Here is a 1,011,660-nt window from a genome sequence, read left to right on the forward strand (position 1 = left end):
AAGCCCTGTGGGTTTTGTCAGTTCTGGACAGGTTGAGCAGGAGCTGGATTCCTCATATAAGGACAAGCATGAAGTGGGGGAGGCCCTTGTAAGGCCCATTTGAAAATATATGTGGGTACAGTAGTTAAGACAGCATGGTGTGGTACTGGCATAAGGATAGGCATATAGATCAATGGATTCAAATTGAGAGTTCAGCAATAAAATCTCACATTTATAGACAAGAGTATCAAGAAAATTCAATGGAGAAAGAATAACTTCTTCAACAAATGATGCTGGAACAACTGGATAGCTACATGCAAAAGAATGAAACAAAAATATAGATAAATTGGACTTTATCAAAATTAAAAATTTTGTGCTTCAAAGACACTACCGAGAAAGTGAGAAGATAACGTATAGAATGAGAGAAAATATTTGCAAACCATATACTTGCTAAGTGATTTATATTTATATATCTAGAATATATAAATAATTCTTATAACTCAATAACTAAGAAACAAAACAACAAATCACCCAATTACAATATGGGCAAATTATCAGAATAGATTTGTATCCAAAGAAGATACACAAATGGCCAACCAACACATGAGAAGATGCTCATTAGGGAAATACAAATAAAAACCACACTGAAATACCACTTCAGATCCATTTAAACGTGTGTCTATAATGAAAAAGCAGACAACAAGTGTTGGAGAGGATGTGGAGAAATTGGAACCCTCATACCTTGCTGGTGGGAATGCAAAATGATCCATTTGCTTTGGAAAACACAGTCTGGCAGTTCCTCAAAAAGTTAAATACAGAGTTACCATATGACCAAGCAATTCTACTCGCAGGTATATACCCAAGGGAAATGAAAACATATCCACACAAAAACGTGTGCAAGAATGTTCATAGCAGAACTATTATATTAGCCCCTAAAACGGAATCAATCTGTACTTTCATCAGGTGATAAATGGATAAAATAAAACATGGTGTAGATCTATTCAATGGAATATTATTCAACCATAAAAAGCAATAAAGTACTGATATGTGCTATAACATGGATGAACCTTAAAAACATTATCCTAAGTGAAAGTAGCCAATCATTAAAGTCCACATATTGTATAATTCCATTTATGTGAAATGTATAGAGACAAAGTATGTTAATGTTTGCCTCGGCCTGAGGATAGAGGTATGGAGTGTTGGCTAATAAGTACCTGATTTCTTTTTGGGGTGATGAAAATATTCTAAAATTAGATTATGGTGATAGTTGCACAATACTCTGAGTATACTAAAAACCACTGGATTGTGCACTTTATTTTTTTAAAATTTTTTAATTTTTAATTTTTGTGGGACATAGTAGGTATATATATTTATGGGATACAAGAGATGTTTTGATACACTTATGCAATGTGAAATAAGCACATCATAGAGAATGGGGTATCAATCCCCTCAAGCATTTGTCCTTTAAGTTACAAACAATCCACTTACACTCCTTAAGTGTTTAAAGTTATTTTAAAATGTACAATTAAGTTATTTTTGACCATAGTTACTCTGTTGTGCTCTCAAATAGTAGGTCTTAATCATTCTTTTTTTTTTACTCAAATTGTGCACCGTAAATGGGTGAATTTTAAGGCATGTGAATTATATCATCATAAGCCCATTTTAAAAAGAAAAAACATAACTCACATGGCTTTCCCACCAGAAAGCCACTCCTCAGAAGGCTTCACTAATCAGTGTGAGCCAAGAATAGTGACGACCACCTGAGAGAGAAGCACATCCTTACCAGAGATGGTCACCAACCCCCACCTGGCTCCACCCGCCCCCCAGCAAACTACACAACTACCCCACCCCACTGCAATCCCCTGAAATTTAGTGCTCAATGAGAGCACCCTTGGGACATTTTAAAAGCACTTAAAGAGCAGGGTCGGCCAGGTACAGTGGCTCACACCTGTAATCCCAGCACTTTGGGAGGCCGAGGCAGGCGGATCGCCTGAGGTCAGGAGTTTGAGACCAGCCTAGCCAATATGGTGAAACCCCGTCTCTACTAAAAATGCAAAAATTAACTGGGCGTGGTGGCAAACACCTGTAATCCCAGCTGCTCAGGAGGCTGAGGCAGGAGAATCGCTTGAACCTAGGAGACGAAGGTTGCAGTGAGCTAAGATCGTGCCACTGCATTCCAGCCTAGGCGACAGAGCGAGACTCCATCACACACACACACACACACACACACACACACACACAAAAAGCAGGGTCAGGAACCCTAGGATGCTACAATTTATGAGACAGTCTTGTATAAGAACTAATTGTCCTCTGTCTTTCATGGTTTTAGAACATCCCATGGGCATTCACGTAGATCAGTGGTCCCCAACCTTTTTGGCACCAGGGAGGGGTTTTGTGGAAGACAATTTTTCCATGGACCCAGGGTTGTGGGGATGGTTTCAGGATGATCCAAGTGCATTACATTTATTGTGCTTTTTATTTCTATTATTATTATTACATTATCATATATAATGAAATAATTATATTAATACAACTTACCATAATGTAGATTCAGTGGGAGCCCTGAGTTTGTTTTCCTGCAACTAGATGGTCCCATCTGAGGGTGATAGGAGATAGTGACAGATCATCAGGCATTAGATTCTCATAAGGAGCATGCAACCTAGATCCCTCGCATGCGCAGTTCACAGTAGGGTTCGAATCCTTGGAGAATCTAATGCCATCACTGATCTGACAGGACGCGGAGCTCAGGCAGTAACGAGAGTGATGGGAAGCAGCTGTAAATACAGATGCAGCATCACTCCCTCGCCTGCCCGCCACTCAGCTCCTGCTGTGCATCTGGTTCCTAACAGGCCATGAACCGGTACTGGTCTGTGGCCCAGGGGTTGCAGACCCCTGATGTAGATGAAAGGCCTGCTTATGATCATTTGAGCCTAGAATCAAACTCTATTTTAAACTATTTTTATATAGTTTTCATGTACATAGCATTTCCAGAAATTCAGCTACTATGTAAATCAAAGGAATGTGATGCTTTGTTTTATTCAGAACATTCTCAAGAGTTATTTGCCATTTAGAAAACCAAGTCACAAATGGCATTGCCACTGCCTGCATTTGTCCTTAGGCCATTTGCAGTGCAAACATCTGACCACAGTACTTCAATATGTCTCTGGTAAAGTCATATCCAAGATTGAAATAATACTCCTTTAATAAAAATTACTTTCCTTTTTTTCCTCCTTCCTATTCTAGTTAGAGCATTACACTGTGTATCAGTAAGCTCCCCAACCCCACCACCTGCTACAACAGGAAACGGGGGGTTCAATATTTGCAAAGTAGAGGGCAGGTTTAAGGGAACCAACTGGGCTTGGTGAGACACCCTGGGATAAGCAACAGCAGAAGTCTTTGCTGCCCCTTGGTCTGAAGGGGCCTGGGACAGGTATGATGGTGAAGCCCAGCCCCTCCCCCCTCTACCTCCATGAGCTGTGACCAGAGAGATAGGCCTGTACTGTAGGTATCTTGCTGGGTCAGGGGATAAATGCCCTCATCTCTTTCCTCCTCTGTTGCATCTCCTGTCTGTGCCTCCCACTGGCCTGCTGTACCACGAAGCCAGAGAGCTAGGAGGCGGGTCGATGCAATCTGTGGAGATAATCACAGGGCAGGCCAGGTCATAGGAGGTTACAGAATAGATAGGGGAAGAGAAGTAAGCAGTACATATTGATCTTTTTAAATTTTTATATGTAGATAAGTTATACTGCCTATGAATTTCATTTCAAGATTGTAAAGCAAATGCTGTAATTATAGCAAGGGAGCACTGAATCTCTTTAGGATTGACAATCACTGCCTGGAACCACCAGGGCCTCTAAGGGAAACCAGTTTTGAATAGAGACCAGTCAAAAATGAGGAAGACTGTGTCTTAAATACTGTGTTTTAAATAGTGAAATGAGGGAGCTATAGCCACAAAAATGACAGGCAAGCGAAGGAATCTGACCAAGATATCCTTAAGGAACCAACCCCCCACTGGGAAAGATAGGCTTAACCTAATCACAGTTGGAGGACCATTATTTTTTAAATGTATCAGTTACACAAAATTGCTTGTATAACTTGTATAATGTTAAAGAAAAATAATAATGCAGCCTGAATTTACTCATAGAATATATTATATTTAATATTATTAAGTTATGTACAATTATAATTTTAGGAGAAAGATAAACGGTGAATCTGGTTATAGCAGAGTGAGAAAATAATTCTTTTTCTGATCATAGAAGTAAAGGTATAACAAGATGCAAAATGAATGAGGCAGTCTCCACCAAATAGGCTTGGCTTTGGCAATGACCCCAGGGAGTCCTGGTTTCCCACTGCTGCCATGCGCTGACCCTTTCCCATCACGCTTCCCACCCTTGCTCTTCATTTGTTGCCTAACTTAGCCTCAATGAATGACAGTTCTTCTTGGTTTGTTTCTCACCGGTGCTGTAAGCTCCCTGAGGCAGGGACTGTGTTACTGATGACTTTATGTTTCCTTCAGTTTCCACCAGACATATAGTAGAGGCTAAATGTCTTATTTGCTTGATTGTTTGTTCATTTTCCAATTTGTGGAGGTTTAATCAGTGATTCTCAAACTTGGGGTACATTAAGACCATCTGGGGAGCTTTTCAAAAATATCGATGCCTGGCTCCCCTCCCTGGAGATTCTGATTCAGATGGTCCAAGGTGGCCCAGGTGATTCTAATATGCGGCTAGGGTCGAAAGCTCGTTCTAGCTCAGGGTTTCTCAGCGGTGGCACTGTTGACATTTTGTGCAGAATAATTCTTCATGAGGGGCGAGGAGGGCTGTCTTGTGCTTAGTAGGATCTTAGCATCCCTGGCCTCTACTCATGAGATGCTAGTACTTCCCTCCCCCAGCCAAGGTGTGCCAGACAAAAATGTCTCCAGACGTTGCCCAAGTGTCCCGGGGGTGCTAAATCACTTTCTATTCAGAACCATTGGTCTACTTGCTCTGAGTTGCTTTAAGAGCCTGGTTTTAGGCCGGACACGTTGGCTCACGCCTGTAATCCCAGCACTTTGGGAGGCCAAGGTGGGCGGATCGCCTGAGGTCAGGAGTTCGAGACCAGCCTGACCAACATGGAGAAACCACGTCTCTACTAAAAATACAAAATTATCCGGGTGTGGTGGTGCATGCCTATAATCCCAGCTACTTGGGAAGGCTGAGGCAGGAGAATAGCTTTAACCTGGGAGGTAGAGGTTGCAGTGAGCCGAGATCCCCTGGGAAACAAGAGCGAAACTCCATCTCAAAAAACAAAACAAAAAGCCTGGTTTTGAAAGCCCATCGTCTTGTTTTCTGTGTCTGCCTTCACAGGAAGCTGCAGGACAGTGTCTGGGAAAAGCACTGAGCTGATGTCAGAAGTTCTGACTGCCATTCAGTAGTGGGACGTTCAACATTAAAACTGTTGCCAGGTAGCTCTCTCATATTCCCTGGGTCTGTTTCCCCAGCAGAGGGCTAACGAAGAGGTCAAACTAGTGGATCTTTCCATTTCCTTCCAGCTCTCACATTTTCTCTCTGCCGGCTTTCCCCTAGCAACCAGTTGGAATTGGAGTGTATTTTACATTAGATACATTTACTGAAAAGAATTTTATATTTCCCAGTTAATTAAGAATGAGTTAATTAAATTGCTTTAATGGTTGTGACTTTATTGATTTTCCACCTCTACCTCAGTAAGTTTCTTGTACACCCTCCCCCATGCCCAACCTCCCAGGAGACAAACTAAAAGTAAGGCCTGATATTGTTTTCATTCCTAAGTTACATAACCAGTTTCAGTGTGGAATATGATTTAAACAGACAGGAAGAAACACTGCCTTTTTATGAGAGGAATTTAAAAGTGGAGATGATGAATTTAACAATTTAACTTTCAAAGACAAAAAAAGTCTGTAGGAATTTTAAAAAGTAGATGTTATTTTTAAAAAGGGTAATGCTAGTATTAAATGAATTTAAATGACCGATTTCCAGTTTGGGGTGTGTGACTTCAAATGAATCTGTGATAATCCAAAGAGACGCCCGCCCGCCTGCCTGCCTTTCTTCCTTCCAAAGTTGTTTATTGAGCTGTTCACAGGTGAAACATGGTGGTGTAGCAGCACATTGCCCATAGATCACACTGTGAATGGAGCACCCTGGAGTTGTGCAAATGGTGGTCCTGAAACAAAAATGGCTGCCACAGGGGCCTTTCCCTTTAATAGCTAACTATCAAATCAGAGGAACAGACCTGTATACAACTACCTGTCAAGCAGACAGGGTAGAGTCCCTAAGACCTCCTAGTCAGTCCCAGTGAAGCCTTCCTCACTCTCCCAACCAGAAACCTTCGAGTCTTTGACTCCCACCTTTCACTTCATGTCCAATCCAGCCACTTCTTGCTATCTCCACTGCCATTGCCTGCGTCATCTCTTGGCTGCATTAACATGGTTGCCTCTTCCCCACCCTCTACCGGTTTCTCCATTATTCACTCTCTACAGGGCACCAGAGCATAGAACGTCTGCTTCTGTTCCCCTTTTCACTCAGCGTAAGAGCCGAAGTCCTTACAATAACTAAGAAGCCCTACAGGATCATCTCCTACTGTTTTCCCCTCATTTACTCCTCTCCCTCCATACTAGACACCATGATAGTTCCTCAAACACACGCCAGGCTCCTGCTTCAGGACTTTTACACCAGCTGTTCCCTCTCCCAAGAATGTTCCTCCCAGATAGCTATAGGGTGACTGCGTTACATCCCTTAGCTCTTGGTGAAAGTCATCTGCTCCATGCAGCTGCCCTTTACCACCCTATTTAATACTGCAACCTGCCACCCACATACTGACTCCCCAGCCCTAAGCCTGCTCTTGTTTTTTCCCCACAGTATACCACCTTCAAACATAATGTATTTATAATGTCTGTTTCCTTCCACTAGAACATAAGAAGATCCCAGGGGGCAGGGTTGTTTTCTTCTTTCGTATTTCCAAGCACCTAGAACAGTTCCTGGAACATAATAACTGCTCCAAAAAAAAGCTTCCTGAATGAGTGGATGGATGAATGAATGAATGAATGGTTGAAGCCCCCTAGTCTCCCACTACAATTTCACACTTCCACAACAACACTTATGGATCTTCACCCATAAGCTGTGAAGTCTGACCTTGGGCAAGTTCCTTAGCTTCTCTGGGTCTCTATTTTATTACTGCTAAGTGGGGTTGATAAGTTCCTGTATTTACCTAATAGGGTCATTGTGTGGATTAAATGAGTTCTTTCCTGAAGAACGGTGACTGGCACACAAAGTCCTCAATAAATGTTAGCTGTTATTACTGTTTTTTTAATTATTAGGTTGGTGCAAATGTAATTGCAGATTTTGCCATTTAAAGGTAATGGCAGAAACCATTATTCTTTTGCACCAACCTAATTAAAAAAAAAAGATTTAGAGGCGGGGGTTTCCACTATGTTACCCAGGCTGGACTTGAACTTCTGGCCACAAGTGATCCACCCACCTCAGCCTCCAGAGTAGCTGGGACTTCAGACCAGAACCACTGCTCCTGGCTCTATTACTGTTGTTCTTAAAGCTGTTGACCAGGGACAGAATAGGGGCTTGATGTGTAGTGAGGGAAGAAACGAATGACTGAATGAACTCCTGTCTGCTTGAGAGACTAGCAATGGCTGGACAGAGGCTGGAATAGCACGTCAGGTGTGCTGAGCTGGGAGCCTGGGCAAAGCAAAGCTGGGAAGGCAGGTCAGGCGGGGACGGATGCTCTGTGGTGCCCCACGAGGAGGAGTTTGGACTTGATCCTGCAGGCTATGAGAGAGGAACCGGTGATCCTGCAGGCTATGAGAGAGGAACCGGTGCCCAGATCTGCATTTTGAGGAAAGTGTGTGGAGAACGGATTATTAGTAGGTGGGGAGATCAGTTAGGAGGGTGTAGACGTTTCTGGAAGGGAATAATGGGCCTTTGGGTAGAACAACTGTTGTGGGAACAGAGAGTGGAGACATTTTGGCGGCAGAACCATCAACAGGACTAGTCTGACATGCTTCATTAAAAAGCAAACCCTGTATCCGCTCCTTCAGTGCAAGCTTAGGAAGTTGATCCACTTTTTATGCTCTATCAGGTAGAAAAATATGATTAATATGAATTATATTGATTCATACCTACCATGAATTTCTAAATGAACTTTAATTTGTATTAACCGGCTCTTTGGGCTTATTAGTCAATACAGAAACCGACGGTTTTTCTCCTGGGAGAATGTTTAGACTAGGAAAAAAAAAAAAAAGGAAATTCTTTCCTTGCTAGGTAATAAGAGAAGGATGAGGTAAGCATGGCCAAAACACAAAGTGAAGAAAAGTTCTGGAACCCGCTGTCATAAAACAGTCCTCATGAAACCTCAGCAGGTACTGGCACAGCTGCTTTTAAAGGTTAAAACAGGAAATACACACATTCTGATTAAAGCCCATCTAAGTTCTGATAAGAGCTGATGAGGGTTTGAAAACATTGGCATTTCAGGATCTCGGTAAAGTGACTTTCTAAGCAAAAACAAAAACAAAAACAAAAGACAAACAAACAAAAACCAGGGTGGAGGGAGGGGCAAAGCTTTGATAAAGCTGCAAGGTGAGATGAACTCAGCAGCTGGAGTTAAGATGCCAAAGATGAAGCCTCCCTGTCTGCATATATTGGCCAGCAATTGACAGCTCTGCCCCTTGAACATAATTGCCTTCCCTCTTGGTCTGGGAAATTTCACAGTTTGTTGTCAGTCTTTGATGCTCAGGTGGTGTTAAATATTTTAAAACCAACAGAAACCTCCAAATCCTAACATCTCTGCCCAGATGTCAGCCCAGATCTGGCTTCTCTTTCTCCAGAGCTGTGATTGTTATTGTTACTTTAAAGTAGTTCTCATCCATTGGACGTCACATATCCTGAAAACCTGTGTTCTCAGAATTTTGAAATTTGCCTTTTTAAGGTCTTCAGGAAATGTGTGCAGGCATTTAACGCACACAGCTGTTTTAAATGCATGATGAGGGCATGACTATGCTTAGATATTGCCACCTCCAAGACAAGAATGGCCGTTTTCTTGTTAATTCTTTCTTTAGTGGCCAAAATTGGGTCCAAAGGAGAAGTTTCCTTTGCTCTCTGAGATAGAATGGTCAGCAGGGGAAGGTTAGATGTGTCGGCTGCTCTGTGTCCAGCCCTGTGAGACTTGATTTGTGAGGAGGTGCTGCTGGTGAGGGAGGAAGCGCCTCAGGAAGAAGCCCAGGTAAGCCCAGGCAGCTGTGGATTGTGCAGGCCCTGGCACACGCTTTCCTACTGGGCACTTAGAAACACTTCTGTGCCTTGCAACCTTGCTTTCTTTGGGGATATTTCTCCATGGACATTGATAAGATTTGGCTGCATCCCTACCCAAATCTCATCTTGAATTGTAGCTCCCATAATCCCCACATGCCGTGGAAGGAACCCAGTGGGAAGTAATTGAATCATGGGGGGTGGGTTTTTTCCTCTGCTCATCTAGTGATAGCGAGTAAGTCTCACAAGATCGAGTGGTTTTATAAAGGGCAGTTCCCCTGCACACACTCTCTTGCCTGGTACCATGAAAGACGTGCCTTTGCTCCTCCTTCGCCTTCCACCATGATTGTGAGGCTTTCCCAGCCATGTGGAACTCTGAATCCATTAAACAAACCTCTTTTTCTTTATAAATTACCCAGTCTCTGGTATTTCTTCATAGCAGTATGAAAATGGACTAATATAGCCGTGTACTCCAGTGGCTCTTAAAATGCAGTTCCGTGACCCGTAGCATCAGCATCACCTGGGAACGGGTAAGAATGCAAATACCCAGGCCCCATCCAGACCTCCGAATCAGAAACTCTCGAGCGAGCCCAGAAATCTGTGGGTTTTGTTTGTTTGTTTGTTTGTTTGTTTTGAGATGGAGTCTCACTCTTGTTGCCCAGGCTAGAGTGCAATGGCACGATCTCGGCTCACTGCAACCTCTGCCTCCTGGGTTCAAGCAGTTCTCCTGCCTCAGCCTCCTGAGTAGCTGGGATTACAGGCATGTGCCACCACACCTAGCTAATTTTGTATTTTTAGTAGGGATGGGGTTTCACCATGTTGGTCAGGCTGGTCTCAAACTCCCGACCTCATGTGATCCACCCGCCTTGGCCACCCAAAGTGCTGGGATTACAGGCGTGAGTCATTGTGCCCGGCCTGAAATCTGTGTTTTAACAAGTCCTCTGGGGGATTCTCATGCACAGTCGGAACCATCGATTTCAACATGATTCTACTGGAATGGTTCATCAAATGGCTTTACTTGTAGTTTAGTCTTTATTCTTTGCTTCACAATTCTGTGCACCTGAAGTATCCTCATCGTAAGGCTGCTGTTACCCTGTCAGCAACAACTGTGAATGGAGGGAAGGGGGGACTTGGGAGGTGGGCAGCCTTCAATCTTCACACCTTTAAAAGGGGCAAGAACTCACAAGCGGAAAAACAACAACATTTACTCTAAAGAGAAAAGCAATTGCTATTTGGAAACAGTGGCAGAGCAAATTGAGGTGATAACCATAAAACATTTTTACTTCTGACAAGAGAGTCCCTTTAGGGCAGGTAATGGTCTGTTAAATATCAAAGGAGCAGACCAAAGACCTAAGGACACTTAATATGGAGAAGGGATGAGCTGGGGAGAGGGAAGGGATGTGGGCTCTGTCTCAAGGAGCCACAGCCCCGTCATGTAGAAGAGGACCAGGAACAAGAGGCATATGCAGTGAGCCATGAAAAAACAGTTGGGGGCTTCTTCTGATACAGAGCTAACCAACAATGGGATGGCATCTTAGGAGTAAAAAGGAGTTCCTGGCACTGGGAGTATGTAAGTCTGTATGGTCGCATGACAGAGATGCCATAGTAAAGGCAATTCTTGTATCAGGCAAGAAACTGCACCAGGGTCAATATTTTGCAGACTTTAAAATCATGTTTTAAAGCAGAACTCTTTCTTCGAATGAGATAATACACCATGGTACCACAATTTATAAAACAAAGCGGGGCCTCTTTGGTGATCCCTGGAATAGGGATCTGGAGCCCTCCCATGTGGACACCTCTTTGGAATATCCTGGGTGCATATCAAGTCCTTTCCGACAGGAGCTCCTTTGATTCTGTGGTTCTTTGAGAATTTTCCAAACCGGAACTTCTGCTCCCCTCCCAGGCTTTTCCTGAGCTGCCCACACACTTCCTTGGATGTGGTGTCACCAAGGTGGTGATGTTTATGGGGAAGGGGAAAGACGTGAGTGTGTGCACTGCTGCAGCCACATACCTCACATGCCCCTCTCCAGGGATGGCACACGGTGAGGGCTTTCCATGCTGGGGTCAAGGATTGCAGGGGCAGCAGATGGCAGAGGCTGCAATTTGAGTTTAACCAAGCCTTTCACCACCTTTGGTGCAGACAGGAGAAAAGGCAGGGAGCCCCAAAGCCTGCGCCAATGGGAAGGGCAGGGGTAGAATTGGTTTTGCCATGCTGGGGGAAACCTGTCTTGAAGGTAGCCTAGGAGACTGTCAGAGCCTGCCCTGGTGGTGGGATTTCAGAGGTGAACCTGGGGGACTTCCCAGACTCTAAAGGGGCCAAATGTGAGAAGGCCCATGGACTTGCCACAGAGGGGAGGGCCGCCAGCCAGGGCCTGCCTTTGTCTGCCCAGACTTGCTGGCTCTGAGTCTGTTTTTTCCAACAGAACCAGAACTTTGTCATAAAATTCTTGGACTACTTGAGTTTCTGGATTAGAAAGTCTCCTCCTCACCCCCTCCTCACCCCCTCCCCACCCCCACAATGATGATAGCTCCAGTCTTTCTCATAAACACCTAACAAGAGTAAAATGTTTTCCCTTCAGAAGGATAACAAAAAGAATAACACCAAGGAGATTTCGTTATAGTGCAGCTGCTTCTCTGGTTGGCAAGAGACACAGCTGTAACCTGGAGCTGTTTTTGTTTATTTGAAAGGAAAGGCAAGACAAGTATTCATTAATTCCACAAACATTTACTGAGCCCACAGAGCCACTGGGATTCTGCTGGTCACTGGGGAGATACATATATATGTATATGTATAATACCTATATATAGGTATTATATAATATACCTATATATGTGTATTTAATATACCTATATAATATACCTATATATAAAATATATATGTATATGTATGTGTGTGTGTGTATATATATATATAATATATATGTATATAAAATGTATAAAACTGGGTCTTGCTCTGTTTCCCAGGCTGGAGCGCAGTAGTGCCATCTTAGCTCACTGCTGCCTTGAACTCCTGGGCTCAAGAGATCCTCCCACCTCAGCCTCCCAAGTAGCTGGAACTACAGAAGCAGCCACCACACCTGGCTAATTTTTTAATTTTTTGTAGAGATGGGGTTTTGCTATGTCACCCAGGCTGATCTCAAATGCCTGAGCTCAAGTAATTCTCCTGCCTGGGCCTTCCAAAGCACTGTGATTACAGGCATGAGTCACTGTGCCCAGCCATTGAGGATATTAAGTCAGCCCCAGCTCTGAAGGTGCCATCAGTGAGGAGGAGATGGACATAAGAAAATCACAGCCCAGGTTCTAAAGGCCTCATCTTCTTTAAAAAAAAAAAAAAAAAGAAAAGAAAAGAAAAAAGAAAGAAAGAAAATCACAGCCTGGAAATCCGTGAATTGACACTGATAAGTTCACACAGGCTATACAGTTAGCCAGGTGAAGAAAAGAAGGATACCAAGCCTTCTAAGCAGAGAGTAGAGCATGTGTGGGCAGCCCAGAGTCAGGGAAGTGTGGGCTTCCTCCTTGGTAGAGAGGGGCATGAGAGGTGCTGGGTAGAGAGGGCCAGAATGTTATAGGAAAGGCATCCTGATCCAGACCCCAAGAGAGGGTTCTTGGATCTTGCACAAGAAATAATTCAGGGTAAGTCCGCAGTGCAATGTAAAAGCAAGTTTATTAAGAAGGTAAAGTGGTGAAAGGACGGCTACTCCATAGACAGAGCAGGACGTTCCCGAAAGTAAGAGGAGGAAGGCGTCCACCCTGGGTACAATGCTTGTATATATGGAGAGATGTGCTCTGCTACAAGGGTTTGTGATAAAGGATTAATTTTCTTAATTATGATATTTTGCAAGAATTGATATTATTATCTTTAAAGCAAAATTAGGAATGCCTGTGTTCTCCAGATATCAGGATATCTGGACATTCCCGTCTGGGTCTGTTTAGTAAACATTATTAATTTTTTCCCTTAACTGTAAATATCTAGAGGCCAGGAATGCCTGACTTTCTGAGAATGCAGCCCAGCAATTCCCAGCCCCATTTTCCTAGCCCTTACTCAAAATGGAGTCGCTCTGGTTCGAATGCCTCTGACAAGAAGATAGACCAATATGAGGGGCCAGGCAGGTCTGGTGGGTGCTGTCTGTCAAGCTGAATTTGGACTTTATCCTATGAATGATCAAAAACTGTTGATGGGTTTTAAGCAGGGGAGAGTCTTGACCACATTGGTAATATAGAAAAACTCTGTGAAATAAGGATGTACAGGATTTGCATCTAAAATGAACTCAGATCAAAATACAAAAGGCAAGCCTGCCGTGGTGGCTCACATCTGTAATCCCAGCGCTTTGGGAGACTGAGGTGGGTGGATGACTTGAGGCCAGGAATTGGAGACTAGCCTGGCCAACATGGTGAAACCCTGTCTGTACTAAAAAAATACAAAAATTAGCCGGGTATGGTGGCGCGTGCCTGTAGTCCCAGCTATTCACAAGGCTGAGGCAGGAGAATCACTTGAACCCAGGAGACAGAGGTTGCAGTGAGCCCAGATCAAGCCACTGCACTCCAGCCTAGGCGACAGAGCAAGACTCTGTCTCAAAACAAAACATAATCAAAAAAGGCAATTAGTTGCAGGACTATTTGTAATGAGAAACAGCCCAAATGTCTGTCAATAGGCTGGCTGAATGAACTATGGTACAGCCATGCCAAGAAGTACTAGGTAGCTGGAGAAAGAAGTGAAGACTGTTTCCATATAGAATATATCATTAAGAAAAGGAATGTGTGTCTCACAGTTCTCTAAGGAAGGCAGGGATGCAAATATATAAACATGTAAATGTATCTGCTTATATTTAAAAGCACACAAGCAATGGAAGGATAAAGCAATGAAAAGTGGCTACCTGTAGGAGGAGAGAGGGAGCAGAACGGAAGAGATAGAGATGGAAGCTGGACTTATTTGAAGATAGCTTGTTTTGTACATGTGACTTTGGAACTGAGTAAATATTTCATAAAAGTAAAAAAATTACATAAAAATGAATCCCCCCAAAAAGAAGCAAATAAACATAATGTGCATCTGGTTGGTGGAGTCAGCACACAGATGAACTGTTCTAAACACAGTAATTTGACTGTACAACCCCAAAAGGATATAGCCTGAAGACAAAAAGAACTGCAAATACACAAACGAAAATCTTAAATTGTTTTCAGCAGTCACTTGGCTGATGGGAGACTTGGTATTGGTGTTCTGAGACTGTTGTGTGCAGTGTGGAATGAAGCAAATGAGAAATTATGTGAAATTCTAATTCTGGAATTCCTGGTGTTTTTGAGAAATGAGATTCTGGACATGGGAGAAAGGAGGTACAGATGGAAGAAGGAAGAGGTTGTGCAAACACCCTGTAGACCTAAATTTAATTGAAAGTATCAATATGAACTTATGATGTGCCTTATATTTATATTGAGAAAAAATGTATTTCCTAGTTCTGACCTCAGAAAAGACCTAAGAACAATAAGCATTTCAGTAGCTATGAGCACCCCAGTACCTAGATTATCTTCTTGAAATATACCCAGTAAAAGAACTAGTGTTCCCTGAAAAAGTGATTGATTCCAGGTCTGAGACAGGAAATGGACAACAGGTGACTGGAACATTGGCCATATCAGATGGCAAGAAAGTTCTCTAAGACAGCTAGGGTGGTGTCCAAAGGACTCAGGAGTCAACTTGAAGAGGCCCCCTCTGGCCAAAGATGGGACCATTTTTGCATCAATAAAGGCAAAAATTGCAATGGATTGAAGCACATCAAATATGTTTAACTCCATGAGTTCATAATGATACTAAAACATATCTAATTGGTCACCTTTGGAGTATTCGGTGGTTCATAAACTGATAAAGAGAAATAATTGAGCATTTATCCCGCCTATACTGTACAAACTACTACTGGGTAACCAAATAGTAGATAAGGAGACGTTTCTCTTTATAGAAGTAATTCAGCTCGTAAATCAAGAAGAAATGGTAGAATTAGAATATTGCCATGTGGCAATCCCTAATTAATGGATAGTGGCACTGATCAGCAATGTCTGCTAATATCACAAATTGAGATAACCAGACCTCATAGGCCTCCTATGAAGTATTCTTGCCAAAAAATTGGACCTGAATCTAGATTCAAATGGCAATTTACAGGAAATACAGGAGATAGAAGAAAATATTAAAGGACACAATGGATATGCAATCAGTCATTCTATACTGTGGGAAGCTCTACAGGATAAATGATCTAGTTTCTTTCTTTCTCTTTTCTTTTCTTTGTTTTTGAGACAGGGTCTCGTCTGTCACCCATGCTGGAGTGCAGCAGCATGATCACAGCTCACTGCAGCCTCAATCTCCCAGACTCAAGTGATCCTCCTGCCTCAGCCCCCCTGAGGAGCTGGGACTACAGGTGCACACCACCATACCTGGCTAATTTTTGGTTTTGTTTTTTGGCAGAGACAGGGTTTTGCTATGTTGCCCATGCTGGTCTCAAACTCCTGGGCTCAAGTGATCCACCCTCCTCGGCCTACCAATTTCTGGGATTACAGGTGTGAGCCACTGCACTGGGCCTTATTATCTAGTTTCTTAAACAAATAGGCTGTAAAGAAAAACAGACAGACATGTAAAGGAAACTGATAGTTAAAAGAATCACAACCTGCAAAACTTATTTAGATCAAGATTCAAACAATCTGAACAGAATAAAATAATTTTTTGGTGACATATGAAACACAATTAGAAATTTGAACACTGGCTGAATATTTGATTATATTAAAATTATTGTCAATTGTTTTTAAGTGGGATATTGTGGCTATGATTATTTTCAAGAGTTTTAAAGGGAGAAGAAACATAAATACTTCTCAAAACTCTCTTCAAAATCATCTTCCTTCACCAGTTTCCTCTCTGCTTAGAATAAGCTTGTTATTTCAAACTCAGGGCCAATGCAATGTGAAGATGAAAAATAATTTGGGGAGCAAAATATATCGTGGATATACATATGTAAAAATATAGTATGTATACTTACATTCCCAGTTAAGTATAGTATTCCTAAGTCAATTTATAGAATTTTCAAGCACATTTAAAAAATAGTACTGAATTATTGAAAATACCACCGAAATTCCTTCCAGCTATGTGACTATGCAGAAGTTCCAGATTAAAAAGTCCTTAACATAAGAGAGATGTTATGTAATCGTCTTTGCCTATGAAGTTAATGTCCAGATTTTGGACAAAAACATGTTCACCTCATATCCTAAAAATAAGTATTTTAAGTCTTTTCCATACAGGTGCCAGAGAGTCATGTGTTCATTTTATTAACACCAGAGGCAATAACACAGTGCTAAAAATAAGCACGTGTCTATGCATGTATTTTTAACTACAGGAATGGCATTATGTTATAAAAATCTCACTTGGTTTCCTACTTTTCTCATTAAACACTTTGATTTTAAGATATATCCATTATATCCATAATGCGTGTACTTGCAGTGCAGCAACCCCACTTTCCTTATCTACTCCCGGGCCGGCGGACTCTCCCGCCGCCCCTCGCTCCCTCCTCATAGGCACAGGAACAGAATTTCTGAGTCATAAGACTGATACAGACGTTTCAGTCTGGAAAACTGCAAGCACGGCAGATGCCAAAACCCCTTTCCTGTGCCTGAAAGAGAACTTCTGGAGGTATGAAGGGCAATAATGCCTCCCATCCTCCCTGTGGCTCCAGAATTAACTCTCGAAACAACAGGATTTGGGGTAGGAAGGTTACAGCTAAGGAGCCGCCAGTCCCCACCCATCTGCTCTGGGAGAAGTTATCTCGAGGTCCAGTTAAGCGGTCCAGCAACTCCGAAGGACTCGCTGGAAAGTCCTGCACACCAAGCTTGCCCCTTCTGCATAGCTCGGGGTAGGGAGCAGCCACCTCTTGTCTCAAGACTGAGGAGGCCTGGGGCAGGGCGGGGCAGGCAGAAGACTTGAGCAGGGACACCCTGGGATGAGGTGGTGCCTCCTTGATCGCTGCACCTGCCCCTGCACCTGGGGTGGGTCTGAGGGGAACAGCATCACTAACTGCTGGACTGAAGCCACCATAGGAAGCTCAGGCTTCTTGGGCTAAATAAAATTCAGAAATGTCCAGACTGGCTGTGACACCAGGCTCTTCAAGCAGCCCTGACACAGGGGGTCTAGGGGGCTTTTGCTGACTTCTGCTGCTCCACCTTCCTGGGCTCTAGGAGGCGCTGTTCCTCCAGCATCCAAGAATCAGCCTGAACCAACGGCAGCTGCCAGGCGACAGCTCAGAGCCCAGTGGGGGTGGTAAAGACCATTCAGATAAAGGCTTGGGGAAGAACAATGGAAATTGTTCCCGGCAGCACCCAAACCTGGAAAACTCTTTTGGGGCAGAGCTTGGGTGTCTCCTGCCTTGATCTCAGTGCCATCTTTCTCCCCTGGCTCCAGAAGTTTCTTCTATTCTTCCAGATTTTCCAAATGCAGACCAAGAGGGATTGAGCTCTCCTCTACCCTGCCTGGCCCAGAAGTTCCATTTCCTACCTCCTTCTAGCAGGGGAGCAGGGGCCTTCCTTGGTGGCCCCCAGGATGGCCCTATCTCAGAAAGACACAACCACGACTTCTCTGTATAATAGACACCACCACACAGTAAGTAGTGGGAGGATGGGGTGGGGAGGGACTTTTATTTGTCCTTTAGGCCCTTAACCCATGGCATGACTCTGATGGTTAAGGACAGCCTGGGACAAGTCCAGTGAGATTAGGGTAGGAGAGTGGGGAGGTGAGTAAGACCCCATGGGGGTGTGAGTGCCTCTGAGGCAACCTAGAGTGGAGGTGGAGGGGGTGGCAGACCCTTAGGAAATAAGCATGACCCCTGGCTGGGTAAGGGCACCCACTATGAGGGTAACAGTCACTCGTTCATCCCACAACCATTTTTGATATCTGTAGGTGTCAGGTACCATGCTAGTTGAAGGATATAATTGTGAACAAGTGATGTGTGGGTCTTAGTGTCGAAGAGCTGACATTGGAGGATATCAGAGACAAAAATCAAGTAAGCAAATACAGCATTGTTAACTGCAGTAAGAACGAGGAGGACAGACACAGGCCCACAAGGAGGTCCGGGTGGCTCCTGGCATCAGGGCCATATGTAGCTCAGCTTGGGGTTCAGGGTCCTAACTCCAGCTCTGGCAGGCTGGAGGAAGAGTCCCACATCCAGATGAAGTGGCACTTATGGGTCTGAAAGATATAAGCCCGGGTCTAGGGGCTGAGTGGTCCTGTATGCCAGGGGGCATGCCAGGAGCTTCACCATGTTAATGTGCTTCATCCAGAGAGGAAGCTGACCACCAGCAATGCTTGTGAGACTGGCTGCTGGCTGCCTTCTTATTCTCCTCTTGGGTCAGGGCTGACCCTCTGATGGGGTGGGGCTGAGGCTGGCCAGCAGGGAGGCCAAGCTGTTGGATCAGAGGAAGGCGATGTCAGACACCAGCCCCTGTCACCCACCAGCTCTTCCCTTCCCATTGTCCCTGGCTGGCCCTGGCCCAGCCTCTCCAGCATCCTCATTTGCCTCCCTGCCTCCGGCTCACCCTGCCCACATATCCACCAGGGGCTGCCGTTGTTTCTCTGATTAGTTACTGTGTTGCTGCCAAATTAATGCTTCTAAACCATATTTTATAACAGCAGCCTTCATCTGCAGAGAATCTTTGAAAATACTTGGCTTGGCATTTAAAGTGGTACAAAAATGTGGCCTTACTGAATTTTTACAGCTTTATTTATCCTTTCAGAGGTGCATCCTGCACGTATGTCAAACTGTGGGTCCTCATCCCTCTGCCACACCTCTGCTCAGTTATCTTTCTCTCCTTCAACCCCCCTCCCTGCCACCCTCCTGCATCCCTCTGGGTAGTGAAACAGCCCCTTATTCAGTCAGCCAGCCTTGCATTCAGCAGGCTCTGCAGGCTCCCACTCTGTGCCCGCCATTCCTGGGCAGCACTAGGACCCCCCCTGCTCTGACACCTCATCCACTTGTTTTGTAATCTTATTAATCTTCATTTATTAACTCCTGAATGAGACCTTATCCTTCTGCTCCTCTGAACTGTAACCCTTCAATGGCAGAGGCTGCATCTTGCCCATTCCTTGGCCTCATGGTTCCCTGCCTGTGGCAGGGGTCAATAAATGTGCTACATGACCTGGACTAACATGGGCTCTGGAAGGAAAGCACTAAATACTGGCCTGGGGGCTGGAACTCAGTCTCAGCTCTGCCACTTAACTGCTGGATAGTCTCTGGAACATTACTGTCTTTTTCTGAGCCCCAGGATCCCCAGCTATAACATGCGGCTGCCATCCGTGTCTTGGTTACCTTACTAGGCTAAGGTGGGAGACTGCAGGTGCGGGCTGTTATTATAAGGGTTTTCCCTGAGGGTGGGGTGTGTACTGGGGCAGGGGGAGATATTGTGTTTCTTGGTGCCTCTTGGCCATAAGACCTGAGCAAAGCCAGCATGAAGCCCCTCCACAACCCTCAGATGGCAACCCAGGGGGTTAAGGCGGGGGGGATGTGAGGCAATGGCCAGCAACCCCATACACACCTGTTTAGGTGAGTTGCAGATAAGGTGCTCTTATGCTCCCAGGGCTTTCTGCCAGCATTGAGGAGAAACAGGAGCTCTTCTCCAGCCAGGTGAACATGGCCTCGCTTGGCAAGCTTGCAGTCCTACATTCCGGTAGGTTACAGGCTGCTTCCAGTAACGCAGGGAAGCTGGGGAAGGATGAGTTGGGACATTTTATTATGGTGGACTATCTGAGTGGAAATGGATAGCTGAGCCCTCTGAGGACCCGCAGCCTCATTACCCAGAGGGGAAACCAAGGTTCACGCAGGAGAAGGGGCTTGTCCAAGGTCACTTTTGCAGTCTTGTCTCTAAGAATATGGATTTTGGAGACAGGGAGATTTGAATTCTGCCACTTACTAGCTATAAGAGCTTGAGCAAATTTCAAGCCCTGAGGCTTAGTTTCTGCAAATGTTAATGAGGAATCACAATTCTGATATTTTATTGCTATGAAGATTAGAGGAAATGATAGATGAAGAGCTTGCTCCTGAGTGGCTGTTCAGGCCTCCAGCCCCAAGTCCCTAGGCATAGGATGATGGGGGAACTGCTGAGAAGGGCCTTCTTGTTTCTCAGGCAACAAAACTGCCAAAGGCTTTAGGAGAGAATCCTAGTGGGGTTTGGGTTGGGGGAACTCTGATTTCAAGGAAGTGAGTGGCTTGGGATCTGGTCCAGCCTTCCCGTCCTTTCCTTTCATTCATCTGCTCATTCATTCCACAGATGTGGATTAAGCATCCACTCAGGGACAGATTCTGTCCTGGATGCTGCTCTATCAAAGAGAACTAAAACCCAACTGCTCCCCACCCTAAATGCTCACAGTCCAGTGGAGAAAGAGAGAGAGAGACAAGGCAAAGAGACACTGTCAGAGTGAAATTGCTGTTAGAGGTGTGTGCATGACACACGGGGAACCCTGAGGAAGTGGAGCTGCTGAAGAGTCATGCTTCCTTTTTTTTTTTTTTTTTAACTGCAGAGCACTTTGTTATGGTTGAGACCTACCTTTCTGTATAATTTTATAACCTGCTATTTCTTCTTAAATTTTTTTTAGAAATGAGGTCTCACTATGTTGCCCAGGCTGGAGTTCAGTGGCTATTCACAGGTGCAGTCCCACTGATCAGCATGGGAGTTCTGACCTGCTCCATTTTGGATCTGGGCTGGTTCACCCCTCCTTGGGCAACCTGGTGGTCCCCCGCTCCTGGGAGGTCACCTTGTTGATGTCAAACTTAGTGTGGACATCCAATCAGCACAGCACACTGCAGCCCAGAACTCCTGAACTCAAGCGATCCTCCTGCCTCAGCCTCCCAAGTAGCTAGGACTACAGGCACGTGCCACCGCATCCAGCTATTATTATTTTTAGTTAACATGTAGTAATTGTACATATTTATGGGATACAGTGTGCTATTTCAATACATGTATATGATCCATAATGATCAAATCAGGGTAATTAGCATACCCATCACCTCAAACATTTATCTTTTTTTTTTTTTTTTTTTTTTTTTTTGTGATGGAGTCTCATTCTGTCACCCAGGCTGGAGTGCAGTGGCATGATCTCAGCTCACTGTAACGTCCACCTCCAGGGCTCAAGTGATTCTCCTGCCTCAGCCTCCCAAGTGGCTGGAATTACAGGCACTCACCACCATCCCCAGCTAATTTTTGTCTTTTTAGTAGAGATAGGGTTTCACCATGTTGGCCAGGCTGGTCTTGAACTGTTGAACTCAGTGATCTGCCCGCCTTGGCCTCCCAAAGTGCTGGGATTACAGGCATGAGCCACCGCATCCAGCCCATTTATCATTTATTTGTGTTGGGAACATTTAAAATCCACTCTTCTAGCAATTTTTAAATATACAATAAATTGTTAATTATAGTCATCCTAGGGTGTTATAGAACACGAGGGCTTATTCCTCGTATCTAGTTGTGATTCAGTATCCTTTAACCTCTCACTATCCCCCACCCTTCCCAGGGTTTAGTAACCGCTATTCTACTTTCTACTTCTACGCACTCAACTTTTTTAGCTCCCACATATGAGTGAGAACATGTGGTATTTTTCTTCCTGTCCTTGGCTTATTTCACTTAACATGATGTCCTCCATGCTCATCTGTATTGCTGTGAATGTCAAGATTTCATTTTTTTTCTGGCTGGATAGTATTCCACTGTGTATGTATACCAGATTTTCTTTATCCATTCATCCACTGATAGACACTTAGATTGATTCCATATCTTTGCTATTGTGAATAATGCTGCAATAAATATGGGAGTGGAGATAGCTCTTCAATATACTGATTTCCTTTCCTTTGGATGTATACCCTCTAGTGGGACTGTGGGATCATATGTTAGTTCTATTTTTAGATTTTTGAGGAAACTTTATACTGGTTTTCATAATGGCTGTACTAATTTACATTTCCATGAATAGCATATAAGACATCTTTCTCCACATCCTCAGCATTTGTTATTTTTTGTCATTTTTATGGTAGTCATTCTAATTGGGATGGGATGATATCCCATCACCATTTTGATTTGCATTTTCCTGATGATTATTGATGTCACACATTTTTTCATATACCTGTTGGCCATTTGTATGTCTTTGAGAGATGTCTATTCAGCTCATTTGCCCATTTTGAAATGAGATTATTTGTTTTTTTGCTGTTGAGTTATTTGAGTTCCTTGTGTATTCTTGATATTAGTCTTTTGTCAGATAGATAGTTTGCAAATATTTTCTCCCATTCTGCAGGCTGTCTCTTCACTCTGTTGATTGTTTCCTTTGCTGTACAGAAGCTTTTTAGTTTGATCTAATTCCATTTGTCTATTTTTTGCTTTTGTTGCCTGTGCATTTGAGGTCTCCATTAAATCTTTGCCCAGACCAATCCAATGTCCTGAAGTGTTTCCTCTATGTTTTCTTCTAGTAGTTTTAGTTTTTGCTTTTCTTTCTTTTTCTTTTTCTTTTTCTTTTTTTTTTTTTTTTTTTGGCATAGCTAGCTGAGGTTTTCTTTTGGAAAAAAAAATCGAATTGGCTTGTAGCTGGAGGCATGGCCAAGTGGGACACCCCAGGCAGTAAACTCCCCCTGCGGGTGGGCTTCAACCTCCCCCACAGGCTCTGGGGCAGCCGCAGGAGGGATAGGCTGGGCGGGGCTGCCATGGCCGTTCACCTGGGCAGGACGTCTGAGGACTAGGACACCAGCTTCCCATCGCGGGTCTCCATCTTCTTCACAACCATGGAGCTGGTGCGGCTGAAGGAGCTGGAGCCTCCAGCCAGAGCCAAAGCTGGAGCCCAGGCCGTAAGCTGAGGCTGGGGCTTGTGACGCCCCCGTAGCCCGAGCTCAGCACATCAGCATAGCCACTGGTAGTCTTCGTTTGGATACTCATGTTCTGCATCCCAGACGCCAGCCGGCTCTCCTCGCCCTCCAGCAGCTTCCTGTAGGTGGGATTTCCATGTCCAGGACCAGCCTGACGTTCATCAGCTCCTGGTACTCAGGCAGCTGCCGCACCATGTCCTGCTTGGCCTGCCGCAGGGCGGCCTCCAGCTCGGACAACTTGGCATTGGCGTCCTTAACAGCCAGCTCCCCGCGCTGCTCGGCATCTACCATGGCGGCCTCCAGGGAAGCCCTCTGGTCTTTGAGGCCCTCAATCTCAGCCTGGAGCCGGCTGATGTTCCAGTTCATCTCCGAGATCTCAGTCTTTGTGCACTGCAAGTCATCGCCGTGCTTCCCAGCCAGCGTCTGCAGCTCCTCATGCTTGCTCTGGTGCATGCTCTCAGCCTCAGCCCGGCTGCGGTTGGCGATCTCCTCATACTGTGCCTTGACCTCAGTGATGATGCTATCCGTGTCCAGGCAGCGGCTGTTGTCCATGGACAGCACCACAGGCGTGTGGGAAATCTGGGACGGCAGCTCCTGGATCTCCTCTTCATACAGTTGCCTGAGGAAGTTGATCTCATCAGTCAGCGCTTCCAGGCCAGACTCCAGCTGTACCTTGTTTATGTAAGCTTCATCCACATCCTTCTTGAGGAGGACAAATTCATTCTCCATCTCTGCACGCTCATTGATCTCATCATCCTACTTGTTCTTGAAGTCCTCAACCAGCCCCTGCATGTTGCCAAGCCCTGCCTCCAGCTTCAGCTTGTCCTGGCCCAGAGTCTCCAGCTGCTGCCAAAGGTTGTTGATGTAGCTCTCGAACTGGTGGTCCACGTTGCTCCGAGCCTTCTTCTGCTGCTGCACGAGGCTCCACTTGGTCTCCAGCATCTTGTTCTGCTGCTCCAGGAACTGTACCTTGTCGATGAAGGAGGCAAACTTGTTGTTGAGGCTCTTGATGTGCTCCTTCTCCTGGGTGTGCATGGCCTGGATGTTGGGGTCCACCTCCAGGTTAAGGGGGCTCAGCAGGCTCTGGATGATCATGACAGCTGTGATGCCTCCGATACTGCTGGCCCTGCCATAGCCTCCACCCAGGCCACCCTGGAAGCTGCTGCTGCCCACTCAGGAGAAGCTCAAGGAGCTGATGTGGGCACCAGGCCCACTCATGTAGGAGCGGCTGCTGAAGGCCTGGGGGCCAGAGGTGGACACCTTATAGGACTTCTAGGTCACCCTGATGGACATGGTGGAGGCAGGAGTGGAGGCAGATGGGCTGAACCAGGTGGACATTCAAGAAGGAGCAGAGAAGCTGCTTCTAGGTCCCTTCTAGTAGTTTTCTAGTTTGGGGTCTTACATTTAAGTTTTTCATTAATTTGGATTTAATTTTTTTAATGATGAGAGATAAGGATCTAGTTTCATTTTTCTGCATATAGATATCCAGTTTTCCCCATACCCATTTATTAAAGAGACTGTCCTTTCCCCCAAAGGACATTATTGGCAGCTTTGTTGAAAATCAGTAGACTGTAAATACATGGATTTATTTCTGGGTTGTCTATTCTGTTCCATTGATCTATGTGTCTGTTTTTATGCCAGTACCATGCTGTTTTGGTTACTATAGATTTTTTTAGTAAATTTTGAAGTCAGGTAAAGCTAGAGGTGTGATGACTCCAGCTTTATCCTTTTTGCTTAAGATTTATTTGGCTGGCCACGTGCGGTGGCTCACACCTGTAACCCCAGCACTTTGGGAGGCCGAGGTGGGCAGATCATGAGGTCAGGAGATCAAGACCATCCTGGCTATCACGGTGAAACCCAGTCTCTACTAAAAATCCAAAAATTTAGCTGGGCGTGGTGGCGGGTGCCTGTAGTCCCAGCTACTTGGGAGGCTGAGGCAGGAGAATGGCGTGAACATGGGAGACGGAGCTTGCAGAGAGCTGAGATTATGCCACTGCACTCCAGCCTGGGCGACAGAGCAAGACTCTGTCTCAAAAAAAAAAAAAAAAAAAGATTTATTTGGCTATTTATTCTTTGTTAGCCTGCTTTTTTTGTAGTTGTTATAGATAGGGTCTCTGTAGCCTCCACCCCCGCCCCCACTGCCTCCCCAACCCCCTGCCCTGGGCTTAAGTGATCTGCCCACCTCAACTTCCCAAGTAGCTGGGTCTACAGACACGTCACCCACACCTAGCTAATTTTTGTATTTTTTGTAGAGACTGGGTCTTCCATGTTGCCCAGGCTGATCTTGAACTCCTGGGCTCAAGCAATAAGCCTGTCTCAGCCCCCTAAATTGCTGGGATTACAGGTGTCAGTCATCACACCCAGCCTAACCTGCTATTTTTATTTGGTATTATGTAATAAACATTTGCCCTATAATATTATAAAACTCTTGGTAAACATTTTCAATGTCTGTGATGTATTTTCTGTAAAGCAATGCCATAGTTTTTAGGTTTTTGGTTTTTTTTTTTTTTTTGGCGGGGGGAGGGGGGGTGGGTCTCATTCTATTGCCCAGGCTGGAATGCAGTAGTGTGATCATGGCTCTCTGCAGCCTTGACCTTCTGGGCTCAAGTGATCCTCCCACCTCAACCTCCCAAGTAGCTGGAATCACAGGTATGCAACATCACATCCAGCTAATTTTTTGATTTTTTTTTTTTTTGAGACAAGGTCTTGCTACCTTGGCCAGGCTGGTCTCAAACTCCTGGGCTCAAGTGATCTGCCCACATCAGCCTCTCAAAGTGCTGGGATTACAGGTGTAAGAAGTAGGCTTGGACATTTAGTTTCGTTTTCAGGTTTTTTCTTTGACAAATAATACTGTTACAAATATCTTTGTACAGAATTATTTCCCATGATTCTTATTTCCTTGGGGTAGATTTTTAGTCATGGAAATTCTGGACACAGTGTGTGAACATTTTAAAATCTCTCAATAATCCCTTGATACTTATGGCCTGAGTGACTTTCTGAGATGGCTTTCTGGTGTGTCCAGTCGCAGTTATGGCCTCGTCCTTGCAGCTGTGTGGAGATATGGGAGTTACAGAAGAAGAGAAGGTGGGCATGGAGTGTTTTGAATCACACGGCTCTGGGGTTCTTACTAATCACAGGGCTGTGGCCACATGGCCTCATCCTCCTGAGATTCATTTCCTCGTCCGTGTGATGGAAGTGATAATACTACCCTCAAGCAGTTTTGTGAGGACCAAGGCCCGTGAATGTGCAGCACACAGCTCAGGGTCTGGCACACAGAAGAGCACAGCAATTGTTTATCGCGATAGCATGGCATCTCCTTGGTTGGGACTGGTGTAAACGTTTGGCCTCTGGAAGCTGAAGCTGCAGAGTGAGACCCACCAACCCAGGCATGTGTGTCCCTACATTGACCCAGCCAGGGCCCCCAGGATCCCTTCAGACAGATGGGCAGAAAGCAAAAACCAACACCAAGGTCCGAGACCAGAGAAGGTGAGCAAAGGGCTCTGAGGGCAAAACAGAGTGGGGAAGCGATCGTCAGGCTGCCTGGGAGAGGAAAAAAAGGGGACTGGGAAGGAGCGGGAGGGAGAGAGCTTGGTCGGGGAGAGGAGGAGTGGACAGGAAAGGTCGAGACCAGAAGATGAGGTCCAAAGGGAAGGGTTGGTTCAGTACCAGGACATAAGGTGAATCCAGCTACTATGTGGCCAGAGGAATGGGCAGGAATGGGTCCCAGGAAGTTCTGACAGCCAATGCCTAGTTCTATGACTAGCTCACTGTGTGACCCTGAACAAGAACCTCACCCTTACTGCGCTCCGGTTTACCCATTTGCAGAAGTTCCTGGGTGTCCTTCGAACTTGGACAACCTCTGGCCTGGCAGTGTCCTGAAGAAATTGACAACCCTCCATCTGGACCTCCGCATAAGTTTAAAAACCTAGCAACATAGCTCCTCTGCAGGAGACAGGAGACAAGTGCTGGTGTAACCGAGTCTCTTGGAACAATGGGAAGCCTTTCGGGAGGATTATTGGAAGAAAATCCAGAGGGAGGGGGCTTGCTTAAAGAGAGTGACCACAGCCAGAGCAGAGCAGAGTGGTGGGGGAGGAGTGGGGGGGGGAGGGGTGGGGGGAGGGAGGCAGGGGGTGTGGACAGAGGGAGCGTGGGTGAGAGGAGTGCCAAGGTGGGAGGTGCCCAGTGGGGAGTCCCAAGGCAGGGCAAGGATTGTCTTGGGCTCCCTGCCATTCACCCCATCCCTTAATGAAGATTAGAAAATGTCGCCTGCTTTGGCTGATGAAGTCTCATGTTTATATTGCTTGGCTAGAAGAATAAGGTCTTGTTTTCAGACCTCACTCATTCCCTTGGCTGGATACGCTTGTGTTTCAGGTTGGGTTCTGCAGAAGCAGAAACACTGAGACAGAATTTGAGGTACGTGATGTTTATTAGTGGTCAACAGCTAGGAAAGGAGCGGGGAAGCAGGCTTGGGCAGAGGGAAGCTGACCTGTGCTGCAGCTCAGCAAAGTCTCAGCTAAACCAGCAGTGTTCATCAAAGTTGTCCAGCATCAGATCTAAGTGGATGGGCCTCTATACTCCTGCCACCATCAGTCACCAGATGTAGGCTACCCCAGCAACGGCATAACCTGAGATGAGGTGGCCCTCAGCAGTGGAGGCAGGCTCTGCAGGAACTGAAAGCTGAGACTGTCTGATGACCTCTCTCCCTGCAGCTGAGCAGCAGGTCCTTCCTTGAAGGGGGAATCTGGGCTGCACATCTCCATGTCTATCACACTTTAAGCAGTGAACCACCCTCTCAACTGTACATGGCAGAGAGACAAACTTTAGAGAATACAAACCTATGCTTTGGACAGATGCTTTAATAAATGTGGATAGGGAAAATAAGTCATTGTGTTTGTACTAAAGGAGTCCCAATTAGGAGAGTCAGATTCTCTGAGTCCATTGCTTCCTGATTTTCTGGCCTGGCAGTTTTGAAATATCTGGCTTGTCATATTTCACCACTTCCCTCCCCTCCTGCTGTGCTAGCTCCTGGGCCTGGTAATATGCTTCTGCTGGATGAAGGTGCCACGTTGTTCTGTTTAAAGCAAAGAGCATTGTTTCCCTTCTTTTCCTATTTCTGTGGGATTTGGCCATGAGGCCTTGAAGTCAGGAGTAAGGAGGTAGCCCGAAAGACATGGGACCTGAGTCCTCAAGAGGAGGATGCATCTGGCTTCAAGGCCTTTAGTGCCCTGCTAGTTCCCTTAGCTTGAAGTCCAAACCCTCAGCCTGGCATGAAGTGCCTGATGAGCTGGGCTGCTTCCTCCCAGCCTGGCACAGAGTGGGGGCTCAGTGAGTAAGAATGAGGAAAAATACCAGGCACAGTTGCTCACACCTGTAATCCCAGGACTTTGGGAGGCCAAGGTAGGTGGGTCACCTGAGGTCGGGAGTTCTAGACCAGCCTGACCAATATGGAGAAACCCCGTCTCTACTAAAAATATAAAATTAGCCGGGGGTGGTGTCGCATGCCTGTAGTCCCAACTACTCGGGAGGCTGAGGCAGGAGAATCTCTTGAACCCAGGAGGCGGAGGTTGTGGTGAGCCGAGATCGTGCCATTGCACTCCAGCCTGGGCAACAAGAATGAAACTCTGTCTCAAAAAAAAAAAAAAAAAAAAAGGAAAAATGCTTATTTCTGTTAATAGTGATAATAATAAAAGGACGCATGTTTCTCTAGGCTCCACCAAACCATAGGTACTCATAGGGGCTCAGTACCAGCGATAAGCTAAAGTTGCTGGGTTCATCTGCTCATACAAAACCTCAAGTGTCGGCTAGGCGCGGTGGCTCACACCTGTAATCCCAGCACTTTGGGAGGCTGAGGCAGGTGGATCACTTGAGGTCAGGAGTTCAGGGCCAGCCTGGCCAACATGGTTAAACACCGTCTCTACCCAAAATACAAAAATTAGCTGGGTGTGGTGGCAGGTGCCTGTAGTCCCAGCTACTCAGGAGGCTGAGGCAGGACAATCACTTGATCCCGGGATGCAGAGGTTGCAGTGAGCTGAGATCGCACCACTGCATTCCAGCCTGGGCGACAGAGCAAGATTCCATCTCAAACAAACCAAAAAAAATCCTCAACTGTCTCCTCAAGGTCTACTCCAAACAATTTCTAGGAGATAAGAGGTAAAGAATAATGAGTTAAGAGCCAGAGCTCTGGACTCACCACTGAAACGAACCAGGGATCCTTGGAGAAAGGTTGATTTGAGAGCAAGGGGCAGGTAACTTACAAGATAAGCCTGAAAACTTGGGCCAGAAAGTAAAGAAGTGCTCAATAAATGATGGGGCCATAACAGAAGGGAACAGAAGCCACCCTAAGGGGCTCGCAATGGCCACATCTGGGATAATTTGAGCATCATAATAAATAATAATAGTAACAGATTATAACTCATTGGATGAAATAGAACTTACCAATCCCACACTAATATAATTAAATGGATAAATAATTGGGAGAAGGGAAAATTCTTCCTTACGGTATAATAAATGTAGATGGAATGATGAAGTTGGAGAATCACCAACGGATGCTAAAACTAGTGGGCAAAGATGCAAAGAGAAACATGATCTACATATTTACATAGTCTCAAAGGATTTCCCCACAAGATACTTACAAATGACTAAGGGAAAAACAGTAACTTTAAGGTGGAGAAAACTGGTGGACACTACTTTAATCGAGTGATCAGAGTTAACAACACCAATAGTGGGACAAATTGACATCACGTGCCTCCTGTTATGATGCACTGAGATAGACGCAGCATCACATATGTGGTATCTTTTGCCAAAAACACATCATCTGAGTCTAATCATGAGGAAAGCACTTGACACAAACCCAAATTGAGACGCTTTCTATGAAACAACTGGCCTGCAATCTTCCAAAGTGTCAAGGTCATGAAAGTCAAGGATAGACTGGGGAACTGTCACAGAATTAAGGAGACCAAGAGAAAAAAACACAAAATTTTAAAGGACATTACAATTAATGAAATTAAATTTGAATATGGAGTGCAAATTAGACAATAGCCTTATATTGATGTTAAATTTCTTCTTCTTTTTCTTCTTTTTTTTTTTTTTGAGTGAGGGTCTCACTCTGTCACCCAGGCTGGAGTGCAGTGGCATGATCAAGGCTCATTGCAGTTTCCACCTCCCCAATTCAAGCAATCCTCCCACCTCAGCCTCCCAAGTAGCTGGGACTTCAGACACATGCCACCATGCCTGGCTAATTTCTTGTAGAGATAGGAGTTTGCCATGTTGCCCAGGCTGGTCTCGAACTCCTGAGCTCAAGCAATCTGCCCGCCTCACCTCCCAAAGTGTTGGGATTACAGGTGTGAGCCACCGTGCCTGGCCAATGATAAATTTCTTAATTTAAAAAACTGTACTGTGGTTATATAAGAGAATTTCCTCATTTTTAGGAAATATACACTTGAATAATTTAAGGGTGAAGGGATACCATGTCTGCAACTTACCCAACTAATAGAAAAAAATCAGTATGCATACATAAAAATAGAGAATAATAAAGCAGTTGAAGTAAAATTTAAACAGTCTGATGAATCTGGGTAAAACAGACAGGAGTTTTTTGTACTCTTTTCTCTGAATTTAAAATTATACCAAAATAAAAATTTACAAAAAAAAAAAAGAAGCATGAGAAAGCCTGCCTCTTCTAGATGACCTGAGGAGGTACTACTAGGGCGGGGCTTGGGAGGCAGCTAGAGAGCGAGTGCCTGCACCCTGAGGATGTGGGCTTTCATGGGGCTGGGAAGTCTCTTTGCTACTCTGGCTTCCAGCCGCTCCTCAGCTTGGTTCTACAATTTGAAGTCCTGGGAATGAGGCTTTTCCAGCTGAGCAGACAGGGCTGTCAGCAGCAACACTGTCAGGTCTACTGTGAGTCTACTGTTGAGAGTCTCAGACTCACAGAGTCAGAGACTCACCCTGGTTGTGAGTCTACTGTGGGTGAACCTGGACTAGGTGCCTTTTCATGTTATCAAACACTGATGTAGGCATGTATCTATCTATCTTTCTTTCTTTCTTTCCTTCCTTCCTTCTTTCTTTTTTTTTTTTTTTTTTTTTGAGATAAGGTCTCACTCTGTCACCCAGGCTAGAGTACAGTGGTGCAATTATACACATCTCACTGCAGCCACAACCTCCTAGGCCCAAGTGATCTTGTCACCTCTGCTTCACAGGTAGCTGGGACTACAGGCACATGCCATCATGCCCAGCTAATTTTTTTTGTAGAGACAGGATCTTGCTTTGTCGCCCAGGCTGGTCTTGAACTCCTGAGCTCAACCGATCCGCCCACCTCAGCCTCCCAAAGTGCTGGGATTACAAGCGTGAGCCCTTGCGGCTGGCCAGAATCTTGTTTAAGCTTTAAACAAGTAACCTGCTTAAATATGTAGGCTCATCATTTCTGTTTTCCAGGTGAGGTAACTGAGTCTCAGTGAGGTGAGGCTGGACCTCTTCCAACTCTGACTCCAGGGATCATCTACCCCCGCCCCCCCCACCCCAAGTTCCACTCCTTGCACAGGCTGGGGCTTCCCTACTCCGAGCCTCAGCACATGCTGCTCCCTTTGCCTGCACACGGGCCCACCACATGTCTCTGCCTATTGATTTTCCGGCCCAGCCAAGACTGAAGTTGGGGTCTCCTGCCTCTGAATCCTAGGTTTTCAGGGAAAATTAAACACCAGCTGGGCTGAAATCAAGCTTTGCTTTACTGTGAACAAGTCATTTTCCACCTGAATTAAAACCAACCCAAGGGGGGAGAGGATGCTAGAAACACATTTTTGAAGCTGTTTTGAGAGACAGCTGCCATAATGGAAACAAAACAAAACAGGCTAGAAAAGGGGTTGGGGGGTGGGAGATGGTTATGCCTTTCCTTCCCTGTCAGTGAGATCATTCTACTGGTCCCCCTCTGGGCCCTGCTACCCCACTTATTGGGCCTCAGTTTCCCATTTGTAAAATGAGAAAGTAAGGCAATAGCAGGAGTTCTCCTCCAAGGTGTATGACTGACTCACTTACGAAACCTAAAATCTATACTCCCTGGCCCCACCCAGTCAGTAGGCCAAGGTTGGGACTTGGCCTTTTGCTTTTTTTTTTTTTTTTTTTTTTAACAAAGTCCCACTTCTGGTAGGCACACTTTGTGCTGTTTGAGCACCTCCAGATAGTCCCTGCAGGCTCTTCCATCACTGCAGTCCTCCGTCCTCTGACCAGTGATCGGGTGGCAGTGGATTCCTGGGACTCACTGAGGCCCCTTCCCCATGCCCACCAGTTCCTGGGCCACCTCCCGAAGGGCCACTTTGCACCTCTTTGCTGTCTTTCAAGAATCCTGACCGGCACTCGGCTTCTGACGACTGATAATGCTTGGAAACTCAGAGTCACACTCTTGTGGCTGCAAATTAGTAAACCTGAAAGCTCCTCGTCAACTCAGGCGAGCTGTGTGAGTGGGAAGAGGCCTTAGTTTTTGCAACTGCTGTCCCTGGGGGCAAACTGAAAAACAAACTGTATCACATCCTGAAGGCCAAAGGCCACACCCTCAGCCCCAGTGGAGGACTCTGGGGCAAGGATATTTCCTGGAGTCAGAGGAGAGGAGCCTCCATCTGAGCGCCACACCCCCACCCCGCATGGGCTCTGCACTTCCTCCTCAGTGGGGACTTGCTTTTCCCTTCTTCCTCATCCTGTTTCTGCCCCAGGCCCTGGCCCCTCACTGCCAGCCCCACACTCTGGGGAGGAAAGACCCTTTTTAGCGATGGGACTCCGAAAAGTTAACTGACCTGTCTAAGCCTCAGGTTCCTTATCTGTTGAATGTGGCCGTAATGCCTCACACTGTTGTTGGGAAGATTAAGTGATACATAAGGCATGGGAAGTGCTTACAGCAGAGCCTGATGCAGCACAGCCCTAGTAGACTATTAGCGTTATTCTGGAACTCCCTTCCTGCCTCACGGGTGAGCTCTTTCCCATTAATCAAGACCCAGCTCCCCTCCTTTGGGAGGACTTCCCAGGCCAGGCTCCTCAACAGCCTTTCTCTGTTGTCTGCGCACAGCACATTTTCCCTTCCTAGGCTGCCTCCCTCACCAGACTGGCAGGGGCTGAGCTTGTTCATTTGCATGTTCCCAGACAGGAAGGCTCAGTCAGTGCTGGTGGGTGTGCTGCAGTGGAGCTTGTTCCAATCTGGGACAGGGTAAGTGGGGTGGACAGTGGTTGCCCCAGTACAGTAGGCATGTGCCTCTGGCCACCTGGAGGGACCCTACAGGTATTTCCCCCAGCAATAGTGAACCATCATGGCCAGGTGCTGGAACATCCCACTTCAGCCATGGGATGGGTGCACAACCCTACAGCCATGGGCAGCGTCATGACAGTGCATCCACCGAGGTCTAAATGGCCGACTCATGAATGCCCTTCTGGCCATAAGCTGATGGCAGGTTGAGAATTACTCCTGCAGGACAGATGCTCCCCTGCAGAAGGGAGAAGCGTGCGTCACTTGCCCTACCCCTTGGACCAGTGGCAATGCCATCTCCAAATGAAATTCATGGCAAGGGCCTCCTGGCTCTTCGAATGTCACCAAAGAGCTTTCAGACCCTCCTTCTCTCCCTCTTCTTTCCAGCCCCTGCCCCTCTTCAGAAGGCTGGAAGCTCTCGCTTTAGATTCTTCCTGGATAACAAATTAGAATCTTAGGACCCTCAGAGTGCAGTCCCGCCCTCCAGCTTGGTGTCAGCCTCACCTCTGAGAGCTATTCCCCCAACAACGTCTTCTCTTCCAGCCCCTGAGAACTTGGCTGAACTTCCTTCAAAATGGTGTTTATTCGGCCAGGTGCAGTGGCTCACACCTATAATCCCAGCAGTTTGGGAGGCCAAGGCAGGCAGATCACCTGAGGTCAGGAGTTTGAGACCAGCCTGGCCAACACTGTGAAACCCTGTCTCTACTAAAAATATAAAAATTAGCCAAGCATGATGGTGCATGCCTGTAATCCCAGCTACTTGGGAGGCTGAGGCTGGGAGAACTGCTTGAACCTGGGAGGCAGAGTCTGCAGTGAGCCAAGACTGTGTCACTGCACTCCAGCCTGGGCGACAGAGCGAGACACTGTCCCAAAAAAAAAAAAAAAAAAAAAGGAAAAAAGAAAAAAGATGTTTATTTGCTTTCCATCTTGCCTGCATTTTGTCCATTTGTCCATCCATTTATTGGTCAGGAAAGGCTTTCCTGAAGAGGTGACATTTGATAAGAGGGCCAAGGGATAAGGAGTAGTTAGCTGGGCCAAGGCAGGGTCTAGGATGGAACGGGAAGAAGCTTCCAGGCAGAGGGGTGATCATGTGTGAAGGACCCGGGAAAGAAGAGAATGAGGCAGAATGGAGGAATTGAAAGATGGTCCAGGAAGCAGTATCAGAAATTGAGAGAGGCATAATGGGAGTTGAAGTTTTGAAGAGTAGGCTGGGACCAAATTATGCAGGGTCTGTAGGCCATGTAAGGGCAATGGCCATTGTCCTGAGAGTAATGGAAAATCATGGCAAGGTGACAGTGGGACGTTGATATGACCAAATGTGGATCTGAAAATGTCACTCTGCTGTGTAGAGAGCAGACAGGAGTGAGCAGGGTTGGTTTCATAGATGTACAACTCGTGTAAGCAAATTGTACTTGGGGTCTAATGCTCTGAGATTGCTGTCTTGGAATTCTTAATCACATTATTTTTGAATTTGCTTTTCTTAAGTACAGTCTGGTGGGACAATGAAGCATACATCAAGGACTTGGAGCCTTGGCTCCTGTGGTCCTGCTTCCAACTGCCTCCCCTGGACTTGTTCTCAGTCTTCTCCACTTCTGCCTAGCAACCACTGCCACACTCTGCCCCCAGCAGAGACCTGAGTGCAGGCATGGGGACAGTCCGGGTCAAGGGCACACCTGGTAGCATCTGAGGATTGGCCATGGCAATGTGGCCCCTGCCCCAGGCTGGCAACACCATGGCAAATTCAACAGGCGACTCAGGGGGCTGAGCCTCTCACTCACTTCTGACCCTGGTTCCTAGTGCATCCTGGCCTGGATTTTGCAACACCCCTGGGGACTGCCTGTCCGCTGTGGGTTGGTGAGGCAGGTCCATGGGAAATGGCAATGCCTGGCTTGACTTCCCCAACCTCCGCTGGGGAACGCAGAATGCAGATCAGCGTGGTGGCTGACAGGAGGAGAAGTCCAGCAACTGGTGAATTTCACACAGAACTGAGTCAAGTCAGAGGGTGGGGCGGGGCAAGTTGTCCCACAGATATTCCCATGCCCAAGGGAGTGTAACGTTAAATAACAAATCAAAAACACCATTCCAGGTTGAGAGAGAGACTGCAGTAAAGAAACAAGTTTTATAGATTAGTACCTTTAACGGCAATTTTGTCCCTGCTTTTTGAGTAAGAGGTCTCACATTTTTATTTTGCACTGGACTCGCAAATTATGTAGCTGTCCAGGCAGTGAGCAATCAGTGAGATCAAGCTTGTGAAAGTGATGGAGGTCCTGTAAATATTGATCCTCCTTCTGTGGCAGCTGTTGTTACTGGTTTTGTTGTTTCTGTGGCTCAGAGGGATGGATGAAGTGTCTTCAGGAGCGGAGTCCTGCCAGTCAGTGGTGGGGGCTGTGACAATAAATGTTATAAAAACTGATTTTGCATTTTATTCTCAATCCTTGTAGCTACTGCTTCTTGAATTCTTCAAGCAGATGTGTTCAGATACCAGGCAAAACAGGCAGGGGCTCTGCCTGGGAGGGGTATGCCCCCACAGCCTGGCCTGAGGCACAACTGCACAGACCTCAAGGCAAATTGTTTTGAAGCAGCTGGAACAGTCACTAAAAAGCGGTGATTTTCAGGGATGGATTCCTCTCCCCAAGGGCCTGGGCCTGGGTGTGGGTGGGGCTGGTGTGAATAGGGGCCCCCTAAGACAGTACTCTTTTCTGAGGGGCACTCAGACATCTCAGTCTTGCTCCTCCATCTCCCTGACATCCCACCAATCCACTCAAGCCCCATCGCACCTGCCCCAACCAGACCTCATTCCTGTAAAAGTCATCACAATATCTTCTTCTGGTCTCACCCGCTCTGAGCCACTCCTTATGGAGAAAGAACTCCCTAGAACCTGTCTGTCAGTCTCTAGGCCCCTCAGAGCAAAAACCAAGTCTGCCTCCCCTTGAGGCCCCGGTCCCAGCAGGACCCTGCAGGAGTTGGTGCTCAGCAGTGCTTGTGTGCCTGGGCTGAGGAGAAGGTTGTGGTGGTCACGTGGTTGGCTTTCGGCATCCCCGGCTGCCCATTCGCAAGGCCAACCATGGGGAAGTATGAGCACGTGACCCACCTAGGGCCAAGGAGACACAAGGGAAGGTCTCCTGGGGAGCTGGGCAGAAGGGAGGGTGCAGGGGCTTTGGAGAAAATGAGACACAAGGGCAGGTGTCCTTTTCTTTCTCTGCTTGTGGCTGTGTCTGGAGTTGTAGATGAGCTGCTGCAGCTCCTTGGCCTCCAGCCCAAGGAGGAAGATCGTAAATGCAAGAGAAACTCAGAGAGACTGAGCTGAAGCCCTCATGTACCACAGCTGGAGGCTGCCCTGCCTCCAGCCCCGTTGTGTAGATGACAGCACACGTCCTCTGTGTCAGACCCTCTGGTTTATGTTCTTTGCAGCCAAAAGCATCCTCAACTGATGCGAATAACACAGTGATGCAGAATAGCATGTGCTAAAGGCTGGCCTCTCATTCCTATGGCACCATCAGCCCCGGTGGCTTCCCTAGATTGTTTTTCCTTTTATTGACTTGGGTGAGAGGGTCTCGAGGTAGAACTGGAGAAAGGAACAATGAAACGCTTTTTGAATAGAGGGCTGTTAGTAAAAGACAACTGTGGAAGTTAAGAGCGTGTGCTTTGGCTTCGGACAGATCTAGGACCAAAGCCCAGCCTTCTGCTTATTGCCTGCTACTTGGGTGCGTTACTTACACTCTTTAATCACTAGTTTGCCCCTCTGTAAAGTGGGGATAATGACAGTGTAACTGAGGTGGTCCGTGTGAAAAGCAGAATGATGTACCCGGTGCTGGGTAAGTACTCCAAAGCCGAATTGGCTGTCTGGTCGCCCAGCCTGGGGACCTGCAACAGGTAAGGGTGGAAGGGAGGGGAGGAGGAAGGCCTCTCTAGTAGAGAATTGCAGAGTCTCTCCAGAGGTTCCTCACATTACTTCCTTCCCCAGTTGCTCCAGCCCGTCACCAGCATGGCCCTCCATCCGGGGCTGCCCTGGCTGGACAGGTACAGTTGGGAAAGGAAGGCCTCATGTGTGGGAGCCTTGAGGTTGGCTTTGAGGGTGGGAGGATTTGCCCAGGTAAGGAAGATCAAGGAAGGCTTGCCAGAAGGGAGGCTGGGAACAGAGCAGGTGGGAGTGGGAAAGGTGCCTCCAGGGAGAGGGAAGAGGCCTGGCTGGAGCAGAAGTCTCTGGGAGGTGATGGGAAGGACACCTAGAGAGGCAGGGCAGGGAGCCCAGCTGTAAAAATTTCTGCCAATAAGCAGGCAGGAGCCTTCTGTTAACAGAGGGTCTCTAGTCTGCTCCAGACCTAGAGGCATCATCCCATCTGATGGATGGAGAAACTGAGCTCAGGGAGGCTGAGCCAGTGCTATCAGAGGTGGTGGTGCCATTGGGAGGTGAGGTGCAGCCTGGCTCACTCTATGGCCTACAAAGTTCAAGGGGATTTTTACACTATTAATTGTCTTCAGCTGCAAGTAACAAAAAACCTGACTGGGGCGCCTTACAGATTAAAGATTAGCTCAAATCCAAGGTTTCTGGAGGTGAGGGCCTTCTGGGGGCAGTCCCATTGCTCTGCAATCCTCCCCAAAGTGTTTCCTCTTGGGTGGCTATTTCAGAGCCTGGGTGTGCCCCCTCTCTCTAAACCCTGGGCATGCATAATGGGCACTTGGGAGCTCAACTATTTCATCTGCAGCAGCTCTCATCTTATCACCCCGTCAGCTGTAAGGCAGACATCAGTGAGGGTGGTGATTTGCGGACAATCCCTGACTCACCCCATTTTGCCAGCCTGCCCTGGGCTCAGGACTTCCTGCTGCATCTTCTGCTGAGCCGGCAGGGCGTGGCGTCTCAGGGCTGGGGCTGGGGCTCTAGTCCAGGGCTCTTCCTAAGGTGGTACCACACAGTGCCCCCAGCACCTGCCCACCAAACTGGAAATTCCAGAAATATTCTCGACACCGTCTACTTTCCAAAGACTGGGTGTGGCAGATGAGGAAGCTGAGGCTCAGCGAGTTGGGGGGTCTATTAAGGTCCCTCAGCCCCTGAAAGGTGGGGTCAAAATTAAACAAAAACTGGGCCTCAGACTGGGTTTCCAAACACCCCACTCTGTGCCTTGATAATCCTGTTTCTCTCTCCATCCATTCCCATTCACTGAGCCGGAAGCCTCCATCTTCAGAAGGGGGTTCTCTGCCCCAAACAGCGTCTAATCTGGAGACTTGCGGTGGTGGCGGTGGTGGTGGTGGGGGCAGTGCCGGGGCCTCAGGCTGTTCTCCCTCATCTTGCTGCCTGCTCACCTTGCCTCTGTGTGCTCACAGCCCCCCAGAGCACAGCTGTGTCTGCTCCCAGACTATGGGCTCCTTGAGGGCAGGACCTGGTTTGGGTCCCAGAGCAGCCAGGGTTTGATGAATGACAGATGCCCTAGACCTGGGTAAGCCCCTCCAGAATGACTTGCTAGTGCGGGGTGGGGAGTCTGGCATCTCTGGGCCCAGCCTGGAAGGGTGCTGGACTGGCTGGCGGGTGACACACCTGGGGTTCCTGGGCCCCTCCTGGCCACACTGTCAGTGGGCCTCAAGCTCCCTTAGCATATGGCCTCTGGAATAAAGTGAGCCCGCACCTCGGGAGGGGGCAAGCAGAGGCAGGAGCAGGATGGCAGGTGGCAGGCGGGGCTGCACAGGGGAGCACAGCAACTCCACTTCCTGTGGGCGAGGGCCCTGTGCCTGCCCCGGGGGAGGTTGCACAAACCTTCCTGCGCAGGCCTCGGGCTGCCTGCCTGCCTGCCTGCCTGGCCCGGCCCGAGCTCCAGCCTGCCTCTTCCACTGGCCACTGCCTCCCACCCAGGGCTGGCATCCCTGCTCCCTGCCCTGGGTCCCAGACTGTGTCCTCCATCACCGCAGGGTCGGTGAGGGGCTGGGCTGGACACCAGGGCCCGCCCTCCCATCACTGAGCTCCACTCCTTCCTCATTTTGCTGCTGATTCTAGCCCCAAACAAAACAGGTTGAGCTTTTTCCTCCCCTCAGAAGCTCCTCTCTGGCTCGTGGCTGCCTTCTGAGTGTTGCAGACGGCGCCGGCCGGGAAGGGGGGCCTGGGCCAGCCCTGCCAGGACTGGGACGCTGCTGCTGGCGCCTGGCCCTCCATCAGGCCAGCCTGTGGCAGGAGAGTGAGCTTTGCCGCGGCAGACGCCTGAGGATGATGCCCCAGCTGCAGTTCAAAGATGCCTTTTGGGTGAGTGAGGATGGTTGGGGGCACTGAACAAGTGGAGGGGGCAGAGCTAGGCTGAAATCTCCATGCAGGTGATGGGATGCGGCTCCGAGAGGGGAGCTTTCTCATAAAATAGTGGTTGATTCTTGGTCTTAATTGTCATGGAGGTGGCCCAGGCCCCCACCCCTTCTGGACTGGAACGCAAGTGGACTCCGTGAATGAGCGTCCTCCTCTCTGCTGCCCCGTGTGTTTTCTCCTCTGGGAGACCTCTCCCCACAGCAGGAGCTCCTCAGAAGAGGGTAACACATGGGTGGGGGCTTGAGGAGGATGTGTGGGGCAGCAAAGGAGGGGTCACAGATTTAGAGACCAGACAAACTTGAGTTCAGGTCTTGGCTCTGTTACAGGCTGGGCAAGTCATTTCTGTCTCCAAGCCTCAGTCTCTCCATCTATATAATGGTGATAAAATAGAAATCAACACACCAACTAAAGCATTGGATCAGCAAGGGGATCCAAGGCACTAAAGCCCCCAGCACCTTGCCTCACTCCAAATGGTAATTCTGTTCCCCTCACCCAGCCCCTTGTCCCTTGCAGACCTTAGGGGTCCTTCAAGGAGGCAGCCAGGTGGGCAATGGCTTGCTTACTTTCTTAAATTCAACACGGGCTTAAATCAAGTCATTTCCCCCATGAAATAAGGGCGCCCAGCCAGTGGTAGAGGTAAAGTGGCTTGGCCCGGGCCACGTAGCCTGCAGCCCAGCTTGGACCCCTGGTCATCTCAGCACTTTTCCAGCTGTCCTTCAACTACCCCTCTGCCCCTCAGCTCTGGCTGTGCCCAGGGCTCTGGGGAAAAACTGAGACCTCTCTGGTTGGAGCTGGGGAATGTGGCTGTCCCGGGGTGCTGCCTCCAACCCCGAAGAGGACGCTCTGGCCCTCGGCTCAGCCGGCTGAGCCCCAGCCAACAGCCCTGCCCTCCCCGGGCCTTTTCCTGGGGCTGCAGCCAGGAGGATGAGAGCTATGGAGCCAGGCCTTCCTTCCCTTCCGGCCGGCTCCACTTGGGGCCTGTGGCCAGCGTGTGAGTGTTCTGCTTCCTCTGCTCTGACTGTACAGTAGGCAAAGGACCCCACGTGGGGAGGGCACCTTGTGCCTTTCTGGGCCTCAGTTTCCCCATCTCTACAAAGACAGGGTGGGCCCAGCCCAGAGAAGCCAATGGAGGCAGAGCTGCCTCAGCCCATCCGGAGGACCAGGCACCAGGATGCTCAGGGCCCAGGCTGGCAGCTGGAGCCCTGGGGGATGGGGGATGTGAGTCACCACCTAGCTGCCCTGCCTTGGTGTGCAAAGTTGGGGGAAGGGGTAGGGCCTGGAAACCCAGGCCACTCTGTAGCCCAGGGCAGGCCAGGACCCCTTGACTATTTTATCACTGAGACCTCTGTCCAGTCCTAGAGCCCCTGGGCCTGCCTTCCCTAGGGCAGAGCTGGGCAAGGAGCAGCCTCCATGGCAGGATCTGGGCACAGGTAGGGGTGGCGTATAAGGGAGCAGGGTATGGCAGCCGCAGCAGAAGCAAGCAGCCAGCCCCTGTGGAGCTTCCTGAGCGGCATCCTGCCCACACTCTGTGCTCGTCGCACCTCTGGGCTTCCTGGCCTCCAAGTGCCTTGTCTCCTCTGTGTCTGGCTCCCTGAGCCTGGGGCGGGCATATAGTTTCCCTAGGGAAGGCCAGAGCAGGAAGGGGAGAGAAGTAGCCAGTGGGAACCTCTCACACTGAGTCTGGGCCGATGCCCCGAAAGGTCACTGTAGGCATCACCTGCCCCAGGGCTCTGGATTCTAATACCTCTTCCTGATGCTCAGCCCATCCCAGTGCATAACAACTAACATTTGCTGAGCACGAAAGATGTGCCAGGCGCTGTTCTCAAGATGTATGCATATTCACTCATTCAATCCTTCAAACACATGCTACTGTTATCTCTCTTATTCAGATGAGGAAATTGAGGCACGGAGATATTAAGAGACTTGCGCAAGGTCACACTGCTGGGATTAAACCCCTGGCAGGCTGGCTTTAGCACTTGTGTTGTTGCAGGATCCCTCTGTCTATCTGACATATCACTGGATCTTTTGGCTTCGGGGTAAGATAAGAGGTAACCCCTCTTATCTCCCAGAGGGGTAAGAAAATCAGACAAGGTGGCTAGAACAATATTCTGAAGCTTCATTTGTAGACAAATCTGTAAAACAGAAAAGGCACACTACTCTGGCCACAGGTGTTATATTAGGAACAGCCCAGCCAGCTTGGCCCATGTCTGGGCCTTCCCCCACCCCAGCCCAAGGCACTGTCATTAAACCCTTCAGCCTGCCAGCACACTGTTTAGAAATGACTGGTTTTTAGGCGGGGTGCAGTGGTTCACGCCTGTAATCCCAGCACTCTGGGAGGCCAAGGTGGATGGATCACTTGAGGTCAGGAGTTCAAGACCAGCCTGGCCAACATGGTGAAACCCTGTCTCTACTAAAAATACAAAAATTAGCCAGGCGTGATGGCATGCTCCTGTAATCCCAGCTACTTGGGAGGCTGAGGCAGGAGAACAGCTTGAACCCAAGAGGCAGAGGTTGCAGTGAGCTGAGATTGTGCCACTGTACTCTAGCCTGGGTGACAGAGCTGACAGAGTGGAGGGACCCTACTTTGGCTAAACTGGAAAGATCATGTTTGATATCACAGCCCCTCAGTTATTGGGCAACCTCACCCATACAGAACACGGGGCGGAGGAGGGGAGCCAGCCCTGCTGTTTCTGGCTTTAGCTCACAGTAAGGGAGGAAGCAAAAGTGGTTTCTCAGGAGCCAAAGATGATTTCCCTAAGAGCTTTCCTTAAAGCTCATATACTACACTCCTAGGAGATGTCCCCTAGCTTTTACTCAGGTCCTATGAACTCTAATTTCACCCACAATTTTAATGAGCTTGGTCATGGGGTCTTTTAGCCTATAGATGTAGCAATTAGTGGCAGTCTGCACAGTACCTGATATACAGTTGGCGATGGATAAATGCTGATGGACCTGGACTACGAAAGGACGTTTCACAGGCAGCTAGCAGCCTGATTGCAAGGAAGGAGACAGAAACAGTCTGAAAAGCAGCTGTAGTGGCACAGAAGTAGTGGGGACACTCAGCATGGGAGCAGACACAGTCCTGTCCCTCAGTCGGCCTGTTTTTGCAATTTTGTCAGTGTGGCCACACAGTATTTATTTATAGCCTGATTTTAGCTGCAGCCGAGTGTTCAGATGCACGCTGCTGTAGGAGTGAGGCAGGGCGGACCAGCCACAGAGGGAGGGAAGGGATAATGTGATTTCTGTGATACACACAGATGATAAAGAGCATCACACCTTGGCAGGAAGTTTGTAAATGAGCCTCAGAGTGGGACCTGTCAGTGAGACAAGGTTGAATCTGAGAATACCAGCTGTCTGAGCGGAGAGGGCACTGGCCTAGCACTGAGTCTAAGGCGCTGGGAAGCCCAGAGAAGGAAGGGTCCTCCCCCTGCCCCCAGTTTGTCGTGGCTCCACTCCCAGCAGGTGGCCAAATTATTGCAAGAAATGTCTGTCTGTATCCTCTGCACAGGGCTGACAAGTGGGGTACTGGCTGAGGACGTGTTCATAGAATAAATGAATGGACAGTGAATGTCTCCATGGTCCATCTCCCTTCCTGAACCCATTTTTTACTTCATTTCACTTTTTTTTTTTTTTGAGAAAGAATCTTACTCTGTCACCCAGGCTGGAGGGCAGTGGCACAATCTCAGCTCACTGCAACCTCCGCCTCCTGGGGTCAGGTGATTCTCCTGTCTCAGCCTCCCGAGTAGCTGGGATTACAGACGTGCGCCGCCACGTCTGTCTAATTTTTGTATTTTTAGTACAGATGAGATTTCACCATGTTGGCCTGGCTGGTCTCGAACTCCTGACCTCAGATGATCCACCCGCCTCAGCCTTCCAAAGTGCTGGGATTACAGGCGTGAGCCGCCGCGCCCAGCACTACATTTCACTTTTGTTATATTCTGCAAATATTTGGTGAGTAGGGCTGTCTACTAGGTGGTCCACGCTGGACCCCTGAGCTTCTTCACCCTGCAACATCTAATCAGATGAATGAAACTGTCTTGACCTGAAGGAAGCCATAGTTCAGTGCCGGGGCTGGAGGAATAACTGGGTCAGGCAAGGAGTGCTCTGAGAGGAGCAGTATCTCAACTGTGCCATCCTCTCCCAGGTCCCCCATCCCCCGCAACCTGTATGTCTATCCAATGGCCTTTGCAAAGATGTCATTAGATATTGTTTTAAGAGGGAAAATCTAGTTCTGGACCAGATTCTATTGAGATCCACATCCTATTCCTTTTAGGGTAGTTAAAAGGAAAAGTAAGGACCTGGGGAGGCTGGGTCACATGCACTGCAGTGACTGTCACCCACCCTTTGGGTGGGAACCACCAAGGGGGTATGGGGACAATAGGCCTGAACTTTCCCCTTGACATGTGGGTGTATCTCTCCTTTGAGGCTGGGCTCTGGCTCTATCTAGAAACCCCTGTGCCACACTGGGAGGAGCTGAGCCTCCCCAAGCCCATTTAACAGGTGACAGCACCGCTGCCGAGTGGGGCAGTGACTCACCAGCTTCACACAGTGGGACCAGCTGGGCTGGTCTGCCCCTTCCCTATGTGGCACTCAGCCACTGGTGCCTTTTCCCTTCCCAGTTCTGAGATGCTGAGGTGCCCATTTATGAGGCTACAGAGAAGGGGACTGAGGGGCCCTACTCTGATCTGTCATAAAGCTGCCTGTCCCTACCCCCAGACCTGTCTACCATGGCCCAGGGGCATCAGGAGAGCCTGACATTTGCTGGGCACCTGTTCCATCCTGGGCATTTAAAGAGAGATATATATATATATATACACACACACACACACACACACACACATACACACACACACTTTCTAAAGAAACAAAATCAACTAATATAAGATCCTAAAAGGAAAGTGGGGAAATGGAGAAAAATAGGAAAAGAAGAAGCACCTTTAGTCTCATCACACAACTGCTAATATTATGCTGTGTTTGCATAAGATTGCCTTACATAGGTGCAAGCATATTGTGTACATAATTTTGTATTTTCCCTTTCTTTTACAAATTTTTTATTTTTGCAGAGATGAGGTCTCCCTGTGTTGCCCAGGCTGGTCTCAAACTCTTGGGCTCAAGCAATCCTCCTGCCTTGGCTTCCAGAGTGCTGGGATTACAGGCGTGAGCCACCATGCACGGCCCTCCCTCCTTTTTTTTTCTAGTATTTTAAATTTTATTTTAAATTGTAGCGAAATACACATAAAATGTACCATCTTAACCATTTTTGTGGTGTATGGTTCAGTAGCGCTAGGTTTGTTCACACTTTGCCACCCTCCCCTTTTTTTAGCGTAACTCACTCCATCGGGAACACCTGTGGGTGTGGACATGGGTTCCTCATTTTCAGCAACACCACTGTTCATGGCTGCACAGTTCTCTAGCTTGTGAATTTGGTGACCATGCTGTGATTTTTTTTGCCCAGTCCTCCACTGCTGAACATTTAGGTTACTGCCAATTATTTATTATTCTGGACAGTGACACCATGGGTAGATCTTTGACTATAAAGGTTTTTCACTTGGGGATTATTTCTTTGGGCAGAGGAGGCTAATGGCTATTTTCCAGGGAAGGAGGCATTTCTGGGTGAAAGAGTGGGGCCAGTTCTCCAGCCATGGGTACTAGCAGTCACTTTGGGATCCCCCATAGTCCTCTGGTTGGGCAGGAGCTTTTTCACACAGGAAGGAGGGACCCCAGAATGGCCTGGAAGGGTCAGGGCCTGTGGATGGGGCCCTGCTGGAAACCAGAGCCTGCACTGACTTTGTGGAAGGCCTTGCAGCCCAGCAAACTGCTGTGGCTTTGAGGGCCAAGGAGGCCAGTGGCTGAGGAGTGGCCCTGGTGCACTCAGAGCTTGCAGACAGTGCAGGAGGTGGGAGAGAGAGGCCCTGGCCATCCTGCCTTTGCTGCCACCAAGTACCTTCCCGGCACCTGCCTGGCTGCATCTGTCAGAAGCAGTGAGGACGGAGGCTCTCCCTTTCCTGATTGGGAAAGCTCTTTAAGACCTGGTGTTCCCTGTAAAAAGCAGAGAGCCTGGCAGTGCACCTGGTCGGCAACCCGTTGTGAAAAGTGGGGAAATAAGCATTTATACTGGCGCAGGCTTGTAGTATTAACAACAAAAATCTGTGGACGGATGCACAGGGAGCTAATTAAAGTGGTTGCCTGTTGGGAGAATGAGAGAAAGGAGATGGATGAGGGATGAGGCTGAGCGGCTGTGAACGTTTTCAGGATTGATGTTTTTATACTGTTTGATTTTTGAACCATATGAATGTATTAATTATTCAAAAATTAAATCAAACAATTAAAAATGAAAAAGAGGACATTTATTTCAAGTCCCATGAAGAATTTTTCCCTGAATCCCAGCTACTTACATCATCCCCTGAGGAGCAGCAATGCTGCCATTTGCTGAGTGCCTGTTCCATGCCAGGCATGCTGCCATTCAGTCCACATGCCCCCAAACGCATTGTCAGTGTCTTCCTGACTCTGTGATGGGACCTAAGGCACGGCAGGTCTAGGCCCAGACGAGGGTCACCTGTGCAGGGTAGAGCAGGGACTCCCACCTAGGTCTGTCGAACTCTATTGCCCTCTGCCCTGAATTCTAGAGAGTTTGTTCTTGCTTCTACTTTAATTTGTGTAGGATGAAAGGATGCTTCCCTACATGTTAACACTGGTGTCTATGGATTTGGAAGTAGGATTCTCTCCATCCCCCATCTAATTTTCTGCAAGTCAATACAGAGTACCTTTGTCATTAAAAAGAAAATATTTAAAAAGAAAACTAAGCAATTCCTGCTTTCAAGAATGAGTTGGTGTTTCTAGGCCAAATTTGTGGTTTGCTAGCATGCCCTTTTCCACATGCTCGGTGCATATTTTGTGGTACGTGGGCCTCTGGGGACCAAGAACTTCGTTCATCTGTGCCCATTCCACAGGACGTGGCCGGCTGCTCAGGTGTTAGAAGATTGCAGAGGTTTGTGGTCATGCTTGCTTTGCTTTTGCGATGCCTGCAGATGGTCACTGCCAGGATTTGCTGGCTGCAGGGTTCTGGGTCGATTTGGTGTTCTGAATTCAATTTTATTCTTGATAAAAAACAAGATCTGCTTCTTGATGACCCACTTTGTGCTCCAGTCCCCTGGAACCCACATGCTTTTCCTGGCTGCTCCTGACATCTACACAGAACTAGGGCAGCCCCTGGGATGGAGAAGGAGGGCCTTGCTTTGGGCTTTGAAGGGTGGGTGAGGATTTGAGACATGTCAGGAGGACAAACGGCACTCAAGGTGGGAGGTACGGCATGGGCAAAGGTGTGGAAGGGGGTTTGGAAGACAGTTTTCTGGCCCAGAGCATTGTGCAAGGTGACTGGTAGGAAGGGAAGGCACGAGCTGGATTGTGAAAGGTCTCTGCCCTAAGTGGTGGCAGAGATACTTTCTTCTGCCTCTCTGCACCCTCTCTGGTGGTGGCTGTTTCCTCTCATGCAAAAGAGGACAGAGGCTGCGGGCTGTGAGTGGGATGCCCTTCCTCCTCACCCAGAGCCTGGCTGACGCTGCAAACCACATGATGGAGGGAACTTTGGGTGGAAACCAAGACTGCCTCTGCTTCCAGCTAGAGAGCATGATGCCCTGGGCCCTGGGCTGCCCACACCAGGACTCTCCTCTGGGTTGGCTCTGGAAGGTTCCTCCCTCACAGACTCAGTCATGCTCCATCCTCCAGGCTTAGAAGGAAATCGGCTTCTTGGGAGGCCGAGGCGGGTGGATCATCTGAGGTCAGGGGTTCGAGACCAGCCTGGCCACCATGGTGAAACCCTGTCTCTACTAAAACTACAAAAAAATTAGCGGGGCATGGTGGCGCATGCCTGTAATCCCAGCTACTCAGGAGGCTGAGGCAGGAGAATCGCTTGAACCCAGGAGGTGGAGGTTGCAGTGAGCTGAGGTTTCACAATTGCACTCCAGCCTGGGCAAAAGAACGAAACTCCGTCTCAAAAAAAAAAAAAGAAGAAGAAGGAAGCGGGCTTCTTTGAAGCCTCACCCAACCCTCACCCACACTTGCTAGGTGGCCTTGGAGAATCATTTTCCCTTTCTGAACCTCAGTTTCCTCATCTGCAGGATGTCAGGGTCGTCATCACTTAAGATAAGGGCTTTGAGGTTGGGGCGGCTCAGGGCAGTGCTAAGGGACCACCTCCTGCTCACCACAGTGGAGTAGCAGACCAGGAACAGTTCCCAGGGGACCCAGATTTATAATTGGATATGCACCCATAGGGTGAGCCTTATACATAGATCTTGCTGTTTCAGAATGCCTCCTCCAATCATGTTCACCATTGCATGTTATACTCCACCATTAGAGAATCATTCCTTTGGTTTCAAGTAACAAGATGATCTATGTTATCTCACTTAATTCCAACAATAGTCCTGTGAGGTCAGTATTCTTATTCCTGTTTTACAGAGAGGAAACTGAGCCTCTTGGAAGGAATGTGGGCCTGGGGGATGCCACACAGATGGATCGGACTGGGCTGGGCCTGGATGCCACCTTCCCAGGTCTGGGTCAGAGAGCCCTTTGCAGTTAATGGGAGGGTGTGTTGGTTTGCTGAGGCCTGGCACACTGAGCAATGGGTGATGGAACAGGCAGGAGAGCGACAGCTCCTTCCACTGGTGTTGACAGGCCACCCACCATTGGGCAACAGGAAGTGCCAGCTGGAGCCCTGGAGACCAGCAGCCAGTGTGGGGATGTGGTGGCCAGATGGAACTCAGGGCTTCCCAGCTGTGGAAACAGGAACGGGAAACAGCCACACTGGGGAGGAAGTCAGGGGGTGATGGGCTGAGGCAAGAGCATGCCTGCGTGGCTAGAGAGAGTGACCAAGGTGGAGAGTAGTTGGAGATAAGGTAAGAAATAGAACAGTGGCCAGGCGTGGTGGCTCACACCTGTAATCCCAGCACTTTGGGAGGCTGAGGTGGGAAGATCACTTGAACCCAGGAGTTCAAGACCAGTCTGGGCAACATGGTGAAACCACTTCTTAAAAAAAAAAAAAAGTACAAAAATTAGCTGTACCTGGTGGTGCACACCTGTAGTCTCAGCTACTTGGGAAGCTGGAGTGGAAGGGTCACTTGAGCCCAGGAGTTGGAAACTGTAGTGACTGTATGATCGCACCACTGCACTCCAGCCTGGGCAACAGAGCAAGACTGTCTCAAAACAAACAAACAAACAAACAAAAAAAACAAAGAAAGAAAAGAGAAGCAGAGAGCCAGATCTTGTAGGACTGTCATTCTAAAAAATCCCAATGCCCAGGCCACACCCCAGGTCAATTACACCCCGATTTCTGAGGGTAGGACCTGGACATCAGTATTTTTCAAAGTTCCCCAGTGCCTCCATGTGGAACTTTAGCTTGAGAGGCATCAACATAGATAATTGTGGTAATTAATTACCATTGCTGGCCAAGCATGGTGGCTCATGCCTATAATCCCAGCAGTTTGGGAGGCCAAGGTGGGCAGATCACCTGAGGTCGGGAGTTCAAGACCAGCCTGGCCAACATGGTGAAACCCTGTCTCTACTAAAAATACAAAAAATGTAGCCAGGTATGGTGGTGCATGCCTGTAATCCCAGCTACTTGAGAGGCAGAGGCAGGAGAATTGCTTGAACCTGGGAGGCAGAGGTTGCAGTGAGCCAAGATTGTGCCACTGCACTCCAGCCTGGGCAACAAGAGCAAACACTCAATATCAAAACAAAACAAAACAAAAATTACCATTGCTGACAATAGGCATACATCTGGTTTTTACCATTTTCCTGACCTCATTTGACTCACCTGAGTGAGCAGAGGTTAGAAGTTTTGGGGGTGGTGGTAATTATATGTAACATAAAATTGACCATTTTAACAATTTTTAAGTATATGATTCAGAGGCATTAAGAACATTCACTATTTCCTGAACTGCTTCATCATCCTGAACAGAAATTGTACCCATCAAACAATAACTCCCCACCCCTTCACCGCATACCTTGTTCTACCTCGATTCTACTTTCTAGCTCTATGGATTTGCCTATTCTAGGCATCTCCTGTAAGTAGAATCAGATAATATTTGTCCTTTTGTGTCTGGCTTATTTCAGTTAGCATAATGTCTTCAAGGCTCATCCATGTCATAGCATATGTCAGAATTTTCTTCCTCTTTATGACAAAATACTATTCCATTCTACGTATATACTTTATTTTGTATATCCATTGATCCATTGATGACCACTGGGCTGTTTCTTTGAGCTACTGTGAATAATGCTGCCATGAACATTGGTGTACAAGTACCTGTTTGAAACCCTGCTTTCAATTCTTTTAGATTATACCTAGGAGTGGAATTGCTGGATCATATGGTAATCCTATGTTTAACTTTTTGAGTAACCGCCAAACAGTTTTACATTCCCATCAGCAATGCAAAAGGGATCCAATTGCTCCATATCTTTGCCAACTCTTGTTAATTTCTGTTTTTTTTTTAAATCATAGCCACCTTAGGAGGCATGAAGTAATATCTCATCGTAGTTTTGATTTGCATTTCTCTAATAATTAATGATGTTGAGCATCTTTTCATGTGTTTATTGGCCATTTGTGTACCTTCTTTGGAGAAAGTCTATTTAAGACCTTTGCCCACTTTTGAATTGGTTGTCTTTTTATTGTTGAGTTGAAGGAGTTCTTTATATTTTCTAGATACTCATCCTTTATCAGATATATGATTTGTAAATATTTTCTCCCACTCTGGAGTGTCTTTTCACTGTTTTGATATACAAAAGTTTTTCATTTTGATGAATTCAATGTGTCTACTCTTTGTTTTGTTGCCTATGATTTTAATATCATATCAGAGAAATAATTGCCAAATTAAATATCATGAAGCTTTCCCTATGTTTTCCTTTTAAAATTTTGTAGCTTTAGGTCTTACATCTAGGTGTTCACTTCATCTTGAGTTAATTTTTGCATATGGTATAAAGTAAGGGTCCAGCTTAATTCTTTTGCATGTGGATATCCAGTTTTCCCAGCGCCATTTGTTGAAGTCTGTCCTTTTCTCATAGAATGGTCTTGGCACCCTTGTCAAAAATCAATTGACCATATATGTTAGGGCTTATTTCTGAGCTCACTATTTCCATTCTATTGGTTATATGTCTGTCCTTATGACACTACCGCACTACTTCAATTACTGTAGCTTTGTAGTAAGCTTTGAAATCAAGAAGTGTGAGTCCTCCAAACTTATTCTTCTTTTTCAAGATTGTTTTGGCTCTTTGGGGGCCCGAGTAGAGCTGCTTTTGTTGTTCCCTTTTTATAGGTGAGGAGACTGAGGCCTGGACCCTCCTGAGTTTGCCCAGCCTGGACTGGCCACGAGTCCGTGACAAACTCCTCATCATACTCTCACCCTGGGCATGTGTAGGGAGACACTTGCTTTAGAGGGCCCCTGGGTTGTGGGCTCCTCCCTGCGATTGCTCTGCCTTACAGCTCCCCAAGAAGGTCCATCTATGACATCTCGGCTTCCTTGAGGCCCCACCTGCTCTCACTCTTCTTCAAGGAGGGTCTGGAGGGAAGGCCTGGAGGCTGGGTCACCAACTTCCTCAGTGGATCAAGATAAGACCCTGCAAGGAATTAATGTCTGTCCCGGCCTCAGCTTGCCTGGATAAAAATCAGACTTCTGGCCCTGTGCAGTGGCTCATGCCTGTAATTCCAGCACTCTGGAAAGCTGAGGCAGGTGGATTGCTCGAGCCCAGGAGTTCAAGACTAGCCTAGGAAGCATGGCAAAACCCAATCTCTACAAAAAATACAAAAATTAGCTGGGGCGTGGTGGTGCACACCTGTGGTCCCAGCTACCTGGGGGGCTGAGGTGGGAGGATCACTTGAGCCCAGGAGGTCGAGGTTGCAGTGAGCTGTAATCATGCCACTGCACTCCAGCCTGGGCAACAGAACACTTTTTTTTTTTTTTTGAGATGGACTCTCGCTCTGCTGCCCAAGCTGGAGTGCAGTGGCACAATCTCAGCTCACTGCAAGCTCCGCCTCCTGGGTTCACGCCATTCTCCTGCCTCAGCCTCCCGAGTAGCTGGGACTACAGGCACCCACCACCATGCCCAGCTAATTTTTTTGTATTTTTAGTAGAGACGGGGTTTCACTGGTTAGCCAGGATGGTCTCGATCTCCTGACCTCGTGATCTGCCCGTCTAGGCCTCCCAAAGTGCTGGGATTACAAGTGTGAGCCACCGCGCCCGACTGGCAATAGAACACTTTGAGGACTGCAGTCACTGAAGCAGAAGGGATTCCCTTCTTGGTCACCTCCTGAACAATTGCCCATTGACCTGGACCAGCTCTGAGCCCACTCTCCTAGGCATCAGGACATCAGACTACAGGTGGTAGGAAGACCCAGAACAGCTGAGGATGGTTCAGGCAAGCAGAGCTGGGGGTGGAGGGCGGGAGATCAGCACAGAAGTCTGGATCAGTGTCCCTGGAGCTGCAGTGAATACTAAACGCAGCCAGGTGTGAGGTCTGCACAGCACAGGGAAGCACAGGGTGTGGGTGGGGTGTTTGGGGATATCTGTGAGGATTCTCACTGACCCTGAAACCAAAGAAACAGGTGTGGCTGGTGCCAGGACCAAGGGAAGACCAGCAGCTGAGCCTGGGTCTAGGGTCAGAGCAGGAGCCGCTCTGAAGCTGCAGAAATTTCATCCCCGTCCTCAGATAACTCCCAGTCCTCAAGGGAAGGAGCTTGCACTCAGGGTCTGGCAGTCTTTTTGTTTTGTTTGTTTTTTGAGACAGAGTCCCACTCTGTTGACCAGGCTGGAGTGCAGTGGCACCGTGTCGGCTCACTGCAACCTCCGTCTCCTGGGCTCAAGCAATTATCCTGCCTCAGCCTCCCGAGTAGCTGGGATTACAGGTGCCCGCCACCACACCCGGCTAATTTTTGTATTTTTAGTAGAGATGGGGTTTCATCATGTTGACCAGGCTTGTCTCGCACTCCTGACCTCAGGTAATCCACCCGCCTCGGCTTTCCAAAGTGCTGGGATTACAGGCGTGAGCCACTGCGCCCAGCATTCTTGATCTGAGTCCTACCTCTGTGTAGGCTGAGAGTAAAACGTTAAATAGTGAGTGGTCCCAGAGAGCACTAGGCTCCTCACACAGCCCCCAGGCCTGGGGTAGGGGGAGCATCTGACTCTAAGTAGAGTCGTGTTTCTCCACCATGCGGCTGTGTGTAACATGTACACTGGCTGTGTTGGGCAGAGCAGGGCGATTTCCCAGACTCCAACATAGAAGCCTTTACTTGGCAGGCGCCATCTTTGTCTCTCACTCTGACCTTGGAGCCCAGTGGCCCGCTTCGATCCTACTACACTCATGGGTGGTCCTGGGGAGCCCCTCAACTCTCTGAGCCTTGGTTCCTTGTTTGTAAATATTGTAGTAGTAAACTAACTTTGGTGGTTAGAGGATTGAGAGTGGAGACATGCAGGTTAATGGCCAAGCAAGGATAAGGAGCCCCACGTGCCATCCCCTGCAGGTGTGGAGTCCAACTAGCCCCCCAGGCACGGAAGGCCTCAGGCTCAGCTCCGAGGCCCTGAACCTGCTGAGGATGGCAGAGAGAGCCAAAGGGCCTCCAGAGGCTGCAGGGGTCCCTGCCTTCAAGGAAGGGCACGGGCATAGGAGTGGAGCTCCTCTGAAGCTCTAGGGGCCCATCTCTGTCTCTTGAGCAAGTCCCAAGCCCAGGGGAGCCTGCCAGCCCTCACACCTACAGCAAATCACAGCCGCAAAGCAGGCACCTCATATCAGCCCTATAAGGGCTTAGGAGTCCACGTATTCTCCCCAATTTACAGATGAAAAAATTGAGGCCAGAGAGTGGGAGCCACTAGTCTAGAGAAGTGTCCCAGCTAGGATCAAACCCAGTTCTCCTTGTAAACGCCCCTTCCCTGGGCTCCTCTCAGTTAACATGCATGAATCCCCTCGGCTGCCCTTCCAGGAGCCCGGTGAGCGTCAAATGCCCTGCATGAGGCTCCTGCAGGTGTTGTCCATTCAGTCCTCAGAGCCCCTGGAAGTGGGTGATGCTCTCATCCCGATCTCACAGAGGAGGAATCTGGGCTCAGGAGGTTTGTGACTCATGCAGACTGTGTGGAACTGGCCAGAACCAGAACCCAGTGCCTGAGCCCTGTCACGCCCCACTGCCTGGACTCGCTGTGGGCCTGTCCTCCCCTGGGACATCCCTGGCAGGCGTAGGTGGTGTGGGAGGGCAATGCCTGGGGACGGGGATGTGCAATGACAGTGCCTGGACCACTGGTGCCCCTGGCTGGTCACTCACAGGCGGGAGTCCATTCGGCAAGGAGCCGTGCTCTTCCTGTGAAGACGCCTGGACCCCTCCTGGCTGGCTACAGGGTCAGTGCCTCCTCCAGGGCTTGGGGTCTGGGGTGGCTCAGCTCCATCCTCCCCTGCATCAGTCACCCCCAAGGGCCCACGGCCTCCCTTCCTCACTTGCCCTCACTGTCGGCCTCCTTCCTCGCCCACTGCTGGATCCTAGTGAGCCTCCAACTGCCAAATCAGCTTGGCAGGGGCGGTACAGAGCTGTGTAACCTGGACAAGTCACTGTTATCCTCACTTCCTTGTCTGCCTGTAAGATGGAACAGTAACAGCACAGTACTAACTTGACGGGGTTCCCTGAGGACTGGAGGGGATCATGCGTGAGAGCCCCACCAGGCACCGCACACTCAATCCCTTCCCCTGAACCTGGAACCTGGTCCTGGTTCCTATGACCTCCTGGGAAGGTCCTGCCCTTTGCTGTGTGTGACTTGGCTCTCCTCAGTCTGGCCTCAGGCCACCTTACAGACACCTGCTCCATCTCCCTGCACCTGTCTCTGCTGCCTTGAAGCAGGTTGCACAGGAACAGCACTAGCACTGGACTTCCAGGCAGCTGAGTCTGAGGGGCGTGTCTCCATCTACCTCTGGCCGCCTTGTGTTTGCTCCTTGCCTCCTCTCTCACTTTTCTTCTCTTTTCTATTTCTTTTTCTTTTGAGACAGGGTCTTACTCTGTCACCCAGGCTGGAGTGCAATGGCTCAATCTCGGCTCACTGCAGCCTCTGCCTCCCAGGTTAAAGTGATTCTCCTGCCTCACCCTCCGAGTAGCGGGGATTACATGTGCCCGCCACTACGCCCAGCTAATTTTGTATTTTTAGTAGAGACAGGGTTTCACCATGTTGGCCAGGCTGGTCTCAAACTCCTGAGCTCAAGTGATCCACCCCTCTCAGCCTCCCAAAGTGCTGGGATTTCAGTTGTGAGCCACCACGTCCAGCCCTCTCTCTCTTTTCTGCATGTTTTGGTTTCATGACACAGGAGAAAGAAGTGGGGATTGGGCTGGCCCCATGAGAGTGAAGGAGGGGAAGCAGGCGGGGAACTCAGGCAGTGGGGTGCTTTCCTGCCTCATCATTGAGAAGGCCTATTTAAAAGAACAAAGCTTTCAAGCCAGACAGACCTTGGTCAAAAGCCAGACGCCCCACAACATTAGAGAGAGTCACCTCTCTTGTCTTCACCTTCCTCATCTTCATGACAGACAGTAGCTGCCTCGTGGTCAGTATTGCTGAGGGCAGGTACCACACTCATGCACAGTGTGTCCTTGTCCAGTGCCTGTGTTGTCCCTTCAGTGGGACCCCTGGGAGTCCCTGGAAGCTCACAGGGCTCTGATGGGGTCCCTGTCAGCCACGGGCCTGTGGGCCTCCCAGCACAGTGGAGCCCAGCCCAGGCATCTCTGGGACTCGGCCAGCTGGGCTGCTCAGGTGAGGGGCCCTGTAAGGCCCGGCAGAGGCCATCAGACTGGGACTCGGAGGAGAACTGTGGCACTCTGGAAACTCATTTCTAATCTCAAGGTCCTGTCAGCCCAGGTGAACAAAGAGTCGCTCATCTGACATTAATGCACATTTGTTCTCTAAAAACTAAAAGTCTGTCTTTGCCTTCTTGGCCCTCTGTCTTCAACACTTACCCTGGGCCATCTCAGACAGCTGTAAGTCATCTTCATCCCATATTTATTTGCTTATACATGGATCGCAGCAGTACTTGAGTCAGGGGACCCCTAGACACCAAGTCCCTAGTTTAACAGGCCATCTGAGGCTTGAGTCCTCTCTGTGGAACCAGACCTGCTTACAGACTGTAGTGATGGGCGCTCCTCACCTGTCAAAGCCCCCCACCCTCTTTCCATACCTACAGCCATTCAGGCTCCTGGGAAGCCTTTCCTTGCATTGTCCTGGAGTTGGCCTCCCTGTCTCTGCCCCCATGAGTCCTGGCTTGGGCTGGGAAATGCCAGCCACTAGTGCTCCCTCTGCTTCTGATGGCCCCACAGAGATCTCCAGGTGAGACTTTTCCTAGGCCATTCCCTCACAGCTTTGGCTTGGAACTCTCCCTTCCCTCCCTATCACCTCCTCCCAAATACTCTGGGTAAGCAACCGCCTTGTTTACTGAGGGCTCTGGCCATCCATCCATCCATCCATCCATCCATCCATCCATCCATCCATCCACCCACCCACCCACCCACCCATTCACCCATCCACCTGTCCATCCATCCATCCGTCCACCCATCTGTCCATCCATCCATCCACCCACTCATCCATCTACCTACCCATCCACTCATCCACCCATCCACCCACCCATCTACCCATCCATGCATCCACCCACTCACCCATCCCTCCATTTGTCCACCTGTCCACCAGTCCACCCATCCACCCACCCACCTATCCACCCATCCATCCATCCACCCACCCACCCATCTACCCATCCACCCATCCATCCACCCACCCATCTACCCATCCACCCATCCATCCACCCACCCATCTACCCATCCACCCATCCATCCACCCACCCATCCATCCATCCTTCCATCCATCCATTCATCCATCCATCCATCCATCAAGTTGTACCTGAGTGTTTGGTCCTTTGCCTGCCTCACTTTGCCAACCAGTAATGGTGGAGAGGAGTCCCACTGTGGGGTACTGACTGTAGGGCGGTGGAAGGAGCCTGGTTGCTACCCATTGACTTAGCATCCCTGTGCCTCTGTTTCCGTATCTATACAATGGGGATGATAATTCCTGTCTCAGAGGACTGTTGTAAGAAGTAGAGGGGACCAGTGTGACTGGCTTCTTTAAAGGTGCTGGGTAATGGGTCATTGAATCTGCAAGCAAATGATCTGGTCCCCTCCATGGGGCACCTCAGGAAGCAGCCGTCATAAGGCCTTGTCCTCTTGAAGGCCTCACTGAGGCGCTTCTCCAGCCCATCACTCAGCATGTCTGTGAGCAGAGCTGTGTGTAGGCACCAGGTGCCGGGATCCAGTGGGGAACCTGAAAGACCCCCCTCTGCCTCCATGGAGCTCAGCCCTTCCTACCTCAGGTTTTCAGTCCACAGAAGACAAGCAACAGGAAACTAGGTGCTAGCAAACCCACAGTGTCAGCCACACTGGCTGCAGATGTCACTGCTGGTGTGAGGGAGGAGAGCACCCCAGCACCATGCAGCTCCGTGCAGCTACCTTCCAAAGCTGCTGCTACGTCTTGCTTCCCCACCTGTGGCCCATGCTGGAGCTTTCCCAGTCATCTTCAGGTGTAACCCAATCCAGTCCAAGCTAGTATCACAATTTCACTCTCATTCAATTTAAAGCTCCCCAGTTCCCCGACTTTCACTGGAAGCCTCTGATGGGGAAAAGAGAACAGGGTCAGTTTCCTCCCTTGCCATGGGGTACCCACACTGCACTGCCAGCTGCCTCTGGGGTCTCCATGGGGGGGTGGTGGGGCACAGGCCGTGACTGTAAAGGGGAGAAACATCTCATTGCCCTGGTACTGTTGTAACTGGTGACAGTGAATGCACACAGGTCAGCCCTTTCTCTCCCTGGCACCTGGGCAGGTTTTTTGGTGACCCTGCCCCCCTGGAGTCCCTGACCACTCCGTTCCCTACAGCCTTCCACTTCCAACCTCTCCCGTTGCACCCAATAGTCTGCTCCACTCAGCTTCTCCTAGGGGCTCCTCTCTCCCTGTCAGGCTATTCTCATGGACAGAATTACCAGGCAGCTCTTCCTGGCTACCTTCCACGGCCCCCACTTGGTTCCCAGGGAAGATTTTGGTGCCAGTTCTTGGACATAGCAGGTAGGAACTCGGACCAAAACCCAGGTGTCCCCCTCCAAGGTTGGAGGCTTAGCTGTCCTCTGATAGATGCTGTATTCTGGAGTGCCAGGCAAGGGAGCATTTGAAAAAGGCTCTGCTCCCCTTTAAATGGAACCTCTGGTGGAGGAAGGTGTGTAGGGCGAGAGGGGAGGTGATGAGGTGACTCATTTCTTCCAGCCTGGCCCCAGCTGAGGGAAGGTGTTTCTGGTCGGGGAGGTGGCAGGCAGGCGGGGAGGGCTCGGGGAGCTGCTGCTTGCTGAACTGCCCCTGGGTGACAGGCCCTGAGTGTGGGGCTTTGCAGAGAGGCAAAGTAATGGGAAGTTAACAGCCAAGATCGTGGCTTGGGATATCTGGGTTATATCCCAGCTGCACCCGGCAGGTCCCTGGGCAGATTGGGTAACCTCTCTGGGTTACCTTTTCCTCATCCATAAAATGGTAGTCATCACCCCTAGCCCAGTATCTGCCTTGTGGTGAGCCCTGATCTTGAGTCCACTGTTCTCACCTATGCGCACGATTTCACTTGCTTCTCGGGTCACCTCTAGGCGGTGAGAACTATTAGGCCCATTTTCACAGGGAAGGAAACAGGCTGAGAAGGGCCAGGGTCACGGGAGGTGTGAACCCACATCTAGTCAGTCAGACCCTTCCCAGCCTCTCAAACAGGCCCGAGTACCCTCTCTGACCTGTGGCCTACACTAACAGGACTGTGCCCTAGAGGGGCGGGCTGTCAGGGCCCGAAAGGGGGTTAGCCTCCTGCCCCCACTTTCCCAATGAGGAAACCAGGTCCTGAGAAGTAAAGTGGCTTGCTTCAGGCCCTGGTGTCTGTGGTCTCGCCCCTGCAGCCACCAAGAGTTATGGGCGTGAAAAGGGGGAAGTGGCGGTAGTTACAGAGGGTGCTTCTCCACTCAAGCCGTGGGGGTGTGGAGGGCCCTGGCCGGCTCACAGGCCTGGGCCGTGGCTCACACCAACACCCACCAGAGAATGAAGCCAGTAGGCTGTCCCTGACAGAACAGGGCACCCAGGCCTTGGCCACACTGCCTCAAGGCAGAGGCAGGAATATGTTTCCTCCCAAGAGCCTCCTCCTGGAGTTCTGGGATGCCGCCTGAGGCCGATGGCCACACACCATGGACGGCGAGGGCTGGGTCCCACATCTGGCTCAAGTGAGCCTCCCAGAGGAAGAGACTGTGCCCGCTCCCCACCTGGCACCCCTAATCCAGGACGGGTTATCCTGGGTGCCACATGGCTGGGCCGTGACCACTGGCTGTTCATGGGTTACCCAGAGCCGCACTCCTCTGACCCAGCCTGGGCCCCAGGCTAGCCTCTGTGAATCCACAGTAACTGAATTATAGCCCAAAATACAGCTTTGATTTGAGGTGGAGATAATTTGAGTAATCATTTTCAAGAGTTATTTTTTCAAATCATGTTTGGATGTTCCAAAATAGAAAATGGTTCCTGGGCTGTCTACTAAATGGCTGATGTAGGTATATGGCTTTGGGGACAGGTTGACCTGCATTCAGATCCCAAACTCTGCCCTTTACCCATTGAGTGGCTTTGGGCAGTCTCTTTCCCTGTTTGGGCCTCCTGTCCCCATCTTCGCCTCCCGAGATCTGTGTTGTGGTCAGGAAGATAACGCTATGATACCCTTGGTGCAGTGTGTGCCAGGTAGACTTGATAAATAGAGATTTCACAAAGGGCAGGGCCACAGGCAGCATTCGGATGACAGAGGTTGGACAGGATGAGGGGAGATGGAGGTAAGAGGAGTGGGGGACAACTAGGGTAGGTCCCCTGGGGGTGATGCTGATGCTGGGTCTTGGGTGGCAGACCCACATGACTGATTAAGTTACAGGATGATTGGTTCATTCATTTCCTAAACACATCCTGAGCCTGACTGTCCCAGCTCAGAGCACGGAGTCAGACCCATGCCCTCGAGGAAGTGGCAGGGGTGGGGGTGAAGGAGGAGGGCGCGGGCTGGGGGAAGGGGTGCAGGGCTGGGAGGCATCGTGAGCAGCCCCTGGAGAGTCAGGCACTTCCTCGGAACATCCCAGTCCTTGTGACAGTAGCTCACTCGGCCACAGCCCCTGCCAGCAGCCCAAAGCTCTGAGCGGGGGACTGGGCGGGATCCTGGAGCCTGCAGCCTCTGGGGACTTGAGCACGGCGGTCACAGCCTGCAGGGCCTCTCGCTGCTTTCTGACTCCTCCCGAATGGCCAGCGTAGGTTCGGTTTGCTTCTCTTTCCACTCTGGGGGCCTCCATAAGGACAGGAGAAGGGTTCCCTTGGCGTCAGGGCTGGGTGTGGGGCTGGGCTCCAGGTGGCCTCTCCAGAGGTATCAGGAAGGAATGACAGGTCCCCTGAGAGTCCGGATTCTTGTCCTGACTCTGCAGCGTCAAGCAAGCCATTTCCTTCTCTGGCCTCAGTTTCCTGAGGAGTGAGGGAAGCCGCACAAGGTGGTTCCCAGTTCTCAGGGCGGGGGGGTCTGTGGCATTCTGACATGAATGCTGGTGTCCCTCCGGGCAGGTGCAGGAGGCTGAGGCCCCAGATTTGTTTTTCTTCCCAGCCGCCAGGAGCTCTGACCTGAGGGTCTGGAGTGAGGGCAGAGGCTGAGGGGTGGGAAGGGGAGGGCTGCTGGCTGCAAGCAGCTGCCCACCAAAACCACAGAAATGGAAGCCTGGTCCAAGCTAACCCAGTGATGTCAACCTGGACATGGGGGTGGGCGCCTGCCTCTGAGGCTGGGGGGACAGCTTCTGGCCTTCCAGGCTAGACACGCTGCTTGTTGCTCTGTGGACAGCTGAGCCTGGACCAGGCCCTCCTCAGGAATTTCTAGGGATGCTTATGGAGGGGGTAGGAGCTTGGGGTCCTAAGTGTCCTACAGGCCAGGAGAGTCCACCTGCTGAGGGTGGGCTGGAGTTTGTGGGGAGGGGGGGCACTGTTGGGGCAATTTATGCCATTGCTACCCCTACTTCAGATTCTTCTTAGACCTTGGAGAATACCTTCTCCTTCCAGCACCTGACTCAAATGCCTCTTCCTGCAGAGAGCTCTCCTGGATTTCGACTCCATCCCTGTTCCCCTCACACCCCTAAGGTGGCATTTGAGGGGAGACATGGGTCAGGGGAAGGAGTACCAGGCTTTACCTGAGTCATGTGTGTGCGACCCTGGAGTGTGCGTGACCTTGGAGACTGTAATGTGTGTGGTCAGGGGAGCTGGGACTTCTTCCTCCAGTCTCTGAGGCTTTAGGGGTCCTCAGGGATAGAAAGGAAGACAGACTAGGTGCGGAATGTCAGGCCTGCCTTGGTGCAGTTGGTGACAAAAATCCTGTCTCCCCAGCACCTCTCAAGCTCCCCTGGAGTAAGCCTGCGTGCAGTGCCTGGGAGAGCTCAGGGGGTTGTGGCGGGGATCCTGGCCCCGGGACCCACTCCCCAAGCCTGGGAATGTCCTGGGAGACCTCTGTTCCTTCATAGTCCTTAAAGACTACCTCCCTCCCCCAACTTCTCACACCCAGCTTCCCACACCAGCAGCTCAGACACACACCTGGAATCCACTGCACAGTGAGAAAGGAGAATTGGGTTGGCCAGGAACAACAGCCAGGGCAAGCAGGGCAAGTGCCAGGCAGCAGAGGGTAGCTGTCCCTGGAGAGTTCTCTGAGGCTCCCCACCCCACCCCAGTCCAGAGGTGAATGTAGGGTGTGCTTGCGCATGCTCTGACCTGGACTGAAGTCACCCTCCATGCCCACCTCCCTGGATCTCCGTGAGGGGGGGTTTCCTGAGCCCACAGAGAGCCCAGCGCAGCATCTGGCACATGGCTGGTGCCCAAGAAACCGCAATTGCTGTGATGGTCATGGAGACTGCACAGTGCTGAGGTGAAGGGCAGGGACCCCAGCCAGACAGCCTGGGGTTCAAGGCCAGGCCAGCCACTTTCCAGCTGGGCCGCTCTGGATACGATCACATGTCACCCTCCTACACCTCGGTTTCCCCACTTAGCTGAGATAGGGATATTGGAAGGGTGGCACTGTGAGTGAGTGAATTTCAGGCCTGGCTGTCATCAGGGGGACTTAAGGGTGGCTCTTCCCATCTGCTATCTCATGCTGATGTGTGTCCTGTCCTGTGAGCTCTCCAGATGCCAGGCCCGGCACCCCCGGCCCTGTCAGCTGGGTGGGGCTCACTTATGTACCTGTCACCTCTGCAGATGTGAGGGGACCTCCTGTGTGCCTGTGTAAAGCCAGGTCTGGAGTCCCAAGAGCTTGCCCTGAGCAGGGGAGATGGAGGCAGGAGGGAGGCTGTTCCCAGAGATGGTGGGAGGGTCCCCACAGGGCTGTGCTCAGTGTCGCCTGGTCGTGGCCCTCATGTGTCCTTCTGTCCTGTGTCACAGTGCAGGGACTTCACAGCCCACACGGGCTACGAGGTGCTGCTGCAGCGGCTTCTGGATGGCAGGAAGATGTGCAAAGACATGGAGGAGCTACTGAGGCAGAGGTGAGCTGCTGGGCAGGCCATGGGGAGCGCAGGCAGGAAGCAGGTGGCTTCCGCTCGGCTCCTGGGACAGTGGACGAGGCCCCCATCCCAGCCAAACTCTGTCAGAACACGCCCTGCTTTAAAAAACTCTTCTGTGTTCCCTCAAACCTGGGCCTCCCCCAGAGGTGGCAAGTCACTGATGATCTTTCAAATGCCCTTTTTTTTGCAGGGCCCAGGCGGAGGAGCGGTACGGGAAGGAGCTGGTGCAGATCGCACGGAAGGCAGGTGGCCAGACGGAGATCAAGTAAGATCTCCCGGGCCCTGGGGCTCACTCCTCTCCTCTGCTGGCAGTTTCTGGGCCTTTAGATGAGGTTTAGGTCTTCCTGGCATGGGGGAGGCTGGGCAGAACCAGGGTAGGTCTGGATTGCTCCTTGGTGCCTGGTTATTGGGCATTCAGGGTGAGGCCAGGTTCTGTGAGGGAGGAAGCCCGAGGGTCTGAGTTCTGGAAAGGGTCTGGGCAGGGGAGACAGGAGGCCATCCATCCTCAGTCATTTGCAGCGCAGTCTGCACCAGCCTGGGTGGCCTCCACTGAAGTCCTGAGGGGCAGGTGACAGGCGTCTCCACTGGTGGCTCAAGTCCCCTGCAGCACTGGCTCAGCATGGGCTTCAAGGATGGAGATGTAGCCAGAGACAGGGGTCCAGGAGGGGACACACCTGGGTTCCGGTGTCAGCTCCTCACCCCCCAGCTGTCTGACCATGGGCTGGCTGCTGACACACTCTGTGGCTCCGTTTCCTCATCAGTGATGGGAAAGTAACGCAGCCCTCCTCAAAGGAAGAAGTGGGCCCATGGGCTTAGCTGAGGCCTGGTTAGAGGGCAGGCCGTCAGGGAAGTGGCTCTGATGAAGCGGGAGTCTCCAGCCCCACAGGTCTCTGCACGCAGACTGCTGGGGTGGGAGGCCAGGTGAGGAGATGAAGGTGAGTTCAGGACACAGCCACCCTAACAGTGGAGTGGAGGGGCTGCTCTGGGAAGGCCCAGACTGTCCCCCTGGGTGAGGACAGAGCCAGGCCAAGGGGCAGACAGACCACCGGCCTCCAACTTCTTGAAAGGGCTCTGCAGAGTCCTCCTGCCGAGGGGCCCTGAGCCTGACCCTGCAGCTGCTGTGGAACCCCTTCCCTTCCTGCCTTCTCCCCCGAGAGAGGAACTGAATGTGCCATACTCTGAAGGTCCCCCAAAGACACCAGGCACCCTGGCGGCTCCTGCTTCCAACCAGGAGCCAGAGATCACAGGAAGGCTTAGATGTGGCATGAGCCGTGTGTGAGGCCAGAAAGTTGCACACAGCCCTGGGAGGACGGAGGGCTCTGAGGAGCCCTTGGAGCTCTGGTCCCGGCTCGGCCAATCTGAGCTGTGGGACTGTGGGCCAGTCGCCTAGCCTCTCCAAGTTTGTTTCTCACCTCCCACTCCAGCGAGCTGCCGTGCAAATCAACAAGAACATGGTCTGAGGGCCTCCCAAGGGAAGGGCTGAGGGCCGGGTGCAGGCTGGGCACAGAGGAGGGCTCAGGACATGGTGAGGAGTGAATGGACGTATGCAGGGAGGTGTTTTCTGCAGGAAGCAGTGCCCAGAGCTCTCAGCCAGGGGAGGAGCAGCTGTGGGGGCCTGGCAGCATGACCAGGGGAGCCCCTCCTGGTCTCCTGGCCTCCCAGCCTCCAGGCCAGCTGGAAGAGAACTTTCCCAGAAAGAGAGGGTACCTCATGGGGAGAACTCAGAGACTCAGGAGAGGTGGAGAGGGTGGCCCCAGCAGGGCACAATGGGAGCCAGGCTGGAGTGGGTCTGTGTGATGCAGGCTCAGGGGATTGTGAGTCACAGGGGATTTACAGCAGGGAAAGAGAAGCTACCCACAGAAAATACAATGGGGGTGGGGAGCAGGGTGGGCCTCAGGAAGCAGGAGGTACGCAACATCTTGCTCCATTTGTAGAACTAGGAAGGGGCCAGGTGGAGGCTCTGGGCGGCCCTGATTGCGCCATGGTTATTCAAGGCCAGGTGGGGCAGGGTCTGCCCTGACTTATCCTTTGTGTGGCCCTGGATGGTCCTCCCTGTCTCTGAGTCCAGGGTCTGTACCTATGGAAGGGGATGGTCACTTGGAGAGGTGTTCTGGGCAGTCACAAGGACAAGCAGAGAGTGCCAAGCCACAGGGGTTCACTGCACACAGTGGGGCTCCATAGTGTTGCTCTTGACCCATGTGGCATGAAGTACTGTTGATGAGGCCATGCAGCTGTTCCTTTCGGTGTAGGCCAAGCATCCATCCTCCATCCATTTAGTCACCATTTAATTGAGGACCTACTATGTGCCATGCCCTGGATGGGTCAGGAGGATTCACTAATTTAAAATAAAATAAAGGGCTTTGCCATTCCTTAGCCAGAGTCCAGCACAGTGAGGGTGACTTCCTTCTCCTTCCTAGTCCTTTGCATTAGGGCCCATTTATGCGCCACCTCCTCCAGGAAGCCCTCCCAGACACCTTGCCTTGCCTTACTGTCAGAGTCTTGGCTTAGACCCAATTACCCCTCCCCATGCCAACCTGAAGGGCTTTTGGTGGGGAAGTGTGAGCAGTGGCCGTGGACCTGTTTCCTCATCTTAGACTCCTGTGGGGGGGGGGGGTGTGTGTGTTGGCCCTCAGGAAAGGTGACCCGGCTCTTCAACATCGGGGCTGGTGGCCCACCCTCCAGGGCCCATCCCTGAGTAGGGGAAGCCCCTGGCCTCCCTGAGGCCCACAGCTGCCCCCCAGGTCTATGGGATGCTCATTCCCTGCCCCTTGCAGAACGGGCAGGGGACTGGGGGATGGGAAGGCTAGGAACAGGGTGCAGAACGAGGACAAAAGCCAGGTGGTTAAGTGACCCTATAAATAGCCTAGTGAGCCCTGAGGGCAGAACTGCTGCCTGAAGGTACTGCATTTCTGCAGTCCCCTGACCTCAAACCAGCCGGGAGCCACCCTCAGGCCTGGAGGCTCGGGCCACTGAAATTAACAGGAGGTTACATCTTAAGTGATTTTTGACATGTACCTCCTTCACATGTTAACTCAGCAAACATCCGTGGGGCAGTGGCAATGGAGGATGGACAAGTAAGACCCAGTCCCCAAACTCCAGGGATCCCCACCAGCGCTTTCAGTGCATTTTAAAGACAGCATTAGGGCCAGGCGCCGTGCCTCACGCCTATAATCCCATCACTTTGGGAGGCTGACCTGAGGTCAGGAGTTCGAGACCAGCCTGGCCAACATGGTGAAACCCCGTCTCTATCAACAATATAAAAATTAGTTGGGCATGGTGACGCGAGCCTGCAGTCCCAGCTACTCAGGAGGCTGAAGCAGGAGAATCACTTGAACCTGGGAGACGGAGGTTGCAGTGAGCCCAGATTGCACCACTGCACTCCAGCCTGGGCTGCAGAGCGAGACTCCATCTTAAAAAAAAAGATAGTGTTAGTATTTGCAGGGGGCTTACCAACATTGCTGACATCACATGTCCAGCCCTGCAGAGACTTTGCCTGACTCTCCTTTCCAGCCTCTGGGCCTTTGCTCCTGCTGTTGCCCTGTTGCTCCCCTGCCCAGTCCCACCCATCCCTCAAGGCCTGCCTGAAATGTCACCTCCCTCAGAAAGCTGTCACCTCCACTCCCCTATTGCTCATCCTGCGTCAGGTAAGGTGCTGGGGGTGCTGCATGCCCCCAGAAGCTGCACAGGGCAGGGGTTTGGGAAACAAAGGAAAACCAAGGCAAGGCCAGCTTCCTGTAGCCCCTCTGTGGTTACCAGTGGGCAGGTACAGCCCCCAAGGGGTGCAAGTTTGAATCCTCACGTCCCTGCCTCACCCCCAGTTGTCACAAACCAAAAATGCTGTGGTTTTCCTGTCAGAGAGATTTTTAAAATTTTTTTCATGGTCTCTCTTCCTCTGAACTCAGAGAGAATGACGACATTGCTGAGGATATTGGCGGGAGAGAGCCAGGCCCTGTTCCTGTCAGATGTCCCCTGACGCTGGCTCATCGTGGGCACAGCCTCAGCACAGGGAGCCGAGAGGGCTACTCCTGTCAGCTGGTGGGCAGGCAGCAGGGACACAGTGGGGTCAGAGCAGGAAACACACTGGAAATCTGGACTGTATTTGAGCACAGAATTTCAGACTGAGCTTCCTGAGAGCCGAGTCAAAAAGGGCAATGGGATGAGTTACACATGAAGGCACTGGTGACAGATGGCAGTAGGCAGAGGCCTGTGCAGGACCCTGTCTTCAACATGCGATGGAGACACAGTAGAGGTGCTCAGGGAGATCTTGACAGTTTCCCTGCACAGACGGTGGGAGGAAGCAGGAATTTCATGGGGCAGAGAATGACTTTATGTGGCCCCCAGATCCTCCCCAAGATCAGAGCTCAAGGCTGTTCACTTTGGGGGTTCTGGGGCAAAGCTGGGCTCCTCCTCTCATCCACAGAGCTGAGGCTGCCTCCTTGAAATTTCATCTGGGGCCAAGAAAGGGAGGAGTGTTCTGGGCCTTGTTGTGTGAGCTGAACTAGGGTGGCCTGATGGTTCCAGCAACGGGGACAGGGGACCTGGGGCAGGAAGGCCTGCAGCCCAGGGGACAGGAAGAGGGGCCTGGAGGGGCCAAAGCCTGCCTGCCCAGGTACCCCAGACAGAGGTAGCACCAGTATCTATGCAGTACCCAAGGCCTAGCCAGGTCATGGGGACAAATGGGAGTTCAAGGTGAGCACAGACCATCACTGTCAAGACTGTCCCAGGGGTGGGACAGAGGCTGAATGTCCACCTGGCAGTGCTGTACGTTCAGGCAGGCTCCCAGCTTTCAGGTGGGGGCTGGGAAAAGGGCCAGCAGCTCCCAGAACCTGCGATTCCTTACAGCACCCCTCAGCCTGAGACCATGAACCGGGGTGGCCCACAGGTGGGTTTGGGGTTGAGAAAATTTAGATTATGAGCCTGGGGACAATGAGGAGGAGAGCCAGGCATTGCCCCTGTCCTCAAGGGCTCATGGTTCAGCTGCGTGACAGACATCCGCTGGGCCAGCCCAAAGTGACATCAGTGCTCAGAAAGGACAAAAGAGGATGCCAGGCAAAGATGCAGCAATGGAGATGGGCACGTGCAAAGGCCCTGAGGCAAGATGGAGCCTGGCACCTGGAAGCAACGGGCGGAGGGGCAGAGAGCAGGGCTGACAGGTGGGAGGTGGAGGTGGTGCGGCAGGGGCTGCAGCGGTGGTGGCAGCTAGCGTAGGACAGTCACGAGATTTAGGAGATAAAATAGAAGGTGGCGGCAAGGAAGGGAGAGGACAGAGCCTGGTGTGACTCCTGGGTTTCTGGTGTGTATAGCTGGTGGACAGTGGTGTCTTTGCCAAGAGGGGAGCCCTGGAAGAGGAGAGGTTTGCAGGGCAGGTGCTGAGTCCGGTTTTGGACACGCTGAATTTGAGGTATCTGTCAGATATGAGACCCAAAAGGTGAGGGCGGGGAAGTGGATGTGCAGGCCCTGAGCTCTGGGAGGGGTCTGGGTATGCTGTGGTCATGAAGGAGGCGGGGCTGGAGGGTGGTGTGCGTAAGGGCTGGGTTGGGGGTGCGGGGACCACGCTGTGCCTGGAGGCCTCTAACTGAATGAGTGGGACTGAGCTGAGGGGTGAACTGACAGGAAGCAGAGGGATTGGAGGTGCCACTGCTGGTGAGGAGTCAGAGAAGAGTCCTGAGCCCCACAAGGGAAGGTGGGGTCACCACACAGCCACCCCTCTCCTTCTTCCTCTCCCTGGTTCCGCCTCTTACCGCAGGGTGGCCACGGGCGCAGCTCCTTCACTCCTCTGACCCTTGGCTTCTCATCTGTGAAATGGGATAATAAAGGCACCTGTGCTGGCAGAGTTGTGAGCAGTTCTGACGTCTGGATGGGCATCAGCAGCGCTTGGGGCCGGGCCCCACCCCGAAGCCTCAGCCTCAGGAGGTCGGGGAGGAGCCTGAGAATCTGTATTTCTAACAGGCTCCGCGGATGCTGATGCCGCTGGTCTGTGGACCTCACTTTGGGATCCACGAGTTTAGGGCGAGGGGCCTGGCCCCCACCGATCTCCCCCAGGCCTGGATCCCCAGGCTCCTGCCAGGCTACTGCTCCTCCTTGGCCTCTGCTTCCCCAGGTGTCTACTGAGAGGAGAAGCCCCCTGAGAAGCCTGCCTGGTGCGCTGCCCCCTCCACCCAGGGCTGTCCGGTGGGCGTCATGAGGCCATATGGCCGCCAGGGGGCAGCCGAGCTGCTCCACAGAGAGGCTGCAGGGAGAGCCAGATAAAATACTGGATGCCCAGGTGAACGTGAATTTCAGATAAACAACAAATACTTTAAAAATAAAAGTCCGTTTTAAATACTACAAGGGGCATACTATACTCAAAAAGTGCTCGTTCATCTGAGATTCACATTGCACTGGGTGTCCTGTTTTTATGTGTTCATTCTGGCAGCCCCCGCCCATCATTCCCTGCCTCCTATGCGCAGTGCTGGGCCCTTCCCTCCCTCCCTCCCTCCCTCCCTCCCTGGCAGACAGTGCCCACCTCTCAACTCCTGCGCCCTGCCCTGCTAGCCTCTCCCACGGCCATCCAACCTCCTCCAAACATCCCCCGGGCCACCTGCTGAGAGCCCATCTGAACACTGTCCCCTCCCCTGTAGCCTCACCCTGGGGCCATTTGGTACCTGCCGAGGAGAGAGGGCTGTGAATGTGGGAGAGGAGTTCAGGGGAGGGAGGGAGGGTCCTGAAGACAATCCCCTCTTCTCTAAGAATGCAGCTAGGAGCACAGATGGTGGGGGCCTTCGGTACCTCCTCCTTCTGCCACATTGCAGAGGGTTGATTGCTTTAATTTGCAGAGAGCTTTGTCTTCCAGAAATCAGTCTGGGGCCCCAGTGGATGGTCACCATCTGGCTAAAGGGTCCCTTGGTTCTAGAGTGACCCAGGGTCTTCCCACCAAAATAAAAGTCCTCCCCACTGCCCACCCCGCCGGGAGGCAGCCTGGACTGTAGGTTCCCGCTGTGCTCTCCTCCTCCTGACCTGGACCCATCTGTTTTGCAGCTCCCTGAGGGCCTCCTTTGACTCCTTGAAGCAGCGTAAGTCCCCTACCCTGGGGCAATGGGATCTTTTGGGACTGCGAGGCTGGTGGAGGGTTTGGGGGGACAGAAGATGAGGTGTTGGGGCTGGGGCTGGGCTGGCCCACACGGGTGAGTTGTGGGTGGCTGAGGCCCATCAGATCTGACACTGGGGACCAGTATCCATGCTCTGCCCCCAGAAATGGAGAATGTGGGCAGCTCACACATCCAGCTGGCCCTGACCCTGCGTGAGGAGCTGCGGAGTCTCGAGGAGTTTCGTGAGAGGCAGAAGGAGCAGAGGAAGAAGGTGAGGCAGGTGCAGGGGGCGGGGGAGCTGCTCCCCCATTGCCAGCCTCTCAGTTGCTGTGGGGGTAGGGGGCTGACCTTCCTGGTAGAGCCAGTGGAGGGCGGCAGGGGTGGTGGTGGGACAGCACTCCAGGCTTTGGGGCTTGAGGGTGATCTGAAGTGGGTAGGGAGGGCAGAGGCCTGGCCGCTGGCACTAAGGCCAACTCTTAGTCCCAGAGCCCCATGGAAGGTCCTTCCTGTCGAGCTGCCTCACGCCTAGGAGGATCCTACTACAGCAGACTCTAGAGGGTCTGTGGCAACTTGGCAGTGTCCAGAGGAGGCAGTCTGAGTTGTGGGGGTCACTGGAAACTGGTCTTGAGTCCAAGGATCAGGGCTGATTGTCCTGGAAAAAGGCAGACTTGCAGCCAGTCACCCCACAGGACTGCCCAAGGCTGAGGGGTCAGACACAGACTGGGGTGGGAGAGTTGTATGGCATTGCTTAGCATCCAAAGGTACTTCTCACCCATATGTAGGGCATGGCTGTCCCGAGACAGAGTGACTGCATGGAAGTGAAGTCCCCATCATGGGAGGTGTGTAAGCAGAGGCTGGCAGATGCTTGTCAGGGAGGCTGCAGGGCTGAAGTTGGATATAGGTTCCCTGGAGGGCAGGCAGGACGCAGACTGGCCTGGAGGCTGGGCTTGGGCCTGTGAGGATGGGGGCTGAGCCTCTCAGGGCCTTAGTGATGAGGGTGGTGCCCTGCACAGGGTGGCAGGGCAGCACACAGATCCGCTTCTTGCCTGGGGAGGAAGGATCGTTGTGAAGTGGCCAAAGAATTGAAAATGAAAAGTCACAACTGAGCCTTGAAGGGGAAGAAGCTGTACCTGAGGCTGGGGCCAGGCTAGGCCTGGGTGTCCTGGCCATACCACTTCCCATCTCTGTGCCTCAGTTTCCCTCTCACAGGATGGGACACATATGTCTACCTCCCAAGTGCTGGGAGCTCAGCCCAAGCCATGCGCCCCTCAGTCTCCACAGACAGGGCTCCAGCTCTGGTTAGCAGCTCTGCTGGCAGAAATGTAGCGTGGCTGCCCGTGCCACCTGCCCATCTGCCAGCTGGGCTTTCAGGATTCTAAATGTGGGGTTCTGAGCAGACAGGGGGTCCCCAGAAGCCAGCCCAGGCTTGAGGTGCCGGAGCAGGCACCCTCTCTGAGCTGGGACGTGCCCGCAGAGCCTGCAGAGAACCTGCCAGGAAGGAGGGACCCCGGCCCTGCTATTTTGGGCCCTCCTGTGGCCAGAGGAGCTGCACTGGCTGCAAAGGCTGTTTTGGACAGAGCATTCTTTCTCCAAGTGGCCAGGGCCCCGCAGGCAGAGCGCTGTGTTGTAGTGTGTGCCATGTGTGTCTGAGCCTGTGTGTGTATGTGCGTGTGCCACAGAGCAAGGACATGTGCTTACAGGATGGTGCACACGTGCCTACGCTCCCCTGCATATGCCTGTGAGCATGTGTCCTTGTCCAGCCCTGTGCACTTGGGTGTTTTGTGCTGTGTGTGTGTGAGTGCCTGTGCCTCGCTGGTCTCCCAGCTGGCACAGAACCCCTCCCCTGAGACCCCAGGCACAAACTGGCTCAGTTCTCCTCCTACCTCATAACCCAGTCGCTGTCCTGGCTGTTTTGCCTTCTCTATCAGAACAGGAAGCCTGGGAGGTGAGGGGAGGCTTTGGCCCCAGACCTCGGCACAGGGGCCCAGTGGCCACTGTGCCTGCATGTGGCCTGTGGTTGTGTGTGGGTGACTGTGGGAGTGTGTACTTGTGAGTGGCATCTGTGGGTGTGCACAGGAATGCCTGTGATCATGCGTGTGGGCAGCTAGGGATGGGGCCTGTGTGCCTCCGAGTTAATGTGGAACTCTGCATGTATGTGTGTGCCAGAGTGTACACACACGTGTGAGCGACTGTGATGCCTGCAGAGGCTCAGGGATGCAGGATGAACGACTGTGTGCGCACGTGTGTTGGGGTGGGAACTCCCCAGCTGGAGACGAAGCTCTGGCCAAGGTCTGCAGCAAGGACCTCACGGCACACCCATGCCCTGTGATTCTCTGTGGCCTTCCATTGTGAGGGTCACTGTGAAGCAGCAGGCTCTGGGGGAGGGAGGGCAGCCTGTCACCCTCTCTCCAGAGCCAGGAGAGGTGCTGCGCCTCATCCCAGGGACACTCCGTCCTCTTGGCCTAGGGGAGCCTCCCGAGGCCGCGGCCCTCGGCTCAGAACCTCGTGTCCCCTGCAGTATGAGGCCGTCATGGACCGGGTCCAGAAGAGCAAGCTGTCGCTCTACAAGAAGGCCATGGAGGTGAGCGCCAGGGCCTGGGGCCGCGGCCTTCCCTCGAGGAGCAGCGCAGGTCTCAGGGTGCGATCCTGGGCTGTGGCCCCGGGCAGGGCATTTGGAACAGGCTGACCTCAGCCTTGGTCCTCGGACCTCGGCCTTGGGCGCACCAGCCTGCGGGGCGCTTGGGCCCGTGCTGGGCGCTATGGCCCCGTGGGGATGGTCCCGGGCCCTTCCCTTGTGGGGCTCGTGAATGAAGGGCAGATGAAGTCAGCTGGGGACTCCAGGGGTGGAGGGAGGAGGGACCCCTGAGCTTGATCCTGCGAGACGCTGGACAGGAAGGGAGAGGGGCTCCTAAGAGGGCGCGGCGTGGCGAGGGGCGTGGCGAGGGGCGTGCCCTCGCCGAAGAGCACAGCCCAGGAGGCGGGGCCCGGGGCAGGCCGCGCTGTCCTCAGTGGGGAGGGCCTGAGAGCAGGACTACCAGCAGCCCCCACGCCTTCTCTATCTCCTTCCGGACCCCCAGATCCCTGTCCCTGGTGAGGATGCCCCCACTCCACCCGCAACCCTCGCCAGGGAAAAAGGGAGGCTGGGCTAAGGGAGCCTCACTCCCGGGGACCACAGAACAGGGCTGTGCAGCCCCCAAGTCACGCCCCTCCACACCCCCAGTCCAAGAAGACATACGAGCAGAAGTGCCGGGACGCGGACGACGCGGAGCAGGCCTTCGAGCGCATTAGCGCCAACGGCCACCAGAAGCAGGTGGAGAAGGTGCGCTGGGCTGCTGGGCCGTGTGGGTCGCCCAGGGCTGGGGGCAGTGGGGGAGGCAAGGAAGGGGTGCCGTAGACACCCCCAGGCAAGATCTGCATCTGGGGATGCTGCTTAGCCCTCTCTGACCCCCAATCTCCCCATCTGTGAAATGGGTTTCCTGGAGAGAACCTCAGGCCATGGACAGGCAGGTCAGCTGGATCCCCTTTGCCACCGTCAGGCGGCACTCAGGGACCCATTCCTCGGTGCAGGCCCACTGAGGCCCACAGGGTGATGAGAGCAGACGCCAACCCTCACACAACCTTGGAGAAGGGCTCAGTAGGCCCATGTCACAGAGAGGAAACTGAGGCTCACAGTAAGTGACTTGTCTAAGGTCTCAGAGCCAGGAAGCAGCAGAAAAGGGACCCCCAACTCAGGTGGTCTAGAGCCCATGCTCCTGATGCTGTGGCCCCTAGGCCAGAGTGGGGGTATCAGAGCTCCCAGAGCCCAGGAAACACATCACTCATTGCACAGACAGGAAGGCTGAGGCCCAGAGAGGGAAGTGGCCTGAGGGTGAGCTGGGGGCAGTCAGTCAGGGGCCAGAGCCCAAGTCCCAGCCAGGGGGCTCAGCAGTAGTTGCACCTCTCCTGTGGGTTGTGGTCTCACTCTTCACAGGCATCCTCCTGGGCTCGGTTCCTGTCTTCGTTCTCTTTCCATGGAGCTAGCCTGTGGTCCTCTGTGGGCGGAGGTTGCTTGTGGATGATGGCATCTGCCCATAGTTGGCTCCTGAATGTTCCCCCCAGGGTGGCCGGGGAAGCTTGACAGTCACTTCAGGTCTGCTGGGGTGGGCCCTGGCTCCTGGGGCAGGGGCTTAGCGCTGCTTCCCCTCTGTTTCCTCAGAGTCAGAACAAAGCCAGGCAGTGCAAGGACTCGGCCACCGAGGCAGGTATGTGGGCCTGGCTGCCCCGTCCGACCAGGGCGGAGGCCTGGGCGGTACTCCCCACACACACCTCCTCACCCTGGGGACACACACACTCCCCCTGGCTGCACAATCATGGGCGCGGCGCTCTCATTCCAGATATGTGCCGTCAAAGTAAACGCTGTGTTCCCCCATTCGCCAGCCCTTCTTGGCGCTTCATGTGTTCAGTCCTCACAGCTGCCCTCCGAGGTGGCTGCTGTTACTGTTCCCTTTCTTAACAGATGAGGAAACAGAGGCACTAAAAGGTCCAGTACTTGCCCCAGGTTACAGCTGCATTTGAACCCAGGCCATCGGGCTTCAGAGCCCAGGACTTGTGCACATAGCCTTCTCTGGGCCTCTGTCCTTCACTTGATGCCCGAATCCTACCAACACTCTTGTCCCTGCTGGTGCCCCACCCACCAGACACAGCACCCACCCTCCTCCCTTCCCCTGGGAAGGCCTCTCCCTTCTGCTCTGCCTTTACTGGGACTCAGCTACTCCCTCGGCTGGGGGACAGGTGACCTCCAGAGATCTGGGCACAGAAGTTGTGACCCAAGCCTGTGGGACTCCACCCCTCCTCCAGCGCCCTCTCAGCTGCCTTCTCTGAACCTCAGTTTCCCCTCTGGAAAGTGAGGTGGGGCGCCCAGAGATGCCCAGAGGCCAATACTCTGGACTTGCATATATGAGGCTCCACTCCAGCCCTCAGGCAGCTCAGAGCACAGTTGGGGAGCAGCAGCAGCACCAGCGTGGGTGGCCCTGACGGGCATTCAGATGAGGCCCCGCCATCTGCTAGGGCAGGTCCCATGGGGGAGGCGGGGCTCCCAGTGGGAGGAGGCATCCAGGATGGGACCTGCTGGAGTACAGGGGTGGAGGAGCTCGTGTCAGGGCCCTCCCTGAGGCTGCCTGCGCTTTCAGAGCGGGTATACAGGCAGAGCATTGCGCAGCTGGAGAAGGTCCGGGCTGAGTGGGAGCAGGAGCACCGGACCACCTGTGAGGTGAGTGGCCCACGTGGAGCCTCGTTTTCCCCAGCTGGGAAGTGTGAGACGCCCATCCCTACTCCAGCTGCTTAAAGGGGCCCAAGTGAGGCAGTTGGGGAAGGTACCTGTTACTCACTCGTTTATTCAGCCTCCTGCTCACAGGCCTGTGCTGGGCCCTGGCCCTGTTGCTTGTCGCCTGGCCTTGAGTCCTGGGCCCCTTCGTTGCAGGCAGGCATTCTTCCACCCTCTTTGTTGAAGCCAAAACTGGGACTTGGACTAAACCCACAGCCTCTCTGGGTGCTGCCGATGGACAGGGCCTGGGGAACAGGGCTCAGGACTCCCGTCCGAGGTCCCTCTCACTACCCTTCTGCCTCGGTGTGGTGCAGCCTGAAGGGAGGCTGGGGCAGGGACCCCCTGGGCATCTCCACCTCCCTCCCTGCAGCCTCAGGGCTGGCCCGGAGTCGGGATGGGGACCCCAGGGCACTCTCTCCTTTGGACTGGGCTTCCAGCAGAGAGGGCTGGCCTGGTCAGCTCCGGCTGAGCTGTGAATGGGGCCCAGCCTGGCCGGGCCCTGCAGCCGCCTCCTCACTGCTCACCTCCCTCCCACTGCCCCCAGGCCTTTCAGCTGCAAGAGTTTGACCGGCTGACCATTCTCCGCAACGCCCTGTGGGTGCACAGCAACCAGCTCTCCATGCAGTGTGTCAAGGATGATGAGGTGGGGGCTGAGGGCCTTGGTGTGGGGTAAGGTAGGGCAGCCTCTAGGCAGCAAAGCACCCAGGTCCATCTGAGCCGGTCAACAAGCACCTGGTCCTCTGTGATCCAAGCCTGGCCCCAGGGGTCTCAGGCCTCAGCAGCTCAGCCTTTGCCCCCAGAACCCCAAGACAGGAGCTCAGTACCACACAGGGCCATGGCTTCTCTGCCTGGAAGATGATGACTCTGTGGTTCCCCTGACTTCCTCCTTATGCCTCAGAGCCACAGAGCACCTGCCCCCTCTGCCGGGGATGGGAGGGGAGGTGGACACAGCTGTCAGAGGTTGGCAGAAGCTGGAGGACCGTGGCTGCTCTGCTCTAGGCCTGGTGCTTGCAGGAGCCGAGGCGCAGTCCTTCCTCTGCTCCCCACATCTCCAGGGTGTCCTGGTTCCCCTTACTGAGCCCAACCTGCTGGGTGGGTCCTCCCCAGCAGAGAGGGCCCCCAGCCAGGGTCCCTGAGCTCTGTGGATGGATGCAGCCCAGCACACGGCTCTCCCGGGCAGCCCTGGCCCCCTTGCCTGCTGTGTTTCCTGCCTGACGCTCCTGTCCGGGGCTGTGGGGGTTGATTTTCTTGTTGTTTTTGCCCAAGTGACTCGAGCCCCCTGCTGCCTCCTCGCCTCCTTGAGGTAGAAGGGCGAGCTCTGGACCCACTCTCCTAGCCCCAAGGCCTGGCTGTGCTGCATTCTCGCTGTGACCTTGGGCAAGTCACTCTCCTCTGAGTTTCCTCATCTATCCAATGGGAAAAGTGGGGTCTACCTTAGAGGACAGGTGTGAGTTAAGTCCCTTGCACAGGGCCTTGCACACAGAAGGTGTTCAGGAAACAGGAAGCTGTCAGCCAGGGCCGTGACCCCTCAGGATCAAAGACCCCGAGCCGCGCACAATGGCCTGTGAGGAGGCCGGTGGGTGGGGGCCGCTGGTCAGAGTTCAGGCCCACAGAGGGGCAGAGTGGGCATCGGGCTGCGGCCTCTGCTCTTTCCTGCCCCAGCTCTACGAGGAAGTGCGGCTGACGCTGGAAGGCTGCAGCATAGACGCCGACATCGACAGTTTCATCCAGGCCAAGAGCACGGGCACAGAGCCCCCCGGTGAGGTCCGGCTTGCGGACAGCGCAGCCTCTAGGTGCATTGAGCCCCTGGGAAGGCCCGGCCCTGAGCCTCAAGTGCCAGGACCGGGCTGGGGTAGCTCACAGCTCCCTTCAGGGCAGAGAAGCCCTAGCAGGGGTTGTGGGGAGTTGGGTCCCAGGCCTGCTGCCTCCTCTCAGGCAAAGCTAAGGGCATGATGGCACTCAGAGGAAGAGGTGGGGATGGGGATTGAGGTGAGGAGCTCCCACGGCCCCCACTCCCCGCCTGTTTGGTTCCACTGGATCACGGGTCCAGAATATTAGGTCTTGATGGTACCTACGGTGGGGTCTCTCATGGGAGCAAGACAGGCACCTCCTCAGGCACCAGGATGGGCCAGGGCCAGATTGGGAATGTAGGGCCCCAGCTGAGTCTGGCAGGGCCAGAATGGGGTGTTGGGGGCCGCCCTGGGGCTCACGGCTTGCTGTCTGCAGCTCCGGTGCCCTACCAGAACTATTACGATCGGGAGGTCACCCCGCTGACCAGCAGCCCTGGCATACAGCCGTCCTGCGGCATGATAAAGAGGTGAGGCCCCGACAGACGGAGGGAGGGCCTAAGGCTGGGCCAGGAAGTGGGTCGAGCCCCTCCTCTGCACCTGGCCCTTCCTCGTTCACTGAGCACCTACTATGTGTCTGTATCTGGTGCCCAGTTTAGGTGCTGGGCACTCTGTGGAGACAAGATAGGCTCAGTTCAGCCTATGGAACCCTCAGCCCAAGGGACCCAGACACTAGAATAATCACACCCCAATTATTCACTAGGGGAGGTGCTCCGAGCTCTGGGGAGGCCCCTATGCTGGCTTCCTTGTCCCTGGGGCCTCATGTGAGCCTGGTGCCCTGTCAGGCTGCAGTGGCAACGCTGTCTGGCTGGAGCAGGACTGGGGCATCTGGAGAATTCTCCAGGCTTTTCCAGGGCTCCTTCCCCGGCCTGGCTGCAGTCAAGTGCCAAGGTCCTAGTGCTGGGCCTCAATGTGTGACCTGGGCAAGTCATTCACACTCTCTAAGGCCAGGGCCCTGAGTGTTGGGGTCAGATTCAGAATCTAAGGACTCTCCTGGTTCAGGCCTTGAGTGACGAAGGTGACAGCCCATTGGGAGCACTATAGCCAGCTTAGGGAGCCCTCGTAGCCAGGCCTTTGAGGGAGGCCATGTGCCCTGTGAGCATCCACAAGGGTCTGTGGGTTTCACATGGTGCCTGTGCCCCCACCGCCATGCCACCACTCTTCAGCCACCCTTCAACCAAGAAGGCCCTGCCTCTGGGAGGTAGTGGACTGTGGGGAGAGGCTGATGCAGTTCCCGGCCCTTCCCAAGGACCAGCTCATTCCAGGGCCTCAGGAGCCCCTGGAACTTCCTACTCCTGGGAGGCAGAGGCTCGTGGGAACCACCCGTGCTTAGAGAGGGCACACACACACCCTCTTTGAGAATCTTGTGCAAGCAGTGACCCCAGGAGGCAGCACACCCGCAGCCTCACATGCTACAAAAGCTTGTGAGACAGGCTTCCCTGTGCCTGGTGAGGACCTGGATCCCAGCAAAGGTGGTCATTTAAGCAACTGGACAAAAGAGCTCACCTGAAGCAGTATCAGGAAGGGGCAGAAAGGAGTGGCCCCAGAGAGGATTAGAGAGAGAGAGAGAGATGTCCTGCAGGGCCGAGGGAGGCCTGGCTGCTGGAGGGGGCTGGTCAGGCCTCTGGATGGGGCATCTAGAAGCCAGGCAGGACTGGGAAGAGGCGGGGGTCAGTGACTGGGAGTCAGAAGTGTAGACAGTCTGGGGAAAAGAGGTGTGGGGGCACGCAGCACAATGGCTCAGCAAGCCCTGCACCCCTTTCCCCCTGCCCTGGCCGCTTCCTCCACCTGTCCCCAGCCCCTGCTGGCTTGCACCCTGTCCTTTGCTGCCTGGGGAGCTGGCACGTGTGTCTGCCCGCCTGTGTTGGTGTCAGGCCCTCCCATGTGCTGGGTCCACGCATGTCCACCCTGCGCATGTGTGTGCACTCCTGGGGCCTTGGCCCTCGGCGCCTCATGTGGGAAAGGCCCCCCACATGCCACCTTGAATTGCAGGGCTGCCCCCCACAGGCCCCTGAGTCATGGCTCAGCCCCTCACCTGCATTCAAGATCCCTCAGGGTCTGGTCCAGTCTCTATTTCAGTCCTGTCCCCCACACACCCAAATTGGTCCACTCCACTCCACAAACCCCACCTGTGCCATGCCTCCTCCCCTGCACCTGAGCCCTCCCTCTCCTGGTCACCTGCAGTGCCTCGCTCCCCCTTCTCTCCTAGTAAAGCTTCACTCATCTTTGAAGACTCAGCCCCACCCCACTAAGAAGCCCTCTTGCCTTGGAGGCAGTGTCAGCCTCTACTTGTTGAGCCCTCACTACTGCCCACTTCAGGGGGTGCCCCCAGCATCTGCCGCATCTGCCTCTTCTGTTTTATTTTCCTTTATTCAGTAAACCTTCATGACCCCAGCTCAGTCCAGGCCTAAGCCTGGTGCAGGGGCAGGGGTAAAGTAGCCCAGCGCTGTCCCGGAACTCCTGTGAACAGGGTGGCTGAGCTGGCCTGATCACCGTGGGCCCACAGGGAGGAGGGCTGGCTCGGCCCAGGCAGTGGAGGCCTCAGCAGGGCACGTGAGCCAGGCTTTGTGTGGCAGTGCACCCCCCACCCCTACCCATGGGGGAAGCTGCTAGGGCAAGCTAGAGCAGGGGCCTGGAGGGTGAGGACTGGGCATCTTCCCACGAGGCCTCAGTGCGGAGGTCCTAGAACCCCCAAAGGGCCATGGGAGTCTTCCAATGAAGCTACAGCTTCGGGGGTTCTAGGATCCTCCCAAGGGCCCTGCAGGGAGCAGGTGCTGAGATGGCCTGCAGAGGGCGCCAGTGGAGGGCGTAGCTGGGGAAGGAGGAGCCACCAGGACTACTTTCTGGGGAGCCCTCCTGCCTGAGGGGCACCTCATAAATGACATCCATGCCTGGAGGCTAGGGGCAGTCCCAGCCCTGGCAGAGCGCGTGCAGCTCTGAGACCTCTCCCTGTCTAAACCCTCCCTCCTGGTGGGTCCCTGAGTGTGGGGCGGGGACACTCACCCTCTTTCCTCCCTGTTCCCAGGTTCTCTGGACTGCTGCACGGAAGTCCCAAGACCACTTCGTTGGCAGCTTCTGCTGGTAAAGGGGGTCAGGAGGGGACCCCCAAACACACTGATCCTGGGGGGGAGGAGAGGTCTCCCACATGGCACAGATGGGGCCACTGAGGCCCTCAAGAGGAAGTGTGTGTCCCCCAACAGCAAGTGTGGACAGCAGAAGGAAGAGGCAGGGCCCAGCATGGAGAAACCCCATTCTAGTAGGACTTCCAGGGGCCAGTGTCCCCAGAAGGGGAGGGGTCTATGTCTCACCCTGCTCTTAGCGTCCACAGAGACCCTGACCCCCACCCCCGAGCGGAATGAGGGTGTCTACACAGCCATCGCAGTGCAGGAGATACAGGGAAACCCGGCCTCACCAGCCCAGGAGTACCGGGCGCTCTACGATTATACAGCGCAGGTGAGGCCTCTATACCCCAAACCCACCTGTGCCACCTCCCCTGCACCTGAGAGCTCCCTCTCCCATCCAGTGCCTTGCGTCCTCATCTCTCCTCATGGTTTCACTCATCTTCGAGCATCCTCTCCTCCTCAGGAGGGCACGTGTGCCCGAGTGTGTCCACACTAGCAAGGGTACCTGGGAGTGTGCTTGGATGTGAGCTCTGAGAACAGCACCCAGGGCTTGCGGGGCCTCAGTGTGCATGTACTGACTGGAAGCTGGTGTGCAGCAGGCCTGTGTCTGCCCGGGCCTGTACACAGCACACACGTGGAGCACATGTACCTATGCCGTCCACACAGGCTGGGCGCTGAGTGGTGCACACGTGCGGGGAGCTGGCAGAGCCTGGAGCTGCCTGCAGGTCATAGCTTGAGGGCCAGGCTCTGTGCCTTTGGGTCAGGGCCCTGTCCTTCGTGGCCATGGGTGTGGAAAACTGTGGCCAGAATGAGTCTTGCTATCGTGCCAGGATTGATTTTCTGATGTCCATAGGGTGAGGATGAACCAAGGCAGCCACAGGGCAGCTATGAGAGTCCTTTCTGCTCCCTGCTTGAGGGGAAGAATGCATAGCCAGACCTCACATCCACCTGGACTGAGGCCAAGCACCCCCACATAGCCAGGCAGGCTGGGTGTGGACTCCACTGATGAGGCCAGGGCTCGGGGAGGCAGGGAAGCCAGGCCAGGAGAGTGATGGGGTACTTGGATGGCAGTGGCTAGCTGGGGCTGGGGACCGCAAAGGGGAGGCTTGTGGTAAGCTTAGGCATGAGTGTGCCCTGGGCTTGGGGTATGATGAGCACCCGTGACCCCTGACATGCTCCAGTCACTGCGTCTCCAGAATGGGAGAGGGGAGGTGAGGCTGGGAAGAAACCCAGGTTGGGGGAGAACTATGATGACAAACTGAGGGGGATGGGAGGCCCGGTCCGTTGGGTTACCCCCATCCTGTGTCCCCAAGGGGCTGCCCCTGCCCACCCTGGGAGACATGCCGCATTTACTGCTGGGTGGGGGAACGCCAGGCCCCTCCCTGCAGGCCCTTCCCTGCAGGCCCTTCCAACGTCATGCGCTTTCAATCTCTTGGCCAGAACCCAGATGAGCTGGACCTGTCCGCGGGAGACATCCTGGAGGTGATCCTGGAAGGGGAGGATGGCTGGTGGACTGTGGAGAGGAACGGGCAGCGTGGCTTCGTCCCTGGTTCCTACCTGGAGAAGCTTTGAGGAAGGGCCAGGAGCCCCTTCGGACCTGCCCTGCCAGTGGAGCCAGCAGTGCCCCCAGCACTGTCCCCACCTTGCTAGGGCCCAGAACCAAGCGTCCCCCAGCCCCGAGAGGGAGCCTGTCGTCTCCCAGGGAATAAAGGAGTGCGTTCTGTTCTCCTTGGTGTGCTGGGGTCCCGTTCTCTTTTTCTCCTGCTCCAGTGTCCGAGTGCTCAGTTCAGAGGAGGCAAAGGAACAAGGGAAGGAGCCTGGATGTGGAGCTCCCCAACTCAGCCGAGGCTTCAGCTATAGTTGGAGAAGAGGCCTGGCCCCAGTTGCTAGGAGCTCCCAGACTGCCAAGGAGACACATTCACACCTGGACAGAGGACACAGGGGTGCAGGAGGATGTGGCAGGGGCAAGAAGGGGCTCAGCAGGGCTGCAATGGGGAGAGCAGGCTTCTTGGGGGCGGAGGGTTGAGCAGGTCCATGGCTGGGCAGCAGTGGCCAGGCCAGGGCAAGTGCGTGGGCAAAGGTGAGGTTGGGGGTACACCCAGGAATATTCGGAGGACTCAGTTTGGAAACAGGAAGCTGGTGATGGATCTGTTGGAGAGGCCATGGTGGGAGCCCAGGAAGACAGGCTTGTGGCTTGTGGGTGCAAGTGGGGCCTGGGGAAGCCACTGCTGCCCATGACACTCCCCTCAACATGGCAACCCCGGCCGAGCAGGGGTCCACAGCCCAGGCACGTTGGCCCCGGGCACAGAGGGAGCTGTTCTTGAAGGCCTTCAGCCCCTTCTCTTTTTAGTCCCAGGAACATAACTTTCACTGCTGGCCAAGCCCTGCTCCAACCATGATAGGCTTCATCCATGCCAAAGGCATTGGGAGTGGGTGTGGAGGAGAGGGCCCCTGGCCATTGACCACTCCTCAGTCCTGGGAGTGGCCAAGCCGGCCCACCTCACACCCTCCTGGGATCCCCACCCGGCTTCGGAGCCAGGCAGGCCCAGGACTGTAAGGGGCGGGATGGGGGACACAGTGGTCCTCCTCTGCTGGGACCACACTGATGAGCTGCTGCAGGGCACTGCTGTTCCCCATGGGGAGGGGGGAGAGAGAAAGGAGGGAGGGGGGAGAGAGAGAAAGGAGGGAGGGGGGGAGAGAGAGAGAGAGAAAGGAGGGGGAGAAAGGAGGGAGGGGGAGAGAGAGAGAAAGGAGGGAGGGGGAGAGAGAGAGAAAGGAGGGAGGGGGAGAGAGACAGAATGCCCATCTTTATACCCTGATCTTTACTTGAGCAAAAAATTGGGTTCAGTTAAGCAAGCATGAGACATGGACATTCTAATGACTCATGTGTGGCCCACACTGTACCTGATGATGGGGGTGTGGTGCTAAAAGGGGCCTCAAAGAGCTCACTCAGCCCAGGAGGACAGACAGCCACCCTCTAGGCCCTGAGATGTGAGGCAGTAAGTGGGGGGAGTGGTTCCAGGGGCTGGTGCAGGCCATCCAGCAGAGGGGAGGGTGGCTTGTCTGGGAAGTGGTGACTGGGCTGGAGAGCAACTCTGGAAGAACACAGGGAGCAGATGGACAGGACTTGGTAACTTACGGGATGGGAGATGGGTGGGAAGAGAGGGAAAGTGAGGAGGTGAGGAGTGACTTCGGAGCCCAGACTTGAAGATGGGCTCCTCCCCAGGTGGAGGAGCTGGAGGGGAGTGGTGCGGGAACAAAGCCTGGGCGAGGGCTGGGAGAGGCGGGACAGCCGCGTAGGCTTACCACTGGGTGGGGCCATGTGTGGGCAGGGAAGGGAAAGGAAAGAGTAAAAAGGTATCAATACTTTACTTATTCCTTGAAGATGCCTTGTCATCTTGATTGAACATTCCATTCCACTGCAAAGATTTTTTAAAAAACCTTTGGCCTAGATATTTATCATCATCTCTGACAGGTGCCGCAGTGTCTGTGGGCCCCAGAGCGTGATGGGTAACAAGTGCTAGATAACAGAGTCTGTTCTCCAGTCATTCGGGTGGCCAGAGAATAGAACTGAAAGCAACTCTTGGGTCACAATTTATGCCAGGGGGAGAATGCCCACAAATGAATCCAAGTCAGATTCACTGCTTCTGCAGCTTTCTCCGTTCTCCCATCACTGGGCACCACCTCAGCTGCTGGGAACCAACTGCATGGATGGATGGCCTTCCCAGCAGAGACGGTGCCAGATAAAGAGGGAGTTAGCGTGTAATTGGGTGTATAAATAACTGCAGCCTCTTCCTGACCGAGGGCCACTCAAAGACAGCAAGGAGCAGGAGGACAAGCATGGTCTCTGAATCACAACATCAGGGCCTGAATCCAGGCTCACGCTTTCTTGGGTGGTCTTAGGCAAGTCACAATTTCTCTGGGCCTGTTTCAGCATCAGTAAGATGGGTGCAATATGCCCCCATGCAAAATCTCCTAAGGTTCAAATTAAACAATGATTAGGTATTACTTACCAGCAAGGGATACCACTTTTAAGGAAAAGACCCACAACCTCTGAATCTTGGCTACACTCAACAGCAGCTTTGCGCTTGGCATAATCCCCCTCGCTCAGCACACCCTCTGGGACAGCTGTGGTTATGTCAGTGAATCCTTCGCAATGATGACAAAAAGCAGCAACTCACGTTTGGCCAAACTGGAAGCACGCGCCACTGGTGTCCAACACCTAATTCCAACCACTCTCACAGCCTTTCCTAGGCCAAGAAACCTCAGCATAAGGGTCACCTGCTTGCCTTGGTCTGACTACCTGGGTGTCTGCCTATTTCTCCATCCCGGCTTTTGAGCCAACACAAGCCCAGGACAAGGTCGCACCAGCAACTGGGCTCGCTGCCCTCAGCACCCTCACGGGATTATCAAACTGTGCTCAGTAGAGCCCTCTTAGGGGCCAGTGGGAGGAGAAAGGGGGCACCCACTCCACTTCGAGATCTACTTGGAGAGTTTACATATTGCACGTGCAGTGGTTCTCAACCCAGCTGCTCAACGGAGTCACCTGAGCAGATTTTCAAATGCTGATGGTTGGGTCCCACCTCAGACAAACTGAAACCAAATCCCTGCAAACTGAGCTTGCGCATAAATATTTGAAACATTCTCCTGGTGATTCTGATACGCAGCCGGAGCTGAGAAACCCCTGGCTAACAGGATCTTCAGCTAAACATTTTTAAAAGTTTGAAAAACAGTTATGGCACCATAGTGACTTATCTCAGGTGATAGTGCCCACTACCTGCCAGATGGTGGGATAACAAAGATCAGCAAGTAGGCCGGGCACGGTGGCTCACGCCTGTAGTCCCAGCACTTTGGGAGGCGGAGGCGGGCGGATCACGAGGTCAGGAGTTCGAGACTAGCCTGACCAACAGGGTAAAACCCCGTCTCTACTAAAAATACAAAAATTAGCCAGGCGTGGTGGTGCGCGCCTGTAATCCCAGCTATGTGGGAGGCTGAGGCAGAACTGCTTGAACCCAGGAGGCGGAGGTTGCAGTAAGCTAAGATCGTGCCACTGAACTCCAGCCTGGATGACAGGGCAAGACTCTGTCTCGGGGAAAAAAAAAAAAAGATCAGCAAGTCTCTTTTCTACCCTATAATTTCTACATCTGTCTTACTTTCTTCATTGGATAAACTCAGGGGAGCAGGATTTATGTATGACTCAACTTCCCCACAAATAGCAATGCAGCAGCACCATTCAGTAGATACGAGGTTTCTGCCACGTCACTGTGTTACACCCTCAGGAGACCTCACAGATCTCACAGGCACTGCAATAGAAAGCCACGTGCAACACACAAGTTATTTTCAAGAACTGCAAGGATGCACCCAAAAAGCAGGTGCTGTTACACACCAACAACCACCAACTCGGAAATAAGTTAGGAAAACCATTGCATTCACAATAGCTACAGACATTAAGCTTCACAGAAAAGTTTCCTAAGTAAACTCTGTTAAGATCCGAAAGAAAAAAACCCAATAACCAATCAAACCGGGCAGAGGACAGAAGCAAAATTCAGAAGATACAAATGGCTGAAACACCTTTAAAAGCATCCTGGCCCTAGCTAACAGTCAAATAAACACATATTTTCATCTCTCAGAATGGAAGAAAAGATGAAGGCTGATCACACCAAAAGTGTCAACAAGGGTGTAAAGAAATGCACATTTCATTCACTGCTGGTGGGAATAGAAATTGATATAAGCTTTCTGGAGAGCAACCAGATGTATCCATGAAAATGTTTAAACGTGACTTTTTTTTTTTTTTTTTTTGAGACAGAGTCTTGCTCTGTCACCCAGGCTGGAGTGCAGTGGCATAATCTCGGCTCACTGCAACCTCTGCCTCCCGGTTCAAGCGATTCTCCTGCCTCAGCCTCCCAAGTAGCTGGGATTACAGGTGCATGCCACCAGGCCCTGCTAATTTTTTGTATTTTTAATAGAGATGGGTTTCACCATGTTGGCCAGGCTGGTTTTGAACTCCTGATCTCAAGTGACCCACCTGTCTCGACCTCCCAAAGTGCTATGATTACAGGCATGAGCCACTGCACCCAGCCAAACATGACTTTTCCATCCAGAGTAAATCCAACTAACAAGAATCCACCCTTGGAGTTCATGTAAAAATACATGACACAGGGTGATGAAAGTGCTTTGAAACTAGATACAGGCAGTGGTTCTATAGCATGGTGAATGTACTCAAGGCAACTTCTTTACTTTAAAATCGTTAATTTTATGCCATGTGAATTGCATCTCAATAAAAATTGTTTTCATTTTAAAAATTGTAAATGACTGCAGTGTGTGTATAGAGATGATCACTGTGGCGAGTAGTGGAGGCACTGGAGGCAGCCTGCAGGCCTGCCCTTTATACACCTTGGTTAATCATGGTACTAATGTACCCACACAGCTAACACAATGGAATGACAAATCCTACAGTTAGACATGGAAGGAGCATCAGACTATGTTGTGAAGACAGAAAGAGGATCTTGTAGGATAAAATTCCTATTAGCAAAAAGCAAAAACCAAAACCCAATACCAAGTCTGTTTCTGTGTATGTAGTCTGCAAAGACACATGCCATTGCTGAACTGCTGAACTTGCTTCCCTGTGGGTACTTCTTTACAGATGTCTGTATTGTTCACATTTTTTAAAGCACCAATTACTTTTGTTTAAAAAAATACACTTAAAAAAGGCAGTAAGACAAGCTCTGTCAATCATCTATAGGACAAGAAGCAAAGACACCCCAGCTGCAATAAGCACACCTAGTGCCAGGGACCAGGGCTCCTGGGACAAACACTGATCCATGGCTGGTGCCCAGGGGCCTGGAACATCTTGTTAGATCAGAAATTAGGGGAGTGCTTCCAAAAATGCTGGGATATAGGAGGCACTCGAAGGGGCTCTCGCTGGCCAAGTCGGGAACTATCTGAGGAACTCTTCCCCCATCCCCAAAGGTCAATGATGAAGTCGACTTTTGAAAAAATGGGAATCCATAGTGGATATATGAAAATAAATGAAGGAGAAGGGAGGGATGACTGGCAAATGAGGAAGGAGTGCTGGGCTGCAGAAACGTCGCTTGGCAGTCATCATAAAGATTGAATCAGGCCAGAATCAGCAACATTTGCTGAACCTGGTCGGGGAATGGGGAAGAGTCTCATGAGGAACAGGGTATGTACATGGAGACAGTGTGTCTCCAGAGATTTCTTATTAGTTGAAAAGAAAAAAACAGTAACCATGCTATGGAGAAAGTGGACACACCTCGACTAGGTGTGCCAGGTACTCATTTATTGCCTCTTAACTCCAAATTTCCCTGACCTTGCCCTTCCTTGTCACACTGAAGAGGGGGCTCTGAAAACTCCTTTACCCTTTGCCAGCCTGACCCACAGTGGGCTCTGAAGGGGCTAACAAGGCTAGAGGAGGAAGATGGCCTTTTTCTTCTGTCTCCTTTCGTCCTGCACGGGTCCCAGCAGCATTCCCCACCGTGACAGCTCTCTGCTCCTGTGGCTTGGCGGGGGGGCACCTCCAGTAAGTTGATTCTCCAGCATGGGACAGGCAGCATATCCCAGGCAACCACAGCCACCCCTCGGAGGTCTCTCCACCTTGGGGAACCTCCTCTGAGTTTCCACGTTCCTTCTCTGTTTTCTCTTCCCTTAGCCCTAGGGGTGATGGCTGTTCTCTGCTAAGCTGCTTTAGAGCTCTTTTTTATCCCTTTTAGTAGTTAACTACCTTCTACACAGTTAACAATTACTTATATTAAAACCTTCCTGTTCACATTTCCTCCTCCTTGGACTAGATGATCAAAACGAACATCCCCACTGTGGGGCAGATGGGCATTGTGTGCCTCGAGATGCGATGCCCTGAGAGGCCGCGTGACGCAGGTAGTGGTTCAGCCACCTGGAATGCAAAACCAAATCTAATCACGAGGAAATCGCAGACAAACACAGATAAGCAGCACCACCTAAAACGAACTGTATCCTTACAAACTGTTCCTATCATCACAGACAAAGCTATGGAAATGATCCAGATTAAAGAAGACCAAGGAGACATGACAACTCAACTGATTACCTGATCCAGACCAGATCCAGCACCGCAGAGGGAAAGGTGCTATAGAGGACACGATGCGGCCAATGGGAATATGAGTGGTGAGGTATTCTATCAGTGTTAGATGGACGGAATTTGACAACTGTACTGCAGTCGTCAGAGAGTATCTTCTTCTTGGTAAGTACCCACTGAGGTATTAGGGGTAAAAGGCCATGACAGGTGTGGAGGCAGCAGGAGGGAGGGAGAGGGAGAGACAGGGGGTTGGCGCAAGGGAGAGAGAACGCACACACATTTGAGAACACACATGACAGATAGAATGGGACGAAATGTTAATAGGTGTATCTGGGCAAAGGATATTTGAGCCTCATTTGTACAGTTTTTATTCTTGCAACTTTTCTGTAGCTTTGAAATCATTTCCAAGTAAAATTAACTTTTTTAAAAGAGGCCATACAATATAGCAGTGGTCCTCAACCAGGGCTGTGTCCTGGACACACCCTAGAGCACCTTAGATGCTCTGGGACCCAGGCATCTGTAGTTCTCAAAGTGCCCCGGTGCTTCCAATGTGCAGCCACGGGCAGGAAACACCAGCCTAGTGGGTGAGCTCACTCACTAAATTTCAGACATGACGAGCAGTGCTTTTGCTCTCTGAAGAACAAGCACTGGGTAATGCCAACACCTAGCCTCAGCTACACGGGGGAAGGGCAGAAACAAGATGTTGAATTTGCATGGCCCTGGCCAACACAGACAACATCCCCTTCTAGTGGTTCCCAGGCAAGAGAAAAAGGCATTTCCAGGACAACTGTGCCAGGAATTAAACACAAGTTAAAACTGGCAGGAGCTGGAATGGTTTCCCAGACCTCAGAGCTACCTCCCCACCTCCATCTTTTTGGTCTCACTGGTAATATGGCCAGTCTGGGTCCAGCTGGCAGAGCACACGGGAGGAGGCTGCTCTCTCACCAGGCAAACTGAGGACTGAGTACAGGAAGGGTGTGGAGAATTATCCTCTTGGGCAAGTTGAAGAACAAGGCTACTGCTTGGCATATTTCCCAAAGCCATTTCCCACTCTAGAGGCCCTGTTCTGTCCTGTAGAAAGAGTGGAGAACAACCAACATCACAGTCCAAATATTGCTCACCTCAGGGCCAGCCTGTGACAGGGTACCCACAGGATGGTTCATATTGAAAACTGGGGGGACCATGCTCGGGGGAGGTGGTGGTAGTGAAAGGTCACAAACATTCTTGCCCACTGTGCAACAGGCAGGGGCAAGAGGTGGGATGGGTCAGTAGTCACATGATAAATCCCCCGGGGCCTCTGAAATCACATTCTGGTAACTTCCACTTTGTGAAAAGGAGTTAGTTTTTACTCCTCTCCTTTCCCGTGTCTTCTCCATTTTCAGGTGGGACAGATCTGCATGATATTTGGGCATCTCAAAACTGACGAGCCCAAAACTGACCATGAGTCACACCCCCAGATGTGTTCTCTAACTACTCCCTAGCTCTGTGACTTTGTTTCCCCAGTTGACTGAGCCAGAAACCTGGGACTCATCCTAGATGAGTCTTCTCTTCTCCCTTCTCTGTCCCACGTCCAATCAATGATCGAATTCCACCACTGTCCTGCCTCCAAACAGCCAGAATCCACCGCTCACCACCGCCCCCAACAGTGCCCTGCTGCCCACTGCTAAGCTCTCTCAACTGCTATGCCAGCCTAACTGAAGCCCAGTCACACCAATTCATCCTGGCTTCAGCACGGCCGGCTTGCATCACCACCTTCTTCTCAGTTCACCTTCCAAATCAAACCTCCAAAGAGCTGCTTCCACCTACAAGTCAGCTCTCACCTCCACAGGATGTTCCGTAAGACACTAGAGGGCCTGGGCTTTCCTGCTTCTCCAACTTCTTTCCCCAGCCTTGTATTTTAAGCTCCCTGCACACACAATTTTGTTTCACACTCTTGTGTACCATCTTTCAACAAAGCCTATCCAGCCTCCAAGCTTGGGCATCTCCTCCAGGAAGTCACCCCTGACCTCTCCGGAACTCCCCTTTGGACTCCCATTCTATTACTACAACCACTGCAGTGTGAAAATTATCTTCTCCTATGTATGTCTCCTATACTAGGACTCCGAACTCCTTGAAGACAAGGACAGTATCGCCACTGTATCCCCAGTGCATTGCACAAAGTAGAGCTCTATATTTCTAGGATATACTGGACTGAAAGCATCTGTGGTTTTTTGAATATCAAGCCCTTTAGAATCTGGCAACAGCTATAACGAAAACACACGTAAACCATGATGAACTATAGACAGCACCAACAAAGAAAACATGATACTGCTGCTCTGGAACTGAAATATCCCCCAAATAATGAAAAATAATATGTTGGGGGCTGATACAGAGTTTATTGAATTAGATTTTTCTATTTACAACTGAGATCACATCTACATACTATTTTGCTAGTCTACATGGGTACATTATTTCCAACAAGCTTAAGACTTACCATGAATGGGCTCATTCATACAAAAACACACTCACACTAATTCTTTTAAAACAGTAGTGCATACATTATACTCCTCCTATAAAGCCAACTTTGATTAAAAACCACTAGTTTCAAAGCTCAGTCTCTGATTTTGAAGATGAACCAAGATATACGCCATATGATCCTACAATCTATTTTAGTCATTTTGTACAGCTGCTATCTTATTGGACTACAGTAAATATTTTTTAAAAGGACACCAATGAGGGGCACCATCTGGTGTTAACCTTAACCAGAAAGCTGGTTTCCTCCTCCTCCCCGCAAAAACCTTTGGCCAAGAGTTCTCCACTGTGAAGACTGAAAGGACCTGGTGACATTTCGGCATCAGTCCTGTTACCACTTGGAGGTAACAGAAGCAGGCTCGTGTCCTCCTTTAATTCTACCACACTACATGACTCGCAATTGGTTCTGAAATTAGAACGTTCACCATCGTACTTAAAATCTTAGGGGCATGAAGAGTCAGCTAGAACAAGGAAAAAGAAAGTCGCAGGTAGTAGGTAAGTAGGTGGGCACATGAAAAGCCAAGCTGCTCTGTCCAACACCAGTGTACATGTGCTTTAACTAAATGAACTCCAGAGGCCAACAGCAGCAGACCTGCTCAATTCACCTTCCAAATCAGAACAAGACCAAAAAGCTCAGGCTTGAGTTGTCAACTATGCATAGGTTCCGCCAGTGATGAGGAGCTCGTAAGCAGGATCTCTACTCCTTCTGCACAACACGATGCAAGCACACAGCATGCCCAGCAGCTGTTGAAAGAAAACAACAATGGGGAAAAAAGGCTGAAAACCCTCTCATGGCAGGTGTGTATTTCTTTGTTGGTAAAAGAGCTGTTTCAAAGTTCAATGACTTCAAATCATCAAAAAGGCAGTAACAACAGTGATAGAAGGAATTTCTTATGAGTACATTATTTTTTAAGGAACTAAGTCCTAAGCTTCAGCTTCCCTCCCAGGAACTCTTCGTAAAGCCAGCAGGGAATCAAGTCTCTCTTATTTGGCATCCCCACTACTAGTCTAGCGAGTGCTGTCCGAAAGAACTTTCTGCAGCGATGGAGACATACCACATATGCACTGTCATGTGGCCTCATGTGACTACTGAGCACCTGAAATATAGTTACTGCAACTGAGTTGCACTTTTAATTTTATTTAAATTAATTTAAATGTAGACACATGTGGCTAGTGGCTACCATTCTGGACAGCAAAGGCCTGGGGAGTAGAATGAGCAAGAATGTGTGTGTTTAATAGTGGTCTTTTCAGGTCTTTTGGTTTTTGGAAAACGAAATTCAGTATGTGAATAGCCCTATGGTAGAAAACAAATTCTGATGCCAAAAAAAATGTAGTTGGAAGGTTTTTTGTTTCCTTCACATTCACTATTTTTGAAATCCACGGTTCTGTGGTATTACATACATATTACTTTTGAAAGGTCACTCTTCCGTCATCATTTTATTTCAATAAGTCCTAAACCTTCTGTGGTAGCATATTGGAATAGTAATAAAGTCATGCCATGTTATTTTGGATAAGCAAAAGGATTAAGCTGGATTAAAGAGAAAATGATTCTAGAATTTTTGACCTACCTTCTCCCAAAATATAATTTTTTTGTGAGATAATTTGCTGTTCTAACTTCTCATTGATGAGGAAAAGCCTCAGTTATTTGATTTTAAAAGACAGGGTCCTCTGTACATTTGGGGGTCAATCTAATTTCCGCAAAATGTACCCAATCCATAAACAGACTCTCAAAGTTTGAAGTGGAAGATTAACCACTACTAAGACACACATACACATAAGGATGTCCTCAATCTGAATTCTCCATGGTATAAAGTCACCCACTCCAATTTCTACCCTCACATTAACCTATATTCTGCCCATTCGGGATATATATTTCCTGCTCAAATCCATCAGTTTCACTATTTCACCACTTGCACCATTTGCACCATTTCACCATTTGCAAAGCACCTTAAACACACTTAAGAGGTGAATATTATTTAAAGTTTACTAAACAATTTAAGTCAATTCTAGACCGATGAAGTACCTAATTCCTAGAGAAATACATTTCTGTTCTCTGTACATCAAAACATTGTTAGAACAGCTATAAACTCAAATGCAATTATGTTCTCAGGCAATGTTAAATTGAGCAATAAAAATGCTAAGCTCAGAAATGACTGGTTTGCTAAGGGAAAAAAAATCTCTCTTCCCACCCCCACCTCCCCACACTCCTTTCAATTGGTTAACTTCTATTAGAGAAGCCAGCATTCTCAAAATGAGGTCTGAAATAAGTATTTCTTTCCCAATTTGTTTATTTCAATGAAATCAACTTGTATTGATTTTAAAACAAATAAACTTGATAAAATTCTACTCATGCTTGGGAATCAGTCTGCTTAAGAATATTAAGCTCTACATAATAATTTCTTATCCTCACCATTAACTATTACAGGCTCATTTCCAAAGGCCTGCTATACTGAAATTCCATTGATTTTTGAAACATTCCAACAACATACTTGGAAACATTACACAAATATTTTATCTCCAACATTATTTCTTGCAATGAAATACTCTCTTGCAATATTCAAGGCATGAGAATTAAACTTCACTTAGCCCAAATATAACACCCAGCAACTGCAAAAATTGAAAAAAATGACTAGTGGTGATTAAAAAAACTGACTGGCAAAGTAAAATGTTCTATGATATACCATGTTGCTGGTGGTATGGGGAAATAGGCATTCTTATACAAAAATAAGAACTTTTGCACATTAGAAACACTCTTTTCTGAGAAAAAATTGGAAATACCTATCAAAATTCATTCATACATTCTGATACTGTAATTTCATAGTTACAAATTTTTGCTATAAACAGCCCATCAATATTGATTAAAGTATGCCTATAAAATGGAATACTATGCAGACATGAAATTAAAAAGGCAGATCTATATCCAAAATACACTAATTTGTTTTTAAGAAGGTACAAAAGGTTGCAAACTATATGAATTCATTTATATAACATTTTGCAATGTTGGCCAGGGTGTGAGGGGAAGGAGGAGGAAGTTTCTCATTTTAACGAATAACTGGTAATTGAGGAGGAGGAGGAAAGAGCAGTCTCCACCGGCTTCACATGCGGCACAGAGACCAGAAAAAAAGCAACATGGCCTTGGGAAACAGTTCTTTATGAAATCTGCTCTTGATCGTTCTATCTTGAGGATATGCCAACTTCATGAGACCCCAAAGTAAAGACTTAGAACATTTTCCCCGTATTGCCTTTGTAGAGAGACAGCCTTACTCACAGCAGATACTCAGGAGCTTGACAAATCAAAATCTAGATTTTTGTCAATTATTATGACCAGATTCTTTAAATATAAAATTCATAATTGATCATGAGTTAAGAGAGTGGCTACTCTCAAAGAAGTGAAATATCCTGCTAATTAATAAGGGGTACATCAAAATTTTTAAAACCTCATTCTTTTATATTCAAAAGTCCTGTTATTATAATTAATTGGTATTTTTCAGGTTTTTCTTTCTTGGTCACTTTGGTCCTACCCAAATCTAGATTATTTAATGGACTAGAGCAAGAGTCACCAAACATTTTCTTAAAGGGCCATATCATAAATATTTTAGGCTTTCCAAACCAAGACAAAAATCAATCAATATTGTAACTACTCAACTCTGCCATCTTACCTCTGTATTTTATCCAGCTAAAGTGTCAATTAACTGTCAGGTTTCCTGACAAAATTTAGGAATTTAATCTTCTGCAAATCTTATACTTGTAATTGGAGGCAGAGTACAAACAAAGGCAGGGGTCTCTAGAGTTGACACTCTGTGTGATGGTCATGCCACACTATCCTTGCTCACCCAAAATTTTGTGGCTAAACAAAGAGGGCCAAGACTGGAGACTCTCCAACCATCCTCTCCAGCTCTAAATGTCTATATTAGGATCAGTGTATAAGCACAAAAGCTCACTGATCTTTCAGTTATTTCTGCCTTTGTTCAGGTTTTCCACACCCAGGGCACCAATCTATCAGATTTTGAATACCAGAAGCTTAGAATGTTTACAGGTACTCTTAAAAACAATTAGGGAAAATTATTAATTCAGATAAATTTTCTCCCCTTAAAACCCAAGTTTTTAAAATTTTCAAAACCACTAGGTTTTGAGTCTGTGAAAGCTCTGAATCCCTAAACTTAAGCAGCCTTGCTGAAGTGAAAAAATCAAGCTTTATCAGCTTTTACTTAAGTCAGGGTGACTTAAGTATAAAACACATATGGCAGTCATATTTAAATTAAGAGACTAGTTAAAATATTTATTAGCCCCTATTGAAAAATATTTAATAAAGAAATGTCTGGCAGGCTAAGCCGCTTAACTAGATGAGGGACATAGCTAAAGTGATTATTTTTATCAGTCTTCTATATACATGTTGCATATTTCATGACCACAAGTACCATACAGTTCCAAAACTTTTTTGCTGCATGCTAGTACATGTGGCTTTATTACTGAACATAAAATCATTAAGAATGCACAGTTCAGAATTCTATTTGGGAAAAGAGACCTTCCTCATATTTCATTATTTTTAGCTAAATGAATGTGTTTGCATAAATAATCAAAATATGAAATAAATCCCTGCTGATCATCAGATTACTGCTATGCAGAGCTACAGAGTAAATGCTTAGAAGGGCAAAGACCATGGCAAATAAAGAGGTAGGCTTTTTAATGAATCATTTCAGGGCTGTCTGAATATCAGCAAAGTAAACAATCATCCTTTTGCCATTTTAAAAGGCCTTTCCCATTAAATACACTAGCTTCTGTTCAAATATACAAAGAGCAAGCAATCCAAGCAACTTACATTTAAACTAGCAATTACATTGGTTTTATTTAACAAATAAAAGTTATCTACATTTTTCTTTTTTAAAAAAAATTTTTTTTTTGGTAGAAATGGAGTCTTATTGCCCAGGCTGGTCTCAAACTCCTAACATCATGGGATCCTACTCCTCGGTCTCCCAAAGTGCTGGGATTACAGGTGTAACCCATCACACCTGGCTCTTTTAGCTCTTGAAATAGGTTTCAGGCTTAAGAAAGCATAAGCTGAGGCTGGGCGCGATGGCTCACGTCTATAATCCCAGTACTTTGGGAGGCCGAGGCAGGTGGATCACCTGAGGTCAGGAGTTCAAGACCAACCTGGCCAACATGGTAAAAACCTGTCTCTACTAAAAATACAAAAATTAGCTGGGCATGGTAGCGGGAACCTGTAATCCCAGCTACTTGGGAAGCTGAGGCAGAAGAATCACTGGAACCTGGGAGGCAGAGGTTGCAGTGAGCTGAGATCACACCATTGCACTCTAGCCTGGGCAACAAAAGCAAAACTCTGTCGTAAAAAAAAAAAAAAGAAAAGAAAAGAAAAGAAAGCATAAGCTGGGTGCGGTGGCTCACGCCTGTAAATCCCAACACTTTAGGAGGCCAAGACAGAGGATTGCTTGAGGCCAGGAGTTTGAGACCAGCCTGGGCAACATAATGAGACCCCATTTCTGGAAAAAAAAAAAAAAAATTAAAAATTAGTCTGGTGTGGTGGCCCGTGCTTGTAGTCCCAGCTACTGGAGAGGCTGAAGCAGGAGGATCGCTTGAGCCCAGGAGTTCAAAGTTACAGTGAGCTATTATCATGTCATTGCACTCAAGCCTGGGTGACAGAGTGAGACCTTGTCTCTATTTTTAAAAGTTGTTGTGTTTAGTGCAAGAGACCAGTGCTGTAGTACCAGTTCTTGATTTACGTATATGAATATATAAAACCTGTGAGGACAGAAAAACAAGAACTAGAGGGAGAACTAGCATACAAAAAAACTGAATAAAGCTTTGTATTCCCAAACTGAAAGAAAGAAGTACAATTTTTAAAAATTTTGTGACATTCTAATAAAATATCTTCCAAGAATACACTAAGACAACAGTTCGTTTATGTTTTGAACAGGTCACTCACTAATCAAGAAAGACAGTAAGACGAGGAGTTCCCTCAACACGTGGTCCCTCCCCATCCAGATTTCTGGTTTCTTTAGACCATTCCGGGTCTAGGTGTATAGACAAGAAATGGAAAACATGGGAAACTGGAGGCCAGTACCTCAGTCACTTCCACATTACCTACATACACAAAGATTCACTGTGATGGGGATTAAAACCATTCAGGGCTGACAACAGAGAACCAACTCACTCCGATAGAACTCCTTGGCAAGCTGTGCTTACCTGAATAGCTGCAAATGCCAGTGCGGCCCAGATCACATGCATCATGATTTCTTGTAGCTTCTTCACTACTAGAGCCTCACACCCCTGTAACAAACACAGTCATCCTCGTTAGAAGTGTTCTTTAAAAGTTAAAGCTGCAGATTCACAGGCCACTACCCACTTACAGAAAGGAAAATGACAGAAACTGAAAGAGTGGAAAAAAGATTCCATGATTGGTATAATTTACAGACATGTAATTAAAACAAAGACATGCATTTTATAATAATTTACAGTAAAACAATATATGACATTAAAGACAAGCAAGGTGGCAGAAAAGAAGTCCCAGATGGTGATAAGACATGGTGAAAAACAGGTTAATCAAGCTAGACTCAAGTCGTGGCCAAGAGACTCACCTCAGCATAGAGGTCGGAAGGGTGGGCCAGGCTGCCATTACAATTGCTGGCAGTCTCTCTGCAGCAGCTAAGAGGGACACTCTGGTTTTTGGTTTCTTTGAACCAATCTGTATTTTCCCAGTCTGAGTAGTTGTGAATTCCACAACAATGCAGCTAAAGGAGAAGAGAATAAGTATTATTTCTCACAAAAACCAAATACCTGAAGTTCCATGTACTACAGAGCTTTAAAATAAGCTACTCTAGACCAGTGATGTCCGATACAACTTTCTATAATGGAAAGTCTGCATGATCCAATATAGCAGCCACTAGCCACATGAAGCTCTACTGAGCACTTAAATTGTGGCTAGTGTGACTAGAAAACTGCATTTTAAATTTTAATGTAAACAGCCAGACATGGCTAGTGGCTCCAGAATCTCCATATGAAAAGTACATTGCCAGGCCGGGTGCAGTGGCTCACGCCTGTAATCCCAGCACTTTGGGAGGCCGAGATGGGCGAGTCACCTGAGGTCAAGAGTTCAAGACCAGCCTGACCAACATGGTGAAACCCCGTCTCTACTAAAAATACAAAGGCTGAGGCAGGAGAATCACTTGAACCCGGGAGGTGGAGGTTGCAGTGAGCCAAGATCGCGCCACTGCACTCCAGCCTGGGCAACAAGAGTGAAATTTCGCCATCTCAAAAAAAAAAAAAAAAAAAAAAAAAAAAAAAAAAAAAAAAAAAGAAAAGAAAAGTACATTGCCTATAAGCGGTAGTTTCTAACTAAGGAAAATCTTCATGTCTTACATGTTAAATATCTGGTTCCATGTTAAATATTATTTCCAATGACAAAGTATTTAAAATATTTGGTCTTAAAAATTTTGAGATTTGCTTTAAGATAATGAAGCAAAAAGTAAGTAGGGGCAATAAGACTGACGAAAAGTTGATATTACTGAGGCAAGGTCGGGGTGCAAACATCTATTACACTATTCTTTCTACCTTTGTGTGTATCAGACTGTCCATAACAACTTTTTTTTGACAGTTTTTCTGTTGCCTTTTCTTATCTTGTTTTCTAAAGGTATATATAGACCTCCCACCTCCCCTGGAGTCAATCTGGACTCCCACCTTTCCTGTGACACATACCTCTCTCTTGCGTCATCACCCCTTTGGCTAAGTACTTTGGGAGAGTACAGACTGGGGTCAGGGAAGGGGAAATCAGATGATAAAAAAAAGTTCAAGATGTTTCTCATCTGGCTAGGTGATGAAATAAACTTTTCAAGGGTGAAGGTTGGGGAAAAATATTGGTCACATCAGGATAGCCATGTATGTGAAGAAACATGGCTAATTTACACAGAAATAGCAGTTAGTTTAATGTTGACCCAATCGTGATTGGTCCTCAAAAACAAATCTGCCTCAAGAAAGCTCACCTGTCTCTGTACATAATCAATAGCCCGGCTAGCAGCATCAGGGTTGGTTCCATTGTAGGTCTTATACACTTTCTGAATGCTGCGATCAACCTCATTTTCCACCTGAATCAGAACAAAGAATTCAGTCCCTCAAAAATACTAGTAAAAGTAACATTAGTCAAGGCTCCTACTAAAATACTTAAATGAAATGTTTGCAAGTTGCCAGATATCTATGAATTTCCTGTAAAGTTTTCTCCCTTCCTGCCTTCATCTTCATATAGATATAGATGAAGGCAGGAGGGAGAAAAGTGACAGGTAAAAATTCAGACATATACCACATACATTCAAGCATTCAAAGAGAAGATTGTGTGCAAAATGGCAGGCTAACAATGTATTCAAAAGGGAGAAAAGTTGAGGCTTGGGATAGATGTCCTAAATTATAAATGGATGCCTTCCTTTTACAAATAAGTTACTCATTTTCCTTTCCTAAAGGAGGTAAAACAAAGTAACTCTGAAGCTCCTGTAAGATACTTTTAGGACAAATGCCAACATTATTTCCATTTTATTTATTCAACGTTTAGAGTTGGCTAAATGTGCAAAAGTAATCGGCAGGTTTAAAAAAATCAGTCCTTAGAAATGGCACTTTATGAAAAAGCTACTGTTCAATGTATTGCAAAAAGGAGACAGGAAACAAGCTTCATAGCTTATTGCTGCCAATTACTAAAATGGCAAGCAAGTATCACTTAGTAAAGTTTGCTTGTACCAGATCCTCCTTACCCCTCGGAGGACTGGACTTATCTGGTAATTACAACAGTAATATCATAAGTCCATAAAATTGATAACCAGATCATAGGTAGGGACATAATCCATTGCATTTTTTTTTTAGCACAGCTTTACAGTACCTTACGTATCAATGATCTGAAAATTAACTTGGCATATTATGCCCTTGACTCAAAACCATTAAGTTATAATGAGAATGAGTCTATTATGTCTTTACCATGCCTCTAAAATTATACCCATATTAATTAATTTAAAGCAGCCTGTTTAGCCTTAAGTAGTACTACAGGTAGACAGCAAAATCAGGCAAAATAGAAAGGAAGGAACGGTGAAATGATTAAAAAGAATGAAGGGCAAGAAAGGAGTGCTGGCACCAGCTGCCTTGGTGTTCTAAGTTGGCAGGACCCCTTGTTCCTCAGGACAGGGGTGGAAGGTGGGATCACAACTCACAACACCTTTTTCTATGTTTAGGACCAAAGCATTTTTTAAAGAGACAATGGAAAACGCAATTCTGAGTTTGGTTCTTCTAAAGCAGAAATCAGAAAATTATGCCTCCCCTCATATAGGCAATCTGTGTGCTGAGGAAATCTGAACAAACTTCTCAGCTAATTATTCATTTGCAGCTATAAATACCTATAATCAAGAACAATACATATATAACACTCTGCTATATTAAATGAGGTAAGGAGTCTTGACATGTAAATATTTGCCAATTAACTTTAGATATTTGAAATACAGATTAAACAAGTAAGGCAAAAGAAAATGTTTACTCTGATAAAATGAATGTGTTCTATTTTACTTGAAACACTTAAACCACCTTTTAAGGCATTATGTGAATTACAGTAGACAACATACCTTTGCTCTGTAAACATATCCCAAAACCACTACAACAACTTCTGTGACAAAAACCAAGAGCAGGATGATGACAAACTGTAAGAAAACATGGTTTAAAATTATATACAAATGAAAAAATAACTTTAAATACACTCTTGATTTAAAAAAAGTTATCAGAGATAATTGCTAGAAGTTTAAATGTTAACTCTGTTCCAACTATAAGAGCCAAGGAGTCTCATGTTCAAGGAGAGTAGCATAGACTAAATACTCCTGCATGTTCTCACAACACATCTTACCGTGGCAAGTCCACAGCGACTTTCCCGGATTGTGGCACAGCAGCCAATTAGCCCAATGATGAAAAGCAGGGCTCCTACAGCTATGATCACTACAGCAGGGATGAGCGTGTACACATCTTCAAAGAAGTGGTCATAGTCATCATAAGTGATGAAGACATAGGCTCCCACATAGCATAAAATGCCAGCTGCCCCCTGTAGAAAACAAAGTCAGTACTGGTCTCTAAGCACTGCTGGTAAAAATTTCCTATTATTGCTTAGTATGGTATAATTTAATGAGAGTTACCGTAACTGTTATAGACTTTTTTCAGTAAAGCTGAAAATTCTATGATTCCTTGTTAAGAGCATTTCTATACTAGATAAAATTAAAAAGTTATCCACACTTCACCTACTTTTCACGAATTGATGGTTCAGCTAGGACCAAGAAACCATAACCAAATAATAACAATGATGATGACACACACCTACACATCCCTAAAGGCTTACTGTAGCTCAATTCCACATCCAATACGGATCAGTATGGTGGTAGGGGGATCTTTGCTCACTACAGTTGCCCTCAATAAGTGGGGAAATTTGGTAGAAATGACAGAGCTTGGATTTGAACTCAGGCAATCTGACTCCAGAATCTACACTTCTAATCTCTATCTACCCCACCTCAAGGAAAAGAAAATACACCAACTAGTAAGCATGATACCCACCCCACTTCCAAAAATCTTGCTGTCCTAGAGACAGTGAAATGGCAAAGCTAGAGGGCTCAGTCATTAAAGAACACTGCAAGTCCTCTATCAATTCTTTAGAATGGTGGTTCTCAAACTTTGAAGTGAATAGGAATTGCCTGAGGATCTGAATAACAAGCAGATTGATTCAGGAGGTCTGAGGAGGAGCCTGAGAGTCTGCATTTCTAACAAGTTCCCAGGTGATGCTGGTGCAGCTTCTTCTTGGAGCGCACTCTGAGTAACAAGGTATTAAAGACCTAAAGGGAAAGTGAACACACAAAGACAAGTGATAGGTGTGTCTTATTTCAGCTGCTGCTCCAGGCATCATTCTCCAGCTGCAGAGTCTTACTTTCTCCGCTATTGTCAATTTTGCTATCTTTGGGTACCAGCTCTGTGCTGACAGCCCAATGCCACTGGCTCATATACAAACAAGCAAATGCAGTGTCAGAGTAAGTGTTAAAACATTTGGTTATCACTTGGATAACAATGAGTTATCATTTGTAGAGTACTTTGAAACTTTCACAAGAAGTATTTCATCATCCTTTAAAATTTAACATATAAATCATCTTCAAACTAGAAACAGCTGCCACAGTGATACTGGAAATATCATTAACTTCTCTGAACCTGAAAACCCAGATCATTTAAGTTTATGAAATTCAGTAAGCTTGGGGATCATCAGTATATTTTTTTACACTAGGCCATTAGGATCACTGTCAGATGAGGAAGAAAAAGACTCCATTTATGTAAATTTGGGAAAGTAATTTGATTTTTTAAAATGTAACATGAACTTTTTAAAGTGAGAAGACAACTAGAATAATGAAGGCAATTTTTAAAAACATTGTTTTAAAACTCTCTTCCTCTGGCTTCCAAGAGGCCCCACTGCTGGTTTTCTTCCTACTTCCCCAGGTGCTCACTTTTTCATTCTCTTCACGGACTCTGAGATGTTAGTGATCTCCAGGATTCTGTCTTCGGCCTTATTCTTTAGTCATTCTCTGGGCTCTCCGTGGGCTACAGCAGCTATGGCTTCATTAGTCATTGTAGCTCACTACCTGAGCTATCATCTCAGAACTACACATTTCCATCTGCAAGTTCCAGAGACATGTCATCCTCAACCTGTCTCAAACCCTTTCTGCCTTCCTGCCCAGCCCATCTAATCTTCCCTTACATTCCTATCATAGCAAAAGGTACCAGACATCTAATTTTTCTGGTCAAACATCTGAGGATTAACTTTCCTTGCCCCACCTCTATAACCCATAAATCACAAAACTTCAACTTTACTTCCAAAACATTATTCGAATACCTCAACTCCTCTTCAACCCCACTGCAGTGCTTCTGTCTTAATTTGGGCCTTATCTTATCCCCCTAAATCTTACTTATTGACTCTCCCTGCATCTTAATACATTCTTTATACTACCAGGGTTATATTTATTAAAAATACAAACCAGATCAAGCCATAGCCTTACTTAAAATCAGGATGAGGCAAGTGAGTCCCCGATGAACCAAGCTATTCCTCCTTTTCAGCCCCAGATCTCATTACCCCTTGTGAACTATGAACAATATAGAACTGTTATACCCAAATGGACCACATATTCTCTCACTTCTTTGCCTCCGCTGTTCTCTCTAGAATGCTCTCTTCAAATGCCTGGGAACTCCTTGTCGCTCATTAAGATGAAGCTTAAATGTTACCTCTTCCTTTTGGAAGCCATTCTTGACCATTTCAGGCTGGATTAGCTGCCCTTGGTGGACACAAACATCTCCCAGTGCATGGTTCTAACAGAATATTTATCGAAACGGTTGCAATTATAGCTATACCTGTCTCAACACACCTTGAGAGCACGAATTGTACCCATCTGTCCTTCACCCTTGTATCATCTAGAACAGTACTTGGCAGACAGCAGGTATCAGTTAAAGTTTATTGAGTACACCTCATCTCACCCCTTTCCCTTGAAATCACCCTCCCAACTCTATCATAAGCTTTGGTTTGTATTTGCGTTGGTTTGTATTTGTATTTGGTTTGTATCTGGTTTCTCTTCAGTTCAATGCTTATAGCTTTTAGTTCACTATTCAATTATTTGGCAACTGAATCCAGCTTGCTGAATTCTGATGGCCATTACATCTGGAATATGTTAATATATCGTAAATATGTCATAAATATAAACACTGTACTTACAGCAAACTGCCTGTTCAAAGGTTCTCAGAGTTCACTGACATATTTGCTTTTGGGGCATGGTACTAGAGAATGAAGGTGAGCACAAAAGTGGGGGGGAGTGGAGAAGAGAAATAGTTTAATTTATCTTAATTTTATTTTATTTTATTTATTTTTTGAGACGGAGTCTCACTCAGTCGCCCAGGCTGGAGTGCAGTGGCGCAATCTCAGCTCACTGCAGGCTCCGTCTCCCAGGTTCACGCCATTCTCCTGCCTCAGCCTCCCGAGTAGCTGGGATTACAGGCGCCCGCCACTACACCTGGCTAATTTTTTGTATTTTTAGTGGAGACGGGGTTTCACCGTGTTAGCCAGGATGGTCTCGATGTCCTGACCTCGTGATCCGCCCGCCTCGGCCTCCCAAAGTGCTGGGATTACAGGCGTGAGCCATTGCGCCTGGCCAGACATAGCTTAATTTTAATTTGGGTGCATTTATTACAGAAGTATGTCAACTACTTAACACTCTTCCCAAATACCCCTTTTTATTGACTACTTGTGTGATATATATTCACACACATGTACACACACACATTTTGCTAAAGTAAATAGTATCAGTCCTCACGCTAAATTAGAAGCAATCTGAAGTGCAAATTAATCAAATTTTGTCATTTGTTTTTATTAGACGTTTCTCTATCCTTTAATGTTGTAGGTTTTTTTTACTCTAAAAGGCAGTATTTATTTCTTAAAAGGCTTGAGTTAAAATGAATTCCATTTCTGAGCTTTCGGTACACCTACTGAAACTTCACTAGCTTTAGCCTATGTAAATTCGAATGAAAATAAGAGAAAACTGGAGGCCATATGTACTTAACAATCAACCTGAAGCACAGTTCACTGAAGAACTACTTGCATTTTAGATATAAATTGATGAGTTTTCAATCTAAAGAGGTTCCTATGAGACTCACACTTAGTGCTGCTTGGAGGTGGGCCAAGGGAAATGTTTCCTCTGCTGCCACTGCCTCTCCCCCCTAAAAGAGGCACTCATCTGAAACTGAGACTACAAGAAAGCAGAAAAACCAGCAACAGAGACAACCAGATGCACAACAAATGCAATGGAGGGCTGTGGGGAGATGCCATTTGTAAAGCTGCCTCTTCTTTTCTGATAGACTCTACAACAGTTTTTTTTCCCAGGCTGCAGTCAACATCCAAGTCACACAACAAGATGAGAACATAACAAAGCTCTATTTGGCAACATATAGTTAAAGGAACTTACTAGTTGCACACACCAAAGAGAAAACTGCACGGATTGCTGATATGAAACTATACACATCAAATTGCTTATAAATAGACGATGTGTTTCCTAAATTGAAAACAGCTTCAAATTTTGCTTTTACTGAAATCTGTATATGGTGCTTATATCTTAAGCTGTATAATAAACAATTATGAAATGACACTGGTTACTTTGAAAATATAGAAGAGGTATCCCAGTAGCAGCTGAAGACCTAAAAACAGCCAAAAGTAATTGTTGTAATGATATCCAACCATCAATATGAAAAACACCCAAAAGAACATGGGAAACAGTATAGTAAATGGAAGAGAGGTTCTAAGAAATTCCTAACTAGTATGCATAGGGACTTTGTCATCCCTCAGATTTTTAATGCAGAAATTGTGGCTATCAGAAAAGCTATATAAAAGGTGAGCTTAAATTCTTCTTTTGAAGGGCCATGATGGGATTGAGATCTATCAAAGGATCTGAGCTTTGCCAATAAAGCAGCTGCAAAGGAGGGGGCTGGGGAGGAGGGAGGTGCAACAGAAAAGGAGATGAAATGTAGAACTTGGAAGCAGCTGAACTGCTTTAGTCACCACTGAGAAAATCTGAGCCTGTAAGGAGGATTTGTGCCAGGACAGTGTACTAAAAATATTCATCCTTTTTACAAAGAAGTGAAAGGAAATTTAGGCAAAAGGCTGAGGTCTGAAATTACAGAAAGAATAATTTTTAAAAAACCATTATTCTTTATCTTTTAATAAGCCTATACTCTAAATTAAGTCACAACATTTTAAAACTTTAGGAGAGCCAGTGCTTTTCCACTAAGCTGTCTAAAAAATAAAGCCATCTTGTTATAAAATTTTGCAAGTATATGAGTTCCAAAAGTATGATACTTCATTTTATGCTTTTACCCTTCCTCTACATATGCACAAATGTGAAATATCTTAAAGAGATTTCATTCTTATATGAGATTGCTTTTTCCATAGCTTAGAAACTAGTTTTTGGGGGGGTAATTTTCAAATATTCTATGAAAGAGACAAGTAGATAAAATGTTAAAATCTGGGCCAGGCGCAGTAGCTCACACCAGTAATCCCAGCACTTTGGGAGGCCAAGGCCGGCAGATCATCTGAGGTCATGAATTCGAGACCGGCCTGACCAACATGCAGAAACCCCGTCTCTACTAAAAATACAAAATTAGCCGGGCGTGGTGGCACATGCCTGTAATCCCAGCTACTCAGAAACGCTGAGGCAGGAGAATCGCTTGAACCTGGAAGGCAGAGGTTGCAGTGAGCCGAGATTGCGCCACTGCACTCCAGCCTGGGCAACAAGAGCAAAACTCAGTCTCAAAAAATTAAAAAAAAAAAAGTTAAAATCTGTAAAACTATTAAATTCCTTTTCATCAACCACGGTGTAACCTGCCATTGGAATGTGGCAATATTAAAAATGAAACAGATTTGCTACAAGTGGGGAGATAAAGTAGCTCTGTTGCCAAAAGTATACCTACATGGAGATTTAGAAATACAAAGGCGAAAGCATCCCACAGGACATTTTGGGCGAAGCTGAAGCAAAGAATAGAAGTGATTTTCTTGCAGTGGTATGTAGTAGCCATTGATGATGATTCCCATCTAGAACTGGCAAGAATCAAAACAATGTAAAGACAAGGCACCATCTGGACTTTATTCACCTAAAAGCACAGTGCCTGACAAATTCTTGCTTGCCTGTGTGAACTGCTCCCTTCGGAGTGATTTTTGCCAAAGAATCAATTAGTAAAGTAGAAGTGACTGGAGTGTTGAGAGAAAGGAAAAAAGTCAAGAAGTAAAAGACTGAGCAAAAAATGCTGTACTCTAGACTTTGTAAGAAAGCAGGTTTTAAAAGCAGAGGGAAAAAATAGGCAGGAATCCATCTTATGCATATATCTTTTTAACATTAAATCCAGAGTTTCCTGTACTGTCATATTATTTTTCATATACCTCTTTTCTCTCCTGGGAAGAATCGTTGGTAATTCCACACAGTGGATTTCTGAAAGCTTCCCCAAACTTCACCCTTATGCCATTACAAGTGTCTTAAAATCATCTTAAATCGTTTAGCATTCTACTTGCCATAATGTATATTCTCTAATTCAACCATGCTTTCACCTCTGACTTAATCTGATAGAACAGTTTACGTCACTAAACACAACTACTTCTTATGTAAGTCCACTACCTGAATATATCATTTACTCTCCTACCAACTCTCAAGGAAAAAAGGCCATTCCAAAGACTCCAAATCCTCTTTCAGAAATTAAAGCTACTCTTACCAAGAATTTCTGAAGCTATTAAATACTATCATTTTCTACCTAACAAACTGATCAGCAATAAAGTTAAGGAGTATTCAAAGATGTGTGAGGGTGCAGAGAGAAGGGCCCTCAGATGGGCGGAAGCACAAACTAATAGAGAATCATTTTTTTGGAAACAATCTGGCAATACATATCTGCCTCAGCATTGATGCCTTTATACCTACTTATTCCACTTCCAGGAATCTATCCTTTAGAAAGTTAGTCAGAAACACAGATTTGTGTAAAAGGTAATTCATCGAGATGTTGTAATGAAATTGTGGCTGCAAAAATGAAAATGAAAAAGCCCTGGTATTCAGAGGTGTGTCTGCATTCAGCCCTGAAATATTTTCTTAAAGCATCATTTAATAATATGCTTGTGGTGTGATAGGGGAAAAAACACATATATCACATATTGGAAACAAACCAAAATGTTGATATTGGTTGTCTCTGGGTGGTAGAATTATGGGTGATACCAGTTTGCTTTTTAAAATACTTTTAGTGTCTTCTTTAAAATATATTACTTGCATAATTAGAATAATAGTTAAAATTATGTCTGAAATTGAGGCTTTAATGTTCTCTCACCAATGAATTCATTCCTGGATGTGTCCTTAACCAACCAAAAACAGACACCTCTTCCATCCTAAATATTTTAGGCACCTCTGCCAATCTCTCCCACTTACCACTTTTCTCAGGTCTGTGTGGCTTTGACTCATCCTGTACATGTTTTCTGATTATCTAACACAATTCTTTCAATGTACATTATGTTCCTTTTCTCATAAATATTACTTTTCAAGGAGACAAGTTTTTTTTAAAGTCCTACTTAAATTGGGGTGTAAAGTTTTATGTGTGTTTTTTTAACTCACCACTATACTAATGAGAAAATTCTATTTTTTTTTTTTAAGACAGGGTCTTGCTATGTTGCCCAGGCTGGCCTCAGACTCCTTCCCTCAGGGGATCCTCTCATCTCAGTCTTACTTGTAGCTAGGATTACAGGCATGTGCCACCAAGCCTGGCTAAGAGTTTAAAGTTCTGACAAGCCACTTTTGCCATCAACATCACTATTATTATTGCCATTATTCTTAAATTAGAAATATTTTAATCCTTTTTACTGCTATTACTCTGATGATATGCCAAAGGTCATGCTCCTCAATTCTGCCTTATTTTCACCTTTTCTCTATTTGGTTTTTCATAATCATTATTAAACCAGCTTAACAAAGTTGTTCTATTTAATCCAATATCTACTGGCTGAACAACTCAAAATTTCAGGTGGCAAAGAAACTGGAGATTAACCAATTGCCATTGCCAAATTATTGTAACAGCATGGAAACTGGCTGTTTCCAGACAGTAGGGCTCCAGAGGTTATCTGAGAAGCCTGAAATTTAAATATGCATTTTCTTTGAGACCCTCTGTTACCCCACCCTACTCTAATTGTAAAAAGAGTCCATTACAACATCATAGGAGCCTGAGGTGCTTAAGCTTTGTAATGCTAGAGTTCATCCACACTTGGGTTATGTGTTTAATCAGTAGCAACAACAATGTAAGTTACAAAATGTCAACATTTATTCTAGAACCCCTTTAGTAGATTACAAACTACACATAAATGCAGATAATTTTTCTTACCTATTAACTCTGCCTAACTACTAAAAGGAAGACAGTGAGGAGAAGGAAGAGGAAGAAGATATGTCAATATTTTTCAATAAAGACTTACTTGAGACCAGCCATGAGTAAGATTTCTGGGGGAAAGGTGCATGTAGAAATTTAATTCGATGAAAAGTCTACCCTCTCTCCCCATTAGCTGTCAGACTACAGGGACTGTGTTTACTCTATTTCTCAAAAAAAGGTCAAGGGTAGATATTCAACACACATTTACTCATGAATGATTCTTAGTACACCCGTCTGGTCTAAGTACAAACTTTATGGAATACATTTTCTGAAAAAAAAAATCAAACAAGCCTAACCTGAATTGGATCTTATGGAATAAAATTCATTAAATTATTTCAAAGCATGATAAATATCCTAGAAAGCTAATAACCCATTCCCTAAACTGCAACTAGAGAGAGCGCCCCTGCTGATTCCAAGTTCTAAATGATTACTCAGGGCCACAAGGCTCTTGGTCAGTGGACAGGTGACTAAGAATGTAGTAAGAGTGGAAACATTCATTTTCTTAACTGTTGAAGACAAACTAAGACAGACACTTCCTATTATGTACTTGCTTCCTGACAAGTTAGATTTTCTTCTAGTGAATTGAAAACAAGCATGAAAAAGCAAAGTTAGCTGAAGGTGTGTCCCATGACATATTCTTTGTCAGAGCAGTCATTCATGATAGGAGAAATACAGGAAGTAGAGAAACAAATTCCAGGATATCAGATGCAGGTTCCGGTTTAAAAGTATCATATTACCACCTCGAATGTGTAGGATGTGCTGGAAAACACAAAGTATGTACAAGATTTGTGACAAGGGAGAACCACACTTGAAATACCTCATTATAAAGTTTTATTTTTTAAACAAAAGCATGACGGTATAAACCTCTTAGTAATTTGAACATAGCAAGTATATTTTTGCCTTACAGCCTACAGCCTGTTCCTTCAGTTCTGAATCCCCCCAGTCTCCCAATCTCTTCCAAATCACCCAAGTCAGCAACTTCTTATACTCCAGATTTTTTTTGCCAACATAAAGCACGACCCAATCACTTTATCACATCACCCTTTAATTCTCTGCATAACACATCACTCTGATCATTTTTCTTGTTTATTTTTGTGTGTCTTGCTTCACCGGAAAGTAAGTTCTGTAAGAATAGGGATTTTTCACTGTCTTTTCATCATTTATCAACAATATAAGCACAAAGTAGGTGCTCAAATAGTAGTGTTATATTTAACAAAGCAAATTTTCCTTAATTATATACATTCACAGACATAAGCGTGATAAGTTTTATTTATTTATTTATTTTGAGATGGAGTCTCGCTCTGTCGCCCAGGCTGGAGTGCAGTGGCTCGATCGCCGCTCACTACAAGCTCCGCCTCCCGGGTTCACGCCATGCTCCTGCCTCAGCCTCCCGAGTAGCTGGGACTACAAGTGCCCACCACCACATCTGGCTAATTTTTTGTATTTTTAGTAGAGACGGGGTTTCACCGTGTTAGTCAGGAGGGTGATCTGCCACCCTTGGCGTCCCAAAGTGCTGGGATTACAGGCATGAGCCACCGCACCTGGCTGATAAGTTTTATTTTTAAAGGCAGGATAAGTTTTAAAGGTTACATATGGCTTTCAACTACAATTTATATGTGTGAAGTATTTCATATGAATGAATGATGGTTAGTGAAGGTGCCACGTTCCAAAGCTATTTCTAAAGGCATTTATTTAAAAGGCGTTTGACTTTTTTGCGGTACTTCCCCCACTCTACAGGTGTCTCAGTTTTATACTATCACCTCTCAGATGAAAAACAACAACCTAAATAGATATTTAAGATTATAAATTCTATAAGCATGGACAAAGCTTTCTGTTCCAGTCCCTGTAATGCCTAAGATAAATATGAGCAAAATAAGTATTAGCCAATTAGTTTTTCTAATAGGGTTTAAAAAAAAAGTAAAGGTAATTTGTATAACATAGGACTTGATTAAATAATCAATTAATTTACCGGAATAAAAACTTAATGGTAGGAAGTACTGATTTAAACTTGTTTTAGACGAGCCCTCTTTGGTCAGATTAAATGACTTACCAAACTAAAAATCCTGTCTGACCTTGGTACAAAGGTGCAGTTTACAGAATAGGCTAATGCCTATTTAATACAATAGCCTTTGCTGGGCGCGGTGGCTCACGCCTGTAATCCTAGCACTTTGGGAGACCAAGGCAGATGGATCAAGAGGTCAGGAGTTCGAGACCAGCCTGGCCAATATGGTGAAACCCTGTCTCTGTTAAAAAAATACGAAAATTAGCTGGGCATGGTGGCGCACGCCTGTAGTCCCAGCTACTCGGGAGGCTGAGGCAGGAAGATCGCTTGAACCCGGGAGACAGAGGCTGCAGTCAGCCAAGATCGCACCACTGCACTCCAGCCTGGGCGACAGAGTAAGACTTCGTCTCAAAAAAAAAAAAAAAAAAAAAAAAAAAAAGCCTTTAAAATTTAGTCATTTACCTAAAACACTTCTAACCTTCTTCAATAAATCCTCATGGGTCCAGCATGAATACACTTATATTTAAAGCCTCATCATTCCATAAAAACAGAGATCCAAGATGATCCAAGCTGTACATCCTTTCACTTGTCCAAGATTATCTTTCAAGCTACAAATCTTAATATTCTAGAATTTGGTGAGAAACTGTCTTAGTCTGTTTTCTGTTGCTTAGAACAGAATACCTGAAACTGGGTAATTTAAGAAATTTTTTTACATACATGGAGGCTGAGAAGTTCAAGGTCAAGGGGCCGTAGCTGGTCAGGGCCTTCTGCAAAGTCCTGAGGTGGCCCAGGACATCACACGTGGTGAGGGGGCTGAGTATGCTGGCTCACGTCTCTCTGCCTCTTCTTATAAAGCCACCAGTCCCATTCCCATGAAAACCCATTAATCCATTAATCCATGAATGGATTAATCCATTCATGAGGGTAGAGCCCTCATGACCCAATCACCTCTTAAAGGCCCCATCTCTCAATACGGCCACATTGGGGATTCAGTTTCAACATGAGTTTTATAAAGGACAAACATTCTAACCATAGCAGGAGTTCCCTATTTCCATTAAGACAAATTTCAGGATTTTAGAAATGATTGTTTCTGCTTTTGGTTTGTGCCTTTCCACAGTAACATTATTACAGCATTGTTCCAAACTATCTACACCAAATCAACAGTAACGATTTTAGCTGTCAGATAATTTACAGCCTGAGTATTTCAGGTATATATCTATCTCCATGTCACAGTTCAATGAACAAAATGCCAGCAGAATCAGGATATCAAGACATAAGAAAGTGTAGTTTAAAGGTCTTGCCAAAGCAATTAAACTTTGACCCTTGTTAACAATCAGCCATTACCATCTGACAGTGAAGAGCCAATGCAACATAGTTTTTATTGCCTACAGTTGCCCAAGGGAACCTAGGTAAACATTTGATAAGCTCTATGGAGAGTATGTTTATTCTTCCACTTATTCATCATCTCAAGGCATTAAAAGGAGGGAGGGGCCAGCATATAAGAATACATTTATTAGAACTGAAGAATGCATTACAAATTCCCAGGAAGAACCTTTTAACATTTTTTAATGTACTTCCTCATAATGACTTAATTCAAAACCAAACAAAGTGTCATGTAAATTCTGGTACAGTTTCTAATTTTAGCAATCTCAAAATCAGCATGCTTTAGAGAAGTGATTCTAACAACTTTCTTCTCTTTACAAATCTTCTGAAATCACACTTTGTCCTAACATCACAGTCTCTAGAGTATGGGACAACCTGGGTTTGAACGCAGGCTGTATCACACCTTGGGTGTGCTACTTTGGCTCAGTCAACCTTAATGTTCTCCTCTAAAATGTACCTAATATTCCCTGCTAGATGGGAAAGCTGTGAGGATATGCCATGTAAAGTGTTTAGCACAGTGCCTGGGGTATAGTAACTCAAATGTTAGTTGCCATTACCCATCATCATCAGATTCCCACAGTTAGTCCACAAACTAATACTTTCTTGGGAGACATACCTAATGCTGTTTCCTCATTAGCTACATTGCACTGTGACACATTTGCCCCCAGCGTATCTGCTTAACTTCCTTATCACAGCTCACAAAAACTTTACTACCCTACTAACCAAGATAAAGCATATTTTTACTAAACATTACCACTTCAGTCTTGGCAATAACCCGCTATGAAAAGCACCACTGAAGTTCAAAATAACTTTCTTCACTGGAATAACAGTACATATATTTACACAATATCCAAAGATTCAGAGGAGTCACTTAGAACTGATATTTTAGAGTAAATAAAAATCTAATTTAAAGAAAATGGTTACTGTATTTCCAATATTTTGTTACATGAACAATTCCAGTCCCTGAGCTTGAATAACCTAGAATTCACCTAATATTCTTCAAAATCAAATAGTTATGGCCATAAATTCACAAGGAACTGTAAAGAGTACAAAGCCACATCTTTACCTCTTAGGTAGCTTACTAGCTGACAACGTGTTTCTCATTTGGGGACCCCTGAAAATTATTTTTCCTTTTAAAAAAGCCTGTAACTCTTAAAAAAGATAAATAAAAAATAAGTGAGAACACACGGTGCTTGGTTTTCTGTTCCTGCATCAGTTTGTTGAGGATGATGGCTTCCTGCTCCATCCATGTCCCTGTAAAGGACATGATCTCATTCTTTTTTGTGGCTGCGTGGTGTTCCATGGTGTATATGTGCCGCATTTTCTTTGTCCAGTCTACCACTGATGGCCATTTGGGTTGGTTCCATGTTTTTGCTATTGTGAACGGTGCTGCAGTGAATATATGCGTGCAAGTGTCTTTATAACAGAATGATTTATATTCCTTTGGGTATGTACCCAGTAGTGGGATTGCTGGGTCGAATGGTAGGAGAACGTCATATAATTTCTACATGCCAAGAAATAGTATTCTTCTTTTCATTTGTTTTCCAGTCATTTAGAAATGTAAATATTATTCTGGGCTCTCAGGTTGTAGAAAAACAGGTAGCTAACCGTTTTGTGCTCTTGGGCCAGAGATTGCTGACTCCTGGTTTATAACGAGATGCTATGAGAATTAATGACTTAATCATTGTAGAATACATTTCTCTTTATGGAATAAAAAATGTTATGGATGCATAAGTAGCAGTAGGTATATAGATACGTATTAAATTAGCAAAAGATGCCCTTATAATGGTCAGATTCACAAATCATGCCACATCTACAAAGAGAAGACTGATACGACTTTTGCTAATGGAACTGGTTCTATATGTGCATTTCATTCTTCACAATAAACTCAAGAAACTGAAAAAATAAAATAAAATAAATAAATAAGCCTGTAACTCAAATTAAAGTATAAGAAACACTGCTCTAATTGGAAAAGAAGAAATCACGGAAATGCCAATGTCGCCTGGGTGTTTGCCAACAGCTACTACCTCCCAGTTAGGACTCTTCACACACAAACGCCCCGAAGGACTCTGGCAATACAAGTGTGTAGCAAGTGCTTTTTAACATATAACCATCCTTTTATGAGACAGCTGTCAGGATATGAAGTTTTATCCCTTGTTGGGGGGTCGGGGGAGGAGGAAAGGATTCTTTCCAGAACAGGTGTGCGTATGCGTGGGAGGGAGGAGCTGAATGGGGAGGAGGAAGAGGCACAGTATGGTTAACCGGAATGTTCAAGGAGTGCTCTGGCGACTGTGGACAGAGCAATCTGTCCAGGGCACTCAAGTGTTTAAGGAAATGACAAGTTCAGAGAGGCAAGGTGATTTGGGACCAGACTGAGGACTTCTGCTCCAAGACCAGGGGAAGGAGTTGAACCTTATTCTACCGCTGAAGCTTCTGTTTTCCTTATTTTCAGATCAAGTGATGTGATAGAGGAAACGTTTTAAAAGATTTATCCGGGTGCAAAGTCCAGATGGGCTGGAGGGTGGAGAGACGGATAGGAACAACTTAGGTTACTATAAAAGTCCCTGATGAGATAAGGACCCAAACTAAGATGACATAAACATTCCTTTCAAAGAGGGTGTACCCCTTAAAAATTCATAAGCCACCTTTTATTGAAAGTGAACTCATCACTTTCAAAATCTTGTGACATCTCCATCATATATTTAACCAAGAGTTATAATCTCACAGTTTGGTCACCCCCATGACCAAAACAAATAGACCGATGTTCTTGGTCAATGGATTATTTGGCTCCTCGAGTTGAAACCCTTCATTTTCTGGGCTGGTGACAGTCAGCCGGTTCTCCACACACAAAGGGCGTTAAGTGGAACCCCCGCCCCGGCTCCGCAGCGTCCCCGCGGATCTGCCCGCCTCGGGACGGCCACTCGTCTGCGAGGCCCCGACAAAGAGCGCGGAACCTGAGCCTCTGGCGAAGATCCTATTTCGAGCCCGACGTCCTGCTACAGTCTGCAATAAGCGCTCTCCGTCCAGCCGGCGACTCCGGGGGGGGGAGACTGGGGCGCCTGGCACGGAGCCAGCCCGCGTGGGCCGAGCGCGGAGGCGCCGGCTGGAGGCCGTGGAGTCCCTGAAGGCCTCCCCTCGCTGTCCTCCGCGCCCAGGCTCCCGGCTTGGTCCGGCAGGGACCTCGCGAAGCGGCCTCACACCCGGCCCTCCCCTCGCCTCAGCCGCCTGAGGGCCCGCGCGCGGCCCCCGCGCGCCCGCCCAGGCCCAAGCCCGGCCCCCACGGGCGCCTCCGCCGCGGCCTCGCCCGGCCCCGCCGCCGGCCCCTCGCTCTGCCCGGCCCCGCTCACCCAGAAGATGAGGTTGAGAAAGACCAGCACGGTCTTGGAGGAGGTGATGCCGCACTGGCCCATGGCGCCGGTGGCCCGCGAAGGCCCGGCCCGGAGAGCGGGGCTGCGCTCACCGAGAGAGCGGCAATGGCGGCGGCGCCTCCTCGCTAGGAACTGCACGGCCTGCGCGGCGCTCCCCGCAGCCCCTGCGCCGTCGCGCAGCCCCGACCCCAGCAAGTGCCTCGCTCCTCCGCGCAGCCGCCGCAGTCCCCTCAGGGCTCCCGCGCCGCTCCCTGGCAACCGAGTCCCGCCCCACGCGGCCGGTAGCTTCAGCCAATCGCCTCTGCGGAGGCTGCAGTGAGGCCACGCCTCTTAAAGGAGCCAAGGCCTCAGCGCCTTTTCTTGGCCTCTGGCCGCCCTTGGACGCAGATGGCTCCCTAGGGAGGTTCTGGTGGACCAAACCCACTCTCCTCCTATGACTATGCCACCCTTATAGATGATTCAGAGCCCTCTGAGTGCTATCTTTCTACCTAGCCCATTCTCCCCTAGGAAGGTTGGAGACACTAATCTCTGCCTGACCAGATTCTCCTGACCAGGTTAAAATCTTGGCAGCACTGTTGGTGAGAAGTGCAAAGAAAAACAACAAATACTTATGGAGAAACTTATTGTACCAGGCGCTGGGCTAGACCTCAGAAGAGTCAGAGAGGAGAAAAGGCTGGTGATGGCGTTAGCAAGGCAGAGACATGTTTGTGTGGGTGAGTGGTTGGGAACAAGTTCTATTCCAGGGTAGTAAGTTTTGGACCAAGATTCGCAACGATTACAGAAACATCTCTTTGCATTGCAACATTTCACATTCTTCCCCCAATCTTGAATCCGTCATAGCAATTAATTATTGGGTGCTCACCCGGTGCCAGGCTCCATTAGTTCATTTAACCCCCACCACAACCCTGGATGGAAGGCACTATGGTTATCAGCCTCATTTTACTGATCGGGTAATTGAGGCTTAGAAAGGTTAAGAAGTTCGCCCAGAGCCACACATAGTAAGTGGTCTAGTGCAAAAAACACATCATCAGTCACACAATAAACTGCCTCTGTTTGCTGTCTTTCCTGCCATTATAATCCTGCACTCCCTCCTTGACCGCGCCCGTAAGGATTTCCATTTACTGGTCTTTATCAGCTCGCTCTCATGCAATCTCCCCCACTCATCACCTTTCCCAGGCACTCTCAGAAGTACCTGTTAATCTCAGCATCCTGTGCATTTACACCAAGCAGCAGCAACAGCCATTTATTCACTCATCAAACTTGCCGCGTGTCCCCTCTGGGCCTCACTGTTGTCGGTGGTGGATATTCCACTGTGAGCAAGACGTATCCTTCCTTCCATGGCTTACATTCGTTCGGGCAGAGGAGGCAGACCATAAACAAACGGGCAAGTGGGTATATGACATGAGGTAGTGTTAGGAAACAATTCAGAGGAAAGGAATAGAGTGATGAGAGGAGTCCTCTCTGAGGAGAGAACATTGGAGGGGACCCAAGGGAGGTGAGGGGAACAGCCCAAAGATGAGAGCAGCAAGGACAAAGGCCCAGAGACCGGAACATGATCACTGTGCTGTAGGAAGGGGAACACAGAGAGCCTAGTGTGCTGGAGGTGAGCGAGGCCGGATCACCAACAGCCTACTACGCCAGGCAGAAGCCTTTGAGCAGACCAGTAACACCATCTAAGTGTTTCAAGTGCCATTCTTGCCATACCATGGAGGTCCTAGTTAAAGAAAGAAAAATGATGGGCTCTCAAACATGATTCCCTTTGAACATCTATCTTCTTGACGCCTCTGCCCTCTGTAAATTTCTCTGTCTGCTTTGCTCTGAGTGCTTTTCCTCCTTTTCCAAAACATCCCCTTTGCATTTCTTCATCCTCATCGTGTCCCTTCTCATTTCCCTGTGAAGGTCTCATCAAGTCCTTCTTGTGCCTTCTCCTTGAGTGGGTCTCAGACCCCCCCCCCCCCCACATTACAATCATCTGGGCCACACAGACAAACTCCATCAGATTCTCTGGGGGCGAGCCTCAGGGAATCAGGTGTTTTTCAAAAACACACCAGGTGATTCGAATATGCTGTTGGGGCTGCAAACCACAGTTCTGAGTTTACAAGCATGGTCATGCCTCTCCTATCCTAAAAAGAAAAGCCTCTCACTTAAACACCATGTTTTACTTTTTCTTTCTTCTCTTAGCCAAAGTTCCTAAAAGAGTCATCTCATCCAGTGCTTCTCAGACTTTGCCTTGCGCACAGATCACCTGAGGATGCAGACTCCAGGTGGTGGGGGTGCAGCTGGGCCCCTCTTTGTAGCAAGGGGCTGGACTTCTGCCCTTGACTCTTTTGCTTCCCACTCACTTTTTTTTGTTGTTGAGATGTAGTCTCGCTCTGTCGCCCAGGCTGGAGTGCAGTGGTGCAATCTCCGCTCACTGCAACCTCCGCCTCCCAGGTTCAAGCGATTCTCCTGCTTCAGCCTCCTGAGTAGCTGGAATTACAGGTGTCCACCACCACACCTGGCTAATTTTTGTATTTTTAGTAGAGACGGGGTTTCACCATGTTGGTCAGGCTGGTCTTGAACTCCTGACCTCATGATCCACCTGCCTTGGCCTCTCAAAGTGTTGGGATTACAGGCGTGAGCCATCGTGCCTGGCCTCACTTTTTGACTCACTGCCATGTGGCATCACCCCCACAGTGCCACCGATATCGCTCTTGTCAATGTTACCAGTGACTTATCTGCTACCCCTTCTCTGAGGTGGCATATATCATGGTTAAGAGCACAGGCTCGGGGACCAGGTAGCCTAGCTGGGTCCTCTCTCTGTGCCTCAGTATCCCCATCATAGGGAGAAAATGATGATGACATTACTTCCCTAATTATCATGTGATTGCTGTGAGAATTAAGTGCATTCATATACATATAGCTGTCAGAAAAGTACCTGGCACACAGGTGCTTTGTAATCACCGGAGTTTACTGTTTCCGAGACCTAACCATATTTGGCTCCGTTGACTTCTTCGTACTCAGAACTCTGCCTTTCCTTAGCTTCCATAACACCATCATCTCTTAGTTCACTGTCTGCCTTTGCAGCAGCACCTGTTCCTTGCACCCATTGGATGTTGGTGTCTCCCAGAGTTCTGGCTTAGGTCTTTTGATTTTCTCAACCAACCTGGGCCAGCTCACCCAGAGCACTGGATTCCGTTGCTATCCACGTGCAGGACTTTCCTGAACCTACAGCTTCAGCCCAGGTCTTTCTCTCAATTTCCTTTCCATGAATCCGACTGCCTGCTGTGTTGCTCCAGGTGGATTCATTTATTGATTCAACACATTTATTGGTTACCTACTCTGTGCCTGACCCTATGCCACGTGGTGGGGGGTGGTTCTAGCAACATAGTGGTTAGACCTGGGTGTGTGATGGCCCCAGGGAGCTTGCAATCCAGAGCGGAGATTCAACGCTAATTATGAAATTATTTATCTAATTGCAACTGGGATAAGCAATACAAAGGAGACCCTCAGGCTGCTGTGAGAGTTTATAACAGGGACCATACCATAACCTTGTATGGGGTTAACTTATATGTGTGCCAGACCCGGCAGGTCCCAAACTGAACTCATAATTTCCCCTCAACCTGCCTCTCCTCTACCTGTGTTCCTTAGCTTCATGAATAGTCCACCCATCCTTTTCCCTGGGCCAAGACTTGGATATTATGACCCACAGTCTCCCTCACTGACCCCTTCTACCCACCGAGAGGATCCTTCTTACTGGAAAATTAGCCTTCCTGGGTAACTCTTGGAACTCCAAATTCCTACTGCCCAGTGCTCAGGAAGTCTGATTTTACCTCCACTGACAAAGTTGCTAAGAGAGCAACTGAGGGCATGAAGTCCCTCCCAAGGAAGCACAGACCCACTCTGTCTTGCTGCATCTGACAGTGGCACACCTGTCTGGGGATGATGGGAGGATGGAGCAATTGTGACTTCGCTTACTGACCCCTGGCCTGTAACTTGCCCTAATAAACTCTGTTCTTCAACCCGTACTGTGTGAAGTAAAATTCACTCTGATCCATGTTGTATGACACAAAGAGTCTATCTTTTACCAAAAAAGAAAAGGTTTATTCATTTTCTTTCCATTGTAAAGCAATGCCTGCTTGTGGTGGTTTGTGCCTTCCATTTTTTTTTTTTTTTTTTTTTTGAGACGGAGTCTCACTCTCTCGCCCAGGCTGGAGTGCAGTGGCACGATCTTGGCTCACTGCAAGCTCCGCTTCCCAGGTTCACGCCATTCTCCTGCCTCAGCCTCCCGATTAGCTGGGACTACAGGCACCTGCCACCATGCCCGGCTAATTTTTTGTATTTTTAGTAGACACGGGGTTTCACCGTGTTAGCCAAGATGGTCTTGATCTCCTGACCTCGTGATCCGCCCGCCTCAGCCTCCCAAAGTGCTAGGATTACAGGCGTGAGCCACCGTGCCCAGCCTGGTTTGTGCCTTTCTTAAATCTGCTCTGTAGTATGATTTGGGCCATTGCAAATAATAATAATAATAACAATACCTGCTTGTGGCCATTTGTCTTTTTTTGCGCTATCCTGCATTGGATCGCCCTGCCTGTTTGGGAAGATCCCCATTGTATGAATTTTGGGGGCACCCAGACTGGAGCCTGACAGTCTTTCTCCCTGCACTCAGGCAGCTAGAACATGGCCATGTGATAGATACTGGCAAGTCAGATGATCCTGCCCAGAAATCTGGACCTTCAGGGAGTGACGCAAAGACACAGGGACAGTAAAAGAGAGTATTTACGGTGGCAGTGCAGGCATTGAGTCTGGCAGCAGCGCCGACTGTGTGTGCCGGGGTGGCAGTGCCGGCAGCAGCCGCCTAACCACACCATCCCTGTGGTTTGACCTTGGCTGAGATCCCTCCTACTAAACCTTCCACAGCTTCCAGCATTCCGAAGGATGCTGGAACTACCTAATGTTCTTACAATAAATCCTTTCCTGCTCAAGGTAGCTGGAGTCTATTTCTGTAATTTCTCATCAAGAATCCTGACGAATACAATGATTGTTATAGAAAAATCGGAAAATTCCAAAAAGTAGAAGAAAGAAAAATATTCATTTCTCTACATCCAGGAAAACAAAAAACAAAAAACAAAAAACTATGAACAGTTTCTCCCAGTCTTTTACTATGTACACGTTTCAATATAATTGTAGTTATGTGATTTTATAAAACTTTATATATTTTAACCTGATTGGAAAAGTGCTTTCTGCATTCAAAGTTGACATATATCCATTATAGAAAATTTGAGTCTACAACAAGAACAACCCAGAGATAACTATTATTAATAATCTGGTGTATTTCCTTAAAACTTTTCTCTGCATTTTTATAGAATACACTGATTACTCCGAATTTTTATGCATAGTGAACTGAGACATTTTAACAGTTCCTAGAGAAAAGATGACACAAAGAGATGCTGGGGATGGATAATACCTTCCATTTGCTTCGTGTATTACTCTTTACCAATTAAAAAGCCTTAATAGATTCAGGCCTTTAAAGAGGCAGAAAATCATTATGCAAGTTTCTTGGCAGTGAAAATGCATATTGTGCTACCCCACACAACTCCACTTCTACTGACAAAATACAGAAGACCTTTGGTTCAGCTATTTTCCTGGCACCATGTCCCAAGCTCTTTAAAAGTCTGTCTCTTATTGGCAAGTGCTGGAATACAATAGGAGTCATTATTGTTTTTCGTGTCATCAAACATGGCAAAGATGTCGCATGAATTGCAGGATGAATTATGTAGCTTGGGAAACACTTTTCCAGGAACTGGGAAAGGAGTGGAACAGACACAGCTGACAGGCTGAGTCAGTGCGGTGGCAAAGAGCATGGGTCCTGGGACCAACTGCTGAGATTTCACTCTTGGTTCTTACTCCTCAGGTGACCTTAGCCAAGTTACTTTAAACTCTCTGGGCCTCAGTTTCCTCATCTGTAAAATGAGGAATAATATTTGCTAGTATAGAATGGGCACAGTGGCTCACCCCTGTAATCCTAGCACTTTGGGAGGCCAAGGTGGGTGGATCACCTGAAGTCAGGAGTTCAAGACCAGCCTGACTAATATGGTGAAATCCCGTCTCTACTAAAAATACAAAAAATTAGCCAGGCATGGTGGTGCATGCCTATAATCCCAGCTACTTGGGAGGCTGAGGCAGGAGAATCACTTGAACCTGGGAGGCGGAGGTTGCAGTGAGTGGAGATGGTGCCACTGCACTCCAGCCTGGGTGACATGAGTGAAACTCCTCTGTCTCAAAAAATATATATATATATTTATATATGTGTGTGTGTGTGTGTATATATATACACACATATACATATATGTGTATACGTATATACGTGTATATATACATATATACATATATGTGTATGTGTATATATACATATATACATATATGTGTATGTGTATATATACATATATACATATATGTGTATGTGTATATATACATATATACATATATGTGTATGTGTATATATACATATATACATATATGTGTATGTGTATATATACATATATACATATATGTGTATGTGTATATATACATATATACATATATGTGTATGTGTATATATACATATATACATATATGTGTATGTGTATATATACATATATACATATGTGTATGTGTATATATACATATATACATATATGTGTATGTGTATATATACATATATACGTGTATGTGTATATATACATATATACGTGTATGTGTATGTGTATATATACATATATACGTGTATGTGTATGTGTATATATACATATATACGTGTATGTGTATGTGTATATATACATATATACGTGTATGTGTATGTGTATATATACATATATACGTGTATGTGTATGTGTATATATACATATATATGTGTATGTGTATATGTGTATATATACATATATACATATATGTGTATGTGTATATGTGTATATATACATATATACATATATGTGTATGTGTATACATGTATATACGTGTATATATACATATATACATATACACACACACATTATATATATATATTTATATATATATATATTTATATATATATATTTATATATATAAATATATATATATAAATATATATATATATATGCTAGTATAGCAGTCCCCCTTATCCTCAGGGGTAAGTTGCAAGCTCCCCAGTGGGTGCCTGAAGCCAAGGACAGTACGGAGCCCTATGTCTACTGTGTTTTTCATCTAATTACCAAGAGGGCTACTGAGTGACCAATGGGTGAGTGGTGTATACAGCGAGGGTACACTGGACAAAGGGAGGATTCATGTCATGGGCAGGATGGCGAGAGATTTAATCATGCTACTCTGAATGGTGCAAAATTTAAAATGTATTGTTTACTTCTGGAATTTTCCAATTAACATTTTCAGCCCATAGTTTACCGTGAGTTTCTGAAACCATGGAAAGTGCGACTGCAGATAAGAGAGGACTGCTGTGTTTTCTTCAAAATGGGGGTGGTGATAAGAATAATACCGATTTCGGCAGGGCGCAGTGGCTCACGCCTGTAATCCCAGCATTTTGGGAGGCCGCAGCGGGCGGATCACGAGGTCAGGAAATCGACACCATCCTGGCTAACACGGTGAAACCCTGTCTCTACTAAAAAAAAAAAAAAAAAAATTAGCAGGGCTGGTGGTGACGGGCGCCTGTAGTCCCAGCTACTGGGGAGGCTGAGGGAGGAGAATGGCGTGAACCCGGGAGGCGGAGCTTGCAGTGAGCCGAGATCAGGCCACTGCAGTCCAGCCTGGGCGACAGAGCTAGACTCCGTCTCAAAAAAAAAAAAAAAAAAAAAAAAGAATAATACCGATTTCACAGAGTGCATTTAATCCGAGAGGATTACACGATAAAACAAACACAAAGTACTCAGCTCTACTGCTCAGCAGCACATGACACGGACGGCAGCCAGGTCACTGAGTTTGAGAAGCCTTAGAAGTCCTTTGCGTCACAATTTGCCACTTCCTACTTTTTTTTTTTTTTTTTGAGACGGAGTCTTGCTCTGTCACCCAGGCTGGAGTGCAGTGGCACCATCTTAGCTCACTGCGACCTCTGCCTCCCGGGTTCAAGCGATTCTCCTGCCTCAGCCTCCCAAGTAGCTGGGACTACAGGCGTGGGCCACCATGCCCTGCTAATTTTTTGTATTTTTAGTGGAGACGGGGTTTCACCGTGTTAGCCAGGATGGTCTCGATCTCCTGACCTCGGCCTCCCAAAGTGCTGGGATTACAGGCATGAGCCACCTCGCCCGGCCCCTACTTTTTTTAATTAAAATTCTTACTGAATTAAAACATACACTCAGAAAAGTACACAAACCATAAATGCATGGCTTCACTGTTACAAAGCGAGAGCAGTTGTGAAACCACCACCCAGATGAAGAAATAGAGGGTGGCCAGCACCCCAGAAACCTTCTCTCCTGGGCCCTTGCCGTTGTTACTCCCCAGCAAGAACCACCACTATCCTGATTCCTAACACCAGATCAGTTTTATCTGCTTTTGAACTTTTTATGAATAAAATTTTACATATAAATGAATCACAAAGAGTCATGATCTTCTGTGTTTAGCATCTTTCACTCCACATCATATTTACGGGATTCATGTATGTTGTTGCATGAAGCAGAAGTGTATTCATTTCTTGTGAATATTCATATTCAATTGTATAATTATAGCACAATGAATTTGTTTATTCTATAGTTGAGGGACATTTGGATTATTTGCAATGTTTGTTTGTTTGTTTTTTGAGACAGAGTTTCGCTCTTGTTGCCCAGGCTGGAGTGCAATGGTGCGATCTCAGTTCACCGCCACCTCCATCTCCTGGGTTCAAGTGATCCTCCTGCCTCAGCCTCCTGAGTAGCTGGGATTATAGTCATGTGCCACCACACCCAGCTAATTTTGTATTTTTAGTAGAGACAGGGGTTTCACCATGTTGGCCAGGCTGGTGTCGAACTCCCGACCTCAGGTGATCCACTCCGCCTCGGTCTCCCAAAGTGCTGGGATTACAGGCGTGAGCCACCATGCCCAGCCAATTGTTTGCAGTTTTCAGGCTATTTAGAGTAGCGCTGCTATGAATATTCTTGAGTCCTCCAATCCATGAATGTGATATATCCCTCTCACCCTTTATTTAGGTCTTCTTTAATTTCTGTCAGTGATGTAGTATGTAGTTTTATACATCTTTTATTAGATTTATTTCTAGATATGTCTTGCTTTGATGTTATTGTAAATGGTCTCATTTTTAGAATTTCACTTTCTAATTGTTTGTAGCTATTAGTAGAAATACTACTGTTTTTGGCTGGGCACGGTGGCTCACACCTGTAATCCCAGCATTTTGGGAGGCCGAGGTGGGTGGATCACCTGAGGTCAGGAGTTCAAGATGAGCCTGACCAACATGGTGAAACCCTGTCTCTACTGAAAATACAAAAATTAGCTGGGTGTGGTGGTGGGCGCCTGTAATCCCAACTACTCAGGAGGCTGAGGCAGGAGAATCTCTTGAATCCAGGAGGAGGAGGTTGCAGTGAGCTGAGATTGTGCCATTGCACTCCAGCCTGGGTGACAGAGCAAGACTCCGTCTCAAAAAAAAAAAAAAAAAAAAAAAGATTAAAAAAAAAGAATCTACTGTTTTTTGTATATAGAGAGGGTATCCAGCAACCTTGCTAAATTTTATTGATTTTAAGGGTTTGTATGTAGATTTAAAAAAATTTTTTTTTAGAGATGGAGTCTCACTATGTTGCCCAGGCTGGAGGACACTATTCACAGGCATGATTGTAGTGCACTGCAACCTTGAGCTCCTGGGCTCAAGCAATCCTCCTGCCTCAGCCTCCCAAGCATTGGGACTACAAGCACATGCCACTGTGCCAGGCTTTATCTGTAGATTAAAAAAAAAATCCTATGTACATAATCATGTTGCCTATGCATAATAGCAACTTTATTTCTTTTTTTCCAATACATAAGACGTAAGATTTTTATTTTTTTTCCTGCCCTATTGCACTGGTAAAATCCAAGCACAATGTTGAATGGAAGTAGCGATAGCATGTCTTCTTGATTTATTTCTAATATCAGAAGAAAACATTCAATATTTCACCACTCAATGTGATGTTTGCTATAGGGCTTTTACAATGCCTTTGTAAGATTATTTTTAAGAATTACTTGTTTGCTAAGAAGTTTTTTATTTTTAAACCATGAATGAGTGTTGAATTCTATCAAATACTTTTTCTGCATTCCAGCCTGGGCTACAGAGTGAGACTCGGTCAAAAAAAAAAAAATCCCTCCTTGCAGGGATATAGACACTTTCAACAGCATCTCAGTTGAACTGCCTACTAAAGCAAAAATTCTTCTGTAGAAAGACCACCTGACTTTAATGAATGGCCCTGTAACCTGAGGGGAGAAGGGAGAGAAAAGAAAGGCACTTTGGGATCCCTTAAAAGAGGAGGTGACCAGCCAAGCATGTTGGCTCATGCCTGTAATCCCAACACCTTGAGGCCAAGGTGGGCTGATCACTTGAGGTCAGGAGTTCGAGACCAGCCTGGCCAACATGGTGAAACCCTGTCTCTACTAAAAATACAAAAAAAAAAAAAAAAAATCTCTGGGCGTGGTGATGGGTGCCTGTAATCCTGGCTACTTGGGAGGCTGAGGCAGGAGAATCGCTTGAGGCAGGAGAACCTGGGACACGGAGGTTCCAGTGAGCTGAGATTGTGCCACTGTACTCCAGCCTGGGCAACAGAGCAAGACTCCATCTCGAAAAAGAAAAAGAAATGTGGAAGAAGGAGAAAAGAGTAGATAGGAAGTGTTATTCCAAGAGGGAGGCGCAGGGAGCCCTAATGGCCAAGGTGGGGCACAAATCCACCGAGCACTGGGGATCAAGTAGAGGCAGGGGAGTGAGGGCACTGCCCAGGGGCCAGGGAAGCCTGAAGTTTGGGTTGGAGACAGAGGCAGGGGGTAGAGATCCCTTCCCCACATCACCAATTGCCAGTGATTGTACCAGGGTCTAGGAATCCAGATAGGGCTACTTGAGATGCTGTGTGTCCACCAGAGCCCAGGGAGAGAGCTGAACTGTGCCTCCCCCATGGCCCCGGATGGGCCGAGGGAAAGGGAAGCTGCCTGTCCTGGGCCCACATTCCTGGGTACTGCCCGGATGGAGGCCATGGGTGAGGGAGGACCCTTGGGAGCAGGGAACAGAGGTGGGCCCAGCAGTACTGGGGACAGGGAGAGACGGGGGAGGTGCAAGGGAGGTTTTGACAATGTTTATGTTTTCACAGCTGCCAACTCAGGGTCGGGGAGCAATTGCTGGGTGAGAGAAAAATAAGCTGAGCAACTTGAGCTGGTTGAGAAACTCATTTCTGAACTTCACAGGAAGAGTTGGGGGAAGCTGAGGAGTTGCCTAGGCCAGCAGGCCTTGTAGAAGATAACAGTGATGGGCTTTTATCCCTGCCATGACCAAGCCCTAGGCCAGGCATCTCCTGACTCCTGCAGACACCAGTTGAAGCTTCCTCTACTCAGTTCTTCCCACCAGGAGACAGACCAGAAGCAGCTCTGGATACTGCTGCACTTTTGTCTTACGTGAAGTCTCTGGGGCTCATCTCACCCTTTGGGGGGTCAGCTGGCTTCCAGTGAATTGACCTTTTGGCTCAAGGGTTCCCAGAGAGACAGTCTCCTGCTTTGGGTTCCCACTTTGCTTATGTAGGGTTTATACAATGTAGGATCTTCTCTTTCTCCAGAGTTTCAACCCCAAGGCGGGGTAAGCCCCCTGGCAGCTGCTCTTCACCCTTGTCTGAGCACAGGCCCACACTCCTCTCACTCCTGTATGTCTCTCTGTCATCTCCCAGCTCCTGGAGAGCATCCACTCCCTCCCTCCCACATGTGACTTACAGTAGACTAGACTGCACACCTCCAAGCATTGCCATGGAGAGGAAAAGAAGACTTTTGGAATTTTGGAAATACTGAAATTCCCAACAAAATTTCTCTTCAGCCTATGGTATCTCTATTGTCAGGAGCCCAGGACATAATAATTTCAGTGGAATTTAAAATGCATCATTTCAGAGCCAGGCATGGTGGCTCACACCTCTAATTCCCAGCACTTTGGGAGGCCCAGGTGAAAGGATTGCTTGAGGGCAGAAGTTCAAGACCGTACCCTAGCTCTACAAAACAAAAATACATCATTTCATGATATGGAAAGGTCTCTAGAATTGCTAAGTGAAAAAAGGCAAGGCACAATGGATGCTTCTTTTTCAAGGAACACAAATAAATGCTCCCTTTGGGCAAGGAGGGTAGAGTAAGAAAATATATTGGGGCCGGGCATGGTGGCTCACATCTATAATCCCACCACTTTGGGAGGCTGAGGCAGGAGGATCACTTGAGGTTAGGAATTCAAGACCAGTCTGGCCAACATGGTGAAACCCCGTCTCTACTAAAAATACAAAAATTAGCCAAGCGTGGTTTTAGCTGGGCGTGGTTGCATCTCCCTGTAATCCCAGCTACTCGGGAGGCTGAAGCAGGAGAATCACTTGAACCCGGGAGGTGGAGGTTGCAGTGAGCTGAGATCGTGCCACTGCACTCCAGCCTGGGTGACAGAACAAGACTCTGTCTCAAAAAAAAAAAAAAAAGAGAGAGAGAGAGAAAATATATTGGTATTTGCTTATATCTGCATCAAGAAATGCTGGAAAAGACTGACCAGAAGTGAATAAAAGTGGTTACCCATGGGGGACTAAAGAATAGGATGTCTGGGAACTGGAGTGGGAATGAGACTTCCTAAGGTATTCCTTTTCATTTGGCTTTGATTTGTGAACCATATAAATATTAGCCATCATTTTAAAATAAAAATAAATTAATTCTATAATGTCTAAATTGAAGGGCACAAAAACCCTCTCATGGGACTCCGTGGGGGAGTGTGTTAACGCACAGACACAGGGACTGCTAAGGCTCATGGGATTGGGAACCTTACAGGGCGGCGGCTGTCTCTGGGGGCCTCCTCGCTCCGGTTGGTCGGTCGGTCGGTGCCTCTGCGCCTCTGCCAGCGGGCTCTGCATTTGCATCCGTCCCGGCTTCTCTCCGATCACTCAGGCTTGCCACCTACCCAGTCGGCTTTGCTCAGACTGGATTGGCTCTCCCGGATCAGGTGTGACCCAATCAGCTGTGGCCATGGGGACGTGGTTACTCTGGGCTCTCAGGGCTGCTTGGCACCCGTCTCCCTCTTCCTGGGTTGTGGGTGGAGACAGTTTCAGAGTAGAGGAGTCTACTCTGGAAGTAGAGGAGTCTACTCAGGAAGACAATCATAGGATTGCTTGGTCCAGGCTGTTGCTGGATGGGTCACTCAAAGGTCGGGGTAAAAGTCCAGCCTGCAATGGGGACCCCTAGACACGAGGGAGCAGATGGAAGGTTCTCGGGTGCCTGAAGGAGAGAGGCAAACCAGACGGCTGAGTAAGGCATCCGTCCCAACTTGCTGTATGACCTGGCTTCTCCTCTTGGCCTCGGTTTCTCATTTGTGGAAAGGGGATTGGGCTGGATGATACTCCGAGGTCCCGTCCATCTCTAAAGCGGGAGAAGCAAAGTTCAGCAAAAAAGCATTGAATTAGGAGTCCGGAGACCTGACTTCAGGTGCCTCTTCCTCGACTCCTAATCAGACCACGTGACCTCCATGAGCCTCTGTTTCCTCCACCAGAGCATGGGGATAACACTCCCTGCACACTGCCATGAGAGTTAAATAAACTCCTGTGCACCAAACGTCCTGTCGACTGTCCTGTGGGTGCAGATGGGTGAACACAAAGGCCATCACCTCTATGAAATGGGGATGTGACTCCTTCCCTGCCCCCTGTCAGGATGACTATGGGCTCAGATGAGGCAGTAGGACCCTGGTGGAGGGATTGAGCGCCGGACTGGGACACCAGAGAGCTGGGCTCTGTCATTTGCCAACTGTGTGACCCTGGCCTAGGGTTCTTCCTCTCTGGGCCTGCACTTTTTCTCCGTGAAGTGGGAATGACAAGGCCTGCCTGACAGGGTTGTAGCAAGAAAATAAGAAGGTGAGTGTGAGGGTTGTTGTGTGAACTGTGGAGAGTTTGTGGTGACAGGAATGATGAATGCGACTGTTCCCTGGTTCCCCAGTTCCCACTCTGGCAGCCCAAGCCAAAGGAGGATAAAGTGTGATGTTAATTAAGCTCAATGACATCCCCCTCCAAAGCCCTGGGAGGGGTACTAGCAATGTATTTACATGGTCCTAACGTTTCTGTAAAACCTATAGGAGTAAAACGTTTTGACTACAATCATTGAAGATCACGGTCTCTTCCACTCCAACTTCTGTGTCATATTTCCACACATGTTGGATGGTTTGGAATGGCCATGGCATTTTGGGGATCTGGCTAAAGGGAAGTTGAGTTAAAGACATATTTGTTTGGCTTAGTGGGATCTATTTACGTGGCTTACAGTGTAAAGTTATTACTAGCCATTCTGGTTTAGGAATGGTTTCCAGGAATACTCCTCCTGTCCACCAATACTCACCATGCTGACTCACCCGTCATTGTGACATGATGGTGCAGGGCCAGATGCCACATTGAAATATGAATGTCAGCTCCCACCACTGGCAGTTTGTGGAAGAGAAACAAAGTTTGAAATGTACAAATCCAGAAGTTAGTCTGTAGAAAATTCTTACACTATCAGAACATGGGACTCATTTCTCATGCCCAGTCAAAATGAAAGTTCTCTCTTGTCAAGAATATATGCAATAATGTAGCATACACCATGACACATGTGCCACACATTAGTTTCTCTTTAATGAGATTCATGCAAAATAAAATTGATCAGAATTCCATTGTTAGGCCAGGCACAGTGGCTCATGCCTGTAATCCCAGCACTTTGGGAGGCCAAGGTGGGAGGATCACTTGAGCCCAGGAGTTTGAGACCAGCTTGGGCAACATGGTGAAACCCTCTCTCTACAAAAAATACAAAAATTAGCCAGGTGTGGTGGTGCATGCCTGTGGTCCCAGCTATGTGGGAAGCTGAGGTAGGAGGATCGCTTGAGCCTGACCGTCAAGGCTGTGGTGAGCCATGATAGCACCACTGCACTCCAGTCTGGACAACAGAGAGAGTGCCTGTCTCAAAAAAAAAAAAAAAAGAAAAGAAGAAAAAAAAAATCACTGCTTATAGTGAGTGCTTGAGTGTTACAGCAGTTCTACAAGCAACAAGTACTTTTGTGTGTGAAGATAGATGTTTTATGCACTCCAGTATATGGAATCACATCTTGGTGCAACTGATGGATCTTGTCCTGATAAGGTCTGGCAGTTCCGGATGAAATGGCACATGAAATTGCCACCAACACAGCAAGACAGCCTGAAGAAACAAGTGTTCCTGTGACAAAACTCCTACATGTGCTCATCAATAAGTACAGTGTATGTGACATAAGAGTAATTTTATTACACAATTATGTAGCTCAAAGCAATGTAGTAGCAATTTAAGAATGCATCTGAATTGCTCTCCTTAACGAGCACCATCAATTCAGAGTATTTAAGATTGGTCCGCAACACAAGAAAACTTGAAAACCCTGAAATCTTACAGCTCATTTATAAAAGAAATTTGATAAAGGTTTCCCTCAACTTGACAACAATCCTAAAAATGTACACGACTTTACCAGTAAGTCATGAAGCCAAAATAGATTTTTGTAAACTATCACTAATAAAATAACAAATTAGTCAACCATACCACGGCAAGCAGTGAATTATCTTTCCATTCTCTTAATAGAAAATGGCAGCACGAAAGTACTGTCATATGAAAAAGCAGCCAAAAGATATGTAGCAAAAATGAAGGGAAAAAAGATATTATAAATGTTTATTAAGCACTGAATAAAAAATATACTGCTATTGGGGGGATTTTATAATATTTGTAGTGTCAACTTTTCTGATTTGTAGGTTGTTTTATTTTCTCATTTCAAGTAACTATTCATGTCTGTACCTAATAGTGTCTTTTTTTATTATTTTTTTTATTTTTTTAGACAGGATCTCACTCTGTCGCCCAGGCTGGAGTGCAGTGATGTGATCTCAGCTCACTGCAACCTCGGTCTCCCAGGGTTCAAGCACGATTCTTGTGCCTCAGGCTCCCAAGTAGCTGGGATTACAGGCATGCACCACCACGCCCAGCTAATTTTTGTATTTTTAGTAGTGACAGGGTTTCACCATGTTGACCAGGTTGGTCTCAAACTCCTGGCCTCAAATGATCCACCTGCCCGACCTCCCAAAGTGCTGGGATTAGAGGCGTTTGAGCCACCGTGCCCAGCTGTTAATTTTGTCTTTATGATTTTTATTATTTTCCTTAAGGAAGGCCTCCAAATTGTACAAAGTTAGGGACCACAAAACTTGCATCTGCTGTGGCCTGAGGGGCTGCAGTGATTCACACTCCACAAGAGACCCTTCCAATACCCCAGGCCCTCCTGCTCTCTCCTTTGGCTCCAGTGGGTGAGACACCCCCATCTCTTACCAGAGTGCACTGCAGCTGGCACTGCCATGGATCTGAGCCATGCCCAGCCCCAGGCCCCTGCACAGGGGACAGCAGCAGGCACCTCCCCGGAGGAATGAGCCTGGCCTTGGGAGGTCCCACCCTCCTGCACACTTCTGCAACCAGGCTTCCTAACACTGGCCTCGCTGCTCTCACACCTTCTCTGGCTGCTCAGCTCCTCCAAGACAAAACAGTTGGGCATTTAAGGCCTTTCTGGGTCTGGTTTTATTTTACATTGAAAATAGTTTTTTTTGTTTTTTTTGGTTTTGTTTTTTGGAGACACAGTTTTGCTCTTGTTGCCTAGGCTGGAGTGCAATGGTGTGACCTCAGCTCACTGCAACCTCTGCCTCCCGAGTTCCAGCGATTCTCCTGCCTCAGCCTTTCGAGTAGCTGGGATTACAGGTGCATGCCACCATGCCCGGCTAATTTTTGTATTTTTAGTAGAGATGGGGTTTCTTCATGTTGGCCAGGCTGGTCTCAAACTCCTGACCTCAGGTGATCCACCCGGCTCAGCCTCCCAGAATGCTGGGATTACAGGTGTGAGCTACCGTGCCTGGCCCAAAATAGGTTTTAAAAATTAGATTTTCTTTCAGAATAAATCTGATAAACAAGAAAGCAATCTTGTATCTGGCCACCACAGTAAATTCTTGACTTTTAAAAATATTGACACATAGTAATTGTACATATTTGTGGGGTACAGTGTGATGTTTCCATACACGCACACATTGTGTGATGACCAAATCAGGGTAGTTAGCATATCCATCACCTCCAACATTTATTATTATTTTTTTGCACCACAGTAAATTCCTTAATGATTTCTATTTTTTTTTTCCTGTTGATTGGGAAGACAAACATGTTATCTGCAAATAGCCATGTGGTCTATTCTTTACCAACATTTAGACTTCTGGATCAGTCAGAGGTTTGGTTCGCAAACAGCAGAAATCAACTCTACTTAAACTAACATGGGAAGGCTACTGGGAGAATCAAACTCTCGGCAGGCAAAATAACCAAGGTTTTATTACAGTTCTGCCTTCTTTCTGTGACTTAGCACTCCTCCCTCAGAAGGTGCAGCCTAACATCTGAAAATATCTTCACTTCTTTTCTCAGTTACTGATATAGCTTGCATTGCATGTTCCCTCCAAATCTCATGTCGAATGTAATTCCCAGTGCTGGAGGTGGGGCCTGGTGGGAGGTGTTTGGATCAGGGGGCAGATCCCCCATGGCTTGGTGCTGTCCTCGAGACAGTGAGTTCTTGGGAGATCTGGTTGTTGGTTCTTGCCATGTGAGATGCTTGTTCCCCCTTTGCTTCCACCATGAGCAAAAGCTCCCTGAGGCCTCCCCAGAAGCAGACGTCAGTGTTATGCTTCTTGTACAGCTTGCAGAACCACGAGCCAATTAAACCTCTTTTCTTTATAAATTTCCCACTCTCAGGTATTTCTTTGTAGCAGTGCAAGAACAGCCTAATAATGGTTATTCTGTACAACTCCAAGTCCAGTAGTTCTGGGTGAGATCCATTCCTTCTCTAATTCTGTCCCACTCCTGTCTCAATATTCTGCAACAATGTATACAATAGTGGATTAAAGGGAAAGACAAAATACATTTATTAAAATATATAAATATACCCATGGCACAGCAAGGAAGAACATACAGGCTCTGTATGGTTGTGGTTAGGATGTGTGACCTCCCTCCTCATTTATTCCATGTTTCCTGTGTCCTCCACCCACACCTTGGGTGGCAGGCATTCTTTACTGGTAGGGTGACCTAGACCATTATTCCCAAGGGGGCTAAGCCCTGGTGCCCTTGCCTAAATAGGTTTGTTGTACCTTCTTCCATGTTGACCACTGTATGAGGATGAGCATTGTAGGAGGATGAGCAGACAGGACAGAGGGATCCTGGAGGTCAACCTCACTTCTTCATGCCCCCATCGCAGTGACCTCCCCATTACCTTTGATAGTCTAAATCAATGCTGTCCAATAGAACTTTCTGCAGGGATGGAAATGTTCCATAGCTGCTCTGGCTAATATGGTAGCCAGGAGCCACATGCGGATACAGATCACTTGAAAGGTGTCTAGTGTGTCTAAGGAACTGAACTTCTGATTTTGTTTAATTCAAGATAATTTAAATATAATAGCCACGTGTGGCTAGTGGCCACAGTATTGGGCAGCACGGGTCTAAATCAGTCATTGAAGCCAAAGCCTTGACCTCTCTTTGGGCCTGTTTGTCCAGTACCATGGAGAGCCCGTAGTGGTGGGCTGTCAGTATTAACTTCCTGTTTAGGCAGCCATTGTGTTTTACTCACATTGAAGCTTTACTCCTTTGGATATCAAAACCTGTAAACCAACAAGCGCAGAGCTGTGGGAACAAGAAGCGCATTTATTGAAAAGGTGTTATTAGTGAAGGGCACCATTCCCACATCCATGCTTTGGTGCCAAGATTGCTGTGATCAGTATAAATTGGTTGCTGGTTGTGCTCACATACCAAACGCTGGTGGACAGTGTCCCAAATTCACAAAATGTTGTCTACCAGGGTGCTGGGACTGATCCTTTTTTTTTTTTTTTTTTGAGACAGAGTCTCGCTCCGTCGCCCAGGCTGGAGTGCAGTGGTGCGATCTCAGCTCACTGCAACCTCTGCCTGCTGGGTTCAAGTGATTCTCCTGCCTCAGCCTCCCGAGTGGCTGGGTGTACAGGCATACACCACCATGCCTGGCTAATTGTTTGTATTTTTAGTAGAGATGGGGTTTCGCCACGTTGCCCAGATTGGTCTCAAACTCCTGAGCTCAGGCGATCTGCCCACCTCGGCCTCCCAAAGTGTTATCATTACAGGTGTGAGCCACCGCACCTGGCTGGGACTGATCCTTTAACAGCCCATTCTACTCTTCTATAGGGCCAGCTGCTCCTACATGTATGAAAAGACCAGTGAATCCCATGACTATCAACCCACTGCTCCATTTCTTTGACTGTACACCTGATCCTAGGGCAGAAACAGTGTTGTATGGGTTGCTATGATGGAGTGGAGGACATTATTCAGGCCACTGATGGTGGTGTTGATGGAAACACAGTAAAGACAGGATGCATATTCAACTCCAATATAAGTAGTTATTCCAGTGACGTCAAGTTCCTGCCCCTCCACGATGGAAGGAGCCCCAGTAAAACTAACTTTCCATCAAGTAGCTAACTGGTCCTCCTCACTGTGGTATAATATCAGATTTGCAGAACTGGTTTCTACTGCTGAAAGTTAGACCCTCATCGGTGCCAGTGGCTGCTTCACCTTTGGAGAGGCCATTAGGTCCTCACTTGGATAGGTGGCTGCTGCATCCAAAACTACTTTATTCCTGAGTGGGTACAAGGGTGACCGAGGAAAGAGACTTATAGACATTTACTCATCCACTGGGTGGGTCTTCTTGTCCACCTGATTATTGAGAACTTGCTCCACAGTGAGGACATTTTGGAGAGAATCCACATGGCACACAAATACTCATTGCCTCTGGGTCAGTTCTGAGCGATCCATGCACATTCTCTTCCCCAAACCATCCTGTCTCCAATCTCGCATCTTGTTCTGGAGTCCTTGTTTGTCCAGCAAAACCATGACCTACTGCCCATGAGCCAGTGTAGATCTATATCTCAGGCCATCTGGCCTTTGGGGAAAGTGTTCAAGATGTAACGCTCTAAATTCCACTCCTGAGAGGATTTGTTCTCCACACTGTCTTTTGGGGCCACTCCTGAGTGGGAGAGTAACACTGCAGCTGTGCACTTTTACTGAACCAGTTGGGGTAAACTCTACTCAATTATTATCTTCCTCTGTCAACTGGCCACAAGGAACACCCCTGAAGCCATAGATGTGGAGCATAGTTTGAGTGACAGGAGGACAGGACCACAGGAGGTGAATTATCCCCACAGCTGTGTTTGGGTGACAGGCCACCCATGTGTCCAAGTGAACACTGCTTGGCGCTTCCAGCTGCAACAACGGCAGTGTGTGCTCCAGCCTTCCTGCTTGGAACTGTAATTCCTTTGTGTGTTTTGTGTATCAGATTTTGGTATGCAGACTTGCAAAAGAGTGTATTTCCATCTTTATGTTCTATATAGTTTAATAAGATTATCAGTGTGTTGAAAGTTTGTCAGATTTTGCCTTCAGTCATCTAGGTATTTATGTGTTTTGGTTGGTAGACCCTGAACGATCTTTTCAATTTCTTCTCTAGTAACAGGGCCACTCAGGTTTTGTTGTTGTTATTGTTGCTGTTTTTTGAGACGGAGTCTTCTTCTGTCGCCCAGGCTGGAGTGTAGTGGCACAGTCTAGGTTCACTGCAATGTCTGCCTCCCGTGTTCAAGTAATTCTCCTGCCTCAGCCTTTCAAGTAGCTGGGATTACAGGAGCACACCATCACATCCGGCTAATTTTTGTATTTTTAGTAGAGACGGGGTTTCATCATGTTGGCCAGGCTGGTTGCGAACTCCTGACCTCAGGTCATCCACCCATCTTGGCCTCCCAAAGTGTTGGGATTACAGGAGTGAGACACCACACCCTTCCACCACTCAGGCTTTTTATCTCTTATTGAGCCTATTTGGTAATTTACATATTTCTAGAAATATATCCATTTTTATCCATAATATCTGCTTTATCTAAGTTTTCAAATTTTAGCATCATGTTACACATATTATTTGCTTATAATCTATACAATTGCCTCTGTATTTGCAGTTGTGTAATCCCTCTTGCCTTTACTAATGATAAATATTTGTGTTTTCTCTTTTTTCTTAGATGCAATAGAGTCTAATCAAAGCTTAATTTTATCAGTTCTACTTTATTTTTCTAAATCATTAATTTATATATTTTCGTTTTTTGTTTTGTTTTGTTTTGAGACAGAGTCTCGCTCTGTCACCCAGGCTGGAGTGCAGTGGCGCGATCTGGGCTCACTGCAACCTCCACCTCCCGGGTTCAAGCAATTCTCTTGTCTCAGCCTCCCAAGAAGCTGGGACTACAGGTGCACGCCGCCACGCCCAGCTAATTTTTGTATTTTTAGTAGAGATGGGGTTTCACCATCTTGGCCAGGCTGGTCTTGAACTCCTGATCTCGTGATCCACCTGCCTCAGCCTCCCAAAGTGCTGGGATTACAGGCATGAGCCACCGCGCCAGGCCTAATTTATATATTTTCTTTTGTAATTTCCTTTGCTTTTCTGAGAGTATTTTATTGTACCTTTCCAGCTTCTTGAATTGAATGTTCAGGGCATTCCACCCTCCCCCGCCCCCTAATTCTTACCATTATCAATTTGAATGTAAGCTCTACAAAAAGAATCTCTCTTTCTGTTCAATCCCCAACACCTAGAGCAGTGCTGGCCTATAATAGGCACTCAGAAAATATTTGTGGAATGAATGAGTTATTGACTTTACACATAAGAGTTTAAGACTATGACCACTGCTCTGAGAAAATCTTTAGTCTTATTATCTAGGTTTTAATATTTCAGTTACTAACAATGATATTCTCATTGTTAATAATAATTTCTGACAATTTGTGATTTTTTTTTTTTTTTTTTTTTTTTTTTTTAGAAATGGGGCGTCACCATGTTGCCCAGGCTGGTCTCAAACTCCTAGCCTCAAGTGATCCTCCAGCCTTGGCCTCCTGAAGTGCTGGGATTACAAGTGTGAGCCACCATGCCTGGCCTCAATTTTTATCTTTTAATTTAACTTGAGCTGTGGAGAAATGTTTGAAAATTTATAAGTGGTTAGACCTGGGGTGAAGGTATTATCTGTTTGTTGTTAATTTCTAGATGGATTACATTGTGATCAGGAAATGTGGTTCATATGATTTCTACTTTTTGGTTACTGAGTTTTTTGTGGACTGGTATGTGGTCAGTTTTTGTCATTGTTCCATGAGAATTTGAAAAGAAAACAGGTAGTCTGTTTTGAGAGTACACACAAAGCTTATTTAATTTGATATTCAAACCTTCTCTTTTCTTTACTCAATTTGAGTCTGAGAAAGTTATGATAAATCCTCCCACTGAGACGATTGCTGGGTAAAAGACCTCTTCATTTCACATCTTCTTGGCACACTGTACTTTTATTTGAAAAAAAAAAAAGTTCTTTATCTTGTTTAATGCATCTTGCCTTGAATTCTACTTTGTCTGATATAAACATATCCTACCTTGCTTTCTTTATGTCAGCATTTGCCTGAGATATCTTAGCCAGGCCTTCCGTGTGACTCTTGTTGTTTTGAGTGAGTATTTTATAACTGGTGTGTAGTTGGAGTTGTGTAAGTCTGTGTATGAGTGCATACAAGAATATGTGGGTGTCTGCCCAGTATTAGGATCTTTCTCATTAAATAGAGGTACTTAGCTAAGTCACAGCTATCCTGCAACAAGGACATGTTTGACCTTCCTGCCATTTTATACATTGTTATCATTCATTTTTGACTGGCTTTTTCTAGTCTTTTTGGACTAGTTTTCTATAGGAAGATTGTATGGAGGGCCAGGTGTGATGGCTCACACCTATAATCCCAGCACTTTGGGAGGCCGAGGTGGGAGGATCACTGGAGCCCAAGAGTTTGAGACCAGCCTGGCCAACATGGCGAAACCCCATCTCTACCAAAAACCCAAAAATTAGCTGGGCGCATGCGCCTGTAATCCCAGCTACTTGGGAGGCTGAGGCAAAAGAATTTCTTGAACTCTGGAGGTGGAGGCTGCGGTAAGCCAAGATTGTGCCACTGCACTCCAGCCTGGGGCACAGAGTGAGGCTCCATCTCAAAAAAAAAAAAAAAAAAGAAAAGAAAATGAAAGATTGTATGGAGGAGGAGCCAGAGACCAAAGCAGTGAGTTGAGCTAGCGTGCAGCTTACATTTGAGCTTTGTCTTGTGATAGTTTCTGTGGTAGACTGAATAATGGCCCCAAAGATATCAAGTCCTAATCCCTGGAACCTGTGAATGTTACCTTAAATGGCAAAGATTTTTGCATATGTGGTTAAATTGAGGATCTTGACATGGAGAAATTATTCTGGATTATCTGGCTGAGCCCTAAATGCGATCATGAGTGTTTTAATGAGAAAGAGGCAGGAGCAGATTTGACATACACACAGGAGAGAGGAGGGCAATATGACCACTGAGGCAGAGATTGGAGTGGTGCAGACACAGGCTAAGGAGTGCTGGCGGCCCCCGGAAACTGCAAGAGGGAAGGAACGGATTCTCCCCTAAGCCTCCGGAGGGCGCCCCACTGCCAACACCTTGATTTTGACCCAGTAACACAGATTTGGGACTTCTGCTCTCTAGAACTGTGAGAGAATAAATCACTGGTGTTTGTGGTAATTTGTTTCAGCAGTCATAGGAACTAATACACTTTCTAATCCACAATTTCCCCAGGGTGTGACTTCACCCCAGACTAGCAGAGAACCCACGGTCAAGCCCCCACAGTGTCCCAGGTTTGTGTGTGGTGGTTCGGCCTTTGTTTCTCTTCAGCCAGCAAGACCAGCAGTGGCAGGGCTGCCAGTCACCCACCAGATGGTCATCCAGCTTCCTGCAAGGATGGCAACTTCTGCCTTCCCGTTTTCAGCGCTCCCTCCACAGCCATGCCACACGGCCAAGCAGCATTCAGGAAAGTTCAGAAGCCCATCCAAATACTCTGACCTTTGCTGTTCCAACAGAGGGGTCTTCGGTTTTATCCTTCCTGGTCTCTAGGGGTATATGGTCTCTCAGAATCCTCTCCAGATACTATACTATCTGGAGAGACCAGGATAGTAACCAATTGTTATAGTATTCATACATTATGTTTTGGTGTTATGAGTGTCCAAGTTTTGTGCAAAAGAGCATTTCTCTCCTATTTCTCATTCTTCTTAAGGTTTTACTTGGTTTCAGAGAGGAGAAAGGGGTGGAGACGCCTTTACTCCACTGTCTTTAACTGCAAGTGTCACTAGTTTGGGGCAGAGCTTATTGCGTAGTTCATTAATTCTCAAGTTTTTCATTTTGGCAGCCATGTTGGTCGTTTCCAAATTCTCTTTCTCTTTCATTGCAGCCTGCTCCATCTAGTTTTATCTATGTGACATCCTCTTGAACCTCACAGTTAGTCTGATTGATTGTACTCATTCCTTTTCATGGGAGGCCATTTATTCAGCTTTTTCAGCCTTGCCCTCTCTTTTGAGCCTCTCCTTCTCATTGATCTGGTGATTTATTGTTATAGCTAATATTTTTGTTTCTCCTACTTATAAATAAAGATCTAGATTTCACTCTCCAAAATAAATTTTACAGAACACTTGTTCCATTATATGTTAAAAGGGATTATTTTATTAAAGTACAGCTGGGCGTGGTGGTGTGCACCTGTAGTCCCAGCAACTCTGGAGGCACAGTGTCATGAGCCCGAGTTTGAGGCCAGCCTGGGTGACATAGTGAGGCTCCGTCTCTAAATAAATAAGGAAATACTAAATAAAAAATTTTAGAAGTTCAATGGCTCAATTAGTGTGGGAAATGTTAAGTTAAACCAATTTTTTATAAAAGTTCCTAAAGAAGCAATATGAAATAATGATGAGGATGTGGAGCAACAGTAACTCCCATACATTGTTTTGGAAAATAGTTTGGCAGTGTGCACACACTTGCAAATTCCATTTCTAGGTACACCTGCCTAGGAAAAATATGAAACATCTGTTTACAACAAGACTAGCACACAGTGTTCATGGCAGCTTTGCTCACAGTAAAAACTGGAAAAAAACTAAATATTTACCAGCAGGAAAATAGATACACAAATTGCAATAAGTATATTCTTACAAGAAAATATGGTCAACAATGAAAAGTGATGAATTACTGACACATAGCAACATGGATGCATTGCACAGATATTATGGTGAGTGAAAGAAGCCAGACCGGAAGGGGTGCATGTTTTGTGAGAATCCATTTCTGCGAAGCTTCAGAACAGGCAACATGAATCTATCATTATAGAAGTCATAACGTGGTTGCCTGTGGGGTGGACCTGGGGAATTTCTGGAGTGATGAAATGTTCTACATATTGATGTGGGTGTGGGTTATATGGGTGTAATCTGTTGTCAAAATTCATTCTACTGAATGCTTAAGATCTGTAACTGCATGGAATGTAAATTATACAATAAAAGATGCTGCAAGACTTCTCAGAGCCCTTAACAAGCTAAGACAGATTATGAATGTCAAGAAGGGGGCTGCAGCACGCAGGTTTTCCTGATGTAATTGGACCCTTCTTGAAGGGGTGTGGGCAGGAAGTGTTCGTTTTCCAAGTGCATGAACTGGGGGCGAATGGCCGGGGTGAGGACAGGAGCCCTAGGATTCCTTTTGCCTCAAGTCTGAGGTGTCAGGGAGTGCGGTTGGCACTGAGGCTGGGGCTGAGGGGTGGGTTGAGGGAGTGGCAGGTCTCCATGCATTTCTTCAGCTGAGTCCAGGCCATGCCATCTGCTTCCCTCCACCCACCACTGCTATTGGGACCTCAGGGTGTCTTCGTAGGGTCCAGGCTGTGACAGCCGTAGCAGCAGGCTATGGTAAAAGCTGCCACTACTGGGCCAAGACCCTCTCCTGCCTTCCCTCTATGGGGATTGTGGAGTCCTATACCTTTGTTCCACGCAGGCTGCCCAAACCCCTTTCGGACTCAGCACGCAGTTCTAACCCAGTAAAGCCTGGGACAAAGGCCGGGATGGAGACAGCTCCTGAGGCCTCCTGCAACCCCTTTGCTCAGCTCTGCTGCCCAGAGTTGGGGAGCTCCCTGGGCTCTAGTAGGGAAAGCAGCCCCCCGACTTGTCTAGCTGTGCAGCATCAATGGGCCTCTCGTTTTGCTTGTTCTCATCTGCTTCTAGGAATCCCTCAAAATGACTGCTTTAGCAATGATACCCTTTTCTGTTTTCCAACACTGCTAAATAGATGTTCTTATTTTTCTCTTTTGTCTGTCAATGCAATTGGGGCACAGCAGGCAATTTATGAATGAATCAGAATGATTGTGTATGGATGAGAGGATGTGAGTGTGCGGGGTATGAGCATTTGTGAATGCCTGTGCAGCCTGAGTCCAGGAAAGGGGAAGCGGCTTTGGGGAGCTTCGGAGGGGCGGGTGGGCAGCCAGGCAGGCGGTTGACAGTCTGCCCCATGAAAGGTCCTTGCTGCACGCAGGAATGACATTGCTGTGTAGTGGGGCTGACAGATGCTCCAAGGGAGATTAGGAAATAAGTCTGCATCTCCCCTGGGCCCTGATACCATCAGCGGTTAAGAGGCATGTCTGATTTCATTACAAATCTCCCATTCCTGGGGCTTAGAGCTCAGCCTCCAGGCTCACAGGTGTGGGAGGAGAGTGGGCCACAGCAAGGGCATTTTGCTTTTAATTGTGGCCATTAATCTGGCCCCAACAGCTGGTCTATCCTGCAGGAGAGGGAAGGGGAAGGGTGACAGGAAACTTGTCAATTGGGAACCAGTTAACCCCACTGCTGCTTTGCCCTCTAGCAGGCTGGGAGAAGAGGGAAAAGCTTCTTAATTCTGCTTTTCAGGGCCTACTTTCCTGGCCTCCTTGAGAAGGATCTCGGTTTGCTTCCTCCATGTTTTTTTTTTGTGGGAGTCTCCTGGAGCCAGTAGATGACAAGCTCCCAAGCCATGTTCCATTTATTTTCCCAGAGACAGGGCCACTGTGGTGTGTAGTGACAGCTTGCCTAGTGCCAGCCCCTGCCCCAAAGTCAGGGCATGTTCCAGTGGGAAGGGTGGGGTGAGAATGTCCCAGGGGCTGGATAAGCATCTGGAACAGCCTGATGAAGGATAGGACAGAGTGGGCAGAGGTCCCAGAGCCACACAAGGCAGAGCTAGAGAGAAGGCCAGCTGTGGCCACAAAATGGGAGAGGGACCATATGTGTCGGGGGGGGGGGTGGGGGGGGTGTGTGTGTGCGCGCACACACACGCACATGCGGTGGGGAGGGTGAATTTCTTCCCTTCTCTAGCCATCCACAGTCTTCAGCTGGAGCTACCCAGGGGTGGGCTCTGGTGGGCTCTGGCAGGCTCTGGGCGAGTCAGAGGCATAAGCCTGCCCTGGGAGCTCTCCAGCATCAGAAAAGTGCCCAGTGGCACAGAAGGGCAGAGTGGGGCCAGATACTCATAGGAAGCACCCAAAGGGCAGGGGGTAGGGAGAAGTCTGATGGGGTTGGGGAGGAGGTGGGCTAGACTGAGGCCTTGAAGGGTGAATATAGTCCTGCCAGAGATAGTGGGGGCATGTGGACGGGAAAGAATGTGCCTCTGGGGTTCCTAGCAAACTAGGGATTTGCAGAGAAAGGGTTCCTATTGAAGAAAGAAGCTCTATAAGCAGTGAGCTTGCTTCTTGGGTGGCAGAGCCTGGGAGCCAATTTCTAGGGTTAGTGGCTGCCCCTGTGAAGACACTTTTCTGTGTCCTGTGTCCTCGAGAGAACCAGGAGCAAGGCCCAGGCAGCCTTAATCACAGCAGCCATCAACTACCATGTGCCCGAAGTCCTACACATGTGGCTTTCCGGATACTCCATGGCAGCCCTGGCAGGGGTGATGCAGACCTGGTCAGTTCCTGAGGCCTGGAGAGGGAAAGGACTTGCCCAGGATCACACAGGGAGGCAGCGGGTTTGAACCAGGCCCTTCTTGCTATACTGTGGGATCTGCAAAAAAGCAGCCCAGCCTGGACTCCTCGCCTACTCCCACTGGAGAGCAGGGGCCCTGGGCATGGATGAGAAAGGGACAAGCTGCCAAGGTCCAAGGCCCCCATGCTTCTGGGGAATGATGTTTGGTGCTGGAAGGCCTTTTGATTTTTCAAAGGAAAACCTAGACTCTTGTTGCCTGTTACAATGGATAATTTGGGGTAAAGAGTCAAGCAAGCCCTATTTGAATGTGGAGCACACATCAACTTGGGGTAGATCAGAGAGGCCCTAGCTAGCCTGGGAGAGCGACCGCGCTGCTACTTCCTTGGCGTGGTGACCTTGGGTGGGTCATTGTCCATCTCCATGCTCAGGTTTCCTCCCTGGTGACATGGAGTAGGAAAAGAAGCCCCCTTGCAGGATTGTCCTGAAGATAAAGTTCATCATGCATCACATGTAATGGTATCTGGCCTAAGGAAGTGGCTCAGTGTGAGCTGTCACTGCTACTGCAAGTCTTGTCACCTTGCAGCACCATTCAGGCGAACACAAGCCATTTAGTTGCCAAAGAACTTGTCTGAGAGGGCATCACCCTTCCTTTATCCTCACCTGCTCTCTCTTGGGGCCTCCTTGGGAGGCCTGACCCTCTGGGAAGCTGGGAACTGTTGACTCTACCTCCTAAATATTTCTAGAATCGGCCCCTGCTCTTCCATCTCCATGGCAGTGAGCTGGGCTAGGGGCGCCCAGCCTGTCTCCCCTGGTTCTTTCTACCCCTCATTTCTCACTGTGGTCTCTCCTCCACTTCTACAGCCTGAGACATTGTTCCTACAGTGCAAATCTGAGCATGTCCTGCCTCTGCTGAGGGCTTCCTGTGGCTCTTACATGTTTGCCAGCATGTGCCAGAATGAACTTGGCTTTGCATATACTGTTGCCTCTGTCTGGAATAACGTTCTCCACACTTTGTCCTCCTGGGGAACTCCTATTCATCCTTCAAAACCCAGTGCAGACTCATCCCCTCTCAGAAGGCTTCCCAGACTGCCCTTCCTATCCACAAGTCAAGGTAACATGCCTGGCCCCTCACACTGTCTTCTATGTTGTATGGATCCCTCTGGTTGTTTCAGTTTACACATCATGGCTGTCACTATTTTGCAACCTCCTTGAGGACCTTGGACCTACCTCTGCCCTCTCACATAGCCAAGGGTCTGGCTCATGTCAGTGCTGGTTGACCCAAACTGAATTTGATACTAGTCAGAGATGCTGGGGGATGTAGGTGTTACTGTCCCAGGGCCACACTGTGCGGCCTTGGGCATGCCCTCTCCCTCTCTGGGCTGCAGCTGCAGCATCTCTACAATGAGGAAGCTGCCAGGGTCTGTTGGCTGTTCTGAGTTTCAGTACCTACCCAAGTCCTGCCTGCCTGCTCCAGGGATGGACGAAAAGCTCGGGAGTTTTGGCTGCCTTGCAGACCACCTGCCTCTCAGGTCAGTCACACCTGTGGGAACCAACAGCATCACTCCCCAAGGTGACTAGTATCCTTGAGATAAAGGCATGTTTGTAGAACTTAAAACTTCTTTCTTTTCCCAAGAGAAATGGAGAAACTTCATCAAGCCAAGATGGAGAACTGGGTCACGCCCCAATGATGCCAAGCAGAGGCTGCCACTTGGCTCTGTGAGCGAAGCAGACTACTAAATTTCAGATATAAGAAATAATCTGCTCCCTGCATTCGCCTGATCACTTTATTAGCTGAAAAGATAAATTTAAACCACAGACTCATAGCAAAAAGAAATAAGTCCACATTCACCTCCTAATTAAACTGAGAGAAGCCAGCTACATCCAAGGACACTCGGCCCACTCAATTAATTAACATCTATTACAATCAGAAAACAATCTAATTCAATTAAAATGTTTCCACAAAAGGAGTTTAATGACTTTCCCCAAAATAAAGTACATTCAACTGAAGCATTTATTATGCAAGGCAGTGTCATGAGGGGAGCTGAAATGAGGGCTCTGATGTGGGCAGCAGGCTCCGAGGAAGGGTGAGGGCCTGGGCCAGCCCCTTGCTGAGGGAGGGAGGGGGTGCTTCGGGACACAGACACCCTCTAAAGAGCACACCGGCCCAGAGCTAGAGGGGCCCTCAACAGCTGCTTTCATCCTCACCCCCCACTTCCCATCGCAGCCCTGTCCCTTGTCAGTTTACCACTGTGCCTGACTCTCCCCCAATAAAGGGTCCAGGTTGTGTAGGGAGGAAGGCAGGCTTGGATTCAGAGGCATGGACCCATTTCTGCCTCTGATGTGCTATGTCACCATCGGCAGGTAGGAGGTGTTCAGAGAAACGACTGTTAACCAGGCTTTCTGAAATTCAGCCAGGAGATATTTGGAAAGCTGGAGAAATTGCCACTCAAAAGCTGCAAGCAGTTTTCTGATTCTTACGAGGCCGAGATTTGAATTCACAGTATCTTTGTTCAGCAAAAATCCCCCGATGAGTCCTTGGTTATAAAAACAGAAAGTAAATACCCACTCAGAGTTTGCCTTTTTGATCAACAATATTTGAGCACTTACTATTGCCTGGCAGTGGACTAAATACACTTGCTAGACTGTGTCCTTTCATCCTGACAATGACCCTGTGAGGTAGGAATCCCCATCAAAACCAAGGCTCAGAGAATGGCTGAGGACACAGTTTGTCAGAGGTGGAACCTGGAGCTAAATCCAGATTCAGGCAGAGAGGCCCCTTACAAGCTCAGAATAGCTGAAGGACCCTGGGGAGGAGGGGGTCTTGGAGTCACTGGACTTGGGTGGTCTTTCCTTTTGAAAAGCTCCCCTGGTGACTCTGTCACTTTGACCTTGGAGATCTGAAATCTCTATTACCCACCACCATGCTGACTACTGGGGTCAGCCCTTGCCCAACACCCCAGGACAGGATGAATCAAGCCCCTTTCCATCCAATTCAATTGCACCAACATTGACTGAACTGTATACCCTGTCACCAGCATGGAGTATAAGCTTTAAAAAAAAAGCTTTGTTAATTTGATAGGTGGAAAATGAGATGCCAACAATATGATCTTAATTTAAAAAGAAAAAGGCAGAGTAAACAACAGTTGCAGGATATACAGTAAATGTTAATGGTGGTCATTTCTAGATGGTGACCTAGTGGGTCAATTTTACCTTCCACATTTTCTACTGTAAACAGGCATTATTTTTATAATCAATCAGAAAAAGCTGTTAAAATTTTTTTTTAGATATGCCACCTTAGGTTATTTCTCTTGTTTCTAGAAAGCTTAAACATTTGGGTTCTTCTGTGACTTCTCTGTTCTCATCTATTAGTGTTTTATGTTCCTAATGATTTGTATCAGCTCTTTATAACTCAGAATTTTAATCCTATGTCTGTTATATGTGTTGAAATCTTTTTTCTGGGTTATTTACTTTTCAATTTTGTTTCTGCTGTTTTCCATGGACAAAGGTTTATCACCTTTAGTCAAACCTATTGATCTTTCCCTTTCAGACACCTTCCACCGTCTCTTAGCTTACAAAGTCCTTTCTCAACAAGAGATAAAACATGCATTGACTTGGCATTCTTCTAGTTCTTGAGATTTTTCTTTCCTTTGTGGCATGTAACTCTGTTTGATCTGTTTGGATTTGTATTAGCTTATAGTATGAAGATTAATATTTTCCAAATAGCTAACCAATTGTACCAGCACATTGGATAAACTTCCTTCCCTTCTCATATAGTGATGTCTTACTTATCCTATATTACATATACTAGTTTCATACTGATACTATTTTTAGGTTACCTATTCTATTACATTGATCTGTTTTTTCTTGTACCTGTATCACACTGTTTTATTGATCATAGCTTTTTCATATGCTCAATTATGCCTTCAATTTCAAAAATTTCTGGGTTTTTCATGTATTCGTTCCTCCAACTGACTCTGAAAACCATTTTGTAAAGTTTTTCACTCCAGAAAAAAAACCCATTGAGATTTAAAATTCAAATTTCACTAAAATTTGAGACAACCTGATAGTTCATCTCTGTATCTGTGCATCTTTTATACTTCTCAGTAGTTTCTCATATTTTGTTGTTTAGTCATCCCTATGTGACTGAACGCCTGAAGAAGTGGAAATAATAATAATAAAATTTGTATATATGTATGTTATGTAATGCTATTATTTTTAGTGCGAGAAGCTACCTTTTAAGAAATACTTTGTCCATGATTTTTTTGCTTTTGTTTTTGTTTTTGTTTTGAGACAGGATCTCACTTTGTTCCCCAGGCTGGAGTGCAGTTCACGGCTCACTGTGGCCTCGACCTCCTGGGCTCGAGTGATCCTCCCTCCTCAGCTTCCTGAATAGCTGGGACCACAGGTGTATGCTACCACACCTGGCTAATTTTTGTATTTTTTTGTAGAGATGGAGTTTCAACATGTTGCCCAGGCTGGTCTAACTTTTGAGCTCAAGTGATCCTCCCAAAGTGCTGGGATTATATGCGTGAGCCACCACACCTGGCCAATGATATATATTGTTAAGTAAGAAAAGCAATTTGCAGAGTATTGTACACAATAAGATCTAATTTTTGTAAGAGAGTGGAACCCTACAGCTATATGCGTATGTCTTGTATATATTTGCTCAAGCATGGAGCTCTTAGGGGTTGAGGACTTTACAACCCTGATTTACCATGACAGGGTGGGAGTGGAGGGGGTAGGTGAATGGAAAGCAGATTATTAACCAAAAAGAAAGAAAAAGACAAAAAGGAAAAGAAGGTTGTCAGTTGCTCTGTGGCAGCTGTTGGCCACTTAGTTGCCTTTGTGGTTCCAGAAGCAGTCCTGGGAGGCCCCTCTGTAGGGAAGATGGAGAGCAAACAGGCAAGTCTGCTCAGGGGCCTTGAGAGGAAATGTCTCAAAGACGGCCAGTGCTAATGCCTTGTGTTGGCCTGGCGATCCCATAGGAGTTCAGTGAAGGTCTGACAGGGAAAGGTGCTGGCCCTACAGGGAAGCTACAGATCTGACTGCTCAGCCTAGCCAGCGCTTTCTTCTCACTCACACTCTCTGCCCACATCAGGAAGCACTCCTTGGCTACCCCAGTCTGTCACAATTGGAGCAAACACCCATAGGCCTGGGCCTATCCGCTGGCACAAAAACAAGCCAATAGACAAAGACTCGTATGGTGGTGGGGAGAACTGGCTTCAAGCCTAGGTTTGAATCTCAGCTCTACCACTTACCAGCTATGCAGCTTTAGGCAAGTTTCTTACCCACTCTGAGTTTCCTCATCTGTAAAATGGCTGTAGTGGAGAGCAAATGAGGTTAATGTGTGGGAAAGCCTGGACCAGGGCCTGGCCCAGTGGAGCAGCCAGGGGTGGTTCTCTTCCTCCTCTCTTCCTGTTAGTTGAGTCAGACACCAAGGACAGCAGGCAGAGCAGCTAAAGCCATGGCCTCCCTGGAGGAGCTCACGAGAAGGGAGGTGCACACACACAGACACACACACACACCAGGCCAGGAGCTGAAGCTGGGGAGTGAGTTGGTGATTTCAGATGGCTATCATCCCAAAAGCTTCTTGGCTGAATGGGGCCCTGAAGAACAGAGAGAAAAAGAACAGGAACGATGCGGGTGCAGAGAATTTCAATGCATGTCTCCCAGGCCAGCCTGGAGAGTGGAGCTGCTGCAACATCTGGTCAGCAATAAGCATGAGAGGTGGAGGACACAGACTCAGCAATTGGATTTTTCTTCTTTGGACACCAAGAAGCCACTGATGATACTGGGGTGACAGCTAGAGAGTGAGGGAGGACTGTCCCTCACTCCAGGAAGCTGGGAGGTGGAGTACGGTTGCTGGATGACAAATCGTAGTTCCCTTACTAAGGATCTGGGGCAAACAAACCCTCTCTGACTTGTTTTCACAAGGGTAAAATGGGGATAATTCTAGAAACCACCTCACCAGATTGTGAAGATAAAATTAAGCTGTTAAGCTAGTTCATGGGAAAGCACCCCCAGGGCTGGCTTTCTAGAGACAGACTCCTTCACCCTGGAAGAGGAGCATCTCAGCTCTTCAAGGCATTCAACTTTGCCCCTCCCTGGGGGGCCTGGTGACTTTATCCCTCCACATTCTCTTTACCTGAGGTACAATTTGCCTCCCATCCCCCAACCCTGGGCAAAGATGAACCATAGGCTTGGAGTTTTTTGCTCTATCTTTGACTCCAGCTCAAGTGTGGGCTGGTGAGCATTGGGTGGTCCTGGTGGGGAAAACCCAAGTCCCTATACCCCCCACTTCCTGCATGAGAGTTACTTCTCTAGAGGACCCTGGTCCTTATAATTGCAGATTCCTCAGAAGCCCTCACAGCATTATCACTCAGCTTTCTGGTTGCTTCCATGCAGCTCCCAGAGGGCAAGGGAGCCATTAGTTGGTGTGTGTGTGTGTGTGTGTGTGTGTGTGTGTGTGTGTGTGCGCGCGTGCGCGCACATACCTGTACAGAGGTTTATCTGGGATCTCAAGGAAGTCAGTTTGTGTCCAAAAAGCCTATTTCCTTTTAGAGGTTTGCAAATTTGAGAGAACTGGATCTTGGCAACAAATTCCCTCCTACCCCCCCACCCAGTGTGAAATCCAGTTTTTAAGTTTCAGCTGTAATTGCCTTGAGCTGCTCTTAACAACAACTTGTGATCTGCCAACTGCAGTTCTTGGCTCCTATGGCACTAATGAAGTTCTTTCCCTTGTAGAAGAGAGTGCGAACTCACTTATAAGGAAGCATAATTTGCTAGGCCTTGGAGAGGAGGCAAAGAGTTCCTGGAGCAGAAGGTACACACTTACAACCCCAGGCAATGGAGAGCTCCCCACACCAATTCACTCCGGGCAGGAAAGAAATCAAGATTCTCTGTGGCTTAGGTTGAAAGACAACACTCTGCAGGCATGGAGCTGCCAAAGGCCCCATCCAACTGTCAGTGGCCCATCACCTCCGGACAACCCAGAGTCAGACAGGATGGCATCACTGAGGACCACTAATGGAATTCTCAGGAATGAATCCCACGCTGGGTGATGTGATGGGGAAGGGGAATAGGATAATTTATCTCCAGGCTCTCCAGTTACACCAAAGGACAAAGTGATCCCACTGAAGAATAGAAACTTAGTGTTTTTTCTGGCCTTGTTCCACCTCACCTGGAGTCTGGCTTGGGCAATCCTGAACTGGTCCCACCATCCACTGGCCTGTATCCTTTCAGGGCTCCAGGTGTTTCTGGACCAAACTGGGGGTCAGGCTGCTTATTTTTGCGGCCCAGTAACGAGATGCAGATGAACCGGGAGAGAAGGGAGTTTTTATTTCTGTAACCAGTTACAGGGAGAAGGCCTCGAAGTTATTGCCAGATCAACTCAAAATTACGGTTTCCCACATCTTATATACCTTCTAAGCTATATGTCTACGTGTAAGTGTGCATTCATCTAAAGACATAAGTGACTATTTATTTATTTATTTATTTTGAGATGGAGTCTTGTTCTGTCACCCAGGCTGCAGTGCAGTGGAGCAATCTCGGCTCACTGCAAACTCCACCTCCTGGGTTCACGCCATTCTCCTGCCCCACCCTCCTGAGTAGCTGGGACTACAGGTGCCCACCACCAAGCCCGGCTAACTTTTTTGTGTTTTTAGTAGAGACAGGGTTTCACCGTGTTAGCCAGGATGGTCTCGATCTCCTGACCTCGTGATCCGCCCACCTCGGCCTCCCAAAGTGCTGGGATTACAGGTGTGAGCCACCACATCCGGCCAACTTCTTTCAATCTATAACTAAGGTCTGAGTCTTGAAGACCTTCCTCTGGAGCCTCAGTAAGTTTACTTAATCTAAATGGGTCCAAGTGCTGGGGTGATTACCCTTAATCTTGTCTCCTGCTAAATCATGGAGGTATGGGGAGTTCCTTCAGACCCCCGATAAACTTGTTTAATCCTAAACAGGTCCTGTTAAGAATTCCTTCGCTATTTTGTCATGCTTCAAGGCCCAGGAAAGGTCTAGGCAAAACTCCCAGTGGAGCTTTTGTTACACTTCAGCCTTCGTATAAGGGCAGTGGCCCCTTCAGCTTTTAATATTTAATTTAATCACTCAGTCAGTACTGAATCAGTTGTTATGGAGTCCTGCATTAGTGAGACCTGGCCTGGCACACACGGTGACCACTCAGGCCAGCAGAGCTTCACACAGCAGCCCGGTCCTGGTACGCTCTGTTTCTGTGACCTCCCAACCCCAACTGCCTACTTTTTTCTTTGCTTCCTTTCCCCCAGAAGCCAGTGTGTTGTGCTGACAACTAGAAGGGAAGTTCTCTAGGCTCTTCTCCAGCAAGCAGGCTACACAGCTGCAGCAGGCAGGGCCTGTGTCCCTGGGGATTGTCTGGTCAGGCTTGCTGTTGACCCTTCCTCCTGGGCCCAGGCAACACACAGAGAGCTTTTGGGTCCACACCAACATGGGTTCTGTTATGTTGCTCCTCAGCAACATAAACCTCAAGTCTGGCAGCCACTCTTCTGGGGTATGCCTTAAAAACAGCATCTGCAAATTCCAGAGTGCTTGCTAGTGGAGAAGAGCAGAGACACCGGGTTGGAGACAGTGTCCACTGTAAAGGGTTTGGTGCTCTAAAATCTGCTCTAAATTTAGGATCTACATGTTTGCCTTTTCATCTATTCTCCTCTCATAATGCGGCAGTTGTTGCTACCACTGCTGACTCTTCCTGCTTAAGCCAGGAGGCCTCCTCTGCGCTGCTGAAGTGTCCACACATTAGCTTGTCTGCCTTTGTGAGGCCCCTGTGTATCACTGTGTCAAAGGCATGCGAATCTTGCAGATGATGCAGTACCAGGCCCTGTCCCCGCTCATATTACCTGAATAGCTCTGATTTCCACGGAGAGGGTCAGCCAGAGCCAGCTAACCAAGCCTCTCAACATGCAGTACAAACCCAGGAAGCCTGCAGGTGACTGCTCACCAGAGGGCGATCTCACACAGCAAACCTGCAGCCTTCTGAGGTCTGGGAAAAGCAGAATGCCTTTGCTTTCTCTTTGGGGCCTGATTTCCTCAGATTAGACAGGGAATAAAGAGAAATATAATCCATGTCAGCAGGGGATGAGGACCCAGAGTGCAGAAGACACACAGGCTGAAAGCCATCATTTCCTGTGTTATGGACAGGGCACCTACCCTGGGGGGACAAGACATAACCATGTCTGCAACCAAACCCTCCCCAGCATGTCAGTGTGGAAGAGTCGCCAAAAGGACAAGCATTTGTCTGTTTTTTAGTGTGTATTAAAATGAATTTATTTACACAGTAACATGATGCCACGGAGTACACAGCAAAGTACCACAGCAAACCAAAGGGTGGCACCACTGCTGGCAGAGAGGACCTTTCAATGATAGATTTATACAACTTTACAATATGTAAGTAGAGGGGTGAAGCTCCGGAAAGAGCAAAAACAAGATTTTCAAATACAGAGTGTGGGCAGGGCCAGAGAGAATTAAAGAGAGATTGGAATGAGGACTGTCATGATTCAAATCACCAAGTAGAATGAAATCTTGCTTCTGTATTTGCCTCATGCCAAAATGCCCTGCATATCCTCAACAGAAAATCCCAACCCAGTGTGTTCATACATCACACTCTTTAGTTCTAACTGGTAAAGGAAGGGATAACCAAGTAGTATTTGGAGCAAGTTCCTGAAACAGTGTGGTTTAACCTTTCAAAAATGAACCCTATGTCTGGTTCAACATTCAAGTTATCATGAGTGCGGACACACACATACTATCCACACACTAACGGGCAAAGTGGGTTTTCTGTACTACAACAATATTCGTAGCAAAATATATGACTCTGTACTTCTGCTAGGTTAAAAAATGTCCGACCTCTTTTGATTCCCTGAAACTTTCTTGATTTAAAAAACAAAACCAAACCAAACCAAACCATGGGGGTGAATGGGACACGTCAAGATAAAAAGCTGGAATAAACCCAGAGACTTTCTGGAGTGGGAAACATGTAATGGGATGTTGGGAATGCAGGCCCTTGCAGCCCACCTAGGTGGGGAAAGCTTCTAGCAGTGGTTGATGCAAAAATCTATTCTAATTTTAAACAGTTGCAGGGAGGGGGTGTTTAACGGCTGTATAGCACCTTGTACCTTCTGGGCACTTACAGATATTAAATGATGGTGATGATGAATGGTACACAACTCTGTAGGAAGGTTTATAAAAACAATTACAATTTGTTAAGAAATTTCCCAAGAGTTCTTTAAACAAACCTATTTAAACTACCATATCTCTTTAAAAAAATCTTCCGCTCTCAGTATTATATGATGTTCTCAAGCTGAGGTTTGGGCAATAGCCACAGTCATGTCAAGGGGACATGGAAGAGATCCTTCTCCTTAAATACTGAGGAACTTTGTATCTGCCAGGGCTTTCTTCATCTTCATCATCATCATCATCTTCTAATATACAAAATGGACTTCTTTTTAAAAAGGTGCTTTTCTGAGGATGGATTTATCAGCTAAATGCCTTGACATGGAATGTATGTGAACTCCCCTCCCACAGCATCTGTCACAGCTCACCCTCATCATCTTAGAAGCATCAGGATAAAAAGGCTTGATTTCTTTGGTATAATCTCTCCCAGGATCTTGCACTGCAACTCTTCTGGCTTCCCTTATGGCACCGTTTTTGGTCCATGGAATCCCCACTTTTGGCACTGCTGTAAGCACGGACAGCTGGACTTCAGTGCGCACTTCAGCAAGAGCAGCACTTGGATTTGTCTCGGCACAGCACTTTGGGCCTTTGAGAATATGAGCTTCGATGACATAAAGCTAATAACTTGGTTTTGTGGGCAGCCATCCTGTTCACTCATTAGGCTGGAGCGGAATTTTCAATCCTTGTCAACTAGTGAGGAGAATGAAAAACATGCCAGGGTTGGCCCAGCAAGTCCAGTTTGTCTCACCCCTCTCCAAGAATGTTCATACTATATTTACACATCTAGAATCATTTGAAATATAGTGTAGTATCCTAAATCCATCTCTATTTCTGTGACTAGCCTGTACTTTTTCAGATCACTGCTGGTAAAATCTAGAAGAAATCCTAATTGCAGTCAAATCTAGCGAAAACCCTAATTCCAGCAAAACCAAATGTCAGGTTACTTCCCTGAACCAAAGTATTCATAACTCAAAATTGAGACGCTTAGTAGGACCCAAAGATCTTTCCTGGAAACTTTTTTTTGAGACGAAGTTGCTCAATCTCCCAGGCTGGAGTGCGATGGCGTGATCTTGGCTCACTGCAACCTTTGCCTCCTGGGTTCAAGAGATTCTCTTGCCTCAGCCTCCCGAGTAGCTTAGATTACAGGTGCCTGCCATCATGCCCGGCTAATTTTTGTATTTTTAGTAGAGATGGAGTTTCACCATGTTGGCCAGGCTGGTCTCAAACTCCTGACCTCAGGTGATCTGCCCACCTCGCCCTCCTAAAGTGTTGGGATTACAGGCGTGAGCCACTGCGCCTGGCCTGGGAACTTCATACTACTAGAAACTTTTAAGATATAATTTTTAGTAGTTTTACTCCCAGAAATGTCATTAATATTTCTAGAGCTTTAGATCTCTTGGCTTAGACTTTCCCATGTTTACAAACTTATTCTGAGTTTGGAAGCAAAAGTGACCCCCACTTAATCTGATAATGGGAGGCTACTCCAACTGTTAAAATCCTAACCAATATGTTTTACTTCTAGCTCCTCAACAGCAGCAGGGTAGGTAGGATGAGTGCTTGTGCCCTCACCTCAACCCATACCTCACCCAGTTCATCTTCTGAGGGCAAATCTTGAAACTCATTGCCATATTCCTGGCTTCCAGTTCTAGCTCAGCCTAGGGGTTGGTGATTCTTACGTTGTTGTTCCACAGGTTACAGTGACTCTTTTTCTCATCCTGCTGTTATTCTTCATGAATTGGCTTCTAGGCAACCCAGTAGTGTACATATACCAAAAGGGCTCACCTCAGCCAGCACAGGAGGCTTCTTGAAGTTCTAGTCCTCTTTATGAAACATCCACTGAATTGCTTCCAAGACTAGGTTACCACTCTAACAAGGCACTCTGCTATACATTCAGTCTTGCTCTTGGCTACTTTAGCCACTGTTGTGTTTCTCTAGCACCCAAGTGTCACAGAGATTGTTCATGCTCATGTGGCTTAAGGAAAAGTTCCAATAGGAGCTTAATTGTTCAAACTCTCAATATAAATGGAAAACTCTACAGTATAGACTTCAATAGAAAACAATTTCCAATCAATATTGAAGGCAATAACTTCCTGTTACTTGAGAAAATGTAAAGTGCTATACTAGTCACAATTCAAACACATAGATATATAAATGTGTGTGTATGTGTCTACAGAGGGTAGGATTTCTTTCCAGTTGATGAACAAATTCAAAGGTCCTACCACAATTAAAATGAAAAATATTTGTGATAATGTTAAACTGACTGAATTTCATTTTTTTGGAAAAATATTCTGAAGACCAACTCATGTAGTACTTTTTGCCTAGAAATATAGTTTCTTTCTCTATTCTGCTCTAACCTGTAACACCCCCTTCCCTCTCTATCTCACATTCTTTGGCCATCACCCAGAGAAAAATTAATCTAGCCACCTGTCTCTGGGAAGCCTGAGGCTTTTCTCTGGCTAGTTTGCATTCATCTTTTGCCCTTAACAAATCTGAATATAAAAACAGTACTAAAAACATCTGATATGAAGAGGTGCTTGGTTTACCAGTGCTGTAAGATAATGGTAGTGGAGGTGTCCATGCTTATTATACCATAGAGTTAAAGTGAAGACTGGATCCAAATCATAACAGAAAAAGAGAAAGAAAAAAAAAGATAAGTAGAGACATAACAAATAGAGGGACCAGGAAACATTCAGCATTAAATATGTAACCTCATTAAATAGTCAACATTGAAATTTACATGGGCAAGGCACCACGAACATGACATTGAGAAGGTATATCTCAATATGCAAGACATTGCAAGATGGGAGGTGGGGGAGGTTAAGGGAATGTGCTGGCTGACATGGTCAGTGGTCTGTGTGCTGCCCTTCAGTGCATAATCAGGCAAGGAGTTATGTGCACATGTTCTATGCTAAGATGAACCAAACACCAACCTTCAAGGCAAGGCGCGGCCATGCCACAGGACACCAAGAGCAGACTGCTGGCCTGCAGCAGCATGCCCACTCCATGGCCATTCCTAGGAGCAGAGCCCTGCACTCTGGCTAGAGGAGGCAAGACTCTTTGTGGGCTAACCAGCCTTCTTTCCTGTGAGTCCTATATTGCTGGCCAGGGGATAAGGGACATTCTCCAAATAGAGCCTCACATATTACAATCACTTAAAAAAGTAATAAGAGCACAATAAAATACATTATTTTCCTTTCCTGATCCTCTTTGTTATACATGAATCACATGAAAAGCTGTTAAAAATGTTAAAAGTTTAGAAATTTCCAAGGCCACTAATGTGCTATGTAAGTAATACTGCACAGTCAGTCTTGGCTTTAAGGAAACTCTGCACTGGTAGATGAGGGGCCTCAGGGCTCACTCACTCACTAGGCACAGAGAACATGTCTGTCAACCCTGCCACAGGTTGCTTTTCTAGAGGCCTGGCCTCTACTTCCAGCATGCGTGTGCACGCACACATGGGCACACAAGTGTACACACACATTGTTCGAGTGACTCTTGGGATTTCAAGGTCAAAGTAAACACATACTCACAGTTTTGAATAAAACAAGCACAGGTGAACATGTGTATACATACACACACACACACACACACACACACACACACACACACACACACAACCCCAGTGGAAGGAACGCTCATCTCTTAGCGCAAATATGTGCCAAGGGAAGAAGGGGGAGGGTTTCTGTAGACTCGCTTCAGGTGAAGTTGCAACATAAACACTGTAATATACAGCTAAAAAAATACATACAAAAATTGCACACATATCCATAGAAGGGGAGCACAGGCTGCACACATGGTGAACAGCTCTCAATCACCCACCTCAGCAATCAGAATTCCTGTGAGCTGTCCTCCAGAGCCATTTTACAGAGTCAGAAGGAGCAATGAGCCACTTAAACACTGGGAGGCAGTCTCTCTAGAAGAGGTCAACCTTCTGAGGAGGTCAGCAGTCTCATCAGTGGCCTTCTTCCTCTCCCCTGCCTACGGCCATCCCAACAGCCCACCTCACTGTGCCCTCTAAAGGAGATCTTAGAGCTCCACTGACAGCTATTTCATTCAGGGCAATTGTTTACAGCATTTGGTAAACTAGTTAACACTGGCTACTGATAGAAGGGAGCTGGCCAATTACTGCTCGGGGAAAACTGCAAATGCTGACAGTTCTGACAGTAATCAAAGGGTACTTTAAACTCTGTTTCCTGATGGCCCCTAGAGAATTGCACATGCAAGAAAATCATCTCCTCATGCCCTGCCAGCTATTTATAAGCTCTGAACTGCACTCCACCCTGCTGAGGCATTGGTGACACCACCTTGGGTCAGCTCTGTAATGGGCCACAAGTGGCTGATAAATCCAAACTTCACTGGCAAGTGGGGACAGAGTGGAGAATCAGGCAGTGGCAGCAGAGGGGAGACTATTAGGGCTGTCCTCCATGCAGTGCACATACTTACAGATAATGGCAATGAAAATGGGTCTATGACCCAAGGATGGGATCTCTCCTTTTCTTTCTACTCTCTCCTGGAACAAAAGATATAGTCCCTGGTAACCAAAACTGGGCTGATGCTAAGGATGGCAGTCCTGCCTAGTAAGTCAGTTGTTGACACCTTAAAGGAAGAGTCTGTTGTCAGAGTCTACTGGGTCGTGGTAGAGACTGGTTAAGTCTGTCTACTGCTAGTGAGAATAAATACTTGGTGCTAAAAAGATAGGTGATATCCAGAATTATGGAGGAAATGGACACAGCTCACTGGCTGAGTTCATACCAAAGAAGCTGTCCCTTCAAGAATATGGATTTTCATTTTTACCTGCATTTATGGGACTATTAGGATAGAAGGTGTTTCAAGGGAAGGCAACTGCAAGTTTGTGCAGCTGAATTTCTGTAAAGTTAAGACAGACTCAGCTTCTCATTCAATCTGGGGCAGTGGATAACCTTTCTGAATAGACCCACTTGTTCACGGACAGGGATAGAGGTTTGCCTTTCTTCTTTCCTTGAATTTGGAGTGAGCACTAGGGAGGGGAAGTGCATGGGTGACATGAAGAAGGTGAAGATGTAGTAAAAGCATCATCCAGGTACACATTAACGGTGCTGCAGAATTTTCACAATACAACTGAGGGAGTCTGTAGTGGCAAAAGCCAAATACTGAGCACAAAGCCAGTCCTCAAGGCTGATTCCACCTTCCCTGTCCAGGGACTTCTCAGCAAACTTGATCATGAGCAGTGTTCGCTTGATGTCTAGCCAGTTTTGGAGCAGGGTGTTCCTCTGTACTAGGCTAGGGCAGGCGGTGAAAGTCTGGAAGAGATCTTCGCGGGGGCCCCAGAGCAGACACTGGAGGATGCCTTTGGCGTCTGAAATGAGGATCCGCTCAGAAGGGTTGGGATTCAGGAGGCAGCTGGCCAGCTGCTGCAGACCCCGGGAGTAGGGGGAGCGGAATGGGATGCGAGGCAGGTCTGCTCGTGTGTATTCCCTCTCCTTCAGCTCTGGGTTCTCATCAAAGGGGTTGGGTAGGTGCAGCATCTCATAGATGAGGATGCCTGTCTGGAACTCATCACACTTTTTATACTGGGTAGCTGTTATGATCTCTGGGGCAAGGCGAGACTGGTCCCGGAGGATCTCGGGGTCCACCAGATGGCTCTTCTGCTTGGCCTGAGAGAAGTTGCTCACTATAAGCCTAGTGGGATAAGATGAGGTGGGGCTGGGCTCTGCAGGCCCAAAGCCTTGGGCAGTCCCCCCAGGCTGGTAGTGGACAAGTAGCAGGTTCTCTAGGCGTAGATCGCAGTGAGTGACATGGTAGGGTTTGAGGTGCTCAAGACCAGAGCATAGCTGTAAGAGCAGCAGACACACCTGCCTCTCATACAAATCAGGGCTTTTCCCATGCTGGGCCAGAGAGTCTCGCACAAAATCAGCCACAGTAAGACATGGAACCTCCCTGGTGATGACCACAACGTGGCTCCTCTGCTTCTTGCTCATGACTCCCTGATTCTCTTTCTGGGATGATGCTGCTTCAGAACAGGGCTTTGGGTTTTTCCCATCCGTTTCTCCTTTGGCGTCTTCTTCAGTCTCTTCCATGTCATCCTCATCCTTTTCAGGGTCATCTGGATCCTCCCAGGGAAGCAGACGGTTAGGGACTTCAGCAAGGAAATGACCACAGTCCTGCTGAATGTTAAAATGGACAGCCAGACTCTGCCGGACAGCCAAGCTGTGATAATACTGCTGAGATTCTTTAGCTTTGCTCTTACAGATCTGAAAGATAATAAAACAATTCAAAACTCACACTCTCATAACCAGGTTTATGATGTATCAGGGAAGATTAACTGGAAGGTGACTGGTTAGGGACAAACGATCATATAGTAAAGTTGTTCGCAAGGCTTGCCCCATGTTAAGTGGCAATAATAATGGTGGTAACCATTTCTCATGGTTGTCTACATGCCAGGCTGTGGTGAGCACTTTAAGTGTACCATTTTTAGTCCTCACATTAACCTTTCACAGTAGATTGAGGATCTAAGAATTTAAAAAAGAAAAAAAGCCCGGGGTTATGTGTGCAAACCTAAGTTTGTTTAATGCCAAAGCCTGCTCTTTCCACTATAACCTTGCACCTCATCAGAACAACAACAATGAAATAATTTTTCTCTTACTTCTGTAGAGGTTTGTAGCCCAGAATGATACAGCAGGCCAATGGACTCATAATGGAGACCAAAATACCTTATTTCATCACCCATCGCCCTTTGTGTCAACATCTCACAGCTTAGGAGAGTGATATAACATTGGCCAGGTAAACTGTGGGTTTTCCTAACTTTTCAATGAATGTCATTGTGATGGTCACAACACTGGCACTCATGGTTCACTGGTAGGGTTGAGAGAGTCACTGGTCTGACCTAGTCAGAACAAAGCCAACATTTCAATGGTGGTTTTCTGAGTTTTATGCTTTCTCTTAACAGGCCTCATTTAATACCCACTATTGAGGCAATAAAACCTTTCATAAAGAACTTTACTAAGTGGTTATGGATCAAGGAAGAATTTTTTGATCAAAAAAAGTTAGCCAAGAGTTCTACATACTGTGACGATTCTATTTCTACTCTTAAGGGGTTATCAAAGCAAAAAGTAAGTAAAACCACCCCCAAATGGGTTATTCTCATGCTATAGAGAGGCTGACCGTGGAAGACTGAGTCTCTAATACTAGTTCATGGATCATAATAGTCTGGTCTGGAGTCTGCTCCACAGCCCTGTTAACTGAGGGTCATTCTCTGCTCTCCCTCCTCAGCAGAGGCACACTGCCACATTACAAATATCAAAGGCTCCCAGGAACATGCACTCTCTGTAGTGTTTACACTGCATGTTTATTACAATAATACAGAAAAGCAAAACTTAAAAAAGCAATTTCTAGTCATTTTTATTTAAAAAGAAAAATGTACACATTCTTAGGAAGATTCAGATAGGACCCAGTTCTGAGAAGCAGCACATTCTGATTTCCATTCAAATAGATTAAAAAAAAAAAAAGATCAAAGACAAGGGAGTCTCAGCGGAGAAAAGCATCTCTCTCTCTCTTTCTCTTATTCTCTAGTTTATCATATTTACTACAGTTAAAGAAGCCTGATATCAGTGATCAGTGCCATGGAAATCAATCAATCTATCTATCTATCTATCTATCTATCTATCTATCTATCTATCTATCTATCTATACCTCAGCACAAGTTCCTTCAAGTCTTCTACTACCTATCTAATTCAGTTTGAGGATATACTAAGTATTTCTTTTTTAAGCAAACTTCTGGTCTTGAACAGACATCCCCAGCCTGAGTTCAAGTTCAAACATATATCTTTCAGAAAATATTATCTCTGGAAAGCTCTCGAAGTCTTAGTATATGCAGTATAATATATAATCCTATATGCTCATCAATCATAACATTTGTTATTTTTGTAACTGCACTGTTGGCAATATTTCACATTTAAGTGTTACCAGGTATTTAAAAATTCTATACTAGTCATTGTTTAGTTGTATAGGAGTTGGATCCAGCACATGGCACCATTATCCCCATTGCCAGTTAAATTTGCTCAATATTATATTGTCTTCTGGAATGAAAGCTCAAGGGTCTCAACTCTTCATACCACTAAATTTGGCTGAATCAGATTGGATGGTTAAACTCTAGCTGTTACATTATAAAAAATGACACTCTCCAAGGGCTTGGGAGGCCTGGGATTTAGCTTTGCTACTAGCTGTATAACCTTGAGCATTTCACTAATTTCTCTGGGTCTCAGTCTCCCTATTAAAGGAGACAATATGAAGAACACTGAAATCTACTTCACAGGGCAGTTGTGAGGATTAATTGGGATCAAGTATATAGCGTACATCTGTAAACTACAAAGTTGTACAAATGCAACACTGATAATGACTAAAGCAGTTAACAACTTGCAAATGTCAAACTAATGCAATCTTAGAGAATCCTAATTTTTTGAAACAATGAGCAAAACAGAAAAATAGATCTTTATTTTGAGTCCCGACAGCCACCTGCCACAGCAGTGAGGCTCTCTGATCACAAATTTGATAGAGGACAGACAAAAAGAAACTGCTAACATTCAATACCTCCAAGCCAGGGTCAGCCCTGACAAACAAGTTAACACCAGCAGTATGTTAGAATCCAAGACAGGGCAACCTAAAGCTATGAGAGAGAATTGTTTGGCCAAGTCTAGTTTTTAACTATGTCAAGTCAGGCTGAAAAAAAAAACTGTGACCTTGTAGTTTAATATTAGAAGCAGAGAAGGTATTCTAATTGTGACTCGTATTTTAATTGTGATATTCTAATTATATCTAGACATTCACACAGACACACACATTTTTATAAGGTCCTCCAGAGCTTTGTGAGTAGACAAGAATGTGGATACTACAATAAGAATTTATGTTTAGCTTCACAGATCTACTTGAGATAAAGGATCAAAGTGATTTACGAAGAAGAAATGATAAATTGTTTCACGATTTTGGATGCTCTAAAGGAAAATGGTCTCCCTAGATAGATAACCTGAGTGGGCAGCACTTCCTTATCTCTTCATTTTATAATACATAGACAGGTTGAAGAATAATGAGTCACTCTAGCTTTAAGAGCAAAGGCAAAAGGGAGAAGACTAGAGTGTAAAAGAGGAGGGAAAAAGAGTGATTTTACTTGGTTCATAACCCTGAAAACAGTTACAACCCAAACACAGACCAATGGAGATTTCCATAATAGGATTTTGCTTGATGGGTATCTCATAAATCTTTATTATGGAGCCTGCAATGATGTTAATTTAGGTAGGAGTATTATATTATTCTAGGTACCACATTGTAGCCATTTTTCAAATATTAATAACTCCTTTAGTTAAAAAAAAAACCTCAAAATGACCTGACTTCAGATAACAAATTTCTAGTTCAAAAGTTATTTCAGAAAACAAACCAATTTTTCAGAACAAATGGATAGGGTTCTTCCTGTCAAATTTTTTCCTTCTGCCCTTACCCAGTATTTTCTCTACCAGGGATTAAAGTAACTTCTTCTTGGCTCTCATTATCTTTCTTGAAAAGAATTCACATTCCTTCTTTATAAAGAGTAGCTGGCATCTCAAGAGTAGCAGGAGGAATCTCAAGAAAGATTCTACTTGTTCATGCCAGCTACTCTTTAATCTATAAATGATTACTTCAGGACTCCTCCTAGGACCCCCAAAATTTAAAAATAGGAATAAAAATAAACTAGAACTGGAATGGTCCTACATCTTCATTAAACATTCCCTTTTCTAATAGGGGAAAAATCACCTCATATTTGCCTTGGCTATGTTTGGGAAAATCTACTTAAAATGCTGTGAATTTGGCAGATTCTGTGCTGTCTATATTTTCTGAAAGGCAAGAAAAAATGCTATGAGAGCCTGAGCCACAGTGACACTAGAGGGAGCTGCAATATCAATATCCAGGAGTCATTTACTTATAAACTGTGCAGCAGGAGAACAAAACCAGGCTGCTGAAGGTTGAATCTTCTTGTAAAATACACCATAGGGCCTCTTTCTGGATAAGCTTTTGCTTCTATGATGCTGGCAATACCAAATGCATGCCAAGGGAACTCCTCGTGTGAAGAGCACAGACAGGAAGAGAAGCCCATCCTGGGCACAGTGACCCTCGCCCACTTGCCAGCTCACAGGAAATGCCCGCTTGAGCTATTCTCCAAAGGAGTCAGAGGAACATCAAAAGGGACAGCCAGTCAGCTGGTATATACATATGCACCAACATGAATAACCTACAGTTGCAAAAACAGAGGCTTGAAGGGAAACTGGCTGCTTGTCTGGGTTAATAAAGATCAGTGAGGACAGAGAAGGGAAAAATATTAATTCATTATCAATTGATCATTCAAACAAGTATCTCATGGCTCCTGAGCACTTCCCATCTGTAAGACACAGCATCCTGAAGCATTCTGACCAGATTCCTAAATACAGAGGGTGGGGACCCTTTAACCACTGATAAATCATCTGTTGGAAAACTGGGGGAGAGGGGAAACAACATATTGTCTTCCAGAATCATAGCCAAATTACCCTCTCCTGAGACCTTCTCAGACTCGGGTCAAAGAACCCAACATTTACAATCTTAGCAGGGAAACAGAGCTTGAAAATGATTCATCATGCACAACCTGAAAAGTTTAATTCCAAACATACATTTCAGTTCAGGGGCTCATTTTCCATGTTGCTCATGACAACTGCCCTGCATACCTTTAAGGCAAATTTGTCATTAAAAAGCATTTATGTTTGTAATAACTTCAACCTAGAGAGCTAACTTCTAAAAAGTAGACCATCAGGGGCTTTGACTGTAAAGTCCCATTAAAAATAGCTGGGGAGAAGATAGTGCTGTCTAACACTACTGAACCTTTCAGAATGATCACAAAGCCTGGGACCTGTGAGAGGACATACCTCTTGATGCTCTCTCAACAACAGATACTCTGTTTAAGGCAACTAAGTCAGAGGGATAGGGGGAAAGGTGGACCTGTGCAAAACTGGATGATATGACTATGGAATTAATCTGTCGTTGAATGGCATGGTGTTACTCATTCTTCTTCATTGACCCTTTTTCCCAAAGGTTCCGTGAAGTGCTGGTGTTTGGAGTGCCTGCTCTCCATCCTAGTTTTTCATTGACAAACTCTCTTCCGCAAGCTTGCTCATAGCTTCAACCATGTCATATACACTACTGACTTCCGTGTCTACATTTGTAACGCACCCTTGTCTTTGGGCTTTAGGCTCATCTATACAATGACCTACTTGATTTCTTCCCATATATGTCCTAACCCATAGATTACTTAAACTCAACATAACCAAACCTGAACTCTCCGTCCCACCAAACTCACTGCTTTCCCAGTACTCCCTCTCTTGATGAATGGCTTTGTTACCTGGATGAGAAACCAAATTCACTTTGGATTTCTCCTGCATCTTCACTCCCTATGGCTAATTAATTATCAACTCTCATTGACTTTTCTTCTAAATAACTTTCAAATTATCCTCTTTTCTCCATCTCTATTGCTACCTTCATCACTTGCCTGGACAACCACAAAAGCTTTCCAACTGGTCTGCCTGCCTCTAATGTGATCCCCTCGAATACATCTTCCACATGGCTACAGAGCCATTAAAAAACAACAGCTGGTATTTCCTCCTTATTTAAATTTCCTAGCGGCTCCGCTTTATCCTCATAGGAGAAAGTCCTGGCCTTGCCTCCCTTTCCAGTCCTACTTCCCACCTGTGTTCCATTTGCTCTTACTATATTGAGCTATCTGCAGCCGGCCACCCACTCTACCCTCCAGGTGTTCTCTCAGTTTGGGGCTCCTTGTCACCCCTCATCTGCCTGAGGGATTCCTACTTCTTTTAAAGCCCTTCTCAGGCATTACTTTATCAGAGAGAGGAAGTGCTAAATACCCTAAACCCCCTTTCTGTGTTACTTCTATATCTTGTACATATCTCTATTATTGCAGTTATCACATTTTTTATCTTTAAAAAATTTTTGTTTTTTATAATTTTTTTCAATTTTATTTTAGATTCAGGGGGTACATGTGCAGGTTTGCTACCTGGGTATATCTCATGATGCTGAGGTTTGAGGTACAACTGATCCCATCACCCAGGTACTGAACACAGTACCCAACAGTTTTGCAACCCTTGTCCCCTTTCCTCCCTCCTCTGACATTTTTTTGTCTATCTTACAAGCAGATACTTGTATCTTTAGGGCCTAGCACAGAGCAAGGCACGTAGTACTTGCTCCATATGTCTGTAAAAGATTCTGAGAAAAGGCAGCATCTGATCCAGTGCTGCCATAGGGCTTATTTACTCGGAACAGGTAGAATATATGAACAGCTTTTATGAAACAGATAAAAGTTGGCAAGGTGATGGGGTGGGGGCAACGGCAGATAAACCTGAATAATAAACACTCATGAATGACCTGACTACACAAATGAGTGAAATCTGATCAGTGAGGGCTGTCTGTTGAGTCCAGGCTGCCCTGGGGGCTTGCTGATTTTGTACTGCACAAAACTACAAAACAACATGGCTCTCTGTCATTCGATTCAATTTTCTCTCCTTTGCCCCAAAGAAAGCAATAATTACAAAATATAAGACTCTTCAAAAATATTCTACATTAGCTCTGATTTTTCCATTATGGGCCCAGTATGCCTTCAGCCTACTTCCAGTTTATCAGCAGGGAATCTCATTTCCATCTCACTCTATGCATTCTATAGTGCCTCAGTGAACCTTAAGTGAGATGGATGCTATAGGGAATGAATTGTGGAGGGACAAAAATGAGAAACATTAACAATCATACACATTACACCATCTGTGCCATTTTGTCATATCACACAAAAGTACAACTGCAAATGGGAGTGAGCATAGAATGAAACCCTGCAACTTCTAAATTGATATCCAGTATTTGGTATAATCCCACTCTAAGAATACAGGCTGATCAGTGATTGACCTCAATTCCTTGATCTGCCTAGGAGGAGTATTGCTATACTTGCTGCTACAGAGCTAAGACCCACACACACTCAATGCTGTTACAACTATATTCAAAATAGATTAAGTGTTTAATATATAAAACGCTGTGTGGGCCCAAAGTACTCAGGACTCCATGTTGTAGGAATCTGCTATGAGAACTGTTGGGTAGGCCAGATAATTTACAGCTTGAATTGCTGCAAAAATGTTCACATGCCCAAGAAAGTGATTTTGGATCCTAGAAGAGAAATTCAAGAAGGTAACTGTGTAAGATTTCACCATTTTATTTGTGACTTGTACTCACCAAAGCTTTTCACTCTCCCACTCAGCATGTGTATCCAATGAAAATAACTTGTGTTCCTGAGCCAGTAATTTAGGCTGACAGAATGATGCCCAGGATGTTCACACTAGAGAAACTGAGGCACAGAGTAGTCCAATAACCAGCTCAGGGCCCACATTAGGAATTCAATTAACTTGAATTCCAACTTGTGATTCTCAACTATATCCTCTCACCTCATTAATTAAAGCCATGCTCCCTTTTCCCACCAGACAACTCATTTTGATTCCAGGTTTACACAAACATCCAAAACCTCTCCTTCCTAAATCAATTCCCAGTTGAGACTCAGGTGCTTCTGTATGCACTGAGCCTGAAACAAAACGGACACAAAACTAGGATGGCCATGAGTATGTGTAGTTGGCTGCTGATCAATCACTTTCTGTAAAGTTTCACTGTTAAAAATATTTATTTTGAATTATGAAAGTGGAAGTGGTTTCCCCTCTAGTTTTTTCCTCACCACTAAGCCAGTAATTAATTGTCTGTATATATAGTCTGAACTAGTTGTAAATTCCTACCAATCATAGTTGTTCCTGTAATGCTTTTTCATTTAGTATCTTGTTTTGTCAGCATCCACCCAAATGAGATAAACGGAGACTCTGGAGTCAAAAATGCAGTAAAAGATGTTGGTCTCCACAGTTCACCTCTACATTATTACAAGCTTTTAACAAGATTCTGGCATAGCCGGAAGAAAGGAAGCAGCCCCGCTTTTGTAACAGGGAAGTGTACATCTTTACTGAGTTTTGTGTGTTCTATCCTTGAGAACAAAGACTGGGACTACTTTAAAGATACCTACTATCCCAATTCTGGAACTGTTGGAAAATAACTAAAAAATTTATACTTTTTGCTTATGTGAAATTTTTAGCATCCTCTTCAAAGTAACTGCATCCAAATTTCCTCTGTGGTCTCGCATGGTAGTACTTTTTATAAAATGATCTCATAAGTGCAATGAAAAAACAATATCTCAGTGATACTAAGCCATAATTTTGCCAACTGTCCATCCTGATTCTAAGCAAAAGGCTGTCATTTTTCCATCAAGAAACAACACTGAGACACAGCAAGGTCAGTTTACTGCTTCAGGCATGAAATAATAGGAGAGGTTCTACCTAGGAGTCAGGAGGTAGCCTGCCACGAAGATGGTGTCCCCATGCAGAAGTGATTGTTCCTCTCTGGCCTTAGTTTCCCACTGTGTAGAATGGTGAAGGCCCTTCTAAAATTGGCTTTAGTCTACTATGAGGATATGAGGGATTAGTCTACTATGGATTTAGATATGAGGATTTAGTCTACTATGAGGATATGAGGATTATGTACTTGGTCAGTGCTTACCCAGATTCTTTGAAAGGGAAAAAGCAAGGTAGATTTTTATTTAGAGAACAGGGAAGTTAAGTTCAGGCTTAAGTTTATGTTAAGTTTTACTTTGCGAGCAGGAATATTTAAGTTAACGGCAGAAGGCCAGCCAATATATAGCCCACAGAGACAGACAATGCAATCTGGGTGGTGGCTCATCAAATGGGGAAGAGAGGATAAAAGAAGATATGGATGAGATGGAAAATGGGAGTTGAAAATTAAATATTGTTTGGAAATCAATTTGGCTCTTCTTTCACCAAAACATTTATTTAAAAAGTAGGCTGTGCTCACTGCCTCCACAGCTTCCTCTTCCTATTCGCTCTTTAACTCACTGTGTCTGGCATTCACCCCAATTATTACCAACATTGCATTTTCTTGAGGCTTACAAGACATTAAATTCTTGCCTTCTTCTGAGTCTTCATTCTGCACAAGCCCTCTGCAACCTTGGACTCTCTGGCCTGTAGGGCCCTGCCTTTTGCTACAGATTTTCCAATTGCTCCTGCTTTGGGTCACTTAGATGTGTGGGCCTTTTCCCACTTTGCAGACTCTTCCATTACAATCTCATGTAGTCCCACAGTTTCAACTAAATCAAGTCTATGACCACATTTCTAGGCTTGAGCTCTCTTCTGAGTACCAAACCCATATTTTTACCTGGTTCCTGGGGTTCTTTCAACTTGGCTGCCCTATGGGCATAACCCATTGAGATCTCATCTTTCTGGCTTTTCTGATTCATATTTCAACTAATGGCATCACCATTCTCTTGGAGGTTGTTCTACCTTGAAATTTTAGCATCACTGCCCTAATCCCATACTCACCAGACATGGTCTACTGCCTTCCTCAGCTCTTTAGCCATCTGCCCCTTCTTTTCCTTTGCCTTACATCAGGTCTCATTTTACCTGGACTACTGCAATAGCATAATGACTGGCTTCCTTGCTTCCAGTCCTTCTGACCTCTCTTACCATAGTTGTCATCCAAAATCTTATGTTATTTCTGTTTAAAAATACTTAGTGGCTTCCCACAAAACACAAAATAAAGTCTAACCTCTTAAGCTCATCACTCAAATCTCTAAATTTGTTCTCTAATCTCTCCGTAGCCTAATTTTCCACTATTCTCTCAATGTACTGCATTTACCACAAAGAATAGCAAAGTGGATACAAAAGGCCCTTTCTTATTGGCCCCAAGATATGTGTTAATAACTTATTTCATTCATTAATCTTCATTTATCTTTACATCTCTGCATACCACTCTGAACTTTCATTATAATCTGTTTTAAGAGCTATTATTTATGCCTTTGTCTTTCTTACTGGAATATAAGCTTCTTGAGGGCAAGGCCTTTGTTTCATTCATATGTATTTCTGTAAACTACAACAAATATCACAATGTTTTATACAGTAAACATTTTTTGAAGGGTCAAGAAATATTTATTGAATGCCAGCTATGGACATGATATTATAATAGATGCTAAGGATATAAGAATTAATAAGCCATGGTCCCCGCCATGGAAAAGGTCAAGTATAATAGTGGGGAGAGGGGAGAGGAAGCATGTTTTTGTTTAATTATACAACTGTCTCATGATAATGCAATGATCAAGAAATCCAGTAGGTATAGCGTGCAACATGTGCTCAGAAAATTAAAGTAGAAAATTCAGAGCTGGATTCTTTAAGAATACATAGGAGCTTTCTAAGTATGTGAAAAGGAAGGAATAACCAACTTTTACTAAATGCTTAACTTTGTGCCAAATGATGCTCTCAGCACTGTGTGTGTGTGTGTGTGTATGTGTGTGTGTGTGTATATATATCACCACATACATATTAACTTCTGTGATTTTTTACAATGGTTTTAAGAAGACCTGAAGTATTTTTTCCATTTTACAGATAAAGACACTGGATATAGAAAAGGCAAGTAATGGCAAAGGTAACAGCTAATATGTAGCTAAAGCACAGATTTAAACCCAGGTCTGTCTGACTTAAAAGCCTAAATTCTTAGCCACTTTGTTAACAGTCCTCACATTTTGTACCTAGGCACCGCTTGGGGTACTTGCTACAAATGCAGTTTCCAAGGCCTTACTGCCAGTCATTCTGATTCTGTAGGAAATGACATTTTTAATGAGGATCCCTCAGGTGATTCTGAAATAGGTCACAGCAGATCACAATGCAGAAGTTCTTTATTGTATTATACTGCCTCCCAGGAGAAGAGCAGTCCAGAGAGAGGAACCAGAGTGTGCCAAAGCCGAGTAGCATTAAACAGGTGCTGTTTATAATTGGTACTAGAGGATGGGACTACAGAGATGAATAACTAAGGATACCTGTTTTCAATAAGCTTAGTGTTTAATGATCCAAAATCTGATTCTTGTTTTTTAATTGAAAAGACATTAGGACATCATTTTTTAACTAATCAAAATAACTGTTACCAGCTTGACATAGGAATTATTTGAGTATTACCATTTTGTAGGTCAATTTTCTTAAAGTTATGATCATGTTATTAGTATTCTGCTACTTTCATGTGACATTTAAAAAATGTTTTTCATAATTTTACGTAGTCTTCATAATTACTGCTTTTAGCAGCTACAAACATTCCATTGGACTTATGTGCCATAATTTATTATATTGGTTCCTTAATATAAGGTACCTAGTTTGTTTCCAATTTTTGGAAATACTTAAATTCTTGAAGCTGTCTGTAGCTTTCTCTCATAATTTTAAGGAAAAACAAAGATGTTTACATCTCTGAAGTAAAGAGAAAGAATACCTAAGTGCAGAACCTATCTAATATGCTCAAGCCAAAGCCTAATGTTAAGAAAGAATAATAGTGAGTGATCTATAAGATGTTGAGCAGCAATTTTCCATTATTGTTAATAACAATAATGCATTATTTTATATGTACTTTACAGTTTATAAAACTGTTTCACTACATAAACACATGTACTATAACAATCATCTGAGATAAGTAGGGCAGTTAATATACACTGATGTGAAAACCAAGAGAGGCGCATGACTTGCATAAAAATACACAGTGATATCTTCAGAACTTGGACCCAGGTCAGCTGACTCCAAAGCTCTTTATTCAGTGCTGTGATGCCTTTTCATTTAAGACCAATACAAATAATAAAGCTAATCATGTTGAATGAAGATTAGAATAAATATGAAAGAGGAAAACCTTCAAATCCAGGAAAAGCCCTGAGTTAAAACCACTTACTTTATAACAAAGACAAACATGACACCTGCTATGGACAGAATTGTCTCTCTCCCCAACCTCTTCATATGTTGAAGCCCTAGCCCACAATGTTACTGCATTTTGGAGACAGGGCTAACAAGGAGGTAATTAATTAAAAGAGATCATAAGAGTGGGGCCATGATGTGACAGGATTAGTGTCCTTCTAAGAACAGACACTGGGGCGTGCTTGCACATGCTTCTTGTGTTCTCTCTCACGCTCTCTCTCTCTCCCTGTCATGTAAGGGCACAGTGAGAAGAAGGCTATCTGTAAGCCAGGAAGAGAGCCCTCACTAGAAGCCAAATCAGCTAGAACCTTGATCTTGGGTCTTCCAGCCTCCATAACTGTGAGAAAATAAATTTATCCTTTTCAGTCTATGGTATTTTGTTATGGCAGCCTGAGCAGAATGAGATTTTGATACTGAGAAGTGGTGTGCTGTTGTAAAAATACTTTAAAAGGTAGAAGCAGCTTTGGAATTGGGTAGAGGCTAGAAGAGTTTTGAGATGCATGTGAGGAAAAGCCCAGATAACCATGAACAGATAGTTGCTAGAAATATGGATGCTAGGGGCGATTCTGATGAGGTTTCTGATAGTAACAAGGAACATTATTGGAAACTGGAGGAAAGGGAATCCTTGTCATAACGTGGCAAAGAACTTAGCAGGACTGTGTTTTGTAGAAGACAAAACTTGCAAGAGATGCAATTGAGATTTCTAAGCAAAGTGAAGGAGTGGCTTGGTTCCTCCTGACTGCTTATAATAAAATGTGAAAGGAGAGAGACGAACTGAAAAAGGAATTGTTGAGCAAAAAGAAACCAGAACGTGAAGACTTGGAAAATTTGCAGTCTATCCATACTGTGAAAACGGTGAGGCCAGGCGTTGTGGCTCATGCCTGTAATCCCAGTACTTTGGGAGGCTGAGGCGGGTGGATCATCTGAGGTCAGGAGATTAAGACCAGCCTGGCTAACATGGTGAAACCCTGTCTCTACTAAAAATACAAAAAGCAGTTGGTGTGGTGACGGACGCCTGTAATACCAGCTACTTGGGGGGCTAAGGCAGGAGAATGACTTGAACCTGGAAGGTGGAGGCTGCAGTGAACCGAGATCGTGTCACTGCACTCCAGCCTGGGTGACAGAGTGAGACTCCATCTCAAGAAAAAAAAAAAAAAAGGGAAAGCTTGTTCTAAGAGAATACCAAGGGTGTGGCTAAACAACTATTTGATACAGAGAAGATGGATATGACTTATGGACTTAACCAGCCATCTCAGCACAAGTCAGGGATAATAATGGGATTATACCAGCAAAGACATTGCCAGTTTGAATTAAAAGGGACAAAGTGGGACAAAATAAAGGAAGGCTACTGAACTTGGATTCTACAGGACTAGCCCAGAGAGCTATTTGGCTGCAAACATGTACTGTTCTTCAAGGAAAGGGAAGAATGATCCTGAAAGTGATACAGAAACATCAGGGCTGCTTTTCCCACCAAAGGACCAGTAGGCAAGGCTGTTCCATCCTCAGTTTCAAAGGGTGAAGCTGCCTCTTGAGATCTGGTAGGCTAGGATAACCATGACCAGTGCCTCAGTATTGCGCCACTATGCAGAGCCATGGTGGTGATGGTGCCACCCCAGTGGGCTTGCAGGGGAGAGTATCAAACCAAAGAGGATTATTCTTGGGCCGAAGATTTAATAGAACTTGACTTGCCAGGTTTTGGAATTGCTCAGGATTTATCACTCCTTTCTTCCTTCTGATTTCTTTCTCTTGGAATGGGAATGTCTATCCTATGCCTGTTCACAGTTGTATTTTGTAAGCATGTAACTTGTGGTTTCACAGGTTCACAACTGGAGAGCCTCAGGACAAATCATACCTTGAATCTCACCCATATCTGATTTAGATGATATTTAGATGAGACTTTGGACTTTAGACTTTAGAGTTGATGCTGTCATAAATAAGACTTTTGGAGCTGTTGGAATGTGTTTTGCATGCTATAAGGACAGATATTCTGAGGCAGGATGGGTTAGAGGTAGAGTGCTATGGGCTAAATTATGTGTTCCCCACCACCAACTCATATGTTGAATCCTTAACCCCCAATGTGAGACAGTACCTACAAAGAGGTAATTAAGGCTAAATGAGGTCATAAGCATAGGGCCCTGATACAATAGAACTGGTGTCCTTATAAGAGATACCAGTGCATAGCCTCTCCCTTGCACTCTCTTCCTTCCTCTCTCCCTCACTCCTTGCCATGTGAGGACACAAAGAGAAGGTGGCTGGCTGTAAGCCAGGAAGAAAGCCCTCCCCAGAAAGCAAATAAGTTGGAACCATGAACTTGAATTTTTTAGCCTCCAGAAATAGGGAAAATAAATTTCTGTTGTTTAAGTCATATAGAATATGGTGTGTTGTTACACAACTTGAGCAAACTAAAATAACATACAGTTAGTACTCTATGACTGCAGTGGATTTGGTATTTAAGGATGAGGGGTGATATCCTTTGGCTTTCAAATTGCTAAATTCTACCACTGATTTTTTTTTTTTTTTTGATATGTTGTCCCACTCTGTTGCCCAGGCTGGAGTGCAGTGCCTCAGCTTACTGCAACCTCCGCCTCCTGGGTTCAAGCAATTCTCATGCCTCAGCCTCCCGAGTAACTGGGATTACAGGTGCCCGCCACAATGACTGGCTATTTTTTTTTTTTTTTTGTATTTTTAGCAGAGACGGGGTTTTGCCATGTTGGCCAGGCTGGTCTCCATCTCCTGATCTCAGGTGATCCATCTGCCTCAGCCTCCCAAACTGTTGAGATTACAGGCGTGAGCCACCACGCCCAGTCTACCACTGACTTTTTGTTTGCAACATTTTAAAGAACTTTTAGTCTCTTTAAGAGACAGTTACACCCTTTAGACTATTATAAATTCCCTTAGTATGGGAAGGGAATTTAAGAAGATAAACAGAAAAAGTTGTTTGTGTGGGCCAACTGTTAGTGTCTTTTGCTTATCTCTGCAAAGACAGGGTTCACAGAGCCCTAATAGTACAATCAATTGGGCACTTCTGGCAATACCAGAGGGTCTTAAAAGAGACATTTATATTTAGCATTTAGTGTAAAATATCCTTTTCCAAACCTGCCAACAACTCCTAGTATATAACCACTTGCCATCTGTTCTTTGGAGATTGGTTTTACATCATTATAAGCAAAGAAATCAATACCAGACCACTGATTTGGGAAAGAGACAAGATTCCACGGCAATAATACATAAAGTTAGTCAAGTCCTACTTCTCAACTGTTTTGAAAGAACAGATAGTTCAATGTCCCTTTCTGAAACAGGTACTCATCCTGCATTGGTGATTTTGCAGCAATAAGGGCCCAAGATAGATAAGGCACCATAACCTCAATTTATATAACAGCTCTTAAGTGCTATATAGAATCTCAAAATACCTTTTTAAACTCAATAGTAATGTATTAACTTGAATCCAGATCCCCCTCTTTACAGTTTATCCCTCAGTTTAATTTAAAAAGTGTGAGCTGGAGCACAGGGTTACTCTGCCAGTGACATCAGACAGTCAACTGGTGTAGATACTGTAACTGCAGAGGGTAGCTAGCTGAAGGTCTGTTTCAAACATACATTCTGTCTTGATAGACAGGTAAGGCCAATCGTTACCTTATCCATTAATTTGCTAAGATACCATCTGGTCTTTCTAAGCCTAATTAACATGTAAAAGTCATTTAGATATGTTAATTGGTTTTGAACCAGTGAATAGAATCAGTAAAAAGGGACTATGGGAATGGAGGACACTACCTTAAGTTTACATATAGGGCTTTGTGTTCTTCAAAAACCTTTCATATGCATTATCTCACTTGATCCTACACTCACTGTAAACATCTGAAAGAGGAGGAAATTGAGGCTCAAAGATTGTTACTCTCTTAAAGTAACCTAGGGAAGAAGCTAGTGGCTAGTTAATGAAATGAACAGTTATTAGGGACATTTTGTTTTCTTTTAACCAAACAACAGCTCCATAAGATGGGTGCCATTATTGACAAAGCTACTAAGAGGCAGAACCAGGATCTGAACCCAAATCTTTTGGACTTCAAAGTCCACACTTTATTTATTATATTGATGAAACCTATGGCTTTCTGCTACAGTGAATGTAACTGGGCAAGAATTCTTGATGTCAAGAGTTTAGCTGTCTTGAAGAAGTGGGTTATCTGAAATAAGCAATCCACATGTAAGAAATTGATAAGTGGCACAATGGACAAAATACAGCTATGGAGTCAGAAATATTTGTGATTAAAACTCAGCTCTGGCCAGGCATGGTGGCTCACGCCTGTAATCCCAGCACTTTGGGAGGCCAAGGTGGGCGGATCACGAGGTCAAGAGATTGAGACCATCTGGCCAACACGGTGAAACCCCGTGTCTACTAAAAATACAAAAATTAGCTGGGCATGGTGGTGCACACCTATAGTCCCAGCTACAAGGGAGGCTGAGGCAGGAGAATCGCTTGAACCCGGGAGGCAGAGGTTGCTGTGAGCCAAGATCGTGCCACTGCACTCCAGCCTGGCAACAGAGTGAGACTCCATCTCAAAACAAAACAAAACAAAAACAACAACAAAAAACTCAGCTCTACCACTTGCTAGCTGTGTGATCCTAACCAAGTCAGCCTACTTCTTGGAGCTTCATTTTCCTCATATGTCAAATGGAGAAAAAGATCTTAATCTCATAAAGTTGATGTGAAGATTAAATTACATAACAAAAATATAGTTCCAGGAACATCAATAAACATTAGTTATCCTCCTCTATAAAAATGTTTCTCTAGGGAGCAAAGGAGTTACAGAGCAGAGGTAGACAAGCATTTCTTAGCTGGTAAAGGGTAAAGTCAGAAACATAAACCAGGTATGATGGCTCATGCCTGTAATCCCAGCACTTTGGGAGGCCAAGGTGGGAGGATCACTGGAAGCCAGGAGTTTGAGACCAGCCTGGGCAACATAGTGAGACCACCACCTCTACCAAAACCAAAAAAATCAGTCATGTGGTGGCACACACCTGAGGCTGCAGTGAGCTATGATCATGCCACTGCACTCCAGCCTAAAAAAAAGACAGAAACATGCAGTGAAAGGTACATAACAGACCTCATATTTTTAGGTAGCCCTTGCAAAAAGCAAAGCTCAAGGGTTACCTACTTTTTTTTTTGAGACAGGGTCTCACTTTGTTGCCCAGGCTGGAGTGCAGTGACCCGATCATGGCTCACTTCAGCCCTGACCTCCTGGGCTCAGGTGATCCTCCCACCTCAGCCTCCTGGGTGGCTGGGACTACAGGCATGAGCCACTACATTTGGCTAATTTTTTCTATTTTTTTTTTTAGAGACAGGGTTTCACCACGTTGCCTAGGCTGGTCTCGAACTCCTGGGCTCAAGCTATCCACCTGGTTTGGGCTCCCAAAGTGCTGGGATTATAGCCATGAACCACCATGCCTGGCCAGGTTACCTACTTTAAAAGGACTTCTTTGGCTGGGCATGGTGGCTCACACCTGTAATCCCAGCACTTTGGGAGGCCAAGGCGGGAGGATCACCTGAGATCAGGAGTTTGAGACCAGCCTGGCCAACATGGTGAAACCCCATCTCCACTAAAAATATAAAAATTAGCGGGGCGTGGTGGCAGGTACCTGTAATCCCAGCTACTCGGGAGGCTGAGGCACAATAATTGCTTGAACCTGGGAGGCGGAGGTTGCAGTGAGCCGAGATTGCACCATTGCATTCCACAATGGGCAACAAGAGTGAAACTCCATCTCAAAAAAAAAAAAAAAAAAGACTTCTTTGACTTCTTGAGTTTGGGTTAAGGTATCTCCAAGATCCCATAGAATTCTTGTTTACCTCTATCTTTGCATGCAGTATACTGTTGTAATTCTGTTAAGTTACGTATCTGTTTTCTTTAAATAATAAATAAGCCCCCTGCTTAATCTAGTATCTGGTAAGAGGTAGATGCTCAATAATTTGCTGAATGGAAGAATGAAGGAAAGAAAGGAGAAAAGCAGAATGAATCCATCCCAGTAACAATGTAGTGGTTAAGACTTAACATGAGATTTATAATATTTTCTTACCTTGACTGCATAGTTATTAAGTGGATCTTTTGCATATGAAGCAGTATAGTAAACCGCATCACCTGCCTCACAACATGGTTTGTCACTGGTTAGCCTGAAGTCTGACCAGCTGTCCACTCCAAAACGGAGCTGGTCTTTCTGCCCAGCCATGAAAAGGTCTTCGCATTTAACAGCCAGTTTCTTCAAGGCATCTGTATGAAGGCTTCGGATTTTACCCACTACTTCCTCCCGATTCTCAAGTCCTCGATAAAGTGCTTGTCTCTGCGGCTTCTGGATGCCTCGGCCCTGTCTGCAAGAGGGCCCACGCCGGCTGGAGAGGGATTCCATGCTGTTGGAAAATCTATCCTTAATACTGAGAGTGGTTAAGCTGGAAATGCTGTTTGCTGCTGAGGGGACAGGTCTCTCCTTGCGCAAAGGCCTTTCCAAGGAGTCATAAGACTCAATGTCCAGTCCTTTGAGTTCATAGCTGATGGAAGAACCAGCACTGCTGGCATCCCAGTTGGGGTCGATATCATAGGTGGGATTAGCCATGACACAAAGACTACTTTCCATGGATTTTTGGAGGTCCTTGGAGATTGGCTCTGTATTGGCTCTTATGATCATCTTCTTTGGCAGTGGGGGTGGTGTAGGTTGGGAAGCATTGGGTGCTTCTTGGTCTGTTTTCCCTCCAAAGGCGATGGCATCGTCCACAGCTCCCTTGGGCTGTCGTGGCTGCTTGGGAGGTATCATGGCTGCTCTAGATTGCCCTGTATTGTTTTTAAAGCAATAAAAAGAAAAGAGTAAGTAAAGTTTTCAATCTAATTTTATAACTGAAACTTGAGCAGAAATGAGTGAGGTAGCCATGGGAATGTAAGAATAAGTCAACTCTTTAGTTCAAAATGGGAAAAGAGAACAACCAAAGAACAAATACCTAAACATTGAAGTATCCAAGCCTTGGTGGGAACGACAAATATGCATAATGTCTTGGCCTTGTCTAGGAACAGGGCACTGGTTTGGGTGATGAGTTTTGTTTTCAAAAAGGAAACCAGATTCTCCAGTCCCACCCTTCAGAGTGCTATATATTCACCACACCAGAATATTAAGGGATGACAGACACTCGAATATACTTGGATTGTGACAGAGTAGAGATGATAGCATTGTGGATAAAGAAAATACTTGGGAGCTTTATTACAAACAGAATTGAAACTAGCAATGTGACCATTAGACAGGGGCTCAGAAGATACTATTCTGTTCTTTTTATTCCAAAGTTACATTGTATTATATATAGCATTTGTCATGCATATAACATTTTCCAACACATGAATACAATTTCAAAAGCCATGCTATTTATTTTACTATAGAGATGGATTCTGACATTGCTTAAACTGGTCTACGTAAAAGATTCCTGTGATTGTGGTAAGGGGAACAGTGTATATGAGCAGTCAACTTCTGTTCTGAACACGAATTCCCAAACTCTTATGTGATTCTCTTTTATTTTGGTGGGCATATACATTGTGATTTGAGAGATACTATCTTTCAACATCTTTTATAAGCCCTAGTTAGAGAACCATTCATCTGTGCTTAGTTTCCAGCATTTATGATTAGAAAAAGATAAAACACATGTGTGTTTGAATATACCTTCAGGGCTTATTGTATAACAGAGAGAACACATTATTTTTTAAAGACAGAAAAATATACATGAAACTTCTATAAAGGCTATTAAAAATTAGTTCTGTTATTAAAATGAGGCCTCTACTCAAGATCTCAGAGTTATAAGGCTCTGTTATGGGTTGAATTATATCCCCCAAAAAGGTATGTTGAAGTGCTAACCCCTGGTACCTATGAATGTGACCTGTTGGAAGTCTGTAGATTTAATAGTTAAGATGAGGTCATTAGGACGGGCCCTAATCCAATATGGCTGATGTCCTTATAAGAAGAAAAAACACCATGTAAAGACAGGGACAGAGAGGGAAAACACTACATGACATTGGAGGCAGAGTCTGGAGTGACACAGGTGCAGACTAAGGAATACCAAGCATTGATGGCCACTACCAGATGCCAGACAAAGGCAAGAAAGGAATCTACCCACTGTCTCAGAGGGAACACAGTCCTGCTGACACCTTGATTTCAGACTCCTAGCCTCCATAACTGTGAGAGAATATATTTGTGTTGTTCTAAGCCACCCATTTGTGGTACTTTTTTACAGCAGTCCTAGGAAACTCATACATTCTCCTACTATTGTTCATATAGAGTAGAAGGTGCTGGATGGTGCTGAGGATGACAATGAATAGGGGTGGTGGTTTGTTTTGTTAAAATCACGTCCTTGCAGCATGTCAACGGTAAGCACCAATATAATCTGGGATTGTAATAGTAAGTGTTGCTTATGACAGGGATAAGTTCTGAGAGAGTTAGGCAATCTCATAATTACGCAAAAATCATAGAGTGTACTTACACGAACCTAGATGGTACAGCCTACTACACACCTAGGCCATATGGTATAGCCCACTGCTTATAGGCTACAAACCTGTACAACATGGTACTGTACTGAATACTGTGGGCAATTATAACACAATGTTAATTACTTGATATGGTTTGGCTGTGTCCCCACCCAAATCTCATCTTGAATTCCCACATGTTGTGGGAGGGACCCAGTGGGAGGTAACTGAGTCAGCACAGGTCTTTCCCGTACTGTTCTCATGATAGAGAATAAGTCTCATGAGATCTGAGGGTTTTAAAAAGAGGAGTTCCCCTGCACACGTTCTCTCTCTTTGCCTGCTGCCATCCACATACGATGTGACTTGCTCCTCCTTGCTCTCTGCCATGATTGTGAGGCCTCCCCAGCCATGTGGAACTGTTAAGTCCAATAAATCTCTTTCTTTTGTAAATTGCCTGGTCTCGTGTATGTCTTTATCAGCAGTGTGAAAATGGACTAATACAGTAAATTGGTACCAGTAGAGTGGGGTGTTGCTGAAAAGATACCCGAAAATGTGGAAGCAACTTTGGAACTAGGTAGCAGGCAGAGGTTAGAACAGTGTGGAGGGCTCAGAAGAAGACAGGGAAATGTGGAAAAGTTTGCAGCTTCCTGGAGACTTGTTGAATGGCTTTGACAAAAGTGCTGATAGTGATATGAACAATAAGGTCCAGGCTGAGGTGGTCTCAGATGGAGATAAGGAACTCGTTGTGAACTGGAGCAAAGGTAACTCTTGTTATGTTTTAGCAAAGAGACTGGAGCAATTTGGCCCTGCCCTAGAGATTTGTGGAACTTTGAACTTGAGAGAGAAGACTTAGGGTATCTGGCAGAAGAATTTTCTAAGCAGCAAAGCATTCAAGAGGTGACCTAGGTGCTGTTAAAGGCATTCAGTTTTATAAGGGAAGCAGAGCATAAAAGTTCAGAAAATTTGGTTTGGCGCAGTGGCTCATGCCTGTAATCCCAGCACTTTGAGAGGCTGAGGCAGGTGGATCACTTGAGGTCAGGAGTTTGAGACCAGCCTGGCCAACATGGTGAAACCCTGTCTCTACTAAAAATACAAAAATTAGCCAGGTGTGGTGGCAGACACCTGTAGTCCCAGCTACTCAGGAGGGTGAGCCAGGAGAATCGCTTGAACCTCGGAGGTGGAGGTTGCAGTGAGCCGGGATCATGCCACTGTACTCCAGTATTGGTGACAGAGTGAGACCCCGTCTCCAAAAAAATAAATAAATAAAAATAAAAATAAAATAAAAATCAGAAAATTTGCAGCCTGTCAATGTGATAGAAAATAAAATACCATTTTTCTGAAGAGAAATTCAAGCTGGTTGCAGAAATTTGCAGAAACTTGCATAAGTAACGAGGAGCTGAAGGTTAATCCCCAAGACAATGGGAAATATTTCTCCAGGGCATGTCAACGGTCTTCACGGCAGACCCTCCCATCAGAGGCCCGAAGGCCTAGGAGAAAAAAGTAGTTTCGTGGGCCAGGCCCAGGGTCCCCTTGCTGTGTGCAGCCTAGGGACTTGGTGCCCTGTATCTTAACCACTCCAGCCATGGCTGAAAGGGGCCACTGTAGAGCTCAGGCTGTGGCTTCAGAGGGTGCAAGCCCCAAGCCTTGGCAGCTTCCATGTGGCGTTGAGCCTGTGAGTGCACAGAGGTCAAGAACTGGGGTTTGGGAACCTCTGCCTAGGTTTCAGAGGATGTATGAAAACACCTGGATGCTGAGGCAGAAGTTGGCTGCAGGGGTCGGGCCCTCATGGAGAACCTCTGCTAGGGCAGTGTGAAAGGGAAATGTGGGGTCGGAGCCCCCACACAGAGTCCCTACTGAGGCACTGCCTAGTGGAGCTGTGAGAAGAGGGCCACTGTCCTCCAGATCCCAGAATGGTAGATCCACTGACAGCTTGCACCATGTGTGTGGAAAAGCCACAGACACTCAATGCCAGCCCCTCAAAGCAGCTGGGAGGGAGGCTATACCCTGCAAAGCCACAGGGATGGAGCTGCCCAAGGCCATGGGAACCCATGTCTTGCATCATCATGACCCGGATGCAAGACATGGAATCAAGGGAGATCATTTGGGAACTTTAAGATTTGACTGCCCCGCTGGATTTCGGACTTGTGTGGGGCCTGTAGCCCCTTTGTTCTGGCCAATTTCTCCCATTTGGAATGGCTGTATTTACCCAATGACTGTACCTGCATTGTATCTAGGAAGTAATTAACTTGCTTTTGATTTTACAGGCTCATGGGTGGAAGGGACTTGCCTTGTCTCGGATGAGACTTTGGACTATGGACTTTTGAGTTAATGTTGAAATGAGTTAAGACTTTAGGGGACTGTTGGAAAGGCCTGATAGGTTTTGAAATGTGAGAACATGAGATCTGGGAGGGGCAAGGGGTGGAATGATATGGTTTGGCTGTGTCCCCACCCAAATTTCATCTTGAATTCCCACATGTTGTGGGAGGGACCTGGTGGGAGGTAACTGAATCATGGGGGCAGGTCTTCCCCATGCTGTTCTCATGATAGTGAGTAAGTCTCACAAGATCTGACGGTTTTAAAAAGAGGAGTTCCTCTGCATAAGCTCTCTCTTTGCCTGCTGCCATTCACATAAGATGTGACTTGCTCCTCCTTGCCTTCCACCATGATTGTGAGGCCTCCCCAGCCATGTGGAACTGTAAGTCCAATAAACCTCCTTCTTTTGTAAATTGCCCAGTCTTGGATATGACTTTATCAGCAGCGTGAAAATGGACTAACACACTACTTGTGTATCTAAATGTAGAAAAGGTACAGTAAAAATACAGTATAAAAGATAAAAAATGGTATGCTTGTATAGGGCACTTACCATGAAAGGAGCCTGCAGGACTGGAAGTAGCCCTGGGTGAGTCACCGAGTGAGTGGTGAGTGAATGTAAAGGCCTTGCATATTATTACCATACACTCCTGTAGACTTTATATATACTGTATACTTAGGCTATACTAAATTTATTTAAAAATTTTTCTCCAATAATAAATTAACCTTAGCTTACTTAACTTTTTAACTTTATAAGCTTAAATTTTGTTTAACTTTATAAATTTTGTTTAACTTTTATAATAACACTTAGCTTAAGATACACTGTACACTATTTCAAAATATTTTTTCTTTGGGCCAGGCACGGTGGCTTATGCCTATAATCCCAGCACTTTGGAAGGCCAAGGTGGGTGGACCACTTGAGGCCAGGAGTTTGAGACCAGCCTGGCCAACATGGAAACCGTGTCTGTACTAAAAATACAAAAATTAGCCAGGCATGGTGGCGCATGCCTATAGTCCCAGCTACTCAGGAGGCTGACGTAGGAGAATCATTTGAACCTGGGAGGCGGAGGTTGCAGTGAGCTGAGATCATACCACTGCACTCCAGCCTGGGTGACAGAGCGAGACTCTGTCTCAAAAAAAAAAAAAAAATTGTTTTTTCTTTGTGTCTTTATGCTACAAATCTTTCCCTATTTAAACAAAACTTTTTTTTTTATAAACTTTTTTGTTAAAAACGAAGACACAAACACACATATTACTAGTCCTAACCCCTGGTACATGTGAATGTGACCTTATTTGGAAATAAAGTCTTTGTAGATGTAATCAAGTTAAGATGAGGTCATTAGAGTGGGCCCTAATCCAGTATGACTGGTGTCCTTATAAGAAAAAGCACCATGTGAAGACAGGGACAATGATGACAAAGGCCTACACAGGGTCAAGAATATCAATATCACGGTCTTCCACCTCCACATCCTGTCCCAGTGGCAGGTCTTCAGGGGCAGTAACACACATGGAGCTGTCATCTCCTAAGATAACAATGCCTTCTTCTGGTATACCTCCTGAAGGACATGCCTGAGGCTGTTTTACAGTTTTTTAAAAAATAAGTAGGAGTACACTTTAAAGTTATGGTAATAGTACAGAAAATGCACAAACCAGTAACTCAGTAGTTTATCACCAAGTATTATGTACTATACATAATTGTATGTGCTATACTTTTATGACTGGCAGTGCAGTAGGTTTGTTTACACCAGCATCACCACAAACACGTGAGTAATGCCTTGCGCTGTGATGTCACAATGGCTATGTCACTAGGTAACAGGAGTTTTTCAGCTCCATCATAATCCTATGAGACCAGTGTTGTTTGTGCAGTCCATTGTTGACCAAAACATCATTATATAGCACATGACTATATCCATTTCCCATGCACACTACTTTCTTCAAGAATATCTAAGAATTTATATAAGCTACAGCAATATATATTGCAAACTCAAGGACCTCTTTTCTCCACCCATGTCATGTAGTAATATTTTTATAAGTAATAGAACAATATTAAATATAAACAAACAACAACACACATATATATACACATATAATATATATATAAATTGTGTCTATATGTATATATTTAGAGGGAGGGAGGGGGAGAGAGAGAGCAAGAGAGTAAGAGAAGAGAAAAAATATGAGAATGCTAAGCTTCAAGGCGGCCAGAGCTTTTGTTTTATTCACTGCTGTAATCTCTGTGCCAAGAACAAGGTCTAGATAGAATCAACAATAACAACTTCTTGAATGAAGGAATAAATATTTACTACTGAAAGACAGAAAGTAGTAAAATTGTATAGATATCTATAATAAGGAAAGAAATTGAATTAGTATTTTAAAAAATTCCCACAAAGAAAACCCAGGACCAGATGGCTTCACTGATGAATTCTACCAAATGTTTAAAGAAGTATTAATACCAATCCTTTGAAAACTTTTCCAAAAAATAGAACAGGAGGAAGGAATGCTTCCCAACTTGAATTCAATGGAGCCAATATTACCTAAATACTAAAACTAGACAAAGACATAAAAAGAAAACTAGAGACTGTCTTTTATGAATACAGATGTGAAAATCTACACAATATGCTAGCAAACCGAATCCAGCAACATATAAAAAAGGATTATACACCACAACAAGGTGGGATTTATTCCAGGAATGCAAGGTTGGTTTAACATCTGAAAATCAATCAATGTAATATACCATGCCAATGGAATAAAGGGGGAAAAAAGCTCACATAATCACCTTAATAGATGCAGAAAAAACATTTGATAAAACCAAACACCTTTCCATAATAATAATACTCAATGAACTAGAAACAGAAGAGAACATCCTCAACCTGACAAAGGAAAGGGCATCTTTGTAAAAGAGCTAACATCATACTTAATGATAAAAGACTGGAAATTTCTCCTGTAATATCAGGAACAAGACAAGGATTTGCGTTCTTGCCATTTCTTTTTTTTTCTTTTTCTTTGTGTCTTTTTTTTTTTTCCCAGACAGGGTCTTCCTTTGTCACCCAGGCTGGAGTGCAGTGGCACAATCTCGGCTCACTGCAGCCTTGACCTCCCAGGCTCAAGTGATCCTTCCACCTCAGTCCCCCAAGTAGCCAGGACTACTATTTTTCATAGAGACAGGGTTTTGCCATGTTGCTCAGGCTGGTCTCAAACTCCTGAGCTCAAGTGACCTGCCTGCCTTGGCCTCCCAAAGTGATGGGATTACAGGTGTGAGCCACTGCACCTCACCCATTTCTATTCTACGTTGTACAGGAGGTTCTAGTCAGGGATATTAGGAAAGAAAAAGAGATAAAGACATCCAGATTGTAAAGAGGAAAGTAAAACTATCTCATCATTCACAGATAATATAATCGTGTATATTGAGAAGCGTAGCGAATCCACACACAAAAAAACTATTAGAATGAATATACCAGTTCAGCAAGTTTACAGGATACAAGATCAACATACAAAAACCAATTCATTTCTATACATTATAAATGAATGATCCAAAATAAAATTAAGAAGACAATTCTATTTACAACACCATCAAAAAGGATAAAGTAACCAGAAATAAACCTAACAAAACTAGTGTAAGACTTGTACTTTGAAAACTATAAAACATCGCTGAAAGAAACTAAAAAGCAAATGGAAAGATATCTTATGCTCATGGATCAGAGACTTTATATTGTTAAAAGGGAAATATTCCCAAAATTGATCTACAGATTTAATGTAATCCCTATCAAAATTCCAGTTAGACTTCTTGCAGAAACTGGCAGGCTCATCCTAAAATTCATATGGAAATAGAAGAAACCTAGAGTGGTCAAAGTCTTTAAAAAGAATAAAGTTGGAAAAGTTACACTTTCCAACTCCAACTTATTACAAAATTATAGTAATCAAGAGTACGTGGTACTGGCGTAAGAATAGAAATATAGATGAATGAAATATATTTGAGAGCGCAGAAGTGAACACTTATATTTAAGGCCAACTGATTTTTGACAAGATTGCCAAAACAATTCAACAGGGAAAGAACAGTTTCAAGCAAAATAATGCTATTGAATCCCTACCTCACACTATACACAAAAATTAACTAAAAATGTATGAAAAATTTAAATATAAGAGCTAAAACTAAAAACTCTTAGAAAAAACGTAGGAATAAATCTTTGCAACCTTGGGTTAGGTAATGGTTTCTTAGATATGATACCTAAAGTATAAGTAACAAAAGAAAAAGTAGATTGGAAGTCAATAAAAATTATAAACTTTTATGCTTCAAAGGACATCTTTAAGAAAGTAAAAAAGACAACTCACAGAATGGGAGAAAATATGTTCAAATTACATATCTGATAAGAGACTTATATTCAGAATATATAAGGAACTCTTTTGAAAAAGATAAATAACCCAAGTAAAAATGGGTAAAAGATTTGCATAGCTATTTCTTCAAAGAAGATATATAAATGGCCAGTGTGTGTGGAAAGATGTTTGGCATCATCACTCATGAGGTAAATGCAAACTGAGACATCATTTCACATCTACTAGGTTAGCTGTAATAAAACACACAGGCAAGTGTTGGTGAGGATGTGGAGAAATTCAAATGCTTATACATTGCTAGTAGGAATCTAAAATGGTGCCACCATCTTGGAAAATATTTTGGTAGTTCCTCAAAAAGTTAAACATACAGTTACTATTTGACCCAGCATTTCGACTCCTGGGTATATACCCAAGACAACTGAAAACATGTCCACCAAAACTTTATATGCAAATGTTCATAAGCAGCAGCATTTATAATAGCCAAAAAGTAGAAACAAACCAGATGTCCATCACCTGATGAATGGATAAATTAAATGTGGTACACCCATACAATTGACTATTATTCAGGCATAAGAGGAGTGAAGTACTGATGTATGTATGCTAAAACATGGAAAAACCTTGAAAACATGGAAAAACCTTGAAAACATTATGCTAAGTGAGAGAAGTCAGTCAAAAATGACCACATATTATATGATTCCACTTATATGAAATTTCCAGAAATATATAAAGGCATAGAGACAGAAAGTAGATTAGCTGTTGTAAGGGGCTGGGGGAAGGGGAGAATGGACAGTGACTGCTAATGGGTTTCTGTTTGGGATGATGAAAATGCTCTGAAATTAGACATTAGTGATGCTTGCAAAATTCTGTGAATATACTAAAACTAACTGAATTGCACACTTTAGTAGGGTGAATTTTATGGAATATAAATTATATCTCAATAAAGAAAATCAACAATCCATTCTTAGAAACAACCATCAATTCAGTTTCCAGTCTTATCTTCTCATTCCTCTGTGCCCTTAACTAAGGATGTAGGGGCTTGGCATTTACTGAATGTTTCCTGTGATGGTGGGGTCTCCTTCCCAAAGCTGCCCCAGCCCTATTTTCTCTTGGCTAATGTGAGACGTCAGACCATGGTTTATTTACAAGACAACAGAAGTATGCTTTGTAATAAGTCCTAATTTTTCAGTTGCTTACCTAGACCTTTCAGAGATGAAGCACCACGGAGAAGGTTAGAAGCAGTGAATTGCACCAGCTGAGGCCCTATCATCCTTGCCTGACAACTGTGACAGTCTCCTATTATTGCTGTCTCCAGTTTTACCTCCCTCACCACACAAACCACTAGAGAGATGTTTTTCAAACGCCAAAGCATTTCATGACACTTCTCTGCTTTAAAAAATTCTGTCCTAAAGATCGTCTTCAAGCAAAGAAAGTGAGCCTTTCATGATCTGGCCCCGATATACCTGTTTCTCGTCGCATTTCCTCTTATATCCTAAGTCAGAGCCACCAAACTACTTGCGGTTTCTCCAGCACTCTTGGCCAATTTTACGCTTCCTTTGTGCTTTGTGTCTTTGCTCATGCTGATCCTCTTCCAGGAATAGTTTCCCACTCCTCTCATCTTTAAATATTCTGCTTCTAGGGAATATTTCTTACTCCACTCCCCAGAATTGACCTTTCTTGGGCCCTCAGATAGACCCTGTGAATATTTCTCTGTAAGCACTTACAACCCTTGACTTGTGTTCCATTCTGAATTCCCTACTGGTTTGCTCATTGAGGGAATGGACTGTGTCTCATTTGTGTACCCAAGACCAAGCAAAGAATCTGGGCTGAGAGCAGAATGGAATAAATAAGAAAACTAGAACATGAACCTATTCTTACCTATTCCAGTGTGGGCCCTGTAAGAAGCTTTATGGGCAGCCATGTTCTGCCCATTTCTCCAAATTAGAAGAAACAAAAATAATCACAGACATGAGAGAAATGGAGAATTCCAAAAGTACCTTTTTTTCTTTTATAACCTCAGAACTGACAAGGGAGAGAAGGTCTATCATCATCAGCAGCTCTTTAATGCTTATCAGAGGAGGTGAAGAACGGCTGATCGTGTGACTTTCTGCCAGCTAGAGAATGAAGTTCAAACTCCTCAGCAAGTTGGTCAAGGCTCTCTGTCTTATCTACCACTATTTCTCATCAACCCTTCCTATGAATCACTCATTTCCTGTTAATATGTTCCATATTTTTATTTTTACATTTTTGCCTTAGCAAGGGTGTCTGTCCTTGGCCTAGCTCAAATGGCACTTACCAAATGAAGCCTTCCCTACTCTCTACTCCTCCACCTCAAACTGGAAGCCACAGCTTCTTCCTCTGTGTTCTCTTAGCACTTTTTGCTTTACTAAAGCATTTTTAGCCTTTTATAAAGTGTGTGTTTTTACATCCCCTCAGAACCTGATGTGATGTAAGGCGCACAGCAGGTATGCAGTAAGTGGCTGCTGGACTGAGAGACAGAGTCAACAGAGTTGGTCATCAATTCAAAATGGAAATGGACAGCCAAGGTAGCAAGGAAATAAAGATAAGTAATGTGGCTTCTCTTCCCAAATAGCAGGATACGATCTCCTGGGAGCTAAGGAGATTTCCACATGAGAATCAGAAACTTATGCGTTCCAAATGAAACCACAAACATTCCACAGCCCATGCAAGTAGGTCAAGCCATTCTCCTAAGTCTAAAACTGGTTTGCGCTTTTAGTTTTTTTCCTCCAAGAAAGACAAGTTCTCCTAACTGAATTCCAATCATTTGGGTCAATGTTTTAAAAGCTTGGTATCTTAGCTGTTTTTATTTTAAACTTTTAATCCTGTACATTCCTGTCAAGCCCCTGGGACCAGACACCAAGCTCAGCTTTCAGCAGGCCTAATATAACATCACATACTCTACATTTTTGTGGCATACCAGTGTTCTAAACAGAAAAAAATAGATTGTGTTCTAAATCTTGCCTTGCTATATGCTAAAAACATTCTTTTGGACAAATATGTTTGACTAAACCACACTCAAAACTTACTTTTCTCTTTTTCTGAGCTTCCATAATCTACCTCTTTACTTTCTCCCCACTTAAAAATGTCTTCAGGCCAGGTGCGGTGGCTCATGCCTGTAATCCCAGCACTTCGGGAGGCCGAGGTGGGTGGATCGCCTGAGCTCAGAAGTTCGAGACCACCCTGGGCAACATGGTGAAACCCCATCTCCACTAAAATACAAAAAATTAGCTGGGGGTGGTGGCATGTGCCTGTAGTCCCAGATATTCGGGAGGTTGAGGCATGAGAATCGCTTGAACCTGGGAAGTGGAGGTTGCAGTGAGCCACCATCATGCCACTGCACTGCAGCTTGGGCTACAGAGTGAGATTCCATCTCAAAAAAAAAAAAATGTCTTCAGACTGACGGGCCCTATATCATGTTCTGGAAAGCAAACAAATGTTTGCTTATGACCTGGTAGGTAATCATTACAGTCTTAGGGTGCTAGGGATAAAGAACACTAACAATGACCCACTTGTGCAGGAGTAGCATGATTTCCTGGTTGATCTCTCTGCCTCCTGTCATCTCATAGGTAGCTCACAGAATCTTTTAAAAAATCCTGATTGTGCCTCTACTCAAAATTCTTCAGTGGCTCTCCATTTGCTACAAGTAAAAGATATGCCTTTTGTGACCCTCTTCCAGACTCCTCCAGGCAAAGGCTTTCATTAAACCTTTAAATATCTGCATCACAGCAACTATCATGGTCCTAAGAGTCCAGCCCCATGTCTATCTCTCCCAAAGATCAGAAGTCCTTGAAAAATACATTAGTATTCCCAGCACTTAGCCTGGTACCAGGGAGATAGTTGGTGTTCAACAAATGTTTGCTGAATAAAAGCATTAAAACCCAAATAAATAGAACTTATCTTCCTATTTAAACTATAATTTCAATCTTCGTCCCTAATTTTCTCCCCAGGGCTCAAAACAAGTAATACAGATGAGAAAGAGAAGGGAGAACAAAATAAGAGACCATCGCCTCCACTAGTGCATAGCGGGGAATACAAAGAGTTTATAAACCACACACCATCACTGTGCAGCAGCCTTGTCAAATGAATAGGGTATCTCATTGGCTGAACCTAGCGCTCAGTGCATCATCCCCCTCCAGCAGGCATCAGCAGCTTAGGAGGAAGGGGCCTAATCTACCTAGGCATTATTACTGTGCTGAGGCCTACCATAGTCAAATATAAGCAACAACTGGCAAATCACAGGGGATATCAACTTCATGCCAAACAATAAAACGAACCTGATTTCCAAAGAAAACTTTGGGTTTAGCCTCAAATAAACAGATATAAAGACCATTTTAAAGAATGTCAGTCGTATAGCAGCTGGCTGACTTAATTTTTGTAAGTCCTCATTAGTGGAAACCTCTCCAAAAACAGAGATTATTTTTTTGGGGGTAATTTATCTACATAATTTAAATACTGCACTCTCTCAACTAATTCTAGTATATGGAAAACTATTTTTAAATGGGAATGCAGCTAACTTCGGGACAGAGTGTATGATTTCTTTTTAAATAGAAATAATTACAATTTTAGGAAGTACAACTGCTCAAACAAATGTTCAAAGCTCTCAACCTCAGTTTTTTATTTTTTAAGCATCTAAATGAGCTAAAACTGTGCAATTCTTTAGCCATTGGTTCAAATCATTAGCTATGCAGTGTGTGGAATAATGTCTGCTCAATAATTATTTGTTGAGGAAATGAGTGAATGATAATGTAATCCTCAGCATAATTTTTTTTAAAAAGCTGGCATTTATAACAACATTATTCTATAATTACAACATCAAGGCCAGCAAGGTAATGACATTCTTTTAAGTATATCCACCCCGTAAAATTTAACACTAACAATCAATATTAATGCCAAAGGAAGTTCTGGAGACAGAAGACTTATGTGTTTTCTTTCAGTGTTTGAAGGATAAAGCCTAAAGGAGATGCTCAAAGTAAGTAAAATGAGAAAATGTGCAGTTTCTTGTGTTGATCTATAGAAAGGAAACAGAGGCATGGTTTACATAACTCCTTAATTAGGAAACCTATGGACGAAGCCTCATATTAGAAAAAGAAAAGCCAGCTGATTAATGGAGCACATAGACTTGAAATTTTCCTAGATGAACTTTCCTGAGCAGAGCCAGATTTTCCTAATCTGGTAATCTTCTAAAGTCAAATCCAAAAGTCATTTTTAGCTCGTTCACTCAAACACATTCTTAGTACCTACTGTGTGTTTTAGATAATGCTCTAGGATGTTGGGATGCAGAAAGAGGAACAAGCCAAAAATCGGTTGAATAAAGGGAGATATTATAGATCTTTCTAAAAAGGAATGTAGAAGATATGAGTACTTGATTACAAAGTGATTGAAGGAGCGCTATCTCATTACATGCTCCTGATTTTCGCAGTCTGATAAAGCAGTCAGATATGCCACATTAAAAAAACAGTGATCTCTGTCTATTTTGAGATAAACACAGAAACACAGGGAAAATGTTCAAGGTCTGATTCAAACAAATTTTATTACTTCTTTGGGGAATCATTTTGGGGGACAGACACCCTATAAAATTCAGCTTGGGGTCAGTTAAGGTGTTACAGATCAGAGTTCATTAAGTGATCTTATATGATCACCACCCAGAGTAAAATCATCATTCTGTGAGGGGCAACCTTCTTAAGTTGTCAAGTTGCATAAAGACCAATGTGATTTTTGTGCAACATAGAAGACAATATAAATCCCCCAAATAACACATTCTTTAAAGCAGAGCTGTTCAATAGAACTTTGTGTAACAATGGAAATGTTCTATATCTTCACTGTCTAATGCAGTAGCTACTATCTACATGCGGCTACTAGGCATTTGAAATGTTGTTAGTGAGACTGAGGAAGTGAATTTTTATTTTTATAAATTTATATTTAAGAAGCCATATATGCCTAGTGGTGACTGTATTGAATAATAATTCAGTTATGAACAAAATAAAGTTTGCATTATTTACATTCAGGACAACAAGAATGACATCTGAATTAATCCTGGAGGTAGATGCCTAAAGTAAAAAAGAAAAATATATGGGTTGCATAAATCAGGAGCTCTTTGTGGGAATGGTTCAATCACAACTCCTATTGCACCACAGTGGAAGTAATAAGATGGCTGAGAGGGTAGAGGACTCACGGGAGATTCTGAAGGAGGGTAATCAAGGCCTATTCCAGTTGAGTGTTTTTTTTAAATGGAGTTTTTTAAAACTATATAAGAAATGTGAGAATTACACAACAAATTGTCCATGTCCCTTTGTTTTGTTATAATTGGCAGATCTTAAGGAACTGGATCTGCACAGCTGTCACTATTTGTCACCTCTCCTCTGTTCCCTGTTAGCTACCTTGGGGATCCTGTAGTCTGTTTTTCATTTCACATCTTTGGTCATGAGTTGTGCAGGAAGCCCACAATATTTTAGATTTACATTTTGTTGTTCTGCTTATTTAAGCCATTTAGTAAGCATTTTAAATCCGTTCCACTTTACATTTTCTGGCTACCATATCTAACATATTTAAAGGAGAAGGAAGCCAGGTATGGTGGCTCACCCTTGTAATCCCAGTGCTTTGGGAGGCCAAGGTTGGAGGACTGCTTGAGGCCAGGAGTTTGAGACTAGCCTGGGCAACATAGGGAGACTCTATCTCTACAAAAAAAAAAAATTAAAAAATTAGCTGATCATGTGGTGCACGCCTGTAGACCCAGCTACTCGGGAGGCTGGGAAGGGAGGACTGCTTAAGCCCAGGAGTTTGAGGCTGCAGTGAGCTATGATAGCGCCACTGCACTCCAGCATGGGCGATAGAGCAAGACCCTGTCGCTAAGAAAATTTAAAATTTAAAGTATTTTTTTAAAAGGAAAAAGAAGAGTATATTTTTGGGGAGAAATAAAGGAATTCACAACTAGTAAGGACTTCTATGTACCAAGTACTTCTCTGCCACTAGCTCTATAAAGCAGATGTCACTATTCCTTCATTTTGGATGAGGAAATTGAAGCTCAGGGATGTTAAATAGCCAGCCCACAATCATGCAAGTGGGCAATGACACAGCTCTTATAGAAACCTAAATCCCATGGATCCGTCAAATCTATCTTTTTTCCTGCTATAGTACACTGCTTCCTAAACCTGCTTCACAATGTAATTTTCAGAAACAAATTCCACAGTAAAAATGATGGTAAGCCTTGAATTTTTCCCCCTTAGTTTCTTCCACATCTGTCAATCCATCCACTGCCTTATTAAAGAAACAAAGAAAAGAAAAAAGAGAAAGTGGTCTTTATGGACTGGTTCTGGAATATTTAAAAGGATCTAAAGCCATTGCGTTAGGAGGTTTTGCTGTCTTTTAGTTTTTAAACACACCATTTTTAAAAGTTATCAAGTCTTTAAATCATAAAACATTACTGAAAGGAGTAGTTTAAAACTGCATGCAAATGACTTGTTGAACGTATTAAAAAAGGAAATTTCCAAATGCCATCTAAAATACTTGTTTCATTAGGAAAAATAACAAAACAAAACCCCCTTAGCTTAGAACTATTGGAGTCAACTTTATTACCTTTCCAAAGAAGCAACCTTGTATCATAATGTATTATACCCTACAGAGTCAAGTATATAGACACTTGAGCACTTAAGGAAAACTGGACAATATCTTATTGGCATCACTTTTTTTTTTTTTAAGACAGTGTCTCCCTTTGTCACCCAGGCTGCAAAGCAGTGGTGCAATCTCAGTTCACTGTGTCCTTGACCTCCTGGGCTCAAGGATAATCTTAACTCAGCCTCCCAAGTAGCTGGGACCACAGGTACATGCCTCCACACTCGGCTAATTTTTGTTATTTTTTGTAGAGATGGGGTTTTGCCATGTTGCCTAGGCTAATCTTGAATTCCTGAGCTCAAGTGATCTGCCCACCTTGGCTTCCCAAAGTGCTGGGATTACAGGCATGAGCCACCGTGCCTGGCAGCATCACATACTTTTAAAAGGAAGGCAACAGGTAGAGAGAAAGCTATCTTTCTGATAGGGCATCTATAATCATTTTAAGTTTTTGAATGCAAAGTGATGATGTTTTTTTTAAGTCTTAAATTTTATGTCTGAAAGTACATGACTTCTTTTTTTAAAAAAAGGAAAACAGTAGGAGCCCTTCAGCATTTTACAAGAATTTAGTGATTAAGGACATTAAAGTCTAGTGGCTAAGATCGACTCGATTCCAGCTGGTTAAACTCCTACTGGTTCTGTGACTTTAGGAAAAGCACTCTGCCTCGCTTTCTTTATCTGAAAAATGGGGATAATAACTCTTAGGATGGTTGTGAGGATTAAATGAGCTAATATATGTTAGGCACTTAGAATATTCACAGAGGCAATGCTTTATTTTTTTTCTACCAGTCTTCATAACTGAGAATACAATGAAATAAAATAATTATTTATTTATTTTATTTTTATTACACTTTAAGTTTTAGGGTACATGTGCACAAAGTGCAGGTTTGTTACATATGTATACATGTGCCATGTTGGTGTGCTGCACCCATTAACTTGTCATTTAACATTAGGTATATCTCCTAATGCTATCCCTCCCCCCTCCCCCCACCCCACAACATTCCCCGGAGTGTGATGTTCCCCTTCCTGTGTCCATGTGTTCTCACTGGTCAATTCCCACCTATGAGTGAGAACATGTGGTGTTTGGTATTTTGTCCTTGCAATAGTTTGCTGAGAATGATGGTTTCCAATTTCATCCGTGTCCCTACAAAGGACATGAACTCATCATTTTTTATGGCTGCATAGTATTCCATGGTGTATATGTGCCACATTTTCTTAATCCAATCTATTGTTGTTGGACATTTGGGTTGGTTCCAAGTCTTTGCTATTGTGAATAATGCCGCAATAAACATACGTGTGCATGTGTCTTTATAGCAGCATGATTTATAATCCTTTGGGTATATACCCAGTAATGGGATGGCTGGGTCAAATGGTATTTCTAGTTCTAGATGCCTGAGGCATCGCCACACTGACTTCCACAATGGTTGAACTAGTTTACAGTCCCACCAACAGTGTAAAAGTGTTCCTGTTTCTCCACATCCTCTCCAGCACCTGTTGTTTCCTGACTTTTTAATGATCACCATTCTAACTGGTGTGAGATGGTATCTCATTGCAGTTTTGATTTGCATTTCTCTGATGGCCAGTGATGATGAGCATTTTTTCATGTGTCTTTTGGCTGCATAAATGTCTTCTTTTGAGAAGTGTCTGTTCATATCCTTTGCCCACTTTTTGATGGTGTTGTTTTCTTTCTTGTAAATTTGTTTGAGTTCATTGTAGATTCTGGATATTAGCCCTTTGTCAGATGAATAGATTGCAAAAATTTTCTCCCACTTTGTAGGTTGCCTGTTCACTCTGATGGTAGTTTCTTTTGCTGTGCAGAAGCTCTTTAGTTTAATTAGATCCCATTTGTCAATTTTGGCTTTTGCTGCCATTGCTTTTGGTGTTTTAGACATGAAGTCCTTACCCATGCCTATGTCCTGAATGGTATTGCCTAGGTTTTCTTCTAGGGTTTTTATGGTTTTAGGTCTAACATGTAAGTCTTTAATCCATCTTGAATTAATTTTTGTATAAGGTGTAAGGAAGGGATCCAGTTTCAGCTTTCTACATATGGCTAGCCAGTTTTCCCAGCACCATTTATTAAATAGGGAATCCTTTCACCATTGCTTGTTTTTGTCAGGTTTGTCAAAGATCGGATGGTTGTAGATATGTGGCGTTATTTCTGAGGGCTCTGTTCTGTTCCATTGATCTATATCTCTGTTTTGGTAACAGTACCATGCTGTTTTGGTTACTGTAGCCTTGTAGTAACCAAAAACCTTTGTTCTTTTGGCTTAGGATTGACTTGGCAATGCAGGCTCTTTTTTGGTTTCATATGAACTTTAAAGTAGTTTTTTCCAATTCTGTGAAGAAAGTCACTGGTAGCATGATAGGGATGGCATTGTACCTATAAATTACCTTGGGCAGTATGGCCATTTTCACGATATTGATTCTTCCCACCTATGAACATGTAATGTTCTTCCATTTGTTTGTATCCTCTTTTATTTCATTGAGCAGTGGTTTGTAGTTCTCCTTGAAGAGGTCCTTCACATCCCTTGTAAGTTGGATTCCTAGGTATTTTATTCTCTTTGAAGCAATTGTGAATGGGAGTTCACGCATGATTTGGCTCTCTGTTTGTCTGTTATTGGTGTATAAGAATGCTTGTGATTTTTGTACATTGATTTTGTATCCTGAGACTTTGCTGAAGTTGCTTATCAGCTTAAGGAGATTTTGGGCTGAGACGATGGGGTTTTCTAGATATACAATCATGTCATCTGCAAACAGGGACAATTTGACTTCCTCTTTTCCTAATTGAATACCCTTTATTTCCTTCTCCTCCCTGATTGCCCTGGCCAGAACTTCCAACACTATGTTGAATAGGAGCGGTGAGAGAGGGCATCCCTGTCTTGTGCCAGTTTTCAAAGGGAATGCTTCCAGTTTTTGCTCATTCAGTATGATATTGGCTGTGGGTTTGTCATAGATAGCTCTTATTATTTTGAGATTTGTCCCATCAATACCTCATTTATTGAGAGTTTTTAGCATGAAGGGTTGTTGAATTTTGTCAAAGGCCTTTTCTGTATCTATTGAGATAATCATGTGGTTTTTGTCTTTGGTTCTGTTTATATGCTGGATTACATTTATTGATTTGCGAATGTTGAACCAGCCTTGCATCCCAGGGATGAAGCCCACTTGATCATGGTGGATAAGCTTTTTGATGTGCTGCTGGATTCGGTTTGCCAGTATTTTATTGAGGATTTTTGCATCAATGTTCATCAAGGATATTGGTCTAAAATTCTGTTTTTTGGTTGTGTCTCTGCCAGGCTTTGGTATCAGGATGATGCTGGCCTCATAAAATGAGTTAGGGAGGATTCCCTCTTTTTCTATTGATTGGAATAGTTTCAGAAGGAATGGTACCAGCTCCTCCTTGTACCTCTGGTAGAATTCGGCTGTGAATCCATCTGGTCCTGGACTTTTTTTGGTTAGTAAGCTATTGATTATTGCCACAATTTCAGAGCCTGTTATTGGTCTATTCAGAGATTCAACTTCTTCCTGGTTTAGTCTTGGATGGGTGTATGTGTCGAGGAATTTATCCATTTCTTCTAGGTTTTCCAGTTTATTTGTGTAGAGGTGTCTGTAGTATTCTCTGATGGTAGTTTGCATTTCTGTGGGATCGGTGGTGATATCCCCTTTATCATTTTTTATTGCATCTCTCTGAATCTTCTCTCTTCTTTATTAGTCTTGCTAGCGGTCTATCAATTTTGTTGATCTTTTCAAAAAAACAGTTCCTGGATTCATTGATTTTTTGAAGGGTTTTTTGTGTCTCTATTTCCTTCACTTCTGCTCTGATTTTAGTTATTTCTTGCCTTCTGCTAGCTTTTGAATGTGTTTGCTCTTGCTTTTCTAGTTCTCTTAATTGTGATGTTAGGGTGTCAATTTTAGATCTTTCCTGCTTTCTCTTGTGGGCATTTAGTGCTATAAATTTCCCTCTATGCACTGCTTTGAATGTGTCCCAGAGATTCTGGTATGTTGTGTCTTTGTTCTCATTGGTTTCAAAGAACATCTTTATTTCCGCCTTCATTTCATTATGTACCCAGTAGTCATTCAGGAGCAGGTTGTTCAGTTTCCATGCAGTTGAGCGGTTTTGAGTGAATTTCTTAATCCTGAGTTCTAGTTTGATTGCACCGTGGCCTGAGAGACAGTTTGTTATAATTTCTGTTCTTTTACATTTGCTGAGGACTGCTTTACTTCCAACTATGTGGTCAGTTTTGGAATAGGTGTGGTGTGGTGCTGAAAAAAATGTATATTCTGTTGATTTGGGGTGGAGAGTTCTGTAGATGTCTATTAGGTCCACTTGGTGCAGAGCTGAGTTCAATTCCTGGGTATCCCTGTTAACTTTCTGTCTCGTTGATCTGTCTAATGTTGACAGTGGGGTGTTAAAGTCTCCCATTATTATTGTGTGGGAGTCTAAGTCTCTTTGTAGGTCACTAAGGACTTGCTTTATGAATCTGGGTGCTCCTGTATTGGGTGCATATATATTTAGGATAGTTAGTTCTTATTTTTCAATTGATCCCTTTACCATTATGTAATGGCCTTCTTTGTCTCTTTTAATCTTTGTTGGTTTAAAGTCTGTTTCATCAGAGACTAGGATTGCAACCCCTGCCTTTTTTTGTTTTCCATTTGCTTGGTAGATCTTCCTCCATCCCTTTATTTTGAGCCTATGTGTGTCTCTGCATGTGAGATGGGTTTCCTGAATACAGCACACTGATGGGTCTTGACTCTTTATCCAATTTGCCAGTCTGTGTCTTTTAATTGGAGCATTTAGCCCATTTATATTTAAAGTTAATATTGTTATGTGTGAATTTGATCCTGTCATTATGATGTTAGCTGGTTATTTTGCTCGTTAGTTGATGCAGTTTCTTCCTAGCCTTGATGGTCTTTACATTTTGGCATGTTTTTGCAGTGGCTGGAACTGGTTGTTCCTTTCCATGTTTAGTGCTTCCTTCAGGAGCTCTTTCAGGGCAGGCCTGGTGGTGACAAAATCTCTCAGCATTTGCTTGTCTGTAAAGTATTTTATTTCTCCTTCACTTATGAAGCTTAGTTTGGCTGGATATGAAATTGTGGGTTGAAAATTCTTTTCTTTAAGAATGTTGAATATTGGCCCCCACTCTCTTCTGGCTTGTAGAGTTTCTGCCAAGAGATCAGCTGTTAGTCTGATGGGCTTCCCTTTGTGGGTAACCCGACCTTTCTCTCTGGCTGCCCTTAACATTTTTTCCTTCATTTCAACTTTGGTGAATCTGACAATTATGTGTCTTGGAGTTGCTCTTCTCGAGGAGTATCTGTGGCGTTCTCTGTATTTCCCGAATCTGAATGTTGGCCTGCCTTGCTAGATTGGGGAACTTCTCCTGGATAATATCCTGCAGAGTGTTTTCCAGCTTGGTTCCATTCTCCCTGTCACTTTCAGGTACACCAATCAGACGCAGATTTGGTCTTTTCACATAGTCCCATATTTCTTGGAGGCTTTGTTCATTTCTTTTTATTCTTTTTTTCTCTAAACTTCCCTTCTCGCCTCATTTCATTCATTTCATCTTCCATCACTGATACCCTTTCTTCCAGTTGATCGCATCGGCTCCTGAGGCGTCTGCATTCTTCACATAGTTCTCGAGTCTTAGCTTTCAGCTCCATCAGCTCCTTTAAGGACTTCTCTGCATTGGTTATTCTAGTTATCCATTCGTCTAATTTTTTTTCAAAGTTTCTAACTTCTTTGCCATTGGTTAGAATTTCCTCCTGTAGCTCAGAGTAGTTTGATCGTCTGAAGCCTTCTTCTCTCAACTCGTCAAAGTCATTCTCCATCCAGCTTTGTTCCGTTGCTGGTGAGGCACTGTGTTCCTTTGGAGGAGGAGAGTGCTCTGCTTTTTAGAGTTTCCAGTTTTTCTGCTCTGTTTTTTCCCCATCTTTGTGGTTTTATCTACTTTTGGTCTTTGATGATGGTGACGTATAGATGAGTTTTTGGTGTGGATGTCCTTTCTGTTTGTTGGTTTTCCTTCTAACAGACAGGACCCTCAGCTGCAGGTCTGTTGGAGTTTGCTAGAGGTCCACTCTAGACCCTTTTTGCCTGGGTGTCAGCAGCGGTGGCTGCAGAACAGCGGTGGCTGTAGAACAGTGGATTTTGGTGACCTGCAAATGCTGCTGCCTGATCGTTCCTCTGGAAGTTTTGTCTCAGAGGAGTACTCGGCCATGTGAGGTGTCAGTCTGCCCCTACTGGGGGATGCCTCCCAGTTAGGCTGCTCGGGGGTCAGGGACCCACTTGAGGAGGCAGTCTGCCCGTTCTCAGATCTCCAGCTGCGTGCTGGGAGAACCACTACTCTCCTCAAAGCTGTCAGACAGGGACATTTAAGTCTGCAGAGGTTACTGCTGTCCTTTTGTTTGTCTGTGCCCTGCCCCCAGAGGTGGAGCCTACAGAGGCAGGCAGGCCCCCTTGAGCTGTGGTGGGCTCCACCCAGTTCGAGCTTCCGGGCTGCTTTGTTTACCTAATCAAGCCTGGGCAACGGCAGGCGCCCCTCCCCCAGCCTCGGTGCTGCATTGCAGTTTGATCTCAGACTGCTGTGCTAGCAATCAGTGAGACTCCGTGAGCATAGGACCCTCTGAGCCAGTTGCGGGATATAATCTCCTGGTGTGCCGTTTTTTAAGCCCGTTGGAAAAGCACAGTATTAGGGTGGGAGTGACCCGGTTTTCCAGGTGTCGTCTGTCACCCCTTTCTTTGACTAGGAAAGGGAACTCCCTGACCCCTTGCGCTTCCCGAGTGAGGTAGTGCCTCGCCCTGCTTCAGCTCGCGCACGGTGTGCTGCACCCACTGTCCTGCACCCACTGTCTGGCACTCCCTAGTGAGATGAACCCGGTACCTCAGATGGAAATGCAGAAATCACCCGTCTTCTGCGTTGCTCATGCTGGGAGCTGTAGACCGGAGCTGTTCCTATTCGGCCATCTTGGCTCCCGAAATAAAATAATTTTAACTAATGTCAGCTAATAAAAATTTATAGAGATGCCATCAAACATGGTACAATTAGTAAAAATTAAATATTTTACTGAGGCTATCATGAAAGAAATTTTGGTTTAATAAGAATGTCTAGAAGATATTATAATTTCTGATATATTATGCTGTCTGAGGGTATACAGTAAGTAAACAGTACATTTTCATTTTATAATATGCCTCACAAAATATCAAATAATGGGAAAAGTCCAATAAGCTGTTTGATGATAAAATCTGTTCCAAGTTGAAAACGGTATCCAAGATAGTAGTTTAGGTAAACTATAGTATGTTTCCCCTACTCCCAAATCACAAAAAGCTTCTGGAACTTAGAATGGAAGTCTTCTTCTTACACAATGTATTTTCAACTGCATATGGGTTGTTATGATTGTGTTTCCCAAAAAGAGATATTAAAGTATTATCTCCCACAGTGTTACCATAATTTTCTGGCCTTCTTAGGGACTCCTTTATTTCCAAGTACACTAGCTAGTGTTAGAATTATTTTTCCTTAGAATAACCTGACAAAGGAAAAGGACAAAGAAGAAAGGAGATGAGAAATGAGGTAAAAAAACTTCAATGATAGATGCCACTGGTTTCCAAACAGTCTAAGGATTGGTCAGTAGTTCATATGAATCTTGCTTGTGCTCTGCATGTAGTAGTCCAGGCTACTCACCTCTCTCCTGACTTCATGGAAGAAGAGCACTGAGAAATCCTTATTCTGCCTCAGGCTTTGCTTTTCAGAAGGAAGGAAAGTGTGTGGCACTCAAGGGAGACAGGTAAGAAGTCACTGAGCATTCAAGGAAGACGAGTGAAGATGATCAGAGAATTGCAGAATCTTTGCATTGGCAGGCACCTCTGAAGTAATTTAGCTCAACCCTCTTTGCAGTGCAGCATCCTCCTCACAATATCTCTGAGAGATGGTCCATCAGCCTCTGCCTATATACCTCCAATAACAGGGATCTTTACTTTTTTGAGTCTGCTTGATCCAAGCCAGAAATCTGGGATACATTATAGATTCTTTACATTATCCAATCTTGTGTATTTTTCGTCTTAAATATCTCTCAAATCTGTCTACTGTCCCCCCTCCCACTATCTTAGTTGAGGCCTCCCTTTCTCATGCCTTTGTGTGATCCTGCAATAGTATCTAACTACCAAATTTCCTGCTACCAAATAATCCACATACACATGGCAGCCTGCAGGATGGATGTTTTAAAAAACAAATCTAATTGTGTTATTCCTCTGCTTAAAAACCTTTGATGGCTCACTAACATAAACAGCAAAAAGTCTAAGGTTTTAGCCTGAAATGCATGACACTGGCTAACTCTCCACTTCACATTTCAGCAACACTAAATGTTTGTGGTGCCTACATGCATCTCCATGATTTTGCTCATATTGTTGTCTCTGATTGGAATATTCTTTCTCCCCTTTGTCAGCTAGTTAAATCAGTTCAGGAATTATCTCCAGAAAGGTATCTTTTGACACCCTCCTCTGTGTAATATTAAAAATATACCATGTGTATATCTCTATCACTGTATTTATATTACACTGAAATAATTAACAAGTTCACCTCTTTCCCCCCAGGTGAGTCCCTCAAAGCAGTGTTAATAACCCTTAGCACTTGGCACAGGGCTCATGGGTGCAGGTGTTTAATACATGCCTAGTAAACATCAGAACGTTTTTCTGATGTGACTTAAAATTTGTAACTCCAATGGTCCAAATTCTGCTTCATGGAGCAATAAAAACCATCTCTCCAAGAAAACAGAACATTTGGCTAGTACAGAAAAAGGCAAAGTTTAAATACTACTTATTGGACATTTGCACTTACCTAAGTTGCTGTATGTTGCACTACAAGGGTTCGGGTCCATAGGATCTGAAATGTCTTCTTTTCCATCTTCCCTTTCCAGTTCAGGTAGGGACAATGCTGTTGTGACTGAAGTGCAGCCCCTGCCATCTTGCTTCCCAACAACAGTTCTTGGATCCCGAGGAGAAAAATCCTCTGTTACTTCATGGGTCATGTGACTGAAACAAATCAGACCACTTGTCACACTGGTATTGGAAGGTTCTACTAAAATTTAGATTTATGGAAGGCATATACTTCCCATAAATGTAAATAACTGGTCCTATAGTCACAATACACTTGTCTGAACACAAGGCAGTACTTCATTTAGGCAGATACTTCTATTTACCTTGATTCACACATATTGAGAACCCAATTTGATAGAGCAGGTATGGTAGCCTGCAAGGGAACTTGAGAATAACAGTCAAAGAGTGAAACATTTTATTTAGGTGGGAGGTGGTGATGTTGGTGGTAGAAGGAGCTGAATGTTTAACTGGCTAAAGACAAATATACTCAAGTATTTAGTAAAGTATTTACTATACTTACTAATTATAGTATTCTAATACTATGGTAAATATCAAGTACTTTACTACATAGTTTTAATTTATATATAGTATTTAGTACACACTTTAGTGTGTACTAAATCAGGATCAGGAATAAAGTTGAGATTAAACTAACTGCATAAGGAAGTTAAGCCATTGTTTTAGTAGGTACACTGAGGCCAGGAAGGTCTTGTTGCCAAGAGAATAGAAGCATCAACCTTTGCCTGTCTGCATGCAGCAGGGAAGGCAAATGGAAAAGAAAGTTCGTAGTCTAGTTAATCTCATTTATTAAAATGAATCTGAAGCATCCTCCTGGCTGCATACCAGTATATGACCAATCTTGTTTTACCATTGCCTGCTCATATGCTTATAGCTACTTCTTCCCATCTTCCCCACTCCCCAATCTGCCTGAACTGTGCCAATTCTGTTGCTGGTGGAGAAAACTGGCCTAGTTAGAAAATCTCAATGGACTGGTCAATTAAATTAATTCAAAATCATGCATCTTTAAAGTTTGCTGGGCCCACTGAAAAGTATTCCTAGATTATCACACATTCATTAGCTATTTTTCCTGGTTTCTTTATGAAAAAAAGAAAGAAGGAAGGAAAGGAAACATATATGATTACAGGTTATTTGTGGATTTTCAATTGGCAGTGAGTCATGGTGACATTTACCAGTTTCTTTAAAGAGGTACTTTGTTTGATCGTGTGCCATCAGAACATATATCGCCTGTGGATTTAAGGGAGTAGATCTAAAGGCAAAGGAGTACCCTCTTATCAATTTTTCATTATGGAAATTATGCATGTGCCTGGACAGAAAAATAAGCCTTGATGTCTGCTGGATATACAACTTCAAAAATATCCTTTCAAAGTTGGCAGAGCCAGAGGTCTCTCTATACTGGGAATAAGCAATGAGCTGGAAGTTCCATTAGGGGATCTGGCTCTTGAGGACAGTGGTGAGGTTGGAAGGAATCACTTTTCTAGCAGTCAAGAGAGTAGTATATATAAAGGAGGCCTCACACAGTAAAGCATACTGCCTCTTCTCGATGGGCTGCCCTCGGTCATCAACCCAAAAGAGGGGCTCCACACAAAGTTGGTTTCTCATAATATGGAGCACCATAAAATCAAGATAACATGGGGGATCTATCTCCACGCATTAGGGAAGACAAAACAAAGTGACACTTCCAAGACACTCAGGTACCACTTCGTGTCAAGAGTGTATATTACTGAGTAGTTATCAACATGCTTCAAGAAAGGGAAAATGTTTTCTGGCAAAAGTTAATAGAAACCATTTCTAGTTTCAAAGCAATAAATATAAAGTCCCTTAAAAATATCAGCCCCCTGGCCAGGTTCAGTGGCTCGCACCTGTAATCCCAGCACTTTGGGAGGCTGAGGCGGGCGGATCACGAGGTCAAGAGATGGAGACCATCCTGGCCAACATGGTGAAGCCCTGTCTCTACTAAAAACACAAAAATTAGCTGGGCATGGTGGTGCACGCCTGTAGTTTCAGCTACTGGGGAGGCTGAGGCAGGAGAATCTCTTGAACCTGGGAGGTAGAGGTTGCAGTGAGCCGAGATCGTGCCACTGCGCTCCAGCCTAGCAACAGAGTGAGACTCTGTCTCAAAACAAAATCAGCCCCCACACTTGAAAGAAAAAAAAATGTTAAAGCTCCAGACATTTCCTGCTCTAAAGTCAGCTTTAGAGGTTTCCTGAATAGCTGTTTCTTGGCTCCTAATCTCTTCAGACTTACTCCTGCCTTCTTTCTTTCTCCATCTCCTGGTTATTACTAAAAGAAAGTGTTCCTTCCCATTTGTCAAAAAGGGTTGGTGAAGGGTTCAGAAGCCACGATTCCATCCTCACTTGCCTGTTTTCATCCTAGGCAATGGGCTATTAACAACAAAGCTCAGTTATAGTGAAAACCACAGAAAAAACTGCAGCTATTAACCTATGAGGAACTCCCTGGGCCCGCTGCACATGTGTACATATAACACAGCTCTGTACTCTGAAGAGCTTCACAAAATAAAACATGAATACTTAAAAGCAAGAAATATTAGAAAACTCACCCGCTGTGCTCACTAACACAATTCCCCATTAAAGGAAAATTTCACAGGGCCTTCTCGAGTCTGTTAATCATGCTCTGACACTCAGATAAACCATAGATTCCACTGAGTTCTGGAGAGCTACAAGTTAGGCAAACCATGAGAAAAGGCTTGATTCTGTTCCTTAATATCACTCACTGCACCTTGACCCTTACCTTACTGGTTTGGTCTGGGAAATGTGCCAAATTACCTTTGGGGAACCAAGCAAAGTGAAAGCTAGTTTTATTAACCCTTTGCAAACTAAGGCAGCACAGCCTATATTCCAGATAAAGATTGGTTTTTATGAGCACATTTTAAATAAGTGCACTGGTATATTAAATCATCAATTAAAGTAATTGTCAACTCTAAAGAACTACGCAAATAGAGTTGATAAAAGTAAAATCACATGGATTTGCAAATGGATGCTAAAAGGTTTAATCTGCATTTACAGTGACAGCAGTCTCTAAAAGGAGTAAGAATTTAAAAAATGCATCAGTGATATGTCATGTCTTAATGCTTAAAGGAAGAATAGCTCTTTGTATGATTAAAATGATAAAAGAGGCCAGGCGCAGTGGCTCATGCCTGTAATCCCAGCACTTTGGGAGGCCAAGTGGATCACAAGGTCAGGAGTTCAACACCAGCCTGGCCAAGATGGTGAAACCCCGTCTCTACTAAAAATACAAAAATTAGCCGGGTGTGGTGGCAGGTGCCTATAATCCCAGCTACTCGGGAGGCTGAGGCAGGACAATTGCTTGAACTCAGGGGGCAGAGGTTGCAGTGAGCAGAGATCATGCCACTGCACTCCAGCCTGGGTGACAGAGTGAGACTCTGTCTCAAAAAAAAAAAAAAAAAAAGATAAAAGAGAGACAGGGGAAAAGGGAGAGGTTCTCAGAGTTTAAGGTTAGATATAACAATATACTATGACTAAAAAATAAAAAAAATTGAGAAAAGTAGCAGAGAAGGTTGATTCAGTCACTAAATATAAACAACATAAACAGACAAATCATTCAGGAAGAAAGAAAAAAAGGAAAATCTCTGATTAATTTATCATTAGGCACATTAATTTAGTAAGGGAATTTAAGGCTGGGTGCGGTGGCTCAAGCCTGTAATACCAGCACTTTGGGAGGCCGATGCAGGTGGATCACCTGAGGTCAGGGGTTCGAGATCAGCCTGGCTAACATGGTGAAACCCTATCTCTACTAAAAATACAAAAATTAGGTGGGCGTGGTGGCGGGTGCCTGTAGTCCCAGGTATCGGGGAGGCCGAGGCAGAAGAATCGCTTGAACCTGGGAGGCAGAGGTTGCAGTGAGCCAAGATTGTGCCACTAACACTCCAGCCTGGTGACAGAGAAAGACTCCATCTCAAAAAAAAAAAAAAAAAAAAAAAAAGGATTTACCATTGATTTGTTCCATATTTGGACATAAAATCAGAAAACTCAAATACTAAAGTGATACTTTACAAATATCAGCTTTATCTCCTAACAAATGTTTTACCACCAACATTTCATTAGGAGATGTTTAATGTGATGGAGAAAACAATAAAATGGGAATTCGAACCTGGGTACTGTTTCTCTATTGCTTTGATTTTCTGAATGCTTTGATTTTCTGAACAAACTTGATGGCATCAAGAAAGAGTTAGTGGAAAAAATAAAAATTTCCCCCATTTCATCCATGAGACAGATGGTAAAAAAATTATTTAGAGTGAAAATTACAAGAAATCTGTGAGAATTTCTTATATACTATATGTTAGCACGTCTTAAAATGGCAAATAATGACCAGTGTATCTAATTTTTTTTCAGCCTAAGTACAATTTGATATTGATTACTATAAAACAAAATTGTTAAGTGACAAATGGCCCACTAAGAGGAAGTTATGGTTTTTACATTTCTGCTATTTTAATTCATGTTGAAACACTCCTACTTCCGTAATAACTATGGTGTTGATATCTAGGTCCTTGATCTTCAGGTTGGGTCAAACTCTGACTTGGCCTACTTTTTGTCCTGAACCTTCAGCGTTCCTTCTGCTTTCACAGACAGACAACACAGAAGACAACATATGTGTGACTATAAATTCTTCAACCAACTTTCCATTAATGACCAGTTTTTAATTGAGATTTGGTATGTCTGACCTAATACTTAAAAAACCATGTCATAATCTCCACAAAGACAAATCATTTTCTGAACATGCAGAATGAATATAAGGTGTTCAAAGGAAATAGTTACATTGTTACAGATTTGTCTGTTATATAAACAAATCCCTTGGAAGGTTGTATCTCATCAGTCTGCCATATTCATACATAATTCAAAGCTGCAGAAGCAATCTCCTGTGGGAAGCTCACTTGGTTTACCCAGGTGGTAGAGATTAATCATTACACCATCTAATGAAATAATCCTTTTTTTGTTTCTCTGGGATATTCGTTCAAGACAGATTTTTGTAAAAATTATGTTAAATGTCTGAGTGTACTTTTTAAAAAGGCAAATCAAATTCCACATTAGAACAGGATAAGGCCTTTAAATATCCAAGTATTTCCACAATTTCAGTTCAATCCTATCTTCAAATTCAACCACCTTCACTCAGCTTCAGATGAGACAATAAGTAAAATCTGACTTCTAGAGACTACCTGCCTCTTGGGACAAATGTTATTCTGAATTCCATTTGTTAGCTCTGTTCAGCAGGTACACATGTCTCTAGTTGCCCACGACAGCCAATAAGCAAATGTGTGACTTTTAAAACCTCCTTTTACCCCGAAAAATCAGACTAAAGCACATTAGAAACAAAACGTCATCGTTTTGTTACTGGTTTCCAGAGCTGCGTATTTCTGGGGTTGCTGGGGATAACGGAACTCTGCAGATGTGGGATCTACATTAACACATGAAAAGGAGAGTTCAAAGTTATCAAATCTCACACCTTTGTAATCTACTGAAAGGGAGAAAAAACAAAACAAAACAAAACACTCCCATTTCTTTTTGTCTCTCTACCTTTAGGACCTCCTACGAATGTGACATTTCTTAATCTTTAGTTTCCAGGTCATCAACTTGATTTTGCCACACTTTCCAATCATTGACATTCTCAGATAGAGAAGTGTGTGTCTACTGATCACTATCTAGTGTCTCCAATTTTCTGCTAAGCCTTCTGTAGTCTTTAACTGAAAATGTTGAATTTCTTATCCTGAACTGAGATTAACCTTTATCTGATATCTGATGAGTTCTGCTAATATTTCTAACATAGTCTGGTCAAACAAAGGTAGCTCTTACTGGTGTGAATGAAGTAGCTAGGTCTCGAGATGGGGAAGACTGGCAGCAATGTGCAAGGTCTTGAATGAACTCTAATTTTCTGAAATTGTACAGATCCACTTTTTTTAAAAAACAGACTCAAATAGCAAATTAAAAGTGTCTTTAAGGCACCAGATTACAAGACAACAAAGCATATAAAAACATAGCCCTCTGTAAATCACTGTCACTTTCACAATACTAAGAAAAATTACAGTTTTAAAATCCTATGAAATACAAAGTCAGAATGGCATCTGTGCAAATTAACAGAAAAGATCAATTAATTTTGGAAAACAGCAATAAAATATGGTTGCCATTCTCAATAAGAATAACATTCTCAATAACAGAAGTAGCTCCTTAGCATCATAATTTTGGCCTTGATTCACTCTAAAGAATGGGGTGAGATACTGATATGCATTTCCTGAAAAGGCAAGGTATTAGAAGAAAACACCCATAGCCTTCTCCAAGGGGACTAACCCAGGAAGGATGTTGAACAGGCTTTCTTTCTTTTTTTTTTTTTTTGAGACGGAGTCTCGCTCTTGTCGCCCAGGGTGGAGTGCAATGGCGTAATTTCTGCTCACTGCAACCTCTGCTTCCCAGGTTCAAGAGATTTTCCTACCTCAGTCTCCCGAGTAGCTGGGATGACAGGTGCCCACCACGCCTGGCTAAATTTTGTATTTTTAGTAGAGACGGGGTTTCACTGTGTTGGTCAGGCTGGTCTTGATATCCTGACCTCAGATGATCCACCTACCTTGGCCTCCCAAAGTGTCGGGATTACAGGTGTGAGCCACTACGCCTGGCCTTTTTTTTTTTTTTTTTGAGACAGTGCTCTGTGGCCCAGGCCGGAGTGCAGTGGCACGAACTCAGCTCACTGCAACCTCTGCCTCCCGGGTTCAAGCGATTCGTCTGCCTCAGCCTCCCAAGTAGCTGGGACTACAGGTGCCTGCCACCATGCCCGGCTAATTATTTTGTATTTTTAGTAGAGATGGGGTTTCGCCATGTTGGCCAGGCTGATCTCGAACTCCTGACCTCAGGTAATCCGCCTGCCTCAGCCACCCAAAGTACTTGGACTACAGGAGTGAGCCACTGCGCCCGACCCTTGGAACAGCCTTTCTGGGGCCCCGGACTTTTTTTCCCTAATGCCCAGAAGCAATGGAGAAGCAAGTCAGTGCACCTTTTTTCACTTTCCTCTTATCTCCCTCTGCTCTTTGAGTCAGAGTAGGGAGATGCTGAGAAATGATAACATACACTTAACTCCAAAAACACTGCAGGCTGACCGAGGAAATGGATGTAGGGCAGGAATGGGACCTATAGGTACTCAGAACACCCAGCTACTCAGCACTGCACAAGCTGTGCATTTTTCCACTTAATTCATGAAAACTCTTCAGGAGGTAGCTACAATAATTCTCATTTTACAGATGAGGAAACTGAGATTGAAAGAAGTTAAATCAATTGCCTAAAATTACATGGGTAGTAAGGTGGTGGTAGAGTTGGGATCTGAATAGATACCATGCAACTCTAACGTAAATGTTCCTTCCACCACACTGTTAAGATAAGGCAAGCTTGGCATACTGCAGAAACCCAGCAATAAATACTTGATTGTGAAGATGAAGAAATAAAACTGCTTTTACTTTTAGTTAGAAGAAAAAAACAGCTATTATTGAAAGGTAGGGTATTAATGATTACAGATGTATTTTACTTTTGAAAATCCTAAATAAACAAACCAAAAAAGTTAATAATTTACATTTCCAAAAAAATTTTCCTTAAATTGAAGCTGCTCTAGCTATAGAATGACTGTGTTTCTAGATATTTGGCTTCCTAATAATAATCACTACCACCACTATCCCTACATTTACCGAATGCTAGGCACTGTGCTTAAATATCTTCAAACAATAACACTGAGTAAGGCTTATTATTCCCATAACAGCAAATAATAATAGTGGCCAAAATTTACATAGTGCTTATTATGTGCCTGTTTTAAGCCATGCTTATCAAAAGTGGGGCTATTGACATTTTGGGCCAGGTGATTCTTTGTTGTGGAGGGCTATCCACATGGCAGGATTATAACAGCGCTTCTTGCCTCTACCTGCTAAAGGCTGGATGTTGGAATTACCCCCTCCCAGTTGTGACAACCAAAAAAGTCTCCAGACATTGTCAAATGTGCCCCGGGGGGGAATCCCATCCCCCTTTAAGTCTCACAACAACTTACTAGGCAGGCTATTTTCTGTGTTTTATAAATGAAGAAATTATAGCCCAGAGAGATTAAGTTACTTGCTTCAGGTAACACAGCTAGTAACTGGTGGAGCTGAGATTCAAACCCTGTAGCTTAGCTCTAAGTGTTTGTCCTTTAAGCAGTTACATTATTTGCTTCTCAGTTTCTAGATGAGAAAACTGGTAAGCAGAGCTCAAGTAACTTATCCAAGATGACACTAATGTGACAAAAGCAGGATTCAAACCCAGGTCTCGGTGACTTCAAAGTCTACGTTCTAAAATATTATGCCAATGGCTACCAAACTTTCATGTACCTAAGAATTACCTGGGGAGCTTGTTAAAATTGCAGGTTCTCAGCTCCCATCTCTAGGGATTGATTTAATAGCTTTGGGGCATTGCCCAGGAATCTGCATTTATATACTCCAGGTGATGCAGTTGGTCCCAGGAACACATTCTGAGAAACTATTTTTCACTGCCTTCCTCCTCCAGAAAGAACACAAGAATAAGTATACAAGCAGCAAGGTGTGAAAAGTGAATAGAAAAATTTTCTTCAGAAGTGATATAAGCAGGAAAGGGCAAATAAAATAATTTGAATAGTCACAGATGAGAAATTCATAATGAACTATGAAAAAGCAGGGAGGGGGTAATAATTTGGAACCATTCCTAACCTTCTGAGGTTTATTCTTAGTCAGTTTACTTCTCTGGGATTATATTACCTCCCAAAAGGAAAAGAAACAAAGCTGTCTGAAGACTACCCCATTCTGGTACATATAAACATAACCATACTGTATCATTCCATGATTACGATAAAGTAAGATATTTATCAGTTTTCTCTAAAACATGATTATTTAAAAATTTAACAGTAAGGACTTCATGAACTCATCTTAACTTTAGGAAAAATGTGTCAGCAAATGTAGATGTGATTTTTATAAGTGCTGATAGTCCAGAAGTTTCTTTACAGCAAAATAACATGTGATCAGGAGACAGAGCAGCTATTTTCAGCTTCTGTTTTCAATTATTTTCTCTTTATGAGAAGTAGAAGTTTGATCTTGGGGCCAGTTTCGTCCTAAGCATGAAAAGACAACTTTGATAGGATTCTCTTAGTAAAAAGGAGAGGTAATGCAAATTTTTTTTCTTTTTCATTATACTTTAAGTTCTAGGGTACACATGCACAACGTGCAGATTTGTTACATATGTATACATGTGCCATGTCGGTTTGCTGCATCAATTAACTCGTCATTTACATTAGGTATTTCTCCTAATGCTATCCCTCCCCCATGCCCCCACCCCACGACAGGCCCCGGTGTGTGAGGTTCCCCGCCCTGTCTCCAAGTGTTCTCATTGTTCAATTCCCACTTATGAGTGAGAACATGCGGTGTTTGGTTTTCTGTCCTTGTGACAGTTTGCTCAGAATGATGGTTTCCAGCTTCATCCATGTCTCTACAAAGGACATGAACTCAAGGGAGAGGTAATGCAAATTAAGATATAACTGGAGCATTAGCATTAAAACAATTGAAGCTTCTAACTGAATTTTCCAGAGAGAAGGACATGACATTTTACCAGTCTAAGAAGTGCTGGGATTTTCATTTTCCATGCCATATGTACATGCACATATGCATGTGCGCGCGCACACACACACACACACACACACACACATATTAATAGGCCTATATTGGTTACTATAGAGAGTACCAAACCTTTCCAGTATTTGGCTGGAATGGCTGTATGTCATTAACATGCCTGACAACCACAGACAAATCTGATATTATGGCTTACCAGGGGTAAGCGAACTTCTGTAAAAGGCCACATGGTAAGTATTTTAGGCTTTGTGGGCCGTGTGGTCTCCACTGCAATTATTCAACCCTGTTGTAGCTTGAAAACAGCCATAGACAACATGTAAAAGATGAGTGTGGCTATTTTCCAGTATAACTTATTTTACAGAAACAGGTAAACAAGTTGGATCTGGCCCATCGGCCATAGTTTGCCAACTCCTGGTCTACACCCTTGAACTCTGGAGTGGATTAGGGGGCTCTCAGGATTGACTCCTGGATTACTGAGGAATACAGTTTAGCTATGTAAGGTCTTTGAGAAGATCCAAAAGGACTTGGAAGGGTAAAGGAAGGTTGATACAGATGCATAGCATTCCTAAGTGTGCAAAGAAAGGTATGTCAAATTCAGTCTGCCTGTCCAAACCAGAAGTTGGGGTTTGGACAGAATCCCAGCTGTGCTAGACATAGTTGGATTCCTGAGATGATTCTGGAAGTCCTAAAGAAACGACTTACATCGTATCCCAGATGTACATGCCGGGGGTCTTTGCTAATTAGCAGCATGAAATTCAGGGGTGGTAGATTTAGAAAGGTTAGCTAAAGGCCATTCAGGCAGCAAATGATACCCTTAACTTTAGCTGGAGTGTTACTTTTATTTTCTTAATGTCTACATTAGATTTTTCTCATTAGAAAAAAACTGTTTGAATTAAATTTTAGTTCATATTTTAGAGATGGTGAGAAGGGGGCCTTGCTATGTTGCCCAGGCTGAACTTGAACTCCTGGGCTCAAGTGATCCTCCTGCCTTGGCCTCCAAGTAGCTGGAACTACAGATGCACACTACTAGGCCTGGTTGAACTGAAAATTTAAGCACAGGTTGGCAATAGGTCTTGTCAACCAAGTATGAAAACAATTATTTACGTAAGAGTGAGACTGAGTGTCTAAACTGGGCAATTTGTGTTGGGAGGTATTCTTACATTGAGGAACATAATTTGGACACAGAATTTATGCCTGAAAACTAAATTAACATGCAAGTAACTACGGCCCATTGGCCATAGTTTTAATCAATAACCAAGTGTTATTGGTTAAATAACACTAAGATAACCATGATTTTAGTCACTAACCAAGTGTTTACCACCACAGCTTATTGAAAGAACCACTAAAAATGGTATTTGTCAAGAAGAAGGAAACTGAACCCAGAAGGTAGGAGTAAAATGAAGAGGGTACTTGGCTGTTCTAAAGCGATTAGGTTACCAGGGGCAAGAGATTAGGCAGAGAGCTCAATCAGGAAATACATTAGTAAACAGGTCAGAGATGATGGTAGTTTGGACCAAGGTAGTAGAAGCAGAGGTTAGAGAGAAGTAGATAATTTGGGATATATTTTGGAGGTTGAATCATCCAACATTTTGGATGTTGGGGGTGAAGGAAACAGAAGAATCAAAGATGACCCTTAATTTTCTGGCTTGAGCAACTGAATGAATGGAGGGCCATTTACCAAGAAGGGAAGAGTTGTGATGGAACAGATTTGTAGGGAAAAATTAAGAGTTCTGTTTTGGATATGTTTCATTTGAAGTGGAGATATCAAGTGGAAAATTGCACATGATTCTTGGGGGAAGAGATCAGGGATGAAGATAATAGGGTCATCCGAATATTTATAGTTTTAAAATTTTTGATACCCGATGATGTTTAGCCAGGGGTTAGCTACTAGGGTTTAAAGAACCCCTTTTTCATATATGACTATAATGGAAATAAAAAGTTGCTTCAAGATAATGGGGGGAAGTGAATAGAGGCAGAGACAGAACAAGATTGGTTATAAATTGATAACTGTTGAAGTGTGGTTTTGTGGTAAACGGTGGTTTACTATACTAGTCTATCTACTTCTGTACATGTTTAAAATTTTCAATCATAAAAAGTTTAAAATAAAATGAAAAAAAAAGAGAGGACCAATTTTAAGATAGTCCCAATTAAAAGGTAATCCAGTAGAACTGATTGCAAAGTCAATATTATAAACAAGGCACTTAGAAGAAAAGGAAGCCAGAATAACTAGAGGTTCATGAATAAGAGGATAAGATTAAGCCCAAAATGTTAGGATTAAAAGGTAGGCAGATGCCACATATGTAGGGCCTTCTTCAGTGTGGGGAGTGTGGGGATATAACTAGATTTACATTTAAGAAAGAGTAGGTGGCTGTTCTCAGAATAGATATCAGGGGGCAAGATATTAAGCAAGGATGATATTAAATTCTGGTTCCTTAGGCATAGTTTTGTAATGAGGTCAACTCCTATTGCTAGATATTATGCTGACGTTTTACAGATATTATACATTTAGTACTCAAAATATGTCCGTAAGGTAGGTATTATTATTCTTATGGTATAGGTAGGGAAACTTTAGCTCAGAGATACTAAGTCAAAAGTTACAACTACTCAGGGTAAGTCAGAATTCAAATCTTTGGCTACAGTGCTGGCATTCTTCCCACTGTGCAGTATTATTCCCCCATGTGATGGACACCAAAGAGTTGCAGAAATGGTAGGTAGGTAGGTACCATTTTAAAAATGATAGTTGAGAAATTCCTAACTGGTCACAGACCAGATTAACCACCAAATTAGTTTCTCTGAATCCAAACTTGCCACATAGAAATGGTGCCTGGGTACACGTTCTTGAACTAAAATTTGACCCACTAGTGTCCCATCTTCTAACCTATTTTCAATATTAGTGCCAGAAAATATTTTATTAAAAAAATCATGCTACTTTCCCGCTTAAAAACTGTTTCCTCTACAAAATCTACAAGATAAAAGCCAAACATTTCAACATGTCATTTACAGCCTGTCTCAGCACTTCTCAAACTTTTTGGTCTCAGGATTGCTTTGCACTCTTAAAAATTGAGAATCACATGGACTCCTATTTGTACAGGTTATATCAACTGACATTTAAATGAGAAACTGGAACTGAGAACATCTGAAAATAATTAATCCATTTTATTTTAAAAAAAACTTGTTTTGTGGCAACATAGATGGAACTGGAGGACATTATGCTAGGTGAAATAATGCCAGGAACAAATGTTAAACACCACATGTTCTCACTCATATGTGGAAGCTTAAAAAAAAAAGTAGATCTCATAGGAGTAAAAAGTAGAAGAGAGAATACGATAGGCTGGAAAAATGGGGGAAGAAAAGGATAGGCAGATATTTGTCAAAGGACACAAAATTACAACTAGATGGGAGAAATAAGTTCTAGTGTTCTATGGCACTGTAGGATGACTATAGTTAACAGTAACATTATTATATAGTTTCAGATAGCTAGAAGGAGGATACTGAATGTTGCCAACATGAAGAAATGATAAATGTTTGAGATAATGGATATGCTAATTTCCCTGATCTGCTCACTTTACATTATATGTATTGCAACATCACTACGTACACCATAATTAAGTGCATTATGTATAATTTAAGTATTAAATAAAAATTTAAAAATTAAGGAAATAAACCCAGTAAATAGTACCTAAATAATATTTTTTTCAAATCTTTTTAATATCTGGCTTAATAGAGGACAACTGAATTGCCTTATTTGCTTCTGCATTCAATCTGCTGTGATATGTTGCTTTGATTAAAGTATATGAAAAATATCTGGTCTCACCCAGATTCATAAGCGGAAAAAGGAGGAGTATTTTAATAGCTTTTTAGATAACTGTAGATATTCTTTGGTACCATACCAGAATTTGATAAGTGGTAGTTTCTTAAAGGTTAGTTGCAATGTGAAATCTGAAACCATATCAATAAACTTTTTGTACTCAGTTACATTCAAAGCCATTGATCTATCTTGCAGTTTGAATGGATTTTACTCATGTATAATTTTATAATATCATGCATTGGGTTATTTGGAAATTATTGGTTTACTGAGTTAATGCAGATCCTCTAAATGTTGACATATTTCATTATATAATACTTTTAAAAGTTTGCAAATTCAACCATCAATCTCATCAGAAGAATGTTTAAGTATTAGGAAGCTGTTGAGGTCATGGTGGCAGATATAAGTTTTTAAAAATTCTTATTTCTGCTTAAAAATTTGGATTTTATATCACTGACAACAAATACAGTTAGTTGTTTTCCTTGAAGTAATAGGTTTGTTTTGTTCATTCTTAAGAAAATATCTGCCAAACACTCTCAGATTTGAATAACCACAGTTTGTCTGTCAGTTGTTCTTTCAAGGTGGTTCATGAAAGAGGGGGCTAGTTCAGCTTCACAACTCAAACTATTTCACAAGTATTTTTCTTTGAGAAAACCATCATACTTTGTTACACAGCAGAAGTATTCTACGTGTACTTCCCATTTAATTACGCAGAATTTTTAAGAAGACAGGTACTCCTGGGTTGAGATTTAATTTACTTCATCACCAAGGGAATTCTTACAGGGTCTCACCCTGTCACCCAGGTTGGAGTGCAGTGGCGTGATTATGGTTCACTGCAGCCTTGACCTCCTGGGCTCAAACGATCCTTCCACCTCAGCCTCCTGAGTACCTGGGATCACAGGCACACACCACCATGCCCAGCTAATTTTTAAAATTTTTAGTAGAGACAAGGTCTCATTATGTTACCTAGGCTGGTCTTGAACTCCTGAGCTCAGGTGATCCTCCTGCCTCAGCCTCCCAAAGTGCTGGGATTACAGGCATGAGCCACTGTGTCTGGCCCACCAAGCACATTAAGTGAAACTCACTTAAAAACAACAACAACAACAACAAACTCTCCTAGTACAATATGGTGCCATGGCTTTGATTTATGCTAAGATGCAAGTAGTTTTAACCACTGTTGTTTATGCACCAACAATGCAACTGTCAACACAATGAAAAAGACAAGTGTCTTTGTATTATAAAAATAGTAACGTTGGCATGATCACTAATTGACCTTACATGGACCATACTTTAAGAACCAATGGACTATTTTTAAAATTTAATTTAAAAAATTTTAAATTAACAAATAATAATTGTATATATTTATGGGGTACAATGTGATGTTTTGATATATGTATATGCTGTAGAAGATTAAATAAAGTTATTAACAAATCTATCACCTTACCTATTTATCTTTTTTTGTGGTGAGAACATTTAAAATCTACTTTTTTAGCAATTTTGAAATATGTACTATGTCATTATTAACTATGGTCACCATGCTGTACAATAGATCTTTAAAACTTACTCTTCCTGTCTAACTGGAACTTTGTACCCTTAGCAAACACCTCTCCTTTCCCCATCAACCCCACCTCACCCAAAAGCCTCTGGTTATCATCGTTCTATTCTTTCCTTCTGAGTTTGAATGTTTTACACCCACTGGATTATTCATTATCCTTTTCTAGCCACATGTCCTGCTTCTGTTTGCCACCAACCTCACCTCTGTGACTTTGCATATATTGTTGCTTTGGCCTACAATGTCTTTCCCAGCCAGCTGGCAAAATCCTATTTGTCTTTAAAGATCTGCTTTGGATTTTATTCCTGAGAAGTCTGCATTAAGCTGAATTAATCACTCTGAACACATTGTTTTAGCATTTATCCATTGAGGGTAGAGGGCCTAATAACATTTTTAAGCAGTCAATGTCTGCCAGACCCTGGGATAAGCTTTTTATATGTTTTCTAATGAAATTTTCAAATTACTTCTATGTGATAGGTATCTTTATAGCCTTGTACACTGAAGGATCAGACACATATTTGAAGTTCAACCCAAGCCCGTTATTTCAGGATAATGTTTCCCCCTATTTGTTCCAGGGCCTGATGGCAAATACATGGCACAGTTAAGACACTCAATTTATATTTCCTAAACAGTTAAATAAATGAACTTAGTAACAATCTAATCCCATAATGAAGGGCTCTATAAAGTTCCTCATCTTTCAGAGCCTGGGGTCTGGCCTTTAGTACAGTATTTTTTCGTTTTTCATTCTTCATTCCTTATATACAGTTTAGACTTGAAATATTCATTTATTTATAGAAAAACTGTATTTTCATTTCTTTCAGCAGTGAGCTCCCAGCCGTGGGGTGGTAATTTAATGATCACACTGCCATCAAGCCTGAAACACAAATGTTGACATTTGATGGTAATGTTTTCCTTATCAAAGTTGCTTCAAGTAAATACCAATGGTGTATCCAAGTAAATGAGGCAATTATTGAAAAAGCAAATGGTATATATTTTTCAATGTGCATATTCATGCTTTAAACTTTTCAAAAAGTTAAAAAAAGCTACTGAATACCTCTTTTTCTACTTAGTCTGGGACATTATGAAATGTGAAAACTCCAATGTGCCTTAAAGAAAAGTTTAATATCTCCCAAGGTAATTTACAGATTCAATGCCATCCCCATCAAGCTACCAATGACTTTCTTCACAGAATTGGAAAAAACTACTTTAAAGTTCATATGAAACCAAAAAAGAGCCCGCATTGCCAAGTCAATCCTAAGCCAAAAGAACAAAGCTGGAGGCATCACGCTACCTGACTTCAAACTATACAACAAGGCTACAGTAACCAAAACAGCATGGTACTGGTACCAAAACAGAGATATAGATCAATGGAACAGAACAGAGCCCTCAGAAATAACGCCACATATCTACAACTATCTGATCTTTGACAAACCTGAGAAAAACAAGCAATGGGGAAAGGATTCCCTATTTAATAAATGGTGCTGGGAAAACTGGCTAGCCATATGTAGAAAGCTGAAACTGGATCCCTTCCTTACACCTTATACAAAAATCAATTCAAGATGGATTAAAGACTTAAACGTTAGATCTAAAACCATAAAAACCCTAGAAGAAAACCCAGGCATTACCATTCAGGACATAGGCATGGGCAAGGACTTCATGTCTAAAACACCAAAAGCAATGGCAAGAAAAGCCAAAATTGACAAATGGGATCTAATTAAACTAAAGAGCTTCTGCACAGCAAAAGAAACTACCATCAGAGTGAATAGACAACCCACAAAATGGGAGAAAATTTTCACAACCTATTCATCTGACAAAGGGCTAATATCCAGAATCTACAATGAACTCAAACAAATTTACAAGAAAAAAACAAACAACCCCATCAAAAAGTGGGCAAAGGATATGAACAGACACTTCTCAAAAGAAGACATTTATGCAGCCAAAAGACACATGAAAAAATGCTCATCATCACTGGCCATCAGAGAAATGCAAATCAAAACCACAATGAGATACCATCTCACACCAGTTAGAATGGTGATCATTAAAAAGTCAGGAAACAACAGGTGCTGGAGAGGATGTGGAGAAACAGGAACACTTTTACACTGTTGGTGGGACTGTAAACTAGTTCAACCATTGTGGAAGTCAGTGTGGTGATTCCTCAGGCATCTAGAACTAGAAATACCATTTAACCCAGCCATCCCATTACTGGGTATATACCCAAAGGATTATAAATCATGCTGCTATAAAGACACATGCACACGTATGTTTATTGCGGCATTATTCACAATAGCAAAGACTTGGAACCAACCCAAATGTCCAACAACGATAGACTGGATTAAGAAAATGTGGCACATATACACCACAGAATACTATGCAGCCATAAAAAATGATGAGTTCATGTCCTTTGTAGGGACATGGATGAAATTGGAAATCATCATTCTCAGTAAACTATCGCAAGGACAAAAAACCAAACACTGCATGTTCTACTCATAGATGGGAATTGAACAATGAGAACACATGGACACAGGAAGGGGAACATCACACTCTGTGGACTGTTGTGGGGTGGGGGGAGAGGGGAGGGATAGCATTAGGAGATATACCTAATGCTAAATGACGAGTTAATGGGTGCAGCACACCAGCATGGCACATGTATACATATGTAACTAACCTGCACATTGTGCACATGTACCCTAAAACTTAAAGTATAATAATAAGAAGAAAAAAAAAAGAAAAGAAAAAAAAAAAGAAAAATGCTAACAAATAAAGTTTTACATTTTTCAAAAAAAAAAGAAAAGTTTAATATCTCAATCACTGCTTTACTCAGACTATAGCATGTATCTTTATAATGGTGGTGAGACCAGCAGTTCTAAGTGTGACCCAAGGACCAGCAGCATCAGTATCACCCAGGAACTTATTAGAAGTGCAAATTATCAGGACCCACCCCAGACCTACTGAATAAAAAACTCCAGGGGTGGGGATCAGCAATCTGTGTCTTAACAGCTCTCTAGATGATTCTGGAACATGGTTAAATTTAAGAACCAATGGGCAAATGAACTGTGCTATTTGGATTCATGGATGTTAACTTCAAAAAACGGATACATTTTGGAAGACCTGACTGGCCTATGTATAACCTAATTGTGAAAATAAAAGCTGTATAGTAAGAGGTCTGCCAAGCCCAGGGCCTGGGCTGCCCTCAAGCCTATATACCGTGGCATGCAGCCAAAGGAGAGAGTCTCTTTCCACAGAAAGAAGCCGAACATTTCTTGACTATGCCTTCTAAGATGTGGATAGATACACTACAGTGGTACTTAATCAGGAATGACACCATGTAAGAACTGTCTACCATTCCCTCCTATGTAACTCCAACCATTTGCTGTTTAAGCTGCCTCTTTTCTAAATAAATCAGGCACCTGAAATACATGTTTTTTTTTGAGATGGAGTTTCACTCTTTTTGCCCAGGCTGGAGTGCAATGGTGTGATCTTGGCTCAGTGCAACCTCCACCTCCCGGTTCAAGTGATTCTCTTGCCTGAGCCTCCCAAGTAGCTAGGATTACAGGCACCTGCCACCACACCCAGCTCATTTTGTATTTTTAGTAGACATGGGGTTTCACCATGTTGGCAAGGCTGGTCTCGAACTCCTGATCTCAGGTGATCTGCCCGCCTTGGCCTCCCAAAGTGCTGGGATTTCAGGTGTGAGCCACCACACCCGGCCCTGAAATACATGTATTTTATTACTACTGGAGTACATTCTGTCATTGAATACCTTACCATGGAATATAACATTCAACTACCAATGACAAGACTGTTCTTTCTAGGACTACCATCCTAGTTGCTTTGTTACTACATGGATTTAAGGAAAACAGAGACTTGTTAGCATTTTGACAACAATTTGGAGGTATGTAAAAAGCTCATTTTAGTAAAGAATGTGTATAAAACTTCCTAGCATTTTGCTAGGAAAAGTAAAAGCATTAAGTGTTCACTTCATTTTTTATTATACTTTTATAAAGAAAAACGGGTAAATCTGCCCCATCCATCAGAATTTGCTATGTTTGTAAGAAAGAAGGGCAGGCCCTTCTTTCTTTACTTCTTACTTTAAGTAAGGAGGGAGAAGGACTCAGAATCAGATGAATGGAGTACTCAGGGCATATCTTTAAGAATAAAAAGGACAGGAAGCATAGGGAAATCATCCTATTAGTCACAAACTTGGGATAAAAGTTCCTTGTTTTTACTGGCAGTTAATTCATTTTGTTTACAATATAAATAAGAAAGAAAAACTTAGGCTTCCTAAACATATGTATTTATGTGAATGATTACAAGTGAGAATATAACAATTTTTATTGATCTTGTGTTTAAGAATGCAAAATTATAAGGAGGATACATGCTTTAGAATGAGAGATCGAGGTTTGAATTCCAGCTCTGAAAAGCACTAGCTTTGTGACTCTGTTCAATTCTTAACTTCCCGGGTTTTCAGTTTCCTCATCTGAAGAATATAGCAAATTTATAAGGATTTGAGATAAATATTTATTATATACCTTGCACAGAATAGGTGATCAATAAATAGTTATTAAGGTATTCAAGAAAATGAATGCCTAGAGAACTGATTTGGGTATGCAATCTGTCTAGCTGAACTGAATATTATACTACTGGGTCTCAGTCTCAATACTCAACTTCTCCTATTTCACCCACATGCTAAATAACTATAAATTGCTTGCTTACCACCCTCCATTTTTTTCCACAACACTTGGAAGGAGGACAGAAAGAGACAGCAATAAAAAAACAAATATTCCCTTAAAATAAGTAATGCATATAGAGATAACACCTTCATAAAAAACAAAAAGAATTGCTGGAAGAGCTTTATTTCATTTACAGTGAGGGAAAGAACAGTACCACCATTTATTCATTTGATCCTGTTTCTTCCTCACACTACCATCACATTCCAAAACAACACATTATTTATTGCTATTAAGGTGTTATGGATTTGCTTTTCTATGCTAAAGTTCCTCTGCATTCACCAGAATGCAGTAGGCTACTTAAGCCAAAGATCCAGGGCTATAAACCTTGTTCAGTGCAGTAAGATCACTTTAATACTATTCTAATCTTGGAATGCAGTTATAAAGATAGATGATGGCCACAGAGTGCTACTTACAAACAGAAATGGTTCTTATGCAATCTTAAAAGATATAAAAAACTTAGCACCTGAAAATGTGTTAAAAAATTCCCATATTCTTCCAGTCTATTTTACATACCTGAGAATCTTTTTAGGAATCTGTGATGGAGAAGAATGACTCCTCTTCTTCTCTGAGTCCTGTAGTAATGCATTCTCTGCTCTACCCTTCTCCATGACTGCTGCCTGGTCTGTCCTAGCCTTGCTCTGATCCACACTGAGCTGGCCTTGAGCAGGGTCGCACCTGTACATGAAGACAATGGCTGGTTTCTCACTGGACTCTCCTTTCGCCTCTGTGAACCAGTGATGGCGCTGAACTGGAGGAGGAGGCAGCATGTGAATGACTGTGCCATCCAGGCCCACCAGTTTCCCTTTCTCTCGCTCTTTCTCTTTGTCATCCTCCTCATCTGTTTTCCGACGGCGGAAGAAGCTTTTAAATGATATCCAGCGCTTAGGTTTTGCATCAGCTGCCCGCCTGCTGCCTTCAGAGTGCAAAACTGATTCAGCTTCTGTTGACCTGGTAGGGCTGGTTGGCTTGGTCCAGTTGGTGAAATGCCTCTGCAAAAGGTTACCTGCATGGTAAGGAGAAGAAGTAGAGCGTGGCGGGGGAAAGGGAGCTGGTGGCTCACTTTGGGGGCTAGTCACTAATTTGGAGGGAGAGGGGGTGACTGGCTTTATGGATGGGTCTTTCTGTACTTTGGTGGTAGGACTGTCTGTGGTCTGAGGTGCTTCAGCCTCACCACTAGGCTGAGATGTAAAGAGAGATTTGGGCCGGACTGGCGTACTCTTAGGTGTGCTCTTAGCAACATCAGCATCTGGAGGAATGGCATAAAGCTCTTCCACACTGCAAGCTTTAGGGCCAGATTGAGGTGTTTCTGGAGGAGACTGTGGGGGTTGGATTGAAGCCACAATCTGAGAAAGCACTGTGCTTGCTTTCTCTCTGGTGCTGCTGCTGCCCACCATCTGAGACTCCTGAGTGCCTTCTATTTTGGCCACAGGCTCTTGAGTGGCTCTCTGGATCTTTGCTGGGGAGCTGTGGCTGGAACTATAGCTTCTCTGTGGTGAAGACTGACCTCTGTTGAGACAGTTGTTAAACTCTTGAACCTTCTGAGCCACTGAGCCCCTTTTATGCTCTGTGCTGTTTGAAAACCCTTTAGTTTGAAGACAGTCAGTGGTTTTGCTAGTGGTGTTATCAGGCACTTTGCTTTCTGTTTCTATTTCTTCATAAGTATGGCTTATTACACTTGTGGTTTTTTCCTTCACTGAGAGTTCTCCACTTGTTCCCAGAAAACTTTTGTAGATAGCTAGATTGTCATATGCATTTGGATTGATAACAATGGGAACTTTGATAGCATTTTTGGAACTCCGAGCATAAGTTGGCTCGTCATGAATGATAATTGGAAAAGGTGGCATACCAGCATTGTTATAACTATTAAATTTAATTTCAGACAAATTAGGTGACTTAACAGGGATGGTTTTGGAGGAAATGTTTGTAGCTGTGGGTGATGTAGGTGCTGATTTGTGACAGTTTTTCCTTGGAGGAACATTTGGTCCAGTTCCACTAGTAATTAGTTCTACTTTAGGTATCTTTTGTCGTGGACTGGTGCTAGAAGTCCATACTTCTTGGTATCGAATTGCACTGGATTTTTGGAAATGGGCACTTATTTGTCCTGGTGTCAATGAAGATGATGTAACTGGAGAGTTTGGAGTAGAGGATGAGCTTTTTGTCTTGGGGCTGTTAACAGGGCCCTCGAGGTGCTCACTGGCCATGGCTGCTGACACATCCACGACAGTATATGGCTTGCACAATGGCTGTTCCAGGTTCACAACTCGGTAAGGTTTTGCTTGCTCTTCTGTGGGGACAAGGTTTATGGTTACTGCTTGCCCAGCAACATCTGTAGAGGCTTTACTTTCTTCCTTCTCAGTTTGTACAGCAATCTTGCCATCTTTCTCTTCTAATCGGAGAGCAAGGACTGCTTTGTGGGTCTCTGGAACTTTTATTGAGCTTTTGGAAGCCTGTGATGAATCTTTATCCTGATTATTACTAGAGGGACTTTCATAATTGGGCTCAATTTCCTTCATGTCCTTAGAATCTCCTGGGTTACCAGGAGATAATCCCCCATTACAAATCTTCTGGGATAAACTACTGGCTGTCTCAGAACGTGATTCTTCTGTTAAAGAAGAATCTGGTGATGTGGAGTCAGATGACACCATGCTCTGAATGCTTCCTTGTCCATAAGAGACCACAGAATTTTCCTCATAACCATTCAGGATTTCATCATAGCTGTCATCATAGTCCACAGCACAGATTCTCTGCAGAGACTTGTTTCGCAGGGGGATGGTATTCCATTTTTTGTCCACAAAGAATCGAACAGGAGACAATGTGTTTGCTCTGAAGTTGGCAAAGCGAGGTTGCCCTCTCATGCGAATCTCCATGGCCAACAGCTCTTCATCACTCTCATCCCAACTCTCGTGCTCCTCCTCCATGTTACTGAAAAGTACATCCTCTTCACTCTCCTCGCCACTGGAAAACTCTGGGTAACAGAACCGGCCCCCTTCATTACTAATCACTTCTGTGCTCCCACTCAGAATAACATGCTTGCCCTGAGTTTCCTTTATCCCACCTATCATGCAACTTGGTGGAAGCTTTCTTTCCAATGATCGTTTATAGCAATCATTTATTCTTCCCAAGAATGTTTCTCTGGAGTTTGTTTCATTTCCTCTTATCTGAGGGGCAGTATCCAAGCCTGCTATCTCCTTTAACACTTCAGTTAGTCCATTATTGTTATCTGACATCTTCTTTGCACTATCATTATTGCCATAAGGCTTAGGAACATGGCTAATTCCTTCATCATCTTCATTATTATTGTTAAGTGGTTTCTGACTCAAGGCAGCTCTGTTTCGGTTCCACCCTATGATGACAGGTTTGTTCTCACAGTGTTCTTGGATGCTAAGCTCACCACATATACTTTGCCCATCTGCCACTATCATAGTGGGCTTCACAGCTATAGTGGGTTTTTTAGCCACAGGAGGCCGGAAATTGCCCGTGTTCCTGATGCGGTGGTTGTTACTGTGATTGGCATTAGTTTTCACATTGCCATGGGTGATGGGTGCCTTCTCAGGGTCTGGGGGAAGCTGGTGCAAACTTTTAGGTTTAAAGCAATTCTTGCATTCACCAGGTTTCCAAACATGTTCAGTAAAGGTGTTACAAGCAGACATTTTTAAAAATAGAACTTCACAGACAATGCTTTTCTTTCAGTGCATGACAAAACTTTCATCTGTTAGTTTTCACTTCCCCTATGTGTTACAGCAGCTCTTCTAAGAATGATCAATCTGTGGAGGGGAAAAGAAGACAAAAAATCTGAATGAAAAAGGCACTATGAGACTTACCATTATTAGTGACTTGAAAAAACTGACTCCATTCCTAAACTTTTCCTTAAATTAAAAGACTGAGAGCTAAACTAATTTGTGTACTTTGTAATTTCCCTTTAGCCAATCAGCATTTGGAAAGTGAGCTTTTTAACTATAATTTTATGCACTCTTATCTATCCATACATAATCTTCAGCTTGATGTCTCTGTTGCAATGATTCTGTGACCTTCCCTCCCAGAAATGCCTTTGATACCACTCCTTCTGTTATCCACCAATTTCTCTAACACTTCCCAGCCCATTATAGATTCCTCTTCTTCCACCTACCCTTGAATGTTTTAGACATTTCGTAGACTCCTCAAACTCAATGCATTGAAAATGAAGCTTCGGGGCTGGGTGCAGTGGCTCATGCCTGTAATCTCAGCATGTTGGGAGGCAGGCCAAGGTGGGAAGATCCCTTGAGCCCAGGAGTTCAAGACCAGCCTGGCTAACATGATAAAATCCCATCTCTAAAAAAAATATAAAAATTAGCTGGGTGTGGTAGCACACACCTATAGTTCCAGATACTCAGGAAGCTGAGGCAGGAGGATTGTTTGAGCCTGGGAGGTGGAGGTTGCAGTGAGCAGATTGTGCCACAGTACTTCAGCCTGGGTGACAGAGTGAGACCTTGTCTCAAAAAAAAAAAAAAAAAAAAGGCTGAAAAGGAGACCAGGGGCCAGATCATGCAAGGCCTTTTAGGCTTTTAAAGATTATAGAGTTTATCCTAAGAGCAGTGGGAAGCCACTGAAGGGTCTTGAATAGGGGAAACAACATAATCCAATTTGCATTTTAAAAAGACAGCTCTGACCAAAACCCATGAAATTCTTACGTATATAAGTCCAACAAAATATGTGTAAAATCTAGAATCTATATGAGCAAAACTATAAAACACTGATAGATGAAGGGGGGAAGAAGGGGGAAAGGTAAGCAAATTATAGCCCAGAGGCCAAATGTAGCTTATTCCTGTTTTTGTATCCCAAGGTTAAGGATGCTTTTTATGTTTTTAAATGGTTGGAAACAAATCAAAACGAGAATAATGTTCTGCAACAAGTGAAAATTATATGAAATTCTAAATTCAGTACCCACAAATAAAGCTCCATTGGAACGCCAGTCACACTCATTTGTTTACATACTCATTTGCCTATGGTGGCTTCTGTGCTACAATGGAGAGATGAGTAGCTATGAAATGTGTGACACACAGACTGTATGCTTCACTTTTACTGCTTTGTGGCACTCTACAAATTGCAGGATTTCCACTGGTGCATCTATCAGCTGTGTGAAATTACATTTTTCAAAGATAATACATAAAATTATAAAATAAAATTATGAAATACGTAAAATTTCATTACAGATATGAATTAATAGATGAACATTTGTAATCAATTTTGATGAGAGGAAGTACTAACTTTGAACCCCCATCAAGCACAATGTTATCCTCCCCAAAATGGAATTTCATTCTTCTCACTAGCAAACCTCTGTTATAAAATATTGTACCTAAATATATTTTGCCTTTTATCAAAAACATTTGCCAAAAAAAAAATGACAAGAGAATGAAGACAAACCCCAGAGTAGGAGAAATTATGTGAAACATTCATATCTGACAAAGGACTTTGTATTTGGAATATATAAAGAACTTTCAAAACTCAACAAAAAGAAAAACCCAATAAAAAACAGGTAAAAGATTTGAGCAGACACTTAACCAAATATATATGATTTTTGATCTTTTTTTTTGAGACAGGATCTCACTCTGTCACCCAGTCTGGTGTGTAGTGGTATGATCACAGCTCACTGCAGCCTCAACCTCCCTGGCTCAATCAAGCCTCTCACCTCAGCCTCTGGAGTAGCTGGGACTATGGGCACATGCCACTATGCCTGGCTAATTTTTCTATTTTTTTTATAGAGATGGGGTTTCTCCATGTTGTCCAGGGTGGTCTCAAACTCTTGGGCTCAAGGGACCCAGCTGCCTCGGCCTCCCCAAAATGTTGAGATTACAGGCATGAGACACTGTGCCCAGCCAAAGATACATGGATTGCATTTAAACAATATAAAAATTGTAAATATAATTTACAATATTTATAATATTGTAGTAAATAAAATTTATAATATTGTAAATATAATTAGCCACATGGAAGTGCAAATTAAAACTACAATGTGCTACCACTACACATTTATTAGAATGGTTAAAATAAAATTAAAACAAAAACAACTGATGCTAGCGAGGATGTGAAGCAATTGAAACTCATATATTGCTGGTGGGAATGTAAATGGTTCAGGTATTCTGAAAAACAGTTTTGCAGTTTCTTATAGAGTTAATCATAAACTTACCTTGGAGCCCAGCAATCCCACTCCTAGGTATTTACCCAAGATAAATAAAAACTTTTGTTTACACTAAAACCAATACACAAAGGTTTACAGCCAAAAGCTGGAAACAATCTAAATGTTAGGTGGCAGTGGTTACATAACTGCATACATTTGTCAAAACTCACAGAACCGGCAGGTAGGCTGGGCGCGGTAGCTCATGCCTGTAATCCCAGCACTGTGGGAGGCTGAGGCGGGTGGATCACTTGAGGCCAGGAGTTTGAGACTAGCCTGGCCAACATGGTGAAATCCTGTCTCTACCAAAAATACAAAAATTAGCCAGGCATGGTGGTGTATGCCCGTAATCTTAGCTACTCAGGAGGCTGAGGCATGAGAATTGCTTGAACCTGGGTGGCGGAGGTTGCAGTGAGCCGAGGTTGCATTGTGCCACTGCACCACAGTCTAAGACAAACAAACAACTCATAGAACTACGCACTTAAAAAAAGTGAATTTTACTACATGTAAATTTACCTTCAATAAACCTGACTTTAAAAAGACAGCTCTGCTGCTATGTAGAAAATGGACTCGGGAAGAACAGGACAGGAGGCTTAAAAGACTGACATAGGCAAACTAAGATCTGATGAGGATCTGGATTAGGATGTGGTGTCAGGGAAGGCAGAGAAAGATGCAGGAATGACTGGATTTTGAAGAGTAAAAAGTATTGAGGTTTTAGGTTTATGTATTCAAATGATTATGGAGCCATTTACTGAGATGACAACATTGGAGGAGGTGCAACTTTTGAAGGGAAGACTATGAGTCCATATTTTGTCACCCTGCATACAAGACAGTATATGAATTTAGGAGTCTGAAACATGGATGAGAATTCTGTGGTTCTCCTCTGCTTAGGAATTACTAGTATAGAGATATTTAGGCCGAAAAGAAAATAGTGAGCTGAGGAGGTGGCCTTGGTGGGTGAACCAGGGAGAAGGGGCTACTTCCTCTCCCCTAACTGAAAACTAACAGCCAAGGTGTGATGACACAGAAGCCAGATGAGGAAATGTCATGAAGGAGAAAGACAATAACTATTTCAAATGCTGCTGAGAGGTAACGGAAAATGAGGACTTACATACATGCCCATTGGACTTGGCAACATGAGCTCATCTGTGACCTTAGCATGAACTATTTGGTTCAGTGGTGGGGATGGAAACCAGACTGCAGTGAGTTGAAGAGTGAGATAATAGAGCAATGGTAGATAACTTTTGGAGAAGAGTAGGCAGGAAGGAGAAGCAAGAAGGAGCTAGGAGGATGGGGGTCCAGAAAGGATTTCCTTATTTTAAGATGGGAAAACCTAGATAATGTTGAATGGTAATATTGGGGAAAGATACAGGCCAGGGTGAGAGGCTGAAAAAACAGGAAAGAGGAAAGAATCACAATACTTAGAATGTTAAAACTGTGCAGGTTTCTAATTCAACTGTGTTTTATGGACAAAGGAATCGAAGCCTAGAAGAGACAGTGACTTTCCTAAGGACACACAGTAAATAAGAAAGACCCAGAACTGGGACTCAAGGCTACAACTACCTACAATATGTTTTGTTTTTACCTTTTTTGGTAGATGTTTTTTTCTTTTGTTGTATATGCTCACTGTGGAAACTCAGAAAAGCATAAAGAAAATAGAAACCATATGTAAACTTATTATTCAGAAGTAACTTTTATTAACAGTTTGGGGGCAGTTCCTGTCAGTCACCAAGAATTTAAATTAAAAAATTCCCTGTGTACTTAGCACTATGCAGCACTGAATACAAAAAAGAATAAGGCATCTTGGCATAATATCTTGTTAACCAAGTTAAACAGACTCTGATAAGAGTGGGATTAAGTTTTCTCTTTGTAAGTAGTACAATATATTTGCTTTTTCAAAGACTAGTAGATAATAGTAAAAATAATTCCCCACTTTGAGTAAAAGTAAGTTAATTCAGTCAAAAGATGGCTAAGCTGATTAACAGCTATCACTTATCAACAGAATAGCCAAATGAGACTCACCAGGAACACCATTTGCTTATGTCAGTGTTGTGTGCACTAGGAACCCATGTTGCATATGACATTCGTTTACAAGTTTGTGTCCATCTGTATTCATCTGGTTTAAAACCGAGACACTTATACATATGTAACAAACCTGCACATTGTGCACATGTACCCTAAAACTTAAAGTATAATAATAAAAAACAAAAAACAAAAAAACCGAGACATGAACCAGGCAAACACCTTTAGCAAGCACCAGATGGAGCTGCTGTCTAAGCCACAAAACCTTAACCACGAGGGCTTCATTTTAAACACTAATTATATTTGGAGACAAAGAGGTGCACTTAAAGACACTGTCAAAACTATTTTAACCTACAACAGTCTCATAGAGGGGGAATCTGTACCAGATGCAGGTCTGTCCAAAGAGCAATCCTTGGGTTTTACAGCCTTTGTGAAATGACTTCAGTGGCAATCAATAACTAGCAGCTTTCCCTGCTCAACACCAACGCTCCCCAAATGGGAAACTCCAGTCTCCAAAGTTATGCTTGAGAAATAAGAAATGTGTCTCCTGAGGCACTTACACAAGGAAATAAAACAGTCTATCCTGGTGTCTTCTATTTATTTGCCAGAACAGGTCTGATACAGAGCACCCAAATGGAATGTTTGATAAGAAAAGCTCATTTACCTCCACATTCCTTATAATCTCAAAGCAAATCTTCTAGATGAAATAGTCTATGGGAGAGTTTAATGGCTGAAGCTGCCCCTAGGAGGTAGCCAGGATTCCATGATCTAAAATCCTATTTCATATTTGACAGTTTTCAGGACCAAAGCCCTTCAGGCTATAGATTAAGCTATTCAAGAGTGGCCTATTTCACTTCAAGTCATGACAGCTTTTTAAGAACCTATTACTGTTTTTTATTCTCTCTACTGCCATACAATGACAATAATTAGTTTGCTTCTAGTCCAACAGTTTCAGGCAGATTTGATACCAAAAAAAAACCCCACAAAAATACAAAAAAACAACAAACAAATCCACAATGGATTTCAATCTTGAAATAAACTGGCCAGCAGAAAGAGCTGGAGCTCCTCAAGCTGGATTCAATTTCCATTAGTGAAGAAAAGGAAAGTGTGTAGGTGGGAGATTAAACACCATATATACAGCATTTCCTAAAGGCACCCAAGGAGAATCTGTTAATAATAAAGGAGGATGGAGAATGAACTGCTAAGCTCCTCCAATTCTGTGACTCCCGAAGCCCACCATCTCTCTCCATAAAATCTGTCACATTGCCATGGAGGCAGAGTCAAGAATCCTCACTGCTGTACGTGGGCTTTTAAGGACACTCTCAGTGAGGATCTATTGCCTATATGTCATCCCACATATTAGTCCATCTCCAGGATGCTAGGGAACAATTTACAAGTCAAGGTTCTCACTAGGCTTTTGTTAAAGAACATGTGGGTCACTTAAAAAAAAGGAAAGGAAAATGTGACAACCATACCCACGTCACTGTTCCCAACCTTTCCTTCTTCCACAGTGAAAAATGCTGACCTGACACCTCAACCAGCTGCCAAACTCTTCAGTATATGACTAAAAGGGTGGGGAGAGGAAGTGAAAGCAAAGCTGCAGGAAGAAGTTTTGCAGAAGATAAAACACAGCTTAAATTTGGTACACAAATGGAAATTCCATGAGTAAAAGGGACTTTCTTGAGATCTGACTGAAAAAAAAAATTATCATTCCTTGCTATCACAAGAACATGAGGTTCTCCTATCTAAAGAAGAAACCAAAGTAAAATCTGCTTAATTTTGGAAACTTAATGAAATCTCCAGAAGCCCATCCAGTTCCAATTGTTCTAACCACAACAGTTTTTCTAACAGTTCACTGCTCCTGTCACATGGTAGTCATCTCAGGATAAGAATCATGTAACAACAAATGCACCCCTGCAAAGCAGCACCGCTCAGTTCCAACTAATTTTTAAATTCAAACTCTTTGACGAATCAGTTAACTACTACTAATAATAATTATTATAAACTTGGTAATAACTAGTTATAAGATTAGAAGTTCCAAAATGTTCCCTGAAACCACTTTAGACCCCTATTTAAGAAGGTATACATCAGAGAAGAAGTTAAAGTATTATCTAATAACAGCCAAGACTCCATAGTCTTTTATAGTTTTATTTTATTCACAAGCTTTTTCTTCTGCTTGGAATGTATTTCCTCTAATGCTGTTCCATTTGTTGAAACCCTATTTATCCTTCAAGATGCAGTTTAAATTTTACCTCTGTGATGAAGTTTTGCCTAACTCGATTATACCACATTGTTTTGTAATTATGTAAGTCCCCAGAAGGCAGGTCTAAGTGTTTTTCCTCTCTATATCTCTTGAATTGTTTGGAATACATTGGATACTAAATAAATGTTTTCACTCAAGAATAATTCTAGTTAGCATTTACTACTAAGTACCAGGCCCTTTACCCATAAAAACTCATAATTCGGCCAGGTGCGGTGGCTCAAGCCTGTAATCCCAACACTACATTTTGGGAGGCCAAGGCGGGCAGATCACCTGAAGTCAGGAGTTTGAGACCAGCCTGGCCAACATGGTGAAACTCTGTCCATACTAAAAATACAAAAATTAGCCAGGCGTGGTGGTGCGCGCCTGTAGTCCCAGCTACTCAGAAAGCTGAGGCAGGAGAATCACTTGAACCTGGGAGGGGGAGGTTGCAGTGAGCCGAGATCGCGCCACTGCACTCCAGCCTAGGCAACAGAGCGAGACTCTATCTCAAAAAAACAAAACAAAACAAACACCTCATAATTCTCACAAAACTCTATGATAGACATACTATTATTTGCCCTACTTTACTGATGAAGAAACTGAAACTTGCCCAAGGTCACATAGCTAGTAAATGGCAGAGCCAGGATGAATGCATGCATGCACGTATGCATGCATAAATGGTATAGCTTCATGGCATCTGGAGGCTGCTTTAAACATAAACATGGCAGTGTCTGAAAGACAGTCCACACAGCAGCAGCAGCAGCAGCAGCACTGTCCACCATAGTGGAATTCCACCATGAATGAAGAAGTGTAAGAAATAGGCACACCCACACCTTCCCCTCCTCAGCTCTAAGATGATCAGTCCAGGTGCTCACTGCAGAATAAGCCAGAAGGAAACAAACAGGCATAAACTTAGCTAGTAGGCTGTCTCAAAGTTGTGTTTTTTGTGTTTCAGAGTGTTGAGGAAGTAATATTACGAGGCAAATTAAGCATGATCTTTCATCCAGCTCTCCAAGTCAGGAACCACTCTGATTTGGAGGGGCCACTGAAGTGGCTGGTTGAGAGTGAGTTGGTGAGATGTTGCTATCAGTCACCTTGCTCTGTTCCTCTTCTCCATTGCCCTCAACCTCAGAGCCAACTGCCAAGTGAAGAAAGCTGGACTGCAGGCTAAATTAGGGAGTCACAGCTGATTGAGATGTGAGAAGACAGGGAATAAGAAAGAGACTAAATAAGGGCAGAGCAAAATTCAAATAAGAGAAGGTGGGAAAAAGGAAATTGGGAAGGAAGGAGAAATAAGAAAATAGTTAATGATTCTAAGAAAAATCCTGCTTGAATGTTTATAGCCACATAATCAGAGTGAGCAATGTCATTTTCTACCACTCTTCACTCATTTTTGGAGGCTTTATTGTCTTGTGTTACTTTATGTTTGGCAGGAGGCATTATTTTTCCAATTAAAAGAAATTTTACCTTTCCCAGCTATAGAAAAGAGTGAACAATACATACTGTAAAACATTTATAATTTAGACTTTTAAAGGGAAAAAGTACTTCTAAATTAATGAAAGTCTGAATTACACAATACTTTGAAGAAGTATAGATTTATTGCTTTTGAGGAAATACCATAATAAACTAGTCTTTCCTAGTGCAGATATTTGGACCTGTTCTAATAAATAAGTTGGAATTATTTTCTTAATGGTTGTAAATACATAACTTAAAATGCAGTCAAAGAATACTTCTCACACTGGAATCTGGGATGTGTTTTCAAGGGTCTATGAGTTCTCCAAAAGAGCTGAATATTAAACTGAAAGTAAAGTTTACATCTAAAATAAACTAATGTAAACACAGGCAGGATCATTGCAATGGCCATATTAACTAAGCACAGCAATATAATTTCCAGGACTACAAATACCTTTCTGTTTCTAATATGAGCTGACACCAAGCACACTACTTTAACTGTAAGAAATAATGAGAAAAGAAAGGCTCACTTAATATGTAGATGATACAGTTCTACCAAGTAAAGACCAAAATGACATCATGGTGCAACCACTGTGTATTGTACCAATCTTGAATTTTCAATACCGTAGAAAGAAATGTGGCATAAGAAGACAGCCAATGGTAATGAAAACTGCAAAGAAAACTAGGGTGGCTGGCAGCTCCTTACCCACACAGTAAGCAGCAATTTAGTTTCAGCAAAACTTCATCTATTATATTAAATTGCTGTTAATTTGCATTTCATTAGTTTTGCAGGGTTTTTTTGTACTTAACTTTCAAATTTGTTTTATAGCTAAATGACAACTATAAGCATAAAGAATTTATACCTAACTTTATGTTTTTTGTATTTAAGTAAAATTATAATAATGTACGTCAACACTGACAGAGCACAGTTATTTTTTTCAGTTAAAAGGAGGTCTATAAATTACCAAAGTTTGAAAAGTAGTGCTTAAAAACAATAATCTCTTATGTCAGGTAAGCATTCCTCTTGTGATCTTATTCACATTACTAATTTGCTAAGAATCTGTTAAAGGAGTATAATAACTACCGTCAAACAAAGCTCTTATGAAAATGAATTAAGATAAAATATATAAAATGCCTAACTCGAAGGCTGATTCATAGTAAGCACTTAATAAATATTAGTTATTTTCTCCTTTTATTAAATTTCTACATCCAGCGGAGGCCAGGAAGGGGTATGATCCCTCTAATCTCCTCCACACATATCCACACCCCATCTTGACATACCAATTGGGCACTTGGGAAGCTATTTCAATGGGAACACTGTTAACTATGCTTAGGTTAGACTTCAGTTATCATGGATGATTTAATTGAAAGTTTTAGCTGCCTTGTAAACCTGTTTAAGACTTATTGCTTCTACAGGGAAAACATACTCCAAGTTCTGAGCAAGTGACTTGCAAGGAAACTTTAGCATTCCATCTTGGACTTGTGTTTTGCATCAATTTCAAGAGATGCTGTCAGATTCTATCAGGAAGGAGTTGCTGAGCAATAAGGTAATGTGATACTATTGTGCTTTAAGAATTCAGGTGGAAATGGAAAGAATATATTGACAGGAGGCAAGGTGAAAGGTAATGTAGTTGTTTCAACTAGTATAATACTAGTCCAGAGAAGGCCCCAAACTAATATAGTGGCAGTGGGAATTAACAAGCAGGGGCTGATGTGAGAGGCTAAATTGATAATTTTTATCAACCAGTGGGATAATAAGAGTGACTAAAGATGACCCTGTGGTCTGTATAGATCAAAACCCAGGATCAGTTTCCCAGAGATATACTGAAATGTGGACAATCAAGCTAGCACCAACTGCACTACTTTAACTGTAGAAAATCATGAGACAGATGATGTCCGAATGGAAATAACAAACACATTCTAAAACAAAATGTGTGATTTAAAATTCTTCCCATTGAGAAATATCCAGATCTTTAATTACTATTTACTTATGTAAACTTGACTCTAAACCTTGACTGCAAGTGGTTTAGTGAGAGCAGTAAAGAAGATGCAGGATGCTGAGGTGGATGAGAGAGAAAATGAAAAAGGCAAAGTGACAATTCTTTAGTTAGTTTTATTTTATTACAGAATAAAGTTAGAAAAATGAGACTTGGGTTTAGTAACTGAAGTGATGAGGCCAGTGATGGACCATGAAGGATGGGAACTGTGGCCAGGGCATTCGAGAACTCCAGATGTGCATGAGCACATGACAATAGGTTTCCACAGGACTGTTCTCAAGAAAACAGCAGAAGCTCAGACTCTGGGGAGTTACTGGATATTAATATACAAGGAGACCGCAGTCTGACAGAGGAAAAACTAAACTATCCCCCAATAAAAATATGCTGGGTCTTAATTCTCCTCATCAGTGAGATATCTACCTGTGGTTTGTATCACTGGACTACTAAAGTGAGCCCAAACACCTCCCAGTGGAAAGTGAGAGGTGGAATGCCAGCCATTCTTGAAGAGGTGCTGGGCCCCTGGCCCTTGTGGGTGCCAGAGCACTAGGAGTATTTCCATTCCTATCGTAACCACTCACCAATTAGGAGAACCCTCAGAGGCACAAATCAACAACACTCAAGGCCATTGCTAATAAGATTTGTAAAAACAGACAACTTATCAAACTCTCTAGGCCGAACGGTCCTTACCTTTTTTTTTAAATGAAAAAAAAATTCTTTATATTATACAAGTAATCAGAAAATAAAAATATGCAAAAAGCAATGAAGAAACCCCCAAATCTGACTACATACTCTTCTGTGTCTTTTTTCTGTACACAGATCAAGGTGTATACGCACAGACACACAGACATATTTCACAGAATGAACATGCTGTTTGGTAACAAGAGTACCTTTAAAGTCTTTCCCCAAATTTACAATCTATTCAAAACATTATATACATGCAAATTTGGGTTAAAATACCATTTTGAATTATTCAAACAAATTTAACAAGAGACAAATGAAGTTGGAGTCAGAGATCTTTAATAACCTGAAACAAAAATAATTCTCACATATAAGAAACACCTCTTCTCTATGGATATAGTTATCTGGCAAGATTACCTATTCAGGATACAGCTGAAAACTAGACAAAGTAGGAAAGCACCTTTTATAGTTTCATTTATAGACTCATTTTACACACAAATTTAATTTGATCAGCTTAAATTAGTTTTATTGATCTTGTTTGTACAGAAATAAAGGTGAATGCTCTACTTATAATTTAATGAATTATAGCTGTCTCTCTCAGGCTGCCTTATTTGTATATCCCCTATCCACTTTACTATGAACCAAATGAGACTCTAATGTTAATTTGAGTGGAGATACGTGTCCACCGCTCTTTTAAAAAAGGTACCCAAATGTCCTTTCCGCAATTACCCTTTTAAAAAGACTGTCAACCAGGTGTGGTGGCTCACTTGAGGTCAGGAGTTCGAGACCAGCCTGGCCAACATGGCGAAACCCCGTCTCTACTAAAAATACAAAAATTAGCTGTGCACAGTGGTGCGCGCTTGTAATCCCAGCTACTTGGGAAGCTGAGGTGGGAGAATTGCTCGAACCTGGAAGGCAGAGGTTGCACTGAGCAGAGATTGCACCACTGCACTCCAGCCTGGGTGACAGAGTGAGACTCTATCTTAACTAAACTAAACTAAACTAAACTAAACTAAACTAAACTAAACTAAACTAAACTAATCTAACTCTCTAGCCATCTCTTCTGTGATCTTGTCTATTCCCAAATATTTAAGGGTGGAACAACTTTCCAGAGTTTGCCATATAACATATACTTTATAATCTATATTCCAGAATTATACCTCTTGCTCCTGTCGTCTGAAGCTCCAGACTTCGGCTGCCTACTAGACCTTTCCAAACACAACTAATTACATCTTTCCTCCAAAACACAGTATGCTCAACCTTTTTCTAGGTACCATAACAGTAAATGGTATCAAAACATTGGCAGACATTCAGACTGGGTCAACTTTTGACTCCTCCTGGTCCTTCTCATGCTATATCCAATCAATTGTCAGGTTTTATCTTTCCTAATCTGTCCTCTCCCTTTGACCCATCTAGCTATAACTTGAGTCCTGGATTTTCATTGCTCTTTGTCTGAAATACTGAGATAGTATATTTTGTGTCCCAGTTCCTCTAAAATACAGCTCCTTAACTACTTTAACTCTTCATAAAGCCATTAATTGTTCTCAGTTGCATATATAATACATTTAAACTCCTTAGAATAAAATTTAATGCTCTTTGTGATCTGCTACTGACTTACCATTTTTAAAGCAGCCATTATCTCCTCCATGTCCACTCATATAGCAATTGTTCAAAATCCTATAGATCTTTTGATCCTCCAGTCAAATTTTAATTCCCCTGTGAAGTCTCACATCCTCCTCTTAGAATTAACTGCTCCCTTCCCCAGATTCCCATCATATGGCTTTTGCATACCTTACTCCACCCCCCGACCCCCACTAGTCTTAGCTCCTTGAGTGCAGGAGATATATCTTATTCAGTCTTGGCACTGTATGTTTCTTGAACAGATGAATAAATGATGCTCTGCTATCTGGTTTCATAGACCAAAATAACTTAGAAGGAGACAGCAGCATTCAGACAGAAGTGGCAAGTGACAAGTGACTACCTGACAGCAAAGGGGGAGAAAGAAAAATACAAGAACCAAACTTAAGAACTGAAAAAGCTTTTCCATGTGGGCAAATAGCCCTATATCCCTTAAGGGCATCACTATATTTTAGAATAGCACTGTAATTGATGTTGACACCAATTACAGCAAGATAGCAAGAAAATAGTAAATTATGTTCGGGGTTCTGTGTTTAAGAAGGGAAGCAAACAACTAAAATGTGAAATGTATTTTGGAAAGATTTTTAAACAACTTATTTTATTTACTATAAGTTTATTTAATTATAAAATAATTACTCTTTATAGAAAACTATAAAAATAAAGACAGAGAAAAAAAGCACCCTAAATCTTAGTATGCATTTTAAAAACAATTTAGGTCACATAAGCACCAAATGACTATTCAAACTGAAAATATTTTAATGCTTAAAGAGCTCAAACCCACAGTTATCCAGAAACTTTGGCCAACTAGAATTCATTCTTTCAAAGGAACATAGAGAACTAAAATTTTACTGTATCATTAAAGTTATTAACCCAACTCTCCTGTCTTAACTAGTGACTGGAAAACGATGAGGTGGGGAGGAGATGAGGAAGTGGGGAACAATAACAAAAGATAAAAAATAGAAGGTGAGAGAAAAAGAAATGAACCCAAAATAAATAAAAGGTAGGAGGACAATCAAGACAAGTGAGAGGAAGAATAGAAAAACAGAGAGAAAGCATAATATCTGAGCAGACACATTCAGAAAAAGGACAGCTCTTCTTTCATTTTCCCCTCTCTTGACTTCTTTTGTTCTAATTGACTTCAGGCTGATGTGTGTAACCTTAGATGCATGCTGAATTCCAATGAAGTCCTCCTACATGTATACTTTATACCAAAACCATTCAGTTAAAAGGATTTTAATTGGTGTGCACCATTCCCTGCAATTTCAACATTTTAAAAATGAATAGTCTCACTAAGTACCAGATGGTGACATGTACTAATTAATCAGGCCTATTCAATGAATGAGCATATTAAAATGAATGCACCTATTAGACATGTGTTGCCGACGCTCCATCCTGAGGAAGCCTCCCCTCAAATGAGTGCCCACGGAAGGTGCAGATTTACTGTGCAATACTCACAAGTGTCTTCTGCAATTATTTGCAGTAGCAATGCCATCACTCTTGTGTCTCCCTCCAGATCACTCAATATTTCATGCTAAGCAGCTGGTGAGCCTTGCTATCCCTGTATAATCTGTTTAACCTTCGTAAGCAAGAGCCAGCTAAATATTGGGTCTATAGTGTTTCTACTAAAGAGAAGATCTTACAGACTCATCAAGGTCATTTGTTAAATGGACAATGGGTGAAGGACAGATCAAATGAGGCTCTTGATCCAACTCCCTTCCTCCTCAATTTGTCTGTCAGCCGGTGAAAGCCTGAGCACTGCTAGCTGAAGGAATAAAATAGTGCAAATGGCAATCCTGCACGACAGGTTGCCATGCTCTGATTTTCCTCAAATGTTGTTAGCATTGGAGAGAAAGGTATATAATAACCTACTGGTAGGTCTCGGAATCCTACTAGGTACTCTTTTTTGAATGTGACAGAAATCTTAGAAGTCATTAGTTTTCTTAGCTCCTCATACTCATCACTCTTCTATTTTATACTATCTTGGATCAACATAATTTCAAATGTATTCTAATAGTAGGAAATTCCCCAAATCTCTCTAAATTTACTGAGAAACACTGGTTTCTTATTTGTTGAAGGCACTGAAAACTGAGCAGCTGATTAGGTAGGGAGACAGCAAGGCATACATAAAACATGGGCTTTGGAGAAAAAAGGGTGTTGTGACACATGCATGTTAACTGGTATACAGCAAGCACTAACAAATGTTAGTGTTTTCCCCCAGATAATAGCAAATGGTAGGAAAAATAATCAACTTGGAAGGAAACATCACTGAATAACAGCCTAAATATGATTACTTTCAGAGAAACTGAGAGGTTATAATAGAAAATGTGATTTTTTGGTATACTTTAAAAATTAAAAACAATATACTTTAACCTTCTAAGACAGCTTAATTAATTAATTAATTAACTAATTTACAGACAGGGTCTCACTCTGTCACTCAGGCTGGAGTGCAATGGTGCGATCATGGCTCACTGCAGCCTCGACCTCCCCAGGGTCAGGTGATCCTCTCACCTCAGCCTCCTGAGTAGCTGGGACTACAGGTGTCTGCCACTATGCCTGGCTAATTTTTTTTTTTTTTTTTAAGATACAGGGTTTTGTCACATTTCCCAGGCTGGTCTCAAACTCCTGGGCTCAAGTGATCCACCTGCCTTGGCCTCCCATAGTGCCGGGATTACAGGCATGAGCCACCACACCCAGACTAAAACAGCTTGGAAGACAGAATTTTGAGACATTTGTGCTTGTTTCTGATACATGGCAATAGATATTGCTTAAAATGAGAATATCACCCAAAAGAATGCTTAGGGAAGGATAGCCAATGACAGAAACAACAAAATTTGTAGTTACCAGAAAAGCCTCCTTCATGACAAAGGCCATTTTATTACTTTCCTTGGGATCTTGCCTAAAAACAAGAGGTGAAATTTATATATTATCCAAACAGAATTTAATTAATTTGGACATAATTGAAAGTCCAAAATAGCAAGAACATATTCATCAAGAGGTTTCTATGCAATGATTAAATAATCTTTTGAAAGTTTCTGTTACTTTGGTCTAATAATTTTTGATAGATTTCTGTTATTTTTAAATTTTTGGTTCTACCTTTACCTTTTTTCTACCTTAATAATATTTTGATACAGCATCTAGCAGAGAAGTAGGTTTTTATAAGAGTCTTGTGTTCTGAGATAAGACAAAACCCAGGAAAACAAGACATCAAAACCAAGTGTAATTCCTAGCCCAAACATTTAAAAGAAACCATGTTAGGGAACTAAGAACTCTGACTAACTGAAAGGAAAGCAATGATTTATAATAATCTAAGTAGACCACGACAATTTTCAGACTACAGTTGACCCTTGAACAACATGGGTTTGAACTGCGCAGTTCAACTTACATATGGATTTTTTCAATAAATATATTGGAAAATTTTATGGTGATTTGTGACAATTTGATAAAACTCGCAGACAAACCATGTAACCTAGAAATATTAAAAAAATTATGAAAAAGATAGGTATGTCATGAATACATAAAATATATGGATAGTATATTTTATCATTTACTATCATAGAGTATATACAAATCTATTATAAAAAGTTAAAATTTATCAAAACTTAAATGAGAGAAATGTAAACAAATGTAAAGATGTAGTATTAAATAACTGCATAAGTATATGAATAACCACATATTATAATACATACTATACTACTGTAATAATTTTGTAGCCACCTTCTGTTGCTACTGAGGTACACTCAAGTATTCTATCTGCTTAAAAGGCCATGCGATGCTAATCATCTCCACATGAACAGTTCATCTCTCCAATAAATTGTGTATTATAGTAAAAAGTGATTTCTTGAGGTTCTTGTGTATTTATCATATCATGTTTATTTTTAGTGCAATGCTGTAAACCTTAAATAACACATAGGACCCATATGAAATGCCACCAGTGATGCTGGAGGTGCTCCCAAGAAGCAGAGAAAAGTTATGACACTTTAAGAAAAAGCTGAATTGCTTGTTATGTACTGTAGTTTGAGGTCTGTAGCTTTAACTGCCCACCATTGCAAGATAAATGAATCTAGCCTAAGGACCAGTATAAAAAACAGAAAATGAAGTTCATGAGCCATCAATGCAGCAAGGCTAGCAGGCATGAAAATCTTGCATTTTTTGAGAAATACCTTTTTGTATCATATTGAAAACAGCATTTGTATGGGTGCAGGATTGCTATAAGAAAGGTATACTTAGAGACTGTAATATTATTCAAGAAAAAGTGAGGTCATTATATGACAACTTAAAGCAAAGGGAAAGTGAAGGAGCTAGAGAATTTAATGTCAGCAAAGGATGGTTTGATAATTCTAGAAAAAGATTTGGCTTAAAAAATGTCAAGATAACAGGAGAAGCAGCTTCTGCCAACCAAGAGGCAGCAGATAAATTCCTAGATGCTATTAAGAAAATCATTGAGGAAGGATATCTGCCTGAGCAGGCTTTTAGTGCAAATGAAGTGCCCTATTTTGTGGGGGGAAAAAGCCACCAAGGACATTTATTTCATCTATTTGTATGGAAGAGAAGTAAGCACCAGGATTTAAGGCAGGAAGGGATAGGCTAACTCGACTGTTTTGCACAAATGTGGTCAGATTTATGATTGGGACTATCCCTATCTATAAAGCTAGTAATCCCCAAGTCTTGAAGAGAAATGATAAGCCCCAGCTGCCACTCTTGTTTATACAGCAAGAAGGTCTGAATGAGAACCCTTTTTCCAGATTGGTTCCATCAATGCTTTGTTCCTGAAGTCAGAAAGTACTTTGCCAGTAAGAGACTGCCTTTTAAAGTTCATTTGGTATTAGGCAATGTCCCTGGCCACCCAGAATACCATGAGTTCAACACTGTAGATATCGAAGTGGTCTACTTGCCATCAAACACAATGTCTCTAATTCAGCCTCTAGATCGGGGGCCATAGGACCTTTAAGGCTTATACAAAGTTCCATGTGGAAAGGACTGCCAACATTGTGAAAGAGAGCTCTGATAGAGAGAACACCATGAAAGCCTGGAAGGATTAAACTGTTGAAGATGACATTGTTGTTACAGAAAAAGTTGTGAAAGCCATCAAGCCCCAAACAATAAATTCCTCTGGAAAACTCTGTGTCCACATGTTGTACATGACTTCAAGGGATTTATGACAGAGTTAATCAAAGAAATCATGACAGAGACTGCGGATATGGCAAAAATAGTGTAGGGTGTGTGTGTGTAAAAGGTGTCGAGATATGGCTCTTGGAGACACTGAAGAGCTAATATACCTCACATCAGAAGAATTTACGGAAGATGACTTGATGGAGATGACTGCTTCCAAACCAGCGCCAGACAATGAAGATGAAGATGTAGAAGAAGCAGTGCCAGAAAACAGATTGAGGTTAGACAATCCAGTAGAAGGATTCTGACGATTCAAGACTGCTATTGACTTCTTTTACAACATGGACCCTTCTCTATGATACAGGCACTAAACTAAAGCAAACAATGGAAGAAAGATTGGTACTGTATGGAAACATTTTTAGAGAAATAAAATAGCAAAAAAATTCAGACAAATTACAATATATTTCCATAAAGTTACATCAAGTGGGCCTATCTTTCCTGCCTATTTCCACCTGTTCAGTCTCTTCTGCCTCTGTCACCCTTGAGATAGCAAAACCAACCCTTCTTCTTCCTCCTCCTCGGACTACTCAACGTGAAGACAAGATGAAGGCCTTTATGATGATCCACTTTCACTTAGTCAATAGTAAATATATTCTCTTCCTTATGATTTTCTTAATAGCATTTTTTCTCCAGCTTACTTTATTGTAAGAATATAGTATATCGTACATATAGAATACAAAATAAGTGTTAATCAACTGTTTATATTATTGATAAGGCTTATGGTCAACAGTGGTCAGGTTTTTGAGGAGTCAAAAGTTATATGCAGATTTTTGACTGTGTGTGGGGTCAGCATCCCAACCTCTACATTGTTCAAGGGTCAACTGTACATTCTAAAATTCACTACTCAATGTATGGTCTGTAGCCCCAGACCTACTGAATCATAATCTACATTTTTACAAGATGCCCAGGTACTTTATAAACATATTAAAGTTTAAGAAGCACTCTACTGAAAACCACCAAGTTTTATCAAACTGTGAATATAGCATAGTAGATTCACATTTTACAGTTTAAAAGTCCCCTCAATTTGAAAACCATATTCAATATCTAAAAGGCTTTTGTTTATTTATTTTGAAAATCTACTCATTTCAGAACTACTGACAACAAAATTAGAGGAGGAGATAAACTGAATAAAGGGCATATTCAATAGAAACTTTAATGTTAGCAGGTGATTGTTTCATGTTTGAAAGATCTTCCATTAGGGTCAAACGTGCTTCATGTCATTCTGCTTGGTAGGGAAATGGTTAAATTTCTTCTTTCTTTCTATATTTTTCCTTCTAACTAATTTTAGGTAGTACATATACATATAGACTCATACTTTACCATAACTTACCTCTGGAGTAAAATATATTATTTAAAAAATTTCTTCATATACTGTGATGTGAGCTCTTTATCAACTATGTAGATGCTACCAAATGTTTTAGCATTTCTCCTCAGATTTACATGTCATACACTAAATGCATCAAGTTGAGTTCAAGCAACTCAAGACTAATGTTATTGATTTCAGGGAACAGATTAGTAAAAAGGGGTTCTACCACTCCATGTCTTTCCAACTTTAAGACATATATCAACCCTTAGTTTTACTGTATAAATTGATAAGCCTTTGTGTCTTTTTTTTTTTTTTTTTTTTTTTGAGATGGAGTCTAACTCTGTCACCCAGGCTGGAGTGCAGTGTTGAAATCTCAGCTCACTGCAAGCTCCACCTCCCGGGTTCACGCCATTCTCCTGCCTCCGCCTCCCGAGTACCTGGGACTACAGGCACCCGCCACCACACCTGGCTATTTTTTTTGTATTTTTAGTAGAGATGGGGTTTCATCGTGTTAGCCAGGATGGTCTTGATCTCCTGACCTCGTGATCCTCCTGCCTCGGCCTCCCAAAGTACTGGGATTACAGGCATGAGCCACTGCGCCTGGCCCAAGCCTTTGTGTCTTAATGCCACTGTTTTCCTATTTCCAAACATCACAGGCCAAAGTGGCTAATCAAGAAACTAAAGATTTACCTCATAAAAAAATGATCATTTCTGCCTCCCTTTGATTAGTCAAAGGCTCTTTCTAGTGTTGATATGCTAGATATACTGCTTGAAGTTCTAGCATATCCCAAATATTGCTTTTTCATCATTTTGGTATATCATATGGGAAAAGCTAATTCAGAGTTTGTTTTTATGTTAATATATTCATGGCCACATTCCAAGGAATGCCTAGCACCTTGGAATACAGCCTGTCACTTAGCTAGGGGCATAAATGACTAACTCAGCATTGTATCTTAAAGACAGAAGCAGAAGCAGAATCTCCAACCCTAACTGTGTTAGATGTCATACTTAGATCACACTGGCTCCCTTTGTGCATCTGATTCATCTGCTTTTTGTCAAACTTGGTATTCATTTTAGACTCCAATATTGTTCCAAATCAGGCTAAGCTTTAATATTAAAGCAGTCTTCTAGTTAAAGCTGCCTGTAATCTAAGACTGGGTGCAGTCTTAGATGCAGTTTCACATTTAGTCTTTTGGATGCAGTTTCACATTTAGCTATTTAAAACCTCTATGTTCAAGAAGCATCATGTTTTCTGCCTGGATTTGTGGGGTGTTGCTCAATTGCGCACCTTGCAATTTAGCACTAGATTATTTCTCAGATCCTTGAACAACATGGGTTAGGAGTGCCGACCCCTCATGTGATAAAAAATCTGCATATAACTTTTGACTACCACAGAACCTAACTACTAATAGCCTGCTGCTGACCAGAAGCCTTACTCATAACATACAGTTGATTAACACATATTTTGTACATTGTATGTACTATATACTGTATTTTTACAAAAAAGTAAACTAGAGAAAGGAAAATGTTATTAAGAAAATCATCTTTGGGGCTGGGTGCGGTGGCTCACACCTCCTGTAATCCCAGCACTTTGGGAATCCGAGGTGGGCGGATCACGAGGTCAGGAGATCGAGACCATCCTGGTTAACACGGTGAAACCCCGTCTCTACTAAAAAAAATAAAAAAAAAATAGCTGGGCATGGTGGTAGGTGCCTGTAGTCCCAGCTACTCAGGAGGCTGAGGCAGGAGAATGATGCGAACCCGGAGGCGGAGCTTGCAGTGAGCCGAGATCATGCCACTGCACTCCAGCCTAGGTGACAGAGTGAGACTCCATCTCAAAAAAAAAAAATGAAAATCATCTTTGGGAGGCCGAGGTGGGCAGACTGCTTGAGCTCAGGAGTTCAAGAGCAGCCTAGGCAACATGGCAAAACCCTGTCTCTACCAAAAATACAAAAATTACCTGGGTGTGGCAGTGCGCACCTGTAGTCCCAGCTACTTGGTAGGCTGAGGTGGGAGGATGGCTTAAGCCCAAGAGGCAGAGATTGCAGTGAGCTATGATCATACCATTGCACTCCAGCCTGGGCGACAGAGCCAGACCCTGTCTCAGAAAAAAAAAAAAAAAAGAAAAACATAAAAGAAAATGTATTTATGCATTAAGTGAAAGTGGATCATTGTAAGGGTCTTCATCCTCATTGTCTTAATGTTGAGTAGGCTGAGGAGGAGGAAGAAGAGTAGGGGTTGGTTTTGGTGTCTGAAGAGTGGCACAGGCAGAAGAGGAGGTGGAAGGGGACGTAAGAGAGGCAGGCACTCACAGCATAACTTTTATTGAAAAAAATCTGCATGTAAGTGGACCCACGCCGTTCAAACTGGTATTGTTCAATAGTCAATAAAACATAGAGACAATAAAAATCTGGGAAATAGTAGCTGTGAAAATTTAAAAATCATTTATATTATTGCTTGAATAGGTAGGCAAAGCAGAATACAATGATGAAGTTTTATTCTTGTGTTTTAAAATCAAGAGCACAACCCAAAGAATAAACACAATTTTGATGAAGAGCAAAATTGGAGGACTGACATTACCCAACTTCAAGACATACTATAAAGCTACAGTAATCAAGACAGTATGATACTGGCAAAAGAACAGACAAATAGATCAATGGAACAGAACAGATAGACCAGAAACAGATCCATACAAATACAGTCAATTGATCTGACAAAGGAAATTCAGTGGAGAAAGCATAGCCTTTTTCACAAATGGTACTGAAACAACTGGACATCCAAAAAAAAAAAAAAAATCTCAATACAGATACTATATCCTTCACAGAAATTAACTCCCAGTGAATCAATGGCCTCAATGTAAAACATAAAACAATAAAACTCCTAAATGATAACATAGGAGAAAATATAGATGATGGTGAGTTTAGTGATGACTTTTTAGATTTGACACCAAAGGCATGATCCTTGACAGAAAGCACTGGTAAGCTGAACCTCATTAAAATTAAAAACGTCTACTCTGCAAAAGATACTGTGAAGAAAATGAGAACACAAGCCACATAGTGATACGAAATATTTGCAACACGTATCTGCAAAGGGACTGTTATTCAAAATACAAAAATAACTCTTAATTCTCAACAATAAGAAAATGAACAACCAATTTAAAAAGTGTGCAAAAGACCTGAAGAAACAGATAAAGACAATATACAGATAGCAAATAAAAAGATGCACCACATCACGTTATTAGGGAATTGCAAATTAAAACAGTAAGGTACCACTACACACCTATTAGAATGTATAAAATCTACAATAGTGACAAAACCAAATGACAGCAAGGATATGGAGCAACAGAAACTTATCCATTGCTATCGGGAATGCAAAATGGTACAGACCCTTTGGAAGACAGTATGGCAGTTTCTTGAAAAACTAAACATAACTCTTACCATACAATCCAGCAATCATACTTCTTGGCATTTACCCAAAAGAGCTGAAAACTTATGTCCAAACAAAACCTGCATGTAAGTGTTTATAGGAGCAGCTTGGGTGGTGAGAGGAGCAGCAGTGTCCAGGCAGCCCAGCTTCACAAAGGCTCTCATTGCGCCGCAGCCTGCAGGCACCAGGTCATACCCTCCCCACTGCCAAGATGCCCAACTGAAGGAAGAGCCCAAGGAGATTGGCCTGGTGGTCAGCTAAATCTGCTCCTGCAAAAGTGGAAAGGAAGCCAATCCCAGCACTTTGGGAGGCCGAGGCAGGTGAATCACAAGGTCAGGAGTTTAAGACCAGCCTGGCAACATGGTGAAACCCCGTCTCTTCTAAAAATACAAAAAAATTAGCTTGGAGTAGTGGTGAGCACCTGTAATCCCAGCTACTCAGGAGGCTGAGGCAGGAGAATTGCTTGAACCCAGGAGGCAGAGGTTGCAGTAAGCTGAGATTGTGCCACTGCACTCCAGCCCCGGCAACAGAGTGAGACTCTGTCCAAAAAAAAAGGCAGCAGGAAAGGACAAATCTTCAGACAAAAAAGTTCAAAAAAAGGGAAAAGGGGAACAAAGGGAAAACAGGCCAAAGTGGCTAATCAAGAAATTAAAGAAGATTTACGTGCAGAAAATGGAAAGACTAAAAACGAGGCATGTCCAGCCTTTGATGAAGCCAGAGAGAAAGAAGCCAAGTCTGATTAATATCTTATAACATGTCTTATCAGTGGTCACTATTTCTCTTCTTGTACAATTCAGAGGAATATTTTTATCAACTATTTTGTAAGTGCAAGTTTTTTTAGTAGCTCTAGACACATTTTCAAGAAGCATGGAATCCCATCTCATCCCATTTTTTTTTTAAGATCAAATGCCTTTTTTTAAAAAAAAAAAAAAAGAAGTTAAATAATTTGCTAGTTTTTGGTACAACAGAAGATGGTGTAGGATATTGAGTTATGGGAGGCTCTGACTGTCTTGGGTTTCAGCTTAACATTCCATAGATGAAGGGTTAGTTTTAGGATATAGTTATATCCTATAATACAAAGCATACTAACTGGCAATATGGAGCCACAGTTCTGCATTTAATCTCTTGAACATTTTAAATTACTCCTATTCCCATGTTGTTTTATAGCAGAATTGATTCCTAAAGAAAAATACTCCTGGCTCATGGCTCTCCTTATCAGAATTGTGTGCACTCTGTAACATCTTTGGTTGTGGCAGTCCTGTTTCCCTAATAACTGTTAATGTGCTGTGAAAGATGAAAACTTTGAGTATATAGTGTATATGCTATTAAATTGTGAATTGGTAGGATGTATGTAACAGCTTATGAACATGTGAAGATGCTTGATAGCCAGTACTTGATAGCCATGTAAGGAAACTGCCTCCAAATTTTAAGCTGGGAAGTCACTGGAATAACTTTATTATTAATTATTTTTTATTTTTTTTATTATACTTTAAGTTTTAGGGTACATGTGCACATTGTGCAGGTTAGTTACATATGTATACATGTGCCATGCTGGTGCGCTGCACCCACTAACTCGTCATCTAGCATTAGGTATATCTCCCAATGCTATCCCTCCCCCCTCCCCCCACCCCATCACAGTCCCCAGAGTGTGATATTCCCCTTCCTGTGTCCATGTGATCTCATTGTTCAATTCCCACCTATGAGTGAGAATATGCGGTGTTTGGTTTTTTGTTCTTGCGATAGTTTACTGAGAATGATGATTTCCAATTTCATCCATGTCCCTACAAAGGACATGAACTCATCATTTTTTATGGCTGCATAGTATTCCATGGTGTATATGTGCCACATTTTCTTAATCCAGTCTATCATTGTTGGACATTTGGGTTCGTTCCAAGTCTTTGCTATTGTGAATAATGCCGCAATAAACATACATGTGCATGTGTCTTTATAGCAGCATGATTTATAGTCCTTTGGGTATATACCCAGTAATGGGATGGCTGGGTCAAATGGTATTTCTAGTTCTAGAGCCCTGAGGAATCGCCACACTGACTTCCACAATGGTTGAACTAGTTTACAGTCCCACCAACAGTGTAAAAGTGTTCCTATTTCTCCACATCCTCTCCAGCACCTGTTGTTTCCTGACTTTTTAATGATTGCCATTCTAACTGGTGTGAGATGGTATCTCATAGTGGTTTTGATTTGCATTTCTCTGATAGCCAGTGATGATGAGCATTTTTTCATGTGTTTTTTGGCTGCATAAATGTCTTCTTTTGAGAAGTGTCTGTTCATGTCCTTCGCCCACTTTTTGATGGGGTTGTTTGTTTTTTTCTTGTAAATTTGTTTGAGTTCATTGTAGATTCTGGATATTAGCCCTTTGTCAGACGAGTAGGTTGCGAAAATTTTCTCCCATTTTGTAGGTTGCCTGTTCACTCTGATGGTAGTTTCTTTTGCTGTGCAGAAGCTCTTTAGTTTAATTAGATCGCATCACACTACCTGACTTCAAACTATACTACAAGGCTACAGTAACCAAAACAGCATGGTACTGGTACCAAAACAGAGATATAGATCAATGGAACAGAACAGAGCCCTCAGAAATAACGCCGCATACCTACAACTGTCTGATCTTTGACAAACCTGAGAAAAACAAGAAATGGGGAAAGGATTCCCTATTTAATAAATGGTGCTGGGAAAACTGGCTAGCCATAGGTAGAAAGCTGAAACTGGATCCCTTCCTTACACCTTATACAAAAATCAATTCAAGATGGATTAAAGACTTAAACGTTAGATCTAAAACCATAAAAACCCTAGAAGAAAACCCAGGCATTACCATTCAGGACATAGGCATGGGCAAGGACTTCATGTCTAAAACACCAAAAGCAATGGCAACAAAAGACAAAATAACTTTAAAAAAGAACTGCAACACATAAGCTTTTTAGATTCTTGGTACGTATGTTAAGAATTGTGTACAAATTGAGATATCTGTGGACTGGTCCTCAACACAACCAACAAAATCTCAATTATGAAAGGAAAAATGCTTACAGTAGTTTTAGTCATAATTGCTAAAACTTGAAGTAAGGAAAGTGAATGGACAAACTGTGGTATACCCATACAACAAATACTATCTAATGACAAAAATGAGTTACCAAGCCAAGAAAAGACAAAGACATAGAAGAACCTTGAATGCACATTATTAAGTGAAAGAGGCCAATCAATCTGAAAAGGCTAGATATTGTATGATTCTAAATATATGACATTCTGGAAAATGCAAAACCAAATGTTGAGATAGTAAAAAGATCAGTGGTTGCCAGGAATAAGGGGGAACGGAGGAATGAATAGGTGGAGCAGAGGGGAATTTTAGGGCAGTGAAACTATTCTATATGATACTATAATGGTGGATACATTACACAGTTGTCATTATACATTTGTCAAACCTCATAGAATGTACAACAAAAAGAGAAAATCCTTATGTAAACTATGGACTTCGGTTGATAAAGGGGTTCTAACAAGAAAACCATGTTTTACATTTCCAGTTAGGCTTCCAATTTTTCTTTCAAGACTCTCACAGTGCTCCTGCTCAGCTCCAGGCTCATACAGGTCTAGGAACAGGTTGGGCTAAAAACGGATCCATGCTACTCTGAAATAAGGGACAAGGCTCTGAGTGTGGCTTTTCCCCAAGACTTTCAACAGAGTTGGTGAGAAAATCCAACATTAAGCAAACTGTGCTTTGCATCTGCCCGTCAACTTAAATCTGTTGCTTTTATCTTTACAGCTACTATATACAGTGCTTCAGGTACTACTATGTATGACGCATCTTTAATTCAATACAATAATCTTGAGGGGCAGTAACTATCATCATTTTAGTACATTTTAATAAAATGGCGGATTGAAGATATTCAATTCCTTGTGCAATGCTATACCACTTTTAAGTAGTATGCTGGGATTTGAACCCAGGCCTGACTCATTACAAAGTCCCACTCAACTCTATGCAATCATGCTGTTTCTATAATCTTTGGTAACCACATATCTTCTCTAGTTTCTGATCTCAGGACATCCCATTCCTCTCTGTACTTGACCACTCCCTTGTCTAGAGTCACTAGTATCTTTGGGAAAACGATACCGTCACTCTCAGTATTGTTTCCACAGAACTTATATCAGTGAGGCCAGCAACTTCCTCTTAGGGCGAATATTATGTTCATCTTTTCCTCTACTTTCTTAATTACAATGCTTACATTAACTAGAAGAACTATGAATTCTAGGCAATGTTGTATAGGGAAAAAACACCATTCTTTCTGCCAAAGTAAAAAAGCTAGGAAAATGAAACAAAAAAACCAATCTTCTATTTAGAATAAAACAATATAAAATGATGGGTTATAAAACAGCTAAAGCCTAATGTGTGAAATGTGTGAAAATACCTGGTTTTGGTAAGACAGAAATACTTAACTATAGAGAACTAACTCACTGGTGAAAAACTGAAAGAATGGCCTAAGAAAAATAGGAAGTCATGACCAATTATTAAATAATAATATTTGTCTTTACCACCTCCATTACTGCTTTGTATAGCAGCAATAAAACATAGATGTTATCTAAAGGGTTTCTTTCCATTGTACTAATTTTTGAAGGACTATCTCCAGTCTGTTCTTAACTATTTTTGGAAGTTAGGGAAGATTTGTCTACAGACTAGCAAGTAAACTGACAGTATAGATTCAACTACTTACTGGCATAATGGAAAGCCAGGAAATGAGTGTTGAAAAAAGTTCTATACAAAGAAAATTGAAACCAGATCTAAAAAAGTCTAGTCTAAGATAACCCTTTTATGTCTCTTTTTTAATATAAAAGAAAAAAATTGTTTGTGACATATAAGAGAGGATATAGAAAGTCCAAGATTTCCATATATGTACCTTCAGCTATTGAGTCTAAACACTAGCAAACGGAGATTTTCAAAGTAACCCGAATGAAGTCAAGACACTGCATCCATTTTATCCTGGGCTTATTTCTTTATCCTTCAGGAAAAGATGTCTTTTATACCAGAAACTATCAAACAAGCTAACAGATGGCAAGGGCACTGAATCAAGTCTAATTTGGGTTGAATTCAAATTTGATTATCTAGAGACATGAAAGCAATATACCTATATTAGCATCAGATGTGTAATGCTGATAAAAATGTTATGGAAGTATGATACAGCAGAGAACTTTCTGGACTTAAAAGATCCCTTTGGGCTAACTAGTTAGAAAACTCTGGCAAAGTCACAAATTCCTTCTGCCTCAGGATCCTTTACCTGCACAATGGGATGATAATAACTGGTCTTCCTTTCTGTGAGATGCTGAGAGGATACAATGGAATATTTTTAAAATTTTTTCTTCACTGGGTGTGGTAGGCAGAATAATGACCCCACAAAGATGTCCAAATCCCCAGAACTTGTGAAATTGTTACCTTATATGGATTCTCCCTTAGAGCCTTCTGAAGGAATGCAGACCTGCCAAAACCTTGATTCTAGCCCAGTGAAACTTATTTCATATTTCCGGCCTCCTGAATTCCAAGATAATAAATGTATTGTTTTAAACAATTACGTTTATGACAATTTGTTACAGCAGTAATAAGAAACTAACACACTGAGTTTGGTCTCAGCTCTGACACTTTCCCTTTCTATGTATCCCTGGGCCAGTTACTTATGTCTTTGAACTTTAGTTTCCTCATCTATCAAATAAGAATTAACAATAGCAACTACCAGTTGTTACAGAGATCAAATAGGATAACTAAGTGCTATAGCATAAGTGATTAAAAATGGTAACTATCCTTATATTTACTTCTTATGTTACACTAAGGCAATATAATGCAATTATTTTTACACAACCTACATTCAACTTATAGTTTCCATATATACCAGAGATGTATATTAAAGCTTCTATCACTAAAGTTATTGGTAATATATTGATGGACAAGTCATTAGTTTGTTCTTGCAGATCATAAAGTTGAAGTTCTTTTAGATCTCAAAGTTCCCAAAGGGAAGAAGCAATATATATGTAATTCATTTGAAACCCAGCATTTTAAATCCAGTAAAAAGTCCATTTTAAATCCAGTAAAAAGTCAAGACTCTACACTGATTTTGTCCTTAGATTACCTCCATATCCTTCAGGAAAAAGTGTCTTTTAAACCAGAAAACTTTTGATGACCAAAGATAAAATTTAAATAGGAATCTGAAGGAATAGGAAGAGAAATCATTGATTAAGAAAATAAATTCAGGCTGGGCGCAGTGGCTCACGCCTGTAATCCCAACACTTTGGGAGGCAGAGGTGGGCAGATCACCTGAGGTCAGGAGTTTGAGATCAGACTGGCCAACATGGTGAAACCCCATCTCTAGTAAAAATACAAAAATCAGCCAGGTATGGTGACAGGTACCTGTAATCCCAGCTACTCAGGAGGCTGAGGCAGGAGAATGGCTTGAACCTGGGAGGTGGAGGATGCAGTGAACCGAGGCTGCACCAATGCATTCTGGCCTTGTGTGCTCAGGGCGACAGAGCAAGTCTCTGTCTCAAAAAACAAAAACAAAATTCACAAGGAAGTTTAATGATTTGGGTTTTTAGCAATATTCAGCTAGTTTATGTCAGGAATGATTATCTCCAGGGTTTTCTACTTCTAGATCTGTGCTATTTTATTACAGTAGAGATCAGCAAACTATGTCCCATGGGTAAAATCTGGTCTGCCATCTCTTTTTGTAAAGAAAGTTTTATTAAAACAGGCAAACACATCCATTCACATACTGCCTATACCTGCTTTTGTGCTACAAAGGCAAACTGAGTAGTTGCAACAGAGACTATGCCCTGTAAAACCTAAAGTACTTAAAATTGGCCCATATACAAGAAGTATACTGTCCCTAGTGTTACAGCATATTACTTCGCAAGGCATGTAAGCTTATTTTATCTTATAAGGTGTTTCAAAACAATAGATTTTTAAAATGAACTTTCAGCAAACTATTAAGTTTACACAAATAAAGGAATACTGTGGCTTGATGTACCATATAATATTAAACATGGATGAAATTCTGGGTAGTACAGGTTCTACGGCTCCACTAAGATACCATGGAGGTGAGTTCAATTCTGGCTAAATAATGTTGATTTATTAACAGCAAAATCACTCAGCATACAAATGCTGAGCAAAATAAAATAATGACTTATGACTGCTATAATTATTATTCAATAAAAGTGACTGTAGGCCAGGCACGGCAGTTCACGCCTGTAATCCCAGCACTTTGGGAGGCCGAGGTGGGTCGATCATCTGAGGTCAGGAGTTTGAGACCAGCTGGCCAATGTGGTGAAACCCCGTCTCTACTAAAAATACAAACATTAGCCAGGCATGGTGGCAGGCACCTGTAATCTCAGCTACTCAGGAGGCTGAGGCAGGAGAATTATTTGAACCCGGGAGGCACAGGTTGCAGTGAGCCGAGATCACGCCACTGCACTCCAGCCTGGGAGAAAAGAGCGAAACTCCATCTCAAAAAAAAAAAAAAAAAAAAAAAGTGACTGTAAAGATGTTTGATCATAATTTATATTCAAAATTTATCATGATTAAAAATGCAAAATACTGTTTCCTTCTCTGGTGTTTTCATAAAACATTTATTCATTATTATTTACTGAGTTCCTCATCTTATCCTTTTATAAGACTCATACATTATGTTTTCTTTATGATCAAGTATGGGAAAGAACTAATAACTATTGGATATGAAGATGTTCTAGAAACTAAAATATATAATCATTGAATTTTCAAAATAAACTTATAAAGAAAGATTTTTCATTTCCATTTTATAGATGAAGAAACAGACTCAGGGAAAGTGAACATTCCCTCCAAGGTTAAGCTATTAAAGCCATTAGGGTGCCTAAGCTGGGAATTCAGCCCAGGTTTTTTAGTGGCCAAGGTTCTCTTTTTAGTACTTTTCCTAATTCATAATATCTCAGATTCAATGACCTCTTTGGTATATTTGGTATAGAACTGTTGGTCCAGTTAACTACTTGTTCAAGTTATTTGGATTTAAAGCTCCTTTTGAGAAAATAAAAAATTAGCCTTGCTTACTTGGGGAAGTGGAATAGCCCTAACTTTCGGAAAAAAGGTAAGTCAGTCTCCTAAATTTTAAAATAAATATCAACTCTGCTATTTATACAATTGTGTCATCTAAAGCACATGGATCTCCTCTGGACTCAACAAGACAAAATACAGACATACCGGAGACTCATAACAGAATTTGATAAAGTTTTATTCAATCAATTTTCTTTCTAAAGTTTGCTTGTTCCTATTCAACATAGGCCAAAGGACATTTTATTTATCTGCTCCCTTCACTAAACTCTATACTTGTATGTAGGTCATCTATAAACAACAAACCAGGGCAATATTATCTCAAAAGTCCTATGAAAAAGTCATAAATTAATTCAGATTTAATGTTATGAGCCTGGCTTTTTATAGAGTGATATGAGAAACATCTCATCAGAGAGCATTTCTAGCTCTTTTACAAAACCCCAGCTTGAGATATCTGAATTCTTATACCTGATGTCTCTTATATAAAGATCAATGTAATACCTCCTAAAGTTCAGTGTTAGCAAAAGTGAATTTTTCATTTATTAGCAATAAACATCTTTTTAAAGGAACACATAAGCTTGAAATCTGAAAAAAAAATCTTTTGAATAAAGAAAATTCTGAAAGATCATAATTCCCTAAGATGAATGTATTCTGAAAGCAGTATGTTTGCAGTCAGAAAAGACTGAAATCCAATTAACTGGAACCCTTCATTAACTGGAATAATGTTCTATGCAATGCTTTTGAGAAAAGGAAATAGAAAAAGACATGCAAAAATTAGGCTTTGGGAGAATCAAGGTAAAATAAAAAATGGTCCCTATACACAAAGAAATTAGCCTAGTAGGGGAGTAGAAATTTATACATAAAATGACAAAACACAGAAAATGATAATTAGGACCCTAAGATTTACAGATAAAGAGTTCTGGGAGTTCAGAGATCATTTCTACATGGCTTCCAGTAGAAAAAATAAAGGTTTTGAAAACAGATGGCAGCCGGACGCGGTGGCTCATGACTGTAATCCCAGCACTTTAGGAGGCCGAGGTGGGTGATCACGAAGACACGAGTTCAAGACCAGCCTGGCCAAGATGGTGAAACCCCATCTCTACTAAAACTACAAAAATTAGCCAAGTGTGGTAGCAGTTGCCTGTAATTCCATCTACTTGGGCAGCTGAGGCAGGAGACTCGCTTGAACCTAGGTGGCAGAGGGTGCAGTGAGCCGAGATCGCATCACTGCACTCCAGCCTGGGTGACAGAGTGAGACTCTGTCTCAAAAAAACAAAAACAAAAACAAAAAATAGGTGGCACAAACCTGGGCTTACATGATGAACAGGATTTATTTATTTTCCTTCTTGTTTATTAAGACATTATTTACATACAATAAAATTCACCAATTTTAAGTGTACAGTTTGATAATTTTTATTATTTGTATACAATTGTATAACCAACATAACAATGAAGATATAGAACAATTCCCTCACTCAAAAAGTGTCCTTGTGTCCCTTTGCACTTGATCCCTTCTCCCTAACTCCTGGCCTCAATAACCACTTTAATCTGCTGTCAGTCACTATTGCTATTCCTTTTCTAGAATTTCATATAAATAGAATTATATACTACATAGTAGTCATGTTTGACTTGCCTCACTTACCATGTTGTTTTTGAGATACATTAATCTTGTGTGTATCATTATTTCGCTCCTTTTTATGGCTAGTATGATTCCATGGAATGGATACACCACAATGTATTCTTCACCAGTTTTCAGCTATCATGAATAATATTATTATAAACATTCATGAACACATTCCTGGGTGGGCATGTGTTTTCATTTCAGTTGGGTAAATACCTTTGTATCAGTCCATTCCTATACCTCTATAAAGACATACCCAAGACTGGGTAATTTATAAAGAAAAGAGGTTTAGGCTGGGCGCGGTGGCTCACGTCTGTAATCCCAGTACTTTGGGAGGCTGAGGTGGGCAGATCATGAGGTCAGGAGATGGAGACCATCCTGGCTAACCCGGTGAAACCTCGTCTCTACTAAAAATACAAAAAAAAAAAAAATTAGCCGGGCATGGTGGCGGGCGCCTGTAGTCCCAGCTACTCGGGAGGCTGAGGCAGGAGAATGGCGTGAACCCAGGAGGCGGAACTTGCAGTGAGCCAAGATCGCACCACTACACTCCAGCCTAGGCGACAGAGCAAGACTCTGTCTCCAAAAAAAAAAAAAAGAAAAGAAAAGAGGTTTAATTGGCTTATAGTTCTGCAGGCCGTACAGGTTTCTGTTTCTAGGGAGGCCTCAGGAAACTTACAACTGTGGCAGAAGGCAAAAGGGAAGAAAGCACATATTCATATGGCCAGCAGGAGAGAGAGAAGTGAAGATGAAGGTGTCACACACTTTCCAACAACCAGATCTCTCATGATAACTCTATCATGAGAACGGCAATGGGGGAGTCCTCCGGCCTCATGATTCAATCACCTCCCACCAGGCCTCTAACACTGGGAATTACAATTCGACAAGAGAATTGGGTGGGGACACAGAACCAACCATATCAACCTTAAAATGGAATTGCTAGGTCAAATGGTGAGTGGCTTAACTTTATATGGTATTACCATATTGGTTTTCAAAGCTGTGTACCATTTTTGCATTCCCACTTGCGATATATGAGAATTCCAATTGCTCCATAACCTCATCAACACTTGGTATCGTTGGTCTTTTGCTAAAATTCACATTTGTCAGATAAGTGATGTTAAGTGTCCCCCCATGTGCTTACTGACCATTCATATATTTACTGTGAAGTTCATGTTCAAATCATTTGCCCATTTTAAATTGGGTTTGCTTACTGAGTTGTAAAACTTCATGTATTCTAGATACAAGATCTTTATCACATAGGCTTTGCAAAAATTTACTCCCAGTTTGTGGATTGCCTTTTTAATTGTCTTTCGAAAAGCTAGTTCCCAATTCTGATAAAGTATAGCTATCCCTCAGTGTCTCTGGGTGATTGGTTCTGGGACCCCTGAGGATGCTCAAGTCCTTTATATGAAATGGTACAGTAATTGCATATAACCTATGCACACTCTCGTATACTTTAAATCATCTCTAAATTACTTATAACACCTAATACAATGTAAATAATTGTTACACTGCACTGTTCAGGGAATGACAATAAAAAGTCTGTACATGTTCAGTACAGACACAACCAACCTTTTTCAGAAAAATATTTTCGATCTGTGGTTGGTTGGTTGAATCTACAGATGCAGAACCCATGGCTACAGAAGGCCCACTGGACATTTAAACGATAACTTCTTTTAGTTTGTGCTTTTGATTATCTTTTTCTTTTTTTGAGATGGAGTCTCGTTATGTTGCCCCTGCACCTAGCCAATGATCTTTTAAAGAAATTTTTGCCTAACACGTGTAACAAACACATTTCCCTATGGTTTCATGTACAAGTTTAATAGCTTTGTTACCTGTAGATTTATGATCAATTTTGAGATATATTTTATATTTATATTTATATTTATTTTTGTCAATACCAGACTGTTTTGATTACTACAGCTTTACAGTAAATCTTGAAATCAAGTAATTTGTCTTCCAACTTTATCAAAATTGTTTTAGCTATTTTAGGCTATCTTCCCATATAAATCTAAAAACAGCTTGTCCATATCTTCAAAATACCTGTTGCAATTCTGATTAAAACTGCAGTAAATTTATGTCTATTTGAGGAGGATTGCCATCTTAACAATTTTTGAGTCCTCTGATCAATGAAACAGTACACTGCTCCATTTATTTAGGTCTTCTTTAATTTCCCTTTGGAACGTTTTGTATTTTCAGTGTGTAAGTCTTTAATATGAGGGATCTTCGAAAAGTTCATGGAAAATGTGTATTATGGAAAAACTGCATGGATTTTCAAATTTTTCTGCACCAAATAAACTCATACTAAGTTGTGATAGCATGTCTGAATGGGATCTAGTTTAAGGTGTTAAGAAGAATAAGACATCAGTTTGAAAAGAGTCCCTATCAGAGAAACATTAATTCTGCTAAAATTGAAGCAAGAACAAACATCAACTTTATAGTAAAGCTTGGGTGGAAGCATGGTGAAGTAACTGATGCCTTATGAAAGTTTATGGGGTCAATGCCCCAAAGAAATCAGTAGTTTACAAATGGATAACTTCTTTTAAGAAGCGACAACACGATGCTGAAGATAAAGCCTGCACTGGCAGTCCATTCACACTTATTTGTGAGGAAAAAATTAATCTTGTTCTGCCCTAATTGAAAAGGACTCATGATTAGCAGCAGAAACAATAGCCAATACCATAGACATCTAATTAGTTCAGCTTACACAATTCTGGCTGAAAAATTAAAGTTGAGCAAACTTGCCACTCAACGGGGGCCAAAACCATTACTCCTAGATCAGCTGCGGACAAGAGCAGAGATTTTAATGGAAATTTTAAACAAGTAGGATTGAGATCCTGAAGCGTTTCTTCGAAGAATTGTACAGGAGATGAAACACGGCTTTACCAGTATGGTCTTAAAGACAAAGTACAGGCAGGGTGCGGGGGCTCACACCTGTAATCTCAGCACCTTGGGAGGCTGAAGCGGATCATTTGATCCTAGGAGTTCAAGATCAGCCTGGGCAACATAGGGAGACCCTGCCTATACAAAAAAGAAAAAAGAGCTGGGCATGGTGGCATGCACCTGCAGTCTTAGCTGCTCAGGAGGCTGAGGTGGAAGGATCACTTGAGTATGAGATGTCGAGGTGGCAGTGAGCTGTGCCACTGTACTCCAGCCTGGGTGACCAAGAGAGACTCTGTCTCAAAAAAAAAAAAAAAAAAAAAAAAAGGGCAGGTTGTGGGGAGCACAAAGTACAGTTGAAGCAATAGCTACCAAGATGTGGAAATGGTCCATTCAAAGCAAAAGTGGGCTGGTAGACAGCAAAGGTCATGACAACAGTTTTTTGGGATGCTCAAGGCATTTTGCTTGTTGACTTTCTGGAGGGCAAAAGAATGATAATATCTGATTATTATGAGTGTTTTGAGAAAGTTAGCCAAAGCTTTAGCAGAAAAATGCTTGGGAAAGCTTCACCAGAGAGTCCTCCACCACAGCAACGTTCCTGGTTCATTCTTCTCATTAAACAAGAGCAATGTTTTGACAGTTTTCATTAGGCATCTACCTCATAGTTCTGGTTTGGTTCCTTCCGACTTCTTTTGGTTTCCTAATCTTAAAAAAATTGGGCAACTCATTTTTATTCAGTTAATAATGTAAAATATACCGCATTGATGTGGTTAAATCCCCAGGACCCCAGGTTCTTTAGGGATAGACTAAATGGCTGATATCACTGCTTATAAAAGTGTTTTGAACTGGATGGAGCTTTTGTTAATAAATAAAGTTTATATATTTTTTCATTTCCACAAACTTTTGGAAGTCTCTTCATATTTTTTGTTAAATTTATCCTAAAAAGTTTGTTTTTTGATGCTACTGTAAATGGAATTGCTTAAAATTTCATTTTCCAAATGTGTATTGCAAATATATAGAAATGAAGTGATTTTTGTCTATTGACTGTGTATAATGCTACCTTGCTAAATTTATTTTAGTATCTTTTAAAAAATTCCTTAGCATTTTCTACATATATGATCACGTCATCTGGAAATAAGGCTAGTTTTAATTCTTCCTTTCCAATCTGTATGCCTTTATATTTTGCCTTATTGCACTGGATAAGTCTTCTAGAACAATGTTAAATAAAAGTGGTAAAAGTGGACATCCTTGCCTTGTTCCTGACATTAGATAGAAGGCACTGAGCTATTCATCATCAAAGATGAATATAATGCTATCTGTAGATTTTTTTGGTAGATAACCTCAATCAGGTTGAGGAAATTTCTTTATAATATTAAAGTTTCCCCATTACTTTGATACAAACATTTTATCATGACAAAATGTCATTTGACTTTGTCAAATGTTTTCTCGCATTTATTGAAATAATCATGTTTTTTTTTTGGTCTCCTATATTCTATTAAAATGGTGAATTATGTTGATAGATTGTCAGATGTTAAACCAACACTGCAACCCTGGGATGATTTTATTATTCATTTTATTTATTTAGTTAGCTAACATTTTGTTAAGGAATTATGCCTCTATTTTCATGAGGAACGTTGGTCTTTAATTCTCTTTTCTTTTTTTTTTTAAAGAGATGGGGTCTTACTATGTATCCTAGGCTGGAATACAGTGGTTATTCACAGGCACAATTATAGTGCACTAAAGCCTTGAACTTCTAAGCTCAAGTGATCCTCCTGCCTCAGCCTACTGAATAACTGGGACTAATGGCACACACCACTGCACTCAGGTATATTTTGCATTATTTTTTTTCCCAGTTTCTCTTTTCTGATTCACTAGACCAGAAAGGCTATATGTTTTTCCATGTGTGGGCCATTGCTACCCATTTCACACTGCACAGACTGCACTTAGTTCCTGGTTGCAAATGAGTGTGGGGGTGGTGTGGAGAAAGGAATGACATACTAAACTGCTCAAGGAAAGGTATGAAGGTAAGAAATCATATGAACAGTGAGATGCAGTGAGATGAACAATAATATAATTTGAAGTTAGGATTAAATCATGTAAATTGTTGAATACCAGCTAGATCTAAGAGTATGGCTAATGAAATATATATTTTAGACAGAAGGATAACATAATCATATCTATATTCTAAATTAAGATTAATATATGTATACTGTATATAATGAATTGCAATACAGACAATGACTGGAGGTAGGAGAATAATAAAGAGGCAGTTCCAGAAGTGCAGGTGGGAGGTAATGAGGTTTTAACTAGGCTAGCGGCAGAAAGAATAGAAAGGAAGGATTGGAAATGAGATGATTCAGCAATGATTGATGACCCCGAAATTTTTCAATAATCTGAATTATCACAAAAAGATAAGATTTTTAAAGTTATTTGGAGGGAGTGTACACATTGTTTATTTAATAGTGAGGGCTATTATACAAGCAAATCAATGTAAAATAATCCCTTTATATGTATGAGCATAGTTAATTTGGTAAACAACAGACAATTACATACTGTGATCATAAGGACTTTAGTATCAGTTACCATATAGCAGGTACTCTTTAGTCAGGATATACCTATATAGGTGCTAAATTAAAAATCAACCTTATATCTCAAATTTACTTCCTAGTAGAGTGTAACGCTGCCATAATTGCAAGCCTAATTATGGGGTTGTCCATACTGCAGTCCCATCAGTACTCATACACCAAAGGGTCGGGCCTGTGAAGACTGGAAAAAGAATAAAATATCTTTTGATTGAGATACTACAAGCAAAAATGACTTTCTGGCTACCATTACTGCAAAGAACAAAACTCAACTGAAAACAATATGTAGCAATTAAAAAGTACTCATTATCTTCAAAACACACTTTTTAACTAATTGAGACTCTAAATTCATTGGTTCTACTATAATTTTATACCCTAGTAATTTTATATGCTAAAATTCATTTATTAATAGGCCATACTTTAGTTGAATAGTTGTTAAATAATTTTATTTTGACTCATATGCAAATTTTTAAATACATATTGAGAAGCATGCAGACATCAACATTTCCTCCCTCTTCCACAAAAAGAATTTACAGATGTTAGCAATTTAGGTATGACAAAAGCAAAAGATACTTTGTTTTTCAAAGTGGGGCAAGACGGGAGGAAGAAAAGATGGTCATAATTAGCTAGTAGATAAAAGAGTAAAAGTGTGCTCCTCAATGAAAAGACTGTCAGTTAAAATTCTTCATGAGAAACTTGGTAAAAAATGATGCAGTCTTGGTAAAATTATTTGGTTTTAGAGAGTTGATTAACAAAAATGTACTATGCATTGAGGTTTGATTTACTTAAAAGTTGCAACTTTTACTCAGAAGCTTCAAGGCATTTCAGAAAAAATTAAATGTCTTTTAAAAGTTGCCTTCTTACCACTTAGATGTTACTTGACTACGCAATACATCCCTTTTATCAACATATGATTGGAGCTGATAGGTATATGAGAAATTACCTGAGATACCTTAGTAAAATTAATTATAATGTTGCCAATACAATAGCTCACTACAATTCATACAAGCTAAAATTCAAAAAAAAAAAAAAAAACGGTGAGGAACCAGTTAATCATCTATCAAACTGCTTTTAAAATAGGCAATATGTATCAAAACATCCCCAGGCAAAAAAAAATGAAACAAAGTAAAAGCAAACAAAGTACATTAAAAATTCACATGTCTTTTTATCTTGCAATTAATTTCTAGGAATTTAAAGGAAGGCAATGATATGTTCAATGATTAATCTATATGCACGAATAAGTTTCCTCAGATATTTCTTATGTGTTTTTTATGACAGGGAAATGACAATCTATATGTCTCATAGACAGTATAGCGATAGGAGAGAATATTATAGTTATTGAAATGGAGATGATTACTTAGTTGAAAAATGTTCATAAAATATTACTAGGTTTAAAAAGTAGATTAGAAACTAAATACAGACAATCCTAGTTTTGCTAAAAACAATGTATATAAACTTAATAAAAAAGATTGAAAGACTAATAAATAACAAGATATTGAATGGAAATGTATGTCTTCCAAGTATTCTACTATGAGGATAGAATTCATTTAATATTTATTGTTTTCATAATCAGAAAAAATAAGTTCGAGTTACTAAAAAACTGTAGCATATGCCCTTTACCCACATGCAATGTACTCTAGATATTCTAGGTCTGATGGTTATACATAAACTTTCCACTCTGTCATTGCAGTCGTGAATGAGCCCAGCAAAGATCATTTTAACATCTATCACGTGGTCAGTCACTTGGGAGGGATTATATAAAATTATTATGAGTTTGGGGACCTAAATGATTGCCCTGTTGTAGACCAACACTAAAGTAAGACTATGGATGTCCTAGGCAAGATTTCTTCTCTAGAGGTGAAAGGGTAGTGCATTAACCAGGTTTTATATTAAATGTCTTCATCATTTGTGAGCAGCCAGATGGTTGGTAATACGTGTAGATATTTTGAAACATAGGCTGGCTGATTTCAATTAGCTTTGAAGTGAGACAAATGATAGTATTGCTAAGCCCAGGGGTACTGAGAGAATATTTTCTTACAGATGAATATCCCATCAACTAGAGTTCCCATTTATATAATATAGCTAATAGGTTATCCTGGAACACATGTGCTGTTGGAAAAAATCTCTTTTATGAAGCACCTAACTGGGCAAACATTTTAGGCACACTATAAGAAAACCAGTTAATGTGAGAGAGAAAAAGGAATTTAAAAACCATTATAGCCTATATGCTTGTATTTCAGAATGTACTAAGAAGTTTTGTGAAGGATTTTGGCTGCAAATAAAAATACTTCTGTGATAATCTGCAGGAATTTTGGGCCGAATCAAAGGCTCTGCCTGAAAAGATTACTAACCAAACAAATGTTGGCTTGCCCAGGTTTAGCATGCAACGCCAATTTTAAGTCGTGCTCCTCAAGGTGCCAGCTGTGTTCCTGATGATTCTCCTCTATACTATACTCAGTAAAAGAGTACAGTAAGAATGTCACTACTGGGGCATATCTTGGCCTCAAAAATTCAGGTGAGTTAGGATGGAATGGAATTAATTCTTTTTTTTTCTTTTTCAAAATAAAGTTGAGGATCTAAAATTTTTCTGAATCACAGGAATTCTAATGGACATTCAGAAGAATGATTTGACCCAAGTTTTCCAAAGGAAACTAATGAATAATTTTTTAAAACATGAAGTAGAAACATAAAAAAATGAAAACATACATTTAACCTTTTTCTTTCATAGAAAACAAATCACAAAATTTGTTTCTCCTTCTTTCTCTCTTCTTGTTTGCTGCCTTACAAATGAAATGCCTCACACTGAGAAAATTAAACAGTTTTTAATGCTTGTTTCATTCCACTCAGTGACAAGGATGTTTGTTATTAACTATTAAATGCCTACTATAATGCAGACAGTATACTATCCAAGTGTTTCATATATATTACTGCTAATCACTAATTATCCCAATGATCTTATGCATTTTACAGACTAAGGAATTTTCATTTTATTTTGATTTTATAGACTAAGGAATTGAGAGTCAAATAAATTAAGTAACTTGACCAAGGTCACACAGGTTCTACTGCAGAATCCACACTCCTTTCACATAATGATAGTTAAGTGGGAAAATCTCTGTTAATCAACTGGTCTTGGTGATTGATTTTTCTTGCAAGCAGAAACAATGAAAGGCTCTTCTGGGTCCCTTCACTATAGCCCTCTGGACAAACTCCAGACAAAGCCTGCTGGAACTCCAGAGAAAGCATGGAGCTCCCACTAATAAAAGGGCATGTCTTCCAGAGGCTATTTTCTTTGCCATAGAAAGCATAGCATTATGAAATAGTTCAAAATGGCAAAATAAAGCGCAAACAGATTTAATCTTACAGGCAAAAAGTCAAACAGAGTAAGAAGACAGGTGACACAGGTAACAAGGACAACTCTTTAGACTTCTGCCACTCAAAATACAGTCCACGAACTAGCAGCATTGGTAATACCTGCGAGCTTGTTAGAAATGCAGTGTCTCAGGCCCCACTCCAGATTTAGAATCAGTCCATGCTTTAGTATGTATATGAAAATTTGAGAAGCAATAATTTTAATTATAATTAAGTCACTAGTGACTAAATGACGGCCAAAACTGGTCTAAAGAGCTAGAAATTAGCCTATAGCCAACAAAGCTTCCAGAAACAAGATATTCTAATGCATTTCCCTCATTTGATTAATACTGTAAATTGTGAATTCACTTGCTAAGAGCCCTTTTGAAGCAAACTTGGAAGTCAGTATTCTATTATTTCAGTTCTACCTGGTAAGAACTTAGTTTCATTTGCACCTTTCACTCACTCACTCATAGCTTCCACCCAAGTACAAGCAAAGCAGCAGCACATGTTTAGTAGAGTTTTACCTTAGAGTAATCAGAGCCAAGATATGTTTTGTGGGGATAAAATGCATTTGTAAGCAAGAGCTGTCTTCATCAAAATTCAAGGTTTTCCACATGATTTAACTATCATAGCAAGCAATCTGGATATTACCCCACAAAACACATTTGTGTGTGTGTCGACAGTAGTCTCTAATACTGTGGCTAGTGGAAAGGAGTTATGGATTATTTTGTCAAGACAAAAGGTCTTGTAAAAATAACTTACTTCTCTTAAATAGCAAGCCAATACTCAAACTATTAGACTAGTGGGAAGAATGGTAATGCATTTGACCATAGAGAGAATACTTAATTAAATCTGCTAAGTGATTGATGATACTACCACTGTCCTGTTATATAAACTAAAACATCAAATCACTGTTGGATCCCTCTCTTCACTGAAAACAGTAGCTCTGCCAGATAGTTAAAAACAATTTCTGGAAATATCTGACCAGATGATGAGTTAATTTTGAAGGAAACCAATAGCCTCATTTGAGAGATTTTTTTTTTTTTTTTTTTTTTTACTTATTTATTGCTTACATCTGTTAGGTTTAGAAAACACTCATATGGAACAACAATGAAGACTGCTGTCAAAATCTGTCCCTTTGGTTATATTTTAAGAGAATCCTCTTTTAAACAAATTTTATTCATTTTCTTACTTTTTTGGACAGGGTTATTCTTTATCTCTCATAATAATTTAAAATATCTGAATCAAAATCCTCAAAATGTTTACAAAATAAGTAGTAGTTTTTTTTTTTCTACTTTAAGAATCTAACCAAAGGAAAACAAATTCAGACCAAAAGACTGAGATATTTTCTGGTTTCTAATTAGACTCTTCTACTTTATAACCTTGTAAACTAACATTCTTAACATTCCATAACAAAAAGGGCTGAAAAAAGGTTGGTTCACACAGATACTATCATAATGCAGGAAAAGGATTTGTGTTAGAATTCAATGTTCACATTAAATAAAATTTTCTTAATTATCTGGTTTTTACTAATACACTGTTCTTTTGTCTGATGGTGCCTTTCTTTCTGTGCTTTCTTTTCTCTTGCACTGACTGTCAACCTTGCTTAGAAGAGGGCTGATTTGTCTCTGACTTATCAGATGGTTAAAGTCTGCCTTATTTGAGTAAGCTCTTTAAAAATGCTGTTTTAGAAAGGTCAATTAGTTCTAAACAAAGATATTCAGTTCAGTAAGCAACTCCTATAGAGACACTTCCTACAGAGATAAGCCAATATTTCCTGTTGTGCTCTAGTGTACAAAGGGGCAAAGGAAGCTGTAAGTGAATGCACACTGTATCAGCTGGAGTCCCCAGAATTTATAATTTCTCACAGCACTTACGGGAGATTTCCACTGAGCTCCTACACCAGCATTTTCTAGAATTTTGCTGAATTATTTCATTTGTATGGAGAGAGGTGTTTCAAAATACATCCAATCTATCATGAAATCTGGATGATTTTTTTTCTCTGTGGTGATTTTTGGTTTTGCCCATCTCTTTCCATTTCCACAGCTGCACCTTTCACGTCTAGTTTGTTCTGGTGGTCTCCTATCTAATGTCTTTGCCTCTAGGTCCTCCCACTCCATCCATATGCAATCACAAATACAATGTTCCTCAATTAATTTCATCATGTGACTTGCTTGTTCAAAAATTTTAAGTAGCTCCCTATTTTTCAGCATATCAAACCCACATTTCTTAGCTTAGGTTTCAAAATCCTCCACATTTCAAATCAATGGTTATTTTGCAGAGAAGAAAACGGAGGCACTTTGAAGTAACTTGCCCAGGGTTACATAGTTAGAGGAATTGAGATCTCAGCTCAGGCAATCTCATTTCAGAGTTTAGGCTTTCAAGTATCACACTACATTATTCCTGTTAAGAGTCTGGTGTGTAACTGTTATGTTGCAATTGCATTGTATTTGTCTCCAGATATTTCCCCAACCACATTATTCTGAGACAGTACATTTCATTTGTATGTTCACACAAAACCTATATATAGCAGACAATTTATTTCATTAACTGGTGCTATACTAGAATAGTTTTTCAGATAAACCATAATGCCAAGCTTGCAACTGCTTGGAGTCAAAGATCGATAAAGATATAGGTGGTTAAAACTGTTTCCATCTATTTATATCCTCATCTGCTGCAGTTTCTGCTTAAAAATAGTTGTGACATGAAATTTTCCTATAAGGTGTTCTGGTCCAGAAGTAAGCAATGGTGAAATCTGAGCAAGACTTTCTACAGATGTGTGTGTGTGTGTGTGTGTGTGTGTGTGTATAATTTATATATATATATATATATATATATATATATGACAATTCTAGAAAGAAGTAGAAAGGGTACACCAAGCATGAAGTTATGTAATCTCTAACACTCGTAATGTTTACATTTGAAATAGTTAATATACTCTCTGTTTTTCAATATATGACGAAACACACAGTCATAAAGAAATGGCCCCTTCACTGAGAAGATATTGTGAATGTGTATTTCATAAGAGAATGCAGCTAGCCATAGTCTTGTTAAATGCTAGGCAAAGTTCATGTAAATGAAATGTTTATGCTGAGCATTACGCTCTAAGTATTTAATCGATCCTTAACCAAGAAAAAAAAATCAATGCTTTCTTTTTAATTCTGTCAGTCACAGCAACTGAAAATAAAGGGATATATATATATATATATATATATATATATATATATATATATATTACACACACATACACACATATATATGTGTGTAATGTAATACAGACAGGAAAGACCATTACCAGGAAACAGAACAATAGTTCTCTTTTCTCTTGTGGCTTTTTGCATTACATTATCAGTTAAACATTCTAAAGATATTTCAAGAAAAAAAAAAAACCCTGTCTTTGATATTTGATCTGAGATGTTTGAAAAGAAAATCTGAAACATTATCATTTACAAATCCAGACACTGACAACATAAACATATAAAGATGAAGTTGCCATGATAACGAATTAGGTATTCATATGTTTCACTGACAAAAATCCATTGTTCTATGGTTTTGCAACTAGTAAGTTTATGTCCCAAGTTCATGATATACCAGTATATCTGTTCTTAACATAAGACAATGAATAACTTTGTAACAGGGTCCAGAAATAATTAGCCACTCCAGAGAGTGTTGTGGAATTTGAAAACCGAGATGCCATGTATTTTCTCTGACACTATTTTCTGAATAGTCCAAATAAAAACTTGGAGGAAAGTTCAAAGCCCAAAATAAATCTGTCTCACGAAAAGATAGCTTGAGAAGTTCTGCATACTCTTCTGGATGCAGAAAAGAGCTACTGTGAGAAACACCTCACTCTTCATAAGTCAAGATGAAAACTGAGGATAATGTCATGCTACCAGAATAACAATAGTTACCACTTAACATATGCCAGGCACTTTTTATCTACTGTTTCCTTTAATCCCTCTACTTCCTTATAACGTATTACCACCCCTATTTTATAGACAAGGAAACTGAAGTTCAGAGAGATTTCGTGATTTGCTCATAGACCTAGGACTGGATCATACACTTAGATCATGGTATGTCTGAACTCTGGACTTAGATCTATCTAGCTCCAGAGTCTACAATTCTATTTTACTATATGGCAGTTGTCCTCAACCTTTAGTGCCTGTCACAATCATCTGTAATCTTTATTAAAATACAGATGCATGAGTTGCATTCCCATAGATCCTAAGCCAGCAGGTCTGAGAGGGGGCTCAAACATCTGAAACAGTTCAGGTACTTCTGATGTATATCAAAGGAAGAGAACTTGTATTTATTACTAGACTGGAAAAACAAAAATGGCAATCTAGAATAAGTTTATCATTTTGTAATTACTTGTTTTTCAGCAAATTTACCATTCTTATTACATATTTTGTAGGCATCCATTAAATCATCCCATTTTCTAATACATGATATCCCTAAACAAATAAGGGGGGTGGAGTAGTATAAGTAACACAGAGGCACATTGACTATAGTAGGAAGATCAAACAGGGGCTGATGGTTTTCTACCCATAATATGAAAATGAACAACATACAGACAGGAAAAGTAGAAGTAAGAGCAATATTGCTCTAATATATTAATATAGCACATACTTAGGATTAGACCAAGAAGAATAAAACCAAATAAATATACAGAAAACAACAATTTAGAAGAGTTCTGGGCTTAATCTTCAGAAGTTTACAATTTATAGAAATGAGATTTAAACACTTTAGATACAACCATCTCCAAAATGTTTTATGCTGTTTTGCTGCAGAGAATAAATAAGAAAAAAGTCCTATGATTTAATAATTTTTCTAGTAAATATATTTTTCTCTTAAGAAAATGAGGCTGGGCACAGTTGCTCATGCCTGTAATCCCAGCACTATGGGAGGCTAAGGCAAGAGGATAACTTGATCCCAGGAGTTCAAGACCTTCCTGGACAATATAGCAAGGCTCCAGGTCAACTAAAAAAAAAAAATTAGCCTGGTATGGTGGTGCTCACCTATAGTTTCAGCTACTTGGGAGGCTACTCAAGAGAATCACTTGAGCCCAGGGGTTCAAGGTTGCAGTGAGGTATGATCACATCACTGCGCTCCAGCCTGGGAGATACAGTGAGACACTGTCTCAAAAAAGAAAAAAGAAAAGAAGCTAATATTCTACATATATATTTTATCTATTCATAAATATTTGTTGGACACTTACAACATATAAGGTATTTTACTACTTTTTTATTATTTCTATTTTTTATTTATTATTATTATTATACTATAAGTTTTAGGGTACATGTGCACAACGTGCAGGTTTGTTACATATGTTTACATGTGCCATGTTGGTGTGCTGCACCCATTAACTCATCATTTAGTTACTTCTAATCTTTTACCAGTTGCATTATAATACCACGATTCTCATGTTCTAACATTTATGAACATGTACTTTCGAGTGGGCTCACAAAAATTATAGGGTGGCTAGCAGGCCTGTTCTGGGTCCCTATGGGTCATCAAAGATATGAGTTGACAATAAAATCAAGTTAGATAATTTGCTTTGGCCTGGAACTTGTGCAGAGCTTCTGATGCAGGACTTCATTTAATAAAGTTTGACCTGCAAGGGCCCTTAATGTTGCCTGGTCCACAGTCCTCATCAAACAGATGAAGATATTAAGGTGTAAAGAGAGAGAACAACTGGATTAAAATATCACACCTTTGCCCAGAACTTGCTGCTCTTTCACAGTCTAGCACAAACCCTGAGAGGATGGGTAGGTCCCAGGCAGGGCCCAATTATGACTTTTATGGGCTTTTGATACTTGTCTTTTTGGTGCTTTCCCCATTAAAAAAATTAAAAACTATACTTTATGACTACTTTGGTATGAAGACAAATATATTAATGTTATATATTAAAATACTTTGTTCAACAGTAAAAGGTATTTTCCTTCTAATTTTAAAAGACATTAAGTATTTTCATGTGCCCCTAAAAGTATTGAGGACTCTAGGTTCTAATGGGATAAGCTAGCCCTGGTTTCAGGTCCTTCATTTGACAGTCTGAACAGCATTACTCTCCTCTAGAAGACTTAGTTCTGCCATAGGGGACTCTTTATGTGGCTTCTCTATGACTCAGGATGTATTGGCCCTAGAAAGTTTGGCCTTTTATTATCAGGCTACTCCAGAGGTTCTCATTCCAGCAGCCAGTCAGGACCTACTTCCCCATTCTGAACCAGGCAGTCCCCTAGAAAACCATTCCAAGAGACTGTGGAGTACTCAACAGAGATCAGGTACCAAGTCCCTGGGAAAGAAAACAATCTCCAGGGCCTCAAATAAGATATACCTTTCTTAAGGCCTTTCTACTACATTTGAAAAAAACATGAGGCAGAGCACTTCATTGAAGTTTAGCACCTTTCACAATGTGGCTAGTAATAACCTGCAGAGACATCCTTACTCTAAGAACACAATGAAGATTTTCTGCACTAGGTATGATTTTGTTTCCAATACATTCAACTGTGTGAAAGGCTGTATCATTCATAAAATGGCAAGCAGGGAACAAATAACAAATTTCCTCTATTTACCCAATTTCAGAAAACTGCCATCTTAAAGCAGAATTTATTATTCTCATGGCACTCATCATTCTTATGGGTTTTACTTTAGGGTCCCCATGCATGAGGCTCAGCTCAAGTCCTCTCCTCTCCAGTAAATCAACATTAATAACTTCTCTCATGACCAGAGGTATCTGATTCCTGACCATTTTTGTTACATGCATTCCTCTTCTTTAGCTGTTTCTTTCTTTTCTTTCTTTTTTTTTTTTTTTGAGATGTAGTTTCGCTCTTTTTGCCCAGGCCAGAGTGCAATGGCACAATCTCGGCTCAAAGCAACCTCTCCCTCCCGGATTCAATCTATTCTCCTGCCTCAGCCTCCTGAGTAACTGGGATTACAGGCGTCCACCACCATGCCCAGCTAATTTTGTATTTTTAGTAGAGACGGGGTTTCACCATGTTGGTCAGGCTGGTCTCACACTCTCAACCTCAGGTGATCCGCCGGCCTTGGCCTCCCAAAGTGCTGGGATTACAGGTGTGAGCCACGACACCTGGATTTCTTTAGCTGTTTCTAACCTTTGATTCAACAAATATTATTTTGTGATTAATATGTGCCAGCTATGACATGGTATATACAAAGATTAGTAAAACAAGACACCATTCTCAAAGAGATAATTTCAAGTGAGGGGGAGAATAATATAAAATATACCAATATTTAAGACAGGGAAAACATTATAAATGCTATTATAAAATACTTATTGGGTGAAGGAAGTGTCTGGAAAGACATCATGCAAGTGACAGCATTTGAGATAAGTCTTTTTTTTTTTTGACACGGAGTCTTGATCTGTTGCCCAGGCTGGAGTGCAGTGGTGCGATCTCAGCTCAATGCAACCTCCACCACAGCTGTTCAAGTGATTCTCCTGCCTCAGCCTCCCAAGTAGCTGGGATTACAGGTGTGCACCACCATACCAGGCTAATTTTTGTATTTTTAGTAGAGACAGGGTTTCACCATGTTGGCCAGGCTGGTCTCGAACTCCTGACTCAAGTGATCCACCCGCCTTGGCCTCTCAAAGTGCTGGGATTACAGGCATGAGCCACTGTGCCCAGCCTGAGGGGAGTCTTAATGAGGACAGATTACTCAGAATTGGAAAGAAGGTGGAAGAGAAACAGCACAGAAGAGACACAGAAACAATGAGTGGGATCTATTTATCAAACAACAAGAAGTGAGCTGGGCACAGTGGCTCATACCTGTAATCCCACCAATTTGGAAAGCAAGGTGGGATGACTGCTAAAGGCCAGGAGTTTGAGACCAGCCTGGGCAACACAATGAGATTCTGTCTCACTGTGGCGGGAGGATCACTTGAGTCCAGCAGTTTGAGGTTACAGTGGACTATGATTGTACCACTACACTCCAGCCTAGGAGACAGAGTGAGACCCTGTCTCAAACAAGACAAAACAAAACAAAAAACCAAACCAACCACAAAAACCCAGTAAGAAGCATAATTTGGTTTATAGCATGTAGTACTAGTATGAAGAAGTAAAAACCAAAAATTAGGGGATAATATACACATCTAAAAGGAAAAAAAAAGATCTGAGACTTTATTGTGTTTAGTTTGTATTCTCTATAGGACCAGCCCAGTGTTGGGTGTAATATATAATATTTGATGACTGATTTAAGCTGTCATAAAAAGCATCAACAATGTATACAATAATCCAAAGGCATCTAATAATCACAGTAAATAAACAGTGATATGAGGTACTTGAAAAAAAGGCCCCCACCAAATTCATAATAAAACAGCTACAGTTAATTGAGAATAGATGTGGGGGAAACCATTCTAACCTTTCTTGCAATATAAATTCAGTAGTTAAAAAAAGTATAATAGGCTCCACTAATTTCATGATGTTTCTTCAGTGAAGCTCAGAAATAAATGCTACATATAAGTGGGTTTCAATAAAAAAGGAATCTCTACTGGTTTAACCTACTCTGTCCACTTTTCATCAAGTCTTTCAAGACAGGTGCAAATTGAATTTAATAAGAAAATTGCAATAGCTTTGCAAGCAAAGGGAAGTAGCTAAAATTAGACAAAAGTTTTACTGAGAACAAGTTGCACTTGCAGAATTAGGTATAACTCAGGTAATTAAAGATAACATCTTCCCTTTGGTTAACTGCCCAAATGAAACTGAAAGATCAGAATTTTCTTGTAAGTAAAAAAAAGTTTTAGAGTATAATTTTCTTTTCAGATATGGTCAAAAACTTCAAATTTGAAAAATAAATATAGATTCAAACCTCCAGAAATAAATGACAGGTTAAATATTTGAGTAATTAATTGCATATGAAATTGTAACATATGGAGGTAGAATGCAACAGCTGTTCATCTAATAATATATTTTAAAAGCTAAATTTATATGAGAATAATTGTTACACTCATTTCCTCCAAGCAGTAGTCTATTCACTACTGAAGTCTTGATAATCAGTATCTTCCTACACACTCATACAAATTCATTTTCTTAAAAGTACTTCTGACTATGTTTAAATAGATATACAGTGAAATTTGAAAAACAAAACAAAACAAAACACAGGTATTACTTTAATACTACTATTATGACCCAAAGCAATTGTGAAGGTTTCTTCAAGAGTGGCCCACAGCCCACAGGAATCATACTCACCTGAGATGTTTGCTTAAAATGTAGAGGCTTACTCCAACAATTCTTGGATCTCACTGAGATACAAAATCATTGCCCTTATCATTTTAATCAGTATTCTCACTTCGCTCTTTACCCATATTAAATTCCATGAACAATCATCATGTTTTCCATTTTGCAAACACTCTCTTGACTCTCCTTCCCTGTCTTTACTAGTAAAATGCCAACCCAACCATGAGCTTACACTAAGCCTGCTTCTGAGCAGATGAACAGTGTCAGGAAACACACACACACACACACACACACTGTGCCAACTGTGCTCACTTAAAATTTATTATCACAAATCTCAAATGGGGATTTAACACTGTCAGATACAGAATCCAATCACTTCTTTCTATATATTTACCTTTCCATTTTGAGATAAGAGTTTCACCAATCTTCTAGTCTTCTCAAATCTCTAACATCCCTTCCCCAGGTCACTCGCTACTTAGCCTCATACTTCAGCGGAAAAATAGATCCAACCAGATGAATTTCATCTCATGTTCCCCAAAATTCTACCAACCTAACTGCATCTACTCTCACACACACTGCCTTTTCTACCTTTACAATGGAAGAAGTGTTAATGTTCTTCTTTAAGGATAACCTTTCTACTTGTGGCCAGGATCTCATCCACTTGTGACTTCTCAAGGAATGTTCTTGAAATACCTTTCTTCTCTCTCTGTTTTGTTTTTAGATGGATTCTTGCTCTTGTCACCCAGGCTGGAGTGCAATGGTGTGATCTCTATTCACTGCAACCTCTGCCTCCTGGGTTCAAGCGATTCTCCTGCCTCAGCCTCCTGAGTAGCTGGGATAACAGGCACCTGCCACCACACCCGGCTAATTTTTTGTATTTTTAGTACAGACGGGGTTTTACATTGTTGGCCAGGCTGGTCTCGGACTCCTAACCTCAAGTGATCCACCTGCCTCGGCCTCCCAAAGTACTGGGATTACAGGCGTGAGCCACCGCACCCGGTCCTTTTTTCTCTTTTGCATCATCAGTTTCTCCATTCCAGATAATTCCCACTAGTGTATGAATGTGCCATAATCCCATTCATCCTAAAAAACAAAATAATTTTCCCTTGTACTCCGGTTTCCCTCTAAGTACCACTGCATTTCTCCATTACCTTCTAAAGCAAAACTACTTAAAAAGAGTGCCCTTCACTTTCTACCTTCCATTTTCTCCTCAATCCACTTAGTTCAGGTTTTTGTTCCCATCAGTTCAACAAAACTCTGCTAATTAAGGTGTCCAAAGACTGTATTTCCCCTAAGACCACTGGCTAATTCTCTGTTCTCACCTTATCAAACCTTTTATTATCATTTCATATAGTTGATTACTCCATTCTTCCTGGAGTATTTCCTTCTCTAGCTTCTGGGTTACCACACTTTTCTGGTTTTCTTTCCAACTCATTGTCCAGTTCCATCTTAGCCTATTTCATTGGCTTCTTCAGTACTAGATTTCTCAGTGTTGGAGTGACCAAAAATATCCCTATCTTCCTTTTCCCATCTTTATCCATTCTCTTGCCCTAAGGGATTTTATCCAATCCTGTGTATATCATCTAATTTATATTCTTATTACTCCCAAATTTTATTTCCAGTCCATTTCTCTATTTTGAACTCTAGTATTTTTTGTATAACCGTCTTCTTGACATCTCCACTTGGATATCACACTTAACAACAGTTCCTTCTTATAATTATTAATTCAGAGTTTTTACCATTCCTTATTACAATTTGAATAAAACATATTTTTCTGAAAACTACCCATTATGTCTAAGCATTCATGTTTATTTTATTAAACCTCTCTTTTTTTTGAAAGACATAGGGTCTCACTTTGTTGCCCAGGCTGAAGTGCAGTGGCATGATCATAGCTCCCTTCTGCTTCAAATTGCTGGGCTCGAGTGATGCTCCCACCTCAGCCTCCCAAGTAGCCATGACTACAGGTGGGTGTCACTGTACCTGGCTAATTTTTAAACTTTTTGTAGAGATGGGATCTTGCCAACTTGCCCTGGCTGGTCTTGAACTCCTAGACTTGAGTGATTCTCCCATCTCAGGCCCCTCAAAGTGTTGAGATTACAGGCATGAGCCACTGTGCCCACACAGCATTCACATTTATTACTGTAAACCTTATGCATAAAAGTTCTTATAATTTTACAAATTTCTGTAGTTTTAGTTATGCTTCCTTTTTAAATTACCAATATCGATTAATATATTTTCTTTCTTTTTCAGACTTGCCAAGATTTATCTATTTTATTTATCTTTTAATGAACACTGCTGTTGGATTTCTGCATTCATCCTTATTAATTTGGTCCTTTATTTTCTTTGAATTATTTTGTCATTCGTTTTAAAAATCTTTAACACAATTGTTTACTTATTTAAGCAAATAATTTAATTTTTATAAAATAAAGCATGCTTCCATGAAAAATGTAAGAAATACATAAAAGCACAAAATAGTAAAAGGAATAAATCAACCAATGTCCCATTACCCAGAAAGAAAAGGTGTTAATATTAGTGGAGTACCATTCCACACATCTCTCTAAGTATACACAGAAATGAATGGATGAACACACAGAATTGGAGAGATACTGAGATTACAGAAAATTTTTTTTTTAATTTAAAAAAAATTTGTGTAAGATCATAGCTCACTGCAGACTTGAATTCCTGGGCTCAAGAGATCCTCCTGCTTCATCCTCCTGAGTAGCTAGGACTACAGGTATGGACCACCATGTCCAGCTAATTAAAAAAAAATATATATATTTTTTTGAGACAGGGTCTTGCTCTGTTGCCCAGGCTGGTCCTGAATTCTTAGCCTCGAGAGATCCAATCCTCCCTTGAGAACTGGATCAAGGGGCGGTTTCCTCCATGCTATTCTCATGATAGTGACTGAGTTCTCATGAGATCTGATGGTTTTATAAGCATCTGGCGTTGCCCTTGCTTGCACTTCCTCTCTCCTGTCACCTTGTGAAGAAGGTGCCTTGCTTCCCCTTCACCTTCCACCATGATTTTAAGTTTCCTGCAGCCTTCCCAGCCATGCAAAACTGTGAGTAAATTAAGCCTCTTTCCTTCATATATTACCCAGTCTCAGGTATTTCCTTCTAACAATGTGAGAACTGGCTAATACAATAAATTGGTACCAAGGTCACAGGGGACTGCTGTAAAGATACCTGAAAATGTGGAAGTGACTTTGGAACTGGGTAACAAGCAGAGGATGGAACAGTTTGGAGGGCTCAGAAGAGGACAGGAAGATGTGGGAAAGTTTGGAACTTCCTAGAGACTTGTTAAATGATTTTGACCAAAATGCTGATAGTGATATGGACAATTAAGTCCAGGCTGAGGTGGTCTCAGATAGAGATAAGGCTTGGGAACTGCAGCAAAGGTGACTCTTGTGCATTACGCCTGTCCTAGAGATCTGTGGAACTTTGAACTTGAGAGAGATGATTTAGGGTATCTGGCAGAAGAAATTTCTAAGCAGCAAACTATCCAAGAAGAAGCAGAGCATAAAGGTTTGGAAAATTTGCAGCCTGAAATGTAATAGGAAAGACAAACCCATTTTCTGGGAATAAGTTCAAGCCAGCTGCAGAAATTTGCATAAGTAATGGGCAGCTGAATGTTAATCACCAAGACAATAGGGAAAATGTCTCCAGGGCACGTCAGACCTTCAAGGCAGCCCCTCTCATCACAGGCCTGGAGGCCTAGGAGGGAAAAATGGTTTTGTGGGCTGGGCCCAAGGTCCCCCCTGCTCTATGCTGTGTTAAGACATGGTGCCCTGCGTCCCAGCTGCTTCAGCTCCAGCATGGCTAAAAAGGGCCAAAGTATAGCCTGAGCCATTGCTTCAGAGGGTGCAAGCCCCAAGCCTTGGTGGCTTCCCTATGGTGTTGAGCCTGTGGGTGCACAGAAGTCAAGAAATGAGGTTTGGGAACCTCTGCCTAGATTTCAGAGGATGTACAGAAACACTCGGATATCCAGGCAGAAGTTTGCTGCAGGGGCAGAGTCCTCATGAAGAACCTCTGCTAGGGCAGTGTGGAAAGGAAACGTGGGGTTGGAGTCTCCACACAGAGTCCCCACTGGGCACTACTTAGTGGAGCTGTGAGAAGAGGGCCACCATCCTCCAGACCCCAGAATGGTAGATCCACTGACAGCTTGCACTGTGCGTCTGGAAGAGCGGCAGACATTCAGTGCCAGCCTGTGAAAGCAGCTGGGACGGGGACTGTACCCTGCAAAGCTGCAGAGGCAGGACTACCCAAGGCCATGGGAGCCCACCTCTTGCATCAGCATGACCTGAATGTGAGACGTGGAATCAAAGGAGATCATTTTGGGACTTTAAGATTTAATAATTGCCCTATCGTTTCCGACTTGCATGAGGCCTATAGTCCCATTGTTTTGGTCAATTTCTCCCACTTGGAATGGGTGTATTTACCCAATTCCTGTTCCCTCCATTGTAACTTGGAAGGAACTAACTTGTTTTTGACTTTACAGGCTCATAGGTGGATGGAACTTGCCTTGTCTCAGATGATACTTTGGAGTCGGGCTTTTGAGTTAATGCTGGAATGAGTTAAGACTGGGGGACTGTTGGAAGGGTAAGATTGTCTTTTGAAATGTGAGGACATGAAATTTGGGAGGGGCCAGGGATGGAATGATATGGTTTGGCTGTGTCCCCACCCAAATCTCATCTTAAACTGTAGTTCCCATAATCCCCAGGTATCATAGGAGGGACCTGGTGGGAAGTGATGGGATCATCGGGGCAGTTTCCCCCATGCTGTTCTAGTGATAGTGAGTGAGGTCTCATGAGATCTGATGGTTTTATAAGGGGGTCTTCTCCTTTCACTTGGCACTTTTCCTTCCTGCTGCCTTGTGAAGAAGGTGCTTTGCTTCCCCTTCGCCTTCTGCCATAATTGTTAAGTTTCTTGAGGTCTTCCCAGCCATGTGGAACCATGAGTCAATTAAATCTCTTTCCTTTATAAATTACTCAGGTGTGAGCTGCTGCACCTGGCTAGAAAATAATTTTTTTTAAAGTGGGCTTATACTATGAATGCAGTTTTTACAATAAGGAGATTTAATTTTACATGAATTAAACAGAAGAAACAAGTAACACTGAAGATATTAGTTACTTTTGGATAAATGTTTCACTAAAAAAGATTGTAAATCCTAAAATATTTCTACAAGATAAAGTACAAAAAGTTATAAAAATGATTAAAAATTTAAATTTCTCTAATATTCTAAGAAATGCATTAAAAACTGTAAATTTCTTCTGAGTAAATTTTGACACCATCCCACAGGTTTTCATATGTAGGGCTCTTGGCATCATACATTTCTAAAATGTTTGTTATTTCCCATTTTTACTTTATTTTATTCCTGCTATTTAAACTTTTTTTTTTTTCAAATATCCAGTTTTACCTTCTGTGGTCTGTGAACATGGCGCCTATAATTTTCTTTTAATATTTGTTTACATTTCCTTGTGTTTTAATATTTGATCAATTTTTGTGACTGTTTCTTGTATACTGAATGTTTATCTCTACATATCAATTACATTAAGCTCATTAACTGCTCATGTTACATAAATATATGTATTTATTTTTTTCTACTTTGTTCTGTCAACTTCTGAAAGATGTGTGCTAAAATCTCCCACTATGATCTTGGTTTTTATCACATTAAAAAAATTATTAGATTTCTTCTCTTTATGTCAAAGCTATATTGCTAAGTGAATTCATATCTATAAAACAATTTACCAAGATGATAATGAAATATCTCTTCGTTTCTTTTAATTGAATGAGTTTTTGCTTTGAATTCTCTTGCTATGCCTACTACTTTTTATTTGCCTGATTAATCTTTTTCTCAACCTTCTAGTCTATGTTTTATGTGCTCCTTGTAAACAGCAAACATTTTTCAAACTGATTTGAGAGGCTACCCTTTAATAAGTGAATGCAACCATTCTACATTGTATTTCTATTTCTCATGTTTTCTTATAGCTTCTGTATTTTCTTTTCCAGCTATATGCTGCCTTTACTGAATTTTCTATGTTCCATTTTTCTTTCTCCCTAATGGTTTTGAACGAAAATATTGTTTCTTTTCGTCTAGTAATTATGCTTATCATGAGTACTGCATGTCTAAAAAATGTCAGTTTTATAATTTGGGCAGGTATTGAACTCTTAAGTACAAAATTATTTTCCCAAAGAATTTTAAAATATACTATCCCACTATCTTTTTGCATCCAGCATTAGTAATTATAGGATTATTGCTGGTTGCTACTCTTTCTGTCTATCCTCAGTGTCTCTCAACTCGCCTTTTTTTTCTTCCTGTTTGTCCTTTCTTTTGAATTGCTAACTTCAAAAAGCTCTAAAGTTTTCTTTTTTGATGAATGCAGTGTCATCCTGCATGTCTCTGAGGACAGTAATTATATTTATTCTAAAACTCTTGTTTTGCTTTCTTTATTAACTCTTATCCCTTGGGCATTAGTTCTTCCATTTATATAGTTTGGTACTCTCCTTCATGATATTAGTTTTCTTCAAATATTTTGTGATTCTGGGTTGTGACCCTATCTTTTTTGGACTTTAGAGATATCCTATTAGTCTGTGATGGCTGTATGTGATTACAGTAGCATGAGTCGGGGGAGAAAGATGTGCCACCGGGTAGTTAAAATGGATAGTTAGTGTTCTAGGGGTTTCCTATCTGTTCTGGATATTGACAGCATTGGGAGTACTCCCTTGGCTTTTAAATCACCCAAATTTCTTGTTTTTGCATGTCAAACACCAAGAAAAAACTGTGAAGGTAGGGAGAGGTAGTTCTACATGTCTCCTTGTCCAGGAGGCTAGACATAAAGAATCCCCAAATAGCCATTCATACCTTTTGCAGTATTCCAGTCCTACACATATTTTAGATTATAGTTCTTATCTGCATTCTAATGCCATTTATCAAGGGCTCTCCATGGTTTTTGGAAGTTTTGCTGTTTCCTATCACAGTTGTATTTAATTGGTACTATATATTCTATAGAGAGGGAGAGGAGGATTATTTTTAGGAATGTGTAGTAGCAAGGAGAGGTTGCAGCATGTTCTCAATGTACCATCTTGTACTGAAGTTTCAAATAGATATGTTTTGGCAGAGATAAATGGACAATATTGTACATACTTTTAAGGGAAAATGTGCTTTTTTACTATACGTTCCCTTCTACTAAAATATGATCTCATAATAGTAAGAAGGGGGTGTTTATCCAGTAGTTTCTAACTCTAGATGCACATTACTCAAATATCAAAGTGTAACCCCAGAAATTCTATTTTAATTGAACAAGGGTAAGAAACACTGGTACAGTAGCAGAAAAACTGCAGGTTAGGGATCAGACTAATTTGAGTTCAATCACCACTTACTAAATTATATGACTTTAGGCAAAAACAACATTTTGAGCCTTAGTTTCTTCAGCTGTAAATTGGGTTTACAAAATTGTGGTGAGGACTAGAGATAATATAAGAAGAGAGACTAGTATCATGCATGGCAAACAGCATATGCTTATTAAATGTTAGCTCTTCTAATGCTATGTATAAGTAAGTAGATGAAAAACATGGCATAAAGGAAGATCAAGTGAAATAGGATGTCCCTTCATACGTCAAAATCTTACAATGACTAAAATTTAATTCCAGATGTCACAGGAGCTGACAATCATTACCAGATTTACAAACTGAGCAAGATTATGGGATTTACAGAGTATTCCTGTCACATATTACATACCTCCTGGGCTCTTTTAACATTCTTCTTTCAATGCATCTTTCAAAGACCACTCTCTAGGAAATCACACAACTGCTCAATTCCACATTTCCAAATTTGAGAGAGTAAAATCTGTCAATAATAATGGCAACCTAATTATATGTTTCTGTTTGTATTTTTTAAAATACTATGACAAATAGATGAGCACTTTTAAGTTGCAGGAAATAAGAATAACTAGAAAGCTGTGGATCCCAGAAATTAAAGAAACTTTAGTGTCTTCCAGGCAGGAAATTATCCAAACCTAATTACAACCAGCTGGAGACAGCTCCATTTTCAGGAATGCTTAGATACTAGCAAAACACAGTGATGCCCATTTGCTGACAAGTAAATGCTCATATCTTTATCATCTGTGTCATTCAGAAACATTCATATGCCACTTGGCAAAACAACTTCTTAATAGGTAATATTCATTGAATTCTTATAAAAGTTTTAATTCATTTCCAAATACAACTATAATACTTCACTATTTCAACATTAGAGAAAAATTATTTTCTCTTGTTTCTTTACAAATGTTTTGTTTGGCTGGGTGTAGTGGCTCACACCTGTAATCCAAGCCCTGTGGGAGGCCAAGGTGGGAGGATCATTTGAGCCCAGGAGTTCAAGACAAGCCTGGGCAACACAGGAAGTCCGTCTCTACAAAAAATAAAAAAAAATGAGCCTGGTGTAGTGGCTTGTGTCTTTAGTCTCAGCTACTTGGGAGGCTGAGGTGGGAGGACCTGCTTGAGCCCTGGAGGTTGAGGGTGCCGTGAGCCTGGGCAATAGAGTGAGACCCTGTCTCAAAAAAAAAAAGCTTATGTTTATAAATTATTAATGATCATATACATTAAACAATATGGCCTCAGTTTTAAAAACTTTATTGTAAAAGTAAATCTACGGGTGTAATCATAGTAAAACTGACAACACCACCTTCATTTAGAGACCTAAACTAAACCTTAAGAGGGCCCAACTCTGGCTGAATTCAATATATATTAACATAGTAAGTCTGACACTAATCCTCAAAAACAAATTCTGTGGCCAATAAGCACATGGAAGAGTATTCAATGTCATTATTCTTCAGTGACATGCAAATTAAAATCTCAATTCTGAACAGTCTATTCCAGAAGAGGAAGATATACTTCCCATTCATTTTATGAGATCTGCTTCACCATGATGCTAAAATCAGGCAAAATGTTTGGTATAATTTGTTTGGCAGAAAAAAAAATTTAAAAGAGGCAAAACAGTACTAAAAAAATCAATAAAAACTATACACCAATATCTCTCATAAACACAAACATCTCAACAAAATGTTCCTGTTGTATGTAAAAAGCATAATGCATCACAACCAAGTGCGGTTCATCCTGGAATATACAGAAAGTCCAAAATTTTTTTTAAAAATCCATAAATGTAAACTACTATATTAACAGCTCAAAAAATAAAATCCATATGATCATATCAATTGATACGGAAAATCTGACAAAATCCAACAGCCATTCATAATGAAAACTCTCAGCAAACTGGAAATAGAAGGGAACTTCAACATAATTAAAGGGCACCTACAAAAAAACTACAGCTAATATCGTATTTAATAGTGAGACTGACTGCTTCCTCCTGAAAAGGGTGCAAGACAAGAATGCCTATACTACCATCATTCCTGTTCCACGTATCCTGAAAGTTTTAGTGCAATAGACAAGAAAAAGAAGTAAAAGGCATATATATTGGAAAGGAAAAAATAAAACTGTACCTATTTGCATATGACATGACTATGTATGTGAAAAATCCCAAGGAATCTACAAAAAACTTCTTAGAATTAATACGTATTTTAAGATTGCAGGATACATGGTCAACATAGAAAAATCAATTGTATTTCTATATACAAGCAATGTACTAATAGAAACCAAAATTAAAAAAAAATAACTTTCAGATCAGCTCCAAATAAAAAAAAAATTTAAATAAATCCTTGGGTATAAATCTAAGAAAGCCAAGTATAGGAGGGGTATGCTGAGAACCATAAAATGCTAATAAAAGAAATCAAAGACCAAAATAAATGGAGAGATAGACTATGTTCATCAACTGGAAGACCCAACATAGTAAAGATGTCAATTTTCTTCAAACTAATCCGTAGATTTAATACAATTCCAATCAAACTCCCGCTTTTTTTCACTGAATAATATATAACAAATATTTTTCCACATCAATATTTTTCTATAATATTTCAAATAGCTATACACTCAATTTCTGGATTTATCCTAACATTAATTAACCATTCTTTTGTACTTGATGTTGAATTCTAGTATTTACAGTATGTTCCATATTTCTCTATTATAAACAGGGTTTAGTAAATATTCTCCTAATTCAGTATTTGCACACATCTTTATTTCCTTAAGGTAAATTGTTAGAAGTACATTTTTTGGATCAAACAGTATGCACATAAATACATATATATTTATGCATGTGTGTGTACATATATATTTTAAAGTTTTGATAATACATGTTGTTAAAATGCCCTCTAGAAAGGTCTTTCACCTTTTAAATTTTGACTTAAAACTTAACTCCTCTGAAAAGCCTTCTCCAATTAGCCTTTTCCCACCAATCTCTATTTGGTCTCATTAAATTACTGTATCATTTATTGCACTATTTAAACAATTACTGCTTTAATAAGACATTAAGCCTCTAGGCTATCTGCTCAAAGTGCATGTCTTTGAGGAAATGTAACAGGAGAAAATACACAGGATGATAAACTGATGCGCTATGAAATCGCTAACAAAGGTGGCATGAAAGGATAAAGTATTAGAGTTAAGAGGGTATCACTTTTTTTTCCACAAAAGGGGTCTATTCTAATTGTTTTTAGATTTTCCTATTTTTAGTTTGTGTGCCCATTAAAAGGCAGTAGTTGCAGGTATGGTTTGCATTTTCTGTCTTATCCTTGGAATCAGTTACTGAAAAAAGTTCAAGCTATGGAAAATTTTGTCAAATTCTCCATATCCTCAAAATCCATGTATGCTTTCTCTAGAATTCTATCATGCCTCACTTATAACACATGAAATTGAAGTCAACTGATGTCTTCCAACAGGAAAGTATAACAATCATTCAGAAACACTGCCTATTGTGCCTTACTCTACTTATGAAATGAAATCACATATATTAAATAAGAAACTATCAAACTATGCATATTCAGCATTTGACATCACTCACAATTAGCCTGTACCAATTAACTAGGCCCAACATTGTGAATATGTTTCAATTAAGAAAAATTAATTACCCCTGTTAATTATGAAAGTCACAATGGGATTGTGCTGCTATCTTTCAGGAATTATTTGCTGAGAAATGCTTTCCCTAGTTTATTTCTGTGCTTCCAGTATATGATTTTAAAACATGGCAGCCAGTGTATTGCTAGATTCTTGCAAATATTAAGCAAATATACTAAAGCAGGAGCATATTTTACATAACCATATGTGTCAGACTAAATTTGAGCCAAGAACAAGAATGAATGCAACTCATATCTGATTTATATTTGACAAATACAGAGATATCATAAGCTCCTGTTTTGAATGCCTACATGTTGTTTCCATGGCAACTGCATAAACATTTTCCTCATAAAACACAGCCATCTTCATTCTTTACATCCGATTATTTATTTCTTTCCACTTTCAGGAAAAAGCCTAATTTATTTCCCAGGAAAAATCGATCAATGATTTTCTTAATCAGTAGGATTTGAACAGTAGGTGGCACAGTTATTTTTATGGAAAAACAATTTCCACCAACGCTCTTGCTATGTGATAGAAGGCCGAGGGAAAATAAAAGTAGTTCTTGCTTTAAGGAAAGTGTGACTACAAGCTACAATGAATAATCCTTCAAAGAGGGATGAGAATGTGTATTAGAAACCCACAGATGGGCCAGGTGTGGTGGCTTACGCCTGTAATCCCAGCACTTTGGGAGGCTGAGGTGGGCAGATCACCTGGGGTCGGGAGTACTAGACCAGCCTGACCAACATGCAGAAACTCATCTCTATTAAAAATACAAAATTAGCCGGGAGTGGTGGCACATGTCTGTAATCCCTGCTACTCGGGAGGCTGAGGCAGGAGAATCTCTTGAACTTGAGAGGGGGAGGTTGCGGTGAGCTGAGATCGCGCCATTGCGCTCCAGCCTGGGCAACAGAAGTGAAACTCTTTCTCAAAATAAAAAAAAAAAAAAGAAAAAGAAACCCACAGATGGTTGGCAAAAGTGATCACATTCAACTCCTACTTCTCTTTTCCACATCTGTGGAATATGATGAAGACTCCTTTATGAAAAAAATTATCTTTCATTCCTACAGAGTTTGGTAGTCTTAAAAAAAATACCTTTGCTGTGTGATAGAGACTGTATAGAATGGCTAGCAACTACAGGCAAGAGAAAGACTAGCCCACTTTAAGTAGATCAAATGACAGCAAAAGGAGGATAAAAGGAAACCACATCAGGTTGTTTCACTTTATCTATTATTTGAGACTGAGGTAATTATCACAGATTTCAGTGGCAGCAGATGGAAGAGATCCCATATTGGAGTTTAGCTATCAAATTAACAACAATTTCTCAAAGTCCTCAAAGGGACAGTGGATCTATTAACATTTTTCAGTGCTCAGAATACTCCAGCCTTTACTTCCCTTCTGCACTTGGAGCTCATTGGGCTAGCTAGGGAAGCCAATAGGGATGAATATAGGTATTTACTGCCCTCTCCTCTGGGCTCTCCTGGTCCAACTATAATAGCATTTATCAGTGTTTTGTTATTACTTATATATGATTTCCTCAAGGGACTTTTCTTTTTCTTTTTTTTTTTGAGACAGACTCTTGCTCTGTCACCCAGGCTGGACTGCAGTGGCACAATCTCGGCTCGCTGCAGCCTCCACCTCCTGGGTCCAAGCAATTCTCATGCCTCAGCCTCCCAAGTAGCTGGAACTAAAGGCATGCACCACCATGCCCAGCTAATTTTTGTATTTTTAGTAGAGATGGGGTTTCACCACATTGGGCAGGCTGGTCTCAAAACTCCTGACCTCAAGTGATCCACCTGCCTCAGCCTCAGGTGTGAGCCACCATACTTGGCCTCAAAGGACCTTTATAACACCCTCCCAATCTAACAAAATGTTATGTGAATTGTAAGGTGCTGAATAAGCTAGTGGAATAAAAGAATATTTATTCATAATGTATACACATTTTCTACAATACATAATGCCTCTCAGTCAAAACACTGAACTGTTCCAATAATTCCCCCTACCACTTCAATGTTTCAATTCTCTTCACAGTCTTATTTCTTCCCCTACTTCTACAAAGTGAATCTCTTAATAATCTACTCTTTTTCATTTATTTCCAAGGCCTACGTCAAGGTATAGGCCAAGTATCTTTCGTATGTTTTTGTTTTCGGTCTTAAATGGATGCCTATTACCTGGGCATGGTGGCACATGCCTGCCATCCCAGCTACTTTGGAGGCTGAGGTGGGAGGATCACCTGAGCCCAAGAAGTCAAGGTTGCAGTGAGCCATGATCATGCCACTATACTCTAGCCTAGGCAACAGAGCAAGACTCTGTCTCAAATAATTGAAAAAAAAAAAAGGATGTCTAACTCTTCTTGTACCATTTCTTGAAAAAACTAATCTTTTTGGCCAGGCATGGTGCCTGTAATCTGAGCACTTTGGGAGGCCAAGGCAGGCGGATTGCCTGAGGTCAGGAGTTCAAGACTATCCTGGCCAACATGATGAAACCCTGTCTCTACTAAAAATACAAAAATTAGCCGGGCGTGGTGGCACACACCTGTAGTCCCAGCTACTTGGGAGGCTGAGGCAAGAGAATCACTTGAACCCAGGAGGCAGAGGCTGCAGTGAGCCAAGATTTTACCACTGCACTCCAGCCTGGCCTGGGAAACCGAGTGAGACTCCGTCTCAAAAAAAAAAGTAAAAAGAAAAAACTCATCTTTTTTCATAGATTACCTCTGCATCTTTGTTAAAAATCAATTGAACATATGTGTGTATCTATTTCTGGACTATTTATTCTGTTTTACAGATCTATTTACCCTTTTAACGACAATATACTGCTCAAGTACTGCAGTTTGATTAGTAAGTCTTGAATCAGGTAGTGTGAGTCGTCCCACTTTGTTTCTATTCAGAATTGTTTTTGGCTTTCTAGTTCCTTTACCTTTCCAAAAAAATTTTAGAATCAGCCTGTCGACTCCTATAAAAAAATACCTGCTAGACTTTTTTTTTTTTTTGAGAAAGAGTCTCACTCTGTCGCCAGGCTGGAGTGCAGTGGTGTGATCTCGGCTCACTGCAACCTCCGCCTCCAGGGTTCAAGCAATTATCCTGCCTCAGCCTCTCGAGTAGCTGGGACTACAGGCGCGTGCCACCATTCCCAGCTAATTTTTGTATTTTTAGTAGAGACAAGGTTTCATTATGTTGGCCAGAATGGTCTTGATCTCTTGACCTCATGATCCGCCTGCCTCGGCCTCCCAAAGTGCTGGGATTACAGGCGTGAGCCACTGTGCCTGGCCCCTGCTGGACTTTTGATAGGGATTTTATTCAATCTATAGAACAATTTGAGAGAGCTGACATCTTAATATTGACTAAGCATGGTGGCTCATGCCTGTAATCCCAGCTACTCAGGACGCTGAGGTAGGAGGATCACTTGAGCCCAGGAGGTTGAGGCTACAGTGAGCGGTCTGGACCTCCAGCCTGGGTGGCGGAGTAAGACTTTGTCACAAACCAAAAAACAACTCCAATATTGACTCTTCCAATAGTTGAGCACAATATCTCTTTACTGGGATTTTCTTTGATTATTTTCATGAGTGCTTTGTAGATTATCAGCACAGATGTTGCACATTTAAAAAAATTTACACCTATGTTTTTGTGTTTCATGGTGCTATTATAAATGCTATTGTAAATTTTATAATTTCAATGTCCAATTATTAATTGTGTATAGAAGGACCAGGCATGGTGGCTCACGCCTGCAATCCCAGCACTTTGGGAGGCCGAGGTGGGCGGATCACGAGGTCAGGAGTTCAAGACCAGTCTGGCCAACATAGTGAAGCCTGTCTATACTAAAAATAAAAAAAATTAGCTAAGCATGGTGGTGGGTGCCTGCAATCCTAGCTACTCAAGAGGCTGAGGTTCGAGAATCGTTTGAACTTGGGAGGCAGAGGTTGCAGTGAGCCGAGATCGTGCCAGTGAACTCCAGCCTGGGTGACAGTGTGAGACTCCGTCTCAAAAAAATATAGTGTATAGAAATATGATAGATTTTTATATAATTATTTTGAATCCTGTGACTTTACTAATTCACCACTTATCATTAGTTCTAGTACACTTTTTGGTAGATTCTCTGGGATTTTGTGCATAGAAAATGATTTCATTTGCAAATACTGAGAGCTTACTTCTTCCTCTTCAATCTGCATTCCTTTGATTTCTTTCATTTTTCTTTTTTTGCTTAACTGAACTTGCTATGACTACCTTGTCTTGTTCTCAATTTTAGGAAGAAAGCATTCACTTTTTCACCATTAAGTGTTACATCAGCTCTATGATAGTTATCTTTGCCCTTTACTAGGCTGAGGAAATTCCTTCAATTCCTAGTTTGCTGAGATTATTTATTATGAATTAATGCAGTATCTAACCACTGAGTAATTATATGGGTCATATGGGGTTTTTAATTTTTTTTTTCTCTTTTTTCTTTTCTTTTCTTTTTTTTTTTTTTTTTTTTTGAGACAGAGTCTCACTCTGTCGCCCAGGCTGGAGTGCAATGGCACAACCTCCACCTCCTGGGTTCGAGAGATTCTTGGGCCTCAACATGCCCCAGAGTAGCTGGGATTACAGGTGTGTGCCACCGCACCTGGCTAATTTTTTTATTTGTTTTTTCAGTAGAGACAGGATTTCACCACTTTGGCCAGGCTGGTCTGTCTCAAACTCCTAACCTGAAGTGATCTGCCTGTCTTAGCCTCCCATTCATTTAATTTATTGATATGGTGAATTGCATTGATTCATTCTGAAGATTAAAACAACCTTGAATTTTTGGGATAAAACCTACTTTCATAATGCATTATCCTTTTTACATATTGCTGGTTTTGATTTGCCAATATTTTCTTGAAGATTTTTTTGTCTATGCCTGTAGTTTTCTTTCTTGTAATCTATTTGACTTGTTTTGATATCACAATACTACTAATTTTATAAAATGAGTTGGGAAGTGTTAAATCTTCTTTTATTTCCTGGCATAATTTGTGCAGAACTGATATTATTAAATATTTCCTTGGTAGTATTAATTTTGTTTTTTTTTGGTAGAGATGGGGTCCTTGCTATGCTGCCCAGGCTGGTCTCAAACTCTTGGCCTCAAGTGATCCTCTCACTTTGGCTTCTCATAGTGCTGGGATTACAGGTGTGAACCACTGCACCTGGCCAATCTATTATTTTCTCAAGTGAGCTTTGGTAGTTGAGATGAGGTTGTGGAGTCAGACAAGCTTAGCTGTACCACTAAATAGTCATTTGATACTGGACAATTAACTTTGAGAATGATATCCTCATATATAAAATGGAAATATTAATAACAAGAGCTATGTCAAACAGATTTGTAAGGTTTAAAGATAATCCGTATTCCGTTGAATGAATATTTGTGTCCTCCTCAAAATTCTTATGCTGAAACCTAATCCCCAATGTGTTGTCATTTTGAGGTGGAGCCTTTGGCAGGTGATTATATCCTGAGGACAGAGACCTCATGCATGGGACTAGTAAGAATCCTTATAAAGGAGACTCCAGAGAGCTCACTTGCCCCTTCTGCCATGTGAGGACACAGTGAAAAGACACCATCTATGAACCAGAAAGCAGATGCACTCACCAGATACTAAATATGCTGGTACTTTGGGACTCCCCAGCCTTCAGAACCATGAGAAATAAATTTCTGTTGTTTTCAAGCCACCCAGTTTAGGCCCAATGGACTAAGAATATTAAAAGTGAATCTCAATGTTTCATATATAGTAAGCACTCAGTACACATTATTACTACTATATTTTATTTTATTTTATTTTATTTTAATGTTAAGTTATTTTTGAGATGGAGTCTCACTCTGTCACCCAGGATGGAGTGCAGTGGTGCCATCTCGGCTCACCGCAGCCTCTGCCTCCTGGTTCAAGTGATTCTTGTGCCTCAGCTTCCCGAGTCACTGTGCAGATGTGCACCACCACTTTCGGCTAAGTTTTGTATTTTTTTTGGTAGATTCGGGGTTTCACCATGTTGACTAGGCTGGTCTCAAACTCCTGACCTCAGGTGATCCTCCTGCCTCGGCCTCCCAAAGTGTTGGGTTACAGGCGTGAGCCATGGTGCCTGGCCTATTACTACTATTGAAATTTTTTTTTTTTCTGGACAAATTGCACATAGGCTTCCCTATAAAAGGAAAGTTTTCCTAAATGAAGGCATTGTAAATAATGCTTTAAAGACCTATCAAGTGTTATGAGTTTAAGATTGTAGACAGAGACAGATATCAAATTATTCTTTGTCTGTAAGAATATACTCCCCTACCCACAAAGGCCATAATTTTCAGCTAATGAAATAAACTTAGATAAAACTATTTGACTCAATCTTAGCATTACATAGCTAGAATGTTACTCTTTAAATTTTAGCTTCTTTAGTGGCCATGATAGTTCACACCATTAAAAATCTAAATTTCTAGTTGTGCAAATTAGAAATTCTGTGAATTGCACAATTAGAAATCTGATTCTATTCTCTCTTCAAAGTCACGGTAGATTATAAATTTTGGACACAACCAGCTTGGATGGGGCCAGAAAAATATGTAAATGTAGATGGTCTGCTATGTACCTCATGGATGTGTTATATGATTTCTGAACTGGGCTAGGTGGGAGAATCAGTGCAGTTATTTTACAGTATAGAGAGATGAAGTTCTTATCAAATCTGTTTCTTGATAATATTATAATCTTGAAAACAAACTGGTCTTGAACTCCTGACCTCAGGTGATCCACCCACCTCGGCCTCCCAAAGTGCTGGAATTACAGGTGTGAGCCACTACGCCTGGCCCTGAAACAGATATAATTAAATAGGTACACTTAAATCAATAACAGAGAGACAGGGAAATCTGATCACTTTCTATGTATTATCTCACCTGCATAAGTTAACACTTAACACTTTAATTTCTGCAGTGTTTTAAAAGTTCCTTTCTTCAACAAAAAAAATTTTTTTTAAATAGTTGAGAACCAGAAAGAATTTACTGGATATTTTAGAAGGGTGAATGTGGCCACATGTCTACCAGTGACAAGGGCACAAAAAAGCTCCAATAATGCCACAAGTAGAGGTTTAACCCACAATTAGAGATTTTTTTTTAAAGAAATCACTGTTAAGATATATATATACATATATATACATATATATGTATATGTATATATATACATATATATACATATATATGTATATATATACACATATATATGTATATGTATATATATATATATATATTTTTTTTTGACAGAGTTTCACTCCGTCACCCAGGCTGGAGTGCAGTGGCATGATCTTGGCTCACTGTAACCTCTGCTTCCTGGGTTCAAGCAATTCTCCTGCCTCAGCCTCCTGAGTAGCTGGGATTACAGGCATGCGCCACCACACCCGGCTAATTTTTGTGTTTTTTTGTTTGTTTGTTTTTTGTTTTTTGAGATGGAGTCTCGCTCTGCTGCCCAGACTGGAGTGCAGTGGCGCAATCTCAGCTCACTGTAAGCTCCACCTTCTGGGTTCACGCCACTCTCCTGCCTCAGCCTCCCGAGTAGCTGGGACTACAGGTGCCTGCCACCATACCAGGCTAATTTTTTTTTATTTTTAGCAGAGATAGGGTTTCACCATGTTAGCCAGGATGGTCTCCATCTCCTGACCTTGTGATCTGCCTGCCTCAGCCTCCCAAAGTGCTGGGATTACAGGCGTATGCCACTGCACCTGGCCTAATTTTTATATTTTTAATAGAGATGGGGTTTCACCATGTTGGTCAGGCTGGTCTTGAACTCCTGACCTCAAGTGATCCGCCTGCCTTGGCCTCCCAAAGTGCTGGGATTACAGGCCACCGTGCCCCATCCAAGATATTTTTAATCAAGGTTAATGTTAGTACAGGGAAGAATAATTAGAACATTCATTCTTTGGTATATAATTTCTCCTGTCTCATATTTACCAACATGAAACAGGTTCTGCATTCCTTAGAATTATTAGAACTAGAACATGATGCTATTTGATTGACTTTTCATATCTCCTGCATTTCAAAGCAAGAAACTAGTTTCGGTCCATCATACCCATTCACTATCAAGACATAGTGACTCAAGCAAATGATTATCTCTCAAAATCAAATTAGTAGAAATCCAATGATTAAGAGTTATAATTGTTCACTAGGATTTCAAGTAAAAAATTGGAAATATTTGAATCTTTACAAAACATGCATTGAAATAATTCTGGTCTAGGACTAAGAGGATTTAAGAATGATAAAGGATCTTAAGCCTTCATATAATTGCTTTCTACACTACTTGAAATCAAATAGTATTTTCAATTTCACAAGAAGAAAAAATCTTATAATCCTTCAAAATTTCCCTCTCCTTTACTATTTTGGATTCTTGTCCATTTTATAACTCCCAATTCTTTCGAAATGATTTTCAAAAGGTAGAAAGAAAGAAAGGCAAAAGAGTAAATAAAGATTATATTAAAATAAGATCTCTAGAAACTAGATGTCAAGTAAGGAAAATAAAACAAGAAATAAAGTTCAAAAAATAACACCAAAAAATCCTTTGCATACTGAATAGGAACTACTACCTATGTTGCTTGATTATTTCTATGAAACGAAAAAATAATTGTTGAAGGATGTGAGGTAGGAGGCGGGACTTTACTCCAGAGGTGGGGCTCAGACACTGGACCAGATACAGGACTAGCTAAAATGGGGATGTCAGGGGGGACAGCAGCCTTCAATCATGCCATGTGAATGTACTGTTGCCATGGCAACACCCAGAAGTTACCGCCTCTTTCCATGGTAATGACTCAGTGATTACTACCCTTTCCCTAGAAATTTCTGCATAAATCATCCCTTAATCTGCATGCAGTTAAAGGAAGGTATAAATATGACTGCAAAACTGTCCTGAGCTGCTACTGTCTGCCTACAAAGTACCCCTGCTCTGCAGGAGCAGTCAAAGAGCTGTGATACCACTGGAGCTGTAACACTGCCTGTTCAGTAAAGCTGTTTTCTTCTACCTCTGGCTTGCCCTTTAATTCTTGCCTTCGCAAAGCCAAGATCCCTCATGGGCTAAGCTCTGCTTTAGGGCTCACCTGCCCTGCATCAGATGGACTTATAAATATACTAGTATTTTCCATATTCTTTCTCAAATAATCTTACATTTCTAAATTAAGTTTATAACTAGGGGAAAAAATTCTTTTGAGCAAACATTAAGGACCAAAGCCTGGTTATGCTAAATAAGTTATAAAATGTTCAGCTTTATCTATAGTTTGGCATTTAAGTTAAACATTTAAACTTAAAAAGAAATTCTTTCCAGTCATCTAAAATTCTTGGTGGAAATGTAACATGTTAGGAGAATTCTGCTTACTATTTAAATCTGAAGCACTTCATTCATTCTGGTGACAAAGGTGGTTTTAGCAGCTAGCAAAACATTCCTTCCAAATTTCAAGGTGCTTTGGGTCTTTCCAAGATGAATGTCCTTTCTTCCTTGCCTCTCATTCCTTAATTTCTGAAGATAGCAATGTTTACTGCAAGAGAAAAAAAATAGAGCAAAACTGGAGAGTAATATAATTTCAAATATATTGGACATCTTTTCTTAGATATTCCTAATATCACCCTCACTCAACAGTTATAATTCATCTAATTCATTTAAGGAATATCTTTTCTACTTAGGTGGAGACACGCATAGAACCTCACACACTCAAGACCTCCCCATGGCATACCAAAGAACCAGTAACTTACAAGAACCGAAAGAGCACCGATGCACTTGAGATTTTCTAAGTCTTCATTTGATTGTTTTTGTAGAGACTTATTCTACTGGAAGTATATGAATACTAACTCAATGACAAGTCATTAAACTCGAACTTTATAAAAATATGATTCTAAGGGCCACAATGTCCAACTTCAGTATAAAGACCTCTCTAAAATATTGAAAGCAGGTATCTCCAAATGTAAATATTTCACTAGCCACTTTGCAGTTTTAGTTTAGGCTCAAGTATGATTTTTAATTTCGTTTTTAAAAATATCACCCAAAATTAAATACATGTCTACCTATTTCTGATTCTTGAGCATCTATCTTATACATGTTCAAAACTGACCCAACCCCTAATTTGTTTCACTGTAACACCAAACACAAGAAAAATAACTGAGTTATTGTATACTATATACAAGAGGATGTATATAGATTATATGCAAACACTACATTTTATATAAAGAACCTGAGCATCTGTGAATTTTGGTATGCGTTGGGGGGGGGGTGGTCCTGGAGCCAATCTCCTGAGGACACATCAAGGATGACTGTAATTCCATTTATTATAATATTCTTTTGCTAGTGTGATCATATATTATACCTCTACATATATTACAAAACCTCATAATGATACCATTCAACTTTTGTTTTAAAAAGTCAGCTTTCTTTTAAAGAAAGTGACAGAGGAAAAACAAAAAGCCATTTGTATTTATCACCTTGGTGGTATTCATTTCTTCCTGTAGAACTGAGTTTCCATCTGATATCACTGCCTTTCAGCTTAGAAACTCTTAGTAGTTCTTATATTGTATGTCTATTAACAATAAATATCTAAGTTTTTAAAATGTGAAATTGTCTTACTTTACCTTCATTTTTGAATGATATTTTCATTGGATATTGCATTGTGACCTAAAGGTTTTGTTTTTTCTTCATCCTTACAACTTTTTACTAATGTCATTCCATAATTTTTTGTCTTCGATTTTTCTGATAAGTCAGCTGTCAGTAATATTATTGCTATCCTGTATTTAATGCTTCTTTTGTTTTCTGGCTATTTTGAAGATTTTCTCTTTATCTTTGAACTTTATTTCTATTTTTTTGAGATAGAGTTTTGCTCTTTTGCCCAGGCTCAAGTGCCACGATATTGGCTCACTGCAACATCCACCCTCTGGGTTGAAGCGATTCTCCTGCCTCAGCCTCCTGAGTAGCTGCGATTACAGGTGCCTGCCACCATAACTTGGCTAATTTTTGTATTTTTAGTAGAGACAGCATTTCACCATGTTGGCCAGGCTGGTCCCAAACTCCTGACCTCAGGTGATCCACCTGCCTTGGCCTCCCAAAGTGCTAGAATTACAGGTGTGAGCCACTGCGCCTGGCCTATCTTTGGACTTTAGTAGTGCGACTATTATATGTCTAGATTTGATTTTCTTTGCATTTATTCTACTTGGAGTTTACTGACCTTCATTCTGTGAGTTATGTTTTTGCCCAATATGGGAAATTTTTAGCACTTATTTCTTAAAAAAAAATTGTTCTATCCCATATTCTCCCTTCCTCTTGGGGATTCCAATATACATAAGTTTGACTGCTTATTATTTCACAGGTCATTCAGGATATGTTCTTTTATAAAAATTTTTTCTCTTTATTCTTATTTTTTATTTTCTAACCAAGTAAGCAGCAATGAGTATTTATTATTTTGTTTGTTTGTTTAAAAGGCAGGGTCTCACTCTGTCATCCAGGCTGGAGTACAGTGGCATGATCACGGCTCACTGCATCCTTGACCTCCTAGGCTCAAGCAATCCTCCTGCCTCAGCCTCTTGAGTAGCTGAGACTACAGTCACACGCCACCATGCTCTGCTAATTTTTACATTTTTTGTAGAAACTGGGTCTCACTACATTGCCTAGGCTAGTCCTGAACTCCTGGGCTCAAGCTATCTTCCCACCACAGCCTTTCAAAGTACTAGAATTACAGGTGTGAGCCACCATGCCCGCTGACATACTTTTATTTATGCATCCTTCTAGTCAACCACATATGAATTATATACTTAAGAACTACTGTGTGAAAGGCAGTGTTCTAAGTAGTAGAGAAACAATAAAAATGCAAGATCTCTGCTCTCACAGAGTTTACGTTTACCTTCTAGTACAGAAACATGGACAAATAATAAACTGATTTCAGAGATCTTCAATGCTCTGAAAAAAATAAAATTGACTGTTACAAAGAGAATGGGAAGGTGAAGATGCTGTTTTAGATAGCATATAAACTAAAACTCTCTGAGGAGATGATGCCAAGTTGAAATTGAATAAAATGAGCCAGACATGTAAAGATTTAGGAGTAGAATTTTCCAGATATAGGGCACACATGTATTAAGATAGGAAGGAGTACCTAATGCTCCTAGAAAAAATGTTTCTAAATTATCAAAACAACGAATTAACAATTTGTGAGAAGATATCTTGAATATCATACCAGTACCATGCCCAAAATTTAAAAATTGGCCTGATTTTAAACCTATTAATTATTTATTCCTGTGTAATAACAACAATGAAATAACAATTATTTAAAATTGTTAACTTATTTTACTAACAATGGAAATTCTGTTTGGGTTCTGACTCTCCATTTATTCCAAGCTTCTGCCGGTACCAATCCTTATTTTTATTTCATATTTGAAAACAAAAGTTCTTCTCTCCCTGCATTAGAAAAGAAAGAAGTTACCTTTCTGTTTTATTTCTTGACAATGTTACAACGTTTTGGGAAAACATCATGAAGACATGCAAACAAGAAAAATATTCCCAAAATATGCGGCCATATGCAACTATGTCACCAACCATTTATGATGCAATAGCAGCACTCACCTAAATTAAACCTAAGCCCTTTCTTCCAGAACATTCATAGTACTGGATTTTGGCTACTGGTAAAGAACAACATCAACTATACACCTTAAGGAGGAAGGAAAGAAAATACACTTATGGTTATAAACCATGAAATGCATAATAATTCTTCTAAACTAGGGACTGAATTAATGTTATGGATATAGCACCAAACAAAATAGTAGGGCATATATTTCAATCCTGCTTCAGATAGATATTAGATAACAAATTCTGAGCATTCTAACAGGGGACTGACCAGTATGCTAAGGCACATCAGGTAGAATAAAGAAAATATGCTTTGAAATGTATTTTGTGTTGTAACTGGGTAATAGGGTCATGTGAAAGACATTATAGACACAGGTAATGCAGAAAAGAAGCTATTGTCTCAAGATTGTGAACTAAGAGGAAAAAAATCCAAGATCTTGTAGGTGGGGATAGCATGAAGTTAAATATAAGGTGAAGGGACTTTCTGTTCATGAGTACCCAGACAACTTCATCCAAAAATGACTAAATTCAGGATAAAGAACTATGTACTAATTTGGGAACATTAATAAGATAAGCATAATAAAACAAAAATAGGGAGGAAGGAATTAGCCTTGCATGACTGAAAAATATAAAATGTGCAGGCTTGGTAGTAAGATAAATTAGACACTAGCCTCAACTCCCCAACTGGCTGAAGAAACTCAGACACTATAAATGATTTCAAACCTTTGACACTATATAATCTTTCAAAGCCCTACAGGCTAAAATTGGTGTGATCTTATTTACTCTGCTATTTAACTTAATAGTAGCGAATAGTTTCAGGTAAAAAAAAAAAAATCATATAGAATGGAAATACAATGGTCTACTAGGAATCTGATAGCTTACTGAGGAGATTTTTAATCATAAAGTAAGGGTTGTCAAGCCTTTACCCATAGGTCAAATACAACCTGCCACCTGCTTATATATGGTTTGCTAGGTAAAAATAGTTTTTACATTTTTAAAGAGTTGAAAAAAATCAAAAGGAGAATATTTTGAGACATAAAAACTAGATGAAATTCAAATGTCATGGTCCATAAATAAAATTTTATCAGAACATAGCCAGTTCATTTGTTTATATATTGTCTATGGCTAATTTTTTTTAAATTTTATTATTATTATACTTTAATTTTCAGGGTACATGTGCACAATGTGCAGGTTACTTACATATGTATACATGTGCCATGCTGGTGTGCTGCACCCATTAACTCGTCATTTAGCATTAGCTATATCTCCTAATGCTATCCCTCCCACCTCCCCCCACCCCACAACAGTCCCCAGAGTGTGATGTTCCCCTTCCTGTGTCCATGTGTTCTCATTTTTCAATTCCCACCTATGAGTGAGAACATGCGGTGTTTGGTTTTTTGTCCTTGCGATAGTATACTGAGAATGATGATTTCCAATTTCATCCATGTCCCTACAAAGGACATGAACTCCTCATTTTTTATGGCTGCATAGTATTCCATGGTGCATACGTGTCACATTTTCTTAATCCAGTCTATCATTGATGGACATTTGGGTTGGTTCCAAGTCTTTACTATTGTGAACAGTGCCACAATAAACATACGTGTGCATGTGTCTTTATAGCAGCATGATTTATAGTCCTTTGGGTATATACCCAGTAATGGGATGGCTGGGTCAAATGGTATTTCTAGTTCTAGAGCCCTGAGGAATCGCCACACTGACTTCCACAATGGTTGAACTAGTTTACAGTCCCACCAACAGTGTAAAAGTGTTCCTATTTCTCCACATCCTCTCCAGCACCTGTTGTTTCCTGACTTTTTAATGATTGCCATTCTAACTGGTGTGAGATGGTATCTCATTGTGGTTTTGATTTGCATTTCTCTGATGGCCAGTGATGATGAGCATTTTTTCATGTGTCTTTTGGCTGCATAAATGTCTTCTTTTGAGAAGTGTCTGTTCATGTCCTTCGCCCACTTTTTGATGGGGTTGTTTGTTTTTTTCTTGTAAATTTGTTTGAGTTCACTTTAGATTCTGGATATTAGCCCTTTGTCAGATGAGTAGGTTGCAAAAATTCTCTCCCATTTTGTAGGTTGCCTGTTCACTCTGATGGTAGTTTCTTTTGCTGTGCAGAAGCTCTTTAGTTTAACTAGATCCCATTTGTCAATTTTGGCTTTTGTTGCCATTGCTTTTGGTGTTTTAGACATGAAGTCCTTGCCTGTGCCTATGTCCTGAATGGTAAGGCCTAGGTTTTCTTCTAGGGTTTTTATGGTTTCAGGTCTAACGTTTAAGTCTTTAATCCATCTTGAATTGATTTTTGTATAAGGTGTAAGGAAGGGATCCAGTTTCAGCTTTCTACATATAGCTAGCCAGTTTTCCCATCACCATTTATTAAATAGGGAATCCTTTCCCCATTGCTTGTTTTTCTCAGGTTTGTCAAAGATCAGATAGTTGTAGACATGCGGTGTCATTTCTGAGGGCTCTGTTCTGTTCCATTGATCTATATCTCTATTTTGGTAACAGTACCATGCTGTTTTGGTTACTGTAGCCTTGTAGTATAGTTTGAAGTCAGGTGGCGTGATGCCTCCAGCTTTGTTCTTTTGGCTTAGGATTGACTTGGCAATGCGGGCTCTTTTTGGTTTCATATGAACTTTAAAGTAGTTTTTTCCAATTCTGTGAAGAAAGTCATTGGTAGCTTGATGGGGATGGCATTGAATCTATAAATTACCTTGGGCAGTATGGCCTTTTTCATGATATTGATTCTTCCTACCCATGAGCGTGGAATGTTCTTCCATTTGTTGGTATCCTCTTTTATTTCATTGAGCAGTGGTTTGTAGTTCTCCTTGAAGAGGTCCTTCACGTCCCTTGTACGTTGGATTCCTAGGTATTGTATTCTCTTTGAAGCAATTGTGAATGGGAGTTCACTCATGATTTGGCTCTCTGTTTGTCTGTTATTGGTGTATAAGAATGCTTGTGATTTTGTACATTGATTTTGTATCCTGAGACTTTGCTGAAGTTGCTTATCAGCTTTAGGAGATTTTGGGCTGAGACAATGGGGTTTCTAGATATACAATCATGTCATCTGCAAACAGGGACAATTTGACTTCCTCTTTTCCTAATTGAATACCCTTTATTTCCTTCTCCTGCCTGATTGCCCTGGCCAGAACTTCCAACACTATGTTGAATAGGAGTGGTGAGAGAGGGCATCCCTGTCTTGTGCCAGTTTTCAAAGGGAATGTTTCCAGTTTTTGCCCATTCAGTATGATGTTGGCTGTGGGTTTGTCATAGATAGCTCTTATTATTTTGAGATACGTCCCATCAATACCTAATTTATTGAGAGTTTTTAGCATGAAGGGTTGTTGAATTTTGTCAAAGGCCTTTTCTCCATCTATTGAGATAATCATGTGGTTTTTGTCTTTGGTTCTGTTTATATGCTGGATTACATTTATTGATTTGCGTATATTGAACCAGTCTATGGCTGATTTTTTACCGTAAAGGTAGAGTTAAGTAGTTGTTACAGTAACTAAATGCCTACAAAGCCCAAAATATACATTATTTGGCCCTTTACAGATAACACTTACCAAATTTCTAATACAAACTACATTCAAGATGGCTATTTGCTAAAATTTTAGAATTCATATTTTAAATGACTAGATCAAATGGTTTATTTTAGTCCTTACACTCTGGTAATGCCATTCCTTCATATTTCTAATGAATGTTAATAATTTTATATTTAAAATTAGTATCTCATAATAGAGACAATTTTTATATTCTCAAGAAATCAATTTTCCTGATTCATAAAATTTATTAAGTATGATATATCCTTTTCTTCTGATCAGTTTCTGATTTAAAGTTTGTAATGGGCTCTCTGATTTGAAAAATAAATAATAGTTCCCATAGCAGACACAGTTCATTTATAACAATACTGAGAAAAAGTACATCAATGGATAAGTGTTAGGAAACAATTTCTTGGGAGCTTCTGAATTCTGCAAAGGTGTTAGCCTTAAAACCTATTCTACAATAATTCAACTTCTGCTTCTGACCATGAGGGATTAAACAGTTCCAGGATGATCCTCTCACCATAAACAATTAGAATACAGCATAAAATACTGGAAAGGACTATTTTCAGACACAGGCAATGCAGTATTATGATCCCTAAGAAAACAGAAATAAGGGGAGTCCTACCAGCAACTCAGGCTCTCAGCCAGAAAGAAATTTACCACTTCAGTAGAGGGAGGAAGAATTTACACAGAGCCTGGCAATCTTGTTTACTTGGAGAGATAGAAAAAAGTGCAAGGAGGCCAAGAAGGCTAGAATTTATGGAGCAGAATTCCAGAGAAGAGGGAGACAGCTAAAGTAATCTGAATAAGGGTTCTCCTGAGCATTTAGCTAGATAAAAACGTTACATTAAGAAGGGTAAAATTTTTTTTGAGACCAGAGAAAAACATCTAAGGAAAAAATGTTACCAGATAGTTGCAATACAAAGATTCTCAGAGCTGACATAGGACCAAGAATTCAACAAGCTCCCTTCCGCAAGAAGAGAGAAACCCAAATATACAAAGCAATCAGCAGGGTCCCCAGAAGGGACAAATCACTGAGTGAGGGGCCCTAGAATAAAGGCCACTCTAGATATGCCTGAAAGGAATGTTTAAGCCTAGAACTGAACAAACTAATCTGTACTTAACAAAAATGCTTTTCAGGAAGAAGTCCAACATTCTTTAAAGATATAAAACAAGATTAAGGACTCAAATATTTAAATTCATAAATATTTATCATTTAATAAAAAAATTACTGAACACAGTAAGAATCAGGGAAATGTGGCCCATAACCAGAAAAATATCAATCAATAGAAAGAAACCCAGAAATGATAGAAATGATAGAAATGGCAGGCAAAGACATTAAAAGGGCTGTAATAACTATGCTCTATATTCAAAGACATAAATGAAAAAAGCAATATAATGGTGACAGAAATAGAGGATTTTCAAAAAGAACCAAAAAATAACTTCTAGAGATAAAATATATAGAGACAAATGAATATTTCACTAGACAGATAAGCAGTAGTTCATACACAGAAGAAAAAAAGGTGGAGCCAAGATGGCCGAATAGGAACAGCTCTAGTCTACAGCTCCCAGCGTGAGCGACACAGAAGATGTATGATTTCTGCATTTCCAACTGAGCTTTGAAGAGAGTAGTGGTTCTCCCAGCACGCAGCTTGAGATCTGAGAACGGACAGACTGCCTCGTCAAGTGGCTCCCTGACGCCCAAGTAGCCTAACTGGGAGGCACCCCCCAGTAGAGGCAGACTGACACCTCACATGGCCGGGTACTCCTCTGAGACAAACCTTCCAGAGGAATGATCAGGCAGCAACATTTGCTGTTCACCAATATCTGCTGTTGTGCAGCCTCCGCTGCTGATACCCAGGCAAACAGCATCTGGAGAGGACCCCCAGCAAACTCCAACAGACCTGCAGCTGAGGGTCCTGACTGTTAGAAGGAAAACTAATAAACAGAAAGGACATCCACACCAAAACCCCATCTGTATGTCACCATCATCAAAGACCAAAGGTAGATAAAACCACAAAGATGGGGAAAAAACAGAGCAGAAACACTGAAAATTCTAAAAATCAGAGCGCCTCTCCTCCTCCAAAGGAATGCAGCTCCTCACCAGCAATGGAACAAAGCCGGATGGAGAATGACTTTGATGAGTTGAGAGAAGAAGGCTTCAGACGATCAAACTACTCCAAGCTAAAGGAGGAAGTTCGAACCCATGGCAAAGAAGTTAAAAACCTTGAAACAAGATTAGACGAATGGCTAACTAGAATAACCAATGCAGAGAAGTCCTTAAAGGAGCTGATGGAGCTGAAAACCACGGCACGAGAACTATGTGATGAATGCACGAGCCTCAGCAGCCGATTCGATCAACTGGAAGAAAGGGTATCAGTGATGGAAGATCAAATGAATGAAATGCGAGTTTAGAAAAAAAGAATAAAAAAAAAGAACAAAGCCTCCAACAAATATAGGACTATGTGAACAGACCAAATCTATATCTGATTGGTGTACCTGAAAGTGACGGGGAGAATGGAACCAACTTGGAAAACACTCTGCAGGATATTATCCAGGAGAACTTCCCCAATCTAGCAAGGCAGGCCAACATTCAGATTCGGGAAATACAGAGAACGTCATAAAGATACTCCTCCAGAAGAGCAACTCTAAGACACATAATTGTCAGATTCACCAAAGTTGAAATGAAGGAAAAAATGTTAAGGGCAGCCAGAGAGAAAGGTCGGGTTACCCACAAAGGGAAGCCCATCAGACTAACAGCTGATCTCTTGGCAGAAACTCTACAAGCCAGAAGAGAGTGGGGGCCAATATTCAACATTCTTAAAGAAAAGAATTTTCAACCCACAATTTCATATCCAGCCAAACTAAGCTTCATAAGTGAAGGAGAAATAAAATACTTTACAGACAAGCAAATGCTGAGAGATTTTGTCACTACCAGGCCTGCCCTAAAAGAACTCCTGAAGGAAGCACTAAACATGGAAAGGAACAACCAGTTCCAGCCACTGCAAAAACATGTCAAACTGTAAAGACCATCGATGCTAGGAAGAAATTGCATCAACTAACGAGCAAAATAACCAGCTAACATCATAATGACAGGATCAAATTCACACATAACAATATTAACTTTAAATGTAAATGGGCTAAATGCTCCAATTAGAAGACACAGACTGGCAAATTGGATAAAGAGTCAAGACCCATCAGTGTGCTGTATTCAGGAAACCCATCTCACATGCAGAGACACACGTAGGCTCAAAATAAAGGGATGGAGGAAGATCTACTAAGCAAATGGAAAACAAAAAAGGCAGGGGTTGCAATCCTAGTCTCTGATAAAACAGACTTTAAACCAATAAAGATCAAAAGAGACAAAGAGGGCCATTACATAATGGTAAAGGGATCAATTGAACAAGAAGAGCTAACTATCCTAAATATATATGCACCCAATACAGGAGCACCCAGATTCATAAAGCAAGTCCTTAGAGACCTACAAAGAGACTCCCACACAATAATAATGGGACACTTTAACACCCCACAGACAACATTAGACAGACCAACGAGACAGAAAGTTAACAAGGATACGCAGGAATTGAACTCAGCTCTGCACCAAGCAGACCTAATAGACATCTACAGAACTCTCCACCCCAAATCAACAGAATATACATTTTTTTCAGCACCACACCACACCTATTCCAAAATTGACCACATAGTTGGAAGTAAAGCAGTCCTCAGCAAATGTAAAAGAACAGAAATTATAACAAACTGTCTCTCAGGCCACAGTACAATCAAACTAGAACTCAGGATTAAGAAACTCACTCAAAACCACTCAGCTACATGGAAACTGAACAACCTGCTCCTGAATGACTACTGGGTACATAATGAAATGAAGGCAGAAATAAAGATGTTCTTTGAAACCAATGAGAACAAAGACACAACATACCAGAATCTCTGGGACACATTCAAAGCAGTGCGTAGAGGGAAATTTATAGCACTAAATGCCCACAAGAGAAACCAAGAAAGATCTAAAATTGACACCATAACATCACAATTAAAAGAACTAGAGAAGCAAGAGGAAACACATTCAAAAGCTAGTAGAAGGCAAGAAATAACTAAGATCAGAGCAGAACTGAAGGAAATAGACACATAAAAAACACTTCAAAAAAATCAATGAATCCAGGAGCTGGTTTTTTGAAAAGATCAACAAAATTGATAGACCGCTAGCTAGACTAATAAAGAAGAAAAGAGAGAAGAATCAAATAGACGTAATAAAAAATGATAAACGGGATATCACCACCGATCCCACAGAAATACAAACTACCATCAGAGAATACTATAAACACCTCTACACAAATAAACTAGAAAATCTAGAATAAATGGATAAATTCCTCGACACCTACACCCTCCCAAGACTAAACCAGGAAGAAGCTGAATCTCTGAATAGACCAATAACAGGCTCTGAAATTGAGGCAATAATTAATAGCTTACTAACCAAAAAAAGGCCAGGACCAGATGGATTCACAGCCGAATTCTACTAAAGGTACAAGGAGGAGCTGGTACCATTCCTTCTGAAACTATTCCAATCAATAGAAAAAGAGGGAATCCTCCCTAACTCATTTTATGAGGCCAGCATCATCCTGATACCAAAGCCTGGCAGAGACACAACAACAAAAAAAAGAATTTTAGACCAATATCCCTGATGAACATCGATGCAAAAATCCTCAATAAAATACTAGCAAACCGAATCCAGCAGCACATCCAAAAGCTTATCTACCATGATCAAGTGGGCTTCAACCTGGGATGCAAGGCTGGTTCAACATACGCAAATCAATAAACATAATCCAGCATATAAACAGAACCAACGACAAAAACCACGATTATCTCAATAGATGCAGAAAAGGCCTTTGACAAAATTCAACAACCCTTCATGCTAAAAACTCTCAATAAATTAGGTATTGATGGGACGTATCTCAAAATAATAAGAGCTATCTGTGACAAACCCACAGCCAACATCATACTGAATGGGCAAAAACTGGAAGCATTCCCTTTGAAAACTGGCACAAGACAGGGATGCCCTCTCTCACCACTCCTATTCAACATAGTGTTGGAAGTTCTGGCCAGGGCAATCAGGCAGGAGAAGGAAATAAAGGGTATTCAATTAGGAAAAGAGGAAGTCAAATTGTCCCTGTTTGCAGATGACATGATTGTATATCTAGAAAACCCCATTGTCTCAGCCCAAAATCTCCTAAAGCTGATAAGCAACTTCAGCAAAGTCTCAGGATACAAAATCAATGTATAAAATCACAAGCATTCTTATACACCAATAACAGACAAACAGAGAGCCAAATCATGAGTGAACTCCCATTCACAATTGCTTCAAAGAGAATACAATACCTAGGAATCCAATTTACAAGGGACGTGAAGGACCTCTTCAAGGAGAACTACAAACCACTGCTCAATGAAATAAAAGAGGATACCAACAAATGGAAGAACATTCCACGCTCATGGGTAGGAAGAATCAATATCGTGAAAATGGCCATACTGCCCAAGGTAATTTATAGATTCAATGCCATCCCCATCAAGCTACCAATGACTTTCTTCACAGAATTGGAAAAAACTACTTTAAAGTTCATATGAAACCAAAAAAGAGCCCGCATCGCCAAGTCAATCCTAAGCCAAAAGAACAAAGCTGGAGGCATCACACTACCTGACTTCAAACTATACTACAAGGCTACAGTAACCAAAACAGCATGGTACTGGTACCAAAACAGAGATATAGATCAATGGAACAGAACAGAGCCCTCAGAAATAACACTGCATATCTGCAACTATCTAATCTTTGACAAACCTGAGAAAAACAAGCAATGGGGAAAGGATTCCCTATTTAATAAATGGTGCTGGGAAAACTGTCTAGCCATATGTAGAAAGCTGAAACTGGATCCCTTCCTTACACCTTACACAAAAATCAATTCAAGATGGATTAAAGACTTAAACGTTAGACCTAAAACCATAAAAACCCTAGAAGAAAACCCAGGCATTACCATTCAGGACATAGGCATGGGCAAGGACTTCATGTCTAAAACACCAAAAGCAATGGCAACAAAAGCCAAAATTGACAAATGGGATCTAATTAAACTAAAGAGCTTCTGCACAGCAAAAGAAACTACCAACAAAGTGAATAGACAACCCACAAAATGGGAGAAAATTTTCGCAACCTACTCATCTGACAAAGGGCTAATATCCAGAATCTAAAGTGAACTCAAACAAATTTACAAGAAAAAAACAAACAACCCCATCAAAAAGTGGGCGAAGGACATGAACAGACACTTCTCAAAAGAAGACATTTATGCAGACAAAAGACACATGAAAAAATGCTCACCATCACTGGCCATCAGAGAAATGCAAATCCAAACTGCAATGAGATACCATCTCACACCAGTTAGAATGGCGATCATTAAAAAGTCAGGAAACAACAGGTGCTGGAGAGGATGTGGAGAAATAGGAACACTTTTACACTGTTGGTGGGACTGTAAACTAGTTCAACCATTGTGGAAGTCAGTGTGGCGATTCCTCAGGGCTCTAGAACTAGAAATACCATTTGACCCAGCCATCCCATTACTGGGTATATACCCAAAGGACTATAAATCATGCTGCTATAAAGACACATGCACACGTATGTTTATTGTGGCACTATTCACAATAGCAAAGACTTGGAACCAACCCAAATGTCCAACAATGATAGACTGGATTAAGAAAATGTGGCACGTATACACCATGGAATACTATGCAGCCATAAAAAATGAGGAGTTCATGTCCTTTGTAGGGACATGGATGAAATTGGAAATCATCATTCTCAGTAAACTATCACAAGAAAAACCAAACACCGCATATTCTCACTCATAGGTGGGAACTGAACAATGAGAACACATGGACACAGGAAGGGGAACATCACACTCTGGGGACTGTTGTGGGGTGGGGAGAGGGGGGAGGGATAGCATTTGGAGATATACCTAACGCTAGATGACAAGTTAGTGGGTGCAGCGCACCAGCATGTCACATGTATACATATGTAACTAACCTGCACATTGTGCACATGTACCCTAAAAGTTAAAGTATAATAATAAAAAAAAATAAAAATAAAATACAATAAAATTTAAAAACTAATCAAAGAACCAAATAATTTTACTCCTAGGTATTTACTCCACAGAGTGGGTATCATCAGAGGCCTAGTACGAAGCTGAAACTCCCAACTCGGCCCAGAACAGGCGCCTCCTGCCAAGTGTCACTGGAGGATGATTAGGACCCTGAACTTACTCCTCTACCTGACAGTAATGAGGCAACATCCTTTCCCCCTGCCAGGATACTATTTAAAGAGACCTGCCAAAACAGAAGACTTAAATGAAATGCAAAATCTCATGACATAATGTCCAAAATGTCTAGGTTTTGATTGAAAACCATTTGCCATATCAAGAATCAGGAAAATCATAACTTGAATGAGAAAAGACAATCAATGGATACCAACACCAAGATAACAGACATAAGAATTATTTTACAAGGGAGGAAAAATGGTAGATAGAAGGCAGGACTAACTTCAGCTCCCAGTTGGATGGTTACAGCAGCATGTAGAGACCCACATCACGAACTTCTGCTCCAACAACTACCACAAGAACATACCAGGAAAGCCGAGATAATCCACAGACCCTTTGAAGGAGCTGGATTGCTGCTGTAGGCTCTGTGGGACAGCCAAGGAACTCTGAGTCAGCTTGTTTTCTCAGTGGGGAGGCTTGTAGCCTGGGGCAAGTTCTCAGCCCTCCTCACTGGTTGCCTGGAAATCAGCTCTGTGTTGTTGGTGGGGGTGGGGGCAGGGGCACAGTGGGAGTGGGACCAGCCTTTTGGGCAGTGGGATGCATGGGAGCTGTGTGAGGACTCTGGCTGCCGGCATTCTCCACTTCCCTGGCAACCTGTGTGATGCAGCAGAGGCAGCCATAATCTTCCTGGGAACATAACTGGGAACATAATCTTCCTGGGAACGTAATTGCATTGGCCTGGGAAACACACCCCCATCCCCTACAGCAGCCACATCCCTGCCCAAGGAGAGTCTGAGCTCAGACACACCTAACCCTGTCCACATCTGATGGTCCTGCTGGTAGCTGAAGACGAAGGATATAGCCTCTTGAGAGGTCTATGGTCCCAACCTTCTCCTCATCCTCCCTATACTACCACAGCTATTATGCTCTTGAAAGCACCACCTCCTATCTGAAGGCCAATCAACACAAAACCAGCTTGTGTAACAAAAATACAACCAGGAACCCTCATAGTATCCACTTCATGCCCCTGCTACCTCCACCAGAGCAGGTGTTGGTATCCATGGCTGAGAGACCTGAAGACAGATCACATCATAAGACTCTTTGCAGATACTCCCCTGTACTAGCCCAGAGCCTAACAGCTCTGCTGGGTGGCTAGATCCAGAACAGAAATAACAATCACTGCAGTTTGGCTCTCAGAAATTCCCATCCCTATGGGAAAGGGAAGAGCACCACATGAAGGGAGCAACCCGTGGGACAAAAGAATCTGAACAGCAGCCTTTGAGTCTCAGATCTTCCCTTTGATATAGTATACCCGAATAAGAAGGAACCAGAAAAACAATTCTGATAATAGACAAAACAAGGTTCTTTAACACCCCCAAAAAATCACACTAACTCACCAGCAATGGATCCGAACCAGGAAAAAAAATCTCTGAATTGCCAGAAAAAGAATTCACAAAGTCGACTATTAAGCCAATAGAGGAGGCATCAGAGAAAGGTGAAGTCCAAGAAATAAAAAAAAATGATATAGGATATGAATGGAAAAATCTCCAGTGTAATAGATAGCATAAATAAAAACTAATCACAACTTCTGGAAATGAAGGGCACACTTAGAGAATTGCAAAATGCAATGGAATGCCTCAGAAATAGAACTGAACAAGTAGAAGAAAGAATATCAAGTTTGCAGACAAGGCTTTCGAATTAACCCAATCTGATAAAGACAAAGAAGAAAAAAGAATTTTTAAAAAATGAACAAGCCAGACACAGTGGCTCACGCCTATAAGCCCAGCACTTTGGGAGGCCGAGGTGGGCAGATCACTTGATGTCAGGAGTTTGAGACCAGCCTGGCCAAGATGGTGAAACCCCATCTCTCCTAAAATACACAAATTAGCTGGGTGTGGTGGTGTGTGCCTGTAATCCCAGCTACGCAGAAGGCTGAGGTAGGAGAATCACTTGAACCTGGGAGGCAGAGGACGCAGTGAGCTGAGATCACACCACTGCATTTCAGTCTGGATGACAGAGCGAGATTCCATCTCAAAAAAAAAAAAAGAACAAAGCTTCCAAGAAGTTTGAGATTATGTTAAATGACCAAATTTAAGAATAATTGGTGTTTCTGGGGAAGAAGAGAAATCTAAAAGTTTGGAAAACATATTTGAGAGAATAATTGAGGAAAACTTTCTTGGCCTTGCTAGGGATCTAGACATCCAAATACAAAAAGCTCAAAGAACTCCTGGGAAATTCATCGCAAAAACATCACCACCTAGGCACATAGTCATCAGGTTATCTAAAATCAAGATGAAGGAAAGAATCTTAACAGCTGTGAGGCAAAAGTATCAGGTAACCTATAAAGAAAAACCTATCAGATTAACACAGATTTCGCAGCAGAAACCCTACAAGCTAGAAGGGACTGCAATCCTATCTTTAGCCTCCTTAAACAAAATAATTATCAGCCAAGAATTTTGTATGCAACAAAACTAGGCTTCATAAATGAAGAAAAGATATGGTATTTTTCAGACAAACAAATGCTGAAAGAATTCGCCACTACCAAGCCAGCACTACGAGCACCGCTAAAAGGAGCTCTAAATCTTGAAACAAATCCTCCAAATACACCCAAATCGAATATCCTTAAAGCATAAATCTCACAGGACCTATAAAACAACAACACAATGAAAAAAAAAAAAGGTATTCAGGCAATATATAGAACGATGAATAGAATAGTACCTCATATCTCAATACTAATGTTGAAAGTAATGGGCCGAAATGCTCCACTTAAAAGACAGAGAATGGCAGAATGGATAAGAATTCAGTAACTAAGTATCTGCTGTCTTCAAGAGACTCACCTGACACATAGGACTCACATAAAGCTAAGGTAACAGGGTGGAAAAAGATACTCCATGCAAATGGGCACCAGAAGCAAGCAGGAGTAGCTATTCTTATATCAGACAAAACAAACTTTAAATCAACAGCTGTTAAAAACGACAAAGAGAGATACTACATAATGATAAAAGGTCTAATACAACAGGAAAGTATCACAATCCTACATACATATGCACCTAACACTGGAGCTCCCAATTTATAAAACAATTACTACTAGACCTAAGAAATTAGATAGGCAACAACAAAATAATAGTGGGGGACTTCAATACTTCACTGACAGCACTAGACAGGTAATCAAGACAAAAAGTCAACAAAGAAACAATGGGCTTAATAGACATTTACATAACATTCTACCCAACAACTGCAGAATATACATTCTATTCAACACATGGAACATTCTCCAAGACAGACCATATGACAGGCCACAAACTCTCAACAAATTTAAGAAAATCGAAATTATACAAAGCACTCTATTAGACCACAGTGGAATAAAATTGGAAATCAACTCCATCTACACACTGCTTTAAATGTGTCCCAGAGATTCTGGTATGTTGTACCTTTGTTCTCACTGGTTTCAAAGAACATCTTTATTTCTGCCTTCATTTTGTTATGTACCCAGTAGTCATTCAGGAGCAGGCTGTTCAGTTTCCATGTAGTTGAGCGGTTTTGAGTGAGTTTCTTAATCCTGAGTTCTAGTTTGATTGCACTGTGGTCTGAGAGATAGTTTGTTATAATTTCTGTTCTTTTGAGGAGTGCTTTACTTCCAACTATGTGGTCAATTTTGGAATAAATTAGGTATTGATGGGACATATCTCAAAATAATAAGAGCTATTTATGACAAACCCACAGCCAATATCATACTGAATGGGCACAAACTGGAAGCATTCCCTTTGAAAACTGGCACAAGACAGGGATGCCCTCTCTCACCACTCCTATTCAACACAGTGTTGGAAGTTCTGGCCAGGGCAATCAGGCAGGAGAAGGAAATAAAGGGTATTCAATTAGGAAAAGAGGAAGTCAAATTGTCCCTGTTTGCAGATGACATGATTGTATATCTAGAAAACCCCATCGTCTCAGCCCAAAATCTCCTTAAGCTGATAGCAACTTCAGCAAAGTCTCAGGACACAAAATCAATGTGCAAAAATCATAAGCATTCTTATACACCAATAACAGACAAACAGAGAGCCAAATCATGAGTGAACTCCCATTCACAATTGCTTCAAAGAGAATAAAATACCTAGGAATCCAACTTACAAGGGATGTAAAGGACCTTTTCAAGGAGAACTACAAACCACTGCTCAACGGCTAAGCTCATAGGCTTAGGATTGACTTGGCAATGAGGGCTCTTTTTTGGTTCCATATGAACTTTAAAGTAGTTTTTTCCAATTCTGTGAAGAAAGTCATTGGTAGCTTGATGGGGATGGCACTGAATCTATAAATTACCTTGGGCAGTATGGCCATTTTCACAATATTGATTCTTCCTATTCACAAGCATGGAATGTTCTTCCATTTGTTTGTGTCCTCTTTTATTTCGTTGAGCAGGATGTAGGCATGGGCAAGGACTTCATGTCTAAAATACCAAAAGCAATGGCAACAAAAGCCAAAATTCACAAATGGGATCTAATTAAACTAAAGAGCTTCCGCACGGCAAAAGAAACTACCATCAGAGTGAACAGGCAACCTACAGAATGGGAGAAAATTTTTGCATTCTACTCATCTGACAAAGATTCTGTATCCAGAATCTACAATGAACTCAAACAAATTTACAAGAAAAAAACAAACAACCCCATCAAAAAGTGGGCGAAGGACATGAACAGACACTTCTCAAAAGAAGATATTTATGCAGCCAAAAGACACATGAAAAAATGCCCATCATCACTGGCCATCAGAGAAACGCAAAACTAAACCGCAATGAGATACCATCTCACAGCAGTTAGAATGGCGATCATTAAAAAGTCAGGAAACAACAGGTGCTGGAGAGGATGTGGAGAAATAGGAACACTTTTACACTGTTGGTGGGACTGTAAACTAGTTCAACCATTGTGGAAGTCAGTGTGGCGATTCCTCAGGGATCTAGAATTAGAAATACCGTTTGACCCAGCCATCCATTACTGGGTATATACCCAAAGGATTATAAATCATGCTGCTATAAAGACACATGCATATGTATGCTTATTGTGGCACTATTCACAATAGCAAAGACTTGGTACCAACCCAAATGTCCATCAATGATAGACTGGATTAAGAAAATGTGGCACATATACACCATGGAATACTATGCAGCCATAAAAAAAGGGTGAGTTCATGTCCTTTGTAGGGACATGGATGAAGCTGGAAACCATCATTCTCAGCAAACTATCACAAGGACAAAAAACCAAACACCGCATGTTCTCACTCATAGGTGGCAACTGAACAGTGAGAACACTTGGACACAGGAAGGAGAACATCACACACTGCGGCCTGTTGTGGGGTGGGAGGAGCGGGGAGGGATAGCATTAGGAGACATACCTAATGTAAATGACGAGTTAATGGGTGCAGCACACCAACACGGCACATGTATACATATGTAACAAACCTGCACGTTGTGCACATGTACCCTAGAACTTAAAGTATAATAATAAAAAAAAAGGAAATCAACTCCAAAAGGAACCTTCAAAACCATGCAAATATATGGAAATTAAACAACATGTTCCTGAATGATCACTGAGTCAAAAATGAAATCAAGATGGAAATTAACAGATTATTTGAACTGAACGATAATAGTGACACAACCTATAAAAACCTCTGGGATAAGCAAAGGCAGTGCTAACAGGAAATTCATAGCATTAAATGCCTACATTGTTAAGTCTGAAGGAGCACAGACAATCTAAGGTCACACCTCAAGGAGCTAGAGAAAGAAGAACAAACCAAACCCAAGCCCAACAGAAGAAAACAAGCAACCAAGATCAGAGCAGTACTAAATGAAATTCAAACAAACAAAAAAATACAAAAGATAAATACAACAAAAAGCTGGTTCTTTGAAAAGATAAATAAAATTGATAGACCATTAGTGAGATTAACCAAGAAAGAAGAGAGAAGATCCAAATAAGCTCAATTAGAAACAAAATGGGAGATATAACAGCCAATACCAAAGAAATACAAAATATCATTCAAGGCTACTATGAACACCTCTATGCGCATGAACTAGAAAACTAGAGGAGATGGATAAATTCCTGGGAATATACAACCCTCCTAGATTAAACCAGGAAGAAACAGAAACTCTGAACAGACCAATAACAAGCAACAAGCATGAAATGGTAATTTAAAAGTTACCAACAAAAAAAGTCCAGGACTAGATGGATTCACAGCTGAATTCTATCAGACATTTAAAGAAGAACTGGTTACCAGTCCTATTGACACTACTCCAGAAGATACAGAAAGAAGGAATCCTCCCGAAATCATTCTATGAAGCCGGTATCACCCTAATACCAAAACCAGAAAAGGACATAACCAAAAAAAGAAAACTACAAACCAATATCCCTGATGAACATAGATGCAAAAATCCTTAACAAAATACTAGCTAAACGAATCCAACAGAGATAAAAAAGATAATCCACCATGATCAAGTGGGTTTCATAACAGGGATGCAGGGATGGTTTAACATCTGCAAGTCAATAAATGTGATACACCACAGAAAAAGAATTAAAAACAAAAATCACATGATCATCTCAATAGATTGCACAAAAAGCGTTTGACAAAATCCAGCATCCCTTTATGTATGATTAAAACCCTCAGCAAAATTCGTAAAGAAGGAACATACCTTAAGGTAATAAAAGCCATCTATGACAAGCCCACAGCTAACACTATACTGAATGGGGAAAAGTTGAAAGTATTCCCCCTGAAAACTGGAACAGGACAAGGATGTCCACTTTCACCACTTCTATTCAACATAGTACTGGAAGTCCTAGCCAGAAAAATTAGACAAGAGAAAGAAATAAAGGGCAGCCAAACTGGCAAAGAGGAAGTCAAACTGTCACTGTTTGCTGATGACATAATCATATACCTAGAAAACCCTAAAGACTCATCCAAAAAGCTCCTGAACTAGTAAATGAATTCAGCAAAGTTTCAGGATACAAAATTAATGTATACAAATCAGTAGCCCTGCTACACATCAACAACAACCAAGCTGAGAATCAAATCAAGAACTCAACCCCTTTTATAACAGCTGTTAAAAACAAAAACAAAAACAAAGAACTTAGGAATATACTTAACCAAGAGGTGAAAGTGAAAGACCTCTGCAAGGAAAACTACAAAACACTGCTGAAAGAAATTATAGATGACAAAACAAATAGAAACACATCCCATTTTCATGGATGGGTAGAATCAATATTGTGATAATGACCATACTGCCAAAAGCAATCAACAAATTCAATGCAATTCCCATGAAAATACCACCACCATTCTTCACAGAACTAGAAAAAAAATCCTAAAATTCACATGGAACCAAAAAAGAGCCCACGTAGCCAAAGCAAGACTAAGCAAAAAGAACAAATTTGGAGGCATCACATTACCCAACTTCAAACGATACTATAAGGCCATAGTCACCAAAACAGCATTGTACTGGAATAGAAACAGGCATAGAGACCAATGGAACAGAATAGAGAACCCAGAAATAAAGAGAAATACTTACAGTCAACTGATCTTTGACAAAGCAACAAAAACATAAAGTAGGAAAAGGAAACTATTCAACAAATGGTGCTGGGATAATTGGCAAGCCACATGTAGAAGAATGAAACTGGATCCTCATCTCTCACCTTATACAAAAATCCACTCGAAATGGACCAAAGATTTACATCTGAGACATGAAACCATAAAAATTCTAGAAGATAACATTGGGAAAAGCCTTCTAGACACTGGCTTACGCAAAGACTTCATGACCAGAACCCGAAAGCAAACGCAACAAAAACAAAGATAAATAGATGGAACTTAATTAAACGAAAAAGCTTCTGCACAGCAAAAGAAACAATCAGCAGAGAAACCAGACAACCCACAGAGTGGGAGAAAATCTTTGCAATCTATCCGACAAAGGACTAATATCCAGAATCTACAAGGAACCAAATTAGCAAGAAAAAAAAAATCCCATCAAGTGGGCTAAAGACATGAATAGACAATTTTCAAAAGAAGATATACAAATGGCCAAAAAACATATGAAACAGTGCTCAACATCACTAATGATCAGGGAAATGCAAATCAAAACCACAATGAGATACTACCTTACTCCTGCAACAATAACCATAAAATAAAATAAATCATAATCAAAAATTAAAAAACCAAAAATAAAAAAACTCATAATCAAAAAATAAAAAAACATAGATGTTGGTGTGGATGTCATGAAAAAAGGAACACTTTTACACTGCTGGTGGGAATATAAACTAGTACACCACTATGGAAAACAGTATGGAGATTCCTTAAAGAACTAAAAGCAGATTTACCATTTGATCCAACAATCCCACTCCTGGATATCTATTCAGAGGAAAAAAAAGGTCATTATACAAAAAAGATACTTGCACATGCATGTTTATAGCAGCACAATTCAAAATTGCAAAAATATGGAACCAGCCCAAATATCCATCAATCAATAAGTGGATAGAGAAAATGTGGCGTATATATACCATGGAATACTACTCAGCAATAAAAAGGAATAAAATAATGGCATTTGCAGCAACCTAGATGGAACTGGAGACCATTATTCCAAGTGAAGTAACTCAGGAATGGAAAACCAAACATAGTATGTTCTCACTCATAAGTGGAAGCTAAGCTATGAGGATGCAAAGACATAAGAATGATACAACGAACTTTGAGGACTTGGAGGAATGATAAGAGGGAGGTGAGGGATAAAAGACTACACATTGGGTACAGCGTGTACTTCTAGGGTGATAGGTGCACCAAAATCTCATAAATCACCACTAAAGAACTTATTCATGTAACCAAACACCACCTGTTCCCCCAAAACCTATTGAAATAAGACAAAATTCCAAAAATAAAATAAATATGTACATCTTGGTAACGTACAGTCAATCCTTAAACAACATGGGTTAAATCAAGTGGGTCCACTTATACACAGATTTTAAGAAACAAATGAGGCTGGGCATGGTGGCTCATGCCTATAATCCCAGCACTTTGGGAGGCCGAGGCGGGTGGATCATGAGGTCAGGAGATTGAGACCATCCTGGCTAACACGGTGAAATCCCATCTCTACTAAAAATACAAAAATTAGATGGGTGTGATGGTGCGTGCCTGTAATCCCAGCTACTCAGGAGGCTGAGGCAGGAGAATTGCTTGAACCCGGGAGACGGAGGTTGCAGTCAGCTGAGATTGCAGTGCAGCCTGGGCGACACAGTGAGACTCTGTCTCAAAAAAATAAATAAATAAATAAAATAAAAAAATTTAAAAAAAGGAAAAAAGAAGTAAATGTATTTTTTTAAAGAAAGAAAAAGAATTATCTCACAAGGATTTTAAGGCAGCCACCATTAAAATGCTTCAACAGGCAATTACCAACACGTTGGAAACAAATGAAAAAAACAGAAAGCCTGAGTAAAGAAAGTCTCAGCAAAGAAATACAGAATGTAAATAATGAAATTACAAAACCAAAATTACGATAACTGAAATCAATGTCAGTGGATGGGTTCAATAGCAGAATGGATGTGACAGAAGAAGGAATCAATGTACTAAAAATAAAACAATAGAAATTTGCCAGTCTGAACAATAGGAAGAAAACAAACTAAAAAAACAAACAGAACTTTGGTGACTCGTGAAACTATAATAAAAGATGAATATTCATGTCATCAGAGTCTCAAAAGGAAAGGAGAAAAAGGACAGAAAAATAATTTGAAAAAATATGAACTGAAAAGTTCTCAAAAGACAAAACCTACAGATTCAAGAAGACAAGTAAACCCCAAACAGTGTAAACCCCAAATCAATCCAGGCCAAAACACATCAAAGTCAAACTTCTGAAAACTGAAGACACAGAAAAAATCTTGAAAGCAGCAACAGAAAAACAACATTTTCCCTAGAGGGGAAAAACAGTTTAATGACAGTAAATTTCTCATTAAAAACCACGGAAGCCAGAAGGAACTGGCACGATATCTTTCAGGTGCTAGGAGAAAAGGCTTGTTAACTCAGAGTTCTTTAACCAGCAAAAATATCCTGCAGAAATGAAGAAAAAAATAAAAATATTTATAGAGAAAGGAGAATTTCTCACTAGCAGATCTGCTCTAAAAGAATAAAGAAAATTCTCTAAACAGAAAGGAAATGAAAAAAGATCTCGGATAATCCAGGAATCGTGGATAATGAGGAAGGCAGGATGACAGGAGGAGGAAAAATATGTATAAACACAACAGATTCCTATTCCACTTGAGTTCTCCAAATTATGTTTGACTGTTGAAGCAAAAATTATAATGCTGTATGATATGGTTCAAAATGTATGTAAAGAAAATAAAACCATTAATACACATAAAAATATATATAAACATGCATGTAATATACACATATACATATATTAGAAACATATAAAAATGTTAAGATAATTAAATGGGGGGGACTAAAGGGAGCAAAAGTTTCTATACTTTACTGGAAGTGATAAAATGTAGCATCACCAAGTAGCACTGTAGTACAGCCGACTATGACTTGTTACATACAAAATGTAGTATCTAGAGTGAGGACAAAAAGGCCATATAAAGAGATATACTTTAAAACACTGAATTCTAAAAGGTATTCAAGTAACCTGCAGGAAAGCCAGAAAAACAAACAAACTGTGACACATCCATACCATGGAAAACTAACTATATCAGCAATAAATAGGAATGATTCTTGACATCTCAACTTAGATGGATCTCAAGGGCATTATGCTGAGTAAAAAAAGCCAATCTCAAAGATTTTATACTACATGATTCCATTTATATAACATTCTCAAAATGACAAAATTATAGAGATGGTTACCAAGGGTGAGGGATGGTGAAAGGGAGTGGGTGTGTGTGTGACTATAAAGAGGCAGCACAGGGATATCATTGGGTTAAGGAATTCTGTATCTTGGTTGCAGTGTTGGTTACATGAATCTACACATGTGATAAAATACCAAAGAACGATATACTACTCACTTTACACCAATGTCAATGTACTGGTTTTAATATTGTTCTATAGTTACATAAGATGGAACTAATAGGGGAAACTCGGTGAATGGTACAGTAAATATGGTACTTCTCTGTACTATGTTTTCAAATTCATGTGAATTTATAATTATTTCAAAATAAAAAGTTTAAAAAGTGAATTAATTCTGTGAATTATTTAAGAGCTCACTAATAGGATCACCATACCTGTAAGTAAATATTTTTGTTCTAATAGAAAAAAATTATAGCAACTTTATTCATAACAGATAAAAACTGGAATTAAGAAACCAATCTGAAAAGGCAGCATAGTGTATGATTCCAACTATATGACATTCTGAAAAAGTTAAAACCATGGAGAGAGTAAAAGGTTCAGTGGGTTGCCAGGGGCTGGAGAAGGAAAAGGGATGAATAGGCAGAATGCACAGGATTTTTAGGGCAGTGAAAATACTCTATATGATACTAGAATGGTGGACAGCTGTCATTATGCATTTATCCAAACCCATAGAATGTACAACACCAAGAGTGAACCCTAATGTAAACTATGGGCTTGGGGTGATTATGATGTCTCAATGAAGGTTCATCAATTGTAGCAAATGTACCATTCTGGTGGGGATGTTGATAATAGGGAATGCTATACGCTCGTGGGCACGAGGGTATGTGGGATATCTCTGTATCTTTTTCTCAGTTTTGATGTTGAACCTAAAATTGCTCTAAAAAAATGAAGTCTTTTGAAGAAACACTGGAAACGAAATGTTCATGAACAGGTGATTAAGTACATTGTGATATAGTCATACAATGGAACACTACTCAGCAATTAAAAGAATGAACTACTAATACACACAACATATGAATTTCAAAAAATTAAGCTGAGAGAAAGAAGCTAGATTCAAAAGAGTACATAATAATTCAATTTATAGGAGCAGTGTAAAGAAGAAGCAGGGAGAACGACCCCCAGACTGACCAAAGCCCACATAACGCACCTATGTCCTACCACATCGCCAGCACCATGCCCAAGAGAAAGGCTGAAGGGGATGCTAAAGGAGATAAAGCCAAAGTGAGGGACAAACCACAGAGAAGATCTGCAAGGTTGTCTACTAAACCTGCTCCTCCAAAGCCAGAGACCAAGCCTAAAAAGGTCCCTGCAAAGAACGGAGAGAAGGTACTCAAAGGAGAAATGGGAAAAGCTGACACTGGCAAGGAGGGGAATAAGCCTGCAGAAAATGGAGATGCCAAAACAGACCAGACACAGAAAGGTGAGGGTGCTGGAGATGCCAAGTGAAGCACGTGCATTTTTGATAACTGTGTACTTCTGGTGACTATACAGTTTGAAATACTATTTTTATCAAGTTTTATAAAAATGCAAAATTTTGTGGGTTTTTTTTTTTTTTTTTTGAGACAGAGTCTCACTCTATCGCCCAGGCTGGAGTGCAATGGCATCATCTCTGCTCACTGCAACCTCCGCCTCCTGGGTTCAAGCCATTCTCTAGCCTCAGCCTCCCGAGTAGCTGGGATTAGACACACGCCACCACAACTGGCTAATTTTTGTATTTTTAGTAGAGGTGGGGTTTCACCATGTTGGTCAAGCTGGTCTTGAACTGACCTCAAGTGAACCGGCTGCCTCAGCCTCCCAAGGTGCTCGTGTGTGCGTGTGTGTGTGTGTGTGTGTGTGTGTGTGTGTTTCAAAGCTATGCTGTTAGCACACAGAACACTTACTGTTGTTTTTGGGGGAAGGGGCATATGTCACTAATAGAATGTCTCCAAAGCTGGACTGATGTGGGGAAAATACCTTTCCCTTCTAGCTTTGAGAGACTTCTTCTTGGATCTCAGGAGGAGGGATTCCCTGACTTAGATACACAGGGCCTCCTTGGCACAAAAGCCTGTGGGATGGAAAAACAAATTTGTTTTTATGTTCTTTTCTCCCTTTCCACCTTTCAGCATAGACTTAACTCCCTTTAACCCAGACATCTGCTGGGATCTGACCCCCAATAATTGGTTACCAGTGTGTCAGACAATCTGGATGTTCCAGTGATACCACTGAGATGGAGCCCCTCAAAGGAGCAGTGGTTCCATTTCCAGATTGTGGATCTTCAGATAAATTCTGTCATTTTCATTTCACTTCCTGAGTCAGGATCGGCTCGTGAAAAGTTGTTAAACAACATTCTAAATGTGAAATGTCAACCCTCACTCTAAACTTTCCCTGTTCAGAGCATCACATGAAGACTTCACTGGGTTTATAGTGGCTTTCTGATTTTTGGTAGTTCATTGAAGAAGGGAGTTTGAAAGTTGTTGTATGCTGTTAATGATTTTCTGCCCATGTCCTGCCTGAAATACCATGATTATTTATGGAAGGTATCTTTAATAAAGCTGGATACAGTTTAGCTAGGAAAAAAAATTCCATTTATACAATATTCTGGAACAGGTAAAACTATAGTGATGAAGTACAGATCAGTAATTGTTAGATGTAGGGAGAGATTTTGACCAAAAAGGGAAAGCCAGAAGTTTTCTAGGGTGATGGGACTGTTTGTTTCCTGTTTGTAGTGGTAGTTGTATGGATCCGAACATGTGTTAAAGCTCACAGAACTTATGTTAAGTCAGTTTTGGGCCGGGCATAGTGGCTCATCCCTGTAATCCTAGCACTTTGGGAGGCTGAGGTGGGAGGATCACTTGAGGTCAGGAGTTCGAGGCCAGCCTGGCCAACATGGTGAAATCTCAGTCTCTAGTAAATACACAAAATTAGCTGGGCATGGAGGCAGTCATCTATAATCCCAGCTACTTAGGAGGCTGAGGTACAAGAATCGCTTGAAAACGGGAGGCGGAGGCTGCAGTGAGCTGAGATCATGCCACTGCACTCCAGCCTGGGCAACAGAGTGAGTGAGACTCCATCTCAAAAAAAAGGTCAGTTTTACTGTATGTAAATCTTAAAAATTAACAACAAAATAAAATAATTTCCCATCAGAACTTTTTAAATTCTATCTTCAATTATTTAATAGATACATAAAGTGTATTCTAGTCTTAGTTCTGTTACCACCTATATAACACTTGAGGATGTAGCTTCACACCCTTAGTTTCACTTTGCAAAATGTAAGGGGATAATCAAATGATTTCCTTTTTTTTTTTTTTTGAGCCTTTTCTTATTCTAAAACCTATTCCTATTCCATGTTTCTGTTAAATTTTTATTATTTTAGAATTAACAAGGAACACAAAATATTTTAATGTACTCAAGTTGACTCCACAAACTTCCTTCAGACAGTGTGGGCTGGCTTGCAATATTCTTCTTATTGGTTTTATGTGATCTTTTATGAGCTCTAAACATTTGACCTTACTTAGTAGCTTTGTTTAGATGATTATTAGATAGCACTCTCATCTTTGGAATAATCAGGCTTCTGACTATAAGAGCTGTACAAGATTTCTATTTCCTGGCTGGGCATGGTGGCTCACATCTGTAATCCCAGCACTTTGGGAGGCCGAGGTAGGTGGATCACTTGAGGTCAGGAGTTTCGAGACCAGCCTGGCCAACATGGTGAAACCCCATCTCTACTGAAAATACAAAAATTAGCCAGGTGGGGTGACACCGGTAATCCTAGCTACTCACCTGTAATCCCAGGAGGCTGAGGTCAGAGAATCGCTTGAACCCAGGAAGCAAAGGCTGCAATGAGCCGAGATTCGCCATTGCACTCCAGCCTGGGCAACAGAGCAAGACTCTATCTCAAAAAAAAAGTCTATTTCCTTTATTATATCAGACCATGTCTATATTTGCTGTAAAAAAGTATGTGAACTGCCATTTCTGCCAGCCAAATGATGCCTATTGTTATTAATTTTTATAAGACATGGTATTCATATTGCTGGAGAAAAGAAAGTAAGCCATTGTTACTGAATTCATTCAATATAATCAAAAAAATTTTTTTAACCCTACATAGAAAATCTGGAGTCCCCAAATCTTTTGCAAAGATCTTCATTTCTCCTATAGAAGAGCTGCAGACTAGCAATGTATTATACTACCAAATCTTATATTAAAATGTTCTGTTTATATATAAGAATAAGCAAAGCTATTGAGGAAGTTCATACAATTTAAGAATCAAATTTAATAACTTCCTAGAAAACCCTCATTGCAATTAGCAACTTTTCATTTAAATTTTTTTGGAGATGGGTTTTCATAAAAGAAATAAAAAGACCCAAGAGCAAATTATTATCTCTTTCAACAATACTCTCAATTTTGTACAGGAGAATAATTTTTGAATATTTATGAAAATCATCCAAATTTCTCACATTGAGAATTAAGAAAAATAAACGTGGCATACATAAGCTAATGAAATATTCAATAACTACTTGAATATTTATACTTACTTGGTACTATTTTTCTCCGATAAATTCAAATAACTGGGCAACTCAAAGTGGACTGATCTTACAAATGCAGGCCAACAGATTCTGTAATTCTCCTTTATTACCTATACTTCTATTTTTTAAAACTCTGAATCAACCCATTTAATTCTTTCAAATACAGCATGAAGAAATAAAACGAAGCCCTGAGCTATATCTAATCATTTAATTGCTAAGCAGCAATACACTTACAAAAGAAAAAACCAATCAATATTTCCATATAATTCTATCACCATGTTAAACTTTAAAATAACTTGGTCAAGAAGGAAGCTATAAATCAAATTTATTTCCTGTGTGTTTAGATCACACACCCAAATATACACATACATACATATACACACAAATCAACAGCTCCATATTTCCCTTATTGCCATCCTGAGGTTTACTGAATATGACATCAAAGAGTTCCTCGAATTTCCATACATCTAAGAACTTATCTCATTTTTAGAAAATATCCTGGCACAGAAAGCAGACTACATAGAAATAAATCTACATTAAAACTAAATAATCAATGGCTAGGAAAAACACTTAATTTAATGCTAACGAATTTGTCAACATGACTCATTAAAAAAAATTTACTGTTTCAGCAATTTCTTTATTGAAATAGTTTAAAAAGTTAAAAGGCTTTGTGTATTAAAACCATGCCTTCTGAATCACAAGGCCATCCACGTGTACAAAGGGAATGCTTTAATAAGAATGGGACACCAGCCTGGAAGCCTGGCTTGCTTGCAGTTGACTCTAGATCAGGAATTCTTTAAGCCTAAAGCCAAACAAGAGAAACTCACAAATCACAGGAAAAAGCCCAGTCATCTTGAAAAATTCCAAACCCTCAGTTAAATGTCATAACTTTTTTATGAACACTAAATCACAATGGGCCAATGAGAAACTAACAGTAGTCCTTAAAATGACTACAGTCTGGGTTAGCAAGACACAATCATATTATAATAGGTAAAATTTAATGAAACTGTGTTAGGAGTTTGAAGTTTCCAGGAAACTAGCTCCTGAGTTATCTCAAAACAAAAACCAAAAAATTAATTACTATGAAGGGTCCTCTTCATCTTTTCCTTTAAGGCACCATTAAAAAGTGGCTGTAAAAAAAACCTTTGCATATGTTTTGAAGTCATACATAGAGCTGAGAATTAAAAACTAGCTCTATTCAAGTCTGTATCAAATATCATTTTGAATTCCATGGATCTGTGATGGCATGAAAATGGGTACGCAATAAGAGGTGGAGCTCTGTAGGGCAGGGCATCAGGAAAGAACATCAGCAGCTGGGCAAGAGAATCTTATAATGGACTCTTAAGAAAAACAGACTTCAGAAAGGACATAATACATTTTTCTTCTCTAAAATAAGTCAAATCTCAAAATGTTGCTTTCAAATTTTGTTGTATATCAACTCCATCCTTTGCTGTTTTCCTTATTTGATTAGAACCATCTGGGAGATCCTCCTTTCTTTTATTAGTTCTACAGAAAACATGCAGTTAATCATCTTAAAAAACACTTTTTAATATAGAACAACTGGAGATTGTATTAATGATCAAATTTTCATATCTGCAGAGAAAGCACCATCATACCATGTGGTCTAGAAAGTCAGTTTCTTTTAAAGGAAAGACAATTTAGAAAAAAAAATTGTACAAGAAAAACTGCTCATACCCACATACTAGTTTTAAAATTATTTTCTTTCCAATTAAAAAAATACTAAAAAGTTACACAGTTGTAGCTCTACAACTACAAAGTGGAAATAAAAAAGAAAACCCACTTCAATAAAGGCAATGAAATAATTAATTTTACGTACAGCTTAGCTTCCCATGCTTATTTATTCATTTTCAAAGTATCCTTTTAAATTAACTGAAATTTTCCTTAGCTCACCTACAATTTATGAATACTTTATTATAAAGTATGATTTCTCTTTGCATTAGTCAGGATAACGTATGTGGTTGATAAACACAAGGATATTAAAAGTCAATTATGCTTATTCTTAATCCAGGAATAAATGAAAACCAAAATTAAATCAACTCATAGACCTTATTACTTGCCACTTCCTTACCTCTTTGTTACTGTTATTTATATAGCTGTAGTCATTACTACTTTCATATTAGAAAATGTTTGTTTCTCCTTCTTGGATTTTTTCATAAATCATTGAATTCTCACTTTCTCACAAAATGGTACTTCATTGAAGGATGTAATTAGTCTCACTAAAGCAAGAAAACATGATAAACTTGGTTGAGAGTCACAGAGTCACTTAGTCTAGCCCAGCTATATGACCAATTCAATCTGGTCATGTAAACAATGAAGAGAATGATATTTAACCCACAAGAGTATGGTGATGAGGCTCACATGAGATTAATGTATGTAAAGAGCAAAGAGCTTTGAAATGTTTACAGTGCCATACAAATGCGAAGGTCTCAGTCTCACCATCTTCACATGGCAGGATTCAATGAAGTGATCTCTAAAGACTTATCTCGCAACCAAAAATTCTTAGCTATTCACATGTGAAGCACATTTTAAAAATCTACTGATAGGATAACTGTATTACTGTAAGGGACTTATGGAACAATGAAGTCAATCTTCTCACCTTACAAAATGTATGAAAACAGGTTAAGATACTTGTAGAGCACATGAGTCAGTAGGAAAGCTGGGAATTGAAAGAACCCAGATCTGAGCCCCACCTCAAAGTCCTTTCTATCATATGTTGCTGTTCACTATTCTGTGAATTTAAAATCTCTCTTCACCATAGGATCATGTAACCTAAATTACTTTTTCAAACTGGTTACAATGAAAAGCTTGTTAAGATGGAAATATTATTTTGGTGAGGCGATTTAACTGCTAATAGTTGAATTAAGAATGCTTACAAATGACACTAATAGCAAAAGGAGCTCAGACTAAATTGTCCAGCTATTTGTTTGGTTTGTGTAATATTAAATTTTAAGTCAGCTGGGTGTGGTGGCTCAAGTCTGTAATCCCAGTACTTTGGGAGGCCGAGGTGGGCGGATTACAAGGTCAGGAGATCAAGACCATCCTGGCTAACACGGTGAAACCCCATCTTCTCTACTAAAACACACACACACACACACACACACACACACACACACACACAATTAGCCAGGTGTGGTGGCACGCACCTGTAGACCCAGCTGCTTGGGAGGCTGAGGCAGGAGAATTACTCGAACCCGGAAGGCAGAGGTTGCAGTGAGCCAAGATCACGCCACCGCACTCCAGCCTGGGCGACAGAGTGAGACTCGTCTCAAAAAAAAAAAAAAAAGTAAGTCAATAGACATGGGTTTACAAACCCTATCTAACCTTTCCCAATACACGGTTTTGAATCTGCTTTTGGTACTTACTAGCTATGTGATCTCGGACAATTTGCTTATTTCTTTGTTTTAAAGATTAGTATGTCACCTGGCTGTCGTGAATTAAATAAGTTAGTTCACGTTAAGTCCTTACGATAGTGTCTAGCACATAGTAAGTGCTTATAAACGTTAGTTCCCATCTCTAATCTTCCAAACTTTTGAGGAATAGAGAATACTCTCCCCCTTTTTACTTCATCAGAAAGTAAATGAAATAAATTCCTTAAATGAAAGTAAATTCCTTATATGAAATACATATGTCCTCCACCCTCTACTTCAATAATCAGCAGTTGCACAACAACTAAACCTAAATAAAATAGGGAACATTGTGACATAATGGAAGGCAAATACGGTTTGGAGTCAGCAGATATGAGTCTGAATCCCAACTTAACTCTTTAAGAGCTTCTGACCTCAAGCAATTTACCAAACCTCACAAAACTTTCCATGTTAAAATGAGATTGCTATCTAGCTGTTTATAATTTTGTCTTTCATATTCATAGTTAAGTTGCTAATCATTTGATATCCCCTATGTCATTTTTTTTTATTGCATCTATTTGATTCTTCTCTCTTTTCTTCATTAGTCTGGCTAGCGGTCTATTTTGCTGATCTTTTCAAAAAAACAGCTCCTGCATTCATTGATTTTTTGAAGGGTTTTTCGTGTCTCTGCCTCCTTCAGTTCTGCTCTGATCTTAGTTATTTCTTGTCTTCTGCTAGCTTTTGAATTTGTTTGTTATTGCTTCTCTAGTTCTTTTAATTTCGATGTTAGAGTGTTGATTTTAGATCTTTCCTGCTTTCTCTTGTGGGCATCTAGTGCTATAAATTTCCCTCTATACACTGCTTTAAATGTGTCCCAGAGATTCTGGTATGTTGTATCTTTGTTCTCAAAGACCATTTGGTTTCAAAGAACATCTTTATTTCTGCCTTCATTTCGTTATTTACCCAGTAGTCATTCAGGAGCAGGCTGTTCAGTTTCCATTTGGTTGTGCGGTTTTGAGTGAGTTTCTTAATCCTGAGTTCTAATTTGATTGCACTGTGGTCTCAGAGACTGTTATGATTTCTGTTCTTTTGCATTAGTTGCAAATAGTTTGAAAAGAGCATGTCTTATTCACCTTTATCTCCTCCATACTACTATGGCAAGGTTTAAAATTATTAGATTTTTGCTGAAATAAGACAGGAGATTAATAAAAGAGATTTAAGACCAGAATAAACATGTTACATTATGGAAAGAAAAAGTACAAACCTGGTTTAATTGGCTCCAACTCTGGGCATTATGTTGTTGCTTCCTTTTCTTTCCTTACAAATGGATCTCAAGTATTCTTTTCCTATTAGAAGATGCAAAGTGGGGAAGATATATTAATAAAGGGCATTTGAATCACTCTTTAAAACTGAGCATTCTTTAATTCACCATAAAGCAGAATCAAACTCTTACTTATTCTATTTGATGAACTTATTTTTAAGCTATAAAATCACTAAGAGGTGTTTTAATTGGTTAATACAACAGAAACATTATAGGCTTAAGTAGCCAAAAAGTAAACATATATTATAGTGCATTAAAATAAATTTGTTCCTTACTTCAAAAAATTACTTTCAAAGAATAGCAGTACCTCTGCTAAAGATAACTTCACTATTCAGGGGTTGCATGAAACAGTGTAGTTTATTATAATACATTACACAAAAATACTTCTGGTTCCTACAGTTCTTAACCTTTTGGGTGGAAGGTGAGTGGTGAGTTATATAAAACTTTGATAATCCAAAAGAAGCTATAAATTGCATCTTCATAAAAATGTGTACATATGCATCATATCTTGCATATAATTTTAGTTGAGTCATGAAACCCAGTCATGTACCCTGTAGATCTCTAAAACCTGTTGGCAGACTCTGTTCTTGAGTTTCTAAAAATGAACAGACTTAAGAAAATGAAGAAATAGTGACCCAGAGAGATGAAAAAGATTAAAAGGGCCACACTGTACTCAGGAAGAGAAGGATGTTCAACTACCATATTAATCCACATAAGACTGACCATGCAAAATTTACAGTAAATCAGTGCCTTCGGGTCAGAGTAATTCTTAAAACAAAACCAGAATAGGAGACTTCATGGTGCCTAGCACATAGCAGCTCATGAAATGATACGAATTAAAAAATATTTGTCAAGTAATGAAAATGGATAAAATATAAAAACGCAATTTCCAAGTAAATGAAATGTTTTCCAGCTGACCAAATAAGTGGCAAACTTAAACGTTTATTATCTACTACATAACATTATATAATATCCTACTATTCAAGAATGCTTAAATTGTGATTCAAAAAGGATAAAGTTGTCCTCCTTTTAATAGTAATTAGGCAAAGACATAGAACTTCTTCCTTCCCAGTTTCCTTTTTGGGTTCCTCTTTTTCCCTTTCCTCCTAGGGTTCAGTGTTTTGCCCACTTCACACTCTACTCACATTTTCTGTATTCCTCCAGGACTGGGAGGAACTCAAATGAAAACCCTGAATCCTAACCTTTCACCTGAGCCTCAGACTCCTACATCCAGTTGTTTGTTGGATGTTTCTAACTGAAGGTACTATAGGCAAAAACTCAATATATCCCAAACCGAGCTGTTCATCTTTTCCTAAAATCTGTTCCTTTTTAAAGTCCCTGTCACAGCAGAACAACAGCCCCTTAACTTCTCAAGCTAAAAGTTGGGCAATCATCTCACACTTCACCAGTCATCTTCAATTCTTATTGATTTCTACTTTAAACACTTTCCAAGTCTATTTCCTGAATTCCATCCCTATTAATAGTATCTAAATCCAAGTTATCTCTCAATATGACCAAATCAGTAACCTAACTCATCTCCCCATCTCTAATTTTATCCTACCTCAAATTTATTTACATACTTCTGCCAACATGATTGGTTTAAAATAAAAATTTTGCCACATCAAGCACTATATCAAACCCTCATTATGCCAAACTCTTCAAAGCAACCCAGCACTAACAGAATAAAGTCCTTTATTCAAAGAATAAATGTCCAAGTATGACATATAAAGTCCTCAATGACCAGGCTCATACCTATCTCTTCAACTTTATTTCCTATCTCCCACTTTATTGCACCACTGACATACTGAACTATTTGTCAATCCCATATATTCTCATGCTGTTCTCTTTGCCAGTATATCTTTACCTACCTTCCACACATAGGAAATTCTTACTTATTCAGGTACAAGATCACTTTCTCTGGAAACCCTGACCACAGCATACTTCTCTACACCACCAAGCTCACATATCATTGCAACAAGCACTCAGGAGATATTTAACTGAATATTAATGAAACTACACAAACTAATGACAAAGCAGCATACAATTTATATACATAAAACCAGTGAGAAGGGAAACTAAATGGATTTTAGTAAGTCTTTTTGGAGAAAAGGTCTTAACCTGGTGGATCCAAGGAGTAATTGTTCAGATTGTTGAAGAGAAGAAATAAAAGTATTTCAATGAGGCTGGGCGTGGTGGCTCATGCCTGTAATCCCAGCACTTTGGGAGGCCGAGGCAGGCGGATCACGAAGTCAGGAGATCAAGACCATGGTGAAACCTCATCTCTACTAAAAAGACAAAAATTAGCCGGGTGTGGTGGCGGGCACCTGTAGTCCCAGCTACTCGGGAGACTGAGGCAGGAGAATGGCGTGAAACCAGGAGGCGGAGCTTGCAGTGAGCCGAGATAGTGCCACTGCACTCCAGCATGGGCACAAAGCAAGACTCCGTCTCAAAAAAAAAAAAAAAAAAAGTATTCGAATGAGTAAAACAGAGATGGAAATGAACATTCATAGGAGGCTAAGAAGACATGTATTGCAAGGTTTGGAGGAACAGTAAACAGCAAATATAAATTAACAAATACAGCTATCCCTATAAAGAGCCTTAGATACTATAACCAATAATTCACCAAAGACCTTCAAATATTTTTTTCTGAAACCATATGGCAAAGTTGACATTTAGGTACTATCCTGTACTTTCATTAGAGATATATTAGAGAAATATTTTCATCTTTTAGTCACTTCCCTGCATCCTTATAGGTTTAAGAAGGTATCCCCACTGAATTAGCACTTACTGAAGAACTTTACATAAAATTCTCAAATTATAACACATCTCTATATTGCATAATAGTTTACTGAAATTAGAATAAGGTAACATAAGACTCTATTTCAATTAGGTCAAGGGCTGGTTAATCTTACAAAACAGTCTTCAATACTAGAACATTAGGTTGCTCCAAATAAGTAGGGAAAGTGAAAATATAGTATACTTGATGTTAAATTCACAGAGGATTTCAACTGCAAATACTTTGCTTTCTAAATGCAATATAATTAAAAAGCATCAATCCTTAAACTTAAATACACGACCGGGTGCAGTGCCTCACGCCTGTAATCCCAGCACTTTGGGAGGCCGAGGCTGGCGGATCACCTGTGGTCAGGAGCTCGAGTCCAGCCTAGCCAACATGGTGAAATCCCATCTCTACTAAAAATATAAAAATTAGTGGGGCATGGTGGCACAAGCCTGTAATCCCAGCTACTCAGGAGGCTGAGGCAGAGAGAATTGCTTGAACCCGGGAGGCGAAGGTTACAGTGAGCCGATATCGTGCACTCCAGCCTGGGCGACAGAGCCAGACTCTGTCTCAAAAAGAAAGAAAGAAACCAAAACACCTAAGATAATACACTAGTCATAGTGCAGAAGAATAAATCTATGAGGTATTTCCATGTGAAGAGTGAATACTAAGGTCATCTACCAAAAATAAGGAGAAAAAGATGCTGTTATAATTACTCTTTTTTTTTTGAGACGGAGTCTCATTCTGTTGCCCAAGCTGAAGTGCAGTGGCATGATTCAGCTCACCGCAACCTCTGCCTCCCAGGCTCAAGCGATTCTCCTGCCTCAGCTTCCCGAGTAGCTGGGATTACAGGAGCCTTGCATCACACCCAGCTAATTTTGTTTTGAGACAGAGTCTCACTCTGTTGCCCAGGCTGAAGCGCAGTCCACAATCTTGGCTCACTACAGCCTCCATTTCCCGGGTTCAAGCGATTCTCCTACCTCAACCTCCAGAGTAGCTGGGATTACAGGTGCCCAGCACCATGCCTGGCTAATTTTTGTATTTTTAGTAGAGATGGGGTTTCATCATGTTGGCTGGTCTCAAACTCCTGACCTCAAGTGATCCACCTGTCTTGGCCTCCCAAAGTGTGGGATTACAGGCATGAGCCACTGTGCCTGGCTAATTTTATATTTTTAGTAGAGACAGGGTTTCACCATGTTGGCCAGGCTGGTCTCAAATTCCTGACCTCAAGTGATACACCCGCTTCAGCCTCCCAAAGTGCTGGGATTACAGGCATAAGCCACCTTGCCCAGCTTCTTCTTCTTTTTTTTTTTTGCTCAGTTGCCCAGACTGGCAGACTGGAGGGCAGTGGCGTGACCATGGATCACTGCAGCCTCCACCTCCCAGGCTCAAGCAATCCTCCCGCCTCAGCCTCTCTGGTAGCTGGGACTACGGGTGCACACTACCATGTCTGAATAATTCTTTTCTATTTTTTTTGTAGAGATGGGGTTTTGCCTTGTTACCCAGGCTGGATAACTACTCTTGATGACATAAAATCTACTGTTTGCAGTAAAGACAGAAAGCATTCACCCTAATACCTTAGTTAGAAGACTACAGAATCAGTCAGAAGAAGATCAAGTCAGAAACATAAGCAGCACAAATAAATCAGCCACCCCAAACTGAAGAATCTCTAAATGTAGGTCTGTATCATTTTTATTTTAAGCGTTTAACTATATAGCCATATAAGACAATAACAAAGGCATATTTTCTATACCAAGGAACAAGATGATTAGGAAACAGATATATGCTAACAAGCACAGAATCACTTTGAAGTGTAACAGTCAATGCATGGGGTTGTATGATGGCTTGTCCTTGACTTTGTAAATGCCAATTCCCTGCTTTCAGATTTGCAGACAGTAAAACGTGAGATACAAAGCTGAATGTTAATTTTCAACATAACACTGATATGTCAGAAAGTAGGGGTAATTCTCATTCTCACATAATACCTGTCATTTTAAAACACCCCTACTGATATGAACCAACATTTGTGAATGAAAGGTTAAAAAATGCTTTTGAGCTGTCATATTCAAGCAAATTGACAGATATAAATGCACACACACACTAGTCTTCGATTATGAAATCTCCTCACACATAAACACTATTATAAAATAAATTTCTTTAAGAGAAAAGCGACTGATAATGTTACAAGCTTGCTAAAGAGAATAACATCAACCATAAAAGAAACTGGCGGCCCACCAATATGATGCTGACAACCACATTATGCTCAAGTGTGCTATAGAGGATCATTTAAATGCTGTCAATGTCACCTGTACTCCTTCAATATTCCATTTTATGAAAAACCTTCTGACTTAAGGAATATGGAATCATCCATCTGGTGTAAAACAGCAAACTGTTTTCATCTTGTATGCATTTATTTTTCACTAAAAAAGAGAGTTATGGCCAGGCGCGGTGGCTCACGCCTGTAATCCCAGCACTTTGGGAGGCCGAGGCAAGTGGACCACGAGGTCAGGAGATCGAGACCATCCTGGCTAACACGGTGAAACCCCAACTCTACTAAAAATACAAAAAATTAGCCCGGCATGTTGGTGGGTGCCTGTAGTCCCCGCTACTCAGGAGGCTGAGGCAGGAGAATGGCGTGAACCCAGGAGGCGGAGCTTGCAGTGAGCCGAGATTGTGCCACTGCACTTCAGCCTGGGCGACGGAGCAAGACTCCGTCTCAAAAAAAAAAAAAAAAAAGAGTTATATATTTCTTGTGATCACAATTTCAAGTAAAATTAGGACTAATGCTTACACTGTACAAATATAAGGGTTATTTGTAAAAGAGTAGCAGATTTTCTACACATGCACACACACACAATGATTCTTGTTATCTGTGGTAGTTATGGTCCATTAAATTGTCACAAACACTGAGTTAGTGAACACTGAACCACTGCTTCTAGGGAAAATGGGAAAGAAGGTTAGGTTTCTAGGAGCCTCTGGTCACAACATTTTCATCAACTAGCCAACACATAACCTTGTTTTATCTGTATTTCTGTTTAAAGACACCTTACTTAATATATATTTACTCATTAACACTGAAATCATGGCTGAAAGCATAACTCATGATTGAGAGAAGCTTACTTAACATACATATTTCTTGCATAGATATATCACAGCTTTCTTGCACTTAGGAATATTACACAGCACTTTGGGACAACACTGGGGGCCATTTGCTTAAAAAAGCAAAATTACCAAAAAAAAAAAGCACAGAAAATGTGAAAAATGTGGCATTAAGTAGACTGCAAAAGGGATGTTTGTTTATAGTATAAGAACCGAAACAAGAAGGCAGAGTATCAAGAGTATCACCTTGTCCAACTACAGCTGAGAATTTGCACATCAGGTGACTCAAATTTTTTTACCACTCCGAGCGTGCCTGCAAATTATTACAAAAGCACCGTAAGTACTGATTTAGGGATTACAGATAAATTTTAGGAAGTAGGCCAATTTGGAAATACGCAGTTAGTGAATAATAAGGATTAACTTATGTATGTATATGAACGTATATGAATACTTACATATATATAGTCTTATATATATGAACTTGTGACATATGACATACGTAGCAGGAAAGGCAAGTTATAGAACTCCCTAGTGTGAGATTCTCTTATGATCCAGTTCTATATCTCCACTTGGCACAATGAATACTCTACCTGAATGACCTATCAGCACTTCAAACTTAAAATACTAAGCTCATCATATGCCCTTATTCCAAACCAGTCTTCTGCTGTATTACTCTAATCCTGGCATCATCACATCTATTCAAGTCATTCTATGACTATCTCCCTTCTCCACATCCTCGCCAGGCACCAAATCATGTTGATTCTTCCCCTGAATTATCTCTTAAACTTATCTCCCCCTGCCTAAAACCACTACTGTTATCACCAAATGCCTTTCTAATTACTTGAACCATTGGCAGTTTACTGCCTTCCCTCTTTATCTCATACTCCAAAAATGTTACTGCCACTGTTCTCTTTTAAAAACCCAAACCTAATCATATTCTTCATTTCCTGGTACCCATGTAATAAGCACCACATTTTTTGATATATATGTCCATTCATGATTTGGCACCAAGCCATCTTTTTAGAATCATACTGACACTCATACCTGATAATCACTATATTCCAGCCACAGTAATCTATTTCCCCCTCTTTGAATATGCCATGCTTTAAAAAACCCTTTACACATGTTAGTCCTCCCACTAGAAATGCTCTTTCCATTCTCTACTTGACCTTAAAGCTTCTGCCAATGCTACCTCCTCTTTGAAGCCCCTCCAACGCTGGCCACGTTAGTCAGTCTTCCATGTGCTTCCACAGTATTTTCACACACTTTTATTATAGAATTACTTAAACGTAGTTATAATTACTAAGAGAGAAAGTGCAAGAATGTAAAAGGTTAACTAAATATTGATTACTATTATAACTAGGTGATGTGGATTTGTTATATTATTCTCTAGTCTAGTGTATGCTGAATTTCCATTATAAGGAAGTAAAAAATATAGAGACAGAAAATATTTGTCTACAATTAATTGAAGCTCTGATTTATGTATGACTTTAAAAAACAGGGCATTATTTTATTTCCCCCCAAACAAAATGTCCAGAGGTAGGTAGTCTAGGATTAGTACAGAGGCTGAAGGGGTCATCAAGTCCAAGGCTCTTTCTATCTTTTTGCTAAGTGTGTTGATTTGTTGCTTCAAAGCTGTTTGCTTTAGATATAAGCATTACCTCTGCATTCATGGAAGGAAAAAGGACAGTGCCAGTCACACATTTACCCCCAAAACAGGAGAAACAAAAGCATTTTTCCAGTGCCCTCAGCAAATTTGGCCTATATCACACTGTCCATATCTGCTGGATAAGACAACAGTGTCTTGATGGCCTGATCTCTGAAAGCTGAGACTGGCTTTGTGCTTTAGCAACCAATCCAGTACCTAGAACACACAGGTACTTTGTGTCTACTGAATGTATGAGTCTAATAAAGGAAACTACAGTAAATATATAACAGAAGAACTCTGCTTTTATAATTTTATTTAAATAATATAAAAGGTATTTTAAAAATTATAAGTACTATGCAAATAAAGATTTGTATAGCAGTTTGACATCTACGATTATGAAATAATATACCATTTTACTGCTCTCTGTAAAGATTCAGAAAGAACATTAACAAGTTATCGAGAGGTCTGAATTTTTGTCTAGGCAAAACATTCAATCTTCCTGAACCTTGGTTTACCTAAAAGATAATGCTTATTTATTTCTCAGGGTTGTTCTGAGAATAAAGGAAATATAACAATATGAATGCACATTGAAATGTGTAAAATGCGATAAACACATGCATTATAAACACAACAGCCCTTCCAGGTCCTGAAAGGAAATTTGCAGTCTTATGTAGTATGCATAGAGCATCTGGCATACCAATAATATGAATTAAAAATTAAACACTATCAATACCTAGTATAGATGCTGGACATTATAATATGTATGGTTAGATGAGTTTTTGAACTTGATCTTTTTTCTTTCATTGCTATAGGAAACTAAACTAACTGAACTGATATTTATACCTCATTAAGGAAAAAATGCTTTATAACATAAATCTGGTTTCTCATTGCAATGATATGATATATACAATTTAAAAAGGAGAATATGAAAAATAAAATAAATGGGTTAATACAGAACAGTTGACATCAAATCTCAATTCAACAATTAATATTTACTACCAATGGATGAATGGCACTGATGTAAGTCAAGGTCCTAAAGTACTTCTAAATTAAATCGAGTAATAAATAAAACAGTAGAAGCATTGAATATTAGTTTCCCTTTGGCTTTAATAACCTTGACTAAGCTTATAAAAAGTACCACTCAGGGTGACCTTATGGCTCATGTATATATGCACAGGCCACAGTGGTAGTCAGAACTAGTTCTATAAATGATAACATGATGGCCTGTTCTCTTGAGTTTTTACTAAGCTGTGTAGGTCTTCATTTATAAGAGTGTTATATTAAAATAAGCATGGTATATACAACATAAAACAGTTGCCAATACTAAGGAAGAGAAAAAAAGACATTTTAAAACAAAAAAAATCCTTATAGACTATTACAGTGAGAAGTGATCTTCACTTTTACTAGATTTGTGGACTACGGATGCTTTGAAGAACATGGTCTTTTCTCAAGTCTTTTAAATTAACTCTCACTTCTCAAATATTCAACTATCTCAACCTTATTAATAAAGCCTCATCATACTCTGATTCATTTAAGCAGAAACTCTTTTCCATGTAGGTTACCATGGAATTACTTGATACTGAAAACTGATTCATCTTAATGCAAAACACTACCTCAAGACTGTAGGCCAGTAAATTCCAACACAGTATTACATAATGCACCATCAACTGAAAAATTCCAAACAGTGGATCAGACTTCTTATCTTATAGTTGCGGAACATCTATTTCAACAAGAAGTAAAACATGTCCAAACAGTAAGAATGAGCTTATGTTTTATAGCTATATCCACCCAGTTTCAACTACATAGATTTTTGTTTATAAACGAGGGGAGAAAGAATGTTTCTCTTCCTGTTTTATCTGCTCATATAGCTTCATCAGCTAAAGCTTCAACAGTGAATATTTCTTCTACAAAGAAAATTTTGGGTACCTGGAATAAGCAAGAAATGATACGTCAATGTGCTGATGTTTCTAAAATTAAAAGATGTAAGTGGTATTTTAATATAAAGAGCTATTTCAAATATTTAACTTTGTAGATGGAAAAGGAAGTGTATTAATTTAAAGATTCACTGCTGTTTAAAATATTCCCCTTATTTTCTTTCAATAAAAACTAAAAAGAAGAGGGGAAAGAAAGGCACTAAGAGAGCAACGTAGACAGTGAAAATGAGTCACTAGGGAATAAAGAGGTAAGGATGCCTTATCTTCTTTGGCTCATGAATTACCCTTACCTAAAATGGTAAAGGAGATTTGATTATATGAATATTGAATTATTACATATGCCCTGAAATTATGTACATCTAATATGTATCAATAAAAATAAATAAATGGGACCAGGCGAGGTGGCTCACGCCGGTAATCCCAGCACGTTGGGAGGCCAAGGCAGGCAGATCACTTGAGGTGAGGAGTTCGAGAGCAGCCTGGCCAACATGGTGAAACCCCCATCTCTACTAAAAATATAAAAAATTAGCCAGGTGTGGTGGCAGGCATCTGTAATCCCAGCTACTTGGGAGGCTGAGGCAGGAGAATTGCTTGAACTCAGGAGGCGGAGGTTGAAGTGAGCCAAGATCACGCCACTGCATTCCAGCCTGGGCGACAGAGTGAGACTCTGTCTCAAAAAAATAAATAAATAAAAGAAAATAAATGACAAATTGAAAAAAAAGTAAAATGCAGGTATCTAAATCTGAAAATTGAAATAAAATAAAATAAAATGGTAGAGGACGAGTTTATCCTAGGGCAGATTATTAACTATGATCTAGGATTGTTCTTAGGAGGTCTCATGTTTAAAGAGGCCCATATTTTTCTTTTAACACTGAAAAATTAAGAAAATATTAAAAATGAAGAAAGGGATATAGGGAGAGAACGAGACAAAGGAGGGACAAGCACACACACAGAACTTTGGCCCAAAGTACCAAGTACTACAGCTTAGAGAATGCCCCAGGAGATCAATCACTGTCACATTATGACATCAGAGATCAAAATTCCCGTTTAGTCTAAAATGACCAAAATTGGACTTAATCAGAAGTAATCAGCTGTAAAATATGCAGATCTGAAAGGTTCAGACTATGCTCCACTGTCATTCCCAGTTAGGATATCAAATTGAATTTGCAAGTTTAGATGATTTGTATTTGCTAAAATTAGGTCTCAGGATACACAGAGAATGTGAAATGCTCCCTGAAGCAGCTGACTTGATATATGCTCTGAGGAAGTACTACTGCCATTCACAGAAAAAAGCATATGTTTCATAGCAGCTACTTTAAAATCAATGTTTTCACTGCCTCTGATAGTAACAGAAGTAAAATATTTGTATTTCAAATTCACTCCAAGCTGAAAATTTAAAAAATGAATCTTCTTATAAACTTGTGTTGGCAAAGTATACGCTATTAACACCTGTGACTGCCTCTTCCCCAAAGCATATGTCACTTCAGCTGACATAACAGCTTGTCCTCCTTGGAGGAATTCAATCACCTCATCAATAGTACTGGTCAAGCAGATGAAAATATTTCTCATGGGGCAGTTTATCTTAGTGCAATAAGATGTTTCTAAAACTCTTTAAAATCTGTAAGCATGTGAAATCTGGTGAAACCTCATTTCTACTAAAAATACAAAAATTAGCTGGGCATGGTGGCACGCACCTGTAATCCTAGCTACTCAGGAGGCTGAGGCAGGAGAATCGTGTGAATCCGGGAGGCAGAGGTTGCAGTGAGCCAAGATGGCGCCACTGCACTTCAGCCTGGCAACAGAGTGAGATTTTGCCTCAAAAAAAAAAAAAAAAAAAGGCCGGGTGCGGTGGCTCACGCCTGTAATCCCAGCATTTTGGGAGGCCGAGGCGGGTGGATCATGAGGTCAGGAGATCGAGACCATCCTGGCTAACAAGGTGAAACCCCGTCTCTACTAAAAATACAAAAAATTAGCCGGGCTTGGTGGCGGGCGCCTGTAGTCCCAGCTACTCGGGAGGCTGAGGCAGGAGAATGGCGTGAAGCCGGGAAGCGGAGCTTGCAGTGAGCCGAGATTGCGCCACTGCAGTCTGCAGTCCGGCCTGGGCGACAGGGCGAGACTCCGTCTCAAAAAAAAAAAAAAAAAAAAAAAAAAGAATGTCACAGTATTTCAGGTCAAGTCACAGCAAATAATCTGCCCTCTGATCTTTATTATTAATGAAAAAAAAAAGTCCTATAGCTTCTTTTGTTTGGTATCCTTAATTTTTTTTTTTTTTTTTTTTTTTTTTTTTTTTTTTTTTTGAGAGGTAGTCTCGCTGTGCTGCCCAGGCTGGAATGCAGTGGCACAATCTCGGCTCACTGCAAGCTCCGCCTCCCGGATTCATGCCATTCTCCTGCCTCAGCCTCCCGAGTAGCTGGGACTACAGGCGCCCGCCACCACGCCCAGCTAATTTTTGGTATTTTTAGTAGAGACGGGGTTTCACTGTGTTAGCCAGGATGGTCTCGATCTCCTGACCTCATGATCTGCCCGCCTCTGCCTCCCAAAGTGCTGGGATTACAGGCGTGAGCCACCACGCCCGGCCGGTATCCTTAATTTCAACTTTGAGGAGACCCAACAACTATCTCTTACCACATTTCTTATCTAGCCTCAAATTGCTGGACGAAACATAATAAATTAAATGGTGCTTTAAAGATTATCCTTTCTAAAAATTTTTATTCACAGAGTCCACAGGCCTTGAGATGTCAAGGATCATAGTTTAGGGGTAGGAAAATAGTATACTTGGATTTATTCTATAAATTCTATTGTGTAATTTTCTTTTCCTCATCTCTGGCAGGTTCTCCTAAGTTAATGTACAAAATCAAGCTCCTTCTACACCTCCAAAAAACTGTCCCTTCTCTCCGTTTCCTTAGCGTTACCAGGGCCTAGCGGTAGCTAAACTTCCACTCCATCAAGCAGCACCTAGGCAGAGGTGCCTAGGTGGGGAGAAGGCCAACTGGCACTACCATATACCCTCTTGTGGGTACAAAGTGGTGCTAGTTGGCCCTCTGCCCTCTAATCCCTGTGAGACCCAGCTGGATGCTAAACTTTCACTCCCACACTTGGCAATGCAACAGGCCAACAAAAAGCAATAACTACCAAATCTCACCCAATATAAAGTTTCCAAGGTTATTTATAAGATTCTTACAATAATTCTTTCCACAATCTCTTTCTTCTAGAATTGATTTTTTATCATCAGTATTTCCCTTTAATATCTTAATTTTCTTCAAGGTCTGGAGATATTTCATTGATCAGATGTATTCTTAATGAATGTCTCCTCTTATCCACTCAACTCACAATGGCTTTTATTGAAAGCTTTAAAAATTAATTTTAAAAATAATTTCAAACAGAAAAGTTCAAGAATGGTTTTTTCCCCAATTTGAAAGTTGCTGACATTATGTCCCATCATCCCTAATAACTTGTTTATAATTCCTCTAAAAATATTCTCCCAAATAACCATAATACGATCATCAAAATTGACAAATTAACAATGATACATTACTAGCCTGTGAAGTTTCACCAATTATTCCACTAATGTCTTTTGTAGCAAAGGCATCCAATAGGGTATTATGAGATGTATTTAATCGTCAAGTGTGTCTAGTCTCTTTAAATCTGGAATAGTTCTAAAGTTTTTCCTTGACTTTCATAATCTTTATGAATTTGAACATTACACACTGGGTATGTTGTAGAAAGTCTCTCAACTTGGAATTCTCTTTTCTTCCAAATTAGATTTCAGTTATGCATTTTTGAAAGAAGTGTCATAGAAATGCTGCTGTGTTCCTCACTGCATCCTATCAGCTAGGAATCATGGAATTAGAAAGATCACTGATTACAATAATTGGCAAATGGTGATCTTTCCATTATTCCTTTTCTTCTCCCCACTAATTTATTAGATCACTGTGGTCTCATGAGTTCCTATTTTATTCAAAGAGCTACGATTTGATAGTATGACTATTTAGTCTGATGCTCAAACTGTTCAAGAATTGGCCAGTGAGTGCCCCTTCAAGGTGGCTTCTGCATCCTTTAGATATAATCCCCTCATTCTTCGAGCTCTACTTTACTTTCTGGTACAGGGAGATGTGTCCAGCACATCTTGTCTTATGCTTTCCCTGTCCCAGCCCTAGAATCAGTCATTGTCCAAGAAACCCTAGCACCTACACCTTCCTGGGCCCTGTCTTAAAACTTTTAGACTGAATTATTCAGGAAGGAAGGTCAGTAATACGAAAGCCAAAGGGCTAATTTGTTTAGAATGAATAACTGCACTGACTTCTGCTGTAGCTGAAGAGGTCTGTTTTCCCAATGGTCTCATCTGCCTTGAACAGCAAGGTTGACTACAGGATGTTTGAGGAAGAGAGGAGTACTGTTAGTAGGCAGGCTTCCTCCAACAGATAATTGCCAAAGTAAGAAAACTCTTGCTTTTGAGGGGTGGAATATTCTGGTTTCATTTTATTCCCAGGAAAGGTATCTATTCCTTTTCTTTCTTTTTTTAAAAATACAACTTTTATTTTAGAACAGCTTTAGATGTATAGACAAATTGTGAAGATAGTACATAGAGTTCCCATGTATCCTACACCCAGTTTCTCCAATTACGAACATTTTACATTAGTATGATACCTTTGTCACGATTACTAAAACAATATAAATACATTATTAACTAAAGTCCATATTTTATTCAGGTATCTTCAGTTTTTCCTTAATGCCCTTTTTCTGTTTCAGGGTCCTATCTAGGGCATCACATTACATTTATTCTCCTTAGGCTAGTCTTGGTTGTGACAGTTTCTCAGACCTTCCTTGTTTTTTATGACTGTATTCGTTTCCTGTGGCTGTTATAACAAATTACCATAAATTTGATGGCTTAAAAAACCAGTAATTATTTATTTATTTATTTATTTATTTTGAGATGGAGTCTCCCTCTGTCACCCAGGCTGGAGTGCAGTGGTGCAAGCTCGGCTCACTGCAACCTCCGCCTTCCAGGTTCAAGTGATTCTCCTGTCTCAGCCTCCAGAGTAGCTGGGATTACAGGCATGTGCCACCATGCCCAGCTAATTTTTGTATTTTTTAGTAGAGATGGGGTTTTGCCATGTTGTCCAGGCTGGTCTTGAACTGCTGACCTCAAGTGATCAGAAATTTATTTATTTTTATATGGTTCTAGAGACGAGAAATCAAAGAATCAAGTAATTAGCAGGGCTGCACTCTCTTAGAAGTCTCTAGGGGTGAATCATTCCTTGACTCTTCTAACTTCTGGTGGCTGTAGGGATCCCTTTGCTTGTGGCTATATCATTCTAATCTCTGCCTGACTTCACATGGCATTCTCCTCTGCCTGTTATCTTCTGTGTCTTATAAGGACACCCCTCATTGGATTTAGAGCCCAATAGATAATCCAGGATGATCATCATATCAAAATCCTTAATGTAAAGACATCTGCAGAGGCACTTTTTACAAATAAGATCACGTTCACAAGTTCTAGAGGTTAGGATGTGGACATAATCTCTTAGGGGAGCGGGGATCATCATTCAACCCATCATTATTACCTTGACAGTTCTGAGGATTACTGGTCATATGTTTTGCAAAACTGTGATTTATTTGATTTCTCATTAGACTGGGATAATGTGTTTTGGGGAGAAAAACCACACAGGTAAAGTGTCATTTTCATCATATCATATCAAGGATACACGACATCTCTGTTGATGCTGACCCTGATCATCTGGCTTGAGGTACAATTTATCAGGTTTCTCTATTGTAATGTTACCCTTTCTGTACTGCACTCATTGAAGGAAAGTCACTATGAACAGCCTAATGTATGGAGTGGAGAGTTTTGCCTCACTCCATTGAGGGTGGAATGTCTAAGTAAATCATTTGGAATTCTTTTGCATGGGAGATTTATCTATTCCCTCCCAAGGTCAACATCAACCATTTGTTTATATCAGTAAAGATTCGTAGATATTTACTTTATACATTGGATTATGATCCAACAATACTTTTATTTTGTTGCTCAAACTGTTCCAGCTTTGGTCATTGAAGAACTTTCAGTTGGCTCCTGTGTCCCCTTGACATACTCCTATCGTTGTGTCTTGTTTTGTTTTTTTGAGTACTTTCTTATTTTCTGTCACTCCGGAGGCTCCATACATCTTGTATATTTCCTACCCCAGGGCTAGAATCAGCCACTTCTCCAAGGAATCCTGATTCCTAACATTGGATAACCCTGACTTCTACTCCCCAAGATCTGAGGACTAGGTATGATAATTGCTACTGGAGTTTCATTGCTTCTAGTACACATTGACTTAGTGTACATTGTAAATATGTACACTAACCTGTGCATATACATATATCTATAAACATTTCCATATGCAACCATGTGTATCTATACATTAAGCTAAATGAGTTCATATCAATGTCTCCAACATGAATCCATTACCACATGGATCATTTTAGCCTCTCATTGCTTACCTGTAACCAACACTACAACAGTGAAAAACGTGGCTTCTAACAACTGCCACCCATTTTCTTAATTGTTCAATTCCAGTATACATGCATGGTAATTTCAACATTATTAATCCATACCTTGTTCCCCATGGGACAGAACTTTATCAGTAGAGTACAGGGCTTATGCATAGTTCCTTTAGTTTAAAGTAAGTACGGTAAGACTAAACAGTCATACAGATGCCACTCATTTCCAAAGTTACTTAGATTAGCAACTTGTTTCTTCACTCCCTTCAGTGAGATTATTGGATACATTTATAATACATTTAGACTCTTTTGCCACATTTTGCATTCCATCCTGGAAACTCTGACCTCCTAAATAAGTTTTCAAAAATTTGTACACATTAAGATCCACTCTTTCTGCTATAAAATTCTCTGGGTTTTGGCAAATGCTTAATATCTTATATTCATCATCACAGTATCATACTTATCACCCTAAAAAAGTCCTGGTTTTTCATCTATTCAACCTTCCCATCAACTCCTTGCTCCCAAGTCCCTGGCAACCACTGATCTTTTTACCAACTCTCTAATTTTGCCTTTACCAGAATGTCATATAACTGGACTCACAGAGCATTTTCAGGCTGATCTCTCTAACTTGGCAATGTGCATTTTTAAGATTCATCCATGTCTTTTCATGATTTCATAGCTCTTTTTAGTACTGATTAATATTTCGCTATATGAATGTACCACAGTTTATCCATTTACCTACTGAAGGACATCTTGGATGCTTCCAGTTTTGGTAATTATAAATAAAGCTGCTACAAACATTTGTGTACAGGTCTTGTGTGAACAGAAGTTTTCAAATTAGTTGGGTAAATACCTAAGAGCATAACTGCTGATTTGCATGGTATGATCATGTTTAGTTTTATAAGAAACTGCCACCAAAGTGGCTGTAACATTTTACATTCTCACCAGCAATGAATGAGAGTTCCTGTTACTCCTGTTACTCCACATCCTCACCAGAATTTGGTCAGTGTTTTGAATTTCAGCCAATTGCTGAGTAGTGGTACCACATTATTGTTTTAATTTGCAATTCCCTAATGACACACAATGTTGACCATCTTTTTAAGTGCTAATTTTGCCATCTGCTTATCTTCCTTGATGGGGTGTCTCTTCAGATCTTCTGCCCATTTTTAAATTGGGTTATTTTCTCATTGTTGAGTCTTAAGAGTTCTTTGTATATTTTGGATTCAAGTGTTATATAAGTGTTTTACAAATATTTTCTCCCCATTTATAGCTTGTCTTTCCATTCTTTTAATAGAGTATTTCACAGAAGTTTTAAATTTTAACTAAGTCACAACTTACCAATATTTTTCTTTCATGTATCATTCTGATGTTGTATTTTAAAATCTTTTACCAAACCCAGTATCATATATGTTTTCCTCAATAAGTTTTATGTTGTATATTTAGGTCTATGCTCCATTTTGAGTTAATTATTGCATAAATTATAAGGTCTGTGTCTAGGTTCAGTTTTGGATATGGACATCCAATTGTTCCAGCACCATTTATTGAAAATGTCATCTTTTGTTAAAAATCAGTTGACTATATTCATGTGAATTTATCTTAGACTCTCCATTCTGTTCTATTAATCTATGTGTCTATTCTTTCACCAACACCATAGTATCTTGATTATCGTGGCCTTACAGTAAGCCAGGTAGTGTGAGTACTACAACTTTGCCAATTTTCTTCAGTATTCCACTGACTATACTAGGTATTTGGCTTTCCTTATGAGCTTTAGAATCAGTTTGTTGACGTCTACAAAATAGCTTGCTGGGATTTTGATTTGGGACTGTGTCAAGTCTATAGATCAAATTGGAAAGAACTGACATCACAACAATATTATTTCAATCCATGAACACAGAATCTCTCTCCATTTCTTTAGATCTTGTTTGATTAGTGCATTGTAGTTTTCCACCTATAGATATCTGTACGTATATTTTTTATCAGTGCCTTACAGTTTTCTAACTGTAGCTCCTAGCTCCTGTATACATTTTTTTTTTTTTTTTTTTTTTTTGAGACGGAGTCTCGCTCTGTCTCCCAGGCTGGAGTAAAGTGGCGCGATCTCTGCTCACTGCAAGCTCTGCCTCCTGGGTTCACACCATCTCCTGCCTCAGCCTCCCGAGTAGCTGGGACTACAGGTGCCCGCCACCACGTCCGGCCAATTTTTTTGTATTTTTAGTAGAGATGGGGTTTCACTGTGTTAGCCAGGATGGTCTCCATCTCCTGACCTCGTGATCTGCTGCCTCGGCCTCCCAAAGTGATGGGATTACAGGCATAAGCCACCACACCTGGCCAATCCTGTATACATTTTCTTTCATTTACACCTAAATATTTCATCTTTGGGAGTGCTATTGTAAATGGTACTTCCTGGGATTAAAAAGTTTTAGAACAACTTTCATATACAAATCACCTAGCCTACTTGGACTTGAGGTTTCCTATCTGTACAATGTGGATCATTCCTGCATGCATTACTGTAAAGGGCACAAAGATGAAGTACAGCCTGGGCAACAGAGTGAGACCTCATCTCTACAAAAGGTAAACAAAATTAGTCAGGCATCTTTGTGTGTGCCTGTAGTCCCAGCTCCTTGGGAAGCTGAGGTGGATCTCTTGAGCCCAGGAGGTTGAGGCTATAGTAAGTTGAGATTGAGCCACTGCACTCCAGCCTGGACAACAGAGCAAGACCCTGTTTCAAAAAAAGGAAGGAAGGAAGGAGGGAAGAAGGAAGGAAGGAAGGGAGGGAGGGACGGAAGGAGGGAGGGAGGGAGGGTGGGTGGGAGGGAGAGATGGAGGGATAATATAACAATATATGGAAAAATTATGAATAAATTAGAAATCACTAAACAAATATAATGGCCATTAAATCCACTGTCCTCCATATAACAACAAGGAAACAAAAGAGCAGAGAAATTAAGTCATTTGATAAAATTTTATTAGGGGCATGGAACAACTGAAAGTCCACATAGCAGCTAAAGGATATTAAGGGAACAAAATTGGCCAGAGGCGAAGGTCTATAAAGAGGGGTGGAAAGGTATTTAGAGAACCAGAGCTCAGACTGAATTACATATGTAATGAGGAGCCACTAAAAGTTCCTGACCAGGACAAAAGAAGAGATAATTACTATGGAGTTTTTTGGAAATTAATCTGACTGGTGGATAGGGTGGAATAAAACAGAGAATGAGTAGGACATGGGGAGAACAGTACAGTCTCCGTGCTATAGTTATCTCTCATTATCTGTGGGGAATTGGTTCCAGGACCCCTGTGAACACTAAAATCTGCAGATGATCAAGTCCCTTACATAAAATGGCATAGTATTTTATATAACCTGTGCACATCTTCCCGCATACTTTAAATCATCTCTGGATTACTTGCTATGTAAATAGTTGTGATACTGTATTTTTATTTGTGTTATTTTTATTATTGTGTTGCTATTTTTTATTTTCAAATATTTTTAATCTGTGGTTTGTTGAATCCACAGATATGAAACCCACGGACATGTAAGGCTGACTATTAGGTTACTGCAGAACCAATTGTGGCTTTTGCCATTACTTTTAATAATAGATTAGGGTCATGGCAAGAATTTCAGAACATGAAAGGTACTTAGACATATAAAACCCAAATTTTATATACACTGTAGGTTATTCTTACTAGCAAAGATTAGTACATATGGCACAACCCGTTTTGCTCTCCTTGTAATGGCAGTTAACGTGCATTTTTGCTTAGTCATTTCTCTTTTCAGTCCTGAATTTTTAAAAGTATATTAAGAAAGATGATGGAGGAAGACTAATTAGTCAGGAAGAGTTTAAAGGACTAAGAGTTTAAAGGACTCAGTAAGACCTCTTAAACAATTCAAGTTCTAAACCCTCCTTTGGACATAACTATGGAAATTCTGAGAATACTTTTGTCCTTTCACTTTTATAACACTTGCATTGTTTTTCAGAAATTATTTGGTTTACCTGCATACACTATTTCCTGGATAAGGCAACTAGAAAAAGGCTGATAGATGCAGGATACTTTCCTATGCCAATCAGAATTAAAGTGTATTTCTAGTTCCAGAGAAAGAATAGTTATAATCACTTAAAATCCCAGGAAATGGCCATGTGATAAAATTTGGCATTTACGTTTTGAACTGCCTAATCATTCCTTTTATAGACTGGCTGAAGGTTACTTTGTCTTTGGCATTTTCTTTTGTCTCGGCTGCTTTCCTCTGTCATCCAGGGCTCAGTTTCAAGGTTGAAATACATTATGATAATCACAGTCAACCAAAGGCATCCCAATTCCAAACTCTCCATAACTTGATGCTTTTCCCATCAATTTTACTTCAGTTAAAAGGCCAGTTAAAGGAAGAATGTATGAATAAATCTGAGCTTACAAGTGCTATTGCCAACATTACCTCACAGAATAAGGCTTTTTATTAAATTTGCTGTCTTTCCACTATATTATACATTAGAAACATAAACATGTACATAAACATCTTTTGAAATTAAGTGACTCCCCTTTAGAAAGCTGAACCTTCTCAATTAAAGGTTCCATATGTTTTACCTAAATAAGTTATTGCCCATAAGACTATGTCAAATATTTCTATTACTTCATATTTCCTCAATCACTTCTCTCTTAAAGCCAATGAAGAAAAACAGCAAATGGAAACATAAATTATTTTTATTATTAAACCATAAGTAACCTTCATGCATTTTTCAACTAGAGATTCAGGACAGAAACCATGACCAATAGCCAAGCCAAGTCCCAGGTCTGATGCTTACTGTATCTGACATTAAGTGTATCACAGCTTATTTGGACCTTAGCTTCTCTATGTGTAAAATGAGGGGACTGGACACAATGTTTGGTTAAACCGTCTTAAGTAAGCATAAACAACTGAAACTTCTAAACTTCTAATGCTGACATTTTCACAAAGAACATAGAGTCCTTTTGAAAACATTACCAGAATAAAAGATCTACAGAGATCTACTGTCGTAGATAACAAAGGAAAGAGAAGCGTAATCAATCGATAGATACAAACATTTGGGTTAATAAAATTTTAGAATCATCACAAAAGCCTTCCCTTAGCTTCCTTACTAACCAGCTTTTGCCTTCTCTTAACAATCAGTTTATTTATAAAAACCACTCCTCTTCAGGAGGTCTTATGCTAACTACCTCCTCTAGGTTTCCACTGTATACAATTTCCTCTCTATCAAGGCATTTCAACAAGACTATAAACTCTTTCCTTATTTGTGCTTGTAAGCTGGATCATATAGAGTAAATTGGATTATGCATTTTAGCTTTTGCATGTACTTCCCCCTCTCAACAAAAGGGATACAATTTGGAAAGGATCTGGCAAATAGTCCAAGTACTGGAAAAGAGAACCCTGCTCTCTTTGATCCTGCTCTCAAATTTTGAGTATATAGGCTGGGGTATTTACCTGGTAAACTCTGAGGAGGAAGACTCAGTGGGAAGGAATCAATAAGACCTCTTCAACAATTCAAGTTTAAATCTTCCTTTAGACTTAACTATGGGAATTCTGAGGATACTTTTGTCCTTTATTTAGTTACAGGCTTCATAATACTTAGTGTTAGGAATATACTAGCTGCTTAACAAATGTTGAAAACAGAATAAATAAAAGGTTAAAAATTTAAGAATTAACACGGCACAATTGAGCTTTTCAGGTATACTAACAGATATTCAACAGAATAAATATTTTAAAGGCTTTTTAATATAAGCTTTCATCTAATAAGCAGTTTGAAGTACTAGAAAGAGCACAGGCATTATCATACACATCTATGTGACTTAATCTCTCTGAGCTTCCTTCCATGTCTTCATTTGTAAAACTGGAATCAACTTAGTTTACAGAGTTGCTATAAAGATTTAAGCTAATGGACAGGAAGCATCTATTAGTCCATGCCCATGTAGGCGTTTGAAATATATATGGCAATATTATGTGACTTATTCCTCAGGGTAACTTCAGGCTTAATAGAGATAAAACCTTTTCCTCTGTGCTTTACTTTCAACATACCCCTCATTTGTATTTAAGTCCCTTCTGATCACATTCCAGTTAATAAATTTCAGTTATGTATGCTTCTCCCAAATGTCAGCTTCATTACAAGTTCTATTAGGAGGAAAGCTTTCCATACTTTAACAGTAGAGAAAAATCAGTTTTGATATTTCATTACTTTTCTGAAGTCCTAGAACAGTAATAATATTTATGACACTGAGCACCGAGGTTTACGAAGCAGTAAATAGCTTTTGTGGCTGATTAAGCATCTCTGTTTCACTTCACATACTCTGGTACCACAGGCATCACCCCTTAATTAAATGCTTGCTAATGTTGCACAAGGACTTTTCTTGGTCCTGTACCTTTCAACAAATGTTACAATGAGGGAGAAGAAAAAACAAGCTAAATTATTGAGATGCTGTGGATACTAAAAGTTCTGCTCAAAGCTGGGTCAATAACATGACATCATGAAAAAGTTACTGTATACAATACAAAATCAAAGCCAAAAAAAATCCAAAAAAAGCAGTACTTTGGAAAGATTCTATTTGAAATGTCTGCATTTCAGGAGTATGAGTAAAACCACAAACATCAGGTAAAAGGAGGAGCATATTCCTTTTCCCATGTTTGCTGCATATAAAATAATTAGTATAAAGTCATTTTATAATTTTCTTTGATATTAATACTTTAGCACCTGAGTGGCTAAAGATCAGAAAGGAACAAGTTTGTGCCATTACCAAAGATGAATATGTCTTTTCTCATTTATGGAGGTTTTATCCCAGAGTAAGATAAAGGAAAAGTAAAAAGAGAAACCTTAGAAACCCCTGACAAATTATGCTTAGGACTTTGAAGTTCATAGAAAGTTCAGCGGCCACCATTGCTTTTGACTCTCCTAATTGAAGCAAGTAGTAAATCTGTATTCTGCACAGACAGAAGGAATGACATATAAGGCTGCCACAAGTTTTATAATTAATGACAGAATGTGCATTTTCCAGCAAGGGAAAAAAAAAACACCTTTACAGCTTCCAGAAAATCAACAATCTACATGTGGTGGTTGCAAAATGCTGAATACATTGCATTTCTAAAATTAAACAGCTGATCACAGATTGAAAATGATAGTAATATGCAAATGTAATGGTGTAATAAAGTGAAGGAAGTGGTCACACATTACATAAATAATCACCTATTCCAGTTTCCTTCAACTATCCTCTGTCCCCACCCTTTATTTAATCCACCAAAAAAGCCTAAATAGCTTTTTAGATCTGTGAGCTAAACACCAAGTAGTATTTCAGTCTCACAACTAATTTGTCATTGCATATTTTTTATTTGCCATAAAAAACTATTAACTTGTTTTATATACAATCACCTTTATTATTTATACTAATAGAAAAGGACATAGTGGTGAGTAATCCAAAACATTCAAACAATCAAAACTTTAAATATTCAAACAGGACAATAAAAGAACCTTAAGTCATGACATATGAGGAACTGTGGCTATTCTTCCTGGAGAAAAACTGTTTAGGGAGAACATGGTAGCTGTCTTCTCATACCTGAGTTGTCATTTCACAAACAGTGCTAAGAACCCAAACTAGTGGACTAAATTTGTAAGGAGACAGGTTTCAGCTCACTACATGGAAGGAAGACAATCTCTTATGTATGGGTGGTAGAGAACACTCAGAAACCAACTGACATTGAATAGAGGTGGCTGGACTAAAACTCAGTAACTCTAAAGCCTCTTTGAATGCTTGAGCCTACGACTTTGTGATATATGTTTAAACTTATGGCCAAATCTGGATGTTTTTCAGGAGTTCATGAAGTCATACAAAAGTTTGAACTAATAGGTTTAAGTCTGGGGTCCCTGAGTCACTCCTTTTACAAGTCTCTTATGTTCCTAGCTTGGTCATAGCACTGTTTAAGCAGAACTTAAATTACTTAGAACTTTTCTGAACAAAGTAAACTGCTTTCTCTGCAGGTTTCATATCAAAGCACAAAAAATAAACCACAACTAAAAATTAGAGAACAAATGGCTTGGGCTGTAAAAAAGGTTTTGAGCAAAAGAACCTAGGGTGCTGACAAGAGCCACATTTAAGTAGTTTGCACCATGAAGTCCAAACAGGACAGGAGTCTAATGAGATGAGTGAAATGACCAGTTGCATACAAGTGAAGGTTTCTAGAAGGGCACATGCAGAAAAGCTACTTTTAGATGGGAGCTACAACCAATGTTGAAAATTAAATGCAACTATGTGCTTGTCAGCTTGCTCTACTATATAAGTTTATGCAAAAGACATGGAAAGTAAAACATACAACAAAGGAATCTGACCTAGACCTGGCTTGGGGATAACCTAAAGAAGCGTTGAGATCTGAAGGATGAAATCTAACTGATAAATGTTTCAGACAGGGGAATACCACATGCAAAGGTTCTGAGATGACAGGGAGCATAGTATGTTTAAAGAACTAAACAAACAAACAAAAACCCAATGAGGCTTGAGAAGTAAGTAGATAGGAACAAATCTATGCAGGACATTTTAGGTATTAGTTTACAGCCTAAGATCATTAGGAAACCAGAGAACATTTTTTAAACACAGGGCCATAATGATCAGATCTGTAGTTTGAAAAATCACTGGATACTGGTTAAAGAATAGATTTCACAAGTTATTAAAGTAGGTGCAGACAGACCATTTAAATAGGTTATTATGATGGTAGCCTAGAACAAAGTGGTGGTAATGAAGACGGAAGTAGATGAATTCAAGAGGCATCTCCCATATGATAACTGCCAGAGTTATTATGCAATAACAGAGGCTGGGTACAGGAATTCTTGACAGGGATAGGTTGAGAATTCAGAAGTTTTCTGAATGACCAGCTCTAAGTCTTAATTAAGGTCTAAAAGGCATTGGGAGTAGTAAGAATTTCAGGGTTGAAGGAATGTTCGGAAATAAATGAGGACATAGAAAATTAAAGGCAGGCCGGGTGCAGTGGCTCACGCCTGTAATCCCAACACTTTGCGAGGCAGAGGCGGGTGGATCACTTGAGGTCAGGAGTTCAAGTCTAGCCTGGCCAACATGGCAAAACCCTGTCTCTACTAAAAATACAAAAATTAGGCGTGCTGGCGGGTACCTGTAATCCTAGCTACTCGGGAGGCTGAGGCAGGGAGAATTGCTTGAACCCAAGAAGCGGAGGTTGCAGCAAGCCAAGATTGCACCACTGCACTCTAGCCTGGGAAACACAGCGAGATTCCAACCCCCCCAACCCCCACAAAAAAAAAAAAAAAAAAAAAGAAAAAGAAAACTAAAGGCAGAAGTTGTTAAACGTTTGGAATGAGATAAGGTGTGCGTCTGGTGGGGGGCACTGTGTAATGAGGACAGTGCCATAAGGTGGAGCTGGATAGCCACGCAGGTTCAGATCCTGGAGGGCTTTCACAAGAGAAAAAATTTGAACTTTACACTAGAGACTATGCAGAGCCAATATACAATTTTACTGAAGAGAAAAACAAGATTTTAAAGTGCCTTTAGAAAGACTGCCTAGTTAGTAGTGTGGGGAGGGATGAACACTGGGAGTAGGGATACTAGGTATGAAGAGTTGTATGAATCATGTGAGAGAAATTTATGACAGTCATAATTAGTGCAGGAGTAAAGGAAATAAAGAAAACGGACCAAAAAATTTTTACAAGGTAGGAAAAACAGGGCGTGGGGAGTTAGAGAAAATAAAGGGACTAGTACTACTCCTGGGTTTCTGTTCTGAAACTAGGTAAATAGTGAAACTTTTTGCTGACACAGAGAATACAATAAGAAAAATAGATTACAGTAACAGATGACAGGTAACTGCGACCAACTAAGTGACACATATTACTATATTCCATTTTTAATTATAGTTACTCATGTAATTATCCTATTCTGTACATCATTATTAAACCTGGGTTCAGAGAGTACGGAGCCAATACTGACTGATAAGAGTTTCTTTCTTTGTGCTCCATTTTATGGAGGCTTACACATGGTAGGTCTTCAACAGGTATTTTATAAATAAACAAATAACAATTCTGCCAACCAAATAAATAACTGAATTGGCTAAGACTATGTGTGGGGCTACACTCACAGAAAAACCAGGTAACAACAATTTAAACACACAGGATTTTATTTTAGGCAATCAGCAGTCTGGGGCTGGGCAGACCAGGAATGGTTTGACTGCAGGTCATCAATGACATCACAAAACAAAGTCCTTCTATCCATCTGCTGTGCATTCCCTCGAATTTGTTTTCATACTCATGATGAACCTCCAGGCATCAGTTCCATATTCCTGGCAGGAAGAAGGCTGAAGGCCTAAAAATATCTCCCATAAGGTTTTGATTTTTGATTATGGAAAGAAAGCTCTCCCCAGTGGACTTGTACTTACATGTCCCTGGCCAGCACTGTGTCACAGGGCCAACCCTAGCTGAAAGATGTCTAAAGGGAGAAGGAAGGGAAGGACAAGGTAGTTAGAAATGGATAATCAGTGAGCCAAAATACATTTAACATGGTAGAATTTATATTTGGCTTATCAGAAGCCTTTTAAAATAAAAGGAAAAACCAGAAGTAGGAATAGAATATTAAGCAAAAACAAAATAATATCTAGATTTTGGTTTCTTACACTATTCTCTAATAAAAGGAAGGCTCTTTGGCAAAAATTGCTATTTCTAGGGCTATCGCAGGAAATACACAAGATAAACCTGGGGCATTTTGTAGTGTCAGAAAATTTTTTAAATGCTTAAATACACACACAAAATATGGTTGATATGGGTATGTCAAAGGGGCGCAGGAGGCAACTGAAAGAACTTCCAATGGTTAAAGCTGAAACAAGATGAGCAATAAAATAAAGTAATACTGGATTAAAATCCAAAGTATAAAATAAGTCTTCAAGTTCATACCAATATAAATAACTAAGTAAATAAATGAGGAAGAATAAACAAATTTCCTAGGCAGAATAATCAAATAGTTTATTCACTTCTTCTAGGAAGTGCAACCTAACATAGGCTGTGCACAAAGACTTCCTTTTATTTTATTTATTTATTTGTTTATTTTGAGATGGAGTTTCACTCTTGTTGCCCAAGCTGGAGTGCAATGGCGCGAACTCGGCTCACCGCAACCTCCACCTCCTGGGTTCAAGCGATTCTCCTGCCTCAGCCTCCTGAGTAGCTGGGATTACAGGCATGCACCACCATGCCCAGTAATGTATGTATGTATGTATGTATGTGTGTGTGTGTGTGTGTGTGTGTGTGTGTGTGTGTGTGTATATATATATATGTATGTGTGTGTGTGTGTGTGTATATATATATATATTTATTTATTTATTTATTTTTAGTAGAGATGGGATTTCTCCATGTTGGTCAGGCTGGTCTCGAACTCCTGACCTCAGATTACCCACCCACCTCGGCCTCCCAGAGTGCTGGGATTACAGGTGTGAGCCACCGTGCCCGGCCAAGACGTCCTTTTAAAGAGTAGTATATGGAAAGAGGGGAAAAGAATAACTTTACAATGGAGAAACCTGGCAAACACTACCTTAGCCAGTGAGCAAGGTTAACATCAACAGCGATAAGTCATGCTGACAGTATATACCCTTGATATGATGTGATGAGAATGGTACTTTATTTCTGTGGTCTTCCTTTCAAAACTTGTGTCACTGATGTATTTTAAAACTTTTGTTTAAAGCATTACAGTATTTTTCTGTGACCATCAATTAATATGAGGGTTTGTGTTATAAGAGTTAAAGCATATGCTATCATTGTATTCTTTAAGAACCTTATTTTGATAAAATGTAAATTTGTTGAACCCTGCCACATTTAGTATCCCCACCCTCAAATCCTGTTCCAATGAAAAAAGTAAAACCTGATACGAAAAAAAAAAAATTCAGTTAACCTATTTTGGGTCTGTAGGCTGACCTCAACCCTGTAATATAACCCATTACAATGAATTTTCTTTTTTTTTAAGACAGAGTTTCTCTCTGTCACCCAGGCTGGAGTGCAATGGTGCGATTTCAGCTCACTGCAACCTCTGCCTCCCCGGGTTCAAGCGATTCTCCTGCCTCAGCCTCCTGAGTAGCTGGGATTACAGGCACATACCACCACGCCCAGCTAATTTTTGTATTTTTAGTAGAGGCAGGGTTTCACCATGCTGGTCAGGATGGTCTCGAACTCCTGACTTCATGATCCACCCACCTCGGCCTCCCAAAGTGCTGAGATTACACATGTGAGCCACTGCGTCCTGCCTAAAACGAATTTTCTAGATGACTGAATAACAGTAGTCCTCTGGTAGGAGATAATGACTTGGTTGATGGCCTTAATATACTACTTAATTACTTAAGATGTTTATTAATAGAATGATAAATGTACAGAGTAACGTATAAGCATGACATACTTTTGCTTTCCGTAGTTTCATGTAAAGAAAAAAACTTGAAAATAGTAATACCTGACGACCCATGGGAATAACAGACACTGGGGAGGTAGGGTGTGGAGTGGGAGCAAGAGCTGAAAAACTACCTACTGGCACTCTGCTCACTACCTGGGTGACAGCATCATCCGTACCCCAAACCTCAGCATCACACAGTATACCCAGCTAACAAACCTGCCCATGTGTTCCCTGAATCTAAAATAAAAATCGAAATAATTTTTTTAAAAAAGAAAAAGACAACAGTATTACCCATGGGACAAAATTTGTACTAATAGCAAGAATTATTTTGTGTCTCATTTAGAAACAATTTGACTTTTGTTCCAGTGTTTAAACTTTGACAAAAATGGTTTTGAATAGATCTTTATAACCTGATGCCATAAATACAAGATTCTCTGATACTTTCATTTAATATATCAATATTGGGCCTAAAACAGTATTCTGTAAAGCTTAAATTGGTATTAACTATGATCATCTTGATGTCTACGATAGATAATAAACAAGGTCATACATACCTTACTAAACAACTTTGGTTTTTCACCAACATTTTATTCTTTAAAAGATTCAGACTAACAGAGTTACTTAGCATTTCGAGTCGTGTGCTTTATTTAGCAAGTGAGTAAAAATATTGGAATATTTAAGTATTTGCATAAAAAATCAAATGGTAGTGTTTTGTAATCTCTACTGTATTTCCTATTAAGGTTTTATATATTACTTTCCCATTGTTCCTGAATTTGTTATCCCATATATAAACAGAAACACGGATGAGTAAAAAAAATAAAAATAAAATAAAAAATAAAAAAATAAAAATCAACAACAACTATATATTATATATGTACAGGAAAAAAACCCATGAGTCTAATCATGAGAAAAACATTGGACAAATCACAAAAGAGGGACATTCTACAATATCCCTCACCAGTACTCCTCTAAATTGTCAAGAACATAAAAAATAAAGATTATCAGAGAAATCATCACAGCCAAGAGAAGAATAAGAAGACCTGAAAACTAAATGTAAGTGTGGTATCCTAGATGGGTTCCTGGAACACAAAAATGATACAGGTAAAAACTAAGGAAATCTGAATAAACTATGAATTTTAGCTAATAATATCAATATTGGTTTATTTATTGTAACAAATGCACCATAAGATGTTAATAAATATGATAGGGTACGTGTGTATTGGGGGGAGGGCATATGGAAACTCTTGTACCATCTTCTCAATTTTTCTATAAATCTAAAACTGCTCTTAAAAAGCCTGTTTAAAAATTCAATAGCTAACTGTAATGCCACCACAGTATTAACACTGTGAGATATATTTTATCAGTTTTGTTTTTCTTTACGTGCATGTGTATTCACATACCCAACAGGTTTAGTTTTTCTATTTTAGTCAAATGATAAATACATGTTCACCATAGAAAAATTAGAAAATAGAGACTTTTAAAACTTCTGTAATGCCATCACCACAAATAAATATGATTGCCATTTTGACATACAGCCTTCCAGCTGTATATGTATATATCTATTTATCTATGTACTATTCCTTCATCACCCATTTCCTGATTCTTACATAAACATACTTAGATTTTATCACAAAGTTATTTTCTCTGGAAAATTCTCCCTGGTTCCCAAAGCAGGTTAAGTCTCTCTAATAAGCACTTACATAGCTCCCTGTACTGCTCTTTCCTAGTGCTTATAACATTTGTAATCAAATGGTCAATTGAGAAATTAATCATCATTAATGCCTGTCTTCCCACAAAAATGTAAGCTTCATATATTATTCATCGTAGTTTCCCCACCATGGTGCCTTAAACACAGCAAGTATTCAATGAATAATAGCTGACGAAATGAATGAATACTACATGTACACAGTGAAGTAACAACATAGCTATTAAAACTATATGTATACCTATGGAAAAATGTTCAACATAGCTTAGCGAAAAGTAAGATGCAGCTGGGTGCAGTGGCTCACACCTGTAATCCCAGCACTTTGGGAGGCTGAGGCAGGCAGAAAACCTGAGGCCGAGAGTTTGAGACCTGCCTGGCCGACATGGCAAAACCCTGTCTCTACTAAAAAAAATACAAAAATTAGCTGGGCGTGGTGGCGTGCACCTGTAGTCCCAGCTACTTAGGAGGCTGAGGCAGGAGAATTGCTTGAACCCAGGAGGTGGAGGTTGCAGTGAACCAAGATGGCACCACTGCACTCCAGCCTGGGTGACAGAGCAAGACTCTGTCTCAAATAAATAAATAAATAAGATGCAAAACAATACGCACAGCAAATTCTCATTTTCTGTTTCAATAATAACAAAAGCTTACTATGTGCATAGAAAAAAAATACAACAAAGAGTTCAAAATCGTTAAGTCTGGGTGGGGAATTTCAGTAAGTTTTCATTTCCTAGTGTAAATATCTGTCATGTTTCAATTTTTATTAAGTATGCATTATTTTTATGAACAGAAAAACAAAGATAAAATATGCCTTCATTATGGAAAAATTAGAAAAGGCAATTCTTTTCAAAAAAACTAAACAACTTGTTATTATCAATCTCATTATACCAGACACAATCAGTTAATAATTCAGTATATTTCCTTTTAATTTGTACCTTGCACATTTATTTTTGTTTGACATACTATAGGTAAATTTATATTTTGACTTTTATGTCTCATTTCATCCTGACAATTACCTTATCAGGGAGACAACCTTTGGCCACATCAGCAGCAGCACAAATGAGTTGAATCATGAGCATGTGTTCCCAGAGCTGGTTAAAAACAGACAGAAGAATGGGGTCTCCTGACTCTCAGTCTTTCACTCCTCGTTAGCCCTCACAGTTCAGCAACAAATTATCAAAGTTGAGATATCATATGTACTATAAAATGACTGAATTCAAATTGAACAGCTCTACAAGTTTAATCACTTTTATAGTATTTCAAATGTTCATATAGTTAGGCAAATGTTTATTGTAGTCTTAGAAGGAAAGATATCTGTAATTACTAAAAAGAACACCAACCAGCATAACTATTGATATACGTAACAATTTGGATAGATCTCAAGGGAATCATGTTGGGTGTAAAAAGCCATTCTCAAAGGCTATATACAAATACTGTATGATTCCATTTATATAGCATTCTAAAAATGATGACATTTCAGAAATGGAAAGCAGATTAATGGTTGCCAGGGACCAGGAATTGGCAGGGGGAGGGAAGATTGAGGGTAACTATAAAGGGGTAGCATAAGGGAGATCTTTGTAGGTATGGAACAGCTTTGTATCTTGACTATTTTGATAGTTAGACAAATCTACACAGGTAACAAAATTGCATGCATGCATGCATACACACACACACACACAAATGTATATAAACTAGTGAAATCTGAATAAGGCTTATGGATTATACCACTGTCGATTTTACGGTTTTGCTATTATAATACAGTTTTGTAAGATGTTATGATTGGGGGTAACTGGTGAACAGTAGACAGGAGATCTCTGTATTATATTGGCAACTTCCTGTGAATATTTAACTTAAAAGTTTTCAAATGGGCAAAAAGGATAAATGACACAAAAACCTCATAATTAACCCTTGCCAGAAACCCCTTATATTAGGGTTTCATAAATGTTTGAAACACACAGTAGTAAATGTGTGGGAAGAAAAATACCACAGAGGAGAATTTCTAACAGAGCTGTCCAACGACAGAGTGGGATCTCAGGCAGGCAGTAAGCTTCTCACTGGAGGTATGTGAACAGAGAGAATGATTTTCTGAAGAGGGATATGGTAAGAATGACTCATTAATTTATAAGTTATAATTTATTAGTCATAAATTATAAATTAATGTATAACTTATAAAATATAATTTATAATTTATTAATTAGAATAAATACCTATTCTAATTCTCCTTTATGAATTTAGCAAACATGCGGTATAAGTAACACAAAACCCACTCCCTCTCTCCCCAGCTTGCAATCATGTCAGATGCTAATAGATGACACCCCTCCTTACCACATGTCCCCTATAAACCTCCTAATTCTGAACAGGTGCTTCAGGTAGCTACTACAGTCGGAGTTAGTATTTGCTTTCCTGAACCACGAACCACCTAACAATGTGGTCAATGTTCTACAAACTCTCTGAAGATGGCAAAAGTATAAAATGCTAATTCAAAAGTAAAGCTTTGCCACACCTTGCACTAGAACCAAGAAGACAACCTAATAGGATCCAAAGAAGACTGTCTCCAGCTATAACAATATTCATAATCACTATGATATAATACTTTGAAATTTAGTAACTACTCTGATCTAATGTCCTACTAGCTCTTACCTTTTAAACTATTCTTACAGAAAAGGTGGATAAATTATTCTGGTCTATAACAGGTGAAATTCTGGCAAACGGAAGGTAAGAAATAATTTGCCCCAAATGTAGTTTAAAAAAAAAAAAAAGCGTGCCCTAGCACCACTTATAAAACTCAAGGCTTTAAATCTTTTCAGTGATCTACAAACACCTTTCTTTAAAAAGGAGCAAAATTGTTGAAGAAAATATCAAATATAAGGAAAAATAAGTGTATACTGATTATACTCATTATCTCTGAAGTAACCAAAGAGTTAATCACTGATTTTTAAAGTTCTTAAATAAAAGAAAGTAAACAAAAACTGGTTGTAACTGCCAGACAGGAAATTTCTGTTGGATGCAGAGAAGATTCTAGGAGTAGCTTGTGATGATAATGGAAAAGGGCACTTTGGCTAATAGACAGACCTAGAACACTGAGATAAAAGGTTCTCTGAAGTGTTTTACTTTTTAATAGGTTTTAAGGAATAAGAACACCAACCACTTCAACTAGCCAATATATAAAATAAAAATATTGAATGTGGACCACTGTTTTCTAATTTTGTGCACCATCAATCCCTCTTAAATAGTTCTACCCCACAAGGCTATCTGTTCTAATGTTATAGGCCTTCTAATACCAAATTTATAGATGCACCCATTTAGAGCAGTGCAAATTCATCGCTGTTTCTGGCAATATCACTATGGATGATCTTTTACTCTTTGTTTACTTTCTTCATTTGCAAAGTGGGAAGCTGCTCCCAATGAAAAATATCGTTAAAAGGTCAACTACAAAGCAGAACCAACATGAGATTTTATTATAAATAACAAAATGCCTTCTTTGTAACAAAGATATTCTTGTGCTTTAAAATTTACTTTTGTTTTTCTCTTAGTAATCATCACTGAAATTGCTAATATATGATGTAGAAGTAAAGAGCTTCTGAAAGATTCTCCTAGGCAGAACTGGCTGCCTCCTTCAGTCATCCAGGATTTTTGGCCTGGTGACCTTAGTTTCTCTTTATTGCCCAGTGTCCCTGTTACCTGACCTCCTTAGTTCCTCTTTACTCCCTAGTGTCACTCCTACCAACAGAAATCACTTGGTACAGAATTCAATAATAAAATGTCTATCCCCACCATACTGTAATTATTTGCATATATAGCTGTCTCCCCCACTGACCTCCTCAAGAATAAAACACTCTATCTCATATATTTTATATCCCTAGTGCTGATCATGATGCTTACAAACAGTAGACCCTGGGGAAAAGTTTATTAAAACATTGAGTAATGACTACCAAACTCTCTAAGGAGAAAAAATTCCACTGTTTACTAGAATCTTACTTCCAAGGTTTTCTAGACAAAATAAAATAGAATATCCACACCAACAATTTATGCCTTGCCTTGGTAGTTCATTGTTTTTCGTATCTGGGAGTTAAATGACCTTATCTAGAGCAGCTAACTGAGCCTCACATTTCTCTGTGCCAAAGTTTAAGACTTTATTTATTTTTTTCCCCCAGCATTTTTTTTATTATACTTTAAGTTTTAGGGTACATGGGCACAACGTGCAGGTTAGTTACATATGTATACATGTGCCATGTTGGTGTGCTGCACCCATTAACTCGTCATTTAACATTAGGTACATCTCCTAATGCTATCCCTCCCCCGTCCCCCACAGCACAACAGGCCCCAGTGTGTGATGTCCCCCTTCCTGTGTCCATGTGTTCTCATTGTTCAATTCCCACCTATGAGTGAGAGCATGCGGTGTTTGGTTTTTTGTCCTTGCGACACTTTGCTGAGAATGATGGTTTCCAGCTTTATCCATGTCCCTACAAAGGACATGAACTCCTCATTTTTTATGGCTGCATAATACTCCATGGTGTATATGTGCCACATTTTCTTAATCCAGTCTGTCATTGTTGGACATCTGGGTTGGTTCCAAGTCTTTGCTATTGTGAACAGTGCCACAATAAACATATGTGTGCATGTGTCTTTATAGCAGCATGATTTATAATCCTTTGGGTATATACCCAGTAATGGGATGGCTGGGTCAAATGGTATTTCTAGTTCTAGAGCCCTGAGGCATCGCCATACTGACTTCCACAATGGTTGAACTAGTTTACAGTCCCACCAACAGTGTAAAAGTGTTCCTATTTCTCCACATCCTCTCCAGCGCCTGTTGTTTCCTGACTTTTTAATGATCGCCATTCTAACTGGTGTGAGATGGTATCTCCTTGTGGTTTTGATTTGCATTTCTCTGATGGCCAGTGATGATGGGCATTTTTTCATGTGTCTTTTGGCTGCTTAAATGTCTTCTTTTGAAAAGTGTCTGTTCATATCCTTTGCCCACTTTTTGATGGAGATGTTTTTTTCCTGTAAATTTGTTTAAGTTCATTGTAGATTCTGGATATTAGCCCTTTGTCAGATGAGTAGATTGCAAAAATTTTCTCCCATTCTGTAGGTTGCCTGTTCACTCTGATGGTAGCTTCTTTTGCTGTGCAGAAGCTCTTTAGTTTAATTAGATCCCAATTGTCAATTTCGGCTTTTGTTGCCATTGCTTTTGGTGTTTTAGACGTGAAGTCCTTGCCCATGCCTATGTCCTGAATGGTATTGCCTAGGTTTTCTTCTAGGGTTTTTATGGTTTCAGGTCTAACATTTAAGTCTTTAATCCATCTCAAATTAACTTTTGTATAAGGTGTAAGGAAGGGATCCAGTTTCAGCTTTCTACACATGGCTAGCCAGTACTCTTCAGCAAATGTAAAAGAACAGAAATTATAACAAACTGTCTCTCAGGCCACAGTGCAATCAAACTAGAACTCAGGATTAAGAAACTCACTCAAAACCGCTCGACTACATGGAAACGGAACAACCTGCTCCTGAATGACTACTGGATACATAACGAAATGAAGGCAGAAATAAAGATGTTCTTTGAAACCAACGAGAACAAAGACACAACATACCAGAATCTCTGGGACACATTCAAAGCAGTGTGTAGAGGGAAATTTATGGCATTAATGCCCACAAGAGAAAGCAGGAAAGATCTAAAATTGACACTCTAACATCACAATTAAACGAACTAGAGAAGCAAGAGCAAACACATTCAAAAGCTAGCAGAAGGCAAGAAATAACTAAGATCAGAGCAGAACTGAAGGAAATAGAGACACAAAAAACCCTTCAAAAAATCAATGAATCCAGGAGCTGGTTTTTTGAAAGGATCAACAAAATTGATAGACCGCTAGCTAGACTAATAAAGAAGAAAAGAGAGAAGAATCAAATAGACGCAATAAAAAATGATAAAGGGGATATCACCACCGATCCCACAGAAATACAAACTACCATCAGAGAATACTATAAACACCTCTATGCAAATAAACTAGAAAATCCACAAGAAATGGATAAATTCCTCAACTCTTACACCCTCCCAAGACTAAACCAGGAAGAAGCTGAATCTCTGAATAGACCAATAACAGGCTCTGAAATTGAGGCAATAATTAATAGCTTACCAACCAAAAAAAGTCCAGGACCAGATGGATTCACAGCCAAATTCTACCAGAGGTACAAGGAGGAGCTGGTACCATTCCTTCTGAAACTATTCCAATTAATAGAAAAAGAGGGAATCCTCCCTAACTCATTTTATGAGGCCAGCATCATCCTGATACCAAAGCCTGGCAGAGACACAACAACAACAAAAAAAGAATTTTAGACCAATATCCCTGATGAACATCGATGCAAAAATCCTCAATAAAATACTAGCAAACCGAATCCAGCAGCACATCCAAAAGCTTATCCACCATGATCAAGAGGGCTTCATCCCTGGGATGCAAGGCTGGTTCAACATACACAAATCAATAAACGTAATCCAGCATATAAACAGAACCAAAGACAAAAACCACATGATTATCTCAATAGATGCAGAAAAGGCCTTTGACAAAATTCAACAACCTTCATGCTAAAAACTCTCAATAAATTAGGTATTGATGGGACGTATCTCAAAATAATAAGAGCTATCTATGACAAACCCACAGCCAACATCATACTGAATGGGCAAAAACTGGAAGCGTTCCCTTTGAAAACTGGCACAAGACAGGGATGCCCTCTCTCACCACTCCTATTCAACATAGTGTTGGAAGTTCTGGCCAGGGCAATCAGGCAGGAGAAGGAAATAAAGGGTATTCAATTAGGAAAAGAGGAAGTCAAATTGTCCCTGTTTGCAGATGACATGATTGTATATCTAGAAAACCCCATTGTCTCAGCCCAAAATCTCCTTAAGCTGATAGGCAACTTCAGCAAAGTCTCAAGACACAAAATCAATGTGCAAAAATCACAAGCATTCTTATACACCAATAACAGACAAACGGAGAGCCAAATCATGAGTGAACTCCCATTCACAATTGCTTCAAAGAGAATAAAATACCTAGGAATCCAACGTACAAGGGACGTGAAGGACCTCTTCAAGGAGAACTACAAACCACTGCTCAATGAAATTAAAGAGGATACCAACAAATGGAAGAACATTCCATGCTCATGGGTAGGAAGAATCAATACCATGAAAATGGCCATACTGCCCAAGGTAATTTATAGATTCAATGCCATCCCCATCGAGCTACCAATGACTTTCTTCACAGAATTGGAAAAAACTACTTTAAAGTTCATATGGAACCAAAAAAGAGCCTGCATTGCCAAGTCAATCCTAAGCCAAAAGAACAAAGCTGGAGGCATCACGCTACCTGACTTCAAACTATACTACAAGGCTACAGTTACCAAAACAATATGGTACTGGTACCAAAACAGAGATACAGACCAATGGAACAGAACAGAGCCCTCAGAAATAATGCCACATATCTACAACCATCCGATCTTTGATAAACCTGACAAAAACAAGAAATGGGGAAAGGATTCCCTATTTAACAAAGTTTAAGACTTTAGAGACAGACAATGAGATCCTCAGGACAGGAAACATGTCTTATTTATCTCTGTACTCCTAATACTTGGTTATGGAATATGCGCTCAATAAATGTTTGCTGAGTGAATGCATTATTAAATTGATCCACATTGCTGGGTGTGATGGCTCACGCCTGTAATCCCAGCACTTTGGGAGGCTGAGGCGGGTAAATCACTTGAGGCCAGGAGTTCCGAGACCAGCATGGCCCACATGGTGAAACCCCCATCTCTACTAAAAATACAAAAAATTAGCTGGGCATAGTGGTGGGTGCCTGTAAGCCCAGCTACTCAGGAGGCTAAGGCACGAGAATCACTTGAATCCAGAAGGCGGAGGCTGCTGTGAGCTGAGATCACACCACTGGGCGACAGAGTGAGACTCTGTCCCAAAAGAAAAAATAAAATACTGTTTTTATACCAGCTAAAAACAATGTATTAGGCTGTTCTCACTTTGCTATAAAGAAATAACTGAGACTGAGTAATTTATAAAGAAAAGAGGTATATTTGGCTTATAGTGCTGTAGGCTATACAGGAAGCACAGCAGCATCTGGTTCTGGGAAGGCTTCAGGAAGCTTACAATCATGGCAGAAGGCAAAGGGGGAGGAGGCATCACACATGGCAAAAGCAGGAGCAAGAACGGATAGGAGGTGCCACACACTTTTAAATGACCAGATCTTGCAAGAACTCTCTCACTATTGTGAAGACAGTACCAAGGGGATGGTACTAAACCATTGATGAGAAATTTGCCCCCATGATCCAATCACCTCCCACCAGGCCCCACATCCAACACTGATGATTACAATTCAATGTGAGATTTGGATGGGGACACAGATTCAAACCATAACAAACAACTTCTAATATCAGACCCACAATCCATGTAAAAAAAACTAGACATATTTGTCTCACTAGTGTTTATACAGTAATTTGAAGCAAACAGTGATGTATCAAATTGAATTCAGTTCTTAGGTCCCAAGTAGAGTGAAATATAAAGATAATGTGGAAAAGAAACAAAAACAAAAAAACAGCTAGAATACATTCTCTCAAAACCCTTCCCTTGGCTGGGTGTGGTGGCTCATGCCTACAATCTCAACAATTTGGGAGGCCAAGGTGGGAGAATTGCTGAGACTGAGTTTGGGACCAGCTTGGGCAACATAGGGAGCCCTGTCTCTATAAAAATAAATTAGCCAGGTGTGGTGGCACACACCTGTATTCCCAGCTATTCAGGAGGCTGAGGTGGGAGGACAGCTTGAGCCTGAGTGGTAGGCTACAGTGAGCTTTGATCGTGCCATTGCACTCCAGTCTGTGTGACAGAGCAAGATCCCATCTCAATAAATAAATAAATAAATAAATAAATAAATAAATAAATAAATAAAATAATTAATAAAACACTTTTTCCTTGGTGTGACCATGGCAAATAGGTGGAACTCAGCTGTCAAGCGCTTTTATATAGAGAGGGTAAATTAGCAGTGATGGGGCCACTGAAAAGCCAGAAACAGTTCATCTCCTTGTAAAGTTTCCATTTTCTTGGCAAATGAAAGTTCCCAAGAGTAAGTGCTACCTTTCTATTTTGGAACTGATTTTAAAAAAGATGTTTCTGAGGTCTTTGGATTTAGTTTCTCTTAATAATATACAAACCAAATTTCTCAGCTGATATATTTAATGATGATTTTCTAACTGGGATCTGAAAATCCAGCTGTGCCATACCCACTGCTTTCTTATGCCTCTCCCTCTTAGTGACTAAGATTCTTTGATATGAATTTAGGTCATCCTGAAATATAATAAATTTTGGTTACCTTATATAAAGTTAAAGTTGGAGAATGGACTAAGATTTTAAAATAGCTACAAATGTAAGGTGACCATATAAATATAACAGAGAACTAGTACAAATTTAAAAAAAAAACATAACCATAGACTACTCTAACTTCTATGATTTAGAATCCAGCACCATATAGTTTGAATTTGTTTACTAAATGTTCTAAATTGTAAGAGAAATCTGATCTCAAATAATCTCCATAGACTATAAGCAGTTAAGTCTCCCCATTTGCTAAGCCATTTTAGCCATCTATCTTGAACAATTAACTTCCCCCTCCTGCTACTCCCTTCCCCCAACACACAGATTCATCTTTGGATTTTAAAGAATGACATAATGAACTTTCACATTAGGGTCTATTAACTTTGATAAAGGAGATGCTCAAAAACATCAATAAACACTTTCAACTACTATCTTGTGATGACAAACCATAATACTTGGTCTTGATAATCTCTCAAATAGGTAAGTAAAGCCAGAAATTTTAAATTAGGAGAAATAAAAGAAAGGACATAAAATATCTCCAAAGAAACAGAAATGCCAAAATCATTTTAAAACATTCGTAAGAATGAGAATACACATTTTCTACTGTCATAAATCTAACAAAGCTAAAAAGCTCTCTTCTGAGACTCCCTCTCCTTATTTCGGTCTGCACTTTCCATCTGATGACAGCATTTTCTGGATACAAGGAATATTTCTCTCATCACAGAAACTGCCTGACTTGTAATCTAAGAGAAACAAAAATAATTCTTAGCTCTTAGATCCAATATCCTAGCAATGTTGAAAAAACAACTCCCTAAGATGTTAAGATGTTTCTGAAACTGATTGTCTCTCATTTTCCACCAAACACAGAATTAATCAGGGTCTATATTCTTGATACTATTCTATTTAGGAAACAGCTTGACATGTGGGATATACATATATAAAAAAATACTGGTGACAAAGAGCTCGTGCTATAGGCAGGCAGACAGAAGAAAACCTATCTCATGTACCATATTTAAAATCTTCAGAAATTAAGTTTAGCAAGGTAAAATAATCCCAAAAGGGCCCACTATTATTTGCCTCAAGTAAACATATTCAACAACAAACCACATCCAAAAATACTTAGCAGCCTATGATGTTTGACTATCACTTAAAGCAAGGCTTTAGAATATGTAAAGAAAATCCAAACATTTCTGATACTTACCTGCTTTCCAAAGTAACTAATAATACCACTGGACAAACTACACTTTGAAAAGACCATAAATGAGTAACCTGGATTTTAGAAATAAGAAAATATTCAAAGTTTTCATACTAAAAAGTATTCCCAGATGATTGTCAACATGATGGTAATTAGTATATTAATGTTTTAATAACTACGAAATCAAATATTTGGATGTTAGGTTGAGGTTGTCTCTGCACTCATCAGATTATGGTTCTAAATAAAGTAAATCATTGTTGGGGCAAGGGTATGTTTAAACTGGAATCAGCCAGTTAAATAAAGAAACAACCCAATGAATCATTGTAAATTCCTATGCCAATAAGATAAAAACTCACACTTGGCACTAATGTATTCTAAACATCTGTCTGTATTTCTTTAACACTCATATTTCATGTAAATAACAAGCAGATAACTACGAAACAAGTTCTCTTTTATAATGTATATAAATATATATGACAAAAGATCAATATTAAGCATTAGTGGAACATTATATCAACAATAATAAAATATACTAAGACCTAATCTTCCTTTTTAACAGAAAAGAAGAACTAGTTATAGATCATTGTTGTTGTTGTTTTTTTAACGTGAACCCTGAAAAACTAAAACACTAAACCAAATGTAAAAAAAGAAAATCCATACCCATGCTAGATTTTCCTTTTGATATAATTAGAATCATTACAAATACTGTATAAGGGGGAAAAAATGCAACGTTATTGCAATATCCAAAGATAAAGTGATGAAAATTAAGGAAGATACTCACATTTTGAAGATTTAAGAATTAATTGATAAGCCACATTATGGAAGAAGAAGGAAAAAAAATAAAAAAACCTTAGTCAAAGCACCCTGAAACGGCAACAGTGCATGCTGACTTCAAAGATGCCTCCAATATCACAAATAATAGCAGTAGCTCAACTCCCTCACAGCTTCTTGACAACCACTACTCTGAAGTCCCAATGGAGACTACTCTGATCTGATAATGGATCCTTCACTCTCCAATGGCAAAAGATCACTTTACAGTATACCACATGTATTTTAATCCATTGACTGGCCCATTAGTACATAAATATTTTTAAAAGCTTTCCTGATATGATCCTCAATTTCCCCTTCAATAAAAAAGAAAGTATATCTACCTTATATAGTTGTGAGGATTAGACAAGGTATACAAAGCTTCTAGCACAAGGATCTTGCAGGATATTCTGGCACAAGTACTTATTTTGAATGTACCACAAAACTGTATAATAAGCATTTTTTGAAAGAATGGAAAAAAGCAAGGCCTCGACTGAAGCTCTGACACCATGCAGACCAAATTTAGTAACTGACATTCTTTTCATTCACCATTAAAAGTGCTCTTTATATAAATTACCTTAAACTGTAATAAAATTACCAAAGGTTCTATTCGATAAAGAAGACAAACAAAATATAAAGGAAGGAAAATAGAAAGAAGTAATACTTATTGGCTGCCTACCATATACTAGGCATAATGCTAGAGGAACACTGTAAGAAATCCATAATGTAGTCTGATTGGTGAGGAAACTGAGGCTCTCACAGCTATTCATGCAGCTATTACATGACAATGTTGGGATTCAACCTGGTCTGTGTGAAGGCAAAGTCTATTTTTCTTTCCACAGTGCCACACACAATTCACAGAAAAGTGATGGAAAAATTCAAAAAACATAAGCATTATAAACCACATAGTTGTTTTTGGAGCAAAGGAATTATTTTCACTGAAACATTCAGGAAGCAACAACAAACACATCCATCCTGGATCACTAAAAAACTAAACTGAAAATCTACATGCCAATTAGGTAAACAAAGAAAAACAAGTCAAACATGATAAAACATTTATCCACCACATAAATTGCTTAGTAGGCACAGAAAGATACAGAAGGTATAGAAAGCTTTAGATTTAGTTCATGTATTACATTTCGTTAGAATCTACAGTCTAAGATGATATATACTTTCTCTATTTTCATGAAAATGAAACAAAGCACATTTATTTTTAATTAATGGGCTAAGATACAACCAACAGGCCATGAAGTAATTTTGTTGTTTATAGAACAAGTCCCACTACAAATCTGCAATTTACTTGTAAAACATGATTCAGAACCAAAATGCAGAGCAAAACAAAATTTTATCTTGTCCTCTCTTCATGTCACCTGGAGGGGTTCTTCTGAGAGTAAAAAGCCAGAATCTCTATTTTCTAACTAATATTACAGGACTCAACCTTACCACTGAAAGCAAGGATTACTATTATTGACCAACAGAACACTCAAGTTAGGCTTCCAGATAATTAAGGGTTTTGTTTTGTTGATTCGTTGTTTAGGAATGCAATCAAATCCAGATTGTCTATAGCCATGTCTGAATTCCACCCTGAATTTTAATCCCCTCTCTGCCAACCAGCATGCTCTGGACCACTAGACCTCACACCTAAGTTAGAGTAAGCAGGTTTATGAGTGTCTTACTATTTGGTGTAATCAAGCAAATCAGAAAGATAAGTCAGAGGAAAAAAATCATATTTTCTAATAATACATACAAATGATTTTCAGGAAATCAATGATATACCTCTCATTCATTAGCAAGGATGACCTGGACATGACCATTCTGTTGAACTATATTGCACAGTTTTTCATCACTGAGTTATTCTGCATTAGTGATGAGGTAAGAACAGCAGAATACATAAGAAAAAATTGTTCCTTATGGCATTGAATTTATCAATATATGAAAGTGGGTTTCTAGAGTTTACAGAGGAAAACAAGAATGACAGGGAAAATGCTGAATACAGTCCTCTGTAGTGGGGGAAAAAAGTGTAATTTCCTTCCTTGATCAATTACACTAGTCAGTTAACTAATATCTTGGTTCTAATTTAAGAGCTGGACCTATTCACCCTCTGAATCACAAGACAGAAGTGACTACCTAATATTAAAAAGAAAAAAAAATTCTTAAAATTTTAAATGCACATAATACTCTGAAATCAAGAAAAAATACAAAAAAGTAGAAGTCACTTTAGTTTTTTTTTACTGCTTTTAAAATAATATAGAAATTTTGAAAAACATTGGTCTGTATAAAGAAACACAAATCACTAGCAATACTACCAAATAGAGATTAACTATTGACATGTTGATGTACGTATTTCATTATTTCTTTTAACAAGGCTTTGTGGGCAAGAGTTGTAAATCCAGAATCAAACTACTTCTCATCATTGGTCTAAGCTACCATCATCTCTTGACAGGGTTATTACAATCACCTCTTATCTCCATGATTCCATAACAGCTCCTCTCCAATCTATTCTACACCAAACCACTAAAAAGATCTTTTAAAATATCAGTCATATTTCATCCCTCTGCTCAAAACCCTACAATGGCTTCTCATCTCATCAATGTGTGAGTCCAAAGTGCTTACAAAAGGTCCTACAAGGTCCTCCATTTTCACCCCTAACCTCCACTTCTCTCACCCTGTTTCCCATACATTCTCCTCCCTGGTTTAACTGTGCTGGTTAAGCTGACCTCCTTACTCTTGCTGGAATACACACAGTTCCCTCCACAAGGAATACTCTTACCCCAGATGTAAACATTGCTCTCTTCCTCCCTAACTTTCTTCAGGTCTTTATTCAAATATTTTTCAGACACTTCCCTGACCTATGGTATATAAAACGGCATTCTCTCCCTTTCCCTCCCTTGGTGCACCTTATCACCCTACTCTGTTATATTTTTCTCCAATTATCACCAACTGACAAATTATTTGTTCACTGTTCTCTCTCTACTAACTAGAATGTAAGTTCCATGAAGGCAAAGAAATGACCTGTTTTGTTTTTTCCTCACTCAGTGCTCTATCTCTTGGTTCCAAAACAATTCCTGGGATACAGTAGGTACTAAGTATTTGTGAGTGAATGGCTGAGTAATTAGGATCAAAGTATATCTAAAATTTACACTCAACTTTTGTCATTTACTATTAGCATTCCTAATTATTGCATAGCATTCCATTATAGACATATACTATGTAGTACATTGAATCAATTTTCTATTTTATTATGTTTAAAATTTTTACTTATTTATTTATTTTGAGACGAAGTCTTGCTCTGCTGCCCAGGCTGAAGTGTAGTGGCATGATCTTGGCTCACTGCAACCTCCGCTTCCTGGGCGCAACTGATTCTCATGCCTTGGACTCCCCAATAGCTGGGACTACAGGCATGTGCCACCACGCCCAGCTAATTTTTGTATTTTTAGTACACACAGGGTTTTGCCATGTTGGCCAGGCTGGTCTCGAACTCCTGACCTCAGGTGATCCACCTGCCTCGGCCTCCCAAAGTGCTGGGATTACAGGCATGAGCCACCATGCCTGGACAATTTTCTATTTTAACTATTTAGGTTGTTTCTACATTTACTGTATCATAAATATCCTTGTATACACAGAATATCTTTGAAATACATGTCTTCCTGCACAGCTCTGATAATTTCTCTAGGATAAATTATTTTAAGTACAATTGTTGGATCAAAAAGTATTTAGATCATGAATGCTTTTATTTATTTATTTACTTACTTATTTTTTTTGAGATGGAGTCTCATTCTGTCGCCCAGGCTGGAGTCAGTGGCACGATCTCAGCTCACTGCAACCTCCGCCTCCTGGGTCCAAGCAATTCTCCTGCCTCAGCCTCCTGAGTAGCGTGGGACTACAGGCTCGTGCCACCGCGCCCAGCTAATTTTTGTATTTTTAGTAGAGACAGGGTCTCACCATATTGGCCAGGCTGGTCTTGAACTCCTGACCTTGTGATCTGCCTGCCTTGGCCTCCCAAAGTGCTGGGATTACAGGCATAAGCCACTGTGCCCAGCACTCTGAATGCTTTTAATACATTTTCTAAACTGCTCTAGAGGCTGGGCGAGGTGGCTCACACCTGTAATCCCAGCACTTTGGGATGCTGAGCCGGGCGGATCACTTGAGGTCAGGAGTTCAAAACCAGCCTGGCCAACATGGCGAAACTGTCTCTACTAAAAATACGCCACTGCATTCCAGCCTGGGTGACACAGCAAGACTCCATCTCAAAAAAATATAAAAATAAATTTAAAAATAAGTTGCTTTAGAGAATAGCTAGTAATATAAGCTTACATTTCTCCTCACTAACAATGCATATGTGAGTCCTTTTTTGACAAAACACAAAAAGTTGATTTTTTTCCCCCTGAAACTAAACAGGAATACCTGGTCACCATATATTTTTTGTTTGTTGAAAAATTTTTTGGCCGGGTGCGGTGGCTCACACCTGTAATCCTAGCACTTTGGGAGGCTGAGAGGGGCAGATCACGAGGTCAGGAGATTGAGATCATCCTGGCTAACACGGTGAAACCTCATCTGTACTAAAAATACAAAAAAATTAGCCAGGTGTGGTGGCGGGTGCCTGTAGTCCCAGCTACTCGGGAGGCTGAGGCAGAAGAATGGCATGAACCCGGGAGGCGGAGGTTGCAGTGAGCCAAGATTGCACCACTGCACTCCAGGCTGGGCAACAGAGCAAGACTGAGTCTCAAAAAATAAATAAATAAATAATAGGAAAGTTAGAGGAAAATATAAATTTTATTAGTTAATGGACAGTGGTTGTTTCCAAGCACCCTGTCCCATGGTGGCATTATCATTTTTAAAAGCTTTACCAATCTGGTAGATTTTAAAAGGTACTTCATTTTTTTTTAACGGTACCTTATTATTTTCCATTTCTTTGTTTACTAATGAGTTTGAGGATGCTTTCCCACATTTATCAGTAGATTTTAAAAGGCACTTCATTTTTTTTAATGGTACCTTATTGTTTTATTATCCATTTCTTTGTTTACTAATGAGATTGATGATGCTTTCCCACATTTATTGGTTGATTTTGTTTTCCATGACAAACTGCCCTATTCATGACTGCTCCTTTTCCTATTCAGGCATTCATTTCTTATTGACTTATAAGTGCTCTTCATACATTAAAGGTGTTAAATTTTTATCACATGGCATAAATATTCCTTCATATTTGACATTTGCCTTTCAATTTTGTTGATGGTATTTGATACATAATTTTTTGTGCAACTAAAACACTTTATTTATTTATTTATTTATTTATAGCAAAGAGGTCTCACTTTATTGCTCAGGCTGGTCTTGAACTCCTAGGCTCAAGCCATCCTCCTTTCTCAGCCTCCTAAAGTGCTGGGATTACAGGCACGAGCCACTGTGCCGGATTCAATCACTTTTTGTGTGTTATTATTTGTTTAATTTTGCATTTAGAAGAGCACTTCTATATACAACCAACATGCTATCAAGTTAGAAACCAATGGTGGTTTTGTGGTTTCTAACTGAGTAGAAGTCTGGGTATTTTTTCTTCTTTTTGCTTGTATATTTCTTTTCTCTAACAACTATATAAGCTTATCTAAGAATAAATATTTTCTTAAACATTAAAAATAGAAAATAATTTCTCCACTACTTGATTATATATTTACACACACACATTTCCTTATGTTTTTATTCTATTTTAAAATGTTTTCATTATTTTAACCATCTGAAATCTTAGCTCATGGCATGAAGTACAACTCTAGTTTTATATTCTTGTGATAATTTTAAGTCAATATTCTTACCACTTTTGTTTACTAATTCATTCTCCTAATGAATTGAAATGGCTTCACTATCATACATTAATCTGTATTATTTTAGGACTCTACCTTGTTCCATTCTTAGTCAATATCATATGGTTTTAATCATTGCAGATTTATAAAAATCTTCTAATATATGGTGGTGCAATTCCAACTTCATAATGCTACTCCTTCAAAAATTTTCTTTTAAACTTATTCTACAACAATTTCAGACCAATTTTGTTAAATTTCCCTATTTCATCCCACTTCTGAATCAAAAATGTTAATTAGATTTTGATTAGAATTGCATCAAATTCATAGATTTGGGAAGAATTAATATAAGACTGAGTCCTGCTTATTAGAAACATGTTTAATCTCTGTACTTATTCAACTCTCTTTATGTTATCCTGTAAGGTTTTTAAAAAATAATTTGTACTTGTTTTATCGTTTCTAAATACTTAAGAGATTTTTTTTCTCCATTGTAGTTTCCAACTAGGTATTCCTTGAATATTGAGAAAGTACTGACTTCAGTACATTTAGACGTAACTAACCACATAATTTTAGTTCAAATAGGCTTTCAGGTAATTTTCCTAGATTTTCTGGTAGATCACTTGTGCATAATAGTAATGCTGTCTTCTCTTTTGAAATGACTGCCCAACCATGTAGTGTTTCTGGTCCTGACACCAGAAGGAAGGCCTTTTATTATTCCAGGAAGAAGAAATATTTTCCAGATGAAGGTCTCCCATCTTGCCAGGCTTCTACTTGTACCTGCTTATCCTTGTTTCCGAGAAGTAGAGGAGATTTAGTCAGATTTATTCAGCATCTCTTCCACTCACGACCCAGGCAGTTTGCTCTTTCATGCGAGAATTTATGGGTTGGTTCTCTATACCTCCATCAACTCGGTTCCTTTCATATTGTCTCTAGCATAAATGCCTACAATTACGAAAAGTCCAGCAGGAAATATTTTCATATTTTTATTTGTATTACTTTTGGATCAGCATCATTTCCATCTATTTTTTTAACAATGTGTGTGCTACATCTCTCTCTTTCTGATATTCTTGCTGTTTGTACAATACATTTTATCTCCTGACCTGTCTTCCTTTTGTCTTATTTTGTCATTTTGATTTATTTTTGTAGTGTCTAATTTGCTATTCACTGCATCCAGAGATTTTAATTTGGCAACTGTATTTTCATGCCTTCAGAATCCTGTCAGATTGCTTCCTTTTTATTACTGATATCCAGCTTCCCCAGGTTTAATGACTAAACCTTTTTGAGAACACAAATCTCAACAGATTGCTAGTTGAGCTATCCAGCAATCTGAACAGGGTTTGAGGCAGGAGGGTTGGTAGCTGGGAACTTAGTGACTAGGCCACCTATGTGGACAGGTTTCTTCTAGGGAGGTGCTATAAGCAAACTCTAGATCTATAAACAGTGTTCACAAATGCTTCTGGTCAAAGAGCCAAGAGAGGGATTTAAACACTGTGCTTTGTAGGAACATGCATTAAGTTTACTGTCCCTCCCAACTTAAGAGTCCTCTCTCAGAAAGATTCTCCTTCAGGGGCTCCTCCTCAATTACTTCTTTCATTCCAGGACCATAAGCAATGCTGCCTAACAAAGATTATTCTGGGTTTTCTGGCATGAGTGGCATTAAGCTCTAGCTTCTAATACACATGCAGTGTTTTTCCCATTCATCTATGTATCTAGTGGTCTTTTTAATGGAAATTTAGATGGGTGAAGATAGGAAACTTTTTTTTCTGCTATTTTGCCCAATACTGTTGTCTGTATTCTTATCACTATACATCACGTTGATGCTTACTACTTTGTTTCAAGAGACAGGGTCTGGCTTGTTGCCCAGGTTGGATCACAGTGACATGATCATAGCTCACTGCAGCCATGAAGTCTGGGCTTAAGCGAACCGCCTGACACAGCCTCCTGAGTATCTAGGACTACAGGCGTGCACTACCACATGCAGCTAATTTTTTGCTGCTGTTGTAAAGACAGGGTCTTGCCCAGGCTGACCCATGTTGCCCAGGCTGGTCTCAAACTACTGACCTCAAATAATCCTCCCACTTCAGCCTCCCAAAGTGCTCAGATTACAGGTGTGAGTCACTGTACACAGCCCTCTCACTACTTTTAATTAATCCATGCTTCTAGGTAATGGTTTCCAATCTCCATTTTACCAATTCAAAGAGACTTGACAACATGCCATCCTTCCCACCCCAATCATTGCACTTCAGGAAACAAATGCCACAATAAGAACACCTATCTCTTTCTGGGAAATCTTTTACCAGGTTAGGTATAATGATGGACTAGTAGGACTCCAAATGGTCAGAGTTAATAGACCCAGGTATCTCTGTGTCTTAATTTTTGAAGGTAAGATAACAAGAATAACAGTGCCATTAAAAGACTGCTATGAAAGACTAAACAGTGAGTGCCAACTTCTCTGAGATGAAGCAAAGGGGTCTCTCCAAAAGACAGATGAGCACAAGACCTGCACCTACTTGTTCTACAACCACAGAGCTTCAGGGGCAGAGAATCAGCCTCATTCATGTTTGCATTCCAAGAACCACAATGGGCACAAAGAATCTAATCATTTACATCTTGCAGAACTAAACTGTCCACATGGCTGGTAGGCAGAGTTACTTGCAACGAGGGCTCACCCTCATATTCTCTCACCAAAAAGCTCTCATTATAGAGACGTTTACTAGGAACCAAGGCAGCTTTTCCACTCAGGAGTCCCTTCTGAGTGAGGGGTTAATGGTAACCTACTTTGGTTTTATATTATTCACACATAAATAATTTGGCCGTTTGCTAATCATGTCTATAAAAGCAGCTCTTCAGTTGCTTGTTGCTTGTTGCCCACATGAAATATAGAGTCTGTGAATCCTCATGCACTGCTCAAAGCAGTAAAAACTATCTAGTCATCCTACAGAGCAATCTGGCAATACCTGGTGAACTTAATAATGGACATCCAACAACAGATCAATCACATTCTTGATTATATACCTCTATAAAATAAAATGAAGATTATCACTGCAACATTATTAATGGCACATGGAGTTGAATACACCCAAGTGCCATCAGAAAAATGTATAAATAAGACAAATACACAGTATACATGGATAAGAGTGTGTACATGATATAATACTGTATAGCAGTCAGAAGTAATGAACCAGAATTGCATATAGCAACAAAAATAGATTGTTTAAATATAGGGCTAAATGAAAAAAAAAAAGAATAAAATGGGATGTACAGACCAAGGCCATTTGTGAAAATTAATAACCTATATATATATGTACTAAACACTATATAATATTTTCCAAAGATATAGAAATATCCAAAGACATAAATTAACTAGATTATAGTAGGTGTTTATGGAGGAAACAGAATGAGTAAAGATAGGAAAAAGAGAAGACAACAAAGTAACCAATCAAGATGCGGGGCTAGCCCTCAAGATGCCAACAGTAAGAAGCATCATTATAACCTACCTGTGCCCATGAAGTTTGAGAAGCAGGTAGAGGAGTAAAAGAAGTCCAAATAAACTCAGCCAAGACAAGATAATACAGACATGAAAGCTCCACTAGGGAAAAAAAAAAGGTTCTAAGTATGCCAAGACAAGAAGTTTATTTTGAAAGGTGCCAGGAATGGTATTTCATTTATTTGAGAGGAGAAACCATCAGTGAATATTTATTTTAAAAATCAAGAAATAATCATTGAAGATTATAATAATGTAAAGTAACTACATGATCAAACTAAGAATTTGATGATTTCTCTGAAATTAATAGGTCTGTAACATCATCCAGAGATTAATCTGAATTCATCATCCTGACATACAAAGATCCTGAACACAAAATACCAAACAGAAGATAAGATGTAGTCTGGCAGAGATTCCACACCAACAGAATTTTTAACTTTCACTTACCTCAGAGATATGCTACAAAACCTTTACCATGGATTAATTCCCATGAATGAGATGAAATCTAAAACCATGGCATATGCAAAAAATTAACCCGGAAAAGTCATTTGTCAGTAACCCTTTATTATTATAGCACAGTTATGAACATAGTGTCACTAGAAGAAGAGCTGGGGAGACAAAATCTGGAACACATTTTATACTTGAGGAAGACAGAATGGAAAACGCTACTTTAGCGTTTCATGCAATAGAGCTAAGAAGAGCAAGGACTTAAGAAAAAAATCAATTCCCTTGTCATATTAGTCTGTTCTCATTAAATTACAGCTAAATCTGTCAATAATTTGGGGGTGCTGATAGAAAAAAATAATCTGAATTGGAAGTACCATCATACCACTTTCTGGAACCTATAATAAATTATCTTGAGGTAAAAAGAGGTCATTATTTTTCAAATGTGTAAAGCAGTAAAAATTTGAGCTTTTTTAGCTATTGGACTCAAACTGTATACCAATGAAAGGGTAAATAAGCAATGATAATCAAATCAGCAGTGACAGATTAGCATGGACAATTAATACAGCAGACAATGGGAGTAGCCTTCTCTAAAGACTGCAATCCTGTATGGTTCAGATTTAATTTAGGCCACAGAAGATTCTGCAAACATCTGCTTTTGCTGGATGAAACTTGCTGCATTCATCAGCATAAATAATTAGGTTCAACTCATCCCATCCCAAGCAAAATCAAGTCACTTTCCTCTTGCTGAGGGAGGAAGCTATGCCTTTACCTCCACCTTGAATTGCACAGATTATCTGATGAAATCTATAAATTGTGCTCTCAGAAACTGATGCTTAAAGAAAATCTGTGACTTTGAAAGAGCCCCAGAAAGAAATCTACAAAAGGTACACTCCCCAACTAACAGCACATTTTGTAAAAATTAAGTATTTCTACAATAGCTTCTGTTGAGTATTCTTAACAGACTAGCTATGGAACAGCATATTAACAATCTAATCTCAATTGTATATACATTCTAAAAAACATACACCACATGAAAAATCTTTAAAAAAAAAAATATATATATATATATATGTATCTAGCTATTTAGAACCAATTTAGTAAGGCTCTACAAAATGAATCCCACAATAAAATTTAAAGATATGTCTTTAAAGGATTGAAAAACTTAACCTTCAGGTCAGAACTAAATCATAGTAAATTCCAGAAAACCATGCATTTCTATCTAAGCTAATGTAAGAAACCATGATAAAATTAACACTTATAGTAAATTGATTATTTAACATTAAATTGCTTTAAATTAAAATGTTTTTCCTTATAGTAAAAAAGTGTCTAAATCTCAAAAACAATGCTGAATTTTGAAATAAACAAGTTGCAGAAATACATGTAATGTTAAGATGAAATTTTAAAATTTGTAAATTGGTTATTTCTGAGAAGGGGAGAGGGATGAGATAAGGAGGAATTCACAAGGGAGGGTCTCAACTGCATTGATTTTACAATCTGTAGATTAATAAGGTAAAATGTTAAGACTTTTTTTTTTTTTTTTAAACGGTCTCATTATGTCGCCCAGGCTTGAGTATGGTACTGCAATCATGCCTCACTGCAGCCTCAACCTCCTGGGCTCAGGTGATCCTACCATCTCAGCCTGCGGGGTAGCTGGGACTAAAAGCACATGCCACCACACCCAGCTAGTTTTTTTGTAGATATGGGGTTTCATCATGTTGCCCAGGCTGGTCTAGAGCTCCTGGGCTCAAGCAATCCACTGCCTTAGCCTCCCTAAAAGTAAGACTTGATAAAGCCATTTGGTAAGTACTTTAGATACAGGTCATTATATTAGTGTTTATATCTAATTGTATGTTCTAAATATTTTATAATTTTAAAAATGTAAAACAAAATTCACACAAAATTAAATTCATACATAATTAACTCAAAATGGATTATACACCTAAATATAAAACATAAAACTATAAACATTTTACAAGGTAACACAGAAAAACATCTAGGTGACTTAGGTTTGACAATGACTTCTTAGATTCAACACCAAAAGCACTATCCAAGAAAAACAAACTGGTAAGTTGGACATCATTAAAACTTCTGCTCTGAAAAAGACATTGTTAATGAAAAGACAAGTCACATACTGAGAGAAAATATTTGCAAAAGACATATCTGAAATCAGGATGTTATCTAAAATATACATAGAACTCAAACTCCACATTAAGAAAACAATCTGATTAAAAAGTGGGCCAGTGATCTGAGCAGACACCTCGTCAAAGAAGATACATATATGAAAAATAAGCATATGTTAAGAGGCTCAATATCATATATTATTAGGGAACTGCAAATTAAAACAATGAGCTACCATAAAATACACTTATTACAATGGCTAAATTCAAAACACAACACCAAATGCTGGCAAAGACATGGGGCAACAGGATCTCTCATTCAGTGTTGCTGGGAATACAAAATGATGCAGTAACTTCAGAAGATAGTTTGGCAACTTCTCACAAAGTTGAACTTAGTCTCACTGTATGATCCAGCAATTGCATTCTGATTTGAGAACCAATGTCCACACAAAAACCTGCATGCAAATGTTTATAGAAGTTTTATTTCTTAACTGTGAAAACTTGGAAGCAAACAAGATGTCCTTCAATAGGTATGGATAAAGTGTATTAAGTCCACTCATTGGGATATTATTCAGGAATAAAAATAAATGAACTATCAAACCATAGAACATACAGGAAGCTTGAACTAACACAGATAAGTGAAAGAAGCCATCTGAAGAGACTACATACTATATAATTCCAACTACATGACAGTCTGAAAATGGCAAACTTATGAAAACAGAAAAGATGAGTAATTGCCAAGGGTTCAGCGGCGAGGAAGGAGGAATGAATGAATGGAGCACAGATGACTTTTCCAGCAGTGAAAATATTCTGCTTGAATGGAATATCTACCATTACCACTGTAATCGCAGATAGATGCTATTATGAATTTGTCAAAACTCATGAAACTATACAATATAAAGAGTGAACCACAGTGTAAATTATAGACTTTACTTTAAAATAAGGGATCAATATTGGTTCATTAATTGAATGTACCACCATTCTGTTTCAACCATAACAGTGTATATTGTAATTCAATTCTGGCACTAACCATCCAGTGTTAGTGTAGACCCTACAAGTTAAAGGGTATGATCCCAAACAATATTGCTCTTTACTTTAGAAACCAGCTGGACTTCAGGAGTCTCCAGACCACCTGCACTCTGACCAACTAGCCATAAATTCAGAGGTTTCCATGACTCCCTCAAGTTCAGAAATTGGCCAGAAAGATTTACACAACTCAGGAAAGTACTATACTTACAATTATAGCTTTTTTTTTTTTTTTAATACAGGGTCTTGCTCTGTCACCAGGCTGGACTGTGGTGGCACAATCACAGATCACTGCAACTCTTGATCTCCTGGGCTCAAACAATTCTCCCACCTCAGCCTCTTAAATTATAACTTTACTATAAAAAATACACATAGGACAAGGTCTTAGAGGGTCCGAAGTGCAGAGTTTCTATGCCCTTTCCCCATGAGTTAGGGCACTTACCCTCCCAGTACACCAATGTCTTCACCAACCAAAAAGCTCTGCTTGGCTGGGTGTGGTGGCTCACACCGCCTGTAATCCCAGTACTTTGGGAGGCGGGTGGATCATCTGAGGTCAGGAGTTTGAGACCAGCCTGGCCAACATGGTGAAACCCTGTCTCTACAAAAAATTTAAAAATCAGCTGGGCATAGTGGCACGTGACTGTAATCCCAGCTCCTCGGGAGGCTGAGGCAGAAGAATCACTTGAACCCGGGAGGCAGAGGTTGCAGTGAGCTGAGATCGTGCCACTGCACTCCAGCCTGGGTGAGAGAGTAAGACTGCATCTCAAAAGAAAAAAAAAAAAGCTCCACTGAGCTTTGGTGTTCACAGTTTTTATTGAGGGGTTATTACATAGGCATGATTGTTCAAATCATTAGCCACACGACTGGACTCAAACCCTCCTACTCCCACCAGGTCAGGCTGGCCTAAAGTCCCAACCTTCTAATCACATGGTTGTTCTTTCTGGTGACAGCTCCCATCTTGAAGCAATCTAGGGGTCCACCATAAGTTACCAAGTTTACATAACAAAGATACACCTATCACTTCAGAAATTGCAAGAGTTATAATTTCCATGTAAAAAAGTCTAAGACAAAGACAAGACAAATTATTTATTGTACCACAAGCATATTAATGCAAGATGTTAATAAGGGAAACTGTGTATGGGGATGGGGAGCTCTGTACTGTCTGAAGTGTTTGTAAAAATCTAAAACTGATCTAAAAATTAAGACTTTATTTTTTAGAACAGTTTTAGATTTTTACAATAAATAAAATTTAAGAAATAATAATATTACACCTCAATGCAGCTGCATTAAGTTACATTGATTTAAAGGACTTAAGGGCTTTTAGTAATCTTTATATCTCCTTAGCCCAGCAGTATGCAGAACACAAAACAACCATTTAATGAACAGTTATTGAATGACTGGCTTCATTTCTTTCATTATGGTAAAAAAAAAAAAAAAAACACACACACAACATAAAATCTTCACCATCTTTAAGTGTACAATTCAGTAATGTTAAGTATATTCACATTGTTGTGAAACACATCTCCAGAACTTTTTTATCATGCAAATCTGAAACTTATACCCATTAAGAATTCCTCTTCCCTCTCCCTTCAGCCCCTGGTATTCTACTTTCTGTTTCTATGAATTTGACTACTTCAGATACCTCATATAAGTAGAATCATACAGCATGTCTTTTTTTTTTTTTTTTTTTGAGACAGGTTCTTGCTCTGTCACCTAGGCTGGAATGCAGTGACATGATTACAGCTCACTGCAGCTGCAATTTCCGGGCTCAAGTGATTCTCCTGCCTCAGCCTCCTGAGTAGTTGGGGCTACAGGCAGGAGCCACCATGCTTGGCTAATTTTTAAAAATTTTTTTGTAGGAAAAGGGTCTCACTATGTTGCCCAGACTAGTCTAGAAGTCCTGGGCTCAAGCAATCCTCCCGCCTTGTCCTTCCAAAGTGCTGGGATTACAGGAGTGAACCACCACACCTGGCTTGCATATGTCTTTTTGTGACTGGATTATTTCACTTAGCATAATGTCTTCAAGTTCTTCCATGTTGTAGCATGTAACAGGATTTCTTTCCTTTCTAAAGCTAAATAATATCCCACTGTATGTATATACCTCATTTTGTTTATCCATTCATCTGATGATGGACATCTGGGTACCTTCCACCTCTTAGCTATTATAAATAGTGTTGCTATGAACACGGGTGTGTACATATGTCTTTGAGAATTTGCTTTCAATGCTTTTGAAAACTTACTCAGCAGTGGCATTGCTGGATCATATGATAGTTCTATTTTTACCTTTTTGAAAAAATGCCATACTGTTTTCCATAGCAGCTGCACCATTTTATATTCTCGTCAACAACAATGCACAAAGGTTCCAATTTATCCGTGTCCTTGCCAATACTTGTTTTCTGTTTTGTTTTCTTTTTCCTTTTTCAATAACAGCTATCCTAATAGGTGTAAAGTGGTATATCACTGTGTTTTGATTTGGATTTCCCTAATGATTAATGATGTTGAGCATCTTTTCATGTGGTCATGACTATTTGTATCTTTGGAGAAATGCCTTTGATCATTTTTTAATTGAATTGTTTGGTTTTTTGTAGTTGTGAGTTATAGGAATTTTTTTATATTCTGGATATCAATCCCTTATCAGATATGTGATTTGCAAATATTTTCTCCCATTCTTCATAGGTTGTCTTTTCACTCTGTTAATAGTGTCCTTTGATGCACAAAAGTTTTTAATTTTAGTAAAGTCCAACTTACTTTTTTTTTTTTTTTTTTTTTTGAGACGGAGTCTCGCTCCGTTGCTTAGGTTGGAGGGGAGTGGCACAATCTCGTCTTACTGCAACGTCCACCCCCTGGGTTCAATGATTCTCCTGCCTCAGCCTCCCAAGTAGCTGGGGTTACAGGCACACACCACCATGCCCGGCTAATTTTTGTATTTTTTATACAGATGGGATTTCACCATGTTGGCCAGGCTAGTCACAAACTCCTGACCTCAACTGATCTGCCAGCCTTGGCCTCCCAAAGTGCTGGGATTACAGGTGTGAGAAACCGCGCCGGCCTTATCTATTTTTTCTTTTGTTACCTGTGCATTTGGTGTTATAACTAAGAAATCACTACAAATTCAATGTCATGAGGATTTTCTCCTAGGACTTTTAGTTTTAGCTTTTATGTTTAGGTCTTTGATCAATGTTGGGTTAGTTTTCTGTATGTGGAATAAGGTAGGACTCCAACTTCATTCTTTTTTCATATGGAAATATAGTTTTACCAGCACGATTCGTTGAAAAGACTGTCCTTTCCTCATTGAATGGTCTCGCCACCCTTGTTGAAAATCATTTGACTATATAAGCAAGGATTTAGTTCTTGGCTGTCTGTTTTTTTGTTTTTTTGAGATAAGAGTTTCACTCTGTCGCCCAGGCTAAAGTGCAGTGGCGCCATCTCCGCTCACTGCAAGCTCCGCCTCCCGGGTTCACGCCATTCTCCTGCCTCAGCCTTCTGAGTAGTTGGGACTACAGGTGCCAGCCACCACGCCCGGCTAATTTTTTGTATTTTTAGTAGAGACGGGGTTTCACCATGTTAGCCAGGATGGTCTCGATCTCCTGATCTCGTGATCCACCTGCCCTGGCCTCCCAAAGTACTGGGATTACAGGCGTGAGCCACCACGCCTGGCCGGCTGTCTGTTTTATTCCACTGGTTTATATATCTGTCTTTATGCCAGTATCACACTACTTTGATAACCATAGTTTTTGCAGTAAGTTTTGACATCAGGAAGTGAGAGACCTCCAACTCTGTTCTTCTTTTCAAGATTGTTTTGGCTATTTGCAGTTCCTTGAGATTCTACACAAATTTTAGGATACATTTTCTATTTTTACAAAGAAGTCATTGGGATTTTGATAGGGATCTAATTGAATCTATAAATTGCTTTGGGTAGTACTGACATCTTAACAACAGTGTCTTCCAACCCATGAACATGGGCTGTTTCCATTTACTTATGTCTTAATTTCTTTCAGTAATGTTTTGTACTTTTCAGTGTTCAGGTCTTCCACCTCCTTGGTTAATTTATTCATAAGTGTTTTATTCTTTTTGATAGAATTGTTTTCTTCATTTCGAAACCATTTTTGGATTAGTCATTGTTAATGATTAGAAATACAACTGATATTTGTGTGTTGATTTGTATCCAGAAACTTCGCTGAATTGTTTTAATTCGAACCTGTTTTTATGAAATCTTCAGGGTTTTCTACATATAAGATCATGTCATCTGCAAACAGAGATAATTTTACTTCTTCCTTTCTAGTTTGGATAAATTTTTTTTCTTTTTCTAATTGTTGTGGCTAGGACTTCCAATACGATGGTGAATATAAGTGGTGAGAGCAGGCATCCTTGCCTTGTCCCTGGATCTTAGAGCAAAACCTTACAGTTTTCCACCATTGATTAAGATGTTAGTTGTGGCTTTCCATATATGGCCTACATTATGTTGAGGTAGTTTTCTTCTACTCTTAATTTGTTGAGTGTTTTTTATCGTGAAAGGGTGTTAAATCTTGTCCAAGGTTTTTTCCGCATCTATTGAGATAGATTGTGTGTTTTTTGCCCTTCATTCAACTGGATAGCTTTGTAAGGCATATCTCATTCATTCAAAAACAAAACTAATACCCCCATTTTGCATAGTTTCTCTTAATTTTTGTAACAAAACATTTAAAACAGAATTTAGTGACACAAACTCTTTGAGTTTTATGAAAGACCAGAGGTTTTGAAAAGATAAAAAGGAGATATTGAGTAGAAGGCGGCTTTTAAAGGGAGAACATTGCACAACTAGCTCAGACTGGGAATTACATCAGATAAAACCTACCAAAAAGGATCAAGGTGAACCAACACTTCATTTGATAACACTGCGGCATACATCAATATACAACCCAGAATTGGTATACTGTTTATATAACACCCATTGATTAATAGCACAGTAGGGAACTTAGAGTTAACAACAATTTACTGTATATTTCAAAATGGCTAAAATAATTTTTTTTGTATTCCCAACACACACAAAAAGATAAATGTTTGAGGTGATGGATATCCCAATTACCCTGATTTGATCTTTACACATTGTATACAGGTATTAAAGTATTACATGTATCCCCAAAATATGTACAACAATTACATATCAATAAGTAATTTAAAAAAATCAAACTCATTTAAAGCCTACACATACATATTAATTATAGCACATAGCAATGGCAAAGGTCTATCATGGTCAAAAAGAATACAACTGAATAAATTAATACCTGGGGAAATGAAATGGAAAAGAAATCAAGTAGTATTCATTCAAAAATGCCTGTCCCTTTCCATAGAGTTAATCGAAGGCACAACGACTATGCCATAAACCAAAGTTCCAACCAAGAGTCAAAGCTATATTTTATAGAATTGCCACTTTCCTCACCAATACCAATAAATAAATTATTAAATCTACCCTTTTGGCATAATAAAGTCATTTCAATAGAACTAAGAGTGCCACAGTTTCAATGTCATCTCTTCTGAAAATAAATGTTGCTGTCTTGACTCAGAATTCAAATTGCAGCAGCAGGTCATTATTTTGTTCTATTCTATTGACATATTTTAACTCATTTTGTAAACCTGGAATTTGTTCCTGTTCTATAATCCCAGACAGAAAAATGTTTATGAGAAGGCAATTTCATTTTGCTAGGATGACAGTGATCAGTCCCTTGGGGGAGAGGCCAACTCAAGCAGGACTGAAGCAGCTGTTAGAAGCCAATTTTCCTACCTGCTAATTGCTTTTATGACTAGGATGTACGGGCTCAGACACCCACCTGGCAAGCAGAAAATAGATGGAAACAGTCACATCTCAAGAGGTTTTTCCCTTCTTCTAAAAGAATTCAACTAGGAGACAAAACAGCGAAGAAACAGAAAAATGTCAAAAATACAAAAATATTAATTGCAAAAACATTAATTGTATCTTCCTGACTACCAAAAGGAAAATGAAAAAGAATGAAAAGACATTTGTACGAATAGCTGGTAGAAAAAATATTCATTCATTGGTCACTCAGTAAATATTTACTGAAATGCCTATTATGGCAGACACTACTGTAGGTGCTAGAGATACAGCAGTAAACTAGACACAATGTCCCTTTGTCCCCATCAGAGGAGATTAATGAGAAATAACAGCTACCAATTAGTGATCTGGTACTAAGAGGAAAACAAAACGCAGCCATGTAATAAAGTGAGTTGAGAAGCACCAATTTACAGTGAGTTGTCAAGGAAGCCTCTTTGAAGAGGGGACATTTAAGCTGAGACTTAAATGACAAGAAGAATCCAGTAAACCACCAGTCTGAGGGAAGACCATTCCTTGCAGAGGGACAAGGAGTAGAAGACTTGCAAGTTGGAATAAACTTGGTATATTCATAGAAGACAAAAGAAGGCCAGTGTAGCTGGAGTTTTGTGAACAACGTTAACAACGGCAGAAGATAAGATCTCTTCAAAGTGCCACGGCCATTTCAAAGTTATCTGCTGAGAAGATAAAAATAAAACTATGACCCACGAACTATTCATGGAAATTCACTTTTGGACTAGTAATGACCACCAGGAAACCTTCAACAAAAAAAAGATAAGCATGAGTTGAGAAATGCCACAGAGGAAGAGGTTTCTGAATCAGAAAGAATCGGCATCAGAGTACTGGCTGAATCAGTGCTGTCAGGAACCTCAAAAGCAATATTGTTCTAGATAAGATCAACATCTAGGGCTGGCACACCTGGACAAGGTGATATCTGAGGCTTATAATAGGAACCGTTAAAGCACAGCACTCATAAATGAACTCCAATCACAAAGGAATGTTTCTGGATGTATTTGTCCTAATACTTGTTTGACCTACACATTTGAGATAGCCCAGAGACTTTAAAAAAATTTTAATGTAAATAACAAATATAACAACATAAAACAACACCCTCCTAAAACAGAAATTTTTAGAAATTACAGAAAATATTTCCATGTTTAAAACTCTTCCTAGGTTACAAAATAAATTAGGAGTTTTTTAAAAGAAAAAAAATTTAGTGAGTGTATAGATCATCTGTTTTCCTTCTATAGCAAGCACAAAACAGTGTTTAAGTTCAAAAGCATCTACAACATTAAACAATGCTACATTTAAAAATAAAATATACCTACTAAAAAAAAAGTAGCTCACCTTAATTGAAGGATAAACTTTATTTTTAAGCACTGAATGATTCCCAAACATACTGTATAGGTTGCATAATGCTAACAAGACATTTTGTAATAGTGCTATAATGTTAAAATTCCCAAACTATGCACATGGCTATCAAATATATGCACTTTTCTACAAAAACATTTTGGTCAGACATTATTCATCTAGAGAAAAAAAGAAAGAAACAACAATGGAGATCAAAAACTTGCTCTACATGAGGTATATGGCAATGTGTCTTCACTTAAGCCACATGCTAAGAAAAAAAAAAAAAAAAAGAAGACTGGGATCAGAGACCCACCTGTACTGGAATCCCACCTCTCACACTAATTAGCGTACAACATCCCTGAGTCTCAATTTTCCTCATCAGTAAAATGAGTCTCATGCCACCTACTCTTACAAGATTGATAGGAATATTAAATAAAACAGGTTAAATTTAAAGGAATCCCATCTTATTATTTGGTAATTACACTATAAGCAAGGGAAATGTCTTTAAAAAACAGCTGATTTTTTAAAAAGAAAAAATAATAAATAATAGGTTGTAAAAGCTAAACACAATGTAAACAATACTCAAGTTGAATATACAGGCCAAACTCCTTTATTTTACCTATGAAGAAATAAAAGCTTGGCAAGCTTAAGTGACCAGCCCAGAGTTGAAAAAGCAGGCAGAAAAAGGGCTAAAATCTTGCTTAATTCCTAAATGTGGTATACATTTTATAGAGCACTTTCATGTATAAGATCCAATTGATGTCCATGATAAAATAGTTAATCTGACTCACGGGAAAACCCAAGGCACCAAAGTCAGCCAGCTTCTTAGTTATAGAACTGTGACTAAAACCCGATGATGAATATCTTTTTTTCTTTTTTGTTTTTGTGGGGGAGGGGGCGGGCAGGTGGGGGTAGAGTGGGGGTCTAACTGTGTTGCTCAGGCTGGTCTTGAACTCCTGGGCCCAAGCAATCCTCTTGCCTTGGCCTCGCAAAGTGCTGGGATTATAGGCATGACTTACCATGTATGGACTATGTCTCTTAAAATAGAGATTTAAAGCCTTTCTTACTTATAATTTAACTAATACAAAAAAATGCCTTAGCAAGCAATCACAATTTTATTCAGTCAATAATTTTTTTTTTTTTTTTGAGGCGGAGTCTCACTCTGTCGCCCAGGCTAGAGTGCAGTGGTGTGATCTCGGCTCACTGCAACCTCCACCTCCTGGGTTCACGCCATTCTCCTGCCTCAGCCTCCCGAGTAGCTGGGACTACAGGCACCTGTCACCATGCCTGGCTAATTTTTTGTATTTTTAGTAGAGACGGGGTTTCACCATGTTACCCAGGATGGTCTCGATCTTCTGACCTTACGATCTGCCCGCCTCGGCCTCCCAAAGTGCTGGGATTACAGGCGTGAGCCACCGCGCCCGGCCTCAGTCAATAATTATTTTTTAAAGTCACACTACAAAGACATAAATGTTTCCATGTTGTATTTAAGAGAGTCAATCAGTTTAACATAAAAATGTTCATAATAGGAGCAAATTAAATTGCCAAAGACACATTTTTAGGCCTATTTCCCAAAGCTCAATTGATATTGGCTTAATATAATGTAGCAAGACTTACTTTTATTCTGTTTGTTCATAGATTATTTAAACCAGATAGGTGGGTTACGGAGTCACTGAATATATGCTTGAGTATGATACTGAATCCATGTTTCTATCATTAATGACTCTAATATTCACGTACTTCAAAATTACTTAATCAATCCTTTACATTGTCCTTTCTTCACGTAGGATTTTCAAGCTAACCCTTCTATAAGTAGGTCAATCATTCTTAGACTTAAGTTGAGATGATTCACTTTCACAAATAATTAGGTTACAAATACTGCATTGTTTTGCAGCTGAGGGGACAGCCAGGCTGGAAAACTAATTAAAAGAAAAGGATTCAAGTGGAGAGGAGCCAACTGAACAATATGGTATCTAAAAAACAGACACATTTACAATACATGTTTCTGAGTGTCACGAAGAAAATATACATCTGCTCCATATTCCAAATTCTTCCTTTAAAAAGGATCAAGCATTATAGGAAGATTTCTAGGTTTAAGAAGAAGACATAGAACAGCAATGTAGGAAGTCAGGGCTCAGCCACCATGATAGTTTTCAGATCATTTGTGCAAACATAATAAGAGCATACCCCCAAATAGGTCTCTGTTCAAAGCCACTTCGAAAGATGTGAAAATGCATGCACAAAAGTAATCTCTGAGTTTTGCAACTACTAACTGGCAACACTGTTGTTGGGTAGGTGAGAACACAAAAGAACAATAAATCAATACACAAATTAACAGTAACCACTCACACTAATTTCATATGAATTAGAAGAATCAATATATAATTTGGGTGGGAATCCAGCACTCTTGAAATAGTCATGGCCAGAGAGTATCATCAAATTAACTACTTAGCTCAGTTCACAAGACTTCATTTGTGCTCAGCAAGGACTATCACTGAATAGGGAACAGCCTGAATGTAGCAAGCTTTCCACTGAATTAAGATAGTGTATATATCTTAAGGTATGTTGCTTGTCTGTCTTCTAAGAATTTTTTAAGCTACATTTGAAAAAACATGATAATACAATTGTGAGTCTCCTTAGTGTTAAATTTATAATTAGATAGGCAAAATAGTAAGTATATGTGTGTTAGAGATTCAAGTAAAAAAAAAAAAAAAACAAGGCCCAGCTTGTGACATAGCATCACTACAGATCCCCCTACAGCTCAGTTCCCTACAGCTTCCTCAGCCATAGCTCTAAACAAGCCACAGAAATCAGAATGATCATGCTGAAGCACCTTATGGATTAATAAAGACAGATCAATTCTGTATAACCTATTTTGTTTTTTATTCAAATTATCTAAAATTGATAATTTGTAATTGGCTGTTAAGAAACATAATCAATTACTGGAGCACTCCATTTCTCAATCACCTTGGATACGCAGGCATTTACTACAAACATGGCCCTCTATTTAGAGCAATTCACATGTAAAGCACTCCATTAATTACACTCTTCATTCAATACACATCTATTAAGCACTATTGTGTACTAGGCACTATTGGTATTAGAGAAATACCATGCTGAATCAAATCAGCCCCTGCCTTCAGAGGCAGAAGGCTTTGCTTACAGACATGCAAACATTACATAATGAGACAAGTGCCATAACAACATGTATACAAACCACTATGGAAATACACAAAGGGAAGGACTTAATTCTTCCTGGGGAGGTGAAGAAAAAAGGCTTGTCAGACTACCTAATATTTAACTGAGTGTTAAAGGGTCAGTATAAGTTTGTTTGGTAGATATACTAGAGGTTGTTCATGAGAGAGGATGTGACAGACCCACAGCCTGTGCAAAGTTGGGAGGGCAGAAAAGAGTACTTGCTTGGAAAGACAATAGAGCTCGGTAATAGGTAAGAATGAAAAAGTAAGTATGATCAGAATGAGGCAGGAAAATATGGTCTGGAGGCAGGGAACATAAAGCCAATTTACACTTCAGCTATAATAGGAAATATCCTCTCCATAGGGTATATGCCGTAAATGACTTTGTAACTTTACCTCATCCTCTTCATTTACATAGGGCGTACCCCAAGTAAAGGGTATTTAAACTCATGAAAAACTCCGTTAACAGGGCCTTTGAGCCCGTATGCTCAGGCCCACTCCCACACTGTGGCATGTACGTTCATTTTCAATAAATCCCTTCATTCCTTCCTTGCTTTGTTTGTGCGTTTTGTCCAATTCTTTGTTCAAGGTGCCAAGAACCTGGACACCCTCCACCGTTAACGAGAATAGGGCACAGAGGTTCTCCAACAGGCCATGTTAAGACTTTATCTTGATGAAAATGTGGAGCACTGAAAAGTTTTGAACACGGGTGTGGTAACAGTTTGAGTTTTAGACAATTATTTCCGGGCATACAAGAAAAGGACAGACCAGAAAGAATAAAGTCTAAAGGTAATGAAGTCTGGTAGACCTATTATAAGATTATTAAAATCAGCCAGGTGTGGTGGCTCATGCCTATAATACCAGCAATTTGGGAGGCCAAGGCGGGAGTATAGCTTGAGCCCAGGAGTTCAAGACCAGCCTGGGTGACATAAGGAGACCCCATCTCTCCAAAAATTTAAAAATTGGCCAGGCATGGTGATACATGCCTGTGGTTCCAGCTACTCAGGAGATTGAGGTGTAAGGATTGCTTTAGCCTGCAGTGAATTATGATCACCACTGCACTGCAGCCTCCAGCCTGGGTGACAGAGCAAACCCTGTCTCAAAAAATTATTAAAATCACTACTATCCTTAGATCAAGGCAGTAGGATTTGGTCCTCCTAGCCATACCTCTCCCCCAGGAAGTGAGCAGTGCAGAGGGCCAAATCGAAGTGCCTTACTCGATCTATCTCCAGAAATCACTTTCTATCTACCTGAAACCCCAGAACTCTGCTCAAATGGCCCTGAGTCCACTTCCAAGACAGGTCCTCATTCAGATACACGCACCACTAGGCCTGAAGGGGAGATGAGGGACAGCTGTTGAGAGGAAATGGGGGCTATGGAGAGAGCCTGGACATTTTGCCAAAATTTAAAAATACATACATTTTAAATTTAAAATATATATACTTTAGAAATATGTCATTTTTTAATATATATAAAACTACAAATTGAGAATTAGCAACTTCATACCATACTCATGAATAACTGAATATTTCTGCCTAGAAACCTAAGGTTGTTTATGATATAGAGTATTAACCTGAAATTTTTAAAAATTTAATGTTTCAAGAAGATTTGAAATAATTATTTAACAGACAAAAAATATTTTCCCTATAAGACAGACATACAAAAGTCAGGATCAACTTCTCAGAAAGTCAAAGCAATTTGAAGATAGATGTGCCAAACAGGTGTTCATAACAGCTTTGTTAAAAAAAACAAAAAAAGACATTTAGTGAAGGATCAATGTGTGGACTAAAGGCACATATTTGCTATACACAAATGAGCTAATGTATTGTACTGCTCTTCTCATTAGCTACAGAGATGCATTACCCTCACATTAAATACTCAGTGAGTAAAACACTCTGGCAAGCATCTGTTGGCTAATAGCAAAGAAAACCATGAACCCTCTGAGGCCAATTTCCATCCAGCTGCAAGCATGGAAGCAGCAAACACATGCACTGCTTTTCAATATCAACCCCAAATAACCGTGAAAAAGAAACTCCTCGGCTATTCTGTGGCAAAGGCATTCCAAGTATCGATCGTGTATGCTAAACAAGACACTTGGAAAAAGTTAACTCCCTAAATCCAGGCTGGCATTTAACTTGCTTGTTACCAACAGACTGTGGTAGAAGTGACACTGAGTGACTTCCAAGGTTATGTCGAGAAAAGCCATGCAGGTTCTGGGACTAAGTTTGGGATGGCTGCTATACAGCAACGTTGCCAGACAGAATTTGGTATGTGAAACTGGGATGCTGACATAACAAAAACCTAAAAGATGCGACACTGGTTTCAAGACTGGGTGGTGGACCGAAGCTGGACCCTGGCTTGAAGAGCCTGGTAGAAACTATTGAAAAGGAATTAAAGGAGAGTTAAATGTTTTCAGAAAGACCTTGTTATGAAGTGGCAGAAAACTTAGCAAAACTGTTGCCTGCAGTAAGGTAAAAAAACAGAAAATGTTGGTAATGAACTACTACTTCTACCTAAGGTAATTTCAAAGCAGAATGTCCAAACTGTCAACTGGTTTCTTTTATATGTATAATATAAGGTAAAAAAAGAGATGACCTAAAGAAGAAAGTACTTTTCCAGCAGAATTTAGGGGAAATACAAAGAAGTCAGCAATTGCTGGGTCCAAAAATAAAACTATTTCTCATCCACAATGTCTCCCAGCAGAGAATGCTCAAAGTAAGAAAAGGTCTGAGGACAAAGATCAAACATAGGATGCAGAAAAGAAAAATCTCATCTCAAGGTAGAGACGAAAGCCAAAGGTGTTACTGTGAAATCCTTTGTTACATTTCTCTCCTGATTTCTTCTTCATGATCTTCTTCCCAGTTCCTTTTTCTGCACTTGTCCACTAAATCTAAATGTCCCTGAGGATTTTGTCCTCAATCCCGGGCAATTCCTTCTTCAATCACTCTCTAAAATCTATTAACCTCAAAAACTCTCTCTCCCTTTCAAGCCTCCACCTCCCTCTAAGAACAGCAGACAGATCTGTACATCTCCACTCAACTATCTCAGAGAAACATCAAACTAAATATTACAAAATCCTATCTTCCACTCCAAAAGTTCCTTCTATACCTGAATACACACTGGAAAGGAAACAAATAGTGCCACACCCATTAAATTGCCCAACTTGAGAGTCATCTCTGATTTCTACACTTCCTTCTCCTCACCCAACACCAATATTTAATTAGTCACCAATTTCTATGAATTCCACCTGCTAAAGCTTTCTGGCATCTGCCCCTCTTCAAGTTATCTCCTATCTGGACTATATATAGCCTTCTAAGTGGTCTCTCCATTCCAAAATATCTTTCATACTACTCTTGAAACCATCTTCTTAAAATAAAATATTAGCCATGTTAATCTCCTGGTGAGAATCCTTCAAGAGCTCCCAATCAAAACCCTTTGATACAGCTTACAGGTAGGTACTTTGTGATCTGGCCTTTCCCTGCAAACTGTCCCCACATATCATTTATTCCAACCATGCCAAAAAACAGGACTTATACTCATGGTGGTTATGAATACATAGTTTTCTCTCTGCCTAGAAAGTGTTGTCTCTTGTTATGAATACTAAGTACGTTTTTGTCCATTAATTTAACAGTTTTAGAACACTTAGTAGGGCCAGGCGCGGTGGTTCATGCCTGTAATCCCAGCACTTTGGGAGGCCGATGGTGGAGGATCACGAGGTCAGGAGATCAAGGCCATCCTGGCTAACACGGTGAAACCCTGTCTCTACTAAAAATACAAAAAATTAGCCGGGTGTGGTGGTGGGCACCTGTAGTCCCAGCTACTCGGGAGGCTGAGGCAGGAGAATGGCGTGAACCTGGGAGGCGGAGCTTGCAGTGAGCCAAGATAGCGCCACTGCACTCCAGCCTGGGCGACAGAGCGAGACTCCATCTCAATAAAAAAAAAAAAAACCACTTAACTCTGTGGCAAATCTGGCAGGCAAGTGAAAATAAATAAGAAACACTACCTGCCTCTTCTCTGGAAGCACACTACCTAGAAAGAAAGAAAATAAGTACAACACAGGGATTTATAACGGAAAGTAGCATGGTGTAGTGGATTGATTTCTTGCAGGAGGTGGAGAGATACGATTGACAGACAGTAAGCAAAACAATGGAATAAATACAATATGATCTCCTGGATCAGCAAGTTTCCTTGATATAAGTAATTTAAAACATTTTAATACTATTATACATACTTATTATAAGTAAAATACAAATTTACATGAAAGATGCAATAAAAGACTTAAAAATTCATGGGCCATTTTGGGCAAGAATGACTGTTCAGATTAGAATTTAAAGTAAACACTTAGCAGAAGAGGAGCGACTTTAAGTCAGAGAGACCCTTTTATAATTGCGCAAGTCACAACACATTTTGGCCCCGCCTACTCAAAAAGCCATCCCTAGTTCAGTTCAAGTTCAAATTCAGAGAAGCAATACTGAAAAATCAACAAGATTCTGTAGGACCCTTTGCTGCAGCCAGCTCACACCTCTATATGGCCCTCTATGAAGGGCTACAGACCTGGCATGGAAGAAGGCTTACTCATGACCAAGGAGTCTTGAACTCATCCATTTTGGGGGGTCCAGATTAAAGTTGCCTGTAATTACGTAAATCAGGTCTAAGAAGGCTGAGAAAAAGTTTACCTCGATTCCAATTCCTGTAGAATCGGAATTATAATAGAAAAACTGCTGACCCCCTCCCAGAATATCAGCCCTGGAAAAGTTACAGCCCTGGAAAAATGGAGAGAACTCAGAAAAACCCCTGGGTTGACTAGGACCCCTGTGTGTGGAATGGTGGCTTAGGCCTGAGACAAGAGGCAGTCCAGCAAAGCTGTGGGATAACAAACGAGAAAAAGAACTACTAAAGTTCTATTTTGCTTCTCTTGTATTCCAGTGCCCATGTGCACACGACCTGGCCCCAAACGTGCATTACTCAGTGATAAAAATTCAGAACAGTGGTTCCCTCTGGTGAGGGATAAGAATGTCAAGGAAGAAGTCTGAAGGAACTTAAGGGGTAATAAAATGTTTTGAATTTTTACAGCAGAGTAGCTACATGAGTATATGCATTCATCAAATCTCACTCAACTATATATTTAAGAGCTGAGTATTTTATCATAAAATTGAAATTTATACCTCAACTTTTAAAAGTTTTTCTTAAAAGATCACAATAGATACTACTTTAGATCATTCAACTGGCAAAATTTAAAAGTCTGAAAAAAAACAAGTATTAGAGAGGCTGTAAAACAACAGGATTTCTCATACATCAATGGTAGGAGAATAAAATTGCATAAGCCCTTTGGAAATACACTTCGTATTATAACTTTAAGTTTAACATTCATTACCCTATGACCCAGCAATTACATTCATAGGTGTATACTCAATAGAATATCTTGCATACGCATAAGAGATTGACAAGAGTCATGGATAGTAATGTTTCCTGCAGCAATATTAAAAATTGCAAACACCTGAAAATAAGATTCTTATTCTTAATCCCAGGAATAAATTGAGCATGATCACTTTCAAATATTTAAGTTGTCTTTACGTTTCAACAATAACCCAGTTTTTATACATATTATAGTTTGCTCAAGGTGTGCATATATAGAAATCCAAAATTAAGGCACAGAATTAAGGCATTATAATGATTTTGTATTTTTTAAAAGATGGAATTTATTTATTCAACATGACTTTTACAAGAGTAAAGATAGAATTCATCTAAATGCTGGTTACATAAATTATACTATAACCACACACAAAATATCCTGTGGCTATAAACACGAATGAAGTAGATCTACATATATGGAAAAATCTCCAAGATACAGAAGTAAGTTTAAGAAGCAAAAAGTAGGCTAGGTCCAGTGGCTCACGCCTATAATCCCAGCACTTTGGGAGGCTGAGGTGGAAGGATTACCTGAGCCCAGGAGTTCAAGATCAGCCTTGACAACGTAAGAGGACCCACTCTCTAAAAAAGAAAAAAACATACATCAGCAGCGCATGGTGGCACATGCCTGTAGTCCCAGTTACTTGGGAGGTGAAGTGGGAGGATCATGTGAGACGAGGAGTACGAAGCTGCAGTGAGCTGTGATCATGCCATTGCTCTTCAGCCTGAGTGACAGAGTAAGACACTGTTTTTGTTTTGTTTTCTTTTTTTAAATGAGACAGTCTTACTCTGTTACCCAGTCTGGAATGCAGTGGTGCAATCTTGGCTCACTGCAACCTCCGCCTCCGGGGTGCAAGCGACTCTCGTGCCTCAGCCTCCCAAGTAGCTGAGACTACAGGCATGTGCCATTACAACTGGCTAATTTTTGTATTTTTAATAGAGATGGGGTTTCACCATGTTGGCCAAAGCTGGTCTCAAAAGCCTGACATCAAGTGATCTGCCCACCTCAGCCTCCCAAAGTGCTGGAATTACAGGCATGAGCCAAGACCCTGTCTTAAAAAAAGTAAGAAGCAAAAAGTAGAACAGTAAATTCTCACAGATCAAAATAAACTCCATATATATTGATGCATATGTATGTTTGCAAAAATAATTTAAAAGTAAATAAAGTGCTAATGTTAGTTTCTTTTGAAAATAGAGACAGAGGATCTAAGGTGAAAGATTTAATTTTGTACATTTGCACTATCTATGAATCATTTTATACTATCTAAATTTCTGACCACATACCTTTTCTATTTTTTTAATTACAGAGAAGAGACAGAGGCCCTCGAAAACTTTTTCTATTTCTAATAAGCAAACTCTTCCATGACCCACAGTAGTTATTCCAAACCTTTACCACTCCCCTCAAATCCCGTATCTCAGTCCTGTTGCCTTTTCCCACATAGCCAAGCCAAGGACCTTGTCCTCTGCTTCAGAGGAAATGAAAACTCCCTATATTTCCTAATTCACATCCACAAATTTGTCACTAGTTGCATCCATGAGCACTTCCTTCCCTCAGAAGAAAGAAGCCATTCCCGGCAAATCTTATGTTCTATCATGTGTTCTACATGCAATCTGCCATTTCTGCAAGGAGCCTGTTCTATTATTCTCCTCTCTCTCTCTACTTCCACAATTTTGCTCTTACCTGTTTCCTTTTTCCCCTACCTCTGTATATATGCATGTTCAAGCCTCTCCTATATTAAAAAGTACCCTATGTTCCCCTCTATCAAGCACCCTAAACTCATTCCTTCTGTTCACAGTTAAACTTCTCATGAGAGTAGTCTATACTCTTTGATAGTCTCTTCTTCATCTCCCATTCACTGCTAAACACACTAGAATCTGTCCTCTGTCTCCACTGCTACTAAAAACAAAAAACCAATCTTACTAAGGTCACTAAAAGACCAAACCAAAAGTCATGCTGTAAACTTTATTTTATTTGAACTTTCTCTGTAGCATCTGACACTAATGAACACTGCCACCCTTTTCGAAACACTCTAATCTCTTTGCTTCTGTGATATTTCTCTCTCCCGGCTCTCCACTGAGCATTGGGGGATTTAAAAATGAAAATGACAAAGTCCCTGACTTCAAGAAGCATAGTTTCTAAAATGAGAGAAACATACACAAACAATCACAACATAGTGAAAAAGTACAAAGTGCAGTGATAGCTTAGCAATCAACTTTATATGGGGAAGCGAGAGAGCACTTTAGGAGGAGGAAACTAGCATGTACAAAGTAACATATAAATCAGTATGGTTTGTACAGAAATTTTAATGGATAATGACTGAACACACAAGTTGTGAAATAAACAATCTGACTGTATCTATTCTATCTGAGGATAAAATAACAGTCTTTACCTCACAGGACTACTGTGAAGATTACATGAAATGCTAAATATAAACCACTTAGCATAGGGTCTGGCATATACAGAAAGATCTCAATAAGCGTTATCTCATATACTTTCTGACAAAAACATTCAACAAACTATGACTAAAAGAGAACTTCCTAAACCTGATAATGGGCAGTTATGAAATACCCATAGTTAACATCTTACTTGATCCTGAAAGACTGAATGTTTTCACCCTAAGATCAGAAACGAGACAAGGGCTGAGCACAGTGGCTCACATGTATAATCCCAGCACTTTGGGAGGCTAAGGCGGGAGGATCACTTGAGCCCAGGAGTTTGTGACCAGCCTGAGCAACATGGCGAAACCCCATCTCTTCAAAAAATATATAAAAATAAGCTGGGTATGGTGGCGCCTGCCTGTAGTCCCAGCTACTTGAGGGGCAGAGGCAGGAGGATCACCTGAACCCAGGAAGTCAAGGCTGCAGTGAGCCATGTTCACACCACTACACTCCAGCCTGGGCAACAGAGTAAGACCTTGTCTCAAAAAAAAAAAAAACGGTTTCAGCCAGAGCAGTTAAGAGACATGAAAGGGATCTAGATCAGAAAAGAGGTAAAACTATCACTATGACACGATGACATGATCTTACATATTAAAAAGCCCTAAGTAATCTATAAACAACTATTACAATTAACAAATAAGTTCAGCAAGGTTGTGTGATACAAAAATCATTATATTTCTATATACTAGCAATGAATAATCCAAAAATGAAATTAGAAAAAAAATTTCACTTAGAATACTATTAACAAAATAAAGTACTTAGGAATAAATTTAACAAAAGAATTATAAGACATACACTGAAAACTATAAAACACTGAAAGAAATTAAAGACCTAAATAAATGGAAAAACATTCAGTGTTTACAGATTGGATGACTGACTGTAAAGTCCCCAAACTGATTTAAAGATTCCTGCCTCAGATTCAACACAATCAAAATCTAGCTGGATTTTTTTGTAAAAATTGACAAGCTAATCCAAAAATTCATATGGTAATATAAGCAATCCAGAAGAGCCAAAACAATCTTGAATAAAGTTGGAAGAACTTACACTGCCCAATTTCAAAACTTTATTATACAACTACAGCAATCAGGACAATGTGGTACTGACATAAGGATAGACAAATCAATGGAACAGAATTGAAAGTCCAGAAATAAACCCCTACATTTATAGGCAATTTGTTTTCTTTAAGGGTGCCAAGATAATCCGATAGTCAGAGACAACTGGATATCTACATACAAATGAATGAAGTTGAACCCCTACATTACACCATTTATAAAAATTAAGTGAGAATGCATCACAGACATAAAAATAAGAGGTGAAACAATAAAACTCCTAGAAGAAAACATGAGTATTCCCCAGGACCTTGAATTAGACAATTGTTTCTTAGATACAACACCAAAAGCAACCAAAAAAATAAATAAGTAAATAAATACTTTTGTGCTTCAAAGGACAATATCAAGAAGTGAAAAGACCCACAGAATAGGAGAAAATATTTGTAAATCATTTCTCATAAGAGATTTGTATCCAGCCAATATATATACACATATAAGTTGATCCTTGGACAACATAGGTTTGAACTGTGTAGGTCCACTTATATGCATTTTTTTCAACCAAACATGGATAAAAAAAGACAGCATTCATGGGATGTGACACTCACCTATACAGAGGACTGACTCTTCTTTATAGGTGGGTTAGTAGGACCAAATGCAGGACTTGACTATGTGTGAATTTTGGTATACACAAGGGTCCTGAAACCAATTCCCTGAATATACCAAGGCACAACTGTATTTCTATTTAATGTAAATATACATTTATATTATATGTAATATAAATAAACATATATATACAAATAACCTAATTTTAAAATGGCAAAGGATGAAAATAAAAATGTCTTTAAAGCCCCTACCTCTCACCCTATACAAAAATCAACTCACAAAGGGATCAAAGACCTGAAACAATAAAACCACTAGAAGAAGACATAGGGGAAAATGCTCCAGGACACTGGTCTGGGAAAAGATTTTATGATAAGACCTGAAAAGCGCAGGCAACTAAAGCAAAAGAAACAAACGGGATTACATCAAATTAACTTCTGTACAGCCAATGACACAATCAACAGAGTGAAAAGATAGCCTGTAGAATGGGAGAAAATATTTGCAAACTACTCACCCCACAGGAGATTAATATCCAGAATATACAAGGACAAACATATTCAAAAGCAAACAAACAAAAAAAATCTGATTTAAAAATTGGCAAATGATATAAATGAACATTTTTCAAAAGAAGACATATACCAGCCTGGGCAACATAACTAGACTCCATCTCCGCAAAAAATTTAAAAAAATTAGCCATCGTGGTACATACCTGTAGTCCTGTCTACTTAGGAGGCTGAGGCAGGAGGATTGCTTGAGCCCAGGAGTTTGAGGCTGCAGTGAACTATAATCATGCCACTGCACTACAGCGTAGGTACAGAGCCAGACCCTGTCTCAGAAAAACCAAAAACAATCAAAAAAAGAATGAAAAAATGCTCAACATTGTTAATCAAGGAGATGCAAATAAAAACCACATTGAGGTATCATCTCACCCCAATTAGGATGGCAGCTGTTATCAAAAGACAAAAAATAACAAATACTGGTGAAAATGCAGAGAAAAAGGAACTCTTATATACTGCTGATGGTAATGTAAACTAGTACAACCACTATGGAGAACAGCAAGGAGGTTCCTCAAAAAACTACAAATAGAATATCATATGATCCAGCAATTTCACTACAGTGAATCTATCCAAAGACAAGACTATCATTATATCAAAGAGACATTTGCACCTCCGTGTTTACTGTAGCACTACTGACAATAGCCAAGATATGAAATCAACCTAGATGGCCAACAAAGGATGAATGGATGAAGAAAATCTGGAATATATATATACCAGAGAATGCTATCTAGTCATGAAGAAAAAAAAAAAGAAATCCTGTCATTTGCAGCAACATGGATGAGACTGGGACGTTATGCTAAGTAAAATAAGCCAGAAACAAAAAGTTAAATAAACACTGCATGTTCTCACTCATTGGTAGTAGGGAGGGAGGGACAGGGAGAGATTTGTTAAAGAATAAAAAATTACCAATAGATATGAGGAATACATTCTAGTGTTCTATACCACAGTAAGATGACCATAGTTAACAGTAATATGTAGTTTCAAATAGCTAGGAAGAAAATCTAAAGTTAACAGTAATACATAGTTTCAAATAACTAGGAAGAGGATATTGAACATTCCCAACACAAAGAAATGATAAATGTCTGAGATGATGGATATGTTAATAACCCTATCTGATCACTAACATATATGTACTAAAACATCACTATGTACCTATGAATATGTACAATTATTATTGTCAATTAAAAACTAAAAAAAAAAGAAAAAGAAAATGTTCAAATGGCCAATAAGCATATTTAAAAAGTTCATAATAAGTCACTAGGGAAATACAAATCAAAACCACCATATACCACTTCACATCCACTGAGTGGCTATATTAAACAAAACAAAACAAACCCAGACAATGTTAAGTATTGGCAAGGATATGGAGAAATCAAAACCCTCATTCATTGCTAGTAGGAATGTAAAAAGGTACCGTCTTTTTAGAAAACAGTTTGGCAGTTCCACAAAATGTTAAACACGGAGTTATTAAATGACCTAGCCATTCTACTGTTAGGTATATATCCAAGAGACATGAAACCCTATGTCCACACAAAAACTTATACACAAATAAGTGTTCACAGCAGAATTTTCATAATAGCCAAAAAAGTGGAAACAACCCAAATGTCCAACAACTGATAAATGGATAAATGAAATATGGCATATAGATATTGTGGATGAAAAAAAAGAAAAAAAAGTGTGACTTTTTATTTTATTTATTTATTTATTTTTTTAGACGGAGTCTTACTCTGTAACCCAGGCTGGAGTGCAATAGTGTGATCTTGGCTCACTGCAACCTCCGCCTCCTGGGTTCAAGCGATTCTCCTGCCTCAGCCTCCCAAGTAGCTGGGATTACAGATGCTCACCACCACACCCAGCTAAATTTTGTAGTTTTAGTGAAGACAGGGTTTCACCATGTTGGCCGGGCTGGTCTCGAACTCCTTACCTCAGGTGATCCACCTGCCTCAGCCTCCCAAAGTGCTGGGATTACAGGCATGAACCACCATGCCAGACCACTTTTTTTAGCTTGATCATAAACAATTACAGTCTTTACCTGGCAGGCTTCACAGGAGAAAACTGCCCTCCCCACACCAGATTTGGTGCATACCTGGTGCACTGACATCTCTAAAGCAAGCTGCAGTCAAGACTCAGGTATTCCTAAATGGCCATGCTCTTTACCGTATCTACATTAGTAGCCCAGGTACCTTCATTCAGAAGTCTCTGTGGCCTTTAACTGAGGCCTTTCCTTAGGCAACTATGGAGAGGCCTCCTCAACAGAGGGAAAACACTAAAAACACTTTCCTCCACTCTGACTCAGTACCTTCCTCCACTCCTAGCCTTTGCACCTTTTCCTCCAACCCACCCCAGATCTATAAAACAGCAGGAACCTTTTGCTGGGGGCTCCCTCAGCATTGAGAAAATCCCCACCTCTGTGTTGATCCACTTGACAGGAGGGAGCCTGCACTTTCTCAGCTTTAACTTCTTGCTTATCCTAATTCGGTAAGTGATTAAAGTAACTCAGCTCTGTGTCCCCAGCTAAGCTCCTGACACTATGGAATATTATTCAGTCATAAAAAGGAATCAAGGTTCATCCATGCTTCAACATGGATGAAGCTTAAAAACTTTATGTTAAATGAAAGAAATTAGTCACAGAAGACAACATATTGTGCAACTCTATTTACATAAAATGTCCACAATAGGCAGAAAATAAATTAATAGCTGAGGGGAGGGAGGAATGAGTAGAGACTACTAATGAGTACTTTTAAGAGTGATGAAAGGCCAGGCAGGTGGCTCACACCTGTAATCCCAGCACTTTGGGAGGCCGAGGTGGGAGGATCACTTGAGGTTAGGAGGTCAAGACCAGCCTGGACAACATGGTGAAACCCTGTCTCTATTAAAAATACAAAAATTAGCCAGGCATGGTGGCACACACCTGTAATCCCAGCTACTGGGGAGGCTGAGGTAGGAGAACTGCTTGAACTCGGGAGGCAGAGGTTGCGGTGAACCAAGATGTTGCCACCGCACTCCAGCTTGGGCGAAAGAGACTCCATCTCAAAGAAAAAAATGAGTGATGAAAATATTCCAAAATTAGACTGTGGTGATGGTTGCACATCTCTGTAAATATAATAAAAACTATTGAATTTTACACTTTAAATGGGTGGAATTTATGGCATGGAAATTATTTCTCAGTAAAGATATAATATGAATACATGATGTTAGTGTTCATATCATATCTAGACCACTATTGCTCTGTAAATGAGTTTGTAAAATAATCCTTAAGGAATGTAGATACTGAAGGACTCAGAGTAGTAGACGGACAGGCTGACATTTTTTTAAAGAAAAAAATAATCTGTTGACAATGATAAAAATGGCTGACAGAGCAGTCAGACTCAAGGTGGAGAGACTTACAACGATGTATTTGGAAAAATTTTAACAAGAAGAGGACTTGAGCCAAGACAGGTAAGAAACGGGAAAAGGCTATGATCCTACCTTTAGAGTGGAATGCTATCTATAGAAGCTTTCTGTAAAAGGGAAGCTTTCTATAGAAGGCAACTATTAACCTATATCCTTATTACAGAGGCTCCCAAACAGGGAACTACAGAAAGTCATCAAGTCCAAGAGAGTAGAGTGGTAGAAAGCTCTTAATAATGGCCCATTAAAATAGCAGTTGTTTTAATCTATGATTTAACTAATGGAAGACTTGTCTTCAAAAATATTAGATTATAATGCCAATATATTCTCAAGTATATCAGAGAACAGTAGTATGAATTTCGTCTTTGAGTATTAAAGATATAGAAAAAATTCACTCAAAAGTATTTTATCACTAGAACAAGTTTCATTTATTTCAAATGTCTTATAAACATGCTTAAAAGTAAGCATACTCTATATGTAGTTTTATAACTTTCCTATTAAAACACTCAGAGGAAAAGATATTTGATATTGCCTTAAATTTTTTCAAAAACAATTCTTTCTCATTATAAAATATATATTAAAAGGCAAATGAATTCATAAATTATCTCACCTTTGGTTTTTAGATAAACCACAAAGAAATGTCTACAGCATAAGTTCCAGTTTGGGCAGATACCTGAATTGTAAAAAACAAACAGAAAAAGACATGGTCAATATGGTTGAATCTGAGTATGGAAATTTAATTATTTCAATAGAACCCTAACTTGATCATTTACCTCCTAAATTTTTACGTCCAAGCTGTTCTTTAGATATCTATAGAATGTCAAGAATTAAGAAATTCTCCTGGACTTTCTATTGCCTTTGATTAATGTTGGTATTTCTTGAAATTAAAAGTATATCAAAACAGGCCGGGCACGGCGGCTCACGCCTGTAATCCCAGCACTTTGGGAGGCTGAGGTGGGCGGGTCACCTGAGGTCAGGTGTTTGAGAGCAACCTGGCCAATGTGGCGAAACCGTGTCTCTACTAAAAATACAAAAAAATTAGCTGGACATGGTGGTGTGTGCCTGTAGTCCCACCTACTCGGGAGGCTGAGGCAGGAGAAACGCTTGAACCCGGGAGGCGGAGGTTGCAGTGAGCCAAGGTCATGCCACTGCACTGCAGCATGGGCGATAGAGCAAGACTCCATCTCATAAAAAAAAAAAAAAAAAAAAAAGATACCAAAACATGTACTACATAAACAGGAGAAAAAAATCAATCTCCTTCATCAACTCAATTCTTCAAAAGAAAGTATTTTCTACAGTTTACACTCCCTATATTATGATTGCCCATCCTCATAGAAAATACAGAATTTAAAAATCTGGAAATGTAAAAGTAAATCAATAGCACATGTTTATAAAACCTAAGCAAATAAGTAAATTAAATAAAACCAATGTCTACTAAGTATGAAAAATGGAAAAAATGTTCTCTACATTAGCAAAGAAAATGAAATTAAAATGAGATATCATCTTTGATCAATGAAATTATAATTGTTTTAAAAATAAGATTATAGTCATTGGCACCCTTCCAGTTCTTCTCCTTACCAGACTCATGGTAAGATTGCACCTCACTGCCCTCTTTCAACTTAGGTGTAGAAACATGACTTGCTTTAGCCACTGAAATGTACACAGACGTGATGTTACACATTTCTAAGTATAAGCTTTAAGACCAACTACACAACTTACAGACCTCCCAGCTACTGCAGTCATTATGGAGTTCACTAAATGTCTCTGAAGAGAAAAAAACAACCCTGCTGACATGTATTAGACATGTAACATGAGCAAGAAATAAACTTTGTTGTATTATGCAACTGAGATTTTTAGGACTGTTTGTTACTACAGCACAATCTAGGCTATACTGACAGCTACAAGTGATAACGTAATATAATAATATATAATATTATAATAATGTAATATAACAGGCATTTTTGTACACTGTTCATAGGAATTTAAATTGGTAAATTTGTTTTTGTTTTTCGGGTTTTTCTGAGACAGGATCTCACTCTGTCACCTAGGCTGGAGTACAGTGGCGTGATCACAGCTCACTGCAGCCTAGACCTCCCAGGCTCGAGTGATCCTTCTACCTCAGCATCCTGAGTAGCTGGGACTACACAGGTGCCCACCACCAAGCCCTGCTAATTTTTGTATTTTTTGTAGAGATGGGGTTTTGCCATGTTGTCCACGAAGACTGGTCTTGAACTACTGGGCTCAAGCAATCCACATGCCTCAGCCTCCCAAAGTGCTGGGATTACAGGCATGATCCATACGCCCAGCAATTGGTAAAATCTTTCTGGAATCCCAGCACTTTGGGAGGCCGAGGCAGGTGGATCATGAGGTCAGGAGATGGAGACCATCCTGGCCAACATGGTGAAACCCCGTCTCTACTAAAATACAAAAAATTAGCTGGGTGTGGTGGTGTGCACCTGTAATCCCATCTACTCAGGAGGCTGAGGCAGGGAAATCGCTTCAACCCGGGAGGCAGAGATTGCAGTGAGCCGAGATCATGCCACTGTACTCCAGCCTGGCGACCGGGCGAGACTCCATCTCAAAAAAGAGCTAGAAGCAAACTAAAAGTACAAATGATTTGCTAAATAAGCTAGAATATTAAGCAATCATTAAAACTGCTTATCAAAGATGCTTAATGACTAACAGAAGAAACTGTGTAAAGGGCATACATAGGAACTCTCTGTACTGTCTACTCAATTTTTTCATGTATACGATTCAAGAACAGGTAAAACTAACTAATCTCCACTGACAGAAAGTAGGTAAGTTATTGCAGGAACCAAAGGTTGTATGAAAGAATTGACTGCAAAGGGGCTTAAGAGAAGCTTTTAAGAGTGATTAAAATGTTCTATATCTTGATTATGGCGGTTGTCAACAGGATATACACATTAGTCAAAACCCCTCAAACTGTACTGCACATAAATAATTTTACTAAAGTGGATTTTAAAAGTAAAATAAAAATGCTTAATGATAGGAAAATGCTCATCTGTTGGGTAATTTGAAATGTGTAATACATAAATTTGCATAGAAGAGGCTACAAATACATACAATGTTAATAGTGCTTTGCTTTGCATAAATATTACATAGGTAGTTTTCATTTTTCCTTAAGTTATGTACTTTCAAAATGCTCTAAGTAAGTACGTATTTTTATGTTTATTTGGTGGTATTTTATTGAGAACCAGAGCTTAAGCCTAGAATAAGCTTGAGGTTTTAATAATTTATTCATTCAGTATTCATTACATGCCTCCATGTACAAACAGCATTCTAAGTGGTAGAGGGATACCTCCAAGCTTGGGTATGTTTCTCCAAGGTTCAGCTAGATGGGGCTTTCAAGTGATCACCATTGCCAGTGAATGTGGAAGCATCAACTATCATCTGTAAACCACATCTGTTTATAATCTTTACGCTGGCAAATGACAGGTAAGTTGTGACTATAAAAACTGTTTGGATTCATGATTATCTGTTTACCTAATCTTCCTGAAAATAAGCTTAAATTTTCTACAGTGTTTAATATGTAATATATAACATATATTTAGAATGTATTATAATGTGTGAATGTGTTTATAAGAATATGTATTGATAACTAATCATTTAAAAATGTTATGAGTTTTGAGCATTTATTTACTTAAAAAATTAAAAGTTTTGGGCCAGGCATGGTGGCTCATGCCTGTAATCCCAGCAATTTACGAGGCCAAGGCGGGCGGATCACCTGAGGTCAGGAGTTCCAGACCAGCCTGGCCAACATTATGAAACCCCGTCTCTACAAAAATACAAAAACAATTAGCAGGGCGTGATGGCAGGTGCCTGTAATCCTAGCTACTAGGGAGGCTGAGGCGGGGGAATTGCTTGAACCCAGGAGGCGGAGGTTATAGTGAGCTGAGATCACGCCACTGTACTCCAGCCTGGGCGACAGAGCAAGATGCCATCTCAAAAAAAAAAAAGAGTTAAAAGTTTTACCACTATAAAAACTGCTTGAGGGTTTAAAACTCTAAGAAATTGTAGAAAAATATAAATGAAACATAGAAAGCAATAAGTAAGACAATGGAGACAAAGCATTAAGCAAAGAGCAAGAAGTGTTTGATTAATCAAATAGAAACACTGGATACATATCATTAACAAATTGTAATCAACAAGTAAAAATATAGTGAGAAAATACTTGTTTCATGTTCAGCAGTGAGTGTAGCAATTCAAGATACTGGGGACAAGGGATTACGACTATATGCAGGGGACTATATGCACTAACTTCTCATGACAGAAAAATCTGAGATAACTACTCCATTATAGGGAATACACATGAAGCAAAAGAGAAAGAACATATATAGAAGAATCTAATCCAGAACTGATTTTAAACCAGTGATCACTGAAATTAAATCACTATGTTTAATTATAACTATACAATATGTTGCCTTCTCAAGTTTGACATTTGCACTTACATGTTGTATTCAAAAAGTATAAAACTTCATAATTTACAATAAAATACAAATAAAATGCACTATTTATACTGATAACCATTAAGAAGCACTAAAATAATGTGTGCTAATCAGGTTACAGCTAGTAAAGATGAGTAAAATAGTCTCAGACATTAAGGATACAACACAGAAAATATTTGTATGTGAATCACGGTACAGATAGTAAAGATGGATAGACTCAGACACCAGGAAGTTTTCATAGCACTTAGAAAGACAGCACAAACCCAAAACACAAAATTGCCAACACTACAGGAATGCAAATGGAGAGTTCTTGTTAAGTATTAGCTTCTCGACCCTTAGAAAATACAACCTATGAGTCGTCACTGAAAATACAGACAGATGGGAAAACACCATCACCAAGTTGGTCTTGGTTTTCTAAATTCTAGAAACCATATGTGCAGGAACAAGTACCCTAATCAACTAAATCAGTGATCAAACTATAGCCTAAGAGCCAAATCCAGCCCAGGGCCTGTTTTTGTCTGATTTATGAGCTAAGAATGGTTTTTACGTATTTAAAGGGCCATAAACAAACAAGAATATGCAACAGAGGTAGTATATTGCCACAAAGTTTAAAAGTTTAAAGGGGATCTTTACAGAGGTCTGCTGACTTCTGAACTAAATAATTCATAAATGGATGAAACAGGTCTTAGTGGTGGCTCTGATCCAAAGATTTGAACTGTGCCATGGCATCATAGTATATTAGAACTGGAAGGAGGCATGAAGACCATCTTTCCTTCCCATGATATTGCAAAGGCGCTGACTATGGCTCATAGGTTTCCATCTTCTGGATCTACTGTATCCTGGGTCAAAAGTGCTTTACATCTCACCACAACACTGGCTCCCTTTTCCTTTAGTGAAGTAATCTGGGAATTAAAAAAAGAGGTACAACACAGTAAGTACACTCTCCTCCAACTCTCCACTGAGCCTTTCCTACACACAACTAATCAACTAAAAGTGAAGTGCTGATGACCTTCATATTTTACTAATTCAGCATCAAAGATCATTTCCTATTCTCCCCACTTCATCTCCCCACTTCATCTCCCTCTACTCTACTAAGATATTCTCTAAACCAAGCAAATTAAGCTACTAGCATTCCTGAAAAAGCATCTGTTTTGTCCTATGGACCTTGGTCTATGTGGTTTCTCTCCTATGGACATGACTTCCTTTCTCCACCTATCCAAATTCCTTCCATCCTTCATGGCCCAATTTGACATCCATGATACCTTTGGAAAGCTTATAATCCAATAGGAAACAGAGCTCAGGTACACACAAAAAAGTTTTAAAAATCTTGAAAGTTGTAATAAATAAAATGTTATAAAATTCCAAGAAGCAAAATGTCACCTCAGGGGAAAATGTTTAGGTACCACCTTGGGAAAGTCTTTGAGTAAGATATGAGAAAGAGCAGAGAAGAAAAAGGGACGTTCCAGGCAGTGGAAATGAGCAAAGGTATAAAAGGGATAATTTCTTATAGTAGTGATTCTCATCTTTTTGTTTCCCTAGATTTGCCTCTAACCAAGTGATGACACAGAGAATGCCCTCAATTTCTAAAGTCCCTTGCCTACCCATAATTTTGAATGTTACCAAAACCCACAGATTTAATGTGCTGATCAGTTAATCAAAATTCAATGGAGACAGTCTATTTCTGCATATGTCTTCAGATAACTTTTGTGAACATAAAAATCCAACACATCGAGCCAGGCACGGTGACTCATGCCTGTAATCTCAACACTTTGGGAGGCTGAAGCAGGCGGATAATGAGGTCAGGAGTTCGAGACCATCCTGGCCAAAATGGTGAAATCCCAACTCTACTAAAATACAAAAAATTAATCACGTGTGGTGGCCCACGCCTGTAGTCCCAGCTACTCAGGAGGCTGAGGTAGGAGAATCGCTTGAACCCAGGAGGCGGAGGTTGCAGTGAGCTGAGATTGCGCCACTGCACTCCAGCCTGGCAACAGAGCAAGACTCCGTCTCAAAAAAAAAAAAAAAAAGAAAGAAAGAAAGAAAAATCCAACACATCTACAAAATCAAATATAAATTCTGTGACTTTAAGGCTGAATTATGTTATTTTCATATCATTAATCAAACCAAAAGGGCTGAAAGTAAAAACTTCATTATTTTGGTTACCTTTTTACTAAGTAATTTTATTCTATGGATAGCAACCTTTCACATTCTGGTTCACTCCAAACCTAGGGCCTAGTAGATGCTACCTAAATACCTGTTGAATTAATAATATTGGAACATAATATATATTTCACTGAAAATATTCCTTCCTTTAATTATGCAGTATAATAGAAAGTAGAGAGAAGATAAGGAACATTAATTGAAAGTGTTGTAAAAGTGAAGCCATCAAAAAACTTAAAACAATTATTTCAAAACCATCTTTGAAGCAAATAATCTATTCACATGTAACTCAGATCTTTATTGTAGCCTTTGTTGTAACACTACACACATACCACCACCACCACCACCACCACCACCACCATCATCATCATGACATTTTTTTCTAAATACAGCTTGAGGAAGGAAACCATATAATTTGATTAACAGAAGCTGGGCGCAGTGGCTCACGCCTGCAATCCTAGCACTTTGGGAGGCCAAGGCGGGAGGATCACTCGAGGTCCAGAGTTCAAGACCAGTCTGGCCAACATGGTGAAATGCCGTCTCTACTAAAAATACAAAAATTAGCTAGGTGCAGTGGCACACACCTGTAATTGCAGCTACTCGGGAGGCTGAGACAGGAGAATTGCTTGAAGGAGGTGGAGGTTGCAGTGACCTGAGATCGCGCCACTGCGCTCCAACCCGGGAGACAGAGGAAGACTCTGTCCCAAAAAAATAAATAAAACTAAAAACAAAACAGAAAACAGTCACTTATTCATCTTTGTATTTCACGTAATTCCTAGCACATAATGGGTACTTTAAAATCACTCATTGAGTTGAACAGTCATAGAGAAAATGTTTTCTCTGCTCTCCATGACTTCACTATATTTCAAAGGTATAAGGCAACAACTCTGGCAATAAAAGCAGAACTTAGAAAGCCTGACTTATTTCAAGAGTTCTCTGATACGAGAAGAGATATCCAATAGATGTGTTCCCTAATTACACAAGTATAAGAAGATGCATTGCTCCACTGTTGTCGATTTGCTATATTTAGTAGGCTCTGAATTGAATTATTCAAGCATGTACAAATATAACCTTAAAGGGGTCCACATACTTGCTCCTGACAATCTGGATACAAAAGCTGCCATTCAGATAAAAGATGACAGGCAACAAGAATCTGACAGGCCAGCAATTTACTGCATTTTCTGCACATTTGAATTTGTAGCCCTCCATAGCCATTAAGCAAAATTAGTTTCATGATGTCAGCCAAAAAGCCTCATGGGCAGCAGTTTTATGTCATTAAAAAAACTACCATCCTCAATCTGTTTGAATCTGTGTTTGCTCATTAGAAGCCTCTCAATGAATCAGAAGCGAGGGTTTAATCACACTCTTACTCTATGAATGCTTAGTATAGCCCTGAACTATAACAAATTCCTATTCTACCTTTCCCTGTATCTAAAATAGTTTAGATATGGCTGAAGAACCTAAGTATCAGACAGGCTAGCAGTTCTCAACTGATATGGTTCGGATATGTGTCCCCGCTCAAATCTCATGTCAGACTGTAATCCCCAATGTTGGAGGTGGGGCCTGGTGGGAGGTGATTGGATCATGGGGGCAGTTTCTAATGGTTTAGCACCATCCCCCTAGTACTGTTCTCATGATAAGAGTTCTCACAAGATCTGGTTGTTTAAAAGTGTGTAGCACCTTCCTCCTCTCTCTCTCTCTCTCTTTATGCCTGCTTCCCTTGGCCTTCCGCCATGATTATAAGTTTCCTGAAGCCTCACCAGAACCCTAGCAGATGGCCAGCTTCCTATACAACCCGAGGAACCATGAACCAATTAAACCTCTTTTCTTTATAAATTACCCAGTCCAGGTATTTCTTTATAGCAGTGCAAGAATGAACTAATACATCTATCAAAAATGGAGCAATTTCAAAACTATAAATGTGATCTTAATATGTATTTATCCAATTTAAAAAGCAAGTGTCAGAGAAAAACTTCATCCTCTCCTGCTCCTAACTGTTGATCTCTGAATCCACTATGCTCTCTTATGCCCCTATGCCTTTGAAATTGTTATTTTCCCCTTTGCTTGTTTAGAATCTCCTCCTTAAACCTGTCTGGCAAGTTTCTACTCATTATGGAAGTCTTCCCTGGTTTTCCCAAAAAAGATGCATGCAATCTTCCCCTATGCACGTTTATATACTTACATAAGTACCTCTCAAACTATATCATAACTGTCTCTTATGGTTAGAGAACAGTAAGCTCTCTACAGGCAATGACTGAACACCTCTTGGCAGAACTAATATTGAACTGGTACACACCAACAGAGCCTGAAGGGTCATACTTAAGTACGGAAATACTTCCGTAACATAGTCTGGTAACGTGTCACTGCCTCAAACTCCACCAGTCCTAAGGTGCCTACTGATGGCCCAGTCTCCCCACCACCACTACAACCCAGCAGGTAAAACAAGAAAGCCTGACACAGCATAAAGGATGAAGGGGTTCTTCAAGATCGTGATCCAGTGCTACAGCCATCTTAACTGGTTGGTCCCTATTTTGTACTTACTGGTAAATACTTTAAATATCACTCCTGCCTCTTCATAGCCAAAGCACAGGACACTGCCTAGCTTATCAGGCTTCTAATTCTTTGGCAAAATAATAAATGAAGACATACCAGGTCTATCAATGGCCCAGGGTCAATGGGCATGCTGTCAAAACTATGCAGACAATGATCAGTGATCAGACTGTCAAGAAAAATCCAGATACTAAAGTACTAGAAAAGAAAATGGTCAAGTCTGTCTATTCTCTGTGTTTGCCTTCAGCATTTGATAAAATAAATGCTTATCTTGATAATGTGCAAAAAAATCTTCAATGTGATACTTTATAGAGAATATAATTCAAGTATTTTTAATGTTTTTAAATAAAGTTTAAAAGCAAAGTTTCTATAAAGTAAGTCTCCATAACATATCACAAACAGTGATCATTAAACTCTAATCAGTGTCTTGGATAGGAACACAAGTATCACTAAAGGAGGAGCACAGTGATTAATTCAAATGGAGAGGAAAAGGCAAGAATGAGAAGAGTCAGTTAATTATAAATGGCATGTCTAATTACAGATTTTGCTAGGGGCTTCAGATACTTCTAATTAGTTTTACTAGGTATATTAATTATAAACAGAATACCATGAGAGAATTTTCTAATCACAGAAATGTACCTAGAACGTAAAATCAGAGTTTATCTTTATAATTTAATAATTAAATGTTCAATAATGTATAATTATTTTGAAAGTCATCAATAAAATATATATCACACTAAAATCAAGTTACTCAGAATATTGCTAAGGTGGTGACAGAGTCTTTAAAACATCCATAGGGGAGCAAGTGTGTAGCTGAAGGAAGGATGAACATGTAGCTTCAATAATAAGAATTTTGAACTTATAAATGGTGATATAACAATCTTTTTAGGCTCCTTCCTTTCTGGTAAATACTTTAAATATCACTTTTTAATACTTTAAAATTTTCTGGTAGAAAAATTGTCTTTTATTCATGCTGTAGGCAGTTTCAGAGAGCCATATGATTAAAATGTTAAAAATAAAGATGGAAGGGATAAATAGCAGCAAGAGAAGCTTATCTAATTTCAACACTATCTCATTAAGATCAATCTTTAATTTAAAACAAAAACAAAACCCTGCTGTGCTATATACTGTATTAATGAAAAATTCTACAAGGTGACAAAATCTCAAACAGGAAGCATAATGTGTTTACTAAGGACAAATTAAGAAAAACCATTCTGATTTTTTGGTATTTGTATTAAAGTAAAAACTTAGAAAAGAGGAGAAAAATTAAAGACCATGATGTATTTCAACTTTAAGAAAAGCTTTTAAAGTCCCACTAATCTTAAATTAAAACAATCAGGTAAATTATTTTGGTTATTAGCACTAACATGAATTTAAGCAGAAAATATATACAAAGAAAATGTAAGTAATAGTTACAGTATCTATCATTTATTGAACACCTATATACTATCCCAGGCAGAATGCAAGGTGCTTTACCTAAATTGTTAATTTTCACAACCATCTAACTTGGCAGATACTATCATCCCTACCTTACTGATGATGAGTTAGTATTAAAAATAATCTCGCCACAGTCAGCTAGTAAGTGGCAAAGATTCAAACTCATAGTTGACTACCCAACAGCCTCTGTGCTGGCCACTACACCCCACTAACTGACCAGATGGCCTCAATGTAGTTAAAGTAAGCCAAGGTAGCACTGAAGTTCCATGGTGTATAAGCTGTACTAGATGGATGAAGTTAAGGCTTCTATCTACTATTCCAATGAATGTGACTATCTGAATATCTAAGGAAAACAATATAATTTAGTAATTACACTTCTGACCCTGATTTGGGAAATCAAGGATGTAGCCAGTTGGCTTAAGAGCTATCACAAAATTCTATTTTCATTAAACTCACTTTGATCCAAATGATCAAAAATTAAGCACTTAGATCCACAAGTAAAAGGATTCAATCAGGACCGATATAAGTCAAAAATAAATGTAATAATAGGCCAGGCGCGGTGGCTCACGCCTGTAATCCCAGCACTTTGGGAGGCCGAGGCGGGTGGATCACGAAGTCAGGAGATCGAGACCATCCTGGCTAACACGGTGAAACCCTGTCTCTACTAAAAAAAACAAAAACAAATTAGCCGGACGCGGTGGCGGGTGCCTGTAGTCCCAGCTACTCGGGAGGCTGAGGCAGGAGAATGGCGGGAACCCGGGAGGCGGAGCCTGCAGTGAGCCGAGATCGCGCCACTGCACTCCAGCCTGGGAGACAGAGCGAGACTCCGTCTCAAAAATAAATAAATAAATAAATAAATAAATAAATAAATAAATAAATGTAATAATAAAAATAAATGAGTTTGATTATCACAATTTATTTTAAAAAACCTTTCTCCAACTTTTTTGAACACACATAACAAAAAAGAAAATGTACAGTTCACTTAAAAAAATCAGGCAACTTGAAACTCTTCTGAATAAATGAGCATGAATAAAAAAAATTACCATATACCTAACAAAGGCACACAACAAACATTTAACAAACAAGTTAATGACTTGGCTAAATGAAGATTAATAAGTGAAAATGGGGAAAACAAGGAAAATTAAGGGAAGAGTTTATCTTTCTCCAAGTTCCTTCTCACATAAATACTACCTGCTCTATATTTCCCAGGAAGTTGGTTAAGGGGGTGGGGGGGAAGTACCTGCTCTTGAGGTTCTTTACTAAAAACAGTCCTTCAGAATATACCTACCCTAGCAGAACTCTCCTCCTCATATTGTGGCTAAGGAAATATCACCTCTCTCCTAAGAGAAGGTCTAACATCCAAAATAATATCCTTCCTTGTCCTGAACAGCCTCTTTCTGGAAACATTTTCAATCCCTCTACATCCCACAGCATATTTCGAAGATACACTTTTCTGGTTTTCTAAATTGAATATTATTTATTATTTAATCATCATAATGAAAAATTTAAAGAGTAGTTTATGATATACAGAAACTCTGACACAATAAGGATATTTTATAGTGCAAATATAATTCTCATTTTAAAAACACAAGCATCCTTCACAAAGATTGTTCCATTTGAAAAGAATTTTTTAAGGCTTTTTTATGTAAGCTATTTTCTACTTTTTTATTTGAAAGAAATCATGCCTTTAACAAAAGCTGTATTACAGTTACACATCTCTTACCAACAGGGATACATTCTGAGAAATTCATCAGTAGGTGATCATTGTGCAAACATCGTAGACTGTATTTACACAAACCTATATAGTATAGCCTACTATACCCAGAGGCTATTTAAGAGAGCCTATGGCTCCTAGACTACAAACCTGTACAGCATGTTACTATATTGAATACTGTAGGCAATAACAATGGTATTGGTGTATCTAAACACAGATAAGGGGCTGGGGGCAGTGGCTCATGCCTGTAATCCCAACACTTTGGGAGACCAAGGTGAGAGGATCACTTGAGCCCTGTTTGAGACCAACCTAGGCAACATAAGGAGACCCCATCTCTACAAAAATGTTTTAAAAATTAGCTGGGCATGGTAGCACATGCCTGTGGTCCCAGCTGCTCAGGAGGCTGAGGTGGGAGGATTGCTTAAGCCAGAAAGGTGGAGTCTGCAGTGGGCAGTGATTGAGCCACTGCATTCCAGCCTGGGGAACAGAGTGAGACTCTGTCTCAAAAAATAAAGTAAAACACAATTACAGATAAACATAGACAAGGTATGGGAAAAATACAATGTTATATATACTCTTTTTTTTTTTTTTGAGATGGAGTCTCACTCTGTTGCCCAGGCTGGAGTACAATGGCACGATCTCAGCTCACTGCAACCTCCAGCTCACTGCAACCTCCACCTCCCAGGTTCAAGCGATTCTCCTGCCTCAGCCTTCCAAGTAGCTGGGACTACAGGTGTGCACCATCACATCCGGCTAATTTTTGTATTTTTAGTAGAGATGGGGTTTTACCATGTTGGCCAGGCTAGTCTCAAGCTCTTGACCTCAGGTGATCCGCCCACTTTGGCCTCCCAAAGTGCTGGGATTACAGGCGTGAGCCACCATGCCAGGCCAACAATGTTATACTCTTATGTGGTCCTCGTTGACCAAAACTTTGTCATTCCATGCATAACTGTATTTACAACTCTTACCTGGTTAGTGCCTGGAATAACTTCCTGAATCTCATCTACTGTATCACCTGCTGATTCAAAAATCACCTTAGAGCCCAACTCCTTTACTTCACCTAATAAAACTTACTGAGCTTGGACATGTAAAAACCACATGTGGTATATTTTCTTCCAGTGCAACAACGCCTATGAGACTGGGCAAGTTGAGACCAAGAGTGATCTCTCCTCTTCATACAAAACAACTAGCCTATCATTTGAATATGCTATTATTTTACACATGAGTTTAAAAAGAAAACTATGCCTGACTATCACATTTCCTAAAACTGTAAGTTTCTAAGGACTGCACTGACTCTGTATAACAATATTATATATATATATATATATACATAATCCCATAAAAATAAAGCAAGCAAGCATTTTGTAATTCTTATTTCACCTGTAAAAAGGCCAACCACATGACAATTTTACGAAGCATCTCATTTCTTTAGTAAACTATTGAAAGATCATCTCTCTCTCTTTGACATACATGGGCAGTGGAAGTCATAAGCAAAAGCAAAATGAAATGATCGTCAAAAATTCGTGCTTCTTACAGAGTACGGAATTCAATAGTCTAACTGCCAGGAATCTTGCTACTTCACGGTATTATTTACATATTACAAATTATATTTAATTAGAGTTTGTTATTTGTTCCATTTTAAAGGTATTGGAAAATAAAATATTTCCCTTTGCTGACATACTAACACACTCTTTACTATATACTAAAACTTTATAACATTTTATGTCTTAGTGGTTTTTGGAAGGTCAATACCATTGCATACTTATATGCTGAAATAAATCCTTTTAAAAATCACATTGTCAATTCTCTTTGGCTTCAGAAAATAGACATGTCAAAAACTCAACTGGAAAGCAAATAAATCACAATACCTTTGAAGTGTTATTAAATAATCCTGAAGACGAAATCTGAGTCAAACTACAAAAAGGCCCTCAATCTCTGCTACCAAGAATTGTGTTGGATTCATTCATATATCATTTATAGAAAAGAAGTAATCACCATGTCTTTAGCCAAGCACAAACATGTTTGTTGAGATGGACTGTGTAAGTCCGAGGATTTTGCTCGCCACCCCTATATTTCCTTGGTCTACAAGAAACAACTGTAGTTCAGCTGAGACTGTCTTTAACTGGTTTGTTTTTAAAGAGCTATATCTGCTGAAATGAGATTGCCTAAAAGCACTGCAATCCTCTCCAGTGGGATTACAAGTTATATTGGTAATAAATGTGTTCACTTAGGTAACAAGAAAGAAGAAAAAGGCAACCTACAAATAGTGCTGAAAATCTGAAGTTATACATTTTCTCCAATGAAATAAAAGTAGTTGAATACCATATATTTCAAATAGAAACTCAAAAATCTGGGGATGTCCACAGCAAGACCTTCCCATAAGGAGCAAAATTATCTAGCAGTCCTTCTAAGAGGAACCTGAATTAGCATTCTCTATTGAACTAAAAAGTCGTAAGAGAATGTGAGTCACTTTTGAAGAGCTCATTGAAGAATAAAATGAGACTTTAAGTCTTTAAAGAAACTATCTAGAAATATATACAAATCCTAAGTTGAATACAATGTAACAAAAATAACACTTATCAAACACCCTCATACTTACAATTCTATACCCTCTGGGAAGAACGGTATACATGGAGGGAAGCCATTTTCTAGCTGGACATACTAGGCTAGGGTTCCCGAAATCCAATATATAGAGATTCAGGGGTTTGCTGCAAATATTCTAGAAGTGTATATCTAGAGTAAGAACTGTTCACTGCCAACCCAAGGGCCCATCCAACATAGAATACACCAATAGGGACCCTTAAGAGGATTGGTTAGGTCCAGGACCTTCATAAGAGATCTAATTAGCTTTAGAAAACGGGCCAGAAACTCTTGTAACAGGAAACTTTTCCGTTTACAGCAGGACTTGCCTACAAGATACCAAGACTAAATGCTGTTTCACTAGAATGGGACTTATTTCAACCAATCATATACAGATCTATGAATTCATGCCATCCTATCCAAAATGCTGGTTTTCAATACTTAATTTGGATAACTACTCCAAACCTACCCTAACCACTGCTCTTTTCTAGTACTAAAATCCAGACTTTTCTTCCTCAACAATTACTCACTGAATTTCTTTACTATATTTCTTTACCTGGCAAATGTAAAATCCTTACTATATTTCCTTACCTGGCAAATAAATAAACTCAGCTTTGTTTTATCTTGTTTTTTTAGCTCCATTGGTCTTTGTTATATTCTTTGACATATTGATTTTCAAGAATATTTTCATTCCTTTTCTTCCACCAAAAGCAAATCAATACTGGCCTGGGAGCTAGAATCGGTCAATAGCATGACCTGCCCTGGTAATCAATAATACACGCTGGTTATGTAATAATACAGGCCGATGGTTAGGTCATGCCACTGGCGTACCTGAAAATCTGCCAGATAATTAGAATCACCCTTTCAGCAAAAACAGCAACTCTCTGAGTACTCTGGTGGTACTGATCAGTGCAGTTTTGGAAGGCTGGACATAACTGATCTTTAAAGGCAAGATCCCTTTTTATTCCTCTTTCTGCTTATTATGTACGTGGTCCACTGTCAAAGAGATATGAGAAAATCAGTTTTTTGAATTTTTTGAGACAGGTTCTTACTCTGCTACCCAGCCTAGAATGCAATGGCACGATCACAGCTCACTGCAGCCTCGACCTCCCAGGCTCAAGTGATCCTCCCACCTCAGCCTCCCAAGTAGCTGGGACCACAGGCATGCAACACTATGCCCAGTTAATTTTTGTACTTAGTGTAGAGATGGGGTTTCACTGTGTTGCCCAGGCTGGTTTCAAACTCCTGGGCTCAAGTGATCCATCCACCTCAGCCTCCCAAATTGCAGGGACTACAGAAGTGAGCCACCATGACTGGCCAAAAATCAGTTATTATGCAACAACTATTTGCTTGACAAGCATCCCCCTCTCTCCCAAATGGCAGAGTAAGTGTTGCTGGAAACCCTGGTATGCCACTTTCATCAACCCAAAACTATCTACATTTAATACACAATCTTTTAGGAGGGACTTATTTGTCAGGTAATTTCAGAGTGAAGCATAACTGCCAGGTAAAATAAGTTTTATTTAGACAATATGAGCTAATAATATGATTTGCCTTATTAGGTCAGCCTTGGCTCCCCAGCACTTCCCAAACCCTGCTCTCCCTCTTCACAGAGAATATCCCAGAGGCTCTGTGGAACCCAAACAGCAAAATGCTACTATGGAGTTTTAAATAATGGAGTAACATGCTAAAAATCATGTTTTAAGATTAATAACCTAAAAAGCTAATCTAGGACTACAGTTGGGAGACAATGGAAGCAAGGAAACCAACTCAACATGACATAATTGATCCTTAAAGAATACAGCAATGGCCAGATGCAGTGATGTGTACTTGTAGTTCAAGTTACGTGGGAGACTGAGGCGAAAGCACTGCTTGAGGCCAGGAGTTAATGGCTGTAGTGCACTATGATGGTGCCTGTGAATAGCCACTGCACTTCAGTTTGGGCAACATAGTGAGACCCTGTCTCTTAAAAAAAATAATTTTTTCTTTAAAAGAATAAGGCAATGGCTCTAAGAACAGTAAAGAAGAACTGAATCTGACATTACCAACAAACTTTATCTTTTCCATTACAGATTCAATTCATTGAGTAAACAGAAAGGTTCACTTGTAAGGCATAGAGTCATTTTTATCCATCCAGGTTACAGAGTGCTGAAATTCAACCACCAGAAAATCATCCTTTTCAATTACAACACTCTACTCTCCCAACATTTTCTCCAAAAACATTCTAGAAGGAGCAATTTCAGAAGTACTCATTTAGCCATTATTGCTGCTTTGATGGCAATTAGCTTGCCTGCTTGCCTTCTCCAGGCACTTTCACCTCTACCCCAACCCCAAAGCACACCATAGTATCCCCCAAAGCCACCTTGATAAAAAGGGATAGGGCAAAAACAAGAATCTAAGAACCTAATTGTATCTGAACTGGAAGTGGGACTAAAAGAAATGAGATGCTTTGCCAAAATTTGGAATAAAACCAGAGTTAAGTTTTTAAAATTCTAATGTCAGGGTTCTAAGATAACCTTCATATTTTCTCTGCCTTTGGATACAATATATCAAAAACCAAAAATCCTTGTAAAATTAAAATTCACAGAAAAGTTTCAAGCTAGACTCCATCCATGTCTCTCTCTTTCTCTCTCACTCTCACTCATACCCTCCCTCCCTCCTCTCTATCTATCTCTATCTCTATCTTTAACTTTAGTGGGGCAAGAGTGGTTAATAGAAACAGCTAACAAATCAAAGAGCTTCCTTCAGGGATTCCCTGCCACCATCAGGGCAAAGTTCTGACTTGACAGCCTGGTAACACAAGGCCCCTAATATTTGACACCCAACAGTCCTTTCCAATCTCATCCTTCACCATGCTACTTTCCATTTCCTCATTCACCAATCATTTCTACTGAATGTCTATAGATCCCCAGTCTTTAACGTTGTCTAATACTTCCATACCTTGGCTCATTCTTTCACCTTGTCTGATACTCTTTCGCCTTGTCTGTGTGGCTATGTGAGGCTCGAGTTCTTCTCTTAGAAATATTTCCTGACATCCTTCCTCTTGGGCCCTTCAATACACCCCTCTCTAACCCACACCAAATCTGCATTAGGCTCCCTCCTTCATGCACACCTCTATCAAACTTCTTAGAGGGTACTGTCAATTCCAAAACTAGGGAATGCTTGCCACATTATAGGTACTAAAATGGTCATTAGTTTCCAGTTCTGTGTTCCTCCTAGAGCAGAGTCATTTTTCTTTCTCTTCTTTTTCTTCTATTTTGTCTAAGAATCCTCGGTATTCTTCCTATTAACTTGACAGTTTTATGCACATTTGGAATATGGCTATTAGCTTCTTAAAGGGGAATCCAAATGAAATTAAATACACAAGGAAGTTTTTCCATACCGGGCTCAATGAATCAATCTGACCCCAAAAATGAACTTTTATGAATATTCAGACTACTACTAAAACAAAGGAAAAAATAACTTTTCTTAAAATGTTTATTGATCTACTTTGAAAATGTATTAATACATCAGCTTCTGAATCATCAAAATGTTGAAATATGAAATCAGTTTGTATCTCCTTTTTTTTTTTTTTTTTTTTTGACACGAAGTCTTGCTCTATTGCCCAGGCTGGAGCGTAAGTGGTATGAGCTCAACTCACTGCAACCTCCGTTGCCCGGGTTCAAGCAAGTCTCCTTTCTCAGCCTCCCGAGTAGCTGGGATTACAGGCTCCCGCCACCACGTCCAGGTTTAATTTTTGTATTTTTAGTAGAGATGGGGTTTCACCATATTGGTTAGGCTGGTCTCAAACTCCTGACCTCAGGTGATCCACACCTCTCAGCCTCCCAAAGTGCTGGGATTACAGACATGAGCTACCATGCCCAGCCAGTTTATATCATTATTTTAAATAGAGAAGAATATCCACACTGCAATAGGAAATCTGCCTTGAGAAGAAACATCAGAGTTAAAACTTGCAACATCTGACTCCACGTTCCTTTTTGATCTTTTTAGGTAGGATAACTGTTAAAGGATACATAAAAATGTGATAACCCTACTTGTCAGAACTCTGTTCAAAATCTTCCCACTAGGGATTCAGACTGGGGACTGCATGACATCCTTATGCTATCGGTGTGAAAAACAAAAAGCAAGCTTTGAGCAAAAACGCTACCCAAGGCTATACTCAGTTATAGCCTCAAACTGGCATCACCCCCATATACAACATCATTTTTATAATATTACTTACTAGATTTAGGAATTCTACCAAATTAATGGTTCTAATAAAAGCACAGAAATGTGATCTAATATAAAATACTCATGTGGGTCTTGCTTTGCTTTTTAGAATGACTTTGGTCAATCTAAACTTTTCTATTTCTTAAGCTCTAAGATGTAGCAATTATAAAGTCACTATTTTAAAATGTTTTCTAAGCTACCTGGTGCACTTTAACTCAGTTACTCTCTCTAGCTCTAAAAATCAAACTACCCGTTCATGGAAACATACTTAGGATTAAACACTGTAAAATATAGATTGCAAATAAAAACACCAGTCAACTTGAATCAAAAGATTAAACTCTAACAAAATGATTTACAATTATACCTCAATAATAAAAATGTAAGTGAATTCAATACTAATTGTAATACAGTGGGGTTTCCCTTATTTACCTGAGGGAGGGTATGGAATGTAGAAAATAAATTAGGTATTCTGAAGATCAGAGTAAAACAAAACATAACCTAGCTAGATCTGAAATTTAGTGCAAAAAAAAAAAACAAGCTCACAAACTATTATATTTTTGTCCTTTACCTTTACTCCTTCCCTGCTGCCAGCCACCTGTTTTAGATATTCTCATGCAGAGAAAATAGCAACAATGCCATTTTCCTTCCAAATGCAATCAGGTTTTGGCAAACTTCAGTCAGTATGTCAGTTAAAAACAGAAACAACCCAAAATGTGATTTGGCAAATAACTACTTAAGTATTGAGTAGTTCCTCCCCTGAATGGTATTGCACTTTCCATTTATCATTTTTAAATGTACAAAGAAAACTGAAAATCTGCACATGTAGCTGGACAAGTAATAGTTTCCAAATTAATAATACATTATGCATTACTCTATTAAGCATACATTAAGAGCAAAATTATGCCATTTTGGAAACAGAACTCCTTGTGAGAGTGGTCCTTACTGTTGTGGTATTTCAAACCACTGCTTTCATTTTTATATAAACCTTATTGACACCTTTTTAAGTTAGTATTCAAATTTGCCAGAAGTTTAAACAACTGTTTTCATCAACATGTGTGCCAACTGCCTTCCCTTGGCCCTCCACCAGATCCATTTAGGATTCTCAGACTAAGCCTGCCTAAATAAAGTTTTATTTTAATAGTCACACCCATTTGGTTACAAGTTGCTTATGGCTGCTTTTGCTGTATGTCAACAGTTGAGTAGTTGTGACAGATCATCTGGCTCTAAGGAAAAAGTCTGCCAGCCCAGGCCTTTTTACAAATAAACTTGATAAAATCCCCTCACCACTGTCTTCACTGTTCATCTATGAAATAAAGGTGAAAGAGTGCTTACAGAATTTCTCAGAGCATATGCAATTAACTTTTTAATATTTATACTACTTGGAACCCATGTATAAGATACTTTCCTGAAATACTGAGTTGATTCAGCAACTCAGGTGAACCTAAAATCTTCTCAGATTCAAAATGTAAAATGCCTACACCCAAAACCACACTAATTACTATTACTCAGCAATAAGTATAACACCATCATAAGGAAGTTGAGTAATGACAGAAGCCTATTTGTCTGTCATTATTTCTGCTATAGAATTTTCAAGTAAAAATAAAAAACAAAACAAAAATGTTTAGAGGTGGTTAAAACAAATGTTCTTTAAAGTTTTGCAAATAGAAGACAATTGTTTTATTTTCAATGATGCTGTTTCACTCTAAAGCCATTCTAAAATTTTCCAGCAAAAAATAAAAGGACCAAACTTCAGATTAAAATGTCAGATAGCTAAATATTAAACAAATATCTGAGGAATAAAGGGAGCTATGGGGATGCTCTGGTTGTTAACTTCATTGTAATTATTTTGTGTATTACAATTTTCACTCTGTAAAGGTAAGGACATAGATATGGCAAAGGAGTCTTTTTTCTAACCCAGCCCAGATACTTCGAGACCCCTATAAGGAAGGCTATCTGGGGACTGGGTGCCAAGGCTGCCTCAATCTGCAGAGAAGATGAACAAAAGGAAGTCACACTGTATGAAAATAATTCATGGAAAACCCTGAAGTCTGAAAGGCACATTTCTAAAGAAGAGTCACATCATTTTATCATGGTGATTAAGAGAGGCACTTATTTAGATGCCACCTGAGCCTTTGGTCTTCTAACACCAACTGCCTCCTGACTAGTTAAAAGCATTGGGAATTTCCAAAGGACCATGCTTAGGGCAGAATATATGAAGAAGGAAGGAGCCTTAGTTTTAGAATGAGTCAGATAAACCTGGTTTGAATCTAGCACCCATTTTATATGTGACCTTGGGCCAATTATTTAGCCTCTCTGAGTCTTCGTCTCTTCATGAAGATAAAAATGGTACTATTTTCATAGAACTGCTATGAGGATTAATGGAGCTATTATAGGAGGCACTGACTCCTGGAATGTAAAAATAATTAATAACAGCAGCTAAACATATATAGAACTAAAGGCCAGGAATATATTCCTCAGCATTTATTCCTCAGAAAATCTATTTAGTAGGTATTATAACTTGTCCAAAGTCACAAAACAAGCAAGTTGCAGAACCAGATGTGGACCCACGAAGTACGCCTCCAATGTCTTTGTTCTTAATTACCTCTTATACTGAAGTTATTATTAGAATGAGCATCCCAAGTATTCCTAAGAATGGCTCTATGTACAACAAAGTATGTGAAGCCTTCTTCATCAATATTTGAATTTTCATAGATTTCTAGTTTGGAAACAATCCTGCTTTGTTGTTAAAATGCTGTTGGTAGCACAAAGCTATTAACATTATGGTCATAAATTCAATATCTGTTTAGGTCACTTAATTACAATCAGAGGGAAAAAATTTTCCAAAACCCCAATCCATTTAGGCTGGCTTTGTTCATACCCATCAGAACAAGGACTGCATTAAAAAAATAGAAAGGGCTATGGAACAAACACCTCTTCATGAGGAGCTCAGAAGGGATTCTGGTGGCATCATAAAATGAGAGACTCAGAGATAGAAGGGCCTTGATTTAACTCCCTTATTTTACAGAGTGAGAAATGAAGCCAAGAGAGAAGTGTTGCTTTCCCCATGTCCCACAGTTGGTTATCCATCACATCAGACCATGTGCAAGAAGATCTTCCCACGACACCACTATGTCTAGATTCCTACTGAACTGCAAACTCATGCCTCGTTAATACCTCAATTGACAGTCATGCATAGCTGGCTACTACACAACAGAAATATACTGGAAATCAGCAGATGGAGAGGGATCCTCTCACCAAAGATCTTTAAAGAATTTCTCTAATACAATTATTGTGTATCCATAGTAAAAAAAAAATCTATTTAAACAAGACATAGTAAACTTGTTAACTCAATAAAGTGCAGACGTATAAGTTTGTAAACATTCCTAATACACTTCTGAACTATTTCTGTGTTCTCAACATAGAATAAGTCTCCAACAGAAATTATCTCCCTCCTTCTAGAATCTCTCACAAGAAAACTCCCATTAAGGCCTGATTACAATCTTGATAATCTTTTCTACAAAAACACTTGCTCCCTTAAATTAATAAGTTATTAAATTCTCTCTTCCTGGAAACAAATCCATCAATAGACTTTTAAAATGGTAAGTTACCTGATACTTTACTCTCTTCAAAGACTGGCTGTTCACTGCCTAGGTGTAAATATAATTAGCCTGCTCCTAAAATAATTTTGTAGGGTAAGAATTCCCTCATACTAGGTTACAAATATTTGTCTTTATGCACATCTTACCTTTTGTTTAAGGCAAAACAGATGGATTTGTTGTTCAAATTCAAAACAATCACATAAGGAAAGTGATTTGCTCACAGCTGATGCTTTCAACTCCTTTTATGACAACCCTAACTAATGTGTACGATCTCCTCTCTTAGCAGAACTGAGAATTACATCTCCAATAGGGAAGTAGCTCTCCAGTGACATACCTAAGCAGCCAAACTAAGGTTACATAACTAAATTAAGCAAAAATGAAAAAGCATTACCCAGGAAAATGTGTTATAAAGTTACTTGAGGAAGCTATGAGAATTCCCAAAAAAACAAGCAATAATTATCTTTCCCTCTATAGCAAAACAATTAAAAATTAAAAATAAATAAAATAGTGACAGTGATGGGAAAGGAACAAGCTATATATTCCAAAGGAAGAACTACCAGACTTGGTTAGATATAAAGATGAAGCACTCAATGAATAAAAAGTGACTTCAGCATTTTGGTATCTGGCCAACTATGTGGATGGCAGCCTTCTTGACAAACCCAGAAGTCAGAGGAGAGTTGGTTAGTAAGGAGGGGAGGTAGGGCCAGTTTTACCCTGTTGAAGTGAATGTTAGCAAGTGGGTATACTTAGCATGTTCTAAGTATATATAGCTGAAATTAGCTGGGCGTGGTGGTGTGCACCTGTGGTCCCAGCTACTTGTGGGGCTTGAGGCAGGAGGATCGCTTGAGCCCAAGAGGTAAAAGCTGCAGTAAGTCATGATAGCATCACTACACTCCAGCCTGGGCAACAGAGCAAGATCCTGTCTCAAAAAAATAAAAACAACTTGAAAAGTATATGCAACTGGATCACGCGTAAACTGAAGGTACAAAACTTGAGCCTCTTGTAGAAGTTTAAACATGAAAATGTTTAATTACCAATGTGGGCTTCATAGGTAAAAGGTAAAGCCTCAGAGTGATAGATATGACATGCTAACGTGCAGCTAATGAAATCTGTATCAGAACTTTTAGTGTATTACAACACTTGCTCAGATAGTTGCAGTTGCTATTCAGTGTCTGCCTCCTTTTCCCCTGCTTAAACACTCCAAATAAAAGACGACTCATATTGGCATCTCGTTTACAGAAAAATATAATTTAATACTATGTCAACTAACTCAGGAAATATTAACTCCAGAATGCTTACCTGAATCTTCTCTCCGTGTATCAAACAATACATGCAATTTGCCTTCTCTGAACCATATCTACATATAGCTATCACTTAGAACATATATCTTCAACATTTCATGTTGATCATTGTTTTCTGTTAAATATACATAATGTTTCTATTTCTACATTTTCCTTTCAACTGCTAATATTCTCTTCATCCTCTCTTCTACAGTTTCAAGTTTGAATTCTGGGTCTCCAAGTTAAAACTTCACACTACAAAAAAAAAAAAATACTCCATCAAACAGGCCTTATATGAATTGTTTACCAGAGATACTTGAATAAATTTGTTTCCATCCTATCTTTTATGTTCCACATTTATTAACTTAACTTTCTTCATACCTTCTTTCTGCCTGTCTACCTTCTTTTGCTTATTTTTTTTTTTTTTTTTTTGGAGATAGGGTCTTGCTCTGTCGCCCAGGCTGGAGTGCAATGGTGCTATCTTGGCTCACTGCAACCTATGCTTCCTGGGCTTAAACGATCCTCCCACCTCAGCCTCAGCTAGGACTACAGACATGCACCAACTTTGGCTAATTTTTAAATTTTTTGTAGACACAAGGTTTCACTATATTGCCTAGGCTGATCTCGAACTCCTGGGCTCAAAGTGATTCTCCTGTCTTGGTCTCCCAAAGTGTTGGGATTACAGGCATGAGCCACTGCATCCATTCTCTTTTTTTAGTTGTATCATTTACAAGTTTTTATAGGAAAAATTTTGACCCTAATTTTGGGATTCAGCTTTCTAATTCTGAGCAAAAAAGGAAAAAGCTGTAGAGTGAATCAACCCTGTGTGTCACTAGACAGGTGTGCAACCTTAGGCAAATTATTTGACCTTTCTGAGCCTTGCTTTCCTAATTTGCAAATGGGAGATAATACCATCTCTCATGGAGGGATGTTTTGCAAGTCAAAGAAAAAGAAACGTAACAAAGCTGGGATGATAACTTGTGGTTATACATGAAATTTTATAGGTTATTATGAAAGTAATTATCTTAGAGGCCATTTCAGAACTTAGCTACCAAACACACTGGATGCACTTTCTAATTCTGTCTTCAACTCAAGGACAGAGTACAAATTAGATTACTGAAGTTTTATTGGAGGAGGCATCAAGGTGTGCATGTAATAGAAATCTAGGGTTACTACCTTTTTGTAGAAAGGCTAGAATACAAACACGGGAAAGCCAAATCTCAAGGTTTACTATGTTCCACCATCCCTGTATACCCTAGAAGGTAGTAAAATCTTGACTGCAATTGGAAGGTTTACAGTGTATTTCAAGCAGGGAACTGCTACATGGCATTTAGACTCACAATTCCAAGCAGAAATGGGATTAGTGTAGTCTGTATTTCATTGCTGATTTGAAACAGAATGATGATAATGAATACATTAACTTTACAACTAATATTACATGCCACGTACTATGTTAAGTGTTTTGTATTCATCATTAACCCTCATAACAACCCTATGAAGTGGATACTTTTATCTCATTTGACAAATGAAAGAAAACTGAAGCTTGGGAGAGCTGGGATTCAAACCCAGATAACAGTAAAAATTTCAAAACAGTGAAAATGTCAATAACACAGCAACAAGTTATGTGCTGACAGTAAGATACCAATATTTCAGCAGTCAGAGCTATTTGAGTATCTGTGGGGGAAGTGGAGCATCATATTCACCTAACTGTATAAGTAAGAGCAGGAAAGAGGGAGAAGAAAAAGAAAGGATTACATCCAGAGCAGCAATTCTGGAATTTTCAAATATTAAAAATCATGACACTGTCAAATTAAGCATAGCCTGCTTTGAGGATAATTAGGGCTTTCCAGAGCTAAAGTTCTCCACCTGCTTTCTACCTGACACATGGTGATGGATGACAGCATTAGAAGCTGATGTTATGTGCTATCATATGCTCAACACACTTCCATGGGCACAGGTAGGCCTCTGTAAAACTCCCAGAACATCAGCTGCACCTCTGTGGCTTCTCATCTTCCTCAGGAAAGCATATTAGAATGAAAATGAGTAAAAGAAGTATGAATTTTATCTGTATCAAATATGTACATGTTAATATTTACTGAACATTGGTACTATGTGCCAGGCATGTTCTAAGCCCTTTGCCTCTATTAATCCACAAATGAGACTATAAATTAGACACTATTTTCATTTTAAAGATGAGATAACTAAGAAACAAAATAAGTAATTTGCTGAAGATCACAAATAAGGGAGATCACAGTGCCAGGATTTCAACAAGGTGGTCTGGTTGCAGATCCCCAGCTCTTAAACAGGACAATAAACTGTCAACTTTTCCTGGGGCACAATCCAGTAGACAGATGCCCTGGGAATTCCAGGAACTCCTTGCAAGATGACACAACCAAAAAGAAGAACTTTTGCCTCTGCAGAATAAGTTCAAAGGGCTCCCTAGGACTGTGAGGGTGCACTGTCCCCATCAGGATTTTAGTTTAAAGTCACAGAGACCTTGAATCCCAGCCCCACAGACTTAGAAGACTCTATTTATGACTCTCCTTATTCCTGGGTAAGCTGGGCAGTAAGAATCTTCTTAGTTACCCCAGCAAATGATACTGGTTGAGGCAGCCCAGACCCATGGTGCTACTGCTGAGCTACACAGTATCCACATAGTTTCACATAAAGAATAGGAATACAACTCCTTGCTCTGAAACAAGAACTGTGCATTAAAGATTCATTCAGTCTTCTGGGTAGCACTGTTCACATACCATTCATTCAACAGTATTTACTGCAAGCTGCTATATACCAGACACTATTCTAAGTGCTAGAATACCTCTGTGAACAAGAAGAACCCTGCTCACAAAGTTTATATTCTAAACTTTATATATAAAGGTCAGATTTAAATACAAGAGGAAAGGGTACTGGCACCAACCTAACTCATGGCAAAAAAAAAAAAAAAAAAAAAAAAAAAAAGAGATACCAGGGAAACACCAGGCCAGACTACTGCACTGCTATTAAAGATGCTGCCAACTTGAAATGAAAAGCAATATGATTTGATGGTACTATTTCTGGCTCAGGCTAAGATAACAGTACCCACCAGCAAGTATCCAAAAGAAAAAGTGTAAAGCACAAAGATACAGAAGTCTGAATCACTGTTTTTTAGTATCCCTTCCCAAAAAAGGGAAGAGAAATCACTATCAAAGGATCCTAAATTCTGCCAACTCGTGACATTGTATACTACCAGTGTGCAAACTAATACAAGGAAATAAGATAGCAAACAAGCTAAAGAGTTCTCTCTTTAACCAACAAATTAAACAGGGGAGAAGAGATGATCACATACATACTAATATCCGATTATTCACCTGTAAGTTCTTAAAAAGTGATAATACCAGAATGTGAAGCGTGATGAACCATTAGAAATACTTTAAACTCTTAGCCTATAAACTATCTCTATATCAGAATGGTCAAATTAACACCAAAGTGCAAAACTATGATCCTGTATATACCCCTATAATTGTACTTGACACGTAGCATTGAAATTAACTTCCTGGGCAGTGAGATACAGGAAGGCCAGACTGTAGTTCATTCATTTTTGCACCCGCAGCATTTAGCACCAGGCTTGTCACAAAGAAGGCATGCAGAAAATGTTCGCAAAACTGAACTAAAAATCAGAATCTTCAATATGGAAATAATAGAACCACTGGTGGGATACACACTAAACAATATTCATCACAGTTGTTCACTCTGAATGGTGTGGCCAAAGTTACCTGTGTAGCTTAGATCATAACTTAGATAATGATAATCTATGTGAAAAAAGAGTAATACCTCTAATAGAATAAAGTAAAATATAGCAAGAGAACAAAATAACTCAAATTTTGATAATATATCAAACAGCTTAACTGCTCAGAATTACAGAGGTATTAAGACCAATGCAATTCAAGGCAATCTCTGCAGCCTTAACTGCCAGGTTATTTTCAACTCATGGCCCAAAGATTAATATGCATCATATATATGGCATTTATACATTCATCTATTCCTACATCTTCATGTCTATGCCATATGAGATATAAAGAGAGGTACAGGGGATCTAACTTTGAATAGGAAAACACAGGTTTTCTACCCTCATGGACGGTCTTCTTTACTGCTCTCATTCATCAAAAAAGATCCAGGTCTTGTTGAGGAGGCGGCGGAGTAAGATGGTCAAATAGACGCATCCACACCAATCGTCCTCCCTGCAGGAACACCAAATTGAACAACTATCCACACAAAAGAGCACCTTCATAACAAGCAAAAATCATCTGATTTTTTAACTTCATATCACTGAAAGAGGCACTGAAGAGGGTAGGAAAGACAGTGTTCAATTGCCGACACCATCCCCTCCTCCCTCCCCCATCCTGTGTGGCATGGAGAGGGAAGCTGTGCACTTGCGGGGAAAGAGAGCACACCGCTTGTGGGACTTTCCATTGGACCTCAGTGCTGCCCTGTCACAGCGGAAAGCAAGACCAGGCAGAACTCAGCTGGTGCCCACAGAGGGAGCAATTAGAGCAGCCCTAGCCAGAGGAGAATTGCCCATCCCAGCAGCTGGAACCTGAGTTCCAGAGAGCCTTGCCACCATGGGCTGAAGTGCTCTGGGGTTCTAAATAAACTTGAAAGGCAATCTAGGCCACAAGGACTGCAATTCCTGGGCAAGTCCTGGTGTGGTGCTGGGTTTGGAGCCAGTGGACTTTGGGGAGTACACAACCTAGTGAGACACGAGCCAGGGCGACCAAGGCAGTGCTTGAACTCCACTCCCCACACTGTCCCCCACAACCCCAGGCGGTGCAGCTTGCAGTTTGGGGAGAGGCTCCTTCCCTCCTTTTGAGAAGAAAGGGAAGAGTAAAGAGGACTTTGTCTTGCAACTTGGATACCAGCTCAACCACAGTAGGACAGGCCACCAAGCAGGCTCCTATTCCAGGCCCTAGTTCCTGGACCACATTTCTAGATACACTCTGAGCCAGAAGAGAACCCACTGCCTTGAAGGGAAGGACCCAGTCCTGGCAGGATGCATCATCTGCTGACTAAAGGACTCCTTGGCCCTGAATAATCAGCAGTGTTAGCTAGGCAGTACTTGCCAAGGGCCTTGGGTGAGACTTGGCTTCAGGCATGACCTAACACCTCATACATTCCCAGCTGTGGTAGCTACAAGGAGAGACTCCTTCTGCTTAAGAAAAGGAGAGGGAAGAGTAAAGGAGACTTTGTCTTACAGCTTACCAGTGCAGCCACAGTGGAATACAGCACCAAGGGGGATCTTGCAGGGTTCCCAATTTCAGGCATTGGCACTTAGATGGCATTTTCAGATCTGCCCTGGGCCAGAGGGGAGCCCACTGCTCTGAAGGGAGAGTCCTGGGCCTGAAAGCATTCATCACAAGCTGACTGAAGGGTCCTTGGGCCTGAGTGAACATCAGCAGTAGCCAGGCAGTACTCACCACGGGCCTGGGACAATGATGGCCATGGGGACAGAATTCTCTGCTTGTGGAAAGGGAAGGGAAGAGTAGGAAGGACTTTGTCTTGTGGCTTGAATGCCAGCTCAGCCGCATTAGAATAGAGCATCAGCTAGATTCCTAAGGTTTCCAACTCCAGGCCCTGGCTCCTGGATGGCATCTCTGGACCTACCCAGGGCTAGGGAGACCTTGCCACCCTGAAGGGAAAGACACAAACCTGGCTGGCTTTGCTATCTGCTGATTGTAGAGTTCTAGTATCTTGAGCAAACATAGGCAATAGGCAGGCAGTGGTTACCATGGGCCTTGAGTGAGAGCCGGTGCCATGCTGACCGCAGGTCTGACCCAGCACAGTCCCAGTAATGGTGGCCACAGAAGTGCTTGTGTCACCCTCCTCCACTTCCAGGCAGCTCAGCACAGAAAGAGATTCCATTTGTTTGGGAGAAGGTAAGGGAAGTGAACAAGAGTCTTGGCCTAGTAACCCAGAGACTTCTTCTGGATCTTATCCAAGACCACCAAGGCAGCACCTCTATGGGTCTGCAAAAGCCGGTGTTACTGGGCTCAAGGTGCCCTCTAATGCAGACATGGCTGCAGTAACTAAAAACCTGGATTACAACACCCAAGTCCCTTCAAATACCTAGAAAGTCTTCCCAAAAAGAAGGGGTACAAATAAGCCCAGATTGCAAAGATGACAATAAATACCTAACACTTCAATGACCAAACACCCACGGACATCCAGAAGCATCAAGACCATCCAGGAAAACATGACCTAATTAAAACAAACTGAATAAGGCACAAGGAATCAATCCTGGAGAGACAGAGATAATGTGATATTTCAAACATATAATTCAAAATAGCTGTTTCAAAGGATAAATGTTTGAGGGGATGGATACCCCATTCTCCATGATGTGACTATTACTCATTCTATGCCTGTATCAAAACATTTACTGTACCCCATTAATGTATATAACTCCTATGTACCCATAAAAATTAAGTTAAAAATTTAAACAAACTAAAATTGCTATTTTTGAGGAAATGCAATAAAAATCAAGATAAAATAGAGGATGAATTCAGAATCCTATCAGATAAATTTAACTAACAGACTAAAATAATTTAAAAGAATCAGACAGAAATACTGAAGTTGAAAAATGTAACTGACATACTGAAGAATGCATCAGAGTTTCTTAACAGAAGAAAGAGTCAGTAAGCTTGAAGACAAGCTCTTTGAAAATACACAATCAGAGGAGAGCAAAGAAAAAAAGAATGAAAGACAATGAGGCACACTTAAAAGATCTAGAAAATAGCCTCAAAAGACCAAATCCAAGAGTTATTGCGCTTAAAGAGGAGGCAGAGAGAGAGAGGGGCAGGGATAGAAAGTTTATTCAAAGGGATAACAGAAGACTTCCCAAACCTAGAGAAAGGTATCAATATTCAAGTACAAGAATGTTATATAACACCAAGAAGATTTAACCCATGTAAGACTACCTCAAGACATTTAATCATCAAACTTTCAAAGGTCAAGGATAAAAAAAGGATCCTAAAGCAGCAAGAGAAAGGAAACAAATAACATACAGTGTAGCTCCAATAAGACTGGCGGGAGACTTTTCAGTGGAAACTTTACAGGCCACGAGACAAGAGGCACAACATATTTAAAGTGCTTAAGGAAAAAAAAACCTTTATCCTAGAGTAGTATATATCTAGTGAAAGTATCCTTCAAACATTAAGGAGAAATAAGGGCTTTCCCAGACAAACAAAAGTCAAACAAAAGGGATTTTATCAACAACAGACCCCTTCTATGATAAATGCTAATAGGAATTCTTCAATCTGAAAGAAAAGGACTTTAATGAGCAAAAAGAAATAATCTAAAGGTACAAAACTCACTGCTAATAGTATATAGAAAAGCACATAATATTACAACACTGTAATTGTGGTGTTTAAAGTACTCATATCTTGAGTAGAAAGACTAAGAGATAAACCGATCAAAAATAATAACTATAACTTTTAAAAACACAGTACAATAAAATATAAACAGAAACAACAGAAAGTTAAAAAGCAGGTGGGATGACGATAAAGTGTAGAGTTTTTATTAGTTGTTTTCTTTGCTTGTTTATGCGATCAGTGTTATCACCAATTTAAAATAATGGGTTATTTAAAACCCATTATCAAATATCTATCTATAGATAGGTAGGTAGATAGCTAGATAGATATTATATGCAAGCCTCATAGTAGCCTCAAACTAGAAAACATACAACAAATACACAAAAAATTAAAAGCAAGTAATTAAAACATAACACCAGAGAAAAATCACCTTCACTAAAAGGAAGACAGAAAGGAAGGAAAGAAGGAAGAGACGACCACAAAACAACCAGGAAACAAATAAAAATATGGTAGAAGTAAGTTACTTACTTATCAGTAATAATATTGAAAGTAAATGAACGAAACTCTCCTATCAAAAGACACAGAGTGGCAGAAAGGATTTAAAAAAAACCAACAAAAAAGTCCCAACTATCTGTTGCCTATAAGAAACACACTTCATCTATAAAGACACACATACTGAAAATAAAGAAATGGAAAAAGATATTCCATGCCAATGGAAACCAAACAAGAGCAGGGGTAGCTATACTTATTTGAGACAAAATAGATTTCAAGACAAAAACTACAGACAAATAAGGTGATTAAATAATGATGAAGGGGTCAACTCAGCAATTAGATATAACAATTGCAAATATATATGTACCCAACACTGGAGGACCCAGATATATAAAGCAATACTAGAGCTAAAGAGCAAGCGAGCAAGCAAGCAAGAGAGAGAGAGAAAAGTAGAGTTAAAGAGAGATCTAGATCCCAAGATGATAATAGTTGGAAACTTCAGCATCCCATTTTCAGCACTGGACAGATCATCCAGACAGAAAAGAAACATCAAACTTAATCTCACTTCTGTAACAAATGGACCTAATAGATCTTTACAGAACATTTTATCCAATGGCTGCTGCATACACATTCTTCTCCTCAGCACATGGATCATTCTCAAGGATAGGTCATATGTTAGGCCACAAAACCATTCTTTAAAACTCAAAAAAAATGAAATTATATCAAGTATCTTATCTGACCACAATGGGATAAAACCAGAAATCAATAACAAGAGGAATTTTGTAAACTATATAAACACAAAGAAAGTAAACAATATGCTCCTGAATGACCAGTGGGTCAATGAGGAAATCAAGAAAAAATTTAAAACTTCTTGAAACAAATGATAATAGAAACACAACATACCAAAAATCTATAGGATATAGTGAAAGCAGTACCAAAAGGAAGATTTACAGGTATAATCACCTATATAAAAACAACAGAAAAATTTCAAATCAGCAAGCTAACAATGCAACTTAAAGAACTAGAAAAGCAAGAGCAAACCAAACCCAAAATTAGTAGAAGAAATAATAAAGATCAGAGAAGAAATAAATAAAATAGAAACAAAAAAAATCAATGAAATGAAATGTTGGTTTTTTCAAAACATAAAATTGACAAACCTTTAGGAGACTAAGAAAAAAAGAAAGAAGACTCAAATAAATAAAATAAAAGATGAAAAAGAAGAAATTAAAACCAATACTGCAGAAATTCAAAGGATCATTAGAGGCTACTATGAGTAACCACATGTCAATAAATTGGAAAACCTAGAAAGGACAAATTCCAACACACATACAACCTACAAAGATTGAATCATGAAGAAACCCAAAACCTGAACAGACCAATAACAAATAATGAGATCAAGGCCAGGTGCAGTGGCTCATGCCTGTAATCCCAGCACCTTGGGAGGCCAAGGTGGGCGGATCACCTGAGGTCGGGAGTTTGAGACCAGCCTGACCAACATGGACAAACCCCGTCTCTACTAAAAATACAAAAAAAAAATTAGCCAGGCATGGTGGCGCATGCCTGTAATCCCAGCTACTCGGGAGGCTGACGCAGGAGAATCGCTTGAACCCAGGAGGCGGAGGTTGCGGTGAGCCAAGATCGTGCCACTGCACTCCAGCCTGGGCAACAAGAGCAAAACTCCATCTCAAAAAAATAAATAAAATAAAATAAATAATGAGATCAATGCTATAATAAAAAGTCATCCAGCAAAGAAAAGCTCAGGACTCAATAGCTTCACTGCTGAATTCTACATAATATTTAAAGAAGAACTAACACAAATGCTACTCAAACTATTCTGAAAGATAGAGGAGGAGGAATGCTTCCAAACTCATTCTATGAGGCCAGTATTACCTTGATACCAAAACCACACAAAGACACATTTAAAAAAAAGAAAAAGCAAAGATACAGGCCAACATCTCTGATGAACATTTATGCAAAAATTCTCAACAAAATACTAGCAAACTGAATCCAATAACACATTAAAAAGACCATTCATCATGATCAAGTGGGATTTAACCTGAAGATGCAAGGATGGCTTGACATATGCAAATCAATCAATGTGATACACCATATTAACAGAATGAAGGACAAAACCCATATGATCATTTCAATGGATGCTGAAAAAGCATTTGCTAAAATTCAACATTCCTTCATGATAAAAAAAAATTCAAAAAACTAGGTACAGAAGGAACATACCTCAACACAATAAAAGCCATATATGACGGAACCGCAGCTAGTATCATACTGAATGGAGAACAACTGAAAACCTCTCCTCTAAGGTCTGGAACACACAGATGTCCACTTTCACCACTGTTATTCAAAATAATACTGGAAGTCCTAGCTAGAGCAATCAGACAAGAGAAAGAAATAAAGAATATCCAAATTGGAAAGAAAGAAGTCAAATTATCATTGTTTGTAGATGACATGATCTTATATTTGGATAAACCTAAAGATTCCACCAAAAAACTATTATAACTAATAAATTCAGTAAAGTTGTAGGATACAAAACCAACATACAAAAAAAAGTAGCATTTCTACATGCCAACAGCAAAAAATCTGAAAAAAAAGTCAAGAAAGCAATCCCATTTACAATAGCTACAAATAAATAAAATACCTAGGAATTAACTTAACCAAAGAAGCGAAAGATCCTTACAATGAAAACTATAAAACATTGATGAAATAAGTGGAAGAAGACACTAAAAAATGGGAAGATATACCATGTTCATGGATTGGAAGAATCAATATTGTTAAAATGTCCACACAACCTAAAGCAATCTATAGATTCTTCATGGACTGGAAGAATCAATATTGTTAAAATGTCCATACAACCCAAAGCAATAGACAATTTAATGTCTATCAATATACCAATGACATTCTTCATAGAAATAGAAAAAAACAATTCTAAAATTTATATGGAACCACAAAGACCCAAAATAGCCAGAGCTATGCTGAGAAAAAAAGAACATAACTGGAGGAATCACATTACCTTACTTCAAATTATACTACAATGCTATAGTAACTAAAACAGCATGGTATTAGCATTAAAAATAAACTCACAGACCAATGGAACAAAATGGAGAACCCAAAAACAAATGCATACATCTACAGTGAACTCATTTTTAACAAAGGTGCAAGAACATACATTAGGACAGTCTCTTCAGTAAATGGTGCTGGGGAGACTGGCTATCCATAGGCAGAAGAATGAAACTAGACCCCTATCTCTCACCATACACAAAAAGTCAAATCAAAATGAATTAGAGATTTAAATCTAAGACCTCAAACTATAAAACTACTACAAGGAAACACTGGGAAAACTCTCCAGGGCATTGGACTGGGCAAACATTTCTCGAATAATACTCCATAAGCACAGGCAACCAAAGCAAAAGTGGACAAATGGGATCACATCAAGTTTAACAGCTTCTGCACAGCAAAGAAAACAATCAATAAAGTGAAGAGATAACCCACAGAATGGGAGAAAATATTTGCAAACTACCCATTTGACAAGTGATTAACAACCAGAATATAGAAGGAGCTCAAACAACTCTATAGGAAAAAATCTAATAATCTGATTTTAAAATGGGCAAAAGATCTCTATAGATATTTCTCAAAAGACATGCAAATGGCAAATAGATCTATGAAAAGGTGTTCAATATCACTGATCATCAGAGAAATGCAAAATCAATCAGATATCCTCTCACTCCAGTTAAAATGGCTTTTATCCAAAAGACAGGCAATAATAACTGCCGGCAAGAATGTGGAGAAAAGGGAACCCATGCACATTGTTTGGGGAAATGTAAATTAATTAGTACGATCACTATGGAGAAGGTTTTTGGACATTCCTCAAAAAAAACAAAAATAGAGCTACCATATGATCCAGCAATCCCATTCTCAGGTATATACCCATAACAAAGGAAATCAGTATATCAAAGACATATCTCCACTCCCATGTTTACTGCAGCATTATTCACAATAGCTAAGATTTGGAAGCAACCTATGTCCATCAACAGAAACGGATAAAGAAAATGTGGTACATATACACAATGGAGTACTATACAGCCATAAAAAAGAATGAGATCTTGACATATGCAACAACATGGATGGAAATGGAGGTCATTATGTTATGTGAAATAAGCCAAGCAGAGAAGGACAAACTTTGCATGCTCTCACTTATTTGTGGGATCTAAAAATTAAAACAATTGAACTCATGGGGATGAATTTATCAGGACATAATCCCATTATAAGTTGAGGAACATCTATATTTAATATTGAGATAGGAGGTAGAATGTAAAACAACATATGCAATATATTAAAAATACAGACACAAAATAAAACTACATATATACACTACAGTGCTTGGAAAGATATCATAGCTGACTGCAATGATTACCTCTGGAAGGTAAATAGAAAAATATTGAAGGAAGATTTGTCTTGTTTTTCAATATATTGTTTGAATTTTTCTGAGATATTATTCGTCTATCACTTGCTCAATTTAAAACATTTTTCTAATCTCTAAAATGAGATAAATAATCAAGATTTTGCATTTGATCCTTACTATTTCAAACACTACATAACAATCTTGTGTATTGTTTATGTCAGAATAACTGACAAAACATTTAGAGCCAACAAAACCCAATATATACAATAAATGGCATAAATTTAGAAATCTTAAATTTTAAAAGGGGTACATCAGAAGAAAAAACTCTTACACTTTAAAAACTCACATTCTACCCACTAGAAGTAGGCTGGATACTACAAAAACTGCTTTCACACATACCCTGTAACTCATTTATAATAAATGTGTCTTACAGATTAATGGTTCACAATAATATCATCAAACTGCAAACTACTACCTCCAAAATAATCACCATATAAATGAGCAACTTTTCTTCTCCTTTGCTTTTGCTGTACATACTATTTCCTTTCCTGATAGATGTCTAATTTGCTGGCAATTTAAGCAGTGGTTTAATTTTAGCACTAATTAAGAATACTTTTTCTTGTTCTTTCAACATTTTCCTAGAAATGATACCCAAGGACCAGACACCATGACAGTCAATCTGCACTAGTCATAATACAATTTTTAAGAGTATAAGAAGAACAATACTCACCTAAAATCACATTTCTTTTGTTTCTTAAAAAACTCAACACAAAAATTGTAGCTTATAGATCAATTAAACTCCCAAATCAGCTACAAACATATCTTTGTATTTTCCACAGAATGTTATTCATTAGAACTTCAATGGACATTGCCACGAAAGAACTCAAAATTAACACAGAGCATAATGTCAAATGCATGAAATGCAATTTGGTATACATTAAAGGTGCCAGTTTTACTTTCTTAGAGAGCTTTTGCTGATCTGTATTGGAATTTTAAAGTTCCAATAAAAATTATTTACAACATGATTACAAGTAGCCATTAGGTACATCTTGCTTTATTATATTTTCTATGCTAAGAATGGGCAGAAGCAAGATACAGAAGTAGCAAGACTAAAGAAAAGGAGGGCCAGGCGCAGTGGCTCACACCTGTAATCCCAGCACTTTGGGAGGCCAACGTGGGCAGATCACCTGAGGTAAGGAGTTCAAGACCAACCTGGCCAACATGGTGAAACCCCAGCTCTACTAAAAATACAAAGATTAACTGGGCGTAGAGGCATGCACCTATAATCCCAGCTACTATGGTGGCTGAGACGGGATAATTGTTTCAACCCGGGAGGCAGAGGTTGTAGTGAGCCAAGAGGGACACTCCACCTCGGAAAAAAAAAAAAAAGGGACCAGATTTCAATCCTCTTCCCTTGTGCCTAAGTACAACAACAAACAGTAAAATTCAGAATGGAACAGAAACAAGCAGAAGGTTTTCAGTAATAGAATTGCTTTAAAATGCATATCTAGACATCGGGGAGAAAAGGAGATCAAGGGAATAAATCAAGGGAAAAGAGGCAAGTTCCTTCTTCTCCTCTTTAAATGAGACCAATTATTTCATTCAATCAACATATCACCCATTTATTTAGCCAAATGGTCTTCAATGTCACTGCATATCTTTTAGTAATGTGCCATATTTTCTCAATATTTAAAATATTACATGTTAAAATTATTAGTATATAATTATCATGTGAAGAAAAAGAAAAAATCAAGTTTAATCTGATTATCTTTCTGTCATCAAATAATGAAAGATATGCTCCAGTTTTGAATGAAGGTACAAAGTGGGGGCATATAATGAAAACAGAAAACTGTGCCAACTACTCCCATAGTGTATCGTTTAGTTAATGGTTCCTAGTACACTGATAATATTCAACTGCTTTCTAAAGTTCTCATTTATTCCCAGGAAACAATAAAGCAGACTTTCATACTGCACATGCCATTTTATATGAATCTTGCTTACTTCATTCAGGATAGATAAAAGCCATGTTGTATGAAAAAAAAAATGCCCTAACGAATGGGAAATATCTAAACTTTCAATTGCTACAGATGACTCAGTGAGTGGGCAGTTGCAGAAACTCATAGCTGAGGCCAGAAAAAGCTTATGTTTTCATGAAGATCACTTTGAAATGCAGTTCTGGGTAGACATTATTTGCTCTTGCATTATGATTTTGTTATACTTCCACTCTAAGCAATGATGAAATGTTGCATCCCATTGCAGAAGAAAAAGATGGAGTTTCTCTCATCATTATAGAAATAAGAAACCCTTTCTAAATTGGAGCCTTTTCTGGTTACTAGAACCATATTACAGGATTTAAAATACTGCTACTTTGCCTGTATCATCTTGGCCTCCAATGAGATTGTATTTGTCTCTCAAACTGCTGATTGGGTATGGTGAAAGCAGTCAAGTCTATCTCCCAATACCAACAACAAGATTTCAAATTGTTTACTCTGAAGAAAAGCAGAGACATTTAAGTGCTAAACATGTTTTAAAATAAGATAGTAACATATTTTTAGAAATATATTTATTTACAGCCAAGATATAATGAATAAAATATTACGGGTAAGTAAAAATACAACCATGATAGGCAATCTTACATATTGATTGTAAGGGTAAATAATTATTAAAGAGTTCTCATATTCCAGTAAAGAACTTAAATAAGAAATAGTACAAATCAAGCACAGTAATAATAGCTTCCACTGGTAGCATATTTATTTAGAAAGTTCTTTCACATATATTCAGCCTCTGAGTCTAATATTTATTGGATGTTCATATATCATACCCTATACTAAGTTCTGGGGACATGAAGATGAATAAAACACATCCCCCTTTAGTTTCCATTCATCTCATTTGACAATCAAAACCATATTAAGAAAAAAGGGCAGGATTATCTCCATCTTACAGGAACAAAATAAAGCGTAAGATGTTAAGGAATATTTTTCACATGACCACAAACTCAATTTAAAAAAAAGCTTATTCAATTCTATTCTAATATATCCCTAACCTTTATGCCCATGCCACATATTTATTACAATGCCACAAATTCATTTTAGAAACAGAATGACTTTTTTTAATTTCCAACTTTTAGGTTCAGGGGATACATTTACAAGTTTGTTGCATGGGTAAACTGCGTGTCACAAGGGTTTGGTACAGATTATTTTATCACTCAGGTAATGAGCATAGTACCTGGTAGTTAAAAACAGAACTTTAGAATATAGAATCAATTTTACTGACCATTCTGAGAGTTACTGCAAATAATATATCCAGTAGGCCTTTAGACAACTACAAATTTAACACTTGTGTGACATGAAGGTCCATAAATATAGAAATACCTAATTTTATTGAGGCAAAGGTTTAACATCTTGTGAGACACCAAAGTGAGTGTTCAGGATCCATGGTGTAACTTGGCTTTGCTGTTTTCTTCTCATACACCTCTCCAGAATACCTGCAAAGTGATATTTTATTGCATCTTCTGGGGGGAAATTCCATGTTCTAGGACTGTGCTAATACTAGCCACCTGTGGCTACGAAGCATCTGAAATGCAGCCAGTCTGAAGTGAAATGTGCTTTAAGTGGAAAATATACATTGGATTTGGAAGACAGAAAAAATAGAATGTAAAATATCTCAATAATTGATTATATTGATGGCATGTTGCAATATACAATTTATACTAGAATAAAATATATCATTAAAATTAATTTCACCTGCTTTTTTGTACTTTTTTAAATGTGGCTACTAGAAAATTTGAAACTACATATGTGGTTTGCACTATTTCTATTGGACAGCACTGCTTTAAGATATACCCAAGAGATTTGAGACATATTCTTCGAGACTATAAAGAGTCTGCTGTACTAATATATTTGGAGAATGATCATAGGAGAAGTAGGAGGTAGGATTTATTAATGATAAAGTCTATGATACATTATCAGAAAAAAAGAGCAGGTTATCAGATTATTAAAGGTACTGCTGCTTCAATATGTATTCAACTTATCGAATGTAACTTAGCAATATGAAAAAAAGAAAAATGCCAATTCCTGCAGTGAACATAAATCTGCTCTCTCCTCAATCAGTCTCAGCTCCTGTATGCCTTTCACAGTGTGACCACTTTACTGCATTCATTATAACTGATACATAAACTACATCCCTATTATATGTAGTATAAGGTCAATTAGTTTTTTGTTTTTTTTTTTTTGAGACAGAGTCTTGCTCTGTCAGCAGGCTGGAGTGCAGTGGTGCAATCTTGGCTCACTGCAACCTCCGCCTCCCGGGTTCAAGCGATTCCCCTGCCTCAGCCTCCTAGGTAGCTGGGACTACAGGTGCACGCCACCACACCCGGCTAAGTTTTTGTGTTTTAGTAGGGATGGGGTTTCATCATGTTGGCCAGGATGGTCTCGATCTTCTGACCTCGTGATCTGCCCGCCTCAGCCTCCCAAAGTGCTGGGATTACAGGCGTGAGCCACCACGCCCGGCTGAGGTCAACTAGATATTATAAGATGTATATATACACAAAAAGGCTGAGGAGAAGGGCGTTACATTATTAGCACTAGTTATCTCTGGATGGTAGCATGACAGATTTTCTCCTTTTTACTTATTCTACATTTTCCAACTTTTCTACAACAAAAATGAACTATATTCCTATCATAAAAGCTATTAATTTTTAAAAGATGTGTGGTATAATATGTAATATCAAACTCCACTTGAGATCTTTAGCCAAAAAGGACAGAAAAAATTAGAGGGAAATCGTTGCATATAGCAGGAGTCAGTCTCCTAGTAAGACAGCAAGCCCATAAAAATCCAGACGCTGAAGGCCCATAGAAGATAAGAGAAGATCAGCATTCGCATCTTAATAAAGCCCTGCCACTGCCTTTTACAAAAGAATACAAAACATATCCATTCCTAGGGACAAGATTTTTTGCTACACAACTGACAACTACAAGTTGCATTTATGAGATTCAAATTTTATTTATATATATTTAATTTTAAAATATGTGAATAAGATCTAAGTCAATAATTAAGGAATTCAGAGGTCTAACTCCCTAAAAATCTAAGTCAATAATTAAGGAATTCAGAGGTCTAACTCCCTAAATTAGAAACCATTGTATCTACAAATTATTTCTATGCTGCTTATGGTGTGATTTACATACTCACTGATAATATTTCACAAGCTGCGTTTGTATGGGAAGAGATATATAAGACACCATTTAAATTTGCTGTTATGCTGCATAGAAGAAAATAGATTTTTATAGGTTTTTTGTCTTTCTCATCACTCTTAGATTATAATACATTCCTCACTGAATCTGGAAACGAACGAGCTCTTTTAACTTCAGGAACAATAGCTGAATTAAGACCCAGCAGTTTACCTGAAGTCTTTAGTTTTGAGGTTTAGCAGTATGGATGTAGCCAGATTCCAAAAGGCAAATAAATGAAAAACAGCCTAGCCTAGCCAGAGCAACCAGATAAGAGAAAGAAATAAAGGGCATCCAAATTGGTAAAGAGGAAGTGAAACTGTCACTGCTCACTGATGATATAATCATATACCTGGAAAACCCTAAAGACTCATCCAAAAAGCTCCTAGGTCTGATAAATGAATTCAGTAATGTTTCAGGATACAAAATCAATGTACACAAATCAGTAGCACTGCTATATACCAACAGCGGCCAAGCTGAGAATCAAATCAATAACTCAACCCCTTTTATAATAGCTGCAAAAAACAAAATAAAATACTTAGGAATACACCTAACCAAGGAGGTGAAAGTCCTCTACAAGGAAAACTATAAAACACTGCTGAAAGAAACCACAGATGACACAAATGGAAACACATCCCATGCTTGTGGATGGGCAGAATAAATATTGTGAAAATGACCAGAGTGCCAAAAGCAATCAACAAATTCAATGCAATTTCCATCAAAATACCACCATCATTCTTCATAGAAAAAATGATCCTAAAGTTCATATGGAACCAAAAAAGAGCTCACATAGCCAAAGCAAGACTAAGCAAAAAGAACAAATCTGGAGGTGTCACATTACCCAACTTCAAACTATACTGTAAGGCTACAGTCACCAAAACAGCCTGGTACTGGTGTAAAAATAGGCACGTAGACCAATTTGAACAGAACAGAGAACCAAGAAATAAAGCCAAATACTACAGCCAACTGATCTTCAACAAAGCAAACAAAAAACAAAGTGGAAAGAGGATACCCTATTCAACAAATGGTGCGGGGTAATTAGCTAGCCACATGTAGAAGAATGAAACTGGATCCTCATCTCACCTTACACAAAAATCAACTCCAGATGAATCAAAGATGTACATCTAGGACCTGAAACGATAAAAATTCTAAAAGATAACATCGGAAAAACCCTTCTAGATATTGGCTTAGGCAAAGACTTCATGTCCAAGAACCCAAAAGCAAGTGCAACAAAAACAAAGATAAATAGGCGGAACTTAAATAAACTAAAAAGCTTCTGCACAGCAAACGAAATAACCAGCAGAGTAAATAGACAACCCAAAGGGTGGGAGAAAATCTTCACAAACTATGCATCCGACAAAAGACTACTATCCAGAATCTACATGGAACTCAAACAAATCAGCAAGAAAAAAAACAATCCATCAAAAGTGGGCTAAGGACATGAAAAGACAATTCTCAAAAGAAGGTATACAAATGGCCAACAAACATATGAAAAAATGCTCAACATCACTAATCAGGGAAATGCAAATCAAAACCACAATGCAATACCACCTTACTCCTGCAAGAATGGCCATAATCAAAAAATATTAGATATTGGCACGGATGTGGTGAAAGGGAACACTTTTTACACTGCTGGTGGGAATGTAAATTAGTACAACCACTATGGAAAACAGTATGGAGATTCCTTAAAGAACTAAAAGTAGATTTACCATTTGACCCAGCAAATCCCACTCCTGAGTATCTACCCAGAGGAAAAGAAGTCATCATATGAACAAGACATTTGCACAGGCATGTTTATAGCAGTACAATTCGCAATTGCAAAAAAATATGGAGCCAGCTCAAATGCCCGAGTAGATAAAGCATGATATATATATATATATATACACATATATATACACATATATACATATATACACACATATATACACATATACACACATATATACACATATATACACACATATACATATATACACATACACACACGTACACATATACACATATATACACACATATATACATATATACACATACATGCATAGATACACATATATACATATATACACATATATACACACACATATATACATATATACACATATATACATATAGACACATGTATACACATATATACATACACACACACACACACACACACACACACACACACCCTGGAATACTACTCAGCCATAAAAAAGAACAAAATAATGGCAGTGGCAGCAACCTGGATGGAATTGGAGACCATTATTCTAAGTGAAGTAACTCAGGAATGGAAAACCTGAGAACTTACAAGTTTTCACTTCTAAGTGGGAGCTAAGCTATGAGGATGCATAGGCATAAGAATGATAAAATGGACTTTGGGGACACAGGGGGAAGGGTGGGAGGGGGGTGAGGGGTACACATGGGGTACAGCGTACACTGCTTGGCGATGGGTGCACCAAAAATCTCAGAAATCACCACTAAAGAACTTATCTGTGTAACCAACCACCACCTGTTCCCTGAAAACCTATGAAATAAAAATTTAAAAAAAAAAACAGTCTAGGAATACTGCTGCAGAAACAGTTTTTCAAATGAAGTAGAGAACTGGCATTAGAAGATATTTTCTACTGTTTCTCCAATGCCTTAACTCTTCTTTCACACAAACCTCCACAATTAAAAAACTACTTCATACTCAAATAAAATCTACAAATATTGTAGCACGCCTAGAAAGAAGGCAGTTTTTCAGCATTTGAAATATTCAACTAATTATTCCAAAATATTTAAGAATTGAAGCAGGATGTGATGGCTCATGCCTGCAATCACAGCACTTTGGGAGGCTGAGGCGGGAGGATCACCTGAGCCCAGGAGTTTGCAATCATCCTGGGCAACACAGGGAAACTGTCTCCAAAAAATAATTTTAAAAATTAGCCGGATGTGGTGGCATGCCCCTGTGGTCCCAGTTACTCAGGAGGCTTAGGTGGGAGGATCGTTTGAGCCCGGGAGGTCAAGTCTGCAGTGAGCCATGATCATGCCACTGCACTCCAGCCTAAGTAACGGAGTGAGACCCCATCTCAAAAACAAACAAACACAAAAATATTTAAGAGTGGTACCATGGCATCTTCCCTTGCGATAACAAAACTGAATCTACTTTGAAAATTAAGAGGGGACCCTAACTTTAAACAATAAAAGTGCTCCTGTCAATGTGGGTGAAAGTATAAATGTACTGGGAAAATTAAAATCTTTATTTTTAAATGGAATATTTCTATCATCTTTTATATTATTTAGCACACACATGATACTATGCTTCAGGCATTATTTTAAGTACTTTTCAAATATGAGCTCATTAAAAACCCTCTGAGGTTGATGCTATCACTTCCCCCATTTTACACATAAGAAAACTAAGGCACCAGGAAAGAAAGTGATTTTCCCAAGTGGTAAAGATGAGATTCAGCTCCAGGCAGTCTGGGTCCCAAATCCATGTTCTTAACCACAATGTTGCTTACTCTCAGAAAGTAACATGCTCATGAAAGCCCAGTGTTTGACGCATAGTTAAGCATTTAATAAAAATCTGTTCAACAAATAAAAGAAAAAATGGAGATGGCAAAAAGCAGAAAACCCATTACTCACTGTCTCAACATATCATTATGAGTATAGTGGTATACTTTCTGTCAGTGTTTTTTCTTGTTCACAGAGGGATTTGTTTTCCTTTAACACTCAGCATATGCAATTTTGAGAAAATAAAAAACCTTAAGATACTAGCCTCTTAGCATTTTTAGAATAACAGTTAAAAACTGAACACTTGTATATATGCATGACATATATTCTAATTTCACCTCACAACCCCATAAAGTAAGTACAAGTATTATCCTTATTTTACAAATGAGGAAACTGAAGCACAGTTAAGAAACTAACATAAAGTCACATGGCCAGGAAGTGGCTGAGCTGGTAAATTCAAATCCAGGCAGTGTGACTTCTGAACTAGAATTCTTGACTATTCTTGGAGGGCAGGTTATGAGCTACTTGAAAGACAGTAATCGTGGTTTTTTTGTTTTGTTTTGTTTTTTGGTGTGTGTGTGTGTTTTTTTTTTTTTTAGACAGAGTTTCGCTCTTTTTGCCCAGGCTGGAGTGCAATGGCACGATCTTGGCTCACCATGATCTCGGCTCACTGGAACCTCTGCCTCCCAGGTTCAAGTTATTCTCCTGCCTCAGCCTCCTGAGTAGCTCCTCAGCCTCCCAAGTGATTCTCCTACCTCAGCCTCCCGGGATTACAGGCATGCGCCACCACGCCCAGCTAATTTTGTATTTTTAGTACAGATGGGCTTTCTCCATGTGGGTCAGGCTGGTCTCGAACTCTCGACCTCAGGTGATCTGCCTGCCTTGGCCTCCCAAAATGCTGGGATTACAGGTGTGAGCCATCGCACCCGTCTGTGATCATGTTTTTACAAAGTGGTATGATTTGTTTGGCTTGGCCTAAAATGAGGATGTTACCTTACAGATTTATTTTGTTTTACACTAACTCTGACTTAAACAATGAAAATTTTTAATATCTTCAGCTTTCTTGAACAAGCTAAATAAATCTTCATGTCTTAAATTTTATAAGGGTAAAGTACCTTATTGAAATCTTTCATTCAACAAATATTTGAATATCCACTACTTGTTAGGAACTGTGCTAATAAGATACAGTCTTTGCACTCAATGCATTGGCTCTTTCCACTCAGCATATAAATATGCTCAGATTTCTCACAACTAATAAATACAACACACTGGTCCATAAACCTGGATAATAGCTTTGTCGACTATTCGGAGGTAGAAATAAGAATGGAATCCTGCAATTACCTGCCCCCTATCCTACAAAGTAGATACACCTGTTATTTTTCTTGTAGTTCCTGAAGAGTGACTGACACTTAAATAATTACTAGATAGGTGCTATTTGCCTGCCTCATGCCATACTACCACCTCTTATCAGCTGGCAATGAAAGCCTACCTATTTTTAATGCAAAGGGGTTGAAATTAAAATGTTTTACTAAAACTTTGGTTTACCAGGCTACATGTTGTAATTATTTTTAAAATTCTAAAATTGTTATTTTGGGTTTGACTTTAATAACCAGATGATAAATGTGAATGTCTAAGACCACATGTGAAAGAAATAGTTAAAAAAAAAAAAAGGTGGGGCAAATTCACGGCAGATGGTAAGGCCAACCCTGCTTGATTTACAACCCTGCTTGTAAATGGAAACATTTGATTGTATGCAGTCTGAAGTTAAATCCTATTGATTGTGAAAAGGTAGCAGAGAGCCAAAAATTAAAAAGTCGAGGGCAGCAGAAACACTCCTCATCAGTTCACTGAGTGGCTTAATTGATAGCCAATGACTACAGGCACAATTAACAACCCAAGACCTAATAATGGAAAGGAAGTAAGAACAGAAACAACCTCCGAAACTAATGTTAACATATGGAGAAACTTCTACTGGTTGATAATTACTAGTGTGTACATAAAGCCTTGACAAGTTTCTTGACGCACACATGCTTACATCGGTGTTTAAATATAGCTGACACATATTTGAGTTCATAGTTTCTCATGTCCACATTCTCTAATAAGCTTCATTAGTACTTCATACCTTTTTTTTTAAATACAGTCTTGCGATGTCACCTAGGCTAGAGAGCAGTGGTGCGATCATAGCTCACTGCAGCCTTGAACTTCTGGACTCAAGTAATCCTCCTGCCTCAGCCACTTAAGTAGCTAAAACAGGCATGGGCCAGCACACCCAGCTAATACTTTTTTACTTTTTGTAAAGATGGGGGTTGGGGGTGGGTCTCACTACCCAGGCTGGTCTCAAATTCCTGGCCTCAAGTGATCCTCCCGCCTCATCCTCCAAAAGAGCTGAGATTACAGGCATGAGCCACCACACCCAGCCCCTAGTACTTTATATCTTTATCAGGTATGTGGCCTTCTACTGCTATTCTCTTTTTAAGTCTGTAATTTGTCTTATAAATTTATGGAGGGAGTGATGTTAACCCCAAACATAACTTGGTATCTTGCAAATAATAGGTATTAAGTGTTTATTAATGATATGAAATCCACCCTATAACCACACCTCAGCCCTTATCATTATGTGGAACTGCTCCTCCTTATCTCTCTGACTGGAATGCCCCATGGGCCAGTCCTTAAATTTCTTCTCTTCTCTAGCTACCCTCACTCCTCAGGTGATCTAATCTATACTGACAAGTCCCAAATGTAACCTGGACCATTCTTCTCTGAACTCTAGATTCCCATGTTCAACTGCTGACTTAATATCTCTATTACTTAGCATGTCTATTAGACATCTCAAAAACTTAACCAGTCTAGAACAGAACTCCTAAACTCTCCCCAAAAACCTGCTCTGCACCGTCCTCAAGTCTTCCTCATTTCTATTAATGACAACTCTATCCTTCCAGTTGCTCAAGTCAAAAACCTTGGAGTGATCCATTACTCTTTTCTTTTCACATTCTACAACCAATCCATCAGTAAATCTATCTGTATCAAAACATATCCAGTTAGAGTCACAGACAATCAGTATATTTATATTTTTATATACAGAAATACAGATTTTTACATAATTGTACATGGATACGTGGATTAGTATACATACATGCATTTCCTAGTTCTTTCCACTGAGAAAGTCTAGGAGCAATGATACTCCACAGCAATGAGCACACTTAGCATCCAGATCTTGGCTTCAAAATATCATCCTCCAATGAAAGGAACCAAGGTTCCTTAGAGAAATAATTGATTCTAGGGCTGAGGTAGGAAAAAAAAACAAGATGAACCTGAAGCATGTGGTAGTGTCAGAGAATAAAGAAGTGTGCATGTACATACGCATAAAAAAAGGATAGAAATATGCCAAAAAGACACAGAAGTAGACCTAAAAGAGATCCCAAGGGCCAAAACTGGAATAATTTGAGCAACAAAATAATGATAGCATTTAATTCTAACACTAAGAATAAAATAAATATCTATGAATTTGAACTGAGATAAATGATTAGATAGAAGGGAAAACCTTCCTTATAGAAGAATTCTAATTAATAAATGTAGAAAGAATGAGGAAAATTTAAAAAAGTACCTTCAGAAGCCACAGCAATAATTGCTGCAGGCAAGATCCACTAATGAATGCTAAAATTAGTGGGCAGAAACAGGATACTGGCAAAGCCTCAAAGTAGCTCTCTCAAAATATTTACCAATTACTGTGGTGGTTTTAATATATGTCCACAAATTCTTTTATACTTCTCCCTCCAGGAAGTGGAGTTTAATTTCCATCCCTTTAAGTGTGGGCTACACTTAGCAACCTGTTTCTAGTGCACGGACTATGGGAAAGGAAAAATAGTAACTTTACAGTGGACAAACCTAGCAGAAACCACCGTAACAGAGTGCTCACAAGTGATAAATTATTTGATATCATGCACCTCCTGTATGAAATAATAGGGGCACTTCACCTTTGCAGTACTCTCCCCCAAAATCCATAACCCCAATCTAATCATGAGAAAACATCAGACAAACCTAAACTGAAGAACATTCTACAAAATACTTGTGTCAAGGTTATAAAAGATAAGAAAAGACCAAGAAACTGCCACACATTGGGAGAGACAAAGAAGACAACTAAAGCAATGCAATATCAAGGTTTGGATAACAGAATGGAAAAAGAATACTAGAAAAACTGGTAAAATATTAAAGCAGTTTGAAGCTTGGTTGAAGCATCGTACCAATACTAATTTCTTAGCTTGATAAATGCACCATGGTTATGTAGGATGTTAACATTAGAGGAACCCAGGTGAAGAGTATATAGCAGCAGTTTTTCTGTTTGTTTCTTTGAGACAGGGTCTTACTCTGTTGCCCAGACTGGGGTGCAGTGGTGCAATCATGGCTCACTACAGCCTCTACCATCCAGGCTCAAGTGATCCTCTGACCTCAGCCTCCTAAGTAGCTAGGCCCACAGGCACATGCCACCACACCCGGCTAATTTATTATAGTTTTTAGAGATGAGGCCTCCCTATGTCGCCTAGGCTGGTCTTAAACTCCTGGGCTCAGACGATCTTCCCACTTCAGCCTCCCATAGTACTGGGATTACAGGAATAAGCCACCACACCCAGCCTGCATTTTCTTTCTTTTCTTTCTTTCCTTCCTTCCTTCTTTCTCTTTCCTTCCTTTCCTTCTGTCTTTCCTTCCTTCTTTCCTTCTTTTTTTTTTTTTTTTTTTTGAGACAGGGTCTTGCTCTGTCACCCAGGCTGGAGTGCAGTGGCACAATCACAGTTCACTGCAGATTGAACCTCCCAGGCTCAAGTGATCCTCCCACCTCAGCCTCCTGAGTAGGTGGGACTACAGGTGTGCACCACCATGCCTAGCTAATTTTTTGTATTTTTTTTTTTTTTTTGTAAGCGACGGGGTTTCACCATTTTGCCCAGGCTGATCTTAATGTCCTGACCTCAACCCACCTTGGCCTCCCAAAGTGCTGGGACTACAGGTATGACCCACTATGCCAGGCCCAATTACTGTATTTTCTATCTTATCCTCTGACTTGAAACGAACATGGTTTGGACAAGAAAGAATGGGCTTTGAATCCTGGTTCCATCACTTGACAGGGTGTGTCTGAATATGTTATTTAACCTTTCTAATCCTCAGTTTCTTCATCTGAAGGAGAACAAAGGAAATAATATAAGGTAAATAACAAAATTGTTGAGTTAGTGTTAGGATCAGAATTAGGTATTAAAGTGTCTAGCACATAGGAGGTACTCCACAAATAGAAGCTAGTATTATTTGCTCTTCATTTGCTCTACAGCTTCACACTGACTTCTAGCATTTCATGCTCCTCATTTTCTCCCAACTGGATCACCTCCTTACAGGCTTCCAGCTCATAATCCAGGAGGACTCCATAGTTCTTCAGTAGAGCTACAATACTCAATATCATTAATTCCCTCAACCAACTGTCCTTCAGATATCTCTACCAAACAGATATCTACAAAGCAGCAGATAACAGCCTGGGCAGAATTTAAACCCAAGCTGTTCATCTTACAAACAAGGAGAGTAACAGTAACAATACATAACTCATAAGGTTCTTGAGAGTATTAAATAGTTTCTTCAGATAGTCTGATCACTCACTGCTGGAGAAAAATCAACCACGAAAATTGGTACTGCTACAAATGTGAGGTCTACAATCTGAAATAAACAGGTCCTCAATGCTAACTAACAATCCTTCTTCAGTTTCCTAGTCATGTAACTAACAATCCTTCTTCAGTTTCCTAGTCATGTGTCTGTTTACCTCTCTCTCCCTTACCTCCACCCCATCCACTGTTAGCCATTCCCTTGGAAGCCGTTTACAAAGAGTATGTATAAACTACAGACTATCTTTTTTTCCATTCCTTTCACAGGGGTGGATTAATTTTACCTGGCTTTTTTGTTTGTGTGTGTGTTTTTTAAGAGATAGGGTCTCATTATGTTGCCCAGGCTGGCCTTCAACTTCTGGGTTCAAGCGATCCTCCTGCCCCAGCCTACTGAGTAGATGGGACTACAGGCACATGCCACAGCACTTGGCCTCACATACATTGTTTAAAAACTCCTATTCTACCACGTTCCCTTCACTCTTAGCAGATGATCAAAAATTACACAAGACATGTCATCAACTCTTCCTTCCTGCCCTGTCAGTTACAAACTTATTTACATTGCCATCCATCTCCTTCCTTTCTGCTCACTGGAAAAGTGAGACTACCTTCTACTTAAGACCAACTTCTCTGCCTACGCCCTGGATCCCATTCCTTATTACCTTCAAATCCTTGTCTCCATCCACCAGCCAGTCTCCCACGCCCACCAAACACACACATATACACTCTTCTTCAGTTTCTCCTCTCCAGTGGCTCTTTCCAGGCTCACATTAAGAATGTCCAAGATTCTCTAAATCCCAAGTATCTCCCCCTGCTTAAAGACTCCTTCAGAGTCCTTTGTTGAAAACATTGTACCCCTCTCAATTAGCTACACTTACAGTTGTCATTCACTTTTCAACACCCACCCCCATGCATTACAATGTAGCTAAGTGCTCTAGCTGAAGTTATAAAAGACATCCTAATCACCAAGTCTCAGAGACTTCATTAGGTCTTTATCTTACTTTTCCTTTTGGAGGCAGGATACAGTGTTGACCACTCCTAGCCCTTGAAATAATATTCTCCCTCAGCTTCCATGACAAATCTCTATTTCCTTTTTTCATCTTTGGTCTGTCTGGCACAGATGGTTGGCTTCTCTTCAGCTGCTTGCCCAATCTACTCAGCGGATCACAACAGAAATGTAGGAATCATCCAAAATCTTCAATCTTGCTCAATTCTATAATCTAAATAGATTTATCCTGTCCCGTTAATAATACTTCCTAAATCTCTCATAGAGCCACTCCCTCTTCTACACTCTTCATCATTTCTCACCAGGAATAGCTTCCTAACTGGTCCTTGCTTCCAGTTTTGTCCCTCTCTAATTCAATATTCACTTCACTGTCAAAATGACAGGTCTAAAATACAAATCTGATTCTACCACAGCATAATTTTTTTTCCCCACTAAATCCCCGCAACTTTTGGAATTAAGTTAAAGTTATTAACTTGGTTCACAAGACAATCATTGATTTGGCTTATTACTTCATCCACCCCTGTTCTAAAGCTGTGCTGCTGCTGTCCACTCACCTGCAGCTATTGAGTATGTGAATGTAGTTGTCCAAATTGAGATGTGCTATAAGTGTAAATTACACACCAGATTCTGAAAACAGTAGAAAATTATGCACCAGATTCTGAAGACAGTATGAAAATGGAAATGTCATATTTCAATATTACTTTTTATACTGAATGCATGTTGAAATGATATTTTGGATATACTGAGTTTATATTATTAAAATTAATTTCACTTTTTACTTTTTAAAATTTGGTTACTAGAAAATTTTAAATTGTATATGTAACATATTTGTGGCTTGTATTAAATTTTATAGGACAGCACTGGTATAAGATGTACTTTCCCTCTTTCTGGACCTAGTTAACTCTTACCTATTATTGAAGATTAGCTCAGGTAACACTCTAAGATGCATTCTAGACACCCTCCACCCATCCCCCGAAGTCTGAGTCAGCTACCCCTCCTCTGTGCTTCCATCCATAGGAATGTGTGCATGCCCCTGTCATACTATAATTATTGGTTATCACCTATCTTCTCCTCCTCAACTGTAAACTCCTTGCAAAAAGGAATCTCATATTCTATAATACTCAGGTCCTACCTACCACCATGCCTGGCACTTAAAAGGTACTCAAACATTTGTCAAACAAATGTAAACTATCTATTCCTGGCCTGAAGGTTACTAGGATTTCTACTTCACTAAGGAAAACAAACCAGCCTTGAGGGAACCTAGAAAGTACCAGGAGCTTTAGTAATGAAAGGACTAGGAAGGAGAGTGGGGTGGGGGGATGCGGGGCGGGGGGGGAGGGGGGCAAGAGGTAGGAATCACAGTAAAGAGATCAGCAAATGACAGAATAACGCTCATCACACACATCTGCCTCTTACACTGAAAACAGGGATTTGCAACACTGATATGGAGCCTTGTACTCACACTTGGCATGCCAGGGGCCACAGTTTGGTTACTAAATTACTTAAACAACCCATCCAACAAAAGGGTATGATTTGGCAGGTATCAACACAAATGGCTAGGGCCCAGCACCCGTTCCACTTAAACAGCACATCAGTACAGTTAAAAAGAACAACAAATCTCTCTCATGAAGCAAATGCTAATCTCATGATGCTTCACCACGGAACAATTTAGAAGAGTTATTATATGAAATGTGCCAAAGCATGAATTTATAGCTGATGCTTATTTGGCAAATATGGTTGGCACTGCTAGATGTTGAAAAACATGTATGCAAATAAGCAAATAAAAGTTTTTAAGCTCTCAGACTTAAATATTTACATTACCATAAATGTACAAAGATAAATGTTTATATGAGTACACGTATAATGCATTCCAGGAACATATTTTTTAATGTGATTGTCGGCAAACAGTTATGAAGTGGCATTATTTCTTCATGGGCCTTCAGGGTAGACTCTTAAAAATGAATTTTGAATGTTAATAGGCTACAAACATTATTGTGAAAGTTTCTGTATACTATCAACTGGATAAAACGAATAGTTGAGGTATCATAATAGTTCAAAGTGATCTTATCTTTTTCTTTCACCAAAACACTTCTCTTCCAACCCTAGAACACAGCCACACATAAATTTTAGCCTCTAAGTTGGGACAGGAGATGGGGGGTAGTGAGGGAAAAGAAGGAACATACATTAAAAAGCCTTAAAGAAAATAATTTGACATTTTTTCCCACATAATGTAGTCATGTTAGAGAATCCAAAATAAAGACATGATAAAATATTTCCCTTTCCCCCCCGACAGCAATGAAAAGGGGATGTTTGTTTTTTCACATAGTTTGTGAGTTGGTCATATCCAAAATTCACTAGCAATGCTATGACTTCTACTTCCATTGTTCATCTCTGGGCTGAGGCTATAACCCTCAACTTTGAAGCCAAGAAAATGTACCATATCTGCCATTACAGTTTACTAAATAAGTCACCAAAGAGAAGTCCCAGGCAAGTCAGAAAGTAATTAGGGTCGTCAGTGAATTGAGCTATCTAGAAATGCTCTGAGATTACGAGAGAAGCCATCATGAAGTGAGTATCCAAGATTGCTCATGGAAAGTTTTACCCCGGTGGATAATTCACGTTTTTCACTTCCACACTGCAGAGAGCAATATGGGTTCTCTGACTATACACATCACTACATCACTTCATTTATCGGGGGAAAAAAAAAGACGCTGTGGCTGAACAAAAATCAGTAAGTAGGCCCCAAAACAGAATCCTCAAGGCAATCCCAATTCAGGTGAAAAGCTGTTCACGTACATCATCCAATGACCTAAAAATAGTCTTTTATGTAAGTCTCTAAGTATTTAATTCAACGTATGATCTTACCACATTCAACAGAGGCAGAAAAAAAATCAATTAGGTTTTCTATAGCAAGGCCAATAAAGATGAAATCATAGTTTTCCTCTAACTCATCACTACCCCCTCAACGTCAGCCTTCCAATAACTCCATTCCACAGCTCTCAAATTCCTGAACTTGGATCTTTAAAAAACAACGAATCGCAAAAAGTAACATTTAACAGGCCAGAGGCAGGCGGGGGAGGAGGGTCTCTCCCGGTGCTCTCAGCAATCTTTAACGTAGCCAAAGGAGGAAAAAACGAAATCAAGCTCCCAGACGGATGGTGCATGCGACGAGAGGGGAGGGGGCAGACGCGGTTCAGACGGCAAGTCCCCATCGAAGGAGGAAAGAAAAGTTGCAAGAACGGATGGGTCAAAGGGCAGAAAAGAAAAAAACTGAGCAGCCGAACCACTCACAACCCCCAAACGACCCCGCCAGCCCACACGTTCGCGGGCTCCCCAGCCGCGGCGCGAAGGGAGCAGGCAGGGAGCCACCCGGCTCCGTCCCGACGCTGCCGGCGAGGCTGCGCCGATGCTCCCGGGTGCGGGAGCGGGCTGACCGTGTGGACCCGGCAGGAGCCAGAGAAGCCCCTCCTGCCCCGGCCTCCCCGCGTCCAGCTCCTCCAGGCTTCACTTTCCCCCGCAACCTCCCAGCCGCGCCCGGGGGCGTCCCTCGCGGCAGGTCCCAACTTTCCTTCCTCTGGGGGGCGTCGCGCTCCCGGGGCCGCCGCCGAGGGAGGGGGCAGGGGCGGCAGGGGGCGCGCGGCACCGGCGGGGCGCGGGGGTGGCCGGGGAGCTAGAGCCCGCGCCGGGCGGGACGCACCGGCCGCCAGAGCCCCGGCGGCGGCGCCACCCAGAACCCGCGCCGCCACCCAGAACCCGCGCCGCCCCGCCCGGATTCCCCCGGGTCAGCGCCCTCAACCCGCGGCAACCCTGGTCCCACAGACGGCGCGTGAGTAGAAGACAACCGAGCGGACGCGGACAGCCGGGCCGCTGTTACCTGAGGGGCGCACACGCCGCCGCGGCGACCACCATCACCGTCCGTCCCGTCCCCTTCCTGGTGACCACGGCCGCCGCCGCCGAGCAACTGACACTGACTAACAACAACTAACTAACTACTCGCCGCGGCCGAGTCCACCGCGCGCTCCCGGCCGCTCGCCGCCCGCCCAGCCCACCAGCCTGCCCGCCTCCTCTCGGCCCCGCGCGCCGCCCCTCCGCGCGCGCCCTCGCCCGCTCGCCGCGCTCCTGGAGCCGTGAGCACGCGCGCGCTCACGGGCCCCGGTCGTCTCCCAGGTCTCCCTCAGCCCCAGCGGGAGGAGTCACCGCCAGGCCCCTCCTCTCTGCCTTCCAACCTCCAGAGGACGAGACCTAAAGGGTGCCTGATTGGCTGCGGAGGGCGGGGCTAAGACAAGGGGCGGGGCTGCCGAGACCTTGGGCCCGCGTGAGGGAAAATTTGGGTTCGATTAAGCCGCAGAGGAAAAGACCAGGGGAGTCTGGGCCCATTTGGGCGTCGGGGCCCGCTAGGTCAGCCGTCATCGAATACAGAATATGTTTTCGAGGACGCTAATATGTAGTCATGACCAATTTCAGTTCTTCTACTTTCTGCGGGCCTTCGCAATAAAAAAAAAAAAACTACATCTCCCAGAAACCTCCACGAAAATAAGGCTCACCTTGCGTAACCACGTAGTCCTTCGCCGCATTGGGGCAAAATAATCCCTTCATTTTTGTGAAGGTACCGTGGAAAATATTTCATTTTTCTTCTCACCGGAGCAATTGTAAATGCTATGCGGTAAGAGGAGTTACCTGTGGAAAGGTGGTTAAGAGATTAGGTAAAGAAAAGGAAAGGACACCAAAATAAAGTGCTGCGGAAGAATTTTTGTCCAGCTGTGAGACGACGAGTGCGTGAAGTGAAGGCGATTGAGAGGGGCTGAGGGAATTGTCCTCTGTGGAAGGGACTTTCTTTTGGCCCTAGGCCCCTTCCTGCCCCTGTCGTCAGCAGGTCAGTAAGCAAGGCGAGCTTGGGGGTGGCCCCAGTCGAGATGCCCTTCACCCCTTGAAGATCACCCCTCTTTTGGTGGTGGTGGTACTGGTTTGTCTCAGTTGGAGGCCGGCTGAATGGGGGCGCCTCAACTTCCGGTTGGGGGAGGGGAGGAAGGCCGTCCTGGGGAGGGGGGACACCCTCACTTCCTGTGGGGGGGTGGTGATGGTTTGGGGGTGTCCGACCCACTTCCAGTGCTGATGAGGGCTTGAAAAGGTGGTGCTTGGTGCCATTCGCGGAGACATTATCTTGCAGCTTGGGGATTGTGTTTTATGTGAAAAGTTAGATTATTCCAAGTTGTGCTGAACACCAACCTGCAGTCAGAATTTATGAGTTTGCTTCCACGTGGAATATGGAGCATTTCCTCCCCAGCAAAATTGTCTGTGTTTTCTTCAAAGAATTCGAAAGCCCTTGTTAAAAATCTCTATGCACCTTTGCAAGACGACATAGCTTGTGTGACTGATGAATTGCCAACACCTGCACCCCTACTCAAGTCCAGCCTTGGCTGGGTGAAGTGTGGTGCCCTCTGCCTTGACATGCAACAGGAAATCTAGCTTCTCTTTTAAGGAGATAACTTTTTATTTAGGGGACTGAATATTTTACATAAAATCTGGGGCATTTTCATCTTAGCAGAATGAAAGTATCACACTGAAGTACTCAAATTTGAGGTTACCTTAACTGATAAAATTGACATCTTAAATTATTAGGACTGTTGATTTTGGGCTACAGGTTTTGCCCTGTGCCTGAGAACAGCTTCTTCAGCCTTAAAAATTCTTATGTGTAGCTTACACGTAACATTTTTGAAAGTTGTATTTTATTACATTTTCCTCCTTTGTAATTTAATTCATCACTGATTTTTAAATGGTATCTGTTCTTTGTGGTTTTAAAGTATAAAGCAAGGGTCATGAGACTCAGCTCAGATTCTAAACAGGAAAAAGTTGGCTCACAAAGGACAAAAGGTCAATAAGAACTTTCTGGTTTTCAGTAGCTCATTTTTAATAAACTATATGTGAGGCGGTAATAAACACTCAATAATTTTGATTCCTTGGTTCTGTTGTCAGATAACACAATACTTAGAAGGGTGTGTGTCTGTGTATTGAAGGAATCAATCTATTTGAAGCTTACTTTGTGAAATCTGAATGTTAGTAATTTTAGTATATATATCAGTGAACCTAGAACTGTATTGTCTTGCAAGAATTTTTGAAGTAATAAGGCCTGTGTACTTTTTCTTTTGGGATTGTACTTAATCTAGCCTCAGACTCTGCGATTATTTTAATTCTATAATAGTTTTTTTAAAAAGCTGTTTGGTCACGCCTGTAATCACAGCACTTTGGGAGGCCTAGGCGGGCAGATCACGAGGTCAGGAGTTCGAGACCAGCCTGGCCAGCATGGTGAAACCCCGTCTCTACTAAAAATACAAAAATTAGCTGGGCGTGGTGGCGTGCGCCTGTAGTCCCAGCTACTCAGGAGGCTGAGGCAGGAGAATTGCTTGAACCCGGGAGGCGGAGGTTGCAGTGAGCCAAGATCGCTCCACTGCACTCCAGCCTGGGCGACAGTGAGACTCCGTCTCAAAAATAGATAAATAAATAAATAGCTGTTTGGGTTAGGGTTCATTAGAAAATATGTTTTAAACCAAATATTACAGTAAAAAAAAATACATGTTTTAATCTTCTGTGGTCACTTTTAAAAAAGAATCTAAGACCCTAAAATCAAGTATGATTTATATTTTGAAAGACCACACGATTGCTGCAGTAGTTGACTGAAAAAGCAAGACAAAACATTGTCTTTGTGGTTATTAATAGGTTAGGAACATGTAGACTGCCCGAAGTAAGAATTAATTGATTAAAGAAGAAGTGTTCACTATCTTCTATATTAATGTAATATAGAAGAAAATATAATATGGTCACCCTGACAAATGAAACTGTAGTGTTAGGAATTATTGAAGTATGGAAAGATTGTAGAACTAAATGAAAAAAATAGAGAATATCATGTTAAAATACTGATTGAGATAGAGTAATATTGCCTTTTGGAAACTGTCTTTATTAAATTGGTCTTTATGGTACTCCATGGAAGAAATACAGTATAATAGAAATAAGAAAAATTGTTGCAGCTGAAAGACTTGAGCAGCTTGAAGAACTATCTGTTTAGAAGAAAGCAATATATAAAATACCTATCTGAAAGAAGGTATTTTGTGATAAGTGGCAGTTATTCATTGGTTCCATCAAAGAAGAAATATTAGAAAAGCTTGTGAAAAATAGAGAGAGAAGGTCCATAGAACCTGTTTTTATTCTTTTTAAAAATGTTTCTTTAGAGAGGCTTGCTGTCCTCCAAAGGTTTTTTTTTCTTAATGCCCTTTGTGCAGTTTTCTTTGCATGTTTAATAGAAATATAGTATCAAAATTTAAAGAATTAATATTTTTGTACATGTACTGTTACTTCAAGTTAATGAATTTGAGATTTCATTCCATTACTTGCCATATATGTAACAAAGAAAGTGTCAAATCTTTTTTTCAAATACTTGGATTAGATAACCATTTTCTTTTCCAAAGACAGTCATTGGATACACTGCTCACAGCAGTTTGAAATATTAAAACCGTAGGTCACAATTCTGGATTCCATCTGACTGAAATTAGATTATCCACAGAGATGTTATACATAATACAGAAGTGTCTTTTCATTCTTTCATCTACTTTACTTTGTAAAATCAGGCTAATGTTTTGCAACTGTTGCTTTCCTTGTTTGTCGTTTTGGTGGTGGTTTGTTTTTGTTGTTGTTTTTGCCGTAGGGTTGAGGATTAAAGAAAGTATCTTAAGAACCTGAATGGTTTTTCACCTTACTGCTTTGCTGTCTCTATTTCATAGCCTTCACAGGTATTCAAATGAGAATACCCTTTACGTGACTTTTCATTATTTAAGCAAAAGTTTAGAGTGTCTACTATATGCCAGTCACTGTTCTCAGGACTTTGAATACAGTAAATACGGCCAAATATTCATATTCTACTGTAGTTTACTCTCTAATTTACAAATTAAAACTAGAATTTTGCTCCCTTGGTATTCCTAAATAAGATCTATGTTATGATCGTTGTTCAGACTGGGTAAAGAAGCAGCCCTAAACTTGATCTCTCCTGGTCTTAATCTCTAAGCCATTCTAAACCCAGATTTGAATGTTTCAGCCTAATTTTTCTCCAGACCATAGAAGCCCCTGTGTTAAATATGCAGTCCCTTTCATTGATACATGTATCATTTTCCTACCATTCTAGCTTCTTTTGTATTGTGAAAACAAATGAGAGTGAACAGTGGGGAAAATATGGGATCAGATAGGCCCAAATTCAGCACTGGTCTCTGCATTTTACTGGCTGAGCTTACTAGCTTGGTAACCATGAGCAATTTATTTGACCTCCCTAAGCCTCAGTTTTCCTAAATCCAAATGGGGTTGTTTGGTGGAATCAGAATGTTGTATGTAAATCTCCTGGTCCAATGCCTGGTGCCAGAAGCTTCATTAATGCAATTATCTTACCCCCAATCTTGCTTCTGCTACTCTGGCTATTGTGATTTGCCCACATGTCTGTTTTAAGCTTTACATTTTCCCCACAGTATGGGATGCAGTGGTAGACTGACTGAGCTTCAGCCTTGTCCCCCTATCAGCATGCTCACACAGTTGTCAAGATTTAATTTTTTTTCCTTGTGGGAAGGAGAAATCACTAATTTCCATGATTAGAAGATATACAAAATAGAAAAGTTTCAAGAAAAGGAATCTTAATCTTGGCACAAATCACTAAGGTAATTTGAATTGTTACAGGCAGACTTTCAACTCATTCTCCTAAACTTATTTAAATACGAAAACCAAAAATGACCTTTCACACTATGATCATACCTCACATTATTCATCTACACATCCAAACGGGATCGCCTCTGGGGGGAAAAAAATCTGTACTGCACCCAGCATTAATATTTTTTTTTGCTCATGCTATTTTCTGCCTGAAACACTCTTTTTTCCTAGGAATCCCCATCTATCAAAATGCCACTTTCTTTGAGGTCGTTTCTCAAGTACCACATTTAAGAAATATTTTCTGATATCCATCCTCTTCTACACTCTCCCAAACTGTACACGTTCTGTCCATTAACTCTCCAGAGCATTATACCTTTCTTACAGCACTTACTGTCCAGTGCTCCTCTTGTTTGTTTTTATTGCGTTGTTGTAGGTAGAGTTTATGCCTTCCCTAAAAGGCTGCAGACTAGGTCTTATTCCACTCTGTGCTGTCATACCTGGCACAAGACCATTCACATCATAGGTATTCAGTAAATATTTGTGGACGTGAGCTGGCTCTTGGAGTATGACAAAACTGATCAATAACTTTTGTCCACAATTATGCCCAGCATCAGCACAATGGCTATCATACATTAGACACTCAAATATCTATAAAATGAAAGAGTGAATAGTAAGTCATCATTCTCTCATTTGGGAGCTTCTTAGGGTGTCAGATAAGCATATATTAAGCACCTCCTATATAACTGGAGCTGTAAGAACTGATCTCTGCTCCTCAATTTAATTGGAAAAAAGTAAATTGTTACTAATATCTGCAGACTTTGAAGATGGTAGGTGTTTGAGTAGGGATGGCATGGAGAGCTTAATATAGAATTGTTTGCATTGTGAGAGATACCCTCTGCTACCTGAACTCAGAAACCAAATAGATTTTTATATCAAATATTTGGACACTTAACTTGTATTTCCACTCCTAGGTATATATCCAAGAGAACTTAAAACATGTTCACACAAAAACTTGCACACAAATATTTGTAGCAGCCTTATTTGTAAAAGGCAAACTCAAATGTCCATTAATTATTGGATGACTAAACAAAATGCGATATAGCCATACAATGGAATATTATTCAGCAACAAAGAGAAACAAAGTAGCAATACCTGCTGTAACATGGATAAAACTTGAAAATATTAAAGTGAAAGAAGTCACATACAAAAGGCAACCTATTATGTGATTCCATTTATTTAAGATGTCTAGATTAGGCAAAACTAATAGAGACAGAAAGTACATTAGTGGATGGGAATGGGAGTGACTGCTAGTATGGAGTTTCCTTTGGAAGTGATGAAAATGTGCCAGAATTAGATAGTGGTGGTGGTTGCATAACCTTATATACTAAAATATCTTGTATACTAATATACAGTTGACACCTGAACAATGAGGGGGTTCGGGGTGCTAACCCCTGTGTTGTCAAAAATCCATGTATAACTTCTGACTCCCCAAAAAGTTAACTACGTAAATAGCTTACTGCTGACTGGAAGCCTTACCAATAGCATAAATAGTTGATTAACACATGTTTTATATGTTACATGTACTATGTACTGTATTCTTACAATAAGCTAGAGAAAGAAAATGTTACTAAGAAAATGATAAGGAAGAAAAAATATGTTTACTATTTATTATTCGTTAAGTGGAAGTGGATTATCATAAAGGTATTCATCCTTGTCATCTTCACATTGAGTAGGCTGAGAAGGAGGAAGAGGAAAGGTTGGTCTTACTGTCTCAAGTGGTGGAGGCAGAAGAAAATCAGCATATAAGTAGACTCATGCAGTTCAACCCATGTTGTTCAAGGGTCAACTGTACAAAAAAAATCCTGAAATATACACTAAAGGGGTCAGTTTTATGGTATGTGAATTATATCTAAAAGAGAGAGATACTTAGACTTGAAGAATAGAGAATTTTGAATGGAGCCAGAAGAAAGAAGCAAGAGGTGTGAAAGCAAGGAAATGATCATTCTTTCTCAGATCCTAGAGAGAAATATAAGCAGCTAGGTACAGGGCTAAAGGTATGTTAAGGATCAGGTGAGGATGGATATGAGGATAGCTTCTGGGTTTTTGTCTTAATGTAGCAGGGATTTTGGTAAATACTTAGACTACAGAGGTATTAACAAAGGAGAAAAACATCTTATGACCTTGAAGGAAGCTTCAGATTTCTTCTTGATTAGGTCAAGGATGTGGTATATGGTCTTTTTGGTTTCTGTGTTACGGTCAGCTGAGTTTAAAGAGTGGGAGTATTCTAAGGTAAGGAGTCTAGTAGCAATCAAAACAAAGTTACTGGGGAAGATGGGAGAATAGAGACTAGACAAAGATGTTAGAATTTGATTCTAAAGCTCTCCTCAGGTAATAAAAATAGATAAATCTTAATGAGAAGGAACCAAGGGCAGTGATTTGGAGAAGTCAGTACAAATAAAGGTATTCATTTGAAGAAATATTTGAGTGCCTTTTATGTGCCAGGCACTATTAAATAAAACTATAGCTATTTTCCTTATTTGACTTTTTTTCTGAAGATAAAATCTTATGAGTGTGATTAATGGTTCTACAAGCATGGGTAGTTCTAGATATGATACCTACATTTCCCTAAAAGATTGTACTGATTTTTAATGATAACAGCAATGTATAAGGATGTTGTTTTCACCACGATTTTACCAGCAAAAATATTTGGCTAGTTGAACACACATAAAATTATTGTTCTCTTTGCTTATAATCTGATAAGTGTTTCCATACCTTGGAACCTGGATCTGTTGGAACATGAAGGAATTCAGGACCCTTATACATGTTACCCCATATGGCTTCTTTAAAGGATATGGATTTTTGAGGATCCTAGAAATCAAAATTCTCTAATTTTATTCAGCTCAAAAAAAAATTTTATTCAGTGCTGCTGTCCTTATTTTCTGAATAATATTCAGATTCAGACCACACTGAGCCATAATTCCAATTCCCACTTGACTAACATTTATGTAGTATTGTGCTAGGCACTACATGTTATCTTAATTCTAATAATTTGGCATTTTTCCATATGAGAAAAATAAGATTTAGAAAGATTAGATTACTTGCCCAAAATCACTTAACCAGTAAGTGGTAGAGACAGGATTTGAATGCAGATCCTCTAAGGCCAGTGTTTATTCTCATACTGCATGATCCCTCAGTATCACTACTAAAATTTACTGGAGGATAATGGAAAGTGGAAAATCTGAACTGGAACTTGGGACAATCAAGCACTGACTTACCTGTGTTCATAATGAAGCATTTAGCAGAGATGTTGTTTGTTGTTTTGTTTTGTTTTTACTGGGGAGGCTATAGTACATAAACAGAGCGAAAGATCTTGGTATGGTTAAACCCACATTTTCAAGGCCTTCTGTGTTCTCCCTGATGATCAGGTACCTACTACCCCAAAATCTGTGATGGTAACAAAGAAGGAGGAAGGCAGCTGTAGAAAAGCAACGGCCTTTGGGTATACCCAGTAAGATTTATGTGATTGTAGAAAGAGCAGGCAAATGGCTTGGCCTTCAGAGAATCCCACAAAGTAAAGTAACCTTTTAAAATAGTAACTTAAAGTCTGACATAAGATTCTTAACAGGATATTCATCACAAGATAAGATATTCAAAGCATAGCGTGTAAGACATTCAAAGCATATCAGCAAAAAAGGAGAGATTCCTTCATTTTTATTGAAGTATGGTATACTCACAAAACAAATTTAATATCAGGAATATAAAACAAGAGATACGATGTTCCAATTCTGGCTTTAGTCGGATATTATAAAATTTAATCCCAATTTATAGATAAGGCAATTCAAGGCTCGAGATTACACACCAAATAAGTGGACTCTAGGCTGGGTGTGGTGGCTTCTGTAATCCCAACACTTTGGGAAGCCAAGGCAGAAGGATCGCCTTAGCTCAGGAGTTTGGGACCGGCTTGGGTAACATAGTGAGATGCTGTCTCTACAAAAAAATAAAAAATAGCCAGACATGGTGGTATATACACATGTGGTCATAGCTACTCAGGAGGCTGAGGCCAGAGGATCGCATAAGCCCAGGAGTTCAAGGCTGTGAGCTGTTATCGAGCCACTGCACTCCAACCTGGGCTACAGAGCAAGACTCTGTCTCAAAAAAAAAAAAAAAGGAGGGGGGAGCCTCTAGAACATAGGCCTTTAATCTGTGTGGTTGTTTTGCAATTTATATGTATAATTTTTAAATAATATGTTGGCCGGGCACAGTGGTTTGTATCTATAATCTCAACACTTTGGGAGGCTGAGACAGGAGGATTGCTTGAGGCCAGGAGTTTGAGACTAACACAGGCAACATAGCAAGACCCCATCTCTACTAAACAAAATAATAATAATTTAATATGGTGGGTTTTTTTGTTTTTTTTGTTTTTTTGAGACGGAGTCTTGCTCTGTCTCCCAGGCTGGAGTGCAGTGGCGCTAGTGAGCTCATGCAATTCTCCTGCCTCAGCCTCCCAAGTAGCTGGGATTACTAGCGCTTGCCTGCTTCAAAAGAAATGATTTCCAGCACCCCATTTTTTCTTTTCCAGCCTCAAAATTCATATCTCCTTTTTTTCCCCCATGTCCACATGTCCTTCATTCCTATACTTCATAGCTTTAATTCCTGTTCTCTTGATACAAACCTTCATGTTTGTTGCTTGATGGCATCATAATTATCATAACTTTTTGGCTTAATAACAGTAGCAGTTATATCAACAAATAATAAAATGTTCATACTTTTGAGCCAATAATTCCACATATAGAACTTCATTCTGAGAAAATACTTTAAATAAGAAAAATAGTTAAAGGCACAAAATGTTAATAGCACTGATATCTATACTGTCTAAAACTTGAAACCTTCTAAATATTCAACAATATAATAATGCCTAAGCAAATTATTGCCTATCTACTCAGTGGGCTGTAAGACATTCATTTTTCACAATAGCGTCTTTAAGAATACATTGAAAGATGTTGTAAGAATGTTTTTGCAAAAATGAAAAGGAGAAACATCAGAAGAAAAAGTAGAAAAACTAATGTGATTGGTGTCTATTTCTGAAGCATTTATATTTTCTATATAATAATAATTTACATTTACTGACCACTTACTTGTGTCAGGAACAATACTCAAGCAACATTATAGAAGCAACAATTTGTAGTTATTGAAAACTGGTGTTCTAGAATCAAATCTGAGCTTCATCACTTACTAATATGTGGTCTTGAAAAGGAAATGGAGGATAACTATGTCTACATTAAATTATTAAATCTATATAAAGTATTTGGCACATACAAAACCTACAATAAGAATGTTTTTGTTATCAGACATTTTATAAATATGTCTCATTTAATCTTCACATCCTCACAGTAACCTCATTAGATAGTGTTAACGTTCATTTTACATGAAAGAAAATTGAAACTTCAAATGTTTAAATACTCTAGGTTAAATAACTTGCCGAATCACTTAACTAATAAGCAGTAGAGTTTTTATTCAGAGCCCAAGCTATGGTTTCCACTTATGACTCTGAGAGATGAGGTTGCTGCAGACTAATGCTTTTGCTAAGAACAGGAAAGATGAGAATTAAAAAGAAAAGTGAAGGCATCAGAGACCTGCTGAGGCATCCAGGACTTAAGAAACCACAACCATAGAACCAAAGGAGCTTCAGAGAAGTGGGCTGATGTTCCATGCTTCTCTTTTTTCCTAGGAATTTGCTAATTCTTAGAGCATGACAAGATGCTGTGAAACTTAGCAGAGGGTTTCTTCTAAAAGCAGAGAAGCTGTTAGTTTTATGGGGCGGAGCAGACAAAACTTGGATTTTAGAGATCTCCAGGTAGCTAGTTCTTGGGTCAAGATCCCTAGAGAAGGACAGTACCCAGAAACTTTTTTAAAACTTGTTTTCCCCTCACAGTGTTTGCTAGGCAGAGTCTAGAACTGTAAGAAAGTTAATTTGTATTGCTTTAAGCCAATAGCTTTGGATAACTTGTGACAGCAACAATATGAAACTATTACAGAGACATGAGGAAATGATGAAGAAGTCTAACATACATATGACTGGAGGAGAGAAAGTTAGAAGCAGTAATATTTTAAGAGACAGTGATTGAGAATTTTCTAAAACCGATGACAAATATCAAGCCATGGATTTGAAAAGTGCAAGAAACGACAAGCAGAATAAATACAAGGAGTACCACACTTTCATTCTTCATAGTAAAAATAAAACTGTTGAAAGTAACCAGAGGAAAAAAGACACATAATCTTCAAAGGAACAATTAGACTGACATCTGACTTGTCAACAGAAATAATGGGGGCCAGAAAACAATACAATGTAACTTTTTTGTTTGTTTTTTTGCTTTTACCTACTTGGTTTATTTATTTTTTATTTTATTTTATTTTATTTTGAGATGGAGTCTCCCTCTGTCACCCAGGCTGGAATGCAGTGGCGTGATCTCAGCTCACTGCAACCTTTGCCTCCTGTGTTCAAGCGATTCTCCTGCCTCAGCCTTCCAAGTAGCTGGGATTACAGGTGCATGCCACCACACCCAGCTAATTTTTGTATTTTTAGTAGAGACAAGGTTTCACCATGTTGGCCAGGCTGGTCTCGAAGTCCTGACCTCAGGTGATTTGCCTGCCTTGGCCTTCCAAAGTGCTAGAATTACAGGCATGAGCTACCATGCCCAGCTGGTTTTTTTTGTTTTTTTAATTGACAAAAATTATATGTATTTATCATGTACAGCATGATGTTTTGAAATATGTATACATTGTGGAATAGCTAAATTGCGCTAATTAACATATGTATTACCTCACACAATTTATGTGGTAAAAACACTGAGCATCTACTCTCTTAGCAATTTTCAAGAATATAATACATTGTTATTAACTATAGTTAACATGTTGTACAATAGATATCTCAAACTTATTCCTCCTATCAAACTGAAATTTTGTGTCCTTTGACCAACATCTTCCCAGCCCCACCCCACCCCTGGTAACTACCATTCTACTCTATACTTCCATGAGTTCAGGTTTTCTAGATTCCACATATGAGATCATATGGTATTTGTCAGTGCCAGGCTAATTTCACTTAACAGATAATGCCCTCCAGGCTCATTCATTTTGTTGCAAATGACAGGATTTCCTTCCTTTTTTTAAAGCTGAATAGTATTCCATTGTGCGTATATACCACATTTTCTGTGTTCATCTGTTGATGGATACTGAGGCTGATTCCATATCTTGGCTATTGTGAATAATCTGGCAATAACCCTGAGAGTGCAGATATCTTTTCAACATAGTGATTTCATTTCCCTTGGATATATTCTCAGAGAATGCAACCTTTAAGTTCCTTAAAGAAAATAACTGCCAATCTAGAAATCACGATGGCAATTAGAACACATTTACAACAGCGTGATTATGAAAATACATGTGAATCAGTTAAAGATATACTCAATGAAAAATTTATAGCCTTAAATGCATATATTAGAATAGAAAAAAGTAAAAAATCAGTTATCTAAATACCCATCAAGGTAGGAAAAGAACAGCAAATTAAACCCAAAGTAAGTAGAAGAAAGGAAATAATAAAAAAATAGAAATCAATGAAATAGAAAACAAATTGTTGGCCAGTCGCAGTGGCTCACGCCTGTAATCTCAGCACCTTGGGAGGCCGAGGTGGGTGGATCACCTGAGGTCAGGAGTTTGAGACCAGCTTGGCCAACATGGCAAAAGCCCATCTCTATTAAAAATACAAAAATTAGCTGGGCGTAGTGGCAGGTGCCTGTAATCCCAGCTACTCAGGAGGCTGAGGCAGGAGAATCACTTGAACCCTGGAGGCGGAGGTTGCAGTAAGCCGAGATCGCGCCATTGCACTCCAACCTGGGCAACAAGAGCGAAACTCCGACTCAAAAAAAAAAAAAAAAAAAGACAACAAATTGGCATTAGGAAATAACAAGACCAAAAGTTGGTTCCTTAAAAAGATTAGTAAAATGCATAGACCTCTAGCAATATTGATAAAGAAAAAAAAAAGAGCATAAATTACCAGTATCAGGAATGAAAAGGGAAAATTTCTTTACAGATTCTACAGATGTCAAAAAGGTAGGAAGATACTATGAACAACCTTACATAGACAGATTTGAAATTTTAGATGAAATGGACAAATTGTTAAATGCTTTATTAAAATTGGCATATAAAAAATTGACATGAAGAAATAGAATATCTGAATACTGTTTTTATCTGTTAAGTAAATTGAATTCAGTATTTAAAATTTTGGCTGGGCATGGTGGCTAATGCCTGTAACATCAGCACTTCAGGAGGCCAAAGCTAGAGAATCATTTAAGTCCAGGAGTTCAAGACCCTGTCTCTACAAGAACATTTTAAAAATTAACCGGGCATGATAGCGTGCACCTATAGTCCTAGCTACTCGGGAGGTAGGAGGATCGGTTTAGGCTAGGAGTTCGAGGTTACAGTGGGCTGTGATTGTGCCACTGCACTCCAGCCTGGATGTTAGAGACCCTGTCTCTAAAAAAAAAAAAAAAAAAAAAAATTTCTTCAAAGAAAACCAGGTCTACCTGACTTCACTGGTGAATTCTTACAAATATTTAAAGAAGAAATAACCCCAGTGTTACTCAAACTCTTCAATAGAATACAAGTCGTTTTATGAGATCATCTAAGCCTTAATGCCAAGAGCTGGCAGTGATATTTTGAGAGAAGATATTTACAGAGCAATCTCTTTCGTGAACCTAAATGTGTTACTTGGGAATATAGGAACTCTAAAAGAATCTATAGACAAACTATTAGAATTAATAAGCAAACTTACACGAGCAACCAACAGTTAGAAAGTGAAATTTTTAAAATGCCATTTACAATAGAATCAAACAAATCAAATTTAAGTCTTGTAAGATCTTTACACAGAAAACTATAAAACATAGAGAGAAACAAGATATAATAGGTAGTCATAGATTGGAAGACTTGGTATTGTAAAGATATCATTTCTCTCCAAATTGCTCTATAGATTAAATGGAATCCTAATAAAATCTCAGGTGATTTGTGTACATGATGGAAGGAGGGACTTACAAGTTGATTCTAAAATTCACATAGACATGAAAAGGACTAAGTAGTCAAGACAAACTTGAAGAACAAAGTTGTAAGACTTTATCAGATAACAGGATTTATTATAAAGCTACAGTAATTACAATGTGGTAATGGCGCAAGGATAGACAGATCTGTGGAACATAATTGAGAGCCCAGAAACAATCCCATATGTATGTAATCAATTTATGACAACAGTAGCATCCACCACAGTAGGGGAGGGATGGATTTTTCATTGAATGGTGCCTGGTTTTGTGTGGAAGGGGCAGGGAATGAATCTTGAACCCTTACCTCACAACATATACAAAAATCAGGTCTAGTTGGATTATAGAGCTAAATGTGAAAGAAAAATTTAGGGAGAAACTGGAAAACACCTTTATGATCTTGGAGTAGGTAATGATCCGAAAAGGAAGGAGTTTATGAAATTAAAAACTTCATAAACTCATGAAATTGGAGTTTATGAAATTAAAAACTTCATAAACTCATGAAATTGGAGTTTATGAAATTAAAAACTTATCTTCAAAAGACATTATGAGAGTGAAAACACTAGTCACAGAGTGAGAATACATATTTGTAATACATGTATTCAACAAGGGACTTGTAGAGCTCTTACAGATAAATAGGAAAAAACAAATAATCAAATTTTGAAAAGGACAAAATACTTCAATAGGCACTCCACAAAAGAAACTATCCAAAGGCCAATATGCACCCAGCTATTTTATTTACATTAAATAAGTGCAAATTAAAGCCACAGTGAGATACTTGGGACCTCTCAGTATCTTGAGGCCTCTCACTACATCCCCACTGAAATGGCTAAAATTAAAAAGATTGAGAATATCAAGTATTGATGATGTGAAGACACTGAAACTCATATGTTTCTGGTAGGTGTGTGTATTTTTACAGCCATTTTGGAAAACAATTTGGCCGTATATTCCAAAGGTGATCATACACCCTCTGACCCAGCTGTTCCTAGGTATACACCCAACAGAAATTTATATGTTCACCAAAAGACACAAATGGACAAGAATGTTCATAGTAGCATCATTCTTAATAGCCCAAATGTCCATCGAAATAGAATGGGTAAACAAATGTTTCTTGTATCTACATGGATGATCACCAAGCATAATATCGAGCAAAAGAAGCCAGATAAGTGCATGTAAGTACAAATAATTACATAGTATATGAATAAAGTTCAGAAACAAGCAGAACAAATCTTAGAAGTCATAGTAATTACTTTTACAGGGATAGTGAATGGGAAGGGGCATAAGGTAGGGGATTTCTGCTTGTTGTAATATTCTGTTTATTCTGATAAGGCTACAGGTGATACAGTCTATGAAAAGTTGTCAAGCTGTACACTTAAAATTTGCATAATTTTTGTTTTATAGTCTATTTATTTTGGAGACAGTCTTCTCTGTCACCCAGGCTGGAGTGCTGTGGCGCGATCTTGGCTCACTGCAGCCTCCGCCTACTGGGCTCAAGCAGTTCTTCTGCCTCAGCCTCCCAAGTTGCTGGGACTACAGATGCGTGCCACCATGCCTGGCTAAATTCTTTTATTGTATTTTTTTTAAGTAGAGATGGGGTTTCACCATGTTGGCCAGGCTGCTCTCAAACACCTGACCTCAAGTGATCCGCCCGCCTCGGCCTCCCAAAATGCTAGGATTACAGGTGTGAGCCACTGCACCCAGCCATTTGTTTTGTACTTTAAGTTTACTTAAACCCTCCACTCCCTCAATGACTTGAAGGACTGTATTATTTTTCTCTACATTCCCTATACACAAACCATGTAGGTGGTATGCTTCTACCCCACCATTCCATCAAAAGGGCTCTACTAGGTTACTAATAACTTCCATGTTGTCAAAAAACTTGGGCATCTTTTACATTCTCATTTAACCTCAGTAACATGTAGGTGCATCTTTTTTTTTTTTCTTGAGATAGTCTGACACCACGCATTCCTGGCTCTCTGCCTACCTCTGTTCATGTCCTTTTTGCAGTTCCTCCTCTACTCATCTTCTAACTGTTGAGTTCCTCAGAACACAATTCTAACTCCTTTTAACCTATTATCTCTCCTGAGGTTATATCATACATTCATGCTTTAAAATACTATCTACTATACTTGCTGGAAACTCCTAAACTCCTGTCTCCATCTCAGACTTTTGTTCTGTATACAGAGTACAACTTGATATTTTATCTCAAAGGCATCTTAAAATGAACATGTCTAATCTTAATACTTTTTCTACTTCTACATCTCGAGTATTCCTTATCTCCATAAATGACAACTCAGTCTACTAATTTCTTCGTTAAAAATCTTGGGCTCATTCTTGAGACCTCTTACTAATCCCCTTACCCGTTCAACACACACACTTACACACCCCCCTATCCAGACCACTGCAAGATTCTATTGATTCTACCTCCTAAATATATCTCAGATCCACCCTCTTTGCTACATCTCCACTGTTGTTATCCTTTTCTAAGCCACTGTCATGCTATGGTGGACTGGTGGACTATTGCAGTAACTACTTCCCTACTGATCTTTATAGATCCATTTTCTTTTTTTTTTTTCCCTCCCCCAAGATGGAGAGTCTCACTCTGTTGCCCAGGCTGGAGTGCAGTGGCATGTTCTCGGCTCATTGAATCCTCTGCCTCCCAGGTTCAAGCAATTCTCCTGCCTCAGCCTCCCAAGTAGCTGGGGCCATGGGTGTGCACCACCATGCCCAGCTAATTTTTGTATTTTTAGTAGAGACTGGATCTCACCATGTTGGCCAGGCTTGTCTCAAACTCCCAATCTCAAGTAATCCACCTGCCTCAGCCTCCCAAAGTGCTGGGATTCAGGTGTGAGCCACCACACCTGGCCTCTAGATCCATTCTTACACATCTATTCTTTACACAGAAGTCAGAATGAACTTTTAGAAAGCATAAATGTCACATCATGCCCCTCCTTAAAATTTCTCCTTAAAATTCCTCAGAGGTTTACTCTTATACTTTGGGGAAAACCCGGATTTCTGACATGGCCCCAGATCTGTTCTGGATTTGGTTCCTGTCTACCTGTCTTTGTTGCTTTCCTCTCTGGCTCATTTTTCTCCAGCCACAAGCCGCCTTTCACTTCCTCCAAAGCATCAAGTTCTCTCTCACCTCTGGGTCCTAATAAGCTAATTCCTCAGTATGCAATGTGCCTACTTAACATTTAGCTCTCAGGTTATGTGTTCCTTCTTCAAAGAGGTCCCCTGTCTAAATGAAGTCTCCCCTGTTATTCTATAGCTTTCTGTTCTTTTCCTTCAGAGCATTTTAAACAAATTTAAAGTTTATTTATTGGTATATTTGCTGAACGTCTTTCATCTCCAACTGTAGTTTTTCATGAGGGCAGAGACAATTTGTTCACCATTGTATTGCTGGTATCTTAACCATGTACCTGGTACATATTACTGAAAATATGTAATGAATAAGAAAATAGATCATGCCATCCTAGGTAAACTATAGGTCGGGAAGTACTTCATAGGTGTGTGCTGTGCCCTGAGAGCATGAAGGAGTTGCTTGTTTCCTCTGGTTTTTGATGTTTTTGAAGTTTTTGATGATTAGTCTTCTCAGTGCTAAGCTAAATTGGCAGTGTGTGCAGATTTTATTTAAGCCCCCACAGAGGAATACACCTACCCACATTTTTTAGATTGAAACTTTTTTTTTGTTTTTTGAGACGGAGTTTCACTCTTGTTGCCCAGGCTGGAGTGCGGTGGCGTGATCTCAGCTCACAGCAACCTCTGCCTCCTGGGTTCAAGCGATTCTCCTGCCTCAGCCTCCTGAGTAGCTGGGATTACAGGCATGCGCCACCACACCTGACTAATGTTTGTATTTTTCTAGTAGAGATGGGGTTTCACCATGTTGGCCAGGCTGGTCTTGAACTCCTGACCTCAGATGATCTCCCTGCCTCGGCCTCCCAAAGTGTTGGGATTACATGTGTGAGCCACTGTGCGCAGCCCTAAGTTGAAACTCTTTAAAAGTAAAGATAGAGAGTTCTCAATAGCAGTCTTGACTAAATAACTTTGTCTTCTTTTCTAGAACTGCAATTTTGTTCGTTTTTTTGAGACAAGATCTGGCTCTGTGGCCCAAGCTGGAGTGCAGTGGCATGATAACTCACTGCAGCCTTGAACTCCTAGGCAAAAGTGATCCTCCCGCCTCAGCCTCCCAAGTAGCTTGGACTGCAAGCTCATACCACCACACCAAGCTAGGTTTTTAGTTTTAATTTTTTTTTTTTTTTTTTTTTTTTAGAGACAGGATCTGGCTATGTTGCCCAGGCTGGTCTCAAACTCCTGGGCTCAAGCGATCCTCCCACCTTGGCCTCCCAAAGAGCTGGGATTACAGGTGTGAGCGACTGGACCCAGCCAAACTGCAATTTTAAAAAAATACATAAGGGCCCTACAAAGAAAAGTTAGTCTAATCGCATTTGGTTACTCCTGAGATTTACAATATTGTTTGTAAATATTATTAACTATTTTAGTCACATAAATATGCCATAATGCAACCACAGTAAGTATATGACATGTCTTTTAATCAGAATAATCAGAATAAAGCAAAAAATGACCATATTTCACAATATTAATGTATTCACGTGTTTTATAGGTTATACACATCTATTATGATTTGATATTACAAGATACTCTGCATTTTCTTATATAGCTTGGGTTTGCTTTCTCCATCTTAGATGTAGTTTTTAATTATTGTTTTTGAAGCTGGTTTTAATACAATAAGATGCTTAATTGTACGTTTGGTAGAAAATTATAAGCACAACAATTTGAAACAGCTTTCAGGCTACTAGCATTTCCCAAAACCCTTGAAAAAATGCCTGTTTACTACCAATTTTAAACCAGATAAATTTCATTTCAAGAGAAAATGTTTTCAAGTTTCTTTTTTTTTTGAGACGGAGTCTCCTCTGTCACCCAGGCTGGAGTGCAGTGGCGTGATCTCGGCTCACTGCAAGCTCCGCCTCCCTGGTTCACACCATTCTCCTGCCTCAGCCTCCCGAGTAGCTGGGACTGCAGGCACCTGTCACCACGCCCGGCTAATTTTTTTGTATTTTTTTAGTAGAGACGGGGTATCACCGTGTTAGCCAGGATAGTCTCGATCTCCTTACCTCGTGATCCACCTGCCTCAGCCTCCCAAAGTGCTGGGATTACAGGCGTGAGTCACCACGCCCGTCCGTAGGTTTGGAGTTCATTATAAAGAATAACTTTACAATTGTCAGAGCTATTGAGAAGTGGAAGTAGACATTCCCAAGAGAGGCTTTCAGGTTGGGGGCTGAGCCTTGGTTGTATGATTGGACTCAGTGATCTTTGTGGGACCTTCTAATCTTGGAATTCTCATCTTAACCAATGCTGCTTTTTTTCTTTTACTTTTTAAAACTGTGGTACATACAGTAAAGTACAAAAATCAATGAATTTTTACATAGATATATATGTGCCTGTGAATATTTTCGTCACTCTAGGAGGCTCTTCAGTCATTACCTTCTCTCTCCCCACGAGAGATAACCACTATTCTGATTTCTGTCACTATACGGTTGTTTTACTTGTTATTGAGCTTCATATAAATATATTCATAGAATATTTATTCTCGTGGGTCTGGCTTCTTGGCTCATCATTATATCTATGAAATTCATCCATGTTGCATGTAGCAGTAGTTCAATCTGTATAGTATTCCACTGATTTCATTGTAGGACTATATCATAACATATCCATGCTACTGTTGATGGACACATGGGTTGGTTCCACTTTGAGGCTATTATTTAAAAAGCTGCTATGAACATTCGCATACATGTCTTCTGTTGGTTATATACACTCATTTCTCTATGATATATTACTAGGAATGGAGTTGCTGGTTCATAGGATAGGTGTATTTTAACAGATATTGCTAAATAGTTTTCCAAAATGATTGTCCCCATTTAGATTCCCAGTAGCACCGTCAGAGAATTTCAGTTCCTCTCCATCCTTGCTACCACTGTGTATTGTCATTTTTTTTTATTTTAGCCATTCTGGTGGGTATATAATACTGTCTCTTTTTCTATAGCTATTGATCATTTGGATAGTCTCTTTATGAAGTGCTTGCTTTGTATTTAGCCCCCTTTTTTAAAAAAATGGGTCATTTATTTTTAATCTTAGTGATATTTAGGAGTTCTTCGTATATTCTAAATATGAGTCTTTAGGGAATATATGTATTACAAATATAATTTCCCAGTCTGTGGCTTGCCTTTTTACTCCTTTAACATGATCTTCTGATGAACAGACATTCTTAACTATAGTGAACTCCAATTTGTCACTTTTCTCTAATGTGGTTAGTGCTTTGTCCTCTTTAAGAAATCTTTGCCTAGCCTAAGATCATGAAGACATTTAGACCAACAATTCTTAAATTGTGGTATTAAACTAGATAATAGTGAACTTTTGTTGGTTTACACACACAAAAAGAAGTAAATGGATAGAAATGTACTGTTTTCTCCCATAATTTATTTTGAAACCTTGGGTATTAACTATAAATAAGTAGATAATGATGTTACTTAAATCTGAAATTTATTAACTGAGAAGGTGTCAGTTAGGATAGGCTAGGTTATTGCTATTTATATTGCTGTGGTAATAAACAACCACAAAATCTCAGTGGCTTTCTTTTCTCACTTATGCTATTTGTCCAAAGTGAGTCAACATGGGGCTATGCTATTTGTGGTCACTTAGACAACCAGGCGGATGTAAACTACATTATAATATATACTTCCACAGTCACTGTATTCAGGGGAAGGAAACATGGCAAATTGCTTATAGACTCAGATTTTCTGCCCAGAAGAATCATATGTCACTCACTTTCATTGCCCATGAGTTACATGGTCCTTGTGTCTTCTCTGAGGCAGTGAGGAAGTTTCCTCTTATGTTTCTGAAAGGAGATCTAAATATTTTTGAATAGCCATAGTGACTATCACAGTAAACATTTGTAAGTTACTTAACCCCTCTGTGGATCAGTTTGTTCACTATAAAATAGGTGCTAATGATAATATCTACTTGATACGGCAGATGTGTGGATTAAGTGGTATCATACACGTATAGCTCTTAAAATAGTGCCTGGTACTTAGTAAGCAATAAATTCTTGCTGCAATTATTGCTATCATTATTGTTATTAGGCTCTTACTATATGATGACACCATACTACCTGCTTTATTTACACAGATTACTTCTTGAGATAACTTCTATATAGTATGTACTATTACTCTTCTCATTTATAGGATAAGAAAACCTTGGTTTGGAGCTTTTGACTAGCTTGCCCAAGTTCCACAGCTAATACGTAAAAGATGAGATTGGAATCTAGGCAGTCTGACTCCAGAGCCCTCAGTATAAACTGAGACTCCCTCCCAGATAGCAAATAAATATGAACAGAATTCAGAAGTGCATACCATGCTTAGAGAACTCTGTGTTTGTTTGTGTACATATATGTTTATGGTTGTGATTTTATATTGAATTTTTAATATATTCCTATTTTCTGCTAGTTTGTTAGTGTTTCTAGTTCATATAATTAAATATACTGTTTCTCAGTATTCTATGTAGTCTGACAGCTAAACAAATTTGAAGTTGATTTTGTTCTTCATGAACAGGTGAAAAAACTTGAGCCAGAGTCATTTAGTGATCCCAGAAACCAGTTAGTTGGTAGTATATCCTGAACTCAAAGTCAGATTTCCTGACTTCGATTCAGAGCTCTTCCTACTGCCTCAGGTTGTCTCCTTGTAGTTTATGCAGCATATCATCCTTTATCAAATATTTGAGATGCTTTTTGTCTCCAAATTTTGAGTGAATTTGTTGTAGAAATCACAGTTAAGCTTTTTTTCCCTCATAGCTCACATTACTACATCTTGATTGTAATTTATCAACTTTGTCTTTTAAATATTCTAATGTTACTAAACACCCAGGGCCAAATTAAATATTTGGACAGAGTTTCTAGTAAGAATAAATGCCTCCAGAGAAGCTTCTGTGGAAAAATATTGTAATGATGAGCTTGAGAGTACCAATAACTTTTCTTTTTCGTGTAAGGCAATTTAGAGTCCAATTTCTGAAGGCACAGAGATGCCAGTGGAATTAGAGATGAATCAAACACATTACATTTTAGGTTTATCTTAAGGTATATTGGCAAGAAGTAAAACAACAACTTACCAAAAGCTTGTTACTTTTCCTGCCAGTGACATAAGAATGTACATATAACAACCTCAGATATATTGTAATTTTCAGAGTTAAACCTCTTAAGGAAATGCTGAGCTCATTTTCCTGGTCTGTTTTCCCATAATTAAATGGTATTCTTGTTTGATAATTTCAGTGTATTTTCATGTAACTTATCTGGAAAGTTAATAGGACATAAATTGAGTTAGAACTTCTCAATATATTGCTATATAGTGGAGATATTCAATAAGGAAGTCACAACACTTTTTTCCCCTCAGTATCAAAATATGTCAGTTATCTGTCAAGAAAATGAACTGAATCTGTGCTGTGTGTTATTGCACTCATGGGGAAATACTGTTTTGAGGCTACATGATCCTTGTCCTGGCCTCGTGCAATTTAAAACATTAATTCTTGTGTTAAAATAAATACTGCTTTATAAAACTGACTGCAGAATTTAAGGGAATTTTTAATATAAAGCATGAGGTTTATAAATTGTGCCCTTACTCTCCCTGCTAGACATGCGTACTCTTCTCTGCCCTATAGTCCTAATTCTGATGAGAGAGAGAAAGAATATATCATTAGCAACTATCTTTAAGGCATCTTTCAGCAATAAGCTAGAAACTCCTTGTTTGTTTGTTTTTGAGATGGAGTCTTGCTCTGTCACTCAGGCTGGACTTAGAAATCCTTCTAATGGTGTTTTTCTGGAAAGGGGAGTATGGAGAGTCTGGCAAAAAGGGAATTTTAGCTCTACGTGTAGCCATATTTTTTTTACAAAAAAGAAACTAAGTATTGCATGTGAAATTAAAATTTAATTTTAAAACATCTGTGATCCTTGATGGCACTTTTCCTCTTTCTTTAAAGTAACAAAACCATACTGCTGAAGGTTGAGTTTAAAACAAAGATTGGAAAGTAATTATTCATAATTTCACCACCCTGACATAACTACTTTGAACTTTTTTTTTTTTTTTTTTTTTTTGAGACAGAATCTCGCTCTGTAACCCAGGCTGGAGTGCAGTGGTGTGATCCCTCATCACTGCAACCTCCACCTCCCAGGTTTAAGCGATTCTCCTTCCTCAGCCTCCAGAGTAGCTGGGATTATAGGCTCCTGCCACCATACCGGGCTAATTTTTGTATTTTTAGTAGAGACAGGGTTTCACCATGTTGTCCAGGCTGGTTTTGAACTCCTGACTTTAAGTGATCTGCCCACCTCGGCCTCCCAACACTTTGAACATTTTGATGTGTTTCCTTCCAATCTTTGTTCTTATATATCTATTTTTTATGATGATGATGATGATGATGATGATGATTATTATTATTATTATTATTATTATTATTAAGTTAGGGTCTCACTCTGTCACCCAGACTGGAGTGCAGTGGCACGATCTCACCTCACTGCAACATCCACCTCCTGGGTTCAAGCTATTCTCCTGCCTCAGCCTCTGGAGTAGCTGGGATTACAGGCGCCCACCACCATGCCTGGCTAATTTTTGTATTTTCAGTAGAGACAGGGTTTCACCATGTTGGCCAGGCTCGTCTTGAACTCCTGACCTCAAGTGATCCACCCATCTCTGCTTCCCAATACTTTGAATATTTTGATGTATTTCCTTCCAATCTTTTTTCTTATGTATTTATTTATTATTATTATTATTACGACAGGGTCTCACTGTGTCACCTAGGCTGGAGTGCAGTGGCACGATAATGGCTCACTGCAGCCTCAACTTCCTGGGCTCCAGCAATCTTCCCACCTCAGCCCAGCCTCCCTACTAGCTGGGATCACAGGCGCGTGCCCCCATGCCCAGATAATTTTTGTATTTTTGGTAGAGATGGGGTTTCGCCATGTTGCCCCGGCTGGTCTCAAATTCCTAAGATCAAGCAATTCACCTGCCTCAGCCTCCCAAAGTGTTGGGATTACAAGTGTGAGCCAACATGCCCGACCTGTATCTATTCTTTTAATATACTTATAATCCATATACTTTCTCATAAATGTTTCATTGATAACTTTGTAATATAATTTTTAAAATAGCTTTCACATTCTTTTATTGTATGCAGAGCTTGTAAAGAAATATTTGATCCTCACGGTAGCCCTTTGAGGTAAATAGAATAAGTTTTAGCCCCATTTTACATATAAGGGTATTGAAGCAGATGCTCATATAACGCCTCTACTTGGTACTGTGGTAGACTTCTGTTCATGACAGAAGTACTTGCTAACACAGGCAAATGAGTGCATTTAATGTTGAAAGAACAAAACAAATCGTTCTGTAGATTCTTATTCCCTGGACTTAGTCCTTCCTTCCTGGGCTAAGTGAACCCTTGAACAGCACTAGGCAATGCTGAAAATACAGATTTTGTCAGATTTTAGTAAGTGCTCTAAACACCAAGAATCTTGAAGTGATATAATGAAAGTTACAGCTAATGTAGTTTTAAACTTGTTTTTTCTTTGTTATTTCACCTTGAAAAAAAGAAACAATCAGTAGCTTTTAAACAAAAAAGATTAAATCTAACCACTTGTTCTGAATTACTATGGTAGGGTGAGAACTGAGGCTCTGTGTATGGAAGTTGAAGTTTTATCATGTTGAGTAGGTTATCAAAGGAGAAATGTTCCTAGGAAACTGGTCTTGTAGAGCTTAAATGTGTCAAATGTGAATTCTATGGCTATGTGTAACTTTCTGAAGTCCTGAGCATTGTTATTAGGTTTCAAAGGCAAAATATAGCAAAATAATTCTGAGTTTTTCAATTTATTTCTGTTTAAACTGTAAAGCATGTTACAGTTGTGCCTATTCATCTTGTGAAGAAAACTCTAAATTTCATCTTACTGTTCAGAGTAGTAAAGACCACTAACTGCTTTGCCTCCCTGTAACTAAAGTTTTCTGTCTTCAGCTTTTGGCTGAGGAAATTCCTCTGCTATCGAGCATCCTCTGTTTTTCTTTTAGGAAATCTTCCTAGGAAGAAAATTTAATTTGTAAGTCAGTTGATTAAAATGAAAAACACTTTGATGGGATTAGTTTCCATTTATTACACTATAGTTTTTATAAATGTTCTTCAATTTTCCTTCTGAAACATGTCATCCTTTACTTGCAGTCTTCATTGGCTTTTGAGAGGGTAAACGATTTAGGATTTATTGCCTGTAAAAGGAAGAAACATTCTTTCTACCTCCTCTCTTCAGCGTTGTCTCACAGCTGCAGGTTTGAGCTGAAGAGCTGTGTAAAATGTAAGAAAATAGAGGAACAGTGTTCCTTGAACCAATAAGGACCCTTTCCCTGGAATTGTTAACTATGAATTTTATGTTTGGGTTCAGATACTAGGGACCTTTGTTACTTCTGCTTTCTCATACAGTAGTTCCCCTTTATCCATGGGGGTACATCCCAAGACCCCCGGTAGGATGCCCGAAACCATGGATAGTAACAAATCCTATACATATGGTACACATGAATTTCTCCTTCTTCACAATTTCACAGATTTATCTTTACTGTAGGTCTTAGCAACCTCAGCATTTGTGATTTTTTTTTCCTTTTGTTAAGTTGGGAACTTTTACCTTTTCACTTAAAGAAGCACTTTACAGCTTCTCTTTGGCATATCCATACTGGCAGCCTCACTTCTCTTCTGCTTTGGGGCCGTTGTGAAGTAAAATAACACCAGCCCTGCGATACTGCGACAGTCGATCCAATAACCTAGAAGGCTGCTAAGTGACTGATGGGCAGGCAGTGTATACAGCATGGATATGCTGGACAAGGGGAGGATTCACATCCTGGGTGGGATGGAGCAGGACAGCATGGGATTTCATCACACTACTCAGAACAGTGTATAACTTAAAACTTATGAATTATTTCTGAAACTTCCCATTTAATATTTTTGGACTGCAGTTGACCATGAGTTAACACACTGGCAAAGCAGAACCACAGATAAGGGGGGACTACCGTCTATGCTGATTGAGTTGCTTTTCGCAGACTCCAGCCTTGAATTATATTGTTTTAGAGCTACCTACCTTAGTATGAATCTGGATTTTCAAACGTGTAAGGACCCAGAGCTGTGTGGTCCTTCTCAGGTGTTTTCTCAGCTGGTGTTTTCTGTTTCCTTCAGCTCTCCAGTGCATCTGTGAATGTATTAGGATAATTAACAATTACCTTAGCTGGTTACCTAACCCATTCAATTCTTCTTTCTCTGTTTTTCTCATATATTTGAATAAATACCGTTATACACATCAGCCATTACCCTTTTTCCACGTCCCCTACTAGATTATGAACTGTAAAATAATAAGTGTTGTTGGGATTTTTAAATCTTATTTACCTCTGTATCTTTGATGCCTAACATAGTGACATATGATAAACTGAAAAACATTGTTTTTCAACTTTAAAAAAAAAACTCGTGTCTCCTCTTGATAAATACATAAATTCCCTTTTCTGATATACCCTGCATGTGAATCACCAAGATGTGAGTAAAAAGTATACATATGTGGCTGGGTGCGGTGGCTCACGCCTGTAATCCCAGCACTTTGGGAGGCCGAGGCGGGTGGATCACAAGGTCAGGAGATCGAGACCATCCTGGCTAATACAGTGAAACCCCATCTCTACTAAAAATACAAAAAATTAGCCGGGCATGGTGGTGGGCACCTGTAGTCCCAGCTACTCAGGAGGCTGAGGCAGGAGAATGGCGTGAACCCTGGAGGCAGAGCTTGCAGTGAGCCAAGATCACGCCACTGCACTCCAGCCTGGGTGACAGAGCGAGACTCCGTCTCAAAAAAAAAAAAAAAAGAGTATACATATGTGTCTTTACCAAACAAGAACATTAACTTTTTGTGCTTTGTGTACTTAAAACAAGCTTGGTTTTGTTTTTTGTTTTTTTCCTCCAAATAGAAAATTGACTGTCACTGAAAACACCTTTTCATATATCACAGGCCTTCTAGAGGGAGTAAGGCTTTACCAGCATTCCCCATCCCAGCTTATATGGACCCACCTTTTTACCGTTTCATAGTACACCCATGTCCCAGGAAATAGGGGAAGTACTCTACACTAAGGAAATAATTCCAGGTTTTATTGGATTACTTTAACTCTTAGTTCAGGCACTGGTCCAGAAGTTGTCTTACTTGGGCAATCACCTCCTTGTTTACTAATAATAAAAGCAGTGCTTAGATTGCCTCTGTAGGAAGGGCAACTTGGGACCAACAGGCACCATGAAAAAGCCAACGAGGTGGACTGTGACCTCAAAAGGCAACACTCTGCTTGTAAAATGACAAATTTTGCTTTGGAAGAGGAAGTGTTTTTTATTTTCCCTGCGTTATCACCGTGCTTTACAAAAACTGATACAAAATACTATTCTTAGATGTTTTGGTTTTGTGGAGTTTTTTTCTTCACAACACATTTTCCGTCCTAATATTGACAGTTCTCCATCAAGGTTCCATTGAGGGGGCAAAAGGCATATACAGTGATCCAATTGTCTAGCAAGAAATCTGAACTGTGCCAGTCTCTTTTGATGATCTAGTACTTCTGTGGTTTTTAAGAAGATATCTGATTTAAGTTTCTAAATTTTTACTTCAAAAAAACATGTACCATCACATAAGGAATTTGGAGAAAAAAATCATAAAGATAGAAGTTTAATTTTTGTTTCTAACTCTGGCCTCTTTTTCTCCCTTTTTATTTTTCGAAAACAGAGTCTCTACAAGGAAGATAACGGACTGTAAAATTCTATAAAGCAAAGCTACACATCACTTGACACCATACACCATCTTGGTTACATAATGAAGGTGATCAACAAATGTTTGTTGAAATATAAACTCTCTAGGCATTTGCATTAGATGGAGCCTGGATTATTTCTTTTGTGGCCAAAAAACCCCGCTATATTTAGCTTCAAAAAATTTGCAAATAGTATATTGTTAGTACAAGTCACCCTTTTTTACTAAACTGATTACAAGACTACAGTTAAAGTATATGCAGGCCACAGTTTATAGATTCTAGTCCTGATGTTTTTTCCAGTTATTTTGAACTTAGAAACTAGCTTTACCTTCAAAATATATTAAGAATCTGACCACTTCTCACCATCTCTACTACTGCTATTCTGATCTAATTCTTCCAGCTGTTTTGTTGCAGTCGCTTCCCAAATGATTTCCTTACTTTCCCTTTTCCCTCTCCACCTTCATTCAGTCTGTTCTTAAAATAGCAGCCAGAATGATCCTATAAACTTGTTAAATTTTATGCCTTATCTGCTGAAAACCTTCCAGTAGCCCCGGTTAGCTTTCAGACCTCATCTCCTTTTCCCACTAGTTCAGTCCAGCCACATTTGCCACCTCCTCAGTCACACCAGGGGGACTTCTTTGCACTAGTTGTTTCCTCTGCTAGGGCCACTCTTTCCCCCACATACATGCATAGTTCTTTCATCTCCTTCTGGTCTTTTCCTAAAGATTACCTCAGTGAAGCCTTTCATGGCCTCTGTATATAAAATTGCAGACACCCCATTTCCTTGAACTGTTCCTAACCTCTTTCCCTGCCCTGTTTTTTCTTGGTACTTCAAACTATGTATCATTATTCATTTTACTTATTTTATCTTGTTTTTTGTCTGTTCCAGTACACTGTGAGCTCTATAAGGGCAAGGATCTTTGCCTGTTTTGGTCATTGCTGTATTCCCAATGCATAGAAAATGCCCAGGATAGTAGATAATATTTGTTGAATGAATGGATCAGTTTCTCTATAGTTTGGTTCCTAGGGTAGCCTACCAACATTTTAAAAATCAATAATAAGGCCGGGCGCGGTGGCTCACGCCTGTAATCCCAGCACTTTGGGAGGCCGAGGTGGGTGGATCACAAGGTCAGGAGTTCAAGACCAGCTGGAAAAAAAAAATTAGCTGGACATGGTGGCAGGCACCTGTAATCTCAGCCACTCGGGAGGCTGAGGCCGAGAATTGCTTGAACCAGGAGGTAGGGGTTGCAGTAAGCAGAGATCAAGCCACTGCACTTCAGCCTGGGCAACAGAGTGAGGCTCGTCTCAAAAATAAATAAATAAATAATAAAATAAAGATCAATAATAGTCATAGGAGCCTGGACTATCAATTTTAGGTCTAGAGAGCCATATTTTCTGTCCACCCCCACCCCAGTGCCCAGCCAAACACACCCCTCCTTATACCCTTCTCTTGAAGCAGCAAGCCTTATGTTTAGACCCTAATTGCCTCTCCCTACCTCAACCCTCCCCTAAAACCTAAGTACTTAATTACTCCTAAATTGCCTCTTCTCTCTCCTCGTCTTTTTCCCTCTCATCTCACATATAAAAACCTATGGTGAAAGAGTTTTTAACTGAATTTCACTTAACTGAACCCCAGTTAACTGCCTGGCAGGATTAGCCAGTGTTCTCATTCACACTGTAAAACATATTGATTAATGTCCACAGCCCACTGATTGCTTTTAGCTAAACGTTCACAGCTGGTAGACTACTCTCTAGTAAGCCTCTTTTCCTTCCTCCAGTTAAATTGTATGCATATCAAAGTCAGTTGTGTTTATTCCCAAACCTCTTTATACCAGTTCTCTGGCATAATAAAATACATAATTATAATATTCTAAATATATAATATGGCAATTTTAAAATGAATGAATGTTATATTTTAGAGCGCTTTTAGATTCACAACAAAAATGAGCAGAAAATACAGAGACTTCCTATATATTCCCTGTCCCCCCACACACACAGCCTCCCCAACTATCAATATCCCTGGCACCAGAATGCTACATCTGTTACAATCAATGAACCTATATTGACACATAATCACCATAGTTTACATAGTGTCCATCACTCTTGGTGTTGGACAGTCTGTGAGTTTTGACAGATTTATAATGACATGTATCCACCATTGTATCACGTAGAAAGTTTCACTGCCCTAAAAATGCCGTGTTCCACCTATTCATCCTACTCCCCTGGCAACCACTAATCTTTTTACTGTCTCCATACTTTTGCTTATCCAGGATGTCAGATAGGTGGATGGATTCACAACATATGGGTTGAGTTTCCCTTATCCAAAATGCCTGGGACCAGAAGTGTTTCAGGTTTCAGATCTTTTCAGATTTATTTTTTATTTATTTATTTTTTTATTTGTTTTTTTGAGACAGAGTCTTGCTTTGTCGCCCAGGCTGGAGTGCAGTGGCACGATCTCGGCTCACTGCAAGCTCTGCCTCCAGGGTTCGCGCCATTCTCCTGCCTCAGCCTCCCCGAGTAGCTAGGACTACAGGCGCCCACCACCACACCCGGCTAATTTTTTGTATTTGAGTATTTGCATACACATAATGAGATATGTTGGGGATAAGACCCAAGTCTAAACAGGAAATCCATTTATGGTGTATCCATTTACCTTACACATGGCTTGAAGGTAATTTTATAGCAATGATTTTATTTATTTTGTGTATGAAACAAAGTTTGTATACATTGAACCATGAGAAAGCAAAGATGTCACTCAGCCACCCACATGTACAGTCTGTGATTGTTTGGCATCACCATTATTCCTGATTCAGAATTCATGTGCTACCAATAAGAATCATTCTCTTACACTTATTTGCACATAAGTACTTAACAGTAAAAAATGTGACATACCATTAATACAATGAAAAAATAATGTGTTCGGGGTAAGCAGTACAGTAGCATCACCAGTGCACCTGTGCCAGCTGTTAACAACAAACAATGGCAAGTTGAATAAACTAATTATCGTGTGCCAGTGTTTTTATTGTGACCCATTACGTGAAGTCCCATGTGGAATTTTTGTATTTTGTATTTTCATACAATGAAGGAGAGTTCTTGTTCCACATCCTTGCCAGCATTTGGTGGTATCAGTGTTTGGGATTTAGGGCATTCTAATAGGTGTGTAGTGGTAGCTCACTATTGTATGAATTTCCTCTTGGGTCATCAAGTGGGCACTCAGGAAATTTCAGATTTTGGAGCATTTTGAATTTCTGATTTTCAGATTAGGGATGCTCAATTTATATAGCCTTTTCAGATTGACTTCTTTCACTTAGTAATATGCACTAAGTTTCCTCCATGTCTTTCCATGGCTTCATAACTCATATCTTTTTAGCAGTGAATAATATTCTATTATCTGAATGTATCACAGTTCAGCCACTCACCTACTGAAGGACATCTTGGTTATGCCCAAGTTTTGGCAATTATGAATAAAGCTACTATAAACATCTGTGTGCAGGTTTTTGTGTGGACGTAAGTTTTCCATTCATTTGGGTAAATATTAAGGTAAGAAGTGCGATTGCTGGATTGTATGGCAAGAGTATGTTTAATTTTGTAAAAAACTTCCTGTCTTTTGAAATGTCTGTACTGTTTTGTATCCCCACATAATGAAGGAGAGTTCCTGTTGCTCCGCATCATTGTCAGCACTTAGTGGTGTCAGTGTTTGGGATTTTGGCCATTCTAATAGGTTTGTAGTGGTAGATCATTATTGTTTTAATTTGCAGTTATAGTTGGCCCTGTGTATCCTTGGGTTCTGCATCCACAAATTCAATCAGTTTGGGGTGGAAAATACAGTATTCGAGAGACACAGAACCTATGGATACAGGGCCGACTTTTTGTAATCATGGGTTCTGCAGGGCCAATTGTGGGCATCTACAAATTTTGAGCTCGCAGTGTACTGGAACAGACAAAAAACAAGATAAAATAAGTAAAATGAAAAAAGATACATAGTTTGAAGTACCAAGAAAAAAACAGAGCAGGGAAGGAGGTTAGGAACAGTTCAAGGAAAGGGGGTGTCTGCAATTTTATATACAGAGGCCATGAAAGGCTTCACTGAGCAAAATTGATGTTAAAGATTCAATACTTAGACATGAATATCTAACGTGAATGGAAAGTTGAAAATTCCAATACAGAATATACATCAATCGGCCATGTTCACTAAAGTAGACATGAACACTGACTCTATTGTTTGAAGATAGTCTCACTCCTTACAAATAATAAAGGAGAATGCATATATGAGGAAACATTTAGAGAATATATTGAGTGTCCCCCAGTTTCAGAGTTAATCCATTTAAAAGACACATAATCTGCAAAAGTGCCTTGCTTGAGCAATAAATAAATACTAATTGAATGAGGAGCCTCCTTCAGTTGAGGGGTATGGTGTGGCTTTAGGCAAAGTCTGGCCACAATATTATGATGAAGCTGTGAAATACATAATTGTATTTGCTCATCAAATGCATATTTAACAAATGCCCATGATATGCTCAAAACCAGGCTGGGGGAAATTTAAAGGTAAACAAGGCACTGTTTATAACCTAACAAAACATATAACTAAGGGTTAGAAAAGACAAGTGTAGTACAGTGAGTCAAGTATTATGATGGGTGTTTAGTACAGAATGCTCTGGTAGTACATAAAAGGGGCATCTGATACATTCTTGATTGATCCAAGAACACATGCTGAAAGAAGACACATCTAAGATGAGATGTGAAGGATAAGAAAGTATAATTGGCCAAACAAGAGAGACTGGGGTACTAGGAAGTATTCCAACCAAAGACAACAAATGGCAGTTGCAGAGATGTAGAGGTCAGAGAATATGGTGCATTTTCTCAGAATGAATCAAAGGCATAAATGTTAAGAGCTAAAATTATAAAGCTCTTAGAAGAACACATAAGGGTAAATCTTCACAACTTTGATTAGGCGGTAGTTTCTTAAATATGACACCTAAAGCACAAGCAACCAAAGAAAAAAAAAAGATAATTTGTACTTTAAAGTTAAAAACGTTTGTATTTCAAAGACCACTATCAAAGTGAAAAGACAACCCAGAGAATGGGAGAAAAACATTTGAAAATAGTATATCTGATAAGTGTCTAGTATCTACAATATAAAAAGAACTCTTGCAATTTTGCAATAACAATACAGTTTTAACCCAATTTTAAAAATGAGCAAAGGAGGCTGAGTGTGGTGGCTCACGCCTATAATCTCAACACTTTGGGAGACTGAGGTGGGTGGCACCTCTTGAGGCCAGGAGTTTGAGACCAGCATGGCCAACATGGCGAAACCCTGTCTCTACTAAAAATACAAAAATTAGCTGGGCATGGTGGTGCATACCTGTAATCCCAGCTACTACTTGGGAGGCTGAAGCACAAGAATCGCTTGAACCCAGGAGGTAGAGGTTGCAGTGAGCCAGGATCACACCAGTGCACTCCAGCATGGACAACAGAATGATACTCTATCTAAAAAATAATAATAATAATACAAAACACAATTTGAAATAGGATTTGAGTAGACAGTTCTCCAAAACAGATAAACAAATGCACAATATGCATAAGAAAAAATGCTTAACATCATTACTCATTAGGAAAATATGAACCAAAATCACAATGAGATACCACTTCACATCTACTAGGATGGCTCTAATAAAAAAGATAATACCAAGTGTGCTGAGGATATGGAGAAATTGGAACCCTAATAGGTTACTGGTATGAATGTAAAATGGTAGAGGTGCTTTGAAAAACAGTTTGATTTTCTCAAAATATTAAACATGGTGGTACCAGATGTTCCAGCAGCTCCACTCCTAGGTATATGCCCAAGAGAACTGAAAACATGTCCACACAAAAATTTATACACAAATGTTCATAAGCAGCAGCATTCATAATAACCAAAAAGTAGAAACAACCCAAGTCTATCAACTGATATGTGGATCAACAAAATGTGCAATAGCCATCCAGTATAATATTATTCAGCCATAAAGCAGAATGAAATTCTGATACACGCTACAATGTGAACCTTGAAAACTTTATGCTAAGTGAGAGTAGCCAGACACAAAAGGCCACATATTGTATGATTCTATTTATATGAAATATCAGAATAGGTACAGTTATAAAGACAGAAAGTAGGCAGGCATGATGGCTCACGCCTATTATCCCAACAGTTCGGGAGACTGAGGCAGGAGGATTGCTTGAGGCTAGGAATTCAAGACAGCCTGGGCAACATAGCGAAACCCTATCTCTACAAAAAAAAAAAAAAATTAAAAATTAGCCAGGCGTGGTCCTAGCTACTCAGGAGGCTGAGGCAGAGAGATCACTTGAGACAAGCAGTTTGAGGCATCAGTGAGCTATGATTATGCCACTGCACTCCAGCCTGGGTGACGGAGCAGGACCCTGTCTCTTAAAAAAAAAAAAAAAAACAAAGTAGATTAGTGGTTGCCCAGGCCTAGGAGGACTAGCAGGAAGGGAGAATGGGGATTGTTTGCTAAAGGATATTGTGTTTCTTTTTGGGGTGATGAAAATGTTCTAAAATTGGTTAGGGTGTTGGTTGCACAACCTTGTAAATATATTAAAAACCACTGAGTTGTATGTAGTAAAGGGGTGAACTTTATGGTATATCAATTATATCTTCCAAAAAAAGCAATTTAGTATGCTTTTTGTCGTGAGTTGGGGTTGAGGAATGTGAAAAGATAATGCTGACTGAGTTGGAGGATTTGGGTGAGTTTGGTTGAAAAACTTTGACAGAGATAACATGGCAGTTGGGAAATATCCTAAGAACATACAAAGTGATTACTAAGAGCATAGAGGGCCCAGTTGTGATTGGATACCATACATTTATAGTAATACTCTTTATTTTGTCATTTTTTTCCTCCACCATCTAAAGCCAAAACTCAGAGTTGATCTACTTCTAGTGTATAGAAAGATGTAGTGCAAGGGAATTGAGTATTGGCAAAAGAACATTTGCAATGTAGCCATTGAATCTAAGCTGGACAGAGAAGGGAAAATCAAGGGCCAATGAATAGAGGTTTGTATGGTTCAAGGTGAGTTGTAATAGGAGAATTAAGAGAGCTGAAATGATAGGAGATGATGGTAAGAGATTTTTGGGTATGAGGTTGATATAACCAAGGAACCTGATGTTTTAAAGGAACCAAGGGTTTTGCATAAAGGCTGTAATATGGAAAATGAGGTTGAGATGGGCAGAATCCCACCTCTCAATTATGAGGTGTATGGTTGGAGAGGGAGTGGTGCAGAAGGAATATGCTGCATCTCTATGAAAAGACTTAGGGAAGTGGGGTTAGCATGTGTAAAGTAAGAAAAGGGCACTTGAAAAGAGCCAACCCCAGAAACCAGAAGTACAAATATGCTTCCAGCACTGTCCAACACATTTGGAATAACATAGTCACATTGGTGTGATCATCCCTATTATTGGGAAAGATTACTAGAGCAATCTTAGTTGAGGAACATTTCTTAAGTTCCACCTAATTTCCTTTGTTCTGGCCATATATTGACCATAGCAATGTTCTGATTATGATCTGGCCTACTAGATGACTACAGAGAGAAAATGTGTTCACTAGTCATTAAATATCTAGTACGCTTAATATAATTCTCATTACAATCTTTATAATCATCATTAAAATATTTTAAATTGGCACTCTTTTATATGTCAGGTTTTTTTCAGTGAGTGGTTAGTGTTAGAGGGAATTTTGGGATTTCCAAAGCTCAGGTCCAGACCCTGGTTCAAAGTGTTCTAAGTGGCAAAGTAATATCATTTTTGTGAGGCTTCCTGGTAGAAGCCTTCACTGGATAAGTCCCCTCTACTAGGTAACATCTGCATGATAGACCTGTTTGTATAAAGTGCAGTGAAGAGCCAAACTTGTATATTGCTTTGCCTTTGAACAAATTTCTCTTCTTTACTCATTTAGAGCAGCATTCATTACATTTCTTAAGTGCTTTGCATAAAATTTCAAAGTTCAGTGTGACCTCTGTACTGGGACATCATCAGGCACAGATGCTACATGTGAAGGGCTTTTGGCAATCAGTGGCTTGGTAGCCGTGATTCCTTTTGAATCACTCCCTCATGGACCATATGAAATGCATTCTCCCAGGATCCCAGACATATTCTTGGGAATCATTGTATTTTCCGACTTACTGGACTAGTTTAGAGGCCTTTGGGTTTCACTGCACTTTTCTTCATTTCCTTCTTTTGTTGATCTTGGCCCCTTAACCTTCCACCCACTTTATTACTCATTTCTTAGGGACCTGACTACTCAGTAACACTGAGAAAATATATCTGAAACCATATGGGTTTGAATACAACAAACTTAAGAGAGGGAAAATAAAAAAGGAAAAAATGTGTGTTCTCTGAACTTCCTTTGTTTATATGATCTGTTTATATGTTGTTAAGGTTATGTTATCCAGCTGCCTCCCCACGTTTCAGAAATGACTAAAGATATCTGGAAAACACTCTAACAGGGTCATGTTGGCATAGTGGATGAAAAGACACTTCATTTGTCCCTCACCAGATAATATATCTTCTTTTGAGGCATGGGAGCAATGCCAGGAGCTTTAAATGCTGAATCTCAAGGTTCTTGAAAGGCCATTGACTTCTAGGGATACTTTTAGAAAGAAGCCAGTCAATCCCAGGCGTAGTGGCTCACACCTGTAATCCTAACACTTTGGGAGGCCGAAGTGGGCGGATCACTTGAGGCTAGGAGTTCAAGACCAACCTGGCCAACATGGTGATACCCCGTCTGTACTAAAAATACAAAAATTAGCTGGTGTGGTGGCACGTACCTGTAATCCCAGCAACTTGGGAGGCTGAAGCACAAGAATCACCTGAACCTGGGAGGCGTGGGCAACAGAGCGAGACTGTCAAAAAAAAAAAAAAAAAAAAAGCCAGTCAAGTGAGTTCCCTAAGGTATATACCTGGCCATTTGAATGTTTGCTCACTATGGTTAGTCTGTATGGTATCTAACAGATATTACAGTTTTCTTTTGGTAAAATGAACATTGACATTGGTGTGAGGTGATGTTAGCAGCCCAGGCTTTAATCTCGCCTTTGTATTGTATAATGTGAATTAAAACTTAAGTACACTTGAGTCAGGGTTATTCAGTAAAACATGTGGAATGGAATTTTGTGGTATTTATTAGAGCTATTCCACTTGTAAACACCTTATCTTGAAGGAACTGAAAAGAGGTTGCAAGCATTCCTGCAGTAGAATAAAGTGCTTATGATGGTTGAGTGAGAAGTTCCTCTCTACCTTCCATGCTCTACCTACTGTAATGGGTAATATTTGTACAGAGATGTGTTTTTCCCATCAAGCTGTTTATGGAACTTGGCCTGCTAAATAATAAACTTAGAAGTGAGAATAAGTAAGAATAAGGAATAAAACATCAGTGTTATCTTTTGGAAATAAATCACTCCATTGAACATGGAGAATGTGGTCCTCGTGTCATCGGCATTTTCTTCATATTTCCACCTCAGTGGAGTGATCCTGGCTCTGCTTTGCCGCTGTGCTTTCCTTTTAATTGCTGTTTCACCAGGTCTCCTTAGCAGCAGCAGCGCCTGAAATAACTCCTGAGGAAGCTCCTAAGTGAATTCTCATAATTTGCTTCTCAATTCTCCCAATTGATTGAGGCACTCTTTCTTGAGTGCTTTGCAGTTCTGTGTAAGTGGCTGATGTTTGGGGTCACTGCTGAATGTTTTGTTTGAATATCCCTTTCATGATGAAGGGAAGACTGCTGCTTTTAACTACATGGGGTGATGCCCTTTGTGGTAAGCCTTGAAAGGCAAAAATCGTTTTTCATAGTGATATGCCAAATGAAATTATTCTCTTTGTCACTTTGTCCTTTTATCCTTTCAGTCTGATAACCTCAGTTCTTGTGATTTGTTTGTTTTCTTCAATTAAGCTTAGTTGTTTCCTGTACCCAGGTGCATGCTATTTCTGCTCTTGGTTATGATGGTGTGTGGAGCATATTTCTGACCTGGAAGTGTGGTTTCTTTGACTGAGAGCCACATCAGCATGCCTTCCATCCTCTACTTCCTTTGCATTATTTCCTTTTGGAGGGCTCAGTTTGCCATCATTTAATCTATAGATGATTCATCTGGGACTGAGAACTGGTAATGCTGTAATAACAATATCTTTCTTTATATAATACTCAATGCACTTACTACCTTAGATTTTCTCTGTTTATGGAGCACTTTCATTTTAATCTCTCACAATAACCCTTTGGGTTAAGTCAGCAATTTTGTCTTAGTCTAAGATGGTGAAATTGTAGCTCAAAGAGCTTAAATAGCTTGCTCAGAGTGGCAGTGCTTCTGAGTTACCCTGCTTAACAATTTCTACAGGAAATGAATACTTTTGAAGATACTCTGGATAAATAAAAAGGAATTTTCCAAACCACATCCCATTTGTTAAAACCTAACTTGTTTTCAGTCTGGTCAGTTGATAAGACCAAGGTTAAAAGGCCCATTTACCATACAGTTTAAATTGATGTGTCCAAGTCAAGAAAATAAATATTTAGGTCAGTTTTTATTCTGTTGCTTATATGATAAAGTTCAAGAAGGCTGGCTCTTAAATTAGTGGAACTTGAAATGGAAGTAATTAAGCCATTAATTTTTTTTTATTCTCTTTTCCTTTCAGAGAGATGGAAAACTTGATGACTAGCTCCACCCTACCGCCCCTTTTTGCAGATGAAGACGGTTCCAAGGAGAGTAATGATCTGGCTACCACTGGGTAAGCAGCTGCTTTAGGACACTGGACTTCTCCATAGGCCTCAAAACAAAGCTTCTAGCAAAGTAAGAGGTCCTAAAGAGGCAGTTTTATATCATAAGAATAGACGGTGCACTTGTTTCACTTTGCAAAGAGAGTGACAGCCATCATAAACCACTTTGTAATCTGCATTCAATTATCTTTTGCAGTGCTCTGGTTTTTGTGAACTGGTACAACAATATGTGGAATCTAGCAAACACTGGTGACTCCAGTTAAGAAAATTATATAGTCACCATTAAGGAAATACCTGCCACAGAGCTAGCTCTAAAAAACAAATGCATTTTTTCTGTTCAAATTACCACAGATATTAAAATAGTTTTTTCCCAAAGATCAGATTTTTTAATGTGGTTCTTTATTCAAGATGCTTAGTAACTTTAGCTGACTTCTGTTCCTTTCCCCATCCCACCCCCTTCTCCTTTCTGTGGGATCTTTTGACAAATATTTAAAGAGATATAGAAAAGGGTTAATAACAGTAGTCCACCTCTTCCCTTGAAAATCTCTGTTCCACTTGAATTTTTATCTTTTCTAGATGTTTAGAAGTTATTTGGCAAAGAGAAAGTGTGTTCACTAATAGACTGAAGTGCTAGCTAATCCCTAAGATGAATTATTTTAATATTCTTTAGAGCTGTTTAAAAAATAGGCTATACTTTGTAATTCTGTTTCCTTCCCTCACATTTATGTCTCACCTCGTTGATATCCGCCTTTGACCTCACTACTCAGATGAAAGTGTTCTCCAAGACTTTTCTAAAGGCTGCTTAGTTACTATATTCATTCAGTAAAAACTTTCTGAGTATCTGCTATGTGTCATTGTTCCAGGCATTAGATAGAAAGCATTGATCAAAATAGATAAAAATCATAGGCCTTTTAAAGTTCAAATTCTACTTGTTGAGTCAGACAATAAACAGGATAAATAAGCAAAACATATACTATGTTGATAAGAACTATAGTTTAAAAAAAGAAAAAAGTGGAGAAAAGGGATAGGAAGGGTTTGGGGATGCAGTTTTAGACAGGATGGGCCAGAAAGTGTTTAATGAGAAAGTGACTTCAATAAAGACCTGAAGGAAATAAGGCAACTGGCATGCAGTTTTCTGGGGAAGATTATCCTAGACAGAGGGAGCAGTAGGTGCAAAAGCCCTGAGGCAGGAGAGTTTCCATCTTATCGAAATAGCCAGGAGGACAGTGTGACTAGAGCAGCACATAGCAGCAGGAGAGGCAGTAGAGGACTACATCAGTCCTTCTCAAACATATGAATTGCCAAGAGAGCTGATGAAAATGCAGATTCTGATTTAGAAAATCTTAGGACCAGAGATTCTACATTTCTAACAAGCTCCCAGAGAATGCCAGTTCTGCTGGTATGAGGCCCATACTTTGGGTAAGAAGAGACTAGATCATAGGGATCAAAATATTTAGAGATCAAAATAAACCCTTTAACTTTTACTCTGAAGTGGGATAACATTGGAGGGTTTCACACAGAATTATATGATCTGACTTACGGTTTTATAAGATCCCTCTGACTGTTGTATTGAGAATAGAGTGAAGGGAGCAGGGGCTGGAACAAGGAGACCAGTTAGGGAGGCTCTTAAAATAATTCAGGAGACAGATGATAGCCTGAAGAACCATCATCTGGTGACTTTCACAAGAGTGTTTTTGGTGGAATAGTGGGGGTAAAAACCTCATTGGAGTGTGTTTCAAAGATAATGGGAATGAGGGGTAGTGAGAAGTATAGAATTCTAGATATATTTGAAGGTATACCAAACAGAATTTGCCTGAAAGAAAGGATGAGCACAATGTAAGAAGGGAGAAAAAAAGCAGTCAAAGGCAACTCAAAAGTTTTGGCCAAAGCAACTGGAGGGATGGAGTTGCCATTAGCTTAGATGGGGAAAACTGAACAAGTGTGGGAGGGAATTGTAGGAGCTCAGTTTTGGAAATTTTACATTAAAGATGCTTATTAGATATCTAAGTGGAGATGTCAAATAGGCACTTTGATATCAGGTTCTGCTATTAGGGGAAGTTTAGGCGAGACAGAGAAAGTTGGGACTTATCAGCATATAACATTCAAAGCCGTGAGACTGAATGAGATCACCAAAGAAATGAGCACTCTGTAGATGGAAGAAAGAAGAGCTCTAAAGCCTGACCTCTGGGATACTCCATCATTTAAAAGTCAGACAGAGGCCGGGTGCAGTGGCTCACAACCTGTAATCCCAGCACTTTGGTAGACTGAGGTGGGTGGATCACTTGAGGTCAGGAGTTCAAGACCAGCCTGGCCAACATGGTGAAACCCTGTCTCTACTAAAAATACAAAAATCAGTCAGGTGTGGTGGCACGTGCCTGTAATCTCAACTACTCGGGAGGTTGAGGCAGGAAAATTGCTTGAACCCAGGTGGCGGAAGTTGCAGTGAGCTGTGATCGTGCCACTGCACTCCAGCCTGGGTGACAGAGCAAGCTCCATCTCAAAAAAAGAAAAAGAAAAAAAAGTCAGAAAGAATAGGAAGAATCAACAGAGTCTAAAGTGAGTTGCTAGAAAGGTCGCAGAAAAGCCAGAAGAGTGAAGGGTCCTAGAACCCAAGTGAAAAAAAAAAAGTATTTCAAGGGAGGGGAAAAGATCAACTGTGTCAGATGCTTCTGGTACATCAGGTAAGATGGGGGCTGAGAAATGACACTGGATTTAGCATGGGTGTCATTGGTGGCTTTGACAAGAGTTATAAGCACATATCTCCTTTGAAGTGGACTTAAGGGAGGAGAAGTCAATAAGTATAAACAAGTTATTTCCAGGGGTTGTGCTATAAAGGAAAGGAGAAAAATTGGGACCTTAACTGGAAGTGGGATGGAGTTTTTTTCTTTTCATTTTGTTTTGTGTTAAGAGAATTAATATCATACGTATATGCTGATTGGACTGATCCTGTAGAGAGAAAAGAATTGGTATTGCCAGAAAGGACAGAATTGCTGAAAATCTGCCCCTGAGTAGGCAAGAGGGTGTGAGATCAAGGGTGCAAATAGAAGGGTTGTGGGCTTTAGCTAGGAACATGGATAATTTATTCATGGTAACAAAAGATCCCCCTTTTTTCCAGTCTTCATCCAACTTGTCATCAAGAAGGCATGTGATGCCTTTGGCCATTCCTGTCCACTTAAGTCAGGGATTCATGGGATTGTGAATTCCCATGTGAATTCCCAAGTGATTCCTGTCCACTGAAGTCAGGGATTCATAGGATTGCTACTCTTTCCCAAACCTAGTTCTCATATTTTACCAAAATAAGAATTTACAAGAATTAGTAACTTAAAAATTGATGGCACAGTTGAAATGAAAATGACAGTGAAAGAACAAGTTGCCTAACACATCTAAAATGATTGAAATATTTGGAAAACAGCACTGCAGAGATCAAACTGGATCTCGATGGTACCTCTTTTCAGAGAAAATGATTGGCATTGATTTCATAGCTTCTTTTACTTACTCTTTTTTAAAGGACCTCAAAAATGTAGGAACCTCCTGCTAAAATCATCTATTATGTTTCCTAGAAAGGGTCAGAAAAGTTTAATTTCTTTCAGTCCCAGGACAGTCTGCTTCCTGTTTTCATCCATTTCTCGGTCCACTGTAATCTGGAATTTATTCTCATAATTCCACTAAAACTATACTTAACTAAAATTGCCAGTGACCTTCAGGTCTTCAAATTTAGCAGACACTTTTTGGCCTATCTTATTTAACATCTGCAACTTTTTACTTGATTAGCCACTACCCTTCTCAAAAGTCTTCCTGCCTTGGCCTCTGCAATCGTCTTCTCTCCAGTTATCTTAATGCCCTTCTCAGTCTCCTTTCCTAGTTTTTCTACCTTGCTCATACAATGATATTGCTTCAGCTGAGTTCTATCCTGACTTTTCCTTCTTCTCACTGTCTTTCTGGAGAATATCTAGCACTGCCCATTATTTCCATGGGCTAATGCTTCTCGAGTCTATCTTTATGCCCTTTTGTTCCACTTCTGTTCTCCTGGGGCATGTTTCCAGTTGTCTGTGGTACATTTCTACTTAATTATGCTACAGGTGTTTCAAATTTATCATTTTCTTGTGTGTCTGTCCACACACACACACACACACACACCCTGTTTTTACTTTGATTAATATTAAGTACATAATCATCAATTGGAAACCTCAGAATTATCTTTGACTCTTCCTTTCTTTCACTATTAAAGTCAATCAGTCATTAAGTTCTCTCCATTCTACCTCTTTTTTCTTTTTCTTTTTCTTTTTCTTTTTTTTTTTTTTTTTTGAGACTGAGTCTTACTCTGTCACCCAGGTTGGAGTGCAGTGGCATGATCTTAGTTCACTGCAACCTCCCCTTCCCAGGTTCAAGCGGTTCTCCTGCCTCAGCCTTCTGAGTAGCTAGGATTACAGGCACTGCCATCATGGCCAGCTAATTTTTTTATTTTTAGTAGAGACGGGGTTTCACCATGTTGGCCAGGCTGGCTTTGAACTCCTGACCTCAAGTGATCCACCTGCCTTGGCCTCCCAAAGTGCTGGGATTACAGGCGTGAGGCACCACACCTAGCCATTCTGCCTCTTAAGTATCTCTTAACTGTCCTTCTGCTCAGAATCCTGCCTGCCTTTGTGTCTCACTTAATCTATTACAGTAACCTCTTGATAGTCTCCCTTTCTCCTTTTATACCAAGTTCTTTCTATCTGGAATCGTGTTGTTTACCTTGATGAATACGTACTCATCTTTTAGGACCTCCTCTATAAATTCTTTCTTAACATCCCTCCATACATATAAAATTCATCATACCCTCTACCATACCTCTATGGTACTTTTAACAAGCCATTATTTTAGTACTTACGTTGCATTGTAATTATTCCCTATAATACTATGGGTTGTGCATTCTTTCAGAATAATGACTGAATATTACTCTATTATCCATCTTTCTACCGCTCTTGACTTCCCAACTCCTCCCTCGATCAAAAACAAAAACAAAAATACTCACTAGCACATGGTGTTACCTTTCCTTCTATTCCTTCGTCCACATGTAATAAGATAAGTCCATCTAAGACCCTACCATTATCTGTACCTTCTTGTGTTCACTCTTCAGAAGGGTGAAATCTGGTTTGCTAACTCATCTGGAATAGTATAGTGGGAGCAGGAAGTAAGTACATCTGTCTGATTTATTAACATGTATACCTGAACTTACTTAACTTGATAGTATTGTTCTTAGATGATCTGATTGTCACTAAACGCTATAATCCAAGAAGAAATAGCCAATGAAATGTACCGTTAAGAGATTTTTCTTACACCCTTTAAGACCTCTTTTGTGATAGTTGGCAAACTGCCTCTACAACTCCCATTGCTATTCACTTTTTTCATTAATAGTGTTTTCCCTTTACATTGGAGATACATGAAAGGTAGCATGTAAAAGTCAGATTCTACTGCATATTCAGAGCTAAAACATGAAGTCTGTGTTGAGAGGAGATCATCTTTTTGGAAGAAGATTATAGTTGTTTTTGGTAGGAGATGTCTTCATGGAACTGACCTGGTTTAATCAAGCACTGAAACCAGTTTTTTTAAAACGCCCTGTAACGTCTGTGAATACGTTGTTTACATTTATACAGATTATTGGGGGAATTAATTCAAGGACTGGCATGTGCTTTTGCTGGCAGGGAAATTTATCTAGAACCTTAGTAAATAGGTGGAGTTTTTGTGTTGTTGATACTTCTGCCTATTATTCAGGTTAAATCACCCAGAGGTTCCATACAGTAGTGGCGCCACATCATCCACCAACAATCCAGAATTTGTGGAGGATCTCTCTCAAGGTCAGTTGCTTCAGAGTGAGTCTTCAAATGCAGCAGAAGGCAATGAACAGAGGCATGAAGATGAGGTAAGCTGAAGTATCTCCTTCTGTTCCTATCCTCTGAAACTTCTGAAGAAGCAGTCACAAGGAAGGTGTGTTGATCAAGGTGTTCATATGACCTTCTTATATTCTTAGGCTGATACCTGCAAAATTTTGTTTTCTATTTCTTGTTTTATACGGAACCATATTAATAATTTTAATGACATAGACAGGTAGACTCTTTTTTCCCTGTTCCCTAAGAAATGTATACTTACCTCATATTAGATGTTGAACAAATACTTGTTGAATGAGTGAATGATTTAATCATTAATAAGTAACTAATGAGAAGTGTACATGCCCTTGCTCAAGGCTCTGCTCAGCAAGCCCTGCTGCATGGAGCCCTATGTGCCCAAAGGATTCATACTACTTACCAAATCTTTCACCCTCCCATAGGGGGTAACTTTCCTTAACTCACACAAAGGCGTATGAGCCTGGGCAGTCATGCCCTTGTTGGACTTTCAGTGTTTCTTACAAATAACTGATTACATTGTCAGTGTTTTAAGGCACTCTTTTTTTTTTTTAAGCCAATAAAGAGTGCCACCATTGATTTTTGTCTTTTTTCTTATTTTAAAAAAGCTGGCCGGGCATGGTAGCTCATGCCTGTAATCCTAGCACTTTGGGATGCCAAGGCAGGTGGATTACCTGAGGTCAGGAGTTCAAGACTAGCCTGGCCAACATGGTGAAACCCCGTCTCTACTAAAAAATACAAAAAATTAGCCAGGTGCAGTGGTGTGTGCCTGTAATTCCAGCTGCTCAGGAGGCTGAAGCAGGAGAATCTCTTGAACCCGGAGGCAGAGGTTGCAGTGAGCCAAGATAGCGCCACTGAACTCCAGCCTGGGCTACAGAGCGAGACTTCGTCTCAAAAAAAAAAAAAAAAAAAAAAAAAGAAAGAAAAAAACAACTAATTTTTTTTTATCTATCCTATTGGCATTTTTAAAGATTATAATGAATGCTTAAAGTTTCTTAAATACCTTGAAATTAAATTGTTCTGTTGTTTTTTGTTTTTTTTTTTTTGAGGTGGAGTCTTATTCTGTTGCTCAGGCTGGAGTGCGGTGGCACAATTTCAGCTCACTGCAACCTCTGCCTCCCAGGTTCAAGCTATTCTCCTGCCCCAGCTTCCCAAGTATCTGGGATTACAGGCACATGCCATCATGCCCAGGCAATTTTGTATTTTCAGTGGAGATGGAGTTTCTCCGTGTTGACCAGGCTGGTCTCGAAATTCTGACCTCAAGTGATCCGCCTGCCTTGGCCCTCCAAAGTGCTGGGATTACAGGTGTGAACCACCGTGCCAGCCCACAGTAGCTTTAATGTAACTAGGTTTAAAAAAAGAAAAACCTAATACCAAATACATAATTTGCCCAGTGGTGAATTATACCATTTTATATATATTTGGAGGAGTAGAGTACTACAATTAGTATTTAGATATTTTTGTCCTTGTTTATTTATATTTCTCTTGTCTGAAATAAGAATTCTTGTATCCATGAAATATTAACTGATACGGCTGTATTTGTAAAATTATGAAGTAAAAATATTATGTACCTTACATCTTATTTAAAGGGCCAAGAAGAAAGGCTGTGGTGAAACATCAGTGGTACCTCAGTCCTTTTCATTTCTTTAGTTTTTTTCAGAGGTGATTCAATCTTTTGATTTACCTGGTAACTCAACATATAAAGACCTCTGACTATAAAATGTACATCTAGGCCGGGTGCAGTGGATCACGCCTATAATCCCAGCACTTTGGGAGGCTGAGGCTGGTGGATCACCTGAGGTCAGGAGTTCGAGACCAGCCTGATCAACATGGCAAAACCCCATCTCTACTGAAAATACAAAAATTAGCTGGGTGTGGTGGCACATGCCTGTAATCCCAGCTACTTGGAAGACTAAGGCAGGAGAATCACTTGAACCTGGGAGGCGGAGGTTGCGGTGAGCCGAGATAGCGCCATTGCACTACAGCCTGGGCAAGAAGAGCAAAACTCTACCTCAAAAAAAAAATTAAAATAAAATGTACATCTAAAGGAACAAATTGTCAAGCCAAAGAGCTCGTCTTCATTTCAGATATATTATACTTACTAAAATTTTTCTGAGACTTAGATATTAATTTAGTATCTATCTGCTATGCTATGCTATCTGCTATCTGCTATGGGAAATAAGCTAGTCTTTGAAAGTTATCAATGAGCAACTCCCATTGTGAGTTATTTTTAATTTCTGCTACAACTTGTTTCTTCTTTTGCCTGGTGCACGTGACACCATCTTACTCTAATCTGACAATGTCTGCCTCCCTGCCACAATGCTGCATGTGCTGCTGTATTTCCCATTTGGATACTCTCCTGTCAGGAATCAGGACCTGACAGTTGTCTGTGGGACAGTCATATGCATATGAAGGTCAAAGCTGAGTGATCATGGCACCTCTTATTCTCATACATTGAGATTAGCACAAAAATAGCCCTTTAGTGTAACATTTTGTAGTGTGATACATAAAAGAGGTTGCAAGTGAAGCATCTGGAGTTCCTCAAAAATTGCATTGCTGTCATTTGTATATTACCTACAACAGATGTGGAGAGCTTTGAATATCCAGGGCCAAATTGCAACTCTTAATCCTGTTTTGTTTGTTGTTGTTTGTTTTTGTTGTTGTTGGGTTATTTTGGGAGATGGTTGTTGTTTGGTTTTTGGTTTTTTATTTTGTTTTGTTTTGTAGCAACGAAGTAAACGAGGAGGTTGGTCCAAAGGAAGAAAGAGGAAGAAACCTCTTCGAGACAGCAATGCACCCAAATCCCCCCTTACAGGATATGTTCGGTTCATGAATGAGCGTCGAGAACAACTTCGAGCAAAGAGACCAGAAGTCCCATTTCCAGAAATCACAAGGATGTTAGGCAATGAATGGAGTAAACTGCCTCCTGAGGAAAAACAGGTAATTGTTCCTATTCCTGACTCTTTGTTTGGTTTTGATTATATCTCAGAAATAACTTATATAAGAAAAGCAAAGAGGATGGACAGTTGATTCTGCAGTTTTGTCACAGTGCCTAGGAGACCAGAATAGCAGGGTCCATCATAGCAATTTTCTCTAGCCTAGTGATTTTTAAACTATTTGCTAGAGGGGTGTGAGCAGGGAAGGAGTCTAGGACTCCCCTCAACCAAAGCAACACCACTTTTTATACGCTGAGTTCACATAAGATTGTTTTAAGTGGTTCAGTATTAAGAAATCTGTCAATAAAATGTATTCCACTGAGTTAAATGAAAAGTCGTGAATTAAATGAGAAAAAGTCACTTGACACAATTCTGCAGTTCACATAAGATTTTTAAGAAAAAATGTTACTGCTTTAATACTTTTTTTAACTAGAGTTCTGGCAAATTAACCTACTATTGAAAATAAAGCAAGAACAACTTGAATTCTTTCTCCTCTAAGACAGAAACTAACCTGATGGGCAAACTGAAATGAATCCGTTCATTAGAGAGATTTGAAAGGAATTAAGGACAAGATAGCCATGAGCTGGTTGAAGTACCACTAAAGCTGAGCAGTGGTCATGGTTGTGGGAGCTGCTTTGGGTTAAAAGTTCCCAGCATTCCCAGCATCTGAAAGATATCTGTATTTCTTTTACGTCTTAAACTCTTTTATGACTTACACTTTTTAAAAAGGATTCCAGACACACTAAAACCAAATGGAGAAATACTCTCCTGGGAATTAATTGAATTCAGAAATTTTCAAAGAGATCAGATTCAGTTGCAACTTTTGAAGCTCTGTGTTTGTGGTAGCAAGCTAGTAGAAAGCAGTGAATATCATCCATTGTTTTGGCGCTACTGTATAAAAGGATAGTGGGCTGTACATACTATGCTATTCTTTTCTTTTTTTTCTTTATTTTAAAATTAATATGTGCTCATTATTCTCTTTTCAGAGAATACAGAAATGTATAAACAAAAATGTAAAAATAACAGTGCTTATTTCTTGGGATAACCACTATTACGTAGGACAAAGGTTTTGTGTTTGTTTTTGTTTTTTTAACTTTTTTTGGAAATAATTTCAAATACACAAAAAGTTACAAACATAAAAATAATACAAAGAACATCCCAACACTCTTTACCCAGATTCACCTATTGTTAACACATTTTATTCCATTTCTCCATTTGCATATGCACTTATATGCTCAGTCTTTCTTATACTTTTGCATGCTCAGTCTTTCTCTCTCTCTCTCTCTCTCTCTGTCACACACACACACACACACACACACACACTTGCATGTGTACACCCAGACACACACAAAATTTTGTTTTAATCATGTGAGGATAAATTATATACATTGTAGCCCTTTACCCCCAGGATATTTCAGTGTGTATGTCAAAGAATATTTTCTTATATAACCATAGTGTAGTCATCAATTTCATAATTTTTCATTAACAGTGCTTTAATCTGTCATCTATATGTTGACTGAATGTCATTTCTTTATAACATTTTTCCCTTCCAAAACAGGTTCCAGTCTAGGGTCAGGTTTTGTGTTTAGTAGTCAAGTTTCTTTAGCTTAAACTGGGATATTTCCATAATCTTTCTTTTTCTTTTATAACATTGATATTTTTTTAAAATACAGTTCCCTTCTGCTTCCCCCGCTGCTTTTACCTTTAACAGAACATTGCTCATTGTGTATTTTTCAGATGTTTCCTTGTGATTAGATTGAGGTTGCGCATTCTTGGTGGGATTACTTGCATAGGTGGTGGTGTGTTCTCAATATGTCACATATGCAGGCACACAATGTCCTTTTGTTTCTCACTAGTAATGTTAATTTTGCTTACCTGGTACATTATTTAAATTCTCCTTTGTCATTAATAAGTAATCTATGGGGAGACGATTTAAGAACATACAAACAGCCTGTTTTACATCAACATTTTCCCCTAGATTTAGCATCCATTGATTATTTTTGCCTGATTTAATCTTTATCATTATGGTTACAACGTGATGATTTTTCCAACTCCAGCACTCCCTTTACATTTACCAGGTAGCCTTCAGCATTCTAATCTAAGCAAGATCTTGGCTTACTGCAACCTTGACCTCCTGGTCTCAAGCACCCCTCCCACCTTAGCCTCCTAAGTAGCACACACCACCAAAACTGGCTAATTATTTTATGTTTTGTAGAGATGGGATCTCACTTTGTTGCCTAGGCTGGACTCAAACATCTGGGCTCAAGCAGTCCTCCTCTTGCCTTGGCCTCCCAACATCCTGTGATTACAGATATGAGCCACCATGCCCGACCCCCTACCCCCATTTATTTATTTGTTTGTTTGTTTGTTTGTTTGTTTTTTGAGATGGAATCTTGCTCTGTCGCCCAAACTGGAGTGCGGTGGCACACTCTCGGCTCATTGCAACCTCCACCTCCCAGGTTCAAGCGATTCTCTAGCCTCAGCTTCCCAAGTAGCTGGGACTACAGGCGTGCACCATCACACCCAGCTAATTTTTGTATTTTTAGTAGAGATGGGGTTTCAGCATGTTGACCAGTGTGGTCTTGAACTCCTGACCTCAAGTGATCCACCCACCTCGGTCTCCCAAAATGTTGGGATTACGTGCGTGAGCCACCACGCTCAGCCTCTACACCCATTTATTGTATTTGTATGGTAACAAATCATTGGTATTGTGTCTGTTATAAATCATACTAATAATAGTATGAAGTTTTTTCTACTAGTTTATAATTTATTACTGTACTTAATTATTTTGGTGCTTAAATTGTACCAGATTTGGCCAGTTGAGTATCCCCTACATCTGGCTCTTACGCGGGACAAAGTGTTTAACATAATTTCTGAGTGTGTTTTCTGTTCATTTAGAAGCAGTATTTTTATACTTTCTTATACTTCATTTTGATGAATGAAAAGGGCAAAGCATTAAACAAAATAATCCTGGTAGATCAATGAACTTTGTTTAAATAATTAATAGCACAAAGCAATCAAAGCATGTAGATATAGGTTCTCTCAGAGTAGTCCATTTTTAGGTCCATAGGATGAGGTCATTATTTTTATGTTCTTTGTGTCTCCCAGCTTCATTGCTCCAACCTCCTGGCTCTTAAAGGGCCAATTGATGTATGACATCATCCCCTCAAAATGGGCTGGAGACAGCAAAACAAAGTAATATTCTGTTCCTTCCCTTGGGAAGACTAAGTGTGCCTATGTGGTGTGCACATCTCATGAGGATGACTCTAGTGGCCATATAGAGTTCTATCTATAGAGTTAGAAGAATAACTCTAATCATCTTCATGAATTTTTTATAAGAATGATCTCAATAGAACTTGTCTTCATTAGGTTAGAAAAGGCAATAAATATTCTAAAAACTCATAATGACCTATTTACTTTTATAATTGAGAGGTTATATTTTATTCTATTCATACAACTCTTGTTTTTCTGATTCTTTTTTAAGGCATATTCCCTATATTCTTTTCTTCCCATGTTCTAATTGTCCTGTTTTCTTCAAATAGGTAATTTAATTTTATTTAAATAGGATCTCATTTTCTTGAAAATAATTCTGTATTTCTTTCCTAGCGCTACCTTGATGAAGCAGACAGAGATAAGGAGCGTTACATGAAGGAACTGGAACAGTATCAGAAAACAGAGGCCTACAAGGTCTTCAGTAGGAAAACCCAGGACCGTCAGAAAGGCAAATCTCATAGGCAAGGTATCAAAACCAGAACCAAATGTATTTGTAGTTTGTTGTGGGTGATGGAGTGTCATAAAGCCAACTGTTAAGAGTGGTAACTATAAAAGATGTGTTTCTGTTTTTTCTCCACTATCCAGTATTCACTTACAAGCATTATCTTGAAATTTTATTAAAATCACATTGCTCTCATTTAGAAATTTCAACTGGGTTTCCGTGTCTATTATCAATGATTTTGACTTGTCCTCCGAGACCCCTGTTAGTTGCCTGCCCTTCTTTTCCTGATTCCCAGTTTAGGCATTTCTCTGCCTGTAAGCAAGCCTATCTACAAAATTATATCAGTAACTTCCCTTTAACACTTCTAAGCCTTTCATGTGTCATTTTTGAAGCACCATCCACAACTAGCCTATTTTTCCTTAGCCATTGCATCTTCTCTATACTTGGGCATCTAGCCTGCTAAAATTATAGATGTTGTATAAGTAGTCTTTGGTTTGTGTCTTCTGTCCACTCTTCCACCCTTTTCTCCCTAAAGTTAAGAACTGTGTCTGCTGTTTCTCTTATGCCTAATTATGAATTCTGTAGGCATGGGGTTCCCTTACTTTTGTTGGCTGACCGATTAATAAAGCCTTAAGGAAAAATATCATATGTTATGAGAATCTACATATACAAGCAGGTTTTATAGTTTGGCAGAGTCGTATACTTGGGTTTTGTTATTGCTTTCTTTTTAAATGTAATGTTCTCTTATTCTTTTATATTTTTAGATGCAGCCCGGCAGGCCACTCATGATCATGAGGTAATTAGCCATCTGTCTACATATCATATATATGTATTTATAATAATGTTGCTTTTTGAAATGCTATTGGATTTTTTTTTTTTTAATGAATGGCAAAGTATTTCCTATCTCGTAATTCAGATTAAATGAGATACTTTAGCTTGGGGGTTCTTAGCATATGGCAGACACTTACGTTGTGTGTCTGTCATTGAACTACAGCCCCTAACCTCAATCCTTTCCTGTGATCTGAGAATTTTATTGGCTTTAAATGCCAAAGATGGCTGGAATTTGGAATGAAGTATAGAAATGAGGGCTAGCTGAAAGCTATAACATGACCATAGTTTATCATCACCAAATACTTAAATCTGACTCTCAGAAAAGTTGTTATTTAAAGAATCCAGCATTTGCTTAAAGCGAACTGTTCAACTACAATGTCGATAGAGCACAAGCGACAGTATCTCAGGTTTGTTTTTTGTTTTGTTTTGTTTTTTGTTTTTTTGAGATAGAGTCTCACTCTGTCGCCCAGGCTGGAGTGCAGTGGCACAATCTCAGCCCACTGCAACCTCCGCCTCCCGGGTTCAAGCAATTCTCCTGCCTCAGCCTCCCGAGTAGCTGGGACTACAGGCTCGTGCCATCATACCCGGCTAATTTTCTGTATTTTTAGTAGAGACAGGGTTTCATCATATGAGCCAGGATGGTCTCGATCTCCTGACCTCATGATCCACCCGCCTTGGCCTCCCAAAATGCTGGGATTACAGGCGTGAGCCACCACGCCCGGCCCAGTATCTCAGTTCTCACACCTCCTTTCCTATTCCCTCACTTCACTAGCACATGTTTGTGTACTGGCTTCTTTCCTCCCACTTGGTTCAGCCCCATTGTTAGGATTTAGGCCTGTGTTTCTGTGTGTGTATGGGATTTAGGTGTGTGTGTTGTTTCAAATTCTGTTTTCTCCTTCAAACTTTTCTTGTTTCCTCTAACTTCCTTTAACCCTCATGGCTCTCTATACTTGTGTTATGTGCTTAGCTGATCTGACCTAGGGGTTTTGAGGTAATTCAAGGGCTCACACTCTTTGGTTGTAATGTCTTTGTGGACATACACAGTCTAGTTTCCATCTTTATATCCAACCCCATACCACCTATCATGATACCTTTGCCTTGAGAAGGTATTCCACAAATGATTATTTTATGGAATCTATTCAAAGTTGACCTGAAATAACTGAGAATTTGAACAAAAAGAATTTTCTGATGTACTCTTTTACATGTGTTTGGTTTTTTACTAAATCAAGGAAATGTTGGTTACCTTAAAACATAGAGAAAAGATTCAGATTCACAGGTCAAATAGACGTTATTACCATCTATGAATTATAAAGTGAGAAGCATAGTAAATATTTACATTTTATTCTTCAGATAAATCCTATATAAATGTAATTATATATGACATTCTATGCTCTAATTAGGATGAAATGTTATGTTGTTTTGCTGGAGAAACTTTGTATGTATTCTTTGTATTTTAAATCATAATAATATTGTAAACTTTTCATATTAGCAGACATTTGTATAATTACTTCTCTCTTTCTTTGCCTGTGTGCCCAGCTATCAATATCATGAAATTCCTGTGCTTCTTTTTTTCTCTATTTTATAGCTTCTCTATCCTTAACAGTTACCAAAGAGAATTTGGACAGTAACCTGAAACATTAGATCTCACATTTTCTAGTCAGTCATCTGAATAGGTGTCAGTCATCTGACTCATTTCATCACTATGAATTTTGCTGGCCAAACTATATGTAGCATTTTTGTCTTCAGTAAACTTGATAGTTGCAGTCAGAAAAGATGTAGATTTAGTCTGTATCATAGAACCTGCTGCTGATTATTTGAGAAGTGAAGGTGTTTATTCAGATACATTAGTGTGATATGAATTTCTGTAATTTCTGTGATTTGCAAAAAGAAGTGAGTCTCTGTATTTCCCTGTTACAGGATTAGACACATGTTAAACCAAACAAAAAAAAGGAGTGAGTAGATGGAGAGCCAGCAGTTGTTTCTTAAAAGGTTATACAGTAGGTTCTGTAAATCCATGTGTTGGTATGGCCACAGCAGGATAAAGCTCCTTTAGTAAGCGTGTTGACCCAATTAATGTCCCTTACTTCATCCATTTTTATTTTTCACTGAATAATATGTTTCCTAAATTAGATAATTTTAGAACAATTGCAGTATAAAAGAACTGATTTGAAAGTTTTAAAACTGTTTTTAAACACTGTTACCCAGTAATTTTCTTACATATAACTTCTTAGTATAATAGAAGTTCAGAAAAATAGCACTATGGGTGAAAAGCAGCCGCAGAAGGAGCCCATGGAAAGGAGTAATTGAATCAGGACTTAAAAATGACCTAGGTTTTGTGGGCATCTCAGGGTGGGTAAAATGGCTTGAGCAGAGGTATGAGTAAGTTTTTAATAAAAGAGCAAATATCTTGCAGTGTCTAAAGACCATAGATCCTAAATACATACTTATTTCCCTTTACTTATCCTATGAGGAGTAAAACACTGAGACTCAGTGATCCTCTCAACTGACCACCTCATTTTGCCAGTGAGGAAAGTGACTTGCCTAAGACAGTATATAGAATGGAAAGAATTTACCCAGAATCACTTACTGAATTAAATTAGAGGCAGAATTGTGACAGAAACCCAGGCCTTCTGTGTCATAGTCTAACATTCTTGACAGCACAGTGCCATGCTACATAGCATAAATTACAGCGTTGAAAGTAAAAATGGGCCTCGTTGCCCAAGGTGTCAGCAAAATGTGTTGCCAGTTAAGTAAACTATTTGGTTTGTGTATAGTAAAGAAACCTATTGTATTCCTAAATGAAACTTGGATCCCTAAGTCATTGTTACCAAGGCAGGTACTGGAGAGGGCATATTAGAGCTAAAGAAATGCTGACCTGAAAGCCATTCTGCATAGCAGTGGGGCACTTCAGGCTGGTACACAATGTTAAGAGCATTTCCCAAAGTAAAAGTCTCTTGAGAGAAGCACATATCACACTCTTTGAAATTCTGGCCCTGAGCCTAGATCACAGCAAAATAGGTTCAGTTCAAAAGGGCCTCTTTTCTCTTAACCTCCACTCAATATATAGAATGGAAACCAAAGTGAAGAATATTCTTGCTCCTCTCAAATCGAAAGCCAGCCCACTAGACCCAAGAGTTAGCGAGTATTACTCTCAAGAAAGTGTCTATATCTCATGTGAAAACTAAGATAGAAACAATAATTTTGTTTCTCCTTTAATTTATGAGAAATGACAGAATGACACTCAGCTTGAACAAATTAGACCCTTTCAGTGAAAGGGTAATCAGATCCTTATGATTTTAATCCTTTGAGCTATCCTTGGAGCAGCTTAAGTACACCCAAGCCCCCAGAAGGATCCTCTCCATGCCGTGAAATGTGCTCAGTAATGGAAGAGCGCTGATGGTTTTTATTACCACTCTTCCATTAAGTAGAATTTCTCTGTTACCTTTCAGAGACTGAACAGTTTCATTGAATTGCTTTAATGTTTCTTATTTTGTGCTCTGAGAATCTGTACCAAGGGGCAGTGTGTTAATGCACCTATGTGGTGCTGTCCTCTGCCCTTACATAATTAGCTTGATTTGGACTGCTCTGGCAAAGAAGAGAAAAGATTACCAGTCTGAGGAGAGTCAAGACTTTGGAGGAGAGGGATCTTTGTACCATGGTAATGGGAGCCAAGCGTCTCCACTTTACCCATCTAACTGGCAGATATTGAGACGTATAGCTTAGGTAACTGATCTCATGTAACTGCAGTTAAGTTGGAGATTGAATAAGATAGGATGATAATGTCCTAAGTCTTTATGCTGTCATCTGTGGACTTATGTTTATATCTGTTATGCCTTGTGCATGTTGGGATTGTGTGTCATTAAGTTTTGTTTTCCTGCAGCAGCCCAGTAACAGTTAAAGCATATGGGAAGCCAGCAAATTTGAGAGAAAGCCACTGCGAAATATGGCTAAGATTCCTTCTGGAACCAGCCTTTCTTGTTCATACATTAGTTTCCATTGAAATCCCCTAGGAACTGGCTCGAGGTAGAGCTTTGCATGTTGAAACTTGGGACTTTCGATTGATAATTTTGTTGTTCATTTTCAAATTATTCTGGGAAACTTTGCTTTCTTTTGTTAGGAAGAAAAATACAAGTAGAAATTAAGTGCTCTGAAATTACATAGCTTTTCAGTGTCTTTCTTGCTCAGCTGCCATTGGCAGGTGGTTCACACAGCCCAGCCCCCTTACTAGGCGGCCACCGTTATGAATACAGGAGCTCGGGTGTCAGATTTCCCTCTTAAGCTGTGAACTGCTTAGCTTTTCTACTGGGCACCAAGTCATTTTTGTGTTCAAAGATTTAAAAAACTAGTGGAGGCTGGGCACGGTGGCTCAAGCCTGTAATCCCAGCACTTTGGGAGGCCAAGGCAGGTGGATCACCTGAGGTCAGGAGTTCAAGACCAGCCTGGCCAACATGGCGAAACCCCGTCTCTACTAAAAAAATACAGAAAATTAGCCAGGCATGGTGGTGGGCACCTGTAATCCCAGTGACTTGGGAGGCTGAGGCAGGAGAATTGCTTGAACCTGGGAGACAGAGGTTGCAGTGAGCTGAGATCGTGCCACTGTACTCCACCCTGGGCAACAGAGAGGGACTCCCTCTCAGAAAAAAAAAAAAAAAAAAAAAAAAAAGCTAGTGGTGACAAGAGTAGGAAAGATACATTCTGTCTAGCTTTAAACAATTGTTTATAGGAATGAAATCTAGGTATTATGTTTGCATGTTTTTCATGTTATAAAGGTCCTGGGATCTTAAGATTTCACTAGCAGTTTCTTCATTTCTCACTTCCTGCCATTTTACCACCTTTGTTATGGAAAATTTTGAACATTATGCCAACACACTTAAAATTAATATTCACAATGCTTTCAACTTCAAATTCATTTTAGAAACGACAGCCAAAGCATCTTGAGTTATTGACTTTATTCTTAAAGATCATTGTGGAATATATTTTGCAATGATCTTGTGAGGCTTTTTTATTTTTAATGGCTTATTGGTGAATTAATTTTAGGCTTTGTTATTCTTTTGTATCTCACATAATCGTTTGCTTTCTAATTTTTAGAGCCTGGTTATTTCTGATTTCTCGGTCTCATGTGTTTGTTTGTTTATTTTTCCTGTGTCTAAAGAAAATCTAAAAGACCCCAAAGATAGGCTGCCTCTCTTAAGTAAATAGAAGTACCAATGGAATATCATAATTATTGCTCATAGCAGTTACATTTCTGCTTAAAATTCTTATTGTCCACTCTGCAAATTTATATTGCATAATCTTATCTCAGGGAGCATTTTACATGCATAACCAACAAAAGTGACTGAAAAAAAACTACTCTTTCTCAATTCCCACTGCAATCACTTTCACAACTGTATACTGTTGACTATTCAAAACACAAGGCTAAGAAATGGCTTCAAATTCTCCATTAGGGAAATTTACGTAACTTTGTTTTAAGGTTTCTAATTGCACAGTAGTTGTATACCTGAGAGAAGTGAATACTTTACCTGCTTAAGCTCTGTGAAAGTTGGATTCCAATGAAAAGATGAATACATTTCCCTCACAGACTCACCTGGACTGATTCCTGCTCACCCTATTCTTTCTTTAAAGAAGACATGATCATTGTCTTCAGGCACTATTATTTAATTTATCTTCTATTAAGAATTAACTGTTTTGTTCCTCTTGATTCACAGAAAGAAACAGAGGTAAAGGAACGGTCTGTTTTTGACATCCCTATATTTACAGAGGAATTCTTGAACCATAGCAAAGGTGATTACTGAAGTTTCTTTTTGTGTTTCTCAGATTTTTGACAGGGGACTTAGTTCTCAGAAGAAATTCATTGCTCAAAAGCAATGGTAGTGTTATCCCTCCTTAGGACTACTCAAAGACCAGTGAAGGAAAGCTAGGGCATTGTTGTCAAAGCTTCTTTGGTCTCTGGATGAAAGGAAATAAATGCAAATCACAAATTCACTTGTCTTCAAACTCTTAGCCTGGAACCCCTTGCACAAATAAAAACTTACATGGGAGTCCAAAATATAAAATAAGTAAGAGCAAGTCTGATCCCATTGTGGTAAAGATGGGTACCTACAGCTGTGCTTGGCCAGTCTCCCAGGATCCCCCTGCAAAACCCCTCAGGCTTCTGATTGTACAATTTAAAAAGCAAAAACTAACAAACAAAAAAATACTGGGAATTGAAACTGTTTGTTGCAATCTTATGTATGGAATGTGACTAGCTTTAAGAATTAAAATAGCTCTGGGGAGTCAGGCGTTTCATTGCTGAAATTGCTATCTGGAATGCCATAATGAGAATAGGGAGATGAGGTGGGGTAGCTAAATTAGAGGCAGCTAAGCAGAACTTCCCTGTAAGAGTCATTGGGACTCCTCAGAGACTCCTTCTAGTGCTGCATGTGTTCTGTGGGATGTATGTCCTCAGCTCGGGAAGCAGAGCTCCGCCAGCTTCGCAAATCCAACATGGAGTTTGAGGAGAGGAATGCAGCCCTGCAAAAGCACGTGGAGAGCATGCGCACAGCAGTGGAGAAGCTGGAGGTGGATGTGATCCAGGAGCGGAGCCGCAACACAGTCTTACAGCAGCACCTGGAGACCCTGCGGCAGGTGCTGACCAGCAGCTTTGCCAGCATGCCCTTGCCTGGTAAGTCCTCCTGCCTGAGAACTGTCAGTGACAGGGGTGTGTGTGTTGTGTGGAGTGGGGTGCTGTTTATGTTAGTACTGGTGTGGAGAGATTGAAATCTCCTCCAGAGGAAAATTAATTAAACTACATTTTTTCTTCTCTGGATATAATAGAATGTCAGTATTGGCTAAAATCGTCCAATGTTTCAGGCTCTCTGGTCATTCAAATTTTTGTCCATTTATATTTTAATATCTATTTTCCCCTCTTTTAAGCTTAATTTGCTATTCAGAACACTGGAAACTGAGTAGTAAATCTTGAGAGTGTTTCTTCTTATGTATGTTTGTTTGCTTTTTAGTTGTTTTTGTTTTAACGGGAAGGAAGGGAGAATGAACACTGGTATTTCTTATATACTCTTTCATTTTGAAGATAGTCATAGCAGAAAGCTGAGCGAGTCTAACCTTCTGTTACATGCAGCTGCTCATATATACTATACAGCAATTATATAGCCCATCTGTTTATTTAGAGTATGTGGACTAATTTCATTTCTTTGAGATCTAAAAGTCTCTCCTCTAAAATTAAAAGCATGTCTGTGGAGCAGACCACATTAGAATCACTGTTTCTTTGAAATTGTGTTTTATGGTACAACTGAATAGGGAGGATTTTCTTACTTTCTTCTTATCTCACTTCAGGAAGTGGAGAGACACCTACAGTGGACACCATTGACTCATATATGAACAGACTGCACAGTATTATTTTAGCTAATCCCCAAGACAATGAAAACTTCATAGCTACAGTTCGAGAAGTTGTGAACAGACTCGATCGTTAGGGAATGGTGAGTGCTCACTGATAAATATTTATATGCCAGCACATCATCAAAAATAAGATGTCATCAGACTTTATCAATACTACTAAAACCCTGGGATTACATTGGATGAACAAGTTGGAGACTTGGTTAAGATTCCTGTTGCATGGTTGTTAAATGTAGTAAATAATATTAGAAAAGAGAATCACTGTAGTCCCAGCTACTTGGGAGGCTGAGGTGGGAGGATTGCTTGAGCCCAGCAGTTCAAGTCCAGAGAGATCCTGTCTCTAAAAATAAAAGAAAACAGACTCAAGACAGTTTTTTCTTATGCTTGCTTCAGAATGGTTTAATGGGAAAAGCATGGTTTTTGTGGCTTGACCTCATTTCTAGCTTTGTCACTTATTAGCTGTATTCTTGGGCATTAGTTTCCCAAAAGGTTTTGAAAAGTGAGTGGGAAACTTAGAAGAAATCATCCCCAAAACAGCACTCAGAACAAAATAAATATAACTTAATTTTTAATCTTCCTTTTCTCTGGAAAATACTAATGATAATTTAGAAGTAGTCAGTGAGACATTGTATGTATGTGAGCCTACATAAGTAGGAAGCTTTTATATTCACCACTCAATAACACAGTGACTGTTGTCTGTTAAATGTTGATGTGGACTCACCATACAAACAGGTAACTCCCTGGTTTTGATAGATTAAAAAATAAACTCTTCAGCCAGGTGCAATGGCTCACACCTGTAAGCCTAGCAGTTTGGGAGGTCAAGGCAGGCAGATCGCTGGAGTCCAGGTTCAAGACCAGTCTGGGCAACATGACAAAACCCCGTATCTACAAAAAATACAAAAAATTAGCCAGGCATGGTGGTATGCGCTTGTGGTCCCAGCTGCTTGGGAGGCTAAAGTGGGAGGATCACTTGGGCTTAGAAGGTCAAGGCGAGGCTGCAGTGAGCCATTATCAGACCACTGCATGCCAGCCTGGGTGACAGAGCAAGACACTGTCTCAAAAATTTTTTTAAATAAAAAATAAATAAACTCTTGGTGGGGCACAGTGGCTCACACCTGTAGTCCTAGCACTTTGGGAGGTTGAGGCAGTATTGCCTGAGCCCAGGAGTTCAAGACCAGCTTGGGCAAAATAGTGAGACCCCTGCTTTAAAAAAAAATGAAAAAAATTAGCTGAGCATGATGGCGCACACCTATAGTCCTAGCTACTCAGGAGGCTGAGGCAGGAGGATCACTTAATCCCAGGAGTTCAGGTTTCAGTAAGCTAGGGTCACACTAGTGTATTCTAGCCAGGGTAACAGAGCAAGATTCTGTCTCAAAAAAAAAAAAAACAAAATAAAAATATAAAATTCTCAATAAGCAAAAAAGAGAGAGAAAATAAGTTTTTAAAAAATATGTTCAACAAATGAGCAGTAGTATGTATCCTTTTTTTTTTTTTTTTCCAGAAGAGATCTACCCATGACACTTTTTGGTACTAATGGTCATTTCTCAAATGGAATTGGTATTTATTCATTCAAATTCCTAGAGATAGGATACCCCTTTACTATGCCATCCCACAAAACTGGCATCCCTTTGCTCTATTGGTTAAGTTATTCCATACCTGCAGACATATAAACTGTGTGGAAATTTTAAGATTAGACTCTACAATGAGGTGGCCATATATGGATACTAAAATAAGAGTCAACAGCAGGATATGTTCCTTAGAATGGTCATGGGTTTGAATCTTTATTTGTCCTGTGAGTACATGAGCACACTCATATACATAATTTATATTCTGGTTTGGTTTGGACTTTGAGCAACATATATAAAGATAAATGCCTAGTAAAGACAAAGGCAGAAGTCTTTATACTTCTTGGTGATGCCCTTGGATGGTAACTGTACAAGGCAATGCATTATATTTTAGCCTCAGCCATGCTCTGATGGGGAAAGGATTACTATCCTTCTAGGGAGTAGCCAGATGGAATGGACTGTACTTCTTAGAGATGGCTGGACTCCCTGCAGAATAAAGAAGTGGCATTACTGCTGCTGCTTATGAAGGGAACAGCTTGTAAATCTAGGCCTGGGATATTCAGGAGCTCATCATCCTTCCCATTTTCGTACAGTGTTTTCAATTAGCACTCTTGTAGGCTTGAAAAGTGAGAGCTGGGAGAAACAGTGTGGAAGATTGTGAAAGAAAACATTAATTGATAACATCGTGTCTCTTCACATAGATACAGGGCAGCTAATTAAGTATTGACCCAAAAGTGGTTTTCCATTTTGAGCATTTTGCCAGTAAGACTCTCCTAAAGCTTTTTTCATCTCAAGAGTATAAACTATATTATTTGTTTTCTGATGAGTCTTTGAAAACTTAGAATATTACTATTATCCTTGATTTTAACCTACAAATATTTTGCCCCTGAAAAAATAGCTAAAAGTGTGAACTGTTATATTACTACAGATTCTTACAGTCTAGCCATGCAAACATAACTAACAATAGATGGTTCCCCACACCCCCAAAACTGTCAAAGGAAACAATTACAAAGACTGTGATTAATACTGGTTTGGCCTCATTATACAAATATGTACAGACAGCGAGGCTGATGTCCCCAGCACTCATGATGCAATTAATTACTCTGACAAGAGTTTGGCAAAGTTTTCATCCACTGTCAGGAGCCAGTGAGTGAAGGGAAGCTAATGGTCTACAAGTTTCAGAGGAGCATATTAGGGACCTTTAGAAATCTAACATTTTATATATGAAGAAACTGAATCCCAGAGAGGAGAAACATCTTGCTTGAAAATATCTGCGTAGATGAGTACAGAATCCAAGACTAGAACCACAGATATCTAAACTCTCTCATTCACTGGGTTTCTAAAACATTGCTCTAAGGAAGAGGTGGATGGGGGAAGGGGAAAGCACTAAAAAATCCTGAAATAGAGCATTAAGATACATAGGAAGTAAACAGATAAAAATTGTAATCCAGGAATTATAATGTTATAGAATTTTAGCTCATTTTAAAATTATTTTGATAAATATACAGTGGAAGAATTACCCTACCTGTCTGTCACCTTTCTTGTAGCTGAGTAGTACCTAGAGACAAGTGGAGCTAGGAGGAGGCCATGAGGGTGATTTTAAGTTGAAAGGTGACTACCTTATATAAACTATTAAAATGCATATGTTGCCTGATTTCAATGATAATATTTGGCTGTTTGAGTTTAGGGAAAAAAAATCTTATGTGACTGTATTTTTATTAATATGAGAAATGTTCTTGATTATATGCACATAATACATCTCTATACATGCAGATATCCTTAGTTAACACTTGAAGAAAATTGGTTTTGATTGACCATACATTCTTCAGACTAAAGTAGGGTACTCATTTTCCCTCCTCAGGTTTGTCCCTGATAGTTGCTTTTCTGTGTTTAGCTGATGATTTTCCTACCTCCCATTGTTGCTGAACTGGAACAGGGCCATGTTTCTCATTGAAATGTTATGTAAAACATCTCAATGAGGTTGCCTGCTTACAGCTTTATGAGTTCTTCAGTTTACATACACCCTGCACTCACTTTAACGCTTATGAAACCAAAGCATTTTTAAAATCCATAGCGCTAACCCCTTCCATTCAATACTTACTTTCTTGGTGTTATTTTCCTTGTTTGTTTTTGTTTTTGTTTTGTTTTGTTTTCCTGATTCTACAGGTCTTAGAACTCCAAGATGTTCCATAAGTGTTTTTACTTGTGAGGAATGAGAAGCCATCCATGGAAATTTGAACTGAGTGGGGGCAGAGAAAGAGTGCAGATCCCTTTGCTTGTGAAAGAATTATCAGTGAGTGAAAGGCCATCACCCCAGGAAGCCAAATGAGGGAGCAGCAACATGTATATGAGCTTCCTATGGAATTGTCCTTATGTGAAGCTTTGAAGGTGTACAGCCACTCTCCCGGGTCTTCAGGTTCCTACCATTTCCATTTCTGTTAAAGTGGATCTGCATATCTTCAGCTTACTAGGTGACCCGGATGCTGACATCTGCTGCTGCAGAAAGGAAGACTTTTCATTGTAATTTCGCTTAGACCCTTTTATCAGTGGAGCTCCAGTTTTCTTACCTAGCTGTCACTTTTTTAAATGCCTCTGGGGGTTATTTTTGCTTTCCTTGGCCCCCACCAATTTATACATCTCCATTTTCTGACCTCTGGACTAACTGGTTGCTCAGCAAGGTTCTGAAGGAGAGTTTCTTGCATTGGACAGGCCCAGTCTTCTCCCATCATTGCCCTGCTGTGACTCCAAAGAAAGGAGCTTCTTGCTGACAGTGCCCTGTGGAGCAAGGCTGTGTTTCCTACCCCACACGGTGCTCAGTGGGTGCCAGCCCTCAGTGTGGCTTTGTGATTGCTGCCCTAAAGGAGAATGCTCTTTCCTTCCTCACTGGTACTGCCTGCTGTTTTCTAAGCATTGCTCCTGCACAGACATGGAGTCCCAGCCCCAGCAAGGCTCTTCTGTTCCCATCTGTTGACAATGTCTTGTGGAGCATTTTTGCTGAGGAAAAGGTCACTTGTAAACAGAGGAGAAAGGGAAAGAGTACAAAGCCCTAAGTTTATTGTAAGTGAAAACTGAGGGAATTCCTGTCTTCTTTAGGAGTAATGATTCATAGATCTAGATAGGTGGAAATATCATTCAAAATAGTCACTTGAGCTCACAAAAAAAGCAAGGAAGAATTCTCATGTCCTTTGTCTTCCTTCTGTAGCCATTAACTGCTGAATCCATGTGAGGAAGACAGGCTTCCCTTCCTTCCCCCTCCTTAGTGATTTTTTCTTTAACAGCATAAGTAAAGAGGACTTTCTGGTTCATTTTTGTTTGTTTTGTTTTGTTTTGTTTTGTTTACAGATGAGGTCTTCCTGTGTTGCCCAGGCTGGAGTGCGGTGGCTATTCACAGATGCTATCATAGCACACTACAGCCTACAACTCTTGGGCTCAAGCATCACGCCTAGCAGTTTCTGGTTCCTTTAACAGCAAAAGGAAAGAGAGGTTCTGATTCTTACCTCAGGGTTTTTTGGTTGTTCATTGTTTTTGTTTTTGTTTTTGTTTTGACACTGCAGAGCACAAGGCTAAAGGTTACAGCTGAGATCTTTGGAACCAAAGGCAGAGCAAGCAGAGCCCGTTGTCTGGGCCCCACACCACTGCAGGCAGGTGGATAGAAGTGCGGCCCCTCTCATAGTATGCCCATAAGTCAGGGCATAGGGCAGAACTACCTGTCATGTTGCTACACCATCCTGTCTTCTCAGCATCTCCTTGCCTGTTTTCTTTATTAGTCCAAAGGAAAACAACAGCAACAAAATCTGTTTTTAAAATGTCTTATATGAACATATATCAAATATCCATGCGCTGAAACCCACATACCATCACTTGGCAATTTTTTAGAATAAGACCCCATTATTATCTATTGCTATAAACCTAGCCAGTTCTCTTGCTCTTCTGTATTTTCCTATTTCCCTGCCATCATCTGCTATTTCTGCCACTTCTCTTAGACTCCTTGTCTGCAAAGCCCAAGCTAGAACTCACTGTCTATGGCAGAAGGACATCCAGAGCCCATTCTGGAGTTTTGTTTTTTCCTTCTGCCAGATGCTTTGTGTCCTGTCTTCCTTCCTCCTCATATTTCTGTTTCTCATTTGTGTTCAGTTTTGTGCAGCATTGCTAGCACTGCTTTTGTGACCAGAAAAGGCCATAACATGGTCCAGGATCATCATTCTTCTGACTCTAGATGGGACACTTGACAGTGACTTGAAACATTTGCATATTCAGGAATGCATGAGATTTCAAGAGAGCCTACAGTATGAAATCATTTTCACAAAATAAGCAGCTTGCTTCTGAAATGCTGTCTTTCCCAGTAGCTACTCACCTGCCTCTGGTGGCTGGGATTCAGATGCCACAAAACTGTCAGTATCTATAGACCAGGTCTGTGCCACCTCCTCTCTCCTCTGTGCTCAGTGAGGAGGCAGTAAATGAAGTTACAGGCTAGCACAATACCTAACTCATGTTTCCCAGTACACCTGTAGATATTACTGTACTTTTATGTTCTCAAGAAATAAGTTGTTGCCTATTCAGTGTTACAGATTTCTTTGTTTCTTTTTAATTAAAATACAAGAAGCAGCTGAGGAAAGGGAGACAAGGTATTTTATTTCTGACTGATTTTAGAAAAAACTTGTGTACATGTGTTTGGAACTGTTGAAATGCCAAGTTTTCTGTATAAGTGTTTTTGTAATTAAACTTTCAGATTTTCTTTGTTTTTTAAGAAGTTGATGTGCTTGTTTGACATTTGTCTCATTAAAACTTTTCTACGTTGAATTCACCTGTTTCAATTTTACTTGCTTTGTAACAAAAAGTCCTACCTCTGGCCGGGCACGGTGGCTCATGCCTGTAATCCCAACACTTTGGAAGGCCAAGGCAGGCAGATCACGAGGTCAAGAAATCGAGACCATCCTGGCCAACCTGGTGAAACCCCGTCTCTACTAAAAATACAAAAATTAGCCGGGCATGGTGGCATGAGCCTGTAGTCCCAGCTACTCAGGAGGCTTAGGCAGGAGAATCACTTGAACTTGGGAGGTGGAGGTTGCAGTGAGCCGAGATCGTGCCACTGCACTCCAGCCTGGCAACAGAGCGAGACTCCGTCTCAAAAAAATAAAAAATAAATAAAAAAGTTCTATTTCTGTTTTTTCCTCTTAAAGACTTTGTCAACTCTACATTAATCATGACATCTGTTATGCTTTTAAAACAGTAACACATTCATTTTACTAATTGCTACTTCAAAATGTATCTTTACCGGTTTGAGAAGTCAGCTCTTTTAATGTATGCTGTAACAATACAGTGAATTCTAATTCATTTTAATATAGCAGTAGTATTCTGAAGACAACTTACAAGGATGTTTTTAAAGTCAGTGACTCTGATGTCCCCTTGATAGAAGATCATTTGATAGAAGAAAGGAGATGTGCTTAAATGCTTGCTTTTTTTTTTTTTTTTTTGAGATGGAGTTTTGCTCTTGTTGCCCAGCCTGGAGTGCAGTGGCACGATCTCCGCTCACTGCAAACTCCGCCTTCCAGTTTCAAGCGATTCTCCTGCCTCAGCCTCCCGAGTAGCTGGGATTACAGGTGCACGCCACCATGCCCAGCTAATTTTTGTATTTTTAGTAGAGACAGGGTTTCACCATGTTGGCCAGGCTGGTCTTGAACTCCTGACCTTGTGATCCACCAGCCTCGGCCTCCCAAAGTGCTGGGATTACAGGCATGAGCCACCACGCCCAGCCAAATGCTTGCTTTTTGAAAATAACTAATCAAAATATTTTTAAAGGAAATTTGTCACCTATTTCTACTATGCTTTTAAAAATCCTAGGGGTGAGGCAACCTGGTTTCCAGAGCCTGCTGCTCTCCAAGTAGCCATTTGTGTGGCATTGGGCAAGTCTTGATTTGTTTCAACTCCAGTTTCCTCTTCTGACATAACACGTGCCTCAGCAATCCTGTACTATTGTAAGAAGGATAGAGTAAGGTAACAGAATCCACCTTGCCTTGGAGGACAGGAAGATAGGAAGTATCTGTTACATGATTGCCAGTAACTATCAGGGTATCTCAGTTAGGATTGAGTTTGGCTCTACATTAAGCAGAACTAGCAACAGCTTAAATAAGAAGTGTGTCTTTCTCATAGAAAACTATGCCAAAGTTGGGCAGTTAAAGGCTAGTATGGAGGCTCCTGTCTGTTCCACAACATGATCTTTCTCAAGGTCACCCCGTGGTCCAAAATAGCCACTTGACCATCAGCCATCACTCTGAAATTCCTGGCAGCATGAGGAAAAGAGGGCAAGGACAAAATGAGCAAACCTAGCTGAGTCAGGGCCCTCTAAAGAGTCTTCCTGGAAATCGTATTCAACACTTTCACTTAATTTGGCCAGAACTCAATCATGTGACTATAGCTAGCTATAAAGGAGGCCAAGAAATATCATTTTTGCATGGACGTCACTGTGCCCAACAATACAGGTTTTAGTAAGGAAGAAGGAGAAAATGAATATAGAGTAGGCAACTAATGTTAATTTCATAACTATGTGTGACTTCATTTATGCACTCTAAGCCCAACCCCGCCATGCTAGTGAATGGAGTGCATTATCTTGCCTTTGTCTCTTGGCCATTTGAGAATGACCATGTACTTCCGTGATACTTTTTTCCCCCGGAGAGCCAGAAAGCCAAAAACTGGCTTCCATCTGAGTTGCCATTTCCTGTTCCCATCTAGCTCTTCCCCTACCCTACAACAGCTGGTGGCCAGTCTTGTTTAGTAAAAATCAACATAAACAGGTGGTAATACTTCCCCTAGTTGTTTGTTCCCTTTCTCTAACTGCTCAGCATCTGCTGAATTGAAACAACACCAGGACAAGCTTTCCCTAAGGGTGGGGAAATTGAAGTATTGCTTAGCGGAAAAGCTCATAGCTACTTCCTGCCCTCTGAAAGAATTTCCTGCCTTGCAACTGAGAGTTCCAAGTCAGGGGTTTTTTCTTTGTTTTATTTGTTTACCTTTGATATATAGCCTGCACTCAAATATATACTTCAGTATCTATGGATATAAGCAGTAGTTTATATGCCAGCCCATTAAAGAAATCAGGATTGAGAATCAGACTAGGTGAAATTGTTAATGTACATCTGCTCATCCAGAAACCATTTCAGTTTAGTTTTCACAAGACTATGTGTCTACAGGGGGAAACTTTTGCCAGAGGTAGAAATGTAAATTCTCTTAGCTTAGTGAAATGCAAAAGGAGGAGCCACAAGAAGATAAGAATGGCATTGGGAAATTAAGTGCATGGCCAATGCAGATTTTCCAGATAGAAGGATTTTTATAAACCACCTGCAACACCAGATCAGTGGGAGGATGTCTTATATGTTTATGTGGGAATATGTAAGATTCAGTGTAAGAGATTCTCTTATTTGAATCTCTCTCTCACACACACACACCATCCAACACTTAAGAGCCAGAGTTTTTTATACCAACTTCTCTTCATTTCACTTTAATTCACCCTTTATTTGGGAATACAAAGATGTTTATAAAACATGGTTTCTGCCCTCCATAATTTCTGATAATCTAGTGGGAAGGACAGACTTGTACATAAATATTTCTAACATAGGGCAGCTTGTATTAATAGTTTTAATAGAGACAAATAATTTTTAGAGAGTGAAAAAGTTATTTGAATCTTACCTGATGAGATATTTTTTCCATAAGTGCAAAAGAGTTTGCAATAGAGAGTAGATCTGAGTCAGGGTGGGGGATCAGTATCTTAACTAATTAATAAGGGCTTTATCTGGAATGTAAATGAAATATGAAAATCTGAACTGATAGCTATCAGAGTTTGTCTGGTAGAGGTTGAGGTAGCTGGAAGGTCAGAACATTTGGATTAATTGTAATTTAGACAAGCAGTTTTTCAAAGTTCACTTTTGATTCATTCATAGATCATTAAATCAGTAAGTTGGTCAAAAACATTTTTAAAAATTAAAATGAGAAACTATCAGAATGCACTACAGGTAGTTAAGGGTATTATTTTGTGAAACTTACACTTCAGATACAGTCATATGTCTACATACACTTTTAATGTAAAATGTGTTTCTTACCATGGGATCACAATAAAGATAGTCAATGACTGTTTTATTACCTCTGAAATTGGACAACACTGCTGGGTTCAGGTCTGGATTCTGCTGCTTTCCTCTTACGTGACCTTAGGCAAGTTGCATAAACCACTGTATGACTTAAGTTTTCTCATCTGTAACATAGTGATATTTATCATTTCTGTCCTGTAGAGTTTTTATGTAGATTAGTCAATCCATGTAAAACACTTAGAATAGTGCCTCTCATAGAGTAGAAGACACTTAAATATAAGTTGTTATAATTTGTGGAAGACTAAAGGGAAAAGAGAAATAACAGACATATACCATAGGCCACTCTGCTGTGCTTTTTATGTAAATTATGTAATTCCACAACTTTACAGAGTAGGACTACTGTACTCATTTTTACAGTAAGTAAATTAAGACACAGATCTGATAAGTGACTTGTGCAGTTACAGAACAGGGAACAGGTAGAGAAATGGTTTATATCCAGATAACTGTGGCTTTACATTCCACTATAGCCGTACTGTCTTAGAGATAACTAATGAGAGTGGCATGAGTTCAAAGCCGTAGCATGGTATGGTGGGTCTGAGAACTGGAATTAGACCTATTCAACAATATTTGTTGAATATCTTTCTTGCGTTAGAAATTGTTCTGGGTCCTAGTCCCCATAGAGCTCTTCCCCTTGCTGGGGAAAAAGAGACTACAAACAAGTAACCTAACAAACTCATCTCAGCTAATTACCTAGATAAGAAGAAATGATATAAGCTAGGATAGAGAAAGGCCTTTCTGAAAAAGTATCTTCTGAAGAAAGACAAAATTGATTTGAAGGAGCCAGCCCGGTGAAGGGCTGAGGGTATACAAAGGCTGAAATCCTGAGGCAGGAATGAACTCTGGAATTTCAAGGCATAGAAAAAGCTGGTGAGGCTGGAGCAGAGTAAACGAGAGGCAGAGTGGCTTTGAAGTTGCAAGGCAGGCAATAGCAAGATCATGTAGATCCTCAGAAGTGTCGTAAAGAGTTTGCAGTTTGTCATAAGTGTAATGTGAAGAGAGTTCTACACAACTGAGTGACAAGATCTGATTTCTGTTTTTAAAGGGTCACTCTAGGCCGGGCGTGGTGGCTCATGCCTGTAATCCCAGCACTTTGAGAGGTGGGAGTGGGCAGACCACTTGAGGCCAGGAGTTGGAGACCAGCCTGGCCAACATGGTGAAACCATGTTTGTATTTTTCTACTAAAAATACAAAACAAAATTAGCTGGACGTGGTGGCGCGCATCTGTAATCCCAGCTACTCAGGAGTCTGAGGCATGAGAATCCCTTGAACCCAGGAGGTGGGGGTTGCAGTGAGCCAAGATTGTGCCACTGCACTCCAGCCTGAGTAACAGAGCAAGACTCTGTCTCAAAAAATAAAAAGTAAAATAAAATAAAGGGTCACTCTGGCTGCTGTATAGAGAATTGTGGGGTGGGCAAGAGAAGAATCAGAGAGACTAGGAGAAGGCTGGCATAGGAACCCAAGTGAGAAATGACAGTGGCTTAGCCTAGAGTGGTGGGAAAAGGCAGATTAATTCAGGATATAGTTTGGGAGTATAATGGACAGGAATTGCTGAGGAGTGGGATGTGGAGAATGAAAGAAAAAGAAGAATGACTCAGTTTTTCCTGGGCACAGTGGCTTACGCGTGTAATCCCAGTACTTTGGGAGGCCAAGGCGGGTAGATTTCTTGAGCCCAGGAGTTCAAGACCAACCTGGGCAACGTGGTGAAACCCCATCTCTATAAGAAAAAGAAGAAGAATGACTCAGTTTTTTTGGCTTGGAAAACTGGGTAATGGAGAGAGGTGCCATGGCCTGAGATTGCAGACTTAAGTATGAAACATCACGGAAGAAAAATCAAGGATTTGTTTTTGACTGGCTAAACTTGAAGTCCCAACAACAGATGAGCCCCTGGGCAAGACACACATCTCCCTGCTATCAGTTAAAAAGTTCCTTTCAGTTCCTAAAAGTCTGTGGTTCCTTGAGATTCTAAGTTCAGGTCAGTGTTTGCTAACATTCCTTCTATCCTCAGCGCATGTGCACACATGTAGATCCAGTTACGTTGTGCGTTGAACTGTGAAATTAAGGAATGGTCTCCTTTTTAATTCTTGACGCTTCTTAGGAAAAGAATTTTTAAAACTTGCATCTGCATTTGTTTAAGATTGACATAAAGCAGCTGAATGTTCTAGGATATAAAAATCATGCCATAACCTGACCATTAGAAAATCCTGGGGCAAGAAATGGAAAGCGTCTGCTTAAAAGAGACTGGTCAAAAATATATTTGGCATCATTCAAAGAAGGGTAATGTGAGAAGACATCACTGATACAGTCAGAAGGTTTAAAGACTCAGCAAATGGGCTCCTGTGAGGGGTGCTTTTGCTATCTTCAAGGATAGAAGTCAACTGAAGGCAGCTGGGTCCAGGCACTGGAATGTAAGACAACAACCTATTTTTCTTGGGGCCGGTGGATTTTTGAAGTAGACTTATGTTATATTTATCAAAAGAATTTCTTGGTTTAAAGGACAAACTAATATAGTAATTATGGATTTTATTCATCCCTCAGAAGAATGAGTATTTTAGATACATTCATTTTTTCAAGCATTTCCAAGTACTCACTATGTGTTTTGGGTGTAAAGTTGAGGAAGTCCCTCTCCACTGGAAGCCCACAATGTAACAAAAAATAGATACAAAAGCTAACTACAATAGGGTCTGATAAATGATCAAACGGCTGTGAGCGCAGTATTCTGGAAAACACAAAGGAAAAATTCAGTGGTTTTGCTTGGGGGAAGGCAAAAGAGCTTTACCAGGATAACATTTTGAGCTGGGCCTTAGAAAAAGAGTAGTTCCTTAAGATAAGCTAGAAATAGACCTAGAGATAGAAGTACATTTTTGGTGTACTCAAGTAATTCAGCGTGACTGGAACACAGGTTATATCCAGGGCACTGACCAAAAAGAAAGATAGTGAGGTGTTCTGAAAATGGATTGTAAATGGGCCTTGAATGTCAAGCCAAGGGTTTTAGCTTTTGTTTTGCAGGCAGAGGGAAGGCCTCAAGGCTGTTTTTGCAAGGCAGTGACATAAGGAAAACTACACCACAGCCTCTCAACCATTTTTCTGCCACGAGCTGCTTTGGCAATCTGGTAAAGTCTATGGACCCTTCTAGGAATGTTTTCTAAGTGCATAAAATACAAATAAAATTACAAAGGAAATCCACTATATTAAAATATAGCTAACAAAATATTAACAATGTGTTATGTAGGAATACCTGTGCTTCTTGATAAAGCATTAAATAACATGATCTAGTTCTAATAATGACCATAATTTTAAAGTAGTAGTGACCATAAATAATATTTCAACATCTGCAATGTCTATAATATAGTATGAAAATATCTGTGATCTTGTTGGTGGCAAAGTCACAGGTCCTGCCAATACTACTGGGGCTTGTTGCCAATGTTTATAATCAAAAGAAATGCAAATTTTCAATTAGAGGTTTGTGAAAATCAAAATGTAATTTCCCCCCATCCATTATTGTGGTCCTTAGCATAAATACTCTTGAATTCAAGGCAGTATGGAGATAGACTGGTTAGGAGACTGTTAAAATAGCCAGGATGGAAGGTAAGAAGAGCATGCAGTCGGGGGCTGGGTATGGTGGCTCACACCTTTTGGGAGGCTGAGGCAGGAGGATTGCATGAGCTCACAAGTTCAAGACCAGACTGGGAAACATGGTGAGATCTCATCTCTATAAAAAAAAAATTTTTAATTAGCCAGGCATGATGGGGCTCCAAGATACTTGGGGGGCTGAGGTGGGAGGATTGCTGGAGCCCGGGAAGTCGTGGCTGCAGTGAGCCATGTTCATACCATTGCACTCCAGCTTGGGTGACAGAGCAAGACTCTGTCTCCAAGGAAAATAAATAAATAAAGAAGAGGAAGAAGAAGAGCATGCAGTGGGGATGGAGTAAAGGAGCAGAGGAGATTAGAGACATTTGGGAGTTTGACTTGGTTCCTCCCAAAGCTCAGTGAGGAATTCTTCAAGGAGGAATTTTGGGTAACTGTGGTCTGGTGGGGCGGGTTCACCAGGAAGGCAGTGTAAATACCCTTTAGGCAGCTCTCCATATGCAGTCTACTTTCATTACTTGGTTCAACTAATATGCATTACCCTCTGGAGCAGGCAATAGGAATATAGCAAAACAGGTAACAATTCTTGCTTTCATGGAGCCTAGTATCTAGTGGAAGAAACGTGATTAAACAAACTTAAGTAGATGTGATGTTGCCATGTGGTATCAAATGCAGGAAAAGAGTAGTAGTAGCGTGTGTCAGCATATTGGCAGGGAGTGGGCAACTTTTTTCGATGGTGGGGTCAAGGAAGGCCCCTTCAAGGAAGTGACACTTAAAATGAAAAACCAGTAGGACTTAGGGAGAGTCAGGAAAAGAGCACAAAAACCAGCTTTCATTGGGGATTTAGAGGAGCTGAAAGAAAACCAGGGACCTGGAGCAGGGAAATGTAGGGGAAAAACAGCAAGAGATAGGAGAGAGGCCATGTGCGGTCTTATCACCAGCCCAAGGATCTGGGATAGTCTCCTCAGTGCAGGGGGAAGTCACTGAAGGTTTCAGAAAGGGAAGTGACATCATCTAGTTTGTGGTTTTAAAAACTTATTCTGACTACTCTGTGAAGCATTGAAATAGGGAGCTAAATTGTGGCTGTGGCTATAATCCCTCCAGAGGTGGTGGTATTATGGACTAAGGGTGTAGCAGTGAAGAATGATGTGGGGAAGAGGATGGAATACAGCCATTTTGGTGGTGGAAGGAACAAGATGAGTGACGGATGAGAGGGAGGCAGGAGGGAGAGAGCACCTACAGTGATCTTGTGCTTCACATGGATGGTCCAGATACCAGTTACAGAGACAACGACTAGAAGAGGAGCAGACTGGGGCAGGGGAATGGCTGGAAATCAGACAGCCTTGTGGGAATGTTTATTTGAGATGCAAGTGTTAAGTCAGCAGATGTAGGTGTTAAGTAAGCATTTATATTGACAATTCTAGAGCTTAAAAGGCGGGCCTGGACTTGGAATGACTTTTACCAAAGACTTCCAAGGAGACTTTTTTTATTAGAACTTTTCTCCCAGATCCTGGCACTGCTCTGAAGGCAGATAGTCAAACCCTACCAACTGCAGCCACCCCTGGCTAAAGATTTCACTGTTTTATTCTTTGCCCTAATGTTAACTTTTTTTGTTGTTGTTGAGACAGGGTCTTCTTTTGTTGCCCAGGCTGGTATGCAGTGGTGTGATCATAGCTCACTAGAGCCTTGAACTCCTGGGCTCAAGAGATCTTCCCACCTCAGTCTCCCAAGTAGTTAGGACTACAGATGTGCACTACCATGCCTGGCTAATTTTTCCATGTTTTATAGAGATGGGGGTCTCACTATGTTGTCCAGTCTGGTCTCAAACTCCTAGGCTCAAGCAATCCACCTACCTCAACTTCCCAAAGTGCTGGGATTACAGGCATGAGTCACCATACCCGGCCCCTACTGCTAACTTTCACTATTCTTTCATCCTGCCCTTGACATCAGAACAACATCTGGACCCAAGTGAGACTTTTCCATTGGCTTAAATCAGTCAGTACCTGTAAAGATGTTCAGAATATTTAAACTTACATGAGTCTGCCACATGAGATTTCTGCAGGGGGAGCTTTGCAGCCGTAAAGAGGATGCTAAACATAGTGGCTTATAATGAAATAATATGTTTATCTTGGCTGGTTTTATAGCAGATGTGATTGGGATATTTACTGGTTGTTTCTTAGAACTAGATGAAAGCAATAGTTCAGACCAAATGAATTACAGCAACAAAACATGCTAACAACATAAAAAAAGATATAGATTATGGAAAATTATAAATTGTGATCATGCAGAGAGGTCTCACTCTAGCCTGAACACTGGTGACCCACAACTAAATGGGGCCAAGATTAATCATGCCTCAATCTTACACATAAGCCAAGGGATCTTTTCTAAAGATCATGCCTATTAAAGCAGCAAAGACTTTTCTGCAAGATATATCATAATGAGCTCCAGACATTTAATGAGAGACAAGTGCTACGGTTGAAAGTGGTGACCTTCAGCATCGAATCTGAAAATGAAGTAGGCCTGCTTGCTCTGCAAAATGAGGCCCCAATCCAGTCTGCTTAGGTGAAGAGAAGTCTCACATTTGTAGATGGTCTGTTGCAGGCAAACCTTAAATCTTCTGGGAAAGGGGGAAAGGCTTTTGTTTGTTTTTATTTTTCTAATTAGGTAAGGATTGTACATGCAAGGAGCAAGCAGCTGACTCCAGGCTGCAGGCCCAGTAGCTTCCAAAGGCAGTAAAGCCAGCAGGCGTGGTGGCTCACGCCTGAAATCCCAGCACTTTGGGAGGCTGAGGCGGGTGGATCACTTGAGGTCAGGCGTTCGAGACCAGCCTGGCCAATATAGTGAAATCCTGTCTCTACTAAAAATACAAAAATTTGCTGGGTGTGGTGGCACATGCCTTGTAGTCCCAGCTACTCGGGAGGCTGAGGCAAGAGAATCGCTTGAACCCAGAAAGCAGAGGTTGTAGTGAGCTGAGATTGTGCCATTGCACTCCAGCCTGGGCATCACAGCAAGACTCCATCTCAAAAAAATAAAGAACAACAACAAAAAAAGGCAGTAAAGTGGAAAACGGCATCAAGGAAGAAACCAGCCTAAGGAGTTAGATAGAGTGTCCCAAAAGCCTCTGGAAGAATATGCAGCACTCCAAGGCCAGGAGACCTCAGCTTCCATCTCTGTTGTAATGGCTGCCTCAAATGAGGACAATTGCCTGGCCAAAAAATAGCAGCATGAAAGAGAAGTGTCATCCCCCCTTATTCCTAGTTTTTCATCCCCTAGAAGCCCCTCATCCAAGGACTTGTGTAAAGTTGTGTCCGCCCCTACTTTGATCTGCAGTAGGAAATGCTGGGATGCATGTCCTGACCCTCCTTCCCCCACTGCAGCCCTCACGAATGGTAGGTGGCTGTCCTGCAGACAGGATGCTGCCTCACGTCCTGAACCTCGCCACAAATTCCTGCCCCACTGGCTGCTTCTGGCTTCCTCTTGCAATCCCAGGAGACAAAGGACTGTGAGGGAGGAAGGGAGCCGAGCATGGTCTCCCAGGCAGAAACCCTTTGGAAGATGCCGGAGCCTCAGCCTGCTTGCCCGGGTCTGCCTTTCTGGGTGGGAGGAGGGGCGGCCTCCCTACTCTTCCCAAATGTCCCTGTCTTAAACCCATGCAGCACAAAACAAGCCAGTTCATTGTGTTCTTGGATATAAATATTGATTCTAGGTGATGTTAACATTCTGTTCATAAAAGAATGTAACATATTTCTCCCACACCATATTAGACTGATGTGTTGTTTGGCCAAGGGAAGTACCGATTGCTGGCTTCTGCGAGAAAATGTGGACATTTAAATGCATGCAGCTTTCAGAAGTCTAGGAAGCAGCCTCAGAACAGCAACCAGGCCCCTGGGTTGGCTTCAGCTCTGCCCTCCTCCATCCAGTTTCTCCTTTTCCATCTCCATTGTTTGCACATACCTTTGGTATTTCTGATCACTTGTAATTTAAGAAAATGCTTTCTTGGAATTATATCTTCTTTCTCAAGGACCTGTTAATGTGGGACATTTGCTTTCTTCAGGAGGGCCCGGAAGGTCAGGACCAAACATTTTTAGTTTTCTTCCCCAGGGGAAAAGATCTGGGAGGTCCTGTCCTCCCGTTTACTTTTTCCCCCTCTCTGCATGTCGGAGGGAAGGGCAAAGTCTTCAGACCAGAGGTGGTCCCGCCAAGCGCTCCACCGAGGCCTGACCAAGCCCAAGACTCAGATGTGTTGGCCGCCTTGGCAAGGCAAATTCCCCACATTCCACAAGTGCTCTTGAGGGAGAAATAGAAGTAATGAGAAAGTGGAATTCTTGATGTGTATGCGTGCTCACTCGGGTGCCAATTCATCCGACACAGACAGATCCCTGGCCTTATTTCGCAAGAGAGTGATAGAGCCCATTTCCAGATGTGCGGGAGGACGGCCCGGGACCCAGTGCTGGCAGGAGAGCTGGCGCCCTCTGCTGTCCCGGCTAGGAAACACTGCAATGGTGGGAAAGAACCTGGGGTTCCTGAAAGCCGGCAGCTCTGTTACAATCCATAGCCGACCCTCGCAAGTGTGGAAGGGGCCTGCAGCTCCTTGCTGTTCAAATGATGAACCTGCAAGGGGCTGGATTCCCTCCTTCTAGCTGGCTCTCTTTGTGTTTCGTGGCTCTAAATGAGCCAGAAATCATGAGGATTTACAATAAAACCCCAGCCTCCCACAGCATCTGCTGGTCCCGTTCCCGAGAAGGTGAGGAAGAGTGGCACTGTCTCTGGCCTGTGAACCTGGCCAGCAGGCCTAGGCAAGGCGAGACAATGAGGGCAGCTTGCCCAAGAGGAGGCCTCCTGCTGATTAGCAGCCCTCGGGCCATACCCTTGCCTGAGAATGCAGCTTCTGGAGGCCTGGCTGGCTCCAAAGCTTCCAGCCGAGTGGAAGCTGCAACTGCTCCCACTCAGGCATACTGGCATCTCTAAGGGGCCTCAGAGCTGGCACAGCCAAGAGACTGGCTCAGCTTACAAGCTTAGACAGAGCTGCCACCCCCCTCTGCCCTGCTGCCTGCCAAGACAGCAGCACAGCAGTGGGTCTGGGGCCAGGGCCAGGCTTGCTGCTGCAGGAGAAAGAAAGAGATATTAATAGAGAGAGAGAGAGAGAGAGAGAGAGAGTGTGTGTGTGTGTGTGTGTGTGTGTGTTGGTGAAACGTAGGGTGGAGATATTAGGGGGATGCAAGGGGGATGGCTGGTGAACTATACTTGGACAGCCTTTCAGTTCTGCAAAAAGGCACAAAACAATCAGTTTTTGTTTTCTGGAAGATTTTTAATTTTTTTTTTTTTTTTTGTAAACCAATCTCTTCCCTGCTGGGAGAAGAAAAACCCAACCCGCCAAGCAACCCCCTAAAAACAATGCCCTTCTCTCTCTGGGACCAATTTTCAGGCTGCACAGCAGTCCTGACAAGGTCAACAAGCTGGAGCTGTAAGTGGAAGATCTTTATCTAGGTGGGAAATAGGAAAATCATTTGACTGATAAAAGGAAATACAATAAATAGCATCTAAATTCCTGGCTGCATCCCCCAGGCCCCTCCTCTGCTGGAGAAAGTGCGTGGGCCAGGGATACATGTGCTGCTCCAGCATGTTTAAAAATAGCATGCAGCACACAGCCCTTTCTTACCTTCCAGAAAGACTTCATTACCGGATCCTCAGCCCTGAGCCTGCAGAGCTGCTGCCGGCACTTTCTTCTCCCTGCGCTGGATTTTTCTCTTTGGAAGCATTAAGGGAGTGCATGTGATACATTTTACTCACGGGCCAGCTCTTGCTCAGCTAGTTTCAATCTAGGCACGTCTAGAGCTCACGTTGAAAGTCCATTGTATTTAATGGGGTGTTAACTCTGTTTATTCTCTGGGGCCTGTGCAGTAATTTTACACTCTGCAAAACTAGCAACTTGAACCAGAAATGATATTCCTCTTTCCCCATGCCCACCCCAGTGGGCTGCAGTCCCCAGGCACCTCTGGCCCTGCTTCCCAGGGTTCCTGTAGCTCAGGTAGCCGAAGAAGTTCTGCATGCCGTGGGAGATGGGAACTCTGGGGTTCACATCCGGTTCTGCCGCTTGTTAGCACTGGTGCAGCCTGAAGCAGGTCTCCTCAGCTCCTGGAGACATTTTTCACATCTGTGAAATGAAGATTTTAATCTGCCCCATGTATCTCAAAAGGCATACAACAATCTCATAGTGGAAAAACATTTTCCTGGGTTCTACAAAGACACCGTCCTATTATTCCCAACTGGGCCACTTCAGCATCACCTCGGAAGCCACTTAACCCCTTCGGATCTCCATCTCTCCACTAAAACCTTGGGGATTTGAATAGGACTATAAAATCCACTAATCAGTCTGAATCTTCACCATGCTGTTGTGATTTTTTTATAAGTCCATTATTCCTTCCACCTTTATTGGCTGGCATTCTACTCTTGGGAAGACTTTCTTGTCTCCCCACTTACTTATTCTCAGGGCCTGGCCCTAGAAGGTGCTGAAGACTTCATATAGGACTGGATGACCCCTTCTAGCTCTCAATCTCCAAGTCTCCAGGAAAATAAATGAAGCACATACTATTCTAATACATTCTACCATTCTGTGGGAACTGTGCCTTCCGTTATTCCCACCTGATCTAAAATCCCGACACTTAGGATGCTCAAACATCATCTGGACCTTGGCATTCCTCCTCCAGTGCCAGGCCTTCCCTCCTGCATAAAACAGCTCAGAGCTGAGTCGCCCTTGCTGGAGTTCCTGATCTCTCTTTCCAGCTCCCTCAGGGCTTCTCCATCTGGCATCCTGCAGAATCCTCAACTCAATTTGTCCAAAATTAAATATGTATTCTTCCCAAACCCACATTTTCTCTAATACCTGTCAGCTCAGTTAAAAACTCCACTGCTCTCTGAAGCTGGAGAGCCTGGAATCCTACACGCCTCTCCCCAGCTCTTTACCCTGCTCCCAGCCCTCCACATCTCATTCACAGAATGCTCCCCCCCACACACACACACAGAGCCCTGGAATCCCCCTAACAGCTGGCCCTTCTCAACACCTCCAGGACAGGCCTTTGTGGGGGTCTTCAGCTTTCAGCTCTCCTGGGGCTCTCCTAATAGCCCATTGTTTTGTTTTTCCTCTTTTTTGCTATTAACTAGTTCTATAATAGCCTTCTAACTAGACTTAGTATAGCCAGTCTCATTTGTCCCCCTCTTAACTCCCCTCCACCAGTTCGTCCTGCACACCACTACAAAAGCAACTTTTCTAAAATGCAAGATTAGTCTTGCAAATATCTTTTTCTTTTCTTTTTTTTTTTTTGAGACAGGGTCTCACTCTGTCGCCCAGCCTGGAGTGCAGCAGCACGATCCTGGCTCACTGCAACCTCCGCCTCCCAGGTTCAAGGGATTCTCCTGCCTCAGCCCTCCCTAATAGCTGGGACTACAGGGGCACACCACCATGCCCAGCTAATTTTTGTATTTTTAGTAGAGACAGGGTTTCACCATGTTGGCCACGCTGGTCTTGAACTCCTGACCTCAAATGATCCACCCGCCTCGGCCTCCCAAAGTGCTGGGATTACAAGCGTGAGCCACTGCGCCCAGCCATATCACTCTATTTTAAATGAGATCATAGTTGTGGTAGTTGCTTTTGTTTTTAAGCCTTACAAAAATTCTATACGATAAGAATTATTAGCATGAAACTAAGATGAAACTAAGACTTAGCTAGGTTAAAGGACCTAAAGCCACATAGCTATTACACCTTGCAGAACCAGAATTTGAACTCAGGTCTGCTTTGTACTGCAAAACCCATGTTCGAAAGTATTTAAGGTACCTGGCACAGAGCAGGTGGACCAATGTTATATTCTTTATATTCCCCCTTTTCTATAAACTTCAGTCTCTTCAGCAGGGTGCAAGGGCCTATCCCATAGTGGGTGGCGTATGTCTCCAAATGCATCTCCTGTTACTGTGTGGCCCATTATCACCACTACCCATTAGGCAACATCAGACCACTCGCTGTTCCCCAAACCCTCCCTGTTCTTTTTTTTTTTTTTGAGACAAAGTCCAGCTCTTGTGCTCTTGTCTCCCAGGCTGGAGTGCAATGACACGATCTTGGCTCACTGCAACCTCCGCCTCCCGAGTTCAAGCGGTTCTCCTGCCTCAGCCTCCCAAGTAGCTGGGATTACAGGTGCCTACCACCATGACCGGCTAATTTTTATATTTTTAGTAGAGACAGGGTTTCACCATGTTGGCCAGGCTGGTCTTGAACTCCTGACCTCAGGGGATCCACCTGCCTTGGCCTCCCAAAGTGCTGGGATTACAGGCATGAGCCACCGCGCCTGGCCCTCCCTGTTCTTTTTTAAACTTTCTTTTTGAAATCCTCTTTCCTACTGCTTGGCAAGGCTTTTCTTACCTTGTCCTTCCTGCTCTGCAAGCCCAGATCAGATAGCACCCATTCTGTGATGCTTTTCCTGATCCCCAAACTCAGAATTCACGGCTCCAGCATCCCTCTTGCCAGCACCACTTGTTACGTATGCCTATTCTGATACTGATCATATTGGTGTGTGGCTATTCAGTCCTGTCTCTTCTCATCTTTGTATCTCCAAACCTGGCACTGTGCCTGGGACAAAGTAAGCACTCAGTAGTAAGTCTGTTGAGTTTAGTTCAGTCCTGCATCCTTCCCTATGACTAATGCTTCATTTCATCTGTCTTGCAAAGGTTAGAATGTCTCTGAAGACTTGTTTGCATCACCTCCACTCTCTCTGATTTCCACACCCACCACCCCATTGAAGTTGCTCCTGGCAACTTCTTGAGAGATCTCCTCATTACCAGAACACTCTCTTGTCCTCAGCCTCCAAAAGTTGCAGCAGCACTGGGCATGATTTCCTCCCTTCTTTTAAGTGACTCCTCTCCCTCGGCTTCTGCCATCACAGTCTCCTGCTTTCTTTTGCCTCTCAGGCTCTCTTGGGACTCCATCTGAGCCCTGGAAGTAGAGAACCTCAGAGCTCCGACCTGGGTTGCATTCTCTTCCCTCTACATTCCTTCCTGAAGAGACTTGTCTATTCCCATCATTTAAAGCAGGACCACTATCTTCAGCTCTCAGCTCTAGATTCAGATATGTGACAGCTATTTGACATCTCACTTAGATCATCCTTAGGTACTTTGGGCTTGAAAGCCTAACAATTGACTCCCAGGTGTACCCCCAGACCCTTCCTCCTTCAGTCTTTCTCTGTTCACTAAAAGGCAACATAACGAAGGATCCCCTTCTTGGGATGTTGGGAGCCACTCTCTAGGAGGGAAGGTGCCTTAGAAGAGGGGGCAAATCTGGGGATATCTGAATATCATGCATTCCTACCTCTGACTTAACCTTGGAGAAACACCAGATGCCTTAACCATGTATTCAATGCCTGGCATGATCTGGCCCCAGCATCCCTTTCCAGGCCCAGCTTTCATCTCGCCCCTAGATCAGAAATGGGTGAAGTATGGTCCATGAGCCAAATCTGGCCCATATGTTTCTCTACCGCCTGTAGGCAAAGAATAATTTTTTATATTTTTAAGTAGTTGAAAAAAATCAAAAGAAGAATATTTGGTGACACATGAAAATTACATAAAATTCAAATATCAGTGTCTATAAATAAAGTTGTATGAAATACGGCCATGCTGGTTTATTTACTTATTATCTGTCTCTGCTTTCTAGCTACAAAGGCAGAGCTGAGTCGTTGGAACAGACTTATAACCTACAAAGCCTAAAATATTTACTATCTGGCCTTATACTGAAAAAATTTGCCAAGCCCTGCTCTAAGCCAGTCCCTTGTTCCCTAAACACACCTTGCAAACTTCTAGTTTGGCACACACTGATCTCTGCTCCTCTCTATCTAAATCCTACCTCTCTTTACCCCTTGCCAATCCAGCATCTTCTAGAATCTTCCTTGTCTCCTCCATTCAGTGGTTTCTCGTCCTTCTCCAAATCCCTCTGCTAACACGTAAAGTTGGTGGACTTACCACCCAAGGCCTTAGATGACTATTAGTTTCTGGTGTATGTCACATGTCCTGTCCAGATTGGGAGCCACATGACGACAGAGATGGTATCTGTTCATCTTGTATAGCAGGGCCCAGCACAATGCTTAGCAATATCATAAGTGCTTAGAAAGTAGGTGTTAAAGGCCAGGTTCAATGGCTTATACCTGTAATCCCAGCACTTCGAGAGGCCAAGGCAAGAGGATCACTTGAGGCCAGGAGTTTGAGACCAGCATGGGCAACATAGTGAGACCCTGTCTCTACAAAAAATAAAAAAAAATTAGCCAGGCGTGATGGCATGCCCCTGGAGTCCCAGCTACTCAGGAAGCTGAGGTGGGAGGATCATTTGAGCCCAGGAGTTCAAGGTTGCAGTGAGCTAGGATCCCACTGGACTCCAGGCTAGGCAACAGAGTGAAGCCCTGTCGCAAAAACAAAAGCAAAACGAACAACAAAAAAATCAGTGTTGATGTACTCCTTTCTGAGTGGTTTCATCTTTCCTGACAATCCCCTATTTAACTCTGAAAAACAGCCATCTACTTATTTGCTTAGGTATTCTTTTTTAAGGAAGATGCAACTTCTATCCAGCCTCCCTCCAGTTCATCCCCATGAAGTGCTGAAGACAAAGCATAGATAGATAAGTTGCAAGAACAACTTTACACAACTGCTAGAGCTTATGGGGAGAGGGGGCAGTGAGATGGAACTGGGCTGGACTCCAGTCCCAGCTCAGTCACTGATAGCAAAATCTGGTATCAAAACCATCAGTTTTGCTATTTCACCTGTCCTTCCTCAGTTTCATCATCTGTAAAATTGTTGACTGAAAGTTGAATGTCTGCTCAATCAAAGGAGTCCCTCAAATCCTTTCCAGCTCCAAAACCTGAGGATCCTGTTTTTCCTGTAAGCCCTCAGGGTGGTGAAAATTCCCAAGCTTACCTCCTGAAAGAGGCAAGCTTGTCAACCCTAGCTGACCCCACTTGAGCCCTCTCCTCAGGAGATGCTCTCTGATGCTTATTCCTTATGTAAGCAGTGCAGCCACCCTAGGGGAGAGGCATTATATTCCCACTTGGCAGACCCAGAAAATGAGACCCAAAGAGGAGAAGTGATTTGCCCGAGCAGGAGAGCATGTCACACGATTCTAGGGGTGCTGCTCACACCCTGGTCAGTGGTGCTCCCTCGGATCGTAATACACCAGCGATTCTCCAACTTGGGTCTTTAAATCACCAGAGGATCTCGTTAAAACAGATTTTGATTCAGTCACTCTGGGGTAGGGCCCAAGAGTCTGTATTTCTAACAAGCTCGCCTGTGATATGTATGCTCCCGGTCTCTGGATCCCACTTTGAATAGCGAGGTAGTGCACAACCTGTACAGCTGCACATGGCAGCTGTACACACAGCTCAAAAGCAGCACAGCGGGGACTTAAATTTAGGTCTTTGGACTCAAAGTCCAGTGTCCTCTATGCTGAGCCAGAATTTTGCAAAAAGCACCTCTACTCTGGGCATATGAGTGCCTGGGGATCTGGAGGAGATTTGATAGGGAAAAAAATATCTTTAGTAAAAGAGAAACAAAGTCCTGCCTTTGCTGACCAAGAGTCCTCAGCCGAGGCCTTCTGGGGCAGGCATAGATAGATGTCTGCATAAGTGGGGAGCCCTGTGGGAACAAGAGGAAATCAAGGGACCCCACACCTAGCCTAGTGGCAACCTGGGGTCCAGAGGAAGGAGGAAAGGCAGCTGGGCTCTTTGTCTGCCGCTCCCAGAGTGGCTAATGAGCAGGGCGTTCTTCCTTGCAGGTGCTGAGAAGTGGGATGAGGCTTGTAAGGAGACAGAGTACCAAGCTGCAGTCTGGGAGGCCTTAATTCCTAGAGTTCTCCCTGCCACAGCTGAGCTGGCTCAGGGCCCATTTCTGTTTGCTTGGAACAGTCTGACATTTTGTAAGGAACCCTTTGCGCGGGGTGCGCCTTCTGGCCTCTCAAGGGTAATTGCCCAAGAGAAGCAGGTGCTCCCCGCTGGGGCTGGAGTTTCCGTTGGGGAAATCAACCTGACATAATGTACTGGGGAAAGCTTTGTACACTATAGAGAGCTATGCAAATACCAGCAGTCCTGGGGTGGAAGGAGGGCCTGCAGCAAGGGGCAGCACTGGAGGACCGCTGGAGGGGCAGCGCTGAAAGATGGGCTTCTGTTGGAGATGCCTGTGAGGCCTTGGGGGAAGTTGGCAGCAGAGAACTGGGCGTTACAAATGGGGGGATGCAAAGGGCAGTGAGCTTGCAGGTGGGAAACTGGGCTTCAGTGCTGGCCCCGCCACTCACCAACTTCAGATAAGTTTCTACAGTACTCTGAGGCTCCATCATCTCCTGTGTCTATGAGGCAATGAAGCAATAGGGGCCATGACATGTCTGCTGTATTATTGTGGGATTTTAGCGTCCTTGGGGGTGCCTGGCACAGTGTATGTTAGTTGACTCACTGAGGTTCGGGGTCATATGTGGCAGACCCCTGAGCACTGAACAGGGGATGTGAACACCTGTTTGGACACAGAATCCTGGACTGGCCTTGATCAAACGCCTTCCTCTCTTGAGGCCTTGGTTTCCCCCATGTGAATAGGAGGAAGAAGTGGAGTGACTGCCCACAAGTGCCCTTCCAGCCCTGGACCTGTGCTCCAGATGGCTGCACGTCCTGGCCAGCAATGCATGAGTTGGGACGTCCACTCTGAGGCTTTGCCTCATCGACAAGGCTGAAGCAGGCAGAGATTTCCAGGTTCGAGGTAAAGGGCCTCAGCCTCAGCTTGGGCAGCTTCCCAGAGCTGATGCAGCTCAGACACATCTTTCCTAGGACATCTTCTTCAGTCAGGGGACTCAGGATGGCCCAGTCACCAGATGCCCAGCTGGACAGAGCAAGACCCTGGCAAGGTCGTGTAGGGACAGCATGCTGAGCCCGATGGCCTTGATCATAGGGCTCTGCCTCACCCTCTCTGCTCCCACACCCTACGCCTCCCATGCAGGAGAACCAGCAGGACACACTGGCTTCTGCATCCTCACCAGCCAGCACCTGCTTCTCCGCATGTTCAAGAAATACAGTGCAACCTGGGGCCTGGAGGAAGGAGGAAAGGCAGCTGAGCCCTTGATCTGCTGCTCCTATCACAGTTCACCAGCTAGAGAAATGTGATGCATGCAAGGATATAAACCAGGCTGATGTGGGCTGCAGGGCTACAGGGCTGCAGGGCCGGAGGGCATGTCCATGCAGAACACCTGTGATTCACCGGTGTGCAAGCTCAGGGGCTCCCGGGAGTAGATGGCAGAGCCAGATCTGCAGCCCTGAGCTGTGTCTTCCTTCTGCCATACCACTCTCTTCTTGAACAGACCAGGTAGCTGCTATTTCAAAATGCAACCATTCCATCTTCTAGTCTAACTCTCCCAGGACAGCCCTTCTGGAATTGGGAGCCGGTGCCCAGAGTCTGCCAGCTGCTGGGATAAACTACCTGAGTTTCTTCAACCACTTTTCCCATGTAGGATTTCTACCCCCCCACCTAGGGTTGGTAGAGTTAGCAAAAAAAAAAAAAAAAAACCCTTTAATTAATTAATACAGGACACCCAGTTAAATTTGAATTTCAGATAAACAACAAATAATTTTTTAATATAAGTAAGTATGTCCCATGAAAAGTTCAACTTTAACTGGGCATCCTCTATTTTATCTAGTGATCTCATCCATATCCCACCCCGATCCCAGCCAAGCCGTCTCTGGGAAAAGCTAGAGAAGGTTTCAGAAGGTCACGGGGCCTCGCATTAGGATCAGGGTGTCTTTAATGGGCAGTCCTCCCCTGTGCACTCCCCTCCCTCTCCACCAGTTGCTGGTTCACGATGAAGCCGCCGATGCCCCTTGCCTGCTCCGGAGGCAGTGCGTTCTCCCCGCAGGGTGATTGTGTTTATTGTCTCTGCACCAAGACAGACCTGGAGTGTGCGGCTGCCCTCTTGACTCCCTGTTCTTGCTATTCATTACCACTGCTCAGCCACTTTGCCTTTGTTGCTGAGCACCTAGAACACAATTTATTTTTCTCTTCCTCCCAAAGTGGGGGTTCTGGGAAGGAAGCCAAGGATTTGAGCCAGGGCCGCCAAAAGACAGAGCTCCGCCTCTGAGACTCCTGCCTGCCACACTGCGCCCAGCCCACGTTCCGGTTTTCACGCCTGCGGAATGGGTGTGACCTGTTCCAGCCAAAGGCAGAGGCTCCCAGACCCTGGAGGGAGCCATCTGTGGAAACAGGAAATGTCCTTGCATTCCAGCCATGGCCCTTGTAGGCGTTTCAGTGCCCCTTATGCCAGTGGGGATGTGATGAAGAGAAGGAAGGTCGGCCAGCGCCTCCACACCACACTGCAGAGGCAAAGGCCTGGGCAGCCCTGGTGTGGTTCATGCTATGTGTCCACTTGACTAGGCCACCATGCCTGTTTCTGGATGAAATTAACACTTGAATCCGTAGACTGAGTAAAGCACAGGGCCCTCCTTCATGTGGGTGGGCTCCATCCAATCAGTTGAAGGTTCGAACAGAATAAACGCCTGAGTAAGAAAGAATTTCCTCTCTGCCTGACTGTCTTCAAGCTGGGATGTCAATCTCTTCCTGCTCCCAGACTCACACTGGAACTCACACCATCAGCTTTTCTGGGTGTGGACTCCTCAGCCCCCATAATCCTGTGAGCCAATTCCTTATAACAAATCTCTCCGTGCATCATGTTGGTTCTGTTTCCCTGGAGGGCTCTGAGTAATACAGGCTTCTTCCTTCCTCTTCCCTGCTCCCCACTGTAAAAGGCAGAGTGTAGGCAGGTGCATGTACACACACCCCCCACACCCCTCCCAGAAGCAGTCAAAGGACAGGTCTCTCCAGGTGCCTCCCTCCGCTGTGCCTGGTCCTGAGGTTGGAGAATATCTTAGCTGAGGTTCCCCTGAGGAAAACTGAGTCTAGATTTATGTGAAAATGATTTCTTAGGGAGAAATCTAAGTGGGAAAGACAGTAGAGGGACAAGGAAGTGGGACGCAAGCAAAGAGAAAGAAGCCAAGCCAGGGTGTGGCATCAAGCCAAGCCACGCGAAGGGCTGCGTGTCTCATACTCCAGGGAGCTGTGGGGACACTTTAGAGGTGCCCCAATCAGGGGCAAGCGGGCAGGGGCAGTTTTACTTCCTTGCCCTCCCCAAATGGAGCACAAAAATGTCCAGGTATTTCCTGTTCTTCACAGGTGCGGGCAGAGTGGTTCTGGCAGCTCAGGGCCATTCTCCAACAGAGACAGCTGACTGTTGGGAGTGAAGGCACAGGGGTGGGTAAAGATAGGGGGTTGGAGGAGACATGAGGATGGAAAGCATGTTGTGGGGGGGCGGTGCTGAGCGTAGGTCTGGAGAGCAAGAGAGGGGCAGGTTGGGGAGGTCTTGTCTTTGGGGGGGCCCACCCCAAGCACACCTCTGTGAGTCTGAGCTTCCCTTGAAAAAAAGCCTCCCTAAAGAAGCAAGTAGCCCGCTGCACCCAAGCCCTACGCACACAGTCTCCAGGCCAAGGCTATTTTTGTTTTCCTCTAATAACAATGAGCACATTGTGCACACTTCCTGACTAATCTGCTCAGTGAGGTTGGGAGGAGGGACGGGGAGGTCCTAGGACAGAGGGCCCATCTTAGGCTGAGAACTAAGCCTGAACCGTCCAGCTAAGTCAGGTGTGGGAAAGACCCCAACTCCCAGGTCCAGCCACTGCCCCTTCCCGCCTACTCAGCACCTGCTTGTCTCATATGGCTGCTCGGGTTCTGCTGTCAGAGCAGAAGCTAAGGACCCGCCAACTCCCTTCGTTGCTTCTTGCAGGTAATAGTTGCTTCCTGAGCACCCACTGTACACCAGATCCCGTGCTAGGCCCTTTGCATGTCAGATTTCATTTTCCCTCATGCTCAGCTCTATGAATAGTGAGTGTGAGCCCATTCATTCAGACAAGGAAGCTGAAGCTTGGAAAGACTAAGTGACTGATCCAAGTGTACGCGGCTGGTCAGTGGTGGGGGCCTGTTCAAATCCAGGCCTGCTGAACCCCACCCCTGGGGTGAGGGTCTTTCTGCACCTCTGAGACCTTGTGCCCAGGAATCCACACTGAAGTCCCTAAGAGGTAGTGGCACCAAGCCAGGGCTGGACGGGTCACTTGGCAGGCCACGTATATGCTTTGGCACCAGCAAAGCAGGGCACGCCCCAAATGAGAAGTTTTGGAGAAATTATCCATTTTTAAAAATCATTGCAGACTCAATGGGAAACCCCAGAATGCTGTAAGACTTCCTGACTCTTATTCTGTGGTTTAGGACTAGCTTTATTTTGATTTGCACATGGTAAGTGGGGGATACTTGATCCTTTTTCAGGCTTAGGGCCCTGAAATAAAGGTTTTCATCTGGCCCTGCCCAACCCTGCAGGGAGGAGCTGCTTCCCATGGCCTCTTTGGCCCCTTTGTTAACTCAGCAAAGATGGATCGTGAACCTTTTATCTGCCAGGACCTGTGTAAGAGGTAGGGACACAGCAGTTTCAGCTTCCCTGCCTGCTCTTGGAGATGACCACATCTATGGACATGCTTCATAAACTGTCAAATGCTGTAATGTGGTGAACTTCTGCTTGATGCTACTGTCATGAAGCTGAAAGCCTTGCCAGGACAGCTGGGAGTCAAGGGATGGCAGTCCAGCTGAGCAGTCACCTTCATTTCCTTCCTTCCTTCCTTCCTTTCTCTTTCATCTTTCTTTCTTTCTCTTTTTTGAGACAGGGTCTCGCTCCGTCACTCAGGCTGGAGGGCAGTGGTCATGGCTCACTGCAGCCTCGATCTCTCTGGGCTCAAGCAATCCTCCCATCTCGGCTTCTCAAGTAGCTAAGACTATAGGTGCATACCACCATGCCCAGCTAATTTTTTTATATTTTGTAGGGATGGGATTACACCATGTTGCTCAGGCTGATCTTGAAATCCTGATCTCAGGTGATCTGCCTGGCCTCGGCCTCTCAAAGTGCTGGGAATACAGGCATGAGCCTCTGTGCCCAGCCGTGTGTGTGTGTGTGTGTGTGTGTGTGTGTGTGTGTGTGTGTGTGTGTGTGTCTTAAAGAACTATCCAGGCTGGGCACAGTGGCTGATGCCTGTAATCCTAGCACTTTGGGAGGCCGAAGTGGGCAGATCACCTGAGGTCAGGAGTTTGAGACCAGCCTGGCCAACATGGAGAAACCCCGTCTCTACTAAAAATACAGAAAATTAGCCAGGCATGGTGGTGCATGCCTGTAATCCCAGCTACCTGGGAGGCTGAGTCAGGAGAATCGCTGGAACCTGGGAGGCAGAGGCTGCAGTGAGCAGAGATTGCACCACTGCGCTCCAGCCTGGCGACAGAGCAAGACTCCGCCTCAAAAAAAAAAAAAAACTACCCAAATTATATATGTTTCAGGCCCCTAAAACCTGAATGCATCCAAGATCATGTTGGAAAGGCTGGCCTGTCTTTCTGGAAGGTTTCTACCAGGGTTTCCCATCATCCTTACCTTTCCTGTTTCCATCACTCACAGAGTGGCTGTTCTGTCATTCCTAGCCCCCCACAGGGGCATCTGCGGGTGTATGGGGCTGCTGCTCCTGCCCTTGGTGGGGCTTGTGACCCTAGATAGTCTTTGAGCTCCCTGAGGGTGGATTCTTCCAAACACTCACTGGAAGGCTCTGCACACAGCATGCCTCAGTGAGCTCTCTTGCCCACACCCCCAACCCTCGGGAGGTAGGCTGGGTACAGGGGCTACCTGGCTGCGCATGGATGATGACTGAAACCTGGCAGTGGGCCTGAACCAGGGCTTCTTTAGGACAGAGACACTCCTCCCCCTTCCAGTGTCCCTGTGGTGGTGGAAGCCACAGTAGCAAGCAAAACCTTTCATATTCCAGGGGCCAGGATGAAAAGGAAACCTCTAAGGCATTTGTATTTGTAAAGCGCAGCTTAAATGCACTGGGGGAGAGGAAGCTGTACTCAGCTAAGAGCTTCTGCATGAGTTGAGTCTCCTCCAGTTTCCAGCCTGACCTCCTGGGGTAGGCCTTGCCAGGTCCCCCTGAGGCCCAAGGCCCCAGCCTCCTGCCTGACCATGCTGGGTTCAGGGTTCTGGTCAGGGTTCAAGTGCTGGGTGGACCCAGGGCAACACTGTGGCCTCCAGCAGCTGCCAGCAGCTCCGGCAGTAGTCCGTCCTTGGGAGTGTGGAGGCTGAGCAGACTGGCTCATTATGGTCTGGTGGGCATCCCTGAGCCAGGGGCTGGCCCAGGAACTTCCCAGAAACACTGGAGCAGATGGGGCTGTTAAAAGGCACGTCCCTGAGCTTTCAGCCCAATTACCTGGGGCGGAAATGCGCTGAGGCCATCTGCAAACTTCTTCAAGATCCAGCCCTGTACTTGCTTGCTTCCTTCCTTCCTGAATAATTGAATAATTCCCTTAAAATTCTGTAGGACCTCCTTCCCTTCCCCCAACACTTCGTGAAAGCAGCAGAAGGGGTTAGTGGGAGCAGGGAGGTGGCCAAGTGAGGGCAGTAGCCCGTGGATTCAGGAGACTGGCTACATGCAAGGGCATTGAGCAATACATAAATATAGCGCGAAGAGTGGGAGCCAGGTTTCTTGTTGTTGGAGAAGGAAGTTGAAAATATGGAAAGGGGAGAAGTTTGAGTGAATCCTATGAGGATGGACTGGAAATAGAGGTATTGATGTGAACTTATGATTTTTAATGTATGGATCTAGAAATAAATATAAATATATGTGTATACACACACACAAATACACACACACATTCCTTGGCTCTGGACACTGAGAAGGTCTGGGAGCAACAAGCCCCCAAAATAAATGAGCAAATCTACAGCCCAGATCTGCCCCCAAATCATTCGCCACTGAAAGGAATCAGGGCTCCTTGGAGAAATGACTGATTCCAGGGCTGGGGCAGGGGAAATAGAGCACTTGAAACATCTTGTTGTTTCAGACAGAAAGTGCTCAAAGAATGATGGGGACATGTCGAAAGCACATAAGATAATATCCAGAATATATAAAGAACTCCTGTGTCCAACAACAGAAGAAACAACCCAATTAAAAAGGACTTCAATAGACGTTTCTCCAAAGAAGATATACAAATGGCTGATAAGAACATGAAAAACGATCACCATTGCTAATCACTAGAGAAATGTAAAGCAAACCCATAATGAGATGCCGCCTCACACCCATTAGGATGGCTACTATCAAAGAAAGAAAATAAGCATGGGTGATGATGTGAGAAATTGGAACCCTTGGGCACTGGGTTGGTAGGAATATAAAATAGTGCAGTTGCTGTGGAAAACCGTATGGCAGATCCTCAAAAAATTAAAAGTAGAATTACCATATGATCCAGCAAGTCCACTTCTGGGTATACATCCAAAAGCATTGAAAGCAGGGACTTGAAGAAATATCTGTACACTCATGTTTATAGCAGCATTATTCACAAGAGCCAAAATGTGGAAGCAGCCCAAGTGTCCCATCAACAGATGAATGGATAAACAAACTGTGGTATAACCATACTGTGGAATATTACTCAGTCTTAAACAGGAAGGAAATTCTGACACATGCTACAGCTTGGATAAAACTTGAAGACATTATGTTATGTGAAATAAGCCAGTCACAAAAGGACAAATACTATATGATTCTACTTATTTGAAGTACATAGAGCAGTCAAATTCACGGGCACAGAAAGTAGAATGGTGGTTGCCAGGGGGTGGGGGGAGGAGGCATTGTTTAATGGGTACAGAATTTCAAGTTTGTCAGATGAAGAGCCCTGGAGATGAATGGTGGTGATGGTTGCACAACAATGAGAATGTCCTTAATGCCATTGAATGGTACACTAAAGCTGTTAAGATGGTACATTTTATGTGTATTTTACCACAATTTAAAAAATAAAAATGTAAAATTAAAGAAAAAAAAGGACACAACAGCCAACTTGAAGAGGCTCCCAATGGCCACATCAGGGACAATTTGAGCATCAAAATGATGATCTGTGAGTTAATATTAACACAAGTAAGTATATGAATAAAAAATAGGGAGAAGAGAAACTCTTACTTAAAGTAGAATGCAAACTAATAAATGTAGAAGGGATAATGGAATTAGGAAATCACATTTTGCAAGCACTGTAGAAATATTTGATTTAGTCAAGAATCATTAATGGATACTAAACCTACTGGGTAAATTTTTGATGAGAAACAGGATATTTACCTAATTTCAAACTTACTCTATATAAAATATTAATTAATTAATTATAAGTTAATTAATAAGTATAATATACTCATTAATTTAACACTGGTGAAGCCTGGTAGATACCATCTTAGCCAAGGAATAAAAGTTAGTATCTCCAGTAATGGGGCAAACTGACCACGAATAACCTGACAGGATGCAATGCAAAGAACACAGCATTACTTTTGTACATTCCTGCCCAAAACACGTTAACATCAGAGCAACTTAAATTGTGAGCCATTCTACAAAATGACCAGCCTGTAACTGTTCTAGGTGTCAAGGTCATCAAAGTAAAGATGAAGGAACTGTCTAGGACTGAAGGAGAGTAAAGACATTTGACAATTAAATCAACATGTAATCATGGATAGGACCCTTTCGATATAAAGGACATTATTGGGATAATAATGAAATTGGGATGGAGTCTAAAGATTAGACGGGAGTAAGAGAGCATCCTACCTTCACTGGCTGCAATGAGGTTTGGGAGAGTGTATCTGCTTAAACTTCTTCTCAAATGGTTCAGAAAAAAATAATTCCTGTCTCTTTCTCTTTCTCTCTGTCCTTCTATCAATGCCTCTACCCTATGACCCACTCCTGGGGACAGAGCCAATAGAAAGAAGTGCTTATGTTTGCCAAAAGTCATGTAGAAGAGTATTTATAGCAGCTGTGTCATAGCCCTCAATTAGAAACTACCTGCATCAGTCCGCCTGGGCCACCTTAACAGAATGCCACAGGCTGGGTGGCCTAAACAACAGACATTTATTTCTCATAGTTCTGGCGGCTGGAAGTCCAAGATCAAGGTGCCGACCGGGTTGGCTTCTGGTGAGTCCTCTCTCTCTGGCTTGCAGATAGCTGCTTTCTCACTGTGTCCTCAAATGGCCCACTTGGTGTCTCTTTCTCTTCTTATAAGGACACCAGTTCTATTAGACCAGGGCCCCACCCTTATGACCTCATTTAACCTTCACTACCTCCTTTTTTTTTTTTTTGATGGAGTCTCGCTCTGTCGCCAGGCTGGAGTGCAGTGGTGCAATCTTGACTCACGGCAACCTCCACCTCCCGGGTTCAAGCGATTCTCCTGCCTCAGTCTCCCAAGTAGCTGGGACTACAGGCATGCGCCACCATGCCCAGCTAATTTTTGTATTTTCAGTAGAGACGGCGTTTCACCATATTGGTCAGGATGGTCTCGATCTCTTGACCTTGTGATCTGCCCACCTCGGCCTCCCAAAGTGCTGGGATTACAAGCGTGAGCCACCACACTCAGCCTTTTTTCCTACTGTCTACATAATTGCAAAGTTTAATTACTTCCTTAATGGTCCTGTCTCCAAATACAGACACATTAGGGGTTAGGACTTTATTCCATAAAATCTGTGGACACAATTTAGTCCACAACACTACTCAAATGCCCATCACCAGTAGAATGCATAAACAGTGGTGTATCTATACAATGGAAGATTCCACAGCAGACAGCATGAATTAATTATTAATACACGCAACAATGTGGGTGAATTTCACAGACATAATCTTAAGCAAAATAATCCAGGCACAAAAGAACATATACTATATAATTTCATTTCTATGAAGGTCAAGAACAGGCAAAACTAAGCTATACCAAAGTCGATTTAATGATAGGTGGGTACTGCCAGAAAGGCACATAAAGAAGATCTCGGAGATACTGAAATGGATAGTGGCTACACACATGTTTGCATATATAAAAATCATTCAAGCTGTACATGTAAGATGTGGATGGTTTACTCTATAAAAGTTACACCTCCTGTTTCAAAAAGTGAAGTGTGGAGTGAAGTGTTGAAGGGAACAGCATGAACTGAAATAAGGTTAGTGTGTATGCCATGGAGAAGGATGAGGTGTGGGAAGAGGCTAGGGAGGGAGGCAGGCCCTGATACTAGACCTTTGTGGAATTTGGATTTTGGGGGAAAATGGGAAGCTGTGGAAGCTATAGAAGGGGTCTAAGAGGGAAGCGACATAATCACATTGCATTGTACAAAGGCCTCTCTGGCTACAGAGGGCGCAGCAGCTTAGAGGGGCCCGAGTCGGGGCAGGCAGACCAGTCATGAGGCTGCTGTGGTCCCAGCTCGGGGTGGCGGTGGCTTGACTCTGCATGTGCTGTGGGGATGCAGAGCAGCAGGCAGCTTTGCAGAATTGTCAGGTTGATGATAAATCGTAGGTGGGGCAAGGGATATACAAGGAGTCCTAGAAATGTCCAGGTTTTTTCCTTGAGTGACTGGGCAGATTGTGAAGCATTTCCTGAGATGGGGAATATTGGAGGGGAGGAGGTTTTGGGGACAGTGGAGGAGGATGTGGCTTGGTCATGGTTGGGTTGAGTTTGAGATCCCCATGGAAGCAGTAGGAAATAAATCAGGAGAACCCAAAGACAATGGGCTTGAATGCCTGCCCTAGGGGCAAGACGGGTACACAAATGAGGGGAGTGGCCAGTGGGTACAATAGACAGTGGTGGAGACTGTGGAAAAGGGGGAGTGTATGTCTTTTGTGAAGGAGGCAGCCGCCAGCTAAAGCTGATTTAGGATAAACGCCCAGCAGTACTGGCCTTCCAAGTGTTCAAGAGAGGGTGGAAGTCTGGATTTCGATATGAAATCTGCTGTTTTTTTTAAAAAAAGTTATCTTATTTTTAAATATTTATTTATTTATTTATTTGAGGCTGGGCTGTGAGACTGGCTAAGTTTTGTATTTTTGGTAGAGATAGGGTTTCCCCATGTTGCACAGGCTGGTCTTGAAGTCCTGGGCTCAAGCGATCCTCCTACCTGCTGCCTCCCAAAGTGCTTGGATTACAGGCATGAGCCACCATGCCTCGCCTGAAAACTGCTGATTAAAAAAATATATTTTTTAAATGGAAGGATACATGCAGAAAAACATAAATGTTAAGCACACAGCTTGAAGGGTGATCACGAAGTGAATTCACTCATGCTGATTTTCAAAACACTCCAAACATTGTAGGCCAAACAGAACATACCTGCATGAACATGGGGCCACCATTTGGGAAACCTGAGACAGAGGTTTGAGAAGGAATGTGGCTGGCCTTGGGGGCAGGGTTGTGGGTGAGACAGAAGGAGCAAGTGGATAGTGAGGGGGAAAGAGTGGCAGTGGATCTGTGAGCAAGGCCAGATCCGATTCAAAGGTGTGGGGAGAAGAGGAGCCTGCAAGGGTCCCATGACACCCTCCAGGGGCCCTTAGTCTCTAGTGGGCTGATGCTGCAAGTTGCAGATGTGGAGTTGGGCCACCCAGGGAGGCATCAAGGAGGAGGTGGTCTCACACACAGAGGGGGAAAGCCTAAAGTTCCCTTAGGATCCCCTAGACACTGGGCAAGGTATAAATACTGCTCGAGGGGAATTGGATTAGAGAAATTGATGGTGCTCTGATTTCATTTTCTCTCTTGATGAAAAATGTATGACTTTTACACCGTGGCAAAACAAGAAGCACACGGCTGGCCATGGTGAATGGCCAGCACAGTCATCGCTGGCAACGATGGCATGCATAGTCAAGGTTGTGAACTTTTGCCAGCTCACCATTTCTCACAGTTAAGATAGTTATTTGAGCCGGGTGCAGTGACTCCCACCTGTAAGTCCTGGCTACTCGGGAGACTGAGGTGGGAGGATATCTTGAGTCCAGGAGTTCAAGGCTGCAATGAGCCATGATCAAGTTGCTGCACTTCAGCTTGGGCAACAGAGCAAGACCCTGTGTTTGAAAAAGAAACAAAGATATTTTTCTCCTCTAGGATGCGATGAGGTCACACATCCTCCACTGTACCACCCCACCATGTGTGTCCCACTTGGGGCTCCAAGACCCAGACCCTCCCCAAAAGACAAACAAACCAACCAGCTCAACATGACCATCCCCCTCAAGAGTCCCCAGGGGAGATGTCTGAGTGGTGAGAAGGGCACTGAACTCCACCCCGAGGCTTTGCGAAGAGGGGAAGGCTAAGCTGAGACTTAAACAGAACTTCCCAGGGGAAGAAGGGGAGTGGGGTGTGGGCATTCCGGGAAAAGGGGACAGCAAGCGCGTAGGCTAGAAGTGAGACACAGCCTGGTTGTGTGAGACACAACGGGCAGCTGAGCTAAGGGTGTGCGACACTAAATAAGGGGACTAAGGCCAGGTGCCAGGCAGGGGCACTGCTGCAGGACCAGCAGGGTGGAGGCTGCTGTGATAGGCCGATAACCTGTCCCCATCGCCTCCCCGCAGCATGGTGGCCTCACCGTCCCGCACATGTCAGTCCCTCGTCCAGACCCCTGCTCGAGCCAGTCTTGGCACCTGGAGTTCCCTTCCCCTCCACCAATGCTCACCTTGGTCCTAGAAGACCTAGGCTCCTTGAGGCCCTGGCCAGGCCCACTTGCCTGTCTGAATCCCTGTGGGGATCCACGGGCATCCCTATCACTTAGCCTACTCCCATCCCTGCGGAGACCATCAGGGGTTGCCCCAAGCCTCTGTCAACTCTATCACATTGCAGAGGTCTTAATCCTCTACAATGTCTGTTTTTCTTTGTAGCCACTGAGGATCTCGTGGTCTACATGGGTTTCATCCACATCTGTGTTCCCAGTGCCCAGCACAGAGCAAGTCCCATAGCAGGTATTTACTGAATGCTTGTTGAATGGATGGTGAACGAGTCAACCCTTTGCATGACATGGCATCCACTGTCTGTGACCTGGAGATAGTGATGAGAATATTGCTTCACAAATGGCAGTTCGAGGGATTCTATGGCAGTATTTTATTTAAAAGCATAAATGCTGCTGAATGGATGCCGTGCTTCTGCTTGTCAGGGAGAGGAAAACAGAGGATTCCAGAAAATTGTCTCTAATTTGAGCACAATTTCACTCTTTCTGTTGACATCTCCTGGTGTACTTTGAAAAGACTGCAATTCTGTACCTTTAGCCAGGAACATCCAGTCGGGGAGATCACCAGAGCAGCTCTGTGGGCGACGGCATTTGAGGCCCAGGCCTCAGAGCTGCATGTCATGGGGCAAATGGGCACTGGGCTCAGACGACCCTTCCCCTCCCACCCAGCTTCCTGGAGACACTTCGCATACACTGTGCCTGGGGCAGCAGAAAACGCTCAGGTTCTGCAAACAGACTCACTTACTATGTGGATAATTTAGTCTGCCCAAGCCTCCCTTTCTTCTTCTGTAAAATGGGGAGAATGCCTTCCTAATAGGGTTGCTACAAACAGTAAATGAAATATTGAATGTCGGATACTTAATATAATGCCTGTCATTAGCAGATGTTAAAAAAAAATCCCTCCCCACCTATCCCTGTGTTCACTCTCATCAACACTAGCCTGGCCCCTGCCTCTGGAAACAAACCTCTCTAAGGGTCTTGGGCTGAGCAGCTGATCCCATCAAGGATGGAGCTGGCACCCAGAGTTTTCACTTTGTGAGGATTTCTTGGAGCAGGAAAAGTCTTTGGTTCAATAAGGAAGAGAGTTCAAATAGTGGAAGGCGGTGGGGGAGCCGATAGGGGAGGCTCTGTGAGCTGGGGACCTTCTAAAGGTGAGCATCTGTGATCAGCTGTGATTCTACCACGCCTGCACCAACCCCTCTCATAAACACCAGTGGTCATTATGCACTGGATAAAATCCCAGCCTTTCAGCCAAGTTTTCAAGCCTTGGTGATCTAGCCCACCTGCCTTCATTCATTCACTCCACGAACATGCCCCAGGTCCCCATCTCCACAACTGTACACAGGCTGGTCCCTGGACCTGCTACACCTTCCCTCACTCTTACCTACATTACTCACCAGCCCTTCATGTTAGAAACCATCTGTGCCCCTCCAGAACTTGGTCCACAGTTGTTTATGCTTGTGCCTTAGCTTCCGCATGGGCTCTAGGCATCTGTAGTCAGGGTCCACAACCGAGCCATCCTGAGGACACTCAGGCGGAGCCTTGCCTCTCGCTTTGCACCACACCACGGCTCAGCGTCTTCTTGGAGTGAATAAGGGACTGGGCTTCTCTACACTCAAGTCATTCCCATCTCAGAACAGTCCAGGTGCACTGAAGGAGGGAAAGCTGGGAGCACACTCCTCCCACAGGCTGTCCAAAGGGATTTGAGAGTTCCTTTGGGGGTGCTGTACTTTCTTTGCCACATAGGCATGTGGCAGCTATTTGCATGACTATCTGGCATCCTAAGTACACAAAGATGGTTTGTCTATTTCCCATCTGCTAACCTGCTTGGATGACCTCCTCCTCAGCACAGCACACAAGAGCACTAAAGTGCCCCAGGGATGCTGCAGGCAATGTCTATACCCCATTTCCTTTTAGAAACCAGCCCGGGTCACGCAGCAATAGAGCAAGCCAAATGCAAATGGCCACCTCCTGGGTCCATCCATTGTCCCTTCTGGCCTAGATCCTGCCTCAGTGATATAGAAAAAAGATGAAGGTGATCTGGAAGAGGAAGCCCTGAGATGCTGTCAAAGGAAGAAAAAGATCCAGGGTAGAAGTAGGGGAGACGACTGGCATGTGGGCAACAAACCCTGTCTTCTAAAAACACCTGTGCCCTTGAAGTAGGGAGACAAGCCCGGAAGAAAGTCCTGGAGCTCCACCAACTCCAACGCCAGTGTGCGCCTACTGCAAACGCAGGCCAAGGGTTATTGTTCCCACTTACAGATGAGAAAACTTAGATAGATCATGCTATGGTCTGAATGCTGGTGTCCCTCCAATATTCACATGTTAGAACTTGATCCCCAGTGTGATAGTATTAAGAGGTGGGGCCTTTTGGAAGTAATCGAGTCCTGAAGGCTCTGCCCTTATGAATGGGATTATGTCCTTATAAAAGAGGCTCAAGTGAGCTCCCTGGCCTCTTCTGCCACATAAGAACACAGCAACGAGACGCCATCTATGGAGCAGAAGGCAAACCCTTACCAGACACCACATCTGCTGGGGCCTTGATCTTGGACTTCCCAGCTTTCAGAACTGCAAGCAAAAAAATTCTGTTGTTTATAAATTACCCAATCTAAAGTATTTTGTTGTCATGGCAGGAAAGGACTGACAGGTCAGTGTCACATAACTCACCCAATCAGAGTGGGCAGGGTAAGGTCTTCTGATTCCAAGGCCAGAGCCAAGGGGACTAGTTTGTTAGTGATCCTGGGAAGAAGTGCTATTTGCTTATCCAGGAAATACAGATTAAAACCCCAGTACATGGGGCCAGGCACGGTGGCTCATGCCTGTAATCCCAGCACTTTGGGAGGCCAAGGCGGGTGGATCACAGGGTCAGGAGATTGAGATCATCCTGGCTAACATGGTGAAACCCCGTCTCTACTAAAACTACAAAAAATTAGCCGGGTGCGGTGGTGGGCGCCTGTAGTCCCAGCTACTCAGGAGGCTGAGGCAGGAGAATGGCATGAACCTGGGAGTTGGAGGTTGCAGTGAGCCGAGATCGCGCCACTGCACTCCATCCTGGGTGACAGAGCGAGATTCCGTCTCAAAAAGTAAAAATAAATAAATAAATAAATAAATAAATAAATAAATAAAACCCCAGTACAACACATACCCTCAGGATGGCTAAAATGAGTAAGAGAGATTTTAAAAATTTGGTGTTGGTGAGGATGTGCAGCAACTGTAACTGTGCTTTACATGGCTGGTAAGAATGCAAACTGGCATATCAACACTTTGCAAAAGCATCTAAAGACGCCTACCAAAGCTAACCATATGCAGACCCTATAACCCAGCAATTACATTTCTAGGTACCAAAAGCATTCCAGATACTAGAATTTTCATAGCACTAACTATAAAGCCAAAAAGCTGGAAATACCCAAATACCCATAAAAAACATAGGGTTTGGTTTGGTGGTTTTATTTTTTTTTGGTTTTTGTTTGTTTGTTTTGTTTTTTTGAGAGGGAGTCTCACTCTGTCGCCAGGCTGGAGTGCAGTGGTGTGATCTCAGCTCACTGCAACCTCCGACTCCCTGGTTCAAGTGATTCTCCTGCCTCAGCCTTCCAAGTAGCTGGGATTACAGGCACGCACCACCAAGCCCAGCTAATTTTTGTATTTTTAGTAGAGACGGGGTTTCACTATGTTGTCCAGGATGGTCTTGATCTCCTGACCTCGTGATCCGCCCGCCTCGGCCTCCCAAAGTGCTGGGATTACAGGAGTGAGCCACTGAGCCCAGCCAGAAAAACATAGTTGATAAAAATATCGTGGTATAAGGCCGGGAGTGGTGGCTCACGCCTGTAATCCCAAAACTTTGGGAGGCCAAGGCGGGTGGATCACGAGGTCAAGAGATCGAGACCATCCTGGCCAACGTGGTGAAACCTCGTCTCTACTAAAATTACAAAATAACTGGGCATGGTGGTGTGCGCCTATAGTCCCAGCTACTCGGGAGGCTGAGGCAGGAGAATCACTTGAACCTGGAAGACAGAGGTTGCAGTGAGTCGAGATCACGCCGCTGCACTCCAGCATGGAGGACAAAGTGGGACTCTGTCTCAAAAAAATAAAAAAATAAATAATATATATATAGTCATATAATTATAGAATATGAATGAGCAAGCTATAATTACACATAGCCATGGATAAATGTCACAAACATAATGCTGAGCAAAATGAGTCAGACACCAAAGAGCAAATATTATATGAACCCATTTACACAGTTTTCAAACCAGACATTCATCAATGGTGTTACAAGTCAGGATAGCGGCGTCCCTTAATGTGGGTAGGGACAAGAAAGGATTTCGGTGGTGCTGGTTGCATGAGGGTGCTACAGTTATGTGGTGGTGGTTACATTTTTCACGAAGTGAAAAATCATCAAGCCATACGCTTATGACTTGTACATTATGATTTCGGTATGTATGCTATTCTTCAATAAAAATGTAAGCTTACAAAAATTAAGGACAATCTCTACTAACTGAGAGAGAGTGAATCCAGGATGTATTGTTAAGTTTAAAATAGTAAAGTGCAAAACTATAACTCTAGAATGCTACTTTGTGTGTAAGAAAGAAGGGGAAATAAGAAATTATTACCCTTTTATATATTATGGAAGGGGGAATATATAAATTTATATTATATATTTATAATATATTATATTATATTATAGAAGATTATTTTTGCAAAAAGAAACACAGGAAGGATAAACGAATGAGATCAGTTACCTACAGAGGTAGGGTGGGAATGGGGTGGAAGGGATATGAGCAGAGAGCTATTTTTTCTGAGTATAAATGTTTTGTATAGTGTTGGCTTTCAGAACCACATCAGTGCTTTACCTGTTCAAACAACAACAATAATAAAGGATGGGGGAAGTCTCTAAAATGTAATACAATCAGAAACAAACAAACCTAATGCATTTCAAATGAATAACAACCACACTAAAAGGAGGGGAAAATCTGACCCAAGGGCATTTTGAACACAGTATTTTACTATATACGCCCAGACAAAAGATAAAAAAGATCTGCAAAAATGTCAGACTCTAGTTAGCAGGTTTGTTTTTTGCAGCGGTATGGTTTAGCCATTCTGAAACTTCTAGGCTTCGGCATATGAGTAAATATAATGACAATCACGGGGTCCAAGTTTCTCACTGTTGAAGAAGTGAGTTACAGGTATTGGAAGGGAGAAGACAAAAATGTACCCTTAGGTATTAAATTGAAATTGGAGGTAACCATACAAGCACATGGCTTTATATAGAGATGTTAATATAGATATGGTCATGGATATTCTACCTCCCAGATCATTCTCTCCTAAAATAAATAAGGGATCGTTGGAGAAATAGCTGATTTCCAGGACAAGTACGTGATGAACCTGAAAGTAAGAAAATGCTCAAAGAATGATGGGGAAATGTCAAAAAGACACAGGGGCCAGCTTGAAGGAGCTCCCACTGGCCAAACCTGGAACAATTTGAGCACCAAAATGAATAATGATAAGAATGAATTACAACCCACTGAATAAAATAAGAATCCCTGAGTCCATACAGAGATAACATAATAAGTATAAATAAATACATGAGGAAAAGAAAAAGCTCTTCTGTATAGTAAAATTCAAACTAATAAAGAGGAAATTCTGAGGTTAGAAAATTACATTTGACCAGCATCATAGTAATAATTGATTCAGGCAAGAATCATCAATAGATCCTGAAATTAGTGGGTGAAAAATCTGACAAAGAACTGGATATGTATATGGTCTAAAGGTAACTCACCACAAAGTACTTTTTTTTTTTGTTTGAGAGAGAGAGACAGGGTCTCACTCCTGTTGGCCAGGCTGGCATGCAGTGTGGCACAATCACAGCTCATTACAGCCTCAAACTTCTGGTGGACCCAAATGATCCTCCCACCTCAGCCTCCAGAGTAGCTGGGACTACAGGTGCATGCTACCACACCTGGCTAATATATACCTATACATATATATGATATATATAATCATATGTAAGTTATATACATCATATCATATATGTAGATATATGACATATATATAGATATATGAGACTTATCATATATGTACATATGAGATATATATTTTATATATATATATATGACTGGGTCTCACTATGTTGCCCAGGCTGCCCACAAAATATTTATTAAATAGAAATGGAAAAATAGTAACTTTATAGTGCTAGACCACACCTTAACCTGTGATCCAAATTAGTATAACTAGTAATAGGTCAAATAGACATCATGTACCTCCTGAGATGATGCACGAAGAAGGACACAACTTCACTTCTGTGATAATCCTGCAAAAATCAACAACCTGCATTTAATCATGAGGATACATCAGACAAACCCAAACTAAAGACTATTTATGTATTTATTCATTTATTTGAGACACAGTCTCTCTCTGTGGCCCAGGCTGGAGTGCAGTGGTGCGATCTTGGCTCACTGCAGGCTCCGCCTCCCAAGTTCAGGCCATTCTCCTGCCTCAGCCTCCTGAGTACCTGGGACTAAAGGCGCTCGCCACCACATCCGGCTAATTTTTTTTTTTTTTTTTTTTTTTTAGTAGAGATGGGGTTTCACCGTGTTAGCCAGGATGGTCTTGATCTCCTGACCTTGTGATCTGCCCGCCTCGGCCTCCCAAAGTGCTGGGATTACAGGCATGAGCCACCATGCCCAGCCAAGAACATTTATTAAAATAACTGGCCCACACTCTTCAAAAATGCCAAGCACATGAAAGACAAAGAAAGGCTGAGGAACAATTCCAAATTAAATATGACTAACAAGACATGACAAGTAAATGCAACCTGGGATCCTGGATCAAATCCTGGACCAAAAAAAAATTAATAAAGGATATTCTTTGAACAATTGGCAAAATTTGAATAAGAAGGCATATAGATCAGAAAATATTATTATTAATGTTAATATCCTGATTTTGATAACAAAGACAAGAAAATAACCTTATTCTTAGGAAATACACACAACTATTTTGAGCAAAAGGGCTATGATATCTGTAACTTACTTTTGAAAGGCTCAGAAAACAATGATATGTAGGACATATACATAATGTATGTATAATTATATATGCATGAAGAGAGAGACAGGGAGACAGACAGAGAGAAAGGATGATAAACCAATTGTGGTAAAATGCTAGTTGTTGGGGGATTTGGGTGAAGGGTAAATGTGAATTCTTTGCGCTGGTCTTGCAACTTTTCTGTAAGTGTGCAATGATTCCAAAATAAAGATTTAACTAACTGACTAAAAAAATTCCATGCTTATTTTTATTATTTACATACTAGATAAAATTGACATGCAACCTTAAGTGTACAGTTAAATGGGTTTTGACAATTGACTATGTATCTATCATCCAAATCAAGATACAGAACACTTCTTTCATATCATTCCAGAAAGTTCTCTCACGTGTTCTTCCTCTCACCCCCTCCTTCCTCCCCATCTGACCTCTATCACCAAGATCCATTCTGCTGCCTGTTCTGGATTTTCACATGGTTGGAATTGTGTAGAATGTATTCTTTTGTGCCTGGCTCCGTTCCCTCAGGTTAGTGATTTTGAGATTTATCTAGTTAGTTGCGTGTATCAATAGTTCATGCTTTTGTATGGCTGAGTAGTATTTCATCGCACCAATGTACCACAGGAATCCAGGCACCTGCTGATGGACATCGGGTTGTTTCCAGTTCTGGGTCACTATGAACCAGCCTGCTGTGGGTGTTCTGACGAGTCTGTGTGTGAACTGGTTTTCGTGGCACCACTTGCCTCCCTCCCTCGGACATGCCACCTTCCCCTTGACCTCACTATGCACACATGCAGGTGCCACAGGGCCATGGGCTTTATGGATACCAAAAAAGCTTGCTGACTCAAATGATCTCTTCTGTGAATGCCTGAAACTCCACCACTGGCTGTCCCTTCTTTTGAGGCTACCCTCACTCTGGATGGTCTGCAATTTTATCAGAAGGAAGCTTACAAAATACCTTTCTTCTGGCCAGGTTGGGCCCTGGATAGGGCTATGGAAAGTGAGTGAAAGGAATGGAGAGAAACTTCTCCCATTCTACTATTTTCTGGGTGGCGTATCCTCTCTTGCCTTCTCTGTGTCCTCCCTAACAGTTCGTACCTGGGGTCAGACACCCCAAACTAGTCAGTGTAGGAGCTTGGCAGCCTAGGCCTGTCTATCTCCAATACTCAGCAGTTCTCCTGGAAGGAGGGAGGGAGGACCACGGGGAGTCTCCGTATCTCTGAATCTACAAGGATTCCTGGAGGCTCGGGGGTGAGGGTAATGAGGGGTGTGTGTGCTGCAGAGAGTTGAGCGACAGCCACACACAGGGATGGATCTGCTGGCCTCATGGGAGAAGCCTCTCTCTGGATCAGTGGAATAAGCCAATTTGTGCCCCAACCACTTTCCCCGCCCCGAGGAAAGAATCAGCAGGCTTTGTGTAAAGGGATTAAGGCATTAGCCTGCTCAGCAGGGAGAAGGGCTCTTGACTCTGTGGCAGTGTGGCCACGTTTCCATGTGTCCATGTGTCCATGTGGGCTGCTGTAGGCCCTGGCTCACTGGTCCCAGGACCTGTGGCTAAAAGGAGGCATTGCTGGAGGCCTCTCTTGAGAGGTGGGTACGTGGGCCATGCTGCCTATGCCCTCCTCAGGTCCCCAGAAGGAGCACTTCCAAGGGGTGCTGAGTCGGGGGAGGTGGGCAGGAAAAGATGCCAGGGAAAGTTCTGAGCCCAGGTAGGAGTGACAGTGATGTGTGGTGGAGATCCTACAGCCAAACGAGGAGCAGTTAACAATGCCACTTCAAAAACAGCGCCTGAGGCTCAGAAAGAAGGTGTATCTTGCCAACCATCACACAGCAAGTCACCAGCAGAGCTGAGACCAGAACCCAAGCTCCTGGTCCAGGGCTCAGTCATTGATTGTTCCAGCCACACGTGGCTGGTGCCAGGGGCCCGTCCGGTCTACTCCCTGCGGTGACTCTTTCTCCTGCCTCCCAACTCCAGAAAAGGATCCTGCTGGGGAGCCTGGGGTGAGATCCCAAGAGCCTTTCCGTGTGGACGTGGACATAGTGGGGTAGGTCGAGAGACCAAAGCAGGATTCTAACAGGCCTGGACATATGTCATGGGCCATCAAGACCATCTGCATGAAGGTCTTTTGCTACAGAAGTGAGGTGGCTTTTTGCAGCTGCTCAGGAGAACAATCTGGCGTAGAAGTGGGAAGGTAAGTCTGGGTCTTTCTGGAGTACGATTGGCCCTTGACCAGTCTCAGGGACGTGTGTCCAGGCCCTGTGAGGAGAGGGACCACAGGCAGAAGGGGCAGGAGTGTTGGAGCCAGCCAATGGAGCTTTGAGTCCTAGGTGGGGTGTGGTTCCCAGTGGAGGCCTTCCCCCATCTTCTCAGAACCCAGCATGGCTTCAGCACTGTGTGGATGACAGGGAGCTGACTTTGTAACTTTGGAGGAGATTGGGAAACAAGGCCCTTTGGGCAGAGGACATCACAAGGGGCCCAGAGATGGAGAGGAACAAATCCTGCGGCTCTGCCTGCTCCCTGTCCCCTGCACTTCACTTCCCCTCACCTGCCCAAAGACAGATCCAAGCTAGAGGCCTGGTCAGGCCCTGGAGAAAAGCTGGGGGGTTCGGGAGGAGAGGGTGGAGCAAGATTGGCCCACACTACATTGCCTTCCCCGCATCCTCGCTTGCACCTGCCAGGGCCTGCATGAGCCTCCTCAAGGGCCTGGGCTCAGGACCCCAGAGCCAGCAAGGAGCCCTGCGCTCCATTTCTGTGTGGCTGGCCTGGGAAAGGCCTCTGTCTCCTCCGCTGTAAAATGGCATGTGGAGGGGGAGAGGGAGGCCAGGACTACGCCCACGTGGGTCCCTCCTCATAGACCCAGCCTGCCTTCCCAGCTCGAGCCCCTGAGACAGCCCCCATTCGTCTCCCCTTTTCAGCGGACCACCTCGTTCCACGTTCTAAGATCAAACTCTTGGTACTTGGGAAGGACCTTAGAAAGCAGCTGATGTGCCGTGTCTGTTGTTCAGATGGGGACAGTGAAGCACAGGGAGGTTTGGCCTTGCCCCTCTAGGGAGTCTGTAGCAGCGCTAAGACCAGGGCCCTGTGCTCTGGTGTCAGGCCTGCTCTCCCCTACCCCTTGGCGCTTCTGAGCAGGAGGCAGACAGCATTTTCTCTGATCTGAGCAGGGGGCGTGGGGGTGGGGGTGGCTGCCTCCTCCCTCAGGGGCCCCAGGCTAGTCCAGACAGGCTCGGCAGGAATCTGCTCTGGTTGGAGCCGCCTCCCTGAGGGCTGCCCCAGGCGGGGCCCGGGGCCTCGAGGTCCTGGGGACGTGCTTTCTGTTTACTTTCTGCCGGGCTTCCACAGCGTTGTGGTTTCCACTTGGAAGGGCTGCAGTGGGAACTGAGGGGCCTGCTCCGGGGGCTGAGCTGCATCTGTGGGAAAGCCCTGCAGCCGCTCTGCTGCTGAAAGTTTGGAATTCAGCAGACCCCATCCCTGAATTCCCATGCGGTGGGCTCAGCCCTGGCTCTTCCAGCTACTGGCTCTACCCGGGCCAGTTTAGAGTGAGAGGGTGGCCAGATCCTCCTGGGGGTGAGTCAGAGAGATCTTCCCATTTAGAGAGGATCATCACCTATTTCACAAACAGGGAAACTGAGGGAGGAGAGGGGCAGGAACTTGTCCAAGGCCACTCCTCGTCCATGGCAGAGCTGGGACTGGAACGAGGCCACCTGGTTCCCAGCCCAACTTGAAATCCCCTCATCCCTTTGGGCTTCTCTGGGGTAGGGTGGACACTCCGGGATTCCTGAAGCCCTTAGTTTCCCATGACTTCCCTCTGGGCTGGGGCATGGTGTGTATCCTGGAAGGGGCCTGGCCTTCCCCACTGTGCCCTGGCCACGACCCCGGCCCTGGGCAGAAGGGAAGCTGGGAAGAGGCTGCCCTCTGCTCTTGTTCTCCCTGGGGTCTCCTTGGCCTGTCTGCTGGGGGAGCCCCCCCAGTCCCTGAGAATGTGACCCGCTGCTGAGAGGCCTATAAGTCTCCTCCCCATGCGGGCTCTGCAGTGCCCAGGTCTGGGAACCAGAACTTGGATTTGAATTCCAGTTCCTCTGTCTATTGGCTGAGGGACCTGAATTTCCTAGTCTTTAAAACAGACGTATACCACTCCCCGCCTTACAGAGGATAATGGGAGTGAAGTGCCAGGTGAGCTGTGAGGGGCTCAGCCTACACACTAGACTTGAGGCCATTGGCCACCGGCCTGCTCACAGCAACAGCTAGGAAGGGGCTGAAGTCCCATCTTGCCTAGACAGGCCTGCCACCACTAGGGCTGTGGCAGAGGCCCCCAGAAGGTGGGGAGGAGGGCGGTGACAGTGCCAAGCCCTCCCTGCAGAGTTCTTGCCTTCTCTGGGGAGCGCCGAGGCAGTGTGCTGGGGTGCGGGTGGCCTGGTGGGTGGCCCCACTTTGTAAGGCCCATCTTATTCTGTGCTCTCTGTGAGGGGAGCTGATAATTGAGCCATTTCTCAGGGAGATGACCCTGATTTTTATGAATCTGCAGGACGAAGGAAGCAGCGCTGTCCTGCTGGGGAGACTGTGAGAAGGAGGAGATGAAGGGGAAGTTGCTTATCTTCCCAGTCTTTCCACTTGGGAGACTGTTTGGCGTGTGACGAGGGAGGAGAAGCCAATTTGAAGCCTCTTGGAGGAGGAGGTCTCTGCTGTTGCTGTCCCTGGCACAGCCTTGCCCCTCATCCTCTCTGGCCACCTGCCTCCTTAATCCATTTAACGCCTCTTCATCGCTGTTTTTTTTTTTTTTTAATACTTTTCCTGAGCTGGGGCCCCCAGGGCCTCCTTGATGGCGAATGGTCTCGGCAGCCCCTGGGCTGTTCCTGGGAAGGGACAGGCTTCAAGGTCAGGCTGCTGCTGGCTGACCTTGAAAGCTTCCGCAGGCAAGCCCCTGACATGCCTCCACTCTCCAAGCTCAGCGAGCTCCATCACATTAAAAAGCTGTTAAAAGCGCCCGTCTGGTTGGCTGCCTCTGAGGCTCTGCGGCCGGTGGTGGGGAAGGCAGCCTCAGTTCAGGGATGAGCTCCGCTAGAGGCGCGGGTCTGCCCTGGGGACCTAGGCCTGGGAACCGCCTGGCAGTTGCCCACCCCTCCATTCTTACTTGAGGGAAGGCAGTGGGAGGATGACACTTATCCTGAGCCACACAGTAGCCTAAGTGCTTTTAGATGGGTGAGCTCACTTCATCTTTACAGCCGCCCTGTAAAGTAGGGCTATTAGGAACCCCATGTTGCAGTTGGGCTCAGGAAGGTTAAGACACTTCTCTAGGGTCACACAGCGAGTAAACAGATGAGGAGACCCTCAGCCCCTGAACTCACTGGCTCGGGCCTCACCCGAAGGGTTCTCAGTGTCCACCTACCCACTCTGCACATCGTGCCCGGTGTGGGCCTCACCTGTGGTGGCCTTCTCTGGGCCGTGGCTTGCCCTGCACTCATGGGCACAGAAAGCTTCTCCCCTCTGGAGATGACCGGGGCTTTGGCCTCGGTTGCTGTGTGGCCATGGACAAGCCCTTGGGCCTGCCTTTCCTCAGGTCAGGAGTCTGGGAGGGGTGTGGAGAGTAGCGGGTGGTTATGGCTGGGCTTCAGGGCTCTTTATTCAATTCGAAATAAACCTAGCTGTAGGCTTCCATGGTGGCTTCATAGGCCTCCCCAGGCCTTTTGTTTGCCTGCTAATGGTTTCTAGTGCCCCTGCAGGGCCTGGCAGGTTCAAAGCTCACTCAGACTAGCAGCTAGCAGACTCCTAGGCTGGGGAAGGCTATGGACCTTCCTCCTTCACCCAGCCTGGCCCAGTCTCCCTGGGGACACACCACAAGCATGAGGTGGGGTAGGGGCAGCATGGGGTGGCACAGGGTGAGGGTAGGAGAGGTGGAGGAAGAAGACTCCTCCCAGGGGAGGTGAGAGGGCTGGATGCCCCCACTCCCACTCTGCTTCTGGTTGTGATGAGCCCCATGTGACTCCATCATTTGTGAGACCTTCAGATTTGCCCAGGAAGGCCCATCTGCCCATGGGCAATTTTAATGCCAAGGCATGATCTGTTCCTCTCTCTCCACCTTTCCCCCATCATCGCCTCCCACTCTTCTCCCATTCCTCTGCTCCAGCCACACCAGGCTCCCTGCTGTCCACAAGCACCCCAGGCCCACTGCTACCTCAGGCCCTTCGCACAGGCGGCTCCTCTGCTGACAGACTCCTCCCATTGGGTCCACATGGCTGGCTCATTTCCCCAGCTCCTTCAAGTCTCTGCTTGATGTTCATCCTTTTTTTTTCTTTTTTTTTCTGAGATGGAGTCTCACTCTGTCGCCCAGGCTGGAGTGCAGTGGTGCGATCTCGGCTCACTGCAACCTCTGCCACCCGGGTTCAAGCAATTCTCCTGCCTCAGCCTCCCTAGTAGCTGAGATTACAGGCGCATGCCACCACGCCTGGCTAATGTTTGTATTTTTAGTAGAGATGGGGTTTCACCATGTTGGACAGGCTGGTCTCAAACTCCTGACCGCGTGATCCACCCCCCTTGGCCTCCCAAGGCAAGGAGGGTGGAATGTGCTGGAATTACAGGCATGTGCTGCTGCACCCAGCCTGATGTTCATCTTCTCACCAGACCTGCCCTGAACATTCGACTTTAAACCGCCTCCGCCTGGCCCTCCCCATGTCCTGACCCTGCTCTGTTGCATTCCACAGATGTATTGCCTTCTGGCACTTTGTAATTAACTTACTTATGTTGTTTCTCCTTCTCCTGCATTAGAATATAAACTCTAGGAGGGCAGGCATTGTTGTTTGCTTTGATAACATTGAAACCCTCCCCAGTACTTAGCACAGTGCCCAAACACAGTGTAGGTCCCTGAGAAACACCTGCGGAATGAGTGAGCAGATGAGTGGATGGGTTTCAGTACATCTTAAAGCAAAGTATCTGTAACATTTGTCTCTTTAGGGACCAGAGAATGGGGCGTTGGAAGACCTAGGTTGGAGCCTCACCTCTGCCCTATCTTCGCTGTGTGACCTTGAGCAGGTCACTCTAACTCTTGCCGCCTCAGCTTCCTAACAGCGCCCCTGCCCGGCCTCTCTTGCAGGCCCACAGAATGAAAAGAGAGGAGTTCCAGGAAAGGGTTTGGCAGATGGCATCCCTGCAGGACTGCCTCGCGGCGCTCTGCCCCATCCAGCCCCTACGTACTGGCCATGTGACCTCAATGTTTGATGGACTCACTTGGCCTCTCTGAGGCTCGCTTTCTCCATCTCTAAAATGGAGGATGAAGCAGGTTCAGCCCCACGGGCAGGCAGCACTATGCCAGGGACATGGCGAGCCCTCTGGAAAAGTTCACCTGATCCAGACGTTGCTGGGTCAACGGGAAGGAATGACTTTCACTCCTCTGCTTCAAACCACCAGACTGTCCTTGGCCCTCCCTAATGAAGGAGCAGAGAACAGCAGAGTGGGCAGGGACCTTGGAGGTCAGCAGGGTGGCTGCTCAGCCCAGAGGCAACCGGGAGCTCGTCCCAGGGTGTGACAATTCAGTCAGCCCTTTACTGAACACTCGGCTTTAAACCGCCTCATGCCTGGCATGAGGAAGGCACCGTGCTGGAGGGTTTCACCACGGTTCTCTGTGTGTCTCCGGGGAGCTCACTGTCCTGTCTGAGGCCCGTCCGGGGTCCGGACAGTGGAGCTTTCAGGTTCGTGCGCACCCTCTGCCTGCCTCTTCTCCCTGTCAGTAAGGACGTGGGTGTGGCTGGGAGGCAGATCCTGGGTGGAGAACGGAGCTCCTGGTTCTGAACAGTTTGAGGGTCTGGAAGTCCTTTAAGAAGATGGTGAAAACTATGGACCTTCTCCCCAAAGAGAAGCACACATCCACATCCAGAGGCAAAAACCCCATCGCTCAGAACCCCGTGGATGAGGCAGTCATTATCCAGTGGTGCTGTCACTATGGCTGGGGCTGGCCTTGATCTCTGTTGCTGGATTCCACATGTTCATTCTCTCTGGCCACATTATCAGATCTCTAGCTCCAACATCCTGTGTGATACCAGGATGGCCATTGCCATGATCTTGTCCACGGGTCCACTTTCAGCAGCTGGGCCCTGGAGGGCAGCACACAGCTCATGATTGGGTTGGAGATGGGGGAGTCAGGGGCAGATGGTGGGAGCTGTCCCCAGCCCTGCCTCTCTTAGGACCCTCCTGGGACTCAGGTACATAGGGTCCCTGAGAAAGACCCAGTTTGATGAGACAGGCAGGAGGAATAAGGAAGAGTGTAGTTTAAGAAAGTTTTCTCCAGCTCTGGTTCATGCATCCGTCCTGAAAGAAGGCAGGGAAAGGATTATTCACCCATTTCACAGATGAAGAAATTGAGGCTTGGAGAGGTCACGGAGCACACAGAGCAAAGAAGTCAAAACCAGGATTTGAATCTACTCTGATTACCTCCAGAGCCCATGTCTTGTCCCAATGGATGGAAAATTCTTAACTATTTAACTCAATATTGAGCAGCTACTGTCTACAGAATTCTGTGCCAGACAGCTTGGGAGACACAGACCTACAGGGAGATATAGTTCCCACTGGAAGCACCCAGGGCAGTAATAATTATCATCATAACAAAGGAATAATAATAGCTAACATTTTGGAGCACTTACTAGGGACCAGCATTATGCTACACAGTTTTCATGGATTATCTCATTTAAGCTCTCAAATATTTTGGGGTGTAAATAACAGTATGCCCACAATTTTTGTTTGTTGTTGGTGTTCAGAAGTGTATATCCGTTTTTGAGAATGGAGGCTCAGCGAGATTAGGAGCCTTGCTCTCAACGAGGGAGGAATTCTGGCTGCGACTCTGTCCCTTACTACCTGGGCATCACCTCTGTCAAACCTGGACAGGTGCCACTTAGACCTGGCTGAGGTTGGCTGAGGCGGGGAGGATGGGGAGGTTGTGGGTAGGCAGCACCTATTCATACCCACAGTCCAGGGACTGTTCCAGAAGAATAGTATTCCCTGTGCCCTTGCCGCCTCTGAGCCTTGGTGTCCCAGCCTTTCGATCCTCTCACTTCTGATGTCCTTGAGCCATAATCTGAGCCATTCTCTAGGATAAGGAGATGCTTGAGGTTGAGTGAAAGGTTGACATTTCTGCAGGAGCAAAGAATGACTTGATGCAGGAGAGAAAGGCTGTGGGGGGAAAGTGAGTGAGGCAAATCCCCAAGGCAGAGCAGAGCCTTCCAAAGGGTGCAGGGGAGAGTCTTGGTGGAGGGGGCCAGCCTTGCTCAGCAGCCCCAACCTCAACAAGGACCCCTACCCAAGAAGGCCTGCAAAATAGCAAATCAATGAAGACAGCAATGAAAGCAATGAGGAGGGAAGAGGGACCAGAATCCCAGTCACATCATCACCCCTCACCCCTTTTTCTGGCCTCAGTTTTCCTTCTGTGAACAGAGGGAGCTGGCCCTTCTGTCATTTGCAGGATTTTCATCTCAGGCTGGCAGCAGGAGCTGGAAAAGTGAGGGAGGTCCCTCCCTTCCCCGGCCCGGGGTCTGTGATTGGCAGCACCTCCTCCTCTCTTCCTCTCCTGTCCCTTCCTTCCCCTTCCCTCCCCTGCTTTCCTTTCCCTTCCCCTCCTCCCCTTCCCTTCCCCAGTCTTCCCCTCCCACTCTTTCAAGCCCCCAGCGTGCTGTGCAGTTATTAGTTTAGGTTCATTTAGAATCGGCTTAGCAACCCCACACCCCTGGAACCTGGAAGCTTAAAGCACAAGATGTCTGGCAAATGGAAATTCAATTGCTTTAATATAGAGACTATTTTGCTGCAGTCGAACTGGAGCCTCTTATTAAGAATCTGATGGAATTTCTAAACAGGGAGAGAGGCCCCAAGGAGGGGGCATCGCCCATCACACACCAACATTGCTCTTGACATATTTATGGCTCCAATAAAATCTCACATCTGGTATATTTTAAAATAAAATTGAAAATTTATCACTTTCCCTGAGTCGGTTTGTCGTTCTCCCAAGGAGGAGATAGCCAGCCTGAGATTACAGGCGAAGCGGCAGCGGGCGGCAGGCGGGCAGAGAGGTTAGGCTGGGCTCTGATTTAAATTTCAATACTTTCCCCATTACAGCTGTCTGGGCTGGGAAAATTACTAGGGGAAGCAGGCCATGTGCTTCTCCTATTTCTCTGGACATCTACTTGGCTGTCTCTGCCAGGGTCCACAGACTTGGTCTGCTCTCCCCACTACTTAGCAAGGTTTGGATGAACCACAAAATGGGAGGAAGCCCCATCCTCCAGGCCTAGGAATCAGCATCATCCATTTGTACCTCTCTGAAGCCCAGTGGACACCTTTGGGTGCTGCTACATGGTTCGAGAGGGCCCCTCTTTATCAGGACTCAGAGATCAAGATCAGGGCTTAGGCTCAGGTGGGGAGCAGGGTTCAGTCTGTAACTAGCATTGGGGTTCAGTCTAAAACTAAGATCAGAACTTCAACTCAGGCCAGGATCAAGGATCAGTCTGTAACCAAGGTCAGGGCTCAGGCTCAGGATGGAATCAAGGTTCATTCCATTAACAAAAACAGGGCTCAGATTTCATCATCATAGAAGTCAATTCATATCTCAGAGCCTCGGTTTCTTCTCCATTCAAATGTGGAACTAGGTATTGCCCTGCTTGCTTCACAAGGCTTTTTAGAGGAATGAATGAAAACAAGAGTATTGGGCCGGGCACAGTGGCTCATGCCTGTAATCCTAGCACTTTGGAAGGCCGAGGCAGGTGGATTGCCTGTGCTCAGGAGTTCGACGCCAGCCTGGGCAACATGGTGAAACCCCGTCTCTGCTAAAAATAGAAACATTAGTCAGGTGTGATGGCACGCGCCTATAATCCCAGCTACTAGGGAAGCTGAGGCAGGAGAATCGCTTGAACCTGGGAGGCGGAGGTTGCGGTGAGCCGAGATCGCGCCATTGCACTCCAGCCTGGGTGACAGAGTGAGACTCTTTGACTCAAAAAAAAAAAAAAGAGTATCTTTCTTTTCTATAACAACTTACACTTTATAAATTGCTTGCACATACTTTATCTTGTTTGGTCCTCATGATAACCACCATTTTAAAGACAATAATACAGGCTCAGAGAGGTTAGGAAGCTTATTCAAGGCCGCACAGCCTGTAGACACAGGCAGGAAGTAGGGGCTGGGCCCAGCTGGTCCTGACTCCAAGCAGTTCCTAGAATACTGCAACGCAAAGAAGCAGTGACTGAGACTGCACTTGTCCACCCAGGAGTCATGTTCCCCTTTTTCTTTCTTTCCTTTCTTTCTTTCTTTCTTTCTTTCTTTCTTTCTTTCTTTCTTTCTTTCTTTCTTTCTTTCTTTCTTTCTTTCTTTCCTTCTTTCTCTTTCTTTCTCTCTTTCTTTCTCTTTCTTTCTCTTTCTTTCTTTCTTTCTTTCTTTCTTTCTTTCTTTCTTTCTTTCTTTCTTTCTTTCTTTCCTTCCTTCCTTCCTTCCTTCCTTCCTTCCTTCCTTTCTTTCTTTCTTTTCTGTCTTTCTTTCTTTCCTGTCTTTCTTTCTTTCTTTTTTTTTTTTTTTTGAGACAGAGTCTTGCCCTGTTGCCCAAGCTAGAGTGCAGTGGCGCGATCTAGGTTCACTGCAACCTCCATCTCCCAGGTTCAAGCTATTCTCCTGCCTCAGCCTCCTGAGTAGCTGGGATTACAGGCACTTGCCACCACGCCTGGCTAATTTTTTGTATTTTTAGTAGAGATGGGGTTTCACCATGTTAGCCAGGATGCTCTCCATCTCCTGACCTCATGATCGGTCCGCCTTGGCCTCCCAAAGTGCTGGGATTACAGGCTTGAGCCACCGCGCCCGGCCATGTTCCCATTTTTCTATGGTAACAGAACCCTTATTCTATTCTGGGGAGCAAGGTGTCCACCTAAAAGACTACATTTCCCAGCGACCCCTGCAGCCAGGGGTGGCCAATGAGATATGAGCAAGAGAATTGTTGGGCGAGGCTCCAGGGAAAGTTCTGGAAAAGGGAGACAGGTAGAGAGCATGGGTTTTCCCCCTTTCCTCTTTCTTCTTGCCTGGAATACAGATAGGATGGAGCCCAGCTGCCACTATGAACCATGAGGTGACACTGAAGATAGACAGCAGTGCTGAGGATGATTAGCCTGGAGAGAGAAGGTATTTCAGACATTGAAGGCATGGTGAAGCCACCATCCCGACCCTGGGCTGCTGACCTCTGTACAGGGGAGAGTAAAAGACACTACTAGTTTGTTTAGGCCACTATGGCTGGATCTCTGTTATCAGGAGGCAAAGGTAACTTCTGATTCAAAGGTGCTACCCTGAGAAAAAGTATGCTCACATAAGCTTGGGAAATAGCAAGTTAAACAGAATCTTTCTTGCAGGACTTCCCAAAGCCTTTAAATGCTAAACAGTTTTGGGAATCACCAAGTGGGGGAGGTACTACACCATATTTCCAGAGCTCACTTGTCATGGCACACTGTGTGTGTGTGTGTGTGCGCGCGTGTGTGTGTGTGTGTGTTTGTGTGTGTGTAGAGAGAGAGGGAGCAGGAGAGACTAGGGGTCTAGTGCTGGGAGACCACCTCCTGATGTCTGATGGGAGCTGGAAAGTGCTTTGCTCAATGCCCTCATTATTAAAACAATTGAAGACACTGACTCCTTTTTCGACTTTCTTAAGCTTCAACTAGCATTCATGATTTCAGTTCCTAAGTGTCTAAGGGATGTAGGGCCAAGCAGGGGAGGGCTAATTTGGGGACAAAGCTAGGAGAGCTGTTTGGGGTAAGAGAGTCTCCTTGTAGCTGCTGGAGCCTTTGTGGACTGGGGTTTGGCTCACAGGCGTGGGGGCTGCTACAGGGAGAAGATGACCCTGGCCACCCTTCACATCATATATAGGGCATTAGCAGCCCTGTTCCTCCCCTCTCCCCAACCTCAATAAAAGAGGGAAATAGAGGCATGGAGAATGAAAGGGGCTAGGCCAGCCAGGTCCACAGAAAGAGTGGGTGGCAGAATGGGGTCTGGAGCCAGCTGCCCATACTCCCTGCCCTTCCCCAACCTACCCCCTGCCCTCAGCTTTCTGGAAGGCTCTGGCTGAGTCATATGCCTGACACCCAGTTTCTGCCTCTGCTGCAGTGGCCGCCTTTCAGTCCTCTGTGGGGGTCCCATTGCAGGCTGTAAGATCTTGACATGCCCTTTCAATGCCATTTTAAGAGACTCAGAACACAATAGCAGTAATAGAGGCACCTGCTGCCTGGCTTGGTAATTATTACATCCCTGTGGGGGGAACTGTTGACTGCCTGGCAAAGGGGTGAAGTCTCCCCTCATTTCTTAAATAGGAGTCCTCCTTGAAGACCGTGGGCACAGCTGAGGGTGGTTAGTCACCAGTCTGTGCCCAGGAGGGAGTCAGGGAGCACCAGTGTGGCAGCCAGGTAGAGGAAATGGGGGTAGAGGGAGTCGGGGTAGGCGGTGGGGGGATGTGGTGTCCAGAATCCCAGACTGAGGATGGAGGGCTTGAGGCTCTTTTCCCCTGTTCTGTGTGGCTAAGTCCAGTTCATTCCCCAGACCTCAGTCTCTCTCTCTGTGCAATGGGAAATTGGATCAGGCCTCTAAGAATTTGTCCAGTGCGTAATTCTAAGGTTCTGCTTTTTAAGGAGATCGTAGGGAACTGAGGACAGAACAGAAAGGTGGGAACTCCTTGAGGGCAGGAAACTGGCTTGTTTCCTCTCTCAGACCCTGGCATGGTTGGGTGGAAGACCCCATCCCAGACAGAGCAGGAGGTATGGTGGTGTCCTAAGAGGGAGGGAGGAGCCAGGACAGGAGGAGAAAAGGAGGGGAGAGGAGTGGGGGAAACAGAAGCGTGAGGCCCCATCTGAAGAAAACCCAATATCAAAACTTTAACAAGAGCTTCGTAACCAAGAAATGGGCCTTTGACTTAGGAGGTGAAGGCTCATTTAAATGGCAAATTTCCCTTGTGCCTGCAAGGGCTTGTTTATAGAATGTGGAACTGAGAGTGCAGGTGGTCCCACACAGAAAACTGGAAGCTTTTCTTTTTAAACTCCCTGAAGATTCATCTGCAATGCAGATGAAGCATCTTAGAAACAAGAATGAAAACAGCGTTTGATTTTTACAAAAGCCAATTCAGAGGCTCACTTCCTGTCCAGCCCAGCGTGCCAGCATCTGTGTGTGAGACCACTGTCCCCAGCCGGGTGGGGGCCTGCACGGGTCTTGCCAAGGTCAAATGGGTGTGCACACATGACTACACGTGAATTCACTGCACATGTGTGTACACACACACATTTACTCGGATCCTCAGCAGAGTTATTTTGGATTTGGTCTTCGTGGAAGGTCCAGTCTGTGCCTAGATGTGGATTCAGAAAATTCATAGACTCTGCACAGCTACTGGTCACTAATAAGAGCCTGGAGCTGGGGATACCATGATGATCAAGAGATAACCTCTAAAAGAACTCACAGACCAGCTGGGGAGACAGGTGAATAAACACCTGGAGAACAGAGCATTATGGGAGCATCTGGCCCAGGCTTGGGAGGTCAGGGAAGGCTTCCTGGAAGAGGTGTTATGTTGGAGCTGCATACTATCCAATATGGTAGCCACTAGCCACAGGTGGCCATTTACATTTAAATAAAAAACAAATAAACAATTCAGTTCCTCAGTCATACTGGCCACATTTCAATTGGCTAGTGGACAGCATGTCGAATAGTGCAGAAATGGAACATTTCCATTGTCCAGAAAAGTCTACTGGATGGCGCTGTGAGGAGGAACAGACCCTCTCCAGGTGAGGGCCATGAGAGGTGTTCCAATTCTAGGGAGCAGCTTGTGCAAACACCTGGAAGTGGATGGCAGCATGCCCAGGGGACTGGAGCCCTGAGCACAGGTGTGAGGAGGAGGGAAACAGTGACAAGCGAAGCTAGAGAGAGTGGAAGAATTCAAATGGCAGTTAAAGGCTCTGCTTGTGTTGGCAAGGAGCTGGGATTTTGTCCTGAACATTTGGGGAGCCTTTGGAAGGGTTTCAGCTGGGAGTGGCAAGGTCAAGGTCGGGTTTCATGTTAGAAAAGCTTGCTTGGAGAAGGGACTCCGCAGGGAAGGGGCAATTGCCAGCAGCCAGGTGAGAGCCAGGTGAGAGCCAGGTGAGAGGAGGGACCTGACCTGGGAGTTTAGCTGGGAGGGCCTGGAGATGAAGTGCCTGTGTAGGGGGCACTAGAGAGAGGGGCTTCTGGCTTCAGTGCCAGGGTGGCTGGGGCTGCCCTTTGGGCTCAGGCTGTGCTGAGTGCAAGGGAAGAGGGAGACCTCTGCACCTGGCAGGTAGGTGAGGGCACCTGATCCTTTAGGAAAAGTTTAGGCTGAAACCACTGACTGGGTGATCATCAGTGAATAGATAGGGGTGCAGGTCCTGCAAGGGGCTGAGGTCTCAGGAGAGTCCTCCGTAAGACAGTACTGGAGCCCTGGGAAGCACAGATGAGTCAGTGGCCAAGAGAGCAGAAGGAGCTGGGTAGGCCAGATTTCTGGAGAAGAGTGAGGGAGGCCAGATGTTCCCTGGACGCGTCATGGCTGTGGTTGTGATTCCGTCCCCTGAGGTGTGGGAGCTATAGCTTTCAATCCAGGCAAGTTTCCTGCAGGGGACAGTGTCTTGGTACTGAGGGGCAGGGCTGGGAAAGGAAGGGAATGGGGGCGGCTTTCATCACAGCCATGGTGAGGAGCCACAAGGCAGCTTGCACTTTGAAGATGGCTCCAACAATCTCCCCTATCCCGCAGGCCCTTCTACAGTGAATTGACTGTAGGGGGTGCTAGAGACAGGGTCTTCTGGCCTTTCTGGCCCCTCATCTCCTGAAGATGTACGCCTGTGCTCCCCCTCTTAAAACATGGGCGGGGCCGGGCGCGGTGGCTCACGCCTGTAACCCCAGCACTTTGGGAGGCCAAGGTGGGTGGATCACGAGGTCAGGAGATCGAGACCATCTTGCCTAACACATGGTGAAACCCCGTCTCTACTAAAAATACGAAAAATTAGCCGGGCGTGGTGGCGGGCGCCTGTAGTCCCAGCTACTCGGGAGGCTGAGGCAGGAGAATGGCGTGAACCCAGGAGGCAGAGCTTGCAGTGAGCCAAGATCGAGTCACTGCACTCCAGCCTGGGCAACAGAGCGAGACTCCGTCTCAAAAACAAAAAACAAAAACACGTGGGTGGGCTTGTGACTGCTTCGACCAATAGAGTATGGCAGAAGTGGCACTCTGGGGCTTCCAAGAGTGTCATAAAATGCAACACAGCTTCTACCTTACGTGCTGAGACGCTCACCCTTGGATCCCTGAGCCACCAGGTAAGATGTCCTCCTAGGACAGAGGCTGCTATGCCATGAGGAAGCCCGGGCCTGATGAATGGGTCCATGCAGGTGTTCTGGGGGACAGCCCCAGCCTAGCTCCCAGCCCACAGTCAGCATCCACCACGTGTTCACGCGTGAGTGAAAAGCCTCTGAATGGTTCCAGACCCCAGACATCGAGCCCCCATCAGCCACTGGTGCCTGCTGTGTGAGGCCCCAGATATCACAAAACAGATACAAACCGCCTCTTCTGTGCCCTGTCCGATGCCTGACCCGCAGACTCCATGAACAGAAGAAAATGGTCAGTGTTTTGTGCCACTATATTTTGGGGTGGTTTCTTGCACAACAATGGTAGTTGCAGGCAGAAAGGGAACTGGCTAGGCTGTGGCTGTGTGGCAGGGACAGGGAGCTAACTGGCTGGTGGGATGGAGCCTCAATTGCTCGGGCAAGGGGTGAGTTTTACCCCTGTTGTCAGGTTAGGGGCAGAGGAGGTTGAGGAGGTTGAATGGAGGTTGATGCTAGGAAACCAGGGAGGGGTTGCGGGGACATTTGGGGAGGAGGCTTGAAAATGACACCTAGTTCTGGCCTGGGGGTTACTCCAAGGGCAACATCAGGGAGGTCCTGGTGGGAGCAACAAGAGGTGGGGAGGGCTTTGGAGTCTTACAGGGTATGCTTAGTTCCCAGCACTTTCAATACCCAGCTCTCTCTGAGCCTTGGTTTGCTGGCCTGGAAAAGAGGGGTACAAATCCCCCGCTAAATGCAAGGTGAATGTGACTTCCTTTGATCACGTTTTTCTCCTTTATTTCTTATTGTCTTAACAAGCGCCCCCGCCCCCGACATTGCACGTAGACAACTGCTGATAAACGTGTCCAAGAGCAAGGTTTTTTTGCGCCATTTTATAGACACAGAAAATGAAGCTGAGAGGGGCTGGGGAGTGCCCACGGCCTTAGAGGACTCCAGCCTTCAGTGTGCACTTTTCCTGTTCCTCCCCTGGACTGAGGCAGCAGGAGGGGAGGGCAGGCCAGTGCCCCAGCAGGCCCGGGTGTGGCCCCCAGCGCTGGCTGGATTAAGCATTCCTCCCCAGCCCTGCCCCGGTCCCAGCCTCACAACTGCTTTCGCTCTGGAGTCCTAGACAAATTGTAGCCTGGAGAGCGGCTGTGGGGAGCTTACAAATGTGGCTGGCCCAGCCCTCCCCGCCTTCCTCCCACTCCACATGTCTGCCTCTGAGCCCTGGGGTCAGAATAGCCACTAAGGAGCTCTCACCAGGGCTCCACACACACTTGGGACTCCTGGGGTTCTTGCCAAATGGGTACCCCCGCCCCCAAGCCCTAGGAGCCTTGGATCTGCTGCCTGGACCCCAGCTCCCCTCCTCCTGCCGCCCTCCTCAGCATCTGGTTCCTCCTCAGAATGCAATGCTGTTGCCCCTGGCAACCGAGCTCCAGGCCAGATCCTGGTCCTCCTTCCTCCTCCTTCCCTTCTTTTTCTCCTCCTTCTTCTGCTTCCATATTCCCATCCTTCCTGCCCTCCCCCAGTCTGCCGAGACAGTGCCTGGGGCTGGAAGACTCCCCCCAAATCCGATGCCAGCTAGGCCAGCCAGCCAAGTCCCCTGGCCTTTCTGGTTGCTCGTTGGCTGATGATGACAGTCAGTACTCCCTGCCTGCCCATGGGACTGACTACTGCAGTCTTGGGCACCCCAGCGATGTCCCAGAAGACTCTGAGGCAGGGCTCTCAGGGTACCCCAGGCAAAGAGCCAGGGACTGTAGAGAGACAAGAGACAGCAGCTGAAGAAAATTTCTCCCCATTAGAGCTGTTTGAGGTGGTGAGCTCCCCAAAGCCAAAGGCATGCAAGGAGAGGCCTTTCCAGTGATGATGGTGCTGGCACTGGCATGGCACAGGGCAGTGAGGGGCTGTCTTGGAAGGAAGGTCGATGTGGGCTCGGCCTATGTCTATCCTGGCTGTCTCCTTTTCCCCAACCCCTGAATTCCCAGAACCTTTAGGAACACTTGCTCCCCAACCCCTGCCCTCCCAAGGACTCGTCATTTTTCATCTGGGCTCTAGAGAGGAGGACAGCACTAAGAGGTGGTCCCGGGTCCAGCGACATCAAGCACCATAGGGCAGGTCCAACGCCCAGCACAGCTGTTTAGAGTGGACAGAAACGGGCTCAGCAGGGCAGGCCACATGAACCCTAGCCGCCCTCACGCATCCCTTCCAGAGCCTCCGCTCACACTCCTGGATCCCCCTCCATATCCTAGGCTCCTGTCACCTTCCTGCTCTCCTGCAGGGCCTGTGGGCCAGCCATGCCCAATTCACGACTCATTCAACCGACTCCCACTCCTTCGTGCCCTGCACCAGTTCCTCCCTGTCAGGAATACACTTCTCCACCTTTCATTCTGAGTCAGCTCAGAGGCCCCCTCCTTCAGGAGGCTTCCCTGGACTGCCTGGGCTGTGCCCACTGCCCCGCGGGGCTCCCCACCCCGGGCTTGCCTCCTAGAGCTCTCTCACCCACGGCCTGGTCACCATCTGCACACGGTTTTCCCGAGTGCATCATAAGGACCTTGAGGCAGTGACTCTGTGCCCCACATTTGCTAACAAATACTAATGAGAACATCAGCACAGCCCTGCCTCTCTCTGGGCCTCAGTTTCCCCCATCTGAGGCCCCATGTCTGGGCCTTGGCTTCCCCCAGGATCCCCTTTTGGCTGAGAAGGGTGGCCACGCCCGGGCTGTCAGAACAAGACAGAGGCCAGTCCGGGCAGCTCTGCCCTCCTCATCTCCGGGGGCGTCCCCTCCAGGTTTCAGGAATGAGCCTCAGGAACTGGGGTGTGGGGGCCCGGACGGGGAGGTCCTGGCACTCCCCGAAGCTTTGGTTCTCGTCTGCCAAATGAGGACACTTATCGGGGCTACCCACCCCTCCGGCTGCCGTGAGGCCTTGGAGATGGCAGCCAGACCGGACTTTCCCATCGGATCCGCCAGAACCCAGGCTTCCCAAGGCAGCAGCTCCCGCGCAGCCGCCGCCCGCTTCTGGCAAGCCCAGCCCACGGGCTCAGGGGTCCCTGGGGCTCTGCTGCCCTCCAGTGGCCGGAGGCCCCTGGGCACTTAGAACCCGTGAGCTCCGGATTAATTCCATGGGCTTCCGTCTCCACCTAGGACGGACAGAAATGGTAGCAGGGACTTGTTGAGGTCACTCAGCAAGCCAGGCGCGGTACATGGACCAGGACCTGGGGCTCCAGGGCCCCAGCACTTCCATGCCCAGGGAGGGCTTGTCCTCTCGCAGGAGACCAGCCAGGAGAGGGAGCTGTTCCCCACCTGCCCACGTGTCTCACCTGGGACACCCTCTGTGCTGTAGCCCTTCCCTGCTGGCCACTCTCAATGCTGGCCTAGACTGCCCCCCGCCCGGAGAAGTGTTTCTAGTGCCTGCCCAGGGGTCATCCCCAATACGTGGGCCAATGTTGGGGGCTTGGAGGGGTGGCTTAACCCCTTTCCTCCTTGATTAATCAAATACTTAAAATAATGGCTGAGGTCATGATTGATGGACAGAGCATAGCTAATTACCCTGGAGATTAAAACGACTGTTTCTGTTTAAAAAGGCTGCAAATGAGTTAATTATTTCCTTTGCTCACCTCTCTAACCTCGTTACACTTCTAAATGAATAGCAATATTGATCTTGGAACTGATTTTGGTGTTACACCGCCCGAGCGGGTTTAATTAGGGTTTGAAAATGCTGCAGTGCCTCCTCCTTCTGACCGAGGAAATTAGACTTGGGTTTTACTTACATTTCACAGCCGTGTCCTCCACACAGATAGAAGGGCTGGAACATGGCGCAGTGGTGCCTGTCATCCCCTGCCCTGCCCTGCCCTGGCTCCCAGCTCCACTCCCATCCAGAGCAGCACAGACTGACCCTTGCTTCTCACCTCTCAGGAAGACGTGGCAGGAAGGCCAGTGGGGTCAGCTTGTTTAGCCTTGTCTGGTCACAGATTGGGCTCGGAGGCTCGGATATGATAGGACAGAGCCTAGCATCACTTGACGAGGTGGGGGCAGGCCTAGGACCTGAACTATCACAGACTCCCAACTCTGGACCTTGACGGCTCCCTGACTGAGTTAATATTTCCTCTCTGTCCCTCCTCACTTCTCCAGATGCCTACGGAGCCTCCTGGTGCTCTACCCCACCTCCAGCTCCCTCCTGCCTCTCCTCTCCTTCTTAGAGCTCCATGAAGAAAGGCCCCAGCTCGATGAAGGTGGGGAATGAGAGGGGGAGCAGGGCCCAGGATACCAGCACCCCTGCCCTGGATCTGCAGCTGACATCTAGGTGACCATGCCCTGTATCTGGGCCTCCCTACTCTGAATCTGACAGTCTGTCTATATCACTCCCTCCCACCTCCCCCAGCCAGAATTTTCAAGAGCAAGTAGCATCTCTGGGAGCCAGAGCCAGAAGGGTAGGGTAGTGAGAGTGAGCAGGACAGGCTTGGGCCAAGGATATAGGACTGAGTGGGTCTGCTCCTTCTTATTCCAAATAAAACCTTCCCTTGACCCTGGCTCTCCTCTGCCATGGCCAGATCTGTCCCAGTCTCACTTCTTTTTTTAATTTTTCCAGAGACAGAGTCTCCCTCTGTTACCCAGGCTGGAGTACGGTGACAGGATCACAGCTCACTGCAGCCTTGAACTGCTGGGCTTAAGTGATCCTCCCACCTCAGCCTCCCCAGTAGCTAGGACCACAGATGTGCACCACCATGCCCGGTTATTTTTTAAAAATTTTTGGAGAGATGGGGTCTTGCTGTGTTGCCCAGGCTGATCACAAACTCCTGGCCTCAGGTGATCTTCCTTCCCACCTTGGCCCCAGTCCCAATTACTGAGAGTTGTGTACATTCACTGCCCCCGTCTCTGACTTCCTCCCCACGCCTCTGCCCTCTGTTTTTTATGTCTCCCAGATAAAACGATTCTTACTGAGGTCACCAGCAACCTCTAAGTTGCTGAACAAAGTGAGCGCTCTGTTCAGGGGGTCTGGGCATGGATCTACCTGACAGCTTCTCTCCTTCCTGCAGTGGCACTGGCTCCTGGGTTTCCTCCTCCCTGCTCCCTCTTGGGACTGGGTGCTCCCCTCCCATCCCTGAAGAATCTCAGGGTTTGGCTTAAGCCCTCTTCTCTTTCTTCTCACTTGACGCGCCCTCCCCTGGTGAGCCCACCTCTCTCGTGGTTGGAAAGTGATCTATCCCAAATTACTATCTTAGCTCAGCCCTCTCCCTTGAGTGCATGTAGGTCCAGCCAGGGAGTGACATGGTTAGACTTACACTTTAGAAAGGCCACTGTTACTGTAGTGTGGCAGGAAAGGATGATGGTGGAGACAGAGGAACCCCTGAGGTGGCTGTTCTAAGTCTCAGCGGAAAAACATTCAGGCCTGTGGCTGAAGAAATGGGGAGCAGGGGGTGATCCACTGGACGGGGAGGCTTTGGGGATTGATTTCCTAGGGGCACGTTCCAGGGCAATGTCCCATTGTCAAGTTGGACCTCTGAGTGCCTTTGGCTGAAACTGGCAACGTCAGGGAGAAGCAGGCTTCCAGGGAGTGTTCAGGCTGTTGGGTTGAGTTCAAGGTGCCTACAGGGACATTCAGAAGGAGAAGGAAGGTAGGTGACTCCCTCAAATTGCTACAGCCAGCTTGTAGCCCTGCCATTCAGGGTAGAGGTCATCAGCATGCAAGGAGCTAGGCGGCGACTGCATGCCCAGAAGCACTGCTACAGATAAGACAGCCAGGACGATGTGGGAGAGCAGAAGGCACTGCATTCGACCCTGGTGATTCATGCCTAATTTGGCCAGTGAAATCTGTGAGCCAGACCACATGCCCTGCCTTGTCAAACAAGGAAAGAAGTGTGGAGATTGAGGGTCAGAGACTCTAACTGAATCCCAACCTCACTAATAGACTGAGCCCTGATCCTGCTCACAGTCTGAGCCCTCATCCTTGTCACAGTCCAAGGAAACAGGACTACCCAGCTGGAGGCTCTTAGGTAACACCTTCCTGTTTCCATTTCCCCTTTTCTCCCCTGAGGTAAGGATGAAGGAGAGGGAGCTTAGTAGTGCCAAGGAAGCAAGCCTGGAGTACTGAAGGCAAGATAGAGAAAGCACTTCCAATGTGCATGCCCAGGAATCCTCAGCTTTTTGGGGGTTCATGGCATACATGTGAACACTGGAACTTTCAGTGGCACCATTGAGAAAAGACTCACTGGGCACAGTGGCTCACGCCTATAAGTCCAGCACTTTGGGAGGGCAAGGAAGGTGGATGACTTGAGCCCAGGATTTCAAGACCAGCCTGGGCAACATGGTGAAACCCTGTCTCTACAAAAATTAGCCAGGCATGGTGGTGCACGCCTCTAGTCCCACTTACTCAGGAGGCTGAAGTGAGAGGATTGCTCGTGTCCAGGAGGTGGAGGTTGCAGTGAGCCATGATTGCACCACTGAACTCCAGCCTGGGCAACAGAGTGAGACTCTGTCTAAAAAAAAAAAAAGAAAAGAAAAGAAAAAAAAAAGATTCAAAACCACCCTAAAGGAGCCAGCGGCAGTGTCCTTGTGGTCATCACTGTGGCATCAGATGCTTCACATGCTTGCAAAAGCTCATCAGTTACTACTGAGCTGTCTGGGTCCTCAGGACACAATTGCCTTTAGATGGAGCTATTTACTGTCCTGGGTATACTGCTGTCCCTGTATCACTGCATCCTGTGACATACTGGGCATAGACAGAAGAGTTCCCTTAATGAGTTCTAGGGTGGTGGTTAGGAGTTCCAAGCTCTGAGTTCCAGACTGCCTGGAATTCAAATCCTGACTCTGCCCATCCCAGCTGTGCGATCATGGGCAAGCTGCTTCACCTCTCTGTGCCTTAGTTTCCTCATCTGAAAGTGGGGGTGATAATAGCACTTACCCCCTAGGGAGTTCACTTATATTAAGTGCTTAGTGCCTGGCATGTGGTGAGTGCTCTCTTAGGGTTGGGTGTTGCTATAACTTTGCTTATTGATGCATGCTTGGCTGACACTGTAAAGATCACAACACCTCAGAGAGGCCAGTATTCAGGCTCTGGGAGACCAGTACAGTTCGAGGGCAATTAATTGCTGTCTACTCTGTGCTGGGCGCTGGTGACACAGAGAGAAAACTCCACATTCCTGCTCTCAGGGGGTATACTGTCTGTGAAGAGATCGTCCTAACACACACTGTGTGTGCTGTGTTGGGGGGAATGTGAGTGAAATGGACTCTGTTGGGGGGGATGATGGGTGTTCATAACAAATACATTTATTGCGTGCCTACTGCGTACCAGGCCCTGCTCTGGGGACTTTACACATATTACATAATCCTTACAAGAGGATAATATATAACATTATCATAATTTTCATCCTTGTCTTATAGATATCTTTGAGGCTCAGAAAGGGTGGGACTGGAGAGGCCTGAAGCTTTTCTGTGCCAGGCAATGTTGTGAGCAGAGGTGTGACTGAGGCTTGGGGGCCCAGGGGGCTGCCTGGCCGAGGGGGCCTATGCCAGGCGTGGGTGTGGGCGAGAGACTTGATAGAGGTCTTCAAGGTCAGGCCGAGGCACTGTGCTTACTGGTCACTTGCGCTTGAACCAGGCAGGGCTCCAGTGTGGAAGAGCAGGGCAGGGACTACCATTCCCCCAGGCCTAGCCCTGAACATCAGGACTAATCGTGAGTGCGTCCTATACCCCAGAGCTCTGCGATGAGTGTGAGTCCAGGTGTGTACACGGATAGGTATGCCAGTGTGGGCAAGGTGGGCTTGTCTCCTTAGGGGTCTTATCCCTTAAGTCCCCTCCACCCATAGACCCAGGCGGGGCAGGGCTCAGGAAGGAGGGCACCTTCTTCCTGAGGGTGGGAGGGGTGGGCAGGGTCAGAAGAAGGGGTGGAGGGAAGATGCTGCTGCCATGGGAGGGCCTAGAGGCAGAGCGGGCGGCCTGGGGACTTCCTGCTCAGCTTCCTGCTTGGCCCCAGGAGCTTCCTCCCAGCACTGCGGCCCCAGGACCCTGACAACCTCCACCCTCAGACGGGAGAGGAGAGGCTGAGTGCCGGCTACCAGGCAGGAGGTGGGGACGCTGGATGCCTGTACCTCCCGGCGCCTCCTGCCCCCCACTCACCTCCCCTGCACAATTAGCGGGCTCTTGTCTCTAATTGATTCCTCTGGTACTCACAGGACAATTAGAATTTAAATTGCCTTTTACAAAGGTCACAAAAACATGATCAAAGAGGGATCTATTAGAGGGGCGGGGGCCGCTTCTCCTTCCCAGCCTCCCAGAGCCGTAGAGGCAGAGGCCAGGCCTTTGAGGAACCATCACCACGTGTGCGGGGCCCTTCTATCACCACACAGTCTTCCCCAAGCCTTCCTGGTCCCGGCTGTGTGAAGGGTGGGGGAAGGGTAAGTCCAACCCCCGACTCTTTCCCCACCATGGGGGGTTTGAGGCCTCATCTCTGCTCCTCCCACAGCTGTCTCCTTGTTCCTTCCTCAGCCTGCACCCTGCTGGCCCCATGACCTTGCTCTAACTGTGCTTCAGATGGCCAGATCCCGTCCCTCACCAGCTCTGTGACCTTCCCTACGCTACCTGCCCCCTCCAAGCCTCAGTGGTGGCATCTGTGAAACGGAGCCAATGCGTTCTGCTTCCTAAGGGTGGGAGGTACCACAGGAAGAACTCCTGCACCCCTCCACCTCGGAGCGTTGCTTCTCTCTCTGCACGTCTGCCTCCTCCAGGAAGCCAGCTCTGGGGCTCACACTCTGGCTGCTGCCCGGCAGCTACTGTGGCCTGTACCTGCCCAGGGATGAGGAGGCCGCCCCCATGCCAGGGTACAGGACAGGGATTGCCCACTCCTTCCACGGTATCCCGCAGCAGCCTGCACAGGGCTAGGCACATGGGGAGCGTGGAGGTTTGGGGCGTGGATCCAAGAGACAGATGGGGAGGTTGGCTGAGACAGCCAGGTCCCCACGCCAGGAGCTCCCCCTCTGGCAGGATAGATAGCAGCATCACCAGCTCACTTGGGGTCAGGTCTGGGGGCCGTTGCTCTGCGTTCTGGCCTCCCCAGGGGCACCACAGGGGCACCACAGGGGCTTGGCTGGGTCTCTGGCAGCCACACTGACTCAGATTCTCAATCTTGGGTACTCTTGGGATTGCTGGGGTGGGGTTTGGGGCTGGAGGAGGCTGGATGGGGTGGCCTTGGTGTGTCAGGAGGCCTCTTTTGGACCAGCCTAGTTGTTGAGGCCAGCTTGGCCTGGCTCAGCTGCTGGGGTTGGGGGTAGGGTGGACAGCAAGGGGCCAGGAGGAGCTTGGCTTCCTGAAGGCCTCCAGACCCTGAGCCCACGCAGCTGGGTCTGAGAGGATACCTTGGAAGCAGCCCCAGCTCCACCCAGTTTCTACCACCCAAGCCAGGAGGGCTGCCCCTGGAGAGCAGGTGACAGTGCCCATCATGCCAGACTGGCTAGTGGAGGGAAGTGGGGACAAGGCACAGCTGCCTTCTAGACCCTATCAGACTTCAGAAAAGGAGTGGGGTGCATTGGGTATCTGCAATGTGCCCGTCCCTGGCTGCAGGCTTTAGGAGTCTTGCCTCACAGAATCTTTCCAGCAATCTTATAGGTCACCATTTCACAATGAGAAAACAGGCTCAGAGAGGCTGAGCATCTTGCCCAAGGTTGCACAGTGAGGGAAGAACAGAGCTGGAATTTAAACCCCGGCTTGCCCAGTTCCACGGAGAAACCCTGGATGGCCCAGCTCCGTGGCTGGTACTGGTTGTAAGGAATCTCATTATTTTGGGACACAAAACCAGCATCAGGAGCAGCACAGGTGGTAGAATCTCTTGAGGCTCCACTTGGGAGGGTGGGGTGGGGCACGGAGCCCAGCACGGAGTCTGTGTGGCTTTGGGGAGGGGTGGGCAAGACATCAGTATTCCTGCTCACTCTACTGTGGCCCCCAAGGTCAGGAGACATCATCATTCCTCAGTTAGAAGCGGGCAGGGAGCCTCAGGGCGGGGAGGATTACCCAGGTAATCCAGCCTGATTACCAGACCTAGCAGAACTTCATCTGGATGCTGGAGGAGGCAGCTGTGGGGCTGAGGCCGGCAGCACAGTCAATGAACACCCAGCCCCCTGACCTGGTGTGAGCTGGGGTCCACTGCCAGCCTCTGAGGAAGTCCCTATTAAAGAGGAGAGGCAGGAGGGGTGGGGGAGGACAGGACCACTCGGGATCCTCAGAGGAGGCAAGGGAGGCTGCCCTCCTTGCCAGTGCATCTCAGGGTAGAAACCTGGCAGAGCCATCTGTCCACACCCCTGCCTTAGTCCTCAGTCCTGCCCTGTTAGCAGAAGGGAGGTGTTTCAGAGTGGGGTGAGATGCTGGGGCTGCCCAGGGAGAGGACAGAAGGGCTGCTCTTGTCTGTGGCACCCTCACTGGCGGGGCTTCTTGCTCTAACCCTGCGTCTCTCCAGAGCAGGGTGGGGTTGGGCATTCCACTAGTACTTGAGGCATGAGAAGGTCTTTCCAGGGCCATAAATCCCATAGGCCCAGGCGAGCAGGCCCACAAAGCTGTTGTGACAGCAGTGGTTAAATTAAGTGGCCATCTTGGAGCCAGGCGGGGCAGGTTTCCTGAGCCAGGATTTATGGCCTGCCTGCCCCATTGACTGCCCATGCGGCCTGCCTGAGGGAGGCCCATTCACAGCCACCGGGAGCTCCTACCATGTGGGAGAACCAGCTGGGGCTGCTGTGCCTGGGCCACGGGAACTGGGGGCCTCTGAGTGCTGGCATCCCAAAGCCACACCACTGCCTGCTTTTGTCCTCAAAAGAGGATCCCAAGGCCCAGGGAGGGCATGAGATCACATGGGGCCTGGCTCAGTCTTAGATTCCTGAATGATGCAGCCACACTGCTCTGTTCAGGATGTTGCTCAGGTGTGCGGCCTCTGAGGCCCTGGCTGGCCTGGCCCAACGAGTGAGGAACCCTAGGTGTAGGGTTCCTTTACCTTCTCACAACCTTCTTGGGACAGGTGGGGTCCTTCTGACCCCGGCCCCTTAGGCCTTCCTTCTCTCCTGGAGTCTAGCCAGTGGCGACAGAGCAGGAGGCAGGGGCTGCCCCTGCCTGGCTTCATCCTCATATGCACATGCCTGTGTCCAAGCACGTGTGTTGGGAAGCAACATAAATGTGCCAGCATCTCAGGTCATGTTAGGGTGAGACACTGTGCTTGGGGCATTTCATCTGTAGAACCCACTGACCTGGACATTGTTAGATATTTACTTGGAACAAACAGAACATCAACAATAACAATAAAGAATCAATACACAAAACATAAAACATGTGGGATTGGAGTCCTCCAAAGCAGCCTTGAACCAGTCTGTTCCAAGCAATGGTGTGGACTTGGCCCCCTAGGTCCACAAGACATTTCAGCTAATAAGTCCAGAAGGGTGACACCCTCACTCCACCTCCCACCCCGAACCCTCAACAGATTTATGCCCAAGCTGGAGAGCAGGACCTGCCCCTTCCCTGGTGCTCATTGCTGGGACCCTCCGAAGTCACGTTAACCAGGGGAAAACTGCATTGCGGGTGGCCAGTGACCACTACTCAAATAATTAAGTCATATTCGCTTGAAGATGTCCTTGAGCAGGAGCACAGGTGGCACTGGGGAGTGCCACCTATCTCAGGAGGGCTGTCTGTGTGGGCCTCACCTGCAGGGCAGCCTCTAGGCCTCGGACAGTGTCTGGGCTGTGCTCCTCAGGTGGGACCCAAGCCCGGGCCACACCCTGCTCTGGACAGCTCTTACCTGTCCAGGCCACACCCTGCTCTGGACAGCTCTTACCTGTCCGGGCCACAACCTGCTCTGGACAGCTCTTACCTGTCAGGGCCACACCCTGCTCTGGACAGCTCTTACCTGTCTTGGCTCTCCGAGGTCTGGAGGCTGCAGGTCTCAGTCAGATTCCCTGCTGGAGGTCAAGTCTGTCAGGAAGGCCAGGAGGGGCTCCCTGTCACCAGAGCAAGGGCTCAGCCTGGCTCCATGTCACTTCAGGCTCAAGCCCCAGCCAGCCTTTCCATACCCTTCTCCCTCTGTGCCTCAGTGTGCACAAGCTCAAGGACTTGCTGGTGTCATTTGGACCTCGTACTTTCCGACTTCCTAGCCTTGGCTGAAGCTGTTACGTCCTCCTGGAAGGACTGCCTCCCCCAACCCCTCCACCGCAATCTCCACCTTTTCTGGTCCTCTCCATCCACAAGGCCCAGGGCTACAGCCTGCTGTTCCTCCCTGGAGAGGATCTGGCCCTCACACTGCGGGGTGTGGGGTGCTGGGCTTTCCCTGCAGTTCAAAGAACCCTGATCTGGGATGAGTATAAACAAAAGGCCCATTTTACCCTGTGGGATCCTCGGTGGCCTCATCTATAAAATGGAGAGAATAGCCTTGCTCCTCCCCTTGCTTCCGCAGCCCTCCATGCTCTGCCCTGTCCACTGTAGTCCTCAGGCTTAAAAAAAAAGAGAAGCCAGCAGGGGAGGGTGGGGTAGCCTGGGGCAAAGCAGTGCCCGGTGTGTGAGGATGCAGTTCAGAGGGGAGGGGAGGGGACCTGGCTGAGGCCGGATGGTCTGTGAGCAAACTGGAGGGGCTAGAGGGGAGAAGAGCGGGTTCTGTCCGCTTTAGGGCCCGTGAATGCTGACGGTTTGGTAGGCAAAGGCAAGGAGGTGAGAGCTTTTGCTGCCAGAGCCTAGGGAGCAGGCAGGGGCTGTGTGTACATCTGGTATGTCTGTGTGTACATGTGTGTATGAATAGTGTGTTGTATGGCTGTTAATTGTACGACATGCAAATATGACCATGCATATGTACCCATGTGTATCTGTGCCTGTGTGAGCATGTATATGTGTCTATGGCTATGTCTATGGTGTGTGTGTAACATGTCTGAGTTTGCATGTACATATGATGTGTGTATATGTATAATATGTGTGTGTGAGTTGTGTGATTTTGTGTAGGGTGTGTGTAGGGAGTGGGCATGTGTGTTTGCTTTTGTGTGTGTGCATATGTGTGTGTCTGTGTGCATGTGTGTGTATTTGTGTGTGTGTATTTGTGTGCGTGCATGTGTGTGTGTGAGAGAGAGAGATGCATGTCCTCGTTCCCGTGATCATCAAGCCTCCTTACCCAGCACCCTTGACCCTGGATCTGTCCTGTGATCCTTCACAGCCCACAGTTGCCCTAGACATGTGCAGAGACCACCCACTGCCCCCCACCGGCAGCCTGTCCCCTCCCACCGCTGCTCCTAGACTGTCCTGAATGAACCCAGAACATGGGACCCATTGCTTCCCTCCCTCTGGTGCCCCACTTCTCTTAACAAAGCCTGACGTCTCCAGAGCATAGGTCATTAGGGTGGCCTTTCCTCCTCCGAACTCTGTCCCCCGCCCCAGACCCTGCACAACTCTCTCATTCCAACCCTCTTGCTGGAAGGGGCCGGGTCCTATTGCCTAGAAAGAGAAGCAGAGAGGCAGGGGACAGAGGTTCAGGGAATGATCTGCATCTGGCGGCCGAGAAGGGTCTCCAGGGAGGTTGCCCATCCTTGACTCAGAGTGAAACTAGTTTCAGGCCCATCTCAGGGAGCCTGGGCCTGTCCTCCTGGGGCCCACTGCCCTTCAAGTGACTGCCAGCACCTCCAGCCTCTCTGTTAGCTCTGCTCCAGGCCTGCTGCCTCCTGCTGCCTCACGGGAGAGATGACGAAGAAACGACAGACAGGTCAACCCACTCCTTCTATCCCCTCTGCCTTGATCTCATGCTCCTGATGGGCCAGCCACCTCCACTCAGGGGGGTCCTGGGCCCTGGGCTGAGGCCCTCTTGTGGTTTTCTCCCTCCCTAAAGTCCCAACTCCAGCCTCCAGGAGTTCCTCTCAGCTATAACACCCACTTTTCTCCACCTGCTTCCCCAGGTCCCCATTATTCATTCACTGGTGCCTGGCCCTGGCCCGCCCTGCTGGGGCACAGCAAGAAAGCAAAGCAGGCTTTCCACTGTGGGGACCAGCCTGAGGGCAGAGGAGAGGGACCCAGGCTCTGACTTCCGGGTGTCTCCCTGTCCTGGGAGTCAGAGGCCAGCACATAACACACATGTGTGCACACTCACCCACCCACACACATACACACACACGTGCATAAAGCACAGTGAGATGATGGGGAAATGAACCTGGTGGAGGACTTGGGTTGGGATAGAGCCAGCCCTTGGGGAGCGAGCGCAGAAGGACAGACCCCCCTGGAACCCCCTATCCAGATCAAGGGCTGGTGGAGGTGGAGCTTCCTGGCCAGGGCTCATCCTGGGGGCTCAGGCTGAAGAGGGAGCAGAGAGGGGCAGATGTGGAGATGAGAGCAGGAGGGGGCTCAGAGGAGGGAGCCAGATGGACAGTGTGTGAGGGAGCATGTTGGGAGGGGCCCGCAGCCCGGGGCAGTGGGGAGGGAGGAGGGGCTGCTGCTGGCCTGGCCAAGTCAGCTGAGCCGGACATCAAAGCTGAGTGTTCCCAGGATGCTGGTCTCCCTCCCACAGAGAGACAGATGTCCCTTTGATGGTGAGAAGAAAGGATGTTGTACAGCAAGGGTGGGGAGGGGTCGGGGGAGACCGAGTCTCCTCTTTGTGGCCATCCAGGCAATGGAGAGTCCATCATGAATGTCACGTCCTCCACTTCCAATGGACAGTGAAGCCGGACCCATCACTGGGGCTCCAACTGCCAAGGGAATGGCAGCTGTCCCGGGATCAGGGGTCGCCTACTGGCTACTTCCTCGCAGCTGAAGTCCAGTGGGGCCACTGTCCTGCTGGCTAAATGGGGGTCAGCCAGTCCTGCAATGACAGGACAGCCTTGTATGTTGGGAGCTAGAGCAGAGTAGGAACAGTGATCACTTCACCTCCCTGCGGCTACCTTGGCTATTATGTGTCTCACTAAGCCCATGTGTGTGTGCACACGTGTATGGGCCTCGAGAACGTGCATGCAGGGCCTCCACCCCCTGCCCCAGCTGGGCCTTCACTCCAGCAGGACCGAGACACTCTGCCCTTTCGGGCTGTGGGCTCCTCTGAGTCCTACCTCTACTCTGGGCTCACCTAGCTGCCCTGCCTGGAGCACCTGCAGCACCGGTGCTAGGCCATAGGATACCCTTGTAAGAATCAGCAAAGGCACTCCTTCCTCCAGACGCTTTTCTGCCAGTCTGCTGAAGAATGTCATGCTAAACATACACATCTAGGATGACCACAGTGCGGGCACCGCACTCTGCGGTAGTGAGGTGAGGGCCTTGAACCTCTCCCTGCCCCTTCTCTCAGCAACCCAAATCTACCAGACTTCTCCACGAAGCCCTTTGACCTCCAGCCTGGGGCCTGCACAGCACCTGATGTGAAGCCTGCATCCCACCCTTGGTGACAGCAGTTTTGGACTTGGGCATCCCACCTAGGAGCCATGGTTACACGGTGGGGGACACTTTCACCAGTGGGGAGGTCAGTATTCTCTCCTCCACTGTCACACCCCAGAGAGGGCCCACTCAGGGAGACCCAGCCAGGTCTCCATCAGTGCTGGAGGGGCCCTGGGGTGCAGGCAGCAGCCAGGTCACAGGCAGGTCCTGATGGATTTTAGACCTTCGGCAGGGTGGGAAGAGCAGGCTCCTGCCAGCCATCTAGGGAAGAAGAGGGCTTGCTTCATGATCCAGCTCAAGAAGAAAATGCCTTAGAAAGGTCCCTGGTGCAGCTGAGCAGGCTCTGAAAGCCACAGGGCCTCTGCGGCCTTCTGAATCCAGGCTCTTTGGAAAGGCCCCTTTTGTATAGAGGGGAGCCTCACCACACCCTTCTGTCCGCACCCACTGGGAAGGCAGACCCCATGTCCCTTTTACCCCTAGGTCCCCCCATGCTACCCACCATACCAAGGTTCTGCCAGGCAGGTCTATGGAGATCCACAGACAGGCCCCTCGCCCCAATTCTGCTGTGCTTTGGCACCTGCTTCTGGGACTCCAGCCTGTGTGCCATCAGCCCCTCCAGGCTCTGCACACAGCACCCCCACCATGTACCATGATGCCAAGCTGTCCCAGAGCCCCCTGGCTGCCCTCGCATCTCCCCATATAAACAGAGGCTTGCACACTGCAGCGTCCACACCTGCTCCCAGACATGCCCAGACCCCGCGGGGCAGAAACTCAGCAGAGCTCCTCCTCATGTCCGGAGATATTCCTCACCACCTTCCACCTGGGCCCAGTTTCCCTCTGCAACCTGGCAGAAAAACCCAGCCAGCCCCCTAACCCCCACCCTCAATCCCGTGGACTCAGCTCCCACCTCTTGGGAAAGAAAGTAGGAAATAAAAGGGAGGCAGGGGAGGGGGAGACATTGGAAAAGACATTTCCAAGCGCTGTATGTGCTGGTGACATCCCAACAGCTGCCGCTGACGTGGAAAAATAGAAGTTGCTGGCTTGTTTTTTCGTCCTCTCTTTCTAAATGATTTGACGTTTTATTCCCCCTCATCAAACGCTCTATTCTCTGCTAATGGCAGAATAATAAAAAATTATCCCTCATAGCATGTGAGTGAGAGGCCAAGATGGGAGCCCAGGAGAGGGAGGAAGGAGAGAAAGAAAAAAGGTTATTATAAATGTGTCAGCCTTGTTTATGGCCCTTTATCAGCGAAGGAGAAATGGGGAGGGATAGACACAGTTAACGTGCACTTGCAAGCGGCCTGCCAGTTGGGTTGGGGAGTGTAAATAATTTTTATTTTCAGCTGTATTTAGATATTTTAAAATATACACCCGCCAGCCATCGTGGGGAACCAGTTGAGCCTGCTGGGCCATGAGGGATGGGGGCGGCCTGGCTTTCGGCTGCTTTGATGGGACCGTGCTTGACAATTAGGGCTTTCAAATGCAGTGTTTGCTGATAAAGGCTTCCCTTCCAAGGAGCACAGAGAGATAGTGAGGCCAGCCTTGGTGGCTGCCAAACTCCCCGGGAGGCAGGCCCGAGGCAGGATTTGGGAAGGTGGCGCAGGGGCCCAGTGTCCTTCTTGATAAGGCCAGCAAGGGCACAGCTGCCCTGGGCCAGCATTCCACCCTCCCCACACTGCCGGTGCCACATCTTTGTCCCGGGCTTGCAACAGACTGTGTAGCCTCAGACCCTCAGGTTCCATTCATGCCATCACTCACTGGTCAACATTTACTGAGCACCTACTGTGTGCCAGGATCATAGGGGTTCAAGGGCAGGGAAACTTAGAGAGACTGTGCTGCTTAACTGGTTGTTTAAGCCCTCTTCCTTGAGTACCTCCTGAGACCAGTCCTTCACGATGTTCAGTGTTAGTCCATTGCACTCTGGGCTTGAAACAGCTGCCCAAAGGCAGTGTGATACTGTGGTTAAGGGAGGCACCCCACATGTGAGTTGTGGCAGTGAGACTTCAGGCACATGACTTCCAAGGGCTGAGCAGCCATCTCTTGTTCTGTAAAATGAGATAATAGCATTCCCACATATGGGAATGGGGGTCAAATGAGATGATGAGTACAGTGTAAAGCCTTTACTATCTGACACACTAAACAATGTCTCTTGTCATTTGCTGTGTACAGCGATGGGACTATCAAATCCCACCAGGAACCCCTAAATGTTCCAGTCTGCCCAGTGTGGAGGTCAGGTTCAAGATTAGGCTGCTGAAAGCCAAACTCTGTCTTCTGGGAGCTTGCAGGCCAGGGTGGACAGAGGGGCTGTGAATGGCACAGGCTCAGCTTATCTGGGCAGGCTCCAGAAGGGTCCTTGAAGGATGGAGATGGGGTAAGGAGGGGCCTGGCCTGGCTGGAATAGAGGGGGTGGTCAGTGGCCAGATGGCCTGACTTCACCATATTGGTTCCCAAAGCAGCTCAGAGAGGGCTTTTGACATTCATATCCCATGAGAGTTGTGTAGGAGGTGTGCGGCCAGCACATTACTGGCCCCCTGTGTCTTAGGCCCATTGAATGCCATCTCTGATAGATGCAAGGGTCAACTTGCCATGTCCTACATGTTCCTCTGGACTCTCAGAGCTGGGCCAGATTGACACTGGCAGACAGTGGGCATGGACAGGCTCAGAGAAGCAAACGAGAATAGAACCAAATTCCTAGGTCTTTTACTTTGCTGGTCATGGGAAAGCAAACTCTTTAAGCACAGCCCCTGCCACCCCCCACAGTAAGTTCCTTCTTCTGACTGGAACAGGGATGACTGGAAGGACAGGCAACATCAAGCTAAAGAGTGACTGGATGTTTAGTCCTGAGTATAAATTTAAACAAATATGCTGAGCTGAGCAGGACCAGACCCAGGACTGTACTAGGCCCTGCAAGGAGGGCCAAGAGCAAGCCAGGAAGGCAAAGCAGGTAGGAGAGAAGAAGAGGAAGAAGAAAGTATGGAGAGGGAGCAGACAGGGGCTCTGCACCTGCCTCCCTCCTCTTGTCATTGCCTCAATCATTTACACCACAAACACGTTGCTGCCTGCTGTAAGCCTGGACCTCAAGGTGCTCACAGACCCAAGAGGGAGGAAGATATGTAAACAGACAAGGAAGAGTCAGCATATGAAGTGGCGGTTTATGGTGGTTCAAGAGTGGGGAGGGGAGGTGGGCATCAGGGAAGGAGGCGCAGAGCAGGAGAGACTTGACTGGGCATCAGAAGTAGACATAGGAGTTTCCAAGTAGACTGGGTGGGGAGGACATTCCTTGTAGAGGGTCAGCCTGAACAAGGGCCTGAAAACCAGAGGCCACATAGACCACAAGGGGAGGTACAAGTTCGTAATATCCGGCGGGGAGAGGATGATGTTACTCCTTATATCGCAGGGGGTGTACACCTTGCTGCGATATTTTTTGTAATATCCAGGGAGGGAGAGGATGATATTACTCCCTGTATTGCAGTTGTTTGTAATATCCAGGGGAACAGATGATATTACTCCCAATATCGTAAACACCCTGAGCGTACACCCTCTGTGATATTGTTCATAATATCCGGGGGGAAGAGGATGATATTACACCCAATATCGCAGGGGGTGTACACCCTCCTGTGATATTTTTCATAATATCCAGGGGAGGATAGAATGATATTACTCCCAATATCGCAGGGGGTGTACACCCCCATGTAATATTGTTTGTAATATTCAGCGAGGGAGAGGGTGATACTACTACTCATATTGTAGGGGGAGTACACCTTTCTGTGATATTGTTGGTAACATCCAAGGGGGGAGAGAGAATGATATTACTCCCAATATCGCAGGGGGTGCAAACCCCCAGCGATATTGTTTGTAATATCCAGGGGTGTGAGATGATATTACTCTTAATATCGTAAACACCCTGTGTGTACACCCTTTTTAATATTTTTCGTAATATCAAGGTGGGGAGAGGACGATATTACTCCCAATATTGCAGGGGGTGTACACCCTTCTGTAATATTTTTCATAATATCCAGAAGGAGAGAGGATGATATTACTCCCAATATCTCAGTGGGTGTACACCCCCCTGTAATATTGTTCATAACATTCAGGAGGAAAGAGGATGATATAACTCCAAATATCGCAGGGGATGTACACGCCCCTGTGATATAGTTTGTAATATCCAAGGCGGAATAAGATGATATTACTCTGAATATCGCAGGCAGTGTTCACGCCACTGTGATATTGCTCGTTATATCCGGTGGGGAGAGGTTGATACTACTTTCAATATCGCAGGGGGTGTACACCCACCTGTAATATTGTTCATAATATCCAGGGGGGGAGAAGATGATATTACTCCCATTATCGAAGGGGGTGTACACCCTCCTGTGATATTGTTCTTAATATCCAGCGGGGGAGAGGATGATATTACTCCCAATATCAGAGGGGGTGTACACCCTCCTATGATATGGTTCATAATATGAAGGAAGAGAGAGGGTGATATTACTCCTCATATTTGTGGGGGTTGTACAACCCCCTGTGATATGGTTCGTAATATCCAGTGGGGGAGAGGGTGATATTACTCCCCGTATCGCGTGAGGTGTACACCCTTCTGTGTTACGGTTCATAATATCCCGGGGGGGGGGCGGTGATATTAGTCTTCATATTGTGGGGGGTGTACACCCCCCTGTGATATGGTTCGTAATATCCAGGGAGGCAGATGGTGGTATTAATCCTCATATCGCGGGGGGTGTACAACCTCCTGTTATGGTTCGTAACATTTAGGGTGGTAAGGGTGATATTACTCGCCATATCGTGGGGTTCTACACCTTTCTGTGATATGGTTCGTAATATCCAGGGGAGGAGAGGGTGATATTACTCTCCACATCGCGAGGGGTGTACACCTCCTGTGATATGGTTCTTAATATCCACGGGGGGAGAGGATGATATTACTCCCCATATCGTGGGGTGTGTACACCTCCCTGTGATATTGTTCATAATATCCAGGTGGGGAGGGTGCAATATTACTCCCCATATCGCGGGGGCTGTACACCCACCCCGTGATATGGTTCGTAATATCTGGGGCAGAAGAGAATGATATTACTCCTCTTACCGTGGGGGGTGTAAAATGGTTCATAATATCTGGGGAGGGAGAGGGTGATATTACTCTTTATATTGCGGGGGATGTACACTTCCCTGTGATATGGTAATATTCGGGGGGGAGAGGGTCATATTACTCCCCATATTGTGGGGGGTGTACACCCCCCTGTGATATGGTTGGTAATATCCAAGGAAGGAGAGAGTGCTATTACTCCCCATATCGCTTGCGGGGTACACCCTCTTGTGATATGTTTCCTAATATCCAGTTGGGGAAAGGATGATATTACTCCCCATGTTGCGGGGGGTGTAATATGGTTTGTAATATCCAGGGCATCAGAGAGGGATTTTACTCCCCATATCGTGGGAGGTGTACACCCCCCCAGTTTTATGTTTCATAACATCCAGGGTGGGAGAGGGTGATATTACTCCCCATATTGTGGGGGTGTACACCCTCCTTTGATATGGCTTATAATATCCAGGGGGGCAGAGGCTGATGTTACTCCCCATATCGCAGCAGCTGTACACCCCCCTTTGATATGGTTTGTAATATCCAGGGGGGAGATGGTGGTATTACTCCCCATATCACGGGGGGTGTGATATGGTTCCTAATATCCTGGGCGGGAGAGGGTGATATTACTTTCCATATCGTGGGGGATGTACATCCCCCATGATCTGGTTTGTCATGTTCTGAAGGGGATAGGGTGATATTACTCCCCACATCGTGAGGGGTGTACGCCCCCCTGTGATATGGTCTGTAATATCCACGGGGGGAGAGGGTGATATTTGTCCCTATAACTCGGGGGGTGTACATTCATGTTATATGGTTTGTAATATCCAAAGGGGGAGAGGGTGATATTACTCCACATATCGCGGGGGGTCTGATATGGTTCGTAATATCCGGGTGGGGAGAGGGTGATATTACTCCCCATATCGCGGGGGGTGTACATTTTTCTGTGATGAGCTTCATCATATCAAGGGGGGAAGAGGGTGATATTACTCCCTATATCGCAGGGAGTGTACACCTCCCTGGGATATTGTTGGTAATATCTAGGGTGGCAGAGGATGATATTACCTTCAGTATATCAGGGGGTGTACACACCTCTGTGTTATTGTTTGTAATATCTTGGGGGGAGAGGATGCTGTTACTGCCAATATTGTGGGTTGTTTTCACCCCCCTGTGATATTGTTCTCAGTATCAAGGGGATGGAGAGGGTGATATTAATTTCAATATCACAGGGGGTGTATACTCCTCTGTGATATTGTTTGTAATATCAGGATGATATTACTCCCAATGGGGGTGTACACCTTCCTGTGATACTGTTCTAAATATTAGTGGTGGAGAGGATGATACTACTCCCAATATTGAAGAGGTTGCACCCGCCCCGTGATACTATTCGAAATATTAGGTGGGGAGAGGATGATACTTCTCCCAATATCGCAGGGGGTGTACACCCCCCTGTGATACTGTTTGAAATATCCAGAATGGGAGACGACGATATTACTCCCAATATCTCAGGGGGTGTACACTTTTCTGTGATATTGTTTGTAATATCCGGGGGAGGGGAGAGGATGATATTACTTCCAATATCACAGGGTGTGTACATTCCACTGTTATATTGTTCGTAATATCCAGGGGGAGAGATGATGATATTACTCTCAATATCACAAGGGGTGTACACCCCCCTGTGATCTTTTTCATAATATTCAGGGGGGTAGATGATATTACTTTCAATATCATAAACACCCTGTACGTACACCCTTGGTGATATTGTTCATAATATCCAGGGTGGGAGAGAATGATATTACTCCCAATATCTCAGGGGGTGTACACCCCCTGTAATATTGTTCATAATATTTGGGGGGGGTGATGACATGTCTCTCAATATCGCAAAAGGTGTACACCCCTTTGTTCTATTGTTTGTAATATCCATGGGGAGAGAGCCCTAAATTTCTGGGCTGAGGCTGGGGAAGGCCAGGCTGTTGGGGCCAGAGGTGGGAGAGGGTTGGGTTAGCCCCTATTCAGGCCCCCTGGGTCTTCTACAGTGATTGTCGTGATTATTTCTTCCTTGACTTTTGAGGTTGGCAAGTATTCATAGCAGATCCTGACCAGGCTTCCAAGAGAGCCAGTGGCAGTATACAGAAACTGTTCAGGTGTATACTTGGGACTGGCTCAGAGTCGCTGCCACCACATTCAATGGCCAAAGGCAGTCCAGATTCAAGGGATGAAGAAACTGACTCCACCTCTTAATGGACTGAGCTGCAAAGTGACATTGGAAAGGGGTAGATACAGGGAGGTGTGGGGCCACTTTTGTGATTGATCTACAAAGAGGCGGTTAGAAGCAATTCTGTGAGGGACACCATTCTATTCCATGAGGCTGGTATTTCTGTAGATGGCAAAGGAGAGATGAGGGGGTGCTAAGGTTCTTGCATTCTTGAGGGATGGTGCGATTAACTGCAAAATTGTCCCCCAAAGTTTGTACCAATTCCCACTCCCACCAACCCCAAAGCAGATAAACTGGGAGAGGGATGAAAAATCTTTACAAAGCCTTCTTGTGTCAACTGATTCACCCCAGGATCTGTTACTGACACTTGCCAACCTCAAAAGTCCAAGGAAAAAGTAATCATGACGATCACTGTAGAAGACCCAGAGGGCCTCACTAGGGGCTAATCCAACTCTCTCCCACCTCTGGCCCCAGCAACCTGGCCTTCCCTAGCCTCAGCCCTGATATTTAGGTCTCTGACCCATGTTGAGATCATTTTTGTGCCTGTCACAAGGAAGGGGATCCAGCTTCATTCTTTTGCATATGAACATCCAGTTGTCCCAGCATCATTTGTCAAAAAGACCATTCTTTCTCCCATTGAATGGTCTTGGCTCTCTTGTTGAAAGGCAATTGACCATAATGTGAGGGTTTCTTTCTGAACTCTCATTTCCACCCCATGATTTATGAGGACAAGCTCAAGCTGGCCTGCTGTAGGATGAGAGACATGAGGAAAAGAAGTGGGTCATCCCAGGTGAGGCCATCCTAGACCAGCAGCCCCGGTCAATCCTCCTGCTGACCACAGACTTGTGAGGGAGCCCATCTGGGAGTCAGCCCAGCCCAGCCCAGCCCAGCCCAGCCCACGGCTGCCCAGCTGACTTGGAGACTTGCGAACATAATAAACGCTTGCTTTAAGACGCTAAGCTTTGGGTTGTCAGGTAACCATTATTTATTCTGCCAGAAAACAGATACAGCTCCAAACTGAAGATAGCCCAGATGTCCCTCCGTGTGGGGCTGGTGGTCCTGCAGTACAATGGAGCACCCTGTGGCCATTTAAAAATTGATCCTTTTGTACCGACCTGGAAGGTGTCCATGATATATTGGTGAGGGAAAAAAGCAAGTGGCTGATCAATATGTATGCCATGACCCAATTTTTGTTTTCTTAAAAAAGTCTGTGTATAAAAAAATATAGAACAGGGACACCTCAGAAAAAGCTGGCAATGATACACAGTGAAGCATTCACAGGGGTTGCCTCTGGGGGAGACAAGAGGGAGTTTGAGGTCTTTTGCTTTCTTTCTGTAATTTTTTAAAAATGAAGATTATTTGGAAGAAAAACAAAGTTAGCATTTTCAAAGACTGTGTGTGTTGAAATGGAGGCCAGCTGCCCACACAGGGATCTCCAGCTTTTTCTCCTCTGCCCTGGCTCCCTGGCTCTGCCTCGACTCCTGGCCCAAGCCCACCCCTCTTGCTGCAAATCCCACAGCCTAGACTCCCCACAGCCCCATAAAACCCCTCGATGGCTTTGCCATCCCTCAAGCCTTTAGGGGTTCACTTTCAATACTAGAGCAGGAAGAGCCTTCGGGATCAAGACTCACCTCTTCATGGCACAGATAGAGGCAAACTGAGGCACGGAGGAGGGAGGGATACACCGGAGGCTTCTGTGAGGCTGCATTGGAGCCAAGGTGAGATGCGGGGTCCTGAGGACCTGCCCCCATCTTGGGTGCCCAAGGCCACCCCCTCCCAGCACAGACCTCTGCTGGGACCCATTTCCCTCAGAGGGGGCCTGGAGGATGAGGGACAAGCTTTGTCCCTCTTGGGAGGAGATGACGAAGGTACTGTGAGGGAGAGTAAAAGGGACAGAGGCAAAGAGGAGGAGGGATAGGGTGGAGTGGGTGCCAGTGCCGGCCTCAGCCCAGAGCCTCTGGCAGCAGCCAGATAATAAGCGGGAATAAAAGAGGAGAGAGAGCGAAATGTCACACACGCTCTGGTGCCATTAGCCACCAGAGAAGGGAAATATCACAGAATTAGGCCAGCCTTTGTTTGCCTTTGTGGAGGAGGAGCATGAGGGGGTCTTCGCTGTGGGTAGGTGGGACTGTGCCTCTGGGGATGGGCCTGTTTTCCCGGGGGAGGGGCAACGAGAGGAGGATTTCACGGCTGGGGCTCTGGGACCCTTGGGCCTCCCAATCCCCAGTTACTGGGCCAGATGCGACTCAGAGAGGGGTGGTGGGAATGGGGACAGGGGAGAGATGGGACTTGTTCCACTTCAAAACAGAGACACCGAACTCAGAGGCCTCCTTGCTAAACTGCCTTTGCTGTTGTTTGTTTATATTTCCCTAGTTATTACCCAAGTCACAGAAACACCCGGGTAATAGCTGTAAAATTACACACTCGCAGCTAATTTGGGTACGACTCTTGGCATAGCAGCCGCGTTTTAAGGAGAAATAAACAAGGCCTGAAATAAAAGTCGGCAGGAATACAAATCTGCAGCAATGAGGCTAGCTCCCCCTTCCCCACGCGGCAGCCAGCGCGCGCGTCACTCCTTCCACACATGCGCGCTCACACGCACCCACACATAAGCCCACCCTAGCCCTTCCCATCCATTCCCTCTGCACCCTGACCCCGCTGCCCGCAGAGCAGCCGAGGGGGCTCGTTCCACTGCCCGCCCCCTCCAACCAGAGCCACGTCCTGGGCTAGGCCAGGGTCCTTGTCTTTGCAGATCCAGGCTGCCCTCCCTGTACCGACTCCCGTCCTCTGTGGGTGCCCACGTTCCACTCTCTTCTAGCCAAGGAGGCTTACCATTCATTCATCCACTCATTCATTCGTTCATTCAAGTGTTTCTTGAGCAACGACTTTGTGCCAGGGACAGTGCTCTAGTGATCGGTAAAATAGACGTTGGTTTCTTCTCAGGGCTAATATCTGTTGAAAGAGATGGATATTAGACAAAAAAAAAAAGGAATAAATATGTAATAAGTTAGGATAAGTGCTCTAAAGGAAGAGTGTAGAAAGAGAAAGAGAAAGGGAGGAGCTTTTGGGGGTTCAGGAAAACGCTCTTTTAGGGGAAAGGAAAGGCCTGGGTTGAGGCCTGAAGTGGGATCTTGCTGGGGGCACAGCAGGGGTATTTCAGGTGGAGGGAACAGACCATGCTATTCAAAGGCCTTGAGGCAGCATGGCCAGTGTGGCTGGCAGGCAGGGAGCTGCGGGGATGTGTGGTGAACCGGCCCAGAGAAGCCTCACAGGTGCTATCAGCCACCTTAGGAGCTGGGAAGGATTATAAGGTTTTAAGGGAGGGGTGGTGGTGAAATGAGATCTGATTGATGGCTTTGAAAGATCTCGCTGCTTGGCTGAGAGAAACTTGCAGAGGAGTGAGAGCGGGTGAGTAGCTGGGGGAGGCTGTTGCGTTCATTCTGGGGAGAGATGACAGCAGCCTGGGACAGGACAGTGGTAATGTGGACACGGAGAAAAGGAGGGGTTGGGAGAGATCCTAAAGGCAGACAGGACTTGGAATTCGGGGTGAGGAAGAAAAAGGAGTCAATGAGGGGCCAGTGAATAGAGGAAAATTTCCTGAGATGGGAGAGAGTGCAGGAGGGGCAGGTTTGGGACTGTGTCTGAGGAACATAGAGAGGGTGTTTGAGGCCCCACAATGGACAAGGCTGCCTGGGAAGACAGAGAGAAGAGGTGTTTGGACACGTGTGACACCTAGCTCAGACTCTCTGTGACCACACCTCCCTCCCCACTGTCACTAATAAAATAAGAATAAAAGTTGTAACCACAGTTTGCTGAGAGGATGAAATGAGCCATGTCAGGTGTCATCCCGGTTGCATCCCATTGGACTCTCCCAGGTGCGCATGCAGTGGGGCTGCAGTTGGTCCCTGGAGGGAAGCAGAGCTGGAGCAGCCCCACTGGCCAGTGTCGATACTGCCCTTGGGATCTGCTCAAAGCCAAGGGTCTGTGGCCTGGGAGGTTTTGGAAAGGAGTGCTCCACATGGCAGATGGAACCCCAGGGAGACCCCCAGAGCTCACCCCCGAGACAGGAGAGCTGAGGGTTGATGGGGTGGGTGCAGGAGGAGGGCAGAGAGAGAAGATCGTGGGCTGGACAGGGGGCACAGCCACGACAGCAGGCAGGCTGGGAGTTGGGCCAGGCCACAAGGGGGTCTCCTATCTCTGCCAGGCCGACCTGGGCTGCAGAAACTAATTAGCACAGAACAATGTCCTAACGTGGCCCTCTGACTCTAGCTCACGCCCACACCATGTGGTGTAAGGGAGTGTGGGCATGCAAGCATGTGCTAGAGGCGGGGTGCAGGGCTTCCTCCCTTCCCCGATTCTCCTCTCCCCTTGAGAGACCTGGGGGCAGGTGAAGGACCCGGAGCTGGGAAGTAGGAGGCTCTTGTTTGCCAGAGTCCCCAACTCTGCCCCATCCCAGCCTCCCTGTCTGAGGATTCGAGGGCCCGCCAAGCTCCACTGCACTCCCTGCTTGTCTACCTGTGTGCGTTGAAGGACATTTTGTTCATGTGCATGTACTTTCCATGTTCCTGTGTACTTGGGCACATATGGAAACACACACAGACATCCACGATGTGTTTGTGCATGTTTGTTCAGGCTTGCACATGTGTGTGCACATACAGGTGTGAGACCATGAGGGAAGGGGTTGGATCTGCAGCTGAAGTGATGAGTAGCAGCCTTCGAAGCCCCAGCTCAGCCCCCTCCCTTAAGGAACTCCCACCCATCTACTCCCAGTACATGCCCCTCTGTCCCCATGCTCCTGCAGCTGGAATTGAAACCACTGTGCTGGGGCTGACCACGGGCACTCTCTGCAGGCCTCAGGCTGACCACCAGCTGCTCTGGAAGAGGTAGAAGTTCTCCCTTGTCTCTGTCAGGCTAGGCCCTAGGAAGCCTGCTGTGCACAGCAGTGATTAGGAAGCTGAGTTATGCTGGGGCAGAGGCCCGAGGGTCCCCAGACCTGCTGGTGAGAAGCTGCTGATGCTTTGGGACAAGTCCCCATGCTGGCCTGAGGCTGCTGAGGAAGCTGTGTTCTTCAATAACACCTAGCAAGGCCCTGAGGACCTGGGACGGAGTCTGGCTCTAGTCTCCTTGTCTCTTGGCGAAGCTCTGGGGAGGACAGGCTGCTGGCTAAGCGACCTCCTCATCACCAAGGACATCTGGATAAAGGAGGGCTTGCCATGCATTGGAGAAAGAAGTTTGGTTTAAACATCATAAACTGATCTAGGTTCCAGGACCAGCCTTGCCACTGACACGCCCTTTGGTGCTAGATAACTCCCTCGGGACTGGGTGACTCCCGAGGGCCTGTCTGGCTCAAATGCTTTGTTACTATGATCGAGGCTGAGGCAAGCAACCCTGGGCCATGAAGACCAACCCAGCAGCATGGGTTGGGGGCATGGGCAGGATTTCTGAGGGCACAGTGGGGGTAAAGAGTCGTAGGCCCCTACCTGTTATGAATGTACTTGTACGACCCTGTCATTGCTCGGCATCTGCAGTATGGAGAGGCTCTCCCTAAAACACTCAGGATTGTTTAACAACAATGCGCTCCTCTGAGCTCTGCGCCTTCCAGAGCTCACAGGCCTGCAGGGAGAGAGGCACACAAACAATCACAAGCCAAAGCTGTGATGGAAGTTGGCACGGACAACTGGATCTCCCCTGCCCCCAGCTGGTTGCCCCCAGGCCAGGCCTGGTTTTATACCCTCCTCAGTTCCCTTTGGCACCCAGACAGGACTAGGGAGACAGTGGCCCCAGAAGCAGTTTAAAATTTTTTTATTATTTTGAAAAGGGATTACATTCACATGTTTCAAAATCCAAACAAGATAACACAGCATAGAGAAAGAAGCCTTTCCGCCTTCCTACTCTGTAACCCTGCTTTTCGTTTCCTGTGTGTCCTTTCAGAGCTCCTTTTGCTTTCAAAAGCAAATACAAATACGGGCAGCTTCTGAATGGATGGCCAAGTGACTCTGGAGCTTCCGCGCTGTGTGAGGGCTGGGCTTTCTGTCCCTGTTCACCCTCGAACCCAGGCTTCAGCCACCGCACGGTGAGTATCCATTGGACACTTTCAAATATTTATGAAACACCGATGGATTTTCTCAGTCCGGAGCTGTAGCTTCCATGGAATTTGGCTTTATTAGCCAGAAAGTCAATATTTTCCCTGGGCCACCGCAGAGATGCACATACTTCTATCTTGCCTCCGGCCCCGTGGACCCGGCTGCTCTGCCTGGTCAGCTTCCTGCTGGTGGATCACGACCTTTCTGCTACTGGGAGCTGGCAGGGAAGGACTCAGACAAGCCAAAGCTCAGGGCTGGAGCAGGAGCTTGGGGTGAGGCAGAAGTTTTGTGCAGACTCACTGGGGGTATTGGACAAACCCGTTTCCCTCCCTGAGCCTCTGTTACTCCACCTGAAAACGAAAGGTCTGGCCGATCGCTGAGTTCTGTTGCCGCTTGTTGCGCAAGGGGAGTCTCCCGGGCTTCCCAGACTGGGGCCTCCTAAGTGCGGGGCTGGGTCTTCTTTTGCTCCTTTCTCACCCCCAACCTCCCACACATAGGGCAGTTTGGCTTCGGGCTTTTTCTTCCTCATAGTACAGCAGATTTATGGCTTTGCTATTCTGGGAAGCAGCCGTTTTTCCGTGGGATCTAAGGGGGCCACGGCCGGAGAGCCAGGACCCCCAGGCCTCATCCCAGGTTGTCCCTGGCTCGTGGCTTCTTGCTAGGGCCTGAGGGAGCAGCTGTTACAAAGCTGATGGGATTGGAGTCTGATCAGGGGAGAGGGATGGCCATAGAGCATGGCTGATGGAAGGTTGTGAAAACAGAGCTGAAGTTTCCATAACCCTGAGGTCAGAACAAGGGCAGCAGTGAGAACTAATGAGCTTGGCTGTGATGGTGCGGGGAGGGGAGCTGGGGGAGGGAGGCAGCCAAGAGCAGCCAGGCAGGGGGTCCACCTGGCACCAGGGGAGCTGTGGTGGGGCCTCCAGACCCCTGTGCAGCCTTTTGAAATGTGTGTGTGTGCATTCAATTTTATGATCTTAGGATCTTAAAAATATTTACACATGTATTCAGGTAATCCACGAATAAATTTTCACCACAAAAACTCAAACAACCAGCACATTACACAGGAGGCTCCCTGTCCTTGCGGAGCACCCTCCACCACTTCCTATCATTAGCAGTTTGACACACACCTGGCAGACTTTCCCCACAGATCATATTAATATACAGAATACTGGCCGGGTGTCGGGGCTCAGGTCTGGAATCCCGGCACTTTGGAAGGCCAAGGTGGGCGGATCACTTGAGGTCAGGAGTTTGAGACATGGCGAAACCCCATCTCTACTGAAAATACAAAAATTAGCCAGGCGTGGTGGCGCCCACCTGTAATCCCAAGCTACTCAGGAGGCTGAGGGAGGAGGATCGCTTGAACCCAGGAGCCAGGATCGCACCACTGCACTCTAGCCTGGGTGACAGAGCAAGACTGTCTCAAAAACAAACAAACAAACAAAACCATACAAAATACCTACATGTGCACAGATATGGTGTTTTTTAAATAACATAAATAGGGTCCTACTGATATATCTTGCTCTGGAATTTGCTTGTTCCCCATATGTTTAGGAAAATTGTCCTATGTTAAATATAGATCTATAACTGCTTCGAGGTTTTTTTTTTTTTTTTTTTTTTGAGACTAAGTTTTGAGCCTAGGCTGGAGTGCCATGGCAGGATCTCGGCTCACGGCAACATCCGCCTCCCAAGTTCAAGCGATCCTCCTGCCTCAGCCTCCCAAGTAGCTGGGATTAGAGGCATGCGCCACCACACCCGGCAAATTTTGTATTTTTAGTAGAGACAGGGTTTCTCTATGTTGGTCAGGCTGGTCTCGAACTCCCGACCTCAGGTGATCCGCCTGCCTCAGCCTCCCAAAGTGTTGGGATTACAGGTGTGAGCCACCGTGCTCGGTCGCTTCAAAGTATTTTTGTGCAAATTTTTTTGGGCCTTCGTTCTTTTAACAATTTTCCTATTAATGGACATTTGAGTTGTTTCTGGTTTTTGCTCTGACAAACGGTGGTGCTGGGAACATCCTTGATGATCCTGTCTTCTTGGCCCAGCTCAGACGTTCCCTCAGCCCCCAGGTGCACAGGGCCCACCTGGACAAAGGACAGCATCTGATCCACACACTACCCGAGTAGGAAGGGGCTGAGGCCTGCCCCCCGCCCCCTAGGGGAGGAGCAGAATGCTGAGCCCAAGAGCTGACGCATGCATGGTGGCATTTGGGGCTGTGAGATGCCAGTGGTGGGCTCATCTTGTTACCCCTCACATCATGCCATGCCTCTAACTGCCCACTGTCTCCGGTTCTTGCCCAGGGCAGCCTCAGAGGAGGAATTTTGAGGATCCGAGGGTGGATATGGCACCACTGGCTGCAAACCACATTGGTCTGAGGGGAGCTTGGGGCTTGCCTGGGACGTCCACGATGGGCACCCTCCGAGGTCACACAGCCAGGGTAAAGAGCAGGCAGTTCACCTTCTCTGAGTGCTTGCTTGGTGTTGGGCACTGTGCTGGGGCATTTGGATATGATTTTACTTCAAGCCTGGGTAGTAGCAATGATTCCATTTATCGGCACTGGTAATGCGGCCCAGAGAGGTGAGGTGACTTGCCCCAGGCTACACAGCTGCTTTGCCTGACTGCACAGCCCAAGTCTTCCCATCTTCCTTGGCTGCCTCCCTTTGGCCTTTGGCCCCCCACTGAAGCCAGGTTTAGAGCCGCACAGGCCTCTTGCCACCCTGGCGGCTGTCGGGGGAAGCGGTTAGCGGTGATGGACCGTCTAGGACCCTTGGGCCGCCCGGGCTTCTGCCATCGTGGTGTCACTTGGCATAGCAAGAAGCATCCCCCAGGATCTCGACTGGCGTTGGAGTGGTGTGGGGCCCAGGTAGAGTTGGGCCAGCAGGTCCAAGTCCGGCTTTGGGGTCAAAGGGCAAGGAGAATGGCCAGAGACCCTGTTGGTGGGGCGTGAAAAGTCAAGGCCGTTCCTTGACTCTCCGTGTTAGGGTCTAGGGCTTTCTTCATATTTTCCAAAGTATCTGGGACCATAAAAGAGGTTCTAACTCTGTGGACTAAGGCATATTCTCTGGTGCAGGGAGAAGATGGTTCAGACCACACCTCTACCCTGACTCAGCACACACAGCTGTACCGTCAGGGGCTGCAAACCAACATCTCTCAGGGCCTTCCTGGAAGCTGCGGCTGGACTCCCCTTGTACTCCAGGGGAGCATCCCTGGAGGCCCAGGTCGGGGCTCCTGGAGGGTCCCTGGGTTCTGGGGGACAGAAGAACAGGTGAGCTGGAAGCTTTTTTGGGGAGCAGGAGGTATGAGGGCAGTTGGAGGGTGGCACAAGGCTAAGTCTCTTGTTTCTCTCTCTCTCTCTCTCTCGTTTCCACCAATGGCACTTGGCAGGGAGGAAGAATCCAGATGTGGCTCACTGGGCTCTGTGGATCTGGCACTGGAACAGCTGTCCAGGCTTTGGGGCCCCCGACACCCCTGCTGCTCTCCCTCAGGCCCCAGATCTGCTTGGGCCCCCAGTGGGCAACCGCTCGGTGCTGGCCCACCACAGGGAAATATTCCGGTGGAGGTAAGCTCTGTCCTGTTCTCAGAGAGCCCTGGCCAGGCCTGGTAGATAAATTCCAGGCCAAGCCATAGGATTTGGACACTGGGGCTACAGGAATTCAAGAAAGAAGAATAAAGAAGCAGCCTTGAGTATTAGTGAATGTGGCCTGACATTGGCAGATGGCTTTAGCACAGCCTTCCTGGAGGAAAAGGAGGAGGGAGACTGCACTGAACGGGTTTCTGAAACTTGTGCCCTGACGCCAAGCATACCACCACATCACTTATAGGATGTGCAAGTATAAACAAGGGATTTTGCCGCTCTGCTCCACAGTCTCCTTGTCTATGAAATGGGAGTAATAATAGATTCGAACCCAGAGGGATGTTGGGAGGATTCCAAACGTTCATAGTGGCGCCTGGTGCAAAGCAATTGCTCAACCAAGATGAGCCACTGGGTTGCTGTTTCCATCACTGTGATTAGAGGATGGGATGAATAGGAAACGGTGGAGAAGGGAAGGGCAGGCGGCCCAGGTGGCTGCCGAGGTGGGACTAACAGCACCAAGGCTGGAGGAATCTCCTCCACCCTCTCCCAGCACAAGGAGGGAAGCACAGGCTTTGAAGTTGCTGAATTATCTAGGGTCCTGCCCCAGCACCCATACTCTGGGGACCAAACTTTGCCTGCTTTTAGCCCCAAGTTCTCTAATGACTGATGCCATCGGTTCTAGGTACGGTGAATGGATTGGGAAAGATGTCTGGGGCCCAAGGCGGAGTAGGAAGTAAGTGCATGTTTGCCTATTGTGATCATGCAGAAGACCACCTCTTCAAGGAGGTGACGGGTGGGTGCACCAGGCTGAGTCGGTCCACAGAGCCTCAAGAGGCAGGACAGGTCCTTTCCAGCTTTGGGCCTCTCTTTTCCTCATCTGTGCAATGGGAAGGTGTGGCTGGACCAGGTGACCAGAAAGGCCCAGCTGTGAGTGGCTGTCCCTGGGCTGGCAGTCCAGGGCAGGAGCCAGAAGTGGAGGATGGGGGGGTGGGCCTGCCTTTGAAGAGGCCCCCCCAGAGTGGAAGGGTGGGCAGAAGGCTGGGATAGGGCAGAACCTGTCCCTCCCTTCTTGCTGCCTGGCAGGTGACAGCTCCTCCACTCCCTGAACAAGGCAAGGCTGACTGACGAGAAGGCTGCAGAGCCAGGCTGTCAGCAAGTGCCCCCTGCCACCTTTGCATGACTAATTTGCATAATATTTGCACAAATCTGCATAATTTAGGAACCAGCCAGTGCTCATCTCGGGTCGTACAACTGGCTGTGATTTTATGAGCTTTGAAGTGGCCCTTTCTTCTCCTGCCCACAGCCCCTCCTACCTTCCTTTGCTCTGAGTCTGGCCTGTCATCCTGTTGTCTGCCTACCTCTCTGGGGCTGGTGGATGGGCCTCCCAGACTTTCTTGGGTCCCCAGAGAGAGCCCTTCTGCAGCTGCCGAGTGGAGTTGCCTGTGAACTGTGACACTGGTCTCCATGCAACCCTCCAAGGGGCCATCATGAAGGAGATTTGAGGACCCTGAGAAAGCTCTACATGGTTCATCAGGAGTAGGTGAGGCCAGAGTGACCAAAGCCTCTTTTCTGACAGGGCATGAGGAGGCAGGTGTCTGCGCTCCCATGAGGCTTTGCACTTGATGCTGGTGAGGCTGGGATAGTGCCCTGAGGATCAAGGTGCAGGACAGGGCAGAGATTGTGACTGCCTGGTCAAGCAGCTGCCCCCAAGGGAACCAACTCACAGTTACTGTCAGTCCAGGTGGATGTCCCTATAGCAGTGCCACAGCGCTCTGTCCCTGCCCTTTCAACATTTTTATTCTTAGGTTAGTTAAGGTTTTCTTGGGTACAAGTAGCATGAACTCCAAGTGGTTTAAGCAAAAGAAAAAAAGAGAGAGGATTTACTCTCTAATGTAACTGAGAAATCCAGGGGTATATGGGCTTCAGGCACAGCTGGATCTAGAGGCTCAAACACTAGCATGAGGACATTGTCTCTCTCTGTCTTTTCTACCCTGCTTTCCTCAGTGGTGGCTTAAACTGGCTCCCTCCCTGCCATGGCCCCTGGAAATGCTAGTGTTATGTCCTACTGGCTCCAAGTCCAGGAGAATCAGAACATCTTCCCACCAGCTCCAGCTAAAATCCAGAATTTAGTGGTATTGATTTAGCTTGGGCCGTGTGCCCAAAGCTGAACCAAGTGTTGTGATCAGAAGCATGTGGCCCTTTCAGTGGTCAAGCCCCACGTCACATGCCGACCCTCAGGGGCATGGGAGGAGTCAGTCCCACTACAAGGATTGAGGGAAGGGGGAGGTTCCTTGGGGAATACTAGGGACTCCTCCCAGAAGACAAGGAAGTGGAGAACTGAGCTGGCAACCCCAGCTGGCCATGCAGGGCCTTTCTCAGATGAATCTGTGGGTACCAACTCCAAGCACGGGGATCTGGAGATTCGGAAGGGAGAGGTTTGTGAGGACTGATGAGTTTATGGATGGGGACACATGGTGGGTGCCTGGCGATGGGAACTTTCTTCCTTCTGTGAACAAAGGCAGGGCTTGGGTGGGATTTGAACCCAGCCCCACAGTTCCTGGGCACTTGGTGGGGCACAGTGCTACGACTCCCAGTGATGCAGAGCCCCGAGCCACCCACCTCTAAAAAATGAAGACAATGAGCAGAAGGGAGGGCGGTGGCCACTGGTATAAGGAAGGGGAGGTGCTGGAGTTGAGCTCTGAAGGAAGGTAGGCAGGGCACCCTGAGTTTCCTTCCAACAAACGCTGAGCGAGCCAGGCCCTTTTTTTAAACAGGGAGACTGAGAGGAAGGGAGTCATTGCAGACACAAGAAACCCCACTTTAGCAGAATCCCTCATCAACTGCCCGGCCCTCCATCCCATCCCATCCTATTGGAGGCCAGAACTGGTGAGTCTGCGTTCCTGCCTCCCACCTCCAACAAGCTCAGCACTTTCCCTGCTCACTCAGGTCCCTGGCTGCCCAGTCCAGGATTGAGGCTGCAGCTCAGGCCCCGAGTTCCCCGCCCTGCCCACACCCTGTGCTGCCCGGGTTCATGTGGGGCCCGCAGAGCTGGACTCCTCCTCATTGAGATTCTGCCCCAGGGAAGGGCCAACACTTACCAGGCACTCACGATAAGGCAGGTGCTGGGCTAAGTGCTTTCACTCATTAATTAACAACTCGATGAGAAAGATATGATTATCTTCCTCCCTGCTTTACAAATGAGCAGGCTGAGACCCAGAGAGCTTGAGCAACCTGCTTAAGGTGGCACAACTAGCAAATGGCAGGGGGGTGTGAACCCAAGACTGCAGACCCTGGGTTCTTTACGTTGCAGCCTGTCCCCTCCTCTCCCTGTGCCTCAGTCCCACCGTCTGTTCAATGGGCAGAATATCACCTGTGTGCCATGCTGCCAGAGGTATGGGAGAACTGAATAAGATTTTAGAAGACAGGGCTTCAGCAAAGGTCCTTTAAGCCAGAGCCCTTGTCCTCACTGCCAGGGAGGAGCAGGGGGAGGCTGGAGCGCACAGCCCGCAAAGACTTGGGCAGACAGAATGTGTGAAGGAACATGGTCAGCTGTGCCTCATGCTGGAGGAGGAGGAGGAGGGGGAAGAGGGGGGACAAAGGGGAGGAGAAGGAGGAGGAGGGGGAGGAGGACAGGCCTGTAGGGGTTGAGACTGAGACCTTTGCTGGAGGCCTTTGGTGGAGGTGAGCGGAAGGCAGCTGTCCAGGCTGCACGGAGCAGGCTCATGGCAACCACGTGTGGAGGATTTCAGCTGGAAGGGGAGAAAGGAAGGAGGGAGGATGGAATAGAGTGAGGAGAGGGCTTTCTGATGCCAGAGGAAATAAGGCATGCTTGGGTCAGAGCAGGAGCCACCCAGAGAGGGAAAGGGGACACCTCCTCATCTCCCAGTCACACAGCCCTTGCTGGTGGCTCTATGACCATTAACCATTGCCTGCTCGCCATGGCCCCTGCAGTATTCATGTTGTACCCATTTTACAGAGGAGAAAATAGAGGCTCAGAGAAGCAAAGCTCCACTGGTTCTCCCAGCCTGGGGGTGCTTGGTCTGGAGTTCACAGGTTCTGCTCTCTGCCTGCCCACCTGCTCTCTGTGATTAGAGAAGTACAGGTAGAGGTCTTACTTTTTGTACATTGTCACACTATTCTCCCAGAGCTTGGCCATTGAGCCCTCCTTTGTGGGCTCTTAGGGCAGCAGGAAAGCCCACTTGGGTCATCACAGCCTCATATGTGACTGGTGTTCCCATAGCCCCTGCCTTCCCACAGGGGAAGAGTCAAGCTCAGGCTCAGAAACATGCTAGCAGTTATTGCTGTCTCCAAGATGACAAAATGCTTCTGAGGGTGGTGCTCTCCCCAGCTCTCAGGATGTGCACGCAGAGGCTGGTGCTGTCTGGGCCTGGGCTAGTGTGGTTGGGATCGCTGCCCTGCATGTAAGGTGTCCTGGCCCGCTCCGATGTCCTTCCCAACTCTTAAGGAATTCCATGCCTAATCATGGAATTTCCAGCAGGCCAGTTGATCAGAATGGGTGCATGTGTGTGTGTGTAGGTATCCTCTCAGAGCCCCTCCAACCTCACTGTGTGGTGGGCTGCCTCCTCTCTCTATGTGCCTCTCCCTGCCCCAAGTTCTCCCTGGACATGGTATGGGCAGATCCTCATAGAGACAGCCAATATTCCCTTGTGGGTGACCACAGCAGCTGCCCAGAACAAGAGAGGGAGAGAGAAACCAGGGCCTGGGCATGGAGCAGTGAGCCGGCCTCCCCCTCTAGGCCATGCAGCTGGAGCCACGTGATGCTCATTTGTGGAAGCCGGCTCCTGCAGCCACTGGGTGTCCGTAGGAAGCTGCTAATCCCATCTCATGCCTGTTCTCTCCTGGGGGCCAGCTTCCGGAAGATCAGCCTGCCCACTCTCAGGAGACATTTGGGGTGCTTCCTGGCTTTGCCAACTGATTCCAGGCCCCTGGTGGCTGTGTGAATTTCCTTCCAAGTCCTCGTTTCCACAGATGCCAGCTTGCAGGCCGACTGGTGGTTACCCAGCAACACGGCAAATATTTGGGCCAGCCAGGCTGGTCCATGCCCCCATCCTCGATTTAGTGAGACCCTAGAAGCATGCAACCTTGCCAGCTTTGCCTACTTTGAAAATATCTGGGCACTTAGTAAAAATAACTCCACTCAGCAAAAACCTTTCCACTGACCCCTTACTCCAGGGCTTTCTATCTGAGGACCTGGATGGGTAAGTGGGGGACAGGCAGAGATAGAGGGAGGAGGGTGAGAAGGCTGCAGGGGCCAGTGGAACGAGGAAGCAAGAGCTGAGGGGTGAGAAGGCCCAGGTTTAGACCTGGCTCCCAAACCTCTGACGGGTGGGAATGGCAGACTGCACACACCGCTCAGGCAGGTGTGCCCCAACTCACCCTTGTTTCCCTGGCCCTCAGATCTGTTCTGCTCCCAGGGCTCTGCCCCACATCTCAGTCCTGGGCCTGCAGCACCCCCACTTTATCCATCCCGCTAGAACCTGGCTCCTCCCTCCCAACTCAGGAAACATCTGTGTCCCAGTGGTCTTCACACCACACCCCTTAACTCTTGCCCCACTCCAGCACTCCATCTCTCTCCTGGGGGCCTTAGTGGTCCTCTTGGCTCCTCCAATTCAACCTGCACACTGGACCCAGAGCCTGCTCTAAAATGCAAACCTGCTGCCCTCTGAGATCCCGTTTAGAATCCTCTAGGCTTTCCTGTGTCGCCTGCAAGCCCCCCAGCTGGGTACTTGTGCCCTGCCCATTTCCCCAGTGCCTGCTCCCCCTCCCCTCCAAAATCCCCATCCAGCCATGCTGCCCAGACCTCTGGGCCCTTGCCAGGGCTGTTCCCTGGTACCACCCCCCACTCCCCACACACCTCCCAACATGAACCTGGCTACTCCCAGCACCTTCTTGGGGATGCTCAGATTGGGCCAGCTCTTCCGGCATTCCTGGCCTGACCCCCGTCAGTCCCTCCAACACTGAGCAGTGATTTTACCTTCACTGATCTGTCTCTCACCGTCCAGGCCCCAGCCCTAGTCCTGGTCCATCCACCACCACTAAGGAGCTCCTCCTGGCAGGGACCAGGTCTGCCAGCCCGCACACTGCCTTTGTGAGAATTAGAGACACCCTTCTCCGGGTGGCCACAGCCTCACATTGTGGTGCAAGGCTTGGCAAGTGGAGCATGGGCTAGACTTCAGCCCCTTCCCCCTCGGCTGGGCACGGTGATCCTGGAATGCACTTATCTTGACTGTCTCTGGGGCTGGCTGGCATAGAGCGGGCACTCGAGGGAGTGGGCTGAGTTAAGGAGGAGTGAGCCCTGTCCCTCACAGGGGCCTCTCGTCTTGAGCCTTCTGCCCCAGCTGGTCACAGCTCCCATAGCGGGTTTCAGTTTTCTTCTTGATCTTGGGTGCTTTCAGCTGTGTCTGTGGCAACAGGGCACTCACATGGATGGGGCTTCCAGCCTGGCACCTGGCTAGGTCCAGCTGGCGCTCTGTCTGGCCTCGAGCATGCTCATTTCCCCAGGGAGTGTACTGATTTCACTCCTGCTCTTGGTGACACTGTACAAACAAAAACCACTGTGGGAGGCTGGGCACGGTGGCTCACGCCTGTAATCCCAGCACTTTGGGAGGCCGAGACGGGAGGATCTCTTGAGTTCAGGCATTCAAGACCAGCCTGGGCAGCACAGTGAGACCGGGTCTCTAAAAAGAAAATTATATTGAATTTAAAAACTACGGTTGGAACTGACAAGCTGGGGTGTCCCAGATAGGGAGGGCCTGGAAACAAGAGCCAGGAGAGGTGGCTGGAACCTGGGACAGGGAGGGGCAGATGCCGAGGCAGGGCTGCCATGCAGTCCTGGGGCCTGGGGCCTGCTCAGCCTCACCCCCACCCCAATCCTTCCCTGCATCAGGCTGTGGCTGCCTCTGGGGATTTTCCTGAGAAGAGGCAAAAACTGGCACGTCCATCCTGTCTCAGGTGGGGAGCAGGTACCAGGCTCACTGGGGCTGGGAAAGGCACAACAAGCCCCCACGCAGTCCAGCGTCTGGCGGGGAGAAGGCTAACCCTGCGAGGCTCTGTCACACTTGGAGAAAAGCGCAAGTCCTCACAGCAGCCTACATGGTCATATTGGTTCGGCCCCCTCTCCTCTCTAACCTCAGGGTTCATGCTCCCCCCACCCCCAGCTCACACTGCTTCCCCCATGCTGGCCTCGTCAATGCTCCTTCTGCATGCCAGGCACACGCCCGCCTCAGGGCCTTTGCACTTGCTGTTCCTGTGGCCTCAGATCCTCTTAGCTCAGGCCCCCCGGGACTCACGGCTTCACCCTCTTTGCATCCATACTCAAGGACCATCTTCTCAGTGGGGCCTTCCTTGACCACTTCTTTAAATTACAGCTCCTCCCTAGCACCCCCAAGTCCCTGCTTAATTGTTTTCCATAGTGCCTATCACCATCTGAAATACAATTCATGGGTGGGGATGATGGCTCATGCCTGTAATCCCAGCACTTTGGGAAGCCGAGGTGGGAAGATCTCTTGAGGCCAGGAGGTCCAGGCTGCAGTGACCTATGATTGCACCACTGCACTCCAGCCTGGGCAACAGAGTGAGACCCTGCCACTTATTTCATTTGGTGTTTGTTTCCCCTCTAGAATGTAAGCCCCATGAGGTCAGAGACTTTTCATTGCTCTATCCCCAGTGCATAGGATAGTAGGTAGAATGAATGAGAGCTTATAGAATAAATAACGGAATGACTAAATTACAGTAGTAATAATAACAATAGCAGCTGTCATGTTTGGGCACCCACCTGTGCCAGGAACTTTGCGTCTACTATTTCTTTGAATCCTCTCATGCTTCCTATGGTGAGAACACTCAGGCTCAAGAGGTGAAATGACTTTCCCAAGGTCACCCGGCCAGTGGGGGACTGAGCCAGGCTAGTTGTACCACACATCCTGGAACGTACCCACGACATGGCTGCTAACAGCAGAAAGGGGCTGCCTCCAAGGCCTGCCCTCAGCTCTCGCCATCTGGAGACTGTTGGCTTTGGCCCTGAGACCCCAGTGCACCCCCAGACCCTGACATTCCTGACCCAGGAGTGGGTCAGCGATGGACCAGAGGCTTGGACTGGGAGAGATATATGAGTATCCACCCTTTGCTCCTAAAGCCGTGGACCCGCACTGTTCTCTGTCCTCTGCCAGGCCCTCTGCCAGGGCCATCCGACATCTTCTCATGGCTGGCCCATGTCAATGTTTCTACTTGCAGCTTCCTAAGAGTATGACTTAAAAGGCATGGCTTTTAACCTCCCTGCTGCCTGGCCCGTCCCCTACTGACCATTTCAGCAGCACACGAATTATTTTCCACCTCAACCTCTTTCTAAATCTACTTGTCACTAGCTCTTCTCCTATTAGCCCCCCAGCCACTCAATCCCCTGCCATTACCTCCTCCAGCAGGGTCCCCAGGGAACGTTGTGTATGAAATTATTTTGTGAAACCCAATAAAGATTTTAATCAGGTCAACATCATTACAGGAGAAGGAAATGATGGATCTTCTCTGATGCAGAACAAATGTGGAGAAGAACAAAAGCCCACCAACCCGGCAATCCATGCCCTTGTGAGCACTCGCATCCACGCACGCACTGCCCCCACTGTCGCGCATGGGTGCCCTGCACTTGCACACACCCGTGCATGCCCACGGGGTTTTGCACATCATTGAACAAGTCCCTGCCTCCCTCTAGGTTCTAGTTTTGTCATCTGTACACTGGAGGCTTGATTGCTGAACAAGTCTCTCCTGCCAGCTGGCGAGACTCCGTAGCCTGGTGCCTGCTGGCAGCTGTGCCCTTAGTCACTCTTTGCCGCCCACTGCTGAGAGATGTTACCTCAGAGCATAGGGAATTCCTGTGTAACGCCCCAGCCCCTGCCCCGGCCCACACCTAACACTTGTGAGGTATGGGGTAATGGTACCAATGGAGGCCCACACACCATGTATCTAGATATTTAAAGGTTATCAATCAAGCCAACAAATTGTTAAATAAAACACGTTCTGGGCTCCTCCCTTGCCAAGCAGCAGCCTGGAAGGCCAGGCTCAGCTATGGAATTGTCGGGAAGAACTGACCCTCAGACCCCAGCCCCAGGCCCTGGCCCAGCCCCTCCCCTATTACCCTACCCTGAGCTCTGTGCCACCCTTAAAAGGACCTTGTTCACATATGTGGGGACAGACACCCCGGCTGACAAGGCCAAGCTCTGCCCACTCCCTCCCCGCTGCACCCACCCCCGGGACACCCCTCAGGACTTGAGTGTGCACATTGGCAGGCCGAGGGAAGAAGCCCGTTTTGGCAGAGTTCCAGGGTCCTCTGAAGTGCAGGGCTCAGGCAGGGGCCTGTCTCACCTGGATTGAGGGTGGCTGACCACCCCCGCCCCCGCCATGGGGGTGAGTGGAGGAGAAGCAGCAGAGGTCACCCCCGGGTCCTGACAAGGCCTGGGCCTCCCACCCAGCAGCCAGCCTTTAGTCCCCTCTTCACCTGGACCTCTCTCCACGGTCTTCTTCTGTGGCGAGCGTGCAGCCGCATTTAAGGGGTGTGTGCCAGGGAGACGTGACGGGAGCACAGACATGCCCCGGAGTGGGCAGGAAGTTTCTCTGCACCTGCTCAGTGCTGTGAGCTTCCTCCTTCAGGGATGTGGGTGGGGATGCAGGTGGAGAGGGACACCAGCCGGGGCACTCATGTTGGGGAGAGGACCAGGTCAGTGCAGCGGGAGGACCCCTCGCCACTCTCCTGGGGGCTCTGTGGGTGCTCTCAGAGCCCTGCCCCAAGGATGCCTGAGGCTACTAGAAACCCCAATTAGTGTCTTGCAGATCCTGGAAGACAAATCCACTAACCCATTAGTGCCACTATTACTCTCTTGCAAGGGGAGCCCTGAATGCAATTGAGGGGAGACAGCCTCGCTCTGATTCATTTTCCGCCCATAAAAGGGGCAGTGACAATGGCTGTGCTGGGGATCCTAGGCCAGTTGCAGGGGGCTGGCATCTCTGGTGTGACTAGGGTGGGGACAGAGAAGATAAGCGCCCACCAGCCTGGCTCCCCACTCTCCAGCCCGGCGCCCATTCCTCCTGGCTGGAATGCAGGAAGCTGCATAAACTCCCCTGTCTGGCTCTCACCCTTCTGATATTTACAGAAGCCTCTCCCTCCTGTCCTTCCAGATGACATCTGAGCCTCCATCTGGGCCAGCAGCGTAGTCTTGAGGGCAGGGCCAGGAAGCTGCTTGGCCTGACTCCCTCTCAGGGGACCCCCCAGGCTGATGTGGAGGGGAAGTAGAATAGAGCCAGAGGGCTTGTGGGGGAGGCTTCCACTCCATGGAGTCTCTCCTGGGCTCCTCCCCAGCCTCCCTGGTAAGGGGGCACTGACCCCTCAGCAGACCTGCCGTGATCTCCTTGGCTTCTCACCAGGAGGTTTCTTCTGCAGTCAGGGCCCAGGATTGCTCCATGTTCTGCACAGTCTACCTCTCCTCTTCCTTGGCCTTCCTGGCTTTGGTGCTGTGGCCTCTCTGACAATCAGGATTTGGGATGGGGAGGGGACAGGGCTTGCTCTCTATGGGCCCCCAGGCTCCCGGGTAACACCTTGCAGGCCTCTCTGCCTATGTGCCATGGTCTCCCCCATGTTTGTCTCCCCCAAACTCATATGTTGAGACTTAATCCCCAGTGCAAGAGTATTAAGAGGTGGGAACTTTAGAAGGTGATTAGATCATGAGGGCAGAGCCCTCACAAGTGAGATTAGTGCCCTTTAAAGAAAAGCCCAAGGAAGCTTGTTTGCTCCTTCCACCATGTGAGGACACCATGAGAAGGGGCTATTTACGAGGAACAGGCCCTCACCAGACACTGAATCTGCCAGCACCTTGATCTTGGACCTCCCAGCCTCCAGAGCTGTGAGCAATAAATGTCTCTTGTTTGTAAGTTGCCTAGTCTAAGGTATTTGGCTATAGCAGCCCCGATGGGCTAAGACACCATGCATGAACAGTGGTACCAGAGTAATGGCACTACTGGTGCAAGGAGAGGCCCAGGAGGAACTGTACTCCCTCAGAGGACCAGGTAACCATCTTAGTGGCTTTGGAATAAGCACAGGAGAATAATCACTGATGTCTTTGTTTATAGGCCTGGGGCTCTAATGTGGACTGTGGCTTAGGCAGTCATCAATGACCCTACCAGTGTATTTTCTTTTCCCAAAGCTCCAAAACAGCCTTGAATAGTCAACAATCTTGCCAAAGAAGGAAGCAAATCTTTATTGAGCTCTCACTATGTGCTGTGCACTGTGCTACTATTATCTCATTTAAAGTTCAAAATAACCCTTTAGGGGAGTTGCTATTGTCTCTATTTTGTAGGTGAGGAGATTAAGGCTCAGAGATTACATGATGTTTCGACAATCTCTGTGTGGCAGGTGCTGGAGGGCCCTGCCGGTGCCCTCATTAGTCCTATGATTGTTCACCCCACGGCTTCTCCCTGCAAGCACCTGCAGTTCTTGCTGAAGGGCTACCTCTGACCCCTGGAGCTAGCTCAGCCCGTGGATGGGGTGCCCCAGCAATGCCGGGAGCTGTCACTCCAGGAAGCAACCTCAACCGAGGCACAGGGAGGTGGTGGACAAATACTCCAGCCTGCTCTCCCAGTGCATAGGGCAGCTCGGAGGTGTGCTCTTTGCTGCCCCTCTGAGGCCCCCAGTGAGACTAAACTCCCGTGGCCATAGCAGTCGCCTTCTCATGAATGCACCCTGTACTGGCTTCTGTCCCTTCTCTGTCTCACTTCCCCCTCCCCTCCCATTGCTTCCTGGGGTCACTTCCCAAATAAATTACCTGCACTCTAACCCTTGACTTGGGGTCTACTTCTGGGGAACCCAGCCTAAGACCGTCATGCATGTGGTAGTTGCCTGCTGGGACTGTGTCTCTTGGGGAGAGGACATTTTCAGTCTCACAAAAGCAAACCCTGGGCTCTGATCTCATGCCTTCCTCAGGGGTCCCCATTTCCCTCAGGACAAAGTCTGGACTCCTGGGAGGGGGGTCCCCTCTGGCTCCCACACCCTCGTGCAACATCTGAGAACTCACCAGACTGCGAGGCCCCAGGAGGCTGTGAGCTCCGGGGAGGTGAGAACAGGGACCCGGCCCCAGTGTGGCCCCCGGCAGATGCTTGGGACAAGGACCGGCTCCTGGAGTGAATGAGGGCGCTGGCCATGCTCTGGAAGCCCAGGACAAGGGCATGGTCACTTGGCTGGGGGTGAAGGAATGCCTTTCCCATTACCAGCCCAAGGGCGCTGCTGAGAGGAAAAGACGTGAATCGTGGAAACAACAATTTGGCGCTTGCTGTGATTATTGGAGCGTTGGTGCCACTCTCCTTTGCAATTTCAGCGAAAAGCCCTTTCTGCCAGAAGGGAGTCTCCCAGTTCTGTGGCAAGGTGGCCTTGGGCTCTGCCAGGGCCATCCCCCTGCAAGTGGCAGGAGCCTTAGAGGTGGCTTTGGGTGTACAGGACTGAAGGGGCAGGCTGGGGGAGAGAGCAGGGTGGTGGGGTGGAGGTGGGGGCTGTGAGAAAAAAGCAGCTGCGGGGAGGGGCAGGGCATGAGAGGGGCTCCTCCACTCCAGGTCCTTGGGGTATGTGTACCCCCAGAGGAGGGCGGAGTAGTGAGGAGACCCTGGGCCTGTCACCTATGGGGGCAGCTTTGCAGTGAGTTTGTAATATCTTTCAAATGAAGGACAGGAGTCCTCCCTCCCAGTCTGTTCTATCCTGACGTCTCCATCTCTCTCTCTACAACACAAAGGGCCTGAACTCAGTGACATTTTGGAAAGAGCACAAGGTTTGAAGTCTGTCTCCACATCCTCACTCTGCTACTTACTGGTTTGTGACCTTGGCCTTAATTTTCTCATCTGCAATATAGGAACAGTAATAGCAAAATCTGCTTCCCATGGCTGATGAGGGCATACGGTTCGCTCTTCCATTCAACACAAATTTGCGGAGCACTTTCTAGGTACAAAACAGACATAAATCCCCACCCTCATGAAGTTTGTGAGCTAGTGGGGAATAGTCAATAAATCAGATCAATAAGTAAAATCAATGATCTGTTAGATGTTGATCAATGTTAAGGAGAAAAAGAGGTCGGGAAGGAGACTCTCAGTCATAGTGGCTGGGAGGGGGAGCGGCATTTTAGGGTGATAGGAAGGGCCGCACCAAGGTGACGTTTGAGCAGAAACCTGAAGGAGGGGAGGGAAGAGACCCCGGGGAAAACCAACCACGCAAAGGAGATAGCAGATGCCCAGGCCCCGGTGGGCTCGTGGCAGCAGTCTGGGGACTGGAGTGGAGGGAGCTGGGAAGTGTCAGGAGGAGCCATTGAAGAAGAAATGGGGTCTCATGGTCATGGGAGGACTTTGGCTTTTTCTGAGCCAGGTGGGAGCCACTTGCAGTTTTGGGGAGAGGAGTGATGGAACCTGATTTGTTTTAACAAATTGCTCTGCACTGTGGGGAAGAGACAGGAGTGGAGGCAGGGAGACTATGAGGAGGCCGCTGTAATAACCTTGGCGAGAGATGATGGCAGTCCAGGTGGGAAGAATGAAAGTGGAGGACCAGGTGATGACTGGTGGTAGCGAGGTGATTCTGGGTCACACGCGGACACGCCATCACGTCATCAAAGCATCACCTGGTTAGAACGTTACGCTGTTTTCAGTTGGTTTCAAGCCTTCTGGAAACATTGAGAACGTCTCTAGTTGGTGCTGGTAGGCCTTCAGCACCTCCAACTTTTGCAAACCTTCTCACCTTAACCAAAAATGACCAGACACTCAAAGACTCCTGGCTTCTCTGTCCAGTTAATATTTTAAAATGTGGTTTTGTTTCTATTACTTTTATTGTCTTTGGTTTTACATTGCCTTCTATTTGTGAAAATTGAGACCGGGTTTTGGGTACTAAGAGAAAAGTGCCTTTTAAAATAAACTTTCTAGATAAATAAGTTGATTTAAAGAATAATATAGATCAGCCGGGCAAGGTGGCTCACACCTGTAATCCCAGCACTTTGGGAGGCCGGGGCGGGCGGATCACGAGGTCAGGAGATCGAGACTAGCCTGGCCGATATGGTGAAACCCCGTCTCTACTAAACATACAAAAATTAGCCAGGCATAGTGGTATATGCCTGCAGTCCCAGCTACTCAGGAGGCTGAGGCAGAAGAATCACTTGAACCTGGGAGGTGGAGGATGCTGTGAGCTGAGATTGCACCACTGCCCTCCAGCCTGGCGACAGAGCAAGACACCGTCTCCAAAAAAACAATAATATAGATTGTGTGATGGTTTGGCAAAAATCATGAGATGGGCCTTGAATGACTGCAGTTTGGGAATCTCTGGGCTAAAGTGGAGGGCTCGTTTTCAGCTGCGCATGACACCCATGCCTCCCAGATGCTGACGTGCTAAGGCCCTGGGGCTCTCAGCGATGCTGTGTGCTTCCCAGGGTCTCCAGGCACCTACTGGCCCTTGAATCTGAAAATCACCTCCACACACCAACCCTGCTCCATTGACCCCTCCTCTCATCCTGCCTGCTCTGGTAACTACAGGTGCTATTTAAGAGGCAGCTGAAAGATTAATTAAGAGCTGGGAGATGGGGCTTCAGGCCAGAGAAGGCTGGCTCCAAAAGCAGGGGCTAGATCCCCTGGCTATGCCTTTGTAACAGGGGCCCAAGAGCCTTTGCCACCTGCTCCAAAGGAGGGTCCTGGCGGGGGTGGGAGGGGAGGAGGCTGGGGAGGACTCTAATCACCATGGCTGTCACGCCCCTGAGCCAGCCTCCCGCTCTTACCTGCCCCTTGGGAGCTGAACTGTCGTCACATTTTCTTAGCTCTCTCTTCAGTCTCAACTTGCCCTTTCTCCACGTGCAGCCCATAGATCATCCTTAAAGGTTGGCGTGAGCTAGGAGGGAGGGAGGCCAGGAGGGGAGCAGCCTGCAGGGACGTCCCCAGGAAAGAGGTTTCTTTTGGCCCCGGTAGTTTTCTGGTGGCTCCAATCAAGAAAGATCGATCTGGCCCGTCCCCTACCCAGCTCAGAACTGGCTGGGGCCCTCTTGCCCTGCTCAGTACAAGTATGATCCAGCCAGATCGGCCTAGCCTGGGGCTGGTCATTTTGAGCAGGGTCATTGTCACAGCTCTGGCCCCACTGCCCTACCCATTTGTTCTGTGCCGTTTGCTCACTGGGGTCCCATTCTGGCCACTCTCCCGCTGGGTGCTTGCACTGGATCCCAAAGGCCTACAGGTCTGGATTCAGGAAGAGTGCACTGAGCTGAGCTCCTATACTCCAAGCAAGGTTCCGGGTGCTTCCACAGATAGCATCCTTTTAAAAAGACTCCAGGACTGTGTCAGCATCTCCACCGGAATCTGACCAGGCCAGAGAAGATCGAAGTGGCCTGGTCAGACTGCTGCTGCCTGCTTCCGGGCTAATGTCCCCGGGCCCAGCCCCTGGCCTCCCTCAGGGTCAAAGTCCCAGGGTGGTGTGTAGGTTCTGGTCCTGGATCCCCTGATGGAGTCCACCTGGGATGCCCACGTCCCAGAAGGACCAGGAGGACAGAGGACACGCGGCTTCTCAGGTGCCCTTACTTGGCACTTAGGCGCCCAGTTGCCCGCCCAGGGGCACCCCCGTTGACTCCTCTCCAGCTGTCTGAGTTCCCCCCGCGCCTGCCCCTCCAGCTGGGACCCATTTCTAGCCCTGGCTCTGCCATCCACTTACTACATTACCTGGGGACGGGGAGGAGTGGGGATGGATGCTGGACAGATGTGTCTGCTCAGAAACCCCAGGATGGCTGGCCTGGCCTCCCCAACCTAATTCTAGTCTTTGTCTGGGGCCAGCTCAGGCCGGTTACTGAGGTCCTGGATGGCTCCCTGGAATGCGTCTTAAGCAGATTTTGTAAACTACGTGGGGAAGGAGGGGTACTCTTCCTTCCTGGCCCCAAAACTTGACCTACGAGGCTATGTCGGCAAAGAGCAGGGCTGGTCAGGGAGGCTGTCCTGCCAGCTATGTGCCCTTCACTCTTGGAGAGTGGGTGCCTGGCTGCCAGCTTCTTCTGGGCGCTGGCTGAAGGAACTCACTGCTCCTTTGCTGTCTTCTTCTGGGTTAGCTGGGAGACAATCTGTCACATTTCTAGGGTGTTTTGGAGCAGCCCCTCCTGGACATCAGGAATGACAAGGAGAATTTCCAGGAGCCCCCCTCCTCTAAGGAATGGGAGTGCACCAAGGCCAAGAGGCTGGGTAATGGGGTTGTGACAGGAAACTAAGCCCAGGACAAAGGGAGTGTGGGAGCCGGGGCATGAGCAGCTGTGGAGTCCTCACTACAGCACCCCAGGTCCCAGGGCTGAGAAGTCAGACATTCACAAAGGCACATGTCAAAGGCGTGCAAAGGAAATAGGTCCCAACTACAGCCCATTTGGATGGGAAGTCCTGGGATGGCCCCAGATCCAGGCAGATCACTTCAGCTATAGTTGAGCCCCCTGCAGAGGCAGCAGGGGAGAGGGAGGCGAGGGCAGCACGTTAGTCCAGCTCAGGTGGGAGCTCTTCAAACGACACGTTTCTAAGGGACTGATGTACTTATACACTTTAGTTCCAGGCATCTTTGCAACACCTAAATTGGAAAGATCTAAGACGTGACAGTAATTCTGTTTGTTTGGTTTTTTTTTGAGACTGAGTCTCACTCTTGTCGCCCAGGCTGGATGGAGTGCAGTGGCGCGATCTCAGCTCACTGCAACCTCTGCCTCCCAGGCTCAAGCGATTCTCCTGCCTCAGCCTTCCGAGCAGCTGGGATTACAGGCATGCACCACCACGCCCAGCTAATTTTTGTATTTTTAGTAGAGATGGGGATTCACCATGTTGGCCAGGCCGGTCTTGAACTCCTGATCCCAGGTGATCCGCCTGCCTCGGCCTCCCAAAATGCTGGGATCACAGGTGTGAACCACCATGCCTGGCCAGATGTGCTGATAATTCTAAGGAGTGGAAGATTCCAAGAACAGATTGGAAGAGTACAAGAGTGAGGCTTCCCAACTCTTGAGGCTCCAGCAGCTCTGTCTTGCTGGCTTGTGCCCAGGGGTCGGCGGGGGGCGGTGGGGGGGTGCACGGCGTACTTCCCTGGGCTTGATTCAGGGCATGGGGGCAGTCACTGTAAGATGTTGATTGTGTTGCCTTTGAGCTTCTGATGTTTCTGAAGGTGAAGCACTGATTTGTTTGGAAAGTGTGGCCTCTGCTTGCTGAAGGGACAGAGCCATTTTCCTCCTTTCCCTGGACTGGGCCAGGCCAGGCCTGTTGGGAACTGGCCTTGGGCTTGTGCCAGACTCTGAGGGGGATTAAGACAATAGCACGCTTGTTACGAGGAGTGAGGAGCGACTCAGCCCAGGGCAGCTTTCCCTGCCTGCCAAGGGCACAGGGGCAGGAGGGGTGAGGGGGCCTGCATCGGGGACACCTACTCTCTGCTCACCTGTGCCTGGGTTCTCCAACACTCTGGGGAGAGGGCCAGGGCTGCCTCCAGCTTGGCTACCTCTTCTCCCCTACAGAGACCCCCAAGTCTCGGTGCGGCATCTGCTAGGGACAGGGAGAGAAGAGTGAGCAGGGGATGGGTTTGCGAGGGACTCGGCCTCCTCCTGCCTGCTCCCCCATCCCCCTTACGTGCCTAGACCCCCAAAGCCAGATTTTCCAGGCTCTAACTCCTGTGCGCTCCCCTTCCCAGAAACCCCCAAAGGCAGCAGGGAATGCACCTGTTACCTTACATTCTACCCTGAGGATTTTCTCCCACAGATCCCCTGCTTGAGTGAGTTCAGAGTGCCCTGAAAGCAGGAATCCCAACTTCTCCTTTCCCAGAGCATTTTAACAGAACACAGGGTGCTACTCTCTACAGCTGCATTGTCTAATAGGGGAGCCACCCATATTAGACGCATGTGGCTATGGAGCACTTAAAATATGCCTCATCTGAATCCAGATGGGCGATGAACATAAAATGCACAAATACGCCTGTAAACCCAGCACTTTGGGAGGCCAAGGCAGGCGGATCACCTGAGGTCAGGAGTTTGAAACCAGCCTGGCCAACGTGGTAGAACCTCATCTCTACTAAAAATACAAAAATTAGCTGGGCATGGTGGCGGGCGCCTGTAATCCCAGCTTCTCCTGAGGCTGAGGCAGGAGAATCGCTTGAACCCAGGAGGTGGAGATTGCAGTGAGCCGAGATTGCGTCACTGCACTCCAGCCTGGGTGACAGAGCAAGACTCCATCTCAAAAACAAACAAACAAACAAACAAAAAACCACAAATACGTCCTGGATCTCAGAAGTGCAGAGCAATCAAACACATAAAAGATCTCATTAATAATATTTAATACCTATTGTTGAAACGATGATAGTTTGGATATACTGGGTTAAGTGAAATATATTTTAAAATTCATTGCACTTCTTTTTTAAATGTGGTTACTAGAAAGTTTAGCTTCCATATGTGCCTTTTGTGTGTGGCTCATGTTATATTTCTCTGGGCCTGTGTTGGTCTAAGGGCAGAGTTTCAGACTTCCCTGAACGCAGCGCTGCCTGCAGGATCACTGGGACCTTTTGGTGTTGATCCTGTGAACCCCAGCAGAGTTTCTGCCTGTTTCCTGAGAGCAAGTTCTGGGGTGTGTGGAGGCCACGTGGCAGGTGTGGCAGAGTTGCCGGAGGAGGGGCTTGAGGGCTCTGCCCGCTCCTGGTGAGGGGGTGTCGAGGAGCCTGTGCCCTCCAAGGCAGCCCTTAGCGAGGTCCCAACATACTAGGGCCCTTGTGCATAATGGCTCTGGAGCAAGCAGGTCCAGAGTTCAAGTCCTAGCTCCACTGTCAACTAGCAGGTGGCCCTTGGTGCTCTGTGCCTCAGTTTCCTTCTGTTAAACTGCAGTTAATAGTAGTGCCTCCCTCACGGGGTTGTTGTGAGGATCAGATGGGTTAATGCGGGTAGAGAAGTCAGAACGCCTCTGGCACACAGCAAGCATTCAGCACACATAGCTGGCGGCGTTGGTGAGCTTGTCTGGGTCACTCTAAGGAGGGAGGAGATAGAAGGTGGTGGCTGGGGCAGGCAGGCTTGAGTCTCAGTGTTTCCCATTCACATGAGTATGACCAGAGCCCCGGTAGCCCAGGGTCGGCGGGGGGATCCACGGAGCATGTGTCTTCTCCTGGGAAGCTGAGTGGAAGACTGGAGTCCTGTGCTGGCCTGGCCAGCTGGAGAAGGTGACCTTGAGGCCCGGCAGGTGGAGGCAGGCCAGGCTGGTGAGGGGCTAATAGCTGGAGGACCCAGGAGCCTCGGCTCTGCCAGACCCTCTGAAAGCCTGGTCTTAGCACCGCTGGAAATTCTTAAGCTGGGATTTCAGTTTAATTACATATTGATTAAATGGAACAAAGGCGTGGGGGCTCCAGGGAGCAGGCTCGGTGAGCGCCTGATGGAATTTCAATCCTGCTTTTTCCCTGCCTCCCACTCGCTTAGAGCCTCGGAGCTGTCCCTGCTGGGGAGGCCCGGACTCTGCATGAGCTCTGCGGGCATCACAGGCCCTGTCTTGGACAGAGGCGCAGCCAGTGGCCCTTGGCCACACACAGCTGGGTTTGCTTGCCTGCCTCAGTGCCTAGCACACCCATCCACCTACCATCCCAAACCCAGATCAGGCCTGGAGAAAAGCCCATGACCTGGCCAAGGTCATGTCCAAGGTCAGAGGCAGATCTGGGACTTGTGCCCAAAGACAGTCCAATTCAACAAGTATTTATCGAGTGCCTACTCTGCACAGGTTCTGCTCTAGGCACTGGGAAGTGAGTCAGCTGTGGTCCCTGTCCTTTTTCATGGAACCCTCGAGCTGATTGGGGGACCAGGATGGTCTTCCTGAGGAAATGACATGAGGCTCAGGGGACAAGAGAAGGTAGCCAAGTAAAGGCAGGGAGGGAGGCAGAGGATGGGAAAAGCATTCCAAGGAGATGGAACAGCATGTGTGAAGACTCAGAGGCAAAGGGGGGCACTTTGGTGGGCCAGAGGAGGCTGGATCAGGGAGACTTAGGCAGGGAGTGGTGGGGTGGAGCTGGAGGCATGAGGCAAACCCATCACCAGGGGCATACAGTGGACACAATGGGCATCACAACATCCTCCCCGGCCTTCCCCCAACAATGCAGTTTGGAAAACTGACCTATGATCATGGGAGGCCATGTTGCCAAATTGGTGATTCTATTCCCTAACCAGTGATTGGTTCAGGAATAGGCATGTGACCCAATTCTGGCCAACGATAGGTAAGGAGGAATTACATCTTTGAGCTGCTGAATCAACCAGCCCTGAGGCCCACCTACTTAAGCATTCGTGTTTTGTGAGCCAATATGTTTCTTTATGGTGTAAGCCAGTAGCACCTGGACATTGTGTTACTTGCAGCCCAAAGCTTCCTGACTGATGCATCTGTGTAGACTGTGGTGAGGACTTTGGACTTCACCTTAAGAGCAATGGGGAACCATTGAAGAATTTTAACATGAAAATATTTCTTTTAAAAAAATATCACTCTAGTCCGGATGTGGTGGCTCATGCCTGTAATCCCAGCACTTTGGGAGGCTGAGGCAGGTGGATTACTTGAGCTCAGGAGTTTAAGACCAGCCTGGCCAACGTGGTGAAACCCCATCTCTACAAAAAACACAAAAATTAGCCAGGCACGGTGGCAGGCGCCTGTAATCCCAGCTACTCAGGAGGCTGAGGCAGGAGAATCACTTGAGCCCAGGAGGCAGAGGTTGCAGTGAGCCGAGATCACACCACTGCACTCCAGCCTGGGTGACGGGATTGAACCCCTGTCTCAAAACCAAACCAAACAAAACAAAAATATTGCTCCAGGCTGGGCGCGGTGTCTCACGCCTGTAATCCCGGCACTTTGGGAGGCCGAGGTGCGTGGATCACGAGGTCAGGAGATCGAGACCATCCTGGCTAACACGGTGAAACCCTGTATCTACTAAAAATACAAAAAATTAGCTGGGCATGGCAGCGTGTGCCTGTAGTCCCAGCTACTTGGGAGGCTGAGGCAGGAGAATGGCGTGAACCCAGGAGGTGGAGCTTGCAGTGAGCTGAGATTGCACCATTGTACTCCAGCCTGGGTGACAGAGCGAGGCTCCGTCTCAAAAAACAAAACAAAACAAAGCAAAAAAAACAAAAATATTGCTCCAATGATGAGTGTACTCAATACCACCAAACTGTACACTTAAAAATGGTTGAGCTAGTACATTGCACGTTGTGTGTATTTTACTACCATAAAAAAATTGAGAAAAAATATATCACTCCTGGTGCAAAGTCAAGAAGGAGGAAGGGGTGAAATCAGAGACACCAGCTGAGAGGAAGGGGCTGCCTAGCGGGGCAGTGAGCTCCCACTGAGGGGTGAATAAGTAGAGGCTGGACGGGCATCTGTCAAGGGGCTGGAAAGACATCCCATGCCCTGGGCAGGGCCTGCGCAGGATGCCATCTGTCAGTTCTCGTCCACTATAAGGTTCCACAGTGTGCAGACTTTCTTCCTGCTTCCCTGGGAATTACAAGATCCTTGGCCCTGAATGAAGTTCCCAGACCAAGGGGGCCACCCAGGAGTCAAAGTGACTCTTAAACAACACTCCCTATCCCCCTTCTTTATTTTCCCTCACAGCAGTTACCAATTTCACATATTTGATGTATTTTACTTACTTATCTTGTTTATTATCTATTCCTCCTATGAAACCTGTGTTGTCCGCTATTGTAGCCACTGGCCACATGTTTGATCACTTGAAATGTTGCTAGTCCCAGTGACGATATGCCGTAAGTATAAAATACTTTTGATAAATCTTCAAAATCTGGTTGTGATTTAGTACAAAAAAGTAAAATATCTTAATTTAAAAATATTACATACATGTTGAGGTGATAATATTATAGATATATTGGTTTAAATAAATGATTTTACAAAAATTAATTCTATTTAATTTTGCTTTTTTAATGTGGCTACTAGAAATTTAAAATTAAATACGTCGCTAGCATTATTTTTCTAATGGACAGCATTGCTCTAGACCAGGGGTTGGCAAACTGTGGGCCAGCTTCACACAGCAGCCTGTTTTTGTGCAGCCCACAAACTAAGAATAGTTATTACATTCTTCTTTTTTTTTTGGAACAGAGTCTTGCTCTTCTGCCCAGGCTGGAGTGCAGTGGTAGGATCATGGCTCACTGCAACCTCAGCCTCCTGGGCTCAAACAATCCTCTCACCTCAGCTTCCTGAGTAGCTAGGACTACAGATGCCCACCGTCATGCCTGGCTAATTTTTTTTATTTTTAGTAGAGATGGGGCCTCAGTATGTTGCCTAGGCTGGTCTTGAACCCCTGGGCTCAAGCAATTCCCCCGCCTTGGCCTTTCAAAGTGCTGGGATTACAGGCATGAGCCACCATGCCCAGCTAATTACTACATTCTTAAATGGTCGTAAGAAAATAAACAAAGATAAATATGCAACCAAGGCAGTATGTAGCCTACAAAGCCTAAAATATTTACTATCCGGCACTTTACAAAAAATATATACCACTTCTATGTGAGATTACAAGATCGACAAAGGCAGGAACTTTTGTCATTTTTGTTCTTCAAGATGTCCCCAATGCCTACAGCAGTAAGTGCACTGCTGGGCACACAGTAGGTATTCAATAAACATTCAATGAATGAATGAATGAATGAATGAATGAATGCATTGCCAAACCTTGCATGGCTGCCTTTTGTTCCTGCCCTAGCTGCTGCCTCCCCAGCCGGCCTGGCTGCTCCCGAGAGCAGAGATGTGCCTTTTCCTGTGAGCCCTGCCACACAGTTGAACATTGGGTAGAGCCCATGGGCCAGGGGCAGAGGCAGGAACACACTCAGGGCAGCGTGCTGCCTCCTCCCATCCTTCTAGAGGCCAAAGCCACCACAGTCCATTCCTGTTGCCAAGAGCCTTGGGGGTAGGGGAAGTAGACAGGAATTCACCACTCCTTAAACCAGAGAAGTCCAGAGTCCTCTGAGGGACAGGGCTCTTGATGTTCAGAGGGAATCAGCCTCGGCCTGGGGAGGCTGGGATTTGGGTGGTTTATTCTTCAGCGTCCACTTCTTCTCCAGAGAGTCTGTCAGTGACAGGAAAAGTGACTCAGAACCCCAGAGCCAGGCCTAGTGGACACTAGGTTCTGCCTGTCCCATGGAGGGTGCTGTGGCTTTGACGGATTAGAAGTCAGGACTTGGCCATCATGACTACATGCTTTAAAAAATATGAGTTTTCTTTTTTTGTTTTGGGTTTTTTAAGGCGGTGGGGGGCTACTTTGTGTTTAGGTTTTACATCCTTTGCAATAAAGTTCCACCCATCCAGCTTGTGCAGTGAAAAAGAGGGAAAGGACTTCAGTGGCTTTGCCTTGTCTATACATGGGCCAGAGAGAAAAAAGGAAGAGGGCTGGGCGCGGTGGCTCACGCCTGTGGTCCCAGTACTTTGGGAGGCCGAGGTGGGAGGATCACCTGAGGTCAGTAGTTGAGACCAGCCTGGCCAACATGGCAAAATCCCGTCTCTACTAAAAATACAAAAATTACCTGGGCGTGGTGGTGGGCATCTGTAATCCCAGCTACTCCAGAGGCTGAGGCGGGAGAATGGCTTGAACCCAGGAGGCATAGGCTGCAGTGAGCCGAGATCATCCCATGGCACTCTAGCCTAAGGGATAGAGTGAGACTCTGTCTCAAAAAAAAAGAAAAAAAAAAAAAAGAAAGAGAAAATGTGTTTCTCTTGCTGGGCATCAGAAATAATGGTGCGAAACCCCCAAGAGGTGCTCCAACCACGGGTGGGGTATTGATCCCTCCCACAAGGGAGGCTTGCTCATGTGGGACGCTGTATGATTTTGTGAGCAGTGCAGACTTTGCAATCAGACCCCCTCATAAGGGGAGATCACTTAATCTTTTGGGCCTCAGTTTCCTCCTCTGCAGAATGGCTTAGGGTGAGGGTCAGAAGTAGTGGGTGAGCGAACTGCCTGGCAGATAAAAGACCCTCAAAAATGGCCATTGTCATTGATTATTTAGGAGATAATTCCCTCCCCAGGAACCAGAGAAGGGAGAGGCCTAGGCAGTTTCTATTTGCTTAGTACGGTCAAGAAGTTCTCTGTGACCTGGAGAGGACCCAGTGCATCATGTCTTAGCACTTAGGGGTTGGGCGGTGATGGTTTAGGGGAGGAGGGTCATAGTACCTGCAAGAAAGACAGCAAGAGATTGAGAGAGTGAGCTGTTCTCCAGCCTGAAAGCCTCTGTTCCTCCCTCCCACCTCCTTTTGTCCTGGCTCAGAGCTCCTGAAATGTGGCAACAAGAGATTGGCAGCTTTCTTGTACTTCTTCCCCTCCCTCCCTCCCTTCCTCCCTCCAGTTTATTTATTGTTATATGGGCTGTAGTTAAGGAGGAAAAATCTGTAAAAATTAAGTGATTCTAAAGGTGCTGAGCAGGGACAGGGTGGGGGGTGGGGAGGGAGCTGGAGAGGGCTGTGCCCTTCCCTCTTGCTGAAAACCTTTTGGAGAAAGGGTGCCAGAAGGAGCACCTGGAACTACCCCTCATTGCCTGTTCTGGAAGCCCAGCTAAAGAAAGCGCCTACTGTGCGCCAAGCCCTGGAGTGAGACAGACCAGGGCTCTGGCTTCACGCAGTGGGTGGGCAGCCTGGTGGGCGAGGCAGACACCAAAATAGGCAAGAGCTCTATTGCAGATGACAGAGGGAAGCAGGATCCCTGCTCCGGACCCCTGTTCTCTTCTTGGCTTGCTGAAGAACAAGCTTTCCTGGGCAACTGCTCATGGCGAAACTGGAGATTCTTTCAAATTTGTCCAAAACATAACTTCCCTTATGAGTGGTTCTCTTGGGTGGGAAACAGACCCCAGGGTGGAGGCAGACCCCAGCGCACAGTAGGCGCTTTCCCCAGCTGGACTTTCAGACCGGGCAATGGAGGGTAGTTCCAGGTGCTCCTTCTGGCGTCCTTTCTCCAAAGGGTTTTTGGCAAGAAGAAAGCGCACAGACCCCTCCAGCCTCCCTCCCTGAGCAGACCACCTAAGCCAGGCTGGGGTGGGGACGCGTCAGGGAAGCCATCCTGGAGGAGGTAACTGTGTCACAGGGGTTTGAAGTCTGCTCAGGAGTTTAGCGGTCTGGGGGCAGGGTGAGGGAGAAAGAAATGAATTTCCTGTTAGAGGGAACAATGTGTGTGAGGGCTGGAGACACACTGGCGCCTGGTGCATCCTGCTGGCTGTGTGAGCACATGAATCTGTATGTGGGGCGGAGGGGCCTAGGGAGATGGAAAGGAGCTGGGTCAGGAGGCCTTGAATGCTGACCTCAGCAGCCTGCAGATGATGAGAAGCCATCTGAGGGGGACATTTATGCCCTGATTTACAGGGGAGGGCCCTGAGGCTCAGAAAGGTGAAGGCCTTGCCCAAGTTTCCCAGACTGTGGGTTGGGCCTGGAGGACAGGCGCCGACCTCTGCCTGTCTCTGATACCAGTGTTAATGACTCTAATTCACTTTGGTCCATTAACAAGTCTTTATTGAGCAGAAGCAGGCGCCAGGAGTGCGTGGGTGTGAGGTGCCATGTGGGCGTCCCAGAGCCCTGCTCCCAGAAAAGATGGCCATCTGAGCCTCCCTGGACAGCCACTGGGAGGCTGAGATACGGCCCCCTGCCCCCATCTCCACCCTTGGGCTGAAGTGCTCCCAGATGTCATCCTAGGCTAGTGAAGCCTTCATTCAGGGAGTAAATAGCAGACAAGGAGGTGGGCGGTCACTGCAATCGCTTGTGATCTAGCTGCAGCCTGGACCCTCTTGGGGTCCAACCTCGGCCTTTGGGGATGTGGTGCCGGGATGTGCAGCAGGACTGGCCCAGTGGACACAAGCATCGCTTCCCACCTGGAGGAAGGGTGCAGGTGTGGCCAGAGAAGGAAAGGAGTTAACCTGGCATCTGGCTACCCCCCTTTTAGCTTCCACTGGAGGCTGGGATGGGACTGGGGGTGGGTTGCTGGTGAGCTGCTGGTAAGAGGGAAGCCGGAGGCCCAGGAACAGGGCGGACAGTGGGAGTCCTAGAGCACAGGAGGGCCCCTGTGATGAGGAGGTGCTAGCTGGAAAGTTCCACCTAGCTCAGCTTAGAATAGGAATAACCACGCATATGCACGAGACCTCATGACTGTGCATGCTAGGAAGAAGCCCAGAGGCTCCACGGGGCTGGCTCAACTATGCTTGGGACAAGACAGGGTCCCCAGCCCTACCACCCCTGTGGCCCTAGAACCCTGGCTTATACAGCTGACAGCTGTTGAAGGAGCAGGAACCCCAGTTCCTGCCTTGGTTCTGCTCCTGTCTCTGCTGTAACTCTGAGCAAATCACTGGCCTGCATTAGGCCTCTACTTTCTCATCTGTACAATGGTGATAAATCGCTGCCTAAACTGCCTCCAGGGGTTGTGCTGAAGGTCAAAGCCAGGCAACAATCATTACTTGGATTGGATTCCCCTGGAAAGTTTAAGGGGCTTTAAGAGGCAGGGGTTGCCCAGGTTCCCAAAGAAGCATTCCTACAACATGAACCCTTTTCACAGATGCAAAAACTACGGCCCAGAAAGGTGGAGATGCTTGATCAAGGTCACACTAGTGGATTGTAAGCCTGTGGCCTGGTCCTTGCCCTAGTTGACGTTAGTACCCTGGACAGGACCGCTTCTCCCCAGCCTGGTACCTATGTCATTCCCATCCCTTCGCCAGGGCTTTTCTGAGCCATTTGTTTTTATGTCTGTACATCGGGCGGCCCGCGAGCAAGGCTGGCGTCGGCCTGTGAGTATAAAAGTGACAAGAGGTGCTGGCGGAGTGTGGAAACTGTCAGCAGAACAGCCGCCTGTGAAATTAACATGATATCGAAAGCGTCAATGTTTATTTACTGGAAGTATCTGGACAGGATGCAAAGCAGGCCTGCAGCTGCTGCCTAGGGGCTGAGGGTGAGGGTCACCCCTGCCCATCCCTCCTCGCCAGCCACTAGGCACTGCTGGCAGAACCAGCTGACCCCCTGGCTGAGACCCCCACCCTCTTCTTGACTTGCTGAAGAACAAGCTCTCATGGAGGAAGTGGGGCTTCATTGAAATCTGTCCAAAGTAACGTCCCTCATGTCCCAGAGTTCCAGCGATGGTGTCCAGGAGCTAGTGAATAAGGTGGAGCCTTTCTGAGGCCCATAGTCTCTGGCGCCTCCAGGGTAGAAGTCACTACCCCCAGAGTTTGCTATGCTAGTCATTGCTTCCTTCTCCCCAGCCAGGAAGGCAGCTAGTTCTCCACGGCAGCCCTCCCCCAGTCCCAGCTGATTGGGCCGGGCTGAGGCCACTTGACTCAACTCAGCCAATCAGAGTGCGTCTCATGGGAATTTGAAATCAGGGCACAGAGATTAGGTTAGCTGCAGGGAGCTGAAACACAAGGTGTGTTGGCTCCCGGCAGGGGCTGCCATTTTGGGGTAGTCAAGCTCAGCTAAGCTCAAGTTGATAAATGAAGGAGAAGAGGGGACAAGAAGGAGAAGGGAACAGACATTCAGAGGGAAGAGAGAGGAGAGACTCTGCAGCTCCAGGTGGAGATAGACACAGATAGGTGGTTTTCAGTTTGGGAGAGGGAGGCCTGGGCAGTTCATTCTGCAACTGTGCTTCCTAAAATTTCTCTGTAACCTTATATTCAAAGGGCACTTTGTTTGAGAAGGACAGAAATCCACTGAAACTGGCCTTAAGACAGAGACTGACACCAGGACTGAGGTGACCAGAAATAGACCCTCAGATAAGATGTAGAGTTAGCTGGGAAAGAATGAAGGGGGGAGTCTGTGATCCGTGGTATGTGATAGCAAAGCCGCTAATTATGCCGTGCCCCATAGGTGTTGGGTCCTAGACCTCGGGACCTGCTGGAAGCCAGACTCAGGGGACCACAGAGAAAAGCAGAATCAGCGACTCCCCCTAGCCTAGCTCTGCCCCTCCTCACATCCTCTGTGACCTGCAGACTTGGCTCTCGGTAGCCCCCAGGCTCACCTTTCCCAGCCCCGCTGCAGAGAAAAACTCATAGTGACATGCTCCGGTTCCAAGTTCAACTATCCTAGGGAAGGGCTCTGTTTAGCAGCACTTGAGGCAGGTGCCAATTCCTTGTCCACGCATAGCAACAAGGAGATGTGGGTGTGATTGACCCAGCTTGGGTCAGGTTCCCTCCCCTAGACCAGGCCATGTCCAGGGTAGTGGGTTTCATAAGAAGACAGCAGTTTCTATTCATGTTGTATGATTTGGGGTGGCAGGGCAAGGAACACCTCACATAAACAGGGGCCCTTCTGTGCAGACACACACAAAAACGTCCACTCTTCTTTGGCACAGACATCTGGGGAGGTCAGGCCTGCTCCTACCACCTATTGCTCTCAGAAAAAGCGGAGGGGCCTGGTTGGCCTCTGTTGATGACAATTGTGTAGTGTTGGCTAAAAACTTAGCATCCTCCCTGTTCGGCTACCCAGAAGTTTTCATTGCACTTGGGCTGACTTCCTCCCATGATCTTATGGCAGGTGTGTTGATAGGTAAAGCTACCACTTAGCCCAGTGTTCCCCAGCTTACTTGGTGACAAGACTCACCAGGGGTCCTTCTCAGACATTTTGATTCACAAGAGCTGGACTACGTCTAGGAATCAGAATTCTGACTTTATCTTCGCTTGTGACTGGCCAGGAAACCCTGATTTAGGCCATGGAGGGTAAACCTCTCACCTGGCCTGAAATAAGACCAAACTAGAGGAATGAATGCCATTTGGGGCATGGACTCAGTTACCAGGAGGTCTTTAAAGCAGTGGTCTGTACCCTGGCAGCTGCACCATAGAATCACCCGGGGAGATCTTGAAACGCTTATTACCCAGGCAGCACCCTGCACCAATGAAATCAGAATCTTCGGGAGTTAGATATCCGTATGTTTTAAAGCTCCCCTGGTGATTACAACATTCAGCCAGGATTGAGGACCACTGGTTTAGGGAAAGCCATCATTTTCACTCTACCCACACTCCTACTGCAAGATCCGGCCTCTCCCACAACATGGAAAAGATGGCTTTCCTGACCTTCTGGTCCTGCTTCAGCTAATTGGACCAAGGGTGGACACCCGACCTAATCCTGGCCCATTGTAGTTTCTCTTGGGAATTTGGAATTGAACACAGAGGCTAAGTTGCTCCAGGGAGCTGAGGCTGTCATCTTAGGGTAACTGTGCTCAGTTAGACACCTTGGGCAGAAGAGGAAGCCACTCCTTCTGCAGAGAGGGACAGGTGACCTGAGCCGATGTGCAGCCAGAAGCTGAGCCAAGGGGAGAGAGAGGGAGTGCATCCCCAACCCCCAGGCTGGTCTGGGCTTCCCTGAGACTCTATCCTTACAGAAACCTCCCTGTTAGAGGATGTCTTCAAACACTGTTCCTTGCAGCCAAATAGTTTTGGATACAGAACACTGAAAGCTAAAACTTGTCCCAGCCCAGAGCCCCACACTGCATTCCCTGGAGGGCCCAGCACAGGGCAGCAGCTGGCACCTATTGGGAACATCCACAAGTCAGGTGCTTTCCATGGGCATTGTGTACAAGTTTCCCAACAACGCTGTAAGGTGGGAATGATTGTCCCCTTTTGTAGAGAAGTGTGGTAACGTGCCCCGGGGTATCTGGCTGGTTAGTGCAGAGCAGAGACATAAACCTGGGTATGCCAAATCACTTCCAATGGATCTCACTGGAAACCAATTATGCAAAACAGAGTAGAGTGGAGGTCCTGCTGCAGTAAGGGAGTAGGGGGCTGCTGCTTGCCTGTCCCCAGAGTGGGGACCAGGTGTGAGAGGAAGGCAGGGCTGCCCATTGAGGACAGCTCCACTTGGGCCCAGGCCCTGAGAGATGCTGCTGAAGAGGCAGGGCCCACAGTCCACACACACGGCGTGCTTGGAAGCTGAGACAGGGAGCTATGATTACTCACATTGTTACTGTCGCTGTCATCCAGGCTAAAGAGCATTTGGTGAACCACAGGGCCTGCTCCTCTGCCATCCGGCATGGTTTCTCATAATGCCAGGGACTGGTATCCCTGATCACAATTTTCAAATGTGTATTGTTTGAGTGATCCCCTCTTTGGAATCTGTCTCCCTCTCAGACTGTGAGCTCCCTGAGGGCAGGAGCTTTGCCTACCTTGTTCCTCATAATATTCCCATGCCTAGCCAGTGACTAATGAAAGTAGGTGTTCAATGAATAAGTGGGAAGGAGGAAGGGAGACAGTGTTCCAGAGCAAGAATCATTACATCATCTTATAGATGGGGAAAGGAAAACTCAGGGAGGGGAAACTGATGGGGGTCACAGAGAATGACAGCTGATCTGTGCTAGAACCTGGCCCAGAGTCAGGAGAAAGGAACCAGAGAGAAAAGTAGGAGTGAGATTCTAAGATGGGTGAGGTATGAGCAATCTGGGATAAATGTATAGATACAGACTGGGTGTGGAATGAAGGAGCGGTGAGGACACCCTCAGCAAAGCCCCTTCCTGCAGCTGAGACCACACTCTGGTGAGGAACAGCCTCCCATTCCAGTGGGAGCAGGAGGAATGAACAGTGATGGCTCTCTCTGAGGCCCGTAGCGGCAGTACATGGGCCACGAGCTGGAGATTGCAAAAGGCCTGCAGGGTCTCAGCACAGGGCCTGTTAGAAATCATGCTTGCCCATAATATTCCTACAGAGAGAGACAGATAAGCTTGTCCATCCAGTGTGGTCAAAGACAGTTATGACTGGTGGTCACCACAGACTCTAACTTTCTACCCCAATGAGACAAGTCTCCCTTTTGGACAGGGCACCTGGTGTTGGAATGGGTCTGGCTGTGTGGCAAGGACATGCCCTGCTTGCCCTTCACCGTGAGTCACCTGGTCTAGGGGCCCACGACCGTTCTGAATGTTCTGAATGAAGTCTGGGGACTGGAAGCTGAGTGAGGAATTCCCCGGAATAATAACAGTAGAAGCCAACATTTATTGGTCACTTGCTCTGCACCAGACACTGCGATGAGTGCTTTGCGGGAACGATCTCACTTACTCCTTACATGTTACGTGGGCAACTTGCCCAAAGTTACACAGCTGGTAGGTTGCAGAGCCAGGATTTGGACCCAGGTCATCTGGCTCCAGACCCCATGCTGTTAAAGCCGTGCACTTAGCTGCTTTGACCAGCCTCCACCTCAACATATGCCTTGTGTTTCAACATGATCAAAAACTCAAGGACTGGTAGTGCCTAGTCCCCATTTACACAGGCCCTAAACCAGGGGACTGATTTTGAATATGTGTGTGTGTGTGTCCTATGCCATGAGCTGCAGTTTGCCAGAAAAAAAGTGAGCGTGTGTGTATGTGTGCGCGTGTGTGAGATGGGGGAGAAAGGGTAGGGAACTTTCCGAGCAGAGGGAGGAACACATGGTGAGGCCTGGAGGGAAAGGAGCTTGGGCATCTGGGGAAGAGAAAGGAGGTCAATGTAATCTCTTCAGAATCCTGCGAAGGTGACAGGATTGAGTCACAGAGGCTTCCTGGAGGCTGAGCCAGGTCCCCTGGCAGCCACACAGTTCACCTCTGGCCAGGATGCGCACCTGTCCCCGGCCCATCCACAGGGAAGGGCATCTCTGGGATTCATTTTGGGCTCATTATCAGGCGCCTCTGAGGTACCCCTGCCACTCCTGCCCTCAGCCTAGCCCCATTCTAACCCTTTGAGAATGAGGGTCGAGGGCACAAGGGTCGCGAGTGGTGCGGGAGGTGGGACAGGGGTCCTGTGGCCACGCCCCTCCCTGGCCCCTCCCATCTCGTAGCCTGGCAGCTCCAGCTGGTCGCCTAGGAGACAGTGCCCGGCGCGCTCTCATTGGCCAGCCGAGGCTCCGAGGGCAGGAGCGAGGCTTCCGGGGGCTGCCCCCCTGCAAGTCCGTGTGTGTGTGTGTGTGTGTGTGTGTGTGTGTGTGTGTGTGTGTGTGTGTGTGTCTGTGTCTGTTTGAGGGGGAGGTGAGCACTGAGCCCAGGGGCCAGCCTGGCCGCGCTGTGATTCCAGGAAGGAGAGAGGCCGCGGCATGGAGACGGGCATGCGAGCGTGTCTGCGCCTCTGTGTGTGTGCAGGAGGGGCTGCTCTGTGGGTCTATGCATTCGTGTGAATGCAAGGGCGAGAGTGTCGCGTGTAAGTGTTCCAATGTAACAGCTATTTATCTGGTGTGTATTGATGGTTTGTGCTTGTATGGGTGCCTGTGAAAAGGTTTTGTGTGGACCCGAATTGCTGCCTGGCTTTGTGGGAGAATATGTGAGGCTGTACATATGTGAGCTCCTCCGTGTGCCCACTTGTGCTTGCCTGCACACAAGGGGCATTGTGTGTGTGAGCATAGAGGTGTGCATACTCATCCTAAAGAACAAGCCTTGGCCTCTGTCTCCTCTGTTCCCACACCTCAAATCTTTCCTCCTTAGATTCTGAGATGTGTCCCTCTCATGCTCAAGCACCCACCATAGCTCCCCATTGCCTGGGTGGTGTGCTACAGAACACCCTGCCTCAGCTTCCCTAACCACCCACACTCATCCTACACTCCACATGAGCAGCAAGAGCCAGAAGGAGGGGGCAATTCTGTCTCTGGCATAGGGGAGTCTTCAAGGGCAAGGAGGGAATATTCAAAGCAGATTTTCCTCGTCCTAAGCCAGGGAACTGGAGCTGAGGGCCTGGGGACACCTGCAAAGCTGGTGCCTGCCTTTCATCTCCTCTCTCTACATGAATGGTTACTATCCCTTCGCCCCCACTGCCTGTGGGACACTAGGCTCCATGGCTTCAGGGTGCTCCTGGGGTGTGGTCCTTGTCTTCCCGTAAAAGTGTTTGGAGAGCTTTCTATTGTGGGGGTTGGGCTGGAGGTCAGCTGGAGGGCACAGCTGGGACCTGGGAACCCATCACAGGCTGTCCTGGCCCCTGCAGCTTTTTGCCTCCACACAGAACAATTCCCCATCTACCCCACACTTCCAGCAGTCCCTCCTGCCTCTGGATGACCCTGGGAGCCCGTCAACCTTCCAGCGTCCCTGTCCCTTCCAGCTGCCCTGCAGGAGAAAGGGAACAACTGTCCTCCTGGCTCCTGGCCAGCCAGGTGCCAGCCAGTGGTCAGGCAGTCCTGCTTCACGCTTCTGGCCGCAGGGCTTCGCCACAGTCCCTACTTCCCAGCTAGGGGCTCTGCCTGGACTCACCATGGGCAGAGGACCTTGTTATTCCCCAGAGACCGTCTTGTCTGGTTGGGATCTCAGAGCCCGTTGTACCCAACTCTGGCTGTACAGAGAGGGAAAGTGAGGCAGAGGGGCGAGGACTCCCCCCAGGTGGTCGACGTTGGCAGGCTGCCTGAGAAGGACACAGGAAGACTCCAGAAAGGTGACCTCTGGGTGGAGGGGAGTGACTGTTCTGATGGCAAGGATCCTGGGGGCTTTGGACATCCTGGCTCTGGACTGAGCTGCGCTTGGGAAATGGGCAAGAGGTGGTCCTGGGGTGGCCAGGGTGGGGCAGGCGGATGGGTCAGCAGACCCCTTGCTCTGTTCCAGGAGACTGCATGGCGTGGAGGGAGGGATTTATGGGCCCAGGTATAGGGCTGGGCCATAAAGGTCATTCTGCTAGAGAGGCTGTGACTCCGCCTCACTTTGGCAGTGGCGTGGGGGCAGGGAAGTCAGATAGGGGACACCACTGAGGCCTGGGGTGAACCCTGAAGCTGGAAGAATGTGAGATACCTAGTGTAGGCTTCTCCTAGGCCCTTGGGAGGGGTCAGTCCAGAGATGCTCAGGGTCTTATACAAGGTCACACCACCTCCTGGCACAGGGCTGTGGACAGAGCCCAGGAAAACAGATGCCTTAAAAGCTTCCCCCAGCCCCAGCTCTGGGTGCTGCGGAGGGGCAGCTGCATACCTCCTCCCATCCAGGTCTGCTCCCTGCGCCCTTGGAGTGTCCTGCAAGAGGTCTGGCAGTCAACGGGGGAACGAGGCTTTCCCGAGCCGGCTCTCTCCTCTTTACGACACCATATTTTTTAATGAGCTATGTAAATGTCTGCAAGTCAGACAGCAAAGGCAGGAAGTCAGAGCCTCCAGCTGCCGCCCCCGCCCCTGGGAATGGGTGTCCCCCTGGGGCCAGTCTGACCTTGTGTTTCCCATAGGAAGGTTTTCTGGATGCCATGGAAATGGCCACCTCCCAATTCAGCTGAGTCAGAACTGGTGCTATTGCCGACTGACTTGTTTTGTGACCTTAGGCCTGTCACAAAATGCTGTACCTCAGTTTCCCCTCACTGTACCTCAGTTTCCTCATTTACAGAATGTGCGCACACAAAGGGCATTTTGTGGTTTCTGAGGCTCCATGGCTTAGCCATGCAACTTGGGCAGTGGCTGGGCCTCTCTGAGGTTTGTGGTTCTCATCAGCAGAACAGGGAGCCGGCCATGCTGACCGCTGCCTTTGGGCTGAGCTTGGACCGCAGGAACCAGGAGGGATGCATCACGGGCAGGGCCCGCCTATCCTCTCTCTTGCCTGGCTTTCTCTTTCTTCTGCCTCCAGCTTCCTCCTCCTCTGTTCCTCCGGAACATCCTGCCACCCCAGCCACAGGATTGGCTGTCTACGTGGCTGTGTCACAGTCCAGACCGGGAGTGAGGGGGCGTAGGCAGTGGGTGTACAGGGAGAGCCAGACCTTGGGTCCCTGCTGGGGTCACATATAGGGCATGGAGAGGCCTCCTGGGTTGGCCTGAAGGCTGGGGTAGGAAGGAGCTGGGGCCGAGCACTGGGGCATCCCTCAGTCTCCGTGGCCCCTTCTCAGACACCAGCACTGTCACTTGGCAGGATGACAGGGCCTGGGCTGGGGCCACAGGACGAGCCATAATAGGCTTAAGGGGAGACTGTAAATCCCTTTCCAGGCTGAGCAATCAGCTCCTTCAGGCAGGCAGAGGCTGGAGCTCCCGGGGGAGGGCCCTGTACTCCTAGGGATGTGTCATGTGGTTGCTGTTCTTAGACTCCTGCCCCATGGTCCCTAGTGGCCCAGCAGGGACCAGGCCAGGCCTAGCGTGCCAGTCCCTCAGAGCAGGCTGCGGGGCCTGGGTCTCAGGGCCCCACAGGGATGCCAGGTGGGTTGGGGGCCAGGATGGGGGAATTGACTGGCAGAAGCTTAGAGCACGCCCCCGCCACCATGTGCTCACCCATCCAGGCCACAGCACACCCTCCTCCCCCAACTTCCACAAAGAAAGGAGGCCGTGCCTGCTTCACAGATGAGAAGCCTGAGTCTGGAGTGGTTCGGGCCCAATGTGGGGCTTTGTTTCAGGGAAGTATTGATGCCCTAAGTGTGAATCCTGACGTCAGCACCTAGCTGGTGGTGGGCCGCAGATAGTCACTTCTCAGTATTCTCATCTGAAAGGGAGCCTGTAAGCCCCTCCTCCTGGGATGATGAAATAAGAGAAGGCACATAGAGCATCTGGCCTGGGGCCTGGCACAAACCCTCAATGAACAGTAGCTATTGTGATTATTGCCATACTTCCCCCGTACCCTCACTATGGAAAGGGACTCAGACTGCACAGCAAACTTGGGTTCAGGTCCTGGCTTTTTCCTTACCAGCTGTAGATCACTGGGACAGTCACCATCTCTCTCTAAGCCCCCTACTCCTGAGCAAACCATACAGGGCTGTGCACCTGTGAGTGGTTCCTCAAAGGAATAAGGCACCACAGAGGTCCCTGTGACTTCCAGGGACTTCCAAGGTGATTTCCAAAGGTGGCCGTGACAACTCTCACACCCTGAGTGCCCTTTTGCGTGTGACTGCAGCTTGTCCTAGTGAGAGCTGGGCTCTGTCCTCCCTCTCGTTGAATCTAGGGGGATCTGAGACTGCCTTGGCCAATAGAATGCAGCCAATGTGGTGCTATGCGTCTGCCTGGCCTCGGCCTTGAGAGACCTGGGAGCTTCCATTTATGTCATCTTGGAGTGCTGAGTTACCTTAAAGAAGTCTAAAACTCAGAGAGACCATGTGGAAAGAGAGGAGCCAGCGGCCCTGCAGTCCTTCCAGCCTCCCAGCTGAGGCAACAGACATGGTCAGAAGCCATCTAGGACCTTCAGCGGCAGTGAAGTCTCCCCAGTCGATGCCACACAGAACTGAGATGAGCTGTTCTCACCAAGCTCTGCCCAAGTTCCAGAGCTAGGAACAAATAAACAGTTGTTTTAAACCACGAAGTTGTGGGCGTGGTCGTTATGCAGAAATAGATAACTGATCCAATCCTTCATGCCTTCTGCACCATCTTCACCCCAACTTGGCTTGTGCAAGGTTGAGCTCCTTGGCCCCAGCTGACTGGACAAGGGGATGGGCACCTGACTTCAAGGCAGCCAACCGATTGGCTGGTGAGTGACCATTCAGCCTTTTTTTTTCTCTGGAGACTAGGAATGAAGAAATCAAAGGCCTTAGCCAGACTACAAAGGAGGCTGGAGCTTGGGGTTTTTGAATGGGAGCTGGGGCGGGGATGAGTGGGTGACTTTCAGTCCTGTACAGGCTGTCATGTCATCAGAGGGCACCAAGTTGGGGAAAGAAGCAGGAAAGGTGATATGGAAGCAGGTTCTCTGAGGGTTCCATAAATCACTTAGCTCCAAGTGGGCTGTGCTCCCTGTTCCTTGTACCTCATGAACCCTGACTTCAGGCCCTAAAATACTCAAGGGCCCTTGGCCAGCTGGTGGCAGAACTTCCCCAGGGGCTCCTGATACCAGCCAGGGGTCTACACTCCTCCTCTTACCCCTTCTCCCTTGCTCTCTGTGACATATTCCCCTGTCTCCTTGTCCTCCAGGGCCCCAGGGCACAGCCACTCTCTCTCCTGGGCAAACAGGGCTCATGAGCTGGAGTCTGCTTCTATCCTCTCCACACAGCCCTGAGGCCTCCAGTGGCAAAGCAGAGGGTATGGCCAGGTTTGGTTTCTACCCCAACCCATTTGCCATCCCTGTTGTGTCCCGCACAGTCCCTTACCCTACCAGTTCTTGAGTTCAGCTACCACTCCCTTGCTTGCCCATAAAGATGTCATGCTAGTAACAGTGGTCATTAGTGTACCCAACAGGTGCCACACCCTGTGTAGGTGGGTACTTTACAACACTGTCTTCGATCTTCCCAGACACCCTGTAAACATAGGAGTTAACCCTATTCTGCATGTGGGACTCAATGGTGGAGGTGGGATTTGAACCAAGGTCAGCCTGACTCCAAAGCTCACGTTCCATCTACCACTCTGCTGTATGACTCTAGGCAGGTTACCTTCCCTCTCTGAGCCTTGTATTCTGACTTGTGAGGGGTAAACCAGGGAAGGGTTCTGGTGCTCACTGCTCCCTCTAATACTCATCTTCCTGGTGCCACCCTCGGGTGGGTCCACTTGAATGTCGATGGTGGGTTCCCAGTCTCAGCATCCTTTCTGGTTCCGGCATGTCTGCCTCATAGAGGAGCAGGCCTGGAGGCTGTGCTGCTTTCAGTCTCCTGGAAAGCAGGCTGGACTCTCAGGATTCAATATCTTGCCTTTTCCCCAACAGCTTCTTCCAACCTCATCCCCTTGGCCCCAGATTAAAAGGTGAGCAGAGCAGCGGGCTCCCAATAGGGTTTGAGGCAGCAGGGCATCCTGACTCCAACACCCCATGGGGTCTGAGGCAGAGCAGGGCCATCAGGGCTCTGGGGGAATGTGGGTGGCCCAGGAAGGCTCTGACCCTTCAAACCACCTCTGGGCTCAGGTTCCAGCTGTGTGTGTGCCAGGGCAAGGCAGTATCTGCTCCTCCTTTCCCCGTCTCAGAGGCTGTCCAGGCATGAAGAAAGCAGCCTCTCCAGCCTGGCTTCCCAGACGATGCCCTTTAAATCCAGCAGTGCTTTTAGCAGCAGTTGAGTTCACGACCCTCTTCCACAGAAGAAGGTTACACAGCTCTGAAGGGGCTGCACCTGGACTAAAACCCACCTGGGCTCTGCCCAGTCCCCAGTCCTCTCTGCTTGGGCAAACCCAGTCCATGGGTCCTGGGCACTCACATTCCCCCAAACTGATCCTGCCCCCATCTGAAAACAACCTAGTAATTTTCTCATGTTCTTGAGTTTCCTCAGGGGGCCGTTCTCTCCCAGTAGCCAGGAATAAATTGGCCCCTTGACCTCCCTGCTCTTACCAGCCTTGAGGCATCCCAGAGGGGTTAGTAAGAACCCATATAAGCTGCCTCCTGCAGAGGACGGTGCCAACTGGGCTTCCAGGGCTGGGACGATGGAGGGGGCCCATGCACCAGTCTCTCCTGGGAGGAGGGGCAGGGCTGGGACGATGGAGGGGGCCCGTGCGCCGGTCTCTCCTGGGAGGAGGGGCAGGGCTGGGACGATGGAGGGGGCCCGTGTGTTGGTCTCTCCTGGGAGGAGGGGCAGGCTTGTGGGGTTTTTGAAGACTCACTTGGTCTCCTGTTGTATACAGACCCAAGGACCCCTCCCCCTGTCCCTCGTGCTCCTCTGAATGCTCTCCTGCCCAGAAGTGGCTCTGAGAAGCCTTGAGTCAGTTTTAGAAGTCTGTGGCTCTGAGAGTCTGGAACCAGGCCCCAGATGGGTCACTTAGAAGCTGTGCGATTTAGGATAAGCTGCCACCCTCTCTGGCCCTCCCCCTCTGCATCTGTGTAAGAGTGGGGTCATCACCACTGCCAGTTGTAGAGGACTGACTGAATGGCAGGCACTGCACCAATCCACAAGCCAACCCACGTGCCTTCATTTCATCCTCCTGATGACCAGAACAAGTAATATCGTCTGTTTTACAGGCGAGAAGTCTGGGGCTCAGAGGAGTTAAGTAACAATGCCGAGCAGCTGGTAAGTGCTGGAAATGGAACTCAAACTCAGACCTGACCTCAAACCTTACAGCCTTATAATCACAAGTCTAGGCTGCCCACAGGGACCCTCAACCGTTGCACACCAATAGTCCTGGACTCAGGATCCTATGGGGAGAGGATCCTGTTTCTTCTCAGGGGATAAAGCCTGAGAAAGGGGATAGTTCAGAAGGCTTGAGCCTCCCCCAGAACCAGGGACAGCCTTAGGTGGTGGTTGGGAGATGGGGGAGAGGGCAGGCTGGCCCAGCTACGGCTACCAACTGCTTCAGCTGGAACCAGGAGGCAAGCAGCCTCTCAGAGATGCCTTTAGATTGAATGAATGAATAAGTGATCGAGTGCCAACTCCATACAAGACTCCGCCCACCACGCCATCCCACCAGAGGCTTGGTTTAGAAGGTGCTAGGCATGTAGCTGTGCCAGTTTGGGTGGGGGCGTGGGCCCTGGGAAGAACCCTGGTGGGAGGAGCTGCATCCCGGAAGTCTCCTGCTGTGAGGGCTGACTTCCCTATTGCTCCCCCTCCACGTTCAGCTGGGTCTGTGCCCATTGATTCTAGCATCGCTGGGGTTCTCCCCTAGCCGGAAGAATGAGCAACAGGATCGCCCTGGGTCCACTATGGGGCTGGACCCAAGGAGTTCCCAAGGAAAGAGGGAACCTGGAAGGGAGAAACCAGGCCTCCCTGACCCTGAAGCCCCTCCTTCCTGACAGAGATTGGGGGTGGTCTGCTGGCTGACCTACTGGCCCAGCTTTTTGGGTCAAGGTCCATGGCCGATGGGAAACTTACAAGGTGACTGCCTGGCTCTTCACACTGTGTTGTCAGGGGCATCCCTCTCCAGGGTCAAGTTTGGAGCTGCTGGATTTGGTTTGAATGGGCACGGCTGGAAGCAACGGGTGGGGGGTCTGTTTTCTGAGCCTCCGGGTCTGCTCATGTGCAGGTGGATCCCAGCCCCAAACACAGAAGCCCTAACAGCCCAGGACAGGCTCAGAGCATGGCCTGGTGGAAGATGGGACCAGACTGGGCCTGGGAAGCCTCAAGGGCAGCCCCAGAACTGCTTCTCCCAGTCCCCACAGCCTGGGCACTCTGCATGGGAAATGGCATACAGTAGGTGCTTGATAAATGCTGTGCAAAGAAGGCTTGGGGAGAGCTGATGCTCCCAATCCTTGCATCAGTCTAGGCCAATGCTGTAGGGGGCCTCCAGCTTCTGGGGAGCTAAGCCTTGAGCCCTGTAGAGCTGTTACCATCAGGCCTGGCAGTCAGACCCACCATCAGACCAGAGGTGAGGGACTCTCTATGCCCGTAGCCTCAGGATCCCCTTCAGGTCTACAGCCCCCTTCTCCAGCCAGTGCTGCCAGCCACAGCCCCAGCCGCTGTCCTAGGAGGAGCCTCTGGAAGTCCCTGGAGCAGCACTCCCCCTGACACCCCCCCAGGCCTACCCCCATGGAGGGCCCCTCGGCAGCCCCATCCCCCACAGTGAGATAATAATGACCATAATGAGAACAGTCACCCACACGTGTGCACAGCGCTTTACAGGTTACAAAGTGTTTCACATACATCATCTCATCAATTCCTCACAACAGCCCTGTGAGGTAGGCAGGGCAGGGGGTAATGTTCCCATTTGTACAGATGTGGAGACTGAGGCCCAGAGAGGCCAGTGACCTGCTTGAGGCCACACAGCAAGTGAGCAGCAGAGCTGGGACCAGAGGCTGGGGTGGGCCCCACCTCCAGCCCCTGGCTCTCTCCACTGACTGTGCTGTCCCCCAGGAGGACCCCAGCCTCTGTCCAGAGTCTCAGCCACACCCAAGCCAGGCTCCCACCCCTTGCAGTGGTGCCGCCTGGCAGCCCAGCAGACAGGCTCCCACCCCCATCGGCAGACCTGTCCCCTCCACCTGCGCCCTGCAAAAAGCCAGCCCGGAGCTGGGCCCAGGCCTGCCCCCTAGCCTGCTCCTGATGGTGCCTGGGGCGGGGTGGGCAGGTGGGTGGGGCTGGAACCTCCTTTCCTGTTTTCCTGAGTGATCCCTCCCCACTGGGGAAGAGAAGAGAAAGGAGGAAGAAGAGGAGGAGGAGGAAGAGAAAAACAAGAAACTGAGTTGGAAGAGGGCCCTGGAGCAATCAGGACGTCAAAAGTTTGCATTCCGACTAGCTATAGGAAATAGTTTTTTTCTCTTTTTATTATTTCAAGTTTTCATAAAAATCCATAATTATTGAAACCCAAGTTACAGAGAAAGTTCGTAACTTTTTTATTGAATTATTGACTCTGCCGCGTGTCGGTTCGTCGGCTTTCAACTCCAGTCTGTCAATGCCCCTGTGTAGGTGGGGTCCCCAGGTCTGGGCTTCTGAGGTCCTGGTAGAAGGAGGGCAGGTGGTGAGGGCTGGCGGGGGGCAGCAGGGGACGGAGGCGGGAGGGAGAAAGAGAACGTGTGTAGAAGGGTAGGGAGGAGGTGGGAAGGACTGGAGAGTGAGCAGGTGGCGGCCAGGCCCCTTCCCCTGCCCGGCCGCCCGGGGGTCCCTGCCCCCCGCCCCGGCCTCATATCATCTTCATGTTGAACTTGCGGGGCGCGTCGGCGGAGCTGATGCCTGCGTCCGACTTTCGGGGCACATACTCGATCTCGATGTTGTGCTTTGTGTTGCCCTTGCCCCGGCTCCAGAGAAACAGCAGCACCAGGCAGAAGAGGACGACGCCCAGGAAAGAGATGAAGCCCATGGTGGTGGCGATGATGAGGGTCTTGATGTCGAAGGGGAAAGGCACAGTGGCGCGGGTGCTGTTGGCCTCTCCCTCGCCCGGCTGGTTGGAGATGAAAGCGAAGGTCTTGTTGGGCTGATGGGGCCAGTCGGGCGAGTAGCTGCGCACATGCAGGTGGGCGGGCATGGAGTCGTTGCCGCCCGCGTTGGCCGCGATGCACAGGTACGTGCCGTTGTCCTGTACCTGGGCGTAGCGCACCTCCAGCGTGCCATCAGGGAAGACTGTGAGCCGCCCATTGCTCTTGGCTGAGACCAGGTGCTTTCGGGGTGAGAGCCAGAGGATGGCGGGCGGCGGGTCGCCATCGGCCCGGCACACAAACTGCACCGTGTGGCCCTCGTCCACAAACACCTGCTGGGCCTTGCGGTCCCGGATGCGGGCGCGGCGGCAGGTGAAGTAGTTGGGCAGTAGCACATCAGGGAAGTCCTTGAACTCCTTGCCCTGGACAAACTCGGGCGTGGCGCACGTGGGCTGCTGCCGGTTGAAGTTGAGCCGCCAGCGGCGCCGGAACACCCACAGGAGCCGACAGTCGCAGGCCAGCGGGTTGGAGTCCAGGATGAGTGTCTCCAGGTTGCCCACCGAGTGGAAGACTGATTCCTCCAGTGTGGTCAGCTGGTTGCCAGAGACATTGAGCACGCGCAGGTAGTTGAGGCCGCGGAAGGCATAGGGCTCCACCACGGCCAGCTGCCCGCCCACCAGCTGGATCTCCTGCAGCCGGAGCAGCTCATGCAACATGGAGCCCTCAATGGTGCTGATGGGGTTGTAGGAGAGGTTGAGGAAGCGGAGATAGACTAGGTGGCGGACGGCCAGGTAGGGCACAGCGGTCAGATTGCAGTGTGTGATGGACAGGGACGTCAGGTTGAGGCCGTAGAGGCAGTTGGGTGTCATGGTGTCCAAGTAGGGCCAGTGGGAGATCTCCAAGACCTTGAGTCGGTACAGCCTCTTGAAGGAGTAGTCCCGGATGGCATTGATGTTGAGGTGCCGGAGCCTCAGGACGATGAGGCCGTGCAGGTGGGACAGCGCCTCGGTGGGGATGGAGGTCAGGTTGCATTTCTCCAGCGTCAGCTGCTCCAGGCTGTTGAGGCCGCTGAAGGCGCGGTGAGAGATGTAGACGAGGTCATTGTCGCCAACCTCCAGTGACTTGAGGTTGTACAGGTCCTGAAACATGTAGTCCAGTAGGATAACGATCTTGTTCTCGCTGATGTCCAGCTTGGTCAGGTTGCTGAGGCCAGTGAAGACGCCTAGCGGGATGAGCTTCAGGCGGTTGCTGCGGAGACCCAGCGTCCGGAGGTTGAAGAGGTTGTTGAAGGCGCCGGGCTCCACGGCGCTCACGATGTTCTCGTTGAGCTCCAGCTCCTCCAGGTGCGGGAAGCTGGCGAACTCGTCCTGGTTGAGCGTTTTGATGCGGTTCTTGCCTAGGTCCAGCAGGCGCGTCTCGGTGGGGATGCCCTCGGGGACTGCCACAAAGCGCTTGCGGTGGCACAGCACAGCGCGGTCCTGGGCGGAGCACTCGCAGCGGGGCGGGCAGCCCGTGGCCGAGCCTGACAGCACTGAGCCCAGCACCAGCAGGAGGATGGGCTGCCAGCAGGCCAGGAGGGGGCTGGGCATGCTCCTCACGCCCCCCGCCAGCATCCTCTTGCTCACCTGCAGCCGGGAGCAAGCACAGGACAGAGGTGGCGGTTAGGGGGCAGTGTGTGTCTGGATGCCACCCCAAGCCACCTGGGCCCCTCCTGCCCTGTCACGATGACCCTGATGCAGATAGAGAGGCAGGGTCCAGATGCCCAGGCCAGAGGGCCTCTGGCCTCCTCATGCTGCCCCCTCCTTGCCTCTTACCCTGCCTGGAGTCTTCCCAAAGGACCCTCCCAGCATCCTTGGAATGGAGGGGCTCAGGGAAGGGGCGGGTCACCTCAGACAGCCTGGCATTGGCGCCACCTCCTTTACATTTCACAGGCGGTTGACTCCAAGCACACACCCTGCCCTGAATCACAGCTCCCCTGGTGCTCATCAGGGATAAAACCAGACCTGCTGAGCCGCTCTTGGGCTCACAGTGGGGATCAAAGGGGCTCAAGGGCTGAGGCCTCTAGGAACAGCCCCCAAGAAGCCGGAGCAGAGCAACCAGGAGTGTGGCTACCCCTAGCCTGCACGGCCAGGGCTTCTGAGGCTGCTGGGGGCCCCACTCGCTCAGCCCTGAGCCCTGAGTCTCCCCCGGTGCAGACGCCATGCCCCCTCCCCATCAGCTCTGTGGCTGGGTCTGCAGTAAACCAATGGCACCTGACACTGTTCACGGGTCTGTCACCCATGGGGTTCCTGGATTGCTGGGGGACACCCTCATCCAGAAGGCCCAGCCCTGAAGCTGCCCTCCCTCCTCCCCCTGCACCTGCAAATCCAAATCCAGCCTGGACTCCTGGTGGGATCTGTGACTCTCCACTTCCTCTGGGTCCCATCGGTGACCCAGCTCAGGCTCCTGAGCCCAGGGCCCGGAGAATGTCTTTTCCTGCCTCCTGGTCTTGACTCCTGCAGTTCTTTCCTCTGGCAATGCCCCTTCCCTGGCTGTTGAAATTCCATCCACAAGGCCTAATTGAAGTCCGCTGCTCTAAGAAGTGTTTTCTGTTACCCAATAAGAAGTGAAGTGTGCTCCCCTTAAAAAGACCCTCCAGCCGTCACCTGTCTGTCTCTCAGGGCTCCCACCACCTTCTTCCTAGTACCAGAGTTCTGCACAGCTGCTAGTCTGAGGAAGGCACCATCAGATTCCCACAGGCCAGGATAGCCAGGCAACCCTGGAGGAGTGTGCCCCAACTACAGCACCGAGGCTTGTTCAAGCTGAGCTCTGAAGCCATGCAGGGCTTGGGAGGTGGTGACATGAGAAACCGTGCCAGGAGCGGGGTCCAGCTTGCATATAGGCTGCAGGTGGAGTGAGCAAGGGGTATGCGGGAGCCTCCGTGACCCTCTCCCACCCCCTGTTCAGAGACCACTGGTCCCTACTTCTGCCCCAAACTGCCTCCCATCTCCTCCTTCCCTCTTCTCTCTCCATCCACCCCCATGAGAAACTGGCCTGGCAAATAGGGTGAGTAGGGGGGTTGGGGGAGGGTAGGTCAGACCCTAGGAGCTGCTCCAGGGGTGGATCAGATGGCCTCTGGGAGCCAAGCTGCAGTCATCTAGCTGCTGGTGGGGTAAAGACCCATCCCTGCTCCTCTACTGCAGCCTCCAGTGCCCCTGGGGCTTTGCTGCTGTGTCCACACCCTGTACTCATGGCCCGGAAGGGGCTCAGTGCAGGAGGGGGAAGCCCAGACCGGATGTCCCACCTCTCCACCCTAGCTCAGGCCCTTCTCCCACCCCTTCCCACACCTCACACAGCCCCTGCTTTCATGGCCACAGGCCATCCATCCTTGTCATCCATGCATCAGCCATTAAGGCAACTGAGGCTCACAGAGGCTGTGGCTGTCCAAGGTCACCCAGCCAGTAGAGGGAGCAATTCTGGGATAGGAGCTCTGGTCTGCCCACAAAACCACACACTTGCAAATGCTCCACCAGTCTCCCAGGACTGACGGGAGCTTCGTGGTTGTTGATTGACCAAGTCACTGATTAAGCAGAGAGGATTCAGGGGGGCACTGACATGTTATGGAATCTGCAAGGGTTCTGTTATCCCCAAGGGCTTTGTCCACCCTGACCCTCCCTTCAGCCCCTCTCATCCTCTCTCCAGGCTCTTCTGCAGTTCAGCTTCTCCCCACCCGACCCCCACCAGGCTATTTTCCACAGTCACACACGCTCCAGTGACCCACCAGAAAAGCAAACATCCTGACAGGCGATCAATAAGTAATTGGGCCGGCAGCTGGGGCTGGCGCGGGTGTGAGGCTGGGGACCTCAATAGGTAAATAGGACTTTTAGCATCCAGCTCAGGGCCAGGCTGGCGGGTGGGGGGAGCTGCTGGAGAGAAGGCTGGGGAATGAGGGGGGCTAGTGAGGACACGGGCCACCCCGAGGTGCTGGTAAGCCCCTCTTATACAGACACGAATCTGGCACACAGGAAGCTTGCACCACCGGGCCTCAACCTGCCCACCCACCTCTTTTCCCACCAGTCCCTGAGCAAAGCCACCTGGGCCTCCCCACTTTGTCCTGCACACTCCTACCTCTAAGCCATCTTGTTCTGGAGAACTGTCCCAGACTCCTGCCCCAGCAGCCTTTGCAACCTTCCACCCCAAAGGCCACCTCCTCCAGGAGGCCATCCTTGACCTACTCAGTCAGATATCACCTCTTGTCCCCAACACTGTTATTCTTTTTTTTTTTTTTTTTTTTTTTTTTTTTTTTTTTTTTTTTTTTTTTTTTTTTTTTTTTTTTTTTTTTTTTTTTTTTTTGAGACGGAGTCTCGCTCTGTCGCCCAGGCTGGAGTGCAGTGGCGGGATCTCGGCTCACTGCAAGCTCCGCCTCCCGGGTTCACGCCATTCTCCTGCCTCAGCCTCCCAAGTAGCTGGGACTACAGGCGCCCGCCACTACGCCCGGCTAATTTTTTTGTATTTTTTTTTTAGTAGAGACGGGGTTTCACCGTTTTAGCCGGGATGGCCTCGATCTCCTGACCTCGTGATCCGCCCGCCTCGGCCTCCCAAAGTGCTGGGATTACAGGCGTGAGCCACCGCGCCCGGCCTGTTATTCTTATAGTAGTGATTTTATGAAACTGGTATATAGCACACCTCATTCCCATAGTGATTTGAACCAACTGACAGAAAAATTATGCTACAAGATGATAAGAAGATAAAAGCTAAAAAAGGGAAGCCAGTCAGGAAAGAATGCCACCAAGTCCTGCCTAATGACGAAAGGTGAGAGCTTCCTAGTGACCTTGAGCAAAGAGGGAAATATGCTCCAAAGCCTCAGCATTTGGCATCTCTCCTGTAATGTAATCCTGGTTCAGTCATGGGTGTGTGTGTCTCACCTGCTAGAGAGTGAGGTACCCAGGGGCAGAGAGTATGTCTGTAGCTCAGAGTGAAGTGTGACACAGAACAGACCCCCGTGAATGTTCTTTGAAAGGAAACATGCGCATGAGTGAGTTTTTGCAGGGGTGGAAGCCCTGCAGATGGGGCTAACCCTATATCAGGCCCACTGAGCAATGAGAGACCTGAGGAATTGAAGTATGTTGGAAGCCGGGCATGGTGGCGCTGCAATCCCACTGTTATCCCATTGTAATCCCAGCTACTCAGGAGGTTGAGGCAGGAGGATCACCTGAAGCCAGGAGCTCAAGACAAGGCTGGGCAACATAGTGAGATGCCCATCTCCCACAGAAATTTAAAAATTAGCCAGGCATGGTGGGGTGCACCTATAGTCCCAACTACTCAGGGAGATTGAAGTGGGAGAATCCCTTGAGGCCAGGAGTTTGAGGCTACAGTGAACTGTGATTGTGCCACTGCATTCCAGCCTGGGCAACAGAGCAAGACTCTCCATCTGTAAAAACAATAAATAAATAAAATAAAATAAAATAAAATAAAATAAAATAAAATAAAAAAGAAATACATTGGTAGAAAAGCTGGGTCAGCCTTGCCCTGTACAGCTGCCACCCCCAGGCCTGGCAGTTGGTCCCACAGAGCCATGGGCCATGCTCCGTGGGAGCAGGACAGCTCTGGGAGTGTACGGGCTCTGAGATGCCTCATCTCATGCCTCTTACATGCGGCTGCCCTAACGGTGGGGAAGCTGAAGGTTGAGAGAGGCTAGGATGCCTGCCCAAGCTGGCACAGCAAGGGCACAGTCTCCGCTGGGCCTAGTCTCCTGGTCTCCCACCCCCATGGGGTCCCTGTCATCTAGGGATGCTGGCAGAGTCACGTCTGCGGGGTCACCCAAACTGCTGAGTGGGCAATGTGCCGCTCCTGCCATCCTGGCACTGTTCATTCTGCTGGCTACTCCTGCAACTGTCAAGAAAAGGTATTTTATGCATTTTAATCAGTGTTTTATTTTGGATCCTTGCCCCCTGAAGGGCTTCCTACAAGGGTAAGAGTTTAAAAATTGAACCAATAAATACTAAGGAAATAAAACATCAAAGACAGGCAGGTGGGCAGGCAGCAGAGAGCTGTGCCTGGGGCACCACACACAGAACCTAAAGCATCCAGAGTCCTTCCCAGGCTCAGGCAGTGGGGGACACTGAGCCATCAGACCAGCACTGCAGAGGGCAGGTCCTAGGCTCTGCGCTGCCCCCACAGTGGGAGGGACAGGCTGCTGGCCACCGGCCACACCCTCCTTCATGTCCCGGGGCAGATACGGCCTGGTTCAGGCAATGCTCCCTGACACACGCAGTTCTCTGTGGCCAGCCTGCTGTGTGACCTCGGCAATGCCTGCCCTCTCTGGCCTGCACAGTAAGGGCTCCACTTCAGTGTCCCTGAGGGTGCTGCCACCAGAAACTAGCCTTTTTCCAGCTGGAAGGTCGACATCCTCAAACCTTGCTAAAGGGTAAAGGGGAATGGGAGGCTCAGACCCAAAACTGCAGTTTCACTGGGGCTGGAAGAATCTCTCTGTGGGAGGGGGGCTCAGGATGGTGGGCTCCCTTCCTTGGGGCATCACATTCAGGGCGTGCCCCCAGGGTCTCAGGGTGAAGGACGGTAGTTAGGGGAGATGGAAGGGGCCTGGGATCACCCATGGACAGGTTCAGAGAACACTGAGAGGGCTCAGGAGTCACTCTGTGCCATAGGCAGCATCTGGAGGTCCAGGGGGGCAGGGACGTGACTCCCCCACAGCATCCTCTACAGGCTCATCCACCAGACACCTTCTTTAGAAAAGGGAAGGGACTAACACTTGGACAGTCCCTGCTATGGGCCAGGTTTGGGGCCTTTTTTTTTTCTTTTAGATGGAGTCTCACTGTGTTGCCCAGGCTGGAGTGCAGTGGCGAGATCTTGGCTCACTGTGACCTCCACCTCCCAGGTTCAAGTGATTTTCTGGCCTCAGCCTCCCAGATAGCTGCGATTATAGGTGTCCACCACCACACCAGGCTAATGTTTGTATTTTTACTAGAGACAGGGTTTCACCATGTTGGCCAGGCTGGTCTTGAACTCCTGAACTCACGTGATCCACCCACCTCAGCCTCCCAAAGTGCTGGGATCACAGGCATGAGCCACTGTGCCCAGCTGAGGTTTGGGGCTTTATACCCATTGTCTCAGAGATGCTTTCAAAAGAGATCTTTCTTACCCATTTTACAGATGAGAAAAACAGAGGCTCTGAAAGAGAATTTGCCCTGGGCCTGGGTCACAAAGCCAGAGGGGGGCAGAGCTCTGTGTCTCCTAGTTGGGCTGCCTGCTCCAAGAGCTGCCTGGTGCGACACAGGGCTTAGACTCTGCAGGCCAGGCCAGGGGAGGGGCTGTCCTGTCAGGGTGGTGCTAGGGTGAGGCCCCAGGGCTGAGGGAAGGCCCTAGTCCTCAGAGAGCTACACCCAGGCATCTGCCCCCAAACCCGACAAAAGCCTTTCCCCAACTTCCAGAAAACGGGGTGTTACACGAGCCACGTGTACTCAGTGTTTTTCCACCACACTCCTTTCCTGTGCCTGCGGCTGCTGCCTGGGCCTGAATCTCACCTAATGTGGGGCTGGCTGAAGCACAGGATGGCAAGTTTAGTTATTCCAGGTTTATGGTATCAGTATTTCACGGTGCTCCCACTCAGCGTTCCTCGGGGACCAGGGGGACCCCCTGCACACACAGGCATGCGATCTGGCATGGAGGCGTCTGCCCCACGAAGGCTGGGGCCCAGGGTCCTCTGGGTGCTCAGCCTGGCTGTGTGGCCAGGGCAGTTCCTCACGGGGAAACGAGGTGGGTGTGCGCGGTCCTCGTCTTGCCTTGATGCCCGCCGTGCCCGTGACTGATTGGGCAGCAGGAGAGAGGGAGCGGGGAGGATGGCAGGCCTGGGAAGGGGGCTAGAGCACTTCGGAAAGTCTGCCCAGGGCTCTGCCCAGATCCACTGCCAAGAAATGATGGGGAGAGCAGGAGAGGGAAAGAGAGAGAAACCCAGAGACACCCGGGAGACACGTGGTGGGTGAGGCTGCAGAGGAGAGGAAGAGAGAGGCAGAGAAAGCAGAGTGGGGGGAGGGGAGAAAGATGGGGACACAGGCTGGGGGCAGGGAAGGGAGAGACAGAGGCCAGAACTTGTCCTGCAGGCACAACTACGTTCCCAGCCCCCACCACCTGTGCCTATCAGCCTGGGGCCTGTTAACACAGCCCCGTCCCGGCCACTCCACCAGGTGAGTCTGAGCACTTGCATATCTAGCTGGGGAGGGAGACTCAGAAAGGTGAGGGGACTCACGCCGGATCACCAAGGAAAAGAAGCAAGGCCCAGCCTGGGCTCCTTGTGACTTGTCCTCTCCCCAAGTCCCTGCCTGCCTGAGGTCCCTTCTTTGCTTCAGCTTCAGTATGCGGGATCCGTTTCAGGAAACGATAAAGCGTGTTAGCGGGAACTGTGCCTGCTCAGAGATAACTGGGGTCAAGTGGCCAGGAGTGGGGGCGCAGTGGGGCCCATCTAGAGAGGACTGTGACGGTCACCCCAGCCCGGGTTTTTCCTTCTGTCGCAGCGGCCAACCATCCGTTTCCCATGCCTAGAGGCCTCCTACTCGGCCTTCAGAAGCAGCTCAGGGTTTCTCCCTCAGTGGCTCTCCTCTAGCCTGAGAAGAAGCAACGGCCTCTGGCGGGTCCCCTCTGGATCTCCGGCCACCCTCTGCCCACACTGCTTCTGGGCTTCTCCCAGCTCTGCTGGCACTTCTGCGGCCTCCTCTCCTGTGGCCCCCAGACTGACAGCCTCCGAAGTGGGACCGGGCCTGATACAGCTCCACACTCCCAGGCCCTGCCTGCAGACGCACCCACATCAAAGGAACAGAGAGAGCCCACCAGACAAATGCTGCGAGGGGCAGGACTCGCACTCTGCTCTCCAACTCCCAACCTAGCTCTTAATGAAGGAGGCTTTGTGGTGAGGGGGAGGTGCTGTGTGAGCTCAGGCTGAAATACAAACATTTTCCACAGGCCAAGGAAGAGGCAGGGGGAGGGCATTTCCACAAAGGGAACAGTGAGAGCAAAGGTGTGCAGGGGGGAAGGGACTTGTAGCCTGGTCAACTTGAGAGCATCCTGGGACTCCTAATGGCTTCTCTCTTAGCCCAAATCCTGACCCCAGTCCCTGGACTCCTTTTAAAGATGCTCCATTCTGGCTTTCCAGGGCTAATCCCCGCTGAGGTGTGAATGGCTGATAATGGCATAAGGTAGGAGCTGCTAATGGGAGAAATAATTCCGTTGCTGGCCAGTCTAATTTGGGGGGCTGCCTCCTGGCCCATGGGGAGGTGGTGAGGCAACCCTGAGAGTTGCAGTCCTGCGCCCAGGCTGAGCTCCTGCAGGAGAAAGCCTGGCGGACTGCGCGGCTGGGGGCCAGGCAGCCAGTGTCCGCCGTCTCCCCGGGGGTTGGTCCGCCCCGCCCCCACCTGCCTCCCCTTTCCCCTCCTCCTCCTCAGACCCCCATGGGGACAGAAAAACCAACGTGGAAGAAAACTGAGGTCATGTCCTTTGTTGTGTATAATTCTTTATCTTCCTCTTGCTCTCGGTTCTGGCAAAAAGTTGTTGGGCCCCCGGGGTGTCTGTGTGTGTGTGTGTGAGTGGCCTGTGTGTGTGTGTGTGTGTGTGTCTGTGTGTGAGTGATGTGTGTGTGGTCTCTGTGTGTGACTGATGTGTGTGTGTGGACTGTGTATGTGTGGTGTGTAAGCAGTCTCTGTGTGTGTGGCCTGTGTGTGTGTGTGATGTGTGTGAGTGGCCTTTGTGTGTGTGGTGTGAGTGGTCACTGTGTGAGTGTGGTGTGTGTGTGAGTGCGGTGTGTGAGTGTGGCCTCTGTGTGTGTCTGTGAGTGATGTGTGTGTGTGGAGTGCGAGTAGTCTGTGTGTGTGGCCTGTGTGTGTGATGTGTGTGAGTGGCCTCTGTGTGTGTGTGTGTGTGTGTGTGTGTGTGATGTGTGGCCTCTGTGTGTGTGTGTGTATGTGTATGGTGTGTGAGTGGCCTCTGTGTGTGTGTGCTGGTTGCCTCTCCTCCCCCACTCCCCGGCCCCCAGCTCCATCACTCAGGTGCGCTTTGGGAAGCTCCATCCTCTCCCACATGTGCTCACTGGCCTCAGTGCCTGCTGGAGGATGCTGACTGGGCATGGTGTGATTGTCTGCCTGCTTGTCCTGGGTCACCCTAGGCACGCACTCGGCCACCCTGCACTGAAGGGAGGAATGCCCCTGCCCACCTCACCAAGGCACAGCCATCTCGAGAGCTGCCAGCCTTCCGGCCAGCTCGCAGCCCCTGGCCATTTGCAGGATAAATTATGAATTTTAATTGTCAGAGCATCTTAGTGTTTAAAGGCTTCTATATATAGGCTCTGCCCTCCAGGAGCAGCAGGCTTGGTGGAGAGGAGTGAGAGTCGGGCAGGGCTGACAGGAGGCCCATTCTGGATGAGCAAAATGGGCTCCAGCCAGTGCACCCCACCCTGCTGTGTGATCTCGGGGGAATCCTGGACCACTCTGGGCCCTTCCTGCCCCTTGCACAAGGTTGCCCAGTACCCCCAGTTGGATGGGAGCTGTCCCAGAGCTGAGGTGGGGCAGGCAAGTGCCTATTCGGGGGGGTAACCTGAGAGAGGCCCAAGGACAACCCCAGTCCTGCACCCCAGTATCTCCCTTCTCATGTCTTGAGATGCCAACCCAGGCTCTCGGGGACAGGAAGATGCCCCTCAAGGCCCCCAGCGCCATCCCCTGCCCAGGCCAGTGGCCCCTTGGGACACGCTTGCCTCATCCCCACTCGTCCTCTCACACCTTCCTGGGGCCCCCAGGGGGAACCCTCTCTGCAGCCCCAGCCGTCAGGGCCTCTCTATTTGGGAACAGCTCAGGCCTGGAAACCAGCCAACCCCCGCCTGGGAGAGCTATAGGCCTTGTGCTTGGGGTGGGGGGTGCCACAGCCTCACAGACTGAGGCTGGTAGTGAGAGGCTGAGGGGTGTGGTGGAACTAGCCTGGGATTTGGGATTAGCCAGAGAGCTAAATAGAATGACGATGAGAATGATGATTGGTAAACCCCTCGTAGGTGGCCTTTGGTGTTGCCAGGCGTTATTTCAAGCCCTTTGCATATAAAAATTCATTTAATCTCACACCAACCCATTGAGGTAAGTGCTGCCACTATCCCCATTTTGCAGATGGAAGAAGCAGAAGCACAAAGAGGTTCCATAACTTGCTCGGGGTCAGTGTTAGCATGATTTGAACCCCAATGGTTTGGCTCCAGAGTCCATGCTCTTCATCACTTCCCTATAGTGCCTCTTTTTTTTAAAAGCTAACACTAACATAGCATTGGCTATGTGCCAGGCATGAACCTGTTTGATCTCCATAACCACCCTAAGAGGCTAGTATTATCCCCATTTTACTGATTAGAGAACTGAGGCGCCAAGAGGTGATGCACCTTGCCTAAAGTCCCGCAGTGATGAGTGGCAGACCTGGGACTGGGCCTGAGGCAGTCAGACTCCCAGCTGTCCTGCCCACTCCTGCATACTGCCTCCCTCTGATTCAGGTTCAGGGGCCTGCTGAGCTGTGTCATCTTGGGCAAGTGGCTTTACCTCTGGGGACCACAAATTCCTCCCTGGGAAGTGGGGACGGCAGACTTCACACTGCCCTCACTGCTGGGGGCGGAGAGTTCAGGGAGAGGGAAGGGAAGGGACATTTATATCGAGCACACACACTAAGTGCTTTGCTGAACAACCCCACCAACCCTCACCACGTTACACACCCACTTCACTGATGAGGAAACTGAGGCTCTGAGCCATTAGTTCACCTGCCTGAGGTCCTGAGCTTGTCTGGCTCCAAAGGCATAACACCCTTAGAGACCCTCACACAGATGAGGAAACTGAGGCCCAGGAGCATCAGGGACTTGTTCAAGGTCCCACAGAATCTCTGGGCTAGGGCCTAGGAAGGACCCCAGCATCCCAACCGCGGCCACTTTCTCTCCCCAACATCATACAAGGGTCACATGGCCACCCCATGGCGGGGCTGGGTCAGGGACAGGTGAGAGAGTTTGGGTTATTTCTGCCTCAAAAGGGGAAAAGATTGAAAAATAACCCTCTAAAACATCACAAACCAAGGTCCAGTGAGTTCTGTTTAACATGGACAGGCAGATTATAAATAAAACACTTGCCTCTCTCCTAGCCCTGGCAGTTCAAAGCCCTCTCTACTCAAATCAATCTTGGCCACGCCACTGCCAGAGTCCATTTTTCCAACCTGGTAAACTGAGCCCAGTATCCAGGAGGTGATGGAGCCTCCAGTCAGACACATACAGGAGGAATGTCCTGTTCAGGCACAATGGATGCCACTACCCGGCTGCCCGTTCATAAGAAGCCCAGACTTGGGGGAGGAACTGGCACCTCTGCAAATCTCTAAGGAGCTTATCAAGGCAGAGGCTGCAAAGGTCTACTGCAGGCCCAGAGAGGGGAGCCAAGACCCATGGGTGGGCTCACAGGGAGGCCCATTCAGCTCAGTGTGAGGAATCCGATGAGACATTAGACGGCTCAGGACAGAAGGTCTGCCTCGGTAGTAAGTAAGAAGCCCATCATGGGAGGCATGCAAGCTGAGACCATGGATCAAGGCTACTGCAGGAGGCCTCCTCTGCTGGGATCTACACCTCAGTAGCCCCTCTCAGCTCTGAGATGCCCCCGTGTTGCATCCAAGTAAAGGGACTTGAGATGGCCAGTCCCCGCCCCCCCAACCCCCCATCCGCAGCCCTGCACTGGGCTAGGCAGAAGAAGCGTGCTGGCCAGGCCCCCACCCCCTCCCAGAGGCGAGAGCAGGTTCTCTGCAGAGGGAAGTAGAGGAGGTGGCAGAGAGAGATTAATTCCCTGAAAGGGGAAAAAATAGAAAAACACACACACCACACACCCTAATAACATGTAATAAGAGGTTGGAGACGAGGAACAATGCCCTGGTAATGTCACCCTGGCGGCAATCAATTTGGGTGTCACATGAAATAGGCATAATTATTCCGCCAGCCCCGGTGCTCGTCTTTAACCAGCTCCAGGGGCCCAGGCCCAGGCAGAAAAGGCAGCGTGGAATCAATCGTTGGTGTACCAGGCTGGCAAAGGGAGCTGCTCCAAATTAGCCTGCCAGCACCCAGCTTCTCAGACCCTCTGGGCTGGCAAGGATCTGGAGGGCCTCGCGGGTCGGGGCCCTGCAATGCCCCGGAGTCACCTTGCTCAGCCACCCCTCATTCGATCCATGAGCAAGAGCAGTCAGAGAGGACTCCCCAAGCAAGTGAGAATGGAGGAGGAGCAAGCACACATTTGTTCCATCCGGGGTTCATTCCCTGGGTCACCAAACTCTTATTAAGTGCTCAGCAATGCCAGGCTTCATGCCAGGTGCACAGGGGGGCTGTGCAGGAGGAGGGGATGCTAAAATAATGAAACACAGGCTCCCTCCACCTCTTAAGCTAGGACCACTCCTTCCCATCCTGGGGTAAACACAAAGCCTCTGGGGTTCCTGGAATTTGCTGTCCTTTGTTTGCACTAAACATGCAGGGACTTAAGCCCTTCTTGCTCCTCCTTCATCCTACTTGCTTGGGGAGTCCTCCCTGATTGCTCATATCCATCCCAGACTTCAGGGATGGTAAAGACAGCATCCCCACAACTGGGGGAACGGGTGCCGATGGGATGACTGCTTAGTGAGCACCTAGTACACACTGGCTGCTGCCCATCTCAACCCACATTTCATATACCAGAAACCTTGAATTCCAGAAATGCAAATCAAGGCCATCATGAAATACCATCTTACATTCATTCAATCAGTAAAAATCAAGGCCCCTGACAATACCGAGTGTTGATCAGGATGGGGTGCAATGGGGACACTCATCTCCTGCTGGGGTGATGCAAACTGGTCTAACCAATTTGGAAAACACTTTGGCAAATATCCTAGTAAGAGTGAATGCGAACATGCCCTACAGGCCAGCAATTCTGCTCCTAGCTGTGTGCCCCAGAGACACTGCATGTTGCCTCAGAGATGGGATGAGAAGGTTCCTGGCAGCATTGTTTGTAAGAGCAAAAAATGGAAATAACCTAAATGTCCATTGGTAGGAGAATGTTAATTACACTTTTAGGATCACATGACAGAACATTATACATCAGTGAAAATGAGCTACAACTACTATTATTCACAACAATATAGATGAAGCTTAAATGTGATAAAGAAAAAAGGCAAATTCCAGAGGACTGCACACAGTTCATGCTCTTTTTATAAAGTTCAAAAATAACTAAAACTGAACTACTTATATATGTTAAAATATATAATTTTAAAGAGGCAAGGGATTGTGAAATACATAATTTAGAGTAGTCATTGAAAAAGAGGCAACGGGACGGGGTGTGCAGGAGCACATGGGGAGATGTACATCATTACTGGATTGCTGGTGTTTAAGTTGGAGAGTAGGGTAACAGTGTTCATTATAGTATTATTACTGCTACTACGATTAATACTAAATGCCTCGATTAATTAATTAACAGGCTGGGCCTGGATTAGTGAGTAAGAGCCCCAGCCCAGAGGTCAGGAAGAAGGCATTCTAGACTGAACCGCAGGCTTGCAAGCTGGGGACTCACAGCAAGTCACTCGCCACCTCTCTGGCTCTGTTTTCTTGGGTATAAAATCAAACCTCTGCACCTACCACCTACAAGGATAAGATCATGAGCATATCACTGATGTAAACTATGAGTAGCTAGCACTTATTACAGGCTTACTGTGTACCAGGCAGTGTTCTAAATGTTTTGCATATGTTAGCACACCTAATTGTCACGACCTCCCTTGAGGTGGATACTATTGTTACTCTCACTTTATAGATAAGGAAACAGGCCCAGAGAGATTAAGTAACTTGCCCAAAGTCACAGAACTAGGCAGTGGTGGAGCTGAGACTTGAGCCCAGACTTTTGGCTCCAGGGTCCACATTCTTAACAACTTCACTATGAAATAACATTGAAGAAACTGAACACACACAAGTAGATTGTTGTCAGCACAGCTCTACTGAGCCCACAGCACCCAGGGATATTCATTCGTTCGCTTGTTCGTTCATTCATTCATTCATTCATTCTTCCACAACCAAACAGAGGTCAGCATCAAGAATGCCTTAAATGTATTGGGAAATGAACCTGCCTTCTCACACTCTTTCTACAAAGAACCTTCCCTGATTCTGGAGTCCCCTGCTCTCTGTGTCTCTGCAGTCTGCTGCTTCCCTAGGACTCAGCCAGTCTCCCTCTCTTCCTAAAGCACCTCTGACAACCTCAACCCCCAGGGAGAAATCTCACCCTTCTCTGAGTGCCTGTGTGGGCTACTGAGTACCCTGTCTGTCTCTTCTCAACCCCTGCCTGGGGCATCTTTGACATCATCTAGCTCTGTGCATTCATGCACAGATAGTCCTTGCCGCTAGCCAATAGCTACTCCCTTGTACCTCCAAGGGTCTGTCCCATCCCAGGGGCCAGGCAGGAGGGCAAAAGGAAGGGTACTAGGATTGCTCAGGGTGTTCAAGGCAGATCATGCTTAGCCCAGAGCCGAGCAGGCAGCTTGGCTAGGATGTGCAGAACAAATGCATGCGTGACTGGGCTGGTACAATATTCAGTGCAAACAAGTGTGGTTCTATGCTGTGGGTGACTGGAGAAGGAGGGGCAATGACTTGAAGCAGGCAGAGAGGCTTCTTGGAGGAGGGGGTCAGGAGAAGGAGAGGAAAGGACCTTTTGTGAGGGGATGCGGGGCCAAGCCAGGTGAGGATGGGGGGATACGTGGAGGAACTGGTGGAAACAGAACAGAAAGCCTCCAGAGACTAACCATGGAGGTGGGTGGGGCTGGAAGGCCACTTCCACAGAGTGCCACACACAGGACAGCTAGCCCAAGAGACTCCAGCCAGCAAGCTAAGGCCCTGACTCTGAAACCACCACACCTACTACCCACCGCCCCCCACCCTTCCCTGGCTCCACTTCCCCTACCCTCCACTGGACACGCTGCCTCATGCCTCCGTGGGACCCTGCACGAATGACTGCACTGCCTTATCTCCCAACAGGAACACGCCCCAACCCCAATTGTGCTTCTCCAGATATCTGCGGCTGAAGGCGCCTGAAGAGCAGCACCACACATGAGCCCTCACCGGCACCAGGGATCCCGTCTAGCCTCATGCAGAACAACCACCCACCTCCACAAGAGGTTGTTTTTTGGGGGGTTGGGGTGGGGGAGGTGTCCCTCTGGGAGTCTGGGTTTTAGAAAACAATACCCAATATAGGAGAAATGGATGCCCAGAGGACAGAGGATGAAGATGAGCCCAGATGAAAGAGGACTATCGCAAGGGGTAAGTCTCTCCACCTCCCTCCCAGTCACACAGGGCCCTTGGCTTTGAGCACATGCCCATCCCCCTAAAAGCTGGTTCCCACTCTTTAACTCCAGAACCTGGGGAACACTGCAGCTTTAACTAAGCCCTACCCAGGGGCTCACACTTAAATTGTCAGGGGGTGAGGAGGGGGGCAGAGACAAGAACACCACAGGGTGCCTGTCCCTGCCTTCGCTAAGCCCCTTCCAGGAGGGGCAGCTGGGTGCTGCTGGGATCCCCGATGTGAGTCTGTGCCCTCTTTCAGCACGGTTCCAAGGAGTTATTGGTCTCTCCCCGGTGCCACCCTATACCCTCCCTCCCACCTCGGGCCACGGGTAGAAAGCAGGAAGGACAGGCATGCCATCCCAGTAGACCTGCTGCTAGTGCCTTCCCAGAGGCGTGAGGATTTTGAGCTCCTCCCTGGCTTATACAAGGACAAAGGGTCTGGGAGCAGCTGGCCCTCTTCTCCTCACTGACACTCTGCGCTGGATCTGGGGAAGCCCCAGGCTCTCTGCCGCCTGGGTGTCCCGGCTCATTGCTCCCTGGGCATGGGAGGCACCAGTGCTGAAGCCACTGGCATAATGACCAACAGGGTTGAGCCCAGAGCCGCGGGCCAGGCTGGGCTATGCGCCCTCTGGCTGCCCAAACCAAGCAGAGGACTGAGGGAGGGCTGGGCGAGCAGGAAGGGGCTGTCCAGATGCCACAGCCCCTACCTCAGGGCCTCCTGCACTCCCACCCGCTCAGGGCAGAGCTCTTCCCATCCTCTCAGGCCCCCTTCTGCCCCACCCCAACCCCAAGGCCTCTGAGAACAAAGAGGAGGTGCAGGCACAGTCAGGCTGGACCAGGCTGGGCTGCGACCCCAGCAGGAACCGGGAGGGGCTGCCCACTGGCCTGGCCCCACCCCTCCTTCTCAAAGTGGGATCCGCCCGGAGGGTCACATCTCCTGGCATGCCTTGAGAGCAGAGAGCCCACAGCCCACCCCGAAAAGGGTGTGAGGGGGAGCAGGAGGCTCCCTCCTTACCTCCCTCTTCTCAGCTGGTTCCCACCTCCCACCCGCTCTGCCTTAGAATGAAAAGTGGGGCAAGAGGAGGTGAGAAGCCCGGGCTGAACGCAGACAAAGGGGAGGCCCCTAAAGCGTTCCTGGGCGCTCCCGGTCCCCAACTCCCTTCCTTCCACTCTCCCTACTCCCCATCTCCTTTTCACTGGGCAGGAGCTGGAAAGGGGCGATGCTTGTGTGTGGTGGGGAGCTGCCATCCAGGCTGGAGCTTGTGGAGAAACCCAGCCCCTGACCTGTGTCCACCAGCTAGGGAGTGTCTGGTGCTGGTGGGGGCTGCCTGGGGGTACCTGGGGTCCACGAAGGGAGGTACCCACCCAGGGCTGAGCAGGGGGCTTACCCTCTAGAGTGACCAATACTCAGAATGGGAGGGGGGACAGGAAGGGGAGACCAGAGCAGGTCTGGGACACCCGTGGGGGCCCCTCCCCAGCTCCAGGCTCCCAGCTTACAAACCCGGAATTTGTTGGGGTTGGAGAGAGGGGAGGTGGAAAAGGAAGAATTTTCATTTCTGAGGCTTGAGGGGAAATCAGGCCTATGACCCCAAAGGAGGTCTGGGTGGCACCGAGGTGCCCTGCAACCCCAGGAGGGCGCAGCCAGGGCCGATGGCGGCCCCCAGGGGCACTCGCCGCGGGGCTGCCCGCTCGGGGCTCGGCCGCGGCCGCCTGGCTCACCTGCATCTCGGGCGCGCCTTCGGTCCGCTCGGCTCGGTCACCAATCGCATGTCTCTCCAGCCGGCCCGACCAGGCCCCAGCCCCTGCCCAGCCCCCTCCTCCGTTTCCTCCTCCTCCGACACCTCCGCCCGGCAGTCCGCGCGCCCTCGCGGGGCTGGCTGTCCGTCTGTCCGCCCCGCGCGGGCGGGAGCCGAGCCGGAGCCGGGGCCGGGGCTCGGGAGTGGGGAGGCGGGAGGCCGCGGCCCCGGCGGGCGGATGGGCGGGCGCGCTCAGGCCGCGGGACAGGGGCTGCGCGAGCCTGCTTCTGCCCCCTGGGCCGGCCCGGAGCCGCCGCCGCCGCCTCTGCCGCTGGGGCCGGGGTCGAGGCCGGGCGCGCTCCGCCGCGGGGCCGGGGCCGGCGGGCAGCGGCCGCGCATGCTGCTCGGCGCCCCGCGTCGGGAGAGGGGCCGGAGCGGCGCGGGTGGGGACTCCGCGCCCTCCGGGGCCGGGACCAGGACCCACCGCCGCCGCCGCCGCCTGCGCTGTCGCCCGCCGCCCGCTCCGGCTCCCGCGCCGGCTCCCGCTCGGGCTCCGCGCTCTGCAGCGGCGCGGGGAGGGAGCACTAGGAGCGAGCCAGGGAGGGAGGAGGGATCGAGGGAGGAGGGAGCGAGTGAGCCGCGGGAGCCGGGCGGGGGAGGAGAAGGCGCGGCCGCAAAACCTGGTGATGGTGGTGGTGGGGTGGGGGGTGGTTCGTCTCCTTTCAGCGGAGGGGGCGGAGAGCGAGGGGCGCCCCAGCCGCTGCCCTGCACGCTTAGGGCAGCGAAACAGGCAGGGGTGCGCAGGCGAGGGGCGCACCAGCCAGGCGCTCCAGCTCTGCACACGGCCGCGCCCCTCCGGGTCCGGGGCTCTGGGCGAGTCCCGGGCCAGCCGGGTGTCGGGGAGTCCGGCGTGCGGTCCTCCCTGGGTGTATGCGCGCACACCGTTGTGTGTGATTTTTGTGTTGCCACATGCGTGTGCATGTGAGCGCGCGAGTGTGTTTACACGTGTTAACTGGGCTGTGGACGAACACACGCACGAGGACGGACAGGGCTCCCTACACGAACAGGGTTGTTTGGAGGGCGGCATGGGGAGGCCGACCGGGAGCCCCCGTCCTGGCCCTGTCCCCTCCTCTCGAAAGTCCGCGAGGCTAGAGGGCCCACATTCTAGCGCGGGAGGGCGAGGCAGGCAGAATGGGAAGCTCCAGGGGACGGCGAGGAAGCCGCGCTGGCCCGGCAGCTCTACCCAGGAGCCGGGGTCCCCGCCCAGCCTGGCTTCCTGTCCAGCAGAGGGCGGCAGGCCTCTCTGGCCCGCTCCGTCCGGAGGCCCTGCACCCAGTGGCCAGCAGAGGGCAGCGCAGAGCCTCCGCCTGGGCTTGACTGTTCCCTCCTCCCGGAATGGTCCCGGGGATCCTCGGCTGGGGCCACAACTTCAGACGGGCCCAAGGAATGGGACCTCTCCTCGGAGATCCAGATCCTCCTTGATCCTCAGATACAGAAACTAGGCCAGCAGGGATGTCTTGGCAAAGCCTGCAGAGTAGGTTACCACCCTCAGGACCTCACCTTTTTCCCTATACTACCCCCTCCATCTCCTTGAAGCCAGACGCCCTTTACCACCAAGCCAGTTTTATTAGAATAACCATCAATGCTGACACCGCCCGGCACGGCCATCCCTCCTCCCCTGCTGGGAACAACCCATTAGCACATGAATACTCCTAATAGCTTGAGTCCACAGGGGCAGCTGAGGCTGGGGGAGGGGATCTAGCCCAAAGCCTCTCGGATTCTGGGGCAGACGCTGGAATCCCAGTTCCAGTGACACCCCCTCTCCCAGGAAGCCTGCGCAACATCATTGCAGAGATGCCTGGTTGCCACGGAGGGACCTCTCCCCACCCCCAACAGCACCTTGTTTCTCGCTGTTCAGCCTCACACACAGCCCAAAGGCTTGCACAGACCTTCTGTTCCAGCTGCACCATTTCTGGGTACTTCTCAGTCTCTCTGGCACACCGTTGCTCTGGACAGTCCTGTCTGGAGCACTTTCTCCTGTCTCCTATGTCTATGCCCATCCTCAACCTAGGCCTAGCTAGAGTCCCTCCTAGCAGGCGTCCATGCTATGCTCTACTGTGAACTGTACGTTCACCCTCCAGCAACTCTGGGGGAGGCACTATTGTTCCCCTGTGACAGAGGGAGGGAAGCCCAGGCCCAGAGAGGTTCCAGGCTCTGCCCATGGTCACACAGCCAGCAAGCCACGGAAAGGGAACTGGACTCGTCTTCTATGGCTGAATGGACCAGCAGGGGGCAGGCTCGGCAGAAGGACTTACAGGTGGGAGGTGAAGCAGGGAGGCCAGCACAGGAGTCCCCCTCCCTGCCAGAGCCCAGCGCAGGCGACTCCCCGGTCCCTCAACTCCGCGCTGCCTGGACCCCTCCCCAGACTCCCCAGCCCCCCCACCCCGGCTGTTTGTGAGCTACCCGTGCGCTCCCGCCCTCCCGCGCCGCCTCCTCCCACCAGCCCGACAGGAATAGACGCTCGCTGGCTCCTGCGTAAAGGCTCCGCCAGGCACCCGGCGGGCGCGCAGACCCGCTGGGGGGCGGGGGCGGGGGCGAGGGCTATTCCTGGTGCGGTGACTGACGCAGGCAAGGCGCGGCCACCACATCTCTCCGCCCCCGACTCACCTGCTCCCTGCCTCAGTGATCTCGGCGGAGAAATGGGGGAGAGCCCACTCATTCCACCCCGCTAACCCCCAGGTGCTACCGGAGGAAGCTGGGGTCCTAGGGTGGGGTATTTTGGTGCCCACAATGATCCCTCCGCGCCTCGGAGGCAGCAGGGATGACCACGGAGCTGTGTCTGGGAGGAAGAGCCCCTTGGCCTCGGTTCTCCACTGTCAATGGCATCCAAGCCATTCCCCTTTCCCTTTGTCTCCAAAAGACATGACCCCTCCCAGCTCTCCCTGTTTTATTCCAATGGAAACGACGGGGAGCTTTGGGGGAACAACTTGGAGGATAGGCCTTTTTGAGGGTCTAGTTTGGGCCTGGTGAGAGTACGGGTCCCTGGCATTGTCACCTAGAGACTCCAGGAAAAGGGGGTCTGTCACTGGGTCCCCACCCAGTTACCTCTGCATGAGCTGTGGAACAGGCATCTCTCCTCTCCTGTCGGGTGGGGTGGTTCCCAGCAGAGTCCTCTCAGGGGTCCCAGGGCCATGGAGAATGTGACACACCGGGATGGCCTAGTCCAAGTGTGCTCTGGCACAACCAGGGGATCATGTCCAGGAGCTACAGCTGAAGAATGTTCCCCGCACCCCAGGCCTTTGTGCCTGCTGGACCACCCTGGTGGCGTGCCTTTTCCCTGATTTCTACCTGTGCTTCAAAACCCAACCAAGACCCATCTCTTCTATTCCTGTCTCCTCTCCCCAGACTGAAATGACATTAGAGGCAAGGCCCAAATCTTTTCCCTCTATCCTCAGACTAGGTGCTCCCAAGAGCAGATCTGAGACTGCGTGTCTCATAGGTGGGCACACAGCAGACCCTGGCTGCAGGCTGAGAACTCAGCAAGTCCCAATAAAGCAGGAGCCAGTGGCTGGAAGGAGCCAGCCTGACTGCTCACTGCAAAGTGGAGAAGCTGGAATGGGTTTGCCCGGGAACACAGGAGGAGGGGAGAAGGCCCTCCACCATGTATTCAGCCCTTACTATAAGCCAGACTCAGCCACACTTCACATCTTTGTCTCTCTGCAAGATTGGCATTGCTGTTCCTACTGTACAGATGAGAAGACCGAGGCTCTGGGAGGGCTGGTGACTTGCTCAAGTTCACTCTGTGCACGAGTTAGAGCTGGGCTTTGAAGCTCTGTGTGTATCTAATGTTAGTCCTGCTCTCCTTTCACTCTGAGAGGCTGAGGAGGCAGGAGGTGGAGCTGGGGCAAGGACCAAGGGTCCCCCAGGCACAGAAAGGAGAGGGTGGCACACACAGGCCTGCCTACATGCCTGCTCTATGCTGGTCCTATCCACTGGCATCCCAGCAGCTCGCAGGGTTTTACGATGATGATTATTTCTGAAGGCACTTGAAATTAATGACGGCTCTAAAATGGCTGGGACAGCAGAGTCATTGCTGAGACCTCTAATTAGCAAGAAAAACGGAGACCAGGAGCCTTGGAGGTGAGTGGGGGTTGGGCAGCTGGCATTGGGCATGGAGCAGGGCTGGGGGAGTGAGGTGGAGCCAGCATCCAGCTGGGGGGCCCTGTGGAGCTGGGTGCTCAGGTGGACCCCGTGTTCTACTTTATGCCACAAGTTAACTTGTTAACTTGCTGTGTGACCTTGAGGGGGTCACAGCCACTCCCTGGGCCAAAGTTTCCCCAGCTATGCAATGAGAGGTTGCCCTGGGGGGGTCTCTAAGCTCAGGGCTCCTTGGACGACCCTGATCCCCTAAAAGGCTGAAGTCCAGAAGGTGGGGGCCATGTAGCCTCCAGAAGCCACCACAGAGACCCACAGCCCTCCATGATGGGGTTGCTGAGGCCGCTGTGTAATGAAGTACTAGGCTAGAGTGAAGTGGATTGAGAAGTGGCAGAAAATCCATAGGTCAGGCCCTGCGCTGGTGCACTGTGGAGGCCAGACAGGGATGGAGGCACCTGAGGGGGCTAGCGGGACAGTCCCTTCTTGGAGGTGGTCCTGGAGATGTGGCTCGGTATAGAGCCTTCCTGCCCCCTCCTGACCCCCTCCTCAAGAGTCAGAGCAGACTTGGGGACACCAGCTTCCCATGTAAGCATGTCACAAAGGGTCAGGCCTGAGTATCTTAAAGGAAAGTCCCTCATCCAGTGCTGCCCAAGTCTGGATCCTCCACATCCTGCATGGGGCAGCCAACATGGGGAAGGCACAGGGGCTCACCTGGAGGGGTTCTCTCCCCACAGTGGCTGGCCCAAGTTGGTGTGGAGATATGCAGGTTCCCAGGGAACATCCATGGTGGGTGCAGGCTGAGGCCAAGACTCAAGGGCAAGGGTGTGTGGGAGGCCCACCCCCGTTAACTGGGGCATCCTCTTCCCTGGCATTTACTTCATGCTTGTCTTGTCATCGATAGCTTTCTCAGCCCCTCAAATCCTCTCCCCTTCCAGTTCAGGTCCCTGTGTGTCCCCCTCCTTCCAAAAACCTGCTGAGAACCTCACCTTCCCCTCGGGCGGGGCTGTATGTCCCTGGACACCTTCCTGAGTCTCAGTTTCCTCCTCTGTAAGATAATGTCGGTTTCACGGGGTGGTGTGAGGGTCTCATGGCTTAACGTGTGGCTGGTATCTACCTGATGCTGATGTAGTAGGAGCTTGATAAATGCAGGTATTTTTAGGTGATCATACTGACTGTCATGGTCACTGGCTGCCTCCTGACCCCTTCTCTTTAAAGTCAGGGCTCTAGCCTAAGGTCCCTTTCAGCATTCCCACTCGGAGACACCTGGACCACATTCTCTGTCGCCTGAGAATCAGGAACACCCTGAGGGCTTGGATTCATCTTGTCTCCTCCAGTTTCCACAGCCAGCCCACAGCCCTGATTCCAGAGGGTCTGATGTCTACAAATTACACCTGACTGAAGTCTCTTAATCAGGAAGGCCCAGTAGATTCCCCTAGAGAGGAGGGCCAGGGCATGGGGGCAGGGACACTCTTGAATCCATACTTCTTACTCCCTCTCACCATGGGGCACCCATGCCTCCAAGGAAATGTTTCAGCACCAGTGACAGGTCACTTGTCTAGAAGCAACGTAGTCAGCAGCCTCCCCTACTGGGAATCTCACTGGGAATCCGGGGAAGCCCAAAGGCTCTTGGAGAACTCAAGACAGAAGCCCTGGCAGAGAAATGAGGTCTGGGCCTGGCCCCCACTCAGTGCTGCCACGGCCCTTCTGCACTGGGTGGCCTGGCTGCTGTGTCTACAGTGGCTGAGAAGCAAGAAATTGGTCTGGGGCCAGTCCGTAAAGGGCCCCTCAGCACTACCCCCGCCGAAGTTCCCCCCAGGAAAACACCCAGTGTTCCTGACCTTGAGTTACTGTGGGATGCAGTTAGCTGTTCTTAAGAAGTCAAGGAAGTGTGCACTCCTTTAAAAAAAATTAGATTAGGAGCAAAAACAAAAAAACAAATAGAAAATGTAAGATCACTCCCTGGCTCCATGGGAACTTGGGCTCTGTGCTTGGCAGAGAGGCTCCTCCTGAGAGCCTGGCTCGGCTGTCCCCATGGATCATGTCAGGGGGAATTTGAGCTAATGTGTGCAAACAGGCAGCACTATTAGCAAATCCATTCATTAAGCGCTTGCCTTAAGTTCTGTTGTGCAGGAGACTTGTTTATTAACTTAAGTCGGAGCCTGTTATTAAGTCAAAGGCAGCATAGTGGCTCGAAAGGTGCCCAGCATCAGGGCCAGGCAGTCTTGGGTTCCAGTTCTGACTCTGTCTCTGACTCCTGTGTCACCCTAGGCAAGTCACTTTACCTCTCTGAGTCTCAGTTGCCCAGTGATAGGCAGCCCCTAAGAGGACTCCCAGTGGTCCCTGCCTTCTGGTATTGCCCTGCTTGTGTAATCCCCTCCCCTTCAGTGTGGGCTGGATCAGTGGACCCACTTTTAGTGAACAGAATACGGCAGAAGTGACACAATGTCACTTGTGAGATTAGATTACAAAACAACTGTGGTTTCCATCTTGGGTACCTTTTCTCGATCACTTGCTTTTTGCTATGAGGAGGGCCAGTTGCCATGTTACGAGAAGCCCACATAGAAAGGAACTGATGTCTCTAGTCAACCCCCCATGAGGCCCTGGGACCTTCCAATCGCCACTTGAGTGAGCTTGGAAACAGCTCCTCTTTGAGTTGAGCCTTGAGATGACTGAAGCTCCGGCTGATGTCTAGATGGGAGCCTTGTGAGAGGCCCTGAGCTAGAGGTACCCAGCTAAGCCTCACCTGGATTCCCAACTTACTGAAACTGGGAGGTAATACATATTTGCTGTTTTAAGCTAAGTTTTGGAGTGATTTGTTATGCAGCAATAGATAATTAAACTCATGCTCCATCTGTAAAATGGGTATAGTAACTCCTTTCTCCCAGTGTGGCGAGGGTATTGAGATAAGGCAGGCAAAGTGTCTGCTCTCAAGGGGGGCAAGGAATGGCCCGGCAACTTGGTGGTTATCCAGTAAAGGTGGAAAGACGCACACCCTACGACCCAGCAGTTCCCCGAGGCATGAGCACACGAGGGCAAGCAGAGGAGCGCGCATGGCAGGATTGTTATAGCGAAAAACAGGAAATGGCCTAAGTGCCCATCATTGGGAAAAGGAATGTACAGAACACGGTACATTCGCACAATGGAATACTATGCAGCAGTGAAAACAGCTATGTTGGAGTTACTTGCATCAGCATAGGTGATCTCATAAACACGATGTGGAGGAAAAAACATATGTACAAGGTATACCATTTATCTCAAGTTTAAAAACAAGCCCCAAGCCCTATAAACTGAATATGGATACCTACAAATATAGGAAAAGTATTAAAACACGCAGGACAGTGATTAACACCAATTCCAGAGGACTGTCACCTCTAGGGAGAGAGAAGGGGAGGTGGCAGAGTCAGGCCTATCCTGATCCCCACACTTTGAACCCCACACCATGAGCAGCACGGTGGTTCTAAGTGTGTTATCCACTCACTCAGCAACCCGCTCAATCCTCTCAGCAACGCTATGGGCTCCCTTCTATTACTATCTCATCTTACAGTGGGGAAACTGAGGCACACAGAATCCAGGGAGATATTCCTGGGCTTTCCAGCCTAGCAGGAAGCCAGGACTTGGTTCCTCACTCTGTCATTAACTTGGAGGAGTCCACATTATCTCCCTGGCCTCAGTTTATTTTTCTGTGACTTGGGAGACACTCACTCCTTTCCCTAGATAGGTGTGGCTTGAGAGACTCGCAAAGTCTTGATTAATCAACCTGGAATATTTGCAGAGACCCTGTGAGCCAAGCCTGGTCCCAGCTACATGGCAGGGGAGACTAAAAACAAGGAAGTGTGGACGAGAGAAGGCGTAAATAAGACAATTCAATCCAACGTAATTCAGTATGGTTCAATTTCACATGGGCTCAAATCACGGACAGACAACGGGTGAGGTTAAGGATATTACTTGAGCACCTCTGGCATGCTAGGCCACATACTAGGTGCTTTTACAAATTATATAAGCCTCAATCACACCCTGTAAAGTAGGGACTGTTATTATCCTCATTTAGCAGTTAGGAAACAGGATCAGGGAGGGTGAGCAACTTCCCCAGGTCACACTGACAGCTGAGATTGTCAGGATGTACCCTCCCTCCATTCTGACCTGTCCTCTGTTTGGTGTTGGGGACATAGACGGAGACCAGGCCTTGGTGCCCACTGGGGAATCTCAGCACAGACCAGGAGAGTCTGGAGGAGTCCAGAGGAGGTGGAGCAAACAGGAGAGGCTTCCTGGGGGAGGAGGGTGAAGGCGAATGCTTCAGTGGGCTCATTGGTGGTGAGACAGGTGGAGGCATCCATCCATTCATCTCCTCATTCATTCATTCATTCATTCATTCATTCATTCATCAAATGCCAAACATTTGCCACAGTTTTCTCTAGGCTCCAAAGCCCATGGTCTGGCAGGCAAGACTCAACCTAGTGTGATCCAGGCTGAGGTGGGAGAAGTGGGGGTGGGGCTGCACACACACAGCAGGCAGGTCAGACATCCAGAAGGAAGCAATGGCTGAGCTGAAATCAAAGGATGAGTTGGGATCAGTCAGGTACACGGAAGGTAGAGGCTGGTGCTCCAGGCAGAACAGCAGGTGCAAAGGCTGGGCCCTGGGATGGAGGGGAGAGACAGCCAGCCCTGAGGAAGGCCGCTGCTGGCCAAGGAGGTGCCAGCTCAGCTGAGAGTGGGGTGCGAGGCTGAGGCTGCCACCACCTCTCGCCCAGGTAGGGTGGCTGCCTGCCTTCTTCTCCAGCTGATGGGTCCCCATGCCATCTCAGCCCTGTTGGGTAGGCTGGGTCCCTCTCCAGAGAGATTAAGAGCAGGGGAGTTTGAACCATAACGGTGCATGTAATTATGTGCAAAAACGAAGGAGGGCTCCTTAATAATTGATGGTGGGAGAGAGTAAATATCAGCAGAGGCACCCAGCTGCATCACCCCGGCCCGTCTGGCTGGGACCCAGGGCGGCTGCTTGTCCACTAATATGCCTATAAATTATTGAAGTTATAAAGAAGAAAGCAGGTGTCATGTCGCACCCATAAACAGCTTGTTAGCTAAGACTAACGAAGGGGCGGCCGGCCTCTTGGCACTGCATGGGCTCCCCCTACACCCTCCCCAATTACAGAAGGAGACAGATGAGGAGTGGGCGTGGTAGGAGGCTGAGAGCCTGACTGGCCCCACACCCCGTCTCCCACCATCTTGACCCACTGTGGAGTCAGGTGGTGCTGGGAGAGAGAAGAGGCCCAGAGACACAGAGAGCCAGAAACGGGGCTGTGGCTGTCCCAGCACTGTGGGTTCAGATAGCAGCTGGACAAACCTGCGACAGAGGATGTCAGAGGTCCTGCCCAGCCTGATAGGCTGAGGCCAGCTGGGATGCTGGGAAGAACTAGACACTGGGGTCAGACACTCAGGGTGCACATCCCAGGGAAGCCACCTGTTGGCGGAGTGGTCTTGGGTAAGTCACCTGCCCTCTCTGAGCCGCTTTCCATTCATGCCACCTGGGGATACTCATGCCTATCTTGGAGGGTTGTGGGAAGGGTTCTAAGAGCATATGCGTGTGACATTTCTTGTGGACAGTAGGCCCTCATAAATGGGGCGCTCCTCCACCTCTGCCTTCCACCCCCATATCTCAGGGGCTCCTAATTAGATCAGGCCTAATGAGGCTTCCGTCTGCCTGGCTGTTTACGCTCCATTAAGACCTGAGTCCAGGACAGCAGTGGGAGGGGAGACAGCTGCGGAGGGGGAAGGTGTCCAGTTGCCAGGGCTTGGTTCATCCTAGGCTTCACCATGCATGGGGGACCCCCACCCCCAGGGAGTGGAGGAGGGAAACAGAGGCAGGCCTCTCGAGTCAGAGCTGCCAACAGGGAGAGGCCCCATGGTGTGGGGAGAGGGAGAAAGGAGGATAGAAAGAACAGCTGGGAAGGTTGGCATTTTGGCTCCTCTATGTGAAGAGCTTGGAAGGCCACTTCCCCTCAGGCTGGGGGTCTGCAGTCTCTGAGATGTTCCCTTCCAGGCAGCCTAATTTGGACACTTAGGTGCCCATGGAGTGCTCAGCTCTGCCAAGGGCCACACGAAGGCCAGGAGGGCAGTCTGGGCCTAGGGAAGGTGCCCCTCTCCCCAACCTGGCCCTAGGAAGCCCTTCAGAGCCCCCATAGTCTGCTCCATACCACACAGGGAGCAAGGCTGGGACCGGCACTTGGGCTTGGGCAGCAGACAGGTTCATCTCCGGGTCCGGAAATCCCCCAGCAGGGCATTACTTCTGCAAGTGCTTCCCTTCTCCCAGAGGAAAAGAGGGAATCCCGAAAATTCTTATCAAATACGCTTTGAGCCTCTTCTCCCAGGGGTCCTCTCTGCACCCCTTATCTCACTTGTGCAGCCTTGGTCTATCCCGCTGAGGCCTCTTTGCAGATGCACAGAGAGGTGCCTTAGCTGCCTGAGGCCATGCAGCGAGTCAGCAAGGAAGCTTGTGGAGCCTGGGCTTGGTGCCTCTCCCCACACCACTGGACTTAGCTCTGGGAGGAGACAGAGACTCACACACAGCGCACTCTCTGACAGCCACTGTGGTGTGGTGGTGTGGCATTCCCAGGAGCTCTCTTTCTGCCCAAGAACTCCCCGTGCCCTGGACACCTGCCTGTCTGTCACCCGCTTATCAGGGTGAGGGCAGCTGGGGCTGGCACTTACAGTATCAGTCAGGGCAGCCTGGTCAGATAGGGGATGGAGATGTCTTTCAGGTCCCCTGGATGGTGCTGGGAGCAGGACGGCTGTGTGGGCTGGACTAGGCAGGAGAGCAGGGCTGTCCACAGGATCAGGGGAGACCCAGGGCCCTGGGGCAGGACTGGGGACAGAGGCAAACCTCAGGGTAGGGAGGTCCGCAGTGGGAAGGGCCCTCTCCCCTCCCCGTCTAGGTCAGACCTTGAGAAGGGCTGCTGGGACACCAGCAATGGTCCGGTTACAGGGAGGGGCTGAGAGGCCCATGGGGCATCGGGGTTGGATGGCGGGAGGGAAAGCTGGGAGCCTCAGGCCTACAGAGCTTCCGCAGGGGCTCTCCTGGCTCCTTGGCCTGCCACCCCCTTCCCTGCCATTCTCGGGCATGCCATGCCTTTGGTTATGGGCAAAGTGTCTGAGAAACTCCCTCATCACAGGGGTGGCATGGAGGTGGGGGTACTGCAGGTGGCCACCCCAGCACCATGGTTCAGGGCTTAACCCCCAGAGGGCAGCACCCACAGCCCTGGCCCAGGGGCAGCAAACCCAAGGGAAAGCTTCCTTCCCGAGTCTGGTGCCACCTCCAGGGAGGACACTTTTCATTCCCACCTCTTCCTGCTCCAGCATGGGAAAGGGCAGGGGGTGACAGCTGTAAACAGGGAAATGGGGGTGGGGGTGCAATGGCTCAAGGACCTCCTGAAATGTGGACTCCTCTGGGCAGAGCACTTGGCCAAGTCCCTCCCCGCTCCGCCCTCATTCCTGAATGTGGCACCTGCTCCAAAGAGTGGTGAGGACACGCTGGGAGAATCCATCAGAGCCACGGGGCAGGGCCCGGCACTCAGGAGCCCTCCAGGGGAGAGTCCTTGTGACCGTGAATCTAGCTGGGGCAGCGGCATCTGCTTTGCGAATGTATCTACGCTGGGGAGTTTAGGAAGGATACGTAGCTGTGTTGTGTTGTCGAACTCTGTGGTATGTGTCATGTTGAACATGTGTGTGGTGTCTCTGTCGTGTGTGTCAGGGTAGGTGTCCCGAGCAGAACTTTTCTGCAGCTCCTTCACCAGTCCACAGGCAAAAGCCCCCATTCAGGGTTGCCCAGCTGTGCCGGAGGAGCCACAGCTGTACCCGGGCTGTGCCCTCTCTCTCTATCCCTTCTCTGCCCAGGCCATCCTGGAAGCACAACCCCCTCAACATGGCTGCCCTGAGCCTGCACGGGAGGTGGTCGAGGAGGGGTACCCTGGTTCCAGGGGTCCCCAAACAGGCTTGAGCATCTACCTGCTTCTTCTGAGCCCACCCTGTGGTATTTCCGTCACCTGGGAAATAAGGATGGCATTGGTGGAGGTGCTAGCAATACCAGGAGAGCAAGACAGAGCCCAGGATGTGGACCCAGAATATGACAGGAAATGGGCCCCAGAGCAGAGCTAAGCCCAGGGGCAGGCTGAGCCCGGGTCAGCCTCTCACTGGCCACTTCGGAAGCTGAGGGACACAGCACTGGCTGGCTCCCTCAATCCCTCCAGCAAACACAGAAGTGGCTGCTGTGCCCATTTGACAGACGAGAAAACTGGGGCTAAGAGGGGTGAGGTAAGTTGCACTGGTGGAGCCAGGACCAGCGGCCAGGCCTGGCCCTGGTGACGAGCGGTTTAGGGTTGGATAAAGGGCCACTGGGTGGGCTCTCCTCTATGGGATAAACAATGTGGCTCAGGCCAGCAGCCCGAGAGGCGGAGAGATCTAGAAGGCCCCAGACGATAGGAGGGCTCCCCACACTCTTAAATCAAAACATGGGCGTTTACACTCAGACACAGTGTGTTCACACCACCTGCTGGGGCGTGAAAACCAGCCATAAATACCTGCATGGTGGTGGTGGCTCATCAGGAGTGGGGAGAGAGGCCTGGTGCGCTTTCAGGAAGTTCCCAGTGACTCACAGGCTGTGGACCCCTCTCTGCACTTCCAGACACCCCTCCTCCCAAACATACACACTCAGAACGGGCGGTGCAGGGAGCAGTGCCCATCCATTCCCAACACCAGGGGCTGAGGGCACTGGGAGGAAGGAGCCCTGGCCAGCCAGCTTGTAGGGACTCCACACATCACAGCCCAAGACGCTGGGACAGCAGGCCCCAGGGCCCACAGTGGGGTGGGTGGGATAGGGTGGAGGCATGGCCCTGAGGCCCACTCTTTATCACTGCCTCTCTCCCAAGAGCTACCCAGACCACTCAGTAGACCAGTGCCCAGCTCTCTTTCTAGGCTTAAACTTGGCAGCAGAGTCCCATTTACTTAACGTGCTGAAGGTAGAGCGAGGTGGACGTGCACGCCTCATGGCTAAAGATAAATGCCAGCTAATGCCTGAAGTGTGGAAAACATCGTGAACAAATTCAGGGCTACTGTGTTCATCCTCCCATCCCTAGGCCAGTGGGTCTCTGACTGGTGAACACAGGGCTGCTGCCTCCGTGGGCCTCAGTTCTGAGCCTGCCCGCACTCTGCATCCCATACACGTCTTCCCAGTCCCACCAGAGAGCTGGCTCCAGACCCGCTTTAGAAGAGCTGGTGGCCTTTCCTGAAGCCAGCCGTGTGCACTGGGAACTGAAGTGTAAACAGGAGCAAAGCTCAAGGCCTCGCTGGTAATTCTCCCTTTGTGGTGGGCATTAGCTAGCCTCACTCACGAAGGGGACAGCCCAGGGGTGTAAGATGCCAAGTGCCCTTAGACACCTCCACTGCCTGGGGGTGCCAGGTGGCCTCGGTGTGGCTGGCAGCCCAGGGTGAGTCCTGTGATGAGCAAGTGCATGGGCAAGCAGGCCTGGCTTTCTCCATCTGCAAAGCAGGGATGGTGTCTGCCTCATTTAGAGGCTGGGGAGTGGGCGAGATAAAAGGGTGGTTGAAGGGGCTTCAGCATGAGCCTGGTGGCGTGTGATGGAACAGACACCCAGCTGCCAAGGGGCAAATACATCCATACCCCTGCCCCACCTTCTAGGCCTAGTAAAGTAGTAAAATAGTCAGTAAAGGCACCAATTGTCCCCACCTGTGTCTAGCTGCACATCAAGGAAATGTGTCTGGTCCAGGCATTGTGACCTGTAAGGGACTCCACCCCGCCCTGCCACAGAGCAGTGGGCGGGGAACCCGGACCTACATGGAGGCGCCTCCCCAGGATGGACATGGCACCCACATTGGCACCCTCTGGTCTTGTCCCCACAGGACACCCCTCTGTCATGGTGATCAAGACGGCTAGGGGGCAGGGAAGGCGAGAAGAGGGAGGAGACACTGGTGTGACTCATAGCAAAGTAAGAGCTTCTTCCCTCCTCTCTGCACCCCAAATACGGTAAGTCTGTAAGCAGGTGTGGCACACACAGGCAGGAACCTGGGGTTTCCCCCACTTCCAAGAGGGACAGACCAGGGGCCAGCCTCTCTCCTTGGGGCAGATGTGGCAGAGCATAAAACCACCTTTTCCCCTGCCAGGGTCTGCCCCAATTATTCGCTCATCTCCATCCCCACAACCTGGGGCTTCTCTGTCCCCAGGAGCACCCCAGGAAGGGATGGAGCTTTGATAGTCAGAAGTGACTGGACGGGATTAGCTGACAGCCAGGGAGGGTGGGCTCTTCTCAACTGTGCCCAGAAAGGAGGCCTGGGAAACATTAATAATGTCTAATATCTATCAACCCTTTCCCCTGGGACAGCAGACACCAGGGCCGGCCTAGAATCTAGGCATTTACTCATTTCATACTCTCAATGGCCCTATGAGGAAGGTTCTGTGAGTATCCCCACTTTACAGGGGAGGGAACGGGCATGGGGAGGCTAAGGAGCTTGCCTAAGGTCATGGTGAAGTGAGCAGTGGAACTGGGACGGGCCCCCGGTATTCACTCTAGCTAACGAGTATGGAGGTGCGGGAGGGCTCGGGGCTGGGGAGTGTGGGGTGGGGGGCTTGGAGCTCTTTGGTCCACTTGCCTAGTTTACACGCACTCCCACTGAGGCTGGAAGGGCAGTGTCAGGAGCTTCACTGGTGGAAGTCTAGGGATGGGCAGGGTAGCTCTCGGATCAGGTCCTGGTTATGCCCCCTGGGCTGTCCTGCCCCTGACAGGAGATATTAGGAAGCTAGGGATGAAAGGGTCAGTCTGCCAGAGCACAGTCCAGGGGAGAGGTAGACCCAGCTCACAGGAAGATCTGATCCAAGGTGGGTGGTGATCAGAGCTGGAAGAGAAGGGAAAGGCAGCTGGGGGGTGGTGGGGGGACAGAATCCCAGGGGTCTCCCTGGAGGAGACAGTCTTGCAGGAGTCGTAGGATCCTGACAGGCAGAGAGGGGGTCAAACATTCTAGCAGGAAGGAATGGCAGGTGTGAGTGTAGAGGGTGGACAAAGTGGAGTCTGCACAATTACAGTGCTAAGGATCACAGTTGCCTTTGAACCCAGGTTCCTGCAGGGTGGGCCTGCTGGCAGCTGGCAGGTCAGAGCAGGGGCTGGGTCAATGGCAGCCTTGCTGAGTGCTGTTCCAGGCAGCCCGGGAAAGGCCCTGGCAAAACGTTGCACACCTCTGTGCTCCCCCGCCCCATGCCCTTCTTGTCCCTAACTGCTTTGCCCTTCCCTCTCACCCCTCTCTCTCTTCTTTCCTTGTCTCTCTCTCATTGTTCCCTTTATTTTCTTTTTGGCCCTCAGCACTTTTCCTGGAAGGGAACAGCTGGGCTGCTGGAGTCACAGAGGAAATATTTTTCTGGCTACGTTGCACATTCCCCTTCTCTATGAAAATTGGTGCCACCATTGCTAACTGATGGATGGACAGTGAGATATCTATTTCCTTGCCTCCTTCTTTCCTCCCTCTCTCTGGGCTTTGTCCTGAGACATCCGGAAAGGAAAGGGCAGTCAGACAGCAGCCACAGGGAGAGGGTGGTAAGTGGGGAGGACTTTGGTATCAGGTGTGGATAGCTGGGGCCCTCAGGATCATCATTAACCCCATTTTACAGATGAGGAGACTGAGTCCCAAGATCACCCAGATACAATAATAATTGTAGTATTAACATACAAGTTACCATTGAAGGAGCACCGGCTGCGTTCCAGGCACTGTGCTAGACACTTCACATGCGGTGAACCTGTGAGGCAGATCCATGACTGGCAACATTGTACAGAGGGGAAAACTGAGGCTCAAAGAAGGCAAGTCACTAGCCCAGCTACTGTCACACAGCCAGGCCAGCAGAGCGGCAATGTCCACTCACACAACCATGCACATGGCCACTGTGTCAGCTGCATGCCTTCCCCACTCCCCAGCTGGCTGAAAACTGGTGGAGCTGAGATCTGAACCCACATTTATCCATGTTCTTACTCCAAGGCTGGGCTCTACTCCCATGTTGACTGCTGCTGCCAAGAGAACTTTAAACAGCAGTTCTAGCCACAGCAGGACCCAGCCTGATCCTGGCCCCAACCTGTGGCCAAATGGGACAGAGATCCAGGCCCAGCTTGTCTCAGCCTCTGGCCTGACCTCTCTGGGCCTCAGAGGCCTTGCTATGAAAGGGGGAGCTGTAGGTAGAATAAATGAAGTGGCACTGAGGCCCCCCGGGACCGTACTGACTCACACATGGTGGCCCAGGGCATACCCATTTCCCAAGGGTCACCCCTTGTGCACCCTGCTCTCCAGGGCTGGAGACCTCAGGCAGGCCCCTGATTCTCTGGGACCCCAGTCTGCTCCCTGCTGCCCTGCTAAACAGAGTTCCCAAAGAGAGAGACAACAGGAACCCAGGCCTTGGTCTCAAACCTGCAGCCACACACCCCAGTGGCCTCCAGGAATCCTGCACACACATCCCAGAACCCCTCAGCTCTGCATGTACTATTGTGGGTTCTGGTCCGTGGAACCCAAAGTCCAAACATAGGGAAGTGCCTTTCAGACACATCCAAGAAATGACCCTTAATCCTCCAAGCTAAGAGAGATCATCTGGACTAGACGTGGTAGTGACATAGGCTAGCAGTCTGTATTGTCTGCAAACCCAGAACTGTCCTTGGCTGGCCAATGTAAATGTGTTTTAATAGCCACACACACGGTCATATAAATGGGAATGTTCTAGGTAAATGTGTGGTCTGTGTAAATGTTCATAAATTCAAAGTAAACATGTTGGGTGGTGACGCCTGTATACAATGTAAATGTCCATTCTTTGGTAAGACAGAGGACTTTATGAAAGATACGTCTGGCTGATGGAGACGCACACATGTGCAGTCAGTGGGAATGCCTGTTTAGTACAAATATAAGGTTGAGACAAATACCCACATGAGTCTGTAATATGGGATCAACCATCAGAGATGGAAGTCACCACGGAGAAACAGCAAGGTCATTTCCACCAGGGACCAGAAGAGCAAAGATTCAGGGGTACCACACGGAAAGAAGAGAGTGATTTGGAGGAGGAAGGGGGTTCAGGAAGGAGCTGAGGGGTAGGGCACTCTGGCTTCTGGGTCAGGGTGGAGAGCTGGGTCAGCTGGGGCTAGGGGTACTGGGGAAGGTTTCTAGCTGGAGGATAGAAACCAAGGGAACCCAGAGGGCAGTTAGGGGCTCTGGAATCCAGTGTGGCAGGCAGGACTCTTGCTGAGGCTGGACTCCCACAGCCTGCCCCCCCGAGTGCAGCAGCCCCCAACACTGCTCATGGCTGGGCAGGTGATAGCCACCAAGGGGAGAGTGGAGATGATGAAAGGGTGGAGATCTTTTCCCCGCGACTCCTACCACCAACTCTGTCACCCCAGGGGGTTGGTTATGGCAAAACAGAACTAGAGAGCCAGCAAGACTTAGTTCCAGGTCCACCCAGCCACTGGGTAACAATGGCCAATGCCCCCCAAATCCCAAGCCTCAGTGTTCTCCGTGGAAAATGGGAGAGGTGATAAATACCACCCACACATTCTCACATAAGCTCAGAGGTAAAATTGCTTTGCAAACTGTTAAGTGGTGAACAATGTGAGATGAAGGTGCTTTGCTGGCCCTGGGGCTTTGTTGCCAATTAACAGGCACTGGGGTGGCCGATTTGATGTTTACGGCGTGGTGTGTAAGCCTGTGCACGGCATGTACATGCATGTATGTGTGTTTGTGTTTAAGACTCGAGGCTTTCAGAGACTATGCCATGGAGGTTTGGAGTGAGGGGGAAGAGAAGGAATAATCTTAAAAGCAAAAAAATATACATATTATGTGTCGAAAGGAGTGGGGAGGCTTAAATGGCTCCCAGGTGGGACACAGAATAAAATAGTCCCTGCTATTATTTTGTGATTGTCTCCATGCAGGGAAGACTAGCAGAGGGTCGCCATAGCAACCCTGGGCATCCAGCAGGGGGCAGCCTGGACCCCACAGGTTTGTCTGGGCTGAGCAGTATGAGTCAGCCCATCAGAACCCAGAGGCCAGGGCTGGGTTCAATCTAGGCAGGACCCTTGTCTGTCATGGACTCCCACTTCCTCCTGTTCTGCAAGCCACACCTGCAATGGGGAAGAGGGCAGACTGGAGTTGCCCAGTAGAGGGGCTAGGCCAGGGTAGGACTGCGGGCTGCATCCAAAGTTGGAGAATCTCAAGATGGGGATGGGGTGAAGGCAGGGGCTGAAGGTATGCTGGAGGCAGTGAGGAAGTCCTGCAGGGTGGTCACAGAGGGCAGAGGCTATATATGGCTAACACAGGTGATGGGATAAGGACTGAGAGGTGGGATATGGGAAAGAGAGGGTGGGAGAGTCTGGGTGCTGGAGGACAGGGCACTGTGTGGAGGCTTGGGTTTGGTGGCTCTCCCAAGCCCATCCCTGAGCCTTTGCTACTGCAGGGCAAGTAGACATTTCAGAGGCTAGGTCCAGAGTGGATCTGGCCTCACTGGTAGGCTTCAAAGGTAGGGGTCAAGCAGAAAAGGAGTGTAGAGAAGGAAAATCCTGACGGGAAAAAAAGTAGCTATGGCAGATTCACGCATTTGGGTGCACAGGCAGAGGCCACTTTTGGTGGAAACTGCATTGGAGGGAAGAGAGAGTTCTCTGCTTGTGGAAAGGTAGCTGTGAGCTTGCTGTCTGTTTCACTGCTGTGTCCCAGAGCCTGCCATTCAAGAAATATTTTTTGAATAAATGAATGAATGACAGAAGACTGAATGAACAGTGTTCAGAAAGCTACATGGAAGCTCTAAGGAGGCGTTAACATCCTCTTTCTGAAAATTTGCAGGCTGCATTAGAACTAAGCAAGCTATTGATACCACACTGACCTAAAAATAACAAATGGCGAAGTCAGTGGCCTAGGAGGCTGGAGAATCTTAACACCAGGTGGCCCAGGGCATACCCAGAGCTTCTGGCAACCGAAATCTGGAAAAAGTGGTAACAGTTCCATCTGGTCAAATGACAAAAGCCTAAATTTGTATCAAGTAGTGGCTGATAACAGTCAATTTCTACCTAGAAGGCACTACGTTGGATCTAGGTGTTCAGGGTTCTTTAAGTCATGCTCTGAATGAATAAGCAATGATTCCAAAGTATGTGAAGCTAGCCTCACAGATTGAAGTCCTTGAAATCACACTTTCCAAACAGCTTCAAATGAAGAACAAGCTCATACAAACTCAAGAGTGCTTGATCGATGAGCAACTCCAGCAAGTGAAGACATCACAGTCTGGGGCAGTGCATGGCTGACCCCTTTACCTGTTGAACTAGCTGCTTTGGCCCTTGTTTCAAGGGAAAAGGGCTCTAGAGGAATTGGGGGTTTGGTCCTCTTAAGGTCTGAGGTCTTTGGGTCTCTGGGTTTGGTCAGGCCCTTAGGGACTGTGGGCTTAGGCTGAGCAAGGGTAGCCTTGGGACATGTCTCAAACTCTGGTGAAGTCAAGAAAGGCCACAGAGTGGAAAATCCAGAATCTACATCCCATTCGTGCCAGAGCCCTGTTCCATCCACTCTCTGAGCAGATGTCTCCCTACGAAGGCCCAAGGGACTCCTGAAAAGCAGGCACGAATAGACCGCAGAGTTAAACAGTGCAAGGGCATGCTGTGGACCCACCCACTTTGGGTAAATCTTTTGACTTCTCTGTGAATCAGAAAATCAATGGGATAGACTATGCCTCACAGGGCCACCCTAGGGATCGAATAAGATGATGGATACCAAAGTGCTTCATTAACAATAAAGTGCCAAAAAGAGTTACTACTATTCTTGTTGCTATTATTGATTCATTGGGTAGAAGGGGGGTCTGTTCCCAGAGTCCCCGGGGACTTGAAAGCGTCTCTGGGGCTTCCAGGGACATCCCTTCTCTGCACTATGAAATTATGACTGACAGCTCTTCCGTCTTCCTGAGCAACTCCAACATCTCTTACCTACAGCTGCAGCTGGGGAGGGAGAGTGTGTGTGTGTGTGTGTGTGTGTGTGTGTGTGTGTGTGTGTGTGTGTTGCCAGAATACGGAAATCACATTTCCCTGTGTCAATATATCCTCCAGGTGACGTCTGTCACTCACGCCCACTCCAGACATACCCTACCTCTCAGCTGTTGCTCCTGCTGTTCTCCACCTGGAACCTGCTCCCATCTCTGCCCAGCTAAGTGGTTCAGGGTCCAGCTTCCATTCCTCCTTCACCAGGGAGTCCTGGATTTTTCCAGCCCAGTGGTGGTCAATGGCCAGCACAGTGCGGGAGGAGGGAAGGAAACTGGGCTTAACCTACAGCCTGTCTGGTCTGTGCCATGGCTGGCAATCAGTGACCCTTCCTGGAGGGAGTGTGCCTCTGTCGCCCCACCTGGCTTTTGTGTTTCCTTCCCTGACTGTGAGCTATTGCCGGGGAGTGCATGGTTTGACCCTCAGGGCCCAGCCCAGTGGGTGTAGGGCCACACAGGGTGGATGGATCAGGTCTCTCTCCTATTTGAGCCACCTCAGATTGGGAAGGGGGAAATGCAGATTGGCAAAGAAGCTCTCAGAATCCTGATGTCAAAGGTGGGGACACGGACATAGGCCAACCCCTTAATTGGGGGAGACTGAGTCCCAAAGAGGAAAAGTGACTTGCCCAAGGTCACACAGCCTTGTGGTTTTGGACTCAAGGTTGATGGTCAAGGTGGCTCTGGATTCCAGGGGTCTTGAGGCTCCATCTGCTGCTCCAGGTTTCTGTGAGCTCAAGTGACCCCAAAGTCTTTAGTCACTGTCCTTGCCTGCTGTTCTTTCCCCACCAGGCCTTGGCTACTCATCTTGAACTGACCCTAGACTCTAGGGCAGACCTGTGGCCTCCAGCCAGGGAGGTTGGTATCTTCCTGAGGAATGAGGGAAGTTGCTGAGTGACAGGGGCCTCCCCAGCCTGGTGGGCCATCCAGACTACCCCAGGCCCTCTTGGTATTGAATGGAACATTTGTTGAGTGGAATTGAATTAACTGTTCGATTGCAGGAGATGTAATTTGATCTGGATCTTATGAAGCCCTTAATAAAGTCAAGGTATTACTGGTATCTGCTGCTTTTTCATCTGTTAAACGAGGCACGGGACCAGGGGCAGGTTACCCAGCTGGGAGTGAGGGTGTCCGTCCGCTCTTCCTGCCTTAGCTGCCACCATGCCATGTGCCCCTCGGGAAGTTGCTACTTGTCTCTACCCCAGAAGCAAAAGTCTTCCTGCTCAACTTAGGGAGTGCCTATCAACCCTAACAGTCCATCTGAAAGAGATGGCTCGGAAAGGAAGAGGGGTTGGATCTCTTTGGAGCTGGGGTGGAGGGGAAAAGAGTAACATTTATTAGGTACCTTCTGTGTGCCAAGCTCCCATTCCCTTCAGTTCACTGAATGTTGACAGCATCCCTGTGTGCTAGTTCCCTGTGAGAGTCATTAAGGAATGTTAACTAATATACCAATTTTCTTCCTCTTAGGCACTTGGTGTGGAACTGCAGTTCTCTGTCCCCTTTAACATTAGGTATGGCCATGTGACTTGCTTTTGGCCAATGACATGTTAGTGGAAGTTACAAGTGTCATTTACAAGAGAAGGCTTTAAGACCCAGGGTGGCCTTGGCCTCGCCTCTTCCTGCTACCATGGTAACTGATGCACAGGTAGAGATGGTAGGCACTTCCTCAGCCTGGGGTCCTCAATGAGGAGTGGATATCCCGTGCTTGGAATGGGGGTGAGAAATTACCGTGAGTTGTTTGAAATCTCTGAGATTTTGAGGTTGTTTGTTACTGCAGCAAAACCTAGCCTAGCCTGACTGCTCCAGTGCCACTATTTTCTGGATGACAAAAGGGAGGCTCAGAAAGGTCCAGAAATTTGCTGGGGGGAACCAGGGTAAGTGAGTGGCAAAGTTAAGAGTCAGTCTTAATCCATCGGATGCCAAGACCATGCTCTTCCCTAAGTAGAGGGGTCCTGGGGCTACCTCAGGCTGGCTAGGTATGGTTAGAGCCCAGCTGGTGGGGATTGGGGCTGGGGTCTCAGCACCTATTTCTCCTAATTTCCAACCCATCACTGAGCACAATGCCCCTGAAATCCTCTCTGTGGCCCACCGGAGATGCTAGATAGGGGCCTCCAGTCTGTGAGAGGTGGAGGGAGTCATGGGAGAGAGACCTGGAGAGGTCAATGGAAAGGGCTCGAGAGCTGGACAGCGCTGAGTTCTAACCCTGGCTCTGCTGCCACTAGCTGGGTAATCTTGGGTAAGTTACTGTCCTTTTCTGAGCCTCAGTCTTTTCATCCCGTGTTACATGGAAATAATGCTACTTCCCTGGTTATTGTAAGAACGAAATGAGACGTAAAGATCTTGGCACAGAGTAGGACTCAATACTTGGGCTCTGTTGCTATTGGAGGCACCAGCCAGAGCTGAGGTGGCCCTGATGCTCCACGCCCCCGCCCTTTCCTCTCTGCTCAAGGGAACAAAGCCAGACTTCTCTCCTGTTTTCCCTAGACACACCCTAAAGGAGGCTTGCCCGTTCATCTCATGGGTTCCCACTCAGCCCCTAGGGGAGGGAAAAACAGCCATCCATAACCCCATTTATAACTGGGAAATGGCAGTCCAGAGGGTGTCACACCAAGGAAGCTCTGAGAGAGCAATGTCGCAGTGCTGGCCTCTCTTCATGGCAGCTCCACCTACAGGGTCGGGAGGGAACTTCCTGGAAGGAGGGCTGGTTGCCCCAGACACAGCAGGTGAAGTTCCAGGAAGAGGAGCTGGAGAAGAGCTAGAGATTCCACGGGGCCAGTTCTGCTTTGGAGCTGCCCATGTGGCCTGGGTTGGGCCCAGGTTGGTTCTGCCCCAGCTCCCAACTGCCTACTTAACATTCACAGACTTCTTCCTCCCATCCCACCTTCTCCTCTGCCAGGATAGCCCCTCCCTACAATGCCACCTCCCCAAACATAGACACGCTGGGTCCTACCGCCACACCTCTGCTCAAGGTGGGCACTCCTCCGAGATCAGTACCACATCCGTTTGCTCCTCCCTGTGTCCCCAGTGGATGCCGGCAACCGTGACCTGGGTGACCATACCAATAGCAGCTGCCATTTAATGACAGCCACTCTGGCCGCTCCACTGGCTGCACACCACTGGAAACCTTCAAGGTAGGTACCACCATACCCATCTTACAGACTGGAGACACTGAGGCCTAATGAGGTTCATTTGCCAGGGGTATGAAGAGATGGAACCAGATTCACACCCAGGTCTGTCTACCCCAAGCCTGTGTTCTCAGGACACCCAGCCCCAGCTCCTGACGAGACGGTGGGGCTGATGGGTGGACACCGGCCTCTCCTGCCAGCTCCCCACCTTCTCGCCCTCCTCCCAGCCTTCTCCTCCCCATTGCTTGCCTCTGTGTAGTTTCCTGTTCTCCAAGCAGCCTTCCACTTCTGCCCCGGTCACGTGGAGTTCCACTGCCAAGCTACTAAAGCCCAGGAAGTCTGCTGTGGACTCAGGTTAGGGTGGACTCCTGCCCCTGCTGGGACTCTGGGAGCAGGGTCTGCGTCCTCTACCCTCTGCTGCTTCCAGTGTGGCTGCCCACAGGGCTGGGCACTCAGGGGACAGGGGTGACAGTAAGGAACCCAGAAAGGGCCCAAAGAGTTGACTTGAATCTCAGGCAGGATGCAGGGCTGTGTGTTTTAAGGAAGAGGTTTACCCAAGGCCTGGACAACGAATCAGAGAGAACTCCAGACCCCACTTTGGCCCTGGACTGAGCTTTGGGGAAAGGAGGTCCCTGATCAACCCTTGCAGCCCCAGACAGCTCCACTGCTCCCTCCTGGCTGCCTCTGACTCTCTCTCTCTCCCTCCTTGTCTTTTTCCACCCCCTTCCTCTGCCCTTTTTCCCTTCCTAAAAAACACAGAGAAATGGGATTCAGAAGCCTACACCGCCTGCGAAGTATGGTTCAGCCTCCCCAAAAGAGGAAATGCCAGTGTGCGGGTTCTCATGGCAACTCCAGCTCCTCCCCCCGCAGCCGCCCTGCGCCCATATGGTGAGACTCGTGTGGCACCGGCTCAGAGGGGCCTTGGGGTCTGGGGCTTGGGCTGCAACGGGGGCCATGTTGGTTCCCTCGGCTGCCCTGTCCAGAGCTCACCCTCTTGGGCACACGAGACCACCTCCTGCAGGGACTCCCAGTCCTGTCCTCGGCCCTCCCCAGGATGCAGATATGTGGGGTGATATTCAGAAGCTGCCCCCAGTGTGTTAGGCACCCTCTGCCTCCCCCGTCCCTCTGGCTTTGTCCATGATACATGCCCTGGACTTTGGGAGTTCCATGTTAGGTGTGGAGGGATGGGGAAAACAGGAGTGCAGCCAGGAGCTGGTTTCTTTGTCCCTGGCAGTGGCACCCTGGCTGCCAGCCCCACCCCATCCCAAGCTACTGCACAGGTGCCCAGCAGTCCTGGTCTCTGAGCTGTGCAGTGAGGGAGCAAGGCTTGAGCCCTCGCTTTGGCTGAGCTGCCACAGGACACTGCCCCTTCATGCCCCTAAACTCTCCCCGTGCCCACCCAGGGCAGCTCCTACCAGCTGTGTGGACTCTTGGTTTTCGAGGACAGTTGGCATTTCCATGACATATAAAATGGAAGCTAATGCCAGGCAAGCTTGGGGACTGGAGGGATGGCAGCTGAGGAGCAAATCTTCTAAGGCTTGATACTCATCCTGCCTCTTTTTCTAGGGCTCAGACAGGGATGCCTGGGTCCCTGGTACTGCCTGGCTCCTCCTCCCTCCCCTGACCTCAGGTAGCTGCCCCAGACCTCAGCTAGTCATGGGGCATCTTGAAAGAACCACCCTGGGCAGGCTAGGTGGATGAGGGGCCGGGGGTGGGGGAACGCAAGCCCCAAGCCTGAGGGCAGTGAAGGTTGGGACCCACTCAGTGTTCATGAATGTGGCCCCTTCACCAGCTCAGGCCATTCTCTCTGGGTGTCCTGAATCCCCAAACTCCCCATCTTGATCCCTCCTGCACACTCCATTTCCAACTCTTCTCCCCAGACATTCCCATGACTATCAGAATCAAGGAACCCCAAAGGGGATAGGCTTGACCCCTAGGAGCACACAGATGGGGCCCAGAGAGGGTTAGAGCTCTACAAGGTCACACAGCGAGCCTGGGGTAAAGCCGGGCCCAGAAGTAGGTCCCCTGCCTCCCTGCCCAGGGTCCTCTGAAGGGCCCAAGCTGCTTCCTCTGAGGATCTCTCCCCCTCAACTGAAGGAAGGAGGGATGGATTTAGGGGGGCAGGGAGTAGAGATTCGGGAACAGATGGACTTGGAGGCTCCGCCGCGGGGGCTTGAGGGAGGGGGAGGAGGCCCGGAGAAACTGGAACTGTTACAAAGTTGCGAGTTAAAACATTCTTCACACTCCCGCCTCCTTTACTGTTCTGATGCACCAAGACGTGACAAAAATGTGTCAGATTTTTAAAAAACCGCACACACACACAAATGCCAGTCCCCGTCTCTGCCGCCCGCCCAAGCTTGGGCCATCTGTTTCCCGGGGGTGGGAGGGGAGTGGGGCTTGGCAGTCGGCACCATCACTCTGGATGCCCCCAACCTGGGGTCTGGACCAACGGCCTGGCCCAGAAATGGCCCTCAGGTGACGGCGGGATGTCTAGGAAGGTGAGGACTGTGACACTTCCCCGTCAGCAGGGCCGCCCTGCCCTGCCCACCCTGGAGTCCGGCGCATGCCCAGCCCTTCACACCGAGCTGGGCAGTAGCTCTTCTCTTCACTTCCTGCATGTGGGGGCACTGGGGCTTGGAGAGCCCTCTCTGGGACTCCCAAAGCCCACCCTTGTAGTACAGATGGGAAACTGAGGCCCAGAGAGGAGAGGAGAGGCCAGGTCCACAGTGAAACAGTCTGTGTACACACTTCACCCATTCGCTCAACAAACACTGACCAGGCATGCTCTGGTGCTGGTGCTGAGCACCGTTCTCACCGCACGTGGTTCTGGGCAAGGGGGACTCAGTGCTGAACTGGCAGATGCAGGCTTGTTCTCCAGCAGCTCAAGGCCAGGGGAAGGCAGCCGATCCGCAAGTAATAACAGACTGACAAACTGGGACTTCCAACAAAAGAAAGAGGAAGAAAAGAAAGCAGGCAGGCCTGGCAGTAGGGACTGGAAAGAAATGAGGGTGACCAATCATCCCCATTTGTCTGGGAATGTCTGCTTTCAGCACTAAGAGTTTTGCATCCTAGGAGACACCTCGGTTCTGGGCAAACCAGGATGACTGTCACCTGAAGGCTACTTTAGGTTGAGTACACTTGAGCTGAGTCCTGAACATGATGAAACCAGCAATGTGAAGATCTGGGGGGCAACAGAGGAGCTAAGACTGAGCGAGGACGGAGTGGGAGAGGAGCAGGGGAAAGGGAGGCAGGCAGATCACAAAGGGCCCGTGGGCCCTGGAATAGAGTGGAGTGGAGATTTTATCTAGTCACAGGATTCAATTTTATTGTGGTCATTGAGTCAAACTAGGGAGCAGCTTGGTGCAAAGGTCACAGATTGTAGAGAATTTTAAAAATTCATTAAGGTTGGAGCCCTGGGGGCAAGGGCAGTGGCTTGGGTGCCTGGAGAAGCTGGCTGGGACTAGATCTGAAGCTTCCTCAGGGAGCTGGGACTTCAGCCGTAGGGCAATGGGAGCCACTGAAGCGTATAAGCAGGGCTTGATGGGGTTAGATTTGCAAGGAAAAAACCCTAATGCTCTGGGCTGGTCATGGCTCTGTACAGGACCCTTTCCTGCCGTCCCCAGAACACCATGCACCACTGTCCCCACTCCCAAACCTTAGGGAGTCCTGTCATCTTCCAAGACCCAGCCCAAATGCCACCTCTTCTAAGAAGTCTTCCCTGACTTGCTGAGAGAGACAGGTGCAATCATGCCCTACCTAGGACTCCCCCATCCAAGGACCCTCAAGCAGAGGTCTCAAGGGAGCCCTCATCACAATGGACACTCTTTCGGTTCCCACTTTGTCACAGTGGATCCTTAAGGCCATCTGACCAGAACCATGTTCCAGTTGTGGACATGGAGGCTCAGAGAGGGCATGTAGTTTGCCTGAGACCACACAGCAGTTGAAGTGTGAGGTCAGTTCAGAACCATGTCACCTCTGTCTGAGTTCAGAGTCCCTGGGCTCCTGCCTACAGGGGTAGTGGATGGGGAGAAGCAAAGAGTGGCCAGTCACCTTCCCACACAGGAACAGAGGAGTGGTCATTACCATGGGGGGCTGGATGGGATGGACCATGGGGCGTGCCACCTGGCCAGCTGGCAGATTTATAATGGAAGTCTCCCAGATCAATTACTGTATTACCAGGCAGCCTGACCTTGAAAGCTGGTGGGGCGGGAGAGGCTGGGGTGGGGTGGGGTGGGGCCAGCCTAGAGCAGCTGCCTAGCCTCCTCCAGCAGAGGGCACCCTGGGAACCAGAAGACCTCCTGGTGGAGAGGAAAGGGGCGGGGCCTGGAATCGTACCATTATTGCACATTCTTCTGTTTAAAATAGTGAAAGTCCTTGTTAGAATGCAATAAACCCTTCCCTACACTATGCTCCAGGAAGAGATCATCAGACCATTCTGAAGAGGAGGAGTTGGCACAGTTACTTCTCCTCTCTGAGCCTCGATCTCCCTGCCGGCAAAATGGGGATCCTTGTCCCAGCTCCACTCACTCTATAGGGTTCGTTTGAGGCTCATGGTAAATAGGCTTAGAAATGGGCCCTCGGGCATGTCCAGCCTGGAGTAGAGTCAAGGGTGTCCAGGGGGCCAGGCGGAGGTTCAGCCATGGTAAGACGTGGAGGGGTGCCGAGGCCTCAGAGGACATTACTTCTGATTCCTCCCACAGTCTGTGTGATGATACTCGGCGCCAAGGGACTTTCTCAGGGGTGCTCTGAGATCCGGAGGGGAGGGTGCCTGGCCTGAAGCCCCACCCTTGCAGGCATCTCATGGGAGAATGGTGAGCCCTGGGGGGAGAGCAGAGTCTCCCTTGCTCTCCCGAGGCGACCTCAGCAGATGCCTGACATGGTTTGCAGCAACAGCTGGGCTCTATTCTCTGTACCAAGTGGGAGCAGGGATGGAGCCCTGGAGGAGGGAGAAGTTTGCCTCTTGCTCCCTCAGTTTCCCTTTGTCAACATTTCTCCTTAAACTCCCACCAATTAGAAATTCATTCGGGCTAGTGGATGAATTAAGGGACTTCATACATGCACAGTGTTTAGAACAGTGCCTTCCTGGCCTGGGTGGACAGGCAGAGAGTGGAGGGTGAGTAGCCTTCAAGGGCTGAGAGTCTGTCTGTAGTTTTCCCAGTGTCTGGTTTGGGAGTAGAGGAATGCACAGAGGCAGGGATGAGATCCCTGCCTGGAGCACAGGCCTCTTCCCAAGACAGGCGGGAGGGATGGATGGAGGGCTGCGGCTGTGCCTGAGCCTGGCTGCCTGCTCATCACAGTGCTGGGCACTGCAGGGAGAGTTTGGGGAGACAGGACAGGGTCAGGGGGTGATTATGGGCAAACAGAGTGGAAAATGAAGGCCTTCAGCTGGCAAATGAGTTTAACAGAAATGAGATGGGCAGAGGCTGTGATGAGAATTGCAATGCTGGGCAAAGGCGAGCCGATTTTCAAACTGGCCTGGGTGGGCAGGCTGGGATGGGTTAGCTTCATCCCTTGCCCTCAGGAGCCAGCCAGGTTGCAGGGACAGTGCCTGAGCCCCCAGACCCACCCCACACCAAGAAGGCAGAGGGACAGAGAGACCTTTGGATTGACAAGATCTCGCATGAGTGGTGGGATGAAATTAAAGCAGGAGGGACTGTGGTCAGACTTGCAGAAGAAGTTCTTGGACAGCATGGGAACAAACAGGGAAGGCTGGGAAGTCCTGGGGACAAGCTGCCCCCAATGCCCACCCTCCCAGAGGAGCTACTCCCAGCTCTGCCTCAGGCAGCAAGCAGAGCCTCCTCGCTGAGGGTATTCAGCTGTGGAAGACCTCCCAGAGGCAGGCCTCTCTTTGGGTCTCAGTTTGGATATCTATGAAATGGGAATGACAGTGCCTTGCCAGTTCATTTGAAGCCCCCAATGAGACTCAGCGCCAGACACTATCTGTTTCCTGGGTTGGGCCACCATCCCTGAGAGGGCAGAAGGCAAGACCTTCTCTGGCCCGAGGGCTCAAACACTGCTGGGTAAACAGCCTGAAGTGTGCCTCACAGCACCCTAGACCCTTGTCCTCTTTCCCCTACTGATCGCCCCACCCTCTGCTTCTTTTTCCCTCCTGCCCTTCCCAGCGGGGCCTGAGCAAACAGAGACAGCATGGCCCACATCTCACACAGGGACAGGCCAGCCCTCTACCTTTGCTGGGCCTCAGTTTCCCTGTGTGGACAAGGGCTGTGCTGACCCAGAGAGTCTTGGAGACCCTTCCAGGGCCCATGGTCTGGAGGAGAGGATGCTGTCTCTGATTCTTTCCCAATCCTCATGGGCCACTCCTGCCCAGGATGCTGCCTGCACCCACCCTGCCCGACTCCCCTCAACGGGAGCTTCCATGACCTCTGGATGGGGCAAGAGGAGATGGTAGGTAGGTTGAGGCAAGAGCCACTTCCAGTACAATAACTTATAACTGGCTGACAGATTGAATTAGACCTTTTCCAGCTCCATACCCCATTGATCCAGGAGGACCCACATATGTGAGTGTGTGTGACCCTGGCCTACACAGTTCTGGGGCCCCAGTGCACAGCCCCAGTCAGGTAGGGTTAGCAGAGGGAAGGCGTGGTACTGGTAGCTCCTACCCCCACCCCACCCTGCTCAGCTGCCCCAGCTCCTGCCCAAGGGGCCTCTGAGCACTAAGTTACAGCTTGGCCTGGCTGTGGGGAATGAGAGAAGGGCGGTCAGAGGGAGGAAGGATGGGGTTGGCTGGAGCCCTTGGGGATGAGGGGGCAGGAAACCCTTTTCTATGAGGTTCTCAAAGAGGGAACAGGCTGCCCAGCCCCAACTGAGAACATGACCCCACCCTCACCTTCTCTCAAAGCCAATACCCTCCACCCTCTCTTGAAGCCTTTCCAGCCCCCTCTAACTCCTCTTTAGCAGCCCCCAGCTCAAGGCCAAGGACTAGCTTCCTTGGCCCTGGGTTTCCCTGAATGCCCAGCCTGGGGGTCTCTACTCCATGAAGGGCTGGTGGGTGAAGGCAGGCCTGCCTGCCTCTCTGTGACCTAAAAATCAATCCTTTTAGCCCCTTCTGAAGCCAGAAGGTCTCTGGTTCTATATTTTAAAATACTTTGAAGTCGATGGACTGACTCCTGAGCCATCCTGTGCACATGTGCCCTCAGCTTGGTCACACGCAGGCACACACACTGCACATGTGTATACCAACAGATGCACACGATGACAGCAATATTTCAGTAGCTGACCACCGCACAGAACCCACACTCCCTGGGCTGGGAAAAAGACAGGCACTGCAGGAGGCTCTGGGACAAGCAAGGCCCCTGCAGGAAGGAAGCCGGTGCTTCACCACACTCGAAAGGCAGGACTCCGCCTCTGGGGGAAGGTGGGGATGCCGGGGGTCACCCCCAACCTGACAGGCTTTTTGAGGATCAGCCTCACCTCCATAGACATCCAGTCCAGGGCTAAGTCTGCCCCAGTGGCATCTGGAAGTCCTTCCTAATATCTAACTTAAATCAAATCAACCATCTCTTCCTGCATTCAGTAAACATTCCCCACGCATGGCCATGCCCTGGTAGAAGGAAGCAGAGATGTGCTGGGTCACCTAGAACTGTGTGCGGTGCGAGGGCGGAAGAAGAAAGCGGCTTTGGTGTCTATCAGTGGTCGGGGGTGGGGAGGCTTCCAGGATCCCTGGGTGGCTTAAACGGTGGTCATTCCCCATGATTCAGTTTTCTTGGCTAAATAGGGCCTGGTTCAGGCAGGAAACCCTGCCACCTCCCCCTGCCACCCAGTCCAGTGAACGTCTGCCTGAGCTCACTGGTGGGGTAGAACTCCACCCTGGACTTTGGTCCTGTCTAGGGGACCCGTTTAACCACTCAGGGCTTTAGCTAAATCCCCACCCAAGATGTATCCTGAAATGGCAGTGACATCTTCAGGTATTTATCTGCCCTTCTCTCAGAAACCCCTTCCCACCTCTGAGGCATCCTACCCAGACCCCCAGCCCCTGCCCCACTGCCTGAAATCCCACCAGTAGGGGTCCTTCCTCAGTGTTTGGGTGTTCTCTGCGTGGGGGTGCGCTTACACGCCCCAGTTCCAGAGATACGGGCCTCCCCTACCACTCTGCCGCTCATATCCCAAGTCCCAGGGGCTGAAGCTGAAGGGTCGAGTGGGGGATGGGGAGAGCCTCTGTCACCCTCCATGCAATCAGCTGAGTGTGGCATAAATGACCCATGAGTCCTGGGGCCTGGCAGAGGAAATGCTCAGGCCCAAGAGTGAGGTCACCTGGACAGGGAGGCCCAGGGAGGGGCTAAGCAGGGCAAGCCTGGGCTCCCAAGGCAGAGCCCCTCTGGCAGAGGCTGGGGCAGGACCCGGGCAAGCCTTGCCTTCGGACCTCGGCTGAGCGTGCAACACCAAGCATCTGCTGGGGAAGGTGGGGAGCTGCCACAGAGCCTTCCCTGGGAGACTGACCCAGATTTCTCTCTCCCTTCCTCTCTTCTGCCACACAGGAGCAGTGTGTGTGTGTGTGTGTGTGTGTGTGTGTGTGTGTGTGTGCGCGCGCGCATGCGTTTGCATTCTCAGCCCTGGCAGGCGGAGGGGTGGAAAGGGAGGAGGCTTGCTGAAAGCTCTGGGAAATGAGACAGAAATCCTCCCCAAATCCCTGGCCACTGTCACTAATAGCTGAAATACGCTCTTGACAACAAGGTGAAAGTCCCTGGATGCTGGGGCCTGGCCTTGCCACCAGGAGCTGGTGCCCCAGGCCTGTCTGTTATGGGAAGGCCCCAGGCCTTGTGGATGGTTGGGGGGTCATGGCCAAGCCCTGACCCCATCCTCTGGCACTCCTGACATCTCCTTTCGAGGCAACGTCCCATAGGTTCCCCAGGCGCTTCCCTGGGAAGCAGTGAGCTCCCGGTCAGGAGAGCAGTGTAAGTGGCTGGGGAGGGTAGGTCAGCATCCTGTGGCAGGCACTCAGGTATGTGTGGGGAGGTGGCTTGCACAAAAGAGAGCTGGAGGGCTCCTCCCAGCCTGAGCTGTTTCTTTGATGCCTACTTCTATCCACCAGGAGCCCCTACCTGGTCCAAGTTGGCTGGCCTTGTCCCCAGGAGGCCAAACCTCAGGACTCAGGGGGAGGGCCTTGAGATGGGCCAGGGAGGGCTGGACCCAGGCCTGAGAGCAGCAAGTTCCGGAGCATCTGACTCCAGTGGGAGGGGAAGGGTGTGTCCCTGTGGGGCTGCTGGCCGTGGCAGGGGCTCTTGTACACACATACAGATACAGAATTGTACTTGAAGGGACAGCTCCTTCAGACTTGTAAACACACAGCTGTACACATATGACACACATACAGAGATCTGCATGTGCAAACAGAGGCATGCTTGTACACACGTGTGCCTGAGCTCATACAGAGGTGGGCGCACATCTTGGTATACAGGTCCCTGCCTGTGCACATGTGGGCAGGGACGCCTGGTTCCCTTGTGGGCTGTTCTGAGCCCCATGAGGTGTATGAGAGACATTTTCCCCAGAGACTGTCCACAGGATGTTCAAGCCAAATCCTCGAAAAGCTTCCAGAGGTGACTCCAGAGGCAAGCCCTCTCCTCTGCCAGCACTCAAGGCCCCTTGCCCAACCCTCAGCCTTCTGGTGGGCTCTGTGTCATGTCCTCTCCAGCCAGGCCTTTCCTGCCTTGCTCCATGCTTGGCAGATACCACGCTTTGCCCTGTACCCTGACAGCTAGAGCCCTGCTCCTTGTCAAGGACCCCAACATCCTGCTAGAGGGCAGTGGGAACCTCCTGCTCACCCACTGCTTGTGTGTGACCCTGGGTAGGGTTCTGCCACTGCCTGGGCCTCAGTCTCTCTTCTGCCTATTGGAGGGGCTGCTTTGAGGCCTGGGAGCTCTGAGACCTGGGAGACCCAGCACAGATGAGTGCAACCATAGTTGCGAGTGCCCTTCAGGCCAGCCCAAGCCCAGGTGGCCCTTTCCTGAACCCAAGGAATATCCTTTGTCCTCACACATCCCCTCCACAGCTAGCTGGCTTAGTCGCCATGCTGGGAATTCCACCCGCCTGCAGACGCTGACCTGCCCACACCGCACCCTCCGCCAGGCAGGTGAGGTGAGATGCTGAGCTGACCCGCCTCCAGGCTGCCCTGCATGTGTCCTGGGCCCTTTCAGACCCAGGGCCTTTGCACAGGCAGTTCCCTCTGCCTGTGGTACTCATTCCTCTCCCTCAGCCTAAAAACACCTCCTTTTCCTCAGTGAATCCATTCAAGTGTTTGCTCTTCTGTGCAGCCTCTCTCCCCCATCCCAGCCACCCCCACACGGTGCTCTGGTTCTGGCTCACTGAGCAAGTTTTCCCCAGCACTGGTGAGCCCTGGCTATGCTTCCCCACCACCAAGGCCATGGGCTCCCCCAGGGCACAGCGAGGACCTGTTTATCTCAGTGTGCTTGGACCCTCCAGAGGGCCTGGCTCAGAGCACACAGCATCCAGCAAGTGTTGGCTGAATGAATGAATGAATGAATGAGTGAATGAATGAATGACATGAACATGTGGACATCTCCGCCAAGTCCTGTCTATGAGCTGAGACACAAGTTTCCGAGGTCCCCTTTGAGTGGGTGTTCCTTGGTGGGCAGGGCTGCCTCTCTCTGCCTCAAGGAGTCTTGCAGTCAGAGGCTCGCCTCTCATTCAGCAAACAGCCCTGGTGGAGGACCTGTTGTTAGAAAGTGTGCAGCGCTCCTGGGGGCAGCAGGCACACATCAGAGAACATGGGAGGGAGCCATGGGGCCTGCGTAATATGGGGCTAAGATGAGTGTGCTGTCGTCACTACTACCCTCATCTGCTGATTACCGTGAGCCGGCACTGGGTGAGGGGCTGGGGATTAGCCTCTGCCTGCCCTGGGGAGCACACAGGGGAAGAGATGCAGGTGAAGGAAATGACTTAGGGGCTGAAGCTGGAGGCAGAGGAGGGTGATGGCTCAGTAGAAGAGCTTGGGAGCCACACAGCCTGATTCATGCTGCCCACCACTTAACAACCTTGTGATCTGGAGCAGCTAACTTAATCTCCTTGCATCTCAGTTTTCCTTCTCTATAAAATGGAATGCTAAGTATATTTGCTCCATAGCATTGTTATGAAGATCAAATGCTTGTAAGATGCTTTTAACAGTGCCTGGCACATCATAAGCACTCAAAAAACAAGCCCTGCCACTATGAGTTGTTGGATCATTAGTTCAGAGCAGCCCCAGACTAGGCATGTAGCAAATGGGCAGGCTGGCAGCACAGGAGACAGGCAGGTGGCAAGGGCTGAGGAACTCAGCCTCTCTGAATGATAAGTGGCTTGGCTTCTTGTGTTCAAGGAATGAAAAGATCTAAAGAAGTCTGGCCAGAGGGACACTGAGATGAGCAATGTGGTTGGAGGAGAGGATACTGACCCAAGAATTCTCTGGATAAGAAGAAGGAGGAGGGGAAGCCTGAAGTGGATGGGTAAGGAGGGTCTGGGGTCTGGGAGTGCTAATCCTAGCCTTTCTGATCCTAACAGTGCATGGATGAGGGGGGCATGTGATTGCCTTGCTGTGGAGGTCAGCACCAGCAGAGCTGTGCAGATCGGAGTGTGGCCGGGGGCAAGGGAGGGGAGCGCATTCTCCCACTGGAGGAGCAGAGCATAGGGCTGAGGAGCTGCTCTCCCACCTCCGGCTATCTGGATGGCCCTCAATGGAGCCCTTCTAGGCTGTGGGTGCTCGGGCTGAGGTTTGTGGATCTTCCCAGGGATGTGGAGCCTGCTCTTCAGGCCAAGCCATCCTAGCAGAATAGGGAGGGGCGAGGGGCCATGGAGTGAAGGAGGCAGCTGCTGAATATGTGAGATGAGGGGTGCTCTCAGGGGACTGGGCTCGAGGACAGCAAGTCCCTGGTGCAGGAGGGAAGTGGGTGGACTTTCTTCTCTTGCTCAGCCCCGCTGAGTCTCTTGCTGTCTACCTAAGGCCACCCCCTCCTATCCCACCATCAGCCTTGTCAGTGTGACATTAATGGGCTGACATTAACAAGCCAGAGCTCCTCCACTTGTCTGCCAGGTCGAGCCTCAGCTGTGGAAGAATTGCTAATTACAGCCACCATAAGGAAATATCAATGATGGACGTCAATATTATTGCCTCCTGCATCCCTGCCTGTTTATTTGGAGATGAAAAGCGCCCTAGGGTCATCTCTCCAGGACGAAGATGAGTGATGACAGAAGGGAGGAGAGCTACACATGGAGAAAAGGGCATCCTCCAGCTGGATTCATTCATGAAACCAGGACCCATTTCCTCTGGGCAGAGTTCTCTCCACTGAGGGCCCAGGGCTGGGGCTGAGGGCAAAGGAACCTGCACAGGGAGGAGGAACTAGTGATCCTGCTCCCAGCCCTGGTTCACCAAGTGACTGCATGTATGCCTCTTTGTGCCTCAGTTAACTCATCTGATAAATGGGTATGACAATTCCAGTCCTGCCTACCTTGTGCATTGTGAGGAAGTGAATGAGGTGCAAAATCAGGGTTTTAGAAGGACGACCCATGGTGCAAATGCAGGGGCTTCGTGGGCTGGAGGAGACACGTGGGGTAGCTGAGCAACTGGAAGGCACCAGCAAAGGGATGCACATGTCCCAGCTCAGTGAACTCTCTGAAGCAAATATCCTCCCAACCATCCCCTATCAAGCACTTTGGTGGAAATCAAACAAACACTAAACACAAACACTAAAGCCAGAGAGAAGAGGGGAAAGCTTGACTCAAATGTGTAGTTGGTCTGGTGTCTCTGAGCCCCTGAGCCTGTGGGGACTTGCAAGGCTTCCAATCCACACCCTAAAACCTGCATGTAATGCCAGTCACAGGCTGAACTGTCACGCAGGGCAGCCCTTCATCCGCTGAGAGAATCTCCCAGGCGTGCATACCCCTATTCAGAGAAACAGGGGCCCAGTTGAGAAGCCCCTTTAGAGACAACCTGGACTGTCAGAGAAATGCACTTTACGTGCCAGGGTCACGACGCATGCGCAGGAATACATCCACATGGCAAGTTCATGACAGTGTGCAGAGACTAGAAATAGGCAAGCACACACACACAGAAGCACAGCCCCAGAGACACACGTGGAAACACATACATTGTACGGTATTCAACACACATATACACACACACAGGGGAGCTGCCCTGGGGAGCTCACAGGGGAATACACACACACACACACACACACACACACACACACACACACACACAGAGCATCTTAGGTCCCAAACTGGGTTCTTCCTAGCCCTTGGGGAACCTCTCCCTGTTGAGAAGGAAATAAAAAATCCCATGTGGTCTTCAGACACATGTGGCCTCTCAAGCCACGGACAAGCCAAGCAGCAGCAACTAGACGCTGGGAAGCAAAGCCCAGCGTGGCCTGAATATTTCACAGGAGATTTTGCTTCACAGAAAATCCCTTCTTCGCCGCTGTGCATGTCAGGGTATAATTACCTGTTAGGTAGCAGAGCAGAAACCTGGGAGGATGTGTGCACAGCTTCTGGCCTGGGCCGCCACTGGGCCTCTGCCTCTGCTGCAGGCCTGGCAAGGGCCATCCTGTCTCTCACCTGCTCCCACCAGGGGCCAGAGAGAGGACAACTGGATGCCACTTTGGGACATAGAGTGTCCTGGCTTAGGGTCGCCTCTGCTCCAGGTCCTCAGACTCTGCCAGCCCCTAGCTGAGGAAGAGCCAAAGTCCCCCATCCCTTTGCCTCCCACAGCATCTCCCCCAGCTCTTCAGCAAGAGCACAGAGCCACATCTCATCTCACTCCTTCATCTTCCCCCTTCACCTCGCTAGCCCATCGAGGTGTTTGTAGTCCCCTGAGTGAATGGCAGGGAAAACCGAGAGAGGTACACACCAGAGGAAGGGAGAGAGGACATCCTGGCTGGGCCCTGGAGACCCTGGAACACTCTCCCTCACTCCTTTTGTCCTAGAAAATGTCCACACAGGCTAAGCTAAGCTCAGATTGGATCTCCTCCAGGAAGCCCTCTGGGACTGCTCCCAGGGTCAGGAGCCTTCTCTGGCTCCCATAGCCCACTGTGTTCCTCTCCATCACTGTTCAGTAATCAAGGGCTGAAAACCTAGATGCCTACAGGGGCCAGGGAAGGAATGAAAGTGAGTGAAGGGGCAAAGATAATGCAACAGCGAGTGGGCAGAACTCACAAACTGGAGAGCATGCCCCTGTCTAATGCCTTTCAAACCACATCGCCTTACGGCCCAGCAACTTAGCACCTAGAAATCGACCCAGGAAAATTGAAAACACTTGTGCACAAATATTCATAGCAGCATTATTCATAAGAGCCAAAAAGTCAAAACCACCCAAATGTTCATGAATGACTATATAAACAAAATGTGTGATAGCCATACGATGGAATATCATTCAGCCAAAAAAAAGAATGAAGTACTGATACACACACACTAGAACATGGATGAGCCTTAAAAACTGTGTGCTGAGCAATGGAAGCCAGGCAGAAAAGCCCACATATTGTATGATTCCATTTCTATGAAATGTCTAGAATATGCAAATCCAAAGAGACAAAAGTAGATTCGTGGTTGCCAGGGCCAGGGAGGAGGGGAGAATGGCGGGTAACTGCTAAAGGGTACAGGGTTTCCTTTCGGGGTGATGAAAATACTCTGGAATTAGATAGTGGTAAGAGTTGCACAATTGGGAATATGCTAAAAATCACTGAACTGTATGCTTTAAAATAGTGACTTTTATGGCATGTGGATTATATTTCAATTTTTTAAAACCAAATTGTTTAAAATGGAACAACACATCCACAAGCCACATGTCTGTCTGCAGCCTCTAATTTTCAACCTCTATTTTACACATTTGTTTCCCTCACAAGAGTGGAAGCTCTGGGAGGGTGGGGCCCTACCCGAGGCACAGCCGTGGTCCCCAGAGCTGGCATCTCAGGGCAGGCACTTGAGCCACAACAGTGACCACAGCACCATGTTAACACAGGGCACACTTCATACTCTGTAAAACCTCTGGTCCAGAGCCATGGCCCCAGTCTCAGGTGAGGCCACTGAGGCCCAGGCTCAAGGTCATTTGCCCTAAGGTCACTTGACAAGCTGGAGGCAGAACTGGGCAGAGAAGCCAGGCCTCCAGACTCGGTGCAGCAGGACCCAGGGCGGCCAGGGGCCAGCTGCTGCTGGGCAGGGAAGATGGGCACAAGAAGGCAGGCAGCTCTGTGGCTGTTTCCTGCCTCAAAGCCCCCAGATCCCTGGGGCCTCAGAATCAAGTCCACCTGCTGGATCTGGCCTCAATCCCCTTTGATGGACAAGCACCACCCCTAGCTCCTCCAGCCCAGGCCCTGTCTATCATCCCTTTGCTCACACAGCCTTTGCTCACATAGGGCCCGCTTCCTGGAAGGCTTTCTCAGGCTTCCCAGGCACCAGGCACAGTTCCTCCCCTCCCAAAAGCCTTACTTCATCACCACCTGACCCTCCCGCAGGGCCCCTCCCCAGCTGAGCCCTTGCAGCACCTCTGGGAGGGTGTGCAGGTGAGTACAAGGGAACAGCGGGACTTGTGCCTGACTGTGGAGCCCTACCCAGGACCTGGGCCAGCCTTGAGCTAGAAGCAAGTCTGATATCTCAGGGTCTGACTGCCAGCAACTAGGTGCAAGGCCAGGATTGGCTGGCAGGGAAAGGGAGGGAAGAGGGGAGAAGAGGGAGAAGGTAGAGGGAGAGAGAAGGAGAGGGATAGGGAGGAGAGGGGGTGAGAAGGGAGGAAGGAGGAGAAGAAAAGAGGTGGGGCGAGATGGAGAGGAAGCACGGGCTGCTCTTAGCCCCAGGGTCCCAGGAAGGCTAAGCCAGAGCCCAACACAGTGATGACGCAGTTGGGCAGCCGGTTACCTTCAGACACATGATGACACAGATGTCACAGATCAGTGCCCCGGGGCAGAGTGAAGCTAGGCAGGGAGGAAGCCCCTTTGGGAGAGAGGCCCCAGCTTTAGACCAGCGGTCCGGTCTCCTTCCTATTCTCCCTGCCCCCATGCAGCAGTGAGGTGGGGAGCAGCGGTGGGCAGGAAGGCGGTCCCCGCCTGGTACCCACCTGGGCCTCCTGCTGTGTCCCAGTTCAGCCTAAGGAGCTCAGCCACCCTCCTGGGTGAGACTTCCAGGGTCAGACCCTTCTGACTGTGGTTACAGACTGAGTCTTGACCCTGGCAGGGTGGACTGGCCCCCAGGAAACTGGAGGAGGCCCCAGATGCCTCACTATCTCCTCCTACGCCACAGGGCTGGGTGACGGATCTGGTCTGTGGGTGTCAGAGACAGGTCCTGGCTCTGAGTGACTGCTGGCAGCTGGGCCTGAGGTGGCTCATGGGCGGCTGATTTCCTGACCTTCCTAAGACCAAACACATGATGAGCCTCTGCCTCCTCCTCCTCCTCCTCCTCCTCCTCCTCCTCCTGAGGCCAAGCACATGGGTACAGGAACACAGCAGGTGTCTAATAGATGCCAGTTCCCTCTCTGAACTCCAGCCCCAAGTTTCCTTAGAGAAGCTGCCACTCCTCTCCCCACCCCGACCCCCACAGTGCTCGCTCCCCAGCTCTCCCCACCTCCCCTCCACATGGACTCAGTGCCGCCTCCCTCTCAAGCCCGGGGGGAAGCTGTAGATTGCTGGGTACCCAACCCTCCCCTTTCACCCCTCCCCTCCCTCCTGGCCTTTCCCAACCCAGATACACATCACACCAGCCCCCACTCAGTGTCCTCAGCTGGCTGTCAGCTAATGCCTGCAGAGGTGTTAACTGATAATTAAGATGTTAGCTGTAAACTTAACGTGTGATTCCCTGCCAGGAGTATTTTGGTCTTAACAGGTTGCTTTTGGAACGGGAAAACCTTCAAGACCCAGCCAAATGGCAGGCAGGGATGCAGAGTGGGGTGTCAGGGGGCGCTCTGTGCCTGGAGACCTTCCAGCCTCCAGAATCCCCTCCTCACCTCTCACTTCACTGAGGACAGAAGGCAGGCATGGGAACCCAGAGCTCTGCCTTTCAGTGTCAGCCCCACACCTGTGAGGCGATGACCCTGGACATGAGATGAAACCTCTTGGAACCTCAGTTTTCTCATCTGCAAATGGTGAGACAGAACGCCGACCCTGAAGAATTGCAGTGCAGGCTGACAGGTAAGGCCCCGTGTGCCTAGCACACAGGAGCCCTTAGAGCTCCTGTTGTCCCCGACTTCCCTTTGCCTCTTCCCACACTGAAGGTAACTGTGTCAGCTTCCACTCCTTCCCCCTCCTCACACCAACTCTGATCAATCACCAAGTCTATTTTCTCAACTTCCTAAATCTCTCCCCAGGCAAAGATCAATGGAATCAAACAGCGAGGTCTGGACAGACATGAGACTTTGGGGACATTTCAGCAGATGACAGGAATGGAGCTTCAGAGCAGCAGGGAAAGGACGCTTACCCAACAAACAGTGCCGAAACAACTGCAAGTCATTTGGGAAAAAACCACTTAGATCCCTACCTCAAACCACACACAGAAATACATTTCAGATGAACTAGAGATTTAAATATTTGTGAATATCATAAACAACCAGAAAACAGTATAGGCCAATATTTTTAAAATTCTGCAGTGGGTAAGGCCAGGAACTCTAAAGGAAAGGAGTGATAGACTTGAACACAGGACAATCTAAAACTTTTAAGGGGTTAAATACATCCCATAAACTTAAATGAAAAAAAAAAACTTGTGAATAATGATTTGCACATATGCCAAATAAAGAGTTAATTTCTTTAACCTCTTCTAAATCCACCTGCTCTTGCAAATCAATAAGATGCATTTCACCGCCCCAATCGCTGAAACTATGGTCACCTGTGACCTCGTTACCGAGGCAGTGACCAGTTCTCAGTCTGCATCCTTAGCCCCATTTGACACATGCTTGAAATGCATCTTGCCCTTGGCGTCCAGGACATACATGCCTGGTTCCTTTTCATCTCACTGGGTGTCCCTTCTCAGTCACCTTTTCTGTTCCCCCTCAGCTCCCCACCCTCTAACTGATGGAGGTCTGGGGGTTGGGACATTGGTCTTTTCTGTCTACTCTCCTTCCATGCTCTCATCCAACCTCATGGCTTTAAATACTATCTTTATGCTGATAGCCCCAAATTTGTATCTCTAGCCCAGACCTGTCCCCTGGACTCCAGTCACATACATCCACCTGTCAACTCCATGGTTCTGCCAGGCTGTCTACAGGCATCTCACCATTTACGTGTCCACTGCTAGGGCTGGCTCACAGATGTGTGACCTGGGCTGTGCACTCAGAAGGGCCCCAGGCTTCCTTTAACGCTCTATTGTCACCTCCCACTTTGAAATTCTTAATTTTTTTTTAGCAAAAAGTCACCCGTTTTCACTGTGCTCTGGGTCCCACACATTATGTAACCATTTTTTCCAAATGACTCACGGTTGTTCAGCACTCCTGTCCACCACTGAACCACTCCTCTCCCCTACACCAACCCGCTCCTCTCCGATCTCCCCATCTCCATCTATGGCAACCCCACCCTCCTAGATGCTTGGGCCAAAACCCCTGGAGTCATGGTTGGCTCCCTTCTCTCTCTCTCACACACCACCTCATCCAATCTGTCAGCAAATCCTATTGGCTCTACCTTGAGCATACATGTGGAATCCATCCACTTCTGCCCACCTCCACCAAGACTCCCTGGTTCAGTCCTCCATTGCCTCCTCCCTGGATCACTGCAACAAACAGCCTCCTGTCGGATCTCCCTGCTTCACAGCTGCCAGAGGGATCTGGTTAAAATGTAATTCCAATCATGCCATGTCACTACGCAGAACCTTCCATGGCTTTCCCCACTTCATTTTGGGTAACAGTCAAGTCCTCCAGGCGGCCTGCAGGCCCTGAGTGATGAGTGCGTGGTCCCTGTTCGGCTGCATGGCCCACTCTCTCCCTCACTCACCCTGTTCTGGCCACACCAACCAGCCTTCTTGCCATGTCCCCATAAGCCAGGTCTGCTCCTGACTCAGGGTCCTCAGACCTGCTGTTCCCTCTGTTTGGAAGGCGCTTCCCCCACAACATCCACCCAACTCAGTCTCTCACTTCTTGCTGGTCTTTACTTAAATGCCACCTCTCGAAGAGACCTTCCATGACGACCATGTCCAAGTTGCCCAACACTTCCCATCCCCCTCCTCTGCTTGATTTTTTTTCGCCTTAGCACTTAACACTCCCATACGCATGCTGTATTTTTCCTTGTCTGTCTCTCCTCCATCACAGCTTACATTCCTTGGAGCAGGTATATTTCGTGAGTTTTGTTCACTGTTCGGTCCCTAACCAAAACAATGTCTGACACATAGTAGGTGCTCAGTAAATACTTCCTGAATGAGTGGATACAGCAGCAGAGGACTTGACATCAACAAGCAATTTACAAGTGAAGAAACAGAAATGGCCAACAAGCATATGCAAATATGCTCAACCTCATTAGCAGTCTAAGAAACATAGAGTAAAATCATTTTTATCTGTCAAATTGGCAGGGATTAAGTGATTAATAATTCCTATGATTGGCAAGGGTGAGGGAAAGGGGCATTTTGCATACAGTTTGTAGGAGCATAAATCAGCTCAGCCTTCTGCAGGTTGATCTGGCTGTCCAGAACAAATCAAATGTGGAAATGTGGGTGCCCTCTGACTCAGGAAGTCCATTTCCAGAAACATTCCCAAAAGAACTACAGCACAAGCACACACAGATGTGCAAACCCAGAGGTTCCCTGAGTGAAGTTTATAAATAGCCAAATGCCAGAAACAACCTAAATGGCTGCCAACAGGATTAATAATTGATGAATGATTTGTAGACCATCATACAAGGGATGTAAAAGGGTGGGGAAGAACTCTATGGAAGGACCCGGGATGATCCATATGACATTGTTAGGTAAAAAAATCAAGTGCTGGAGCAATATAACTAATATGAGCCCATGTTTTTCCTTTTAAAATACGTTGATAAGTACATAGAAAAAAGTGTGGAAGGGGACATATCAAACGAGTTATCCGTGTTAGCTCTTGGGAGGAAAAGACTACAGAAGGGGCTTGAACCGCATGCTTTAAATACCGAGAGATAGATGGATAGACGGATGAATAGATAGATAGATACATACATAGATAATAGGTAACATATAGAGAACATATTACCTTAATAATCAGAAAAATGATTCTGCTTAGGGAGAAAATACCTTCTGTGACTCCCCAGTATTAAAGGGTGCAGAAGTAAGCCATTCCAAGCCCTCCATAACCCGTCACTGCCTCATCCCTGTTACCCCCATCCCCACTCTGGCTCCCCAAAGTGCTCTGGGTTCCAAGCTCATGAAGCAATTTTCTATTCCTGGTTCCTTTCACAGCTCCATGCCTGTCTCTCAGCTCTGTTCACAGGCACAAAGGCCCAACCCGCCCTGTCCCATGACCTCCTCAGCCTGGGCTCCGCTGTCAGAGAGCCAGAGGGGGGAAGACGAGGAACCTTACAGCACTCCCAAAGACCAGGACTACTGCCCCAGACCCCAGGTCTCTGTCCTAGGGACAGCCTGCGGCAGCTGGGGGATCAGGAAATGCCCTTGATTGTGGCCTGGGCAGGCTGGCTGCCCCTGGCTCCAGGACACCCACAACAGCCACTGGAGGCAGCTGATCTGAGGCCAGGGTGAGCCCAGCAAGGAGGTCTGGCCAGAGGAGAAGGGAGACTGGGGGTTTAGCCCCCCAACTTGGGTTGCCAGATTTGGCAAATAAAATTGTATGTGCCATGTAATATTTAAGATATATTTACACTGAAAAATTATTTGTTGTCTATCTGAAGTTCAAATTTAACTGGACAGCAGTATTTTTTTTCTGGCAACCCTAGCTGCTACCCCATCCTATTCCTTGGGGGATTTGGCACCAGGCCGAAAGCCTTCACCTGGGATGTCCAGGAGTGGCGCAGAAATGGCCTATCTCAGGCCCACCACAGAGGGGGACTGAAAGTTGAGACAGGCTCGCTCCGGGTGCTGACGATGTCCCACAGAGAGCTGGGAACTTCCAGAATTAGCACCATCAGGCACTGCACTGGGCAGCGGCGGTGAAAAGGCAGGTGAAGGCAAAGGGAGACCAACCTGGGAGCAAAACCTCCTACAGCCAAGGCACTCGGCAGGTGTGTGGCGCAAAACAAAGCCTGAGCAAAGACAGACAGTGAGCATAGGACAGCAACGCTGGGGTTGCAGGGATGGTGTGTCCCAGTGCCTCTCAGCATCCCGGGGACAAAGCCTGGTGAGGAAGAATGGCTGAGGCGTGGCCTTCCTTCTCAGAGGTCAGGAACTCCTCCACAGGAGGCCCCTCTGCTGCTAGGGCCTTCAAACCCCACACTGTGTCCCCCACCATGGCCCCTGGCAGGGGCTCATTCGCTAAACGCCAGCCTGAGTCAGGGGACCTGGTCCTCACACCCAGAGCCTCCCACCAAGCACAGAAGCATGAGGCAGGGTGAGACTGCCTCACTCTCCCCTACCTGGGTCAGATGGCGTTGGGAGGCAAACAGACTGGCCTCTGGGGGCCTGGGGTGCGGCAGCCTGTCCGTCGCGGTCCCAGCATGCACTGTGCGGGAAGAGCAAGAAAGTTAGTGGGGCAAAGACAGGGCTTCCTGCTACCCCAGGTGAGGCCCACCTCAGCACAGCTCCCCACAGTGGATCCCCATTGCCCAGCCCAGTGGGCCTCAGGTGCTGCCTCCCAGCACAGCACATGCTCCTCAGTGCCATCCCTACCCACTTCCCAGCACCCTGGAGTGGCCAGCCCTTAATGGATCACACCCTCAGGAGCATCAACTCCCTGGCCTGGCATTCAAGGCCCCGTCTAAGCCCCTAAACTTCTCACTGTCTCTCCATGTCCTCCAAAGGTCAGCCCACCTCTGCAAGTTTTGTTCACGTGCACAGATACACAGATGGACAACCCCACCCCATTCTCTCTGAGACTCCCACTGCTACCAACAAATGTGTCCCCTGCCTCCTGGAAGCTTCACTTACAGGTCCTCAGCCCCAGCACCGCTCAAGATCCCCAGCAAGGTCCCCAAGGACCCCATCAGCACCCCCAGCTCTCCCGCCTCAGCCTGTGGTCTCTGGCAGCTGACCCCGCCTTGGGAACACCCTCTCAGTGACACCCCGATCCACCCTTCCTCATTCTTCACTACACCCCCATCACTCATCCTAGACATGGCCACAGGTGCTGTCTCCCTTCCTCCCTCCTCCCTCCACCCTCCTCCCAGACCATCCTGCCCACAACTGTGCTTCAATCACCCTCTGCCTATGCCCTCAGTGGCACCCACCATGCCCAGAGGAGGGTGAAGCCCCTTAACCTGGCCCACAGGGCACTGCCCAACCCAGCCCTGACCTGTGGGCCACCCTCACCTCCCCTCCAGACCACACAGCCACCTGCCACCTCCTCAGAAAGCTCTGTGACCACCTCCTTCTCACAGTCTCCAATGTCCTCCATAGGCCACCCTGGAGGAAGCCATCCTCACCGTGTCTCACTGCCCTGACAGACTGACTTGTTATTTGGTTTTCCTTGTTTCAATAGTCCCACAGCAAACTTTTTCCATCAGGTTTATTGAGGTATAATTACCCCACAGTAAAACTGACCCTCTCTAGTGCACAGTCTATGAGTTTTGACAACTGCGTGTGGCTGTGTAACCACTATGGCCATCAAGGTACAGAACAATCCTGTCACCCCCAAATCCCGGCATGCTGTCTCTTTGTAGTCAACTCCTCCCAGCCCCTACCCCTGGCAACCACTGATCTGTTTTCTGTTCCTGTTGTTTTGCGTTTTCCAGAGTGTCATACAAATGGAGTCATCTAAACGTAGCCCTCTGAGTCTGGTTTCGTTCACCCAGCATAATGCACTTCACATTTATTAATATCTGTGTTGCCTCTTGAATCAGAATGTCTTTCTTTTTTGTTGCTGCATAGTACTCCGTTGTTTATCCATTCAGCAGTTGAAGGGCATTTGTGTTGTTTCCAGTTTTTGGAGATTATGAATAAAGCCACTATAAATATTCACATACAGGTTTTTGTGTGAATGTAAGTTTTTATTTCTCTTGGTTAAGCACCTAACAGTAGGATTGCTGAGTTGTGTGGTAAGCCTATTTTTAACTTTATAAGAAACTGCCAAACTCTTTTCCAAGTTGGCTATACCATTTTGCATTCCCACTAGCAACCTAGGAGAGTTCCAGTGGCTCTGTACCCTTGCCAACACTTGGTATTAGACATTTTCAAAGTCAGTGTAATGATATGTAGTGGTATTGCATTGTGGGTTTTTTTGTTTTTTGTTTTTGTTTTTGTTTTTCTTTAAGATGGAGTCTTGCTCTGTCACCCTGGCTGGAGTGCAGTGGCGCCATCTCAGCTCAATGCAACTTCCACTTCCCTGGTGGGGAAGTGATTATCCTGCCTGATTCCTGAGTAGCTGGGATTACAGATGCGCACCACCACACCCAGCTAATTTTTGTATTTTTAGTAGAGATGGGGTTTCACCATGTTGGCAGGGCTGGTCTCGAACTCCTCACCTTAGGTGATCCACCCACGTCGGCCTCCCAAAATGCTGGGATTATGGGTGTGAGCCACCGCGCTCGGCCTGCATTGTGGTTTTAATTTGCATTTCCTTAATTACTAATAATGATGAACATCTATCTGATTTTTTCTAGTGCCATCACTATTGGAGATAAACATCTTAATTTAATTATTTAAATGATTTACCTATTTACTTTCCATCTCTTCCATCACGTGTGAAAGCAGAGACCTTGGTATTTATTCCCCCAATACCTAGAATAGCATCTGGTACTGGATAATGATGATGACGATGATGGTGGTGATGACGGTTGTGGAGGTGGTGATAGCTAACATTTACAGAGCCCTTAGCATTTGCCTAGCACCATTCTGAGTGCTTTACTCATAGTAACTCACTTAGTCCTCACAACCGCCCCAAAAGACAGAGATGCTATCAATACTCCCATTTTACAGAAGAGAAAACTGACATAGAGAGAGGCAACTAGCCCAAGGTCACACAGTTAATAAGGGGCTGAGCCAGTCCTTGATCCCAGGTGTCCTGGAGTCAGAACACCTGACTAGGTCCTTGGCCAAGCCCTAAATGCAACACCCATGGAGGATCCATTGTCCTTGTAAACTCTGTATCTGGAAGCTCCCTGATGAGCTTCCCACTAGAATCCATCCTCTTCTTCACCTTCTGGACAGTGTAGATGTGATCAGGATATTACATAGCCCATAGCAACCACTCGATATGCCCCAGGTGGAGAGAATAAACAGGAGTCACAGCCGTGGCTCTTCTGAAACCTGGCTCTGAAAATGGTCCCACAACAGCCTTTGTACCAGAGAATTTTATTGCTCACTGAATGTCAGCACATTTCCTTGGCATTTCCTCAGCCTCTTTAGAGTTAGTTGGGCCATATGAGAAGTTCTGCCCAACGGGCTGTGAACAAAAGCGATGCGTGTCATTGATGAGCCAAAGCATTTCAGAGCCCGTGCGTGACCTCATCATTGTCTCTTCTCTGCCATGGTGACTGGAGGCCACATGTTCTGGAAGGGGCTACAAGATGATGGAGCTCCTGGCAGCCTAGGTCCCTGAGTTGTTGTGTGGACCAGAGCTCCACTACCCTGCCCACATCCCACACCGGGCATGGAATGTGAGTTCATGTGGTAAACGGAGGAAGGAAGACAGCCTTTGTCACATGAAATCACTGAGAGTTCAGAGAGTACCGGTTAGTGCAGCACAACCTTGCCTATCCTACAAAATCCCCACTGCCCCTTTGGGGGCAGGTCACCTTGCTGCATATGTTGTTAGAACACGTTTGGGTGACTTTCTGAGTGAGAGAACTAAGTCCCATTTGGGAGCCTCTAAGTAACTAAAATTTCAGTGGGGGTAGAATAATCTCACTTCCCAAATTCAAGAGTTCCCTATCCACGAGGAAAAGGGGGAGCTTCCAGGTCCTGCAATGGGCTCCACCTGCAGGACCTTCCCCACATGCAGAAGGGAGGTGTGAGCTGAGGCAGGTAGTGGCATCTCCATGAGAGTTGGGGCCTACGCCTAAATTCGAGGGCCTGAACTTGACTTTAGAGCAAAGGCTGGGGCATCTCCAGAGCTTTTTCCTTGACTTGGGTCCAAGACCAGCTCCCAGAAAGGCTCTGGGACCCCCAACTCATCTGTCCACAACTCAGGGAGATAAGGAAAACTCCCGCAGGGCCTTGGAGTGCAAACTTAATTGCTGGTTTATATTTTGAACTTACTGGTGTTTTACTTTGGCAATTATCACCTGAAATGTTGTGTGCTCCTGTGGGACAACACGAGGAACAAGGAGAAGATGCTACCCCTTAAGGTAACAGGGGCACTAGCAGGCGACCCAAGGGAAAGCCCTTCCTGTTGATAAACGCCCCTGCGACTTCTCACTTTCCCCAATAAGTAAGACTTGGCTGCAGTGGAATCCACCCACCAAGAATCAACAGGTGTGACTGATCCAGTGCAACCAAAAACAAAGTCATACCGGAAACCAGCAGTCTCTGCTCCATTCTTTGCCTCGAGCATCTATCTACTTGGGAGTTAATTTTGATGATGAGAAATTCAAAATGGTACATTTGGTTATTTCTGTGGGTTTTTTTTTTCTTTGTAAATGAGACCTGTTTAATTGGGTGCAGGCTGAGGTTTTCATCCTGCTTGAACACCTTTTGCATCCACCATCATGGCCATAGCATTTGCTCAGATAAGCTTAAGATAAGGAACTGGACAGGGATGCAAGGATGGCTCCTGGCTACAGTGGAGTTGGCTGGGCTGGGGTCAGCTCAGACTCTCAGCTCCAAAGTCCAACTGAGCATCTCACTCAGGGAGGAAGGGGTTGTAGGTTTCGACTCTATGGTCTAATTCACAGAGGCCCAGGCAATGTTGTGATGAATGCACAGGCTCTTGGAAAATGCCTGACTAGAATTGCTTTGAGGGAGGAGTCCCTGAATGCAACATGAATCGTTTTCCCTTGAATGGTTTTTGCTGATTGATTGGGCTTTAGTTCACTGTCTGCCAAGGGTGTGGGGGGGCTGAAAACAGAGGACAAAGGTTCAGAGGCAAATGGTGAAGGCAGCACCTATGGGAATGGAGGAAGAGCTGGCACAGGAATGAGGGGACAGGTGGAGGGAGGGTGGAAGGGAGGGGAGTGGAGGAGGGAAAGTGGCAGACACCCAGGTGAGGGGTGAGCACCATTGCCACTGTGGTTGTCATAATCATCATGGTCCCCATAAATCGCACCCAATGAGCCCCCTGGGCTAAGCACTTTCCTTCTGCTAACTCATCTGCTTCTCACACACGCCCTCGAGGAGGGTACCCTGACCATCCTGGTTTCCAGGATGGGGAAGCTGAAGCATGGAAAGGTGAAATGTCTTGAGAGGAATGGGGTTGTTTCAAACCCAGGCAGTCCAGCTCCAGCACTCGTCCCTAAGAGTCCCTGATAAAACCACAGTGGTGAGGTTGGAAATGAATGGAAGCTCCTCCTCGATGCCATTGGCAGAAATTCTGTCTGTGGGTGGTCAGATCTAAGATGGAGAAAAATTCCTCTGCCACTTACTAACTCTGTGACCTTCAGCAAATTACCTAACCTTTCTGGGACTGGTTCCCTATCTCTAATGCCATACTCATATGGCAGTAGAGATTAAAGTGTGTGTGTGTGTGTGTGTGTGTGTGTGTGTGTGTAGTGTCTCGTCTCATACAGTACTTGGTAGAGAATAGGCACTTCACAAAAACCAGACACCCACGGGGCCACGGTACAGTGGCACCAATCTCCAGAATTTCCAAGCATGTACATATGTGTGCACGTATGTGTTCCTATGTCCATGTGTCCCTGCCAAGGTGACCACTCATGTGCACCTGCATGCATTTCGCTCCCTAGTCCTGTCCCCAACTAAGGGTGGTGGTGGCATCAGTCATGTAGCCCCCCAAGCCAAACACCCAAGCATCACTCCAGAGTCCTCTCTTTCCCTCTTTCACCTCGCATCCTATCACCACAGTCAGCCGATTCCTGAATATTTCTCAAACTCATATTCTCCCCAGTTCTCCCCACCCCCTTCTGGGCACAAAGGTCTCAGCTGCTTCCTATCCTCCTGCCTGCAGTCCCCCAGCCACCCCCATCCACACAGTGGCAATCAGAACGGCCTTTCCCAGTCACAAATATGACCTCATCCCCGCTCCACTTAAAACCCGCCCAGGAAGCCTCGCCAGGCCAGACGCGAAACTCCGAAGCCCTGAGGAGCAGCCTGACAGATTTGACTAAATAAAGATCTAAAGCTTCTCTATGACCAAAGATACCACAGACAAAGTTAAAAAAGACAAACAGCAGACTAGGGAAAGTATCTCCAACACACAAAACAGACAAAGTTTTTAAATTCCTAATGCACTAAAAGCTCTTTTATATCAATAAGAAAAAGGCAAAAAGAAAAGAAAAATGGGCAAAGGACGTGAACAGTCCATTCACAGAGGAAGAAACACCCATGGGCAAAAACTGCACGAAAAGATGCTCAGCCTCGCTGGGGAGAAGCAGAGTGAGTGTGGAGACCATAGTGAGATATTTTTCTAGATCGGCAAATATCCGGAAGATTGAGAATGTTCAATGTGGAGGATGGTATGGGGAAATGGTCACTCTCAGATACCAAGGGGGCAGCATCAGCTGGCCCAACCTTGGGAAGAGCAAGGTTGCTATAAAAACTGAGCAAGCAGACCCTTCACCCCGGCCACTCGCATCTAGAAATCTATCCTGCAGAAAGGCTTACGGGTGTCAGCAAGATATATATAAGGATGCTCCCCGAAGCATTATTTGCAAGAGTGAAAAATGGAAGACAATCTAAATATCCATCAATCCAGGACTAGTTACATAAATTATGCTTTGTACAAACAATGGAATATTAGGCAACGATTAAAAAGAACACGGCAGATCTGGGTGCCATGACATTGACTGATGCCCACAATATACTGGGAAGTGAAAAATGGAACTGGTGGGGTAATGTGCATAATATGATTCCGTTTCCTTTTTTAGCAATACACAATAAATATGTTTGCAATAGCACAGAAAATGTTCTGAAAGGAAACATACCAGGCCAACAGCAGTGGGACATGGGCAGAGTGGGCTTTAAAGGCAAAGAGGGACTTTCCTACTTTACAGGACACACTTCTATATTGTTTCCGTTTTTTAATTTTGCTTGAGCAAATACTGCTTTTATGGTAAAAAAAAAAAAAAAATTCCTCCTCCCATAACCCCTCACAGGCTGCAGGACAAAGTTCAAATTCCCTGGCGTGGCACCCTAGGACCCTGAGGACACAGCCTCTGGGCAACCCCAGCTCTGGTCTTCCCTTTTCCAGCCTTACCTTAAATCCAGATGCTCCCAACTCCCTTACATGTCCCCCAAGCTGCCTCTAGGCCTTTGTCCTGTATGGGTCCCTCTTCCTGGAATGTCCTTTCCTGCCTTCTGTGCCTTGCCTTTTAAGTAACTGCTCAGGTGTCACCACCTTCTGGAAACTCTCCCCAAACACTCCCCCACACTCTGCCTTGGTGGGCCCATTGCTTCTGTAACATGTAACAGTGGTGACAGTCGACATTTAGGAAGTGCACCTCGTTCACTGGGGGCTGTGCAACGTGCCTTGCATTGTATTGACTCATTGAATCCTCCTAGCAACCCTCTGAGATAGGTTTATTATCACCTCATTTAACAGATGGGGAAACTGAGGTACAGAGAGGTTACATGACTTGCTCAAGCTCACACAGCCAGTAATTAGAGGGGGTAAGTGGACCTAGGCAGAGGGTCTTATGCAGCCTTCTACTAGTGCTTGGCACACAGGGCTGGAAACTCCTGGTCCCTGTACCTGCCAGGCTCCAAGACTGGCCTGTGAGCTCAAAGCTGGGATTTGCCTTCCCCTGCAACTGCTCCCCCACCACTGCAGAAGCTGGGCACGGTGGAGGGTGCACCAGGGTCTGCTGGGGTCAGAAGCCAGCCCCCGTCCCAAGCCAGCCAGGACTAAATTAGGCTCCCCGGGGCTGGTCTCCTGGGTAGGGGGCTGGGCTGGGGGTGGGGACCAGTCCCAAAACAGCCAGCTGACCCAGGATGGCCAAGGAAATGGATGGGTTTGTAGAGATGCAGTCCCTCCCCAGGCAAGGACCCCAGTGACCTCCCATGCACCTACTGTGTGCCAGGCCCAGGGGGCAACTGGCCCAGGAAGCTAGGGCAAAGAGACTCCCCTGCCCTCCATGCAGCTGCCAAGTCAGACGCAGGGAGGCCAGAAGCCTACAAGGGGCTGGGCAACAAGCTCGGGGTGGTGCCCGGGGAGGGCTCTGGGTTCTGACTGGGTGAGTGCGCACAGGGTCTCCATGAAGGCAGTGGCACCTGGGCCCAGCCTAGAAGGATGGGGGGTGTGGACAGATAGAGTTGGGGGAGGGAAGCTCCAGGGGCCAGAGGCAGCTTGAGCAAGGGCCTGGAGGGGGTGGGTGTGGGGAGTGGGGGTAAGAGTCATTGGTTGTGGCTGGAGCAAGGTGGGAAGCTGCAGGGGATGGGGTGGGTGGGTATGCTAGAGGGCTCTGGAGAAACACGGAGGAGGAGCTGTGCCTCCAGCCCAGCAGGGAAGGGGTGATCTGTGGAGGAGGCAGCTTGACCGAGGATCTGAGGATCTGAGCTTGTCAGGCCAGCTCCGCCTTTGCAGTTAGCAGTGTGGCTGTGGCCTACTTTCAGGACCTTGGCTCCCTCACCTGTGGACCAATAACCCAACCTCACAGACTGCTGAGGGGACTAACTGAGACAGTGGTTTATGGCACCAGGAACCCAGGGAGGCAGTGGACATGTCTGGGGTATGGTGCTCCCTGGGGATGTCTGCCTGTGTACCAGTGAACTTGTGTGCACACATGCCCCTGAAGGCCTCCCATCCCAGAGTAGGTATTCAAACACGTAGAATCCTTGTTTAAAGTATAACTTTAGGCAGGGTGCAGTGGCTCACACCTGTAATCCCAACAGTTTGGGAGGCTGAGGCGGGAAGATCACTTGAGGCCAGGAGTTTGAGACCAGCCTGGGCAACATAGTGAGACCCCGTCTTAAAAAAAAAAAAAACGCCAGGAATGGTGGTGCATCTGTAGTCCCAGTTACTTGGGAGGCTGAAGTGGGAGAATAACTTGAGCCCAGGAGGTTGAGGCTTCCATGAGCCATGATCACAACACTGCTCTCCATTCTGGGTGACACAGTGAGACCCCATCTCTAAAAAATAAATAAGTAAAAGTGTAAATTCAAGATAATGGGATTTCAGACTCTTCCCCTTAAAGCAATGCAGGAGGCAGAGCCCCACGATCCTGAGCAGGTCCCTACTGTCCTGGGGCCTGGGCTTCCCCAGGTGGGTGGTGGGCGGCTGTCTAGGTGGCTTCTCCAGCCCGGCTATTTGGAAGCAGCTGGAGCATGGCAGGAGGGCAATGGGTGTGAGTGCCTGGAAATCCAAAGGGGTGGGACCCGGAATGGGGAGGGGAAGGTGAAGGAGGCAGAAGATCCTCCTTTCTGGGCTAGTCCCAAGCCCTAAGTCTGTGGTCGGAGGCCTCAGCCTGATGTCCCCTGTCCCCCACCCAACTGAGGCCCTCCTCACTCCCCCTGCTCCGAGAACCTCAACCGTGCTGGAAGCCCTGCACCAGCCCTGGATGCCAGGCTGACTGGCCCAGACTCCCCTGACTGGCTCCCCTGCTCCCGCCGATGCTCAGGCTATGTTCACTCAGGCGAGAGTGGAAGAGTCATAAAGAAGCCCCCAGCTCCTACTGCAAGTTCACCCTCAGCAATACCAGCATGCAGGCCTGGGGGAAGGCAAGACCCGGGAACATGCCCAGCCTGGCTACTTCAAGCCAAGGGGCATCAGGCAGTGCCTGTGTTTCTGTTTCTTCTTCCATGGAAGGGATACATGTGCCTCCCTTGCAGGGTGTCATCATCAGCCCAGTGCCCCCACCGTCAACCCTCTCACAGGTAAGTCCCTTGGTTCACCATGAGCTGAGGTGTTCTGGGGGGTCACAGTCAGTTATGCTGGGAGAACACTTACCCTAGACTCTCTAAACTGCCCATGGGCACCATCCTTGCCTCTTCGGGGACCCCATCACAGCCTCCTCAATGGCCCCTGCCTCCAGCACCTCCATCTCCCACCTGCTGCCAGAGGAACACTCTGAATACAGAGCCATGTCCCTGCCAGTCCCCTGGGCCTCCCCCACCTCAGCTCTGATCACTTGGTGCTCTCATCACCTGTTTGCTTGTGCCCCCACTAGCCCTGTGGGCAGGGATCATGGCTGATTCCTCTAGGCAATCCCAGAAACTAGTGCAGGGCCTGGCACAGGAGCCTTGCCCAGAGACAGCAGACTTGGCAGTGGGAATGGACAAACAGGGCCATTTACCCCTTCTACCCTGGCACCTGCTTTTCTATTGGCATATCCACGACAATGCTGAGCTCAGTGTGGGGCCAGGATCAGGGCTCGGTGTAGGACCAGGATCAAGGTTAAGTCTGTTCAGGATCAGGGCTCAGTGTGAGGCTCGAATCAAGGCTCTGTGCGTGGCTGGGGTCAGGGCTTACTGTAGGACCAGAATGAAGGTTCAGTTGATTCAGGATCAGGGCTCAGTGTGAGGCTGGGATCAACGCTCAGTGCGCAACTGAGGTCAGGGCTCATTGTAAAACCAGGATCAAAGTTCAATCTGTCCAGGACCAGGGTTTAGTGTGGGGCTGGGGTCAGGTCTTAATGAGGGACATTTTCTGTCCCCCCCTGTGAAAAGCCCAGGACTCTCTACCACCTTACCCAGGGCTTTGACAATTAACATAACCTGTCCCCCAGGGGCCAGGGCCTGTCTCCTGAGCCCCTACTATGCCTGCCTTCTATCCTGGTTAGGCTGGTCCTATGCTCCACTCCAGGCAGCTGTGCTGGGATTCCCAGATTCCCTCTGCCCTAGCAGAAGTGGCTCGAGCAGGGAAGCTCTTCCTTGCCTCCCCACCTAGCCTTCAAAAACACAGTGAGGACAGTCAGCCTTCTAGCGTGGATGCACTCCCAAGCCAAAGTGAAAAAGTGCTTTGTGGGTTATCCACCCACTGCCACCCACTGCCCCATTCTATTTGCCCAGGTGATCCAGTGCCAGTGGAGGTAAACCCAGGTCTGGCTGAACATGAAAGTGAAGGTGTTGGCTGGCACATGGCAGCATTGAGATGCACAACCCAAAATACCTCCTCCCGTCACAGGGCCTGAAATCTCTTTTTTCCAAAAGAGGGAAGCAGAACAGTACTAGTCCTGACCTTTGGAAGGCAGAGTGGGCACTGTCTTGGGGCTACCACCATCGGGCTTCAGTTTATCCTTGCGGACAGGCTCAACCCAGCGGCTCCTTGCTTTTAAGCCACCTTGCTGACGCTCCTGTCTGAAACCTCCATCCTGGTTCAGTTTTCAGCTCTCCAAGAGCATGGGCTGTTGGATCCCTGGCCCCGGGTGACCCAGGTTTGACCCAAGCCTACTCACTTACAAACCTCAGAAACAAGGACCAATTCAGAGACTGGCCTGGATGGACATCAGAGCTGGGCTTGCCTCTGAAGACAGCAGGGCCAGGGCAGGAGGCGGCACCTGCCCCCGAGCCTCCCAACAGCCCAGCCAAGCCCCCCACTGTCTCTGCTACTCTCAAGCAGAGGGTCAAGTTGGTCTGCTGGCAAGACACATGGCTCTCATTTTAATTAATTAAAGAAAAATCTAATCACTGCATTAAACTTCTCATTACTCCACTTGAATACCCGTTAAGTAAATTTAATTACCAGAGGATTGGGTTTCCCAGCCTCTTTCATTAGCTTCTGATAAGATGGGGAGAGGGAGGGAAGAGGGCGGGCAGCAGAACAATGCTAGTCCTGACCCTCGGAGGGCAGAGTGGGCACTGTACTGGGGCCACCGCGGCAGGCTTCAGTGTTGCTTGGGGACAGGCTCAACCCTGGGCCTGGGGGAGACCCTCCCACCCGAGATGCCCCTAGGAAAGCAAGGGCCTAGCATTTGGCTGCAGTCGGCACTGAATGCTTCATTTCCCGCCACGGTTGGTTATTTATACCCCACCTCCCTCCAAAAGAATTGGAGGCTGCTGAGAACAACAGAAGCAGCACATGCTGAAAAACAAAGGAAGAAATCAGGACAAAGGAAAAATGAGAAAGAAGAAGCCACAGACAAGGTTATTAAGCAACTGCAAGCCACAGCATCCTGGGCACTTATCAGAAATAGGCCACAAACCAACTATGAGCTTCCTGGCAGTCAAGACAAAGACAGCAATGCACTTTGGTGCTGGGACGCAGTGACTAGCAGAGTATGAATGAGGCAATGCACACTGGGCCTTGGTCTTTCATCTGTGAAAAGGGTGGAGCTGGAAGATGGACTAATGCAGAAAACCACAGGCCGGAGCAGTCAGCAGAGGCTTCCTGGAGAAGAAGGGACCTGAATTGGGCCTTGAAAAGCAGGAAAGGGCAGAGAGTGAGGAAGGGCATAATAGGCAACAGGAACCGCAGGTGAAGGTTGAGAGAAGAGGAATCACTAGAGGAGAAGCAGCAGAGGTGGAGGGCAAGTGCAGAGCCTGGGTGTGGAAGAGGTTTCTCCAAAGAAGGGGCCAAGGTCCCATCCCATCACCAGCCCCCAGGCTGGCTGCCAGCCCCCTATGGTAGGAGGCACCGGGGGCAGGAAGAGCAAAAACCAGAGAAGACAACACACTCAGGAGGTCCGGAACTGTCGAGGCTGGGACACAAGTTCCGCCTCCCTGCGCTAAAGGGTAGGCTGCCCAGATGCCCTCTATGGCCGGTGCGCTACCCTGTCCCCCAGCTGCCCAGAGGGTGGGCTGCTGCAGCTCAATGCTCCCCCTTTTCTAGAGAACTGCCCTCCACAAATGGGGGCCACCTCACCTGGGCCATCCAGGCCCTCCCATGGGTGGCTCACGGCCAATGACTGATTGATACAGGGGCCCAAAAGCCCGACCTCCATGTGGGGGGTGGGAAGGGTAATTCTGTGTGTGAATTATGTTCCAGGGTTCCCTGGACCAGCCCAAGGCCCATCTTTGCCTGCGCTATCATTCCTACCCCGATTTCTTCTCTTCCTCCCTTTCCCTGAGGCCCTGCCCTCAATACAGCTCGTGTACACAAATCTTCGTCTCAGGCTCTGCCTCTAAGGATTCTGATCAACAATACACCCTTCTAAGTTCAAAAAAAAGAAACAAACAAAAAAACCAAACCAGCGATGTCCCAAACTTCCTGGAGGGGGAAGCAAGAAGGGGAAGGGAACAAGGATTTACTGAGAAACTGCTAGATGTCAGACCTTTCTGTACATCATCTCAGGGAGTTCTCTCAGCATCGCTGCCAGGTGAGATTCATTATCAGGTGAGAAAACTGAAGCTCAGAGAGGCATAGAGATTTGTCTGAGGATACACAGCACGTCCACATCCATCTATGACATCATCTAGAATGATTATTTGTTATTTGCCTTCCCTAGTTGGGGAGGGGTCTCCTTTCTCCTGTCAGCAGGATCCTAAGATTCCTTTGGGAAACGCTCACCCCTCATTCCTGGTAACATGGTTGGGGAAGGACAGACCCTGACCCCCAGCCCATCAGTGTTTCTAAGTCCTGTGGACCCAGTTAAAGGTTCAGGATGAGCTGAATCGAGATCAACTCGAGGACTTTCGTTTGTTCTGTCAGAGAAGATTTTGTCTCCACCCCCAACCCTAGTTCCAAACCTAGAAGCATGTTACCACAGAAACTGCTGCCAGGCATCTTTTGACCATGTCATGCCAAATGCCACTAAGCATGGAGCCATCACCAAGGAGAGGAGTGAAGGAATACAGACAAAAACCAGGTTCTGGTTGCACCGTTTGACTCACTGGATCAAGCCCTGCCTGAAGCCCATCTTACCACTAAATACTTTAGTTACAAGAGCTGATAACTTCATTTTAATGAAATAGGGTTTGTTTTAGTTTTTGTACTTTGCTACTTACAATCAAAGGGATCCTGACCGATACAGTGTACAGAAAGATATCCCTTTTGTTCTGGGGATCAAGAAGGCTTGGGTATCTCCAGGAGCCAGGGAATGGGTAGAGGGGGGATGCCACCTACCCTGACTGCTGCTGTGTCCTGCTGGGTCCCAAAGCTTGAGAAGTCCCCTTGGCCCAGGCTGGGGTCAGGAGTAGACTTGGGAGCTGGTCCAGGAGCTGGATAGAGTCAGAGCCCTGGAGATGCAGGCTGAAGGCTGTGTAGCCCCACAGACTCAAGGTAGCCAGGTCATGGTCATAAGATCCCTAGAAAGGAAGAGAAGCAAGAGTGAGTGGTAGGGTTCACAAGCGGCCTGAGGAGTACAGGAAGTAGGGCAGATGGTGGCCACACCTTGGTGAAGGTGAGACCAAAGGAAGATCCCTGGAAGCACCTCTAGACCAGCACTGTTTGACAGAACTTTCTACCACAATGACAATGTTCTGTCTCTGCACTGTCCAATATGGCAGCCACCAGTCATATGCGGATATTGCAATGTGGATAGTGTGATAAAAAAACTGATTTTTAATCTTGTTTTATTTTAATTAATTTACATTTAAGTCTAAATAGCCACATGTAACCAGTGGCTACCACACTGGACAACACAGCTGTGGATCAACCCTTGCCTGCCTCCTGGCCACAGTACATGGGAAAAACTGAGGTCCAGAGAGGAGAAGGGATTTGCCCGAGGTCACACAGTGAGAGGGTGGCAAAGGCAAACACAGTTCCTCCAACTCCCAGCCCTGATCCTCCATAGTACCCATTGCCCTTCCCACCATGGCCTCGTGTTTTCCCATCATGTTCATCGCCAGCAGTGTCTTGCTGTCTTGATACCCATGCTGCCATCCCTAGGGAAGGGATGTCCCTGGGGAAGGGATGTCCCTGGGGAAGGGTGTCAGGCTACCCTTGAAGGGACCTACCTCCTCCAGCCACTGCCACTGGACCCTCCCTCAGCCCCTCTAGCAAAGCAGCCCCAATGCATGTCCTGAGATTGTCCCGGAAAACTGTCACTCAGAGGGGAAGACTCTTGGGCACAGAGCCGTTATTTATAACAGCAAGACACTGCAGGCTGCCTAAACACTCCACGACAGAGATGACGGAGCAATTCACGGCACCCCTGCCAAGAGAGTATTACACAGCCATTAAAAATGATCAAGCAGAGACCGGTAGTGACGCTGAGTAATGTTTTCGTGACAATAACGAGGTAGAAAACTGAGAAAATGAGTGCAGGTGGGGGTTGGGTTGCAGGATGTACGAGGCCCACTCCCATCTGTCACCCCCACCCACGCTGCGGCATCACAGGGTCCAGATTACAGATCCATTTTACAGGAGGAGCGGGTGTTCAGAGAAAGCAACCACATGCGTGCTCCTGGCTCCATGGAGAGTGTGGGCAGAGTGGGGCTTGAACACTTGATTTCTGATGCCAAAGACAGACTTCTACAGCTGCCCTTTGTGCCATGATGGCAGCATTACGGCTGCCCTTTCCTTCTTACTTACTCATCTTACGTAAACACATATGTGCATCGTACTTATTAAGTGCCAGGAACCTTCCTCAGCACTTGACAAATTAAAAGTTAACTCATGGAATCTGCACAACAACTGGGTGAGGGAACAATGATTACCTCTATGGTTTGGATGAGGAAACTGAGGCACAGAGAGGTTAAGTAACCTGGGGCCACGTCTACTTCCCAAATATTCTGCAAGGTCTAGTACTGTCATCACAGGAAGAGGACAAGGGGGCAGGGAGGGAGTGGCTGTTGCCATGGAGGAGTGGAAACACGGACGGAGAGTTTTTCTCCTTTTTAATTTCATGGCAAATCTTTTGTATGGCAATTGAACGGAAAAAGTTCAAGAAGTAAAATAAAGGTAGCAAGGAAAAGGTTTTTTAAAAAATAAGCACACAAACAAAAATTAAAACTTATCAGATTGAAGTTGCGGATGCATCCGAGAGACCTCGACTGTGAATGTAATACACCTCCCAGCAGCAAAACTCATGTCCCTAGGCTTTTCTGCCAATTTCCCGACCTGGGACCACTCCCTCCTGCCTGGGTGAGATCCTCACCTCCGAGGGCAGCAGGGAGCAGCCCTGGGCAGAGGTAAACTTCAATAAACACCTCCTGGCTCCCTCCCGCCTCCAGGGCCCCTGCTGCCTGCAGTGCTCCAGCCGCCAGCAAGTGCTGAACCTCAGGACGCCATGGTATCCAGGCCTCTGCCTCTAGCCCCAGCCAGCCCCATTCCACAGGTGGAGCAACGGAGGCCCAAAAGGTGAAAGACTTCACCAGAGGTCACACTGCTACTGAACACGAAACGCCTGTGTGTGTGCTTATGAGTGTGCATGAACATGGCCCACAGGGACACGTGTGTCTCCTACGCACGCAGGGCTTCAGGCCCAGGTGATTAAAAGGGCAGGTGATTCCCAGCTTACACACCCATGTGCACGCGTGCACACACACACACGCACACACACAAAACTGTCATATCATTAACTGCTACTACAGCCACAATGGCATCATCTGCTATTTCTTCTTGTTTTCTGTGTTATTTTTCATTCATGCATCAAATACTTATTCGGCACTTACTATATACTAGGTATATTATAGGGGCTAGGATTCACTGGGGTACAACACAGACAAGGTTGGTACTCTCATGAGGACAGGGGATACCGATGATAAGCAAATAAATAAGCAAATACATAAACAAGATAATTCCAGAGTGACATGCAATAATGATCATAAAACCTGGTAATGTGAAAGAGAAGACTTGGGCTAGGGCTGGTGGGTTACTCAAGCTAGAGGAGCAAGGAAGGTCTTTCTGAAGCGGCCATATTGGAATTTATTCTATGGGAAATGAAGCTGCAGAGGGAGGCTGGGGCCCTGAGGGCCAGGGTAAGGGCTTTGGATTTCATCCCAAATGCAATGAAAAGTAACTGGAGGGTTTTAACCAGGTAAGTGCTATGATGTTTTCTTCATTGTTAAGAGTTCTCTGGAGCTGCCAAGTGGAGATTGAACTCAAGGGGATCAGGCCTGGGGCAGAGGACCAGTGTCACAATCGCCCAAGGACAAGAAGACAGGCTTAGCCAGGGTGATGGCACAGAGAGGGAGGAAACAGATTCGGGCAGTGTGTTGTGGCAGAACCAGCTGGCTGATCAGCTGGATGTGAGGGGGTGGAGGTAAGAAAAGGAGAGTAATGAAGGAAGACTCGTGGAGCTTCTACCATAGACAAGGACTGCTTTCACAACCAGACCCCACCCCTCAAGAAACCTCGGGGGCCTGATCAGGACTTCCGGTCCCTAATGAACAGACTTGGCATGTGTGTGTCCAGAGAGCAGAGCTAGGCCTAAGGAGAAAAGATTCCAGGGAAACAGATCTCTGTTCAGCATGAGAAGCAGTGAGTCTCCTGTCCCTGGAGGTATGCAAGCAGAGGTCTGGGGACCATGTGTGTTGGGTGGGGATTTGCACTAAAAGGGGAGGTTGATTTCTGCCATGAGCTTCTTCAATTCTGTCAATACATGAATCAGGGCTAGATTGCACGGACTGAAGCGGGTGTTACAGAGAGTCAAGGGAAGGCAAGGTAACGTCCAGCATAATAGTTATTATTATTATTAGGACTTCACAGATCACAGAACGCTCCCACCGATTCTCTACCTGGATCTGCAGCCCACACTGTGAGGCAGATAGGGCAGCATGATCAGCCCAGTCTAACAGATGAGGAAACAGGCCCAGAGAGGGAGTGGGATCAGCCCAGGGTTCCACAGCACATCAGCCTCAGATTCTCCGTGGCCTCACACCCTCTGTGGCCTCACACCTAGGGACCTTCTCCTCCCTCATCCCCAGTAGTCACCCCACCACCCCTGCCCTGGAAGACGCAGGAATCTCCCCACTCCACCCAGGCTTCCATCCAGCTGCCAAGACTCCCATCCCTGGAGGTTAGAGGCACTCTTTGCCCTCTGCCCCAAAACTTGAGAGGGGGTCTCAGCCTAGAAGATTTCCTCCCTGGTTACACAGGCCCTGATCCTCCACTCTGTCCCCCTTTACCCCTGGTGGTTTTGCCACAGCCCCTTAAGTTGGTCCCTTCAAATTAGACCAGTACCAAATACTAGGCTTTGCCCAGAAATGAAATAAAGTAGGGTCCCTCCCACGAGGCGTCGTTCTTACCCCACACCTACAGCTGCTGTGGGCCAGGGGCAACCAGAGCCCACCTGACCACCTTCTGACCACCTTCCCCTTTCCTACCAGACAGGCAGAGAGGGCACCTGGGCAGGTAGGAGTGTCAGGAGGTGGGGTCTCCCCGGGGGGCCTGGGATTGCCAGGTGGGGAAGCTGCCACCCACTGGCACTACATCATACACTGAACACTCGGGATAATCTTTTTTTTTTAATTTTTGACCAGCAGTTTGCCCTGACAGACCCCAGGATAGTCTTGAGGGCCAAGTGGGAGCATCTCACTTTTCAGGTGAGGCAGTGAAAGCTGGGAGAGATTAAAGAACTTGTCCAAATTGAAAATATTAAATGGAAAGAAACAGCTTGTAAGTGCTGGAGCCAGAATTTGAACCCAGGGCCGACTGATTCCAAAGGTCCGGTGCTGTCCCCTGCTCCCTGCTGCCTCGTGGAAGTGCCAGGCAGTTCGAAGAGGCAGCCCGGTGAGCAGATGGGGTGGGCAGGGGGTGGCAGAGAGAGGCAGCAGTTATGGGGTGGGAGGGAGAAGGCGACACAAAGAAAGGATAAAGAGAGCAGCAGAGACAGCTGAATGGACATGGGAACCCTGCAGGGGCCAGAAGAAGGCAGCTCTGGAAGCCACCCTCCTGATCAACGCAAGGCCCGCAAGGCCACCCTGGTGCCATCTGCCCCTCAGATCTAGCCACTAGTGTTCCCTGGGCTCATCCCCAGATGCCCAGGCCCAAGGAGCCCCCAATCATTGAGAGTGCTCCCCAATCATTAAAGGCATCCCCCACTCGTTGAAGGCCCCAGGTCAGGCCCTGTGGGCCAGCTCTGGGGCAGGGAAATGGGTTGAGGGAGTAGAGGGGCCAGCTCTGGCCCTGGGCAAGGCCATCTGCCCAGCCTCCCCCTGCCCCAGCCTGGCTGGAGTGTCCAGCCACCCAGGCTGCCCACCATGCCGGCCGATCTGTGGCTGAGCTCTGGGCCAGCCAGGTGTTCCCGAGGCCGGCTGGCAGCCCAGCACCATCAGCCTGTCCCCAGAGCATGCAAGGTTTAAGCAACAGCCTTTCCACTGAACATTTTAGAAGAAAAATATCTTTTTTTTTTTTTTTTTCAAGAGAGAGAAACGGAGGGAGGAGGAAACTGGCAAGGGAGGAGGAGGGAAGGAGGAAGGGAGAAACCTACCCCATCATTGCAGTCAAGGTCACAGGCACCGGCACAGGGCGGGCTGGGCAAGGAGCCTTTAATCTGGGAGTTCAGGCTGAGGAAACTACACGCTTGAAGCCGGAGTACATTACTGCCCTGAATGATCTGTCGGCTTCTATTAGGCTAAATATCTCTGTATAATGGGGAATTATCCTCTGAAGAGGCAAACTGCCGGCCTCTCCAGGGAGGGGGCGGTGGGAACCTCGCATCGTGAGGGCTCTCCCACGGTGGGGAGGGGGGAGCAGGACCGACTCAGAAAGCCAACCCCGTCCCACACCCCCACCCTGGAGAGTCACAGCCAGCAGCTGCTTTGATGTTTGTGGCGGGTGCCCGCCTCCCTTCCCTCCACCCCGGACTCTCCTCTTACTCCCTCCATAAGAGCCTGGAATGATGCCAGACCTGGGTGGAGGCCTGACAAGGCCACTGGTCAGCCAGGTGACCCCGGGCAAGTCCCTGAGCCTCTTGGAATCTCCGTCTTCCTGTCTCTTAGATGGAGCTAATAATACCCGCCCGAAGGCTGGCTGTGCCGGGGGTGAGCGCGAAGCTGGCATGGAGCCCAGCACAGAGTGGACAGCCTGCTCTGCCCACCGCGGAGGGCCCCCCTATCCTCCTCATCCTCACTGGCTCACCCAGGGCACCACCACCTCCTCCAGGAAACCCTCCCTGCCCCCTATCTCTGGGTGTCTCACACCCTGGGCACCTACAGCCAGAACCCCACCTCCGGGCCCTCCGTTTCCAGTGGCTGAGTAGGAGCTTCAGTTTTAGGAGACTCCCCTGAGCAGAACCGACCCCTCTTCATCTTCCCAACCCCCACCCACACACTCAGGACTGGGTACCGGGGCCTGCCCCAATTTGCAGGCTTAGAGTCAGGGGTTAGGGTGGCACCACAGGCATGGGCGGGGCCCACAGATGGGTGACACTCATGGGAAGGTGGTCAGCACCAGGGCAGCCGGGCCAGGAAGCCAGAAATCCCAGGACAGGGGTCTGCGAGAGCAGGGTAATAGCTGGACCATCAGCAGGACTGGCTAAGGCACAAGGCAGGGCTTGGGGCCAGGTCAGAGGAGCAGAGAGGAGGGCAGGAGCTTAAGGCTGCCGTGAGCTGTGATCATGCCACTGCACTCCAGCCTGGGCAATAGAGCCGGGGCTCAGTGCCAGGTTCCTGGTGCAGGGCTGTGTAGGGGCTGGAGCAGCTCAGGCCAGGAAAGGTCTTCGGGGTCAGGCGGGGGCAGAACTGACCTGTACGTGTGTCAGATGATGGTGGCAGGGTGGGGATCAGGGCACAAGGTGACAAGGTTCTGCAGACCCCAGGCTCTGTTCTCAGGGCTCCTATGCCACCCTCAACCTGTAGTAAATCCCTGGAATGGTTCAAAACCCCTTGCTGCAGATGCAGCCACTGCTGTTGCAGGGCCTGCGGGTGGGGACAATTCCAGGGTAAGACGCCTAGAGCCCAGTAGGACACACAGAAAGGAGGCCAACTCCAGGACAGGTCAGAGGCATGCTGTGTTACCCACTCCCCTCAGTAGGCCCAAAGGTCCAGCCCAGAGTTCCCACAGCCTGGGGGAGCTGCCAGTTCACTCATTCATTCACTCATTCATTCACTCATTCATTCAGCAAATGCCCTCTAATGCTTTCTGTGAATTAAGGGTACAAACACCCTGAGCAGGGTGTGGGGTGGAGCACAGGAAGGTGAGAGATGACAACTCGGGTGCTGTGTGAAAGCGGGAGCCTGAGGGGCTGTGGAAACAGGGTAGTGGGCATCTGATCCAGGGCTGCGGTTTGGGAAAGGCTTCCGGGATGAAAGGATCTTTGAAGGGGTATTAAAGGAAAACGAGTTGGGCTTGGAAGCAGTGGGGAAGGGCACCGCAGACTGCACCAGTGACAAGGCCCAGTGTCTGGAGAGGGAGAAAGCCCCCTCCTTCAGGCAGGGCCTAGTAGGCACCAAGAGGGATGGAGCTCTCATCCTAGGAGCCAGCAGGAGCTTGAAGTTCTAAGTGGGGAGTACCCAGAGTCTGGATTCGTGCTTCAGAAAGATCATTGCAGCCGCCACCTGGGGGAGGATGGATTTCAGGCAGGCGGAAGGACAGGAGGAAGTGAGTTAGGAATGAGGCAGTGGCCAGGGGAGAGGTGGGGTACAGCAATATAGAGGAGGGCGGATGAGGGAGGGTTCTGGGAGGCAGAAACTGCAAAGTGAGGACGGCAGTTACAATCCACAGTGCCAGCGTCCCACTGAGCATCCCCCACGCCTTCTGTCCAAACAGCATCTTTAACTCTGTAAAAAATCCATTAGTTACTTTGATCTGCACAACACTCAGGTGAGGCAGCCAGGCCAGGAATTCACTGCTTACTTAGTTCATTAATTCAACAAGCATGTGTTGAGTGCCTACTACGTTCCAGGCACCATTCTGGCCCACCCAACAGAAGGAAAAACTAAGACTCACAGACGCTGCCCAAGTTCTACAGGAGTGACCAGGACCTACTACTGGTTTGGGAACCCCGATGCCCCGTGTAGTTGGGGAAGGGGCGGGGTCACACACCAGGCAGGAGCTGTGGAAAGGGAATGCCTGACAGTGGGGCTGGCTCATGGTCCTCCGGGGCAGGGATGAGCCTCAGTCTGGAGGAGAAGCACCTCTTCCTCCAAGGCGGGAATGGGAAACCAGAGAGACATAGTGGGGTGGAAGGAGGCACAGTCGCTGGGAGAGGCTGACCTTCATGGGCTGGAGGCTGGAAAGGGTGAGGGGACAGAGATCAGGAATGGCAGGGCCATTAGGCCCAGCGGACTGTGGGCAGGGCCAGAGGGTGAGAAGGGTCGGGTGGGCACAGCAGGAGGATCGGGAGCAGGGCTGCCTTTTTGAAAGTGCCTGCAGTGAGAGGGGAGACGTGCAGGCAGAGTCCCTGAGTCCCTGCGGACAAGAGCAGGCCCCTGGACTGCCCTAGTGGGTGCCCCGTGCAGTGGCCTTAGGCTGCTCTGTGCTCAATAGGAGGCTACGGAGCCGAGAGAAGGAAGACCTTCCTCAGAGGTGGCTCCTAAGGGTCCAGGGATGTGTCAGGAAAGGCCAAGGGCAGCCTGACTGCCTCCTGAGCTCACTCACGCTGCCACGACAGGAGCTGCTGGTCAACTCCTCCTCTCCATTTCCCCCAAGTCCAGCCCTATCTACCCCCAACATTAGCATTCGCTGCTGAGGACCTTGGTAGTCCCCTCGTTTCCCTGGGCCCCACTCTCTTCATTAGCAAACTGGGGTGGCTCCAACCTCACCGATGGTCAGGAAAGCACGAGCCCAGACCCTGCACACAGTAAGTGCATACTAACCGTCATCCCTACACACAGTAAATACATACTAACCATCATCCCCCGCACACAGTAAGTGCATACTAACCATCATCAGCACACAATAAGCACATACTAACCATCATCCCCACACACAGTAAGTGCATACAAACCATCCCCACATAGTAAACACATACTAACCACCACCTGCACACAGTAAGCACATACTAACCATCATCTCCACACACAATAAGCACATACTATTATCCCCACACACAGTAAGTGCATACTAACCATCCCTGCACACAGTAAAGCACATACTAACCATCCCCGCACACAGTAAACACATACTAACCATCATCTGCACAAACTAAACACATACTAACCATCATCTGCATACAGTAAGCACATACTAACCATCATCTGCACACAGTAAGCACATACTAACCATCATTCCCACACACAATAAGCACATACTAACCATCACCTGCACACAGTAAGCACATACTAACCATCATTCCCCCCCTCTACCTCCCTGGTGGCAGGGCCCCTTACAGCCCAGTCCTCAGCATCCCCAGTGTCTCAAACACACTAAGTGCTCAATTAACTTTATGGGCTAAGTTTACCTGCTAACCAGCTGTTAGCAATGTGATCAGGTCAGAATTCTGCCCATTGGACCCAGTAGGGAAGGGGCTGAGAGGAAGGAGGACTTGACAGATGCCTCAGGGTGCAAGGAAGGAGTCAGCAGAGGCCAAAGTAACAGGGATGGTAGAGGCCCTGCTGTCACCACACACGTTAGCATTCTCAGGGTTTCAGGAGGTGGCTGGGGAACCAGCAGAGGGGAGGGCTGAGGGCAGGGCACTCCCAGGTAGAGGGTCCCTTGGCAGATTGGCCTCCTGCCCATCAAACCTGCTCCCGGCCTCCTCAGGGCACCTTCAGCCCTGAGAGCTCCTCCCCCCAACACACCTCTCCCTACCTTGGAATCTATCCCACTGTCTACCAAGCTCTCCCCTAATAAGAGCATTGCAGAGAAACTGAAAAAAGTCAAAAGAAGTTGCCTACTCTGGGAGAAGGGGCAGAGCTGGGAAGATTTCACAGAGGTGGCAGCTTTTCAACTGTGTGGGCCTCACCTAGCCCCTCTGTGAAATGGGATTTCTCTACTATGATGACAACAACTCTTACTACTACCACTACTAATAGTTAAAGCGTTTCGGGCACATACCCTGTGCCAGGCTCTGTGTGAGTACTCAGACAAATGGAGGCAGAGCTGAAGCCAAACCTGACCCTCCTAACTCTTAGTTTGGCTGGACTGGCTGGTGGAGGAGGTGACTGGGGCCCGAGCCTTGGGCCAGCTGCAGGCGGGGTGGTAGGTGGGGTCGGTGTTACCAGTGGTCAAAGTCTCCGAGTTGTATTACTCCAAGTGTTTTTCACATCACTGCAAGTAGCTGCTCCTGCTAAACCTGGGTGAGCAGGGGCGGGTAGGGGAGGGAATCTTCCAGAACCAAGCCAGAGCCAGCAAGGTCAGGGGTTGCAGATGGCTGCAGCAGCTCAGCTTGGTCCCCTCACAGTGTTAAAAACACTGGTGCTATGTGCGGCCTGCTACCCGCAGCCTCTCCCTTCCTGTCTTCCACAGGACAACCTCACCCACGGACCAGGCTTCAGCTCTTGGTCTAAACAGGCAGGAGTGGGTGGGAGGCCAGCATCACCATGGAAGAGGGACCAGGGGCAGGAGGAAAGCGGCAGTGTCCCCTGCTATGTGCACTCCTACACTGAAACCACACACTGTGGGATAGGTGTTCTTATTCCCACTTGACAAATGAAGAAACTGAGGCTCTGAGGCATATGTCCCTTGCCCAAGGTCAGGGGAAATGACAGAGCTGGGATGCACACTTAGCACTGTCTGGTTCTAAAGGACAAGGAGATGCCAAAGGCTGAAAGGTGAATGACACAGGAATTGGGTGCATCTCAAACATAACCAACAGGCCTGGGGGGTCTTTTTGGGGGAACCCTTCCTGGCTCTCCTCTCAGTGGCTGCAGGTCATCCCAAGCCCAGGGCCAAGGTGGTCTGGCAGCCTGAGGAGATGAGGAGAAAAGAGGCAAAGGAGAGTGAGAGAGGTCTCTTCTTTGGCTTCCAGCAGCTCTATACCCACCAAATTCCTGCCCCAAAGCATCCCACCTCCCTGGCGGGGTGGGAACCCCGGAGGCCCCAAGTTGATCAAGAGGCCTGAGAAGGCTTGTGATATAGTTTGGGTGTCTGTCGCCTCCAAATAGCATGCTGAAATGTGACCTCCTGTGTTGGAGGTGGGGCCTGGTGGAAGATGTTTGGGTCATAGGGGCAGATCATTTATGAATGGCTTGGTGCCCTTCTCGCCCTCTAACGAGTAACAAGTTCTCACTCTATTAGTTCCCATGAGAACTGATTGTTAAAAAGAGCCTGGCACCTCCCTCCACCCATGGCTCCCTCACTTCCTTTCTCTTGTCATGCGATGCCAGCTCCCCTTTGCTCTCTGGCACGAGTGGAAGCTCCCTGAGGCCCCCTCCCCTGATGCAGATGCCAGCACCATGCTTGTACGGCCTGCAGAACCATGACCCAAACATACTCCTTTTCTTTATAAATTACTCAGCCTCAGGTATTCCTTTAGAGTAACACACAAACGGACTAAGAGAGCTTGCATGGGGCCAGGAGTTTGGGGGTGTGGTTTAAGAGAGATGAAGGCCCAGCTGAGAGCTAGGACCCAAGCCACCTGGGGGCTGAGGCTAGTAGAGGGTGTCAGGGAGGCCCAAGAGAACAGGTGTCACAGATGGTGCCTGAAGGCCCACACTAGAGCTTCATTCCTTTGGGTGCTCCAAGGTGTTTAGTTCCCCCAAGGCTTTTGCACCTGGGAGAGGCAACAACTAGGAATATTGGCAGTGGATGGTAGGGCTGTGGGGCTCTACCCCATCCTCCACTAACACACTGTTTCTTGGCTCAAGTGTCTTGCCCTCTCTGGTTCCTAGTCATCCTGTCTGCAACATGAAGTGTCCAGGCCTACAGGCTGGGGGACACCTGCATCAGGCGGGTGGAAAGGCTCCAGACAAGCTGCCTCTCCCCATGCCAAGGGGAAGTGCTGACCCTGTTACAGCACCTGCCATTCCTGAGGGATCATGTGCCTGGGGTCAGGTATCACAGATGACCCCACCCTCCACCCCAGGGGCCTGGGGAGGAGGCTTTGCCTCCTTCAGTTGGTGTTCCCATTTGGAAAGCCTCAACAAAACACAGGCTGCATGCTCAGCACAACATGCCATGGCCTTCCTGCACCCTCTCAATGAGACCGTGATGCAGGTATCAGTATTCTAATTCTCTAGGTAAGGAAACTGAGGCTCAGACCAAAGTGGCCAGAAAGAGTTGCAGACCGGCCCCATGGTGGTGGTTTGGTTCAGCACCCCGGACAGCTGCCTTCCTGACTACCTGACTACCTCCAGTCTGCCTGGGCTACACACACACACACCAATGGCTAAGCTTGCTCTTCCCAATCCCTGATCCTATCTAAACTCCACCCAGCTTTTCCCAGCAGCTTCAGCGGCATGGCTGTGTTCTGTGCCATACAGCACTGAGACTTCAACAATGCAGCTCTTGCTCCCTAATACTTCTTCTGACTTAAATCTCATTCTCCCAGCAGCTCCTGGAGGGCAGGCAACAGTCTCTTTCCTTCTTTCTGTGACACAGTCCGGCCACACAGAGGGGACTGGAGAGAACCCACTGGCTTTGGACCAGGCAGATGTGAATGAGAACTGAGCTGGGAACTGCTGAGCACATTGCTTTGCCTTACTGAGCTTCAGATCCCCCAGCTGTGAAGCAAACTGCTCTGTCCATCTCGCAGGCTCGCAGATAAGCCACGGCAAGGGGCTACTCCTTCTTCATGTCAGCAGGGGCCTCCTTCCAACTCTCCCTGAGTCCCTTCCTCCTGGAACTTCACTTAAATTCTGGACCAGTTCCCCCATGAAATTTTCCAAATGACTCACAAATGGGGGGATTCTTGTAACTGAGAAATGTCAGGAAGGCCCAAGAGAACAGCTGGTATAGTGCCTAGAGTCCCACTCTTAGAACGTGATTGTTTCGTGTCCTCGTGGGTTTTCAGTTCCTACGAGGGTTTTGAGCCAGGAGGAGGGAACACCTAGGAATATTGGCAGTGGGAGGTAGGGTTCTGGGCCCCTCCACTACTAACACACTTTGTGTCTTGGAACAAGTGTCTTTCCCTTCTCTGAACCTCATCTGCAACATAAGGTGTCCAGGCCTACAGCAGGAGGGGTGGCAATCTTCCCACCACTTCCTGGAAGCAAAGGAAGAAATGCTTGTGGGGTGATGTCAGGGATGCTGGGAAGGACCCTCCAGAGCTCCAAAATCCAGGACCACAATGCTCAAAATGCCTCCAATGGGGCTGACACATTCCTTTAATCTCTAACAGAGAAGCCCGATCCTTGGGGTTTATGGGACCCTACAGACAGGCTATGCCCAGTCCCCAGCTGCTGGTGACAGGACCTGCCTGCATGCCTCAGACCTTGCAGGAAGGTCTCCTTGTCCATCCTCAGGCCTAGTTGGCCTTCCTAGGAAGTTTTGGCTTAAGTAAGGCTGAACTCACAGTCCCCAGTCTAGGCAGAAAGAGGAAGAAGATTCTATGGGGGACCCATAGGAAGAGAGCTCTGCCAAAGGTCCCTCTACCCCAGGGAGAAATGCTGAGGGACCCTGAAAAGGAATAAAGGGACAAGGAGTTTGAGTCCGGGCTCTCCCACTTAACTAGCTGTGACCTCAGAAAGACACTTTATCTTTTGAGTTCCAGTTTCCTCATCATCCTGTAAGATGAGGGCAATAATACCCACCATCAGTCCACAGGGTGCCTCACACATGGCAAGTTCTGAAGGATCTGCAGAAGCTACGACCATTCAAGCTTCTGCTCATCAGGGCTCAGAGAGGTGGCATCAGTCTTGAGCACTTGACTAACAGGCCCCATGGGAGAGACAAGCAGAGAGCTCAGAGGGAGTGTGGATGAGGCAGGGCCTCCAATCTGCCCCTGAGGCTACACATAGAGCACTATGCTGAGCTCCAACCATGGCCACACATTAAGCCCCGACGCTGGTCACATACTGAACCCCGACCCTGATCACAGATTGAACCCCAACCCTGGCCACACACTGAATCCCGACCCTGGTCAGACACTGAGTCCCGACTCTGGTCAGACACTGAGCTCTGACCCTGGTCACAGACTGAGTCCTGACACTGATCACACGCTGAGCCCCAACCCTGGCCACACACTGAGCCCCAACCCTGGTCACACACTGAGCTCTGACCCTGGTCAGACACTGAACCCCGACCCTGGTCACAAGCTGAGCTCTGACCCTGGCCACACACTGGGCCCTGACCCTGGTCAGACACTGAGCCCCGAGCCTAGTCACAGACTGGGCTCGGACCCTGGTCATACCCTGAGCCCCGACCCTGGTCACACACTCTAACCCTTGACACATTAAGCAATGGTCACACAGTGCAAGCCCTAACACCAGTCATAGACTGTGTTCTGACCCTGCATACATACTGAGCCCTGACTGTGCACACACTGAGCCCTGGTCCCACCCTGAACCCTGTCTCTGGCCCCACAGTGTAAATCCTGACCCTGGTTGCACATAGCCCTGACAGTCACCAGCCACCATGCCCAGTTTGCACCAGAGACCAGTGTCATGGTCTAGGCCCTAGGGAGGGTGGCCAGGCTCCCATCTCCTTGTGGAGAAGTTGCTGGGTTAATCTTCTGTCATATAAGCCGGCTCATCCCTGGCAGGGGCACGGGGAACCTGTGGGCCCATCCTTCTTGTTCCCAGTCCACACCCTCCCCACACCTTCCCTCATGCCACTGGCCTCTGCCTGAAGATACCCCCCTCCCCCTGCCATGACACACACACACACACACACACACACACACACCAGTCCACTTCCAGCACCCTGGACCTTGCTTTCCAGGTTCCCCGACCAGTTTTATTCCCTGACCACAACTCCACAACCCAAGCCCTGGAGATGCTCCTTGGCTCCCACCTCAGAAGATAGGAAGGTGGGATTCCTGGAATGCCGGAAGGAAAGGGTGCTATGCCTCACTCGTTCCCGGGGCTCACTGTCCAAGGGGAGACACTGAGGTCACTGGGAGGTGCGTGGTGGCCCCAGGGCTCCCGTCCTGGTCCAGGGCTCTTTCTACCCAGTCCTCTGGCTGCCTAGGGGTTTCCCTCCTCTCAGTGCCCCCACCGCCCAGCTGGCAGAGGAGGGCCCCTGTGGTGGGGACAGGCAAGTGCCAAGCACCCTCCCAAGACCAAGAAGGTGAGGTGGCAGGGGCTGGCAAAGCCTCGGGGAGCCACCCTGTCCTGGGCACTGCCACGCTCGGAAAGCCCTGACTTGGAGCTAATTTTTTACTTCTTCTCAGGCTGAACAACGGGATATTCTGGATCCTCTCAGGCACAATGGTGCCAAGGGGCTGAGCTGTTCCCAGGCTTGCAGGGTGGCTGAGGCCTTCTGGGCTGTGTGTCCTAGGGGAGAGTCAGCCACTGACTCCAGACACAGCCCCAGGTGAAGACCACCACGGTCACAATGGAGGTGAGGGGCCCACTGATGCCTGAAATCCCACCAGTCATTCACCCTGTGGGGCAAAGCACTGCTCTTCTCAAATGCAAGCTGAGATGGGGGCCAACAGCTCTGGGTCCCACCCTGGCTTGGAGTGCTGCCAGCTGTGTGGCCCGGGGTGGGCCGCACTTTACCTTTCTAAGCTTTGGATCCCTTGTCTGTAAGATGGGGATAATAACATATAAATCCCATTGTTGTCACAACTAAGATCCTGATATCCTCACCATCTCCCCTTGATGTCCCATAAACACCTCATCGTTCCTCGTCCCCAAACCACTCCTTCTCCAGGGCTCCTGCCTCAGCAAACATCTCCACCATCAACCCAGCTGCCCAAACCAGAAACCTCGCCTCCCTGTGATATCCCCACCCAACCCGGCACCTGTCCTGGGCCAGGCCCACCACGGCCTGCCAGACCCCCTGGAGTGGCCCACCTTACTCTTCTGTGTCCCTGTGTCCCTCTGCTCTTCATCCAGCAGCCAGGGCAGCACTGTTGAACCCTAAGTTAGATTAGGTCCCTTCCCTGCTTAAAACCCTCCAGCAACTTCCTCTTTCTCTTAGACCAAAACCCACCCACCCTCCTCACTATTGGCCTCAGGCTCTGTCTGACCCAGCCCTGACCACCTACCCAGCCCCACCTCCTCTGGTTCTCTTCCTGTTACCCCACAAGTTTCCTTCCAGCTCCTGAACACACCAAGGTTCTCCAGGACATGGAATGCTCTTCCTGCTCCTTGCACACAGCTCCTTCTTATCCATCTGATAATGGGATAAGACGCCTCCTCAGAGAAGCCCTCCCAGACTGCCCAGTCTCAGTATGCCAGAAGCCCATCCTGACCCCAAGAAGAACTGTGAGCCTCACTCGGAAAGGGGCCATGGCTGCCTTGCTCACTGTATGCCTAGCCCCTAGCACAGAGCCCAGAACATAGCAGGTCCTCAAGAAGCAGGAATCCCTGCTGAGGAGCAGACCAGAGACTCTACCCTCTCTGCTTCCCCAGCCAGATCCAGAAGCTATAGCCAGAGTCCCAGAGGAGATGCTGGCAGGAGAGACACATGGGTAGGCATGGTTCTGCCTCCGTGGGCAATGCCCATGGCTGTGGCTGTGCCAGGATGCCACACGGATTCCCTGTAGAAGACAGTACAGCTAGGGACTGAGCAGAGAAGGACCTGCAACTACTGAGACCATGCCAGCAGCTGGGTGTTCTCGAAACAAATTGCCTCAGCAGGTGGCAGGCTGCAGGCTGCAGGCAGGGATGCTGGAGGGGAACAGGATGTGCCATGTCTTCTGATGCTCCAGGAGAGAGAGAGGGAGAAGAAAGAGGGAGAAATGGTGGGGAGGAGGAGGAGAAGTCCAAATGGAAGTCTGCTCCACCCCACATTAGGCAGAGAGGAGAAAGAAAAGGGTCTCCACGGTCAAGCTCCCCTGGAAAGTAGAAGCAATGTAGGTTCACTTCCTGCTACATGCCCAATGATGGGCACCTGAGGCCTGTGGCCACAGACCCTACTCACCATGACTCTTGAAGCACAAATGATCCCAACCATTCTGCAGATGAGAAAACAGCTCAGAATGGCCACATGGCTTGCCCAAGGTGGCACCGCCAGCAAGAGATGGAGCTTAAAATCAGGTCAGAACTGGGGCACCAGGGATTTTAGCCAGACATCAAGAAAATCCCCTAAACAGGTCAGGGAAAAACCCTGGTCCCAGGAAGGGCTACGGTTCCCCAGAGGCTGCTGGGCAAAAGGACTGGACAAGTGGCTGAGGGCAGGAGGCTGAACCTATTGGCCTCCAGAGTCCCACCCAGCTGTGACGTTCTGCAACCACTGGGCAAGCTCCAGCAGCCTCCAGGAGGGCAGACTCAGGAAGAGGCTGGGCAGCCCTTGAGAACCCCTGGGGAAGGCTCTGACCATCAGGGTTTGCCAGGATGCCAGGCAGGAGCACAGGCACCAATCCAAGGTGGTTCTATTCTCTGTGGGAGGTCTTGACCTTCTAGGGCCACCAACAGAGACATGGGTGACCACGGGTCCCAGAAGAAAAGGGGCTGGAAAGGATGAGATGAGAGAAAGAAAGAGCTCTCTCCTATGGCCAAACCAGCCAGCGGGGAACCCTGTCCCACAGTTTTGACAGGCACCAGGCACCAGCTTGCCCAGAATTTCTGTCTTGCACAAGGTAATTACAGTTCTTCCTGTGTAATGAGATGGTTTTTAAAGGACATTCAAAAGAAATTTCCTATAATGAGGTGAATGGGTTTATAGTGTTAGACATCAAGGAAGCTGGTAATTGTTGGGACCCAGGCTGAGTCCTGGAGTGAAGCGACGAGTTTCCACATATAAAAGGCAAGAAGAGCAGGAGGGTGGATGGCAAGCCCTGGGAAGGAGGACAGACACTTTACCAGAAAAGTTTCTGTGACACCAGCAGCCCAGTGTGCCCTGAAGAGCAGAGTGGGGAATCGGGAGGCTGGAACCCTGTTGGGGCAGAGGAAACTGATGGAGCTGGGGCTGGTCAGGAGCAAGGGAAAACCCACAGGGGTGAAGCCACAGGGTGGAAGTCTGGGCCCAGAAGGAAAACGAAGGTACTAGGTTGAATAGTGTCCCCCCAAATTCATGTCCATCTGGAACCTCAGAATGTGACCTTATTTGGAAATAGGGTCTTTGCAGAGGTAATTAGTTACAAGGAGGTCATACTGGAATAGGGTGGGTCCTGATCCAACGACTGATGTTCTTATACAAGAAGTCAACTTGGCCGGGCGCGGTGGCTCATGCCTGTAATCCCAGCACTTTGGGACTTTGGGAGGCCAAGGCAGGCAGATCACCTGAGGTCAAGAGTTCGAGACCAGCCTGGCCAACATGGTGAAACCGTCTCCAATACAAAAATTAGCCAGATGTGGTGGTGGGCACCTGTAATCCCAGCTACTCGGGAGATTACTGGGTTCAAGGCAGAAGAATTGCTTGAACCCAGGAGGCGGAGGTTGCAGTGAGCAGAGATCGTACCACTGCACTCCACCCTGGGTGACAGAGCGAGACTGTCTCAACAAAAACAACAAAGAGGTCAACTTGGACGTAGACACACTCAGGGGAGGAGGCCACATGAAGATGGAGGCAGAGGCTGGAGTGATGCATCTTCAAGCCAAGGAATGCCAGCAACACCAGGAGCCAGAAGAGGCCAGGAATATCCTCTCCTAGAGCCCTGAGAGAGAGCACGGCCCTGCACCTTGATCTCAGACTTCCAGTCTCCAGAGCTGTGAGAGAGTAATTTCTATTGTTTTAAACCACCAGGTTTATAGTAATTTGTTACGGGAGCTCTAAAAAACTAATACAATAATTGTTCTAACAACTGCAACTATCTGGCCATGGAAAATGGCCTTAAAATGGGGTGAGCCTCCCATCTCCAGAGGTGTGCGAGCAAAGCTGGAGCATCCCCAGTGCCCCCAGTACTCTGGACAGCTCCCAAGGCAGGTTCAGTTAGTCTTCCATTTGACCTCACTGTATGCAGGGAGCCATACAGACAGGGTCATCATTCCCGTCCCACCGATTTGGAAACTGAGGCCAAGAACCTGCTCAAGAGCACAAAGTGGCCAGTCAGGGACAGCGGCAGGCCTGGAATCCCAGCATCCTGACCGCCAGTTTGGGGCTGGTTCAGGCTCACTGCCCTGGGTCTTCCTTTTGTGCCTTCTCTGTCTCTAGATTCAACTGTGGTTCAACGTCCTGGAAGGCAGAGAAAAACCCAGCCTTCCTGCACCCGGCTGTTCCAGACTGAAAGTGGCATCACTGCTGAAAGGTCTTTCCCAACTCTCTCCTGAAGCTTTCCAGTGGCGCTGCAGGCCCACTGCTTTGATGTGCCTGTCCTGATGGAGCCACAAGCTTCTCAGACATGACTTGGCTTATGGAGAAGCTACACTAGCTGGCAGTCCCTTGATGAGCACCTACGGTGTACAAGGCCCTGGTACAGTGAAGGGCAGGGGTAAACACAGGGAAGGTGGGAGCCAACATATCAGGGACTGAGTCCGTGCATATCAGACCACCCAGTGAGACCCCACACGGTGTCCCCAGACCTAGTTTGGCTTCTGACTGGGCATCCCAGACCCTCCTCAGGAGGATGGAAAGAGATGGCAAAAGGGTGGGTCTGAGAAGGGCACAGGGGAGTTGGAGCAGAGAAGAGGAGTCCCCGTGGAGGAGGAAGGGAGAAGAGAGGGTGGCCGAGGGAAGCTGCAGCTCCTATGGCTTCTCCTGCTCCTTCCAGGCCTCTGGAACCCCAGGGGGGCAGGGGCTGCCGTGGGCTGTCCCTCACCCCCACCAACACCCGGCACTCAGCTCCACCCTTCACGTGTCTGCCTGCATTGCTGGAGAACTTCATGGAGGCCCCTCAGCTCCGACACCAAATGAAGCAGGAGCATGGCCAAGCTTGCCAGCCCAGGCGGCCCAGCTCTAAATGCTGGTTAATTGGCGCTGAGCGGCAGAGGGACGTGAGGAATGGGCTTTGAAGTCACCTGGTGGGACTTGTCCAGCAGGAACAATGGGCCACCCAGCTGGTAGAGAGTCTCGGCTCCTAATTAAGAACCGCTTTGAACATAGAGACATCAGATTAATGAGGTTTACAGAGCTCAGTTTCACGGTGTGGCAGGCTGCCTCTGTTCTCTGATCGCAGTTTGATGCCAAAACCTTGTTCTCTAAATCAAAGGTTCTCCAGAAACTCCGTTTTCTGACATGCCTTGGATTTCTGCTGGGCGTCTCTGCCAGGGAGCTAAAAGCCTTCACCTCCATTCCTTCACTTTGCCGCGGTGCTGGCTTTTGTTTCGCTGAAGAAGACTTCACAGAGCTGGAACACCTCACACAGCCCACCTGCGAGGGAGGACGGGGCGGCTGGGGTAGCCCCATTTAGCAGAGCATGCTTGCTCAAGGTCACACAGCAAGCTGGCCAACCGTGCCGGGCCGCCAGGCCCCCAGATTGCAGGGCCTCTCTGCTCTTGGCAGCTTTGATGGTGCCAGGCCATGGAGGATCCACTGGCCAATTTCCCGCTGTTGGCATCTGTTCACAGGCCTCAGGGGCCTCTGGTTCACCATTCTTGGGAGAAGATTGAGACGTCTGCAGGAGGCAGCCCGCACGGCCTTGCTTTCTGCCTCTTCTGTTCCAGTGGGGCACCTTCTTCCCCAGCCCCCTCTCTGAGCCTTTGCTCACCCAGAGCCCTCCCTTCTTCCCCTCCAGAATGTCCCCTCTCTGATCCATTTCATTAAACTCGCACCTCCCTTCAAAACCCAGCTCAACCCTTGCTCCTCCTTTGCCACCACAGTCCCTGGATCTTTCTCTTCTTCCCCAAGAATTTCAGCCCCAAATCCCTGTTTCCTTGAACAATTGCTTCTTGCCCTATGTTCCACTGTTTAACATTACTATATTTGCTTATTATTTTGTCCTGTCTCCCCTATGAGACTGTGGCTTAAAGAGAGGCATGGTGCCTGTGTCACCTCTGTGTCCCCGACATTGAAGACTGGCCGATAACGAAGATTCCATCCTCCTTTGACACTCTGGGGGCCACAGGGAGAGAAGACACCTTCCTGCCCTGTTTCCCCAACTTCCAAGTAGGCCTGAGGCCTGCATCCTGCTTCCTTCATGAGGCTGCTGAATGAGTGTTGGTAAAGATGGCAGCCCTGGGGCAAAGACAGGGAGGCTGAGGAACACTGAGGCTTGGACAAGTCAATTCCTCTCTCTAAGCCTCAGGTTCCCTATCTGTAAACAGGGTTAGCCCGAGGATTCACAGGATGCGTGCATTAAAACTCAATCCTCACATCCACCTTGGGAGTATGTACTGTCATTCTGCTCTATTTCACAAATGAAGAAAGGCCCAGAAAAGTTGGAGGAGGCAGTACTGAAACCTAGGCAACAGGCGGCTCTGGAATCCAGCCTCCACCACACCACTGACTTTCAAGCAGACCCTCTGAACGCTTCAGCGGAGCTTGTTCCTTCTGAAACGTGCTTACCCTCTCTAGGCCTCTGTTCTCTCCTCTGAGGGGGGGGCACACAGCGACATTCTGCAGATGATTTCTGCTCGGCCAGGGCAGGCTGATGTGCTCCCTGCTCCTCGGGGCTCTTCTAGACCTCAGGTCCAGATTCCTCCCATCTACAGTGGTTCTGTCCCTGTGGGACCTAAGAGGTGGCTGTGCCTCCCTCTGCCTTCGAACTTCCTGGCCACTTCCCCTCACCCACAGAGGGCTCCTGTCTGTCCTGCCCTGCACCTCAACCCTTGCATCCTTCTAGGTGACTTCCCCATGCTGGGGGTGCCCCTACTGCCTGCTTCCAGTCACCTTCAGCTGCCATTCCCTGCAGCCTCTATCCCAGGCCACACCCTGGCCCTGTCACCACCATGGCTCCTGGTCAAACCTCCCAGCTGGCCCTCCAGCTCCTCTCCTTACAATCCTCACTGCACCGAGACCTTCGCACCTCACCTTCCATCACTGCCCTTCCGCCCTCACTGCCCTTGGTGAGCTTGAGTTCCATGGTCCATCAGCATAATGGATGCTCAAATATCTTGCCCCCCTCCCCCTAAGCAGTACTTTCATAAAACCCCAACCTGGATGAATCCAACCAACATCTTGGCACTTATAGCTGGGAGGCCAAATACAGCTAGAGAAATGACCCCACCGTGGAGGCTGTGCCCTCTGTGAGCTTGAATCCCAAACCTGCAGCAATTCCAGCACTGCCCAGCAGTCCCAGCTCCAGCCACCGGCCACCTCACCTCCCCACTCTCCAACCTGGCAGTGGCCCCACCTCCACTCTCCTCCTGCCTCCCTTCCTCCATGTGACCCATCACTCTCCACTGAGACCTCACTTTGTTTTCACTGGGGAAGCAGAAGCCAGCAAATATGAACCCCAGTCCTCTGCCCCTGCACATTCTAGAAGCCCACCAGCTTCGGCCTGCACCCCCCTTCCTGCCTGATGAGGGGTCTCGCTGCTGTTAAAGGTTAATGGCTCCACTTGGACTCTGAACCCACCCCTCATCCTCAGGAATTCAGCTCCCTCCCATCATTACATTATCTTTCAACATCACCTGTCTCTCCCTCTTTTCTGGGTCTTTTGTTCTTCCCAGCAGCAAACAATTGTGTTCTGGTATCTGCCATCCTTTAAAAATCCCCTTCCTTCATTATGCTGGGGTTTTGGTTTTTTGTTTGTTTGTTTGTTTGTTTTTTGAGACAGGATCTTACTCTGTCACCCAGACTGGAGTGCAGTGGTACAATCTTGGCTCATTACAACCTCCACCTCCCAGGCTCAGGCAATTCTCCCACCTCAGCCTCCCAAATAGCTGGGATTACAGGCACACACCACCATGCCCAGCTAATTGTGTGTGTGTGTGTGTGTGTGTGTGTGTGTGTGTGTGTGTGTGTGTTGTAGAGACAGGGTTTCACCATGTTGCCTAGGGTGGTCTTGAACTCCTGAGCTCAAGTACTCTGCCTGCCTCGGCCTCCCAAAGTGCTGGGATTACAAGCGTGAGCCACTGTGCCCAGCCTATGCTGAGTTTTAAAAAAATCAATCTCAGAAGGTGATATACTGTATGATTCCATCTATGTAACACTCATGAAATAACAAAATTACAGAGGAGGACAAATTAGTAGCAGCCAAGCGGGAGGCGTGGGAGCAGGGTTGGGCGGGGAGGGGTGTGCTGGCACAGGGAGTCTTGTAGTGTGGTGCAGATCTACGTCTCCATTGTGGCGCTGGATACACACACAGGACTATATATAAACACTTACATACACACACGCGCACACACACACGAGTGTATGTATAACTGGTGAAATAGAATCAGGTTTGTGGACTGTGCCAACGTCAGTGACCTGTCTCTGATATTGTCCTGGAGTTATGCGAGGCTGGGTAAAGGTATACGCGTCATCATGCCCGCAGCTGACTGAGTTTGCCCTTCCTTTAGGAACCCTCTCCTGGCTTCTGGGATTCCACATCCTTTTGGCTTTCCTCGCACCCCCTAGGTGTGCCTTCTCAGCCTCCTGTGAAGGTTCCTTCTCCTCCCTCAACTCTACATGGTGGTGATCCCAGCGTCCAGGACTTGGTCCTCTCTCCACCACCCACGTCGCTTCCTGGTGGTCCTTGGCTTTGCCCAGGTCTTTAAACACCATCTACAGCTGCTGGTTCCCACGTCCCCATCCCCTATAAAGACCTCTCCCCTGAGCTCCAGGCTTGTGACCACAACTGTCAATAGGACACCTCTGCAGAAGGAGGTGGTCAAAAACGAACTCCTGATCCTCCACTGCACCTCCACATCTCAGAGGATGACCGCAGCGGCTCAAGCCAGGAATTGAGGATCCTTCTTGCCTTCTCCATGACCTTCTCCCTGTCCCCAGTTCTGCTGCCATGATGGGGTCTGCCACCCCCATCACCATGGTTACCATTTTGACCTAGGCCTCCATCATGTCTGCCTCACTCTCTTTCCCTACTTGGCCCTTCCTGCAGCAGCTGGAGAGATCTTTTTTAAAACTTAAATCAGATTGTCACCACCCTTGCTTAACCCAAGCTCATTCACGGCCCCCTGCCCCTTGGAAAATATCCCACAGCCCCAGAGTGCCATGCAAATGCCCTCATTTGGCCCTCTCTCCCCCTGCCACTGCCCTTTGCCACATAGCCTCCTCATCCCCCTCACGGTCCTCCCACAGGTGCTCCCTCACCTGAGGGCCCCGTTGCCCAGTCTTACCAGCTGTCCCTATTCATCCCATCACTGCACCATTAGCATTCTCTGTTTGCCCCAATGGCATGAGAAGCGTGCACAGCCAGTGCCTGGAGCGTGGCAGGCACTCAGTAATGTCTGTGGAGTGAATGGGTGAGCTCTCCCTGCTCTCCTCCCTCTCAGCAGCATCCTCTCTTCCTCCCGCGATAAGCCTGGCTTGCCTGGGCACGGGGGAGGGTGCGCACGTCTCTACGCGCCCACACACTCCACTTTCCCCCAAACAATAACTGATACCCAGATGACTCGATGACATGATCATTTCCCCACGTCTTGGCTGGGAGCTGCTTCCAGTGGTAAAAGTTTGCTGCTTTATGGTCCCAAGAAGACATTAGCCATAACGTGCTAAAATTATCACCTAGTCGAGTCATCTGTTTAAATACTCTGGAAACCAAATACTCCAGGGCTGAGTGCTATTCCCAGTGGTCCTGGATGCCAATGGTGGGCCTGGTTGTCTGGAACACTGAGCTCTTGGGTCTGAGCCCACCTGAGCTTGGCCAGCCTACTCTGCAAGGTGACTGTGGTCACACGTGGGATGTGGCAATGCGACACTTCATGGCTGGCATGCTGCACGTACCCCATATGGGGTACTCTCCACCCCTTTCACACATCCATGGGGCGCTAGGAGGAAATGGGGCAGCCCTATCAGCGTGGGCCCAGCAGGCAGCCTCAGGGCTGAGCAGGGCGTGGCTTGGGGGCCTAGGAGGGGTCTGAGGAGTCAGTCAGTTGTGACAAACAGATTTGGGCCCAGCCTGAATATCACTGTTGGAATGAGTGGAATTACATGAAATGTCATTAACTGTCCTGAGAGGTAGTGAGCTCCCTATCACCAGCAGTGTCCAAGCAGAGCAGGGCATTTTAGGAACAGAGTCTCCAGCCCTGTGATGCTGGGACTTGGGCCACAAGAAGAGTGGAGTTCCAGAGCCAAACAGACACAAATTCAAATCCCACCTGTACCACTGACAGCTTGGGTAACCCCGGGCAAGTCACATAACAGTACTCAGATGCAGTTTCCACAAAGAAATAATGGGAACAAGATGTCTGCATGCAGTAGGTGCCTACTAAACACTAGCCCAGCCCCTCCTGCGCTGGGGCCTGTATCATTTCCTACTTCCTCCTCATAAATACCTCCACCTTGGCCTTAGTATTCTCCAAATATCCTTTCTGCCTGTCCCCAACAGGTGCCCAGGGCCACCCTCCTCTCCATTCATCTCAGGACAAGTGCTGGGACCACTTCCTCCAGGAAGGTGTCCCTGGCTGCTCTGAAGGGGGCTGGGCTCCTCTCCACTGGCACGCTGTGCACATCAGGTGTTTGAGGCTGGTACGGCTCTGGTGTCTCACGGTCAGCTGAGGGAGGGAAACATACTGTGTGTGAGTGGATGTGTCCTGCAATAATGACGACAAATACTTAACATGCATTTACTATGTGCCAGCCACTTAACAGGCGACCAGCTCATTCAACCTGCACAACAAGTTATGAGGGAGGCACTCTTCTTATCTCTATTTTATAGAAGGGGGAAGTTCTATAAACTTCAGTGACTTCTCCAAAGTCTCACAGCAATAAATGGCAAAGCCAGATTTGTAGCCAGGCAGTGTGGCCCCAGTGTCTCCATTCCTCTCAGCTTCTCAATACAGACACTGCTCCCCACTTTGGGCTATTTTCTTTCTTCTTCTTCTTCTTTTTTTTTTTTTTTTTTGAGACAGGGTCTCACTCTGTCACCCAGGCTGGAGTGCAGTGGTGTGATCACAGCTCACTGCAACCTCCACCTCCTGGGCTCAATCAATCCTCCCATCCAAGCCTCGCAAGTAGCTAGGACTACAGGTGTGCACCAGCACACCCAGCCGGGCCCTCTCACTAGTCCTGCAGGGAGTCAAGAGTCATCCTAGGTGTATGGCTATGTACACTGTGATCCGGAGTCCAAGACACGTGCAGGAATACACACACACACGCACTCATACACACACACGTCTATGCAGCATTAGTAACACAGACTCAGGCATACACAACATGAGTGAAGAGCCATCTACTACCAGTTCATCGCCTGAGTGTCTCTGTCTCCCAACTCTCCTCCTCCCAAGCCAAGATGGGCAGGGAGCGAATGGTGGAGACTCAGGTACTGTCCACCTCCACTACCAAGTCTGTCCTAGATGTCAGCATTTCAAACCTCAGTCCCCCCATGTGATAAGATCCCTTTGTAATGGTGGCAACTTCGAGGCTCAGAGAGGGTTGGACACTCCCCTCAGCTCACACAGCAAGTCAGGGCCCAGGGAGTTCCCAACAAATGCTTCCCCATGCCTTCCCAGGGTCACCTCCAGAATCTCGGATTCCAGCCATTTCCCTTATTCTCACTTGCATTTAGCAGGACGTAGATAAAAAGAGAAGAGAAAACAATAAGAGAAAGAAGGGAAACAGGAGAGAGGAGAGAGACCCAGGAGGAGAGGAGATGAGGAGGAGGGGAAGCCTGAGCCGCGGGGTGCTCAAGCTCAGCACTCTGCTCCCCAGCGCCCCTTGCCCACAGCTGCCACCCAGAGGAGTGCAGCAAGGCGGGGGTTAACTCTCTGCCGTGGAGCAGAAAATGAGGTTCCAGTTATTAGTTGATTTATTGCTCTGTCCTCAATCTGCGCTCAGGTCCTGGAAGGAAATGTTCCACTCGAAAGCATTAAGCGTCTTCAAAGAGCAGAGGCATTAAAAATTGAAATCATAAAATAGACACGTAAATACAGTGGAGGTGAGGGGGGGCAGCCCCCAGGCGGGCAGAGGTGGGGGTGGCAGGCCCAGGTGCCAGCCAGCCTGTGGGGCCGCCACATGCATGTAGGAGCCAGTGTGTCTACCAAGGCGAGGGGGGTGTTCCTGCCCAGAACTGGCACCCCAGCCCTGCTCACAGTGCCCAAAAGCCCTCCACTGGCACACCACGTGTGAGAGGATCAGAACTGTCCTGCCTGTGAAAGCACGTTTCCCTCTTGGCAGAGGGTCAGAAGCTCAGCCCCGATAGTTGGGGAGGAATGGCAAGGAGAGGCAGACAGGCAGGGAGGGCTCAGCCCGCTTCTACCTTAGCTGGCACTAAGAAGGAAGACAGCCTCGGGAGCCTGGGCCAGGGCGGCCCCCACCAAGCCCAGGCCCGGGCTGTTCTGCACAGGAGGGAGCCTCAGCAGACAGGGTGCAGCGGAGGCCCTGCTCAGCACGGCTCAGACCCCATTGGATACCTACAGTCTGGCTCCACTATGGTGGGGAAAGGCCCAGCCCAGCCAGGCTGGACCTCAGAGGGGCCCAAGGGGGCCCGAGTGGAGAAGGAAGGCCCCTGCTCCATCATCAGCTCATCTGGGCAGTGGAGTCATGAAGCAGGTGATACAGCCTCTGCTCCCTCCGCACAGGCAGAACTTTCCCAGGGCTGGAGGCCCAGGGAGCTGGGAGCAGGGCCGAGGCCTGCCCAGAAGCTGGTGCCCAAGAGGATGCTCATGAGCAGCTACAGAGACAGCGCCATCCCCCATGGGAGCAGGGCTCCCAGCCCAGGCCTGAGCTCACATCACTGACTCGCTACCACCCACCTAGGGAGCCACCTTCTTCCAGGGCCCACGGAGGGGTCTTGCCGTGGCCCTCAGCTTCACACGCAGACCTACACAGGAAGACACGTATGTGTGAACATGCAGGGACAGAGCTGGAGAAGTGCAGCACCCCAGACACGCGGGTTTAACAGCCACATGTATGAATGCACACGCTCATGCATACCCACGCCCATCCCATGTATACAGAGGAGCATGCCCACGCATGGCTGTGCATGTGATATGCACACAGCGCCCACATGTATACACACACGTGTCAACATGCACACCTGGACGAGCTCACACACGCCCATGTGTGTATGTGTATACAGGACCACACACATGTATGTATTGCGTGCCTACACATGTACAGACTCACACATCCACGCATATTTGCATGGCACATGTCCACACACACGTCCACAGGCAAGCCTCTAGACCCCAATATCGGACCCCAGAGATGCACGCTGGGAGCCAGCCTGCAGTCTTCTCATGGGAAAGAGGCAGGGGTCTAGGGACCCATTAGCATCACTTTCTCTGGCAGTATAGACCCCTTAGTCACAACTGCGTGGCCTTGGTCACCATCATAACCCCCTGGGGTCAGGATGCCTGGGCTCTGTGCCTGCCCCAGCCCCTGGTTCCCAGCTGTGTGACACGGGCCCGAGCCCCCGACCCTCTTGGTCCATGTACTCTGTGGGCTACCGGGGCCTCCCTGACTGCCACAGCATCTTCCTCAACCAGGTGGTAGGGCGAGAAGAAGCTCCTAACCTTATTTCCTCATTTCTAGCAGCAAGAGAGGCTGGGGCTGGGCTGGGGTGGAGGGAACTGGGGAAACCGACAAGGCCTCAGTCTGTGTCTGGGGCAGAGTGTGGACCTGCCTGAGTGGCACAGCAGCCAAAGTCCTCCATAAATGAGGAGCTTGTCCAGGCAGGGCGGAGGGTCCAGAGAGAACTGGGGCCTCCGGGAGGGGGCCAGTTGACTGGGCAGGCAGTCAACTCTCCCTCCCAGGGGCACCTCCTGGGACGTCCTCCTCACTGCCTCTTTGAGAGTGAGGCCAGGTTTGCCTGAGCCCCTCTGGGCAGTGACAGGACTGAGCGGCTCCCCAGGCCTGGGGTGGCTGGGTGGTGGAGTGAGGAACCCCACAAAGTCTCCTGCCAGCACCAGCACCAAGACACTTCTACTCGGGGCTTCTGGGACCCCATCTCCATTCGGTCCCTTTAGGAGAAGGGATGGTGGTCAACTGAGTGCCCCTCCTCCATGTAAGATCATCCCCCGCCTCCACCCTCACAGGCAGATCAGAGCCACACAGTGCCACGAAACCCAAACGCCTCCCAGGTCAGGCTGGCATGGACATGAGGACGGGGAGGTCACGGGAGACACACGGGGGCAGCCACCACGCAGCACTCGGCTCCTGCCGGCATATGCTTGCTGGGCCTCTGACTTTTCAAGAGACTCCAGAAGCCAGATTTTGATAAGAAACCTCTCAATCTTCCAACAATCTGTGGGCTGAGGTTTTTGCCACACTCTGTGGCTAGAACACATACACACACACATGCTCTCATACATATGTGTACTCACATTCACGCACATATATACAATCTCATTCACACACTCACATTCACACACTCACACATACACAAACTCACATTCACACACACACGCACACTCACACGCTTTCATACACACATATGTACTCACACACACACAGACTGGCACTTATACACATGTGCATGCATACACACACATACACACACACACACAACTATGAGACAGATTCTGCCTCTGAGCCACCACTTGTGACCTCTAACTTAGGCAAAGAGAGGAACTGAGGCTGGGGACAGTGAAGCTATGCTCAAAGCTCTTGTTCCCTTCCACTCAGTCTCCCTGGCAGTGAAGCCCCTGCCTCACCACCCCTCCTGCTGACTTGCATCCACCTCTTCTAGCACACACACCACCACCCCCTTGGCTTCACCAAGGACCCCTGCTCCTACCACCAGCCCCACCCCACCCCTCCACTCCAATACCGATCCTGGCCCTGACACCTCAGTCCCCCACATGTAATTTTTCTTAATTGGGAGCTCGTTAATTATCTCCATGCTGTCCAGAGGAAATAAACAGCAATTAGAGGAGTAAACGGCGTTTTTATTCTGCAGCCGACTCTGCCAAGCAGTGCCCCGGCCTGTCCCGCCCCAATGGCCAGTCCCGCCGCCCGCCAGGTCCACGCACCTGCCCCTCTGCCTGCATCCGCCCCCACGTGTGTGAGCGCAGTGCCTGCCACCAGGCCACCCGGCAGCAGGTCGCCTTTTGGAATCTGCATGAAGAACCATAAATTGTTGAGAAAGGGCCTCCTTCCCCATGCAACAGAAGGTTAGAGTGTTTAAAGAGAGCAGTGGAACTGTTTTTATTAATCAGAACTGCTGTAAAGAAAGCATTTTAATTAACATAATTATCCCGATTGAGAAAAGCAGTCCTTACCCCATAGATACTTTTCAGACTAAAGATGTAAGCTGTCACAATCAGTCATAATTAAGTCAAGCAAGCTATTTTTTTTTTTCTTGAGCTCCCTTCCCCTCTCGGGCACCCGCTCCTCCTTGGGTTAGATCTCAGAGTGGAGACCAGGCAGACGTGACAACGTCCGCGTGCTCCTGTGCTCACACCCCAGCTGCCTCTTCAGCTGCCTTCCAGACAGGGAAGGCCCCAGGCCTGGGGCCCAGCACCATGACTCCCTCCACAGCTGGCTCAGCAAAGCCTCCCCGCCTCCCTCATCCCTCCACCCACGGCTGAAGGACTGTCCCTCCCAGACACCTTCCGGGACTCTCCTGGGTCAGCAGGCCTGGAGAGGATACAGGGGAACAACAGAGAGCCAGAGGGCAGCCTGACCAATACCATGGTCTGAGCCACCGCCCCTCCTGCCTCAATGCTCACATTCACCCCTACCCACTCCCCAGTCCACTCCTGACTCAAAGCCAAGGTCGTTTCCTCCTGTGACAGCCAGAAATCTGTCCATACCACAAATCCAAGTGTCTAACCCTCCCGCCCCAGTCACCCCGCTTCATGGCCCTCGTGAGACCCGGCCCTAACCCCCTCCAGCCATACCTCCCCAAGCTCACTCCACTCTAGCCACACTGGCCTTTCAGAATCCCCTGGAGCCTCTGCCACAGGGCCTTGGTATGTGCTCTTCCCTTTGCCTGCTGCCCCTCTTCCCCCAGCCACTGCCTCCCACCCTCTCGGCTCACACATTCATCCTGCAGTGCTCAGCCCTGGTGTCACCTCCTCCCAAAGCCCTTCCCTGCCTCCCCGACCTGGTGGGTCTCCTCTTAAATACCCTGACAGCACCCCACATCTGCCCCTTGGTGGTAGATACACCGCAGCTTCACGACATTGTTGGCATTCTTTATTTGTCACCTCCATTCAACTACAGAAGCTCCATGAAGAACCCGGTTTGATTGACTGTGTTTTTTATTTGTTTACTATTGTATCCCCAGTGCCTACCACAGTGCTTGGCTCCTGGTCCAGGCCTGCCCTAAGTCTGAGAAAGTCTGTTTTGAGGTGGGATGAGAAGGGGCAGAGGAAGACAGGAGCACCTCCTGCATAGCGTTGGCCTTGGGCTTGGGGACCAGGCTTGGGGCAGCTCTCAGGATGTATGACCTCGCAACTTCATCCTCCCACCCCGGGCCTCAGCTTCTCCATCTGAAATGGGCAGCCTGGAGCAGGTAACTTCCCCTGCCCCCTAATTATGCCCCTATCCACCCCAACCTCTAACATGACCCCCCAAAGCGTGACCTCCCTCTTCCCGCTGCAGAGCCAGAAATGCTGACAAATCCACTTGCTCATCAAGTACCTGCTCACCTTCCGAGGCTGCCTGGTGGGGGGTGAGGCTGGGTGCTTGATGCTCCCACCCCTCTCTGCACCTGCAGGGTGACATGTGTGTAGGTGACACCACGGACATATTTCACCCCGACATGCTGCAGTTTCCTCCCTGAAAAGGTGCTTATTTTTTAGTATATCTTAAATAGGAGCCTGCAAAATGTGTTGTCAGCTTTTAAATGGCCCGGTAAAGCTCAGCACACCGGCCAGGGAAGACAGCTCACTCGCAGCCCGTCTCTGAGTACATAACCTGGCTGAGCCTCTGGGCTGGACTCTGGGTTTATCAGGAGGCCCAGGAACTAGACTGTCCCCCAACAAAAATATGCCAGGAGCTCCTTGCCCTAGGGCCACAGGGCGTGGCAACCCTCTGGAGATGGCAGGAGGCAAGCTGGGGCCCTGCCTGGCAGAGGAAAGAGGAATGAGCACTGGCTTTAGAGTCAAGTGGCCCAGGTTCAAATCCCCACTTGGCCACTCACAAGCTATGTGAACTCAGGCCAGTGACTAATCCTCTCTGGGCCTCAAGTTTCCTCATCTATAAAATGGCGATGCTAACTCCTACCTCAAGGCAATTTTTAAGAGTGATGCAGGAAGTGGATACTGTGCCAGGTAACATTTAATTTTTAAGGTGTGGTAATGGTATCACGGTTCTGTCTTTTAAAGGGTCCTCATCTTTTAGAGATATGCGCTGAAATATTTATGGAAAAAATTATACAACATCAAAATAACCTGGTGGTGGTGGAGAGTGCGTGGGTGTAGAGGAAAGAGGGCTGGTCATAAGTTGGTGCTGGTTGACAGAGCATGGAATTTGAGAACCATCACAAGGGCACCCGATGGATGCTCAGTAACCCAGGGGTGCACTCTCCAGCCCCTCACGCAGTAACCCGGGGAGGGCAGCAGCAGGGCTGTGGAAAGCACCAGCAGGGCGCTCCGGGGCTGGGCCTTCACAGCGCCCCTGGAGGCTCCTGCAGTTCACAGAGTGGAGACAGACAGGTCGGGGGCCCTCAGGACCAGCACACTTGCAGGCTCCGTCCCAGCTGTGTGACCCAGGGCCCATCGCTTTCCCTCTCTGAGCTCTAGTTTTCTGTCTGTCGTTAAAATGGGGATGGTAACAACATCCCATCCTCACCTTCCATCCCACCCCGCCCCCACCCCCAGACAGGCACTGAGGGGAGTAAGTGTGAGGATCAAGACAGCCACAGAGCAGTGAGCGCGGCCTGAGGCAGGGGTTTCATCAGCCTTAGAGCCCCTTGCCTTCCTCTGCGAATCTAAATGCAACCGTGTCATCTATTGAATGCTGCTGTAAGCAGGCAGGCCTCCTGCTGAGCACCATGATGCAGACCTGCTAAGAGTCATCCTGCCCTCAAGAAGCTCCTAGAGGAAGAGTCATTTCTGTGGCCAGGATGAAGGCGGTGGATAATTAAAATAATAACAATGACGACAACCGAGGCTGACGTCTCTGCGTGCTTCTGACGTGCCCGGCACGTGTCCCAGGCTTTACCTGCGCCTCTCCATCAACCCTTAGCACCACCTACGAGGCAACTGGTATCACTGTCCCCTTTTAGTTGGGGAAACTGAGGCTCAGGGAGATTGAAAACAAGTGAGTGCACAGCCAAGTCCTGGACCCGGGCCCCACCCTAGTCCAGGCTCAGCAGGGCAGGGAGGGACTGCCCCCAGGCCTGGGCATCCTGGAGGGATGAGCAGCACAAAGTGCCACACCCAAGCAGGCCCTCCCCAGGCCTCAGTTTCTTCACCTGTGACATGGGGATGGAACGACCCCAGCCCCAGCTGGGGGGCATCAGGGGAAAGTGGCACAGGTGGGGGAGGGGGCAACAGTTCCAAACGGAGCCGAGGCGGCTGTGAGGTAAGTCGGGGCGCGGGGGCGGGAGGCGAGAGAAAGAGACAGATCTCTCAGGCTCAGCTCAGGCGTTGTGATATTTTTCCCCAGGTTATATTTTTAGATGGACTACTTTCTCTCCCCTCCCCCTGCCTCAGTAGGAGGAGGAACACAGAAATAGCCGGGCGTGCGTGTCTGAGCTGGGCTATATATAGTGGGCACAAACCCAGTCACCCGGGGCTTCTCCCACTCCTTGCACCCGGAGCAGGAGCGGGGAGTGGGGAGGGGGGCCCCTTCCTCTTATCCAATGGCCCCAGGGTCTGCTCAGCTCTGCCCGCTTCCTCCAGGTACCCCCATCCCAGCACATACCTGTGCCCACACATGCACACATACAGATGCACACATGACTGAAGCCTGTCTGCACCGACTCAGCATCAGGGGCTTTTGAGGGGTCCAGAGCAACCTTAGGGGTGTGAATTGGGCAGGGAGGGTGGCGTGAGCCAGGCCAGGAGATGATTTTGGCTATGACTCTCTCAGCCTCGGTTTGCTGATCTGCAAACGCGGGGACTTATCAGGTCTGTGGGCCCTTTACCGCTTCAGAAGACGCAACTAATGTCGAACACATTCCCCCAGCTGCGCCCGTCTGTGTCCCCGTTGTTGAGATGAGGAAACTGTGCTGGCACTGGCCAAGGTCACCAGCAAGCCTGCAGTGGCAGAGGCACTTTCTAGTTTCAACCTCGCCTCTCCGGGCTCAGTTTCCTCATCTGTGAAGTGGAGATAATAAGGTCAGCACCCACTTCATGGGCTATGGTGAGGAATGGATGAGGGGGAGGCACATAAAGTGCCTAATGTGGGCTTCCATAACTAGGGAGAGGGCCACGAGCACCCAGGGCAGTAAGCACCCCCGAGTCTCCCTACTACCTCCCTTGGCCACAGCCCACCACTGGGCCAGGCTCTAGCCTCATGTTCAGGGGCTGAACCATGCCCTCCCCCACAGTCTACCTTGGCAGACCTTCAAGAAAAAGCCCACAGCCAAATCACCCACACCCAGCCCAGGGCAAGTATCAGCAACTGCTTCCCAGACGGTGTGTGGACCCGGCCACCGCCCCACCCCAGGAGAGCCTGAGATGAAGGCCTGGCCTCCTCCCAGGCCTCCCAGTGCTGGTCACACTAGCCATGCTGAAGGATCAGAGCAGAAGGACCTCACGCCCATACCCACCCTTTCCTGATGGTGGGGCTCCCTTCTGGGTGTCCAAGCTGGTTTGGGTGTGCCCAGTCCAGAGGCAGGTCTACACAGGCTCTGCTGACTTTCTGCCCCAGGACCTGAGAAGGACAGAAAGCCCTGAACGGGGAATTCAGCCATGGGGGTTGGGGGTTTCAGTTTTCCCATCGGTACTTATTCTCCACAGAGGAATTTAAATCCATCACCTTGGCTGGGCGAGGTGGCTCATGCCTATAATCCCAACACTTCAGGAGGCCAAGGCAGGAGGATCACTCAAGCCCAGGAGTTTGAGAACAGCCTGGGAAACATATCGAGACCCTGTCTCTACCAAAAAGAAAATAAAATTCTCTAGGCACAGTGGCGTTGCACCCAACTACTGTAGCAACCACTGGGGAGGCTGAGGTAGGGGGATCACTCGAACCCTGGTGGTCGAGGCTGCAGTGAGCTATGATCACACCACTGCACTCTAGCCTGGACAACAGAGCAAGACCCTGTCTCCAAATAAATAAATAAATAAATAATCAATGATCTTGTTTAACCCTCACAACTTCCCTGAGAAAGGTACAATGGTTATTTTGCAGATGGAGAAACAGAGGCACAGGGTGGGGAAAAGGCCTGCCTGGATCACACAGAAAGCGACAGGCAGCTCCTGTGAGAGGTAGAGCCTGCATCTGCCAGACCTGGGAAAGCCAGGATGTGAGCCTGGAAGGTGGACTCCTGTGTTGAACAACTGGCTTGGAAAATTCCTGAATATGTGTCCATGGGCTTGAAAGAGAGCTGGTCTGAGATGGCTCCAGCATAGCACGCCCAGGGAGCGTACATAGAGCGGCCGCCCCACCACTACTCCTGTATCCATCCCCTGGCCATTGAGTGTTTGAGCCCAAGTGCAAAACTTCATTTTCCTGGCTGCAGAGTTCCATTTGGTTGGTAGGTTTCAGCTCAGAGCTTCTGCCAGCTGAGCACCCATGGTGAGAACTGCCTCTCACTGGCAAATGTGGGACTCAGCACCTTCATCTGAGTCATCGGAAGATTAGGGCAGGAGGAGGCCACAGCCCTAAGCTGCCCCACTGAGACCTTTTTCTCCCCCAGACCAGTGTCCAGTGTTGACCCTTTGGGCTGTTGACTCTACACAAGTCCTCCTGAGTGAACTGAGCACCTGTGTCTCCGCCCCTGTGTCTGATGGAGTTCCTGACCCTACCCAGAGGTCCCCAAAGCACTGGAGATGGGTGAGGAAGAAGCCTGCATCCCTGCAGTGGGCTGCCTCCCCCACAGGCACCCCATCCTGCCCTACCTGGCCTGGGTGCAGCAAGACCCAAAGACCCAGAGGAGGAAAGACTCAGGGCCAGAGCAATAGGCATCATCAGGAAGAAGGAGCACAAGTCCTGTCCTCATTAGGGCACCCAGATATCAAGACCCTGCACAAGAAAGAATGAGCTTGCAGTTGCTACGGCCTCTGCTCAGTTTCTGGATTTCCACAAGCAAAACAAATGAAGCTGGACTCTTACCTTACACCATATACAAAAATTAACTTCAAATGGGTGAAAGACCTAAACACAAAACCTGAAACTATACCACTCCTAAAATAAAACATAGGGGAGAAGCTTCATGACATTGGATTTGGCAATGATTTCTTGGACATGACACCAAAAACACAGGCAACAAAAGCAAAAATAGACAAATGGGACTACATCAAACTTAAAACCTTCTGCTTAACAAAGGAAGCAATCAACAGAGTGGAAAAGCAACCTACAGAATGGGAGGAAATGTTGGCAACCCATGTATCTGAAAGGGGTTAATATCTAGAATACATAAAGAACTTCTACAACTCAACAACAAAAATAATCCAATCAAAAATTGGCAAAGGACTTGAATAGACATTTCTCAAAAGAAAATATACAAATGGCCAAAAAGCAGATGGAAAGATGCTCAGCATCGCTAATCATCAGGGAAATGCAAAGCAAAACCACAATGAGGTCTCACCTCACCTCAGATAGGGATGGTCACTACGGAAAGAAAAATAAGTATTTGCAAGGACATGGAGAAATCAGAACTTTTGTGTATTGCTAGTAGGAATGTAAAATGGGGCAACCACTAAATTAATTGTAAAAATTAAAAATAGAATTACCATTCGATCCAGCAATCCCACTTTTGGGTGTGTGTATGTGTGTGCATATATATACATATCATAATTGAAAACAGGATCTCAAAAGAGGTATGTGCACACTCATGTTCATTGTAGCATTATTCACAATAGCCAAGAGATGGAAACAACCCAACTGTCTATCAACAGATGAACAGATAAACAAAATGTGGTGTATACAGATGATGGACTATTTTTCAGCCTTAAAAAAGGAAGGAAACACTGTCACATGCCACAGTATGGATGAACACGGAGGACATTATGCTATGTGAAATAAGTCAGTTACAAAAAGACACATATATATGGTTTCCTAGTATGAGGTACCTAAGGTGCTCAAACTCTTAGAAAGTAGCAGGAAGGCTGCCAGGGGCTGTGGGGACAGCCAAAGGAGCGGTTGTTGTCCAGTGGATACAGAATTTTGGTCATGCAAGATGAAAAGGAATCTGGTGTACAGTAAGGGGCATACAGTTCACACTGCCTTACTGTGCACTTATACATGGCTAAGATGATACATTTTATATGTTTTTTTTTTACCATAATTTAAAAAAAAAAAGAAAAGGAAAAAATGAGCTTCATCCCCATCCTATAGATGAGGAAACTAGCACTCAGAGAGGTGAAGTAATTTCCCCAAGGTCACACAGCTGGCAGGTGGCAATGCGGATTCAAAGCCCTTTTGCCTGGCTCCCGGGGACACTGCACATTCCTTTGAGAAAATGTCCAGGGCTGTCACATGGGCACTCTACAACAGCTTTTGGAGGAGGCAAGTCTTAACCATGCATCTTAAAACAGGATAAATGGCTTTGCAGCACACTAAAGGGCCGTCCCTGGGAGAAGAGGAGGAGTCCCCTCTTACCAGGCCTCTTCAGAGAGCCCCAGGTCAGGGCTGTGTCTCCTCCCCCAGTCCAGGCCTCTTCCCTGACTGCCTGCCTGGCAGAAATGGCCCCTGGCTGCCCTCAGCCTCCTGGCCCGGCCAGGTCTGGCGGTGATCGATCCTGCCCAGGTGCAGGCATTTTAGGCAGCTGCCTCTCCCACTGCCTGGCAGTGTGATTAATGCTCACCCTGCGAAGAGCCCACTCATCATGGACATGCCACATGCCCACCAGCTAGAGGCAGGTGGGCTGCACCAGCGTCTGCTGAGTCCCAACCCCCAGAGCTCACCCTGTTCCGGCCAGGCCAGAGACCAAAGCCTCGTTCGTCTCGGCTGCTGAGGGCTGGGGGCTGGGAGTGGGTGCCACACACAGGGGCCACACCTGGAAGGGGGTTTCCTGTGGCCCTCACAGCCTCACTCCTACCCTCTCCTCCCAGCCTCCAGGGAGGGGTCTGAGGGCAGCTCCAGCTCCAGCTTGGGGATGGGATGAAGCTAATGGGAACCCCGCCTCATCCACTCCCTCCTAGCTGTGTGACCTCAGGCAGGCCTCCTTGTCTCTGGGCCCGTTTCCATGTCTGCAATGTGGGCATCACACTTCTCCCTCACTAGCCCTTGGGAGGAGCCATGAAGACAAATGCTTGGAATGTAGTCCAGACTGCCGAGGTTCAAATCCCCACTCTGCCACTTAAGGACTGTGTACTTTTGGGCAAGTTTCTCATCCTCTGTCTGCACTTCAGTTCTCTGTAGAAACAGCTCATGGACTGTAGCGAGGATTAAATAAATAACTATTTGTAAATTGCTTAGCACAGTGCCTGGCACATAGCGGGCACTGAGGAAACAGGAGCTGTTATTACTCTGGGTCTGCTGTTGCTGTCCTATTTCACAAAGCTGTTTTGAGGTCTGGACTTGGCCAAGTATTTGCAAGGTATTCTGCAAAGTGGAAAACCCACTCTCTGCGATGACTGAATGTCCATTCTCTTTAACCCTCCTTCCCTGCAAGGCTTATGGCACCCACACCCACCCAAGCGCCCAGTTGGCACTAGGAGGGCCCAGCCGGCACTGGGAGGGAAGCTGGGAAGACTCCACTCTGCCTCTGGGCAGCTCAGTGCCAGTGGGGAGATGATGGAGGCACATCCAGGTCAGAGAGCACTTGCAGAGTTGGGCTAAGGAAGGGGATGCAAAGAAGCCCCAAGGGCTGAGCTAGGCTCAGGATTAGAGATCAGAGGCCAGGTGCAGGGAGGCGCAGCTGATTATCAGCCAATGAGGAGACACTGAGGGTCCTTGAGGAGGAGGGCAGAGCAAGCAGAGCTGGTCTCAGGCCCAGGACTGCAGATGTGCAGACCCAGCTTAACCCTTGCTCCTCCCTGTGCAGACCCAGCTAGACAGAAGAATCCAGAGCTGGGAGGGCTGGGAGCTGGTGGAGGGAGAGCAGGGCAAGCATCAGGGGCTGTGGCCCAGTGGTCCTTGTCCTGGGCCCCAGATCACTCTGTGCAGGAAGAGGATCTCCCTGCCTGGAGTTGGCCAGCCCTCTGACCCAGGTCTGAGATCTGACCTCCACTCTCCACACTCTGAGCTGCCGTGGGCTGCAGAGATGTTGGAATAGATATGGCTCCCGCTCCTCCAGGAAACCTACTCCTTCTCAAGGACTATATGCTGTTTTGCTCCTGTGGACAGCACAGTTCTCATAACTGATAGTTCCCTTTTCATTCTGACTACCAGGAATCATAGAACCAACTATTCAGCCCAAGATTGGACCCTCTGTATCCGTGTTCTAATGCTCCCCAAGCTTTTCCTTGCTATTGCATCCTATTTTCCCCTGCCTTGAATTGTCTACCTTGGTATCACAATTATGCTTAGCTCTCACAAATACTTATTGGAATAAGGTAGGTATAAATATAAAAATAGTTAATGTGCAAAATGGCAAATCCCCTCCGTCCCCCACATTTACCTGCTCCCCAGGGAATGAAAAACTCAGGACTGGAGGTCCGGGGTTGGGAGCGTTGTGGGGGGAGTAGGGGGAAGGCTGAAGCAGGCCCCAGCCCTGTCCCTCTTGGCTCTGGCATCTAGTTGCACATAGGAGGAAGGCTCTGCTTTCAACCTAGAATGTTCTATAGCCCTGCTAATAACAATGACAACTTTGACTAGAATTTACTGAGTGCCTACTACATGCCAAGTGTCATTCCTAGTGCAGTACCTGACTATGCCATTTATCCCCTAACAGCCCTGTGAGGTGGGTTCTGCTATCATTTTCCTGTTACCCAATGGGAAAACTGAGGCCCAGAGAGCTTAAGTAACATGTCTAAGACCACACAGCTGGTAAGTACTGGAGCTGGGACTCACGCTATGCTGTCTGATGCCACAAACCAGGTTCTCAGTAGCTACCCATCTTGCCTCAGGGGCTCGGGCAGTGCACATGACTTTCTGAGACTGAGATGGTCCAGCGCCTGCCCCGTACCCGTCTGTGCCGGGCTGCCCCTGCCTCTCTGTCCCTCTATATCCAGACTGGTCCAGACTCTCTTTCCCTCTAGCTGCACAGGCAGGCATCAGGCCTGGGCCACAGCATCAACCTGGGGGAGACACAGGCAGAGGGCATCAGTAGACGCTCTGGAGCAGCAAGGCAGGGGGAAAAAAGCCAGACTTTGGCATCAGAGTGGCATGGGGCCCTCTTGAGCCTCAGTCTCCACATCTGTAACATGGGAACAGGAAGGACTTGCAGGCAGGTTAGACTGAGGGGAGGTGTGGCCCATGCCTCCCTCAGGCCTGGCCACAGAAAGGCTGGTAAATGACAGCTGGGGCAGGGTCCTGGCTCTTCAGCACCTTGAGGTGCTGTCCTGGGACTGCCCACTGAGAAAAACCAGAGCTGGGTCCCCCAGGACCTCTGGCCACCATTAGGGTCAGAATCCTGCCCCACAACTGCCTAGCTGTGTGGCCTTGGGCAAGTCACTCTGCCCCTGTGGCCTTGGATAACGGGAGAATGATGTTTACTCATGCTTGGCATTCAATGTCTTAGCTGAGAATTATTTTTATTATTCCGGGTACCTTCCAGCCCCCCAGACACCCCTCCATCCTGGCAGGCAGGCTGGGGTGGGGGCAGAGTCATGGGAGGCACATGTGCGGGAGAACAGGCTGGGCCCAGACACCAGGCTCCAATGTAGAAGCCGCCCCCAGGTGCCAATACTGTAGGAGGTGGCAGAGAGCCGCCCCACTGCCCTAGTTTCCCAGAGAGCTTCCTTGCTGAAGTGGGGAGAGACTCGGCACACAAATGCACATGCACACACATGCACATCCAGACCCACGCGTGTCCCCTGCCCGGGACAGCCAGAGCCTGGCACTAGAGCCTGCCCCACTCCTGGTGCCCTCAGCCCCTTCAGGGCACAGGACATGGGGAAGGGGATTCAATCCCAGCTCTGCCTTTTCTGTGACTTGGGTCAACTCAGCTTCCATATGTGGGCCTCCATTTTTCATAGGGAAACAGGGATCATGGCTTCCCTCTCCTGCGTGAGAACCAACGATGTTCCATGTGTGAAGAGCCTGTGCCAGTTCCTTCTCCTCACTCTCCTCCCTGCCACCATCCCAATGTGCTAGGCCTCTCCGCTCAACCCCAGCATTGCCACTGCTGCCTCTCTGTGCCCCATGAAAGCAGCCTCCTTATTTCCTCTAGGCTCAGAGATTTCATCCCTCTGTGCCTCCCCTACCCAGGTGGCTGAAAGCTCCTGTCACTGAAGCAGGGACAAGCTCTCTCCAGCTGCACACCCAGCTCCCTCCTGTCCAGCACTATCCCTGGCAGCCCTCAGTAACTGACACCCAGAGGGAGACAGCAGGGAAGAAGCTGGAGCCGCCTCCCCCACCACAACCACAGCAGCCTGGATACAGGAACCCGAATGTCACTCAGTTCAGACTGAACTGGCTCTGCTGCCCACCCCAGCAGCCACCAACCACGGCAATGACAATCACAACTCCACTGACAGGCCCTCACCACGTGCCAGGTCATGCATCATCTCATCTCATCTTCCCAATATGCCTATGAGAAAACAACTGCTGTGCCCATTTCACAGATGAGGAGACTGAAGCACAGAGAAACCATGAACCCAAGTCTAGCTCAGGACTTGAGGTCTGCACTCTACACTTTACTGCTAGGTCCACCCACAGCTCCTCAGAAATGCCCAGGACCAGAGGGCTGGCAGAAAGAGCAACGAGGCCTCCCTTCTGTGCTGGACTGAGGTGAAAACCAACAGCAGCGTTTGCAGCAGACACATTCTGACCTTAAAGTTAAAAATTAAGTTCCCAAGTATAGGATGTTGTTTAGGGAACTGGCCTAACACCCACCCCCGTGGTTCTGCTCCCGTTTTAGAAATGAAGGTAGCGCTAGCTTGCGTCCGCATCTCAAGCTCACACAAAACGTCAGGCTGGTAAACTCTGGTGGTGATGATGGGGTGGCAAGAGGTGCCCAGCAAATGCACCCATCCAAGCAAGACCCTTTCCCCATGCCTGCTGGGCAGTGCCAGGTGGACTGAGGTCCCTTCTGGAGTAGGCTTCACATGTGCAGTCCCGTCAGATGGGTGCTCGAGTGTGGCTTCCCCTCAGGCAGAGCTTCCGGCCAAGGCTGGCCACAGCCCACGCCAGCCCTGCCTGCACACAGAGCCCATGGTGGCTCCCTGCTCTGCACTCGGACAGATGCCGTTGTTGTAACTGTGGCTCCCGGGTTTGCATAATGCCTCCTTCCCGGCTCCCATGCCCCCCAGCACGCATGTTCAGGCTCTGATCTAGCACACAGGCTGCTTTTATTTCAAAGATTTCAAGAGGCCATCCCACGAGTCATAAATAATCGAAGGTGCTCTGATGCTGCGTCCAGGTGTGTTGACTGATAGCCCTCCCCACCGGCCACGGCCGGCCTCCTGGATTGGAGCCTGTCCCTTCCCAGCTCTCCCCTGAATGGCATCCCTTCCACTGAAGCCTGTGTCTGTAGATCCCTGAATTGCCTGCCCACCCTCCTTCCTGTTTCCAGTCCCTCTCAGCGTGCAGCAGCCACCCCCACAGCTCCCCCATCTAGGTCAGGACAAGCGCCTGGAACTCATTCTCACTGAACCGAGTGGGGCTGGGGCCCACTCAGCCACCCACAGGATGGCAGCTGAGGGCAGTTACTGTGGGGTAGCTTCTCAGAGGAGGCACACTCCGAGCAGAGGGGGCTGTTAGTGTCCAAGTACGGAGGAGAGGGAAGAGGGCATGTCCAGGAAGGACGGACGTGCCCCAGAGACAGAGAACCCAAGAGACTAGCCCAGGGGCTCCCTCTCACAATCTTGCTGGCTGTGGCTGCCTGGTCCACACACACATCTTCATGGATGCAGCCTCCAGCTCCCACCCCCATGCCATGACCCTTGAGGGCCTGACCAGAGGATATGGTGGCCAAGGGCGTGGCCTCCAACCATAGCCCTCCTCTCAGGTAACCCACCACTGGGAGACAAAGTGTAGGGAGAGAGACGGATAGACCCATGGAACCTGGAGTAGAGACCAAGACCAAATCCTACCTCGCGACCGAGGCCTCAGGAAGGGAACAAAGTGCTCCCTCTCATGGCTTGCTGTTGCTAAGATTAATGAGCTAATTAAAGTATGAAGATGGTTTCTTGTACACTTAAAAAGAGGTGATCAACCAACACAAATTAATCACAATTAGCAACCCTCCTCCACGCAGTCTGCCTGGATTAGGTCCACTGAGCGTAGTTTCTCCTCTCCCAAATGACAGGAGGCTGCACTGGCCCTTGCAGGGGTGTCTGAGCTGCCGAGGGCTGCACTTCTCCGATCCCCAGAGTCCTTCAAACTCCTTCCAAGACTCTGCTGCAAAATGACTGTGTGTTTTCACATCTATTGAGCACCAACTGTGTGCCAGGCTCTTCGTACTTGGCCTTCTACACACGACACAGTGCTCAGGAGGATGAGCTACGAGGAGCTCCCTTTTACAGATACGGAAATTTGAAGCCAGAGCCCTAACTCCCGATCTCAGTTAACCCCTGCCCTGGGCCGTGCGGCAAGTTAGGCCAGGGCAGGGTGGAGGATGGACAGCCACACCCCTCCAGCCCCCACTACTTCAAATCCGCTAGTACTGCTGCTGCAGGCTTGTGAGGAGGGGTGCCGTCTCCCCAACTTCACACCCCTTCTGCTCCCTCCTGAGCACATAGGTAAGGCTGACTCGGAAGAGACGCCTGGGCCCTTGACACCAAATTAAAACCAGAATTCCGGAGAGGGAGGGAGAGCATGGAATTTTTTTTTTAATTAAAATACAAAACAAAACAAAACCAGAAACCCTCCCTGTAATCATTCCCAGGACAGAGTGTCCTTGGAACTGAAGTCAAAGTTGGGGGCTACTGGGGTCAGCCTTGCCGCCCCTCATCTAACAGTGATCCCCAGACACAGCAATAGTGTCTGAAAAATGCTTATCACAGAGTACAACCAGGCCCTAAGGTCAGAGCCTGACCACCCAGAGCACACCCTGCCCCAACAGATTCCCTGGCCTGTCCCCCACAGGCCGCCCACCTTACCTGGGTGGCCCACAGCTCTGCTCCTCCTCCAGGAGGAGCCTCCAGGATCCCCAAGTTCAAGGCTGGCTGGTGCCTGGGTCAGGCACCCACACTCCCCAGGGCCCCAGCGGTTGCTCTCCAAGGGCCCCCAGCGCCTATAACCCTGACCCATCAGACCAGGGAGCTGCCTTCCTCCTTTTTCCTAAAAGCTGATCCCCAAACCTTCCCACCCCCTACCTCGCCCAGTGACTCAAAAGCGCCCCTCCCCAGGAACATGGCTGGGGAAGGGAAAGGGGGGTCCAGGAGATGGGAGGGGAGAATGAGGTGGTAGAGAGAGGGCTGCTGCTCTGCACAGACCCCTTGGCCCTGCTGCATCCACCAACACAGACAGCAGCTGCTCAACTCACTCAAGCATCGTCTCAGGGCTCAGGGCTCCGGGCTCAAGATCAGGGCCTCCTCGGTGGGACACCTGCAAAGAGACAGCAGGGAAGAGGTGAGAGGACAGTCAGATCGGGGCCTGCAGACCCGTCCTGTAGTCAACCCCACCCAAGTCTCTGCCCAGCCTGGGCTTCCCTGTGTACTGGGCCAGATAGAGCAGGAGGAGACCTGGACCCTGCCCTCTGGAAGCTTGCGGGCAAGCCTAAAGATGCCACATTCATTCCAGAGTCAAGATTGCACTTTCGGTAAAGCAAGGGCCTGGGCTACAGCAGGCTGGGATTCAGGCACCCGCACAGCCCCGGAGGACATACAAACTAGACTTGCAGCGCAGCCCCCACCTATCCAAACCTGTGTGCAGCGGAAGCCACAGTTCTCTGGTTCCTGGACACACAGGGCTGAACCTCAAATCCTCCCTCCTGAGGCCACGTGTGGCTTATGGTCCCAAGGAGCACAGAGGAGCTGGTGGGAAGGGAGTACCCAGGGCCACCTTCCCATGTCTGCCTGAGGTCTTTACCTGGGCCCAGTCTCAGCTTTGTCACTGGCTCACCCTGGGACCCTAACTGTGCCTCCCATCAGTACAGGCAGGTGCAGCAGAGTTGCTGGGACTTGTGCAAACACAGCTTGCTGGGCTCCACCCCGAGAGTTTCTGACCAGTAGGTCCTGGGGGTGGTGGGGCCTGAGGATCTGCATTTCCAACAAGCTCCCAGGTAATGCTGATGCTGCTGGTTGGGGATCACACTTTGAGAACTGCTGGCCTTGAAGATGTGTCCAGCCTGGAAAGTACAAAGCCCACACCCTCAAGGAGTTCACAGGCTAAATGGGAGACCACTCATACACACACATGCATGTGTGCACACATATCTTACTCCCAGCAGCCATAGTGGAAATGTGGTTTCTGAACACTAAGGCGATCTGACAGGGGAGGGCTGTGGGCTGGTGCAGTCACGGAAGGCTTCCTAAAAGAGGTGAAGACCTAAATGACTACCTTCACATATTATGGCCTTATTATGCAAATAACACATGAAAGCATTCTCTTTTTAAGAGGTTCAAATACAGTAGTCTGTAGAGTAAACACTCTCATTCCCAGTCACCTCTCCAGAGGTACTGACTGCCATCCCTTTGGCATGAAACTTTAACTGTGCATTTGTACACATGTGCAAATGTGTGTGCAATCCTACCTGAAGGGGTAGGATCACTTGAGGTGCACACAGACATAGGGGTATATACCAGGGAGCACAGCACCTGTGCTTGTGTGCACCTGCATTCCTCACTTCACAACAGATTTTTGAGACCTTTCCCTGTCCATACATAGCAATAACCATGCTTGTGCTCACTGAGCACCTACTGTGTGCCAGACCCTGGGCTGAGTGCTGTACCTCTTAACTCGTCTGATCCTATTAATAGATCCCTAAGTGGGTGCTGTGTTGATCCTCATTTTGTAGATGAGAAACTGAAGTGGGCCAGATGTGGTGGCACACACGTGTAATCCCAGCACTTTGGGAGGCTGAAGGGGTAGGATCGCTTGAGCCCAGGAGTTCAAGACCAGCCTGGGTGACATAGCAAGACCCTGTCTCTACAAAAAAAATAAATTAATTTAAAAAATTAGCTGGGCATGGTGGTGTGCACCTGTGGTCCTAGTTACTCAGGAGGCTGAGGCAGGAGGATCACTTGAGCCCAGGAGGTGGAGGCTACAGCGAGCTATGATCGTGCCACTGCACTCCCGCCTAGGTGACAGAATGAGACTTCATCTCTAAAAAAGAAAAACCAAAAAGAAAGAAAAGAAAAAAGAAAAGAAACGAAAACTGAGGTGCAGAGTAGAGTGGTGACCAGTAAGCCGCCTGAGTTTACAGCCAGGGCATAGTGGAGCCAAAGTTTGGATCTGGGCTGTGAAGTTCCAGCATGTTTTCCTAACGGACTGTCACAGCTGAGCTTTCATGGTGCTGCACTGAGGCATGCCACGTGGGGTGTACCCTCACCTGTGTAATCAGGCCCCCAAGGATGAGTGCTTAGGTGTTTCCAATTTTTTATTTCAAACATTGCTGGAAAAAAATATCCTGTCTCATTGAACACATGTGTAAGTATTTCTCTGGGTGCCTTCCAAAAGGGTAGATCAAAGGGTATCCACGTTTTACATGTAGATACTTGCTGCCAAGTTGACCTCCATAAAACATCTGTACTGATCTGCAACTGTCCATTTCCCCATGTGAGCCCTAAGTTAGAACAGTTCCCATTTACTCAGCACCTGTTGTGCATCAGATCCAGTAACATCTGGGTTGTCACCTCCATTCTGCAGAAAAGGAGACTGGCTCAGAGAGGTTATGCTGCTTGCCCAAAGCCACAGAGCAGAGCAATTTGCCTCAATATTGTAAAAGAAAGAGAAGGGAGGGAAGAAAGGAGAAAGGGAGGAAGGGGAGGAAGGAGAGGGAGGAAGGGGAGGAAGGAGGGAGAGGAAGAGAGAGAGAGGGAAGGAGGGAAATTCCTTGACCTCACATGCCCTCCCATTTCTCTGCTTCCCTTTAATAGCAAAACTCAAGAGCTATCTCTACTGTCTCCACCCCTTCACTTCCAGTTCCCTCTCCAGTTCTGTCCCCACCACTCCACAAAACTGCTCTTATCAAGGTCCCCCAGAAACCTCAGTTTTGCCAAGCCCAATAGTCACTCTCTGTCCCCTCACTGGTCCCTGAGCTCTCAGCAGCATCTGACATGGCTGATTGCTTTCTCCATCAGGTGACATTTTATCTCTGGGTTTCCAGGACTCGGCCTCTCCTGGCTGTCCTCCTACACCTTCTCCCCTCTTACCTAACTTCCCTCCAAGCATCCGAGGCCCCAGGGCTCACCAGGACATCCTCTCCATCCCATCCTGTCTGCACACTCCTCAGCTTAAACCCCTGCTGTGCCCCCAGGTCCCTCTCACCAGCCTCAGCTCCCTCCTGAATGCCAGTTCGTGTTCAGAGGCCTATTTGTCATCTCCGCTTGCTCATCTAACAGACCTGTCCAAAACAGAACTCTTCATTTTTATCCCCAAATTATGTTTCCCTCAGCCTTGACTTCTCTCTTTCTCCCTCGGCCCATACCCAAGCCATCAGCAAACCCTATCAGGTCTATCCCAGAACACATCCAGAACCTGACTGCTTCCCCCAGCTCCTCTGCCCCGCCCTGGCCAGCTCTTGCCTGGATTATTGAAACAGCCTCCTCCCTCACTCAGCTTCTTGCCTCCACCTCTGGCCCCAAACTATCAGAGCAGCACGATGACGGAGAGAATCAGGCCCTGTGGCTCCCTGCCATAAGCCCATGGTACAGACTGAAGTCCAAACTCTCTCCAAAGCCTTCGAGGCCCTGCCCACCTCTCAGAAATCATCTTCCACCATAATTGGCCTCCTTCCCACACGGGCCAGTCTCAGGGTTTTTGCCCTCTCGCTCCTTCTACCAAAGGTTCTTCCCCCAGACTTTCTTACCATCCCATTCAAATGAGCCCTCTTACCATCCCTAGGCACCCTAGGTAAAATGCCCACCATGCACCCCAGTCTCTCCCAATTTTCTAAGCATTTCCTCCGCCTGACATTATATTGTCTATTTATGTGTGGCCTTGTTTCCTGTCTGCCTCCTCATCACAACATAAACTCCATAAGGCAGGCAGGGCCCGAAGCCACCTTGTTCACCTCTGGATTCACCTCTGTACTATGTGCAGTGCTTGGCACCCAGGAGACAGTCAATACATATTTGCTGAAGGAAGGAAGGAAGGAAGGAAGGAAGGAAGGAAGGAAGGAAGGAAGGAAGGAAGGAAGGAAGGAAAGAAGGAAGGAAGGAAGGGGCACAGCCAACTCTACCAGACTCCGAAGCCTGTGTTCTTACTCCCTACATGAACTGCCTCCCATATGAAGAAGCAGGCAGGAGCCAGAGGGCATGCCCAGCAGGCAGGACACACTGCAAAGGCAGGGAGGTGGAAGCGAGACTGAGGTCCGGCCAGCTGGCGCAGCAGCGCACACTGCACAGCAGTGGGGCCCCAGCCTCCCTGGGATAACAGGCCCAGCAGCCCCCACCCCAGGGAGTCTGCGGCTCTCACACCTGCCAACCTGTCCCATTCAGGAGGGAGCCTTGGGGGCGGCCGGCAGCTGAACGCAACCGGCGGGGGGCCAGGATGCCTGCCAACAGCTGGTGCCGCTGCCAGGCAGCCCAGTAATTGTGTTCGCAGCGGAAATTGGTCCAGGGAGTTTTTTCCTTTCGCCTTCCATTTTCTTTCTCTTCCCTTCCCCCCTTGGAGCTGCAAGACCCAGAAGATTGATCTTTGCCTGAAACGGAGGAGATAACTCGATATAATGAACTCCACGGTCCCTCTTGCTGTTTGGAGCTTTTAAAAAATTTAAAAGGGCCAGGGACAAAAAACCAACCCCTTGGGGGCCTCAGGGGCTGCTTCCCCTCCCTCAGAAGCCCCTGGTCCTACTTCTGTGCCCCTCTGCAGCTCCCCATCTCCTTCCTTTCCCCTCCTTTTTCCCTTGGGATGCCTTGATGGAACAAAGGTTAAAATACCCCTTTCTCTTGCAAGCTTTAAAAATACTTTTGGTGAGGTCAGGGCTGGGTCCACCAATCACCCTACCTCCCAGGCCCCTGCCACTGTGACGGCTCCCTCTCCCAAGAGTTACCAGCCAGCCTGGGGGTGACAAGTTGGCTCAGTCCACCTGTTCTCAAAGCATTTCAGGAGGCCCAGCCCACCCACTGAGGTGCTGCCAAAGACAGCTTTTGTTCCTACAAGTGGTTCTTTAAAGAGCCACCTATGATACACAAAGGGAGCACAGCGGTGGCTGGGATGGCTGGAACAGAGGAGCTGCCCCTGCTTCCTGGAGGTCTGTGCCTCCCCCCAATGCATCAGCCAGCAGCCCCTCCAGCCAGTTGCTCCTGGGCTCTGTGCCCTGCATGCATTCACATATTCAGCCAGTGTTTATGGAGCACCTATCCTGTGCCAGGCACTGAGCTGAGAGCTGGGGACCTAGGGGATCACCAAACCCTTCTGATTCCTGCCCTCAGTGGCTGTAAAGCCTGGTGGCAGAGGCAGTCATTAATCAATGGCCACACTTGGGTGGGAGACACACTGGGATGAGGGCTTTAAAGGAAAAGCCAAGGAGCCCTGACAGCATGGACAGTGTGGTCAGGGAGGGCTTCCCTGAGGAAGTGTCCTTGGAGCAGAGGTCTGAAAAACAAGTATGAGACCGCCAGACAGAGGATGTGGGTGGAGGGCTCCACGCATTATGGGAAGGGTCTGCTCCCAGGAGTGTGCCATCCAATTAGAGCCTCTCCCCTGGTGCTCTGCCTGCAGAAAAAGGCCAGGTCCCCAAATTACTTACCTGGCATTCAAGGCCTTTCCTAGCCTGATGTCTGCCCCCAAGACCCTCTTGTCTCCAGCTTCTCCCTCCAAGATGCAGCACAAATGTTGCCTCAGTGGCTCCACGCCTGTGCTCCTCCCCACCCAGCACAGACCACGCTGGCCTGTTATGGGATGTTACAGGCTCACCTGCCCACACAGGTCACGCTGTGGGGCCTCTGCATACCTGGTGCCCCACTCACAGCCAAGGGTGTGTGTCAAGGGGAAGACAGCAACTGGAAGCACCCTCAGGAGGTTTTGACTCCAATCAGCGAGGGCTGGAGGCATCAGGGAGAGCTTCCTGGAGGGGCAGGGTGGGGCTTTGAATACACAAAGATTTGGATAGTAGGGTGGGGAGTCCAGGGCAACAGGGACAGAGGCTCAGAAAAGACCTGCAGAGGTGGGCACCTAAAGACCGAGGCTGCCCAAGCAGATCTCTAACCTTCAACCCCCAAAAGGCCAGGAGGAGAAGGAGAAGCTGAGGTTCCAAGAAGGCAGTGCTTCTGCCGAGCTATGCGGCCCGGCAACAGTGGCCAAAGGTGGCAGCAGCCTCCCTCCTGTCCCTAAGCAGTCATTGTCCACACATGTCCATCTCCTGGGGCTCAGGCATTCCCAGCCCCCAGCCCTGCCCTCGCCCCCAAAAGAGCTCACACACCAGGAGTCAGGCAGCTACCCTACCATGTGGCCAAGGAAGGGAACCAGGAGCCTGGAGAAGCCCAAACCTAGGCCAGCGGGGGCAAGAGGCACCTGAAGTGCTTCTCCAGGAAGGAGACATTGGCTGGGCTGGGGAAGGCACTCTCAGCAGGGGACACCCTGCAAAAAGCCCCAGAGGTGCCCCCTCTAGATTTGCTTCTTTGCCTTCTAGGCTTCTGGCCTGGCTGAGCTCCTGGGAACACGAGTCAGCAGCACCCCAAGCCTGAGCCTTTAGGGAACCAACCCCCGCCCCACCCACATTACACTGTCCTGAGAGGCTGGGAAACTCCTGGAACATTCCCTGGCCAGTCTCAGGTTTTCTACCCTCTGCCTTTGGGCCCTGAGGACCCCTTACCCCAGCCACCTTTAGAGGATACAGCAGAGGCCAGGGCTCTTGCCCCAGGAAGGCCCCTGGCCACCCTTCCCTGGTGTCCTCAGGAGCCTAGGCCCCAGCATCCCCAAGAGCAGCCCTGGAAACAGGGCCTGGCCACCCAGGAGGGGCAGGCCGCAGGCCCCACAGACTATGCTGTGGCCAGCCGCTCTCCCCAGGGCCCACCACTGCCAGCAAAAAACAAAACCGCTTGACCTTGTGGTTCCGCAGACAAGTAGCTTCCCGCCTCAGCTTCCCCAGTGCAGTCCCCTGAGGCTGCAGGCTCTGTGGGCATCAGGTACAGTTGGAGGTAAAGGAAGCTCTGTGCAACCAGCCCTGCCTTGCTTCTGGGGGCCAAAGAAGCCCTTGTCCCCATACATACTCAGAAAGCCTGGCCTAGAATGTTCTCACCTAGAATGTCGAAACACAAGACTTCCCAAGACCTCAGCTGAAACCAGAGAGGAGAGGGGCCAAGAGGAATCCTTGGTTCAGATGGAGAGAAAGAGATGGGCAAGGGAGAAAGGCAGAGGGGGGGTTGGGCCATCCACAATGGGCAGGGCCTCCAATGCCAGGCAAAGGTGCTGAGCATCACCCTCTGTGCCCAGGAGCTCCATGGACCCATCCAAGCAGGGCGGGGCCTACTGCCAGGCACTGGTAAGATGAGAGGCCAGGCAGAGGGGCCGCTCCCAGGGAGCTAACGGACCTGACTGAGCCCCACAAGCCTAGCTCAGACTGGGCCAGAGAAGCTGTCGGGGACACGTGTGGAGGAGAGTGTTCTCTCCAAAGCCTCTGAAGGTGAGAAGGCCCAGGCTGGCCCCCACCCTGGCTTGCAGGCCAGCCCAGCCAGAGCTGCTCCCTGGCCTTCCTCCCCACAGCCTCTGGGAGGCAGAGGCACAGTGAACAGAGCCTCACAGAGCCACTCGATGGCCACTTCCTGAGCACTTCCAGGTGCCGGGCACATCAGCTCACCTCCCTCTCAGCAGTTCACTGAGCTGGGCACCAGTATCCCCCTTTCCAGAGGGGAAACTAAGGTGCAGGGTGGGGATGACTCACCTAAGGCACACAGCCAGCACCTGGTGGAGGCATAATTTGAACCCAGATCTGGGTAAATCCAAAGCTGTTAACCATGAGAGCCAGAGACAGAGGGATTCTGCCTCATCCAGGATGTAGAAGCCACAAGAGAGCATCCCTCCCAGCTAACAATGAGAAAAAGCTGGATATTCTGCAAAACCATAACTTTCATTTAGCCTGCTGGAGAGCTGGTGTTACAAGGCAGTCAGGGGGACCGAATTCCAAAGACTGGTGTGCTGTCCAGGGAGAGTGGGAGCACGGCCAGCTTCACCTTTGGCAGAGACTGTAGAAGAGAGCCTGCCAAAACAGCTGGAAGGGTAAGAAGGAAACAGCTGGAAGGGGAGGAATTCTCAGCAGCTAGGTGTGGACCAGCCCTGGCAGTTCCAGACACAAGGAGTCCACCCTCACAGCCAGTGCATTTCCACGATGCTCCAAGAAAGCTTGGGGTGCGGTGAGAGGATGGACAGAACCCACGGTGGTGCACGGGTGCACAGGGCCCCCAGCCCGACGCCCAACCTCACCTTCTCAGAAATTGAGAAGAATCTGGTGAGGAAGGTGGGAGAGATGGAGTGACTGAAAGGGTGGGGGGTGGAAGGAGAGCCCTCCTGGGCTCCATGCTGCCTTGGCTCTCCGGACTACCCCCTACCCCATGCTCCCCCTGCCAGGAGGGCCTCACTGAGGAGTCGTAGGCAGCACCTTTCCCTCCTCCCTCCATCCACCTATGCCCACCTCCAGCACACCTTCACCGGGAACCCACTCTGCTTGGCACAAGCACCCAGCGTTCTCCAGGGGCAGGGCAGAGGGGACAGAGAGCCCCAGGGCCCCTATGTACTCTGTAAAAGGAGGGGCATGACTCCTTTCCCCCATTACAGGGAGTCAAGGGACTAAGAGGGGCACAGATTCTTGAGGGGACAGCATCAGAGCCCAGGCTTCCTGGCCTCAGGCCTGTGCCCTGTACCCTACCTTAAAGACAGGTAGGCTGCAAAGACCCCCAGTCTAAAGAGGGTTGGGAGGTTTTGCTCCATCCCTCCTGGAGACAGAATCTACTGTGGGCACAGAGTAGGGAATGATTTTGCATTTCTCTCTTCTTTAAGAACCTTTAGACAGTCAAATTACAACGCAATATAAAAGCAGAGGCAAAAGCATCGTGTTCAGGGCTGGCTGGGGAGTTATTCTCGAGTTAACAAGCAAGCGGGGAGAACCCAGGGGCGCAGGAGGGATGCTGAAGATTTGCCTCCTAGGGAGAGGCAGGCAGCTGGGTGGGCATCAAAAGGGCTGAAGGGGGTGCTGCTGAAAGCCAGACTGCGGGGGTGGGGGAGTCCTCCCAATCTGGAACAGAAGATGGAGGTGTGAGAGGCTCCCATGGTGAGCGCCAGAAGCCCTAGGAGCAACCAGGTAACCCTCCCTGCCTTCATTTATTGATCCATCTGTAGCCAAGCCACAAGTATTTCTTGAGCATCTACTATACGCCAGGTCCTGAGGGTCCCCAGTGGATACAGAAGTGAGTGAGACAGACAAGGTCCTGCTCTTAAAGAGCCTTGGGAGAGAACTCACCGTGGGCAGAGCCTGCCTCAACCTCTCCCCAAACGAGGCCTGGATTCTGTCTGCACATCAGGCACCTCTGGCAGACACCAGGGCTGCCTGGAGCAGAGGAAAGAGCATAGGTTTGGAATTAACAAGCTGCGTGTCTATGAGCAAGTCCCTAACCTCTCTGACCCTCAGTAAGAATAACAAAAGCCAGCCTGGCACAGTGGCTCATGCCTGTAATACTAGCACTCTGGGAGGCCAAGGTGGGCAGACTGCTTGAGTCCAAGAGTTCAAAACCAGTCTGGGCAACATAGTGAAACCCTGTCTCTACTAAAAATACAAAAAACTAGCTGGTGTGGCAGTGCTCATCTGTAATCCCAGCTACTCGGGAGGCTGAGGTGGGAGAATCACCTGAGCCCGGGAGGTTGAGGCTGCACTGCGCCGAGATGGCACTACTGTACTCCAGCCTGGACAACCAAAGTGAGACCCTACATCAAAATTAAAATAAAATAAAATAACAAAAGCCGCTAACTTGTATTAAACAGTTAATATGTAGTCAGCATTATTCTAAACTTTACATGTATAAACTCATCTAATCAACACGACAAGACTGTGAGCTAGGTTCTATCAGTATTCCCCTTTTCAGAGGAGGCAATCAAAACACAGAGAGGTCTAGTGCTTTGCCCAAGGTCATGCACATAGAGCTACTGAGTACAGCCAGGATCACAGCTGGACAGGCTGGCTCCAGAGGCCTCACCCTTAACCACTGCACCTTGCTTAAGAAGCTGTTTCCTAGCCGGGCACAGTGGCTCACGCCTGTAATCCCAGCACTTTGGGAGGCCAAAGCAGGGGGATGACTTGAGGCCAGGAATTTGAGACCGGCCTGGCCAACATGGTGAAACCCCATCTCTACTTTAAAAAAAAAAAAAATAGCCGGGCATGGTGGTACACACTTGTAATCCCAGCTACTCAGGTGGCTAAGGCACGAGAATTGCTTGAACCTGGGAGGTGGAGGTTGCAGTGAGTCGAGATTGCACCACTGCACTCCAGCACTCCAGTCTGGGCGAGAGAGCAAGACTCTGTCTTAAAAAAAAAAAAAAAAAAAAGGCTGGGCACGGTGGCTCACGCCTGTAATCCCAGCACTTTGGAAGGCGAGGCAGGCGGATCACGAGGTCAGGAGATCGAGACCATCCTGGCTAACATAGTGAAACTCCGTCTCTACTAAAAATACAAAAAATTAGCCAGGCGTGGTGGTGGGCGCTTGTAGTCCCAGCTACTTGGAAGGCTGAGGCAGGAGAATGGCGTGAACCCGGGAGGTGGAGCTTGCAGTGAGCCGAGATCTGGCCACTGCACTCCAGCTGGGCGACAAAGCAAGACTCCGTCTCAAAAGAAAAAAAAAAAAAAAAGCTGTCCCCAGCAGAGACCCTTAGCACCATTCCATGTGTCCTGCTGAAATCCAGAATCACTGCCACCCCAACCTGGCGGCTCTGCCCACTGAGCGTGAGCTTCTATTCATTTGCTGGAGACCATCTCAAATGTCCTTTCTTCAGTGAAACCTGCAGGTCTTTTTCAGGATAAAGGAGGAGACCCACATGCATTGGGACCCTGCTGCGGACGAGACCCTGTGCCAATCACCTCATACACAATTGCTCATCTCTTCCTCACAACCCTGGCAGGCAAGACCAGCCATCTTTATTTCATAGAAGGGGAAACCAAGGCTCAAAAGATGAAGTGGCTTATCCAGGGTCGGGCAAACTTTGCCATATTCCGCATGCCTCTAGCAGGGATGGATGTTGTGGGGGACTGTGTGATGGAGGCTGGGGTGGGGTCACCAGATAGTTCCTGAGCCACTTAGGAAGGGTAAAAGAGCACCTGAGTCTGAAAGAACAAGAAATTATAAGAACCAGGAGCTGGGCACGGTGGCTCACATCTGCAATCTCAGCACTTTAGGAGGCTCCCCAGGAGTTCAAGACCAGCCTGGGCAACAAAGTGAAACCCTGTCTCTACAAAAAAAAAAAATTATATGGGCATGGTGGCATGCACCTGTGGTCCCAGCTACACAGGAGACTGAGGCAGGAGGATCACTTGAGCCTAGGAAGTCCAGATTGCAGTGAGTTGTGTTCATGCCACTGCACTCTAGCCTGGGAGAGAGAGCGAGACCCTGTCTCAAAAAAAAAAAAAAAAAAAAATGAACTGGGGACAGGATCAATCAGTCAGTCAATAAACACTGTTGCCTGGGTAGCTTTCATAAGCAAAATGGGTATAAACAACATGAGTATAAGCATGGGACCTCCCTCACTTTGTTCCATGAATTCCATTCCTCCCTCAACGCCAATACTGAAAGCACTTAGTCTTCTTTCCACCTGTCCACTTCCTGCCTAGATACATTTTTAGGTCTAAAGCCAGTACTGCCACCTCCTTCAAGAAGCCAGCCCTGATTGCCCCAGAACTCCTTAGAGCACCCTGAACCTGTGGTCTGGCTGGGGACCAGAGCAGACCTAAGGGGTAGAATTGCCCCCATGCCACAGAAGTTGATGGGTGGTCAGGTGCAGGAGCAAGGCTGGGGGCTGGGGGCTGGGGGCGAGGAGCCCTGCCTGGAGGATAACAAGGCACCCTATCCTACAGGAGGCTCAGGCAGGAGCCAGCCGCGCCATTGGCAGCAAAGCTAACATGATGGATGGCACCATTCAGGAAGAAATAAATCCAGAGGCTCATGTGCCAGGTGAACTGGGGGGTGTATCCATCTTACAGATGCTTAATGAATGTGCTGGCCAGAGCACACAGCAGCACATACATCTGCCTCCCACCCCTCTCCAGCTCCTTGAGCTCCAGAGACCACCCCCCACTCCCAGGGAAGGAGGGTGCTGAAAGGGGCCATAGATTAGCTGGCCCAGACCAAAACCCCCATTGGACAGATGGGAAAATCTAGGCCAGGAGAGGGCAGGGACTTACCCACAGTCACACAGGAATCAGCTGCAAAATCTGGACTAGAACACAGGCACCTAGGCCCGGCCCATGGACCTCTCCCTCAGGACCTCTTCAAACCCTCCCTGCCTTTAGCTCCACTGAGTTAGCTAAGAAGAATACCCAACCACCCTATCCGCAGGCCCAGGACTGCTCCTCCAGAGCTCCAGTCCCCTGTCCCTTGGTCCCCCGCCCAGGCCTAGCAGGGGGCCACATCTCCTCCTCCTCCTCTCCCCTGGCAACACAGCCAGGGTTTGGGAGCACTTCTGATAGCACTGAGTGGATGAGGGGACATTGCAAGTCATCTGGAGTGCAGACAGGTCCTGGGGGTGGGGTGGGTGCTGTCTTAATGAACAGATAAGATCCATCATGCTCAGCTCAGCATGCCCAGGGACTCTTCCCTGGGACAAGACCTCCAGGGTTCCCCCAAGCAGGTCAATCACTCCCCCTGCAAGCCTCTTCATTACTTTTTCTGTAACCTCTCACTGCCTAGAAGAGCAGAGCTCAGGCTGGCCCTCTCTGTGTCAGAATGCCCACCAATTCCCAGTCTGGGCTTCTAGGAGCTGTAGAGTGAGCACACTCAGAACAGATCCCTCAATCAAATTAACAAAACACTGACCTGCCTGCAAGACAGCAGCGTGAGCCCTGGGGGAGGGGAGTGGAAGAAGGGCCAGAGAAGGAGGCTGCACCAATGCAGAGCCAGGCGGGCCCCCGCCTCCAGAATCTCCCCACGGCTGTCACCATGCCTGAAATGTCACCATTAAAGGGAAACATCGTTCCGCTGGGGTTCGGAGGCATTAAAGTCTCTTATTAAAGTGAAACTATCCCAGAGAGAATCATACCCTCAGTCATTACCCACCTCCACACGTCAGTGGAGGAAGGAGGCAGGGAGGAGGAGGGTGGGTGGGTGGTACCACGTGTGTGCTGCGTGCCAGACAGCAGTGGCCATGCTGTGGGTCAGGGGTCAGGTGGTTGGCCAAAGGGCGCACAGCTGGTGTGTAGCAGAGCCAAGATTTGAACCCCGGTGCGACAGAGCCCAAAGCCAACCTTTCCCCTTCCACACAACTCTAAACAGGGACTGTGGTTGCCCTTTTGAGGCACCCTCTCCAGTGGGTTAAGACTCTGGCCACACCAACAGCCCTGCTGGGCCCCAGCGGGTGTGAACACCAGGACTAGAAACCCTTCTCAGCACCACACTCTCTGAGCTGTTCCTAAGAGGGCAGTGCCTTCACCCTGCACTCTGACTATGCCGTCCTCCTCCTCCCCACCTTGGGCCACCAGAGTTTGCCAGTGGGCAAAGGAACTGTCTTTGGAGTCAGATGACCCAAATTCTAATCATGTCCCTCAATCTCCCTGAGCCTCAGTTTCCCCATCTATAAAACGGGGATAGTAGCACCCACTTTACAGTGTCACTGCAGGGATTCCATGAGAGAAGATCAGGAAGAAGCCCAGCACAGAGCCTGGCTCAGGGCCCGCCCTCAAGGTAGCCTCTGGGCGTGGCCAACCCCTTTGATGCCCTGCAGAGCCCAGGAACCCTGAGGTGGCCCCAGCATAGTGGGCAGGACCAGGACAGCATGGGAAGAAGCAACACATGGAGGAAGGCGGGCCCCTGCCTTTTCCTCCCCACAACTCTGCTCCAGGAAGAGGTCATGGACCCCAGTCCCAGCTCAATTTCTTTTTTTTTCTTTTTCTTTTTTCTTTTCTTTTATTGGGGGTGCGGTGCAGGGGAGAGACAGAGGTTTGCTTTGTTGCCCAGGCTGGTCTTGAACTCCTGGCTTCAAGCAATCCTCCCACCTCAGCCTCTTGAAGTGCTGGGATTATAGGCAAGAGCCACAGTGACTGGCCCCTAGCCTTATTTATTTATTTATTTATTTATTTATTTATTTATTTTCCTTCCTTCCTTCTCTTTTTTTTTTTTTTTTTTTTTGGAGTCTCGCTCTGTCTCCCAGGCTGGAGTGCACTGGCGTGATATTGGCTCACTGCAACCTCTGCCTCCTGGGTTCAAGCTATTCTCCTACCTCAGCCTCCTGAGTAGCTGGGATTACAGGCGCACACTACCACGCCCGGCTAATTTTTGTATTTTTAGTAGAGACGGGGTTTCGTCATGTTGGTCAGGCTGGTCTCGAACTTCTGACCTTAGGTGATCCGCCTGCCTCGGCCTCCCAAAGTGCTGGGATTACAGGGGTGAGCCACTGCGCCCGGCCCCCCAGCCCAATTTCTATGGGGTCCCTAGAGAGAGGTCTGAGCCCAGCATCACCTGCCTGCTCCATTCCAGGCTACTCTGAGGCCCCTGCCTTCAGCCTGGCCACAGGAAGCACTGTCAGAAAACAAGCCCAATGCCATTCCCCAGGTGGGCCCAGTGAGTACTCAGCACCTCCCACCAGCCCCATCTCCAGGCCTTAAACCTGCCTGAAGCTCTTCCCTGGTTTTATTTCTCAGTCTTTTACATCCTGGCCTCACAGCCCTGGTAAGAAAACAAAAGAGACTCAGCAGGGGCTACCAGCTTTCCCAGACTCTCCCCAGCAGAGTGGGTCTGGGTCTCTAACTCCTGACCTCCTTCCTCCAGAGCCACCATGTGGCCCATGCCATGGACCCTTCTTAGGAATGTGTCATCCCCTTTGCCCACTCCCACGGCTGCTGCGTGGACTGCTCCCTGCTGCCCAGTGAAGCTGCTCCCGCCACCAGACCACCCTCCAACCCAACTCAGCCCTCCAGCTCTCCTAAGGGGTTATCCTCAAATAAGGGGAAGAAGTCAGTTATTGGCCATAGAGTTAGTCAAACATCTTCTCTCTGCCAATAAGCTGAGGGCTGGCTGGGCATGTCTGGAGCCCAAGGGCCAGCTTGAGGGCTGGTAAGAGGAAGTAGGGTGCGGAACCGGACTTTCTGGACAAGCTGCCATGGGGCAGGCCGGCTCTCTCCAATTTAATCCTCCCAGCAGCTCTCAGGGTGGGGGTGGGGAGTGGGTGATAGCACTTTACAGGTGGAGAAAGTGAGCCTGTGAAGTTAAGACACATGGATTTGAACCTGGGTCTGCCTGACTCAGGCTGGGCTCTCTCCATGACTCCCCCTCACCCACCCCTGGGGCTGAGTGAACACGTGCCCTGGAGTCAGAGCAGGGGCCACGTCCCCGATGCCCCCCGAGACAGCCTTGCCAATGGCCCCTTCCTCACTGCCCTCAGTATCCACCCCTGAGCTGGGCCCACCCCAGGGTCGGGGGACACCTGCTGCCTTCCCGTGAGGCCGCCTCCTGCTCCCTTCTCTCCCCTACTCTCACTAGCAAATGAGTAAGAAGAATAGCATTACAGTTTGGCTACATGAGAAGTAGAATTAGCAGGATTAAATATAAATAACTATTAAAAGTGCCTTATAATTAAATTCATTTTCCAGTTATTTGTTTTACACACACACAGCCGCCCACACGCGTGCACACACGCACGCGCTCCAGTCCCCAGCTCCACATGGAGTAGGTGTCAGGGTCCCCAGCTGCAAAGCAGCCTTCTCCCTGCTGTTGCCTCTTCCTGGGAGTTCCGGTGCGTGCCTGCTTCTCTCCCTGTCTATCTCTCCCACCTCCTGGGCCTGCTTCTGGTCTGGTCCACCCACCCAACCCCTTCCAGAAGAATGGATGCCAACAATACGGCTTTTACCATTCCCCTGTGCTGAGCCTACTATGAGCCAGACACTTGACACCCTGCACCACCTCCTTTCCACCCAAAGATATTTTTTCACTCAATAAATATTTGGTTGAGTGCCAAGTATTTCATATACATGGTCTCATTTAATCCACACAATGACATTTATCCCACCACTAAACAAGTATTAGGTGAGCCCCTACTACGTGTCAGGGCTTGGTAAGTGCCAGAAATACTTTGGCCAATGAGACTGGAGCCTCTGCCTGTGAAGCCTACACTGAAGGGACTCCAGAGTCAGAGGCAGGGCCAGTCCAGTGGGAAAGATGCAGCTGGCACCTCTGAGTTGGGGCGAGGAGGAGGTCAGGAAGAACAAGGGCAGCGTGGAGGGTATTCCGCGGACCATAACCTGCTTGAGGGCCTGAGTATGTACCATCTCCCTCTCTGTGTCCAGGGCGGGGCACAGAGTGGGCACACCACCGTGATTGTCAGCCTAAACTGACCTGAGCCAGGTGTGAGCACAGGTGTGAATCTCTGCCTTTACTCATGCTATGCCCTCAAGAGGCCCCTCTCCCATTCAGGCCTCAGCTTCCTTCTCCGTAAAATGGGAGTCAATCCAACCCTGTCTACCAAAAGTAAGGGAATGATCCTTGCAGGGTGCCTTGACCTGTGCCTGGCACATGGTAAGTCCTCAGCAAGGCTGGCTGCTTTTAGGATCATTACCTTGAACACCATGACTACTGCTCCTACTATTATCTACCTTGCCCGTGGGGTTCACGAGTCACAGGTATGAGAAATTTAGAATACCAGAAAGCCTCACAGAGATGGGAGTGAGCATAAGACCTGTGATAGTTGGGGGCAATGCCCTGGGAAGAACACAGTGAAAGCCTATGGGGTAGGGGGGACACAGAGAAAGAGCACCTCCAGCCCATCCCTGGAGGGCTTCCTGGAGAAGGGTCAGTGCTTCAGGCCTTTCCATCCTGGCCCTCCCTCCTCTGATCACTTGGTCTGATCTTCAGCCCCTTCCCACTAGCCCCAAAGCCTAAACTGTAGGGTAAGGAGCACTTCAAATGCTTTTGCCTTTGAATCCAGCCATTCAACTGGCCCCACTGCCTCCCAGTCCCTGGGAGAAGTTAGGGAAGAAGATCTCACCCTTCTACGGGCTCAGACGGGTGGAGAGCAGGATACTTGAGCTCTAGATGAACAAGGCCCGAGCCAACAGCAAGGTAAGGCTGTGATCCTAAGTAATGAACATGAAGCCACCCACATTTCCCAAGTCCCCCCTGTGTGCCAGGTGCTTTGTTCCATCATCTCACCAAGCCCAGGAGCCGCCCTCTCACATGTGACCATGCCTCCTTCTTCAGAGAAGGTGACTCGAAACCCAGAGAGTCAGCTGTGTCTTGCCCAAGGCCATGAGGCCTGCAAGTGGCAGGGCTGGGGACAGAACCAGGATCTATGTCATCCCAAGGCCTTTCGTTACCCCATGCTGCACCTGTGCCAGGAAAACGCTGCTGGGGGACAGAAGGCCAAGGAGATAGCATCCCTGGAAAATGTTGGCCCTGCCTGCCCCAGCCCCTCTCATCCTTCCATTGTCTCCCCCAAGGTGGACTGCCCACCACACTGGCTCCCCGCAGAGCCCCACCACTCAGCCAGCGACAGGAGCCTAACAGTAAAGACTTTTGTCCTAAAAGTAGGCAGCTGAGCTAATTAGCAAAGGCTTTCTCCTTTCCTTGGTGAAGACATTATTTCATCATCCAAAGCCAAACACAGCCCCATGGTGTCCGGCAAACCCACTCAGGCAGCTGGCAAAAGCAACACAAATCGATGGGCAGCAAGAGGCCTTCTCCGGCCCAGCCTCCCCACAGGGCTCTGGGGCTCTGTCCCATCTTTTTGACAAATGCCAGGGAAAAGAAAGGAGCCTGTGTTGGATGGGAAAGATTACAGGTTGGGCAATAAGGCACAAAGGCCCCATAGACAACCACAGCTTATTGTCACTTCCAGATGGAATCAGCCAACCCTAGGTAAGGGAGGGAAGGAGAGGTAGGGGCTCGGATTCTGACACCAGAGCAGGCTGTAGCACTGTAGAGGGGAGGGGAATCCCACTGTGTCCCTGTGCTGGTCAGCCTTCCCGTGTGCCCACAGGACAGAGGCCAGCCCCTCATAGGGCACTGCAGACCTTCCCAGGCTCACTGCCACCAGCTGCCCTGAGCCCATTGGATGGACTTCTCACCATCACTCATACACAGACCAGCTTCATTCCAGCCCCTTCTTCAGCAACCAGCTTCCCCCTCCCTTCTGCCTCTCTAGGCTGGGTGCCACTTCCTCCAAGCAGCCTTCCTGACTGCTCCATCCTACAGGGACCTGCTCTGCCTCACATCTCTCAAGTACTTCTCACAGACACCACAAAATCAAGCACATACATAGTGTCATATTTGCCATCCCTGGCTTTCTCGCCGTTGTCATGGCTGTGGCTGTTGTTTCATGGGTCCCGCGTGCTGGAGAGAACAGAGACCTGACTGCCTCCAACTAACCTCCATCACCGAACCTGGTATAGAGGCAGACACACAGTAGGTGCTTGCCCAGTGTTTGCTGACCAAACACTAGGAAGTCCTTCTAAAGCTTCCTTGTAATGCAATGGGGAGTTCAGAGACCAGGGCTGTAGGTCAGCTCTAAAGCTAAGCTTCCGTGGGCCCTTGGATAAGTCACTGGCATTCTCCTGGCTTTGGTGTCTGGCTGTGGAAGTAGGACTTGGGTCAGAATGACCTGTGGAGGCTATGTTCAGCTGGGAGGAGACTCTGCGGGCCTGGCTGAGCCAGGCGCTGTTCATGGTGCTGAATCTGGGAGCAGCCCTCCCTGGGGCTGGTGGGCACAAAAGATGAACATCGTCATGGAGACAGAGGACTGGGGGTAGGGGGAGGGAAGTAGGGTGCAGCTGAGAGAGAGAGTTTATTTGGATTGCTGTTTCTGGGCACTGCCAAGGACTGTCAGCATGGGGCCGCTTGCTCACTCAGTCTGGTGGAGGAGGGTCAGCCTCAGCCATCAGGGAACCAACAGCCAAAGACACAAAGCCATATTGAGAACACGGTCTGAGGGAGGAGAGGGCTGGAGGCACACACACACCAAGTGTGCACACACAAACACACACACGATGTTTATCTAAACAACGTATGGCAGAGCCTTACAGGCGTGAAGTTTGCAACACAGAAAGTGCCCTCCTGGGCATTGCCACTCACCCAAAGAGGCAGGGAACCCCTTATGCACCCATTTAACAGAGGAAAAAAGTGAGGCTCAGCTTCTGGATCCTTCCCACTTCCAGTGAGTGAGAAGCTACTGCCCAGTCTCTTCCTTCTCCAAACCTTGCCAGGTGCCTGTCTTCATGACAGAGAAGACAAAGAAGGCATTTGCTGTGGAAAAGCAGGAAACAGGCCCAGAGCTGGGAGAGAGAGTGGGAGCAGGGATGGGGGAAAGGAAGAGCAGAAAGGCAAGGGGGAAGGAAAGGGGGAAAAGGGAAAAGGAGGAAGGGAAAGAGTGGGGCAGAAGGGAGAGGGAGGGAGCAGGAGCAAGAGGATGGAAAAGAGGGAAGAAGGGAAGGAAAAGAGGAAAGGAGGAAGGGAGGGAGTGAGGGGGGAAGGGGATGGCAAGAAGTGTGGAGGGAAGGGAGGGAGGGGAGAAGGAAGGAAGGGAGGAAGGGAAGAGTGGAAGGGAGGGAAGGAAGACAGATTCCCCCATTCTTGAGAAGCAGATCTTGGCAGGGCCCTGTGCTGGCCCAGCCACCGTCCGCTTCTGAATAATTTCTCCGGCAGAAACTCCATAATTATGGATAATAACAATCACTCTGATTTGCATGTATTGAGCACCTTTCAGCCCAAGTTCTCCAAGTGCTTTGCCAACATTAATTAATTCATTAGGCACACCCGCCTCCCAGGGACAGGGCGACAGGACGCTCCACCCAACTCAGCACAGCTGCCTCTGGAGTGCGCAGTGGGTGGCAGTCCCAGCCTAGGCTGTGCTGGGGGTTCTGGGGGTGGGGCTCTGAGAAGGAAGAGCCTGCAGAGTGGCCCCTCCAGCCCTAGGCCCTGCCTCTGGCAACCTCCTCAGAAGTCAGGGCTGCCCTTTGTGCCCCACAGTGCAGCGTCCTTGGCCTGGCCTATCAGAGGGCCACGGTGAGGGTAGGTCCGGTAGGCAGAAGATGGCCTAGCCCAGCTCTGCCCTCAGTCACTGAGGACCCTGGGAAATTCACAGGCTTCCACGAAACTCAATGTCTTTGCCTATAAGATGGGGCCTGGTGGTCTCCAGCTCCCAACGCTGTTGTGAAGCTTGAGGCAGGCCATGCAGGTAAGACACTTTTTGACTTATCTGGGGGCTGTGCACACAAAAGGTATGGCCTCTCCCTCTGCCAGCCACGTCTGTAGGGAAGGAGACCAAGCCACAGATGGATGCACAACTCCCTTGAGGCCAAGGCCCTCCTACTAGGACCAGACTGGAGCACAGCCAGGTCCCCACTCAGTTCGCTTCAGGAGCACAGCAACACCCCTCCCTCCAAAAGGCTCTTGGTACTCTGCTCCTGCCCATCCCAGGCCTGGCCCCATGCTGGCCTAGGGGAAGGGAGGTGACCCCAGGGATCTGATGGGGAAGGAGGAAGCTCCCCAGGCCAGGCACAGAGTCTTACTCAAAAGAGGGAACTCTGGGGTCAACAGGCTCCAGCCCCAAAGCAAGCTAAATATGAAGTCCTCTCTTCCAGGCCCTCATGGTAGAAATGAGGAAACTGAAGCATGGAGGGGAAGCAGCACAGGCTTTGGCGTCAGACCTGGAATTGAATCCTAGGACCAACATTGATTTGTGCTGTCACGCTGAGCAGGCCACTACCTCCCTGACCCCGCATTTCTTTATCTGTAAAATGAAATAATACACTGGGATAATGTGTGTAGGGTGGCAGGCACAGTGCTGCCTGCACTGTAGGGGCTTAGGAAATAGAGTTGCTATCATTGTTTATGTTACAGTTATACCTTCTGGTTAACACCTTCCCAAGGTCACAAGGAAAACTCCATAACCGGACCCCCACCTGCATTTCAGATATTTCCTGGGCACCTACTATGTGCTGGGCATTCTGCAGCCACCTCTCCAGCTCTGTGCCTTTGTCAGTGGCCCCACCCCACCTGGCTGCCTCCCTGTCTCCCCCACACTCCCACCTCCTTCCCGATGCCACACATCTGCCCTTGATGTTTCCTCCTTCCTCCCGCCAGCAAAGCTAAATTCCCCTTCAATCTTCCAAAGGCTGATCCAGCCCAATGTGGTTTAACATTTAACTGCTCCAAAGTTCTTCCTCATCCTGACTCCTCGGTGGGAGCAGGGTCTCCTCCCCATCCTGTCTGGACAGTGTGGCTCAGCAAAGGCTTGCTGGTGGGAAGTAGGGGGGTGGCAGGGTGTTGAGGCCAGGCTAAGGCAGGGCTGGAGAGGCTAGAGAGCCTCAGCAACAGGGAGGGCATGGGCCCAGGTACACGCAGAAGGGCCAGGCAGGCCCAGGCTAGACCCTGCCCCATCCAGCCCACTTTCTTCACTGCAGGGTCCTGATCTCTGCATCCCTCCTCCTGTGATCGCAGCAACTGACCCATCACATGTGGACAATGCTTTACAGTTATGGAGCCCATAACTCTCATTAAGGTCCACAAGGAAGACTGGGCCCAAAAAAGCTCGGACATTTTGACACCCACAGTCAAAAACATGTCCACACACAGAGGAATGACACAATCAAGCATGCATTCTCAGACATACACACAACACACACAATGACACACACTCACAAATGTGTTTATACATGGTTTCACAATACACTGACATACAATGACAGACAGACAGACACACACACACACACACACACACACACACACACATTCCTGCACACAAGGTACCATAAACATACACATACATACCATCAAGGGAGGGCCAAGCCGGGGCTGGGAGCCCAGGCTCAGCAGCCCTGGTTGGTGAGGAAGTGAACGTGACCATTTTCCCGCATCTGGCGTCTAACTGTCTGGCTTTCAATTACTTCTGCACATTTTCATCGCAGTGTTAAGAACATCAACATGCTAACTTGAAAGACAATTGCAAAGGTGTCACTTTAGGAGAACGTGCTCAGGGGAATGACCCTGAACCACCATGCCACCCACTCTGCCTCCCTAGAGGGCACTGAATGTCCCCACGTATATACACCCTGATACTCCACCGCCCCCCAATGCCAACGTGCACCACCTCGCACACAGACTCATCCATGTTCACACACTCATCCCTCAGGGACACCTTGGAGCTCAGCCTTGGGGAGGGGCCCCCACCTCTGCTGTGCAGGTTTCCCCACCCATACCTTCAGCCCCTACAGTCTGGGAGAGGCAGAGGGGCAATAGGAAATGAAGCCCAAGCCTGGGAAGGATCCCACAGTCTTTGGGCAAGGTTAGATGCTGGAGGCCCTACTGCCCCACTCCTTGGCCAAGCCACCCTGCCTTCCCCTCCCCACCAGTGTCAGTGTCCCTGATTCAAGGGCCACCTCCTCTAGGAGGCCTCTCTGGCTCCTCAGGGATCATCTTGGTTTGACATTTGAGACTTTGATATCTTTGAGATGGGTTTTCTTGGGCAGTCTGCCGCAGGGGCCCAGGCTCTGGTCTGACAGGACAGAGAATCTGAGCCCCCAGAACAAGAGTGGCCAAGGCTGGGCTTGTCAGGCACTGACCATGCACAGGGTTTGACTCCAGCATCATATGGGGGGTGGTCCACTCAGCCACAGAAATACTGAGGTGGCTGTGGGAACACCACAGAGGTGGAGGCTGGGCCCCCACAGGCTCACAGGGATTCCTTTCCATTTTCCTGCCTCAGTTCCTTCATTGGTCGATGGGGATACTGTGAAGACCAAGTCAAGGTGTCTTTTAATCTAAAAATATTAATACCACGTAGATGTCATGGTCTCATGGTATTTTCCTTGCAGGGTTCTATTCCCTCCATGGACCGTGAGCCAGAAAGATGTCATTTCAAGTCCCCAGATAAGAGGAGACTGGGTGCGGGGACAGGGCAAAGAGAGCCAGCAGGGGCAGGGAGTTGTCCTAAGGGACAGATGGAAGAGGAGGAGGAGAAAGCAAGGCACCATAGGCCTCCTAGCTTAAGCAAGGGCTGGCTGGAATGCCCCAGAACAGGGGCTCAGTCCCCAGCCCTGGCCCAGGCGCCAGGCATAGGCCCCCCATAAGGAGCCCAACCTCCGGCTCATTAGCCCAGACCTGCTCGTTAATCACCGTGGGCCGCCTTTCCCTGCCTCGGCTGTGTCAGGCCATAATAATATATGAAGAACACTCATTTATTCACCAACTTCCCACTCAGGAAAAATATATGACACTGTAGGAATGGATTTATCCTGACACCCAGCTTTCAGCAAAGTGAGGCTAATTTAAACATTTAAGTCAACAGCTCGCCCCTCCCTCGCCTCCCAATTTTTGTTTTAATGGTGGGAAGGTGAAGGATGGGAGGGAGGTTGAAAATGTGCAAGCCTGCATGGTTCGAGGGTTAGAGGCAAAGGAAAGGAAAAGGGGTCTTAGCCAGGCTCCCCTCTGGTCTCTCTCCCACCATGCATCTGGGCCTGTCTCTGAAATAAAATCAATGCAACAAGTAGGTACAGAAGAAAGAGCACTGGACTGGAGGTTGAGAGTCCGGCTTCACCCCTCACTGACTGTGCACCCCAAGGCGGGCGCTCCCCATCTGCAGGCCTCCGTTTCCTTTCCAGCTTCCAAAGCCAACTCACTTGACCTTTCTTGGGTATTTCCTCTACCCTGTGGCCCATCTGCAAGCTCTGAGAGGAGAATGGCCAAGACAGCCACCCTGGAAGAGAGAGACAGCTGTACCTGGGGCAGTTCAGAGCCAGCAGGGGCAGTCAGGGTGTGCTTCATGGAGGAGGCCAGGCTTGAGTTTGGGCCAGGAGGACAGCCAAGCCTCGTATTCTTGATGAGCACATTCTCTGGAATGAGATGCCTGGACTCAAATCCCTGCTTTCCCATTTACTCTGTGACATTGGCAAGCTGCTTACCCTCTCTGTGCCTCAGTTTCCTCATCTGAAAAACAATGAGACTGCCTCCTATATGGGGGTTTTGGGGGGATCAGATGGGGCCACCATCTATGAAAAGCCCCTCACACCATGCTTGGCACAGAGGAAGAACTGTGGCAATGAGAGGATCACCATTGTCGAGGAGGGGGCGGTCAGAAGCGGGGGGAGGAAAATAGTTGGGTGAGGTCCTGAATCTCCCCAGTGCTATCCCCACTTCAGCCTGGGCCTGTCTGAGGTGTTCCAGAGTGGGGTCCACTCCACTCAGCCCATAGGGAGCCCACAAGGCCCCTAACAGAGAGAGCACCTGAGACCAAACCACCCCACCCTCCCTGAGTAAGGAGTAAAATCAGGGCTTTCTCTGAAGACCTGGAAAGCACTTAACAGCAGGGCTGGCAAGTAAGTAGCAGGCACACAGGGGATGGGCATGTGACCTACGCAGATTAAATGCCCATGTGTGTGCAGCCACCCATGCACACGCACATGCATACCCACACACTACCTTGCACATTGCTTCCCCTTCCTTCACTGGCCTCTGGCTTGAGGTTACAAGCCCCCTGTGGCCCCTCAGCACCCTTGGGCCTGAGAGTGAACTGGCATGGAGGAGCGGTGTGGACTGGAAAGCTCTGCCCAGATTGAAGGCTGGAGGGCAGCTGGGAGGGAGGCCAGGGGCCCGCAACGCCTGCTAACTCCCCAACTGCCAGAGGCAACTCGGTCCAAGTGGGCCTGAGGCAGCAAGCTGTGGGCAAGTTTCTCTCAGTTTCCCCACCTGAAAAAATGGAGCCAATTACACTGACATCACAGGGTGGCTGTCAACAGTAAGTGAGGTTGTATATCGAAGCACCAGGACCAGTGCCCAGCACACCATAGGTGCTCAGCAAGCGTCACCTTCACCTCGATGCCCCTTCCCCTAACTTCAGAAGTGCAGGGGAGCTGAAAGAAGTATTTGTCTCATGCCCAGCTGAGAAAGGAGACCACATTAGACAGTGACGCACTGGAGCCGGCGACTGGGGAGAAAGGTGCCAGTTTACATGGGGGCGTCTACCTCTCTGTAAATCTTGCTCTAATTGAGTGTCCTATTAAAACATGTTGATTGGTAATACAGCTGTTTTAATAAAAGAGTCCCTGTGTTATTTTTTAAAGTCATAAGTGAACAAACATGCTGAGCGCTCTGCCCTGGCCACGGCCGTGGGGAGCCTGGCACCTGAACCACACCTATAACCAGGGCACTACTGCTCACCTGGTGCCAGCCAGGGCCCACCCCGGAGGGAGGGGATGTGGCCCGGAAATAAACTGCCAGGTCTCAGAGCCCCACTCACCGCCTCTCACAGTGGGCCTGGGTGACGATTCTAAGGAGGCGGCTTTTTTTTCCTCCTTAAAAGACAGCGCGGCAATGACTCATGCCTGTTTCCCTGCAGCAGCCGTGTTTCTGGTTGTCATTCCACACACCTGATGACTCTCTCCTCCGTGGTGAAGGTAGCAGGGTGCCTGCCGGGGTTGGGGTAGGGAGGGGAGGGGAACATCTAACAGCCCAGGCTGAATATGGAGAGGCTCAAGGAGGTGGGAGACCAGGGGGCCTCTGGAGTGAGCCCAGCCACTAAGGGTGTCCAGGCTCCCGTCCCCCAGCCCCACCAGGCTTCAGTCCCTGTCTGCAAATGCAGGGGCTGAACCAGCAACAGGGGTTACGAACTGAGCAGCAGAATGTTTTGTTTGGCCTGCTCAGTGGTTTTTTAAAAGATTAGAATCAGTTGCCAACTTTTGCAAATTACATAGGAATCTGGATTTCTGGTTTCTCTTGGAAAAGTTGAATCTGGCCACACAGGGCCTGCATTTATTTCCACATGGGAGCAATCCGCTGGGGCTGATGGGTGGCCCTCCAGTTATCCACGGTCCTTATCAACCTGCTTTGCTCATTTCCAGCCCCTTTGCCTGGCCCCTGGGGCATCTGAGTTTGAGACCCATAGGCTAGCTGCTCACTGGGAGCCAGCCTCCAGTTCTGAGGTTCCAAATATCTAAATCTCCCCCTATGTCCTGCCTGGGGCTGGAGGAACTGGGACACAGGAGGAGGAATAAGTGAGTACATCCTGGGTGCTGGGAAAGGAGGTGAGGGTAATAGGACTCACCACTGGGCCCAAACTGGGAATATGGCCAGAAACAGAAACCACAGAAATTTGCTAAAAAGCTTTATTTTGTTGTGATTGTTAATAAGTATCTTTTTTTTTTTTTTTTTTTTTTTTTTTGGAGACAAGGTCTCACTCTGTCACCCAGGCTGGAGTGCAGTGGCATGACCTCAGCTCACTGCAACCTTTGCCTCCCAGAATCAGGTGATTCTTTCGCCTCAGCCTCCCAAGAAGCTGAGACTACAGGTGCGTGCCACCATGCCTGGCTAATTTTTTTTTTTTTTGTATTTTTAGTAGAGATGGGGTTTTGCCATGCTGCCCAAGCTGGTCTCGAACTGCTGAGCTCAAGTGATCCACCTGCCTCCCAAAGTGCTGGGATTACAGGTGTGAGCCACTGCACCTGGCCCAAGTATCCATTTTTAATTCACATCTTTCTATTAAACCAAAAATTTGCTCCAGTGCATTGGGTGGGGCAATACAGGGACCCACCACCAAATTGTGAACACAATGCAAATTGTGAGGAACAAGGCCACAGCAGCCCAGTCCACAGGCACAGGACCACTTGCAAGCAAGCAAAGGCTGTCCTCACAGTCTTGCTGATGGCGCAGAAGTTGGGACAGGCATTCTTTATTTTCATATTTGGGGACATAACAACCAGTTTAAAGGGCTGAGTTGTAATTGTTCAAATACACGTAATGGGCTAAAGGGCTTTTTTCTCCGTGACTGTGCTCCTTTGAGTTAAGATGTCTAGACTACAAATGCCATTAATCTGGTCCAAGTCAGGCACAGGACATTCCAGGTAACTCATCTCCCACCATAACTAAGTGCTCAAAGGAGAGATTCTGACAGGAGTTGCAGAAGAAAAGGCCCCAAGGGCTGGGGAGCCAAGGCAGCTTCTCAGCTTCAGGGACATGGAGTGGAGTCCCCTCACTAGGTGTCTGTAGCCTCTCTGCAAGGCTCTCCTCTCCAGGGGAATGGCATCAGAAGAGATGACCCAAAGGAGCTCATTGAGGCCCTGTCACATGCCCAGCCCCTGGAGTCTCCATCCCTGGCATATAGCCTCTTTGAGCCTCAGTATTCCCATCTGTGGAGTGGACATGAGTGATGGAGTGAGGCCGGGATGTGATGTGCAACTCCACGCCAGGCCCTGACCCTTTCTGACCCCATGTCTCCCATCTCTAAAATGGGGCTTTATGACCTCTTGGGTCTTTTGAGGCCTAGAGTTTGATGATTCGGCCCTTAATTCACCCTGGCAGGTTTGGCTGCAGCCAGAACAGCCTGAGGCTTCCTGGTACTTGAGGGTGAAAGAGAACAAGGAGAGGCAGAGGCAGCATTAAGCAGTCCTTGCTGGGGGAAGGCACAGTGGACCGAGGCGTGGGTAGAAACTGTGGCATGAGGACAGTGTGTGCAGGCCAGTCTTTCAGGCTCCTGGCTATGGTGGTCAGGTCTGGAGGGTGGGGCCATGGTACACACCAAGCACATGTGTTTGCTACGCTCAGAGACTCAAATGCAAGAGCAAAATACAGAGTCTCATAGCTCCAGAGGAGCAGGCCGTGGAGAGGCCTCCTCCAGGAAGCCTATCCTGACCACCTTCTTCCCTGGATTGAGACCAAAGACCCAATTCAATTCCTAGCCAGGCCCTCAGAGTAAGATGGAGTGAGGCCCTAAGAGGAGCAGATACCTGCCCAAGGCCACTTGGTGGCCCTGGGCAGAGCCAAGGCTCTCTGAGGAGCCCCCTAAATTCCTGGGCTTCAAGGCTAAGAGATCTGGATTAGAGAGGGAAAGCACACAGGGGTCGAGGCTTTGAACACCAGGTCTTTGGCCAAGCGGGACCACCCTCCACCCAAACTCTCAGCCTCCTATCTATCTGGTGAATACTTTTCCACTTTCAACACTCAGTCCACAGATCACCTCCTCCATGAAGCCTTCCCTGACCCACCACCCGAGAGACAAACCACTTCCTCTTTGGGACCACCCGTGCCTGCCAAGCAGCCCCCCACACCTCTTCCCTGCCCCAGGGCTTTTGCTGCAATACATACTTACAAACCTACCTCCCTACAGGGCAGGGAGCTCCCTAAGGGACTGAGGCTGATTGCCCTCTGTCACCCCAGCACCAGCTCCAGGACTGTGCCTGGCACGTAGTAGGTGCTTACCAGATGTCTGAGGAACAAATGGAAGACCAAAAATGAGGAGCCATCAGAGAACTGCCGAGAAAGGGAGGTGCCCACCCCGCCCTCGCCCGGCTGGTGGAAGATGCAGAATTAAGCACAAGTTATAATTAAGACGGGATGTTTGAAGAGAAACATAATCCCCGTTTCTGTGGGATCGGCGGGCACAACAGTAATTAACGTCTCATTAACATTCGCCTAATTAAGCAGTTTATGAAAGTGTATGGATTTACATACTGCCACGCCAGGCTTGCTCAGGCGCCTCAAAATTAACCCCTCAGGCCTGGGTGTGCCAGGAGGTAGAAGGCCAGCCTGGGGCCTGGAGAGGAGGAGGGACAGGGATATAAGTGAGAAGGGGTTGGGGATGGGGATGGCCCCCTGACTCTGGGGACCCAGTACCTCCCCCAGCCCTCACCCATCCCCTCTCCCCAGTCACTGGACCAAGTCAGTTTCTCAAAAAGGACCTTTTACAAGGAAATGAAAGGCACTGGATCCCCTCTACCACCACTGCAGGCTTTGCCCACCCCCCACTGACTGACCCTCGAATATGTCCCCATGCAGCCCCACTGCTCTGCCATTCTCCCAGGTGCCCACCCTTCCCCCATAGCTCTCCTCAGGGAACAAATCTTCCACCTGAGAGCACCTTTCTGGCTTTAGGAACTCTTACCTGCATTATCTAACTCAGCCCTCCAGCTCCCCCAGGGCTGCATCTGCATCATGCCCTTTCTATCCAGGAGGAGACAGGCTCAGAGAGGTCCAGAGCCTGCCTGAGGGTCCGGAGCTGTTAAGAGGCAGCACCCAGGGCTCTGTGATCCCAAAGCCCCTCCCACTTCCCCAGGCAGCACAAACACCCCATTGCCAGCAAAAACACAGGGCTTCTGCCATGGGAAAAGGTGGCCGCTCATCCCCCCTTCCCCTGGACACTAATTAACCACCCTCCCCCAAGTCTCCTCAACTCTCAGCCCAGACACCTCGGCTGGAGCTGAGCTTGAATCAAAGTCACCTGTGACCATGGCGGGAGGCCTCAGTTCTCCAAAGGAGAACAAAGAAAGGGGCCTTTTAGGAGGGTGTCAAGGATCAAGTAACGCATTTTCCCCCACAGCACTTTGAAGCCTTGTGCACTGTATGCATTTTAGTTATTCATTAATTATCCCACTCCTGATCCCCACTCCGTCTGCGTTCATGCCCACCATATGTGCACCTGGGATGCCTGTCATCTCTCTGCCCCTTCCAAGGGCAAATTAGGACAACTTTTCTCAGTGATAATTTAGCCATATACATCAAGAGCCTTAAAAATGCTCATCCCCAACAAGTAATAAAAAGCATAAGCCATAAAGGTGAGAAAGTTGACTTTGTTACCATTTAAATCATCCGTTCAACAAAAGACATTACAACGGGAAAAGACAAGCCACAGATGGACCAGAAGAATATACCTGCAGCATAGATAGCTGACAAAAAAACTGTTTCCAGGCTATATAAAGAATTCTGCAAATCAATAAGAAAAAGACAAATCACCCACTTTTTTTAAAAGGCAAAGAATAGGAACAGGCAACTGGCAGAAGAGGAGCGCTGAAGGGCCAGTAAACACATGAGAAGGCTTGCTGAAGCTCAGCAGAGTTCCGAGAAATGCCACAATCCTTCACTCATTAAGTTGGTGGACAGCTAAAAAGCCAGAGAGTGCCAAGCATCGCTGGAGCAACACCAACTACTCATACGTTGCTGTTGGCCATGGAAGGTGATGCAAGCACTGGGGGGAACGATTTGACCTTATCTTGTGAAGCTGAAGATACATGTATCCTACCACAGAGCAGTTCCACTCCAAGAGTCTCCCACATGCACAAGGGGAATGTCCACAATGCTCACAGCAGCCATGTTTGTAAGAATGAAAAGGAGGAATGCTGCAGATATCCACCAGCAGGAAAGGAGGTCCATGTGGATGTGCAGATGAACCACGGCAGATTGAAGGCATGCATTGCATTTACCTCCACTTCCTTCCAAAACCCCATCACAACAGTGAAGAATCTTTTCTGTGCATAAATCCACAAGGACCAAGAATGAAAGAAGAGGAAACAGCAACATGGTTTTGAAAGTTGGAGAGCAGATGGATGAACGGTGATTTGTCTGGCAGAACTGGGAAAGCAGGCCTGGCATGGTGGCTCATGCCTGTAATCCCAGCACTTTGGGAGGCCGAGGGGTGCAGATCACTTGAGGTCAGGAGTTGGAGACCAGCCTGGCCAACATGGTGAAACCCCGTCTCTACTAAAAATACAAAAATTAGCCAGCTGCGGCGGTGCACACTTGTAATCCCAGTTACTCTGGAGGCTGAGACATGAGAATCGCTTGAACCCAGGAGGTCGAGACTGCAATGAGCCGAGACCGTGCCACTGCACTCCAGCCTGGGCAACAGAGCGAGACTGTGTCTCAAAAAAAAAAAAAAACCAGAACTGTGAAAGCAGAGTCCTAAGCCCCTCTCCTATTAACTGGTAGAATCCAAGCTCAGGAACTGGTAGCACCAGGCACCCCTAGACACAGGAATGAAAGACTGCTTGGAAGTCTGTATGAGAAGCAGACAGACCCCAAGGAGCTCCTTCTCTACCTCTGCCCAGGGAAGACTGGTAGTGAGTTTTTTCCAGTGGGGAGGATCAAACTGAGGGTCTCTGGCCTGGAAGGCACCCAGCCCACCCAGCCTGGGTGGAGAGTGGGGACCCATACTGAAAACTGAAGGAGTAGTTGAGTTTGTACGCTGAATTTCAGGTCCAGATCCCAGCCTTCCTCTCCCACTCGCTCCAGAAGAATCAGAGTCCTTCTAGGAGATGCTGCCATTGGGGCTTCCCTGTGAACTGGCCCAGGAAGATCAGCCATGGGGCAGCCATGGTTGACAGGCCCACCCCTGCACAAGGGACACCAGCCTTTAGCACCCCACTCCTAAATAGAAACAACCCACTGAACATCGTCAAGCATTTGGATGTCAGCTCCACCAGCTCAGGGACTTCTGACCATTTGTTCAGGGCTAGAGAATGGAGCTGGCACATAGGTGGTACTCAATAAATGTTTGCTAAGGGAATTAACTGAGGGAATCTCTAATATGAAAGACAGAGTTCCAAACAGGGAAGCAAACAGAAACAAAAGTGCAATGTGAAAAAAACAAGTGGCTGGGTCAGCCAGGCATGGTGGCATGCACCTGTAGTCCCAGCTACTCCAGAGGCTGAGGCAGGAGGATCGCCTCAGCTTGGGAGATAGAGGCTAGAATGAGCCATGACTGCACCACTGCACTCTAGCCTGGGTAACAGAAGGAGACCCTGTCTCAAAAAAAAAAAAAAAAAAAACACACAAACAGAGAGAGAGAGAAAAGAAAAGAAATGGGCAATGCAGACAGAAGGAACTCAAAAAAAAAAAAACCTATCATTTTCCGCAAAAAAAACTCAAAATATGGTATCCATGAATAAGAACTGATTGCAATACATTTTAAAGAGAATTGATATGATTTGGCTCTGTGTTCCCACCAAAATCTCACCTCGAATTGTAATCCCCATAATCCCCACGTGTCAAAGGCAGGGCCAGGTAGAGGTAATTGGATCATGAGGATGGCTCCCCCTTCATTCTCGTGAAGTGAGTGCGTTCTCATGAGATCTGATGGTTTTATAAGCATCTGGCATTTCCCCTGCTTGCACTCACTCTGTCCTGCTGCCTTGGGAAGAAGGTTGACTTCCGCCATGATTGTAGTTTCCTGAGGCCGTCCCAGCAATGCAGAACTATGAGTCAATTAAACCTCTTTCCTTTACAAATTACCCAGTCTCAGATATTTCTTCATAGCAGTGTGAGAATGGACCAATACAAGAATATTCACCAAATAAGAAAGAAGCTTTGAAATGTAATATTGATAAAGCAGAATTTTTAAAAAAAAATCCATTGGAAGGACAGATTGATAAAATTGAGATTTCCCAGAAAGAGGAGAAGATTTTTTAAAAAAGTGTAAAGGAGGGAAAAGATAAGGGAGCCAGAGTTCCCTCCAGGAAGCACAACATCTGGTTAACTGGGGTTCCAGAAAATGAGAAGAGAAAAACACAGAGGTTAGGAAACATGAAAGGAGCAATTCAAAAACTTTTCCAGAGCAAAAAACATGGATTTCCAATTTGACCCTCATCAAGACAGAGAGCACATAGTGAATTATCAGAACACAGGGAGAAAGAGAAGGTTCTAGAAGCTTCCAGAAAATAAAAATTCCCAGTAGCTTGCAAAGAATCAAATCTCAGAGCAACTGTGATTTCTTAACACCAGCACTGTAAGCAATGACTTTAGAGAGAGGGGCTCCTTTAAAATTCTGGGGGAAAAAAGATCTCCATTCGGAATTCTACACCCAGTCAGACTGTCAGGATTCAGGAAAGAATGAAGAAGTTTCCAGATATGCAAGGTCTCAAAAATGTACCTCCCAGGCAACTTTTCTGGAAGCTATTAGAGGGTGTGCTTCACAAAATGGGAGTGTAAACCAAGAGGAAGACGTGGGGTCCAGGGAGCAAGAGGGTCAATGCAAGAGTGGTGACAGGAATCCCCAGGGTCATGGAGATGGAGATCCTGCATGTCTGCTGCACAGAGGATGTCAAAATAAACCAAATCAGAGCAGCACAGAGGCTCAGGGAGAGAATTTCTTCAAGAAGGTAACATTGGTAGAGGCTTTCATGTATTATGTTGAGAGGAGTTGTACTCAACTGGGGAAAGTTGGGAACCGAATTAGTGATTTTCAAAAAGCCTCTCTCCACCCCCACTAAAAAGACAGTCATTAACTCCAGGGAAAACCGAGTTGTGAAGAAAGGAAAAGTAATCAGAGTACATTACATAGCTCAGCCAATCAAAAATGTGGGTGAGTGGGGTGGAAGCTAAATCCTCAGCTTACACAGTAAAAGTCAATAGTTAATGCCTGAAAAAGGAAAACCAAAAAGCAGCAAATAAGCCAGTTATTTAGACGTAGGGAAGTAAACACTCAAACAATCCACAAAAATTGTTGGAAGAGGTTGCTCCAGAGGAGTAGCAAATGGCCCAGGGAAGGACAGAAGACTGTGGGTTTGTGACAAAGCAACACAGTGGCCTCCCCTCCCCTCTGTGGGGCCACCCCGGGCTCCTAAACACCTGCTTTCCTGCCCTAACCTGCAAATGTTCACTGTCCTGTGTACACCCACCCACCAGGACCCCAGCCTCCCAGCAACCCCTGCCTCCACCCCTGTGGGGTTTCCAGGGAACACCTGGGCCCCTCCCCTCCCTTCTCATAAAGGGCCAGATGCAGGGTCCCCGGGCAGACAGGAGGCCCTCAGCTTCCTCCTCCCTGATTAGCGCCTCCTGAAGGTGGGAGTCTGCCCCCGCCAGAGGCCTCCTGAACTTTTCTTTCTATTTTTCATGTAACAAATATTTTTCGAGTGCCTCCTGCGTCCCAGGCACTGGGGACAAGACTACAAAAAAGGCAGCCAGCCACAGCCTCTGTCCTCACATTAAGCAAATAAAGCAACAAATACACATTGTGAGGAGAGCCATGAAGGAAGAGAACCAGGTCTGTGACAGGGGAGCCCTGGTTTACTCACAGGGACACTGGTGGGCAGGTTGGGACAGTGACAGAGACCTGCGTGCCTGGACTTGGAGGAGGGAGGAAAGGAATATATGGGGGAGAGAGGCTTATGAGTGTCCCTACCCCCACTCTGTCCCTACCTCCCGACTCTGTCTCTCTTCCCCTCCTTTGCTCCCCGCCCCTCTCAGCAGCCAAGCCCTGGGCCTGTCAGAGGACGGCAGGAGAGAAAAATTCACGACCCAGCCCTTTAATGGAAATCGATGCCCACTCACCAGGGTAATCTACACCCTGGATTCATCCCCCACTCAGGGCAGATGAGGCACTGCAGCCTTGCGGGGCAGCAGGGGTGTGGCCACAGGTCCCCCTGCCTGGGGTTTCTCTCAGCCCACTGCAGCCCCATCACTGCAGGGCCTTCTGCCCTGTCCCCTCCATAGAACCCTGCTGTCATCCCAGCCTCCACTGCCCAGGACCCTTCAATGGCTCCCACTGCTGTCAGGGACAATTTATGGGTCCTGGTGTGCAACCCTTACCTGAGTCTCTGGCCTCCCTGCTCCAGACCCTGGCCGCAGCCAGCACCACGCCAGGCTCAGGGCCACAGAGCCACAGAAGAGGCTATCCATGACAGGGTGGGGCCCAGGGTGGGAAGCCCCCATTGGCTGCCTAAAGGCAGCAAAGGCCTCCAGCGGAGCTGTGCCAAGGCTGAGGCTTAGATGAGCAGAAATTTGCCAGGAGCTCAAAGAGAGGAGGAAAACCCCACTCGTCCCATCCCCACCTCTGGCAGGGCCACTTGCCTTCTCCTACCTACCCACAGTAATTAGCTTCAAGTCCTGCCAAGGTCCCCCCCCAGCCTCCCCTGTGACTGGGCCCTTTCTTGCCTCCCACTCGCACACCCTGGGACGTGCTCTGGCAGACCTGATGGCTGATGGAGTGGCCAGGGTCAGCCAGGGAGTGAGAAGGCACGTTCCCATGGGAGGAGCTATCAGGGTCTGACTCTCCCCATATCCAGCCATACCCCAGGTTGAGCTGGGCAATGTCGAAGCCAACTGGAGGCAAGGATGGAGGCAGGAGGATTGCCATGGAGAGAGGCTGGGGGAAGACTGCCAAGCACCTCAGCCCCCACCCACCCCTGGGGGACAGGATCCCCACTCGACAGTGCTGGACGGCTGTTTATCTACTCACCTCATGCCCCAACCCCACCCCATGGACAGAGGCATTCCCTGGAAAAGGAGACGGGGAGGGAGGACCTGAAAGAGCAGCCATCAGCAAGTCTCTCCCGGTGCGGGTACCTCACAAAGACCTGCCATGTCCTACACGTGCAGCAGACGTGAGCCTGTGCAATTCTGAGACCTGATCTGCCCCATTTTCAGGTGAAGAAACCGAGACTCAGTGTGGTTTTGTGACTTGTCCACAGAAACACTGCAGTAAATGGTGGGCCAGGACCTGGGGCCAAATATGCTGTCCTGGGGAGCTCTTCTTCCTGGGGTCCACCTGAGATGGGGGTCCCTGGGATAGAAAGACATAACTTGGGGCCTGAGTCCCAGGAAGCAAACAAGCCTTAGTGCCCTCAGCTGGAGAGGGGGACCCTGTGGTGTTCCCAGGCTCACTCCAGAGCAGCAGGCTCCGAAACCAATGCCTTCTTTCCAAGGAGAGACCATACTAAGTACTAGGCACTGGGTGGGGCTCTACTGACTGGATCTGGTTGAATCCTCACCACTGCCCAGAGGAGTGGATTGTTGCTACCACTTAAAGATGTGGCAACTGGCTGGGCGCGGTGGCTCAAGCCTGTAATCCCAGCACTTTGGGAGGCCGAAGCAGGCAGATCACCTGAGATCAGGAGTTCGAGACCAGCCTGACCAACATGGAGAAATCCCGTCTCTACTAAAAATACAAAATTAGTCAGGCGAGGTGGTGCATGCCTGTAATTCCAGCTACTCAGGAGACTGAGGCAGGAGAATTGCTTGAACCCAGGAGGTGGAGGTTGCAGTGAGCAGAAGATCGTGCCATTGCACTCCAGCCTGGGTAACAAAGCGAGACTCTGTCTCAAAAAAAAAAAAAAAAAAAAAAAAGATATGGAAACTGAGGCTCTGAGATCTTAAGAAAGTCACCTAGGCCTCACTCCACGAAGAGGGGGTTTAAATCCAAGCCTAACTCCAGATCCGGGGACCCTTCAGGACACAATGCATCCTCCTCACTTCAGCAGGAATCGACAGGCCCTTCCTAAGCCCTAAACTGGCCAAGGCCAGGGACACAGGAGAAGGGAACTCCCAGCCTGGCCTGGCAGGCTGCCATCCAGGGCCGGAGAGAGCACCCAGATGCCCACCGCCTACCTGGCCTCCTGCCTAGGCCAGTCAGGGAAGTGGGCGCGGAAGCAGTGGGCTGGTCCACATCTTCAGGACCCTGAGTAGTGACTGTGACCCTTCTCGGGGCTCAAATCACTCAGAAAGCTGAACCCCACCTCTGACACAACACCTCTCCACACACCAGCACCTCAAAGTGAGGCAGGGTCAGAGAGAGGAGAGGTCAAACAGAGATGGGATAACAGCATCACAGACCTGGGGGAGGAGAAGTCCTTCTCGAGGGAGAGTTGAACCCGCAGCTCTTAAGGTTCCTCCCGACCTTCCCCTGGACCTCCAAGTTTGTCTGGGATTCTAAGATATCATGATCCTGGGAATTTTATATTTGCAACCACTTTTGAGCACTGACTACACATGCAATATCATTACAGCATCACATTCACACCTTTCCCAACTCCAGCAGGACATGGCATTATTAACCCATTTTCCAGATGAGGGAACGAGACTTGCCCAAGGTCCCCAGTGATAAGGGCCAGGGCTGGGCTCTGACTCCGGCACATTGATGTGGAGCCACTGGACACTGACCCCACAGTCTAGTGTCCCCATGCTTCACACTATCCCAGGTCAGGGCAAGAGTCTGCAATAGACTCCTCTGACCTACAAAACCAAGGGTCTGAGAGCCACTGAATCCCCAGCCCTAGGATTCTCCACAGCAAGTTCTCGGATCATGGGAAAGAAGCCTCCAACCTGGTCCCGGCCTCCAAGACCCCCACCAAGTTCCGTAGATAAGTCAGTGCTCATGGGCACACCCGAGGAGGAGGAGACTGCTGGAAGCTAGGCTAGGAGGCTGGGGTGGGGCCCAGGAAGGAATGGGACTCTGGGAACTCCAGAAGCCTTGGCCACCCCCCGCCTACATGTCGACAGGGTGTTGTGGGCAACTCCACAGGGGCAGCAACTAGGGAAGGGGCAGGCCTGGGCTCAGCTCTGCATGCCTGTGGACAGGATACCTGCTCCCCTTCCTGACTCTGGTCCTGGCAGGCCCCGAGGTCGCCTGCCCTCAATGGCCCTGAGTTTCTCCTCGTTCAGAGGTTGGGCCATCCCCCTCCAGCCTGGCTCCAAGGTCTGGTAGACTCATTGGAGGGATCACTCTCTGATTTAGAGACTGCAGGGAAGATGGGACACCCACCTCCACTGTGTACCCCACCTCTAGGCCTGCAGCAAATGCCATTCAAATAGTACCCTCCATACAGAAAGAGGAACCTTGGGCCTCCTCCCAGGCCAGTGCAGCCACAGGTGCTCCAGGGCCAAGGCTGGCCAGGGCTGGTAGACTCCACCTGGCTTATCTAACCTGAGCTTCCTCTCCCTGTCCCTGAGAATGACCTGGGTGGATGGTCTCCCACCAGGGTCAGGCAGTGAGATGAAGTGCTAAGAGTATGGAGTTTGGTGTCAGGCAGCCTGGGTTCCAACCTCACCCACCAACCCTTAAAATTCCAGGGCAATTTGGGGCAAGTCTTTTAACTTCCCGTAACCTCGGTTTCCTCATCCGTAAGAGGAGGGTGCAAGCACTGGCCTCCAGCATCCCCGAGTGTACAGGAGCTCAGCGTGTGAGTAGGCAGACGCTGCGGCTCAGAAGGTGGGAATTCTGACTGCTCCCTGAGCAGTCGGCCTCCCCAGGTCCTGCCAACCTGACACCTTGGCTTCCGCTGTCAACGCCCCAAATCCATAGACTCGGCTGGGGGCTGGGGTGGGGGGTCTATGGTTTAAAATAAAGCAGAATCTACCTCTCATTAAAATGAAATTTGTCACCTCTATCATAAATTGTCCTTCTCAGCTGCAGAAAAAGGTCCATTAACACATTTTTTTCCTTCTCCAAATGAGGTGAGAGTGGGTAAGTTTGAAAATCCCTGTGGACAGTAATAAAGCCAGAAAAGCCCTCTTTCCCCCCACCTCCAGCTGCCTGCCCCCAGCAGCCAAAAACATCATCATAATTATCTGTCTGGGAGCAGGCTCAGGGGGCGCGCCTTAGCATGGTTCGTTAAGGCGCTAATTAGCAGGAACCAGCTTCGGCTCTGGGGACTGGGAGGCCAGGGGAGTGGGCTTCAGTCTCTCCCTCCCCTCCTACCATCCGTCAAGCTACTACCCACTCAGCCTCACCTGGTCTATGGGCATCTGCTCTTGGGTGACACCTGGTCGAGAGCCAAGGCGGGTGTCCCCCATGGCAACGGAGAATAGGCTCATGGAGGGAGGAGAAGGTGGCTGTGGAAAGGCCAGAGAAGAGGCTGCCAAAATGGAGGCCCCAGAGCCCAGGTCCCTGCCATAGCCCTATCCTATAAGGCCTCAGTCTCCACATCTGAGCAATGGGAGGCCGGACCATGTGACTGCTGAAGATCCATGGGACTCCTGGGAGGCTTTGGCATGTTGCAGCAGGCTGTGGGGGAAGAGAGTTGCCAGGAGCTCTGAGCAATTTCAATTCCAGCGTTATAACAATGTGGCCAGCATGAATGAACACCCACTGTGTGCCAGGCTTGAGTGAAATGACTCACTTGACCTTGACACAGCAGCCCCTGATGTTGGCAGAGTCCCGACTTTACAGATGAGGCTGGTCGCAGTGAAGTTAGGTGACAGCTAGTAGGTGAGATTTGAACCAATGCAGGCCAAACTGTGCCTGGCCTCCTGTGCCCCTCCACCACCCTGGAAGCCCATCCCTCCCAGCCCCGGAGTCCAGCCCCAGCTCCCTCTCCACACAGGAAGGCAGGTATGACTCCAGCCTGGGCACCTCTCGGCACAAGCGACCCTGGAGACAGAAGCTGACCAAGGCCGCCCAGCACTGATACACAGGCTCGAAGGCACTTGCCTGGGGTCACACTTGCCTGGGGTCACACAGCCTGGGCCGTGAAGATTTTAAGCATATGACCTCTCTCTGACTTTGCCCAGGGCAAAGCTTCTCTTCCAAAGCCCTCAGCCTGGGGACCTTCCCAAGGAGCAGTGGCCTTCTCTGGCTGTCCTACCTACTCAGGGGTCTCTGGCCCCCCACTCTCTCCCTTAAGTCCTGAGAACATCCCCTCAGGCTCCTGCTGGTCCCCACAAACAACATCTCTCCTCAGTCCCACACCACCAGGGCTCCAAAGGGGACACTGGGTCAGGAGTTCCTGGAAGGGAGCAGCAGTTGCAAGTCCCCACATGGGGAGCCCCTACCCACCCACTGCCCTCCTTGGCTGCACAGCTCCTGAGGACAGGGGCTCCAGGGATGCCATGGGCATCGATGCCCTCTACAGGGAGAATAGGTGAGCGAGGCTGGAGAGCCCTATACCTCTCCCAGGTGTGGGGGCACAGCCTAGAGGGTGGTGAGTGTGCACGGAGGAAGTTAACTCAGATCCACAGGTGAGCGGGGGAATGGGGGTCTTCATTCACATCAAACAGCTGGCACTGGCCTCGCCCAACTGCCAGATACCCACTTGGTCCCCAGCCAGACTCTGCCAACAGCCCTCAGCCCTCTGCCCACCTCTCCCAGGGCCTATCTCCCCTCAAGCACCTTCCGATCAGATTCCACCTCAGAATCGAGAAGCAGCCCCCACCAATTCCACTCCCAGCCCCCAGACACCACAAGCAGCGGGGCACCCTACAGGAGCCCTCTCCAACCCCGCCGGGAACCCCACGGGAACTCCATGGGCTGCTCTGTGGGATCACGCATGGCTGCCCACACTTAGTGCACACACACAATCCCGGGTGCCTGATCCCCAGCAGGGCATGAGCCCAGTGGCTCAGCCCACCCACCACACAGAACCCATCAGCCCACCCACCACACAGAGCCCATCAGCCCATCCAGTTTGGGGCCCAGGGTGGTGATGTCAGTAATGAGAGCAGCAGTCTAACAGGGTTGATGGCCATGCAGCAGAAGGAGATGAAAAGAAGCCTCCTGACCCTGTATTGGGTCCTGACCCTGGTCATGAGGTCATCAGTGGGTGCACCTGGATTTCTATCCACGTACAGAGAAGAGTGCCCAAAAGGAGCTGGACTCGGCAACCAGCCTCAGTGCCCAGTGTTCTCCCTCCACAGCCCTGCACCTTCACAGCCTCAGTACTCCTGCATCCTGCCCCGGAGAGGCCAACAGCTCCAGCTAAATTCACACAGCAAGTCAGAACCTGGCTGGGACTAGAACCCACGTCTCACGTCGCCTGGGGCTGGGCCTCAGAGGCGATGCATGTTGAGGGTGGCAGAGCCACAGGCCTGATGCTCAGACGTGGGTCATCCTATTGCAGGGAACTGGGGATGGCAGCACCTCGGGGCTAGAGGGATAGGCCTCCAACCCGCCCCTTTCTCCACCAAGAACTCCCTCTCCAGTCTCCTTGGCCATGGCCTTCAAGCCCCCACTTGATGATAGCAAGGTCACCTCCACCCAAGGCAGCCCATCCATCTGAAGCTCTAATTGAGATTCCCCTCCCTGGACCTGGCTCTGCCCTACAGCAGTGGGTGCCCACTGCAGGCCCAAGTTTGGGGCAAGGCTTCCAGGCCCTTAGACATTCCTAGACAGCAAGTGCAGCCCCTGAGCCTACCACTACCCAGTTTGCAGGTCCCGGTCTCTCCTGCCTGCCACCTCCTGTTACTGTCCCTGTGGGCTTAGGTGGGGCTCAGAGTGGAGCATCAACTGGCTGGGTGGCTGAAGGCCAGCTCCTCCCTCTCTCTGAAATGAGAAGACTTAAGGAAAGCCTCGGCCCCAGCAGCTCTGGTAGTGTGGGCCCACCACACCCAGCTCTTGACAGGGTCGTGCACAGCAGGCGTGACTGGGCCATCCTCTGCTTCCTATCACACTCATTGCTCCTTGTCATACAGCCTCCCATGCCTGAGCCGAGGCTCTCCAGCCCACGTCCCTCTGTCTGTGCCTCTCTAGACCCGGCCCAACATGGCTAAAGAGTTAGTTTCCTAAGTCTGAAAATTTCTCCCAGCCAGCTTGGCCTGTCTCTGAGGTTGGCCCTGGGCCATAAGCCAGAGGCTGGAGGGTCTCCCCAAACCCCACACAGCAGCGGGCACCCCACTGCCCCACACACACGCAGTTCCAGGCCTTCGTTCCTCCGTCAGCATCCCCCCCATGCCCTCATTAGCACAACCTGATGTCTCTGAGCCCCAGGCCTGGTGAGTTACAGCCCATCCATCCCTCTCAATGTCCTCGTCACCGCCTCCATGGACCCATATTACAGCATGCACATCTGTCAGCCTGTGGCCGCCACCACCACGGCTGTTTCCAGGGAGACAGTCTCCGTTTATGACATTACCCAAAAGCCCAGCCCCTCCCTCCCCCTCCCAGCTCCTCCCCCTGCCTCCCTTTATGGGGACAGAGATTTGGGCTGTAAATATTACGTCTTCCCTGCAGATTCTAACAGGGCCTGAATACATTGCTGTTCCCGAGGTCATCACAACCACAAATGCACTGCCATAGCTGTTTGGGCACATTAAGGCATCACTCTGACTGCCCTGGCCACCCTCCCTGCCATGCCCAGGGCCCTTCCAGCACCCCCTCCACCATGGATTCCCTCCTGCCCTGCAAGCCTTAAGACAGAATCTGCTTATGGTGGAGGTGGTCTTGGGGGCAGGTCACCTGTCCCGGGGCTTTAGCAGGAAGGCAGGAAGGCAGGAAGGCAGGAAGGCAGGAAAGCAGGAAGGCAGGAAGGCAGGAAGGCAGGAAGGGAGGAAGGGAGGGAGGGAGGGAGGGAGGGAGGGAGGGAGCTGACTCTGGCAGAGCCCTCAACTTTGGGGCCGCAATATAACAGGCCCTTTGCATATCAGCCACCATGTCCTCCATGGCTGTGCAGGAGGCTGGTGTTATGAAGAAGAAAACAAGCCTCTTGTTCAGGGTCCCACACCAAGCTTGAGGCAATCTGGGATTTGAAACCAGATCTTTGGACTGCAAAGCTCCTTCTACCGCAGCCTTGGCCCTCAAGGCCAGAGGGTTAAGAGCTGACACATTCTAAGCATTGTACATATTTTAACTAATATAAGCCTCATTAGACCCCATGAGGTCAGCACTGCTAATACACTCATTTTATAGACACGACACTGAGGCATAGCCAAGGCCACCCAGCTTCTAGGTGGAAAAGCAGGATTCAAAGTCAGGCAGGCTAGACCCAGAGCCTGGCTCTAAAGACTTTGCTTAGAGCCACTACCAGCCTGGCCAGGTGGGGTATTCCCACCATCTAGGCAAATCTCAGTCCCGTGCCAGGGCCCACCCTGCAGAGACGACCCTCATTGCTGACATAGCACTACGGGAGGAAGCTCAGGAGCTGGGCCTGCCACATGGAAGGTGCTCACCCCAGCCTTTCCCCAGCCCCAGCCTCAATTACAGGGGATAGTGAGGATCAAATATTTATGGTGCGGTCAACCAGCCAGTGGTGTGTGGTGGTATTATTGATTACTGTCGTTGTTATCATGGTGGGGGGGTCCAACCCCATCACTGTAGGCCTTCTGACTTCACACGCCACAGCACAGGCGCACACACTTGCCCCTCCCATACACACACACACACACGCATACACATATACACACACAAATACACACACCACACACACATATGGACACACACACACAACTGGGTTTTGGCCCAGTGAAACAGATTTTGGACATATACACACACGCACACACACACACACACACACACACACACACACACACAGCTCAGAACACAGTGCGAGTGCACGCCATTCACTCTCCCTCCAGGCCTGTCACTGTATTAGTGTCCTACTGTTGCTGTAACAAATCGCCACACACTTGGTGGCTTAAAAACAAAAAATTTTATAAACAGAAATTTATTCTCAGCCAGGCTCAGTGGCTCATGCCTGTAATCCTAGCACTTTGGGAGCCCGCGGCAGGAGGATTCTTAAGGTCAGGAGTTTGAGGCCAGCCTAGGAAACTTAGACCCCATCTCTCCAAAAAGTAAAACAAACTAGCCAGGTATGGTGGCACAGACCTGTGGTCCCAGCTACTCAGGAGGCTGAGGTGAGAGGATCACTTGAGCCAGCAAGGTTGAGGTTGCCATGAGCCATGATTGTGCCACTGTATTTCCTGTCTGGGCAGCAGAGCAAGACCTTGTCTCAAAAGAAAAGAGGAAGGAAGGAAGGAATGAAGGAAGGGAGGGAGGGAGGGAGTAAGGGAGTGAGGGAGGGGAGGGGAGGAAAGAAGGAAAGAAATGTATTCTTTCACAATTCTAGAGGCTAGAAGTCCAAAATCTGTTTCACTGGGCCAAAACCAAAGTGTTGGGGGGACTGGCTCCTGCCATAGACTCCAGGGGCATATCCATTCCTGGCCTCTTCCAGCTTTTGGTGACCACGGTCATCCCTTGGCTTGTGGCCACATCACTCCAATCTGCCTCTGTGGTCACATGGCCTTCTCCTCCCTTGCAGTCAAATCTCCCTCTGCCTCCCTCTTATATGGACACTAGTGATTGCATTCAGGGCCCACCCAGGTGATCCAGAATCATCTCCCCAGCTCAAGATACTTAACCACCACTCTGCAAAGACATTTTCCACGTAAGGTAGATTTCACAGGTTCCAGGGTTGCGGGCCTGGATATCATTGAAAGCCACTGTTTTGCCTGCCACAGATACCTGCTCAACACCGCATCCCAGACAACTAACGGGCACATCAAACTTCACATGACCACAGCTGAGTGCCTCATTTCACCCCAGCTGATTTTGCTGACTTCCCCTCTCAGATCAGATAGGTTACTCCCATCTTTCCAGCTGCCCAAGCCAAAAACTGTGGGGCCAATTCTTTCTCTCATCCTGCAGCAGATCCACCATCAGCAAAGCCTGTTTGTTGAACTTTCAAAATCTATCCAGAATCAACCACTTCTCACCACTCCACGGCCACCAGCACAGACCAAGCCACCATCTCCCTCCGGGATTATTTCAACAGCCTCCCCCTAGGGCTTCCTACTTCTGTCCTGCCTCCCACAGTGTCCTCCACATAGCAGCCAGAGGAATCCTTAAAACCCAAGTCATGGCATGTCACTCCTTTGCTAAAACCCTGCGGTGACTCCAGTCTCACTCAGAGCAAAAGCCAAAGCCCTGAGAGCGATCTCCAAGTTCTGGACCCATCTGCTCCTTGACAACAATTCCTCCCCTCTCTTACCACTCACGCCCACCGCCTTCTCCACCCATTCTGGCCTCCTCCTTCTCCCCTGGCTGCTCCTCACACAGGCCAGGCACACGCCCACCTGGATGCCCCTGTTTCCTCTGCTTTGAATGGTCTCCCCAGGCTTCCATATGGCTCCCTGACCTCAACACCCCACTTTACCTAAAAGTCTCCTTCTCAGAGAGGCACCCCCACTGCTGACATTTCCTTTCCCCACTTCTCCTTGTATTTGTTTCTCCTTGACATGATCACTACCTAACACAGTACATATTTTGCTTATTTATCTTGTTTAATATCTCTCTCCCCCACTACAGCAGTCCCCAACCTTTCTGGCACCAGGGACCAGTTTCGTGGAAGACAATTTTTCCACAGCCCAGGGTTGGGGAGATGGTTTTGGGATGATTCAAGTGCATTACATTTATTGTGCACTTGATTTCTATTATTATTACATTGTCATATATAATGAAATAATTATACAACTCACCATAATGTAGAATCAATGGGAGCTTTGAGCTTTTTTTCCTGCAACTAGATTGTCCCATCTGGGGATGATGGGAGACAGTCACAGATCATCAGGCATTAGATTCTCCTAAGGAGAGTGCTACCTAGATCCCTCACATGCGCAGTTCACAATAGGGTTCTCGCTCCTATGAAAATCTAAAGGCTCCACTGATCTTATGGGGGCGGAGCTCAGGCTGTAATGCAAGCTATGGGGAGTAGCTGTAAGGACAGATGAAGCTTCACTCGCTCACTACTGCTCATCTCCTGCTGTGTGGCCCAGTTCCTAACAGGGCCAGTCCCCCGGGGGTTGTGGACCCCAGCCCTACTGGAAAGCAAGCTCCATGATGACAGCCTCCCAGATCCTAAAACAGTGCCTGGACTAGGAGGTGCTCGATAATATTCACCCATCCATTCACCCTGTAGGCTAGCATGGAGCCAGGCACCAGGAGGATACTGGAACCCAGTGGTGAGCCAGACACCGCCCCTGATAAGGACCATCCAGGGTCTTACACACAGTGACGGGGAAGCCCAGAGTGCCACAGAAGCTCAGAGGAGGGAGAGATCAACTCAGCCCAGGGGGCTGGGGACAGCCATGCTAAGGAGGGCTTTACAGGATAAGTAGGAGTTCACTGGCTTGAAGAGACAGCTTCGCAGCTGGCAGGTGGAATGGCAGGTATGAACACCAAGAACAAAATAGTAGAATGTGTTCTTGACACAGGGGAGGGTATAAGAAGTGAGGCCAGTGGGCTGGGCAGGAAGTACTTGAGGGCCTTGGAGAGCAGGCCAGGGGAGTTGAGCTTCTCTCCATGGACAATGGTGGGCCACTGAAAGGGAGAACATGGCAGGCGTGTGGGTCTGAAGGCTCCCCACTCAGATGGCCAACACGCAGCCTAGGCATGGGGAGAGGCTGGGGTACAGGGCCCACCTATCATACACCAAGGTAAGGGGTTGGAAATGCCCCCAAGTGCAGCCTTATCTGGGAAGCAGCTCAAGCTACAGTGTCATTATGGAGTGTCTAGTATGCCCAGGCCTGTGCTGGGAGGAGACCTTGCGGAACATTAAACCAAATAGTTTGCAACACAATGCCAGCCTGTGTGGATGCAATATCGTCAGAGGACAGGAGTGCAGGGGTGGCATTATGGACTAAACTCTGTCCTGGCAAATTTATACATCCAGGTCCTAACCCCCAGTGAGACTGTATTTGGAGTAAGGAGGTAATTAAGGTTAAATGAGGTCACAAGGATGGAGCCCCAATCTGAGAAGATTAGTGTCCTTATAAGAAGAGGTACCACATAACACTTGCTCTCCTCCCCCCACCCCCACCATGTGAGGACACAGCAAGAAGGTGGCCATAGGCAAGCCAGGAAGAGAGCCCTCCCTCTGACCCCGACCATGCCGGCACCCTGATCTCAGACTTCCAGCCTCCAGAACTGGGCTTGTGTGGTTCAAGACCCTGAGTCTTGGTATGCTATTGTCACAGCCCGCATGGACTAAGATAGATGAAGAAGTCAAGGAGAGCTTCCTGAAGGAGATGAGGTTTTGGGCTGTCATAGCAGAGAAGACAAGCCTGGGCTGACTGTACCTTGGACACCGCAGACCTGGCCAAGGCCCATCCTTCAGCCAGCCCGCAAATCCTCAGTGATTTCTTTGAGATTTAATTTCTCTGCTGAGGAGCACAGGGACAGTCCCCAGATTGATGGAACTTTTCATCTTGCGTAAAGTCCAGCCGGTTCCCTGAAGGCATGGGTAGGGGGCTGGAATTTCTGGCTCCTGAGCACTGGATTCCAGTTTTCCTCTTCTGCCTCCAGCAAAGGTAACTCAGCCAGGCCGGAGCCAGCCAGGAATCAATGTGCAAAAGCCTCCCTCTCACCCAGCTCCCACGCCGAAGGAGGCTGCTTGGAAGTGGGGATCTGAGCTGGGCTCTGAATGGCAGCAGTGATCAGGAATGCAGTGAGAAGCTCTATAAATAAATATACATTTTCATAAGACATGTTTAATTAAAGTGGATTAAAATTAATTTGCTTTAAGAAAATTAGAAGTGCCCTAGAGGATTTCAGAAGCAGGCCAAGAGTCCCTGAATCTAAAGGCTCCTTAGAAGGCTTGGGGGTGGGAGGCCCCCCAGTCGCTGCACGTGGTGCCTCAGAAGGAAGCAGCTCACATCTACATCACACTCCGCACTCCGTACACCACCAGGCGTGTTCACATGGAGATGGCAGGTGTGATCAGCCCCATGTTTGCCAGGCAGAAACTGAAGCTCAGAGGGGGTAGTGACTTGCCCAAGGTCACACAGTGGTCTGTGGCAGGCCCAGTGGGGAGCTGCCGGTGTTTTCTGCCAGTCCTGGACATTTCATTCATGCTTCGCACACCGAAAGCCTCTCTCGCCCTCAGGGCCCCCGGCCAGAGCTGCTGCCTCCCAGGTTCCTCCCATCTGCAAAATGGTAGCCCTGGAGCTGTGACAATCTGGCTCCTCAGAGGCCCCGCATGGGAAGGCAGAGGGAAGCAGCCTGGGGGTTGGGGACAGGAGCCAGAAAGGGAAAGGACCCGAAATCAACAAGCGTTCCAGAATTTTAAGCAGTTTTTGGAGGAAAACGAGGAGCAGGTTCAGCTGTAGCAATTTGCTCCTGGGGAAAATTATGTTCCCGTGCTCTATTATACAGAACAGAAGGAACATTTGGTGGGTTGAATACTTGTTAATTTATTTCTCTGTTTGTTAATGGGCTCCACACGATGCTCAAGTGTGCGCACGCGTACACACACACACACACACACACACACACACACACGTGCCCGCATACACATGTGCGTCAGCAGGAGGTGGCTCTAGGCTCCCACTCCCCGAGTTTTCCTGCCACCTTCCTATCAGGCACCACTCAGGGTCTTGCTTTCTCCGCTCCACGCAGGGATCTGAAAGAAGGCCACGTGCAGTCTAAAGACTGCGGTGAGCCCCTCAGTGTCCTCATCTGAAAAATGGGCTGGCAATGAGATGACCCACATATTAGGGCAAAGCCTTTGACCTTGGACCAGAAGTGAGAAGGTCCCCGATGCTGACCGAAGGCCCGATGCTCCACTTGCTTGGCTTACTGGCTCCTCAAACCCGGCAAGTCCAAACCAGGATGCCTGCACCTCCACCTGCGCCATATTCCCCATCTCAGAAAACGGTGCCACTTGGGCCAAATTGAACCCGCCCCGACCAGGACTCTCAGCCTTCCCACCCCATAGCCACTCTCCAACCCCTTCCCCAGCCACCCACTCTTCGCCATCTGCACCCCCACCCTGTGGCCACGACTCCACCTCTCTCCTGGGTCCCTGCACCCACCTCCCCTCAAGGGTCCCTGCTCTCCCTGCCACAGCCTCTAATCCATTCTCTCCACCCAGAGGCCAGAAAGGAATTTGGAAAGCACAAATCAGGCCCTGTCACTCACTGGCTTAATCCCCTCCAGAGCACCCCCCTGCTCCTCAGCAGGGCGGCTAAGGCTGTTTCCCACCCCTGTCCCCGCTCTCTCCCTCACTCCCCACCCACCAGCCACACTGTCTTCCTCCTGGTCTCCAGACACAGCCAGCTACTTCCCACCTCCCAGCCTTTGCCTTGACATTCAGCCCCTTCAGCCTCAAAGTCACCTCTTCAGAGAGGCCTGCCTGGATGCCCATCGCCTGGATGCCCATCGGAGCTGCTCATTCAGCCCCAGCCACTCCCTATTCCACGGCCCTGTCGTTTCCCTCCCGAGCTCAGCACAGTCTGAGGTTACCCAAATTACCTGTTTGCCATGCTGTCACTCCCTCAAGATGGGAAGCTACCTGAGGGGAGGAGCAGTGTGCATAACGTTCTAGCTGCTGGGGATACAGTGCTTCATAGGTGTTTCATCAAGTGATGAGCGGGTGAATGAAGGTGTGAATGAAAGGGCAGGCTGGCTCCAAGCCAGACGGGAGAGGTGAGAAGGATCAGGGTCCCTGCTCCCAAAGTCTCCTGCCCCTACCTTGGTAGGGCCTCAGCACCTCTTCTGCTCAGGAAAGGGAGCAGGTGGGGCTGACATTCATGGAACAGAATCTATAATCAGGGCCCTTTTCTCTAAACAACTTCATGAAGCAGCTACAAGGAAGCAGAGAGAACCAGGCTTCACCCCTCTGAGCCCGGTTTCTTCGTCCATTTAATGGGGATAATCCCAGGTCCCAACCTCTAGGACGGCTGTGTGGATAGATGAGACTGTATCTCAAAACCGTGAGATGCTGCTGCTGCTGCTAAAACGAATCCCATGTCTTATAGAGGAAGAAGCTGGAGAGATTGTGGGAGTTGCCTGGAGTCCCAGAGTCAGAAAGCAGGGAAGCTAGACCCAAATCCAGGCTCGCCTGACTCAGGAGCCAGTGCTTTTTTTCCTCGGTGCTGGACCCACTCCAGCCGGGAGTGGGAGGTGGGATACAGGAAGCCTTTCTCCGTTTGCACCTCAGTGGTGTTCATTTATGTTCCTGGGTGCAGACTGACTTTGCCTCGCCTTTCCTCCAGGTTTGGCACAGAGACATTAGGAAGCTGGGAGGGCTGGCCAGGGAGGACGGTGCTGCGCCCACCCCACTCATCCCCGAGGCAAGGGAGCTGGGGAGGAGGCAGCTGCCCAAGCCTGGGACAGGTAAACTGAGGCATGCTGAGAGACAATCTGTCAGGACCCTCCTTTGGGTGGTCTGAGGTGGGGGGACTGGCAGGCCGGGGTCTCCGGGAGGTCCCAAAAGGAAGAGTTGGTTCGCATAGCAGAAGAGGAAGAATTGGCCTCCAGCCAGCACCTTCCCCACCCTAGCCAAAGGCACAGAGCCAGCAGGAGAGAGCAGAACTCAGAAGGCCATGGGGCTCTAAGGACACACGCAGGGCCCACTCAGTCCCACTCAGGCCAGCTTGTGAGGTTGGAAGGTTGTCACTGAAGGCCAAGAGGCTTACAGGTAAGGCTGCCCTAGCAGAGACCCTGCCCAGCAAGCGGCTGATGAGGGATCGTGCTGCAGGCAGCAAAGGTAGCTTCCCTTTGCAGCCAGTGCACATTAAGAATTATTCCTCCTGTGAGCAAACAATTTGTTACAATATCCACTGCGCACTTTTCCCGGCTGGGTGCCCTCCCATACATCCTGAATTAATCCCTGAAGTCACTCCATTCATTTAGGACATGCCTGAGTGTGCCTCTCCTTTTATTAGGGAAATTTTTCATTGTTTTGAGGAGCTCATAGGTTTTAATTTGGAGCTGAGATTTTAAAGCCTCTCTCGGTGGCTCAGAGGCATGAGTAGTCTTACACCTGGGAAGGTCCCCTGGGTTCTTAGACCTGGTAGGGCTTGGCTGGGGCCACCAGACCCCAGGGAGAAGGGATCATGGCACATGCCCTCCAGGGAGCCAGGTACTGCAGACCCCAGCGCTGTGTGGCATTGGATCACTCCCTTGACCTCTCTGAGCCTCCCTAAGAGAGGCAAAGCCAAGGAAGACTGCATACTTGGGTATAGCTCTTCCAAGCCTGCCCAGGGAAGTCCGGGGTCATCACCTCTAAAATCCACAGCCCTGGGGAGTAGCATGGGGCCACTGAAAAAGCATGATGTGTGGAGTTCGATTTGAAACACGGCCAGGGCAGGCCAGTCATTTGCCTCTCCCAGTTTCCAGCTCCTTAGAATGAGTCTAAGAGCCGGCGCCCTCTCCAGGCTGTCATGCAAATTACACAAACCCAAGTTGGGAGTGAGTCTGACTCAGGGCCTGGCACACAGTGGGTGCTCCACCAAGGGTGAGCCTCCCAGCCCTCTCAGCCCACTGCAGACCCCTCCCACATCTCCCTCTCTTGGCCCTCAAGCAGCCAGAGCCCCTAGTTCACACATTTTGGCTGAAGGCGGCCCGCAGGCTGATCTCCACAGGTGGGGTCCTGCCAGTTTGGGCAGCAGCCACCAGCCTCTTCCCAGGCCTTACACAGGCCCTTGCACTTCCCAACTGAGGCCCTGGAGCGTGGGCAGTCCTGTCCACAGACCCTATGCTAAATCCTGCCCCTCCCTGCAACCCCCAGGTAAGGCTGTGTCCCAGGACCGTGGCTGCATGTTTGCTGTCCCCCTGCCCTTAGTCAGGAGACAGTGGTCCCACCCCCAACTCCTGGTCCTCTACCCCGACCAGGGCTCCAGGGCTGGGACCTCTCAGGGCTCTGACCCCCAGCCCCCAGCAGCTCTCAGACAGCTCATGCCCTGTCCTGGGCTTGCTCCTCCTGCCTGATCTTTGTTCACACTATTCCCAACCACACGTGCTCTCTGTCACTCTCTCCCACCCCCAGCTTCCCCAAATCCTCCCGAGCTCTAAGGACCAGACACCTCCAGGAAGCCCTCCCTGACTTCCCCAGCTTTTATCTCCTTCCCTTTCCTGAGGCTCACAGCATTTCTCCTTGATCCCTCTAACTTCATGTTGCTATCCAGAGGCAAGGACCATGTCACCTACTCATGATGTGGCGGCCAACCCCAGGCAAATCCCACTGTGTACCTAGGGAGGACAGGCTCATTCAGTGAGGCGGGGGAAGGGCACAGAGAACTCCCACTGAGGGAGTACAACGCCTCCGTGAGGTAGGTATCATTATGTCCATTGTGCATATGGGAGAAACTGAGACTAGGAGAAATGAATCACTTGCAAGAAGCAAGCAGGGCTGAGACAGGAACCAGCACCACCAAACAGTGCCGTTAAGACACAGCCCACAAATCCAGGTTCCACATGCAAGACCCACCAGCCCTGGGCCCAGCAGGTTCACCTGTGCCATCCCAACTGATCCTCACCACCCCTCAGGGAGGTTAGTATGCCACTTGGGAGGAAAAAGAGGTCCAGAGAGCCTGAGTCACTTGCTCAAGGCCACCCAGTAAGTGGCAGGGCTGGGACTTGAATCCAAATTATTTCAGCTCCCACTTGGTCAGGGCAGCCAATCAGGACACCTCACCTCATCCCGCCCACCACCCCTGGGATCTGCAGGACCCATTCTCCCCTCCCTGGTGGCCCAGACTGCTGGATGGTCCCCAACCCCAGGCCTCTGGGGAGTGCCTGCGTGGCTATTTGACCTTTCAGAGGGGCCGGGCTCCTACAGTTCTGGATATTTACACAGACGGCCTCGGCTGCAATGGCGCCTGGAAAGTAGGCCATGCAGAGGAGGGAGGGGATGGCAGGTATGGGCTACAAACACTCCCGCCGCCCTCCATGCCGCCTGGACAGAGGAGCCACCCGTGGCACCATCTCCTCGAATGACCTTGGCAACTACTGGGGCAGCCTGTACTGGGGCAGAGTCAAAGCCTGGGCTGGCCACTGAGGGGAGGGGCTTGGCCAATGTCTCCAGTTCTTCTTTGCTTAGTGACCTGGAGGGCCCTGGAGGACAGAGGATGACAAGTCCTTTCAGCAAGAACCCCTCTCTGCATAAAGGGTCACCTCACTTCACAAAGCCTCTGCTTCCTCTTCTATAAGAAGGGTGGTGGTAGCTGCCTCTCAGCTGCTGTGAAGATGGGAAGCACCCAGCCAGGCCTGGCACTTTCAGGGCACTCTGCACACTGGTCAGCCCCGCAGGACCTGAGGCTGAGCCTCTCGTGGGACACCCGCAGACACTCAGCTCCAACTGGGACAGACCCAAGAGTCTCCCAGGAAACCAGCTGGATCACACTGGGTGGGGGTGCCTGGCTGAAAGGCAGGTAGACACACCCAACAAACAGCAACAAAACCACCCCTGTGAGAGCACAGCATAGCAGGTGTGGCATGGGCACCAGGGAGCTGGGATCTCAGAAGCCAAAAGGACGCCGCCCCCATCCAGAGCGCACGGTCGGGCCTGCGTCCACTGCCGCATACCATCCTTAGCAAATCCCAATTCGCCTCTCCCACCTGCCCCCTCCTCTACCCTGGCTTGAGGCGAAGAGCCAGAGGAGCCTGGCAGGGTGCTCCCAGGATAGCTGAGTGTTAGGAAGTGGTCAGGCACTGATAAAACCGAGAGCCAAGCAGGACAAGAAACACAGCTGCAGGGAGCCTCCGGGAAGTGTGCAGAGGCTAAGCACAGGGTGTGGGCCAGAAGGACACAGGGGTCCCGGTGGAGGGTTCCCACGCATGCGGCTCAGGCTGGGGACTGGAGGGGGCTTCAGGGCTGTGGGGGGTGGGGGTGGGAACAGTCCCCTCCTCTTTGCCCTCCCCATGCCAACCTCCCTGCCAACCGCTGAGCGGAAAAGCGTTCCACTCCTTTGCCACCCCATCCCACACGAGGCCGGTGTGCCCATCTTCAGCGTCCCCACCTCCTTGCTGGCAGTTTAGGCTCCACTCCAACCCCAGCTCAGCCTTTTTATTATTCAGAAGAGCCTCTTGATTGAAAAGGCCTCTAAGGCATCTCACAAATAAGAATCCTTTAATTGGGAAGTTGTTAACTTCTCAAAGAGGAATTTTAATTTTGCTTCCTCACCATCTCCTCTCCCCAGAACCTGCAGACTAAATGCAAAGGCTAACAAAGCCAAGCACCAGGCAACAGCTGCCAACCTCCCGAGACGTGGAGCTGTCCAGGGGCAGAGACAGGAGAGGCAGCCTCGTGCCACCGCATAGAACCCCGGAGCCACACAGACCCCTGGAGCCCCACCAACTGTGAGAAGGCTCCTGCCTCTCCCCGTGGGCATGCCTGCTCCATACCCCTCCTTACCACCCCAACCCACAGCGAGACACCTGGAGTGGAGGACGGCAGGTAGCTCAAAGATGAAGGCGATGATAGCCCCGCCCTGCCCTGCCTGGGCCACCATGTTTGTCGGGTTCTCAGAGCCTAAATTCAATGATTCAGTGATTGCCCCCTATAACCCCCTCTGCGGCCCTCTATCATACTCCCCTGGATGGGCCACTCATATTTATCAGGCATTTACTATGTGCCAGACACGGCTCTAAGCCCTTTACATGCCTCAACCTACTTTATCCACGCAAGGTAGACGTTCTCATTATTCCCAGTTGGCTGACGAAGAGACTGAGACCCAAAGGCCTTAGGGAAATTGTCTAAATTCACACCACTGATGCGTGGCAGAGCTGCGACTGAGTCCCGGGAGTCTGGCTCCAGAGTGGTCATAACTTCAACTACCACCTACACCTGCTGCCCCACCCATGGCCTCGGCACTCCTTGAGGGCCAGGACCAGGACCACCTCTGTGTCCCTGGAGACAGCACAGAGTCTAGCATGCAGCTGAGCTTAATAACTATTTGCAAAGTGAATACATGAAAAAAGAACAAAAACAAAGCACCTTCTTATTCATTCTCTCCTGTGAGCCTAACCATAGGCCTGTGACAAAAACAGGCAGGCAGACTAGTCCCCAGTTCAGTCCGGTAGACCAAGGCCCAGAAGTCGAAGCCACTACCTGAGGGCACCCTGCTAAGAGGCGGCAGAGCTCAGGGGTTCTTCCTCCTAACCCAGTGATGGGAACCTGCCTTTCACCCAAAGGATACGGGGATTGGATCACGACAAGTACACACCATGTACCATGTTCCTGGGCCCCGATTAACATCCCAGGCTGAAACTGGTCTCAGGGAAGCCCTGGTCCTGGCCATGAGGTAGGAACCTCCTCTCCATGTCCCTGACAGCTTGGGGCGGCCTCGATACTCCTCCTGTGCACCCCACGGCATGAGATGCTCACCACCGCCAAGGCTGCCAGTGGACAGTTCACTGCTGTGAAAATCATAGCTCTAGTCGCCTGCTGTTAGGGATTGAATTGTGTGCCTCCAAAGATGACATGCTTAAATTCTAACCCCCAATACCTCAGTATGTGATCTTATTTGGAAATTGGGCCATTTGAGATATAATTAGCTAATTAGGAAGAGGTCATACTGGAGTATGGCGGCCCCTTAATCCAATACGACTATTGTGCCCATAAGAAGGAGGCATTTGGAGATACGGTCTAAATTGTTAAATACTGGCTGGGTGCAGTGGCCCACAGGCAAGTGGATCATCTGCAGTCAGGAGTTCAAGACCAGCCTGGTCAACATGGTGAAACCCCATCTCTACTAAAAATACAAAAATTAGCCGGGTGTGGTGGCGCATGCCGGTAGTCCCAGCTATGCAGGAGGCTGAGGCACGAGAATTGCTTGAACCCAGGAGGCAGAGGCTGCAGTGAGCTGAGATAGAGCCACTGGACTCCAGCCTGGGTGACAGAGTGAGACTCCATCTCAAAAAAATAAATAAATGATTAAATAGTTAAATATTGTATGGAGAACAATTTGGCAATGTGGCCATGTAAAGAGACACGGGGTAGCCATCTACAAGCCAAGGAGAGAGGCCTGAAACAGATCATCCTTCACAGCCTTTGGAGGCAACCAGCCCTGCTGACACCTTGGGGTTTGGGGATTTGGGGCTTTGGGGTTTTTTTGAGACAGGGAATTGCTCTTCACCCAGGCTGGAGTACAGTGGCTCAATCATAGCTCATTGCAGCCTCAGCCTCTCAGGCTCAAGCAGCCTCCCAAGTAGCTGGGACCACAGGTGTGTGCCACCACGACCAGCTATTTTTTTTATCTTTTGTAAAGACCATGTCTCGCCATGTTGCCCAGGCTGGTCTCAAACTCCTGGGCTCAAGCGATCCTCCTGTCTCAACCTCCTAAAGTGCTAGGATTACAGGCATGAGCCACAGTGCCCAGCCCCTGCCGACACCTTGATTTCAGACTTCCAGCTTCTAGAACTGTGAGACGATCCATTTCTGTTTAAGCTACCCAGTTTGTGGTACTTAGCTATAGCAGCCTAGCAAACTAATACACCCACAGACCTGGTTTTAGTGCTGACTTGGCCCCTCACATTGGGACACTGGACACACCCCTGCCCCTCTCTAAACCCTAGTTTGTTCAACTTATCCCCAGAACACTGCTTGGCACATAGTAGGTGCTTAGTAAATGCTGGCTGGAAGAATGAACAGGAATGGCAGCACCCACCTTCCATGTGGCTGTGATAAGGAGGAGATGGGATGTAGGATGGGCTGTGTTCTGGAAATACTAAAGCTCTCGACACCTGTAGCGATGGCTGGAACAACAGACACACAGAGGGGCTGGGTGGTGTGGCCCCAGCCAGGGCCTGAGGGTAAGGGCCAGGGTGGGGGGTGGTCTTCCAAGCCCTGCACTGCTCCATGAGTTCTCTTCTTTAAGAGAAGACTGGGGAGGCACAGATGAGAACAATGCCCTGGGGAGGCCCCAGGAAGGCAGGGGTGGAGGGAGGCAGGTCCTCCACCAAGCCACAGACATTGCTGAAATCCCCACCACGTGCTGGGCCCCCCGCTGGGTTTGGGGGGGTGGAAAAGGAGAGCTTCCAGATGCTAAACATAGCTCCTGCCCCATGTGGACCCTAGAGCCATCCATGGAGACTTCAGGGAGGCGGATTCAGCTCAGTCAGTATAAGGAAGAGCCATGTAAGAGCTCCCTCCAGGGCCTGAGCTGCCTTGGAGAGAGTGAGGTCCCTGTCCCTGAAGGTGTGCAAGTAAAGGTCAGAGGACCACGATCTCAGGGATACCTATACTCCCTCATCATGAGCTTGGGTTGGGCCAATGGGTTCCAACCTGGCTGACCATCAAAAGGTGACTATGGGGCTTGTGAACCATGCAGATTCCTGGGTTCTCCCAGCAACCCTGGATCAGGAGGTCTGGGTGGACCCCAGATGATTCCTGTCTCTAATAACATCCCTGGGTGGTCCTGATGCAGAGCCAGGCTTGGACACCCTGGCCCACAGAGCACCATGGTTTGAATGGGATTCTGTTTGGGAAGAGCTTTGACAACAGTACTTGAGGGTGGGGCAGCAGGCAGACAGGAGACATGAGGGACAAGAGGATGAGGAGGGCAAAGAGGAAGACAAGCTGAGGATCATGACATTGCTGAGTTGGGGTGACCAGACAGGATAGCTCACCACAAGCCATGAGGCCTGGGGGAACAGGCGAAAGGCACACGTGGACACGCAAAGAGGCCGAGGGAGGCGGGGGGTCAAGGGAAGACATTCTGGAAAATGTGAGATTTGCTGGTGGTTAAGAAAGCATTCTACATGGAAGGTGAGGCTGAGCCTGGTGTGTGGGGGATGGAGGAGGAGAGTCACCTGTTGGAAAGAAGGGCGGGGAAGAAAGTGTGGGCTTGAGGCAGACCATGAAAGGCCTTGTACAAGCAGGAGAAGGATTCTGGATGTCAACCTTAAACAACAGGGAGCCACTGAAGGTTCTTGAGGGGGAACATGACCTGGAGGAAGGCCTGCAGTAGTCCCCACTAGTAGGGCTCAGAAGGGCCTGGCCTGCTCCAGACTCACCAGTTAAGAGTCCCTTACAAGAGGAAAGGGTGAGAGGATTAGGCCTAGTACCAGCCTCACACTTCCTGCTGACAGCAGCCGTGACAAGTGTTACAGAATGATGGTGCCATCCATTAGGCCACTTGGGAGGAGCAGCTGGGAGGGCGAGCTGGTAGCAGTTTCTCCAGGCTGGTAAATCAGGGGACCTTGTCTGCAAAGTTAGAGTAACAGCCCACCCAGAAGCAGGAAGCTCCCCAGGGCTGGATTCACCCCAAGCAATGAGGCCCAGATTTCTTCTCTACATCATCTTGTCCAGGCTCAGAGGCTTCAGATACCACCCAGATGCTGACTCCCCACACAACTGCCTCTCCAGCCCAGCTCTTCCCGCAGCTGCAGGCTTACTGTCTGTGCAGCCTCCCCTCATGATGCCGGCACCTCAAACACTTCCAAGCAGGATCTTGCTTCTCCCTCCAAACCCACGCTCCACCCCTGTTCCTCGGCTCGGGCCAAGGCTCCAGTGCCCGCCCCATTCCCAGGCTGGCCCTCTCCCAGTCCACAGCCCATCCTTCAGCAACGCCTTCAAAGTCTCCAAACGCAAGCCCTCCTCCCACCCAGGCCCGGCCCCACCACCTCTGGTCTGGACTGATGCTGGGGTCTCCCACTGGCCTGCCAGCTTCTACTCTTGCCCACCCACCCTACAGTCCTTTCTCCAGTAGGCATCACTCTGTAACTCCTGGCCCTGCATGCCTCGTTTCTCAGCCCCTCTTCCTCAAGGGCTGCCCAGCTGTGAGGGCCTCTGTGCTGGTCCCAGCTCCAAGCCCATCCAGAGCTCCATAAGGCCTACTCCCTCTCCTCAGGCCTCTGCTGAAATGGCCCCTCATCCGAGAGGACTTTCCTGAGAAGGGCTCCAGAGAAGGGCTCCAGAGAAGAGCTCCGATTTCATGCCTGCCCCCTTTTCCAACCTTATTTTTCTCTGTGGCATTTATTACTCCCTAATCTTATATTACGGATTTACTTATCTGGTTTCTTCTGTCTACTCTGTTACAATTTAGGCTCTATGAGGGCAATGCCATGGTCTAACCTATTCACCCATGGATGCCATGCTGGGCACAGAGAACAATGCCTCATGTGTAGCAGGCGCTCAGTGAGTATGCGCTGAAGGAAGAATGAACAAACCACTGCACATTCATCCTTGGGAGAAACAGGCCCACACCCATAGGTGATCCCAACCCAGCACGACAGCAGTGCTGGGGCCAACAGATGTGCACAGGGAGGGTGGCACTAGGGAGAGGCCATTAGCTCTACCCAGAGGTCAGGGGAGCTTCCTGGAAGAAACGACAAACCACCTCCAGCCTCCTCCCTGGCCCTCCAGGGTCCCTGTCATAAGCCACCCCCCAGTGAGGGGATGAAGGAGAGGCTGGTCTGACCAGCTGTGCTGACCCAGGAGTCTGTAAGTATTCAGAGTTGGTGCCTGCATCCCTCCTGCCTGGCAGGAGGAGACCTGGGCAAGGCTCCCCAGAGAGCAGAGGGTCTTGGTTTAAACACCACGGATCCCACCACTGAGGGAGGGAGAGGTCATCTGGGATCCACAGCTTTGCCTACCCTTTCCTCCCGAACACACAGCATCCTGCCTCTTCCCCTCTAATCACTGGAGCACCGAGGGAGGGAGCAACAGAAGCAGGGGCAGCAAGGACAAACCTGAGCTTCCTCCAGGAGTTTAGAGCTTTGCTGAGTGAAGCTCCAATTCCTCAGCCTCCGGTGCAAGCCTCCGGTGCTCCATGCCAGCCCTGGCCCTGCCACTCCCCAGACACACTCCAAACTCCCCTACCACTGCACCTTTGCTCAGGCTGGGCCTACCCTGCCACCCTAAACTTTCCCTGCCTGTCACAACCCTACATCCATGACTTTCTTCATCCAAGCATTATTTATAATGACAGAACATCAGAAACCATCAAAATACACAACAGAGAATTGGCTAAACGCACTATGGTACACGCAGGCTGAAACATTACACTGCCATTAAAAATCACATTATAGAAGAGTATTTAATGATGGGAAAATAATCTTGGTATGGGATTAAGTGTAAAAGGCAAGTTAGAAAACAGTAAGTACAGCTTGATCCCAATTATGTCATAAATACATGTTTTGTAGAAGACTGACGGGCTAAACACCCAAGCGCTCACACTTTTCTATAGAGAACACACATTACTTTTTTTATAACCAGAAAAATAAAATGTTTGAAAAGCACCTTACAGACTTCAAGGCTTAGCCCAGGTGTCACCTGTTCCAACAAGCCCTGCCAGACCCCCAGCTGACTGTGGCCCTCCTGCCCTGCGTCAGCTCCCGCCTGCATCTCCCCGCCCACTGAGCTCCCAATGCCCCCGGGCTGTGGTGCCTGTGGGTGCTGCCGTCTGCCTGGGCAGTGGGGAGGCTGCTCACGCTCCTGCCCCCTGCCCTTGTCACCCCAGTTGCTGCACAGACAATCCTGACGCCATCTTCTCACCCATCTCTCAGCAGCAATTACAGGTTAAACTGGAGGGACTAATTAGTTGCTCATTCTACCCAGAGCCAACTAATTAGCAGAAACATATACATATATATATATGTATGTATATATATACATATATGTGTATATACATACATATATGTATATACATACATATATACGTATATATGTGTATATACATACGTATATGTATATACATACATATATACGTATATATGTGTATATACATACGTATATGTATATACATACATATATACGTATATATGTGTATATACATACGTATATGTATATACATACATATATACGTATATATGTGTATATACATACATATATGTATATACATACATATATACGTATATATGTGTATATATACACACACACATATATATATATATATATATTTTTTTTTTTTTTTGAGACGGAGTCTCGCTCTGTCGCCCAGGCTGGAGTGCAGTGGCGTGATCTCGGCTCACTGCAAGCTCCACCTCCCGGGTTCACGCCATTCTCCTGCCTCAGCCTCCCGAGTAGCTGGGACTACAGGCGCCCGCCACCACGCCCTGCTAATTTTTTGTATTTTTTTTAGTAGAGACGGGGTTTTACCATGTTAGCCAGGATGGTCTCGATCTCCTGACCTTGTGATCTGCCCACCTCGGCTTCCCAAAGCAGAAATATTTTGATGGTGCTAACTGGGCTTCGGAGCAAGGCCTAGTGCCTGGGAAGGAAATCCAGGCCTCCGCTCCCACCAGCTTCCCAGTGTGAGGACAGGGTTGGCTAAGCCTCAGCCACATACAACCGTCACCCTATCCCTCAGGAGAAGGGAGTCCAGGCCTGCCACCAGGCTTCTTCATCTGAAAAATGAGGACAATACGCCAGGCCAGCCTGCTGCCCTGAGCCCACCCCACCGTTCCCTCTGTTTAGCAAAGTCCCTCTGCAGCCCTCTCATGGGTGACAGAGGCCTGTTGAGAACAGAGGATTGGCCCAGATATGGGGTAGAGGTGACTTGTCCAAGGTCATGAGCAAGCCGGGGTCAAGCCAGGCAGCAACCCAGGTCCCCCTCCTTCCCCATCTCCCACTTCTCTGGAACATGCTGTCATTTCTCCACATCCCCTCACACGGACCATGAAGTGAGAGGACCTGTCGCCTCCCACATTCTGGGGGTCCTGCTCCTCGTGATAAAGTCCAAGAACACATCTCCTCTGTTCACAGAGAGCCAAGGTCACCTGGCTGCCAATGACTGTCGCACAAACACACCTGGGGTCTGAGCCTTATCCTGCCCTGAAGGTGTCTAGACCCTCACGCTGTCTCTGGTGTGGAGCCCTGTTAAACTCCACACATTAGAGCCAATGTCAGCCTCTTGACAGTTTCTTGGACCCTGATTGTCTCAGTCCACATGTTCTGGCTCCCTCCTGACCTGAAGTCAGGCACACATTTGGTCAACAATGTGACAGGACCAAGGACAGAGCCCTGCAGCCTGCCCTTAGAGACCTCCCATGCCACGCGGGAACCCATTAGCCGGCACTGTCCGTGAAACCCACTTGCTGGGAAGAACGCCCCACGCTTCCAAGCTGCCTGCCGGAGCCCTGCTTCAGCCAGGTCTGGCAGCAAGTGGCACCGCCACAGCAAACCTCCTGGACGTGGCTGCATGTGGGGAGGGAGAGATGAGGAAACCCCCAGAAAGATGGCCCCATGACAGCCTCCCCTACAGACCCCACACCCTCCATGCCCTGCCACCCAGAGTGGCATCTTACCTCGGGTTGGGTGGGTGTCTGGGGAGTACAGCTGGGCAGGGCTCAGCCTGGGCTGGACTCAGTCGCCCTCTCTGCCTGTGGGCACTGGAGCCTCAGGGCCTGTGGGTGCCGGAGGCTGTGGGGAGAAAGAAGAGGTGGCTGTCAGCTAGAGCAGGGCAGCAGGTGGTCGGGGTGCAGTGGGGGCCACGCCTGCAAATGGGGTCTGATCCCGCCTGGCTGAGCCATTAAAAACTCATACATCCCCCCCACACACACTCTGACATGCACACACTTGCACACACTCACACATGTACTCTCATTCACTGGCAAACTCATGCTTACACACATAGATGTGTTGTCAATTGTGCATGCCCACATGTGCGTGCGGGCGTGCACACACACACACACTCATGGCACTAGCTGGGGGCAGGCAGGGCTCTGGGAAGCGCAGAGTTTGTGGCCCCAGGCAGGCTGGAGTCTGACTATGCCTCTCCCACCATCCGGCTCTGTGGCCCTGCAAAAGCCACTTCTCTTATCCATAAAAGAAAAATACCATCTCTCCTGCCAGGACTGCTGGGAAGATAAGAGAGAGAGAAGGGACACATGGCCTGGCTCACAGTAGGTGTGCAGCCAATGTCACTGCCTGCCTTCCTCCCCAGCCAGTTCCCAGGAGGCAGGCCCCAGGCTGACCCCGAGAGGGGATGATGGGCAGCACCGGGGTGCCTCCCTTGGGCCTGAGCCTCAACTTCCCAACCCCCATCTACTCACCCTCCCATTCCCCAGCCTCTCCTGCCTTTTTTTTTTTTTTTAAAGAGGCAGAGTCTTGCTCTGCCACCCAGCCTGGAGGGCAGTGGTGCCATCATGGTTCACTGTAGCCCAAACTCCTGGGCTCAAGCGATCCTCCCACCTCAGCCTCCCAAGGAGCTGGGACTACAGTTGTGTGTATCACCACACCTGGCTAATTTTTTAATTTTTTTGTAAACTATGTTGCCCAGGCTGGTCTCAAACTCCTGGCCTTAAGCAGTCCTCCTGCCTTGACCTCCCGCAGTGCTGGGATTATCGGCGGAGCCATCATGCCCAGCCATCCTACTTTATTTCTTCATCATATATTCTCCAAGGGTTCCTCTAGACCAGACCCTCCATCCTCTGTGAGTAGGGGAGGGCGCTAGGAAGTTCTGGTTCCTTGGCAAGGCTCTGAGGCGTCCATGGTGCAGGACATAACCTCAGTTCAAAGTCCAAGGAAGTGGGTTAACTCCTAGCTCTCCCTCCTTCTGGCCAGGTGGCCCTGGGGAAAGCTTCTTCCTCTGTACCTCAGTTTCTTCAACCTCTCAGACCAAGTCCCAAATATCTTTCTGAGCTGCTGCAGAAAGGTTTCAATCAGATCTGTGTTTCCCAAAGTAGGAGACACATGCTTCTGGGGGTGCACAAGGGGATTTCGTGGTGTGCAGACAAATGTTTTCATTTTCATAGCTACGTGTTTCTCTTTCTGTGTATTGGAAAAAAAAACATGACAGGCACATCACAGGTGTGATTTCCGGATGTGTGCTTGGGGAGCATTGTGGTAATCCACCTTCAAACGAAAGTCCACACGAAGACAAGGATTAAGAAAACACAAGTGCAGGTGGTGCCCAGGGGTGGCTTCAACCGTGATGGTGAAAGGGAAGCTCAGGAAGCTGGCATCGAACCAGCACCTGGCTCCCAGCAGCCCTTGAGAGGGCAAGCAGCTTCCGCCTTCCCTGGAGGGCCAGACCAGCCCCTCCTTTCTGCTCGATTCCCTGTTGGGTGCCGTCCAGCACAGGCCTAGGACCCCAGGGGCATTCACAAGGCCTTCCAGATGGGATAGATGGAAGGATGGGTGGATGGGGCTCCAAGGTGACAGCTATAATGTGGGCAGAAGATGGAAAAGCCCTCAGGGTCCCTCCCAGAATCAACATTCTATCAAATCTAAGATGCAAATGTTGGAATTTCTAGCCGCGTGGTAGGTGAAGATGTAGGAGATGCTTTGGGGCCAGGGTCTTCATATATTATGGGCTGCAGACTTCTCCAAGGAGGCAGAGAAGTGGGTGCTGAGCAGGCTCCAGGGCCCACTTTGGCTTTCCAATCCTGACAACAGAGCCACAAAGCAGCCCAGACCAGTGAAGAGAGACCTGCTCAGCCCCACGGTTCACCAGCCCCAAACTAGGCCCCTGTTGCCAGCTGGCCCTGGGTGCATCTCCCACTGGTTGTTGATCCTGGAGGACAGGACAGAACATAGTGGTGCCAGCCTAGGACACAGGGGTAGCAGAGCCTGGGCAGCTCCTCAGGCCCGGGTACCCCAAGCCAGGTCTAGTCAGACAGGGGCACTGTCAGCGGCCTCCCAAGCTGGATCCCGATAGACTGGCACAAGCCAGTCAGGCCCAGGCCAACCCGGGCAGCCCTGTCCTTGGAAGGCCTCCAGACCACCTGGCTGGCGGCCCTGAGCCCAGCTCCACCTGAGCTGGCAGGGTAAGCCATCCCCACAGTGCCATTCCGGGCCCCCGGCTGCCATGCTCCAAGACAATGAATGGGCCTCCCGCTCCCTTCCCCCCAAACCTTCCAAAGCTTCCTAAAGCTCCCACTCTCCTCTGTGGCATCACAAGGAGTTGCTATGGAAATGGGGCCACAGGCAGAGCGTGACAATGATTTGGGGCAGGGGAGGAGACGCAGTGGGAGCCGGGCACTCTCCTGGACACGAGGTCTGCCAGTGTGCCAGGTCCCAAGAAAGACATGAAACCCCAGCTGCAGGCCTCACAGCCAAGGAGGGTGGAGGGGGCTGCAGCCAAGGTTGGGGGCCTCCTACCTGCCCTCTTGGCTCCTTGCCACCCCAGTGGAGCCCAGGGAGCTCTCAGCCTGTGTAGTCTGTGTGTTCAGCAGAATGAACAAATGCCCCGGAGAATGTGAGACCTCCACAGAAACAGCTCTTCAAGGACTCTGACAAAGTGGGTTCAGCACTGAGTGGGGCTGGCACCCGGTACACACTCAGCAAACACTGATCAGAAAGCAGGGCCCTGGTATGTGTGCTGTGTGGGTATGTCACGTAGGCCTGTGACTGCTCTGGACAACATGGTGCATAATCACAGAGCTTGAGAGGCCCACGCCCACTGTACAGATTGGGAGACTGAGGTCCAACCAGGGTCAGGGTCACACAGAAAGTCAACCAAAAAGCCAAGCCCAGAGCCCAGGTCTCCTCTTCCCCAGACCTGAGCCCCTCTGATCAATACCCCTAGCTATTTCCTCATTATTCATTCTACTTTTGTTAAGTACCTACCATGTGTTTGGTCACTGGAACAGAGAGATATAAAGGACACTGCTCTTGCTCAGAGGAGACAGACCATCATGATCAGAGGGCGGGCGCCAGGCCAGAAGGCCAGGGACTGCAGGAGCCCAGGGAAGGGTCCCTCAGAGTTTTAGGTTATGCACTTCTGAGCCATGCTTCTAAGAGACCTCTGAGTTTCCCCAACTTTTCTCCCAGCTGCTCCCACAGCCCAAGGCCCCCTTACAGTCCACCTGGGGCCCACACCTCCAGGAGGTAAAGGGTGGTATTTCTCATTAGCACCCCAGGCCCCAGGAATGACGGACTGTGAGGAAAGTGCCTTGCTACCCAGAAGTAACTCAAAGAATGTGGGCCCCAGACTTGCCTCCTCCTCCCCCAGCCTCAGCAGCTCCCGCTTTGTTCATTAGGTCCTTGCCCTTTCTCTCTCTCTTTCCTGGGCACCTCCCATGAGCCAGGCATGACACTGAGCCTGGGGTGAGCAGAGAACCAGTGAGCCCTGCTGGCCACCATTCTGACGGAAGGAACACAAGTCCCTATCTCTGTCAGCAGCATGCAAGCTCTCCCCTGTGATTTTTGGTGGGTTTTGTTTTGTTTTCTTTTTTTTTGAGGGATGGGGCTGTATTGAGAGAGTAAGAGGGAACACCTTCCAGAGTTTGGCTTGGAAGACCCGCCAGCTGTGTGTGTGCCATGCCTCCCAGCGGCTGTGACAGCCTCCCAGGACCTATGCTACACAGGTGGAAACCAAGGCCCTGAGAGGTGGCCAGGTGGACTCCAGGAAGCTCAGCACTGAGAAGGCAGGACGGGGAAAGAGCCGCAAGGAAAGAAGGGAGGGCCAGGTCCAGAGCTGTGGGAAGGGAGGAAGAAGCTGTCTTGGAAGGCTTCCTGATGGAGGAGGGACTAGGATTGGCTCAGAGCCCTCCCTTGGGCTCTGGCAGGAAAAGAGTCTCTTCCAGAGAGAGAACCAGGCCAGGGCCTCCCCTTCCAGCCCACATGACTTGGGGCTAGGCTGGCAGGTGGAGGGCAAGGGGGGCACATTCCGTGACAGCTGCCATCCTGTCCCCAACTAAGGGCTGCCACCACTGCCACCTCACGTCCCTAGTTACTGCTGTCTGATGGGAAACCAGCTGGGGATGGGAAAACAGCAGAGACAGAGGAGTGGGGGCAGAGCATACGAGAGACAGAGGCTCTGAGAGAGACAGAGCAGCAGTGACCCCAAAGCCAGCTGGACAGAGGGAGAGTAGAGAGCTGAAGATGGATATGGAGCCGAAGATGGAGATGGAGCATGGACGGATGGGGCCACCCCTCCCCTCCCCCAGAGCCAGGCCTGCAGCTGCCGAGAGGAACAGACACACAGCTGGGAAGGAGCCTACAAACCAGGGCTTTGCAAAGATTTTTCAGCAATAAAATTCTTATTTGAAATGAAATCTGATGCAGTGGAGGAAGCGTTTATATGCCAGACATTAAATCCAGAAGCCATAAAGTGAAAATTCAACAAATCCAACTACTGTACATAAACGTGTAAAACATCCGTACAGCAAAAGACACATAAACAAAGTTAAAAGGCAAATGAGACAATGGAAGAAAATGTCGCTAATATGCAAAGAGCCCCTACAAATCAATAAGAAAAAAGACAAAAGAAGAGAAAAATTGGCAGTGAATTAGAAATCTGCAGAGGAGGAATTAAATTGGCCAATAAATGCATGAAAAGATGTTCTATCTCACTAGCAATCAGGGAAATGCAAATGAAAGTGACATGCTACCATTTTTTGCCTATCAGATTGGGAAAAATTTAAATGATTGATAACAAGCAGTGCTGGCAAGGATGTGGGGAAATGAGCACTCCCAGACCATTGGATGGAGGGGGAATTGGCTCAACCTTTGGAAGGGTAATTTGGCAACACTGATTAACATTTTAACCCAAACACTCTACAACCTAGTAATTCCACTTCTGGGAGCCTCTCCCATGAAATAATAGCACAAGCATTCATGTATACATGCTCAAGGATGCTCACGGAAACATTGCTGGTAAGACCGAAAAAGAAATTGGAAATGGCCTAAACGTTTATCGATAAGAGAAAGTTCAAATAAAATATAGCATGTCCACACTATGGAACACTCTGCAGCCATCTGACAGAGTGAGGCACGTCTATGTATAACAATAGAGAAAAAATCAAGCTGTAAAATGCTATTTCAGCATGAGCCCATTTCTGTAATTAACGATTTGTTGCTATATGCCCCAAAAGGCTGGAGGACAGCACGCCAAGCTTTACAGCAATCACCTCCGAGCAGTGGGACAAGTGGGCTTTCATGGCCTGTTTTCCACAAATGTATTGTTGGGTCTTCTGTTGTAATCAGAAAAACAAAATCAATAAAGAGTTAATGGGTTTTTTTTTTTTAATCCTTCTCAGACCCTAATAGGAAATGCAGATCTAAGCAGGGCTGCTCTGGCTAAAGGGGGAGGGGACCAACATCCATCCATTCAGCCCCATCCAGTCCCAGCCCCACCCTCGTATCCTGAGGCCCCTTCTGGAAACACTAGGGCTCTAGGACCAGTTTGAGAAGCTCAGCTGGAGACTGTGGAACCCATGCCTACGCTCCCCCAGGCCAAGGTCGACAGGGTCAGAAGGTTGCTCAAGGTACACCGGCAGCCAGGGCCTGTGACTCCTCAGCACGTCTCCGGGCCTCCCAGGCGAGGGTCAGGGGTTTCTCTAGGTATCCAGAAAACCCTGAGATGGTCACAGCCCTGGGGAACCCAGAATTGGGGCTGAGGGATAAAGGGAACATAGAAAGGGCCTTTGCAGAAAACTCCAGGAAAGGGGGCTTCAAGGCTCCAGTGCTGCAGGAAGGGAGAGAGAGAGCGAGGAAAAGAGGGAGAAGCTGGGGTGTGTTTCTCCCTATATGTACAGAGAGTGGGGGGATGAGCCCATGGGGTGCGTGGAGGTGACTGGGGCATGCAGGTATGTGGTGCTTACAGATAGAGGGCACATGTGGGTCTGCGGAGGTGAACTCTGGAGGGTGTGTGGGTTCCAAGCGGTGCAGAGGCGTGTCTGTAATCTAGAATCAGTGTGTGTGTATGTGTGTTGTCACTCTCGGGGATGACAGCAAAGAGACAGCATGTGTGTGTCTGGAGGGAGAGGAACACAGCAGATCCACGTATATGTGTGCATAGTGTGTGTAGTATGTCCTGTGCCCCCGGGTGTTCCCCCAAGGTGTGTGTGTGTGTTTGTGTGTATGTTAGGAGGTATAGGCAGCCAGGAGGCCTGCAGAGGGGCCAGGAGCAGGTGGCAAACTGCAGAGATCAGGCCATTCTGGAAATGCCCCTCCCACTTATGAGTCAATCAACAAATTCAGAGAAAACTGCCCAGAAGGAGCATAAGGCCCCCTCCAGTTCCAGAAGGCCCCCTTCCCTTGAACAATTGTTTGCACAGCTCGTGTTCCACCTGCCTCCAGGAAGCAGGGACTGCGGGAACCAGCAAACTCCTCCTAATGAGTGGTGAATGACACTCTCTACCTGGGTCTGAGCCGCAACTAACACAACTTCCTGGAGGTCTCCTGTCCCCACCTCCACACTCACCCATGTTCCATCTGCAGCTGCCACGGGAGCACTCCAAAAGGCAGATCCAACCACATGGCTGCCTGCTCCACACCCTTCTATGGCTCCCTATTGCTCCCTGCCCGCACTCCTTACTGGGACCACCAGACCCCCTGGGGCCCATCCCCAAGTGGCCTTCAGCTTCATGTCTGACCCCAGTGCCTCCCAATACTACCCTCCAATCAGACTGGGCCTCCTGTGTTCCTCAACAGAACTGAGCCTCCAAACCTTTGCACCTGCTGTTCCCCCTGGGGGATGCCTGTCCTCCCTGACCAGTCCCCACCACCCTCTAAGAAGCCTCTCCCTACAGGGCTGGAGTGAAGCCCCTCTGGTACACCCACCCTGTGCTCACCTCTGTCCCACCCTCATCCCCTAAGCTGTAACTGCTGACAGGTCTGGCTTCCCCAGGGGTAGGGGCTGGGTCTTGCTCTTCTCTGTACCCTAGAACCCAGCCTAGGCCTAGCACAGAGGAGGCATTAGGCACAAATGTTATAGACTGAGCCAGGAGTGGTGGCACACACCTCTAGTCCCAGCTACTCAGGAGGCTGAGGTGGCAGGATCGCTTGAGCCCAGGAGTCTGAAGCTGCAGTGAGCTAAGACCACACCGCTGCACTCCCTGGGTGACAGAGCGAGACCCCATCTCCAAACAAACAGACAAACAAAAAATCTGAAGAAAAAAAAAAAAGATGTTTATAGAATGAATGAATGGGTTCTCACAGTGATATAGTTTGGATGTTCCCTCCAAATCTCATGGTGAAAGGTAATTCCCAGTGTTGGAGGTGGGGCCTAGTGGGAGGTGGCTGGGTCATGGGGGTGGATCCCTCATGACTTGGTGCTGTCCTCGTGATAGTTGAGTTCTCAACAGATCTGAGATCTGGCCGTTTGAAAGTGTGTGGCACTCCCCCATCTCTCTCACTCCTACTTTCACCCTGTGAAGTGCCTGTTCCCGCTTCACCTTCTGCCATGAGTAAAAGCTCCTGAGGCCTCCCCAGAAGCTGAGCAGATGTTGCCACCATGCTTCCAATACAGCCTGCAGATCCATGAGCCAATTAAACCTCTTTTCTTCATAAATTACCCAGTCTCAGGAATTTCTTTATAGCAACACAAGAACAGCCTAATACACACAGTTCTCAGCCCCTAAGCCACGCACAGTGGGCCCTTCTTAAGGCAGCAGGGTAGAGCAGAAAGGGTGTGGCCTGGGGGCTGGAACACCTAGCATCTCATCCTAGGTAGCACAACAGGTGACATTAATCATGTCACCTGGGGAATGAGTAAAGCAGGAGTTCCCAGCAGGGTTCACAGGGAGGGAGGACTACAGAGGTCTGTGAGCCCCAAAACTGCACAAAACTGGCTATGATGATTCACATGCAGGAGGGGCTGGGCCCCCATCTCTAACACAGGGCCATGGCTTTCATCAGATTCCTCCAGGTGCCCCCAGCCCAAAGATCCAGAAGCACCAGGCAGGAACAGGGCAAGGCTCACCCCCAAAGGAATGCAGACTCGCACGATATGCACCGAAGGCAAGAGAGAGTGCTGAGGGGAGGGACTAGTGCAAGTCATGTGGCCCCGGGTCCCAAGCCAAGATCCCTGTGTGAGTCCCTAGAAGTAGATGGCCAGAGAGGGGAGGGAGCTGTCCAAGGCAGGCAAGCTGTCTGGATAAGGGGTGAGCTCCCCATCGGGGAGGGCGAGAGCACAGGCTGGATAGGCAGAGGTCAGAGTGAGTGAGCGACAACCCTGAGTCTCATTCTCAGACTCTTGGCCTCAGCTTCTCCATCTTACACCCGGGGCTAGACAAGGTGGTTCACGTGAGTCTATCTGAGTGTGTGCAAGGATGTGCAGGGGTGTGGCTGGCCTGACCCCGGCTCCAGGCTGGAGGGCTGAGAGGTCTGTGCAGTCTGCCCACCCAGCAGTGGCCTGAGGCCCACTTCTCTCGTCCTCCTGCTTCCCAGCTGCAGCAGGCTACTGGCTGCCTGGGCTGTCCCACACTGCTAAGTGAGCCTGCAGAGCCCCAGGTCCCTCCTGGGTACTGCGGTTACCACCTCCCACGTTATAGTGACCATAGAAATGACAGGAGTGAGAGGGTTCATTATGAGCCTGGGGCCAAGGGAGCCCAAGGGCTGGATGGGAGTGCTGAGAAGGGCTGGCAGCCAAGCCCAGGCCACATGGTCTCAGTGCCCACCCCCCCAACTGCTCCTGACCCCTCCAGGGGCCTCCCTCGGCCTGGCCTGGGTCACACAGGAAGTTGGTGGTATATTTGAGCCAGGATCCCAGGCCTTGCACCCTGGGCTGGGCTTACTCTGGGCACCAATGCACCTTGTCCCCCTTGGACAACTCTGTGCATGCCTCAGCATCCCCTAATCCTGCCAGAAAGAGATGGCCAGCATTGGGGTTCCAAAAGACTAATTCAAATGCAGGCCTGCGGTGTTCCCTGGATGCAGCCACCTGAGCCTCAGTTTCCTCCTCTCTAAAACAGAGTACAAAAATTGCCCTCCTACTCCTGCTGGGAAGATTAATAAGGGCAGGGGTGCACCATATGACAGAACAGAACAGAGACCTTCCACCCACCCTCCATCTCTGGGCCTCAATTTCCCCATCTCTAAGCAAGAGGGTTACTCTGAATGATACCCCAGGTCCCCAGAGTCTGATGCTTTGTGGGAGGCCTGCCCAGGTGCCCAGCCTATGCCTAGCTGGGCCTGCCGTGGAAGGACAAACTGCAGGGCAGAGACTGTGGCCTGCCCTCAGGGGGCTCTCTGCTAGTTGGCAGACGAGAGCTGTGGCTGTGGAGCAAGGGCACTGTCTACTTAGCAAAACTGTGTGGAAGTGCCCATGGCAGGGCTTCCAAACTGGTGGTCTCGGTGCCTCTGTGTTGCCACAGTCTCTACCACCCCATATTGCATCACACCCAGCCAGCTCCATGCATTTCCTCCATGCGTTTCCTGCCGGGCCCCTGTAGGCTCCAAGGGCCACAAGAAGCTTAAAAATGGGAACAAGTGTGAGCTGGGCATTGATCAAGGAAGGTTTCTTGAAGGAGACAGGACAAGAGGGCCAAGGACTCACAGGAGGCCTTGAATATCCAGATGAGGATCACACAGACACCCAGAACCACTGATGGTCTTCCATGTACCCCCTCTCCTCAGGCAGGGATACCTGACCCCACCCGGGGCTGACCTCAGAGCTGTGACCCCGGCAGAGGGCTTTGGCGGGAGTGGGGAGCTAAGCTCGAGGTTCCCTCCACCTCTCCTCGGCAGCTATGGACTGTGAGTCCATCCCGGAGAAATCAGTCCTGGTTGGTGATGTCCAGCAGCCGCCGAAGCCTCATTGCAAACAGCGATGCCACTGGTGAGTGCCACCTGACCACGGAGGGCTTCCCGGCAGATAAAGAGCAATGCTGGCCCCAGACTCATTCATATTCCAGTCTGGCTGCCGGCTTCAATATGGCTGAGAGACGCGAGGGCAGAGGCGGCCCTCCGAGAATGCCCAGTGATGATTCCTCTCCGATTCCAATTTATTTTCTATCATTAATGGTTTTGAAAAGCCCCACATTCTCTGCAAACAGGAAGAAGCACAGGGCTCAGGAGGAGAGGCGAGGAAGAGGGTCGAGGGCGGAGGGGTACTCGGCAGAAGTGGAGCAGGCAGCAGCCTGGGTTCAAATCCCCTCCCCAGCTCCACCTGCCTTCAGGTCCCTGGGGCGAGCTTGACCTACATCTGTCCACAGGGGATGGGCATCCTGTTCTGCCCACCCCAGGGGACTGTTTTCAGATCTACCTAGGGGTCAGAGGTGAGTGGGCTTTACAAACTGTAAAGGGCTATACACTTGAGGAAAAGAGAATGAAGCAAACCCGACCATAGCAGCAGAGGCCTATGAACTGGACGCCTGCTTCCTCAGATACTCTAGGGGACCCCGACCCCCCAGTCCAGGGAAGAACTGGAGTGCCTCTCCCCACAGCACAGGCAGAGGAGGTGAGCGCCAGGATCTGGGTCTCCAGGCTTGTCTCAAATTCACACCACTATCCTCCCATCTCCCCCCAGGCCGTGGTGACCAGCCTCCCAGCCAGCATCTCTCCTGCCCCATCATCCACACTATGGAGCCAGAGGGATCTTCCCTGCATGAGTGTCCTGCTTGGAACCCTTCCAGGGCTCCCCGTTACCTTGAGATCAAGTCCAAACTCCCCACCTGCCATGCAAAGCTCTCCCTAGTAGCTCAGGCCCATCTGGGCAGCCTCGGCTCCAGCCACACCCAGCTTCTCAGAGGTCACCCTTCTCTGCCTTCGCATGCTGTTTCCTGTCTGGAATTCCTTCCTCCTTGACCCAGTTCATCCCATCTCCTACCCCTTCTTCAAGGCGCAGTCCAAATGCTTCTCTTTCCTGCAGCCTTCCCCGAGTACCCCGGCATGCCCTGCTCTGGGCTCCTCATACCCAGGACCCACCTGTAGTGCAACTCAGTAATGTAGTGATTATGTTTGTGTGGTGGTGCCCCCTCTAATCAGTGAGCTCTCCTGGGCAGGGGCTGCTTCGGATTCATCCTGTGCATTCCCAGTGCTTGGCAAAGTGCCTGGCTGCCAGTGGAGCTGTTTATCCAACTGGCCAACCTTAATGGAACACCCATTATGTGTCAGGCTCTGTCCCGGGTGCAGCAGCCAGTCCTGGCCCTCAAGTTGCTTCAAACGGATGTGCTCAGGGAACCTCTAGGGAATGAATGGATGGACATATAATCACTCTGTAATGGGGAAACTGAGGCGCAAAGAGGCAAAAATGCCCTTTTCATGGGTGTTCCTGCCTCCCTGCACACGTCTCTTCTACTCCATTTCTCTCCCAGGACCACAGCAGCAGTGCAGAGAACTCAAAACGAAAGGTTAGAGTCAAAACAGGGGGAAAGAAAGGAAGAAGAAAATCTGGTGGATTTTCCCCTTTCCTCCATAATGTAAAGAAAATTGCTTTTGCCAACTATCACAGCTTAAAAGCAATTAGAGTTTTTGGAGGGGACTCTGGGCACGAGCAGAAGCAACAGAGCGAGCGCCCGGCACGGAATTTTTCCAGCGTTCGTTTGTATCAAGCAAAAGAAAAAAGGCGTTAAGAGCAGCAACTTCCAGCAGCAGAGATGGTGAAGACAAAATATTTACAGTCTCTGAGGGAGGGGCCTGGAAGGGGCCAAGGACCTCCTCTGGTCCCCACCCAGCTCCACATTCTAGGAGGCAGGGAATGGGGTGGAAAAAATCAAAGATAAGGAGATGAGCCTTACCCATGCAGGCTTGGGTCAAGGGGGAGAGAAGCCCCCAGCTGCCCCCTGCTCGCTCACCCCTTCCCCACCACCCATGGCCCCCAGCCACCAGAGATCCATTCTGTAAACCTCAGACCTGGACACAATTCTCCCCTGTTCAAAATCCAGAGAACATCCACCACTGCAGGCTGGCACTGGAGGCCTGCACAGCCCGGGCCCCTCTCCAGCCTCATCTGCAGATGCTCCCCAATGTGGCACACTGCCCTGACTGTCCTCTGAGAAGCCACGGTCAGTTTCGCCGCAAGGCCTTTGCCCAGATACAGGAGCATAAGGATGCATTCCTGTATCGGGGCAAAGGCCTTGAGAGGGAGGTGAGGCAGGTTTGAGGATCTGGATCCAGTGCAGGGAAGCTGAGCCAAGATCCCACAGCCCTAGACCCGAATGCTGGCCTGCCAGCCAGGCCTCTGCTGCTGAATCCCTCCTTCACCTGGACTTTTGCTGGACCCTTGACCTCCTCCCTCCAAATACAGAGCAGACACCTCTTCCTGAAACCACACTGCCTTCGTCCCAGCTGCAGCACAGACTCCCCTCTGTCTGGCACACAGACACAGCCTCCTGTAGAAGCAATGCTCCTATGTTCAAATGCCAGCTCCTCCATTCATTAGCTGCGTGATCTCCACCAAGTCCCTCAATCTCTCTGAGCCTCAGTTTCCTCATCTGTTAAATGGGGATAGTAATAGTGCACAGCTCATGGGGTTGTTGTTAGGATTAAATGAGGTAATACAGGTAAAGCATCTGGCACTGTGCCCAACACTTAACAGGGGTTCAGTGAACTCTCCTCTGCCCTATTTCACGCTCAACCCTCAGGTGTGACTCCCCAGGCCTCGGATGGCCCATATATGCGCACTCAGGCTCCCACTCCACATGCAGTCACCCAACAAATGCTCACTTGGAAGGCACGTGCCGGCTAGGAGCAAAGGGCACTGGAGGCTCTAATGAGCCTTGCACACACATGGAGGCCCAATCCCTGAGCACAGGGCCAGGATCCTCCCATTTTGCTTGGCTTAGGAAGGATTCCTCCAAGAACGCTGGTAAGCCTCAGCCAGAGCCCTTAGAATCTGCCAGGCCAGGTGGAGGAGGTGAATGGAGGTTCAGCCTCCCAGGGGGATGAGGAGCATGCCTCCCCTCCAGCCCGAGGCCTGCAGGTCAGCTCTCAGCCATCCTCCCAGCCCTACTGGACAAAGGCAAGCACCAAAACCCAGCAGGTAGTGATGAGGATGAGAGCAGAAACCAGGCCTCAAAGGCAGCGGGATCCGGGGAAGCCAGGCAGTCCTGAACTCAAATCTCACCCCCACCCCTAACCAGGCGGGTGACCACCCTGAACCTCAGTTTCCTCATTTGTAAAATGGAGTCGATAATGCCCACCTTGCAGAACAGCTGTGCACACAAATGAGGGTAACGTTCTTCCAGGTCCCTCTGGGATCTAGCATATAGTCACTGTGGGAACACACAGAGGCTATGCCCCGCCCCGACCCGATTCCTGGACTATAAGCATGGTGCCCTCCCCCAACCCCCACAGCACTGGGAGAGCAGAGGGAAGGCCTGGTGGGCTGAGGGGACACCAAGGACCCGTGCTGTTTCCTGTGACCCTTCCAGTCTACTTCCTGCCTGGCAGGGGGGTGAAGGACCAACCTACAGCCAGCCATGACCTGTCCTCCCCACCTGGCTCTCAGAGCAGAGGACGCCCAGCCCCTGCCTCGTTTTGCCAGGGAAGAAACATTTGCCCAGGAGAGGTGGCAACATGCCCCTGTCTCACAGCTCCCATTGAGCCACTCGTCCGAGGTGAGGTGGCTTCCTCTCCTTCCCCAACCGCAGAGAACAGACAGGCTTGCTGTGGGTCTGGTGGCGCTGCAGGGCTGGAGAGCAGGGATCAGGAGGTGTCCTGATGTCTCTGCCTTTCACTCCCACTCTGGCTGCCTTTCTCCCAGTGGCCTCTCCCACCCTCCTCCCCCAATGACCTCAAGAATAAGCCCAACAGTAAGCCTGGCACTAATCAGGGCACTCCTCCTTGCTGTGGGGGCTCACTATGGACAGGAGACCAGTCTCAGTCCCAGATGGCTGAGCCTCAGGACACTCCACTGAGGCCTCCTCCCTAACCTGCACAGCTCTTCTCCTCTCGGGTAAGTAACTAGGCACACACACAAACATACACACACACACACACACACACGCATACACATGCACACACTCACACACACATACACAAGCACACACACACGGGTAACTAGGCTCACACACACACATACACATGCACACACACACACATGCACACACACACACACAGAGGAATCTAGGGAGGAGAGGGAGAGGGACAGCGAGGAGGGCAGACTCTAATAGGGGAATCCTAGGCCCATCCCCCAGGATGACTGGCAGCCCTTCCGCAGCTGATCCAGCCTCCCGGCTCTGTACCCAGGGGAGCACTAGTGGGTCCTGAATGACAAGCCCATGTGGCCTGGAAGCAGAGGATCCTGGGACTGAGAAGCCAGATGCCTGACTTATTGCCAAGGCTCTGCAGTGCTTCACCATGAGACACAAGACAGAACTGGCCACTCCCTGTGCCTCAGTTTCCTATCTGGAACCTAGAGGAGGAATGAGATCATCTCTAAGTACGCCTTCTAGTTCCAGCATTCTGTGACTCCATACCTGTGACCTCTGGGACCCCTCAGGGAGTCCAAGCATCGGAGAGTACTGGGGGAGGAATCACCCTAACCCCAAGGAGGCGGGGAAGCCCAGGGAGACCTGTAGCTACCTTGGGCTGGCAGAGGGCACTCATTCTGCCACAGCCTCCCAGGGAGGAGTCCAGGCTCGGGCAGGAGGCCGGAAGACAAAGGAGAGCTCCTCAGTAGGGCCTCAGGCAGCCCGAGGCCCTCCCGGATGTCCACATATCCCCCAGAAGCTCACCCCCTTGAGTTTCACTTCCGATCTGTTCCGAGGTTACAGAGTCTTTGGTCCAGCCCAGATCTCAGGTGCAGCCCCAAGCCCCCAACACCCCCCCACCCCAATTCCCACAGCTGTCCAGACCCGATCCCAACCCCTCCTGCCAGGCCAGCCTTCCCACCACCTTCCCGGTTGCTCCCACAGGGTGGCCGGTGGGGGCAGCCCAGCTGCTTCTGCCAACAGAGGCTCCCCTGGCCCTGCATGGCCCAAGCCTGATAACATTCTCCTAAATTAAACAATAAACAAGAAGTTGTTTTAGATTTTCCTGACGCTGCAGTTCCTGATTAATCCCCACAGCAAACAAGAGAGATAATTAACCTAAAAGAGGGTCACTTCCTGTTTCCAGGTGGACCCTCCAGCCTAAGCCAGAGGAACCTGTTCAGAGGGGTCCAGCTCCAGACCACCTCTCCCCTCCCCTGCCTCTCCTGTGTCTGCCCAATCCTGGGCTACATCCGCAGCCTGCCTCCTAGATCCCACCTAAGCAAGTTGGGAGCAGGCACTCCAGCCTGGGGTTTTCCTGGCTGTGCCTGCGGCTTGCTGGGCAGGGGTGGGTGGGGTGGCCGGGGCCTCAGGGCCTTTGCAGAGGACCCTCCCCTTCACTGCTATGTGACCTTGGACAGGCCAAGTCACTTCAGAGGCCTCAGTCCGCTCATCTATCAGATTCTTTATCTCCCAAGGATAAAATGAAAAAAATTTGAGACCACTTAAGATTAGGCAGAAATATTTTATCTTATTTTTTAGAGATGGATGCTGAAATGTTTAGGTGTGAAAAGGCTTGATGTCTATAATTTAAAATACTCTGGAAAAAACAGATAAAGCAAAATGTGGGAAAATGTCAACAATTGTTAAATCTAGATGAAGGGTATACGGAGTTCCCTGTACTATTCTCTCTACTTTTTCGTATGTCTGAAAATGTTCCCAACAAAATTAAAAAAAAAAAAAATAGCACAGTCACGTGAGCCAGGCAGGAGCCCCACACACAATGCCTGGTGCTCCTGGTATGCCTGAAAGGCAACTGGGTCTCTGAAGTAGGTTAAACATCCCCCTGCCATCTCCTTTATGTTGTTTCCCTAGAAATCGCTTTTCACAAATTCCACTGAGCCCTAGCTGCACATTTAAAAGCCTTAACACATTCAGAAGCCAGATGCTGCCCTTTATTGAGGTGACTGCTGTCTTGTGACCACACCTCCCCCACCCACCAGGCTCCCCATGCCCTCTGCAGAGCAGCCCAGGGCTGGGGGTCCTGATACTGATTCCATCCTCATGCGGCCACCATCCTCTTGGAGCCTCAGAATACCCCTACCGGTGGAGCAGAAATGATGACAAGTCAGTAACTGCCCGGGCATCTCATTCAAAGGCAAAGTGTCACCGGACAAAGAGACTGAAATCTCCACTTAACAGATGGGAAAGCTGAGGCCCAGGGCCAGAAGAGACTGGAAGCAAAATAAGGAAGGTGGAGAATAGAGGGTGGAGGAGGTGGGCAAAAGCTCCCCAGCTGCTCCAACTCCCCCTCCTCCCCAGCCCTCTAGCCCCACCCTGGCGGTGTGGGTCACAGACAGGGGGGCTTGCGTCTCTTTCTCTGCCTCCTGTTTATTGAGCTTCCTGGTCAGAAATAAATGGCCATGATTGCAATCTCCCAGCCAGGCCCAGCTGACCCTCGCCAACAATGGCCAGGCTCACCTCCGTGGATCAATAATGGAGATTTATCAGTACCCCAAATGATCAATCACTAATTGCTGAGTGCCGTGCAATTCATCGGGGAGAGTTATGTATGGCTAGTGACTGGGTGGCCCCGCCCCATCCTGGCACAGCCATCAGGGACAGGGAGGGCCGTATCTATGATGAGCGTCTCAGGAGCAAAGCAACCCATAACTCGGGAGCTTCTCAAACAGATGTTTTGGGCCTAGCCCAAATCCCCAGGCCTAAGGGACTACCCAAGGAGGAGGTGTCAGTGGCCACAGAGGCCCCAAGGGAGGCACTGCATGACCCGGATCAGCCTAGTTGGCCCCCAGGCACGCCCAAGGAACACAAGATGGATAAGCCCAGTCCCTGCCACCAAGGTGCTCCCAAGTCAAAACAAAGACAAACCGCCCCCAGGCCTTGCATATAGTGGGTACACAGTAAATAATAAATGTTCCCTAAATGTAAAGCTGATACACTGCTCTCAGAGTTCTGAGGAAGGATGGGCTGCTTCCAGGAGGGGTGGCCAATAGAAGGTTTTTTTTTTAATGAGGCATTTGGGCTAAGCCTTAAAAAGTGGGTGGGATCTCCACGGACAGGGATGGGGGAGAACTCTCAGGTGGAAGGACCATGGAGGAGGACAGCGACAGCCCATCTGATTGGCTGGAGCCTGGGGACACAGAGAGGTGCTTAGGAGAGAGGGCTGGGGTGGGACATAGGCTTGGGCAAGGTGCCGAGGGGTCAGAACGCCAGCCTGGAGGTAACAGGGAGTGCTGGGAGGGTGTTGGGTGAGAGCATGACAGCCAGCCTGGGCTTGGGAAGGTCTGTCCATGGTTTCCACCAGGCTGCATGCCCCAAGAGGGCAGAGGCTGGTCCTACTCATCTCTGTCCCTATAGCACCCAGAACAGCCAGGCCCAGAGGAGGCGCCCAAACAGTGATACGTTGAATGATCATAGATCATCAAATTGCAGGACAGGGGAGTCCTGGAATTACAGCCGTGAAATAGCATGTTTTTATAATGCCCTGCCATGTAGAAAAATACGTATTAGAGCCTCAAAAATAGCCTTGTAAGGCAGGCAGGGAGATCATTTTGTCCCGTGTCCAAAGGGGAAAGCCGAGGCTCAAAGAAGACAGTGAGCTGTCTAAGGTTATACACCTTACACAAAGAAAGGGCCAGGGCCCAGCGCCCTCCCCACCCTGCCCCAGAAGGCTCAGGCCTGCTCGCCTTAGCATGGCCAGGGTTGCCTGGGAGGTGAAGGTCCATCCCTCACTCGTCCCTGGGCTCTCCTGCCCCCTAGGAAGCCCCCCCAATCTCAGCCCCTCCCTGTGCTGGGGCAGATGAGAAATACAGCAGATGCTGCCTCATTGAGCATCCCTCATTCCAGCCCCAGCTGAGACTGGCTACCAGTCCATGACAGCCTGTCCTTGTACCTATAATGGAAACAGGGCCAAGAAGGGAGTCTCTAGAACCCCCAAGTTGGTCTAGACAGAAGACAAAGCCACTCCTCCCCCAGTCTCCACCCCAGAAGTTTGGAAAGCCTCACTGTGGAGCAAGAACACTGGACCAGGAGTCCAGAGACAGGGTCAAGCCTAACTCACTGTGTGGCTTCTGGAGACCCACTTCCCACCGTGCCCTCAGTTTTCTCATCTGTGAAACGGAACAATGTTGTCTGCCTACTTTATTGGAACTACCATGAGGACTAAACAAAAGAAGGAGTATAAAAACACAAAATTATAAAGCAGATTTTGCCTTGGAAAATAATAATAATAAGGCTCCTCTTTACTTCTACCTGGACATTGAAACTCCAACCTGACCCACTTCCCTTTCCTGCAGAGGGCAAAACATCAGCTAACATTTACTGAGATCCTACAATGCCTCTGGCTAGTGGCTGCTTTACATGCATTATTTCCAAGTGGGCTACGGTAGACATCATCCCCGCATGACACCCATGAGGAAAGTGAGGCTCAGTAAAGTGACTTGTCCAAGCTCACCCAGCTTGAAGCAGCTGAGCCAAGATTCAAACCCATTTCCATCTGGCATCCAAGCCCAGGCCCTTTGGATTCACCAGACTGATTCGAGGAGCCACTCCATACCCCAAAGTCTCAGAGTTTCAGAATCAGCGCCTAGGGTTTGGGGATATGTCACATACACACACACTCCACTGAGGCCAGTGACCCTGACATCAGAGGCACTGTGCCACCCCATGGTAAGGCCATCAGAGCTGGGTGGGGCATGTGAGGAGGGTGGCTGGCACAGCTGGCCTTGAGCTAACTGGATCAGTCCTGGGCATGGAGCTGCCTATCCGGCTGCCCTGGCAGATGGGTGCTGGAACTGGGCCACCTGCCAAGGCCCAGTCTCCATGTCCAAACCAACCTGGACACCGAAGTTCCACTTTAGCCTCCTCTCGCCCTGACCCTGGTGGCTAGCAGTGCCCACATAGATCCAGAAGACCATGGTGGCAGCTGCTATCCCTCCTCCAGCGGCTGGCACCTCCCCTGATGTGGCCATATGGCCCCATATGCTCTCCGACAGCTGGAGTGCTGAAACAACTGCCTAAGGACGTCCTCTGCAGAGGCCCTGAGGCCCCGGCCACCCCACCCACCCCTGCCCAGCAAGCACAGGCACAGCCAGAAAAACCCAAGACTGCAGTGCCCACTCCCAACTTGCTTAGTGACCTTGTGCTAGCCACTGCCCCGCTCTAGGCCTCAAGCTCTTCCTCTATCAAACAGCAATGCCAAACAGCCCTCTACCCCTTTTCCTTCATAGCCCTCCTCCGAGGTTACAAAATCCCACTCAAACTCACTCCAGTTATCCACGGAGACAAACAAATGTGTTCACTTTACAGACACAGAAACTGAGGCAGACCCATGGGCCTCAGCGGCTTACTGAAGTGCACACAGTGGCAAGGCCAGTATTGGAGGCTGCATCTATGACTTCAGGACACTTGCCACCTCTGTATGCCCAGGTGGTAGGACTGGTGAATCCTGAGCCCTCGCCGAACTCTGACGACCTAGATCACCCCACCCAGGTCTTCCCAGCACCTGGACAACCCCACCCAAGACCACCAGAGACGTGGTTTATATCGCACATCTAATTGTGTTCCTCCAGAACTTCAACGCTGCAAGCCCTGAATTCAGAATCAGCCCACACTCCTCAGATGGGCACTGAGGATCCTCTTCTGTCTGGTGCCAACCTTCTCCATGCCCCCATGTGAACTACTCCACTGCAAACACGTTCTACCCTTGCCCAGCGCTTCCCACCTCCATGCCTTTGCCAGTGCCGTGCCATCTTCCTAGAAAGCCCCCACTCACGTTCGCATTCTCCATTCACTCATTTAGTCAACAATTATTTACTGAGCATAGATCAAGTGCCGGAAAATCTCAGCAGGTCAAGGCCCCGCCAGTCCCCTCCTTCTGAAACAGCCCCTTGCCACTCCCCCACTGAGCCTCTTGGTTACCCAGCCGGCTTCACTAATACTCAGAGGTATGGGTCCAAATCTGTTTCCCCTTTGAGAGCCCATCCGGGGAGGGGCCCAGGCTCATCACTGGTATCCCCAGCACTCAGTCCAGGTCTCAAGCCAGAAGATACCTCCAAATGTGAAGCGAGGCTCCAGGCCATGGAGAGTAACAGCCAAGGTGTGGTTCCTGGGAACAGGGGTCTGGGCCCCAGAAGCCCACGGAAGAAACTCTGAGACTGGTCAGGGTAGCCCTCAGCCCCCACAAAGCTATGCCTGAGAGGTCAGGGGCAGCTTTTCCACCTTGAGCCACCCCAAGGCCCAGCCCACTCAATAAATTCTTATCACTGGGTTTGTTAGAATATCTTTACAATTTAAAACACAAATATAGCAGGGTCAGGTCTTGCCTGGGGAGGGAAATTAAGGGGGTCACACTGGGCACTGCTCCCTCCCAGTCAGGAGGCTGGGGTGAGGAAGTGGCTGTTTTCCTAAAGGGAGCAGCCAGTAGGGGTGGGGAGCCCCTGGCTGGAATTTTCATCCCCGGCAGAATAGACCAGGGGCCAAATAAGTGCCCCTGGTCTCCCCCTCACCATGGCTTGGGACCCCAAATGAAGGGTTCATTTTGTGGAGTTGGTTGGGGTGGGAGTGGAGGTACCAGAAGAACCGGGGCAGGGGTTCAAGCAGGCATGGATGATAGGGGTGGAACCAAGCTAGGCGTCTTGCCATGCTCCAGCCACCTGGATGTCAACCAGAGCTTTGGTCAACACTCAGGAGGCAAAAGTCTGGAGCTTAGGGAGCCACAGGTGAAGAGGAAGAGGAGCTGAGAGAGAGAGAGAGAAGAAAAAAACAATGGCAAAGAAAGGCCATGATCAGCCAGAGCCAACAAGGGAGGAGCAGGGAGAGGCAGAGAGAGGCCGCCCGGGACGGGGAAGCCAGCAAAGGCTGAGGAGGCCACCGCCAGGATCCAGCAGGCCCAGCCCCACCCCCAGTGGTAACTCCCGGGCAACAGCTCTTACCCCGAAGGCCCTGGGGATGACTCCAGGCTGCCAGCAGGACTGAGGGAAGTCACAGAAGCCTGCCTGGGGCTGACAGCTCTGACCTCCTGTTCTTCAGGTGGGCCACCTGGGGAGGAAGTGGCCACAATAGCCACCAGAGTCCCCTCCAATTCCCCCAGTGCACATTTAGATCTCCACGGGGCATCTTTGGCCCACAGAGGGGCTCTAGGATGGAGAGGGTAGGAAGGCTTTTGGGGCCCAAACACAAGGACAATGCCAGGACCCAGCATAGAGTGCCAGGTTGGGCGGGAGTGATTCGGATCCCTGGGATGGTAGTGAACTCCCAGAGCTGTGCAGAGGATGACAGGAGCCGGGCTTCCAAACCATCAAGCAAAGCACTGACAGCCTCTGGCCCCAAATCCAGGAAGCACATATTTAACCAAGCTAGGGTCAAAAGGTCCCACAGGTCAGGAGCTTTTGTTCAACTGCCTCCAGCTGAGAACAGCCGCCAGCCCAGTAAACGTGCCACACGCAGCAGGAGCCCGCCTGCCAGGTCAATAAAGAAGGCCTGGGTGTCCTCCATGCCTCACCAAAGACCAGGGTCAGCGGATACCCTCGCAGTGGAAAAGGGCTGTCCTAAGACTTAGAAAACTACCTCCATCTCTGCCACAAAATCCTCCTCTGTGAAATGGATAAGCAACTTGCCCACCGGTCCTGCATTCTCACAAAGTGGCTGAGAGATTCCAGAAGGATAATGGAGGTGGAAGTAAGGTTTAAGCCTGAAAGCTGATATTACCATAGACATTACCATACTCCAGAGACCCAGGTAGATACTGACTGGTCCAGCCACCACACCCCTCCACACAGCATCCAGGCTGAGATCAAGACTTCTAACCACACAGGTTCACAGGCGAGTGGCAGGAAAGAAGGCATATGGATGGGGGCTGCTTGGGATCCCAGCAGTTACAACCCCAGGGAAGTCCAAGCTGGAAGGACTCAGGAGCAACCAGAGAAGGCTTCCTAGAGGAGGAAAAACCTGCCCTGGAAACAAGGAGGATGAGGAACCTGCAGGAGTCCTGACCCCAGATCCTTCCTTGGGCCTCTCACTCCAGGAGACACGGGGTTCTCTCCCTCTCAGAGGCACCATCTTGGACCACAGCTTTCCATCCCATCTTCCACAGGACTGGCTGGGTTGGCACTTAGGGGTGTGGGGAGGTTCCCTCAGGCAGCCAGTACAGGTCCAGAGTGTGGGAGGAGACTCACAATGGGAGAGGGTACAAAGCACAGCCACAACCTCAATGTAGAGTGAGGCACGCGGGGGCATGGCTCCAAGCAGGTATGGGGCACCAGGCCGGCAGACCTGGAGACGCCCCCGGCCTCTTGGGAGCTCCTGAGGGTCCAGGTCGGGTGGGGCGCGCCTTGCGGCAAGTTCCCTTCTTCCAGCCACCGTCCTGAGGAGCAGAAGGCGCGGGGACACACACATACACGCCCGGGCACGTCGCCGCACTCCCCCAACTGAACCTTGGTGTCTTCCTCCTGCCTGCAAAGACATCCCAGGCCCTGGGCCTGGGAGCTGTCCCCGCGCGGTCCTGCCTGACCCTAGCGGGGTCATAGTAGTCTGGCGCCCGGAGCGGCTCCAGCGCGGCGCCGCGGGCCTAGGTGGGTGTCCCAGAGAGCGGGCGGCTGCGCGACTGAGGAGCTGGAGGCGCACCCCTCCGCCCGCCAGACGGCCCGGCCCGCGCCCCCGCCCCACTCCCCTCGCGTTCTCTTCTCTGGAAAGGAAGGCCGGAGTTGCACCCTCAAAGCGCCTCCGTCCCCACCCCTCCCGGCCCGCCGCGCCCCAGGGGCTCCACAAACTTGCTGCAAGTCGTCGGGGCTGCAGCTGCAGGTAAGGGTGAGGCGGGGCCGCGGCCTGGGCTGCCGAGCACGCCCCCTCCCAGCCCCAAGCGTGCACGCCCCCCACGGACGCGCACCCAGCACCCCACCCCCGCCGCTGCCCCCGAGGCTCCCGCCCAATCAGAGGCCGCGCGCGCCGCGCCGCCGGCGGGCAGACACACCGGCTCCCCGGCCTGCGCCCCTGCGGCCCTGGCCCCGCTGCAGCGTCCCGGCCCGGCCACACTCACCGTCCCGGGCGCGCCGTCCGCGCGCGGCTCCGCTCCGGGCCGGCATCCCCCGGCTCGGCTGCCTCCGGTCCCCGCTCCGGCCTCGGTTCCCGCTCCGCAGGGCTCGGCTCCGCGATGGTGGCCGCGGCGGCGAGCGCGGCAGGGAGGGCGTGTGTATGCGCGTGAGAGCGCGCAGCGTGTGCATGTGCGTGTGCGCGGGAGGGTCCCGGCTCCCCTGCGCGTCCCGCTCCTGCCTCCTGCTCGCCACGATGCGATGCCGGCAGAATCTCTACCGCGCGCCCCCACTGCCCGGCGCCCACACTCGCGCACACACGCGCACACCCAGGCGCGCACACCCGGCTCCGCACTCCCGACTCGCCCTCCTGGAGCGCTCACAAAGACCCCCTGCCGGGACGGCCGGAGCCTGCGGAGCGCGGCCCTGGGCCCCTCCGGGACCCGCCGGCCTTAGGTGCCCCGCTGCTCCCCGTAGGGACCCCGCGGGCGGCCCGGCTCCCGCACCCTGCCTGGCCGGGCCGCGGCCGCGCTCCCAGCCCGAACCTGGGCCCAGGTGCCGACTCGGGCTTCTCGCACTCCCGCGGGAAGCGCCGGCCCCCTCCGCGGCGCCGCCGCCCTTCTCCCCCCCTTCCAGTCCGGCCTCTCCGGCGCCTCCCTGCCTTGTCCCACCTGCCCAGCCCGGTCCTCGTTCTCCCCGCTGCTCTCCGTCTGTCTCGCCGCCGCCCTCTCCCGCGCCCCTTCCTCCCCACCGCCCTGCGCTGCCTCTCACATTCTCCGCATTACAGCGGGTGCCGCCCGCCGCTCGCGGGGCCCAGGGTTCGAGCGCGCAGTGGGCGGCGAGGGGACCCGCCACGCCCGGCCCCGCCGCCCCCTCCGCTCTCCGCGGCTCCGCGGCTGCTAGCTCCGGCCTGGCGCTAGGGTGGCGACGTCCCGCGCTAGCCTCGGCTGCCGCTGACAGCTCTCATCTCGCCCGGGCTTAAAGGGATAGCGCACCCGGCTCGACCGGCCCCACCCGGGGGCCCCGGGGAAGGGACCTCGCTGCGCGGGAACAGTCCGGGGCGGTGGCACAGCCGGGGCCGTGCGGGCGACGCCCTCTCCGCCGCCGTGGAGCCCGGCCCTCGGGGCTGGAGGTGAGTCAAGGAGAAGGACGGTCAGACCACGCCATCCAGGGGGCGCTCAGCGGCCAAGCCTCTGGGCCGACAATGGGTGTGCGGCGGTGTAGGCTGAGCGCCCTGGACTGCGTGGCGGGGGATGGGGGTCAGTGAAGCTGCCGTCTGAGTCTGAACTCCAGGTGAAGACACCTGTCATGCTGGGAGGACAGGGCTCACGGGCTGGCGTCCCGCTCCTGCTGTGTGACCTTGGGCAAATGCCGACCCCTCTCTGCACCTCAGTTTACCCCCTTTGGGAAGGGCATGGCTTCCATCATTTCTGAGCCCATGCCCAGCTCTGATATGGTGTTAGGTCCCCATAGAAGGGGGAGTCCCAAGGTAGTCCCTCAGCCCCCAGAGTCCCACCTCCTTGCCTGTGAGAGCTGAGGCCACCGCTGAGACTGCAATCCTTGCCACCCCGGACACTCACCAGGACTGGTCTGCCTCCTCCTTCCAACTGCCTCATCAGGGAAACCAGGGAACGAGGTAAAGTTGAGTCAGTACAGGGACCTACCGTTTGCAGAGCTCCCTCACATCCAAGATCTCCCTGGACCCTCATGACACCCCTGGGAAGTAAAGTGCACCCCTACGCTCCCGGTCAGCCTGATCCTGGACAAGTCTAGCACGTGAGCATTTCGTCTTCAGGGCCCCCTCCCCACCCTTACTCCCACCCAGGCTGTCCCTTGCTCTCCAGAGGGATGCATTTTGCCCATTGTTCAGGAAGTTTCTGTCATATGCCCCATCCTGTGCTAGGTCCTGGAGACACAGATGATTTAGACACATTCCTACCTTCAGAAAATAAGAATAAGGGAGGTATGATAGAGCTGTGGTGGGTGGAGGAGGTCCTGGAGGAGGTGACATTGAAGCCAGATAGTGAAGGATGAGTAAGAATTGGCCAGGCAGAAAGGAACACGAAGGGTATCCCATGCCAAAAGAAGAGCATGTGCAAAGACCTGGAAGTGGGAAATGGAGTGATGGGTGTTTTGGAGGGAAGAGAAGCTATAAATCCTTGATTTGAGGAGTTTCGACTTTGTTCTGGGGCAGCAGCAGAGCTGCCACTTGGCAAATCTAGGCAGCAGCCCCCACCCCCACCTTTCAGCCGTCACAGAGGTATGGCTAAGGGCTTCCCAAACCCAGCAGCTTTTGCCAGAGGCCACCCCCTCTTCTGTTTCTCCCCTCTAAGCCCAGACCCACTTCTGCACCCATATCTACAGCCAGACGCAGCACAGCCTCCCCCTGCTGTCCGGAGCTGGAAGTAGGAGAAGCCCAGGCTGCGCTGTGGCTGTGATGTGAGTCCAGGAAGGGCCAGGCTCCTGTACCCACCCATCATGAAGGTGCCCTGTGAAGACCCTAGACTTTGGTATCAGGCAGATCCAGTATCAGTTCCAGCCTCAGTGTCCTCCTTGGTACAATGGGAATAAAAATACATTGCCAGTAACATGACTGGCAAAGAATCCACGAGGGACGATGCTCAGGAATGGCTCAGCACACAGCGGGCATGCGGCAAATGGCCTTTTCTTCCCCGTGTCCGAGCTTGGCTTTGTGGCCCATCCCAAAGTCCCTGTTGTCTCCCCTCTCCCTCTTTCCCTGACCATTTTCCTTCTACCTCCCTACCAGACTTCCTGGGGGTCTCAAGGGAGATGAGCTCATGGCTGTTGCCTGCTCTGGCTCAGCACGCCTCCTGAGGAGTCTTCCCAGGGCTTCCAGGTGAGCCCTAGGGAAGCCACACAGAGACAAACAGCCTTTCCCCAGAGTCTCTGACATCCTTGCAGAGCAGCAATTTCAGCCTGCATCCCCATCCATTTCCCACCATCCAGTTCTCCCGCTTACTTCTGCTGTCTTGGAAGCCACACAGCCTTTGTGTCCGTGCTTGGGAATTTATGCCCAGCTATGCGGTGCAAACTCAAATAGGTGGCACACTTTCTCTGAGCCTTAACTCCCTCCCTAAGTATGGGAGCAAGCTGATATGCACCACAGGGATGACGAACCTGAGTCTATGTCATTTATTTTCCCCAGCAAGTCCAAGCCTAGGCCCTCTATCCAGGAGTTCTGCACAAAGGCAGTCATGTGCAGAGGCCTCTCTGGGGTCCCCTTGTGTCCTGCCCTTGTGCTGGTGGCCAGAGGCTGTTGCCACGTCTTCCTTCCAGCAGGCTTTACAGAGAGGCATGGCATGAATAATGACCAGGCCCACTCTACGGCCAGAGCAGTAGTAGCTGGGGGCCTGGGGCAGGGACCAGGAACAAGACCAGTTGGACAGCTAGCTCCAGGAGGTAGCTCCTCTACCAGGGGCTGGTGGCTGGCTGCTTTCCACCACAGAGGCTGGGTCAGTGCCCCAATAAATGCCTGCCCAGGGCCGCTCTGCTGTTTCCAGCCATCTTCATGGGCCAGTCATGGAGAACTTTGGCAGTGTTCCAGATCTAATCATCACACCAGGTCCAGCCGAGAGACTGAGAGTGGCCCACATGGAATTCGAGGAGGCAGTGGGCATTTCCCACCCACTTCCTCTGAAACCCCTGGTTTCCTAAGCCAGGCTGAAAAGCAGGTCACCAAGTGTTCAGAGAAATGCCCCACCCAGCTGGGCTGTCTCCTTGCTATCTCTAAACACATCCAATCTCCCCACCTCCACGTCTTTCCCCACCTGTCCCCATCACTTTTGGTTTCCACACGTCTCAAGTCCTTCCATCCCTAAGCAGCTGGCGTCAACCACCCCCTCCCCACCCCGATCTCCCTCTTTACTCTTGGCAGAGTGTGGCCAGGAGATTTTCATTCATTGGCTCACCCTCACACTAATCTTGGTGTTATCATTCCCATTTCAGAGAAGAAAAAAGCAAGGCTCAGGGAGAAGTTCCAGGATTTGAACTGAGAGCCAACATTCTTTATTCTTTCCATGAATATGCATTGTGGGCCTACTTCATGCCACACATTGCGCCAGGCATGGGGAATACGTGGTGGAGACCTCAGAGTCCAGATGAGACAGGGAGAAACCAAACCACCATGCAAACAAATGTAAAATGACAACTGGGACAAATGCTGTGACAAGGTCTGTGGGGACCTGGTCTAGTCTGGACTAGGGAGTCAGGAGAGGCTTCTTGCAGGATGTGACATTCAACGTAGCACCAGAAGGTGGAGTAGACAATGACCCAGAGAAGTGGGGACTCCAGAGAGAGGGAACAACGCTTTCAAAGTCCCCATGGTGAGAGGAAAGAGAAAAAGGCCATGTGGCCAGAGCATGAGGAGAGAGGATTAGAGATGGGGGTGCAGGTGGCATGGGTCAGGACAATAGGTTCTAGTGGGACCAGCAAGGAGTTGGGGTTTTAGCCTAGAGGCTCTGGGCTGGCCCTGGAGGTTCAAAGCAGAGGACAGTGCTGCCACTGTTCCTCCAACTGTCACCTCCCAGCCCACCACTCTGCACCCAGGGACCACTTCCACCCTCTTCTCTGATGCCCAGGCCCTGGCACAAGGTGAGACATCCTGGGGAGTCAGACTGGGCAGCTGAGTGGGCGGCCTCGTGAGGGAGCAGGAGGCCTTGGCCCCGCCTCTTGTCAGATGCTAGCTGGATGCCTCCAGGCAGCACTTGCCCCTCTGTGTCCCCCAGAACTATGAAGAATGGACTGATTGTCTTCTGCCGTCTCTGGTTGATCCTGTAACAAGGGAATGGAGAAGATACAGCATGACTCCAACCAGGCCAGATTCCAGGGCCTTGGCCCTGCAGTGAGCAGAGGGGCTGCCTGAGGCCTGCTGCTGGCCTATGCCTTCCCATCCCTCCTCCACCCTTGAGCCTGCCTCACCTGGCTCTTCCCAAGGAGTGCACTCCAGGAAGCTTTCTTCCTCTCTCCACCCCAGACCTCACCTGCACCCTCACCCATGTCTCCACTATCAGCCTGGCAACTGCATCAGATGACTGGGAGTCCCTGTTGGCCTGTCAGTGCTCAGCTGGACTGTTGAGCCTCTGGTTTTCCAGCTGTAGAAGGGTGTCATTCTGTACTCTTCCTGTCTCCCTGGACAGGAGAGGACGGTGTAAACTGGAATTCTTGTCATAACCATCAGCTACTCTGCCAGAGTGCTCCTTGCTGTCAAGCATCCTCCTGAGACCCTGAAGTCAGCACCACCGTGGGCCACAGACATACCAGCTGACCCCATAAAACCTTCCCTGGAAAGTTGTAGCCAGCTGCATCCCCCGAGTAGGACTGTGTCGCCGTCGTGGGCACCAGTGAGCAGAGACAAGATTATAGTGCCCATTAACAGCTGGAAAACTGAGGCTCCAGACAGAAGGGGCTGGCCCAGGCCACCACAGCAAGCCCTCCTACCTCACCCCATCCTAGACTGCCTGGGTGGGTCCAGGGAAGCAGGACTATGTGGGGTGCCATCTCCCATCCCCCAGTGTTCCCTCGCAGGTTCAGAAAGCAGCTGCTCCCTCCCAGGTGACACTGCACCTTGCCATCTGTGTGAGGGGCCTCTTCTCTTGTGTGAGTTGCAGTTTCTGCTTGGGAGGCTGCCTTACCTTGTTAAGGGCCCTGCCTAAAGAGGCAGGGGTGGCCCTGTAGGAGCTGTCCCCAGGTCAGCACAGGGCCTTGAGCTCATGGAGCAGGGGCCAGGCCCACTTGTTGAGAGGGCCGAGGTCAATCCACAGTCTGCCACATCAGCTTTTTCTATACTTAATCACACCTACCTGAAACGTGGGGAGTGCTTTGCTGTCCACAAGTCTAATTGTACGTGTCTTCTCAGGGAAGGCGCCCTACAGCCCAGGGAAGCAGGAACAGGGATTATCGGCATTGTACAGATAAAGAAACCAAGGTGCAGGGTTATGGCCATCTGGACGCTGGATCCCTGCAGTCCAGCGCAGTCACACAACAGGGCCTCAGGAAAGGGTGGTGCTGGAGGCAGCAGGGCAGCAGGAGCTGTGGGTGTCGGGGTTCTGGGCAGAGAGTGATCCTTGCCTGTTACTGAGAGATAGAGATAGGACTGGGCTTGCACTTTGGAAGGCCGAGGAGTGGGATGGGGATGGGTGGTGGGAATTTGGGGACCTGGGAGTATGCATAGTTTGGGGAACTGACTGGCCATGCAGTTCCCACTCACCACGGTGGGCCCTGTGCTGGGCCCATGGGGTCTATCCTTAGGGAACACACAGGCTGTGGGCAGACAGGCACATGGATAGCCATGCACACAGAGGAAGGCCAAGGTTCCAAGTTCTGGAGTGGGCACTGTGTTGGGGTGGGGGCTGGAGGCCAGCAGTGTCACAGAACTGAGAGTTAGGAGTCCATGGAGCCTGGACCTGAGGAAGGGATGGCCTGGCGACGCATCTATGCAGGCATCAGCGGAATCTGGCTCTCCCAGAGAGGCGAGAGGCGATGGTTCGCTGGGCTGGGGAAAAGGGCCTGGGGCATGGGGAGTACCCTGGGGGAGGAAGCATGACTAGGTCCATGTCCCTTCTGAGTCCTCAACTCCCACCAGCCCAGGCCTGGCCCGATGCAGGGGTTCAAGGAGTATGTGCTAGCCACATGGATGTGTTTGAATGCAAGAATGCAAGAAAGAAGAGCAGGGAGAGGGAGAGAGGGAGGGAGGAGGGACCAGCATGAGCACAGACAGAAGCCTATGAAAGTACCTCCACTGTTGGGGAAGGAACAGGATGGTGAGTGGGGTGGGGCTGGAGGGGACCCCCCAGGCCTTTTCAGCAGATTAACTGTTTCCTGGGAGCTGACCCCTGCCAGGCTTCACAACCTTGTTCCAGGGAACCCTCACCCGGACACCTGCTGTGAGCAGTCGTTGGATGCAGCTGCCCCTGGAAGGGCAGGAGTGCTGCAGCCTGAAGGGGCTCCTGGGCAGTGCCCTCCTCCCCTGCTGCTGGGTTGCCAGAGCTGATAGGCCCCAGGTGAGGACCCTCCCCCTGGCGAGGAGGCTGAAGAGAGAGCCTACTTGCCCAAGGCCTTACTCTTCTAGGGACAGCTGCATCCAATGACTGCTCCAAGCATGGGATAAAGGCTGCCCCTCTTGTCCCATCTCAGAAAACCCCTGCAGAGACAGCTCAGATCCAGAGCTCCTCACAGAGACTGCCTCGTAAAGGCGTCATGGCCCAACTCCCCCGGCCCCATCCTGCCTGCCTCCACGCGGATCTCCCTCACAGTCTGCTTCCTGGGGAACCAGCCTGTCCACACTGGCGTCCCCGTTTACCCATGAGGGAACTGAGGCACCAAAGTGTTAAGTGACATGCCCGTTGTGCCCAAGGTTGCCCAGCTGATAAGTGGCAGGTCAGGTCCCAGCTGGGGAAGGAGGAGACCAGGGCCCCAGGCTGGCTGGAGGTGGGTGGGAGAGGTCAGTCCCCAGGTAAGGCTGGCCCGGCCCACAGGCCAGCACTGGAACCCACAGGGACCTCTTCCATCTGCCCCCTCTCCCCATTCCACAGACAGAGAAACAAGTCAGAGAGAACAAGACTTGCCCAGGCTCATGACATCAGTTAATGATGGCCCCAGGAATATTCTCTAGAATATTCTCTCTGCCTCCCAGCCCAGCATAGTTGTTACCTTTGGACAAGAGTGATGTTCACTTTCTGCCTGCCCCCCTTTCCAAACTCTGCACTGGGTCTCAGGGTCATGCGTCTGGCTGGATTGACCCTTACCAAATTTCCCATGGCTGGAATGAGGTGCCTGAGGTTCCCCCAAGCCCTTCACAGAGACCCCTGCAGCTCCCTGAGCTGTCCAGCTCTGGCATGAGGATGGGATGTATTGGGCTGGGTGGGCAGGCAGGCATCTGACTGGCACAGCAGAGCAAACAGACGGGAAGGAAATCAATTTGAGTGTTTGATTAATTTTAATTTTTAATTTTCAGGGAGAGTAATGCACCCCATTTGACACCGCACACTCGCTGTGAGCTGCTGGCATTCACCATTGCTGCTACCACTGCAGCCTGGTGTGCCCAGTGGCTCCCTGCCCTTCTGTCAGGCGAGCCTGTCCCCTGCATGGCAGACTGGCCTTCTGCAAAGCTGGGAGAGAGGGTCCCCTTGCAGGGTCGTCCACCCCTTCCGCCTAGGAGAAAAGGGTCTACTAAGTTCCCTCTGTGTGAGATGAGTAGGGCCAAAAATGTGTTCCCTTGGGGAAGAGCCCAGTTGGACAATGTCTATTCTAAAGTCAGGGTGTGTGAATGGACTCTCAGACTTGGTGGCAGACCAGTTTAAGGGGCAAGGGAGACTCTAAGCACACCTCGTCCCGCAGGTACTGAGTAGTTGCCCAGCCTACCTACATTCATGGATGGCCCTATACTTAGAGTCAGGTCTGTCTTAAAACTGGAACAGTCCTAGCTCTGTGTCCTGCCACTTTGAGAGTCAAAGCTCTGCTGTCTCTTTGTTTATTTGGAACTTGACCATGCATGGGCTGGGGAAAGATGGCCTGACCTGGGAGAGACTAAGTCTCCCCCTCAACTCTGTGGCTTCTCTCCCACTGCCAGGGCCCAATCCCTGAGAGCAGTGTCCTATGAGGTTGACAGCAGAGGCCCTGGAATGAGGCAGGCCTGGCCAGAACTGTGGCCCTGCCACTTGTTAGCTGTGTGACCTTGGGGAAGTCACATGTTCTTGTTGAGTATAGCCTTCAGGGACCCTTCCAACTCTTCTCCTTCAGGACTCACCTTCTCTTGGTATCTTCAAAACGCGAGGGTCGATGGCCTCCTCCAGGAAGCCCTCCATGATGAAGCCTTTTTTCTCCACCTCTACTATTCCCAGCACTGAACATGAACTCTCTCTGGCCCCTCCTTGGCCCTCAGTAGTTTGACTTTGCACACCTCACCCTCTGCATGGGGTGTGTGCCAGAGACAGCATGGCCTTTAAAGCAGACATCCCTGGTTCAAATCCCAGCTCCGCTCTATGCTGGCTGCCTAGGCCCATCCCTTGAGCACCTCAAATGCAATGGATTCAAAACTGAACTTACCACCCCTCCCCAAGTCTACCCTTGCCCCTTTTTCATCTCAGTAAACGGCACCTGAGTTTACCAGTTTCTCAAGCCAGAGAGTTAGGAGCCATCTGAGACTCTCCCTCTCTCCTGCCTCATTTCCTGCATCCTATTCTGTCCCTGTCCTTGGCTACATACCCCCTGATGGGGCAGGCAGAGGGGAGGATGGGGATTCCCTACTGCCTTGCATGGCAGGGCTGGGAGAACACTCAGAGAACACCCAGTTCTCCCCTCCCGTTTTATAGATGAGGACACTGAGGCTCAAAGAGGGTCAATACCTGCCCTGGGTCTGATGGTGAATTGTTCATAGCAGAGCTGGACTGAGAAGCCAGGTCTCCTGTGCAACCTAGGTGGGCATCTTGGTCAAGGCCAGGCCCTGTGACAGTGGCAGAAAGAGACCAGATTTCCTGAAGCCCTGGCCTACTTCCCCCTACACCCCAGGCCCAGAGAGTTTGCAGGGGAGGAGCGAGGGAGTGGGGTTGTGCTCAAGTTCCTGGGCAGAGTGAATGATCTACCAGTGAGAGTTCATGAAACCAGACATCACAGTATCCAGAACCACATCATCATGGGTGATTCTGCAGCCCAGCTCCTGGGAGTCCTGCTTGAATCTGGCCGCAGGAGCAAGCGAGGAGAAGCCTCAGTCATGGAGCCAGTGGCCATCCTCTGTGTCCCCCCACCCAACTCTCACAGTACCTGAAATTCCACTGCTGCGTCTGGCCCAAGTGCAAATTAATACATTCTCTGACCAATGGAAGAGCTGGTACAAGGGTGGGAGAGAGGGCACGAAGAGGAGTCAGCCAGGCTGAGGGTCCCATGGGGCATCCAGGATGACAGGGCTTAGTCCCCTTTATTTTTTTATTTTTATTTTTATTTTTTTTTGAGACAGAGTCTCACTTTGTTGCTCAGGCTGGAGTGCAGTGGCACAATCTCAGCTCACTGCAACCTCCACCTCCCGGGTTCAAGCAATTCTCCTGCCTCAGCCTCCCAAGTAGCTGGGATTACAGGCGCCCACCACCATGCCCAGCTATTTTTTTGTATTTTTAGTAGAGACAGTTTTCACCATGTTGGCCAGGCTGGTTTCGAACTCCTGACCTCAAGTGATCCACCCACCTCGGCCTCCCAAAGTGCTAGGATTACAGGCATGAGCCACCACACCCGGCCTAGTCCCCTTTATTGAGCACCTTCTGTATGCTGGGCACGATGCCAAGTCCTTTGTAAGCTTTAGCTCAATTCTTCTTCCCTGTAGCTCCAAGGTTTCCCACCATGAGGCCCAAGCATCACCCAAACTTTCTGGGTCTCACTGTCCGCCCCTGTAAGATAAAAGTATAATCATATCTGACTGACTCACCTGGTATCCACAAAATTTTTTTAAGAAAATTTAAGAAATGAAATTAATAATAATAACCACTTCTAGAGGCTGCTGGATGATTAAACAAGCACATGTGTGTAAAGTGCTTCCTACAATGCTGGACACAAAGTAGATGCTAATTAAATGCTGATTATAAATGAACTAGCTCATGTGGTAAGGCCCACAACTTGCTCAGTTCATGCTTGTCAAATCTGAGCTGTTAGTAAGGTAAATGCTTTGCCACTTTCTCCTGGAATGGGGCAGAGCTGGGCGTAAAGAGGGGTGTCTGGCCAGGGCTAGGGCACAAAGGAGTTGTCCAGAAATCCAGAGCACTGACACTAAGACAAGGCAGAGAGGAGTGAGGTCACAGGAAATGAGCCACAATAGACCAGCCCCCGATCTTGTCTTCTAAAAGCCTCTCTCCCTGAGGTTTGAGTCTGGGTGGGCCAGATCCAAAGCCTCCAAGTTCTCTGGTGCTTCCAAGCCTGGAAGTCAAGAAGAAGGAAGGAGAGCCTCACCCACTGGGAGGGAGAGGGGAGTGGCAGAGACCCAAAGTGAGACAGAGACGTCAGGATAACAACCACGTGACAGCCACCACTACGAAGCACTTACAGCATGCACATGTGCTCAGCCTGCACTACGTTTTCTCATTGTAATCCTCTAAACAACCACATCAAGGATACTGTTAGACCCATACACAGATGAGACTCCAGGAGGCTAATTATGACTCACCAAGGTCATGGCCTGTAAACCTCAGAGCCAAGATTTAAGCCTGGATCTTTCTGGCTCTAAAGACCATTCTTGGAACCACTATGAAAAAGAAGAAAGAACGGGGAAGTTGGTGCCAAGGTCCAGCATCTCAAGGTCCCAGACTCCCCGGCCCAGGGCAGTGGGGCCTCCAATCTCCCAAACTAATACTTCCTTAGACAGCCTTGCAGACACTCCAGTGGCTTACGAGCCCAAGGAATATCTGCCTATTCCGAGCCTTTGACCCTGGAGGTAAGACCAGGGGTACCATGGGAAAAACCTGGCCATGCATCAGAGCTGAGGCAGAATGCTTGGGGTTAAAAATAACATTTTTACAGCAATAAGTCCATGCCAACCACTGCTCTAAGTTTTATATATATATATATGTTTAATTCTCACAATAACATGTAGAAGTGAGTATCATCCCCATTTTATAAATGAGGAAACTGAGGCATACAGTGCTTAATGCACCCAAAGTCTCACAGCCTGAGTGGCAGAGTCCAGGTTTAATTTCAGGCAGTGAGGTTGCAGAGGCTGTGACTATAATCATTCAACATCCTGCCTATAAAAACAACCAAGGGCTGCTCTCAAGCCCAGAGCTATGCAGGATGGTGTTGGGGATAAGATTTGACTTACAGCTACTACTTGCTCACAATTTTTAGAATGCAGAAAATAAGACACCTGTGTCTTTGCAGACTTGGCACAGAGCAGCAAGCTGGGCTGCTCCTGCTCTTGCCTTTGCTTGGGGAGATATAGCCCCAGGCAGCGAGGCTGACCCACTGAATGACTTGGGCAAGTCATGTTCCTTCAGGGCCCAGCACCCCCTCCCTTTTTTTTGATACAGAGTTTCATTCTTGTTGCCCAGGCTGGAGTACAATGGCTCAATCTCAGCTTATGGCAACTTCTGCCTCCCAGGTTCAAGTGATTCTCCTGCCTCAGCCTCCCAAGTAGCTGGGATTACAGGCATGTGCCACCACGCCCAGCTAGTTTTGTATTTTTAGCAGAGATGGGGTTTCTCCATGTTGGTCAGGCTGGTCTCAAACTCCTGACCTCAGGTGATCCACCTGCCTCCATCTCCCAAAGTGCTGGGATTACAGGTGTGAGCCACCTTGCCCGGCAGCACCAGCCAGTTCTAAAAAACCAGCCTCCTCATTCCACCCACCTCCTGGAGTCTGAGGCACTCTTCAGGGTTCTGAAATACCTCTCCTGGCTGTAGGCCAGTGGTCTGGAGACCCCAAAGCTGACCTGGTTCTCTAAACACGTTCTTTAAATCCAGGCAGGAAAATCGACATTTTGGACATGGACTGTTACTCTAAACACACAGGGGGAGCTGTTTCTTAGATCCCCCCACCCCGGCAAGAAGGGTCACTTTGCGAAGTTCATAAATCAGTGCACCTCTCTCTCCTCCCTGTGGATGGCTCCATTGGCATCTGAATTTCCATGTGATGAAGGTGCCTTAATGAGATGGGCTGTTCTGTAACCGCAGAATTGGGGTGAGTGCAGCAGGAGGTGTTTAGCACGGGGCTGAGTAAATGTCATCAGCTATTGTCGTCACTACCACTATTGTCATCTGCCCTGGGCAGCCCCCTCTTCTGGGACAGCAACCACACCCTGTTGTGCACCCCCAACTTGCAGCTCCAGAAAGCACACCCAGGAAGAAGGCAGTGGTCTTCATCGCTATCTTAGAAAGGCGGCCAGATGGCAGTGTTCTGGGAAAAGGGGAGGAAGCTCTCCCTTTAGAGGCTGCCAGCTGGGACACAGGACCTCATTAATCAGTCTCCATTGCAGAGTAAACATGCTGGCTCCACCACTGGATTCAAGGGCCTTCAACTCCTTTCGGAGATCCCCTTTGTGCTAAAGCCCCCTGCCTTGGGGGACCTGGAATATCCTTGTCCCTCTTGTGCTTTCAAACTAAAACTAGGTAAAGGTCTAGAGAGGCTGTACTGTGAGGTCCTGGAGGGGCAGCCCCATGAGGTAGCTCCATGACAAACTGACTATGAGGCCAGCTGTTTCCTCCACACTCCACTTCTCTGGGCCCCCAGGCTCCCCATCCCAGTTGGAAACCAGGCAGCCACATTCTAGCTGTTGAAGAAGGCAGGGGCCCTCCCCATTTAAGAAAGGGGCCCAGCTCATGGGGAAGGGGCTATGCACCCACAACAAAGGTGGGGGGTAGGGAGAGAGGAGAAACTATGCCTCTTCTCTTTGCTTCCTCACCCCCACATTCTCCCAGCTACCCCAGCTCAGAAGGGGCAAGGCCCAGGGAAAATGCCCCTCACTCTTGTCGTCATATCTAGCCCCAGCCAGCTGGGACACAGGACCTCGTTAATCAGTCTCCATTGCACAGTAACTATGCTGGCTCCACCACTGGATCTGGGGACCTTCAACTCCTCCTTTCAGAAACAGAGTACCAACGGTGTTCCTGACCTGTACCAGGCCATTCTCTTACACACTTTTGATCCCATTTGATCTTTATGATAGCATGTGGAAGTAGAGATTTTACAAATGAGGAAACAGGCTCAGAGAGGTCAAGGCATTTTCCCAAGGTCACACAGCTGAGAAGGGGTGAATCTGGAAACTCCAGTCTGCCCTTTTGTAGCCTGATGAGAGCAGCTGTGCCAGCCCTGCCCCAAATGGTTGAGCCCACAAGGTGGCCACAGCATCTCTGCCTGAAACCTACATTGAGGGGTCAAGGGGAAAAGGAATGCCTGGCCTGGCACTGCTTACACCTGCTCTGGGAGAACCTGTCCGTCTGGCTCCCTGGGCCTTCAGAGAAAATGCCGTGTGGGTAATGGTCAAGGTGCTAGATTTTCCTGGAGAGGAAAAGCAGTCACCCCCCAAGGCACAACTTCTTCCTTGCTCCCTGCTTGGCAGGGAGTCGGGCACCCAGCACACTGCCAGGGCTGAGAGTGGGAAACAGAGAGGGAGTGGGCATTGAGGGGTCCAGGAGGCAGCTGTGCCCTCCTTCCCACCCACTTGACCACAGGCCACTCACTTGACTGGGCCACTGAAAAAGATTCATCAGAAAATGTTAATATGTTCTAAAAGGGTCAGGGGTCACAAGTGTCACCCATCCCCCAGGAGTTAGGCAGTTAAGAGGAAGTGGGCCCACTGAGGGGGTTAGGGAAGTGCCACCCCACATGGGCACACAGTCTCAGGACTGCCAGGCCTCCCGATTTTTCAAGAGAAGCCAAAATTCAGACTTTGTGCAGAAAATGCCCATTTTTTAAAGGTTGGCCACTAATTCGATTTTTTTAAAGTACCATGTGGGCCAAACATCTTGCTTCTGCCCTTAGATGTTCCCATTGACCCAGGCTCAGTGGATATCAGCACAGTGTAAGCCCTTTGCTCACACAGGGCTCCCCACCATGGACACCCTCCCCTTCTTTCTGAATCTTCCCATGTCACTTCTTGGGTCCTCTCCATCCCCAACCTCCGGAGCCATAGAGGGGTGCCTGGACCCAGGCCCAGCACTTCCCAGTTCCCAGAGCCCCTTTGCTGTGGTTTGAGTATTTCTGTCAACTCCAAAATTTATGCTGAAACTTAATTCCCAGTGCTACAATATTGAAAGGTGGAACCTTTAGGGAGGTGGTTAAGTCATGAGTACTCTGCCCTCATGAATGGATTAGGGCCTTTAAAAAGGACTTGTGGCTGTCTGGGCCCAGTGGCTCATGCCTGTAATCCCAGCACTTTGGGAGGCCAAGGCAGGTGGATCACCTGAGGTCAGGAGTTCGAGACCAGCCTGGTCAACATAGTTAAACCCTGTCTCTACTAAAAATACAAAAAATTAGCTGGACATGGTGGCACACACCTGTAATTCCAGCTACTTGGGAGGCTGAGGCAGGAGAATTGCCTGAACCTGGAAGGCAGAGGTTGCAGTGAGCCCACATGGCGCCACTACACTCCAGCCGAGGCAACAGAGCGAGATTCAGTCTCAAAAGAACAAAAAAAGTGGGGGCTTGTGGTATTTGTGGGCGTGGGATCACCCTCTTTTACTCCTCTACCATGAAAAGAAATCACATTCCTCCCATCAGAGGATGCAGCCTTCAAGGCGCCACCTTGGAAGCACAGAGCAGCCCTCACCAGACAGCAAAACTGCCAGCACCTTGATCTTGGACTTCCCAGCCTCCAGAGCTGTAAGAAATGAGTTTCTGTTCTTTATAAATCACCCAGTCTCAGGCATTTGGTTAGTGTGGCACAAACGGAATAAGACATCCTTTCCATACACTCGCATCTGAGCCTCAGGCATCATGGTCCCCTTCTAAAGATGTAGAAACTGAGGCTCAGAAGGGACAGAGTCTTAAGTGGGTGGGCCCTGACCTCAGCCCAGGCCTCCTTCTGCTGCCCCAAGTCAGTGAGCTGATCCCTCCTGCAGCCCAGGGAACACAGGCAAGCCCTTTCCTCCTGTGCTCCACCAGACTGAATTGGCCTGAGCACAGATGAGGACACCAGGCTGTTGTGAAGAGCAAGACACCAGGATTCTGGGGGCAGAGGAAGCACTGATTTTACTCAACTCTCCATCCTCAGTAGGCCTTTAAAAAATTTTTTTTTTTTTGCAACAGGGTCTCATTCTCTTACCCAGGCTGGAGTGTAGTGGTGCGACCATGGCTCACTACAGCTTCCACGTCACAGACCCAAGCGATCCTCCCACCTCAGCCTCCTGAATAGCTGGGACTACAGGTGTATGCCATCACTCCCAGATAATTCATTTATTTCTTTTTTGAGACAGCATCTCGCTCTGTTATCCAGGCTGGAGTACAGTGGTGCAATCTTGGCTCACTGCAACCTCTGCCTCCCAGGTTCAAGCAATTCTCCTGCCTCAGCCTCCTGAGTGGCTGGGACTACAGCTGCGTGCCACCATGCCCAGCTTTTATACTTTTAGTAGAGATGGGGTTTCACCATGTTGGCCAGGCTGGTCTCAAACTCCTGACCTGAAGTGGTTTGCCCACCTCAGCCTCCCAAAGTATTACAGGCGTGAGTCACTGCGCCCAGCCTTAATTCATTTGTTTTTTATAGAGACAGGGTCACTATGCTGCCAGGGCTGCAAGTGAACACTTTTGATTGACATTCTGTGGTGGAGCAGGGCCCCAGTCCCCAGAAAGGGCCAAACTAGGCTGTAGGTAGGCTGCTAGTGGCTTTGGTAGTGGGAATGGATGATGGACTAGTTGGATTTTTCTCCATTTGGAGGTGATGCTGGCTCTGTTATGTGCAGTCTCATTGATTTTTTAATCAAGAAATTGCTCCATTGGTGGGGTAGGCAGGGATGGGAATTAGGCTCAGGGGCCTAGGCTCACAGAGAGCTGGGGCTCAGGACCCAAAACAAGGCTCGTCATGGGAGACTGGAGAGGTGAGGAAATCCACAAGCCTAAGACATGAAAGAACCGATGTCCTTTCTCTGTGTTTTACACATACGCACACACGTGCCCAAGGCATGTATGGAAACACCAGCACATGCACACACATGCGTAAACAGGCAGATATACACACAAACACACTCATAAGCCTCCAAGCCTTTGCTCACACAGGGCTCCCCACCTGGGACGCCCTCCCCTTCTTTCTGAATCTTCCCATGTCACTTCTTGGGTCTTCTCCATCCCCAACCTCTGGAGCCATAGAAGTGTGCCTAGACCCAGGCTCACACTTGGGGTAATACCCATACCTAACCCTCTACAGGAGTTCTGGGTGTCAGTGGGGTGAGGGCTGGGGGAAAGGGTCCTGAAGCAGGTTCAAGCCCAGGGCCCAGGACAGTCCCAGGACTGACAGCGGGGCAGGGAGGCATCCTGAAGCTGCCAGGATGGGAGTGCTGAGCCTGCTGGCAGGGGTCTGATGAGGCCCCTCTGTAAGGAGAAAAGAACAGCCCAGGCTGGGCCAGGAAGGGCCTGAAAACGCCTCCTTCAGTGCCCTCTCCTGGAAGCCCTCCAGGACTGCCAGCTGCTCTCTCCTTTCCCTGAATTCCTCAGCCCCGACTATTGGCAGAACCCGCTGGATACTATGCTCAGGGAATTTTAAATCCATCTTCCTGGAGCCCCCAACCTTTGGGATCAGCTCAGACCCAGGATTGGACTTATAAAATCCAAGCCCCTCAGCAGTGAGGAGGCAGCCTCCTGCACCTAGCAACGGAGAAACCAGACCAAATATGATTGGTCACTTCTCTCTCATGGGAGGGAATGCATGAGCTGATTGGCTGGTGATGCTTATAAAAGGGAGAAGCCAGTGGGCTCAAAGAAGCAAACCCATGCTAAGAGAGATGGTCGGGCTTGGCTGTCTTCAAAGAGGACAGTCCCAGCTCAGAAGTCCTCCGTCACCCAGGCAGGCCAGAGCAGAGAACTATCCAGTGGAGGGGTCCCGTTTCAGCCACACTCCCAGCAGATTTCAACCTTGGTATTCCCAGGAAGGTGGGCCCAAACTCTCAGTCTGCTCATGGGGGAGAACTATTTGCAATGAAGTGAAAGGTTCTGGCACTCGGAGGGTTAAGCCTAGATTAACCAGAACCAACCTATCCACGTTCCCCAGAGGGCCCCAGCACCCATAGGCGAGGGTGTGTTTCTGGAAGGTAGGCAGGGGTCCAGCCACATCTGGGAGAAGCCAAGAGCTTCCAAGCTGGAGGGGCTTTGGGGATGATGTAGCCCAGTTGCTACTACACATATCAGGAAACGGTGGCCCAGAGAAAGGGAGGCAGGGGAGAATTTGTCCTTGGTCACTCAGGTACTTACAAGCAGATGGGACTGGGACCCAACTGGTCTGTCCAGGGCTCTTTCCCCTGCACCACTCAAGCCTGCAGATCCTGTGTTGGGCCCGGCTCTTGTTTACCTTCCTGCCTTTGCATATACGCCTGGGATGCCTTTCCCTCCACCTCCACCAGGTAAGCCCCCACCCACTCTTCAATTTTCAACCCCAGGATCACCTTGTCTAGGAAGCCCTCTCAGGTGCCCTCTTTGTTCATCTTTGTGCTCCCGAGGCCTCCTGCACACCCAGCTCTGGTCACACTGGACTCTCACTGTGTGTTTACATGTCTGTCTCCCCACAAGGCTGTGACCCCTCGAGAACAGGGTCCGTCTGCTCCGTCCTCATGTCTCCGCCAGCCTGGTCAGGTCCAGGGCACAGCTAAAGGCTGATAAGTAAATGTCTCTTCAGTAGAGGAATGACAGACTTTGGTATTTTAATCTCACAGTTTTCTTCCAACGTGATTCCCGTTTTCTGTGTGCCCAGCCCTGTGCTTGGTCAGAGAAAGAGGGGGAAGAGCAGAGGTCCAAGCCCCACTCTCAAGAGCTCCCAGTCCGGATCAGGGCAGATGTGTTCAGTCAAGGGTCCAGGCATCGTGAGCTTGGGGTTATTACTTAGAGACCTGGGTGCCAGGAGTGGGAGCACTAGACGCGGCTGAAACTGGTTTTGCCCTGGCCTGGGTGCGCATGCAGCAGGCAGATCCTAGGAGGGGGCTGTCTGCTTCCCTAGGTCTTCCGGGCCCATTGTAAAGCTGTGAGACCACTGCTCTGAAGAGCTCTCAGGCCCCATTGCACAGCTCCAGGGGGCATTTCCTATGTGAGCAGCACAGCCCTGGAACTCTGCTTCATAGACTACAGTGTGAGTGACACCCACCCCCGCCCCCCCAACCCCCTCAGAGCTATGTGATGCGGTGGCCCTTGGGGGCTCAGGGCACATGAGCTGATGGTGGGCCCCAGTGGGAGTCCCTAGCCTCACCTCTGCAGCATCCCTGTTGGTGGCCGCGGATGAGGGCTGATGACAGACTTCCAGCTGAGACGCCCCCGCCCAGGACGGTCTGGGTGCTCCCAGCTCTGTGTCTCTTCCCAGCCCCTGCTCTCAGCCTCCCACCTCAGGCTTCATCCTGCCAGAGTGGAGGTGGCCAGTGGCCCTCTAGCTGAACGGGCCCCTGGATGGCAGCCACGCAGTGGTTAACCACAAGATGTCTAGCTACTGCAAGGCCGTATTTACATTTTCCAATATCAGGCCAAGAAATGGCTAATGTAGCAAAAAACGGTTACTCCATGTAATAGTGGCACCACCAAGCCATTGTGTGCCAGTCACCATACATCATTCCTAACTCGCACATAAATTCTGGGGAAAATGTGTTATTAGTCCCATGTCGCATATGAGAAAACTAAGGTTCAAAGAGGCTCGGGCCACACTGTGTCATGGCAGAGCTAGGACTGAAAGGTGTCCTGCCTGACATCAGAACTTTCCACCTGTCCCCTTCTACCCCCACCCGCAATCACCCTCTGGCCTCAGGGACTGTAAAGGCAGCAATGGATTGGGTCTGAAGTAGCTTTGGCCAGTGTGAGCAGAGAGCACTGTACAGTAAGGGGCCCCTACTCAAGGCTGTGGACTACCCTCTCCTGCAGCGGACAAGAGCCGTCTTCTGTGTACTGCATGTCAGTGTGGTTGCGTGTACATGTGGCAGTGTGTACATGCAGTTGTGCATACATGTAGCTGTGTGTACATGTGGCTGCATGTGCATGTGGCTCTGTCTACATGTGCCACATGAAACAGTTATGTGCCCTGGTCCCAAAAACACCAGCATCAATTTCACTCATTCACACAGGCACTAAGAGCAGGGAGCCTGGGAGTCACACTGCCTAGGATCATGTCCCAACTTTGCCACTTATCTGTGATCTTGGGTGAGTTACTTAATCTCTCTGTGCCTCTGAGTCTTCATCTATACACTGGGGATAATAATAGCTTCTAAGTGGAAAATCTGCAAAGGTCTCTTGAATGGCCAAGATGTCTGTGGAAACTCATAGGATGTGGGCAAACAAGGCATTGAATCCTTCCTCACAGAGTTAAATGAGTTTCTATCCAGGACCTGTGCCTGGTAAGTGCTATACGGGTGTTAGCCACTGTATTTTTCAGCAAAGGCTTATTGAACACCTACTGTGTGCCAGGGAGCATGATAGGGGCTGGTCTACAATGCTAATCAAATTGACAGGCAACAATCCCCGCCTTCAAGGGGATCACAGTCTTTTGAGGCTCCTCAAAGCAGTCTCCTTCCTTCATCCACAAACATGCACTGACGGAGGAGACAGGTGATGACTGAGGCCAACCCATCTGGGAGGATGGAGGAGGGAAGAGGTGATGTCGGGACTTCACCCTCTCTAGTTTTCCTCCTGTCCTCCTGGCCGCACCTTCTCAAACTGCCCTTGGGCTCCCTGTCCTCTGCCAGCCCCAGTCCTGTGGGGTGCCCAGGACTCTGTGCTCCGGCTCTTCTCCCTTCCTGCCCACCCGCACGAGCCCGCCCACCTTCTCCCATCTCCACACAGATGGCCCCTACATCTCTGTTCCAACCTGGCACCCCCAGCCACTCAGTCACCCAAGCCAGTAGCCTGGGAGTCCCCTGTATCCACCCCCATGCCCACCCCACCCAACCACTCCCTAAGTGCTATCCACTCTACCTCTGGCACCGCTCTTGAATCCACCCATTTCTCTCCAACCCCACTAGGCCCCTGCTCCAGTCCATCTGTAGTAGGTGCTGTTGATGCCTCACCCAGACTCCGTTTTCAAGCCAGGACATTTGTCTACTAGCTGCGGGTGGTGTTGGCTGTTAACAACTCACAGCTGTGCCCTTCTAGGGAGCAGTGCCCTCAGCCAGTGGAGACCAAACTTTGGTCATCAGGAAATGCCTGGGGGGGGGGTGCCTACTCTTCCCCAGGTGCAACCCACGGTCAGCAGGCAGATCCAGGAACAAAAGCCGCCCCTCGTGCCCTGACAACTCTGCAGTGCAGTGCAAGCACCAGAGCTCCCCAGGGGATTGGGTCCAGACCAGACTTTGGCTGAACCAGTTCCTCACCTTGGTTCTGCTCCTGTCCCACCCTGCTCCCCTCACCCCTCATGTGTGTCACTGAAAGCACTCAGATCCCTTTCCAGGCTCTGCCTTCCAGGAACCCAACCTAAGACTCCATCGCCCATGTAGGGCCAGTCACAGTGACATCTCCAGGCCCTGGGAGGCAACCCAGAGGACAGGTGGGGCCACTGGGGCCTGGGGAGGCGAATGCCAGGATGCTGAGCCCCCAGCCACCTTGCCCCCAGGCTACCCTGAAGGAACCAGCCAAAGCCTACCTGGTCTCCCTGACGCTGTGATTAAGTTTTGTGCCAGACAACGGGGAGCTGGAGCTTTCCCTCCTCCCTTTTTCTCTTTCCCTTTCTCTTCTTTTCAAAGGCTGAGCCCAAGTTAATCAGATAAATTCCTCAGCAGTCGCACCAACAATTTTTCTAAGGTTCAGTCTCCCCAGAGCGACTCATAATTACTCCAGACTGAGACATTAAAGCAAAGGGGAAAGAAGAGTGGGAAAAAAAGATGTTTTTAATTAAAAAATTAATTTTTCCAACACTGACGGCTGCCCAGCTGTGGCACTTCCCCACTCAGGAGACCATCCCCTCTATCCATCTCTTCCTCATCAAACCTCAAGGTTGGGGGGTGGGCCTGGGAAAAGCAGCCCCCTCCCTGAACAAAGTCACCTCCCCCTCCAGCGGAAGCCTCTCTGTCTCCCCTCCCTCACCTGCAAAGTAAGTGGTAGGACTGCAGGATTCTACATGGGAACCGCAGACAGAGGACACAGGCTTTGGCGTTGGGCAGATATGGGTTCCAGCTCTGTCACTGAGGATGCATGTGGCTTGCCTAAGTCCCCTCACACTTCTCTACTCAAGTGAGGTCCTCAGGCCAGCGGTGTCGACATCACCTGGGGGCCTGTTAGAAATGCAATTTGGACCCCATCCCAAATCAGCTGAATCAGAATCTGTGTTTGAATAGGATTCCCCGTGACTCATACCCACAGAACGTTTCAAGAAGCACTGCTTTGGTCAATCCGAGCTTCAGCCACCTGGAAAGTGGCTTAGTTTGCAAAGATTACGAAGTTGTGCAAGAAAACAGTTTAACAATCTGTAAAGCAGGAATCTTAAAAAAATATTCACGAGTTGTTAACCTGGGCCATTCCAGTGCCTGGAATCAAACCTCATATCTGGTTCAGGAGCTTGACCCCATGAGCCAGAAGCTTTCCTGCTCTCTTGAATACTTTGCTCCCTGTATCTGGGGCCCAGCCAGAAGTTTCCTAAAGGAACCAAAGAGTTTGCAATGCAGGAAATCTTGACTGGAGAAAATAGCCGCCCACTGTCTGAAGCACTGACCATTGTCCAGGTGCCTCCCCTGCTCACTGCGTGCTGGGGCTGCTGGTGGGGTTAGGGCTGCTGTGGGTGAGGGGAGCTCACACTCCAATGCCATGAGGATGGACCTGTCCACACTAGACAGATATCAACAGCCACAGGCTCCCATTCTTACCTTGCCATTCCTTTCTGGGGTCTTTCCTAAGGACACAATCCGTAATATGGACAAGTTTCACACCAAGAAGATTCATCAGGTTACCTTAAATAGGGAGTAAATATAAATAACACTGAGGGCAAGGCTAAGTGATTGTTAGTAAGGACGTTTCAAATGATATTAAAGACTTTGTAATGACAAGAGAACATGTTTATGATGTAATATGGGATACAGAACAGCTATACACTCATCTATGTTAAAAAAAAAAAAGTGTATGTACAAACACATCCTTATGCTGAAGCCCTAACTCTCAATGTGATGGTATTAAGAGATAGGACATTTGTGAGGTAATTAGGTGTAGATTAGGTCATAAGTGTGGGACCCTCATGATGGAATTAGTGCCCTTATAAGAAGACAAAGAGATATCTCCCTCTTCCTGTACATGGTTGCTCCGAGGAATGACCACGTGAGCATGCAGTGAGAAGGTGGCTGCTTACAGCCAGAAAGAGAGCCCCCATCAGACACCAAATCTGCCAGCACCTAGATCGTGGACTTTGCAGCCTCTAGAACTGTAAGAAATAATTGTCTGTTGTTTAAGCCACCCAGTCTTTGGAATTTTGTTATAGCAGCCCAATCAGACAGTAGTATATTTTAAAAGAGGTAAAACCAAGATAACAAAGAAAAAATCCAAAAATGGATTTAAGGCATGGTTTTGTACTGGAGACTTCAGAGGACTAAGGGAACAACTGCAAAACCAATAGTTACAGGGACAAGAAGAGAAAGAGAAACTCTCCCTCAAGATGACTGTGCAGAGTAAAATTTTAAAACACATGAAGAAGATTGATGCCAAAGCAAAATCAACAGTTAGGAGGCTTATTGATTGCAGAAAAAGTAAACAATAGGGAAATATTTAAATGACTCAATAGAAGCCTATTTGGACCCCTTAAAAAACTAAAGGAAGGCTGGTCATTGTGGCTCACGCCTGTAATCCCAGCATTTTGGGAGGTTGAGGCAGGTGGATCACCTGACATCAGGAGTTCAAGACCAGCCTGACCAAAATGGTGAAACCCCATCTCTACTAAATACAAAAAATTAGCTGGGCATGGTGGTGCATACCTGTAATCCCAGCTACTTGGGAGGCTGAGGCAGGAGAATTGCTTGAACCCGGGAGGTGGAGGTTACAGTGAGCCAAGGCTGTGCCATTGCACTCCAGCCTGGGCAACAAGAGTGAAACTCCATCTCAAAAAAAAAAAAAAAAACTGAAGGAAGCCAGGCACTGTGGAGCATGCTGGTAATCCCAGCCAGTCAGGAGGCTCAGGTGGGAGGATCACTTGGGCCCAGGAGTTTCAGTCCAGCCTGGGCAATGTAATTAAACCTTGTTCTTTAAAAAAAAAAAAAAGACTCAATAATTGGACAAATTTTAGACTAGACCTGTCCAAAGGAAAGTATAGTGAATTATAAGCTTATATTAAGAAATTTACACTCACGCCTGTAATCCCAGCCTCACACCTGTAATCCCAGCACTTTGGGAGGCCAAGGTGGGCGGATCATGAGGTCAGGAGATTGAGACCATCCTGGCTAATGCAGTGAAACCCCATCTCTACTAAAAATACAAAAAATTAGCCAGGCATGGTAGCGGGTGCCTGTAGTCCCAGCTACTCGGGAGGCTGAGGCAGGAGAATAGCGTGAACCCTGGAGGCAGAGCTTGTAGTGAGCTGAGATTGCGGCACTGCACTCCAGCCTGGGTGACAGAGTAAGACTCCATCTCAAAAAAAAAAAAAAAAAAGAAAAAGAAAAAAAGAAATTTACTCAGAAAATAGTATAAAAAGATAAAGAGATGAAAAATATGGAAGCTTCATTAAAAAGAACAAAATCTAATAGGAGTTCGAGGAGAAGAGAACCAAGGGATGAAAAAGAAGCAATAGTCGAAGACATAAAAACAGATCATTTCCCAGGATTAAAGAGAAAGATAAGTTCTCAGCTTGAAAGGAAAGTAAACATTGAGTGACTGTGCATCATAAACACAGCCAAGCCACTACGTGAACAGATGGTGGTACACTGAAGAATATAACAGACAGAGACAAAAACTTAAAGGCGACCAAACAGAAAAGACCATTCATTCACCAAAGAATGACAATATGGTTTGGATCTGTGTCCCCAACGAAATCTCACATCAATTTTTGTTTTTTTTTGTTTTTTTTTTTTGTTTGTTTGTTTTGTTTTTGTTTTTGAGACAGAGTTTCACACTCTTGTTGCCCAGGCTGGAGTGCAATGGCGCGATCTCAGCTCACCACAACTTCCGCTTTCCGGGTTCAAGTGAGTCTCCTGCCTCAGCCTCCCGAGTAGTTGGGATTACAGGCATGTGCCACCATGCCCAGCTAATTTTTGTATTTTTATTAGGGATGGGGTTTCTCCACGTTGGTCAGGCTGGTCTCAAACTCCTGACCTCAGGTGATCCACACACCTTGGCCTCCCAAAGTGCTCGGATTATAGGCGTAAGCCACCGCGCCTGGCCTCATGTCAAATTATAATCCCCACTGTTGGAGAAGAGGCCTGGTGGGAGGTGATTGGATCATGGGGGCGGACATCCTCCTTGCTCTTCTAGTGATAGTGAGTTTTCATGATATCTGGTTGTTTAAAAGTGTATAGCAGCTCCCCTTCTCTCTCTTCCTCTGCTCTGGCCATGTAAGACATGCCTCCTTCCTCTTTGCCTTCTGTTGATTGTAGGTTTCCTGAGGCCTGCCAGGCTATGCTTCCTGTACAGCCTGCAGAACCATGAGCCAATTAAACCTCTTTTATTTATAAATTATGCAGTCTCTAGTCGTTCTTTACAGCAATTCAAGAAATGAGTAATGCAGAAAATTGGTACTGGGAAGTGGAGCATTGCTGTAAAGACACCTGAAAATGTGGAAGCGAATTTGAAACTGGGTAATGGGCAGAGGCTGGAACAGTTTGGAGAGTTTAGAAGAAGAAAGAAAGATTAGGGAAAGTTTGGGACTTCCTAGAGACTTGTTAAATTGCATGACCAAAATACTAATAGTGATATGGACAATGAAGTCCAGGCTGAGATTGTCTCAGATGGAGATGAGGAACTTTTTGGGAACTGGAGTAAAGGTCACTCTTGCTATGCTTTAGCAAAGAGGCTGGTGGCATTGTGCCCCTGCTCTAGGGATCTGTGGAACTTTGAACTTGAGAGTGATGATTTAGGGTATCTGGCAGAAAAAATTTCTAAGCAGCAAAGTGTCAAGATGTAGCCTGGCTGCTTCTAACAGCATGTGATCATGTGCATGAGCAAAGAGGATCTGAAAGTAGAATCTATATTTAAAAGGGAAGCAGAGCATAAAAGTTTAGAACATTTGAAGCCTGACCGTGTGATAGAAAAGAAAATCCCATTTTCTGGGGAGGAATTCAAGCCAGTTGCAGAAATTTGCATAAGTAAAGAGGAGCCAAATGTTAATAGCCAAGACAATGAGGAAAATGCCTTGAAGGCACTTCGGGGACCTTAACAGGAGCCCCTCCTATCACAGGCCTGGAGGCCTAGGAAGGAAGAATGGTTTTGGGGCCAGGCCCAGGAACCTGCTGCCCTGCGCAACCTCAGGACACTGCTCCCTGTGTCCTAGTCACTCCAGCTCCAGCTGTGGCTAAAAGGACCCCAGATACATCTTAGGCTGCTGCTCCAGAGGGTACAAGCTGTAAGCCTTGGCAGCTTCCATGTGGTTAAGCCTGCAGGTGTACAGAGGGCAAAAATTGAGGCTTGGGAGCCTCTGCCTAGATTTCAGAGGATGCATGGAAATGCCTGGATGTCCAGGGAAAAGTCTGCTGCAGGGGCAGAGCCCACATGGAGAATCTCTACTAGGGCAGTGCAGAGGGAAAATATGGGGTTGGAGCTCCCACACAGAATCCCCACTGGGGCACTGCCTACTGGAGCTATGAGAAGTGGGCCACCATCCTCCATACCTCAGAATCATAGATCCACTGACAGCTTGCACTGTGCACCTGGAAAAGCCCCAGGCACTTGATGCCAGCGCATAAAAGCAGCCGAGGGGGCTGTACCCTGCAGAACCACAGGGGCAGAGCTGCCCGAGGCCCTATGAGCCCATTCCTTATGGCAGTGTGGCCTGGCATGGAGTCAAGGAGATTATTTTGGCATTTTAAGATTTAATGACTGCTCTGCTGGGTTTTGGACTTGCATGGGGCCTGTAGCCCCTTTGTTTTGGACAATGACTTCTTTTGGGAAGGGAATATTTACTCAATGCTTATAACCCTATTGTGTCTTGGAAGTAACAACTTGTTTTTTATTTAATAGGCTCATAGGCAGAAGGTACTTACATTGTCTCAGAAGAGACTTTAAACCATGGACTTTTGAGTTAATGATGAAATGAGTTAAGACTGAGGGACTGTTGAGAAGGTATAATTGTATTTTGCAATGTGAGAAGGACATGAGATTTGGGAGAGCCCAGGGGTGGAATAATATGGTTTAAATTTGTGTCCCCACCCAAATCTCATGTCAAATTATAATCCCCAGTGTTGGAGAAGGGGCCTGGTGGGAGGTGATTGGATCACAGGGGCAGACCTCCTCCCTGCTGTTTTCATGATAGTGAGTTCTCACGAGATCTGGTTGTTTAAAAGTGTGAGCACCTCCTCCTTCTCTCTCTTCCTCCTGCTCCAGCCACGTAAGATGTGCCTCCTTCCTCTTTGCCTTCCACCATGATTATAAGTTTCCTGAAGCCTCCCCAGCCATTCTTTCAGTACAGCATGCAGAACTGTGAGCCAATTAAACCTCTTTTCTTTATAAATTACCCAGTCTCTGGTAGTTCTTTATAGCAATGAGAGAAATGACTAATACAAGTTATGCAGACCTTGTGCCAAGGAGAAAAGAGGCCAGAAAGCCACGGAGCAAACACTTCAAAGTACTGAGTGTGAAAAAATGGAGGGTAAAATTCCATTTGCAGCTAAATAATTACTCAAGATTAAAAAGGAAATAAAACCATTTTCATACATATAAAACTGGAAGAGTTTATACCCAAGACATATTCACTGAAAGAAGTCCTAAAGATGTACTTTGGCAAAATAAAAAGTGAACCTAAGGGGAAAATTAGAGTGTGAAAAAAAGGAGTGAGTGCAAAATTGGTAAATATATAAACTGAGCTATTGACAATAAAATAATAACAATGATTATAATAATAATAGCTATAGCTGTGTTTGAAAAAAGATGCTACCAAGATTCTAGAAAACATTTTAAAAACTTCTTTACTTGTCCACAAGGATGATAGAGATATTGAATATTCTTGGACTTCATTAAAAGAACTTATATGTATATTGAAATACAAGTGACTTTAATATCACACTGTCAATGAATGGAACAACCAGAGAGAAGGTTAAGTAAAGAAATAGAGGACTTAACACAATAAACCAACTAGTTCTAATGGATGTATACAGAACACTCTACCCAACCACAGCAGCATACACATTCTCAAATGCAGATGGCACAATTCCCGGGATAGACCATATGCTAGGCTGCAAATAAACTCTCAATAGATTTTAAAAGACACACATGATGGAAAATATATTCTCTGACCACAACGGAATGAAGTTAGAAATCAATAACAGAAGTAAAACTGAAAAATTCACAAATTTGTGAAAATTAAACAGCATACTCTTAAGCAACCAATAGATCAAAGAAGAAATCACACAGGAAATTGGAAAATACCTAGAGATGAATTAAAATGAAAATGTCACATAGAAAAACTTATGGGACAAAGCAAAGGCACTGCTAAGGGGGACATTTATAGCTACAACGTTTACATTAAATAATAAGAAAGATCTCAAATCAACAGTCTAACTTTACAACTAAACCCAAAGCTATGAGAAGGAAGAAAATACTAAAGATTAGAGCAGAGATAAATTACAGAAGTGAAAATCAATGAAATCAAAAGTTGGTTCTTTGAAAAGACAACAAAATGGACCGACCGTTAGTTAGATGAAGTAAGAAAAAAAGAGAGAAGACTCAAATTACCTTACAACTAAACCCAAAGCTATCAGAAGGAAAAAAAAAAATTCTAAAGATTAGAGCAGAGATAAACAAAATAGAGAATTAAAAAATAGAGAAAAATCAATGAACTCAAAAGTTGGTTCTTTGAAAAGATAACAAGGGCTGGGTGTAGTGGCATATGCCTGTAATCCCAGCACTTTGGGAGGCTGAGGCAGGCGGATCATCTGAGGTCAGGAGTTCGAGACCAGCCTGAGCAACATGGTGAAACCCCATCTCTACTAAAAATACAAAAATTAGCCGGGTGTGGAGCCAGGTGCCTGTAATTCCAGCTACTGAGGAAGCTGAGGCATGAGAATCGCTTGAACCTGAGGTGAGATTGTGCCACTGCATTCCAGCCTGGGAGACAGAGCAAGACTCCGTCTCAAAAAAAAAGAAAGAAAGAAAGAAAAGATAAGATAACAAAATTGACAGAACTTTAGCTAGATGAAGTAAGAAAAAAAGAGGACTCAAATTACTAAAATCTGAAACAAAAGTGGGGACATTACTACTAATTCTACAGAAATAAGAAGGATTTTAAAAGAGTATCACGAGCAATTGTGCACCAATACTGGATAGCCAAGATGGAATATGGACAAATTCCTAGAAACACAAAAACTACAAAGATTAAATCATGAAGAAAGAGAAAATCTGAATAGATTCATAACTAGTGAGGAAATTAAATCCATAACCAAACATCTCCCAACAAAGAAAAGCCCTGGACCTCGTGGCTTTACTGGTAAATTCTACCAAATATTAAAATAAGAGTGAACATCAAATCCTTCCAAAACTTTTAAAACTGGAAACACCTTTTTTTAATTAAAAAAAAATTGTTTTGAGACAAGGTCTTGCTCTGTCACCTAGGCTGGAGTGTAACGGTACGACCACAGGTCACCATAGCCTCACCCTCCCAAGTAGCTGGGACCACAAGCACATGCCTGGCTAATTTTTCAAATTTTTTGTAGAGCTAGGGTCTCCTTATGTTGCCCAGGCTGGTCTCAAACTCCTGTTCTCAAGTGATCCTCCCACCTCAGCCTCCCAAAGCACTGGGATTACAGGCGTAAGCTGCCACACCTGGCCAGCCATATCGAATCCTAAGGAACCCTAAATAACCAAAACAATCTTGAAAAAGAAAAACAAAGCTGTAGGACTCATACTTCCTGATTTCAAATCTTACTGCAAAGCTTCAGTAATCAAAACAGTGTGGTACTGGCAAAAAGACAGACATATAGACCAATGGAATAGAAATAGACAGACATATAGCCCAGAAATAAACCCTTGCAAAAATGGGAACATGAGTTCTGACAAGGATACCAGGACCATTCAACGGGGAAAGGACAGTCTTCACAACAATGATGCTGGGAAACCTGGATATCCACATGCAAAAGAATAAAGTTGGACTGTTATCTAACATCACCTACAAAAATTAACTCAACATGGACCAAACACCTTAATGTAAGACCTAAGACTGTAAAACTCAGAAGAAACCATAGGGCGAATCTTCATGACATTGGTTTTGGCAATGATTTCTTGGCTATGACAACAAAGGCACAGGCAACAAAAGAAAAAAACAGGTAAATTGGATTTCATCAAAATTTTAATACTTCGTACATCAGAAAACATTGTCAACAGAGTAAAAAGGCAACCCATGGAGCAGATATTTACAAACCATGTATCTGATAAAAGATTAATAGCTAGGGCTGGATGTGGTGGCTCACACCTGGAATCCTAGCACTTTGGGAAGCTGAGGTGGGTGGATTGCCTGAGCTCAGGAGTTCAAGAACAGCCTGGGCAACATAGTGAAAACTCGTCTCTACCAAAATACCAAAACTTTGTGAGGCATAGTGGTGCGTGCCTATAGTCCCAGCTACTTGGGAGGCTGAGGCACAAGAATTGCTTGAATCTGGGAGGTTGCAGTGAGCCATTGTAGCACTGCACTCCAGTCTGGGTGACAGAGTGAGACTGTCTCAAAAAAAAAAAAAAAAAATTAATAGCTAGAATGGGCTGGATGAGTTGGCTTACACCTGTAATTCCAGCAGTTTGGGAGGCTGGAGTGGGTGGCTTACTTGAACTCAGGAGTTTGAGACCAGCCTGGCCAACATGGTGAAACCCCATCTCTACTAAAAATACAAAAATTAGCCCGGCCTGGTGGCAGGCACCTGTAATCCCAGCTACTCGGGAGGCTGAGGCAAGAGAATCACTTGAACCCAGGAGGCGGAGGTTGCGGTGAGCTGAGATCGCACCACTGCACTCCAGCCTGGGCAACAAGAGCGAAACTCCATCTCAAAAAAAAAAAAAAAAAAATAGAAATAAAGAAACTATAACCCATGCTACAATTTGGAGGAATCTTGAGAACATTATGCTAAGTGAAATAAACCAGCCAAAAGAGCAGATATTGTATGTTTCCACTTACATGAGGCATCTACAATAGTCAAAATCACAGAAATAGATATGTTAGAATGGTGGTTGCCAGGGACTTGAGGGAGGGGGAAATGGGGAATTATTTAATTGTACAGAGTTTCAGTTTTACAAGATTAAAACAGTTATGAATCTGAATGGTGGTGACAGTTGCACAACATTATTAATGTATTTAACAACAACAACCCTGCACTTTAAAATGGTTAAGGTGATACATTTTATGTTAGGCGTATTTTACCACAATGAAAAAAATTGGAAAAAAGTAACCACTAAAGGTTATAAATACAATTTATAGCTTGTGAGGTGCAGCTAAGGCAATATTTGGAAGCAAATGTATAGCCTTCAATGAATTTACGAAAGTAGAGAAAAGATTCAAAGCAAATATCAGTGATTTAACTCAAAAAGGAAGAAAAAGAACAAAAGAATAAGCCCAAAGAAAGTAGAAGGAGGAAAAGAGAAAAGAAAGGAGCAAACTTTTTTTTTTTTTTTAATTGAGACAAGGTCTCGCTCTGTCACCCAGGCTGGAGTGCAGTAGCCCAATCTTGGCTCACTGTAGGCTCAACCTTCTGGGCTTAAGCGATCCTCCCACCTCAGCCCATCAGTAGCTGGGACTACTGGTGCACACCACAAAGCCCGGCTAATTATTTTTGTATTTTTAGTAGAGACAGGATGTCACCATGTTGCCCAGGCTGGTCTTGACCTCCTGGGCTCAAGCCATCTGCCCGCCTTGGCCTCCCAAAGTGCTGGGATTATAGGCATGAGCCACGGCACTCAATGAAAACTTTTTAAAATTGGAAACAAAAAAAAAAAAAAGAGAGGTAGAGAGGTGAAACAATTTCATCTATCATAACCGAACTGCAGAGTCTCATTTTACATCCTGTAAAAACTTTTCATTCTGTGTCTATCTTTGAAAAGTTATAACTTGTTTGGGTAGTCCCATTATACCTGATTTTTTTGGAGGTTTGAGGATGGACTTTAGATAGAGGCATGAATGTGTTGACCAAGGCGCCGGGGGAGAAATCTTTGCCAGATACTTTTAGGACCCTAGCCTCATGTTTATCCTGTCAACACCCAGGGAAGTGGGGAGTGGCTGAGGGTCAGAGAGGCACAGGCGCTTGTCTGTGGTCACGTGATGATTAATGGCACAGCTAGAAATGGAACGCAGGTTGCCTCCCCTCACCACCCCAGCTTTTCCCCTCTCCCCAGACCACCCCCAAGATGCAGGGAGATTGTGAAGTCTCATTCCTGGGGCTGATTCAGACCAATCTTGTGTACGAGACCTCGTTCCCCAGGCCAGAGACAGGCAATGCCAATGCCCCAGGGGATGCTGTTTAGCAGTCCAGCCTCCCCTCACTCTCTCTTGGGGAGTCTGACAGATCTTAGAACCAGATGGAGCTGTGGCATTGATGGACAGAGCACTGTCTCCATCACCTGGTGTCTGAGGCTCACCTTTACTCGCAATCAGCAGGAAGGATTGTCTTACAAGTCCAGAGATAGAGCATTCAAGGTGGACAGAAAAAAAGCTCTTGTTAGAAAATCATCATTCTTCTTTGCAGCTGCTTAAAGTGAGGCCCAGCCATCCCTTAGTTAATATCTCCGCCTACTTGGGAAGAAAGGTAAATCATTGACAACTGCTCATGAGAGTGACTTGGCCCAGCAGTGCGCTTATAAAACCCCGGACTGGTAAAGTCCCTCATCTGTGAAATGTCCTTCCCCAGAGAGCTTCTAGAGTGCACAGGCATCCAGCGATCTGTGGGCACAATTAGAGCAGAGGCTGGATGCAGCTCTGGGCTCTCTGCCAGGCCAGCTCTGCCACTTCTCTCCCTTTGTGGGCTCCCATTGATTGAGTCAGGATGGCATCGGATTCCCCCACGAGCTCTGACCTAATGGGTTGGACTCTAAGGCAGCCTTGAAGAGAGTCACCAGCCCACCAGCCTGGGGCTAGTAACACGTATCCCAAGGGGAAAGAGGAGTGATGCCCCCATTGCCTGGAACTCCCGGGGAGTAGAGGGAAAGCAGGTCCCACCCAATTCCTTCACACTGTCACAGTCTTAGAAGAAAACATTGTACAAATTCACATCGAAGACTCAAAAATAAGTCACGGAGCAGTCAGGGCTAAATGAAGCCTCAGAGCACATTAGCTCAATCCCCTTATTGCTCTGGGCAGGAGATGGAGGCCCAGAAAGGGTGAGCCCCCTGCCCAAGCTCACACAACAGGGAAGCGGACCTGAGTCTGCAGCCTCCAGAGTTGCAGCAGTTGCCGGCACCTCACAAGCTCGAGGCCTGTGGCAACGGGGACCGAATCTCCACTGCCCAAAGCGGAAGCCTCAGGAGCAGAAGAGAGAGGAAAAGGAGGGGAGAACAGAGCGCAAGGGGCAGGAAGGGGCATGAATTTGCTCAGTCCAACTGCAGCTTGATCAATTACAAACGGGGTGTGGCAGCAGAGCGGCTGCTGGAACCACAGCTCCCCGGAGCCCCATCAGTCAGCGATATAGTAATAAAGCGACCAGGGCTGGAAAAATGCTATGAGACTCCAGGGAGTTCAGTCTCATCCCGCTGGATTATAACCCTGTTATCGACACCCCAGGGACTTATTCTGTTTCTTTCAACCCAGCTCGGGAGATGAAACCTTCCGCGGGCGCTAGGGGTGGGGTGCTGGCTGGTGGGATGCAGCCCAAACCCAAAGGAACGGCTGGGAGCAGGAGAGGCAGGAGCGGGAGTGGGTTCAGCCAGAGGCACGTCTGCCAGACATATCTGGGGCGACCCTTCTCCCTGACCCCCAACTCCAGTGTCCACTGAGGCCTCAGCTATGCACTGGGCTGTGCTGTGGGGGTCAGAGGGAGGAGAAGCTGGGGGCCTGGCCTGGGAGTCCCAGAGTGCCTGGGGCACAGTCCTCACATGCCAAAAGATCAAAAAGAATAGCAGATACTCAGCGGTTCAGCTGCTGAAATGCACAAGACAGAAAGCGCCCTGGAGGTTTCAGAGTGGAGGACAAGCTTCCTGGAGGAGGCGAGGCCACACCAGCGATCGAAGGGTCATAATTCTGTTGCTGAACGTTGGCCACAGTTTTCTGCAGGCCTCCACCTCCTCCTTATCCTTGCATCCAGGGTCAGAAACTGTCCTAAACAGCAGGTGTTCTCTGACTATAAAACTCTCCTGGCAACCCAGTGCGTCCAGGAAGAAGTCAGAATTCCATCACATAATAATAAAATTCAGCCATAAACAGAAATGAAATTCTGATACATGCTACAACATGGGTGAAACTTAAAATCGTTATACTAAATGAAATGAGCCAGACACACAAGCACACGAGGACAAATGTTTTACGATTCCACTTACATGAAGTATCTAAAATAGGCCAATTCATAGAGACATGAAGTAGTAAAGAGGTCACCAGAGGCTAGGGGAAGGGGGACGGGGACTAACTGTTTAGTGGGTACAGTTTCTGTTTGAGATGATGCAGAAGTTCTTGAAATGGATAGTAGTGATGTTTTGTTTGCACAACATTTTGAATGCACTTAACGCCACTGAATTGTACATTTAAAAACGGTTAAAGGCCTGGAGTGGTGGCTCACACCTATAATCCGAGCACTTTGGGAGGCTGAGGCAGGAGGGTTGCATGAGCCCAGGAGTTCGAGACCAGCCTGGGCAACATGGCAAGATCCCCTGCAGTGGGCTTCTGTCCTGGCCACTGCAAATAACTCACTGCCTCCTATTGGCACCAGGTCCTGTCATGGCGCTGCACATGCTATTCTCTTGTCCTGGAATTCCAGCTCTTCTCCTCTTCCTGGATAACACGAGCTGGTTCTTCAAGACTCCACTGGTACACCACCATCTCAGTGAATTCCCCTACCGACGTGTTCCCTACACAAGCAGAGTCAGAGGCACCCTCATCTGGGGACCCACATCTCCTGGGCTGCCCACATCAAGGTCCCTAATTTGTGGGTACATACAACAATGCCACCCTCTTGAAGTGGGGCTGGACGAGGCAGCCCAAGACATCACAATAAAGATTCCAGCATGCCAGGCACACGCCGATAGCCCCAGCTATTTGGAAAGCTGAGGTGGAAGGATGCTTGAGCCCAGGTGTTCAAGATCAGCCTAAGCAACATAACCAGACCCTGTGGCAAAAAAAAATGAAAAGATTCCAGGATCACTTCCCGTAGGTACTCTTAATTAAAGCCGCAACAAGCCACATGACTGATCAGAGGTAGGATATGGGTTCTTTCTCCAGCATTTCAGATGTGAATGTAAGCCATTGCTCAAAAGCAGTGGAAGCATTGCTATAACATTAGGGTCAAGCTGAATATTAACTTCCCAAGGGAATGCAGGGATATTTTGGTCCACCAGCAACTGAGAATAAAAAAAAGAAGATAAAGACCAGGAGAAGATCAAAAGCACATCTGAAAGCTGCAGCCAGCCTATCTCTCTAGGGAAATTTTAAAGTGACCCAACTAGAAGAATTAAAAACAGGTATTAGCTCAGGAACTTTATGATCTATAAAAATAATACCCATCAATCAAGATCTGGTTTCTCATTCTATCCCAGTATAGATGATGCCAAATTTACGTAAATAAAATCATGTTTATTAGATAGGCAGAGAGAGACATGGAGACATATATGACTAGACATACTTAGATTTATAAAATCGCAATGAGACTTAGACACCTGCACATCTTATGTGTCAGCAAAAACAGTGATTTATTTATGTCTCTGTTTCCTCAACTTGACTATGAGCTCCTTGAGGGCAGGTCCTTTATCTCTGTGGTCCCACTGTAACGGAGTACCACACATAAAAGGAAGGAAATAAATGTCTGCTTTGTAAATGAATGAGTTATTCTTTGCATCTCCAGCACCCAGCACAATGGGTGTTTCTCAGAGGAAGCTTCCCACCTGACATGCTGCCCTCACCTGCACCCCAGCTCTGCCTCCCATTGTTAAGATGAGAGCAGCAGGAAGCAGAAGTTGCTGCACAGAGGGGAGGGTTGTGCACTGGCTCCTTGCTCAGCTGGCTGGGAGGGACCACAGAGAATTGAGGAGCCTCCACCCTGAGAGGCTGGACTGCCTGGGACCTGGGGCCTGAAGACTGAGGCAGGAGCTGCACAGAACTCTCAGGAGCTGCAAGTAGCTCAAAATCTGCAGCTTGGACTGATGAAATCAAAATGAAGTTGCAAGAAGAGACCATTCACAGGAGCAGTGTCCATTACAGCAAACAAATTAGAACAACTTAAATGCCTTTTGAAAGGAAAATGGATACATGGGGGCAGAATCTTTCCATGGAATACTGTACTGCAATGAAATTGAAAAAAAAAAAAGACCACTATGTACAATAGTATGTGTGAATCTTAACATGATGTTGAGTGAAAAAGTAAATCTCAGAAGATCATATATAACACGATGCCTTTTTATAAAGATCACAAACAGCTCAAATCAGCAATGTATTGCTTAGGCATCCACAGATATGTGGTTGTGGCGGAATTACCCATGTTCAATGAGTCTTCTGGTTCTTCCTTCATTTTGGAAGGCATTTTTCCTTCATGCCCTCTTGAAATTAGGGATAGCCTTGGGAAGAGCTTTGGCCAGTAAAATGTCAGCAAAAGTGCTCGGCATCACTTTTGAGCAGAAACGTCTAAGAGCTGGCACATATTTCTTATTCTTTTCCTCCCCCAACCAAAGCAAACCCCAGAACTTAGAGTTGAAATGGCAGTATCATTAGATAGTGGCTGTGCCATCCACATGCCTGGGTCCCTGAGTGCCTGCAATGAGCAGAGCCTCTGCCAAACTGCATTGGCAGAAAAAGAAGCCTCTTTCAGGGCAAGCCACTGAGACTGGGGGTTGTTACTGTGGTGTAACCTAGTTTATCCTAACTGATACAGAAACAAATTTAGGCCAGGCGTGATGGCTCATGCCCATAATCCTAGCACTTTGGGAGGCCCAGGCGGGCAGATCAGTTGAGCTCAGGAGTTTGCAACCAGCCTGGCCAACATGGTGAATCCCCATCTCTACAAAAAATACACACACACACACACAAAATTTAAAAATTTAGCTGATCATGGTGGTGAGTGCCTATAGTCCCAGCTACTCACAAGGCTAAGGTGGGAGGATCACTCGAGCCTGGGAGGTGGAGGTTGCAGTGAGCTGAGATCGTGCCAGTGCACTTCAGCCTGGGCAACAGAGCAAGACTCTGTCTCCAACAAAAAAAAAAAAAAAAAAAAGGAAAAAGGAAAAGCAGAGATAAATTTATGTTTGAAAGGGCAAGAGGGCCTGGACATAGTGGTTCACACCTGTAATCTAAGCACTTTGGGAGGCCAATGCAAGAAGATCACTTGAGGCCAAGAGTTTGAGGCTTCAGTGAGCTATGATCACACCCCTGCACTCCAGCCTGGGCAACAGGGAGAGACCCCATCTCTTAAAAAAAAAAAAGAAAAAAAAGATAAGGGAGTAATACATACAAAATTCAGCATAGTGCTGACCTCTGAGGAGGCGGCAGGGAGAAGGGAGAGGGACAGAGGGAGGGGCACAAAGGTAGGTACAAATATTGTTAAGGTTCCAGATCTTGGGTTGAGCTCTGAGTTTAAAGGTGCTTGCTGTGTTATTGCAAACACATTTATTAATTACAGTGGCCCTGCATGAGCCAATAGTAACAGTGCATCCTAACTAGGGGGTGTGATTAACTCAATTGTGTGTACCTGAGGTTCATTTAAAAAGGAAAAGAAAAGGACTATTGCTCAACTATGAGCTGGAAACTCAGTACTGGGTGTGCCCAAGGGGAGCATGCAATCTCATCTTGTAGGCAATGGGCACCCACTGAGGGTATAGGGGAGGGCAAGGGTGGGGCTCAGAGGTGTGTTTTTTCTCCTAATTCCCTAAGGTCCAGGACCTGAGATTCCATTCCCCACAGCCCCTCCTCCAGGCCCCCAGGAAACTCTCACTCTAGCCAGCTGGTTAGAGGTGGGAGACAGGATGATCACAGAGACTTTGTTCCTGGCAGCTTGTCAAACCTGCCACAAAGCCTCATTTCAATGTATTTGCATGAAATGATTTTATCCCAGCTGCCTCCTCGTCCCTGCCCCCACCCCAGGGGCCCTTGCAGGCCTGGCTCCCAGGCAGTGACCTTACAGGCCCCTGGACCAATCCCAGACCCCCTTTGATTATATCAAGTTTATTGGTAAGAATTCTGCTTTTCCTGCATGCTGGGAATCATGAATCTTACACAACTTTCTCTCTTTCATGATCATTGCAGTCCATGGGGAGCCGCTGAGGAGTTGTAGGCAGGGGGGACGTGGTGGGATGTGCAAGGTGGAAGCTCACTCTGGCTGACAGGGAGGGACAAGGGTGGAAGTAGGGAGACCACCAAGGCAGGAAAGGGAGGACATCTGGACTGGGGAGGGACAGAGGGACGGAGCCATGGAGCAGATCTGAGAGCCACTCAGAAGGTAGGACCACGGAGCTCAGCAGCGAGTCCCAAGCCCAGCTTCATGGCCACGGGGAGGAAACAGAAGCAGTCCTGTCCCCCGGACTCTGGGCACCACAGGTCACAGCTAAGGCTGAAGCCAGATTGGATGGTCCAGTGCCAGAGAGAGGAGTATGGGGTCGGGGGGCAGGAGGGAGGCAGGGAATAAGTGACTATTTGTCATTGGACCTTTAGAGCTATTTGAGTATATTAATTTGACCCCAAGATTTCAACGAAAAAAAAAAGAAAGCACATTAGAGTCAGACTGCCACGGCCTTGGACATTCACTATCCACACCGCACAGGCAAGCTGCAGGCAGTTCACGACCCCTCAAGATAGTGCACCGAGTTGGTTATGTGGATGCAGATTTTTTCTGAAAAGTATGTTCTATTGAATTCTCAAAAGGGCCTGTGACCTGGCAATAATGATAATACTTAACATTTAAATACACTAACATGGTATATACCATATGATATAGATACAGACATAGACATACAGACACATAAACAGACATGGATACAGATACAGATCAACTCATTTAATCCTCTCAATGGCTCAAGGAGGAACATTGTATTGTCATGTCCATTTTATAGATGTAGGGACTGAGGTACCAGGAGGTTCAGTGGCTTGCTGAAGCTTGCTCAGTTAGTGAGATTTGAGTCTAGAGTTTCAGCCACAACTCTGGCCCCATCTGGTCTAATACTGAACTTGTCAGGTAGACAAATGAGACCCCGGGGCACAGAAGCGTTCACCCTGGGTTCCACCAACAGAGAGTGCTGGCCCCTGTGGACTCACAAACATCTGTGCTCCCAACCCTTCTTGGGCCTCTCACTTCAAGAGTAATAGGAAATCTCAAGGCCAGGTGCAGTGGCTCACGCCTGTAATCCCAGCACTTTGGGAGGCTAAGGTGGGCGGATTACTTGAGGTCAGGAGTTTGAGACCGGCCTGGCCAACATGGTGAAACCCCATCCCTACTATGAATACAAAAATTAGCTGGGCGTGGTGGTGGGGACCTGTAATCCCAGCTACTGGGGAGGCTGAGGCAAGAGAATTGCTTGAACCTGGGAGGCAGAGGTTGCAGTAAGCCAAGATATCACCCAAGGTCCAAAGAGCCTGGGCAACAGAGCAAGACTTCACCTCAAAAAAATACAAAAATAAAAACACAACAAAACACACACAAAAAAAGAGCAATAGGAAATCTTGGTCCCTCCCCTCATCCATGCCCACAGCTGGGAAGGTGGTTTGGTGCCAGGGACATCTCAGGAGCAGGTGTGGAGCAGGGGAGAGCTCCCACCCGCCAGCACTACCGCTGCTACTGACAACCTAGGTCCCAATGCAGGGAGAGCCCAGCCAGGCAGCCCTCAGCAGGGACAGTGTATTAGCCTGTTTTCATACTGCTATAAAGAACTGCACGAGACTGGATAGTTTGTGAAGGAAAGAGGCTTAATTGACTCACAGTTCAGCGTGGCCAGGAAGGCATCAGAAAGCTTACAATTACAGCAGAAGGTCAAGAGGAAGCAAAGAACCCTCTTCACAAGGTGACAGAAAAGAGAAGTGCTGAGCAAAGTGGGAAGAGCCCCTTATGAAATCATCAGATCTCGTGAGAACTCACTCACTATCACGAGAACAGCATGGAGGAAACCATTCCCATGATCCACGAATTACCTCCACCTGGTCTCTCCTTGACAGGTGGGGAAAATGGGGATGATAACTCAAGATGGGATTTGGGTGGAGACACAAAGCCTAACCATATCAGACAGGGATCCCCGTCCTCCATAACCATCCCTACTGTGTCCCTAGTCTCTCTTCCCCACCTCCACCCTCCGCTCCATCTGAGACTGAGGAACAGGAGCGGGCTGGTGACCTTGGGCGGGGCCTGGCACCTGGAACCTCAATTACCCTGCCTCTCCTCCCTGTAGTCCCACCCCCGAAAGTGTTGGGCCCTGCCCACTGGGATGTGTCCTCCAAGGCCTTGCCTGAGTCTGGCCCTGCCTCCCTCAGGAGTGTGTGAGCCCCTGAGCCAGGCTAAAGGCCACCTCCAGGGAACTGTGGCAGAGGCAGGAGCCTGGAGAAGAGGAGGGGGAGAGGAGGCCCATGGGCAGATGCTGGGCCCCCAGACCTCTGAGAGGGGCCTGAGCCAGTGCTCACACCTGGGTCTGAGAGTCCCCTGTAGGACTCCATGTGGGGCCAGATGACAGGATATGACAACATGGTATAAGTCAGGTGCCAGACCCTGAGTCTGCAGAGGCCCAGACAGGACCAGGGGCTTGCTCAAGACACCACAGAAGGTCCAGCTGCACCAGGGGAAGGGAAGCCTCGTGTCCCTGGATGGCAGGGGAGGAGGGATTGTCTAGGGCAGGGATGGAGCTTGGAGGAGGGCTAGAACTCTGAGAAGGAGGATCAGAGGGGCTTCCTGGAGGAGGAAGACACAGGAGGGGTCCCCAAGGTAGGGGTGTTCAGACAGGCTTAGAAGAGGAGGGCCACGAGCAGGACAGGTTCAGGCGAGGCAGGAGGTGGCCAGAGTCAGACCTCCTGATGGGGGTGTGTGGGGGACTTTGGACCAGAGCCTGTGAAGGCCCCATTGAGTGGAGAGTCCACTACTGGACCTACTCCTCCACCCAGGACAGAACCGAAACTGGTGCCAGCCTCAGCCTGGCAGGAAATTCCTGTTATCCTAACAGTCTGGGGAGGTTGGTCTGGGCCCCCTCCCCCCACCTCAGACTGGGGCCTGCAAGTCAGGGTTCTGTTTCACCACGGTCATCCCAGGGCAGGACTGTGGCCCTCCATAGCCCCACCCCACCCTGGGCCCCAGCAAGCAGCCCTGAACCAGATTTCCCCAGGTTCCAGCCTCCGCCAGCACAGAGCGGGCTATTCGTAGAGGGCTCTCTGCAGCAGCGGGTTGGCTCAGGGGTGCCAGCGTGGTCGGCAGTGTTCTCAGCTTTTCACTCTTGCAGGGAGTGGTTCTCCCACCCAGCATGCTCCAGTGAGCAGGGTGACCTGAGCAGCTGTGAATCTCCTCATCAGCTGAGCCCCCAGGTGGTCACAGGAGAGGAGGCTGCAGCAGACCCTCCCTCTGCCTCCCACAGCCCTGCTGCCCCTGGGCCACTCTGGCCCCCTCGTCATGGGAACCAAGGGTAATGATGGGGTAGCCCAGTGGACCTCATAGCCTAGACTGTATCATGTACATGGTGCTTCATGGGAGGTAAGGAACATGCTGGAGCCGGCGAGCCCCACCTGCCTCAGCCCCTCAAAGAAGGACCCCCAGAGGAGGGTGGGCCAGGCATAAGTCACCATCATAAGGAGGAATTTGTTGAAGAGAGCCCCATACTCCCCTTGAAAGAGATCAGAAACTCCAATGTTTTGGGGGGCTCAGTGGGCGCCAGGAGGGACACTGTCTGCTTGCAGGTTGGGTGTTTTGCTTGTAAATGGCTCGTGCCATTCTTTGGCTCCACAGAGGGAGAGATGCGCACTGTGTTGACAGGGCTCCTTGCATTTTAAGAGAACTTTAAAATGCAGAATTTGTGGTGGAATCTCTCAGGTTTTTGTTTTTTTGCTTTTTTTTGTTTTTTTTTTGAGGCGGAGTCTTGCTCTGTCGCCCAGGCTGGAGTGCAGTGGTGCCATCTCGGCTTACTGCAAGCTCCCGCCTCCTGGGTTCACACCACTCTCCTGCTTCAGCCTCCCGAGTAGCTGGGACTACAGGCGCCCGCCACCACACCCGGCTAATTTTTTGTATTTTTAGTAGAGACGGGGTTTCACCATGTTGACAAGGATGGTCTCGATCTCCTGACCTCATAATCTGCCCGCCTTGGCCTCCCAAAGTGCTGGGATTACAGGCATGAGCCACTACGCCCGGCCGGGATCTCCCAGGTTTTAAATGTTGACAACCAGGTCAAATTTCAAAAGAATGCATGGTTTAAACAAAACACATCCAGGAACCACACTGCGGGCCAGGAGATGGAAGCAAGGCATCCATGGTGTGGCCCAATTTTCCAGGGCTTCCTCGGCCCCATATCAGCAGGTGCGCTTATGGGAGCCCCTGCATGCCAGATGGGGGAAGCAAGCCTCAGGACCCCAGATCCCCAAAGACAAGGCACCACACTTTACGGCCCCTCCAGCATTTTCCAAAGGGTGGTCCAGAGAAACTTGTTCTTGGTGTTATTCATAGACCTTCCTTATTTAGAGCCAAAACACTCTGGGAATCTCGGGGTTAAATAAATCAAAACAGACTTCTTTACTCCAGGACCTCTGGGAGCGTTTCACCTGTTACAGTGCCTTGTGAGTATCCAGGAGGCAGAGGCTGTGCAGCGCTTCCCAAACCAATTCCACATGGAACCCATTTTCAAGATATACCTGTTAATTCCAGAAAGACGCTACTGCCCCATAGAATGCAGTTCTAGAAGCGGAGCTCAACACACCACCCACCCATTTCACAGACCCAGCCATCCCAGGGTGGTGGGAGCCCAGGCTGGGGTAGGGAGGGGCAGAGGAGCTGCCAGACTGTCAGGCGCTGGTCAGGAGCAGGGCTTGTCCTGAGGACAGTGGCAGCACCCAGGAGGAGCAGACTGAAGGAGCCAGACCCCCTAGGAGGCCCCTGCTGTCATCCAGGGGACAGGGAAGGGGTGGAACCAGGCCTGAGGCAGGGAGGTGGGTGCAGAGTGGATGCCTCCCAGGGAGATTTTACAAGTGGAAGGAACAGTCAGAACTTGGTGACTGGAAGCCTGTGTGGAGTGTGGGGGAGGGAGGAGGCGAGGACGAGACCAGGTGAGGGCTAAATGGGCAGAGCTCAGATGGAGACTCTGGGACCCAGGGGAGGGGTGCTCAGAGCCCAGGCTGGGGACCGGTTCCCTCCACGTCCCCTGACCCACGGCCCATCTCAGGGAGCTAGGCTCAAGCAAACTTCAGCCACCTGGAGTTCCCATGGCGACCACGGGAGAGGAGCCCCAGAAGACCTGGGCAAGCAGGAGGAGGAGAAGTGGGTCAGGGCACTGGGTGCTCAAAACCCGACCATCCCTCCCTCAGGATCCAGCAGTGGACCAGGGGGTGGCCAGGAGAGAGGCAGGGCCCTCCTGCTCCTGCTGCAAGCTCCTGTGCCCCGAGTCAGGCCGGAGGGGGACCCAGGTTCCTGCTGCTGTAGTGCCCCAGTGCCGCCCGGGCCCAGGCCTGGCTCCTTTCTGCCTCCAGCCGTCCTTCTCCCTCCCTCTGAGAGGAGAGGCGGGGGCGATTCCCATGATTGTCTCTCCCGTTGCCCCCACAGCCACCAGGCTAATTTTAGCCCTGCCATCAGGCTGCAGCCGGGGGCGTTGGGTTGGAGAGAGCTGTGTGTCTGTCCAGTTCTGAACACAGGCCCTGGGGGCCCAACAGGAGGCCCAGATGGGTGGCCCTACCCAGACAAATGGCTCAGCCAAACAGGCCCTCCCGACACCCCATGCCACCCTGCCTCCCTGTGGGCCTTCTTCCTCCCACGGGGACCCCTCTGGGGCCTCCCGCTGCCTGCCAAGCAACAGCCACACCCTGTTCACTCTTTGGTTAATCCCCACTGCTCTAGGTGTTCTCACTAACCAAGTTAGGCTGGTGGTTAGTCGTCAGCTCCTCCCGCCCTGCTGCCAAGCTGGGCCTTTGTTCCCGTGGTTCTATCTATTCTCCCCAGGGTGTTTCCAGCAACCTTGGAACCAACCACACATTAAAATCCCACCTTGTGTTACACGTCAAATATCCCCGCTCCGTGAAGCATCCCCAACTCCTCAGCCAGAGCTGAGTTCTCCCTTCCCTGAGCACCTCGTGCTCCTTACAGCCTGGTATTCGGGCATCTGAGGACTCTCTGACTCCCACATGAGACCCTCATCTCCTCGAGAACAGGGTCTGAGTCCTGTTCATCTAGTTGCCCCATAAGCCCAGCCTGGTGCTGGGCATACAGCAGGCATTGCTGCAGCCTGGGCGGGTGGTTGGAGCTGGGGTGAGGGTCGCCTCTGGGCGAGGCTGCTGATGCCATCTCAGTCACTAGTTTGCCCTGTGGTTGAGGTCCCTGCCCGCTTCCCACCCTGATCTAAGGAAGACTGCCTCACCTCCAGGCCCCCATGGCTCCTGGCTGCCCTGCAGAAAGCAATGAGTGTCTGACCCCAGAGGCCAAGCCTGGGACATGCAGAACCTCTGGCCTGATCATAAACGACTCAGGCCAGACTGTCACCTTAGTAACTTGAACCAGGACCTCCCAAGCGATGTAGTTCATTCATGCAGAGGCAGAACCCAGATCACGCCTCTAGAGCAGCTGAATGCAGGTCAGGGCCACATGGGGGGACCCCGAGTTATGGGGGAGCAGAACCCCAAGGAAGATGAAGAAGCCCATGAGAAGGGAGGAGAGAGCAGAGGAGACCCTGGGGCGCAGCCAGTGGGGAGAAGCCCCTGTTACCACTGCAGCCAGACGCCTGGCTGCACACACATGACCCAGAGAACAGATTCGGTGAAGACCATTCCATTTAACTGGCAAAGTGGGATCATTCCCGCAGAGTGGAAAAGAGCTTTTCCTGCCACCCGGAGCCAAGATGTGGCCCCCTCCAGGAAGAACTGAGGAACAAGGGCTTTAGAGCCATTTTGAGGAGCATCCCGGGAGTTCCAGGACGGCCAGGCTGCCGAGGTGATGGGGGAAGGGCTGAGAGGAGGAGGCAAATCCAGAGGTGCCCTGAGCTGGAGCCCACAGCCTGCACTCGCTGCTGTGCTCCTGGAAATGCCACTGAGCTGATGCTGGAACCGCTGAGAGGCACGTGTCATGCAGGTACTGGAGCCTGCCAGCACCTCCTCGTGGAAGAACTGAACGAGAAGCAGCACGCAAGGGGGTGTGGAGAATGTGCCCCGCAGACGTCTATCCTGCTGCCCAGACAGCACAGAAGGGCCAGTGTGGGGCCCAGAACCAACAGCAAAGTCACCTGGGGGAGACCCAGAGAATCCACTGTGGCCTGTGCCCTCGCACCCAACTCGAGGACTAGGACAGACAGGAGAGCCTGGCGGTGGGGTAGCGGGGGCTAGGGGCTGCACTACCTCTCACTTTCTGCAGCCACAGGAGAGCGGCCAGCCAAGGCTGCGGCTGACCAGGCAGTTGGCCTGTGGCTGTCCATCCAGGCACCTGGATGCCCTGACCTGTGGGTGTTTCTGGCAGGACAGGCCTGGAGGGCAGGGCCCGGGCAGGCATCACTCACTGTGAGGACTCTGCCTCAGAGAACCCCTGTTGACAGTGGGGGAGGGAAACATGAGAGAGGCAGGCAAGGAATAGGAGGCACGGTTCTGCTACCCCCACCTCAGCCTCAGCCCTCCCTCCATGGAGCCCCACCTGCCCCCATCAATGCTACCTGACTCCACCCCCACCCCTGCTCTGTGCAGGGCCCCGGGGCCACTCAGCCTGGAGTGTTCATGATTCACTGCCTGCATCCCACACAAACAGATTCCACCGCTCGGCCCAGGCAGCAGGTGGCTGTCCAGGCCCTGCCTCCCAGTGCAGGCTCCTGTTCAGGGCAGGGAAGCCCAGCCTCCATTTCCTGGGAAGAGGAGACTCGGGGACCCTGGAAGGGAGAACGCTCCACACCCCCCAGTAGAGGCTGGTGGCTTTCTGCTGTGGGAAGGTGGGTGCCCTGAACACAGGGTCCCAACCCAAAGAGAAAGATGCCCCTCAGCATGTGAAGGTGGCAGGAACCAGGGTGCTCAAGTCTGAGCTCCAGCTCTAGGAGGAGAGGCAGGGAGTTGCCTTGGGGCCTCCATTTGTGTACCCGTTGAGAATGAGCACATTCCTTAGATGGTGGAAGGGTCTGGATAAGCCAGCATGGGGCAAGACCCATGTCCTCTCTGGAGGATGTCAGAGAGAGAGCTGCCTGCCAGTGGGCCGTGACCTCCACCCCGGGTCCTGCTGCTTCCCTTCCAGGCTGAGGGCTTTGGGTGTGCTGGGCTGCGGCCAGACTCTTGGAGGCCACCATTGGCCATGTGCCTCTCCTCTCTGGCTTCTGGCCTGCTCCAGAGTGGACCCGGGTCTTGCCCCATGCTGGCTTATCCAGACCCTTCTACCATCTGTTTCCCTTGAGTGAGTTTCTAAGGGCAGGACCTAGGGTGTCATCTCTGCTTCGCAGCTCAGAAGCACCCATGGGCAGGATTGGAACGCCTCTGATTTTATCCAAGTGCACCAGGGCTGGGCACACACCAGGCCTGACACAGATGTGGTTCCATCCCTCCCAAGCAAGGAGATGCTGGAGGAGGAGAAGGCAGGAGAGGCCCCAAAGGCCTAGGACGGAGCAGGCCTAGGAATGATACCCCCTGCCTTGCCCCACCTCACCCCAGCCGGCAGATCCCAAGGAGCCACTTCTCCAGGAGAAGGGATCCAGGTGGCCACTGGCGGTCATAAAGCCATCTGGAAAAGCCTCTTGATGGTCAAGCACAAGTGCCCAAGCCCCCGCAGGTAGCAGAGCCAGTAAATTACGGCTGAGGGCTGCACACCCTCCCCTCTGTATTTATATCTGCCTTGGTGCCTAAAAATGGATATTTATGCATTTTCAATATTCAGGGCAAACGCTCCATCGCTCCATGCTCATGGCTGCAGCACATGACACCAGCCCCACAACAACTTTCCTTTCACCTGGTTTGCCCACTCAGGGCCCTGGAAGGGAGCCCCCCACCCCCTTCTGCAGGCCTGCATGACTCAGGGGGGAGTAGAGGGAAGAAAGGGACCGGGCCAGCCTCCTTGTGGAGCCTCAGGGCCCTCTCGGAGACAGGGCCGGTCCCCCTGCTTTATAGACCAGCAACCGAGGCTCAGAGAGGTGGGGTGCCTGGGCGGGGTCACACAGCATCCTCTCTAGGCCAGGGTCATGCCCCAGGCCCTAAGGTGACTCCCTCCTGACCAGGGAGAGTTGCAGAGCCCGGCTGCCTTTCCGGACCCTCAGACCTTTTTTGTTTCTCTGGTTCTCTCTAGCGTCTTCTCTGTGTGTCTCTGGGTCTGACTCTCACCATCCCGGCCCCTCTCACATCTTTCTCCATCTCTTGCTTAGTGTCTCCCCATCTCTCTCACTGCCCCCCATCTCCCTATTTCACTCCCACCCCGCCCCACCTCCCCTCTCTCCTGACTCACATCCTCCCTCCCCCTCAGAGCCCCTGTCCTTGTCCACCTCCATCTCCCTGACTCTGTCTCATTGCTGAGGTCAGGGCAGGGGTGGGAGGAGCTGTCCTGGTGCCCAGCAGGGGCCTCCCTGGGCAGCTGTGTCGCCCCCACCCCGGACCTGTGATAGGAGAGTCCCCAAGGCCCTAAGCCAATGCAGGCACAGAGCAGAAGTGGGACTGAGCGTGGGAGGTTTGGGGTTGGGGGGCAGGTTTCCACTCGGTGGGAGCAGGTGAAAGCTGTGCATGCCCTGTCCCCAGAGCTGTGTGGAGGGGGCACTGCGGGTGGACTTCTGTGCCAGCCCCACCACTTGACCTTGAACGTCCCGTCTGGTTCTGGGATTGGGGCTGAGTGATGAGGTCCCTGGGCCTGCCCTAAGCTGAAAAGGTTAATGCCCCTGGGCCCAGGGTCCCTCAGCCTCCTCACTGCCCACACCAGCTCCTTCACCTTCACCCTCCTGCTGCCCCTCTCCCCTCTCCTTTCCTCTCCTCTCTCTCTCATTTCATTCTTCTCTTCCTCCTTCCCTCTTTTTCTCCCTCTGCTGGGAATGAGAAGAATTAATTAAATGTGTCCTCAACTCCAGTCTCCTCACTTCCTCCAGGGAATTAGCCACTCCCTGCTCCTTGGGCCTTGTTAGATTCCAAGAAAAAAATAACTGGTGTGTGCTCTGCATGCATGTACGTGTGCACGTGGGCCTCCCTGCACACACAGTGGTACGCCCCGGGCTGGTCTGCAGGTTTGTCAACACGTACTCATGTGTGTACAATTCCATGCACACTCCGGAGTCTGGAGACAGGACTGTATGTTTGTGTGAATACACGCGTGCATCTCCTGGGGTGCACGTGCACCTATGTTCCATATGGGTCTCTATACGTGTGCACTGTGGGGCTTCACACTGAAACCCACCCCTGTGTGTACACGTCTCTGTTGGATCCGTGTGCTTGCACCGTGTGTCTGGGGAGTTGCGCGTTACCGTGCAAGTCTCTGTGTTGTGTGTGTGTGCGCTAGACCTATGTGCACACCTCTATTAATGCAGTATGTGTGTACATGCATATGAGCATATCTGTGTGCCGGCGTCTGTGTGTCTGTGTGTGCAACATACACGCACCCTTGCCACCCTGCACACATCTCCTTCCTGGCTCCCTTGAGCTAGCAGCCTTGTCCCCAACAGGAGGCCCATCGTGCCGCATCTCTGGAGTGATGGCAGTGGTGGCAGTGGCAGTGTGGGTATCAGGAGCCTGCAGGTGGGAAGGTGGAGGTGGCGCAGGGGAAGGTGCTTGCTAATGAGGCCATCTTCCTTGCCAGCCTGAGAGTCGTTGCCACTAATGATCTCTTCAGTAAGCAGCTCCCTGGGGAAGGGTTGCTGCCAGAGCCCTGCTCTCTCCCTCCCCTGGGACTCTCCTTTCCCCACTTCCCCGAATCCCGAGGCGCTGCAAGAGCCATGAGCACCAGGATAAAGCACAGACAGAGCCAGGGGCCAGTGCCTGGTCCCACCAGGACCCAGGAGACTGTTCGCCTGCCCGTCAGCCTGCCACCAGGAAGCCCACCTTGTGATGAACCCTCTGTGTTAGGGCACAGTCTCCAAAAGGCCTCTGCAAGTCCACATATGCTTCTGGAGGAAGGGGCCCTGCACACCACAGACAGGGAGTGTGCTTCTGTAAAAGGAGCACTCAGCTGGGAGTCAGGCAGGCTGGCCACTAATCCCAGCGCTGTGTGACCTCGGGCAGGCCCTGCACCTCTCTGGACCTTGGTTTCCTTGTCTGTAAAATGGGGGAAGGCTAGAATGGCTGGTAAATGCTCAGCTCTGTGAGCCATCTGAACCTGCTTTGTTTCACCAATAAGGAATCACCCATAATGCGGGGAGAATAGAGCCACTCTAAACCTAAAGCAGGATTAGATGGTACATGGAGCTGAGCATTTGCTATTTTAACTTTGTGTTTACTTTCATGGATATATTTCATGTGTATATTTTCACATATATGTGTATATGTATGTGTCTGAGCGTGTATGTGCACATGTGTATGTGTACATGTGTGCGGGTATTTGACTAGTACATCAGACCCTGATTTCACAAATATGGCTAAAGACGAGGCTAAAACACACACTTAAATTTTAAAAGTAAGCTGATTTTTAAAAAACGCTAAGTAAAGAAGAGTTCCAGTGGCATCTGAGTGTAGCAAAAGTCCTGATGAAACATGACAAATGGCTGCAGCCCTGGCCTGAGTGGCCCTGTCCCCTTCCTGCCTAAGGGACAGTGGATTCGGGGCCCCGGCCTCCCTGGAATAAGAGATACACAGACTGGGCTCTGATCTCCCACCATGTCCTCACAGCCCCAAGACAGAATGCCATGCGGATTGGCAGGAGACCTCGCTGTGGGGTTGGTGGAGCCAACCCTCCAGGCCACAGGCCCCATGAGATCTCTGAGGCCACAGAGCGTGTCCACACGTGTGACCTCCAGGGTGATGCGGGCCAGGGCACACGAATGGCCCAGGCAGAGGTGGTCTGGGCAGAGGTGGCTCAGGCTGGGCCTGAGGCATCCTGGGGACTCAGCATCACATCTCCTCAGAGGGGCCATCTGAGACTGCTGGGCCCGTGAAGAGGCTTCTCCCCAGTACCCACCTGTCCAGGGGAGAACAGCCAGCCCCACAGCCCCAAATGTCTCTGTCCTCCAAGAGGCCGGATGTGAATCACAGGAATTTACAGCCTGGCCTGGCATGGGATTTACGAGTCTGCCTCCAGCCGGGGCTGGCGGGGAGTGGCTGCTGTCAGCCCCCCATTGCCGTGATGGATGAGGCTGTTTCCTGCAAGACAAACTCCCCTCTGTGGCAGGCAGTGGAGGGAGAAACATCCAGGCCCTAGGGCCAGCCCCATACCTGTCCCAAAGCCAGATTGCTCATGCCCTCCCTTGGATCTGCCCAAGATGGGACATACCACACTCAGAGCCAGAATGGATCTCTGAGGTAACCCAGAACACACACACACACACACACACACACACACACGCACGCATATATACACACACGTGCATGCATGCACATACACAGTACACAGATGAGGAACCAGGGTCCAGAGAGGAATGGGCCTTGCCCGAAGTCACCCAGCAGCACAGTGGTGAAGCTGAGACCCCAGCCCACAAGCCCCCTGGACTGGTCATTTCAGTGTCCGGTCACAGTGGACTGTCATATGGCCACGGGGGTAGTTTTCACCTCCAAACACGGGCATCTCTCCAGAGAACAGACAGTCCTGGGTTTGAGTCCCTGCCCCACCACTCTGTGTGTAAAGGTCATAACCTCTCTGTGCCCATTTCCTCACCTGAAAAATGGGGCTCAAAATAACCCCAACTTACCAAGGTTCTTACGAGGTTCAAGTGAGAGGATGCAGGTAGAGCCGCAGGACAGAGTGGGCCCCTGGCACATGCTCCCTGAGTGGTGACAATGGTTCTCCACCATCTCTCGTGTCTCAAGGGGCCCTGCTGCCTGATTTGCTGCGGGCAGGAGGACAGTCATGGTTGGGTGGAGGAGGAGGAGCAAGGAGAGTTCGAGTGTGGGACTGCAGGGCAGGAGTGAGGCCACTTCCTACTGGAGGAGACCCTGGAAGTCTCCCTGGAGGTGGTGGCGTCAAGCAGAGGATGTAGAACTCTGTTTCTCTTGCTCTGAAGCTGACTGGAGGCTTCTTGAGTGCCACAGGGACAGAGGGAAGCACCCTACACTGCACTGAAAGCCCAGCCCAAGCTTCTGCCCTGGATGACCTGAGGAGGAGTCCCTCCTTTCTCTGGGCATCCGCGAAATGGGGCCAGGGAGGACCAGACAACACGCAAAGGCGCCTTTCTGCTCTGGCCCTTGTGCAAGCTGAAGAAGGCTGTCCAGACTCACCCTCTGCAGTACCCAATTATTGCCACTGGGCGGAAGCAGGGAGTAAATCTGCGGTCCGGCCTCCTTTCCCTGCCGGCCAGTCCTTCCCTGCGCACCTGGTGATCTTTGCTCCTCCACCCGCCAGCCAGCTCGGCGGAGAGCCAGAGCTGAGGGTCCTTCACATCCAGACATCTGATGCTCCCCACAGCCCTGCAGAGAACCAGCATGGTGGCTGCATTTCAGATGGGGAAACTGATGGCCAAGAGGTGAGGACTTGCTCAAGGTCACGCAAGAGCCAAGTGTGCCCACAGCAGAGGCGGTGTGAAAGGAGACTGCGGTCACACGGACCTGGCTGGGATCCTGGTCCCCTCACCTCCGGCTGTGTGTCATCGGGCAGGTCACCCACCCTCTCTGAGCCTCAATTGATATAAGTGCTGAACACATGAAGCCACCACTTTGTTTCCAATAGAGTTTATGCCCCAAGAGTGCAAAGTCATGTCTGTCACTCACCTCAGCACCCCCAGAGCCTGGCACAGGGTGGGATTCAGAGAATAGCGCCTGCCTCCCGGGGCCTGCCTGGCACTCAGCAGATGCTGTGTCTCCTCAAAACCCCCAACAGCCCTGGATCAGCGTCGCCTTGTTCCCCTCCCATCAGTCCTTCCTGCAGGACACCGACCCACCCGGCCTTGAGGGGGGCTCCTGCTCACCTCCCCACCCCATCCCTCTCGTCCCCCTTTCTCTGTTCTGGCCTCTCCCTTGTGTCCCTCTCTCCTGCCGAGCCCCCACTTGGCTCTACGCTGTTTACAAGACAACGATGACAGTTTTTCTTTCTCTCTTTTGTCTCCCTTCCTCCCCTGAAGGGAAACGTGCTTCCAATCTTCCAGGAAAAAATGAAGGCTCCGGATGAGAAAAAGCAAACAAAGGACAGTGGGACCGTGGGTGTCCCCACCCCCGCCACCTGCAGGCCCCACATGCAAACCAGCGCCCGTGCCCACGCCCGTGCAGCCATCCTCCGCCAGGCCCCAAGAACGGCTCTGTTATTTTTGGGGTAATTGAAAATGTCGATCTTTATTCTAGAGGATAAGCAGGTCACAGGGACACAGGGAGCCAGAGAGAGAGAGAGAGAGAGAGAGAGAGAGAGAGAGAGAGAGAGAAAGGAAAGCCAGTCATGGGGGAGGATCTGGGGGAGAGAAAGGCCAGATGGGAGGACGTGGGCACTGAGAGGAAGAGGGAGCGGGAGAAACGGCAGGGGTGGGCAACTCCCTGCCAGTGAGCAAGGCCACGCGGCCCCTGACCCCAGGACTCAGGGGGATGTGTCCTCCCACCAGCTCCTGACCCCACCCTGTAAGGAGCTGGTGGCAGGAGCTCCTGTTTAGTCCTCCTGTGCCTGAGCAGCCCCGAGGGTGGGCATCTCTGAGTGCTGGGAGCAGGAGTGGGGACCTGGCTTGTCTTCATGGGAGTGCCCTCTCATGACCACGTGCACAGCGCCCAGAGGCCAGGCCCCAGGCTGGAGGGCTGAGAGCAGCCAGCGGTCCCCTCTCCTGGGGGAATGCAGGGACTCTTCTGACCTCCCTCCCATCAGCCATCCCACCTCTCTCTGGATGTGGCGGCATCTCATGGTTTGTGGACTTACTTCTCCAGGGCAGTGGGGGGCGCCAGTGAGCCTGGGTGGGTGCATATCTGTGCAGGAGATGAGATTCCTGGGAGAGAGGGACGGGGTGGGGTGGGGGGAGTAAGAGGTGTGGCTGTGCATGGCGTGGGGCCTGTGCGCATGTGTGGTATAAGTGTGGGTCGCGTCTGCTTTTTCCCGTGACTAGCATGAAGCATGCGTTTGAAGGCAGTGGTGGTACCAGGTGTGTGTGTGTGGAGTAAGGTGTGGGTCTGTGCATTTGTGTGTGTGTCTTGCTCCACGTGTGTGCGGTAAGGGACATGTGTGTGTGCACAGCCCCTACCTGTGTGCCTCCAGATGGTGTGTCCATGTGTCCCTGCAGGCAGGGCCCCTCTTCTGCTCCTGGCCCAGGGCCACCATCCCCCCAGGTCCTGGGAACCAGAGTGGCAGTTGGCCTTGGGGTTCCCTCCAGCAACAGTGGAACAACAGAGACCAGCCCCCACCCCAGCCAGTGTCCAGGAGGCTCGTGGGACTGTGATGTCAGCACCAAGCCCTGGCTGAGGTAACCCAACATGGAGCCAGGCCTGTCTTGCCCCCTAGAGAGAAGGGAGGAACCTCAGGTGGGCCTCCTGCCAGGCAGCGAGCCTCATCCACCCTCCAACGTCTCCTCGTGGCGGGAGAGGGTGAATTCCCACCCTCTCACTGACACAGCCTCAGACCTCCTGGAGGCCAGGGCTCCAGGTGAAGACCAAGTCTTCGTATCCCCGGACCCAGCCAGAGCCTGGCACAGGGCAGGAGCTTAGCAAATGTTTGTTGAATGAATGGATGGATGGATGGGGGCTTTGTGTGTGATCAAGTGCCAGGCTCTGGGGTCTAGTGACCTAAAGATACGGATTCAAGTCCTACAAGGATCAAACCAGGGCTTCCTGCAAGGTCAAGCGAGAACCCCCTGAGTTGTTCAGAAGGGGCCACGCAGCAGTTGGCCAGACCTGGAAGGCCGTGCCTGACCTTCTGCAGGTCACGTCTCTGGGGGCACTACCACAGGAAAGGCAACGTCAAGCGATGGGACTGCTTCAACCAAAGGTCAATCCCAAGCTAAACGACCCTGTCATTTTGCAAGCCGAGGCACAAGGGAGGCCCCATTCATCTTCCCTGGAGTCGGCATCCCTTTGATTGCGGGGCCATCTCTCATCTGAACATCTTCACCACCCCCCCAATATTCCTTCTGAACCCTCCATCCTCCTTCTCCCCTTCCCTTGGGACCATAAACCCACCCCAAGAGTGAGTCCTAGCTCCAGGGCCAGCTCCCAATCCTGCCCCTGTCTGGTGACAGCTGGGGCCAGGCTGAAGGTCTGTCCTAGACTGAGCCATAAAGGCAAAAATAATACTTAGTCCTAATAGAAGTAAAGCACTTCACCCCAGACGAGCCCTGGTCCTGGTCACCCACTGAGCCCTGGTCCTGGTCACACACAGGACCTAGACCTTTATTTAGAGATGGGCCACTAATCTGTCACGTGGGCTGGGCATGGTGGCTGAGGCCTGTAATCCCACTTTGGGAGGCGCAGGTGGGAGGATCACTTGAGGCCATGAGTTTGAGACCAGCCTGGGCAACATAGCAAGACCACGTCTCTACAAAAAAATTTAAAAATTAATCAGGTATGGTGGCGTGTGCCTGTAGTCCCAGCTACTGCAGTGAGCCAAGATTGTGCCACTGCACTCTGGCCTGGGCAACAGAGCAAGATCCTATCTCAAAATAATAATAATAATTGTCATATGACCAAATTTTTTTCCAGGCTCCGAGCGCCAGCTTCCTCATCTTTCCAACAGAAGGTCTTCGCCTGGGCTAAGTGTTAAATCAGAAAACCCCTATTCAGAGGTTGGCCTGCAGTTCCCTGACCTGGTAACACTGGGGAGCATTGGCTGCTGTCACCTGCCAGCTCCCACCCCCACCCAACACTTACAGACCAAGCATCACTAATTTTTGCAGCTGCCGTGATAAATGGCACTGTCTGCAAAATGACATCTGTCTAATCTGCCACAAGACAGACGGGTCCCCGAGCTCCCACAGCCTCCCGAGAGCCAGCCCAGGCCAGCCTTGTTGAGATGATGGGCAGACACAAAGCCCAGGGCCTGGGGGCAGGTGGGATGGAGAGGAGACCTCAGGGCCCAGAATCAAGAACATCCCTAGAGGGGTTTACCACAGGCTGTTTCCTAAATATTTAGTAGTATGTGTGCTTTTAAAAATATTCCAAAGAATATTATATCCTCTGTTCCTTTCTGACCAAAGTTAGGTCTTCAATTCAGTTTTCTTTTCTTTTTTTTTTTTTTGAAACAAGGTCTTGCTCTGTCTCCCAGGCTGGAGTGTGGAGTGTAGTGGTACGATCACAGCTCACTGCAGCCTCCATCTCCTGGGCTCAAGCAATCCTCCCACCTCAGCCTCCCAAGTAGCTGAGATGACAGGTGCCTGCCACCATGCTCGGCTTATTTTTGTATTTTTAGTAGAGACAGGGTCTCGCCATGTTGTCCAGACTGGTCTTGAACTCCTGGCTTCAAGTCATCTGCCCACCTCGGCCTTCCAAAGTGCATGGATTACAGGCTTGAGCCACCACACCCAGCCTCAATTTTCACTTTAAATTAAAACCTGGAAATTGTTCAGGTTTACAAGGATGAGCCATTAGACACCGGTTCTGAAGCAGTGCTCTCTTCCCATCTCCCTCTACTCTGCGGAACAGCGTGCCTCTGCCTAAGCCATTGGGTCTGGGGGCTCTTCTCACCCCCCTCCTCCCTCCCACTCCCTCCATGGCTCCCACCCTCCCTCCCAGCCCCTCCGCTGACCTCAGCCGCATCCCCTCCATGCCTCAGGCTGGCCTCGGGCTGCCAGGTCAAGGTAGAACTCCCCTCACACCTTCCTGTGTCCAGGAGTAGAGGTGAATTGGGGCTCTGGATGCCAAGAACGGAGGAAGGACAAATGCCAGCCCCAGAGACCCTCGCCTCCTCAAGACCAACAGGAGCTGGCGCCTGTCCACCCAGCAGCAGCAAAGCAAGAGCGGGTGCCGGCTGGGGTGGGTGGGCACAGGCCTGGGCTTGAAGATTGAGGTAACACTGCCCCCTCCTGGCTAATTCATGGCTGCTCCTCTGACAGGCACTGCCAGGCTAAGCTGTTGAGGCTGGGGACATAGCGAGTGACTCTCCACAACAGCATGTGACAAGCTGACCCTTCCCTGCAGTCTGCCCAACTGAGAGCTGCCTCTTGCTCTGCCCATCCTGCCCGAGCTAACAGCAGCCCCACCAGCTTGCTCCAGCTGTCTCTTGGTTGTCAGTCTTGCCTCTCCTCCAAGGGACTCGGGGGAGTCACAGACAGCAGGACCCTGGCATAAAAATCATCATAACCACCAGGCACTTCAGAGTTTATAAAGCTCCGGCGCTTCTGTTGAAGGCCATCATCCAAGCACCTCGGTGGCTGTACATTTTACGGATGAGGAAAGGGGTACAGAAAGGCGAAGTGACTTGTCTGTGGCCACATAAAAAAAGGCTTGGCAGGACCGGGCTCCTGGCTCCTGACCCCACCTTCTTTCCCCTGCCCTGCCCAGTGGCCAGCTCAGACCCACATCCCCTGACATCTACTGCAAGCCTCATTCCCAGCCCTAAGCAGGTATTTCTCACCCTCCTTCTGGGAGCCCCAACCCAGCCCTCAAGCAAATATATTCACAAATTTTTCATCCAGGTGGGGACTGTCCACTCTACTTCCAAGAGGCTCTGTCTGCAGGCAGCCGGCTGTCCACTGGGGCAGCACAGCAAGGGTTAACAGCAGGAACTAATATTTAGAAACAGCACTACCCCAGAGGAGTCAGCTGTGGCCAGCTGGTCACAGCCACTGAAGCCACCAGCCTTTGTGAGTGTGATATGGAAGACGAGTGCCTGCTCCTGGAAAGCAAAGGCTCCAAGAGGGTCCTTCACCACCCCGGCCCTTGTCCTCCCAGCACGGCTTGTGTGTGGCTCAGAGGCCAGGGCAAAGCCCTCCACCAGCCTCCCTTCCACAGCTGGCTCCTGAGGGTGGCAAACATAACTTTTCAGCTCCCGAACTGTGTAATTGTTGGGACTGGCTGCTCCCTCCCCTCCTGAGCCTGGCTGCCTGTACTTGGAGGAGCCCTGTGTGTGCCTCTGCCAGAAGCAGGATCAGGACCACTCCTAACAGAGGCCCCAGGTCAAAGGCCCAGGCCCAGGGCCCGCTGCCATGGAGCTCTTGGCCAGAAAACTGCAGGGCCACTGAGCCAGCGCCTAAAGCCCGTGCCCTCTTGCACAGTAGTGGCCTAGGTTCTGTGACCTTCATGGCAGAGGGCCAATTCCCTGAGGGCGGGCCCTGGGCAGCAGGAGCACACCCCTGCTTAGGCACCACCCCATCTAGGGCACAGGCACACACCATTTCCCAGCAAGCTGGCTTTGGCCACAGGCTTCTTGGGTGGGGCCCAGGCAACGAGGGTGCAAAACACCCTGGCCAAGGGTGGGGCCAAACCACAGCCACTGCCCAGAGCGGGGACTCTTAGTCCAAGAAGCACTAGAGGTAGGAGTGACCAGCAGTGCTTGGCCAGCATGGTTGGGTGAACTCTGCTGGCAGGGAGGTGAGTATTACTGGGCCCTCTGTTGTCTTGTTCTCCAAGAACAATTGGAGAAATGGAGGCAGCACATAACACAGGTCACTGTAGCTTCAGAGAAGTTTGAATCTTCTTTTGCCCCTGGGTGGGAACATCCTTCTTCCTTCTTATAAGTGTGTTCTAAGCCTCCTTCTTTCCTCCTCCCTCCCACCCTGTGCTCTGTCCCATGCTTGGCTGGGGAGGCATGGACGCACACCTCCTGACCCAGCTAAGCAGGCCCCAGGTGAAACTAGGAGAGCTACGGAGATCAGGATTCCAGGGAATCTTTTGAAAGAGAAGTCGACGTGCACGAAGGAGGGCTAGGAGGGCTTGTTGGAGGAAGGTGAGATGTGGTCAGGGAGGTAGGGGCAGTCAGGGATGGCCACCAAGGATGCCTGGCCAAGCAAAGTCATGGGAAAGGTTGGAGGGCAGAAGGAAGAAGGCCCGAGCCAGACCTGAGGATGCCAGAGAGGCCCAGGTCAGCTCTGTTCAGCACTGAGGCTTCAGGGCCTCGGGGGAGCTTGCTGAGGAGCTGGAGAGGGGACAGTTGAGGAGCAGGCACGGCTGGTCCAGCAGCCTTTGTTCCAAGACAGTGGGAGGTGGTCAGGGGTCAGTTCCAAAGGCACACAGGGGCCTCGACTTTCTGCCAGTCTGCCTGGCATGATGCTGCTCAGCATTGGTCCAGAGTTCCAGCCCTAGGTTACGGCTGAGCAAAGGCCAGGCCTGTGTGCGCTGGAGCCGCAGCATCCCTTTTTCACTGAGAGCCTCAGTTTCCTCATCTGGAAGCAGGGACACAGTTGGCCAACACATACGCTTCCCAAAGTTGTCAAGAGACCAGGTGAATGTTTTTTGTAAACTGGGAAGCCCCAGCAGAGATGCGCCAGCCGGGTTATTACCGCCGTGCTGGTTGCCATTATTTTCCAGGCCTGTGTTTCTCTGCCCAGCTAGCAACAAGGCAGGGGGAGGCTCCCAGCTAATCCAGACTTGAATCTCAGCTGTGGGTGGGAGCGCCCTGTCTGGAGGCTCCACAGACATCTGTGTAGGTGGGGAGCAGGGAAGATGGGGAGGGGGAACGGCGGGGGAGATGGGGCCAGCAGAGATCTTCACCCAAATTTTTGATTCATAGAACAAAAAGCCTTCTGTCTTATTTTTTCATTCCTGAAAAGAAAGCTCTTTTCCTCCAAACACAGTCTTCCAAGCAGCACCCCCAACCCCAGGCCCACAGTTGGCCAGTAATTAGCCCCTAATGAGGACCAGGTGTCCTGCTGACTTGAGGAGAAGGAAAAACAAGGGACAAATTGTGGAATCAATGGCTTTACCACCACTGAGGCCAGCCTGGCACAGCTTTCATCCCAGGCCTCCTAGGGCACATGGATGGAAGCTCTTAGGTTTGCCAAAATCCCCACAGAACAGCAGCAATTGGTTTCTTAGTCAACTACAGCAGGCATTTATTGCACACCTACTGTATGCAGCAGCCTCCGGAGGGGAAAATTGAAGCTTTGCAACAAAGGAAGTGATATGTGTAAAGCTATATGTAAACCATGAATCACAGGGATGTGCAGGATGACAGAGACAGAGGAGAAAAGATAAGCATTTATTGAGCACCTACTGTATGCCAGGTCCTGGGCTAGGCACTTGAGGTACATTAAAGCATTTAATCCTCATCAACCCAATTTTACAAGTGAGGAAACTGCCACAGAGAGGTGAGGTGACTTGTTCAAGGTTTGACAGCCAAGTAGGAGAGCGGGGATTCGAACCCAGGTCTCTCTGGTTTCAAGACCAGTACTCATAACCCCCGCATGGATCAGTCACCATCACACCTCGAAAGTCCTGACACTCAGCCAGCCGGGATGCAGTCCACGCCACAGCCCTCACCTCCAGCCCCTGCCCTGGCCCTGGCTTTGACCCTGGCTATGTTGGCCAGACTTGCATCCGTGGATGAGTGAGGGGCCTGAGACCCTGACCCAGCCTGGCAGAACTAGAGGGGTTCCTCAGGGAGGGAAAAGGGACAGGAGGACCCAGAAGTGGCCCCCAGATCAGAAGTCAAGCAGGCTGCGCTTCTCCCACCACTAGCTGGGGTCGCCAGGGGTTCAATCCTGGGGCGGACACGGGACCCCGCTATCTCAGGTTATGGGGTTTCTAGCTAGCCAAGGCTGTCCAGTTAGGGGCGGGAGCAGGCGCCCTAGGCATGGATTGCCTAGGGCGTGGCTTTGCCCGTTTGGATTGTCTGAGACACCAGTGGGGCCACCCCAATGCTGTCCGAGCTTTGTTTGCCAGGCAAGTTTGGGGTGAGTATGTTGGGGTCCAAAGGGACCCGGCGACAGTGAGAAGTGGGTCCTCCAGCTTCAGATGCCCTGGGCCAGGAACGGGGAGTGCTACAAGGTGGGAAACGAGGAAGGAGCCACCCTGCCCTCCCCTGTGAGGAGCACCCCCACACCCCTCCAGCTGCCCCCCAGCTCTGCCCCTTCTCTCCTCCCCTTGCTTCCTTGCAGATCCATCTATCTGCCACCTCCCCTCTTCATTCTCTCCTCTCCCTCCTCCTGTTGGTGACAGGCAGGACCCCCCACCCACTACCCACTCTCAGCCTCCTAGAGGGAGAGCTGGTGCCCCTCAGCGGGGCTTGTCCTACAGATAGCTCTGGACCACCCCCTGCCACACCTCCTCATCCCAGCACTGATGCCTGACCCAGCAGAGGCTGAATGGAAGTTCGCTTTCAGAGAAGTGCTGGGATATATCCCCTCTCTGTCCCGATGCCAGAAACCCCAACATGACAGCATTCTTCCTTCAGCGAAGGCAGCTCTAGTTATGCCATAAGAACTGCAGCCTTAGGGCCCATCCATCATCACTACCCATGTGTGATTCAGTGCTTCAGCTACACCTTCGAGATCATTCCCAAGAGCAGCATGGAGCAAAGGCAGGGCCTGAGCCTCCTTCACAAGGGCCCAGGCTACACCCTTCTCTCCTTCAGATGGAGAAGCCAGCTCTAAAAGAGGGCATCACATGGTTCCCAGAAGGGAAGTGAGTCAAGGGAGGACCCCCGCGGGGTGAATCAGGGCTGGATCCCCAGGCTCCCTGTTCCTGCAGGGACCAGATCCCCTAAGATCTCAGGGCCTGAGGGATGGGCTGGGCCGCCAGGGAGATGGGAAGGGAGCATCCAAGGTGACCAGGGTGGTCAGCTCATTCAGGCCCCAGCCTCCAGCCAAGGAGGGATTCCAGTACCCCCACCTCCTTGGGCTTCAACTGAGAGCCATTCTCAAATACCTTCTTAGCCCTGACAGCATGCAGGCATGGTGCTAGGCTCGCAGGGGCACGGGAAATTGAGAGGCTGAACTGAGACTCATTCAGGAGGCAGAAAGGCAAATTAAATCTCAAACAGCAAAAATCTGGATGAAAAGTACAGAGGGGAGAAAAGCAGGGGCAAGCTGGGGCAGGACACAGGGTGGGCCTCAAACCAAGCCTTGGTGGATGGGAAGGGAGTCAGTCCTCCAGGCAGGGGCGCTGACTCAGAGGCACCAAGGTGGGTGTAAGCAGAGGGGTGTTGAGACAGGAAGGCCAGCAGCCTGGCTGGGAGGCATATTTCGAGCACAGGCCAGGGAGAACCACTGGGCTGGGGCACAGAAGCCTTAAATGGCAAAATGAAGCCCACGGCCTTATGCCCTGTTGGCAAAGGAGATGCCACAAGGGTTTTAGGGCAAGAGAGCAGCATGGTGCTGTGGGGTTTTATAAAGTTACACCATCCCCTGCCTTTAGGAGGACTCGGAAATGAGGAGGGGCTGTGAGAGCTCCCGTCCAGCAACCCATCTCTGTCACCACTCCTGGTCCAGCTGCCTGCCCTGATTTCTGCAGTAGGGGCAGCCCCTGCCTGAGGAAGGCGTCCCTCCCACCCCTCCCGGATGCCCCTGGCTGCAAAGGCCCTCGTCCTCCCGTATCCGAATGAGGCGTGCTGGGAGGCTCTCCCTCTACTCATCAACATTTGAGGCATCCGGGTCAGGGGGCCTGGCAGTCAGCAACCTAGAGGCCATCTGGGCCAATCTTCCACTTGTATAGAGAGGGAAACTGAGGCCCCAGAGAGGAAGAAAAGTACTCTGAGTTCCACCAAGAACCCCAGCAGCCCAGGAAGAGCCTCCAGCCCTGCTTCGAGGGTGCTCCCAGCCTGCGTCGGGGCCTAGGCTTGGGCCACTGAGACAGTGTGGGTGACAGATGCGGTGTCCACCTCCTTCTGAGCTGTATGGGAGGCCCCAGCAGAGAGCCAAGCATTGGGGAGATTGGATTTGAGCTGATACTGGAAGGACAGGCAGAGAAGGAAGGAGGTGACATTCTAGTCGGGGGGTCACAGTGAGCACAGGGCAGGCAGGGGTGGTGGCTCCCACACTTCTTCCCTGGCATCGCTGACTGAAAGGCAGAATGTGAGGGGTTGAAGTGGGACCCAGGTGGGGGAGTACCTGGCAGGGAGGGCTTGTGTGTTACCTGAGTGGGGACTCAGAACTGATGGGGGTATCTTAGTGAGCAGGGCCACAGGGACACCAGGTACAAGAAATTGAAGCAGGGTAGATCCTGCTGCCTCTGAGGATGGCTTGGGGGGACCGATGGTGCTCGGGACAGGCACTGAGCCTTGTGTGCACCTTGTGTGCCACCCCAGGCCTCCGGAGCAGGGCAGGGCCCAGGGGCCAGAGCCCTTGGCCCAGCCCACCCGGACTCGAGAAAAACTGTTCTAGAGCAAGTGTAACGGAGCCTCCCTCCCTACGCCTGCCCGCCCGGGCAGGACAAGAAGGGCCTTTTAGTGCTGCCCGCCTGGGGGGCCTGGGGTGGGCCATGCCAGGTGGGCCAGGCGGCTGTCGATGATGGCAGGAGGGGAGTGGGGTGCGTGTGGAGCTCGCGGAGGAAGTGTATAGGCTGTGTCTGGGAACTGGGAGTGCTGCCCAGGACGGGTGGGCAGGGGAGGGGGAGTTGGAAATAGCCCTGACATCCACACTTACTGGCGCACACAGATGTGGGCACACACACTTGCACACGGCCACTCTCACAGACCTGGACGAGCATGGCTACTGCCTCTGTCTCCAAGTCCCCTACCTTAAAGATCTGGGCCAGTGGCGCTTGCGAGGAAGGAAGTGAGCACAGGATGGGGACGGGGTGCCACCCTGAGCTGTGTCTTCTATTCAAGGCCAGGAGAAAATGAACAGGGGCTTGTGGGTCTGGGACTAGAGATTGGCCCCTCCCTGGTCCCTCTGCTCCTTCATCGCCTTTCTCCCGGACTCCTGCCCCATCCAGCTCTCCTCTCGCCTCCAACATGCCCTCCGCCCCAGCATATGTCAGTTCAATAGAGCATTCCAGAGTTAAGACTCTTCCTCCAGCTGCAAGCTTAAGACAGGTTTCAAATTTACTGTTTTACCATTCCTACTGAGTTTGTATGAGGAATTTTTAAATGAACTGAATTTGTATGAACAATTTTGTACTTGGCTCCTCCATGGGGCAAGGGTATCTAGCTCTCTCCACTTCTCAGGAGGGTCCGTAACTCCAAACAGGAGAGGACAAAGCTGTCTTATTGCTGTGCTTGCACTAGAGGTACGAGCTGGGTGTCCCATGTCCCAGGGTGTGCACTAACCATGTTGTTAGTCCTGCAGCCCCACAGCAGCCCTGCCGGTCAGGAAACAGTCACTGCAGCCTCAACCTCCCAGGCTCAAGCGATCTCCCCACCTCCGCCTTCTGAGTAGCTGGGACTTCAGGCATGTGCCACCACACCAGGGTAATTATTTTTTGTAGCGACAAGGTCTCACGATGTTGCCCAGGCTGGTCTCGAACTCCTCGGCTCAAGCAAGCCTCCCACCTGGGCCTCCCAAAGTGCTGGGATTACAGGTGTGAGCCACCATACCTGTCCAACATTCCCATTTTACAGATGAGGAAACTGAGGCTCAGAGAAAAGCAGGGACTGCCTCAGGTCTCTCTTTGGGCACACAGGCCGTGGTATTCTCACTCACTCCAACAGCAACAAGCTTCCCTACATCAAGCCAGGTGGACAACCACCCACCAGTGGGCTCGGGCCCCAGCAGGGGAAAGAGAGAGGTCTGCAGGGACAGACAGCTCGCTGAGGACTCCAGATGTTTGTTCTGTCTCCCCATCCCCCACCAGCCAGCGTTCTCTCCCTTTCCAAACCCTCCCCACTTTCTCACAGCCTAAGCAAATCCCCTTCAAAAAACCCTCTCCCCCCAAAGCTAGGGTTGCCAATGAAGCCACTTTTGTCTCTGATGTAGGGTGATAGCTGTAGGGCTGCTGTCAAGGTGGCCTGGTGGCAGGGGTGGGCCCCATCAGGGACAGTGCCTGTCCTGTTGAGCATTCCTGCCTCTCGCTCAGCTCCTTCCCACACCCAGGCCGGCTCCCAGCCTGTGGAGGAGGCCGCTGGCTCTGCCAGCCCTGGCATGCATGCGTTAGCCAGGCCTCCAGCCATCGCTCCTGCTTCAACACTTCAGTGTGTGGCTCTCCTGCGGCCTAAGGTTGAGGTGTGTCAGTGACGCTGCCTCCCTTCCCGGAACTTACTGCAGAAACCCCTGACCCCAGACCAGCCCCCCATGGATCCTGGGGAAACCCGGGCTCAGACAGAGGAGCCTGCTTGTTCAGAGTCACACAGTGAGTCCTCAGGAGATTAGGGGGAGGGCTCCCTACTCTTTGGCCCTGGTTTGGGAGGTAGCTTCACCCTCAGGACCAGCAGCTCCCCGGGAGCACACATCCCACCTGCTTTGCTCAGGGGTCTCCCCCATTGTAGGGCTCACAGCCTGGCCCCCAGAGGGGTGTAGAGATCACTGAGCCAACCAGGGATTTTCTGACTGCGCTCCAGCGCACCCCAGGGCTCTCCAGCTGAGCCGGCCTGGAGACAGCTGAGCTTGGGAATATGGGACGCCTGCCCCACCCCAATTCATGCAGAGCCACTCCACAAACCTGTTTATAGATTGGGTTCCATGAAGATTGGTACTAAGGGTCCTTGGAAGATGTCCTTCCCCAAGTCTGGGAGCCTGGAGGCCGGGAGCAGAAGGCAGTCCCAGCTTCCTCACAGCAGGCCTGGGGCTGCGTGGCCTCTCCTGCCCCAGCTTCCCACTCCTGCCCGCTGCCTGCTGGCCCTCACTCCACACTGGCTGAGTGTCCCTTATCTGAAACGTTGGGGACCTGAAGTGTTTCAGATTTCTGAATTTTTTTTGGCTTTTGGAATATTCGCTTATATATAATGAGATATTTTGAAGATGGGACCCAAATCTAAACATGAGATTGATTTATGTTTAATATACACCTTATACACATAGGCTGAAGGTAACTTTATAGATTTTTTTTAAAGAATTTTGTGCCTGAGAGAAATTTATGTTACGTTCTTACGTGTGGAGGCCAGACGCGGTGGTTCTTGCCTGTAATCCCAGCACTTTGGGAGGCTGAGGCAGGCAGGTCACCTGAGCTCAGGAGTTCGAGACCAGCCTGGCCAACACGGTGAAACCCTGTCTCTACTAAAAATACAAAAATTAGCTGGGTGTGCTTGTGACGCCTGTAATCCCAGCTACTCAGGAGACTGACGCATGAGAATCGCTTGAACCTGGGAGGCAGATGTTGCAGTGAGCTAAGATCATGTCACTGCACTCCAGCCTGGGCGACAGAGTGAGTGAGGGTTCATCTTAAAAAAAAAAAAAAGTTCTTATGTGTGAGATTTTCCACTGGTGGCATCCCATTGACACTCAAAAATTTTGGATTTAGGGACATTTGGATTTTGAATTTTCAGATTAGGGATGCTCAACTGTGTTGTGCTATGTCCTTCTCTCCCTAAATATATCATCCTCCCTGGTCAAGGTGATCCCGTGTCCCACAGACTGGCTGATCAGATAGAACTAGGCCATCAGATAATAATCCATAACCGCTGGCACCCTTCCACTTCTGCTCAAGCTGCTCCATGCAACAGGCCTTCCCTTTTCCCCCATCCTCCAAGGCTCAGCTCCAGTATCGCCACCCCCAGGAGCCTGTTCTAACCACAGATTGCTCTGAGACCCATGACCTGGATGGCCCCTCTCCTGGGGCCCTGCCCTCCATCTCTGTGGGGTTACAGGCCTTTCTTCCCCTACCCTCAGCTGGCCTCTGTCCCTGGTCCATGACTTTCTTCAGCCTGACACCCAGTAAGTGCACATGCGTATGTGTGCACACACACACTTACACATTCACACACATACACTCACACATACACATTCACACACACTCACACACACATACACACACATACACTCACACTCACATACTCTCACACTCACACACACACACACACACAGTGTTGCTCAGCAGGCAAGGAGTGTCCCTCCCCTGAGCCAGCAGCCCCAGGGAAAACCCCCCCAGAGCAGGCCCTCTGGCCTGGGCCAGTCCACTCTCTGGGGAGTCAGAGGGGGCTGGGGAGAGGAGACGAACTTCCGTTCCCATCTAAGAGCAGCCCCTTCCCCCACCCACATTTCAGGGAGGGGCAGCTATAAATACCAGTGGGACCAGGACACTGATTCCCACGACATCCACTTCTCCCTGCCCCTTCCCTGTGCACAGTGGCTGGGGCCAGACCAGCTCTCCTGCAGCTGGAGGCCAGCCAGGCAGGCCTGAGGCCTAGCCACACACACACACACACACACACACACACACACACACACACACACATACACAGACACACACATATGCAGACACACACAGAGACACAGACACACACACACATACACACACACACACACACAGAGACACAGAGACAGACACACAGACACAACACACACACAGAGACACACACATACGCACACAGACACACACAAATACGCACACAGACAGACATACACACACACATACGCACAGACACACAGACATACACACAGACACATACGCACACACAGACATACACACAGACACACACACGTGCACACAGACACACACACACACGCACACAGACACACACAGAGACACAGACACACACATACACACACAGATACACACAGACACACATGCACACACACAGAGACACACACAGACATACACACACAGACACACATAGACACAGACACACATATGCACACAGACACAGATACACACACAGACACACACAGATACACACACAGAGACATACACACACAGACACACATATACGCACACAGACACAGACACAGATACACACACGCGCGCGCGCGCGTGCACACACACACACACACACACACACACACACTCTCTTACTTCCCATCCTGGTCAAGGAAGGAGCAAATCACCCTTTTTGGGAGTCTGCGAGCAGCTAAGAGGGAGCCCCTCCCCTGCCCCTCAGCCCTGACCCAGGCCCCATCTCTCCCTCCTCTGAGTCCTGAGCTGTGGGAACCCACACAGGGAAGCAGGAGGCCAGGCACATGGTGGTGAAACACGGCATTAGAGAGCTCAGGTTGAATTCCAGCCCTAACACTCCATGCGTGACCTTGGGCAAGTGACTGTTTTTCTGAGCCTCAGTTTTCTCCTCTCTAAAATGGGGATAAATAATTTCGACCTCTTACGTCGAGGATTACGTGTGAGGATTAAGCAAGACACTTTGCCTGGAATCAATGCTCGGTGGACGTCTGCTCCTGAGGCTGCAGTCACTCTGCTATTAGCATCTTCTTCCCAGGGTGGAGTGGCCTGGTGACATGGGGACTTCTGCTTAGGAGTCTTTCAGGAAGATTCCGAGGCAAAGGCCTAGAGGAGGTGGCCCCGTGAGTCCGTGTGGGACCAAGGGACGTGGAAAAGGAGAGGTGGGCTCTGGAGAGGGTATCAGCCAGCGGCTGCCTGCCAGCCCAGGACCCTTCAGAAGGTGGGAGGGGGTGGGGGTCTGCATCTCTGTGGCTAACTGGGCTGAGGCCCACACCCCTCTCCCAGTGCTAGAAGAAGCAGGGACAGCCCCTGCCTGGCCCTCCCCAGGGCCTGTTTCTCCCAAGCCTAACAGCCCCTAGGATGGGGCTCACTGGGCCGGGGCACAGCAGGAACCCCCTGTCCCCAGAGCAGGTGAGTGAGAAGAGAATGAGCAGGTATCAGGACCTTTTATGGGACAAGGGACCCTAGAAGCCTGTCTTTTCCCTGCTCTCTACCAACCCCTCGCGAATCCCTCTCTGGAGGTGGGGGCTGGAGGCCAGGGCCCAGGGACGCAAGATAGCTCACCTGCCAGGGCCACCATGGGGCTGTTACCACCACTCATGACATAAGCAGTGGTGGCTGCATCACGAGGAGCAGAAATCCGGACTGAGGGAGGGGACAGCCCTCTCCGCTCTGGGCTGCTAGGACCCCTCAGGGGGATGGGTGTATGTGAGCTCAGAGTAGGGGGAGGTGTGGGCAGGTGACTGAGGTGACTGCAGAGTGGGGTGTGCAGCTTGGGGCTGGGACACTGGAGGGACCCCGGACAAGGGCCGGCCCGTGCCTGAGCCCTCAGGGCAAGATCCCATTGTGCAGGCCCCCACTGCCTTCACCCACGTAGAGGTGACTCTTCTCCACAGACCCCTGGACAGGGCCCAGACAGGCCCCCCACCCACATGTGCTAACAGAATCCAAGTGGCTGCCCCTGGCCGAGATTCTATCTCTGGGCATGTGGGGCCCATGTGTTTCTGGCCACCCACCTGGAGCCTGGCTGAGCCCCTCCAGGGGTGGGTACTCAGACAGGGGCTGTCCTTCCAACCGTGGACAGCCCTGGGGCCGGTGAGATATTGTAGAGACCTGAGCCAGCTGGCTGATGGTGCCACAGCCCTTGGGCTACCTGGCCCTGCTGTGTGGCCTTGGGGAGACCCTGGCCCTATCTGGGCCTCTGGGTGGAATCTTCAGTCTCCTAGGTCAGCTCTAAATTCTGAGCTTGAGCCTCTTGGGAACAGGACAGGGGCCTCTGCCTCTATCTAGAGAGAGCCAGCTGCTTGTCCTGGGCCAAGCAGCAAGGCAGGCTAGGCCTGGAATGGGGCTGAGAAGCAGCCCAGCCTGCCAGGACTCCCTGGCATTGGAAAGCCACTTTCCTAAGTTGGCATGGAGCCCTGGGGCTCCCCCCGGGATGAGAGCAGCGGCTCCTCTCCACCCCCGGTTCCCATCTTCCACCCCCTGGCCCCAGCCCCGCCCTGCCAAAAATAAACCCAGACCACCCCATCTTGTACCAGCCAGACCCACCCAGCCCCTCCAGAGCCAATTGAGTCACCACTCAGAGCTGCTCCTTTTTTAACTGTCTGAGTCACTGCTTGTGGCTCCATGACACATGCCCCAGGCTACGGTTACCCCACAGCCCCTACAAGCGCAGCCAAGGGAGGGGTCTGCGTAGAGGCTGGCAGCAGGTGTGAGTCCAGGCCATAGCCTTAGCTTGTGAGCCCTCCAGGCCTAGGGAACTCACTCCATAGCAAGCCAGAGACCAGACCTGTCCCTCAAGGTCCCGGCCGTGCCCAAGACAGCCCTTGGGGATCTTGGTGACAAGGTCAATCTGGGCTCTGCCCCACAACATTGAGTTGCCTCCAATAGGCCTTGGGCCTTCCCCGTGGAGACTGCCGGGAACGGAGGGTCTCCAGCCCCTAGACCCTGGAGGCTGGGGGTGGGCGAGGCCACAGAGACGCCTGCTTCCTCCCTCCTCACCGGCTCCACCCGGACTCTGACCACGCTGCCTGGAGCACCATGAAGACTCTATGGAACGGAAGCCACACTTCAGTCTCCCCTCACGGCTTCTGTCTGCCCCTGCGCAGGGTCACCCGGGCTGCAGAGCACCCCCGATCTCTCAGTCCATCCCCCCATCCCGCTCTCTCCATCTCTCTGTCCTTTCCCACCCCTGGCTGTGGTTCCTCCATCTCTTTCTGTCTGTCTTTCCTACCCTGTCTCTCTGTCTGTCTGCCCATCTCTCCAGTCCTGCTCTGTTCTCCTTCCCTTCTCCTTTACCGGGTTCCACGGCAGTCAGAAGTGCTCCCTGCCGCCAGCACCCCACCCGTCCCCAGGGCCCTCTCTGCCTTCTCAGTAGACATAACAGACCCTCACCTCCTCCCATTCCCACAAGGGACTCTGGGCCCCAGGGACCAATCCTGAGAAATGTTCCGCTCCCCTCACCAGGTCCTCCCGTGCCCCAAAGTGCAGGCTACATCCTGTCCCAGGGAGTGTCAGGATCCCACAGGCACTTCCTTGGGGGTTGACAAAGGCGGGCAGGGGGGCCTGGGAATGGCCCCACCTCCCAGTCCATGCTAGAGCAGGGGCCTGTAAGCCTCAAACCCCATCCGTCTTCTGTCTGTGGCTGTGGCCTCCGGCTATAAATAGGGGCTCAGATTCTATTTTCTTTAAAAACAAGCACAAGACTCTGTCATCACAGGCCCAGAAAAGCAGTTTCTGGCTGGGGCAGTCCCTCCAGCCCTCCCTGGCCATTATGTCCAGCCCCCTGCCTCTGAGCCCTGGGGCCCTGGAGAGCAGAAGAGGCCTGGAAAGGAGCCTGGAGGTAAGACAAAGTGGGGAGGGCTGGGGCGAGCTCCCAGAGGCAGCCCCTCCCTCCTTTCTTTTCACCTCCTGTCCCCAAGCAAGGTCAGTCTAGTCCCCAAGGCTCACAGTGTAAATGGAGAGAGGTGACAACAGCACAGCCCCCTGGGCCACAGCGAGTGTCTTTGCACCCCAAGGACAAAGAAGGCGCTTTGGGCTTTTTTCCCAAAAGAGCATGAGGACATTTCACAGGCGGACAGGAGAGAAGAGCTGGCCCGGCAGCAGGCCCAGCCTGAGCGAAGGCAGCAGGTCGGGCCTGCTAGGTGTGCGCAGAGTCAGTGCAGAGTCTAGTGAGGCGGAGGCGTGGAGTGTCCGTGGAAGAGAGCAAGAGACCCTGCAGGCAGGGCCGAGGGCACCCTGGCTTTCGTCGCCACCCAGGGGTGGGGGCCTGACCCTGGGGCAGTGGGAGCCAGCAAAGCCAAGGGAGGCTGAGAGAGCGGCTTTCAGTTTGGGTTAACTGGGGCTGCTATTAGCAAAGGGAGTCAGGAGATTGATTAAGCCAGACCAAGGACGGTGGCCAGCCGCCTTATGGATGGACCAGGGAGCAAGAGAGGAAGATGAAGTTGAAGGAGAATTTGGGGACTGGATGGATGGAACCTGAGTATTAATCAGCAGTGGCTGTGGGGAGGGAGGAGGAGGAGAGTTCAGCGCGACCCTCAGATGTCTACTCAGCAACAGGTGGACAGTCGGGCCTTCACGGGGCTGGCGAGCCGGCTGTAGGGGAGACGACACTGAGTCCTCCTTGCTTTGGGTGGGGCTGGGCTTGGGGGTTCCTATGGGTGTTCCTGCCGTGGACATCTGAGGGACACTGGCAGTGGGCCTGGAGCCCTGGAGAGTTGGTGCCAGTGAGAGAGACGTGGTGCATTAGCAGAGGCTGGGCCTGAGGCCGGGAGAGAAAAGGAGGGCCAGAGGGAGTGTGGTGGCGGTGGGCACAGCTCCAGGGGGGCCCACAGGCTGCAGGCTTCCAGGCAGTTGGCAGGTGGGGGTGCTAGGCAGGAACCTATTCCAGGAGGAGCCAGGCCTGCCCAGGAAGAGAGGTCTCAGTCTTGGGATCCCTGATGGGCCTGGGTAGCCCAGAGGTTCACTAGCAAGGACACTGAGGTTTCCTGGTGCACCCCCCGGCAACGCCCTCCCGCTGGAGCACCACCAGTGCTGGGGGCTTGCTGTGGTGGGACAGCTCTGCCTGATAGAAAAACCCTCACATGGGCCAAATGCCACATTTGATCCTTTCATTCTCTTAGCATGTGGGCCCTGGTCCTGTCCTCAAGAGCTTCCAGTCTGGCCAGACCTGTGGCCATTTAGGCCAGAGATGGCTCTACTGTACCCACGGTAGTGGCCACACCTCTTGCCAGTCTGCTGGGCTGGTTAGAGGCCAGATGTGTGTCAGTCCCTCTATCCAGGTCCCCTTTTACAGATGGGGACACTGAGGCCAGGGAAAGCATGGAAGCACATGGCTCTGAGCCCTGTGTGTGTGCTGGGGGTGTGAGCCCTGACCCAGGCATCTGCCCTGGACGTGGACTTCTGCCTGTGGGGTGAGCCCACCCTCTGCCCTGTATTCAGATGGGGGAACTGAGGAGGAGGCACACAAGCCACTGTACACAAGTTGTGCCACCAGATTTCAGGTCCAGGCAGCCGTCCAGACCCACAGTCACCGTTTCCTCTGTTCTTCCCCCATCCCAACTCACACACTCACTATCTCCAGACCCAGCCCACCAGGCTGGGGAAGCCCCGAGACGCCGCCCCGACAGCCCTGTCTTCGGCAGTTTCTGCTGCCAGAGCCGAGGGGAACTCAGAGATGAGCCATGGGCTGCCTGGTCCTGGACACTGCCCAGGAGAGAGCCTGGCCCTCAGCCTCCTGGGGGCAGCTCCCACCCAGACCCCTGTCTCTCCACCCTCCTCCCAGACCTCCAAGTCCCCAGTGGGCAGGGCTGGCACTTATCACTGGCTTCTGGACCTAGTCATCCCTCGCCAGCCCCTGCAGAAGGGCCCTCCCTATTCGGCCAGCCCCAGAGCCACAGAGGCGGGGCTGCCAAACCGCCCAAGGAGAGCAGATGCTTCCATCCCCTCTTCGCTGCCCCCTCCACCCGGCCCTGACAGAAGAGTCCCAGGGGACAAGAAGGGAAAGAGTGTGTGTTCCCCAGGCTGGGGTCCAGCTCTCACACCCTCCTCCCACTGGGGCCATTGGCAGATGCTCCACTTCCGATTCACAGGCAGCAAGCAAACCCACCACGCCTCTCTGGGTGCACACACGGTGCATGTGCCCTGCTGACACCCACAGCCCCTAGCTCTGGAGCCACACCCGCGGGAGCTTAAGTCCCAGCCCTGCCACTGCTCCACAGGCTAGCACGGAGGACTGCCCTCTCTGAGCCTCAGTTTCCTCACCTGTAACATGGGAGATGCCTCCCAGGAGCCTGCTGGGCCTGGGGGGCTGGGCAGCACCAAGTGAGGGTCCTTCACTCTTCTCTTCCCTGCCAGAAACCCTACCCCAGCCTGGGTCCACTGAGTGAGGGTCCCAGGTCCGCTAGGGCCAGGAAAGTGGGGGAAAGGAGGGTACGGAAGGGGCCTGGAAACCCACCCATCTCCCTGTACAAGAGGGAAAATTATAAGGCAGGTAAAAGCCTCTTGGAACCGCTCCCCACCGCAGCCACCCCACCCTCCTCGCCTGAGGCCTGGGGAGCAGCAAGGCTTCCACAAAGACACCATTGAGGCCCCGCTTCCTCCTCCCCCAGCCCAGCCCTCCCGCCTCGTTGGACTCTGGGCTGCTTCTTCCCTCAAAACCTCTCATTTCCTCTCCTTCTTCCTCTGTGCTCCACAAGGCCCCAGGGTTGGGACATGTGGCTGGGAGCCCAGGGCGCAGCCCCTATCAGCCTCTGTGGACCAAGCTCAGCTTCTCCCACCCCACCTGCCCCTGCTTCCACTCATCTTCCAGACGGGTTCCCTCAACTGGAAATGTTCCCCAGTACATGCCCCTCTACATGGGTGACTCAAAGCGCTTGGTTAGAGGATGGTAGCTGAGGCCAGTGACCAGGGTCAGGGCCCAGCCAATAGCTGAGGAAACTGTTTTCCTCCCTGGCCTCCTTGGCCTTGCAAGGGACCAGAAAGGCAACTAAACAGAAGGTCAGCTGACCTGAGTGTGCATCTCTTGGCTCAAGAGTTCTTGGGGCAAGGAGGGATGGGGCTGCCCTGACCCTGGCAGAGGTCTCTGCAGCATTTAGACGTGGAGGCAGTCACCTAAGCAGGTGCCTGGCACTCCAGCACCCCCACTGGGATAAAGCAGTGTCTCCTGAGAGGATGGCTGCTGTTGTAAGCTCCATGGGATTTGGAACTAACCTACTGTTTTGTTTTGTTTTGTTTGCAACAGAGTCTCGCTTTGTCTCCCAGGCTGGAGTGCAGCTCGGGTCACTGCAACCTCTGCCTTCTGGGTTCAAGTGATTCTCCTGTCTCAGCCTCCCAAGTAGCTGAGATTACAGGTGTGTCCCACCACACCCAGCTAATTTTTGTATTTTTAGTACAGACAGGGTTTTGCGATGTTGGCCAGGCTGGTCTCGAACTCCAGACCTCAGGTGATCCGCCTGCCTCAGCCTCCCAAAGTGCTGGGATTACAGGCATGAGCCACCATGCCTGGCCCTTAACTAACGTACTGTTGTCTGCATTTCGGTAGCTCACGGGACAGGAGAGGAGCAGGCAGTCTGTGGGCTGCGGGGATGGCCCTGGGTGGTGGAATCCCAGTCTGGAAGCAGCCAGGAAGAGTTGCTAAAGAGCAGTGAGCCCTGAGGGGTCTGCAGGTGTGTGAGCGTCTCCCAGGCAGCCCACCCTGGCCAGTGATGAGCCATCTAGGCCTGGGCCCTGGTGACCCCAGTGTCATCACTGGGCAGGTCGCTCCCCTTAGTCTGACCTTAAGTCTCCCCTGTAACCTACCCCCTTGTTACCCTCAAACTAACAGGGTTGGGGGAAGGTGATAGCTCAGTGTGGGTGGCTGAGCCTTGGGGAGTCTGCTGGGAGGAGGTTTGAGAGGGGCCCACCCCTGAGTAGGCACACCAGACAGCTTCTCCCTTGCCTGAGGAGCCCAGGGAGACCAATGTGCTGGGGAGGGGACCCCCAGTAATGGTTCAGTATCCAGGGCCCACAGTGGGGCCAGACCATGGACCCAGTGCATGCCCTCCTCGCGTGCCTTGCCGCCACACACGTGTGTACATGTGACACTGACCCACACTCCCGCACACACTCGCCCATGCCCTGCCTGCTGGGTTGGAAGTAGATTGCTGTCGGAAGTAAAATAGGGGAGTCCCTTGAAGGTGCAAGGGGAGGGAAACTGACCTGAGGTCTAGAGGGCCAGGTGACCTCAGGGAGGGTCTGCTGCTGGGGAAGCACACCTGGCCCGTCCATGCTCTCACACAGCCGGCATTCAGCCCCCAGGTGGGCCACGACCCCACCCCTGCCCCGCCACATACACACCCATGAGGGGAGACAGAGAGCCCTTCATCCCGGCCTTGGCCCTCCCAGAGCACCCCATCCCACAGCCCCCTCAGATTCCCTCACCCCTGCCTGCCCAGACCTGGAGCCAGGATCTCCCCCCGTGGTGCCAAACCCCGAGGGGCGGTGATGGAGAAGTCTGGCTTCGTCTTGGAGCAGGGCCCTCCCTCCCCAGCAGGCTGGCTGGGCGTCCCCTCCTCACTCCTGTGCACAGCAGCAGGCTTGCTGCCAACGTCCCGCCTTCTCTGTCTCCCTCGAGTTTTCCTCCTCCGTCTCCTTCCTCAGGCCTTGGTCTGTATGTGAATCCAGTCTTTATGGAGGAGGGCATCTTGATTTCTCCTTCTCAGTTTTAATAATTTTCTCCCATGTTAGCTGTCTTCTTCCATTCCCATCACTGTATTGCAGCTAAGGCCGGGCGAGAAGTCGAGCACAGCAGCTGCTGGCCCAGGTGCTAAGCCCCTCACTGCCCGGGGCGGGCGGGGCCGGCCAGCTGCTCCGAGTGCGGGGCCGCCGATCCCACGCCCACCCGGAACTCGCGCTGGCCCACAAGCACCGCGCGCAGCCCCGGTTCCGGCCCGCGCCTCTCCCTCCACACCTCCTGGCAAGCTGAGGGAGCCGGCTCCGGCCTTGGCCAGCCCAGAAACGGGCTCCCACAGTGCAGCGGCGGGCTGAAGGGCTCCTCAAGCGCGGCCAGAGTGGGCGCCAAGGCCGAGGAGGCGCCGGGCTGTGAGGGCTGCCAGCAGGCTGCCACCTCTCACTGGGACCCGGGCAGTGCTCAGAGGCAGCACCATACAGCAGAACCATGAGGGTGCGCCAGCATGGACCCCTTTCTGCAACCCACCCGTCCCTCTTTGCGGCACCTCGCCTCCTCCAGGCAAGAGTCTGAGCCTTGACCACAGCTCCCTCTCTCACACAGCTTCCTTCTTCGGTGAGAACCACCTGGTCGGTCGGCTCTGACCGACATAGACCTGCAGCTGCAGTTCTCCACGTCCCAGCCCGAAGCCCTCCTTCTCCTGGCAGCAGGCCCAGCTGACCACCTCCTGCTGCAGCTCTACTCTGGACGCCTGCAGGTGAGTGACGTCCCCCTGAGATCTGGGCGGGATTCGGGGTGGGATTCCTTCTCTAGCTTTGAGTGAACCCCAGCTGGCTGTGTGACCTTGTGTAAGTCACTTTTATCTTGGGGTCTTAAGTTCTCCACTGTGGGATGGGCAGCAGCAGCCCAGAAATGGTAAATCCTTCATGAACTGGCTCTGCCCACCGGCTCCCTCCAACCATGTTTCCCGCCACAACCCCTTGCTGGCCCTTTGTGCTCTGACCGCCCTGAACTGCTTTCAGTTCCTGGCCATCTTACAGTCGCTTGCTGCCAGGCTCTTGATGCACACTCCTTCTGCCAGGTGTGCGCCTCTCCCGTTCCCTGCACATGCCTAACTCTAGCCTCTCCTTGAAGTCTCAGTGTGGGCATCCCCTCCTCCTGGGCTAGGCCCCCTCCTGAGCCCCCATGACCCCTGTGCATTCCTGTGGCACTGCACCAATTTGTCTGCAGCACCACGGTCTGTCCACGACAGTAACAGCACCAGTACTGCCTCAGCTTCCTCATTTTTCCATTTCATCCTTCAAAACACCACAAGCTTTGTTAGCAAGGAGTCTTGTGGCTTTCTTGAGTCTTCCCCCAAGCCATGAAGAGTTTAAGAACCCAGGGTCTTATTCCAAATTTGTGCCAGGCTGAGTGCAGTGGCTCATGCCTATAATCCCACCACTTTGGGAGGCCAAGGTGAGAAGATCACTTGAGCCTAGGAGTTCAAGACTGGCCTGAGCCACACAATGAGACCCCATCTCTATTTTAAAAAGAAAAAAATAAAAACAAATTTGGGTCAGCCATCTCCTTCCACACCCTACTGGGGAGAGGACTAGGGCTTGGTCAGTCTGCTGCTGTCATTGCATTCCCAGTTCCCTATTATTCCAGGGCTGAAATCTAGGTTCCAAGACAATATTTCTGGCACTTCTCACTCAAGGAGAGAGGAGAAGAATTTAAAAATACAGGTTGGATTTCTAGGAGAGCATCTTGCTGTATGTCAGTTCCTTGTGGGCAAGGACGACATCTGATTCACATCAGGGTCCCCAGAGCCCGTCCAGCCCTGGCCCAGAGTTCCCTTTGGTGAGTGTTTGGAGGATGAGTAAAGAGATGGCAGGATGGCAAGAGGAGTGGCACCAGAGGCCCTTGTCCTAGGTTTTCCGCTCTGGGGCACCAAGAGTGGGGAACCCACTATGCTTTTATAAGGGAAATGATGGATTCCAAGTGCTGCCCCCCATCTCCCACTCCCCATCTCTCTTCAGGTCAGACTTGTCCTAAGCCAGGAGGAGCTGAGGCTGCAGACCCCAGCAGAGATGCTGCTGAGTGACTCCGTCCCCCACACTGTGGTGCTGACTGTCGTAGAGGGCTGGGCCACATTGTCAGTTGATGGGTTTCTGAACGCCTCCTCTGCAGTCCCAGGAGCCCCCCTAGAGGTCCCCTGTGGGCTGTTTGTTGGGGGCACTGGGACCCTTGGCCTGCCCTACCTGAGGGGAACCAGCCGACCCCTGAGTGGTTGCCTCCATGCAGCCACCCTCAATGGCCGAAGCCTCTCTGGCCTCTGACTCCCGACGTGCGTGAGTGCTGTGCTGAAGAGTTTTCTGCCAGTGATGATGTAGCCCCGGGCTTCTCTGGGCCCCACTCTCTGGCTGCCTTCCCTGCCTGGGGCGCTCAGGACGAAGGAACCCTAGAGTTTACACTCACCACACAGAGCCGGCAGGCACCCTTGGCCTTCCAGGCAGGGGGCCGGCGTGGGGACTTCATCTATGTGGACATATTTGAGGGCCACCTGCGGGCCGTGGTGGAGAAGGGCCAGGGTACGGTATTGCTCCACAACAGTGTGCCTGTGGCCGATGGGCAGCCCCATGAGGTCAGTGTCCACATCAATGCTCACCGGCTAGAAATCTCCGTGGACCAGTACCCTACGCATACTTCGAACCGAGGAGTCCTCAGCTACCTGGAGCCACGGGGCAGTCTCCTTCTCGGGGGGCTGGATGCAGAGGCCTCTTGTCACCTCCAGGAACACCGCCTGGGCCTGATACCAGGGGCCACCAATGTCTCCCTGCTGGGCTGCATGGAAGACCTCAGAGTCAATGGCCAGAGGCAGGGGCTGCGGGAAGCTTTGCTGACGCGCAACATGGCAGCCGGCTGCAGGCTGGAGGAGGAGGAGTATGAGGACGATGCCTATGGACATTATGAAGCTTTCTCCACCCTGGCTCCTGAGGCTTGGCTGGCCATGGAGCTGCCTGAGCCATGCGTGCCTGAGCCAGGGCTGCCTCCTGTCTTTGCCAATTTCACCCAGCTGCTGACTATCAGCCCACTGGTGGTGGCCAAGGGGGGCACAGCCTGGCTTGAGTGGTGGCACGTGCAGCCCACGCTGGACCTGATGGAGGCTGAGCTGCGCAAATCCCAGGTGCTGTTCAGCGTGACCCGAGGGGCACACCACGGCGAGCTCGAGCTAGACATCCCGGGAGCCCAGGCACGAAAAATGTTCACCCTCCTGGACGTGGTGAACCGCAAGGCCCGCTTCATCCACGATGGCTCTGAGGACACCTCCGACCAGTGTCAGTGACGGCTCGGGTGCCTCATGCCTGTGGAGGGGCCAAACTTACCTCCTGCCCATCCAGGTCAACCCTGTCAATGACCCACCCCACATCATCTTTCCACATGGCAGCCTCATGGTGATCCTGGAACACTTGCAGAAGCCACTGGGGCCCGAGGTTTTCCAGGCCTATGACCCGGACTCTGCCTGTGAGGGCCTCGCCTTCCAGCTCCTTGGCACCCCGTCTGGCCTCCCCGTGGAGTGCCGAGACCAGCCTGGAGAGCCGGCAACCGAGTTCTCCTGCCGGGAGTTGGAGGCCGGCAGCCTAGTCTATGTCCACCGCGGTGGCCCTGCACAGGACTTGACGTTCTGGGTCAGCGATGGACTGCAGGCCAGCCCCCCGGCGACGCTGAAGGTGATGGCCATCCAGCCGGCCATACAGATCCACCGCAGCACAGGGCTGCACCTGGCCCAAGGCTCTGCCATGCCCATCTTGCCCGCCAACCTGTTGGTGGAGACCAATGCCGTGGGGCAGGATGTGAGCGTGCTGTTCCGCGTTACTGGAGCCCTGAAGTTCGGGGAGCTGAAGAAGCAGGGGGCAGGTGGGGTGGAGGGTGCTGAGTGGTGGGCCACACAGGCATTTCACCAGCGGGATGTGGAGCAGGGCCGCGTGAGGTACCTGAGCACCGACCCACAGCACCACACTGACGACACCATGGAGAGCCTGGCCCTGGAGGTGCAGGTGGGCCAGGAAATCCTGAGCAATCTGTCCTTCCCAGTGACCATCCAGAGAGCCACCATGTGGATGCTGCAGCTGGAGCCACTGCACACTCAGAACACCCATCAGGAGGCCCTCACCACAGCCCACCTGGAGGCCACCCTGGAGGAGGCAGGCCCAAGCCTCCCAACCTTCCATTATGAGGTAGTTCAGGCTCCCAGGAAAGGCAACCTTCAACTACAGGGCACGAGGCTGTCAGATGGTCAGGGCTTCACCTAGGATGATGTACAGGCTGGCCGGGTGACCTATGGGGCCATGGCACGTGCCTCGGAGGCAGTCAAGGACACCTTCTGTTTCCATGTCACAGCTCCACCATTCCCCCTGCTCTGTACCCTCTCCATCCACATTGGTGATGACCCAGACGTTCACATCCTCACCAATGTCCTCCCTCATGGTGCCTGAGGGTGGTGAGAGTGTCCTCTCTGCTGCCTACCTCTTTGTCAAGAGTCTCAACAGTGCCAGCTACCTCTATGAGGTCATGGAGCGGCCCCGCCATGGGAGGTTGGCTTGGCATGGGACACAGGACAAGACCACTATGGTGACATCCTTCACCAATGGAGGCCTGTTGCGTGGCTGGCTGGTCTACCAGCATGATGACTCCGAGACCACGGAAGATGATATCCCATTTGTTGCTACCCGCCAGGGCGAGAGCAGTGGTGACGTGGCCTGGGAGGAGGTACGGGGTGTCTTCCGAGTGGCCATCAGCCGTGAATGACCACGCCCCTGTGCAGACCATCAGCCGGATCTTCCATGTGGCCCAGGGTGGGTGGCGGCTGCTGACTACAGACTACGTGGCCTTCAGCGATGCTGACTCAGGCTTTGCTGACGCCCAGCTGGTGCTCACCCGCAAGGACCTCCCTTTGGCAGTATCATGGCCATGGATAAGCCCACGCGGCCCATCTACTGCTTAACCCAGGAGGACCTCAGGAAGAGGCGAGTACTGTTCATGCACTTGGGCTGATCATGGCGGGATCCAGCTGCAGGTGTCCGATGGGCAACACCAGGCCACTGTGCTGCTGGAGGTGCAGGCCTCGGAGCCCTACCTCCGTGTGGCCAACGGCTCCAGCCTTGTGGTCCCTCAAGGAGGCCAGGGCACCATCGACATGGCCGTGCTCCACCTGGACACCAGCCTCGACATCCGCAATGGAGATGAGGTCCACTACCACGTCACAGCTGGCCCTCGCTGGGGACAGCTACTCTGGGCTGGTCAGCCAGCCACTGCCTTCTCCCAGCAGGACCTGCTGGATGGGGCCGTTCTCTATAGCCACAATAGCAGCCTCAGCCCCCGTGACACCATGGCCTTCTCTGTGGAAATGGGGCCAGTGCACACGGATGCCACCCTACAAGTGACCATTGCCCTAGAGGGCCCACTGGCCCCGCTGAAGCTGGTCCGGCACAAGAAGATCTACGTCTTCCAGGGAGAGGCAGCTGAGATCAGAAGGGACCAGTTGGAGGTGAGGAGTTGGATGTGGTGAGCGGGGGTGTGGGCCAGGTAGAGGGCCTCCCGCCCAGCCTCCATGCCAGGAACACGTGTGACTTGGGCTGTGGCTGTGGTGGCTCCAGGTTGCATGTGTGCACGTGCCTCAGATGTGCTCCCGTATATGTTGTGCTCCCAGGAGTTTCTGGGGAGCTTGCTATACACCCATCCTCCTGGGAGTTGTGTGCGCCTCCAGAGGTTGTGTCCACTCATGTCCATGACATGGCTGAGCATGCAGATTCCTGGACCCCACCCAGCCCTACAGAATCTCTGACGTGGAGCCCGAGAATCTCCATTGCAGTCAGTTCCCTGGGAGGACATCACGGGTCCTGAGCTTTGGGGATTGCTGACCGTGGAGGCAGGCCGCTACTCCTCAGACCCTCATGTCCCCCACTCTTTTCTCAGAGCCCAGACCAGGACTAGGAGGTCTGTCAAGGGCTTCTGCCCACCCAGGAACCCCACAGAGCAACCACGGGCCCTCCAGCAGGCTCACTGACTTGCCCTGTGACCTCAGGCCAGTCCTTGCCCGCTCTTGGCCTTACTCTCCTACACTGCTCATTTCGGAGACCCTTCTGGTCTGCATGTCTGGAGCTTGGGGCCGACAGCAAGCCAGCAGATCTGGAGTCAGGAAGGCCTCGTGGGAGGAGGCAGCGTTTGGGCCGGGCTCTGAAGAGCACAGGCCATCAGGAGCAGAGAATGGGGAGTGGTATTCCAGGCAGAAGGAACATTCCGGGCAAAGGCATAGAACAGGAATGTGAGTTTGGGGGTGGTTTGGCCTCTTGTGGCTGGCCCATCAGGTGAGGGAGCCCGTGTGGCCTTTGGGGCGTGAGCTCTGTAGGGCCTGAGCTGAAGGCGGCTGTGCCTCCAGGGGGGTGGGGCGGGGCGCCCTCTGATGGTCCTGGGTGGTAATAGCAGGGGCTGGGGAGGTGCTGCCTGCAAACCAGCCTCAGGCCTGACAGATCCTGAGCAGGGGGACCTGTGTGTGTGCGTGTGCACACGCGCATGTGTACATGTGTGACCGCGTCAGCGTATGATGAACTTGTGTGTCTGTGTCACTGAGTCTGGGGACATGTGATTATGCACCTCCCTGAGGGAGTGCCTCTCAAGCTGTGTGACCGACCCCCTGCAACCGTGTGTGGGGTGGGCATTAACACGTGACCAGCAGCCGGGGCAACCCAGTGAAACCCCATCTCTACACAAAAAGTTAAAAATTAGCCGGGCACGACCAGGTGCGGGGGCTCATGCCTGTAATCCCAGCACTCTGGGAGGCCGAGGCGGGCAGATCACGAGCTCAGATCGAGACCATCTGGCTAACACGGTGAAACCCCATCTCTACTAAAAATACAAAAAATTAGCTGGGCCTGGTGGCATGTGCCTGAGATCACAGCTACTTGGGAGGCTGAGGTGGGAGGATCCCTTGAGCCTGGGAAGTTGAGGCTTCAGGGAACTGTGATCACACCACTGCACTCCAGCCTGGGTGACAGAGTGAGACCCTGTCTCAAAAAACAAAAACTGTGACCAGCTGCATGTCTGGCGGCTGTGTGTGTGAACCCACGTGTGTGTTTGTGTGTCTAAATGAGCAGTGATATCTAGAGGAATAAGTGGGGCAAGATCAAGCCTGTTCCGGCTGCTTAGGGCCACAGTGGACCCCTCTGAGACCCCCTCTGTGGTCATGTGAGTCCTCATGACCTCTTAACCAGGCAGCCCAGGAGGCAGTGCCGCCAGCAGACATCATATTCTCAGTGAAGAGCCCGCCGAGTGCCAGCTACCTGGTGATGGTGTCACGTGGCGCCTTGGCAGATGAGCCACCCAGCCTGGACCCCGTGCAGAGCTTCTCCCAGGAGGCAGTGGACACAGGCAGGGTCCTGTACCTGCACTCCCGCCCTGAGGCCTGGAGCGATGCCTTCTCGCTGGATGTGGCCTCAGGCCTGGATGCTCCCCTCGAGGGCATCCGTGTGGAGCTGGAGGTGCTGCCCACTGTCATCCCACCGGAGGTGCAAAACTTCAGTGTCCCTGAGGGTGGCAGCTTCACCCTGGCCCCTCCACTGCTCTGCATCGCCGGCCCCTACTTCCCCACTCTCCCGGGCCTCGGCCTGCAGGTGCTGGAGCCACCCCAGCATGGAGCCCTGCAGAAGGAGGATGGACCTCAAGCACCTTCTCCTGGAGAATGGTATGCCTGTGAGAGAGGCCCAGGGGCTGCAGCCCGGCTCTGGGGGCAGAGTAGAGGGAGCCCCAGGGACTCCCAGTCTGGGGGTTATACACAGAGAGGAGACGGGGAGTCACATTTCAGAAGCACCTATGCTTTAAATACTGTATCTTCTTTCTTCCTTACAACTCCTCTGGGAGCCAGAACTTATGGTCCCCATTTTCCACCAATGGAAGCTGAAGCCCTAAAAGAGTCAGTCTCCTCCTGCACCCAAAGGCAGGGCATGAAGGGTGCTGCTGAGGCCTGACTGCCATCCCTGGGCCTGCCCCTAGGTGGAAGAGCAGCTGATCCACGTACGTGCACGACGGGAGCAAGACACTGACAGACAGTTTTGTCCTGATGGCTAACCCCTCCGAGATGGACCACCAGAGCCATCCTGTGGCCTTCACTGTCACTGTCCTGCCTGTCAATGACCAACCCCCGGTCCTCACCACAAACACAGGCCTGCAGGTGAGAGTATTCCTGGGACCACCCCCAATTTCTGCTTCGAGAAAGAGGCCTGCGTCCCCTACTTCATGACACAGAACTCCCCCTCTCTGAGCCTCAGTTTCCTCCTCTGCAAAATGGGGACGCTGCCGCATGCCTCATGGGGTTGTTGGAAGGGGAGATGTGAGATTGTGCTGAAATAGAACACAGGTGGGAGATTTTGTTACTGGACACTTGCAAGTGCGGTAGGCAGACTTCCGAGTGGCCACAGGTGGCTCTGCTGTTCCTTCTCCTGTGGCTCAGAACCAGAACACCTGACAGAGTCACTTACAAACCCTTAAGGGCAGGCATCAGGGCGGGAGACATTAAGCTTCCCACCTTCACCCCAGCAAGTGAAGGCCATGGCTTGGCTCCCCAAACTCCTGCCCCTTGTGCCACAGCAGAGCAGGGCCCCCATTCTGCAGAGGTGGAAGTTGAGGCCCAGACGTGGGATGGAACTTCTCCATGGTTGCAAAAGTAGTTCTGGTGGAACAGAAAGGGCATGGCTTTACAAAGCCCACATGGCAGGGCTTTGAACCCCAGCTTCTGGGGTGTGTCCTCCCTGGTCAGCAGGAGCCACTGAAGGTTCCACAGGAGGGCTGACTTGGGCTGTCTCTGACCTGGGGCACCGAGGGAACTTTGGTGGTCTAGGACGTGCCCATAGAGGGTGGCCTCATGGTGCAGAGGCCACAGAATAGTGGGACACAGCACCCTAGAACCACAGGCCAGGACGGCTGTGTGGCAGCATGGCCACCAGGTGGTGCCATCCACCCGTGTTTGCTCCGGGAGCCCAGTGCTGGGGTCCTGCCCCCCACATTATGGCCCCTCCTGCCAGGGCTGGGCCTGAGGGCTCCCTGGGGCCGGGGGAGGAAGCCCAGGAATGCCAGAAGGCTCTGTTTTCCAGGCATGTGAGTCCCAATGCAGCTCTGCCCGCAAGTAATTGACCCAGCAAGACTGGTACCAGGACCTCAGGAACAGGCGCACCTGCTCTGCTTGCAAGTGGGAGGCCTGAAAAGGGGTCCCCTTTGCCCAACATGAGGAGGGCCCCTAACTGCTCTGGAAGCACCTGGGCCCATCCCACACTGATTCTGTGCTGCAGAATAGTGCCAACCATCAGCCCCCCACTCTCTGCGCCATGCATCCCTCCCTCAGCTGGAAGGAGGGCCCATTTCTAAAATCACCATTCCCACCTGTGCCCAGCCCCGGCCAGGCACACACGGAGGCTCTGAAAGGAGACCCCTGCCCCACCAGTGAGACAGATTAAGGAGCACTGTTGGTCAGCGCTGGGGGTTTCTGGGAGTGAGAACTTGGTGAGGGTAAGAGCTGGGGTCTTTCTGGGTAGGGGACATAAGCTGGCCTTGAGGGACACGCAGGACTAGGGCAGATGGAGAGCAGGGAGGCTGGGCCTGGAGGGTGACCTTCCCTGGGGCCTTCCCTGGGGTGACAGGGAAGGTGAATGTGGGAGGCCCTTTGTGCAGGGGAGCCAGAGTGGCGCCAGCCTCGATGCCACCCGAGGGCCTGAGCCACAGCAGGACTGGAGCCCTGGTGGCAGCCCAGGGCCAGGAAGGAAGGGGTGGGTGAGTGTGGCAAGGCAGAACCTTCACAGGCCTGTGTCCCCAGATGTGGCAGGGGGCCACTGCGCCCATCCCTGCGGAGGCTCTGAGGAGCACGGACGGCGACTCTGGGTCTGAGGATCTGGTCTACACCATCGAGCAGCCCAGCAACGGACGGGTAGTGCTGCGGGGGGCGCCGGGCACCGAGGTGCGCAGCTTCACGCAGGCGCAGCTGGACAGCGGGCTCGTGCTGTTCTCACACAGAGGTGGGTGCTGAGGGCCGGGCCTCGGGTTCCTGCTGCCCACGGGGGTGCCCTGAGATGGGGAGCCGGCTCGGGCCAGCCGGACCCAATGCCCCTGTCCCCAGGAACCCTGGATGGAGGCATCCACTTTGGCTTCTCTGATGACAAGCACACTTCCTCCGGACACTTCTTCTGAGTGATGGCCCAGAAGCAAGTGTTCCTCTTGCTGGAGGGCAGCTGGACACTGACTGTCTGCCCAGGTGGGTGTGCTGATCATGGGCGTTCCTGGGTGCCGGGAGCTGGGGCGGAGCTGAGGGTGGCATGCCAGGGTCATGCTGCCTCTCTGCAAACACAGGCCTGGGCCTGGATCTCAAAGGGTGATGGCCCCTTGTGCCTCTGGCAGGGTCCATCCAGCCACTCAGCAGCCAGAGCCTCAGAGCCAGCTCCAGCGCAGGCACCGACCCCCAGCTCCTGCTCTACAATGTGGTCTCGGGCCCCCAGCTGGGCCGGCTGTTCTCACCCAGCAGGGCAGCACAGGGGAAGCCCTGGTGAACTTCACTCAGGCAGAGATAAGGGCCCCACTCTGCAGCTACCACTCAGATGCCCCCAGCCTCAGGTGGCCGCTGTGCCATGGACATCATGTGGACATGGGTGCCAGCTCCAGCATCACTGGCAGCAGACACCCCCAGGCTGGCCATAGTCCAGGCCCTGGTGTCCTGCCCTCCAGGAGCTGCCACACTGGCAGGGCAAGTTCATGTTCCCAGAAGGAGGGAGAAAGATGCAGGAAGTCAGGGATACAGGGCCCTAGAGCAGGGCTGTGGTCTTGGGGTGTGGCTTCCAGAAGGAAGCTACAGCCAGACCCGAGGGTCTGGAGAGGGGGCACCATGTGGGGGCACTAGTGGCACCCCAGTAGCTGGCAAGGGGTAGTGCTTGGTGGGGGATGGAGTTGGAAGTGAAGCAGCTGCTGGGCCTGTGGGCAGAGGTGTGAGCCTGGGGCTCAGGTCCGGTGCCAGCCAGAGGCAGAGTGGATCCTAGGGGCAGATGAGCTGATGAAAGGCAGCTGAGTCAGTCAAGAGGGTGAAGCCGCTGTTCATCCGTCCTGGTGGCTTCAGAGACCACCAGGAAGAACTAGAGCTCTCAGCCATGGGTAGCAGCAGACTCTGTGATAACTGTGCCATGGGGGCCAGCCCAGTCATCGCTTAAATGAACACCTCTCCCTGAAGGCACAACAGGAGTTGTTCCATAGCAGGGCAGAGCGGGGCAGACTCTTCCATGGGCTGTCCTGGGCAGGTGGTGCACCTGATGCTCCCACCAGGAGGCTGCGTGGGCATCTGGACCCAGCACATGACAGTGAGTTCTGGGTAGGGCGCGTTCTTGCGGGTGCAGAGCTGACTCTGTCACTCAGGAGCCACGGCACGTGATACTGCCCCAAGTACCTCCAGAGGGGTCCCCCCGCCAGCCCTTGAAAATGGCAGAGCCCACCCCTAGCCCCCTTTCCTAGCTCCCTTGCTGGGCAGGGACCTCGTGAACCTGGCACTCTCCCTCCTGAGAGGCGCAGATGGTATTCAGCAAGTGCAAAGCCAAAGTCCCCGCCCAGCAAGTGGCTCAGATGGGGAGCCTTTGGACAGCTGGAAGGAGGTGGCTTTGACAGGTGGAATGAAGTCTCTTGGGCTTCTCACATCAACACCCCCCAGTGCCGGGTTCTGTATTTCCCTGGCTCCCCACTCCTGCTATGGCCCCCTCCCCACAATGAGATATTTGTCAGGCTGGTGTCTATAGCTGCTGCGTACCCTCAGTTGCTGGGAGCCTTTGTCAAGAATGCCCAAGAATGGGGAGGGCACAGGACCAGGCCATCAGCAACCCTCTTGCACTCTATAGTCCCACGTTACTCAGAGCTTCCCCGTGCCCCAGAAATATGAAGGACTAGATTGAATGGGCACCAGGGGGGCAGGCTGGCAGTGCCACCCAGGAAAGCGGGGAAGAGGCTATGTGGGCTACCTGGCCCACTCAGGGAGGAGGGCAGGACTGGGTATTGTCTTGACAGCAGCCCTGTCCCACAACACTGAACTGGGCAGGGAAGGGGTCAGGCGTCCCCCTGACATGGGGCTGGATTCCAGAGCATTGGACCTGGCCACCAGAATTGGCCGTCTCCATCCAAGGCACTGGGGCCATGGGTGCCAGAGCCACATGTGGCTGAGCTGGCAGAGCCTGCCCCCCAGGGAGCGCTGAGTCCCGGAGGTGGTCATTTCTGGGGAGGGGTCTGTGGGGCTCATCCCACCTGCCCCCTTCTTTCCAGCACTTGCATGGCGCTTCCCTCTATTTTCACTCTTGGCGGCCGCCCCACACGTTGCATTCCTCCTCCTTTCTTCTTCTCGCTGTCCTCCATCCTCCATTCCATCCAACTCCTCTCCCAGCCCCCGGGGAGCCTCCCTCAGGTCAGAGAGTCTGAACCCCGAGATGTTCTGGGTGTGTGGATTTCCTTCAGCTACCCTGATGTCCCCATTTCCAAGTCCTGACTCCTTTGAGCCATCCCAGGGGGTGTCTGGCCACTGGCCCACAGGAGCAGAGGCCAGGCTGCGACTGTGAGCATCAAGGTGTGTGATGTGTGTGTGGGCTTGCACACGAGTGTGAGTGGGAGAATGGCACCAGGCCTGGGCTAGGACAGAAGCAGCTGGGGAAGGAGCCTGGGGGGCATGGGCAATCTGATTTTTCCTCCACCCCTGCCCCTGCCCCCGCCCCACCCTACCCTGTCTAAACCAATGTGGTAGGGGTGGCTGCAGGGGCAGGGACGGGAGTGTCTGAAGCCTGTTTCACTCCCAAAGATTTCTAAGGAAAAGCGTTCTGCATCCTCTGGCTTGGCCTTGTTGGCCCATGGCCCTCTTTCAAGGACATTCACTCTGATTCCCAGTGTGCCATATCCACTGGCCACGTTCTCTAAGAAAGAACAATAGCATCTGTTTTTGTCTCCAAATGACTGTAGGGTAGGGCTGTGGGTTCAGCGCCCATAAACCAAAATGAGGCAGGGATTGGGGCTTGCCCTATGATGCGCTGATGAGCAACAGAAATGGGTAGAGGCAAGCAGCATAGCACTGGGCAAGAGCACTGGACTGGGAGTCCAGAGATGCTGCTTCACCCTGGGGCTTTAGGCAAGTCCCTTTCCCTCCCAGAGCCTCAGCATCCTTTCTATCAAATGATGACTTTCTGCCTTTCTCCCAGGGTGGCCATGGGGATCAAGGGAGACAGTGGCCATAGGGATGCTGTGTTAACTGCAGATGTGGCCGTAGGAGCACTTTGCTAACTGCCAATGTGAGTTCAGACTCTTCAGAGTATTTGACACCCAGGTTTATGGTGAGGTGTGACATATGGGATGTAAGGTTTAATGCCTGCTCCGACTCCAGTCTTGCTAACACATGCGAAACATTTGGCAAATCATGACCCTCCCTTGGGGAAAAGAGCAGTCTGGGAGAGCTTCTCCAAGGCAGCCTGGCTTCAACGCAGTCCGGGGCATGACTGAGATAGAATTATGTGGCGAGGAATTGGAGGGTATCTGGGTACAGAGCTGCAGTGTGGGCAGAGGTGTAGTGTGGGCCGCATCCAGGACAGCCACTGGCCAAAGCAGGGAACAGAGACGGAATGAGGAAGAGCTCTGTGGGGAGGGTGGGGCATAGGGTGGAGAACCTTCAAAGTCCGAAGAGTATGACTTGTTGGGGCTCAATGCTGTAGGTAGTAGGGAGCCATGGAAGGCTCTTAGGTGGAGAAATGACAGCTGGACATTAGCGAGCAAGCCCTGTCTCCATGAGCAACACCGGTGGTCCTCTGAGCACGCCAGGCACGAGTGTGCAGGGAGCTGCTGCAAATGCCTCGGTGTGCGGGTGAGCTTCCGCGTTGTGACTCTGCCCATGTGTGTGCTTCAGTGTGCTGAGTGGCTGCACGCCCCAGATCTGTGCTGCACGTGCCAGCCAGTGAGGGTGCTGGGCACCGGGAGGTGGCGGGGAAGGAGGCGTATGTGTGTTGTGGACATGTGTGTTAGCGTGTGCATGCCGGCTGTGGGGCCTCACAGCATGTGTGTGCACACCCCGGCATGCGCATGTGTGTGTGTTCCACAACCCCAGGCCTGCCCCACCCATGCGTGTGACCTGCCATGTTGATCTGATGCTTTCAGAATCACTATCAGTGGCCCCTGAGGAGCATCAGCCATGGTAGGTACATGCCTCACCGCCTGCTGCATGAACGGTGTTCCCGCCCCGCTGCACCAGCTCCACACGGGGGCGCACCTGGGACCTCAGATCCAGGCTCCCTGCCCCTCCTTTCTGGAGCTGCAGATTTGCTCTTTCCTCTTTCTGTCCTGGTGCTGCTGGCTCTTTCACCTCCCTTCCCTGCAAGCCATGGGACTCAGCGCCACTGCCCAGGGCCTCCATGGCTGAGCCTGGGGGCTCTTGGAACAGGCTCCATGCCCAAGCTGGCAGACATGAGTGCTCTCTGGAGCTGTCAGAGAGGACAGAGAGCTTGTGGTTTATGGTGTAGGGGCTGGGAGCTTGGAGGGCGTTGTGTGTGGGGCTGGACTCTGAGGCGGCCAGAGGTCTAGGAATGCTGTGCCTGTCGTGCAGTCTGAGTCATGCTGCCAGGTCAGGGTATCCAGCTCCCAGCCTGGGAGTGCTGAGAGCCAAATCCACTGCAGAGCAGGGGTGATAGTCAGGGTCCCACCTCCTCTATCTGTTGGCAATCCAGTGGTGATCTAGGATAAAACCCTGAGAGTCCCATACACACGGTCATCCCACAACACACCTCACAGGCCAGACAGGGACACACAGCCCCCTTCCCTCCCTCTGAGGTACCATCATAGCTGCTAGCATGTGACCGAAGGCAGGGTCCCTGGCCCCCACTGAAGCACTATCGCCGACCAGCAGGCTCACGCACCTTGGCCTGTTGCTCCTAGGGGTCGCCTGTGCTATTCAGCCAAGGGGACCACAGTGCCTGCTGGCCCAGCTGAGCTCCGCCTAGTGAGCCCACCCGCCTCCCCTGCCACGGACTCTCCCTCTTCTGCTTTTCCCAGCAGGAAGGACCCAGCCTCAGCTATGAAACCTGCAGCCCCCCCACCCCGCAACCAACTGAGGCTCCCCTCTTAAAGTCTATGGCCAGTGGCATCCGGCTACCTGCCCTCCCTGCCTTCCCCAGGGTCCCTTCAGAGGACCCTGGACATTCTCACCGCCCAGAGGGGCCTCTGGCACTCACTCCAGCCATCCAGCCCTTATAGCTTCACCATTTTGGTTTAAGCAGTGTTCCTTCTCTATCAGGCCTGGTGGCTGTTGGGTGGGGCTCCCCAGGCAAGAGGTGGCCCTGGGCCAGTGGGTTGGAAGAGAGGGTGAGCAGAGAAGAGAGAAGCCCAAGGCGGCTGAGCATTAGTCTGAACTCTGGGTGCACTGCCTGGGTGCCATGGGAGAGGCCAGCATGTGTGGGCTGGGGAGGGCTGCCACAGCCCCCAGGCACTACCTGTGAAGCTCCGGCTCCTCCCTCCATCTTCCTCCCCTTTCCCTTCCAGCCCCTGTTTTCCAGGAACCATTGCTACACCCGCACCTGCACCCTCCCCACCCTGGCCCTCCCACAGCTGCTGCAGCGTGCCCGCCCGTACTCTGTGCTTGCCTCACCCGCTCTCTGCTTGCTTTTCTCTCTCCTATTTTCTCTCTGCTTCTCTCCAACTGCCAGCTGATTGGGTCAGGCAAGTCCATCCCGTCCCGAGAGCCCCAGCCCCACTTCGACCTCTAAACAGATCCTCCTCTTCTCAGAGACCTCCCTTTCCAAGCCTGCCTGGGCGGGTGTCCTGTGACTTGACAGTGGCTCCCCCAGCCCCAAAGCCAGCCCCCTTCATCTGTGACTTAGTCTGTCATAGTGGTGAGCTGACACATCCAGGTGTGACCGTTGCTGAAAACTTGGGCCCTTTCTGTGGTATGCCCCTGCCCTGTTCTATAAATATCTATAAATACTCATACATATATATACACCTACACATGGCTGACCGCCTTGCCTCTAGCACTGGGAATCAGTCACCATACTGTCCTTGTGGAATCTTGTGGCCCAGCAAGAGGAAGCTCTCCCCTGACATTGCCCCTCCAAAGTGTGCCACCTCCAGTGAGCCTCCCTGTCATGCCTGGCCTGTGGACAGCCAGCCCCCGCCATCCCTCCCACCCCCCACCAAGCATGGGGGTGCTGTGCAGGCAGCTTTGTGGCCTGACAGTCTCTACCAGTCCTGGTGTCCCTTGGCTGAGAATCAAACCCATTTCTGGATGATGGGGAATGTGTCCTCTGCTGGCTGTGTTCTCTGTGGAGCTCAGGGGAGGGAAAAGGCCAAGCCATTTCTAGGGTGCTGTTGGGAGTGGTGAAAAGGCCACACCTTTTCCAAGGGACACTTCCTGGAAAGCCCCTGGAGCTTAGCTGGCTCTTATCCTGTGAAGCTGGCTCTGGCCACTAGGGGGCAGGGCCATGAACTCAGCCTGGAGGAGCCTGCGGGGCAGCTGACACTCTAGAGGGACAGACAGAACAGGCCACCCGGTGCAGACAGGAGAGGGAGGCAAGGGGACGGAACGGAAGATGCCGGGGGTGGATGGAAGTCAGTGCCCTTTGGTGCCGGTATCTGTCTTCCCGGCCACCGCTAGATCAGGCTTCTGAGCCTGTTGGCTGTCAGGGTCGGACTGTGCCCCATAGGCGCCATGGCAGTCCCCATGCAATCCACCAGGTGTCACCAGGCAGCATACAAGTAACAGGCCTGGAAGGTCCCCAACAGCCCAGCTGGACATGCTCACTCTGGGGCTCTTCATTCAGTGGCACAAACTCCAGGACCCAGTGAGGGAAATGGGAACCCACCACGCTGAGCAGTATGGCTAAATCCATTTATTCCAAAATGGAAAGCAAAATAAACAGGAGTCGCATCACCAAGGCAGCCAGGACCCCATCCCCTCCTCCTTCCTCTGTCCTATGCTATCAATAAATAAGTTTCCCAGCCACAAATAATGATTAGAACCTCCTCCTCATATGCCAGCTCCAACCTCCGCTAGGTACTATACAGGGGGTGGCCCTACCACCCGGAATATACAAAATGTTACACAGATACTATATGTACACTGCGGAAGGGGGGCCACCACAGCAGCCCATGCCCTCGCCTGCTCTACGGTTAGCTCCACTGTCCCACCTCAGCTGCCTCTCTGAATAAGATGGGAGCCCCCTGAGGGAAAAGTTGCTTTGGTGAGAGTAGGGAGGCCATCAGGCCTCCTCCAAACAAACCAGCTCTACCAGCCTCTGGCTCTTAAATAATAATCATCATCATCCAGAAACTTAAGGACTCAGCCCTGGTCAAGGTGGCAAAGGGTCTGTTTTTCTCCCCCCATTAGACAGGGGTCTTGTCTTGCTACCCTAATGGTAAAGGGGTGACTGGGAAGGGTTGGTAAGAACATGGTAGGGATGGAGACTCCAGCCCCACTTCTCTGGGCTTATGCTGACAGAGACCTGCTTTTATTTTTATCCCTTGAGTTTTTTAAAAAAATCCAGTAACTTTATTCATAACTTTTTCAAAAACTTTTCATAAAACATTTTTCTACTTTTTTTCCACAACTTTTGCCGCAACTTTTCCACAGCATTTTTTATCCCATAACTTTTTCATCCCACAACTTTTTTTAATACCTGTAACTTTTTTGTTTGTGTTCTTTTAATAAACACACTTGCATAGTTACATTACAATTTTGTAAAAATAAAAACCGATTATCTCATGCCAAGCGTGCCCAGCATTTGCGCAGTCTCAATACCTTTAATACTATAGTTTTCAAGACACACAAAATTTTAAGGCAAAAACAGCACTTTGCAACAATTTAATAATTTATTACATTACAGTAGCATCACAGTAGCAGTGAATAATGCCACTTTAGGCAACAGTGTTTCCGTATTTCCATTATACATTCTGTTTACAGGAATTCATCAGTTGGTAAAAGTCATTCTAAGAAAACTTGGCAAATAAAGCCTTGCATTGGAATTGGCATTTCTCTACTTTTCCTTCCCCCAGTTTCTTTCTTTTAAACTACAGTATTCATATTTTAAAATGTTTTAACTTATTTTAAAACTTAAGATAGCAGTTACGTTTTTGAATAGTTATATTCTTTTAAAATGACTGTTTAAGATAAAGTTTTAGAGAAACTATACTATGGATAGCACTGATTTACATTTTCACATTTTCTAAATATCAGCTTTGGTTTTAGAACTGACTTTTTTTCATTTCTGGAAAGCCTATCAGGTTTAATCAAATACTTTAAAAATGATTATATATTGCAATCTTTAAATAGGTTTTTAATTCTTCCTACAGAAATTCAAATTTATTCAGTTGAACCCACACTTTAAAATTCTATGTTTCTGATTAAACTCTACCCTTCTAATGTTGCCTTCTAAGCAAATTGAAAGCTGCCTTATACTGAATGAGGAAGAGAACAAATACTTGGCTGAATGAGGTATTGCAAAGGACCGCATGCACTTTGAAGAAAGACTTAAGTTATTGTCATATGATTTGCATTCTATTTAATTTTTCTTAAGTATATGACAAAATACCTACACAAAGAGTGGTATTTCAGTTAATATAGTACATTCATTTTCCAGACTGACATTCAGCTTAAATATGCCAGTGTGTGATTTAATCCACAGGTACCTGATGAACACATTATTGTCAGATTGGTTACAGGTGCTAAAGGCTATCTGAAGGTCATTCCTAGTCGTTTATCTTTATCAGGGTAAAAGTGAAGATATAAAAATACCTTCAAAATAATTTATCAATGTATTAGGTAAGCCCACCTTCAGAATTATAAAGAAAAACTGTTAGACCAAATAAGGTGGCTAATTAACAGTGATATGATTTCTAGCCTGAGGGTCTAAATTGGACTTAAACTGTCTTTAAACTGAACTCAAAGAATGCAAAAGCAGCAAGTTCAGAAAATAAAAGGCAAGAACAGGTCTTTAAGTCCATTTTAAACCCTCAGGCTAGAAATCGTCCTACTGTTAATTAGCCACATTCGTTGGTCTAACAGTTTTTCTTTATAATTCTGAAACTGAGTTCATCTAATGCATTGATAAATTCATTCAATTTGGAAGAGTCAGTTGAAGTCACAAGGACTTAATATTTGCACTATTTCAGTGAATGCAGGCACATCTGTTATTCCATCTGTAAAATCGTATTATTGCTCTCCTATTAATGTCATATGTATAAAAGTATCGTGAGGATGTCAAGTGGTAAAAATGGAGATGGTCTAGTAACTAGAAATGCCCACCCCAGGGAGCGCACACGCATCTCTCCCTGCATCCTAATAATGTGACGTATTTTGGAACACAGACATTAGAACTTCATGAAATTTTAGCTGTTGATTCTTTCCCAAGCATCTTAAAGTTATGACTTAGGCAATGTATGACTGAAATAACTCATTCATCATGTATAGGCACATTAACATAAATATGGCACAAAATATGCCTCTAACTGAAACCGAGAGGTATAAAAACATCTTTCACTCTTTGTGAAGAACTTTGTGAGGAAGCATAACTCTGTGATTGTATAGACACTTTTCCTCATAATACTTGGACACTCACAAACAGTAGATTGCACGGCAGCTTGTAAACATTTTAAGTTGCATAAACTTCACCTTGATTTTCATATGTAGTATAATACTGTCTACTAAAACTCCTTTTTGTTTCAACTAAGTACTCTCTCATATATTGGTTTATAATAATGGTTGTTATTATTTTTAAAGTGTTTTCCATTCAAAGAAAAGAAGTAAATTCCTATGTCAGAGTAACTAATGTGGTTGAAGAATAGGTATTAGCCAGAGAGGTCTAGATGATAAAATCAATCTTCTAGCCTCAAAGAAGCTCCATGAACATAGAGGAAGGCCAGGTGTCACACAGCTTTCCTTCACTCGAATTCATTCTTGACTAGCGCCCGTATGCCTCTTCCAGGGACATTTAAACTCTTAAAGGATTTCTTATGATCTTCACTAAATACCTTAAGAAGAATGCCAACCGGTGCCCTTTTGTGTACTGGGACATATACTCATGTGATTAAAACAGGTAACATGAACTCTGACTTTAAAATGTATTGTAGATATAAATGCTCTACGCTAGAAAAGGTTTTCCACATCCACAGTCAATGATGGGAGCCTTTCATTCCTCAGAAATAATCCCTTTTTAGGTCATCGAGAAAGGGTACAACTGCTGCAGCTCATGATGCAATATCTTCATAAGCCCAGAGCACACACAAATCCTAAGGGAACTACCATAGTACAGTGCTCATTCTTGGCACCAGAACAAATGAAACACACTGTATCCTGCACACACCTGCCAGAGCAGGCCACTTTCCTCTTCTGTGAGATTTAAAAAGCTCCCCAAAATGTTATGACTCCCATCCCCAATACACAGAAAATAGGGGAAAGGCTGTTTCCAGTTCTCGGCCTTTAAACAACTCTAAATGTCAGTACTCACAGTGGCATATTACAAAGTAATAAACAGTGCGCACTTGAGGGCAAACCACATATTGAGCTAATGAAGAGCTCACTGTGGTTAGGATTCAATCAAACGTAATAGCAGAACATAAGCACATTTTATCTGAATTCTGTAATGAATATATGTGCTGCAATAACATTTAAAAAGCATGGCAGCCTGTTCCAAACCAGCAAGAATAGTTTTGTGCAAATAGTGGGTCTTTGTGTGTATGAATTCCCACCACCTAAGGGCAAACTCGATATGCGTGCTAATGACCTACAATTATCAAGTAAAAAATAAAAATGCTAAAGGATGCCAGAAAGAACATCAGGGAAAGACCAACTCTCCCTTAACTTTTTACAAATAAATTTAAACGGTAAATTAGAAACACAAATAAATGTGAGTGGCTCTAGCATTCAAATGGAGTAAATGAATTGTGTAGGAGATGAACCCTGTAACTTTTTGTTGTTGTTGTTGTTTTAAATTTCTTGACCAGCTCTTAGAAGATGATGATGTTTATCTCCCTGTTCTCGGCTGCCTGGTAAAAGAATGGCACGCAGGGTTTGCTGGGCAAGCCTGGGTGCTCCTAGGTGTCCTGCATTACAGGAGACAGCTGCACGATCTGCTGTGCAGTGGGGTTGTCATGGGGAGAACCCTCCCTGGCCGCTCCTGGTGCAGGCTCCACATTGTTGTCCAGGCTCACTTCATAAAAATCTTTGGAGAGAGGGAGGCGGGGGTCTGAGCACAGTGCGAGCCTCCCCTGCTCCTGCCTGCCCACCCCGCCTGAGAGCTCTACTCACCATCCTGCTCACCGGCAGCCCCCAGTTCCTGGGGGGCTGGGGGCCCTGGAGTGGGCTCATCAGCAGGGTTCTGGGCAGCGGTGAGGAATTTGCCATGCCCCTCATGGTTGCCCACAAGGGGCAACACCAGCTCTTGCAGCTCCAGCAGATTCACCTGAAGGGAGGGTGATCAGCTCCCACCCTGGAGCCTGCGCCAGCGCCCATGCCCACCCCCACCCCCACAGAGATGTTGCATGCCCTACCTTCATCTCCTCCTCCTTCTGGGCCAGCCTGATGACATCTTCCATCTCCTGGTGCCACGTGTTTGGCACTGCCCCCTGGCTTTCATATACGGTGAAGGACTCTCCTGCAAGAGGACACGGCTCAGACACTAGGGTCCCTCCGATGGCCCTGCAGCTCCCCGTGCCCATGCCCTGGCCTCCTGCTCACTCATGCCATCTGTCACTCCAGAAGGCTGGACGAATCCAAGCTCTCGTCTCTCCACCTGCTCCGTCCCATCTGCCTTCTCCTTCGGGAGGTCCGTAAAGCTGCTCTGGAGCCAAAATAATGGGGTCACATCTCGGGAGTGACCTGTTCTGCCCCGCCCCCACTTTTCTTGGCCCATGCCAGGACTCACTCACTTTCAGCTTCACCATGGCCTCCTTCAGGGCCCGGTAGCTCTCCCCACACACAAACTCATCTCCAGTCCTCCCTGGGGCTGGGGCCTCTGCCTCTGGCTTCTTCCAGGCCAAGGCCACCAGATGAGCCAGGTGCAGGCAGCACAGCCTTCGCACCTTCCGCTGCCCACATAGCCGGGCCTGCTCCTCCTGGGAACTGGCTCCAGCGGAGTTGAAAAATGCCACTTGAAGGCAAGAGGTGAGTATTCTTTTAGGGGCATAGACAGAGCAAATGAGGCAGGAAGTTGGAGCACAGTCCCTTCCCTTGGGGCCTCAGAGAGTGCACCTGTTGGTCACAGGTGACAAGGTGTCTGACCACTGCCTCCCAGAAGAGGTGAGGGGCCACAGAAATCAGAAGGCGGGAAAACCAAGAGCATAACGGGCTCTGGGAGGGACCACAGAGGAAGGTGGCAAAGTGGGGCAGGGAAAGTCAGGCTCACCGTGGCCTCCCGGCTCTCCAGGTCCTCTGGGATGTTTGGCGTGGGCCGAGGCGCCTCCTCCTCCTCACTGTCCAGATGTTCTCCTCCATCTCCTGTGGGGAGGTGGCCAGAGGGGTCCTCAGACAACCCAACAAGGAAGGTACGGTGGGCCCACCTCTGTCCTCACCCTCAATGTGTAACCCTGAGCCAGCCTCTCCCCAGAGGGGAATGAGCTGCTGTTCTTTATTTTTCCTTTTAAGAACAAGATCTTGCTATATTGCCCAGGCACAGTCCCACTACCAGTCGGTGCGGGAGTTCTGACCTGCTCCCTTTCTGATCTGGTCCAGTTCATTCATCCTTAGGCAACCTGGTGGACCCCTGCTCCCAGGAGGTCACCATATTGATGCTGAACTTAGTGCGGACACCCGGTTGGCATAACGACCAGCTGTTCTAAAGGTCTCTTCCAACCCCTCAATCCTATGCTGCTAACAGTCCCCCCTTCCTCCTGGGGCTCTCTCCTCTTCCTCTGAGTGGTCTCCTGTACCTTCTCCAGGGAGAGCCACGAGGCTCAACCGGGTCTCTAGCTGTTGGTTCCGCTGGCTGGCAGCTTCTAGGTGCTCCCAAGGGGATGGGAAACAGAGTGAGAAGGCACGGAGGTTGCCAGGTCATCCCCCTCGGGGCCCCATCCTCAGCAACTCCCTCCCCTGGGTCTCCTGCAACTTTTGGCGGGCCATCTCAGCCACCGCTTTGCCCCAAGCTTCCTGCTGCTGCAGCTGGTCCACGAGCTGGGTCTGCAGCAGTAACTGCCTGTGCAGCGCCTCCTTCTCAGAGGTCAGCTGCTGATAGGTGGCCACGTACTGCTGCAGGTGACCCAGGTACTAGTCTCGCTGCTGCTGCAGACTCTGAGACCCTTGGCTCTTCAGCTCCACCTGCAGGAAAACCCTGGGCATGAGGGCACATGGTGGCTGGCTTCCAGGTTCTGGGCCCATTAATAGGGTAGCTAGGGCACTGTGGGGCTCTGTCACCTGCCCAGGACCCTGGTCCCTTGCTTCAGGCCTAAGAGGCTTCCTCCCTTGCCTAGAACCCCATACCTCCTTCCCCAGCCTCAAATCTCATGTCCTTCTTCCCACCATTTAAACTGTAGGCCACAGACTGGTGGAAAAGCAGAGGGAGCCAACCACCATCTGCTAAGTGTGCTACATGCCTAATGCTTTCCAGGTATTCTATCATTCAATCCTCAGCACCTCTGCAAGGAAAATGCTAACTTCCTTTTGAAGTCACAGAAACAGAGACTTAGAGATGAACAGTAGTTGAACGGTGACCAGTGGAACCCAGGCCAGAATCCAGTTTGAATCTAAGGAGGCTTTTTTGTTTTGTTTTGAGACAGTGTCACTCTGTGGCCCAGGATGGAGTGCAGTGGTGCAATCTCAGCTCACTGCAACCTCCACCACATGGGCTCAAGCGATTCTCGTGCCTCAGCCTCCTGAGTAGCTGGGATTACAGGCATGCGCCACCATGCCTGGCTAATTTTTTGTTTTTGTTGTAATTTTAGTAGAGGTGAGGTTTCGCCACGTTGGCCAGGCTGGTCTCAAACTCCTGACATCAAGTGATTCTCCTGCCTCAGCCTCCCAAAGTGCTGGGATTACAGGTGTGAGCCACCGTGCCCGGATAAGGAGACTCTTGTACCACTGTCTCTTCCCCTGTGACTGGGGGCTCCATGCCTCTAGCTGGGATGATGATGTCCCGATCTGGGAGGAGCCCAGGGCTACCCACCTCTAAAAGTCAGAGGGCAGGAAGCAAGAAACAGTCATAGGGCTGCCCTGGAGGATGCTGGGGTCACCTGCCTCCCAGCTGGAGCTGCCTTTGGCCTGGCACCTCCCCTCCCCAGAGGCTGGTGCCCGCCTCCCAGCCCTTCTTGGATGGGGTGGAGGTTACCATCTCCTTCACCTCGTCTAGCTTCTCCTGCAGCTCCTTTACTTGCTGCTCCAACTGCAGTGCGCTCTTTTTCTCATTGTTCTGGACAGAGAGAAGCAATCAGTGGCCATCCACTGCAGCTGGAGACACCAGACCTTGGTGTCTGCCTCCCATATCACCAGGAAGCGTGGAGGCAGGTTAGAAAAATCATCCCTTCTCCCCCACAGCCATCAGAGCAGAGCCTGATGAGCTGTAGCTCACAGGTGCCTTTAGAAGTAGCATTTCATGTGAGGGCTACACTGGCCCATTTTACAGGTGGGGAAACAAAGGCCTGGAGGGATAGGGATGAGTGCAGGCTCCCCAGGTGGGGCAACCCACCAGATCCTCGAAGCTGCACTGTGGCTCGGCCAGCTGCTTGTCGAGCTTGTGGTTCTGGAAGAGCACGAGCCTCTCCTCCTGCTTTTGTAGCCTGTCCTCCTTCTTCCACAGCCTCTCCTCCTGGTCCCACAGCCTCTTTTCCTGCTTTTGCAGCCTCTCCTCCTCCTTTTGCAGCCTCTCCTCCTGCTTGCGTAGCCTCTGCTCCTGCTTTTGCAGCCTCTCACCCTGCTCCTGTAGCATCTTCTGCTGCTCCCGAAGCCTCTCGTTTTGTTCACACAGTCTCTCCAGCTCCCGCACCCTCTGCGCCTCCTGCTCTCGGAGCATCTCCTCCTGCTCTCGGATCATCTCCTCCTGCTCCTGGAGTCTCTCCTCCTGCTCCTGGAGTCTCTGCTTTTGTTCCTTGCTCAGGACACTCAAGGCCTGATTGTTTTCCACCTGGGATTGGAGCTTTCCCTCCAGACCTTCCACCTCCTGCCTCAGGTGTTTGGCCTCATCTTGTAGCTGTTCCACCACAGAGGTCACTGCTGGGGGCGCCAGGGATAGGGGCTCAGCTGAGAAACAAAGCAGACAATAAGGGCCTCTGGATTCCCCAACCCCTCTACCCACCCCCACCTCAAAAAAAAAAAAAAAAAAAAAAACCTCCTCTTGATGCACAGCTCCTCTCAGGCTTCCCAAACTTGGCCTCACTGCTAATCATTCCTCGCACCCGATGGTAGCCAGTTTCCAAGCCACTTTCACATAGAGAGCACTGTGGGTGGCTGACAACGGGTGCTCCTCCCTCTTTGCTGATGGGGACCCTGAGGCTCATGGAGATGACAAAACTTGCCGTCTCCTGGCACAGACCTCTTTCCCTCTGCCTCAAAGCCCTTCCACCCACCCACCTCCCTGGGGCATTCTAAGCCACCCCCACAGACCTCTGATGCCAGTCCTGCTCCCAGGTCACACCAGCCCCATCTTACCCATCTGGTTTTTGAGTTCGGACAAGCTCCTCTTCAGCTCCTGTATCCGATGTATGTCACGCTTCTTCTCTTCCTTTAATGTTCGAGCCTGCCCAAAGCACAGGGGAAAGGGCCCTGGAGAGAGGGGCTGGTGGCTGGATAGGCTACCATCTCACTCTGTGCCCCCATCTCCACAAAGCCCAGACCCATGACCACCTCTGGCTGTACTATTCCCATTTTACAGATGCCCAGAAAGATCCAGTGACCTATCTAAAGTGGGGGCTGAAGGGTCAGACCTCACCTCCACCGACATTTTCCACATCCTCTCCTGCCACCGGGCCCTCTCTCCTTTTATGTGTTTAGCATATTCGTCCTGCTCTAGCTGGACTTGTTTTAGTGACTCTGTCACCTGCAAGAAATGGGCAGAGAAGTTAGGAAGGGCTGTCACTGGTCCTCACCTGCTCCTGGCCACCTGGGGTCATCTTCCTTCCACATCCCTCCCTCTGCAAAGCCTCACCTGTGTCACGTGTGCGTTCAGCAGTGCCTGCTCCTTTATGGTCTGCTGTAACCGCCACTGGAGGACCGCTTCTCTGCAGCTCGAGGACTGGATGGTGAAGAGTGAGAAGTTTTGATCTGGGGAGCTCAGGCAGTGCCCCTTAAAAGGGCTAGGGCTAGGCTCAATATACAACTCGGTTAGTAAAGGTCAAGGCATTTCCAAGCCCGTGGCCTGGTTATTAAAAGAACTCAGTAAATTTGGAAGGGAGAGGGAAAGAGATCGAATTTACAGCTGGCTAACAGAGGCCCAGAGAGATCAGATAATATTGCTATTGTTATTACTGTTATTACTACCACTGTTTGAACCGTTATGGAGTGCTTCACCAGGTTCCATGCTAGCAATCCCATTTAATCCTCACAACCACCATATGAGACAGTTACTAGGATTACCTCTATTGTGTAGATGAAAAACATCGAGTGTTCGAGGTTAAGTGCTTGCCTAAGATCACTTAGACAGAGCTGGGATTTGAACACCCAGGTCTATCCTATTCTCTAAGCCCATTTTTCTTGCTGGGGGTGGGGACACAGATAGGAAGGGGGAAATTAATCTTTTGTTCACTTTTTGAAAGGATGATACATTCATATAGTCCAAAACTCAGAAGGTACAGAAGGGAGGTGTCTCCCAGGCACCCTGTTACTCTCTCCTGAGTTTTTTATGAATGCTTGCAGACATGTTTTTGTATATTATCATAGTACACACACACACACACACACACACACACCCCTTTCCTCTCTCTACAGAAATGGTAACATACTAAAGGTGCTCTTCTGTACCTTCACAGAACAACTATCCAATACCCCACCTAGGACTTGCCCAAGGCCACAGCCAGGAAAGGGCAGGGCAGGCACTTGGCCTCTGAGCTCTGCATCCAGTGCTCACTCCCCATAGTGCCCCCCAACTCACCCACAGCAGCTGACTCAGCCCCAGGCTGCCTCTAACAACCATACACAAAAGTAGTGAGAAATGACCATGCTGCCTTCTGGGTAGGACACTCCATCCTGCAGAAGGGACCTTTAGGCTCACTCCTCCATCTGGGAAGCCAGGCTGCCAGGGGATGGGGCAGCTGGTTGGACTCACCCTGTCCTCTTCCTGCTGCTGTGTAGACACAGCACAGAGAGCCCGCTCCAATTCTTGAATACGCTGCAAGGCGTATTGCAGGCGGCCAGCCAGATCCTTGGACTCTTCTGTAATGAGAGAGGTTGAGATGGGGCCCAAAAGACTCCCCCTAAAGACCTGTCAAAGTGCCAGGTTGAAGGATGATGGGGTGCCCAGATTCCCACCTTCGAAGTGTCGGGCAGCACGTTTAGTATGGTAAAGGGTGGTCTTCAAGTCTGCCTTTTCCAATGTGAGGATGTTGATTGTCTGGAATTGAACTTTTGGGAGAAAAGCCAAGCAAGTGCTGAAAGGGAAGGAAAGAAACATTCTCCAGAGGACAGGAGAAAGCTCCCCACCCTCCACTCACCTCTAACTGCTCTGTTTGTGCTTTGTGTATTTCATTGTTTGCTTTCTTTGCCTATAGGAAGAGGAAGACAGAGCTCTTGCCACAGGGAGGCCGAGATGGCACAGCAGGAGGCACGCCCCCAGAATGCCACCAATGTCCCAGGACAGGCCCACCCATGGAACCAGGTTATCAGGGACCCCGTGGGGATGGGGTGGAATCTGAGGGGTGAGCCTTCTTCCCCAGGCTGGGAGTGGGCAAGATGAGACTGGCACCTCTGCATCTGAGTGCCCCCCAAACCCAGCAGTCATGTTGTAAGCAAAGAAAATCACGTTATTTCTTCCAGCTGATGTTCCACTTGTTTCTTCTGCTGTTTCTGTGGGGAGAGTCAAATTCAGGTGACTGAGAGTGGCCCCCTCAACTCTATTCCCCAGACCTGGAAGTGGTAGGCAGGGACCAGGAATGGATTTTAAAGGCAACATTCTCAGACCCAATGGCGACACGAACTGGTCAACCCTCTTCAAGCACCCAAGGACAGAGGATTTGGGTCTTTGTTGGTTTTTGCCCAAAGCCGCAGAACTCAAAGTTTGAATCTGGATTCTCTCAAAAGGACAGTAACATAAACCTCTAGAGAGGGAGTCTCAGGAAGGCCCACCCTTCTGCCAGCTTGTGATTTAGAAAGGTGCCTTCATTCAACAAACATTTACTGAACACATACGGGCCAGCTACGGTTCTTCACAGCAGATATAGGATGGAAAAGGACAGACAGGAGCCCTTGGCCCTCAGGTTTCCATTCTAGGGGCCTTTAAATCTCAGACTCTCAGAGCTAACAGAGAACTTTGATGCTCTACCTCCTCCGGAAACACGAGCCCAAGGAGGACAGGTGGCTTGTCCATACTCAAGGCAAATTAGGGACTGAGTCAGGGCAGAAATACAGGGCCCCTGACAACCAGTCAGGCTAGCGCTTCCCTGAGAGGTGACAACCCCAGGGTGTGTGTGGCAAGGACTGGAGCAGGGGTGTCTGGAGAAGAGAGAGTTGGCAAAGAGGGCAGTGACAGAAGAGCCATGCTGCGTGCTCCTTGCTCTGGGGTCCCTCCAGGTGAGGCCTGGGTGCTCCAGCTCCCCATTTGCCCTTGGCACCAGGGGCCCCCAGCCCCTTTCTTCAGGGCCCCAAGGGGAAACTAAAGCCCAGGATTGGCAGCATGGAATCAGGGGACCCCACTGGACTCTTACCAATGATTCTATGTTTTCATTGAGTTGATTGATTGTCACGGAGCTTGACTCCAGGGCTACTGCTAGTTCTTGGTACTGGCTCTGAGGCACATGCAGAGAGGAGGAGTTGGAAGAGGATTGTGGGGAGAGGTAGAGAGAACAATCATTAGGGCTGGGGTGTGTGTGGGCTGTCTCAGCTGGCAGAGGGTCACCCAGCCCCCACTGTGAGAGGAGGTTGGAGGGCTGGCCTGCAGAGTCACTGCACCTCGGCCCAGGGCCTCTTACTTCCAGATCCTTCAGGGTAACAGATGATGCAGGAGTAATAAAAATGAGAAATTTAAAAAAAAAAACTTACATGGGAAATAGTTATGTATATAGAGAAAGTATAAAAACAGCAAGGAGCCGGGCACAGTGGCTGACACAGGTAATCCCAACAGTTTGGGAGGCTGAGGGGAGTGAATTACTTGAGGTCAGGAGTTCAAGACCAGCCTGGCCAACATGGTGAAACTGCATCTCTACTAAAAATACAAAGATTAGCCAGGTGTGGTAGCAGGTGCCTGTAATCCCAGCTACTCAGGAGGCTAAGCCAAGAGAATCGCTTGAACCCAGGAGGCAGAGGTTGTAGTGAGCCGAGATCACACCACTCCACTCCAGTCTGGGTGACAGAGTGAGACTCTGTCTCAAAAAAAAATAAAAAATAAAAAATAAAAAGGCCCAAACCCCACATGCCTGCTCTGTACGTTATTCCCAAATTACTTTTAAACTTTTAGGTCTCACCATTTCCAAGATGATAAAAGATGCGGGGAAGGAAAAAACCCAATCAATCAAGCAGGTGAAGAAGCAGACAGAAACAGGCTGAAGGTTAATGGCAGCAACATAAAACAAGGCAGAGGCCAAGTATTCCCCAAACCAGAGAAGCCTCAGGGCCATGCATAGCTGGAGACAGCAAGCCAGAGAGGGGTCTTGGCACTGCCTCACCTTCCACTTGTCCAATGGGGGAGCACTACCCCATTGGAGTATTAAGGTTGGACACCAGCACCTTCAGAATGTCCTGAATCTACAGGAGGTGACAAGGGAAAAACAAGGGCAGGAGGTGAAAGACAGAAGTGGCTTAGAGAGAAGCAAGAAAGTCAGGGTAGGAGGAAGATGTGGGTTCAGGAAAAGGAAACGCTGAAGAAGAGCAGAGGAGATTAAAACCATGGCCTGTGCCATTCTTCCAAATGGCCACCTGCTGCCTTGCCAGGGGCAGGAACAAATAGATGGAAAAGTCCCCTGAGTGACGCAGTCACAGAGTGGAGTCAGCTGACCAATGCAGATCTTAATATGCTCACTGGTCCCCTCTCCTCAGGCCCAGGACATGGGTGATGAATCTGTTAGAGCTCCAGACCTCCACCTCCATTAAAAAAAACAGACTTCTGAGTAAGAGCTCACTTGAACTAAGGGGATTCCAGCTAAAAAACAAGTTTGAAAGACACTGATCTTATCCAGTATCATCTTACAGAGGAGGAAACTGAGGCCCAGTGGAAGAAGTGATTTTTCTGTGGTCACCCAACAAGCTGGTGGCAAGTTAGATCTTCTCTTGCTCCTAGTGCCTGGGGCTCTCCTCACCACACCCTGGGCCCCCTTCAGTGACTCCTAAAGGGACAGCCTGATGGCAAGTGGCTGTACTCATTAGCCCAACTTCCCCTTGAGAGTGGGGATCAGGAAAATCAAACAACAATGATCATTTCCTGGGTATCCTGGGTGTTTACAGCAGGCCACGTACTAGGAGTTAACATGAAAACAACAACAATAAGGAATCTCATTTAAACTTCACAAATGGAAGTCAAACAATACTACCCCTATTTCACAGATGTGAAAAGAGAGGCCCAAAGAGCTCAAGCAACTTGCCATAAATCAGATCGCTAGCAGATGGAGAAGCAGGATTCAAACCCAGAATTCTTAACCAGTACCCAGCAATCTCAACAATTACCCTCTACTGCCCCTTGGGCCCCCTGTCCCCAGGAGCCTGGCCAGCCAAGACTCACATCCCCAGGTGAGTGGCAACCACCAGAAGTGGTTGTCTCAGGGCTACTGCCAGTTTTTTTCTTTTTTGTCTTTGCTCCTGCTGGAACACCAGGGCTCTTCCTTTGCTGATATTCTTTTAGCTGTGGGAAAGAAGAGCAGTAATACTCATGAGAACTACCAGCCCTTACAGCCACACCCTCCTTACAGTTTTTGCAAAATACTCTTATACACCATCTGGTTTAATGCCACCAACAACTGTACAAGGTGTTGTCACAATCACTTAGTGATTGAGAGGGATGGATATTATGGCTAAAAAAAAAGTTGGGGGGGCAATAATGGAACTTAAACTTGGTCTTCTGACTCCAAGCTCTGGGGTTTTGCCATGATCAGCAGCTGCTGGGGACCAAAACCAGACGCAGAGCAAGAAAAGTAAACATTACATAGGCAGGAACTACATGCTGTGTGGTTTAGAGTCATACATCCTCACATGTCTGTTAGTGTGAAGAAGTGCACCAGTATCTCTCAAACTTTTATATCAATGTGTCCTCATGGCAGAAGGCAGCTTTTTTGTTAAATCTGGGAATTTGTCAGAAAGAGGACAACCCAAGTCTCATTTCAGAGAGAAGTCTGGTATACTCTTAGAAACCTATGTGAGGGTCATCCCTAAGTACATTAATGTTTTTTCTCTCTCAAGAGAATCAAGGGAAACTGGTGCTTCAGAAAGATCTCCCACATTTATCCTGTGGCACTCAATGTACCCCAAGTTGAGATGATATGAGGAAGATTCAAGCTGTCAAATTCAGTTTCCCAAGATCTATTCCACAGAAGATGAGCAAATCTCACTTCAGAGACCACTGACTGAAGGGCAGTCTGGTCCCAGAACCGTGGAGAATTAGAATATGAGGTGGAGAACTCAGAAAAAAATGTTAAAATCTCTCTGGAGAGTAGAAGCCTGGGAGAAAACCAAACCAAACCCATTCTCCCATTACCACCCAGAGATACTGTCAACGTTTTGAGCTCACAGGGGAAGTGTAGGCTTTTCACACTGTCGATGTCTATGTGAAGGGAGTAAGGCAGCCTGAAACCTCTTGCCCCTAGGTCCCATAGTCCCCATTTCCCTTCTAGCTGGAAATTTGTGCTGTGACCAGAGGAACCAGAAATGGGGTGAGAATGCTTAGGGGACTGGGTTGTAAGATCAAAGGCCAGTCTTGCAGCAGTAATGACAGTTCCTAGGAGGACTGTGACATCACTACATTCCACTCCTCCTGGGGGTGGGGGGAACCTCATCAGTGCAATGGCTGAGTTGCCGATCCACGATGGGGGAGGGGGGATGTGGGGCTGGGACCCAGGTCCTTGGAGATGCCAGTCCAGAGAGCCCAGGGAGGTCGGGCTTGGGTCAGCAGGAGGGGAGAGCAGAGTCTGCTCAGGGAACCCCAGGAGTCACCAGCCCAAAGTCACCCCGGGATGACTGGCGATGCTGGGGTGTTGGGGCTGGGGGACCCAGGTCCTTGGAGAGGTGAGCCCAAAGAACCCAGGGAGGTTGGGCTTGGGGCAGCAGGACCTGAGGGCTGAATATGGAGCAGGGAGCCCCAGCAGTCATCCGCCCAAAGTCACCGCAGGGTGATTGGCGAGGGCAGAGGCCAGGCTGCTTGCTGAAGGGGCGGGGCTGACTGACAAGACTTTGGTGGGGGGAGTCCAGAGGCGCCGGGGTAGGGGGGCCCAGCCCGGTGTGCCTCAAGAGTGGTATGGACTCTGAGAGTGGTCTTGTCATCAGAGGGGATCTCTGGCTAGGTTGGGGGGCCATGACCTTTTTCTTGGCTTTTTACCTTTTTCTTGACTGCTGCCAATTTGTTCCATCGAGTTTCTTCTGGCATCATGGGGTCGGGAGGGAGGTAGGGTTGGGGCCACATCAGCGAACACCTCCAGTCACCTACAAGGCTGCTGTGTGACTGAGCCAGAGGAGGCGTAACCAGGGCCACACTAGAATGCAGAATAGGGGTGTGGCCTTAATGCTCCGATCCCATTGGTCAATGAGAAAGATGAAAAGGAAAGGAGGCGTGGCCAGGCAGCAGTGTGTCCAGAGGAACCTGTGACATCACAAGGAAAGCTGCCCATGCGACTGCTGTCCCCGCCCATTCGGGGAGAGGGGCGGGGCCTGCCTACTCCGGGAGAGGGGAGGACCGGCTTTTGCTTTAAAATGTTAAACTTTAAAAAATATATGTGTTTATACTTTATATATATGTGTGTCAGTGTGTGTGTGTGTCTACATGTTCCTCCAGAGCTGTCTTCATTATCCAGCTTCTATGCATGGTCTATGATTTTGGCCTACGTTTTTCATCTTCAGATGGAGTATAAGAATTACCAGTATTACCCCAGTGAAGACACAAATCCTATAAAAATGGAAAATCCATAGTATGTTTGATGATTAATGAATGAAGTGGACTATATTATCCAACATTCCAATAAGGTAAAATAATCACAATGATTTCTCGGTTTTGGAAAAAACATTTCTCTTATTCTCCTACATTATTAAGATTTTTTAAAAAACAAGAAACATGTCTAATATCTTTAAAAACACAAAGCTTTTGGGCCGGGTGTGGTGGCTCACACCTGTAATCCCAGCACTTTGGGAGGCCTAGGTGGGTGGATCACCTTAGGTCAGGAGTTCAAGACCAGCCTGGCCAACATGGTGAAACCCCATCTCTACTTGAAATACAAAAACTAGCCAGGTGTGGTGGTGGGTACCTGTAATCCCAGCTACTCGGGAGGCTGAGGCAGGAGAATCACTTGAACCCGGGAGGCAGAAGTTGCAGTGAGCCAAGGTCACGCCACTGCACTCCAGCCTGGGTGACAGACTGAGACTCCATCTCAAAAAATAAAATAAAATAGTCAAAAATAAATAAAAACACAAAGCTTTCCATTTAATAAGCACTCAAAGCTCTTTACTGGTTTAAAGCAAATACAAGGCCTATTTTTCTAGAATCACCTGGCCTCTCTAAGCCTTGCAAATGAAACTGAATTTCTCATTTGATACTTGGCTATGACTTGCAATCATGATAACCAAGAATTGTGTTATGTCACTGTGTATTGTTACCTGAATTCCACACGAGGCTGGGATCAAGGGTTGAATCTTTCATGATTTGCTCCATAACCTGTGAGCTTCCTTTCCCACACCAAACTAAGCTTTGTTCTAGAGTTCTACAATTTACAGTTAGTAGACAAGAGTGGTTCTCAAAAATGTAGCCTCTGGACTAGCAGCAGCAGCAGAACCTGAGAACTTTTTATAAGTGCAAATTCTCAGGCCCCACCCTGGACATGGTGAATCAGAAACTCTGGAGTAGGGCTCAGCAATCTGTGCTGCAGTCATCCCTCCAGGTGTTCAAGAACCTCTGGCATACAGCAGGTAGAAAAATGTGTTTCCTTCTGTAGGTCCAAAGCCAGGGATACCATATGTTCTGTCTTGATATGAAACAATGACATGCAATTAAAAGACATAAATCTCCTTCCTACTCCCACCCTCCATCCAATGTGTTTTATTTTTATGAGTTAAATAAGAAAACAAATGGCAATCAGAGATTCAGCCTAAAAAGTATGTTTACAAGTGTCAGTTCTCATCCAGCCTGATCTCACACAATACCATTTACACCCTCTTACCTCTCAAGTTTTTTAAAAAGTGTCTTCACAATGTAAGTCTCAGGCACACTAGCAGTTCTATAATAAAACACCAAGTAGATCGGAATGTCCAAACTTACTAGAGAAGAAAAGTGGAATCACTGGCTGTATTTTCAAATTGCATTCAACAGGAAATGTAAGTTTTGAATTCTTTTCACCTTCACACTTCCAAGTTAATAGCATTAAATCAGAATACTCCATTCTTCCAAAGCCTCTAGCCAGGCAAAGTTTTACTGTATTACTTCTTGCTTTCGATAGATATAAAGCAGAGTCCTGGTAGGCACATTTTGTATGCCTGCAAAGATGCAGAAGTAAACAGTTCCATGTATTCAATATTAAAACAAAAGTCCTGCAAACCTCGGATGGTGAGTGTAATACTTCAGCACTAGCACCAAAGCCTCAAATATAAAAAGATACCAATATCACCACTAGCAAACAAAATGAGCTCTCGGCCGGGAGCAGTAGTTCATGCCTGTAATCCCAACACTTTGGCAAGCCAAGGTGGGAGGATCACTTTAAGTCAGGAGTTCAAGACCAGCCTGGGCAGCATAGCGAATTCGCATCTCTACAAAAAATTTCAAAAATTAGCTGGGCGTGCTGGCACACACCTGTAGTCCTAGCTACATGGGAGGCTGAGGTATGAAAATTGCTTCAGCTCAGGAGTACGACGCTGTGGTAGCTATGATCATGCCACTGCACTCCAGCCTGGGTGACAGAGCAAGATCTAGATAATTACACTCTGTCCTGCTCCTGTTTATGTTAAAATGCTTTCAATCAGCAGGATAAAAATTAAGTGAAATGTGACTTGGGAGCTTGGCCAGAAAATAGGCAATGGAGAAACAGGCACTTCCCACAAGAATAAAAATGGCCAATAAGCACATAAAAAAGATTCAAGGCCGGGGCCGTGGCCCACGCCTGTAATCCCAGCACTTTAGGAGGCCGAGGTGGGTGGATCACCTGAGGTCAGGAGTTTGAGACGGGCCTGACCAACATGGTGAAATCCCATCTCTACTAAAAAATACAAAAATTAGCCAGGCATGATGGCGGGCACCTGTAATCCCAGCTACTCGGGAAGCTGAGGCAGGAGAATCGCTTGAACCCAGGAGGCAGAGGTTGCAGTTATCCGAGATTGCACTGTTGCACACCAGCCTGGGCCATAGAGCAAGACTCCATCTCAAAAAAAAAAAAAAAAAAAAAGTTTCAAAAGCACTAGAAACCAAAGAAATACAATGAAAACAATGAGATTTTCTCCTTAAATATCAGCAAAGAGGACAAATGGAAGGGGGACACTGGAGCTCTGCCCCTGTTGGGAGTATAAACTGAACCAATTTTTCTGCAGGATAATTTGAAAATTTCTATTAAAAATCTTAAAACTATTTTATGTTATTTTCCTCCAGAAATTCTACTTCTATGACTTCAGCCCCAAAATGCTTGCTTGCGTCCATTAAAATATATATATAAGAAAATTTACTTCTGGGGTGGCAATGATTAACTTAATATACATCGAGCTTTTAAGAAGATGATGCCAAGGATATATTTACTGCCATAGAAATATGCCCAAAACATAGTGACAAAAGACTATATATTACGATTCTACTTTTTAAAATGTTCATATGCATAAAAAAATATAAAAAGCAACAAACCAGAATGCTTTCAGTGGCAAAATTAAAGACTTTTCTTCATATTTTGTCTTCCAAATTATTACAAAAAGAAAGCAATTTTCTTTATAATCAGGGAGAAGTAGTATTTTCATTTATTTACATATAAATTTCTTTTCTTTTCCTTATTTTTTCTCATGTATGTATCACATGTACCCTAGAGAGCTTGAATCCCTACCTCTTGAGGTAAATCAGACCATTTCCATCTCTATCAACTTGCCTTTTTTGGACATTTCAAATCAATGGAATTATACAATATGTGGTCTCATGTCTGGCTTTTTTACTTAGCTAATGTTTTTGAGGTTGGTCCATGACATATAACAGGTTTTGGTAGTTTGTTCCTTTCATTACTGAGTAGAAGTCCATTGATGGATATATACCACATTTTGTCAGCAGAGAACATTTAAACTTTACTTTCAACTTCCCGTGGTCTAAATGAAACCGCTGGAACACAGGACTTAACAGCGAAAGCTGCTGTGCATGTCAAAATAACTACTTATCAGAACCAGCTTTGTCATCAGGAGCCTGAACTGCTGCAGAAATTTTTATCATTTTGCAACTTCCTTTTTACAAGCAGCTTTTGTGCTACTACACATCAGGACTTTTGAAGCATCTGATACATCCATCTAATAAGTATGAGCATGTGTCTGAGTGGACAAGTAAAACCATCTATGCTACACTGCATATTTTTTCCTCCCCCAGACTGGACCAGGGAATCTCTCAACTTTCTAGAGTATCCTGTCTCCATTGACAAAGCTGAACAGTATTAAAGATCCTGCTGCCTTTGTTAGGCAGATTTGGAAGGGAGGCCCAACAGCAAGGGTGGGGAGGAAAAAGAGAGGGGAGCTTGTGGAACAGGAAGCCCCCTGGGGTCTGCGCATGGCTCCCAGCTGTTGAGGATGTTGTGGATGGGGAAGTGCTGATGGCGTCCCGAGGCAAGCCTAGCACCTGCACTGGGCCCAGAAGGTCTTGACTTTGGCCCCTTACCCACGTTCCAGAAGTGTTTACAAGCTGGTTTTGCTTTTCTTCTTTTCCTAAATAATCATTACTTGGTAGTTAGTTATTAACCTTTCTTTGGGAGAGAGATGGGGCTTTAAAACTGAAGAACATAATTTTCATTCAAATATCAAAAATGGAAAAAAGTTACTTTATAAACAATTTGCTAAACAAACCAAATGGCAGCTGTTGAGAATCTCAATAAAATGTTAAATGCATTTGCTGCTGTTAGAAGAAATACAGAAAAAAATTTTTTAAATAAAGAAAAAAATGCATTTGCTGGCAGTGGTACCATTTTGCCCAAGGTTGGATTGCTGTGCCATCATACTGTGGTGGGGGGTATATGTGGTGTATACGTGTGAAACTTTTCATCTCAGGATGGATCATAATGTGAGCTGCAGTTGTCCTTCCAAATAGGGTTACAAAGTAGTAAAACATGGGCTTGGAAGTGACAGACCTGAGTGAATCAGCCAAGCTTAAAGGAAATAATAAAAAATTATTAAAAACTAACTTTTAATAATCCTGAGGTTGGTTTTTGAAACGATACAATGATTTACTCTAAGCATCTGGTTATGATTTTCAATTAGTAATACATACTGTCTCGACCCTTTTTTTTTTTTTATGGAAACAGAGGTTTCACCCAGAAAACCCCAAAACAGTGACTTTTTTTTTTTTAAGACAGGGTGTCACTCTGTCACCCAGGCTACAGTGGAGTGGTGGATCTCAGCTCACTGCAGCCTCGACCTCCCACCTCAGCCTCCCGAGTAGCTGGGACCACAGACACCACCGTGCCTGGCTAATTATTGTATTTTGTGTACAGATGGGGTTTTGCCATGTTGCCCAGGGTGGTCTCAAACTTCTAGGCTCAAGCCATTCACCCACTTCAGCCTCCCAAAATGCTGTGTGTACAGGTGCGAGCCACTGTGCCCAACCTGCAGTGACTTTTTAAAACATAAGTTCAAGCATCTCTTCTTAACTCCTTTAATTGGAGGTATCTCTTCTCTCATTCTCCTCATCTTTGGTGTTCCCCCAGAGTTCACTGCTGTCCGGATGTACAACATATATTTCAAAGTCAAGGCTGGGCTGGGTGCAGTGGCTCACGCCTATAATCGCAGCACTTTGGGAGTCCAAGGCAGGCAGATCGCTTGAGTTCAGGCAAGGTAAGGCAGGCTCCCAAGGCAGAGACTGAGGCTGACCCCTGCAGCCCCCTACTGCAGGGGGGGAACACCGGGATAGGCAAGGGTCTTAACCTAGAAAGCTCCAGCAGTTCCTGGGCCCATTAAGACACCATTGAGGCTTGGCGGTGGTGGAACCCAGGAATGGTCTTTGAACCCACCACTTGGAAGGGGAGTCAAGGATAGTCCTGGCCCAAAGGCTCCCCTACCTGCAGGCAGTGGGCAAGCCCAGTGAGCGGACCCCAGAAGCCCAGACCATGAGCTTACCTGGCCAAAGACAGCAGCCAGCACCAAGACACCAAAGAGGGTGGGTAGAAAGATCATCACATAGGGGTTGACTGCGGCCGGCACCAGGTTCCTCTGTACTTCTGGAACACACAGGCCTCTCCTTCCTATCCTTGAAGTGCCCCTGCCCCTACCCCAGCACCCTGAAGACCAGCCCAATATATGCATTTGTCCTGGGTCAGCCCCACTGTCCAAGCAACTGCAGTTTCTCACTAGAGAGCCAGGGCAGGGCAGGGTATAGGAGGGGTCCCTTGAAGATGCCACCCGGAATGCCCTGATGCCTAAAACGTTCCCCGTTGGGCCTTCTCAGGGAGGGAGCGTTAAGACAGCCTTGTTCTCTCCAGCTACCTCCATCACCACTGGAGCCCTTACAGGCGTCAGGGGAGAGAATTGGCTCAATGGAGCCAGGACCAGCATGGACACAGCCCTGGGGCTGAGGCTAAGTGGGCTCTGGGAGACCGTCACTCTCTCTTCAAGCTTTGGTCTCCTGGCCCTCTACAAGCCAGGCTGTTTCAGGCTTTGCGTTAGGCCTTGCTCAGAGACAGAGTTGAAACACAGCTGGTGGACACAGTGGGCTTTAGGGAGGGGGCACGTACCTGGGGGTGGGGGCTGGGTAACAGGGAACGGAGGCCCTGGGGCTAGCATGGCCTGTCTGGAGGTGGCACAATGGGACCTGCACCAAATGAGGACAGAGGGTCCACCTGGAAGAGTGGACCAGCCAGATGGCCACCAAGCTGGATGGCCACCGCCAGAGCCTGCAGGACAGCAGAGGGGGCTGGGAAAGGACAGAGGATAACTGAGGGGCAGGGAATGTGGGTTCCTCCATACAGACACGAGTCTTCCCTAAGTGGATCTTCCCCGTGGGGGCGAGGGGGCATTCAAGACACACCTCCAGCCCACCTCAAACCATCTCAGGAGGCCACCACCAACTCACACAGGCCAGTTGCATTGTCACAGTGACCCCAGAACAGCACAGCCCTGTCCTTCAGATAAATAAATGGAGAGAGTGACGCATATCACAGCCAGGAGCTGGGACTCAGACCCAGGTCCAGCTGCAGTGCTGCCTCAATGGCTCCGCCTGCACCTCCTCCGGGACTCAGTTCCTGCTAACAAGTGAACACTTGAGTATGGGTGAACTAGGTGCTATTATCCCTTCTGGCTGCTGGGGAAAGGGAAGCAAGGCACAGATGACTTGCCCAAGGCCAATGTATCATGGCTGGTTCAACCCCATCTGTCTCAGCCAGCACATCCCCATGGCAGAGGCTTTACTGTGATCCAAACCCCGAAAGTGGAACTCCTTCCACTGTCCCACCCAGGGCACAGAGCATGCAGCCCTATGTTTGGGGAGGTGACTGGGTGGAGAGGTGACAGTGTGGGAAACAATCTGGCTAGGCCAAGGCCTCATGGAGCCCAGGGTTCCCTAGGGCCAGGAGAGCTCTGGAGCCCACCCCGACACCCATTGGAAACCTGGAATCCACACCTGCAGGAGATCAGGAGAGGGGTTCAGCCTCTGATGTACCTGCAGCGAGGTGAGACAGGCACAGGTGGGCGCCCTGCTTCCAACCAGCATCAGGAGGGCAGGAAGCAGATCTCCTGCCTGACCTTCCTCTCCTGCCTCCCCCAAGCACAGAAGAAGGGGCAGCCGCCCATCAGGCCATTGCCTAGATTGAAGCCACTGAAGCCAGGTCCCAACAGGTGAGTGTGACCCCTTGACTATCCCAGGCCTGGCCCAAGGCAGTCATGTCTCTGGTGAGGACCTGGTAGACAGGAGATGTGATGTCCCCAATTGGCTCTATAAACCTCTTGAGGATAATCAAGGAAATGGGCAAGACCATCACGCTTAGCCAAGAACCTGGCAGGCACAAGGGGGAACAGGGGCAGGTAAAAGTCAGTTTGGGTTCAGGCCTGGCCCCTGGAAGGATAGTGGATGAAGGGCCAGCCACGGTGAAGGGGAATGGATGGCCACGGGCTGGGTGGTCAGGACTGTCAGCTCCTGCAGCCCCTGCAGAACATCCGCCCAGGCCTGGCTCTGCGCTCAGCCTTCTGCCTGGAGCCACAGGTGCCTGGACACCAGCCTCAAGTAGGGATGGTGGTAGGAAAGGCACTTGTGGCCACACGTGGGCACCTAAGCATGGGACAGAGGGGTACCATGCCCTAAAGAAACCATAGAGGCCAAGAGCTTAAGCAGGTCTGACACCATCAATAAATCCCCTTGTCCTGGGTCACATCAATTAAGTCAGAGCCTACCCTGACCCTGAAGCTGCAGCTCAGTCTGGTTGAGACTCACAAAGAGACGTTAGTGCTGGTCAGGGGGCCTGGCCCAGCCTGCGATGTCCAGCAAAGCTGTGGGCTGGACAAGAATCTCTGAAGATTAGTCCAGGACAAGAAGAGCTGTGTCTGGGCAGGGAGTGGGGGCAATGCCCAGGGGGCAGGAGACCTGAGGACCTTTAGGTAGGGTGCCAGGTCAGGACGTGCAGAAGAGAAGGTGGCACGGCAGCTGCCCGAGGCCAGGCTATAAACCTTGGGGCCACCGTGTCTACCCTAAACCATGCTGCCACCTAGATGCTATCCTTCAAATGTGAGGCTGGGCTGGGAGAGCCCCCAGACCCTTCATCCCTTTCGCCCCAAGCTGCTTCCCATCCCTCACCAGAAGGAAAGTGAACTCTTCTATGGGGCACAGCCTGCCAGGTTCCCTATCACCTGGTGGAAGGGGCAGGTGGGAGGGGGAGCTTCAGCTGGGTGAGAAAGAACCCAGGTCTCACTCTGTCCCTACCTGACAGATGACCTCAGGCAAAATGCTTTCTTTGCCTGGGGCCAAGGAGAGTCACAGGGGAAAGGCCAGGTTAAGAGGGCTCCACCCTGGAGCTCAGAGCTACCCACAGAGAAAACCTCCCATCCTCCCAATTCTGCTCCCAGCTCACACTGCTGGGATAACATCCTCCCCATCAGAGAGGCTGTGGGAGGTAGAGGCTGACCCCTGCTCCTTCAGGCACCTCAGCGGGTTTCGGTCTGCCTTCATCATGATCAGGGAGTGGGTCCCTGGGATCACAAAGGTGAGGGGCAGCTTCTTGGGCTCCAGGTGCTCCAAGGTAGACCCTGCAGGGCACCAGAGCTAGAAGGGTGTTAGGGAGGCCGAGTGCAGTGGCTCGGGCCTGTAATCTCAACACTTTGAAAGGCTGAGGTGGGTGGATCACGAGGTCAGGAGATCAAGACCGTCCTGGCTAACACAGTGAAACCCCATCTCTACTAAAACTACAAAAAATTAGCCGGGCATGGTGGCATGTGCCTGTAGTCCCAGCTCCTCGGGAGGCTGAGGCAGGAGAATCACTTGAACCCAGGAGGCAGAGGTTGAGCAGGGCTAGGACCTGAGCTCTGCCTGGTCATGGTGACTCTGAGCCAGGTAACACTACGTTAGTCTCAGTCTGTCACTGTGTCTCACGGGGGATGTTAGCATTACCTTTGGAGTTAAAGTAGGTAAGCCAGGGTAACCAGAGGTCCCAGCAGGGACCAAGACCAAAGGGTGCAGGGGTTGTGCCTGTCCAGAAGGTCAGGCTGGACGAGGGGCTCCATGAAGTTGGGGCAGCTGAGGGCCTGCCCTTCAGGTTACAGGCATGTGGGTCCTGGTCTAGACCCCCATATGCCATCCAGAGACCCAACCCTAGGGACAATTCCTCCTAGGCTGGTAGCAGAGAGTCAATCCTTGTACTCACCCTACCAAAAGCTCTGAAATGAGGGGCCCTATGGGTGGGGGAAAGACTCTTCAGAAAAAGGTTCTCAGGGGCAGGGAAGGTTTGAGCTGGGCCTTAGGGCAGCCAGAGAGGTAGGTGACAGGTCCCCTCACAAAGCCTGCCAAACAATGCAGGAGGAACACAGGTGTAGTGGTGGGAATGTTCTGGAAGACAGCAGGAAACCTCCCACTCACTGATGGGGCTGAGTGAGGTCAGGTCCACACACCAGTAGGTGGTGGCATCCACACACTGGTACACTTTGTTTCTTGTTTTAGAGACAGGGTCTTGCTCTGTTGCCCAGGCTGGAGTGTGGTGGTGCAATCATAGCTCACTGCAGCCTTGACCTCCTGGGTTCATGTGATCTTCCCACCTCAGCCATCTGAGTAGCTGGGACTACAGGCACATGCCACCATGCCTAATTTTATTTTGTTAGAGACAGGGTCTGGCAATGTTGCCCAGGCTGGTCTCAAGCAATCTTTCCACTTCAGCCTCCCAAAACACTGAGACTACAAGAACAAGCCAGCACTCCTGGTCATGCTGGTGGATTTTGGCTGCCATGGTGCACAGGAGGTATGAGCTTGGGGGCAGAGTCTGCTCCTGCACCTCTACCCAGGCCTGCACCCAGACTGACCCCTGGGCTGCAGGGAGCAGGTGTGGAGAGAACGCAGCAAGCAGAGCGGGCTAGCCCATGATGGAGACCCAGGCTGGGACTAGGAGAGATAGGGCTCCAACCCTCGGGCTAGTGGCCCTGCCCAACCCCATGGGGCCAAGATGACTTCCTAGGAAGCCAGGCATGGAAGCCAGCATGCACCTGAACTGAAGACAGAAGACTCTGATGAGAGGGAGGGGGAGGCCTCTGACATAGTTTGGATACTTGTCCCATCCACATCTAGTGTTGAAATGTGATCCCCAATGCTGGAGGTGCGGCCTATAATGTGAGGTGTTTGGGTCATGGTGGAGGATCCCTCATGAATGGCTTAGTGCCCTCCCCATGGTAATGAGTGAGTTTTCTTATTTTTTATTTTTTATTTTTTTATTTTTTGAGGCAGAGTCTCGCTCATAGCCCAGGCTGGAGTGCAGTGGCATGATCTTGGCTCACTGCAACCTCCACCTCCCAGGTTCGAGTGATTCAATGAGTGAGTTTTCTATTAGTTCACAGGAGAGCTTGATATCTCCTCTGTCTTGCTTCTTCTCTCACCATGCGACACGTCTGCTCCCTCTTTGCCTCCCGCCAGGAGTAAAAGCTTCCTGAGGCTTCACGAGAAGCCTAGCAGATGCTTGTACAGCCTGCAGAACTGTGAGGCAAATAAACCTCTTGTATAAATTACCCGGTCTCAGGGCCAGGAGTGGTGGCTCACGCCTGTAATTCCAACATTTTGGGAGGCCGAGGTGGGTGAATCACTTGAGGTCAGGAGTTCAAGACCAGCCTGGCCAACCTGGTGAAACTCTGTCTACTAAAAATACAAAATTTAGGCAGGCATGGTGGTGCATGCCTGTAATCCAAGCTACTTGGGAGGCTGAGGCATGAAAATTGCTTGAACTGGGAGGCAGAGGTTGCAGTGAGCTGATCACACCATTGCACTCTAGCCTGGGCCACAGGAGCGAAGCTCCATCTCAAAACCCTGTCTCTACTAAAGATACAACAAATTAGCCAGGCATGGTGGTGCATGGCTATAATTCCAGCTACTCAGGAGGCTGAGGCAAGACAGTAGCCTGAACCCAGGAGGCAGAGGTTGCAGTGTCCTGAGATGGTGCCACTGTACTCCAGCCTGGGTGACAGAGCTAGACTTCATCTCAAAAATAAATAAATAAATAACCCAGTCTCAGGTATTCCTCTAGAGCAATGCAAAGTGGACTAATACAGTGTCCACTGGACGTGACACTCAGGGAAGGGCTGGTCTTGACTCTGCCGTTAACAGTCAGACTATGACAGAGTTGTTCCCCTGCTCTGCCTCAGTTTGTCCTCTCTCAGCTGAGCAGGGCAGGGATAATTGCTTCTCATGTGGGCCACAGGACAAAACAAAGCCCTGAGTCCCACAGGAAGGTAGGTGGGCTATGTCCAAAGGAAGACAGACCTGGGGCAGAATTTTATGTTCCCAGGGTGGCAGAGGGACATGGAGAAGACGCCTCCTTCGTGGGCAAAGGAGAAGGGAAGATAAGCAGAGAGGCGCCAGACACCCGCCTCGCCCCCACCTCCCCCACCCCACACCAGGCCCATTCCCACTCAGCCCCCAACTCAGGCTGCACCATTCCCCTTACGGTCAGCGTGACTTCCCGGCCAAGCTGACAGAAGCTGACAGCTTGGATTCATCAGAGACAGCACGTAGCGTAGATGATATGCAGGACGGAAGTGGAGAGGGGACATGGGAGCCGTGGTGTCAGGTCTGGGGCTGCCAACATGGTACCTGCCCTGGCTGGTCCTCCCTGCCAGATGTGGCCTCTAATTCTAAGGTCTCTGAGTTCCAGGCCAGGACTGGAGCCAGACTCCCCTTGGGGACAGGGGACACAGTCCACATAGACATCACCTGGGTTTTGGGCAAAGCCAGCTGGACAAATGAATGAAAGGGGCCCTGCTGGAGGGTAAAACTGGGCCTGGACTCCTCAGACCTGCCTCTGGGACAGCACAGTCCCATCCTTCCAGTCAGACTCCTGAGCTGGAAGCCCACCCAGCCAGGGAGTGGGGAAGGGGTGGCCTGCAGTCTCCCTTGAGTCTGTAGCCCCTCCCACCCACGGGAGCTCCATAAAAAAAGATGCAGAAACACCACGTGCTCCTCCCAGCTGCTGGCTGCTTCCTGGCATGGCCTCCAGGACCCTGGATGAGTCAAGACGGGGCTGCCAGCAGCTGGGGGCAGGGGGAAGCTGGGTCCCCAGGGTGGATGCCTAGCAGGAACATGCAGGCGTGGCAAGTGATGGGCCCTCAGGGCTGAGCCCCTTCTGCCCAGGGGACCTTGGTGACACACCTGCTGCTGAGCTCAGCCCAAGGAGTAAGAGCCTGGTGCCAAGTAGCCTCTCTGCTTGCGAAGACAGTCCTGGGATCGTTACCCCTCTGCCCAGGGCTCGAGTATCCAGGCTGGGGAAGGGCCAGCAGTCAGAAAGAAGGGGGCCGTGGGTGTGGGTCCCCCAGCAGTCAGGGGCCTTGGTGGACCAAGCCCCTATGAGGGGCATGAGGGGGAAGGGAGACTGAGCTGTACCCCCTACCCTGAGATCTGTGGTACCAGGCTCCAGAGGGGGCCCCGGGGGGAGACCAGCATGACAGGAACTGCTACGATGCCTCTAGGCACCTACTCTGCAGGGCTGGGCCAGCCTGAGATTGGCAGCAGAGGGGTGGGCCAGGCACCACCAGGAATGAAGCTTCGTTTGGTAGAGCTGTGACCCTCTTCATCCTCTCCTGACCCCCAGCTGACCCTCGTCCTCAGATCTCTGCAGAACTTTGACCAAGTGGTGGTGGAGGAATTCCGGTGGGTCCAGGGTGGCCCTGGGTGACCCAGGGCTCAGACCAGCATTGTGGGGTTGAGGACAGGAGGCTGGAAAAGATGACCTCCCCTAGTCCCGCAAGGCTGCACAGCCCCCTGAAATCTGTGATAATCCTCTCAGCAGGCCGGACCCACTGACCGCCAGAGTGGGTGCCACCTTCTTCAGGGTGGCGCCAGCCCAGGCCGTCGTGTGGGACTGTGCACGCCAGGGCCTGCACACCCTGTGGGAGGCAGAGGGCGTCTTGGTAGACACGGTCATCACCTCCTTCCCTCTGCAGGCCCGCCTCCCTCTGTTCCTCTGCCTCCTCCCTTGGGCTCGCTGCCTCCACATGCCCTGATCTGAAGCCTGCCTCCCCTCCTCATGGAGCCCTCCAAGGTGCTCCTAGTCCCAGCTCTCTGGTCCCGCAGCAGCTTCTGGGCCCAGATTCTGTCTTCTTAGAAGTCTGGGAGGCAAAGCCCCGCCAGGCCATGGCCTTCTTGCTCTGCTCTAGGCACTCCCAGCCCCAAAGCCTCCAGCCTGCTGGATGCCTTTATCTCCAGCTATGCTGTGGCTCTCCTCATCCTGGGCCTCCTGCTCGTCACAGTTGCCCTTGTCCTGGTGAGTGTCTGGCTGGGCCAGGTCTCCTTCCTGAGTCGCAGGCTGAACCTTTGACGCCTTGAACCTTTGAGCCAAGCTGAGGGGTGAGCGGGCCCCTTTACACCCTTGATTCCCCCATCCAAGCTCAGCATCTCCTCATCCTCCAGCTGGGGCCGTGGGATTTGGGGCCAGAGGGTTGGGCCTGATCCCAGTGTCCCCGCCCTTCTTGTCAAAGTGCTAAACTTGAGGGCATGCCTTGGGTGCTGACTTTCCCAGGAACTCACAGCCAGAGAGGGCCAGGCACCAGCCTGAGGTCACACAGCCATGGGCTTCTTCCTTCCTAGACCCACAAGGATTGGACTTGCAGGGCTGGGACAAATGTGGGGTGGGAGAAAACAATGCCTTGTCAACCCACGCAGGGAGCCCCACTCCCATCCCCAAGGTGCACAAAGTCGAGAAACACCCCTGCTCCCACGTCCATGCTCACTCAGGGCCCTGCTCCAAGTGCTTGGCACTCACACCAGCCTCCTGCCCTCCATGCTACAGGTATCGGTCTCATTTACAGACGGGGAAATGGTGGCCAAAAGCCTCCCCCAGCACACACGGCTAGACCACACAGAGGTCTTAGGTGCAGCTGAGGGGTCCACAGTCTCTGCTGTCCCTTCTGCCACTCGTGCTGCCAGGGACCACGCTTTGGAGAGGGAGGAATGAGAGTGAGCTGGGTGCTCACACATGGGGCACGGGGGACTAAGGAAGGGTCAGCCAGGAGGAAAGGGCAAGGTCTGATCCTGTACGTACACATCACAGAGCGCGCGGGGTCAGGAGACCGAGGGCCACGTCCCGGCTCTGCGGCTGCTCGGTATGTGACTGCGGTTAAATTGTCTCCCTGGACTCTCCACGCACTTTGTGTGCTGCGTGCACCTTCTAGGATGAGCCTGGACCCTGGCTGGCCTCATACTTACTGCGTAGGCTGCAGACCCGCAAGTGCTTCTGCAAGGGGCTTTGCTTCTCCTCATAACAGCGGCACAGGCTGGCCGCGTGCTCTGGGGGTAGAATGGAGAAGCTCTGGAGGTAGCAGGTGGGGGCCTGGCTTGGGCTCCTGGCCCAGACAGGGCAGGGTACACCTCAGGGTCACAGGGCCTGTCCCCTCTCTAGCAGCCCTTGGCCCACAGGCTGCCCAGCTGCCCACCCACAACCCGTACCTTTGGGCAGCCCCAGCTGCTGCAGTTCACTGGCCAAGGATTCGCCATCGACACTGTGCTTGGCAGTTCCGGAGAGCATGAAACTCAGCACTGCCACTGTGGCCTTCACATCGCCTGACTCTCAGGGACCCATGCATGGGACAGGGGGTGTCACTGTGGGCCCAGCCACCCCCCTGTTGCCCTATTAACTTCAGCTCAAAGCCCCCAGGCCTCCTGGAGCCACAGGCACTGCTACTGCTCCACCAGGAGCTGGCAGAGGACAGGAAGGTGGGACTGTCAATGTCTTTCTTTCCCTCATGCTCCTCCACTAGGGAAGGCAGGTTAAGGATACTGCTGGGATGTGTGTGTTGGCGGGGGGTGGGGGGTGGGGGCGGGCTCTGTACCAGGCACCAGGCCGAGGTCCCAGGGTTGCCTGGGGCCTGTGAACTCAGTGGGGTGCTCACCAAACTTGGCATCAGCCGTGAGTTTCAGGATCTTCTTATACTATGGGGAAAGGAGACCTTCAGGCGGTGCCAGGCCCCTGCTCACCAGCCCCTCACCTACAGCCTGGATCCTGCAATAAGGAACAGACAGGCTGGAAAGAAGTATGGGAGGTGCCCAGAGAGGTTGCAAGGCCGGGTCACCCGTCTCCCTGGGCCTAGTGCAGTTTCAGGGCAGGAGGGGTCATAAGGGCATGGGACAATGGGGTGCTGGATCTTGTACTCACATCAATCCCCTGTCCCAGCAGCTCCTTTAGTACCTGGCTGCAGAGCAGCCGCAACTTCACAGAGGACTGGAAGGGAAGTCCTTACATCAGCCAGGCTGGCAAACCTCACCCCTCCTTCCTGGGGACTGGCTCAGAGCAGGCCAGCCACTGATCAAGGTCACAAAGCATGGTAGCACAGGCTGAGAGCACTGAGGCCCTAACCCCAGAGAAACCTCATCATCATCTACACCCACAATCCCCACCCCCAACACCCCTCCTCCACTCAGACTACACCCTGTGCACTCAACCATCTTGGCCAGCGTGCTGATCTCTGCCAGCACCCAGTCGGGACAGTCCAGATCACCACAGAACCAGAACCTCTGCAAGGGAGGGAGTCAGGTAATCAGGCTGGAGGGAAGGCTGAGGTGTGGCCAGGATCTGTGTGTCTCCCACACTGCTGCCCAGCAAGGACCCCTGGTCCCCATCATAGATGGACACCCTCTGGCCATTTGTTCTCCCCTATCACCAGGCTATTGAGTAAACTCTCTCCCTGACCCACCCTGCCACCAAACCCTGCTCTTTGGTCTACTCCAGGCATTCATCTGCTCAGCAAACATCAATTGAGCACCTTTCTTTGTGCTAGCTCCCACTCTAAGAGCTGGGGGTACAGCAGGAGATAAAACAAAGTCCTGTGCCTCACACAGATGAGTGACCTCTCTCCCCTCTTCCCCATACCCACACAAGTCCAGCCACTCCGGCTTCCCTGCTGCTGCTCCGGGACACCAGCCTTGCTCCCGCCTCCATGCCTGCTGCACTCTCTACGTGGCTTGCTATCCTTTATTTCATTCCACTCTCTGCTCAAGTGACACCTCATCAGACCAGCCCCTCTTTTTTTTTTTTTTTTTTAAAGATGGAGTCTCGCTCTGTTGCCCAGGCTGGAGTGCAATGGCACAATCCACAATCTTGGCTCACTGCAACCTCCGCCTCCCAGCTTCAAGCAGTTCTCCTGCCTCAGCCTCCCAAGTAGCTGAGACTACAGGCATGTGCCACCACACCCGGCTTTTTTGTATTTTTAGTAGAGACAGGGTTTCACCACGTTGGCCATGCTGGTCTTGAACTCCTGACCTCAGGTCATCTGCACACTTCGGCCCCTCAAAGTGCTGGGATTACAGGCGTGAGCCACTGTACCCAGCCAGGCCCGCCCTTCTTGATGATACTTCCTAAAATAGCCCCTCACACAAGGAAATTTTGGGGGCCGGTGGATATTTCATTATCTTGATTGTGGTGATCCAACAGTCAGGAAGATTTGGTCTTTACTTGTCCAGCCTCATCCTTCCCTAACCTGCAGATAATACTCTCTCAGCTATGGGAAATGCATTCATTCCTGGGGAGTCATGCTCTCTCTAACCTGAAGTCTCTGCACATGCTGTTCCCTGTCTGAAGACACACGCCTCCCACCCTTGCCTCCCAACCCCTGGTACACAAACTGTACTTCAGCCAGCCAGCTCCTGCCATCCATCCGCCTTTAAGGTTGAAGGCATCCTCAGGAAGCCCCCTTAGCACTACACACAAGGCGCAGTTAGGTCTCTGCCCCTGGAGCCTTGACTATGACTCCAATTCAAGGCTCCGATTTCCCCTTCCCTCAGCAGCTCAGGTCCTCCCAGTGCCTAGCACACTTCATGGTATAGACTAGGCGCTTAGAACGTAGGGATGGATGGACTGGATGGATGGATGGATAAGTCTCAACCCCAAAACTACTACTTTCTGACTCTGGAAACAGCGGAGGGGCTGCCTAACAGTGTGGAAGTGTGATCCTAATTCTAAGCGCGTTCTTGTCTAAGTCCCACAGCAGGGCTGGGGAAGGGAGTGTCCTTGGGAGGTCCTCTTGTGGCTGGGGAAGACCCGAAAGGACTCCCAGCTCCAGACAAGCCCTAGTTCCTGCCCCGGGAGGCAGGGGCCCTTCCTTTCCCCAGGGAAGCACGGGGACTCTAAGCCGGCCGGCCTGCGCTGTCTTACCCGCCCCGTACCCCCGCCCCTGTCTCGGGAGCGGAGTAGCGGTGGACTTTTCTCACGCCCGCACACACTGTTTGCGGAGAGGCCAGGGCAGACAACCTCCACCCGTTTCCGGAGCCACTGGCGCCCCCTCATTCCCGCTCCAGCAGCCCATGCCTCGCTTCACCCCTGGTGCCTCATCATCGCACCAGGAAGCCAGGGCCCGGGAATTTCTTTTTCCGGTCCGACAGGGTCAACTGAGTCGACGATCACTTGACTTGGACTAACGGCCTCTGGGAGGGCGGGGCCTGCTCGAGTGAGGCCGGGAGCGGACCGCAGCCCGCTGGAGGTGCCGGGGGCGAAATGCTGGCGTCTCCTCCTCCGTCTCCCAGAATCCTTCCCTGGAAAAAAACAGCATCCACCGTCAGTTTAACTGAGGACCGAATTAAGGCATTAGGAAAGACAGTGGAAGTTATTTCATTTGTTTAACTTAAGGGGGTAGGATCCCGGGAGCCAGGGGGATTCAGGTCATTGTCATGTTTTCCACTGTTAAGCGAATAGCATTATACACAGCTGCGGACTGTGGCAAAAGACATTTTAAAAACTATTGAAGTCTACTACACATACAGAAAATTGTACCTATTAGAAATATAAAGCTTAATAAGTTTTCATCAACTGTACACCTCACATAACCAGCACCCAGATAAGGAAATAACCAGATAACTTCTTCAAGCGCATGGGTATTTTATTTCATTTTGATGAATCGTCTAGGTGCCTAACAAAAAGGGCTGTCATAATTAACATGCTCAGGAAAACTCCCTACAGCTTCAACATCAACAGATGCTTAATTTTTGCCAGTCTGATGGGGGAAAAAATCGGTTGCTTAGGTTGCAGTGGTAGTCTGCTTACTGGTAGCTCTGAGCTAATGGTAGCCTGGAACAACTAAGTTTCCGACATTGACTTGCAGAGGCAAAAACAAAAAGACAAAACAACAACAAAAATACATCAGAGAATAAACTAATAACCAAAGAAGAAACTGAAGACAGTCATCCCTTAGTAACTTCAGGATATTGGTTCCGGGACCCCAGAGATACCAAAATTCACTGATGCTCAAGGCCCTGATATAATATGGCATAGTATTTGCATATAACCTATGCACATCCTTCCGTATATTTTAAATCATCTCTAGATTACTATAATACCTAATACAATGTAAGTGCTTTGTAAGTACCTGTTATAAAGTATTTATAACTTTTTGCTTTTTATTGTTTTACTTTTTCCAAATATTTTTGATGCACAGTTGGTTAAATCCAAGGATCTTGAACCCGAGGATGCAGAGGGCTGACCGTAGTTTGAACTCTCTCCTCAATTCCATGCCTATCCCATGCACCAGGTGCAGCTGGTTTTATTGCTGCAGGCTTTCAAGTTTTCAAAAGACAGCTCATGGCAAGTAAACTGCTCTATAGAATAGAAAGAAATGGAAAGTGTCCCAATTCATGGTAAAATTGAGCTCATTTCTGAAGAGTTCTTTTACAAGTCATAAGCACTAGCCTGTTGAAAACCACAGTATGTTAAGTTACTAGACTATCCTATACCATGTCAAAGAAAAACTTTAAGGACATAAGACCTGTAATCATAACACTTTGGGAGGCTAAGGCCGGTGGGTCGCTTGAGCCCACGAGTTCTAGACCAGCTTGGGCAACATAGGGAGACCCCGGTCTCTACAAAAAATTAGCTGCTTCTGCTGGTGCACACGTGTCGTCGCAGCTACCTAAGAGGCTGAGGTGGGAGGATCTCTTGAGCATGGGAGGTGGAGGCTGCAGTGAGCCATGATGTCGCCACTATACTCCATCCAGCCTGAGCAACAGAAGGAGACCGTCTCAGAAAAAAGAAAAAAAAATGGCTGGGCGCAGTGGCTCATGCCTGTAATCCTAGCACTTTGGGAGGCTGAGGCAGGCAGATCACTTGAGGTCAGGAGTTGGAGACCAGCCTGGCCAACATGGCAAAACCTGTCTCTACTAAAAAAAAAAAAAACAAATGAATTGGGCGTGGTGGCGGGTGCCTGTAATCCCAGCTACTCGGGAGGCTGAGGCACGAGAATCGCTTGAACCCGGGAGATGGAGGCTGCAGTGAGCCGAGATTGCACCGCTGCATTTCAGTCAGCTTGAGCAACAGGGTGAGACTCCGTCTCAAAAAAAAAAAAGGTAACTTTTACTTCATCCTATCAATAGGTTAAAGAAGAGTAAAATGGACAGATTTGGAAAACCATTTTTTATTTAAAAAGAGAAAATTAGGAACAGATGAAAACTGTCTTAAGAGTATTTGAGAAACAAAACAGCAAATTTAACATCAGACAAAATATCTAAATTGAGAAATAAAGTTAAAAGGTGGATGGTGTGCCCTTTTAATGTCATACTGGAGCATTGTTTCATAGATACTTGTTTTACTATTAAAGATTGACTATTTAGAGCAGTGGTCCTCACACATTAGAGTGCATCATCATCCCCTGCAGGGCTTGTGAAACCGGCTGCTGGGCCTCACACCAGAGTTTCTAACTCAGTAGGACTGAGGGGGGGCCTAAGCACTGCATGTCTATGTTCCCAGGTGACGCTGATGCTTCCAATTTGAGACCATGCTTTGAAAAGCAGTAGTGTAGGGAAATATACTACAGAATATGTTGTGAATATACTGGAGAATATGTATATATGTTAACTTACAGAATTCTGTCCAGTAGAAAAGATAACTCCCAAAGATGACATTTTTATTTCCCAATATGATTTTTTTTTAAGTCAGAATCTTGCTCTGTCGCCCAGGCTAGAGTGCAGTGGCATGATCTCGGCTCACTGCAGCCTCCACCTCCCGGGTTCAAGTGATTCTCCTGCCTCAGCCTCCCAAGTAGCTGGGACTACAAGCGCCCAGCACCGCACCTCGCTAATTTTTGTATTTTTAGTAGAGACGGGGTTTCACCATGTTGGCCAGGCTGGTCTTGAACTCCTGACCTCAGGTGATCCACCCACCTCGGCCTCCCAAAGTGCTGGGATTACAGGTGTGAGCCACCATGCCCAGCCTGCCTATAGGATATTAACAAGTTTTGTCTCTATCTCAGAATGCATTTCAGAATGCCCTTCCTGGAGCACTACAGACACTGTCTCTCAAAACGCTCCTCTAACTAGCTTCACCGTGTTGCTGACTCCCTTGTAAATTAAAGAAAATATCTTATACATATTCCTTCATTATCTGTATGAAAGTCAAGCTTTTCACATTGTGAAAATTATACTTCAGGCTGGATGCAGTGGCTCACGCCTGGAATCCCAGCACTTCGGGAAGTCGTATTGATGGGATCACTTGAGGCCAGGCATTTGACACCAGCCTGGCCAACATGTTGAACCCCATATGTACTCAAAAAAAAAAAATCAAAATTAGCTGGGTGTGGTGGCACACACCTGTAGTTCCAGCTACTTGAGAGGTGGAGGCACAAAAATTGATTGAACCTGTGAGGCAGAGGTTGCCATGAGCTGAGATCGTGTCACTGCACTCCAGCCAGAGCCAGAGCGAGACTCTGTCTCAAAGAAAAAATAAAATAAAAGAAAGAAAATTATACTTCGATACAGTATGCTAATATAAAGGATATGATATTGTTTGGCTCTGTGTCCCCATCCAAACCTCACCTTGAATTGCAATAATCCCCACGTGTCAAGGGTGGGACCAGGTGGAGATAATTGAATCATGGGGGCAGTTTCTCCCGTGCTGTTCTCGTGATAGTGAGTGAGTTCTCACGAGATCTGTTGGTTTTATTATAGGCTTTCCCCTTTGCTCGGCTCTCCTTCTCTCTCCTGCTGCCCTGGGAAGAGGTGTCTTCTGCCATAATTGTAAGTTTCCTGAGGCCTCCCCGGCCATGCAGAACTGTGAGTCAATTTAAACCTCTTTTCTTTATAAACTACCCAGTCTTGGGTATTTCTTCATAGCAGCATGAGAATGGACTAATACAGTGTACTAATAACAGCCCAGACAGTAGTATACAGGTACTACTATACTTTGATGCTAGAGGTATTCCCATTAAGGTCAGGAGCAGTATGCGCTATCATTACCATGATCTAACATTGTTCCAGAGGGTTTTAGGTCAGCAGTTCTCAACTGGAGGTGATTTTGCCGCCCTGGGGATATTTGACAGTATCTGAAATCACTTTGGCTGTCACACTGAGGAGTGCTGCTGGCATGTGGCAGGCGGAGGCTGGGGATGCTGCTAAACATCCTGCGAGGCGCAAACAGCTCCAGAACAGAGAACTGTCCAGCCCTAAACATCAACAGTGCTGCTGTGGAGAAAGCCTGGTCTAGACAAATAAAACATGGGAAATCCATTAACATACATGTGGGTGGATAATCAACTGGCATTTGCCAATGGCAGTCTAGCTAGGAGGTCCAAAAGGAGCACCTGAAGGACAGTTAGATTTTGCAGGGGCTGCATGGTGGCTCATGCCTGCAACCCCAGTGCATTGTGAGGTCGCATTGGGAATATCTCTTGAGGCCAGGCGTTCAAGACCAGCGTGGGAAACATAGACTGCATCTCTACCAAAAATAAAAAAATTAACCAGATGTGGTGCTGCGCTCTGAGAGTCCCAGCTGCTAAGGTGGGAGTATCGCTTGAGCCCGGGAGCTGGAGGCTACAGTGAGCTGTGATCATGCCACTGTACTCAAAAAAAATTTTTTTGAGACAGCGTTTTTCTCTGTTGCATATGGGGTCTTGCTGTGTTGCCCAGGCTGGTCTCAAACTCCTAACCTCAAGCAGTCTTCCTCCCTCCGCCTCTGAAAATGTTGAGATTACAGGTGTGAGCCACTCCCCCAGCCTTAAAAAATAAAAATAAAAAATTACAAGGTATTATGTGGCCCATTGAAAGATGTTGGAAAACAGTTGTGCATGTGACCCAGCTGTAACCAGTTATAAAAGTGTCAGGATCATTAAGAAATGTACTGTGTCTGGCTTTCCCAAGTTTGGGTTCCTGCTGAAGGAATGAGATGGACCTTTTCTTCCTCCCCTCCTCACCTCCCTGCAAGAACCAGGATTGTGCATTTTGACGGGCAGGCTCTTACCTCTGACAGGCCACAGGGGGCATGCAGAGCCTTTCTGCATGTGCTTTTTGGGCACTCGGATAAAGACCCCCTGTCCAGGCCTTTGTTTAGGATATTTGGCCCATGGAGAAATGAGGCTGGAATCACCTGGGAGGGATAGAGGCTTCAACTGGAAGGAGGAGTGACCTGAACTCCAGGTTGTGGGCCTACGCTTTGTTCCCATGCAGCACCTCGTTAGTGGTGACTGAGGCCTGGAAGTCAGGGGCCTTGGTGACCAAGTGTTGAGTGGACAGGAGGAGCTAAGGGAGGTGAGGGGCATCTCTCCAGTACTGACCCCTCCCCATGCCCAAATCAATGCCCTCTATCAGCTCAGACACAGCCCCACCCAGCAGCAGTGCGGGTCAGGAAGGGCAAATGCAGTCGGCACGGATCTGCTCCATAGTCTCCACCTCACTTCGTCTCGGGTTGAGGGGAGTGAGTCCCCACAGCACTGATATGATATCCTGTCAGCTGAGAACATCCAGCTTGATTTAGACAGATAAGGTGGGACATCTCTAGGGCATGGTGTGTGGAGCAGTGCCATCCCTCTGTGGCAGCGAGCCAAGCAATAAACCAGAATGTGCAAAACCTGCGTCCCAGAATCACCATTCCTGGAGGAAAAGCCTATATTGTCAAGATGCCCACAACTAAATTAACCCAAACATTCCACCCAGCCTCGAAAAACCAGTAGAACTTTGACATTAATACACTAACCCTCAGTTCTATACGGAAATGTGTAAGAATAGCCAAATAATGTAACGTGCGGTCATTGAGAGAGAGAAGCCCGTCAGAACAAATGGAACCAAGTCCAGAAACATGTTTGTCTAGGCGCAAGATGCCAGCATGTGTGTCAGCCAGGGAAGCAGACCAGGAGGAGATATTAAGATTTAAAACCCAGCTCTGTAGCTCAGGCCTATAATTTGAGCGCTTTGGGAGGCTGAGGTGGGAGAATCACTTGAGCCCAGGAGTTTGAGGCAGCAGTAAGCTATGATCGTGCCACTGCATTCCAGCCTGGATGACAGAGCAAGACCCCATCTCAAAAAAAAAAAAAAAAGTGCTCAGATGCACCCTTACATGAAGCCACCTTTGGCACAGCTTCCAAGACTGGCCAGGCCTCACTCAGGACCATGGGTCCCAGCCATAGCTCAGTTTCCACTGCCTGAGTGGCACAGAGTCCTCAGTCCAGTCTCTATTGGGTCTCAGATCCCCCGATCATGCCCCTTCTGCCCAACCTCTGCCCCATTATGGCCTCCACTGACCACAGCCTCTTCCACCTTCCCAAAGGGACCACTGCTCATGTTCTCCAGCCCACAGGAGTGCCTGCTTCTCCAGGCAGCCCACCCTGCTAGCTCTGGGCTCTATGTAGAAGAGCTGGGAAGGCTGGATCCCGCCACTGAGTTCAGTCTCGGGGGTCTCCACCCATGCTAGGCTTCCACTGATGGGACATAAGTGGCCTGAGGGTTGTTTACATCCACACAAGAGCCCCATGGTGACCAGGAATGGGGTTCTGAGAGGTTACATGACTTGCCCAGGGTCCCAGAGCTGGCTAGAATTCCTGCACTGCCACATTTGGGCCTCCCAGTTGGGGGTCCGGACACCCCTCTGCATCTACCAGGCTGAGAAACACGTGTCTGCTGCAGCTTCCTCCCAGTGACTTATAGCAGCTGCAAATTTTTGGGGGGCCTTCTACGGGGCCCACCACAGCAGGGAGCCAAGAACTCTTAACAGAGCCCTGTGTTCTCTCTCCGCCCCCTTCAGCTCCGAACTCATGTACTAGCTGCTCTGATGTAAAAACAGACCTTGGTGAGGATGTTGGGACTCTGGCCAGTAGCCCAGGCCTTCAGGAATCAGGTGATGTCAATCTGGAGAGGAGGTGCCTGCTGCGGGGAGCAAGCATGGGCCAGGGTCCTGGCCCCCTGCAGGGGTAGCCCCTCTTCCTTCCCATGGTCCCATCTGAAGGCATCCAGGGTAGAGTGCAGTGTTCAGCTGTGTCCTGGGGTCCAGGAAAGCCAAGGAGAAGTTGCTCCACCTGCTGTCCACCAGGTACCCCAGCAGAGAACAGCCTCAGCCCACCCCAGCCCAGCACCAGATCCCAGGGACTGATCCACCTGTAAGAGGGCAGCATGGGACTGCCCCCATTGCCCCCAGAGAGTCCCCTCAGTCATGGGCTCTGACCAGGGTGCAGGTGGGCCCAGCAGGCTGGCCCAGCATGGGTGTGGCTGCCCATTGGTCCTCTGAAGAGCCTCAGGGGCTTGTGGCAGCAGGTGTATGTCTGGGCTTGGAAGCAGAGGATGTCCCGCAGCCAGAAGGCAGGGGGCACTTGTTTTGCATTCCAGTCCTCTGCAAGGACAGGGACCCCAGGCTCTGGGCACCCCAGCTCTGCCCACCCTACACCCACAGCCTACCACCATTTGGCCCAGGCAAGTTGCCCCAGCTCCCACAGAGGGAGCCACCCTTCCCACCTCCTGATGTTTGCCCACCCCAGTCAAGTTCCATTCTGGAAAAACCCTCCACATCCTTGGGAAGGCACCTCCTCCTTGACTCCTTTCCAGTGCTATCATCCCCACGTTCATTTTCTACCTATCATTGGATGCAGAGACCCGCTTCTTCCCTGGGCCAGGGCTGCTCTGGAGGCAGGGAGGTTGTGACCAGGCTGTGGGGTATAGCAGAGCACCGGGTATAGACCAGACTCCCCAGGCACACCTGGGCAGAGAAGTCAGAGACCCACAGGTGAATGCCCCTCTTTCCAGCCCCACCCACCTCACAGGCAGAAAGAGGGAGGCTTCACAAGGAGGTTGAGGTAAATAGGGAGCCCGGGTCACCTCTGTCTGATCTCCTGCCCTCCTGGGACAAAGCCAGAGGTTGGAGCTGGGAGGTGTTGAGAGCCCTGGCCCAGCCCTGGTTTCACTGATGAGGCTCAGGGAGGGGCTGGGTCAGCCTAAGTCACTGGGTCCATAAGGAAGGGCCCTTTCCATAACCCAGGACCCTAGAGCTAGCCGAGGCCACATCCCTTTCCCACGTAGACCAAGTAGGGGCATGAACTGGCTTCTGGCTTCTAAGGCCGAGGCCCAGCACACCTCTCCCTCCCCTTGCCTGCAGCTGTTGTCACACATCAAAAGTGCTTTTTTTCCCCCAAGGTGCTGGAGGCGCAGCTCCTTGGGCTGGACCAGGTGGCCAATCCAAACAAGTCCTTGTGTGTCCCCCACCAGCCAGGAATTCTCATGCCATGCAGCAGCTGGGGGCACTAGGATACCCTGGGGGATTCCAGGGATGAGCCCTCCCTGAGGCTCCTACAGCAGCACTGCCACCCCCAGACCTGCCACCAGCTCCGTTTCCATGCAGCCTTCAAGAACCTGGCCCCTCACACACACCTGCCCCACTCCTCACACCTGGCTTTCCTGTGAAACGTGGAACTGGTTCCACCTGGGCCAGCTGGAGAAGGGCCTCAGGAAATCACCATTTAGGGGGTTCGTTCCAATCATTCATTCATTTATTCACCAAATACCCACTGTCCACCTTTCTGTACCAGGCCAGAGGTGATGGGTCAAGCAGAACACATGTCCCAAGGAGCTTTCCTCTCTTTAGAGACAGGCAGGTGGACTCTCACACCATGAGGTGCCCTCTGGGCTAGGGGGTGCCCAGGGCTGGATGCAGGGGCGGCCCTCGCCCACAGGAGGTGCTGGTGGGTACTGACGTGGAGGCCACCAGGGGGTGAGGGTGTCCAGACAGAGGACCTAGCATGTGCCCAGGCCCAGGGTGTGACCGGGGGCAGGTGCAGGGCTGCTGTATCTGGAAGGCTTCCTGGCTCTGCCAATGATAGGCTGTGGCTGGATCAGGCTTCATGTCAATTTTTAACATTTAATAAATTTTGATTATGTAACTAAACATTGTGATAAAAATTGTGAAATATAAAAGCTAAAAACACAAAAACCAGCAAACCCCTTCTCTCCCCAAGTAACTACTTCAACAGTATTTTCAGACTTTTTTTCTCATGTATCTGCAGCTATAAACATAAGCTGCACAAGATAGTATCCTTCCCCATATTCTACTTTGGAGCTGGATTTTTCACTCAGCAGTGAATAGAGGCAGGCTTTAAACAGGCCACGCATTGTGAGGGCCCTGGGAAAGGAGACTGACCATGTTGCTGGGTGACCTTGGGCAAGTCTCGCCCTCCTCAGAGCCTGGATTTCCTCAGTCCGGTGAAGGGCAGGAAGGGCTGCAGTAGGACTACATCAGCGCTTCCCAAACTCAGAACCGCCACGTGGAGCTGTGTGAGCTGTCACTGCACAACCCCAGGGGCAGGAGCATTCTTGTCACGGCCTCTGTGAGTGGGGCTCCTGCCCAAAAGTGTGCTGTGCCAACCTGGGGCCCACAGGAGGATTTTAGGCGATATGCGGATGAATTGATTTTTACCATTTCCTTCTATCTGTAGTGAATGAGACCGATTCTCACCGGGAGGGCGTGTTAAACCACAGGTCGCTGAACCCACGCCTCAGAGGTTCTGATTCAGGAGGTCTGGGGTGGCGCCTGAGAATCTGCATTTCTAACAAGTTCTCAGCTGATGGGGATGCTGATGCTGCTGGCTCAGGGACCACACTCTGAGAACCACTAACCACAAGTTTCCTTTTATTCATTTATTTATTTAAGGCAGGGTTTTGCTCTGTCACCCAGGCTGGAGTATAATGATGCAATCACAGCTCACTGCAGCCTTGACCTCCCAGGCTCAAGCAATCCTCCTGCCTCACTTCTTGAGTAGCTGAAACCACAGGTGCATGCCTCCACGCTGGATTTTTTTTGTTTTTTGTAGAGACGGAGTTTCACCATGTTGCTCAGGCTGGTCTCAAACTCCTGGACTCAAGCAATTCACCTGCCTTGGCCTCCTAAAGCAAAAGTTTCCTTTTTAAATACATTTATTTAGGTTTTAAAAATGAGTTGACTTAAAGCACAGGAATAGATCTTCAACACTAACCACTGGGGAAATGCAAATTAAAACCACAGTAAGATATTACTACAGATCTATTAGAACAGCTCAAATCAAGCATAGTGATAGTATCAAATATTGGTGAGGATGCAGACAAAACTAACTCTCATACATCGCTGGTGGGAATATAAAATTTTACAGACACTCTAGAAAATAGTTTGGCAGCTTCTTTAGTTAAACATACACCTCAATATATGACCTAGCAATTGCTTCTGGGCATTTGTACCAGAAAATAAAACTGATTTTTGCACAAAAACTCATACATGATTGTTCATGGCAGATTTATTTGTAATAGTCCCAAACTGGAAACAACCAAATACTCCCCAATAGGTGAATGGTTAAGCAAACTGCTACATCTATTCTATGAAATACTATTCAACAATAAAAAGGGAGCCAGGCATGATGGCTCATGCGTGTAAACTCAGTGCTTTGGGAGGCCGAGGCAGGCAGATCACCTGAGGTCAGGAGTTCGAGGCCAGCCTGACCAACATGGTGTAACCCTATCTCTACTAAAAATACAAAAAGTTAGCTGGACATGGTGGCGGGCACCTGTAATCCCAGCTGCTCAGGAGGCTGGGGCAGGAGAATTGCTTGAACCTGGGAGGCAGAGGTTGCAGTGAGCTGAGATCACACCATTGCACTGGGCAACAAGAGCAAAACTTCATCTCCAAAACAAAAAAACAAAAAGCCAGCTATGATGATGGGTGCCCATAATTCCAGCTACTCAGGAGGCTGAGGCAGGAGAATTGCTTGAACACAGGAGGTGGAGGTTGCAGTGAGCTGAGATCGCGCCACTGCATTCCAGCCTGGGTGACAGAGTGAGACACCATCTCAAACAGAAAAAAACAATAAGGAACATGCACAACTTGGATGGATCTCAAAGGGCATTTGCTGAGTAGAAAAAAAAAAAAAGCCAGTCTCAAAAGGCCACATACTGTGTGATTCCATTTATACAATGTTCTTTTCTTCTTTGGTTTTGTTTTATTTTGTTTTTGAGATGAACTCTCACTCTGTGGCCCACACTGGAGGGCAGTGGCATGATCTCGATTCACTGCAGCCTCTGCCTCCCGGGTTCAAGTGATTCTCATGCTTCAGTCTCCCAAGTAGCTGGGAGTACAGGCACGCACCATCATGCCTGGCTAATTTTTGTATTTTTACTAGAGACAGGGTTTTGCCATGTTGGCCAGGCTGGTCTCAAACTCAAGGCCACAACAGTTCCACCTGCCTCAGCCTCCCAAAGTGCTGGGATTATAGGTGTGAGCCACCGTGCCAGGCCTTCATTCATTCATTCATTGAGAGATTCTCACCCTGTCTCTCAGGCTGGACTGCAGTGGTAGGGTCACTGTAGCCCCCACCTCCCAGGTTCAAGTGATTCTCCTGCCTCAGCCTCCCAAGTAGCTGGAACTACAAGCTGGTGCCACCACGCCTGGCTAATTGTTGCATTTTATAATGTTCTTGAAGTGAAAAGATTATAAAGACAGAAAGCAGATTAGTGGTTGCCAGGAGTAGGAATAGTGGAGGGGAAGAGCCAGGAATGAGTGCAGAGGAATAGCAGGAGGGGGATTTTCATGGTGGTGGAACAGTTCTGTGTCTTGATTGTAGTGGTGGTTAAAGGAGTCTACATATGTGATTAAATGGCATAGACATGACATTGTTAGATATTGTCCTACATTTATACAAAATAGAACCTTTGGAGGAAGCTGAGTGAAGAGTACATGAAACCTCTCTGTACCATCTTTGAAATTTCCTCTGAATCTATATTTCCAAATAAAAGGTTAAAATTTGTAAAGTTGCTTTAGACAAAAATATTAAAAATAATATTGATTCTATGCAGGTCTGGCAAACCTTTGACACATTGAATGACTGGCATCTCTAACCCATCCAATGCACAATTGCCCCTGGCCAGGCCCTGTCCTAGGCTAGGTCACCTGCTGGAAGATAGGACTCTGGACTCTCTCCTGCTTGGCTTTGGGGTAGAGATGCTAGATAAAATATAGGACACCCAGTTGAATTTAGATTTCTGATAAAAAATCAACTTTTTTTTAGTAAGTACGTACCATGCATATTTAGGACATACTTATACTAAAACTTATTTCTCTCTATTCTTTTTTCACCATCCTTCACAGGTGTTGATATTTCTCTAAATTCTTTAATGTATGTACAGTTACTTTAAAGCTCTTGCCTAATAATTCTAATGTGTGAGCCATTTATGGGTCTTTTCTTTTTCTTTTTCTTTTTTTTTTTTTTTTTTTGAGATGGAGTTTTGCTCTTGTAGCCCAGGCTGGAGTACAATGGCGCCATCTCAGCTTGCTGCAACCTCCACCTCACCTGGCTGGTCTTGAATTCCTGACCTCAGGTGATCTGCCTGCCTCAGCCTCCCAAAGTGCTGGGATTACAGGTGTGAGCCACCATGCCTGGCCCTTTTTGTTTGTTTGTTTCTTTGAGATAAGGTCTCACTCTGTTGTCCAGGCTGGAGTGCAGTGGCATGATCTCAGCTCACTGCAACCTCCACTTCCCAGGCTCAAGCCATCCTTCCACCTCAGCCTTCCAAGTAGCTGGGACCACAGGCACATGCCACCAGCAGTCCTGGCTGGTTTCGTGGAAGACAATTTTTCCACAGACGGGGTTGGGGGTGGTGGTTACGGTATGAAACTGTTCCACTTCAGATCATCAGGCATTAGATTCTCATAAAGAGTGTGAAACCTAGATCCCTCGCATGTGCAGTTCACATTAGGGTTCACACTTCTAGGAGAATCTAATGCCTGCTGATCTGATGGGGGGCGGAGCTCTGGCAGTAATGCTCGCTGCCCACCACTCACTTCCTGCTGCGCAGCCTGGTTCCTAACAGGTCACTGACTGGTAGAGCCCACAGCCTGGGGGTTATGGACCCCCACACACCACCACACCCAACTCATTTTTGAATTTTTAGTAGAGATGAGGTTTTGCCATGTTGCCCAGGCTGGTCTCGAAGTCTTGAGCTCAAGTGATCTACTTGCCTTGGCCTCCCAAAGTGCTGGGATTACAGGCATGAGCCACCATGCATGGTGGGTCTGTTCGTATTGACTGGTTTTCTCTTAATTTTAGGATGTATTTTCTCACTTTTTCACTTATCTAGTAAGTATTTCTTGATCTGTTGGACATTGTGAACCTTCATTGTAGAGATATGGATTATGTTATCCTACTCTAGTGTTGAGTTTTGTTTTGCAGGGAATTAAATTACTGATGGGTTAACTTGATCATGTGTGTCAAGGCTACATTTTAGGCTTTGTTAGGGTGAGCTGTTTTTCAGTTTTGCCCTTATTCCTAGGGAATCTTCCTTAATCCCAAGGCATGGCCTTCTAGGCCCTCTGTGAATGTCTGGGATATTCATCAAGACCTGAGATTCCAAGAGTGGAGACTCTGGTTGAGCCAGAATTCGGGTGTATCCCCAGCACTCTGTGACCACTGAAATCGATGTTTAGCTTTCAGCTCCCCATCGGCTGTTCTGTGCTGGGCCTTGCAGAGTCTCAATCCACACATTCGTAGTTTGGGATTTGGCCAAGGACCTGCAACAACCTCTATAAGATTTCTGGGGCTCCTTCTCTGCAACTCCGTCCTTTCTGATACTCTGCCACACACATTTTAGCAGCCCTGAGTGGCAGTCCCTGTTTCCTCCACCAAACAAGACTGATCCTCTTGGCTTGGACTCTGCTTCCTCATGCTGTCATTGAGGGTTTGGAAACTTTCCCCACCAGAAAAATGTAGCAGTCACTTCATGTGATTCCCTTCTCTCAGTTTGTACCTGGAACTGCCTATTGCCCAATGCCTGAAGACAATTTCTTCATGTACTTTGTCCAGCTTTGTAGTTGTTTATGCTGGGAGACCATCATCAATTCAGGTACTCCATCATGGCCACAATTCGAAGTATGATTAATATCATATTCATTCTATTCTAAAAGTAGAGAAGACAAAGACCAACAATTCTAAGAAAAATTGAAAAAATATATGAAAGTTCAAAGAAAAATGCAAATGCCACTGACACACAGGAAAAAATGTTTAACTTCACTGATAATAAGAAAGATACAATTTTAGGCTGGGCGCAGTGGCTCACACCTGTAATCCCAGCACTTTGGGAGGCTGAGGTGGGAGGATCACTTGAGGCCACGAAGTGTAGGTGGCAGTGAGCTGAGATGGTGCCACTTGGGGTGACAGAGTGAGATCCTGTCTCAAAAAAAAAAAAAAGATATATAAACAACATCCTGCAACCTCTACATGTGGCCATGATTGATAACAGGGACCAGATTTGCCTCCCACCTTGAACAACTAGAAAAATGGAACAACATATATAAAACAATAGTTTTCGGACATTGGAGAACAGGTCGAGCAGAACTATGATCCCTAAAAGAAGGTGAACCCTACAGTGTCCTCAGTTTACTGCCGGAAGCAATCACAGGCTCCAACACAGCAGGGGAAATCCAAAGTCCAGTGACGTGTACACCACTCTTGAGCTGTTTTCTATTAACCTCCAGGTCCTTCAGGCCAGCCCTCCTGGGGCTCTGCCTTGGGAATTGGTATTGGTAACAAAGGGAATAGAGAGGAACATGCATAGAGCTCTCCATTTAGACTGACATATTCACACTGGGTTCCAGTTTCAGCTGAGAGACTGTAAGCACATCGCTAGCCCACTCTAATCCTGTATCCTAGCTGTGTAATCACCTATTTCCCATCAATTGCAAGGCTGGAGAGAAAAGTGCCCACTCTGGCCAGTACACAGTAGGAGCTTAGTAAGCTTAAGCTCGCTTGCTTCCCCACTATCCTAACGTATTAGGGGAAAGACAGAGATGTGGGGAATGGCACCTGGGAGGCTCCAGCTGTATGCTTCACAATCCTACCAATGAAAAATCTGAATTAGGCTTCAGTTTCCCTTCTACAAAATGAGACAGGACAGGAGTGGGTAGGAAGAGGAGGAGCTGGGCTTTGTTGGTTTAAGCTGGGCCCTTCTGATTCTGTAACGTGAACTTCACTGTTGGGTCCAGCCCATTCCCCTGCCGGGGCTTCGCGTGCTCTGTCTTTTGGCCAAGTCCAAGTCTGTCCAGGGTTGGGGTGGGGAGAAGCAGTTCCCCCATATAACCTGCAGGTGGCACCAGAGCCGCGCGGGAACCGAGGGTTCTGTTCCAGCCTTCCTGGAGACTCGGGCAGGGTGGGGTAGGGCGAGGCAGAGGTGGTGCACACCGCTCAGCTGGGCAGCGGCACGCAGCTGTGGATCAGCCCACACCGTTTAAAATGGACACATGGGTCGTCCGGCTAATTTCCTCTCTTTGGTAGGGTGAGCATATGCTTTATCATCCAAATCCAGACACTTCGGAAAGTGAAAGGGGGCACTATCATAATTGCACCAGGATAGTCATAACCTTAGCTGTACCTTGCAAACCAGAACCTCTGGTCACCCTACTGTCTGATCACTTTTTCTTCCTTGTTTCTATTCTTTTAATTGTTTTTTTCTTTTTAAACACACAGCGTTTTCTTTCCCCAAGGCCCACTGTTTTTGAAAATGCTGTTGCATTCGTGATATTTTCGACCAGGCAACATCTGCCTTGGCATCTTGAGTCTGAACAGTCTCTCTGAACCCATCCCAAAGGCTGGTTTTAGCTTCCAGTCAGAAGATTCTGTTCTTGGCTTGCCATCTCCATGACTCAAGAATTAAAGATGTCAGATGTGGAACAGTGACCCTTATATCAACTCTGGTGCCTCTTTGCTACATTTATTCCTGCAAATTTTTATTTGTTTGTTTGTTTGTTTGTTTTGAGACGGAGTCTCGTTCTGTTGCCCAGGCTGGAGTGCAGTGGCACAATCAGGTCACTGCAACCTTCGCCTTCTGGTTCCAGTGATTCTCATGCCTCAGCCTCCCAAGTAGCTGGTACTATAGGCGTCCACCACCACGCCTGGTTGATTTTTGTATCTTTAGAAGAGATGGGGTTTCACCCCGTTGGCCAGGCTGGTCAGAAACTCCTGACCTCAGGTGATTTGCCCGCCTCAGCCTCCCTAAGTGCTGGGATTACAGGCCTGAGCCACTGCACCTGGCCGTATTCCTATGGTTTTGTTCTGAGTGCTCATGTCCTTTGTCTCTTTGAATTTACGTATATTGGTTTATTGAATTGCAAGTAGACAAGTCCCATTAAGCGCAATTCTTATGTTTCCAAGATCATCTCATTACTCCATTCAACCCCAAATTAGCATGCCTTTTATCCCCTTGTTTCTGAACCCTCTTCACTTAATAGTCTCATAAACATCCATCCATTGCAAAAAGGACTCTAACTTTTCTCACTTCCATTTTTAGTTGATTCATTGCTATCCAAGTAATGATTTGTCTGGGGGAGTCATTAGTAGAGTACAACTCTACATTGAGTAGAGAATTGTGCTCTTAAATTTATTTTTATAGTTGGATTCTGCTAGTTAATATCTCTCTGTCATTCTCACATTGCAACTAATGACTATGGGTTTCTGTCTCAACCTAAAATCTAGGTTAGAAATTTGGTTTTATGTGAATAAGATATTCATAGATAATGTGAGAAAAAAATTAACTTACTGAAACTTTTCTCAGTTAAGAATGACATTCGTGGTCACAAATATGTATGTAAGCAAGTGGAAAACTGGGCTGTAAATATATAAACTGAAAATATTATGTTTAGAGACAAGATTTTTCTTTTTTCTTCTTTTTTAGTAAAGTATATTTGCTATGGTTGGAATGATTGTGTCTCCTCCAAAATTCATGTTGGAACTTAAACCCCAATGTGATAGCATTAGGAGGTGGAGTCTTTAGGAGATGATTAAGTCATGAGGGAGGAGCCCCCACATGGATGGGATTAGTGACCTTATGAAAGGGCTTGAGGGAGCCACCTACCTCAGTTTTCTTCTTTTGTTTTTCTGTCCTTTCCACACATTGTTCAAAGTGCCATATTGGCAGTCCCCAAAACATGGCTAAATCTCACATGATTCCATGGATTAGTTTCACCTGTTCTTGAACTTCATATAAATGGAATCAGTATGTGCACGTTTGTGGCTGGCTTCTTTCATTCAATATAATCCTGTGAGATTTAACCACGTTTTGGGTACTGGTAGCTGTTTATTTTTCTGGTTGTGTAGTTTTCCATATTTCATTTATTACCCTGCTATTTTTGTCTCTAACTCAGTGTCTTTTGGGGCCTATTGGTCCTTTTTAGCTAGATTGATATTAAGCGTCTTCTTATCAGTGGAGCTTAGGACATTTTAGAAGATGAAAGCCTAATAACCCCAAGCCCCCCAATCTTAAGCCAAGTTTCCTCCTCACGCCTGCTTCAGTTGCTCTTCTTCTTGTGGTATTTTTTCCCTCACAAAACTGATGGAAATTAAGAAACCCAAAAGCTCTTCATCATGTTATCAGCTTAGGGACGCTTGTCATCTGAATAACTGGGTAGATATTTATCATCTGAAATGTTAAAATAACTAGAGCAAACACTTATATAGCACTGACTGCTGTTCACAGTGCTTTACATATATTATTTTCCTCAAAACAGCTCTGTGAAATAGACACTATTATTGTCATTCCCACATTTTAGATGGGGAAATGGAGGCACAGAGAGACCATGTAACCTTGCCAAGGTGGTAGGGCCAGGACTTGAACCTGTGTTTTCTGGTTTTAGAGCCTGCACCCTTCACCACCACACCATATTGTGTAGCATGATACTTCCTGTGGTTAAAGTATTTTCTTCTATTACCTTGGGAGCATTTTCTGAATAATTTGAATCTTATAAATTTGCTTCAAAGAATACAAGTAAATTGAACTGAAAGATCTAATATAGAATGTGTGGCATTTGTGAATAAATTATAGGACTCTCTGGTTTTAAATAATAATTATTTGCTTATCTTGTGACTTTTGTCGGCAGGGCTGTAATGTGCTCACCTCATTTTCCTTCTCTTCAACAGGAGGAGATGGGCTCAGAGACAGGCACGATTTATCATAAAATCTCATCACACTTTCCCTCACCATCTGGAAGCTGGAGATAGGTTTGTGAAATCTTGATTGAGAAGAGTTAAATGCCACTTGTAGAATAATAAGTTTAAGAAAGATGGTTTTGGCTGGGCATGGTGGCTCACGCCTGTAAGCCCAGCACTTTGGGAGGCTGAGGCAGGGGGATCATGAGGTCAGATCGAGACCATCCTGGCTAACGCGGTGAAACTCTGTCTCTACTAAAAATACAAAAAATTAGCCAGGCGTGGTGGACACCTGTAGTCCCAGGTACTCGGGAGGCTGAGGCAGGAGAATGGCATGAACCCAGGAGGCAGAGCTCGCAGTGAGCCGAGATTGCGCCACTGCACTTCAGCCTGGGCAACAGAGCCAGACTCTGCCTCAAAAAAAAAAAAAAAAAAAAAAAAAAAAAAAAAAAAAGATAGATGGTTTTACTCGCCAGTTCTGCTGCACAGAGTCCTGCACGTTTTGGCAGTTAACATATGTGATCGACAGTTATCATGGTTCTAGAAGAAATTATTTTCCAGTTGTATTCTGCTGCTAAAGTGCTATATTTCTTTATAGATGAACTAATTAATTCTTGGTCACTTGTTTTTCATCAGATATTTCTCTGCCTCTTTATGCTGTGCTTTGTCTTTTTATGTCCAGCCCCAGGTTTCTTCTTCTAATTGCAGGAAGATCATTGAAATTTTCTCTCTCTCTCAAACTCCTGGGCTCAAGTGATCCTCCTTCATCTGCCTCCTGAGTAGCTGGCATTACAGGTGTGCACCGCTGAACAGATACACACATATACAGCCATACTTACAGACAAACATCCACATATATACACAAACGCACAGAGACATACACATATCCACACATACTCATTAGATGTACATTTACACACACAAACACACATGTGCACACACACACACATATACACACCTTGTTTCCATCTTCTCAGGACTCAGGGCTCTCAGAGAGTGGAAAGAGTCTTGTACCATGAGTCCAGGATCGACTGTGCAACCTTGCCCCAGCGTCTTCCCTCTTGAGATCTTGTTTATAATAATATCCTTACCCACCAATTAGGGTTATTTTGAAGACAAAACAGAAAGGATAACAGAGTGATGGCAATGTTGTATAGTTTCAAATAAAAATTAACGTTGACCAAAAAGAGGTCTGACCTTTGTCCTAGACTCCTGGGAGGTAATCTTCGACACATAATGCCTAATAGGAGTATCTTTGCCTGGGGATCTTGGATCATAATGGATAGTCTAATAATGAGATTTAGGGTGGGGTCTAGCCAGGCCAGGAAATCCGACTAAGAGATTTAGAGTCTGGGCTTTAGGTCACCCCTGGAAGGACTGGAAACTGAAAACTGAGAGGATCCACATGGACAATCAAGCATGCCTCTGTGATGAAGTTCCAGTAAAAACCCTGAACACTGAGGCTTGAGGGAGTCTCTCTGGCTGGGAATACTCCATGTGTATTGGCACATATCAAAGCCGGAAGGGTAATGCACTGCCAGACTGAGAAGACTACAATAAATACCTAACTCTTCAATGCTCAGGCATTGAATATCCACAAGCATCAAGACCATCCAGGAAAACATGACCTCACCAAACAACCTAATTAAAGCACCAGGGACCAATCATAGAAAAACAGAGATATGTGACCTTCCAGACAGAGAATTCAAAATAGTGGTTTCAGGGAAACTCAAAGAAATTAAAGATAGCACAGAGAAAGAATTTGGAATTCTATCAGATAAATTTAACAATGAGATTGAAGTAATTAAAAAGAATCAAGCAGAAATTCTGGGGATAAAAATGCAGTTGACATAATAATGCATCAGAGTCTCTTAATAGTGGAATCAATTAAGCAGAAGAAAAAATTAGTGAGCTTGAAGACAAACAATTTGAAAGTACACAATTAGAGGAGACAAAAAAATTTTAAACAATGAAGCACGCCCACAAGATCTAGAAATAGCCTCAAAAAGGCAAAGCCAAGAGTTATTGGCCTTAAAGAGGAAGTAGAGAAATAGACAGAGGTAGAACATTTATTCAAAAGGATAATAATGGAGAACTTCCCAAACCTACAGAAAGCTATAAATATTCAAGTCAAGAAGGTTATAGGACACCAAGCAGATTTAACCCAAAGAAGACTAGCTGAAGGCATTTAATATTCAAACTTCCAAAGGTCAAGGATAAAGAAATGATCCTAAAGCAGCAAGAGAAAAGGAACAAATAACATACAATGGAGCTCTAATATATCTGGCAGCAGACTTTCAGTGGAAACCTTACAGGCCAGGAGAGAGTGCTATGATATACGTGATGGGCTGAAGGGAAAAAAAAAAAAAACTTTTACCCTAGAATAATATATCCAGCGAAAATATCCTTCAAACATGAAGGAGAAATAAACTTTCCCAGACAAAAACAAAAGCTGAGGGATTTCACCAGCAGACCTATCCTACAAGAAATGCTAAAGGAAGGTCTTCAATCAGAAACAAAAGGACATTAATGAGGAATAAGACATCATCTGAAGGTACAAAACTCACTGGTAATAGTAAGTACACAGAAAAACACAGAGTATTATAACACTGTAATTGTGGTGTGCAAACAGCTCTTAAGTAGAAAGACTGAAAGATGAGGCCAGGCACAGTGGCTCATGCCTGTAATCCCAGCACTTTGGGAGGCTGAGGTGGGTGGATCACGAGGTCAGGTGATCGAGACCATCTTGGCTAATATGGTGAAACCCCATCTCTACTAAAAATACAAAAAAAAAAAAAAAAAAATAGCTGGGCATTGTCATGGCATGCGCCTGTAGTCTCAGCTACCTGGGAGGCTGAGGCAGGAGAATCACTTGAACCCAGGAGGTAGAGGTTGCAGTGAGCCGAGATGGTGCCACTGCACTCCAGCCTAGGTGACAGAGCAAGACTCTGTCTCAAAAAAACAACAAAAACTAAAAGATGAACCAAACAAAAACAATAACTACAACAACTTTTCAAGACACAGACAGTACAATAAGATATAACTAGAAACAACAACAAGTTAAAAAGCAGAGGGACAAATTTAAAGTGTAGAGTTTTGGTAAGTTTTCTTTTTGCTTGTTTGTTTGTTCCTTTATGCAAGCAGCGTAAAGTTATCAGTTTAAAACAATGGGTGATAAGATAGTACTGCAAGCCTTGTGGTAACCTCAAAAAAAAAAAAAAAATACGCAATGAATACACAAAAAAACCAAAAGCAAGAGGTTAAATCATACCACCAGAGAAAATCACCTTCACCAAAAGGACGATAGGAAGGAGGAAAGAAGAAAGAGAAAACCACAACCACCAGAAAACAAATAACAAAATGGCAAGAGTAAGTCCTTACTGATCAATAATCACCTTGAATGTTAATGGACTAAACTCTCCAATCAAAACTGTTATGGAAAGAACTGTTATGGAGCAGTTCTCCCCGTCCCCACCCACATCATTTTTCATCAACTCTAGATGAGCTAAGGGCCCCCAAATGCCTTAGGCTTAGCATTCCTTGGGGCGAAGTCCCTTCTTGCTCAGAGTCTAAAAGACAAGTAGTGACACTGTTTCTGCCTGATAGGCCTTCAGTCTCCAGAGTGGAGAATCTGCCTTTGTGTGAGGTCTTAGTAAGAAAAGCTAGGAGCCAGATCATATCCTCTCTCACCCTGCTGCATCCAGGGAGTGTGCATGTGACTTACTCAGCCAACCCAATGCTGTTTCCTTGCACGTGGAAATTTGAGTGAGAAAGGTGGGGAAACGAGATGGTTGTAGCACCACCAGAGGTCATGGGGTGGGGAGGCTGAACTGTTTCTGCTAAGAGACTGTTATTGTGGTTCTTGGGGCCTTCCTCTTTGTTTCTTGGGTCCTAACTGTTCTCAAGCCTGATCCATCAGCTCCCTTCTATTCTGTCAGTTCCCTGACAGTCTTTCAATAAGTCCCTTTTACTTAAGTTAGCCAGATTAGTTCTCAAGCTTTTAACCAAGAATGCTTCCTGGTGGAACAGAGCCTCTCTCACCCCTGTGGTTTGGCCAATAGAGAAAGGAATCTCTTGGGGGAGCAACCTTGAACTTCGCTTTGTTTCCAGGCTTGCCCCACTGTGGCAGGCTGGTCTTAGGGTACTGCCTCAGCCACCAGGACCCTTCTCAGTAGGATCATTCACCATATATTGGTCTTAAGTGTGACTTTCTCTCTGTCTCATGTAGGATAGTTGACACTGGCAAGGACCAGCTTCCCAGAATCAGACACAGAGGAGATGGCTTCTCTAGGACTCTCCAGTAACAAGCTAGTGCCAGTTCTTGTGGTGAAGGGTTGACATAGTTTAGGAACAGAGAGGTAAATGAACTCATGGACTGCTGGAAAGTTTTAGCTGTGCATCCCCATCCTCCCCTGCATCTTTTCCCTTTTGCATACATTTCCATTCCTGGTAAGGATGGACACGTCGGGAAACCCATCTTTGTTAATATAATGTCATCCCAAAAAAATCACTGGAGGGGTTGTGGCCTGGAGTTCTGCATCCGGGGGCTTAGTGCAGATTTCTCAGGCTGGCCTGAAGGTGGTGCTGTTTGCATGTGGTCAGTCTGGACTGATAAAGATACTATCAGGGTATTGGATAAGATTCACTAGATAAACTTAACTTTGCATTTCTGTATCTGGATTAAAGAGGTTAATTAGTGAAAACCACGTGAATTTCACTTCATTGGAGTGGGCAGAGGATTTTCTAACACAAAACTCAGATGTTATAAAAAGACAAGATTAACAAATTTGATTGCATAAAAACTTCCAATTTCTATAGCAGAAAACAGCAAACTGAGAAATAGTAACAACTATTGTGACAAAGAGATAATTTTCTTAATATACAAAGAGCTCTTACAAATAAATCCAATTAAAAATGGGAAAAGGACCGGGCACGGTGGCTCATGCCTCCCAGCAGTCTGGACCAAAGTAAATGTGAGATGCAAGTGGGGCAGCAAGGAATGGTGGACACAGACATTGCCTGTGTCTCCTCTGCTCACACGCAGGCTCCTTTGTCCCATCAGACCTTGCTTACTGGCCGGGTGCGGTAACTCACACCTGTAATCCCAGCACTTTGGGAGGCTGAGGTGAGTGCATCACTTGAGATCAGGAGTTGGAGACCAGCCTGGCCAACATGGTGAGACCCCTTCTCTACTGAAAATACAAAAATTAGCTGGGTGTGGTGGCAGATGCCTGTAATCCCAGCTATTCAGGAGCCTGAGGCAGGAGAATTGCTTGAACCCGGGAGGCAGAGGCTGCAGTGAGCCAAGATCGTGCCACTGTACTCCAG

The 1,011,660-nt window shown here is 46.8% G+C and overlaps 5 protein-coding genes, 8 long non-coding RNA genes and 9 pseudogenes across 94 annotated transcripts, besides 118 other annotated features; 13 read left to right on the top strand and 9 right to left on the bottom strand.

The window, feature by feature from the left end:
- Positions 1–16,840: 16,840 nt before the first annotated feature.
- Positions 16,841–27,164, top strand: LOC105370904 (uncharacterized). Of its 2 annotated transcripts, none has more exons than XR_932492.2 (3): positions 16,841–16,905; positions 17,692–17,868; positions 26,921–27,164. It is a non-coding gene; the product is annotated as an uncharacterized LOC105370904 (long non-coding RNA). The 2 variants fall into 2 exon arrangements; XR_001751618.1 differs by lacking the exon at positions 16,841–16,905 and adding an exon at positions 16,929–17,125.
- On the bottom strand, positions 20,852–21,147 carry RN7SL278P (RNA, 7SL, cytoplasmic 278, pseudogene; annotated as a pseudogene).
- Positions 22,766–24,464, bottom strand: KRT8P23 (keratin 8 pseudogene 23; annotated as a pseudogene).
- Positions 32,309–32,468: an enhancer, noted in NCBI's record as "active region_9884". NCBI's record gives its function as "activates an Ori minimal core promoter by ATAC-STARR-seq in GM12878 lymphoblastoid cells {active_cell/tissue: GM12878}" and the evidence as "EXISTENCE:reporter gene assay evidence [ECO:0000049][PMID:35858748]".
- PSTPIP1 (proline-serine-threonine phosphatase interacting protein 1) lies at positions 38,617–81,412 on the top strand. 18 transcript variants are annotated; one of them, NM_001321137.1, is made up of 16 exons: positions 38,617–38,752; positions 39,342–39,546; positions 62,085–62,185; positions 62,394–62,468; positions 69,221–69,255; positions 69,435–69,541; positions 71,789–71,851; positions 72,491–72,589; positions 73,466–73,511; positions 74,439–74,518; positions 75,117–75,215; positions 76,235–76,331; positions 76,799–76,889; positions 79,445–79,500; positions 79,739–79,872; positions 80,982–81,412. In NM_001321137.1, the coding sequence occupies exons 1-16, from the start codon at positions 38,727–38,729 to the stop codon at positions 81,111–81,113; spliced, it is 1,446 nt and encodes a 481-aa protein (NP_001308066.1). In that variant the 5' UTR covers positions 38,617–38,726; the 3' UTR covers positions 81,114–81,412. The 18 variants fall into 18 exon arrangements, 17 of the variants coding, with proteins under 17 accessions (NP_001308066.1, NP_001308065.1, XP_011520470.1 ...); NM_001321136.2 differs by lacking the exon at positions 38,617–38,752 and adding an exon at positions 51,784–52,002 and having other exon boundaries at positions 39,063–39,546; XM_011522168.4 differs by lacking the exon at positions 38,617–38,752 and adding an exon at positions 70,053–70,109 and having other exon boundaries at positions 39,063–39,546.
- Positions 38,768–38,817: an enhancer, noted in NCBI's record as "active region_9885". NCBI's record gives its function as "activates an Ori minimal core promoter by ATAC-STARR-seq in GM12878 lymphoblastoid cells {active_cell/tissue: GM12878}" and the evidence as "EXISTENCE:reporter gene assay evidence [ECO:0000049][PMID:35858748]".
- Positions 39,058–39,247: a silencer, noted in NCBI's record as "silent region_6694". NCBI's record gives its function as "represses an Ori minimal core promoter by ATAC-STARR-seq in GM12878 lymphoblastoid cells {active_cell/tissue: GM12878}" and the evidence as "EXISTENCE:reporter gene assay evidence [ECO:0000049][PMID:35858748]".
- Positions 58,226–58,726: an enhancer, noted in NCBI's record as "H3K4me1 hESC enhancer chr15:77306630-77307130 (GRCh37/hg19 assembly coordinates)". NCBI's record gives its function as "activates a minimal SCP1, AML or CMV promoter by ChIP-STARR-seq in naive H9 embryonic stem cells {active_cell/tissue: H9 hESC(naive)}" and the evidence as "EXISTENCE:reporter gene assay evidence [ECO:0000049][PMID:30033119]".
- Positions 58,226–58,753: a biological region, named in NCBI's record as "H3K4me1 hESC enhancer GRCh37_chr15:77306630-77307130".
- Positions 58,684–58,753: an enhancer, noted in NCBI's record as "active region_9886". NCBI's record gives its function as "activates an Ori minimal core promoter by ATAC-STARR-seq in GM12878 lymphoblastoid cells {active_cell/tissue: GM12878}" and the evidence as "EXISTENCE:reporter gene assay evidence [ECO:0000049][PMID:35858748]".
- Positions 63,036–63,608: an enhancer, noted in NCBI's record as "H3K4me1 hESC enhancer chr15:77311440-77312012 (GRCh37/hg19 assembly coordinates)". NCBI's record gives its function as "activates a minimal SCP1, AML or CMV promoter by ChIP-STARR-seq in primed H9 embryonic stem cells {active_cell/tissue: H9 hESC(primed)}" and the evidence as "EXISTENCE:reporter gene assay evidence [ECO:0000049][PMID:30033119]".
- Positions 63,798–63,927: an enhancer, noted in NCBI's record as "active region_9887". NCBI's record gives its function as "activates an Ori minimal core promoter by ATAC-STARR-seq in GM12878 lymphoblastoid cells {active_cell/tissue: GM12878}" and the evidence as "EXISTENCE:reporter gene assay evidence [ECO:0000049][PMID:35858748]".
- Positions 66,054–66,103: an enhancer, noted in NCBI's record as "active region_9888". NCBI's record gives its function as "activates an Ori minimal core promoter by ATAC-STARR-seq in GM12878 lymphoblastoid cells {active_cell/tissue: GM12878}" and the evidence as "EXISTENCE:reporter gene assay evidence [ECO:0000049][PMID:35858748]".
- Positions 77,154–77,791: an enhancer, noted in NCBI's record as "H3K4me1 hESC enhancer chr15:77325558-77326195 (GRCh37/hg19 assembly coordinates)". NCBI's record gives its function as "activates a minimal SCP1, AML or CMV promoter by ChIP-STARR-seq in primed H9 embryonic stem cells {active_cell/tissue: H9 hESC(primed)}" and the evidence as "EXISTENCE:reporter gene assay evidence [ECO:0000049][PMID:30033119]".
- Positions 78,429–79,066: an enhancer, noted in NCBI's record as "H3K4me1 hESC enhancer chr15:77326833-77327470 (GRCh37/hg19 assembly coordinates)". NCBI's record gives its function as "activates a minimal SCP1, AML or CMV promoter by ChIP-STARR-seq in naive H9 embryonic stem cells {active_cell/tissue: H9 hESC(naive)}" and the evidence as "EXISTENCE:reporter gene assay evidence [ECO:0000049][PMID:30033119]".
- Positions 79,067–79,702: an enhancer, noted in NCBI's record as "H3K4me1 hESC enhancer chr15:77327471-77328106 (GRCh37/hg19 assembly coordinates)". NCBI's record gives its function as "activates a minimal SCP1, AML or CMV promoter by ChIP-STARR-seq in naive H9 embryonic stem cells {active_cell/tissue: H9 hESC(naive)}" and the evidence as "EXISTENCE:reporter gene assay evidence [ECO:0000049][PMID:30033119]".
- On the bottom strand, positions 85,341–115,046 carry TSPAN3 (tetraspanin 3). 4 transcript variants are annotated; one of them, NM_005724.6, is made up of 7 exons: positions 114,829–115,046; positions 100,001–100,192; positions 99,726–99,800; positions 98,115–98,216; positions 96,714–96,866; positions 96,322–96,405; positions 85,341–90,864 (listed from the first exon to the last, which is right to left on the bottom strand). In NM_005724.6, exons 1-7 carry the CDS (start codon positions 114,889–114,891, stop codon positions 90,772–90,774), a joined length of 762 nt encoding a protein of 253 aa, NP_005715.1. In that variant the 5' UTR covers positions 114,892–115,046; the 3' UTR covers positions 85,341–90,771. The 4 variants fall into 4 exon arrangements, with proteins under 4 accessions (NP_005715.1, XP_016877346.1, NP_001161884.1 ...); XM_017021857.2 differs by lacking the exon at positions 114,829–115,046 and having other exon boundaries at positions 100,001–100,074; positions 100,107–100,170; NM_001168412.2 differs by lacking the exon at positions 100,001–100,192.
- Positions 87,075–88,274: an enhancer, noted in NCBI's record as "BRD4-independent group 4 enhancer chr15:77335480-77336679 (GRCh37/hg19 assembly coordinates)". NCBI's record gives its function as "activates an origin of replication core promoter dependent on BRD2, P300/CBP, MED14 and CDK7 cofactors, and independent of BRD4, by STARR-seq in HCT116 cells {active_cell/tissue: HCT116}" and the evidence as "EXISTENCE:reporter gene assay evidence [ECO:0000049][PMID:35650434]".
- Positions 111,802–111,891: a silencer, noted in NCBI's record as "silent region_6695". NCBI's record gives its function as "represses an Ori minimal core promoter by ATAC-STARR-seq in GM12878 lymphoblastoid cells {active_cell/tissue: GM12878}" and the evidence as "EXISTENCE:reporter gene assay evidence [ECO:0000049][PMID:35858748]".
- Positions 114,513–115,212: a silencer, noted in NCBI's record as "silent region_6696". NCBI's record gives its function as "represses an Ori minimal core promoter by ATAC-STARR-seq in GM12878 lymphoblastoid cells {active_cell/tissue: GM12878}" and the evidence as "EXISTENCE:reporter gene assay evidence [ECO:0000049][PMID:35858748]".
- Positions 115,353–115,412: an enhancer, noted in NCBI's record as "active region_9889". NCBI's record gives its function as "activates an Ori minimal core promoter by ATAC-STARR-seq in GM12878 lymphoblastoid cells {active_cell/tissue: GM12878}" and the evidence as "EXISTENCE:reporter gene assay evidence [ECO:0000049][PMID:35858748]".
- Positions 127,914–128,414: an enhancer, noted in NCBI's record as "H3K4me1 hESC enhancer chr15:77376319-77376819 (GRCh37/hg19 assembly coordinates)". NCBI's record gives its function as "activates a minimal SCP1, AML or CMV promoter by ChIP-STARR-seq in primed H9 embryonic stem cells {active_cell/tissue: H9 hESC(primed)}" and the evidence as "EXISTENCE:reporter gene assay evidence [ECO:0000049][PMID:30033119]".
- Positions 128,066–128,115: an enhancer, noted in NCBI's record as "active region_9890". NCBI's record gives its function as "activates an Ori minimal core promoter by ATAC-STARR-seq in GM12878 lymphoblastoid cells {active_cell/tissue: GM12878}" and the evidence as "EXISTENCE:reporter gene assay evidence [ECO:0000049][PMID:35858748]".
- On the bottom strand, positions 144,591–464,851 carry PEAK1 (pseudopodium enriched atypical kinase 1). Of its 36 annotated transcripts, XM_011522035.3 has the most exons (15): positions 463,943–464,041; positions 409,100–409,162; positions 330,360–330,441; positions 328,895–329,015; positions 327,820–327,967; positions 299,258–299,360; positions 298,810–298,865; positions 296,304–296,463; positions 283,719–283,826; positions 253,726–253,821; positions 241,235–241,289; positions 222,727–225,977; positions 202,440–202,633; positions 176,942–177,687; positions 152,095–159,256 (listed from the first exon to the last, which is right to left on the bottom strand). In XM_011522035.3, the coding sequence occupies exons 12-15, from the start codon at positions 225,861–225,863 to the stop codon at positions 158,093–158,095; spliced, it is 5,241 nt and encodes a 1,746-aa protein (XP_011520337.1). In that variant the 5' UTR covers positions 225,864–225,977; positions 241,235–241,289; positions 253,726–253,821; positions 283,719–283,826; positions 296,304–296,463; positions 298,810–298,865; positions 299,258–299,360; positions 327,820–327,967; positions 328,895–329,015; positions 330,360–330,441; positions 409,100–409,162; positions 463,943–464,041; the 3' UTR covers positions 152,095–158,092. The 36 variants fall into 36 exon arrangements, with proteins under 36 accessions (XP_047289033.1, XP_011520337.1, XP_047289030.1 ...); XM_047433074.1 differs by lacking the exons at positions 241,235–241,289; positions 253,726–253,821; positions 463,943–464,041 and adding exons at positions 400,986–401,036; positions 464,613–464,851; XM_047433072.1 differs by lacking the exons at positions 241,235–241,289; positions 253,726–253,821; positions 463,943–464,041 and adding exons at positions 390,479–390,548; positions 405,252–405,368; positions 464,613–464,851 and having other exon boundaries at positions 328,895–330,441.
- Positions 158,186–158,374: a silencer, noted in NCBI's record as "fragment chr15:77406591-77406779 (GRCh37/hg19 assembly coordinates)". NCBI's record gives its function as "represses an EF-1alpha promoter that drives an FKBP-Casp9 reporter gene in an ReSE screen in K562 erythroleukemia cells {active_cell/tissue: K562}" and the evidence as "EXISTENCE:reporter gene assay evidence [ECO:0000049][PMID:32094911]".
- Positions 181,037–181,587: an enhancer, noted in NCBI's record as "H3K27ac-H3K4me1 hESC enhancer chr15:77429442-77429992 (GRCh37/hg19 assembly coordinates)". NCBI's record gives its function as "activates a minimal SCP1, AML or CMV promoter by ChIP-STARR-seq in naive H9 embryonic stem cells {active_cell/tissue: H9 hESC(naive)}" and the evidence as "EXISTENCE:reporter gene assay evidence [ECO:0000049][PMID:30033119]".
- Positions 199,634–200,135: an enhancer, noted in NCBI's record as "NANOG-H3K4me1 hESC enhancer chr15:77448039-77448540 (GRCh37/hg19 assembly coordinates)". NCBI's record gives its function as "activates a minimal SCP1, AML or CMV promoter by ChIP-STARR-seq in naive and primed H9 embryonic stem cells {active_cell/tissue: H9 hESC(naive and primed)}" and the evidence as "EXISTENCE:reporter gene assay evidence [ECO:0000049][PMID:30033119]".
- Positions 200,136–200,635: an enhancer, noted in NCBI's record as "NANOG-H3K4me1 hESC enhancer chr15:77448541-77449040 (GRCh37/hg19 assembly coordinates)". NCBI's record gives its function as "activates a minimal SCP1, AML or CMV promoter by ChIP-STARR-seq in naive and primed H9 embryonic stem cells {active_cell/tissue: H9 hESC(naive and primed)}" and the evidence as "EXISTENCE:reporter gene assay evidence [ECO:0000049][PMID:30033119]".
- Positions 223,792–223,931: an enhancer, noted in NCBI's record as "active region_9891". NCBI's record gives its function as "activates an Ori minimal core promoter by ATAC-STARR-seq in GM12878 lymphoblastoid cells {active_cell/tissue: GM12878}" and the evidence as "EXISTENCE:reporter gene assay evidence [ECO:0000049][PMID:35858748]".
- Positions 225,773–225,862: an enhancer, noted in NCBI's record as "active region_9892". NCBI's record gives its function as "activates an Ori minimal core promoter by ATAC-STARR-seq in GM12878 lymphoblastoid cells {active_cell/tissue: GM12878}" and the evidence as "EXISTENCE:reporter gene assay evidence [ECO:0000049][PMID:35858748]".
- Positions 231,682–231,901: an enhancer, noted in NCBI's record as "active region_9893". NCBI's record gives its function as "activates an Ori minimal core promoter by ATAC-STARR-seq in GM12878 lymphoblastoid cells {active_cell/tissue: GM12878}" and the evidence as "EXISTENCE:reporter gene assay evidence [ECO:0000049][PMID:35858748]".
- Positions 248,844–249,552, top strand: HMGN1P27 (high mobility group nucleosome binding domain 1 pseudogene 27; annotated as a pseudogene).
- LINC00597 (long intergenic non-protein coding RNA 597) lies at positions 267,830–269,341 on the bottom strand. Its single transcript, NR_026813.1, has one exon. It is a non-coding gene; the product is annotated as a long intergenic non-protein coding RNA 597 (long non-coding RNA).
- On the top strand, positions 322,313–323,781 carry LOC646853 (non-histone chromosomal protein HMG-17 pseudogene; annotated as a pseudogene).
- Positions 326,152–326,750: an enhancer, noted in NCBI's record as "OCT4-NANOG hESC enhancer chr15:77574557-77575155 (GRCh37/hg19 assembly coordinates)". NCBI's record gives its function as "activates a minimal SCP1, AML or CMV promoter by ChIP-STARR-seq in naive H9 embryonic stem cells {active_cell/tissue: H9 hESC(naive)}" and the evidence as "EXISTENCE:reporter gene assay evidence [ECO:0000049][PMID:30033119]".
- Positions 351,330–351,530: a silencer, noted in NCBI's record as "peak2392 fragment used in MPRA reporter construct". NCBI's record gives its function as "represses an SCP1 promoter by STARR-seq MPRAs in K562 erythroleukemia cells {active_cell/tissue: K562}" and the evidence as "EXISTENCE:reporter gene assay evidence [ECO:0000049][PMID:32103011]".
- Positions 459,603–460,271: an enhancer, noted in NCBI's record as "OCT4-NANOG hESC enhancer chr15:77708008-77708676 (GRCh37/hg19 assembly coordinates)". NCBI's record gives its function as "activates a minimal SCP1, AML or CMV promoter by ChIP-STARR-seq in primed H9 embryonic stem cells {active_cell/tissue: H9 hESC(primed)}" and the evidence as "EXISTENCE:reporter gene assay evidence [ECO:0000049][PMID:30033119]".
- Positions 463,427–463,636: a silencer, noted in NCBI's record as "silent region_6697". NCBI's record gives its function as "represses an Ori minimal core promoter by ATAC-STARR-seq in GM12878 lymphoblastoid cells {active_cell/tissue: GM12878}" and the evidence as "EXISTENCE:reporter gene assay evidence [ECO:0000049][PMID:35858748]".
- Positions 463,647–463,816: a silencer, noted in NCBI's record as "silent region_6698". NCBI's record gives its function as "represses an Ori minimal core promoter by ATAC-STARR-seq in GM12878 lymphoblastoid cells {active_cell/tissue: GM12878}" and the evidence as "EXISTENCE:reporter gene assay evidence [ECO:0000049][PMID:35858748]".
- Positions 464,067–464,386: a silencer, noted in NCBI's record as "silent region_6699". NCBI's record gives its function as "represses an Ori minimal core promoter by ATAC-STARR-seq in GM12878 lymphoblastoid cells {active_cell/tissue: GM12878}" and the evidence as "EXISTENCE:reporter gene assay evidence [ECO:0000049][PMID:35858748]".
- Positions 464,825–563,987, top strand: HMG20A (high mobility group 20A). 7 transcript variants are annotated; one of them, XR_001751049.3, is made up of 11 exons: positions 464,825–464,941; positions 502,341–502,433; positions 508,177–508,324; positions 511,032–511,244; positions 514,847–514,979; positions 515,720–515,751; positions 521,492–521,567; positions 522,232–522,447; positions 523,116–523,258; positions 561,213–561,293; positions 563,061–563,836. XR_001751049.3 is itself a non-coding variant. In NM_018200.4 (11 exons), the coding sequence occupies exons 3-10, from the start codon at positions 502,345–502,347 to the stop codon at positions 523,250–523,252; spliced, it is 1,044 nt and encodes a 347-aa protein (NP_060670.1). In that variant the 5' UTR covers positions 464,825–464,941; positions 491,656–491,748; positions 502,341–502,344; the 3' UTR covers positions 523,253–523,258; positions 526,907–529,540. The 7 variants fall into 7 exon arrangements, 6 of the variants coding, with proteins under 6 accessions (NP_060670.1, XP_011519460.1, XP_047288065.1 ...); NM_018200.4 differs by lacking the exons at positions 561,213–561,293; positions 563,061–563,836 and adding exons at positions 491,656–491,748; positions 526,907–529,540; XM_011521158.4 differs by having other exon boundaries at positions 561,213–563,987.
- Positions 464,837–464,886: an enhancer, noted in NCBI's record as "active region_9894". NCBI's record gives its function as "activates an Ori minimal core promoter by ATAC-STARR-seq in GM12878 lymphoblastoid cells {active_cell/tissue: GM12878}" and the evidence as "EXISTENCE:reporter gene assay evidence [ECO:0000049][PMID:35858748]".
- Positions 465,277–465,326: an enhancer, noted in NCBI's record as "active region_9895". NCBI's record gives its function as "activates an Ori minimal core promoter by ATAC-STARR-seq in GM12878 lymphoblastoid cells {active_cell/tissue: GM12878}" and the evidence as "EXISTENCE:reporter gene assay evidence [ECO:0000049][PMID:35858748]".
- Positions 474,287–474,386: an enhancer, noted in NCBI's record as "active region_9896". NCBI's record gives its function as "activates an Ori minimal core promoter by ATAC-STARR-seq in GM12878 lymphoblastoid cells {active_cell/tissue: GM12878}" and the evidence as "EXISTENCE:reporter gene assay evidence [ECO:0000049][PMID:35858748]".
- Positions 539,547–540,347: an enhancer, noted in NCBI's record as "H3K27ac-H3K4me1 hESC enhancer chr15:77787952-77788752 (GRCh37/hg19 assembly coordinates)". NCBI's record gives its function as "activates a minimal SCP1, AML or CMV promoter by ChIP-STARR-seq in primed H9 embryonic stem cells {active_cell/tissue: H9 hESC(primed)}" and the evidence as "EXISTENCE:reporter gene assay evidence [ECO:0000049][PMID:30033119]".
- Positions 540,784–541,078: an enhancer, noted in NCBI's record as "tiled region #2172; HepG2 Activating DNase matched - State 4:PromP, and K562 Activating DNase unmatched - State 8:EnhW". NCBI's record gives its function as "activates a minimal TATA promoter and a strong SV40 promoter by Sharpr-MPRA in HepG2 and K562 cells {active_cell/tissue: HepG2 | K562}" and the evidence as "EXISTENCE:reporter gene assay evidence [ECO:0000049][PMID:27701403]".
- Positions 541,150–541,949: an enhancer, noted in NCBI's record as "H3K27ac-H3K4me1 hESC enhancer chr15:77789555-77790354 (GRCh37/hg19 assembly coordinates)". NCBI's record gives its function as "activates a minimal SCP1, AML or CMV promoter by ChIP-STARR-seq in naive H9 embryonic stem cells {active_cell/tissue: H9 hESC(naive)}" and the evidence as "EXISTENCE:reporter gene assay evidence [ECO:0000049][PMID:30033119]".
- Positions 551,466–552,442: an enhancer, noted in NCBI's record as "H3K27ac-H3K4me1 hESC enhancer chr15:77799871-77800847 (GRCh37/hg19 assembly coordinates)". NCBI's record gives its function as "activates a minimal SCP1, AML or CMV promoter by ChIP-STARR-seq in primed H9 embryonic stem cells {active_cell/tissue: H9 hESC(primed)}" and the evidence as "EXISTENCE:reporter gene assay evidence [ECO:0000049][PMID:30033119]".
- Positions 553,419–554,395: an enhancer, noted in NCBI's record as "OCT4-NANOG-H3K27ac-H3K4me1 hESC enhancer chr15:77801824-77802800 (GRCh37/hg19 assembly coordinates)". NCBI's record gives its function as "activates a minimal SCP1, AML or CMV promoter by ChIP-STARR-seq in naive and primed H9 embryonic stem cells {active_cell/tissue: H9 hESC(naive and primed)}" and the evidence as "EXISTENCE:reporter gene assay evidence [ECO:0000049][PMID:30033119]".
- Positions 554,396–555,370: an enhancer, noted in NCBI's record as "OCT4-NANOG-H3K27ac-H3K4me1 hESC enhancer chr15:77802801-77803775 (GRCh37/hg19 assembly coordinates)". NCBI's record gives its function as "activates a minimal SCP1, AML or CMV promoter by ChIP-STARR-seq in naive and primed H9 embryonic stem cells {active_cell/tissue: H9 hESC(naive and primed)}" and the evidence as "EXISTENCE:reporter gene assay evidence [ECO:0000049][PMID:30033119]".
- Positions 569,236–570,079: an enhancer, noted in NCBI's record as "NANOG-H3K4me1 hESC enhancer chr15:77817641-77818484 (GRCh37/hg19 assembly coordinates)". NCBI's record gives its function as "activates a minimal SCP1, AML or CMV promoter by ChIP-STARR-seq in naive and primed H9 embryonic stem cells {active_cell/tissue: H9 hESC(naive and primed)}" and the evidence as "EXISTENCE:reporter gene assay evidence [ECO:0000049][PMID:30033119]".
- On the top strand, positions 569,532–578,047 carry LOC101929457 (uncharacterized). Its single transcript, NR_135692.1, has 2 exons — positions 569,532–570,282; positions 575,040–578,047. It is a non-coding gene; the product is annotated as an uncharacterized LOC101929457 (long non-coding RNA).
- Positions 570,924–571,767: an enhancer, noted in NCBI's record as "H3K27ac-H3K4me1 hESC enhancer chr15:77819329-77820172 (GRCh37/hg19 assembly coordinates)". NCBI's record gives its function as "activates a minimal SCP1, AML or CMV promoter by ChIP-STARR-seq in naive H9 embryonic stem cells {active_cell/tissue: H9 hESC(naive)}" and the evidence as "EXISTENCE:reporter gene assay evidence [ECO:0000049][PMID:30033119]".
- Positions 572,610–573,453: an enhancer, noted in NCBI's record as "H3K4me1 hESC enhancer chr15:77821015-77821858 (GRCh37/hg19 assembly coordinates)". NCBI's record gives its function as "activates a minimal SCP1, AML or CMV promoter by ChIP-STARR-seq in primed H9 embryonic stem cells {active_cell/tissue: H9 hESC(primed)}" and the evidence as "EXISTENCE:reporter gene assay evidence [ECO:0000049][PMID:30033119]".
- Positions 573,454–574,295: an enhancer, noted in NCBI's record as "H3K4me1 hESC enhancer chr15:77821859-77822700 (GRCh37/hg19 assembly coordinates)". NCBI's record gives its function as "activates a minimal SCP1, AML or CMV promoter by ChIP-STARR-seq in naive and primed H9 embryonic stem cells {active_cell/tissue: H9 hESC(naive and primed)}" and the evidence as "EXISTENCE:reporter gene assay evidence [ECO:0000049][PMID:30033119]".
- Positions 574,296–575,139: an enhancer, noted in NCBI's record as "H3K4me1 hESC enhancer chr15:77822701-77823544 (GRCh37/hg19 assembly coordinates)". NCBI's record gives its function as "activates a minimal SCP1, AML or CMV promoter by ChIP-STARR-seq in naive H9 embryonic stem cells {active_cell/tissue: H9 hESC(naive)}" and the evidence as "EXISTENCE:reporter gene assay evidence [ECO:0000049][PMID:30033119]".
- Positions 577,776–578,277: an enhancer, noted in NCBI's record as "H3K27ac hESC enhancer chr15:77826181-77826682 (GRCh37/hg19 assembly coordinates)". NCBI's record gives its function as "activates a minimal SCP1, AML or CMV promoter by ChIP-STARR-seq in primed H9 embryonic stem cells {active_cell/tissue: H9 hESC(primed)}" and the evidence as "EXISTENCE:reporter gene assay evidence [ECO:0000049][PMID:30033119]".
- Positions 578,278–578,777: an enhancer, noted in NCBI's record as "H3K27ac hESC enhancer chr15:77826683-77827182 (GRCh37/hg19 assembly coordinates)". NCBI's record gives its function as "activates a minimal SCP1, AML or CMV promoter by ChIP-STARR-seq in primed H9 embryonic stem cells {active_cell/tissue: H9 hESC(primed)}" and the evidence as "EXISTENCE:reporter gene assay evidence [ECO:0000049][PMID:30033119]".
- Positions 582,166–582,215: an enhancer, noted in NCBI's record as "active region_9897". NCBI's record gives its function as "activates an Ori minimal core promoter by ATAC-STARR-seq in GM12878 lymphoblastoid cells {active_cell/tissue: GM12878}" and the evidence as "EXISTENCE:reporter gene assay evidence [ECO:0000049][PMID:35858748]".
- Positions 585,440–586,119: an enhancer, noted in NCBI's record as "H3K4me1 hESC enhancer chr15:77833845-77834524 (GRCh37/hg19 assembly coordinates)". NCBI's record gives its function as "activates a minimal SCP1, AML or CMV promoter by ChIP-STARR-seq in primed H9 embryonic stem cells {active_cell/tissue: H9 hESC(primed)}" and the evidence as "EXISTENCE:reporter gene assay evidence [ECO:0000049][PMID:30033119]".
- Positions 587,623–587,837: a silencer, noted in NCBI's record as "fragment chr15:77836028-77836242 (GRCh37/hg19 assembly coordinates)". NCBI's record gives its function as "represses an EF-1alpha promoter that drives an FKBP-Casp9 reporter gene in an ReSE screen in phorbol 12-myristate 13-acetate-treated (for megakaryocytic differentiation) K562 erythroleukemia cells {active_cell/tissue: K562(+PMA)}" and the evidence as "EXISTENCE:reporter gene assay evidence [ECO:0000049][PMID:32094911]".
- Positions 596,418–597,061: an enhancer, noted in NCBI's record as "H3K4me1 hESC enhancer chr15:77844823-77845466 (GRCh37/hg19 assembly coordinates)". NCBI's record gives its function as "activates a minimal SCP1, AML or CMV promoter by ChIP-STARR-seq in primed H9 embryonic stem cells {active_cell/tissue: H9 hESC(primed)}" and the evidence as "EXISTENCE:reporter gene assay evidence [ECO:0000049][PMID:30033119]".
- Positions 598,267–598,860: an enhancer, noted in NCBI's record as "NANOG-H3K4me1 hESC enhancer chr15:77846672-77847265 (GRCh37/hg19 assembly coordinates)". NCBI's record gives its function as "activates a minimal SCP1, AML or CMV promoter by ChIP-STARR-seq in naive H9 embryonic stem cells {active_cell/tissue: H9 hESC(naive)}" and the evidence as "EXISTENCE:reporter gene assay evidence [ECO:0000049][PMID:30033119]".
- Positions 598,861–599,453: an enhancer, noted in NCBI's record as "NANOG-H3K4me1 hESC enhancer chr15:77847266-77847858 (GRCh37/hg19 assembly coordinates)". NCBI's record gives its function as "activates a minimal SCP1, AML or CMV promoter by ChIP-STARR-seq in naive H9 embryonic stem cells {active_cell/tissue: H9 hESC(naive)}" and the evidence as "EXISTENCE:reporter gene assay evidence [ECO:0000049][PMID:30033119]".
- Positions 600,642–601,235: an enhancer, noted in NCBI's record as "NANOG-H3K4me1 hESC enhancer chr15:77849047-77849640 (GRCh37/hg19 assembly coordinates)". NCBI's record gives its function as "activates a minimal SCP1, AML or CMV promoter by ChIP-STARR-seq in naive H9 embryonic stem cells {active_cell/tissue: H9 hESC(naive)}" and the evidence as "EXISTENCE:reporter gene assay evidence [ECO:0000049][PMID:30033119]".
- Positions 601,236–601,827: an enhancer, noted in NCBI's record as "NANOG-H3K4me1 hESC enhancer chr15:77849641-77850232 (GRCh37/hg19 assembly coordinates)". NCBI's record gives its function as "activates a minimal SCP1, AML or CMV promoter by ChIP-STARR-seq in naive H9 embryonic stem cells {active_cell/tissue: H9 hESC(naive)}" and the evidence as "EXISTENCE:reporter gene assay evidence [ECO:0000049][PMID:30033119]".
- Positions 609,316–610,180: an enhancer, noted in NCBI's record as "H3K27ac-H3K4me1 hESC enhancer chr15:77857721-77858585 (GRCh37/hg19 assembly coordinates)". NCBI's record gives its function as "activates a minimal SCP1, AML or CMV promoter by ChIP-STARR-seq in primed H9 embryonic stem cells {active_cell/tissue: H9 hESC(primed)}" and the evidence as "EXISTENCE:reporter gene assay evidence [ECO:0000049][PMID:30033119]".
- On the top strand, positions 612,796–674,398 carry LOC105370906 (uncharacterized). 3 transcript variants are annotated; one of them, XR_001751806.2, is made up of 4 exons: positions 612,796–613,113; positions 616,188–616,382; positions 616,502–616,676; positions 674,222–674,398. It is a non-coding gene; the product is annotated as an uncharacterized LOC105370906 (long non-coding RNA). The 3 variants fall into 3 exon arrangements; XR_932495.2 differs by lacking the exon at positions 674,222–674,398 and having other exon boundaries at positions 616,502–616,975; XR_001751807.2 differs by lacking the exons at positions 612,796–613,113; positions 674,222–674,398 and adding an exon at positions 613,121–613,395 and having other exon boundaries at positions 616,502–616,975.
- Positions 615,001–615,501: an enhancer, noted in NCBI's record as "H3K4me1 hESC enhancer chr15:77863406-77863906 (GRCh37/hg19 assembly coordinates)". NCBI's record gives its function as "activates a minimal SCP1, AML or CMV promoter by ChIP-STARR-seq in naive and primed H9 embryonic stem cells {active_cell/tissue: H9 hESC(naive and primed)}" and the evidence as "EXISTENCE:reporter gene assay evidence [ECO:0000049][PMID:30033119]".
- Positions 615,502–616,002: an enhancer, noted in NCBI's record as "H3K4me1 hESC enhancer chr15:77863907-77864407 (GRCh37/hg19 assembly coordinates)". NCBI's record gives its function as "activates a minimal SCP1, AML or CMV promoter by ChIP-STARR-seq in naive H9 embryonic stem cells {active_cell/tissue: H9 hESC(naive)}" and the evidence as "EXISTENCE:reporter gene assay evidence [ECO:0000049][PMID:30033119]".
- Positions 617,710–618,210: an enhancer, noted in NCBI's record as "H3K4me1 hESC enhancer chr15:77866115-77866615 (GRCh37/hg19 assembly coordinates)". NCBI's record gives its function as "activates a minimal SCP1, AML or CMV promoter by ChIP-STARR-seq in primed H9 embryonic stem cells {active_cell/tissue: H9 hESC(primed)}" and the evidence as "EXISTENCE:reporter gene assay evidence [ECO:0000049][PMID:30033119]".
- Positions 625,863–626,363: an enhancer, noted in NCBI's record as "H3K4me1 hESC enhancer chr15:77874268-77874768 (GRCh37/hg19 assembly coordinates)". NCBI's record gives its function as "activates a minimal SCP1, AML or CMV promoter by ChIP-STARR-seq in naive H9 embryonic stem cells {active_cell/tissue: H9 hESC(naive)}" and the evidence as "EXISTENCE:reporter gene assay evidence [ECO:0000049][PMID:30033119]".
- Positions 628,578–629,389: an enhancer, noted in NCBI's record as "H3K4me1 hESC enhancer chr15:77876983-77877794 (GRCh37/hg19 assembly coordinates)". NCBI's record gives its function as "activates a minimal SCP1, AML or CMV promoter by ChIP-STARR-seq in primed H9 embryonic stem cells {active_cell/tissue: H9 hESC(primed)}" and the evidence as "EXISTENCE:reporter gene assay evidence [ECO:0000049][PMID:30033119]".
- Positions 643,714–644,214: an enhancer, noted in NCBI's record as "H3K4me1 hESC enhancer chr15:77892119-77892619 (GRCh37/hg19 assembly coordinates)". NCBI's record gives its function as "activates a minimal SCP1, AML or CMV promoter by ChIP-STARR-seq in naive H9 embryonic stem cells {active_cell/tissue: H9 hESC(naive)}" and the evidence as "EXISTENCE:reporter gene assay evidence [ECO:0000049][PMID:30033119]".
- Positions 643,824–644,118: an enhancer, noted in NCBI's record as "tiled region #8640; HepG2 Activating non-DNase unmatched - State 10:DNaseD, and K562 Activating DNase unmatched - State 5:Enh". NCBI's record gives its function as "activates a minimal TATA promoter and a strong SV40 promoter by Sharpr-MPRA in HepG2 and K562 cells {active_cell/tissue: HepG2 | K562}" and the evidence as "EXISTENCE:reporter gene assay evidence [ECO:0000049][PMID:27701403]".
- Positions 645,391–645,547: a silencer, noted in NCBI's record as "fragment chr15:77893796-77893952 (GRCh37/hg19 assembly coordinates)". NCBI's record gives its function as "represses an EF-1alpha promoter that drives an FKBP-Casp9 reporter gene in an ReSE screen in K562 erythroleukemia cells {active_cell/tissue: K562}" and the evidence as "EXISTENCE:reporter gene assay evidence [ECO:0000049][PMID:32094911]".
- Positions 649,169–649,888: an enhancer, noted in NCBI's record as "H3K4me1 hESC enhancer chr15:77897574-77898293 (GRCh37/hg19 assembly coordinates)". NCBI's record gives its function as "activates a minimal SCP1, AML or CMV promoter by ChIP-STARR-seq in primed H9 embryonic stem cells {active_cell/tissue: H9 hESC(primed)}" and the evidence as "EXISTENCE:reporter gene assay evidence [ECO:0000049][PMID:30033119]".
- Positions 651,144–651,438: an enhancer, noted in NCBI's record as "tiled region #5143; HepG2 Activating non-DNase unmatched - State 10:DNaseD, and K562 Activating DNase matched - State 8:EnhW". NCBI's record gives its function as "activates a minimal TATA promoter and a strong SV40 promoter by Sharpr-MPRA in HepG2 and K562 cells {active_cell/tissue: HepG2 | K562}" and the evidence as "EXISTENCE:reporter gene assay evidence [ECO:0000049][PMID:27701403]".
- Positions 651,144–652,046: a biological region, named in NCBI's record as "Sharpr-MPRA regulatory region 5143".
- Positions 651,328–652,046: an enhancer, noted in NCBI's record as "H3K27ac-H3K4me1 hESC enhancer chr15:77899733-77900451 (GRCh37/hg19 assembly coordinates)". NCBI's record gives its function as "activates a minimal SCP1, AML or CMV promoter by ChIP-STARR-seq in naive H9 embryonic stem cells {active_cell/tissue: H9 hESC(naive)}" and the evidence as "EXISTENCE:reporter gene assay evidence [ECO:0000049][PMID:30033119]".
- Positions 655,232–656,059: an enhancer, noted in NCBI's record as "H3K4me1 hESC enhancer chr15:77903637-77904464 (GRCh37/hg19 assembly coordinates)". NCBI's record gives its function as "activates a minimal SCP1, AML or CMV promoter by ChIP-STARR-seq in primed H9 embryonic stem cells {active_cell/tissue: H9 hESC(primed)}" and the evidence as "EXISTENCE:reporter gene assay evidence [ECO:0000049][PMID:30033119]".
- Positions 656,964–864,837, bottom strand: LINGO1 (leucine rich repeat and Ig domain containing 1). 15 transcript variants are annotated; one of them, XM_017022682.2, is made up of 7 exons: positions 863,208–863,389; positions 839,876–839,990; positions 778,929–778,990; positions 759,667–759,885; positions 734,657–734,838; positions 721,026–721,111; positions 656,964–659,837 (listed from the first exon to the last, which is right to left on the bottom strand). In XM_017022682.2, exon 7 carries the CDS (start codon positions 659,823–659,825, stop codon positions 657,981–657,983), a length of 1,845 nt encoding a protein of 614 aa, XP_016878171.1. In that variant the 5' UTR covers positions 659,826–659,837; positions 721,026–721,111; positions 734,657–734,838; positions 759,667–759,885; positions 778,929–778,990; positions 839,876–839,990; positions 863,208–863,389; the 3' UTR covers positions 656,964–657,980. The 15 variants fall into 15 exon arrangements, with proteins under 15 accessions (XP_016878171.1, NP_001288115.1, NP_001288116.1 ...); NM_001301186.2 differs by lacking the exons at positions 759,667–759,885; positions 863,208–863,389 and adding an exon at positions 864,780–864,837; NM_001301187.2 differs by lacking the exons at positions 759,667–759,885; positions 863,208–863,389 and adding an exon at positions 864,195–864,269.
- Positions 658,266–658,765: an enhancer, noted in NCBI's record as "H3K4me1 hESC enhancer chr15:77906671-77907170 (GRCh37/hg19 assembly coordinates)". NCBI's record gives its function as "activates a minimal SCP1, AML or CMV promoter by ChIP-STARR-seq in naive and primed H9 embryonic stem cells {active_cell/tissue: H9 hESC(naive and primed)}" and the evidence as "EXISTENCE:reporter gene assay evidence [ECO:0000049][PMID:30033119]".
- Positions 659,992–660,818: an enhancer, noted in NCBI's record as "H3K27ac-H3K4me1 hESC enhancer chr15:77908397-77909223 (GRCh37/hg19 assembly coordinates)". NCBI's record gives its function as "activates a minimal SCP1, AML or CMV promoter by ChIP-STARR-seq in naive H9 embryonic stem cells {active_cell/tissue: H9 hESC(naive)}" and the evidence as "EXISTENCE:reporter gene assay evidence [ECO:0000049][PMID:30033119]".
- Positions 665,576–666,091: an enhancer, noted in NCBI's record as "H3K27ac-H3K4me1 hESC enhancer chr15:77913981-77914496 (GRCh37/hg19 assembly coordinates)". NCBI's record gives its function as "activates a minimal SCP1, AML or CMV promoter by ChIP-STARR-seq in primed H9 embryonic stem cells {active_cell/tissue: H9 hESC(primed)}" and the evidence as "EXISTENCE:reporter gene assay evidence [ECO:0000049][PMID:30033119]".
- Positions 666,092–666,607: an enhancer, noted in NCBI's record as "H3K27ac-H3K4me1 hESC enhancer chr15:77914497-77915012 (GRCh37/hg19 assembly coordinates)". NCBI's record gives its function as "activates a minimal SCP1, AML or CMV promoter by ChIP-STARR-seq in primed H9 embryonic stem cells {active_cell/tissue: H9 hESC(primed)}" and the evidence as "EXISTENCE:reporter gene assay evidence [ECO:0000049][PMID:30033119]".
- Positions 667,640–668,155: an enhancer, noted in NCBI's record as "NANOG-H3K27ac-H3K4me1 hESC enhancer chr15:77916045-77916560 (GRCh37/hg19 assembly coordinates)". NCBI's record gives its function as "activates a minimal SCP1, AML or CMV promoter by ChIP-STARR-seq in naive H9 embryonic stem cells {active_cell/tissue: H9 hESC(naive)}" and the evidence as "EXISTENCE:reporter gene assay evidence [ECO:0000049][PMID:30033119]".
- Positions 673,708–674,273: an enhancer, noted in NCBI's record as "H3K4me1 hESC enhancer chr15:77922113-77922678 (GRCh37/hg19 assembly coordinates)". NCBI's record gives its function as "activates a minimal SCP1, AML or CMV promoter by ChIP-STARR-seq in primed H9 embryonic stem cells {active_cell/tissue: H9 hESC(primed)}" and the evidence as "EXISTENCE:reporter gene assay evidence [ECO:0000049][PMID:30033119]".
- Positions 677,668–678,231: an enhancer, noted in NCBI's record as "OCT4-NANOG-H3K4me1 hESC enhancer chr15:77926073-77926636 (GRCh37/hg19 assembly coordinates)". NCBI's record gives its function as "activates a minimal SCP1, AML or CMV promoter by ChIP-STARR-seq in naive and primed H9 embryonic stem cells {active_cell/tissue: H9 hESC(naive and primed)}" and the evidence as "EXISTENCE:reporter gene assay evidence [ECO:0000049][PMID:30033119]".
- Positions 677,673–677,802: an enhancer, noted in NCBI's record as "active region_9898". NCBI's record gives its function as "activates an Ori minimal core promoter by ATAC-STARR-seq in GM12878 lymphoblastoid cells {active_cell/tissue: GM12878}" and the evidence as "EXISTENCE:reporter gene assay evidence [ECO:0000049][PMID:35858748]".
- LINGO1-AS1 (LINGO1 antisense RNA 1) lies at positions 685,701–693,177 on the top strand. The gene is made up of 3 exons (NR_045123.1): positions 685,701–685,894; positions 690,325–690,448; positions 691,776–693,177. It is a non-coding gene; the product is annotated as an LINGO1 antisense RNA 1 (long non-coding RNA).
- Positions 689,513–690,013: an enhancer, noted in NCBI's record as "H3K4me1 hESC enhancer chr15:77937918-77938418 (GRCh37/hg19 assembly coordinates)". NCBI's record gives its function as "activates a minimal SCP1, AML or CMV promoter by ChIP-STARR-seq in naive H9 embryonic stem cells {active_cell/tissue: H9 hESC(naive)}" and the evidence as "EXISTENCE:reporter gene assay evidence [ECO:0000049][PMID:30033119]".
- Positions 694,079–694,579: an enhancer, noted in NCBI's record as "H3K4me1 hESC enhancer chr15:77942484-77942984 (GRCh37/hg19 assembly coordinates)". NCBI's record gives its function as "activates a minimal SCP1, AML or CMV promoter by ChIP-STARR-seq in primed H9 embryonic stem cells {active_cell/tissue: H9 hESC(primed)}" and the evidence as "EXISTENCE:reporter gene assay evidence [ECO:0000049][PMID:30033119]".
- Positions 703,862–704,783: an enhancer, noted in NCBI's record as "H3K27ac-H3K4me1 hESC enhancer chr15:77952267-77953188 (GRCh37/hg19 assembly coordinates)". NCBI's record gives its function as "activates a minimal SCP1, AML or CMV promoter by ChIP-STARR-seq in naive H9 embryonic stem cells {active_cell/tissue: H9 hESC(naive)}" and the evidence as "EXISTENCE:reporter gene assay evidence [ECO:0000049][PMID:30033119]".
- LINGO1-AS2 (LINGO1 antisense RNA 2) lies at positions 703,988–712,011 on the top strand. 2 transcript variants are annotated; one of them, NR_120361.1, is made up of 3 exons: positions 703,988–704,120; positions 710,897–711,023; positions 711,608–712,011. It is a non-coding gene; the product is annotated as an LINGO1 antisense RNA 2 (long non-coding RNA). The 2 variants fall into 2 exon arrangements; NR_120362.1 differs by having other exon boundaries at positions 703,988–704,102.
- Positions 710,757–711,257: an enhancer, noted in NCBI's record as "H3K4me1 hESC enhancer chr15:77959162-77959662 (GRCh37/hg19 assembly coordinates)". NCBI's record gives its function as "activates a minimal SCP1, AML or CMV promoter by ChIP-STARR-seq in naive H9 embryonic stem cells {active_cell/tissue: H9 hESC(naive)}" and the evidence as "EXISTENCE:reporter gene assay evidence [ECO:0000049][PMID:30033119]".
- Positions 711,258–711,758: an enhancer, noted in NCBI's record as "H3K4me1 hESC enhancer chr15:77959663-77960163 (GRCh37/hg19 assembly coordinates)". NCBI's record gives its function as "activates a minimal SCP1, AML or CMV promoter by ChIP-STARR-seq in naive H9 embryonic stem cells {active_cell/tissue: H9 hESC(naive)}" and the evidence as "EXISTENCE:reporter gene assay evidence [ECO:0000049][PMID:30033119]".
- Positions 715,276–716,192: an enhancer, noted in NCBI's record as "H3K4me1 hESC enhancer chr15:77963681-77964597 (GRCh37/hg19 assembly coordinates)". NCBI's record gives its function as "activates a minimal SCP1, AML or CMV promoter by ChIP-STARR-seq in primed H9 embryonic stem cells {active_cell/tissue: H9 hESC(primed)}" and the evidence as "EXISTENCE:reporter gene assay evidence [ECO:0000049][PMID:30033119]".
- Positions 721,211–721,736: an enhancer, noted in NCBI's record as "H3K27ac-H3K4me1 hESC enhancer chr15:77969616-77970141 (GRCh37/hg19 assembly coordinates)". NCBI's record gives its function as "activates a minimal SCP1, AML or CMV promoter by ChIP-STARR-seq in primed H9 embryonic stem cells {active_cell/tissue: H9 hESC(primed)}" and the evidence as "EXISTENCE:reporter gene assay evidence [ECO:0000049][PMID:30033119]".
- Positions 755,721–756,259: an enhancer, noted in NCBI's record as "H3K27ac-H3K4me1 hESC enhancer chr15:78004126-78004664 (GRCh37/hg19 assembly coordinates)". NCBI's record gives its function as "activates a minimal SCP1, AML or CMV promoter by ChIP-STARR-seq in primed H9 embryonic stem cells {active_cell/tissue: H9 hESC(primed)}" and the evidence as "EXISTENCE:reporter gene assay evidence [ECO:0000049][PMID:30033119]".
- Positions 757,553–758,053: an enhancer, noted in NCBI's record as "H3K27ac hESC enhancer chr15:78005958-78006458 (GRCh37/hg19 assembly coordinates)". NCBI's record gives its function as "activates a minimal SCP1, AML or CMV promoter by ChIP-STARR-seq in primed H9 embryonic stem cells {active_cell/tissue: H9 hESC(primed)}" and the evidence as "EXISTENCE:reporter gene assay evidence [ECO:0000049][PMID:30033119]".
- Positions 781,507–782,020: an enhancer, noted in NCBI's record as "H3K4me1 hESC enhancer chr15:78029912-78030425 (GRCh37/hg19 assembly coordinates)". NCBI's record gives its function as "activates a minimal SCP1, AML or CMV promoter by ChIP-STARR-seq in primed H9 embryonic stem cells {active_cell/tissue: H9 hESC(primed)}" and the evidence as "EXISTENCE:reporter gene assay evidence [ECO:0000049][PMID:30033119]".
- Positions 783,048–783,559: an enhancer, noted in NCBI's record as "OCT4-NANOG-H3K27ac-H3K4me1 hESC enhancer chr15:78031453-78031964 (GRCh37/hg19 assembly coordinates)". NCBI's record gives its function as "activates a minimal SCP1, AML or CMV promoter by ChIP-STARR-seq in naive H9 embryonic stem cells {active_cell/tissue: H9 hESC(naive)}" and the evidence as "EXISTENCE:reporter gene assay evidence [ECO:0000049][PMID:30033119]".
- Positions 783,560–784,073: an enhancer, noted in NCBI's record as "OCT4-NANOG-H3K27ac-H3K4me1 hESC enhancer chr15:78031965-78032478 (GRCh37/hg19 assembly coordinates)". NCBI's record gives its function as "activates a minimal SCP1, AML or CMV promoter by ChIP-STARR-seq in naive H9 embryonic stem cells {active_cell/tissue: H9 hESC(naive)}" and the evidence as "EXISTENCE:reporter gene assay evidence [ECO:0000049][PMID:30033119]".
- Positions 784,074–784,585: an enhancer, noted in NCBI's record as "NANOG-H3K27ac-H3K4me1 hESC enhancer chr15:78032479-78032990 (GRCh37/hg19 assembly coordinates)". NCBI's record gives its function as "activates a minimal SCP1, AML or CMV promoter by ChIP-STARR-seq in naive H9 embryonic stem cells {active_cell/tissue: H9 hESC(naive)}" and the evidence as "EXISTENCE:reporter gene assay evidence [ECO:0000049][PMID:30033119]".
- Positions 785,099–785,610: an enhancer, noted in NCBI's record as "H3K4me1 hESC enhancer chr15:78033504-78034015 (GRCh37/hg19 assembly coordinates)". NCBI's record gives its function as "activates a minimal SCP1, AML or CMV promoter by ChIP-STARR-seq in primed H9 embryonic stem cells {active_cell/tissue: H9 hESC(primed)}" and the evidence as "EXISTENCE:reporter gene assay evidence [ECO:0000049][PMID:30033119]".
- Positions 791,488–792,056: an enhancer, noted in NCBI's record as "NANOG-H3K4me1 hESC enhancer chr15:78039893-78040461 (GRCh37/hg19 assembly coordinates)". NCBI's record gives its function as "activates a minimal SCP1, AML or CMV promoter by ChIP-STARR-seq in naive H9 embryonic stem cells {active_cell/tissue: H9 hESC(naive)}" and the evidence as "EXISTENCE:reporter gene assay evidence [ECO:0000049][PMID:30033119]".
- Positions 792,057–792,624: an enhancer, noted in NCBI's record as "H3K4me1 hESC enhancer chr15:78040462-78041029 (GRCh37/hg19 assembly coordinates)". NCBI's record gives its function as "activates a minimal SCP1, AML or CMV promoter by ChIP-STARR-seq in naive H9 embryonic stem cells {active_cell/tissue: H9 hESC(naive)}" and the evidence as "EXISTENCE:reporter gene assay evidence [ECO:0000049][PMID:30033119]".
- Positions 792,662–793,423: an enhancer, noted in NCBI's record as "NANOG-H3K4me1 hESC enhancer chr15:78041067-78041828 (GRCh37/hg19 assembly coordinates)". NCBI's record gives its function as "activates a minimal SCP1, AML or CMV promoter by ChIP-STARR-seq in naive H9 embryonic stem cells {active_cell/tissue: H9 hESC(naive)}" and the evidence as "EXISTENCE:reporter gene assay evidence [ECO:0000049][PMID:30033119]".
- Positions 796,134–796,331: a silencer, noted in NCBI's record as "fragment chr15:78044539-78044736 (GRCh37/hg19 assembly coordinates)". NCBI's record gives its function as "represses an EF-1alpha promoter that drives an FKBP-Casp9 reporter gene in an ReSE screen in K562 erythroleukemia cells {active_cell/tissue: K562}" and the evidence as "EXISTENCE:reporter gene assay evidence [ECO:0000049][PMID:32094911]".
- Positions 797,251–797,451: a silencer, noted in NCBI's record as "peak2394 fragment used in MPRA reporter construct". NCBI's record gives its function as "represses an SCP1 promoter by STARR-seq MPRAs in K562 erythroleukemia cells {active_cell/tissue: K562}" and the evidence as "EXISTENCE:reporter gene assay evidence [ECO:0000049][PMID:32103011]".
- Positions 828,195–828,778: an enhancer, noted in NCBI's record as "H3K27ac-H3K4me1 hESC enhancer chr15:78076600-78077183 (GRCh37/hg19 assembly coordinates)". NCBI's record gives its function as "activates a minimal SCP1, AML or CMV promoter by ChIP-STARR-seq in naive H9 embryonic stem cells {active_cell/tissue: H9 hESC(naive)}" and the evidence as "EXISTENCE:reporter gene assay evidence [ECO:0000049][PMID:30033119]".
- Positions 828,854–829,355: an enhancer, noted in NCBI's record as "H3K4me1 hESC enhancer chr15:78077259-78077760 (GRCh37/hg19 assembly coordinates)". NCBI's record gives its function as "activates a minimal SCP1, AML or CMV promoter by ChIP-STARR-seq in naive H9 embryonic stem cells {active_cell/tissue: H9 hESC(naive)}" and the evidence as "EXISTENCE:reporter gene assay evidence [ECO:0000049][PMID:30033119]".
- LOC141374963 (uncharacterized) lies at positions 831,073–832,614 on the top strand. Its single transcript, NR_199613.1, has 2 exons — positions 831,073–831,184; positions 831,826–832,614. It is a non-coding gene; the product is annotated as an uncharacterized LOC141374963 (long non-coding RNA).
- Positions 841,792–842,491: an enhancer, noted in NCBI's record as "H3K27ac-H3K4me1 hESC enhancer chr15:78090197-78090896 (GRCh37/hg19 assembly coordinates)". NCBI's record gives its function as "activates a minimal SCP1, AML or CMV promoter by ChIP-STARR-seq in naive H9 embryonic stem cells {active_cell/tissue: H9 hESC(naive)}" and the evidence as "EXISTENCE:reporter gene assay evidence [ECO:0000049][PMID:30033119]".
- Positions 844,066–844,565: an enhancer, noted in NCBI's record as "H3K4me1 hESC enhancer chr15:78092471-78092970 (GRCh37/hg19 assembly coordinates)". NCBI's record gives its function as "activates a minimal SCP1, AML or CMV promoter by ChIP-STARR-seq in naive H9 embryonic stem cells {active_cell/tissue: H9 hESC(naive)}" and the evidence as "EXISTENCE:reporter gene assay evidence [ECO:0000049][PMID:30033119]".
- Positions 848,111–848,705: an enhancer, noted in NCBI's record as "H3K27ac-H3K4me1 hESC enhancer chr15:78096516-78097110 (GRCh37/hg19 assembly coordinates)". NCBI's record gives its function as "activates a minimal SCP1, AML or CMV promoter by ChIP-STARR-seq in naive H9 embryonic stem cells {active_cell/tissue: H9 hESC(naive)}" and the evidence as "EXISTENCE:reporter gene assay evidence [ECO:0000049][PMID:30033119]".
- Positions 852,548–853,415: an enhancer, noted in NCBI's record as "H3K4me1 hESC enhancer chr15:78100953-78101820 (GRCh37/hg19 assembly coordinates)". NCBI's record gives its function as "activates a minimal SCP1, AML or CMV promoter by ChIP-STARR-seq in naive H9 embryonic stem cells {active_cell/tissue: H9 hESC(naive)}" and the evidence as "EXISTENCE:reporter gene assay evidence [ECO:0000049][PMID:30033119]".
- Positions 854,830–855,331: an enhancer, noted in NCBI's record as "H3K4me1 hESC enhancer chr15:78103235-78103736 (GRCh37/hg19 assembly coordinates)". NCBI's record gives its function as "activates a minimal SCP1, AML or CMV promoter by ChIP-STARR-seq in primed H9 embryonic stem cells {active_cell/tissue: H9 hESC(primed)}" and the evidence as "EXISTENCE:reporter gene assay evidence [ECO:0000049][PMID:30033119]".
- Positions 861,865–862,499: an enhancer, noted in NCBI's record as "H3K27ac-H3K4me1 hESC enhancer chr15:78110270-78110904 (GRCh37/hg19 assembly coordinates)". NCBI's record gives its function as "activates a minimal SCP1, AML or CMV promoter by ChIP-STARR-seq in primed H9 embryonic stem cells {active_cell/tissue: H9 hESC(primed)}" and the evidence as "EXISTENCE:reporter gene assay evidence [ECO:0000049][PMID:30033119]".
- Positions 862,500–863,134: an enhancer, noted in NCBI's record as "H3K27ac-H3K4me1 hESC enhancer chr15:78110905-78111539 (GRCh37/hg19 assembly coordinates)". NCBI's record gives its function as "activates a minimal SCP1, AML or CMV promoter by ChIP-STARR-seq in primed H9 embryonic stem cells {active_cell/tissue: H9 hESC(primed)}" and the evidence as "EXISTENCE:reporter gene assay evidence [ECO:0000049][PMID:30033119]".
- Positions 903,152–903,201: an enhancer, noted in NCBI's record as "active region_9899". NCBI's record gives its function as "activates an Ori minimal core promoter by ATAC-STARR-seq in GM12878 lymphoblastoid cells {active_cell/tissue: GM12878}" and the evidence as "EXISTENCE:reporter gene assay evidence [ECO:0000049][PMID:35858748]".
- Positions 908,396–908,901: an enhancer, noted in NCBI's record as "H3K4me1 hESC enhancer chr15:78156801-78157306 (GRCh37/hg19 assembly coordinates)". NCBI's record gives its function as "activates a minimal SCP1, AML or CMV promoter by ChIP-STARR-seq in naive H9 embryonic stem cells {active_cell/tissue: H9 hESC(naive)}" and the evidence as "EXISTENCE:reporter gene assay evidence [ECO:0000049][PMID:30033119]".
- Positions 908,902–909,407: an enhancer, noted in NCBI's record as "H3K4me1 hESC enhancer chr15:78157307-78157812 (GRCh37/hg19 assembly coordinates)". NCBI's record gives its function as "activates a minimal SCP1, AML or CMV promoter by ChIP-STARR-seq in naive H9 embryonic stem cells {active_cell/tissue: H9 hESC(naive)}" and the evidence as "EXISTENCE:reporter gene assay evidence [ECO:0000049][PMID:30033119]".
- Positions 912,803–913,303: an enhancer, noted in NCBI's record as "H3K4me1 hESC enhancer chr15:78161208-78161708 (GRCh37/hg19 assembly coordinates)". NCBI's record gives its function as "activates a minimal SCP1, AML or CMV promoter by ChIP-STARR-seq in naive H9 embryonic stem cells {active_cell/tissue: H9 hESC(naive)}" and the evidence as "EXISTENCE:reporter gene assay evidence [ECO:0000049][PMID:30033119]".
- Positions 915,168–916,006: an enhancer, noted in NCBI's record as "H3K4me1 hESC enhancer chr15:78163573-78164411 (GRCh37/hg19 assembly coordinates)". NCBI's record gives its function as "activates a minimal SCP1, AML or CMV promoter by ChIP-STARR-seq in primed H9 embryonic stem cells {active_cell/tissue: H9 hESC(primed)}" and the evidence as "EXISTENCE:reporter gene assay evidence [ECO:0000049][PMID:30033119]".
- On the top strand, positions 922,575–948,608 carry CSPG4P13 (chondroitin sulfate proteoglycan 4 pseudogene 13; annotated as a pseudogene).
- Positions 922,862–923,362: an enhancer, noted in NCBI's record as "H3K4me1 hESC enhancer chr15:78171267-78171767 (GRCh37/hg19 assembly coordinates)". NCBI's record gives its function as "activates a minimal SCP1, AML or CMV promoter by ChIP-STARR-seq in primed H9 embryonic stem cells {active_cell/tissue: H9 hESC(primed)}" and the evidence as "EXISTENCE:reporter gene assay evidence [ECO:0000049][PMID:30033119]".
- Positions 931,631–932,373: an enhancer, noted in NCBI's record as "H3K4me1 hESC enhancer chr15:78180036-78180778 (GRCh37/hg19 assembly coordinates)". NCBI's record gives its function as "activates a minimal SCP1, AML or CMV promoter by ChIP-STARR-seq in naive H9 embryonic stem cells {active_cell/tissue: H9 hESC(naive)}" and the evidence as "EXISTENCE:reporter gene assay evidence [ECO:0000049][PMID:30033119]".
- Positions 947,997–948,561: an enhancer, noted in NCBI's record as "H3K4me1 hESC enhancer chr15:78196402-78196966 (GRCh37/hg19 assembly coordinates)". NCBI's record gives its function as "activates a minimal SCP1, AML or CMV promoter by ChIP-STARR-seq in primed H9 embryonic stem cells {active_cell/tissue: H9 hESC(primed)}" and the evidence as "EXISTENCE:reporter gene assay evidence [ECO:0000049][PMID:30033119]".
- Positions 948,562–949,126: an enhancer, noted in NCBI's record as "H3K4me1 hESC enhancer chr15:78196967-78197531 (GRCh37/hg19 assembly coordinates)". NCBI's record gives its function as "activates a minimal SCP1, AML or CMV promoter by ChIP-STARR-seq in primed H9 embryonic stem cells {active_cell/tissue: H9 hESC(primed)}" and the evidence as "EXISTENCE:reporter gene assay evidence [ECO:0000049][PMID:30033119]".
- DNM1P9 (dynamin 1 pseudogene 9) lies at positions 952,197–954,329 on the top strand (annotated as a pseudogene).
- On the bottom strand, positions 958,154–970,783 carry GOLGA6FP (golgin A6 family member F, pseudogene; annotated as a pseudogene). The gene is made up of 18 exons (NR_027024.1): positions 970,679–970,783; positions 968,873–968,992; positions 966,867–966,947; positions 965,966–966,009; positions 965,658–965,708; positions 965,476–965,557; positions 965,273–965,379; positions 964,157–964,243; positions 963,941–964,048; positions 963,661–963,748; positions 962,702–963,252; positions 962,357–962,425; positions 960,954–961,029; positions 960,431–960,522; positions 959,764–959,866; positions 959,577–959,680; positions 959,335–959,488; positions 958,154–959,248 (listed from the first exon to the last, which is right to left on the bottom strand). The product of NR_027024.1 is annotated as a golgin A6 family member F, pseudogene (transcript).
- On the top strand, positions 960,431–965,803 carry LOC124903533 (uncharacterized). The gene is made up of 3 exons (XR_007064724.1): positions 960,431–960,569; positions 962,434–962,520; positions 965,715–965,803. It is a non-coding gene; the product is annotated as an uncharacterized LOC124903533 (long non-coding RNA).
- On the bottom strand, positions 960,655–960,919 carry RN7SL214P (RNA, 7SL, cytoplasmic 214, pseudogene; annotated as a pseudogene).
- An 11,374-nt stretch (positions 970,784–982,157) lies between the features above and the next one.
- Positions 982,158–988,498, bottom strand: COMMD4P1 (COMM domain containing 4 pseudogene 1; annotated as a pseudogene). Its single transcript, NR_157580.1, has 5 exons — positions 988,320–988,498; positions 986,325–986,390; positions 986,062–986,101; positions 985,619–985,738; positions 982,158–985,459 (listed from the first exon to the last, which is right to left on the bottom strand). The product of NR_157580.1 is annotated as a COMM domain containing 4 pseudogene 1 (transcript).
- Positions 988,364–988,658: an enhancer, noted in NCBI's record as "tiled region #89; HepG2 Activating DNase unmatched - State 1:Tss". NCBI's record gives its function as "activates a minimal TATA promoter and a strong SV40 promoter by Sharpr-MPRA in HepG2 cells {active_cell/tissue: HepG2}" and the evidence as "EXISTENCE:reporter gene assay evidence [ECO:0000049][PMID:27701403]".
- Positions 995,586–996,086: an enhancer, noted in NCBI's record as "H3K4me1 hESC enhancer chr15:78243991-78244491 (GRCh37/hg19 assembly coordinates)". NCBI's record gives its function as "activates a minimal SCP1, AML or CMV promoter by ChIP-STARR-seq in primed H9 embryonic stem cells {active_cell/tissue: H9 hESC(primed)}" and the evidence as "EXISTENCE:reporter gene assay evidence [ECO:0000049][PMID:30033119]".
- Positions 1,003,344–1,003,638: a silencer, noted in NCBI's record as "tiled region #9982; HepG2 Repressive DNase matched - State 4:PromP". NCBI's record gives its function as "represses a minimal TATA promoter and a strong SV40 promoter by Sharpr-MPRA in HepG2 cells {active_cell/tissue: HepG2}" and the evidence as "EXISTENCE:reporter gene assay evidence [ECO:0000049][PMID:27701403]".
- Positions 1,004,297–1,004,842: an enhancer, noted in NCBI's record as "OCT4-NANOG hESC enhancer chr15:78252702-78253247 (GRCh37/hg19 assembly coordinates)". NCBI's record gives its function as "activates a minimal SCP1, AML or CMV promoter by ChIP-STARR-seq in naive H9 embryonic stem cells {active_cell/tissue: H9 hESC(naive)}" and the evidence as "EXISTENCE:reporter gene assay evidence [ECO:0000049][PMID:30033119]".

This window comes from Homo sapiens, chromosome 15 (assembly GCF_000001405.40).
Source record: "Homo sapiens chromosome 15, GRCh38.p14 Primary Assembly".
NCBI lineage: Eukaryota > Metazoa > Chordata > Mammalia > Primates > Hominidae > Homo > Homo sapiens.

Bases quoted from the DNA above. Each gene is read 5' to 3' on its own strand.
- PSTPIP1 (NM_001321137.1), top strand. From the start codon at position 38,727: ATGAATGACAGATGCCCTAGACCTGG. The intron at 73,512-74,438 runs GTATGTGGGCCT...CTGCGCTTTCAG, and splicing joins GGACTCGGCCACCGAGGCAG to AGCGGGTATACAGGCAGAGC. The intron at 74,519-75,116 runs GTGAGTGGCCCA...CACTGCCCCCAG, and splicing joins AGCACCGGACCACCTGTGAG to GCCTTTCAGCTGCAAGAGTT.
- TSPAN3 (NM_005724.6), bottom strand. From the start codon at position 114,891: ATGGGCCAGTGCGGCATCACCTCCTCCAAGACCGTGCTGGTCTTTCTC. The intron at 98,217-99,725 runs GTATGTTGTCTA...GTTCTGATTCAG, and splicing joins GATATGTTTACAGAGCAAAG to GTGGAAAATGAGGTTGATCG. The intron at 96,867-98,114 runs GTGAGCTTTCTT...CTTCTCCTTTAG, and splicing joins TTGATTATGTACAGAGACAG to CTGCATTGTTGTGGAATTCA.
- PEAK1 (XM_047433076.1), bottom strand. From the start codon at position 225,863: ATGTCTGCTTGTAACACCTTTACTGAACATGTTTGGAAACCTGGTGAA. The intron at 202,634-222,726 runs GTATGTAAAATA...GATTTGTTTCAG, and splicing joins ATTCCTAAAAAGATTCTCAG to TCACATGACCCATGAAGTAA. The intron at 159,257-176,941 runs GTAAGAAAATAT...ATTATCTTTCAG, and splicing joins TTAATAACTATGCAGTCAAG to ATCTGTAAGAGCAAAGCTAA.
- HMG20A (XM_011521158.4), top strand. From the start codon at position 502,345: ATGGAAAACTTGATGACTAGCTCCACCCTACCGCCCCTTTTTGCAGAT. The intron at 508,325-511,031 runs GTAAGCTGAAGT...TTTGTTTTGTAG, and splicing joins AACAGAGGCATGAAGATGAG to CAACGAAGTAAACGAGGAGG. The intron at 515,752-521,491 runs GTAATTAGCCAT...CTTGATTCACAG, and splicing joins AGGCCACTCATGATCATGAG to AAAGAAACAGAGGTAAAGGA.